At 37.3% G+C, this 1153433-nt stretch overlaps 1 protein-coding gene and 2 long non-coding RNA genes across 13 annotated transcripts; 1 reads left to right on the forward strand and 2 right to left on the reverse strand.

Moving 5' to 3' along the window:
- Positions 1–281207: 281207 nt before the first annotated feature.
- Positions 281208–284913, reverse strand: LOC140599296 (uncharacterized). Its single transcript, XR_012002007.1, has 2 exons — positions 284850–284913; positions 281208–281404 (listed from the first exon to the last, which is right to left on the reverse strand). It is a non-coding gene; the product is annotated as an uncharacterized lncRNA (long non-coding RNA).
- A 6470-nt stretch (positions 284914–291383) lies between these two features.
- Positions 291384–869895, reverse strand: KLF12 (KLF transcription factor 12). 11 transcript variants are annotated; one of them, XM_072760697.1, is made up of 11 exons: positions 869654–869696; positions 838752–838992; positions 824860–824942; positions 705904–706076; positions 575450–575513; positions 522070–522159; positions 430340–430886; positions 401257–401392; positions 356619–356681; positions 314624–314781; positions 291384–296507 (listed from the first exon to the last, which is right to left on the reverse strand). In XM_072760697.1, the coding sequence occupies exons 5-11, from the start codon at positions 575480–575482 to the stop codon at positions 296326–296328; spliced, it is 1209 nt and encodes a 402-aa protein (XP_072616798.1). In that variant the 5' UTR covers positions 575483–575513; positions 705904–706076; positions 824860–824942; positions 838752–838992; positions 869654–869696; the 3' UTR covers positions 291384–296325. The 11 variants fall into 11 exon arrangements, with proteins under 11 accessions (XP_072616798.1, XP_072616799.1, XP_072616796.1 ...); XM_072760698.1 differs by lacking the exon at positions 838752–838992 and having other exon boundaries at positions 869654–869725; XM_072760695.1 differs by lacking the exon at positions 705904–706076 and having other exon boundaries at positions 869654–869690.
- A 168493-nt stretch (positions 869896–1038388) lies between these two features.
- Positions 1038389–1077628, forward strand: LOC140599214 (uncharacterized). The gene is made up of 5 exons (XR_012001900.1): positions 1038389–1038653; positions 1054296–1054354; positions 1067791–1067923; positions 1073002–1073056; positions 1076808–1077628. It is a non-coding gene; the product is annotated as an uncharacterized lncRNA (long non-coding RNA).
- Positions 1077629–1153433: the final 75805 nt, after the last annotated feature.

A 1153433-nucleotide genomic window follows, 5' to 3' on the forward strand; every position in this document is an offset into this window, starting at 1 on the left:
ACTTCTCTTAATGTTTTTAGGATTTATCTCCATGGGAGGCATATACCAGAATTCTATTACTTTTTCAGGCTGAATAATATTTCACTGTGTATAGATGCCATAGTTTGTTTATTCATTCATTTATTGATGAACTTTTGGATTGTTTCCACCTTCTGATTATGGTTCATGAATAATGCTGCTATGAACAGTAGTGTTCATCTGAGTTCCTGCTTTCAATTCTTTTGAGTATATACCCAGAAGTGGAATTGCTGGATCATATGGTAATTCTATATTTAACTTTCTGAGGAGTCTCCAAACTGTTTTCCATAGCAGCTGCACCATTTTACATTCCTGCCAACAATGGACAAGTGTTCTAATTTCTCCACATCCTCGCCAATACTTCTTTTCTTTCTTTCTTCCTTTAAAAAAAATAATAGCCTTTCTAATGAGTGTATCCTTTTTTTAATAAAACATTTTCCATGAATTATAATTGAATATGCCCATAGATTTTCAGACTTATTTATTTTAATTAATGCACTCTCTCTATTTGCACCTTTTATTTCTGAGTATATGGTAAGGGCTTATTGTTGGGAGGATTTTCAGTGGGAAGGGTGTCCATGTTTTGAAGTGCCAAGCCTATCCAATAGGACTCTTAATCAAATACAACCCTGAACCTCCTGAAATTAATATATGCAGTTTATGACAATGTAATCTTTGTCTGGGTATTAGGCATAAACTATGCACACTATTAGAACACATTCTGGGACTCAAAACAGCAGTAGCTTTTGCAGTTGTAAAATTCTGGGGTACATCAAAGACATGTACACTGTTGATTCTTCCAGGTGAATCAAATCTTCCTGTCCTTGTGCTTAAAAAATCAAGTAGATATGTGAGATCATGAGAAAAATTAGCAACAGCCTTTATAATTATGCACAAATGTATTGTGAAGATTGTCATCCATCCTCACCCAGCGGCAGGCATGAAATCAGATAAGTGCTTAAGGAATTGTTACTCTACTCCCCCTCACCCGCTGCCCTGCCTCCCATGTAAACTGTGAATGGGGAAAAGAAAACAAGGCTTTTGGTAAAATGTCCAAAGAAAATCTAATGAATAATATTTCTTTCTCATTATACCTGGGTTTTAGGAAAAGAAAAAGGTTGCTGAGAAAAATGTTCTGAGGCCTAACTAGAATGACATTGTTTTCATCATAGTTATGAGAAAATGGAGTTTTCAGCAAAAGATGTTTCTGGCCTTTTATCTTATTCATCTAAATTGAATTGAAAAACACTTCTTTAAAAGCATCAAAAGTTGGAGTGAAAATAAGTTCTTGTTTGACTTACTTGTAAGAAGATACTAAAGCTAAGACTTGGAGTTTGCTTGGATTCTTAAGTGGATGGCCACATGTTAATAGATTTTGGGCCAAGGTTGTTTTCTTTTAGGAAATTTCTAATCTTTTATGACTTATGATGATTTTGAATTTTCTGAAGTACTGCTTTTGCCACCTTAGCAAGAAATCTGCAATAGAGACAGAACTTTAAATTGTAAGATATGTATTTGCTTTCTCCAATAATTGAAATTTAAATATTGATTTTTCTGGTCATTGTACATCAACATCAGGTAAGTCCTTGCTAGGATTTTATCATAATCCCCGCTAACCCAGAGCCTGGCATGTGATCATCGTGCATGTGGGACAGAGAAACTTCTTAATTCAGGCCTAGAAGTTTAGGAGGGGAAACAGTATTTTCCAGGCTGTCATGATAGTTAGAGGGCAGCATCTGGGGGGTTCTGGGAATGGAGAAATCCCCAGAGTCTAGGCAGAAGGGAGGGTATTAAGTGAAGCAATCTGTGGGTCAGGATTAGAGTTGGTAGTTTAGCATGGATTTTTTTTTCCTCATAAATTTTCTTAGGATCCATCCCGCTACCCAAATTTCTTCTAGCCTGATATATGTGCTCTACCCCTTGCTCGTCTGTCATACCTGTATGTTCCCTGTCACAACACTCAGCCTATTGTCCTCTGGATGAAAGTCCTGGCAGAGCAAAGATAACCTCTTGAAGTCATGATGTCTCCTCCAGAGCATTCTAAGACACCCCTTCTCAGTAATCTCTGCTTGGTTGCTAGACTGATTGATTTTGAGGTGGGTGTATATGTTAAAGACATGTAAGGATAGATTGGTCACTATGGACCCGCCATATTGAAGATTGTGGCTAGCCGTAAGCATTTCATCACAGACACTGAACCCGTTGCCTTTGGTTGGTGTGGAATATTTTTAAAAAGCACAACACATCTCTCAAGTAATGGGAATGCACAGATAGAAAATCAGGAAGTCATGTGTTAGAACGCATGTTTCAAATTACAGTTTAGTATTTACGTCAGGAAGAGGGTCTATCGATAGGTAAAAGTTTGATTCTTGAAAAATCTTTGAAAACTTCAGACATTTTGGGTGTCCTCTCTCTGTGTATATATATTATATATGTGTGTATATATTCATATATAGATTTATATTTACATTTATATTCATAATCTGTCTCCATTCCTCAACTCTCTTGACTTCTTACTCCCAGTGGGGTCAGGACCGGACTGAATTCACATGCTTATTTATTTTTTATTTTTTTATTTCAAGTTTTTATTTAAACTCCAGTTCATGAACATATAGTATAATATTAGCTTCAGGAGTAGAACCTAGTGATTCATCACTTACATAAAACACCCAGTGCTCATTGTAACAAGTGCCCTCCTTAATGCCCATCACCCAATTATCCCATCCCTCCCACTCACTCCTCCTCCAGCAACCCTGTTTGTCTATAGTTAAGAGTCTGTTTTATGGCTTGCCTCTTTCTCTCCCCCCCATTCATCTGTTTTTGTTTCTTAAATTCCACATGTGAGTGAAATTATATGGTATTTGTCTTCCTCTGACTGATTTATTTTGCTTAGCATAATACACTCTAGCTCCATCACGTACTTGCAGATCGAAGTCCTGTGTTTAGGAAGAGTTCTCTGCCAGGGTGTTCCAGCCCCCTCCACCCCCTCTGCCCCCTCTGCCTGCAGGGGTTAGCTGTTCTTATGGAGAAGTGTGTATTGTGGTGGTGGGGGTGGGGGGAAGAGGTGCTTTCTCTATTGTAGGGAGGAAGGACTTTTCCATCTTGGATTACTGTTGCCTCTGTAGTTGATTAGCTTTATCATCTGCATTTCCTCATACAGATTTTGCTCTTGCTGAAACTTTATTTTGGAATTCTTTGCAGGTCTGTACTGTATCTAGTCAAGGCTATCAGGCAAGATGCACTTTACTGTTTATACTTGGGTGCCCATGTAAATGTCCCAGCTGACCCTCGCAGTTGTGAACCAGGGGGTGCCCTCAGCAGAAGGATACTGTTTTGGGCACAGCAGGTGTCAAATAACAGGCTTTCCCTCAGAAAATCATCTTCTAGACCAGCTTATACTAAAATAAATTATACCTCTTCACAATGAAAAGTTTTTACAGAAAGAATGTCATGAAAAATACATTGTTTGGACACATAGTGCTTAAGGTACATCTATGTGGCCATTTTAATCAAATATAGCCAGTGATACTGGGCATGTGTTGTATAGAATATGAGAGACACAGCTAATCAGATATGACCCATTTCTGTAGTATTCACCATGTGACCATCTGCCAGGTTCAGACTGCTTTACAAGGTGGTTCTGATAAAATTAATAATAATAATGGCAGATATTTATTGTGTTCACCATATTACACAGTATGCTAAAAGATTTACACGTCCACCTCAGTTGGGTCCTCCAAATTTGTGCAATAGGTACTGTTTTGTCCTCATTTTATAGATGTGGAAACTGAGGCAAAGTAAGGTTAAGGAGTTAACCATGGTTAAGCATTTAATAAGAAGCAGAGCTGGTCATTGAACACTGAGTCCAGGACATGTTCTTATAGGACACTGTGTCTCCAGGCACAGCTGTGCTGTGACCCCTTTAACCCCACTTGCCTCCATGCTGTGTTCACCTTAATCTATGAACCGACCCAAATGTGGTCTTGTTTATATCAAACACCCCAGAAACTGCCCACAAAGCCCCCATGGTTACAAGTGGCAGCATTTCATCTGAAAGGAAGATTAAATGTTTGCCAAAATGAATGTGTATAAACTTGTAAAATAAGTTCATTAAGTGAAAGGCTCTGTGTAAACTCACTGTCTTTTTTTTTCTTCTTCTTCAATTTTCAATATTTAAGGCTTAGAGTTTTTACAAAAGACTTAATCATGTATTTTTTTTAAATGAATAATGTGTTTTTAACCTAATAAAAGTTAACCAAGCAGCCTCACAATACTTTGTTTGGAAGGAAGTACAGTTTAAATAGTGACCTATTTTTCCAGCCAAGAGTAGATGTAAACTGAGCTGTAATGTTAACCATTTCCATTAGAAAAGAATCATGTTAATTATAAATTCATTTTGGCTTAAAAGTATAGTTGTCAAATGAGGAAAAAAAAGAGACATAAAAAAATGGACATAGTGAACAAAATAAATCCCACTCATTACCAATCTCCAGCTCCATTTCTATCTTGTATGTCTGTAAGTAGAATAATGGCCATCATATAATGTTGCCACCTCACACAATCTGCTAACTCTTAAGAGAAGGGCATTGGTTTTCTTTTTGGCAGTTATGCCATCAATAAGAATAGGAAAAGGTTGAGTTTGCTCTTGAGAAAAAAGTACTAGCAGTCGGAGGGTGCCCACTGACCGACCATTGCTGTGATCTATAGGAATTCTGCTCAAATTTGTTTGCAGAGAAATCTGATGATCTGGCTTTTGGTTCTCTGGTTAAATAAGCTATGAAAATAAGCTATGTCATCTTGTCATGGGCATTTGAACGGAGATGTAGTATCTCAAACTCTTTTGCTTCCCAGTTGCTTTTGGGATCCTTTAGGGTTGAAATGATCATAAAATTGTCTCATATTCTATATTAAAACTTTCTACTTCATCTTTAATAATATTCCTCTTCCATTTCTCATATTGCTTATTTATACTTTCATTTTTCAAGTTCAATCTGAGATTGTTAATTTTACTTACTTTGATCGAAGAATTTTGGATTTGTTGATCCTATTAACTTTTAAATTATTTTAAACCTACTATTTTCTTTATTATTATCATTAATTTCTTACTTCCTAAATTTTACTTCCTTTAGGTTTATTTTATTACTATTTTTATCATTTCTTTTGTTGTATACTTAGCCCTTTAATTTTTAACTCATGTTAATTCATATAAACAATTATTATAAGAAAGAAAACATTTAGCTCATGTTTTCTAATATAAGCATTTAAGGTTAGAGTATTATTTTAGCTATATCTAATAGGATTTCATAGAAAGTGTTTTTAGCTCATTCAGTTCTAAATGTTTTCTAATTCCCATATTGTTTTTAAACCCATGCCATTTTTAAACTTGATCTTAGCCAAAAGGCTGAGAAGCGATCCCATGCCATTTTAAAAAATTGAAGTATAGTTAACATACAGTATTACATTAGTTTCAGGGCTACAATGTACTGACTCAGCAATTCTTTTTTTTTTTTTAAAGATTTTATTTATTTATTCATGAGAGACACAGAGTCACAGGCAGAGGGAGAAGCAGGCTCCATGCAGGGAGCCCGACATGGGACTCCATCCCAGGTCCCCAGGATCACACCCTGGGCTGAAGGCAAGCGCTAAATCACTGAGCCACCCAGGCATCCCTGATTCAACAATTCTATACATTACTCAGTGCTCATCAGGACAAGTGTACTCCTTAATCTCCATCACCTATGTCACCCATCTCTCCACCTACCTCCTCCAGTAGCCATCAATTTGTTCTCTATAGGTAAGAGTCTGGTGTTTTGTTTATTTCTTTTTCTTCTTCATGTATTTGTTTCTTAAATTCCACATATGAGTGAAACCATATGGTATTTATCTTTCTCTGACTGACTTACTGCACTTAGCATTATATTCTCTAGCTTAATCCATGTTGTTACAAGTGGCAAAATTTCATTTTTTATAGTTGAATAATATTCCATTATATGTAATATATTGTATATGATAATATTCCACATATATGTAATAATATTTCATACATTATAATATATAATATGATACATTATATTATTAATATATTGTATATTATATAATTAACATATTATATAACATAATATATTATTTTATCATTTACTATTATTTTATTTATCATAAATATATTAATTATACAATTGTATGATATACAATCTTACACTATATATTAATTATATAATCATACAAAATAAATATACTAATAAAATACATCAATAATTAATATATTATTTTATTATAATATATCATTTATATAACATAAAATATTAATTATATAACTATATATTAATAATAGTTTTATAGAATGCCTATATTAATTAATACATTAATAATATATTATTTTATTATTCATTTTATATTATATATTCTATAATAAAAATAATTTTATTATTAAATGTTATATATAATTATTATATTATAAATAATGTTCCATCACATATCTATTATATGCATAATATATATTATATATAATATTCCATCAGATATATATATATATACATATAATATATACTACCTCATATTTATCCATTCATCTATCAGTGAGCACTTGGGGGTTCTATAATTTGGCTGTTGTAAATAATGCTGCAATAAATATGTGCATATATCTCTTTGAATTAGTGTTTTCATATTCTTTGGGTAAATATGCAGTAGTGGGATTACTGGATCATCTGGTAATTATATTTTAATTTTTAGTGGGATCTTCATACTGTTCTCCACAGTGGCAGCACCAGTTTGCATTTTCACGGACAGTGCACGAGGGTTCCTTTTTCTCCACATCCTCGCCAATGCTCGTTGTTTTTTGTTTTTGATTTTAGTCATTCTGACAGGTGTGGGGTGAGATTTCATTGTGTTTTTGACTTGCATTTCCCTGATGGTAAGTGATGTTGAACATCTTTTCATGTGTTTGTTGGCCACCTGTATGACTTCTTTGGAGAAATGTCTGTTCATGCCTTCTGCTCATCTTTTTAATTGGATTATTTATGGGGTTTTTTTTGTGTCAATTGTATAAATTCTTTATATATTTTGGATAGTAACCCCTTTGGATATATCATTTACAAATATCTTTTCCCAGTTAGTAGGCTGGCTTCCTATTTTGTTTATTGTTGCCTACACTATGCAAAAGCTTTTTATTTTGGTATAATCCTAATAATTTAATTTGGCTTTTGTTTCTCTTATCTAAAGAGATATATCTAGAAAAATGTTTCTATGGCTGATATCAAAGAAATTACTGCCTATGTTTTCTTCTAGGAGTTTTATGGTTTCAGGTTTCACATTTAGACCTTTAATCCACGTTGAATTTGTTTTTATGTAGGCTGTTAGAAAGTGGCCCAGTTTCATTCTTTTGTATATAGCTGTCCAGCTTTCCCAGCACCATTTGTAGAAGAGACTGTCTTTTCCTCATTGCATATTCTTGCCTCCTTTGTTATAGATTAATTGACGTTACAAGCATGGGTTCATTTCTGGGCTCTCTATCTGTTCTATTTTATCTATGTGTCTATTTTTGTGCCAGCACCATACTCTTGATTACTACAGTTTTGTAGCATATCTTGAAATTTGGAAGTATGATACCTCAAGCTTTGTTTTCTTTTTTCTCAAGATTGTGTTAGTCTTTTGGGGTTCCATACAAATTTTAGTATTATTTGTTCTAGTCCTAAGCAAAATGTTGTTGATATTTTCAAAGGAATTGCATGACTTACTTGAAAAATGTTTTAAATTCTTAAATATTTTTTTTCTTTTGTTTTACTAGTTCTTTGAAATTCAATGAGATTTAGTTTATGGTCAGTTTTTGGAAATATTCCATATGTGTTTGAAGGTAATGTATTATCAACTTAATGGACACAAAGACCTTTATAAGTGCATTAAATAAAACTTAAGAATGCAACTGTGTACTGACCAGGAAATGACTTGAAGCTGGGGAAAGAACCACCTGAAAGGATTAGAGGTGACAGTGTATGGAGCTTCCATGAGACTGAGAATAGAGACTATTCCCACTAGCCAGACTGGAAAAACCTCATGATTCATGCAAGATTAGGTAGAGTACTTGGGAATAATATTGAGGAGTAATTAGCCCTAGCCTGAGCATTGCTTCAAGCCTACATAACAAATCTTAAAAGAAAATCTGATAGGAGCAAACTGTCCCAGAAAAAAGATCAGGAATATTTATGGAAAAACGAAAATGTCAAGCCCGGTATAACTAACAATATCTGCCAACAACAATTAAAAAGCTATCCAGAAAACACTCAAATATTCAGAAACTAAATAACATGCTTGTAAATATGGGTCAAAGAAGAAATCAAAAAGGAAATTACAAAGTGTTTTGAGCTGAGTGAAAATGCAAACCCAGCATATCAAAATTCAGGGGATGACATTAAAACAGAATTTAGAGAGAAATTATAGTGCTAAATGCTTATTTGAGATAAAAAGATTGATCTTAAGTCAGTGACCTCAGCTTCCACCTTAAGAGCCTCGACAAACAAGAGCAAATTATACCTAAAATAAGGAGAAGAAAGAACATACTAAAGATCAGAGTGGAAATAAATGATCTAGAAAACAGAAAAACAACAGAGAGAGTCAATTAAACCAAGAGGTTTTTTTGAGATTAAAAAAATTTACCAAAATAAATAAATAAGTAAATAAAAATAAATAAATAAATAAAATAATTTATAAATTTTTAACTATGCTGGTCATAGATGGCATACATCACCAATATCAAGAATTAGAAAGGTAACATCAATACAGACTTCACAGATATTAGTTTTTAGGTTTTTTTTTTTAATATTTTATTTATTTATTCATGAGAGACACAGAGAGAGAGGCAGAGACACAAGCAGAAGGAGAAGAAGGCTCCATGCAGGAAGCCTGACATGGGACTCGATCTTGGGTCTCCAGGATCAGGCCCTGGGCCAAAGGCAGACGCTAAACCTCTGAGCCACCGGGGCTGCCCCTTCACAGATTAGTAACAATACAATCACTTTATGCCAATAAATTTGACAATTTGATCAAATATACTAATTCTTTTAAAGACAGAAACAACAACAAAAAAATAAAGACAGAAACAATACTCAAATAGTTAAACTGAATAACTTAAAAATCAATTTAAACACTGATTTAGTAGTTAAAAACCTCCCTGCAAAGAAAACTACAGATCTGAACAGCTTCATTTAGTGTATCCCACCAAATATTTATGAAAGAATGCCAATTCAACACAAATTTTTCAGAGAATTGCAGAGGAGTGAATAGTTTCCAATCCATTTCATAAGGCCAAGCTATTCTGATTCTAAAAACCACACGTTTTATAAAAAGAAAACTACAGACCACAATCTCTCATGAAGATAGATACAAAAATTCTAAATAAAATTTTAGCAAATCAAATCTATTATTTCCTTTAGGGAAGCCTGGAAGAAAGATTAACAGTATGTGTTTGGATCTGTAAACTGGCTCAATCTGGGAATTGATTGAAAGGCCATGACTCTGTTTTTATGATTTAGGTTAGACTTTTGTTCATGTGATCCGGGAACATTTCTGCTTATACAGATCAAGGAAGAATTTGGTAGGTTTCCAATCTATTTCACTTCCAGAAATGCAATGATCAAATAGTCAATACCATAGTTACGCACAGGTCAGACTATCCTGATTGCTGCTTTTCTTCTGCTGACCATTATGGTTACCACACTCACCTTGCCTCTAGAGGTTGAATGCTGCCATTTGGCCTTGCCAGCCAGGGATCCAATTACTTCCATTGCATTTAGGTTTCCCAATTCAGTGACTTAGTTCCTACTAAGATCTGGCCTACAAAAGGGTGATCAAGAATGCTGGGTCTCCCCTCACATATTTATTTTTCATAGTTGTGATAAAAAGATATGCTTTCCAGGCTCTCCAGTCTGGGAGAGTAGGCCTTAAATGATCAATCCACTCTAATGTTCCAACCTCCCCATGTCTTTGAAGCCCTTCCTCTACATTAAGCCAGGGGAGATCTGGCATTTCTAAATCATTCACTGTGGGCCACTTCTTGGTCCATGTTTCAGCCAACCAACCAAGTTGTCAGAACCCTTCCTGACTCCCTGAGCTGCAACATTAATTGCAGAATCTAAGCTTAGGGAGTCTGTATCACTAAATTTGGCTCAGTCTCCACAATTATTCCATATCATCAGCATCTATTCCCACATATGTCCCTCAGCCTTCTATCTGTATAAATGAGAATACTCAAGTACTTCTTTTGGAGTATAACATACCTCCTCATGGGTCACACTTTTTATCTAACATCCAGGGGCCTGCTGAGAGTTGAGTCTGGTTATAAGTCTAGAAACAACAAGGAGTGGTAAGGGTGGGTTCTGAGGAGAGACAGGATTGTCTTTTATAGCACCTGCCTCAGGGGAGATCATTACAGTTCTCTCAGGCAATACAGGGTTAATCCCCTCAAAGAAAACTCAACAGAATTTGAGGACTCAATGTCTCCAGCTTCATTAGGGTCTTCTCACACATCCCCAATCCAATTTACAGAATCCCATTCAGTCTCCCTACTTGAAGAGTATAGACTCTATGAGGCTGGGCCTTCAACTTGCATTGTAATTCAGCCAGTCACAGGATAAGATTCTGCATTTGATTTTCAGCAATCTTCACCTCGAGGCTATGGAAGATACAGTTCTCTCTAGGACACACATAGAAGCTCTCAAGCAATTTATACAGCACTTGAGCTGGGAATTCAAATCCCTGAGCTCATCCTTTTATGTTACCACTTTGTCCAGTGACAGTGGGAGCCATCAGGTCATCTCATGAAACTTATTGGTTCTCCACAAAGTTCAAAGGTATCGTATACACAGTCACCCAGCTCCTGGCTTCTCATCATCGTTGATTAGAAGTATCCAATGCAGATATTTTGTGTATCTCTTTTGCTAAATCAATCCATGGACTATCAGTGCCTTCTTTACTACTAGAAATAGATTAGTTAGCATCATTAAATCTAATCAGATTAGAGAGTCCATTCCAGAAACTCCAGAAACAATTCAGAAAACTCATCCTTAAAATTCTGTTCCTTGAAAACCAGTCATAGTATCAAAGTCTGTGTTAGTCAGGTTCTCTAGAGAAATAGAACCCAAAGGGTATGTGTGTGTGTGTGTGTGTGTGTGTGTGTGTGTGTGTGTATGGAGAGAGAGAGAGAGGGAGAGAGAAAGAGAGAGAGAGAGAGAGAGAGAGAGAGAGAGAGAGATTCATTATAAGTAATTGGATTGTGGAGACTGAGATGTGTCAGGTTCTGCAGTTGGCAAGCTGCAGACCTGGAGTGCTGCTGGTGAATATCCAGTTTGAGTCTGAAGACCTGAGAACCAGGATTGCCAAGAGTGTGATTTCCAATCTGAGTCCGAGTCAGAAGGCAGGAGCACATTGTTGTCCCAGTCTGAAGACAACCAGGTAGAGAGGAATTTCTTTCTTTCTTTCTTTCTTTCTTTCTTTCTTTCTTTCTTTCTTTCTTTCTTTCTTTCTTTCTTTCTTTCTTCTTTCTTTCAAGATTTTATTTATTTATTCATGAGAGACAAAGAGAGAGAGAGAAAGGCAGAGACACAGGCAGAGGGAGAAGCAGGCTCCATGCAGGAAGGACGTGGGACTCGATCCTTGGACTCCAGGATCATGCCTTGAGCCAAAGACAGATGCTCAACCGCTGAGCCACCCAGGCATCCCATCTTTCTTATTTGAGGCAGCCATTTTGTCCATTTCAAGCCTTCCATGATTGGGCAAGGGCCACTCACATTAGAGGGGGCAACCTTGCTTTATCAGTGTGCTGATTTAAATGTTAATCTTTTTCAATCCCCCCTCAATCCATCCTCAGAATAATGTTTGACCAAATATTTGGGTACCCCGTGGCAAGTCAAGTTAATACATAAAAATTAACCATCACAGATGGTAACAGTTAAAGTTGCTGTTGGACCAAGAGAGAGAAGTTGTCAGATGAAGTCGGAAGAACCCATAGATGAAAAATCCTGGATTTTCAGCACTCTGGAGTACCCATGCATATCTGACCTGGAAGTTTCCATGGGGATTCCTACACGAAGAAAGTCAATAAACTTAGAGCTTGTTTAAGCCATTCTTGTTTGAGTTTTTGTTACAGCCTTTTAACCAATGTCACAAATATATTTTGCCTTTTGGGTTCTTGAGTATATTTGGCTTTGTTTGGAGGAATTCAGAGTGAAGGAAAAATGTTAAGTTCTTTTGAGGATATTGTAGATATTTTCCTATATGTGTGACAATTTCAGGGTTGACAATGTGGATAAAAAATAAATTTGTGAGAAAAAGGTCCTGTGTTTTCTTTATGGCCTTAACAGTCTACAGCAGTATTTTGCCAAATACATAATAGGATGTAATGTAGGGATGAAATTCTGTCTGTAATTCCTAGTTCTTTCTTAATAATTCCTAGTTCTTTCTTAAACTGGTGGAAAGGCAGGTAGGGGGACACCATGTTATGGTCCTTGATCTAGCCCTAGCTCTGTCTTAGAGATGAAATATTTGTCTGGCTAATCTGACCTAACAGTGTTGAGGTTTACATGTGTGCTTGCTTTTTATTAGGCATGTACTGATCTGACTTGTTTGAGTTTTATTGGCACTTATAACCATGAGAGGATTCATAGCAGCAGAATTTTAGGTGATTCATTCAATTCATTAATCAAAATGGTTATTTCAGCAATGATGTATATTTGAGAATCAGTAACTAACTTATCTTCTCTCGTTTAAAGGGACTTGAATTATTCCATATAAAAACAGGGAGATATTTGTATTTGTTGATGTACAATTTTCATAAAATAGAAGGTACACATCTTGGATGTTTTGGGGCCATTATCCTCTGTCTATGTCATGGAGATATTTCATAAGTACTCACATCAGGCTTTTATGAATGAGTATTGGTGGTGATGGAGAAAATAACTCAAAGAGTTCTTCCAGATTTTTCATTTAAGCAACTGGCCATATGGTAACACTACTTCTTGAGATTGTGAGTACTCAAGAGAAGGCCATCTGTGAAGGTGAGTGTGAGTGTCAGTGTGCGTAGGTGTGTGTGTTTGGTAGATAAAAGCATAGAGGGAAATGTTGATTTCAATTTTTGACATATATTTTTCAGTGCTTGTAGGGCATTGAAATGGTGATGTCTACAAGACACTTGTCTGAAGCCCAAGAGATAAAAGAACTTGATTTGAGATATAAATTTGCTCATAATCAACAAATAGATGGCTATTGAAAGTTGGCAGTGGATGAAATTGCCTACAGAGAGATGTATAGCTCTTGGAAGTAACTAGTGGTTTGTTTCCTAATATGGGTTCCACGGTGGGCTAGTTCTATTGAATACTTTGAAAAAAATTCCTTTGTGGTCAGATAAGTTTAGAAAATGCATCCAAGAGTACCCTTCCCTTGAAAAGGTACAAGGTACACTGGTTGGAGTAAAGACCGGGAAATCCATGAGTATCAAAAATATGTTTCATGTTTCATAATGCTGTGTTTCCCAAATACCCCCAATTGAAGAAGGAAACCAAATCCTACCAGTCTTCTGCCTTGTGGTTTTACCTTGTGGATGCCCCAAACCCAATCAACTTGGCCCTGGGCAAGTGAAGCTCTGATGCAGTTTCCAATAACAGTAGGATGTGGTAAGTCTTCGTGCATAGAGACGCAATACAATTAGTATTTTTTATTTGTTTCTGTTTGCTGAACATTTAAAATAAGAGTTAAAGCAAATTTTAAGTTCCATGACCCACATACACTCATTTTCTTTTTTTTTAAAGTTTAATATTTGATGTTGATGTTATTGTTTGAATACTAAGATAACTATAATTTTGCTTTATTGTAGCTAATTATAGCAGAAGACATTAAATCACTGAAAGATGTTTTTGAATACAGTTAATATCCTTCTTTCTAATATATTTATGGCTTTGAATAGGCTGCACAGCAGGGTGGTTGCTTAATCTTTCCAGTGGGGCAATAATCCCAGGCTGTGAAGATATGCAATATCTATTCAATTAAACTGGATTATTTATAGTTTAAGAAGGTAAAAGGCATTTGGGTTATGGATTCTAAAAAGTTAACTGCAATACTCTTATCCACTCCATGGATTCACCCAGTGCCGGTATGCTACTGACCTTCAAAGGTCATCAAGGTCTCTTAGCTATATTCCAAAAGTGCCTTCCTGGACCACACTACCTGGATGTCCACAGGCACCTCAAGCCTGATGTATTCAAAATAGAGCTTGTTATCTTACTCTTACTGAAAGGGGATGTGGGAACGCTCTGATCATTTCTATCAGAGCTACTTTTCCTCTTGGTTTCCTATCTTGCTTCATGTCATTCATTCATTGGTTTTTCTCAGCTCAGAAATTCAGTCGAGTATCATGTCATCTTGACATTTTTCTCTCTTTTTTTCAAATCCAGTTAGTCACCAATTCAGTTGGTCTGAAATGCTTTTGCACCTCTGGACTCCACCCTGCCCTCTCATGATAGACTGTCTCGAGTCAGATCATCATCTCTCACCTGGGTTGTTGCAATACCCCTTATCTGGTTTCTCAGCCTCTACTCTCTCCTTCTTCCAGTCCCTCTTCTGCCTCCACCCTTCTGCTAGAGTCATCTGTCTAAAACACAGATCTGATCAGGTACTTCTGCTTTTACAATCTTTAATGACCATCACAGGAGACACTTCATCTTTGAGTGGATTAGAAATTCTAATCTGATTTCAGGTACTTTCCTAATCTCATCTCTCACTTCTTTCTACACTTCTTACACAACTTCTAGACACAATATGGGTTTGTTCTTCTCTGTCCCTCTGCTATGTTCCCACTCTCCATGTGCTTGCCCTTTTATCACCTTCACTGCCTTCATTATTATTAAATCTACTCATTAAATTCAGACTCCTACAGGTAGAAGGAATTTCCCACTATCTATCACAGCACTAATTGTGTTCTGAAAACTAAGTGTATATGTGGACCTCTGTCCCACTATGGATGGTGGGCTTCTCAAGCAGGGGTTGGCAACTTTTTTCTGTAGAAGACTTTGCAGGCCACATGGGCTCTGTGTTAAGCACTCAACACAGCCATCTTATTGTGAAAGCATCTGCAGGTAAAATAAAAGCAATGAGTGTGGCTCAATTTCTATACAACTTTATTTACAAATAGAAATTTGAATTGCATGTACTTTTCACATGTCACAAGTATTTCTCTTCTTTTGATTAAACATTAAAATATCTGACAACTATTCTTAGCTTATGGCCCATGCAAACACAGGCTTGGACTGTGGACTGTAGTTTGCTAATCCTGTGCTAAACGGTAGGGCTATTTCATATTTATTTCCATACACTGCCGGCAGGTAACAAGATACCTGGCACTGAATGAATGTTTGCTGAAATGAATCATATAGCTACAAATGGTTTTCATTTTATGTTCTATTCCATTACGAACTGCAGTGGTGTGACAAAGTAACATTTTTTTTTTAATTAACTGAAGATTAACTAGAAAACCATTTTTAAATTTCAGCCTTTGTTTAAAAATCTTTCAGAGGTATGTTTTTCCAATTTTCTGCCCTAGTAAGTACAGTTTAGTGAATACATTTAATGATTATCTTGCAGTGCCCCCAGGTCATGATTGAAGATAAGAATCTCTTTGTGCAGCCAACTAAATGTAGATAGAGAAGGTATAGCTAATTGAACCCCAAATGCATATAGGCTGGGATTTACTCCAGGTATTGCCTTTTTGATGAGGAGTTTAAATTTCTGCTATGCACTTGTTTTCTAGTGATCTCTTTTCTCTAAAAAGTGGGGCATGGGAGCCAAAATCAAACCAAAGGAAACTAATTACTTAAAGGTTCTCACTCATTGGGTTCCAGTTCTAATGCTCCCTGTACAGGGAACTCGGAATGTTGGTGTCATTGATTGCTTCTGTCTCTCTTCTTAACCCCTCACACGAGGGGGTTAAAAGTGCAATGTCGCTTAAAGAGAAAACATTGAAAGCAAGCAAGTTGGTAACACTGACCTAAGGAAAAAAGTCACAAGTATCTATAGCATGAATACCTGGTTTTAATGATCCCGTTGAAGTTTTATTTTAAATTAGAGTGTCAAAATGGAAATTCAGAATAGTATAACACTAGAACAATCTAGGGGTCCCTCCAGGGGGCAACAGCACAGAGGCTTGTGATTTTCTTTTTCCTCAAAGTTTAACTGAGCATTTTCCTCTCTTATACTCATGGTAGATTGTCTACTTATTTTTTAGCATGGGGCAGTGGAAAAAGCACTCATTTAGATCACAAGGACTTGAATCCTTATCTTTGTTCCATAAGTTCTTAAGTATGTTCTAATATTGATCCTCACTTATTTGAATAAATGTGATGTGGGATCCTGGAATAGATCCTGGAACAGAAAAAAGGCATTGGGAGAGGGATGCCTGGGCGGTTCAGCGGATGCCTGAGTGGTTCAGTGGTTGAGCATCTCCCTTTGGCTCAGGACGTGATCCAGGAGTCCCAGGATCAAGTCCCACATCGGGCTTCCTGCAAGGAGCCTGCTTCTCCCTCTGCCTATGTCTCTGCCTCTGTGTCTCTCATGAATAAATAAATAAAACCTTAAAAAAAAAAAAAAAGACATTCGGAGAGAGTTGGAGAAAGTTGAATAAAGTTGTGCTTTAGTTAATGGTATTGTATTATTATTATATAGTGTCAGTTATACAATATGGTTTATCACATAGCTATTATACAAATTATAAACATTTGGGGAAGCTGAGTGAAAGATATTTGCAAGCTCTATATTTTGGGGGTATTTCTGCAAATCTAAAATTATTTTAAAACTAAAAGAAGAATAAGACCAAAAGGAAAAAAAAAAAGCCTAGATGGACCTTCCTTCATACTTTATGTTGAATCTGTTCACTTATAACCTCCATTTAAACCACTCTGATTCAAGAGATCATTCTTTTTCCCTTGGATTATTGTGATAACCTCCCAATAGGTCTTTTTGCTTCTTTCTTGGTCCTTCAGAGTCAGTTTTCCATGCAGTAGCCAGAATAATTATAAGTAAAAAACAAAACCCTACACTACCCTGCCATCAGTTGTTGTTGTTGTTGTTGTTTTTTTTAAGATTTATTTATTTGTGAGAGACACAGAGAGAGAGGCAGAGACACAGGCAGAGGGAGAAGCAAGCTCCTCGCAAGGAGCCTGATGTGGGACTCAATCCCGGGACTCCAGGATCACGCCGTGAGCGGAAGGCAGACGCTCAACCACTGAGCCACCCAGGCATCCCCCCTGCCATCAGTCTTAGGGTGAAGCCCCAAGTTCTTACACTGATGAAGACCAGCCACCATCTGGCCTTTGGTTCCCCAAGAGCCCTTCTCTTGCACACTTTCCCAATGCTCACTTGCTTCAGCCATGTGCGCCTCCATGCTGTCCCCTGAAAGTGTCAGGAACACTCCCATGGTAGCAACTGTGCACTGGCTAGGAACCTGTGCACCTCTGCTAGGACCACTCTTCCTCCAGATACCATTATGCTTGAATCATTTCAATGAGGCTGACTTGCTGTCTTTAAACATTTTACCCCCCACTGCCCACCGCTCATCTGCACAGGCATGTCCCACCCTCTTGGCTCTGTTATATTTAATAGAATTTTTCCGTTGCACTGCTGTCTTCTAAGACACTGTTTCAGTTTATGTATTTATCATCATCATCATCATCATCACCATTATTATTAGTGGCATAGTTTCCCCAGACTCAAATGTAAACTCCAGGAGAGAAGGAATCTTTTCCCATTTTGTTTGCTGGTAGAGCCCAAGAGCCTAAGAAAATTCCTGGCACCAAGTAGATGCTCCATAAACACTTGTTAATGAATTGACTAAAAGGTAGGATAGACAGAAGATGAAAATTACTTAGTTGGTAAAGAAAAAAGATAGGATGTAGTACAACATTATGGCTATTGATTTGGGTCTTGGGAAGGAAAAATACTCTCCTAATCAATATAGAAAAATACATTTATAAGGGAAGATATCTGTTGGATGTTCCTGTGAAAATGTCCAATAAACTCTTTAATATGTAGCTCTGCAACTCAGGGTTAAAGGTCTAGGGTGAGGAGAGAAATTCAGAAGTTTCCACTTGTAATTGTAGGCATGAGAGGAATGAGAAAAAGAAGTTCTCTTAAAGTTTAGAATTTACTTGTTTATCATACCTGTGTCCTAAGAGGGGAAGGCTGAGTGGCATGGAGCTCTGGAAGCCTGGGGGTGGGTAAGGATGGAGAAGAGCTCACAAGTGACCCTGACAGGGTGACAGAAGCATATTTTCCTAACTTCACGATTTGGCATAAGGCTAAACTGTTTATGGTTGAGGAAGGGGAAGGATTAGAGAGAATGCAGCCAGGCAGCTTCTTGTCATTTGAAGTGAAACAGAACCAAAGGGTGATGGAACAGAGCTCCTATTGCTCTACCCAAAATGAACCAAATCCATCTTAACCTATATGCAGGGTTTGTTTTGTTTTACTGTAACTGGGCTGGAGTTGGGACAGGGTAGGGGACAGAACTGGGGTGTGGAGGGAGGATCATGGCCTAGCTCTTACTTTTCTAAACTCTGACAGCTGAAGGAACACTCAGTGGAATTCCTTTCTGTCTTTTAGACTATCACCTTGTCCTTTCCTTGGAGCATAATTTTGTCATTAAAGCTTTCACTTGGCAAAGAATCGGATTCATCAAGGAAGATAGAACTCTGTGTTTGCCTGCTTGAAGGCAGAGTTAAAGTCTACTTTGGCAAGCCTTACAAGGAAAGAGAGAAAAGAAAATAAGAGCCATAAATCATTGGAGGCCAGAATACAGGATTAAAGATACTCAATCCATTTCAGAAAGGACTTCTGCTAGCATGTGTTTACCTAATGACCCTTTATTCCTATCAGCTTTTGGATCCTCTCACATTGAGTTGAGGAAGTGACATCTTTGTGAGAGGCAGCCATGGGGAAGGACAAGACTTTGCAAGACTGGTGTAAATGCTTACTTCTTCATCACCCTTCTGAGGGTCATTGTTCTTCGGCAGTGTCCACTTGGAGAATTTCACGTTCATGTTTATGTAACAGTACATCTTCAGAAATAATAAACACTTGTAACTCAACCCCTGTTGGTCTGTGGTAAACAGAGGAGAATGGCAGGGTTCCCATCTTGTAACTAATCTGCTCCCCTTCACATAACTAATTTAAGTTGTGCCTTTGCAAAGTCCTGATGAGAATCGGATTTTAAGGGAAACAATGCTTCATGAAATTGGGCAATTTTAAAAAAACCTAGGCTTTCAGTTTTCTGTTCTGTACACCTGAACTTTAATGAACTTTTCTTCCTTTTCAGATAGGCTAAGAAGAGCTCGACACCTCATCATGAGTCACCTAGGTAATTATTACCTGTTGATTTTATAATAAAATGCTACTTATCAAATCCATCATGTCACTCTTTACATTATTAAGAAAAAACAATTTATATGCGCCAAATTACACTTGAGGACTGAGGAGAAAAAAAAATTTGTTGTGATTTTTTTTTTAATTTAATGATATTCTGTGTCAAGAAATCCAGTAAGGAAACTTCAGATAGTACAAGGAGCTTTACTTCTCACGTACGGAAGGCTGTCCTGCCTTAACTCTGGTTATCAGTATCCACTTGGAAATGAGGTAATTTGAACAAGGAATCAACACTTTGGAGCCTCCCATAACCCTTCATGTTATAGCTTGAATTGAGTTAAAGGCAGTGAGTCCTCAAAGGATCACTTGTCAGTTCCTTGTTTTCAATTAGAACGTATTTACCCTGAGAAAAGAAAGAAGGAAACTGGCATTTATTTCACTAGGGTTTCCTGCTATAGTGTGTTTCCAGTGTAATGATGCATGTACCCCAGAACTCAGTATACTGTGAATAAATATTTGTTGAATGAATAAATAAGTAATTAGCCAATGGCAAAGTGTTCTCTTTGATTCCCAGGACAAGGGGAGCCTTTCAAGAGCAGTCACCTATTGTTTCCTGGAGCTGAGGTAATATTAATAGAGGAAGTACTCATGGACCTTCCACTCGTGGCTTTTCTGCCTCAGAAATAGCAGGAGAAAAGCACCCTGACATTTTCCTGCACGCTGCGGTGGACTCATTGTCCTCTAGCTGGGAAGAGAAGGTCAAGGGTCGTAGCTGTAATCTCTCTGGGACACTCAGCTTCTCCTGCAGGCCCCTAGGCCACACCTGGAGAGCCTCACCAACTTCAGAGTGGACCAATCTCTGGTTCCTCCTGTCCCTCCCCCAAACTTTCACTAATCAATTGGCAGTTTGGTTTTTAGAGCTGTACTTTAGAGCATCTGACTTAGTTTGGAAAGATAAATAGAGCAATAACTATTTCAGATCCCCTTTTTTTTTTTCCACCTTATGTGATCAGAACAGGTTAGATCAGAACCATAACCATGAAGCAGCCAAATAGTCTTCACGTCACAGGAGCAGAATGCTCAGATTTTAGTCGCCTTCTTTACTTGTATAAGCCACAGAGACAAAAGCTAAACCTGTAGCACAGCCACGGCTCATTTCATTCATGATAGGGCCTAAGAAGTTAGCCTTGGTTTCAGAGCCGTGCGAGTAAGCCATGGTGATTTGAAGTTGGGGAGAATGAGATGTGGTTGGTGACATTTACTGAGGATCTGTTGAGTAAGCGGGAGGCTCAATTTTCTAAGGTGCATTCGGTGACTTCAGGTCAAATAGATTTGCATGAGAAATTTGGGCACCTGGAAATATAAATTACCTGCTTAATAATTGCGTGTGCGGTACGGAGGTTTTATTAGGGCCTCGAGGAAGAGTGGACTTACGGGCCATACGTGCTAAGCAGCAGTGTGGGGAAGGCACGGGGTCTAGTTGAAAGGGACTACGATCTGGGTTCAGAGCAGGTGGGCACCCAGATGCAGAAAAATACTTTGAGGATGAGACCAGGACGCAGAGCTGGGAAATGCCTCTGGGCTAAATGAGCAGCAGCAGAAATCTCGTGCTTTTTTTTTTTTTTTTTTTTATGAAATACTCAAGTTTTGTGGGGGAAGATTAAGCTTGAAAAAAAAAAATCTCAGAACAGTTTGACTGGTTACACTCTGGAAATCTGGCAAGATGAAAGGTGAGTGATTAAGGCGGTTTCGGTCTAAACCATAGTGAGTGCTCAGCACTCTTTGGCACAGCTCGGTTTGGCAAAATTGCTACACCCTTCGCAGGAGAGAAGCTTGGGGCTGCGAGATGAAGGGCACTACAGGTCAAAGGTTAATTGTGTTAATGTATTTATTTAGGAAAGCGTACAAAAGCCCTTATTAACCTTGGCTTTTGAAGAGCGAGTTGTCAATCCCTCACTTTCATGATCACATTTTCACCTAAAAATGTTCTTAAGCAGCCCAGTATCAAAACAGAATCTATGTACCTCAGGTAGAAACATGTTGAACTGCGTGGTACCTGTAATGCTATGTACACTGGCAGCTTCGTTGGCTAGATACCTATCATGTGAGCTATTCTTTTGTTCCTATAAATTTAGTTACTATTTCAGGAGAGAAGGTAATTTATTTTTAAAAATTAGCGTGGAGGGAATGTTCTCTATTATTTAAAAAAAAATCCTCTTTCAAAATTAAGCTTTCAGCTCCCTAATCTTTTGGGGGGAACACTTACTACCTGAAAAAAATGTGAGGTGTCTCTTAGTCTTAGGGGGGTTTTAGCAACAAACCATTATTGTTTGCAGACTGATTCTTCTGTGAGAAGGCAAGCTGCCTTAATGACAGCTTATGCAATAACAATCCATGATATAGTACTTACTTGGATGTAGCAACAACAGTGCTCTAAGCCAAGAAGAAGGAGGAAAAAAAGTCAGTATCTTGTGCGTGAGAAGCTTGTAGATACCCTGAGGTGACTTCATATAATTCTAAAATAGCAGGTAGCTTCTTGCATAGCTAATCAAGGCATCAGCGCCCGGAGCAAGTGGAGGTGGCTGACAGTGTACTTTGGTTTCAGATGCATTCAGCTCTTTTTGAGTGATATGAGCTTAATTCATATTCTGGTTTCTATACTAAAAGTTTATGTGCTCTGATTTGGCAAATATCCTCCCCGATGACCTGACAGCTCGTGCTTTGATAAAGCTGCTGATCTTAACATCTTACTTGCATTTGTTCATTTGTTCATTATATGTGCTGAGAAAGTTCCTGCAGCTGAATAAAGGGAAGTGAGGGTTTTTTTTTGGGGGGGGGGGAACACCGAGTTATACCCCACCCTTCACTTCCATTCATTGCTCAGCAAGGGACAAAGGTCTTCAGGCTCACCTGAAAAACTTGAAATACACACGGTAGGGGAGTGGAAAGAGCTTACAGAGAAAGGAGTCATCCTGGCTTTGTCAAGTAGGTAGGTCACTTTGGGAGAGAAGAGTCCTTTCGTCAGAGTGAAGGTCACAAAGTGACATGCTTGGATAGTTTTAATTGCCACTATTTTGAGGTTTTCCAAAGAGAAGTCTAATGTTAGTGGATGGCTTTGGTCTGTCATTATGTCCATCCAAGATGTGGGCAACATTTTGGTTTTACGGATCCCTCTTCTTGAGGACATCGAGGAGAGTTTCTTGCAGGGACCATTGGCCACTTTCTAGGCAATCGCAGTCGGGAGGCTGATCTGCCTTACAAAACAGAGGGCTCAGTTTCAGCGCTCAGGAAGCTACAAGTGGAAACTCCACATGCAAAGAGCCCATAATTTTACTCTAATAGATATTTAGCAGCTTAAATGAAATAACAAGGAATACATTCACTCAGGCGCCATCCAGGAGGATTTGGTGGGTATTTTACATTCCACTCTTTGAAAGGAAAAACATAATTTTTTATACTTTCCCAAGATATATGAAGATTTTGGTATGCAAAGAGATAATGCATAGCATACCTTTAAGATTGAATCAAGTTCTGTTTGGCCAAAGGGATTTGCTGCTATCAGTATAATGCAGGTCAGTCAATCAAGTTGAATTTTTCTTCCAAATCAGTGCATTTGAGTTTACCCAGGCAGCCACTTGCTTTTTTTGGGCTGGCTTGCTCACAGGCTGTTCGATTTTCTGGTGCACAGTATCAACAAATATGAATGCCATAACTTGCTACCCTGTGCCTGTTTCTCCTTACTCCCCTGGCCCTGGCTCTGCGAGGTTGTTTGTCATCTCCGTAATTTTTCCTTTTGGCCACTCAGAACTCTATGTGTCTAAGCAGAGTTTATTATCCCTCCCCTCTTCCAGTCATACTCCCTCAAACCACAGTCCTGATTCTTCTTCTGATTCCCCCCTGACATCCATCCAGTGCCTTCCCTTCGTGTCCTGAGGCTAGACTTCTGTCACATTGACAAGACTGAGTGTAGTGATTACCTTGGCTAAGCACTCAGGCTCAGCATTTAGAATAGACTTGGGGCTAACCTGCCTTTGCACTTCATATATGACCTCTGTTATTACCCAGTTGTGGTATGGAGAAAAGAATAGGACTTGCCTCTTCAGTAGGAACGTGCTTGGCACGTTGCTTGTATAGTTAGTGCTCAATAAAATGTTAGTTATTAGGAATGTCGCTGGTCTTCCTCACCTCGCTACCTCATCTTGCCACAAGCAACAGAGTTATCTTCCTTCCGCTTGACCTCAGTTCAAGCTGCTACACTTCTCAGAAATTCCCAGTCACTGCTAGTCCTACTGGCTCGGGTTCGCACGCATTCAGAGCCATCCCTCCACACCTACTTCATGCTCAAGTTTTCTCTGCTCCCTTCTGGCCCCATGGGGTGAACAGCGCTGCATAGTCCACACTTGCACCCATGTGTCTTTCAGCCTGCTCCATCTGGCATGTCGCCCTCTTTCTCTGCCACTTGTTAACATTCTACTCATCCCTTGAGGCCCTGTTCAAGTGCCACCTCCCCCAGGAAACCTTTTTATGTAAATATATTTTGAAGTCTAGTTTGGCCATCTAGTTAGAATTGATTACTCTTTTGGCCACAGTCTCATAGCACTTTGCTTGTACCTCTAGTTAGACTTGCCCAATTGTGTTTTGTAATACAGTTAGTTGCTCCTATCTGACTCCTTCAGGGGATTCTAAACAACCTCAGGGAAGGAGTTGTGGCTCTAAAAAAAAATCTCAGTATCTACATAATGCTCTGTTTATAATACATGATCAATAAATGTTTTAGAATTGATTTAAAATTAGGTATGATGTGGATAGTCTCTAAGTATCTGAAAGTGGGCTGGAGCCTCTGCTCTGGGCACATTTATTAGAAAACTTTGTAGGTACACATGGCTCTGGTGATGAGTGGACCCTCCAATCTCTTTGCAAGTCAGCAGCAGGGGGCGTCCTCACTCATCCAGAGTCTTGAATGAGATGCTAGGTGGAATGTGAGCTACTGGGTGGGAGTCATCTTTCACTTGACTCATAATGAAGAGGTTAAAGGACAGGGTTTCTCTTCTACTAAGGGGGTTGAGAGAGAGTTACTCTTGCTTGGTGCATAGTCCCAAAATGTGTCCATCGTGAGATCTGGCTGGGGAGAGTTGAGCTCTATCCCTGGATGACAGGAGGTTGACATTTCATAGAAAGCCCTATTCCAGCATGGAGGACACTCTTTGTCATTGGATAAAGGTTTACTAGCGTGCAGATGGCCAAGGCAGCCAGAGGATCTGTGTCAAGGGTGCTGCTCACCCATGGAAGCCTCTTCTCTCCTTCCTTTCCGGTGACCGAGCAGCAGCTGGGATGTGGCTGTCCAGCTCAGGACTGCAGTTCCGGCTGAAGTTGGCAGCTAGGTTTTAGGCAAAGAAATGTACTTAAAATTTATGTGTGCAACTTCTCACTCATTTCCTGAGGGAAAGTCTCTGGCACCAGATCTCCACTTTTTCTTCTGCTCCTACTGGCTGGGATGGGAGCCATTGACCTGACCTTGGAAGCCATTTGTTGAAGATGGCAGAGTTGCATCAGCCGGCTCAAGGACCGCCTGTGTGAAGGGGAGCCTCTGCCCTGCATTCCTTAGGATGGTTGCCTGTCCCCAACACAGGGTCTTCTCTTTTTCCAAAGCTGTCCCCAAATATTTGTTGAATGCTGACTATGTGTTTGGTCTTCGCTGTGTGAGGGAATAAAAACAAGAATGAAAGCTTCTCAGCCTCTGTCTTTAAGGAGACTCTAGCCAGATCCAACAGATAAAACACATAATGATCCAAGTAACCGTACAGGCACACTCTTGCCAGACCACAGACAAGGTACACTAGGCACTCTGGGAGGAAAAAGAGATTCCTATAAGCCATAGTGAGCCGAGAGTTCCATGAAAGGAACTGGTTTGGAAAGATGGAGAGATGCAAGGAAGACACATCCTGGATGGGCAAGTGCAATGTGTGTCTTGAGATTAGAGGAGGTGACCGTGAATTCACAGGTTTGGACAGACTCAAGAGATTTGTTCTGTGCCAGGGAGTAGCTGTGGTTACCTCTGGGAAAGTTGGAAAAGTTGTTGAGGTGTGACTGGGGAGTCTTCAATACTGGACCACCTTGGGAATTGGTTTCTCCCCGGCAGCCAATGGGGAACTGTCTACGGCAGCATCATTGCACATTGCATGAACCTGCCAGTTTGCATGTAGTAACCCAAGCAACATTTTGTTTGTTCACAGATCTGTTGTCCTGGCACCTTGTAGGAAGCTGTGAGAAATCTGCTTTGGTCTCCAAAGTACAGTTTTCTACAAATAGCTGGTTTGTGTACCAAGGGCCTAAGGCTATTCCACAGAGCAAACTGCAGAGGAACAAATACATGGATGGTTGTGTCAGTGGTTCAACCCTTTTCTTTTAACTCCACCTTGAAAGCAAACTTCCTCTCATCTTCCTAGGCTCCCATTTTCTACACCAGTGACTTCTCACTGCACCTGTCTTTGTGTAATTACTTCTTTAAAAAAAAATGCGAGTAAACTTTGCATGTTTAATCTCATCTTCTTACCTCACTAACTGGCATTTTATTGATTTACCTGTTCAAGAAGTCATGTTCAGACTCAGCTCCTCTGCAGTTACTCTTGTTTGTTTTTATTTATTAACTACCTAGCAACACAGTCTTTAAGGGAGCCCTCCTTCACAATTGGTATCCTACATGCGTGTCTACAGGATTGTGTAGATTTTTCCAGCTATACATAAATGTCTCTTCCTTTTGAACCACTGGCAATTATCTCGAAACTTGGGAAAGTCAGGCTTGGCGAAAGTTGACTTCTAGGTGTTTTTCCTTGTCTTATCTCCAAAGAGTTAGACGTCTGTGGTCTTGAAATGGCAAAAGTTGAGATGAAGGAGAGTTTGATTGCAGCTGGCAAAATTTGAGTCATAGCTTTCAACTTGGGCGGGCTAACATTAACTCCAAGGTGTTCCCTAAACATGTGAGGGTGGAAGGCCAAGATGCCGGAACAGTATTCAGTGACCCTTTGTCCAACGGTGACCTTTCTGAAATTACTGAATCAGATGTGGGAGAAGACGGTGTAAAAATTAGAAGATTTCTCAGATGTTTGAATTGTACAAGACATTATTCCTGCCAATACGATGGAAAATGTTGTATAATTTATTTTAACATTGCAGAAAAGCAGCAATGGAAGCTTCTTTTGTGCTGTGGAGAAAAAAAAAACTCAGTTTGTAAGTGTTTCTATCTCTGTAACATTTATTTATTTATTTATTTATTTATTTATTTATTTATTTATTTATGATAGTCACACACACAGAGAGAGAGAGAGGCAGAGACACAGGCAGAGGGAGAAGCAGGCTCCATGCACCGGGAGCCTGATGTGGGATTCGAACCCAAGGTCTCCAGGATCACGCCCTGGGCCAAAGGCAGGCGCCAAACTGCTGCGCCACCCAGGGATCCCTATCTCTGTAACTTCTTAAGTTATAGAATATTCTGGGGCTCTAATCAGCAGAATTGTGATCAACAGTGTGGTGATTTAGCTTCGTTTTATCACATTCTTGCAAGTTGTGTTTAAACAGGTCTCAGATATCTTGCTATTTAACTACCATCTCTATGTTTGCTCTTCTTAGAGGAACAGGACTATCATTTAGAGAAGTGAGCCTATATTGGTGCTAGCATCACAAGGATATTTGCTACAATATGGATCTGGAGTGAACAGCATGACTATCTCCATCCACATATGGATTAGCTCATGTTTTCCTACCTCTCCTTGGCAGTCTCTATTTCTTCCTTTAGTTTCTACCTTTTGTTCCCCCTACACATTACTTTTCTTAGTTTCTACGTACCATTGTTTTTTGTTTTTAAAGTTTATAGCTGGGGAAAAAAATAAAGTTTATAGCTGGGGATAGAGGGACAATGGGGAGTGACAGTTAGTGGGTGTAGGATTTCTTTTTGGGATGATGAAAATGTTCTAAAATTAATTATGGTGATGACTATATGACTCTGAATAAACAAAAAAAAATCATTGAATTATACACAGTAAATATGTGAATTTCTTGAGCACTTTTTAGAGTCAGATTCTGTGTGGGCCCTGGAATCAGTGTAAATAAAACCAGTAAGTTCCCTCTTCTCAAGGGATTGCCATTCAAGGGATGGAAATAAATACTAAATAATGAAAAAATTATTTCGTATAGTGATAAATGCTCTAAAGAATAAAGATGAAAATATTGTAGAGAGTTTATTTTAATTTAAGATGAAGAGACACCTGGACGGCTCAGAGGTTGAGCGTCTGTCTGCCTTTGGCTAGGGGCATGGTCCTGGAGTCCTGGGATCGAGTCTGACATTGGGCTCCCTGCATGGAGCCTGTTTCTCCCTCTGCCTGTGTCTCTGCCTCTCTCTCTCTGTGTCTCTCGTGAATAAGTAAATAAAATCTTAAAAAAAAAAGATGAAATCATCAGAAGAGTTTCTCTGAGAGGTAACATTTTAGGTGAACTTGAATGATGGAAGAACAACCCAGACATGTGCGTATTTGGGACAAGAGCACTCCAGGCAAAGGAAACATACAGGATAAAGTCCCACTGTGGCTGGAGCAGAGTAGAGGGTACATTATGCAGGTTTTGTAGGGCAAAAAACCCTTGATTTGTGTTGTGATTATAATGGGCATTCATTGGAAGATCATAAGTAGGGGCATGCTGCCATTTGATTTCCATTTTCTAAAGAGTTCAGAGGGATCCCTGGGTGGTGCAGCGGTTTGGCGCCTGCCTTTGGCCCAGGGCGCGATCCTGGAGACCCGGGATCGAATCCCATGTCGGGCTCCCGGTGCATGGAGCCTGCTTCTCTCTCTGCCTGTGTCTCTGCCTCTCTCTCTCTCTCTCTCTATGTGTGTGACTATCATAAATAATAATAAAAAAAATTAAAAAAAAAAAAGAGTTCAGAGACCAGTCAGGAGGCTGTTACAGTGTTCCACATGTGCTTATGTTGTAGTGAGAGTAGTGGAGATGTAGAGGTGGTTGATTTTGGAGGCACAGCCCAGTGTATGTGTTTTTTATATTTCCCAGCATAGTGTGGCATATACAATGGATACTTTGTTGATAAATGTTCAGAGAGGGCTATTTGGGGAGAAGTATCTAAGCAACAACAGAAGGCCAATGATACATTGACCTTTGGTGCCATGAAATATTGACTTTTGAATTTATTGGTAGTTGTTGAGTTGATGGATGCTACTTTGGATTGTAGTCTAAACTTGCAATATCAATAGAGATAATACCAGACTAATTCCTTTGCATGTTACTGTCCATTGCAATACAATGTGGAAAAAGAAGATTTAATTTGAGGTTAAAGATATTGTGCAATGGAGAAGCAAGGGTGACTTTACTTTCAAGGTAATCTCTTTTCCATACCTTGATTTCTTCCTGTCATTGCCTCCACCTGTCCTGGTGACATTTGTTGAGTTATAAATACCTTTTTAAAAAAAACCCTGGAGTCTAGAATTTAGAGGGTCACTATCTTTGTAGTAATGTTCATTAGGGAATAGAAATGGAAACCATGAAATTTGGAATCTATTCTCCGCATGATCCATCTCACTGTTTAAGATACAAGGACACCATAGCAGTTGCTGAGAATCAGTTTCCATATTTAGAGTTCTGGTTTGCTAGAAACTAACTGCATCACAATAGGTCCATGCTTAGTTTCTGGGAAGCAGCTGGCATGGAAGGGAAAGAACGTATTCTTTGAATATCGGTTTATATTCTGGTTCTGTTGCTTACTGCAAGGGCTTGGGCAAAACACTTCATTTCTCAGTTCAGTGTGCTACGCTATAATACAATGGTAGTAATCCATTGCTTTCAAGAATAACTGCTTTTGAGTATTATTTATATGTGAGATTACCTATATAAAATAACTCAAAGCATGGTCTCTTTACTTCCTTTCCCTTTTCTTTCCTGAGGAAGCCGTTATCAGATGTAATTTTATTGTTTATCAATATTGCAATTGTCATGAGAACATAGAAGGGCTGTGGCTCTGTGGAAGAGGCTCACCATGGTGCTAAATAGGGGGCAGAGTCCTGGCTTCCCTTTAGGACATGCGGGGCTAGCCAAAATCACCAAGGATTAGGGGATTAGATGGGTTTCTGTGACTGTGTCAGATTCTCAACCAGTGGTAAAGATGTACAACTGGGAGAGGTGAAGCTAAAAGCTGGCTCTAAGTACATTTGGAAGAAGGCTACAGAGAATGGAAAAGGACTGACCTTCCATTCAGATGTAAGCGTTTGACTTGGTTACACTTTGTTTCCTCTCCAAACTGGCACTTTATTTTCAGCCCTCAAATAAAGAGCAACCATCTGATTTTGTAATGTAAAAACTACTATTGCCCTTAGGAAAAGGATTACTGAACTTTCTGTACCTAGTGTTTATGCCTTTAATAAGCACAGTGTTTCCAAGAGAATTGAAAGCCTTTTTGTACTGTGATGTTTTTCTACCACTACATCTGAGTTTTTGTACCTTAATGTCTGGGAAACTTGTTTTTATAAATTCACAGAAACCTGACAAACAGTAGGAATTTGTTCTCTGTCCTGTAGGGATGGGCAAATCCCTAAAGAGCTTGTCGATTTCATGCTAGCCATTTTGCTCTGAGCCAGGCGCCTTTCTTTTCTAAGGAAAAGATTTATAGAGAGGGAATAAGGTTCATGGGAAATATCAGACCTAGATAACTGCAGCTTTAGCAAGCAGCACCACTTGCTGTGGGTTCATCCACCCCCCCTATGAAAACTCTTACAGGCTCTAAGATTGGTTTGAGCTTCACACTTTGCATCTAGTATTGCATTTTGATTCCAACTATGGTGTCATGAAGGATACAAAGATCCTATATTCTTTCGAGTATTAAAAGCTAAAGCACAAAGAGGAACAATTTAAGTGTGGGGCAATGAGACTTGGGAGAAAAGCAAGAGTCAGATGGCAAAGTGCTTTGTGTGCCACCTCTAGGAGTTTAAACTTCAGGAAGATAAGGAAAAATCATGGGACATTTGTAAGTCAAGACATGAGATTTTCAGGCATGTATTTTGGAAAGATTTTTCTAAAATAAAGGATTGTGTTGAGATTTGATTTGAATAGTGAAGCAGGGAGGCAGGGAGACCAGATGGAGAGTTGTGGAGAAATTCAAGTGAGGTAAGAGAAAGTCTTGAAGTCACTCCATGGTCATGGGGAAGGAGAAATTGGAGCAGATTTGGGTAAATGAATCAATGAAGAAACAGTGGTAATTGGAAGACATGATTAATTCACTCTTTTGGCTAGACAACTTCTTAGCCAATCAATAGATTAAACTGTGTCAAAAGACACATTTTTGTCATTGGTGTCAGCAGGCAGGAGATACCACCCTTCATCCCCTCTTCCTACCCTACCTAGCCCCCCCCCCCCACAACATTAGGCAGCTATCTAAAAAAGAAAATAGCCTTGAGGGGACTAAAGAACCAACTCCAACTGAGAACCTATAGCAACACAATGGAGAAAAAAAGAAGTATAATAACTGCACAGAAAGGATCACTGGGAGTTCAGACTAGGTGAGATATCTGGAGATGGCTCAGCACAAAGGAGGGGCAATCAGTATTTGCTTACAGCAGGTGTCATCATGGTCCCAGTGGCCTGCTCTGCAGAGAATTCCAGCAGCCTTGCCACTGAGGACCTCAACAATCCCCCCAGCAGCCAGACTCTCACAGCTTTCACAGAGAAGAACCTGGTAGTATTAGTTGACACAGACCCAGTGGCCTGTTCTTCAAAGGACACTGGCTTTTGCCACTGAAGTAACCAACAACACCACTGTTGAAAATTCCCCAGAGAAGGAGTTGCTGCTCTATGTCTTCCAGAAGGAATTGCTGTTTTGTCATTCTAGGGCCAGGGTTGCTCCTTAAAACCCTATGCACACATTGGACCTCAAATGCAGTTGCACATGCACCCTCATTTCAGACTCTGGTTCTGTGTCTGCTCTTTGTGCTCAGGCACTCCAGTTAATGGCTACATGGCTGCTCTACACTTGCCCATGTTTCAGGCATCAAAGTTACTGCTGCTGCAGGCCAGCCAGAGCCCCAGAGCCTGGAGTTGCTGCTGCTCCATGTGTACTTGCATTCCAAACCCCAGCTCTGTGGGTGCTCCATGGGTACCCAAGCATCAGATACCAATGCCACCACCATGGCTACAGGGTCTGTGAGACAGATCTAGCACCTGGAGGGATTCCCCTAGGCCATGACATCCACTGTGGGAGAAAGAGAGATCAGATGGTCCCCAGCAGCTTTCCTAACCTAAAGACCTCAACAGCTCTAGATACTTCTGTGGACACCCACAATCTTAACCATTGAGGATCTCTGCAATCATTGCCAACACTAACATTAACTGACAGATATGCACAGAGACTACACCACTAGTCTTTTCCCAGATCAGCAACTGCCACAAACCACCCAGCCAGCATCCTCACACCCACCTGCAGGTGAAAGTCTACCTACCAAAACCAATCCATAAAGTCGGGAAGAGGTAACTGCTCTAACAAACATGCAGACAATAGAACAAGGCTACAAGAAACATGAAAAATCAAGGAAACAAGACATCACCAAATGAGCACAATAACTTTTCAGTGACTGGCCTCAAAGGAGTGGAACCTACAGATTGCTGGCTAAAGAATTCAAAATAATTGTTTGAAGGAAGCTCAATAAGCTACAAAAAAACAAAAAACAAAAACAAAAAACCCAGATATTTGACATCAAAAGCAAAGGCAACAGAAGCAAAAGTAAACAAGTGGGATTACATCAACTGAAAAGTTTCTGCACAGCAAAAGAAATAGTCAACAGAAATGAAGAGGAAACCTGTGGAATGGGAGAAAATATTTGCAAACTATATCAGATAAGGAGTTAATATTCAAAATAGATAAAGAACTCATATAACCCAATAGTAAAAAGTCAAAGATATTCAACATCAATAATCACTAGTAAATACAAATCAAAACCACAATGAGGTATCACCACATATCTGTTAGAATGGCTATATTAAAAGAACAGAGATAAATTTTGGCAAGGATATGAAAAAAAAGGGAACCTTAGCACACTGGTGGGAATGTAAATTGGTACATCCACTTCAGAGAACAGTACAGAGGTTCCTTAAAAAATTAACCAATTAAAAAAATAGAACCACCATATAACCTAGCAATCCCACTTCCGGGTACATACCCAATGGAAATGAAATCTGTCTAAAAGACATATCTGCACTCCCATGTTCATTGCACCATTATTCACAATAGCTAAGACATGGAAACAACCTATGTGTCCATTGATGGATGAATGGATATAAAGACAACGTAGTGCAAAATGGAATATTTTCTAGCCATATAAAAGGATGAAATCCTGCCATTTGGAAATCTGTGACATCACAGATGAAGCTAGAAGGCACCATACTAAATGAAATAAACCAGACATATCAGGATAAATACTGCATGGTATCACTCATATGTGGAATGTAAAGAGAAAAAAAGTGGAAATCATGGAGAATAGAATGGTTGTTGTCAATGGCTGAAGATTGGGGAGAATAGGGAGTTATGGTAAAGGGTATAGTCTTTTAGTTATCGGTAAGTTCTGAGGATCTAATGTACAGCATGGTGCTTATAGTAACAATACTGTATTATATCCTTGAAATTTGCTGAGCAGATTTTTCAGCATTCTCAGTGCACCCACACACAAAAAGATAACTATAGAAGGTGATGGATGTGTTAATGAACTTGAGCATATAATCATTTCACAATGTATGTATATATCAAATCATCATATTGTACACTTGAAAACAATTGTTTACAATTGTATTTGCCAATTTTATCAATAAAGTTGGAAAGAAAAGAAACATTTTCATGTAATATTTACCAGGGGTGTTCTGTTTAGTCGTGGAGACTCTGCAGCCCCTGAACATGGCTGCTTTTTCATTCACCTTCAAAACGTTGCTTTATCATCATTCAGAATTGCTTTTTAGGAGAGTCTCCCTCTGAAATGCCAAATTTTATTAAAACCAATCAAAGGAAACCTAAAGGATAAATTATTGCTTATTTATTTTACTTCTTTGAATGCCAACTGTGATTTCTTTTCACCCCAATAAGTTTTTAATGCTTCCAATAGAGTTCATTTCATTGGTTACTTTCATGCTAGAGAATGAAGGAGATCTAAATTGAAAGATACAGTAGTAGTAGTACATTTTTTTAAATTATCAAATTTAGAAGATATTGAAACAGATCTGATATGCTTGGTGTGGAACTACATATTATTTGGATGTTTTCCACTCTGTGATTTCTTTAGGAAGTATTTACAGTTCCTAATTTACACTCTCTTGAGCCACTAGATCACAAATGAAGGAGTCATATCATCTATGAAGAACATAGATTTCTAGAGGAGATGAAGAGATGTTGGTCAAAGGGTACAAAGTTTCAGCTATAAGGGATAAGTAAGTTCTTGAGATCTGAGGTACATCATAGTGGCTATAGTTAATAATTCTGTATTGTGTACTCAAAATTTGCCAAGAGAGTTGATCGTAATTGTTCTCTCCACGTACACAAAGACGTAACTATGTGAGATGATAACTTGTATGTTAATTAGCTTGATTGTGGTAATTATTTCACAATTATTTGTATATCAAAACATTACGTGGGCAGCCCCGGTGGCTCAGCGGTTTGGCGCTGTCTTCAGCCAAAGGCATGATGTTGGAGACCCAGGATTGAGTCCCACCTCAGGCTCCCTGCATGGAGCCTGCTTCTCTCACTGCTTGTGTCTCTGCATCTCTCTCTCTCCCTGTGTCTCTCATGAATAAATAAATAAAATCTTAAAAAAAAACACACCACATTATGTTGTATACTTTAAATATATATAATTTTTGTCTAGTAAACCTCAATAAAGCTAAAAAAAAAATAAAGAAATATAAACATCATCAAAGGCTAGACTATTGGGATCCCTGGGTGGCGCAGCGGTTTGGCGCCTGCCTTTGACCCAGGGCGCGATCCTGGAGACCCGGGATCGAATCCCACATCAGGCTCCCGGTGCATGGAGCCTGTTTCTCCCTCTGCCTGTGTCTCTGCCTCTCTCTCTCTCTCTCTGTGACTATCATAAATAAATAAAAATTAAAAAAAAAAGGCTAGACTATTTACCATAAATGAGATGCATAGATGTCTATCAATAAACCACAAAAATATTTAAAGAAAAGGGGAACATACGTTGCTATTATCCCTATGGTAGGCATTGAGCAAAATTGTATCATTACCCAGGTGATAAACCTGTGCTGTGAACAACTTATTGAGTTGGGGGTTGAAAAAGTTGAGACATAGGTCCAAAAACTAATAAGAAAAGTTTTTTTTCCTTACAGTGTAGTTGATGAGACAATATATATCAATATACCTCATTTGGCTGACTAGGTAGAATGAGCAATACAAGTCAACATTGCAAGACACACCACCAAACAACTTATGATTGGAAACCAAATAAACGATGGTGACAGTAAATGTCTGGGAGGGATAGAAAGTTATGCAAGCTCAAGTGGTGTAGGATGGGCCCCAGTAGAGTTGGTATAGATGGAGGAAGAGAATACAAAGATAGGGATGTGTCAGTTATGTTTTTGTGGAAAGGAGAAATAGGGAATTGCAGTATGAAAAGTAGGTTGGTGTCCAAGGGTAAAGACAATCCATCTAAGGTATTAAGAGCCCCTTTTGAGTCTTGAGTTTGAATCTGAGAACAGTTCTCACTAATTTTCTTTGGGCAGGAAAGCATCTTGCTGATTCTCAATTTCTTCATCTATAAAATGTGGCTAATAATGGTGTGTGTGTGTGTGTGTGTACAGTAACTGACATAATGCAGATTTAGCAAAGTGCTTTTAGTGAATGGCAAATTAAGGAATGTGCCATGTGTGTCCACAGGTAACCAGGGATGTTTTTTGATGTGAATAGTGACATAATGAAAATTGTCATAAAAAAGCATGTTAATAATTGCAAAAAAAAAAAAAGCATGTTAGGATAATAATGTAAAAAAAAATGACTGGGGGCGGGGAAGGACTGGGGAGGGGGATGGAGTTACAGGCAAGGACAGTGCTTAGGGAGCCATTGCATTAAATCTGCATGAGTCATTAAATGTCCAAATTGTAATGGTAATAATAGGGATTAAAAATAATAGCAATAGAGGGTTAGGTATAAGAGGCTTTGTGGAGAAGAAAACTAGGACTTCATGTCTGTTTGAATATGATGGATTAAAGGACTAAAGAGGAAACCTACACAGGTACTTCTGAACATTTGGAATTTTCTGACTTAGGAAATGGTGATCTTTTTAGTAAAGAAGTGTGAGGGAGCATCCAGTTTTCAACCCAGTGGAGCTGGGGTTTCATACTTTGTTTCACAGATACGATGTAAAATAAAGTTGTTGAGGTATAGTTAGAGAGGCTCAGACGGCAGAGGTACCACTGGGAGAACCTCATACTGAAGGAAGCAAGAAAAGAACCTGCAAAGAAAGCAAGTGAAAACCCAGCAGGGGTAGAAGGAGAATTCAAGGGATGTAGTAAAAACATACCATGGAGGAGGGAGATCCAGCCTGGGGTGCAAGGGTTAATCTGTAGGTGACACTACAAAGGTGCCTGTGGGATGCGCTAAGACTGCAGTTATCAATAAGGAGGTCATTACTAACTTTTTAATAGGTTGTTTCAGAAAAGGGGGTGGGCTGAGGAAGGAGCAAGGAGAGGGGAGATTGAGAAAGGGTAAAAGGTGGCAGATGAGAATTAGGAGAAGCAAACTGTAGGCAGCAGGAAGGCAGAAGAGAGAGCAATTCAATAGGGTATCCTAGATATGCAGAAGAGAAGCAAATTCTTAGAGCAGAAAGTTGATAGAATGGAAAGGAAGCCAGGAACTAGAATATCTCTACTTACTAGATCAGAAGAAAGAAAAACCAATGGGTATAGAAACAGGTGTTTTGAACTAGTACTTGCATTGGCCTTGGAAAAAATGAAATCTGAACATGAAATTTGGAGTTGTCTCCAAATTGGGAACTGAGGAAACAGGGAGCAAAAAAGGGAAAATGAGGGGAGTTCTAGGAAAGAAACATGGTATTTCAGCCATCTTCAGGATGGTACAAGAACAACAAACATCATGTCCAATATTGTAGGATGAGCAAAGGAATGGTCAACTCTTAGCCCATCATAAGTCACGAAGGTGTTGGTACCTCATCACAGACTTTTCAAATAAATTAACAAGGGCAATGGCAAATTCAAGATGGAGTGGTAGCAGGGAATAAGGTTGCTTTCAGTGTTGGAACTGTCCTACATTGTGAAGGCAGGGACTAGGCATTTCCTGATCAGGTGGAGCTATGAAAGATTAGGAAGAAACAAAGTGAAGTACAACAGCTCAGAGTGTTTTGAGGTCAGTCAACAACCAGTGGGATTGCCCAGAAAGAACATTGAAACAAACAGTGGAAGTGATCCAGAGAACAAGAAACTGTTATTTTCAAACCAACCAATTAGAAAGTGACACGATGGCCTATAAATAGGCAATATGTCAGCATTTCATCACCAAACATCCTAAGTTGACAACCCGACCAACTGAACAAAATGTTACAGAGTGGGACAGGCCATTGTGAAGAGAAACTGTTAGTAAGCCAAAATAAATACTATTACATGTGACATTTCAGAATGGCAAGGCTTCAAAAGAATAGCAGATGAAATAACCCTTACTAATAATGAATGAGGAGGGAAAAATACCCTGGGATGATGAAGAAAGACAAATAAAACAGAAGGCAGAATTTAGATCAATAGTGGTTTAAGAGCATGGACTGCATTTCAAGAAACCTGTCATGTACTCATCCTTTGTGCCTGAAGGTCCAAATCTGTAACTGGCAGGAGGATAGGTTTCTTCTGCCTTAAATGGCAGCAGGGTCCCATGCGATCATTTCCCATTTACAAAGGAATACAGTTGCAGTGAAGATGAGTAAGGTCACTGCTAGTTTTGAAGTTCAGTGATATTTGATGTTTAGGCACAAATTTTCATGTAAGAACTCAGACACGATCGGATATCAGAGACATTGCTTTAGGACTTGGAAGAGTCAAAAGCTTTGGATTCTAGTCTCAGCTCTGCGTGATTGTGTGGCTTATGACAAGTTATTTGACTTCTCAGTATCTCAATTTCCTTATGTAAAATAACAAAGAGAGGCTAAGTGCTAAGGTCTTTATTACATTTTAAAAGTCTGTGCTTCTACAAGAGTGGGGCACCACACTACTGACTGCCTAAATAATAAGGTTGTTTTTTGACAAATAACATTTTTTGACAAAAAACATTAAATCTGTTGTGGGTGACAGAGCCCTTCTAGATCATAAAGGCTTCCTATGGAGAGGAGATCCAGTAATAGAGCAAAAGCACAGAGGTTACACTAAAGCCATAGGACTTAATAAAGTAACTTAGGGAGTAAGTGTAGATAGAAGAACATTCTGAAGATTGAGTCCAGCTTCTTGACTTTCAAGATGGTAGAGACCTAGCAAAGGAGATTAAGAGCAGCCTGTGAGGGTGTAGGAGAACAAAGAAAAATAAAGTCCAGGTGACCAAGGAAAGAAAGCATATTATGGAGGAGGCAATGTCATCAAATTCTATTGATTGAAAGAATATAGGGTTTTTAGGAAGAGAATTGTCCATTGGATTTGACAATGTGTGGTCATTAGTGACAATGATCAGAGCAGTTTCATGGAGCAGTTGGCGGATGAAGGCATGACTGAAGTAAGTTCAAGAAAGAATGGAACAGAGGGAATAGAGCCAGCAAGCACAGAACCCTTTCAGTGAGTTTTGCAGTAGAGGGAAGCAACAACTGAAGAAAAATATAAAATCAGGAAGGTTTGTTTTGTTGTACAGTGAGTGTTGTTCAATGAGAATGATGCAGTACTGTAGGAAAATTGATGATAAGGGAACCAATAGATAACAAAAACAACAAAAAACTAAGCAAAGTAATTTCAGATCACAGTAAGTACTGTGAAGAAACCAAATAGGTTGTGGTAGCCGGAGAAATGTTGGGATCTTACTTTAGATGAAATGGTTAAAGAAAGCCTTTCTAAGGTGTTTGAGTTGGGAACTGAAGATTTTTCTAGTTTGTTGTTGTTGAGGTAGAGTGAGAAAGAGAGAGAAATATTGATTCGCAGAGGAAATATGAAGCACAGATGACCCAGTTCAACTTGGAACATATCGGGTGTAGGGAAGGAGGTCAGTATGGCTGAAGAACAGTGAACCACAGAGAGCTGAGGCTGAAGAGTGGGCAGGTCCCAGATCTTGTCATTGTTTGTAGATCATGATAGGTCTAGATTTTATTGTAAGTACAAAGAGAAGTTCCTGGAGGATTTTAAATAGGACAATGTTTAACATGATCATTAATAACATTGTTAATAACAACTTTTATCATCTCCCATTTTAAAAATATTTATGGTTTCTAAGTGCTGGTTCTCGTAAGTGGAGGCTCACAGAGTACACATCGATTGCTTGAAGTCTTAGCACAGACCTGGGCATGAACTCAGTGGGAGGTGCAGAATATGGACTCAAACCCAGTTTTACCATTTGTAAAGCCAGTAATTTCTTTCCATCACTCTGCAGTCTGCCATCTGCAACCTTTGTTCATACTCCCCAAACTCAAATCTGTCCCAATGTCTCAAATCTGCTTCTCGACAGAAACCCCTACTGCTGTTCCTTTGCTTTTTTCTTTGGTTCTTGGAAACATCAGGATTAACCCCAAGTGTACAAAGCACTTGAAGAGACTTGTTTTTAATGACAAATTTACTTTTATTAGTAAACTACAATATCTGATATTTCAAGCAGAGTAGATGAAGATTTATGTCAGATATGTAGGACTGGGTTAATAGAGACTGATATCTTTGATTAAAATCAATACAATGTGATTGAAACATATGAATTGTATTTTTAAAGCCTGTAGCATAGTTCTTCACTTGAGACTATTAAATTCTCAGGTTAATTTGCCAGGCATTTTGATCATTAGTTTTTGGCATAATTCAATGAGCAAAAGGATCCTCTTAAATCTTATAAACAGAGAAAGGACTTCCAAATTAAAGACCATATTTTAATTGATGTTTAGTTACGGAAGACTTGCTTACCAATCTTTTAGATTTCTGTTTGGAATTAGTTGCGTATGATTTGTTTTGAAGGACAAAAAGCATTTACTATAAAATAGAATGTGAAGATAAATATTAACTTTAGGTCTTAATATAGTCATAGGGCTGACCTAAGTGAATTTGCATTTTAAGCACCTCAGGCACAACAAAGGATTACCTGTAACACTAACATCAGAGAGTAGGTGGCTAAAAACGTCCCATTGGCTCAAAAGGCCCCAACCTATTAAGATGCCCCCAAATAGAAGAGCTGAGAAGTCAGATTGGCACCATACCCACCATGGAAATGGGCCAAGGTAAATCAAACTTCCCTAGTATTTTACTCACTTCCAATCAGCTGCAGCCACATAGAAACAATATTATTATTAGGGCTTTATTCATTGCAGGAAAGTTAAAGTTGTTGAAGATTTAGTACAAGATATGACTATCTGTACCAAAACATTCAGTTTACATGTAGACTACTGAACATGTGTTTTAGTGTGGACCATAAAATAAGTGTGGCACAAGATTCATCTGCAGCGTATTTTTTATCACCTTCTGTAGGAATAAAACCATTCTTTTTGAGTTCAAAGAGCTGACATCAAGAGGCAAAAGGGGAGAAAACCACATCCTAACACTGAATTGTTTTATTTATTAAGGTAGAAGAATAAAGCACAGCTACAACCTTTACTGTACACAGATTACAAAATTAAGGAATTACTTTTACAGTAAGTCAAATTGTTAGATCCCATTTTTACACCACTAAATCCTAGTAATATAAAAAAATAATCTGTCAGGAAATCTACAAATGATTCAACAGCAAGTTGAGACTTGGAAACAAACAGGATTGCATAGTACCCACCTGTATCAGCTTAGCTCTAATTATATAGGGAGAATTATGTGTAATTTTTTTTTCATTCAATAACCATTTACTCAATTCAATTCAATAGATAATAATGGAGAACATACCACATACAAAGCACTGTGTTAGACACCACTAGGGAGGTACAAATAGTTAAGACATGGTCCCTGTTCTCAAGGAGTTTACAGTCCAGTGAGGGAGATGGCCAAGAACACAACTAAGTCTAGCATAGGTCTGGCTGTGACAAATGCTATAAATGACAGTGTAAAAGAAAGTGCCATTAATGATGCCCAGAGGATTCAGGGAGCCTTCACAGAAATGAATGGTGAGTAGAACTTCTATAGGCAGAGAGAAAGCAAAGGGTTTTCCAAGATAAGGAGTAAACATGATGGAGTCTAAGTTTGGCTGGAAAACGGAGTCCTCCTGGAAAATGGATAGAGATGATTCTACGTGAGGGATGAAAGATACTGGAACCGAGGTGAAGACCAAGGAAGCCTTGATGGAGACCAGAACTGGAGTATATACAGTGGGAATGGAAATGAACCAGGGGCATAATAGGACTTGTGATTTTTGTCTCAATCATGTTATTTTATTGTGCCTAAATTACCTCCTGGGAATTTTCTGTTCTTCCTTTGAAACTCAGATCTAAAAACCACCTTCAGGTGAAGCCTTCCTTCACCACTCAGATGGCATATGTGTCTCCATTCTTGGTACCTCAATAGCATGTGGATCGGACCACGCTTGGAGTTCTTGTAGGCTACAGCCCATATGAGCAGCAGATTGGAAGGAGGGCTTCATTTTGGATCCACTATTTGCAAGGGTAGTTTTAGGTGGAGGTGGGCAGTAGGCAGCCTGAATTCCCATCTGTGGCTTGGGAAGTACATAGGATTTAAGGCAAAGATTTGGGAAGAATTTGCATAGAAATGATCATAGAATTAAATAGAATTTAGGGAAAAAATAATAACTCAGTTTAGAAAATGTTAAGTTTCAGAAGTCTGTAAGATGTTAAACTCAGTATGTTAAACTCAGTATTAGCTGCAGACTTAGGTCTTTGATGAATTTACAATCTAGAGATGGCTGACCAAAAGTAAAGTATGTTGTTCGGTGAGTGACTCAAAGTTTTTACTGGGAAAATTTAAAACATGTATTGATATAAAATAGCAAAAACGTTTCCTCAAAAATTTCTAGGTGTCAGTATTCTAATAAGATAATCAAATGCCTAATTGGGGCATATACTGCTTAGGAAGCTATAGATTATAATTATTATTAGAAAGATGTTGCTTATGTGAAAGTCAACAATTAGCTTTCAAGCATAAGTCAATCCATGAATGAATAAATCCTGTTATAAGATAAACCCAGGTGTGTGTTGAAAGCAGCCATTGGTCCTCCATTCAATGCCAAGTCACTCAGGAATCACTCAGAAAAAGGGCAAATCTGTAAAATGAGGCTCTGGAAGACACAGCTGATGACATTTTTGGCTAAAAATTATTAAGGCTTACAAGTTACTCTAAGTTACAATCTCAAGAAAAAAAATATAGAATTCCTTTTCTTGCCAAGCTATATTGGGGAAGCTCTTCAGAAAGGACTTTTTCTAAGGAGAAAAAGAAGTTATGACTTTGTTTTTGTCACTTGTTCCAATATATATATATATATATATATATATATATATATATATATATATTAAGATTTTATTTATTTATTCATGAGAGGCACACACACGAGAGAGAGGCAGAGACACAGGCAGAGGGAGAAGCAGGCTCCAGGCAGGGAGCCTGATACGGGACTTGATCCCGGGTCTCCAGAATCACACCCGGGCTGAAGGCGGCGCTAAACCGCTGAGCCACCGGGGCTGCCCCCAGGATGTACTTTTCTATGTTGCGTTCTAAATAAGCAGAGAAAGAAGGAAAGTTTGGGAGGAAAGAGGATACATAGAGCAGAACCTACCAGAGAGGAAGGGATGATGCGAGAGAGTGAAAAAAGTAATGTCGAATGGAAAAAGTTCAAGAAAGTGAGGCTAAGGTCAGGAGCAGAGGACGGAGGAGCGCTCAGAAAGGAAGCTACTAGAGGGATGAGCCGAGAGGCAGAGGGCTATTTTGGAAAGAAAACTGAGCATGAGTTGAATCCAGGAGAACAAAAGCAGAAAGAAAGTAGGTAACAATGTTGAAAGTAGGTATTACTGTTAGTGCCAATCCATATTTATGGAATGAATGCATTAATCTCTTGGGATGATGATGAAGATTGCAAAAAGAGGGCACAGAGAATTTGATTATGAGACCATTAGCGATCTCTAAGTAGTTTCAAAAATAATGGGACAGGACAAAGGTTGGAGGTGGTCAAGGAAGAGAAGACGTTGGGGTGAGTGAAAGGAGAAGGGGACCAACTGAAAACAGGGATGGGGCTAAGTGATGGGTGTGCTTGGTTTTCTTTCATTTTAACATGGAGGAGATCAGAGACCATTTGACCGAAGGCCATTGAGAGTCTCAGAGGAACCAAGAAGGACCTAAAAACAGAAGATCAGGAAAACTACTATCAATAAGAGCAAAGAATTTAAAATATAGAGCAAATCTAGTAAAAATAGGCCAGCCTCAGCAATGCCTCAGCAATGGCTTTCAAACTTTTGCTGGTGTGCACACATGACTGAGAATGTTTGTATGTTCCATGCTATCACGGGAGAGTATATACTTTCTGGCAAATTAGCTGTAATTTCACCTCCTTCTCCTCCATCCATTCAAGAAAGCCTATCAAAGTGCAAATGAGAAAGAGTGACACTGAATCCCCTCTCATTTAGCCAAATCTCTCGCATGCATGAGCCAGAAAACAAGAGAAAGGGAAGGTCTAGAGCTATGGATTAAGGGGATAATGTGCCATCAGAGAAATGGACAGGGGGCTTTTGTGTCTCAGCCATTTCAGGTTGAGAGAGGGGAAGGGCTCTTTGCAACCGTGGGCTCCTGGGAGCCTCTGGTGAAGAAGTTGTTCAAAGAACTGAGTCTTGAGAACTAAAAAAAAATAAAAAAATAAAAAAAGTGTTAATGGACAAACTTGGTTTGGGGGTGAGAGTAAAAACTGGCGAAGACGGAGAAGATGGAGAGAATATGAGCAAAAGCCCAGGCACTGCTACAGGGAAGAAATGGTGGGGAGACAGAGAATCTGGGAGGGAGTCCTTGGAGCAGAAATGGGACGGCTGTTCTGTGCTGTCAGTGTTTCACCGTTGGGCAGAGAACATACATCACCCCAAGACCTAGGGGCCAGGCTGGGTGATCTAGGGTGCGCCCAAGTTGCAGGGTTGTCCAAAAAGGAAGTGTTTTTACTCTTTTGGTGACAATAGCCTGGTGGGTCAGATATACCAGTTCCTCACCGCAACCCCCCCCCCCCCCCCCCGCCATCTCTGTCAAATTATGAGAGCTTCATGGGCAATGTGTATTTTCAAGTTTTTAAGCACCACTCAATCAGAGGGGATTTTCCACAAGGACTTACAAAAATGCAGATTACACTGTAAAAATGCTTTTCAGCCAATAAAAGTCCTGTTTTACTGAGCAAATTTCTTTATGGTGTTTAACTTCGGTTCAGGTTCTGACTCCGAGAAATGAAATTTGGTGGAATGAGAAGGAAAAACAACGTGGAAAGAAGAAAACCCCAAGATAGCCGTTTAAAACCCCACAATCAGACCTTGTTTATGTGATAGGGACTCTGAGCTTTCTCTTCAAAAATGCATGCGATTAAGAAAATACTTTGAGAACCTAATAATAGGTCCTCGAAACCTGAGATCCACCTCTCATCTTTCTAACTCTTGGGAACGCAGTTAATAAGAATGTATGTTTTTAATACACTGATTCTTAGCAACAAAGTAGTTCTTTAATTAGTACAAAACTTGAATAATGCATTGCCTATTATTGTGTGCGGCACATAACATTTGGTAACTTGTACTGGCAGATTCGTTTACATATGTCACCACTGTACCTGTAATTTAGTTTAATGCCAGGCCGGTGTGCCAAGTGTGTGTGTCTGTGTTTTTAAAGCTTTCCCCAACAGTTGTTTCATGGGCTTCACAGTAGTAACGAAAACAGTGTCTATATTAGGAAATTGTAATCAGCCAAAATGACTGTCTGTTGCAGGTTTCTCCTATATACTCTGCTCACACCAGGGGATTGAGTGGTTCACTTTGAAGAGGATTATTTAATATCTTAAGAAAATGGGAAATACTGGCTGAAGGTGCAGTTAGTTGTCTATAATTTTGCCAAGAGGAAAAGTGAATTAAATCAAAATCAAAGCATGGGGACTTGAAATAAACTCGTGAGACCTAGTCGCATGGTTAATGCACAGGGCAGTCCAGATGCAGATGATCCAATGCATCTCTTTTTGTTTGAATTGTTCCGATTTCTCACACCATGCGGTGCAGTTTTCTGATGTAGGGACTCACTTCTTGACAGAGTAATCAAGTTTCTCTCACGTGACCAATTTGCCCGAAAGGAGGATGTCTGAAAAGGAATGCGTGCCAGTCTCTTTCTACCTCCATCTCAAATCAAAGTTGCCTCTGCAGGTGTTGTAGCTGGAAGCTTCCGACGAAAAAGGAGTTCCAAAAAAAAAAAAAAAAAAAAAAAGTGAGAAAACCTCAACTCACAACTATTTAAACCTACCCTCCTGTCTCTTGATGAACTGTCAGTAGGAAGTGTGTAGTTGATTCCCTCACTCCACACCGGATTTAAGTGGGCAGATAGCAGCAGGATTTTAAAAGTTTTTCATCATGACTTAAGTCGCTAAGATTTAGAGTATTTTGTTTGTCTGAATGTCTCACCAGTACAAACCTTAGCCATCAATATTAAAATGGAGAATTCCTTCCTTTGGTATTCACAAGCATAACATACATAATCCTTTATCTCTGGCAGAGCTATTAGCTTTTTGGCCTTTGGCTGGTCGATGTATACAGTATCTATAGTTATTGCATGCAAGTGTTCTCAACTGACTTGCAAACCCTTTGATCAAACCAGCTAAACTTGATTTTCCAGATTATTCAAGAGACAAGGCACACATCTATCAGCTTTACAAGTCCTGGCAAGCAATCAAGACCCCATGCTCCCCCACTCCCTTCATCAGAATCAAAGGTAAACAGGGAGCCAGTTCTCATTTAAATATGTAGCATCGGGATCTTGCCTCGACTTTCACAGTTGTAGCACCAGAAGAAAAACAACAGGCGAAGTAAGAAAAAGGTTTCCTTGGCAAGGATGCCAAACTAAATAATGACACCCAAAGCCAAAACATGCTTCACTGAAACTCAACTTCAGTCAATTCAGCCTGCTTAAAACAAAGCTTTTTTTGTGATTTCAAAAGTGAACATTGTACTTTGCTCTGGCAGCCATTTCTGTGTTTTTGAATGATCCGATTATGCATAAATCCCTGGCCTACAGGTCTTTCAGCACCTCAATCCCGTGAGTGATTTGAAAACATGACTGAACATTTCTATATATGGTGCCTGCCCTTTTCTTCCTCTAAACCTTTTGAAATAGACACTTCGAGTTACACTGTTTTGACATACATTGTCATTGTGTTTCTCTCCCCCCACTCTCTCTCTCTTTTATTACTTTAGAAATATTTATAGGACATCAGGTCTCTGCTTCCTGTTCCCTCAAAGCCCGTGTTCTTCATCACCCTGTCATCCCCGCCGTGCTTCGTCGATGCTACGGTCCTATTGACCTCACTGAGACAGGATTACTCGAAGTTGCCGTATGTGTCTGCCTTTGTGGTTTGTCCAGTTTGTAGTAAAGAGACAGCAAACAAGAATCAGTTTTTGTGTGTGTGTCTGTTTTGTGTTTTTAAATAATTGGAGCAGTGATGTCAAGTTGTATATTTGAACAATGACACATGTGCTTCGTTGGTGAGTAGTTGATGGACTAACAGGAAAGAGTGGTACCTGTTTGAACACACACAGTGGCTTGGAAGGGGTTAAAGAAGCAGAGGAGCACTTATTCAGCTCCACTTTTCTTTGTAGAGCTCAGAACCAGCAATGCCGGCACAATCCGCGCTGTGTACATCCTGAATAAGGTTTCAGAGTAACTGTCAGTTGACTTTTTTCCCCCTAAAATTGGAGATGTCCTTATCATTTTGGCTGAATTCCTGAATGCACCATCACGCTCTGTGTCTCGGGAGTTTCCGCTGATATCAACAGGACACTGTCTTACCTCACTCTACAGCATCATCCGGTAACTCTGTTAACTCTTCCGTGTCATTGTGCAGCAAGTTGATTAGGACTGCCATCTCCACTGGGACCACGCAGGTATGAGTGACAAGCATGGTGAAGCCAGCAATGACACTTCTTACCAGAGCAGATGCTCTTAGTGGGCTGCAGAAATTGCAAGGCAAATGCACCAGAAGTCACCCCAATGTCCCAGTGAAGTCATACATGGATTTCTCCAACTCAACTCCAGGTTTGGGTTAAGTCTACGATCCATCGTGGAACTTCCCTGAAGTTATTGTTGCTAAGATCAACCTTTAAGAAGGATAGATGACTATATTTAGAAATAAAAAATTCTGTGGATCTCAGCAGCTCTTGACATTTGGTTGCTCACTTTATCTTGTGTGTATGTGTATGTATGTGTGTGTATAAAACTGCATTCTCCTGGGTTTTCCTCCTATCCTTTGACAACTTGTTCTCAAACTCCTTTGCTCTTTCTTCCCAATCTAGATGTTCTAGGGAGATAACATTATCTACTAGAAGAGTTTCAATTACCTACTATACAGTAAGAACTTTCAAATCTAATCTCAAGGCAGCCCTGCTCATTAGGGTTTCAGAATCACATATCCAACTAATTGCCAGACAGTTGCTCTTCGATGTCCTGGTGACCCCCCTCCCTTGTCCTGTGGCCTGCGTCCAAGTGAATAACATCACCTTTACTACATTTGTTCAAGCCATAAACCTGAGAGTCCTGATTCTTCCCCTTCCTTTACTTCATACATCTAATCAAACCAGGTGTTATTGATTCTACCTCTCCAAAATCTCTTAGATCTACCCATTTCATTCTATCTCTTCTGGTATGTGCATCCATGGCTCTGCACCATTTCCTGCTTGGCTTCTTAGCTGAGCTCCTTACAGCTTTGGAAACTGACCTCTCTAAATAATAACTCAAATCTGCCAGTCTTAAAACCTGCCTTAGGGCCATCAATGGCTCCTCCTCGCTCTTAGGATAAAAGCTAAACCTTCTTGGGGCACCTGGGTGGCTCAATCCATTAAATGTCCAACTCTTGATTTCAGGTCATGATCTCAGGGTTGTGAGATTGAGCCCCATGGTGGGCAGGCTCCATGCTCAGTGGGGAGTCTGCTCAAGATTCTCTCTCTCCCTCTCCCTCTGCCTCTCCCCCCATTTTATGCATGCTTTCTCAAATAAATAAATAAATAAATAAATAAATAAATAAAATTTAAAGCTAAATCTTCTAACATAGCTTATGAAGCCTGTAAATTCTTGGACTCTGTACTCCCCTAAGGCCTCTTTACTCTCCACCTCTTGAATGCCACTCTTCAGATAATCTGTTTACTTCTCCATCTTCCTTCGTGCAGATTGTTGCCTTTTGCCTGATTATGTTTGCTCCTCCTTATATGTGGATGATACACTCAACCTTCAAGTTTTGTTTCTACAAGGGTGTGTTTGGGAATCCTATTCTAATGTTTCAGCTCTGAGTTGTAGCACTTCCTATTGCCCCTCTACACTCCTATACATCATAACATTTATCTCTGTGTATGATGGGCTTTTTGAGAGTTTCTATTTTTCACTCTCCCACAGTGGGAGAGCAGTGACTTGCCAAACATCCAATATGTCCTATGTAGTTAATAAATATTTTTGGGAAAAAAAGAACAAACGAATGCATCAAAACAGAATCCATCAGGCAGCCCGGGTGGTTCAGCGGTTTAGCACCACCTTCAGCCCAGGGTGGGATCCTGGAGACCCAGGATCGAGTCTCATGTCAGGCTCCCTGTATGGAGCCTGCTTCTCCCTCTGCCAGTGTCTCTGTCTCTGTCTCTGTCTCTCTCTCTCTATGTCTCTCATGAATAAATAAATAAAATATTAAGAAAAAGCAAATAACCCATCAGTACTAGCAGGCTCCAACACAATGGATGAGACAAATATCTCTCTTTTATTCCTGAATACAGTGTTGGTAGAATCATATTTAATTGAACAGAAAAGAAGTTAGGGAAATGTTAGGGCTTTTGGGATTCTTAGAAGTCATCCTCATTTTATGGGTGAAATAAGAAAGGCCAAGAGAGTGTAAATCATTTCATTATCATCCCATAGAATGTTCTGTTACTCCTGCCCCAGTATCCTCTTTTTCTGGGCTTTAAGATTGTTGCCACTTTCAGATGTATGAAATAAAAGCCCACTTTTTGAGTTTATTTTAATGTTTATTTCCCTGGCCTTTACTAAGTTAAACATATTTCTGATACTTATTGGCCAAGTGTAGTCTCTCTTTATTCAGTTGCTTATTTGTATTATTTGTCCATTTTATATTAGATCATTTTTTTCTTACACATTTTTGGGAATTCTTTATATATTCCACATACTAATTCTTAGCCATTTATATAACTTGTAAATATCCAGTAAGTTTGGAGAAATACATAATCTGTGACCCGTAATTCTATGCTTAGGCATCTACTCTTGAGAGAAACTCTCTCACACATGGCCAAAGAAGTATTTAAGATTTTTCTTGTGGTGGGGATCCCTGGGTGGCGCAGCGGTTTGGCGCCTGCCTTTGGCCCAGGGCGCGATCCTGGAGACCCGGGATCGAATCCCACGTCAGGCTCCCGGTGCATGGAGCCTGCTTCTCCCTCTGCCTATGTCTCTGCTTTTGTGGTGCTATTTGTAAAGGCACAAAATTGGAAATAGGCTAAATATATATTCAGTAAATGAATGAATCATTAATTTATGGTATACTCACATATTGGAAATAGAAGCTTAAGTGAATGAACTGGCTTTACACATTATTAGCATTGATGATGTCAGAAAATATGTTGCCCCTCAAAAGCAAATAACAAATCAATACACATGGTATTCCAATACATATAATATCACAAAACAACTCTAAATAATATTTATAAGTACATACATATAAGGAAAAGGTAAAAGACAGAAAACACATTTTTCAGGCCTGGAAAAACAGAATGTGTTGGAGAAACTTAGAGAAGAAGCAGAATTCTAGTGATGGGAGAAGGTTCTAGTAAAGATGGTGGTGGGAAAAAGCTGATCATGAAATACTTCGCTAGCTGACACAGAGTTGGGAAGAGTTGTAGATCTATGAGCATTGCAATTTCTGGAAGGAGAAACCTATTAGTGAGAATAGTAATGTTTGATTACACTTTACAACCCACTTATATTGAATAGATTATAGGAGATGAAAAGGAACTCAAAGCTCATCTTGAAGTCCAACTCCTTCATTTTAGCCACAGAAAAAAGTGAGGCCCAGAAAAGTCAAAGTGTAAAGAAGAGGGAGGGCACTTTGCACAAGAATATTGGGACACAACTAATCCAATCATTTGATACATTTTTACTGGCTGACTTAAAAAAATTTTTTTGAAGATTTATTGATTATTTTTATTTTTATTTTTTAAAATTTTATTTATTTATGATAGACATAGAGAGAGGCAGGGACACAGGCAGAGGGAGAAGCAGGCTCCATGCAGGGAGCCCAACGTGGGATTCAATCCCGGGTCTTCAGGATCATGCCCTGGGCCACAGGCAGGTGCTAAACCGCTGAGCCACCCAGGGATCCCCCCAGATTTATTGATTTATCTCAGGCAGGGGGCATGCAGGGAGGGGCAGGAGGAGAGAGAGAAGGAAATTCTTCACTGAGCATGGGAACCCATCTTGGGGCTTGATCCCAGGACCAATCAAATCATGATCTGAGCAGAAACCAAGAGTTGGACACCCAACCTACTGAACCAGCCAGGTGCCAACTTACGAACTGACTTCTTAATTGATATAACAACTAATTCTACCATAGTGATAGTAGGTTTTTGAAAGACTGGAACAGAGAATAGATAAATTTCAATTAGGAGGTATGGATATTGTTTTGACAAGTGGATCATAACAATGTAGACTATTGAACATCAAACGGGTAACACCAAATGGACAGTTGCTTGTGATATGGGGTGTTTACAAGGGGGAGACAGAAGACATTGTAGGGGCACCTTGAAGTTAAACTACCTCACAATTTTGCCTGGATGAGTCCTGCTTGCTGCTGTCTGATAACATGTTGGAAGCATTTGAGCTCTTACAGCTATGATAAAGACTATCTCATTAGGTAGCCCAAGGCCAAGAGATAACTGGAAGGTCCTTCTATAAAGATCTACAAGAAGGTGACCTAAGGGGTCATCCGCCATGGATGGGTTATTTTTTATTTTTCTATAGGATTTTCTTCTGGTATGGTAGGTTGTGAGACCAGAGAAGCACCAGTGATGTCCATCTTTGCCTTGGTGACATCTACCTGAGGCTCACTGTCTATTCCAGCCCAGATAAAGGGCTATTAAAGGGCCACAAAGGGAGGCAGCATAAACCATTCTGGCTAAGTGAGCTCATTCATCCGTTTTCCCATCATAATTGACCTCACATTCCCTCAGTTAGAGATACTGGTCTACAGACACCAGAAAGGCTGGATATCTCCTTTGATGTAAACATATGGGGTTGGTCAGAGAAGAGGTTCTTTTGAAGGTATCTTCAGGAGTTTTTTCCACAACATATCAATTCTATGATGAATCAGATTAGCTAATTGCATTTCAAAAGGAATAGGGAGCTTTGTCCCAAAGCAGAGATGTAAGACTGGCAGGTTTCAGCATGTTGGTGGTAGTCTAGGCCAAATAAAAAGCATCACAGCCTTAGACTTCTCCCGGCCAACTCGTACTGAGACATCTTCTGACATCTTCAGGTTAAGTCCCTCTATTTTTACACATTCTCAGAACTCTGCCTTTTCCTTTGTAGCACTTATCAGTTTTTAAATTAAACACTCATTTGAATAATATGTGTTTAATGTTTATCTACTTAGATAGACTGTAAACTCTATGAATAGAGGGACCACATATCTCTTACTGTTTGCAATATTCTGGAGCCCTAGCCTGGTATCTAGTTTATCTTAGGCACTTAACATGGAACATATAAGTGATTAAGTGAATGAGTGTTAAAAAAAAAAAATGAAGTCAATGAAGAATGAGTGAGTCAATGGATGGTATTGGTGGAGCAGCAGGAACACAAATGAGGAAGGTAGGACTGCGTAAGCCACCATGAGTTGGGCCCTATCCTTTAAGCAGTCAACTTGTGGTGAGACAAGCAGCAGCAAATGTTTTAGGGGCAGGATGGAAAAATCCCTGGTTAGTTGGGGATACAGGTTCTTAACGTGTTTTTGAGAATAAAGGAAATTAGTTATCCCTGGAAGTATTCCAAAGTCAACTTTATCTATTTAAAAAGTCTTCCTGGGTTAGCTATACCACAGTGCTTTGAGTGATTCCTACAATGTCACCCTGCAGCCTTAAATGACAATGATAGCTAAAGGAGGACCATGAGAGTGTTTCTTCAAAGGTATATCTAATTCTTATGGAGTTTGTAAGATTTGGACCCTGGTAATCCTCAGAAATCTTAGCACAATGGTTCCTTATAACTAGTATTGTTTTTTATGACTTAATTGAACTACCCAATTGTAGGTGACTCAGGACACAAAGGTATTACACAAATATGAAATATTATTACTATACTATAACTATTTGATTCCAGATGACTTACCTTAAAGAATAGTGTGTTCACTTCCACTTTCCCATGACATTTAAATCTGGGTTTATGAGATTCCCAGAATAGGAAGTACAAAAAATCTGAAACATAGAATTCAGTTCTGTGTGATCTAGCTACCTTCATGTTTATGTGCTGTCTACACTGGTCAAAAATGTAGCAGTGTGATATGATGTGAAATATTTTATATTTTGGTTCTGGATTGAGGAATATAGGGATAGGTTTTATAGGGATCACTGCTGATCTTTATTTTAAAAACTGATACTTCAGTTCAGTTTCTGGTTCAGAATAAAGTGAGAACTCCATGTTAATGTTGCTTCTTTTGAATATGTCACGTGCACGGGCAGGTTAAAGGGGTAGTTACAATAAAGCTTGGCTTTGATGTGCTATTTTTGTAATAAGGAAATATCATTAGTATTTAAAAAAATATAACCTTCTTGACCTCTTTTTGTTTAAATGGAATTTGTTTATAGCAACATAAAAGCTTTCCCTTCTCTTTTGGACTAGGCAATGATTTAAATTTCTTTAAATTAATAGACACTATTTTTAAAAGCAATTTTCGGTTTCCAGAAAAATTGAGCAGAGAGTACCGAGTTCCCATTAAATTCTCTCTCCTCCACCCCACAATTTCCCCTATTATTAACATTTTGCATTAGTGTGGCACATTTTTACCAGTGATGAACCAATATTGATATATCATTATTCATTAAAATTCATAGTTTACATTAGGGTTCACTATTTGCATTACTTAGTTTTATGGGTTTTGACAAATGCATAATGCCACGTATCTGCCATTACAGAATCATATAGAATAGTTTCCCTGCCCTAAAAATCTCCTGTGCTTTATCTGTTCACCCTTCCTGCCTTCCCCCAAGCCCCTCAATGGTTTAATTTTATTAAAAATGGAATAATATTCTTCTAGTAGCAGCATAGAAGAATGCCAGAAAACATGCCAAATACCAAAAGGACATGTATAATATTTTATTCACATTCTTCTATTATTATTTTCATCTTATTGCTCCAAATTCTCCCTTTGTTTTTTTCCCCCAAATTCTCCTTTTGAACAATACATTGATAAATATGAATTTAATTAAATTCTCAGAAAGCTTACCAATGAATTCTTTTCATCTATTTTTGTCTCTAAATTCTCTGCATTAGACCGGAAATTTTCTTTCTTCCTTCCCTCCCTCTTTTATTGAAGGTGAGAGGTACTGAACTGTCAACTGTGGTTCATGGTGAGCACAATTAGTTCCAGCCCCCCAGTCATCAAAATCATCACATACCCCCTTCTGTAACACCATCTTCAGCAGTAGCAGCAGCAGCAGCAACATCACCAAGAATCTCTATTAAGTACCTAAATGTGCATGATGGTGTTAGTTTATCAGAAAGAACTGCTTGACAACCATTCTCTGGATCCCTGAGACTTACCCAGGGCTTTTCCTGCCTCCTGGAGGAGGTGCTGAGATTAAGGAAACCATTCCCTTGGCATTGCCAAGCAATCAGGCTTAGAACCCTGAAGTGGATATCCTTTCTCTTGACATTGCTGCAGTGTGTTGCAGAATTAAGGCACATATAAACGATGGTAGGGGCAGCATCTCTCCACTCTGATCAAAGGAACTGGAATTTCCCAGCTCTGTAGCAACTGAACTCCCTAAAGAATAGCTTGCTTAATTCATATGAATATTATATTACCTTCTCTGGCATTCATAGACGCCAACATGTCCTCTAGAGCATGGTACTTAATTGTTTTTCTTATTAGTTCAAAAATAAAACATGTTGAATACATTGCCATGACTGCTCCTCTAATTAATAAAAAGACTGTTGAGTTTGAAAACAACTAACTCTTTTCATGTCCAAGTTACTTTTAGTAGCTACTATAAATTATTACCTTCCTCCACATCAGAGGTGTCTTATGACTAAAGGACAAGACAGCCGCCATGATGCTCTTTAACAATGACTCTTATGTTTCTTTTGGTAAACTCATAATGTTAATTATACTCTGCAACAGATGGAGTGCCTTCCATCAAGGACCTCAGTGCACCTTGCAAATGTCATGAGTCATCAAAGCCCTTCTATAATGGAGGTAAGTATCTGTGGTCACAATTTTATAGTGAAAGAAGCACAGGGAAGGTAAGTGTTTTTGTTTTTTAAAGTGGAATATGTTTTAGTCAAAATACTTAGTCATCATTTAAGAAGGCAGAGACACTGACTATTTACTGAATGAAACTCAATCATACAAATGAATGAAATGGTTCATCAACAAGATTTGGCTCTCCCGGCAATCAACACCTGGGCCATATTAATTATTTTGAAGAATGATGAATAGATCAGAAGTGATTTACTGTTAATTAATCCATCTATACAATTATTGGTGTGGAAAACGGTGATTTAATCACCAAAGTGATATAGCAAATCTAGAAAATAGAAATGACCAAACATTTTTGTAACAATGTTATAGAAACATTGAAATTTAGAGCTAGCAGCTTCCAGGGATTATTTAATCACTTTCATATTTCAGATAAGAACAGTGAGATCCAGAAAGGTTAATAAGGGGCTTACATGAAATTATTCAGCTTTCAAAACCTCAATTTAATTTCTTTATATTCCCTCCTGTTTCAGAAAGTGTTTAATTTGACTCAGCGCTCAGCTAGTTAGTGGAATTGCTAACTAGAATCTATGCTCCTAACCTTAAGTGATCCATGTTCCCACTGATTTCATTTTTAAAAAACTTCACGATTGTCTTTTTTGCATCCTAACAATCATAAAATCATAGGATTTGAAAGTTGTAAGGAAATCACTTTTGTTGGTCTTCGTCTTTTAATTGGATGAGGAATCTGATAATCAGGGATTTTAAGGGAATCACTCAAGGTTGCCTGGTGAGTTGCTGGCAAACAACCGGAATCTCTAGTCTCTCTTCTTTCACTACTTCAGAATTTGGAACTTAATCTATAATCAGGATCTCAGTAACCCAAACCACCAATATAATTTTGTCTTGACTTTTCTGGAATCCTTTTTTACTAAAGACAAATGAAAAATAAACAAGCTAATATTAAAGATTTTTAAAAAATGTCTAAGGTGTGTCATTATGTCAATAATAATTAAAATCTCACCCATTTATTTGATATCTCCCAAACCTGTGAATCCAGACAATGATGACTACTATTATTCATCATAAAGGCACAGGTATTGAAGATCCCTAAGTGCTTGCTGAATTTTCAAAGATTGAACTATCTCTGTCAAGAAGGTTGTATATTTTTGTTTATGATGAAAACTGGTGGTTACAGGAAAATGATGATAATCCTGGTTTGAACAAGAACATCTAAGTAAAACAACAAACATCTTCTTAATTATCATTGATAATCAAGAATTTTTAGCATTTTTAGGTGTTTTAAGTTTGCATCATCCCATTCTACAACCATAATTCTTTAATTAAATGGAGATCGTCAAGTGAGTTTTCAAGATGGCCTTTTTGCTTATTTTACATAGCTTTCCTTGGTTGAAGTTGTCACAGTTACACACTTTGGGTGAATTCGCCTATTTGTTTGAAAAAGAAAAAAATTCTAAAATGGTAGCACCCATTTCAGAGAAATCTTGCAATATGACAATGTTTTCCATTTGTATGGTGGTTTTAAGTGAAGCTGGTAAAGAAGGTGGTCAAGTCTTCAGAGATCTCTCATTGAGATAGAAAATGAGGGGACTGCGGGTGGGGGTGGAGTGCTGAGGGGCGTGATCAAAGCCTTCCCTTGTGTCATGGTTATCAAGTCCTCAAGTGCTTCTGCTGTATCCTCAGCATTTATGATACAAATAGCAGACCTAAGGAGGTTGGCTGTATTGCACTCTGATTCTGCAAATATTCACCTCTAGACTTACCTGCTAATACTCATATTTATTCTGCTGCCTTTTCATCTTGTTTCCTTAACACACATGAGCTCACCATAGGAAAATGATTCCCTGCTATTATTTGTATACGAAATTAACCACAGAGCTCCCCATTACTCTGTTTCTTTCTCTGTGTATACTAGGGTCTTTGAAAGGTTGTAAGTGGAATTTATACTGTGAATTGAATATGAATAAGATAAGGACCAGAAATAAGTTTTTCCTTTCCTTTTAAAACCCTAAACTGTCCTACAAGCAGGTACATCAGCTCATACTGGTAGGCATAGTCTCTCATCTCTACACCCAGTTCTCCCCTAGTAACTCATGGCAACTTAAAGAGATCCTTTCAAGACAGTTTGGATTTTCTAAGTAAATCACTCAAGAAAGCGGCATCTTCTGCTTTAGTCAAATGCTCTGTTTTATTAGGAGAGCTGTGAAATTTTTAACATGCTGCTCTTCTTTTTACCTTCTTTTTGAAGTATAGTAAAGGGTTAGCAATGATATTTAGCACAAGAAGCAAAGCTTTTCAAACTCTTTAAAGAAATACATCAATCATCTCTTTTATTCCTCTATTTTATAAGTACAAATGCATATTTTTATAGATTTCCCCTCTATTAGGTTCTACTTCCCTTTCCTTGTCTAGGCTCTTAACTTCAACGTCAGAGGCAAGGGGTCTATAGAAAAATATTCTAAGTTTATATGCAAAATGATAAGAAAGAGAACACTGAGATGGGAAAGTTGAGACTGTGCACATTTCTCTTTATTCTTCCCTAGAGCCGATTGATAGGGAAACCCAGAGGCAAAGTTTGAATCAGTGGCTATCACACTTTGCATTGTTCTTCCATCATCTGAAAATACCACAATGTTTGATAGCAGCTGGAATGGAAGCCCCATAATATCTTTTCAAATTAAATAAATGGCTTAAATTATTTGCTTCATTTGTTAAAGAAAGAAATAAGGATGTTAATGTGTATTGCCTGACCCCACAAAACATTGGTAATATCACTAGTATCACAAAAGTCTAACTTCAAGTTCTGGCCCTAAGAATTTGAATTCAGGTCAGTTTACCAAACAGGTAAGGAGGTTCCAGCTATATGTCATGCACTTGGCTGGTTAAAAATTGTAGAGTAGGTGGGAAAGAGAATCAGAGTGAAATCAAGGTTAGTTTTCAGGCCACTGATTTTGGCTTTTAGAATTGTGACTATTCAGAACTATATCCTTTTCACACAGTATGGTGTTCTGTAATTAGAAAAAAATGAAGAGAGAAATGTGATACTGAGTAAATACTTAGATACCGGAATGGAGTGAATAATTGGTAACTAAATGATTTCAAACTGGAATAAAATTCAAATTTATTTCTACACAACAGAAATTTAAAAATTTGTCAAAGCTCTCTAATATTTCTATTATTTCTAAGAGCCATTCCATCAATAATAACTGAATCTTTATCATATTCAAAGTATGGTTCTAGGTGCTAAGAGGAACCAGAAATATGAATCCAAGAGTCTATTCTGAACAGTGTTCACTACGAGGTACTAGCATGGAATACATACTAATACATAGTCATGACTTCTGTTTTACCAGTAACAAAAGTCCTATGTCATTTGTCTGTATTATCCATTCCATAGCCTTCGTTTATACAACCTCGTATTTTCCGTAGAATCTAAAAAACTTTCCTATTGACTATTTTTCACTGCATCTTTTTAACATCCTTGTAATCAAGCAATGCAGTTATTATTATCCTCATTTTATAGACAACAAACTGAAGTTATTAAGAAACAAGTCAATTGTTCAAGGTCAAGCAAATTCTCTTGACTGCCCTATTCATTTCTTTTCATTGAACTTGCCTACCTGAAGGATACTTGAGTTTCCTCACAAAAAGTCAGAAGGCACTTAACACATTTTTCCTCAGTAAAGCTTTTTCTAATTAAAATTTTTTATTATAATACCATACAAAGAAAAGAAGGAAAGAAAAACACATCTCATCCACACACTCAGTTTCTCTTTCTAGATAATCCTTTATGCTCATATAAAATTTAAAAAATGAGATTGTATTACATAAACTGTTGTGTGTCCAATAACTGTTAAATGATTGTCTTACTAACTGTATGAATGAACTGTAAAAGAATTTTCTCCCTCTTTGTGGCATGTATTCTCTGCCTTCCATCATTTATTTAACACAGTTCTTGTTTTCTATGTGAGATTTCAATTGTTTAGGGAGAAAATCCATACCTGGTTCACCTTTATTTTTAAACTCCTTAGCACTTGGCACTGTCTAGTCAACAGAGTATGTGTTCAATAAACATATGATGAATGAATGAATGAATGATTACTTCCACTGGGGAAGATAAACACAAACATATTAGTGACAGTAGATTCTTTGCTCACTGAGCTCCCTGATGGCTGTGGCTTTTCTATTGCTAGTAGCTTAGCTGGTCACTAACAGCCTAACTTAAAATTCTGGGTCTCATATTTCTAGTGTCTCCTTCAGCATTTACCTGGTTCCACACAGATACACCATAAGTGTTCATGGGATGAAGAGAGCAAGAAAAGGAGGAATGGGAAAATAGCTTATACTAATGCTGCACAATGTCATACCTTTTAAGAGCCAGGGACTGCTCTAAATGTTTTATTTGGGTCATGGCCTTGGCTTCTATGAGGTCAAGCCAATCAGTATCCCCACTTACCAAAACCAAAGCAGTAAGAGAGAGAGAGTAAGTAATCTGCCCAAGCTCACATAGCTGATAATGGTAGACAACAGGATTCAAATTCAGTGCTCTTTATCAGTGAGTTACATTGCCTCTTGATTGAACTACCTGTAGTTTCAGTATAGCACAGAAAGAAAGAAGGAAAGGGTGCTTACTAGCAGAACATCAACCATAGCCAACATATTATGGTGGCAGAAGCACTAGAGAAAGATACAAAAATTCTATGTCCCAATAATAATTTTTCCTGATTCATATAACTTCATCTAATGTCTCTGGACTCACTATGAGTGAGTCTGCCAAATGGGTATGATTATCCTAGACCAATCTACTCGAAGTTATTGTTAATTTACACAAACATAATTGGAACTGAGTCAAGTATTAAGTGCTATGACTATGTAAGCTGAATATTTTGATGGCTCTTATATACACGGCACAGTGTATTTTATCTATTGTTTTCAACACATTTTCACACAGCAAGTAAAATTGACTTTATTCAACTGAATAGGGACGCTAAATAAGCATTATTAGACTCTCCATTGATTGTTTACAAATGTAGTTTGATAAAATGCAACACTTTAAAAATCTTTTTATGATGGAGCATGGTTGGAGTATCAGTTTAGTATCTGACACATCTGGCATTACCCAAACTACCTGACAATGGTGGGGGATGAGTGGGGAGCGGAGGGGGCCAATGTATCATCAGAGGGAAGAGCTCCACCTACTGATCAACCATGCCACTTCCTCCCATACCCTTGGAAGTCCACCTAATCCACAGTCAACCTAATCCATAGCCTTAGGAACACTATTACCGCTACCATCGCAGCATACACATGCAAACACACAAACTCTATCATTCATTGAGTGCTTACTATTTGACAAACAATTGAAAGTTGTTTCTGTTAATTCTAAAGGCGACCTTTGTAAGAGTAGTTAACAGCAGACCATGAACCCAGGCCAGCTGGCCAAGAGCCTGAATCTGCCATTTTTAGTTGTGTGGCCTTGGGCAATTTACTTAATCTCCCTGGGCCTCCATTTACCCATCTGTAGGACAGGATTTATAATAATTTCTATCTCATGGGGTTGTTATGAGGATTAAATGGATCGATGTTTGTAAACAGCTTACAAAAATGCTTGACATATAATAGATTATTTGTGAGATGGATTTCAAATAGGAAAGAATGGTTGAGGAAGCTGAAGTTTACAGAAGTATGTCACAGAACTCTTGAGAGGCACGGAACCTCTCTGACCCTCAATACCTGTGCTCTTACGCACTGAGCTATACGTCTTCTTAACATGTGCTCTATGATGGAAATAGAACCAAAAGAAACTAAGGAAGACATGCATTTGAGATCTTATTTACTGATGATGATTTTCTATTTTACTCAGATTTAACCTTTTCCATATTAGCTTTTCCATTCTTGGATTCTTAATCATTCCCCAATTCCTTAGCTTTATCCAATTGTTGCTACAAGAATTCTCATGAAAAAGAACAATAATTTCCCCAGACTATGATGGTCACAGAGCATTTCTCTATTTTCCTTGTAATTTTGGGGGATAGTCCTAAACATTTCCTTGTTATTGCTTACAAATTTATTTCAAGGTTCTGTCTCAACCCAATTGTTAAAATCATTATTCAACTTTCCTTTTTTTTTTTTCAACTTTCAGTATAAAGGCCTGCATTTGTAATGATAATCTATTCACTATATTGAAGCTGCTTGTGGGAATGATTGCTCATGAAGATCATAAAGGAGAGACTTGGTGTTTTTTTTTTTAAAACTTGCATAAGCACCAACTGCTAAGTCAGTGACTTTAGACTCACTGGGAGAATTTGGAATTTAGGTTGAATGGTAGGACTTTGATGATTTCTCACTGAGAGAAGTAAATTAGGCTAAAGTTGGAGAGAAATATTAGATAAAAGTTCTGAGCATCAGCAACCCCAAAATGATGAATAAGAAGCAGATCCATAGGAAGACTGATAGTATTACAATTTCTTTTCCTTCCTAAATCAATATATTAGAAGGTATAGTAACAATTTAATGGTATGTGAGATGAGATAAAAATATTATTTGGGAAAATTTTCCCTAAATATTTATTTGGAGAAACTACTAGAGACTTATTATACCTTTTTAAGCATGATTGGGTCTCTCTCTATTTTATATGGGATTTACAAAATTTGTTAAGCACCCAGGGAGAAACAAAGATAATTAAAATGTTGCAAAATAGAATAAATGAAGAAAAAATAAAGGACTGTGAGGAATTTAATCTGTAGGAAAAGCAATTAGGGATAACTTCAGTGTTTTCAAGTCTATGGAATGCTATTTGTTAAAGAATCAAGTTATTTGTTTTCTATTTTGATAGAGCTCAGAAATAGAAATGGACTTGTTGCAAGAAAGCTTATGTTTAAACACAATAAAGAACTTCTTGATTGAACTCTAGAACTTATGAGGGAGGAAAATTGTGGGTCTTTGCTTCAGGAAATCTTTAAGAATTGAAAAGGTAAATCCTAGGTAATCTCATGTGGTGTTGGGTTGAAGCAGAAGGCTTAAGTGGAATTTCTTTAGGTCTTATCTAGTACTTAAATGCCATGATTGCATAAATAAGAATGTGTCCACAAAGCAGGAAGAGAAGTAGACAGAACAATTAGGCATGACCCATTTAGCCATATAGTTGCTATTCCTGAGCAAAGATTTTGGAAATCTCTGTTTTGAAGCAGAGTTACAATGTCTGATACCTTGCATGATACAATAGCCAAAACCTTTGAAGGTTCTGGTCAGCATTCACTTTTTTTAGCTTTATGGATCAGGTTACCCTGGGTAGCAAAGGGCACATTTAAAACTTTTCATTTGTGTGGAAATTTGTAACTATTTGTGTGTGTGTGTGTGTGTGTGTGTGTGTGTGTGTAGGGTGTATATCTAAACCCAGTTCATGTTATAATAAATACAATACTGTAGATAAATTTATCTACAGTGCCTTGAGACAGGCACAGTTTAGTCACCTTTGTCACCTTTTGGTAGTTGTCTGATGATTGACCTTGAACTGAAATGAAAAGCTGATGTCTGTATCTGGAGGTGATGGTGAGGTGTCCCCCGAGAGTGTGGAAATAAAGTTGTTCTTATTTTATAATTTTTAAAAGGTTAACCTTTACAAAAATTAAAGTTGGAAAATTTTTGCCCAGTGGATATGATGAGCCACCTAAATATGGTGAATTGAAAGTTTGGGAACAATTGACACTTGAATTGAGGTGAATTGAGGAAGGAATATCAGAAAGGAGAGCTAGAATGTGGTTCCAAGTTTATAATTCAGAATGTAGAAATTTAGACATTTGCTTCCTATCCTATCTTAGAGAAAGCCTCTATGAATAAGACAAGGCTCATCAACTATGGAAGCTTAGAAAAGGCCAAATCACAGAAGCCAAAATTACCAGGGGAGACTTAGTAGGACTGTCCTTTATTGGCTGAATGGCTCACACTACTTGAGATTTCCTTGGTCCTCCTGTTCTGATTCCAGACATGCCCACCAAGCAAACTTCAGATGATTTGGCTTTCCACACTGCTTGACTGTGGGAGATAGTGTATTGATCTGCCAACTCAATCAATCTAACCTTTTTGACATTTAAATTTTTCATTGTAAATGACTTATAGATCAGTCCCTGTGAGCTGAATTAATGTAAATCTACTCAGGATAGATGGCTCACCATCAGCATGTTGATATTAGTGGTCCAAGAATCTAGAGGTTTTATGTCCTGCTATAGTCATTAAGGTAAATGCCAACCTTCAGGGGTTTGAGCATTCTCTCTCTCTCTCTCTCTCTCTCTCTCTCTCTTTCTCATTACTTGCCTTCCTCAAGCTGAAACAAAAATAGGATTTAAAAATATTTTCACACAAGTGACTATTTTTCAACTGATATACATGAGAGCTCCTCATTAGTCCTAGAGGGTGGAAGTGAGAAGACCAAGGTAAGACTTGGGCAAAGGAGGCACTGGGGGACTCTCAAGCTGTCCAGCAAGAAGGATAATTCTTATGGCACAACTTTGTGATACATGACTCACAAGGTCAGCAGCCACACTTATCAGAGACTTTGTGCCTCAATCATTTTGAAATATAACAGCTCTGATATTTACTGTGACATATATTAGCAATTTCCTGTGTGCTTTCCAGGGCTCCACTAGAATGGCTTTGTCTAGATGACTGGAAACTACACAGTGCCATACATCGTAAAACATACATGCATTGGCTTTAGATGGTAATGGGTTTCCTGACTCTTGCACAAGCACTGTAGTGCATCTCACTACCACTACCTCCGCTTGTGACCTTATCAAATTTCATAAGCTAAATAGACCTTGGCTGAGGCAGTTCGTGAATGGCAGTGGTCCAAGAAAAACCAGGTGCTACAGGAAGTGGAATTGGTGATTCAGTCAGATGCATTCTTTCTTATGATTCAGGCTGACCCACTAACTCATCATTGTGAGTGGGCACTCTGCTTTCAGGGGTGCTTATGAATAAGATGTATAGTAAAGGTCTTAATCACTTTTGCTGACTGAAGAGCTTTCACAGAGATTGCTCTATGCAATGCCTTCAGAATTTCAAAATGGAGGAATCAATTCCATTGTGGTAATAACTGTTATTGCTAATACCATTTTAGGTATGCTATATGCTCTACTTCCTATCTTTACTCAATATTGCAATGTAGAATATGCTATTAAGTACGCAAGGCATTTTGCTCAGAGGTAGTTTTGCCCTGGGCAGTGATAGAATGTATATATATATACATTTTTTTTTTAAATTTGTGAGGTCTTTGGATTTTAAGCCAATATTTATTAGTAAGATGACTTGTGTCTTTCTTTTACTTGTTTATGCTCTTTTTTTGGGATTTGAAAAGGACTCTGAAGTAGAAGCAAATAAATTAATAAGAACTGAAGCAAGAAGAAAATACAGCTGAGAAAGTATGGCAGGAAAGGAAACATATAAAATAAACATATATTAAACTGCCTATAGCACATATTATAGCTAACCTATAAAATACAATTACGACAAAACTATTCTTGCCTAATTCAAAATAATGATTGAGCTCTTGCTCTTTGCCATGAGACAATCTGAGTTTGCATCTGAACTCTGCCATATACTACCTATGTCATTTTGAGCACATTACTTGATGTCTAGACTATGAAATGGAGATAAGAATAAGATCTACTTCAAAGAGTTATCAATGAATATTAAAGAAGATAGCCCATGTGACATATTTAGCACAATGTTTGGTACACAGTAAAGTTTATCAAATGGTAGTTATTTTTATTATGATAATTAACTCCCATAAATTTATGATCAACTGGAGAAGTTCCCAGTTGTCTTTTTGTTTTTCTTGACAGTCTTACTGAGATCCAGTTGTTTTTAAAAAACATGTTCACTTTCAAAGATTAGAAGAAACATGAATCCAGCAAGCCATGAAGCATATGACATCATTCAAATCCATTTTTTTCCTAAGTACTGAGCAGGATCTCTCAGTGACACCCCCAGTCAACCTTCAGGACTATAACCAGGATCCTGCTATACTTAGGCTATCCCTTGTCCTTGTCATTTTCAAGTTTTCAAGGGCTATAACTGTGATACCTAAAGGCTTTGCTGGTCAATGCAGGGAGCTATTAACAATATATTCATTAATTTTATAAGCATTCTCAGTTTTTTGGTTTGTCTTCATTCTGAAGTGAATAGGGGATATACTTGTCTTGGCTGCCCCTCATTGCCCATGGCCTGGAGAAAATGGAATCTTCCCAGAGCTTTGGCAAATATGTTGTACAACCTGCAGGGATCCTCACCTAATCCTTCCGTCTGTTCTTCCTTCTTGAGAAGCTGTCCCTGATTCTCTGCCACAGGCACAACCACCTACTTATTTAGAGTGAAACTTTGATCCTGAAATACAAGCATTATTGTAATGAAGCTGAACCTGCCTTGGGCAGGATCACAGCTCACTATGAATTTGGGGATATAAAAATCTGCCAAGGAAGGGACAGCCCAGGGGACAGAGGCCAGTTGTCGAAAGGGAGGAGACCTCACTATCCTTTCTAAAAATATTTTATGATATTAGGAAAAAAGGTCTAATTTTAAGTACCATTTTATTTCTTGAAGGTATCTAGTATAAGGAAAATAAATCATCCACCAAGAGCATTTTTTTAGGCACCTCATATTTTTCTTCCAACATTTCTTTTTAAAATAGTCATAAAGTTTATGTGTAACTCAGGTAAATTCAAAACTAGCAGACCTTCCCATCTGAAAATAGATCAGCCATATGTGAAATGATAAGCTTTGTGTTCACATTCTAGAAATGAGCTTATCAAGCCCTCCTTTGCATTTCCCTAGCATCTTTTGTGAACCCTTGCCTTTGAACAGGTATTCAATTAAGTAGAGTAGTTGTGTTGCTAAAATAACATCTCTGCTCTGGATGTATTTGTCCTAGTAAATTCTTACCTGGGCAAATACATATCTTACATTTCAAACTTTTCTATGATCTCTGAACTTGTTCTCTTCTCAAATTACTAACGATGATTACTTTTGGTAAACTCCGGAGTCAGGGTGGGTTCAAGTCCCAGTTCAAGCACTGACTAGTTGTGTACCTGAAAGCAGGCCATCTCTTTTTCTTAGTATGAAATTTCCTCATTTGTGAGTTGAGCACTAATAGTAAGGTTGTGAGGATTAATACAGGTCGTTGCATAGTTTACCACCCAGCACATAAAACCAGTGTTAGCTACTGCTATATCATAGTTATTATTTCAGTGTTAAATGTTAACTTCAAAAGAGATCAATTTAAAGAATATGAGCATATAGTTTATAAAAGGAGAAATTCAAAAGACACAAAAACAGAGGAGGAAACATTCGAATTCACTAACAACCAGATAAATGCAAATTAAACATTGATCATTTTTACTACAGAATTAGAAAGGACTGTTGAAAAGGATAATTTTCTACTTAGGCAAAAGTACAGTTAAACAGGCAGGTACTCTCATACCTAAGTGTGAGACTGTAAATTGTTATAACCTTTTGGGAATGTAACTTAATATGTATCAAGGGTCTTAAAAGTTTTCACACTTTTTGACCTTATAATTTGTTATGTCCCTTAAGGAATTAGTCAGTGAGGCTGTCAGAGATTCTTATGAAAGCATTATATATAATAATGATAAATGTGAAACTAATGTATGAAAAGAGATGAATATTATGAAGTTTAAATGGAGTTCTCAAAGAACAATTAAAATTAGGAAAAATACTACAACATTACAAAATTGAACAGAGTATACGATCTCACTTTGCTATTACATGAATATTATATGTGAGTATTAGTGATGCCTCTTAGACGTCTCCACATGGATGGCCAGTAGGCATTTCAAACTTGACCTGTCCACATCCAAATTCTTTTATTCCTAGCCACTGGGCCCTAAGTCTCTCCTTTAGTCTTCATCTCAATAAAGGGAAACCCCATTCTTCTAGTTGTTCAGGTCAAATCTTTCCTGAACATCTTTCTTCCTTTCATACCCACAGCCAATCCAACAGCTAATCCATTCACCTCTCCTTTCAAGCTGTCTCAAATCTGACCACTGTCCGATATGGATATCAACAGTTGGATATCAACTGCTTCTCTGTCACCTCCCAATTAGGTCACCACAGAAGATCCCCCATTTGGGGTGCTTGCCTCAGCTCTTCTACCCTCTGTGCTCTTTTCTCAGTACAACATACAGAGTGAACCATTAAAATATGTCTGATCATGTCATTCCTCTGTTCAAAGCCTCCAAAATAAAGCCAGTTCTAGTACTGGCCTGCAGAGGCCGTCCTCCTTGACATTTCTGCTTTGTTTCTGAAGGTTTTCTCTACCACTCTTCTCAAACTATTGGTTTCAGCCCCTCCAGCCCCTTGTGTTCCTTTCCTCTGGCCTTTGCTACCTACTCCTTCCTCTATTGGGAATGCTCCACGTGGCGGTGCCATCACTTTATTTAGGGATTTACCTGTGTGTTATCTCCCCACATGACCACTCATGTTGAAAGACCCCCAGCCCTCCTGCTTGAACCTCTAAGAAAGCTCCCAAGGTGAATTTGTAGGAGAGCATAGGGTAGTCAAGCTTTCAAGACTCCAGATATGTACATGAGGCACTGCAAGTGGCAGTCTGCTTTTCTTAAAAAAAAAAAAAAAAGACCTCTGGCCTTATCCCAATATTTCCTCTCCTTACCCCCTCACATAACCTTTTAAAATAGCACTTACAACCAGATGACTTATTTATACTTTCCTTATTCATGCTCTCTCCCTCATAGAATGTAAGCCCTCTGAGACATGATGATTTTTTTCTTTTCACTCACTATTGAATCTCCATTACTGAGGAGGGTGCTTGGCTTGTTTGTTGAATAAATAAATAAATGACATATCTCTAAACAAATTTGATGGTTTTTTATTTCCTTGTTTCCTTCTTCTGTACTTAAATGTTCAAAAATGAGATTTCTTTCTACTTTTATTATTAAAAAAAAGAATCCCTGTAAATGTTGTTCTTTTTCATTTTTAACTTGGTAATTGTTGGTATTCAAGGACTAACTGAATACACGAATCTTCCAGTCTTTTCTGCATTTTGTCTTGCAGAGCTCACTATACAGTCCAAATCAGCCTGATAAAGATAGAAGTTATTTTCCGTAACTCTCATTTCCCCTTTTTCATGGCATTATTGAAAAATACCACATGTTCTGCGCTTTCTAAATCTGAATCAGTATGTATTAGGCTGGTGGGTTAATTCCTTGCCCATCCTTTCAACTTACTGCTGCCGTTACTGGTACTTTGATTATTTTGCTGTTTGTAACCAACCTCTAAAATTTCTATCTTTCCTTTCTCCATTTCTTCCAATACAGCAAATGCTATGTTGTGGTCAGTGTATCTGGAAAGATACTAAAATCTATAGGAAAGTCAGGTTCTGGGAATCTGCTTTAGTCATTTCACATATACTACATCTTTTTTTTTTTTTTTTTTTTGAGAGAGAGAGAGAGAAAGAAAAGGTGGAGGGGCAGGGGGAGAGGGAGAGAGAATCGTAAGCAGGCTCTATGCCCAGCACAGAACCTGATGCAGGGCTCAATCTCACAACCCTGAGATCATGACTGAGCCAAAATCAAGAGTTGGACACTTAACTGACTGATTCACCCAGGCACCCTTACATTATATCCTTTTATTCTCAGAATAACCTCCTTTAGCAGCTATTACTGCCCCATATGACAATGAAGAAAGTGTGGCTCTGGGGTCTTTGGAAATTCACGAAAGAGCACACAACTAGGAAGTAGCAGAGAACACATCTAGCTGACTCCAAAGCCCACATTCTTCCCACTTATTATAATACTCTATAGTTGCCTCCCAGCTTGCAATTTGTTTATTTGTACATTTATACACTGCCTCCATTCAGAAAGGATTTGAAGGAGATGAAGCTATTGTTATTGCTAACTCTGGCTTCTGCCTCGATCTTGCCCCAGCCCAGGAGGTTGGGGAGGGTGGCATGGGCTGGAGATGTACTGTGGGAGAAAACTAAACCTGTCTACACAGTTCATCCTCTTTAGCATCAATACCAAGGGTAGGGAACTTGCAATGGAATCTGGGATGCGGGATGTGCCTGGTAGAGGCAGTATGGGGGGGGGCGGCATTTGCTATAGGGTGATCCTAAACTTAGCGTGGTAACCACTATACTAATAGGTCTTTGACATAGAGCTTCCATTAGTCCTTTGGTTACTATTTTCTATGCAAAATTATTATTTTTTGAGAAATGTTAAACATATCCTTATTCAATCTTCTTTGTGGAGAAAAACTTCATTACTTTTTAAGAAGGGAAGAAGATGAAAACTAACATTTGTGGAGTGACACGTTAAATGCATTATCTTGTTTAATCTTCACAAATCCCCATGAAGTAGATCTAATTATCCTTTTTTTTTTTTAACAGATGAAGAAATTAAGGTGGAGAAAAATTAAAGACTTTACGTAGCAGGGCCCTAATGTATTCTGTTGAACTTTAAAGTCTATTTTCTATCACTTTGTGTGCTCATTCTATATTTACGTATCAAATATTGAGATATGTTGAGCTATGGCTCTGACACACAGGGCCTCTTTTTTAAAAAGAAGAACATATAGCATAGGTTTAGAATTTGAGACTGCTGAGGAAACCAGTAATATTTCAATCAAGTAGAAAAATGTAGCCTCATCCTGGTCTTCCCAGGAGGTCTGAGCATTGACAAACTGTTGATATATCTATCTGTAACTTGCTTCGTGATTTGAAATAGGTCTCTACATGTCTGTTTGTAACATAAAGATGTTGATATTTTGATATTCCTTACCAAAATTAACATTACCAGGCTGCTTTGATGGGTAAACATTTGTGTAAGAAGTTTGAAATGTTGGGATCCCTGGGTGGCTCAATGGCTTAGCACCTGCCTTTGGCCCAGGGTGTGATCCTGTAGTCCAGGGATTGAGTCCCGCATCAGGCTCCCAGCATGGAGCCTGCTTCTCCCTCTGCCTGTGTCTCTGCCTCTCTCTTTCTCTGTCTCTCATGAATAAATAAATAAAATCTTTAAAAAAAATTATTAAAAGAAAGTTGAAATGTTGTCTTGTCTGGGACAACATGGGGGTTAGCAAAATGGCTTCCTCAGCTCCTTTTCTTATCTTTATGGATATAATTCTATTGTTAAACTTACACTGCAGTCATATGTTATTAATGATATATCACTTATCTAGAATGTGATCTTCTAAAAGTTGCTTGCACTTGGGAAGAATCAAGTTCATCTCTGATGGTATTTAAGGGGCTGTAGAAGTAAACTAGTTCCGCCAGTGTCGGGAAACTGTGAGTCATTTCATCTCTCATGCTATCTGACTCTGAATGAAGAAGGGCAATGTTCACATAGAAACCGTATAATTTGTCACGTTGAGAACAGACTGATCTTGTTCTAATGCTCTTGCAGAACTGCAGATATCTTTATATGAGGAGAAATTTTCACAAATTAATAAAGTAAGGTTCAGCCTTAAGGAATGTGACTAATACATCTGAGATGAGTGACTCAAAACACGAGAAGGGGAAGAGGCTTGTTGTTTCAGCACTTAAATAGTTTTGAGTTACGTGAGTTCTTTTTTTTTTAAGAAAATCATAATGGTTCATTGTTTTCATATTTAATACATACAAAAGTTTCTTTAGTTCATAGATTTAAGTCATCGGACAGAAAAAACATAAAAAAACTTGGTCTCTAAAGGATAATATCTTAGTATTGTTATCTCATTAAAAAGGGCAAGTACTTGTTATAGTTATTTGCATATTGACCTTAATGCATGATCTTAACCCCATGATAATTTCTTAAGATATTTTTCTAATGTCCACATTTCCCTGAGTGCTTCCAGCCACTCCCGGGCATGCATATGTGTGTGTGATTAGGTCTGCAGGCTTGTGGGGACAAGTGTACATATGAGTGCCTGCACAGGTGATAACCAGCCCATCAGGGATTTCAGACATGCTGAACATTGGAAATGGGCGATGTTCTGTGTTTGATGACTTTTACCAAACTGGAAAGTGCAAGTTGGCAGAGTGAATTTGAACATTCACAACCATAGTTTTGGAGATAGAAGAAATATATAACTTAACTCATCAAATCCCTAATTATATGGAGTCACAAACCAAGATTTTTTATGGCATATATCCATCCTTTTGTAATTAAACATGCAAGAGATTGCTTACCCCAACACTCAGTGGGGTCAGTAATGTTCTCCATTGCATTCTTAATACTTAGTACTTAGCACATGATTACTACTAAATACCTGTTAGCTACTGAATAGGTGAATACATAAATGAATGAGTAAATGATAGAATGAATCCCAGAGAGGTTGTGTAAGCACACACCAGGAAAAGAAAGCCAAGTGTTTCTCATTTTTCTATTTTATAGTCCCTGTGAATTCTTTTTAGATGAGTTAATCAATTCCTTATTCTTTTTTAATCTTTATTCCTGGAAATACTACCTGTTCTTAGCTGAACCAGGCCCTTCTTTCCCCTATTTTCACCTCTTTCCCAAAGTTTTGCTTAGTAACTGGGAAAAAAACAATTTCTTCCTCAACTCCACTTTGCCTGAACATGCAGCAAGACGTGAATCACTCATCACTCCTAAGACACAACAGAGCTTTCCATTGCTCGTGTTTGCTATAAATATTTACTGCCCTGATCTCTGATTTACTTAATGTTAACAAAATGTCTGGGTAACCTCAGGCCTTTGATAGATCTGTATTAGCCTCAGTGTTTGTTTAAGATCTCAAACTCTTTAGGTTCTAAATTTGGTAAATATGGGATCCATTCCAGTTAAGTTAAGGTTCCTGACAACATTGAAAACATTATGTCTGTGTCTTTTTTTCTGGAATGCTAGCTATTGTTCTAGAGAATGTCTGTATGTCTATCCATCTGCCTTGTAGCTTCAAATTCTTCTAATGATCTTATGAGTAGAAGATGTTATCTCCATTTTTTTTTTTTTTCCTAGACAGGGGATGCTGAGACTCTAAGAAGTAGAGTGACTTTTTGAAAGTACTGGAGCCAGGATTCAAAGTGAGATCAGTTTGATTTTTCAGATCAAGTTCTTTCCATGACACCATGCACTCACTTCTCCCACTGCATACTTGTGGAGGCCATTTAAAGGCACAGGGATCATTTAAAAAATAAACTCTCCTCTCTTCTTCTTCTTCTTTTTAAGAGTTTATTTATTTATTCATGAGAGACACACAGAGAGAGGCAGAGACATGGGAAGAGGGAGAAGTAAGCTCCCTGCAAGGAACCTGATGTGGGACTCCATCCCAGGACCCCAGGATCATGCCCTGAGCCAAAGGCAGATGCTCAGCCACTGAGCCACCCAGGCACCCGCCCAGGCACCATTAAGAACTAACCACTATGTGCCTATCAGGGCAGACAACTGCTCGCTACCCCCTTGCAGGCCTATCAATCCTGGGAAGGCAGGGGGAACAGGGAAGAACAAGAGTATAGAAAGCTGTTCTCTCGCCATGCCTCTCAGACCTGTTTATAGTGTTACTGAATGGGGAGTTAAGAGATATGACCTTTTAATATTCTTGGAACTAAGGTTCATCAAGCTCCCCTCTGTATCTATGAAGACACTTCTTTTTACTCAGTTGAGTTCAGAATTCCAAGTTGGAGTGGGAAGGTCAGGGCAATTGGTCAGTTATGTTTTCAAAGGCATTTGTGTATGCTTTAACATTCCTGCTATAAAAATATTCTCACACTTTACCATTTTCACAGCAATCATTCACTATTTCCATCTGAATACTATCTTTATTTAGTGTAAGTAGGCATGCAGTGAGCGTCTATCTTATGGGATTTACGCTAAAAGGTACCAAAAGGATATGAGTATGTATAGTGACACCTCTGCTTTCTTTCAAATGAAGGAGAAAGGCATGTAATTCTTGCAAGTTAAACTGAGATCAATGTTATAAATTCCCTCATTCATCCCTTCCAACAGTGAATGTACATTAAGCTCTACCATGTGAAAGACATAAAATCTTAATATAAAAGAGAGACTGATAATGTAAAGGATGTGCAGATAAGAAGGTACAGGAGAGGCAGAACTTACAGAGAAGAGAGCAGAGTAGGTTTCATGAAGTATGTGCATTTGTACTGTATCTTGATGATTTGGGAAGGAAAGTATCTTACTCAGAAAAGTCTATACAGATTTATAAGGAGATGGGGTCAAGTTGCAGAAAGGGAATGGTAAGTTGGCTAGTTTGAATGAAAGAAATTTGAAGAAAACAAGTGGGGAATGTGGCTAGAGAGGATTAAACTCTGGAAGACAGAAACTATGTTTGACAAGATTATTTTATGAGGTTCAGCATATGCTTGGGGTGATGCTCAAACCCCACAAATCATGAGTGTAGATCTGTATGTTAGAAAATATGTTAATGGAGGACTTAGTGTTGATGGTTGTAGTGATGCTGACAGAAGTGATGATGACTGTGGTGATCTAGTGTTGAGGTGATAGATGAGGAAGAAGGTATACGGTAGGGAAGGCACAGTATTGGAAAGGGAACAGAGATCCCGCATTTTTCCTACATCACATTATTGGTGAAAGTCTATCTTAATTCTATATAAAGAATGCAGCATTAAAGGTGGTATTAGGCACAGGGGAGATCACAGAATTGATAATGCAGTCGACTTAATAGTCAGCTAAACTAATTAAAGAAGGCAATGAATCTAATGAGAGCAATCAGACCTCTTTCAAACAAAAGAAGACCCAATTAAAGACAAGTAAAACTGGTAACAAGGAAACAACCTAAGATATATAATTAACCTGTAGAACTTAGTGTCAGAGGATAGAATTAATGGATAATATTAATTTAAGTAGAACTGTAAGATCTAAAAAGCATTTGGCACTTACACGAATAAGCAATGTTATTAGTATCTAATATCCCCAGAGATAAGTATCATTATCATTTGTTAATGTCACTTAAGATGCTGAAATATATATTTTATTGCTTCCCCTTATGAAGTTCAATAAATGTAAGAATCTTATACAGCCTTGAGTTAATTAGGAGCCACATGAATTCCATAGTATAACATCATTGAAATAAATAGAATCAACGTAACAATTAATCTATGATTTTTCTGCCAGAATTGTTCCTCTTTTTTCAGACTTTCCATTAATATTATTTTCAGCTGGTTTTCAATGTCCCTATGATGGCTTTCATTACTGCTCTAGGGAGATTATTCTTTAAAATAATAGTTGTTACTCTTTAGCAGCTTTTCTTTACTCTTAGGCCTCTTTCTTTTTCTATCCATCAACTAAATCTCAATTCTAGATGTACATTCTTAAGAGAAAAAAAAAGGTCAAAGTCCATACTGAAGTCTTATGTCTAGTTCTTTCTTTCTTCTAATAGTTGCAATCCTTTTTTTTCTGAACCCACTTCTTGCATTTATTCATTAGTTTGACAAACATTGTGGAACACTGACTGACAAATTGGAATGGCAGAGAGAGGGATGGCTTTGGAGTCTATTCATCTGATGGATTAGGATTTGGATCCTGGCTATAGTATGTAACAGCTGGGTGGCCATGAACAAGTTGTTTGACGAGCTTGCGCCTCAGCCTTCATTTGTGAAAGTGGGTGGAAATGCCTCCCAAGCAAGGTTCTTGTGAAGATTCAAGACAATGTCTGTCTTGTACCTGACATATGGTAGACACTCACAGCAATGGCAAATGCACTGGGTTACTTTAGTTTTGCACTATTGTGCCTTAGGAGAGAATTCAGAGCAAAGTATCTTTAGATCTTTTTCATTTCTGCTTCTTCTTCTTGATTTTTATATATTTTACTTCTGGAACTTTATTTCATGCCTAACTAGACTCCTAGTCCCCTCAGTTCCTCCTAGGGCTCCTCTCTATTTTCCAGAAGGTAGTATATTGGCGTTGGTGGACTTGGCTATTAGGAAGGCCGCCCTTACATCCTCAGAGAGTTTACCTTGATGAAGACAGTTTTTCCTTGCCCTCTCTTCCAGATTTATAGGCTATCATGATGCTGGAAAGCAAAAACTTTATTCTATGAAATAATTTTGTTTGATTTATAGGAAGGAAATGACTTCATAAGAAGGAGCTTTCTTCTAGTATAAAGGTTCAAAAAACATGAATGATATTTCTGGAGTAGTAGAGAAAATTTTATCTGTTTGCTTTGTTGCTGGCTGCAAAATAGATAAAATATTATGAAGCTATAACATAAAGAAAATGTACCTGCTTCTTTTCTTGTTGCTAGCTTATATTTTTAGTGCTTGGCTGTGTTTTAGCTGTGGGTTATTTTAGAACTATGTCAAATAGATATCTCAACCAGACTTGAAAATGGGAGAAAAGTGGAGGAACATCCCCAGAAAAAGGATGAGAAGCAGGGATAGATAGAGAGTGGAACAAAATTCAAGTTGTTATGGTGCTAGGAATCAGTGAGTTCTGTAAGTTTTATTGAGACATCAGAGTTTGCAAAGCACAGGAACTGCAATAAAGGTGTCCAATGCCCGATGTAGGGCATTAATCCAATAAATACCTGTTGTCTGACTGTTGGCAACCATTTGCCCTCTTCCAGTTCTCCATATAGGAAAGACCACTTTATTTTCTTCCTTTTATTCAAACCTCTTAAGGCAAAAACTTATAACTTCTTGGAACTATTGGGCAGAAGGCTTCCACCTTTTATTTCATGCTTTCCCCCTCAAATCTTCCAAGAGCAACATGCTGAGGTAGGACAAGGAGACTTTGCATATGTAGCTCAGGAGCTTTAGGTCTCTCCCTTTTTCAGTCTACTTTCTCTAGAGGGTGGGCACATACTTGTCCTTCTCCTGTCCCTCCCATCGAGTCACACCTGGCTCAGGGCCCAGAGCCTACTACTTAAAGACAGGTCAGAGGTCCACCTGGGCTCTGCCCCCCTACCCCCTGATGGTTGCACTCGTTCTGTAGACTTAGCAGTGCCTCTTCTCTTCACAGTTCTTCCCACAGGGGTTTCTATGTCCAGATTCCTGGGAAATTTGAGAGAAATCTCCTTTCAACTAAAAACCCAAATCTTATTTTCTAATCCAGGCTTATAACCAACATAGAAGATATTTGGATTGAGTATGTGTTTCAGTGGGTGCCAGTCTCAGAGAGGTTAAGGGGATAAGGTGTGTTTAATGATCCTCCTTCCAAAACACAAACTTTCATACCTCATTATCCCATGGTGAATTCACTAGGAAAGTTTGAGAAAGAGGCCCAAGGGCTAATTTGTACCATCCTATCAGCAGCAGCAGCAGCAGCAGCAGCATCATCAAGAACAACAACAACAACAAAAACCCTGGGAGAAATATAAGTTGTGGGTTCAGTAAAGGTGGGAGGTGTGGGTGCTTATTAAAATGTAACATTTCTTTTCTTAATGTAACATTTCAATTTTATTAGGTTGTTTATTGAACACAATTAATTACATATGTGTAGTCTAAAGTATGGGGTAGTTATATGAGGCTTGTTGAGATCCATGGCTACCCAATGCCCTTCTACTCCTCTCCTTTTTTCTAGTTGAAACCACTTTCAACTCCTAGAACTTTCCTTTTGGTATTTGCCTCCCAATGACTACTTCTGATCTTGAAATTGTAGGTATTTCTTATTTATATAGGTTGTGTTTATTGACTTCCCACTTTGGAAAACAGTGATTTGGATCTCCTTCACACCCCATCTTCCACCACACAAACAACGTTCCCATGCCCCATTCTCTTAATGTTAATCTTGTAATGTTGGTTAGTCAATTTTCTGGATTGCATTATTGTTATCATGAAAGAATTATTGGCAGCTAAATTCTATAATGTTATTACTATCCTTTTCTGCACTACTTTTTGTTTTTTCATGGAATTATTATTATTATTTTTTAAGATTTATTTATTTGAGAGAGAGAGTAAGAGAGAGCAGGAGAAAGAGTAGAAGGAGAGGAAGAGGGAGAGAAGCAGACTCCCCACTGAGCACAAAGCCCAACACAGGGCTCCATCTCATGACCCCGAGATCATGATTTGAACCAAAATCGAGTGGGACACTTAACCAACTGAGCCTCCCAGGCACCCCCCCCAAACTTATGCTCTAATGCACCATTTATTCTATCAGTTTAACTTTTGGAAGATGTCCTCCTGGAGAGGATTGATGTTGACTGGCCTCCCTTATTCTTGGTGCTCTACTATCATCTTGGGATCTCCTTTCACTATAATCCTGAGGACTCCCTTTTGTCACTTTTGGGTTGAATCCTTTCCTTCCTGGACCCTAGGTCATCTTGTTCTTTACGAGGAGGACATCTTCCATTAGCTTCCTGACTAAAACGCTCAGTCTGGAATAATCAGATGTTATTTTCCTCAGAGATGAGTCTTTAGTCATATAACGCTCCTCAAAGTTAATAGAAATGAGTACTTCTTATGATTCAAGATTTTCAAAGTTTTATATTACTACTGCATTATACTCTCATAAAAAGAACCATCCATGAAAACTTTATCTGAATTTAGAATTTAGCCTATTATCATGATTAAAAATTCAGACTTAATAACCCTGGAAATACATACATACACACATGTATGTATGTATGTAAAGGTGTGTACCTTTATCTTTGAAAATCCCGTATGACTGACTAACAATACAGTGTTTCATGTTCCTATTGCTGCTATAACAAATTACTATAAACTTAGTGCCTTAAAATAACACAGATTTGTTATCCTACAGTTCTGGAAGTCAGAAGTTTGAAATGGCTTTCACTGGGCTAAAATCAAGGTATGCGCATGGCTGTGCTCCTTTCTTTCTTTCTTTCTTTCTTTCTTTCTTTCTTTCTTTCTTTCTTTCTTTCTTTTTTTGAATATTTTATTTATTCATGAGAGACACAAAGAGAGGCAGAGACACAAGAAGAGGGAGAAACAGGCTCCATGCTGGGAGCCCAACGTGGGACTCAATCCAAGGTCTCCAGGATCAGTCCCTGGGCTGAAGGCATCACTAAAACACTGAGGCACCTGAGCTGGCCATGTGCTCCTTTCTGAAAACCCTAGGAAGGATTTGTTTTGTTTTGTTTTGCCCTTCTTGGCTTCCATAAACTAATTTCATTCTTTGGCTTATGGCTCCTTCCATTTTTAGAGCCAGCAATGGCCAGTTTAGTCTTTCTTAGGGTGCCATCTGCCCAGATCTGACTTTTTTGCTTCTCTTTTATCCGTTTAAGAACACTTGCAATTACACTAGGCCCTCCATAATCCATAATCCAGTATGATCTTATTTTCAGTTCAGCTAATTAGCAAACTTAACTCCATCTACAAGTTTGATTCCTTCTTGCTATATAATATAAAATAGTCACAGTTTCTGGGGATTAGGACATGGACATCTTTGGGTGGCCATCAGTTAGCCACAATATGCAGGAACTCTTCTTTCCTCTAAAATGTATTCATTTTTGGAATAGATATCACAGTCCTTAACTTTGCTCCCTGAAACCATTAATTTAACACTCTAGGACAAAAAGTAAACAATAATACATCCATTCCAAATGTTGGCAATTTAAATTGGCAAACTGTCAGAGAAGACACTGCATTTGTTCTCAATTTACCAACTTCTTTGGCCTTGGTAGAAACAGATACATTTCTGTCAGTATAATTTAGATAGAGAAAACATTATTTTAAATCATTTGATCCTAAAAAACTCAATATAAGTGGTTTGGTTAATTTTATAGAAATACAAGCTTTTACATTTTTCACACTATTTTGGGTGGTTTTGCTTGCAGATTTACTTGATATTGTTTATTTAAATTTAAGTCATTAGTGTCATTATATCAACACTGAAAAGGATTCTAACAGTAGTATACACCACACAATTAAAATAATAATACACACACATGTGCACACACACGACTCACACACACGACTCACACACACAACTACATACCTCCATTTTGTTAATGGTCTAGAAGTCAAAGTCAAATGGAGCGATTTGTTGTAAAGATATTAACACACTAATGATCATAGATTATTGCTTCAAGAGATATGCCTGTTAAAATAGCAGGCATTTTCCAGGAAAACGAATATGTAATACTCTGAAGGGCTGCATCTTTCGTTGGTCCTTCTAATAGGCTCCTGCTTTCATTTCCTTTGTTTTGCTCAAGTCAGTAATGCAAATGTTAAGCTCCGTCTCTATTAGTGCCCCTTAACAGTAAGTTGATACTTTGGAGCTTTTAAGCGGACCTAAATGGTTTTTAGACATTCTCATTTCTGTTTTCTACCAGCCAGGGAGACCCTAAGGGTGGAGAGTCAGGCCTTCTTTGTAACTTCTCACAGTTCCCATAGAGTCTATCATGGATTTAGTAAGATTTTTTTTATTCACTTGGGAATATAATAGTTGATCAGTACTTGTCTGTAGAAATGAACAGGAAAGAAACATTGTTTACATGGGGAAAATGGTACAATTTCTAAACTTATGAAAGTATCTTTTTGAAGCCTGTTTTTGAGCTGAGACTCAGAATGTAGAAAACTAAGGTTTTACAAGTTATCTTTGTACAGGGTTATTTTACTTAAAATTACTGATGTCTCTTTGACCCCAAGAGTTTAAGAATCAATTAAAATATGTTAGAGTTGAGCTTGAAACCATTCATTCTCTCAGTCATCAAGTTTCTAATTAGTTTGGGTGCCCGATTTAGAGACAGTCTATAAGATATTATGATTTTCTAAGCTATAAAATAACAGGCAACTCAGAAAATGTGTGTGGGTCATCTATCTCCAAAGTTGGTGAAGTAAATTGCAGTGGATGACTCATTTCTCACAGATCCAGCATGTTAAATCAATGAGTGTGTTTGCTTGACTCTTGTCTCCTAATGAGCTGAAACAGATAGAACATTTCTCATGGATCCAGATGGGATTATTTTGGAAAGTAAACTAATGCACATGCCCACACAAAATTCCTCTGCTATCTCTGGCCAGATTCTTTTAGCTGCTTCCCAACATGATTTACCAGCAATATGAGACCGAGCTGCTCCTTAACATTATTGGCACCATAGGAATACTTCCAGAGGATAAATTTTTCTATTTTGCTTTGTTCAATTTAATAATCCCCCGTACAATTTTTTTTTTTTTTTTAGATATTGGAGTTTATGTGTGTATCCATGAGTGTGGGGGAGGCTTAAGTTTTATTGTGGTAGGTGGAATTCATTTAGTACAGTTAACTTGATTTAGGATTGATGATTTATGTCAATGGTTGCTATTATTTAAAATTATTTCTCTGGGGTGCCTGGGTAGCTCAGTCAGTTAAGTGTTCAGTTCTTGGTTTTGACTCAGGTCGTGATCTCAGGGTCATGAGATGGAGCTCTGCATTGGACTCTGAGCTCAGCTGGAGTCTGCTGGAGATTCTCTCCCTTCCCCTCTACTCCCCCTCTGGTCCTCCCTCAACTCCAGGTGTGTGTGTGTGCGGTTTCATTCTTAAATAAATAAATAGATAGATAAATAAAATCTTTAAAAAAATTCTTTCACGAAGTTTACTGCTTTTAATATGTAAAACTCGCTTACAAGTCACTAAGAAAAAGTATAAACAACCCAAAAGAGAAAAGGAATTTGCTCTGGCTATGAAAATTGGGACAACTTCTACATTTTTTCAACATGTGTCAAAAGTTTTAAAAAAATATACTTTCTGTGCTGCCAGCAATTAACTTCTAAGATTATAGACTAAGGAATTAATTTACAACAGTCAGGGATAAGATCTTATAAAAATTTCATGGCAATGCTATTTTTAAAAAATAAACAAACACAAAAACTTGCAATAACCCAACTGCCCCAAAATAGGGAATTGGTTCATGTTAGCTCAGGTCCTCCAAAAAACAGAAGCCAAGATAAAATTAGCAATACAAGAGATTATTAGGGTAAATGCCAGTGGGGAAAATGGGGAGGGAGAACTGTCAGACCACAGTGCAGGTCTCACCCTTGTGAAAAGAGAGAGGGAAGGAAGGAAGTTTGAGTGGAGGAGCCCTAGACAGTAGTGCAGTTGAACAGTTTTGGCAAAGTTGATAGAGTCTTCAAGCCAAGTTTGCCTATCAAAGAAGTCCTGTGTCTCTCAGGAATGCTCATGGGAAATGTGACCTTTGCTCAAATTCAGTGGTGATTCAGAGAGCAGCAGCTGAAGCCATCAGTCAGTTACACTCTATGCGATAGGAGACTTGAGAGGAGTATTTTTACAGCTACCAAGTGTTAAACAAGTTTTGGCATGACCACACTCGGACTTAATCATTAAAGTGAGGGAGATGAATAACTGTTGACAAGGAAAAATATGATGATTTATTTTTATTTAGAATTATATGTTTAAACTTATAATTAAAATATTAATCTACTTAAAATCTTAATTAACTTTATATCCTTTATCATATACATAAAGTCATCACAGATCATTTTTAAACCTAAAATTTAGGAAAAGGAGACAACTGAGATAAGAAAACAAACTAGAAAGACACTGCAAGGACAATTCAGTTAATTTGTATTTACCATCATTTTTGCTTTTCTAACCTCTGATGCTAAGTTTTAATCATAATAATGAGGAAAGGACTTATAAAATCCAATATTGGGCATGGGTCAGTCATATATGAATATTAGATTGAAGAAAACATTCCAGTTAAAGTATAAGGCAATAACTGAGTCTGTTGCTTTAAAATGCTTTAAAATAAAATTTATTTCATTTTCTGGAAAAGAAATGATGTATGTGTGGTGGATATAATGCTGAGTAGAGAAACAGACCTTGTCGATTACTTAAACTTTATATTGCCCCTAGGAAAGGCAAGGAGAATAACAGGGTACAATGAGTAATACCAGTAATGAGTAATACCAGTTTACATTGTGATGAGTCTTGGACCTTCTCTCTCTCTGACCAAGGCCATGTGTGCATGGGAGATCAGCCCCCCAAGGGTGAGGAGAATAGGTAGAGAATAGGAAAACCCTCCTGCTGAGGTAGGATTTTATATATGCCTGCTCTGTTCCATGTTCCCACACATCCACCTGTGAAGTACATCTTTCAATGATGATTAATAATTGCTGTGATGATGACCTTTGTATACGAGCCAATTTTCAATTAGCTACTTCAGATTGAAAAATGGAATTTTAGAACTGGAAGCGACCTTAGATTGCACTAGTCCCATGATAGTCTATGAACAAGAGTCCCATGGTCAAATAAGCTGACATATTGTCACATAGCATAGCACCCCAACTTATGATAGTAATTAGTATATTAAAAGATATGAGAAATCATGTTGTAAAAATCCATTTAACTTTGCTTAATATAGTGTTTCTGAAACATAAGTAAAAGTAAAGATCTTTCTCTACAAAATACCTACTAACTAACCCTGTGTGTTCAAGAAACTCACTATAGGAAACCAGAATTTTATCCTATCTTTTCATTTTTATGGGAAAACTTTGAGTTGAAGGCGGTCAGATTACCTGTCCACAGTTACATAGATGGGTTCCAGAAGCTGGTCCTGAGACCAAGGCCGGCTGGCTCAATAGTGACTCTGCCAGAGTTCAAACAGCCGTTTCGCCATCTGGAGCTAAAGGTAGTTAAACTAAGTAGACCTTTGGGAAGTTGAATAAAAACATCTAAAATAGCTGCTTCAGAAAGGATCCAAATGATTGTGAAGTATACCAAATGACAAGTATACCAATAATTACCCATGTAGAAAATAAGATTCCTTATCTTTTCCTTCCTCCTCAGCTACTGTTTTCAGGATGTGTTTTAGATTATTGGGCCGAAGAGCAAACTTCCTTGAGGAGCTGCTTCTGAGTAGCACTGTATTAATTGCTTCTGAAATGATTTTGAGTTATGTTTCTTTTATTGGATTCCATTTTGGAATGCTACAGAGTGTGCTGCTTTTTCTTTGATGCTTTTAGAGTTATTATGGAGGTATTTATTTGGCCAAGTGGAAAGCAGATTAAAAAGCAGCCATTGAAATGTACGCTTTGGGGTGATTGCAGATTCTTCATCTCCTCAGGGAGACGGAGCAGCTGTACCCTCAGGCTGCCCCTTCTCCTGCCTTGAACACTTAACTAATTTCCCAGAAGATTCGAAGGAGATTGATGTAAGGGTGTGCAGGCTGGGGGTCAGACCATAGGCTAACTGGCTCTTCCAGTTGTTGATGTTTTTGTTAAAGTTTCCAGTGATCTTGATGCCTCATGTTGAGTAAGAGATCCAAGAATGTAGCCAGGTCGCTGGATTGAGACCAACTATACAAATTCTGCAGCTCTGCTGGGTTTGCACCAAAAAACACAGGTGGTCTCACCGAGCCACTTCGATCCTAGCCTGGCCTGAGAAGAGCAGCAAATACCTGGGCGTGTTTATTATTCTCTAACAAATATTTTCCCATTTGTTTCATTTTTAAAACAACCAAAGACAAAGCTTACTCAGCTGTAAAAATGAATTTATGTCTTGATTCGGTTGACTTTTCTTTTGTATTTTTCTCAGTAAAAGGGAAAGTGCTGGGGAATAGCAATTATTTATACAAGGCCATCAGTTAGGGAGCCCTTACAAGAAAGTGTATCCAGCCCCCCCCCCCCTTTTTTTTTGAAGGAGGTAGAATAAGGGTCTCCTAGCTTACTCAATTATTTCTGGACTCTTCCACAAAGACCCTCTGAGTGTTTGTTTCCACAAAGATCTCAACAAACACTAGAGACTCATCAACCGGAGTGAATTCCCTCAGTGAAATCGCTCTCCTCTGCCAAGAATCAAAGGTCATCCCAGTGGAGTGCCGTCTTCGTGTTCAGCCGCTACGGAGTGTCTGGAACAGAGTGAGAACAAAAATTATCCTAGTTTGGTGCCCCCTGACTCTTTCGGGAAGAATCCCAACAAAACTTCCACTGGGAATTCAGAGAACACATTTGAAGACTGGGGAAGGGCCAGGCTAAACAGGGGGGAATGGTGATGTAAAGACACTAAGATAAAGGAAATAAATGACTCAAAGACGAGTTTTAAGCCAATATTTACACCCATATTGCCGTATTTACAGCTTAAACACTATGCCCTGAACATGCAGGAAGTTAAGTTTTTATGAGTCTCTTAATGAATGTTAAGTCAATAATATCCCAAACAATGGGCCCCAGTGAACTTTCTTATGAAGGCCATACAGTGAGTTATTCAAACGTAGTCAGAGGCAGTTGAACTCTGTCATGTACATTTTTAGAGAAGAGATTTTCAAATTAGCCATTTCTGATATGATAAAAAGCTTTTTAGGCCATGACATAGAAGTAGAAGAAATTATTAAAAGAAATCATGGTGTAGAATTAGGAGGCTTCCATAATGCCTCAGAAACATCCATACAGTAGATTTTATTGTCAACAGAAGCAATGGTCAAAGAACAGGCGCCACCCACCCTCACCAAAGAATAATTACCCGTGCAGATAAAACTAATTAAAGAGCTAATTAGTAAAATAATATGCACAACTATAAAGTCCATGGCAGCCAGGCAACTGAGCAGATAGAGTGGATATTATCAATTGCTTGGTGCCAGGTCATCAGTGACTGTCCTTTTAATTTCTCTTTCTTGTCTAAGACACATCTGACCCATATTGGTTGACTGGCAGGTCCAGATGAAGGATCATATCACTGAACTCTTAGATCGTAGTGAGATGCTCAGAGAGTGTTTCTAAAACTTTTATTTATTTTTTGGGTGCCCCATTGTTTAGTGTCCTCTGGTTGTGTTTGCAAGTGGAATAGCAAACAACCGTCCTGCCCGTCTTTCTTAAAACGTTGATGACCACATAAAACAAACCTCAGTCAGAGACATGATATGTCAGAGACATATCTGCATATCATACCAGATAACCAGCATCACAGAATAGACCTCATATTTTGAGAACATTCAGTCTTGGAAATTCTGACTTCTAAGGAAAAAAAAATCCTTCTGATCAAAAGTACTCTGGTGGCTCACATACAAATTAGGAGAAAATTATTGCATCTACTGACAGTCAAATAAAGCATCACATCCAATTCTCTACCTTGGAAGGCTCAAAATTCAATTATTACACAATTTAGAGGAAAACCTTTATTATCATTTTCACCCAATGTAATTATCACCCAATGTAAAGATAAAGTTGTTTGTATGGCTGCTAGCCCTTCTTCAAAGAAACATCATCATTCAGGCAAATGTTACTGTGGGGTGGTAGAGGTAAAACCACTGGTGATAAAGGAAGGTTCAAATGCTGGCTAGGGAGCATGTGGGGGCCACAGATGTATAAATACATCTCTCTGGGCCTCAGTTTGTTCATTGGCAAAACTACTATAGTATCTATCTCTTAGGGTTGTAATAACAAGGAAATATTTGTACCTATGAAATTATGTAGCTTATTGCCTGGCAACTTCCATTAATTGAACTGGGACTACTGATTCTTACTACCAGATGAAGAAAAGTGCTCAGCCTACTATCAGAGGTTTTTTTTTTTTCTTTTCTTTTCTTTTTAAAAAGATTTTATTTATTCATGAGAGATACAGAGAGAGGGGCAGAGACATAGGCAGAGGGAGAAGGGACTCGATCCCAGGACCTGGGATCATGCCCTGAGCTGAAGACAGACGCTCAACCACTGAGCCATCCAGGCATTTCTGGCCAGAGATTTCTACTGATAGAAACCTGTGGTGTGTTTCTAAACATGTGCGCTCATGAGGGAATGTGAGAGAAAGAAGTGGTTAAAAATAATCATTTTAATATTATTGTGACAATAGTTTTGACTTCACCCCTCTCAGGGCTCCTCAGACGAACCTTTCCTCAGACTGTGCCACTAGAATAGGCCAGGCATTTGAGTCTTTTGGGAGAATCCCTAATAGAAGTAGCGAGAAGGAGAAATAAGAAAGGGGGGAGAGAGGGCGTCCCGGGTGGCTCAGCGGTTTAGCACTGCCTGCCCAGGGTGTGATCCTGGAGTCCCAGGATCGAGTCTCGCACCAGGCTCCCTGCATGGAGCCTGCTTCTCCCTCTGCCTGTGTCTCTGCCTCTCTCTGTGTGTCTCTCATGAATAAATAGATAAAATCTTAAAAACAAAAGAAAGGTGGGGGGAGAATTGAGTTGAGTCCTCCTCTGTTCCATATTTTTACCAAATTCTCTAGACAAAATGTGTCATGGTGGGCAGGTGCCAAAGAAGACATGGTTGCTAAGGAAAGACAAATTAAAACATATGCTGATGATTCTTGGGAAGATTAAATGAGTTAGCAGATAAGAATAGGTATTTCCCCCCTCTTGCCTCTAGCCCCCTCTTTTTCTTTTTAGTTTTATGTATCATGTTTTTAAAATCAATGTTTCTTTTAAAAGAAATTCCAGTTTATATCATTAATTTACTGCGGCGCTTGTGGTTCTAGATGCTGCAGTTACGAGAGTTTGAATGGGAGGGAAGCTTTGGCTTGGAGAGGAAGCTGGAGCCTGGGGTTGGTCTCTGTGGGACAAAGAGGATCAGAGGGCACCCAGGACAGGACAAGGCTCTGGGAACACACAGCAGGGTATAGGGGAGCAGTGGTCTTTCCTCACTGTAATAGGGAATGTAATAAGTGTAATAAGCCAGGAATGATGCATAGTTTAGAAGTGCTCGCCCTGAGATAGCACACGTTTCTATTATCGGGGTAAAGGTAAATGCATATCCAACATTTTGTTGTGGCAACCAGAGCATTGTGTTTTAGGTATTCAGGCCCTCGATACTTCCTGTTGAGAACTGAAAATGATCTATTCAAGCACGTTTATTTTAAATTAAGAAAGTGTGAATCTATGGTGGAGATCCTGGGAAATTTTCAAACTCCAGAAGATTTTAGGAAAATATGCTCATGAACATCCATATTTCAATGATGAGAATTTGGAGAGAAAGTGACTTTTTTTCAATCTCACCTATTTTAATAGGCCACAGAATAAAAATCAATGGGAAAAAATTGGCCTGTTGTGTAATTCACAGCTTCACATATTAAGTGTAGTATTGTAGTTTCTTAATCTTTTTCAAAAGATTTTATTTATTTATCCATGAGAGACACAGAGAGAGAGAGAGAGAGAGAGAGAGAGAGAGAGAGAGAGAGGCAGAGACATAGGCAGAGGGAGACGCAGGCTCCATGCAGGAAGCCGGATGCAGGACTCTATCGTGGGACCCTGGGATTATGCCCTGAGTCAAAGGCAGACGCTCAACTGCTGAGGCACCCAGGTATCCCAGTTTTTTAATTTTTAAAGTGCAGTTTGTACTCAATATGGGAAATCTAAATGATGTAAAAAAAAAAAAAACGAAAACTATTATTATCCCATTATCATCCTAAAAAAGGAGTAAATGGCATTCAATAAAAATAAAATATATTAAGATACAGTTTTTAGAAAGTTTGCATTATGCCCCTTCACTTTGGTGAAAAACCTACATTCATATCTGTTCTCACTAACAGAAAGAAATCAGATGAGGGTTTTCACTTTTAAGAAAGGGTGAAAAGCAAAAGTAGTATTCAGTGTTTGTTTTGCAGTGAGCCCTTATAGAGACAGTGCACACCCCAGCAGTGAGAGTGGTCCCACCACGCTCCTTCCCCAGGAATGAAGCTCAGCATCTCAGCATGAAGCCACCAGAACTTTGAACTGTCTATGAGCATCTGTACTATGTCATTTTCTTTTTTTAAAAAAAGATTTATTTACTAACGAGAGTGAGAGAGAGAGAGAGAGACTCTCAAGCATACTCCCAACTGAGTGCAGAGCCCAACATGGGGCTCAATCTCATGACCTCAAGGTCACATCCTAAGCCAAAACCAAGAGTTGGGGGCTCAACTGACTGAGCCACCCAGGCACCCTGAGTATCTGTGCTTTATCTTGATTTATTTTGTGCATCCATTAGGAGGATATGTCCTGAAGTATTGGAAAAGCCTAAAAAAGTTTTTTTGGGGGGAGGTCTGGAAACACTCAAAAACTTTTTCATATGTTATTGGCAATTGCTTCTTTGACGTCTGTCATTTCGGCTTATGAAAGTTTTCATAGGAACACTCTACTTTTGGATAGTGGGGGAGACCTGCATTCCATTTTCACTTTAAGCTATAACCATGATATGGCTTGCTCACAAATTCACTCTTTTAGTGACTTGTAACAAGTTTTTTCAACATGAAGTAATGAAGTATTATTAAAACACTCTGCTTTTTGTGTGGATTTTTTTCCCTTTTACATATAGATATAATAGTTCCCTCATTCCTGTTTTTTAAACAATAGTATTCCAAAAATATGTTTTGCAGACACTTATTCTACAAGATGTTTGTAGGTGTTTTTTTTTTTAAAGAAAGTTCAAAAAGTTTTAGAAAATTGTGGTTTTAACAAAGCAGCTTCTTTATAACAGTACTTTCATAAACCTTTGCTATGAGTATGTTCATGAAGAAATTTCAAGAATGTTATCCAGAACGAAATGCTTCCAAACTTACTTGGTTTGAAAAACTTGATTTCATGGGAGATCTATTAGCATCTCTCAGGACTAGTATTATGAGCAAAAGGGTTTGAGGAATGTTGCTTTGCGCTAATGACCAAATGACTAGATTTGTATTTCATATATTTGCAGAGCTACGTTCTAACGTTCTGAGGGTGACTTCACTAGGGTTAAGGAAAACCCAAATGCAATATAAATATGGCAGATCTGTTACTGTAATATTTTGTTGCTTTTCACAATGAACATTGACAAAAAAGTTCAAGTTAGAATAATCAAGTTAGGAAAATGTCACAGTAGAAATTCCATTCATCCTGCTCTCCCACTACCAGGGTGCAATAGATTAGGTAAGAGGGGGACTTCACCTCTGAAAAAGAGAATGCTCTTGCTGTGGTGTGTATGCAGAATTCTTTTTATATGTACATAAGCAGATGATAATGGTTCAGTTGCCCATAGGTCAACTGTCTACAGTCGCTTTCGCATTTGCTTTTGCTCAGGTTAATGCATGTACAGCATTGACTAGCAGCATCGTGAGCTTCTTATGTGGGAAGAGGAAGGTTGTGAAATTAATGGAATGGGGAAGATGGCTGGTCCTCTGCCTTTTTCAGAATTGAGGCTTCGTTATTTTGTTTGAAATATTTCAAATGCCCAGGATTCAGACATATCTATAGTGAAATATAAACCAAGAAATGCTTTTCTTCTTCTTCTTTTTTTTTAAGATTTTATTTATTTATTCATGAGAATACACAGAGAGGAGAGAGAGAGAGGCAGAGGGAGAAGCAGGCTCCATGCAGGGAGCCCGAAGTGGGACTCGATCCCGGGTCTCCAGGATCACGCCCTGGGCTGAAGGCTGCGTGAAACCGCTGAGCCACCTGGGCTTCCCAAGAAATGCTTTTCAAGGAGAAAAATATAGGATCCTTTTAATGTCTTCATTTTCAAGTGTTACGCTACCATTCTCTTTTATGGATATGGATACTTCAGAACTGGCTATACTTGGGTTGTGCATATGTTTAAACATTAAATCAACAATCTATTCAAAGCTAAATTGTTCCCATTTTAAATGCGCTCAACTAGAAAATAGCATATATTAAATACAAAAAAAAAAAAAAACCCAACACCCATTACAGAGAGTTTATGGCTTAGTTAGATCATTGTACCTCTCTATAGAATTCTTAACTGCCACATAACCCCTGTACTCTCTGAATCACTTCAGCTACACTGAAAAAGCCTTAATTCCTTAACGTATTTTAACAACTCTATGGGCCTGTTTGGTCTAAAGTATAAGAGAACACTGATTCTAAGAAAATTAGAGGTACAGGTGAGGAAAGAAGGTTAAAGTCTAAACTTATGCAGTTCAGAAAGTTGCCAGCACAAATGAGTTAATATCTTTTCTTTACATTTGGTTTTATATATTTATATTCCCGTATCTTCATGTGTACAATGTAAGCTTTGTTATGCTGTGTCTGGTGGTGTGTTGCATCCCTTTATGAGAGGCAATAATTGTAGCTAGTACGTAATATACCTGGGGGTGAAAAGTTGCTGGAGTCTCCTTTTGAGCAGGATTCTAGCTGGCAGAGCCATGACATTTCCTCCCTCCCTGTTCCTCCAACCCTTCTCAGTTTAATGACAGTCTTATGTTTTATTTGTTTCCTCTGATCCAACATGTTTATGTGAGGGCAGTTCTAGAATACATAAAAGTCCGTTGCAGGGTGGTAATTATTGGCCATGCTTTTACATAGCACCTCATGTGGTAAGAAGATAAATGTATAATCACCTGGTAATATGAAAAACTCTGACTGAAGGACCAAAGGACTTTGTCATTTTACTCCACCCTCCGTGAGTCAGTGAAATGGATTGAATTATAAACCAGAAACCAGCACTTCAATTTGATGAAACTCATCCTAAAGAGGAAAGTGTCATTACATGTTGGCAGTTTATAAAATGTGATGAGCTGCCCTGATCCATTGGAACTGACATGTCCTTAATAATAGCAACATTCTTTGTAAATTAAATAGCTATTAATTTTTTTAAAAAACTTGTCGGGATATGCTTATGCAGTGATGCACATGTGATCATGGGCATTTCCATTGTGTCAAATATATAGAAAAATAGAACCCATTTGGGAATTGGTCAAACAGCATCTGCATCTGTGTATCTAAAGGCATAGGCAGAGCTGGAGCTAAAACTCTGGAGTGATTTTCCACATCCGAAAGGACTGAATCCCTAGATGGTGATGTGATGTATGTCACAAGGCTACATCGGACCCCCAAATCAATCATTCAATAAATAGATAGTAACTGAGTGCCTATGCAGGGCGCAAGGGTGAAGCAAAAAGATGGCTGGGATCCTATCTACTTCCACCCCTCTGCTGCTTGATTAATCCTCTCTAGTCAACAAGATATGCTGGTGCTTTCTTTTCTCTCATGTGAGAAGGTCCCCTGTCTGCAAGGAGATGACTTTCCCCAGGTCCTGGGCCTTCAAAGCTGTCCCTACAGAGGACACTTGTCCCACAGAGAAGGGAGGAGTGTGTTATGTTGGTGACTTAGCTAAAAAAGAGATGTATTTCTAGAATGGAGCTAAGTTAATTTTTTTCTTCTTCTAACCTCAAGAGAAATTCCCTAGAATTATGTTAGAACACATTAACAATTCTTTTGTAAGGCTATTTAATTACCTGATGACTAGTACACATAGAGTTTGTAACATCAAGTCACCCAAGACAGGCTTAAAATAATTTGACAGTATAGAGAAGGTTTCTGGCATGTCTTACAGATAAACCACCGCAAGAGTCATCTTAAAGTGAGGCTTTATCTTTTATGAATCTGCTTAGAACCTTGATAATGACGTGTCTGAAGCAGACAGGATATGGCAAACTGGGATGTAATTAGGGGGCTTATTATCAGCAGATCTCACATAATGGAATGTTATCAAGGTACTGCTGAAAAGTGCAAATATTAAGCTTGAAAAAACTGATGGTTGAGATTTTGTCCGTAATACTGAAGTGAGAACAGCAAATGAACAGTGAAAATACGAATTGTTGGCTATGTAAGCTGTGCCCTGTGTAAGAGCACCCAGGGGCGAAGGCAGTTGGCTCCGGGCTACATCCAGCTTGCAACATGCTCACTGGGCCAGGTGCCTGTGGGGAGGCTACATCTTACCAGAGGAGCGCCTTTTTCAAATTTGCGCAGGAGTGCTGTGTGGGGTGACCTGGGCACTAGCGTACTTGTCTTCCCAAGGTAGATTTTTGAAAGTCCTGTCAGGCCAGGGGGTAAGGAGGCAGGCTTGGCATGGCTAGGATTTGGGAAGAGCTGTCTTAACTGCTTAACGGGGGACTTATTCCAATGGGGTTGATGTTCTTTCTCCAAGCAAGCTGGGCACACTCCAATGATTCCAAGCTCCTAAGCAAATCTGGGGGTTGAAAAGCATTTTTGCTCCACCCACCTCCTTTTCCTGGAGAATTGTCAAGAATCAAGATTTCCCCAGAGCTAGAATAATTACTGAGCGGAGTCCAGCCCTGGCCGAGAAATTGTAGAGTAGATTTCCCCTGAAGGGGATGTGTCCTGCCACCTGAATCAGAGCTGTAGTTTCAAAGTCTGGTCCCAAAGCACTTCAAAAATGTAAAGCCCAGCCTTAGAGCTGCTGTCTGCATGGTGTGAACATACTAGCTTGTAAAAAAATTGCTAGGTTTCCAGTGTTATCACACACCACTTCCATGAAATTAGGTTGGATCTCACTGACTTTGTGGAATGTTCCATATCTTAATGCAATCCTCTTTTGTGCGTGTGTGTTACATGAGAGCGTGACAGCTCAAGAATTACCACACTGTTCCACTCCACATTTCCAAGCTCAAACAAACACACGCACGCGCGCACGTGAGCACCAACCACTATCAGTACCAGTAAAATTAAATGAGAGAAGCTATCAGGAAATAGATAAAGAGGCGTACAATAGAGACTTTTTTTTTGGAGAGAATGAGGCCAGGCAAATGGATTTTAAAATTCTGTTTCTATGACTGCACTACATTTATAAGCTGAAGGCATCAATAGTTGACACTGCTCATAGAATACCAAGGGAAAATTCTGAAAAGGAAGTATCTATTCTCTTATTACCCAAATGTAAATTATATGTGCTCTTGAAGTATGCCCTTTATTTAATTTTAATGCATTTTAAATTTTAATATGGATTGCTCTACATGAATCACCCTCTTTGTTTTCAACACCATTAGCACACGAAAATTGAGGAAGGGTTTCTATTTTCTGGCAATTCAAAGTATTTTATGAAGTGTGGCACTTAATATTGCATCTTCTATAGAGGAGGGACTCAATATTTGTTGAAGTAATTTCAATGTGATATGTTAGCTATGATCTATGATGAGTAGGTAATGATTTCCTAAATTTCCAGCTTAAAAGGATTCTTCTATTGCCATTCACATTAAAAAAATTCTTGGTTCTCAATAAAACCGAAGCATAGTTTTATTAGAATATGTTGGCATCTCTCTCAAAGACTTATGCAATCAAAGAGATTCAAAGTCAATTGTTCTGTGCCAAATTATTTTCTTATCCTATAAAGATTCTGCTCTGCAAAGTCTGAATTCTTTTTCATTTGAATAAATCCAGGAATCGAAGAACCTGTGTTTTGAAGCATGGATTATTTAAGTTAGTGAGCTAGATAGAGTAAGAGACCAACTTTTTAAAAACAGACAAAAAAAAAATTGGGCTCATGTTTTGATGTACCCTTGACGTTGGAAAGGAGAAAAGACAAAAATAAAAGTAATTGTGATGCCAGTTAGAAATACATATTCTAAGAGGCCCCCAAATTAGGGACAGAGGTTCAGAGGCAAGTCTGGGGACAAGATGGAAGACACCAAGGAGGAGGTGGGGAAATGGCATGGACAAAGGTAGAGTGGTAAGGTGGCTTATCAGCATTGGAAGAACACAGAGTAGACTCATTTGGTAAGAGAAGACATAAAAGTGAGAAGTTGGAAGATCAGGCTGCAGCCAGGTTGAAAAAGGCCTTCAACATTGGGTATGGCAGGAGCATCTTGTTAAATGTTGAATAATCAGATACTGGGTGGGGGAAAGAGTTACTAGTTTTGTAATATTTGCTGATTTTCTATCCACAAATGAGATCCCTCTGTTTGGAATTGAGAAGAGGTGCTAATAATCAACTCTATTCTATTGGGATAAGATGACTCCCAACACATCAGCACCTGTTAGTTGAAACTATGACAAGGGAGGAAATTGCAAAGGGAGAATATAGAAAAAACAAAGGAAATGATCAAACAAAAAGAGCAAGACAGCCTGTAGATCGTCTGCATTACGGACAATAAGGACAATGTGGAGCCAGATGAGGGGAGAGGTATTAAAAGTTAGGAAAATAGGACATCAAGTTGAGCGAATGTCATTGAAGCCAAAGGAAAAGAAAGAACATCATGGTAGAAGAATTACTGCTGACTTTGGCAGTTAAGAGAAATTTGGGAATTTTAAGAGAACAGCTTTAGGAAATTGGTAGTGACAGAAGTCAGAATATAAGGGATTCAGAATTGAGTCAGTGGTGTATGGATTTATATTTATTAGCAATCGCCATTGGGTCATATTCAAACAATTCCATTATCTCAAGAAAAAACTGTAAAGGGAATGAAAACAGGCATACAAATGAATCCAAAAAAGTGATGTTAAAAATTCCACAGTCAAGATTTTGGCAAAGTATCCATGACTCAGCTGATTTGAGATGCTTCAATGATTTGCACATTCTTCTCCATTTCTTGAATTTGTCCTTTTCAAAGAAAGCCTCCTCACAGCTTATTCATGAGCAATTAGGCATGATATAGGAGGTAATTTTTTTTCCTAATTCTACATTGAAAATGATTTTCAAAATGATTAAATCTAGAGAGTCCACTGAACTCTTAAAAGACTTGTTGGCATTGTCCACACTTAACCACCCACCTCTTTGGTCACCCTCCTGAGCCTCTTACCACTGCCTGCCTCTTTCTAGAGGCTAAGAGCACAGAGCCTCAGCCTTCAGCAAACTCCCTGGGGTTCCGGGCTACAGAGTTGTCATATATATCAGGTTTTTCCCTCTCAGGCCCTTTACCTAGAATGACCAAAAGGTTTATCTTACAAATGAAGACATTTTGGAGAGTGACAATAACAATAGTTACTTTAGTACCATGCTTAACTACCTTTACCTCATGACATGTCTTGTCAGGTGAAATAAAGATATCTAGTTAAAATTGAGTTTTATATAGACATCAGATAACTTTGTAGCCTAAGTATGTCTCATGTGATATTTGGGACTTATACTAAAACTAAGTGTCTGTATGTTTATTTGCTAGATCTGGCCACCCTGCTCATGAACCCTTTACCCGTTTGCATAAGGAACACACTGTCTATACATCAAAGCAGCAAAACTGTTCTGAGCTCAAAGTGGCTACATAATTTCGAGGCCTGGTGCAAAATGAAAATATGAGATCTCCTTGATAAAAAATTATCACACATTTTAAGACAGGGACAATGGAGTATCAAATGTAGCATGAGGCCCTTCTAAGCATGGGCCCTGGGTGATTGCACAGGTCACATACTCATGAAGCTGGCTTGTTCTTATTATTTGGTATGGTGTCTTTTATAATAGTGAAATCTAGAAATATTTCCTCTTATATATAAAAAATATATATTTAGCTTACTTTAAACCTGGGATTTTGATGAAACATTCCAAGTGATAATTGCATTTGGAGGGGAGTTGATTATAATGTGCAGGAGAGTAGGGATTACATCTTCCCTGTTCACCCCAATCTCTAAATAGTGCCTGACACAAAGAAATCTCTTAATATGTTGAATGAATATCATATAGGCACACATATAGTATACATTTACCCGGAAGTGGCATTAAAATTAAATAAAGGGCATATTTCAAGAGGAATTATAATTTTCATTTGAGTAATAAGACATCAAATGGCAAAAATGCACCATAACATTAGGTACACCATGCCATATGCATGTATGTATATTATGTAATATGTATGTATGCATATTAAGTGGTGTTATGCATGTACCTGGCTTTTCTAGTTGGTGAATATATATTTCCTTAATGGTAAGTGCCCACATTTTGATGTTCTGAGCTCCTCTACTGATAATAGGTAGGTCCTGACTTTTCTATCAATATCTTTGAGAAATCTTAGAAGTATTACATGTAAGTCAAGTGTTCCCTATGCCACCTTACTGGTATAAGGCAAATCTCTTGCCCTTGAGAGTGCCCTTGGGAGTTCCAGGAGGGGGACAAATGGTGGAGCTCCAGTGCCAGAGGCTGTGGCCATCTCTCTACATCCCTCTCAGATCATTTTGCTGCTTTTGGACGTGGTGTCACCACTGTCCCTCTCCTCTGGGCCAATAGTTTTCACACTGTCTATGACCTGGTCTTTCATGGTGGACTCCCGCAGCAGAATGGTTTGGGTCTCATCAACACAATTCTTTCATTTATGTCACACGGGGGCTCCAAGAATGAGGGACACTGGGTCAGTGGTAGCCACACACAACCCCAGACCTCCCTCAGCAGGTGTGGAAGTCAAATGAAGTTCTGTTTACTCCCAGAATCCCATTTCTTTCCTCCTTAGAGGGAAAGGGGCATGGTTTTACATGTTTCAATCTAACCCTGAACTCAGTTACAATCAGAGATCAAGATCTTTCCCAGGGAAACTTGAGTCCCAGGCAATTCCAAGATATATTGGGCTTCTGTGGTCCCAAATAACTTGTGATGGTTATGAGGCCAGTCTGCCTGATGCACATGAGGGATATCTAGGTGATGGTGGTGTCCATTTTTCTAATGTTACAAGTACAGTGAAAGGAGTCCTCAGCTGGTTTTATAGGAGGACAAGTGAGTATCTGTGTTATATACTAAACTTTGAAACTTCTTTTTTGTACTATGTTAATTTGCTCCTAATTGTATTATATAATTGTTCCTTAAGTTTTTGCTAAGTAGTTTTTTCCACTTTCAAACTTGTTCACAAAAAAACGATCTCAGGTGAAACCAGGTAGGTAGTGCTTTCTTATTCTCCAATCCAGCCAAATCAGTTTACTCAAGAATCAGCTTGAGCATGGGTATTTTGTCTTCTGAGATATGATTTATAAACTCTTCAAAACAATCAATCTATTTTTAATGGATTATTTTTTATTTATACAACTTATTTAAAATTAATCATTAACATTTTATGGCTAACCAACAACTCAAGATGGCACCAAAATAGCCCTTTTCTGGCATAAACATATAATGCCATAAGTTTTATATTTTATGTTTTTAGTTTTATGCTTTTTTAAAAGATTCTATTTATTTATTTGAGAGAGAGAATGTGCACACACACCTGGGTGCAAAGGAGCAGGAAAGAGGGAGGAAGGGCAGAGGGAGAAGCAGACTCTCCACTGAGCAGGGATCCTGAAGCGGAGCTCCATCCCAGGACCCTGAGATCATGACCTGAGCCAAAGGCAGACTTTTAGCTGACTGAGTCACCCAGGCCCCCCTGTTTTTAGTTTTTTGGTGGTCTAGATATTAATCCTCAAATTATGAGGGTCCTTATGCATATCTCTATGAACACCTCAGCTCCTCCATTCAAGCTTCATATATATATATATATATATATACATATATGTTTGTATTTATGTGTATGTATGCATATTTGTGTGTACGTGTATGAGAGTTTTTCTTTTTTCCACATGTGGGCTAAATTGAATGATTGTAAGTTATTAAATGCTGATCTACAATGTCAATGTTAAAAGGTGATTTTCATGGTGCACTAATGTGTATGTTTTCTGGTGAGAGAATTATATCTAAGTGAGAGCATAACCCCTTGCTCCTAAACTGGATATGCCTGAGTAGATGATGCATAAGGACAATATAGCAGATTACTTTTTCAAGACTTCATCATGAATTTTGAATGTATCATGAATTGAAGACCACATATTTGTCTTAGTGGGGTGTTTCTTTTCATTTTGTGCAAGATAAAGGTTATGGCATTCTCAATTTTTGAGGCAACAGGCTATGGTGGAAATAATATTGATTTGGGAGTCCTAAGTAGTAATCTCCAGCAACTACTGACTGTTTGAACTTGGGCAGATTGCTGATCTCTCTAAATCTCAGTTTATGTACTCATTTGTAAACTCAAAGGTCATAAGGATTAAAGGAACTAATGTAGGTCCCATGGGCTCTGGGAATGAGGACATATGCTATTGACCAAATAACCAACTTTTTCTCAAATGTGTTTAAAAATGTTTATTTTCTGTAGATCTTCTACCCTTACTTTACCCTTCCTCATTGGCTGTCAATTGTCCTATCCTCTTGTTATTCCTTCCCAGAGCAGCCCAGAAACTGGAACTAGCTCAAGAAGACAAATAGAGGCCCATATACCATATGTCCAAATATTTACAAGCTATAAATCAAGCTAACAGACTGCTAAATTAAATACACGTTGCCTTCCAACTTGATAAATCTAACTTCACAGTGGCCTCGAAGGCAAGTTTGATACAGAATTCTCAGACTCCATGAGAAATATGATGGGGTGAGAAAATCTGTCTCCAGGCTTTGGATCAGGCTTTGGATATTGGTGTGTCAGCTTTCTTCACCCACCCTAACTCCTATCCACACTATGAGGATCCTTATGGATACCTGTGTGAATACTTCAGCTCACCCATCAAGCTCTTTTCACACTTTCCATCAGCAGGCACTTCTTGACCGCAAGGTTGGCCCACTGATGTGTACAGTGGAGAGCAGATCCACTTGGCCCTCAGGAGAATGGATCAGGTAAGGGGCCACACAAGCACTGGATACAGATGTAAGGCCATGAAGACAGCAAATTCTGGGATCCCAGATACACAGAGGATGGTCTTAATGTGGAGGTAGGGGTGGGGCAAATTCTTAGTGGATATATACATTAATTTCATGGGATTTTCATTCTTTTTTTTTGGTAAGATTTTATTTATTCATTCATGAGAGACACAGAGAGAGGGAAAGAGGCAGAGACACAGGCAGAGGGAGAAGCAGGCTCCATACAGGGAGCCCGACGTGGGATTCGATCCCAGGTCTCCAGGATCACGCCCTGGCCTGAAGGCAGGCACTAAACCACTGAGCCACCCAGGGATCCCTGGGCTTTTCATTCTATAGGAAAGGTTAACAGCTAGGGGAAAGCCAGGGTTGTGTCCTCAAAAGCACAGAGTCCAAGACTTATGCCATTTTCTCTAGATCTAAAAGCATTACTTTCCAGTCTTTATCTCAACACTTGGATTGTATTTTTCAGAAATGAGCTCTAAAATGCTATTAGTCTTTAATATGGTAATGTATATTGTGGGTCTTCGAGATTTCTGACTGTGGAACACTTGTGTGTGTGTGTGTGTGTGTGTGAGAGAGAGAGAGAGAGAGAGAGAGAGAGAGAGAATGAGAGAGAGAATGCACATGTGCCTGTGTGTGGAACATCTCCATATGACAGGGTTTGCAAAACCTATCCTAATCTCTAAAGTCATGGAAATGTTTATTCCTCTTCCTCCTACTGCCTCTTAAATGTAGGGGATTTTACCTTCACTAGTTTATATTTTCTTGTTCTACATTATTTCATCCATATCCAAGGCTGTAATCACTAAATATATTCCAGTGATTCCAAACTCTCCATCCCTCACCTCTCTCTTGAGCTCTGTACTTACTACTGAATGGTTCTACCTGGATACACATGTTCCACATGCTGGAAACTCAACTCATTATTTCCTTCTAGTCCTGCTTCTCCAGCATGCTCCTTTAATGAGTTACTCCTCTCAGTAAATGCTTCATCATCTAACACTATTTTACCAATTGCCCTGGCCAGAGTCGCTTTGATTCTTTTCTTGACCTCAACTACTTCCCAAAATTTATTGATTTTGTTTTCTCAATATTTCTCTAATCTCTCAGATCTATAATTTTCCAAAGATCTTATCATTTCTTAAGCACATATTTGCAATTTTATATTTCACTGGCCCTTCTTTTACATCATAATGAAAATATTCCTTTATAAACGACTGATGAAGACTCACATATTCTATGAAAAAAATCTCCAAGATATGTTATTAAATAAAAAGGGACATAATTGGACACAGATTTTGAATTTTATGTAAGAAAGAAAGAAAATAGGAATATATATTTATATTTATTTGTACAGGCAAGTGACTAAGAAAATTGCTGTCTGTATAATAAGGGCATTTGAAAAGAATGTGTCAGGGCAGGGATGGGTATGAGATAATTAATTGTTCTGATTTTTGAAAATGTGAATCTGCTAAATGCAAAAATTAAAGTTCAAAAATTAAAAAATATTTAAAAGTATATTGTGTATACCATGTAATTATTACACATTATAATACATAATAAATAAAAATTTAAAAATTAAAGAATGAAAAGGTAGAAATATGCATTTTTTAATCATGCTATTGCTTCACTTAAAATGTTTCTTGAATCCACTATTACCTGCAGCACCAAATAGAGACCATTTAGAGTGGCATAGAAATCTTTTCAGGATATGGATTTTGTCTACCTCTGTAGCTATTTGTCTCCCCACAGTGTAGTAGATTGCATGCTATGGCCATATTGAATGCTATGATCATTCACATCACATATCAAGTCTCTCATGTCCACATGTTTCCATTATTTGGAATTCCATACTGTCTTATTTGGTCTATACCTTTATTTCTTATTGTTTTTACCTCTCACGTATTGGCTTATGTGATTTCTGATCTAGGGTACACATACATTAAAGATGGAGACTATCCTGTATTCATCTCTCTATCTGAAGCACACAACATAGTGCCTGGTTTAGGCTTTGTTCAATTAATCTATACATGGAAAATGAATGAAAGTATAAATGAGTGAGTCAATGAATGGAGAAAGGATATTTCAATGCTAAAAGTCTGCTATGGACCTAGATGGAACACATGAAAAGAAGACATTGTTTTGCACCTGACTTCGGCACTCTTGAGTTTGGTACAGCTTCTACACCTGATTCATGTTGCTGCCAATCTCTCATACTTAAATCAGAATCATCCTTTGGAAATTAGTCCCGAGTATTTTCTGTCCTGACCTAAACTATTCGGTTTATCCTTTAGAAATTAGTCCCAAGTATTTTCTGTCCTGATCTAAACTATTCAGGTTAGCTTTCTGAGAAAGGGTCAATTTCCCTAATGATCTTTATAAATTTTCCCTGAAGTAGTCTTTGTTGGGGGAGATTATAGTACTCCCATCTCAATCTTATATGTCAGCCCTTGAATAAGAAGACAAAATAAAGAAAAAAAATAAAGTGGGCTTTTCTTCCTTCATAAATGATGCTCATGTATAATAATCAAGCAGAGCGTTTCATTCTCTACAGCAAACTGTCAAAGAAAAGCTGTTCATTGTTCTGGAAATTGAGATTTAAATTTTCCATAGGTCATAGAACAAATATCCTTCTAAAATTAGATATTTTCTTTCAGTTTTGAGAATACATTTTAGTTACTTTTGGAATTAATTCCATCGTAGAGCACCATCTTTCAAATAATACCAAAGAACAAATTTTGATTAGCAAAATCTAAAGTAAGAGATCAATAACTCATCTTTTATGCCAGGTTCTAAGTAAACCTAATTCACAAAGATTAGGCAGATTAATCTGAAACTCTGAGCAGAGTCAGGCCCCAGTCATCTGCTTTCTGGGCAGCAGGTCCTGGTTATGGGGCTGTCCCAAGGCTTCCAGGTAGATGCTTACTGCTTGGGTCAGGTGTTGAAAAAAGCCCAAAGGACCAAACCCCAGGCCACTGGCTTCATCTTCCAAGGATTTGGTTTTAGTTGATACAATTTTCTACTTTGACATTTTTTCACTTATTTGGGCTCTGGGCCCATCAATACCACAAGTTTATAAAGATTTTCATATTAAAGAGATTGTATTCATGAACTACATTGGGAAAACTATTCTCTTGGACCTAATTGTTTGAACCCAACTGCTTACTTTTTGCATTTGAGGGCAAGTCTAATGCTTTGTCTCTCATTGCTCCATTGAGATGTGAAGAAATTAGGCCATATTTTCAGAAATGTTTATTTTTTTATTTTTATTTTTTTTTCAGAAATGTTTAAAATTGAGTTAGAAAACATGCACTCTGAACGATTTGTTACTATTAGAATTTTGAACTTGTGACTGAAACAACAAAAAATTAAGTAATTTGCCCAAAGCTACTAAATGGATCTTTGTGAGATTTCTGTATTCATTGTTGTATTTAAGCTCAAACACATTATTCTTTCTCTTTCTCTCTTTTCACACACACACACACACACACACACACACACATTATATCGTACACAATAAGGACATATTTTGTTACCTATTATAGGCTGGGCTTAAAATGCTAACTTAATGTTTTTAAATGTTAGAGTCCTCAGGAATGTGAAACTCATCGTTTGAACATTTAAGCCTCTATTTTTCTGAAGACTAAAGAGTAATTTTAATATAGATGCTAGTACCTATGAAAGGCATCACATAAAAAGATACCATGTCCCATTTCTTTCCTTTATGCACAGAATAGCTATTCAGCTGCTCTGACCACATATCGTTCAGATAAAATCAAAGATACTTAAGGCATTTTAGTACTCTCTGTTCGTGAGATTATTTGTGTTTTAATAAAGGTGAATCTTTTGGGGGAGATTTGGACTAAGAAATGAATGCATTTTCAGTAAGATTCTTAACTAGATCTTCCCTAGGCACAGATGCCATTATGACTCTATAACAATATCTTCACTTATGACAAGCCTATTTGTTCATGACTTCTACACTTTGCCCAAAAGCAACACAGCCTCACTCCTCTCATTTCAAAGCTTTGGGTTGGCACCGGGGTATATCGGTCTGTGGGATCTGGCTGTATGTACCTTCTTCTGTGTTCCAGTAAAATTGGTCTACCATTAATCATAAATTTTGATAGGTGATTTATTAATAATTTGTCCAGTAGCTTATTATAAACTTTGTCTGTAATGCTATTTTAGGTCATTTCTTGAGTGGATCCATCCTATAAGAAAACATTTGTTAGGTTCTCTCTGGCAACATCTGGGCTCCCTGTCCTTGGGTGTGATATTGCTGCTACAGGCCAAGATAACATGGATTGGAAGAGGTATAAATCTGACAGCCAGAAACCAAGAGAAGTGAAATGAATGTACATAGCCAGTCTGTTTGGGGGGAAGACAAGAATAGTCATAATGAAGCCCCAAAAGGACATTTACTTAGAAGCAAATTTGAAACCTGACGTGTGAGGAGAGTTCTAGAGTTGAATATAACTTAATTGCATTATCCAAGTATCAATTTATGAGTCAATTTTGAGAGCTAAATGGAAAGCTTTTCATAAAAGTTATTAAAATATAGAATTATTAGTTTCTGTATGCATTAATTGAATTATTTAGTTCCCGTCCTGTGGCTCAGCAGCATTTTCATACATAAATACAGAATAAACATCTGCATAAATACATGAAAAAGGCATTATTGATGTTTTAGACGAGAAATTTGCCAGTTTTCTTAACATCTCAAACCTTTCTTTTCGACTTGTGATTATGGGTGACCCTGTGCTCAAGCTAAAATCACATCTATGATATTTAAGATATTTAAAAAGACATGATGCTGCTTCACACGAGGTGAAAAGCTTTGATTTGGAACTGAGGACAAGAAGCAATGGGGGAATTTTTCGCAGCAAAAAAATCAAGCAGGCAATGAAAAAAATCTAATATAATCTCTCTGTTTGCTACCATGAGATTTTGTTGATCCATGTCCCAAGGATTCTCCTAGAAAAAGGAGACGGGTTGATGGTGCTCTTCATAAATGAGAACCTTGCAGAGAGGAGAGTAGACTTGGAATTATGGACACCAACCAGCTTTTTGGTGGGCAGCCAAAAGCCTTGTTGGAAATGCCCATGTCTTTCCCAAACCATTTGGCTCCCCTCCTGACGTAATTGCAACTGAAAGAGAAATATTTAAATGGGCTGGAGTGAGGGTAATGGAAGGATTTCAATTACCAAGGTACATACTAGATTACTTAAGTGGCATAAATCGGCCTTAAGGCAAACTCACGGAGCAGGCCCAGCATAGCTTTCCAATGCACTCTGCCTCTACCCTTTCTGAAGGTAATGCTATGTGCTTTTCTATAATGTAAAACAAAGGTTAGGAGTCAGGATGTAATTTGAGCATGTATCTATTGGGAAATACAAATCATAATTTCAAAGGTGGAATAAAGCCAAAATAATTGAGCATGCTGAAATAATAGTCAAGGGGCTTTAGGTAAGTTTGAAATGATATAAATGATTTTAAAAATTCATGCAAATATATACTGAGAAATAGTTGGAGGCACCAACAAAAAGCAGTTCCAAAGTTTTAGAGCAAAACACAGTATCTCAAATATCCAGCCAATAAAAAAAAAAAAAATCAGTAACTTTGCATTTAAACACTTAAGCGAAATCGAATAGAGCTTAGCACTAAATGTAGAGATACATGTTTTACTGTCTCACATCATTGGCCGTGTGTGAGCAAAGACTACTTATGGAGTGCTGAGAGATTTAGTTGGATCTGTCTCCAGTCACCAAGATAACTCAAGCTGTGTAGATTGAGTGATGTAGCTCTCTTTCACGTGACTTGTCCTATTCCTTGACTGTCTTGTCTCTTTGCTTTCTTCTTACACAGATTTTCTCCTATAACACTTCCTAAATTCACTTGTCTTCCTCCTCCTCCACCGTCTAAGACCCTACTTCTGACTCAAGGCTGGCCTCTTCTATGAAAGCATCACATTCATTTTACCCAACTGCCAAAGCCCACCTGACTGGAGTGACATCTTCCAAACTCTTCCTTTATTTCCTCCTTCAAGTTGCCTCATGTTCTCTCCACTAAGCTTTCTCACTACATAGTCAAGTCATTCAGGAACAAGGTATATTTTAGATATGATTGTCTGAAAAGGGGAATTGAGAAAAGGCAGCCTATACCTGGAAAATAACAATAATTAAAATAATATGATAAGTGTATAAAAATAAGGCATGTGTGTTGATGGCACGGTAAAAGAGGCCAGAAAGGGAATCTAATGAGTTTTCAAAGGTCACATAGCTAACATTTACTGATTACTTACTATGTGCTGGATACTGAATTTACTTGCCACAGTGAGTTGATGAGAACATCATTTGAGATGAAGGGGCTAAAGGCTGCCATAGCGTTTCCAAGAGGAGCTGGGGCTGGAGCTCATGTTAAATCCAGGCCACTGAGCTCCAGAGCCATATCTCAAGCTTTACACTCTACTGCTTTGGAAAAATGAAGTCTAATAAAGCAGTTGGGAAAGTGATCATTAACTAATAAGTATTTGGGGGTATAATTAGCCTTATGGTCTTTTATATAAGCCAAAATGAACCAGGAAAAGTGTGACATTTTTTTTAAGCCATGGAAAAAACACTAGAAACCACAACATGAAATTCATTTCAACTCTGTTGGAAGGATAATTTTCTAATTATTGCACAATGCAAAATATTACAGAGACAAAGTCACACATTTGTCTGTATCACATATTATAGTATTGAATTTTAAACTTTATTACAATTAAAACAATAAAATAAAACCTTAAGAAGCAACAGGACAAGAAAATATTTGTGATGAATATGATTAATAGAATATTTATAAAAACGCAAAGATCTCAAATAGCTAAATTGGTAAAGGTGATTCACATAAGAGGGAATAAAAACAATAATGAATAAATGTATTAGGCCACATACAAAGTATTACAATTATTACTTTAAACTAATTTTATTGTAAAAGGGATCTAGAAAAATTAAATATGTCACAGAGCCCAATTAGAGTGATGAAGCCATCTGAAACCATGTCAAGCAAGGAATGGTGCACAGAGAAATTACCAGGGAAAGGAGAGATGGAGGCCTTGGAAAGTAGCAGGAAAGAATGCCAAACAAGATGCCCAGGTGGTCATGTGTGGCTTGCAGAGCTGCCAGGCCATGAGCTAGATGAAGGCTTAGAAATTAGGATGTAGCTTACGGCCATAGTTATCAAATTTTAACATGCATCAAAATCACCTTAGAGCTTGTTAACACAAAGCTGGGCTTCACTCCCAGAGTCTCTTATTCAGGTTTGGAGTGGAGCCCAACGCCACGTTTCTAAGAGGTTCACAGGTGATGCTGATGCCACTGGTCTGGGGCCCACGCTTTGAAAAACGCTGGCTTATAGAATCATCTGCAGATATATAGTTGAAGATAGGAAGTACAGTAAAATCAGTAATGGAGAAAAGGAGAAGTCAGGAAAGGATGGAGAAAGAGAGAGAGAAGCAGTTAAATATTTAAGGAGGCAGCAATGAAGAAGGAACATTTTCTTTTCATCAGAAAGTATGTAACCAGGGCAGCTGAGTGGGGCTAGAGTGAATTATAGGACTGATATCACTCTAAATTTATTTATTTATTTATTTATTTTAATTTTTATTTATTTATGATAGTCACACACACACACAGAGAGAGAGAGAGAGAGAGAGAGGCAGAGACACACGCGGAGAGAGAAGCAGGCTCCATGCACCAGGAGCCCGACGTGGGATTCGATCCCGGGTCTCCAGGATCACTCCCTGGGCCAAAGGTAGGCGCCAAACTGCTGCGCCACCCAGGGATCCCTCACTCTAAATTTATAATCATCATTCTTCTCCCTTCCCTTTCCTGCTAATGATTTGAATGATTAATATAATCTACTACATCCCAGCCCCTTGCTCTCCCAAATTGCACCCCAGTCTCCATCTCTTAACTAGCATACATTCCTTAACTCTCCAAAGTCTACCTCCTACTTCACCTTGCCATTGAAATTATTTTCTTAAGGTCACTGAATCTGTAGATCTGGTCTCAGTCCTATACCCTTGACACATCAGCAGTGTTTGATAGTTCTGTCCACTCACTTCTCCTTTAATCTGCATGACACACTAACCTGGTTCTTTTTCCGAATGCTGGGTTTTTGATCTGTACCTTTAGTTTTCTCCTTGTTTACAAGATCTTATATTTTAGAATAAACCTGCTGGAATAAATTTTTCTAAGGTTTTCCAAAATTGCTTCCTTGTACCATAAGAGAGAACTGTATTTTGCCCAGTTTGGCACATCAAGACAGTAACTTTCAGTATTTATCATTTAGTAAATATTTATTAAGAATATATGGGATATCGTGCCCAGGTAACCCTGCAGCACACTAACTTGATAGAACCTTTGTGCCAATGAAGCTTACTTTCTACAGAAGAGGATATAGGAAATAAATTGGCTGACACATGAACACATGAGATAATTACAGCTCATGAAAAATCCTCTAAAAAAATAAAACAAATTGATATAAGAACATTCTGAGGGGGATGGTACTTTGGGTAAGGAAAGTCAAGGAGATTTCTCTGGAGAGGTGATATTGGGCTGATATCTAAATAACAAAAAGAAACAAGCCATGTGAAGATTTGAGGACAAAGTCTTCAAACAACAGGAAGGAAGTCAATGGAGTGTAGTAAGCAAAGAGGGAAATGGAAGTGATGAGATAGAAAGACAAACTGGACTAGACCGTATGGGTCCTTGAAGGCCACGATGACATGTGTAGATCTTATTCTTTTAATTTAAAAAAACTTTTAGATTTTTTTTTTTTCATTTTTAAGTCATCTCTACACCCAGTGTGGGGCTCAAACTCACAACCTGCAGATTATGCGCTTCACCTGCTGGGCCAGTCAGGTGCCCCCTGGATCTTATTCTTAATGTGATAAAAATTCCTTGGATAATTTTAAACAGCAAGCCATTTATTTTGGATAAAGATGTTAAGTATGAATGTTTGACCACATGTAGTTTTTTTCTTTTATTCCACATACTTTGCTGAAATAGTAGTAAAGGAATAAAAAAGGCATCAAACTTTAAGAACAATGAAAAAAAGAGAGGGGAGAGCAGGAGCTAAAGCACTCCCACATATTTTTGGAGAATGCAAACAGATGGACAGAGGAAGGGTAACTGATTTAGATAGAAGTGGGTAATTATAACCTAAAGTACATGCAGAGAATACAAGAGACAAGTGAGTCAATTCCTACTGACCAGGACTTAAAATCATGGCATACAACAGAAAGGAGGGTAAGTGAAAAGCCTGGAAATAGGAGGATTGGGCAAAAATTTGTATATAAAGCTGTTAGTCTCAAGATAAGCATGACCAGTCATGCTTCAAGGTGACGTCCTTTATGGCAAGAAAAGGGGCATGAACCCTATGGAGAGTCTGAACTTGAGCAGTGAAGGAATCAGCAGCATGTGGGAAAATGAAAGATGGGTATGTGTGACTTGAGGATGAAAATAGATATGTAAAGTCTGCAAATTAAGTAGAATAATTCTGTACTTGCTGTCATGTGAATGTTGGTCTATATTACACAGGCAAGAAACTCAAGGAAACTTGAATCAGGAGAAATGGAAAAACTAAAGAATATACATTCACATAATTCCCTGATTATTCAGCCTCCAATGGAGTCCACCACTTGGTCACTCCTGATCATAGATTGAATCCGATTTCTAAGCATTGTTAAAAATAAACTAAGAAATAATAATAATCAGACATTTGAGAAAAACCTTTGACTTAATATCCCTAATTACAAAAGAGAAATAAAAGGCAAAAAGGAAAGAAAATCCTGGAGGAAACGGAGGTGAATCAAAGAACAACATTGTTATTTTTTGAAGTCTTTAATATCATTAGGATGATAAGATATTGCATATCTCATACAAGATCAGAAAACTATAAGAAAAGAAACAATGATGAAAAAAAGGTTTAGATGAAATGAAAAATAAAATAAACTAGTTGGAAAATAAAATTGAACAAATCTTCCAAAAACATAGAACAAAAACCAAAATGATGGAAAAAAGAAAAGGAAAGACAAGACTTGGAGGATCTGGGCATCTAACATTTAACTCAGAGAATTTCAGAGAGCTAAGAAAAGACAGGAGGTTATGAAAAAATAATACAAGAACATTTCCCCCAATTAAAGGACATGAATCTTTAGATTGAGATAGTTGACAGAATAGCCAGGAGAATGAATAAAAACGACCCACTTTGGGGCCCCTGGGTGGCTCAGCTGGTTAAATGTCTGCTTTCAACTCAGGTTGTGATCTCAGAGTTCTGGGATATTAAGCTCCAGGAACCTACTTCTCCTTCTCCTTCTTGCTTGTGTTTTCTCCTGTTCTCTCTCTCTCTCTAATAAGTAATAAAAATTTTAAAATCTTAAAATAAAAAAAGAAAGACCTACTTCAAGACACACCATCTTGACATATAAGAGTACCATGGTGAGACAGGCTTCTAGAAGCTTCCAGGGATAGAAAAAAAATAGGACAGAAAACAATATGTAATGCATCATTCAACTTTTCAATTGTTATATTACTGATAAAAGGCACGAAAGGAATGCTTACAAAGTATCAAAGAAAATTATTTTCAACCCTAAATTTTATACCCAGCCAAATAAGATAAAATAAAATTACTTCCAGACATTTGAGGCACGCGGGATCTTTAAAAAATTACATCCACAAGTAAAACCCAGAATATGTATAAAAACATAAGTACTCAGTTCTAGAATTAAAATATATTTAAGACTCATGAAAACCTTGGTAAGTTGTTTAATAAGAAAATAGTAATATTAAATATTAGTAATGTTACTATTCTGAGGGAAATGGGAGGAGAAATGGGGGATGGTGGTTGGTAGAGGATAGCTAATTCTTCCTCAAACATAAAAGAAAGCCAATAAAAAATATCCAAATTCACAAAACAAGAAATAGCAATCATATTACTTGGAAATATGAAAGCAAATGCCAGAAGAAACGAGATAATACAACACTAGAAGTGATGAAATAAGGACCTTCTTTTTTATACTGAAGATTTTAAATACCATCTCAAAATTATGTGAATGTATTACTTTGACCAAGAATAAAAACAATTTAAGTCAAAATTTCTTGTGGCAGAGTGGAGACTAGATTGTAGAGAGGGAAGAATGGAAATAGATGGCTATTTCCCTGGTCTAGGTGAGAGATGGTAGTAGCCTGGATCAAAGTGGTAGCAGTGGAGAGAAAAGTGGACAGATTCATAGTGTGCAATGGAGCTGACTCAATTTATTGCAGTATTGGCTGTGTGGCAGGAGGGAAAGAGAATCACCAAGGATAACGCTTACCACTTGTTAAAGTAGGTAAGCTTAGAGGAAAATTCAGTTGGCAAAAGCACCAATCCAGATTTCTGTTTTGTGCATATTCAGTCTGACTTTCCTATCCAAGAGGAGTGTCAGAGAAGCAGTTAGATGGTGTGGTGAGTGGAATTATGTCCCTTACACTCCTGAATGCTCAAGTCCTAACCCCCCAGTAACTGAGAAGACGACCTCATTTGGAAAGAGGGTCTTTACAGATGGTTGAGCTGAGATGAGGTTATTAGGATGGGCCCTAGTTCAATATAAATGTATTCTGATAAAAAGGTAAAATTTGGACACAGAAACAGACACACATAAACGAAAGATGATGTGAAGACACAGGGACAATGCCATCTATAAGCCAAAGCATATCTAAAGCTACCAGAAGATGGAAGAGGAGAATGGAACAGATTCTTCCTCACAGCGCTCAGAAGGAACCAACCTAGCTGACATTGTGATTTTGGACTTCTAGCATCCAGAACTGTGGGACAATATATTTCTGTTGCTTAGGCCACCCAGTCAATGATACTCTTCTCCCAGGAAACTAATACAAATAGATATGCATCTGGAGATGTGGGAAGAGGAAATGATGGAGATATATATTTTGGAATCATGTGCATATAAGTGGTATTTAGAGCGTTGTGGTTGGAGGAAATCATTTCTGTAGTGCGTGCAGATGGAAAAGAGGAGAGGGCTCAAGAATCAGGATTGAGACCCAAGTGATTTCATATTTAGAGATTGAGCAGAGGAAGAGGGGAGTCCCTAAAGGAGAATAAAACATAAATGGCCAGGGAGTTAGGAGGAAACCAGAACATAAAGGTTTGTGGTTTTGTTTTTTTTGTTTTAGAGGGAGTGGGCAGCTGCTTCACAAGTAAGGTGAAGACAAAGAGAGACCACTGCTTCTGGAAACATGAGGCTCGTGACTGACTTGAGAATGATGCCTTTCTTGTGTGTGAAGAGGGTTGAGGATAGTTTGGGGGTGAGCACGTGAGAGCAGCAACATTAGAAAAGCTCTGTAAGATGATTTGCTGTGAGGGAGGTCAGAGAATGAAGCATGGCTGGAGCGGGACACAGGATCAGAGGAGCCGTCTAAACCATGAGGACAATGGTATTGGTCTTTGTGAATGTTAAGTGACAAAGGTGGGCCAAGCACAGTCCTAAGGGAGTTTAAATTCTCAAAAAAAAAAAAAAAAAAAAAAAAAAAAGGAAGATCAGTAGCCAAGGGAGGTTAGTAATTTAAATGAGAAAAAATAGATGAATGGTCTGCATACATCAGGGCTTTTGTTGGAAGGAGGGAAATAAATAACCAGAAACACGATGTACCCCAACCCCAGGCTCTTGTGCACAAAGATATATGAAGACAAAAAAGCCTTCCCGGAGGCTGTGGAGGGTCTTGTGACCTAGGGTCAGCACCCCTCACTTGCACTAGCCCCACCCAGAGCACCTGTGGTGCTTTTTATATTTGTTGGTTTCATAGGTACTGTCTCAAGTATTTTGTTATTTTACTTATTTTCTTTTCTTTAAAAGGTTTCCCCAAATTGTATACATTTCAGGACTTTAAAAAACCTGGATCCACCCTTGCTGGGCGGGATGGGTGGGGTGGGACTGCAGACAGTTTCAGTTAGTTTAAGAAAGTCAAAAGAGCATTCAGAGAACAGGTTGATGAAACAGGGGAACTTGCCAGTGACACACGGTGAGATTCAGAGGGTATACTGGAGAGATAGAGAGAATCAGTTTCCCAGGGGACTCAACAGATTACCATCAGCAGAGAAAAAGCGAAACACAGATCTTCAAAGCTTCTCCTTGACTTCCTTTCTGGAAGTTCCATTTTGAAACAAATCATGTTACCTTATGACCTGTCTAGTGTAGTACTTCCTTGGCCTGCTGCTTGAACGATGTGATTCAGAAAGATAAAGATAAAAAATAAACCATCAATAGCTGCTTTTTTGGTGTAGGCAAAGAGTTTTTAAGCAGGACATAAAAAGTGCTCATTTGAAGGGGAAAATAATAAATAGATCTGCATTAAAATTGATTGCTGTTCCTCAAAGATAGCATTAGAAGAGTGAAAACTTCAAGATACAGATTGGGGAAAGATACTACTTGAAATATTATACTGTCTAATGATGTGTATGAAGAATAACTAAATTATTAATAGTTTACTTATTAATAAAATATTTAATAATTATTATTAAATTATTAAAAGCTGCAATCTATGTGATTTCTGTTGAGTTTAATTCCAGCCTTTACCTTACATGTAGGTTTTTGTCTTATTACTGTGTTTCTATTTTATTTAACAAACGTTGGATCATATTGTGTATGTTGGTTTGTACCCTCCCCTCCTCAGTTTAGTAATATGTAAGTAATCAGATCTTAGAACTATAAGGCACAAATAAAACTATTTCATATTACCAGTTTTTAAAAATGTCAACGTCATTTCATTTTTTTATTGAGATATAATTGACATATTATACTAGTATCAGATATACAATGTAATGATTTGATATTTGTAGACATTGTGAAACAATCACCAGCTGAGCCTAGTTACCATCCATCACCACACATAGTTACAAATTTTTTTTCTTGTAATTAGAACTCTTAAGATTTACCCTTTTAGCAGCTTTCAAATACAGTGGTCAACTGTTGCCACTACTCTCTTCATTACATCCTGAGGACTTCCTGATCTTATAAATGGAAGTTTAAACCTTTTGACCACCTTTACCCATTTGCCCACCCCCTGCCTCTGGCACCATCAATCTGTTCTCCATTTCTTGTAGAGTTTTGGGGCAGTGAAGGGACTTACTCCAGATTACATAACTGGTTTATACTGGTGGAGTACTATGTACTGACCCCTGGTCCACCGCTCCTCCTCCTCCCAGGAGAAAAAGTCTTCCAGAGGGCCTTGCATTCATCCTTTGCTCTCACCCCAGGTTGTATCCGAATGGGTGCCTGCCTCTTTAAAAAAAAAAATTGTGAAAGCAATGCTCATCGTTTCTTTCACTAGCTCATTTTTGGGGGTGTCCAGATTCCTGTAGGGATGAAATTTTGATGAATTATAATATCCCTTCATCCCCAGGATAAAAAAGAAAAACTCTTCAGGAGTAAGAAGGAAGAGAAACATTCACTGCTAAGAAAGGTTCAGGTTGCAAATTTCTCTTGCTTATTTATTGAGGTTAAAAGTTAAACTGGATTAGGACAATCATATTTTTCTGACACATTGACTTGCTTCTTAAGAAAACATATTTAGCTTTTCTTTTTCATGAATCTTTTCAGTAGAAGAGCCAGGACTTATGTTCTTATGCTGAGTAGGAACACTGAAGGCCTCTTTGTGAGGGATTTAGCCAGCTACATGTATTTATTTGGCTCCTTTTTCCCCCTCTGGGCTAACTTTTGATTTAAAATTTGTGTGAGGACCAGGAGGAGAGGCATTTGGGCGCTTTTTGTGATTTTCCATAGACAAAATTAGCACCAAATTGATGGGCCTGAGAGCATTATTTTCCAAGTCATGGGCAGAAAGTTTTTCTTTGTCATCATATCCTTCTGTCCCAGCTCCTTCCAGTTACTTTTTCTCCTGGTTCCTAAAATCTGGCTTACTCTGTGCTGGGGAGGAAGAAGAAATGTGGCTGAGAATAAAATTAAGAGGTGCCAACCTTTAGGTTAAAAACAATTTGATATTCAGAAATCTTCCCTCCAAATGGCCTGTCTCACCCACAAAGCTGACTTACACCATCACATTTGGGACCTTTCATTTCATGTGACCCTTTTGTTTGCAGAGGTCACAGACTCACATGTAGAAATTTCACATTGTCACTGTCAGAAAGTTTCAGGTACAAAGCATACTTTCCATTTAGGTTTTCATTAGAGTATGAATATTATATATATATTTTTTGACAGAGAATCAAATTTCACATGCACCTAATCAAAAATGGTCAGAAATACTTATCATGACCATGACATTTCCCCCCCTTCATAAAGGGAAGTAAATTTTATCTATTTTATTCTGATTGCAAATAATTTGGGAAATATAAACAGATATAAAGGAGAAAGTAAAATTTCTGCATAATCCTACCACAGAAAGGTAACTTGATATAATTTTGGTGTATATTCTTTTAAAAAATGGAATCCTACTATGAACGTTCTTTTGTAACTAGCTTTTTTAAATTAAATGTATATTGGTCTTTATGTCAATAAGTATAAATTTATATCCTTAATGAATGAATAATATTCCATCTATAAATGTACCATATTTACTTAATTCAGTATTCATAGACAGTTGACTCTTACTAATTTTTGCCAATCTGTGAATCCCTATGATGAATACCTTTATATATCATACTCTGTGTTCTTCTCCAATCAATTCCTAGGAATAATCCTTAGAAGGAGAAATTCTCTGTCAAATGATTTGTACATCACTAAGGTTTTTAATATATTTACCATATTTCTCTCTATATAAGTTTCACTGCCTTACATTCTCACCAACAATGTGTGAAAATGCCTCATGTCCTTCAACCTCATCAGTATAGACATTATCACTCTAAAAATTCTTTGTCTACTAGGTAAAAGCACTTTATCCGCTTGTTATGATAACTTGAATTTCTTTGACTGTCAATGAGGTTGAATATCTTTTCCTATTTGCTATTTGTAAATCTTAAGATATGAATTCTCTTTTGAAATCTTTGCCCATTTTTCTATGACACAATTTTTAAACTGATTTTGAGCACTCATGTACTAAGTGTAGCAAACTTGTGTCCAGTATGTATTTCACATATTCCGTTCCTAGATTTTGTTTATGGTGGATTTTGCTATACAGAAGATTTCATTCTTATTGGTCAATTCTACTCTACCTTATCTTAATAATTTCTGCCTTTGGGTGTCATGTTCAGAAAGACCTTCTAAATTAATTTTTAAAAAGAAATAAGAAATATGAACTAGCCTCCTTGTATACTCAGTAATGGAAAATATTAATAGATTAATAACAGAAGGGTCCCTGGATTACTAGAGGACTTCAGATTGGAAATTTTTTAAGCATAAAGAATTTACAGAAACTCATAGAGATTTACTGATGGCAAGTCAGTGAAATACAAAAAAATATGCAACTCACAATTACTTTGTGCTTATAATTTCTTAGAATTCATGAGACTTAATTCACATTTAGGTCTTTGTCATTGGCACCATCTATTCTCTCTGTCTTTGTTCCATCCCAAAACATCTGTTTTGTTTTCCTGGTGAGTATTAAGTTTAATTGCGTAAATACATGATATTGAAAAGCACAAGGCTTAAAACTCTATTTAAAGTGATACAATGACATCATAACAAAAATTAGTATATTCATACTTCATTAACTAATGCTTAAATTAGCATAATTATTGCTTCCATAACTTACTTAAGTGACAAGACATAATAGTTCTGGATTTTCTCACAAGTTAAAATTAGTCCAAAAATCTCAGTGTTTAATAGATGAAAGCATGATCCCAATTTCTCTCCCTTTCTTGGAAATATAAAATTATTGGAGCAGAGAGAAGAGAGAGAGGAGGGTACAGGAGAGGAAGAACATAAAGGGAAGGAAAAGGAAAAGCAATCTAGTCATTGGATATTTTTCATGTCCCATCATTCTTTGATTCTGTTCAATAAACTCATCTCCAGGGTACATAACTTTGGAATTCAAAATAAGTCAAGTTTTGAACTATGGTAGTGATTTTTTAAAAAACCAAATATGCAATTTTTTTCAAAAATTGCACATTTAATGTCTAAGTTCTCCTTATGGCACTAATAAAATTAATTTTTCTTTCTTTCTTTCTTTCTTTCTTTCTTTCTTTCTCTTTTTCTCTTTCTCCCTTTTCCTCTATTCATTCCTTCCTTCCTTTCCTCCTTCCTTCCTTCCTTCCTTCTTCCACAAGGTTGAGGAATGGCAGCTAAAAAAATATTATGGAAGATTTATAGTAAGATACCTCAACCTGTAAAGGCTAAATTTCTTATTTATTTAATCTGTATACTTGATGATTATGAAATTCTGTAAGCCACTGGTTAGGGACCTACTGGATTAGAATGTAGTCTGTGTATAGCAAGTATTAAAAACAGTAAGAGCTAATGAACAGTATAGCAGAGTATGAGTAAGCAGATAATAATAATAGTTAGTCATTCTACATATATTATCATTAATCCTTATAAAAACCCTGTAAGGTACCATTAGCCCCATTTTACAGATGCAGAAAATGAGGCTCACTAGCTTGCTAAGGACACAGAGTTGGGATGAAAGAGAACCACTGTCTGAATCCAAACCCCATGATCTTCACTGTATGAGTTGTGTCTCTCTTAAGAAAGACCTGGAAATTGCCCTTGTCTACTCTCCATCATCATCTCAAATTTTCTCCATGATGATTAAAGACCTGTAATTACAACATAATATTGTGTGTCTTTCCAGAAAAAAATAAATGTTATTTATGTTGTCTATAGAGTTGATTTCCTGGTCTACCTTTTATGCCTGCTTAGCCAACATGTTTAACCAAGCAGGATTACAACAGCTTTCCACAACCGATGGTTGTATACCAGGGACAGGAATGATAATATTTGCTCACTTAGCTGTAATAGTTTTGGAGCTTATAATGGATGAAAAAATAATAATCTTTTCCTAAAACAGATTACAGACCCGCTTGTTTAATCTCCAAAGATGGCTATCTGCTATGGTAGCCAGTTTAAGCCACTTGTTATGTAGCTCTGTCTATTGTATCCCACAGTCACAGCAGCCGTGGCTCCCCGAGCCCCATTTAGATAACAAGGTGTACCAAACTGGCTCCTTATTTATGTGGAAACTGTTCATGAGAACACAGTCTGATGAGTGGTAATGACACACTGATAAACATAAACACGATGTCACCGAGGATATACAACAAAGAGATCTTACTAAGCAGACCTGTCTTGGTTTTAATAACCAGGAGGAAGGCTAAATCAGAGCCTTCCTTGTAGGTTGCCAATGTCCAGGAACACTGGGAACATTGGTCCTAAAAAATCTAGCACCTATTATATCCATTCCCACTAAGACTGACTTGCAGTACACCTACTAATACATTCTAGAGTCACTCTGAGGTGAAAGGGCACATATACTTGCTTTAAAGTGTCTGCAATTCAACTTCCTGAAGGCAAAAGTGAAGGCTGCTGGTCTCTTTGCCAATTACTTTCTTTCTGCTATCTCACAAAATTTAGCATGCTGAATCGAACCATTTATTAGACCAGGTTCCATTGTATTTCTGCTTTTGATTCATGGTTCATTCCTCAGATTATGAATTTCTTATATATTTAATGGGAAATACTAGCTCTTTAGGTTTGTATAGTCCTTTATAGATTACAGAGTACTTTCATAGACTATTTTATTTAATTCTTCTTTCTACAAGTGGTATGATTTTTCCTCATCAGGACGGAGGAAATAGATTGATGAAGAGATCACACAGGTTAAGTAACATGTCCAAGGCAATATAACTGATAAGCAGAAGAGGAAGACACATTCCTGGTAAAATTGTGTGCAGGTGTGTATGTATACATATAAGATATGCATCCTATATATAATTTATGTGTAATATATAGAATTATGTACTTATAAGTATGCCAATAAAAATAAGTCATATTTTATTTTTTATATTTTTAAAGATTTTATTTTATTTATTCATGACAGAGAAAGAGAGAGAGAGAGAGAGAGAGAGAGAGAGGCAGAGACACAGGCTGAGGGAGAAGCAGGCTCCATGCAGGGGGCCCGACTTGGGACTCGATCCTGTGTCTCCAGGATCACAACCTGGCCGAAGGCGGCACTAAACCGTTGGGCTACCGGGGCTGCCCTGTAAGTCGTATTTTAAGACTATCCTTAAAAAAAAAAAAACAACTTGATTCTTCTGCCCTACCTATAAATATATTAACATTCTCTTGATTCTAAAATACAGCTCCTTCCCCCTCAAAAATGTCTCCTAATAAAAACTTCACATTTATTTAATAATGCCTCCCATTCAAATTCTTGCCCTATCTCTAGCTTTTTAAATTGATGTTGACATACTTTTTTAAACTTCTTTTTCTATTTAAAAATATTTCCAATGATTTTTTTAAAAATTTGAAACAATTTCAGCCTTTCAGAAAATGGACAAATATAGTATAAAGTACTTTTTCTCCCTGAGTCTTTGAGAGAAAGTTGTCATCACCCCTAAATGTTTACAGTTTGGGACAGAGACCTCAGTAGTGTTCTTCTCTGTGTTCCCTGTGGTGAGAAACCACCCCGCCTTCTCCATTGTTTTGCCATTGGAAATGCTGAGCCGTATATTCACCAGACAATATTAACGTCTTCTCCAAAGCAGATGTCAGACTTTCTGAAGTAATCTTATGTCTTCTACCTTCTTCATTAACTGATCTTTCCTTAAGTCCAGTCGGGTTGGGCTCTACTCTGGTCCTCCTCAGGAAGGTCTCCTGTGAAGATCAGATCAGACCACTTAGTATTCACAATCTGGTGTTCTTATTTTTACTCTCATCTTCCTTAGTTGCTTTGTAGCACTTGACATGTTTTACCTCCCTGTACTATTTAAAACTGTCCTCGTGATTGGTTTCATTCATTTGTTTATTTATTTATTCAACAAATATCTATTTGTTGAGCACCTGTTATGATCTAGGGACTCTGTTAGGCATTGTGTGTCCAATGGTGAATATGACAGAGAAGCTCTCTGACCTTATGGAGCTAACATCAAACTAAATCAGTTTTCCCAGGCCCACATTATGCATCATGCTGCTGTGAGTGCTGGTGTACTTATAATGCCGTCTTCTAAATTAAAAACAAACTTTTTAATTTGGCTCAGTTGGTAGGATGTCTGCCTTTGGCTCAGGTCATGATTCCGGGGTCCTGGGATGGAGCCCAGGATGCATCAGGCTCCCGGTTCAGTGACGAGCCTGCTTCTCCTTTTCCCTCTGCCCTTCTTTCCTGCATGTGCTCTCTCTCTCTCAAATAAATAAATAAAATCTTTTAAAAAATAAAAAACAAACTTTATAGTCCGTATTCAGTAGGTTCCTATAATAATATGCTAAACTTTGCCCTTTCTAACTTTGCCCTCCATTACTGCCATACTTGACATCAGTGGTTTCTAAACAGAGGACCAAAGCCCCCTGCCCTGGGGAACAAAATCATTATGTCAATCTATCCATGAATCCATGTATACTTCAATATTAGACTGAATTAACACTATGCCTTATACATCTCATTTCTATGTTGTTCAAATGCATATAGGTGCTGTGACAAATTTATTCCAAAGTGAATTTAGAGTGACTTTGTCTACAGTAACTTTGTCATTATGTATTGTTTTCTATGCAAGGCTACTAATAGTACAATCATTATCATATTGGGAGGGAAACAAGCTTTTTTGATGTTTAAGAGAGGACCTAGGTTTCCTAAAGCCTTTATTCTAGCAAGCTTGGAAAATTTTTCCCGCAGTATCCTGCCTTCAAGTTTTTGCTAGTGTTTGGTTTCCCACGGCTTACTTTCTCCCTTAAAAATTCTATCTAGGGTTCAATTTTTATTTTGCAAATTCCCTGCTGTAAAGTGTCTTTTCCTGTTGCAATCTTTTCCAGCACTTCACTTTTATATAGTTGTCCTAGTGATCCAGGTAAGAGGTTAGTGTTACTTATCTTTGGGTATGTCAATGCCCAGCAGAGTGCTGCCACATAATATAAGCAGAAAAACTTGTCACACTGACATAAAGATTCTCATGAATCATCAGCATCAATAAACATATAACATTAAACTTGTACACTAGAGTCAACAGAAATAAGGTGACATATTTCAATTGTTGTTTACTTTGTTGAAAAATACGTTGCATGAATCTTCATTATGCTACTTTAGAGCTTTTTGGTCTCTAAAATTCAACTTGTTTTTAAACTATTTTTACCCTCTAAACCTAATACACAAGAAGCTGAATTAGCTCATGTTTATTTCACATGCAGAATAAATTTTCTCTTACAGATAATTAACATAATAATCTGCCTCCCAACAATATTGTTTAATTAGTGTATTTCTATGAGGGACTAACTTATGAAAGTTAAGGCAAGAGTTCAGACTTGATATTGTGTTGTGATAGAAATCTTATTATCATTATTTCCTGTACAACTTTGGTAGATAGATTCTTAAGTCATCACTGGGGACAAAGATCCTATCTCTTTCATCTCTGAATTTCCCTATTCATAGAGAAACCATAATGCTTTACATACTAAAGTGTGTTCAAAGTATCTAGTAAGTGAATACACACATGGAGCAGCCACAGGAAAGGCTCTGTGCTGACCAAGAATTGGATCTAGTTAAGCCAAACAGGCCCCTGTGTGATAATGACTTACTTACTATCAAGGTCCAATAGATGAGATAGGCCTTCATTTATACTTATATAAGAGAAAAATATTAAATCCCTTTATGGCTTTTCTTTCTCCTATTTTATCAAAATTATATGATATACTTTTTATCACTCTATTCATAGAGAATAATAACAAATTTCGATCAAAAAAGATATGTACCTTGCTTGGTAACAGAGTTCAAACTACTTAGGACTTTTAGATCTGTTATGGCTGGAAAAATGCACATCTGAGAATAAGAAACTGCAAAGCAATTCTTGGAGACCTTCCAGAATTTCAAAATATAATTTTGCTTGGTCTACATCAATCGAAGGAAACTGATAATGGAAAATCAGAAATCAATTTTTCCCTTGCCCTTTATCTGTGATTTACACTTGTTAGAGCATGGGTTATTATCAGTTGAGATTCAGATATCACTTCTCTGTCAATTTAGAGACCAATAATTCTGACTTTAACTCGGAAATCATCTCAAAAATATCAGTGATGCTTCTGCATAAAGAAAAATTTCTTTTTGTCTTAGTGCTAAAAGAGTACTGAAAAAAAGGTCATGAGGCCCAAATAAGAGAGACTTTTCTTGGGAAAGGTTTAGAAAGTGCTTGCTCTTTATAGAGTTGGGACCCTGATCCAAAGGAGCTCGGTGAGACTCACTCAAACTACCCTCTCTCCCATCACACGGCTAGGAATAGAATTTGGGAAATCCCAAAAGAGACAATTGGGACTACAGTCAGAATGATAGTCATATAAATTTAGAAACTAACTCCTCATGGCAATAGTTTTAGGAAAATGTCCTTAAGTTCAATTGATTCTATCATCAGACAAGCTATTTTTAAAAATGTTTTTTAAAACCTCCATATAGTCTTACTGGGGTGCGGTGCTTATTTCCTCCTTCCTTTATCTTGGCAGAACATCCCCATAATCAGTTTCCCACAAGGAAATGCCAAATCCTAACATCAGACGGTTAGAGCAAATAAAAATTATTCCACATTTTCCTTTGCTGGAGAATCATTATTCCTATTACCGTTATATTTGTAAGAATATACCCAATAGTTAAATGCATTTCTAACCACTCAAACATATATTTTTAAAGATCTAAGCTTAAATGAAAATCCAACCAAAGAAGACAGTAAAGTTTGATTGTAAATGAGATAACTAATTAGACATTCTTCAAAGGTCACCAGGCTTTATCAGAAATGAGGATGCTTCAAGGCAGGCTCTATTCCTGCAGCTTCTCAAATCCAAGTATGGGCTGGGGCTGGGGGGGTGGGAAGAGGAGACCGTCACAAAGTATCCTTGTCCTGGGATTCAAGGAATCCAATTATAATAGCGGAGAAGATGCCCAAGGAGGAAGATGATACTCCGAGCTATCGAGATTTATAGTCAAGCTGACCACTCCTCCCACCCTGAGAATCAAACAGGGATCATGTATAGTCTCCTCAGCTACAGATGTGAGCCAAAGTAGCCTGTGCTTGCTATTATCCACCTTCCAGATCTTCAAACCTCTGTTAAATTGTTACCTGTCATTTAACTCCAGTGCTGGGAGGTTGCTTGATTTTTCTTTATTAGTTAAGCGGGGGAGAAAAAGGCAAGGAGGACTCATTCTTTATTTCTGTTTCACCCTGAAGTGCATCCCCACACTGGATAATTCAGTTTAAGCACACTGCCTTGAATTTTCTAGCTCTGTTTGCCACAAAATGAAGTAAGTAGAACATTCAGACTTACACTCACAGCAGTACCAGTGCTTTCCACGCCCTTCAGAAGGGATGAAAATACTTACTATCAAAAGAGTGTATTCTCTTCCTTTCCCATATATCCATGCCATTTATTATTATTATTTTTAAAGATTTTATTTATTTATTCATGAGAGACATGGAGAAGAGGCAGAGACATAGGCAGAGGAAGAAGCAGCCTCCCTGCGGGGAGCCCAATGCAGGACTGGATCCCAGGACCCCAGAATCACTCCCTGAGCAGATGTTCAACTGCTGAGCCACCCAGGCATCCTGCCATTTATTATTATTATGGCTGTTATTCTTATGTGAGAAGTGAATTATATTCACTCATTAAGGAGATCTACCTTTTTGCTAAAGTGGTAAATAACTTTACATTTTCTCTGACATTATCAAAGCCCCCAAACTCGAAAGCACAAAGTGTGACATCATTAGTGGTTCCGTCCAGTTAGCAAGTTAAAACAGATTTGTGTAAGACTCATGGGTATTTTTTTAATGGCCAATCATTTATTTAAATCTAAGTAAATATCATCTACCAACTTGTGTCAAAACAAGGTGTTCACACCTTACTTGATCTTTTTTTAAGATTTTATTTATTTATTCATGAGAGAGACACACACACACAGAGAGAAAGAGGCATAGGCAGAGGGAGAAGCAGGCTTCCTGAAAGGAGCCTGATGTGGGACTCAATCCCAGGACTCCAGGATCACAACCTGAGCCAAAGGCAGAGGCTCAACCACTGAGCCACCCAGGTGTCCCTTTTACTTGATTCCTGAAGCAAATCACATTATACTGAAATAAGGAGTGCTTAAGATTACACTGAAACACTTGGTTTCTTAAGCAGTATGTCCTCCGTGAGAAGTCAATTCCAAATAAGTACATAGGACGTGAGGCCATTTTATAATCTGTGCCAAGGTAAAACAAGAAAGCAACCCCTAAGTTAAGCCAAACAAAACCTGAAATATGTGGCAGGTCTGTCTTCTCATAACCCTACATCCTTAATTCAGGTTGTTATCTCTATTTGTCTAAAGCTGTTTGATTTAATCTGGTTTCATAATATATCTGTTACTGAGGTGATGCCAAAACCTGCTTCATGATATACTTTGTTTTTTAAATACTGAAAGATAGAAAATATACTTTCAACATATCAATATTGTTATTTTTTTGGCGCATTTATTTCTAGAATGTTATAGCAAAATAATATGGCCCCAGAAAAGGCCCCATTTTAAGACTGGCATGTTTACTAACTAATATAATGTCACATTACTTTTATTTTTTGCACTTTATTTCTCAATTTTATGTTTTAAAAATAAGGTTATTAAGGTTATTTTATGTTTAAAAATAAGGTTATTAATAAGGTTATTAAGACACGAATAACCTTTTTGAAGGTTATTTTGAATATCAGGTTATTTGAATATCAGTTTACTAACCAATATAATGTCACATTACTTTTATTTTTTGCACTTTATTTCTCAATTTTATGTTTTAAAAATAAGGTTATTAAGGTTATTTTATGTTTAAAAATAAGGTTATTAATAAGGTTATTAAGACACGAATAACCTTTTTGAAGGTTATTTTGAATATCAGGTTATTTGAATATTTGATATTCAAAAAGCTATATATATTTAATATACATAGCTTGATGAGTTTTTAAAGATAAGAATATGTTATGAAACAATCACCATGCTCAATGCCATAAACTTATCCATCACATCTGAAAGTTTCCTTCCTTCCTTTATTCATTTATTTATAATATTTTTTTGTATTTTGTGGTTAGAGCACTTAAGATCTACCTTAGCAAAATTTTAAGTCTACAATACAGTGTTGTTAACCATAATCTCTCTGGTAGAGTGGATCTCTAAAACTTATTTATCTTGCATAACTGAAACTTTGCACCTTTTGACCAATGCCTCTTCATCTCCCCTTTCTCCCAGCCCATGGTAACCACAATTGTACTCTCTGGTTCTATGAGTTACTATTTTAGATTTACTCATAAAACTATAATGCAATATTTTCTCCTGTGACTGACTTATTTTACTTAGCATAGTGTCCTCCAGGTCTCCCCATGTTGGTGAAAATGACAGGATTCCGTTCTTTTTTTAAAGCTGAATAATATTCAATTGTTTGCATGTATCACATGTTTAATGGAGATATAATTGACATATAACATTATATCAGTTTTAGGTATACAACATGATTTAATATTTGTAGACACTGGGAAATGATTACCGTAATAAGCCTAGATAATATCCATCACCATACATTGTTACAAATATTTTTCTTGTGATGAGAGAGAACTTTTATATATGCATTTGTTTTTTGTATATGTTCTATACATATATACATATATTTTAAGTTATATACATACATAGATATGTATTTTATATATATATTTTTTCTTATGATGAGAAATCTTAGGATCTACTCTCCTAACAACTTGCATATATACCATACAGCAGTGTTAACTCTAGTTATTATTTTGTATATTATATCTCTAGTACTTACTTATAACTAGAAGTTTGTATATCACATTTTCTTTATCCATTTATCCTTCAGTGGACATTAATTTTTCTCCCAAATCTTAGCAATTGTGAACAAGGCTGTAGTGAACATGGGAGGCCAGACACGTCTCCCAGATCCTGGCTTCAATCCCTTTTATATACCCAGAAGTGGGATTGCTCATCAAATGATAATTCTATGTTTGTGTTTTTGAGGAACCTCCTTACTGTTTCCAAGGTGGCCACACCAATTTATATTCCCACCAATAATATACAAGTTTCCCTAGTCTCTACACCTTCACCAACAGTTGTTATCTTTTGTTGTTGTTTATTGTTGTTGTTTTTATAATATCCACTCTAACAGGTATGAGGAGAGATCTCACTGTGTTTTGGATATTTCCTGACGAGTAGTGATGTTAACCACCTTTTAATGTTTCTGTTAGCCATTTGTGTATCTTCTTTGGTAAAAAGTCTACTCAAGTCCTTCATCCATTTTTAAATTAGATTATTTGTTTTTTGCTATTGACTTGTAGGTGTTTCTTATACATTTTGGATATTTATCCTTTATTAGATACATGATTTGCAAATATTTTCTCCCATTCTGTAGGTTGCTTTCATTTTGTTGATTTTTTTTCCTGTGCAGAAGCTTTTTAGTTTGATGTAGTTTCACTTGTCTCTTTTTGCTTTTGTTGTCGGTTCTTTTGGTATCACAACCAAAAAATTTATTGTCAAGTCTAATATCTAGAAGCTTTTGAAGTTGCTTTAGTTTAAAACATTATTCCATTTTGCTCCTTTAGGATCTTAGTGTTTTTAGGTTGTGTATTTCTCAGGGCTACTGGGTGGCTCAATGGTTGAGCATCTGCCTTTGGCCCAGGTCATGATCCTGGGGTGCTAGGATCAAGTCCCACATCAGGCTCTGCACAGAGAGCCTGCTTTTCCCTCTGCCTATGTCTCTGCCTCTCTCTGTGTGTCTCTCATGAATAAATAAATAAAATCTTTAAAAAAATTGTGTTTTTCTCAACTATTTATTAAAATAAAGGTCTGATTAACTCTACATTGTTCAACACTCAGTTCACTATGAAGCCAATCTGTCTTCTCTATCCTCCTATGGCCCTTTGTCCTAATCCTCTGTCACAGCAGTTGTCACACTGAATATATATATATATGATTATTTGTAGGCTCTTCAGAGTCCTTTCCCAGATGGTCATTTCTGAATGTCTGTTCTTTTGTGTATGTCCCGTAACACCTTACATGATACTTGGCATATAGTGGATTCTCACTAAATTTTCTCAGTAAACAAATGATCTAATTAATACCATAATTATTTAAGGGCCTGGAATTGAGCCATTTTAAAATCCCACGAATAATGGAACAACTTTTAGGGATATGTATTTCATAGACAGGAAGCTTCCTTGCTGCTTATTACCCTTTCAAAAGGCTAAAAAGAAAGCAAAATAATAACCTTTAAATCAAACAGTAATTTTATTGGATTATCAGATTGATTGATTTGGTTAATTTTTTTTTTTTTTTTTTTTGGAAAACATAACTAGCCAGAATGTTTTCACTCTTAGCATTCTAAATGCTTGACATCAATGTTCATGTTTTGAGATGCACATCTTTGGTGATGGTTTGTTTTCGTTGGTACAGAAAATGTGCTGCTGTAAAAAAACAAAACAAAACAAATGCCACAAAAGACTGTGTGAGATGGAATCTTGAGTATCTAAAGGTATTTAAAATAAATATTTCCACCCTACAGTTTAACAATTTTCAAAACAGATGTCTTCTATCAAAGAAAGTAGCAGATTTTTTTTCTTTTTAACTTGGCAGGGACATTTGTACTTTCTAGATTCTCGATTCCCTGATAGGAAAGGGTTTTTGTTTTGTTTTGTCTTTTTCATTTTTCATGTTTTAGAGTTGTCCTCTAAAAGATAGAGGTAGCATGGTGCAGTCATTAAGGACATGGGCATTATAGGCAGGCTCGTACAGGGTTCCAATGTCAAATCACATAGTAACAATAGCTAATATTTGTGGAGAGTTTACTGGGTGCCAGGTCTTGGGATACTTTTTTTTTTTGGTATGAATTATTTCATTCAGTTTTCAACTTAGAAGATACTATTATGCATATTTTTCACATAAGGAAATTAATTTTAAAGGTTTTTTTGATGTTAAAGTATTAAGTAATTTCTGAAATATGCTCAGTTGGTAAACATGGAAAGAGAACATTTGAATCTAGGTCTATTTAACTCCAGAACCCATATTTTAACCATTGCACTCCTAAATGACTACTAAGTGTGACTTTCGTCAAGTTCCTACACATCTCTGCATCTTGTTATCTTATTGGGGTATTATATAAATGAACATTTGTAAAGAACAGGATGGTGCTTAGTACAAAGTAAGCTCTTAATAAATTATAGCCTAGGAATAATAATTATTTTTGGTTTTAGCAGCCAATTGCCTGTCGGACAATTAGAAAAGAAGGAAAAATAATCTTTTCTACTGATCCACAAACATATTTCATGTAACCTTCATGCCTTCCTGTAATCTCCATCTGGTATTATTTCTCTTCAGCGGGAGGAACTCCTTTAGCCTTTCCTGTGGCATGGATATGCTGGCAACAAATTATCTCCACTTTTGCTCTTCTAAAATATTCTATTTTTTCAACTTTATTGAAGTATAATTGACAGATAAAATTGTAAGAAACTTAAAGTGATATTGTGGTGATTTGATTTACTTATGTATTGTGAAAGGACCTCCACTGTCTAGATAATATATCCATCACCTCACATGTTTATCGTTTTTTGTGTATGTGTAAGAACATTCAAGTTCTACCCTCAGTATATTTCAATAATATGATACAGTTTAATCAACTACAGATTTCATTCATCTTATAGCTGAATGTTTGTACTCTTTTACCAATTTGTATTTTTGCCACACACTGTCCCTGGCAACCACTTTTCTACTATTTCTAAGAGTTTGAGAGTTTTTCTTTTTTTTCCCTTTTTTTGTTTCATTTTGTTTTTTAGATTGCACATATAAGTGAGACCATGCAGAATTTGTCTTTCTCATTTTGGCTTATTTCACTTAGCATAATGTTCTCAGGTTTCATCCATGCTGTTGCAAATGACAGGATTTCTTCTTTCTCATGTCTGAATAATACTTCGTTGTATATATCTGCTACATTTTCTTTATACATTCATCCATGGATGGACACTTAAGCTGTTTCCATATTATAGCTATTGTAAATAATGCTATAATAAGCATGAGAGTGCAGATGTCTCTTCAATATCCTGTTCTTATTTCTTTTGGATATATACCCAGAAGTAGGATTGCTGAATTATATACGGCAGCTCTATTTTTATTTTTTTTTTAAAAACATTTTTAATACTATTTCCCATATAGTGGGAAATAGTACATTTCCCAATGTAGCCATTGGAGTGGCTACACCAATTCACAGTCCTATGATTTCTTTAATTTCTCTTAATTTTTAAGTGATATTTTTATAGAGTTTATAATTCTAAGTTTACAGTTTTGTTTTTATTTTTTTAATATCAGTACAGTACTTTAAAGATGTCATTCCATTATTTCTCAGCTTCCTTTGTTTCTGAAAGCAGGTGAAATGTATTCTTTTGATTGTTTCTCTGTATGCAACATGTTGGTTCTTCTCCCCACCCCCGATTCTCACCTCTACACCCAATTGCTTTTAAGACTTTAAAAAAAAATTTTTCAGCAAATGTGCCTCGGCGTGTAATTTATTTTATTTGTGGTTTGGTGAACTTTTTGGATTTGTGTGCTAAAGTTTTTCATCAAATTGGAAAATGTTTGCCCAATATCCCTTCAGATATTTGTTTCTCCTCCAACTCTCTCTCCTTTCCCTGGGGACCTTAAGTACATGTATGTTTGACCATGTGATATCATAAAATTGATTAAAGTTCTTTTCAATTTTTTCATCTTCTGCTCTCTGTGCTTCAGTTTTAATCATTTCTATTGCCCTCTCTTCAAGTTTCTGATTCTTAGTTCTGTATTTTCCAGTCTGCTGTTGATCCGAACAATGTTTTAAAGCTCCTGACATTGTATTTTTTAATTCTAAGTCTACACTTGTTTCTTTCTCGGAGTTACCACATGTCTCCTAAAATTACCTATTTCTTCATCTATTTTCTTGAAGATCTTTCAATATACCTATCACAGTTGTTCTAAATCCCTTGACTAACAATCTTAGTATCTGAGTGACCTGTGGGTCTATTTCTATTCATTGATCTTTTTCTTGACTATGGAAACATTTTCTTGTGTTTAATAATGTTTAATAATTAACAATTATTTAATCTTAAAACAAACATTTCATAATATAATGATTAAAACATTTATACTGGGCATCGTGCATGATGATGCAGCTTAGAGATTCTGTATTCTGCAGTTTCCTCTGTAAAGCACTGAGGACTTTTTGTTTGTTTTTGCTTTAGCAGGCTGTTAAATTACTAGTGGATCATCTTGATCCTGCCAATATTTTGTTTTAGTTTTGAGCTTGTGAGGGTGGAACTATTTTGGTTTTAATCTTAGTTCTGGGATGTGATTCTTATTCCTAAAGTGTGGCCCTTCTGAGGTTTTACTACAAAGTTCAAAATGTTTACCAAGCCCTATTAACTTAGTAAGACCTGATTGTCAAATTCTGCTCCTCCCAAAAGCAGGCAAATGTTGAAATCTCTGCAGTTATTTCATCCTTTCTGCATTTGTTTCCACTAGAAACATTGCTTTCTTTTTTTTAAGTAGTCTCTGTACCCAACATGGGACTCAAATCCGCAACTCAGAGATCAAGAGTTTCGTACTCCACCGAGTGAGCCAGCTAGGTGCCCCAGATATATTGTATCCTTATTTCTCATTTGTGCAGTTCCAGATTTAGCTAAGAATCTAAAGGTAGTTTGTGTCCAGATCCGAGGATCTACCCCCATTGGTGAATGCTTCATTTGCAGATTTTCTTCCTTCAATTTCCAGCTGCTCTGGCAGCTCTGAACTCTTGACTTCTCACTTCTCAGCACAGGACTTCTCCTTTCTGATCGAGTTCTAGACCTTATATGCTGCATGGACTGGGCATTGCCCTAAAAAGAAAAGCCAAATATACATACAATCTTGTCTAGTTTGTTTTCCTTATTTCAAGGATCATATTGCTTCCGTTTTCTGCCTTCTTTCAGTCGTTCATCAATACTTCAAGCACTTGTGTTTTATATTTTGTCCAGGGTTTATAATTGCCAATGGTAGGAGGATTATTTTGGTATATGCTACTCTCTCATTATCAAAAGCCAGAAACATGCATTTTCAATAAATTATATTACAAATATTCATCTTTTTATCAATAGGGTGCTATCAATGTTAAATTTGGCATACTACCATATCTGGCCATGGAAACTTTTCTAACTATAAGACATCATCATTAGAGAATGACTTAGAGCTTATCAGAAGGACAGCTAAAGAATAGGAGACAGCTACAGAAGAGAAAATCATGGCACAAGCAGAGCCCTCTAGCAGTTTGAACTCACAGTAACCTGCTGTCACTTGCGCAGCATCCACTGCAGCTGTCTTGTGAAGTCCTTATAGCCAGATGTTGCTTCTGAAAAAAACATTGTAAAGTTCATAAACTCAAGCAAAGACTTTTAGTTCTGACCTGGGGTGACTAATATACTCATCATTCGGCAGAAAGAAAAATCAAAGCAAAATACAAGACTGATGAAATTTGGAAATAATAATATTCTACATTGGAATGAACAAAGTCATTGGCTGCAGATCTTATGCTTCTACTTCAGAAGGATGGAGAAAATTGTGTCCTATAATGTGCTCATGTAGAATGTGCAGCACATCATCTACTTTTAGCATCTCATCTCATTTTTTATACTACAGTTGCCTTTAAATGCAGCTAAGAAAAGAAATACCGACTTACAAAACCACAGCCAGAAAAAAAATCAACAAATATTTATCAAATGCCTATTAAAAAAAACCCATGCATAGTACCCAAAACATTGATTTTGTTCTAAAAATCATAAATGAATCAAAACGTTATGAAAAATGATGGCACAGATAAAAGGGAGCATCACAACTTGCACTAGAACTTGAAAGTGAGAGTAGCAACTCATAAGAAAGGGAGGTAGCATCAAGATATGGAGCTATACATAACCAAAATCTAAGAAATAGAGTGGCATGAAACAAGAGAAACGTAGGTTTAACTGGAAGTGGTGTAAACATGGACAGACATGAGATTGAGCTTATAATGTGGGGTCAGAGAAGGGTAGTGTCAAATACTAGGGGAGTGAGTTTAATCCTGGCAATAAGATGTTTTTCCAAGATTAAGAAATAGTAAATGGAAAATACTATTCTGAAAGAAATATCTTTAATGGGAGAAGATATATCTGTTATTATGATGCTACTACACATTTGATTTTATTTTGTATTATTTCTGAAGCTTTTCTTTAAAAAGAAGAGAAAATACAGTACACTCAAGCAGTAGAGAAAAAAAAATGAGAGACAGATTCAACCCTTAATGGAAGCATAATTACTATGGTAATAATGGAGATAATCATTATAATGAAATATGAAAGAAAAGGCCTTTTGCACAGTATAAGTTCTCACTCTTGCATTTACCCTTTCCACTCTGCATATTTCCACTCTGGTATAGTCAAAGACTTTTAAAAGCCACTATATGCAGCACACATTGAAGTTGACACAAAAGGGGAGTCTATTTTTTGTACTGAATTGTGTAAATTCACCTTTTGTGAATTCATTATTCAGCCAACCATTTATTATTTTACAAATATTAATTGAGCCTCACACCATGCCAGGCATTATTTTAGGCACTGGGCAACTAGATGAGTTTCTTCCTCCACAGAGCCTACTTTTTAGGGCTTGCTCCTTCCTCTGTTCCCTCTGCCTCCCAGAGGCCACAGGCTTGCTGCCCATCCTTGTTCCTTCACACTGAAACACAATCCAGCCTGTTTTAGCTTGAAACATCAGCTTCCCTGTCTTCTCTCCTCATGTCTTTTTTTCTTGCTTTCATATAACCTTGGAGAACGTCCAGAGTAAGACGTAGGCTTTCAGAGGTACTCCCTTTATATTCCAGCCCACATGAAGATTTCCAAGGTCATTTCAGCCTCCTGAGTGGGACCTTGCCTCAATATGTTGTTAGGTCTTAGAAAAATAATCTGGAAAATAACTACTTAATTTACTTTGAACAAACCAGTGATGATGTTGACTAATAGCTTCTATTTAAAGACATCGTAAGGATTTTTTATGGCATAACCCCATATACTTTCCCCCTCCATCTATTGACTTAATGCCTACTCTTTCTCATGTTATCTCTTGTCGAAATGAAGCAAGAATCACAGATCTGTCGTGCAATTTTATTTTTTTTTATTCCTCTTTTATAGAAAAGACAAATAATGTTAAGGTGAATCCTGATGTTCTCTGTCATGAGAAGAATTAAATCATTTCTTGAGGCTGAATTATATTTAATATGATACTGTATGGGACCAATTTAAGATAGAACCCAGAGCAGTAGAACCTCATCAATAGTACTTTGATCTTTATGTATCCTGGTATATTGGTGACCCGTATGTATGGAGTCAAGAGAAGCTAAAGCTAGTAGAGTACTGTGCTGACAGCCGAGTGGATGACTCATGGTTGATGAACACTGTTCATTGCCAGCTTGATTTTTAGAAATCAATTTTATTTGAGGCTGACAGTACTGATATCCACAGTTGTAAACATTTCAGTACCTCACTTAGAGCCTTCCAGGCATATTGAGAAAATGAATTCGTGTAGTGTTTATCGACAGGACATAACATTTGGCCCATCGAGTGGATTTTCTATTAGTAGCAAAGAAGTTTTCAAGGCAAAAAGAAATCTGCATGTAAATAGGTCAATTTAGCTCAAAGATCTTAACAAAGTCCATAAATTTTCTAATAGTGCGCATGCTCAGGAAAAGATTTATGAGAATGAGAAATTATATTTTACTTTGTTCTCATTTTTTTAAAAAGGATAGTTTCTGCTCTAAATCAAAAACAAATTCCAGATTAAAATGTCAATGAGTGGAACACTTAACATCTTCTGAATCTTAGCTAACACAAGAACCTCTTCATTTCTTTTTCATGATGGACCTTATTTTCCCTTTCCTATCTGGGATCTATAAAAAATAATTCAACCGAATTGTTAACCATACAGTATTGTGCACTTTGAAATATGTTAGGATGATAGATCTCATGTTAAGTGTTCTTATAAATAACAATAGCAGCAACAACAACACAGAAGAACACAAGAAATTTGTGAGGTAATGAATATATTTAGTACTTGAGTTATGGTGACGGTATCACAGATGTGTGCCTATGTCTGACTCATCAAGATGTATACATTGTCATTTCAATTTTTAATATATCAGCCATACTTCAATAAAGCTTTAAAAATGCAACTGTGTTTAGTCTACTTGATTGGATCAAATGGTAAGTTTGTTATTTAGTAAGGATGACTCTTCAGTAATCTTGTACCAGAACTCTCAATCCCCTATTCTCCAATTCTAGAGCTTGGACTACCTCAATCCTGTCTGACTGGCATGACTCTGCCACAGGATATGCCATCGTTCAAAATATTTCCAGGCATCCTAATAATTCAGTAGAGCAGCCTAATTCATTAACTATCTTATAGCTATCATATGTGTGAATCCACTGGAATTAAGAATGACTCTCTCTCTCTCTCTCTCTCTCTCTCTCTCTCTCTCTCTCTGTGTGTGTGTGTGTGTGTGTGTGTGTGTGTGTGTGTGTAGATACACATTGACTTCCCTTCTCTGGGATTCATCCTTTACTGTCATTCAGTCAGTCACAGGAGCAAGTTCCTGCCAGCCATCTTTACATATTGTAAGAATGTCCAATAGACTCCAGTGTTCCTGGTGCAGGGGTAGGCACCAGACATCAGCTGACCCTACCAGAGTCCCTTTCTTGACAATTTTAAATGGAACCTAAGAGATTACTACCTTAATCTGGGCTGGTGAAAGAAGATATAACCTCCCGGGTCATGTTTTCTGCCACAAAGATCAGAGAGCAGATACAATAGCTTGGAAAGACAGAGGGGGAAAAAAAGAAGCAGAAAGATGGGAAGAAAACTTTGTGGGGGGACGCCTGGGTGGCACAGGGGTTTAGCATCTGCCTTCGGCTCAGCGCATGATCCCGGGGTCCTGGGATAGAGCCCCATACGAGGCTCCCCATAGGGAACCTGCTTCTTCCTCTGCCTATGTCTCTGCCTCTCTCTCTCTCTGTGTCTGTCATGAATAAAAATATACAATCTTCTAAAAAAAAAAGAGAGAAAACTTTGGTCAGGAGTTGGGGGCTTTGGAGAGGTTTCCCCATGACTATCCTCTTTCTGGTATATTGTGAATGCCCATATGTTCTTTTAAATTTCTCTTAAAGCCCTCAGGATTCTAGGAGTTTCCCAGTATCCATATAGTAAATCTTTTTTTTTTTCACTTTAGCTATGTCAAGTTGATTTATACAATTTGAACTTCAAAGCCCTAACTAATACAAGAAGAAAAGTTAATCCTAAAACAAAATTTCAAATACATTTGAGGTAGAAGTTCATTAGCTATGTCCATTTTTCCTATTCATATCCTGCACATTCCCTTTGTCTAATTATCTTGGGAATTCCATGTCTTAGACATGCTATGTCCTTCTTGCCTTAACATGCTCTTTCTTCTGCTTGTCATGTCTCCAATTTTCTACCTTACCTTCAAAATCAGGGTCAAAACTCACTCAGGTATTCCAGGAAGTCATCATAACTTAATCTAACCCATTCCACTTTCTTCTTGATTTTGTTTCTGCATCTCTCCAATAGTTCAGAGACCACATTATATTATTTTTCATGTGTTTAACTATTGCCTTAAGTTGCCTTTTTTTTTTGGCTAACCTTTTTTTTTCCTCCAAAAAGGCAACAAACTACTTGACAAAAGAGATAAAACATTTTATTCCCTATTTTACTATTTACCATTATATAGCCCCAGAACTATGAATTGCATATCGCAGGTGCCCGTAAGTATCCGTGGACTGTCTCTTAGTGATCCTAAATAAGTCATCAAAATCCCAGTTGTATAAAACCAGAAGCAAATATTTGAAAAGTATTTACATCAAGGAAATAAGATAGTGATGACATCTAGAAAGGCCAAACTGTTAACCTTCTAAAGCTTACCTACGATGCATTACTTCCCTCACAGATTCCCATTTGTAAAAGAGAAGCAGAGTCAGAGTTCTAATGCAAGTTCTTTTATACATAATATATTTACATGACTAACCACAGAGGTCCTTCCTTCTAAATGAAGCAAAGCCAAGTACGGCTCTCCTAAGAGTCCATTGCCTTGGATTAGAGTTTCAAGGTCTTGCTCATCAATAGATGCAGTGAATGATAAACTCTGTAGAAAGAGCAGAGAAAACACTAAATCTATGGAGAGAATGAGACATTGTAACCTCTAAAAAGGTGTTTGAAGAAAGTGTAGGGGGGAAATTGAATACTCTACTTCATAATCTACAGTGGATAATGAAAAAAAATATTATCACCTACTGATGAGACTATTCTGTAGTTGGAGATGTGTCCTAAGACATTTTTAAAATTCATCAGCAATTAGGAAATAATGCAAACCATCTACAGGATTTCTTATCTTTTTTTTTTCCAGGGGATCAGAAGGAAACTAGTGAAGAGGCCTGAAGTGTAGACATTTTTTCTAAAGAGTCTCAATTTTTATATTGTCATATGCCCTGAAGCTACTGGGATGAGAACATTTTTGCAAATCTAAAATAAATAACTGGAGTAGGTCTGTTACTCACAGAAAAACACAGCATGTTTACATGAATACCTTTTCTACTTGATTCCTTTGACCTGAGAACTTGAGTGAAACTCTGAAAAAGCTGCCAAATTCCAGAGCTGGGAACAGACCCAGCCCAGCATGACTTTTCTTCTCTTCCTCTAACTACCTGGAAACATTACCTCAAGTAGACAGGGGTTAAAATTTTACAACTCCATTTTAGCAATCAATATTTGTGAAACTTTGAGACTGCATATATCCTAAGAATGACAAGTTCTTCTGTTCTAATCATCTGTTAGGTATTAACAGATTGAACTCAGCCAGTTTTCTTATTTTTCTTCCTATTTCTTCATCCCTGTCTTCTCAAACCTAGTATTCCTTGGATTTTCATCCCGTGTTTGCCTTTGCCCCAACATATTTTGGTCTGTCAAATCTGCTTCTGCTTACACTTGCGGATAGCCAGTTTTCCCCCAGTTGACATTTCTTGTCATCTCTCCGTTCAAAGGCTTTCTGAAGATTTGTCTGGTTAGGAAAAGTCAGTAGGAAATAGGCAACTGTATCATCCACTGAAGAAAAGGCAGGTGGAAATCCAGTGGAGGAGCTATCCTGGCAGGGAGTGAGTAGTCCAGTGGAAGAGCTATACTGGCAGGAGCTATTCTCTGGTGGAGTAATGGTCACAGCTACTCTTTTACTGTTGCTGCCCTGACACCCTCTAGGCCCCTCTTTGTTCCTGGGGTCTACTCAGGTAATGGCCACTTTGCCCACTGGCATGTCTATTGCCCTTTCTTCTATAGTCTTACCTCAGTATATTTAATTTCCCGAGCAGCAAAGTAGACATGCTTGCTGTCTGAATCAGAGGGTACTTGACCACTTTTTACGGCAACAATTCATTGCTTTTGCCAAATTACAGACCTGTGGGCTAACTGGACATACATCAAAGGGCTTGCCTGGTTCTTACTTGACCAACCACGGATTGGGATTTCTAGCCAAAATTTAATATAGGAGCCATGGAGTTTTCAGGCAAAGCCATTCCATCACAGTCTATCAACTCTTAGTCAAAGTGAGGAAAAGCTTTCAAAGATAACTGTTCTCTTGTCACAAATAGAGCTCCAAAATGGTCACTGTTCAATCTCCTTCTCCCTTCTTCCCTGACTCTCCAATCTTAACCTGTCTCATGAAAAATTAGACCTCTCTTATGATGTGCTTCTGGCTTAGGTAAGGTATAACAATGAACATGCAATCACCCAACCTTAAAATAACCTATATAAGCAAAATGTAACTTTGACTCCATTAACAACATTCATTTTCTTTTCTCTTTTCTTTATATCCTCTTAGAACGACCCATTTCACAGCACCATTTCAGATGAAATGTTTTTTTCCACATTGGTTTTCCTCATATTTTGTGAATGATCTGCCATTTTTTGGTGTATATTGGATTTCAAATTTTTTAAAAATAAAATTATCTAATTTACTCTTTTAATAAATTTTTGACCTCTCATGCCTGTAATAATATTTTCCCATGTGGGTCATTACACTCTTTATAATAGGAAGAAATAACTTTCAGATGCAGGGAGCTTTTGGAATGTTAAGTTTGAGTTTTTTAGAAATTCAAATACCCCAACTTTTGGATGCAAACAAAATACAGAGACTTGCAAATGTTCCTGACTCATAATAGAAATGTGCCCTTTCATCCAAAGAATTTTTCAGCATTTAAAAAATGCTGGTGAGAATGCAAAATGGTACAGCATCTTTGTAAGATAGTTTGTCAGTTTCTTGCGGAACTAAACATACATACTCTTATCATTTCCTACAGCAATTGTGCTCCTTGGTATTTACCCAAATGATTCAAAAACTTATGTCCATGGAAAAACCTGCGTACAAATATTGATAGCAGGTTTCATTCATTATTCATTTTAACTATTAGTTATTGTTAAAGCCTGGAACCAACTAAGATGTCCTTCAATAGGGGACTGTATACACAATCTGTAGTATCTACAGACAATGGAAAACTATTCAGCAGTAGTAAGAAATGAGCTACTGTAAAAAAAAAAAAAAAAAAAAAAGAAATGAGCTACTGTGCCACAAAACGAGATGGAGGAAACTGACATCCATACTGCTGAATGGAAGAAGCCAGTCAGACAAAGCTAAATACTGTATGCTTCCAATTATATGACATTCTGGAAAAATCAAGACTATGAAACAATAAAAGGTTGCCAGAAATGCAGGGAAAGAGAAGGGATGAAAAGGTGGCGCACAGGGCATTTAGGGGGCAGTGAAACTATTGCTGTGTATACCATAATGGTGGATATGTGTCATTGTACATTTGTCAAAATCCATAGAATGTACAAAAGATAAGAATGAAGCTTAATGCACTTTGGTAAAGAGTAATATATCAGTGTTGGCTCATCACTTGTAATAAATACACCACAATGAGGCAAGATGTTAAGATTTGGGAAACCCCAGACAGTAGGGGTAGGATGGGAAGAAATGAGATTTCTCTGTACTTTCTGCCCTATTTTTCTGTAAACCCCAAACTTCTCTAAAAATAAATTCTATTAATTTAAAACAAAACAAAACAAAAATGAACTTGCTTCTTCCGGACCATGGCAGGGTAAGTAAGCCTTTAAGAGCCTGCAAGGACCCTTTCAATAAGTTCACAGCCCTTGCATTGAACAATGGCAAGAAGCACATGAATCGTTAAGTGCATCTGTGGAGCCGGCCCTTTGCTAGGGGGGGCTGCATTACCTCAGTGGAGCCTTGTGAGGGAAGTATCACATGAGGCATGAAGGCTTAGACAGATGAGGTAATTTACCCAAGGCCACAGTGCCAGGAAGACCATGGTGACAGTTACAACTCTGTGGGTCATGAAAACCAGTCCTATAGCAAGGTCAATGACTACTCTGGCCCCATCCTTGGGTGCCCCTGCTGGGCAGAGTGCAGCTGAGATTGGGTGTTTCTTCCTGAGGTAGCTGTGAGCTCCTGAGTCAGAGGGAAAACACAAAAAACACTTATGTGGAAGGCCTACAGAGATGATCTGGCATTAATAGTCTATAACACACTTGCAATATTTGCAACATCCTTTATGATCCTCTCAGGATATTTTTATTACAATTATGGGTAACAGCCCCTGAAAGGTAACACCCGCAGGGCTCAATTTGCCCAAGCAACTACCATATTCTTTTCTTTACTTCTGCTCTTACATTAAAAAAAAAAAAAGTTTCAGGGCTTACATATTACCTTTGCTAATTTTGAAAGAGAAGGAAAACCTGCAGAATCAAAAGCTCAAATAGCTCACTTTAAAAGCACTTGAGAACAGGAGAAAGTTTTATGTGATTACATTAATAGCAGTGACAAATGCATGTAAAACACTTAACCATGGTCTGTGATGCAAAGAAAACCCATTTAGGTGTCATTCATCTTTTTCACATTAGTACAACGAGTACTCTCTGCTTTAGCTTCTCCTCAGACAACACTGGAATTACAATGCTGCATTTTCTAGAAGCCAGCTTCCTCACTTTTATTTGTAGTACACTTTAATAGAAAGGGTGAAGACTCTGAAACCAAAATATGAAACGAAATCTTTCTTTCTCTCCAAGTATATCTCTCTCTTTTTTAAAAATCATTTTTAAAAAAAGATTTTATTTATTTATTCATGAGAGACACAGAGAGAGAGGGAGGCAGAGACACAGGCAGAGGGAGAAGCAGGCTCCATGCAGGGAGCCTGCCGTGGGACTTGATCCCGGGTCTCCAGGATCACACCCCGGGCTGAAGGCTGCACCAAACCGCTGAGCCACTCAGGCTGCCCCAAGTATATCTCTCCAACAACAACAACAACAGCAGCAACAACAACAACAATAACAAAATCATATATATTGGAAACTCTTTCTCGTTGAAGGGACCTAATTTTTATTTACTGATTGGTTATCTCTAATACTTTTCCTCCAAACGAAATAAATTATGCAAAATAAACTCTAAGTCCTGATAAGGTATTTCCAAACTGAGAATCATGAATGGAAACGAAATAGGGGATAGAAAAGAAATAAGGGATGGGGTGTAGAGAACCTGGGAGTCCCAGGGAAGATGCAAATGAAGAAGGGGAAGAGGGGTGAGAATGGTTGCTCTGAACATGCTTCCCACAAACCCTGAACCCAGCTTCTGCCACTCATGGACATGTACAGCATTAAAACTTCAAGAAACTTTAACAACTATCAGCACCACCCCCAAACACGCACACAATTGTGCGCATGTGTATACACTCACACACGCATGCACACACTCCTGTTTTATAGATGAGAGAAACTATATGATATGGTGGAAAAAATGTTTTTATTGACTCTCAGGAGACCTGCATCTAAGCAACTAATGATCTTGGCAGGTAACTCGGTTGCTCCAACCTTCCATTTCTATACCAGAGTAGAAGTTGGACTTGAAAATTCCATTGTCCCTTTCACTCTGGCTTATCTGAAAATCAGCCCTGGAGTTGTTACTTGTGCAAAGTCGCATAGCTATTTAGAGGCAGGGCCAGGGTAGATCTAGGGTCCCTGGAGAATCATTAAGGTTTTTATAGCTTCCTTTGGGTGGAGTGGTTTGTGAAGATGTTTATTCCGTGGGTTATTGCAAGCACCCATCTCTCTGAGCTGCCCTGTGTTTCTCTAAGCCTCTTTACAGTTTTGCCGTCTGTTTACAAATTTTCCTTGGCGGGTCAAGTCAGCCTGTATAAGATATCCCAGCACTAGCAGCCTGGCTCATTTCTACTGTGAAAGTGAGAAGCATAGAAAAAAGCCGTGTGTTTACTAATGGGAGCAAGAAGGCAGCGTCTCACTAGAGCAGAAAGGAAATCAGACAGGTAAGTGCTTTGGAGTGCAGGGGTAGAGAATCAGACCCTCTGTCTCCCTGCACCAACCTTAGCCCATCCCCCGTAGCTGTACAGAGAGACTCAGGGACTCAGTGGACAGGAGATCCAATGTTGGCTATCTCTCCTCTCTGCCCTCCAAATACACATTTAAAGACTCCCAAAGGGATGTCTTGCAAACTTGAATTTCTGATGTGGAAGGAAATGTTTCCAGTTATTAAAAAAAATCACAACAAGCTCCAACATCACACAAAAGAGAACAAAATACTTAGGTTTGAAACTTTGAAGGAATATTAAATAAGAGATAGAATTTTGGTGATGCCAGATATGAATGCCAGTACTATAGGAAAGAGTGTCATAAAACATATCAAGCCCAGGCAAAAATAAAACAAGCAAAAATAGAATATCATTTGAACTATAGCAGGCCCATAAATTCAGCTTCAAAATTACAAGCCAACACACATACCATATTGTACAACCAAACCTGAAAAGGGGGAAATTAGCAATAAACCAAAAAGCTTTTTAAAAGTAACATAGTGAAGTAAAAAAAAAAAAAAAAGCCCACAAAGCTACAAAAGTCAGAATAAGTACTATCTGGGAAGAAACAGCAACAAATTATGTGATTTTCCTTTTTAAAGATTTTGGATTGCAGAGTACATCTAAGACAGTGGATGAGTCAATATGGGTGGGTAGGTTCAGTGTGTTTGACAAATAAGTTTTGCTTCTCACCAGGACATTTGGATACTACATAAATAGAAACCTTCTTTTCATCTCGGGAAGCATAAGGAAGTGCTTTCTCAGAGCGAATATTTTCCTCAAATCACTTGGAAAAGAGAAAGAACATTTATTTCCATGTTTCTCATATCTAGCAAACTCTACTGACCTTAGGTTGAACTCAAAAACATTGTTCTAGTGCTGCCTCTCTATAAATTCCAAACTTGCCTTTCTTTACCATCTGCCCTGGTCTTCGAAACATCATCGCCTGCACCACCTCCCACACTTAAGAATGCTTTTTTGTTCCACGCAGGGCTGGGGAGAATTCCCTCTGCCGGCAATGCCTGCCTGTGCAGCGGGGAGCGCGCAACCGCAACCGCAACCCGAGCCGAAGTCGGGCCAGCCTACTCGGGAACCTCTGTGGGGAACCCAGCAGGCTGGTGGTGGCCTAGCGGGCTCTGGGTGCTGAATGCTGGCGAGGACAGACTAGCTGCTTGTCAAAGATGTCGAGCCTGTAGTTCATACTTTCTGGAGCCTGGAGAGAACAGAGGACCCCTCCTCCCACCCACCCCCACCTGCACCCCAGAGTACCATTGACCTTGCTGGGCTGCTGTACTTCTGGAACACTGCTCTCCTCTCACATTTCATCCCCACCTCGTGTAGAAAGCAGTGGTACAGGCCACTCTGGGGCTGCCACGCCACCAGCTGCCTGTTGCCGAGGCCCAAAGCAGGTAGTGCAAGAGGTGGGTTGTGTTTTCGGAAGATGAAACTCGACTCGCCAGCCAGTTGCTCTCCGCGCCTTACCTGCAGCCTTCAGAGCCCTTCGAAATTTAAAATTCCAATTTGCCACTCACTGTTGGTGTTATTAAACTTATTTATTTCGAAGAGGGAGGGAGGGAGGACGAATAGAAATGTGCCCTAAAGAGCGAAAGGAATTGTCTGAAGGAAACGGATCGGGTGCTCGTGTTTTTCAATTTATTTGTTTCTCTGCTACTATTCTCTTTGAGTTTCTTTGGCCCACGGTTGGATCTAGAATCAGATCAGTATCCTTAGAAGGAAACTGAATAATTAAAGGTCATTCAATATACTGTCATTCTTTTATATAACCTCCAAGGGAAAGGCACTTAGGGCTAACAATGCTGTATGGTTCAATTTTGTAAAAGTAGAATTATCATTGTAATCCTAGAATGCCATGCTTTCTACTCAGCATAGGCCCTCATGCTCATTCTTAAATAGTTGCCTTTATGTTTATTTGCCAGGGTATGTAATAGGGTGATCGTTCAAAGGCGTTTTATTTCTTCAAAGAGCCGATGTTTGAAAATCTCAAGTATCTGTACTTAATTGTCAACTGTATATATAATTGGCAAACATACGTACATATTTTACTGCCAAATATCTGTGTGTATTTGATTATGATGTGAATGTGTTTTTCTTAGCGACACGTTCTGCTTTCAAAAAACTCAGATTTTCTCTTGGATCAAATCTTAAGTAAAATATACATCAGAATTTAATTGTTATTTACCTATTAACTATAGAAATTCTGTGAATATTGAACATTCCATGAGTGTGGTATCGAACATAGGAATCCCATGGATTTTGTATGGTGGCCCTTTCTTGCTTGCCTGTAGAAATACCAGGGGAAGATCAGGCCACAATACATGCCTCTTTCTCCTGCTGGAGAATGTCTGGTTAAACAGGGCAGGAGTTCTCCACTTCTGGGCAGCATAAGCTGAACGAAGGGGAAGCTCAGTTTTAAGCTGCGCTAACAAATCTAGATACTATAGCTCTAGATTAGGCCATGTACAGTAGAAATGTTTGATTTTACATTAGCTGTTGCTTCCTGTCTGGAGGGATCCCAACATTTTTTACGGGATGCTACTCAGAAAATTAAATATTTGTATCACAAACTTAAGAGCTTCTGGAGCATTGAAGATCCTCTATGCTACAAAACACTCAGGAACTTGGACCACCTCTGATCCTACGTGGCTGCCCAAGGACTGTGAGTATCCTTATCTCGCAGGAGCCCTGGCTAAGCACATTGCAAAGCAGGTAAGATTTGTCTTTCCTCCCACCTTGATCAATTTTATTCAGTACTCTAGTATTGAAAAAAATCAATAAAAAAGGACACTGTCACTGAGATTTTAAATAAAGTCCCACATAAGGATCAGAGCTGCTCAAAGTATGAAACACAAATCTGGTAGTTTCATATATGGAATTTTGCTTATTCGTTTAAAAAATGCATCAAAAAGAAAAATAGATTATTTTTCAACTTTACCTCCAACTACTTCATGTTCTGGCTGTTGTGCATATCTTAGCCAGGCTTGCCACCATTCAGAAATCATCCTTTTAAAATAAGTCCCAGTTAAAACTTCCATTCTCTGATAATTAAAATAATTCAGATTAAGATGAGAATAAAGTTTAGCTCCATCCATTTAAAAGTGTTTGTGACCATAAATCAGTCTTTAATTATTGGAACATACGGTGAGGCGGCAGGCATTCTTAATTTCCTCACAAGCTCTTTGGCACTCTCTTTACCTATTTATCTCATTCTTCAAGGAGTAGAGTATATGGAAGCAGTTTTTCTGTGCCAGGGAATCTCATGAGCTTCCGTCTTCTTCCTTTCTGGAATCCCTCTGTTTCTTCCTGGCTTCAGAAGGAAAAAGAGCCACCAATTTGTGAGAGTGTGTGTTGGGCACAGGTAGCTGAATTCTCAAAACCGGTTTGAGAAGCCTTGAGTCTGAGAGAGAGAGATGCTTTGCTTTTATTCCTTATCTAAGAAATTGTCTTGAGAGATTTACTTTTGGGTTAAAAACACCAAAATGTTTGAAAGCTCAGCAACATGCTCAAAACTAGAGACAGTGATCGTAGTATCATGGAGACAGACTGGTTTGCCTCCCACTCAAGGCCATGGCTTGGTTGCTCACTGCAGTGAGGCAGCGTGCTGAGGGTAGCTGTCCAGGCTAATAGAAAAACATGGCATTTGGAATAAGAAAGACTTGAGCGTAAATATACGAATTTGGCCACTTCCCAGAAGGGTGATTTTGTGTTGATTACTGAAACTCTCTGAATTGTCTCTGTTTCCTCGTCTATAAAATGGGCTATTAACCCTAGCTCAAAGAGGTTGATGTGCCAGTGAAATGAGATGTGAAAATTGCTGAGCACATCGAATCCCATCTCTGAGAACTGGTCTGAAATTAAACAGATGACACAAAATTGTAGTTTCTCTAAGACATTCCTTAGGCCTCCACCCTTCCACATGATTCTGGATTTTGATTTAGGGGAGTCCAGAGGTAATTATTTCTTTGCCATCCCCAGCCCCTGCCACTCTTGTGGGGTGGGGGGTGGGGGGAGTGGTTAGGGAAGAGATAAGGTAGGACTCCTCTCTGCATTTAGTCTGGCCCCACATCTGTAACAGGAAGCCAGGCTTCTCCGGAATTCAGAAATCCCTGCAGGGCTAGGTCCACCCCCTGGGACACCTGCTGTCTCAGAAGCAAAGCTGAAGGTCAACATCTTGGGAATGTCTCTCCTCCTTTCTGGTCAGACCCCAATCTCCATTCCTGCTGCACATTAGAAACTCGTATGGAACTTTCAGAAACACTAATAACAAGGCTCTATGGCCAGAGATTCTGACTGAAAGGCCCTGTGTTAGGGCCTGAGCAATGGTATTTTTTTTTAACTGCCTCAGGTGATCCTACTGTGCAGCCAGAGCTGAGAACTGCTACTCCAGATAGTACAGATCTAAATGATTTGGAGACGCTAGAGAGGTCAAGGTTGTAGTAGGAGGTGTCTGATAATTTGATACTGGGGAACCCTCCCTCTCTCAGGTGCTTCAGCCATTGAGGTGAGGGTGAGAGAGAAGGAAGTGGAGTAAAATGAGCTCTACCTGGAGCGAGTCCTGGGCAATATCTGCTTGTCTGCTTGTGGGCTCCAATTTTCTGAGTAGCTGTTGAATAACAGAGCGTTGCAGATTTTTTTTTTTTTCACAACATAACTCCAGAAGCCTCATTTAAGCTGATGTCATTATGGACTTTTAAATCTCCTGCCTACATTTAGTTCCTTTATTTCTGAATTAAGAAGTACTTAAAACATAATGACTTACTTGAATTGCTCATTCTCTAATGGCGGTTGCAGAGCTGTGCTCTTAAACCACTGCACACGGAGGATATTTTGATCAAGCCAGAAAGAGCAACATGAAAGCATTCAAATTATGGGAACAGAACCAAGATGTCTTGATTTCCAGTCCTCCCTGTCAAGTAAACCACATAATAAAATTCAGAGAGGGCTAACCCTCTCCTTGAAATAGTGAAATGTGCGTGTCTTTTCTCTTGCTTTTACTGACATAGATCTCTGACCAGACATAATGATCACATTTCTTTTCTGCCTCATCTGATGAAAACCTTTTTCACCCAATGAAGTCCAATTTCTACTTCCATTCTTGTTTATTTACACCTCCAAATAAACCGAGTATCCTTTTGTCAGATACCATGGCTCCCCTAGGTGGCTAGATACCACCCCTCTCTCCCAGTGAACAAAGCCTCCATCTGAGTAAATAGTAATCTTAAGCATCTTAGGAGAACAGAAACAGTATTTACTCAGTCACTGTTAAATAATCAGAAGCCACCTTAAGGACTATATAAAAGCTAACATTTAATGCAAAAATAAATATTTCTGACTTAGATATCTGCACAAGGAGGGGATGCATTTAACTACCTGACCTCAAACCAAAGGGCTTCACTGTCCTTACACTACCCACCCTCATCTCCAAAAGATATTAATATCAATTGTCAGGGAGAAAATTTATAACTTGGAGTTCTGATATAACCAGGATGGATTTAATTACCTTCGGTCAATTTGGGCAGGAGAGCATAAGTGTAGTCATGAAAATAAGCTCCTACTAAATCAGGACCTGTCTCTAATCCTAATGACGATAGGGCTAAAGAAAAGAACTTTTTAACATACAACTTGCAGATGGTGACTGTCATAGGAGCCGTGGGTAATATTCCCATAAAGGAGAGGGTTTCAGAAAGCAAGCTCTCAAGGTTAATTACAGGTTCACTCTGCACAGTGGATTCCTTCATTCCATAAATATATATTGAGTGCTAGTCACTTATTAGACACAGCACAATGAGTTTATTGGAGGTGTAATATTTCCTTAGGCAGGCGTGGTGACTCTGTTAAGTAGATCAGCTGGACCTACTTGGGCTCAGTGTACCCTGAGTTTAAAATGATCTCTGCGTCCAAGGTCCCAGGGAAGCCTTATGAATCATGTATGAGTTTCTTGGAAAATCATCTGTTTATTTCCGATTTCAACTTTGTTTTTATAGTGTTGGACTCCACAAACTTAGAATTCATGACATTTTCTATTTATAGTCACTTCACTGATACATGTCCTTGATTTTGTGTTCTCTTCTTATATTTGCTAGAGGCTTGTTGTAGTATTTATCAGTATAAAAAATAGCTACACATGCAGATTATTGTTCTCCATCATAAACATATAAAGCATATATTATTAAGTTAAAAAATCAGGGTACAGAACAATATGTTTATTGGAATGGAGAGTATGGGGGGCTGAAGAAGAAAGTCAGCTTTTATGTCCCCCTTCTGTACCATTTGCATTCTTTAACATGGTTAACTTTAATAACAATGACAAGAATAGGGGTGCCTAGGTGGCTCAGTGGTTGAGCTCTGCCTTGGGCTCAGGGCATGATCCCTGGACCCAGGGGATCAAGTCCCACATGGGGTTCTCTGTGGGGAGCCTGCTTCTGCCTCTGCCTATGTCTCTGCCTCTCTTTGTGTCTTTCATGAATAAGTAAATAAATAAAATCTTTAAAAAAAAACACCAACGATAAAAATAGCTGTTTTAAATGAATTGGAAAATCCAGATTGACATTAAACAGTGTCCCTTAGCTCACTGGTTGGAGGTCCAGTGGTGTCAGCCCTATGGGCTTAGCTTCAGTTCTACCGAACTCGATTGTGCTCTTGATAACTGGCAGTGTGTCATCAGGGTGGATTGCCAGACACTTAGGAGAAGTCACTTGATCAACTTGTCCTTGGCACAATGGCCATTCTGAAAATAGATATACTCAGATGAAATGAGGTATATTAAAAACGTATCCCAAATGTTCAGTTAACTGAGTGAGTGTTGTATTTGAAAAACATGTTTAAACTGTGGAATTGTCTTCTGTTAAAGTGAAAAGCCCTGCCTGAATTATAGTATTTAGTTTGGAGACATGTTTTTTAATGATCTGTAGTGTCCTTCTGGGCTGGCTTGCCCCTGCCCTGGCTTGTTTAGGGATTTCTAAGCACTTGGGGCCTGTGCCAAAGCAGGAAAGAGTCCTGTGTCTGGAAGTGAGAGAAAAAGGACAGGTAGACAAATTTACTACTACAAATACACACAGACAAGAAACTAGGAAAAATCTTTTTGCTGCAAATGTGACATACGTAAGGTTAGCCTTTTTATAAAAAAAGATGAGCTTTTCCAAATGTATGCAATATACGTGAAGATAAATGGGCAAAGGCTACAAATCAACAGTTCTCAGATGAGGAAATATGGTTTATTCATTCATTAATTTGGTAAAATTTTGTTTGAGTCCTTGAGATAGGAGCCTCATACATTTGTCATGAGGTCCCTGAGGGAGACTAATAAATGTTCCAAATGCGGGGGGGGGGGGGGGGTGAGGCCCTCACCTCCTACACATTAGGAGGCTCCATCAGTATTGCAGGTCTTGTGACCACAGAGAGCAACTCTTTAAGACAAATGGACTTGCTAGAATTATTGCTGGTACTTCCCTACCACAGAGGAGTATTGTGTACTATGCATACTCAGTTTGTAGCTTTCAGATATCTAGACTCGCTGTAATTGACCACAGGAAACACCAAGTCTTACTCGGTGCCTTTCTTTAGCCTCTGGGCCTCATTTCCAGCATGTACCATTTCCATTGGGCCACACATTCTTGGTTGTCCCCTCCTTGCCTTCTGCTGCCTAGTTATTATGCAGTAATTTAGGACACAGAGATTAAGGATATACTTTAGGATAAGAGTAAAGAGGAAGCAATAGGGACAGAGTAGATCAATTCATAAACTACTTCAGGGACTCTCTTGACATAACTTGACGATTTATTGGATGGAGGCTGTGGGTGAGATAAAGGGAGGAGTGACGATGGATGGCACCCAGGTTTTTGGTGTCAGCACCTCGGGGATCGTAGTGCCAGTAACCAAAATAAAAAAGTTACAGGAAGAAGAATATGAGGAGAAGATGTATTCAGTTCTGAACATGTTGAGTTTGAGGTATCTGTGAGATACCAATGAAGAGATGTCGAGAAAGTTTTGGTTATACTCATCTGGAGTGAAAACAGGCAGATCTAGGCTGGAGATACATATGTAGTTGTCATCAACATAAAGATGGGCATCACGCCATCCATGGGTGTGGATGAAATTGCTTAAGGCATGTTTGTAGTATGAGATGATAAGTGGGCCCAGGCTAGAGTCCTGAATAACCCCAATTATTTAGGGATGGGTCAGAAAGGAAGAGCTGATAAAATAGCAAGAGAAGTAAAAGGAAAATTGGGAGTGTGCCTTTGTTCATTCTGATCCTTTTCCCTGGAGTGACCTCCCTCTCTTCTTTGCCTGGTAAAATACAGCTAATCCTTCAAGACATCTCAAATGTCTCGATGAAGTAAAACTTTCTTGATTTCCTCTCTACTTTCCCAAGTGCCATAAAAGCTCTTCCCCTTTCTCTGCTTCTATAGCATTTCAAAAAAAAAAAAAAAAAAGCAAAATTGTGAACATGGCCACTGAGGACACCTCCAGCCACTATCTCCACCATTTCCTGAGCTAATATATAGGAAGAATATGACAGGTGATTCAAATTCATCCTTGTTTCCTAGCTCTAAGCAACACATATGAAACGGTCAATAAGTGGCATTGAAAAATTATACCTCATCCTGACAAAGGTTTTGGCCCAATGGGACACATTATTCATAAAAAATATCCAGAAAAAATTTAAAAACTTTTATAACAGAATCTATTTCTCTTATGGCATTGCAAATTAGTTCGTTGTTATTCATGCCACACCTACTTCCCAAAAGGATTTGAGATGGCTTGCAATGAGTCATATGAACACTTGCATCTTTAAAAACACATGAAAGCATCATGCAATGGAAAAAGGTGATAACATTACCTGATAAGTTCGACCATGGACATTTGCAGCAATTGAGAGTAAGATAGAATTTTGCACTTCTTACCAGACGAGGTAATACGTTCTCATTTTTTGAACAGCCCTGGGATTTTCGTGGAACTTCGTGTAGGTGGAAGATAGCACACAGAAGCACATTATTCAGGCGAGCTAAAATTCTGCTGGGCTTAATTATATCCTTTAACTATTTATTTGCAATGTTGTATATAATGAATGTGCTTATAAATGGTCTGTGACTTAGAACAACAACAAACCCAACAACTGCCTCACTTGCAGAAAAAAACTAAATAGACCTTCTGTCCTGCAGAAGAGGATTCTTTTTTAAGGTAAAAACATTTTAAGCTATCTCATAATTGTTCGTTTTGAATGTGTTGCTTGAGAACATATGACCAAAAAATTCCATAAATTTATAACCTTTAAGTGCTTTTTTAAAAAGATTTATTTTATTTATTTATTTGAGAGAGAGAGAGATACAGAGACGGAGATAGCGAGAGAGAACATGAGGGTGGAGGAGAGGGAGAAGCCGACTCCTCATTGAGCAGGTGGCCTGACCTAGGGGCTCAGTCCCAGGACCCTGGAATCATGACCTGAGGCAAAGGCAGACGCTTAACTGACTGAGCTACTCAGGTACCCCTTAAATGTTTTTTTTTTCTATTTATTAAAACATAATAGTATCTTGATGTGTTTTCAAGGATGGCACAAATATTCACCAAAGATTGCGTATATAGTATAGACAGTGCTCAGTGAACACACAAGTTTTAAATGTTTTTGCACTAATTCCAAGAGTCTTCTGATCAGACATTGGGAACCATTAACTAGGTTAGCGGTTTTCCAATTATTATTATAATTGCTTGTTTAGTGTAATTGGCCATGTAGCTCTTTGTCCAAAGAGCTCCTACTCTGAAGATCAACAAATTATAGCTCTAGTTAAGACTGAAATTGGAGCCCACCTGCTTGGGGTCCAGAGAGGAATTTATCAAAAAGTCTGTTAACAACCCATCAAAATTTACTAAAGAGAAAATATTAAATAACACCAACTTTCCTGCATGATGATGAGTAGTTTGGCATTTAATTTAGCTTCAGCATGTTCATTTAAATATCCATGGCTTTAAAACAGGTACTGTCTTTATTTTTACATATCCAAAATTACCAATGTCTTCTGAGAACTGTCCTAAGGTCCTAGAAAATTCTTTAGGTGATATGTTAGTCAAACATTTGGACGTCAAAAAGAAATTGATACTTAGTCTACAAAATCAGATGGAATTTAGATTTTCAAACTTCTGCCAAAAGAAAGGGAACTCTGAGGTAAATTCCTTCTCTAAATTTTTATATTCCACCTGCTGCTACTGCATCACAGGTCACACTCTATAATTTTATTCTGTGACAGAACTTCCCTCTTCTTGATATTGCTACAGTTCAAAAGAGATGATTTTGACTTCTGATTTCTTTAGAGCACCTTCATTTATTAATTTTGATAGAACGCAAAGAATTCAAGAATCTTTCTTGATGTTTGTGGGTTTTTTTAAAAAAATATTTATTTTAGAGAGAGAGCAAGGGGGAAGGGCAGAGGGAGAAGGAGAGAGAATTTCAAGCAACTCGCACTGTGCACAGAGCCTGAGGTGGGCCTTGATCTCATGGCCCTGAGATCAGGTCTCTGAGATCACAACATTGAGATCAGGACCTTGAAATCATGACCTGAGCCAAAACCAAGAATCAGGCACCTAATTGACCTGCAGGCACCCTGCTTTTGGTGTGTTTTAAACATATACACCTACACACCCTCAAATTACAGCTAAAATCCATTCGTGAAATAATGCCATTATTCTTCCTTCACCAGCCAGCACTTCTGAATCAGCACTAGTGTCACTGGGGCATATCCCACATCATGGATCTCTGTTCTGTGATTTCACGTAGATACTGGATCCTGAGAATTTGCTACTACTCAAGCTCCTTGAGGGCAGAGACAGTTTCCTATGGAGCCTGTATTTCAGGCAGCATTTAATATAGTGTGAGTTTGCAGAATTTAATTCAATTAAATCTAGACCTCATAGGAAATAGCATAGGGGAGGGGAGGGAAAACTGAATGGGAAGTCATCAGAGAAGGAGAACAACCATGAGAGACTCTTAACTATAGGAAACAAACAGGATAACTGGAGAGGTGATGGGTGGGAGATGGGGTAATTAGGTGATGGGCATTAAGGAGAGCATGTAATATGATGAGCACTGAGTGTTATATACAACTGATAAATTGTTGAACACTAAAAAAAGTGAACAAATAAATGTAGATTCCCCATCCAAGTATATAGGAGGATAAATGCGTTTTTGCTGTCCTCTCCACCTTTCCTTTTTTTTTTTAAGATTTTATTTATTCATGAGAGACAGAGAGAGAGAGAGAGAGAGAGGCCAATACTTAGGCAGAAGGAAAAGCAGACTCCCCGTGGGGAGCCAATGTGCGACTCGATCTCAGGACCTCAGGATCATGACCTGAGCCAAAGGCAGACGCTCAACCACTGAGCCACCCAGGCATCCCTCCTCTCCACCCTTCCAATCCCATCCTCCCATCTGTCATTCTCAGCCACACGTCTGCATGCTGCTCCCCCGGTCCCCACCCCCACCTCCCACCCCTTCGCCATCATCATGAACTTCCTTTAGTTCTGAGCATGCTTCTCTCTGGACTTGCCTTTGGCCTTATGCAAATTCTATTCCTTTTGACTGAAATATCCTTTCCCATCTTTTCCCTGGCTGGATCATACTCATTTTTAGGTCTATTATATTGCGTCTTCTCTGGCAATACTTTATAACTCTCCAAGTCTGAGTAAGTAGTCTCCTATGATATCATAGCCTCATGACACTATTTGTCATTGAAGTAGCCCCACTAGATTATGAACTTGCGGAGGGCAGGCAGGGTTTGTTACTCTATTTACCCACATATTCTCAGGACCTTGGTACAATTATTGAGATCTAGTAGGTGCTCAATAAATATTGGATGGATAAACAAGTGAGTGAATGAGTAAGTGCAATGACCAGGAACCTTTTCTTGAGAGTCCTTTCTCCCAGAATCTTCTTAGCCATTACGACTTCAGTTTTGGCACAGTGGCATTGTTTTAGGTAAAGTTCTGTTCATTTATTTACTAAAAATACTGCAGAAATTGCTCATGAAGCTGGAAGTGCTAGAGGATGAAATCTTGAAGCCATGTTCACATCATTCTTCTGTGTAGACAAGGATGGAACTGGGGCTTCTTGTCTTCAGCTGAAGGATGTCAACTTAGCCTTTCTCCATTCCTATTTTGTCAACTCGTATGCCCCTGGATATGGGAGTGCACTCTCTTCATTTTCATTCATTCAGCAAGTATTGATGGAGGGTCTTTTGGAAAAAAAAAAAAAGACCATGACTTTGGAGCCACTTGAGAACCAAAATTCCTCTGATTTCTGCCATCATCTCAGCAATCATGAGCCAGAAAATGCCAGGCAGAGAATGGGTAAAGGGAAAACCCTTACAAACCATTCTGAGAGTGCTCTGTAAGTTTATACATATGTATTGGCAAAATCCTTTGATCAAGTCTCAATATGCGCCTTTCCTCATCTTAAGGGATCCATCCTCTTTAAAAAAAAAAAAACAGATTAAGGCACACTCTGGAGCCATCTGGAAGAAGATACTGGCTGATTAGGGTTCAGTCTCTCTCCTTACAGAACAGCTTACACAAAATTACACTGAATAGAGTTTCAGAATCAAGCTGCTTCTCCCTTTTCCTTTTACAATATGTACTTTACAGAATGCATAGTGATCTCTTAAGACATTTTTGTCTTTTATTTCCTAGTCTCTTTCTGACAGAAATTCTTTTCTTTGCAGAGAAATAAGGCTTTTCTTTCATTGCCTCTATTCCCTTGATGACATGAAGTATTCAATCACAACCAATTTACAGATAATGTTGTGCTAGTTTCTTGTGTGTGTTTGTCAGTTTCGTCACCTGTGCCAGATTGTCGAATGCATGCCCTAGATAACGTCGGTACTTTAGTCAACAAGTTTCATCATGCTTCTCAATGGAAATGTGGACATTTTCTTCTCAGTTTGTTTTCTTGCCTGTACCTTTTTGGGTGTCTGAATTGGATGCTCTTCGCCTGGCCAGCGCCTCTTGCTCTGTACTCCTTCTAGTTATACAGTTAACCCAGTTGTTAGCAATTTGTCAATCAACTTATGAATGAGGTGTCATCGCATCATTTCCCTGAGTCCCTGTAGGTCTTCAGCTGAGAAATACAGAAGGGATGAGAACAAAGCAAACCTTCTACTATCAGGTCAGGAAAGTGTCTGGTGGGTCTTCACTCAGAGGGTCTCTTCTGATTTGATCAGTGGCAGTCAGCTGAGCTGAAGCTCTTCAGGTGGTTCCCATTTTCTTTCCCCCTAAAGGAAAGGAAAAATCCAGATGATATTAAATGCCACAAAGAATCTGGCCATCCATTTTTTTTCAGCATCATTTGGGTAAAGCAGCTTGATAATTTTTCCTTGGAAGTGCAGATTGGGAATAATTTTTGTTTTGGTGGTGGGTTGCGGGGAAGAGTTTGGTGCTAGTTTTGTTGATCTCATCAATATTAGTGACCTAAATTACCTTGCTAAAAATAAAGCAAAAGATAAGAGGCAAGGGAGCTACAAACTATGGATTGCTAACCTACAGATCTCTATCTGTATATTTATGCATCCAGACTGTCGTTTTTTCTCTCTTAGTCAATAGCAGGGGCTGTGTGGCATGCTTGCTGCCTCTCCCTCATTAAGTTGACAACTGTAGGGGCACCTGGCTGGCTAAGCGGCTTAAGCATCTGCTTTTTGCTTAGGTCATGATCCTAGGTTCCTGGGATCGAGTACTACATTGGGCTCCTGCTCCACAGAGAGCCTGCTTTTTCTTCTACCTCTCTCTCTGTCTGTCTCTCATGAATAAACAAATAATCTTAAAAAAAAAGTTGACAACTATAACTGAAAAGTTGGCATGTCCCTAATCTGCAGCACAAGGTGGCACCTAACTCTGTGATCAGTTGATGACCAGTAAGTGGGAAGCAGCTATGGTTAGGGCAAGAGTTAGAAGTGCAGGTACTGGGTTCTATGGTCTCTCTGCAGGGCTGACTTTATTAGCATGCGTCCATAGGCAGTCACTTAAAAGAATCTTGTGCTTGGTTTAATACTCTGCTGTTGCCTTCTTGAAATTCCTAGTAATTTCTGAAGAAGGTACCTCTTCATTTCATTCAATTTTCATTCTGTGCTGAGCTCTCAAAATTATGTAGCCGGTTCTTTCCTTAAGATGTATTGTTGAGACATAAAAGAGCAGTAAAGAAAAGTGAGTACATCATGGATGAAAGAGCAGCCCTATATATCCTTTAAACTACTGCCACTCCCCCATTCCACTCTCACTTACGTATGTATTGAGAGACAATTTTGAGGGTGTTTAAGAGTAAAGACTCTGTAGCTAGATTACTTGGGTTTAAAACTTACCGTAGGAGAGTTACCATACTTTTTGGTGCCTTAGCATCTTCATCTGTAAAATGGGCTTAAAAAAAGTGTCTATCTCATAAAATCTCCATAAGGATTGAGTGATTTAACAAATAGAAAGTCCTTAGAGTACAGCCTGGCTCTTAGTAATGCTAGATTATTGATTGTGTTATTATTATTATTAATTTAGGTTGTGCTGTTTTTATTTAATTAGATTGTGTTTGGAAGGCTATACAATAAACTAATAAAAATGTTTCCCTTTAAAAAAGGGGACTAGGGGGATCCCTGGGTGGCACAGCGGTTTGGCGCCTGCCTTTGACCCAGGGCGCGATCCTGGAGACCCAGGATCGAATCCCACGTCGGGCTCCCGGTGCATGGGGCCTGCTTCTCCCTCTGCCTGTGTCTCTGCCCCTCTCTCTCTCTCTCTCTCTCACTGTGTGCCTATCATAAAAAAAAATAAATAAATAAAAAATTAAAAAAAATAAAAAAGGGGACTAGGGAACAGAAATAGAGGCAGGAGTGGTTTTTATAAGACTCAAAACTTAAGGGACCCTTTAGGAAAGGTGATAGATACTATAAATAAATATGAGGTAAACGTTTATTTTTTAAAGATTTATTTATTTCAGAAAGAGAGAGAGAGCAAGGCGAGGGACATCGGGAGAGGGAGAGAGAATCCTCAAACACACTCCCTATTGAGCACGGACCCTGACGTCAGGCTCCATCCCAGGACCCTGAGATCATGAAAGGAGCCAAAGTCAAGAGCTGGCCCCTTAGCCAACTGAGCCACCCAGGTACCCCAAGACATTTATTTTTAAAGAAAACATTTTTAATGCTGAAAACACTGAAAATGTAGAAAAAAATAGTATCTTTATCAAATGACTAACAAAACTCTAAAACATTTTCCTCATATTTTTGTTGTATTTTCTTCGCCTCATCATGTAACAGTTTTATAATATTTTTTTCAATAAGAAAAGGAGGTATTTCTATTTCTTGTGAGAATAGAAAAATAATTCAGTTTTTTCTGTCTATATATATTTTAATCATTGTTATTGAGGTATAAATAACATATTATATAAAATTTATCACCATAAGTGCACACTTTGGTGATTTTTTTTGGTAAATTTATATAGTTGTACAACATGCTTTAAAACATTTCCATTAACCCAAAAGTTTTCTTATGTCCCTTTGCACTTCCTTTGTGAAATTTCTTCCTTGGTGTTTTGACGCTATGTGAATGGAACTTTTTTCTTAATTTTATTTTCTGATTGTTGCTAATATTCCATGCAATTGATTTTTTTGTTTATTGGTATTGTATTCTGCAACTTTGCTTATTATAGTAGTTTTAAAAAATATATTTCTTGTGATTTTCTACATATAGGATCATGTCATCTGCCAGTAGTTTTACTTTCTCCTTTCCAATTTACATGCCTTAAATTTTTATTCCTACATTATTGCATTGGCTAGAACCTCCTGTACTATGTTGAATAGAAGTTGTAAGAATGAACATTCTTACTTGTTTCTTTTCTGTGGGGAAAAGCACACAACATTTTACCACTAAGTATGATGTTAATGATAAGTTTCCTTGTTTTGTTTCTAATGTCATTAACAGGTTGCAAAAAGTCCCTTCTATTCACTATTTGTTGAGAGCTTTTATCACAAATGAGTACTGATCTTGTCAGATGTTTTGCTGTTTCTATAGAGAGGATCACAAAGGTTTGTCTTTTATTCTGTTAATATGATATATCGATCCATTTTCAGGTGTTAAACGAACTTTGAATCCTTGGGAAAAGCGTACAATCCTTTTTCATATATTGCTGAATTTAGTTTGCTAATACTTTGTTGTTGTTTTTTAAAAAGATTTTATTTATTTATTTATTCATGAGAGACATAGAGAGAAAGGCAAAGACATAGGCAGAGAGGGAGCAGGCTCTCTGAGGAGAGCCTGATGCAGGTCTCAATTCCAGGACTCTAGGATTACAACCAGAGCCAAAGGCAGATGCTCAACCACTGAACCAGCCAGGTGCCCCTGCTAATACTTTGTTGAAGATTTTTGCACTTACGCTCACGAGGGACATTGTCTTATAGTTTTCAGTTCATGTAATGTTTTTGTGTGGCTTTGACAACAGGATAATACCGACCTCATAAAATGAATTAGTAAGCGTCCTCTGTTTTCTAAATGAATTTGAATAGTATTGGTATCATTTCTTTCTTAAATATTTAATAAAATTCACCGCTGAGTCTATCTGGACTAGGTATTTTCTTTGAAGAAAAATGCTGATTTACTGATTCAATTTCTCAATTTTTTTTTATAAATCTAGTCAGATATTCTGTTCTTGGGAGATGTATAAAACATCTGTGACTTACACACAGTTTGGATTCACCAGTTTCAGAACTGCTAATCTTTTGTGATTAACAAATTGAGGAATTCTTACAAGTATCAGGTACTAACCAATTGTGCCACTGGAACTATTACATATTGAGGAATTCTAATAAAGTCTATCTTATGCAATTCCTATCAAAAAAGGGGGAAAAAGAGCCCTGTGGAACATTTATAATTGCATACACTATACGATTGAGTATAATCCTGGTAAGAGACAACTTCTGTTTTGCCTAGACATCAGTGGGAACAGAAACTCCTTCTACAAGTTTTACTTGTCTGCTATAAGAATTTGCCACTAATAGCTTCTGGTTCCATGTAATTCATAGCTGGTTTCACTTCCACTTTGCACATCCCCCCAGTGCTGAGTGCTTGGTGCTCTGGTGAATCTTTTATGATATGAGGTCTGGTCCTCTGGTCTGGGTACCTTTGTATCATGATGCCATGTGAGCTAGAAAAATGGTCAGTAGGATTATTTGTTGAAGTCAATGTTACTTTGAGACTGCTAGTAATAATGTAACTACATGCAGAAGTTATTGCCAACCACATTAAAAATATCCCACTAAACCCAACCTGAGAGTATCCCCAAGTCAATTTCCCCCTTACTTAGAATTCTAAAATGCCTGTGGCCACTTCAGTGCCAACAAAAAGAGAGAAAGCATGACAGAGCAGGACTGGAAAGAAACCATTTTCTGTACCAACTGTGATGAAATTATCTAACTTTTGCAAATATAAAGATTTTAGCTGTGTGAACATATTTCTAGGTCCATTAGAGTTGTAGAAGGGGTCCATGCAAATGAGGAGCTCCAAAGCTCACTTTATGGATTTCATGGTAAATGGTAAATCAGCTTCAGCCTCTGGGTAGAAGAAAGATTGACTCCAAAAAGTACTGGGTTTCAAAACTTCTTGGCATATCTTATAAGGTGTGCAATGGATTTATTGAATAAAATTCTGGACTTTAATTTTCTCATGCATAACAAAATGAACAGGGGCTCTTGGGTGGCTCAGTGGTTGAGCATCTTCCTTTGGCTCAGGTCATGGTCCCAGGATCCTAGGATTGAGTCCTGCATTAGGCTCCCCTCTGCCTATGTCTGCCTCTCTATCTGTGTCTCTTATGAATAAATAAATAAATTTTTTTAAAAAAAGGAACAACAGTAATTATTGACATTTATTCACCACTTCCTGCATGCTATGCACTTTAAGTGCATTATCTCATCTCTTCCAAAGTTTTGAAATAGGCTTTGTTAAAATCCCTATTTTACAATGAAGGAAACTAGGTAACTTTCCTGAAACTTACTAGTGATTACCTCATATCATTGTTCCGTGCAGTTAATGTGAAAATAAATAATAAAGGTGACTTGTACACTCTGAAACACTACACCAATCTTATCAGAAAGAGCCCTTATCGTAAGTGTGAGAAATTCGTCAGCTCACCTGTAAGTCAGGGGAGCATTAAATGCCCAATCAGATTGAGCAGTCAGGTCCTATAGTGTCTTCAGCCAACCACAACTGCTCACCAAGCTACAAGTCAATTGATGGACAATTGTATACAGTATAGTAATGGTTTTCAAACTTTGCTCAACATATGAATCATGAAGAGGGAATTGTGTTTTTTGAAATAAAGAGTCCTGGGATTTATCTCCAGATATTCTGATTCAGTCGGTTCAGGACTAGGCTTCAGGACCTGCATTTTTATTAAACATTCTGGATAATTTTGATGTAGGGGTTTTTGGGTTATATATTTAGCACAGAGAAATTGGCTCACTGGGAAGGGAGCTACTAGCTGACTTGGTGTTATTATTATTATTATTTTCTAATCTTTATATCCCAACCTTAAGAAAGAAAGAATGAAAGAAAAATGTGTTTACCCTACCTACTGGCTAATGCTCACAGGATTTCAATCCTTTTGGGGAGGTGATCTTGCATTGTTATATATTATTCGTATTTTACTGAGTGAGTTTCACATATTTTCTTGTGAGAGCAGGTTTTGATAAGAATTAAATATGAGGACAGTAGACATTGCAATTAATGAGATCTTTCCAAGGAAAAAGGGCATGCAATTGGGAGGACAAAGTAGCCAATTTCTTTATTTTTTTTTAAAGATTTTATTTATTTATTCATGAGAGACAGAAAGAGAGAGAGAGAGGCAGAGAAGAGACACAGGCAGAGGGAGAAGCAGGCCCCATGCAGGGAACCCGATACGGGACTTGATCCTGAGACTCCAGGATCACGCTCTGGGCTGAAGGCAAGCGCCAAACCGCTGAGCCACCCAGGGATCCCCAAATTTCTTTATTTTACCTTTACAGAGTAATGCCAGGCAGGATCAGACAGTAATTTGTTTCTTAATGGAACAACTATGGGCAAACCATGGTAGTAATTCTGACGGCTTGGAATCCAGTTGGAGGAATAGGAAGATTTGAAGCTTAGGATCGATTATTAAACTCAGAGCCTAAGAACAGACTGAAGTCACTATTATATGGGGACTATATGTCAAATCCCCCCAGATTAGAGATTTTGATATTTTCTGTTGGACAGATATTACTAAGGTACCTTGAGATGTAAATCAAATTCAGTTGGACCATATTTCAGGTGAATATTTCAGGAGCCTCTGAGTTCTTTCTCTTTCTAGAGCAGGGATCAGCATTTTTTTTTCTATAAACAGCCATATGGTAAATATTTTTAGCCTTGTAGGTCATACAATCTCTGTCATTATTATTCAATTCTGCCATTGGAGCAGCCATAAACAATATGTAAACAAATGAGTGTGGGTCTGTTCCAATAAAACTTTATTTATAGAGACAGGTGGCAAACAGATGCAGCCCAAGGAATAGGTTGCCAACATCTGTTCCAGAATGTAGAGAAAGCTTAGTGCTTACTTGCATATCTCTAGTTCTGAGTTCTTTCTTCTGCTGAATTAGTTTAATTTATTGGTCATTTTATCATCTCATGAATCTCTCCCTATTCACAATTTGTAAGGAAAGAAATGGAGCTCAAACAGCCCATGTGGAAGGTTATTTACACTGAGATCCAATCAGGCACCCATGTCTAACCATGAGGCATTTCTTGTTGGTAACTTGCTTGGTACGTCCAAATTGTTATATAATTCTCAGCTGACTCACTCATTTTGATGTGGAAAACAGGTTGTACCACCTCATTCATACTGAAAGAAGCAGGAATGGAACCAATGGCTTCTTAACAAATTCTTGGTGGTGGGGGCAACATATGAGTCTCCAGATATTACTCTGTAAACAAACAGTGTCAAATTAATGTCCCAAACTAGGCTGGTCTGCTATCAAATGGTCTTCTCTGACTGAAAAAAAAAAAGTATTGATTGCTTCTTAGCACTTAGAATTCAAGAGATGTCACATTTCTAAATCACACTAAATACAGCTTGAGCTTTTTATTTTCCAAGATCTATGAGAAGTCCAAACTCAGTGATTTTCAGTGCTCCTCTCCCCTCTTTTGGGATACAGAAAGACTCCAAGATTTGTGGGGTACAGGAAAATAGAAGAAAGCACCATTCATCAAGCTCTGTGTGCCTGTGGCTGCCATAGCCCATGTTTAAATGGTTTATTCCAATATGGAATGTTGTCAATTGTTCCATCCATGAGTGACTTGAGGACTTTCACTGAAGTTCCCAAGATCACAGGACTTGGTTCACAGCAAGGAGCTACATTTTAGTGGGCTCTGGTTTATGTCACTGGTGCCAACTGATCCTCTTACCCTCCTTAGTAGCAAGAATCAAACCAATTTCCCAGGAATTTGGTCGCTCCCTTTATGAAATTTTTTAAAAATATTTACTTATTTATTCATGAAAGGGAGAGAGAGGCAGAGAGAGAAGCAAGTTCCTTGCAGGGAGCCTGATGTGGGACTTGATCCCTGGACCTGGGATAATGTCCTGAGCCAGATTCTCAACCACTGAGCCATCCAGACATCCCACCACCTTATCAAATTTTAAACCATGAAGACTCTGAACCCCTTTCTTTTTCAGGTGATCCTGTGTAATAATCTTACTGGGTCCAGAATGTCAGAGATACAAATTGTCTTGCATAGTGACTTTTTTTTTTTAAGACTTATTTATTTTGGGATCCCTGGGTGGCGCAGCGGTTTGGCGCCTGCCTTTGGCCCAGGGCGCGATCCTGGAGACCCGGGATCGAATCCCACGTCAGGCTCCCGGTGCATGGAGCCTGCTTCTCCCTCTGCCTGTGTCTCTGCCTCTCTCTCTCTGTGACTATCATAAATAAATTAAAAAAAAATTAAAAAAAAAGACTTATTTATTTTATTTTGAGAGAGAGAGAGAGACAGACAGACAGACAGACAGACAGACAAGGGAAAGGGAGAAAGAATCCTAAGCAGACTCTGCATTGAGCATGGAGCCCAACTAGGGGCTAGATCTCATGACCTGAGTTGATCATGACCTGAGCTGAAACCAGGAGTCAGATGCTCAGCTGACTGTGCCACCCAGGCACACCATTGGGACTTATTTTTTTTTTTAAGTAGGCTCTATACCCAACTCATGACCCTGAGATCAAGATTTGCATGCTTTACCCACAGAACCAGCCAGGTGCATCATGACTTACTTTGTTTTAATAGAACTTCAATTCCTTTACACTGGACATGTAATCGAGTTTGCAATCCCCACCACTCTATTATCTTGCTCCAACTAGCCATATTTGTTGCGATTATCTGTTTGGTCTTAGAGGAGTGGTGGAATCATTCCTTTTGTTTCTTCCTGAAGAATTTATAGTATTAAAAAATGTTAGAATTTGATTTCTCCATATAGTAGTTTACTATATAAATTTTTAAATAAACCATTCTGTTGTAGAGATTCTATTTATTCAAGTCCAATGGTTCTCAGGGTATAAGTCTTAACTAGAAGTATCAGCATCTCCTGGGAACTTGTCAGATATGCAAATTCTCAGGCCCTAGCCAGAATCTAATGAAATAGAGTCTTACGGTGGGGTCCAGTAATCTGCACTTCAACAAACTCTTCAGGTGATTGAGATGCATGTTCAAGTTTGAGAACCACTTTTCTACAGTATGTTATACTTAGGGAGTGGTAATCCACTAGGGGAAAATCTATCATTTAGAACTAATGGTAATGCTCAGATTAGTCCTTAGTTCTCTGTCCTTTATTTTTTTTTTTAAATACTGTCTTGGAGTGTGTATTCACTCAAAATTTTAATTGATGCCCTCTTGTGGCTATAAGAATTCCTAAACATATAACTATATTCCTGACCTGTTTTTTTTCCTTCTAGCTTTTAATTGTTGTTTCATTCCAGGAAAAGTCAACTTTAATATTCTGACATTATTAGAAACTATATTCATCTGTGACTTCCACATTTCTCCTTTGTTATCACAGACCCTGTTGCAAGATTGAGATTAGCTAGGATAAATTGAATGAGTCACTGACCTCAGGTGCAAAATTTAAGGGGGCACCAAAACTCTTAGTAATCAAGATAAATAACATTTTAGTGGAATATTTTTTCAAGGATAAAATTAATGCATGAAAATCCATGATGAATAAAATTTAAAAATTTGAAAGACAGGATTAGTACCTTATACCAAGCCATATTGGCTTGAGGCAAAAGGTAAAAATTAGTAGTACCTATTCTATCTTTTTTAAAACTTTTGACATTTTGTACATTATGAATTTTTGCATATTTTTTTATTTTAAAAATTACTGTATTAGAATATTACCTATCTTGGTTACTGAGATTTCGGTACCCATTTAAATTTTGTGTCCAAGGTACAATTTTGTGCCTTACTCACTTTACCAAGTCCCTGAAGGTTGGAGTGTTAAGTCTCTCCTATACCTTAATTACAAACTCAGTTAAGAAAGATGCTTTTTAACCCTCCTCTGTTCTCATAAGTCTCTGCTGATTACAGCAGGAAAGAACATTGATTATATGCAGTGATTTGAGAGGCACTGAAAAATTGCCTGACCTGTCAAACTCATCTTCTGCCTTTGTTTTAGGTTATTATGACATAGTGGATACTTTGGTCCCAGGGGAAGTAAAACACATTCTGGTTTCATGTTTCAAAGGGGTTACAGAGAAAAGTCTTGGATCCCAAACGGCTCCCTTATATTGAATCAGCAAGTGGTGGGATTCCTGGAGAGCAAGTTCCCAGATGAGAAGAGGTTGAGGTGGAAGGAAGGAGTGTGAAGGCGAGGAGAAAGACCACCACTTGCCTAGGGCTGATGGCCCTTTCCTCATCATCTCTATAACAATTGCACACTCGGTGCGTACTAAACAATCTTGTACTTGCTCACCAACTGCTTTGTAATCAGTCGCTAGATGACTCAGATGTGTATATTTATGTTTACTAAGTAGAATGCATGTCTTAATTTTAGAGATAATGTTTTCTCCCACTCCCTCCCTTTTTTTAGTAGGCTCTATACCCAACTTGGGGCTTGAACTCATAACCCCTAGATCAAGAGTTGCAGGTTTTACCAACTAAGCCAGCCAGATGCCCCTGTTTTCTTCCTTTTATTGTATCCTATTCTTTGGAGGGGATGAACCAAGTAGCCATTCCAGAAGCATCATCTATGCTACCTTGGCTTCATTCAGTCTTTTTCTTTTTTAAATTTAAATTCAATTAATTAAGGATATAGTGTATTATTAGTTTCAGAGGTAGAGTTCAGTGACTTATCAGTTGTATATAATACCCAGTGCTCATCACATCATGTGCCTTCCTTAGTGCCCATCACCCTGTTACCCCATCCCCCCACCCCCCTCCCCTCCAGCAACCCTCAGTTTGTTTCCTATGATTAAGACTCTTGTGGCTTGTCTGTCTCTGATTATGTCTTGTTTTATTTTTCCCTCCCTTACCCTATGATCCTCTGTTTTGTTTCTTAAATTTCACATATGAGTGAAGTCATTCAATAATTGTCTTTCTCTGATTGAGTTATTTTGCTTAGCATAATACCCTTTAGTTCTATCTACGTCATTGAAAATAGCAAGATCTCATTTTTTTGATGGCTGAGTAATATTTCATTGTGTATATATACCACATCCTTTTGTGCATTCATCTGTCAGTTGACATCTGGGCTTTTTGCATAGTTTGGCTGTTGTGGACATTGCTGCTATGAACATTGTGGTGCAGATGCCCCTTCAGATCTCAACATTTGTATCTTCAGGGTAAATACCTAGTAGTGCAATTTCTGGGTTGTAAGGTAGCTCTATTTTTAACTTTTTAAGGAACCTCCATACTGTTTTCCAGAGTAGTTGCACCAGTTTGCATTCCCACTGGCAATGTAAGAGGGTTCCCCTTTCTCCACATCTTTGCCCACATTTGTTGTTTCCTGACTTGTTAATTTTAGACTTGTTAATTCTCAGTTAGTCTTTTCTTTGTTCAGTTCACAGTACACTTGAGACCAAATAGAATTTGGGAGATGTCATTGAATGAAGCAACTCAGCATTAGAAGAAGTTAAAAGCCTAGTTGCCTTTGGAGTCTACTAATGCCTAACAGCTACATGAAATAATATCAGCTCTCCAGGAGCTTCTGAAACATGGAAGTTATATGCCTTCATTGCAGACATATAAAAATAGTACATATATAATAAGTTAAAACATTAAATCAATGTTTCAGAGTAAATTCATAGTTAAATCACATTCTCAAGGAATAGCAGTGTTTCTTTCATATGTTTCCAAACAAAATGCTACATGCACCCACAGCCAAACTTGTGGGCCTTTGAAGATGCAAGCATCCTGAGCACAAATTTACCTTTCATGCAAAAATTCCAAAACCTGGCCCACAAACATGCCCTTCATAAATCACCAAGGAGTCTCTTCAATAGTAATGTACTATATGAAATTAAATTGTCAAGAGTGCTTTCCTTTTATAGCAATTGATTCAGTATCTTTTAAAGTCCTCAAAGCTGTCAGATTTCTACAGTTTGAACTTCAATAAATAAACTTATGCTTTTTTTTGTATTTAGAAGTTTATAACATAGAATTTCAGGCTCTGACCTGTTGAGAAAGTTACTTTAGTAGAATGAGATTTTATTACTATGGTAACTTAACAGGATAAAGGTATTAAGAGTAATTTTCCCTAGCACTGTCAGAGAATTTGCCATTTAGGACTTGAGAACACTGTCTTACCTTAAAAATATATATAGAGAGGGAGAAGATTAGGTTTAGATGGAAGATTTCTTTTTATATTCCTTTATAGGAATATAATGAATTTACAAGTCTACAATGAATTTACAAGTCTATGATGAATTTGAACAGAGAAAGCATCTTTTGGGACACTTTTGCACTGGTGAAAATGGTTCCATTTTGTGGGGCTTTGTGCCATCAAGATAGAAAATATGCCAGTCTCCTGTGCTTGGCTCAGCAACTGCAATAGAGAAGGAGGAAGCTGCGTCAACTGTGTGACGACTTAATTTGTTTTGAGCTGATAATAGCCATGAGAGATGCCAACGATTGATGGCAATTTCCACGTCATTGTGAGTCACAGACATTCACCTAGAAAGTCACACGTATAAATGTCTTCTAGGGGATAATGCCCCTTTGCTCAGTTCATGGGGTTGTAGGGTACAGAGACCTCATTGAAGCTGACCTCCAAATCTGTGAAACGTAGGAGCATAGCCGTACAGATGAAGGACATGATATCTTTTTCTACATATTGTATTTACAGAAGACTCAGCAAAAGCATACCTGGATGATTGACACTCAGGTAAGACTCATGCTGGTATCATGTACTAACTGTTCAAGATTGTGAAGCCTATGACCTGATGGAGGGAAGACACCTTCCAATGGCAGTATTATCCTTCCGGGGAACGTTTGCGTGACAGGCCTTCAGAACCATTTTGCACAACATAATGTATAAACAAGTCACAAGACAATTTAGAGTGGTATGAGGTTAAAAGGAACTTTTAATTTTAAACGTTTTTAAATGATCTCCAAGCATCATCACAACAGAAGTGGGCGAGAAAAATTATGTGGATGTGTGTATATGTGTGCATGGATGCGTGTGTTTTGCTTGGTTCTTCCTCTGAATTTCATCCTTCCCGGTTTGTCTGCTAGTACAATATCTGCTGAGGGTGAGTCAGTTCTCTTTCAGTTGGATATAATTTGCAGCCACATTATCCTGTCTAATAGGAACAAAAAGCAGCCAGAAAGATTTCCTGAGGAGCAGCTGGCACATGCAAATATGAGGCTGCTCATTTTAATTTTGGTTGTCATGACATTTCCTCAATTACCTCATTGACCTGAATCACACTTCCTTGCACTGCTTTCAGCCTTACTGTCTGGAAGATACAGACTTGTTTCTTATTTTGATAGCCCAAAGAAAAGCCATGAGCAAATCTGGATGTTATGGTTCTCTCAAATGTTGGGCATATGCAGAAAATGTCATTTGAATTTGTAACATACCAAGAGTATAATTGAACAAGCCTGCCAGTCAAACATTCAATGGGTTTATTTCTTTGCCAGAGAGCCATATTTGGATGATAACTTCATTTTACAAATCAAGAAAGATATACTCATAAATGGTAAACATGTAGAGTACAGAGTACATATGGCTAAGAGAAATAATAAAACATGAAAATACTCATGTGAAACCTACTTGACAGCATGGACACAAACTTACGTATTTTTATAAAGCAGAAAAAAGGTGTCCACTCTCATTTCTCCAGGTAGATGCTTAAGAAATGTTATTCCTCGTCTTCATTATACCTAGCATTATAGAAGTGGTATTAGGTCTCAGTTATGTTTCAAAACATAGAGCAGAAAAAGATTGGTCAAATCTTTGCAATCATGTAATTTGTCCTAAGGAAGACATTCAGTACATATTTTAGCTCTTTTTTTGATGACAGTATCAAAGATTTTAGTATGTATTAGACAAATACACTAATCAGCCACTGACACATAAATACATGAGAAACAAAGTAAATAAAAATCAAAAAATAAATACATGGGAAACAAATTAAAAATAAAAGATTTGTTCTCATGGCAAGAGATATGGCATGGTTTTCAATAATAAAGGGAAATAATTAGCTCTGATGGATATATACATGGCCAAATAATTATACATAGTAAACCTTTGGGAGGTGTACTCTGGCAAAATAAACAAAATCAATAATTACAATAATAAGTATCTGCTTATATTATGAATATATATGAAAAGAATTAGAAATCTTTCTTTATTAGCAATTTTCAACCATGCATTTCTAATAAATGGAGTTTATTACTAAACTAGTTACTGGTGGCAATGTGGACAAATATTAAGTAGAACAATTTTCATTATGTCCAACCTAAAAAAAAAATTCCAACTGGTCTTTCCCAGAAGTGTTGAGGGTACACTGTGTCTGAGATCAGATGGTCAGGTGTGCAAGCTTTGTGAATAGGCCCGTTCTGCTAATATTTACCAAAAACCGCAAGTTCCTGTAGCTGGAAGATCTAGGAGCTAGCCTATTGTTTGAGCAAACTGAAGCTTTCTTTGGAAAATCTTGGCAATGGGAAGTGCATTTGCGTATTTATTTATAACAACTGTCATACATTTTTTTCTCTAAAGAAAAATAAGTCTTTAATTTGCTATTGAACTTGTTCAGTTGACAGAAAATTTTTTTTATGCAGCAACTTCATGTATAAAACATGAAACAGGAACAAAGTATCAGTATTATATGGAAATCTTCTGTAAGAAAGATCAGTGTGGTTTGAATCATTTACATTGGAAACACAAAGGTGATCTTATTGAAAGCAGCGCTATATGAAGTGGATGACAGAAATAATTTTCAAGTTTCATCTCTTTAGGAAACAGACAATATGATAGTAAATTAAAACAAGCACATGATGATAATTTTAGGAATGGGTTTGCAACCCAAATAGGACAACATTTTTCTCATAGCATCTCTTACTGTGTTATTTGCCAAATATCCAAGAGTACTAGAAAACTCATCATGGAGATACCTGACTTACATTATCTGCATGGCTTTTGGTGGATCATTTGCAGCCAGCAACATATATAATTTCCTGGACTGTCTTAGTGCTTTAGCAATGCCTTAATGTACATGCTTGCTCATACGGAGATGTTGTCTGAGGAAGGGGCCTTGGGCCTTTCTTCTCAAAGCACTATATCCCTGGTCTAGATTCTAGAAGGCTACCAAACCTCTTTATTTTTTTTTTTCAGACACTCCTGTACTTGCCTAACTGGCTATCCTCTGGTCTCTGGCTTCCATAATTACTCTTGTAAAGCTTTGGGACTGGGTAAAGTCAGAAAACCTACAGTTACACCAGCAGGTCCTCTTAGCCTGATACATTTTTCAGAAATTCTAGATGCTGCCTACTTCTCTAGTCTCCTGTCCCCATAGTTATATGAAGCCAGGGCAGAGCTCGGTGTTTTTGAACCAGCCTAAAACCACACTTCAACAGTGATCTGGAGGCCTTCACATAAACCTGCATCCTCCAAAATGGACTAAGTTTTCTGAGCCAGTCTTGGCTAGCTTAAGCAGCAGTACAAGAACTCTCTGGAAACAAAACAAAACAAATAAGCTACTTTGCCAGCTAATTAGCTTTCTGATTGTTGATAAGGAGTTTTATGTTTCCATGTCTTCCTCCTCTCCAACATGCTAAATTGGTCTGGTATTAGTTTAGTCATATTATGGTAAAAACAAAAACAAAAACAAAGAAACAAACAAACAAAAAACCCACCGTGTGTCTTAGCCTATCTGTGTAAATATATTCTTTCAGCTTGAGTCTATGAAATATTTTTATTTAGCTCCCTCTATTGCTAAGCGCTGTGTGAAGTGCTAGGAGTTATACAAAGAGGCAGAAGATTCAATCCTGAGTTTCAGGTTTATAATTCAGTTGATAAAGACCAAACTAATAGAAGTTGAAAAAGCAATGGATTGCTAAATTATCTGGTAGTGAATTTATCATGACAAAGTATACAGAAAATGAAAAGATGTATGAGAGCTGAGTTCAGGCAGTTTCAACAAATAAAATAAAGTGGGAGCTGTTTATTGAAGGAGGGTCTTAACAGGCAGACTGGTAGAGGGGCTGCCCTCCAGAAGGCAGTCAGCGTACCCTAGGTTTGATAAAGCCAGGGCTACCTTCCACGTTTCTGTACAGGGGTAGCACCCAAAAAGTCAAAAAGCCTGGTTTCACATAGATTTTTCACGACAGCAAAGGTCACGTGAAGTTCCACTAAGGATATTAGAGTGTCATAGAGTCTGAGTCTGGGGTAAACCTAGATATCATCCTCTAACTCTTTCAGATTACAGTGAAGAGTGTTAAGCTATAGTAGAAGTACCATCTCCTCTGCTTTGCTGTAGACTCTGATCATGCTAGATGTCCTTCCAAACCTTCTTGGTTGTAGACGTCCTACAGTTTGCATCCTTACACTTGGAGTGCTTTGGAGTCCTGCCCAGGTGTGACTGGACTCTCGGGACTGGGAGCATTTTCCGTGCCAATGACACTGAGGAGAGAGTGGAGACCACAGGGCTTCCGGAGAGTCAACAAGTAAGGAAGCAAATGTGTGAGTGACAGTGACTATAGTGAGTGTGAAGCCACAGGAATGTCCTACTTTCCTCTCTTTCCATGTGAAATTCAGTCCTTTGGCTAAAATTGAAAAAAAAAAAAAGTCTTATGAATATACATGTGGAGAAAGACTATCATTTAAAATTTGCAAGCCGTCTATGGTCATACCACCCTGAGCACGCCCGATCTTGTCTTAAAAGTAGCAAGCCATGTTTTACCTTTAGAGAGAGAAGCTCAAATTTATATAGCAAGCTGGGAAAAAATGTTCTAAAAGGCTTTTTTTTGTTGTTGTTGTTGTTATATAAAACATATAGAACTTTCTCCTAGTTCTCAAGGAAAAACCTGCATAGAGTGAAATAAATTAGATTTAGATGTTTCAAACTAAAAAGTTAAGTTCCCTCTTGTTTAATGTAAATGTAGTATATGTTTTAACACTTGCTACCTAGGAGCTAATGTTTGTTTTCTCTGTGCTGAATTAGACTTTCCTGGCATATTTATTATTGAGTGGACTTGGAGAGTGATTTCTTGTCTGAGGAGCCCCCAATCCACCCCCTCCTCCGAAAGTTGGAGTCATTTCAGTGAGTAATGGCTTCAAGTAAGGTAATACTTTACCCTGGAGGAGTCAAGAAATTCATGGGGTTTGGTGATATGGAACCTGGACTAAAAGGCTGGTATCTATTTATACTGAATAAGCCAGATTTGGGGAAATACATTAAGGTTGGGGTGCCATAGGGTAGTGAGTGATCCATGGTCCATCACCCTGGGAAGAGGTGAATCTTGAAACTACAAGCAAGAACTCAGGATTGTGGGCTTTAGACTGTTAGGTTTGGGGAGGTACTGGGTATTTTCTTATTTCCCTGAAACCTCGTGGGATCCAAGTAAAGCAGACATGCCAGAGGGCACACCTGTGGAAGGGTGGCTGGCTGTTTCTTTTCTAGATGACAACAGACTGGGAGGAAGGCAGAGAAGTATCATTTAGGGACTCCCAAAGGAATATCATCCCAGCTTTGGGGCTGAGGGCTCCGAACACACCCATATATAACATAATTGACTGTGTATAAATAGTCCCTTCGATGCCTGGGTAGCTCAGCAGTTGGGCATCTGCCTTCAGCCTAGGGAGTGATCCCGGGGTCTTGGGATCGAGTCCCACATCGGGCTCCCTGCATGGAGTCTGCTTCTCTCTCTTCCTATGTCTCTGCCTGTGTCTCTCATGAATAAATAAATAAGATATTTAAAAAAAAACAGTCCCTTCTATGGTCCATAAACTTTCAATAAGACCTGATTAGACATTACTCCTTGGTCTCTTCTTTGCTAGAAGGAGAAAGTAGTTCCCCTTCAGAGGCCACAGGGCTGGTGACATTTGTGGTCCTCAGCTGTTATGAATTGAATGTCTGTGCTGATATGATGAGTAATGCACAATGAAGACTATGAGGTACCCAAATCTGAGCAATTGTGAGAGAGAACCATTGTCTCCTCTCAGAAGGGGCCCAAAACACTTTGAAATTGATTAATTTATAGTAAGCAAGTTGGTAGGGCTCAAGCTACCATTTTGGGAACCTTAAAAGGAAATCTGATCCTACTTAATATTCTTATGTATCTGAGGCTTAAACATATAATTTTATATTTTTGCATAGTAAGTACCAGATACTGCTCCCTTCTTTACTGATGATCATAGTAAGTCATCACGAAACAGACTATTTTTGAGACTCTCTTGAATGGTTTCCTTAGTTAAATAACTGTGCAGTGACTACTGAGTAGTCTTCACCTGGGGGAAGAATAAAATCAGAACCCTTTGTAGCCTGACCAAGGCTAGCTTCTCACCATACCTTTTACTTGCCATTGCTGGTCACTAGGGAGGAGCCTGATAAATTGTGGATAGGAACCTAGGGACCCCAGTCCTGTTTATTTCTTTGGGTGGACCAGTATGGGTAGACCAAAGTGTATAGGAAGCACTCTAAGATTCTTCAAAGAGAAATATACCAAAAAGAATGAGGTATAAAAGGGGGAGAGGTTACTACACTTGGCATATACTAGGGAAAAGCTATTTCAGAACAAATATAGTATGGCTGAGATTGGCACACTCTTAGAATCAAGCTCTACTGCCATTTTGTGGTTTTGAAACAAAATCTGAACATTTGAACATGGAATACTCTATGGTTTGGGTATGAGGAGTCATTGCAGGATGGACATGCTTATGTGGCACCATGCAGGGCTAGTTTTGAATAACGACAGTGGTAGCCAAAAAGCAGAGCAGTTACAGCAGGATCAACCTCTTTCCCCCATGGTACTGAGTAGACCTTGAGTTTCATAAACTTAAAAGGGGACTGTGTTGGGGGCGGGGGGAGTTTCCCAGGAGAGGTCTCAAAAATGAGATGCCAGACTTCCTACTAACAAGTCATTTGGATGTTCATCGCAAAAATAAAAGAGTGTGATTGCTTTGTATTTTTGTGTCAATGAATCAGGACTTGCCTGTTACTGTAAAACTAAAGCGAAATCACAGTGTTACATTATGGAGGGTAATCTCAAATCACAATACATATTGAAATTTCTCTCTTATGTTTATTAAGTGTGAGATCCAGAGAATGTTGGATTAATAGAAACCCTAGCAACCTCAAAGAAGATTTGGTCTCTTCTAGGTGGTCTAGGAGAGTATACCATAGCATAGAAATTTTCTTGTATGCTTGATTGCAGATTAATTCCTAAATTTCCCTTTTGAATGGAAGTCTGAAAGAACATAACAAGAATGCTGGGTAATCTGTCAACCTCTGGCTTTTTCTTAAAATTTTATTTATTTATTCATAAGAGACAGAGAGAGAGAGAGAGAGAGGCAGAGACAACAGGCAGAGGGAGAAGTAGGCTCCATGCAGGAAGCCCAACGTGGGACTCGATCATGAGACTCCAGGATCACACCCCACGCCAAAGGCAGCACTAAACCGCTGAGCCACCCGGGCTGCCCTGGCTTCTTATTATATAGTTGATTCAATATTTGAGTTTGTCACATTTATATACCTCTTTAAAGTTGACAAAGCACTTTCACATATATTACGTTGTTTGTGCCTCACAGCAACACTGATGGATATGCAGAACAGTGACTATTAATTCTATTTAATACCTGAGGACACGAAGAGATGAAATGATATAACCACAAATGAGTGCAAGAGAGTTTAAATTTATGGAACAGATATTAAGTCATTGCAAAGGAGAAAATAGCAACTTAACTGTGAAGACATTTGGTAGATATCACTTTGACCAAGTGACCAAGGTTAACATCACCAGTAATAAGACAAGATTCTCACCCAAAATGGTAACCTGAATCATGACTAAATATCAGACACACTCAAATTGAGGGTCATTCTACCAGATTAGCCAATGCTATTCAAAAGTGTCAAGATCATAAAAGGCAAAGAAAGACTGAAGACCTGTTCCAGATTGTAGGAGACTGAAGAACCGTGGTAACTAAAGTTATTTGGAAACTTGGATCTTGGACCTGAAAAAGAACATTAGTGGGACAATTGGTGAAATTTAAATAAGATCTGTAAATTACTTAACAGTATTGTTGTCTGTATTCATTTCCTGATTTTGCTAATAGTACTGTGGTTATGGAAGGTGTTAACATTTGTGAAAGTTGTGAGAAAGGTACACAGGAACTTTGTACGGCTTTTCCACTTTTTTATGAGTCTGAACATGTTTCAAAATCAAAGTTAAAGTAAATTAATAAATATGTTTTCTCCTGAAACCAAACCGATTTTTTTTAAAGATTTTATTAATTTATTCATGAGAGACAAAGAGAGAGGCAGACACAAAGGCAGAGGGAGCAGCAGGCTCCCCAAGGGGGAGGACCCTACAGATCACAGCACAAGCCTAAGGCAGACACTTAACCTCTGAGCCACCCAGGACTCTCAGCCAAACCAATTTTTATCTTCAATGACAATTTACATAAACTTCAAAATCAACTGGAAATTGAATAAATGGAGTATTTTTTCAAATTTTTATTTAAATGCTAGTTAACATACAGAGTAGTATTGGTTTCAGGAGTAGAATTTAGTGATTCATCAGTTACATTAAATGGAGCGTTTTTGCATTATTCAAACCAATGGATGATGCTCCTAGGGGACCCTTCTATGTTCTACTGTAGAATTTTGGAAATATACAGAACATGGTGGGTAAAGACTACAGTCTTGGATTTGGATAGATGAACCCCAGTCTTGCCATTTACTATGTATGTGAACATCCATTTTCCTACCTATAAAGTAGAAATAAGTAATGGTATCATAGGATTGCTGGGGGATTAAATGAAGTCAATGCATGGTAAATTCTCCCCACAGTGTTAGGTTCAGGTTCCAGCTTTTGCATTATGATTGAACTTAAATAAAAGGATGATAAAAGATATCTTCCTGAGTCAGTAACCACTTTGTGTCAGAATGGCTCCTTTGGTTGTGATTTCACCAACTTAAATGGACATGCTTACTCAAAAGCTGCGTAAAGCATGCTCACTGCTAATAAAAAAAAAAGAGAGAGAGAGAGAGAATGAGAAAGGATGTTATTTACACAAATTGCCCAGGGATATTTTGAAAACACTAAGCGAACTGCTAAAAGCTTGCCATGGAAAAGATCACAGCTGTTACCAGCACATTTCCACCGTATCAGTAGTCAGTCGGGTACCGTCCTGGGAAGAGAGAGTGGAAAATGGAAACTCTGCCCAAAGTTCTGCGCCCGTGGAGAGCCAGGAAGAAACCATGACTGCTCCCGGAGTCCAGCAAAACCTGCCCTGAGTGGGCGGACAAGGCTTTAAACAACTTGGAAAGGCTCTTCAAAGAACAATTAAAAACAACCTCCCATGGTGGGAGGTGAATCTGGCTGGGAAACTCCTGCTTTCTTTCCCCAGGGTAGAATTCCCAGGCTTCTGGATCCTGGTGGAGCGCCCTTGGCAGTGGACAGTGAAGTATGTTCCCTTTTCACTTTCCTGGGGCTCAGAGCGGTGGTTTTGAGTACACGGGGTGAAGAACATCTGGCTCTCCTGAAGCTGAAAGAGATTTGCAGTCAGCAGGTGGGGGTTGGAGGTTTATGAAAATAGCGAGGTGAAGTTCATTTTGTGGACAACTCTTGGCCACGGGTGTTATTTATTTCAAATTTAATACTGCTGAGCTCCTGTGGGCTTATTACAGATCAATTCATAAACAAACACACACTAAGTTGTGTCCTGGGGATAAATGATAAGTTTACGTGACTTTGGGATTGCACGCTAGAGCTAAGAGGGGAGCCACTGCTAAGGACTCGGAGCAATAAATTGAAATTCCAGGCTACACCCCTATTTGGGTAAAAGACTGCAGAAAAAATCCATGAACGATAGACAAGTTTTGAGGCACCGAATTAATGTTTTCAACATTTCTAAAAGGAATTACTGTGGAGTGAAGGCAGTAAGTTAATCCCACAGAGTATCCAGCTTTCCATAAGAGTATATGAAGAGATAAATGCTTTGGAGACCTGACATGTTCTATAAAATAACTTTAGTATGTATTCGATACATACTTCATTTAGTATGTATTTCTAATAGTGGTGATCCAAAATCATCATTTATTCAATTATCTCACAAATAACTATTGAGTGTCTGCTATGTGCCAAAATTCCTATGAGCCAAGATTCTAACTAATTTATGGTCAATATTTTTTTGATGACTTGAGAGTTTCTCTTTGTAAGAAACCTTTGGCTTTTTGATGTAATGAGCATCAAGAGACATCCTTCCCAACTCAAAATAGGCCCCTGTATAGCAATTCTGTGTGCACACACTGTTATCTTTGTGTGTTCAAAGTAGTGGAAACTCACTGGATGAAAGGATGAGTAATTGTGAGAAGGGTATGTATGGCAGTCTTGTCTGAGCAGAGCAGTAAAAAGCAGGCTGTACATTCCCAAATTATACCTGAAACAGAGAGATGTTTATTTCTCACTGTGAGGTCAATTTCAATGAGATCTCGGGAAGAAAAGCCATCATCAAGGAGAAAGAATCATAGTGATTCCACGAGATTATTTAACCTCCAAGTCCAGAGTGTCTTTTCGCGATACAGAATGTAACAGGTAGGCAGAGACAAAATTGAAGGGGAAGAATGGGGAAAAATAATGAGGGGAAAATTATATTAGAGAGGAAGAGAATCAGATGGAAGAATTGAGAGATTAAAAAGGAGAGAGAAAAAGAAAAAAAAATGAGAGGGAATAAAAAAGTGGATACCATGGAAGGACAGAGAGCCCTCTCTCCCTTCCCAAGTGTGACCCAGTAGTTCCTGTAGCACAAGCTGACTTCCATGCTTCATTCCATTCCTCATCTGCAAGAGAGAAGTTCCTACCCCGACAGAATGATTAGGGATTCTAGGTTGGATACAACCCCAAGATTTGATGTCAAGGTTAAAGATCACCCTGTGGAAGTGACTCTAGGTGAACAGCAATATTCATTAGATAACTTTTGTTGTCTGTGGAGCAACCCAGAGTAGGATATGGTTTGTAACTGAGTTGCTGAAGGGATTAACATGTTTCTCAGCTCAGTCAATAGAAGTCTTCATTTTATTGCAGCATGTTCAACCTTGAGATAATAGTGATTTTGGTAACTAAAAACAGTAATTGGACAGTCAAGAATTTCTTAGTGTAATTTGTTAGTGTTTATTCATCCCCATCCATGGGAAGAAGCACTCTATCTGACAGAAACAATTATTCCAACTACTACAAGGGTGAATTTGGTCTTGAGACAAGGATTCTCCTTCTCTCTCCCTCCCCCCCTCCCCCTCCCTTATCTTATATATCAACTATATTCAATTTTTTCTTGCCGTTACATATTTGTGGTCTTCAACATGAGTTCAATGTTCCCTGACAATCTTTTTCCTTGGCCCTTCTAGCTCGTCACAAAAGTTTATTGCTCTCACTATCTTCATTAAGTTTATCACTCTCACTACCTCTCCTCTTGAGTTACCTACCAATCCTCTCTGCTTAGGGGCACCGTAATTCCTTAGCCCAGCATTGAAGGCTTCAGTCTTCAGCACCCATTTTGCTGAACATCTCTGAGGTGTCTTATACAACTCTTCCTGAAACTCTCTCATTATTTGTTTTCTAGAATACCACTTTCTATTTCTCCTCTTACCTCTCTGACTTTTCCATTTCCTATAGCAGATGTTCCCCCTCTCCCTTTTCAGTGTCATTTTTCTGTCTTGGGCTCTGTTCCCTCAGCACACTCTCACTGGGAAACTCATACTTTCCGCCATATATTCTACTTACATGCTCAGCACTCTCAAATGCAAACCTCCAGGCTGGGTTTCTTCTCCATCATTGCATGCCAAGGTAGGTAAAACTCAACATATCTGAAAATAAACCCTTATATTTCCTCCCAAACATGCTTCAACTGTATTTCTTGTCTTGGTGAATACTATGTCCATCCACCAAGTAATCCAAGGTCAAACCTGGGTTTCTTAAACTCATCTCCTCCTTTCCTCACTCATATTCAAAATTTTACCTTCTTAACATTTCCCAAATCTGCCTACTTCACCCCATCATCACTTCTGTGCCTCCGTGCATGTCCTTATCACCTTTTTATTTTGGAGAATTTTGATATTTTCCCAACAGATTTTTTTTCTGCCTCTATTCTTTCATACCACTAATCGATTATCCACACGACAGCCAGACTGTTTGTTTTAAAATTCAAATGTAACTAGACTGCTTCTCCAACTTATAATCCATTATTGGCTTCTCATTGTTTAATGGTTCTCAAATACTCTTAGTGCAATATACAATGCCTGATACAGCCCACCACCCTCTAGCCTGACTTTCAGCTTCTCTTATTTCCACTGCAGAGGCTATGGTCCAGCTGTAGCCCAGCAGAAAAGTCATGAACTGAACAGCTGGAGCAGAAGATCCTATAGGGTGTTGTTATGTCTGAAAAGATGGTCTTAAGTGGCTAAGAATAATTCGGCTTGATATTTCCTTCCTCCATCAGCATGCATATACTCTGATTTACAGACTTTGTTGAATTTTGTCATTATTAGATGTTCTTTCCATAGCCTTCAATCTTATCTACACTGGCTGTTGAGGGCCCATGTGCTGATTTCACACCATATCTGATATTTTCTCCCACTGAGAAAAGAAACCTCTTCATGTTATAACAAAAAATGGAAACATTTAACATCACATTGATAGGATCTGAGGATCTCTAGCAATGGCATATGTCATTAATTTCAGCCTTTGATAATCCAAGAAGTATGGAAAATTCCCACCTCCTACTCTTTTGCAGGATTTGCAACTCTGCCAGGTTTTGTAGCTCATCGGGATATTTACAAGCTAAATGTTGAGCTGTGGAAAAAAGAAATCTTTATATCTTTAGTTAGAAGCTTTATAAGGAGCATTCAAATAAGGCAGTGTGTTGAGGAAGGCAAAACACTAGATTCCATTTCCAGCTTTTCCAGGAATAAGGGGTGTGATCATGGATAAATTCCTAACCTTTCTAGGACTCAGTTTCCTCATTTGTTAAGCAAGAGTCTTGGCTAACCTCTAAAATTACTTCCAGCGCTAAAAACAAAAAAACCCCAAAACTTTGATAATTTTCTTTCAAATTCCTGCTCAAGTAGGTGAGTGTAGAATGTTTCCTTGATGTGGAGAAGAAATATAAATAGACTTTTGCTTTTCAAAACTAAATGGCCCTTTTTGGGGGTCTGCAGCACTTCCTTGCCTACAAATCAAGTAAAGTCCATTTTTAAGTAGTTGCTGAAAAATTGAGGGCATTTTTCCCCCTTACTAACTGATCCTATAGATAATACCCTTTCACAAACACTGACAACGTAATATACAGCCGAAAGATAATTTCTTCTGTTTGTTTAAGAAGGCTAGTCAGCTTCTTGGTGAAATTATCTTGGTGAAAAACATCCTAGAGTTTTCACTACTCTGAAGTTAACATGGAAAGATGAATGCTTAAAAAATTATAACTAGTTAGTGACTGGCCCTGATGAGTGAAGACTCAGGATCAGCATGAGAAGTGAAAGCACACAGGATATGCATGGAAGGTGACCTGATGGAGTGATTTTTCTACAGAGGGACTTACCATGTCATTTAACATCCTCAGCTCTTTAACACTTCCCAAGAAGAATACAGCATTCTTCCCTTTCCTTTCAGGAATATAATAAATATATAATGCTTAGAATAAAACCAAGCAGAACCACAGCCAGCATTTCAGCCTCATCCAAGTTGGAAATCATGACATGCTCTGAGCGACTATGTTTCCTGTCACCCAGAAAACACAATTATATTATAAATAGTTAATAAAAATATATCTGAAAAATCCCAGACCTCTGGAAGTTAATGTATATAACATAAATAAAGGGAATCATAATGTAAATTAGAAAATACTTAGAACAGAAATATTTTTAAAAGTACATGTTAAAGTTTGTGGGAAGAAACCAAAGCAGTAATGAAAGAAAAATTTAATTTTAAATGTAGCTAGAATGAAAAATAATGAGTTACATGGCCAACTCAAGAAGTTAGAAAAAATCCAAAAGAGTCAACACAAAGGAAAAAGAATAGAAGAAACAAGAAAAACAGAAATTACCTAAAACATAGTTAGGGCCTTAGAGAAAAACAACAAAATCAATAGCTTATCCTTTGAAACACAAATAAAATAAACAACAACAAAAAAAGACAGATTTTTGATGAGACTTCTCAAGAAACAAAAAGTAACAAAAGGTAGGGCATATCTGCAGATACAGCTTACACAGAAAATAATTTTTAAATGTTATCAATAATTTTGTTCTACTAATCTGCATATTTTAATAAATGGACAATTTCCTGGAAAACAAGTAACTTACCAAAATTGACCCAAGAAAAAATAATACATCTAAATAGTATATCCCTCAACACACACACACACAGTAATCACCAAACACTGCCCAGACCATTTTATAATGAATCAGATCACCCCTGTCACATCATACTGTTCCAGGAACACTAACAAAGAGAAAGCCCCCTATACTTTATATAGGCTCATGTAGAACTTGACCATCTAGTGAGTAAAGAGTAATATGAGAAAGAAAAAACATACATTTTTAAAAAATATTTTATTTATTTATTCATGAGAGACACAAAGAGAGAGGGAGAGAGAGGCAGAGACACAGGCAGAGGGAGAAGCAGGCTCCGTGCAGGGAGCCTGATGTGGGACTTGATCCCGGGAGTTGGGGACCACGCCCTGGGCTGAAGGCAGATGCTCAACCACTGAACCACCCAGGAGTCCCAGAAAAAACATACATTGACTTCCTTTATCTTCATAAATGTAAACCTATTTTAAATACAGTAAGCCAAAATCTAGCAATGCATTTATTTAAACACATTTCACCACTCTAACAGATTGAAAGACTGAAAGTTATATGATTATCTTATTAGATACAGAAAAAAGGGGATAAAACTCAGCAACTTTTGATTTGATAAATACCCTCAGCAAAATAGGAAAAAGAGTTACTGCTTCATCCTCATAAGGAGTGCCTTTCCAAAAATCTATAACAAACATATGAGTTAGGGAAAATTTGAAGCACCCCTTTAAAATATAACAATATGGAACAAGAAAATGATGTCCACTGCCACCATGTTAAAGTGGAAGTCTCATCTGGCACAATAAGGAGAGAAAGAGAGAGAAATTAAAAAACAAAATGCCTAGGAATAAATTTAGGTATCACAACAGTGTACAAGACCTTTTTAGAAATAATTTTTTATAAGATTTTATTTATTTATTCATGAGAGATACAGAGAGAGAGAGAGAGAGATGCAGAGAAACAGCCTCCATGCAGGGAGCCTGACATGGGACTCGATCCCAGGTCTCCAGGATCAGGCCCTGGGCTGAAGGTGGTGCTAAACCACTGAACCACTGGGCTGCCCCCTTTTTAGAAATAATTATAAAATTACCGAAATATATTAAAGAAGCTCTACCCCCCCCCAAAAAAAATAAATAAAAAAAAATAAAGAAGCTCTAACTACATGGAGAGATATATTGTGTTCAGAAGTATTTTAAAAATATTTAAAATGATGTCAATTCTCTCATAAGGCAGCCATTACAGTATGCAAAGCATGGCCCATTTATCTGATTCATACATTAGAAACAACCAAGGCCGAACATTTACTTTGTTCTTTTTTAGAATTAAAATAGTACTAACAAAAGCCCATTAAATTGCATCAATTTCTGGGCAGCCTGGGTGGCTCAGCGGTTTAGCGCCTGCTTCCAGCCCAGGGTGTGATCCTGGAGACCCGAGATCGAGTCCCACGTTGGGATCCCCTCATGGAGCCTGCTTCTCCCTCTGCTGTGTCTCTGCCTCTCTGTCTCTCTCTCTCTCTCTGTCTCATGAATAAATAAATAAAATCTTTTAAAAAATTGTGTCAGTTTCTAAGTAGGTACTGAGAAATTGAGGGCATTATTTTTCCCCTCACCAGCTGAACTTGCTGTAATATCATTTCACAAATACTGAGAGTTGGGTGTACAGCCTAAAGATAACATGCAACACTCTAGGAAAATTTTTCTTTGGGAAATTTTTATTGGTCAAAGTCTTGGTGGTCAACAGGATCATAAAGGTCCCGTTGCTTCTGCTCACTCTCCTACTCTGATCTGGTGAGTATTCGCTCCACCTCTGGTTTCAAAACAAGGGAGAGGCTTGTTTTATTTTGCCATGTTGTGTAGTCATGGAAGCTGAAGATCATCCACTTCTCTGTGTGGGGCTGGTTTTCTACCTAGTGAGTAGCATTCTAGTCAGGAATAGTCCACATCTGCCTCAACCACATTAGTGTTGAGAACTCTATCTCATTCCCTTAGCTTCCCAAAGTCATAGGTCAAGGCTAAGATGGCAGCAGGGCCTCCTGGACAGCTGGTGGCATCGAACTTTTCTGCTTGGCTCACAGATACCACTGTGAATCTGTCCTCTTGCTCTGGATTGGAACTTGACCCTTATTAACAGGTCCCTGACAAGTGCCATCCATGGGATATGGTAGCAACAGACATTTGATTCCCAGGATTGAACACTAGGGGAGAGTGTTGGGAGTAGTTCACTCTGTCTTTTTCATTGAACCCTCTGTTTTCTACTTCTAAACATCTTTCTTTTTTGTCTTTTCCCTCTATTTCCCCTCTCTGCCCCCCACTGCCTTTCCCTCTCATTCTCATCTGTATAACATCTTTCCTGTCATTTTCACTCTATTTCATTACTTTCTATCTTTTCGTCATCATTAGTCTCTCTCCTTCTTATCCCTGTTTGCTCTTTTTCTATCCTCTGCTACCTTTCCCTTATCCTATTTTCTTCAATATCTGAGTGTGTTCTTATAATTCCACAAATTTCCCCAGGTTCTCTTCCTGCTTGACCCTATTCCCTCCTCCACTTGAGCATCTTCCTAAAACATTTCTACTCATCATCTCATGCCAACATATAGGCAACCATTCTAACGAGAAGAACTAGCAGAGCTCCCAAAGCAACAGATGCACAGTAATAAAACAAAAACATTATTCAGATGAAGTTCTGTGCTCCATGATCTTCCAAGCTTCCTCCTCTTTTGGCAAATGTATTTCTTTATTTTCTTTTTTTGTGTAGGCAGACAATGTTTCAGATAATACTCCAGAGATTCATTATCATGAATTAGCCCAATGCAGTTTTTACAGCTATGGCTTTTATTATTTTATAGTTAAATATTGGCTTAGCTAGGAATCCAGAAACTCTCACCAGAGCTCTACACCTAAATTACCAACATGACTATTTCACAAATAACTAGATACTCATGTGTACTTATGAAAATTGTAATTATTTATATGTGCCTCAAGAAGTTAAAGGCCACTGATTAGCCTGTATTTCAAAGGGAAGCAACGTTCTGGGGATCATTCATCTTTGTATCCTCAGTACCTAACATAGTTACTGGTGTCTAAGAATCTCAGAGAGTGCTTGTGGAAACAAATATTGGTTTCCATCCAATGTATCCTCCTGGGATCCCTAAATACATAACTGAAAGGGTCTCATATGACTACATATTTCCACTCCTGCAACAAATAACAAAATTTGCACGTAAAAGATTAGCCTGATTGAATTATTTCTTGGCATTTGAATAGTCATTTATAATTGCAGGCCACTTGGTAGTTTTCACGAATTGGCTATTCATCATAAAAACTCTTTGGAAAAAGAATTTTTAGAAATTTACTGATGGAAAATCCAAGGGGGGCAAAGTACATACGTCCTCACAAGGGACAGTTTTCCATGTATTTTAAAGAAATACTAAAAATGTAAAGGAAAATTATCTATTGTGACATTCTACAAACCTAGCTTTTTAAGAGAGAATAGGAAGAAATGATATGAACAGGAAAAGCAATAATGAAGAAACCCCAAGTGACCTCGAAAAGTCTCAATTTGCCCAGTTCACTTGATCCCCCAGGTTTCTCCCAGTTTCCCTGTAGATAAGTAAAGATGTAGAGACTTAACAGCAGAGCCTAGTGCTAGATTACCTGGTTGACACTGTTAGCACATGTTGAGAACAATAGCAAAGCAGAAGCACAAAAAAATTTGTTTAAATAATATTTCAAAAGGAATTTCAAAATGGACACCCCCAAGAGTCAGAATCTGGGGATTATCCTTCCTGATATTACAGTTTAGGGATTTAAAAAATTCTGAATCATACAGCAGGGGTTGGGGAAGCTGCAGCGAGTGGACAGTGTAGAACCTCTAAAATGCTAGCCCAGCCAGGACCCAATTATAAAGCTTGGTTTGATTCCCCTCCAAACATTTTACTAAAATATTTTTGTGTTTGGGGGCAGATAATCATACACATGAGCAAAAATTAACAGGCCACGTAGCCATAAAAAGAATAATCAAAACTGCCAAAAATACTAATTTGACCCATCTTGAACACTACACATAATCCTTACAACACTATTAAGATGCCAAGCTTAGATATTGTGAAATGTTGGTGGATTAAAAAAACAGTCTTGCTCACAATTATGCCCAATTATCGTATCTGGCCCTTAGCTGTGTCCTCTGCACCCTGCTATCATAGGGCTGATACTGGAGATTTGGAGGCTGGGGCTGATCATGGGTTTCTCACTGGAGTAGGATGGTCAGTAGGAGGAGAGAATACAGAGTCACAGAGAACAATGAGCCCAGAGAGACCTCACTTTGAGTCTTGGCCCTTAGTATGGGTGCAATAAATATTGGTGGGATAGATGAATAGCTTCATGTCTATGGACCATATAATCCTATAAGAAGCTGTATGGCAGCAACTCTCATTTATTGAACATCTACTCACCATACTAGGTCAATTTCATATTTTTTTTTTTTTAGGCGTCCTGATATGGGCTGTTGACTGTTCCTGATGTGGGAGAAAAGGTAGTATGGAAACTGGAATTGAGGAAGACACATGGAATGTCATAGAAAATTTCTCTCAGCTGCTTTCTTTACAGAGGGAGCCATATATTCCTGTTTCTATAGCATGATTATCAAAAATCATCTGTAAAGTTGAGGAAACCAACACCAGGCAAAGTTAAAACAGGCATTTTCATTCATGCATAGTTTCCTTATTTTGAACTCCTCCTCTCATGGATGCATTGGCTCTAGTCATTTAGATGCTAGGGCCAAGCCCCAACCAAATTTGTGTGGATCTTAGCTCCAAACAAAATGGACTGGATAAGGAAGGGAGAGCAGAGCAGTGCCTGCCTCTTCCCTATGACAGAGAAAAGTCTACAAAGTTTTTTTTTTTTCTCCCTCCCTCCTCTGTCCTCATTACAAGATAATTCTACTCCAAAGAGAACAATCTAGTTAAAATCAAGAAGTGTATACCTACCCTTCATATAGCCAGAAACTCAATCTGGAGTTGGAATTTTTTAAAAGTTTATAACCCAATGCCACAAGAAATGAGAGACTCTGTTAGCTATTATCATCTTAGTGTGTGTATCTGTTTATTTCACTACTTTCTCCATAATTCCCTTAGCCAACAACAGAGGGAATGAGATTTGCTGGGGATGACAGCCTTTAATTCTCCAGTAAGGAATCTGGCAGCTCTAATTACCTCAGTGCAATAGACAGAATAGCCCCCAAAGATGGCCCTAATCCTCAGAACCTGTGCATATGTTACCTTACACGGCAAAAGTGATTTTGCAGATATGATTAAGGATTTTGAGATGAAGAGATTATTCTGAACTATGCAGCTGAGCTCAATCTAATCATATCAGTTCTTTAAAAACAGAGAACCTTCCTCAGCTGTGATCAAAGAAAGACATGTGACAACAGATGCAGGGGTCAGAGAGATGCTACAATGACCTTGAAGAAGGAGGAATCAAGGAATGTGTGGGACCTCTAGAAGCCCATAAAGGCAAAGAAATCTATTTTCTCCTAGAACCTCCGGAAGGGACATAGCTATGTTAATGCCTTGATTTTACTAACTCAGTGAGACCTGTGTGGGAATTTGGTGTTACAGAACTATAAAGTGATAATTCGTATTGTTTTAAACCAATGAATTTACGGTAAGTTGTTATGCAAGCAATAGAAAATGAGTGCTTGGGGGGCGGTAGTAGTGTGTGGTGGAGGGAGACACAAAAGTGAGAACTCTAGGCAAGCCGGGAGGAGGAAGAGGGGTCAAGGCAGGGCAATGGGAAGGTCACTTTAGTCAATCCCCTTCTTTGATTCAGAGACCACACAGCATGAGCACCAATGCTGGCTGACCGTGGACAGAAAGAAAAGCTGGGGGTTGAAATATAACAAGTCATTGTACACATGCTTGCTTACTTTAAAACAACTTGGTCTCCATTCTGCACCATTTCTTCTGTAAAGATGTCTGTCCTTAATATCTATCACTGTTGCCGTTTATTATTTTCCTAGCACTTCTCATGAAGTGTCACCATTTTGCTTCTTTTCTAGATTACTTATGTAATAATTTATTTCATATTTGAATCTAAGCTTCCTTATTCCACATTAGACTGCAAGCTCCAAGAACAAAAGACTACAGGTGTCTATTCATCGTTGTGTTTGTATTGCTCATTCACTGCTGAATGAATGGAGGCATTTCCATCTATCCCTGAGGCTGTCATCCCCTCCAGTCCTCTACTGTCCTCTTTGCCCATTCTTAGGAAGTTAGTTATAAATAAAGAAGGAAGTTTATCCTTCAGTATTTCATGGTCAAGGAATTGATTTGTTTACAGCAGCTAAATCATTTATTAAAGTTCATTTTGTCCTTTGGGGTTAACCTTAATTTTCAGATATGTAAGCCATTGAGCGTTACCTTTTAATGTGATCATGGAACAATTTTGAGAATGAAAAGACTAAAATAGTCACTCTACAACAGCAAGAAGATATCTGGTTTCATTCACTGAATCAACTTGACACACAAAGTCCTTGAAAATTACAAGGAAATTGATCTAAGGAGAGCCCAAAGCAAGAAGACTGGACCAGCCAAAGGTCATGTATAAAAAGACTAGGTGGAGCTAGAAAAAAAAAAGAAGTCATGATTTTCAGTTTAGAAGTTTGGGGTTTTTTTTTTTTTTTTTTCTTGTTTTCCTTAAGCACCATCTTTCCCCAGCAGGCCCATCTGAAAGTGGGTGGGACCCAGACAAATCAGAGCTATTGGGTTTTTTTCAACACTTCTCTCCTACTCCTCCAAAAAATATGTTTATACTGGTGAAATCAGGTGACTGATGAGCCTCAGTTCTTATAAGCACCAACTGGCCAGGATGCAGAGATGGGGAAAGGGCCCCTCTCTCATTCACTACCTCTCTGCCAACCTGGGGCATGTGCCATAAGGCCCTCCCAACCTTGCCTTAGAGACCATTTTAGGGTCTTCAAAAGATCTCTAAGACAGACCCACCCACAGGAATTATGTTTATTACCCTGTTCTTCAGCATCTCTTCACCCTATTTCCTGCCTTTCTTCTTGGTGGTGTCTCATGTTTGCTCTCAGACTATAGTTCTGGTACCTCCTGTACTTCAGCTCTTGGCCTTTCTCTGTTCTAATGCTCAGAAACTCATTCTGGCTTTGCTGCACTACTCCACCTCTTGCTTCCCAGACGGGTCTTGATATTCATCCCTGGCTTCTCAGCCAAGGACCAGCCTGCTCCAAGTTTCAGTCCTATTAACCTAGCATGTGACAGGCTCACTTGCACTAGGGACATCTCTCGGTTTCATTATTTTTCTTTGTTTTTTTCACTTCCTCTGATAATCAGTGGGTGAGGTACTTGTGATAGAATTCTCTTTTCTTTCCTTTTAAAAATGTTTTCTCCTTACAGATAGATAGTAGAACGGTGGTTATCAGGGGTTAGGGGCAGGGGCGAAAGGGGAACTGTCATTTAACAGGTATAAAGTTTCAGATTTGCAAGAATGGAAAAATTCTGGAGACTTGTTTTGCAACAGTGTGAATATACTTCATGCTACTGAACTGTACACTTTAGCAGTGGTTAAAATGGGGGCACCTGGCTGGCCCAGAAGAGCATGCAGCTCTTGATGGCAGGGTCATGAGTTTGAGCCCCACGTTGGGTGTACAGATTACTAAAGAAATAAACTTAAAAGAAATTAAAATGGTTAAAATGGTAAATTTTATGTTATTTTTTTATCACTTTTTTTTAAGAAAGAAGTTTAAAACATGGTTTTCTCTTAGGCTCTGTTCTTTATGCTTTGGGGTATTGAATTAGGCACCAAATTTAATCAAATGCTAATTCACCTGAGTTCTTTTAGAAATAGAATCAGCTAGTGGATCCATCTTTGGGTTTGCCCAAATCATTATTTCTTACTTCGCAGATCTGATCCAAACAATATGGAAGAATATATTCTATGAATAATAGTTGAGCACCAACTGTTTGCTGAGCACCGGCAGAAATTCAGGATGAACTGCACACAAGCCATTACTTACTAAGGTTTATATACCTAAACAATAATAGTAATAAAGCTGACATTTATTGGATTACTCTGTGCCAGAAACTGTACTATGTGTTTTATATACATTAACTCTTCTATTCTTTTTTTTAATTAATTTTTATTGGTGTTCAATTTACAAACATACAGAAAAACACCCAGTGCTCATCCCGTCAAGTGTCCGCCTCAGTGCCCGTCACCCATTCCCCTCCACCCCCCCGCCCTCCTCCCCTTCTACCACCCCTAGTTCGTTTCCCAACTCTTCTATTCTTTTAACAACCTAATGAAGTAGGTAATTTTTTCTGTTTCTATAGTCTTTTAGTGGACTTGACACATAACTACTCAGAAAGTGAAAATAGGATTAAGATCTACTGAAAATGGAATTAATATATATTTACGTCTGTGTGCCAAGCAGAGTACCAAAGAATCTTCCACATGACATTTTATCTCCATTTTACAGATAAGAAAATTGAGGATCAGCCATGTCAAGAGAATTGCCATAGTCCAGTTAGGTAATATGACACCTATTTGAAACCAGCATCTGGCCGATCCCCAAGGCTGCATGAATTTTATCATCACAGCACGTGGCCTTCCTATGGAGCAGTAATGCAAGTTAGAATGTGGTTAAATGTGTTAGGAGCTCTATATGAATGAAGATAGGCAAGGAGAAAAATAGATATTAACCTCCAGCTGGAGTTGGTAAGGTGAGAAAAGTAATCTAAGAAGGGAGAATGTAAGCAAAGAAGCAGAAGGAGGAATGCAAGGTTTGTATGTGATAAACAAGCAGTAGAGTTGACTGGAATCTTCCAGGCAAGAAATAGAGCAATAGGAGATCAGACCGAGAAGCCACAGGAAGGTTTGGGCCTCTGGAATCCAGATGTCAGTCTAAGGGGTATGGACTTCATTACCTATGGGATATAGAACTATAAAGGTTTTTTTAGCAAAGAAACTATAGGACCAAGAGCTATGCTTTAGGTATATTCATGTAGCAAAAGTGCATGAGGTGAACTGAGGAAATTTTAGGAGAATAAAAAAACTAAACTCAATTTCTCTCTCCTTAATTCTCTTTTCATGTTAATGTTTGCCTTGACACTGTGAACATGCCCCCAACATGCTGAACTTAAGGATTCAAGAGTGTATTTGCCTAAAGCTACTTGTTTTTAAGTGAAATAAATTTGATTTTCTTTAATCTTTTCCCTTAAAAGTCTGTAGGTTTAAAACATAATTTGAAGTTCATTTTCCAGGGAAGAATCCAATTTGGCTTTTGTTGTTTCTGGTCAGATATTATATGATTTTATTTTTTTATTGCAAGCCTTTGGAATGGTTCACAGATGTTGCTGCTAAAATAGATTCTCCTGGAACTATTTGGTTTGAGAGAATCTCTGTTACCATGGATTAAGTTAATAGGAGATCTTGTTTAAAATTCAAAGCTGTACTCAAATTTAGGAAATAATAGTATTTTTCAAAAATTTATAGAAGGCTGTCATGGAGACAAGTGACATTTGGAACACTAACCATAGCTCCATATCATTGTACTTATGGTTGCGTTAGTTTGTGTTTAAATTAAAGACCATCTTTCTCAAGGAGAAAGAGATCAACCAGATTGTTTTTATAAATTAAGAAATTTATGCTCCTACTTGGTCAGTTGTACTAGAAAAATATGGTTATTAGAAGAATATCTATGGCTTAAATTTTATGTAGGGCTATGCTAAAATTTAATAAACCATTCACCATCAGAAACAATTTAACAAGATATGATCAAACTTAAAATATCAACTAAATTTCAGCTGAGTCCTATACAAACTGACATTGCATGTGAGCAGCACCCATGCATCTTCCTTGGTCTTGTTGTCTTTTGCTCTTTGCTTTAATGAGCTCAGCCATTGCCATTAAGCTCATGTCTTTCTTCATTGTCACCTGCATATGAGGGATTTGCATGTCTGCTTCTCCAATTCTGACCTATCTCTCAAGACCCAAATCTACAATATTCTGTGATGCATCTACCCATCAGGCATCTGACACGCAACATCTCCAAATCACATCTGCCATCCTACTTACAATATTGTTTCTCCTACATCTGGTGTTCAAGGTAGGACTTCAATGACAGCATTTGCCAGATTGTGTTCCAGGAACACAAATCCCCCAAAAGTTTATTTTTTCCCCAAAAAGTTTAAGAAAGAGATTTATGGTCAAGTAAGTTTTATAAATTCTACATACTGTATCATACTTTCATAGAGATTGTCAATGAAAATTAAACTTCTGAAGGATCTTCTTTTTCCTGTAGTAGTAAACATGTTTATTTTGCTTATCTCCATATTTTATTTGATGTTGGACCCCTTTCATGCCTAACATCTATTAACATTCAGAAAAACCAGTGTTAACAAAAGACACTCTGAGAATGGCCAAACTAGGTAATTTTTAGGGATCCCTGGGTGGCGCAGCGGTTTAGCGCCTGCCTTTGGCCCAGGGCGCGATCCTGGAGACCGGGAATCGAATCCCACATCGGGCTCCCAGTGCATGGAGCCTGCTTCTCCCTCTGCCTATGTCTCTGCCTCTCTCTCTCTCTCTGTATGACTATCATAAATAAATAATAATAAAAAAAAACTAGGTAATTTTTGGCTCCTATCCTTTGATCACTACTAAAATTCATCACTTCCTTGTGTGGTTATACCTTAGGATATATCTAGAGATTTTTTAAAAAATTTATTTACTCATGAGACACACACACAGAGAGAGAGAGAGAGAGAGAGAGAGAGGCAGAGAGAGAAGCAGGCTCCATGCAGGGAACCCAACGTGGAACTTGATCCTGGGTCTCCAGGATCACACCCTGGGCTGAAGGTGGCGCTAAACCACTGAGCCACCCGGGCTGCCCACCTTAGGATATATCTAGAGCCAGAATCTTTCTAAATCTCCTTTCTTACATCATCACTTACCAGTTGTGAGGTGGGCAAGTTAATCTCTTTGCTCGGTTTCAAAGTTTTAAAATGGTTGCTCCTTCTTATTAAAAAATTATAAGGATTAAATTAATGCATGCAATGCACTTAGAATATGGAACAGAGTAAATGCTCAACAAATGCTCACTTAAAAAAAAAGAGTTTTATTTATTTATATTTGTAGTAACCTCTATGCCCAACATGGGGTTTGAACTCAGGATCCTGGGATCAAGACTCCCATGGTCTTCCAACTGAGCCAGTCAGGTGCCCCTAACAAATGTTCACTTTTATTACAATTACTGTTACCTCAAAAATGCCCTGAAAATTTGTTGTTTTCCATTGACTCTGACACTTCTGTGGTTTGCATACTCATCATTTCTTTCTTGGAACATACAATTATAATAGTAATTTACACTTAGTTTGGTTCTATATAAACTAACTTGATGTTTTCACAAACATTGTCTAATTAATAAATACTGCATTTACTCTGTTTACAAATCCTCTACCTTGCAATTCATTTGCCACACTGCCACCTAATTCTCTTTAAAGTACAAATCTAATGATGCCATTCTCACATTCAAGGACATTTAATGATCTTCTGATATCTGTGTAATAAAGGAAAGTAACAGCTGAGTAATCCATCAAAATGGACACACCTCTGACTTCACACTCACCATTACAGAATTTTATAATCTAGCCACATTGCACTACTCCTCAAGTTCAAAATATACAATGGGCTGGCTTTCAGATCACTTGGCTTGAATGAGACAATTTTTTGTTTTACCTTGAATACCCTTCCTTCCTTCTTTCACTTATTAACAAACCTATTCATTCTTTAAGGTCCACTTTAAATTATGTTCCATTTCACACAATTACTTGTACCAAGTCTATCTTCCCCATTAAATTGCAAGCTCAATGAGAGGTGATGTCTGATTCATTCTTTTGTACTTTACAAATGAAACAAATGACTTACATGTAGTAGGAGTTCATATAGATTATTTATTGACTAAATTTGCCTACATAGAGGGCTTCTTACTACTCATTAGTTTATACCACACCTTAAACAAATATTACACTTTAAAAAGTCAATTGGCTGGTAATTCTCCCCTTGGCAAAAGTTTCTATTCTTTACAAAAGAACTCACAGTAGGATTCCTTCAATAGGGAAGTGAGCCAGTATGTTTAAATAAAAACATGATCACATGGAACTTTTGTAAAACACGCCTACAACATGCACTTGTATCCACCAACCATCCAGGATTATGACTTCTTGGGATAATATCACATTTTTGTTGGGATTCTCTTGGAATAAATATAAGGCCAATTAATGTACTGGCCCTGTAATAATAATACCATATCTTCTCTTTTTCCAATGGAGACTTCCTGGTTGGCTCTTAGAGAGGTGATCTAATCTATAGTCTCACTAGCTAATCTAAGTTCACTTTCAGGTCAGATGTACCCAGCTTGTTTCTGATTCAATAACCTCATCTCCTTCAAGAGAGCTACTTTTCCTTCAAAGGTTGCTATTGGAAAATCACACTGCAGACTTACTACGACAGAGACAAATTTGCCTGATCTGAAGTACACTATTTCCCACTGTGTATTGCTCTCAATACCTACCTCCATTGGTAGGTCTTAGAAATACTGGCCAGAAGTGGGAGGAGTAATACTCTTATAAACCTCCCATTCTCCTACAAGTGTACTTAATTCATCTGTTTCCCAAAGAAGTTTAGATTCTTATGCTTTAAAACCATATTTTCAATTTTTTTCTTACTTTATGACTGCCAAACCTTGTGTCAGGCTTAAGTAGGAGACATCTCTGTGGAAAGAAGAAGTTTGGGGCCAGTTTTGGGTGTCAAAATCTCTTTGTTCATTCTAGTATTTACTGATTCACACCTATGAGATACAATGTAATGCTCTGGACCTCTTAGCTATTACTGCTTCCCATGACTTGGATTGTTTGATTCCATTTTGTCGGTTAATGATAAACTATTATCTATACCTGCTACACCTCTGCCAAGAGCTTTTATCCAGAAATTACTTTATAGTTATTATCTAATCTTTATAAAACCATGGAGGAAGTTCTCCCATCTAACAGACGGTAAATGATTAAGGAGAAGATAATGAAAGAACCTGCTCAAGGTGACATGGTAATTTAGTGATGGAATAATACTGAGTGTTTTCAATGTTCACTTTCTATAGTTTGAAGTGCAAACCTCCTATTATCTGAGTTTGGGTTTACTTACAGTTGCCTTACTTTTCTTAAAATCATTGGATAGCAAAGTAAAATGAGTGATGCTTATGAATGTATAGAATAACATTAAAAGTGCTCTGTAGAGAGTTATGGCATGATCCTATTATTGTTCAACTCTGGTTAATATTCACATATTTTTAAGAACAATTGCTTTATAATAAATGCAATTATCACCACAGGTATATTTAAGTATATAAAACTATTAAGACTTTCCCTGGAAATTATGTAAATTACCCATATAAATTTGAAAGGTATATTTTACTTTTTTAAAATTAAAAAATAATATTCTTTCCTAGAATATGTTTGTATCCATTTATTCATTGGTATACTATCTGTTATTAACAATTATAACTTATTGTTGAATGGCAACTAGGTGGAAAAAATGAGAAAAATGCTTAATCTGAGGGGCATTTTCACAATTCTAATAGCTATTAATTATTTTAATAACTTTGTGCAGAAGTGGAAAGTGCATAATTAGTAAGTGCTAAGTGTTTTCATTTTTTTCTTCAGATTTCATTTTATCAGGTTGGACATGCTCCACTTTTTCTAGAAGGTTAGAGTCTAAAGTCACCTTGCATTTTGTAGTTTATTGGAAATAAATTCCATCCCATTTTGCAAGTATTCATAGTTTTAACACTAAACTAGCTACTGGAGTGTCGACCCAAATATAAGTCCCACAATACAATGTAGCCTACATGATCAAAGAAAGTTAACTGTACCTGATGGACCCTCAATACTTAAAGAAGTGCCTAGAATATAGTAGGTGCTCAATAAATATTTGTTGTATATATAAGTAATGCTCTAAGAAGCTGGAGAAGGATGGAAAGATGAATATGCTGTCTTCTTTAGGATGTCTGAAGAGCATTTGGAGAGGATTCTATTGTTGATAAGTAATAGCAAACCAATTTTCAAAATAAATATTTTACATTTTTTTCAAATCAACACAACTTTGTAGGTATGCAATTATCTTATAATATGTATGATTTTATTTTAATTTTAAGACATTCTTATATAAAACATTCATGGTAAAGATAGGAAAATTTTAAGCCTTTTCAGATGCATTCCCATGCCCTGTAAATCGTATTGCTTCAGTGTTTGCCACCCACTGTGGCAGGCTGCCTCAGTGTAAGCACTCAGCTTAGTGCTGGCAAAGCAGAGTGTCAAAGCAGATTTAAAAAGAAAAAACCTTGCTCTGAGAAGATGGGCTTGAAAGTTAGTCATTGCCAAGAAAGGTAGTCTTCTATAAACCATTTCAGGTCCTGTCCACTATACCAACACATGGGCCCAGTTGATCTTATTACTGTGTGTGGTGATCTTTGCCCTCCAGTGACCTCTTTTCTTCTTTGTCCTTGGTCTACAGAGAGGCTACATTCTCAGTCTTCCTTGCAGGTAGGCATGACCATGTGGCTACATTGTAGCCCATGGATAACTTGAAGAGCTGTGTGTCATTTCCAGACAATATTTAAAAATGTCCCACATATGCTTCTTTCTTCTTACAGATTTCTGGGATGAGGAAAACTTTCAAGATGTCCTTGTAAGCTACATGGCAGAAGCTTGAACCCCTGAATGACTGCATGGAGCATATGTCAACTTATTTTCTGAGATGGCCACTCTCAGTTTCTTCCCTAACCACATGGACATGTGGTTCCCCAGTGAGAGACAGAGCCTATTCCTCCACTTCTGTGCAATTTGGGCTAATTTAATTGACGATTTAACAGAATGAAATGCCATTGTGAGACTGCCTTGAAGCTTCCTTCAAGGCTTCTTGGAACTCTGTCACCACACTTTTAGGAAGCCTAAGGAGAGGCCCCTGGAAACTAGTTTTAACTTGCCAGCTATTATGTGTAAGTTATACTGGAAGGCTATCTTCTAGACCTAGCTGAGCTTGCCCAGCTGATACCATGTAGAGCAGAGAACTGACCAGCAGAATCTCAAATTCTGAATTCACAAAATCCTGAAATACAATAAAAACAAGTGCTGTTTTAAGCTGCTAAATTTTGACATAATTTATTATGTGTCAAGAGAAAACTGAAACACCATCGTACCTCTACCCAAATACTACCATGGGATGTATATGTATAAGCAATAAGCTTCTAATTTTTTCATCCTATTATATATTAAGATATAATTAGCAAATAAAATTATAGTGTATACAATGTAATTATTTAATATAATATACATTGTGAAATGATTACCACAATCATTAATTAACACATCCATCACCTTTTTGCATTGCTACCTTTTGTGTTGGTGAGAACATTTAAGATCTACTCTTTTAGCTAATTTCAAGTATATAATACATTATTATTAATTATAATCATCATACTACACATTAGAGTCCCAGAACCTATTTATCTTATATTCAAAAGTTTGTATTCTTTGACCAATATCAGCCCCTGTCCCCCACTCTCCAGCCTCTGGTGACCACCACTCTACTTTCTGGTTCTATACCTTGACTTTTTCTAGATTCTGCATGTAAGTTATACCATACAGACAAATATAAAATATACAGTATTTGTCTTTCTGTATCAGGCTTATTTCACTTAGCATAATATCCTCCAGGATCACCCATGTTTTCACAAATGGCAAAATTTCCTTCCTTTGTGATTTCATTTTTGCGCATGGTGTATAATAAGCATTCAGTTCCATTCTTTTGCATGTGGATATCCAATTTCCCCAATATCACTTATTGAAGAGACTATCCATTCCCATTTGTGGTTTTTTTGGCACATTGGTTGAAGACCAATGGATTGTATATGCATTGGTTTATTTCTGGACTCTCTGTTCTATTCCATTGGTCTATGTGTATGTTTTTATACCAATACCATACTGTTTTGATTACTACAGCTTTGTAAAAATAGTTTGAATCAGGAAGTGTGATGCCTCCAGCTTTTTTCTTTCTCAAGATTACTTTAGCTAATTAGAATCTTTTGTAGCCACTATTATTTTAAGCCTACATGTTTAGGTTGGCTTAATTGTCATTAAGCCTCCCTCCAGGAGGAGGGAGAGGTATTCGTTCCTCTTCTAATACATATATTGTAAAAAGAGAAAAGAAGAGAGTGCAAGAAGAAGCAGAGTAAAAGTCACACATTCCTCACCTCCCCTTTCTCAATTGAAGATTAAGAGGTAAGGAAAAAAGCACCTGAAATACACGGAGAAAAGCACTCAGGAAAGAAAGGCTTGGGTCAAGCTTCCTATTTATGATTCTCAGAGAAAATAATTTTGCAGGCTGTCTTTGCAATCTTGGAATATAGCACAGTATGGTGTGCAGAGAGAGGGGATGCATGCACCCAAGATAACCTCAAGTCACAAATCGAATATACAGAATTCAGAAGTTCTAGTGTGTCCTCAAAGTGGGGGTGAGGTGCAGTTATCTGAGAGTTGAGATAGATAACTTTGGTTGGAGTTGTCCTGGTGGGGGCAAACTAGTGCCAAAGCCAAGAGCTAGAGAGTTGACAAGGACAGTGTGGAGTCACAACCATATCATTTAAGAGGTAAGGGGAGTCATGCCTTTGGAGAGTATGGTCAAGTCCTGTCTGAGAGACCAGCCCACAAGTTATAAAAGCATCAGGCCTCAATAGAAGACACTCCCAGACCAGTCCAGGTATAGCCCAGAGGAAGTGAGGACCTGCTGTCTCCCCTACCACCATGAGATCACTTGAACCATATTTTCTTATGTGTCCAAACACCATCCTTGAAAGCAGCAAAGGAGAGTTCAGAAAAAGAAAGTCTGAATTCTATCTGGATGAGACTGAGAATTTATCTAATGACATTGTTTAAATTATTCAATCAGAAAAGTCTTACTGACTTGGTCTATAATATTTCACTACCTAGCATTGTAGAAACTTATGGAGGAAATCAAATTAGTTACAGGAAAAAAAATAGCACATTTTCTCTACACATTGGAGTGTATTTTGAGCACATGTGTGATTCCACTGGATATATGTCATCATTTCTATTTTCTAGATATGCAAACCAAATCATCAAAGTCAGAATTATATCTATGACACAGCAGACACTAAACCTCTTTTAAAGCTCAACCCAGGGCTTTTTTTTGCATACTACTCTGCCTCCTGTCCTCATATTCTATATTTATTATCCCGCTTATACCTTAGACCTCAGATATAAACCTTGGACTTAGTTTTGGAATCTAGTTATAGCCATAATGGGGGAGAAAGAGAGAAAGAGTACATGGTATTTTGGGGGATTTACAACACAACACACACACACACCCCACTTGAATAATTAATATTTTCTATGTATTTACACACACATACACTGAGAGAGGCAAATGTCACAAAGTACACGTGTGCACACAAAGCTGTATCATAGAATGTAAAGAATTTATTTTGCATACCTATCCTGTGGAACTATGGATACCTAGTCATTTTTCTTAGGCTCTGGGTACTTGTTGTTCCCATGCCCTATGGAGGAATGTCTGAAGAGGAATGTGGCTTGTCTGCCAAATACTCTAGTCTTCCACCTTCTAGGAGGAAGTGAAGAGTTCTACATTACCTTGCCCATGAAGGGATATTCTTGGGGAGTATAAAAGATAACCCCAAGCTAAAGAGAGTTAGAGAATCTGTAATCTGTCTCTGGGAATCATAAATGATTATTAAAAAGCTGTTAAATGTGTGATGTCTTGCAGCTCCATGTAGATTTGCATCTCCAAGCAACTATATAAGACCGTGGACATCTTTGTAAGAATTATATGGTCCCGATAGGCTGAATAGAGTAAGAATGGCTCTCTTTATATGGTGAAGTCATACTCCCAGTTCTTGGTATATGAGGAAGTAAGAAACAGTGATGACCCTACACTACAGAAGACTTAGCTAAAGAGAAGTTCTATTATCAACCATTACTCAAAGAAGCTCACTCACAGGGGAGGAGCTGCCATGGGAACTGTAAGTGGAAGCCAATAGGAGTGATTAAGGAGGATCACAGTAAGAGGTTCCCTAGAGAGAACTTCTTCCCTGTAGCTCTCTTTTAGGGCAGAGTTTATCCTAAGAGAGAAGGAAGTCAATCCACATTTTCTAATTATCATCTTATGGGGATAAGAGTAAATTTTCTTATTAAAAAATTAGTGGAATTAGAGTTAAGTCAACACGGAGACTCCACCCACAGCTTCTCAGCCTTGAGAGTAGATTCAGGAAAGAGTTCTATTTCATAGAAGGGGGTGAGTGGTACACCACTGCCCTTGCAATATTGTATGAAAATCAACAGAACCTCAGTTAATAGTCCTTTTCTTCTCCATTTGAGGTACAATGCTGCAAAACTGTTGAGTTTGAAGGGGTCATTTTGAACACTGCTGGCACCCATGGAAGGATTTTTTTTTAAATATCACTCCCAAAACAAAGAAGAAGAGCAGCAGGCTCCCCAATTATTTAAGAAGACTCAAAAGTAAGGAGAAAAATAAAATACTGAGGTATAAGAGTGTTCAAATAATATGTTGGGCCTTACTTAAGTTCTCAGGTTTAAATAAGTATGAAATTCATCTGCTAGAAGTACTCTCTGTCTCTGATCTTTGTTCCTTGGTTTAATCACAACTCTTCAATCACATTGGATCTATACCTTCTAATTTATCCATTTTGCTATCCTTGACCTTCACACATTTCAAACGTTAAGTTAGTCATGTCTCCAAATTCATTTTTCAGATACATGTTTTTCAAATGTTAATTTTAATTATAACTGTCTAAGAAAATGATAGGTTCAGGCTAAGTACAGTAATACTATTGCCACTTGATAGGCAGTCTAACCTCTTGGCAAGTCTCCTATAATCTTTTTTTTTTTTTTAATATATTTTGACCCAATAGATTAGTTTTAGAATGACAAGTTGACTTAAAAGGAAATCTAGAGACAAGAGCAATGTTCTTTTTGGAGGGCCTTAATCAGAGAACAAGCAAAGAATCAGAATCAGATCTGGAAGGTTTCTTTATTTCTATTTCAGAATCTCCTAAGTAAAATAAATCCTATGTCCATATGTTTTATGGAAAATAAAGAGACTGAAAACAGGAGCCCTTTTGGGCTATGATGCTGGGATTTGAGTCATTGGAGTCTATGATGATTTTGGTTCTTTAGCTCCAGGGACAGTAACCTTCATAATCTGCCACCTATATGTCAAGTATTTTCTAGTAGGATTCATTTTAAAAGCAAATAAAAACAATTCAGACATGTTTCATGCAAGTTAGCTTTTACATTTCCCTTTGTATCAATGATTACATGTAGAATGGGGGTGTACTTGATCCAATTAAATGACTCCTATTAATTTTTTACTTCTCAATATTTAAGGGAGAAATTGAAAGTACTGCTCGTTTATTCTGATTACATATGGTAACAAGACTATATAATATGGTTGTAAGATAGAGAGGGCAGATTCAAGCTAAACAGAAAGGCACTTTAGAATTCATTGGAAACAGAAGAAACAGTGTTGCTCAGATTGGATAAGTAGATGAAAACTAGAGGGAGAGAATATAAGCAACAATGGTGAAGGATTTAGGTTTCCCTTGGCAACTTTAGAGGCATGGAAAGTAGACTCTTTGGTGGAAAGTAGACGACATAGACAAGAACAACTGTGCAATCTATGTTTTTCTAAAAGACAGGAACTGAAGCTACCCTAAGACTTGTCTGGTTGGGAAGGAAAATGTGCTGGCACCAGTGAAGAGAAACTAATTGACAGAAAGGACCTTAAGGAAGACTTTTGGTCACTTATTTTTTAAGATTTTATTTATTTATTTGTGAGACACATACACACACACACACACACACACACACACACACACACACAGAGGGAGAGAGAGGCAGAGACACAGGCAGAGGGAGAAGCAGGCTCCATGCAGGGAGTCTGACATGGGACTTGATCCTGGGTCTTCAGGATCAGGCCCTGAGCCAAAGGCAGTGCTAAACCCCTGAGCTACCCGGGCTGCCCCCCTTTGGCCACTTTGAGACTGAAGCAGATGCAGTTTGGTCTTGGGAAACTGGCAGGCTGAATACAGAAGCAAATGCATCCTCAGGTTATGTGTAATGTTTGAGAAAACAAATGAACTCTCTGAGAGTGGTGAATGCATTTTGCAGACTGAGATTTCATGGGAATTCTCAGTATCTATATGTAACCTACTTATTTAATGGGTGTTTGTGCAGCAAAAAGAGATGAATAACTGAACTAGTCAACACAGCAAAATTAAAAATAAATTTATTTTTTCAAAATATTTTATTATTCCCTATGACTTAACCATCCTAAGCACATGGCACTCTGAAAAATCTGCTCCTTCATTTAGTTAATGTTCCTTTGGGGTCAGACAGGTGATTAACCCAAATAAGTAAAGTCTATATAATCTGTAAATTGGTGATAAATGCTATGAAGAAAAGAAAAGCAACCAAAAAGTTCTCACTGATAAGGTCATATTTGAGATCAAATGAAGGTGGGGGAGTAAAGCATGGGGATAAATGGGAGAAAAATATTCCAGGCAAACATAAGAACAAGCATAAGGGCCTTGAGGTAGGGGAATGTTAGACAAACCAAAGTCAGAGAATAGATGAAAGAAAGGTAGCAGAGCTGAGGTCAGAAAGGTAATGGGGAATCTTGTTATAATGGATCCCATAGGTCATCAATAGTGGTTATATACTTTTACATAACTACCCTCAACCCTACTGACTTTAAACAATAGTAAGCATTTATTTTGCTTACAAATGTGCAGTGTAGGCAGGGATTTAAGCAAATGGCTAGTCTTTGCTCCACATAGCATCAAACAGTGCTGCTCAAGGAGAGGCTGGATCATCCACTTAAGTGATGTCTTAGTAATATGCCTGGCAAATTGGTGTTGGCTGGGAGCTCAGTCAGAACTAGGGGCCATATGCCTTATTTCCTCTCTTCATGATCTCTCCATGGGTGTCTTGGACTTCCTTACAGAATGATGGCTGCATTCCAAGTGTGAGACTTCCAAGAGAATAAGGAAGAAATGCATGGCATTTATATGACCTAGTTTTGAAGTCACAGCATATCACTGCTGACGTACTTCTTGGTCAGGGCAGCTTTAAAGGTTGGTACAGCTTCAGTGGGAAGGGACATAGATTTCATTTCCTGGTGGGGGAATGTCAAGGCTTTATAAAAGTACGTGGACAGGAGATACGTTATGTGATCATCTTTGGAAAATACAATTTGTTGAACCACAACACTCGCTTTGGAATTATTCTGAGTGAAAGAAGTGACCACTGCAGTGCTTTGGTAGAGGGGTGACTTAAGTTTTCAACAGGTTATTCAGCCTTCTGTGTTGAAAGTGATGACAGTGAGCAAGGGCTCAAACAGGGTCAATAGTAAAGAGGCTATTGCTGTAATAGGGTGAGATGCGAAGGTGGCTTGGACTAGAGTTGTAGTAGTGCAGATGGTAAGATGTAGGGAGACTGAGCATATTTGGAATCTTGAGCCAACATGATCTGGTGACTAGCAGTGGAGTGTGCGAGAAAGAAGAGTCAAGAATGGTCCCAAAGATGGGGTCCCTGGGTGGCTCTGGTTGAGTGTCTGCCTTTGGCTCAGGGCGTGATCCCAGGGTCCTGGGATTGAGTTCCGCATTGGGCTCCCTGCAGGGAGACTGCTTCTCCCTCTGCCCATATCTTTGCCCTCTCTCTGTGTCTCTCATGAAGAAATAAACAAAATCTTAAAAACAACAAAAAAGAATGGTCCCAAAGAGGATATCCCTTCCTGTTAAAAATTACTGGCTTTTTATCAAACTCTCCACCAGATAACAATTAGAAAATTCAATAAAATACATACATACACACACACAGCCAAAAACATTTGTTTGAAGGCAGCAGAAAACTCCCAAAGCAGACAGTACAGACTGTAGGGTCTAAGATACCAAAGGGAAAGGAAGCACATGAAGATGAGCCCAACACTTCATGCTACTTTTTCCTTTGAGTCATTTGCCGGTTTATAATTGGGCTATGTCTAAGAGCTGAGAAGCTGAAAGGAAATATGCTAACTGGCAAAGAAGCATCAAGGTGCTAGAGAGACCAAAATTGGATTTCAAGGCTATGAAGGCAGCCAAGAGTAGAGTGAAAAGGCCTCAGATGGCAGAAAAGTGCAAAAAGATACCAAAAAGGCAAGCTAAGCCTTTGGTACCACTTTCTCTTTTAGGAAGAAGGCTTCGGGCCCAGAAGCTGAACAGCACCATTATAATGGTGTTCAATTTTCTAAAACTGTAACAACTCCCTAGCTACTGATTCAAGAAGCACTAGAAACTCTCCAAAAAATATGTATATAAAGAAACTACACTGAGTCACAGCACAGCAAAACTACTGAAATCCAAAACCAAACTAAACATTGTAGAGATAACCAGAGAAAAACGAAACATAAGCTACAAAGAAGCTACATTAAAACAATAGCGTGATGTCTGATTTTTAAAATAAAGTGATGGAAGTTAGAAAACAATAGAATAAAAAAAATAAAATAATAGAATAACACCTTTGCTGAAACAAACGACAGGTTTCTAGAAGGGTATTTTTATGTCAAAAATATATCTATTTTTTTTAAAAAAAATATATATATATACCTATTTTAGGATTTTGAAATAAATTTTAGAATTACCTTCTGGTAAAGTTGTATTAATTTACATCCCTGCAAATGATATAAATGAGAATGCATATTTTGTTGCGTTCACCAGCACAAATAATTATCATAGTGTGGTCTTTGCTAGTTTAGAAAGCAAAATACTATTTGTCTTCTCAATTTACATTTCTTTGATTACTAATATGGATGGTCATTCGTACGATATTTGGTTTCTCCACTCATGTTTTCCTACATTTAGCAAACGTTAGATGCTCACAGTTTTATTGCCCATCCACTGATTATTACTGGCACAAGGAAAGCTCTTCACTGTGTTGTTATCTCTATTTTGTATCTGACCTCTTTCCTAAGCTCAGTTATTAGATCTAGTAGTTTTCAATGAATTATCTTGGGTTTTTTAGGTGGTGAATTTATACTCTGTAATTAGTAATTTTGTATAACTAAGAAGTATACTTACTACTTTTGCTTGCTATTTTCATCAGGTAAGACTCCAGAATAATACTGAAAAATAGTAAATATGATTATATTGTAAGTTTCTTTTTTTCATCATACATATAATAAAGTTGGCTTTGATTTGTGATAAGTATACTTTGTCATTATATAAGCATTCTATTTCTAGTTTATGGAGTTGTAAATTTAAAAAGCAGTGTTTATTTTCATCAAAAGCATTTTTAACATTTACTGTAATGAGTTTATGTGCTTATTAGTCTTTTTTGTCCTATCAATATGGTAAATTTATTAATATATTTCCAAATTTGACCTATCACAGTATTCCTAAAATAAGTGCTATTTTTTTATGCCCTGATGGATTTTCATTTATGATTTTTGTATCCTATAATCTTATTTCTGCTATCTTTGTCAAGTTTTGGTAGCAGATTATGCTAGCCACATGTAATGAATGAACTACAATATCCATACTTTTAGGTACTCTGTAATAGCTTCATTGGCATATTCTAAAAAGATTTTCCTACAGTTTATCATAAGACCTATGGGGAGGTGCAGGAAAAGAATCAATTCTCTGACAATTTTGTTGATTTCTTTTGTGGTTCCTTGTTCCTTGTTTTCGTTTTAACTTCTCTCTGTTTATATTTTTTAATTCTTTTATTTCCTGGAAAAATATGTATTTCATCATTTTTCAAATAGATTAGCAAAGAATTGTGGGTAGTGTTCTTGTGTAAGCTATTTTTTTTTCTTGTGTAAGCTTTAACTTTCTATGGGTCTATAGATATATGAGCTTTCTTACAATGTTGTATATTTGTAAACTTTTCTGTTTTTCTTGATTCAAACAGCCAGATTTTTTTCTATACTTTCTACTGAAGCTGATCTTAGATTTTTATAAATCCTACTTATTTCTGGCTTCCAATTTATTATTATCTGCTTTTATAGTAATGAATTCCTTTTTCCTGCTTTCTTTTGGGTTTATTTTGTTCCTACATTTTTAGCTTCTTGGGTTGAAACTTAAATTCATATAATTTTATTCTTTCTTATTTATCAAATAAGGTATTTAAATTTCTGAATATATCTCAGCTGTGTATTATAAGTATCCATCTTTTGTATATGAATTTATACAAAAACAAGAACCTTAAATGTCACTTTTTGAGAAATGTACTTAAAAAGCCCATATTTAAAGGATGTGAATATGCAAGAAAGTCTGGACAATTTGAGAATATAGTGAAATTTCTGTTAGTTGTAAACAACTAACAAACCATCCAGTTGGATTTGTCTTGTTTTCTGTCTTTAGAGGTAAATTGTATTGTGGGTGGGCAATGTTACATAAGATATATATTAAAAATTTTTAAATCTTCAAGGGGATTACTTGGGTTAATGACTCTTGATTCCAAATTCTCATACATTTTTTAGTTCTTTATAATGATCAATGTGTCTAGAAGGATGTTCTGAGGCATTGCAAGATTATCAACAGTGATTAGATTATTTTTTATTACATTAGTCTTAGGAAATGTCATAAATACATTTCTAGGTGGATTGGAGTAATATTTATAAGGATTTGACAAAAAGAAGTTTCCATTTAATTCTTGACTATCTACAAAATATTTCATTGCCTGAGCATTTAAATGAAATATGATTTTATGATCTTTCTTATATGCTTACATTTACTGAGCACTTACCATACTGGTTACTATTCTACTACTTGTTGTATCATCTTATCTAATCTTCACAACAACATAATGAGAAAGGCAGTGGTGGGGAAACTGAGGCACACAGTGGTTCATACAGCCAGTAAATAGCAAAGGAAGGACTCAAATCCAAACTGTCTGCCCCCAGAGTCCATGTTCTTAATTCTTAAGCATTCTACCTACCAATGGGTTGGAAAATGTGAGGCCACAAAAATCACAAGAGAAATCCCTGTGTAAATTTACCACTGGCTGGGATGAGATGGGACAGCGTGACCTAGCAATATGGCCCTGTAACTTTTTTCAAAACTGTTTCACCACTCTGGCTGACAGAGTGCCTCCTCCAGTGCAGGGACACCATCCTGTGAAGAAGGTCACAATTTTATTCCCATTGCAGGGAGGAATTATGTCCATTATAGCATTAGCACAAACACCTAGACTGTTTCTGTTGTCTTCCAAGTCATGTACAAATTTTCCCATTCAAAGAAATCTAATTTAATCTACTTAAATTAGATTTGCCTCAGTGTGATGCCACACCCAAATGAAGTATGTGCTCTTATTTGTCTGTGACATCAGTGTTAGGAACCAGGTGCAATGTCCCTAGCAGATCACATGATATGCCTTCAACACAAGCCGCCCTCAAAGGATGTTTTCTTTCACTTCTATAGGTTCTTTCCAACTTGGCATGGGATGGGAACTTTGGGTTTGCTTCTGGTGGATCCTTTGTTTTTAAAAAGCTAATGTTCATTTCCTCATTTTTCTTGGCAAAAAATAAAACAACAATAATCATATTAACACTTAGTACTAACAATGGGAACCCAGAGAAAGACTATAAGTGGCAATTAATTAGGCTACTCTACTGGATAGCCACATTCCAGAGGACACTCAGAAAATTTACTTAAAAACACGAATTTGTACAAACCCTGAAACTTTTCCATTTTCATATATTTATCATGGTTTTTATCACTCTACAGTAACAATTGGATAAAAGATGTTGATCTTATTATAATTCTTATTCGGGATGACTGGTTAAGTTTTTGCCACAGCACAAGGCTTCCCTTGCAGGGACCAAATGTATGAAACTTTTATCATGCTTTCTACCTTGCCTGCCAAGTGCTCAGGAGTTTCTCTTAGTTATTGTACTTGCATAGTCACGCCATGTCTTCTTTAAAAAGGAAAAATAAAGGAGCTCGAATAAAACAAACAGTTGATATTGATCTAAGCTCACTACAAAGGAAAGTAATTAAAGGACAGATCATTATTTCTCTGATGCAATTTTTAATCGCCCCCACAATAAATTCTCTACCCTGATTATCCCCACAACGTTCAGAGATTTGCACTATTGTGTTCCAGGTTGCATGCAATATAGTTCAATTGAATGACCTCATGAATGTGATCAAGGCAGGTTTATTTGGTTCTTGTTTTAGTAAGTACTGTCTTACTCATCAGCTGGCTTTTTCTTCTTTTTTAAGACCCTGGATAAATAACTTCAATAATGAGAAAGAGTTTACAGAAATGTAGCTGTGTCAACAAGAAATGAGTTTCCATTGACTGTTAGTGTAATTATGTCTCATATTTACTACACTGAATTCAAATGAGAGGGAACAAAGTCTTTAAATTTAGGCTGTATCTTTAGTAACTTCCCACCATTCTATATAGTACAACAAAATGGAATAGTTTAAGTTCTTGTTGAAAGGAAATTAATTTTATTCCAGTATAATGAGATCTTGGAGCAAATTTCTCATAGAAGAAAAATAGAATAAAAATATATATAAATTGTTGTTTTCATTGCATTGATTTTCTATTTATTGCCTTCTCCTCTAAATATTGAGCTACTCATAATTTTGGAATAAGCAGCATTAGATATTACAACACAGCATTTTGTATTTAGCATGATTTCATCTTTCATTCCTTCTTGTGAAAGTCTTCTCTTTCTATTTTTCTCATTAAAATTATTTCATTCTGAGCCTACACATGGTCATATTCTGCCCCTACTGTCTTCTGGATGTGTTTTGCCTCTCCAATTAGATTACAATCCCCTTGCAGAAGGGGGATCGTGTCTTCCCTCTTTGTTCCTTTACCTTGAAGCCCAGTCCCCTAAACAGTGGATAAGCAAGAAATGTTTTTTGATTATGATTTGGAATTTTCCCCTTGAAAATTATAAAAAGTCAGCATAATAAAATAATTAATGTAAGTTATGTAAAATTGTATTAGAACAAAGAAGACCAGTATTTATGAAACACGCATGATATACCAGGCACTAGAGATAAGTTATGTAATTGAACCCTGAGGTAGTTATTTATTCATTCTACTTTTCACTATGGAAATGGAGACTCAAGGAGGCAAAGTTCAGAGACTTGATCAAAGCCAAACAGTTTAGTTGCTGCACAACCAGGTTTTAGGTCTGGCTGACTCCAAAGCATGACCTCTTTCCACTGTGCCATGATGTCGTTCATGAAAACATCAAAACACAAACCTCTACAAACTTAGATCTTTCATTTAGTCTATGAGAAATGAATGGTGTCTCTTGCTGTCAAAGGTACTATTTCTCTCCTTCCATTGAAGGTTAGAGGGGAAAAGCAATTTGTCACCATACGATGCAAACTTAGGTGTGTACTATTCTTAAAAAATAAATAAAAATGGGGCAGCCTGGGTAGCTCAGCAGTTTAGCACTACCTTTGGTCCAGGGCGTGGTCCTGGAGACCTGGGATCGAATCCCATGTCAGGCTCCCTGCATGGAGCCTGCTTCTCCCTCTGCCTGTGTCTCTGCCTCTCTCTCTCTCTCTCTCTGTGTCTCATGAATAAATAAATAAATAAATAATCTTTAAAAAAATAATAAATAAATAAATAAAAATGAAAAGTAAATTTAGAAACTGATGTGGCTTCATAAATATCTCTTGAGTTCAGAAATTAAAGGATATCTCTAATAATAATAGTAATAATGATAATAAGGTCTTGTATAGATCTGAAATGCATAATTTCAAAGTGCTTTTGCATATATTTTATAATTTATAATTCTATAACAGCTTTCCTTATAAGATGGAGTATTTTTAAACTATATATTTATATAAAGAAACTTAGATCAAGCAACTTGACCAGGTCAGAAGTAACTCATGGCCTCTTATGTTTTGATTCTGAGTTCAATGCTTCCATCATACAAAAGATACAGGAAAGATAGTCCAAAAAGTACAGAAGAGGGTCTTTAACCTGTTACAACAGGGTAGATGGAATAAAGTCCTGATTAAGAAAAAGCTAACAAAAATTCAAGAGTCTACAAAATTAAATATATTCAGAACAAAAACAAGAATTTCATAAGCTCACTGATTGTGAAAGCTGACAGAGAGAAGATGGGCTTGCCCACATTCTAATTTGCTTTTATCATCGACATGATAACATGATTGGCTGAAAAGAGGGAACACACTTCAGAAAGGTTTACTGAAGCCTGAGACTGGTTAAGGGATAAAAAGAGAGTATGTAATTACTCTCAATGAGCTTGGATCTCATTACACATGCAGATTACATCCCAGATACAAAAAGAGCTTGTGTTGGTGATGTGTGGTAGACAAGAGAGGTGCTGAGAGGCTGTGTATATGTACATATCTGATCTTCAAAAAGACAAAGAAAACAGATCTTGTAAACCATGTGAGTTATTGATTCTAGACACAGTTCTAGAAAGGATTAATAAGGAATAGCTTGGAAATCCTTAAAAACACCCTAGTCACAAAGTGGAATCAATTGCATTATGTATTAGTTTGCTAGGGCTGCCATAACCAAGTACCATACACCGGGTGACTTAAACAGAAGTTTATTTTCTCGCAATTCTGGAAACAAGAATCTGAGAACAAGGTATTGGTATAGTTGGTTTTTTCTGGGAGCTTTCTCTTTGGCTTATAGGTGGCCCATCTTCTCCTCATGTGTTCGTCTTGTCTCTGAGCCTGTGTTCAAATTTCCTCTTCTTATAATGGTATTAATCATACTGGGCTAGGACTCAGCTGAATGACCTCATTTTAATTTAATTATCTCTTTAAAGATCCTATCTCCAAATACAGTCGTATTCTAAGGGTTAGGACTTCAACAAATGAATTCTGGAGGATACAGTTTAGCCTATAATGGATCTTTCTGCATTCTTAATAACAATACAGCTAAAAAGAGGAAAACTAAATATGACTGATTCTTCACCAAGATGTAGGATTGGTGTGCTAGAATCAACTGGAACACTTTTCCAAAGTATATTCTCTGTCCCTGTCACCCACAGGGAGATTCTGATTATTCAATATTCACCCCCTGCTCCAGTTGAGAGCTGCCATTATACATTTTTAAAAGCTAACACTTATTGGACACTTGTTATCTGTCAAATACTGTTAAGTGCTTTATGTGGATTATTTTATCTAATCCTCATGAAAATATTATGAGGAAATTCTATAAGATATTAATATTATCCTCATTTTATAGATAAGAAATCTGAGGCCCAGGGAGGTTAAGTAATTTGCACAAAGTCTCAAAGCTAGTAAATTGAAGAGCCAAGATTCAAAACCAGCATATCTGGCTCCAGATCCAAAGCTCTTAACCACTGCACCATTCTCTTTCAACATAGTATATATGAAGTTCAGGAAAGCACTTCTCATAATGCCTTACGAACACAATGATATAATAGAAACTGAATTATAAAACAATTAAGTAGGTCTATAAATTTTGAATGGCTGTTCCTAAAGAACATTAGCTAGTGGACTGATTATAACATGGAAACACGGTTCCCACTTTTCATGTCACAGGACTCTTTCCCTGGTCCTGCTCAAGTCTATACTAAAACCGATGATTTATATAAGAACATAAATAAATAAGATTATCAAAAGAACAAATGAGATTGAACTGGGAAGGATGGAAAATATTTGTATTTTAGAATTAGGATTGGTATTTCAGCTCTATGTGGGAACAACTGTGAGGTAATACACAAAAGTGATCATTTCTTTGAGAGCTGAGGCCAGTGGAATGGGGATCACTTAGCCTATGGATTTTCAGGGGCATGACAAAGGGAGACCTCATGGTCTGTCTTGATGCCACCTTCAAGTCCTCCTGATAGAAAGGTCACAAAGAACATGAGGACATGGAATCAGAAGAAAGAGATATAAAAGACGTGACTTAGTAAGCCCCAACAAAGGCATAGAAGGATATGACTCAGTTAACACCTTACTTGTGAACCAAAAATCTTAACTCTAAGACTTTGGAAGTTTTGAAATTTTCTCATTTAAAAATATATTGCTTATTTCTTTTTAGTCATTAGCAAGAAAATCCCCCTACCCTTGAAAATTACAAAGGATCTATGTGACAGCCTATTAAAAGAGCAAGTAAAGAAATGCTAAGGATATGGTTTGTCGCTCCTCAAATTCCGGGGCAGGGGTGATGGGAAGATCCCAGGGAACAGAGTGACTGGTGATAGAGGCTAAGTGTCTCAGGTCTGCTTGCAGGCAAGAAAGAAAGGCCCATGAACTATCTAGGGTGGGGAGAAGGGCACCCAGGACATAAGAACAGAAAATTTTTATAGGGCCTCTAACAACTGGAATTATTTAGTAAATGGACAGGTGTATTTTTAAGGTAATGTGTTCCCTGCAGATGAATAAAATTGTAGAAGGATTTGTGTTGAGGATAAACATGGCTGTAGATTCTATTATTAAGAATTAATATTAAGAATTAATATTAAGAATATTATATTAATATTAATATATTATAGATTAATATATTAAATATTAATATATTAATATATATTAATACATATTAATATAATAATAATTATATTAATATTAATAATAATTAAGAATTATTATTAAGAATCTATTGATTCTTTATCTGATTTTATTATCATTGAGACATGAAAATTAAATATTGATGGATTAATTATGTCAAAAGATAGTTCAAATCTAGAGGTTCTGCCTAAGACTATCAACAAAAGTCTGGGCATATTTGTGTATTTACAGTATACAAAGTGTTTTTATAGACTTTACACCGAATATTTACATTATCTCCTTTAATTGTTCACTAGACCAGTCACTCCAATTTAGCTTCTACTTCCACTACTCTCCTGAATTGTTTTTAATTAGTGACCTCCTACTTTCTACATAAAATCAATTCTTTTTCACCTTCTCTCACAAAACTCAAACTCTTTCCCTTTCTGCCTTCCATAACAGCACACAGTTCCAGTTAGATACCCCTGTCTCTCTCAGTCCATTCCTTTGTGATCTTCTATTTCCACTGCAGGCTCTTCTTGCACCTGAAAAAGTTGGGGCTCCTTGGGGTTTTGTCCTTGGCTCTGTTTACTTCTCAAGCCCCAATTTCTCCTTGGAAATTCACATCTAAATCCAAAGACTAGGTACCAATGTTTCCCAAATATCTCCAGCTGAGTCACTGTTGCTGACCTTCAAACCAATTTTTCTTACTGTATACTGAACATCTTCACTTGGACATCCCAGAGGATTTTCAGATCTCACATGCCTAAAATGGAAATAATCACTTGGTCTTCTAATTTCCTCTTCACTCTTCTCTCTTCTCTCAGTGTTTCCAATGTCGTTGGATTACAACACTGTTTCCCAACTGCCAAGCCATTAACCTGGAGATTGTTCTGGACTTTCCTTATTTCATACTCATAATCAGTCTCCAAGTGCTGTTGTTTCCTAATCATCTTGAACTTGTTCCCTATTGCTATAACTCTGGTTTTTACCATCTCTTGCTGGACAAATGGAATAACCTCCTGCTCCTAGATTTCATTAGTCCAACTTCCACATTCTAGCCTAAGAGATCTTCCAAAAACACAAACTTTATGGAGCCACTGTGCTCCCATACTTGTTCACTCCTGCCTTCAAGTTAATAACCAAATTTTACACTTTGGCATGGAGTACATTCCAGCACATATCTACATTTGTACCTCACTATCCACCCCCTCCTTCCTAGATACCACATGTGCAAGTGACATGATGCATTGGATAGTTCTCAATCACACAATCCTTTGTCGTATCTCTGTGACATGTTATCCCCTCCATCTTGATCAGTTTTCTCATTCTTTTACTCAGCTCAGACATCATTTCTTTTCTGACTCTTTCCTAGCTGTCCCTTCCCCCTGAGGAATTAAGAGTGTCTTCCGCTCTCCTATACGAAATTCTATATTTGTACCATTTTGTATTTTTCACAGCCCATGTATGCATCTATCTCCTTCAAAGATGTAAGCTCCTCAAGCAGATACCACGTACCAATTCTCTTTGTGCCCTGGCAACTAATACAGGGCCTGACTTGTAGCAGATTGCAAACATCTGTTTAATGAACAAAGCACCTTCTGCCTAGAAAAAAAGTTAGCCAAAATTTAAAAATCACAGGAGAAGCTTATAAATAAGTGACTGGTTTTCATCACAGAGCATCGAGGATTAATGAAGTTCATGCATCTCTGATAGGTATGCCCCTCCTTTTCCTGAGGTTAGTGACCTCTGAAAGTTATAACATTGCTCTTGCCTTCTTCTACTGTCAGAACTCCAGGGGGTAAAGACATAAATGAAGTTCGGGGAGGCTCTCCGATCACCTGTATTATATTTAGTGCTCTTGAGTGACCTCCTATATACCCAAACCTCCACTTTTATAGGCTTACTAAGAGATGATAAAGAATATAAAAAGAGGGACATGCTTAGAAAATGAGGTGGAAGGGCACCTTCGAGAGGCTCAACTTGAGCAAACAGGCAGCAGAAATTTAGCTCTTTAAAGAAGGGAACATCATCATGCTCCATGGTTCCCAATGGCAAGTGGAGCTGCTCAAAAGATAGTTCATGAAACCAAGTCACAGATCCAACAATGTGCCACAAGGGAGACACTGCATGTCAACTGGCAGGGCAAGAAATTCAGAGACCAATGTTGCATATCTCACCTGAAGTGGGTAATTTGTGAACATACAGAAAATTGCCAAGCAGGCCATGCAAGGCAGGCTGAATGCCTGCCTGACCAACAAGTAGTCACTTTCGTGGTCACTGTCAGCTTACCTTTATGGACTAACAGCCTCCTAAAATCTCAAGGCCTGTGGGACAAATCCAATCCACCACCTATTTTGAACAGCCTGTGAACTAAAATGATTTTTACATTTTAAAAATATTTTTAAAAACCCAGAGTATGTAACAGAGACCTGTTTAGGCTGCAGAGACTTAAAACATTCACTGTCTGACCCTGATCTCTGTGTAGATGCCTCTGTACAGTTAAGCCTCCATTGTTTCCAGAATAGTTTATAAAACTTCATGCATTGGGAAGGAAGTTTTGAAAGTTATGCTCTCATTACATTATTATAACCAGCTTGGATTTCTCTATGTTAAAGGTTAAGAAGTAGACTGCATTATCTTGCCTCTGTGGAAGAGTTTCATTTGTAGAGAACCTCTGTGTTCTAGTCAGGGTTTGGGGGTGGCATAGGACAGCAAGTTAGGAGATCTGGTCCCAGTGACAACATCATTACCAGTTGCAGAGCTTAGGTAGCTCACTTAACACCACAGCATTCTAATTTCCTAATCTGTAAAATAGGGATAACACCTGCCTTACTGCACCTTTTATGGTGTGAGGATACAGTGAAATAATAGATGTAGCAGGCTTTGCAAACTTGAAAGGGAGCTACAAATAGAGGTATTATTATAGATGTGACATCATCAACCCTTAATTATGGTTACTTGGGGGAAGATGAAAGACAGATAAATTAAGTTGTTGGTTATTAGTGGAAATTCTACTCCTTTATTCTTTTATCTCCTCATTAAATCTTTAACAAAATTAACAAGTGTCAGGGCCTATTGAGTTTAAAGTTGTTTTCTGAGTCCAATAACTTAGTGTATTTATTGATTGTATTACATACTCAATACCTTTGGAAGGGGGATAAATGAGCAATGGGTGGCCAAAGGCATTACTAGAATTAGAGGAGAAAGGAGTGCAAGAAACCTAGAAAATTAAAAATCAAATCAAAGCAATGCAAACAAACAAACAAATAAAAACACCCACTTTCACTATCAAAACTTATCTCCTTAAAGCTGGTTAAAATTGTTTCCATTCAGCACCTAACTCAAGGTTAACATGGCTGGCAGTGCCATGAAGTCAAATACAGTTTGACTTATTCCTCTATATCAGAGAAAATGCTTTTTTTTTTTCTAGTCGCCATTCCTTGTCCTTTTCCTAAGTATACAGAAAGACTATATTTCTCAGAATCACTCACAGTTAGGTTGGGACGGGCAACTAATTCTGGCCAACAACCTTAAGCATAAGTGACATGAGCCACTTCTCAGCCAAAGGTTAAAAGAACAGTGAGTTTTCCAGTACTCTCTTTTTCCTTGCTCTGGAAAGCTCCTGTAAGTTCCATATCAAGACGGCAGAAACATAAAATAGAAACAGCCTCAATCCCTGAGACATTATTTGAAGGTGAGACATTCTGGTGAATGAGGAATGAGGAATTGGCTTTTTTATTTCTTTGTTTTTGCAATAAGCCACCAAGACTTAAGATTTGTTAGTGAGTGCAGACTTACCTAGTCTATTTTAACTAAGGCATTTTCCCTCCAAACTAGATATCATAGTCAACACACAATTCTATATTAAAAACAAACACACAAAAACTCTTCTGGACTCCTGGGGAAGATGGCAGAGTAGAATTCTTGGCTCACCTTGTCCCCTGGATACACCTGCATAACACCCACGCCAGTATAAATAACCCCGAAAGTGACTTGACCATTGGCAAAATAGACTGTCCACAGCTAAATGTACAGAAGAGGCCACAAGGAGGAGAGTAGGAAGCACAGGGACACAGTCAGCAGCTAAATGGATCTGTTGGACTCTCCACAGGAGGGAGGGAAACTGTGGATTTGCAGAGAGGAAGGAACAAACCCCACACCAGGCATCCGAGGCACAGGAATCCCACACTGGGAAGATGCACCCTCATAATATTTGGCTTTGAAAACCAAAGAGGCCTGGCTTCTTGAGTTCTACCATCAGTGGGGCTTAACACCAGGAATGTTAAAAAGCAGCAGGCTCTTGGAGAGCCAAATGGCAGTAAGAAACTGAGTCTCTTCCCTTAAAGAGACAGCACAACAAACAGGCCCAGAGATACAGCATAGAAGCAGCAGTTTGAAAAACTCCTGGGGTATACAGGAAGGAGATTTGTTTAGGATCCCAGAGTATGTGCTGGAGGGGCAGGGATCTTTAGGGAACTTCTCCAACAACAAAAGAGCTGGCAGGTGTCAGTTCCCTTCCCACCTCTCCACCTAGATACACAGACCTTTGTGGGAACCAACACGGCAGGAACATTCTCAAGCTAACAGTGCACCTTGCCGCCCCATGCTTCTTTGGATTCACCCTCCCAACACATGGCCTCAGCATAGACCTTGCTAACTAACACCTCACACTTGGCCCCTGCATTCTCCTGTGGACGCCCCCCTCCTTGACAGGAGTCCATCCAAAGTGGTGCCACAAACATACCATTGTGTAAGCAGCCCTGGCAGGGCTAACACCACTCCAAAGTGATTCCCGCCTCAGGAAGAGGGGAGGATAACCAAACACACTAGTCTGACTGTGGCCTCAGCACTGGGCTGGGGGCAGATGACTGGTCTGACTGCAGGCCCCACCTACCAATAAAACTTCTCAAGGGACAATACAGGGAGAGCACCCTGAAGTTCAATGCTACCACATCTCTGACAAATGCCTTGTCTGATTCAACTTGAGCCCCAGACTAACAGTAGCAACACGGGACCAAACTGCCCACAACAAGCAAAGAGAACCATTGCAGACAACTAGACTGAAGACAAAAATGGCTCAGCCACAACAGTACGGCACACCAGGAGACACCTCTGAATTGCTAGATTCTGGTGAACAGGGGACATTGTATTGCAGGGCACTACAGGATCTCTTCTTCATAAAGCCACTACTTCCAAATGCAAAAGACATAGATAATTTTCCTAGCATATAGAAATAAAAACAGAGAGATAGATAAAATGAGGAGACAGTGGAATATGTCCCAAGTGAAGAGAGAGCTACATGAAATACAGATAAATAATATGCCTGATAGGGAATTTAGAGTAATAGTCATAATGATACTCACTGGAGGGATCCCTGGGTGGCGCAGTGGTTTAGCGCCTGCCTTTGGCCCAGGGCGCGATCCTGGAGACCAGGGATCGAATCCCAGATCGGGCTCCCGGTGCATGGAGCCTGCTTCTCCCTCTGCCTCTCTCTCTCTCTCTCTCTCTGTGACTATCATAAATAAATAAAAAAAAATTTAAATAAAAAAAAATAATGATACTCACTGGAATTCAGAAAAGAGTAGAGGACCTCAGTGAATCTTCCCAATAAATAAACAGAAAACATTAAAAAAACAATTGGAGATGAAGAACTCAATCTCTGAAATATAAAACACATTAGAGGGAATAAATGGTAGGATAGAGAAAGCAGATAGAATGATCAGCAACTTGGAGGACAGAGGACTTGAAAGCCATCAAGCTGAACAGGAGAGAGAAAAAAAAAAAGAATAAATTAAATTAGATTAAGGGAACTCAGCAACAGCATCAAGCATAATAACATTCACATTACAGGGATCCCAGATGGATAGGAGAGAGAAAAATGGGGCAGAAAATTTACTTCAAGAAATAGTAGCTGAAAACTTCCCAAATCTGGGGAAGAAAACAGAAATCCAGATCCAGGAAGCACAAAAAGCCCCCAGTAAAATCAACCCAAGGTGGTTTACAATAAGACATACAATATAAAAAGACAAAAAATAGTGGAAAAGAGAGAATTGTAAAAGGAGCAAGAGAAAAGAAAACAGATTTAGGGAAACCCCATAAGGCTATCAGCTGATTTTTCAGCAGAAACTTTACAGGCCAGAAGGGAGCAGCATGATATATTTAAAGTGCTTATGGAACCAAGAATGTCCTATCCATCAAGGCTATCATTCAGAACAGAGGGACAGATGAAGAGTTTCCCAGGCAAGCAAAAGTTAAAGGAATTCATCACCACTAAAACAGCCTTACAAGAAATATTAAAGGGGACTCCGTGAGTGGAAAGGAAAGACTATAAGCAGGAATAAGAAAAGTATGAAGCACAAAAGCAGTACACTTAAGTATATCTATTAAAATCAGTAAAAGATTCACTAAATAGAAGAATATAAAGTACAATACCATACACCTAAAATGGCAGGTGGAGCAGAGGAATAAAAATGTAGTGCTTTTAGAATGGATTTAGGTTTAGGTTTAGGTTTAAACTTAAGTGACCATTAACTTAATATAGACTGCTATATGCATAAGATGTTATATATAAACCTTATGGTAACCATAAATCAAAAACCAGTGATAAATACCCCCAAAATAAGGAGAATAGAATCCAAGCACATCACTAAAAAAAGCCAGAAAACTGTGAGAGAAAAGAGCAAGGGAAGAAAGGAATAGAGAAGAACTACAAAAACAACCATAACACAAGTAACAAAATGGCAATAAGCATATACCTATCAATAATTACTTTGAATGTAAATGGACTAAGTTCTCTAATCAAGAGACATAGGGTGATGGAAATGAATAAAAAAGCAAGTCCCATTTTTATACTATCTACAAGAGACTCATTTCAGACCTTAGACACATACAGATTGAAAATGAAGGGAAAAGTATTTATCATTCAAATGGAAGTGAAAAGAAAGCCAGGGTGACAATACTTATATCAGAAAAAAACAGGATTTAAAACAAAGACTGTAACATGAGTCGAAAAAGGACATTACACAATCATAAGGTGAACAAGAAGATTTAACAATTGTAAATATTTATGTACCCAACATGAGGGCACCCAAATACATAAGCAACTAATAACAAACATAAAGGAAATAATTGATACTAATATAAGAATAATAAAGAACTTTAACTTTCCACTTACATCAATGGATAGGTCATCCAAACAGAAAATCAACAAGGAAACAGTGACTTTGAATGACATATTGGATCAGATGGATCTAACAGATATATTCAGTACATTTCATCTTAAAATAGCTGAATACACATTCTTTTCAAGTGCACATGGAACATTTTCCAGAATTGATCTCATTAGGCCACAAAACAAGTCTGAACAAATTTTAAAAGATCAAAGTTATACCATGCATCTTTTCTGACCACAACTCTGAAACTAGAAATCAATCACAAGAAAAAAAAATCTGGAAAGAGCACAAATACATGGAGGTTAAATAACATGCTACTAAACAATGGATGGATCAAACAAGAAATCAAAGGGTAAATAAAAAAATACCATGGAGACAAATGAAGATGAAACACAATGGTCCAAATTCTTTGTGATGCAGCAAAAGTTGTTCTAAAAGGGAAGATTACAGCAATATAGAGCCCCTGCCTCTAGGAGCAAGAAAAATCTCAGATAAACATCCTAACCTTATACCTGAAGGAGCTAGAAAAAGAAGAACAAACAAAACAAAATCCAAAACGAGTAGAAGGAAGGAAATAATAAAGGCTAGAGCAGAAATAAATGAAATAAAAAACTAAAAAACAATAGAACAGTTCAATAAAATCAAGAGTTGGTTCTTTGAAAAGATCAATAAAATTGATAAATCTTTAGCCAGACCAACTAAACCAAACCAAAACACAACAAAAAGAGAGGAAGAACTCAAAATCATAAATGAAAGAGAGGAAATAACAACCAACAACACAGAAACACTAGAAACATATAACCTCCAGGGATTCCCTGGTGGCTCAGTGGTTTAGCACCTGCCTTTGGCCCAGGGTGTGATTCTGGAGTCCCGGAATCAAGTCCCACATCGGGCTCCCTATGTGGGATTGCTTCTCCCTCTGCCTTTTTCTCTCTGTGTGCCTCTCATGAATAAATAATAAAACCTTTAAAATACATATATAACCTCTCAAAACAATCAGCAATCAGGAAGAAACAAAATTTGAACAGATAAATTATCAGAAATGAAATTGAATCGGTAATCAAAAAACTTCCAGGAAATATAACTGCAGGACCAGATGGCTTCACAGGTGAAATCTACCAAACATTTAAAGAAGAGTTAATACCTACTCTTCTTAAACTATTCCAAAAAAAAAATAGAAGAGGAATGAAAATTCCAAATTCATTTTATGAGGCCAGCATTATTCTCATATGAAAACCAGATAAAGACACTCAGAAAAAAAGAGACCTATGGACCAATATCTCTGATGAACACAGTTGCAAAAATCCTTAACAAAATATTATCAAATGGAATCCAGCAATACATTAAAAAAAAAAAGTTTACCATAATCAAGTGAGATTTATTCCTGGGATGCAAAGATGGTTCAATATTCATAAATCAATCAATATGATACATCACATTAAAAGAGAAAATATAAAAATCATATGATCATTTCAATAAATGCAGAAAAGCATCTGACAAGGTATAACATCGATGTCAAAAAATCTCAACAAAGTGGGTTTAGAGGGGACATACCTCAACATAATAAAGAACATATATGAAAAACCCATGGCAAACATCATACTCAATGATGAAAAACTGAGAGCTTTTTCCTCTAAGGTCAGGAACAAATTTTCCCCTAAACTCTTACCACTTTTATTCAACATAGTACTGGAAGTCCTAGCCACAGCAATCAGATAAGAAAAAGAAATAAAGGGCATCCAAATTGATAAGGAAGAAGTAAAACTTTTACTGTTTGTAGATGACATGGTACTTTATGTAGAAAACCTGAAAGACTCTACTGAAAATCTGCTAGAATTTGATAAACATGATGAGTACTGGGTAATGTATAGAATTGTTGAATCACTATATTGTACACCTGAAACTAATATTACACTGTATGTTAATTATACTGGAATTAAAATAAAAATTTTAAAAACTCATATTGTTATTACTGAGACAGTTGGAAGTTTTATTTTTCCATGTTGTCACCCTTCATGCTCTCTATAACCCTAACACTAACTCTAACAAATCATAATTATTTGTGGATTATGCTATGTTAAATGACTATATATACAAGTTTGAGAGCCACCAGATCAGATAATCCCTAAAGTCTCTCCTGGTGCTTAATTTCTCTGAGGAAAATAAATCTGTGGCACTATCAAAAAAAATCATTTCATAAATTCCAAAGTTTAAGCAGGAGTTACTTCCAGATATTCATCCCATTTGCCTCCATTATTAGCTCGGCATAGAGCTCACCACATTTCAAAACTTATATTTTCTCTACTATAAGGTTCTTAAGTACAAATATATACACACACATATATATACACACACATACACATAATATGTATATATATTTATATAATATATATGACTTCTGCCTTTATATATACTTATATATGATACGTGCGCGCACACATACACACACACACACACACACACACACTTGTCTCCGAGCCCTTAATTATTTCTTCTACCTAAAATGTTCCTTCCCCAAATATCTTCTTGGCTAACTACCTTGACACCTTTAGCTTTATCCTTTGGTCTCATCTCAATGAGACCTGCTCTGACTATCATAGTTAACACCACAGCCTGTACCTACACACACACACACACACACACACACACACGCACAGGAATACATCATACTCTACTTTTACCTTTCTTCTCAAAGAAAATTTTACTTCCTACTATATAATTGTTTTAAAAAAATCCATTCAACCTATTTTTCAGGTAGAAATAATTAGAGTATATAATATTACTATTTGTAACTGATTCTATATGAAAAAGCCATAGTTCCTGATCAAATATGTAGCAGTGAGAAGAAATTTACTAAATGGACACATATCAACATAGAAGATCACAAAAATTAAATACGGAATGATATAAGTATGAAACAATGAGGTTTATAGCACCAATCCACTTATTTCCATTTAAAAACATTTATGTAAACTTAGTAACACTGCATTTTCAAGGATGCATACTTATCTAAATAAAAGTTAAATGGAATGGAAGGACATATGTTAAATATAACTAGAAGTTGCTATCAATAGGGATGGAAGAGAATAGGAGGAAGATAAAAGAGAAAATCAATAGTAAATGACATCAAAACTGTACCAGGTTGAATAGCACCCCAAATTAATGTCCTTCTCAGAACCTCAATAGTGACTTTCTTTGGAAATAGGATTGTTACAGATGTAATTAAGATAAGGTCATACTGAACTATGGTGAGCTCTTAATCCAATGCGACTGATGTCCTTTTAAGAAGAGGAGGGATACAGAGACAGACCCGCATAGAGGGCAGACAATGTGGAGATACGCAGGGAAAATGCCCTGTGACAGTGAGGACAGACTGGAGCGATGTACCTCCAGACAAGCAATGCCAAGGATTACCGACAACCAGAAGCCAGGAAGAGACAAAAAAAGGGGGGGGGGCGGTCTTCACCTAGAATCTTCAGAGAAACTGTGGCAGAGCTGACACCTTAATCATGGATTGCTAGCCTTCCAGAATTGTGAGACCAAAAATTTCTGTTGTTTTAAGCCTTCTGATTTGTAGTAGGCTACAAAGTACTACTGATTTGAAGTAGTTTGTTTGGCAGTGCTAGCAAACTAATACTAAAATGAAAACAAAAAGTCCGGCCTAGACTCATGATAATGACCGTGTACTGATGTTAGCAGAATGAATAAAGCCTACAGTGGAATTTTGTTACTGTTCTGGACGTGGGGAACAATATTAGCACCCATATGAGAAGGCAACACCATGCTAAGACTTGTCGTGCATAGAATTGCTCTTTGCCAGGGTTGTGATTGGATTTATGCCACCTTTGTGGTTGTTTAAGAGAACCATCATGGAAGGGTACCCCCTCTGTATTTGGAAGCATGGCCCAAACTTGCTTAATTAGGGTATGAGTAGAAAAAAGTCTTTAGACAAGTTTGTGTCAATCATTTTTAAAAGAGGTGCTTGGTTATCAATACACTGTATTTCTGAGAATGGCTATTTTACATTTTGATGAAAAACAAAAACACTGGAACTGGCCCCAAACTATAGTTAATTGGCACTTGAGGAAAGGTGAGAATCTCAGATTATACCAAGAAATCTGACTTGTTTCTAAAAAAAGTGGACACAAATTGCATCAGAATTGATAGTCTGAGCATCTTCTTTAAAGTTGGTATGATTTTGACTTAGGGAACAGAGTGTGCTGCTTCATGACTGCATACCTGTGCCTGCTAATACTCACAGCAGCCATCTCCTCCCTGTTTCCAACCCATCCCATAGCCTTTCAGATCCAGGACTTTAGCAATTTCAGAAAGAGTCTTAAGACACATTCTCTACAACAGTGGTTCTCAACTTATTTTTTCCCATTTACTGAGGTATAATTGACAAATTATAAGATATTTAAAATGTACAATAGGATGATTTGATATATGTATACATTATGGAAGAATTTCTCCCATGGGGTTAATTAACACATCAGTCACGTCATACATTTACGCCTTTCTTTGTTGACAACATTTAATTTCTACTCTCTTGGCCAATTTCAATTATACAATAGTTATCAGCTAGAGTCTCTATGTTATATATTAGATCCTCAGACCATATCCATCTTCTGCTGAAACTTTGTACCTTTCTACCAATCTCTCCCTATTTCCCCTGCCAGCTGATTCTCAATTTAGATGCTTTTAAGATTCACCGTGTGATTGCTAAATGGTTGATTCCTCAGGCTCATGCCCCACCTCACCTCCCACCAACCCACCTCTGCCCCCTCAGTCCGCCAGAGATTCTCATTCAGGAGCTGAGTAGGTGCAAAAACAACAACTGCATTTTATTTTTTTTAAAATGCCTTTGGTAAAAAAAAAAAAAAAAAAAAAAAAAAGCCTTTGGTAATTTTAACATAAGTTCTCTGGCAGTTTTTTGAGAAACAGTTTTCTAGATTTTCCAACTTTAATATGCCTATGATCCATGTGAAGACTTATTAAAATGCAGATTCTGATTCCTAGAGTTCCAGGTTGGGACTTGATTTCCAGCATTTCTAACAGGTCCCCAGGTAACATGAACATAGCTGGTCCATGGGCAACACTTGAGGTGGGAAGTTTTTAAAATCCAGTGCTTCAGCAGGATCATAGATCAGGTATTTTTCTAAACCAGATATTTTTCTAGCAGCAGTATTTTTCTAAAGCTCCCAGGTGATTCTGGTATACAGCTAGGTGCTAGACTACAAAGTCGGTAGCCACTGCCAGGTGGCAATAGTAGCTTGTAACTCACAGACTTTCCCCAGGTATAGATTAACAATAACTGATATTTCAAAAGAAGAGACGACTAATTTCAAAGGAGTGAAATTTTTAAAAATTACAATTACATTAATGCCTCAAATAACACTGGAATTACTCCCCTCTGTATTATTTCCAGCTAGTTAAAAACTGACAGTTGTCTATTGGTGAGGATGTGGAGAAAAAGGAACCCCTGGACACTGCTGGTAGGAATGTAATCAGTAGAGCCACTGTGGAAAATAGTGTGAAGATTGCTCAGTAAGTTTAAAAAAAAATGCCATGTGACCCAACAATTTCACCAGTGGGTGTTTACCTAAAGAAAACAAAAACATTGGGGCACCTGGGTGGCTCAGTGGTTGAGCTTCTGTCTTTGGGTCTGGTTGTGACCCTGGGGCTCTGGGACGAAATCCCACATCAGGCTCCCTGCAGGGAGCCTGCTTCTCCCTCTGCCTATGTCTCTGCCTCTCTCTGTGTCTCACATGAATAATTCAATAAAATCTTTTAAAGAAAAGAAAACAAAAACACTAATTTTAAAGGATATATGCATCCCTATGTTCATTACAGTATTATTTACAATAGCCAAGATATAGCCACCTGAGCCCATCAATAGATGAATGGATAAGGAAGATATTACATATATATAATATATATATGCCCCATGAAATATTACAGAGCCATATAAAATGATGAGATTGTGCCATTTGCAACAACATGGATGGACCTACAGGGTATTACATTAAGTGAAAAAGTCAGACTGAGAAAGATAAATATATATGATTTATTCATATGTGAAATCTAAAAAAAACCCCAAATGAATAAACAAACAAAAAGCAGAATCGAACCTGTAAAATCAGAACAAACTGATGGTTGCCAGAGGGGTGAGATATAGAGAGATGCCCAAAATGAATGTAGGAGAGTGAGGGACAAGGGCTTCCAATTAAAGTATGAATAAGTCACAGGAATAAAAGGTACATCGCAAGGAATAGAGTCAATATGAGGGCACACTTTTTCCCACTTGTGGTGAGCATAGCATTGTGTTTAAACTATTCAAACCACTATTGTCCACCTGAAATCAATGTAATAATGTGTGTTAACTACACTCAAATTAAAAAATCAATGAAAAAAAGTGACAGTTGTGGATAGACCTTCTTATAGCTTTGTCATTTGATAGAATTTAGTAGGATATGTTTCTTCTTTATATCAGATTTATTCCTGATTTTGAGCCTCTGACTGCACTGGTTAAATTGCAGGATGGTGGTTCTGAGACACAGCTAGACAACCTTCCACATACCCCCCCTGTGGGTCAACAATGATTAGAATGGAAAAGACATCGGGGCAGTCCCATACTCAGCACAGGCATCCCTCGATTCTCAATTCTCCCCAACTGAGTGCTCAGCTTGGTCAGGAGCCATCTCCTGGTAGCAGATATTTGATTATTCTTTCCCAACCTGGAATCTAGGTTTCAGCTCTTTTTTTTTTCCTCCCTTTCTCTTGTGTCTTTTCCTTTCACCAAATGATTCATTAACAAGAAAAGTACTTATATAATTAAATTCTAATTTCTATAACCCCCACCTGCTTGTGTGGTAGCTTCAAAGGGGTTTCTTCCAGGACATTTGCTTACAGGAAGGAGCCAACCTTCTTTTCTTCAGTTCCTGATTATTAAAGGGATAATACCTGTGGAAAGTACCTTGTAACCGTATTAGGCTCCATCCCCTTCTTGTTGTTAGTGGTGATTCAAGAAAAGTCTCCTTTTGAGGTGATCAGAAGTAGCATTTGGCCAGATAATCAAAACATTTGTCTAAAAACAAGAAGTTTGTTTTAAAAATGATGTAATGTATCAGGGCAGCCCTGGTGGCACAGAGGTTTAGCACCGCCTGCAGTCTGGGATGTGATCCTGGAAACCTGGGATCAAGTCCCATGTCGGGCTTCCTGCATGGAGCCTGCTTCTTCCTCTGCCTGTGTCTGCCTCTCTCTCTCTCTCTCTCTCTGAATAAATAAATAAATTCTTTTTTTAAAAAAAAGGATGTATCAAAATGTTGTATTTTTTTAAGTTTATTTATTTATTTATTTTCAAGTAATCTCTATGCCCAATGTGAGGCTTGAACTCAGGACCCTGAAATCAAAGGTCACATGCTTTTCTGAACCAGCCAGACACCTGCAAAATGTTGTATTTTAACCTGAAACATTTGTACACATGACAACATGCACTGGCATGGCTGTGCAATCATTTGAGTGTCCTTTCTGGCATTTGTTCTGATTGGTCAGGGCCAAGACCATACTGGTTGTTAAAATATTTGAATATAATCCCTCTATATTCATCAATCTTTTGACATAGGATCAAAATAATTTCTTTGAGTATAGGTCCTCTGATAGGAATTCTGAATTTCCAATTTCAGTATCTTTAGTGGACATTGAACATCGAGAGTCAGTTAAAATGCAGTGTAGGCATCCACAATTGTAAGATTTCACTCCCCTGCCCACCGCAGCACCAAACTTTTAGAATAGTTCCCTCTGACCCCATTTAACTGCAATTCTTAAATCTCACCAGAATGAATCTTGAAGCATTCAACTTAATTTTCATAGAATCGACAATTTTCTTTTCATACTCATATTTATACTCTATGGGTTTACATAATATCTGGTTAAATTATGCAATTACAAGAACAAATACAGTGATCATAAAATATTTGGGAATAAATGCAACTGATCCTGGTCAACATATAATTCAACTGGTGGGAATGGAAGTCTGCAGGCATACTAGAACTTAGCCTGCTGGTTCCAAGGCTTCAGATTGCCAGGGACATGGATGTTAGGTAGAAATGTATGAAAATGCTGGTATGCCATCATTTTCTGACTTACAAAACCAGTGGTTCAATGTGGTCCAGACTATATTTTACAGTGATAAGTTTAGTGCGGGTCAATTAGAGAGCTTCAATTATAATGTTAAAAAAAAGCAGAATAATAATAATAGATAAAAGAACAAAGCTGCTTTTACTTATTTATTTATTCCTTTATTTGAGAGAGAGTGAGAGAGAGCCCTCCAGCAGGGAGAGGGGCAAGAGAAAAGGGAGAGAGAGAATCCATGAGCAGATTACCTGTTGAGTGTGGAGCCCAAAGAGGGGCTGGACACAGGACTCCATCCCAGAACCCTGAGATCATGTTCTGAGCAGAAAGCAAGAATCAGATGCTTAATAGACTGAGCCACACAGGTGCCCCAGAACTGCTTTTCAACACTGTGCTTGCTCTTTAAGATTTTCGGACTATACTTATTAATAGTGCTTATCCTTTGGCCAAGCATTTCACAAAAGCTTTCTTCTGACCTTAAAAGAAAAGTTCAAAAAAATGCTATTGTTAAATACGTTTGGGAAATACCACATACCCACCTAGGAGATTCAAAATATTCATCAGCATATTAAAGGCACTGAGAAGTCCTGTAGCAAAGGCCTTTGTTTAGCTTTGTTTACCTTAGGGTTTCATAAATTTAACAAAAGTAGGCCGTTTCATGTAACATCTAATCCTGAAGAGCTAATGTTTAATAAAACAAACACACTTTAGTAAACACTACCAACTAGCATTAAAGAAAGTATTAATCTGATTTTGCAGTAGATTAAACAAATACCATCTTAATATCAGTTTGAAACAGCACAATTTGTGCAGGTGTCCCAAAGCACTGTACAAATTTCATTTAGTGGTAATGTTCTCCCCTGTACAAACAGAGAAACAAAGGTATAAAGAAGCATTAGGTTGCTTGCCAGAGTACACACAAGATTGAGACAAACTGGAACCATAGCCCACATGTCTGAACAATGATTTCTAAACTGTGTTTACAAACAGAACCATATTGCAAATTGTGGCTGGTCACTCTTTTTAACTGAAGTATCTATTTAAGTAAAGTTCTGCCTTGGTGATGGTATTTTCTTTTAACGAATTTTAATTGAACACACTTGTAAAATTTAAACATGTTAATTTTCACATATTCACCTCTCTGGGGATAGTCAACAGTCCCCTTTGTTAACTGCACGGTGAAGAAGGTGGAAGAGATTACCTCTCACTTAGACATACGTCTTCTTGAGGAGTAGATAATATTTCTTCATGTGATTTTTAACATCAAATCAATTAAAAATAAGAACTAAGGTAAATGGTGTACTCCTTGAACCCGAAACAGAAGGCAAAGCTCCAGAGCTCATGGAGCAGAGTAACATTGACCCATATATTAGATTGCTGGTGACTTTCATCAATAATTGAGAGCAAGGACCCTATAAAATCTCCAGCTGTGCCAGGGATTCATGGATCTACTGTCTTTGCTCAGAAGCTCATTGATAAAACAAGACATGAATATATGGCTTTCTGTTGGCGAGATTCCGACCTTGAGAGAATGAGTCTCAGTCACTTGTAAGGCTAAATAGATTTATGTGTTCTGAAGTTTGTCAGCATAATAGGTGTTTCCCAGCATTTTGGAACTGCATGCTACGTGACAGAGGAATGACCTTTAGATAGAGCATACCTGCCCACCCTCTCTGCCAGGGTGGTAGGTGGGGGACAGTGATGTGTGATTTCAGAAGCAGATTTACAGACTCTCTCACTCTATGCACGTCACCTTCGAGTGCTCTCCCCCACCACAGAGCCTCATTGCCTCGGTCACAAACAATATCTGTTATTTCAGAATGCTGCAATGCTTTACCTCAAGGCCGAGCCAGAGTTGTCAAATAGAGATGAAGAGCCTTTTGGCAAAAAAAGTGCTCTTAAAATGTTTACCTTCTCATACCTAATGGTTTTAGATCATATCTTATTAGCCTAGGAGACCATTATATAAAGTACAATTAAGATCTCCTTGACATTTTCTAGGAGTTCCAATTCAGCTTTGCTAATGGCTATAACTTCATTGCCTTTTTTTTTTTTTTTAAATTTAATGCCATACAGTGTTGGAAATGCAGTTTATAATAATGTGGACTACCCAGGGTGCACTTGCAGTAATTACACAGAATGTCAACAGCCTCTCAAGCTGGATCCTGTGTTGATTGCATCTTGTGACATTTTCATTTGGTCAACTTGTTGGAATTACACCTCTATGGGCAGGCTCCTACCCCTCCAGTTTAACGTTCCCCTGATCATAGAAAGAAAGTAGAGCTGGGCCTAAGAATAGGATCATTGTCTCTGTGGCCAGTATCCCACCCATACTGTTGGCAACTTTCATTCAAGAAACACCTAGTGAAGGTCTGTTATATACTCAGCACTAAAGACACAAGCTTAACAAGATCCTCTCTTGCTGTCACTCCTATGTGTCAAAGTAAGAGAGTCCAGAAACATCTTTCCACCAACAGAAATCCCATAGGTGTTAAATTTGAACCAGAGTTCTAGTCCATATCTTTTATTTTTCCTTTCCTTTCCTTTCCTTTCCTTTCCTTTCCTTTCCTTTCCTTTCCTTTCCTTTTTTTTTTCTCTTTTTCTTGTCTTTTCTTTTTCTTTTTCTTTTACATTTTTTCCTCCCTGGGCCCATGTTATCCGGAACTCTAGTTTTAAGTATGCTTTATGTTGACCATGATTTGGTATACAAACAGCTAAAATTTATGTGGTGCCCATGTTCTACTGGGTTCTGTTATAACCTCTTATACATAATTTCTGCAATAAATCTATATGGCAGATAATATCACTGTTTCATAGACAAGGAAATTGAGCCACAAAGAGGTTTTGTTTTGTTGTTTTGTTTTGTTTTGTTTTAAGTCTCACATAGCTAGTGAGCAGAGAACCTGAAGTTTGAACCTTGATTATTTGCAAAGAGCCTGATACTGCTCTGCCATTAGGAGGAAAGTCCTGATAAAGGATTAGTATGGTAAATTAAACAATATAGTCACCAGAAGATGATTAACACATGTCATAAAAACCAGGATGGCTGAAAACAAGAGAGTCAGGGCAAAAATAGAACACAGACTTTTTTCCCTTAGCCATCCCTGCTTTAGTACCTGTGGCACCAATTCCTTTGTAAGGGGGGTAAGGGTTAAAACAATAACCCTATATGTGATTTGCATTTTGTTTTAAAAATACTAAACTTAGGTTGACTGCTTAGTGTACTATATAGTTGATCTCGAAGGAGATTCACTCTGTCAAGATAATTAATTTTGTTCTATTTATAAAGTTCTGAAATAAAGGAACTTCTTCCAGTGTTACTAAATCAGAAGCCTGAACAGGCAAGGGGCACCTCATCTAACAACACCTGCCAGGATTCTAGGGAGTGACGTGGGCACCTCTTACAGAATCAGATGGAACCAAGCTCATTTGAGTATAGGACTACTCCATTTTATGCGTGCAATTTATTATTTTGATAATTAATTAAAAGAAAGAAGCCAGAGGAGGGACCAAATTATATTATGCTCCCAGTGGACTAAGGAGAGCTGCACATTTGGAAATGCTCTCCAGTTTTTCAGCCCATTCTGAATCTGGAAAGAAGGGGTGAATAGGCCAATAGGTTAACTGGTCAGGCTAACACTATATCTCAGAAAGTCTAAATTGGATGCTGGGAAGTGTTAAACCGCTGATCAAAGAGATGTCTTGCCTGTTACCCAAGAATTGCTAGGGTTAGAATTTCTCTTTACAGTATCGATCATATTTTTTACTTGCTAGACTGGTTAAAGAACAGGTTTGGTCCTGTCCCTAGTTTTCTTCAGGGCTAAAATGTGAAGAAAAAAAAAAACTGTGTAAGAGTTGTGTTTATTTGAATGGGCACCTATGTAGTTCTCATTGTCTTTGAATAAAATTTATTATATTCTATTTATTTCTTTTTAAGCTAGTTGATTATCTCTTTTTTCTGACTACAAATTCATTTGAGTCTGACTAAAATAAGCTCCAACTTTTATTTATGATTTTCTTGGCCATTGAGTTAGATTTTTTTGGTCATGCTTTAGATATTACCATGCTGCAAGTTATTGGCTATAAAACTTTTGTATATTTTTATAACTGTCTTGACTGAAAAACTTCATGTTCTATCAATATATATGGAAGAATCCTATGTATATAGGAAAAGGATGAAATATGTTTGAGAAGTTTCTTTTTTGCCATATATTTATATAAGAAAGGCTTTTTACCATGTTTCATTATACTTAGTTACAGTTGGCTTTACAACCTCAGATCTATGTTTAACATCGAGCTTATAAAGTTTTAATGCAATCTTCTAAACTTCTATGAATTAATATAATGTGGATATACTTAATATATTAAAAATAAAATGAAAATGTGGGGTCTTACTATGGATGAAACAAGAAAAAATGAAATACTACCTTAAGTTTTCATTCAGATAAGATGGGTTAACTAGTCATTGCCTTTACTCTTAAATTATCCAGTACATAGGACAAATAAATATGGAATTGTAAGAAAACAAGATATCCTGGCATCACTGAGATGCACTAGAATAACATTCATGATGGAAAAAATGACATAAAAGGTGTAAGTTTCTCAAAAGAAACAGATTTAGAACTGTATGCCAGAAGTTATACATCTGCTATGTTTGTAAAAACATGTTGGCTGATACAATTAACAGTTGTGCACTTTACTATGTTAATTATTTTCTGAAAAAGTTAGACATTGCTTAGAAACTTATGAAATGGAGACTTAGAAGTACAGCGATAACATTTTACTGAAAATTTCTAATATTGTTTTTAAAAGTAGTATACAGTAAAATTGCTTTATATTTTTGAGATTTTATTTATTTATTCATGAGAGACACAGAGAGAGAGGCAGAGACACAGGCAGAGGAAGAAGCAGGCTCCCCGCAAGGAGCCAAATGTAGGACTCAATCCCACATCCCAGGATCATGCCCCGAGCTCAACCACTGAGCCACCCAGGCATCCCTGCTTTATATTATTTTTTTGAAAATTTTATTCATTTATTTGAGAGAGAGTGAGAGACAGATCATGAGTGAGGGGTGGAGCAGAGGGAGAGGGAGAAGTGGACTCTCTGTTGAGCAGGGAGCCCCATGTGGGACTCCATCTGGGAACCCTGGGATCATAACCTGAGCCCAAGGCAGATGCTTAACAACTGAGCCACCCAGGTGCCCCAAAATGGACTGTTTTATGCTCATTTGTATGAACGTTAACACATGGAGAGATTTATGTGGCAAAAAAGAGGGACAGCTGACTGAGCACTGGTGAAGCCACCCTGGTTATTTGGAGTTCTCTGTACTGATTGCTGCAATGAACCCCAGCAGTGGCGCTCTCCCATTATTTCCTTCTCCCCTGCTCTGGGTCCCTGTAGAGAGATCCTTTGATGCTACCGCCACCAACCACATCAGTTACGTTGCTGATGCCCTTCGAATGATCCCTCACCAGGGCCCACTGATCATGCTCACACTACAGCTGGCTGTGGTGTCTGTCCTGAAACTATGAATGTCCAGGACGTAGATTTCTCTGTAAGTCTGGCTTGATCTTCCAGAGCTCCTAGCAATGCCTTTCATCATTATCAGCATTCTAAACTGGGGCTGCCACTTTGCACTCCTAACATTTCAAGCAAATTTTGGAAGTCCTTCCCCAATTATTTTGCTTTGTTTTGACTTTTTGACCTTTTTTTTTTTTTTTTTTTTTTTTTGACCAGTTATGTTTTTGGGTCAAGGATTCTTTAGGCACTTGGCCCAATATCTGAGTGGCAGGCATGGTGTGGCTCTCATAATCCTTCACTCTCTTCAACATCAGCCCTGTGCTGTTGAGTCATTCTCTGTTGCATAGAATAATTCTTTTCATAGGATTCCTGCTTGGTCTTTCATTCAATCTTAAAGGGCTCACCTCTGTTATTCCCCAGACATGTCCAGATTCACTGAATCCTATGTGCACACAGCATCCCTGGCTAGATTTGTATGTTCTCCTTTTTTTTTTTTTTTTTTGTATGTTCTCCTAAGAGTAGTTACATTTCACATTTCTATTAGGGAGTCAATAACTTTCTCGATAGACCTGATTCCCATATTTTAAAAGAATAATACTAGCAAGGATTTATTTAGCACCTTCTATATAGCAAGCACTGTCCTAAGTACTTTGCAGGCATCATCTCATTCAATGAGATGGGAATGCTTTAATTGTTCCAATTTACAGAAGAAAAAACAGGTACCCCAAAAGGTTAAATATCTACCAAGATCACACACCAAGAGCACATATCATGGCTACACATGAAGTCAATAAGGGGATCCTCTGGACTGATTTAATTTTATCTTAAATATGGTTTTGAAATTGGCATCATTATGTCTTATTGCAGCTGTTCTAGGCTCAGCTTAGTCATTCTCACATTGTTTTTCAACTTATGTTCTTTGGCAGAACAGAATTTTGTTAAAATATTTCATAAGTAAGTTCGTACAGTAAAATTATGTAAAATGTGATCTCTCTGGAGTTTTATGGCCAACTTGCCCCCAGTTTGGTTAAGCATGCTGGAAAATGCTCTCTTAGTTGGAATGAAATTGCTCTTTTAAGAATCAGAGACAAATTCCAACAAACAGTAAAGCATTATTTCTCTTTACACTGTTAGTAGAAACCTCAGTCAACAGAAGTAGCTCGGGAACTCAGGAGCTCGGTGGGGGAAATTACGCATTGTGCGACTTGGAGGGGCCTGCTGCCCCCTTAACCTGAGCCAGGAGATGGGAAGTTCCACTACCCAGGTCTGCAAATCTCCTGTCTTGTTGTTTGGCAATCTGCATGTGTTAATCATTCACTGCAAGGATTTCTTAAAGCGCACTTATTCCCAAAATAGAGAAGTGGAAGTCAGCCTCTACCACTGAGCAATAATTCCATCTCCTGTGATTTTCCCATAGGAGTAAATCTGATCAATGTCACTGTTGTTGAAATTCTCCAAGTGAACCAACTATAGAGTGCAATTTCCCCCCTGGCGCCCTCCCTCTTGTTTTCGTGTACTTTGTAACCTGAGGAGAAGTTTCCATGAGGAAGCAGAGTCTACATTGAAGTGACTGAATGATGTATGGAAGATCTCAAACACAGAGGCTGCCTTTAGACTTGAAAAAAAAAGAATAAAACCCTGTTGTGTCCACGACTGACCGGTACGAGTAGAATGCTAAATGTTTTCCTTTGCAGAGGCGCTGGCAAAGTTCATTCCCTCAGGTGAGGATCTCACAAGATGCCCACTGTTCTCCCCTCTGGCGTCCCCATGGTGATAGAACTACCTAAATAACACTGCCCACGAGGGCTTTTCATCCCTTGGCAATGATGCTCATTCATGATTGTGGGCAGCATTCTTTGCTTTGCTGAGGAAAAGATTTCCTACTGTATTGATGCCTGCCTAAATATCAGCTAAATATAAGCCAAAAAAAAAAAAAAAAAAAAAAGGAGAATTGAATTAATTACCCAATCATTCTGGTTAGTATTTAGATTATTTGAAACAAAAGCAAGTAGGCTTTTCTTCATTTTTTTCTAGAGTATTTCTTTGAAGCCATGTAATTTGGCAGAAGTCGTTATACCTGAGATTTAAATTGTTGAAGCTTCACCCCCCACATTTCTTCTTCATTCAAGATTATTTTTTATCTTTCTCATTTCAATTTTATTATGGAAATCAGTGCAATTACATGGACATTTCCAAACCACACCATTGAATAGAACTGCATCTAGAAGAAAGAAGAAAATTAGTTTACCTGGAAGTTTTTCACACTTGACAGCCTATGTTTACATTTATTTATTTTTTAAAAGAATTACCAGAACTCTAACTTGAGATCTGATTTTTGAGGGTCTTGCTTTGGGTACTGGTGCTTGGACTCCCAGGATGTCTTAAATTCCATTTAATCTTTATCTTTGGAGACAACTTGGTTCCAAATGAAGGAGAAATTTTTATAAGCATAGCCTACTTCCATAGACATCAGGGTCATGGATCCCTACATCCATTACACCAGGGACTTTTCCCTTCTCTTTATGTATAAGGTGAAATTGTATTAAAAGGACTTGGAAAAAAAAAAGAAAAAAAGAAAAAAAAAAAAAAGGACTTGGGAGTGCTGCTAGGGTGGGATATTGGACTCCTTCTTTATCTTCAATAGGCATCATGTGTTGGCTTCAGTCCCTGACACAAGAAAATAAAGTTTAGCTGAACGAATAGGTAAAGGGTTTATCCATCTAGAGAAATAGTCATTAATTTGTTCAATTTATTAGATTTTGCCTGTTGACATTTTTATTCTCAGATGAATGGCTGTGTCATTAAATGGTGGCCATTCTTCCTATTGGGAGCTAGTCATTCTGAGATGATGCTAGAAATAGTATTAGCTAACAGCTCCTGGGGGCTCCAGGGTGCCTGGCCTGGTGCTACATGCTTTCTGCGTTATAACTCATGCATCTATACAACCACCCTACAAAGTTAAAATAAGTTCTATAAAAAAGATTTATTTATCTATTTGAGAGAGAGAGAGACAACAAGCAGGGAGGAGCAGAGTGAGAGGGAGAGAGAAACTTCAGCAGACTCCAAGCTGAGTGCAGAGCTAAGGAGGGATCCATCTCAAGACCGTAAGATTGTGACCTGAGCTGAAGCTGGGAGCCAGGTGCTCAACCAACTACACCACCCAGGAGTAATAAGTTCTATTATTATTCTCATTTTTAGATGAGGAATTTGAGTCACTGATACATTTGAGTGTTTTTAAATTTGATTGATGGGGAAGGTGGAACAGAAGGAGAGAGGAGCTGACATGCATTGAGTGCCTAGTACATGCTAGGCATATTGCACTTGGTATTAAATTGAAACCCAAAGACATACCTAGAGGAAGGGATTGTAACCCTCTTTAAGGCAGGAAGACTAATGTTCTGAGAAATAAAATCATTTCCTGAATATACTTAGCTAGAAAATGAGAGTAAGAGCTAAATCCTGGATTTAGCAGAATCTGCCTATTCAAGATGACATGATGGATCCAATCAGCAGGCTCCCGGCATCCCTTGTGCAATTTCACCCAACTTCTATGAAAGTAGACCACACTTACAGTCATAAATTTCTCCTCCATTTGGAACCACATTGACTCTAGAGATAAAACTTAAATAAGATTTATATTAGTTTCCTAGGATTGCTGTAACAAACTATCACAAAGTGGGTGGGTGGCTTAAAGAACAAAAATCTGTTGTCTCACAATTTTGGAGGCTAGAAGTCCAAAATCAATCAGCAGGATTAGCTTTCTCTGAGGGCCATGAGGGAAAGATCCCTTCTAGGTCTCTCTCCTTGGCTGGCCAATGGCGGTCTTCTCCCTATGTTTCTTTGTACATCTTGGCTTTATGTTTGTCTGCTTTTGTCCAAATTTCCCCTTTTTGTAAGGACATCAACCATATTTGATTAAGACCCACCCTAATAACCTCATTTTAACTTGATTATCTTTGTAAAGACTCTATCTCTAAATAGGGTCACATTGTGAGGTACCAGGAGTTACAACACCAACATATCCCCCTTTTTTGTTTTGGAGAAGAGACACAGCTCAACCCATAACAGAATTTAACCTCAGACTTTATTGAGACTAAGATATATTAAGCCTGTGGAGGGGCCCAGGACCCTGGATGCTTATGAAGCATCTCACTTGGCATTTGATCCTGATATTCAGGTTTAGCTGAGACTACCCACTGGTTAAGGAATGAAAACAAGAGAAGTAACACAGACAGTGCTTGCCTTTAGATACTAGAACATGTAACATTAAAATTTTCTCCTAGCCAAGAGCTATGCTGCATTTCCTCTGTGCATAAGACCCCAGGAAGAAAAGGGCCATATTGCTTGGGTCTCCTACCTGTGAGCTGCTAGTCTCATCGACACAGTGGGTTGACATCCCTTCCTACTCTGGAGCAGCGCTGAATGTGGGCTTCTATTGTAACTGGAAGAGCTCTGCTGGCTGCTGCTTAAGCAGGAAGATCTGAATTGGTTTATCTTCCTTAGGTTCTTCAGATCCAGCACTGTGGCAACTGGTTTCCACACTGCTCATGCTCATCTTTCAGTGATAAGCTGCACTCCCTGTTAGAGCTTTTGTCCTCCCATTTTGCCTGGGTGGCAGGTAAGGAAAATGTAACTTGGATATTTACTTGTTCTGCTGATGTGGGACACAAGTTAGAATGCAGTAGATACCTTTAGTACAAAGATTCAGGTGCAGATTTATCTAGAAATATTTTCAATGGTCAAGGCCATGTGTTCTCTTGTCCTCATGTTCTCATGTGTAATAAGATTCTAAAAGCTCACAAGAAAAAAGATAAGAAAGACCTCTGAGGCCAAGATTGTGGTAAATATCACATTGTTATCTCTGCTGATAACTTGCTGTTTATTATGGGATGTGCACTGTAATGGTGGCGCAGTGAGCGAGGAACTGAGAGAAACTGGAAAAAGCTAAAATGAGGGGAGGGTTACTATTTTCTATACGTGTGATGCCCATATATGCATGAGAGACAGAGAGAGACAAAAGAAGCCCTTTAGAAGTATTTTTGACACATTCACAGCCTGTTCTTAGAATGCACAAAGTATAAAAAAATCTCCTGAAGAGTCTTCAGGAAAATCTTTTTTTTTTTTTTTTTAACCACAGGACCCAAATGCCATAATTCTTAAAGGTAGGGGATAGCCTAGTAGTTGGAAACACAGTCATAGATTCTAGCTCTCCCTAAAGTCTGGCTTGTCTCTCTTACCTGATGTCCTATTTGTAGATCCATCTCCCCCAATGATGGACAGAATGAATAACCATATATTTTTTAAAATTTATTCATGAGAGGCACAGAGAGAGAGAGAGAAAGGCAGAGTTCTAGGCAGAAGGAAAAGCAGGCCCCCGGCAGGGAGCCCAATGTGGGACTCAACCCCAGGACCCTGGGATCACAACCGGAGCCAAATGCAGACGCTCAACCACTGAGCCACTCAGGTGCCCCAAAAACCATATTTTAAATGTGAGATCCACTCCTGACTCTGATTGGTGAAGCTTGACCTTGGGACATCCCAAATGAAAAACCATGTCAGAACACAACCCAGGCACCTCCACGTTCAAGTGAGAGATGTGCACGAACAGTCAGGGGTGTGTTGACAGTTCAGTCTCAGTGTTTTCTTTCATCTATAATATTGTTTCTAGTGTGGATTGTGACTGTTAGGTTTTTGCCTTTATGAATCTTGGGATATGAGGCCTACTTAATTTGTTAGGAGGGATAGAAGTATGCTCTGATTTGGATAGGAGGGGATCACAGACTGGGTGCTAAAGACCACAGGACTCAATCAACCAGATGTTTGTATCCATACCGCTCTCCTTCTCCCAGTTCCTGACCATCCAAGGTATCAACAATTATCAGAAAAGATATAGCCCAGTTAATCCAATTTCCCAAGATCCAGCCACGACTCTTCTCTCTCCAAACCTTTCTACTTTTAAAGCAGCTCGTTTTTGTGTGTAACTTTTCGGAATGACATGAGAGAGAGAAAATGCAACTTTTACTCTTTCAGTCATTTGTCTTAGTGAAATTAAAGTAAACATTTCTCTCTTTATACAATACATATTAACACTTATTTGTCCTCTTTGGAAAATGATACCTGTAACTATACTCCTAAATCAAGGTGAGGTTTTTTTGTTTTTGTTTTTGTTTTGTTTTTGTTTTTTTGTTTTGTTTTGTTTTGTTTTGTTTTGCTTTCTAATAATGATTTAATTACCTTATGGGCGTTTTTTTTTTTTTAAGATTTTTATTTATTTTAGAGAGAGAGAGAGCATAAGCTGGTGGGAGGGGCAGAGGGGAGGGGTAAGCAGACTCCCCGCTGAGCAGGGAGCCCCACATGAGGCTCCATCTCAGGACCCCAGGATCATGACCTGAGCTGAGGCAGATGCTCAACTGGGCTGAGCCACCCAGGTACTCCAATTATCTTATGTTTTGAAATGTTTGAAAACACTAGTAGAATATGAATTTATTCAGAAAGTGGTACATTTTGGCAATTTTTTAGTCAACAGGGTAAAAATATTTTTCCCTATTTATCCAATTCTCCAGATTTCAATAGACTTTTTTCTATCTAATATAATTTATTCTAGACTCTGATAAGGCATGAGGGTATGAGAATAGCTTTGAGGTATAGAAAAAAAGTATAGCAATGAGTGACATGTAACTAATAATATGCTACATTGTGATTCACAGGGGGTTTATGATACATTTCTGTGTCTGTGATATGTTTATTCATCTTGTTTCCTAACACATATTCTGGGAAGTTTAGGAGCTGTGGTTTATTTTGTATTAAAGAAAATAGCCAATTATGGGTGCAAAAAGAATGCAGGAGCATTTTCATGTGTCTATTTTATCTTGTCAATAGGAAAGAATCTGGTTTTGGAGGTGATGATATTATTTACAAAGAAAGCATATATTAGGTTTCCCTAAGGGGCATTTTTGATAACAAGCACCACTCTAGTTCTGGGCACACAGCCCTATAGATATATAAAGAGAAAGTCAGTCTTGGCATTAGTTGTGATAAATTGTAAATATTGAACAAAAGCAAAACTTCCAAGTCGTAATTGTTCAACAACATACAAAAAGTAGAAAAAGCTTTACTAACTTCCAAAAAGGAAAAATGTAAGGATTTAGGAATAGAATTAATACACTCTTTTGTATATCTTTGAATCAGAAGTTTCTATTGAAGTAAAGAGAATCTAGAATATTTATGTAGTAAAGACACAGATTCCTTCATATTTGGGGTCAAACAGTGTTTATTTAATCCATAATGGTAGCTAGGGCAACCTCTTACTAAAAGGATCAACACAGGGTTAAGGAAGTCATAACAGGGGCACGTGAGTGGCTCAGTGGTTGAGTATCTACCTTTGGCTCAGGTCATGATTCCAGGGTCCTGGGGTCAGGATCCTGGGGTCCAGTCCCATATCAGGCTCCCCACAGGGAGCCCTCTTCTCCCTCTGCCTGTGTCTCTACCTCTGTCTCTGTGTCTCTCGTGAATAAATAAAATCTTTTTTTTTTTTTAAAAGGAAGTCATAAAATTTTGTATTTTAAAAATCGTGAAATCGAATAAAATCTGAACTAATTACATAGGAAAAGTAAAAATAAGTCAAAATTTGTATCTGATTATGTTGTGGTCTTGATCCACATCAAGGGAACATCTGAAAAGATAGCAATAACAAGCAACAGTGACTGAAACTTCACATTGCAGGTGTGTGCTGTGATCACCATCTCCCTTTTGCATTATTCCTAAACAAGTTTCCAATACTGACTAGTGAACCACAGAGGTATTTCTAAGCCTAGCATTGCTTGCCTTCTAGTGCTCTCTTTAATGGTACAAAGCAGAGATTTACCTCTGCAGAATGCAAAGCTACAAGAAAGAAAATTAGAGCCTGATTGGCGCGGGCTGGGGGGTTGGGGCAGGGGGAAGTCCAGGAGCTATAGTTCCAGACAAGCCTGAAATTGTTTCTAAAATATATAATTAAAACCAAGAAACAATTAAAACAAACAAACAAACAAAGAGGTCTCATAAATGAGATGAAACTTGTAAGACTGTGTAGTCATTTCTGTAAAAAGAAACTATCAGTGAATAAAAAACTAACTTTATAGGTATCATTTACAATGGAAGCCTGAAGAAGAATAAGAGATATAAATTATTTTGATGTTGCTCTATTCACTGAAATAAATACAAGAGAATACAATCTAAAAACTTGAATGTAACTTCTTCTTGTAAAACCATTCTCCGAGTAGATCATTAAGACCATGGAGGGTCCAAGGAACATCTCCAGCAATTTCCAGCGTCAATGATGCATGTTTGCTATCCCCTAGCAGGCCCTCACTAGTGAGATCCCACCTTACATGAAGCTGTGTACATTTTTTTAATAAAATGAGTTTCCTTATCTGAGCATACCCCCACTGAAAGGAAATCGGAAATGTATGGAATGCCAAAGGTAGAAAACTTATATGTGAAAGTTGAGATTTAAGAATTGGCCTATAAGCAAGCAAAGAACAAACCACAGAGATCATATATTCAAGGAAATATCAATAAATTGACTTTGCTGATTGTTTTCATGCTTCTGGAGTTTGTTTTAAATTAATTGCTACCTAAAAGCAGTTAGAACTCCCTTCAAATGACACTGTTATAATCCACGTAGACTCAACAGAGTCCGAGATCAACAAGGAAATGCTTCTGTTTCTTGAAGAATTTGCCTCTGGGGAGGAGAAGGCACCCACTTGCTATACATATCATTAATTAGGACCTCTTTAAAATACTATGTTCATAGGGCACCTGGGTGGCTCATTTGGTTGGGTTTCGACTCTTGGTTTTGGCTGGGGCGGTGATCTTGTGTTGGTGGAATCAAGTCCCCCATATGGGGCTTTGCACTCAGCGTGGAGTCTATTCGGGATACTCTCTCCTTCCCCCTCTCGCTTCCCCTTGGTCTCTCTCTCTCTCTCTGTCTCTTTAAAATAAATGAATAAAATCTTTAAAAAATATTATGTTCACTTTGAGGTCTCATAAATGAGATGAAACTTGGAAGACTGTGTAGTCATTTTTGTAAAAAGAAACTATCAGTGAATAAAAAACTAACTTTATAGCTATCATTTACAATGGAAGCCTGAAGAAGAATAAGAGATATAAATTATTTTGATGTTGCTCTTTTCACTGAAATAAATACAAGAGGATTATTAATCGATGCAACTTAAAAAGAAGAAAGAGTAAGCCTTATAAAGAATATACTTGCTTTACTAGTTGTGCAACTTGGAACTTTTAGTAAGGAACTATATTTTTTGGAGGCTGTTTAAGAAATAGCAACTCAGCTTACTTTATATTTTTCATATACTTATGATTTAAGGGAGAGGGTGCACAAGATGACCTCTTGAATTATTTCCCAAGCCCCAGTGACGAGTAAGGTTTAAATAGAGGTAAAATTTATAACAAAACACCATAGGAAGTATAAACATATGCAAATGTCCAGCTGGCCCCAGTAACTCTCATTAATATGTTAAATATAAAGCAAAATTATGCCTTAATATTGCTGATTTATTTTAATAAGACCACTCATGGAAGATGTATTACTGTAGAAGGTTAAAATGGCCTGCTTTGCATGCACAATTTAATACACAGCCTAGGAAAATCCAACCACAGTCAATCTCAACTGATTTGGATGTTGACATTATTATTTGAGTGGGTATACTGCAAATGCATATTTGAAATCAAGAGGGTTTGCCAAATGAATTAATTAGAGGATGACTGGACATGTTTTGGATTTTAAGTAATAACAATGTGAAGACAAAAAATTCTGAACTACAATGTTGCTTGTTTTTCTAAAGACTCACAAACTCAGTCAATATCTTATCATCATTCATTCACTTATTGATTCAGCTAGCATTTATTGAAGCTTACTGTGTACCAAGCACTATTTGCAGCACTGGAGGTTCAATGGTGAAAAAAACAGACAAAAATCCTTACTTTAGATTTCAAGCTTAATTGGGATCTTAAATACTTATAAGGGACGACAGTCAATAAAAAAATAAACTAATTCAACATTAGTAGACTCAATGAAGGCAATAAACAAGGTGATTTGATAGAGAGCAATTGGGTGGGCTTGAAGGAGGTTGAGTCAGGGGCTACTAAATGTGTGGTCATGGATGGCTTGGCCCAGAAATCAGGAAGGCTGGATTTTTATCCAATTCTGCCACCAACCAGCTGGTTGGCCTTAGACAAGGAACACCTGTGAAATGAGCGGCTTGGTTAGACTAAATCATTCCAGGAGATTTTTAACAGCCTATGGTAGGAAGAATGGCTCCCCTAATAATTTTCCCCTAATCTTTATTCGACTCCTCAATCCCTGGAACCTGTGAATACATTTTGTTATAGGGTAAAAGGATTTTTTCAGATGTGATTAAGGGTAAGGACTTTGAGATGGGACAATTATCCTAGATTATCTAGGTGGGCACAATATAATCCCATTATTCTTAAAAATACAGAATTATTTTGGAGCTGAGGAACGCTATCCGATGTTGCTGGAAAGGATCCATAGGGAAAGCATGAGAAAGAATTCTTGCATCCTCTAGAAGCAAGGGCCAGCCCCCAGCTAACAGCCAGCAAGGAAATGGGGGCTGAGTGCTACAATCTTAGGGAATTGAATTTAACCCAGATTCCCAAACCTTCCAGAAGGAAATGGAATCAGCTTTATGAGACTTTAAGCAGGTGATCCTGCTAAGATGTACCGGGAGATAATAAATTGGTGTTGTTTCAGACTGTTGAATTTATGGTAATTTGTTGTGACAGCAGTAGAAAAACCAACCTACAGTCACTGAGCAAAAACACAGGAGTCACCTCCTACCCTCCCTTGTCTTCCATCCCTCACATTCTCCCACCCTCAACTCCAAACAATTGAGAAGTCCTATAAATTTTACTTCCATAACAGGTATTAACCACCTTCTCATCTGCAAAATTTAACTTTATCCCTCAACTGGACTGTTCCAAAACTGGAATTTCTACCACTAATCTTATTTTGACTTCTGACCCTCTGTTCTCCGAACTTCAGCCAATAATTTACTTTTAAAAATGTAATCCTGACATTTCTCTTTGAGAAATCTTTCGATAATTCTACTAAACCAACAGATTCAAGCTCAGCCTTCAGGGAATATAAAGAATGTCCACTGCATGGCTCTTATCTACCCCTCCAGTCTCCTATCCCATTCTCTGTCTTATTCTCTTATGCTATTATGATTGAGAAGTGTGATTTTCCTCAGGTATCATTCTTAGACTCAGGCATACAGGGTATCTGTTCTAGAATCTCTCCTTTTCAGGGGGCCTGGTTCTCCTGGTCTTCCTCACAGGTGAAATGTCCATGTTACTAAGAGGAAGAACTCACTTGGAGTCCATCCTTCCTCCTTGTGGTCCATACTCCTGATGTCTGGTCTCCTGAATTCTCTGGACAAATAGTCCAAAGTCCTCCCAGCACCTGCATGGGCCTCTTTCTCTGTTTATGCTCCAGAGACTAGACTACTACCCTGGGCAGGTCTGAGGTGGGCTGGCCAAGGGCAAATGTTACCATTGTTGCCAAAGAAAGGGAGATGGGAGATGGAGCCAGCAGTGAGTAAAGAAAAAGGTAGGCCATGGGCTACGGGCTGACTCTCTTCACCATCACATTTCTAGCCTGTAATTCCAATAAGTTCCAGTATTCTGAAATACAACTTGGCCTTCTAGAATGATATGAAGGTACATTTGTCAAGGTAGGAAGATAAAACTTATATTTTTTTAATTTTTATTTATTTATGATAGTCACAGAGAGAGAGAGAGAGAGGCAGAGACATAGGCAGAGGGAGAAGCAGGCTCCATGCACCGGGAGCCTGATGTGGGATTCGATCCCGGGTCTCCAGGATCGCGCCCTGGGCCAAAGGCAAGCGCCAAACCACTGCACCACCCAGGGATCCCGATAAAACTTATTTTATGTAGCAGGGTGCTAGCTTGATTTATTTTTTCTAAATATTTAAACATAGTCTCCATTTCTACCCTTGCTTCGATCCCTGCAAATATCAAGGGTGTTTTTCCTCCCATACCATGTCATGTTTTCTCCTCCTGCAGAGGACCTGCCCATCATTCTTCACCTGGCTAACTCTCACACATATTTCAAGATTCAGGTCACTGTTTGCCTCCTCCAGGAAGCCTTCGCTGACTCTTCAGGGCCTCTTCCCTCTCAATGTGAAGTTATTCATTAAGTCTCTCCTACACTGTAAGATGAAGAGCAGAGACTGCATTTTATTCACTTTGTTGTCTCACTACCATGGTGTCTGTCACATGGTATGGGTTTAATTTAAGTTTATTGAACTGAAAACTGAAAGCAAATGGTTCATTCATAATATATTCAACAAGTATTTATTAAGGAATAAAATAACATAAAGAGGGGAAGAAAATTAGTGTGTGTGTGTGTGTGTGTGTGTGTATGTGTGTATGTTTAGATGGGGGAACAGAAGTGGTGAACATATCCTTCCAGGTCACATAATAGTAATAGTTGACATTTCTTGAACACTAACCATTTGCCAGAAATTGCACTATTTTACAATTATAGTTAACTCTTGCAACTCCATGGTATAGGAACTATCATGGTCTTCACTTTATAAATGAGGAAAGAGAGGAATAGAGAGATTAAGTGACTTGCCTACAGACCCAGAGCCAATCAGTAATAGAGCTTGGAGAGAGCTGCAAAGCCTGAGCTATAACCATCAGGACCTGCTACTTCCTGATGCCTCCTACACATAAAGAGGGTTAGACCCACAATGCCTTTTTGAAAAAGAGAAGATACCAAAGGTAACCCTTAAGGGCATGTGTAAATGTTAGCTGAAAATTAATTGCATGTACTTCAGGAATAAATATAGAAACATTTGAAATGTGTAAATAATAACATTGCAAAGCAAGAAGAAAAGTTTGGATTAAAATAGAAAAATGATAATGTACTCTATTGAGTGAGCTGGGGGTGTGTCCCAAAGGAAGCTGGGAGGTCTTGTCTAGAGGCCTTCACTACAGTAGAGTTTCTGGAAGCTTCATAACACAGGATGTAAGATGGGAATGTATGGGGGCTGAGTTGGTCTTCAAATCCAAAATGTAATACCAACACAAGTTTTGCATTAAAATGTTTTAAGATATAAATTGTTCTTCACAACAGTTTTTCATTTAAAAGAGGAGTTGCCACATTTCCTAAAATGATATTTAAGGCCATTTTACATGTGAACTTACTGGATTAAATCATTATTTTTAAGTTGAATTCAGAAAGCAACTGTTTTGCCATTTGGGAACACTACATTTCATGCCAAATAAGCAGTAATATTTATAGTGGGCAAAAAAGTCACCCACAGACTCTTTTGTACAAGGCATTTGTCTGTAACTGAACTTAATGTTTATTTCTTTGTTACAACTGAACTTAATGTTTCAGTTTCTTATGCAGGCCATTATGGCCAAATGGTTGAAAATTTGATCTCAGCTGTATAGGGTGGTCCTCTACCCCCACCTTCACCTACTCTCAGCTTCTCCCAGGATTAGGTCAACATTTAGGGTGGTTTACAGGGTGTTGGGCTTGGAAAGAGCTGGCAGGAGCATAACATCCACCACTGGCATTTGTGAGGTGTCTTTGTCTCAGTTTTGCCTCTAGCCATCATCTATCCTTGTAGGTCCCTGCTGCATCCCTCCTCATTCACAGTCTCACACCTCTTCTAATTCTCCCATTCTTGAGTCATGTCCATCCCTCTTGGGTGCGGAGAGTCATTCCATAAATTGTTCAGCTGGATGATGGAGAATTTGGTGAGGCTGTTTGGGGCCTGTCTGTCCAATACTGTTTCTGCGTCCAGCCATGAAAGCTGGAGATGCTGGAAACTTGCTCCCTCTCCAATGGCTGAGGGCTCAGATCCATGAGCTCTTGGACCCTCCAACTGTATCCTTGGTTTATATGGCACCCTCTCCTCTAGGTGTTTGGCTAAAGAAAAGCAGGTCATTGGTCCCCATCTCAGAAATCAATAATGTGTAAGCTTTCTGCATTTACCTTTTGAATTTCTGATTCCTCATCCCAGATAATCTTTATCTAGCTTGGGGCAAGAAGTCTTGCTGTTATATAATTATGTATTGTTCTAAATTTTTTGTCTCATTCTAGGGTCTAGGTTTATGAAACACTAAAGCCAAGAATAGACTTTCTTGATCTTATAATTTCTTTCCTCTTTTGACACTGTGTATGAGACATTCTCAACTTGCCTGGGCTAAAGGAACAGCCATAGGGTTGGGGAGGAGGCAAGGATGCTATAAAACTTACAAAACATTATGTCATTGTCATAGTTCAGAGAAAAACATCAGAGAGAGAATCAGGAGATTGGGGGTTTGCTCATGTGATCATTTCCTCTGGGCCTTGGCTTCTTCATTCACATAATAAGAAGTAAGAGGAGACAATTTTCCATATTCTCTTTTGACTCTAGAAATTTATTTTAATCGTTTTTTGGGGGGAAGATCTTATCTAGTCCTGGGCCTTTAAAACTCCATGATTATATATTCATGGGATTTACACCTTATTCCCACCCATTTGTGGCACGTGGAAGCAGGATCCCTTACACTTGGGTTCAGAATTATTTGAGGCTAATCTCTAATTTGCATAGTGAAAAAAATTCATATAATGGATTTGTCAAATGTAACTCAAAATTTTTATTCTCTATAATTTGGGACCTTACATACATGTAGGTTTCTCATCACCCTCCCTTCATGTGTATTAATTATTAGTAATAATCCTTAACTCTCTATGAACTTTTTAGCTTCCTTGTTTTTTAGAGATGGGAAAACAACTGGCAAGTACCTGACTGGGAGGTATTTTACAAAAGAATTACAATTATCTTATGAACATTTTAAAAGTGATTTGTTTTCAGGGATTGTGAACTATTTTAAACAAAGTCTCCAATTTTAAAAATAAATGACTTCTACTAATCCATCTGACACGGTCCAGTGTGTTTTTGACAATACATTCCAAAATTCAGCAAGAAAACACCCACCAAGTAATATAATAAAAGAATAATGACTGGCTTCTAGGCCACCAACAGGAGAAATGAAGTTATATTATAAATATCACACAATGCTCTACATCAGTGTGGCAGAAAGTCTATTTATGCTGCCTGCTAGCTCCCTTGTTATTATTTTGTTCTTACTAACATAGTTGGGATGTTATATATAGTTTATGTGCTATAAAACATCAAGGCCATGTTTTTAGTATTCAGACAGTGTGAAAAGAAAATTCAAATAAAAGTCTAATTTCAGCTTTGACATCAATTACTCCTGTGACTTTAAGAAAGTCTTTTAACTCTATTTGCATTAAGAGTTTAAATGATTTCTAAAAGCAAAGGCTAGTCTTAAATTAAAATGGTTTGATTCTGTACTGTTTCCTTAGTTGTAACTAGGAAGCATATCTGTACCATCTATTTCACGGAGTGGATATAGGAATTAATATTTTACTTACTCAATAGCGAATGGAATTTCACATTCATGTGATTATTTGCTTAATGCTTATCACCTCAGGAGGCCATTAGCTGTGTGAGGGCAGAGGGAGTGTTCATCTTACCCACTGGTGTATTTCTAGGACCTAGTGCAGTACCTGGCCCATCACAGATGCTCAATTCATAAGTCTATTAAGTGAGAAGCCTCAACCTAATATGAGTGTTGACACAGGGCATTGAAAACAGGTGAGCAACACCTCAACCCCGCTTTCTCAGAAGAAAAAATATAGAAGCATGTGGCCATGTTTTGAATCAGCCACTGGCAAAGAAATCAAACTACTTTTCTAAAAGAGAAATACCTTAAATTTGTGCTGCTCAAAGTATGGCCTACATCACATGAACATCAACTAAGTATAAGCTCAAAAGGCAAATTCTCTTTCTCTACCCTAGACTGATAGAAACTCTGGGATGGGAAGCCAGCAATCTGTATCCGAACAGGCCTTCTGGTGGTTCTTATGTACACCGAGGTTTGAGAACCACTGTTTCAATCATGTTCACATTTCTTCTCTATATATTATGTGCATATTCTTTTACTTCTCTCAGCTAAGCTTGATATAGTCAGCCCAAAGTTGTCTAGTTTCATCTTAGAGAATAAAAATAATTAAGTCAACAACAATGATAGCAAATGCTCTTGAGGACTTACTATGCTCTAGGCCTTGACTATAGCACAGAAGTCTCTTGTAAGCTTATGAGGCAACAAATATTATCTTCACTATTTTTTTAAGATTTTATTTATTTATTCATGAGAGACACAGAGAGAGAGAGAGAGAGAGAGAGAGAGAGGCAGAGACACAGGCAGAGGGAGAAGCAGGCTCCTCACAAGGAGCCTGATGCGGGACTCAATCCCAGGACCCTGGGATCACGACCTGAGCCACTTAGGTGCCCCATCTTATCTATTTTATAGATCAGAAAACCAGAATTTTATTATGTTTTCCTATGGTCAATAAGCTAGTGTTTCAAATCTCAGTAGCCTGGTGCAGAGCTGGGCTTTTAACTACTACATGAAACAGATTCAGTGCCAAGTCCCTGGCTGAAGGTAAACCCCTTATGTTTTGGATCCTAGCCATACATTGAGGGGCACATGTGAGCAAGTCCATGCAGCTGACCCAACTCCACGTTCTGAGAGAGAGTGAAACACCTTCCCAGGAGAAGGCTCATAGGATGCCTTACATTGAGAAAAGATTTTTCCTTAAGAATTATCTTTGGATCTTTTCTCATGCAAGGATAAGATTGGTTAGTGTCATCTACATAAACCTTGGTGAGTGCCAAAAACTATGATTATTTTCAGTTTGGCAGAGTTGCTACTAATCAGTCATTTCTGGAAATACTTAGACAATGGTATCCATTGTTTCTTGAGATTTATTTTCCCCCTCATCAATCTCAAAAGAGTGCTTAGAAAATGGAAGAAAGAAATATGTTAAGGCAGGATCTAGGAAAGGAGGAGGAAAGAAGTCAGATGTTGCTGCTTTATTCTCATTGTCCCACTGCTGGGGTAGGAAGTATCATCAGTGATAAATCAAGAGGGGAGAGGCAGACTGAGACTCACCTGCTCAGAGAATCTTGGTGGAGAGGGCACAGCCGAGGTGTAAGTGGCGGCTCTGGAACTGGATGTAGGCTCCTGGGGAGACCTTCCCTACCCCACTGGGTGTTAGGATTCCAAGGTCACATGGCACCTGTGATGGCATGACTCATACAATGAAGAGGCAAGGAAGGCAGCAAATGGATCATGGTCAGGAAACAGCAACGTATGGAGAAGCCAAGAAGAAATTGTGCAAATGGAGTGGCTTCTTTAAGAGCTCTCATGGGCACTTGCCTTTCCGACATCATCCCTGGTGGTCTCTTCCACGGGCCCAGCCCAAAGTCATGAAAAAGACCAAAGAGCTAGTATGGACTGAGTACCTATGATGAAAGGCACTTCACTACTCACTTTACAGATCTAATTCATATAACTTCCCCAAATATCTATGGTGTAGGTGGTATTACATCCCCCATTTTATATATGAGGACCCTGAGATTTAGAGATGTTAATTAACTTGTTCAAGATCACCAGCTGGTAAAAAGTAGAGCCACTCAGCTTTCTCTGACTCTTTTTTTCTTTCAGATGCTATCTCTTCAAATGATGAGACAAGGAAGAGAATAGGAAATTTTAGGAAATGGGGCTATTTCCTCAGACTAAATACAGAATGCTTGAGTGAGATTAGACCTCTCCAGTTACCTGAGATTGCTTTTTTTATCTTTTTGGACCTTGACTAGGTCCCTGGTTGGACATAATAAAAAAGTAGCCTATGAATTTAAATAATCACTATATATATGAATATATGTAATTTTAATATACATATGAATCCTTCTCTTTTGTTGATAAAACTGATTGGTGTTTCCCAAGAGCATCAAACTGAGAGTAAAAGTGAGATCATACTAATAATTTTTCTTTGGCCTTTATACTCGTATACTATTATAAGCCCCCTTGTAGACCACCTTCAATTCTTAGAGTCTCCAAGGGTGTTTCATGTGGGCTCACTAGCAAGTCTTCTCATATACTATGTGATGTCTGCCGTTTTCCTCCTTTCTTTCTGCTGACATCAGCTGCTGGGTCCTCAGCACTATAAGTAGAGTTGCTCACTTGGGTTCATTCTTCTCATAGGTATCCATGCCCACCTGGAGAGCAACGATGGCTTTCTGGTGCCTTCAGAGCTGCTGGCAATACTCCTGTGTTATGGATCAGGTGGACCAGCACCAGGAAGCATGAACATGCCTGCTGTTGGCCACCAGAGGCAATGTTAGTAGACCAAATCCATGGCTAATATCCGTCTCATGATGTACCTTGTGCTTCTCTGTGAGGAGGCATTTTTCTTGTGTGGATTTTCCTATTAGTTTGTCACATGTGACCAGACATTTCTGAAATCAATAGTGTATGCAACATAAATTCAAATGAGGACACAGATGCACATGTATACACACAAGTCACACTTCATATGTAAGTGGTCCAATATTTTTGGAAAGCTGCAGGAAAAAAATCAAGGTTGTATAAAATATAAGGTAGTAAAGACCACACTTTGCAAACATGTAATTATATTAATTTTTTCAACTCTGAGAAGTCCTCTGGAATAGGACACATAAAATACATAACAAGAAAACATGCAAAAGGTATGTATTTATGTGCATCTTCTAAGTCATTCCCATAGGAGGCATGAATCATTTCATTTCTATCAGAATGGGGTATCCTTTATTATGGTCAAGATATCTAAAATCCCCAAATACCCAAAGGCACAGCCAGCCTCCACTGCAAGTTCGCTGATATGGATAGAGCAATGGCAAAAAAGCAACAAAAGGTATGTATAGTACTGCACGATGACATTCTGAGTCTTGGGTTCTGAACACCAACACCACTTCTAATGAGCTGGACAGGGCCAGGCAAAGAGGACTTCTTTGCCCTACACCAATAAGACATAAACTTTATGCTAACTGAAAGAAGCTAGACACAAACAGCCACATATGTATAATTCTACATATATATGAAATGTCCAGGATAGGCAGGTCCACAAGGACATAAAGTAGATTACAGAATACCAGGGGCTGAGGGAGAGGAAATTAGGAAGTGACTTTTAGCGGATAAGAGATTTCTTTTGGGGGTGATGGGTATGTTCTGAAATTGGATAGTGACAATGGTAGCACAACATAGTAAAAATGCTAAAATCACTGACCAGTGATTTTTATGTCATTTGAATTATATCTCAATAAATTTTAAGGAAATAAAAAGTTTCGGATTGCAAGGGACCACAGAGACTATTTTGTTTTCTTCACTTCACAGGCCAAAACTCAGCTGTATCCCTCTAATAGAAGGAGATGCTAGAGTGATGTCTTTCTGCCAGCAACAGGGAAAAATGAAATCAGAAATTTTAAAAAAGCAGCAGCAAAAAAGGAAAGCAGAATTTACAAGGAACATGTTTACCTCTAGTGTCCAAGACCAAGTTGGCCAAGGCTGGGTAGAAGCAAAAGTCTTGGATTGGCTACCACACTGGAGGGAGAGAAGACTAGAGCCAGAACCAGAGCAAGATCAGAAGACCCTGCATCCTTCCCTAAGTGAGCTGGCCTGACCCTTAGCTGGAAAGTACAAGGAGCAGATGGCTGGGTGGATGTGTAGAAAACACGTTCCGCTCAGTGCCTTGGGATCAGATAGACACAAATCAGAATTTCTCCTCCTTGGATGAACACTGACAATCTATCTGAGACAGCAGCCCCCACCTGGGATTTCCTGTCCCCATACACTGTGAGGTATTTTTCTTCCCAACCTTTATACCAACTGACAATACATACATATACATTGTTATAAAAAAAAAAAAAAAAAAGGAACAGCAGGCCCAAAATGGAGTCACTTGCGCCTGTATCAGACAGCAAAACAAGACTAAACTGCAATTTCAGCCCCTCCAAGGAATGTAACCTTTAAGCAGTCAACCTGGAATTACCTGATCAGCACTACTGAGGGAATGTGCCAGATAGGCCCCCATCTGTCTCCCAAAGCAAGGTGACTTGCCTGAAATAATCCTTTTATGTAGACTTCCTTGAACTACCTTCTTTCTGCCTTTAAACACCTTCTATTTTATATCACCCTCCAAGCTCCCTTCTATTTGCTAGATGAGATATTGCCTCATCCATGAACCGCTGAATAAAGCCAATTAAATCTTTAAGTCTACTTAGTTGAATTTTGTTGTTTTTAACAATATTTATTTATATATGAATGTATTTGTATATATTTGTTTCCATGAAAGCAGAACCTGTTTTGTTCACTGCTATATCCCAGAGCCTAAAACACTCCCTGGCACGTAGTAAGTGCTAAGCAAGTACTTCTTGAATGAATAGATGTAGGGATAGTGCCAGAGGAGCCAAAGCCCTTCTACTTCAGATGCTAGAATAAAAGAGAATGGAACCCCAGAGAGATGACAGTTGATTTCCCACTATTCCTAGTGCAAAGGAATTTGTATTAGAATTAAACAAAGACAGTTTTCCCTCTTGCACATTGAAGTTGTGATTTGAGTTTCATAATCATTCACAAAATAAATAAAAGTTCAATCAGGAGACATTAATGCAGTACTGAGCTGTTGTCAACTTTATACTTTTTTAGTCCCGACATAGTTGATAGCTGTAACAAACTTTGATCTGACCTTGGTGGCTAGGCTTTTTTGTTTTTGTTTTTGTTTTTGTTTTTAAGACTTTATTTATTTGAGAACACACAGAGAGAGAGCACAAGCAGGGGGAGCAGCAGGTAGAGAGAGAAGGAAACGCAAGATCCCTTCAAAGCAAGGAGCCTGATGTGGTGCTCAATCCCCAGGACTTAAGCCAAAGGCAGCCACTTAACCAACTGAGCCACCCAGGCACCCCTTGGTGGTTAGTTCTAAAATATGTGTTGGGTGAATGAGGAAGGATAGGGTGGGGTGGTGGTGGGAAGAATCCGGGAGACTCTCAGGTTTCTTGATGAGGGCATGTAGTTTGAAAAAAGCATAATGATTTTGAGACAACTTGCTCTACTGCTTGAGGACACTGGTTTCAGGGTGATAAGACAATTAAGCTATCAGGTAAAAATAAAGGCACACCTCAAAATACTTCGAAGTATGCAAGAAAAAAAAGTGATGCTTATTTTGAGAAGTAAAAATAGACAAATTATGGTGTCATTGAAAGAGAAGTTTCATATAATAGACAATTCCTTTAAGAAATGATTTTGGGGGGCAGCCCCAGTGGGTCAGTGATTTAGCACCACCTTCAGCCTAGGGTGTGATCCTGGAGACTCGGGATCGAATCCTGTGTCGGGCTCCTGCATGGAGTCTGCTTCTCCGTCTGCCTGTGTCTCTGCCTCTCTCTCTCGTTCTCTCTCTCTCTCTCTCTCTCTGTATCTCTCATGAATAAATAAAATCTTAAAAAAAAAAAAGAAGAAATGATTTTGGGAGGGAAAAAGTCATCAAAAGTAGGTAAAAGTAAGAATAAAGAGAAGTCTTATGTGGGCTAAGTATTTAACATCCAGCATTTTATTTACGACCAGCGTGATGATGAGAGATTGAGGAAATGTACATATCCATTTAATAAGCATTTATTTTTGCCACTCAGGCTCAGTAGTGGGGTCAGTGCTGAGAAGCCTGGGAAGTCGGGTGAGCCTGAAGACAATGACAGTACGATATTGGGCAACTGGGGAAGATCTATGTATACCCACACACAGAGTCTTCTGTACACATGGGCAGAAGCACCTATCCCAGCCTTGGGGGGTGGAATGGAGTTGAACTTACCAACAAAGGCTTCTCCAAGGTTGCAAAAGCTGAGAGCAAGGAGGAGTTAGCCCAACAAAGAAGAGAGTGGTTAAGGCAGGTTGGAGTGGAAGAGGGCAGGCGAGTCACAGGATTCAGTCTCTTAACAAAGGCACCGTAGACGAGAGAAAGCCCATGATTCAGGAGCAGAAATCCCAGCAAAGAAGCAGACTTGAGGGTTGCCTGATGCCATGGCTGAGTGCCTCTGGAAGAGTTGCCTGCTTGTCCACACCTCAGCCACCTTCTTAATCACAAAGGGAGAAAGATGAAAATAACCAGCCTCCTGCCAGAATGAGGGTTAGAAAAAGACAGAAGGAAGCTAGTAGAAACAGATGGAGTGGTTATAAAATCATGTGATATGTAACTTCAAGATGGAGGTTTAGAGAACATCACATGGTCCACTTAAATAAGAAAGGTGGGATAAATATTTGTTATGGTTTGAGCAAGACAATGTCTTTGTTAGGCCAACTGAGGTTCTCCAGGTAGAGGGATTAAAACTGCAGGAGTATGGGGCATGGTGATAGCACCTGGGGTGCGCCATCTGCTCTCAGAGTAGGAGATGCAGCAGGCTGGCTCAGCTCCTGACTCTGGGCTGCGTGGATCATCCCAGAGCCACTGTAAGGCCACTGCCTGGGAAAGATAAAGAAAGGAACTCTCTCGTGGAGACCACTCCCTTGTGTCTTTGGCAGGTGGTGTCATGCCGTAATGTTGAAATACTTATGGATGTGGATTTGAATGACAGTGACCTGTGAGACCAGGAATCCATTAAACATAAGGCAAGTCCATCAAAATGAGGGACAGTAATAGTGCAATGGAAGGACGGAGGAAGAGTATCTGGTTCCTTAACATACACTTTAAAGGGAGAAGACACAGAGAATCGGGAATATAAAAACAAACAAATAGAAAAAGTATCTAAGGGTGAGGGGACTTGGAAGTTGTTATAGAAAAGAGGGCAAAGTCCATCAAGCCTTCTCCGCTGCCAGGTCACCACCAGGACACCTGTTTTATGGCCCCTGGAGCACAAGGCAAACAGAAAGAGGTTATGTAAAAATGTCCTGACTGCTTCTCTGCCTTTGTTTTCTGAAATCCACAATGCTGGGCAATACCTCTTTCCTCAGTGCACACCCACAGAACCAGTCACAACCAGGACAACCACCTGGATGTCACACAGCACCCTGGAATCCAAATGATCTCATTATTTCCTTGTCTTGTTCGCCTATCCAGCTCCTTCCTGTGTTTCCTACCAGAAAATATCACCATGATCTAGTTGTGTTGGCCAGAAGTGGAGAAACTTTTGCTCTCCCGCTCGTTCAGTCTATGCGCTCAGTCCACACCACATTCGGATGCCTTTGCACAGCCATTGAATGCTGCTAACCGTTCAAGGTTTATAGGTTTATCCCGATTTTAAAGATGAGAACCGATTTTAAGGTTCAGAAAGGTTCACTTTACATACCTAAGTATGGCTAAGCTAATCAGTGATACAAGAAATTGTAAGTCATTGTGTAAGACAACTGTAAGACAATTGTGAAGCCCAAATGACTTCCATCACAACTCGGAGTGAAAGCCAAAAGAGCCTTTACATGACCTCCAGGAACTAGCCTCTAGACATCCTTGCTTATGTCCTACTGCCCACACCATCCTACTCCCTGTCCCAGAGTCTAACCATTTTGCTGATCCAGAAATTCACACTGAAGCTCCTGGCTTGGCATCTGCTGGCTGCTCTCCTGGAGACACCTCCCTGCTGGGTCCCCAAGACTGCTCCGTCATGGACTCTGTGTCACTGCAATAAAGATCCCCACTCCCAGTGCCCTCTCTCAGAGAGCAGCCCCCCGTACAGTGCTCTTTCCCCCTTCCCAGCTCTATTATGCTCTAGCACATTCATCACCACTGTAGTCTATCCTAAGGGCAGGACCTTCGGCGACTGTGCTCCCTTTCTATCTTCAGTACCTACAACATTTATTGCAAGGGAATGGATATTGTATAGATACCTGACAAATGTGACTTCAACCTGGCAAATGCCTCTTGATGCTTCTGCGTTGCCTCACGTCATCTTCATAGCTTGTCAGGACCATCACCATGACCCCAAATGATTTAAATGATCTCCCCACTTCCAGTCCCTCCTCATTAGAATTTGTTGTTCACTTAAAAAAAAAAGATTTATTTTTTTTAAAGATTTTATTTATTTATTCATGAGAGACAGAGAGAGAGGCAGAGACACAAGCAGAAAGAAAAGCAGGCTCCCCGCGGGGAGCTGGTTGTGGGACTCAGTCCCAGGACCCCAGGATCACGCCCTGGGCTGAAGGCAGACATTCAACCACTGAGCCACCCAGGCACTGTACCACCCGCCCCCCCCCCCCCCACCCAGCCCTTGTTAAAAAATATTTTATTATTTATTCATGAGAGACAGATTATTTATTTATTTTAGAGAGAGAGAGGGCATGTGAATGAGAGGAGGGGCAGAGGGAGAGGGAGAGGGAGAGAGAATCCCAAGCGGACTCCACGCTGAGCAAAGAGCCAGATGGCAGGCTCCATCTCAAGACCCTGAGATCACAACCTGAGCCCAAACCAAGAGTCAGATGCTTAGTGACTATGTCACCCAAGTGTCTCTAGAATCCATTATTCACTTTTATCAAATTTTACACAGGTGCCAAAGCTACCTTCCTAACATGCACATCTCTCATGTCATTTGCCTCTTCTGAGACCTTAAAAGCCTTCCCTGTCTACATTAAATCTGCATTCCTTACTTTGGGATTCATAGTCCTTTATCACTTTGCCTCTAATTACCTTTACAAAAAAATCCCTTCAGTAATATCCTGTGTTCCAGACACACTAAGCTGCTCGCTAGTCTCTGAAAATATCATAGATGATCAGATTTATTGCATTCTCTACCCACTGAAATTCTCCAGGAACCAGTGCAAATGTCACCATCAAAAGAAGGACTTCATGGGGATAGTATTGGAAGAAAGGGAGAAAACAAAAGAAAAGAGAAAGTAAAGAAAAATTCTGATCTTAGAGCAAATAAGAACTAGCTCATGGATGAATAGAGCAAAGATTAGGAAAAAAATATGGAAAAGAATATAGGAAACAGGCTAAGAACACATCGACTATAACAGCACTAAAGCACAAAGAAAGCTGTGTTTCGTGGCTGGAACCTTTTTAGCTTTATTTGGTATTATAATAATTGCTTATTTTTTCCACCTTGTTTCAAAAGGTTTAAGTTTTGTGATAATAGATGTGGTTTTTGAGTAGAACATGCTCTGGACCAGAGACTGGGATAAAATGCTTTGAATGCATTAACTTATTTCATATTGACAACTTTATACAGAAGGTGACGCAGCCCCATTTTTCAATAGAGGAAAATGAGACTTAAATGCTTTGTTTAACATCACAGCTAGTGACAGCCAAATCTGTTTTTTGGACCCATGAAAATCTGAATTGCTCATTTTTATCATACCACACAAGGCCCTTCAAAAGTGGAGACATGTCCAAGATAGTTTCCTTTCTTCTTCTTCTTTTCTGGCAAGACCATCTTGTCCATGGCTACACAGAGTAGCAAACTTAAAAGTGCTATACTCTACTAAATTATAGAGCACAGAGCCACAAACCAAACAGGTACTAGTCTGTTATATCAGCTACCTTTGAACTTCTCCCTTTAAACTTTCCTGTCTTTACTCAGGTTGGCTTCAGTTGCCCTCTTTTAGTAGAAAGAAATAATAGCTCTCTTGCATTGTATTTATACCTAAATTTTAAAGCAAAAATTCTGAACTCTATACCCCATGGAATGATTTACATTTAGGGGACAGAATATCATGAGGCCATTAAATGAACAAACTTTGGAGTCATAGAGCCTGGGATCAAATCCCAACTGTATTGTGTCTTTGCTAGAGACTCAGAGGAATTTTCTGAATTTCTTTCTAGGCCTCATTTTCCTCATCTACAAGTTGAGGAGAGTTTCAGATATATCTGATTGTGGTGAACTGATGGCATTATCTCAAGGAATCCATTGGCAACAAACGAATAAAATCTCACAGTAAACAAGGAATCAGGTGGACAAAACTTAAGTCATCAAATGTGGCTACCTGAAGATGAATTGGTCATAAACTTGGATTCATCTTCAGATTCAGTGTTCCTTATAAGTCTTCATCTACAGCCAATGGACCTGTGATTGGTGGGCAGGGGAGGACTTTACAAAAAGTTGGAAATCCTCAAATAGCAGAGATGGAAGTGGTGAAAGATGATCAGATAATAGCTAAGGAGACAGCCTAAAAACTCTTCAATAACCGCCAAGTGGAAGAGTCTAAGCCAGCCAGGATGGTGGTAGATTGCAAAACATGGCCATAAATTCTTCCCATCTATTTGCAGTATGACTTTGCATCTCCTCCCATCAAAGGTGGAGTTTTCTTTTCTTTACCCCTTGAATCTGGAATTGGCCATGTTACTTGCTTGGGCCAATGTCACAGTAGCAAACATGATGAAAAGACATAAGAAATGCTTTCAATGGGAATAGCTCTCTTATGCTACTCTTGGGAATCCTACAACAAACACCATGTGAAAGAGCCTCCACTAGTTCACTTACTCTCTTTGTCCCTGCCAATAGCCAGCAGCCAACCGGAAGTATGAGTGAAAACATTGGCTTCTACCTGGTTATAGTTGAGACCAACAGTATATCTAGGCAATGATGAAGTCTTAAACCAAGGCAATGGTTTAAGATCGGCTCCAATCAGGGAAATACAAATCAAAACCACAATGAGATACCACCTCACACCAGTGAGAATGGGGAAAATTAACAAGACAGGAAACAACAAATGTTGGAGAGGATGTGGAGAAAGGGGAACCCTCTTGCACTGTTGGTGGGAATGTGAACTGGTGCAGCCACTCTGGAAAACTGTGTGGAGGTTCCTCAAAGAGTTAAAAATAGAACTACCCTACGACCCAGCAATTGCACTGCTGGAGATTTACCCCAAAGATGCAGATGCAGTGAAATGGCAGGACACCTGCACCCCAATGTTTATAGCAGCAATGTCCACAATAGCCAAACTGTGGAAGGAGCCTCGGTGTCCATCAAAAGACGAATGGATAAAGAAGATGTGGTCTATGTACACAATGGAATATTACTCAGCCATTAGAAGCAACGAATACCCACCATTTGCTTCAATGTAGATGGAACTGGAGGGTATTATGCTGAGTGAAGTAAGTCAATCGGAGAAGGACAAACATTATATGGTCTCATTCATTTGGGGAATATAAAAAATAGTGAAAGGGAATAAAGAGGAAAGGAGAGAAAATGAGTGGGAAATATCAGAGAGGGCGACAGAACATGAGATACTGCTAACTCAGGGAAATGAACAAGGGGTAGGTGGGTGGGGGGATGGGGTGACTGGGGGACAGGCACTAGAGGGGGCACTTGATGGGATGAGCACTGGTGTAAGCTATATGTTGGCAAATCAAACTCCAATAAAAAATATACCAAAAAAAAAATAAGATCAGCTCCAGCTAATAGTAAATGAACAGGGATAAGCTGTCCTAGGTGAAGCCATTTCAGCACAAATTGCTGACCCACTAGATTATAAGCTAAAAAAGCCTTGTTGTTTTAAACCACCATTTGGGGTTGGTTTATAATCAAGGTTTACTGAATGACATCCATAGATTCACTATCCACCTATCCATCCATCTATCCTCCCATTTCTTATTCACCTTTTTTTTTTCCTAAAAGGAACATAAGATTGTTTATAATAAAGGACTGGATACTCAATAAATTAATATAATAGGAATATTAAAAGATAGAAAAAGCAAATATCCTGGTCATGGGGTGTATTATGATTTCTATTGGTTAGCATTATAGGCATACTTTGCTTTATTGTGCTGTGCACATAAGGTGTTTTCTTACAAATTGAAGGTTTGCGGCAACGTTGTATGAAGCAAACCTATCTGCACCATTTTTCCAAAAGAATTTGCTCACTTCATGTCTCTGTGTCACATTTTGGTGATTCTCACCATATTTCAAACTTTTCCATTATTATTATATTTGAATTGCTGCAATCTCATGATAAAACTTAAATGGATGAGGACTTGCTTCTTACAGATAAGCAAGAAAGTGGTTTCTTGAGATGGAATTTACTCCGGGTGAAGATGCTGTGAAAATCATTGAAATGACTGCCAAGAATTTCAAATATTAAACAGTGGCAGGATTTGAATGAATGAACTAATTTTGAAAAAATTCTACTGTGCATAAGATACTAATCAGCAGCCCATGCAACAGAAAAATAGCTTGTGAAAGGTAGAGTAAATCAATGTGGCAAACTTCAATGCTGTCTCATTTTAAGAAATTGTCAAAGCCTCTCCAGCCTCAACAACCACCACCCTGAGCAGTCTGCAGCCATCAACTCTGAGCCAAGAAGATTATGACATGCCAAAAGCTCAGATCATGGTTAGCATTTCTCTTAGCAATAAAGTATTTTTAAATTAACGTATATACATTGGATTTTTAAAAGGTATAATTCTATTTCACATTTAGCATACTATAGTATAGTGTGAAAACAACTTTTATATATACTGGGAAACCAAAAAAAAATTCATTTGACTCACTTTATTGCAATACTTACTTTATTGCAGTGGTCTGGAACCAAACCTGCAATATCTCCGAGGTGTGCCTGTACATTTAACTCTGAAATTCCTGAAATCTGAACCAAAAAACAATTAAAATATGTGGGTAACTAAGACAGGTGAACCACAAAGTTCCAGTTACATGCTAAGCACTTATATTGTTGTTACTATCGTTTACAGCTTTGTGAGCTGGATATCACTATTCCAATTTTATGGGTAAGAAATTAAGACTTGAGATATTTCCCTACTTGGCTAATATGTAGAGAGTCAAAACTTAAACTAACGACTATCTGATTCTAAAATCCATGCCTATTTCAACTCAAAGCAAACATTTTCTAAAATGTTATACAGCAGACAATGAAGGATACTCTAAATCTCTTAAATAGCTCTTTTCTTCATCACATAATCATTGCCTAGATACACTGTTGGGTCAACTATAACCAGTTTCTCTCAATTCAGTCTTACCCCCCCCCCCACCCCTTCCTAGCTTCTACAAGTCTGCAGGAATGACTTTTCTAAAATTCAAATATGATTGTGTCAGGTCCTGAGAGAAAGAACTTTAATGGCTCCTCCTCATTATCTCAAAGATCACAGTCCTCTATCCATTTCTAGAGTCTCATTTCCCACCACATGCCACTAGGCTTCCTCCATTCCCCAGCTACACTTGCCAGTCCCTGAGCAGATGTCATCTCTATCCCTTCATACTCTGAATTCCCAATTCCCTTTGTCCTTTCTCACTGCTCACCCCCATTCAAGTCTTCTTCGTTAATACTGCTTCTTCAAGACAACTTAAACATCTCTGAGATGTCCAGGCTGAATTAGACCACCCATGGCACCCTGGATGTGCCTTTTGAAAGACTCATACCATGCAGCATATCCTACCTTCTTGAGTTAGGGAGTGTATCTCATTCAGCAGTTTGTCCCTAGCACTTAGTCTAGGGTCTGGCACAGATAGATAGTCATTCAATAAATATTTGTTGAGAGAAAGAATAATTGTCTTCAACAGCAGTATTCCCAACAAATGCAGAAGCAGACCCCAGGTAGCTGATTTGAAGAACCACCTCAAATTCTCTGTAAACTCCAGGCCCAATTATATGAAATATGGAAGGGAATCTATTGCTTCAACTATGTAGACTTTTAAGCTCAAATACAGAAAGTATCCACTTTAAGGAAAAGAGAAAAGAGGAAATGATTCCTAAATTAGAAGTGTTCAGCTTTGGGTATTTTGGCCTACCTCTCCTGCATTGCCCTGCCATCTTTACTTCTAGCATCATGACCATCATGACCCTAAATGCTGCCAACCTCGCTCTCCCACTAGGACCACTCTGCCAGGTGTTTTGATAACCACACCTTCCATTTCGAGCCACAAGTGCAGCCTCAAAGTCACACCTCCTACTGAGATGCCACTGAAGACTGTAAGAGAGAATAGAGAACCCTGGGGGAAATAGGGAATTTGGGGAGAGAAAAATGAATTCTGGGAGAGAAAAGAGAAATGTAGGAGAGTACAGAGGATTGTGGGAGAGCACAGAGGATTATGGGAGAGGGAATTACAGAAAAGACACCGTGGGAAAGATGAAAAACTCACCTGCTGCTCTTCTACCCACCTTTCCCACAGAGTCCATGCCCCCTGCGCACATACACACCCTTACAGTATGTGTAAGTCATGTGCCTCCCTCCTAAGCCACACCACCTTTGCTCCTTCCTGACCTCTCACTTTCCAACCCCACAACTCCTCTTGCTGGGATGACACACAGTTGTCTTCCAAAACCATACTTAGCCCCCTGGCATGGCCACTGAGAAGTGTAGGAAAGACATAGAATTAGGGGAGAACACAGAGAATTTTGTCTGGGGAGAGAATTATGGGAGAGAACAGAGACTTGTAGGTAAGAAGAATTGTGGAAGGAGCAAAGGCTTGGAAGAGAAGGAATTGCATATAAGGATAAATGGCCTTCAGTGCTTCATCTGGTCCCTCCTGTAGGAGCCATAGCCCCTCCATTATACCTATACCCCTGTACTCATTCTAGGCCATGCTCCCTCATGCCCTCCACCCCACTCCTCTCCGGGCTTGGGCACTGTCCAGCCATATACCCTTGTGCTTCTTCATGGCTATGCCCAACCTTCTGAGGCTGTGCCCCTCGGCTCTACAGGGCTACATTTTTAGCCCTGGGACACACTCCTTCTCCCTATCTATTAGAATGCTTATCTTTCCAGACCAATCCTCCACACTCTGCCTAGGTCCTACCACAACGTCCTAGGCAAAGTTGTTTCCGTTCGCTCTGGGATCCTCCCTGCCTCGTATTGCCCTCTTACTGTGGTCTGGCTGGTCTCCAGAACTCTGCTGTGGCACACTCATGCCTCTTGGGCCTCACTCCCTGCACTCCATCATAAACATGTCTTCTCCCACCCTCTATACCCCTTCCACGAGGCCATGTCTCTACCTTCTGGGCTTTGGCAAATGCTTTCTTTCCTAACCATGTCCCCTCCTTCTCTCACCATTCCTTTCCCTCCAAGGCCCCTTTCCTGGTTAGCTCCTGTGTTGACCATGGTCACTCCCTCCCCACCGTAACCACACCCTGTTCCCTCCTTTGGATCTTGCTCCTCTCATCCAGCCATGCTTTTATCACCTCATATCTGCCACACCCCTCCAGCCCTTTGCTTTAGCCATGACTCTGTACTCCATCAATGCCACATCTCTGCAATCCACTGTGGCCACATACATTCAGTCCCTGAAAAGTTAGGTGTACTCTGTCTCAGTTCAGCTCTTACTGTGAAGGGCTATATCTCCTTTATTTCTTCTTTTTGTTAAACCCTGGAGGGGTGGGGCCTCCAGGTCTCCTGAAAAACCCACTCAGGCCCAGAACTGGGCACATGGGGCATTTACACTGAACTGAGCCTTGTAGAACTGAGATCCTGGCTTAAAAAAATCACTTTCTTCAGGTTTTTCCCAGCTCCAAACACCACAACTTGATGAGGAGCAACTCCATTGCTCAGTGGAGAAACAACTAGTAGAGGGGTTGTGGACCATGTTCCCTCCAGTAAATTTTCAAAGCCACTAAATCTGTGTTTCTTCCAGCAAGGTTTCATGTTCTCTAACCCATCTTGTGGACTGTATCCCTTCCAGCCCTTTAGCAGACTTTAAATGCCTAGCATTCCTTAGGCATCTAATGCTCTGTTGCTGTCCAGGGCCTGTCAAGACAATGCCACACTTAGACATCCTCTGGTTGCAGCTCTGAACCCTAAGATTACTCCATTATCCTTACTCCTTCCATTTACAACTCTGGTTCCACAAGAAACCCAGGAAGAGATTATGACTAGCTTTCTTCCCTGAATAATTCTTAAAAATACACTTAATCAGGGAGGTAAAAGATTGTGTTGTCTTTTGCAAGGTGAAAACTGTATAGGTGAACTTTATAGATGAAAACTCTAAAGCATTGAAGACAGCTGGGTGGCTCAGTTGGTTAAGCGACCAAATCTTTTTTTTAAAGACTTTATTTATTTATTCATGAGACACACACAGAGAGACGCAGAGACACAGGCAGGCTCAGAGGTAGGTTCCCTGAGAGGACCCCGATAAGGGACTTGATCCCAGGATCCTGGGATCAAGACCTGAGCCAAAGGCAGATGCTTAACCAGTGGGCCACACAGGTGCCCAAGCATTCAACTCTTGATTTCAGCCCAGGTCATGATCTCAGGGTCCTGGGATGGAACCCTGTGGTAGGCTCTGCACTCAGTGGGGAGTTGGCTTGAGGATTCTCTCCTTTCCCTCTGCCTCTCCCCCAATCATGTGCACATGCATACTCTCTCTAAAATAAATAAACCAATCCTTTTAAAAAAGGAGACTATAAAGCATTGATGAAAGACATTTCAAAAGACACACAAAAAAGGAAAGATATACTGTGTTCATGGATCAGAAGAATTAATATAATTAAAATGTCCATACTACCCAAAGTGTTCTACAGATTTAATGCAATCCCTATCAAAATCTCAGTGACATGTTTTACAGAAATAGAAAAAGACAATTCAAAATTCATATAGAACCACAAAAGACTCCGAATAGCCAAAGTAATTTTGAGCAAGGAAAACAAGGCTGAAGGCATTACACTTCTTGATTTCAAACTGTATTACCAAACTACAATTATCAACAGCATGAAGCTGATATAAAGACAGACATATGGACCAATGGACTAGCCCAGGAATGAATTCGCTCATATATGGCCAACTGATCTTTGACAAAGGTGTTGAGAATATACAATACGGAAAGAATGGTCTCTTCAGTAATAGGTATTGGGAAAATAGATATTCACATACAAAAGAATGAAATTGGACCCTTATCTTAGAGCATACACAGAAGTTAATTCAAAATGGGTTAAAGACTCAAATGTAAGATTTAACTATAAAGCTCCTAGAAGAAAACAGAGGGGGCAAATCTTGACATTGGCCTTGACAAGATTGGCTATAACACCAGAGGCATAAGCAACAAAAGTAAAAATAGACTAATGAGATTGCATTAAATTAAAATGTTTTTGTACCGCAAAGGAAATAATCAACAAAGTACAAGGATAACTTGCAGAATGGGAAAAAATGCTTACAAATCATATATCTGATAAGGAATTAACATCCAAAATATATAAGGAACTCCTAATATTCAATAGAAAAATAAACAAATAAATAGCCCAATTTAAAAATGGGCAAAGGACCTGCATAGATATTTCTCAAAAGAAGAAATACAAATGATCAATAGGTATATGAAAAGGTGTTCCACATCACTAATCACTGGGGAAATGCAAATCAAAATCACAATGAGATGTTATCTCACATCTATTAGGTGTTGGTGAGAATATGGAAAAAAGGGAAACCTTGTGCCAACTGTTGGTTACAATTTAAATCAGTGTAACCACTACAGAAAACAGTATGGAAGTTCCTCAAAAAATTAAAAATAGAGCTACTATATCCCATTCTGAGTTATGTGATCCCACTTCTGGATATCTGAAGGAATTGAAACCAGCATCTCAAATAGATATCTGCATTCACATGGCCAGTACAGCATTATTCCCAATAACCAAGATATGAAAGCAAACCTGCATGTCCCCCTATGGAAGAATGGGCAAAGAAAATACGTTATTTACATACAATGGAATATTATTCAGCCTTTAAAGAGAAGGAAATTTTGCCATTTGTGACAACAATGATAAACCTGGAGGAAATTATGGTAAAATAAGCCAGACACAGAGAAACAAATGCTACACGATCCCACCTACATGAGGAATCTAAAACAAACTCATAGAAGCAGAGGATAGAATGGTTATTACCAGGGCCAAGGTGGTGTGAGGGGGAGAAGAAAGCAAGGAGGTTGAGATCAACAGGTTCAAAATCTCAGTAATGCAAGATGAATAAGTCCTAGAGATCCACTCTACACCATACTGCCTATTGTTAACATTATTGTGTACTTAAATTTTTTTTTTAAGATGGTTGATCTTCTGTTAAGTGTTCTTGTTACGCACATATGTACATACTTGGGAAGGAAACTGTGTGTGAGGGAAGGCCCCCAACTTAGCAGTTTCTGCTCCCAGTACCTGGCTTCCTCCCTGCCTTTCCCTCTATCCACAGGCTGGGAGGAACAGCCTGCCTCCTCCACCTCCCTCTGCCTCCGGGCTCCTCACTCCTCCAGTTTTATATGAAGAAATAGAGGAGGGCCTCAAAGCCCCCCTCATGAGTGCCTTCTTGCAGTGACCTGCCTTTGGGGTGTTGGGGCCTCTCCTTCACAGCTACTGAGCCCAGAGGCCATGCTGGCCCACCCAGAGTTTTAGGATGGTATTTAAAAGAATGAATCAAAAAAAAAAAAAAAAAGGTGATGAAGGTGATAGATATGTTTATGGTATTGATTATGGTGGTGGTTTCATGAGTGTATACTTATCTCCAAATTCATCAAACTGTATACATTAAATATGTACAGCCTTATATATGTCAATCATACCTCAATAAAGTGGTTTAAGAAAAAAAAAACTTCATGAAGGATTCAGAATAATTGCCACTGAGAAGAGTATTTTCTCAAAATTCTGCCATAAAATAAGTTTGATTCTTTCCCCAAACTCCTCTCTTCATCTTTTTCCTTTGGCCTCACAAAAACAGTAATGGAACACACAAATGAGGAGAATGAGAGAACTGTTGCTTTGGATGTGAAGGATGGAAATATTATTCTGTTTTATGTAGTTCTCTTGGAATGATTTGCTTTTTTAGAAGAATATTATTAAATAGCTAATGAAACATGCCAAAAGACTAAACATTAATTTAACTCTGTTCAATCACCTAATACCTGTATTTAATCCAAGCTTTTAATGGCAACACAATAACCTTATGCCTCCTTTGGGTTTCAGAAACCACTCCTCTACTTCATTTTAGTGACTATATTTTTTTCTTTTCTGTTCTCGTGTATAAATCATGTAGACAAAATAATATATAGTGTACATATATGCTTATATTTATTTAAATATTAGTAAAAACTATAAAACAAAGAGACAAAAGCCTCTGAACAGACGCTCCTGGGGAAAGAGTACTTTCCACTAGCCACTCTGTCACTCATTCATTCAAAACAATATTTATCAAATACGGTGTCTGTTCCAGTGACAAATAGGAGAAGCCTAAAGGAGCTTATGGCCTGCAGTTGCCCCATCTTGGGTTTTAAGACAAGACATGACTAGAAAGTTGAGGAAGGGGTTGACAGGTGGAAAAGAGTTTGGTAATCACAGATTTTCCTGATTCTATTAACAGAATATTTTTGGGTAGCAAACATAGGAAGCTACTTTAATAGTACTTACTGCAATCCTTTACATCATAGATTCTCAATCATTCTTTGTGGAATGTTAAAAAAGAAGTTTTCAGCTCTGTTGAAGAAACACCAGTTGCAAGGTGTGTCACAAGCATTGGAAGCAAATTGTTTTGAAAAAATTAAATCAGAACGGATGCAAGATGATCACTATCATGATATTGCTTTCAATCATTTGCTTGGTTAGGCAAAGAGAGAAAGAGGAGCAGTTATAGCCTGGGAGTGGGACGTGAAATGCATATAGTCACAGGAGCGTATCTGTGAGGTGAGCTTCATGTGTTGTGTGCATGAGGGTAGAAGAGAGATTGAGAATTCTGTCTTACACTATCTTCTCTGTCATTTCTCTCACTCAGGCATTTGACAGAACAAGGCGGATGACAACTGGAAGTTACACTCTATAAAAAGCATATTTCATACTGAGGTTGGATCCACGCGCTCCAGAAACTAGACGGCCAGTAAAAAGTGAATATTGTATCTTTAAGTCAAGAAGCCAGATTGACATGTCTTTAGCATATTAGTTTTCTTTTGCTACATAATAAATTTTCTACAAACTTAGTGGCTTAAAACAAAACAAAATTTTTAATCTCACAGTGTCGGCGGGTCAAGAGTCTGGGACTGGCTTAGCTGGGCCCTTGCTCCAGGTCCCCATAGGCTGAAATCAAGGTGTCGACCAGAGCTCTGACCTCATCTGAGGTTCAAGATCCTTTTCCAAACTCATCGTTATTGGAAGAATTCAGTGTCTGTGGCTCTGGAACTGCAGAATTCAGCAACTGGAGCCTCCACTGTCCCCTGCCACATGACTGTCTCCACATCTTGGCAGTTTGTTTCTCCAAGGCCAACAGAAGAATCTCTCTGACTTCTTTTAAACGCTCACCTGGTAAGGTCAGACCCCGCATAATTCTAATTTAAAGTCAACTCCTAGGGGCTTTAATTATATCTACAAAATTTCCTTACCACTGTGACCTAGAGTATTCTTTGAGTGAATAACTTGGATAAAGTGGACATACTGGCAGGTATCTGGGGAGCTGTCTTAGAATTCCACCCCCCACACACTGGAAATGGAAAACATTTCCCTAATGAAATATTTGTTCCTACTAGCATTGCTGCTGAGATTCTTAAAGATCCAAGAACTGCCTTTCACTATTTCCATTTTGGGAAAAAATTATCTTCACAGAACTAGCACAGAGAAAAGTTGCCTCTTCTTGGCCACTTGGATATTCTTCAAATAGAGGATCTTGTTTTTTAAAAAAATAGATTTTCTAGGACAATTAAACTGTGGGAAGTCATGTGGGAAAATAAGACTAGTTAGCTGCAAGAAATGTAGATCATGAAAGAGACTCCACAAGAAGAGGTCAAGGTATCACTAATTAAGAAAAGATTGTGTTGAATAGCCAGTCACCTGGATTAAATTAAGTCCATTTCCTTGGATACAAAGCGCCTGGACTCTGACAGCCAGTCTGTTCTAGAATCCCTCTGTGCCTTTTCAGTAACCCACAGAAAATTTGGTATTCAATACTTTGAGTCCATAAATCCATTAAAAAAATAAGAATGCACATTACTCTCTGGGAGGTCTGTTTGTTCTAATGAGCAAAGAATAAAATAATTATCTCACACAATGCTGCAGGTGTAGAATGTAAGAGCAACTTCAGTAACTGTATGTGCAATTGATAATAGGTCTCCAGTGAAAGAACATTTTTAGATTCTCATAGTTTGTTTTCTTGTAAAGCAGCCGATGCCAAAATTAGTGCAACTGCTCTTTTTGGAGCCTTCAAAAACTGCAGTCACGTTATTGGTTCTTTTGTTTAATACATTCTATCCATATGCTGTTGGCTGGCCTATTCAGAGAGCTCAAATCTTTGTATATGCCCTTGGGGAAAGATGTGTGGCCTCGGTTTTGAGTCAGGAAGTGTAGCTTCTCAACATGCCTCTGCCTCCGACTCATGATCAATTGCTTTGGTTCAGTTTTTAAATGCCAATAAAGCTACAAGTAATAGTGCTCCAATAGTGCTCCAAAAAATAAACCTATTTTTGAAGAGTAATTGTGCAGTCCTTGTATTAGAAACTATGAAGTCTAGTTGGGTAGCATTATTCAAAAATGCATATGTGTCTGATGTTATGAGCCACACGCAGAAATGAGTTCTTTTGTAAATAATTGTCCTGTGGACAGTTTACAAAATGCCAGCTGCTCAAGTAAAACAAAACAAAACTTGGCTCTGGACGTGAAAAAAACTTAAAAATAGAAGGTTAATTTTAAAAATGAAAGCACTTTTATTGGATTTACCAACAAGTAAATTGAAAAACAATAAAAATTAATTTAAAACACTCTCGAATTCTAGAAATATAATTGCTAACTGCCTTCCTTCTCCTCCCTACCCCTCAGTAGATACTTTACCTTACTTCACCGAGAAAACAGACCACCCCAGGAAATCCCTTCAAACTCATTTCCCAAACCTTACCTGCAGGTGCTCCGTGAATGGCTGCCGAAAGAAGAATGGACCACCAAAAGCACAGTTTTTTGACCCATTCTTGACTCCTTTCCTTCTGTCAAGTAGAAGAGAGCCTCTCCTCTCACTTAACTAAACCTCCCGGAGACCAAATCCTCCACCTGTGCTTTGGCTCCATCCTCTAAAGCAGTTCTTGGATCCTCCTTCATTAGGGACCTGGTTCTATCAGTCAATTTTTCTTTTGTATAACTTCCATCTCTCTTGGTTCTTTCCAATTTTTCCCATTAACAAGTAAGTATGCTTTGGCTCTTTCCTCTGATGTGACTGTGTGTGTGGATACATATACACCTATTATTACACATACAGACCCTTATACATTGCAACTTACTTAGACATTCCCTTGTCAATAGCCATTTAGTTTGTTAGCACATTTTTGCTCTTATGAACATGTTCCTGTCTCCTTGCACACAAGTGTGACAGTTGCTCTAGGGCAATGGTCCTCAAGGGTCCTATCCCAGACCTATTAAGATAAAAGCTCCAAGGCTGTTTCTTAAAAGCCTTACAGATAATTCTAGTGAGCAGCTTCAGTTGAGAATCATAGCTCTAGGGTGAGGAGTAGAAAATCTGTGTAAGAGGGAATGCACATCTCACAGTTTACTATATAATGCACAATTACTCCCCAGCGTAGTTGTATCTATCTTCTAACAGTATGGTAAGGTTTTTTTTCTTTCTTGCCACTATATGGTATCCGACATTCCCATTTTCCCCAATCCATTGTGAAATTGCATTTGAAATGTTTTTTTTGTTTGTTTGTTTTTGTTTTTTTTTGAAATGTTTTTTACCCCAATACCAGTGAAGTGGGACAATTTTTTTTCATGCATTCTTCCCTTCTAGTTTTTTTTTCTTCTGTAAGTTGTCTGTTCATATTTCTTGTCTATTCATATTTCTTGTCTATGCTCCTGTTGGTGTGTTTGTCTTTTATCTCACTGATTTATAGATGGTATTCAAACTATATTCTGCATAATAATCTTTTTTTCTATATTTACAAAGTATTTTCTTCTGGTCTGTTGCTAGTCTTTTACATTTGTAAGTTCTTGGGCAATACTACCTGGGTTCAGTTTCCAGCTCTACTGCTTATGTTCAGTTGTTTTTCTTTTCTAGAACTGGAATTGATATTTTCTATTTCATGTAGATTCCAGCATCAATTAGGGAAGTCTAATGAAAATATTCTATTGGAAATCTAATTGCATTGAATTTATAGACTCATTGACATCTTTAAGAAATTGAGTCTTCCCTTTTTTTGAAAATGGGGTATTTCTCCATTTATCTAGGTCTTTCATAATGATCCTTTTCATCATTCTAGTATTTTAAAATTTATGCCTTGAAATGTATCTGTAGTTTTTATTTCTGTTGCAAATTGGATCCTTTTATTGTGATTTTTACTTGGTTATTACAGATGCTGAAGAAGGCTATTAATTTTTATATGTTGTACTTATCAAGTAATCTTGTAAAGTCATTGCTTCTAGAATATATTTTTATGTATACAATCTTACTGCCTACAAATGACAATTTGGGTTTTATTTACTTTTTAAATCCTTCTCTATCTTATTTCTTTTTCCTGTTTTTGTTTGTTGCCATGTTGAATAGTAGCAGGGTGTAAAAACAGTGACCTGTTGCCCAGATGCCCTTTCAACCTGTTGCTCCACCTACTGAGAGCACTGTCAGCAGTCAGCCTTCACTTAGTAGGCCCCTTCCTTCCAGGATTGCTTTGGCTGAAAGCAACGAACAGCAAGCTAGTTCGTCCAAGATCACAACTTCTCCTAGGTGGCCCACATCCAATGGTGATGGATCTGTCCAGCTTGGGACAACTCAGAAGAATCATGCTAGCTCCATAGCTTTCCAGAGATGGGCCGTGGCTGTTGTTGGGTCTACTTCACAGTTCAGGGTTTCCCTCACTCAATCTGGCTTCTTTCCCCACTCTCTCATTGGTCTTGATCCCAAAGGCACTTCTTTTTTTTTTTTTTTAAGAGTGTTGTTTGTTTCTTTGTTTGTTTACTCATGAGTGACACACAGAGAGATGCAGGCATAGGCATAAGGAGAAGCAGGCTTCCTGAAGGGAGCCCGATACAGGACTTGATTCCAGGACCCCTGGATCATGACCTGAGCCAAAGGCAGATGTTCCACCACTGAGTCACCCAAGGTGCCCCCGCAAAGGCACTTCTTAATAAAGATCTGGCATGCCAAAATCTATGTCAGAGTCTATTCCCAGAACATAATTTATGATACAATGATTGGGAGCTTTGCAGGAAATACGTCACTATCAGTCAGAATTTGGGTGACAGACAACAGAGAATGCCTCTGGGTTGTCTGGGCAGAAAGTAAGCTCCATGAACGTGGGGATGTTCATCTCTTTTATTTACCAGTGTATTGTATGTATGTACAAAAAGGAAAAAAACTATGTTGAGGGGATACAAGGCAGCTCAGAAATGAGAGGGAAGCCAGAGACATAGGTTTGGAAGAGCAGAAAAAAATAAGAGGAGTTTTGAAAGCCAGGGCCACAGCCAAACTCAAACATATGGTGAGGACACTGCCACAGCAACAGGCATCTTCATTTATGTGAATGCCTCTGAATTTATGGGTTCCACGTGTTGCTCCCTCCCCTACTGAAAGAAATCCCCTACTGTCCTTTTTTTATTCATAGCATAGAATAAAATTATATTTTCAGAATTATATTTCAAAATTGAAGTCCAGAAAGAAGTGTCATGTGTTATAACCCTAGCTGCCACGGGCATGGATCTTTTTAGCTTTGGATGTGGGAGATGGGCTCTAGCTTTCACCAGGACTTTTGAAATCAGGAACTCCCCAAACAGCAATGGGAGTTCAGAGGCTGGGCAGCCAAAAACATGAAAAAAACCCATGGTAGCTGCTAAAATTTTACTAAAAGGCAGTAGAATGCTATTAAATATTTAACAATTGGCACTCCAGGGGGAAAAAGGCATTGATTTGCAGCATTTGCCAATTTCTGAGTGAAAATATCCCACCAGGTTGAATTTCAAGCTACCAGTGTGATGCTCTTAACACAGAGTTGGGAAAAGATGAATTCAATCTTCTGACAAGTTGGTATGAGCTGGCTCTTGAACACCATTGCAATAAGTATGATGATCATTATAAGCTTGATTTCTCCTTTGCCCTGCCCCCCCAAACTCCTGTTCTTTAGTTATAGGCCTCCACAGCTGTTTGTAATGGAAAGACTATCTATGCCCGCTAACTCCACTGCCTCAAATCATTCATTCCTCACTTTCACTCTAAGGTCATCCACTCCAATATATATCATCTAATTAAGCTGTGGTGGCTAAATTCTCCAAATGCTTCTCTGTATTTACAGTAGCATTTTCTACCATAAATTTTTGTGTCATGCAACTCTTCCATTAGTGTGTGCAACACCACGTTCTTCAGTGGTCTGATTCTCAACCTGTTCTTTCTCCATCTCTCTTATAAAACCTCCTTTTTTTTTGTCCTCCCCTTGAACACCAGGATTTTCCATGGCTCCCCATACTAATTGTAAGTGAGCCCTCAACATCCATTCCCAATCCTTATCATCTGTTAAAGAACAAAAATTCAGTTGAGTAAATGTGAAGATCGAATTGGCTTTATCAAAGCAGTCTGCGAATCAGGAAGCATGTCGTCTAGCAAATACAAAGGCTCTCTCAGAAGTTGCACAAAATGGAAAGCTTTTATGGGAAGGAACGTGGGCAGGGAAGTTATTAGCTAAAGAAAACAAAGGATTTTTTTTCCAGCAACTGCTTGAGGAGGAAGAACTATGCAGATCGCCTCATCTTCTTTTGATGAGATAGAGAGGACCCCTGTGACAAATTACCTCACTGGTACTGACCAGAAAATTTCTGACTGGCTAAGACTACATTTCTGGGGGAGGTTGAAACTGCGACTAGTTTAGGAATTAAGCCCCAGTTTGGTGACGTGGCCTATTTGTAAGTGACTCCATTTTGCACCTGTGGTTTTCTTTTTGATACCTTCTATTACACAGCAAAGTGGTTTTAGGAATGGACACCTACTTAGATGACCCAAAAAGGTGATTCCCATCTCCCTCATCAGTGATTGACTTGGGATCCCACAGCTGAGACCGTTGATGTTGGCATCCTGCTGGTAACATTTAATTATTTTTTAAAAAAGATTTATTTATTTATTCATGAGAGACACAGAGAGAAAGAGGTAGAGACACAGGCAGAGGGAGAAGCAGGCTCCTCTCAGGGAGCCCAATATGGGACTTGATGCCAGATCCTGGGATCACGCCCTGAGCCAAAGGCAGATGCTCAACCACTGAGCCATCCAGGCATCCCCTGGTGGTGATATTTATTGATGGAGTCATGGATATGCTGACTGATTGATCCAATCTAAGACTGAAATGAAAAGTTTCGTTCCACAATCAAGGGAAATCCTTTTCTTCCCATGCTGCAGTAAACAAATAAACAAAAAATGTAATCTCGGATGCTTTTTAAACAAATTTTATTTATTTATTCATGAGAGACACACAGAGAGAGGCACAGACATAGGCAGAGGGAGAAGCAGGCTCCATGCAGGAGTCTGATGTGAGACTTGATCCCAGGACTCTGGGATCACACCCTGGGCCAAAGGCAGGCGCTCAACTGCTGAGCCACCCAGGGATCCCTTGGATGCTGTCTTGATAGTCTGCTACCTTACTCTTGATTAGTCTTGGCTGCTATCTTAGTAGGCTGAAGTTGGTTCTGTTGATAACAAAGCAAAATAATGGAAGAAACCAACCAACTCTGAACATGCTGTGACATTTTTTTAAGCTGATTTGAAAGCATTCTGAACATTATAAGGCTCTTCATGATCTAGTTCCTAATTACCTTCCCAGTGGCACTTCTCTTTATTTGTCTTCTTACCCTCAAAAGTGTCAATTGAGGTCCAGCAGTATCGGTATCACCAGAGAACTGGTTAGAAATACAGACCTCAGGTCCCACCCTAGACCTACTGAATCAGAATCTGCATTTTTATAAGATCCCTAGGTGACCATTTGCACATCAGAGTTTGGGAAAGTGTTGGTCTTGACCAGTGGTTCTCAAAGTACGGCTCTCAGACCAGCAGCATGAGCATCAATTATCACCTGGGAACTCACATGCTCAGGCTCCCAGACCTATTGACTCAGGGTGGTGTTCCCAGCAATCTGTGTTTTAATGGCTTTTTCACTTCTCCAACACAATGCATAGGATTTCCTTTTTAGGTAGTGTTGATACTGTCTGGCTCTAGAGCACTCTTTGAGAACTGTTGATCTATATCACTGTTTCCTAAACTTACGACACATGAAAATTACTCAGAGAACCTTAGAAATAACTGATGTTTACATGCCACTCCCAGAGAATTTGGACACAGAGCGGAGCGAGGGCACTGGGGCATTTTCAAAGCTCTCCAGGTGATGCTACCTTTCATCCATTTTGAGACCACTGATCTACACTCTAACCATACTGAACTGCTTTTGCTAGTTCCCCCAAACCACAAAGCTGTCTCTTTTTCTGCACCAAATCACTATTTCCCCACCCCCACCTTTCCTTTCTTTACCTGACTGACTGGTATTTGCCTTTTACCTTGATGCCAGGTATCACCCCAGAGGTTTTCTCTGACGGCTGAGTTTGGAATAAGTATGTCCACCATGTACTGATGTGGCCACCAGAGCAGTTCTCACACTATATTCCACTTTATTTCTTCTTTCTTGTCTTTATCATGGAATTATAGTCTTTTTGAGTGTGGTAGGCCAGCCACATACACTGTTTCATTCCTTGTATCTTAACAAGACCTGGCACAAAAAAAGGGGGACTCAGTAAGCATTTGTTGAAGAATGCACCAGGGCAGGAATTGTGTCTACTTTCTTGGTGATTATCATAGCTCCTCAAAAAATGCTCCCTGAATTCTTTATTATTGCTTCTTAAAGGAACTCGTTTCACTTAAAAGCCCCCCTATAAAACCAGAAAATGTTATAAATATAGGAAAATGTGGGGAAAAATAAAACTAGGGAAACTTGGATAACACCATTGATTAACTGCTGTATGAGGGCTGCACATTGTGTAAGTTGGGTTATTTTTCACCAGGGCCAGGATGTGGGTTCTGACTAAGACTAGATTACCTGATGACTATATATAGTATCGATGTAGTTAAGAGCCTGGGTTGGGGGCAGACAATTCTGGATGTGCCACTTACTCATTGTGTGTCTCTCCTCAGCTCCTTGACTTCCTTCAGCCTCAGGGTCCTTACCTCTAAGGAGCACAAAGTAATGTCCACCCCACAAGGATCCATAAGGCTTCAATGACACGATATTTTTCAGGCAGGTAGCACAATGCTTGGTACCTAACAAGTGCTCCATGTATGGAAACTGAGAGCTAATAGAATATTTCTGAATTCTACTTAGGCTTGTGAGTGGCGTTTGGTGCCACCTCTGTTGATCAAATTATTCCTAAAATATAAGCTTAGTCTCCACAGGCTCTTTATATTTAACTCCTGATTATCCAGGAGCAAAAACAGAACCTCCTCCACTGCCATCTGACAAACCTATACTCTTACAGATATTGGTTTCACCTCTTTCTCCAGAACAATAGGCACATTGCAAAGTAATGAAAACCCTCCAAAAGATGGTCAGAAGGAAGAGAAGGATGAGAGGGCTAATTTGTGGGTAACTGGCTCACGAGCAACAAAGTGTTGATTCTAGCCATAAGGACCAGGATGTCAAACTGCACAGCAGACAACAACTTGTGCAAGAGGAAAGGAGCTGCACAGCTTCTCTGGAGGTTGAGTTGTAGCCATTGGCTATAAAATATAGCCCTTTGTGTGCTGAATGCCAAACTAGGGTACATCAAGACAAGAAATGTACATTTATAGGCATCAATAAAGTGAAAGCATAAGCTGTATGAACAGAATTGAGCTGGTCAAGGACAGCTAATTCCTGCAAATACCTTGTTACTCATTGAATGTAAATGATCTACTTCTGCATTTTATCATGTTTACACAGCGATATTTTGTGGCAGCTGCTTCCAGGTTTATGTGTATTTTTAATCTGGGAAAGTCCAGGGCTTATTCATGCCTATGTTGAATAAAAGGTCACTGGTAAAAATCAGGAACTAATCTAAAACAAGAGAGGGATGGCAAGTTTTGGCAAGTGTATACCAACGTATTTCAATATTTTTTTTAAAAAAAATCCATTGTCTTGAAACAAGAAATGGCTTCTCACATTGGAAATAAAAGAGCAGATATTTCGATTAGATAAGGACAACAACAAAAAAGCAAGACCACCAAATGGTGCCCTCTACTTTTATTAGAGCCACAGAGAAGTAAGGACCTCCACAAAGATGTAGAGGTTAAAAGAGAGTAAAATGAGGAGAAAAGGAGTAGAACCCCAAACTTAGGGTATTGTATTTTATTAAACTATCATGCTATGTTACTAGGCAGTATTCTCACCTTACAGATAAAGAGCCTGAAGATCCGCAAGCCTGATTTATTTGCCTAAGACTTGCACAGCCAGTAAGCCTCTGGTTTGTCACCAAGCTTGGGTCTATCAGCTGGTCAAATCCTGAGTGTTCCTCTATATTATGAATTTTTTTTGTTTGTTTCTTTAGAAAAAAAAATGCTATGGTCAGGTGTGTTTTCTTTATTCCTTGTACCACTCAACACCTGTAGGAGAAGAGTTCTTTAGCACATGGGGTCTAGACAAGAGTTTGTGTTCTAGGTCTGTCTACCAGTCATGCTGCCTTTGACAAATCTGGTAAATGTATTGAATGTCAGTTGCCTTATCTAAAAAGTAAGATAATATGAGGAGCAAGATTGTTGAGCAGGTAAAAATAACAATCATGCAAAGCCCCAAGTAGAGCTCAGCATATGATAAATGCCCAAGAAATGGTAACTATTGCTTATAAGTGAGTTCTATGCTCAAGGCTTTGGGTAAGGTGCTTATAGAGGATAGAAGTTGAAAAAGACTACCGACCTTGAGGAAATTCATCAGAAAGTAGAGGGAACTTGCCTTTAGATATAGCTTAGAGGTCTTGTTAACAGAGAAGAGACATTTGAGAGGATTGGAATTTGTATGCTGGGTAAATGTGGGTTTTTACATATCTGAAAAAAATTATCACTTTCCATGGAATGTTTATGACATTAAAGTTCATCCCACTGAATTTCAGATCATTAATATTATCACACAGGAATTCTTTTTAAGGATGGAGACAAAAATTTTATCTCCCAAATGACACACATAGAGTGGCTGAGAAAGTTAAGGAGGACACTGAGTGAATTGACCTATAAATTCATAAATGCAAATTTACTCTTCCTATCTAAGAATAAATATATATGGGATAGATAGACAAATAGATAAAATATATAATCTAAAATCTGTTTTGTGATGCAAATTTCTAATGTCAATATTCCTGGCAAGGCATTAGCAAACTAAAAAAAAATTATTAATCCTTTTGCTGTCTTGACCTGTTCTCAACCACACCCATGAGAGACATTCAGTTCTCCTAGAGGAAAGAACAGAAGGTCACAGGGGGAAAAAAAAGTACTCTACGGTTCTCCAAATCTATGTTTTTGCATTTTTAGTCTCTTTCCCATTAGCTTAAAATAAAAAAAAAAAATGCATTTGGTCACAGTTTGCCATAGAATAACAGACTGAGTAGTGCAAACTAGGATCAAAAAGGTCTGATTTGCCCAGAAGCCTCAAATAAGAGATACACTTTCAATAAAGCAATTTGTAGGAAACTTCTTTTCTGACCATTTTCCATCCAGGTATTACATGGAATAATCCATCTGGGTATGTGATTGTGTGGACTGGGGCAAAAATATGTATTTTAACAAATTCCTCGTACTCAACAGGAAGTACGCAGTTGAGTAACATGTCTTTTTCTTCCTGGGGCGAATTTCCCTGAGCAAACCCATAAACTAGGTAAAGATTCTTTTCCAGGACTCTTATCTTTCCCTCACAAACCTTTGTACACTTTTCCCTTTACTTCTTGCCACCTCTGTAACTTCCAAGGACGGCAAGCAACTCCAACCAACATCACAGAAAGAGCACAATCACATGAGGGCAGTGTTTGTACTATTTTTCATTCTTCCCCTTAACTCAAACCTGCTCTTCTAAATACATTTAAAGACTCCTTCATATTGAGATATGACTATTGATAAGGCTACCACTTTTGCCCTTCCTGGCGTAGTTAGTAAGTGATAAGAAGCCTTAGACAAATAAATGAAGTCTAATGTGTAATTTCAAACACTAAGTGCACAGATGTGGAATATATTTACTGGGGAGGTGGGCTAAAAGGGGTATTTTTAGCTGAGCCACAGCAAAGTGGCTACTAATATGTGTGTGCTTCAAGCAGGTCCTGTCTCATACTTAAATAGTTATGATCTTCTTTTTATTTCTAACTTTTAAAGCCCACACTCACAAAGGAAAATATCACCTTTACCTTTCTAGAGATTGCAGGGAGATGGCCCCAAAACTCCGTGTAAGGCAATGATGATGATTAGAAAGGATCTCTGCTTTAGATCTGATGGAGAACCTGGGAGCCCTCAGGGCAGGGCATTCTGAGACAGAGGGACTGAGCACTGGATGCTCTCTCACTGGAGTTTCCAAAACGCACAAGTTACTCCTGCTCCTCTGGGGAGGAAACAGAAATGTGGAGGATGGCAGGAGCTAATCCTCCTGAAATTTCCCTCCTGCAGAGTAGAGTGGAAATCCCTTCCCTCAATGGAGCTGAGGAGCCAGAAATGACAACAAATCCCTTCCCGAAGGCCAACTTCAGAACAGGTTCTGCATCGTGCACTTTGCATCTGCTGTCTCCTGTATAACTCACAAGGCAAGGAAGGCAGTGTCACTACGGCCAGTGTTAAGATGTGTCTCCTAGGGCAAGCAACTTGTAGGCTTCATCCTGCTGGTACACTGAATAACTAATATCTAAAAACAGTTTGTGCTGGCCTTAAAGCAAATGCTCTTTCACTGTGCTAATATGTTCAATATTTTCAACCTTCTGTAACAAAGACTAAGGCTATAGCTCTACCAGTGTATTTTATCAAAAGTTCTTTTTTAACCTCTATCCTTAAAACATTCAAAGCTACAACCTTCGACCTAGAGCCTTTGGCACAAATGGAGAAGAGTTCACTTTCAATTCAAGCAGACAGTTTTTTCCCTCCTCTCACCATAAAACCAAAAATGCCATGACTGCACCATTTATCAACAAGCGACCAAGGCCACTCTGAATCTTCTTTACATTTACATCAAACACATCCTAGTTGTGAATTGATGCCATCAGGTCGATGGCATTTTCTTAAATCTAAGGTAGAGGAATCTCTTGTCAATAATACATTCAAAAGAAGTAAGACTATAAGAAATATGATGGGAGAGTCCTTTAGTTGATAAGGAAGTGAAGAGATACCAAACAGCAGTGCCCCATGAAGCTTTATGGAGCAGTTAACCTTGAGACTTGGCTGTATGTAAAGATTAAACTGCAACTTCTGGTTAACAGATTTATAGAGCTTTACAAATACCTTCGTTTCACTATTTGTGCTTTTATCTCCTTCTGGACTTTATTACTGCTTTCTGTCCAGTGATAGTCTTTATATACACAAAATGCCAAGAGATTAAACAATGAAAAGAAGTCAAAAGGTTTCCTTTGTTATCTTTAATGTCTTAAGGTTTTAATAGAGAGGCACACCTTCCACCAGTTAGAGATCCACAGAAAATGCCACTCGTCTCCCCTGCAGGGGTGACAAGCATTTCACAAGTCACAGTTCCCAGATAAAGGCAAAGGAAACGTCAAAGTAGAAGCTCTCCAGGGTTATGGTGGAAAATAACTAGCCCGTGATTAGCACTTCATTGCACGTGCTCAAAATCTAAATAAACACCTCATGTGATGCAGTCGACATATTGGTAAATAAATATATCACAGTACGCATGGTAAAAAAAGGGACTATTGTTTTGGTTGGATGTGAATAAAGGCAGCCGCATCCATGCAGAAGATGAATTTATAAAAAGGAAATGCAAAATTTTTTAGGCCCCATCTGGGCTGAATGATTCCAGTATTAGAGAAGCCTTCACAAAAGACAGGAAATGACAATTTTAGAATAAGTTACACTAATATTGGAAGAAGAAAGAAAACAACAATTAATGATGTGAGAAGGCGGCCTGTTCTCACCTGCCCTGGCACCTTGTAAGTTCATGCCCTCTTGCTCCAGAGGCATCTACTATCACTGGGGCAAGCAACTAAGCCACGTGAATGCTATGATTTGAGGGAAATCAACATTTCTGCCTGGAAAATTAAGCTTTTCCTCCACAATTCTACCTACTAAGAGCTATAGTCAACACATTTTTTTTTTTAACTTGGAGAAAACTATTTTCTGATTGCAGTGAATTTTGTATACCAGCTGTCATTCTGAGTTTCAAAATTCTTTATCATATGTTTTAAAAACCCAATCATAACCAAATAATCAAATGAAAACTATTTTTAAATATTTTTTATTTTTAAGTAATTTTCACCCCCAATGTGGGGCTTGAACTTACAACATCAATATCAAGAGTCATGTGTTCCACCAACTGAGCCAGCCAGTTACCTGAGAGGTATTTCTAAATAAAGACTCATATATCTGGTAGAGTATCAATTTAGGGCTTTTCATATGTGAATTGTCTTGAAGATTTTCTTTGGAAAGATGCAAATGTAGTAAAGTCACAGAAATAAAAAGAATTTTTTTGTTGTCATAAGACTGTGTGGCTTAAAATCATGAAAAGAAAATCAAATGCTAACAAGTGTGGGCACTAGCAGGGAGTCTGAGCAGAAACTTTCAGGTAAATTTGCACCTTGCAATTTTAATCATTTGTGAACTTTTTACAATATTATCTACCCATAAAGGGCTTTGATATGCTGATAAAAGTTTATTTTTTAATTTAAAAAAATTTCATATTTTACCATATATATGTATATATGGTAAGAGAATATATATAGGGAGGCTCCAGTGAAAGATTATGGAATATAATTCGATATATCTCCTATTGATGTTAATTTCGATGTGAACAATTTTTAATTATTAGTTATTTTATTATGCTCTTTAAGAAAAATCAAGTATATCTGTGTGCATGCACACATGCACATGTGTAAGAGGGTGCACTTAAAATATGACTTAAGTTTAAAAAATATTTATTAGAACATTCATCTTTAGAAATAAAAATACCACTCACTCTCTATTATCTAAATAATAAAGACCAAATTCCAGAATTTAGACTTTATGGTCCTTTATGATCTAGTTCAAAATTACCCTTTCAATTTTATTGTTTCTTGTCCTTGTTAAAATCCTATCTCTAAACTAGACTATTTATGAAGTCATCAAATATATATTGAGTGCTTACCTTGTGCCAGGCTCTATGGATTCAAAGACAAATAAGGCACAATTTCTGTTCTCAAACAGCTCACAATGTAGCTAAGAAGAAGATATGTAACCAGCTATTTATAGTATTATAACTGCAATATTTGATTATGTTTAAGGCACAAGAGCAATGCTAGTTACTCTTAGCCAGATAGGCAATGATTCAGAGAAGATTATATAGGGAGAGTACTAAATACATTAGAATTCACTAAATAGATGCATAGAATAATGTTCTAGGCTAAGGGAACATGTGTGCAGGCATGAAAGTTTGAGATAGGAATGTAGGTCAGTTCCAGTACAAATTTTCGACTGTTGCTAGAACACAGAGTGCACAGGTTCACCATCTCCCCAACACCATTCATCTATTAAGTTCTTTCCTCATGGCTCTTTCTGCCATTTCTTCAGGTTAGAGTGAATAGGGTTGGTTGCTCCTGGAACCTAATGATTTGAAAATTTAATAATTTGACCTGCCTTAGACCTCAGTTTGTCAACCTCAGCACTACTGACACTTTGGACAGAAGAATTCTTTGTTATGGGGACTCTCCCGAGCATTGCAGGATGTTTAGTAGCATTCCAGGATTCTACCCACTGGCTGCCAACAGCACCCCTTATCCCAGTCATGACAATCAGAAATGTCTCCAGTCATTGACAAATGTCACTTAGGGGTGCAAATTGTCCCCCTGTTGAGAACCACTGTCTTAGGTCTATGTGTTCTTCACATGGTCACTTTAATATTGGTAAGAGTTATAACCCTATGTGATAGGAATTATTATAAGAGAAAAAAATCCATCATATTCCAAAGTCTTTAGGACCATATGGATATAATCAAATGTATAAAGACCCAAACAAATGCAAATCCAGTCAAGCAGATTTGCATTGGGCGTGTATGTGTGTATATATGGTTATCTACAGACTTCCCTCAGAGTATGGAAAAATTTGAGAGTAAAAAAATTTAGCCTAGGGATGTGAAGTACATAACCATCCAGTTAACCACTCTTGCTAAATTATCAATTCTTATTTTACATTATAAATAGAGCTCTGTGTTTATAACTCAATAGATTTCCCATCTAGGTGAGAATACTATATCAGTATTTCCAATGAGATCTCTAGTCTAATGCAACTTCAACCATCTGAGAAGATAATCCCCAAACTATTTGAAATGTTCTAATTATTTCCTTTTAACCCCAAGACAGTTTATGGTTAAGTATAGAAATATTTGAGAATATTTTTGCATAAGAAATGTATCCATATTTGACACTTGTAATAACTAAGAGAATAACTAATAGAATATGTCCTGCTAGAAGCTAACTTTATGAATCTCATTGGAAATATATAATTTAAGCAATGACTAAATTCTTTTAAATTTTAAGTTGAAATCTTATAAAATTTATATGCAAAATCAGAACATTTGGAGAATTTAAGAATCACCATACCTAAAGTTTAACAGATTTATGAAAATATTGAGTTCTTGAAATGACTTGGTATTAATCTATTAAAGTATTTTTTTAAGATTTTATTTATTTATTCATGAGTGACACAGAGAAAAGGCAGAGACATAGACAGAGGGAGAAGCAGGATCCTCACAGGGAGCCTGATGTGGGACTCAATCCCGGAACTCCCAGAACTCTGGGATCACGTCCTGAGCCAAAGGCAGAGGTCCAACTGCTGAGCCACCCAGGAGTCCTTCTATGAAAGTTCTTAAAAGAGAAAGCATATATATTAAATTTACAGATGCAGCTTTTAAGTGTTCGGGTGCCTTACAAACATATGTTACATTTGCTAGATTTATAAATACAGTAATATTATCTAGATGTTGAAGTAAAAGGTTAAGGAAGAACTAAGCTTTGGAATCTTTAATAATTATATATTTATTTTAAAAATGAAATAATTTCTGCAGAGTCTCTTTTTTTTTCTAAAGATTTTATTTATTTATTCATGAGAGACACACAGAGAGAGGCAGAGACACAGGCAGAGGGAGAAGCAGGCTCCATGCAGGGAGCCCAATGCGGGACTCGATTCGGGGACTGAATGACCCTGGGCTGAATGAAGGCAGGCGCTAAACCGGTGAGCCACCAGGGATCCCTCTCTTTTAAGGATGTATACTCAACCTCAAGGGCCAAAAACACCTCAAGGATATAACAAACTCACACATTTTTTTTGTAATGGTGAACAAATTTCACATTACCAACTGTGGGTGAAACTGGCCCCTACATCTCTTCTAGGCAATGCACTGAGGAGTTTACATTACCTGTGCAGTGTCCCTGCTAAAAAAAATGTTTAATCTGAATCTAATCATAAGGAAACAAATCGAAATTGAAGGACACATTGAAAACAACTGACCTAGATTCTTTGAAATTGTCAAAGTCATGAAAGACCACCATCGAAACAAACAACTAAATGAAAACACCAATAAAGAAAAACAAAAAAGAATAGGGAAAGCAAAAGGGGGACGGTGTCTAGGCTAGTGATTGTGTGACCCTTGGCTGGATCTGGATCCCCAAGCTAAAAGCCTGTAAAGGATAGTATTGAGACATTTTTACAACTTTGATGGGAACACATGCTTGCTCTGAAGGGATAAGGTGCTAAAATATTCAGGGGAGAAGACTAAAAGACTTCTGCAACTTGCATTTGAACAGTTAAAAAATGTGTATAGACAGTGTGCTAGCTGAATCTGATGGATATACAGATGTTCACTGTTCTTTTTTTGAGCTTTTCTGTAGGTTTTAAAATTTTCAAAACAAATAATTGACTGAAAACTTCAAGTCACAGTGAACCCATTTTATTCCCTTATGAAGCTCATGAGCCTCAAGGAGAAGTTGGCCCCAATCTGTGGCACAGGGAACTGGCCTACTCTGAGGGTTCCCTTGCCAAAGATAGGTTCAGGGATGTGCTTGTTTCTGGATCTGGACCAATGAAATAGGAAATTTTGCTACAGGTTTTCCTTCCTGTTGTTGCTTCTGGGAGCAAGTCTCTTTCCCTCTGTTATGCTTGTACATGGGTATGAGGCCTGGGACTTTGCAACCATTTTACTGCCAAGCTGAGAAAGAAGCTGCCAAAAGGAACAGGGATGACAAAAGTTTCAGGGATAAATCAATTCTGAAAAGATTATGGTAGCTTTGGTCTTCCAATAATGGGAATCATTTGATTTAAGCCAGTTGAAATATTACAGCCAAATACATGATCTGCTACGAGCCACATCCCTCATGAAATGACCTTCTTATCTCTATTTCAAACTGTAACTGACAGCAGAGTTTTCAGGAGGAGGGGACTACTTTTATTTAGCAAAATATTTGGATTGGTCCTATAGGAGAAAAGGTAAGACCCTTAGGTCAGGGAGATGAGAACTAGCCTGAGTAATCAAGTAGAAGGAGGCATCAGTCAGGGTTCTCTTGAGAAACAGAAGCAGCAGGGCGTGGTGTGTGTGTGTGTGTGTGTGTGTGTGTGTGTATATCTGTATCTCTATATCTCTATCTCTATCCCCTATATCTCGATGTATAGACAGATTTACTTTAGGGAACTGGTTCACACAATTGCAGAGGCGTGGTAAGTACAAAATATGATGGGGTGGACTGGTAGGCTAGAGACTCAGGGGCTCAGGGAAGGGTTGCAGTTCAAATCCAAAGGTGTCTACTGGCTGAATTCCTAGTTTCTTAGGAGGCAGTCAGTCTTTGTTCTATTAAGCCCTCCTCTGATTGAAAGAGACCCATCTACATTTTGAAGAGTGCTCTCCTTTGCTTGAAGTCCACTATTTAAATGTTAAATTTATCAAAAAAAAAAAAAAACTTTCACAGAAACAACCCAAAAATGTTTGACCAAATATCTGAGCACCGTAGCCCAGTCAAATTGACATATGAATTTAATCATCACAATGAATAAACTGGTCAGTGTGAGAAACAAATACACTGGGATTTGCCCTGGGAGATGTTGGGAAGGACAAAAGGAAAGAGAGAGACCAGTCAGAGACTTTCAAACTTAACTTTTTACATTGGACCACCTCATATGCATGCCAGTGTGTACATAACTGAAACAAAAGCTACTCTTTATCTTCTTTGCTCTTTCTTCCCTTCCCTTCCTGTCCCGTTCCTTCTGTCTCTTCCCTATCCTTCTCTCCCCTTCCCTATTCTTCTTTCCTCTTCCCTCCCCTTCTCTATCCTCCCCTCTCCTCCCCTTCCCTTGTATTTGTGTATGTGCGCACTTGTGTAGTAAAGCTAGGAAGAGGCTGACAGGACAGAAAACACATCAGACCTTAAAATGATCACCTAAGCCAAGAGACTAAGTTGATTGTGATAATGCAAGTAGCCATGCTTCCTTTCCTCCCAGGGCTGCATATACCCATAAAGTTCACAGAAATCTTGGGGAGGGCTTTCATATGGAATCAGGGATCGGAGCATCCGCATGCAATATAGATCTCAGGGGACATGGAGGCCCAGGTGGTTACCTGTGTTACAGAAGCCATCCTGTCTACCTTTAGACCTTCATGACATGGTAGCTAGTCCCGTGGTGCTAATCCATTTATATTTTCTACTATAGAAATTGTGTATTTATCTACCCTAGTAGGATGTAACCAAAGTAGGTTTGTAACCAAAAGTATGGTTTGAGATTATGTCTTAGGTACAATTTTTATGTTTTACATTAATTAGTATAATACCTACACAGACTAATAACTCAAATATGTGCTTTTCCTGATTTTATGCATGTAGAAATCGTTACTAGGAAACACAGTAACATTGATGTGTCACGTACGAGTGGCTGAACAAATAAACTTCATGAAATTTCCCAACCATTCCCCCATATTTTAGATATATTGAATGTAACTTAAATGTTCACTTACGATACAGAATATTGTTATATATACTACAAAATAATCAACAATCAATGTCTAAATGACTGTGGATTCGTGCTACACATATTACAAATCAATGACTCCAAGTCATCAATGAAAGGTGAAATAGGGTCCAGAAACCCTAGATTAGCAACAGAATGTAGTAGCCACACCAATGTCAGCTTAAAGGGCCCTGAGGATGATCGGTGATGTTCATCCTCATGACTGCATCTACCTTTCGACCTGGTCTGTGATCAAGCTTAAGAGTTCAGAGGAGTCTGGGCCAGTGGCAAGGCTGCTATTGAGATGCTAGAACTGACCTGAATCTTTGGTACAGTGTGAAAGTTCCAAGGGACGTGGATATTATGGTAGCTCATGGCACAGACTTGCAGTGCCTTGCAGTCCTCTCCAGGGCAATGGATTACAATATATCCACATAAACTGTAGCTATAAAAAAAGGGTGCATCACGATGGCTATCCATGTGTTTAAGCAATTCTAGGACATTCCTGAGTGAACCTGTTTTTAGCATACCTGCTCAAGTCTAATGATGCTGATGTCATTGTGGACTCATAAAACAGTTTCTCTCTGTCTCTGTCTCTGTCTCTCTCTCACACACACACTTGTGAATCTAACACAGTGAAACTGTGAAAGAAAAAGATTGTGTAAAAGTTGTTCCTGTACAAGGAAAATGTAATTTTATTTCATAAATAATCACTCAAGTGTATGAGTTGTGTAGGCGTTCATTGGTGAGTTTAGACTAAACAGGAAGTGATGTAAATTATACTTATTACACTGCTGGGAGAGAAATATATTAAATCCAGACAGCACTCAGAAAAAGTACAAGGAACTCATTGTGTTGAAGGAAATGTGCAACTTTGGTGGGAAGACAATGCACTATATGGTATGAAAACCATCAGTGGCCATCTGGGACTAAAAAAATTTTTAGGGAGCATGATTTTGTTCTAGCACTGATGTGTTTCTTTCTTCTTTGATAAAGCCCCAAGGTATTCTAATCCCAAGTACAATGCCATTTCAGTACTTTTAACCATTTCATGCTATTGTTTTATAGTTGTTATATTGGAGAGAGTAAGAAACAATGAAACTATCAATATATGGACTAGAAATCTTAGCTATGATGAAACAACCAGAGTAAAGAGATTGAGGAAATTACAGAATTATCTAGCACCTATATAATTCCACCTATTGCTGAAGTCTCCAGGAATCACTCAGAAGAAATATTAACAAGTAAATTACCTTGAGAGTAAAATAGTATCATGTGATCTATTCCATGACATTTGTCTCATTGGTCTATCCTTATGATAAAGTTTCCTGGGATGAACTGAAAAACAAAACACATAACTGGGGAGCTGGTTTGGCTGTTTGCATGGCCTAAAGAGGACTCTCAGAAAATTAGGCCAAAGACAAATTTAATGTCCAACTTACCATTTTGGCACAAAGTCATACCCAAAATGAAGCAATGGAATGAATTAGGTTCAGCCTTACAAGTTGCTACTCTGCTCCACCACAGTGTAGAACAAGACTGACCTCTCTAATTTATTGGCCTCTGCCTTAATGGAGTATTTCTAGCATGGTGTAACTAAGATATTCACAAATAATTTAGTAAAAATGTACTGATCATGTATCCTCTGTTACCTTTCTATATAATTGTTAGTAGTATTTACTACCATTCTCATTGTAGAATGGATTTTTCTGGTAGATCTTCAATTGAAGGACATTATGCAGGATACTTTGATTCTTCAAGTACTTATTTTAGCAATTATTCAAAAGATACTCTACTCATTAATGGTCTTATTTTCAAAGCTTCATAATCCAGTTTTCTTAAAAGTGTACAGAAATAAACTAGCTTTGGCATGTGCCGGAAGATACATGAGATATGAAAAAATAATTCATTCAATTAGAGATTCCATTTTTGGCTCTGAAATATGTATCTTTTTCATATAACTTCATATATCTGGACCACTTTTTAGTTTTACATTCAGTAAAATATTAAGTTAGGAATACTTCTTCAGGGGCTCGTTATAAAATAGAAGTCCCGCTCATTTTTGAGTATGCAGTATGTCTCGTTCTGTGTTTCAAATCACTATACACAAGTGGTAAAACTTTTCATAACAAAGGTTTAATTAGAATGGTTAATAACTATGATTTCCAAAGTGTCTGTGTCAGCCTTAGTAATAATTAGGGAGTTTTGTTCCATACAAAATGCTTTATTTAACCTTCATGCCTTCATTCAGATAATTATACAAATGCATACAGTTAAAGGTTTAAACTCTATTTCGGTTCACAGCTCAATTCATAGGAAAGTTGAATACAGAAAAGCAATGCACCAACAGAATATGTCTGAGACACCATTAAAAACGATAACACTTGTTCATTTAAATCTCTGAGAATAGACTGGAATAATCATCCTCTGAGAGAATCTCATTAGGAGGGTCTCCCTTTACATTATCATAGGGCAAAAAAAAAAAAAAATCACCATTTTACAGTAAAAGGAAAAAAGCTCTGAGTATATTTACAATACATACACTATACATAAATACAAGAACAACACTTACATAATATTAATAAACTTATAACAGGGGTTGCCTAAACACTACAGAGTATATAAATGCAGAGGAAACTATTGGGAAATTAGATCTTTAGATAAGCTGGAGAAATAAATTCATTTGCAATTAAAACTCTGAACAGAAAACCAAATGAAGATTTAAGAAAGTAACACATTTGCTTGCCAGCATCATTGGGGGGTTTTGTCCTTTAATGCATAGGACCTCCTGTGGGCATTCTGACTCTCTGGGGTCAGAGACCCAAGAGTCTTTTGTAAAATTACATCTGTTAAGTGAATCAGACGCAGCACATCTATTCAATTTGCTGTTCAGAGGCTTCGAGCCTAGAATAACTGTTTTGTAAACTAAAGGACGTTTTTGTATTTTTACACAGATGGATCGTGTGATCCAGTCATCATGTATAATGAGCTAAGTGTCAAGGAAAAGGAAAAAGATGCCTGCTTGACTTGGCCAAAGATGATATTTTTCTTTATTCCCATATATTTTTTTCAAATACTAGTGAGAGATTTATTCAGAAGAACATGACGTTTGAACTGACCCCCACACACCAAGAGCAACGTCTAGACTACTACTAATTATAACTAAGTCATTTTAAGTGGCAGGTGGGTATCTTAAAGGTGGTCTGTTCTCATCGTTTCACAACACAGAAAGTTCTGAGTACATTCTTCAATGGACAAACATGAATTTGCTGGTTTCTCTTTTTTAAAATGAGCATGTTATGATACACATAATTGCATTATGATGCAGGATGACATAATACATAAAACGATGTTTTCAAGCTGGTTTTGTAAGTAGTTATCTCACATCCACAGAGAGTTGGTTTGCCATGTGATGCAACGTGTCCCACATAGACATGGACGAAACAATACAGCCACCATTCTGTGGGGGGGGGTGGAGGGGTGGAGGATGGTGATTTCTCAAAAATGAATTTTTAAACACAACAAATTGCGGACAGACAAGTTGATAGGAAAGAGCCTTGAATATAGGCACCAGTGCCCCAGTTCAACAATACCCATCCAACGTAATGACGTCTGAGGAACAAAATGTGTACTGTAGTCTGGATGTAATTACAAAATTCTGCTATGGGAAAACTAGAAACACAAGTAGGGCAAAAGCATTTTTCTATAATGTTTTATGCTGTATCTTTGGAGCATGAAATTAGCAAAGGGAAGATGCCAGTACGTCCCTGAAATGTCTTACTTTTTGATTACTAGAGCACTTTTCCTAGAATTTGACCCAAATCCTACCTTCCTCTTCACCCTCATTTCTCATCAAAAATGAATCTCTGTGAAAGTCTTGGTATGCCTGTTTTGGAAAAAGCAAGATCTAATTCACACAGAGTCATTGGTTTTTGCTTTGCACAAAGTGCGGACTCCAGTGTCTCAAACATTTAAAATTTCTAGAGATGAAACCCAGAAAGGAAGAAAAAAAAAAGTACTGATGTGACTATTGTCACTACTCATCTCTTTTCAACTCACTTAGAGTTGTGGTTTTGTTGTTGAGAAATTGTTGCTTGTGAAACCCAATTAATGGAGAAGAGAGCCCCTTCCCACAGTGGCTTGTGCATACGGTACATTCGCTCTCAGCACAGAAGGGAATTGGTTTATACAGGTTTTGTCTCTTCCCTCGGCCAAGTAACAGGGAGAAAGATCATAATTCAGGAGATTCATTTTCAGAAAAAAGAAACACCATGAGAAATGACATTCTCTTAATGTTTTCTAAGCCCATTAGTATTTCCATGGATCAATACTGTCAGAAACTTTGTCCCACACAGAAAAGGGGTGGGCGTTGATTCCTCTGACATCGGACAGCTTCTTACATAAATTCAATTAAACCAACAACAGTACTATAAACAGATTATTCACAAGAGTATTTAAAACATTCCAAGGTGGTACTGTCAGGTGAGAAGGAAAAGGGATTCTCCATTCTCTCTCCTTGCTTGTCATCTGAATGTTTGTGATCGCCACCCCCTTAACAGCTGCCGGGGGTGGGCCCTGTTATTAACAACTCATTCTATGGAGGTGCAAACTCCAAATGCAAATTGAGCAGATTCTAGAAGGTCTACAGGTGGAAAGGTTTTTATTATACCTACAAAGAAATACGTAGAATTGAGAAAACCCACTCTGGCTAAGATGCTTCTAGCCTTTAAAATGTTTTAATGATTTGAGATCTCCAGGCCAACCAGTTAGAAGGAAGTGACAAGTTCAGGGAGACTGGTCATTGCTGTGTATTTACAATGAACCTTCATGCATGACTTTCCAGGAAAAGACGGACTCCAAACCTTAGCTACCATTCTCATATCATATGCTGTCTCATACTTGGAAAATAGGGCTACCCAGCCATGAAACTACTTCAGAGTTAGAAATACGACAGCTTGGCTGCTGGGAAGACAAGTGCAGCGTGGTGCAGTGGGCAGAGTTCAGGCTTCAGAGCCAGAGATGTGTAGCTTCACATTCCCACACTGTAGACAACTCAGCCAACTCTCTGTGTCTCAGGTTCCCAACCATAAAATGCAGACCTGTTTACGGATTAGAGGCAACGTGTCTAAAAGGGGCCTAGTAGAATGCTTGGTGTAGAGTAAGAGTTTAAGAAAGAATAGCTATTGTTTTCATGGCTTGCTGAATTTTGGACCTTCTCATTTAGCACTTTCAGACACCTCACAGAAAATAGCCCAGCCAGAAGACTTGACTTTAGTGAGATTAAAGACCCCAGCTGCTTCCCTCGGACACTTCATTGGTTCTTTTGCATCCTCTCCTGGCACGTTTCCTTCTCCTTTTCATTCTTTCTGAAACTTAGAGGAGGAAACAGTGGATGGTTTTCTAGGCCTGTGGTCTGGTTCTGGAGAAATACGTAGATCACTGTCCATTGTGGTAGCCTTCCCTGGCTAAAGCCTGAGTGTTTAATCACAGTTATACTTTTTAAAATTGCTCTTACCAAATGTTTGGCTCTGAAAGAGTATAATTTTACTGATAGCCCTCAATAGCTTGTTTGGGTGGATTTGTGCTCTGCGATGGTAAGGCTGGACAATTTCCAGGGCTCTTGCCTATTCATATAATCTCATCGTACATTTCTATTCATGACTCCACTTCTGGCAGTAAAATAATTACAGGAAAAAGTAGGGAAGTTCTGAATGTAAATCTGGTAACTTCCAGGACCAACTGCAAACCTCGGTTAAAGCAAGGCTTACTAAGGGTCAGCAGTCTTCAGCAGACTTCTTAGGGGAGAAATGATTGTGTGGATATTCATCCCAAAATGGTTCTTGTATGAGAACAGAAAATATTAAGGAAAAAGGAATGAAGAAATGTAACGATGAACTTGTGCGTTTGATATTAGTGGACAAAACAAAGGAGAACAAACAAATCTCTCTAGTGTTTTGCTCTAAATAAATTGGCTTTTGTTGACTGAGCAAAACTTTTTGAGCCACACAAGGTGTTTTGCAAGTTTGGGGCAAATTGGTGAAGTTTTTATCTTAAAATTTTAATTGCCATATGCCAGAGTGTAAGTTGAAGAGAACTTAACGTTCAGATTTGCATTCTTACATTCTGTAAGTAAGATTAAATTAAGAAGTACTAACATAAACAAGATTAAGTATATTTAAGAATCACAAAAGAATTTTTGTGGCTGTGTGAAGATATTCAATTTACTATGTGCATATATTTATTCTGTGTGTGTGTGTTTCTCAAACGTGGAGAAAAAATCCAGTCTAATGAAGAATTATTGCTGTGTAAAAGTATAGGAATATCTCATTGGTCATAATGTCTATTGACAGGCACTTTCAGCTTTTAATTCATTTCTGAAAATGGGCATTAGCTTATTCCTATTGTCAGTATAGATTCATTTAACATGTGGCCATACCCATAGCACTTAATCTTGTCAACATGTAGCTACACTTAAAACTATTCGTTCCCTCTGGAATTAAACAAGAATAAACCCCTTACGGCTGTGTTTTTTTGTTTGTTTGTTTGTTTTTGTTCTCATCAAGAACTAGTTCACTGAGGAGGAAGATAATTGAGGAAAGAGAATTGTAGATGCTTCTCTTTAGCACAAGTAACATCCTATGCAGCTATCTCCCCCCTTTTTCAGGCAAAGACGTTTTGAATTTAGAATCAGTTGTTTGCAACTTAAAATGACTTCCCTGTGTTTTAAACCATCCTGGCTAAGTTGAGACAAGTGGCCACTCCATTTTGTCAGAACACAAGGTATGTGCTCTGCCAAAGTGGAACAGAATTCCCATGGTGATATTGCTAATTGTAAGATATACAAGGCATATCTGAACAAGTTTCTTTTTTTTTTTTATTGTGATGAAAACTAGAAGCTCTTTTTTTCCCAACATACTTCATCAAACTATTTACAACCTCTGTAAAATTTGCGAGTTTGAAAATATTTTTCCACTATCACATATGTTTACGAATACAGCAAAATATTTTCACTCTATTTTTTTAAAGATGCAGTATCCTATTTCATTTTCTTATGAAAATCTGAATTTCTATTGCAACTGCACAGTATTCAGCATATTTAAAGTACCAATGGACATGGGTCGCTAAACAGATATTACTCTATAATGAAACTGTGAAAATATAGCATTTTTAAATTTTTATGTACACTTAACTATAAAATGCAAGCAAAGTCACATAGAGCATTATAAGCTGATTCCCTAATAAGGTAAATAACTTACATTTCTAGACAGCATGGATTATTACAAATTCATTCTTTTAAAAAAGTTCCTTGTCGGCATTTCCTAGCCCGCTGGCCGCTGCGTATGCAGGCGTGTATGTGCTGGGTGTGCCTGTACGGGGAAGTGGAAGGCAGTGTGGGGAGAAGTAGAAACGTACTGTGGAAGACATGACTTACCAAACCCCTTTTCTCAACAAAACCAAAATCAAATTGAGAAGATTTTTTTTTTTTTTTTTTTTGCACGAGATGCACTACCTCAGACAAACTGAAGGAAGAAATTTAGTCAGTGAAATTAGAGAATACATTTACCTCCTCAATTTACAGAGCAAAATCTGAGACAGGACTATGGACTATGAGTATTAAGGCTTCCCGGGCCTGATATGATCCATGAGAGTTCTCTCACGTTCATTCCCTCACATGTAGACTGACACTCAGCGTTTCGTGGGTGCTGGTATTCTTAACATCACTGTCAATCCTTGCTATAAATGTGGAAACATCTTTATAACAGCATCATGGCTACATTTCTAAGCAGTCGTAACAACATAACAAAGGCGTATTAGTATATCTGAAGGTCTCCCCTCACGGGACTTATTCCATTGCAGCTTTGGTAAGTATAATAAATAAAGTACAGAATAAGGAATACTGCATCTTTATCCATATACATGTTATCGTTCTAACGAACTGATGTCAAAGTGCAGAATGGTATTTACGTTTAAAACACAAATGGCAAAATTTGAAGTTAAAAAAAAGGGGGGGGATTGTATAAAAAGGAACACAATCCTTGTATAAGCTATTCCAAATTTTCAACCACAATGCGAATGGCCTTTCTAACCACCTAGAACTGGCATTTGTAAACACTGGAGCATTTTGTAAGGTCTTTCCCCCTCACCATCCTCTTCCTGGTTTCCACTTAAACTTTAGAGTGAATAAAAAGTGCTCTTTTTAAAAATGCGGGTTGTTCCTGTTACTCAACTGCTTTTGAAAACCAACGTCCTATAGTGTTTTGTCGAAGTAACGCCAGGCAGTAGTATGTTCTTTATGGGAAAGCCATTAGGAATTTTAGTCTAAATGTCTTAATAGAACTTAAGACAAGTTATCAAGCAGCCTTCTCAGAGTCCAACAGAATCGACAGGAGGGGGCTTGAGGTGGATGGGGAAGTGGGAATCTGCTTCCTAACACCTTCAGGTCAGAATATAAGGAGGGAATCTATTAAAACTTCACAGTAACTTGTAACTCTTCAAATAACGTTAATTGCCCTGAATTCAATCTCTACAATGCAAAGAGATGGTCAGGTCTACCATGGCTTCTCAAGCCATTACGGCTGCCCGTGCAGAAGTTCTCAAACATGCACGTACATCCCACTGCAAACTGAAGAGCTCCCAAGTTAAAACCAAAGAATGCTTCTAGTTAGGGGACGGCCAAGTCCTGTGGATTCTGCACCTTTTCTGGTGTTCATCATCTACTACTGTGCTTTTTTTTTTTTAAAGAGGCTAGAATGGACCCAGATGAAATGGAGGAGGCCTCTCCATGCCTGAAGATCCCTTCTCTCCTATTTAAAGACTTCATTCCTTCTCTCCCCAACTGCTTTCCTTTCTATGCGGCAACACGAGTAGAAAACTCACCAGGGAGAGTTTGCTATGTTCCAGGACGAGCCCCGGGTGAGATCAGCAACTCGCTCACTCACGGTTTGTGCTTGGATCCCTCTTTAGAAGTCTCGAGCATGTCAAGGGGTGGGGTGGAGAGGATATGGCGTAACCCTGACCGGTTTTAGCGGTTGACTTACCATCTCAGTCTGGTTTCCGCTCTCCGAGGGTGAGGAGAGAAAGCTCACTTCCCTGAGCCTTTCCTATGTGATCAGAGAGGAGCAGCCCATTTAGTTCTGTGCTAAATTTAAATCAAGCTGTCACTCGGGAAGCTCCCACTGCCTGTCAGTTCTATGAATTCCAAAAACCGTTTCTCCCTGTAACACGCTCAAGACCTCTCTGCACAGAGAAAAGACCAGCCCATCTTATGAGAGCAGGAAGCATGAAATCAGGTCTACCCTGTACCCGGGCGATTCACCTACTGACTGCCAACCAGGTTCCCAGGCCGCCAGGGAGGGAGGCATGGCCGTGTTGGCCACTCTCTGTGTTCTTTGCCACCGACCAGGAACCAACACTGGTATGTAGCAGGAAATCTCTTTCTATCCAGAATGGTCACAGGCAATGAGAAGTGGGAATTGTATACAGTACAGATAAAAAAACTTTCCAGTTGGTTAAAAAATAAAAATAAAAAAACCAAAAAATAGTGCTTGGTGGGTCATAGATCATATAGCAAAAGAAGTTATTTCTCAATAGAATCAAAGCCCTTGTTTGAGAGAAACTGCCTGATGAGTTTTTCAGACCTGGCAGAAATTGCAGAGCGCATAGTTTTGAAGATAGAATTTGACCTGAAAATCATTATGCTGTTGCTTGAACATTTAAAACAATTCCTTTTGATAGCATCCCACACGAATTGTCCTTGGTTCAATGTTTAGAGTTCCTTGCTTCGTCAGAATAAGATTCTCTGAATTTGAAGAGGATCCTAAAAAAGGATAGTTCTGCAACCGGAAATCATTTCAGAATGTTCAAACACTTAAAAGTGAGCTAGGAATATTGTGAGGTTGATTTGTGCAATTCCCCAAATCAAGTGTTTGTAATTAAGATATATTGCAAAGGTCTATGCTGGCAACCTTGTATATCTAAGCTATAAAAAATCTTAACAACAACAACAACAATAACAACAACAACAAAAAATGTCACCAAGCCCCTTAGCCACAAAAAGCTGAAAAAAAAACCAAAACAGCTTTTGGTGGGGGAAAAAAAAATACGGTATTTTTTCTGAAAGAATGCTTGTTGGTGATGTATTGCTTTGTTTACTGTATACTCCGCTAGTTGCAAGAAAGGCTCATAATTTTAGGGGGTGGATGGGACTGTAATCTCCCCTCACCCTCAGCGCAGGATGAGTGAGCTAAACATCCCTGCAGATGCCGAACGCAGAGCCGCTGGGCTCTGACACGGTTTAGAAAATGAAATCTGTATAGAAGAACCTAATGGAGAGTCACTTAGCCTTGGCTCTCCAAGTGAGGAAATTAGCACCATGTTAGGCTTTCCTCGGGGAGCACTCTCTTTCCACTGACTCGGTTCCAAGGAGAACTGACCCATTAACCCAAGGGTTAATTCCCTGCTCTGCCTCCTTGGCCCTTCTGGTCACTAAATAACTGTTTTCAAACACGAAAAGGGGAGCATAATCTTTAATTGTGGTACTCAACCGAGCAGGACAACAAACAGCAGAAAGATGACCTCAGTGCCGTGAGTGTAACCAAGACCTCTAAAATGCTGGGGTGTTTTTTACAATCCCTTTAGTAAGTATGAAAATTGGTAACGTGAGTCCTCAGTGAAGTTATTGTAGGAAAGTCCTTTTATTCATTATTGCTTTTCTCCTCAAGAGGCGCGTTATTCCATCTCTGCTTTGTCTGATTTTTTCATGTTCACTGACTTTGCCTGAGCAGCCCCACCTCTTACCTTGGTGCCAGTGTGTCTAAGAAAGTTTGTTTGTTTTTTTGTTTTGTTTTGTTTTTTCTTTCCCCTGATTCCTTGTAATCAAATACTAGGGGCAGGAAGAGATGATGCCTAGGTGACAGAGCACTGCGATTTGAAGTGGGGCAGTAGTTTGTTTTTGTTTTTTTTTTTTTGTTTTTGTTTTTTTAAGACAGGCTCTTCCTATTCAACTACAGAACACCTCTGTGCTCGTCCACGCCGGGGCAGACACGGGGACTACACTCCACCTGCAAATGTCGCTGCCCCTCTGCTCGAACAGATGAACGAAACAGAATCAAAACAAAACAAAAACAATCAACGACAAACAAATGAAAGATTCAATGTTGGTTCTCTTCGGGGCATGGCATAATGACAAGTCGCGGGTGGTGCTACCTAGATGCCGTCACGCTAGTGCCAAGGGCTGCCTGAGTGCCCCCCTTTACTCTCGGGTCATGGAACTCTCCAACAGGCTTCTTCTTCTCTACTTTCATGCTGCTTGCTGGTAACAGGTGGGATGTGTGTTCTATCTTACTGAGACAGTAACTAAAATTGCAGTAAAAAGAGGGTCAGGGGTGGGGACGATGGGAGAATCATCCAAATTTCAAAGGTCTCGCTCCAGCCATCAATTTGTGGCGGGCGACCTTCCAGGTATCGATAACAAAGTGTCTGACAGCTCGGAAAAACGTACAAGCTACAAACATCTGGAAGTGGCAGAGTACACAGCACGGGGACCCGTGCCTGTCTCTTCAGCGTTTGTGTCACGGATCTCCCGGGCCAGCGTGAGGACGTTTCTCGTGTAGTCGTGATGGGGGTTACCTTCAGACCGGAAGGAGAGGTGTGACTCCTTTTGTCCTGCTCTGCTTTCAGACATCGTGGGATGGTGATGCCCTTGTGTGTGGACACGGCGGAGGGGATTCAGCCCTGCTGAACGGGGTGCCCTAAGAGACCCAGCTCCTGTGCTCCGCTGGGCGGGCAGCGGTCCTCACACCAGCATATGCCTCCGGCGGTGCAGTGCCAGGTGGTCTGACCGGGAAAAGCTGCGGTCACAGTCCGCGCACTTGAATGGCTTCACTCCCGTGTGTTTGCGGTAATGCCTTGTCAGTTCGTCCGAGCGAGCGAACTTCCAGGTGCAGCCTTCCCAGGTGCACTTGTAGGGCTTCTCTCCTGGAAGACAAAGGGACACGCGCTTTGATGCTCCGCCACTTTCCCACAATCACCAAGGCAGCACTATGTTGGGGGGCTGGGGGGCTGGGGGCGCCGGTGCTCCCACCGGGTGCTCCGCGTGGTCATCTTCTGTCAGGAAACCTTAGCAGCCTGCCAGCGGGTCTGGCCTCAGGCGGGTGGGGGGTTTCGATCTCGGCTCTCCTGCTGGGACACCCGGCAAGTTAGGGGACACTCCACATCCTCACGGATGCGGGAAGTCACTTTCCGGCCAAAACGGCAAAAGGCATAGGCTGATCACTACTGGATAGAGGATCCCAACAGGTTGGCCAGAAAGGCATTTTTACATCTCTACCGGGGCCGATGGGGCTCTAATGCTCTAATGCCAGAGACTCACTAAGAATTATAAAGGGTGATTAGTTATGTTTGGTTTCGCTACTCCTCCCCTAACGGGCATCGCTTGGACGGTTTAAGGCTATTTCAGGACGCAGTGTCCCTGTACCAGTCACTGGGAATATGCACAAAGTTTCATCAAAAGGTAGAGCACTCCGCCGCTCCCCAGAAATTAGGTATGAAATACATGTCATTCATAAATATCTACTTTCTGCTGGTCTATTGGAAAAGAATCCCAGATAGCTTCAGAGTGCAAAGTTTAAATAAATACTCTTTTCAGGGATTTAACTAGGGTGAGCCCTGAGGAATCATCAAGTTGGTTTTAGTGTTGAAACTCACAGTGAAAAGCAGTCTGAAGAAGTATGTAATTTGACCGGGTCCTTCAGTCAACTTGTAAGGACAGTAAAATATGCAAAGGCTTTGCTGGGAAAAGATACACTATCCATTGTCCAAATGAGCTCCCAGGGGGAGAGAGACAATGGTTGACCCAGGTGTGGGTTTTTTTTTCCTGGCTCTCATTCAGAATGGATGCCCTGTCCCCATGCAACCCCACAAAAAGTGATCTCTCCTTCTGTTCCTTCCATCCAATAGTCAACAACTGGCTTCCTGGCCACACACAGTCTTTGGTGAAAAGGCCCTAAGACAACGAAGGGAGCTTTTTGCAGATTCCTAGGCATAGAGCTGCAGGGTGCGTACTGTTAACTCCACTTTACAGATGAGAAAACTGAGGCTCAATGTAGTAAAGTAACTTGCCCAATGTCAGAAAAAAAGATGTATTTGGCTCCAAATCCAGTGCTTTTCACTATGCTATAGCGGAACGTATAATTCTGTTCCCATGTAAACTTTGTCACATCTTCAAAGTTGGTTCTACTTTCTCAGGTACGCCCAAATCATGCATTTCTTATTTCTATTATATCATCTATCGCAATAAATCATGACGATTTAATTCAGATGCCTTTCTCCTCTACTCGTTTCTGAATTTGTGGAGGGCAAGGACTATGCCTCTACCATTTCAGTATCCTTGGAGCCTAGAATAAGTATCAAACAAATGCTTGTATGAATCAGCAAAACTGCCACACACATACACACAGAACCACTAAGCCGTGTGAGAGTACAAGTGATGCCTACATGGGAGAATTAGCCTGAACTGGACCTAACAATTTTCATTCAACTCTGAAATAAATGCTATCTATATGGGTCCTTTTGGGATCAAGTGACCCTTTCAGAAGTGAGTGAATAGCACAGACCAGTTAAATCTAGAAATGTTGATGTGCTAATTGTGGGCCACAGAAAGCTCCAGGTTACTCTGAAAGGGCTCCTTTCAAGTAGAAGCCTTCTGAGTAGATTAACCCAAAACCTCAAACTTTGACTCATTCCAGATATCCTACGGAGATGAAAATCTTCAATTGCAGGTATCTATTGACCCAAGTTGAACAGAAATTAAAAAAAACAAAAATCAGCTTAAAATGATGGAGGGTCTCCTACCTAGTATATCAGTGGCAACTGTTTACATGCCTTTATTTACATGTCCTCCCTATGTGTTTGTGAAATTTATGTCATGCGTAAAGAGTCTAACAAGCTGAGCTTGATATAAATCATGTCTTCGAAAACTCATCCATCTTTGGAGCACTGAGCTCAGCAGGTAGACACTTAGCCACCAAGAGGCATCTCCCTGGCTCTCTATGTCACTCTAGAACCAGCTACAGAGAGTGTAAGGCCTAGGAAGGAAAGAATACCAGGTTTTCTTAATTGAAGGATGGGTGTGGAAGTGTCAAATGTGTATGACTCTCCTTGCCATTCCAGACAGAGTGAGAGGAAGGGGACACATAGCTGGGATGAGCCTGGAAAGTAAGTAGAGGCCTGGAGGAGACAATAGCTTCTAGTCTTATCTTGGGAAGGATGTTAAAGGTTTGAATGGCCCACCACTGGGACAGTTTATGGTTCTGGGTGCTCTCCGGATTTCCTTGTATACCCAGAGTAGGCACTTACTACTCTCTGATTTCTTCCTCACTATTACAATAATAGTCTTACTGTTACTTTCCTTTTGGCTGTTTAATAATGGCATTTATGTCCGTTCTACCTGAAAATCCATAGCACAGAGTGGCTCTTCTAGGCTAAAGCAAGTCTGTGGCCTGGTTTTTGTATAACCTTTGAACTTGGAGTGGTTTTTATACTTGGTATGTGGTTGAAAGACAATATCAAGAGGACAATTTCAAGGCATGTGAAAATTACACGAAATTCACATTTTAGTGTCCATAAATATGTTTTTGTTGGAACACAGATGTACATATTGTTTATGGCTGTCATCCAGTGATGGCATAATTGAGCACCATAATAGGGAACGTATGGCTAGTGATGCCTAGAAATTTTCTATCTGGCTCTTTACAGAAAGTTTACTGACCCTTGATGTATGGGAGGCACCCAAGCTTTTTGCAGGCTTGCTGATTATGTTAACTTATTGAACTGGAGTCCATAATGCATGCTGTTAATTCGGGATGGGTGGGTGAGGGAATATTTTGGCTATAGAATAATAGCTTATTCTCCACTTAGGACCCCAACTAAAATTCTTTTTTTTTTTTTAAGATTTTTATTTATTTATTCATGAGAGACACAGAGAGAGAGAGAGGCAGAGGCACAGGCAGAGGGAGAAGCAGGCTCCATGCAGGGAGCCCAACATGGGACTCGAACCCAGGACTCCAGGATCATGCCCTGGGCTGAAGGCAGGCGCTAAACTGCTGAGCCACCCAGGGATTCCCCCCAACTAAAATTCTAACAGTAATATACACACTTGGTATTTCATGTCAACTGCTTTAAATCGAGAGTTCTGGATTGAGTAACTCTCTGAAAAGGCTCACTCAATCCAATCTGCGTTTTAGAAATAGTTTTAGGATCTTTTCTGCTCATTAAAAATTGAAGAAGGTCTTCCCTACGTGAGTGAGTCACAGTGATGGAAGCTCCTTCCAAGCCCTTTCAATACAGTTGTGTTACAAGGTCACTCCGACCCATGATGAGTGACTCTTCTACTGAGTCCGGAAGGAAGGCATAGGGAGGGAAGTAGTTTAGCAGTGTGGAATCATTTCTAATATGAATATTTTAGGGGGTGGGGCACAGGGAAAGCAGAACTGATGGTAAGGATTTCTGTGAGCTCACAAAGGTGGAGCAGGAAAACTTAGTGCAAAATCAGAGAAGTATTCTGTGATTGGAATCAAACACAATAAGCAGTCATGAAAGACAAGGCCAGGTGAAATGGTTCACGTGAAGTGGGTCAAAAGGCACAAACTTCTAGTTACAGAAAAACCAAGTCGTGGGGATCTAATGGAATAGCAGGGTAACACTGTATTATATATCTGAAAGTTGCTCAGAGTAGATTATAATTAAAAGTTCTCATCACACACACAAAATCATCTGTATCTGTGTTGACAGATATTAACTACACTTACTGTAGTGATCATTTCACAACATATACAAATACTGAATCATGTTGTACTCCCAAAACTGATTTAATGTACTATGTCTCGATAAAGAAAAATAAAGGTGAGGCAAAATACAAGAGGCAGACATGTATGTCCCTATTCTTGAATAAAATCAATGAAAATGATAAACAAGCTACCAGGGGCTAGGTGATGAATGAAGGCATATAATGAAGAATCCAAACCTTTTCCAGTAGGGAGCCGGGAGGGAGAAAGCATATAAGAAAATAGTAAACTGAATTGTCTGAGTGATAAGTCAATTTTCCTCAAAAATTTCTTATAAAAGGTATACTTTCTTTTTAATATCCAGGAAAACTTAAGCATATTCCTTGCCCCTATTGCCGCATTCATGAAACTGGAGTTTGCCTATTTTCTCTCCATGCTTAAAAAAAAGAAGAAGAAAAAAGAAAATGGTACCTTCAAAAATCTCTCTTCAAAACTAGAGGCTGAACTACTGGGAGCAGGGGAGGAGATGGCCACTGTGACCAGGCAGAGAGTGGACTTCTGCCCTTTGCTTAAGAGAGATCTAGGTTTTGATTATACCTGCCTACTGCCTGGCATTTTATTAAAAATAAAATAAGATCAATAAACGCTCTTTTTGGACCAGTCAAGTTCTAGAAGTGGATAAAAGAACAATTTAGTGGCTACTGCATTGTATTAAACTGTACATTGTATCTTATGCTTGTGCTTTAAAGCAATTTAAAGGCTACAATCTTATAAACAAATTAGGGTAACAGAAACTTCCTGATGTGAGTAAAAACTTATTAAAATGATAAATGCGTTTGTATGATTGATTGCAGTATGCATAAATGAGCCCTGAAAGGACGCAGAGGACAAAAATCTTTCTTCCATCTGTCTTCTTTCCTTTAAAATCTTCCTAGAAAATAAAAAAAAACAAAACTAAATTTAATGTTAAGAGATCAGTGTGGTAGGTACCGAATGGTAAGTGCATTTTCCAAGACAATTTCCGTATGGAAAGAATTGGCTTGGATGATGAAAGGAGTCAGGCAACTCACAGGGTCTGTGCTTCTACTGCACATAGCTGCTGTGCATCAGGCTGAATGATGGTGACAGTAAACATGATTTCCAGTAATTTCTTCAGGAACTGTGAATTGTCCTTCAACTCATTTGAATTAGATTTCTGCAACTGTGTTATTCAGAAACTGTTTTCCCTAGAAATGAGCTAAAAATAAGAATAGCATGCCCACCTTCTTCCTTCCTTTTGTCTAATTCGCAAGTACCCTTAGAATCCCTAGTGGCAAAATCGTTGAAAGTGTAGTTAATAGTTTTCAAAATAACTGGAAGTTTTGACTCCACCATCAGGTCATCTTTGATTCTTGTTTCCTCTACTAATCCCGTGAAATAATGAAATGATAGAAAATGGTATCATACATATCTTTACCAATAAGTTTTAGTAGGTGATTTTTCTTTGCTAAATCGAGATATTAAGTTGTTAGTGTCTACAAAAAACTGAAGGACATGATCTGGCTAATTAATTGGTAGCTTAATCCGACACCATACCTTGGGGAGCAGTTTACTAACTTGTAGATCTTCAGTTTTGAAGCGTGAAGTTCTCCATGTCCCATGACAAATCCAAGCCATTTCCACACTTTGTGTTAAAAAAAAAAAAAAAAGTATCTGGCCATTTTTGAGCACAATCTGTCCTGCTCTGTTCTTTAAAAAACCTGGACTAAGCTATGAGAACCTCTGAAAAAGGAAAATGTTAACCAAAACTAATAGCAAGAGTTTCTATTTTTTAAAGTGGAACAGTCCTATAAAGATGAAAAAGAGAAAAAAAAAAAGAACAAATGAGGTTTGTTAAGTTTTGTTACAAAATACTCTTTTTAACTCCACTTTTGGGGTTCAAGTTAAGTATAATTTTTTATGCATAATTGCCTCTGTGGGGGGGTGTATGAGGGCGTGTGTGTGTGTGTATTCACAGGCATTATTTGAACAGAAGTCTAATTAAGTGTCCTGAGAAAATGAAACTCGTGTCAGGGTTTTTTTTTTCTTGCAACAGTCAACAAACTGATTTATGATGAGAACCCCTGTCTCCTTCAATCTTGGTTAAAGAAAAGGATTAAGAGTCACTAAATGCATTTCCATGACATTTACCCAGCAGAAGCATAATAAAGTCTAAAGAAAACACCAGGTATTGAATGGATTCCCAAAACCCACGAAACAAAAATAACTTTTTCAGGTACCTCCCATCTTACCATCTGAAATGCTGAAAGGTAAATGTGTACTGAGACAAAAGACAGGTTGCCCTTTCATATTAAAATGACGTGTGAGCAATACACAGAAGAGGAATGTGCAGTTTGTAAAAGTCTGGGTCAAACAAAACAGCCATGTTCTCACATCAGCTTTTCTCTAATATTTTCTCAAGCAACTGAAAAGGAACACCTTTTGCAAGAGGAAGCACAGGCAATTTTTTTTTTTTTTCCAGTTCAGAAGTGCATTTCTGAAATGCGTCCCTGTTTAACTTTTATAAAGTTACTGGGCCCCAGACGCTGACAAATGAGCTTCATTACACTCAAGGCTCAACATATTTGCTGTGACAATCTGTTTCACTTGAGGAATGGTATTTGCATATGGGGGGTGGGGGTGGGGGAAACCAGAATCAAGATTCCTATCTTGTCCTCTGGTTTCTGTTCCATTAGTTCATAAAAGTTCACACAATTTTAGATCAGGGAGGAAATCGGGTACTTTTAAAGGAGGAAACAGAAAACTAGAGCTGAGATTACAAAGCACCTGACTTGTCCTCAGGGTGGACCAGGCTGCTTTCTGTCTTGGTGGTGTTAAGGTGGCATAAAATAGTGAAGGCTTTGAAATCAGGCAGGAAGCCTGGTCAAAGGCTGGCTCGGTCATCGATCTGCAATTAGGTCTCAGGATGGAGTATTCGGCTTTCTGAAGCACTGTTTGCCCATCTGTCAAATGGACACACTGTTCCTATGCTTGTGAAACTAAGAAGTACACATGGCACATGCCTGAGAAATGAGAGATGCTTAATAAAAGACTATTTAATTTTATAGTTATGAAATTTAAGATTTTTCTGGTTTTTTTCCCCCTAAGAAATATAAGTTAAAAATAGATCCTATTTGCTATTAAAAAAAAAAAAACAAATTAAAGGATTTGTGGTAACTGGATGCAAATCTTGACCTTGATCTTGATTTTCTTAACATTTTAAGTTTAAAATTACTTTATAGGCCAAAGAGAACAATGTAGTATTTTATAATTTGACAAGATCAAGTCAATCAAACACATAATCAATATATTATTAGTCTCCACCCCCACTGAATTGTCTGGGCTAAATTAACTGTCTTTTTCATTATGTGTAAATGAGACCAAGTGGATTTGTTCTTTCTTCCCCATGCAATTCCATAGTGGATATTTTTAATAAAAACAATATTTGCCAAAGCAGATAACACTTTCCGTGCACCACACTTTGTTCTAAGAGCTTTACAGATGTGAATTTTACCAACTTCCTAATGAAGTGGTTGCAGTAACCAACCCCACTTAACCCAGAGTTGGCATTTGTAGAGGTGGGATTTGAATCCCGGGAGTCTGACACCAGAGCTCTCATTTGAACCTCTCCTCTGCCTTGCCTCCTGATACGTTAAGTCACTGCTTTAACAAACCAGGATATCTGGTCAGAGCTGGATAAACAGGCTGAAAGTGTGAATTAGGACTTATAGGACAGACAATGTGTTAACACAGAGACTAGCCTTTCTCATGTGGAAATCAAGTATAAACGAACTAAAATATCCTATAACAAAAACATACTTAACTGAAAGCAAAAAGTTCAAGGTCTAAGGGTAATACTTTATTTGGCTCTTCTGAGTTTATATTTCCATGTAGTGACAATATTTATTTTCCGATGTTTCTGGTTATATTTTCCTTTCGGTTTCTTTTGCAGAGACTTCTTCCTTTACCTGTCACCTAGATGTCTACTAGGATTTTGACTCTGACTTCTTCTCACCTGCATATGTTCTCCTTGGCTCCCCTGGCTTTCACCACAACTTGTCAGGAAAAGATTCCTAAGAAGCTACACCTCAGCCTTTCTCCTAGGGGCATTATGGAGAGATCTACCATGGAAGTGGCAGTCCAAAAGCAATCTCAACATGACCAAAACTGTACTTAGCATCTACCTAAACAAGACAAGTTTCTGCTTCTGTTTTGTTATCTGGAAAAAGGGCAATCCCACCTCCTGAGGTATCAAGTCATAAACTTCTCTGGTTGGGGGGATTTCTGGGACTCTTCACCATCACTCTCTGCTTGCCCCAACCTGATGATTACACCTGCCAGTTCTGCCTTCCAAATATCTGTCCAGTTTATTCCCCCAATGGTAGGCAGTCTGTCTTTAGCTTCTTGCCACCTTCCACCAATACCAGTTTTGAATGGTTCTGTTTCTCTGTCTTATGTGCTACCCCTTCCAATTCCATCTGGGCTATACTAGAGGGAAACTTTCTCAAGGATAATCTGATCATGTCGCTCCTTGGTACCCTGGACACATCCAAATTACACTGTCATCACACCCTACTATGATTGCTGGTTTTCCTGTCTACCCATCCCACTCAGCAGTTCTGTAGAGGATGGCTTTGAGCTTTCTTTATCCCCATATCCCCAGGGCCTACACAGCTCAGTGCTAATAAATGCTTGTTGGTTCAATGAATGACACTACTTAAATTCAAAAACCTCATGTTCTTTTAAAAATATAACATGCAACAGTCAATTTAAGAGTAATCTAGGGGCTGGGGGCACCTGGTTGGCTCGGACAGTAGAGCTTGTGATTCTTGATCTTGGGGTCATGGGTTCAAATCCCATGTTGGGTGTAAAGCTTACTGAAAAAAAAGAAGGGCTTCCGGGTGGCTCAGTCGGTTAAGCCTCCGACTCTTGGTTTCGGCTCAAGCCATGATCCCAGGGTCGTGAGATCGAGACTCCATTGGGCTCTGTGCTCACTGAAGAGTATGCTTGAGATCTTCTCTTTCCCTCTGCCCTTCCCCCTGCTTGTGCTATCTCTTTCTCTGTAACATAAATAAAATCTTAAAAAAAAAGGTAATCTATTTTGTGAGGCAGAGTCCATCTATCTCTAGCATTCTATCCATTCTACTACCTTTTCAATTCTAATTAATTAGAGTATGTATTTTTGAAAGGAAAAATAAATTTGGGAGGTTTTATTTAAAATGAGTGCCACTTAAAGGTCTGGTCTGCAAACAAATTATCTCATTTTAAGCCTTTAAAATTAGTAATATGACATGTGATTGAGTCTTCTATTTTGCTGCTCAAATGAGGATTAATTGTGTTAATCTTTAAAATGATATATTTATTTTATAATTCTGTTTATTCTTAGTTATGGAGATTTTAATTGAACTATCTTAAGCATAATAAACATTATTTTTAATATATTCTTTAGGAGTATATATATTTTCTGCAAAGATACAACTCCTCATTATCATTAATAATTTCATTAAACAGGATGCCTGGGTGGCTCAGCTGTTGAGTGTCTGCTTTCAGCTCAGGGCGTGACCCGGAGTCCCAGGATCGAGTCCCACATTGGGCTCCCTGCATGGAGCCTGCTTCTCCCTCTATCTATGTCTCTGCCTCTCTCTCTCTGTCTCTCATGAATAAATAAAATCTTTTTAAAAATAATAATTTCATTAGACAATAAATTTTATATTAGCATCAGTTAATTTTGCCATTCAGGATAGGATGACCAAAACTCAAAATCTAGGGGCACCTGGGTGGCTCAGTGGTTGAGTGTCTACCTTTGGCTCAGGGTGTGATCCTTGGGGTCCTGGGATTGAGTCTTCCATCAGGCTCCCTGCAGGGAGCCTGCTTCTTCCTCTGCCTTTGTCTCTGCCTCTCTGTGTCTCTCATGAATAAATAAATAAAATTTCTTTTTTTTTTTTAAAAGAAACTCACAAGGTAGTCATTCTTTGATAGAACATGAGAAAGTACAAAGGCTGAGGATATTATTACCCCATTCCTGCTTACAATACAATTTTGATTAGTACATGGATAAAATAAACACAGGGCATGGTCGTAAGATGCCCTAGTGTTTTTAACTTTTCACTGTCATTACTGATTTGTGTGCTGACACAAAAAGAATTAAGAAGCAAAACTCATTTAGTAACTTATTTATTTAACTGAGGTAATAATTGGTGGCTGCTTTAAAAGCCATTACTTTTCTAAATACATGAAAAAGATGAATTTATTTTTAAAACAAATTAAATAAGGTAACACTTTTTTTAGAGGGGGAGAACATGTGCACATGCGTGGTGGGGGAGGGGCAAAGAGAGGGAGGGGGAGAGGGGCAGAGAGAGAGAGAGAGAAATAGAGAGAGAAAGAGAGAGAGAGAATATCTTAAGCAGGTTCCATGCCCAGCATGGGGTCTGACATGGGGCTCAATCTCACAACCCTGAGATCATGACCTGAGCCAAAACCACCTGAGCCAAAACCATGACTAAACCACCCAGGCATGCCAAAATAAGGTTAACACTTTTAAAACCAAATCAAACAAAATATGTACAGCATTGGTACCTGTGTTCAGATAATTGTAAATCTTAGACTCGACATGGTTCCGTATAATAGTTCTCTAGGACAGGTTAAAGTAACTCCTCCATAAATGAAAACAAGTGCAACACTTTTGTAGCACTTTGTTTTTGATCCAGATTACTCAGGTTCCTTTTTAGAAATGGCACTTTGATGCTTGTTCTCAGGGGTAGGTGATGTTCACCACCTGCAGTCAGGGCCAATCACCCCTTCTGGGCTGCCACAGCAACTCATGTCAAGCTCACTTGTGGCTTTCCTATCACGCTGCACAAGGTGGATGCTTGTGGACACGGCTGACTCCACCACCACACTTAGAACTCCTCACCGTCTTCATCTTCACAGCAGACCCATTACTATGCAGAGAGCTGTGCACTGAACAAGCACTCAAGAGCTGCCTATTTAATTATTAATGCTTCTGGTCCTTGTCTTCTCACGGGCTTTCTAACAAAGTAAAATTTTAATAGACTCAGAAGAAAGACCAGTTCATATTAATGAAAAGCTTTAAAAATAGACTATTTAAAGTCACTTGTTATCTTATTACTTCAAAGTACTCGAATGACCGTCACTAAACAGGTAGGAACTGCTGGCTCCACACGCATAGGAATGTGGCTCTGGTAGAGAGGAGGCTGGCAGGTTATTAGCAAACCCATCGGGACTGGGTATAGTGACAATAGGACAGGATCTAAAGAAACTGGAGTTTGAATCCCAGCTCCACAGCTTGTCCACTATAGGTAAGTGGGTAAGTGTTCTAACCTTTCAGGGAATTTACGGATGTGATTAAGATATGTAAAGCTCTCATAGAGCTGAGCACCATGCCCAGGATCTGACAGGTCCTCAGGAAATGTCTGCTCTCTCCCACCTGTGGTATCCACATCTGTTCACAGCTTACTTGAACCACACGTACCATCTTCAAAGCTTCCCTCTTCCCTACCCTCATGTCCCGTCAGATGGAAGACCCTGTTGTATCTGCTGGGGTAATGCTTTCCACAGACTTCCCTTTGTGTTGTGACATGGAAATGCCCAAAGGCTCTAGGGCCAGGGAGGATTCATTCTACCTGCCTCTACCTCTAGGGAAGGAGGGTAGTCAGACAGTCTGCTTAACAAACCAGGGGATGCTTAGACAGTTTTGAAAAATTAATAGAGTTTCCAAAAAAGCAGGAAGAAAGGAGGCCCCTTAGGCAGGCCATTACGGGTTGGGGGTGGGGGGAACCGTGAATGAGCTCCATATAGTTGAGCACATTTGGAGATTCATTCATTTGTATGACTGAGGAAAGAGGGGAATCAGAATAGGGTCAGCAAATGAAGTTTAATAGATTAACCGGAGTCAGATGAGAGGGCCTTATGCCCAGAGTATGAAGGTGTCTCCAATCCACTGGCCGTAATAGATCGTTCCCACTGTGTTGTCCAGTCATTTTGCTTCTACCTTTATTATAGGGCTTTGCACATGTGGCCTTTGTTATGACTCTTCATATGACTCTTACCTAGTACATTTATGGACCTGTCCATTGAAGATGGGGGCTCTGCCTCTTTCTCTTTCTGCCTTCTTCAAGAAAAAAATCCGTAATGCCTCAGACACAGAAAATGCTCAATAAGTATTTGTCTCATTAAATCTGTCTACACACACAAAAAAATAAAAAAATAAAAAATAAATAAATAAATAAATCTGTCTACACATGAGTTTTTCCAAGTGGAAAACTATGATTTACTAAGTATTTTAAATATATTCCTTATAAGACTATTTATATCATCCTTTGATGATAAACAGGACTTATTAAACAAGTTAGATTTCATTCAACTTTTTCTGAATTACAAAAAATTAAAATTAGTAGGGTCTCAAGTACAGAAATGATGTGATTATGGCTGCTTGTGATGAGTATACACTAAATGATCCACACTTTTTTTTTGCCTTGAACCTCCTGGTCACATTAACAACATATACCTCTGCCGATATTCATACGCACATAGTTTCAATTCAATGAATAATTACTGAGTTCCTGAGATGTGCGAGTCACCATATTTACTGGGGATATAAAACTGATGCCCCTGTCATAATTACACACAATGTGCTACACGTTTATGTTCAAAGATAAAAATGAAACAGAAAACCTGAGAGTCACAGACTGAAGTAGGTTGTCTAAGTTTGCCAACCAGCTGGGGGGGCCAAGGACAGATTCAAACTTTCGTCTGCTGACTTCAACTTCTATTTCTATTATGGTTTTCTATTTCTCAGCAAGTACCAATATGCTCATACTTATGAGTGGTTTGGCCAAGACTTACCAACAACTTGTTGGGAAAGGATTTTTACCTGAAAAATGTCGGTTTGTTCTTAAGTGATTAATTATCTTGGCATCACTAAGCCCTATGCTTTATCTAACAACAAATCTAGACAGCGGGACATAGAGCTTTATACGAAGGAGTTATTTAATTAATGAAGACAGTTGTGGAAGTATAAGCAGCACCTCATTACCTGATCAAGCAACTACAAGACCTATGAAGAAAAGGCCACTAATATGCATGGCTGTCCCAGAAGTCACGAGTTTCTTTGTAGGAATATCATCAAACCATTTCAGAATCTCACCCAGTTAAACAAGATGTCAAATAGGAAGCAAGAAATGTAGGAATAGCAGTGAAAAATGAGGCAAGTAAAAAGAGTGAAAAAGCATGGAATCTGCAAGCATTTAGGATAGATGTGTGTGTCTGAATGTGTGTGCATGTGTGCATATATGCGTGTTCCTAATGCCTCATCATTATCTAATATTAATTACAGCACGGTATTAATTACAAAAGCATCATTCCTCAAGGGAAGAGCTAAATAATACATCTTTTCCTTCATTTGTAAAAGGAAGGGCACATTTTAGAGACTTAAATCACAGCTGGTTAATAATTTTAAAGTATCCATATGAGTTAACTTCTTTGACGTGTAAAATTCAGATAGGAATTACTTTTGATAAAGCCAGATAGATAAGAAATGTGATTGCTTTATAGTTAATAACTCCTAAAATTTAGGCATACATCTTTCATATGAATTAAAATGAATACTAGACAACACTGACTAAAATAAGCCTCACAGATTTATTAGAGAATAGGATATCAAGTTGGAATATAAAATATTCCCAGATTCATTTGAAACTGAGTATTTTTATATGTTAAAATTACTCTTTTAAAAATATGGTTTTAGTTATATTTTCTTTTCTTTGTTCACCACTAAATTGCAATATTTTGCAGGACACTGATAATTATGTCATGTCCCACATGCCACCAGGTTCTAGTTGACTTTCAGACCCTCTCAGATGAGACCCAACATCTGGGTGTAGTGCACCATCTAGTGGCTAAAAGAATCACTGATGTCTGAACGTTAATTAACTTGATTGTTCTGCATTTTTAGAAAATACTGGGACATATATTTTTTAGATAATAAGAGAACTGTAAACAGCAATAGCAGATTCCTAAGACTATTTCCTTCTAAAATATATATTTAAACCATTTAATGAGCAATAAAATTCTCAAAATGAGGGAAATTCATAGTACATGCTAGTTAATGTGTAACAAAGGTTTAAATGACCATTAATTTAATTATACCACATTCATTTAAATACACTGTACACTGCTTCATGGAGAAGAGACACAATTTATACCAGTGAATAGGAAAAATGTACCCGCTGACAACCATGTGTACAGGATTGCTGAGATATATTTTTTTCCTCCTTTCTACTGCGCCTTAAACAATTTACCACAGGCAAGTGTTAGTAAAGGCAGTTGAAAGTGTTCGGTCAAATCTTTATGTTATTATCTAAACTGCATGGTCATGGTCACGACAATACACTTAAATTCTTTTTAAATTTAAAAAGGCACTCTTTAGCATTTCTCTTTAAATTGCTAGTATCTAGGAAATGTTCCTCTTTTTCACTTCTACAAATGTGTTTAATTTACTGTGTAAGTTCTAAATAGATGACTGATCACGTACTAATAAAACACAAAAGATCAAGTGTTAAAGGTAAAGTTAACGTGACTTTATCAAAGAAAATTTCTTATTGCTACTTGCTCACTTCCCATAGCGTGCGTACTTCTCATAAGTCATCTGCTATAATCCCAAGCTCTACATTCACTGTTATTGGTCACACACAAATAACTTACTCAATGTGCCTGAAGCAAAGGTAAGACTAAGATACTTATTAAAAGCAAAGCAAGCCAACCCCAATCCCTATACAACATGTGTTGATTTCATTTTGAACACAAAGTTGAGAAATCTTGAATTATAAATCAGAAACACGTAAAGGCTCACTTTGAACTAGTGGTAGCAAATCAACCCAAATTCATTCTTTCTTTTTAAAAGGGCTATTATTTGATAACCTAGTAGGCCATGTTTAAAGAGTAAATATCTCTCTGCTAAGTGGATGAGTGGATCTGGCATGTCTTGGTTTGGAGCAGGAATTTCAACAAGGACTTGCTGATGTTGATGTGAGATCAGGAAAGAGGGACTGGAAATAGGGTCAGTTAGGTAGATTTTTAGCTACTGGTTAATGAATTAAGACTCAGTTGGATGGAAGTCTCTGGGATCACATCTCAGGGCTTTTTCCTTAAACCTGTCCTACTTATTAACACCTGGCAAAAATGGAGATGCTGAAAGAGAGAACTAAATGTGGGTGGGGAAAGGTTTCCAAGGCATCAACTTATTAGAAGAATGGGTCCAAGTCAATCAAATGGATGTAGAATAGGAATTTCCCAGACCTGAAAGGGCATGTGTAGCCCTCAGAACACCAACTCTGTCCTGTATCACCCACAGAAGATCATCCAGCCTGTGGCAAAATGTGTTCAAACAGAGGAAATACACTACTCCTGAGGGAGCCATCCCTGGAGAGACAGGTCCAATTATCAACACAACATTGGATGTTAAGGTTTAAAGGTAATCAGTTATAGGTACAGAAGATGGACAAGATGTAGATCTCAGCAGTCTTTGATTTGGATGACTTAATGGAGAGTCCACTGCTAAAAGGCTTCCAACTTTCTTTTGCATTTTAAGAGATGTCCTTTAACATAACCTCTTCCCTCCATTTGTAGTGTGGAAACTTAGTAAGACACAGTGACATGTTGGGATATATCTAGAAAAACATGGCTAAGAGGGTATGTGATTTGGAGAAATGAAGATGCTTGTGGTTCATGATGGGTTTGCGAGCAGCACCGGGCCAGGAAGTGAAAATAAGAGCATGATAGCTGGAGCTATTCTATTCAACCAGAAGGTACTCTGAGCTAAACAATGCCAGGAGAGGTGATTCAATACTGATGAGATGAGGACTCTGCCCTCAGAAATTTCACCCAACTTGTCTTGCTCTCTGCCACTTGCAAAAACATAAGCTCACTGCCGTGGGAACAACACTTGACCAGGAGCCACCACTGCACAAATGGGATAATGACAGCTCCAACCACAGGTGTTGTGAGGATCAAATAAAACATAAGATGTGAGCATGTGCAGAAAACTGCATCGCAGTGACTTGTTCTTCGTGAGAGATGACACCCAGGGGATTCCCGTAGTTAGGAAACAAAGTAGATTCTCTGGTGTAGAAGGTCCATGTGGACTCTAAGAGTCTATGATTTCATTTTATTAATAACCCAAGCTAATTAATTCTGCTTTAATATTCAAAGTTTATATTGTTTGAATTATAATGCATACACCATGTCCCCCCTACTTTCATAGTATATGTTCACCTCTATTAGATGCAACTTCTTAATGCCACAGAGTTAGATCCTTTACTAGTCCCTAATTAAGCTTTTTCCCCCTCATCCACTGTTTATCACTTGGATAAATAGAACAGAGGTATCTGTGTACAACTGAGGCTAATCTGTATTTCAGAAAGTTCAAGGAATAACTCAAAATATATGATGCTTTACTGAAGAAAGGTCCTATTTTTTTTTTTTTTTAACACCGAAATGCTTCCATTGAAAGTCAGTAATATGACCTGATCATACCGGCAACTGTGATTTCTGTTCATTATCTAATGACAGTATGGAATATGCTTATTTGACTTTCATGTTTTTATACTCATTCTTTGCCTCAGTGGCAAAGAAACTGATTCAAAAACAGAGCCGAAGAAATAGATGAAAACTCTCCTGGGGAAGCTCAGAATCAATGGAGAAGCAAGAATCTGGAATTAAGTACAAAAAGGAAAAGGATTGGGAGAAGAGAGGCAAGATGAAGAGGTAGTTTGCAAAATATGTTGAATTATTAGAAGTATTCAAAGTTATGTTATATAACATATATTATATGTTAGATGAGAAAAAGTAAACTCCAGATTCTACAATGTTTTCTGACTTTAGACAAGCCTCCTCCACCAGAACCTCATCACTCACACACACACACACACACACACACACACACACAAATGATGCCTTGTCTCAATGTTTGGAGTCATGGAACAGTTTCTGTAAAGCAGCTTTGGAAACCATCTAATAACATGACTAAATAAATGGCAACAGATGCTGGCGTAAATGATTTTGCTACCTCAGCCGGGAAATGGTGTTCATAGTGTGGTTATTTTAATATATTTGAGATGGCAATACTATTCAAAGCCGAACAGAAGCCTGTTACACTTGCAGTTTCTAGTTCAAGGCAGATGCTGGCATCCGATTCCTGTCAAGGAGAGTCATTGGATTCAGCTTGCTTGATCTGTGGCACGTTGCTACCAGAACTTACCAGGCATGTGTATGAATAAATTTCCCTTCCCTATCTGATTCTGTGTCTTTGGGCTTTACACATTCTAGTCACCACTTTTCCTAGAAAAGGTAAGTGGAGCCCTCTTTCAACCTTTGGTATCTTCCCAGAACCTTACCAGCCACCCGCCCCCACACACACACCCCATGGTTCCCAACAGGATCCAGAAGCCAAAGGAAGCCAGAGGATGCCGGCCAAGCAACACACAAGGGGCAGGACGGAAGGGGGTGCAGGGGGCTGAGAGTCACTAGGTTATTTCCTGGGTGGGTGGATGGATGTATGAGTGGATGTATGAGTACACGGATGGGGATATGGATGGATGGAGAGGTAGATGGATTGGGGAGGGTGTGGATAGGTGGAAGGTGACAAAGTCAGTAAATCATATGTGGTCACAATTTCTTTCTCTGTAAACTGAATATTGAAAATCCTCTCTCTGCATATAAAATGCCAGTAAAAAGTATATGGAATCATGTGAAAATATTTTTATACTCCTAACAGTGCTATATATAATGTATGTCAATTTTATTTTATTTTTTTGGTTTATTTGGTTATTTGGGGGAAGAGACTGAGGGGGGGAGAAAACATGATCCAAGTGGTGTTTAAAATGCTGACTTTAAGAGGACCGAGTGATTTTGTTCAGCTTATTCTTCATTGTGCTTTATGGACATTTTAAAATCTGCTAAACTAGACAATGGTGAAGTGGCAATACTGATTATGAAAAAGGCTAGATCACTGTGTCATACCATCATAAACGTCCTTAACACACAGAGGACATACTTCATTGGTTGCTACTGTTCCCTAAAACTTAAGCCTTTGTTAAGGGAGAGAGGGGAACGCATTCCCCTCAGAAAGGGAGTAAACTTCAGATGACTATATAACGAGCAAGTCTAAAATGCCATTCCAGTGTACTCAGGACCCTGGAGTCAAGCAGTGGCCCCTTTGGGACTTTCAGTGACCCCCTCCCCCGCCCCCCTTCCCCTCCGTGAGAAGCCCTGTACCTGTATGTGTCCTTCGATGAGCCTTCAGGTGAGAACTTTTTGTGTATACTTTGTTGCATCCCTCAAAATCACATCTGTGGATACGCCGTTTTCTGGAGTCTGGGGATTCAGATCGTCTCTGGCGTCTTGTGCTCTCAATACTAAATGGTGAAATTGAACTGCAAAAAGAAAAAGTGGAGTTAAGTGGGGAGCAACACAGCCCTCTGTTTGCATTCTAGTGGCATGCCACCTCAGCCTCGCGCTCTGTGGCTTCATACAGACTCAGGGCCCCATGGCTGCACTGCCTGCTGTCACTTTCTTGAATGTAACTTCATTTCTCAATCTTGAAGGCAGGCAGCTTGGCCTATTTCTGATAAAACACTCCTCCAGAGAGAAAGACACGCTTAAAACAACAAGACAAAAACGAAAACTAATAAAAGCAGTGGTAGGTAAGTAGATCCTCCTTATCAAAAGAAACAATCTGGAACTTCTGAATGGCACTTACAGGGAATATTTTTGGAAGCCCTGCTACAGACAGACAAAATGAATGCATTTAGGAAATAACACGAGGGTCTGAACTGCACGTGACAGCATATAAAATCATGTAAAATCACAGGGTACATTTCAAAACAAGTGAGGTCAGGCTAAAAGAAATGACATCAGTACATCAATAACAATGACTCATGACAAGCTATTTCTGTTCAGTAAAATGCACTTGACATTTAACTTTTCCAGTTGGTGGTTTTTCATGGTGAGGAATAAAGTACATTGTATTTAAAGATTAGCTGTACCACCATTATGAGAAAAAGTTTTAACTATGAAATTTGGCCCTGACTTGCACGTTGTTTAATCTTCATGCCACAGTAGAAAAACAGGATTAGTTTGTAACGTCAGGTAATTGATTAACATGTACTTCTTCAAACCTTAATCTCTTTTGATTGAGGTAGAAATGAAGAATATGACTAATCGTTTTTAGTTACCCATGAAGTTCTATACTAACACATCACATCCATATTTCTACTGTAAAAAAAATATACCACTGTTCATATTAAGACATATTTTCTTTCAGTTTTTTTCATGTTTTGATGCTTTTCAGAATTAATTCTTATTAGTAAATTGCCTCTTCTAGAAAAAGAGAATGACTCTGAGCAAGAGTTCTTTGAAGAAAGCGAAGTTTAAGCTTCACTTAAGCAGATTACAGGTAAAGGTAAACGCCCACCCTTGTCTTTCATCCTCCTCCCAGGGAAAACTTCTGTCATTTTTCTTTAAATTCTTCAATTCTTTCAAATTATCCTTCCCTATACATGCCCACAGTCATAGAAACTCATAATATTGTTTTGTTTTTTAAGAGACATATAAATATCATCATACTGTTCACATCGTTTTGCAAATTGCTCTATGCTTGCCTTTTATTCACTTAACATTAAGCATGTGAGATTATCCATGTTGATGCCAACACTGTCGTTCACTTGAAGTGCTGTATAACTCATCTACTCTAAGAGGTTTTTTTTCATATTTTAATGTCTCTAAAATCAGATGCTTCTTACAATTGATGGCCTGATGTAGTTTAACTGGCAAAATTTTTTTTTATTAGTGGTACATAAAGGCATGGTGCATTTTAAAATATGTGGTATTTTAACTTGGATCAGGGGTTGGTAAACTTTTTCTGTAAAGGGCTAGATAGCAAATATTTTGCTTTGACTTTGAGAGTCATACAGTGTATGTTGTAACAAATCAACTCTGTGCTTATAGCATAAGAGTAGCCATAGACAATATGTAAACAAGGGAGTATGGCTCATATTCTAATAAAACTTCATTTACAAAACACTGAGTTGTATTTGAGTCCAATGGTTGATGCATGACTCTGATGAAACATGGGAGTAATCCAGTGAATATCTATCCCAGAATTTTAGTCTATTTCCTTTTTTTTTTTTTAATTTTTTTTTTTAATTTTTATTTATTTATGATAGTCACAGAGAGATAGAGAGAGAGGCAGAGACACAGGCAGAGGGAGAAGCAGGCTCCATGCACCGGGAGCCCGACGTGGGATTCGATCCTGGGTCTCCAGGATCGCGCCCTGGGCCAAAGGCAGGCGCCAAACCGCTGCGCCACCCAGGGATCCCTAGAGTCTATTTCCTAAGCAATTGACATTTATATTATTTCTAATACTTCACTGTAACATTGCTCCAGTGATCTTTTTTCTCAATGTTTCCTTCTATATGTGCCTTTTAAGTTTTCAATGAATCTTCTCACTTATACAAATAACAGATTCAGCAGCCAAATTTTTCTATTACCTAAGACAAAATATAAGTGGTGTTTATCGATGTGTGCCCTAAAGAGTTTTATGCAAGATCTTTATTAGTAGAATGAAAGAAAATATGGGATGGCTAAGCCACTTTTTCCAGCCTTCCTATGTTTCAATGTAGATTTGTGGTTTTCCACATAACTGACTCAGTTGTGGCAATTGGAGCCTATGGTGAAAAAGTCAAAGTAGTGTGATTGGCATGCCCCATGAAAGAACAGCTTTGGTCGCTCCTGCAGGAGTATTCTCTAGCATACAGTGGGTTTCTTGTGAATAAAATTCTATGTGTGATGATAGGGCAACAGTGATTCATTTCTTGAATATCTAGTCATGAAAATAAATATGGATCTTGGCACTTGGGGACTTCAAAAATAGAAATTTCTGTGTCGTGATATGTTTGGCATCTTTTAAGTCAAAAGAAAATGATATGGCTATCTGTTTCCTTCAAATTATAACTTAAAATCTATAATCAGAACGGTTTGTTTTGTATAGTACTTTCTACACACTAATAAGTGTAAATATAACTGTGCATAATCACACACGTATATTGTTTTGCCTGTAGTTTATTTTAGCTATTTATCTTGTTATATATTTGTGTATACAGAGAAAAGTAAAACCTAAATCTGAAATTAAAACCAAGTAACTATTAGGCAAGTCTTTAGGGAACCAATGAGGTGAAGCTTCTCTACAGCCCATCAATCTGGAACCATTTGGCAGATGGTTAAGGAAAGCAGAGGCCACAGAGTGGCAAGATACTACTTCACCAAGACTTCTGAGTTTACGTCAAAACAAAGACATGTTAGGTGGAAAGCCTTATAATGCTACAAAACTTCACACCCTGATTTGCCTCATTTTAAAGTAAAATGTCTTTTGTTTTTTACCTCCAAATACTTTACTGTTAATTTCTAAAGTAAAATGTTTTAGGGCATTTTGAAGAACTATCCCCTAAAGGTATCTATGCAATAAAAAGAAAAATTTCTTTGAAAAAGGTATATACGACAAATAGCTTCATCCGGCAGAGCTGGCTTGGAAATGATATCCAATAGGTAATATTTCTTCCTGGCTTCCCTTTTAAAATGGCAGAGGCATCCTCAGAAGATGCTGAAGAACCTTTGGCCAGGCTGTGCTTTTCAGAACCACTTATTTGATCTCTTTGTAGAAACAAGAGATGTGGGGCTGAGGTGGACAGGGATCAAAAGAACAAAAGAACTTCAAACACAGGAAGATGACAGGACACTCCGGTTCCACACAGGGCTGCTGCTGTGCTGGGGTCCATGCATGAGCCCATAGATGGCAGACAGTGGAGGGGGAAGACAACCAAAGGTGGGGGTTTGGCCAAACCTAGGCCATGGCAGGAAATGTGACAGGCAAGGTACTGGTGCCAGGTAGCTCTAGAGCCCAGAACACGGTGAACATTCAAGAAATGTTTGCTAAATTGAGTGAGTGAATGAATGGATGGATAGATGAGTGTATTAAGTCAGGTATTCCTAATTTTTAATTTAATCAATTAACCCTCAATTGGTTAATTAACCCTTACTAGGATTCTTCTATTTCAAGTCTTCAGATAATGGTCAATTTTTCACTCTTAACTCCCATTTCCCTAAATTTCATATTTTAAATACTATACACCAAGTGGCTACTGAAAGTCAGAGTCTGGGTAACCATTAAAATAACAGGTACCTAAGTACCTCAGTTCTTTGCCCTAAGTTCAAGAGGACGGCATTCTAAGGCATTCCTTATAATTAAAATTCTCGGTGGAGGGCCACTGAGACCCCTCTGAACATGTTACTATAGTGGTGAATGAAATAAAAATCTCCCCTTTGGCCCCAATAAGCATCTACTGAACAGGGGAGGGTGAAGAATGATCTTGCTCTTGTCCTGTCCCACTCTGAGGCTCACAAGCACGGGCATCTAGTAACAGAACAGCTAACATGCTTTGGGTGTTTCTACTCTGCTCTTTCTATGCTTTCTGAGCCTGTACCCTCTGTTCAGAAGGCCATTCAGGTATCCCCAAATACATGCAAACTGGTTCTGTGCTTCAAAAGCTGGTTAAGATGGAAATGTGCAAAAACTATGGCTGTAGATGCCAGCATAGGATTCTTCCAATAATCCTTCATAATAAGCTTGGTATAATGAAAATGGTAGAGGTACAACAGGTGCCAGTGCGTTCCCAGAGACTGCACTAAAGGCAATCGGCACAGTTCAAAAGAACAATAACCAAAGGCCCACTCCCTTCCCCAGAAGGGTTAGACCATTTGGATTCGTGAATGAGCGCCTGAGGGGGCCTCACAGGCACTGCGTGGTAATAATTAGATCTAGAGAGAACAAATGAGTGAATCATGACTTCAGTTGCACAACAGTCCCACTTGGAATGGCAAGTTAAATTAGAATTAAACCCAGAGAGGCTCGAAAAGTCACATCCAGGAACAGCTCTATTTAAAGAAGGCAGCGCATGGTTGCCATGAAAGAAATTAAGGGTAACTGTAATCAGCAGGTAATAAAAGGCCATTTGTCACATGTGACCTCAGTGTGATGAGATGCCCTTCACAGAAATTGAAGTTTCTATAGGCGTTTATAAAAAAAAAAAAAAAAAGCCAGGATATTTGTCTAAGGCTGAAAAGAGAAAGAGGACACACACATCCCAAAATTTAAAACAAGAGCATAAAACAATGGAATAAAATAGAAAGTGCTTTAGCAAGTTCACACATTGAGTCTCAACAGACCTCCAAGGAGCATGGCTGTGGGTAATATGGCAGCTGACATTTACAGAAGGTGGACCATGCACCAGGCTCAGGTCTAAATACATGCTTTAAGCTCCAAAGCAACTCTGCGAGGTTGCTATTAATAGTGCCTCTCACTTAAAGATGGGGACACTGAGGCAGAGAAGGTAAAAACTACACTAGGATTTGAACCCAAATGGGTGGCTCTAGAACCCAATCTTATTTATTGCTTTCTACGGACTCAGGTAGACACAGGTAGTATCAACTAGCATAGGATACAACAGGATAACAACGTAATCTGTATCATTTAAATGTTCCCTGTAGCCCAATTATAGGAGAAAAAAAAAAAAACCACTGCACATAAAAGCATTTTTAAACGTAGTCTGCTATAATAAGGCATAAACTTTTCTCTGGAGAATTTTAAGGTAAACTGCTTTATAAATACTGCCAGTAGAGGTATTCGGTATAATTACTATTAACCTACCTAAGAAAATACTTTCCTAAGTTGTTGTGAAAAAAATATTTATTGCCAGGAAAATGTTTTTAGACGGCTGAGTTTGGCAGTGGTATGCGATTATGTCTCCCTTGACCACCGCAGCCACAGAACTAGTTTCTTTCCCTGCTGTTCCAGTTTATTTACAATTGTACCAAAAATGATTTGAGTTGGCTGCATGATAGAGTTACCTTAAGGGAAGAGGGGAACAGTCAGTTTTAAAAATATATTTTGTACTGTTTTCAGAAGTTTATTTTCAAATTATTTTGAATAGGGCAGTAAATATTACTTACTAGAATTGTGACTTAGTTTCTGCCACAGAATGCGTGTAAGAACGAACCACTTCCTTGTTAGTAAATCAAACACTACATTGGGAATGAAATATTGAGGCCATAAGCCAGAAAAGAAGTTGATGAGACTTTCAGTTAACCAGGCATTACATAAATCTTGGTAATAGAGCTTCTGTTCGCTTGGACAAGCCAGACTTTTTTTTTTTTTTTTTTTTTTGCAGGCTTTCTCTCAGCCAGTAGATGGCTCTCAGAAGCAGCAATCTTTGTATTTATCTTCCCATATGATAACAGATTTTGTCCAGCTGCTATCAAACCACATCGGTGTCTTTTCTATGATATCAATTGGGGGAAAAGCTGCTCTTTAGATACCCTCACTATCGAATTCCCAGAAGCTACATCCCAAGGCAGCACAGATTCACCAGCATGAAGTTCCTCTTTGACTGTCGCCTGTGATTTCCTATGGAAAACTACTTTTGATAACAGATTGAAATTGTAAGATTAGCAGTTGCCAACCCTTCCAGAAGCTGTGACTAAGGCATTATACTACTTCACGTTCAAATCTGGATTCAATAAAAATAAATCCTTTTTCACAAAATGTGTAAATCAGGAGTAATACATTTGCTAAAATATGTCAACAAGCTCCATCTTAGCATATATTCAACTAGATTTTGGCACTTTTCTTTTCATATAAACAGAACATGTCCAAAATGTAGTTCTAATTATTGTTTTAGGTTTAATAAAGAAAATCTCCTACTAATTATAGATGATAAGTTTCTGAATGAGCTTTTTTGGGGGTGGGTCTGTGGACGGACTCAATATATCACGGTTTTTACTTATACATGGCAGCTGTTACTAAGTGCTCATCACTTGCTAGACCATTAAAATACTCAAAACTGTTACAGGCTTATCTTTCTAGTCTTTTTTTTTTCTAGTCTTTTTTTGATTCACCATATTTTAGCAAATAAGTTTAAAAGCTGCAATAACAAAAGGCTTAAAGATAAAACAGGAAAAAAAAAAAGAACCATTAATGGCATTGGCTGTGATTGGTTTTATTTTCAAACTTATGATAAATTTAGATTGCAAGGAGAGAGGGGCTTGTTTGCTAACAAAAGAGATCCATTTTCAATAAACAGTATCTATTCAAAATAGTTACTTTAGGGGAGCCGCCATATGCCTTGCAAAGACTTTACCCTCATAAAAACAATTCATGATGTAGGTTGAAACAAGTTTGGATTTCTGAATCACGAATTACACTGGACACTGAATGGAAGACACATAATGTACTGAAATATTCAGATGAACTTGTCACAGAATTTCTTCAGAAAACACCAGGGTTTAAATTATGTTTTACACCAGGTGTTGTAGCTGGATGGATCATTTGAATCTTACACTTACTAGGTTATTATTTTAATCTGAATTTAAGGCAGGTCCTGTCCTCCCCAGTTTGGCTGAGCTCTAGCACTCCCTATTGCCTTATAAGGGCAGCACTTTACACTAATTTTACTTGTGTGGCTCTTGAGCCCATCTGATTTGGAGATCCCCTAGAAGGGTGCTAAATTAAAAAAAAAGTTCTAGTTATTTCATTAAAGATAAATGTTGAACTCCTCAAGAATGCAGATATGTCTTAGGCATGCCTCTCTTGAAGCTGGCATGCCAACAGAGGCTTGAAAGGGTGAAGGTAAAGAAAGGAAGGAAGGAGCTTGAGGAACACAGTCAACCCTTTGAAGAATTTACTTTAATGTGCAGGCAATGGAGTCTCACCATAACACAGCCCTATGGCAGAATTTTATATAAAGAAGTTAGTTTTTCTCTATCAGAAGCATCTTATTATAAGACAGATTCACTAACAAGATAGCCCTAAGGATGTAGCCCAGGCAAGGGCAGTATATAAAACTATGTTTTATTTTTTACTTTTTTTTTATTTTTAAAAGATTTTTATTTATTTATTTGAGGGAGGGTTGGTGAGCATAAGTGGAGGTGGGGGTTGGGGGAGAGGCAGAGGGAGAAGCAGGCTCCCTGCTCAGCTCCATCCCAGGGCCCTGAGATCATGACCTGAGCCAAAGGCAAACACTTAACTGACTGAGCTACCCAGGTGCCCCTAAAATGGTTTTAAATATTAAAACATATCTAAAATGTTTCAAATACATAGTTCTAGTGAGATACTATAATGCAACCATAAATATACTTTTGAAGTGACCACCAAAACAGGTCTCCATCTATTTTATGCTGATCATTAACCAGGCCTATGTTACACTAGAGATTTCTTTTATTAACACTGGAATTATATCAGTTAACTATCTGGTACTTAAGCTTACATAAATTATTGAAATAGTTTTTATTGCTCGTATGGGGATATATAAATAACAAGACCAAGTAGATTTCATTGGTAATGTTCCACTTGAGTTTTTGTTGGTCAAAAGAGCTGTCTGGTGCCACAAATAGGCATTTTTCCTACCATCAAATCAGCATGTGTTTGGATTTTGGAAAAGAACAAAAATCTTCCCATTTAATGGAAGGAAGTTTTTACCTGTTTTTTATTTCCTTTCCTAAAAACTTTACGTAATCTTCAAATACTCCACCGGATTAACATTGAAAAAATAAGTATATTAACGTGACCCACATTCATATTTGAAAGACATGTGGAAGATGAGAAACAGGCTCAGGAAGCTAATGAATTACCGTGCCAAAGCCACACAGCTACAGACCAGCAGAGCTGGAACCAGATGCTTGCTTCCTGACCCCTCAAGCTAGGACTTTTCTAATCTCCAATGAGGTTATAGAAATATCTGTGTCATAATTTTTAATTAGTAGAAGGAAAATCTGCTTGGCAATACCAATATCCTTTTTTTCCTTTAGCAAACAGACTAAAATACCTACTCTATTTTACTTTTTTGCTTTGGGTGCCAGGAAACTCAGCCACAAAAGCCTCAGATTTGGTAGATTTATTTTCTACCTTAATTATACAGCTCCCAATACCAAACTATATAGTTTTAATTTTGTACAATAATTTTTTAAACATATGTCTCATAAATTACTTTCTGCAGTAAGTGGAATTTTTGTTAAAGAAGGAAAACAAAAGAGTAGCATGGACTTAGAAACACACGGGAAATTTGAACCTGGGTTTTAATATGTGGACTCCTAAATTAAAGTCTTGTGATCAATAAGCTCACATTATATCTTTAAGAAAAAAAGAAAACAAGATCCCACTTCTTGTTGCTATTCCTACAGAAAAAGCATAGACCGTAATCTGAAAATCTAGATATGAATTATAACTTTTCTTAGCAATGGTATTTTAGACATTTAATCTCTTGGATTTTCAGATTCCCATATTTCAAATGTGGACCTGTCAGAACAATTCACCAATTCTTAGCCTTGGGCTCCTATTTCCTTTTTTGGTTAATAACCTTAAGATATAATTCACATATGATAAAATTTAACCTATAAAGTGTACAATTCAGTAGCATTCATTATATTCACAATGTATGGAACTACCACCTCTGTCTAGTTCCAGAATATTCTCATCATCCTAAAAGGAAACTCCATACTCATGAATAATCACTCCACTTTCCCCTGCCACCCACCCCCCTTCCCTGGTGACTACTAATCTACTTTCATCCCTATAGATTAGTCTATTCTACACATTTAGGAGAAACATAATCATATAAAATATGGCTTTTTATGTCTGACTTTTGTCCTAAATTTAACATAAAGTTTTCAAGGTTCACCCACATTGTAGCATACATCAATACTTCATTCCTTTTTTAGCCGAATAATACTCCATTGTAGAGATATATCACACTTTCATTAGTTGATGAGCTTTTCAGCTATTATGAATAGTGCTACTATGAACATTTGTACAAGTTTTTTGTGGATATGTTTTAAATTCTCTTACGTATATATCTAGTGGTGGAATTACTGTGCTAGATTATATGGTAATTCTAGGTTTAATATTTTGAGAAAATTTCAAACTGTTTTTCCAAGTGGCTACACAATTTTGTAATTTCATCAGCACTGAAAGTTGTAATATATCCTCATCCTCACCAAACTTATCTGTCTTCTTCACTTTAGCCATCCCAGTATGTGTATCTCATTGTGGTTTAGCTTTGCAATTTCCCCAAAGACTAATGATGTTGAACATCTTTTCATGTGCTCATAGACCATTTGTCGATCTTCTTTGGAGAAATGTCTATTCAAATACTTTGCTTATTTTAAAATTGTGTTGTCTTTTTATTGTTGAGTTCTAAGATTTCCACTTATTCTAGGATAAAGGTCTCCTATCAAATATATAACTTGCAAATATTTTCTCCCAAATCTGTGGACTGTCTTTTCACTTTCTTGATTATATCCTTAAAGCACAAAAGTTTTACATCTTAATTAAGTCCAATTTAATATTTCTTTAGCCAATATATATTTGTTGTTATATCTAAGAAGGCTTTAACTAGCTTAAGGCCTCAAAGATTTACTCATATTTTCTTCTAATAGCTTTAGAGAGTTAGCTCTTACATTTAGATCTATGATCCATTCTGAGCTAATTTTTGTGTATGGAGTCTAATTTCATTCTCTTGCATGTTGCCTCAACATTATTTGTTGAAAATATTTTTCTTTCTTCATTGGATTGTCTTGGCACCCTTGTGACAATCAACTGACCATAAACGTAAAGGTTTATTTCTGAACTCTCACTTCGGTTCCATTGATTTATATGTGTACACTTTAATCCTAGTACCACACTATCTAGGTTTTACAGCTTTGAGGTAAATTTTGAAATTGGACATTGTTAGTCTTCTAAATTTGTTCTTATTCTTAAGACTGTTTTTCCAAGATTATTTCCATATGAATTTTAAGATCATTTGTCAGTTTCTGCAAAAGAAAATGCAGTTAGAATCTGGGTAGGGATTTCATTGGATTTATTTACCATTTTTGTGCAATGCTGCCATCTTAACAACATTAAGCCTTGCAATCCATGAAATGGGACATCTTTTCATTTAAGGTTTAATTTTTTAAGAATGGTGCTTCATAGTTTTAAGCGTTCCAAGATGTTCAGAGTTGAAGACACTCCCTTCTTAGTTTGCTGAGTATTTTTTTACCATGAAAAGATGCTGGATTTGTCAAAATGCCTTTTTCTGTACCAATTGAGATAATCAGGTGATCTTGTCTCTTAGTCTATTAATATAATGCATTATATTAATTGATATTCTTATGTCAAAGCCTCATTCTTGGGTTAAATCTCACTTGGTCATGGTATATAATTATTTTTATATGTTGCTAGATTCAGTTTGCTTGTATTTTGTTGTGGGCTCTTGAGTTGATATTCATAAGGGATTTTGTTGTGTAGTTTTCTTGTGATGTCTTTATCTGAGTTTGGTGTCAGGGTAACGTTGCCCTCATCGAAAAAGTTGGGAAGTGTCCTGTGCTCCTTCTTGACTTGGGTTTCATGATATGTTTACAGTAAGAATCATTTCTTACTGTGTTGACTGTTCCTATTCGCTAATACTTAACCTCTCCTTGCGGCCTCAGTTTTGCTCTTAGCCTGCTTCTATGGAGCTGATGTTTCTGATATTTCTATGCTATTGGCCCTACTCTCACCTAGAACTTCTCAGATGCCATACTGTCCACTAAATGCACCATCCTGGCCTATCCCTATTCACCTAGGAAGAAGGATTAGATAAAAACTCTGCAAGCTTTAAAGCATCAAGCAAATACTACTTTCCAATTTTCCAATTTCATTCTTCTCCATTATTGGTAAAAGATTATCTACAGAATATTGTTAGATATTATCGGTAGCCTCTTAGATAAACAGTGTATGGTAACGTTTTAGTAAACTTACTGTGTACTGTTAAAATATTGCAGGTGGCATGATAATGGCTTATATATTATCATACATAAACCTAGAAGATCATCACAAAAATTACAGAAAGATAGACAGGATAGATAATGTTATTGGCATTCTTATAGCTGACAAATAGCTGAGAAAAGTAGCTTAGGATGGGTAAGTGGGAAATAATAAGAGTTTTAGTTTATACTTCTTTCTACATCACATCTTTCCCAGAGAAAGATGAAGAACCGTTAATAGGTCAAGATGGCAATCAATACTCAATCTCTTGCACATATGTACTGATAATTAAATATCATTTGCACTGCTGGAATTTTTTTTACTAGGCTTCTTTATACTGAGAAAATCAGTAAGATGAGAGAGCTTAAATTAGTAATAGTTGTATAGGTATTTTTCATCTTAACAATGTTGATTCAAAAAAAAAAAAAAAGAAACAACCCAATGTTGATTCAATAAAATAAAACAACAGGGGCATCTGGCTGGCTCAGTCAGAAGAGCATATGACTCTTGACTTCAGGTTTGTTAGTTCAAGCTCCGTGTTGGGTGTAGAGATTACTTACATAAATACAACTTAAAAAAAATAAAAAATAAAACAAATCTATTCTGTGTGTTCACCATAGCAATGCAAATGGGCATCAAAGAGTTTTATAATCTGGTGAGGTACAGAACTTGGATATTTATCTATCTCAAGTAGTTGGAAAAGACTCAAACCTTTGTCAATTCTAGGATCTGTGGAAGTCTAGCCCTCACCCTGTAAAATGTAAGTAGATTTCTGGGAGGGTTATATTTTCAGGGCCACCTTGTGGTGGCCACCTAGCATTAATCCTGATGCTAGAAACCGTATCATCTTCAATTTTCTCATCAAGAACAGCCACATGAACTCATCTGACTGTTTAGTAGCCCCTTTCACTATAGATGTTGAGAGGCTCTTGGAGCTTTGGCTCTCAGTTCCTAATGTTCTCTGTATTTGTAAAATGCCTTTGGCTACCTCTGTGCTGCTTCCAGGTCCCATCCAGCCTCAGGCAATCTTTCATCTTGCAGGCCTTCTCTCTCTCCTTCCTCTTTCCCCTGGTTCCTGCTCCCACCCCCATCTCATCTTTATTCAATAGAAAAACAACCAATCCCTTCCCTTTGTGCACACAGGGCAGCTTTCTCCTCTGAGGGAAAACCTTGTGGCTGTAGTTATATACAAGTCTGTGGCTGGGAGGTGGGAGTGGGGTTTAGCTTAAGGTCCACCTCCAAGCATTTCTAAGGACACATTTTCCACACCAAGAGAGTTTTGTTCTGGAGGAACTTGGTGCCAGCTGTTAAGATAATAAAAATTTCCCCAACTTATTATGTATGCAAATCATAATTACACAAGGCATAAAAATGATATGTGATAAAGAAAGGAATAATAAAATACTTTGGGATTAAAGGGAGAGAGTCTTTAATTCTGGTTGAGATCAGGACAAGCTTTATGTAGGCTGCCAACAAGTGGGTCCTTGAAGAATACTGACAAACAGCCATGTACGTACTAAAGAGAAAGCGGAAGAGAATAGTACAATTGGCCAGGTAGCATCAACTGTATTCCCTTATAGAGAACTGAATTTTGTAGGTCCTGGAAAAATCAGGACTTTTTTTTTTTTAAGGAGGAAAATTCTGGCTTATGAAAGAATTTATTAGTGAGGAAGTGATTAAAGTCAAGGCCCTTATCAATTAGAAAGCATTTATTACCATGACTCAAAGAAGTAGATTCTCCTGGAACCTAACTAGTGTTTTTAAATCTGAATCAGAGAGGACGGGCTCCAGGGCATTTCAGAAGTAGATCTGTCAGTTCTTGGTGATGGGTTAGATAATGGCAGGTGAGGGAGAGGAAGGAATGAAAGGTGGCCCCAGTGGCTTAGCCTGGGTGACCAGGATAATAGCAATGCCATTAACCAGCTGGGAGTCCATGGGAAGAGTGGCAAGATAGGAAATGCTAATGGTTAAAATTAATCTACATGTAAACAATAGATTTATGTTTAAAAAACAATAGAGTGGCATTTTCTTTTCCTTTATTAGGCAAGTTATAATTTAAAAAGCTAGTAGAAACTAGGTAATAAAGAAGTATTTTCAGGGGTAACTTGAATGGATTTCATAAAAGAAAGCTTATAAAACAAATTTAATGGTAATGGAATTTCATTAAGTGCTGTCCAATCTGTAATTCTAAAGGCCAGGTGCTTTGTAGAGAAAATTAGACTAAAAAATGCATAGTTTTTGTTTATTCAGTCAATTAACATTCATTAAATTTGTTTGGGGATATTACTAAGTTTATGGTTGGCAGTTTACATACTTGATGACCTAGGTGATTGCTTTTCTGATTGGTTTTAATTATAGGAGTTTGTTTTCCAGGACCTCAAAGAGATCCACTTAAGTAGAGGGAAGGAAGGACAAGGATGAAAGAAACATGTTTGGAAGCTCTTGCTATGGCCTTAGGCAGCTTGCTGAGTGTTTTAGATATTAGAATAGTTTGAAAAGTGGATGGACTCAAAGACATGAGTTCAGAACTACCAGGGTAAGAACCTTGCTGATGAATTTTTAGCTGTGTCTTAGAAAAACTTATTAGCTTCCCTAAACTTTTTCTATAAAACAGTAAACCTATTTTGCAGGATTGCCAGAAGGATTCCGGTTAGAAAAATAAAACATGGTGTACAAACAGGTGGATATTCAGGAAACAATTGAAGTTATTGTGTTCCTTTGTACTGACCTCAGTGATAATCCCATTTCACAGATGAGGACTCTGGGACTCAGTCAAGCTAAGTAACTCACCTGATAGCACAAGGGTGAGGTGGATGTCATTTTTTTTTTTTTTTTTTTTTAAGAAATTATTCTCCCAACCACCTGAAAACACTGCCTGGCAGAGGAGGTGCTCGATATAAATTTGCTGAATATTCATGAAAATTCCATCTAGGATCCACCCCTTTCTCTGGCCTCTGAATGCTGGAGGCTCCCTAAGTTCAGTCCTCTGGCCATTTCTCTTTTCTGTTTCAACTCTTTCTGTGGGTGATAATGTTCATTCTCACGCCTTGTGCTTGCTTTTCACATGCCACCCATTTTCATTTCTATAGCCCCTTTTCCTTGAGCTCCAGATTCATGTATCTTTTTGACCTTCCACTTGTGTGCCAGGCAGACTTCTCTAACATAATGAAAGCCAAACACAGGATATTCTCCCCCAAAATAGCTCCTTCTCCCGTTTTCTCTATCACAGGAAATGACCACTTCTCTCCTGGTGACTCATTCTCTCTAGTCTACAATCTGTCAATAGGATCTTTTTTTTTTTTTTAAAGATCTTATTTATTCATGACACACACACACACACACACACACACAAACACAGAGGCAGAGACACAGGCAGTGAGAGAAGCAGGCTCCATACAGGGAGCCCTATATGGGACTTGATCCTGGACTCCAGGATCACGCCCTGAGCCAAAGGCAGATGCTTAACTGCTGAGCCACCCAGGAGTCCCTCAATAGGATCTTTTGGCTCGACTTTCAATATGTGTCCCCGACTTGAATACTTCTATCTTCACCATCATGCTCATCTCTTCTCTGGCTTCCCGCTTCAACAACTAATCAGAATCTTTCCCCTTCTACACCTTTTCCCCTTCCCCCGCCCCAGTCTTTTTGTTTATTATGGTAAATACATGTAGCATAAAATTTACCCTTTTAATCATTTTTAAGTGTACATTTCAGTGGCATTAAGTATATTCATATTACACAAGACATAAAGATAACAGGTGACAAAGAGAGGAGTCACAAAGGACTAGGGGAGTAATGGGAGAGGGTGTTTCATCTGGTTGAGATCAGGGGAGCTTAATGTAGGATACCAACAAGTGGGTCTTGGAGAATTCGGAGAAGCAGCCATGTGAGTAGTAAAGAGAAAGCTGAAGAGAAGACTACCAGGCCCAGGTGCCATCAATTTGGGATGTTCCCTTATGGAGAACTGCATTTTGGTCATGGAAATATCAGGATTTTTGTTTTGTTTTAGAAAGGAAATTCTGGTTTATAAAAGTAGAGTTTACTGGTGAGGAAGTGATTAATGTCAGCAGTGACCCACAGTGTTACCCAGGTGTGGCCTTAAGAGATAGCAGTTCCTGCCTTCCCAAAGCCATCCTGGATATGCCACTATGAATGCATTCCAGTAGGCTGGCCTCCATTCATTCTAGATTATCACCCTTAAGCCCTTATAAACTAAAGTTCTTTACTTGCCCCAACCTTCCCCCTGGTTCCTTCATTCAAGGACCTTCCAGTCATCAAAGCCTACATGAGGTAACTCATTTGTAAAGGAAATGGATGTGGAATCTGAGAACTGTTTCAGACGGGTGACATTAATTAAGGATATTGTTCCAGAAAACCCAGAGTTCCTGTGAATTATAATCTGTTCCTCCCAACTCAGAGAGTTAATTATCAATATAGTAAATATTTGATTCTTCCAGCTGCCAAAATAAACTATGGTACTTTAAGGCCATTTGTCTGTCTTCAAGAGAAAATAAAATGATTCATATATTTAAAAAGTCAGTATTTTAAGATCTTCCCCATTACCTCATTATCTCATAATTTCCACACGTTTATGTAGTATCAGGTGATGTGTCTACCTGTTAAGGATCATATTGTCAAGCAGGAACATGATATATTAGCAAGCACTGGTGGTGCTTTCGTTATAGGTAGCAGCAAATTTCCACATGATATATATCATGGCTTCTGTAGAATAACACTGAGGATAGTTGTTAGATGGGCTGCTGCCATGAAGGATTAATGGGGTCTGTTGTGATCAACTGTTCAAACATGCCTGACATCCTCAATACAAGTTCAGGGTCACTCACAAAGCACGTAAAGCAGAAAAATGAAGTACCAATGATTTTTATGCATAAAAAGTGACCCAAACAGAAGTGCTTTCCAGTGGAAAATTATATACTAATAAATATACTCTAGCATAGGGACACCTGGGTGGCTGAGTTGGTTAAGTGTCCGACTCTAGATCTCAGTTCAGGTCTTGATCTCAGTCATGAGTTCAAGCTCCATGTTGGGCATCACACGGGGCATGGGAGCTACTTATGCGCGCGCACACACACACACACACACACACACACACTCTGTATCAGTTTCTAGCTTTCATTAAAAAAAATTAGAGCAATAAAAGAAACAGTTTGATTGATTTGTAATTCTCTTTATTATATACTAACTTCTAAAAATAAACTGATGATTTAGTTAAAAAATAAATTGATGACTCACTGATTTCCGAGATTTTTTTTCCTGTTTTCCTTCCAATCAATACAATGTGTTTCTTTTTCTTTGGTCTTCTATCTAGACTACCTGAGAGCAACTTCTGAGGCCCTTCAAAAACCTGATGTATTCATAAACTTAACAAATCACTATGGAGCTTAATGGATTCAATGTATTCATTACTGGCAATGACACAGAAGGATTGTGTATGAGTTATCAGAAAACATCTGTGAATCAGATATAAAGTTCATACTAATTACCACTTTAATTTTTCTTGTTTATTGGGTAATTAAAACATTCTTTAGTGTAGAATAGCAAGACTTTGACTTTTCCTAATTTTGTCCATGAATATTATGCATTTGTGAAAATATATGAAACTGTCTCATTTAGCTTTATCTGAAATCCATTTTTTTTTCACAGCAAGAAGATTAGTTAAAGAATATGTATCAGTGGGAACCAATTAAGCATCTTCTTGGGAAAAATTTGTGTGAATTTCTCAGAAGATGGCCAAATATACTTTGGCATTAATATAGGACCATAAACCAATGATACCAAAATATCTGAGACTTACACTTTGGTGAATGTGAGAAATAATTATTAAAATCAAGATTACTGAATTTTCTTAAATCCACTTTACTCAGCATACACTTTTTAAACGTTCGCTTTATATTCATTTCTCCATGTTTGTCTATTTGTGTGTGTGAGTATAAAAAGCAGGTAGAAAGAGATATTATCTCTGATTTTTAGAATTTATAATCTGGGTGAGTCAATGTGTATTACATTTATGAAAAAAACAACAATAACAAAAGTAATACATGGGCTAAGTGTGAAACTGGGGACTGATTCAGACAGAATCTATGCATGAGAGGGATCTAACAAGACAGTAAGACTACCCTGAAAGGGACGCACAGTTGACAAGCTATAAAGGGTAAAGCTCATGATAAATACATCCATGATGGTTTTCATGCAGCTTTCATTTACGATGATTACTACCTTTTAAAAAAAAAAAAGTATTTATTTTAGAGAGAGAAAGAGATAGCAGGTTGAGGGGGGGAGGAGTAGAAGGGGGGGGAGAAAGAGAGAGAGAGAGAGAGAGAGAGAGAGAATCCCAAGCAGACTCCCCAACACAGGGCTCAATCCCATGACCCTGAGATCACGACCTGAGCTGAAATCAAGAATCAGATGCTAACTGATTGTGTCACCCAGGCACCCTGATGATCATTACTTTTTAACTCTGGATGCTGGTCATCTATTATGGAGAGTAGCAGGTCTGTTGTTAAGTGCTTGGGGCTAGAGTCAGATCACTGAGCCCCACGATTCTAATTGTGAAGCTGAGGGCAAATATTGTTAGGCCCTAATACCTCAGTTTCCCTTCTATAAAATGGGACAAATAAATGTACTTGCCTTAGAGCGTTGCTGCAAGGATTAAATGAGCTAATTCATGCAAAGCATTTAAGACTGTTCCTAACCCTTGGCTAGCTTTTGCTACTTGGCTAGCCTCAATAAATCTTACCTCACTCTGTCTCTCAATTTTCATCTGGGAATACATTAAACGTTACTGTTTACCTCAAGGGAAATTGCAAAAGTGCTCAAATAAAATTCAGTTAAAAGATGTATGTCAATATAGCCAACAATACCGTATTATAAACTTCAAAGGTGCTCAGAAACTAGACCTTAATTGTTTTCACCACAACAAAGAAATGATAATTATGTGACATGATAGAGGTTTTAGCTAATGCTCAGATGGTAGTCGTACTGCCAATACATAAATGTATCAAACCAACGTGTTGTATATGTCAATTATCTCTCAATAAAAATAATGAAATGTCTGTCATATAGCCCATATAGGATATAAAAGTGAGAGCATAAAGTCAATAAAACATTTGAGGAGCTTTACATCTCTAAAAAGTTTCCAAGTGCTTGAGAGCAAAGGTGGGGAGAATGAACACACCATTTATGCTTCTTTTCTCATTATTGTTATCTGATGTTCTCTAGAGACGCTTTGGCACCACTGTAGACTGCTAATAATTTCTGAATCATTATTACATTTACATACAGCTGATGATAAGTAATCAGAAAACATTCTAAAGTAGCTTTGCCAATGATAAAAACACTTGTAAATTTATCTGGGGTTTGCACATTCTTGGATAACTTTATTTTTTAAGCAACCTACATTTCAAATCCAAACCAGACCTTTTCCCTCGTGCAGAAACACATTATCTTCTGAGAATCATCAGAACTTGCTAAGATGCACAGGTATGTACAGTCCTGAGCTGGTATGGTGGCCTACAAGGGCCCAGCACTTGTAGAATCATTCAGTGTTGTGGGCTTTGGGACCAAGAGCCTGTGACCTGTTTGCATGCTGCTAAAGTAACAAGAAGCCTTCCCACCTTGGAGATATGCAAGGTAAACCTGCAGCAGACCTATCACAGAAGGTCACTTAGAACTGATCATGCCATGCCTCTGTTAGTTTTATTACAGGAATTCAATCCCTGATTATTTCAAAGCAACTAGTTGGACTTTCTTTGCCAAATGTTCTTTTATCTCCAGAAGCAGGAATCAGGGAAAGCATTCTTGAAGCACCCTCTCTGAGTCCTGAGGGGAAAGCATTTTGTGCTCTAGCATATGTCTAAGTGTGAGAGCCTCTGTAGCATATCAGTGTGTGGGCAGATTTTAGGAAAACGCAGGAAAAACAGCAGAGCAATCTGCTCTGACAGACAGTACAACTTATGTATGAAAAGTCTCCCCAGTGCTAATGCGATTTACGCATCCGTAAGACAGGCCTAAAAATTCCAGGAGCAAAGGAAAACATAAGGCATAAAATGGGACACAGTCTCAAGTGCTAACATCTTTACATATCCCATTTTTTTTGAAGTTTATAATAACTCCTTCTATCCCTATAGCATCTCTTCTCCGACAAGCTAAACTTCCTCCAAAGACGTACGTTTTATTTGTTTCTAATGTTCCAATTCATCCTGACAATGTTTCCTTGGAAGAGAGAGAAACTCGCCTGCATCTTAGAGGAGAGAAAAACCAAAGTGCGATAAGACAGCCTGCAAGACTGGCCCCTACCCCTGGGAGGGGGTTGCACCATCAATGCTCCCAAGACCCGCAAAAAACTCTGGGTTGGTCAGATACAACCGTGGTTTCAAAGCCCTGAAACTCTCATTTCATTGTGGGACACGAACTTTGCTTTCAGATTTACAAAGAATAATAGTAAAGACTTCTACTGTGGTCCCCTGGATCACAGTTATTCTTACGTTTCTTAGCCCAACACATTCTCTCTTAACTTCATGGCAGTTGTCGTCTTACGTCGCATACTAGGGAACTTTCAGAGCCCTGGGATGACTATTTTGAATTATTTCCTGTATGTAGGGCTAATAGAGCAAGGCTGTAACTCTCCTCTTTGACCCTCAATTATAAATTTCATTTGTTTATCAATAGCTCCAGTGCTTTCCATGGCTGACTTTAAAACAAATTAGGAACTTAAATTTATAGAAAGTGATTTTATACAATAAAATACCACTCTGATCTCTTGAGATATTCCATGCAAGGTTTAGTTTTAACAAACTTGTGGAAGAAGATGTCATCATGAGATTGGTCACTCATTTAATATTTAACAAGCATTTACTGAGCACCTACTATGTGGGAGCACAGCACTAAGCTCTAGAGATCCAGTCGTGAGGGAGGCACTGTTCATCTCTGCTCTCATCTGTTCCATATCTAATGCAGTCTACCAAGTGATGAGAGACTTCACATTCCTGCAGCCACTTACACTAACCTTTTAAAAGAGTTTGGAAAGCCTATTGAGATGGTGATAGAAGAAAAACACGATAGAAGCAAGGACAGTGTTTATTATTTCAGATTCTTGCTACAGGCATTAGACTTGGGTAAGATTCCTGAATATTTAGGGCATTCTGTGGAACATGCACAATTTTTCACTTGGAAAAGCAGAACATTTTAAGAACTGAACCAAATCTCTGAAATTACTTGCTAGCTTTACTCCAGTCCAATCTGAGTTCAAAAGATAGAGCATATATAGATTCTCGCCTCTACTTAGAGTATGACAAATGGTAATTTTCTGTTCCCTGAACTTTTTGGTATTCAAATCATAATAGAGAACAATAGCTAACATGTATGGAGCAACTAAATGTTTGCCAGATACTTGGTTAAATCTTTTACATGTATCATCTTATTTAGTTCTTCCAACACTCTAAGAGGGGGATATTAGCATTCCATTTTACAAATGAGTAAAATAAAGCTTAGGCAGATTAAGTAACCTTAAAATGTGTAGGGTCAAACAGTAGAGGGTGAGTACCTAATATTAACCCTCTCAGCACTGAGGATATGGAATGGTGGAGCGTATGCTTGTGAACAACAGCTCAAGTCGTACAATCTGGTATTGCCTTTAAGGAGACATTTCAGCCAGGAGAGACAGGAATCCGCTCTCCCTGGGAGGAACCCGATATGGCTCAGCTTCCTACTGCTCACAGGAGGGACTGTTTCTCACTGCTTTCACATTACTCTTTTATTAAGTCAGGGAGACTCACAGTTTAGTTGTGTTCTCCTCAGCACAAGGAAGTAAGTTAGCCATTAGCTCCGTCCTTCCTCTGCTCTTTTGTTCTCCTATATAAGAAAAGCCAGTACTGTTCTATTAGTTTCTTCACTTATAAATGAGAATAACCCCTAGACGGGAGGCAGGAAGGAGGGAGCATATTACATTTCTAATGGACTGAGGACACCAGCCTTTTTAGATAGCAGATTCCTCTTTCTTCAGTTCTGGTTGTACTTTATTTCCAAATCTGGAGCCTAGAGTACGAGCAAGTTTGGAAGAGGCCTATTCCTCTATGAATTACAAACTGCATGCGGCAGGTGTTGTTACCATTACTCACTCTTGCAGAATATTGGCAGAAAGGGTTTACCATGACTTCCCTCAGGATCGACTCTTTTTATGTAGAGTCCTAAATTCTGCTGTCTGATCAGTGCTATCTTCTACAAAATAGACTACGGTTTTAAGATCCTGAAAGCACCAGAGAATTTAGCTTTGCTTAAAGACTTACTATACAGTTATTTAACAATTTAAAAATTGTATTTAGAAATTAAGAGGGGGAAGAAACGTACCAGAAGGAACAATTCTTCATTTGATTAGAGTTACATGGAAACTTCTTTTGAAATGGCTTCTAGGGATCCCTGGGTGGCTCAGTGGTTTAGCGCCTGCCTTTGGCCCAGGGCGCGATCCTGGAGTCCCGGGATCGAGTCCTGCGTCGGGCTCCCTGCATGGAGCCTGCTTCTCCCTCTGCCTGTGTCTCTGCCTCTCTCTATCATGAATAAATAAATATAATCTTAAAAAAAAGAAATGGCTTTAAAAAATCTACCAAATGACCTAGCATGTGTATCATGTTGCACATATACTGATGTGCATTTATGTATGTTTGGGAAAAGTGATCCTAGAAGCACATTTTAAGAATCGTTTTGGCAATAGCTTGCTTCAGAACCACCAATAATTTCATAACAATCACCTTTTTTTTAAAGTCCCTCTGTGATAATGAGAACAACCAAGGTGGTTTCTAAGACAGTCGTGGCATTCAAGGAAAGGAGAGAATTCATGACTAGAAAGTACAGAGTTCTTCTAATTCACTAATTCCTTGAGGCAGTAATTGTATGTCAAGTATTCCAGAGAGGAAATTGATCTAAACCTTTAAAAAGGTGTTGAAAAGCAGTTTTAAGAACCCTAGTAACCTCTCAGGTTGATCTGGAAACTTTTTTCCTCTATCTACAAATATGCTTCCTTACTTCAAAAAAATCCAAATACCAAGATCTAAGGCATCTTTGTACTGAAATAAAATAGAGCTGGTTTGTCTGCATTTTATATTCTCCTTCCAGAAACAATAATTTAGATCTGACTTTGGGCAGCACAGGTTAGGTGATCCAGTGCTAAAGTTGTAATGAGAAGATCTAGGTGGGCCAGCTGTGTTGCACAGTGGCTTCGTCACATAGTAGGAATCACTGAATCTCTATTTTGGACCCTTTGATCATCACTGACAAAAATGGGATCAATAATACCTGATGTTAATGCCCCAAAGGTGGGCTGTGAATTTCCCATAAGACAATGGCTGAACTAGGATTTTATTTTTTAAGATTTTATTTATTTGTGCATGAGAGACAGAGACAGAGGCAGAGACATAGGCAGAGGGAGAAGCAGACTCTCTATCGGGAGCCCAATGTGCGTCTCGATCCCAGATCCTGGGACCACGACCTGAGCCAAAGACAGATGCTCAACCACGGAGCCACCCAGGTGCCCCTGAAATTGGATTTTAAGAGGATAGATATATGCCCCTTCTAGTAGGGACCTTTTTCAAGACAGGTTTTTAAAGAACGCATTTTGGGAAATCAGTGGTAGGAGTGGAGAATAGGTGGCAGGGGCCTGGGTGTTGGAGGTCTTAGAGCTTTGGTCAGCTAGAATGGGGTGGGGTGGTGGCAGTATTGGTGAACCACTCCAGAGCAGGGGTGCATGCCTGGAAGTACAATGTCAGAAAGGGAGGGAGGGCGGCAAGTACTGTCTGGGCTAGCATGACAGCAGCATGGTCATCACTTGCAAAATCTGTATCAAGATATTAAGAAACAGAACTACAGTGTGACACACAGATACAAATTACAGATATAGATACAGATAGAGATATACACACGGGGTGAATGTTTGCGTATGTCCTTCTTCTTTAATATTTGAGCTCGTTATTTTCTGAGTGTCACCAGTTGAGTTTACCTTCAATGAGGGCTAACTCTTCAGAAATGAAGAATGCTGATATTTATGCATCCTGGCGTTAAATCCTGAGATGATGGCTGCACCTAGAGGTACAGATCTTCCAGCTTTAGCCAGGTACATCCTCTGGACCAAGGCCTGCTAATATAATCAGTCATTTTTATGAGGACCTACAATTATAGCTATTATTTACTGATCAGAATAACTTATTCATTTATTACTTATGAGAAGTTGCAGTTAATGCATTTGTATTCATCTTTAAAACATGGTTCTTTACCATAAATTGTCTATAGTATGGGGTTATTTTTATGCATGTGCTCTTTGATTCCTGGGGACTATAAGAGAATAGAGAATGCATATTGCAAATGCATATTCATTTAAAGGATACGTTTCTTGTAAGGAAAGGATTCCTTGTAGAGCAAGGAATCGTGAAGTTGTGAAAGAAGTCACCACGAATGGGGCTCTGACAACAGCTATGAAGTAGGTTCTGGTTTTCCTCCTCCAGTGTAGTAAATCATGGGATACTAAGATCAACTGGAATGAGGGCTGTAGGATATACTCTAACTCATATAACTATAACCATGCATTTTTAAAAGTATTAAATATAATTATTATATCCCCAATAGGTATCTAACAAAGGTCATGTTAAACCCAGATTGTGACAATAACTGGTTTCATAGTTTGTGAAAGCATCATGTGTGAGAATTACTATATTTCACATACTAAATCAAAGTACCATGTGCAAAAAGAAAAAGAAAATGCTCCTTTGTCAACACTTATTATTGTGCTGCACATCTATAATTTCTAGAATCAGAGGCTCTAAATCTATTGATAAGTGCCAACTTGCAAGAGCAAGGCACTGTTTCAGACAATGTCAAGCAATAATGGCACCATGATTCTGATTTAACTCAATGCTATTTTCAAAATACCCAACAGTTTGAAAGCACACAAGTCAAGGGCATGTCACTACACAACTGAATCAGTAACAGTGAAAAACATGAGTGGCCCTGTGATAAATGATGCATCATTTTTACATTTCAAGGATAGTAATGTCCTATTAAGCAGGCAGTACATGCTGCCTATACCAGGTAAAAGGTTCTTAATAAATGTCTGACACCTTCAGAATGGGTCTCTCAACCCAGAGAGAAATAAGCATTCTAGTGTCACTTCACAGTAGAGTAGCATCAGGTCGGTAAAGATTCACAGGTGAAACCAGCAAACAAAAATGCTGCATTTCCATAGTTAGATGTGCGTATATGTACCTGGGCAAACAATGATGGGATTCTATTAGTTCAATTATTTTTCAGTGTATATACATGGCAAACCACACTAGGAGAAGCACTGAAGGGGCAAAAGCAATGAAGATCAGACACATTTCTTTAAAACTTATAAATGAACTTTTAAAAATGTAAGTAATTTCTACTCATGAATTCCATTATCTTGAACAGTGTTAGCTCTGAAGGCCAATACATGAGGCGATATCTAAATCTTCAAATAGGCACAGAAAGCCCTACCTATGACAGAGAGGTGACATCCTCTTTATAAAAGGCCAACAACACACAGCCACAACATACCTGCTAACTCATTCAAGAGTCTGCACTCTTCCAGTAAAGACAGAAGCTCCTCAAGAGCACCTTTATATTCCCAGTATTAGCATAGGGCTTGGCACAGAATAAGTGCTCAAAATAGGTCAGAGTTCCAATTATAAACTACTTTAATAGAGCAAATTTTGGAAAAACTCTTAAAATATTCCAGAAAATATTCTAAAAGAATTTGAACATTTCAGTTTAAAACCATGCCCCAGTCCTTTCAGTCTTCCTTCTTCAAACATTTCTTGAGTGCCTACTATGTATGGCCAGGTCTTTTGCAAGGTACTGGGGACTTAGAGCCTAAAAGATAAAGATGTGCACGAGCGTGTGCGTGCGCACACACACACACACACACACATTCTCTCTCTCTCTCTCTCTCTCTCTCTCTCTCTCTCTCTCTCTCAATGGTTGTGATAAAAATACTTGATGGAGACCCAGAAGAGGAAGTGATCAATCCAGCTGTCATCAGCAAAAAGGTAAGGACTTAAATTGTGGAGAAGGCTGTTTTCATTAAAGGAGATTATACAAAAGGAGATGGAACTTTGAACATGAACACAAACATTTAAAAGGGAGGTAAAGGAAGAGGAGTGAAGAGAAGGGGTGCAGGAGAGATATGAAGGTCCGTTTAGTATATCATACCGGGGAATTTTGGTCTCAATTGTGTTGTCTACAAAGGGGTCAAAATTCTTTCTAGATATTAAGGAGATAATTAACATTGGCTACACATAAACTCCAGTCTTACATAAACTAGCTTTGCCATCTCCTTAAAATAATAAGAGTCCATATCTCTTGAGTCTGCTAAACACTGTCCTCAGAGCTTTGTGTGTATTGGCACCTGTAATCCCCTCAGGAGCCCTGGGACAGGTATTAATAGCAAGCCTTATATTATAGATCAGGAAATCGAGGCACAGACATATTAACTAATTTGCCTAGGGTCATAGAGTTGATATGCAGTAACCAAAAAATGAAAATAAGCAGGGTGATTCTTTAATCTCTAATCTGCCTCTCCTCATTTTAAAGGATAAATAATAGTATCTTTTAGGACATCTCACAGGATGGTTATGAGGAATAAATGAAATGACATGTATGCAACTGTGTGAAAGTATAAAAAGCTTAAGAATATAAGACATCATTGAAAGGTGGTTCTACCAAAGGACACCATCCATTTCCTGAGGAAATCAGGACTTCACTGTTTCCCTTTGGACAGAAGTGTTTAAAAAAAAAAAAAAAAAGAGTTTGTGGAGAATCACTTTGGAGACCTCCCTCTACCACTAGAGGATGAATTATTTACCAGCAATATAACCAGGCATGCCTGGGAGCAAACTATTGATTTCAGTGGCCCCTTCTAATTCTGTATCTGGTTCTTTCTGTCATGAGGTGGCACATAACATACATGAGGCAAAGTCAGACGTAAATGACGTTTGGATGACTGTCACTGAGGAAGTGGCTGATTAGAAGTTGGCATTTTAATAAAAATAATAGCTGACATATATGATCCTACTCTGCCCAGACCTTTAACCCTAATTAACACATTTAAATTTCAATCTGTTGAGCTCTGAGGAGTTATTTTTGTTTATTTTGCCTCAGAGGAAAATGGTGGTGAGGAGTTTAATGATTCCCTTAAGCCAAAGAGCCAATAAATGTAGCAGACAGAATTTGAACTAGCATCCCCTGATCCCAAAGCCTCTGCTTTTTCCACTGAGTTCCCTGGACTTGTTTTTTGTTTGTTTGTTTGTTTGTTTAATATTTATTCACCCTGGGTCAGTTTTAAAGGCCTTAAGAAATTACTGGAGAACAGAAATCTACATTGAGTACTTCAGAGGCCACATCTCCCTCTGTGGCCAATTACACCGCTAGATTTGCCTTGATGGACATTTCCTATAGAGTAAACAATCTCCTCTTATTTTCATCAGGAGGCACATTCTGATGTGTGCTTTGGGACCCTGGACCCACGGCTGCTATGATCGTGGGGAGGTCCAGCTTCTTAGCTCTTAGAAAGATAAACGATTTAACTTTTTATACCAACATGGATTGACACTTTGCGCAGTGCCATTTAAAATTCAGTACCTGTTGAGCCAACTAACAGATTAAAGAGTAAAAGATATTTATTCTCTGTTCATCTGAGAATGTCATATGCCTTAATCCTGTTAAACCACAGACCCTGCATTTAAATCTTGTTCCAAATCCTATTTCCAGAGTTGTGATGTTTGTGGGCGCTCGTGTCTTTGAAGGCATGGCAATAAAAATGAGAAGATTGATTTTCAAATCCATCAATATACACAAGAAACAAAAAAGCCACTGAATTAGCACATCCAAAGGACAAAGAATTAAAAAAAAAAAAACCCACACAAAGCCCATCCAGGAGGTGACCCTTTTTTATTGGACTAATTACAAGGAAATCTAAAAGGGCAAGCTTTTATTAATCAAGCTCTTTTCACTCATCCATGAAGAACTGCTAGGCAGGAAGAAAGCAAAGAGACAGGGTGTTAATGTAAGCCTGATAATTAAATTCAGAATCCAGTGGATCAGAGGGAAGGGCATATACAGAAACGTCAGGTGGAGGTAAGAACTAGAACCCTAATCCCTCATAATACTATATGGTTTGTGGAAACAAGAGAAAAGGAAAGCCATCAAATATACATTTTAAAAGCATCAATAAAGGAGGCTACATTTAAGAGAAAAGTGAACAGTGAAAATAATACCACTGAGGCATTTTGTAACATCTTGTCTTCCAGAGCATAAAGAGCTTTGCTACATAATCTCCTCCATTTATTTTCATATCATTCTTGTGAAATATAGAGGCAAGAGCAGGCATGAGGGACTCGATCTTGCCCCAGATCACATAATTAGAGAGTGACAGAACAGGTCCCAAACCTCTGAAATTCAGGTCAGTATTTTACCATTATCCTTCAAACATTTTGTCCAATGTAATAATTCTAAGCAGAGAAAGGGTAGAAATGATGTAGCCAATGTTTAAAGATGTTTCTAACATGAAAAAAAATTATTGTTGCCCTCTGAATCTGAATATTTCTACTTGTCATAAAATACTGAATAACGGGCAGTCCGGGTGGCTCAGAGGTTTAGCGCCGCCTTCAGCCCAGGGTATGATCCTGGAGACCCCAGATCGAGTCCCACGTCGGGTTCCCTGCATGGAGCCTGCTTCTCCCTCTGCCTGTGTCTCTACCTCTCTACGCACCCCCCACCCTGTCGTGTGTGTCTCATGAATAAATAAATAAAATCTTAAAAAAAAATACTAAATAAGGAATGAGAAACAGCCATGAGAAACTGAAAGGGGGAAACCACCCAAGTCGAGACCAGAGCTCTGATCCTAGCTTAAATTTGCTGTGCAATCTAAGCCTCAGACCGGGCCTGAGTTTTCCCACCACCAAGATGAAGATGTTGAAAGAGATGATTTATTTCATTGATCAATACATATGCTTTAGCCGGCCGTGCCACATGCCGTGCTGGCAGCCAGGAAATGATGATCCTCATGATGGAGGGTCTCCATCCAGAGATGGCAAGGTGGGAAGATAGTCAGACACACAGGTTAAAAAAAAAAAAAAAAAAAAAAGGATGACCATAAATGGTGATGAGGGTGATAGTGTGGTTCATACAGTGGCATATGATCAGAGAGGAAGAAGAGGTGGATGGAACGGGGGACTGCAGAGAAGGCTCTGCAGTAGAGAATTCCTAAACCGAATTTCTCAGAATTCGTTTTCCTGGTGAACAAGGTATTTTTGGAAAACCCACGTTCAGGGTGGCTGGAACGCAGGATCCACAGAGGTGGGAAAGCAGGAGTCTTGCAAAGGGCCTCCTTGTAAACTGTGCTTAGGGCTTGAGACTTTGGAACAACAGCAATATCTGGTAGGATTACAAAGAGAAGAGCACCACCCCCCCCTTGCATTTTACAGAGGTCACTGTAGGCATGGCAAGGACTGGATGTGCGCAGGCCCAGAAAGGGATCTGAATCCAAAGAGATCAGTTAGGTGTGTAGGTTAATAGTTCAGGCAAAAGATGCCGAGGGCATGGGGGATGAAGAGCCAACATTGGCGAGAAGTATTTAGGGGGAACAATGCTGGTTTGGGTAATCAAATGGATTTTGGTTTTGACAGAGTGGGAGTTACTATGAAGCTTCTGGCTCGGTTGGGAAATAGGAAGAAAACTGGACCCGGAGAATATGAACAAATAGATGCTTGTTCTAGTGCTGGTCTTAAGAAGTCAGGGGACTTGGTGTTTTGCAAAAAGATGCCTTCGTGTATCAGGAACTATTTATTCAGCTGGGATCGGATGTCTCATCAAGCAGCTCTGGGCAGGACAAATACTGGGGTAGGTGGCATTTTTAGGATGGGCCATTGCCAGTATGCAGAGGCGGGGCCAAGAAATGATTGAAAACCTCACTGTTTGCACCACGAGGACGCACGCAGGCTGCAGTAGGTGCATTGCTACAGCTTCCGTCTGATTTACCTGTGGGTACCTGGAGCTCAACCACTCCACTTTAGAACCACCAACTGATACTTTGCAAAACTTTTAACTGCGGATTTTCCTCATCTCAAAAACTTTTCTGTCCCTCAGCATCAAATACAGACACACACATGCTCCCCCTTAGGAAATATCATTCCCAAGCCAATGGTGCCCCAATCTGTACCTACAGACTTGCCTTCTTCTCTAAGCTCGAGGCAACAAGGACCACTTGCTCAGACAAAAACTAGGTGGCGCCCCTGATTCTTCTCTTTTCTTCATTTCCTTCCATAAGCAATAAGCCGTTGACACGGTCTTCAAAACATAACCTAATTTCATCTCTCTTTCTCCAGTGATACCACTCTGAACCACCATCCTTTCTCCTCAACCACTCACTGCCCCAGGCCCTTTACTCATGCTCCTGCTTCTACTCGTGTAATCCTTACTCCCCAGAACAGCCAGAGTGAGCCTTGAAAATATGTATGTGATCATTTCATTCTCCTTTTTTTTTTTTTTTTTTTTTTTCATTCTCCTCCTATAGCTCTCATGACACCTAGACTGTAGACCATGTGCTTCTGTCCCAGCCAACTTCTCTGACCTTATCTTGTTACACCCAACCCTCACTCACTCTGGTATGTTCCCTGAATGTTCCAAATTCGTTCCCATCCTGGGGCCTTTGTTTCTAGCACGTGGAATAATTTCCCCCAGATCTTCATACAGCTGGCTCCCTCTCATCCAGCTCCCAGCGTCTATGTCACCTCCTCCCAAGAGGCTTCTTTCTGACCAAGCCTATCAGATGGCATCCCAGTCATCTGCACTCATCTCTCTGTTAAACTTTCATCAGGGTACTCATCACTACCAAACATCTGTTGGTTGTCTATCTCACTCTACTACATGCTAAGCTCCAGAAGGGCAGAGGCCGTTTATCTTTTTAAATACAGCATCCTCAGAATGCAGACGAGTGGCCAGATTATTGTGGGTGCCATGATTTTACAGAATGAGGGAACAAATGAACGAACACAAATACTCTGGCAGAGTGATGATGCTACTGAGTAAAAAATAATTTCTGGCAATTTCAAAAGTGTTCAGGTTTGTGAAAGTGATATAGAATGTAAATACTCAAATTGCAGCTTAAAATTGAGTATGGGCTAAGAGAAAGAGCAAAGATGGCAAGCCCACAAGGCAGCTAAGCAGAGAACAGATTCAGTTAATGTGTGCTAAGGCAGCAGTAGGATTTAAAATAAACAAGGAACACTCTGATTGCTATCCTCATTTTCTAAAAGGTATTGCCAGTATGTTCTGGTATTTTCTGGAAGTCCTTTTCCCCTGAAAACCATCATCACAATCATCAACCACATTCAATCAAGTCTCCCATTCAGGAGGGGAGAGAGGGCAGACATGTAAACTCACAGACATATTCTCTTCCTATTTTCTCGCTTCGCCATGCCAATTTTGTGTTTCTTTCGTACTACAGGAGGCACCCTTCACACAGCTGACATTTGCACATAGTGCCTGCTGGGGTTGTGCTCTATGGCAGTCCTGAAAAGAGGAATCGCAGGCCAAATGTGGCAGCCCAACATTTCTGGCTGTCTAGGCTTCTTTACGAGGGAGGCTTTTCTATTAAAAATGTCATTGCAACATAATTTTTAAAAAACATCAGTGCTATGTAGAGTCAGTTCCTTATACCCAAAATGAAAATGAGCCAAACTGCCTATTATTTTTGAGACTGGTGCTGTGTTCGTTTTAGGTTTCACTTAGGTGAGTCTCAGGATCCCTTCCTCTGAATGGTATCCCTGGGACTCTCTGCTCTCATCTCAAAGATTTCTCTCCTACCTGCACTCCTCTGAGAGACAGGAGAGCACCAACCACATGATTCAATGCGAAGGTAGCCTTCCAGGAACTCTTGGCATACTATTAGAAAGAGATGGTGTGGATTATGGAAATCTATTCTCTATTAGGGAGGGTAATGAAGACTCTTTCAAATAACTGAGATTGTATGGTACAGGAGAAAGATTTCTGATGACTTCACATAAGTTTTTATGATCGAAAACAAGGTTATACTGTCTGCAGAAGTAGAAAAACCCACTAGGGTCAGCAATATTTCATAGGAAACACCGGCACACAGCCAACAGGGAAGGGGATAGAATGAGTCTATTCCCACTTAGGGGTGGGGACTGAACCAAGAGGCTGCATTTTGGTTTTATGATACTATGACATCAACGTCTACTCTCCAGATCCTTCTGAGTGTTCACAGCAGTCTCAGAATTTACCAACTTCTGCCTCTAGGTGGCAGCAATCTCCTGCTCTCAACATGGTCCTCTTTGGCCTTTGTTCCCTGCCTCCACTCTAATTCCACACTTCCTTCCCTTCCCCAAATAAATACTTCACAGCCTGTAAACTTTGGGGAGGATTACTGTAAGCTACTTTCACTGTAAGAAATCAGTCCGTTCTTGCAGCTAAGCCACAGGGTTCTTCAAAGAGTACAAAATAATTCAGGTCTAAAGTGAAAAATAATAGAAAGCGATTTTCTTTCTCCGTACCTATCAACAGCAAACCCCAAGGAAAAGCAGTGTTCTCCTGTAGAGTCTTCTGAGGGAAAAAAAAGGCCAAGAGGAGAGGAATGGGAAAACTGAAGGAACTGGAGAGATTTCAATTTTACAATAATGTTAATTTAATTTGATGGGTGATTTTAAATCAGTGCTTTTCTAAAGGATGTAATTTGCTATATCCATTTGTGAAGGCAGTCCAAATATAGTACAGGATGAGGAGGAAAGATTTAATGATCACACAAAATCGGTGACATACAGAGTTACCCTTCTGTTTATTTGGCCTTCATAGGAACTAGGGTAAACTGGCTCCATCTATATCCTAAAAAGCTATCATTTCTACTTAGATGTAATGTGTGCCCTTTCTGGAGCACGGTCTTACCCACAGATACTCAACTACTCCGGGTTCTAAAATTATATTAAGAAGGACTCAAGAAAGCTGAAGTCAGCTACAGCTTCATTTGAAGCTATAACAGATGCTGGACATATCAGAGATTCACGCAGGTGGTGGTAAAGATTCCTTTTAAGTAAAGCTGACATGTGGCTATGGGCTAAATACCTGGGGTTTATGAAACACAAGGTGATACCAAGAAGAGTATTACCTCTTTAGCACTCTTCCCAAGATCTAATTTGAACAGTTTGGGTCAGACACCACGCATTCATTTAATAGAAATACTGAAGTGCAAGAAGCATAAAGACTAATTTAGTTTAAGTGACACATTTATACCAGAACCCAAGCTTGTTGACTCAAGCTTTACTCGTTCCATGGGAGGGTCTTCTGTTTTATGTATCTTATTACAATAACTATGTGTGTTTGGTTTTAAAGGTTACATTTTAAAATACATAATTCGAAGAAGGATTTCTGAGAAAATGGATGGTTTGGGGGGGGATTAGGCTAAAAAACTAAAAGTTTTAAGGAAAATGGGAGTCTATTTTGACTAACCATTGTTCTTATAACCTCTTGTAACCGTTCAATAATTGTTAACAAGATCTGAGACAAGCCACTTACTCTAGTTACAATTGCAGATTATCTTCACCATCCAAAATACAAGAAAAGGTAGGCTCCACAAAATAACATTGAAGTTCATTAACTACCTTTCATGGCAGCTTCTAGTTCACTGAATCACAGGCTGAGTCTATGGTGCCTGTTTATGAAGTGTGGTCTTCTTACCACTGTTTGGTACCAGCATGGCCTCCTCCTCTGGGAAACTCCTCATTACATGTGATCTTAGTGGGACTGTGGACCAAGGCACCCTTTCTCTCTTGGCCATGGGCTGGGAACCTGAATCGGGCTGGGGCCGATCAGACTCTGCCTCACTCTATTGTGGTTTGGAAGAGGACATCAAGGAGCTGGAGCTGAGTCCCTTTAGGCCTACAGCTGCTTATTGAATCCCATTCCAGGACCCTGGGTGCTGTCCTGCTTCCTGTGTCTCCTGAGGCCCAGCTCCACTGATTCATAACCCACCTCATGTCCTTTTCTATAAAGTTACCTTTTTGATCAAGTTGGCCAGACTCGGTCACTTTCCATTACTTCTGACAAAAGAACCTCCTGATAAAAGAGACTAAGGTGAGTGAAAATTCAGACAAAGGCAATGGCTACCAGTAGACAGTGGGTTCCAACAGAGTCTGGAGCCCTTCAGCTACCTATTTATTTTTAAGAGTGATTTATTATTTTATTTCATTTTAATTAGTTAATTTAGAGGGTGAGCGGACGGAGGGGCAGAGGGAAAGGGAGAGAATCCCAAGCTGACTCCCTGCTGAGCATGGAGCTGGAGGCGGGGCTCCATCACATGCCCTGGAGATCATGACCTGAGCTAAAAACAAGAGGAGCCAAAATCAAGAGTCCACACTTAGAGGACTGAGGTACTCAGGTACCCTCCTCTAGCTCCTGCTTAACTGTGGGCCTAATGGAACAGGTGTGACTAAAACTGGTATGCTCTCGGCAGATATTAACTTTTTGGATAAATGTATCACATACTATCTATTGCTCTCTTAAAACTGATTAGAATATATTAATTATGAGGATACTGATCCTCCCTTACATAACCAGTGCTGTACTAAGAAACATAATAAATAGCTAATTTTAAGGAAATGACTAGGAAACTTTATGAAAATCTAATAGTCAGCTGAGAAAAATCATAATAAGGTGAGAATATATTTAATTTTGAAAGTGCTACTTCACTGTCCATGTACAAAGAAATCTCCACAGCTAGAAAGATGATATTGCAAATATGACTGATAAATGATATCCCCAGCATTCTCACAGGGATAGCCCCTTAAGATCTATCATCCTGCAGTATTCCTAGCACTCGAGAATACAGTAGGATTTTTGATTGGGTCCCAATATTAGTCATTACATCTTTCAAATATCTATTTAGAAGACAACTATGATTAGCCAATGTTTCATTCCAAAAAATTCACTGAAAAATACTATGAATGACTGAAAAAGAATGTGACTTTTCTAGATATGGAGATTTCTCCATAAATATGTGGAGCGTGAACTTACACTTATATAAAATAAGGTCTTTCTTCATTTTAATTTGATATATTAATTAAACATGGTTTGTACTGGTACTGTCAGAGACACACATTTTTTCATACTGGAACACAGTTTTATTCTGTGTTATTCATTAATGACTGCTGCATACCCTTGTTCTTCATGTTTCCTTATAACACATCATTGTTTTAAAGTCCTACTTCTGAACAGGTTTAAAAGGGAGGAGAATGTGATAGAGAATAATGCACACTGTACAATTTAAAACTCTATAAAAAGCTATGGTTTAAGTAGCTTCCCCAAAGTAACTCGTGATTTCAGATTGTGTAATTTGAAATATCCTTAACCAGCCTAAAAAGATAACAATTATCTGAAAAATATTATAAATCCCAGAATTATAAACAATTCACTTTTTTTATTTTACTTTAGCTTACTTTGGATTTAATTTGCACTTCTTTTTCTGGTTTCCTAACATGGAACCTTAGATTAGATTACTGATTTGGGATCTTTCTTATTTTCTAATAAATAGATTTGATGCTACAAATTTCCTTCTAAGCACTGCTTTTGATGCGTTTCACACATTTTGGTAAGTTGTGTCCTCATTTTCATTGACTTAATATTTTTAAATTTCTTTTACGTGATCTTCTGTGACCCCATGTGTTATTTAGAAGTGTGTTGTTCAGTCTCCATGAATTTTTGGATTTTCCAAACAAGTCCTTTTGAATACTGAACTAATATTCCTTGGTCATGCTAAAATTAGTTAATAAAGGGCACCTGGCTGGTTCAGTTGGTGGAGCATGTGACTCATGATCTCTGAGTTGTGAGTTCAAGTCCCATGCTGGGGGGTAGAGATTACTTAAATTAAAAAAAAAATTGTTAAGAAAAATAAATAAAGGGGTGCCTGGGTGGCTCAGTGGTTGAGTGTCTGCCTTTGGCTCAGGGTGTGATCCTGTGGTCCCGGGATTGAGTCCCACATCGGGCTCCTTGCATGGAGCCTGCTTCTCCCTCTGCCTGTATCTCTGTTTCTCTCTCTATGTCTCTCATGAATAAATAAATAAAATCTTAAAAAAAAAAAATAAAAACAAAAAAATAAAATTAGTTAATAAAACAGAAATGTTTTATTACATGATAGTGGCACACCTCGACTACGGTGCTAGGAAGATTCCGGGAATCAATAGAGTCCAAAGACATGCATTATAGGTTCTTCCATCAGGTTTTCAATAAGACACTAATGTGCTTCTGAGTAGCAAGCCAGGAAAAACAAACTCCTCTTGGACTTTAACAGAAAAATGTCTCAGAAGCGGTGACCTTTATGGCTCAGCATGATCTTATAGTCCTAATTTTTCTATAATTAAGGAAATAATTGCAGAAAATAACCTTCTTTAATTTTTTTCCCCCATACCATCTCTATTGTGACTGAAGCAATACTAGAGACAAAAACCAGCTGATACTAACAGGAATGTGAAACACTGATCATGAGGTTTCTTGCTGAAATTCTGGGTAATGGAGAATTCAGGAAAATTAGACCAAAGGTCCTTAATAAGGTCAACCTGAAAAACAATATACAAGTTTAAAGTATACATAATTGTTACCAAGTTATGAGGAGGTGGTGGAAGTAATTACAGAATTTAACAGCTGAAACTGGATTATAACATATCAAAAGATGTGAATTTGGAGGGAATTAAAATGTAGCAACACCCTGGAGGCACTTCTTTTCATTGTAATTCAGTATGAATACAGGGTACTTGCAGACTGGTTCACGATTACGTGAACTATGGCCCATTCTCCGAATCTGTTATCAAACACTGGAGAGAGCAAGCTTCCAAACTAAATCTAAAGGCAATGTGCTATTACTTATTTGCCAACAAGTATGGATTAAAAAAACCCATGAGGCCTGGCAGGCCATTCTGGAAACTACAATTTACACATATTAATGTCCGTACATATTATGATAATTTTTGCTCTGTAAACCAAGAAGCAAAGCGGTGGAATGCTCTGGTAATTAAATAACATAATCAATATTATCTATAAATAATGAGCATGCAAGGATCTATAGGATGCTGAGTAAGCACTCTGGCAAAGAGCAACTGCCATCTGTTGGGAGTGGGCTATGATGTCTTCATTAGGGCCATTCTTATATTTTCCTTCTCTCCCAGAATCACACCAGGGTTACGAGAATTTCCCACCAGAGAAAACCTTCTGCTTAACTGGTAATGAATTAAGTACCTACCTTACTTAATCATTAGCTCTACCCATAGGTAGCAACTGTTACGGCAGCAGAAAAACAACTGGACAGGTTTGTAGAGACCTGGGTTTATGCCCATATCTGACATGTTATCATGCTATCTTTGGGCCTCCATTTCTACATGTGGAAAGTGAGACAGTGAACTAAACTTGATGATGTTTACATTTCCTTCAGCTCTGAAACCGATTCCTGCATTTGGAAATGCTCTGTCCCTCCCTCAAGGACTAGTTCTCCATCAGCTTTCTGACAGGTTTCCAGTATTGACAATTCCAGTGCCTTCCTCTGTGAAGGTCAAAGTTTTAAACAAGAAGTGTTCTTACTTTTATGACAAAGATAACATACTAGTTTGATACATACTAGTTCTATCTTTCAGAAAGATTCTGTGAAATCACATCTAACTTTTGCAACTATGCATTTAAATATGAGCTCGTTGTAGCACTAGCACTATACAGCCAACAATAAAACATCGCAGTGCAAAGTTTCTTTTCTACTATCTACAAAAATTTGTGACATGGAACTTTGTCATATCCAAATATGAAATGTGATTCACATTCAGAATGTGTCATAATTTGCATAGTTACACTATTAAAACTGGAGCCTCTTGGTGTATACAGCTATATAACATCTCAGGCATGTTGGTAAGAAACAAACCGTAATTGAGACGGGTGGTAGCAGCATCCAACTGGTTAGAACAAATTACTTCTATTTGACTGCTGATAATTCCTGTTAATAATACTTTATTTTCTATGCCACTATATAAATAGCCCACAAAAATCTCTATTACGTAATGTCCACTGCCACTCTTGCATAAGAGCCCTCGATGGATGGTGTGGGTGCACAGCATAACCACCGCCATGATGATCACCAAAGAACAATATAAACCCAAGTCTTCTAAAACTTTAGGAAAATAGCAGGGTCAAGGGTGGAGTGACAAGAAGAGAAGAGAGGGTGAAAAGCTAAAAATGAGCATATACCAATGAATATGTCTTTGGAACACTGATCCTGGACATTTCTGGAGCCTTAAATCAACCTCAGAGACATTTCCCACTACATCTCTCCCTGTCCTGCTCCAACTTACACATACACACCAAACACAGGTTCCAGATGTCTATTACATTTTTGAGAATAAAACAACAGAGGGGTGACATGGAAACAGCCACTCTCTGTGGGACTGATAGCAGAATATAATAGCTTCATACCAAAAGATCTGTAAAGAAAGTAAGTCTATCTGCACATTCAACTCTCTAATAAACCCGTCCCACTTCCCCCCAATGGAACAAAATAGTTTTTCCTGCATTATTACATGCGAGAAAGAGTGGTAAATGCTCTAAAAAAGGTCTTTATAGTTATTGGAGAAAGGAAGGTATGATTACCTCTGCCTTGGATCAGTGGTGAAGGAAAGAGACAGATGTGCCCATGAAAGAGAATGAAATTCACACGCTGAACCTCAAAGGCTTCATCAATCTTCAAATCGACAAATATTACTATAGTGGGTGGCAGGGAGGGGAGAGCCATTCTAAGGGACAGAGTTTATGTCCAGCTGGATTGCTATCTTTGATTAATTGAATATTAAATGAGTTGTACAATGATCTTGTGTTCTTTACAAGGGTGCTAACATATCTGTCATGAAGTTCTTATTGACATTCTTTAATCCCTGGAAGTTAGCAGATAGTTACAGCAAACCTGGCTCGATCCTAACATCTGTCACTGTACCCATTACATCCTGGTGCTTTCATCTCCTCCCTGGATCTACATTTGTTACCACATTTTCTTTCCATTCAAGCAGGTTTGTTTGCCTTGAACAGACTTTCTTTTCCACAGATTACTTCAGCTCCAGAGAGAAGAAATGCTGCCATAGGAATGAGGCCAGTGGATGCATCCTCTCATATTAACATTATGCAGAGGAAAACACTACTTAAAATTTTAAACTGTCTTCTTTACTCAATAATAAACACTGGTTTCATAGCTCAATCACAACCACTGACATTTATAACCTACCAATTGTCATGCATTTCCTATGCATAACTTATAAGTTCAAATCTTTTCATGTTTTAGTGAAGCTTCATTGCTTTTCTAATGAACAATATTCTTTTAACCGATTGGAGCATTTGCTAACCCAACTTTACAAAATCATCCAGCATCACTCACATACAGTGTTTGCAGATCTAACTCAAACCAGAGCCAAGCTAGTGTTGAATTTATCTTATAATTCTATAAATTATCCCAAACTTCTTTTTGGGGAAGTTCTTCTTTTTGGGAAACAGTCACTTTCCCTTTATCTCCATTGCTGGCGTGAATATTTAAAGTTTCTGAATTTTCAGAGCCAATCTTTCACAAAGAAAAAGCAAGCGTTTATCACTGAACTACATGTAGATGCTGGGTGAGTCACTGGGCTTCTTCCTAGCCAGCTGATTTATTTCCATATACCAGTTGCATAGCATTTACTTCAGGAAAATTCAAAGTAGTGTATATATATATAATAGGAATTTTAACCAACTTACGACCAAATAAAGCACATGATTTAAATTCATGTATGTTCCTACTATAGTTAATTTAGAAATGTCTCCGGGTCCTTTAACACGAGTTTCAATATAAAATGGAAGCAATAACTCAACCCTCTGCTTTTCCTACTAATTCTGGGTCTTTGCTCAGAAACCTTCTCTGGGATAGATTTTCTAAAAGTTCTCCTTCTTGATACTTTTTCTCTTCTGCACTATCCATTCTCGAATTGATCTTAAATAGAGTTGATAACATTTTCCTCTGATATATTTCCTTAGTGCATTATCCACATTTCATTACATATTATATGTTGTTTATATAACATTGTGTATTATGTGTGTGACATCACACACACACACACACACACACACACCCCTCCCTCACCTTCAAGAGAGCGAGCCCCTCGAGGACAGAAACCATGTTTTATTTATCTTTCTAATCTAGTGCTTTTCACAGTGCCAGGGACTGTAAATAAATGTTGCTGAATAAATAAAAGTTGAATTTTCTCAAGGCTAGTAGTAAAAATCCTTTTTGTTTTTCATGGATTACTTCTCTGGAGATAAAAGTGGTTTAAACTTACTAACCAAATAACACGCTATGAATTATGTAGGAACAAGTTACCATTACTCCAATACTTCAGAAAGGAAGCGTGAAGGAAAGAATATTTGTTATTTACTCAGTAATCCACATTTAGCCATTGAGAAATCAGTTGTTAGAAAATGGATATGCTAACTGGCAATGCTGTACTGTATTCCTTAGTTGATGTTGCTCACTTGAACGTCTCATATTCTCTGTATGTTCTAAAGTTTCTTTAGTACAGTATGCCTTGTACTGAGAAGGAATATCAATTCTGTGCAGTCAAGAAAGAACCTGCTTCTCCTTTCCCTTTTGTGTAATGGGCATCAGCATTATTATTCTCTTAGCTTTCCAGGTTTAACAGGGGACAATATGCTTTAGCGACTGTGAAAAACCATGAAGGATGCCCCTGCTTTTAGACAGTGTAGAAGCAAATGGCTATATTCTCTGTGCTCCATTTCCCCCTCTGTGAAAAAGAAAAGCATAATATTTAACAACATCACCAAGCTATTGTGAGGGTTAATTAGATTTAATGGGGGAAGGGAGGTGAGTTGATTACACACTATTCAAATTCAAAGAATCATTATTTTGTGTCTAAAAATAATCCTGATTTAGGAATAAAATTAATTTGGAAGCTCAGTCTTTGGTAATCATCTTCCCGTACTTAAAAAAAGCCATAGTTTTTAATCAAAATCCCATTCTAAATACAATCTAGTGAAGTACAAATGGAGATCTGTGAATTTCCATTCACTTTTCAAGTAATACAGTGCATGGTTCACTTTTTTTTTCCTTTCTTTTTTTGAGGATATATTATGTGTAGAAAAGTTAATTTTTTGTAATGGAGTAAACAAATCTAGTACATTAATTTTTTTTGTTTCACAAGAAACATTTGTGAAACACTTTAAATTGCATCTTTAAAGAATTCATAGAAAATGTTTTGTGACTGTAATAATTTTTCAGGTCATTTCTGATAAGTTCTATCTATCTATTTATTTCAAGAACTAGTCAGTCAAAGATCTTTGACCTGTGTTATAATCCCTGGACCTAATGAATGTTACCTTCCATGGGAAAGCAGATTTTACAGATGTGAGTAAGGATCTTGAGATGGAAGATGATTCCAGGCTATGTAATGGGGCCTGAGGTGCAATCACAAATGTCTTTGTAAAAGGAAGGCAGAAAGAGATTTCACTACAGAATGGAAGGATATAATGTGGTGACATGGGAAGCAGAGGGGGAAAGGTATGTGACGTGGGGCCATAAGCCAAGCACTGAGAATAGCCTTTGTAAGACAGAAAAAGCCAGGAATGGATTCTCCTCTGGAGCCTCCAGAAGGAATCAACTGCACTTGACACCTTGATTTAGCCCATAAGACTCCTTTTGAACTTCTGATCTCCAGAACTTTAAGAGAATAAATGTGTATTGTTTTAAGCCAAAAAGAGAGAGACAGAAGAAAGAAAAAGAAAACAAAAAGGTCTTCACTTGCCCTAAAATTAAAATAAAGAAAGAAAATCCCTGGATATTTATAGCTAAGATGAGAAAAAAAATCATCTAAATAGTAATCATCAAAATTAATGTAATAGATTAATTTACAATGAAAATCTTTCTAAGAAGTGGAAATTGGTACCTGAGAAAAATCTGAGTTATTGCTTAAATCTCACTAGAAAACTTACAATATCTTCAACAAAAGAGAAACATTCTTTAAAAATATAACAGTGGATAATCCTGGAAAATATGCCATATCTGTTAGAAGAAAAATGTTGTCTCAGTTTTTGATGAGTGAAGAGCTTTGGCTGAGAAGGCACTTTACTGCTTCTATTTAGAACTTTCCAAAGGAAAGGGAGACTATGTAATTCAGTTAGTAGAAATGTATTCTCTATTGAGAAGCAAAAATAATTCTCTTCTGTTTTAATACCACCCTATTAAGACTTCCCATAAGACTTACAAATTTTTATAACAGGCTATATACTCACCAAGCAAACTTCTGATTATTCATTCGATTACCCCGGACCCTTGATACTGGGGACGGATGTACCCTGCAGGTAGATGAGAATAATCCAGTCATTAAAAAAAGCACATTCCCGATTACAAATGAACAAATGAAAAAAAAAAAAAGAGCTGGTTTATATAAATGATCTCTTGCTTAATATAAAATGCCCCAGAACTTAATCACCTCTTAGTAAATGAACATAGTTAAATTCCTATGCATGCAAACCTGCAGTCTCTTTCCTTTGGTACCACTTTTAACATAACAATGGCTTGTCGCAATGTTCACTGTGAGGACCTCCAAAACAGGATCACCAGTTTTAATCCAATGACAGATTCATTCAGTCCAACAAAAAGTTACTGACTAGCTAATCCCTGCCAGGTTTAGAAGTGGGTAAAGTAATATAAGGTATGGTGTTTGCCTACAATGAGTCCCTTCTGCTACCTCTTCCCAGAAGTGATGCAGAGACAGTATGTACACAGACCAAGTCAACTATTGGATTTTAAGCCCTAAAAAGCAAGATAATGAAGGAGATCAGGATACACTATCCCAAAATATGCTATTTTGGCATACGAATTATTATCAGCAGAAACCAAGTAAGAAACAGTAGACATAGGAGGAACGCTCTACTTTCCCTTTATATGTGTAAAAAACAAGGACACGAATTACCCTTTTGTAAAGGAAACTTTCCTTTGTAAAGGTGCCCCCCTCCCTGGACTTCCAATACCAGGAAGAAGAGTGCAACACACAACTCTTTATACCAGATGTGGTACTGAGATAAGTCTGCATAAACAATCCTTATTTATCATTAGTTTCTCCCATCTGTTTCCTAGTCAATCCCCCCCTTTTCTTTTGACTAGTCACTTCTCCACAATTTATCACTCTTTGTTAAAATGGTATATAAGATCCAACTTTTACCACCCTTTTGAGTCACTCATCACAGAGCATTCCTGCAAGTATGCATGCTGCATGTGTAAACAGGTTTTTCTTCCCCTCCTTTGCTAATCTGCCTTTTGTCAGTTTATTTATTTAGACTTTTGTCAGTTTAATTGCAAGCCTCAGACACAGAAAGTGAAAAGATAGATGAAAAGGGTCTTGATTTTCATTTTTTTTTCCTCCCCCCACAGTAACTTCATCCAAATGTCCAGGAACAGAATCTGAGGCTGGGGGAAGAAGGAAGGGTTGACAGTTATTTCAAGGAGAAAGTTTTCTAGATGTGATGCTCTCTGCAGCTGGGTTTTGAGGAAGGTAGTCAATTCAAAAGCTGAGCTCAGCAATGGAGAAGTAAAAACTATATCGCCTTATAAATTTCCTGGGTTAGAGTCATCCACTGGAACAGCTTATATTTCCAAGAACTGCTGATATCTTCCAATCAGGAGCTAGCTGCTGAACCTCCAGCCCTTTGTGGGTCACTAACTGGCAACACAATAGGCCTTACTTCCTGCTTCCTTGTGGCCAACTTCCTGCTTTGTTCTATCTTTACTGGAATTAGTGAGAACTAGGCAGTGTTTCAGCTTGTGTTATCGTTATGTCCCACACATATTTCTTATTTATGGGAAGGAAAACAGAAATTTTAAACGGGCCTTTAAGTCTCATCAGAACCAATGGCTCCAAGGTTCATTAGAACTCAGTTCTCCATAGTTGTTTAGCAAGTGAAAATCATTTTAAAACAGATAGTACCATTCCAGCCCTGAAGAAGGGCCAAATGCAAACTTTCTGTAAATCCAGAGCCAGACTGCACTTTGCACTAGGAAGGCTTATTTCTTCCAACATCCCTTATTAACATTCTTTTCCTCACAGCGCTTCTCAATGGCTGCTGCAGCTGAGCTGCTCAGCACAGATTTTCTGCTCTGCATGGGGGAGGGGATGTTAATTATGCAGAAAGATGGAGAGAGGCCAGACAGCCCCTCTGGTGAACTGTCTCATTCAAGCACGGCCCACTTCCTGCTGTTTTGCAGCTACAAGGATCACCTGTTGGTCTTGGCATCTGGCCAAACTGGGGCCTAGCGGAAATGACAGACTCAGCTAGAAATGAAAGCCAGCTCCTATTCCGGCACCCCAAATTGGGGAGAGAGAAAAAGCAAGCAATAGAAACGCATAAGAATTATACAAAAGGTAGCGTGGCTCATTTTTTCTTCTCTTTTCTTATTTCTTTTAGTTGTTCTGCTTGGAATACAACCATCAAAACGGAATTATGAGCCAAAAAAATATCTCCCCAACTAAATCTCCTGATCCAAGGGACATACAGGAAGTCATCCTAACCTTCCCTACAGCCTCACTAGGCTGTCAGAGTCCTACTACCTATATAAAGTTCTAAGGAGTGACAGACTGAATGCTCACGATTCTTTAATTCACTCCACATCCTTTATATGTTTACATCCTTTATTCCTTTCTCCTTAACCTTCACATTTCCATTCATCATAATTCCACCAGGTGAAGCTTGATGATGGAAGTATTCTCTTATTGATGCTTCTCATTCCATCTATCAGTGGAGAAAAATGGGTCCATTTAACTTATAATTACAGTATTCTCCTGGTATTTGTATTTTTTCATTGATCTATAGATCAAATACTGTAAGTCAGTAATTTTCTATCATGGTTTAACAATCTAAAAGAATATATGTGGATATGAACAAATAATTACATGGTTTCTTAAATTAAAACGGTAAAACAAGAAAGCTTTCCCGCACCCTACTGAAAAGGAGTAAACTGACAACACGGATCATACTTCATTTGATAAAGTAGACCATAAAGGTCTGCATTTCAGCTATCCCCAAATTTTACTTCTTCAAAAGGATACGCAGGGTTTTTGTGAGCTCAGGCTACACTGTGGCACTTCTGGCCATCGCCTCCCTTCTTTCCACATATAGCAGCCAGGCAGGTAGCAAAGTCAAAACCCCAGTAGGAGAAACCACCACCTAATCTGCATGTCATGCATTATTCATGACCTCCTGATTCCTGCACCTGCATCTAGGCAGGAAGCTTGCAGGGAATGTTCATTATTCTTCTCTTAGCCTCACACAGGCTCGATTACTGCTAAGCCACTTTGTTCTGTAACTAAGGGTTTCAGGCCTTAGTACTAACCGCTGGATATGGAAAGAAAAAAAATCGCCAAGCTAAAGAAAAGAGCAATTTGGGTTGTTGTGCAACATGCACTGAATCCTACAATGTGCTCTTCTGAGACTGACAGTTAATGTCAGATGGAAATGCTCACATTTGGTGATTTACATTACATAGAAAAAAAGGAAGCCATACCATTAAGGCCATGTATACCAACTGTTCTATTTACATACACTTACTCATCTAAGGCAGACAGCATGTTTATAACTGTGCCCAACACAGGGCTTAATTTAGCTTCTCTGCTAAGCATGTGAGAACTTTTTAAATATCTTAATACAAAAATGGTTCTTCCTTCTTTGGATATAAGTTCCAAAGAATCTGACCCCCAAATCTTGTATTTTAATGACTAATATTTATAGTAAATCAAGAGGATACAATCGCTCTGTTCTTCCCAAAGGTTTTATGAACCTTCCTTAATGGCTGGTGGCTGGAAGTAGGATGTGAAACCCAAATACTCAAATTACTGATTACTAATGAACTGCTGGGGGAGGATACCATCTTTCTTTTCACTATTCCCACTACAGAAAAGCTATGCCAACTTAAATTCAATCTTATAGCCCCCAATCAAATTAGAAATGATGTGGTTAAGAGTACAAACTGTGGAAACAGCCTGCCTGGGATTGAATTCCAGCTCCACCATTTACCAAGAGAGTCATGTCATCTTAGGGCAAGTTACCTAACCTCTCTGGGCTTCAATTTTCTCATCTGTACAAATGGAGGCAGTAATGTCAGCCACCTCCAAGGGCTGTGAGAGTTAAATGAGTTAATAGTTGTAAAGTGTTCAGAACAGCTTGGTACTCAGGAAGCAGTCAATATATGTTGGCTATTATCACCAGCAGTGTTGATTGGATTGGAAAGGATGGAAGATGAACCTGGAATATCCAATTAATTCCAGAGGATTGAGACAACAAATGTGCTTTAGAGACCTGTAGTCTTAACTACCATGCTTATATGACTTCACTAAAGGCAAGGAAATAACAAAGAGAAATGAACCCATATAGAGTAATAAGAACCAACTACTGTGGTTTCTAAGGTATGGCTTACTCCCCGGCATCTAATTTTTCTGTTCTTTATTAGAAGATCTATCTTCTGTTTACTAAATTGCATCATAGTTCAGTTACGTCCCATTCAAGAACAAGTCAGTAATCACACCAATACACAATCATTCCATTTACTAACCCAACTATGTGCCAGATACCATACTAAGTACATCAGACACATTACCTTATTTTATCCTCATAATCTTATTATCCACATTTCTTTGAGAAAATAGCTTAGAAGAGTTAAGTAACTTGCCAGGGTGACATAGCTAGTGAACAGCAAAATTGGAACTCTAACAGTATGTCTGACTTGTCTTACTTCACATTATCATCCAATCCTATGAACTCATATATATTCCTCCTACACTACCCGAAAGGATGCAATAAAATGAATTAGTACCAGGGGTTTTAATGAGAGATTTTGCATGTATTGAAGGCCATTTGAATATCTTATAGTTTAAGTAAATGCAAAGTGAAAGCACTAGTTTTCCTGACCTAAATTTGGCACTGGACGAAATATTAAGCATGCAAGTGCTCACAAGAAAGTCACAGTAATGTAACTACTGACCTCCCTTTAACTGATTATGAAAATTTCTTAATTGTGTTGCTATTTAAATACATAATACACAACACATGTAAGTTTTAGATGGTATAATTAATTCTAACTATGCCCACTTCCTTGCTTCCCGTTTTTCCTAGAACCCAATTCAATCTAATTTCAAAGATGAAACCATCTTTGTCATGGGGATCAATGGCCTCCATGGTTTTTTTATTTTTATTTTTATTTTTATTTATTTATGATAGTCACACAGAGAGAGAGAGAGAGGCAAAGACACAGGCAGAGGGAGAAGCAGGCTCCATGCACCGGGAGCCCGACGTGGGATTCAACCCCGGGTCTCTAGGATCGCGCCCTGGGCCAAAGGCAGGCGCCAAACCGCTGCGCCACCCAGGGATCCCCCTCCATGTTTTCAAATCTAACAGTTAATTCTCAGTCCTCATCTCCTCAAACTCTCAGTACTAACTGATGTAGCAGATCATTCCATCCTGAAAAGCTTTCTTGGCTCAGCATCAGGGAAATTCTTCTGCCTTTCCTCCTCTTCCTTTTTTTATTATTTTTTATTTTTTTATTTTTAACCTTTATGTGAACCTTTCTCTTCTCATTCGTCTGGACCATAAATGTTGGCGTGGCCTGGGGATAACCACTGAAGGGATATCGTCCCTTCTATGGGCCTTATGTGCCATCCATATTATAACTCTCAAATTTCTATCTCCACCTAATCTCTAGATCTTCTCTGAAAACTAGACTCGGGTTTTGCAATCCCATCTTTTTCAAAACAAATTTTTTAAAGGTGTTTCTTTCCTTATCTTCCCAGACATAAAATGGCAGCATCATTCACCTAGTGGCAATGTTGGAATAATACTTGGGTCCCTTCATGCTCTCATTCCTCATATGTTCGAATGCCTACTTAATACTGAGAAAAATCAGAATAAACTATAAGTTCACAGACCAAGAAAATATTTTTTGTAGGTAATTACTCATCTAGCAAAAGTACAGATTTTCATTATCAAGATCATGGGCAGTTATAATGTACAAATATTTTCTACTCTTTAGTCCATTTTTACAATTTTATAATAAAATTATTAGCCCATATTTTCATCCATAAATTGTTTCATTTATTCAATATAATACACACTTTAACACCTTGGTTTACTACATTTGTAGAAGGACAGATTAATCTAGAAATAATTCCACAGTAATTTGTAAATATCAGAATTTTCCTGTGCACAATCACATGAGAGATAATTTTATTTTTATTTTATTTTTTAAAGATTTTATTTATTATTTATGAGAGATACAGAGAGAGGCAGAGACATATACAGAAGGAGAAGCAGGCTTCTGCAGGGAGCCCGACGTGGTACTTGGATCCCAGGACCCTGGGATCATGTCCTGAGTCGAAGGCAGACATTCAACCACTGAGACACCCAGGCATCTCGAGAGATAATTTTAAAGTAATTCTTGGTATTGCTTCCTTCTTATACATAGTCGTACTCAATACAAGTTCTCATGATTGCTCAGGTTAGTTTGGATATTTTATTCAACAATACATGCACTATACTTGACCAAATAAAAATGTATGATTCCAGCATTTAAATTAAGTGAGCCCTACTTATTCTCAGCTTTTATCAAGCTAGTGATTAGATGACCATTAGGAATGACATCTATTTTTTAAAGGTTCTTTTTTCCCTCTCATTATACTGTAGTCTCTCTCTCTCTTCTGCAAAGCCACTGATGTTATTTTTAGAAGAGCGGCTAACCTTAAACATCATACTGAATTAACATAATTTTTTTTTACTGTTTACTTACAACTGCATAAATTTTGTTAAAAATATAGTGTTTTGAAGGGAACAACATGTATTTCTGCTATATATCAACAGAATGAGGGATTCTAGAAAGAGACCATTTGGTTTGCACAATTACATCATATTAATTAATCCCAGCCTCATCGCTCAGCATCTCCAACTTGCTCTCTCTGTGTCAGTGACACTGAAGATTCTCTGCCTTCTTTTATTACCTGGTTAGCAGATGTTCAATTCTAAGAAGCCATCCCAATCTCCAGGTCTAGGTCAACTTGCAGTAAGTTCTCTCAGCACGTGTACTTAGCACATGGTAACTGAGGATGACACTTTTGTATGTTTAGTTTATTTTGTCTGTCTCTACAAATGGACAGTATGCTTTAAGGGGGACAAGGGAGCTTTTCTCTTTTTGCTTACTGCCCTATCTCCATTACCTGACACAAAATGGGCACTCAACAAATAATTACTGCCTGATTAGACCAGTTTCCCTACTAGACTATAACTTCTGGGATGGATGGCAATGGTCATGTCTAAGTCACCAATGCATCCTCAGAGCTCAGTATATAATTATTATTAGCAAATAAACGTGGGACTAAGGAGTTAGTAACTGGGGCAGTCAGCTGGAGAACACTAATATCAATCTTTCCTCTACTGCTCAGAGCCATATATGTATGCATCACTCACATCTTCAACCAACATTTATTGTATACCTACTACTTATTCATTAATTCAAATATTAATTGGACTTCTATTGTGTCAGACACCATTCTAAGTTCTTCAATACTGTGAACTGTGCTGGATGAGGGAATATTACATCTACACAAACATGATACGACCTAAGGGAGCGTACAATACAACCATGAGTTTGGACAATAAATGGCCAAGGTAGCAGATAAAAGGGGCATCTGAATTAATTGAGCTTTGGAGTAGACCTGGAAGTTATTACCCTAGGAAATATGGAGAGGCACTGAAGGATAGAAATGGCCAAGAGCAAAACTAAAACTTGTTCTGCGTGACTAGAGTAAAGGGTTTGGCAGGTCCATAGGGGTAGGAGATTTTGTAGTAATAGGGCTTGATCAGGGAAGATCTTGTGTACTTATGCTAAACAGTTAACGCAAAGAGTTAAAGGACAATGACCAAAGGTTTTTGAAGTCAGAACTGACACAATCAACTTTGTGTACTAGAAAAGTCACATTGGCAGGAGAGTGGTCTGAAGAGAATGCATCATTATGCAGGAAGAATCATTGGAGGTCTACTATACAAATGTTGCCAAAGCAGGATCTAAGATGGCAGCAGTGGGCAGAGAGGAGCAGGAATGGAGAAAGAGTAAGAGTAAGACAGATATATAATAAATTAGGTGTTATCCCTGGGACTTGGTGTAAATATGTACAAGATGTGGGGGACAAGGCAAAATAAGGGAACAATTTTTGGCTAACATCTAGAGTTGCGAATTGAGTGATCAGAGGAGCCAATATAAGGAATAAAGGTTATGTTTGGGGATTAATTTTAAGAAGAGAGCTGGAGATGTGGGCATCCTTACCAGGTAAATGGTCATTGAGGCCTGAATTTCATAGAGGCACAATTTAAGTGAGAAAAGCAGCAGACCATGGTCTGGACACCAGGAAACTCTACATCTTCTTCCATGACTTTTATTATTATTTTTAAAAGATTTATTTGAGAGAGTGCATGCATAGGGCAGGACAGAGGGAGAGGGAAAAGGAGGAGAGTAGAGACTGTGCTAAGCACAGAGCCCGATGCAGGGGATCGATCTCACAACCCTGAGATCATGACCTGCACGGAAATCAAGAGTCAACGCTTAACCAACTGAGCCAAATAGGAGCCCCTTTCTTGCATGACTTTAAACTTCTCTCCCTACTCATCCAGGGAAGGCCAGAGATCCCCACTTATTGACAGGAAGCTGGGAGCTTCATGACTCAACTTAGGCTCATAAGATCTCATAACCAATATTAAGAGAGGTAAAACATGATCTCTTCTCCCTTTCCCTTGATATGAGAAAAGCCAAAAATAATCTGTTTTCCCTTCAGTGTTGCCTTGGACAGTAAATGTCCCCAACATCAATTCTGTCAAGTAACCCAGAAAACACAGAGCCATCCCTGATTGAACTTCTCTCCTATTCTCAGGCCTGTCCACTACACTGCCTCCGTTCTACCCACTTTTCATTTCCATAGCCACTGACCTATTTTAACTCACACCTGTCTCTTAGCAGCACCACTCCCAAAATCTCTCCCAATCCATTTTCTGCATTAGAGCCACAGTGATATATTTAAAAAGCAAATCTGTTCTTCTCACACTGCTGTCCCTTTAGTGGCTTTTCATTGCTCTTGATATAGACCTAAATCTCAGCTTGGCCTACCTGCCAATGATCTGGCCCCCACTCACCTCTCCAGCTTCACTTTCCCACAATAACGCCCTTCCTCACACCCTACTCTCTGTGATCCAGTCACCCTGGCCTCCTTTTAGCTTCTCTCTCGGCTCAGTGCCTCCACATCTGTTGTTCCTTTTTTTTTTTTTTATGGTTTTATTTATTTAAGTCATCTCTATACCCAATATGGGGCTCAAACTCATGACCCCATGATCATGAATTGCATGCTCTTGGACTGAGCCGGGCAACTCAGGTGCCCCTGAGTTGTTCCTTTTACACAGTATCTCCCACACAGCTCTTGGGCAACTCAGGTGCCCCTGAGTTGTTCCTTTTACACAGTATCTCCCACACAGCTCCTTCACCTCCATAACTCTTCTTCATTGTCATCTCTTAGCTCAAATACCACTTTGCTTTTCTTGACTGGCCAAACTGGACCATGTCTCTATGTTACAGACTCCCAATATACCTGCCATTAGTCCTTCACAGTTCATATCAGGCTTATATACAGTTTATACAAGTGATTATTTGGTGGAGCGCTTCGGTGGCACAGTCAAGTAAGTGTCTGATTCTTGATTTAGGTTCAGGTCATTATCTCAGGGTCCTGAGATGGACCCCAGAGTTAGACTCTGTGCTCAGTGGGGAGTCTGCTTAAGACCCTCTCCCTCTGCACCTCCCCCTCCTCCTGTACCCATGTGTGCTCTCCCTGAAATAAATAAAATCTTTTTTTTTTTAAGTGATTATTAGACGAAAAGCAGCAACTATTTCTCCTTTGCTTTCCACTATATGCCCAGTAACAGGCCCTACATCGGGTATAAAGTAGGCATATGTTAAATATTGCTCTGTGAATAAAAGGGGATAATGGGAACTCATAATGGTAGCCTTTTTATTTTTCCTAAGATTTGTTCTTGCATTATCTGGAAAAATAAATAAGTAAATACACATAATAATTTAATATTTAGTGTTTATTATATTTACCCTTAATATATATTACAGATGAAGTACAAAAGTAGAAAGGACAGTGAGTGAAAAGTGATGTGGCCTGGGTGTCATCTGAAAGAAGCTTTGGCCCCTGCCAGGAGATGGGTTTTTTAGATCCACATTGGCCTGCGTCCAGTGCAGTGGGCACGCAGGACCCATCCTAGGCCAGGATGCCAAAGCAGACACGTCCCTCACTTCCTCACCTCTGGAGAAATCTGGGCAAGATTAGTGGACACGGTGAAGAGACTTGTGACATTCACCTGAAGTATTCAGTTTAGTGCTGATTAGATAAGAATTTCTTGGTTTGCATTAACGGTACTATCATTATGTAAGAAGGCAGCAATAGGGAAGCCAAGTTAAAGGTATCTGTGAGCTCACTACAGTATTTTTGTAACTTTTAACTCCAAAAATCATTTCAAAATAAAACATTTTAAAGTGCTCTTCCTTTGTGGGATAAGAATATAAGCAATACAGATTGTCTAAAACTACTTTTTTCCTTTTTTACTTAGTGATGTATTTTTTCATTCTGATAATATTCATTATATATGCACTGATAAAGAGTATATGTGTGTGTGTATACATTTCTTGCACATCTTTTTTTTTTTTTCAAGCATATAAACTCCTCGTCAATTCTACTACTTTGCCATCGTGGTTTTTACATGCGTTGGGCACAGAATTAGTAATAGCAGGAATGTTAAAAAGTGGTACGAAGAAAGGAGTAAAAGTAAAAAAGACATGCTACAAGGTTAATAGAAATAATGCCATGATGAGATTGCGGGGGTGGGGGGTGGGGGGAGGATTTAGATTATGTCCAGATAGCAACAATTTACATTGTGGAACCGACATTTATCCAGGTGACACAGATCCCAAATTCCTTCTTTAACCTGAGATACCCTGATAATTGCTTCAATTTTCCACTTCATTTTGCATGTATGTAAGTATGGTGTATTATTTTTTCAGTGTTCCATGTACGGTGCATTAAGATTCCTGTCCTTTAACATGCAAACTGAAATCCTTTGATTTTGTTGTTAGTGTGGACTGAGTTGGAGGAATTTCATGAACTGAAAGACACTCTGATTGGTGGTTATTCTATTAGTCACACCAGTAATGTCTTTTATTTAGTGTGCTCTGTCGAGAAAGAAGAGTAAGCGGCTGAAGAATCACTTCAAACACTTTTACTGCCTCTGGCTGCATTAATTTTGAGATACCTCATTTAGGCTGAAAAAGGAGGCAAAGTTAAAGTATGTAATATGGGCTTTTTGTCACCCCAAATTGGATCTATTACAATTTAGCATTCTCTCAAGAAGGTGTTATAGCTCACAAGGCTGTACCATTTTTTCTTTGAGTAGGACAAAATTCTATATCATTTTGTTCACAAGCATAATGAAAATGGCATAAACTAGGCTCTAAAGATGATAAGCCATCTCTAAGGAGAAAATGTAGCTTACATTTCACTGATAGTAAAATTTCAAATATAGAAAGCCTCCAATCTGGTAATTGTCTTTAATTATTTTAAATAATGTGTCTAAAAGAAATGAATGTACATATTTGTGTATGTGTGTGTAAATCCTTATATGCTTTTCTTTAAGTGGACACCAAATAAACCAAAGGGAATGGTATGCAACAGAGGGATTCAGGACTAATCACAGAGTAGTCCGATCTGTAGACAGCTGTAGAGGATGCTCTCTTACTGTCAAAACCAATGGTCAAGAAGCCTGGAGGACTTTAAGGCAAAGGAGCCAGGAACTGACCAGCTAGGTCTTGCAGAGACACTTCATTTTAGAATCTGGCATCTGAAGAGCTACCAAATACATCAATCAATACCCACATGGCTAAAGGTGCCTGGGGAGACTGGCAAGAAATAGATGAAGTACCACTCATCAGGATTGGACAAACAGCAATGCACCCACCACATAGGCACTTCCAAAATGCACCAGGCCCTCTACAATTGATCAACATCATTTCCTCCAGGTAGTTCAAATTTACTACTCCCTCCTCAGCCCCAGCGTCAATCACCAGTATTCCCATTCCTCTGCTTCATGTAGCACTGGCCCAAGAGGCTACAGGGTTTGTCCTGCAGAAACATGTATTGGCTATCATTTTATTAACAAAATGGGCATATCAAGGCAAAGTCAGTTTACTTATTTTGGCTATTTCTGAATTTGATACAGATCACAGTATCATTGCTCTGGTTGCTTATGAAGCCCCCTTTTGTGATTGAAAAAAAAATGATAAAGAGGAAAGAACTAAGAAGTAGCATTACTAGGGCACCCCAGTGGCTCAGCGGTTTAGTGCCACCGTCAGCCCAAGGCGTGATCCTGGAGACCCGGGATCCAGTCCCATGTCAGGCTCCCTCCATGGAGCCTGCTTCTCCCTCTGCCTGTGTCTCTGCCTGTGTCTCTGCCTCTCTCTCTCTTTGTCTCTCATGATTAAAAAAAAAAAAAAAAGGGGGAAGTAGCATTACTATGTTCACAGCACCTGCCAATCAAATCACATAATAGTCAAGTAATCTAAAATATGGCCTATGACCTTTTAAAAAAGACTGCCATACAATTGCCTGAATATCTAACAGCACTGGAAAGGTCAAATAATAACAATACATAGTTAAGAATAACACCAGTTTCCAAATGGAAGAGTTATTGCAAGATAGCAGGTAATGAAATAATGGAAACACTATTTCAGGAGAGCAGAGGAGAGAAAAATCACTGTTTTCTCATATCTGCTAATGATGTGAGATTTGGGCTGGGCCTCACAGGACACAGCTTTGGAGGAGGCACAGAGAAGCAGCCAGGTACGCAGGTGAGGAAAAAACTATGAGCAAACAGAAAGAAGTAGGGAAGATGAGTAGAGCAAGCCACCACCTCAGCTGGAAGGAGTTCACGCAAAAGGGGGCAGCCCAGAAAGCAGAATGTCTGATGACTGCTGATAGATGTTTTGTGGATTTTTGGCTCTAGAAAGTGCAAAGCTGCTGGGAGATTTCATTTCAGAGGAGTAACGTTATTGCACAAGAATTCATCCGCGAGCGGTGTGCACAATGACTCAAAATGAGGAAGACTAGTAATGTTCAGAGAATTTTAGTGATATGGCCACGGTTCACATGTAAGGGGACAAAAGTCTAAGCCAAAGAGGTCACAGAAGAGATGAGATGTAAGAACTGCCAAAATCTAGCGACACTGGATAGAGGATGGTGAAAGGAATACTAACACTCTGAGAAGCTACAGGAACAGAGGGAAATGTGGTTTTAATTTTATGCAGCTGCAAATGAATGACTGCAATTCAGGAGGGCAGATGTCGAGAGTGGATGTGATTTTCATAAACATGGCAGTGAAAGCTGCAGCTGAAGAAGCGGCTGAGGGTGTCTGAAGAAGAGGCTCTGGAGGCAGAGGAGTGGGGGTGCAGTCTGGCATGCCTTCTGGTTGGGGGATAGTGGCAAAAAGGAAGAATCAAGGAGCTGGAAGCAAAGCCCATGAGCAAAGGGTTAAGCCAGTAGAAAAAAAATCCAATCAGAAGTAAACATATCTGGGGCGCCTGGTGGCTCAGCCGGTTAAGCATCTGTCTTCAGATCAGGTCACGATCCTGGGGTCCTGGGATCAAGGCTCTCTTGGGATCAAGTCCCGTGTCAGGCTCCCTGCTCATGCTTTCTCTCTCACACACTCTCTCTCAAGTAAAAAAAAAAAAAAATATATATATATATATATATATATATATAAAGAAGTAAACACAGTCACTGTCAAATGTTGTAAAAGGAATGAGAGAACTGAGAAAAGATCATGACAATGGGTCACTTAGGCACCACCACAGGAACAGATTTTTGGTAAAGCTGCAAAAGCGTTGGGAGCCAGGCTTTAGATTGTTAATGCTTGAGACTGAGGATAAAGGAGAGCATGTTGGGAAATGTCTGTTTGAGAAGCTTTTCCATGAAGAGAGGAAGAGCTGGAATGACTAGCTGGGACAAAATGGTAACTTGGATTTTTCCTTTTCTTTTGTTCTTTAGAAAACGGAAACTCATTTGGTATGTTAGGTGCAAGGTGCAACTGAAAGGAAGAGCCTGAAATGCTCCAGAAGGAAACACTAAGGGACAATTCCTAGGAGATGTTCTCTGACACTCAACAGCCACACACATGCAAATTCCAGCTTACCAAGTGACAGCTGTGAACTCTGTGGTGTGCTAAGAGTTTACTAGACAGTCTCATTTATCCACACCACAGCCGAGGGGGGAAGGTGTCATCAGTCCCACTTTCTAAATGAGAAAAGCAAGTTCAGAGAGGTTGTTCCATCTAGCCCAAGGTCACATAGCAGAGTTAAAACTCAAGTCCACGGGACGCCTGGGTGGCTCAGTGGTTGAGTGCCTTCGGCCCAGGGCATGATCCTGGAGTCCCCGGATCAAGTCTCACCATCAGGCTCCCTGCATGGGGCCTGCTTCCCTCTCTACCTATCTACCTATGTCTCTGCCTCTCTCTCTCTCTCTATGTCTTTCTCATGAATAAATAAATAAAATCTTAAAAAAAGAAAAAAAAAAAAAGAAAAGAAACTCAAGTCCAGGCCTGACTCCCATATCACATTTTTTTTTTAAAGATTTTATTTACTCATAAGAGACAGAGAGAGAGAGAAGCAGAGACATAGGCAGAGGGGGAAGCAGGGTCCACTCAGGGAGCCCGATGTAGGACTCAATCCTCGGACCCCAGGATCACACCCTGAGCTGAAGGCAGATGCTTAACTGCTGAGCTACCCAGGCGTCCCCCAACACATTCTTAAACGATGTTCTGCTCTGTTTATTTTATGACCAAGGAAGTAACTCCATTTTTAAAAACTTTTAAGCATAGATTAGCTAAAATATATAACATAATTCAGTTGTACTTTACTGTTTACCAAACGATGTTTGCAACTGAGAATTATGTTTATAAGTAGTCATGAAGTAATCTGAGCTCTTTAAATGCATCTATTTTGTATTTCTGCATATATATGATATACCAAAAATGCATACCTTTGGTCCTGGCACAGTGCTCCTAAAACCCATGCAATAGCATTATCTCTTTATACAAGGCGCTTTAAGTCCATGTGAGTTTATGCTAATAGGGTGACTTATGCTGGGGCCCCCAGACAGCTTCAGTATGAGGATAGTCACTAGAAAGACCAAACATGTGATCAGAAGGTTAGAACTTACAGCCTCGCCATGTGTAGGGGAGAGGGGCCAGACTCTGAGTTCAATCACTGATGGCCAAGGATTTCATCAGTCACACCTACGTAATGAAACATTCATAAAAACCCCTAAAGGACAGGATCTGGAGAGCCATCAAGTTGGTGAACACCCAGACATGCTGTGGGGATGCTGTGCTGGGATGGGGCACGAAAGCTCCCCTAGCTCACCCTATGCATCTCTTTCATTTGGTTGCCTCTGAGTTGTATCCTTTATAAACTGGTACTAGTATGTAGCACTTGCCTAAATCCTGTGAGTCATTCTAACAAAATACCAAAATTGAGAGGGGGGTCATGGGAGCCCTCAAACTTGGCCATCGTAGAAGTTTGGGTAGCCCAGGACTCACCATGTGACTGGCCATCCTGAAGGACTGAGTCCTTGACCTGTAGGGTCTATGCTAACTCGGGATACTTAGCATTGGATTGAACTGAAGTGCTAGACACCACACTGGCATCAGAGGATTGGAGAACCAGTTGTTTGAGAAAACCACATAGAATACTTGCCTAACAATTTTATATTGGGCTTTAATAATTCTCATATTGCCTATGTGTGCTGGCCAAATATGAGAATAATACATATAACACCACTGTCAACAAGTGAGATCAAGAGTTCTGAAGCCTGTAAATTAAACCTTCTTTTAAAAATTCTCCCACATTTTTGTTGTGACTATTTTCCCTCAATTGTCATTATTAGAAAATGTAGAAGGATGAATGATAATAAAATGGAATTAATCCATATTTAATCCACCAATCCTGATACTCTCTTTTAAATAATCAAGAGAAACTGAATTGATAAGATCTGATTAGAGTGGTTGCTTAAATTTCTCATCCTGGATTAAATACAGATGTTATACAAAATAGGCTGGGTCTGGAAATTGTCCACAAATACGTCCTTATTATTTAGCATTCATTTTGCTTTAAAAAAAAAAGAAAAAAAGGAAGAGTCTTCCCAGAGTCCCTGAGATACGTGCAGAAAATAAGAAAAATCAAGCTAGAAAAGAACAGAAAAAAAAAAATCACATGCTTGTACTAACAACAACACACAAAATACATGTCTCAAAACTGCACATGACCAAACAGGAAAGTAGAAATACCATGAGAAAAAAAAAAAAGGAAAAGAAAAGAATAGAAAAAATAGAATTCTTATCTGCTCTGGAGATTTAAGAAAGAAAGCATTATGATTCAATTAATTATATAAAAGATAAAAATACAGTCCAATATTGGAAAAATAAAAATTAACTTCAACGATTTCTTAGTTTCTATTGTTTTGTAGGTCCAGAGCTAGACATTAGTAAGGTAAAAATGCATAAAATACTGCCTTCACCCTGAGGACATTCCAGACTAGAAAGGTCAAGCATTATAGAGATTGCATGGCTGAGTATAGACTTCGGACCAGGCTATCTGAGGTCAACTGCTACTAGGTTACTACCACTTACTAGCTGTGTGGTCTGTGGGTAAGAGATCTCATCTATATGCCTCAGTTTTGCCATCCTTTTATTTATTTATTTATTTATTTATTTATTTATTTATTTATTTAGCCATCCTTTTAATGGGGGTACTTACATCCTCTCATTCGGGCAATGCTTGCCTGAGCACAGCATGTGCCAGGCAAGTCTTAGCTACCACGATTATCCTGTCCTTGCTTATTAGAGTCTCCATTTGTAGGCACGGTGTCTGCTCTGGGCCCCATGTCTTGGTGTCTCATTTTCCTCTTTATCAATGGCATTAAAGAGTGAGAGAATTCTATGGCTCTGGGTATTCAGTATAGATTAAATGCTGAGACTACAATAAAGACGATCTCAAAACAGCCAGCTTCCAATTTGTACATACCTAGGGAAATTCATCATGAAGAAATATAAAAGCCTAATTTTTGAATAAAAGGTAATCAGAGGGGCGCCTGGGTGGCTCAGTCAGTTAAGCTTCTGCCTTCAGCTCGCTCGGGTCATGATCTCAGGGTCCTGAGTTTGAGCCCTGAGATATCCCTCTCCCCTCTGACCCTTCCCTGGCTCACATTCTTTCTCTCTCTCAAAAAAGTAAATAAATAAAATGTTAAAAAAAAAAAAACCCAAAAGGTAGAGTATTGCAACATCCTGTCATATAGCAAGACAAATGCAAATCATTGTACATCATTGTGCAATCATTCTACAAGAAGACTACATTCTATATGAATCCCCAAATAACCAGAATTTTGGAAATTAAAGCAGCTACACATATTATCTAATTAGGAAGTATGACCTGGTGGTTGCAGGGTGACTTTAGCTTCTTTTTGCTTTAGAGTCTATCCATTTTCAAATTTGGTGTTGACTGCCTTTCAGATGAGCAGTTGACGTGGGAATCAAGAAAGTTTCCTGGAGTCAGGCGCTCTAATTTGTCAAGCCGTCTCCTAACTGTGGCTGTGTTTACAAAAGCGTCATCACCCTGGGCAGGGCAAAACAGGACAGTCAGTTGGACTGATTTACTGTGTTCTGTATGCTGAGCAGTGCCGAAGAGCCAGGATCTTAAAACTCTCTCCCTCTCACGTATGTATCATCATGCTAAACACGCGCCTGCTCCCCTGTTTGAATCAGTCATACCATGCAAGCAAATCATGGGTGGATGAAATTATGGCTTTTTTAGGTAACAGCATGACCAACATACGGGTTCAAGGGTTTCAAAAATAGAATATTTCTATTTTGCCAATGTGAATTACTATGGAATGCCAGTGTAGTCTCATTAGGGTTTGTATATGCTATTCCTTTTGGCCTTGACCATGAATTAATACACAAGCAGGCAATCTGGACATATATTTGCCTGATATTAAGTTCAAATTATGCCATCCTGTTTTTCCTATCATCTTTTATAAAATCTGAACATCTTCGCGTACTCTAATGTGCTCTGCTTTGTAAACCCTACATTAAGTCTAACACAGATATTTCCTTAACATTGGCTATCAGATGTTAAATCCCTGTATGTTTATGTATGCTAATTCCAAACCGCCTTCAATGTGACAGGCTCAGAGAATACTGCTGAATTTACTTAGAATCCCGACAGCATTTAAAAAAATTTTTTTTAAATTTATTTATGATAGTCACAGAGAGAGAGAGAGAGAGAGAAAGAGAGAGAGAGAGAGGCAGAGACATAGGCAGAGAGAGAAGCAGGCTCCATGCACCGGGAGCCCGATGTGGGACTCAATCCCGGGTCTCCAGGATCGCGCCCTGGGCCAAAGACAGGCGCCAAACCACTGCGTCACCCAGGGGTCCCCCGACAGCATTTTTAAGACAGACACCAACATTTTTATTTCTGATAAGAAATGCTTGATTTAAATAAAAGAGGGGGGGATGCCTAGGTGGCTCAGTGGTTGAGCGTCTGCCTTTGGCTCAAAGCATGACCCTGGGGGCCTGAGATCGAGTCCCACATCGGGCTCCCTGCATGGAGCCTGCTTCTCCCTCTGCCTGTGTCTCTGCCTCTCTGCCCCCCGCCTGTCTCTCATGAATAAACAAATAAAATGTTAAATAAATAAATAAATAAATAAATAAATAAATAAATAAATAAGGGGGGAAATCCTAATTTCTATTGTTTCTTTCACAACTCAACCTCCATAACGGGTAGTCTACATCTGACCCTCATTCTTGTGTATCTATTTTCTTACCTCTTGTGATCTGGCTTCTACCTCTACTACTTTAGTACTGAATCTATTCAGTACAGCCTGCTTCTGCAAGTAGCCTTGTTCACCCCCCACCTCCCACACACCATGAAACCTGCTCCTTTCTTGATGCTCCTGTCTCCCTGCTACCTTCTTTTGCTCCTCCTCTCTCCTTCAGACTCCACAGTCTTTCTCAAGATCCATCATGCTGGTGTCTCCCCAAGTTACATCTTTACCTCTAATCATGCCCAAATTTTAATCTTGCATTTCCAACTCCTTACTAGAAATGCTCCCAGAGATATCCCACTATTAACAAACTCAAAATACTTAAAAGCAAATTTATCTCCTCCCTATTACCAATTTTCCACCCATAAGCTGATTACCTTTCAAGTTACCAAAGTTCAGAGCTGGATAAGTACTGTTGCTTTTTCTCTTCTCCCTCAGAGCCAATGACAATTCTTGATTGCCTTTGAAATGTCTCAACTCGCCTTTATTTTCTACTGCTCTTGCAATCCCTCTAAACAAGGCAGTTATTATATTTAGTACATTTGTATCCACTGGATGCCGTGCATCAATCCCCGTCCCTACTAATGCACCTGACATACTGCTGAGACGAGCCATCTGGGCAGATACAGAAGCTGGTTCACTTAGGATCCATTCCAGCTCCCTGTTTTTTAACTTCCTAAAAAAGAGAGAGAGAGAGTTGGGAAAGCTAAAAGCTACATTTCCCAGAGACCCTTGTAACTATGGATCTCTGTGTGAGCTATCTTCCACCAATGCAAAGCAAGGCCAACATGAGGAGACAGCCCTGTGACAGGAAGTGGGGTCTTCTGGAAACCGTGACTGTAAATGCCTTAGTTCTCTGGGACAGCAGCGAGGACATTCTAGCATCCAGTTCCAATTTAGAGGTGTAATTGGTAGATGGGAGGGTGGCAGAGGTCTTTGGTTAGAAGTTCCCTCTGATTGCTCTGTTGGCACAATATTGTAGCTTCTTTTCACTATGAATTGTTAGAGTGGATTCTATTGAGAAGCCTAAAACACCTTCCTAAACTACTCTCATTACATCAACCCTCGTTTCAATAACCATCAAGGTGCGTTCCTGATATCTACAGAATAAAGCCTTAACTTTTTTTTTTTTTTTTTTTTTTTTTTTTGCCTTAACTTCTTAATATCACAAGAATACCCTGATGTTCTGGCCCTAACTCACTGGTACCACTTCTCATGACTTTCTAATAGAACGATTCCCTCCAAGCTTGTATTTTTCCTCTACAAGCCTTGGCTAACCTCATTTCACTTACTGTGAATGCCTTTTTCTCTGTCTCTGACACACAAATCCTAGATGTCTTTCAAAGCAGTAAACAATCCCTACCTCTGCCATGAAGCCCTTCAGGAGCACTTCATTCCGGAGTGATTTTAATGTCTCGCTTCCTCTAAATAGGCCATATTATATTATCAGATTATATATTTCTCACATTTTGTGTTTTTTTTTTAAAGATTTTATTAATGAGAGAGAGAGAGAGAGAGAGAGAGAGGGGCAGAGACACAGGCAGAGGGAGAAGCAGACTCCCCACAGGGAGCCCAACGTGGGACTCGATCCCCAGACCTGGGATCATGCCCTGAGCCAAAGGCAGAAGCTCAACTGCTGAGCCACCCAGAAGTCCCATGTTTTGTGTTCTTGATCATTTCAGTTTATATTAAAAGATTTATCTCTCTAATCCTCATTCTTGAATAACCTAAGTTATATCACAACCATATTTCACAACAACATAGCTAATTTATTGAGCACCTACTATTTGGCAGGTATTGTTCAGACACTTTTCATATCTCATCCTTAAAACAACCACAGGGCAATCTTGGTTCATTTTATGAATGGTGAGACAAGTTTCAAGAAGTTATATATAGTTTGTTCAGGGTCACAGAGTGACAGAGGCAGAATTTGTATTCTAATCTTTGGTGGATGCCCAAACTATATTCTCTCCGGGGCAAAATATAGTCTGTTTCACAAAGATGGCATTCATAGATAATTTATCCAACTACTAACTGAATAATCAGTTGGTTTTCTAAGTGAACATTTCTTGAACACTATTTGCCAGGCTCTCTACTAAGCACAAGTGTTGTTTTATTTAATCCATTCAGCCACCACAGGAGTTACTTTACATGTTTTAAAAATGAAAAAACAAACAAACAAACAAACAAACACACTGACACCTAGAAAAATTCAGTAACTTGCTAAGATCTCAGTGCCGATACATGGCACTTCTGAGACTGGAACCCAAGAGTTTGGCTCCAGAATGCATATACTGTGCAACAGAGCTAACACTTCTGCTCTCAGAGATACAGTGATTTTATGGGTAGACCATTCAATGATATGGTTCATAGAAAATGTTTCATTTTTAAGCCAAAAAATGATAAAAATTAAGTACATCACATTACATTTTCTTTACTAAAAGACCTCTTGTGATTACTGTGACAATTTAAAATTTCTCATTTGCCAGAGGTAGAAATAGCCAACAACTGAACATTAAAAAGGAAGTCCTGGAAAAGAGAGGGGCAGGAAAAACAAGGGGAACCTGGGCAAAATAATTTCAAAAGACAACAGTAGGTCAACTGACACGTTAGCCCTCCCCACACTAGCCCACACACATTTTATTTACCAAAAATAATTACTGACTGCATTTTCCCCTATTTAACTTACTTGTAATATGCAAATCTGCAGTTTGCTATTTGTTATTGTAATAATTTTACCTTAGTAAAATTACCACTATATTAAATTTGGCAAATGCAGGTGATTATATTTCTTTTTGGAATTCACATGTAATTAAGCTTACTTTAAGTCTTGAGTTTCAAAGCAACTGATCTAGAAGTTTACACAGCAGGGAATCGGAGCAGTTTGCTTGAGTTCAACCCAAATTTGTCATCCCTTTAAGGGTCTTTTTGTTTCTTTTTCCATATGCATTTTGTCATTCAGGAAATCAGTGAAGACACAATATGATGGCCTACACAGATAACAATAAATATACCCACATCTCAAATGAACATGAAGACATTAGGAGCAAACATTCAGTGCAGTAACACAGGGTGGTTCCCCGTGACTGCTAAGGACACTTCTGTAAAGGACAGGTCTGCATTGGGCGTGTAGAAACCACCTTTGTGCTTACGTACCAAGCACACATTGTGTTCTCTTTGTCTACATGTCTGCTTTCCAGTTCTTCAAAGATTTTGTTTCTTCCGTAAAATTGGCTTGATCTCTTTTTGCATTTTTGTTTTCAGAACACTTCAGCTTCATATATTAGATTTCAAATTAAGTAATCACATTTATTTTATTTATGTATTTATATATAAATATATTTCTACCAATTAATTTTCTTATAAAGTATGAAATTTGCACTGACACATTCTGCTAATTACCGTAGGAATAAAAGTTATAGCCTAGTGAAAAACTGACAAGTTTTCACGCCTGGACAGTCAATACTATACCTGTACTCTCAATCAAACTGTTGAGTTCCTTCTAAAAAAACTTCACCCTTTGTGTACATTTCAAAATGAATGGCTATTTTTGAAAGCCATTAAGACTCTGTTTTCATGAAATTGTAAAAATTCGAGTAATTAACAAAACTCAAAAACTACTGAGCATGACATTTCCTTTTACTATGGTGCGTTAAGAGTATAAACACTCCTGATTACACACAATGGTTTCATTACTTACACCCTAAAGAGGATGGTTTGCGTGCCTTCGTTTCTCTGCAAATATTCTCCACTGCTGGTCTTTAAGTGAGGCTGTGACTGTTGGTCATGTGATCCTTTACATTTGGGAAGTACTTAAGAGTCTACAGAACACCTTCAGACATGCTAACTCATCCTCTCCTCACAGAAGTCTGCAGCAAGAACAGACACATCATTGCATTTGCATAAATGCAAATAAATGAGCACATTAAGGGGTTTGGGGGCTTATTGGGTGTCACATTGGTGCCTGTCAGACAGAAATGAACACCTATTTTGAGCATGTTTCTTTTTCTACTACCTAGATAGAACTTAGAGCCAAAAGCATTTTGGAGATCATCTGGTCCATGCTCATCTCATCCCCAACCTGACTGAGGATAACACTACCTGACTTGCACAGGGTCACAGAGTGAGATTCTGGCCATGCAGGGACTAAGAACTCCTACGTTCATCCAGAATGTAAAGGAAGGAAAGGGATTTTGGAGTCTGACAGGGCTAGGTATGGACCCTAGTTCCAAAACACGCTATCTGTGATCTTGTGTAAGTTGCCTAAACGCATTCAACTTTAGGTTTTTTTCACTGAAGTGGCAATATTGATACCTACCTCATATAGTTGTTACAGGGATGATAACAGATGTAGTGTAGCTGGCTCATAATCCTTGCTCAGCACATGTTATTTTCCTTCCCTCTTTGCAACTCACTGTTTGCATTAAGGTACCTATATTTGAAATTTCATCTCATAAACTAAAAACATTTTTGCAACCCACAGTTGCTTACAAAAATAGGTTTTAAATGTCTTTGACTTTTACAGGTAGTCCTTACAATTTAAAAAAATTGCCCAATATTTTCATTATATATATATAGTCCTTCTCATTAAAATACTATATCAAACAGTAAAATTTACAATTCTTAATTTAAGGTTTAAAAATGTAACTGAAAACCCTCATGTGTCTTTTCCAGCCAATACATTTGTTATAACTTTATTTTCGTGACTTCGTTTTTTAATTGCACTGTTTAGTGATTAGAATGGAAGTTAATCCTTCCAAATATTAAGTATTTTGTGAAATGACCCATGCTGACACTATTTTGCAGCAACAAAAGCCAGTGCTCTCCGGGGTGGTGGTGCTCAAAACCAAGTAATGTAGATACATATAATTGTAAAGTGCATTCCATCTACTGCATGCAGGGCTGGCACAGTCCCAGAGTCAAATACTGCACTAAGAGTATCCTTAGAGAATTTTCACAGAAATCCCACAATGCTGCACTGAAGACCAATTTTACAAAGAAGCAGAACTCTCCATCTCACAGTCTTAATGGGAGAGGAAGGAGGGGTCCTTATCTCCATTTTGCAGATATGAGTACTGAGGCTGGGCAGCTTGGAAACAGCAGGAGCAGAGCACAGAGGCGGAAATGAAATTCAGGAGGAAGGATACACAGTCACTGGGCTTCCATGAAATCACCTTCTCTCTTAGATCAAAGTCCCTGCTGTTCTTCCAGGAAATAAAAATAACACATTGCACGGATAGAAAAATTTTCTATTCTGATCCTGAAATTTTTGATGAAAAGGGGGAGTTGCCTCTGGGGAAAATGTACTGTTCAAATTCACCAGAAATAAATTTTAAAAGAATTCATTTTCATTCCTCTCAGTATCTCTAAAATAGCCCCAATTTCATTTATTTTGTTTTCTTAAAGTTATCTGAAAATTAAATAGACTCAAAATTTGATTGAGTAGGTATGTGTAATTTACATTTTATAAAGCCAGAACAGACCTTTTTACTAGGTTTAATGAATGTAAGTGTATATTCATGTTTACTCACATGCAGCAAAAGCTACAATTTATTACACTAGTATCTAATGATGCGGTTAAAATTAGAGTATTTTTATATAAATGATATTGTACCAGAATTTTTTTTTAAGATTTTATTTTTTCATGAGAGACAGAGAGAGAGAGAGAGAGAGAGAGGTGCAGAGGCAGAGTCAGAGGGGGAAGCAGATTCCATGCAGGAAGCCTGATGTGGGACTTGATTCTGGAACTCCAGGATCACGCCCTAAGCCAAAGGCAGATGCTTAACTGCCGAACCACCCAGGTGTCCCTATACCAGAATTTCAATGCAATTTTTCATCCTTCCTCAATGAATTGACATTTTTTTTCCTGCCATATTAAATGTTTGCCATTCCAAATAAGCTGTGAGGTCAAAAAAAAAAATTTCACTGTCTTCTTTGGGGCAATTTTGTGGCTATTCTCCTAGAGTGAAGACTTAAGAAGTGACCCTTAGGTATATATGGATCATGTCAGCCTCCTGCCTCTGCTCATTTTTTTTTAAATTTTATTTATTTAATCATGAAAGACAGACAGAGAGAGAGAGAGAGAGAGAGGCAGAGACACAGGCAGAGGGAGAAGCAGGCTCCATGCTGGGAGCCTGATGTGGGACTCGATCCCGGGACTCCAGGATCATGCCCTGGGCCAAAGGCAGGCGCCAAACTGCTGAGCCACCCAGGGATCCCCGCCTCTGCTCATTATACAGAACGCTGTGCTCTCCATATGTAGGTGATATTAACACTTTCTTTGCCTTATCTAACTGCTCTTGCATTATTTTTCCTATACTTTTTTTGCCCAGTTGTTAATTTTCCAGTTATATTACACTAACACATTTATATAAATTTTCTTTTGAAATGGGAAAGGGAATAAGTAAAGATATAAGATGTTCACTTCTTCTGTCAGATCAAATGCTATGGATATTGCTCCGGAATTACAATCCTTGTGGACTAGAGAATACAATCATCAAAACAGGACTCTATCTCCCTGGCATCATGCTGGAATAGTCTCAAAAATTGTTCTCCACCATTTGCTATCTTGGTTGGTAGTACACACCAAACATGGAAAGCCACTGACCAAAATCAGCTGTTTTCAATTGCTTTTACTCTCCATGTTTATAGACACGTAATTCCCAAGTTCATATACACAGTTATACAGAAACAGATAAATAAGCATAAACAAATCCAGCTTTTGAAGGTCACCCGGTATGGCTATGGGACAGAGAGCAGGTTACACATTTCCAGCTAGTTAGCTGCAATTCCAGTCTTTTCCCTTGACTGATTCCAACATACCAATGAGTCCTAACCCACCACTGTGTACCTGCTACTTAGATGAAAACTGCTAGTTCTAGAAGTCTTTTTACAATCAAATTGTACATGGAGTCTCCAAGTATAAAAGAGATAAAAGCAGTATCTAGTTACAATAAAAGAAAATCGTTAATTATCATTAAGTGACTAGAAAAAGAACTATGTGTTGTGATAAATATTAAAATCTTAGAGTTTTTGTAATAACAATGGCAGCATCCAAATTATCTTGCATTCTGTTTCAATTAAGAGAGTATGACTGAATCTGTACCCACTGAAATCAATGATAGATGTCAGAGTGTTTAATAGGGCATCTTGCAATCTCAGAATCACTTCCATTAGAATAATTTAGATTACCCCTGGGTAGAGAAGTACTAAAATAATCTAGAATATTTTTGAGTGGAAGGGAATAAAGAACCTTCCAAGATAAATATTTTGTACCTTGATCTGAAGGTCATATAAGTGTATTATGCTATACGCTTGAGATCTCTATGTGTAATAACGTATGTGTCATGACTTAATATTAAAACTGTGACCTAGGAACCTAAAAAAGAGTAATGATAATTTTGTTTCAAAGTGAATTAACAAAAATTCTTAAAGTATATATTGTTTATCATTATTATTAAAGTTAGAAAATAAGAGCAAAAAAAAAAAAAAAACAAACCAGAAAGAAAAGAAGAGCCAAAATGATTTCCAATATATTACCTTGGTCACATATGCTAAACATTCACTTGTCCTTATACAATTGATGGTTAGGCCATGGCAACGGCACATGCCAGACACATGTGCTTAACACTGCCTGACATTTAATTGAGTGTGGCACATGTGTGCTTTAGTAACATACTCAGTTGTGCAATTTTATGTGAGCAGACATCTGTAGACATGAATTTGAAAAGAACTAGTGCAAAGTGACAACTTTTATAACAAATGATGTATCATAAAAAGTGATCACAGGAAGCAGCAAAAACTAATATTTATTGAGGTTTTACTACATTACAGGCCAAATGCCAAGTTCTTGAATTCACCATCTCAAGAACTGCATGTATGGGAACCTTAAACATATGAATAGACATGGTAGGAGATCTATCTGCTTTGTGATCTGCCCTCAAATGAGATAATCTGGTCATATAAATTGACATACTTATAGGTTCCAAGTTTGTAAAAATATTGGTAGGCAACTCACTTATATTTGATTATGTTAAAATTGCAGTTTTAAAACTAGTCAAAATTCACTAAAATGAACCCTAAACACCTAAAACCTAGAACTCTGTAAGTACCATCTTGGAAAGCATCATCAAAGACACTGGATGTCTATCTTCTCATTGTGAGTTCACAGTTCCCTTTTTTAGCTCACAACAACAGTGAATAGGTCTGGATCTGTGATGTGAATGAATTTCCTGGATCAGGATTGCTTTTTTATCAACTATTGTCTTCTTGATTAATATTTTTTACAAGTAAGGTTCTTGACATTTTTTATTGTATGCCTTATAAATCACCTATTATCACTAAATTAAATCTTACTTGACATTTTTATATCTAAAAATCTAAATTGATTACTTAAATTCAAGTAATTGATTATTAAAGAGCAAATATATAAATGAATCAAACTGTGTTAAACCACAATCTACATACTCTCCAACTTAAAGTTATCATTCTAGGCATAGTTATCATGCATCATTACAGTAGAGGAGAAATACAAACTTAATGGCAGTCACACAATTAAATGGCAAAAGATACTGGATAGTCACCAGAAGTTACATTTATGGAGAACTCAGGTCTTTCAAGTAGGTTAAAACATCACTCACTCAGTATATAATAGACCTGAATAGGACCTGAGAGATAATTTAGTCCAACCCCCCTTTTTTTCTGGTTAGAAAAAAGATCTACAGAGGTTAAGCGACTTGTTCTAGGTCCACTGCTTAATAGTGATGGAGCAGAAGCAGCTCCTCAAGCCATTCAAACCTATTCTTTGTCCTATATTGGAATATCCTTCAAAAAAATTACAGTTACATAGTTATACACAACTATGAATATATTTAGCAAAGAATATGTAAACATTTAATGTGGAGTCCTTTCTCTCTCTTCACAAATATGTATATCATATCTATAGATTCATAAATATATATAGTGTATCTACATCTATCTCTCCCACTTGAAACAAGTTCAACCATGTTTGCTGTCTGATAATGTTCAATTTGTTTAAACCTAACTTTGAAAACGTCCTTAAGTTTTCCTTTTGCTAAAAAAAAAAAAAATTCAAAAATTTTAACTCTTCCAAGCTGTCAGTGGATGATTCTGACTTTACACCATCTCCAATCCCCCATATTCCTTAAAGGATATTATAAGTAGAGTGTGCAAGGATCATGAAGAAATGTTAGATAAACTTGTCTGATGCAGGGTTTACCTTCTTTTTAACTAGCCCACAAAATTAAGAAGCAATAAGATGAACAAATTTGTTAGAATGCTTACCTACTCTTGCTCTGCACTGCACAATGTACATTTTTGTATCTCTGCTTCAGCTAAAGCCATGTTATTCTGCTTTGTTCTACTTCTTTAAAATTGGTTTCAAAATGAACAAAGAAGTATGGGTTTTATAAAACCATTTATAAAACCGTTTTATTAAAGAAGTAAAATTGGTTTCAAAATGAACAAAGTATGGGTTTTATAAGCATCAGATTTACTAAAAAAAAAAAAAAAAAAAAAAAAAAGTCCTGGTGCTTTGACTCCCCCTATGTTGGGAAGACACTTGAGACAATTTTGAATCTTTTTTTTTTTCCGTGATAAAGACGGTTTTGCCTGACCCTCCATAATGAGGCCCGATTTCTTGGCATATATTCAATGTTCAATAAATGTGAGCTTCCATGAAAGATAACAAAAACTACTGCAATGCAGAGAAAGACTTGAATCACTGGAAATTTTATTTGAATACAAGTATCATAGTGGACAGAAAATGAAATCACTTCTGGGCATGTTAAAGACGACATTCTATACTTGTGTCCTCCAAAAGACTAGCATGGTGTCTTAACATATGGCAGTTGTTCAATAAGTATTGAATGAATGATATATAGGAATGAAGTAAATTCTGGTTTTAAAAAAAAAAAAATTCTGTTTTGATGTCGTCATGTCATTATGTCAAACAATACAGTCACTCAAAGCAGTCCGTTAGGAGTACCTTAATGAATCAGTAATGTTTAATCTGCTAATTTGATTTTATGATCTTAGTTCTACGCAATATAAAGAAGTAACTGTGATTGCTGGGCACGTTTTGAGCATAGAAATATGCAAAGTACTTAAGACTCTCATATCTCTAATCCAGAAGGGATAGAAGGTTAGAGAATTATAAAATATTATGGAGGTAGCAAATAAAAGGCTATTACTAAAAGTAAAACTCACTTTTTCATTGGAATGAACCAAGACCTAAACCTACATTTTGGGTTTAAAGTTTACAAACATTTATTTGTGTCTAAAGTTAAAAGATCAAAAGAGGAAAAGTTAAGAAGACCGAGGTATACCTAGAATGTAAATTGGAAAGAAGATAAAAATGATTCCGGCAAATACTGGGTCTTAAACATATTTTAAATGGATAAAAATTCATAATTGTTATCTACATTGATTTTTCCAGATAATTATCGGATAAGCAAGTTTATTTTACATATGTAGACAAAAACATGTTGTAACTAAAGTGTTTTTTTCAAACATAATTATTTGAATAACTGTCTCAAACTTACTTTTCACTCTGGGTAGATCTCTAGTCTATGCATATGACTGTCACTACTCTGGTTATTATCTTATTTTTCTCATCTCCCTCTCACAGAGACATTTTCTACATTTGCATCCTCAAATTCTTAGGTTTCTACTCCTTAAGCACTCATGATTCCTTCCTGTTAATCAGCTTCATCCAGGTTTATATGTCCTTTTCACAACTCAAGCAAATCTGTACTCTCTCTAGGTCATTTTTTGCTAAATTGATTAGATTTCTCATCTTTCATCCTCCTGGAAGTTCAGAGGGACAGGACCTGGCTGAAAATCACTCTTCCCTATTTTCTTGATGCTTCTCTTAGCTTCTCTGTCCCTTTGATGAACTCTTCTTCCTTCATCTGATTCCTCCTCACTAGAGATCTGTCCAAAACAAAGACATTGGCATCTTCATTGTGAAGAATGAATAGATCCTATTTTAAATACCAATAGAACGACTTAAAAAAAAAAAAAAAAGGCTATCAGTACCAAAGGTAGTTGAAGATGTAGAATGACTTGAGCTTCCATGAGTCACTGGTGGGAATATAAAGGAATATATTACTTTGGAAAAGTGTTGGGTAGTTTCTTTCTTTTTTTTTTTTAAGATTTTATTTATTTATTCATAGAGATGCAGAGAGAGAGAGAGAAAGAGAGAGAGAGGCAGAGACACAGGCAGAGGGAGAAGCAGGCTCCATGCAGAGAGCCTGACGTGGGATTCGATCCAGGGTCTCCGGATCACGCCCTGGGCTGCAGGCGGCGCTAAACCGCTGCGCCACCGGGGTTGCCCTGTTGGGTAGTTTCTTATAAAGATAAACACACATCTTCCTTTGACCCAGAAATTCCTCTCCTAGATATTTACCTAAGAGAAATGAAAACATTATGTATAGACAAGTTGCACATGAATGTGCATACAGCCTTCATATAATAGCCCAAACTGGAAACAGTCCAAATGTTCATAGATAACTGAATACCTAAACAAATGTTACATCTACACAATGGAATACTACTTAGCAATGCAACAATATGCAAGAATCTCAGACACTGAATGAAAAAATATTGAAACAGAAGATTACATAGCATACAACTCATAAATGGAGGTCTAGAATTAATCATAGTGACAGACACCAGAAGTGGTTGTTTGGGGGTTGGGAGGAAATACTGAATTTACTCGGGAAGGGGAGGGAAGGGGATGCAAGGCAACTTTCCGGGTAATGGAAATGCTCTGTATTTTGATTTGGGTAGCAGTTACAGGAGTACATGTAATTGTTAAACCCTTTGAACTGTACCCTTCAAATAAGGTGTTTTATTGTATGCAAATAATACCTCAACTAATAAAAATAAACCTCAGTAATGGTCCCTAAGCCAATGACTCCCTTTCTGTATTTCCAGTCCTCTTTCATCACTTCCAGTTCTAGACCTCCAAACACCAACAGGACTGCTCCATTCAGTTTCCTCATATCAAACTCCTCTTATGGGCTCCTTTCAAGTATGTTATTTAGCTCAAAAGGCATGGCCATTCTTTCCGCCTTCATCTTGTCCTTTAGTTATCTTTATCCTTAGTTAGTGACCACTAAAATTATCCATTATTTCTTCAAAATATATATCAAAATCCCTTCCCTTTAAGATAGAATGCAGGAAAGAGCACTTTAAACATGTAGTAGGAAATTACATCTGATTGGGCACCATTAGCAACACTCCTTATCAGTTCTATGATGCCAGTCAACTCACACTTAACTTTCCTGATTCTTACTTTCCTCATCTGTAAAGTTAGATCATTCAGATGTTGCTGTATTAAGGAACATTGTGAGATAGATGCATAAAAATAAATCAGAAACTATGAAGAATTACATTTTTAATATAACACTTAGGATTATTGGTACTGATACTTACACAAAAGCTACCACTAACACCCTGACCCAGGCCCAGAGTTGCTCATGTCTATGCTGCTTCCATACTTAATATATTCTTCCCGATTTGGGGACAGGTGACCAGTTATTTTTATGACAAAAAATTTAATGCAATCCCTTTTAAGAAAAATTAGTATAATCTTGAACTTTTAAAGATATACATGAGGCAACATTTCCGAAACTTCAAATTTGTTTCAAGGTAATGTCAATCTGGAAGCTTGGATATAAATATAGGATAGCCAAAGTTATAAATATATTTTTAAAAACCTGGTTGATTTCAGTACGTAAAGAGATTCCAAAGTTTTAATTCAGTAACTATTTTATTTGTGTTCTTGGATTATTTATTTAAAGATTTTATTTATTTATGAAAGACACAGAGAGCACAGCAGAGACACAGGCAGAGTTCTTGGATAACGTTCCTGGATTATTTTTATTTATTTATTTATTTATTTATTTATTTATTTATTTATTTATTTATTTATGATTTTATTTTCTAAAAGATTTTATTTATTTATTCATGAGAGACAGAGACAGAGTCAGAGAGAGAGAGAGACAGAGAGACAGAGAGAGAGGCAGAGACACAGGCAGAGGGAGAAGCAGGCTCCATGCAGGGAGCCGGATGTGGGACTTGATCCCAGGTCTCCAGGATCATGCCCTGGGCTGAAGATGGTGCTAAACCGCTGAGCCACCCAGGCTGCCCATGTTCTTGGATAATTTCTAAATTTTGCTAGATAGATAGTCTTATATTTACTGGTCTTCTGACTTGACTTGGATAAGTCAGCCTCATTAAAAGCTATAGTGAAAAATTAATATTTTAACCCCACAATGCAATTTACCCAATAAAAGCTGACAAGAAGATATTTTAATCTCTTGATTTAAAAAAAGTCACTTATTTTTTTTCTAATCAATTTTCTTGCTTGCATTTCCCTATCACGTATTAGAAAAATTCCTCTAAATGTTCAACTTAAAATTAGTTTTATATTTGTGACAGAAAGTGGAAACTACGAGAGTCAATCCCATGTTTTCTCTCACTTCTAACAGTGATTACACATATAGAACAAAATGGAAAATAGATGCAGAATTGGAGACCAAGACACATTTTGCTAAAAGCTTATGAAATTTTAGCTCAAATATATTATTTTAAATTCTCTGTATAATTTTGCTTTGTTTCGTCACTATTGTAGCCAATAGCTATATAATCAGAAGATTTTATTTTCTGAAATCAGAGGCAAAAGGCAAAATAACTGATGATGTTATTTTTACACATTCTGTATACTATAAGAGATTAATCAATGTTAATTTAAGTTTAAAGACTGACCATAACTATGTTTTACAGATTTTGCTTATTCAGCTGGAATCAGTTGTTTAAACACTATATTTTAATAATACCCTCTATTACACTTAGCGAAATGGAACACTTCTAGAGTATAAACCCTGGAGATAAGAATTTACCTTATGAAATTCAGATACTAAGACATAACAAATGTACTTGTTATTACTGATTTTTAAAAATATACCATTAAGAGAAGCTAGGGGGAAGAATTTATTAAATCCACCAGAATCCACCTAGAAATTTTATCAGAATACATGACTAAAATTTGACAAAACTTAGTAAATTAGATTTTTAAAATAGGTATATTAGGTAATTTTAATTGCTTCCATAAACAATAGCCTTTCTTTTTCCAAAATATTAGTAAGTTAGTCATCACTCTCTTAAATATGGTCCCTACTACATTGATGCTAGGCTACATCATGGGACTCGGCTCTGGCCAAGAGATGTTGGTGGATGAGTTACATGAGCAATGGCTTAAAATGCATTTGTACAAGTAGGGTTGTTCTCTTACACTTCAGCCACTGCTGTGAGAAGTACATACCATAGGTAGTCTGTTGGGTTTAGAAAAATGAGAGACATGAGCAGTGCTGCTCCAACAACCTGTGGACCTGCCCCAACCAACCAGCTCATGCATGGAAGAAAAGTAATGCTTCATAGTAATATGTCACAGAGTTTTGGAATGGCTGTCTATACAGCATTATAGTGTCAACAGATGACTGAGTTTTTTAAAAAAGGAAAAAAGAAAACACCTTGACATTGGGTTTGGGGTGGTACCTTATTTTTCTTAAGGATTAAACTTTAAGTTTGGCGCAGATGATACTGTTTACTTGACTCAGTCCTGCCCATAGCTTTCTTTTCGCTTAGCCATATTCCAATAATTTGGAACATGCAAATCAGTTTTAGTCAATGAGATACAGGCAGAAGTCACAGGGTAAGGCTCCCAGGAAAGCTTTTTAAAAGTGACATAGTAGGGGTGCCTGGGTGGCTTAGTCAGTTAAATGTCTGGCTTTGGTTCAGGTCACAATCCCAGGGTCCTGGGATTGAACTCTGTGTCGGGCTGCATGCTCACGAGGAATTTGCTTCTCCCTCTCCCTCTGCCTCTCCCAGAACCAGGGCTTTCTGTTGCTCACTCTTTCTCTCAAATAAATAAAATCTTTTACAAAAAAGAAAAAGTGACATAATTGGCTGGTATGCTCTTCTGTTACTTGGCTGGCACCTTTACTTCTTTCCTTCTGACTAGAATAGGGGCATATGCCTGAAGATGCAGTCGACTTCATACAAGCATTAGATAGAAAATCACAACAGAAGGGCAACAAAACAGGAAGAAAGAAGACATCTTCAGAACATTCTGAGCATCTCCACCAGTCTGTCCTGTTTATCCTAGGCTTCCTGTTATACTAGGAAAAGAATTCCATGTTTAAGCTCTCTAGTAAGGCTTACTGTTATTTGCAGCCCAAAGTAACCAATATTTGGAACAATACATAGGTGAGTAGATAGGTGGGTAGGTAGGTAGATAAACATATTGACAGAAACAATTTTATTCAAGTTATCTAAAAAAGATCCAGAATTTTATCTAGAAGTAGTATTTGACTCAGTCTAGTATTAAAAATTACATTGATAAAATGATCATTTTAGCTAAGAATATATAATTACGTTTAAATTAAGTCATAGCTACAGTTTTTATATATTAGGTTTGTTTTTCTATAAGTAGAGAGAAAACAACACAAGTGATATATCAGGTAATTTTTAAACTATATTTTGATAAAATTAATTTTATTTTATAACTTAAAGCTTGGAATTCTTTCCTGCAACTAATAATTTTTCAGATAATCAACGAGAAACATTTTCAAAATTTGCTGGTATTTTTACCCTACTAATCACACGTGGTCTGGGGTTTAACTTTTAAGATAAGCCATGATGCATGATATAGTACACTGCAGCTGGATGGTGACCCTCAGCTATGCTACTGTGTAAATGGATAGCAAAATCTCATGGTAAAACATCACCCTGATAAGATTCACTCTTTTCCAAGCTATCTTTTCTATCTGTATTAGATTTTGCTATACAGCAGCAGGTTCTCCATGAAAATGTATCTTTCAATTTTTTACTTTCCTTTGATGCATGTAACTAAATGTATTCAATGAGATTCAAGTGTGTGGGAAAGTGCTATAAAGTAAAGGAAAATTATGGTACAATGGCTATAACTCATAAAGAGTAATAAGAAAAGAGTGTCTAGAGCGTTTGACTGAAAATAGAAGAGATTATATCCTGGTGAATTGAGTTAATTTCAAATATATTACAGTATGGTTTTCTATCATGTGTACTCTCTCTGACTACATTAATAAATGAAATAGTGATGAATAGTTCTGGGAACTTGTAGCGAAACTTATTAATATTTCAACATTATCACTGAGTATCTATGTCAACACACATCAAAAATGCATGAGAAATGACTACCTATACTCACAAGTTACACCCATTAGGAATATATATGAGAAATATAAATGGTGTACATAAATTTGCAATGTGATTATAGGTAGGAGATATAACAACAACAACAAAAAAAAGCTACATAAAGATCTCACATGGAAAAGTCTATTAAGCAATTAAAAGTAGATTAATACTTGCAATCAGTTTGGAGTATATATACTATATGACCACATGAAATACCAACATATTTTAAATTATGAATCATCATAAAAATTACTAATGCTAAAAAAATTTAAGCCTAAAAGTAGCAAAAATATGTAGCTACTGTTAAATAGAAGCGGTTCATCAATTCTATCCAAGACATAACTTTGGAATTCTCCAATAACGTTTATTTATTTTATTTTATTTTATTTATTTTATTTTATTTTATTTTATTTTATTTTATTTTATTTTATTTTATTTTATTTTATTTTATTTTATTTTATTTTATTTTATTTTATTTTATTTTATTTTATTTTATTTTATTTATTAATAACGTTTATTTTAAAATAAAAAACAAAAAGTCTGGTTTTAAAAAGCCTGATTTCTATTTTTAAATTGATCACCAAGTAGTAAATTCATTAAAATGAGGAATGGTGGTTTAAAAAACAAATCAACGCCCAGTTAACCCAATAATTTCCAAGTCGTTAGGAAGGCTAAAATTAATGTTTATATCTATGGTATTCTATGGTATATCAGAAGATGTTCCAGTCAGTTGAGATAGAGGGAGATCAAACTGATTGTTTAGCATTAGGCAGAGATTATAAAATGCCTATCATATAGATGAGAGACATAAATCACTCTCATAACAGCAACACCTGGGTATAGCTTTTATATAAGATACCTTCTTTTGTACTTAATGATCAAAAAGACTCATACACAAAAAGTTCTAAGGATAAGCTCTTACTTGGAACAATAGCTGCACCATTTTTAAGGAAAAGTTCTTAAAGGCTACTAGAAGGTACAGTAAGAATATATTTTTAAAAACTTTCTAGGGTTACGGATATTTTTGAATCACTGGGGGATACAAAACTAGGTTTCAAGAACCCAGACCGAAAAGAAGTACAAAGTAAACTAATGTTTTGAAAGGGAAAACTGGTTTTGCATTTTTTCATCTGCTTTTTGATTCCTGTTTTGGTTAAGTAACTGCAGATTCCCTTAGAAAAACAGAATTTTTATCATAGTCTAGAGGGAAAAGTATGAGTGGATTAAAAAAGGTTCACTCCCACAAGCCCTTCTCCCCGGGGATGGAATGCTGGCATAAGTCGTTGGTATCTAGGGAGCTCAGTATCTTCTGTAAGATCAAGGAATTTTCACTAATAATGTTCTCTAGCTAGTCAGTGAGTTTGTTTACTCATCCCAGAATATTCTAGTCTTAGAGTCTTTGCACTTGTTATTCCCTTGAATGCTCTTTGTGACCTGACCTCACGCCTCTTTGGGTCCTTCTTTTTTTTTTTTTTTTTCCTTTCTCTTTGGGTCCTTCTTAAAACATAGTCTTCTCAGAGAGTTCTTCTCAGAACATCTTAATGAAGTCATGAACCCTCTCTTTCACCTCCACCCAACTTAACACTCACATCCTGTTTCTCCTACCTCCATAGCACTTATCTTCTTCAGAGATATGTGCTTCCTGTCCGTCTCCTCTCATCCCTACCACTTTATATGAATTTGTATCTATCTCCTTATAGATATCTATGTAGCTTTATGCCACAAGCTCCTGTGTACTAACCATGGAAACTGTGGACATCTAGGCAGTACTATTTATATCCACAATGATGTAAATAGCACCACTTGGGGTTGTAAAGTGCTCAACCTGTGCAACCATGTACAGGTTGCACATGTACATGGTTCCTTGAGACTGGTATTTGCTGTTCCCACTTAAAGTCTATCCACACATCCCACTATCTAGAGAATACATTTATCCTTCCTGATTCGGTCCATCAGGTTCCTACCTACCTCCCCAAGCAGCTTCCTCTTCCCTCTTGCTGCTACACTCACCTGTGCACCAGTCATTGTGAACTTTTGCACTCCTACTGCACATGAGTTTTCTTATCTATTACAGACTGAGTTATTAGGTGTACCCATTCTGTTCTCTCACTGTAGCCTTTACAATATATTTATCTTACTGTGCTTGGCTTCATCTCATATATTTTGACTCTGAGCTCCCTGTGCTAAGGTACTATGAATCATTCATCCTGTAACCTTAGCATGTAACACAGGGTGGAATAAATTAATGAACAACTCACCAAATGAATATATCACTTAATTTGGTACCTCATGAAACAATTCAAATATCAAATTATTGGCTGAACTTGACCACACTTTTCTTAATTAAAGGAGGGATCAGTAGTGTCCCACCCAGACAGATTTATGGGACTGTGTGTAGGTGTAATGGTCTCCATCTTGGTGTTGAACACCTAGGGACTGAGTTATTCAGTGATCACTATTTTTAATTTTTTTTTTTTTTTAAGGCTTCAGAGACTGATGGGCTGATGCAGGCTAAGCATACACGTTAGATTTTATCTGTGTTCATTTACTGAAAATCAGCAGCTTTTTCTGAGCTCTCGCAAAAGAAGAGCAACCCAAATACATTGATCTCCCCTGGTGAGGGAATGAACACCTCTCATTTGCCCATCAAGAGAGCCCATTTCGGCCATGACAGTCACTATCACAGATCTAGAGTTCCACCTATTGATGTGAATCATAGCTGCTTTTTTGGTAGGACATGAAGTGGAGGGATCTGAAGGTGTTCCAAACACGTTAGGCTTATTAAATAAATCTATAACTTCTTTTAATGAGACAAGAATCTAGAAAAGATCTGAGAAGAAAAGCAGAAGTCTTCTGACATGTTGAGCTCTCCGGCTTTTTCTCTGGGTACAATCAGCTTGGTTGGGTTCATTCCATTCAGCAGATGAGGAGAGACACATGATCCAAATAGTCTCAGATTTTTTAGTCAAGGGGTACAAAATAAGATGACACAGGACAATTTTAATCCTTGGGCAAATCTGTTCTTTTTATAGATCAACAGAAAGCAATTCTACAAGGGACGTTCACTTTTTGGATCTGGAAATGTCAGAACCTATGTATATACTAAAACACACTTGAAACCATTTTTTTTCCCAAAAATAATTTAAATAAAATAGTATCAGTGAAGTTTATATGAAAACCACTAATATGTTTATATTTTATTTCCTCATACTTCAAGATAATATAGGTGATTTATAGAAGTGGAATAGCTTTAAAAAAATATCTGAGAAGGCACTTGATAGAATTATTTATAATTATTCTCCCTGTATCAGATTATATTAAAAGTAACGAGTTTAAATAAGAAAATATCTGAAATTATTTCAGAAAACTGTGTGATTACTGGGATTCAAGGTTCAAAAAACTTTGCTAATTTAAGATAATTGAAGTTGAGAGATATTAAAGCCATAACACAAAGATGGAAGCTGCCTTCATAAAGGAATACAGGTCAGACAAACTTGGATTTGAATATGAGTTCTGCAAATTACCAGCTGCAGGACCTCTGGGGATAGAATAAACCTCTCTGGGCTTCTGTTTCTTTATCTGCAGGATAAAAACAGGATCACAGGGCAAAGAAAATGAAAACTCTATATGAGTTTTCACAGTATCTGCTGAAGAGTAGGCTGTCAGTCACACTTCCTTTGTTTATACTTTACTATAACTTAAAAGACATTAGTGCAATCATACAGGAGGAGATTAAGAAAAACAGGACGAATGTTCAAGAAGTTCAGAACAAGACAAAACCAAAACCAAAAAGTACCATTCAATATTTCTGATCCCCCCCCCTTTTTTTTAAAGAAAAAGATTTTTTATTTTTGAGAGAGAGTGAGAGAGCAAGCAAGCATGGGGGTGGGCATGTGTGTGTGGGGGGGTGAGCAAGCAGGCTCCACATCCAGCGCAGAGCCCGACACAGGGCTGGATCTCAACCCTGATCACGACCTGAGGCCAAACAAAGAGTCGGATGCTAAACTGACTGGGACATCTAGATGCCCCAAGATTTCTGACCCGTTTTTACCATTAAATGTACTTTTCTAAATTAAGAACCATGTTGTTTGAACTAGCAACAAAGTTTGAGATTAGAACAGGAAATCTAATTTCCTACCATAGCTATTTTTTCAAAGAACATTTAGGTGAAAATGTACTAATGATAACACTCTTCATTTCCAAAAATTCAAGTAATTTTTAAGAAGAAGAGACCTTCATGTGAGCAATACACAGTTGACCTTGAACAGCCCAGGGGTTAGGGATGCTGACCTCACTGTGGAGTCAATAATCCACATGTAACTTTTGACTCCTCCCAAGCTTAACTGCTAATAGCCTACTGTTGACTGGAAGCTTATCAATAACACAACCAGCCCATATTTTGCATATGTATAACATGCTGTATCCTTGCAATGAAGTATGCTAGAGAATAGGAAATATTAACAAAATCATGAGGAAGAGAAAATACATTTACAGTATTCTACTGTATTTATTGAAAACAAAGTGCATAGAAGGGGACTTGCACAATCGAACAGGTGTTGTTCAAGGGTCAATTGTAAGAAAAACAGGGGGAGGAAGACAGTGAAGTGTTTTGGTAAGCTTATATGTACTTGACAATGAACCATTTAAAAAGAAAATCCTTTTATCCTTTTATCGAGTAGCAAGTATCAGAGATGCTAGCCAAAGTAAAAAGTTTCTAATGCTACTAATTTTGTTGCTTGCCTTCCCTTTGAGAGTTATAATAAAGATCAGAGAGGATAGACTCCTCAGAGGTGGTGTGAGTTACACAGTAACATGCATGAACCAATTCTCCAAGGACTGACAGGAATAACACAGGTTTATCTCCTTAACATCTCCATCTGCTTCCCTCACCCTCCACCCTGCCCTCCCCACCTTGTTCTTACTGAAAGTATTATACAGGTTTTCCCCACTGTCTGAAAGTAGATCATTCCTATGATATCTTTCCTAAGCCAAAATGGTGTAGAGCGAAGAGGCAATGAACACTAACATATGGAAAAGTTTTTGAGTATTCCCAAACCCCCAAAATAACCTTTCTTAGAACTTTGTGATGCCTTAGGACATGTTGCTGAGGGAAGCACACAATACATTGAGATAAAGCACAGCTGCTCAGAGACACAGCTTAAGGCTCTGATAGCTTGGTGCTGGGACGCTGGGTTTGGTTCCTGGGGAGGGAGTCTGGGGGGGCTGTTCTTGCTGCGTGGAGTATGTGCTGCCTCTGTAAGGGTTTGCTGCACAAATATACTGAACACTATTTTTGCTGTTCACTTTTTTTGTAAAGATGAAAATCCTCTTTGGCTTTCTTTCAGTCAGCAACAATAGGTACTGACATAGGTCTTTTGTAAAAGCAAAGTGGCATAATGGGAACTTCTGAATGTAGGGGATGCCTGTGTCCAGATCTTTATTCTTTTAGCTTAAGGTTTGCTCCTGGTTACACTGAAATTTCTCTCAGGAGATATTCTCCTTCACTTATACTTTAGTTTGCATAAAGTTGACTATTCTACTCCTGTTAACGAACAAGGAGTATGAATGTTTGGAAAATTAGAGAAAAAGAATAAAAAGGGGAACAGAAATTAGAGGGTCTGGGTAACACAGCCAAACTGTACCTATTTAAAAAAATACGGTTGTTTTGCCTGGGGTGAGAGTTAATTACAATAATTTGCTCTAATCATGTGCCTGTACTTCTCTTTTTCCAAACACTTATTTCATAATTATGTTTGTCAAGTTGTTAAGGGTAATGACCCTATTTTACCATCGGGGGAAAAAAACCAGACCAAAACAAAACAGATGTTCTATGAATTGCTGGAAGTTGGCTTTGTCAGAATTACTGAACACATGGTTTCTGCCTCGGACAGTATCTGCACAATTAAAATAAGAAGAGGTCAGAGCCTCTGTGTGGCTTTCACCATTGTGTTTGATTTCACTGATCCTGAGCTGATACATGATAATCAAATGAATTAATGAAAGTGGTTGAAATGATTAGTTCAAGCATAGTTCAGGAGCCTCACTATAATATAAACCTTTACACATCAAAGTGACCTCCGGTTGCTGCTCTAGTTCTTTTTATTATTTAAAGACAGGAATATGGGGGAAAGATGCAATTTTGGCTAACAACTTCTGCATTTCAAATCAAGGGGAACATTTCTTAAACTAAAGGATTACAAGTTCATTTTAGAAACAAGTAGAATGCAAGGGTGCCTGGATGGCTCAGTCAGTTAAGTGTCCAACTCTTGATTTCATCTCAAGTCATGATCTCAGGGTCCTGAGATCCAGCGCCGTGGCAGGCTCCATGCTCAGCCCTCTCCCTTTCTCCCTCTACCTCTCCTCTCCAAATAAATAAATCTTAAAAACAAAAAAACAGCAAAATGCATAATATCAGACATTTAGAAAAAAATTATTAGTATATTAAGGTTTATGCTATGTAGATATATCAATGTTAATAAAGTCACCTAATTAAAAACCCAAACTATAATGATTATTGCATAAGACAAGGCTATGAACCTGAATGAGAAAGAAGACAAAGAGCATCTGTTGGAGATGATCTACCATGGGGGTTAGCATCTTGCTGTAAGGACAGGTCAAGGTCAAGGCAGTTTTATCCATGTCTAGTGTCAATCTTCCTTAATATCCTCCTCCTTCCTTATTTTCCCCTTTCTCGTCCTGGAGTGACACAGCATTGGTAGCCAATGAATTAAGAGGCCAGCCTTTAAACCCCTCCTAAACCATGACTCCTTTTGCCTTTGATTGGAAAGCCAAATGTGTACTGGTTGCCCAAAGCTTTTAAAATATGCTACCTCTAATAAACAGAAACCTTTGATGTCATTGCCTCTTTACTTATAGACAGACTTCTCAATCTAACTCCCTCAAGAAAGTTTTGCAAGTACAGAGAAGAGGTCAACAGGTATCTTTTGAAATCCTCTCATCTTGTATATCCCAAACTGATGTTTTACACTTTTACTATTTAAAGTGTTATTTTATTGATCATAGTAAACTGAACTTTTTGTTTGACAGCTTTTGAGTTAATAGAAGGCATCAAGATCCAAAGGCAAACAGAAAAAGAGAAAACAGAAAATAACCAAGAGCAATATGCATTAAAGAATCAAGGAGAAACTAAGAGAGGAGCAGAAAAACATGCTTACAACCACATACACTGAATATTAACTTTGGGCAAACCTAAGTACAGGTTTTTATTTTTTTTTAAGTGTCTAACAAGGATTATATATTTATTTGTCCCAGAGTAAAATTTTCCTCAGTATATTACTCTAAGTTTGAAATACACCCTTACTTAAGAGGTGTCTACAGAGCATTCTTCTTGCTTCAGCTAACAGTATCTTTGCACTTCCTGGTGTTTATATACATACACATACTGCGTCTTGAATGATAGTTAATTAACTATTGATGGGTCCTGGCGTTCTAGGGCTTCCCAGGTGACGGCTGAGTATTCTTTACTAATCGTTTAATGAAAACACTTACATGAATAATGAATCTGGCATTTCCCTAGATACACAGGCAACTTTTGTAATAGTAATAAAAGCAGGCATATGCAGTTATACAAGATACTCTGGCTTAAATATGTTTTCACAAAGCAAGCCAGAGAGGTCAGGCTGAAAATGAAGCTCCATTTCTCAAGGCTGCTGTTAAATGTTTCACGTTAAAATACACTGTATGTTATAAGCACATAATATTAAAAGCAAAAAAAAATAGTTATGTTTAAAAAGTTAATACCATTATTTGTTACCTAAGTCCCATATAAACATAATTTAGATTTTCAGAATCATGGTTCCAAACTTTAAATTTTCAAGCAAAAGAAACACACCCATCTCTGTAAACACACACACACACACACACACACACACACACAATATATATATATATATATATATACATGTATTATAATGATACAGGAAAACAAAATAACTAAGATGTTCCTGAAACCTATTATTCAACTTAGAATTAAAACTTGTCATCATTTAGTCTAATTTTAAAGATGGATCTTAGGATTTAGGTCACACAAGACCATACTAACGGTGCTAATCGCTGGATAAACAATGAAGTGACTCAGCCTGACACCATTTAAAATGATTTCAGCAACCCCTTTGATTCAATCCCTATCCTGGCTCTAATGAACACCTGCTTTGGAGAAACTAAGCAACTACAACAGTTATTTGAACAAAGGAGTGAAAAAATGCATTTTATAGGTGCTGAAGAGAAAGAATATCATTGGAAACAAACATGACAGGTACTCTTAGAAAAAGATCTGTGTTTCGGAGTCAGAAGTCCAAAACTTTGTCTTGCTACTACTTATTATATGAGTTTGGAGGAGTCATTTAACTTCTCTGATTCTGAGTGTCTTCCTTTGTGCAATGAGAATAACAATTTTTGCAACACTGTAATTTCCTGGTTGTCATAAACTATACACCACTACTATAATTACAATACTAATTCCGTAGTTAAATGAAGCCTTCTATGTGCCAAAACCTTGTGACTTGTTCATCTTATAACTATATTTTATCCTCATAACAGTGCTATATGGTAAGTATTCTGATTTTCTTATACAGATGAAGAAACATCTCAGAGTGGTTAAATAACTTGGCCAAAAACATAATCACTAAGAGCTTAAATGTGAATTTGAATTCAGATCTGACTCTAAATTTCATTTTAGATTCATTTCATCCTAATACATCATATATATTTGTATGTGTGCACAAACATATATAAATATATAATATGTATTACTTAACATAGAAACGTATTATTCATTTTACACACCCACATACATACATATGCTTTAAATTCTAAAATGCTATACTAATGTGCGTGTGTGTTTTTTTTTAAAGATTTCAAAGATTGATGCACGGAGCAGAATCAGTACATAGTCAATATCTGGGAAAAGGAATTAAAATATGGAAAGTGACTAAGATCATTCTGAGTGGACTGCTAACTCATGTGTCAGCAATAGCAGTGGCTATTTAAATCCTACACTTACGTAAGATTGTGTTATTAAAAATTATTCCAGAGAAAAAACATACAAGGACTAGACATAGGTTCAATTCTTAGATAAAGAATCGATAATGATGGAAAAGCAACTATCTTTGATGAACAAGGATGAAATCTAACTTTATGGTCCAGATTAAAGGAGACAGAAAAGATCTCTTTAAAAATGACATATGATTCTAATTTTTCAAAGTGGTGACACATCATCTTCCAAATTCGAAATTTCAAAAAAGCTGTTCAGTACTTTCCTATCAAAACAAGATTATAATACTTGGTATATTTTATTTCTCTTGACTGTTGTATATGGATAACAACAATGATGACAATAATTGGATGGTGATATTAAAAAAACCAATATATTTTTTTCAGAGTTAAGGAGACGAGATGGGAGGTATCAGGAAAGATGCATAGAAGCCTCATTTCTAATAAAAGCACAAATTTTCAACTGTGTAAAATGCTTCATGCCTTCCCCTAATCTGCTCCCAAAGAACATAAGCCTGGATGGAAGGATGCTGACGCGTGTGCCCGTTCAGAGCTAGAATGACAAGTCTTGGGAACAGGAGGTACTGCTGCTTCCATTACCCACTGATCACTTGGCGAGTCTTATTTCATCCTGAGAACATGGTACTTACTCTTGTACTGCTCTGGCTATGGAAAGGGCCGTAGATCCAGTCTCATTAACGCTATCTAAGGTCACATTTGGCAGGTCATCATCGTCACTGTCACTTTTACTTTGTCTGGGAGATAGGCCTCGGGGGTCCATTTGTGCTGGGAAAAAAAGGCATATATAATGAATTAAAATTAGTGTGCAGAAAGTTAACCTTGTCCTGGACCAACATCAAGCACGGCATCTCTCTTCTGTGCCTATCACGATGCACATGGAATTCTCCAGAAATCCCAGGAATTAGTGAAAGTGGTGCATTTTATGTACTGAGCATTTATTGACTTTTCCCTTGTTCATTTGATTTGCAGAACCTCCATCAGCTCTCAACAGTTTCAGGGGATGATTACAGAATCGAAACTATAAAATCCACAATATTACCAACTCCTGAGTGGTCAGAAGCTGATTAAGTAGGCTCATGAGTTACTGTGCAACCCCCTGGCTCTTCCTTCTTGCTTCTGCTGCCAGAGTTCTGGCCATTTCACTGCTTGTTAGCACATTCCCTGGAAGGTGGAGAGCCAAGGGAGGGGAGATTTTATCTGCCTATAGCTCTCTTAATAAGCTTAAAGAAGAACTGGGTTTACAAGGCTAACAAAGTTTTAGGTATTTTTCATACTTCAGCGAATACTGCCTCACAGTTCATTACTGTTCTAAGTGGAGATCTGAGTGCACAAAAATGACAGAAGCAGCAGCATTTTAAATATATGTTTTATGTGGTAGAAAGTGTTCAACTCCATTCTGATTTCATTTTTCAGAAAGGCATTTCCAGATATGATTCTTCTCCCACTGTGAATCTGCCAACAAAGCAAGAAATAGCCTGATGTTCTGTGACCCCTGTTGACTAGGACCATCAGATCCTTTCAAATGAAAAGATTACAATCAACATTTAATATGTGAACACATATTTTAAAAATTTAGATTTCATTTCCACTTCCTCCTCTCTATGAAGTTTTAGTATCCACCACCATCTAGGGCTTCCATGAGGCCTCACCTCAAGCACAAAATAAGCACATCTTCTAAATTAAAAGTATTGCACTAGCTATGCAATTGCATTATACAAATATGTGACTTTAGCCCCAGCCAGCTGCAGCCCAATAGTTGCTCCTCAAACCTGCCTACAAGAGATTTCTAAAACCACCACTGTTTGCAAAGGAAAGCAAAATGCACTTAAAATCATGGTTACAATGACAGCTGGGTACGTTTATAATTTTTTTTTCTCAAATCATTATTTTGTTACTGTAAATTGCACATTAAGTAGAACCACTGGGAAATGTTGATATTTCACCCTTTTTTTTTTACCCACAAAAAGACAACCTCTCATGATTCTACGTAATACTTATAATATGAGTAGAAAAAGCTAGAGTTCCATCATACGTCTAACTAAATGTGGTTAGGAAAGAAATTCTATCTGTTGAACCTACTGCCCTAGTGTATTTGACATACATTCTGCCTGTAAATATACACATACCAAAATGTATTTTGAACCAAGGAATGCTTCGTAAATGTTAGCTGAAAAAGAAAATCACTCAAATAATCTAAAGCAGTGGTCTTCAACCAAGGACAAAATTGTCCTCTTTCCCTCAAGATACATTTCGCAATGTCTGGCTTGTCACGATCTGATTTGTCACATGACTCATGGAGAAAGGGATGTTCCTGGCACCTAGTAGGCAAAAGTCAAAGATGGTGCTAGATATCTTAAAATACACGGGGTAGTCAGTAACTCATGACAGAGAATTATCTAGTCTGAAATGCTGACAACATCCAAGTTGAGAAACTGTGATCTAGAGATTTAAGAGTCTAGGCGTATTAAAGTGTCACATCTTATGATTTTCAGTTGTATAACTATGTTGCAGTTTCAAAGACACTAGCCAGTTGAGTTTGAAAGTCAACTATGTGCTGAATTATCCATATTTTCTGGCCCTGTCCTCAAATACAACAGGTCACCATCATATGACTCAGCACTCACTTCTCCAAAACGCAGCATTCACTTTCTCAAATGCCAGGAATCATGTAGTGACACTCATTGAAAGTTTTTAAATGTTTTCTTTGTATGACACAAAACACTGTTTATTTTCCATCTGATCTCTAAAGATGTTGGAGAAACACTGTGTAGAGGAACGTAACCCATTCCAGAAGCATCTGATAACAGAGAACTACTGAAGCGCTCATTCACTCCAAAAGCACTGGAAGCACCCAATCACTTAAGATTTATTTTGACTCCAGGCAACAGAAACTGACTCAGGCCAACTTATATTAAGCAGAATGTGTTGGAAAGATACTGAGCAGCTCGCAGAGTGGAAGGTAAAGATGAGAAACTATCACTCAAGTAGCACAGCACACAGGAATGATATAGGCATTTCAACCAGGAATTCATAGATAGCTTCTGTTTGGGCAACCCTATTGTAGAATGATTCATTTGACAGTCGTTCATGACTACTCAAATTCTGCCAAGAAAATGAGTATCAGATCTATCTAGGCTTCCAAATCACATATTGTGTGGTGTTACATATGCCTGTAAATGTCAGCAACTTAACATTTAAAGTTGTTGAAACATCATGCACTAGGACTCCTTTGCCAAGATACCAAATTAACAAACAGCTAAAGAACAGAGACTATCCCGGTGGTCTCATTTTGTCCAAGAGAACTAGAGCTTTCATGGGTAAGTAATACAACCCAGGGAAGACACAGGCAGTTAACCAATAAGCAATCTGGCTCCGAGAGCTAAAGTCTAATTGTAATAATGATTCCAAATAACTGGTGAGAGAGTTGATCATCTAAACTGTGTTATGTTTATATCTTAATGAAAGTTTAAAATATGTTAAATATGCTATCTTTTTTGATGTACTTTTCAGGAATATCATAATTGAGGATTTCTTTCCAATATTTTCAATAAATATTATGAAATACATCTGCTACCATCATGCTGGGAAACTCTTTTTACCCATACCTTCAGCCAAGCTGAGGAAGTAATTAGAAAGGCTTTTTAAAATCTGCATTGCTGATTAGGTCAGATGATTAGCTTATCTACATACTTGCATAATTCTACTCTATTTTTATTAAATGTGGGATAGGAACACCTACCCTAGTTAACCTCCATTAGTCTTTGAGTTCCTTAGTCATTTCAGAAGTACTGATTCTCTGGGGGGGCGCCCATTCAGAGAAAATGGAAAAGTTACCCAGACACCAGAACTTAAACCATTCTCTACTTCCCTAAGTAAGTAAGACAGAAGCAAGTCAAGTAGAAGCATCTGAAAACAATCTACATTTGAGACTTTGTACCCCGGGAGTGAGATAGCTTTGGGTATCCCAGCTCATTGCTGGGTGTCACTCCTCTGTGTTGGAGGTAGAGGGAAATACTGTGTGAGTTTCATCCCGTGTGACAGAATCCTTGGGAAGATAAATACAGAGCCCTAACGCCTGCAGTTGAACATATTTATGGTAATTTTCAAATATGTACCTACAATAAACTGTTCCTGCAAAGACACTCACAATGCATCATGTCTCCATATATCCATGTCCTTGTGTGGCTGCGTCCCATGATGACCCCAGACCTGGCTAGGTGACTTGACGTGGCCAGTGGAATTTCAGCGAACATAACACAAAGCAAAAGCTTGAATAGCACTCGCAATATTGGGTTTCCCCTCCATCGGTTACTGTTTTTAGAAACTCACCACCATGTGAAGGAACCCAAGAAAGCCTAAAATACACGCTGCTCAGTTGGCAGCCCACCCCAACTGAGGTAAGTGACTCATTTTAGAATGACCGGTCGCTTTACAGCCACCAGATAGATGATTGTAGCCGTATGAGTGACCACAGTGAGACCAGCATGAGAACTGCTTGGCTAAACCCATCCCAAATCTTTGACTCACAGAATTGTCAGCCAATAAAATAATTCCTGTATCAACCTACTAGATTTGGGAATGATTTGTTCTTCAGCAATACAAAATCAACGCACCAAAAATCGATGCACTCTCCTAGATCCTTCCAGAGATTTAGGGCAATGATGTGGAAAACTGCTACAATTATTGTCAGCCTATCACGCTCCTCTCTATTCTCCTCCCAAGAGGCAACCTGGCCTTAAGTAGCATAAATTTCAGTGGGCTATTAATACAAATATGGAAAATGAAAATCATGGATTACATTCTGTATTATTTACTTCTCAATCCAAAATACTCAAAATGTATTTACAGTTGTTTTGACTTTAGAGGCATCTTTCTTTGATCCTCGCCAGCCTCAGGCAGGCTTCTACCGGAATGGGCCATCGGTTGGTATCATGCCTTGGGTGAACGAAGCTTTTCTCCCCCCTTTCTCGAGCTCATAGTTGACAGGAGGCCCATACGGGTGGATCCTCCACTCAAAGCTAGATTTCGTATGTTTGCCTCAACTCACAAGGCATTTCAACTCTACTTTCCCTCCCGTTAACAGCAGACTGACGCAGACACGCGGCACCAATGTCCATCCTTACGTCTCCCACCTCAGCCTAGGTGGTGTCAAAGTTTAATTAAAGGCTCAATCTTATATAGAAATAAATTGGCCCATTCAGTGATTCTTCGAGGACAGGAAGTCCTTCCATATGTCACCATATTAAATGCAAAGAATATGACAATCTGTGGACATACACTGAGGCTGTCAAGACTCTGGTCCCTACCAGAGTGATGCACAGAAGGATCCGAGCAATCCCTTTCACCTTGGCCCATCGGGGCTGCACAGGAGAGGGGTGTCTGTAGCTGGAAGGGCAGGAGGCAGAGGCTGCGATGCTGCCAGCCTTTCTTTCCTCCTCCCTCAGCCTGACAGACTGCCTGCTACCCTCAGATGCCCTACTAAGGCTGAAGCAGGTCCCAGCCAGAGAAGCCCCGGCTCCCATGTGAGCGCCTGCTTGCTTCTAGAAAGAGCAGTGGGAGAAGGGGAGAGGGGAGCAGGGGAGAATGTGCAGGGGGACTGTGCATAGCATTATAGAAGAGTCTTCTACCACATTCTATACAGGAATTGCTCTAAAAAGGATGGCGCTGGTGTTTCTTTAGGATAAAAACAGAGGTCTGGCTTCCGAGAACATGGGTGGGACCTCTGGCCCTCTGACACCTGCAGCCATCTGACTTTGGGCAATGGATTTCCCACCGCTCCTCCTCCGTTTCTTCCTTGCCATCGCTGTTCTGAGGAGTAAATGAGATGATGCCCTCAAAGCGCTCATCACCCCGCCTGGCACTGCGCAGCACATCCCCATTCTGCGTCGCCCCGCAGTAAATCCAGTGCTTCTCCAACCATCCTTTATGTGACACTACGGCGAAATCCCTTCCCGTCTCCTGGGCTGTTCAAATTAGGCAGTTTTCGTTTTAAATGTACCTAAACTGAAAATACCATCACAGAGGCAGAATATATATTGGATAATATATAAAACCGCTACTCCTCTTGATCCAAACATTCACTTATATATTCAGCCAACAGATATTTATTGGACACCTATGAGGAATCAAGCAGTCTTCTGGGTGCTGTGGAGAGAGCAGTGAACAGGGCAGATAAAAATTCATGCTTTCACCCTGGGAGAGGAGACAGACAATAAAAAATAAATAAGAAAAACATACACTCAGTCAGATAATGATAAGTGCCATGGAGAAAAATAAAGTGGGGAAGTGCCGTGGAGAAAAATAGAGGCTAGAGGCAGCCGAGGGGAAGGTGGACAATTCTGGAGAGGGTGGCCATTCCTGGCCTCATGGAGAAAATGAGAGGTGAGCGAGGACCTGAAGGGGGCAAGGTGCTGGGGTAGGGGGGGCATGGTGGGGGGAGGGGCTGGCAGAAACAGACTGGGTGGGGGGGTGGGGGAGTGGGGGGTGCATTCCAGGCAGGGCAAACAACTGGTGTAATAAATAACCCTAAGGTGGGAAAGGGTGTTAGGTGTCTAAGGACCTATAAGGAGGCTATTCCGGGGCTGGAGCTGAAAAGGGGACAGCGAAGTGGATGAGGACAGAGGAAGGTGTGCACGCACGTAAAGATTCTGAATGTTGCTCTGAGTGGGAAGGGAAGCCATCTGATAAGAATCAGCTGGGCCACTGGGCCTGAAGTGCCGGAGGAGAGCCAGCTAGATGTACATGCGTAAGAATCATCAGTCACATTAATATTCTCTGAAAATCTCATGAGCTTTTTTTTCTCGTTGGCCACCTCATGCTGGCTGCACATAAAGCAATCAATTAAAATTCAGGACGTTATTACCCGAAGGCCTATGAAGTCTGTTCTTCATAATACGGTCATACAACTGATATCCTGCCCTCCTTTGCTTTCAGAATATCAATTGTTCAAATAGATGCCTGATTTCTCAAGCCTATCAAGATCTACGATGAGAGAAAATTCAGTAGTAAATAAAGTTTAACTCAGAGTGGTAAACTCAAGATGAGAACCAGCTCTCCAGGGTCCCATGCTACTTACTGAAGTTTCAACTAAAATCTATTTCTTGCCTTCTTTACTTTTGTGTTGCTAACGGAACTGCATGCCTTCACACGGTGGCAACTGTGTCTGTCTACATAATCCCAAATGAAGATTTAAAAATGTAATCAATTATGTAAATCCTGGAATGTTGGTACTGTGTAGTTATAATATGCCATTTATTCATTTTTTCCCCAATTCCTATCTGCACACTTGACAGTGTAATGGCTTCTGCTCCCATTATATTAAAAAATAACCTCATAATGTTCTTATAATTCTCTAGTGCAAGCACCATATCTCAGTTATAATGCCACTGGACCTCTCCACCGCTTTCAAGACTGCTGATTATCTCCCTTCATTTTCACTGCCAGCCTCTTAAAATTCTCTCTCCCCTTGGTTTCTGGATGGGCACATTAAGGCCTTGAACCTTGTCACTGTTTTTTTTTTTTTTTTTTTTTTTCGCAAATAAAGTTTTATTTGCCCATGCTCATTTATTGTATCTCTGGCTCCTTTAGTGCTACGGTGGCAGAGTTGAGTAACTGTCACAGACTCTTATTTGGCTCACTGAAAGAATCATTTGGCCCTCTAGAGAAAGCATCTACTGACTCTATTTCACACAAATTTTCTTGGGTCAGTCAGTCCTGCCCTCTCTCCTTCCCCTACATCCTTCCCTCCCTCCCATCCCCCCCACTTTACCTCTCTTTTCATCTCCTCTTTCTGCATACATCTAAAGTTTCCTTTTCCCCTTAAGCTTCCACTACCTACCCTCTTCTGCCTCTCTTTAATCAATCCCACACAATCCTACAAGTCCTACAATCTCAGTGACTATCTCAGAGAAAATGAATACCAAATTCGTGGTCCCAGCTCTGATCTCTCCCCTAAACTCCAGTTTCCTATTTCTGGCACCTTGTCCCCCCTGAATGTTCCAAAGTCATTTCCACTAAGTGCTATTCTTCTGTAGAGCCTTGATTTTATCCATAATTTCCCAGGTCATTGAGATTCAAAGCTCTCATTCATTTCACTTGTACTCCTGAAATGAGTACAAATTGGCAACTAATTGCTATTGCTTTTACCCCATAATTTTTCTGGAACTCTTTCCTTTCATACTACTTCTCAGCGAACTTCCTCAAGGTACTGCCGCATACATTCATCTCATATAGCACTTTTCTAGGAGTTGAATGAATGCAGGACTTCCCTCAAAAGATTCTTTATTTAAAAGGAATTTTTCCCACCACCTAACAAATAGGGTTCAACAGCCATCTCCAATTATTCCACAATCATTTTTCATTTGGAACTCCGATGAGTCTTACCCTCAAGCTCCTTCCTTAATCCAGGTGTATCTGGCTATCTCCTTCCACCCACAATTTAGCCAACAAAAATCTACTCTTCTTACAGAATGATATCTTCTTTCATGAATTCCTTTCATTTTCTAACAAAACACAATCTCTCCTTTTGTCTACTCCTTGAGAGGAGAGCAATATCAATTAGACTCTCGCACACAGTAAAATATAATATTGGCTAATGAAGATGATGGTAATAATCGCAAGTCTCTGTTTGAAATGGTCACAGTGGTTCTCAGGAGGCAAAAGATTCCATAATATAATGATGAAAGTGTCTAGTTCACTTTTTATTTTAAAAATCACATTCTGGCTTATATTCTAATATTAACATTATGGGAGGAGGGAGTCACAATCATTAAATTTCTATTACTTGGGAAAGTCTTAGATAATTATATTGTGGGTCTGATTAGGTCAGTGAATGACAGGAATAAAAATGTTCATAATTTTTATTCACTTTTTAGCTAAATTACATTTAACAGGCTTTTCTTTCCTTCTAGGAAAATATTTTAAATAGTTCAACAGACCTATCATCTCTATAATATGAGTTACTGCTTGGAAACTTCAGTGAAGGAATTCAGTCACTTAAAATACAGTTTTAAAATTAACGTTTGTTGAGATTATCGCAACAGCAACTAAGGTTTCAATTTTCTAAAGAATCATGGCTAAAACTACCTTTTTTTTTTTTTTTTAGTTGTGTAAAAAGAAAATGAACACAGATTTACAATTGTCTTGTGTTCATTGGAAGCATGTCTAAGGACACAAAAGGCTTTTGTGATTAGAGTTCATAAAATTTTCCATTAGTAAGTGGGCTTTTACACTATGCTTGGTAACCTTATATAACTCTCCAGAGTCATCTAAGAGTCTTGAACTCTAGTAGCCCTCCGAAATATCACTACACCACTATTTCCCATTCCTTTCCATTTTGTCAATTCATTACAACTGCTCAAAACCCAAGCTAACTAGCCCCAATTGATTTATTCAAAAGTGAATCCACTTTAAGCAGAGATGATTTTAAATACTTCATAATAAAGTGATTTTGTGGTGAGTGCATATGGTAAATAATGAAATCAGTAAACTCATTTTCATGTGTAACACACAGAGATGATTTAAAGCATTAGTCCATGGCCTGTTAACTCACTCTTTAAATTTCACTTGGTCTTTTGTACCCTATGTTTTCTGGTCTGTAGACTGGATAAAATTGAATCTTTCAAAACACAGATTGACACCTGCTACAATAATTTTAAGTACCGGGATCCCTGGATGGCGCAGCGGTTTAGCGCCTGCCTTTGCCCCAGGGCGCGATCCTGGAGACTCAGGATCGAATCCCACATTGGGCTCCCGGTGCATGGAGCCTGCTTCTCCCTCTGCCTGTGTCTCTGCCTCTCTCTTTCTCTCTCTGTGTGACTATCATAAATAAATAAAAATTTAAAAAAATAATAATAATTTTAAGTACCACTGAATCATGGTCCTTCTCTCAGGAGTTGTGACACGCGGTAAATGAAAAAAGTAGGCATGCAGAGTTACTGGGGCACATTTAGAATAAATGTTGCTGTTCCTTTCCTCCCTCTTCAAGTAATTTGCTCTCCATACCTCATTTTAGAATATACTTAAACCAACTAGATTAGAAGTAAGTCATAATATGCAATAGTGATTTCTTCTGTCCTCTTAGACATGCAGTAGACCCTTGGAGTTCTTAAAGATATGTTTTAAGACCATAAAAAAAATCCTCAAATTTGTGATTTATTTATACATGCCACTGAATCTTTTTATAGCTTTCAAGGCTGCTTATTATCTCTTTTCACTGCCACTTCTGGCCCCTTAAGACTTTCTCTTTTTTGGCTGCAGGAACACGCACACTTGTCCTCACACTGTGTAACACATTTCTGTCTAGAGTTCTATATTTCTTGTGCAATTCCTCACATCACATTAAAGAAAGTTTATGAAAACTTTCTTTATTTGATGGGTAATTTACACATACACCCATATACATCCTTCCCCACACACAACTCACAAGAGTTACTGTGTGGGCCACAAGCAGCACAAGCAGCACAAGCAGCCGAGGCCACGAAGCAGCACTGAGATGAGTCTTAGAGTTTGGAAGCTCATTCATGAAAGGATTCTCATGTTCATGTGACTCTAACTTTTAATTTAGCAAAGCTGTACTCCATACCAGACTTCTAGGAGACACTTGAGAAACATGAAAATCTTAGATGTTACACCTGTGAAATGCCAGTGTCTACCATGTTAAAATCATGGAAGGTATGTTTTCTTTATGACGGCAAAAGTAGGAGCTGTTTCTTCTCTTTCCAATTTTTTTTAAAGATTTTATTTATTCATAAGAGAGAGAGAGAGAGAGAGAGAGAGAGACACGGCAGAGACACAGGCAGAGGGAGAAGCAGGCTCCATGCAGGGAGCCCGATGTAGGACTTGATCCCGGGTCTCGAGGATCACGGCCTGGGCCGAAGGCAGGCGCTAAACCGCTGAGCCACCCAGGGATCCCCTCTTTTCAATTTTTTGCTTTGCATCATCCTAACCTGGTGTGAAAATAAGTATTCAAAAATGACCTGTATATATCTTTGAGCCAAAAAAGTATAAGTATTGCTACATTTTTTTCCTGTTTCAATCCAGAATGAAGGATGTGACACTTTATGTCCTAATTTTATGCAAACTCCAAAGAGAAAAATTTGCTTTGTAAAACTGGATTAAAGGTGTTTTCCATTTCAAGTCTCTGTTTGGTATGCTTTTGTAGGAAATGTAAGAAACTAATGTCCATTAGTTTCACTCAGTCATTAAGAATCATGCACTCTCTGTTTCCTCATTTATTTTTAAAGAGACATTATTTTGATATTTTGCTAACCACCACCACCCCCCCCCCCCTTTGAGATGATAAATCACCTAGTCTCTCAGAGTGCTGGTGAGATCACTACACCTGGAAATGGAATCATACTTCCTTTGGCTTCAGGTACATCTGTTACATTGGGGCTCCTTTGCTCAGATCCTTTCCCGAGCTCAGAGATGCAAGCTATGGACAAGGTTTAGGGAGGGAACCCATACAGGCAGGTGGTACAGTCTCCTGAAATGACTCTGGAAGAAGAAGGCCAAAGTTGTAATTCTGTCTAGAGATAGGCCAGGTGGCATGAGTATTTTGAGAACACTATACAATACATGCTATATTGAGAGAGGGCATAGGAAGCACACACTAGTCTCTTCCGCCGCCTTTAACTTTAAACTGGGTTTACAACTAACTTCTCTATGAAAGTCCATCTAGGTTCTGTGAGAAGAGACAGTTTCTGAAGATAAGGGCTATCATGGAGAATGAGGTCTTGGGTTTTCCTAGGCAAATGCCTTTTAGATTGTGTTATGCTTGAGGTCAGTATATTTAGGTGTTAAATACAAAGTTTGATATTGTCTTTGAACATGGTAAAAAAAAGAAAAATAGATTTTTTTAATGGTAAAAACCACTGACATTTATGTTTGAAATACTTCTAAAATTTATAATGCTCTAATAATATGCATTCTGAACATCATTTATGCTGATTTCCTTAACCAAAGCTGCCAAGTCACCTCCTCAGTACTAAGCATGAGCTGTCCCTGAGGCCAAGCAGGGATCTTGAGAGGCCAGGATGGTTCATTATAATCCATGCAAGTTCACATGCTAATGAGAAAGATCTTCTTTGGTGTCTACCACATTTATATTATCAATTAAATAAGATGTCAGGGGCCAAATTAACTCTTCAGCATTTATATTTCTTTTTCTCTTTCAACCATCTCAAATCTTGAAAATGTTTTCTTCCCACTGTCTCTCACACTCAACAATGTTTGACATGAAAGATAAAATATGAAGAGCCATTCAACACACGATCTGGTGTTTTCTTTCTCACACACTTTCTTTTTTTTTTTTTTTTTAATAATTTTATGTTATCTCAACTTTTTTTTAAATTTTTTAAAATTTTTATTTATTTATGATAGTCACAGAGAGAGGGGGGGGGGGGGGGTAGAGACATAGGCAGATGGAGAAGCAGGCTCCATGCACCGGGAGCCCGACGTGGGATTCGATCCCGGGTCTCCAGGATCGTGCCCTGGGCCAAAGGCAGGTGCTAAACCACTGCACCACCCAGGGATCCCTCTCACACACTTTCTTATAAATGGAGGTAAATTATTTATAGTTTTTCTTTCATGTCATTTTTATTTAAAAAATTCCCCCACAAAAATAGAATTCCATGTCTATTTATTCCTGCAAAAGATTTTTTTTTAAATTTTTTTAAAATTTATTTATGATAGTCACAGAGAGAGAGAGAGAGAGAGGCAGAGACACAGGCGGAGGGAGAAGCAGGCTCCATGCACCAGGAGCCTGATGTGGGATTCGATCCCGGGTCTCCAGGATCACGCCCTGGGCCAAAGGCAGGCGCCAAACCGCTGCGCCACCCAGGGATTCCCAAAAGATTTTTAAAAATTTAACATTTGCAGTATTTCTTTCAGGTCATTAAAAAAACTAAAACATATAAAAAGTTGACTCTTTGTTTTTACTATTTTGTTTCCTTCTTCCATAGTATCCTGGTGTATTTAAGTTTTTTAACTACATATGTATCAATAAACAAGATATAGTTTTGCTCTTTTAAAAATTGTATGTAAGGGGCACCTGGGTAGCTCAGTGGTTGAGCATCTGCCTTTGGCTTAGGGCGTGATCCCAGGGTCCTGGAATCAAGTCCTGCACCAGGCTCCCAATGGGGATCCGCTTCTCCCCCTGCCTATGTCTCTGCCTCTCTCTCTCTGTCTCTCTCATGAATAAATTAATTTTAAAAATCCTTTAAAAAAACCTGTAAGACCATATTCTACAATTTATTTGCACTTAACATTATATTTGAGATTTATTTACATTCCTTCATTTAAAATTTTTCTAAAGTCTGAAGTCATTCTGTGTATCTATTCTCTCAAACACAAGGACGGCTTAGCATGCTATAACCACCCAATGAACATTCCCACCTTCCCCAAGTTCTTTAATTATAGTTCAGAATTTTGATTCATGTTTCACTGCCAAGAGTTAATTAAACTTTATTTCTTTTTGCAGATATCTATCTATACTTTTTTAAAGATTTATTTATTTATTTTTTTGAGACAGAAAGAGAGAGACAGCAAGCAAGAGCATGCACCTGTGAGGAGGAGTACGGGAGTGGCAGACAGAATCCCCCAGCAGACGCCCAGCTGAGCGTGGAGCCTGATGTGGGGCTGGACCCCAGGACCTTGAGATCATGACCTCAACCAAAATCAAGAGCCAGGCCACCCAGCTGCCCCTACTTATACTTTTAAAACTAGTTCTAAGCTCACCATTGCTTTTGGGTTCTTTTTGTTTTTGTTTTTGTTTTCAAAAGCATATTCTTTAGATCTTTCCGGGAACTTGTGTGGGTGGTAAACTCTTAGTCAATATATGCCTGAAATAAATTTTATTTTACTGCTGAGCTGAGAAAAGAATTTTAGGACCCCCTCACTCAGTTCTCTGAAGAGACTACTGCATTGCTATCTGGCATTTGTTATTGTTGACAGTCTTTGTTTTTCTTTAAATTCTTTTGTAGATAAACTGTTTTTATTTATGACTTATGCCTGATAATTTCACTGCTATATGTCTAGATGCAGATTTATTTTTTCTTATCCCTCAATATTCTAAGATTCATGGCTTCCCTAATTTTCCAGAATTCCCAGATAGTTCTCTGACATTGCTTCTCTGAATAACATATTCCATCTACTCCTATTATATAGATGTCCTTTCAGACAAATTTTGGAACAGATCGATTCATGTCTTGTATCTTTTCTTCCATGTTTTTGTCAATTACTCCACTTTATGTTGTTTTCTGGGTAAAATTATCAGTACTGTCTTTCGATTCATACATTCTTCCACTAAACATTCTCAACATGTTGCAGTTGTCAAAACAACTTGTGGATTATCTACATTTATTTTTCCCTTTGACCTCGACATCCATTTGGGCAAGTTCTATCCATCAGATTTCCATTCCTACTGCCTCTGTACAGGCTTTTAGGAATTCTTGCCTGCCCTCCTATGATAACCCACCAACTTACAAGCTTTATCTGTCTCCATATAGCATCCACTTAATACAGACTTGGCACACAAGAACTCCACCAGAACTCCACCAGAATATAAAAGCACTGTGTTCTTTTATATTTCTAAGATTTTACAGCTTTTTTTTTTTAAGATTTTACATCTTTTTAAAATAATTGCCTTTCACCACTCCCTACCAATCACTGAGCTTTGTGCTCTTTCCTTTGTGACCTATCTTTGTAAGTGTACACTTATCTGTGTTATAGAACTCCTCATAAAAGTTGCTTTGCCTCCTCCATTCACTCAACTATGAGATTCTTCTGGGCATCATCTGTGCATTGTACATGTGGCTGAATCATAAATGTGCACTGAATCAAATGGATAAGTAAATAAAAAGGAAAACCCTGGAAGATTTCTGGAATAAGGCAAAAGGTTTTAAAAAATGAAGCCTAAAGTTTTTTTTAAATAAAAATATTTCAAATGTTCTTATTACTGTTCAGTAAGAATACTGGCAGTTCAAGTTTTGTTTTGTTTTGTTTTGTTTTTTAGTTTTGATAAAAGAGAAAGAAAACAAATTGGTGCTACAATCATCCCATTTGTTTAAACAATAAATATGAAAATTTTTCCCCATTTAAATGATTTAACATAGGAAATAAGTTTATAATAAGTCAACTAATTTCATTTAGTTTCTGAAGTGCGACAGTTACGAGGTGGTATCATTTTAAAAATGTGTGTGTGTGTGTGTGTGTGTGTGTGTACAAGATCTCTCTAAACAAGCCACCCACTGGCTGAACAGTAATAATATGGCTGATGTTCCTTACATCTCTGGAATAAGATACGGTATAAATAATCTTATCAAGTAGGATATGAGTCTGTGATGGTTTGTGCTTGTGCCAGTAAGGAAAATTTTACTCTTGATGTTTAACATAATTAGAAAGACAGCCCAACAATGAAAAATAGCTATAAACTATTCAGTGGCTTATTTAGACGTGTAAACTGAAAAAGCTGTAACCTTCCATTTATATCAGATATACAAAACTATACAGTTAAAACTGGTTTAAGGGCAGCCTGGGTGGCTCAGCGGTTTAGCGCCACTTTCGGCCCAGGGTGTGATCCTGGAGACCTGGATCAAGTCCCATGTCGGGCTCCCTGCATGGAACCTATTTTTCCCTCTGCCTGTGTCTCTGCCTCACTCTCTCTCCTGTGTATTTTCATGAATTAATTAATAAAATCTTAAAAAAAACCTGGTTTAAGTTATAGTTGAAAGGGGGTTTATTTTTTAATTATGAGGGGCTTGTGATGATATTACTATAAAAAATTATCACAAGTGGCCAAGGAAGGAAAGAAATGGGCCTGTTAGTAGTTATTTCACTTGCAAGGCGGATAATGAGATAATAAAACACGTAATTGGAGGTTATACTACCTTGATTACTGTAGATTATACCAATGGGTACAACAATGCCATTAAGCAAGCAGTGCCTCACCAGTTGTGCTCATTTGTAAGATGATAAATGGATTGATTCTATTCTGTTATAACCATGACTTAGAGAACATGTCGGAAAGTATCTGCTCTCTCATATCACGATGCCAATAAATTTTGGATAGCATATAAGGTATTTTACTCTTTGATAAACCTAGTAAGATGAGAACTACAAAAACACAGAAAAGATACTATTTGAGACGGAAAAGAAACAAAACCTGGAAAATGTCAGATCTTACTATGAAGCTATTCCCTGTAACCAAACACATTTTCTGGAATTTATTTTCCAATTTTAAAGAAGGCATTTTGGAACATCTGCTATATAAGCTAGGATAATTCTAAAACTATAATGTTATAATGATTATTAGCTATTGGCTAGTGCTCGGAATTTTATTGAACTCATTAATCTAAGAAAAATAAATATAATTATAACAGTGATAATAAATGCTGGCTGTATTTTTATTTTGTGGTTTCCACTTGTGTTTTTCAGAAAATAACCACTACCTAAATGAGGCAAGATAGAACAGGCATGTCTGTGTTCTATATGTCTGTTGAACCAATTCTCAGCTCAAGAGAGCTCCAGGCAGAGACCAGATATGTCTAAAAATGACATAGATGTCGATCTCTGAAACTCAGTGAACCACAATATGACAAAATTTCCCTACACCTAGAAATGTTAACCTACAGCTTGAGGCTGTTTTTAGTGCTGCAAGATGCTAGAGAAATAGAAATATGTAATACGGTACCACAAAGCCAGTATTTAGCAACGTGGAAATACTTCATGCAATTTAGATAGAGAGGCAGATGTAGATACATAAATTTCATATATAACAAATATTAAATCTTGACAAAAAATATATCTAATTTGAGGAAATATGGAATTGGATTAATACTGACAAATTTTCTAAAGAAGTAAGGCCCACCTCTTCAAGCATCAAGTCCAAGAATGGCAAATGGCTTTAGAGTATTATGAAATTCTGATTTTATTGAAGGCTCTATTGCTAAGAAGCTGTGCCCTTGTAAGAAGTAGATGAAGTAACATGAGTCTCAGTTTCCTTATCTGTAAAAGACAGGCCATAATACCCATACACTGGTTATTGTAAGACTTAAAGATGATATATGTAAAGCACAAAGGATATATGGGCATTCGATAAAGGTTAATTATTTAAATGATTTTTAATAAATATGTGTGTAAGATTTATTACATACTTTCTCTGTTGCCTACTTCAAATAGACTGACCATAATTTAACCTTTCTTTCATTACTAATGGTCATTATTTCAAAAGCAATTATTGTGCTGTAATAAAGTATTATCTCCAAGGACTAAAGAGCTGTGTAAGCCTATTTACTCTAATCCCAAAAGACCTTGCTGTGATTTTTCAAGTTCTTATTTTAATAATAATTTTGACACCTTCTTTGTTCGCTGCCACTTTTTGCTTTTAGCCTACCTACTAAAGGGAGTTTCCTAATTTGGGCAGGGGGATGGCATATGAGAATCTCAGAGGGTCTCCAGCATGTGTAGATTGGTAATGCAAAACCAGTAGATCTATTTTCTTATATTAAGGAAAACTACAGAACGTGAAATGCTACAAAATTTTTGTGGCTGCTGGGAAAACATAAAAACATCTAATGAGACATTTCAGGGGACCCAAGTTATAAAAATAAAAAAAAAATTGAGAAATACACCTCTCGGCTATTTTTCCTTTGCAGTTCTTATTCACTATTTTCTCTCTATGCACAGCTGGAAAATCATATTCACAAAGAATGTAAGAAGTATATCTAAACTAAGAGTTAAAAGGCTTTCTTCTTCAGAGAAAGGATCTCAGATCCTCTCCTGTAATTCACAATATATATCATGCAAGTGGTATGTGTTTTATAGTCTATGCAGTGTGTGTGTGTGTGTGTGTGTGTGTGTGAGTGCATTACAGCCTACAGTTCAGTGAAACCACACTATTCTTTAATCTTTATGCACACTTCATCCTCTGCCCTCATTGTTCACTCTTTTCCTGGTCTGGAATACTTTACCTACTCTGAGTAGCAAAATCTTACGCTTCTTTAACTTTCGACCTCAAATGCCACCTACTCTACCTTCATTATAACGTATGACTTCCTCTAGAGTCTAATTCATGTTCTCTGGGGATTTATAACCTAGGTCTCTAGAAGAGTTCCTCTGTTTTAAAGGGCTCTGTGTTTATAGAGGACTGATTTAAAACATCCACTCCTGACAAAGGCCACACCAGAGATGATTAGGGAGCCCTTGAATTTAGCCGGAGAGACAAAAATGCAATCACAAAATTGACAATTCGTTCTAAACACAGAATATTTGAAACAATTCAGACAGAGCTGTTTCAGATTTGTGCCTGGGTTTGCTTAATATACCTTTAAGATTAGAGATCTGTGGACGGAAACCAAATCTTTGTTTTATGGCTGCAACAAATAGGCCCACCATGGTAAATATGTCATTTATTCTTTCTCACAAAGAGACGTTCACTGCCTCATGCAAATAAAAGTAGCATTTTCCTTCTACTTAAGGTTCGTTAGATGAAATTTATGTTTTTAAAATGCACTGCAAACACCAAAATCTGATTGTACCATTATCAGCTTTTAAATCAAAACAGCTTGCTATCTGGTAAGGACAGGAGAACTGGTCGATTTATTTCATAAAACTTTATGTACAAAGAGACAGTGTCTATGAACTTAATGGAGAGAATATAGAGTCTGGAGGGGTAATTTTTATTACAATTTATAGTGGGATTATCCATACTACACAGTTTTCAAATTTTATTGAGATTTTATGGTACTATGATGCTGACGCAGTTAACTGCAGTGGGGTAGGAGGTATAATTGTTTCGCCCTGACTTGGGAAGGAAATTGGTGTTACTGTTACAGAAGAAACCTATAGCAGACTCTATTAATTGCCCGAATCCAATCAAAGCCATTATTTATCCTAGTTTCACAGGTAAAATATTTAACCTGAGGGTAGAGGAATAAATATGGACTATAATTTTCACGCAGCAATATCTTTTCATTAAGACATTTTGAAGTTATAAGAATACTTTCACCCACAGGGGTTCAACTCCAGAAACCATTTAAATATAAATCATAGCAAGCATCTAAAATGTACCACCAAACATCATTCTTTAATATTAAGTACTCTGAAATAAAACAAACTTAGAAACAATATAGGCAAGAATGCCAGGGAATTACAGATGGCCCGATGACATAAAATAGTCACAGCTTTAGGAATGGTTTACATTCCTTCTGCAAACACTTAGTGTTCATTGCATACCAAATAGTGGATAAGGCAGTAGAGCAATGATATAGATATTATCATGTAATTACATATTATATATTGAGCCAAATATATTGAGCCTATGTAAATAAATACACATATATAAAGTTTCATATATATATATATATATATATATATATATATATGAAATAAATTGCCTTATAATGTAGTATGTAGTTTTTGTTTTTTGCCAGAGAAAGAAAGGGTCTTCCAGGAAAAGGAAAATGTGTGGATAAAGGTAGAATTGTCATCATGAAAAGCCATGGAAACTGCATCTAGGACATGAGGTGTATTAGGGAGAAGGGCAACAGACTGGGATAGAAGGGTGGCCGGAGCCAGACTGTGAGGATATGAGGACCCTTGCTGGTTACCATTTTCTGCAGTTTCATCTCCTTTACCATGTACGAGAAAGATCCTTTCATAGTTAGAGTTTAGATCTATAGGCCAACACTGCCACAGCATTCCTAAGCATCTTATCAAAACACTGGAACTATACCAGACTATATTAATATATTAATTTGTTCATATCTTCAACCAATAAATATTTATTGAGCATTAACTATTATCAGGCACAACACAATGTGTTGGGGAAAAGGTAGCTTCTGAAGCTTACATGGATTTTGGGAGACAGCAGTATATTTTAATCTAGGAGTGGAGATTTATAATAATGAATACCATACATAAACATACATTTGTGTTAACATATATAAAACATGCAAACAACTACAGTTTCTGTCAACAGAGGAGCTTATTCTTTTTGTAAGTCACCCAAGTCCCACTACTTCTTTCTTTCTCCCTGAGAAACCCATATATCATGAGATTATCTTTCTAATTCTATCCTGTTTCTACTGAACCTCTTTTTCCCTAAGCCCCTAGCTACTAAGGAGGTAGTTCCTCTGATGAATTCTCCAAGTTATTCCAATTTCACCAAATTCTCCTATTTTCTGTCTTCCTGAGTTCTTGCTGTGTCAAGAATAACTCTCCATTTACTTTTTATTTTTCTCTATGACAACTAGCATAATCTGTAAGCACACACGTTGGAATAGACGTTTCCATTTATCCAGCAAAGACCATAGTTTAAAAAACAAACTAAGCACAGATACATAGAAAGTAACATTTTATTTCTACTAAATAGAAATCACATACAAATATACAAGATGGAAAGTGGGACAGGTGGGTAGGAGCTACACTTTTTTTTTTTTTCTGGTCCAAGTTAAATATAGTCTTTCCTTAAAAAAAAAAGTATTTCACATACTAGAGATCTAAAAATAAAGCAGCTAAGCTAGATTTCAAATTTAGGTTCAAGTTTTACTTAAAGGGGGCATATTCATTGTCTTCCCTCACAGCCTTAAGCTAGTTGGGAAAATCTGGGAGCCATCAGAGTAACTAGAGTATAGACTCTTGCATTGCTTTAAAATTCTACCACTAGGTGGCAGTACAAAGACTGTCATTTTCAACATAAGTGGCTTAGTTCCATAATATATTAGTTCTAGGATAGATGATCTGGTGAAATACTGAAGAGAAAAGAGAAAAAGGAATCAAGAGTCAGAAGTAGGTAGAATGGTGAGGGGTGGTGGGAGATAGAGAAGGCCAACTAGTAAGAGGGAGATGATTTGTAAATGGAAGCAAGGTGAAGAGTGAGAAGGTAAAGAAAAAAGGTGGTGCCAAGGTGGATACTTTGAGAGGGAGGTGCAGGAAGGAGAATGAAAGGGGAAGGGGCTGAAGCAGAGGTGAGAAATCCAATGGAGTATTTTTCAAATTTTCTGGACAGGAACCACAAGAAATGCATATTTCAATATGACTCAGTACTCTCTCTCTTTCTCTCTTTCACAGTACCACATCTGCATGATGTAAATAGTTTACTGAACAAAAGTTTCACGATATAATACTTATTTGGGTGATATGCTCTGAAAAAGTCTCCATTTTATTTAATTTCTTTAAAACTGCCCATTAAGAGCTACCAAATTGATTTCAAGATTCATCAACAGCAAAAGACCCAGAATATGAACAATAAATATTTTTTCAGCATATTGTAAACTAGAGCTAGCTTTTAAGAGGAGTTTTATTTTAAAAATCTCCACTGGGAGCAGAGGATATTTTTGGCCATATGCTCAGTTCAATAAACATTCGTCGAATAAATGAATTAATAGATAGAAGAAAAAAAATGGTAGAGCCACTCAGTCATGAAAAATACAACTGGCCAATGATCAGGGTAGCATTTCCTCCACATAAAAGGTGGCTGGAAAAAAATATATATACTTTACTTTTAAAGTATATATTAAAAAAGTAAAGTATATATATTTTAAAAATATATACTTTATTTTTATTACTCTGTAAACTGGTAGCTCTTCTTTTATTAGACAAATATCAACTTGTTCTTTCCTAAAGAACACAAAGTAGAATACCAGTTAATCAAATTCTCCATTAACAATGGAAAGTAGGCAAAGAGAAAGAGCTGAGAAAATAGTTCTATAGTTTGGAACAGAAAAAGAAGAGGGAATAAAAACAAATAGGGAAGAGAAAGCACAGCCAGAGAGTTGTAAACAATTAAAAGGCCAATTTAAAATGGTGCTCCAAGACCAAGTTTCTCTCTTGGATCTTAGTCCTCCTTCTTTCATTTGTTCCTACAGGTCTTAAGAGTCATTGGATAAAACGCTTATTTGATATGCAGACACATTTAGATACACAGATGATAGATTTCTGAAGGTCTCTTGCAATGAGTATATACATCCAAATATCATCAAAATAATTCTATAAATAACTACAATCTAATACGTAAAGTAAGAATTTTCTTTAGCATAATAGCACTTGTACTATGTGAAATTAGAAGCTTTATACTTAAGTAAAAGCTATATTTTCATATTTATTATATATGATAACTTTGTATTTCTCAGGAAAGAAAGGTATCCTATTTCAAAATCTAATATGTAATGTTCAATGTATTAAATCGAATTTCTCAGGTGTGGTGAAAAATAAATGCAACAACTACATCACACTACTTATTAGCAAAACATCACATTTAAGCATATACTTATTTAAACACAAATCCAATCTTCTTATTATAGGAGGAACATTTCCAACAAGTTAAAATGGTATGGCGGCTAATCATTTATAACAGAATGAATATAGAAACCATTTTGTTAAACTTTGGTTTTAACTACCTTCTCTAATAAATAGACTTTTCTCATCTAGATCTTTACCTCCTTAAGTAATAAGGTCTACCTCTGAGTGAAGTATCATCTCTCTTTCAATGTGGATTCTATCTACTGTCTTTATTTTCTCCTTTTTCTCTTCTTTTGTGCTTTGTACTTTCACTTAATATTTAATTTTGTGTGGGGGGAAGAGCCAATTAAACTCACTCTTTGACATTTTACAACATACAAGGAGCTTACCTAGAAATTTCTCTCTTTTGCTAATTCTCTTAGCAATAACAATATAGACAATTTCTATCTCCTGTCTGAGCCAGTTATTATCATTAAATCTTAGAGCTAAACCAGTCTATGCCAGCTGAAGCAGAGAAATGAACAGATTGCAGGTATTTTGAATAAACAAGCACCTAAGAAGCCAGTTTTTTGGAGGAAGCTATTCTAACTTTTGTGCATGCCCTGAAGTGAAAATATACCCATCAATTTGTATTCCATGTTGCAAATCATGTAAACATGAACAACAAATGACCCATGCAGCTCCATAAAATATTCTGAATTCTTACTTAAACTCAATTTCTCACTAATATTAGCTGACTGCCTCTATCATTCTTTTAACAGGCTCCTGCTTTTGCTTTACACTGGTAGTAGTGAAGCCCTCAAGGCCTATCAAAGTCTGTATTTAAGAAGAATAAACCAAAAATCATCAACAATCTAGTCCCACCTCCCAAAAGGCAGCATTAAAAAAATAATAATAAAAGCACATAAGTAACTAAATGGTTTGTCAATAAAAACCAAATGGAGATCTATAAGCTGAACTATATCCAGAAGTCCTCATAATTAAGCATAAGTAGAACAAATTTACCAAAGGAAGCTATAGGAGTTCAATCACTCAAGATGTAAGGACAATCCTACACATAAGTAGAGGTCAGCTGCCTGGGACAATTCTGGTCGTATGGATAGATGACATGAGGATTCCACTGAATTGGTGAACTACAAGAGGACAGGCCTGTGTAAGGTAAGACAGAGGAAGTAAGAGAAGGGACGTCACCTGAAATAAGACGTCCTTAACATCAACAAGTGAGAGAGTTGACAGCAGAAGACAATGGATGTAGCAGAGATCTAGAAATGGGGAGTTTCAGTGGAGCAACACTATAGCCACATTCAATGGTCAGGAAGAACCAGAACTAGAGTCATACTCTCCAACCAGTTTTGCAGCAATCACTGCAATGACCACATTTCCTTTCACAAATAGAAATGGCACAGGACTAAAAATACACTTGTGGCTTCTTCCTGTTGGCTGCTGAGAAAAGCAACAGCCTGTAGGGAAGAAAATGGGGTGTGAGTATTTCAAATTTGCCCACGACCACATCCCTTGAAACTCTTGAATGAGTGCTATGAAAATAAGGTATATTTTTGGAAGATTCTTCACTTCATCTAAATATAATTAAAAAAATAAAAAAACCCACAACAGTCTTAAAAAAGACGACCAAAGGAATTACATGCCCAAATGGGGTTGGTTTCTTAACAGCAGTATCAACATGCTCTAGTCAGAGATATCTTGGGAGGAAAAGTACTTTCTACTCTTGGATCTAATAGCATAATTGTTTTAAGTCAGGAATAATGTGCTCATAACCCTTAATGAGTTGTTTTTCAAGCATGACACCATTACAATAAAGAGTCTTAACTCAATAAACATGTTTTATACAATTCTGGTAGACCAGGCTGTTGGGATTGATTTTTCATGGAAGAAAATGTGCCTGCAGAGGAAACTGAGCTGAACTCCGGCCCTCCAGGCAATCTATCTCATGCGGGTTCACATGGACAGAACAGGCTCATGGTCAAGGAAATCCCCACCTTGCTGCATCGGGCTTTTTTAGTTCTGATTATTCCAAAGCTGCTGATAAATCATGCACTTGCCTGAGCCTCATTCCTAGGCATCGAGGTGTTATTACCTGTTCCTTCATCTACATGGAGAGAGGACCAGCTCAAGCATGGGAGGCAGGAGATACATCCATTTATTTTTTTTCTAGCTCATTAGCTGGGTTTTCACAGACTGGTTACTGTGTTGCTCTTTAAGTATTTTGAATTTCTAAAATGTAACATTCAGTAATACTCAGATTTAAAAAATAGTTAGGGTTTATATTTTGTTCTGAACTATTCTATACCTTCCACTAGGTGATAAATGAGAAATGTTTGCTCTTATATTAATTATATTAGTTCTCGTATCATTTTTATAATTCTTAGTGGATTCAAATTTCACTGAACTTTCGTTTGTTTGCTTTTCATTGTCAACCCTACATCATTATCTGATTTTGTATTTCCTTTCACTTTCCATTGTGTATCTTTTCTTTCCTAAAAACTTTGTCAATCTAGTAAATTGACTTTAGAATTCAGATTAATTACTGCAAGATGCAGGTTACTTCCACAGTATAATATAAGCAACTAACATGCAATTAAAGACTGCCTCTATAGTTCTTCCTTCCCTAGAATTACCCATTTTCAACACTCCTTTGGATTATTCTTGAGAGCATATCTCCCTCTTTTTAAAATCCCTCCCTTGAGGAACACCTGGGTGACACAGTGGTTGAGTGTCTGCCTTTGACTCAGGGCGTGAACCCAGGGTCCTGGGATGGAGTCCTGCATCGAGTTCCCAGCAGAAAGCCTGACTCTTCCTCTGCCTGTCTCTGCCTTTTTCTCTGTGCCTCTCATGAATAAATAAAATCTTAAATAAATACATAAAATAAATCCCTCCCTTGAGACCCTAAAAAGTCTCTCTAGCTGTCAATTCATTTCTCTACAACTTCTCCTGCAGAGCTATTCCAAAGAGCTGTCTAGACTTTCGGGCTTCCCCTTCTCACCTCCCATCTGAACTTGAACTCATTTCAGTCTTTTGTCCCCACCACTCCACTGACAGACACACTGTCAGTGTCACCAATGAACTCCACCTTTGCCAAATACCCATTCTCAGTCCTCATTAAGTAGTGATTCAGTGATTCTTGCAAAAGGAAGAATGTAAAAGGTAGTCATGTCACTTTCCTGCTCAAAGGCCTAGTTCCAGTGGCTTCCCACCATATTTAGGAAAAAACCAAGGAACTTACCATGTTGTCTGAGGCCATACATGATCTGGCACTACTCACCCCTCTGGTCCCCCATCCACAGCTTTCCCATCGCCCATTCCCCTCCTGTTGCACCAGCCGCCTTGTAGCTCTTCTCACACCAGCCATGCATCTTCATGCCTTGGGGCCTTGAACTTTCAGTTCTCCCTCTCCGTAAAGGTCCTCCTCAGGTATCATTATCAGAGCTTACATTTCAGATAGGCCAGAATGTATCTAAAACTATGCTCCTCTCTTCTGACTTCCCATCCCCCTATCATGGCTTATTTTTCTTCACAGCTCTTAAACCATCTGACATAAATTATTTGCTTCTTGCACTAGAAAGTAAGGTCCATTACAGCAGACACTTGGCTCATCTTGGAGCCTCAATTCTCAGAATTTTACGTGGCATCTAGTGTGTCCACAGGACGGGAGGAAGGAAGGAAAGAGACAATCCTAAATTTACCTTTATCAAGGCAGTAACAAACCAAGAACAGTTCTGCCTGTGATTTATTATGACCTTTATGTTGCTCTGTCACTAAGTATCTGTAAAAACTAATGAAAATCTCCTGGGAAATCTACCAAAAACTTCCCTAGGCTGGAATGAAATTCCTTTATGAGGTCAAATGATCCCATTAGGGTCTTGTTTATAAACAATATGTCTCAGATTACAGAGTAACAAAACTCGGGCCAGATCCGTCCATCGGCTGTTCCCTCTACATAGAGAACTCCCGTTCCTTAGCAAACCACTTTGGGGGCTAACTGCCACTTTGTCCTTCTGGTACCAAGAGAGGAAGTGTCTTCCCTGGGAGATCTTCTCTGACATACCCCCTCTTGTAGCTCTAGTCTAAATTCTGTTTGTTTGCTATATGTTCTAAAATATCACGCTGCTTTTCTTCAGATCACATATCACATTCAAAGCTGAACTGAGATACATCAGTGGCCCAGGGCTAGCTAACAGCTTGCCATTCCTTTAGACCAATCTTCTTTAAATACTTGGAAGGGCTGAGTTTTTATCCTCCCTGGAAAGTTTTCTCACATCTTTTGTTGTTTAGTCAAGCACACTCATGTGGACGTTTCACCCTATCACATCCCCAAACCCTAACTACCCTCTCTGAGCATCACGGTGGAAACATGTCCAACCATATAGAATACCCACTGTGAAAATACTTTCCACAAATACAACTTTCTCTGTCTGCAATTATGATTAAAGTCTCTCCCCTGGGCAAATCCATGAGTAGTCTATGTTTTAATCCAACTTAAGCACAGAATATCTACAATGATCAACTAATCACATGATTTTTAAAAATTTAATGTCCATACTTCCCAGTAGAATAGAAGCACTCTGAGATAGAAACAGCATCTGTTTTATTCAACACTGTATCTATAGTGCCAATAAAATACTTATTACATGACATATGCTCAATAAATACTTGAATGGACAAATGACTCAATTCATAGGATACATCATCTTAAAATGTGGATAGGTACATTCACAGGTCTTTGTGTAACATGACAGATAAGGTCTACCAGAGACCAGATGTGTTACAACAACTTTAAAAATAATTAGCCAGTACAATCATCTGCATTTATAGGAGTTAGTTTTGTAATTTTATTACTAGCAACTTGAAAATCCAACTCCCCTATCATATTTTCTTTTGCTTATCCATACCAGATATACAAGTCCTACTGAGAATGGACTCGGGGCTCCTTTTACCACTTGGCCATTTCATTGTTGGCCTAGTGCCCAGCTACATATGTGCAAAATAAAGACTTGAAGAATTACTGAAATGCCCTTTCTTTTATTCATTCTGTGAGGTAGGCAGCCCTCCTCCACTAGACACCTTTACCATCATCTAATTAATCAGTTAAACAATAAAAAAAAAAAACCTTATAAAATGCTATAGCAATATCTGTATAATATGGTGACTATAAAGACTTAATACAAACTAATAAAAATAGAAAATATGGGATGTTTCCAGACAATTTCTCATAGTAAACTCTCATCCCTTTTCACTTTTAGTAACAACTTTGAGAAGCATTTCTATACTAACTGCTCGGGAGTGGTTTTTCATTTGTAAATTCAGTATGTTTTTTTTTCTTCCAACTTTGTTTTTATAAGACAGAGAAAAAATTTCTGAACCTTACTGCTTCAAGTATTTTGGGGAGGAGGTAAATAATAATAGATAATTGCAAACATCTTATCGAGAGCTGATTAACTAGACATTAAGCTCTTAATCTCTTCAATAATTTTCAAGGATAGGTCATGTTATTATACCCTATTTAATCGTTGAAGAAAATTTCCCAGTTGAAAGCTGTAAGTGAAGGCACTAAGACTCTCAGATTCCTGATCCTGAATCTCCTGCTCCTAATGTCCACATCACAGTCTAACAGATTTATGATTACATCAATTTTTATTCTTGGCATGAGAAAACTGCTGAGTAAAAAACATGGCATGAAACTCACAAATACACTTGAGAGCAAATTACTGCATGAGTTGTAACAAAGTTCTTCATAGAGACAGAGTTTCCAGAAAATTAAAGTTTGTCAATATACTCTCTATACCAATTGCCTTAAATAAAACTAACCTCTCCCATAAAAGGATAATGTCAGATAAAAGAGATATCTCTTTTGTTGCTTTCATTAGTGTATCAAAATAAAAAAAAAAAAAGACATGAACAACATGAAAATCTGCATCAATCATCTTCAGAATTAAAGCACGGTTTTCATTAAGGGGTATGATACAAGGACTGGATTCTATGATATACACATACACACATAAAGTAATGGAATATGGAAGGTTCTATTTTTGCTCTTTTTAATTCTTAATTCTCAAAAAAATTTGTAAACACATCTTTACAAAAAATTTGTACACATCTAAACAAAATACAAAAGAGAATAAATATCTAATGTGGCCTTCAGTTGTATTATTATTCAAATTAGTTACCTCCTTTTGATCAGAGATATTAGTAACATCAAGGGATTCAACTGAAGTAAAATCCAGAAGACTACATCATACCTCTTTTTCTTCTTCCTATTCCCTAAGATGGGACTAGTTCCTGGCCTTTGCCCATAGCAATACAAAACACAGAGGTCACCATGTTAGGCCCAGAATGGCTGTGATCTAAAATCTTTGAGTGCTGTGAATCATGTGATTTTTTTTTCACTTGGTAATACTGAGAAGGTAAAATTCATTTCGTCTGCTATGAAGAAAGTTGATGCAGATAAAACAACTTGCCAAAGATGAATGCGCAATTTTGTAGTGTATGTTTGCAAAAATTTCTCTAACTTCACAATCAACTGTTATTTCTATGCATTGAATCCTACCTTATGCAAGAATTATAATAATCCACGTTTACCAGCATTTTATGAGAAGGTAGTGTTTATATATTCATCAATCATATTTTAATTATGAGCCTCCATAGTAATATCATTTCAAAGCAAAAAGCAATACAACATAAGTCTTAAATCCTCATCATTTCTTGGCCCTAAAAACAAAATACATACATATGTGTTTAGTTTTAGAAGAAATGAACCAATGACTATGGGCATTTTATATTTCTATAGAAGGGTGGCTTATTTTTTAGATTCATGATAAAGGAAGAAAAAAATCAACAGCAAGATGCTACTTTAATTCCTTTTAGTAAACATTGGGAAAAAATAAGAGATTAGAAGTAGGAAAGCAACTTCATGATCAACTGCATAACCGCCATATATAATTAGGTAACTAGGTATTATTAAGTAGAGTTACGTAGCAAAGTATCTTCCTGCCTTCCACATGCTAGAAGAGAATTTTAACATTGTATTTTGAAAAATTCCATCATATTGAGTCATACTGTTTAAAATGACAATATACTAAGATAAGAACTCATGCTACATTAGGCTTTTGAAATCAAACACCTACCTCTAGAATTATTTTAATGGCAACTCAACTTACAAGAAGTCATGCTAAATATTTGAGCATCTGAGGTAAACATTTTTGCCAATTAAGACTTTTGAATTCTAACATTAAATGACTTGATACGTAAAAATAGAGACTAACAAACATTGAAGCAAATACCAATGGAAACATGCAGTTAGTTCCTACTCAATCATGCTGATCAGCTGGTGTGTCTGTGTTGTTGTGCACAGAACTTTGGATGTAGTGTACTTGCATACAATTTACGGGCAGCTCACTGAATAAAGGAATAGTTACCTCTAGCGCTGAAATAAATCAAGGCTTCGCCTGTGTCCCTTACCTTTGCCATGGCTTCTCCCATCCTCCAAAAGCGGCACAACGATAGTGTTGTTCACATTTCCAGGTGACCGCACAGCTGTGTAGACAACAGGCACCGACTGTACCACCACAGGGATGCGGTGAACGTGACTCAGTTTGTTAGACTGTAAATTCATGGGACTTGAAGGCGGTACAGGATGGATAATGTGCAAAAACTGCTGGCCTCCCACCCCAGAGGCGGAGGCTACGAGGGGCCCTGGAGTTAATACTGTTGACGAAGATGATGCTGAAGATACTGATGTTATAACAGTCGGGGAGGAGGCTGGACGACTAGACGACGATGAGGAGGTTGAAGTAGAAGAAGGTGAGGAGGCGGATGCTGTCATGGAAACCGGGGAGGATGAAACGGCTGTGGGGGATGTCCTGGCTTTGTTGATTGACAAGTCCACTGGCTCAGTTTGTGTTTGGAAGTGATCTACAGATAATGAGTCCTCCGGGGGCTCCCCTTTCACATTATTTAGCAACAGGGGAACAGCTTCCATATCGGGGTAGTTGTGGACGTTTGGAGACTGTGGGAAGAAAAGGGGACACATGTTGATCTTTGTTAATCACATATTTAATAGATGCAGTATTTATGAATGGGGTGCTTATTAATTTTTCTTCTATTGCCACGAGACATTACTCATTCCCCAAATAGTTGAAGAATTTCTTGGTGACAGTCATTGTGATTGGAGTTGAGAGTACAAAAGTACAGAATAGTATAAGACAAGGCCTCTGCTAGAAATACATTTTCATCCTACTGGGGACAGACAGACACAGTTGTTCAAATCCAGTGAAACAAGCACTCCATGGAGGAGAAAAGAGGCCTAAGAACCCCAAAGTTAATGTCAATTTTATATAAAATCTCTAAAAGACAAGGGCAGGATGCAAAGCGTTGCCTACTTAAAACTGTATAAGTACAACAGCTTATTTAAAAACAACTATTTTAATTAAATAAAGGCATTCATGTATGTTGGCTTGAACCATCCTGCATTTATGAGTCTCAATCTCCTCAGTTATAAAGCAATGGGAATTTTGATTAAACTTAAAAATGCTTCCCAGCTCTATAATTCTACAATTCCATGATTCTAACTCTTACTCAACACTATCATAATCTGGAGGCATAAAATCACCTGGCAACAATACTGGAAAAATCACTGCGTTTCAACTTTTGTATATGGCACAAGAGCTCCCATACCATTCTCATAAACAGCACTGAAAAGGGGCACAATTGCTGAATTATTAAATATTAAATATTTTCTAACAATTGGGTCATGTTTTAACTCTTAGTGATAACATTTTTTTTTTCTCAAAATAATGTATGCAACTGCTACAACAAACATTTTAGGAAATAACTGTAGAAAAAACTTACTCTGGGAGTTTTAAATTGTTTATGAAAATTTATTTAACTTAAAGATAATTTTGTACATGTTCATTTTTAATCTTTTTAGTTTTAATGAGCAAATTTTAAATAATAATAATAATAAATTCAAGATTCTACCCAGACTAATGGACTCAGTATTTTATTATTGGACATGAATATAATTTATCATTATACTTATTCACTCATAAATTCAACAAGTGTTCATTGAATGCCCACCTCCAAGGCCATTTTAAAATGGCCTAACAATTCTATTAGCATGTGTCATGCTAGCCTTACCAGAGAAAATTAGACTGTGACAAGATTATTTGGGTTATATCTAATTTGGCCAGGCTAACATAGGCACTGATGTTCTATTGTATGAAGACCAAAAACTTTTTTTCAGCTTCATTATGGTATCAGAACAACAATGTCTAAAATTATATTAAATTGGTTCATTTCATTCTCTGTTTAATAAAAGATCTTGGTTTTCTATTCCCCCTCCTGCCCCTAAAATCTGAGCATACACTTAAAGGAACAAAACATGTTTCTTAAAACCTTTCTTTATAGAATATAAATTATAGCTCCATTCAAAACATACAATAGGCAGTAGTGCAAGGGAATTCTATTCAACAAGATAATAAGTCAACAATGGTACCAGATCAACTAAAAAGGGAAATGGGTTGATGTTTTACTGTTTTCTTGTTTCTAAGCTAAGATGGTTACTTACCCACAAAAAAAGAAGAGAATTAGAAAATATAAAAATAAACCATCCAAAATATCTACTGCATGAAATTCTCAGTGCCAAGATTTCATTCTGTGTGTTGAAACTGAGAAACAACTCTTTAAATCTCAGACATTAAGAAACAAAAAACCCCCACAAATACCATAAACTGAGCTACTTTTTAAAAAGCTATTAGCATTATCTACTCTTCTAACTAGAAGAGTATTTCAATTGATTCCCAGCATTAACATTTAATTCCTTTTTAGAATATAAGACATTCTTATTATATGTTATACCCACACAGAAATTCTTTATTGAGGCTGCCTTCATAAAATATCCCAAATGGTTTGTCATTAAAATTATAAAATATGTCATTAAGCACATGTTATGAAACACTGTTTGACTTCAAATACAGTCTTGATTAGTTTCTCTATTCTTACTGTATTAGATACATGCAGATACAAAAAGAATTAGAAGAAAAGAATTAGATACAAAATTCTCAATTTTGGAAATAGTGATCATTCTATCTAGTTAGACACAAGGTCTCTACATAGGTTTACAAACCCAGGGCTGAGGTGTAAGTCGTCATCACTGTAGAAACATTTTATAATGTAAACAAAAAGACTACTTTAATGGATTATGACAATACGGGAGGTGATAAATATGGAGCTTATTTATAGAGACGGCTTATGAGACATCAAGTGTCACTGAGCTTCGCGAATGACTTCAACTTTTCTAGATTATGAACAGGAGTCCACCTTTTGTACGTAGTTGCTTAATTCCTAAGAAAAATATTCATTCCTTAAGCTGTTTTATAACAACAGAAGAAGACTGTTCCTCTTATAATTCTGTTGCAAATACAAGGAAAGCTATGAAGGACCAAATATGAAGAGTCCCTAGGTGTTTTCAAATACATGAAAACTACTTAGCTTTTACATGAGCTTAAACCAAAATACAGAAAATGATCACAAAAATTAGCAAGAATAAACCAAACCCTTGGACTACACACATTCTTTGGAACCTTGGACACATTATGTATGAATTTATAAGCATCACCATTGCAGAGCACTTCTTGGTTCCTTCTTCATCTGCAGCAGGTGAAATGCAGCCAGTATGAACCCAAACAATGCCTCATCAGTATAAAGGGAACAACATCTTTATTGTACCATTTACCTGTTTATAGTAGTGACATAATATTATATCCTCACAGCCCATATGTATCTCTTCTACTGGGATGTGGCAGGTAAAGCCACACTGTAGTTTCTGGCTACACATACATATATGGAAGGCTAGCAATACTACCTAAATACGGTTTTAAAACATCTATGGCATACTTTTGCTCCTGTTTTAGGAAAGAGAAGAGACCTGAAAGACTGATCCTGAAATCATCATTTGGAATTCATTTTCTTACTTTCAGAAAGGTGAAAATTGAAATGCACTGATTCTGAGGTAAGAATCCATAAATACATAGCTGCAGTGAGGTGATGGGAACAGAGCAGAGAGCCAAAAGTGACAACGAAAGCTCTGAGAGACCAAGTAACACACCAAAAGAGAAGTACTTGGAGCAGCTAGAAATTATATAAAAGGACTACAAATACACATGAGACATATTGTGGGTTTAGCTCCAGACCATGGCAATAAAGTGAATGTTGCAGTAGAGCATGACAAGTGAATTTTTTCCAGCATACAAAAGTTATATTTCCACTTCAACTGTAGTCTATCAAGTGTACAATAACATTGTGTCTAAAAAAACAAGGTACATACCTTAATTTAAAAATACTTTATTGATTTAAAAAAATGCTAACCTTCACTTCTAATTCTAGTTCTCTTGCTATTTTCACATCTGCAGTTACTTCATCCACTGAAGTCTTGAGCCTCTCAAAATCAACTATGAGAGCTCAATCAACTTTCTCCAAACTGCTGTAAATGTGGATATTTTGGCCTTTTCCCATGAACTGCAAATGCTGTTAATGGCAACTAGAATGGTGAATCTTTTCCAGAAGGTTTTCAATTTATTTAGCCTGGATCCATCAGAGGAATCACTGTTCATGGCAGGTGCAGCCTTGCAAAATATATTTCTTAAATAATAAGATTTGAAAGTTGAAATGACTCCTTGATCCATGGGCTGCAGAACAGATGTTGTATTAGCAGGCATGAAAATAACATTAATCTCTTTACACATCTCCATCAGAGCTCTCTGGCAACCAGGTGCACTGTCTATGAGCAGTCGTATTGCGAAAGGAATATTTTTCTGATTACTAGATCTCAACAGTGGGCTTAAAAGATTTAGTAAGCCATGCTGTACACAGAGATGTTGTCACCTAGGCTTTGTTGTTGCATTTATGGAGCACAGACAGACCAGGTTTAGCATAATTCCTAAGGGCCTTGGGATTTCTGGAATGGTCAATGAGCACTGGCTTCAACTTAAAGTTACCAGCTACACTGGCCCCTAACAAGAGCATCAGCCTGTTCTTTGAAGCTTTGACTTCTCCTCTCTAGCTATGAAAGTCCCAGATGCCATCTTCTTCCAACAGAAGGTTTTGACTATGTGGAAAATCTGTTGTTTGGGGTAGCTACCTTCATTAATGATCTTAGCCAGATCATCTGGATAACTTGCTGCAGCTTCCACATTGCCACTTACTGCTTTACTTTGCACTTTTATGTTATGGAGATGGCTTCTTTCCTTATGCCCCATGAACCAATCCAGCTTCAAATTTTCTTCTCTAGCTTCCTTATCTCTTTCAAATTCATTGAATTTTTATAAAATTCAAGAGTTAGTGCATTGCTCTGGATTAAACTTTGGCTTAAGGTAATGTTGTGACTGGTTTGATCTTCTATCAAGACCACTAAAGCTTTCTCCATATCAGCAATGAGGCTGTTTCACTTTCCTACCATTCATGCATTTACCAGATAACGCTTTTAATTTTCTTCAAGAACTTTTCCTTTGCATTCACAACTTGGCTATTTGGCGCAAGAGGCCTAGCTTTCAACTTGTCTCAGCTTTTTTTTTTTTTTTTTTTTTTTTAAATTCATGAGAGACACACAGAGAGAGAGAGGGAGAGAGAGGCAGAGACACAGGCAGAGGGAGAAGCAGGCTCCATGCAGGGAGCCTGATATAGGACTTGATCCTGGGTCTCCAGGATCAGGCCCTACGCTGAAGGCAGCGCTAAACTGCTGAGCCACCGGGGTTGTCCCTGACTCAGCTTTTAACAAGCTTCTTTCACTAAGCTTACCCATTTCTAGCTGCTGACTTACAGTGAGAGACATATGCCTCTTTCTTTCACTTGAACATGCAGAGGCCACTATAGCATTATTAATATTGGCCTAATTCCAATACTGTTGTGATTCAGGGACTAGAGAGGCCCAAAGAAAGGGAGAGAGATGGGGAATAATTGATGGGTGGAGGAGTCAGAAGACACACAAACTTTATTAAGCATGCTGTCCGGGATCCCTGGGTGGCGCAGCGGTTTGGCGCCTGCCTTTGGCCCAGGGCGCGATCCTGGAGATCTGGGATCGAATCCCACGTCAGGCTCCCGGTGCATGGAGCCTGCTTCTCCCTCTGCCTGTGTCTCTGCCTCTCTCTCACTGTGTTCCTACCATAAATAAATAAAAAATTAAAAAAAAAAAAACATGCTGTCCTACACAGGTGCAGTTCATGGGACCCTCAAAAACAGTTACAACAGTAACATTAAAGATCACTGATCTCAGATCACCAAAGAAATATAATAATAATGAAAAGTTTTAAATGCTAAGTGAACCAACGCTGTGGGAGAAGTGGCACCGATAGACTTGCTTAGATGCAGATCTGCCACAAACCTTGATTGGTTAAAAAAACAAAACAAAAAAGCAGAATCTGTGAAGTGCAGTAAAGCAAAGCACGATGAAATGAGGAATGCCTGTACAAGTATTTGTGAAAGTGAGAGACGATACGGTATGTTCCCAGGAAACAAATAAGGAGTAGGAATGCTGAATAAATTAGGAATAAAGAAAACTCAGAAGTTATAAGCACCGTGAGGAAGAGAAATTTCTTTTAAACAAACAAAACCAAGAAAGGATTCCATGCCAAAATTTTACACTTGAGTATTAACCACTTGATTTTTGATACAACTAAGTGCTCCTTTTGTTGTCTGTTTAAAGCCCACCAAAATTTTTGTCTGGGAATGGTGATGTTAGCTGAATTTTGCTGTTGATGTCCTAGTGTGCAAATGATCAAATACTTAATATATTCAATATATTGAATATAAAAAGAAACAACATGCCTTCTAAAGGCATGAAGATTTTAAATAAATACTGGATTTCTGTCAAAGGGAATGTGAATAATTTCATAAAAGATCTCAACTGATTTAACATTAAAATAATACATCAGTAAACACATGTTATCATCAAAAATAGTCTTGATTTTTCTTTTTTTTTTTTCTGTATTAGATATATCTGGAATTCTAATTCTAAAATAGTGACTATTTCCAGCCAAATTTTTCTCCTCCTACATATATCTGTATATCTAGTTAGACACAAAATTCCCACATAGGTTTACAAACCAAGGGCTGAGGTGTAATTCATCTCTGTAGAAACATTTCATAATGTAAATGGTTACATACACACAATCTTTCCAAAGGATTATATATTACTCCTTGAAAGGATAATATAATTTTTTGAAATAAAATATCTTAACAAATCACTGTATAAATACCTACCAATTGTAACAAAATAAATGTAACAATATACTTAATAAAAGTGTATATATGAAAATCTAAAAATAAATACAAAGAGGATTATACTGTCACATATTATTTGCTTCAAAAGTCTGAAAGCCAGTTTTAATCATAATAGTCCACTCAATAAAATATTACACATAATATTCTAATGAACATATTCTATTCAGTGATCTGGGGATTCCATATGAGCTTTTTTAATAAGATAATCTTTTTCCTCAATAAACATTTTAAAATGTAATTTTAACTTTAGGCATTTTGTTGAGTGAATATAAAAATGAATCTAAAACCTCCTACATATTAGTATCCACAGTATTAGATGTGTTTCCTATAATTGGCCATTATCATCAGCTGAATCTTATTATGGTCTGGCAATAACTAAAAAGTGCTTTTAATATTGGCCATGTCTTTAAACTCTTGGTAATCCTAAAAGGAGAGAAAAAAATGTCTGGACACAATCTCATCTTTGGAAAGCCCACCAGAGACTCTTATGCATAGTCATAGTTGAGGACTCTGCTAAGTGTTATCCAAGATTTACATGCAGTTTTTTCCGTCTTTAATGGCACCAGGAATTTTTAGAGAAGCAGAGCATTTACACACACAAACAGAATGCCCCAACTATCCATTTATCTATCCACTCATCTACTCACCCAGCCAGCTGGTATTTAAATGCATTATATTTAATTTTATCTTTATAAAAACTTGTTGAGAAATAATCTCATGGTACTTTCTAGAAAAGTTTATAAAGTGACCTAACATTTCATAGCTCATGGTTTAGGATAACCTTTGCTTTCTAAGTGTGTAGTGTGATTATTATAGAAAGAAAATTTGATTTGGACACAGAAGAATTCATGACCCTGTCACTTACTAGCTGTGCCATCTTGGTATCATCATTAAAATTCTCTAGGTATGAATTTATCTACCTACAAAAGAGTAATATCATTCCATACTCATACAATTTTTTTACAGATTGTATTAAGGGCGTTAAGTGCTTTAAAGTAACACTGATTAGTATGGGATAGAAGCAAATGAGCTCCCTCTCTTAGAACTAAAAATTTCAGAGGCACCGAGGTGGCTCAGTCAGTTGAGCATCTGACTCTTGATTTCAGCTCAGGTCATGATCTCAGGGCTACAGGATCAAGCCCTGAGATGCTTAGGCAGGGAGTCTACTTCTCTTTCTCTCTCCCTCTCCCTCTCCCCACAGCTCTATCTCTAAAATAAATAAATAAATCTTAAAAAAAAAGAACTAAAAATTTCAACACTGTGCATAAGGTATTCTGATGCAGGATTGCATAAATACAGTCACTGTACTATATAGGTGCAGTGTTTGCTAATGAACCAAACAGATAACATATATGCTACAAAAGTAGCTAAACAAGTCAAAATATTACAAGATTATTAGGGTCCACATGATTGTAAAAAAAATATCTCTTAAGATACAGAAGACAGTCATTGGATACTGTTTTTTTATTTGTTTGTTTGTTTGTTTTGCTTAACTAGACTGACCCATAGGATGATCTGTAAAATGGAATACATTTTAATCAATTGGTTTGATTTCTTAATTCCACAATATAAATAACATACATCAATCCATAGTTCAGTTTGCACCCATTATGACAATATATAATTACATTAATTATTTTGGGATATTGACCATTCTTTGTCAGTCTTATCATGAGATGAAACAGGAGAGCATTATTTGTTTCTTGTGTGTCAAAGTAAAGTTAGTTTATGTAAGTTTCACTGTCTAACTTGGTGATTAATTGAACATATATTTTTTATGGAAAGTGCTTAAGGAAATGTACTGTGCACTTCATGTAAAAAAAGGAAATAAACTATATCTATGATTCTATATCCTTGATCATTGAAGCTTTTAAGTTATATATCACTAGTTTATATGCAAGTACATTTAATTAATAAGCTAAATTCTTTTTTTTTTTTTTACACAAAGCACACAGTACGTGCATGTCATACTTTTTGTGCCTTGGTTTCCCCCATAAGTAAATGAAATTTGAGAGTTATGAGCACCACGCTGAAAGCAAACAAGCTATAACTCTGGCCATTTTTGCTCTAAGTATAAAAGTGACCAAACAACCACTTGTGAACAACAGAACATGCACTGTACTTTCTTCTCTAATTGTTCTATTTTACTAAAAAGGAAAGCCTAGTTTCCAAGATTCGTCTTACATGTGTCCTTTTGGTCATCATTTGTCTTGCTTTAAGCCCAGTGATCTTCCTGTCTTACCCACATGTTTAAGGATAAACTCTTTAAACACAGACACTGTAAAAGCATGTATGTTTTAAGATTCATTTAAAGAGAGAGAGCACGTGCATATACCACCAAGTGGGGATGGAGAGGGGCAGAAGGAGAAGAGAGAGAAACTCAAGCAGATTCTCCACTGAGGGCAAAGCCCAAGGTGGGGCTTGACCCCATGACCCTGAGATCATGACCTGAGCTGAAATCAAGAGTCTGACGGATGCTTAACCATCTGAGCCACCCAAGTGCTCCAAAGTGTGTACTTATAAAATAAAATTTTAAAAATTAAAGGAAAGTATACTGAAGAAAAGGAGAGATAAACTGTCATTCCTCTAATGTACAGGTGAGAGAATAAAAGGGAACAAGTAGAAATGACAATCTAGACCTTGGCTAGAACAAGTAGGACCATGACAATCTGGACCTTGGCTTGTAAAAGTTATTAAAATAAGCTATCCACTGTATGCGAGGGGAAGATATGTGAATGAACATTGAGTTCAACTGGGTTATCTCAATATCTCAAGTGTTAGTTTAAGAAATGATCAATTCCTTAAGAAAATTCAGAACATACACATAACGGACTGTGTGCTTTGACACTTACATTTTTATGCTTTCACATTTGAATTGGAAAGGATAGCCTTTTTTTTTCCTTCTTCAAAATTTTATTTACATTCCAGTTAGTTAACATACAGTGTAATACTGGTTTCAGGAGCAGAATTTAGTGATTTGTCACTTACATCTAACACCCAGTGCTCATTATCACAAGTGCCCTCCTTAATACCTGTCACTTAGGAAATGGGAGCCTTTAAAAAAGGGTTCAATACACACTTAAATTTATCCCAAATTTTCCTTATTTCCTAGTTGTCAAGCTCTTCTATGACCTATTTATTTCCCAGGACTTTCATATTATTTATTCAAAGCAATCAGAATCTATGTTAACAGGATCACAAATCTGAAACTCTGGTTTGGTGTGTGTGCGCTGTGAAGTTGGGGTAAGACGCAGTAGAGAGGGCTCTCCTCTTATACAGTGGTGAAGGATAGAGGGGATTCAGTTAACTTTTTTTTTTTTTAATAGCACACAATGAAATGAAGCAATGAAAAGGCTGACAGAAATGTTTGGACACGAACATAATGTGTTACATATTGTATGTAAACATACAAGTATTTAGCAAATAAATAATATTTTATCACATAACAATCAGTGAATCCTCACTACATTTGCTAGATTCGAATATTGTGAAGATATTAAGCCACTTAAAATCTTATTTACCTGGCCAAATGATACAAAGAAAGAGTGTCACTAAAACAAATGTCAAACAGACATGTAGGAAGTCAGTTTTGTTCCTTATACTCTTTACAACTGCTGTCACACTGGAGCATGCAAAGATGTCTTAAAAAAAATTGTATGGTTCCAACTATATGTCACTTTGGAAAAGATAAAACTATAGAGACAGTAAAAAGATCAGTGGTTGCCAGGAGCTTGGGAGGTGGAGGGTAAGGGGAAGAGGGACAAATTAAGTGAAACACAGAGGATGTTCAGGGCAGTGAAACTCTTCTATATGTTACTGCAGTGGTGGATGAATACATGTCACCATGCATTTGTCAAACCCCACAGAACTGTACAGCACAAAGAGTGAACAAGCTTAACGCAATGATAATACTAATGTACTGATATAGGTTAATCACATCATTCAGGGTAACCAATGTGCTGCACTAATGCAGGACTTTAATAGTAGGGGAAACTGCATAGGGGTGGGACTGAGGTGGGCACATGGAATGTTTGTGTATAATCTGCCAAATTATTCTGTAAATTAAATTTGTACTAAAAAAATAAATCCCACTAATTATTTTTGGGAAACCAAATTCAATATTAATGCTGTAGATGAGATCCAATTTTGTCTATTATTTTGTTTATCATTCTTCATAAAAGTTAATAAGGCAAAACTATTATCACAACATTTGTGGATTAAAAAAAAGAGCTAGTTGTTTTCCACCTTATGATCAGAATCTTTTTTGTTATTTTGGTTTTAAATTATTATTATTCAGTGACTAATTTAAAATATCAAAGTTTCATATTCACAATACCTTAAAGGGAAACATGTTACAGACTCTTAGGGGGAAAAAGAATTCATTTGAATCTTCACCCTAGACCAGAGACTCACACCAGGTACTGAGGCAAATGTCCCTGTGCTCATTAAAGATTTTAAAATATGCACTAATGTTTCCTATTCTCAAAGAGATTAATTGTCTCTGCTACCAGATGGACCTTGCTTTTGATTTCACAAAATATTCACCACAGTTATTTTTATAATGGTATCTCACAGTGGTGGAATATACCAAATTTGGGAGACAAGAAAACTTGACCCAAAGAAGATGAGATAGCCAAATGATACATCTGGAAACCCTAACACATTACAAACATATAAAGCAATAATGCAATCTTTTTATGTAAAATGAGGTATATTTACAAAATGTACATCTTACTTTCTGGATTTCTACAGCAATTAAATAGCCAAGAAGAACCTCTATAAGATTCTCTTCTTAGAGAAAATGCCTTTTGAGAGATTTCATCAACCAGGCCAAAACAAGACTAATGGCAAAGACAACAAAAATCTACCTTTTCCTACCTATCCCTGGAATCAGAGGCAGCTGCAATGGAAAAATGGTGCAAGTAGAAAGGTAACAGAGTTTAAATGCCCCAGAACTTATTCATGATTTAATTCTATCTCAGTTCACTACAAAGTTACTAAAATGGCTTCTAGGCAAACCAACACCTTTAGCTCATCTTTTGGCTTCCTATTAAATGAGGCATAGATGCACGCAGATCTAAGGATCTGAAAGAATGAAAGTGGTCCCCCACTTAACTGCAATCGCCACAAGGCACACACAGGTGTACATAATTCACACGTGTGCATGGAGAATGGCATGTACATCCAGCCCCTGTTGATCACACATACTGGGAAAAGCCTATGAGGAAAAGGTGAGAAGTGGCAGGGTGGGGCCCCAGAGATGACGAAGGCAGGAACAGGAAAGCAGGAAGGACAATTCATGTGTGTGAAAAAAGAGAAAGCAACCCCAAACCCCCTGCTACTCAGGAGATACTTATAATGACAGGGAACATCTTAGCTCAGTATTGGCTGGGACACTTATATAAGGATTTTTTAAAAAATGTTAATAGTAATGCTGTCAAGGGTGTAGCAAAACAGACATTTTATTATGCTGCAGACTAGCAGTAATTGGGTACACATTTTCAGGAATGCTGTTGAACTATGTGTGAAGAGTCTTAAAATACCTTAAAGTAAATAACATTTTTAAGAATCTAGGGCATTGCCGTCTCCCTCTCTTTTTCCCTACCCCCCCATACATATGCATGTACACACATACACACATACACCTCTCCCAAGCTGAGAGAGAGAAATCTTATATTCAGGATCTATTCAAAGTTTACCCCTAATTACTGTATTTTGAAAAACAGAATAATGTTTGGAATCAAAATTTTCAATCAACACCAGTGTTGGCTTTCAGAAATCACCAGAGAGAATATGCTTTAAAAAGGGTGGTGGGGGGGCAGTCAAGGAAACTTAACAGTCAGGATTCCTGGGGAATGTGAATGTGGAATCACCTCACAATTTCAAGTGCTGGCACTGTAGAGCAGCTTTCGAAAGATGGCTGTTCTATTAGGAAGATGAGATGTATACCAACCATCCCAGTTTCATGCAAATAAGTACTTCTGATGGCTTTGGAGAAAAACCCCAGAGGCAGCCATTGATGTAAACAGTGCTGTACCTCAAGCCATTGAGGTGACGTGTTTGAGAAAATGACAGCTTAAAAACTGGCAGCATTGATGTTGACCTTGAATGTGAAGATACTGAATAAAATCATATAAAATTGGGGAGTCTGGAAAAATTGAGTATTTTAAAATGTATATATTAGTTCATATAAAGTGTGGCTTGTTTTATAACTAATTTAATACATTAAAATATTTTAGCTGCTAAAGTTAAACTACTTATGAGTTTATATACTCAAGTTGGTTCCTCCTGGGGGAACAGGGGATAACTTAATGCAGAAAATTGTATTTAGACAAAGATAGCATTTGGGGATTTTGGCAAAGAAATATACACAAATACTCATTTTTGTCTTATTTATAGGAACAGACATTAAAAACAACAAAGTGGGCATAAAAACAGAAGAAAGTTTGGAACAATGGCTTTAGTCCCAGCTATAAACTGAATCAGCCATGCAACATTTCACAGGTAAAAGATGCAGCAAGTCCAGGACGCGGTGCAGGTGCCAGCAGTTTAAAAAGCATCACATGTGAATATAATGATGAGCCAGATTTGAAAAACAATATTCAATGACATGGAAAATACTATCTCTATAATTTTAAACTAAAAAATGTTACAATATCAAACTGCAAAGAATAAGCTTAATTTTGTCTCCTCCACCAACATTTTTATTTACACATGAAAATAAGGAAAAGGCTAGAACTTACTGCAGAAAGGCTAATAATGGTTTCTACATTTGGAAATTTGTGGGCAGTCTAGATTTCCTTTTTTTCTTTTTTTAATCTAAGTTTTTCTTTATTTGCTACAGTGAACCTGTGCTATTTTTAAAATAAAAAGAACTGTTACTTTTCAGGAAGATACACAAGAGGAGTGTACGAAATATATTTTCAGGAAAAAAAAGGGGGGAACAGAGGCATTTCTAATTTTTAATCTGGCTTTCCCTAGATTCTTGAGCCATACTGTTGTTAGAAGAAAATAACAAATTCTATTGAAATCCCAATCTGCCAAGGGCATTACTCCCATCAGGTTTAGAGAATGGCACAGCTACTTTACAGAAATTAATGTCTCTACCTCCATAACCGTGTCTCTACCTGGGTAACTGGAATGGAAGTAAAGAGCTAAATACAATCAGTAACTAGATATATGTAACTGCAGTAACCCCATTGCGTTGAAACTATGGATTCCTCTGGGAATCCCAAACTGCTGCACTACAGTTTCCCGGGAAAACATTTTCTACTTGAGAAATTACTGAAAACAATTATGTACCAATGTGTGGGAACTACAAGGCTTTTTATCTTTTTGGTGAAAAGGTTTCACTCAATCAATATGTATTTAGTGAACATTAGTATATAATCAGCACTGCACTCTGAGTGAGATATGTAAGGAGGCCAAAAAAGGATTTTACCACCTGCCCTGAAAGAACCCACTCCCCCGACCCCAACCTCAGAGTTTTAATGAAAGTTTCATCACTTTTTAGTGAACCGCATTCAGAAAACATGAAATGTATATGCAGGGGGAATATTTTAACATTGTGCCTTAAAAAAACAGAGGTTATTAAAAGTGAATCCAAGGGGTAGCCCGGGTAGCTCAGTAGTTTAGTGCCGCCTTCAGCCCAGGGCCTGATCCTGGAGACCTGGGATTGAGTCCCACGTCGGGCTCCCTGCATGGAGCCTGCTTCTCCCTCTGACTATGTCTCTGCCTCTCTCTCTCTCTCTGTTTCTCTCATGAATAAATAAATAAAATCTTTTTTTAAAAAAAAAAGTGAATCCGAGGAAACACTTGCTCTTTAAATCAACTTCTGCAGAGTGTATACACAAAACGTAACACAGTTTTTTTTTATTTTAAAAGTAGCACAGGTTCACTGTAGAAAATAAGAAAAACTTAGAAAAAAAAAAGAAAAAAGGAAATCTAGACTGCCCACAAATTTACCAAATGGAGAAACGATTATAAACATTTCTGCGGTAAGTCGTCTAGCCTTTCCCTTATTTTCATCATGTGTAAATAAAAATGTTGGTGGAGGAGACAAAATTAAGCTTATTCTTTGCAATTTGATATCGTAACATTTTTTAGCTTAAGTACACATTCAGAGGAATATTATAGAGACCTTGTAACCATAAGTTAAACCTAATTAAGTTAAAATAATTACTAAAAATGCAGAAAAATAAACATAAAATATTTAGTACAACATAATCTAGCAGAGTTTTCTCTTTCATTTCTATAAATGAAGAAATACAGTTTCACAGAAGTTGAAAGAATCGTCTAAGGCCATGACATTATATGGACCTATGATCTAAACCCACAAGTAGGGCGCCTGGGTAGCTCAGTCAGGTAAGCATCTGCCTTCAGCCCAGGTCATGCTCCTGGAGTCCCAGGATGGAGCCCCGTATCGGGCTCCCTGCTCAGCCAGGGGTCTGCTTCTCCCTGTCTTTCCACCACTGCCCTCCTTCCCCACTCATGTTCTCTCTCTCTCTTGCTTGCTCACTCTCTCTCAAATAAATAAAATCTTAAAAAACAAAAAACCCAAAAGTAATTCCTAAGGTTAAATTACCTCCCCAATGCTGTTCTTATCAGCCCTGAAACAGGAAGGGAGAGAGCGAGCTTGTGTCTTTGAGAAATTTTTTAATGCAGTTCATGTAAAATCAGTATATGGCAAAATCCTGCTGAAGAAAGTATCAAAATGAGCACTGCTCGAATACCTGTCTAGTAGGCATTTGCTCACTTTCCCTACATCCTTGGCACATAACAAACTTAATGACATGAGGCAGGTGTCAGTGACCCACATCATAGGGTTTATTTCTTATTTAGTTCCTGTTGGTTTTCACAGTGAGCCTTAGAGTAACAGTAACTGGAAAAATCATTCTTAAGAATAGCATTCCATATTTTGTGCCCTGGCCACACTGTATGTTATATAAGTTTGAAAGAAATGAGAAAAGATGGTGGAATAAAATGGAAAAACCAAAAGGCTTAAAAGATTATGTAGTACAATTAGAAATGGAAGTGGCTAAATCAGCTCACCATCCACTGAATTTCTCTTGTTCCTTTTCTTTAAAGCCCAACACTCAGAAATTTAAAAAAAAAAAAAACCACTATTTTATTTTTAACCAATGATGCACATCTGATAAAAAGCAGTGTAATAAAGTATAACTTTTGTAAATAGAACCATAATAAGTGAGAGGCAGTGGGGTTTTATAAAAGGCACACTTGCCAGGGCTTAAGTTCTATATTATGAGACCAGTGCACTTGTTGTCTCTCCTCCTTTAATTTCTAATTAAAATGCCTCTGATTATGTTTTTTGCATACTTCCTCAGTCTCTCACCTCCTCCAGCCCTGATTCCGCCTGTCCTGAACAAGGTCCTGCCCTCTGTCTTCCAAGCACTCTGAGCTTCACGTGTCCTCTCACAAGCCTGTGTGCCCATGAAGACACCAATGCTTCTAGTTCTTTTACGGCCCTGAGTCTATCACAGTCGCTGGTCCACAGTAAGCTCTTAATTAAAGCTCATTAGTAAAGCTCCAGTTGCTCTCTAAAGCCCTTATTAACTCTAAAATTGAATAAATCTATGAAATTACCCCATGTCTAAAACTTAACAAACAGTAAATACATTAACTTAATTATAACGTATATACAAATATTAGAGGTGAACATTTCCATTGGCTCATTCCTTCATTTAAAAAGAATTTAATTTATTAATTGCCATTTTATTAATTCCTCTCACTACAGAACTTGAAGGGACTATTTCAAGATATCACAAAGTAATGTTTAAAAGGGGGGATCCCCAGGTGGCTCAGCAGTTTACTGCCTGCCTTCAGCTCAGGGTGTGACCCAGAGTCCCGGGATCGAGTCCCATGTCGGGCTCCCTGCATGGAGCCTGCTTCTCCCTCTTCCTGTGTCTCTGCCTCGCTGTGTCTCTCATGAATAAATAAATAAAATCTTAAAAAAAAATAAAAAATAAAAAATTAATAAAAAGAAGGGATTAAAGACACACTCTTCTAGTGGACCTAAAATCCAATAATGCCTGAGTCTCGCTTTTTGTTTTTATTAATTTGAAGTACATTACTTTCAGGGCTTTTGTTTTTGACAACTAGAAAATGTACACATAGAAATGCTACATTACCATAACAGTTAAAAGGCAATGTTCTCTCTGATTCTAAGATTTGGTTTTTGGGGGCACCTGGGTGGCTCAGATTATGATCCTGGGGGTCCTGGGATTAAGTCCTGCATCCGGCTCCCCGAGGGACCCTGCTTCTCCTTTTGCCTGTGTCTCTGCCTCTGTGTCTCTCATGAATAAATAAAATATTTTTAAAAATAAAATAAAATTTAGTTTTCAGGGCTCCTGGGGTGGCTCAGTCAGTTAAGCATCTGCCTTCAGCTCAGGTCATGATGCCAGTGTCCTGGGATTGAGCCCCCTCAAATCGGCTTACTTCTAGGTGGGGAGTTTGCTTCTTCCTCTCCCTCTACCACTCCCCCACCTATGCCTGCACTCTCATGCTCTCTCTCGCTCACTCTCTCTCTCTCTGTGTCAAATAAATTTTTAAAAAATCTTAAAAAAAATAAAATTTAGTTTTAACGTCTGTCAAACTCCACCAAGCTAGTAACGATTTTGTTATGTGTTCTGTCAATTAGGAAATAATACATGAAAGGGAAAAAAAAATACATGAAAGGGAGATTATAAATTTTATAATTAGATACAATGATAAATGTGTTATGTCTGATACAGTTAGTTTCCCATCCTGAGGTAATCAATAAAAAAATGCTACTCTAATCCCTTCGGTGGTGATGTCCTGTATCAACAACCCTGACTTGCTCCTTCCTCCCTCCAAACTCTATGACACGTTTTCCATACATTTTATTCTCCTTCCCTTCCTCTTCTTCCCAGATTTGCTGACTGTACCAGTTCCTTACATTAATCTTCTAAAACTAGAACTTTTGCCTCCCTCCATTCCATCTTCTCCAATTTCATCTATGTATCTGACACCCAGTATTACACTAAAGGAGTAGTTCTTAACCAGGAGAACTGTATCCCCTGGGGGATCCTGAGCAATGAATATCTGAAGACACCTCTGATGATCACATTAGAGGGCAACAGTGGCAGGACAGATCACAGCAAAGACAAAAGATCAGGAGTGACGAGCTTGAGAGACCCTACACTCAGCAATCATCTCTTTCCAATCACTTTTCTTCCTTCTCGCATTCTGTTTTTTCCTTTGACTCCTTTGCATTTTTTTGTTTTCTTTTTTTTCCTCCTCAAATTCTTCCCTATGTGTTAATCGGGTAAATGCATCTGTACAGTCCAAACATTGGTATGTGCATCTCTGTGGGTGTGGTTTATGTGTTGGTATGAATGCTGATGGGCACAGACACATTCCCACGACTTCGTGGCATGCAGGACACTTAAAAATCATGGGAGTGTGTAAGTGTGTAGTGAGCATCTACATAAACATTAATTTGAGGAGTTTATGATCTATATATTAGATGTGTACATATGTGTTGAGTTCATATGTCTTCTTTTTTAAGTATTTAATATTGTATTGCTTTCATACTTGTGCTTCAGTGAAGAGGAGAATACAGCCGTATTTGTATTTATAAAAGTCAAAGGGGCTTGGGGTTGAGTCAGAGACCTGAAGTCACAAGTGCAACTGGTGGTCCCAACTCCATTAAGCGTCTGTCTTTCCAGGAAGGCTTCTGGGTATCAGCCAAAGGATGGCTCCTGCCAGCTAAATCTAAGCCTCAGGTCTGAATCACCTTCACTACATATAAAGGTGTGGAGTCATGTATAATATTTAAGACAGACGTGTATATAGGCATTATGGTGTATTCATTTAATCCTCAACATCCCAATATAGGAAATTATATTAATCAATTTTACAGAAGGGAAACAGAACCTGAGAAAGGTTAAGAAATGTGCCAATGCCTCTATAGATGGTAAGTGGTAACGTCAAGACAATTTTTAGCGATCTCCGACCACAAAATACGTGGCCTCTATTATAATACAATACTCATGTCCATGACTGATTTTATAACATCTGCCTTCAGTAGATTAGGAAAGGTTGAAAACACTGTAATCACTCCCCTTAAAACATTTTCCTTCCATTTTGTGCAATTTAAAGACTGTATCATTTCATAAAGAAGAAAGAGTCAAAAAGGTTAAGTAAAAGCTTTCATGGACTTCATGAACACATATTAGCAGAATTATTTTTCCTTTATTAGTTTTCCTTATAACATCTGTAAGAAAATATTAACTGTATATTACTCGATTATTTATTGAATAAGAAAAAGAAAAAAGTCAGGCACATTAATTACTTCTTTGATTCAAATGATAGAACCTTGATTTTCATGAGATAAAGTTACTCTGTGTTTTTTGGCTTTAAATGATTCCTGTCTTTAAATTCCAAATTAATTATTAAATAAATAAGTGAGCTCATATTCACATGGTTCATTTTCTTCTTAGCATCAGTACTCAGTTGCAGTAAAATAGCCAACGTTCAATTATCTACAGTCTTACAAGGGATACTTACAGAATAAGTAATCCCAAATGACAGATAATCCCAAAAGCATTTATGTTGGGTTTTAAATTCATTATATGATTCTAGCAGATTTACCACCATAATTATATTCTTTTTCTCAGGCTCATATTAAAATTCATTTGTATTTCTTGAGCACAAGCCAAGTGACAGCAGAAAGGAGGATCCCAGATAAATGCTGAATGACAAAAGGAAGTTGATTTGCTATTAGCATTTTTTTCCTGTAATCAACAGGAAGATAATCAAAAGCTGATCATGAAATCGTATTTCACATTTATTAAACGTCTTATATGATTAATTTTAAAAGATATATTACAACACTAGAACAGAGGGGTGAAGGGCATAGGTTATGGATTTCAGTTAGGTTTGTGCTCTGGTTCTGTGACCACAAACAAGTTGCTTATCTTTCTAAACTTCAGTATTTCACTTACAAATGGTGCTGATATTTGTATCTATTTGTAGCATTTGAAGGGAGTTCTGAAGATTAAATTATTGAATACACACTGCCTGATGCAAAGTTAGTTGTGGTTGTATTTTTTTGTTCTAGCTATTATCTATCTTACTCTATAAAATCTATAGTTTATATCCATCTATCTTCCATAAAATGACATGGCCTTTATTATACAATAAATTACATATAACACATTGTAGGCTCAAATGTTAAAATGTGTTCATCATCTGCTATAGCAGAAAACATCTGGAGACATGTATGTATTACAACTATCAAAACTAACTAGAAAAGATTAGAGATGCACAATTTCTTGTTTTAAGCTCCATATGGCCATGTATGTTTCAAAATTCAAATGTTTAGGATTTTAGGAAGGTAACAGCCCACCTCCAAGAAGGCCTGTGAAGCTGCATCCTCAGACACATGAATATGTCTGCAGTAAAAGAAATAAGCATTTACATTGTCTTTTACATAAAGACTATAAGTATCTGCACACCAGTTTAGTCCAAGTTTTAATTCTAAAGGAGTTTTTTTAAGGATTAAATTTTCAGAACTTTTAAGGATTTTAGAATTATGGACAAGAGATTGTGAGACTAGAATGATACCGATAATATCAATTCTACAGTTTCATTAATATGCTACATATCACAGAATTATAAGTGGTAAGATAATTGAAGAATAAAACAAATCCTTTTCTTGGTTTGCCTAAAATGGTCCTGGATAATTTCTTGTCAATGCAACTCTGAAGAGTACATCAGGCTTAAATAATTGCTCCTTAATTTTATAAAGGACAGAGCAGATATGCTGATTTGTAGAAAGGTGACATATAGACGACACTGTCCCTTTCTCTTGTAATTTCAATTAGGAATTCACTTCTTTCAAAGCCATACATTACCAATGAGCTGAATTATTAGATTTGAGTTTTAATAAGCTATTAATATTTTGATGCTTTCACCAGTCAATACATGAGGTAACAAATAAGTGATGATATGAAAAGGGGCTCATGGTCCTTGGTGGAGGAGGGGAACCCGACTCACATTGTGTCTTCCCACAAGTACAAATATAAATATGCCTTGAGATTAAGCAGAAAGATGACATTTTGATGTTTATTTGTAAGAGATTAAAGGAAAGAGTTTATACTGTTCACTGACACATGAATATTCTTATTACGAGTAAAGGAAAATATTATTAACTATAAACCCAATATATCCAATCAGAAGGGCTTTAAATTACAGAGAAGTTCAGAAGTTAAGTCTGACTGCCAAGGCAAGACTTGCTAAAAATTCTGTTCAACAGGATCATCAATCAACACAAAAGTCCATCATTCAGGTTGTGGTAAATCTTCTGGAATATCTGACATGAGAAGTTCACAGAGGAAAGATGGGATGTATGTGTAATACAAGTAGTATATTTAAAAAAAGATCATAAAAATAAGGATTTCAAAGAAGATGATGTTGGCAACTCTGACGCTGGTTGAGAATGACAGTTGAAAAGCTTCACTTGCTCAAGTTCATGCATAGGGAAACTGATAGAAAATATAAGATGATAGACATATATGATATAAAAATTAAAAATAGGGAATAAAAGCAAAAAGAGCAATCTATAAATAAAGCAAATTTTAGGGTCAATTTGATAGCTGAATTTTAAATATGACTTCGTGCTTATTGTTAGAATAAAAAGGTAATATGAGTAGTTCTACAGATCACATTATCTCAAAAGGTGACTGCATACATTTTTCACCAATGGTTCAAAAACATGAATTAAATTGCAGAACTTCGGGATCCCTGGGTGGCGCAGCGGTTTGGCGCCTGCCTTTGGCCCAGGGCGCGATCCTGGAGACCCGGGATCGAATCCCACATCGGGCTCCCGGTGCATGGAGCCTGCTTCTCCCTCTGCCTGTGTCTCTGCCTCTCTCTCTCTCTGTGACTATCATAAATAAAAATTAAAAAAAAAAAATTGCAGAACTTCTTCATGACGGGCTTTATGGGTAAGATCTAAAGCGATGAGATGAAAAATAATCTAAAGTAATATAGGCAAATTTATATCAGATAAAATGTGTGAAAAGAAATGGGCAAATTTAATTTCTGCTAAGGCAGAGTACTTTGTATAAGATCAACTTTCCTGGAGCGAAAGATAAAGGTAAATACATAGGTAAATCTAACTGAATAATGACTATACTAATAATTATATCTTGTTTGGTTTAAAATGTAAGACAAAGAAGGAGAGGGATATAGAGAATTAAAGTGTCCCAACATCTTTGCATTGTCTAGAAACAAGCAAAAAAATCTATGGTGGACATTAACAAGTCAAAGGGACAATGCAATCTCTAGGAAAAGCCATTAAAAGTAATAAAATAATATTTATACTAAAAAGCTAGAAAGCTTAATAACAAAAGGGAAAATATACAAAAGAAAGTTTCTGGATTAATACAGAGAACATAGGGAAGGATAATAAAAATATTACAGAAAAAAAGAAGTAAAAAATATAGAGTAAGATGGTATATTTAAATGTAAAGATCCCACATTCTAGAGTTAAGTAGTCTAGCTTTTAATGTTTTTACATATTTTTATAGTTTAAATTTTTTTAACAACCTAAAAGTGGCAAATCTTGAATGTTAGAATATAAAAGTTGAAACTAAAAGAATGACAAGAATTAGGCAAATACTAAGTCATAAAATGCTTATATAGCTCTACAAATACCAGAAAAAAAAAATTGATAGTAAACTAGAGTAAGTACTACAAACTAAGATGGACATCTTGTAATGACAAAATGACCTCTCCAACAGGAATATATACAGTAAGTCTCAATTTGTATCACCTAAAAAATACCCTCAAAAGAAAAACATAAAGGAGTAAAACAAATAGACAAGTACATATCTAAGTGTGAGATTTTAACACATTTTTCTCAACTGATAAAGTAAACAAAATATGAATAGGAATATAGAAGATTTAAAAAGAAAATACAATTAATAAACTTTTTTTTACTTCACCATTTTAGAACAATGTACCTAATATCTCCCCCAATAAACAGATTTTCAAAGTACTCATGAACTATTTAACAGAATTTGAACATACCATGAGATAAAAATAAGCCTTAACAAATTCGAAGAGTAAACATTCTTCAGCATATGTTCTCTGACAACAATGGAATTAAGCTAAATATCAACTACAAAAAATAACTAAAAAATTCCTGAGTATTTAGAAATCAATGGTATACCTGAAGTCAGTCCATAGGGTTAAAATTAGAATGAAAATTAGAAAATATTTTTAATCAAATAAGAATAAAAATAGGATATGTAAAACTGTGGGATATAATTAAAGGTGTGATTAGATGAGCATTTTTGCCCTTAAAACATGTACCAGAAAAGCAGAAAGGCTGACAATCAATGATCTAAGAATCTAAAGAAGAAACAGAAAAGCAAATTAATTCTAAATAAAAACAGGAAGAAAATAATAAACATAACACCAAAACTAATTACATAGAAAACAAATACGCAACAGAGAACTGCAACAAAACCTCAAATTTGTTATTTAATAGACTAATAAATTCATAAACTCGTTGCAAAACTGATTTAAAAAGGGGAGAGAGAGAAGTCAGTCATTAACAATGTCAGGACTGAGAAACAAGGATCTAAGCCCACACAATTAAAATAGAGAAATTGTTTATTAAGTACAGTTTACCAAAACTGATACAAGAAAGAAAAGGAAAACCTGAAGGTTCCTGTATCTATTGAAGAAATTGACTTTACTCTCTCACTAAAGAACTTCTAGGCCCATATTTGCTTTATGAATCAATTATTTCAAACCCATTATTATGGAGTAATTTAGAAATAACCCAAATCTTACACAAAACCTTCCCAAGAATAAAGAAAGAAAACATTTCTAAATGTTTTTATGAGGCTGCCATACTTGCTATCAAAAACTGAGAAAATTCAAGAACAGGCAAAATTAAATTATAGTTTTAGAAGTCAGGAGAGTCATTATTCTTGAAACTGAACAGTGATGGAATTTGAACAAGACATATAAATCCCTTTTTATCTGGGTGGCAGTTACAGGTCTGTGTTAACTTTGTAAATATTTCACAAATAGCACAATTATAATTTATGTACTTTTCTGTGTGTGTTATATGTCAAATTAAAAATAAAAGTTACCTAAAAAAAAAAAATGAATGAATGAGCCAACCCTTTAGCTTAGAACTTCTGCAGGTCACCATTAATCCTTTAAACAAAATTATGTGTACATTATCTGAAGAGTAAAGTTGTTACCTAGAAGAATAATGTTATCTATTCAATATTCTGAACTCTCAAGTTTTTGCAGACAGTTTATGGATTACCGAGACTCCTCAGTGGCTTACCTGAAAACAAGGTAAAATACAGCAGGAGGGCAATTACTCTTGACAGAACTGGTAGTGGTGAGATAATGAGATTAGACCCTGGCAGGAACCTGGGCCACTGCCCAAGATAGAACATGGAATGTGGGTCAGCCTCCATCAATTAAGAAAAAAAGGGTATAAATCTGGGAGTACCTAGGAAGCCACTGGCCTTACTGGATATTTTACTTGGCTAAGATATCCTTAAGAAGTAGGTATGGGAGAGCTACATGGAGTGAGGAAAGGAAGTAAGTTAAGTATTTTTTGAATGTCTAAAACCAAAAAGAAAGACATATCAGGTGTCGGCAAAAATCTGGAGATAAAGAAATTCTTGTGCACTCTTGATAGGATTGTAAATTGGCACAGACACTGTAGAAAACAGTAAGGAGGTTACTAAAAAAATTAAAAATAGAAATACCATATGATCTAGTAATTCCACTACTGGGTGTTTACCCAAATAAAACAAAAACACTAATTTGAAAAGATATGCACCCCTATGTTTATTGCAGCATTATTTACAATAGCCAAGATATGGAAGCAACTCAAGTGTCCATCACTAGATGAATGGATAAATAAAATGTGGTGTACACACACACACACACACACACACACACACAAACTGAAATATTACACAGCTGTTAAAAAAGGATAAGATCGTGCCATTTGTGATGACATGGATGGACTCAGAGTAAAATGCTAAATGAAGGCAGACTGAGAAAGACAAATATATGATTTCACTGATATATAATATCTAAAATACAAGTGAATAAACAAAGAATAGAATCAGACCTATAAATATAGAGAACAAAGGGATGGTTGCTAGAGGGAAAGGTGGGTAGAGGAATAGGCAAAATGGGTGAAGGGGAGTAGGGTATCCAGGTTTCTAGTTCTGGAATGACTAAACCATGGAAATAAAAGGCACAACACAGATAATATAGTAAATAGTATTATCATACTGTTGTATGGTGACAGATGGTAGTTGCACTTGCGGTGAACACAGAATAATATACTGCATTGTTGAATCACTTGTACACCTGGAACTAATGTAACATTGTGGATCAACTACACTAAACAAAAAAAAAATTTTTTTTTTAAGCACTAATAGGGGCTCCTGGTTGGCTCAGTCGGTTAAGCATCTGACTCTTGATTTCAGCTCAGGTCATGATCTCAGAGTCATCAGATCCAGCCCTGCAATGGGCTCCATGCTAAGCAGAGAGTCTGCTTGAGATTTTCTTTCTCCCTCTACCCCTTCCCCCACTTGTGTTTTCTCTCTCAAATTGAAAAAAAAAAGATCTTAAAAGGCATTGTCTGATAAATTTTTGAAATGTTCTAAGAAACAGTCAAGCTTTTAGGAGTGAAGGTCTCAAATGCTAACTGTGGGAATCCAAATAGTCAGAGGCAGAAGAAATCAATGAAGCTTCATGAAAGTAGATACTTTTATTTCCTTCACTGCTACATCCCCAAAACCCAGAATGTTTGAATAAATAAATGAAATGAAGCTGGTGCTCTTATATGCTTCTCTTAATCCTATTTGCTTATTTCTCTCTTATGTCCTTTGGAATTGAATTGACCTATCAAATTTTCATGGTTTTAAGCCTAAAGAATTTTCATTATGTCAAATCTGTGTGTTTCATCAAAAGAATTTTCATTATGTCATATCACATGTGTAATAACAATTGTAAGTTGAATCACATTAAAATGAAAGGTGAAAAACCATCACATAATTTTACCACAGAACATTCTAACAGATTCAGCAATGGATCTAAGGGAGTGATTTTATTCGCTTTGGCCATTTGATAATAGCCTGCTAAAACAATCTAATCAATGATCAATTTGACCTGTTTTGCTTTCATCTCTGCTTCCCTATTAAGTGAGAACTTCAATAAAGAGAGAAATTACTTTGATAGATTCAACCTCTAAAAATAAGCACAAGGGAGGCTAAGCCTAAACATGAAATGAGCCAAGAGAATCACCTGTCAGATACTGAGGAGTGACCTCCTAATATAGCTTTATTAAATATGATCTGAGATTTCTAACATTGTGTTACCTAATTTAAAAATAGATGGCAATTCTCAAAATACTCTCTGTCAAATTTTCTTTTGCTTTAGTTTTGATGTGGTTGTTGTGTTTCTACTATTTAGAAACAACCTACATTTTACTTACACAGCTTAAAATCGGTAAAGCTCTGACTAAAATACTATGTAATCAAAGCACCCAGAAGTGAATTACTAAAACTCTACTTGATAATTCTTCTCCTATGTTCACATTGGTTTTGTAGATTTTACTGAAAATTATATAAACCTTTGCTCAGCCTGAACTCTTTAGTGTACCATTTTATTAAAAAAATAATAATGAACTTGAATGTGTTCTATTTCTGTTCCAAGTAAAACTATGTGAAATGAAAAGATTTAATATACTACTCTCAGAGGAAAGAAAATGTAGGGTTATTGAATATCAGTAATGTATTTCAAAATATCTAGAAATAATTCACACTATGTATCCAAAACCGCTACTATAGTATTTAAATTAAGAAGATATTCAGAATTTATAACGTGAATAATAAACATATGGCACCACTCAAAAAAGGCATTGAAGCAAATAATTCATTAAAAATGTAAATGAATACAAGTGAACTTGGTTAGAAAAGTCATGTCAGGGAACCAAAGGCTACTATAGCAGAGGAAAAGGCAAGGTTGAAGACTGTTCACAGGGGAGAATTCTGATGAGGTCAAGTACAGCCTCCAGAGCTGTGGACTACTTATTAAGGAAGCAGCAGTTCTGAATTTTTATTACTGAGCTTTTTGCTCACCCTGTAATGATATCAGATAAGGTATTTATGAATTGTCTGAATATCTGACCTTGGGACTATTTTATGGATAGTAGATATATGGCTTTTTGTGGGAGAAAATAGGCAGTTCTACAAAGGCAAATCACTCAGATTATCAAAAGACAAAAAGGAGAGATATCCCCTGTGAAACATTTCAGGCCTGTTCAAGAAGTTTAAATATTATGCACTACAGTAAATTAGAACAGATTATAAATCAATTAATCTTCCTAGAAGTAGTATAGCCATGTCAAATAATGACATGATGCCCTTTTTACAATAAAATTTAGTACTGATAAATTCAGCTATTTAGGAAAATGTAACTGCAGCAATGCCAGTCTATTCTGAATTACTCAATAATGGACTTCTGTTTTCTTTAGCACAGAGCACTGACTTTAAACTGAAGCAAAGTACTTGTATAAGCTTGGGAAAAAGACAGGCACACCTTATTATACCACCCACCAATTTGGCAAATGGCTTACTCTGAGGGAAACCAGTAACTGCTACCAGTTCAAGTCACTGTAACTAAGAAATGTGGGACAACTGATCATCACGATTTAATAATTATATTATTAACGCTTTTTCAAGCATTAGTTGCTAAAGGTTTCAATGATAGCTTTCTTTTAAGTAACACCTTACGAAAATGTCTTAGGTTAAATATTAAATTTTAAAAAATGTTTTAAGAATCATAGCTCTTTGTCTTTATTAAGTTGCATATATCTAGAGCTATTCCTAAATATCAGATTTGAGTTATAATTTCAAGGATGAGATATAAAATAAATACATGGTTAGTAACAATTTGGGTATGGTTCACTACTGTTTCAAAACTACCTCTATTTCAACAGTTATCCACCTTAATTTTTCATATATCATATGTAAAGGAATAAAAAGAACATAGTAATTACTGACTAATTAGATCATCAACTACTCTATCAAAAAAATTTTTTTGATCATTTACTTTTGTAATATTTAAACTAGGCAAAAACACAATTAACATAGGTAAGCATGGTATGTAAATAATTATTTCAATAAATGAATTTCTATAAAGTATAATAAAACAGACATCCCTAATCAACTTCTCTTCTTTTCTAATACATGCATTTATTCCCTTAGGAGTCACAAATAACAGTTTTACAGCATCCTACAAATTTCAATATACAGTATTTCCATTTTCATGCAATTCTAAATTTTTTTTTAGTTTCCATTATAATTTCTTCTCTGATTCAGGAGTTATTTATAAAGACTTTAAAATTTGAAATGTATATTTTTACTCTATGACTTCTAATTAAATGCAGTAGTCAGAAAATGCAGTCAGTGTGACAGGAATTTTTAGAAATCGGATAAGGCTTGGTTTTACTATTTTTGGTACATTTTTGCAGTTTTGAAATTTTTGAAAGTTTTTTTTCAAAATTGTTGGAGAGATCTTGCTATGTTTATTCCATTTACCTTATTAGTTATGTTACATAAATGATCATTATTTTTATTAGCTTTTTCTGTTTGACATCAAAACAACTGACAATGGTATAATGAAATCTCAATCCATATCACAGAGGGTCTTTCAAGTTTTTATCTTCAATCAATTTTGCTTTATATATTTTCATTCTACTTTTCTAGTTGCTTACAAGTTTACAACTGTTATATCACCCCAATAAAATATGTAGTGAAATTCTCTATCTCTACCTAATTATATTTTATGTACTAAAGGCTAAATGGTCTTAAATAAAATGGGCAAACCTCCATGGTAAACCTGTTGTGATCCCTTTACTTTCAATCTTTATTTGTTTTTAGGTTTAGGTGTGTTTCTTATAAACCACATATAATTATGCTTTTAAATCCAAACCAATCTCCATCTTTTGGCTTTTGTGTTTAATACACTGCATTAGTTCTCTATTGCTGCATACAATTCATCATAAACTTAGTGGCTTAACACAAACTTATTATCTTGAAGTTTCTGTGGGTTGAGAATTCAGCATATTTTAGCTGGGTGCTCTGCACAGGGTCTCATAGGCTAAAATCAAGGTTTCACTTGATTAAGCCTTCATTGACAGGTTCAACTTGCATGTACCTATGGTGGGGCAGACAGAAAATCTTGGAGGCCAGCCAGGATTCAGCCTACCATAGTTATTTACATTTATTATGATTAGTGAAATTTGGCTTTTTAAAAAATCACCTTTTTCCTTCTTATTTGTCCTGTTTATTTGTTCTCACTACCAATATTAAAAAATGTAGAGTAAAAGAGAGATGATTATTATTATTTTTTGTTTGTTTGTTTCCTGTTGTCTTATACATTTTCCCCCAATTCTATTAGTTTGGGAAATTATGTACTGTAACTCTATTCTTTCTGTAATTACTCCTGAATTCTTACCAAGCCAATTAACAATGTCATAGACAAATAACAACAGAAACTAACTCCCAGTTTTCTCTCCAAACTTAACTATTAACCATAATTCAATATTTTAATTCTACCGTTTAATAACCCTACAAATCAAATATTAATAGTATTACTTTAAGAAAAAAGTGTGTATTTTTATGAAATGTTTATCAATTTCTTTGGTCACCATTCTTTTTTACATTTCAGATAATCCTTTTGGTATCCTTCCATTATCTTCCACATGTCAGAATCCTTCAGATGAGTATTTTAGAATTTCCTTTACTTAGGTCCTTAGTTTTTGTTCACATAAAAATATCCCTGTTTTTGCTCATATATTCGAAAGATCTTTCACAGAATTATAAAATAGTGACTATACAACTTTATGTTGACATGTTCTCCCAGTATTTGAAAATACTACCCCACTTTCTCCTAGCTGCCATTGTTAATATTGAGAAGTTGGATAGCAGTCTATTGGTGTAATCCTTTGTGAAGTGATGTCTTTATCCTGCTTTTATTTTGAACTTCTTTGTCATTTTTGAGTTTTGGGTTTGTTTTCATTTTCAAGTTTTAACAAAAGTGTAGCCTATCCATTGACATATATACATATACATACATACATACATACATACATACATACATATATATATATATATATATATATATATATTTATTTTAATTCTATTTGGTTCGTGATCTTGGTCAGCCCTAGCTCTAATACAGACACTGTTCTCAGGTTAAGACTAGTTTATGGCTTCATGATATTTTAATATGTACATTTATGTGCACGCATGCATTTGTCATTGTGTAGACTGGGAAGAGAACAATTGGGAATGGTAGAAGGAACTCAAGATCTCTCTTATCTGTTCTCTAATTGTTTTGTAGCAGGATGACTTTCCAGAGTACCCAGTCCTCCATACTACAGGAAGGAGTACTGTCCACAAAGAACAATTTACCAAAACATTTTCTTAAAAAAAAAAAAAAAATTCTTTAACCATGGATTTTTCTAGAAGTAATTTCCTTCATTGCTCTTGGATATTTTTTCATTACCATAACTTGTGCCATAAGTAATACAATTTCCCATAATACTACGTTATTTCCCAATTTTGAATAAAGTGCATGCCAATTATAAAATCCAGCTGACTCAGCATACTGGGTCTCACCTGCCTGATAGAGCTATATAGGCCCTCTAAGCAACCCTCACACACAACATTAAAATGATCACAGGCAAAATTTCCTTTAGGCAAAACTTTGTAATTCAGGCAACAGAAGTAGGGGGAAAATCACTACTTCATATTCAGTAATGTGCTGAAGTATTCTCTCCATCAAATGTTTCCACACACCACAGTTCATTGTTTGTATATATGGATAGATATAAAGATAAAAAAAAAAGTTTGCTCAACCAGAAATGACTACAAATACTGCTATGTTTATTCACTTCTTCCTAAACTTTATCTAGGTATTCTCACACCTCATCCTGGCCAGACAAGTTAGGGAATGTCAGAGGATACATATAACTGCTTACATGATACAAAATAGTTGTTTGATATATCTTTTCTTGGATCTGAAGTACTTTCCCTCAAACAGATGTTTATCTAGTTAATAAATTCTTTTATAAAATCTTTTTTTTTAAGGTGTATTTATTTATTCATGATAGATGTAGAGAGAGAAAGAGAGAGGCACAGGCACAGGAGGAGAGAGAAGCAGGCTCCACGCTGGGAGCCCGACGTGGGACTCAATCCCAGGACTCCAGGATCATGCCCTGGGCAGGCGCCAAACCACTAAGCCACCCAGGGATCCCCATAGTTAATAAATTCTTATTATATAATTTAGTTGTTACTTTTTCTTAGTATTTTAGCTATCATAAAGGACTTCATGATAAAATAGTAATAACTCTACTGGCATTTTCTCTTGACCTTCAAATCTGAAAAGGTATTAATGGATATCTCTCATGAATCTTAGACTCTTAATGGAGCATAAGAGTTACATTGACCTTATATCTGGTTTTAGAAAAACATAAACTCAAAGTAAATTTAATTAAATTACCTACTCCACAACCTCTATTCACACTGGAAAATTACATTCTATATGGATAATCACATAAAATTATACAGATGCTAATAAAAAGGCAAAAATTTTTTTTTTCATTTTCCTATAGGGATTACAGAAACATAAAATTCAACCTTAGAAATTTGATGTTTCTTACATAAAAGTACTTTCTCATTTGGACATGCTGTGGGAGCTATTCTAAGTAGGCAAAATTAAAAGAGGAGTGAAGAACAACAAAAATGTAAAGAGGGTGCAAAACTTCTATTAATTATTTCAAAATATTCCTGGCCTGAAATACTATGCTGAACACTTCTCATAATTCCTCAAAATTCTCATTCTCTCATTTGACCCACAGCCCTCTCCTATTTTGGAGTCCAACTTCTCCAGCAACATCAGATTTACCTTCCTAAAAGAGAGATTTTCTAGCCAGAAAAAGTAGGCAGGATGAGAAGCCAGAGAATATCATGGAAGAAGCTTCCATTTAGATGGGGTGGGTCACAGAAGGCCTGCCTGATAAAATCAAATTGGATATGAAACCTGGATGAAATAAGGAAGATACTCAGTGAAGAGTGCTCCAGAGGATCTGTGAGTGCCATGAACAGGCAGTGGGGCTGAGTATGCTTGAGAAGCTCTAAGGAGGCCAGCAGAGGGGGAATAGGAAACATGAGAGAAAATGATTCAGACAGGGGAGAAAGGAACCAGGTCACATAGTATCTTTTTAGTATCTTTTAGTATCATGGCAATGATTTTTTGTGTGTGAAATCTTTGAATAGAGGTGTGATATGGTCTAAGTTATGTTTAAAAGGACCATCTTGGCTGTGATGAGGATAACAGACTCTGCAGAGGAGCAAGAACTTTCCACAGACTGTAGGAAAAATCCCAAACTACCAAGAATGTCAATCAAGGCACTAAAACAGAGGATAGACCTAAATCCTCCAGGTTTTCAAATATTCTGGACTACCTGTTGTTCAGTGAGTATTACACTCCTATGCACATCTTTTTATCTTTGCTGATGCTACTTCTTATACCCAAAATATCATTTATTTTTCTCACTGCTCAGCAAAATTCTACTTATCCCTCAAGGGTGAGCTCAAATGTTACTGGTTTGTAACGCCTACCTCCACGATCCTGGGATATTCGATGTCTTTCCTGCTACTCTTCTATGGTGACAATTTGAATGTGACACAAACTTGGGAACAAAAAGAAAATAGAATAAGGGATATGAAGATAATGAGACATTGTAGGCAATTACTATAACACTATGCAAACAAATGTTGGAATCTCCATAAAAGCAAAAATCAGATATGAAAACTATAATACGTAACACACAGAAATAAAATATTTTGAAGAGAAGGTACATACAAACTTTCCATAATTCCATTGACACTATGCCATTTGAGATCAATCCTACAAAGTTATTAACAACAATAACAAGAAAATTATGTAAAGAGGTAGAGGACCATGGGGCTTACACAAGCTCCACTTCAGGGGTGTGGCAAGTTGGAGACTTTGGGGCAAATCCAAGAAGGCCATTTTTGTGAACTGTAAGCATGGAACACAGTCACGCCTACTCATTTACATACCGTCTGTGGTTGCATTGGTGGGACAACAGCAGAGGGAAGCTATTACTTCAGACCATATGATCCATAAGGTTTGCAGAATCTAAAATGTTTACTAATTGGCCCTTTACAGAGAAGGTTTGCTGACCCCTGTTCTATCCCACCTTACCAGAAGCTCCTTAACTACCTGAGATTCTCAAATCCTGTTCCTTCGGTTCTCAGTGACTATGGGGGCCATTCCTTTTGCCTAGAGCAGGGCTCTCTATCTCCTCTACCCAGCTAAACTCTTTTCTCCCTTAAAACTGAGCTCATACCATCTGTCTAATAAAATGCTCCCCTCTGCCCAGTGTATAGAGAGAGACCCTTCTTGGGTCCACAGCAAGTCATGCATACCTAGAACTTCACACACAGCTCCCTTAATTATTTATTTTCTCCCACCCCAATTAAATATTAGATTGCTGAGAAAAGGAAATGGTTAGGGACTTTGCCTTTCTTCTCCTAATGAACAAATATAAAACTTTTCAACTTACATAGTTGGTATTAGACCCAGACTAACTCTGAGAGACAGTTAAATGAGTCAGAAGGAAATTCAAATTCAGTTCATTGCCTCATACTACTACCATCAGCATGGTAAACTAACTGCATGCCGTAGTTAAGGGAAAAAAACACATAAAGAATTATTGTAATAAAACATAAATGTAGCATCTTTGGTCTTTATGAGGAATTACCTCCAACATGTGATGGAGGTTGCTCTGTCACTTCCAGCTGCTTCCATATGCCTGTAGCCATGACTCACCCGTTCCCTTCCTAATTTGCTGCTTCAAAACTACTTTTAGAGCTGGAAAACAAAACAAACATGTGGTAAAACTAGTGTCTAAAATTAGAATAAATAGGCTTTTAAGGACCTGTGGGATTTTCGTTCACAGGTGCATGAAAAGGGCCGCTCTTCCAAAGACAATTTTTCTAAATTCCAGATTCTTGGCTATGTTCTAAATAGTGTTTTTCTTGAAACAGAAACCTAGTACAATTAACTGGCCTATTATGGAATGGAAAACTGCACCTTGACCTGTTTGAAGAAAAAAAATCTATAAAGACTTTCTGCCTTTAAAAAGAGTAGACTTGATGTTATTAGCAAACAGATGTTATTATCACTGTGCTAAAAAATATGAACCCAATTCTTAATAAGGCTGATACCTTAAAAAATGTTAATATCTGAAACAGAACTCTTTTTATGTACCTATTTATAATCATTAATTCCTAAACCCACTCTCTAGAGATAACAAAAGTCAAATTTCAGGAGTCATTGCCAAGTGAAAATTAAACAGAAATTAAGAAAACAGAGCTTTGGAAATGAAAGGTATATTAAGGGAAATCATTCCATTTTTATAACTCAAGATTTATAAGTTATTATTTACAAAGCCAGAGATTTCATTTCCAGTCTGTATTTTGGCATCTGCATAGAATCATTAATAAATGCTATTTTATACTGAAGAGGAATAAAATCTAGAATAATATTTTTTCTTTAATATTTCCTAATGTTTAAAGCAGTAAAATAATTGTTTTCATCCAATTAGCAAGATAAATATTTTGCTTATATTTAATATGAGAGTCCAAAATATTTCAATCAAACAGTCAAACACAAAATGAAATCTAGTCAAAGTTCTCCTGATTTATAAATCTAAGGAAATAAATTATTTAATACAACAAAATGGATAATACAGGCCTAATTACAGTTTGACAAGGTCAAGAGAATTTCACTTTCCAGTTTTTTTGTGTAGAATTATTGTCCCCTATGAAAAGATTTTCAAATAGTTTCACTGCCATATAAACTTTGCCTCCTCTGTATACATTAGATAGTGGCATTTTTTTGCACACTGCAGTGCTTTTCCTTAGGATTTTTTAAAAAGCAAACTGTATTGTTCATCTAAGTTGTTCATAGACAGAGCTAAAAATACTCACTGTATATAAGACCTCATTTATACCAAAAGTTAAAACAATTCTCTGCATTGGCTTTCCCATTCCAATTCACTCGTAACTTTGGAAATCTGATCCTGGTCCTAGCAAAAGGTCATGAATTTTTTTCTTCAGCGTTTTACTTTTAGTGTTAATGGTGGGATGGAACAAAATCTTAATTCGATTAATGTGGAATTATGTTATTCAGAAGACATTTATAAAATGTATTATAAGATAAAGTCAGGTGACTAAGTTTCCTGCATCAGTACAACTCAAAATAAATAGGCTGATTCATGGCTTTGTCTAAAAACTGAACAGAAATTAAAAACTATGGACTCGTGTAATGTTTTGTTAGCTTATTCAATCTTGTCTTCACTACATTTTAAAAAACAAAGCTAAGTGCTCTGCTTGATTAAGACAGCAGTAGCTTAGCTCTCCTTGTCTCTTATTTGGTCAGCCCTCCTGATTTCTGCCATCTATACATCCATCACAGGCATTAGAAATACTGACAGCTGCAGATGAATCCTGAATTTTAAAAATTCCTGTTCTAAAAAAATAAAATAAAAAATAAAATAAAAATTTCTGTTCTTTAAAATTTGAAGGACCTAACCTTTTGGGGATTTTCAGAACGACATTTTATTCCAGTTTTATTGAGATAAAATACTGTATTAATTTTAGGTGTACAACATTATTGATATATGTATATATTGCAAAATCATCACCATAGTAATGTTAGCATCCATCACCCACAGAGTTAACTATTTTTCTCTTTGATAACTTTTAAGTTATCTACTTTCTTAGCAACTTTCAAATATATAGTACAGTATTATTAAGGATAGTCACCATGGCTTATATTATGCCCCTACAACCTGTAACTCGAAGTGTATACTTTTTGACCACCTTCATCCATTTCCCCCACAATCCCACCACCCATCTCTGGCAAACACTGTTCTGTTTCCACAGGTTCTTTTTTTTTTTTTTTAAGTTACACATATAAGTGAAATCATAGACTATTTTTATCTTTCTCTGACATATTTTACTTAGTATAAATGCCCTCAAGGTCCATACAAGTTGTTGCAAATCTCAGGATTTCTTTCTCTTTTTTTTTATGAATAATATTCCTCTCCGTATGTGTGTGTATGTATGTGATACCACATTTTCTCAGAAATTTATCTTCCTAAATCATTTTTCTTTGGGTCATTTTTGACTTTCATCTAAATTATGGTCAGAATACACTGACATAGTGCTAGAAAAATAATATGCTAAAGTACACAAATTTGTTCTTGGACATTATTGTATCAAATGAATGTGGAGTTAAAGAACTAATTCTGAATTTCAAAACAAGCAAATGAATTTAGCCAATTAACATTGGAAATACTTCTTAAATCATTAAGAAATAAGACTTGTGGTCTGAAAATAGTCTGAATGACAAATGTCAAATGTAGAACTCAATTTTAGGCTTTGAGTTTTTGTTTTAATGACAAAAAAAAAAAAACATTTAAGCAATCATATTGCATCAGCCCATATTTTATTGCTCAGGGGTCACTTAAATAAAAATGATAATATTTGAAACATGAGAACCAACGATAAAACCCAAAATCAATGCTTCTAATGTTTTGATATGTTGTCTTATAATCATTTTAAAAGAACTGCAAATATTTTGAACCAGAAACAGTACAAATTAATGAGCATAAACACAGTTCATTTGCATATTATAAGGCAAAATATGAATGGAGACAATTATGGAAAGGCTGTGTAGAATGGCCTAAGAAACTATCTCACACTCCGGCAAAGTCTTTATGGCAAAAGGTAATCCTCAACCTTCATGTTTCTTTTCATTCTATTGTTACATTAGTGCCTTTGTAAACTGTCTTCTGGGAAATGAAAAAAAAAAAGTCAACCTTGAATACAAAATTTATTATTAATACAGTAACCATGAGGATGACCGCTAAATTAAAAATACCTTTTCCAAACAATTACCAGGGCTAATGTCAACATAATATTGCCTCCTCTTTTTAACGCATTGTCAAGTTTGTTGTTAGCTGTTAAATAAAAGATTATGGCTTATTACACATCTTTTTACTAATAAGCAACTTTAATGAGAACAGTAGTAAATTCATTAAAAATTAAAATAGTTATTTGCATGAGAAAAAATGAGTGATTCTATCAAAGTCTCAAAAGTTTCTCTTGTTGAAAAAGACAAAGCCTTAGGAATGTGTGGTGTAGTGCTCCAGAAGACAGATAAATTTAAATGTCCTTGCCAAATTGGTAACTGCCTTACATAAAAGGGTGACATTCAGTCGAAGACTACAAGGTGGTATAGTTAGGGATTTTTCTTTTTTTGTAAACTGGAGAGATGTGACAGGGAAGGACACTGTAAGGTTAAGCACGAAAGGAAAGCAGATGAAGGTACCACTGGCCCAAAGTGATTCAGCAGCAATAACACAGTAGTCTACTCAGTCTGCCCCATCCATATCTAGTCAACATCCCATTATTTGCCAAGCTTTGGGCAGGGTGCTACAGGGTAAAACAAATGCATACCTGTCTTTACCTCAAGGGGCTTATAAACTAATGTGAAAAAAAGGCATGTACATATAGTAAATTCACTTGTAAGGCACAATTTGACAAAAGGTAGGATATTTGCCTCTAAGAGACAATTGACATTTTAACAAAGTTAAATTTTGTTAGAAAAGTCAAAATTTGAGCTTGTGATATCTAACAATTTGTGAGATAAACCACATTTCTATTCCCCAATGAGTGGCTATTCTACTATAAAGGACAAATTCTGAGAAAATGGAGTGATAGCCACTTAATTAGAGATACAAGTTACTAGAGAAAGCATTGGCCTTTCTAGAGTACCTCCCCCAAATTTAATACAGTTGAAAAAAAAAAAAAACAGAGTCTTCTTTGAACACTATGTTAAAAGTGTAAGTCCCCTACTTGGTCTTCAAAGGTCTACAAAACAAAATTCCAGTTTACTTATCAGTCTCATTTTTCAGAATAAGATGTGATTCTTTCTTCACTTGGAGAATGAGGGTATTAACAATACTACTTCCTAAACTTGTTCTGAGAATGAAATGCATTAATATGTCTAGAACACAACTGTACCTGTATTTTTCTTTTCCCTCAGCTGAAGAGCACATCCATACCCTCTTGTGGATCTGAATTTTTTTCATCTTCAGACTAGTGTTAAGTTCAGCCTCCTCAATCAAATTTTCTCAGACAACATAAGCCCCCACAACCACTTGCTCCAGGGTCCATGACCTCTTCCAACAGATGCACAAAACTTCAAAATTGATAATTAATAAAAGACCTATGTAATAACTCTCACTGTCCTCTAATCCAATCATACTTTCATCTTCACTGCTCTACTAGGCAGTATCCCCTTTAGATCAGGTATCTGAATCCAGGACTTCAAGGGCTCTGGCTCTGATCTTCCTCTGGCCACATCCCTGCCCCAAAGGGGGAGGAGACTGGCAGGCCAACAGAGGATGACTATACTCAGAGCTGCACTTGCCTTCTGGAACAGTACTACCCAACAGAACTTTCTGCAATGATGAAAATGTTAGTTATCTTCACTGTCCAATATGGCAGCCACCAGCCCCATGTGGCTGTTACATATTTCACATATGAAATATGACTAGTGTGACCAAGGATTTTATTTAAATTGATGTACATTTAAGCTTAAACAGCTACATGGAACCAGTGACCGGCCACAATATTGGACACTGAGAATTGTTATCAAAACCACCAATGGGGGCAGCCCAGGTGGTTCAACAGTTTTGTGCCGCCTTCAGCCCAGGGCATGATCCTGGAGACCCAGAATCGAGTCCCATGTCGGGCTCCCTGCATGGAGCCTGCTCCCTCTGCCTGTGTCTCTCTGCCTCTCTGCCTCTCTTTCATGAATAAATAAAATTTTAAAAAAAAAACAAATGGCTCAAAAAAAAAAAATAGACCATCAGTGAATGATTTCCTTGCTCTCAATTCACTATTTACTTGCTTATTTTCATCTTCTTTGATGTTTCATAATATTCAATACTACAGAATAATCACTTCATAGGTATTTGTTTCTTTTGCGCTCTGGAGCACCATACTTCCCTGGGTTTTTTTGCCTATGCTCCTTGTAGTCTTCTTTACTGACTCCACTTACTGTTCTCAAGCTTTTAGTATTGATATTCCTCAGGGCTTAGTCCCATACCCTCTACTCTGTTTGCACTATTTTATGCAATCATACATCAGTATGTCAATCACTATGAAACCTCCAATTCCAAACACAGGTCCCCATGGCCATTAATGTATTTGAAATATTCACTTAGCATCTAAATCTAACAAATCCAGACCAACACTCTTAATTTCTCTCCCTGGTAAAAAGCCATCTCCTCTTATAGTCTTTCCTATGTCATTAAACTATCAACATCTATTTAATAGCTCAAGACCAAACAACCCTCTCTCTTTCATCAACTCCAAACCCAATCCATAAGTGAGAACCTTTCACTAAACTTCCAAAACACCTCACCAATTGGTTTACACGACTTTATCTCTAATATCACAAACCTACTGCAAGTCACCTCCATCTTTAGTCTCATCTCTCAAGAGTCTCCAGACTTGTTTTCCTGCTTCCATGCTTGCTCTCCTCACCAGCCAGCCCAAAGAAGCAGTCACACTTTTAAATAGGAAGTAATGGAAGGATTCCGTGACAGTTGGACGGTCATTTAAATCAAGACTTGAATAAGAGACTGAGGAAGTTGTCAGATACTCAGGGTAAAGAAAAGTCCATGGAGGGGGACAAGCAAGGGACTAAAAGCTATAAATGAAAAATAGCTTTTATTCTAAAAGAAATGGCAAGATGCAGAAAATTTCTAAGTAAGAAGAAAAACCCACTATGTGGAGAATGGGTTGGAAGGGGAAAGAATGGAACTTAGACCCCTAAGGAGGCTGTCAGCACAGTTTGGGTGGCCAACTGCGGAGGTGGAGAGGAATTCAGATATATGGCACATTTAGAAGTTATGAATTTGCTGTGGAGGGTGAAGAAACAAAGGGTATCAAGGATAACTCCTATGGTTTTAGCTTATGAAACTCAACAATGATTGGTGCTACCTACTGAGACAGGGAAGGCACCCTAAGGAACCAATCATTCAGATGAATTGTGGTTGTTGGTGGTGGAGGTTTTACAAGAACATCACGTGGACAGGTTTCAAAAAGGGACAAAGGTCACAGGACAACAATCTATGGAAGTCCTACAAAGACAAGAGTCTTTGGAATTCAAGCTACCGGATACCATTTACTTACAATATCCCACTGATATTCTGGATAGGGGAGAGTTGCCATTCTTGCTAGACAGGTAGAGATGCCAAACAGTTTTATGCATGAGCACAGAGCACACAGCATCTCTCTGATTCTCTCCAGTTACCTTCCAGGACATCCTTTAATACTGCATTAAATCTGTGTTTAGTGTTGGAAAATCTGTGCTTAATCATAGCCAAATGACAAAATTAACTAGTAGCAATAGGGCACACAGCAAGGGTTCATTTTATATAAGAGCATTAGCCATATCACAAGACAGAGAAACAATCCTACTGGAACCTTCAAAATGCATAAATGTTAAAAAAAGAAAAAGTTTAATTTTTGTTACCGTCAAAATCAAAACTACTCATTCACTAGCTCTGATCACACACACAGTTAATCAGCATCAGAAACATCAAATACCTTCAAAAACAGAAACCAGTGACGTAAGTGCCACCAAGTAAGTACAACTGTCCAATTTTAATCTAGACAGATAGCTTAAAGCCATCCATCCACACCATAAATAATGCAAAAAAAATGAAAGATAACAAAGCTAATAAAAGGTTATCTTCATTTTTTTAAAGGTTTGTTTTGTTCAAATTGATTTAAAAAGCACTATTCCTATCCATCTATTCATCTAATTGACCTTTAAAATCTTTGTAAACTCTAAATAAACATTTATCTAAAGTTGGCCAAATTTTATTTCCATGAATAAAAAAATGAATTCTGAAACAGCTTTCTCAGGCAAACCAAAATAAAGGATTATATGACAAGTGACTGAATGTATAATGATATGATGGCCTTTTATAAATTTATTTGTAATAAAACAAACACTGATACTGATCATTAAATTTAAATATCTGATGAAAAACTTTATAATTTTAGATAAAAATAATTAAGACTAAAATGACTTTAGGTTATCTCTTTTAATATTTTTATTATAATAGTTTTGTTAAATCATTTAGACTGCCTTTAATTATGAAGGCTTTTGGTGGGGGAAATTAGATCTTGCTGCTATTCAAAGCACTAAAGACAACTTTCGGCATGCATAATTCTATCATTTATTGTTTCATGAAAACTTTATCAGTAGAAGAATAGATTTTCTTTGTCTTTCATCTGTATTAAAAAAGTTATTGTGCTTCAATTGCATAAAAACAATATGATAAGTAATTATCCAAAAAAAGAAAAATGGAAAAGAGAGATGCACATATCTTACTGGAAAGAAACAACCAATGTACAAAAAATAAATGTTTCTATGTTTTATGAACCTTTCTTAGAAGAATAAAATACCTTTTGAAAAGTAAGAAATCTCCTAAGATTTTAGAGGACTTGAGAGGACTCAAAGCTTGATTCTCTACCACTGCCTGTCATGCTTTGTACTCTCCCTTTATTTTCAAAGAGCTTAACTAGGAAGGCTTCACTGCACTTGGAAAAGTCACGTAGAAAATAAGGTCAAGAGAAAACACACTCAACACTAAAAATTTCAGAATAGTGTTGCTATAAATCTGTAGCACAAGAATCAAAATGATCATGTAAGCTAATGATCCTTTACAGATGATTTTAGATCCAGACTGATTTATTTAGATTTGTCAGAATCTTTTCATATCACAAGTCTTTCGTTATAATTTCTAATGGAATCCAAATCAATGCATGATGGCTCTACTTTTAGATGGGAGTTAGAAGATTGGGTAGAGGAACAGAATGTCAGAAGTTACGTTTATAGATTCACATGAATATCAATGTATAGATATATGTAAGTGGGTGTGTGTGTATATATATGTATATGTATATGTATATGTATATGTATACATACATCTAGAGAGGCAAATTTCCACTTTATGTATTTCTTTCACAAGGACTTATGGCATTAGGAGTCTAAAGTTTAAATTACTCTGGATCAGGGATAATAATGACCTTGAATACCTGGGCACACGGGCAGAACTATACCTCTTAATACCTAAAATGCAGAAATTATGTTTGCTACAAACATCAAGAAACTGGAAATCTGCGAGCTTAACTTTCTTTTAATTTCCTGACTTACAAATTTAGAATTTAAGAAACAATTATTTTTCTCAATGACCAAGTGCTATGATTTTAATGCCTGATTGCTAAAACATCTATAGAAAACCCAAAGACAGATATGTGGCTTAAACTTAAAAATCAGTTAACTCATTGTTCCTAGTATCTCCTACATATGCAGAAGATATATATGTTAATGAACTTGTTTGTTTTCTCTCGTTAAAAAAAGTCAACACATACACACATTTAAGGATCAAGTTTTGAAATATTATCTTTCATCCAAAAGACCCAGTAGTATAATTTTCTCAAGCATTTTATATTAAAAGGTATCAGTAAAGATAATGTAAAATAAAGGGCTAATACAGTAAAAAAAAAATTAGGAAAGTTGGGTCAAGAACAAAATAATTTTAAAAATATTTAAGCAAAATGTCACTGTGCTGCTACTTTTCTGTAGAAAACTGCAAGAAAAAAGGAACTAAATATAATCACACTTTTCAAAATGCAGCTTATGAGGGAAGCTTTCTAATAGAAAATAGGTTCTACTTTTTTTCAAACATAAAAAGCAAGAATTAATTAAAAACAGTGAATTTCTAGGCCTCCTTTTTTACAAGATTTCCTCTACGTAATAGTTGATGGAATCCAATTGAGAGTAACATATTAAAATATGATCATTTATTTATCAGACAAATATTGACCATGAATACATTTGAGGCAGAGAACACACACACAATATCTTTAAACATGCCATTAAAGGATAGTATCTAGTCTTATTTGTAGTTTATTATCAGATAAATAATGATAATTTTCCTTTGAAACATCCTCACTCACTAAGCTGGATTCTTTATCTTCTGTCTCATACAAGTGTCAAGGGTCAATGATTTTAGCCTCACTTTGGGCCATAATTCAAGAAATTATCACCAAAAACTTCTCGATCTACCAAGCTCTTAGCAGTTAACCTTATCAAGTTTCTATATGTTCGCTTAAACTTTCTAACTAGTTAACCCCAAACACTCTTTCCATAAAAAGAAGGGAAAAAAACTCATTTGCCAGTATTTTCTCATGAAGAAAAATAATTCATTTAATCCCATTAAGTTTTATTTTTCAAAGATCATGTCACAAAATTTTAAGTGGAGTTGATATTGTATAATTTTAAGCAATGATGACTGAAAGGAGACAGATTTTCATTGTTTAATGGAAGTTTTAAAAAAATTAACAGACACTTTAATAGACTTTAACCATGTGCAATCCAATGAACTGCCCTAAAAGAATTCAAAGGAAACTAGTAATTTACACTTTTAAAGATAAAATAAATGTTGAAAATGGATACAATATATATATCTTTTTGAAAGTACTAAGAAAACCCTTGTAAACATGTCAAAAAATCTGAATTCCAACTTTTAGGCTGAAACATCAAAATATGGAATGCATTTTCCTAGACTATTCTAACACTTCTTTTCACATGAATGAAAACTAAAAATGAAAGGACAAAAACAGAAATACTTCCAATAGAAAGCTAAAAGCAAAAAATATTGTGCTAGGGCATTCTGCTTGTTTAAGATACATGCATATATATACACAATACATTTTCATGAGTAGGGTTAAGTTAGGAAAGATTACAAGAATAAACTTCGGGCAAAAGATTTACATTTTTATATTAAAAATCAAATGTTCTTTAAAATAAATTTTCACATATTTCAGAAAATGCAGACTGCCTCTCACACTGTTGCTATATAGGGATAAAAATCCCACTTGTCTAGAATGACCTAGAGTAAGAACCATCTCTTGTCCTCTAACAGCTGAATATATTAGAGCTGGGACAAATAAAGGTCACTTCTTCAATAATTTCTTATATTAATACATGCAGTAACTGAATTACTTCTGCCTTAAAAAATACAATTTAAAAATGAAATGAAGGTCCAGAAATACAGTTTTCATGAACCGTGGTGGGGGATGATAAGTTTTGGACACGTTCAAAATAATCATACTCAAAGCTGGTTTTAGAAGAAAACATTTCTAAGATAATTATGCATTTCCCTGCCTTCTTAACCAAAATGAGGATATTATCATCTTTTCCTGGGGAGGGCCCATTTATGTACATCAATTATGATCTTCTTCTAAAGATGTAGTTGCTGTTGGACATGTAGATGACAAGAAAGGCAGAAACTGGTAAACTCTAGAGTTTTCCGGTAAGTTTCATTTCTCAAGAAGTTTCTGTTGATAGCCTGCATTTTTTGGATCATGTATCTCTTTCTTATTAGTAAGGCAGAGTAATCATGTACAAACTCTTGAGCAATGTAATATAATTACCTTCCAACAAAAAGTTAAAATATTGAGTTACTGAGTTAAAATATTGAATTCAAAAGCCAAGGTAATAATTTCCCAAGTAGTCACTAACCTTCTACACCAGAGCTTCCTGCTATTGCCATGTATGGTCGATTTGTCAATAGCCTTCATTCATTCATAGTATCTTGTTCCTGGGTTAGTAGAAGCAGCAACTAACTCAGTGGCAAAAATTTACCTTACAGTCCAGTCTGTTGTTTTAATATTAACTTCAGAATTCAAAGACCTTGGATTTGGATATCTTATGAAGGCCTTAAAACAAGACCTTAAGAAGAGTTCTACAAACTCTTCTCCATCATCAGAAGTGCCTTCTGAACTGTTTCATAAACTAAACAATACTCTGGAACAACCCAAGAAAATAACAGGGAACAATGGAAGGCAAAGAGAGTACAATTATTAAATAGTGATCTCACTTCTTTAGGATAAACTAAATCCTTACAGCAAAAGAACAGTATGACTGTTCTCATGTAATAAAATTAATTTTGGAAAGGACTGTTAGTGAAGATTTTTTTTAAATGCCAAAATCAAATGTCAACATACATGTTTAGGTGCATTTGAAAACTAGAAGATTTCAAGCCACTAAGGTTTTTATCCACTTTAGCAGATAAGATGTTTATATAAAATAGGAATGTTAGGAACTATGGCGGCACACACAAAAAACAACGAAACTCCTCTTACTTTGTCTAATTGTTATCTGCTAGGGCAGAAGCCACTGAAAAAATCCAATGTCCCTCAATTAGGAATCTGACAAATAAAAAAAAATTAAATTAAATTAAATTAAATTTTTTAAAAAAGGAATCTGACAAATAAACTAGGCTATATCTATACAATAGAGTATTATGAAGCTACTGAAATAAATGGTTTAGAGTTTTGAATTGCTAGAGAGAGATGTCTAAGTAATTTTTAGTAAAAAAAAAAAGTAGAAGTTGCAAATGAGTATATGCTGCAAGATGCAGTTTGCATTTTCTTAATACACGTACAGATCATTGTGCAGTTACAATGCATAATCTATCTTGGTTACATTCGTGGGGATGGAGGTGGGTGGGGTGAAGTTACAACTTTTTTAGCCACAACCTTCTTTGAATTTTCCTTATCCCTAGAATATATTGTTTTTGTTAAAATAAAAAAAATAGAGATTTTGAAATTAGTCACTTTTGCTTCCAATATAATTGTGTTCAGACAATACAGTGTTGAGAAGGGAGAACTTTGAAAATCAAAAACAAAACACACACACACACACACCCTGTAGTTGTTTCTATTTTGCTGACTGCTTTTCAGCCCCAGAGCTGACTTTTTAACATCTTATTTTGAAAAGGCATGCTTCAAAAAACCCATGACCCACACCTCTGCATTACTCTTCCAATTAGCACTGGGTCAGAGAGAGGGGCACCTTCCAATCTCTTTTCTAATGACTAAATAAACACAATCCATGTGATCTAATTTAATTATATGTATGGTGCAGATCTTTTCATTAGCTTTAGCTGACTGAATATCTGAAAATAATTTGATCAGTTCATTTTTCCTCAGCCTCATTGTTTTAGAATGAATTTGATCAACAATATTGAGTGCTTACTATGTGCCAGATATTGCTCTATATGGATTTTTTTTTAATAAAGAGACACAATAGTGTGCTTCTCTAAATCAGAGTCCAGTTAAGATACAGATGCCATGTTGGGTATTTTAAAAAGAGGAAATTTAATAAAGGTGACAACAGAGCTCAGAATCCAAAAGGGGAATAGTGAAATAACCCAGATTAACAACCACAAAATCCCCCAAATGAACTCATCCCAGGAACTGGAAAGACAAAGGAGGAGAGGATGTAAGTTTCCAGGGCTGGCTTCATCTGAATGCAACTAGAAGGACAGTAAGGACTGCCCCAGGAGCCAAAGACTGGAGACAGCCACTGCTAAAAAATGCTGCCCAAGTAAGAGAGAGGAGAACCCTAGTTTCCCATTCATTTAGCTTTCCTACTTGTCTGCCAATGCCTCCCACTGGCCAAACTTCTTGAAAAGCCAGGGGGCAAGAGGACTTGGAAAACATAATTTGCAACAGAATGGAGAATGCAAAGAGAGAGTCAGACTTCAGTAATGACTAATTAGCACTTTGAGTCTCAAAATCTGTGTAACTGTCCTCGCTTTCCAGATGTCTATAAATCACAGCCACAAGTACACACCAATGCACAACATGTGTATATATGTGCCCACCCACACCAGCAATTAAATAATGCCCTGTAAGGAGCATATGGAATACAGCCTTTAGAGTTTATGGGGATCTAAGGGACTCACTTGACTCACTAACCTCGTCTTTTTTATTCTTTTAAAATCATCCCTAGGTAGTTCATAATAGGTTGCCAACCATGAATGCCACTACATTTTTAATTTAGCTATTAGTAGAGCATAGCTATGCTACTTACTGTAAGTACCCTTACTTTAAAATTCAAGTCACTTAATTCTAACCATTGTTTTAATTTGAAGTGCTCAATCACATTCTCTTAAAATACTGAAATACTTATCAGTAAAATTAAATTTATCTACTGCTTACTCTTTTAGTGTTCCATGTATATCCTGAGTAGGTGTTCTAAAACTGAATATAATAATAATAATAATAATAATGGTAATGGTGGTGGTGATGATGATGATGATTGTGCTAAAAGGCTATTTTCTGCTTTTGATGGGAACTCACTTGGATTTTTTTTCCATTAAATATAATGTTGACTATTGGTTAAAAGAAATTTCTATTCCAATTTTAAATAAGTTCCAATTTTTTAGGGAATGGTTGTTGAATTCTATCAAATGTCAATTTATTGAGAGGATTATAGAGTAATAGTTCTTCTCATTTAACAATGGATTTCCTTTTTATTCATTCTTCTGTCTCCTTTTCCTCTTAATCCTCCTGTATTTCTTGGCTTATATCCAAGATGTCTGGTCATTATAATAAAGCCAGCCAACAGATGTATTTCTTTCTTTTCTTTGTGGTTATTCCCCTGTTCATGAACCATGCAGCCATAGCCTAAGTTGTATCTATGGTTCTTCAACATTTCCTCACTAGTTCCATCCCTGTTGGATAATGAGAAGCTGCTTCTTTGCTGCCAGATCCTTGCTTTTATTCGGTTCCCAGATTTAGAGCTATCCTAAATGGCTGAGGTTACCTAAAGCTTAACTTCGGTGTCATAAAGGAATTATTTTTATATATTCTAGAACTCCTAAAGAACTTAGAACTCTTTTGCTCTCATTATACAGTGAAAAGAAAACAAAACAAAAAAAAACTTTACCCAAAACCCAGAGAGTTACGTAATTTTTTCCAAGGGTATACAGAAATGTCTAGTAGACTTAGGCCAATATTTCAGCCTGCCAACAAGGTAGTATTTTTCACATACCATAATTATTCTCTTGTCTGTTTCATCTGGGCAATGGAACTTTTTCCATACGAAACTACGTATATTCAAGACCTGAAACATGAGAAAGGAAATTACGTGCCTTGATCCACACAAGACATCCTACTGTCTTCATGGTGGGCAGTGAGTAATGCTGACACTGAACAGAAAGGTCACTGAGTGAATGAAGAGGACTGTGTTGGGGCTGGCCGTACCCAGGGCACGGGAGGAGAGTCAGGGATACACCAGAGAAAAATGAATGACAGGACACAACAAAGGACTGACCTGACCGGAATGGAAAATAAGGTAGTACTGATGTTAGGTTAGCGAGTGTTAAAGCCCTAGATCTGACATTTGTTCTAATGAAATAGGTCAGTGAGAAATTACCATAGGATTCTAGAAAAGGGAAGCATACTAAGGGGCTGCAACCAAAGATGGGTTTTTGAAGAATCATGTTCTAAGCATACTTCACCTTCAAAAGAAGTAACATCAAAATTATCTGCTGTAAGGCAAGACATGCTGCCTCTTTTATGTTACTTATAACTCAGATAGTAGGTTACATTGAACAAATAGTCCCCAATTAACTGATTTTAAATCTTTAGATGAGAAACAATTTCTGATGAAATCAAATTGTCGCACTGAGAACAAAAGTAAAGGAAATGTGACTGAGGGAATAGTTTCTGAATGTCTAGTGTGTGCCGAGCAACACACTGAGGATGACCATTGAACCCTGCCACAGAACCAGAGAGCTTCCAGGGCTGTAGGACATTATAAAAAGTTGATCGTAAAAGTGTGGCATATTCAACAATCTATGAAAAAAATAGATAATATAAAAATCATTAGACCAGCATAAACTAGATCTGATATAATGTTTCACCTGCATCTAATTCACTTCCTCCTTGAAGCATTTCAAGTTCTAAGAAGAATTTCTCTAAATCTAGGCTCTCTTCAGAAATAGCAATTCTTGTCACATTTTATTCTTTACCCTAAAAAGCTAAAATCTCTTTTTGTTCATGGAGATTAAGTCCATAAACACAGCCCCTGAATGATGGACTCAACGTTTTCTCCTGCCATAATACAAAGACTAACAGTTGGTTCCTTAAGAAAGAAATGACAGATTGGAGTATCTGTAAAAGTGAAGACTTCCACTTTCTTCTATCTATGTTTTGTCATGTTCAGAATTCTAAACTGCTAATACAAAAAGTTCGTCTCCTGAGCAAAGGCTTGTGTCATATTCCACACCTAATCTCAAAATGCACCAGACCCGTGAAACTAATAGTTACTTTTAGATCTGGCATGTCTAGCTTTGACATGGCAGTAAAGTGCATGTATACTCACACTTGTGCTCTCAATCTGTTTCCCATGGCAAAACTATCTTAAATTTCTAAATCATGGTGAAAAAGAGAGACTGTCAAATTTCCAGCATACGGAAATCATTTAATAAAGCCTTTTTAGGGGTAGGTAAGAGGGAACTGCCTCAAATGAAAAGCTGACTTTGTTAACCCAAACACATGCCAGTAAGGGCAGTGGCCCCTTATTCTTATCTGGAAGGAGCTAACACCTTTGGGAATGAATTCAGCTTTACATGCACAGTCTACCTTGGAAGGGCACATCTCCTGATATCTCAGATGCCTATCTGGTATCTCCATAGTTAGGGCCCTCAGGTTCGTCAGGCTGCACTCAAGCATAAAATCCATCTTCTTCTTCATCCAAATCAGGTCTTCCTCACTCCACGGTTCTCTATCCCAGTACAGACCAATATCAAACTATCTGGCATCTCAGGGCAGAAATTTGTGCCTCATTCTGGACTCCTCCCTCTCCTTCAACCACTCCTCCATGCTGTTGGTCTTCAGATGCTGACTACTTCACACCTCAAACTGCTCTCTACCTGGTCTATTTTAATTCACCTCAGCTACCCTAGTCTATCCCAAGCCACCATACCATACCTGGATCGCCACAAGAGCTGTTCACCTAACCTCCCTACCTTCCTCTGGTCCTCTTCAGTCTCATATTTCCTAGCATACCAACAATCATTCTCATAATGACTAGCTCATGATGTCAGGCCCCTACTTCAAGTTTTCTTAGGACAATTTTCAAACCCTTCTCATGATCTGGTTTCCTTTTCTATATAATCATATTAGCCCACATCTATCAGACCCTACTTGCCCTACAAATGGAATATTCTAGACCTTCAAGTTTCCATGTTCCCGTTTCATTCCAGGCCCTTGTAAAGATGGTGATCCCTGCTAATGAACACTCTTCTCCCTTGTTCCTGCCATCTGCCTAACCCCTGTTTCTCCTCTCACTTCCTCTTTGAGAGAGAACCTGACCTTCAAAGTTTGGGTTAAGCAGGCCTCGCTAATGTCTACTTCCTTACTGTGCTTTTCTGCATTTTACTAAAAATCTTATTCCCCTTTTGTATAATCTGTGCCTGGCATACAATAAACTCCAAAAAGACGTTCAAAGTGCAAATTAACCTATGTTAAAAAGTGATCAACAGGTTAACAATATTCAGATACAAATGGTAGCAATACATACTTTTTTCCTCTCCCTCCCTCTTTCTCTTTATAGAAAACCTTATTACAGGATATTTGTAGGATGTTTTCTATTGTACTCAATTTGTCCACTAATCCAAAGCTGAAGACAGAAAGATAAACCACTTCCTATTTAAACAGAATCATAAATATCTGCTGCCAGACAATTCCCTCAGGGCTTTTTAAAATGTGGTTGGAAAAGCTCGGCTACTCAAAACCATGATCTGAGTCTGGCCCACTTCTTAAGTTCTAGAGAAAAAAGTTAGGAGAAAAGGGGGAGAAGCATGGAGTCATCTGTCCTCTCCCTAGGCTGTCAGGGGAGGGTAAAGAGAGTTACTTCAATCAAAGGTAAATGGCGTGGACAGCAACAGAAACTCCCGTAAATATGAGGATACTTTCAACAAGGGGAAATGTGATATCTCAGACCTTGGCTGGACATATGATTCGGGGATAACATGTCCTGATATCCTCCACCTAACCCAAAAACGGGAAAAAAGAAATTAGAGACCAATAAGTAATGAAGGGTAGAGGAACCAGCACGTAGCCCACGCTCCCACTTTTTGGCATTACAGTGTGTGAGAGTCCTATGAATTAAGGGACATTGCAGAAGGCAGTTAGGCTAATACCTCAAAATAGTTACCCAGCCATGCAAGGCAACAGTAGCAGGAAGAAGCCAAGGAGTATGCTTCTGATGGCAGCTGTTGACGGAGGTGGGACGAAAAAGGTCATGCTAGCACCAGATGCCCCACTTTACTGAGTTGCTCAGGAGGCCATCAGCCAGAGGCACCCTGCCCAGAGAAGGGGCTGGAGGGATGGACCACTGGCAGGCTGAAAGGAAACGTGGCTGACTGGCTTTGGAAGGTTCTTTGAGCAAGTGCAATAAAAGTGATCATCATCTATATGGAAAACTGCATCAATGAAGCCACCAGCAGTAAAGGAGACCAAGCCAGATCAAACTGTGGAGCGTCTCTCATTACTGCCTCTCTCTCCTACTTCCTATTCGCACCTATTAGAAGAAGGAAATAAAAGTGACCCAGAGGCCAACACTGCCTCCTTCCCCCTCCCTGAGATATATTCCAAGGTGAGAAGTAGGAAGGAAATAAAAACGCAGAATTTACTCCCTCCTCTGAGCCATGTGCAAAAGACAAGAGCTTAAAGTTGGGTATGAGGTTGCAGCATGAAACAAAACTGGAAGACTTTACTCATCTTGTAAAAATTACTAAAATTCATTAGGAAGTTACAGAGAACATTCAAAATGAAATGTCAATGAAGGGACAAGAATGAGAGCCTTGGAAGACTCAAGAGAAATAGAAAATAATTTCATGTTAGTACTTTACCAAATTCAAATTGTTCAATAAACTGACTAGATATCTGTCACCATAAGGGGTTTAGCACATACATGAAAGTAAACTACTAAAGGGAGACAACGATTCGCTAGACCTCCACAAATGAAAGACAAAATTTATTTAAGGTATTCCTTAATACTTAAGAGACAAATCCTTCTGTTCCTAACCACTTCTCTTTCCAGTAAGTTTTATTAATTGCTAGTCACAACTACTATCAAAACAGGTGTCTACAAAACATGAGAACACATTTTAATCCCTTTAATATATGTTTTTCAATATATCACATTTTAGAATAATTTTAAACTTCAGTGAAATGCATTCAGGGTTCTATAGCATAATGAGATAATTACATGGTATGCAAACAAAGTCTTCTGCAACTATATTATTACTCCTGAAAAATCTCACTAAGCACATAGATTAATGACTCTGAAACTACCATAGTTTCTGACCTCTAAGAAAAACTAATAATACATAGGTAAGAAATTGGGTTTTGCAACAATACAACTGAAATCTCATTCTTGAAAAAAAAAGTAAAGACGATTCAATTGTGTTGCCAAAATTAGTCAAATTTCTACACGTTTTCCCTTTAGCAAGGACACTATATTGGCTTACTAGATGTACTGCTCATGGCTATAAATGCAGGCATACAAAACACTCCACACACGTTCTAATCAGAGTGAGATTTTTGTTGGCCCATCTGCTTTAAATTTTATGCCAAGAACCAAGAAAAATCTTGGAAGTTCTAAGTCCTAGTTGTAAAAACAGAAGATAAATTTTGAATCATAGACTGTTAGCCCTGGAAAAACACTCCAATGACAACTTGATTAATTCAAAGCCTGTTCTGATTGAAGTGTCTTTTCCCCTAAAAGAAATAATAGATTTCTCTAAACACTATAACTGCATACACACTAAAATCATTTAACATAGACTGATCACTCTTAATTGTGTTTTTGTGTTGCTGTTTATGTTGTCTGTCCAAAACCTTCATCCACATTCAGCAAGCATCCTATAATTAGGTATGGCTTCACCTACAGAGACAAGCAGCACAATGATCTCAGGTTCTTAATATTCCTTTGAAATTCATTTCAAAGCTGTGCTAAACAAATCAGTCAGAAAGCTTCAGCCAAGCAGTCCACCCACGTTCAACAACCTTTTCTCTACCTAATGATAATTACAGTCTGTAGAACAGGCAGCCTCTAATAAAGGACAGCAACTTTAGAAGACAGTTATCTGTAGGGGCCTTTCTGTTGCCATAGAAATATCTTCAGGCCACCTTGTCCTCAGCATGAAACATTACCTTCACATTAACCTGCTATTAAGGGTGTGTGTGTGTGTGTGTGTGTGTGTGTGTGTGTGGCTGGGCTAGGGCATATATTAGCCCAAATTATAGGATAACTCACCCTGTCCTGATGGTTATAAATGATATGTGGTTCTCAGTTCTAAAACATTCCCCAAAATGGAGAACACAAATCTTCTCAGTGACAGCAGCCCTTGACTAATGCACTCTTGTTCCCTTGGCTCAATTGAAAACTTCCATAATGCAGCAAAGCAATAAAGATCAGCAAAGAATTCTCCATATTCTCTTTCTTCATTCTAAGCTCAAGAGTCAGTACTGTCCTAAAGGGATCAGCCACAGTTGTGAAACAGGGAAATAAATCTCGTCATGTTACCCCAAACACAGAAAACCTATTTTATGATGCATTCACTGGGGGTGGGGAGACCAGAATTCCGTTTTATAATCAAAAGTTGTTTTTTAAAAGAATCAAATGAATCTCCCTATGGTATATTCATGGCTAAAAGATACAATTTCATTTTACATATCTGTAAGTATTTTCAGTGGAAATTTGTGGTATACCTTTTGGGGCGACAGGTACAAAACAGAAATGAGTAATGTTTATTTTAATGTATTTTAAGACCATTTAAATGCAACATTTTAACTAAATATAAAGGATAATCTAAAAAGAAAAATAACAAAAATATAATTACTTGGGGCTTTTATGATTCCCAAATGCAGATGGTATGTCAGGGAACAGGTAAGGAGGAAGGTAATGGAGAAAAGCATTAGAAGGCTTTGAGGGCAGCCCGGGTGGCTCAGCGATTTAATGCTGCCTTTGGCCCAGAGTGTGATCCTGGAGACCTGGGATCGAGTCCCATGTCAGGCTCCCTGCATGCTTCTCCCTCTGCCTGTGTCTCTGCCTCCCTCTCTGTGTCTTTCATGAATAAAAAAAATAAAATCTCAAAAAAAAAAAAAAAAAGGGCTTTGAGATTCAAGAACAGTAGAGGGGGATGTCAAATTTTAATGCTGAACTACGTTGTGGGGGCGGGAGGGGAGTACTGTGTTTCTTAGCCACTTTCCACACCTATGTTGTTTTAATTCAAGATTCTCAGGCATTCCAACAGGCCCTTTGATATACATTCTCTCAATTACTTCTAAAATACTACCATGGGAGGAGGTGGGAGTGGAGTATCCTGCCATTTTTACAGAATCGGATACCAAAGCTCAGGAAGATTAAGTGACTTGCCGAAGGTCACAGACATGATCACAGCTCTGCCAGGGAGTAAAAATAATTCTAACTCCACAGCCCATGTTCTCTCCATTATGGTATTACTTGAGGTGTTATTTTATTTAGCATAATAACCACACATTTCATCCTCAAATGTTCTTCATGCAAACAATGAAGAAACTTTGTCAGCATGCAGGAATGATACACTGTTAAATCAAAAACGTTTAAGATTCTATCCTTTTAATGTTCCTGTCATAGGTCATTCCTTACTGAGGAAGTAAGTACTCAGGATCTGATCCATCAAAAGCCCTATGTTACTTTCAGGGAGGTGATGATATTACTACGATTGGTGAAAGTCTTACACAAGGAGAAACCTAAAAATATGCACAGTCCAGCAATATGACCCTGAGTTTGGTATGGTGTGTGTTTTTTAACGTCATTTCTTTTGGAGAATCGCTAAGGCATCCAGCTGTACAGTCTTCATTAGTTTATCCTATTTTTTTAAAAAGATTTATTTATTTTATGATAGACAGAGAGAGAGAGAGAGAGGCAGAGACACAGGAGGAGGGAGAAGCAGGCCCATGCCGGGAGCCTGACGCAGGACTCGATCCCAGGACTCCAGGATCGTGCCCTGGGCCAAAGGCAGACGCTAAACCGCTGAGCCACCCAGGGATCCCCTCATTAGTTTATCCTAATACAGCTGCTTTCTTCAGATCAGCTCCTCTACATATGCCACTGAAAAATTATCTTTATATAATTTTTTTAACAAAAAGGGTGGCCCACAAATCAAGACCTTATACTTTTTTATCTGTACTAACAAGAATTTTATGTAACATGATCTAAAAGAAGACTGCCTCTCACTTGGCCAATGCCTAACTGCTACATTAATTTTTAAAGCAGTATCATTTTTTTAAAAAAGAGATGCTGTCTGTGTGTGGCATTTGAGTGTGCCAGAACATGCTGAGACAGTGATGAAGTGATCCTCACATCAAGAGATGGGCAATAAACACTAAAATTAACCACAGAGTCTAAAGTTGTATTAATTATGGCATTCCACAAATACATGATAAGCCTGTAAGTAGAGCAGTACAAGGACAATAAAAGGGAATGATAAATTTGACATATCTGAAAGTGTACTAAAAGGATAAAAATCTGGCCATCTTTCTAGGATATTCATGTTATTACGAGGAGTAATAGGGTTTGAATCTAAAGCCAAATTCAAGAATTTGTAATTATTTTTTAAAGTTTCACTATCCACGCTTTAAGTCATCCAATTCTCAAACACGTAGATCAACTCAATTTTAACAACTGGGTATGTGGAAAAGTCAATGCCCCAGAAGTTTCAAAATCTCCCACTGCTCTTGGACTCAGCATATAATAAAATCAAGCTAAAGATAGACTAGTGAAAAAAAAAATAAAAATAAAGATAGACTAGTGAATATAACAAAGTGGTCTACATCAAGGAAGACCATAACCAGATATTTTCTAATGACAATTACAACACAGACAATCGATAACCTTCAAGCAAATCTCTGGACAGCAGTTAAGGGCAAAGAAAAGGCTAGAAATGTAGACTCGATTAGATCAGAAATGAAGTATTCTCAACCACAGACTTTGGGAAAAAATGTCAAGTCATGGTTAAAGGTTCAACATGTTAATTATAGCTATTAAGGGTTATTAATAAAACCCATTGTCTTATAGTTCCTCCTAGCACCAATGTAACAAATTTATTTTCTGGGATGTACAAGTTAATTTACATAGCCATCATTTCTTTCAAATCTCCAAAGCTCTTGGTTTCCTTGAATTTTTCAATATAGAGTATAGAAATGCAGTTTTTATTGGAGAAGATAGAATAAGGCACTATTTAACTTTATCAACTTCACTAAGTGTCAGAAAGATAGTTTCTCATTTGTATTTTTTTTTTATTACTCACTCGGTTTATTTAATTTTTATTCCATTAGCTCACTGTGAATTTTGGGTCCAAAGAGGCCAAAGGACAAAATGTCAAAAACCTTAACTATCTTTTGAGAAAATTTTATCACTTCATTTCAGTGATGATCCTAAAAATTACTATAACTATATTCTGGGTTATTTTATTTCAGGGCTGTCATGTGATTTCAGTGTCTGCGTTTGTACCTGTCTTTACTATGGTACTAGCAACACACTGAGATATAATTTTAACATCCAGGGCTAATTCAGTGGAAAAGGAATAGAGGTGAACTTAACAGTGATGTCTATGAGGCAAGCACAGGCCAAATGACAGCCCTGAGAGCCATAATAATGGTTTCCTAGCAGTTCAAATTGAAAAGCATAACAGGAATACATAGAATTCAGTAGCTCAGGATTATCAGACTAAAAAAACCTATGCTTGGGGTGCCTAGATGGTTCCGTCAGTTGGGCATCTAACTCTTGATTTCAGCTCAGGTCATGATCTTGGGGTCCTGAGATTGAGCCCCAAGGCCGGCAGGGATTCTGCTTGAGATTCCCTTTCTCACTCTGCCCCTTCCCACCCACTGTGTGTGTGTGCGCGTGCGTGCGTGCACGCACATGCACACTCTCTCTCTCTCAAATAAATAAGTAAATCTTAAAAAAAAAAAACAAAAAGAAAAAAACCTGTGCTTTAGCAGTCAGGAGTCATTCTTGTTGACAGCACTTTACATTCAGCAAAAAATCATCATCCATCACAGAAGTGACATTAATTTAAATTTCATAGATTTCTGAAATGATCTTATTTAATTTGTGTATCTATTTTGTTTGTATGGCTAACGTGAGACCTATTAAACAAAGGTTGTAAGCCTGTTTTTGATGTATACTTAATGCAAAAAAATCACATACATTTTAGAAATATTGAAGGGGTTTTTTTTCCTCTTTAGAAGGAACCCAATCATTACTCATATTTAACCTGTTTACCATTATTCCATTATTTAATGACTTCTGACATTCAAAATACTGTTTTATTGTCCAAGTAAAAGCCTTTTGGGTGGTTTTGTTTTGTTTTTTTTGTCTAGCTGAAACTAGAGGCAGCACTAACCTTTTTTAAAATTTTCATGAGGCTCTGATGAAATGTCTTCCCATCATGGTGAATTGTTCTATTGCTCAATTAGTAAGCTAGGTAGGTAACAGTACAACTTCAGAAAAACACAGTGCAAAGTAAAACCAAAGTATCTGTGCCCAATTCCAAGAATTTCTACAAGTATTGGTTCTTGTACTCTTGTCACTGTTAATTTATGTTAAAAAGGAAATTCTAATTCCACAGATTTAATTCCCAATTAATTTAGTAGCTGAACTTACACTGTATTGTTCCCCTTTTCATTATATCATTGCAATACATACATAAAAGCAGAGAACATGCTGAAACACTCCACTAAAAGTAGTATCTTAATACATAATAAAACAAACTGTGGTTGCGTAATACACTTTTCTTCAGATTAAACATCAGAAAAATTCTAAATGTTCATAAAGATGAATTCTCCTTATGAAATTTTCATTTCAATATTGTGCTGCCACCATCACCCCCAAACTTGATTTATCTAAAATGAAGCATCTCTTTGCCCCACAATTATTTCATCTCACCTTCTTAGCTTTTAATTGAATTGTTCTAACCATAAAATCCAGGATGAAAGTCACTGTTTGAATTGGTCTTATATCTTCAAATCAGATCATTCCTTTTTTTAAAGATTTTATTTATATATTCATGAGACAGAGAGAGAGAGAGAGAGAGAGGCAGAGACACAGGCAGAGGGAGAAGCAGGCTCCTCGCAGGAAGCCTGATGCGGGACTTGATCCCGGACCCCAGGATCACACCCTGAGCCAGACAAGCGCTCAACCGCTGAGCCACCCAGGCGTCTCCAAATCAGATCATTCCTTTATCACAATGGAACTGGATTCAAAACGTGTACTGACTGCATCTTCATCATTACGTTATACCATTAATTCAAGTCACCTTATTACACTATAATTCTGTGAAAGAAACTCTTAGCTGCTGTCACCAATTCTGGTTTTTCAGTGCCAGAATGCTTTCACAAAAAATAAACACATTTTTTTTTTTTATAAATACTGCCATTTTCATATTATTTTTATCCCATATGGGATACTTTGTACAACCTGAATCTAACTTTAGGTGTTTTACCAGCTCTAAAACTTCTCAGCCAACATGTTTCCAAGTATTGATTCTCCTTCATTCTCTCTATTCTCTTCCTTTTGCAAAATCTGAAAATAAGTACATTCAACCACTCCTTGTTTTATATTTCCATTTCCTTTTTTCTCTTTATTTGCAATTCTTATGAATATTCTTCCATTCACCAATTTCCTCTTTAGCTCTGACTTTATCTGCTTCTTAACCACTTTATTCCAGATTTTATTTCAACGATGTTTTCCATTTTTAGATGCTCTATTTGGTTGTTTCCAGATCTCCCTGGTCATTCTCAACAGTGGTTTGTTACTTGTCCACTTTTATGGTTCATCTTTTATTTCTTTAAATATGTACACACAGTCATTCTATTTTATATACTGAATCACTCCAACAGGGATCCCTGGGTGGTGCAGCGGTTTGGCGCCTGCCTTTGGCCCAGGGCGCGATCCTGGAGACCCGGGATCGAATCCCACGTCAGGCTCCTGGTGCATGGAGCTTGCTTCTCCCTCTGCTGTGTCTCTGGCTGTGTGTGTGTGTGTGTGTGTGTGTGTGTGTGTGTCTGACATAAATAAATAAAAAAATAAAAAAATAAAAAAAATTTGAATCACTCCAACATCTGAACTTCTTAAGTATCCGAATGTTCAGTGTTGCTGTTTCAGCTAATGCTCATTCAAAATGGCTTGGCTCCCCGACAAAGTTGGTGATAAATAATTTTGGCCTGCTTGATCTAAGCCTGTTCAAATCCTGAAACCTCTACTGGGGATTGCTTGAGAGAAGACTTCTGTTTCCTCCTGCTGAGAGTCAGGTTGCCGCTGACCTGAAAACATTTTAGCCCATCTCAAATGTTCCAATTTCATGAGTATCTCAAGTTGAGAACCTTCCTCCATACTGTTTGCCCAAATCTTGATACGTGGATAGCAGAATTTATACACATTTGCCCTCAGAGCAATCACCGCTCTGATTCTGGGGTATTTGTTCTACTTAGATAAGGGGGATGAAGGGGGAACAGACTTCAGAGATTTTCCACTACCTCATCTCTATCAACACACTACAAATTGTATTTATCAAGAATGCTGTTGATTTGAAATGATACATCTCTTACTGGAAGCCTAATCCGTATTATTTCCTTAAACAGTTACATCAACCTGTTAGCTCTTGCTCTGAAATACTTGGCTCTTTCCTCATTAGAACACAGGGCTTCCTTGCTCATTGTCCAATAATCTGCTCACATCTCACATGTACCTACAATTCCTCTAGGGGCTTCCTTCCATCCTAATCAAACCAGCCTCTTCAGGCCCCTGGCTTATTAGCCTTTGCTAATAGCCCCTGCTTATTAGCACCCATCCTGCCTCCAGTCCTACACCCATCTCCTTATCTGAACTACCTTATGTTCACTGCTCATCTAACATCTGTGCCATTTTAAAGCCCATCTCACACCCACACTCCTTCAGGAAGCTTTCCATGTTCCAACATTTATTTCTCTTTCCTGTTTCTATAGGCTTTTCAATTCCAAAACTTAACAAAGAATGATACTGAATCAAGGAATTTTTATTTTATTTTTTTTTTTAAATGATTTTATTTATTCACACACAGAGAGGCAAAGACATAGGCACAGGGAGAAGCAGGCTCCCTCCGGGGAGCCTGATGTGGGACTCGATCCCAGGACCCCGGGGATCACAACTTGAGCCAAAGGCAGATGCTCAACCACTGAGCCACCCAGATGCTCCTGAATCAAGTAATTTTTAAAATAGAAACATCCTTATAGCTTACTTATTTCAATCCTAAAATTAAAAACAATCAAGACCCAGAGTAATGTGCTGAAATACATCCAGGTGCTAGATGGCAAAGACCATACTGGAACTTGGTTCCTCATCACCAGCCTGAGGCTCTTTTGTTCATTCATTCATTCATTCATTCATTCATAGCTGGTCACTCAATGCCTCTTCCTTCCCTCTGAACAAGAGTTCTGTCATCACTTCAGAAGAAAGCTGAAGTGATGACAATGACCCACAGTATCTGGCCCCCTCCCTGTCTCCTAGCAGCCACTAGCCTCTCTGGTCACATCCCCTCTCATACCTCTCACACTCTGGTTTTTCTGCCCTAGACACAATGATCTCTTTACTGTCTTGTATTTACCCCTCCTCCAGGCCTTTGGACTAGCTCCCCACACACCTGGAATGACGGTAGTTGAGACATCTGCGTGGCTGACCCTACCACAACTTTCAGGCCTTTGAGCAATACCTCCCTACTAAAAAGGCCTCCGCATCTAAGATCTTTGCTCCTGATCAATTTTTAATCCCCTTAAATGTTTACATTTTTCTTTATAGCACACACCATATGATATATATTTAGTTGTTGACTTTCATATGGTCTGCCTCATTCCTCAAGAAATTAAGTTCATGACAGACTGTTCACTTCTTTGTTTTACCCCTACTCCCTAAAACAATGTCTGGGACACAGTAGAGCATAATAAAATATTCACTGAATGAACAAATGAATGAATGCCAACACGGGTGTAGTTGTTTGTGTTAGCATTATGGCTGTGACCAAGAGTAAGATCACACAGAGCTTACCTTTACAGAGCTCATAGTGCAAGAGAAAATGGACCAATAATAAGCACTTGATCAGTAGACCCAGGATTTACATGTGAGATCTTTCACAGAATTACAAAATCTTTGGGAGATAAACTTAAAAGATCACCACCTTCAACCTTCCCAGACCAAAGAATCCCAAGAAAATTTATTCAAAGTACTCAGCTTGACTCAGTTCCTGTCACCAGTGATAGAGCACAAGGTACCTGTCAGAAAGAGTATCTCATTTTTCAAGCAATTTTGCTTGATATTAGGTTTTTGCTTCCTCATCTATACCAAACTTGACTTCCTATAACTTTCAAAGTTTGTACTAATACTATTTTCTGAACTACATATAACAAAGTAAATGTACAATAATCTTTCAAAAACATGAAAATCTGTTAGGACACCTGGGTGGCTCAATCGATTAAGTATCCGCCTTCAGCTAGCATTGGCTTCCTGCTCAAGTGAGGAGTCTGCTTTTCCTTCCACCTCCATCTCTACCCACAGCTCGTGCTCTCTCTCTCTCTCTCAAATAAAATTTTAAGGAAAAAAAAAAAAGAAAAATCTGTTGAGTCTGTTTCTCTGTGAGCTAAATACTCTTATCTCAATTACATTTATATGGGATGGTTTTCAAATCCCTCATCATTCTGGCCACTTGTATCTGAAGAGATACTATTTTCTCAAAGTAAAGTGTGCTGCCCTAATAGGACAGATGTAGCATCTCCAGCATAAAGTTAAAGACATTTAAGAATTGTGATATCTAGGCTGGCATTCATTATCAATCTACATCCATTATGTCTCAGACATGACTTACTTCTGTACAAACAAACAAAACATGAATATTGATGTCTAACTATAAATCTACTTGGGGTTAACCCTTAGTCTCCATTTTTCTATGTTAAAATGAGTCAAAGAAAGTTTCCTTTTCAATTTTCTTAAATGACTTACTGAAATCCAAAAGCCTTTTGACATTTCCTTGATCTACTATTCCAAGAATCTTTCTCTGTCAGGTTATTTTGTGTATTATCACCCTATATTTATATATATATATAGTCTTTAAAAATTTTTAAGGTGAAAAATTTCAAACTTTTTTTCTTTGGATTCATCCAATGGTTTAGCAATGTGATGAAAAGAATAATTATCAGTTCCAGTTCAAAAGCATAATCAGAAGCTCACAGAGGTTATACTAGTTAGGTATGTGGCTAATAGTAAATTCCAAGGCATTTGATTCCTCATTTATACCAGGTCTCCTGCCCAGCTTCTGAGCATGCCCCACATTAACACAAATAATCTCTTTTATATCATTGTCCAAAAATAGTTGTCAGCGACTGACAACTGGAATATCCAATAGTTTTTGGAATCCATATATTTGCCCATTATGGAAAGGTTGAACATTTCACAGTGCTAAAAGCAGATTTAATCCTACCTCTTAGTCCTCTTGTGTTCTAAGAGACAGATGTCTAAATATATTGGGCACAATCTTGTAATCAAAACATGAATGTAACATTATTTAATAAACGAAAGCTACAGATTGTTCTGCTACTTGTATTTAGGCAACTTGAGTCTTAGCCACAAAATTTTTAGCTACTGGGAATATTGAACTATATAGCAATGAAACCTTGACTCTTAAAAAGACAAACCTTAAAACAATAAGAGACAAGAGGATAGGATAATGGTGGTACATGAATGAATGAGAATTTTTTTAAAAGTCTCGACTTATGAAAATGAAAAAGTTATATTAAGAAGTTATTTCAACTTTTGTTCATAAGGTTGATATAACATGTGAAGAAGTAATGGTCCCAGTCTAATATAAATTTAGTGAACTTGCAAGATAATCTTTGAAAATGCAATTTAATTGCAGTTCAGGGCCTCAATATTGTCCATGCACCCAGTAGATTAACAGCCAAACACATTTCGATAGCCAGCAACAGAGAAACACAAATGAGTGGTTTTTGAGTTCATAGAAAATGTTCTTGACAAAGTATGTATGTAATGAATTTCTAAGTGGAAGGTTTTTATTCATTCATTCTAATTGAAAAATTAGTTACTATTTTTTTAAAAGATTTATCTGAGAGAGATCACATGCTCATGGTGGCGGGCGCAGGAGACAGGGAAGAGGGACAGGGAGAAGCAGACTCCCCACTGTGCAGGGAGTCCAACACAGGGCTCGATCCCAAGACCCCGGGATCATGACCAGAGTAGAAGGCAGATGCTTAACCAACTGAGCCACCCAAGTACCCCGAAAAATTAGTTTTTTTAAAAATTAGTTTTTTAAAATGTACCTAGAATGTAATAAATACAACAGGAATTACAAAAATGAGAGAAATATTCAGAAAATGGCACAATGACTTAGGGTAGGATGTGTCCAGGGTGTTGTTTTTTTGGCTCAGGTAAGGATCTGCTGAAGTCCTAACTACTTACTATTCCTTCAGAATAACTCCCTAAACGTAGTCTCTAAAATGACTTTTCAGAAAAATACTAATTGTTTAATTAACAAGTGCTACTAAAGCTATTAATGTTTAGTGTTCTTTTTCTCAGTTCATTATGTTCAAGTTTGCTCATTTCTTTCCCATGTCATTAAAAATTCATCATGGCTTATCAGCCCACAAGGCTGGTTCCCAATGAGTGGTTTTCCTTTAAGCAAATCTCAATAGAAAATACAAACTTGAACACTCCTTTGTGGATCCTATTTTGGCTTGAATTGTGCTCCCCCCCCCCAAATGATATGCTGAAATCCTAAACTCCGGTACCTCAGATTGTGACTTTATTTGGAAACAGGGTCTTTCCAGATGTAGTTGGTTAAGATGAAGTCCATTCTAAAGTAGGCAGACCCTTAACCTCGTATGACTGGTATCCTTAAAAGAGAAAGAGAGACACAGACAGAAATACAGAAGGAGGAGACAGGAATTGAAGTAATACCTCTAATGATCAAGGAACAACAAAAAACTGCTGGCAAACACCAGAAGCCAAAAGAGGTAAGGAAGGATTTTCCCATAGGTTTCAGAGGGAGCATGGCCCTGTCAACACTTCTCATTCTGGACTTCTAAACTCCAGCTAGCCAAGTATCTGTTGTTTCAAGATGCAAAGTTTGTGGTAATCTGTTAAGGCACCCTTGTAGTAAACTAACCCATATATTAACTCATACAACCCCCCCCCCCCCCCATTTCTTTCTTAACCCATAGCCTTTCCTCTCTCCTTTATTGTCTTACCTTCCTCCAATGGTGCCAAGCGACTTACCCTGCCCCCTCAACATGCAGCCCTATGCTTTCTTCTCTTTGTAACATTCTCTCTCCATCTCTTGAATATCCTTCCACTACTTCTTCACTTCTCTGATGGATCTTTCAAAACTCAAGTGTTAACTTCTCCGTGTAACTGTCCTTCATCTCCTCCCAGGCTGGGCTTTGTGCTGACCTTCTGTTTCCCCAGGCATATCACACATTTCTGTGACACAGGACCCTCTTCTCCACTATACTGAGAGCCCTTAAATCTCCAGGACTCTTTCTCATCATTGTAGGCCCAACTTTCTGTCAGGCTCACAGTATTTGTTGTATCGCTGACTACTATCTTGCATTTTCAAGTGCTTTTCTTTCTTTACACTGCCTTCTCCCTATGCATCATTTAATCATCAAATTGGAATTTAGCAAATAATTTTAGGGTTTCCTCAGAGAACATCCCTAGGTATAACTCCAGGAAAAGTCCACTGATACACTTGAGAGCCAGAGCCCAGCTACATACAGGAACCTGGGCTGTTCTTCAGGTTTGCCATAATTTAATCATCACCTGTAAATCACGGTATATATTCTATCCAGCTTCTGACTGTCTGTGCTGTTACTAGCAGGCAGGCCCATGGAAGCAGCATTCTGAGTCTACATACAAATGTAAGAATGCCTCCTTCCATCGTGACCAGGACAGAAGTGCCATCCCTCTGGCATGTGGAAACCCCTTCTGATATGTATGTACCTATAGGTCTTCTTTTAATTCAAGAAAGTGTTTCTGGATTCACTTTTTTGTTTTTCTTCTCTAAAGACTCCACAGAGCCACAAATTAGATCTTTGTCTAGCTTTTATTTCAACAACTTACTGTAAGACAAGTTTACTCTCATCTTGTTTTCCTTTCTCTTACTTGCCTACATTTTTTCTATGCCGGTTATTAAGTTTTCCCTTTGAATCCACTCCTCTCTTGAACACCTGGGAATTTAGTCTTTAATGCTTACAATTTTACCTACTTTTAAAATTCTTTCCTAAGTTCAGTGAAATTGTATTTCCGTTTTTCCTGTTTTTAGTCCATTTTTTTTCTTCAACTTGTGCCTTAAGGGTCCAGTTTGTTCTTCAACCTGTGCCTTAAGGGTACTCTCCTCCTACCTTTTTTAGGCCCAAATGAGTGTTTGTAGCATTGCTACAGTCTTCTCCTTTATGGCTGGCACTGTGAGGTAAATTCTCATTGGCTGACAGATTTTGAACTTCCATTTTGTTTTCTTCTTAAAATAGTTCTGAAGCCTGCTTACCACCGCATTTCCTGAGCAACGGTGCTGATAGTTGGAGTGGTTAATTCAATTGTGAGTTTCCGAGTGCCCTCTTCAGTTAGTGTAGAAAAACTGTAGCCTCATTAATACATGGTTCGTAGGTAGGATGGGCAGCAGGGCTCCATGTTTTCCATTTACTTTTTAGTCTTTTTTATGTCTTTTGGGATCATAAATTCCCCTCTTGCTTCTTTTTGCTTTCACCAGAGAGTTTCCAACAGTAGGTTTCTAATTTTATCCTTTGTATTGGTTTCCTTTTGATGTGGCAACAAATCACCAGAAATGTTACAGCTTAAAACAAAGAAAATTTATATTCTCTCATAGTTCTGAAAGCCACAAGTCCAAAACAAGTCACATGTGGTCAGAATCCAGGTGTCAGCAGAGCTGGCCCCTTCTGGGTAGACCCCTGGTGACAATCTATTCTTACTATTTTCCAGCTTCTGGGGGCTACTGGCATTCCTTGGCTTGTGGCCACATCACTCCAATCTCATTCCAATCTCTGTTCCATACCCTCACACGGTCTTCCCTGCAGTGAAATCCTATTCTGCCTCCTTCTCAGAAAGGCACTTGTGATTTTACTTAGGGCTCACCCAGATAATCCAGGATCAACTCCCCATCTCAAGATCCTTCAAGTAATCACATCTAGAGTCCATAGATGTGGATAACAAGGTGTCATACATACGTTGCAGGAACTTGGACATAGATCTCTTTGGGGGCCAATATTCAGCCTCCTGCTCTTCACCAGATGTGCTGCCTTTTGAAGACTGCTTGCATGGATCACACTCACATTTCAAATCCTTTCCCAGATGTCAGCCTCTGATCTACTCAGGCCTCTTTTTAAGTATATTTGAATTTAGGAATGACTTTCTCTCGAGGGGTGATTTTTAGTTCAGTTACATCCTCTCTTTTCTGTATAACTTTTCCCAAACCCAAGTTCCCCATAAGAGGTTGAAGGTAACTTAAGAAATATCTTTTCTAGAAACTGGCATCTACCTTTCTACTTACAGATTAAAGTTCGTAGTGTTCTCTGTCTTCCCCCTAAGAAGGCCTAAAACGTAGGGTTTTACAATTTTACACTGATCTCATTGATCTACACAGATAGTTAAGATGATGTTTGGAGTAATCTGACTGCCATAATTAAGAAGGATAAATCCTGTGTGAAACAGGCAAATAAACCTACATCTGTTACCTACACAAAAAGGGCTTTAAAAAGTTAATGATTTAACCTAATGGCTAAAATTACCATTGAAATAACAACCAATTAAACCACAGAGTTATTGAATTCCAGAACTGGCACAGACCACAAAGACCAGAGCTGTCCAACATCTGGTCAATACCTCTATCTTATGGCAAAAGAGCCGCAAGACATAATCTCCTCTGTGAGGATCTACCCTTCGACATCCCCAAAACCAAACAAGTTTAAAATATCAAGAATGAAATTGTCTTTGCCTCCTACTGTTTATAAAATAGAAATCATAATACTTTAATAAGACTCATTTATAAAGTATTATGATGAATTAGCTAGATTATGCAAGTTACTTTGTAAGTGAAGTCTTAAGTACTGTCATTTAACTTTGACATAAGGGGTGATGAAGCAGAAGCTTTAGTGACAAGCTGTGGTCATATAAATTAATATGTTAACATTTAGCAAAGAAATGGAATAAAGTATCAGGATATTGCATCCTGCTATTGGTATTCTAGGCTGTAGGTACTCGGACTGGCTTTGAAATCTTGTGATAATGTAATTGTTTTTAGTTAACTGTTAACTTCATCTATATCCAATTAACAGGTATAAAAACACTTTCAAAGTAATAAAATTTTGTCAGCAATTATTCTGAAGATAGAAACATGTACACTGGTAGTCTCTAGGATACCACCGCACTCAACTAAGTCAAACAATGGTCAAGTCTACTGTCCAAATTTGAATGAGCATCACCAAAACATACTATCCAAGGTCCAGCACAGATTGTATATCACACCAAGTATCTGATTGGTCCTGCCCTAAAAAAAAAAAAAAAAAGAAATACACCAAAAAACCCTCCATTTTCTTAGTGTCCATTTTATACAGTAGAAAAAACAATTATTTTATAAGTCAATATATAGCATTTTATATATTGGACATAGCCATTTAATACACTAATAAATCTCGACACCTTACCTGGTGCTATTTCCTCACTTAGAATGATTCCTCCTGAGCCTATACGGACCCTTTCAAGGTCTGTATCAGTTGTCACCACTCTAAAGCTTTTCTAGATCCTCTATTTTTTTTAAAGATTTTATTTATTTATTCATGAGACAGAGAGGCAGAGACAGAGGCAGAGGGGGAAGCAGGCTCCCTGTGGGGAGCCCAATGTGGGACTCGATCCCAGGACCCTGGGATCATGACCTGAGGTGAAGGCAGATGATCAACCACTGAGCCACCCAGGCATCCCTTCTCCAGATCTTCTAAAACAGATACAATCGCTATATGATCAGAAATCTATTATTTTTAAATACCCATATTTTTGTACTTGCCAGTACTTCTCATCACACACATATATGATGGCAACACTAAGGTATATTTAAGGGACAGACTTCTGGTTTATACTAGGCACCAAGGTGGTCTTTGCCATTAACATGTAGTTATCACAGTGACTGGCATATCTTTCTTCATATTCAGTTTCTTTAAGGAAGAAAGGGATAATATCTAACCCTCTAGGTTTGCCAGAAGAATTACATGAAACAATATATGTAAAACACTAAATCTAGCAAATAAGTAATCAATACACATTAGCTAATATTACTCTTCCTGTTGCAATCTCATGTTTTCTAAGTGTCACCTTTCTTCATAAAGAAATTACATATTATGTGGTTTGAGACCCAAAGCTCCTAGGACAATGCATAGCACATAACAGGGATTGAGTAGGCATTTTTTATTTTTTTTTATTTTTTTTTATTTTTTTAAATTAATTTTTATTGGTGTTCAATTTACCAACATACAGAAAAACACCCAGTGCTCATCCCGTCAAGTGTCCGCCTCAGTGCCCGTCACCCATTCCCCTCCAACACCCGCCCTCCTCCCCTTCCACCACCCCTAGTTCGTTTCCCAGAGTTAGGAGTCTTTATGTTCTGTCTCCCTTCCTGATATTTCCCAACATTTGAGTAGGCATTTTTTAAATGAAAACTATTAATCAGAGAACATTTGCTGAGCTTCTCTACTGTGACAGCACAGCAAAAGATGCAAAAAGACAGCATTCTTGATCTTCATTTTAAGTCTTTAAGAGCTTAGTCTAATTTAAAAACTTAAGTCTAGTTAAAGGGCAGTTAATCTTTGTTTAGGTACCCATTAAGAATACATATGTATACACACACACACACACACACACACGTATTTCCTTCACAAGACTGAGTGAAAGGGACCAAGTGGGAATGCTGACTTGGCAAATACAATTATAAATGAGTTAAACTTAAAACTTATTTTTCCTTCCTTCATTTTTTCCAAATAGACTTCCCTCTGCAATTCTTCATATTTTTTACTCCTACTCAATTTTTGTTTCCATGGCAATATGTTTCCACCTTGAAATCCCATCACTGGAATGTCTACATTCGGTCTACAACTATTTCTGCTGCTCTCCCTTTTAAATTGCTCCTACAAAAATTCCATTCTCCCCTCGATGATGTAGATGAACTACATAAATGCCTACCAATCTAAGGCACATTTCTCACCTCAGCCCCTGTACTGTACAAGAGTCTTTACAGAGGACTATTTTAGGCTTATTTTAATATTTGAGAACAAAAGAAATACAACACAGACTGGGATGTGAATGACATTTGATTCAAGCTTGTTCAGAGTCAAGCACTTTACCCAATACAAAGAGAACATTTAGAGAGCTACTTAACAATCAAAACCAGAAAAGAAAAAAAAAGACTGCCAGTAGAAGAATTATCCAACAAGGACTTATTTCCTACCACCTGATCCTGAGTTTGGCTAGACACAGGATTTCTCCTGCCAGAACCTCACAATTGTTCAGGGAACCCTAATTGCTACTGAGGCTCTCCACTGATGTACTCTAAACCCTACTCCTTCCTATTAGACTCTCTAATGCTGCTTGATTTACTCTTAATTCCTCTATTTTGAGTTGTGCTGCCAAAGTCCTGAAGATCTGAAATACACCATTATCTCTGAATAGATGGTCAAATTGACTATTCTGAAAAAACAGATTCTGGAGAACACCTGCAAAATGCCACAGGCTAAATGGGTGCCCTCTAATCAAACTACTGGTAGAAACTCCTTGAGCTGGTCTTCCCTCGAGCTTTGGAGAGCCAATGGAAGTCTTTGGAACTACCCTACGAGTGCAGCCCATGTTGAAGGAGGCCCCCAAATGTCAAAAGGTCACTTTTAGAAAAACCCACAGTTGAGAGAGGAATCATAGTTTACGTTTTGATGTTCCTTCAAGAATTCTAATGCAGGGGCAGCCTGGGTGGCTCAGCGGTTTAGCACCTGCCTTCGGCCCAGGGCATGACCCTGGAGAACCAAGATCAAGTCCCACGTCGGGCTCCCTGCATGGAGCCTGCTTCTCCCTCTGCCTATGTCTCTGCCTATCTCTCTCTCTCTCTCTCATTCTGTGTCTCTCATGAATAAATTTTTAAAAATATTTTAAAAAAGAATAAATAAAAGAATTCTAATGCAGAAAGCCCTCACTAAAGAGCCACTCAGGAAGTGCCATGAAAACTTCTAGAATGGTTATCCACAAATCAGATCAATACCCCCAGAATCTCTTTCTCATACTCCCAAATCTACAACAGAGTACTTAGAAATGAAATGAATCTGTTTTTTAAAAAAGCCTAAACTCCCTCTAGATTTAAAATTAAAATTATCTAAAATTAAAAATGGCCACACATCCTTGCCTTAATGGCCCAAATGATCACATTTGATTGTTGTACTTTGCTCTTCTTCAGTTTCTAGCTACATCATTAACACAATACACCATACTGTCACGAATTAATCTTTAGCATCGCATCTGAATGCAACCCGAGTTCCAGGTACTGTAATCAATATGCCATGAAAAGCAAAATAACTCGCCAAGAATTTGCAATGTTGAAAAGCAAACATCTTCATTCCTTACCTAAGATGTGTTCTAGTATATCAGGATTGCACTCCAACAGACTTTGACAGATCCTTAGATTCTAAACCCTTTTCTGAGACAACCAACCTGACTGCCACTGTCAATTCTGTATCTCATACAAATCTTTCTCCCCTAAATTTCCTCATGATATGGCAAGGAAGGAAGTCCAGCCAGCAGCAGAAGTGACTGCAGATGCCACTGAGGGATTTCACTTTCAGGACAAACCCCGCTCTCCTTTCAGGAACTACACTGCTGGCATCTCTTCCCTTTCAAATTCAGCAAAATGAAAAGCAGTTTAAAAAGCCTGTTCTAAACACTATAGCACTGCCAATACTGTGAGAAGTGGTGTTTGTGCATACAAATTTATTTATGTATAAAATAACAATATAAATTTTATGAATATACATATATGCATATTTCTATTTATATTTTCTGTTTATATGTATACATTTTATACATAATCTGTATCACATATGCATAACTGTATACATATATGTATATTTAGTCTGTGAGTGTGTGTCTGGGCACACGGTACACATTTATTTTTAAAAATACAGTCTCCTAAGTGGAGGTGAGCTGCCTTATGGGCCAGGCATAGCAAGGTGTCATTCGAGGAAAATTTCAATCCTGTGTTCAATAAATAATTCAGATATTTAGTTAAGTCTCTCAACAAAAAACTAAAATGTGATTGTAATGCACCATCTACATTCTAAAATGCCCTGTTCCCCATCTTCAAAATTTGAAACACTTGGCAGATCTATCCCTTCCCACCCACCAAACTTAGCTATCTACCCAAACTTGTCAGAGCTTTTTTCTGGCTCTTGGACTCAATAACCCTACCCACCTCCCCATACCCTTTCAAAATCAATTATTCTCTCATTCAGCAACAGTTCTCTACCCTTTCCAGAACATATCCAAACACACTGGATTTCCTCTTGCCTTTTCACTTCTATCCTCACCACCATCCTCCAAAAGTCTCTCTACTGATCCAGATTCTGTGTAACAACCCACAAAAAGAAGCTGGCAAAAAAAAAAAAAAAATATGAACACTTACACATTTATGTTTTCCTATCTCATATGTCTATCAGAAAATATGCTTAAGACAGCATTTTTTCATTATCTGAGAACATTCTGAAGTTCTGACATCAGATTGGACACTTATACATTCTGCGACTTCATCCCTCAACTGAAAATGTTATAAGAATCAGATGAAAACGTATGTGCAGAATGACTACAAGTTTGCTAATCAACACTATTCTCACCTGGCCTCTTATCTCCTAACATAAACTCAAGTTTTTAGCTTGAAAAGTTTTAAACTAACTCAGGGACTTAAAAAGCACTTTCCCTAGAGATTAAATAGCACTCATATGCAAACCCATAAGGTAAGCTTTCTGGATACCATGTCTCTCAAAGCTATTTCAGTTGTCCTCTATACTGTATTCTCAGGACAAAAGAATAATCAAAAAAAAATTAAATCTCTATGATCACATCTACCAAGTTATGAAGATAAGAGGAGCTTCAGAATCTGTGGGCTTCCTCTTATGTGCCTAGAGGACGAATTATGTTTTTAACTGCAAGAAATCTTTTTTTTTTTTTATACGGAAGACATATGCTTTGAGCAGTGCAGAGACTCTGAGGACTTCTACACTACATGAAGTTGTTTTTTGGTACATAGTTTCCATTTAACTGAATGAATATATTGTCTAGTTTCTTTATTAATATTTTATGTATTTATTCATGAGAGACACAGAGAGAGAGAGGCAGACACACAGACACAGGCAGAGGGAGAGAAGCAGGCTCCATGCAGAGAGCCCGATGTGGGACTCAATCCCGGGACTCCAGTACCACGCCCTGAGCAAAAGACAGATGCTCAACAGCTGAACCACCCAGGCATCCCTCCCTATTGTATAGTTTCAACTGCACTGTTTTCCATTTAGATTGCTATTACCTTTGAGGAGTAAAACCTTTATATTCTATATATGCCAAAAATTACTTGGTTCTTAGCAGCCCTCGCCTTAAAGATTTTACCTACTGAAGTGAAGGACAAAGTTGTGTTTGCATTTTTTTTTCCTTCAATGGTCTATGTTGGAAACCTATAGATACTCTCCTGGTGTCATAAATAGATCACTTGTGTATTGTAAATATACCACAGAACTGAAGATGAACTTCACATCTATGTATCCATAGAAAAGACCAATATAATCAAGAAGCTAGATTATTGTGTAAAAAGTTTTAAAATATTTGATTAACAAAGAGCTTGCCAGGGTTTTCCTCAATGATTTTAATTTTCCTAAAAATCCAGACAATAGCAGTACTGTTCTTGCCTCAAGATAATTTCAGCATGGCCTAATAAGACCACCAGTTAACCCATATCTCCAAAAAGTATTCATAAGTTAGGTCTCCTCTGTGGCTACACAATAAATCATTTGCTAGGGATTAGAAGCAAAATAGAGACTTAGACTATTAATAATTAAGTTTAATTTTAAGTTAATATTCAACTTTCACATATGTTCATCTTTGACTGCTAAGGAATGACAAAGGCAGATAAACTGCAAGAAATTAAAGACTGGGTTTTGGAAAGCAAGAGGGAAAGGGAAAGAAGGGAAGAGTGTGATATAAGTCTTGTCAGATCTTATAAAATTTGTTCCTTTGTTTTGTTGGAAGGCAGAGGGGCTGGATGTGATCCATCTTACAGTCAGGAGAAAGGCAGACTCTTCAGACTATTCACACCAGAGGGGACAGAATTAGGATTCTATGGAGCAATGCTATGACATTGTGTCACAGAAACATGAACACAGAATCTCAGATTTCTAGTCAGACTGAGTAAATTAAAATTAAACAAGCATTTGTTGAGAAACTACTTTATGCACTGTCATAGGTTCTGTGTAAGGCTTCATTCAGCTAACCCAAAAGACCCCCTAGTTTGAACTTAAAAATTTTTTTAGAAAAATTAGAAGCAGGTACTCTTCAGACAATTAGGAAAAAAAAAACTTACCCTAGAAAAATCGTATGCTAGGGCTCCTGATTGGCCAGGAGAGCACAGAGTGAATACTAACCCCAAGGCCTCCTCTGCAGGGTGGTTTTATGTGGCACCCAGCAGTCCCAGCGGCCCTGCTGCCAAGCCTTTCAGACGTGAACTCCCAATCCCACACCACAGAGTCACTGCAATAGCAAGTCTAATTCTGCACAAAAGATGTGGAATCTTTAGAGACATCATTTAAATGCCAATTTTCATGCTTCCTCTTCTAAGTTATGGCACTTATAACATCAATATTTTAAACAGTTCAAGTATTTTTTAACTTCTAAATGAGTCATTCACTCTCTTAGCAGAGAAGAGGTAAAATAAAATGTCAATGACTAAAATGTGAACTACTTCTTCAAAGATAGAGTTAAGTACATTTCTCATGATTCAATGGTAATTGGCTTAGAACTTGAAAATACAATGCCACACCTGACAATGGGAATTCACTGGGCTCCACAGGAATCCAAAGGCTGCCAGAGAAAGTGGGCCCAATACTATTCAAATTACACTTACTCCACCTCTTATGCAATTTCCTCACAACTCTTGAGTTTTAAATGAATTATTTGTGCCATTCAAAATTCACATTCATCTACTCATCAATTCTGGATATGACAACTGCTAAGATGTCTCCAGACTACAGCAAGCACGGCCTCCCCTGACTAGCACAGCACATCAGGGCAGATGGTCCCACAGAGTCACAGCTGCCACAGGAGGCCTTCCATTGTGCCAGGACAGAAGGGACCTTCTGTGGTTTAGACAGTAGCACCTCAAAAGGCACAGTCACAAGAAGCCTCGTGGGCCAGAACCTCAATCTGTATCAGTGGTTCTCAAAATGGTGGAAGCATGAAAATCACCTGGGGAATTTGCTTGACACCCAGGTTCCCTTTCCCTGTTTCCAAAGATTCCGGAGCAGGAACCCAGGAGATTTTGCAGCAACGGTCAGCAGAGCACACTCTGAAAAGTGCTACCTTCCATGCACCAGGTTTCCAAGTCCTGAGGTTAATACCCCCTCCCCACAAATCAACCCAGCTCACAATCTGATCTTCGATGTTAAGCAAGAACACCTGCATTCTCTGGCCATCCCTTAGAAGCAATGATCAAACCACACTACATCTGAGTAAAAACTTAATTTCTCAGTTTTCCAAATGTGAAAAATGATGATCACAATACATATTCTATTCCACCTCCTCAATGAATTGTTACAAACATCAAATAATAATGCACAAGACAGTACTCGGAAGCATGCATAGGATGGATAGTTACAAGACGTAAAATGGTACTCAGGTAGGGCATGCCCAACTCTTTAAATAATAAGATACATCGTACATATCAGAGTGTAAAATCCTAAAACTTGAATTTTACATATAATTTTCATGGTTCTCCTGTCTATCTGTTCCACGTCCCTCTTCCCTCAATTTTTATTTTAATGAGTGAATAAATAACTAGGAACCAAAGATGATGTACAAGCATAACTTATTTTGCAAAACTAATCAGACTAAATCACTTTTAACTCATCAAAGACATAGAACAAATGGTTTCATTTTAAGAACATGTCATTTCTCTGCTTGAATTACTCAAGTAGTAGCAGCTATGCAGAATCAGGCTAAATTCACTGCACATCTACAGTACCGAATGATTTCAGTAAAATAGGAGTGTCTCTAGACTCACACACCATTTTAAGACTCTGAGAACATGACAGAGCAGCACTCAAATAACTCTCTGGGTCCATAAAAATAATGGGCTCAAAGTAATCCCATGGATTATTCCCAGAGTGTTACACAGAATTACAATGGAATCACATTAGATAAATGAAATGGTATAAGGAATCTGAAAGGGTGTGAAGCATGAAACTCAAATTGTCTAACCACTTAACTATAACACAGATTTTATGTGAACAAATATCAATAATTCCAAATTTATCTAAATGAATTCTGGAACAGCAGAACAGGCTTGAAAATTCAGTACCACAGTGAAAAGTGGGGAATAGCACAAATGAGACGGCTGGAAGAGAAGTAGAGAAACCACTATGTTAGCTAAAGTGAGGAGAGCCCCATAGACAACGGATCACCACTCCCCCAAAAACAGTACTACACCAACATTCTTCCTTCATATTATAAGTGACGGAGCTCTGTTGTCCAAACAAAAGGATTTACACCCTCTTTTACTCTGAAAAGTCTGCTGTCAAATGACAGCCTACATAGGGATAAGCCCCAGTCCCATCAGTGTTCTTCCACACTATCTCCACCTTTCCAAGATGCTCTTTTTCGTCCTCTCTATATTTGCTCTCCAAACTCTTACATCAAGACTCGGTTCCACTTCCATCCATATTATCAGGTCAGCATTTCCCTTTAATAAATATCCCACTAATAAATTACCACTAATAAATATCACTTAAGTCTGTGATGATTTCTAGGAATCTTGAGCTCTCCACAGCTCTACTGAATATCCTAAACTGTTTACAGTACATATCGGCACTTGAAATATGCATACAGTTAAACCCTTTAGCTGAAGGCTAAGCACAGGAAGGCCTAGGCTGTAATCCCACAACTGCCATTGATTATCTCTGGGCTCTAGGCAAGTGACTGCATTATTATGTTCCCAATTTTTCACGTGAAAAATGGTGATCACAATAGCTTATACCATCTTCTCACTACATTTATGCAAACATCAAACAATAACACATAATAAAGTATTCTGAATTATGCAGGGCATACATACAGTTGCAAGGTAGTACTTTGCCACCACTTTTCTTCACACTATGAACTCTGAAGAAGAAAATGCATCTCTAACACCAATAAATCAAAGGTTAGATTAACCAAATTAGATTCAATCACTAATCAATATATTATTTCCATAAATATTTTTCATGAAACATGACAATTAAATAATGAGAATGATTTTTCAAGACCTGCAAAAATCAATGATTTCACATAATTATTTCACCTAGAATAATTCTACCATTTGTTAACTGGGAACTCAGTATTATAGAAAACATCTTTTTTTAAGTTCAAGCACAGCTGGTTCTGACACTCAGAAGCAGTTTGATCTTGGGAGAAGTTACTTAACCAGTGTTAATTACAGCTGGCCTCACTGGTGGAGATGATCACTATAGGATTACCAGGAGCGTTAGAGGAAATGGTATATATGACTAGACACACAGTGTCTGTGTCCTTAAATGTTACCCTTCATTGCTATTCCTATTAGAATATTTAATATTAGGATCATCTTTCAAATAAACTGCTGGGGATCCTTCACATTAGGCTACTGCCTACCTAGATTCCTAACAACTTGCACCATAAATGATTGTTTTGAGACTGAATTCACAAATGAATGTGCTTGAAATCAAACAGTTAATATACATAATGCAATTTGAGCTCAATTAAGTGCCAAGTTAGATGGGTAGTAACTACAGGTTAATTCAATACAAGTGCAGAGAAGAGAGAGATCAATGGGAATATGCTTTATGGAAGAGAGATGCTGTCCTGGGACGTGCCGGAAAAACACCACCAAAATAAACTACAGGAAAAGAGAGGGTATGAAGATGAAGCAACAGCGAGCAGCTAGTAAATATTATATGTATTAACTCTTTTATCTTCCCAGAAACCCCACAAGGTAGGGACTGTTACAATCCCCATTTTATAGAAGAAGAAACAGAGAGAGAGAAATTAGCTTGCTCAGGTCACAGAAAAAATGCTGGAGCCAGAACATAACTACAGCCAGACTAGCTCCAGAGTCCACGCACTTAACCAGAGAATGACTGAGCCAAGTCTCAACATATTTAAGCAGGAAAGTGAGTATACCTCACCATAACAGCTGTAAACAACAGAATACACTCTGACTAGCTGAAGTGGAGAGAGAGAGATTTTTAAATATCAGCTCAGAAAAACGCTTGGTAGGTCAGAGAAGCATGCTTAAATCATACATAGCAATGAACAATGTGGGTGGAGGAAAGCCAAACCACATCACAAGGCTCTTCCAGTGAAAATACCACTGTTACTGTCTTCCAGCATTGGATGCCAGAGCATCTGTCACAACCTCCTGCAAAGAGCCAGACATTCCCGCCACTGCACTTACCCCAAAACAGTCTTCCCATAAGCGGGCAGCCTTGCATTGCTACCTTCTGCATCCCTCCAGTGCACAGTGCGACTGATGGGCAATAAGTCCAGATCCTAGCTTTAAGAATCTAGGAAGTGTAGGGGGTTTCTGTTTTTGTTATTTTTAAAGATTCTATTTCAGGGGGATTGGAATCACAGTATGGGAAACCAGCAAAAAAGTCAAGATGATAAACAAAAGATGTCAAGCAATCACAAAAGAACATTACACACTAAAGTTTTGATGAATAATGTCAGCTACATAAAGGAGGGTCAAATCATGAAGGTACCACTTCATTTCATTTGAAAACAATTTACTCTAACAAAGGCATAGATTTCTTAAAATAGCAAATCGTTTTCCAAGACATAAAGATGATAATTTATGTAATTCGAAAACTACAGATATCAATTACTTGGTGGGGTTTTTTTTATATTTCAAAATGTTATAGCAAGACAATATATGTATCACTTTTCCTATAAGAAAAAGCAAAAGAAAGAAAAAAAAAGAAAGAAAAAGATATTAACTTAAGAAACCAGCCACATTATATAAGCTATTTTTGCCTCTCCTAGTTCCCTTACTATTTTTGTTAAGGATCATTTTTTTCAAAACCAATGGAGACTTTTGAATGGTGGCAATATAACTATCTTTGTGGAAATAGAAATTTAAGATAAAATATTCACTAGAAAATAATTTTGTTTTGTTTTATGAAATAGAAAGTTATTTTTAAACCATTACTCCTGGTACGCCTGGGTGGCTCAGCAGTTTAGCGCCTGCCTTCGGCCCAGGGCGTGGATCCTGGAGTCACTGGATCGAGTCCCACATCGGGCTCCCTGCATGGAGCCTGCTTCTCCCTCTGCCTGTGTCTCTGCCTCTCTCTCTCTCTGTCTCTCATGAATAAATAAATAAAACCTTAAAAAAAAAATAAACCATTACCCCTTTAACAATCATGGCTATATATGTTTCTGAATAGCATTGCAAACGCCTTCTATAGTAACAAGTGTTTCTAGTTCTTTATGTTTAAGCAATGTTAGCTAATATGAGATACAGTACCTCTGAATTAAGCCCAAGAATAAAGAACCAAAGACACTTATTTTTAAATGTGAATTATAAAGGCAGGATATAACAACACAATATCAATATATATTATGTTTATTGGATATACATACAGATTGACTACCATTTTTAATTGATCATAGTTTTTTTTAATATATTGTTGTTGTTGTTTTAATTTTTATTTATTTATGATAGTCACACAGAGAGAGAGAGAGAGAGGCAGAGACATAGGCAGAGGGAGAAGCAGGCTCCATGCACCAGGAGCCTGACGTGGGATTCGATCCCGGGTCTCCAGGATCGTGCCCCGGGCCAAAGGCAGGCGCTAAACCGCTGCACCACCCAGGGTTCCCTGATCATAGAGTTTTATTTTGAAAAAGTATAACTTTGTAGCATCATTAAGTTGTTTTTTCAAGATCTATGTGAATAAGTAGCCATATATTTTACTTTACACATGCCATTATCATATACATATCTCATTTTATATCATTAAATTAAGAAGAAATTCAGACTGCAATAACTGCAAGAGCAGTTACTTTTTATTGCTTACTTAATACACAGTACACTCTGTTAAGCCTTATCTATACAATTTCATTTATTCTAGCTGAATTCTATACCCCTTACTATACCTGAATTTAAATATAGGAAAATGTTTCACATTCTTCTCAAAAACAAATGTGAATACACCTAAGAATAATCCAAGGAGGACAGATTAAGGCAACATCTCCACTTACATTTATAGAATGTCAATGTGCGAATCAGAAGCCACTGTGGCAAATAAAATTTGGTGGAAGATGAGAGCAAATGACAGCATACAGTCATGCAATGAGAACAGAAAGAGAGAACCGTCTTTGTATCTAATTTAGGACTCAATAAAACAATAGACATTAAAGATTTTGACATATTATTCATATTTATTTATCATAGTTAAATTGATGATGTTAATGAAAATCATTTTCCCTCACAAAATGGTTGAGGATAAAAAGCTGACATTTCCAACAATGTAAGTTTTTATTGTAGTGCCTGGTTGGCTCACTAGGTAGAGCTTGCAATTCTTGACCTCGGAGTAATGAGTTCCAGCCCCACGGTGGGGGTAGAGCTTACTTAAAAAATTTCAAAACAAAAATTAAACAAAAAATTAGTTTTCATTGAGTACAATATTGACTGGAGGAAAACATGTCTTGTACATGAGAATTACATGTTACATGTATAAGGGTCTAAAAAACAATGTCCAGTCAGGTCCCTAAAATGTGTCAGCAGCCACTGTTCATAGAAAATACTTCAACTCAAATGCTTCACCTCTTTATTTTTTAAGCAAATACAATGATATATTGATGATCCATTTTTAAATGGTCTGAATATTCATCTTTATATGAAATTTATGACAAGATGTGAAGCAACCCAGGAGACTTATTTTACCTCATTATACCTGACTTAGACAAAAGGACGCTATTGGTTTGAAACCTACAATTATGTTAATTTCTTTTAAGGTGAAAACAAAAAAAAGTATATACCTGAGATTTTTTTTTTAAAAGAGAAGAACCTAAGAAAAATATATTCCTTCTCTTAATTTTAAAGAAAAATAAGTTTGTCTTATTTACCAGATATAGGCTTTAAGAGTAAGTACTTTCAATCCTAATGGCTTTATGGAAAAAGTTACAAGAGCACAGCAATGAAACTGAAATTTGAGAGTTGAAAACAGAATTGATCAGGGGAACTGTAAGTCATCAGAACATCAAAGTTCATTTATTTATTTATTTTCAAGATTTTATTTATTTATTCATGAGAGACACATAGAGAGAGAGACAGAGACACAGGCAGGGGGAGAAGCAAGCTTCAGGCAGGGAACCCAATATGGGACTCAATCCCAGGAGTCTGGGATCATGCAGTGAACCAAAGGCAGACACTGAACTGCTGAGCCACCCAGGTGTCCCCAGAGTTCATTTATGATTGACAAGAAGTAGATACGTTTTTACTAAGGAAATATCTTCTGACAATATTCCCTTCTGACAAGAAAAGGGACTAACCAGTGGATCAGAGACAGACTCATTTTTCCATAGGCCACAGACATGTCCAGTCAGCAAGACAGTAAATTGATGAAACTTTCCACCAGGTGGAATGTGCCTCAGTATCAAAGTATGCATTGTCCTCAGCGATGACTCTGACATAATTTGTAAAGCAATAAAAAAAAGCAACTGTTGACATATTTATGTTGTTACATATTTATAAAATTCTGGGCTCTCAAGATACTATGACAGAGACCAAGAAGTTTTCTAGGAGAATCTGATATGTGGTGTCAGCTCTGCTCAATTAGATTTCCAAAACTGACAGACACACAGTAAAATACAATTTTGTCCACATGATGACCAGGGAATATTTTTGCAATTTCTACCTACTGTTAAATAACTGCAAACATTATTTTATATTAACACAAACATATTAAAACACCTGGGTGGTTCAGTGGTTGAGCATCTGCCTTTGGCTCAGGTTGTGATCCCAGGGCCCTGGGACTGAGTCCCGCATCAGGCTTCCTGCAGGGAGCCTGCTTCTCTATGTCTCTGCCCCTCTCTCTGTGTGTCTCTTATAAATAAATAAAATCTTTAAAAAAAAAATAAAACAACCATGTTATGCAGTAAAAATGTTTTTTAATCCTATGCTATTAAGATGAAAGAGAAATCCAAGAGTTCATTCTTATTGCACAGTACGAGAATAGCCACTGAACTTCTATAGATAAATTTGCATTTATTGGCATGCTAAACTAAAACATTCTGTAAGACCTTCTTAAATCCCTCTTAATGTTAGACTAGGAGTTATTTTATATCAGATGGTTTGCAATGTCCTAGTTATAACAGCTATCGAAATTGATCAACAAAGAAAGCTTGCAATAGTGGATAGATTCTGATTCACAGACTTCAGTTCTCTCCGTTACTTAGTGGTGGTGTGACCTTGACATACAATATCTCTGCGATTTTCCTCAGTAATGGAGGCGACATTACATATACTCCAGGGTTTACTTAGGTACAAGAGCATTTAGGGCTGTTACGTCCTCTTAATAAATTGATCCTCTTATCATTATGAAATGTTCCACTTTATCTCAGGTTATATTCCTTGTTCTGAAGTTATTTGGTCTAATATTAAAACAGGGACACAGGGATCCCTGGGTGGCGCAGCAGTTTGGCGCCTGCCTTTGGCCCAGGGCACGATCCTGGAGACCCGGGATCGAATCCCACGTCGGGCTCCCGGTGCATGGAGCCTGCTTCTCCCTCTGCCTATGTCTCTGCCTCTGGAGTCAGAAGGATGTTGTTAAAACCAACATTTATTTAAGAAGTATGTACTGTAAGTAAAAACGGGGCCATTTATTCACACATGGTTGCTGCTATAACAAGCTGGCTTTTTAAAAAGTTGTGTCCCATGCAAGGCCATTTGAAATGATTTCTGTTGAAGTCTTCCGCCAGCCACTCAGTTCAATAATCCATACAAGCTTTCTGGTACAGTTATGAATCATCAGTTCTCTGGATTTTAATTTTTTTTTAAGATTTTATCCATTTATTCATGAGAGAGACACACAGAGAGGCAGAGACACAGGCAGGGGGAGAAGCAGGCTCCATGCAGGGAGCCTGACGTGGGACTCGATCCCGGGTCTCCAGGATCACGCCCTGGGCTGAAGGCGGCACTAAACCACTAAGCCACCGGGGCTGCCCTCTGGATTTTAAACTTATTCTTCGTTTTAATTGAGGTAATGAACACAAAATATAAAATTTACCTGCAACCATTTTTACATGTGCAGATCAGCAGTGTTAACCACATTCGCATTACTGTTAACAGATCTTTTTTCATCTTGCAAAACTGAAACTCTGCACCAGCAAACAACTGTCCACATCCCAGTCCACCAAACCCTAACCCACCAAACCCCTAACAAACACCATTCTTTTTTCTGTTTCATGATTTTGACTATTCTCAATTCTGTTCTGTTCTTACTTTGTACCTGTATCTTTATATTTAAAGAGAACATCTTACAGATGGCATGTAATTAGGTCTTGCTTTTATTTCCAAGCTGACAATCTATCTTTTAAATGGAATGCTTGAACTCTTTCCCTTTCACACAATTATCAACACATAGTGTTTAAATGTACCAACTCGCTCTTTGTTTTCTATTTCTCCTATCTGTTCTTTGTTCATCTTTCCTCTTTTCTGCCTTCATTCAGGTGAAATTGATTATTTTTAAAAATGCTTCCAGTTCATTTCCACCATTAGTTTATTAACTACATTGGGTGTTTTACTGTGTGTGTGTATGTGTGGTTGCTCTAGGATTTACAGTGTATACCTTTAACTTAACACCATCTACCTTCAAATAATACCGTAGCCAATGGTATACTTCCCTCCATGCTCCCATTGTCTCTGAGATACAGCTGTTGCTCATTTTCAACCAATATGTTATAAACTCCATAATATATTATTATTGTTTGCTTTGCACAATTTTCTTTTGAAAAGATTTTTTAGAACTTTTATATTTGCCTAGGTACTTACCATTTTGAGTGCTCTTCACTTCCTTGGATAGATCCAGATTTCTATCTAATGTCCTTTTCTTTTACCCAAGGAGTTCTTTCTTCTGTCTTAACATGGTATCTAGTAAGAAGTCTGATTTTTGCTCCTTTGTATATCAGACATATTCCTCCCTTCTCTGTTGGCTGCTTTTAAAACTATTCTTCATTACCTGTTTCCAGCAATTTGATTATTTTATGCTTTGGTGTGTCTGTATGCTGCTTCGGGCTACTTGAATTTCTCGAATACATGGGTTTTTTTCCTATTTGGGTTATGTCCAGCCATTATTTCTTCAAACAATTTTTTTGACCTGCCCTAGCCTTACAGTTCAATTGTACATATGTTAGACTACTTGAGATTGTTACACAGATCATGGAGGCTTTGCTCATTTTCTGAAGTCTTTTTTTCTATCTGGTCAATCCAACCAACTATGATCAGTTGCCAGACAGTGGAACTTTCACATTATTGAAGGTGAGATCTTGTTGTGTCTTCCTCTAGAGTGTTGGATTTTGCTCTGGCATAATTAAGTAACTTGCAGGTCTGTGTGACCCTTTCAGGATTTGCCTCTCATGTCCATTATGGCAAGACCCGGCCCAGAATACTGTGGGACTAATTCAGCCCCATTACTAAAGCCATGGCCCTTCTGAGACCTCGACCAAATGCCCCCAAGTACAAATGCATCTCTCCATTCTGGTCTGTGTGAACTGTATGTGAGCTCTAAGAATTGTTCCCTGAGGGGCTCCTGGGTGGCTCAGTCAGTTGAGCATCTGACTTCAGTTCAAGTCATGATCTGAGGGCCCTGGGATCCAGCTCGGAGTCAAGCTCTGCACTCAGCTTGGAGTATGCTTGCCCCTCCCCCCACTAGTGTGCATGTCCATGCACACAAACTCTAATAAATAAAATCTTAAAAAAATAAAAAAAAAAACTATTCCACCCATTGCCTTCCTTATTCTTTCCTTGCTTTCCTCCACACACAGCCAAACCCTTCCAAGAGGACCACTTTCAGAATCTCTGGCACTCTCTCTGTACAACTCCTTCCTCTCTGTTATTGTTCCCCCTAAAAACCAGTTGCCTTGACTTCTCCCAAATTCCAATCCCTACCTGCCTAACTCAGTGCCTGCTAAGCCGCATTTGGGTTCTTTCCCGCTGCTTTACTTTAAAGCAGAAGGCTAAGGCCCTCGTAAAGTTCACATCCTTTCCTACCCCACTCCCAAGAATCACAGTCCTTTATTGCCTGTTGTTCAATATGTAAAAACATCTCATCTATTTTGTCTGGTTTTCTAGTTGTTTATGGTAAGAAGTCAATTCCCCTAGTGGTCAGAAGCCAAAGTCCTCCAAGAGTTAAATAAGCTATCATCACAGGTATAAACTATGAGCTAGTATGCAAATAATAGCACGGGAAAACACATCTAGATAAAGAGCAACACTTGCCTCACAATCCAGGTTTTGTTTCTGAAATTCCACCACGAAGACAAGTCCACAAAGGAGAACACAACTGCGCATAAACTAAAATATTTTGGAGAGGTTAATTTTCTCCAACTTGAAAATTTCCAAATTACTCAGAGACTCAGAGCATGAAACCTCTTTAAGAAGGGTTCCTTTTTACAAAGTACTGACCCTATAAAAATGCAAATGACTCCAGAAAGAATAGCACTTCACATTTTCCTCAATTAAGCAGACTCCAGTTAGAAGCAGTCATTGGTGGGTACCGGTGGGTACCAGGAGCCATCACAGCACAGAGAGTTGGGAGTGTCTGGGTTGCGAGTGGAGGAGAATTAAGTTGAAGGAGAAAGCACATTGCTAACGGGAAAAAAGGAGGGCAGAATTATCAACTTCATAGCTTTGCCCAGGGCAGCCCCCAAGGGAAAGGATTTGTCTGCCTGCTATATTTCCCTTGGGTACTATCTGTAATTACTATCACAGCTCATTGATTTTCAATTCTTTCTATTAATACATTTATTGGCCATTCTGACATTATTAAAATCAGTCCAACTCTGCTTCTTTAGTGGAGGATAGCTCTTCCTTAAAATGAGTTTCACAAGTATAGATATTTTTTCCTGCTTTTTTTTTTTAAATGGTCTTTTCGTATTAGGAATAACATAGCTTCAGCATATGTTTCCCTTTGAAGCCCAGTAGTGACATGTAAAGATTTCACCACAGATCAAAAGATCTCAAGCAGTGGGTCATCAGAGAATATTAAATGATAAGCAAATTCTTATGTCTAAGATAATTCTACCAATTTACTAACTATGCTGGCTCCTGTTCCACAGTAGGGGAGGTAATAATGAGCCTCCGTTAAAAGGGTAATGCATGTGGCATTTTTACAATGCCTTTTCTTCTCTTCTGATAAAGTCATTAAAGTAACACTGTCTTGCTAAGCTTTTACACACAGATATATATTAAACCTTTTATGTTAAACTAAACATAACAGTTTACTGAGGAAAAGAAAAAGGTTTGTTGTTGGGGTATTTTTTTTCCCCTCTCTCTCTCTCTCTCTCAAGCTACTAAATTTTAATATAACTGCCTATCTTAAACATTCCATAGAACATGTCTAGGTTCAGGTACCATCTTCCACCTGTCTCTATTTCTTTACTAAGCCTGAAGATTGGGGTCTTTTCCAAACTAGCACCTGTCTTAAAATCCTCAATATTCTACCGTCTGGCACTGGCTCTCACTTACAATAAATAGCATCTGAATCACTATTTATTGAGCCCAGCCCAGCTATAAGCTCCTTGCACTGAGACAATGAGGAATAATGAGAAGCATAAAGCGAGAGCTCCACACTACAGGAAGGTACCATATAGTTGACTTAAAGGTGCTAGTCTGTCCTTTGTGATACAGAAATGCCTCCACCACCTTGTTATGAATGTCCTGCAGAATGGTTTGCAAAAGTTACTGCAAGCTGCCTCTAGGAACAGGACCACTGCTCCCTTCTGTCCTACCTCTGAAATTAGGGAGCTCATAGGTATCTATAAGCTAGTAAACCATGGAGGATACAATTAAACCCTCCTCCTGCCATACCCACACCCTTCCGGACTGCACAGCTGTGGTAAAGAGGCATCTGGGGCGCCTGAGTGGCTCAGTGGTTGAGCAGCTGCCTTTGGCTCAGGGCAGGATTCTGGGATCAAGTCCCGCATCAGGCTCCTCACGGGGAGCCGCTTCTCCCTCTGCCTGTGTCTCTACCTCTATCTCTCATGAATAAATAAAATCTTTAAAAAATAAACATAAAAAAAGAGGCATCGGGCTTTGATTCCCAACATAATACATAATACATAAGGGTCTTTTACAATCCAGGTACTGAATGCTAGGAATACTTAAAATTGGCAAAACACCTAACGTCTTTCTCCCTCTCTCTCTACGCTACTTTTGCTACCACTCTACCTATAGGCTCACAGGTCAGAATTGCACCTGCCCCTCCAGGGGAAGGGAGTGGACGGGTAACCACAGTCTGGACCACTGCTGTGGCAGGTGGAGGTATTCAGGTCAGCTCCTTTCCCCATAGACTAAGAGAACAGTGAGAGTGGCTGAGTGATGCATGGTTCCTTCAGGACTCCCACTGGCGCCCATGCACTGATGTATTCTTCTATTTTTACTGAGAGAGCTTCTTTTCCTGTTTAAACATTTTACTTTCAAGAATTTCAAACACATACAAAATGAGACACAATGGTTATAGAGCCTCTTGCTCTATGTACTGGCTACATGTGGCTTTAATAATGACGGACTCCTGGTCAGTCTTATCTTTCTCCCCATCCATTCTGTCCTCCCATCTCACTTTGCAGCAAATCCCAGACACCTAATCACTTCACCTGCAAATATATCAATAAGCATTTCTGAAGTATACAAACTCAGAACTCCTTTTTTTAAAAAACTGTGGCCAAATACCACTATCATATCAAAATAGGATACAATTTTTGTGTTAATATAATCATTGATTTCTGGCTTCATTATTCCATTTTTTGTGATAAAATCTAATAAGAATTTGAAATATTTCTCCAGATATGCTTAAATAAAAATTAAAATGAAAAAATAAGGGTTAGAATTTGAGATTTACCTTAAATGATAAATTAACCCAGATGTTTAATCTCTGCTAACTACAATATGAGAACTGCAGCTATAGAAACTGAAGCAATTGGGCTCTTTTTATTCCTGCTTTTTTCAAAGGAAGAATATTTATTCAGCAGTCACCATATGCAGGCAGGCTCTTAGGATGCTGGACGGTTCACTTCACTTCCTAGAAGTGAAGAAATAGGTGGATAGAGACCAACAGGACACATACAGGTGGCCCCTGGCAGAGAGAGTATCTGAACTTGGGTCTGTCACTTTTTAAAGTGACAGCATTTCTACCTGCATACACAGGTAACCTCCCTGTCATATGACTGTTAAACTCATCATGGGAAATGCTTTTTCTCGCTCTTGGCTCATTATCATAATCAAAGAATGTCAGATGGAACTTGGGCCAGCCTCTAACACCCCCACTATACAGATGAGGACATAGAGGCCTAGAGTTATGAAGTAACTTCCTAGTGCCACTCAAGCCAGTAAACTGTAAGGCCAGGAACAAAATCACATTTTATGTTTTTGAGGCAGTACCCTTTCTCTGTTACCGCCTTATCTCTGGGTGGAATCGTTCCAGTCCTCTTCTTCCTGCTTTAGTTCTTTGCTTAATAACATGTTAGAACATCCAACGGCTGACGGCATTTGGGAAGCTCTTGTAACAGCAGGACACAAGCACCAAAGGTCACAGTCAAAGTCACTTCAATACTCCTTGCTGAGCCCCTGAAGTGTATCACAAGAGCACATGCCCTTCCCATGGACTGCTTAGCAGCATGTGCTATATTACCGACAAGCCTGAAGAAAACTGAAGTCACGTTTCAAGAGACTACAATAATGATCTACTTAGATATCCTAAACTAAGGATGCAGAAGCCACAGAATTCCAAACAGAAGGCAAGCCACAGAGTTGGTATCGACATGCCACTATACCCAGTTCACACGGCGACAGGGTGAAGCCTATGCCATCAATGAGAATGTATGTTTCCAGTATTTCCAATTTTTATTTTTTTGTTCACAACAACCCTATGAAGTAGACAGAGCAGGTTTATAATGAGCTATTGACTGGCTTCATGTTTGTTTATTTACCATGCCAGTTATAATGCCCAGACGAGTGAATGACCACTGACCATGTGCCAGGACCTACAAGAAAAATACAAGAAATACTTTTTGTCCTCTAAGAGCTGACAATCTGATTGATGAGATATGATCACATTCACACACCATAAAACCATGAAGAGAATGAGGCAAGGCAGCCAGAACTTTTCAGAGAAGAGAGAAAGCAGAGTAGCTAACCTAGACCCATCCCACAGTCTATCTTCCAGCTCTGAAATGTGGTCATCTGGTCCTGAATTCCTTAGAAGGGTGGGGGGATATGTATAGACCAGCTGGCGGCGGAAGACCTAAGGGACTATTTATAGCCAGAAGGGGAGAAGGAACATATGCCTTCATGGTGCACTGAAAACCTGAGGTCCATGGAAAGTAGTGTATCTTTACAATACTGCCTGGGGCCTGAAAGGCACACTAAATTTTTCTTCCCCTAGAGACTGGACATTTAATGTCTATGTCTTAAAACAGTCTTGAAATCAGGTTTTCCAAAGTGATTACAGAATCCAATCCTTGACATCAAGCTCAGGCTTTCCCATTCATTGTTGTGATGCAGATTCATTTCTTTCTTTTTTTTTTTTTTCTTCAGATTCATTTCTTAACTTTGTGTTCACTGTTACTAATATCTTTTTCAGAAGCCCATGATCACACGTGATTATTTTAATTTCACCAATGTTTACACTGTATTAAAAAAAAAATCCTCATCCAGCTTTTACCAGGAAATGAGGAAAGAGTCCTATAAGACAGAAATAAAGGAATCTTTAGAATTCTAGTATTCCTTATCTAAAATAGTTCTGGTTCTGAAATGATACCGCATATCACCCATCCTATTATCCCCAATTAAAAACTCCAGTAAAACAACCAAAAATGAAGTTCACTAAAAGTCTAGATTTATCCCTAATTTTAAAGAAGAATTTATTTGAAGTATTATAAATGATTAAATACAAATTATTGTATTCCATAAATAATTAGGTCATAATACATTTCATTAAACACTGGGCTGCTTCTCTTGAAGCTTCACTATAAAAGAGAACAAAATTATATCTACCATGTATTTAAGAAGTATATACAAAGCCAAAGAAAAGAATAAAATCAAGTTTCTACTTCCCTTCAACATACACAATCTAAATTGGGGTTAAAATACTAACAACAGCTCCATTCACAAGGAGGAAAATTGATTTTAATAAATAAGCATTAAGTAAAACCTATGAACCTACCATTTTTCCTATCCCTATTTGAGGGCAGTAAATATTTTCTATAGATCATGTGGCATGAGGTTCTTAGTTACAATGCAAACCCCCTGGGAATATTGGCTTTTTGTATGTGTGTGTGCGTGCATCTAAATACTTCATGCAAACCTTACTTTCAAACTGCATATTACAGTAAAGGAGAAAGAAGTATCATGATATCATCAAAGATTCCCAGAGCTGGTGACAATAGTGCACCATCCTGGTTCTGACTAGTGACCCAAATAGTAGTCTCTGGCTTCTGTACTTCCTCCAACATGCATGACTTGAGTGGATTTACTGCTATTCAAGTTGAAGAACATTTCGTAAAACAAAAGCAACAACATGGAATATACCACTTTTTCATTTTTCCATCAGCGTGTGATGGTGGTGCTATGTGATGAGATGCTATGGTCTGTGCAGTGTGTTCAACTTAAACACAGGGTGTGTAGAAATTTATTTTATGAAACTGATACTTACACGCTTAGATTAAGAAAACAGAAATTCCAAAGAAATAAAACTAATCCTTCCTGTGTTAGGTTCAACAGCAAAGGTAAAAACTGTATGATTTGGAAGACAGAATTTAACTTGAGTCATACTAGAAAATCCAGATGAACACAAGACTTTTTCTGAAGCTTTGACTACAACAAACAAATAATATTAGTCCCTGCCACATGGTCTTTTCCACCACAATGCTCCACTGCCTAAGTTTTAGGTTGAACCTAATGTGAGTCGGTCATTATGTCATGCATAGCACAGGGAGGGTGTATTATTGGTTGTCATACCCCACAAAGTTCACTGCAGAGTTACAATAATCAACACTGAATATAAACTTTCAGACACAGGCTTACAGTGAAGAAGAGACATATACACTGCTACATATCACACCCTGACATATATATTACTCAGGAAGGGGGAAGTTATTGGAAAAACCCTCTACATGCTACATCTGAATTCATGCCCTAAGTTCCTCATTATGAAATCCTTTTAATACATCAGCATCCTAACCCCTTGAATGGGGTCCCACGTGAACTCATGCATAGATTTTTACAAGTTAAATTTGATTTACTTTTAAAATTTCTTCCAGTTAGTCAATTACTAAACATTGCCTATGTTTTTTCTTTTGGTAAGAGATACATTAATAAGATAAAGATTAAATATTTACTTAATTTATCCCTTCCTTAGTCCTCTGTACCGCCTCAGTGGTGTGGTGATGAGTAACAGAGGTAGGCAGTGTGCTCTTAGGCACACAAGCAGTGCTTTCTCACTTAAATCTAAAACATGGTGAGCCAATGCTGCAAGCAGTCATATTGCCCTTATTATAATTTTAACTACTGAAGCTAAAAATGTTAATAATTATAAAATCACCTATGTCCTTTTAAAAAAGAAATCTAGCTTCATATTTTCACTAGCCATATGTTAATTTGTCCATTTTGCTATGTATTTATAAATTTAAGTCCCCTTTCGCTTTAGGTCTATTTCAAACTCACTGATCTAAATTGCATCATCTGTCCTCTAGTCCTCATGGCATAAAAAAGGGTAGATGCAAATGTCAAAAGAGAATCAATCCAACAAACAGTAACATTCCCGTACCTGTACTCTGTAATTTCCTAAGAAAGAAATAAGCCGTTTGGGCATGGATGTTACATTCCTATCTTTTTTTCTTTTTTAATAATTTCTCTTTTCTTTGGATTTATATTAGCTTTTCAAAACATTCACTAACTTCAATAAAACCATATGGCTCTTATAAGGTCACTGTGCCTTCCTAGTTTCAGGAAGTTCTCTTTTCCAAGGTAGTAATATTGGAGGCTGCAAATGGATGAGAACCAATCAGTCTCAGATGATCTTGACTCCTGACTGGAGTGAAAAGCACAGGCCAGTGAAAATCAGAAGTGTTCTGCAAACGTCAAGATGCTCTGGAAACGACTGACACTATCATAAAGAGAAAAGGGTAGGGCACCATTGGAAACTCACCCCTTGTTCAGATTCCAAAAGCTCTGTTTTGACTCTGACCGACGGCATCCCATCAAGCATTAACATTCTGTTCTCAAACGTGTTGATATTCTGAGAACAAAAAGAGAGAGGGAAAGTCAGCTGTAAAGCATTCACATGAGGACATCTGGTAGAGTCTTCCTTCATAGTAAGTAGTACATTTAGTACTGCTAACCTAATTTTTTAACAATGAAGTATAATTAAATGAGAATATCAGCATAACCAATTATGCCCTCTTCTGAACTATCATTTGAAATAATGATCAAGAAGTTGAATTAATCAGTTTGATTCTCTGACCTCTGGGTTGGAGGTCAGACTATAATAAACTGGAATAAAGAAACCTTAACATTAATTTACATGGGGCTGGAACAATTCATCACACTTTTGCAATAGTGGAAGGAAGCAGACGGATGTTTCCTTCGTCCTTAGCTCTGGGGGTTGTATGTGTACAGAAATCCACAAAGGAGGAAATAGATTTTAAAAATGACTATATGCTCATATTAGCATCAAAGGCTAAATAATTTGAAAAACAAGAAAATATAATTCTAGACACTGAATTTTGGTACAGCAATTCATATCAGATGAAAATTTCTATAGATCAACCCCAAGCATCTACTTCAAAAGCAACTAATATAAATTTTGGATTGAGAGTGAATTTTTAAGCTCAGGTCTCAACCCAAAAATAAATAACAATTTGTTTTCTGTTTTGGTATATGTTTGGGTGAATTAACCACTTCTTGAAAGGAGAACCTTATTTCTACTGTGACTCAGTAGAATTTCAAACCATATTTACAAACAGGCTAAATCAAGGTTCTTTTTCTGCTAATTTTCACTGCTTTGGGGATTTTCTAAAGTCAATAACCTATGAAGGGAATCCTAAAGACATTCAACATTGCTTGCTTCAGACCAAAATCATGTTTTAAAACATGTTTAATGTCAACTTTACATTCATCTACTGACCATACAAAGAAACTGAAGTGACTAAATTTGAGTTTTTATGTTTCCTTTGCTCCATCATAGAATGCACATGACTCTAAAGTGGTGTCATTAAAAGAAAGAGTGACCTGTTTCTAAATATCTTGCCCACCTCTGATGACAAAGGTTAATAGCATTTCTAAATCTTCAGGGTTTGCCTCTCACATAGTTGCTTTTCTTTCAAATGGTTAAATAAAAACAACTCCCACCTCGACAAATCATAAACGTTTTTATTACCAAATAATACCAACAGAGTGCAGTATAGTAAAGCTCTAATTATCTCTATTTCTTGCCACTCATTTTTAAGAAAAATAAGAAATAAAATTTATAGGGCCTCTTATCACAAATATTTGCTCTGAGACATCAACAAGAAGAAAAGGCAAATTTACTCTAGAGCTAACTAATGAGCATTTAAAAATTCCATACTACCTAGTCTATTAGGTAATAAAAAGAAGAAAAACTACTGTCATGTTCTTTTCTTAGAAATATGCGATATTATTAAAACTGACAGGATGCATTTTTTTAAATTTGTGCTTTTGACTTATCCATATTTTTTAGGCATTTTGCATCCTAATGGCTTAGAGCAGAAAGAACGGTGGTATCCCTGGCAAGCTCAGTTAATTTGTTCCAAGCTTTAAATCCTTTCATGGAGGCTGGTGAGTTGTTTACACATCAGGCATGGATCTCAATTCCTAATGTGTCACTTGCTTCCATGGTTGGAAGCAGCCAGCTTGGCTTGCAACCACCCAGTTTCAAGAAAGCCTTCCTGCAGCCCGCCAGCCCTCAATGCCCCTGCCCTTCACAGCAGCCAGAAATCTACCCTAACAAAGCATCCCGTAGGCTGTTTGGGTGGTAGACAATGAAGAATGAGTTGATATTGCTTGCTACCCCGGAGGAGGTCTTGCCCAGACGAAAAGGGAAGATGCCTTGCAAAGGCAGGGAAAAGACAAAGAGCGATTCTGGAAAGACAGGTTTAATGAACTGTTGGAATCTGATTAGAGGCTAATGTCCCTTTTAGTGCTTTGTACCAATTTACAGCTGATATACTTTAACCATTTTCCTCACAGGCTGTGATAAACTCATTAGTTTAAAAAATGCAAGCTAACCAGAGTCTTTGAAGTTAAAAACTGATAAATCATGAAAACCTGACTGGGCCCATGTTCCATTTAGCACATTTAAATATCACTGTATTTTCATGATTTTTTTATTGTTATTCTTGAATAACTCCACATGTGTTAAAGACAGGATTGTACATTTTCATTTCCTATAAAAGTAGAAAAATAAAACACATCTCTAGAGTTTAAGAAATTAAGTTTTTGCTGGAAATATTTCTTTTTCCATGGTTTCCCAGGATCACTCACCATCCAGGTGTTATTCATAACACCATGAATAACAATGTTCACAGCTAAGAAACCAATCCTTAACTATAAAATTCAACTAGTGCAGATTCAATTTGTATATAAGCCTAAAAGCAATATTATAAGTATATACAGAGCATATTAATCTCTACATTCATGATTCTAACCCTGTTTAGTATAAACATAAGCACTGAGCATCACACTGTATTCCAGACGATCCAGGAAAGGATATGGGTTTAATGGAGCACATGGTACAGCATTGAGGATATAGTTCCTGGAACAAAATATCGATAGATTTCTCTAAGCTAAAATCAGATACATAGGATCTCAGCTGACTATACACTTTAAATATGTAATAAACTCTAATAATTTGAAATTGCTGTCAAACATATCTCGCCATGATCTTAATCAAAACACATTTGCTGTGGAATCAATAGCTCAATTGATTCCCAAGGGGTAAATAAAATTACAGTCATCAATTTTAGTAACATCGTGTTCTTTGTATATTTATGTTGTAATAAACCTTTTGATGTTATACAACTCTATATAATTTACATGTGTATGTATATATTCATATACACAGGTACACACACATGTATACACTTATAATACTTGTTTCATATGAGTACATTTTATTAAAGCAAAAGTTACCATCAGATTTATTAACTGGCTGTTGATCAATTACATGTACACTGAGAATCGTACTCTGGACTTTCCTGTTTGCCAAATAAGATTTGGCAACACAGAAGTCCAGCTAATAGAGCTCTCCTAGTCAAAACCAGGACAAGTACAACCTTCGATGAAACTAACATCTGAAAATATTTTGAATGGAATGTGCGGGAAGCATAGGGACACATGATCAATGATCATCTCAGGAAAACAGAATAGAGGGTGTGACTTTCTCATGGCAACTACTAGAATTAGTCCTCCTATTCCCAAAATGCAAGTCTTTTCTTCGCCCTCCTCCGGACTGTGGGTCATCAGTTCCTTGGAGAAAACACAACTGTTTTATCATAACTCCAAAATTTGTGCTGAAATACAAGAGAATCAGTGAGTTCACCTTACTTTATATAGGTAAGGTTCAACAAACCTAAGAAATTAGAATTACAGGCAGCCACCAGTTTCAGATATCTATCACTATACAACAAATCACATTGTAGCATAAAAAAAATCATTTTATTATCTTGGTAACAAACACAGTAATACTTAATATTTGCATGTTTATTAAGGGTCAGACCTTGTACTAAAGGGATACTCATTTAGTCCTTAGAGCAACCCAAGAAGTCAATGCTATATTCTCTGAAGATATCTGAGACACAGGAGGTTAAATTGTCTGAGGTCTCAAGATTACAAAGGGGTAGTGTTCCATACTAACTCTCTCTCCTTCTCCCTCATCCTTCCTCTTTCTTTCTCCTCCCCCCTACCCCAATCAACCCCTCCCCAACTCTCTCTCTCTCCCTCTCGCTCTTTCTCGCTCTTCTTCTCTCAGGAACTCTGGAATCTCATTTAACAGCTCCTCTCAGAACTGAGCTGATTTAGTGAGTGAATTGAATATGCAACTTCTGGTCACTGGGGAGTTGTTAGTGTTGCTCTGGTCACTGGGAGTGTCAACATTTTGGGGAATATCCATAAGAGGTCAAATAAGTCCATGGTTTCAAACCTATTTCCTTTATTTTTCCTTTAAGTTAAACTTTCAACATATTTTCTTGGCTTGATAAGATTATGCATTCTTTCCTAGAAATATCTCATTAATTTAGTAAGTCAATCCCATCCTGATTTCAATATCCAGAAAAATCTATAGTAATCTCATTCGCCACCCAGTGTTTTAAAAATATTCATATACCTTTGATGGCTCATTCAATATTTTTACAATAGTTTCGTGTACTTGGATGGTAGAGGAACACTATCTTCTACATTTGATACTCAAGAGATACATCTGGGCATCACATTTATTATCTCTTAGATTAAGTATAAAAGCAGAATTTGTTAGCTCTAGCTCACATATCCTCCCAATGATCAATTTGGTATAAGGTATATGCATAATCAAAGTACCTCAAACAGTACAAAATAAATATCAGTAATAATCTGCCATCCTGTCCCAGCCTTTCATTTTCCATTGCTGTGTAGCATGAGAGAGAGGATAGCACATCAATGACCATATTGGCAGAACTAAGAGTTAAACAAGAGCCCTATTACAACTCTCAACTTAAATCCCCTTCAGTGCTTTCAATGATCCACATACACAGTATTCTGCAATATCTGTCTTCAGTCTTAAAAGTCTTCTACGCTGGAAGGCAGAGGAGTGAGGGGATAGGTAATCGGGGATGAGCACTGGGTATTATATAAGACTGAGGAATCACTGACCTCTACCTCTGAAATCAATAATATATGTTAATTAACTGAATTTAAATAAAAATGCTTTTTAAAAAAAACTCTTCCATAAATACCTCACCTGGAAACACGGAATTATGTCTCTCATAGGGGCTGGTAAAATTTTGCGTACCACGAGGCAACTTATATTTTCCTGATAGCAAGGATCATTCTGTTTCCTATGTTGGCAAGTGCTACATTACCCCAACAATGCCGTTCACACTGATTTTAGAAATGTCATCTGAGATTCCAAATAATACTCTCCACCTCAGCATTCATAATACAAAGTGGAATAGAATGTTATTTTTGTCATTCATTTTCTGAAGAACTGCACACTGGGGGTTGTGAGTTAGCCAAATCTCTCCATACATACGCAGTGAGGGTCTCTGCTATGCCAAAGTCCCCTCATTCCGTTCATGCCACATCCGTGAACCATGAGGCACTGCCGCAAATGACAGGGGCAAGCCAAAGACTGAACAACAGAAACCAGGTTAAGAAAAAAAAAATTGGACAAATTGTGGTTAAGAGAAGTGCCAACCCACCACCAATCAAACACCAGAGAGGGAGGGCAAAGCTTCAATTCAGCTGGGCAGGTGTTAACCCTTTAGGGCATTTCAGGGAGAGCACTATCTTGCCAGAGCAGGTAGTGGCTGTCAGGATGAGCGAACACGTATTCTTGATGTCACGTAAAGGTAAAAGAATTATTCAGCCATAAAAAGGGAAGGAAATCTTGCCATTTACAACAACATGGATAAACCTGGAGGATATTATGCTAAATAAGTCAGAGAAAGACAAAAATCAAACAAATTTGCTTACATGTGGAATGTAAAAAAAAAAAAAAAAAGCCAAAAATTGAGCTTATAGATACTGAGAACAGACTGGTGATTGCCAGAGGCAAGATATATATATGTGTGTGTAATGGGAAGGTGGTCAAGAGGTACAGACTTCCACTTACAGAACAAAGTAATTCTGGGGATGTAATGCACAGCATGGTGACCATAGTTAATAATTCTGTATTGTGTATTTGAAGACTGCTAAGAGAATGGATGTCAGAAAAAATTTTCCTATGCAAGATGATGGATGCTAACTAGACCCACTGTGATCATTTCACAATAGATACAAATATTGAATCATTAATATTATACACCTGAAACTAACATAAGGTTATATGTCAACTGTATCTCAATAAATAAATAAAGACAAGAGAGAAGTGAATTCAGTCCTGGAAAAAGAGGCCAGAAATCAGACCCTCTATAGGGCTAGCAGAAACAATTCTGAGGGCTTAGCCCCAGCAGAGGCCAGAGCTAGGGAACAGAGCAGAAAGGAATTAGACAGCATATGCCCAGCCCAAGCCTCCTTCCCTGGGCACATGCATGGACGCATAGACCAGACACCACGAGGCCAGGCAGAAGGACCAACACACTAGACTCCACACATGGAAAATTACACTTGTAACACAGGATGATCACACGGATCACAATTCTAAAAATAATAATATTAACAACTATAATAATAATGGCTACCATTTGCTGAGCATATACCTACTGGGCATTGTTGTTTCATATGCTTCACACTCATCACATTATTCATTTGTACATTTACTGATTCACTCAAAAAAAACACTTACTGAGTACCAGACACTGTTTAGGCATTTAGGGTAGATCAGGGAACAAAAGGAGGAAGTTTTATAGTTTCATTCTAGCCATTTATTCCCCTGACAGCTATTTTTTGTTTTGTTTTTTGCTATGTCCATTTTAGACCAGAAAATTCAGATTCAGAGAGATTAAGTCATCTGCCCAAGATTATGAAAATGGCAGGCAGCCTAACTCTGGGGCAAAGTCTACCTTCCATTGCTACTGGGGATAGAAAGCCTCAACTGCTAAGTCTTCAAACATCGGCCGCAAACTGTGTATGCCCCGAGCTGCCCAAGCTACTCTGGCTAGTGTGCTTGAGACTCCTGATCTGACAAAAGGCTGGAATGGGGACTGAGGCTGGAAGAGTAAGGCAAAAGCAGGCAGATTAGAGACACAAGGAAGGCAAACAGTACTAAGATCCATCTAAAGTCCCAAGCCTGCCCTACCTGACGTACCTCTGACCGTGTTTCTCATGTGCTGCAAACCAGCTAAACCAATCCCCATTTTCTACCATTCTGCTCAGATTACATTTCATTCATGCCAAAAACACTCTCTCCCATAGGCCTCTCTGTATTCTATTCCATCTTTATACACATCACCACCTGACACATTCTTTATTTGCTATTACACTAGAATGTAAGTTGCAGGATAGGACGTGGCCTTGTCTTCTTCTCCATAACAATATCCCTATATCCAGACTTATAACTGTGTCTAATATATAGTATGTGCTTAATTAATATTTGCTGGGCTAATGAGAACAATAAATGTACGCAGACATAAGGTCAATTCATTATTCCTGGGTCTAACTAACCCTGGTGATAACTGTTCGTTGACAAACGAGAAGAACATAAGTACAATCATAGGGTAATAAAATACCCTATGCTTACGAAGAATGGTAAAGGATTTGGTGTGGCTGGAACATACGTGCATTGGAGGACAAAGTGGAGAGGAGATCAGGTCAGGCTGTAAAGGATCTCATATATTATGGCACTTCATTTATTCATTAAAAAATGTTTCATTAATGCCGCCATATGCTAGCTGCTAGGAGCACAAGTGAACAAGATAGAAAAGCTTCCTGCCTCAAGAGCTGAAGGCAAATGGGGAAGAAATGTGTTTGGGCATCACACAATATGTGACTAGAAGCTGTGAAGGCCTATTTAGCAAAAACATAGTATGTTTACGCTTCGTGTTTAGAAAGACAGCACTAGAATTAATTTGAAAGATGCCCTATAAACATATAGGACTTGATGCAGAAGGAAGAGCCAGTTCATAGGTGAGCCAGATAGCCCAGGAGAAAGGTGGTAAGCTAGACCTAAGGCCATGGCAGTGGGAAAGAAGAGTAGGAAAAGTATTTGAGAAATAGTACATAGGCAAAATGAACAGCCTTTGATGATTGGCAAGGAGGAGGAAGTATGGTGATAAAACAGAGTGAGAGGGAGTGTCAAAGATGGCTAATTTTTCTAGATTGTTTGCAAAGGTTGAGGCAGGCTACCCAATAGGAAAAGCCAACCATGGCATATATTCCTCCAGTATCCCTTATAGGACCTACTATATTCTGAGTTAGATGAGTATTTGAGTATATCACTTAATTTCAACATATTTTTCCATACACAAGATCTGTGACACACACAGGAAGATTTCTCTTAGGCTGAATATGTTTTAATCTTGTAAGAGATACATAAAGTCAAATTTATCCAAACTTGGAAACATAGGTTTGGTTGAAATAAAGCAAACATATATATGTCATTTTATAAGCTTCACCTTCAAGGCAAGAATGGACTCTGCTTTTACTAACATTCTCATCAGGATTTATAAAGTATGACAGTCTTCTGTGATTAGTGAAACTTAAAAAAAAAATAACAAAAAAACTAGATATTTGCCAAAGTACAAGTTTAAAAGGACTGTACATTAACATATTCATCAGTCATTATCCTTGATGAAAATCATGTGGATATTAATGAAAACACATCCAGAACACTGAATGGATTATGTAATGAAATAACAACACCGGTCTTCTATGCCTAGAGAAAATTAAGATTACTATCAAGTATTAAGTCATTTATTTTCTGTAGGAAACAAAGGAAATGACTATTGACCTATATTTTCACCTTTCCTGGTCTACAATGATGTCAAATGGCTCCTTATCAAATCCAAATAGATTATCTTATGGCCTTGTTGACTGTCTCCTGCAGAGCCTGAAGAAACAGTACTGAGGAGTTGGAAACAAGTAAAAGAACTTTGAGGAGAATTAATAATCCAAGTTGATTTTTTTATTATGACTATTCTAATGAAAACAAAAAGGGAAAACTCAGCCTAAGGTTCTCATTCATACCCAGAAAATATGTAAACTGCAAACAAGTAAACTAAGTTTTTATTTAGTTAAGATTTTATAACAAATATAATATTACATTCCTTGAAATCCCTAGGCACAATATTGGTTTTTAATGCATGTTTAAAAAAAGTCAAGGTAAAAAAGATGAATTTTTACAGGTTGTTTCATCCAAGAAGGATGGTTAGGCAGGTAAAAGCACTATATAATGTTTGTCATGTTGTCCAAAAAAAAAAATGTAACTAAAGTACTTTTTATTAAAAGATTACATTAACAATAAGGAAGCTGCAACAGTTAGCATTGTCTGGCCAGCCATGTCGGACACATCAAAAAAGTGGCCATGTATTTCTTCTCTTTCTCCATACTCTGGATCCTGGGAATGCAGTGAAGACATTATTGGTTGGCTGCCAAATGTACAGGCTCCACTCAAAATGTAATCTGTCAGTTTCCAAATATATTCACCTCTAGCTATGACTTTTCCAGATTCTCCAAATGATGTCTTCAGGTATAATAATTAAATTTTATGTATAATCCAAACCCTGTGCTAAGTCAACATTTCTACTGGCAGTGCTGTTACATATCTACTTTCATTTTTTCTCAGTTCCATCTTCCAGAATTCAAACAACCTAATTTTTTAACTTTTTAAAAGCACTCTATCTTCCATACCTATGTTTTTTCTGCATGCTTTCATAATTGCACAGAAATGTAAGTAGGAATAGAATATTGCCTAGAAAATGGGCTCAATGAAATATACTTCCTGGGTTAGAGTCAATGTACTTGTAGTGTATAATCTTCTTATGGTTCCAATTTTCACATCTGTAAGATACAGGTAATTTTCTACTTCACAGAACTGTTTTAAGGATTCAATGAGATAATGCACATAACGTGCTTCAGTACTTCACAAGTCTTTTACGTTGTTATATTAAATAATTTAAATTAGTAGTAGTAATATCATTTTTACCCATCCTTTCCAAACTTACTTTTAAGAATGGATATTCTAATCAGATTTTTGTTTGACTCTAAAGAACCACTCAGGTTTATGTGTTAGAGTCTATGAACTATCATAAAAGTTGAATGGTAATGGTATGTTTGTTAAAAAATACGGATGATAGGAACTGAAGGAAGATTGAGCTACACAATTAAAATATTTTCTCAAGGAAAAATGGCAAAAATGAACTATGTTGTCTGTTTAAAACTGTGAAGATGTGCACCAATTACATATGAACACAACTTGTCTTTCCCTGGGCATCCCAGTGAGGGCATTTAACATCTCTAACTACTAGACACAACCATAAGTGTCTGACAACCCTTCCCAGCAACCAAACACTATGTGATACAGTGCTAAAAACCCCTTACTTATGGTTCCCCTTCACACACTTGCCTGGAAATACACTGTTTTAAAGAAAAATATTTACTACTATGACATCTCTAATATACATGTTACTGGAGAAGATACCTACAGAGTGACATGTAATTCGAAATGTAGAAAACTTTAAAAATTATCTGGGGAAAACAAAAGAACTACAGAGAAGATAAAATAAATCCAAATGGCTGAAAGTTTAAAATGCGCATATTTGTGGCAATATGAAGCCAGTAATATTAACACTTCCATGTCATTATCCATGCTGCTGTCATCTTGAATGTCCTTCCTTATGTCTCCATATCCTTATTTTTTTTTCCACATCCTTATTTTATCAACCAGCCTTATCTCAGAATTTCTATAAGGTATATGTATGCATGCATGTATAAGTAAATTAAACCCAGGGCTATTTTCTTCCCTTTAGTGGATACTTCTCAAATTCTAAAATGTAACACAATGGAAGTCAGTAAAGAAACAAAATATATTCGACAGGAATCTGAAGTACACATTTTTATTATATATATATATATATATGTATATATATGTGTGTATATATATATGTATACATATATATACACATGTACATGTATATATATGTGTGTATATATATGTATACATATATATGTATACGTATACATATATATACTCTCCATACTCTCCAGAGTATGGAGAAAGGAATCTGAAGTACACTTTATTATATATATATATATATATATATGTATATATATATGTGTGTATATATGTATACATATATATACACATGTACATGTATATATATGTGTGTGTATATATGTATACATATATATACATACACACACACACACACACACAGCATTTACTCAGGCTTTGTAACTTCCTGCTAGCCTCGTAATAGATCTGACCCACAAAAATAGAAACAATATAATTTTGAACCTGTATAACCTACTGTACCCAGAGTTTCTATTACCTTTTCCTGCTACTTGATACTGAATATGGATAAAATAAATGTTGCTTACACAGGGAGTAAATATGCCCTTATTAGGAAGTACAATGCACAACTCAAACATTGTTTTAGACCAGGGCTTTTCACCATCTGCAATATGGACACTTAGACCAGATACTTCTTTGTTCTTGGGGCTCTCCTGTGCACTTTTAGATACTCAGGAGAAGCAACCCTGCCTTCTACCATTGGATCCCAACTGCACTCTCTCACACTCACAGTTGTACTAATCAGAAATTGTCAAATGTCAAAGAGTGGGGATGGTGAAGGGAGGAAGGTGCCCCCGCTTAAGAAACACTGTTTTGTCATTACTGATATTATGAACTCATTAGCAAATAATCTTAATTTTATATTGAATTTTATTACCCAGTAATATAAACACTACCTCGATATTAAAGGAAAATAACATCTGATATAAAGAATATTTATAGTTCACTTTAAAATACACCTGCTGGGAAATTAGCAACATTTCATAAGATGGTTTTATTATTTTGTTTAAATTCCTTCTAGACCCCGTTCTGTGTATCCAAATTTTCTCACTAAACAAATGCAAGATTCCAGAAAAGAGTTGTGAATTTGCTCATTATTTCAAACTATGGGGGCCTAAAAGAAACCTGTGAGGATTTCAATAGTAATATAGCAATTCCAGGAAGCTCTCCTAACCCATTCTTAGACATGGCCAATGAGAATCGACCCACACAGCTTTGAAAATCCCTAAAGTAAGAAACTATAATTACCCAAACAAATAAGGCAATCCAATTTGCAATGAGAAACTAGAAGACAGAGTTTTAATTCTTAGCTCTACATCTGATTTACTGAATAATGCTTTATATTTCACTTTTCTTTGTAGAAACCAGAACTCTAAGGTCACAATTTTGTAAATTTAACTGCATCTTAAGCAAATAGAGTCACATAATAGAAAATCATTAATTAAGTCTATTGGTACAGAAGGATTAAAAAGTGACTTAAAAGGAGTTAAAGATTATATATGGTCACACATTGTATGTGTCATTATATATAATGCATGTATGTGGTTATGTACTATATATATCATGTAATATATTTAAATATTATATAATTAGCAAGTATGATTTAAATTAAATATAAAGAGATTTATTTTAGGAGAATTCTTTTCCAACACAGTATTAAACAACTATCTTTAAAATTAAAGATATTGCTACTAGATTTTAAGAGGGCAAAACATGGTAAAATTTATCTTGTTCATAAGCACCTGTTTTTGTTTTTGTTTTTAAGATTTTATTTATTTATTCACAAGAGACACAGAGAGAGAGGCAGAGACATAGGCAGAGGGAGGAGAAGCAGGCTCCATGCAGGGAGCCCGGAACTCCAGGATCACGCCCTAAGCAGAAGGCAGATGCTCAACCACTGAGGCACCCAGGCGTCCCAGTACCTGGTGTATTCGTAAAGGGCAGACCACTGTGAACCAATACCACCTTTCGAATACTATAAAATTGTAGTGGGGATCCCTGGGTGGCGCAGCGGTTTGGCGCCTGCCTTTGGCCCGGGGCACGATCCTGGAGACCCGGGATCGAATCCCACGTCGGGCTCCCGGTGCATGGAGCCTGCTTCTCCCTCTGCCTGTGTCTCTGCCTCTCCCTCTCTCTCTCTCTATCTCTCTGTGACTATCATAAATAAATAAAAATTAAAAAAAAAAAATTGTAGTAACAACTGCCTCAAATACCATGTAATCTTCTCTCTCAACATTAAAAGCTTACTAAATTCTGAAAACACACAAATAGATGAGAAACATCAAGGCCTATGAGAATCTTGGTAAAAACAAAGAAAGTAAATGATATTCTAGAAAAATCACTGGACAAGTACATAGATAAGTATGTATAACGCCACACTGCTTACAGTATTAAAATAAAAAAGCAAAAAGAAAAACAAAAGGAATCATTCTAAATGTCAAACAATGGAGCACTAGTTGAATGGATTATAGGCCATACAAATAATATTTATGTGTTAGATTTATGATATGTAGCTTTTTGTCTTGAAGTTGATAAATTATCATAATTAGTGAAAAAAGAGATGACAGGAGAATACATTGCCATACATCTAAAAACAATGCTTATAACAAAGAGAATGTGAAAAAGATAAAGAGAAGAGGGAGAGAGACAGAAAAAACTAAAAGGATACACACATTCAAAATTACAGGTGACAGGACATGGAGTAGTATTCTTTATTTTTGCTTTGATAAATGTTCTCAGTTTTTATGAATTTCATATATTATCTATGCAATTAAAAGAAATATTTGACTGTTCACATTTTGAGATATAAAGGAACCAAAGAGATTAAAAGGAAAACAGATGAGAGAAATCAAAGGAGGGAAATTAACGTTTTTATCTAGATTCTCTCATAAAGTATACAAAGGTCACATCATTCTTCTAACCAGGATAGGGCATGCACACACACGGATGCACACATATACCCAGAGTCATGTGTATATTCAGGTTGCAGTTAAAATTTAACTACTACAAATCTAAAAAATATGTAGATGAAATTAACTTATTGTCTAAATTATATTTATAATTGATGCACTGAATCCTGTTATATTGTTTCATTCATGTGGTATATCAATTGCCTGCAAATATTTTCAGTATGCAGAGCTCCATGATATACTGCTATTCAACCTGCAGATTATGTTCTAGGCAATTCCATGACAATAGAAAAATGGACACATGACACTTTTATCTTGTGCTAAGAATCTAGCACCCTGAGAAAACAAGCTATGGGCCAAATACTTTTATTTCTTTTACTACATAGAGCAGCAGTGAATATACCTTAAAAGATTTTAGTCTTTTGAAAAATCGATCTCTCCTGTAAAATTCCATAGGAGCAAAAAGATTTACATTCCTCAGATTTTTAAACAAAATATACTATCCTCTAATAACCACAAACAATTATACTCTGCCTGTTGTGCTGGATCTCTGATTACGTAACAATCCTGGAATTGTTACTTGAGGAAATTCCTAGAGAGTCAAGAGGAAAAGAACTGGATTCTCAATGCTGCATTTTTGGAAGAACTAAAAGTATCCTCAGGGACTTTCAGTTTCCAGTCCACCACATCACAAGTTTAAAGTCACCGATCTGTTGTAACAACAAGAAAAAAGCCAAATAAACAAAAATCACAACCTTTGTTAGATCCATTTGAAAAGTGATGTCATAAGGCTGTTGCCCTAAAAACTGGAGAGAAAGACAAAAGGATACAGAGAACCACAACTTGCCAGAGCAAAAATCCTCAAACAAAAACTTTTTTGGGAACCAGCGCTGGAGTAGAGAAACCTGAGCTGCAACTGAAGAGTTACTGGAGGTTCAGGGTAAGAGTTCAAAACCCCAGGGGTGGGGCACATGGGTGGCTCAGTGGTTGAGGATCTGCCTTTGGCTCAGGTCGTGATCCCAGGGTCCTGGGATTGAGCCCCACATCAGGCTCCCCACAGGGAGTCTCCTTCCTCTGCCTATGTCTCTGCCTCTCTCTGGGTCTCTCACGAGTAAATAAAATCTTTAAAACAAAACAAAAACCTCCAGGGGAATGCAGCTATGTGAGGTCCCCACATTCGGGTGAGTTTTATCTTCAGGAGCTGTGCTATGTCCTTACAGTGAATATGAGAGAAAAATCTCCTCATACTATCACCAGAGGGAGGATTTCCATCTGAAATATGCCAGAGCACTAAGTTCTTCTTAACAAGGCCTGTCCTTAGGAGAAATTCTTACCAGGACCTTACCTGCTGGGGTCTTACCCACACCTAACCTACCTGCAGGAAGGGAAATATACAACTCCAGCTCCCACTAATCATCCTGTTCATATAAGAGGGGTGGGGGTGGGGACTGGGCAGCACTGGTGAAGTTCATAGTCAAGAGGCACAGTTTGACCAAAAGACTGAGACCTGACCATAGGACTTCTTTTCTCCCTCCACCTTACCAGCACTAAAAGTCTTACTGTAGTTCATTTTATCCATTATATCATGTCTACCTTTCAACAAAAATTTCCAAGGCATACTAAAAAGTGATTTAAAGAGAATGAACAAATGTCAGAACCAGTCAGATATGGCAAGGATGCTGAAATAATCAGACCAGAAAATTTTAAACTCTTTTTAATATGTGAAGGGCTTTAATAAAAAGAATTTTAAAAACAGACAATATGCAAGAACAGAGGATAACATAAGCAGAGAAACAGAAATTTTAAAAAAAGACATGCTAGCAATCAAAATCTCTGTATAAGAGAAATGAACAATCCCTGGTTGGGCTAATACAATGAAAAGGAGGGAAGGATTAGGCATACTTTGATATTATAAGGCATTCATGCCACCCATGAAACAGAATATTTTTTTTAAAGTGGACTTGGATTAGTTGTAAATGTACATTACAAACTCTAAGGCAACAACTATAATAACTTACAAAGAAATCTAACTGATATGCTAAGAAAGGAAAGAAAATGGGATTATATATAATCTTCAATTAAGAGCACAAATGCTAGAAAAACTGTGGAAGACAAAAATTGGAACAAAGAACAGTGGCTCAAGTGGCTCAGCAGTTTAGCACCGCCTTCAGCCCAGGGTGTGATCCTGGAGACCAGGGATCGAGTCCCATGTCAGGCTCCCTGCATGAAGCCTGCTTCTCCTTCTGCTGTGTCTCTGCCTCTCTATGTGCCTCTCATGAATAAATAAAATCTTAAAAAAAAAATGCCAAGAGAAAATAGTAAACCAACATGGTAAATATTAATCCAACTATATAGATAACTACTTTACACATTAGTGGTCTAAATATGCCAATTAAAGGACAGAGACTGTCAGAGTGGATCAAAAAACAAGGTCCTGCTATATGTTGCCTATAGGAAAACCAGCTTAAATATAAAGACATATATTTATCAAAAGTAAAGGGATGGAAAAAGATATACCATACTAACACTAATTAAAAGAAAGAAGCAGAATCTATTATTTCAAATAGATCAGACTTTAAAGCAATGAAAGTTATCAGGGACAAAGAGAGATATTACATAATGATAAAGGGCTCAATACTCCAAAAACATAAAATGATCCTTAATGTGTATGTGTCTAACAACAGAACATCACAATATAAAAGGCAAAAACATAAATAGGATTTCAAAGAGAAATAAGTGAGTCCACTATTACAGCTGGAAACTTTAACACCCTTCTATCAGAAATGGACAGATTCAGTGGCAGAAAACCAACAAGGACAGAGTTGAATTCAACAGCACCATCAATCAACTGAACAAAATTCACATCTATAGCCTACTTCATCAAAAAACAATAGAGTACACATGTTTTCAAGCCTGAATGGAACATTCACCAAGACAGACCACAGTCTGAGCTATTAAACACACCTTAAGTAATTTAAAAGAATAGAAATCATACAATGTGTGACCTCAGACTACATTGGAGCTAAAGTAAATCAGTAGCAGAAAGATAGCTGGAAAATTCCAAAATACTTAAGAGATAAACAACACACTTTCAAACAACAAATGGGTCAAAAAAGAAATCTCAAGAGAAAATTTAAAATATTTTGAACTAAATAACGTTAAAAATATAATGTATCAAAATTAATGGGATGCCAAAAAAAATACTTAGAGAGGAAAGCAAAAGCAGTAACTATAGGAAAATTTATATACATTTAAAAAGAAGGAATATCTAGTGCCAATAATCTAACATTACATCTTAAGAAACTAAAAAAGAAGAGCGAATTCATCCAAAGTAAGCAAAAGAAAAGAAAGAATAAAAATTAGAGAAGAAATCGATGAGACTGAAAAGAGGAAATCAATAGAAAAAAAATCAACAAAACCAAAAACTGGTTCTTTGACAAGATCGATAAATCTAGCCAGGCTAAGAAAAAAAGAGAAGACACAAATTAATAGTATCAGAAATGAAAGAGGAACTATCATCAGAGATTCCATGAGTGATAAAATAATAAAAGAATACTATGAACAACTCAATGCCCATAAATTTGATAACCTAGATGAAATAGATCAATACCTTGAAAAATACAATCTACCAAAACCCACAAAAGAAGAAATAGGTTATCTGAACAGGAATGTATTTATTATAAAGAGATTGAGCCAGTAATTAATAACCTTTTCAAAACAATAGCGCCAGGTACAGGGGTGCCTGGGTGGCTCAGTCAGTTAAGCATCCAACTCTTAGTTTTGGCTTGGTCCTGATCTCAGGGGATGGAGCCCCACACTGGGTTCCATCATGCTAGGCATGGAGCCTGCTTGGGATTCTCTCTCTCCCTTCGACCCTCCCTCACCATCTCTCTCAAAAAAAGAAAGAAAGAGCAGCCCAGGTTGCTCAGTGGTTTAGCGCCACCTTCAGCCCAGGGCGTGATCCTGGAGACCCAGGATCGAGTTCCACATCAGGCTCCCTGCATGGAGCCTGCTTCTTCCTCTGCCTGTATCTCTGCCCCCCCCCCTTTCTCTCTTTCTCTCTCTCTGTGTCCCTCATGACTAAATAAAATCTTTAAAAAATTTTTTCACAAAAGAAAAATCTAAAAAAAAAAAAAGCACCAGTTATAGATGAGTTCACTAGTCAATCTTACCAAACATTTAAAGAAGAAATTATTTCACTCTACCATCTCTTCTAGAAGACAGAAGCATAGGGAACACTTTCTAACTCATTATATGTGGCCAGTATTACCATATTATCAAAACCAGACAAAGACATTCCAAGAGAACTTCAGACCAATCTCTCTCATTAACAGATATAAAAATTCTCAACAAATATTAGCAAAAGGGATACAAGAATATATAAACAGAATTATACACTACAGACAAGTGAGATTTATCCAAGATATGTAGTTGATTCAACATTAGAAAATCAATTAGTACAATCCCTCATTTCCAAAGACTAAAGTAGAAAAAAAAAGTCACATGATCCTATAAATACATGCAAACATTTGACAAAATCCAACACCATTCATGATAAAACTGTCCGTAAACTAGGATTAGAGAGGAACTTTCTCAACTTGACAAATAATATTTGTGATGGCTAATTTTATACCTCATCTTGACGTAGCTAATGCATGCCAGATAGCAGGTAAAACATTATTTTTGGGTGTATCTGTGAGAGTATTTCCAGTTTGAATTTAGTAGACTGAGTAAAGAAGATCCACCCTCATCTGTGTGGGCCGACATCAAGCACTGATGGAAGGTCCAAATAGAGCAAAAAAACCAGAAAGACAAATTCTCTTTCTTCTTGATTTAAGGCATCTATCTTCTACTTCCATCAGACACCAGAGCTCCTGGTTATCCAGCCTTTGGATGCAAAGTCTAAAGCCAGGTTCTCAAGTCTTCAGTCTGACTAAATTATACCACCAGCTTTCTTAGTTCTCCAGATTGCAGATGACATATTGTGGCATATCTTATCCTCCCATAATCACATGAACCATTCTCATTTATATTTTTATATATAAATGTGTGTGTGTGTGTCTTACCCTAACCAATATAAACTCTACAAAAGACGTACACAGCTGACATCATACTTAATGGTGAGAAATCTGAAGTTTTCCACTAAGATCAGGAAAAAGGCAAAGATGTCAAACTCTCACCATTGCTTTCCAACATATTGGAAGTCCTAGTTAATGCACTAAGACAACAAAAGGGAATAAAAGATATACAGATTGGGAAGGAATAAACAAAACTGTCTTGGGATCCCTGGGTGGCTCAGGGGTTTGGCGCCTGCCTTTGGCCCAGGGCACGATCCTGGAGTCCCGGGATCGAGTCCCGCGTCAGGCTCCTGGCATGGAGCCTGCTTCTCCCTCTGCCTGTGTCTCTGCCTCTCTCTCTCTCTCTCTATTAATAAATAAAATATTTGAAAAAAAAACTGTCTTTGTTCACAAATGACATGATCATATATGTAGAAAATCCAAAATAGTAATGAGTGACTTTTACAAAGTTGCAAGATACAAGGTTAGTATACAAAGTCAATCACCTTCCTATATGCCAACAATGAACAAGTGAATTTGAATCTAAAAACACACCGCCATTTAAATCTACTAATTAAAATGCTAATTTCTGGAGCAAAGACAGTCTTTTCAACAAATGTTACTGATGTAACTTGACATCCACTTGCCATAAAAAAAAAAAAGAGAGAGAGAGAGAAGAATCTTAGACATAGACCTTTACACCTTTCACAAAAATTGCCTCAAAATGAATCACAGGCCTAAATGTAATATACATAATACAAAAGTCCTAGGAGATAAGAGAGAACCCAGATGACTTTGGTATGGAGATAACTTTACAGATACAACGTTAAATGCATGACCCGTGAAAGATGTAATTCATAAACTAGACTTCATTCTAGAGAATGAGAAAAGAAGCCACAGACTAGAAGAAAGTATGCGGGAGAAAAAGACATCTAATACAAGACTGTTCTCCAAAACATACAAAGAATTCTTAAAACTCAACAATAAGAAAACAAGCAACCTGATTAAAAAACGGACCCCCAAAAAAAAAACAAAAAAAAAACAAAAACAAAAACAAACAAACAAACAAACAAAAAAACGGACCCAAGATCTCAAAAGAAACCTCATCAAAGAAGATAAATGGATGGCAAGTAAGCATATAAAAAGATGTTCAATATCATAGGTCATTAGAGGATTGCAAATTGAAACGAGATACCACTACACCTATTAAAATGGCCAAAATCTAAAATAGTGACAATATCAAATGCTGAAAAGGATATAGAGCCACTTTATTGGTTGGAATACAAAACAGTGCAGCCACTTCGGAAGACAGTTTGGCAATTTCTTACTACAGGTCCCAGTAACCACACTTCTTGGAATTTATCCAAATGAACTGAAAATGTATTTCCATCCAAAAACCTTCAAAGGGATCTTTATAATAGCGTTAATTCATAATTGCCAAAACATGAAAACAACCAAGATGTCCTTTGGTAGGTGAATGAATAAACGGTAATACATCTCAACAACTGAATGGTAATCAATGATTAAAAAAAAAAAAAAACTATAAAGCCACAAAATGACATGGAAGAAACTTAAATGTATATCACTAAGTGGAAGAGGTCTATCTGAAAAGGCTATGCATACTGCATAATCCCAACTACATGACATTCCAGAAAAAGTAAAATTATGGAGACAGTAAAAAAAGAGGAATGGTTTCTGGGGGTGAAAGGGGAGTAAAGGATAAATGGGAAGAGTAAAGAGGATTTTTAGGGTAGTGAAACTTTTCTATATGAAAGTACAACGGTCAATTTGCTCTGAGTCTGAAACTGTTCTAAAAATACAGTTAATTTAAAAAAACTTCTCTGCTATAAGTTTAATCGTAAATTTCATTTTTTTATTTTAAAAAGATTATATTCTTTAGAGCAGCTTAAAAAAAGGAGTTAAATATAAACGGACAATTCAAGAATATATTCTAACTTTATTCCGAGGTCATCAGAAATAATATCTAGACATATGCAAGGACACTAAGTCCTAAAAGCAACCACACTGCCAAGTCTATAAAACTATCAGGTAGCAACATGCTATCCCAAGAGTTTTGAAGAAATAAATGTTTCCCACACTATTTTATGCTATTTAAACATACTTATAACAGTGAATCAAATGTTAGTGTATTACCCAACCTTAACTATAAGCATTATGTCTAGACCAATAGAAGGGATTGGTTAATAATCTCAAACACTAGGCAATATGGGCAAATATATCATTCTGCATTTAATCATTTTTCTTCTGGCAGTAAAGAAAATTGTTATCCAGTGTATCTGATATATATATACAGTTATACAGACTAAAATACAGTTAAATAAGGCAATAAAACAGTTATTTTTATGCCAGAAAACACCAGAAGGATATGGATATATGTATATGTGCATGTGTGTGTTTATATATGTTTATATCTGTTATAAGTACATAGACTTTGATTTGCACGTCGCTGAAAAATGTCAAATGGGAAAAACAATTGCAGATTTTGAGTCACAGCACTCTGCCTTGACCTACCTTAGCTCTTCAATCTGTTTCCAATTTTTTAAAAAGATTTGTAATTGATTTGAGAGAGAGACTGAGGGAGAGAGAGATCACCATCTGGGGGAGGGACAGAGGAAGAGGGAGAAGCAGACTCCCCACTGACCAGGGAGCCTTACACAGGGCTCAATCCCAGGACCCCAGGGTCATGACCTGAGCCAAAGGCAGATGCCCAACCAACTGAGGCACCCAGGAGCCCCTCTGTTTCCATTTTTATAATGTATTATATGAACAACAAAAAAAAGAGATTTTGGTACTCAGTCTTCCTACTTCCAATAAATAGCACAGGTCATTCAACAATGTTTTTAGAACATTTCTTTTTACCAATTACCCACCCTTTAAGTTACAAAGTATTCAACAAAATAATTCCATTTCTCTATATGAAAAAGTCTCATGATGAATTAGTACTTGGTATGATGAAACAACATCAATAAATTTTTCATTGTAAAATAGTTAATTGGGCAAACTTTAATATTTTGACAGAAAATAAGCAATATAAAATGCTAATAGAGTTGTCTAAAAGTAATCACTTGGTACCACATTCTACATTTACATTTCTTCAAGCTATTAGTTTTTAGATAAGAAACCATGTACAACTCCGATGCAAAGATCTGGTTCCCAGTTGATAAGTACAAAGATCCAGGAGGATTGGCAGAAAGACTGCACCTCTTAACCACATGTGGGAGGTAAAACCCAGCACTCTGCAATTACGAAGAGGAACCTAAGCAGTAACAGCGTCTGAGTCTCAACTCATGGACCTACTTTTACAACTTATCCCCAGTGAAACTAACAAATATAGCAACTAACTAGAAAGAGCTGATAGATCCTTCCTAAAGTAACTATTACACATATCTGAGGTCTAATTTTATATCATTCAGGATTTTCCACCCAAAACATAGACAGTGAGAAAGTGATTTGTGCTGTGGTATAACTTTTAAAAGAACGTAGATATTCAGTGCTTTTTCACACCTACATGAATTGCAGCCAACGATGCAGAGAAATACAGTCCACAATGAAACACAAATATTAATAAGCAGGCCCATGGAACAGTAAGCTCCTCAATGGCTCTTACCCACGAGTGACTATCCCTGCATCTCTTTATGGTACATTTCACAGAACACAGGAGTACAAAACCATACCTAGCTAGGTGTTTTTTACTGGGCAAAAGAACACTGAAGATAGCAAAACTACACCAGAATTTCAGAATGACTCCATTGAGAATCTTAGGTAAATCTAGTTCTAGTATATATCCAAAAAACTTTTTAGTTCTCTCAATTCTCCCAAATTAATATCAGAGTAATCTATATGAGGTGGAGTAAGGATGCTCAGACACATTAATATTGATCTGAACCTGAAGTATAATATTTCAGGGAAGCCAAAAGCCAAAACAGATCTATAAGCTGTGTTTCCCAACTGTTTTTACAGAACGGGTAGCAGTTCTACTGCACAGTGGGGTCATCAGACAAGTCTGGCCATGGCAGACAGTCCCAAAGGCCCAAGGGATGGTTAAATCAGCATCTGCAGGACATCACTGTGACTTGATGCCTTGCTGGTCAAAAGACATTGCCTTAGGATCAAATACCCTCAACACGACTAGGTCACAAGTAAAATAAACAAGAAGAGCAGTGTATGAATCAAAGCAGTGTATCTTTATACTTTAGGACGAAGTGCTGCCACCATTAGAAGTACATTTTTCTAAGACAATAAATCTCTCACATATTCACTTCAGACGGAAGAGTCTTTAGAGAAATGTGTTTATAATCAAGTCTCCATAAGAAATGTTATATTTTCAGGACTCATGGGTGGCTCAGTGGTTGAGTGTCTACTCTTAGCTTAGGGCGTGATCCACAGGGTCCTGGGATAGAGAATCCTGCATCAGGTTCCCCGCAGGGAGCCTGCTTCTCCCTCAGCCTGTGTCTCTGCCTCTCTCTCTCTGTGTCTCTCTCATGAATAAATAAATAAAATCGTTAAAAAGAAAAAAAAAGAAATGTTATATTTTCAAAGCATACTTTTTGATGGCCCATTTATGCATTCTCTCACAAAATTCAGAATCTATGTTAACTTGATTTTTTTCTTTCTTTTAAGATTCATTCGTTTATTTGAGAGAGAGAGCAAGTGAGCATGGGTGGGGAGAAGAGGAAGAGAGAATCCCCAGCAGACTCCCTGCTGAGCCTAAGTCTGCTACAGGGCTTGATCTTACAACCCTGAGATCACGACCTGAGCCAAAACCAAGGGTGGACCACTCAATCCACTGTGCCACTCAGGTGTCCCAACTTATTTTTCTAACATATATAAGGCTTCCAGCCACTAATTACCAGAAAGACTGATCGGGTTTGCAGAGCAGGATGATAGACAAGAAGCCCAGTTATCACTCATGTAGAGACCCTACATTCAATCTACATGGCAATTCATGATCCCACTGCACACAATCCACAAAGGAATCTTACAGAAGCTGATTCAACATCCCTATGGTCAGGAATGCGAAGAATACTCACACACACAGGACTGTTCACTGTTCCAACAATCCCCTTGCCTTTTTCACCATTCATTTTTGATTTCCAAAAAAGCCCAAATAAATTAAAATTTCCCACTATAACCATAAAGCATGAGGTGATAGGAATTTCAGTAAAGGACAAGATGGTGGTTATTTACCCCCTATTATACAGCATGCTCTTAAAGCTAGGACATGACCATTTCATACCACTGAGTTACCTCTTCCAAGTTCTTGCAATGTAGCTGCAATGTAAATTAATTAAGAGCAGACCATTCTCATCTTCTAGTGGGTGGGACTATAAACTGTAGAGCAACTTGGCAGAAAATATTAAAATCCATAAAATGCACATGGCCTTTCGCTCTAGCAATTCTAACTCTTGGAATTTATCCTAAGGTAATAATTAAGGATGTGCAAAAGAATATTTATTTCTCTGCTGTTTGTAATTACTGACTCTTGGAAGCAACCTAAATGTCCAAAAATAGGAGAGTGGTTAAATAAATTATCAAGCTATAAAATAAAATCCCACTAAGGGTCATTTCAAAAGACAGAGAAATGTGTCCATGGACATAAATAGGTTTGTACTATATATTCTTCAGTATAAAAACCAAAATACAAATGGCATATAGGAAGTTACCTCATTTTTCTGAATGTAATGAAAATTATGGTAGCTTTATCTGTCTTGTCTCTGACTTCTTTTTAAGTTTTCTGATATTTCGCTAATGAGCACATAATAAGTATGTACTGTTTTGATAAAGAAAAGAGGGAAAACCTATCAAAGCTGGAAAAATAAAATGACAGAGAAAAGAAACTACGGATTAGGGACATTGTAGAAAGAGCTCCTTACAAGCCTGACTGTGAAGTTCTGAAATGTGCCGTCAGCAGAGGTCATGGACTCTCTTTTCCTTGGGGATCTGTAAGAAAAGAGCAGCCAATTCTCCCTTGAGGATCCCTTGAATGCAATCCTAACCTCTGTGGCCTCTTGCAGCTCCATGTGCAAAAGGATCGAGCCAAGATACAACTTTCCCTCAGTGACACACAAGGTAAGTCAATTCCATACATTGCCCTGATCCTCCACAACCTCTTTCAATTCAAAAGAAAGTAGCCCCTATGATCATACACCAGCACTGAAACCCCATGACCTTGACTTTAACGCCCAGCAACTTGCCATCACTTTAGCTGGGGAATACAGTGGAATATTAGTTAATATTCCACAATGCACAAATAGTATCTAACTGACTTTTCCAAATTAATAAAAAATTCTAATTTCAGACACTTCAGTATTCCAAATGAAGACCAAAAAAAAAAAAAAATGATCATGTCCATTTAAAATTTTGTGTGTTTATCTATAAGCTTAATAGATAAAACATCATAGTGACCACAATGGTTAAAGACATAAAAATGCTGAACTCCTGACAAGTTGTTTTAAAAAAGCCACCAATTTTGTCTTCTGATAACTTCCTATAGATACAAATATGACACTTTCCAAGTCCATAATTAAATGCTTTTTTGACTTATATTTCAGTTTCCTGGCTTCTTGAAAGGGATAGAAGGTGTAGAGATTGACAGCCAAATGGGCTAAACCAAGAACAATTGGTTAAATAAAGTTGTGCCAGTCACCAAAACTGAGAAAATAAGGTTGGGGTATGTGCATAAAGCCAGGAATGCCAAAGAAATCAGCCAAGACTAGAACATGCAGTTACATAACAGAACTCAATTATGGTGGTGTTCAAAGACAGAAGAATGAGGCGGATAATAGGTGAATGGGAGTTTAAGGGACTCAGTTCTAAGGCAAAGTGAAAAAAAGAAAAATTCTCCTGAGGTTCTCATGCCTGCCCCTAAGGATGAGCCTTAAGCCATCAACTTTATAAGCATGATATCAGACCGAGACAACTCCTTCCTCTAAGCATGATGAGGGCTTCAGTTCTAAATAAGGTCATGCAACCTCGAATGCCTATTATTCTATGCATCAAACATTTAAGTCTGGTCATTTGAATGAAAGAGTAATAAGCATGACACTAGAGAATTCTGTCCCTTTATCAATAAACCTCACTAACAGCCTTCTTGGAATATTGCATTCTGGAGAGTTTAGTTTAGATTTGTTTTTGTTTTGTTTTTTTTGTTTTTTGTTTTTTGTTTTTTGTAGAGTTTAGTCTTCTATATGCCTAAGGGTTTATCTTTTTTTTTTTTTTAATAAGGGTTTATATCTTTCAACTTCAAATTTAAAAGTACTAACCCCTTGGGATGGAAATATTCCTTATATGTTATACATAGGAAGGGACATAAGTTAACATTTCCCTGATGACTCAGGCCAATAATTATGGACCTCAAAGACTATGCAATGCTGCACACAGAGATAACTGCAAGGCCCACTGGAGTGTGTCTATACTGCATAACCTGAAATTGTTGTGCTTCTTGTGCTCTTGTATCTGCATTTTATAGTCTGTCAGCCTTTTACTTCTCAATACCATCATGTTCTTTTTATAGCTGCTCCTTCTGCCCTGTGGTGGAATAGAAAGAACACTGGACCAAGAGTCAAGTTGATTTACGTTATTATTCTAGCTAAATGACCTTGAACATGTCACTGGGAATCTTTGGACCTAACTATGATAAGGAAATCCAACCAGATACTTCTTAATGTCCTTTGTTAAAATGCGTATCACAAATTTGCTTCTTCTCCTCTGTTGTATAATTTTTGAAGCTAACCTGTATGGAAAGTAAAACAGAGACTTGAGCATGCGACATACTTTCATGTATGTGAGGCAAACATATCTTGCATCATCCACCTGTCTTCTCAGAGGTCTTACCTGTGCATTCCAAATAGTTGGTAGAGTCTCAGACAGCTACAGTCTCTGGATAACTAAGACTATTGGTGATATGTTACTACACTTCTGTATGCCTCTACTTTACCAAATATTCTCAAGGCAAATAATTACTTGATATGATTCTACTTCAGGCCCCCCCAAGAACAGAATCTGTGTAGGTCATCATTTATGCCTGTCAGTAAACAGAATGCAAACGAGTACTCTAATCTTGACACTTTCTTTGCCTTATTAAATATTTGTTTAGATGACAGAATCAGAAGTTTTCTAAAAATGATTTTGTGAAAATACTTAATAAAACATAAAACAAAGTACAAACATAAAAGACTATCTCTGTAAACTCTAAGGGAAGGGGATTTATTCTTCTTGTATTTTTTCTGGAGGCCATAATGCATGATTTCCATCCATTTCACATTCAGAAATTACCACCAGGAGCCTGAAAAGGCTACTCTTCCCCCTTGTGCACACTCTTCCCAGAGAAATCCAAGTCACACTCACTGCCGTAATTCCCTCCCTCTACAAATAACCCATCTCTAGTTCCTATCTCTCTCTCGAGTCCTAGGTCCTTATATTCCCTATCATAACCTCTATGTCGATTCTCTAAAAATTAGAAAGTGTCCCAGAAAGCTTATAAAGCCTCCTCACTAATTCACTTCTCTTCTCACTTCATACTTTCAAACCTTACTTTTTTTTTTCTTCTCCATTATTCTCTACTCATGTTAATGATATCAACATGTACCAAATGCGAAATCTAGGAGCATCCTTTGATTCTCTTCACTCCATGATCAATGACAAAGTTGTTCTGATGCCACCACCTCTGAAATATCTCTCCATACCACTCATGCTATCTAAAGTGCTGGAACCTTAATTCAGGCCATCATCTCTTAATGACTATTAAATACTCTACTTCCCAGTTGTCAGCAACTTCCCTTCCAATGTATGTAAACATTGGCATTATATAACTTCTATAAGACATATAAGGTTGATTTTTTCCCATTATATATGGGTCTTCCCTATTATATATGTTATATATAATGAAGAAATAATACATAAAACATTAAAATATGTATTATCTCTCATACATAATTTTATATAGGACTATAAAATGATTAATATAGAGACACATTAATATTTATAATTATAATATAAATATGTAATATATTTATAATTTTTAAAAGGCTTCCTATGGCTTATGGCAACTGTTCTGAATTTTTTCTACCATATTGGAGCAGGAGGATATTGATCCGAGGATATTGATCCAAGGGCAATCCTGGATTGCTGCTGAGTTAGGACTCCCACTGTGTGTGAGTGAACGTGTCTGTGTGTGGTAGGGCAGGAGTTGGGGAAGGTTAGTTGTGGCCAAGAAATATGGATCCAAACTGATGAGGGATCAGAATACAAGCATATCTTCTCAGAAATTCTAAAGCATATCCTAGACAACTTCTGCGAAAGGAAAAATCTGCTCCTCGATGTTTGGCAGGCTAAGAGGTCCCAGCCCAAGGTTCAAGAACCTATTTAGTTCTCAATGAAGCCATTCTTCTCTACTTGCAGCTGGCCATCTTCTTGCTATGTCATCACATCCCACCATCATGGTTCCAGCCTCATGATCCAATTACCTCCTAAAGACCCCGTCTGTAAATACTGTCACACCAGGGTTTGGGATTTCCATACATGGGGTGCCTGGGTGGCTCAGTGGTTGAGCATCTATCTGCCTTTGGCTCAGGTCGTGATCCCAGGGTCCCAGGATGGAGTCCCACATCAGGCTCCCAGCGAGAAGCCTGCCTCTCCTTCTGCCTATGTCTCTGCCTCTCTCTCCGTCTCTCATGAATAAATAAATAAAATCTTTAAAAAAAAAAAAAAAAAGGATTTCCACACATGAATCCTGGGGAAAGACAATCAGTCCCCAGCATTTGCCAAACTGACTGAAAGACTCATTTTCTCTACTGTGTTTACTAGATTATAATTCCTCCTCAGAGCTGTGCCCTATGTATGAGGTACTTCTTCTGCATCCCCCAGGCCCTTGAATATTGCTGGGCACCAGGCACATCTATAAAAAGTACTCCGTGCGTACGTGGAACGGAAGCCTTTGCAATTGGTCTTGGTTAATTAACATAACACCATTCTCAAAATCTTCCTCAAAGGGCTACCAACACATCTTCTTCCTCACAATGCCACATATACCCAGAGAGAAAACATGAGTTATGTCTACCTGTTAGATACGTACAAATGTGCATCTTCACTTATCCACACTTTGTTCTCATCATATAGTGACTGACTTAAGAGTTTCAGATTTCATCTAATGAGAACTTTACTTTAGTTAGGATCCACAAATCCTTGCTGCTGACCAACCTTCTGGTGCTGGTACTACACGCAGAGTTCCTAGGTCACTAATTTGATAGACGTCTGATGCAATTTTATTACATTAGGTCAGTGCATCTCCGATTGGCCAGGCCTTATTTCCCATGTAGGACAGCAAGAGAACACAGAAAATAGAATGATGAAAATTTAAACCCACAGCCTCAATATTTCCAGCTCATGTGATTTCTTATCTATAAAGCAGATTTAACAATATCTACCTCACAAGTCATTTTTGATTGTTCAATAAGAAGACACATGATAATACGTTTTATAAACCATAAGCACTACGCAGTATTTTTTCACCCTAATGTATCTTTGTACAATGATGACATTTTAGATCTCAGTTGTACTATATTTCTTGATTACCTTATATCCAACATGACCAAAGAAGCTGCCTTTACAGTTCTGATTTCCTTGGATCAATGTCACAGCACGTCTGAGTGGGCTTCCTCAAGCCACTTTTGACAAACTAAGGAACCTCATTAGTATCTATGCTTCCAGGTTGAAGGGGTCAACTTCTGCGAGTTCTAACGTGCCAACTGGATATGCACACAGGAGCATACATGGTAGTGCCACCAGTTCCCCATATACACACTCACTTCCACTCCCCGAGAGGCACCAGACTGCTGGACAATTTGGCTGTTAGCCTATAAAAATGTGGAAACACTGTAGAAACATTAGCCAATAAAGCACATACTGGCAGCAGAATCAAATATTTAGGCTTTTAGATGTACCCAAATAAATCGTTTGTGTGTCCTAACAAATGTTTTATTTGGAAAGCATTTCCCAGTACAGATGCTGTCAAAAGTACCCATTTTCAGTGGGTTAAATCAAGGTCTGGAAGTAGCAGAAGGGCAGGGAATGTTTTTTAAACAAAATTACATAAGCTGCAAAAAAAAAAAAAAAAAAGGAAATGTTACTATCAACTGGGAGAGCACCCTTGGAAAACAAAAGAGCTGTTAGGGGTTTTCAAAGTTAAATTTATACCGATTGTAAATGGTAAAAATTTATAAACATAAATACCACAAAATGAGAAAGATATCAGAACTTGGCAAGAGATTAAAAACTGGGCTGTTTTTAAAAATTTGTAATATATCAATGAAAACAGATGCCAAAAAAAAAAAAAAAAGACTCAGTCAAGCAAGGAGTTGAAAAGTTAAGCATTATAAATTAAACCCTTCACCTGCCAGAATCTTTTAAAAAGAAATCAATCGCAAACACGTTTAAGGGTTTAATACCAAGCTTAATAATTTGGGGGAGAGACAGAAAGCAATCCAAATACATGAACTTCCTTAACAAAATAAACTCTGAGACAAAACGCCAGACAGAGCCTCTGATAAGCTGCCAGCATCTAATGCAGGCACAATTATATACTCTAACAGACAGGAGAACTATTGACCCCTGTTCTTAGGCAACGATGTAATGCATATATAATTTATCTGGGCTACATCACCCTTTCCCAGTTTTGTTCCACCTCCATGACGATATAAGGCCACATTTTAAGAAATGCATGGTGAAGATTTCTCCTGAGGCTCAAAATAAGAAAACTCCTTAATTAACTGTGGCTAGACAGGTTTTATTACCACCAATTTTCCAGTAGATCTTGTGTATAATTACTGATGCTAATGAAAATACTACATTCATGATGGTAATATGAACTATGAATAAAAAGAGCTAAAAGACATTGCTTTTGACCTGAATTGATAAGGGCTTTGAAAGTTTGTTTGCTAGCTTGTTTTCCACTCACAAATTAACTGGTTGCACAACTACACTGGCCAAACAATCTCATCGCTGGTATTATGCAATCAATAAGCGTTTATTAAATCCCAGAGAATGGTACAAAAAAAGACTCCCAGGAAAATAAATACTAAGTTATAGTGGCAAAGAAAACCTTAAAATGCTGGAAACTTTGAGAGAAAGAAGGGAAGAAAACTTAATATGTGTGAGTATATAAAATCACAGCAACCTGTTAATATAACAACTACTGCATGAGAAGTTTAAGACTGTTCAAACATTGTGAGTTTTGATTTATCAGGACAAAGAAATGCCGACAATAAATGAAACCTCCCCCTTACCCTGACCCATTTTCATTGTGAATGTTCCATTAAAGAATCATGGGAAGTCTTTAAAATGGTCTTCAAAGTCTGACTGCCTGTAATTAATCCAATCGATAAAATTATCAACGCCAGTGATAAATAATAATCATTTAGAACAAATGGTAGTTTCTCAGTCACAGATAATCTTTGACACATATTACTGACAATTTCCTTAAGGGTCATCTCGATAGAAGGAAGCATAACACCGAGAGCATTTAAACATAATGTAATAAACTGGATATTGAGGTTGATTTGAAGGCTTTTGTAAACTTTATAAATTTCAGTTTACTTTTATCATCTTGTACGTCTCAGATGGAATTCACAGTAATCATAGCCACAATGGAGCAACCGCAAACATAAATGAAACCAGTAACTGGTAGATCGATACAAGGTGACAGACTCCTGGCTAAAATCCTGCCCTAGTGTGACCCACCCCTGCCCTTCTGCACCCTGAAGACTTAATGAATCACCAGGAGTACACTGACCATTGTGTGTGTTTTGCCCATGTGAGAAGTGGATTTATAACAGGACCAAAAAAGAATCATTCCCCTTCTGTGAGATAAATACAGTGAAGTAAAGGGTATGTTTCTACATGGCAATGGGCATAATGATTTCATGCAGGTAAAGTACCAATTTTATAAAAGCTACATCATTTTAAATTAAGACATCAAGAATGACATAAGTCCTGGATGCCTAATGAGAGATCATTTAAAATGACATGTACTTTATATTAAGTTGTTTCTATGTTGGCAACAGGAAACGGTACAATGGCAACATGCAAAAAGGAGTGATGTGAAGCCCATTTATTATTTCTGAATATGGTTTGCTCCGGAAAATATGTAAAACAGCCTTGTTATTTAAAACTGAAGGTGATCCTACAGGCCCCAAAGTAATCTTAAATATATGAAATAATTACCCTGTGGAGAAAATTTCAGTTCTTTAATATATTAAAATCTAGGCAACAGGGCTCATATGTGTAAAAAAGGAAGCCACAATCTGAAACAAAATATCAGGAAGCTCTCTGAGGAGTGGCTTCATGCCACTCAGCTGAAAGGTACAGAAATAGTTTGCATGCCTTTGTAAGAAGGCTTTCTACCTGAGTGCTCCTTTGAAAGGGCATCATTGTCCATGTATAGCCAAAAAGGGGGAAAACATTTTGACACAGGACGCACATAATCCAGCCAAGCCCTTTCCATCCTCCACTTCCCCAGAATAAGCCCACCCCACACCTCACCCTGAATTACAGCAAAATGGAACAGACAATAACCAAATCTCAAAATGTAAAAAGCAGGTGAAAATAATAGTTCTCCACTATAATAAGAAATACAGGAAGAAAAATTAAATGACACTGTATCCCAGCAATGAGAATATCTACTCACAGGACAAGATGAAGTAAAATGTAGAAACATATCACAGGATGAAAATAAAGAAGGAAAAGATGAAAAGAGAAGAAAGGAAGGAAACAAATGTGCCAAGGAGGAAAAAGCGCTCTCCCTCCTAAAGAAAACAAAACCAAGAAACAAAATGCTTCACATGATGGGAGAACTTCAGAAAATACTAGTGAACAGAGGCTCAAAGATTAAATGACAGAACAGGAAAAAAAAATTGTAAAGTGTTGCAGAGCAATCAAAATGTACTGAAGAACAAAAAATTCTGAATTTAGTACTAATAAATAAGAGAGAAACAGCAATGGAAAGAGGAAACAGCTAAAAATGAGGAGATATGGCTAAAAAATTAATGACTGATACAGAAAAAAAGGTTTCATTAATGCAGTGAAGACAGAGAAGGAAGAGAAATACATTTTTTAATGGAGACAAGAGGCATGAAGAACACACTGAAAAATGCTGATCCTGTAAAACAGAACCCAAAAATTGGCTAGAAAAATATTTCAAGTAATAATAGTAAGAATTTTCCCTAACATGAAGGAAGAACAGATTGAAATAACAGACAGTGCTCCAGGAAAAAAAATGATACAGAATGATCCAAAAGAAGTTATATCAAGTCACTGAACTTCAAGATAAAGAAAAAAAATTTGCAGGTGTTCAGGCAGAAACGAGCAGTTCACTTACATGTGGGAAATCAGACTAGCCTCCCTGTTCTATGAGGAATTCTCAATGCCAGATGACAAAGAAGTAATCTACAGTTTTCTAAGTGGGATTCAAGAATAATAAAACAAAGCAAAATATCCTCTGAAGAGAAAAGAAACAGATATTTAAACACGCAAGAAGTCAGGGATACAGCATCCATGAGTCCTTCACAAAATAAATTTACAATGGAATCTAGCGAAATGCATCATTAATATAGAAGCTATGACTGGGACGCCTGGGTGGCTCAGCGGTTGAGCACCTACCTTCGGCCCAGGGCATGATCCTGGGGTCCTGAGATCGAGTCCCACTCGGGCTCCCGGCAGGGAGCATGCCTCTCCCTCTACCTGTGTCTCTGCCTCTCTCTGTGTGTCTCTCATGAATAAATAAATGAAATCTTTAATTAAAAAAAAAAATCAGCTATGACTAAAAGACTACTTTGGTACTAAACTACTACAAACTTCTGAGGAAAAGTTTGATCCAATTATTTTATTAAATCAATCTGACCTTAGAGTATAAAAGTAGCTGATTAAAATATCTTAAGGAGAACAGGACATATGATATTTTCTTAAAATTACTTGACAATGAAATCTAAGTGACCAGGAGATAAATTATAAGAAATAGCTCAATGAAAAGCCATGGAAAAGAATCAGGATGAACATCAAATCAATTTAAATCATTTGCTGCTTAACTACTTAATAAACTTTAAGAACACAGTTCAGGTTTCCTACTTTTCCAAAGGACCAGGCAGAGAGTTCCACACAAACAATGAATTTGCTAATTATTCAGTCATTCAGTAAAAGAAAATCTTGAAAGAACTAAATTGTCTTCACTGTATACTCATAAAAAATTCTTCCATTAGTGAAACAAGTATTTTCATCTATAAATCTAAAATTCCAACCAACCATATAGTGTACAATACAAAAATAACCTTATAACTCTAGAAGTCCCTTTTTACTAATAAATATGTATCTAGAGAACCTCTATTTTTGGTTAATATTTAAAATCTGGCAAGTATAAATATATTTAAATTTTCTTTTCATTTAATTGGACAGCAACATGCAAATGAAGGAAACTGGACCACTTTCTTATACTGTACTTGAAAATAAATTCAAAATGGATTAAAGACCTAACTGTGAGCTCTGAAACCAAAAAAATCCTAGAGGAGAACACAGGCAGTAACCTCTATGACATTGACCATAGTAACTTTTTTCTAGATATGTCTCCTGAGGCAAGGAAAATAAAAGCAAAAATAAACTATTGGGACTTCATCAAAATAAAAAGCTTCTGCATAGCAAAGGAAACAATCAACAAAACTAAAAGGTAACCTATGGAATAGGAAAAAGTATTTGAGATGACATGGGGTTATCCATTGGGCTCAGGGTGTGATCCACACTATATAAAGAATATGTAAAACTTGACACCCCCCCAAAAACACAAATAATCCAATTTAAAAATGGGTGTAAGACACGAGCAGACATTTCTCCAAAGACGACATCCAGATGGCCAACAGACACATGAAAAGATGTTCATCATCACTTACCATCAGGGAAATGCAAATCAAAACTATAATGAGATACCACCTCACACCCGTTAGAATGGCTAAAATCAACAACACAAGAAACAACAAGTGTTGGGGAGGATGTGGTAGAAAAGGAACACTTGTGCACTGTTGGTGGGACTGCAAACTGGTACAGCCACTATGGAAAACAGTATGGAGGTTCCTCAAAAAGTTAAAAATAGAATCCCCAATGATCCAGTAATCACACCACTAGATATTAACCAAAGAATATAAAAACATGGATTCAAAGGGATACATGCACCCCTATGTTTAGTACATCATTATTTACAATAGCCAAGATATTGTAAATTTACAATAGCAGCCCAAATGTCCATTGATTAATGAATGGATAAAGAAGATGTGGAACATATATATACAATGGACTATTACTCAGCCATAAAAAAGAATGATACTTGCCATTTGCAAGAACATGAATAGAACTAGAGAGTACAATGCTAAGTGAAATAAGTCAGAGAAAGGCAAATACCATTCACTCATAAGTGGAATTTTTTTTGAAGATTTTATTTATTTATTTATTCACGAGAGACATAGAAATAGGCAACATAGGCAGAGGGAGAAGCAGGCTCCATGCAGCGAGCCCTACGGGGGACTCGATCCCAGGACCCCAGGATCACGCCCTGAGCCAAAGGCAGACACATTTCACTGCTGAGCCACCCACGCATCCCTCGTAAATGGAATTTAAGAAACAAAACAAATGAGGAAAAGGAAACAGAGAGAAATCAAGAAACAGCCTCTTAACTACAGAGAACAAACTTATGGTTATTACCAGATGAGAGGTGGTGGGGGGACAGGTGAAATAGGTGATGGGGATGAGAAGTGTACTTGTAGTGATAAGCACCAGGTGATGTATGGAAGTTTTGAATCATTATATTGTACACAGAAACTAATATAACACTATAAAAATAAAATATTAAATAAAAATTGTAAGGTGTAAAAAATTAAAAAATAAAAATTTCATTATTTCAACCATCTCTTTTTCCACTAAACACTGGAATTTGATAATCAGTGAATATATACATACTTTAACAAAAGGAGAGTGAAATCAGGTAAGTGACTTCAGTGTTAATAAATTTTCTTAGGGCACCTGGGTGGCCCAGTCAGTTAGGTGACTGCCTTCAGCTTGGGTCAGGAGTCCCATGGGCCGAGCAGAGAGCCTGTTTCTCCCTTATATCCCCACTTGTGCTCTCTGATGCTGTCTCTCTCAAATAAATAAATGAAATATTTTTTAAAAATAAATTTCCTTAAATACAATCTGAATATTTCTTTAAAAAAAAACAGATTTCAAAAAGGATCTCAAAAGAGTATTCAATTAATAACCTCAAGGGAAAACACATTAAGCAGCTATGACAAACGTCTACAAACTATTAACTGTGGCCTTATGATTAATATATAAAAGGCAGACATTTTATAAGGTATGCTAATAGCATTAATTCAAATATCCTGAACCGCATTCTAATATTACAATGCATTAGGTATTTTGTAAAATGGCCCCAGATGATCTTTCTGCCCTGCCCCAAACTAAATTACTCACTGGTCTCTAAAATTATGCTCTTATTTTCTCCATCTATGTGACTGCTTGTATTATTCCACTTGCCTGGATCATTCTCTTTCACACATGTTCAAGATTAACCAAAATTCTTCAATAATCATCTCACTTGAAGAGGACTTTCCTGTTCTCTTACCAAAGTCTATATTCTTCTTCAAATTCCCAGTTTATGTCTCCTCACTGCATTTCATCATATTCTTGCATTATAGCCCTTTGTACTTGTTTCCCATGCTTACCCCTCTCACATTTTTCTCTTTACATAAACATAACTTGGGTGACCTCATTTATTCTCACAGCTTCAAGTCCATCAATACAGCCCTGACTCCTTAAGTTTCTACCCTGGACTCTCTCCTGGGCAACAGGCTCAAATATACCTCCTAGAAAATCCCTCTGGATATCTCCTAGGAAACTTCAATCTCATGGATTTAAAAAATCTCAAGGTATTTACTTGGTCTTCCCAGTACCACCATCCTCCCCAATGGCCCACACTGTACCTTTGTATCATTTCTGGCTGTCTTCTTTTCTTCAACACCAAATATACTGAATAACTAAACCATCATGACTTTATCTCCTAAATATCCTTCAGGTCCATCCAATTTTCTCCAACCCCATAGCCATGCCTAGCCCCTGGTCAAGAAAGCATCAGCCCCATACCTGGTGGTCTTCCCTTATTTCCCATTCCAATCCTTTTATATATATTTTTTTAAAGATTTGATTTATTTATTCATGAGAGACAGAAAGAGAGAGAGAGAGAGGCAGAGACAAAGGCAGAGGGAGAAGCAGGCTCCATGCAGGGAGCCCAATGTGGGACTCAATCTCAGGATGCCAGGAGCCACCTGGGGAATCCCTCATTCCAATCATTTTAACACACATTCAGGAGATTATTAAAATGCACATGTGATCATGTCAATTTCTTCCTTAAATCTCTTCAAAAGCTCCTCCCTATATTCACAATAATACCAAGCTTCTTAAACTATAAGACTTTGTATAGTTTGGCTCTTTTTTTCCTCAACAAGTATCATTCCTCTTAACACTCCACTCTCAAATCCTATCGATTTTTTTTTTTTAACAGATCGTCAACTGTGCCAATGTTCTTCCCCCACCATTCCTACCCCTTCCCTGGTTTGTCCCTATTCATCTTTAGGTCTCTTTATTATACTTTAACCATATGCTTCATTTTCACTGGGAAGTCTTCACAATACTTACCAGCACAAATCTAGGTTGGGTACCCCTGCCCTGTGCTGTCACAGAACCATATACTTCTTTTACCAAAGTTCTTCCCATTCTGTATTGTTAAATGTCTTTGTGCTGGTCTGCATTTACTACTAAACTCAATGTAGTCACTTACTACTCTCACCATATTCACTGTTGGAAGCCCAGAAAAAAACTAGCACTGTGCATGGCACATGGTGAATCATTAAAAAAAGTTTAAAAAACAATTTTTTTAAGATTTTATTTATTTATTCATGAGAGACAGAAAGAGAGAGAGAGAGGCAGAGACACAACACAGGCAGAGGGAGAAGTAGGCTCCATGCAGAGAGCCTGGCGTGGGACTCAATCCCTGGTCTCCAGGATCACACCCTGGGTTGAAGGCGGCGCTAACCCACTAGGCACCCCGGCTGCCCCCAAAGAGTTTAAAAATTAATGAATATTAACGAATAGGACTTGACAGCAAAGCTCTTCACAGCACACTTTTCATCCTCTCTAAAGCAGCAAGTATGAAAATTTTTCAGAGGCTAATCAATATAGTTTTTGAAAAATAAATGGAACATGTACGAAAATGAACTTAGGAGCATGCCTATCATTTCAAGCTTAATAAATCATCATTTCAAGGAACAAGTGGCTCAAGGTAGAAAACGAGGCTTCACACATTCTATCACCTTTCACAACCATTTACCAATATCCCTCAATTCTTCTCCAAAACATGTACCTTTGCTGTATCCCCATCTCAGGTGTGACTACCCGAAGCCAAGCCTCCACCATCTCACATTGCCCTACAACAGCTTGCCTTGACTCCAGTTTTTTGCAACCTTAAAATCTATTTTTCATACAGAAGCTTATGTTATTGTTTCACAACTCTTGACCGTGTGGACCTCCTGCTTACAATCTTCAATGAATCTGCCTTCATTTAAAGTGAAATGGAATAATGTCCTCACAATGCTGAAAGTAACTAAGTGGTTGGAGTATGTATATTAAATTTGGACAAAAGAGGCATTCAGGCAAAATGCATTATGAAAGAAAAGAAAGATCAAGTAATGAGACACAGGGTCAATTTTCTCAGAGTATTAACAATTCTAAATGAGTATTCATCTACTTAGCATAGTTCAAAATATATAAAGCCAAAATTTACAGGAATAACAAGAAACTGACAGAGCCATGACTGTAATTAGAGACTTCAACCAACTCTACCAGCATAGATAGTCAAGCAAAAATCAGTAAGGTCAGAGAGATTTTGAGCAAAATAATTAAAAAGCTTTATCTGTTGAGCAAATAAAAATTATGTACACAACAGTAAGAAAACATACATTCTTTTCAAACATACAAAGCATTTACAAAAACTTTCCTTGAAGCAGGTCATATATATAGCAAGACCATGTAGAATTATTATCCAGCAGACACTCTATAAATACAACACAATGAAATCAACACTAGATAACTAAAAAAATAACTAAAAGCACATTTGAAAATTAAAACTTTTAAATAATTCATGATTCTAGAAGAAATTATAAAGGAATATAGAAAATATATAGGACTAAATGATATAAAGAAATTATATACCTGAAATGTTTTGAGTATACAAATGTTGGAAATTAACCAGCTCAGCAAGTAAATCTGTACAAGAATATGAGAACACAAAGACATTTTAAGAAGAACAAAGACAAATAAAAAATTAACAAAATATATAGACCAAAAACAAAAAAGGAAAAAAATAAAAAGGAGCTCTTTGCAGAGACTATAAAGCTGACAAATTCCTGATAAGACTTATCAAAGGAAATAAAAAAAGAAATGAAGAAAGTAAAAATAATCATTGTGAAATAAATAAATGAAAAGGGAGATAAAAGTACAGAAACAACAGGATTTTTTTTTTTTGAAACAACTTTAAAAATATAATTAATGGACAACTGTGAACATCCTTGCTATGGGTTCAGCTGTCTCCCTCTAAAGTTCTTATGAAGTCTCAGTACCTCAGACTGTGACCACATTTGGAGACAGAACCTTTAAAAAGGTAATTAATATAAAATGAGGTAAAATGGGTGAGCCCTAAGGCAATATGACTAATGTCCTTAAGTGACATTAGGACCCAGAGGTATACAGAGGAGAGGCCCTAGGAAGGACCATGGAGAAGGCGGCCATCTCTGAGCCGAGGAAAAAGGTCTCAGGAGAAATCAAATCCATCGACACCTTCTATGGGAACTTCAAGCCCCTAGAGAAGTAAGAATATAAATTTCTGTTTAAGCCACCCAGTTTGTGGTACTTTATGGTAGCCCTAGAAAACTAACAGGATCTTTACACCAATAAATTTGAGTAAAGGGAACTTTCTGCACCCGTCAGTGGGAATGTGATTTGGTACAGCCACTGTGGAAAACAGAACGGAGGTTCCTCAAAAAATTAAAAATAGAATTACTATATGAGCTAATAATTTCACTACCGAGTACTTACCCAAGTGAAAATGAAAGCACTGATTCAAAAAGATATACGCATGCCTACGTTTATTGCAGCATTATTTACAATAGCCAAGACAGGCAAGCAACCTAAGTGTCCATTGATAGATGAATAGAGAAACTGTTGTATACAGATACAGTGGAATATTATGCTGCCATACAAAAAGATGAAATCCTGTCATTTGAGGTAACATGGAGGGACCTAGAGGGTATTATACTAAGTGAAATAGGTCAGACTGAGAGAGACGAGTATCATATGATTTCACTCATATGGGTGGGTGGGGAGAGCAAAAAGAAAAAAAAAAAACAGCTAACAAAAAGCAGAATCAGACTTCCACATATAGAGAACAAATTGATGGGTTGCCACAAGCAGTGGGTAATGGGATGGGCAAAATAAGTGAAGGCAGGAGGAAGATACTGGCTTCCAGTTATAGAATGAATAAGCCATGGGAATAAAAGGCACAGCCTAAGGAATAAAGTCAATGATATTATAATAGTGATGTAGGGGGACAGATGGTACCTACACTTGTGGTGAGCATAACAATTACATATAGAGATGTTGAATCCTATGCTGCACACCTGAACCTAATGTAACATTGTCAACTATACTCAAATGTTTTAAAGTTTAAAAAATTAAACAGCCAAAAGCTGGAAAGAATAGGAATTTCTACTGCTAGAGAAGGGATAAATTATGATACTGCCTTTTTTTTTTTTTTGGAAGTAAAATGAATCACTTTACTTGAATTTCAAGCTTTCGTGCTTTTCTAACAATTAAAATCTGGTGAAAGCTAATAAACCCTAGTGTTTTCAGTGGATATGTAAGAATATATGTGCTATATAGCATGTACACATTTTCTGAGGGATTTGTAAGTCGTGGAGGAAGACAAAATTTAGACTATCCTTAAGTATAAAGTAAAATGATTTGGGACCCTGGGGAAACCATGTAACAAGGCCACTGCCAATCACAGTTATTATTTCTCTTCAATCCAGGAGACAGAGCACACAGACCAGAAGAAGACAGAAGAAAGGCACCAGCCACCTCTCCCTTGCCCTCCCTGGGTGGGCAACTCGACATCTCTACTTGCTGCATCTTTTACAGCTGCCTTCCAAGTATATGATGTGGATGCAAAATACACATAAAGCCCTCTTACATAGGCATGACCTAGAGATGTGCAAAACTCTTCCATTGCCAATGCTTTTGTATCATTCACATGAGAAATACAGCCAGGGATGAAGATAACTTCCAGACTTCTGCCTTTCATATTCTTACAGGCCAGGTTTGGAAGGTCTGCTTGACTAAGGAAAGAGACTGATGTCTTTTGCAGGCAAGCTGGGATCCTTGGTGGCATCCACTGGGCTTTCTTGCAAGTAATGCCTTGAGGGCATGGTGCAAGCCAGAGAAGACAGCCCATCTGTCCCATCTCCAACAAGGTACTGAAGCTGCCATCATTCCAGCAGTCCCTCTATGGTTTCGTCCTATAATAAAATTCTATTCAGCTGTGGAAATCAGTAATCTCACCAGTATGTGTGAATATCAAAACCAAAAACTCTGCATAACATAAGCAAATTACAAAGGAACATAAATAGTATGGTACTACTTTTATGATGTCCCAAAACAAACAAAAGTTAACAAGATATAGCTCATGAATATGTACTTATAAGTAATAAAAAGGTAATTATAATATAAAATTCAGGATCATGTTCATATCTAAGACTAAAAAGAGTCTTTAAAAATACTGGAAACCTTCTATTTTTCAAATTGGGTTTCTTTTTTGTTATATGTCTTAAACAATATATTAAATATATTCTTTTATAGCTATCAAATATTTAGTAACTTCAAAAAAGCTTTTACCTTACTTTTTCAACTAGAAAAGAAATTCTTTAAATAAAAATTTTCAAAATTTTAAAATTAAAAAAAAATTGACACAGTTGGCTAGAATTTGCTTTACTGAGACAATATATTCATCACACAACACAAGCAATTATTTTAACACCAGGACTGAAACTTATCCAAAGCATAAGAAATAGGGGGTAGAAGGGAAGTCCTCAGAACATTCCACAAACTAAAAGAAAAAAAGCACCTTATCCAAAAAAAATCTATGTTGCTAGACATCTCCATATAAAATTATTGAGCTATCACAAATAGATTAATAATCATAAATATACTTAATACAGAGAAGTACTTCTGTCATATTTATTGTTATATTTAACCATAGCCTAAGCAGTAAATTTGGGGCATTTTTAACATAACATCAGCATGATTAGGAAAATCCTTCTTTTACCATTTTTCACTCTGAAAACTAGACCTTTTCCTCAACTAGCACTTACTAGAAAAGTCAACCTTAATTAAAGAAAGGTTTAATTTCAGGTTTTGTTTCAGGTTTTGTGTGACCCATTTGTCAATTTTTCAGGATCACCTCTTTCTCTTCCATTACACATGATCACGCTTTATTTCTTCAAAGAAGGAAAAAGTAACAGAGAAATCCATCCTCATTTTCCTTCTCTCATTCTCTTTCTTTTGTTCTCACTTACACTCCACCCATCCACTTATTCACAAAGATATCTACCAGGTACATTTGCTTTAAATTCAGAAACGGGCAAAAGCTAAACCTACTTGCTTAAACTGGATTTTAAAATGTGTGAGTTGCAAGTAACCATGTTCCCTTTATGCCTTTCTTTCTCCCAAACTTCCCGGTCTATAATGGGCTATGTAACCTTAAGCAAGTAACTTCATTTTTATTGATCTTTTTCCTCCTGTGCATTATCCAGTTGAATGAGATAATTCTTATAATACTGTCCAACTCCAAATTTCCACATTTCTAAGATATACATTTGAAACTTTCAACATTATTTAAGGAGAAAATCTAGAAAGGAGTTGCTCTTGATGCCAACAATAGCATCATCTCCTTGAAGCACAGCCATGCATCCTGGACTACTTAACGAGACTGAGCAGACATAAAAAGAATGACAACAAGCTAGCCCACTGGTCCCACCTGGTCTATGCTCTCACCCAGCCAACATATTTCCATGTGGAAAGAGCAACTGCTAGGGCTTTAGCAGTATCTCAGTTTCACAGTTAAAGGCAAAGTATGATTGAGATTCAATTTCTCACTTGTAAAGCATTAGAGACTTTTCCACTATAATTAAATTCTTGCATTATGACAACCTGCCTTGTTTCTGGTGGAACAAAAGTAAGCTGCTTTTGTCGAATTGATTACAAATGGAGAAAGGGAGTCTGTCTCCCTCTGAGCTGCAAAACAGAAATCTCATAGCCTTTTCACTCTCTGCCTCTCCTTGATTATTTGCACCAAGCTGGCCAGAAGTGGACTGTAGAACTGCCCGATCGCATACCAGCTCCACCTCTGAATGTCTGCTATCTCAATTTTCTTCAAACTCTATGGGGAGAGATAAGAGGTAAGGTGGGGCTGTAGTAATTACCGAGTTAGACAAGTGAGCATTTAAGATGCATTTAAGGTCTGGTGTGGAGCCAGAAAAACTCAGAAATATAAATCTATCATTTAATTGCTTGAAAAAAGAAATGTTGCTTTCCATCCTCTACCTGTCATCAGTCTCCCTCCCACATTTCACAAGGGCCATCCATCCCCACAATCATTTCTCTTCCACTTTAAGTGGCGCTTTTAGAAATGACATACAAATAAATGCTAAAAAACAGAGAGTAGAGGGATGCAGCTTTGCTAATAACTGCTGTGCAAACTTATACAAGTGCTTGAGTATTTCAGAGACTGATCAAAGTTATCATGGACAGAAATAACAAATCTGGCCAACAGCCACACTCCCACCTCTTTCCACCATTTTCTCCTTTTTAAAATCAGCAGATCATGGAGAAGAATTTCTAAGCATCAACATGATACATTTTACAGGTAACATTTTCTGTCTTCTGTATCCATAGTTTGGTAACATTAATCCCCAGGAGAAGTCCTCACCCCTGAAAGAATGGAATCTACAAAGGGAATAACTAGGTAAAGTGTCTTAATTCACAGGATCCTGTGTTTACGGAATGGGAATTGTAACTGCAATTCAGTTTAAAAGTAACCGGGTGATTAAATTAAGAATTTAAATTAAAACTCAGAAAAACCTTGCAAGTATTTACCCATAAACTAGAAACAATCTCCCCCCCCCCCCAAACACACACACAAAGTGTGTATATTTAAATACAAAGTGGTCTATTCCACAAGTAACTGATTTTATTTCAGCCATCTAATTGTTCTTATTCTCTGATTAGAATTCTACTTCTGAATTTACTTTAAATCACACTTTGGAATCAATGCCTTTCTGGGGTAATAGATGAAATTCTAGGAATGTAAGCCAGGTTGTTTTCCAAAGCTTTTCTTTTTTCTCCCTGAATCCAGTATGAGGCAAGTTCTCTGCCTTCACTCACCTCATCCCTTATCTTTGCCCCAGAAGTCCCCATGTATAGGATTTGCTAGTCCTGTACCAGGGCTCAACACAGACCTCCTTCCAGGAAATCTCGCCAAGATATTAGAGTTGATATCCCTCAGCCCCTGGGTTATTAGGGACATTCTGGTGAGATGCAGCAGTCACATCTGTTTCACACTCAGAAAGCCAATGCAGAGCTCCAGATGCAGGCATGATGGACATCCACGGTCACTGGGGAGCTGGTGCACACTGCTGAGACAGGGACAAGTCTGCTCACTCTACTGTATCCCACAGGATATCTCCATCAGCTCATCCAATTCTCAGGCCATGACGTGTTTAACTCCGGGAAGGGTGCCAGCTGCTCCACCAGGCCTCAGCATCCCCAAGAACATAAGCTTGTCGGCAGCAAAGAATCATGTAGAGATCCGCTCATCCTCACAGTTGACAGCGTACCCTTGCTCTCCCAAACGTCCTGCTTATCCTTCCTCCCTGCCCGCTGACTTCAGGCCCACCACCAAATACAGAAGCAAAGGCCATACAGAACTTGCTTAACTAGCTCCTACGAACTGGATGAGGTCAAATCCTGATAATAGACCCATATTCTATACCATTCTCATGTTTCCATTTCTCTGATCAAACCATTACTAACACAGAATTTGGTACCAAAACTAGTTCTGAAAAACAAAACATGTTTAATGTTAATAATCAGCTGATTCTTCACTCGGAATATTTGCGATTCCTACTTCCATTTGACAGTAAGGTATACTGAAGGACTACATTACATGTAAGATAAAGAACTCCACTTACTGTTGGGTCAATAATTATTTGTGATTTTATTCAAAGTCCCTTTGAAGAACCATAAGAAATGAATTCTTAGCTAATATCAGTTTGGGAGAGGGAAAGGAGGTCACTTTTTTTTTAATGTACAGATGTTGATAATATAAAATTAACCATACAAATATTCTACTTCCATAAATGCTTCTAATAATCAATTACAATGTTGCTTTAATACTATAATGTTCTCATTAAATCAACATTGCTTAACTAAAATGGTCATGTTTAAAAGATGCTCATATCATTTTTATGATCACTCTTGAAATTTTCTGGTAAAGTATATTATATAAATGACTTTGATAATGTGCTCTGAATAAAATGACATAAAGCTTCGCAGAAGAACCACTATAATCAAATGTCCAGAGAAGGAAAATGTGTGAGCAAGGAAAAAAAAAGCATGAAAGTGTGTGAGCAAGAGAGAGAGGAGGGAAGGAGAGAGAAAATCATTTGGACACATTAATGACCCTCAACAGATTCTGGCTGAAATATTTAATGACATCACTGAATATCACATTTACCATTAACTCCAACAGGAAATTTTGCAGAGCACTTTAATGCTCAAAGAAAAGAAAATATAGTGCATATTTACTGAGATTTTTTTAAACAGAAGATGGTTACTTTTCTTGGTTGCTCCCATTTCTTCCACTCAACAGGACATCAACATTTAAAGCCTAGGTCAAAGATGGCTTCATATGTGAAGCCGATCGTGGCCCATACCAACTCTGTTTCATTAAATATATTATAGTATCAATCACACCAAATTGTAGTAACTTATTTTGCCTGTCCCTGAGATGATGAAGACTTGAGGTCAGAGTCTAAATTTAATTTGTCTTTGTAGCCCTGTGTCTAACAAATAATAAATGCTAAATATAGGATTGCTGGATTAATCACACTGCAGGATAGGTGTGATGATTAATTTTGTGTCAAACTGACTGGGCCACAGGGTGCCCACATTAAACATTATTTTTAGGTGTGTCTGTAAGGGTGTTTCTAGATGAGATTAGCATTTGAATTGGTGGATTCAGTAAAAAGACTGAGCAGGTGGGTATTATCCAATCTGCTAAGTACCCGAATAGAACAAAAAGTGAAGGAAGGGAGGAGCCAGTCCTTGCTCAGCTTAAGCTGGGACAACAGTCTTCTCCTGTCCTTGAACTTGGACCTCCTGAAGAGGACTTGTCCTCTTCTCCTGTCCTTGGATTTACACCACCGACTCCCCTGGTTCTCAGATCTTTGAACTTGGACCAAAATTGCACCACCAAATTTCCTAGGTCTCTAGCATGTAGTTGGCAGATCATGGGACTTCTCAGTCTCCATAATCACATGAGCCAATTCCTTTTAATAAATCATATATATCATACAGAATATATATGCCTTCTGTTGGTTCTATTTCTCTGGAGGATCTTGATTAATATGAGAGAAGGTGTCAACATTTTCTGTGTGAACCCTACCACAGCATATCCAGTATCTTTAAGAATTTTATTTCCTCCAAGAGAAAGTGGGATGTAGCTATTCCTTATCAACACAGGGAAATAATTTGAAAGTCCTAGGTCAAACCCTAAAACCAGAAGCTGACATATTAAGTAGGATACCCAGTACCCCCAGGTATGTTGGTACATCCCAGCATATCTTCAGTCAAAGAGAACATATATACACAAATACTGACCTGAGTAGCAAATTTTCCTAAAGCCAAACTGACTACATTCTAAACTCAATTAACATGGCTTTAAAAAAATTTTAAAAATTGTTATTTTAATGAGTACTTGGTGACTGCCAGACAATATGCAAATGCTTTAGCATTTTTTTCTCATTTAACTTTCACAACAGTTTTATGGAGTAGGCATCATCACCATCATTTTCACATCGCAGATATGAAAATAAGATACAGAGGCCAGGTGAAGCCCTGGCACAGCCACAGTTAGAAACCAGGCAGCCTGAGTACAGAGCCAAGCTCTTCAACTCCACAGCAGGTTCTGTACTCTCAATAAGTCCCTCAATTGTTCCTAAAATATTATTTATTGAAATGGCAATGTTCAGGAATTTTTATACCTTTCCTTTAAAACTCACTGAAAAAGTTTAGAGCAAATTTAGAAAAATGAAAAAAAAAAAAAAGAAAAAAGAAAAAAGAAACCTCCATCTTTTGTGAAAGCAAAAACAGTCAGAAATCCGGACTGCCAAATAAAATATACCTGTCAAAGGCTGTAAAATCTGGGAGGCTGCCGGGAGCTGACATGTATCTACAGAATTTCCTAAAAGTAATAATCGCAGTTATGAAAGGCCTATCCAGTGAAAAGTAGAGACAGTGGTACTAAAAGAGCAAACATAAAGACATAGCATTTTTTAGAATCCAGCTCAGTTGTCAAGGGGAGGTCTACCTGAAATGGGAAGGGAGTCAGAAGCCTTTATCCCAAGAGTCCTTTACTATATAATGGAAATGAGGAAGACTCTGGAAATGACAGCTTTATTTAGAAAGTATTTGAAATAACTCACTCAAGTCAAAGATTTGGACTCCTCCAGCTCAGGACCAAATTATGTGTGCCTCCACCCACAACACTCCCTGCAATACTGGCAAATACTGGCCCCATTCGGAGATGGGGAATAACCACAGGCCACAAGAGAACTATGTAGAAAAGCAGCAAGTATCAAGAGAAATATAAGTAATAGGCCCATGAGGAATAAACATAACAGGAAGAATTACCCAAGGAAACACATGAAGAATTTGGACAAGTAACACTTCATAAACTGGAAAAAAAAGAAGAAAAAGAAAAAGAAAAAGAAAAAGAAAAAGAAAAAGAAAAAGAAAAAGAAAAAGAAAAAGAAAAGAAGAAAGAAAGAAAGAAAAAAGAAAAATTACAAACAAAAAGCCTCTCTTCAAAAAAAAAAAAAAATTCAAGGAAGAAGTACAAGGGTTCAAATGATAAAATACAAGATAACTGAAACATGAAAACAACCTGACAGAGCTCTGAAACACTATAGAAATACGATTTTAAGAGCCACTTTGGAAACTAAAAATTATGCAGAATTTGATTGAAAACATAGTAAGAAAAAAAAAAACCTAATGGGAAAACACAGTAAGTGAAATCAAAAAGTTAAAGATGAAGACCACGAATGTGAAAAAAAAAAAAGGAGAAACATGAGATGTATTTTCAGGGTTACTGAAGAAGAGAACAGAACAAAAAATATACTTTGCATATGATTTAAAAGTCTGAAAACATAAATGCCAGAGTTTAATGGTAGGAACCAGGAAAAAATGATATAGAATCATTAAAATCAAGACATAATCGATGAAGTTACTGAACTTTCTAGTAAATTAAAAATGGTCCACAGATATCTGAACAAAAAGCAAAACAAGAAAGTAGAAGATCAGTTTGCTTCAGTCTTCACAGTGGCATAAATGCCATATAGCAGTAAAGCAATGTTTCCATATTTCTTAAAAAATAAGAATTTAGACTAAACAGCTTTGATAAATATGGTTCATCATCACAAATAATAAAGAAATCAGTGGCAATCTTAATCTTAAAAGGATGATAAAACAAGAGGAGGGAAAAGGGATTTAAAAAGAAATATCAATTTTGACATTTTTCGTAGCAAAAAGTCAAAAGATGTTGCTTAAAGTTAAATTCAGTCATTTAAAAAAAATTACCAGAACTCAGCGGGTTAACCTGTTTTTAATTGAAGTACTGCTGACATACAAGGTTGTATTAGTTTTAGGCTTACAACATAGTGATTAGACAATTCTATACACTACTCATTGCTCACCAAGATAAGCAGAGTCACCATTTGTCACTATACAATGGTATTAGAATATTATTGACTATATTCCCTATGCTGTACTCTTTATCTCCAGGACTTACCTATTTTATCACTGAATGTTTGTATTCATCTATTTCACCCATCCCCCGACACCTCTCTGGCAAGTATCAGTTTGTTCTCTATATTTAAGGTTCTATTTGTCAAGTAATAGCATCACACTGGTGAGGACACATTAATTTGAAATTAATAAATTCCTTCAGTTTAAATTCACTTCTTATTTCTTCCATTATATTGGAAGCAAACTGAAAAAATAACTCTTTATTAGAAATACAAAGTATAGGGGTGCCTGGGTGGCTCAGTCAGTTAAGCGTCTGCCTTTGGCTCAGGTCCTGATACTGGGGTCCCTGGACTGAGCCCCTTGCTTGGGGCTCCCTGCTCTGTAGGAAGTCTGCTTCTCCCTCTGCTCCTCCTCCCACTCATGCTCTCTCTCTCAAATAAATAAAATTTTAAAAAATAAATACAAAGTACAAATATGATGTTTTACAAAACCATCCCTATTTACTTGTATATATGCACACAGAGACGTTGTAAACAATGTTCACCAAATGTTAAAAGGTGTGAGGCAAGGTGGTGACAGAGCATGCTTTAATGTTTTAAAAATGAGCAATGCATCATCTTTTCAAATAATAAAGCCATTATTCTACTTTAATAATTGCATAATATTTCTCAGATCCCTATATATTATTTTGTTCTCATTTCCCAGATAAGAGAAATTAGACACCCAAAGGTGAAATGACTTGATGGAAGGGTGACCTAATTCAGAATATTTTAATAAATATGTGATATACCTACTAGTTTCGATTGTTATCAAATCTACTGACGTGGCCCAATAAGAGGATGACATATAATTATATATGCCTGAACTGTCACATACAGTAGGAAATTCCAAAGAGTACTCAACATAAGGCCAAAGTCACCAGGCAATTCTTCTAGAAGGTTGCCACGCACCAACCATGTGTTAGAGTTAGTGACCATTGAGGGCACTTCGAATTCTGAAAATGTTTGACTTTATGATGTGAAGTCATACAACAAAGTTATGAATCTCTCTCTTATGCTATAAAATAGTATCAATAACACACTCACATTTAGAGCTCTATGCTTTAAATTGTTTTCACAAATTCATCATACTTTCTTTCCCCAATAACAACTCTTGAAATAGTAGGACAGGTGTTATTAATTCCACCATGCAGTTGAGAAAATTAAAATTCAGAAAAGATGTCACTGGTTCATGATCATACAGACCGATTATTACAGAGCCAAGACTTGTTTTTCTGTCTTTGTTCTATTCCATGTTTATTATCCAAGCAGCTACTCTACAGAAACGTATAGTAGCCCATACCTGATAATATATTTATTTATATACCTGGGGTTTTCTGAGCAACTATGCCTACTTAGTTCAAAATGGAAAAAAAGGCTAGGTTGCTGTGGATTCTTTCTATCCTGTGTGAAAAGCGAGCCTTGGAAATTCATGGAAAAGAACTTTAAAGCACCCACACTATAAATGCCCATCACTATGCTACAAACTCTTTTTTTGGTAAGAAATTAAAACTTTCTCAGAAAAGTTTGCTATTGTCCTCACAGTTTCCATAAAGAAATGAAAGTCATTCACTGCTAATACTGGATGGTTTAAGCAGCTGTTCATCAGAGGTAGTCAGAGAGCAAGTTTTCATGTTAACTCTGATAAGCTGGGCTAATGTATATGCAAGTGTATATTTTGGACACCTGCTCTAAACCAGCAGCTGAGAAGCACTTGGTAAACACACCCTGGAGCGGCTGGAAAACAAATGGAGCAAAGCCAGGTTTGTGCAGCCAGGTCCACGAACAAGCTGCCTCATTCACGAGGAGAGCAACTGGTAAATACATTCATAGGCATATATACCATATTTTACGATAATACTGTGAACAGGAAATAACGGGAATGGAATCTTTTCTGAATTTATTTGATGTTTTCTAATGGCAGATGGTAGGGGGCAAATTCAAATGCAATGAAATTGAATAAAAGAACTTAAAAACTGAGTAAAAGAAAGAACTTAATGCAAATATAGCTATTTTCTAAGGAAAGAGAAGATGAAGACTGCTCCCGGAAGTGAGACTCTTGGTGTGGCCAGAAAAGGAATTCTGCAAATGCTATTCAGGCCATTTAAATATTAGACCCTAAGCAGAAAGGCACAGCATGATATTCTGTGGCTCTTGGCAAGATTTGATCACCACTGGCACACTGGAAATGTACTGAACAGTCTTAAGAGCAGTATTCAAATCTCTTTTCAATTATGTAGACAGTGGCAATGTTACTTCCACTGCTGACACTTTAAAACTTCATTTTTTAAAAGATTTTATTTATTCATAGAGACACACAGAGAGAGAGAGGCAGAGACACAAGAGAGGGAGAAGCAGGCTCCATGCAGGGAGCCCGACATGGGACTCGATCCCGGGTCTCCAGGATCATGCCCTGGACTGAAGGCGGTGCTAAACCGCTGAGCCTCCCGGGCTGCCCTAAAACTTCATCTTAATAGTGACCTTGTCAATACACTTAAAATACAGAAAAGATAAATTTTCAAACTCTGCAATTTTCTTCCTGAATCAGACATTGTTAAAATTAACAGTATCTGATTCAAGCAGGCTTAAAAAGCACCAATGTATTCTCTGTTCTAAGGCATCTATAAGTAGAATTACAGATCAAAAATATGAAAAAGGGCTATAAGAAAAAAAATAATTCATCAGGACAAACATACATTAAGTGAAATACTGCTCCTTCCTCTATATAGACTTTTGAAAAAGACTTTTATAAGCTAGGAGGCACAATCATTTAGAATGAATCACATATATTATAGTCAATCAAGATAATATTTTCAGAACTTATCCTCAGGGTAAGTAGTAACACAATGATTCTCTTTGCCATCATCTTCAGTTGTCATAAAATTAGTTACAGAACAAGGACATTGTCAAAATGAATAAATTCACAAAGTTAATACAGATCCATTCAAACATAAAAATTTAATAACAATTGAATGAAAACATAAAGTAATACTTTACCAACATCATACATAAGGGATAAATATACTTTGGATGGTAATGAGTGAAGGTTTCCATATTTACATAGGGACAAGCCAGGAAAATTTAAATTTACTACCTTAGCTTTAGGGAGTCCATAATATCATGAACTTTATTTTATGAATGAAATTATCAGCGGTGTGCTGGTTCTAGCTCATTCCTCGGCTCATGAATGCCAACTGTTAAATTTTAAGGATCCCTGCAAGCTAGTTTTTAAATCACTGAAAACAGCCATAATGAGAGTATTTACACCATGGGAACTGACAAACGCTACAGATTGGGCCTCCTGACCCCAACACCCAGAGCCAGTTTAAAAGCACCTCATTGATCACATAAAAATACACAGTACAATTAATTCTCACAAAGTAAATTCCCCCACTTAGGCAATACTGGGGTCAAGAAAAAGAACATTACCATACACCCACAAGTCTCTCTAGTATCACCTGTGAATCAATACTCCCTCTAGAGGTCTGAAAAATCTTCTCGGTACAAATACTAGAAAGGAGCAATGTTAGCAATGATGAGAGAAGAAGGCAATGTTAAATCAAAGTATAAGCTGGAAAATCATTTGTAAGCAACTGTGAAGGTAGGCTGCAAAAAAAGACACAACTTGATGCACATTTACTTGACAATAGCATGAGCAGTGTGGAAGGAAAATATGAAACAGCAGGTGTTATGCAGCTATGCAAGGGTTATGAGTTATGAGGCACATGTCTATGTACCAGACATGTTGAGCATGAAAACGTTAGGAAAGAAATACTGTAATTTTATGTGTATTTCCTACAATTTTTATATTCTAACCAGTACAGATTATGAGGAAAGCTCAAATAAATAACTGCCACACATAAAGTGATAGCCAGCTTTTGATTACTGCTGAAATTCACAAGATTTTTCCCCCTCTAACTTTAGAGTGGAACCTGTCTGTGAAAAACCAAACCCTTCCTCATCCCACTCCTCTGAAGAAAGCTGATAGGGCTGGAGCAAAGAGGACAGCATTTGACAGCAATCCTGTGCCCTGTGGTACTGGTATCAGGATTACACTTGTAGGAAATAACATATATTGTTTTTTTTTTTTAATTTTTTTTTAATTTATTTATGATAGTCACAGAGAGAGAGAGAGAGAGGCAGAGACACAGGCAGAGGGAGAAGCAGGCTCCATGCACTGGGAGCCTGACGTGGGATTCGATCCCGGGTCTCCAGGATCGCGCCCTGGCCAAAGGCAGGCGCTAAACCGCTGCGCCACCCAGGGATCCCCAGAAATAACATATATTTACACAAAATCTGGCTTCTTTTGTTTTTGCTTTGTCCCAGTGATCAGTTGTATACAGTAGTTTCCCAGTTTTCAAGATTTATCGACAAACTGATTCTTTAATTCCAGCTTAAGTTCTAGAAACTGAGGACAACGAGAACTTATACAAAAACAAGTTGCCTCCTTACAAATGTCTTCGTATTTAAGGGTTTAAAATTAAAACTTACACTTTATAGATAGATGTATGTACAAAGTATTGGCCTCTGTCTCATACTCAGACATGAAAGTGCTCTCATAATAACTGCCCCCAAGTAATGTTCAACATAAGATTTTCACTGCAGTTACAAAATTTGATGAACTAACCTTTATTGTTTTCCTCTTCATATGGATATTCATTCATCCATTTGTCTCTAGAGTCACATTGATCCTGCAAGAAAAACACACAACAACAAATAATGAGAAGTTCCACATGCTGATGACATTCTTCCATTGGGGGTGAACAACTTAATTCTGCAATTCTTTAGGCTTTTGATTAGTAGAACAACATAATAAAAGCAATAACCAAAGAATTTTTTTTCTTTAGTTGTTTGTTGCTTTTTCTCTACCAGCCACTAAAGACCAAAGTGGAGGAATGAAAGAATAGAAATTGGATCTCCAACTATGACAGCTCCTGGGCACAAGATAATAAAGATCTGGAGAAAGATATGGGAGAGAGAGAAGAAAAAGGGAGGTAGCAGAGACAATGTGGAGGAGAAAATGCCAGAATTTGGTTTAAAAGTAAACCAGTAAACTCCTCCTGGAGCACTTGGCTTCCTTATTCTTAGCAACCAAAAGATTTTAAAGTAATGCTATTTTCCAGAGGAAATGATCTTTTTTCCCTTACAGTTGATACAAATATGCAGCATAATTAATATGAATACTTTTTTTGTACCTCCATGTTGATCAATACACAAGTAGCTTTTTTTTTTTTTTTTAAGATTTATTTATTTGAGAAAGCATGTGCACAAGTGCACACAGGTGAATGGGACATGCCAGGAGAGGGGCAGAGGGAGAGAGTCCTCAAGCAGACTCCCTGCTGATCACAGAACCCACCACAAGGGCTCAATTCACAGCCAGGGGATCATGGCCTGAGGCAAAACCAAGAGTGGAGCGGGCCACCCACTTAACCCACTGGGCCACCCAAGCATCCTCCCTGCCCACCCCCGCCCCCACCGGTAACTTGTTAAAAATTAATCTGATATATGCCACTTCTTGAAAGCTTCCATATCCCCAGGATCATTTGGATCTCACCAAATAAAATTATATATTGCTAGACTAGAGAGTTCAGATTACAATAAACCACTTGCCCTATTTGGAAGTATCTTGAAAGTCCTGTTTATTTTCATTCAGCATTATATAACTTACTTCAGAATTCCCACTTCATGAGGCAAATTTTCTTTGGCATTCAGTTAAGCCAGCTTAGTAGGCATAAATGACTTTGTTTTCTCATTTGGAATTATACTCAAGAGGAGACAGGCCTTGGCGTTCATAGCAGCACCCACTATGTGCCAGTGGGCCACCACTGAAGCACCAGGCCAGATTTCCTTTCCATGTGGTCTCCATACATTTGAAAACAAAAAGGGTTCACTCACTCATAGGACCTTAAATGAAATGTAGCAAAATTCACAAGTTCCATGGGCTTGGTCTGTTAGGAGGATTGGCCTTTAATTTTATTCTGGTTTTAAATCAATCAATCAATTAACCAATTTCTGTCTCTCCTTCCCCTTTGCCCCCTCCTTTCCTCCACACTCTTAATATTTATATATATATATATATATATATATATATATAAGCACATACATTTATGTCTCAAAATGCATCTTCTAATATATACTACAGCTTTCACTACTAGAAATGCTAGTGAAAAGCAACATAACATAAATGTAATATTTTAATAATATTTTAACATTACAATAGCAAACTAGATAAATTCTCTTGAAATTCAGAGTACAATTCTATTTTATATTATGAAACCATAATATGGTATCCCTTGAAAGAATTAAAAAGTCATCTAAAACACCATGTTCTTATCAAACATGTCCTGTCCTTTCTAGTCTTCAAAATATATCTAAATCAATCAGTTCCAACCTAGCAAAATGTACTGGGTACATCAAAAACTGGTTTCAATCTTACATTCCAATTTTCTATGATTTTTTTTCACACTTTGATATAGCCTGGTCATTTTCACATGATATTATTCAATTTCCTACTGCTTATTCCAAACTTCATAATACTCCCATTGTAGGGATACATTTACTCCCAGATTTTTGCCTAATAATTTATGATTTTGTGCGACTACTGATAACGTTTCAACATCCTTCTATGTAAATCTTGTCTACACCAGGGCCTCTGCCAGCTTGGATAATCCCTTTGTACAACTAGAGCAGACACAGACAGACTCTAATCAGGAGGGAGGGCCAGGCAAGCAGAGCCCACAGATTTTCACCATCATTCGTCTCTCAGCCACCCTCATCTACTATACTTAGCTGCTCTAAGTCTGCACCTTTAATTATTGCCTTAGGATATAGTTATAGAAGTATAATTACTAGATCAAAATAATAGGAACTTTTTTTCTGGTTTTCAAAATATGTTTTTAAACAGACCATGCTAATTTATACTCCCAACAGAAAAAGACGCACATGCTAACATAGTGCCATTCCCATCTTTATTTCCTGAAACACAGCACATTCCCTAGCACATTTCAGGGGATCAACAAATGTCTGTCAAATGAGTAAATGAAGCTAATGACAAATGGAAGAAAAGTAAACTCATATTTCCATCAATCATGTAGAATTATCCATGTAACTATAGCCTTCATCATATAATCTGTATTTTTAGTTAAAATTAATTCTGAAATAAACATTACATTATGAACCATACATAACACAATATCCCATATTTTGATAGCATTTTGGGATTTATGGAGTAGCCCATGATATAATTTGTACTGAAAGCAGTTCTGTGACTTGAGTATATGAACTACTTTAAGATCTATTTGATAATGATGAGATCAATTTTGTACCCAAGGTAACTAGTTAGATAATGTCAGGGTCCTTATAAAACTCCTTAGTTCCACATCTGAGCAGTGTTCTTTGTGGTTTATCTTTACAACCGCCTACAACTTCAATGTATTTTTATTTTATTTTTTTAAAGATTGTATTTATTCATGAGAGACAAAGGTAGAGGGAGAAGCAGGCTCCATGCAGGGAGCCTGACGTGGGACTCAATCCCGGGTCTCCAGGATCAGGCCCTGGACTGAAGGCGGCGCTAAACCGCTGAGCCACCCAGGCTGTATGTACGAATTAAAAACCTGAGGCAAATGTATGTTTTAAATCTGAGGAAAACCTAGTAATAATGCTAACTTGTGTCTTCCGTGTAATTCACGTTCCTCAAAGCGTGCTCAAGCTCATCTCTTGCTCTGCAGTTCCCAACTGGCACCCCTCTACTTTAAGTAGCACAAATGGTAGCAAATGAAGACACAGTTGAGAGCTGAGAAGACCTATTCCTAGGGTCACCTCTGCCTCCCCACTGGCCATCTGACCTGAAACAAGTCATCCAACCTGAGTCCCAACTTCCTTCTCCACAGAGGCGGTGTTAATAATAACATCAGTTCTATCTACCCCACCTACCCTAAGCAATGTCTATACAGCAATCTGCGCTGCACATTGGAATTATCACTCTTTAATCAGTAGCCCAGATATTAAGCAAGAAAACAACAGGATCTCCCAAAGCTGAGACCACAAAATAAGCAGATGAATCTCTCTTTTATTCATGCTAAGGGACCTTTGTTTTGCCGCCCCCCTCAAATCCCCATCAATATCAAGCCATGATATAAAATACAAAAATGGCTCATTTCCAGCAACAGTTTATATCTCATTAATTTCCTAAAAGATTACTTAACTCTGCCAAATAGGTTTGTAAAATTATCCAGTAAATCTTCCCAAAGCACAGAAGTTTTAAAGGCTACTATCCTCATCAAAAATTCATCACACATGGTTTTAGTGCTTACTTTCCTGGCTTCAAAAATGATTCTCGGGGCATCTGGGTGGCTCAGTGGTTGAGCATCTGCCTTTGGTTCAGGTCGTGATCCTGGGATCCTAGGATCAAGCCCCACATCAGGCTCTTTGCAGGGAGCCTGCTTCTCCCTCTGCATCTCTCTCTCTCTCTCTCTCTCTCTCTCTCTCTCATAAATAAATAAAATCTTTAAAAAAAACAAAAACAAAAAACAAAAATGATTCTCAATTGTCAGGTAAAGAAGCAGCAAAGAGTTGGTCACTTATTTCAATACAAAAAATGTGAGAAGAAAAGCCACAAAATACTACATTTTGGAAAGAAGTTCAGAGTTACTTTTAAACAAAAATACTGCTGCCTATTACTAGTAGTTAATACTCATGTTTTAATTGTGAGTCTGGAAAAATTGTAGCAATAAAGAATGATCTTCTAAATTCTGTTACTTTCTAACTCTTGTTGTCTCCCCTAAAATTTCCTAAAAGGAACTGTAAGCTTTCTTTGTAAGTCAAAGAGAGTACCCTGGGAGAACAGAACTTGACCTTGGCCAGAAGGCACATGTATGCCACCCACCTCAATGAAGATGGAGTCACACTTCAAGGTGTGTGTTTATGATTATTACCCTGTAGTAACAGGCTGCTGACTCTTCATCACATCCTCAATAATCTATTATGTTCTCGATCTTTAAAGGTGAGTGTTTAATACATTCTAAATAGTTCAGGACTCAAAAAAAAAAAAGTTCAGGACTCATAATTACACTTGTTGATAGTCCGCCTGAAAATCCCTTTCACATATCTTGAAACAGAGACAGAGAAACCCCTTTTAAAGGTGTTTTCAGACATCTGACTAGTCAGGGTATTCTACTCTCTGCCCAAAGGTAATTCAGTTGCTCTGTTTCAAGTAAATTGAATTCTGGTAATGGTACAGCAATCCCATTTGGAATTCTGTCTTCTAGATTCAGTTTTACAAATCACTGCTTCATTAGTTGTGATCTTGTGTTTTCAAGGGCTGATAAAAAAAAAAAAGTCAGGTAATAAAGGTTCATATACATATTCACATAACTTTTTAAGCCGATTAGGGAACCTGACAGGCAGGCTTCGGGCATTTAAGTTGAAGATATTATATAATAGATCCATCTTGGCCTTAGTGTGCATCAAGGTTTTTGATACATAAGTTGCTTTTTTTCATTTAAAGTTATTTCTATTTTATCTGTCGCAGTGAGTTATCTTGGAAACTAAAAATATTTGAAGGTTAATCTAAATATTTCTGGAGATAAATGCATATCTAAGTGCTACGTTTTCATAGCTATTTTGACTTAAAATGAAAAGAGACGCTGAAGACACAAAGCAGTGAGCTTGTTGCTAGGTGACAGGTGACACCTACCGTATCTCTTCTGAACTTGTACAGCATGAGACGTCTTACTGCTGAGAAAAGACACACGGATTTCCGTGGCATAAACAACATTTTCTATAGAGAAGCAAACTAGTGTTCAGATATTCTTTTTTAACATAGGCCATAAGTAGTCAGCAATTTACGTCTATATGAATATCCAATTTTAGAAACGCCTCTCACCACGAATAGGAAAAGACAGTTCTTTATCTCCCATTTGGGGAATATGGTTCTACATTCTAAATAATGTCTACATATGAAATGCACATAATTTTCATGATTTGTAATTAAAGAGTGATTATTATTCTTTGTAGCTCATGAATTTTCAAAGTTTTAAAAGAAATCACTTCAACTAGCGTAGGTAGAGTCCACAGAGAAAATAGTATTTTTATAATAAGTAATCCAATTTCCATTATATTTATTAACACAAGACCATCATAAAAAGACCTCATGATTTAAAAAAGAAAATACAAAAACCTTCGATGTAGATTATTTCCTGAGTATATTTTATAATTACACACCTATTTTCTAGCATTACCTCCCTTCCTTGAGAAAAAAACCTAGGCAATTCAGGTAATGATATGCAAACATCAAGAACTCTTCTATGCCCACAATTTCAGGATTTCACATGACAAGACTATGTACTTTCTCAAGTTGGGAAAAGATCTGAACATGAATATTAGACAGACTGAACACCAGCATTAAATACCTGACATTAAAGTGATTTAGAGAAAGCTGCTTAACTTTTACATGCCTCTGTTTCTCATTTATTAATATTTTATCAAAGGGCCCCTGGGTGGCTCAGTCCATTATGCCTCTCCTTTTAGCTCAGGTCATGATCCTGGGGTCCCGGGATTGGGCCTCACGTTGCGCTCCCTGCTCAGTGGGGAGACTGCTTCTCCCTCCTCCCGAGGCCCTTCACCCCACTCTTGCTCACATGCATGCTCTTTCTGAACATAAGTAAAATCTTTTAAAAAAATTGTATCATAAAATTTCCGGGGGGGGGGGGGGTGGCTATGAACATTGAAAAGGAGAATGTATACAATGTACTAACCAGATTCTCTGGTACATATTATTATTCAACAAATGTCAGTCCCAACCCTACTCCTTAACATTTATAGTCAAGCACCCAAACCCCTATTTCCACTTAAACTTTCCTGAGAACCTGAGAACTAGGAACAATGACCTACTCAAATCCAAGTTGCACTCCCTCATTACCACTGTCAATCATGGATACGTGTTTTTTTTACAGGAAGGCCCTGGGAATACACAGACAACAGGATCTCCACCCTAGGCTCTTACAGTACAATGACTCCAACGCATCCATTAAGAGAATTCAATGATGTAATTGCTAATAGAAATAGGAGAAAGGGAATTTCAGGTCCTTCATAACCTAAATTCAATAATCATCCTTATGGAATACTATTAGTTACACAGAAATCAATTGAAAACTCTCCACTTATAAAATTGTTCTTCCCTATTTCCAGCTTTATGTTTCTCTGAAATTATGCTCCCACCCAGGAATTTTTCACTATTAGCAGACAATACAGAAAGATTAAACTAAGAATTAAGGTCTCACTTGGAGTAAGGTATGTCCCGAAGCTTGAGCAAACATTTAAGGACAGAGTTAACTGAATAAACACCCCATTTTCAGAGGGAGGAGGTAAAGCGAAAGCACACTGACATGGAAATTACTCTTCTAATCTGTTTTCAGCTTCCATTACACTGCATCATTCAATGCAGAGAACAAATAAACCTTTAAAAGAAAGTAACCATAGCAAATGAATTAAGCATTTATTTTACATATATTGTGCTCAATATAATGGTTTGAAAAGTAATTTATACTATGCTCATATTCAAGTGTAATTGCCATTTTATCGGGACTGCACAGTCAAAAATCTGATTTGTATTGCAAAGGACTGACAAGATGATTAAATTTTGTCTTCATATGTCTAATTTATGTGATTTAGATTACAACACAAATATGAGCATGTGTGATTTGTACTTGCACAGGAAACTATGGCATATAACACGACATTCTGCCAAAAGTAACTTGGCCACACACAAGTTTGCATTCCCATATGAAGAACATTGACAACTTTCTCTTAATCCTTTCTATCAGGATGCGTTTTAAACCATCATGCTAAAACTATTAAAATCTCTGGAGTTTTTAAGGGGCTGGTGAGAGAAATGAAATAATAGGGTGCCAGTTTGCTTCCTAGTATTTTATGCAAGTATAATGTGGTGGTGTGATTTATACATAAAAAAGCAAGCTTCCAATTTTGAAAACAACCGAAAATAAAATCATGATAAACACATAGTTGGTACCAATTAAAAATGCATAATTCACACAAACCTAAGGATTCCTCTACTATTTCACCAAAATGGGCATTGTCTGAACATGGCAAGGCATATATATATATATTATGGAGTAATTACAAATATTATACACTAAAGATCTATGACATATTCAAGAAAAATAAGTTGCCTTATTCAGTATGCAGTATACATATTTGGCTTTCCTATTAATTACTGCCTTCTATGTTTAACTTGCCAATACTAAGCCCGATAAATTCCATTCAAATGCATAGTAAACAGTTTGCTTAGGGAGTAAATTTATTTTCTAGTCCATCACAACAATAGTTGATTAAAATATGTTACTCTGATCCAGTTTTGAATTAATTCATGTGAAATAAAACAAATATTTATTAAATTGTGGGGAAAAACATTCCATCAAACTGTAAAACCTGAGTAGAAAAACAAATGGCACATATTTAATTACAGTTGACATTTAAATGAAATCTGCAATCTCAAAATATTTAACAATAATTAGAAAATATCAGACAAGATATTTTTATTGTATTTTATGTTCCATCTCTTCAAATATCTGAACCCAGGGGAATTTTAACATAGGCGGATTTTAAAACAGAATTTGGAGGATGGATCAAAGAACTTAATAGATTTGTTTTACTGACATTTTGATATAATGATACAGAAACAAGAGGATTTGATATTTTTAATGAATGTCTTATGGGTTGCCGAGTGCCTTACTGAACAATCGCTCTGTCCAGCTGAACTCATCAATCCAGTTTGTGCATTCAGACATCATAATCATTACCCTACGTAGCTCATAATCTGGCCCACCACAGATAGCAAGCTGTCAAAATAAAATGCATTATCAATTAGTATTTCTCAATGATGAGCAAATTAGTAGACCGTCAAATGGATTGTATAACCATATGCTTCTCTCATGACTAAATAATACCAGAAAATCAAAATACTATTTGTTGAGAATGACAAATGATATATTAGGTTGATTCTTGTTTATAAGGATCAAAGCCTCTTTTAAAACACTGGAAAAAATACTGAAATTGGAAGTCAACGCAAATATAAGCCAAGTAATTGCTAGCAGATGATGAAGGCCCACTGTTTTGTAATAGTGATATTTATTACATGGTATATATATTGTTATTAATTCATCCATGAATCGCTTAAATGCTAGGAACTGAAGACATTAAAAATCATATGCCACAGTATCTGATTTAAAGCTCACAATTATAAAGCGAGACAATTATAATTAAGTAAAATAACAATAAATTACCATCCACTGAATATTTACCATATGTTTAACACCAAGTAAGCTGATTGTATTATTTAATAAATTATTATTTAATAAATTCAAGTACAAGTCATATGACCTAGGATTCAATACCCACATTTTACAATAAAAATAACTGTGCTCAAAGCCCATATTCTCTAACTTCTAATTTCTAACTTCGTCAAGTCACATCCTTGATGACACCATAGCAATTCTGGTGGAAAAACAAAGGATGTAGTCAGAAGTTGAGGGAACCCATGAAGGCTTCACAGAGGAGGTGAAACAAAGTTGAGTCTTGAAAAGTGGGGAAGAAAAGACATCTCAGGGAAAGGTATGTATTAGGGAATTAGTACATTTAAATATGACTCTCAGAGCACTCATCTATACACATGTACAAACATGTATAATTTACTAAGAGTGTACACACACATATTAAAGAGCATCTTAGGAATTGGCATATTTACACTAGTCAGCGTATGCCACCAAAAGAGGGGCTCTAGAGGCGCTTGGGTGGCTCAGTGATTAAGCATCTGCCTTCAGCTCAGAATGTGGTTCTGGGATCAAGTACCACATCGGGATCCCTGCATGGAGTCTGCTTCTCCCTCTGCCTATGTCTCTGCTTCTCTCTGCGTGTCTCTCATGAATAAATAAATAAAAATCTTAAAAAGAAAAAGAAAATTTTAAAAAGGGCTCTAACAAGGAAAAGAAGTCTATGATGTGGAAAGATAATCTGTTTCAAGTAAATAATAAAAACAATCCTAAAAGTATGACTTCTAGTGGCTTAGGTATGCTGTCTTATAGTACAAAGAGATTTATGTTATACATACTACATCACAAACGCTAAAGTGATTTAAAGAAACTAATTTTAGAAAGCTGAATGTAAACGACCTTTCCCACAAGCTTTGTTATGATCCATGATTTAAGATATTTCAGACATGGGCAGCCCTGGTGGCCCAGCAGTTAAGTGCCACCTTCAGCCTGGGCCGTGATCCTGAAGACCAGGGATCGACTCCCGCGTCGGGCTCCCTGAGGGAAGCCTGCTTCTCCCTCTGCCTGTGTCTCTGCCTATCTCTCTCTAAAAATCTTTAAAAAAAAAAAAAAAAAAAAAAGATATTTCAGACATTTCCAACCCTTATACATAAAATAATTTCAAAATATTATTCAAATATGAATCGATGAAAATATGCCCATAAACAGTACATATATGTGTGTGCATGCACTAGTTACAACCTCTGACTATATTTCCAAAGTGTATGTAAATTACATAAGTTTATCTTTTTAAAAGAAATATTCCAGGAAATTTAAATAATTTTGAAAAGTAATAGTAGCAGTCAAGCAATATCAAAAGCATATTGAAAAATACCTCCAAAGAAAAACCGGTCAAATGCAGGCTTAAAATCCTATTTGGAGACATACATAAAACTAAAATACTAAAAAACATTCTAATATTTAAGAAATGTTCGTAAGTGAAATAACTATCAAATAATTATTGCAAGTAAGCAGGTTCAGTGCTCACAGTTGCCCCCAATATGCATGGGGAATGTACTTTTTACATTTTAATTGAAATATGGTATCATTCAAAAAACATCTGATTTTTAAAATTTAAAAGTCCTTTAAATTCTCTAACTTTATGCCCAAAGGCAGCTAAATATATCCTGGAGATACAATGAGGGAAAGCTGCTGGCTAGAAAAGTGAATTCATACAATTCTCCGAGTTGTATTAATTCTCAGTAGCAGTAGAGGACCGGGAGGAAGAGTGGTTGTAGCCTCAGCAAATGCACAGACTTACACATGTAGACCTGTCTAACTACTAAGTCCTCTATGTTGTATATTCCTTATAGCCTTGTGAGGCAGGTGGTATTATTATTCTCATTTTACAGAAACAGAGAAGTAACTTGTCTAATAAGCAACAAAACCAAGATTTTAAAATAGACAGTTGAGATCTAGTTTTCATGATTTTAAGTATTATGCCAAAATGATTCTTAGAAATAATCTCAGTATTATTCTGCAAGCAATGGCATCTCTATTTGTGAAAAATATATAAGCAAGCCAACTGAAACAAGATAGTTTTAGTGTTTTCCTTTTAAACAGAAGACTACAATGAGTTATTTCTAAATTAAAGGCATAATCTCAGACCCTTCTCCAGTGAAAGAAAAGGAAAATATATTCCCAATCTGAGGTCATTTGAAATCCTACCCAACACTACAAAAAAAGCCAATGTTTGAAAAGTCTTTTTCCCCCTAATTAAAAATGAACACTTTCATTAACTCATTTAAGTTCTTAGAGATTTTAAGATTTCAGAATTTTTGTACAATCTTCTACATGAAACCCAAGATTAATGAATGTAATGAAAATCCTTCTTTCTTTTCCTCACCAAAGATGTAAACATATGCACAGATACAAAAGAAACTTAACTTTTCACATAAGAAATAACCTGTATTCTTTGATAATGCATTGAATATAAAACAGCCAATTCTGAAAACACATTTCAAAGGAGTATTTCTGACCTATGCTTGAGTCCATTGCCCCAAACAGCTATTAAAATACTTCATCTGAAAATTAATTTCTCCTAACTTAGGCTAAGTATGTTTCCATCGGCTCATAGTGTTTAAATGCAAATACATTACATTAGATTCTTTTCTGACTCTGAAGATACTAAACATAAACATAATACTCAACAACCTCAATAAATTAACCAAATAATAAAGAGCTGACCCTCATAAATAAAGCTAAGCAGAAATAATTTGTGCTTTCAAACAGTTAATTTTCTAAAATGCCATTAAAATAGATATAATATAAAGCAACTATAAAGTCCCTATCCATATGTAGTTATTAATTCTCTCATTTATAAAATAAACAATCTTCTCAATCACTAGGGATTCAAAAAATGAAAAAGACCTCATATATCACATATTTTAAGACTAAAAAAAGGCTGGAGGCGGCAAGCTGCTATTTGGGAAACCACTGAGCCTGCTAAAAAAGCATTGGTAAATCTGGGGAGCCGTAGATACCAGGTGTTGTGGTTTGACACATACTTCATCTCTGCAAAAAGCCATGGTCTGGAGGATGAAAATAATTGCATTTTTGTTCATGAGAACCAAGTGGATAACGACTTGCTAGAGTAATCAAGACTAGGGCAATGAAGTACATGTACATATCTGCAGTTCAACCTTAACTTGAAAACAGCATTCAACCCGCATCTAAATGTCACACAAGTGTCGCACAATAGCAAGCCGTACCCTATCTAGAGACCTTTCCAGATGCCAAACCTTAGTCTAAAACATATTCACTTCCTTCATCTTGAAGCCTGCTGATTGCTTCCTTATATAATGGCATTTCTTTTCACTCATAAACCTCCAACATCAGTATGATTCAACTTTCAGGTTCATAAAATGCTTTACGACATACAGAAGGCTATCTTCCAAAACTCTCCCTGGTTTTAAGATGTGCTTTCTTTTTGTTCGATCTCTTAGGAAGTTCAACTACCAGAGACTCAATTAGCATCTCCCAAATAAATATCTCTAAATCTCATTTCCCACCTAAATCTCCCTGTACCTTTTCCCACCTAGATATCACTGAATAATCTAACACTTAGATTCTTATGATTTTTATCTAGATATTCTCATCATATCTGGAATCATGATGGACATTGGAGATCTGCAGCCAAGAGAGTTGCTTTACACACGAATTAAGGATTACCATGGGAGGAATGTCTCACTTACCAGCATCCAAAACTGAAGTCATTATTCTTTCCCCAAAAAAAAAATACTTTTCCCAGTTTCCCATTGCAGTCTGTGAAAAGCATTAACATCTAGACCGTTGAACCTTGTCTTTGAATTGATTTGAAGAGTCTTTCCTAATACATAAAACAATCACATTTATGCCTTCTAAAACCTCTTGATTCACTTCTATATTTTTCCTTCACCACCTCAGCATCCTTAGACCCTCTTTTCACTGCACATTACAAACAGACACACATTTAAAATATTTCATCATATTACTCCTGGTCTCAAGAATTTATCACTTATAATTGCAATGTCTGGATCTCTGTTAATGACCATGATCCTTCAGGAGAAGCTGAAGTTTCATCTCCATCCTCTAGGAGGAGTTTCATTACTCTCAACAGGAAAATCCCTAGCATTACCACCTTATCACATAAGCAAAAAAAGCATTTGATAAAATGGATACATAGTAATCATTTTGTTACAATCAACCTTAGGGGAGCCTGGCTCAGTCAATTAAACATCTGACTCTTGAGTTCCGCTCAGGACATGATCTCAGTGCTCAAATCAAGCCAGCATCAGGCTCCAAGCTCAACAGGGTATCTCCTTGAGGCTCTCTCCCTCTTTCGATCCCCCAACTCACACTTGCCATCTCTCTCTAAATATATATAAATAATTTTTTTAATTAACCTTAGACTATAGAAAAAGAAGACAACTGCATTAACTTGTTGTACAGCAGCTATTTTAAAAGCTACCACAAGCATCATATTTAATGGTGAAATATTAAAGCTTTCTCCACTGAAATCAGAAAAAGGTATTTGTTACCACTACATCTCAATTCAAATTATGTGGTAGGTTTCAGCCAGTATCATAAATAATACATAATTTTTTATTTTTTTTAAGATTTTATTTATTCATGAGAGACACACAGAGGGAGGCAGAAACACAGGCAGAGGGAGAAGCAGGCTCCATGCAGGGAACCTGACGTGGGACTCGATCCTAGGACCCCAGGATCATGCCCTGAGCTCAACCGCTGAGCTACCCAGGCATCCCCATAATTCTTTAAAATAAAGATAATAATGGGAAAAAGTAAAATTGTGATTATTCATAGAAAAATTATTCATCGAATTATTGTATTAATAGAAAGTCCAAAGAATCTACAGTCACAAAATTAATAACACATAAATTTAGCAAGGTCAATATATAAAAATCAATATACCAGGAAAAAAGAACTGTAATTATGACTTCAAAAGCCAATAAAATTTATAACACTAAAGAATTAAACATCCAAACTAAACTTAATAAAAGATGTTCATCCACTTTGAAAAAGAACATTATTGTCAAAAATTAAAGAAGTCCTTTAAAAAAATTTTTTTAAAGTTAGGATATACCATGTTCATGGGTGGGAAAACTCCATATTAAAATGTAAATTCTCTATAGGGGCACCTGGGTGGCTTAGTCAGTTAAGTGTCTGCTTTTGGCTCAGGTCATGATCCCAGGGTCCTGGGAATGAGCCCTGCATTGAGCTCCACACTCAGCAGGGAGCCTGCTTCTTCTCCTTCTGTCCCGTACCTCCAGCTCATGCTCTCTCTCAAATAAGTGGAATCTTATTTTTTTAATGTAATTCTCCTTATATTGATCTTAACAGATCAATTTAAAAAGCAATCAATAAAACCCAATTAAAATCCTAAGGTTAGGGACTGCTGGGTGGTTCAGAGGTTGAACGTCTGTCTTTGGTTCAGGGCATGATCCTGGAGTCCAGGATTGAGTCCCACATCGGGGTCCCTGCATGGAGCCTGTTTCTCCCTCAGCCTATGTCTCTGCCTCTCTCTCTCTCTCTCTCTCTCTCTCTCGAATAAATAAATAAAATCTTAAAAAAAAAAAAAAGGAAAGATAAATCCTAAGGTTACATATTTGTGTGTGTACTGGAAACACTTTCCAAATTTTAAATTAACATGCAAAGAAATAAGAATAGCTAAGGTGATCTTAAAGAAAAAGGACAAAGTTGGGGGACTTGTATTTTATGTATCAGGACTTATAATGAAGTTCTAATAATTAAAATATTTTGGAATTGACATGTAACTCTAGATAAACTGACCAATAAACTCACACATAATTGTTCACTTGACTGAGATAAAGGCTGTACTGTCCTGCAATTAGGAAAAGATGGCTTTGTCAATAAATGATGCTCAGTCAAAAGCATGCTATATTAAGGGGAAAAATGTGAATTCTGACCCCTACTTCACAACACATGCAAAAATCTATTCCAGATAAATATAGATATAAATGTGACAGGTAAAATAATAAAGTTTCTCTTCATAATCTTGTGAGGGGTAGAGATTCCACAAACAGGACACCAAAAGCCCTAATCATAAGTGACAGACTAATTAAATGAAAAATATTAAAATCAAGAACTTCTCTCTACCAAAATACATTATAAAGATAATGGTAAAGACAATTTGTATATAGAGAGAAGATAATTGCAATACATATATCTGACAAATGTTAGTATCCAGAATATATAAAGAACTTCTATACAAATCAACAAAAATTACAGAAAACCCAAAAGAAAAGAATCAGTAAACAATTTGAAAAAAAATGAGTAAACAATTTGAAAAAGGACTCTATGAAAATGGTCAATAAACACATGAAAATGATCTAAACCTCTTTGGTCATTGTGGAAATATATATTCAAACACAATGAGATGTCACTGCAAATCCATCAAAAAGCCTAAAACTAACAACACTGGGGAACATGGGTGGCTCAGTTGGCTAAGCATCCAACTCTTGATTTCAGCTCAATTCATGAGGCTCAGGGTTGTGAGAACAAGCCCCACACTGGGGTGCATGCTGGGCATAAGGCCTGCTTAAGATTCTCTCTCCCTCTACCCCCCTTCCCCAACTCACACACACGTTCACTCTCAAAAAAAAAAAAAAATCAATAAATTAAATTAAATTAACAACACTGACATTACCAAGGTCTAGATGATGTGGAAGAACTAAAAGTCTCATAAACTGATAGTATAACGGTAATATATATAACTATTTGGAAACCCATCAGTCTTCTAAAGCTGAACATACACACATCGAATGACTCAGTAATTCCACTACCTATCCCTAGGTTTATACCCAACATAATTAAGTACATATATGTACAAAGTACATATACAAGAAGACCAAAGCAGACCTACATATAATAGCCAAAACTACATACAACCCAAATGTCCATCAACAATAAAACGGATACACTGTGGCATATTCTAATAATGATATGTTATACATCAATGAGAAGTAATGAACATGAAAAATAAATAAAATTCACAACACAATGTGGATAAAATTAAATCAGTTTAAAAAAATAGTTACATTGGGACATCCAGCATGATTCCATTTATATAAAATTCAAAAAGACAAAATTAATTGATGGTGATAGAAGTCAAAGTAGTCATTATATCTGGAGGGTAGGAATGACTAGATAAAGATATATTGGTATATATATGGTAATGGTTTAATTTTCTATCTTGGTGGTAGACATATCAATGTGTTCACCTGTGAAAATTTTTTGAGGCACACCATTAGGACTTACATAATTTTTGCAGATCTTTCATTTCATAAAAGCTAACTTATGGAAAACCTGGGTGGCTCTGTTGGCTGGGTGTCCAATTCTTGATTTCAGCTCAGGTCATGATCTCAGGGCCATATGATCAACCACCATACTGAGCTCCACACTCAGCAGGGAGTTTGCTGGAGATTCTCTCTCTCTCTCTCTCTCTCTCTCTCTCTCTCTCCCCCTCTGCCCCTCCTCCAGTTCTCACTCATGTAGGTATGCATGTTCTCTCTCTCTCAAATATTCTTTTAAAAAAGCTAACAAAACTTTTCCCTATAAAAGAAAATTTTATTATGCCAATTAATAATTTTGTCAGATTATCCAAATTATTAATGGGTGGTGTCCACTGTACACGAGTCATTCCAAAGTGTGCTATGACCCACAGACCAATCAATTATCAAGAGCAGGCTATGTAAGGCACTCTTGGCCACAGAAGGGCCAGCAATTAGAAACATACCTGATAACTCCAACTCTCCTGAATAACCCTGACACCTAGAGGCAGTTTTTAACGCAAGCAAATTATACAATTTTTTGGGGGGAGTTTCTACTGTTCATAGTAATATGCCAAATTTGTATCACCGATCACTAAGTATTATTTGATTGGTGAGATTCATGTCAAATGAGATAGAGAAGACAACATAGTCCTTCTTCCTTTACAGTACTACAATACTACCATTAACTATTATTATCACCTGGCGAGTTAATTGACCTATCTGGGCAACAGCTTCCTCATCTATGAAATGAAAGGGTTAAAAGATCTTCAAGTCTTCTTCCAAATTTTAAGGTTGCAAACCCTACAAATCCTATATGCTAAGAATGCTCAGGCGTGCCCGGATGGCTCAGTCAGTTAAGTGCCCAACTCTTGATTTCAGCTTAGATCTTGATCTTGGGGATCATATATTCAAATCCCATTTGGGACTCCATGCTAGACATGGAGCCTACTTAAAAAAAAAAAAAAAAAGAATGCACAAGTCTACAAGACATAGCTATGAAATGGGTTATGAATGGGTTAATATTGGTTGACAAGAGTTTAAGTTCTAACTGTGAATTGGTGAACTTATGAAATTTAACTAAACTTCTCACTCCCAGTGGCTCCTAACCTGCTTTAGGCAGTAATACAATGGATAACTAATGCATCAGTTGTAACTTAGCATGCCACATAGCTTTACTAGATACCACTCTGAAGACAAATTCTTAGATCAAAAGGGGACAATAGAATGAAGTATTTTCACTGTCTGCATCTGAGCCTGTGGACACACCAGGAGTGAATGATCCTCCAGAGGCGGCCTCGGATAATTCTGAAGGTGAACAGGGAGCATTTCCCTTCCAAGCACAGTTCCATAAAGCACCGCATTACAACGGAGTTTATCTGTGACTGTAAACAATCTCTTTCCCTACAGTTTTACCACAGCCAGAAATGAATGCTCAGAAATGAATCTGCCACTTTGTCCTGTATAATTTAAAGCAGAATATTATTTACAATAGTATCTTGGCAGTAAAAATATAATCCATAAATCAGGTATGTGCCAGGCAGTGTGGCAGGTACTTTACACACATTATCTAGGTAATCTTCACTGTGAAGAAGGGATATTAACCTCCACTTTACAAGTGAAGAAATGGGAGTTTGATGGTTATCAAACTGCACAGCCAGCATAAGAACACACTTTTGTCTGACCCTAAAGTCCATATTCTTTTCCTCATGCCATAGTACCTCTCTCCAGAAGCTTCTGTGACCTTGATGCGCATGCTATGCCAGATCAAATGTATATAGTTACAGATTATTGATATATATGCTACATACAGATGTATATAGTGGCCAGATTTCAGGTGTGCCACCAAGCACTGAAATGGCACTGCAGCATCACTTTGTGGATGGATCAAGCAGCCACCAAAGAGGCTGCTGTGGGTGTTCTCCATTCTGAGCAAGAGCCACTGATAGTGTCAGTCTTGCTTGCCGTTGCTTGCTGGACAGCCTTTTCCATGCCTGGTCTGCGGACTAAAGGGTCTAAAGTGTAACTTCCAGTGCACTTTAGACTTTTATGTAGGTTTTCTCTGAGATGGCATGTAAGAACACTCCCAAACATATTCCAGAAGTCCCAGAAACCTAGAAGTTATTGGAAAGTTAGTAACTATCCTGTTTTTGTAAGATCATGAACAATAACTGCAGAGTTCATCAGGGGCACTTAAACTTCCTTAAATCATTTTATTCACCTAATGCTGGATCCTGTAGCCCTGAATTCGAAACTTACCTTTTCTATTTGCAAACTATATGGCCATGGATTAGTCACATCTCTCTAAAATTCAGCTTTTCCACATCTGCAAAAAGAGCTAATATTAATGCCTACTTTGCACGATTGTCTGTCATGTCTAGATAATCTAAGATATGCAATTTGCAGAAGGTACTCCATAAAAACAGTAATTATTGGGCAGCCCCAGTGGCATAGTGGTTTAGCGCCGCCTGCAGCCCAAGGCATGATCCTGGAGACCCAGGATCAAGTCCCACATCAGGCTCTCTGCATGGAGCCTGCTTCTCCCTCTGCCTGTGTCTCTGCCTCTCTCTCTCTCTCTCTCTCTCTCTGCATCTCTATGAACAAACAAAATCTTTAAAAAAAAAATTTTTTTTTTAAATAGTAATTATTATTAGCTTATTTTTTTATTTAGAAATACTACTTTGGTTTTTAAAACACAGAAGTAAGTAATATTATTAAGCCATAAAATCTGCCGAAGCCCAAAGGAGATTAAAAAAAAAAAAAGTCATATGAACTTCTCTGGGTATCCTGTATTATTATTAAATCGTGCCAATTAAAAAAAAAAGTAGTTACTAAAGTCAACCAGATTTCCTGAAAACATACATTAATATGTCATACTCTCCTTTTACAGAGACAGAGGCAACAGAAGGTGGGTTTATAATTTTCATAATAATATGATCCAAATAAACTAAAACCCACAGAGGCAAAGTTCATTCTGAAAATCCATCATCCAGAATTCCTGTTTATGGAGATTATTTGGCTCTATTTTAAAAAACTTAATTACTTAATATTATACCTATTCCAGAATTAGACTTTGATTTTCAATAACTTCTCATTCTCTCTTTTATTGCCTCTTTAATATCATTGGTCTTACTCTCTTATTAGGAAACCCACATCTTGATCTCTTTCACTATGAACTTTAATCGCTCATTCACTGAATCAACAACGACTTATCCTCCCTTCCAACTTTCCAACTAAATTTCTAGTCTAGTGAAAAATAAAGGACACTAGGTTTCCGAAAGCACAGATTCCAGCATAATAAAAAAATTGCCATGAAAGTATGAATTGAAAGAGTATAAAATCTCTGTTCGCAGTACCACAGAAACTAGAGATCAAGAACTGCTAGTGGTTACAGCAGTCATGGAGCATCTGAAATACGACCGGTTCAAATTTAGCTGTTCTATAAGTGTGAAATACACACCAGATTTCGGAGACTTTTTTTTACCAAAATAAAAACAAAACAAAACCCCTAAAGTATCTCATTTATCATTTTATATTTATTATATGTTGTAATGGTAATATTTTGAATATACTAAGTTAAAATAAATTAACATTCATTTCATCTGCTTCTTTTTACTTTGTAATGTTGCAATTAGGAACTCTAAAATTACTTAAGCAGCTTGCATTATATTTCTATTGGGCAGGGATCAAGGTCCCACATTTCAAAGCCTTGCACAACACACTAGGAATTTTCCTGGTCTCTAATTATATTTTACAGAGACCTTAATGACATGTCTACTTCGTCCACTAAACTCCCCAAGGTATGTTTTCTTGTTTAATCTAGTGTTTAATGTATTTGGATGTAAATGTATCACCACATGTACTGTTAATGGAGCCAAATCTTGAGCCCCTTGGAGAGCTAATATTGTGCAGAATGTATTTGATGCTTGCTGATACCTGATTTTTATCTCACCAGATTATTAATCTTCAGTTCTTTGAAAACTCTGCAAAGTGATCTCAAAAGAATTGTGTGTATCTTCCAAAAGAACAGTCATTCAGGCACAGTCATGCCTGAACTCAAGTGTCAAGGGCTTTCCATAATCCTCAGAGCCTATTAAAACTAAAAGATTCCCAGAGGACCAGAAATATAACCTAGCATCCACTGTTACATCCTGAAACATAGCTGTATTTCAATGAATAAGATACAACCTAACATATTCTGCATCACATATCCGCTCCACTGCTGATGGGAAATGCGTTGGACAGTATACATCATTAAACTGAACACAGCCAAGTGTATTATGTTACAGCACCATTTGGAAACTCAGGCCAAGCAATCCTCCTAAATTTCTAAATGTCAAACCTACTGACAATAACATTTTCATCTGCTCTGTGTTTACTGTTCCCCCTTCTATGTTTCTTCTCAGGCAGTCCTCTCAGTAAACAAATTTGAATCACAGAGCTTATAATTTTCAGAATGTATAAACTGGTAAAAGAATTCATTATACATTTAAGGAACTTTCCAGCTCTATTACGGACATGTGACAGTACCTAACAAATAATCATATATTATTAACTTTTATCAACCTTCATTTTTTTTTTTCACAAAGTTGCATATGGAGAAAACATCTTCAATCTCATGATCTCCATCAAATAATCTGTCCCCTGCTCACGTCCGATGGATCGCACATACTTTGAGTGAGCATGTTGCCAATGAGGACCCATACCTACCAGACAGTGTAAGCAGGACTCTACTCAACAGATACAGGCTCACAAATGAAGAAACCTTTGACATCAGAGAGGTGATCTACCTGGTAGAGAAAACATGGATTCGTTTCTTCTAAATCTGCAGATGGCCTTTAGGAGCTGTTTCCTACAGCTTGATATAAACACCAGGAGGCACTCATGTGGGAAGATTCCCTGAACCCACAACTTAGGACAACCTGGAAATGGCAGGCCATGCATGATGCTACCAAAAGGCAAATTCAGTGCTCCCCAAAATTTTCAAACCATTCTCAACTGTCTGAAGAAATTAGTATCTCAGCATACCTGTGACAACCACAGCATGCCAGTTGGAAAGCTCCAGGCTCATTTACTGAGGCAGCCACAAACCTAAATACTAACAGGAGCCAGGAGGTAGAAACAGAATAGTAGAACCCCTGGGCTGGGGGGGGGGGGGGGGGGGGGTTGGCTAGAAGTGAGAGGCAGAAGGGATGCCCTCTCTAGAGAAGGTCACTGCTACTCAACTCAAGACAACATCTGCCCTAGAGTTATATTCAAATGAAATGAAGAATCAGTAGCCCTTAATGAAATTCTCTAGTTAAAAAAATAATGGCTGCACTACTAAACTAACAAAAAATCAGAAAATAAAAACATTAGCCATACATCTGCCAGTTCATGATATGTGTTATACTGTTTTGACCTTCAGATTCAAAATACCTAGAAGGAAAAAAAAAATATCTAGAAGGCCAAGAAATTACAAATCAGAGAGACCCTAGATTTATCCAGTCGTTGCATGGTGAGCCAAGAAGAACAGAAATTCATGTAATAAAACGTGGTGTTTCTTACAGAAGCATCAATTTTACTTGCATTTTTTTTTTTTTGAAAATTTACATTAAAACAAACTGAGTGTGAGACTTCAGGGTGGCTCAGTGTTTGAGCATCTGCCTTTGATGAGGTGTGATCCCAGGGTCCTGAGATGGAGTCCCGCATTCGGCTCCCTGCATGGAGCCTGCTTCTCCCTTTGCCTCTCTCTCTCTCTCTCTCTCTCTCTCGAATAAATAAAATCTTTTAAAAAATAAACTGAGTGTATTATGAATACAGTTCAAAAATCATATGATTTCAAGTAAAACAAGAGAGTCAAAATAAATCTACTATTTGAACAAGCTACACTTTCAACCACATACCTGGGATTATTTCTTTCCTAAGGAAAAGTTGGAGAAGCAATCTACTGTGGAACCACCAGAGAGGACAAGAACCTCTTAAACTATCTGAATAAAATAAGATATTCAAGGATTCTTCCATAGCTTGAAGTTGGGCCACTTAGATTGCTGCTTTAAATGTAATGTGCGTTTTCAGAATGTTCTAGAAGGCTCCTGGAAAACTGAATTTCAGCAGTTCAAGCCTGTCAGCCCAGTGGGCAGAGGACTCACTAACACAGCAATACATTTGCCCATTCTATACCAGTAAATAGTTTTATTCGTGTGTTCTGTGTTTGTTTACTGGTAATGAATAAAACATTAAAATTCCTATTTGGAATATAAAACACCGTAGTTCTTGTAAATGGTTAAGTTATGCTGGCTGTAGTTTAAGGTACTAAAGCTGTTATTTATAGAATAAAACCCATTATCACTACTCAAATATTGAACAAGAATAGTTTGTATTCAAAGATAAAGTTGCCACAGGGGACTATTGATATAGGAAATATGGCTGGAGAGATATGGGATGCATATTAAAATTCATATATTGAAAAGAAAAATTGTATTTAACAGGTATATTTAATATTCCAGTAGCATCAACTGGAATCGTTAAAGTTATATTTGCTGACATTTCAATTATAACCTTCTATTTTCAGTAACTTCAGTTCAATCCAAAAATTTTCTCCAGGCCCCAAAATAATGTACTTTACAAGGTCTTAGCCCACCAATGATTTTTTTGGTAGTGTTTGAAACTTTCACACTGAAACTTTCAGGGGAAAAGACCAAAGGCAAATTTGAATGCTTTTTCTCACAGAACCACCAAATTTTGAAATGAATAAAGTAGGGATTTAAGACCATTTTTCTCAAGGATAGCAGAGAACCAAGGAGTTTGCCACAGTTAGTTAAATAATAAATAGTGGAGTTGGGAATCAAACCCCAGAGATTTTCACTCCAGATCCATCCTTCTAACTATTAAAGTTTACTGCCTTGGCATTATCATAATTTGATAGAAATATCTGCATATATAGTAATTTATACATAGTATTAATAGCACTACGTATCTATGATTTCATTTTTTTAAGTTTATTTAAGTAATCTCTACACTCCATGTGAGGCTCAAACTCATGACCCTGAGATCAAGAGTCACATGTTCCGGGGATGCCTGGGTGGCTCAGTGGTTTAGAGCCTGCCTTCGGCCGAGGGCATAATCCTGGAGTCCTAGGATCAAGTCCCACATCAGGCTCCCTGCATGGAGCCTGCTTTTCCCTCTGCCTGTGTCTCTGCCCACCCCCCCCCTCTCTCTCATAAATAAATAAATAATCTTAAAAAAAAAAAAAAGAGTCACATGTTCCTCTGAGCCAGCCAGGCACCCCTACCTATAATTTTAACCTATTTCATTGACTTCAATTTGATAAATTCATACTCTGCTTTATATTTATATAAACATATTTATATTTATAAAGAGCAAACTCTTTAAGGTAGACACCATCACTTACCACTGTAAAGGTACACAACATAAGAGATCTTCAAAAAACACTTGTTTAATGAATGAACAAATACATATTTCTATCTGAGTAACATTTCCATGATTCCCACCTTCTCCAACAAACATCATAGTGGATTTAGAATTTGGTTCAATTTTAGAAATGAACAAAAAGGGAAAGACACTTAAGATTTTTTATGTGAATAACAAAAAAGAAACTTGGACAAATTCCTCCCAAAAGATAGCCAAATGCCTTTTAACATATGAAAGGTATGCATCAACATTAACTTGGAGACAAGAAAACGTTCACCAACAGTAATGTGGATAAATCAATCTGTGGAAGCTTTTGATAAATTCATGCGATAGAATATTATACAGCAATGAAACAAAAGAACACTATGGATAAATCTCAAAAACATCCTTTTGGGTAAAAGAAGCTTAACGTAAAAGAGTACATGTTATACTCATGTGATGTTGAGGGATACAGTTGTTTACAGCAACAAAAGTGAGATTGTGATTGACTCGTGTGTGTGGCAATGACTTATTCTGGGTGGCTGTTGAGTGTAGGCATTCACTTTGTGGGAGTTCATCCATTTGTACATCTGAAATATGTGCACTTTTCTGCCTGTGAACTGCACTTCAGTGAAAAGGTGAACCAAAAATAAATGAATAAAGGTCCTCAACCTTAAAAAAAAATTAAAAAGTCAATAGAGATAATTCACACAACTCCAAGAAGTCTGAAATCCTTTGAATCTGACTAGTCACTTGATTCTGTCTGAGATATCATCTTGATCTTATTTCTAACTTTTTACTGGCAAATTCTATTTTAATCTATTTGCCAAATATAGACTATATAGACACAGGTTTAACATTGCCTTAAAAAGTGATGAAACAGTAGAAATGGGGTCGTTATCTTTTTATTACAAATTTTTTAAAAGGTTTTCCTGAGATAAGTTGGCAACTACCAACATGTACATATACATCCATGTATTTATGTTTATATTTATATAAATGGTCTGAGCTGGAAGTAACTGACCAGAGCTGTGAAAGACCTCGCAAAGCAGAGCCCTGTCATACCAAAGATGGCCAATGCTCCTAAGGGGAGAAGCAAAGAAGGGGTAAGAAAGCATCAAGGCTGACAGCTCCAGAGCTGTCACCAGGAGGTATGCCAGCTCTGCTACAGCCTGGGAGGGTGCACAGGGCACTGGATTATTTAGTGGTGCCTGCCACTGTAAGAAAATGTGAGAAATTAGAATTAGAAAAAAAAAATTTACTTTTTTTTTTTCATTAAAAGCATATAGGCAGCATCCTCCATAAGCTAAACTTTGACAGGATCTTACCATTTTTAAATTAGTAATAATGTTGCTATACAACGAATTCTTCATTTTCATACCCTTGCTCACCAGAAATTTTTCAGGATCTCTCTCCCTCGTTGCCCCTCCCTCCAGTTACTCTGCTTTCTTATGCATAATACATGGCTAATTATCTCCTGCAAAAGTGACTTAATATGCTGAAATGCCCTAAGGGGGAGCTCACCACTACTGAAAAGGTATACAAAATAAATCCATACATATAATTTCAACAAGGCAAATCCTCCTTTGGGAATGGGTCACTGTTCAAAACATTCAGAAATTAGATTTTACCAGATATTTTTTTCTGTTTCACTGGAAATTATGTTTAACTCCCTTACATTCAAACATTTAGGCATCATACTGCCATGTCTTATAACAGATCATTCAGTAAGACCTACAGCTTTGAAAAGCCACATCATGTTTTTATTCTTTACCAATAACAACAACCAACCAATGTCAGGCACACTTTATATATCTAACAGAAATCACAAAATGCATATATGTTTCTATTCCCACACTATTAACTCTCCATATGAAGACTTCAAGTTGAAAAGAGTTTTTTGGCTATAAAGTTATTCCATTTCATTGTAAACTATCTTCAGATGACAAATATATTCATCATAAATCAGTTTGATTACTATAGAACTATCACAGAGAGAATGAAGCTATGTTGTTTGTGTTGAAAATGGGATTTCTCTGTCGAGAAGCTTCCTCAAAATAGGTCTTTTTAACTTACAAGTCCCTTGCAATCAAAGATCTTATACATTTAAATCAAAGTAGAAAACAGATCGATATTACTTTGCATCTCTTCATGTAATTAGACTGCAAAATAAAATTTCCTCTTTTCTGGGAAATTTCTTTTCCTTGTGGAAAATGCTTCCAATTTTAACACTTTAAGAAGATAAAAATCTACTCTTTTTAACTATTTCCTCAGCAAAAGCAAAAGAAATTGTCTGGACTGCAAGCCACATGGAAACCCTCTGGAATTTTTTCCAGTTTCCCACATAATACCAACAAAAACTCCATTGCTGGTCCTGTGCCCATCTGCTCTGACTGCTCAGTGTCATGGCCTGTACATTAACTGCAAGTGTCAGGCAGTCATAAAATCTCAACAATTCCAAACTCTTTGGGGATCAAACACAAAATGACATTCTGTTGAGTGGGAAATCCCAAGGCCTGTGGCCATGTCTTCCAGGGGTTTGACATGCTGGAAAAGAAAAACACAGCCTGCCTTTAAAACTAGGTCATTTTATACATGGAATTTGGTTGTAAAAAAAAAAAGACCTAACAAGCCTCATATTTATATTGGCTAAAATATCATTTCATGCATCTATAAACTTCAAGAAGCCAGTTCAGAAATTTTACCAATTCTTTTTTAATTGCATCATTCTCGTGGACTAAAGCAACTTTTATATAGTCAAAGTAACACAAAGAAGCAAGCAGTCCCTGCCAGTGATGGATTCAAGCGCTCTACTCCCATTCAGCCTCTCTGGGTCTGAAGAAAGAAGATGGGTACCTAATCACTACAGGACAAATCCCACAAAGGCAGCAGCACTTTACAGATGCCTAATATATCACACTGGAGGTCTGAGTTCAGGCAGGACACTTGACAGGATGCAATGATTTAGGATGCACTCCAATTTTTAAGGAAGTCAATGTTAGGGCCAGAAACAGGATAAATGAAAACTTTCTAAGACACATGTTTTCTGAGATTTATAATCAGGTAGAGATAGAGAAGGGAAAGGAGATTAGACAAGTGTTTAGACTTTTCCATCAAAATATGGAATGGGAAAAAGATTTTAACACCTGCCACTTCCTTTGCAATCGTGAAGAAAGATGACTGACAATTCTCATGGGTTTTCATTACCATCAAGATCCAGCACCTTCCAAGTCTACTACTACATAGCTGTGTCAAGCAAACACTATCTCAGAGAAAAAGTGATTTCAGGTAAAGGCTATGCAGAGAAAAGAGAGGCATGAAAAGAAAAAAAAATTTTTTTTTTAATTAAACTCAGAAAGATCAGTTGGGTGGCAGGAGTAAAATCACCTTGACTTGTTACTAATAAGTTTATAAAATTGCTACTCACATCTGGAACGATCAGGCAATCGACTTGATAGCATACTCACATTGTTCTTACCCAGAATAAAAAAGAGATGACTGAAAACAATAAATCCTAGTCTATTAATTCTACTCCAGTCTAAGGAAATAAGGTTCCTGAAGACAATTGATGATAATTCCATGTCTCTAAGAAAATTTAAACAGAAGAAGCTATAAACAGGACATGATATTCCTGAGGTAATGATACAGAGAACCTATAAAATGACTAGGGGGTGGCAGGTAGTGCTAGGAGGGAGGAAGAGAGAGGAAAGAGGGGAAAAAAGGCAAGGAAGGAAAGAAGGAAGGATAACAGAAACAAAACTAGCTTTGGTGTAAGATCCAGAGAGAAAGAGGTTGTACTGGCTAGTACAAGCACAGGAGAGCTGACTGTGGACATCTCTACACAACCCCATAACTGCACATAGTGTTGCCTGAAACCCATCATGGTCAGTGTACTTATATCAAGGAAATCAGGGCATGCAACTAATCAGAGCTTTTTATTCCAAATACCGCCTACTACTGTGCCACTGGTTAGATCTAAATGAAATTACAGTATTTTTTTTAAAGAATTTTCTTTTTTTTTTAAGATTCATGAGAGACACGGGGGGGGGGGGGGGGGCAGAGACACAGGCAGAGAGAGAAGCAGGCTCCACGCAGAGAGCCCGACGTGGGACTCGATCCCGGATCTCCAGGATCAGGCCCTAGGCTGAACGTGGTGCTAAACTGCTGAGCCATTCGGGCTGCCCAAAATTACATTATTAAAGGACAATCTGGTACCAATAAAATAGAAATGCTAGCATCTTCCTCAAACCCCTTATATGAAAACTGAATACAATAATGCAAAAGTGCATAGAAGACTCGCAAGAATTTCAGTTAGCTATAGCTATTACTTTCAAGAATTACCCATCAAGTGCAAGTTACAGAAACCAACTTCTAAGAATTTCTCCAATAGTGATATCTCCTTAATGGTAGCACTAGCCAGGAATGCCTGGGTGGCTCAGTGGTTGAGCATCTGCCTTTGGCTCAGGTTGTGATCCTAAAGTCCCAGGATCGAGCCCCACATCAGGCTCCCTGCATGGAGCCTACTTCTCCCTCTGCCTATGTTTCTGCCTCTGTGTATGTGTCTCTCGTGAATAAATAAATAAAATCTTTAAAAAAAAAATGGTAGCACTAGCCAGACCACAGGCTTAAAATAGTTGAACAGCAGCAGCCAGATTAGTAGTGAAGTTTAGAAACAAATAAACAAAAAGGGACATTATTATGATCACAGGGAGGCTAAGAAAGCATGCAAGCTTGACAAGGAAATCAGTACAAAATGAAAAGTCAACACAGTGGCATTCATTCCAAATCTTCTACATGAAATATAACTGTATTAAGTCTGATGTTTTTATGTCTTAGATATTTTAAATACACTATGACTATATATAAGAAATGGCCAAAATGGAAGACCATAAATAAGCTACTAGAAAGCACTGAGGATATTAACAACCACCTGCCTCTCAGTCAACACTACAAACACAACCCAAATGTCAAGTCTACACTGAAAATGGTGAATTGCAAGACAAAGGGAGACGCACTTTTATGAAATCATCACAAAAACAACAGTGACATCCACTGCAGACAGAATTTCAGAAAAAAGAATACAATTTATTGTATGCACACATTACTACATACAAAAGAACAGTACTCCCTAGCTAGATAAATATCTATACATATGTCCATACACAGTTCCCTTTCTACAAAATCCATGGGTGTTCCTCACATTCATAACTAAATAGCCACCCCTGGCTACTGTACCTCTTTGACTCCCCACCTCTGCCAGATGACATTTTTCCTATTTTGTGTTTTTCCTCTGTACATTCTACTCATCTTGTATGCTTTTTCATTCTCATTTCTTTAATGTGCTGGACCAAGATGGGTTTTCCAACAGTAGAAAAGACAATGAAAGGTATAGGGAAAGAAGGGAGAAAAGTAAATCTAAAAAAGCACTCCAACCTCCCACCCCTACCCAGATGCAGCCACTAGTGACCACTCCAAACTCCCAACACACCCAACCCACAGCCACCTCATTGGCCCTTTTTTTTTTTTTCCCCCGCAGATGTTTAGGAAAGCCATGCATTGTGAAGAAGGAAGAACTGGATCATGAATTTTTGTTTTCCTGAAACTAATCTAAATCTATCCATCACACACATACACACACACAAAATCTCAAAGAGTTTTAAATTTTATGTATTCCTGCTATTCAGTGGAATACAAAGACCTTTCGACCTATATTTCTCAATGTCAGCTACACGAAGAATTCAGTAAGAGCTTTTTAAACTCTCTGAGCCATCGAATGCCTAACCAATGACAAGGGAATCTCAACGGTTGGCACTCAGGCAGCCATAGATTTTAAAAGCCACCTAGATGATCCCAAGGTGCAGCCAGAATTGAGAACTACTGCTCTAGACCTAACACATCTTACTCCCTGCTCTACACTAGTGATTCTCAACCTTAGCTGTATATTCCCAGATTCCCTTGGGAGGCTTTAAACAGACAAATGCCCAGGCCCCACCCTAAAATAACAAATTTAGAATCTCCAGGGAATGGAACTTTTTCCCCAGACATTTGTATTTCTGTCAGGGCTATAGCAATGCCCCAAAAATTCCATATGAAAACTCAAGCATTTTCTAATAGATACAATGTCATACCATATATAGCATATTCTAGTAGAGAAGGAGCATTAGAGAGGAATTGGGCTTTGTAGAATAAACTACCTATAATAAACTCATACCCAATCACCAACCATATTTCAGAGAAAATACTTCCTGAATTCCAACTTCATATTCTGACAAATACCCTGCAACATAGTAAACTCTCCTTGATTTAGCACCCTGGTTGTCCATCTAATGGTTTATGCATTTAATAGTTCTCACTAGCTATAGATGGCATAGAAACTCCCCACCCATAACCAAAGATATAGATGGTTAGATGTGTCATTTTGTCATAGGCAAAAACTCCGTGATATGCTAGCAGCCCCAGTGATAAAAGCCCCGGTGATAAAAGCTGTGGTCCAATCAGCTGGACCACAGCAGAAAGAGCAAATGGGCATTAAGGAGAAAACATATACAGTATACACTGTAGTACAAAAATTACTAACCAAAATCCTAATTCCACAGATAACAAATTAGTTTGGTTCCCAGATACATTTCATCTTCCTTGACCTCATAAGTATCTTATAAAATAACTGGAAATATAAACAAGTTCATGTTGTTCACTTAATCGCTAAAAAGATGAGCAAAATTATTTTAGCCACATTTTGTTTTGATTCTTTAATTACTTTTTTTAATTTAAATTCAGTTTGCCAACATATAGTATAACACCCAGTGCTCATCCCCAAATTTTGTTATTATGAATGAAAATGCATTAAGGAAGAAAACTACAAAATCTCTCTAAAACATAGGAAATTAGGAAAAACTCCAAGTAATTATATAGATTTTATTAAATTATTTCAGTTCCAAGTATTTGAGACTGTACACAAAACAGCATCTGCCTCCCTGACACTTCTCAAACTTTAGTGACTCAGTGTCTTCCTAACTACATTGAGTTTTCAACATCAGTAAGGCAAAAGAAATCTTTTATAACATAGCACAGAGAGAAAAAACTCTTCTATTTACTAGGCTGACATTTACTTTGATCTCTTACAGACCCTTTCAGGTAACAACTTATATATATATAATAGAGTTAAAAGCAAGCAAACTCCTTTGGGGATTTAAAATACCTTAGAAGTCATGAACAAATGCAAATAAACTGAAAACACAAGAAGAAGCCATCTCTATTGCTTGCCTTTGCTTAGTTTGACAGCAGTAGTTTAAAATACAGGTGAGGAAATGTTTCAGTTTGGCTGTGATACTTGGAAAGAAGCTTAAAGCGGTTTAATAACTCGAGTAAGATGAAATCATACTTCTAAACAAGAAAAAATTCAAAGGTAGCAAAAGGAAGTGCCTTTATGCAAATGTCATTCCATCCCAGCTATTTTCCAAGAAATCTCTGCTGCTCATCTACCGAAAGGAAGTATCCAAATACATTTGATGTCCTATCTAGTGCTATAGCTTCAGGTCATTTTGAACCTTCTTAATTTTGCAACTAACTGGCCATGAGCAAGAGTAAATTATAATTATACATGTTGGACGTTTCAGATTCTTCATGGTTTTAAAAAAAGGTACATGAATAGGGACGCCTGGGTGGCTCAGCGGTTGAGTGTTTGCCCTTAGCTCGTGGCATGATCCTGGAGTCCTGGGGTTGAGTCCCACATCTGGCTCTTTGTGTGGAGCCTGCTTCTCCCTCTTCCTGTGTCTCTGCCTCTCTCTCTCTGTCTGTCATGAGTAAATAAATAAAATCTTTAAAAAAAAAAATCCATGAATAGTCAAAGTAGCTGCAAAGGTGCTGGTACTTCATTGCCATAGGCCTATGTAGCCTCTAAAAGTTTACTAACAGGGACACCTGGGTAGCTCAGTGGTTGAGCATCTGCCTTTGACTCAGGTGGTGATCCCAGAGTCCCAGAATCCCAGGATGGAGTCCCACACTGGGCTTCCCGCAGGGAGCCTGCTTCTCCCTCTGCCTATGTCTCTGCCTCTTTCTCTGTATCTCTCATAAATAAATAAAATCCTAAAAATAAATAAGTAAATAAATAATTTTTTCAAAGTTTGCTAACATATACTGAACATGAAAGATACTCAGTGGAATTCAGAACAACACAAGTTCATTCTCCGCCTTTTTATAAAGGGTCAATGTCATGAATACAAAATAATGTAGATTATATCATCAATCAATAAGCAATGAACAAAGCAATGAAATGTATCAGACCTGATGTGACAAGATAAACAAGGGTCTACAAATAAAGTTAAATTAAGACACCGAGTAGATACATCTGGCATCCAGTCTGATGATGGCTGCCACACAGAATCACTCCTCTAGAGCCCCTGTGATGAGAAAGAAAACACTATTTGAAAAAATGCAAATGTGACTACTTTAAATAATTCAGATTTGCTAAAACTTTCCCAGCAAAAGAGCTGAAGTTTGGGTACCCTTAATGAAAACTTGACTTTAATAATAACTGTAACTCATGTCAAATGAAACATATCAACAAATGCCAATTTCATATTTTTGTTATTATAAGATTATTATAAATGATTATACATGGATTGTAAATACAGCTCAAAAAAACTACCTTGAAGACTTTGAGGAAAAAGAAAAAAAGATCTCTACATTACAGAAAAAAACAGGTTTAAAGGAACTTGGCAATAGTTCAACTACCAAAATAAATGTGTAAAAAATGAGGAAAGGCGGAAGAGGAAAGAAAACCAGTTATTTTAATTCCAAAAAAAAAAAAGTGAAAGATTTGCAAATCAACTTCTTTTTTAGCTTCATGTTTCTCTAATAAAAACTTTTATATAAATTCTCCTTGAAGCTTAAATTATATAGTGAATAAAAATCATCTTGACTTGTACATTTAAAACTGGCTAAAAAGTCCATTTTGTCATGTATATTTTACCACAATTAAAAAAAACAAAAATAAAGTGAGATTTAAAAGTTTCTTTCATAAAACAGGGAAGGAATGGTTTTCATCTCTGTAACGTACATATGCTTGCACATATTTCCAAGTCAGATACAGTCATGTGAAAATATATGGATTTAACTCTCCTTTTGCTGTTTGAGGACAAGTATCAGGTCCTATTCATCTTTGAATTTCTGTTATTTAGAAAAGTGCTTGGCACAGTGTGAAAAGCTGGAACTTGCCTAATATAACATATGGAAAAGAAAACGGTTGAAACGATAAATTTTTTTTTAAGATTTTATTTATTTATTCATAGAGACACACAGAGAGAGAGGGGGGGGGCAGACACAGACAGAGGGAGGAGCAGGCTCCATGCAGAGAGCCCGACGTGGGACTCGATCCAGGGTCTCCAGGACCACACCCTGGGCTGCAGGCGGCACTAAACCACTGCGCCACCGGGGCTGCCCGATAAATTTTATGTGAGGATATTTTATTACAATAAAAAAAAATCACCTGATCCTAGAATCAATTAGCACTATCATTTATCTTGATTTCTATCCAAATGAAATCTAAGCATCAAATGCTAATCTTCTGTCACTTGTTTTCTGGGATATGGTCACATCCACTTTTAAATTTTCTAATCACTCTAGGACCCATGGGAAAGCAAAAGGTAGAGAAAGGAGTGGCCCATTTGTGCAGCAAGCTGATCGGCTCCCACGATGAAGTCATGTGTCCTGTGAAACTTGTCAGGTTCTTTCCTGTGTGAATCGCCACCTAGAAATGTCAGGGGCCTGCCTTGGGTTTCTGACAGGAAATAGTGTCACTGAAGTGCAAATTCACATGGAGGGGAAGCTACGGGGCTGAGGCTGCATCAACAGCAGGGCAGACAGAACCAGCAAGTCAGACAGGGCTTTATTTAAAAATAAAATGGAATAAAGAATCAGAAAAGAAATGGGTAATGGGAAAGAGAAGCAGAATTAGTTTGACCAAAAATACAAATCAACTGCACAGCAGTAAACCTTAAGGATAGCTTATCTTACAGCCTACAGAGGAATGTGCAAAGAAGTTTGAAGCCAATGAAAACTCAATGTAAATCTATTCCCTTCATACTTTCATGTCTTCCTCCCTAATTTGCTACTGCTTATTTTTTTTCTCTTTAGCTCTCACACTTTCCTCTCCACCCTCCCCCCTTTTCTTCATCTAATTATGCATCTCAAGGAAATTCCCTTACCCTTTATGTCTATTCATTCAAGATGCCTACATTTTGGGGGGAGGGGTGTGGTGAGTAAACACTAAGATCTGTCCTCCTACAATTTGGGTAAAAGAGAAAGCAAGCTAAGGAGAAAGACTTTGTATAGCTGGTTTTAATAGTAAAACTCAAGATACAGACCCCTAAAGCTATTTATTTAAAAATATTTATTTAAAAATAGCTATGGGCATTTAAGCCCATAAAACCAAAACAGTGGTTTCCAATTTTTCATTAGGTGACTGGAGCTTTAAATAATAAAAATTTAAGAGAAAATTTACATTAAGTCAAACAATCAGGACTTGGATATCTATAAGCCAGAAATACATTTTTAAAGGTTGGTTTTGTTTTGTGTTTTAAACGTCAAAGACTTAAAATTTATCTATCCTTTGTAAAGAAATAAGAAAAGGTGAGAGATCACTTGGTATAAATTAAATCAGCTAATTTAAAACTAATGCCCATTACATCCTTTGATAGAAAGTGGTAGAAAGGACTTATTACTACTGTGTTGCCTCAGGCAACACCAACTACCCAGAACGCTTTTGGGGGGGGGGGGGGGCGGGTAAAAAGCTCATTGAAATACCATTTGTATCCTAAAAACTAGAACCAGTTCATCGAAAGGAAATGGCCAATTATAATCAATTAAGTTGTCATTATAAACTACAATTAAGAAAGATAAAAAGCAATATTAAGTAAAAATGATCTGCATATGAAGAATTTGTAAAATATATGAAAACATGTGTTGAATAAGTATAGTGTGGTGTTCTAAGATTTTTTTCTCCTATCTTAATTTGCATTCCTAACAAAACCTTGTAATATTCAAGAAACTATAGATACAATATACACTTTTGTAAGTATATTTCCTAAGAATATTTTAAAATATTGGATTTCAGATAGCAACATTTACTGAAAAGATTACACAGATTAATAAGGTCGCTCCTAGAATTTGTCTTAATAGGATAAATAATACAAAAAAACATGGTTCTTATGTGGAAATGCTTCAAGATTTAAATATTTTCTATTATTCCTTATATTAACAAGAATTTAGATATTAACAAGAATTTAGCAAGATTTAGTGCTCCAAAGAATTACAACGTATATGAGAATCATCACATTATATAAGCTTATATTATACAAGAAAAATAAATAAAAAGAGCATTTTCACATTTTTAAAAGAAGCATGTCACATGACCAATCACAAAACTCTAAAGAAATAACCTGCAATCATAGATGACATACACAAAAGGGGTTTGCAATTATTACTATTAATAGTTAGCATTCATGGAGCACTGATTTCCAGACACTTTGCTAGATGCTTCCCACAGTTATCACTTCACACAACACTACTAAATAGATACTTTTAAGATTTTTTAAGATGAGGCAACTGAAGGTCCCACAGGAAATAACTTTTCCAAGGTTACATGGAGGACATCCAAGCAATAATAAATGGTGGACCTGGAACTTGAACCAAATTCTGGTCCTTTCTTGCCTACTTTCTCCAATGTTGAAAAACAAAACAAAACAAAACAAAATTTATAAGCCATACAGAGCCAGGACTTTTACTTATATTTCTTTATGTAATCCCACTAGATTTGTTTTCCTCAGTCGTTTTAATCAACTCTTAAAATGGAAGAATTGCTATCTATAGGACAAGAAAATTTTATCATGCTTGGTCATCTATTTCATTTCCACTGTGTTTCCTATTAAATGTTTATAACTAAATAGAAACTTGATCTTTAAAATCACAAAATTAATACAGGCATGTTTCCTGATCATATTTCCCTTTAGATCAGTCTCAGCTATATCATGAATAATTTGCCAGAATATACTGGATTGGGCATGTTTATTTTTTATTTAGTGTGGAAGTCACTCATGATGTGCAAGTATTTAGGAAGACCTATTAATGGATGTGGGCATCCAGGGCACCCAGGATCATTCCCACCATTTGTTCTCAAGTATTTTTCCAGGCACGTGTCTCACCTCTACACCAGGGGAGTCCAAGCCTCTCCAAAGAGCCTTGCATTCTAATGTTAGTAGCGCTTTCTGACCAGCTACTGAGCAAGTAGCTCCCTTCCTACATAAAACGTGTAGTTCTTAGGAGTTCAGTTCTGTAACTTAATCTCCTCAAAGCATAGTTCACCAAGTTTTACCTCTAGACCACAGGTAAGGGCAGATCCAGGGCCAAGTGGGAAGGGCACTTAGACAGAAAGGTCTAAGTTCTTTGAAATGCTTATTTTCCCAAAAATAGATGGGAATTTTCTCCATAAATCTCCACAGATCTTTTTATATCACATTTAAAATATTTTAAGTCATTGTTTGTCTTGAATTACCCAAGTAAATTGATGCCCTCGGGATTTGGACCCTGGGCACTGGAACAGAAGCAGAGCCAGGGTTGAACAGTGGGAGATGGGAAGGTGTGTTTGCTTTATCCAAGATGGTGGAGGGCTTACTGGAAAAGTGAAAACAATAGAGAAGATTACCAACAAGAGTCCACTAGGGACAGAAGGGCCGCTTCTTTGGGACGAAGCGTTAAAGGGACTTCTGAGAAGAAGTCACTGGAGAAGAGATGGGCGGCAGTGGACAGCGCTCATCCAGCACTGTAGGATTTCCCTGCCCTATCATCACCTCTTTCTTCTACTGGATTCTACTCTGTATCCTTACTTAGGTCAATGTCTGGTCCAGAGAAACACCAATTCCTTTTTTTTTTTTTAAGACTTTTTTTTATTCATTCATGAGAGACACAGAGAGAAAGGCAGAGACATAGGCAAAGGGAGAAGCAGGCTCCCTACGGGGAGCCCGATGTGGGACTCAATCCCAGAACTCTGGGATCTCAAGCTGAGAGTGAGCAAGACAGATGCTCAACCACTGAGCCACCCAGGTGCCCCAGCAATTTCATTAGCAAAAGCATATTTCACCATCTCTTCTGATGGCCCTTAACAAAATCTGTAAAAACCTATAGGAGGAAGACACAAAAAGTCTGAACAGCTCCACTATGCCAGAACAAAACCTACTGTCACTTGCTGACCTCCCAAACCATTCCTTTCAATTTATAGAAACCAAAAAGAAAATAATTTATATTCTACAGATAATATTTAAGCCACTTAGTATCACATCTTAGAAGCTGCTGGCAGACCCTAAGCAATACATTTATATGTTAATGCAAACCACAAAAGTAGCATCCTGCCATATCCCCACTTCTCTTTAAGGGCAACACTTAAGCTACCACCTGCAAGATTTATCTCACTAAAATAACACGTTCAGATACAGTTATTTTTGTTAGACCACTTAACAGATGAGCAAACTGCAACCTGAAGGTACAAATTTTGCCTAACCCTCCAGAGACAGAAGCAAGTCATTAAGGCAGGACTCACTTCACTCTCCACAATTCCAAACTCAATTTTGCACCACTACACTATAACTTATTAAAATCGACTTCCTACCTTTTCAGTATCTGAAAGCACTATATTCACTAAAAAGGAGGAAGAGAAAGAGGAAAGGAGGGGAGAGGGAATGACGAAACACCAACCCGAGGGGGCGATGCAACCTCCCGGAACTACAAAGGATTAGAAGAGTTCCAGTTCTGATGGGTTCATGGACTCCAATAATTCACCACTCCTTCCAGAGGGAAACTGTCTGGTCCACCAATCTCCACCTTTCTGCTCTCTCAAAAATTCTTGCTTACTTTCTCCACAACGCCTATCTTAACTAATTCTCCCTATTTACTCAATCAGTCCAGCAAAGCTATTGTATTCGATATTGTGATTTAAAATTTGTTCCTACAATTTCTTTTGTTCGAATGGTTTTGTACATTAAAACTTAAATTCAATAAATACAGACATGGCTGTGCTCTACTTTGTTCTAAATGACCAGTTGTACCTATGATACACCGAATATTGAGTAGTAAGCAGGGTATAAAATTCAGTTTGACAGGGGGGATTGTCGGGTGCAAAGAACTGAATTACTCCTGTATCTAGGTTTATGAGAAATCATCATTAGAGGTGTCTTTTATTTTACTTAGAGAATGTATTTATGTCACTGGTAGTAATCTGTTTTTATGGGAGGCACCCAAGCATTCGTTACTTTATTAATGAAAATAATCAACTTGATTTAAATAATTTCTATGAAAGAAATGTGGTCTTCTACCAAAGCAGAATTTATTATGTTTTGTATATACCCTTAATATGCTACCTGTTGACTCACAGATGTAATTTTCTTCCCTCCATAAAGAGAGCATTATACAATGACAAAATAGCAGAACAGTTAATATCAATAGAATATAAATGATATTACTTAATATATATATATTATTTTTACAGTTATTCCAAAAAACTCAAGTGACATTTCGGTTACTTAACAAAGTTAACTAAAATATTTATGAAGTCACTGACAAAAAAAAAAAATAAAAAACCCCAACAATTTGGCAGATTAATTTAAGAGATTAAATATGGTTTTCCACGTTGTGGTAAAAAATAATAGATTTTTTAAAAAGCATTTCAAAGATTAAATTACTTAACTGGTAATTTAGTATTCCACATGATCATTTCCCAGTAAGTACAAATCTTATAAAAAATGTGTGCTTTTAAATTTTTTATTCCATTATAAATATATATTTCCACAGATAAAACAGGCTACTTTAAATGCTGGGCTAAGCAACAAACTCAAGTCTTCATTTTCCTCTTTCTAGTCAACTAGGCATATAGTTAGGAATAACTGACCACCTTGGGGTATTTTTATAAAAGAAATCTCTTTACTGAGGTGGAAAGTCAAACCAAATGATGTCCAAAGTCCCATCTAAATCAGTTTCTTTTTTTTTTTTTTTAAGATTTTATTTATTTATTCATGAGAGACACAGAGAGAGAGAGAGAAGCGGGCTCCATGCAGGGGGACCGATGCGGAACTCGATCCTGGGACTCCAGGATCACGCCCTGGGCCGAAGGCAGGCACCAAACCGCTGAGCCACCCAGGGATCCCCAACCAGAGTTTCTTAATTAAGAATTCTGTTCACAATTGTGCAGAACCCCAAACTGATCAGCTTCATTATTTCTCACATAAAATCCATGAAATACTGTTAAATACTGTTAAATACTTGTTAATATAAAAATACAGTTTGAAAAGTGAAAATAAAAAAATGTTGTGATATGTAATAGGAACTTCCGAAGTGTGAAGCATGGGTTCTTCATACACACACACACACACACACACACACACACACACACACACACACATACATGCATATATGAAAGCCCTTTAATCAAGAAGAGTCCATGCTTAACTGAAGCACTCTATAATCTGGCCTCACCTACTGTATGTACCGCCCATGGCTCCTAGCTGAGCACAACTGACCTGCCTATTCCCACTGGGCTCATTCTTGCTTCTGCCACTTGCTCATGCTACTTGCCACCCTCAGCCACCGCTTATCCGGTGTTCAGTTTCGCCTCGGTGCCTACTTTCTCCATGTCCTGACATATTACACCTGAGTACTGTTAAACCTTATCCATCTTATATAGAACTCTACCCTCCCAATTCAGATCTACCTCTTCAGTGTTTTCATTGGAAGCTTACAATTACCTCCTGACTATATACCGTGTTGAATATGGACTATCTGGGTCTGAAGTTGTTTTTCCACAATTAGACTGTCAATTCTGCATCTGGCACTTCTTTATCTCTGGAAATTCTTGGTATTCAGTAAATATTTGATGATTTATTGATAAAAATAAAACTGTATTTGTATGGACTTTTTTTCTATTTTGGTTTTCCAAAAAAGTATTTGAATTTTTAAAATGATGGGTTTGTTTAATGTTCCATTTTTTTTGTTGTTGTTCTTTACAACTCGATTTTGTGTATCTACCCTAAAAAATGCCTCAGAAAACATCATTTACTAATTTCCTAACACGCAATGCTCTGTGGGTGTGATTAAAAATGTCAACTAGGGCAGCGCCAGTGGCTCAGCTGTTTACCACCGCCTTCAGTCCGGGCATGATCCTGGAGACCCAGGATCGAGTCCCACGTCGGGTTCCCTGCGTGGAGCCTGCTTCTCCCTCTGCCTGTGCGTCTCTGCCTCTCTCTCTCTGTGTCTCATGAATAAATAAATAAAATATTTTAAATAATAAAAATAAAAATGTCAACTATATTCTAATCATTCATATATTGTTATCACTTCTTCATTAAGTAAAACTTGGCATACACTGTACACAAATTAAAACTAGTGCTGCCTGACCTTCTAAAAATTGCTATTTATTGTATGGTGGAAACATTAAATAACAGTTTTGCCCTTTTTTTCTGATTAGAAGAGTACAATGTGCATATTCTAAAACCCTCAAAGAATGCCTAGTAGTATAAATAAGAAAGTTAGAACCACCTGAAATAACAGTAGCAAACAGTAAGCACTGTTACCATATTTGGCATATGCCCTTTCATATATGCATACACACATATAAATGTATGAATTCCAGAAGCTGCTCATTAGGTACAGACTCCATTCTCCCTATCGATATGACCTTGAGCTCTTTGTCCTCCTGATGCTTCTGCTTACTAATCTGTAAAATGGGGCCAATAATATTTACTCAGAGAAATGTAGTGATTATTAAATGGATGATCAATGTAAAGCACTTAGCAAAGTATCTAGCATATAGCAAACTCTCAATGTTATTTATATAGCTGACCCCTGAACAACATGGGTTTGGACAGCATAGGTCCACTTACAGATTTTTTTTTTTTTCAATAAATACAGTACCATACATACATGTATTTTCTCTTATGACTTTAGTACATTCTTTTTTCCTAGCCTACTTTAGTGTAAGAATACAATATAAAATATGTGTAACATACAAAGTATGTGTCAATCAACTGTTTATGTTATCAGTAAGGTTTCCAGTCAACAAGAGGCCATGGGCAGTTAAGTTTTGGAGAAGTCAAAAGTTGTATGAATTTTTGATTACACAGGCCTCACTCTCACTTCCCCAACCCTATGTTGTTCAATGGTCAACTGTATATCCCGGACATAAATGCCATTTGTAATCTACTTCCTTGAGTTGGATGATACTTCACAGACAGACCTGGCTATCAGTAAATTCAGTAAGATTTTGTTTTCAACAGTAGATTTAGTGTTCTTTCTATCAATGTTATCATTTTTATTTAACTCTCTACTGGACATTTTGGTTGCTTCACAATTTTTAATGACAACAATACTCTGGTAAACCTAACTGTAGCCAATTCTTTATACATATCCATAATTATATTTTTGAAATAAATTCCTAGTGGTAAAACTTCTGGTCCCAAGGTTACTCACATTTGAAATGTTTATGAATAGTTCCACAGAAAAGTAAAAGTTTACAACATGTTTCAACAGTACACATACATGTATATTTACCACAGCTCCTCAACAGCTGGTGAGGCCATCTTCCTAATCTTACACAATTCAACAGCAGAAAAAAATGGTTTTAATTTGTACTTCCTGGACTAAAATCAAGATTAAACACCAATTCATTGGCTTACTGGTCATTTATCTGTCTTTTGTGAAATCCCTGTTCAGGTCTTTCCCCACCTTTATACTGGGGCAGCTGCTTTATTCTAGGTAAGAGGTTTCTTCCTTAAAACTATGAAATTTTCATTGCCACATATATTACAAATAGTCTTTTTCCAGTTTGTACCTTGTCGTTTAAATTCGCCAAATATTTATTATGAAGATGGGCTTTAGTTTTTTTAGTCAAACACCTATCTCCAATTTATGATTTCTGGATTTGGTGTCACTCTTTAGAAATTTCTTCTCCAGACAGATTTATAAACGAATTCCCCTAAATCTTACTTTAGTACCTTTTATATATTACTCTGATTCAGTTTTTATGAGGCAGAGTATTTAGGGAGATGTACTTGAAACCTTAGAGCATTATTTCTGAAAATATCTCAGGTTGGACAAAGCATAATGCCTAGCCAAACCACTGTATTAAGGATGACATAGAAGCAGCTTTATCTAAGCTTCCAGAGGAGAATACTATAAAAAGGCACGTCATATACGCTGGCTTCATATTTTTAGCAATTAATTTTTATCCCAATCCATATACCTCTGTTCTGCTTTCCAGGCCTATTTATCCCACAGCTTACTTCACATCTGTACTCAAATTACTTCCTCAGGGAAAATAGCTTCACAAGGTGCCTATTACAAAGCCCTCAGAATTTTTCCCTTTATTCTACAGCAGATCTCACTTGGAAAGGATACATTTATTTTGTTAATTTGATTACCTGAACCATAGCAGAGATGAGTATTTTTGATCCTTACTGCATGACACATGAGGTGCTCAAGGGACAAAGGGAAGTTCCCAATATAGCTTTTTGTCTGGTTAGTGTACATCTGTTGGTTTTTCTAACAAAAATGTAAAGTCAGACTGAAGCCAAACAAGGCTAGCATACAGTCCCACTTTGGAGGTAATCAATCTTTCCCTCACACAGTTTAGAAAAGCCGAAGAGGCTCATCATCATGCTAAAAATTCATTCCTGATGGGCTGAAAAGGAACTATATATTTCATCCCAAAATGATCTGAATTGTGTTATTCCAGTATCATTTCGTGCTCTTAAAAACAGGTAAATATCAGCATCCTTTCGGATGTTCTGCAGTTTTAAATCATACACAAATGAAATAAACATTTTATCGAAGAGTAATAACGCAAATCTGTATAGGGTTTGCAGCTTGCAGAGTATTTTATAAACATTATTTTATTGAGTATTCACAATTTTGGTGTAGGACAGATATTTTTATGGTCAGGGAAGGCACTCAACCTGTACTAACAAATCTACTAAGTGGAAGAACTTGAAGATAAGGATGCCCGCTAACTGCCCCCCACCCCTGCCAGGGTGCATATTAGCTGCCCCAGGACATAGCCCAACCCCCACCCCCTGCCTCTCCTGAATGTTCCCTTCTTGGATGCCCAATATTCACCACCTCCTTAGGAACCATCTCGAAATGCATGTTCTCTAAATCTTCATAGGCTGCACTTAAACCATGCTACCAATGTGATTCTTCCAGGACTTAAATACTCCATGGTCTATTATTTCGCATTACTGGCAAATCTCTTTTTCTCCCACTTGTAGATAAATCCTTTGAAGAGATTGTTAGATCTTCAAAGATAAAAGCTTTTTTAACTTCCCACAGTGCCTAATATAAGAGTCAAAAAACTGATTGTTAATAAACTGGAACAGGGAGGTTATGTTCCAAAAAATGAAAACAAGCTATTTTTAAAGGCCTTGCCTGACACTCTCCCAGACTAGGTGTCCCCACACCCACCTGCAGGCTCCCAGATCCGCTCAAAGGGCACACACACAGGCACATGAACACGCCCAACAGGAACACAGTGTTCCCAAGATAGACCCCGAAGGTTTTTAAACCTGAGGAGGCGGCAATATTTTTCCTATACTAAGACCTGGGGAGTGGCGTCTGGAGGCTTTTCTTTACAAAACAGGTTTCCCACATAAGCTTCTGCCCCAGCAGGAGCTGGGGGGAGGGACGGGGGGGGGGGGGGGGGGGGGGGCGGGTAGGAGGCAGCTAGGAAGGAAGAAAAGTGCTTCCCAGTGAGCTAGGAAGGGCCCTTTCACTCCCAGTGATGAAATTCCAGGTAACTTCCATTGTTTTATCTTCTGGCATAATGAACTTTGAAAAAGTAAGTAGATGAGGGGTGAGAGAGAGAGACAGTGCCTTCTCTCCCAAGACAAGACAGGTCTCATGTTGATGAATTTACAGCCAAAGTGTCAACTCTGCCATGATGTCTTACTTTTACATTTGTGACATGAGAGTAAAATTCATTTTCAAAACTCCAAACTATTTCCCAAAAGCAAAAGTTCCACAAGCATTTGTGTACCCTGTTCTATATCAAAAGTGTCTTCCATATGTACATAAACATGGGTGGTTATATCTGTGACCCAACCTGCTATATTCACCTCAAGATGGACTTCCTCTCAAACACATAAAAGTCACAATTAGATACACTAGGTCTACCGCATATATCATGCATCCATCTTTACAGCCTCAATTAACAAGACATCCACAGGCATGGCAATTCAAACACACTGGACACACCAATTCATGGCACGTGAAAACGCATCAACTTCTGCTCTTAAGTTCATTTCCTAAGATGTACTGGTCAATAGTTATCTCATTAACACTGTGGATCCCCATCTTTAGCATTCTATTTACATTTAGCAACCTCATGTATTTTCTGGGTAATGACCAGATGATGGGGTCTCTAAGTTCCAACTAATGAGAGTAAACTCCCATTATCATAATGTTGGTAATTCATAACTTTGGTAGAGAAGCCAACTTGAAGATGTTTCTTTAAAAAGAAACTGTATAAACTAGTCATGGGTGAGGAATGCACTACAGACTAGAGAACGGTCAGGAATACTATCACTGCTGTTCTCTTTTTCTGAACAGAAACAGAATTCTTTTATAGGCCATAGTTAAACCATAAGCAAATGCAAAGCACAAAGTTAGCATTATTAAAAACCTGGTGTGGGGGGCAGCGGATAAAAGGCAGCCCAAGGAAGCCTTACAGAGATGGAACCATTCTCTATCTTCATTGTGGTGATTGTTACATGAACACATATGACAAAACTGCATAGAACTATACACATAAGTACATACAAATAAGTGCATGTAAAACTACTGGAATCTAATGAAGCTCTGCAGATTGTACCAATGTCTTGGTTTTGATACTGCAGATATGGTCATGCAACATGTTACCACTTAGAAGTGGGTGAGAAGATATGAGATCACCCTGTATTTAAGGGTGGACTGGGGAAGAATTTCTGTGAACTTATAACTAGTTAAAAATAAATTCTTCAAAAAGAAAACCTGTCAGTCACAAACTCTGTTTGCTATCCAACCATCCATCTATCCATCCATCCACCTATGCACACATACATACAGTGAGGCATGTATTCATTCAACCAACATTTACTAAGCCCATACTATTGCTTAGCATTGCTCTACATGCTGGGGCTATAGACACAAAATGATTATATTATTTGATCTCTATGAACTCACAGCCTAGATATCCACTACAAAAGCCGTATATAAAGGAAAGAGAAGGTACAACTATGCTCCATGTGAAAAAGACACGTTAACGGCCTGTAATTGGTCCACATCATAATCAAGCTTTACATGAAAGCAAGTGTATTTGCCAATCACCATTCTATTCACAAAATAATTGATTCTGTGTGGTCAGTATAAAATGGTCATATTAACCTAATGTTCACATCATTAAAAATCTCAACATTTAAGTTTTTGCTGAAGGTATTTCTATCTTAAGAGCAAAGAATGTTCAGTTACAGTAAGTGGACTGCTTTCATAAAAAAGGGGGTTGTGTCAAACTTCAAAAGCTCATTGTTTCTTTCATATTAGCTTTTTGAAATACATCTTCGAAACATTAAAATTGTTCAAGGAAAATTTACAGCTTAGTTTAAAGCATGTAAAACTGAGGGGTGATAGACTCCCAGAGGAAATAAAAATGCTTGATACTAAAATTTAAACATCTATAACTAATGAAAGAACATTAACCTAGAATGGAGGTTACTATTTTTCAAAATACAGCTAGGGAGCAGAGTGGTGTATAGGTGGCACAGTAAGTTGGGCATCTGACTCTTGGGTTCAGCTCAGGTGGTGATCTCTGGGTCATTAGACTGAGCCCCATAGGGCATTCTATGCTCACCACAGAATCTGCTTCAGATTCTCTCTCCCTCTCCTTCTGCTCCTCCCACTTACTCATGTTGTCTCTCTCAAATAAATAAAACTTAAAAAAAATACAGCTATGGATTCACTTCAGAAATTATGTGTTTCATTAGAAAAGTTTTACAAAAGCAAACAACCTCATTTTAAATTAATATGATCTTTTATTTAAAAGATACTTTCTCTTTGATTCTGATTAATTTTGAATTCACAGTATCTTACCACTTTAATTTTTTTAAGGTTTTTTTTTTTCTTTTAATTTATTATAGAGACACAGCTAGAGAGAGAGGCAGAGACAGCTAGAGAGAGAGGCAGAGACACAGGCAGAGGGAGAAGCAGGGACCATGCAGGGAGCCTGATGTGGGACTCGATCCCAGGTCTCTAGGATCACGCCCTTGGCTGCAGGCGGCATTAAACCGCTGCGCCACCGGGGCTGCCCTAATTTTTTTTTTTTAACTCAACACTTTAATTTTCATTTATCCAGTCTCTCTGTCAAGCTGGTCTAATCAGATCTTTGGGTTCTCTCATACTTCTAATATTATATCTAAAAAATCCTACATAAGAAAATATAATTCTGTAAAAAAATTAAAAATAAAAAAAAGATACTACTATTATGCTTTAGCCCTAATATTTATTACAAAGATATTACTTTTGGAAATAGGCAAAAATAAAAATAAAGGACCAATGTTAGGTTTAATAATATAATTAAGATAAAGATGAAAATTCTACATATATTTTTAGCCTTAGCTTAGATGATCACTGGACTTGAGAGGAGAGGCAAAGATGGAAATACTATTACATGACACTCTTGGTTTACCTCCAGGACCACTCTGCAATGCCCCACAATTTTCACACAGAACCTACTGTCCATAAATTCAATATAAAACTGTACCTTTCCTAAACTGTCATGTATAAAGAATGTAGTATAACTTGTTCAAAACCGAAACTCATCAATGTCAAAACCTGAGTGTGGTGCTGAGCAGACGTTCTAGCTGAAAGAATTCAACTACAGGCATCACATATTAAAATGGATAAATGGTAAACCAGACATACAGGTCTCTTAATTCAAACTTTGCCTAATAAACAGCCATTAGAATATCATGTCTCTGAAAACTTAATCTTTCATAGACTATGGGAACAATTCATCACCAGTTCACTGATTTTTTTTTTTGCATCTATTAAATACCAGTCATAGTGCCTAGTGCTAAAAATTCAACAAGTCATCCATAATCAATAGGCTTCATGCCATCATAGAGAACACCTATGAGGAAAAGAGAAAGGTGTGCCTCATGCTACCTGCATATGGAATACAGAACTGTGCAATTTGGACCACCCATCCTCCTGAAAAACACTGATAACCTGAGTGGATACACTGGACACTGCAATCCTAGAGCAGATCATAGGATTCTAGAGACTCCAGGAGCCTCCCTCACACCAAGAACAGTTTCAGGAATGAAATCAACTTCCAGTACTATAAACTCCCTGCCAGTATCAGTATGCCTACAACTTCTCTCCCTTATTTTCAAACCACTTAAGACTGAATAAAAGACTCTTTGAGTACCTCATTTAGATACACTGACTGCACTACATAACAAAGCTATAGTTATTAACAGGCATTTTCCCCACAATTTCTTTTGAGAGCTGTCCTCTCTTCTCAAACACATCCTATATATAATATTAAGTCATACAACCCAGGTTTTCAATAGCTGAGGTAGTCAAAAAATGTTTATGCCACGTATTGCAATGATCCTTATCTCAGAAAAGCAGACCAGAACAAAAACTAGCTCTTTTGATTTCCCTCCACCCTCCCCCAAATCTCCTGGAGTTAAAATCTTGACGTCATCCCTGACCCTTCCCCGTCCACCTAGAACCCTTCTCATTCTACTAGTGGCCAAGTTCTATAGGTCCTGAGAATGACTTTCAAATTGAGCCTTCTTTTCTTTTTTTTTTTTAATTTCTTATTTATTTATGATAGTCACAGAGAGAGAGAGAGAGAGAGAGGGGCAGAGACACAGGCGGAGGGAGAAGCAGGCTCCATGCACCGGGAGCCTGATGTGGGATTCGATCCCGGGTCTCCAGGATCGCGCCCTGGGCCAAAGGCAGGCGCCAAACTGCTGCGCCACCCAGGGATCCCTTGAGCCTTCTTTTCTATTTGCATTGCCACAACATCCAGAATGACATTAAACAAAATCCACAATATAACCTAAACCACATCTTGAAAATTATTGCCTACCACATACACATCTTACCCAACAACCATGCTCATACTACTTTTGTGCACCTTTCATCCTTAGCATCCTTGCTCACACTGTTCCTTTCACCTCAAATATCTTAAGACATACCATCTTTACAACTGAGCTCTAGTGCAACCTCCTCAAAGAAACCTAACTCTACCATCTCTGAACCCCCATTATATGCCTTGTAGTGCAGTTACTTACATAACTATTTATTTAGTAACTTACATAACTATTTATTATGGAAGCATTTATGTAAGGATAAGACTGGCCTTGTCCTACCCAGTTCAAGGACGTATCTTATTTGCTTTTTTGTGAGTACTGTGCCTCAGATGGGACACTATACATAAGAGATAATAAACACTTATCAGATGGAATTGACCTTTAACATTCATGTTAAGATACTGACTTATTCTCATATGTAAACATGTGTAAACATAGCTAAACTTTTGATGAGTAGGAGGACCAGAACTTTAGTAGTTCAGCTGATTACAGCAACTGTTATTTCCTAATAGTCATAATATTCATTATCAAAATCACCAGTATCCAATGCTCAACTTCATGCAAAAGGATCCAAAGATCAAAAATATGGCAGTGAAATTCCCCAGATCACTGACTTACACTTACGCATATACATACACACCCCAAAAAGTGGGGTAGGAAGACCCCAGGACAAGATAGTACTGTTTTTCAGCAGAATGCCTTGAGTCAGAATGCCTTGGTCCAATCTTGTTATTTGTTACTGTGTGAACATACGCAAGGTATATAAATTTTCTGCACTTAAATTTCATCACATGCAAAATTAAGATTGGGGCACCTGGCTGGCTCAGTTGGTGGAGCATGCAGCTCTTGATCTTGGGATTTTAAGTTCTAGTCCCACATTGGGTACAGAGATTACTTAGTGCTATACAAGTGTTTGCAATTCTTCTTTTCTATAATATAATGGTTTATTCATAACCTACTTCAATACTGTGAATGAAGATATCTGCTGGCTAATTCTTAATAGATAGACTCTCATATGCAATTAGCAGCATGAGGACTCAATCTTGAAAAGGGATCTGACCTGGTCCATCGTTCCCTCCACCCCCCCCGCCCCGCCCCAGCAGTATTCCATGTTTTCACTGTAACAATGCTATCAAAAGGTCAGAGGGTCCTAAAGATTGCTCAAAAGAAGCAAACCTAGGATAGGATCTCTGTTTTGATTCAGCTATGTTGAACAATGCTGGAGTTAGGGTTGTGTGAATCCTAGTTACAGCCAGGGTTTGAACTGACTGACTTAAATGGATTGCTGAGTCTTAACATCAATTAAGTAAGACCTGATAAGTATGTCCGAAAGAGTAATAAAATAATTCAGAAGGACCTCATAAATATGTAACATTAAATATTTGCAATGTGTCATTCAATCAAACAGATAAGATCTGTGCTTCACGGAACAGGAGCTCATAAAGCATTTAAATGATTATGAGAAAAGCATTAAATGAGGCGCAAATTAAAACTGAGACAGCACAATGATCTCCACTGGTAGGAAGACTTTCTAGTACACAGATATGTCAGGAGACAATGGTGAAGTTAGAAGAAATAGAGTAAAATACGAATTCAAGATTCAAGAAAGCAGCTAAGACTGGTCAGGATCTTTCTCAAGATTATCCAAATACCACCATCACCCCCAAAAAAGGAAGAAAGGTAAATAAGATTCCATGCATGCATGATAAGTAATGTCTGACTAATTGACTGAAAAACCTTTCCACAAGGTTAAACTGAGATTTCCTTCATGAAATATTATTTTTTCATTAAGTCCATAAACTTGAAATATTGGATGAAATAAGGGTCTAGTGCTACTCAAGCTTTTCTAATTATCTCACTAATGGCCAGAAGGAAAATAAAATTAAGACCCTCGTCTTTTGACAGATTAAACCATTTCAAACATCAAAAATTAATGCACTCAAATGCTTCAAAAGAATAGAATATGTTTAGTGCTGGCTAAATATGGGTGTGGAGAAGGAGAAGGAACAGAGAATTCACAGAAGCCTGATCAAGGGCCATTCTGTCTGTGATGACACAGGAGCAAATGAAACCAAGACAACTCCAAAAATCATTCCAGCTTCCCTAGAGACAAATGAGAGCCCCCACTGGAAATATGGAAATTTACACGCATATATGTGTCTCTCTGTGTGTGTGTGTGTGTACATGCACTCTCGGCTTTCATAATAGTTTCAGTGATTCTTGATGTTTTACTAAAATACAGCAAATTCGGATTATAAAATTATCTTGGTCCTCAACCATGACAATTAGCAAAAGCTCCCAAGCTCCCATTTCTAACGAGCACTGATTGATTAATGCAGAGAAACAAAGGTAGTATATACTGTACAGAGACACAGTGAGGTTAGATTTTTTCTTTTTTTTTTTTAAGATTTTATTTATTTATGAGAGAAAGAACACAAGTGGGGGGGGGGGGGGGTGAGTGGAGAGGGAGAAGGAGAAGCAGATTCCCTGCTGAGCAGGAAGCCAGACCAGAGCTCCATCCCAGGACCCTAGGATCATGACCTGAGCAGAAGGCAGACGCTTAACGCCACCCAGGAGCCCGAGGTTTAGATTTTTCTCTTGGGAAGAATTCCTTGAGGAAAGTTTGTATTTCTCTATTTGAAGCAATATTTATGTTTTCAATAAAGACTAAAATTGTAAAAACTGGGCAATGGATCTAGTTATAATAAATCTGGCAAGTCCTCACAGCAATTGCTGTTTAGGCTGAAAGAAGAGAGTGGGAGAACATTATATCCATTAAACAGTCCTTAAGGGTTCTATGTTTACAGACAATCTTGTAAGGAATTTTGTGTCTATTCTTATTCAATATACAATACTTTTTAGCAGATCATATTTCATTTCTGTGCCCTTTTGGTAAATTGAAAAAAAAAAACATGTGTTCAATAAATGAGTAACTTCTCCAGTCAAAACATTAATAAAAAAAAACTTCTTATACTTTGCCCTTAGATAAATGACTCATCAGAGTGCCTAGGAAAATAAACTACCTCACAAAAGATCAGTGAGAAAGAAAAATCTATCAGTCCCCAAACTGCAGAGGAATGAAAGGAAAACTACTCAGAAATAAGGCCTCTTTTTCCACAATCCGACCACAATTACTCCTCCCCTCTTCATTCACCAGCAGTGTTACTTGAGATCTCTAATTCTGTATCTGTAAAATGGGATAACTAAATGCCTGCTTTGCAACATCTCACCAGCAACGAGCACACCAAGCACCCAGATCTTCATTTTATAACCATTCTCTGGTAACAGGAACCAGGGCTCCTTGAAGAAATGGTGGATTCAAGGACAGAGGCAGGAGATACATAAGATGATCATGTAGCATCTTGTAGTACTAGAAAGTAAAGAGGTAGGAAAAGGAAGGAAAGAAAGGAAGCAGGGAGGGAGGAGCACTGTAATGGTGGTTTGTCAAATGGATACAAGAGCCAATTAAAAGAGTTACCAATGACCAAAGCTACAACAATTTGAATAAAATAAGGTAATATTAGATTATAACATAAAGTATAAAATAAATATGCACAAGTCTATACCAATATAAACTTGTAGACTGAAATGGACGAACAAATAAATAAGAGGGAAATCACATGAGGTAAAGAATTCCAAACAATTTTTGCATATACTTCATCCTCTAGGAGGTGGAGCATAACTCCCCACTCGTTAAGTGTGGGAAACGCATAGTGACTTCCTTCCAAAGAGTGACAGTAAGAAAGAAGAGAATAACCTGACAGACTCCATCTCAGGCAGGTAATTAGGGTGAGCACACACAGTGGTAAGTCATTCTGACAATCAGTACTGTTGATCTGATGTAATGACAGTGACATTTAACCTCTGTGATCCTCTCAAAACCTGGAACCCCAGAATAATCATAAGAAGGACAGCAAAGACCACTCAGAGATATTCTACAAATTATGTGACCAGTACTATCCACTTCATTCACCAACAGTGTTACTTGAGATCTTACTTCTGTATCTGTAAAATGGGATAAGTGAATGCCTGCTTGCAGCATCTCACCAGCAAAAAAGTACAGAACACCCAGACCTTCGTTTCGAAACCCATTCTCCAATAACAGGAATTAAGATCATGAAATACAAGGAAATTCAGACAAACCGTCACAACCAAGAGAAGCCAAAGAGACGTAACCACAATATGCAGTATGGGGTGCTAGATAGACTCTTGGAACAAAAAAGGATAGTAGGTAAAAACTGAAAAGATCTGAATCAAGTATGGACTTCCAATCAATAAAAATGAATCAATATTGGCTCAGTAATTGTAATGAGTATATCATACTAATACCAATATAAAATGCTAGTAATACAGAGAGGTGGGTATGGGGTATATGAGAAGTCTATCTTCACAATTTTCTGTAAATCTAAAAAATAAAAATAATTTTTTAACACCTGCCTCACCTTCTAAATAAGGAAGGCTAAATTAGCTTATGCAAGAAGAGTTATTGTTCAATGGATATAGTTAGTTATACAAGATTAGTAAGTTCTAGAGATCTGCTGTACAACATACTGCATATAATTGTTAACAATATGATGTGGTACAATATGATGTGCTGTACAACAAGTTTATACAAGAGTATAGTTTACAATACAATTAAAAATTTGTTGAAAGGGTAGATCTCATTTTAAGTGTTCTCACCACCATGAGAGAGGGGAAAAGCCAAGGGATACAATCTCTTGGAGGTGACAGATATGTTTATTACTATGATTAAAAGGTAATAGTATCATGGATGGATACAGATATTCAAACTCATCAAATTATTATATACAGTTTTTTTATAGTATATCTCAATAAAGGCATGAAAGAGTTTATGGAAGTGCTTAGTTTGTTCACAGGCTGCAGTACCTCTTTTTAAAAATGTATTTTAAAAAATAAATCTACTTCCCCATTCACAAAAGAAACATTGTCCATTTTATTTTGAAGGGCTTCTAGAGATTTCTTTCCCCCCTCAAATAAAAAAAAAAAAAACTAGGGTGACACTGGATAGGTCCTTCAGAGAGGCTCACGGGAGAAAAATAAGTCACCTATAAGAAATTACAAATTGGAAATGAATAATGTCAGGATGTTCACCTCTCGACTATGGCTGAGATTGTTTGCAGAAATACACTGTAACCGTTCTACAAGGAATGTTTAACTATCACTAACAGAAATTATCTCTATTTAGAAAACACTACTATGATTTTTTTATAACAGATATTTTCATCTGATCATCTTGTATTTCTATGTAGACAAAGAATACACTTACACTCCCTTGCTACACCATTATAGGTTTTGCTACACCATTATAGGTTTAAATTTTTTTTTATCTCTTTACTGTCATTGATTCTCCTGTAAGTTATTTTAACATTCTTCACTTTCTTTGGAAAGACCTACTGAAAAACAGAAAAAACAGGAAATTAACATATATAGTGGTTTTGAAAATCATAGCTATATGAAGCTTAACTGTATATAATACAACTAGACATATACTTACTTATCCAGTATCTTTTCAGAATCAGTTCTCCTTTATTCTATAGAAATTCCGCTTAGTCCACATGACTAAGTAAGAAAGTACCCTCCCCTCCAACCCAGGAGTGGGCATATGACCCTAGTCTAACGGATCTGAATATTCTCCACCTGGTCACCTTGACTGATTTAGGGAAGAGGTAACCAGGCCAACTATTAAGTTATCAAAAAAATCCTTACCCTTTTTCTAGGAATATAAAATGTCTATAGAAGAGGCAACCAGCAGCCATACTGTTGCCATATTGTAGTAATCTGAGAATAAAGCAAGCAGAAGCAACAAACCTGGAAAGTAAATAGAGAAACAGAGTACCAATGACATAATTTGAACTGCTGCATAAGGCAGCACTTAAAAACAAGATTCAAGTCTTAGATGAATCCATTCCATAAGCCAATAAACCATGAATTGGTTTTTGATTAGGTAAGTCTGGGTTGGGCTTTCAGTTGGGTTTGGATACAGCTACAAGAGTCTGCAAACCTAAAGGAGGGTGGCGTAGGCAAGACTTTTGTCTCCGTCTCTAACATTCAGAACTGGAACGCAAAATCAGGCAGTCAATGATTATTTCAATGGTCAACAGAAATCCCCAAATTCAACAGAAACGGTGCACACGGCAGCTCACAACACCACCACTCAGAGTTTGACTTCATCCTACTGGTTTACTATGACAGCTAGATCTTCAGCCACCATATCTACCTACATTCCACACAGCAGAAATAAAGAAAGGATGAAGAGGTGGAACAAAGACCACCTTAGAGGTGACCTTAGAGGTAGGCATGTAGAAGCTTACATTCACTTGCATCTCAGTGGCTGGAACGCACTTGGGTTACATATAAAGGCTTGAAAATGTCATCTTTACTTTGGGCAGTCAGGCACACAAGTAAAAATTCCATTATCATAGGAAGAGGAAGGTATAGATACTGCAGGACAATCAGTCTCTGCCACATGTGGGTTTCTATAATTTCCAACCAAAGCAACTCATACAAATCCTATGGCTTCATAATAGGTGTTCTTTCAATGACTTTTTATTTTAAAAGGGGAGCAAGAGAAACTTTAAGGCATCAAATCATTATAGGACTTATGTTCTGGAAGTCCCACACAACAATAACACACAATTAGAGTCCAGCAATATTAAAGTCTAATTTCACATTTTAGAAAATTAAAATTCTGGGAGTAGAGCTTTTTTCATGCAGCCCAAAGTTGTTAACATAAATTCAATGAGGATTAAAATCTAGACTATATAAAGAAATTCTCCAAAGAGAAAAGATAAGAAACTCAATAGAAAAACCTGGTAAGGGATCCCTGGGTGGCGCAGCGGTTTGGCGCCTGCCTTTGACCCAGGGCGCGATCCTGGAGACCCGGGATCGAATCCCACGTCAGGCTCCCGGTGCATGGAGCCTGCTTCTCCCTCTGCCTGTGTCTCTGCCTCTCTCTCTCTCTCACTGTGTGCCTATCATAAATAAATAAAATAAAAAAATTTAAAAAAAAAAAAGAAAAACCTGGTAAAACATATGAATAAATGATTGGCAGAAAGGAAAACTCAAATGACCAAGAGGAATAGGACTTTTAGGTAAAGAAAAGGCATACTGATCATACACACTGACTTGTACTCTCTTCCCAACTGAAATAAAATGTAAGGGAATAGATTTTTCTTTAGGCATAGAATGTGAGATGAGTCAATAACAGGAAAAAAAAATTGGAAAGGCAAAAAGCAGATGGAAGAAAGGTAAATGATTTAGCAGACCCTAGAAAGCTGAATAAAACTAAGCCAATTGTGAGGAAAACCGAGAAGCAATATGACTTATCCAAAAAAAAAAAACCTTCCAGAATCTGGGAAGCTGTCAGCTCCATATGACTCTAGAAATGGGGGTAAAATTTAGCTAAGACAAGAGAGACTGGCTGACAATCTCTCTAAGAATTTGTTAGATCTCCAGATAGACTGCCTTAGTGAACATAGTTGTCTACCCTTCCCAATCCTGGAAGACCAATAGTTTCTTCCCTGTAAAGAGTAAAATCTGAGGCCTCTACTGAGAAATCAGAGATACCAGGTGGATGGTGGAATCACAGAGGGAATGTAGTGAAAGAGGGAACAGTGTGTTAAGATGTCCGGTTTTCTTCTTATTTAGGGATCATACCACACGCCCAGCCTATCTCTGTCTGTAGGAGTCTGGAATGTCTTTCTATAGAGAACCTAATTAGCCCTAGAACCAAGCCTAAAGATATTTCCTGCCATAAGGGGCTCAAAAAACAGTGGCCCAGTTAGCGACTGTGCTGAGATGCTCACAGACCAGCTCAGAACATCCAGGAATCTGCTGAGTGCTCCAACCAGAAATTTACAGAGATTATCAATGCATTCAAAAAAACAAGAAAAAGGTATCATTGTAAAAGGATTACTGTAAGAACAAAAACAAAAAATAAAAAAAATGTTTTAGAGGGGCCCTTGGGTGGCTAAGTGGTTGAGGGTCTTGGCTTTGGCTCAGACTGTGAACCCGAGTCCCGGGATGGAGTCCCCCATTGTGCTCTCAGCAGGGAGCCTGTTTCTCCTTCTGCCTATGTCTCTGCCTCTCTCTCTCATAAACAAATAAATAAAATCTTTTTAAAAATGTTTTAGAAATTAAAAATACGATAGTAAAATAAGTGAGATGGGGTACCCGGGTGGCTCAGTCAGTAAGTGTCTGACTATTGGTTTCAGCTCAGGTCGTAATCTCAGGGTCATGGAATGGAACTCCACGTGCATCAGGCTCCCTGCTCAGGGCAGGGTCTGCTATTCCCTCTTCCTCTGCTCCTCCCCCCTACTCATTCTCTTTCTCAAAAACAAATAAAATCTTTTTTAAAAAGTGAGATCATAAACAAGATGATAAGAAGACTATGAAGACACATCTTTCAGAAAGCAGAACAAAAGAGCAAAATAACAAAAACAATGGCATTCCATCCCAGAATATCCAAGAGTGGAATATGGGAGTTAAAAAGAAAACAGAAAATAGAGATGAGGACAGCATCAATGAAATAGAGACACCCCCCCGCCCCACTCCCCCACATTCATTCTCTTCTTCAAGAACTGAAGAGATGATGAAAATAAATTCTAATTATTCTAACATGAAGCATTCTCAACATGCTTCTCAAATATAGTCCTCTGGAGGGAACAGTAGCCTGGATCCTCTAACATGTCCCCATTTGCGGCTGCTTGCTATTTGAACTCAGTAAATGAATGAATTTGGGTAACAAGCAATTTCTGTATTTGGAGGGAAAAAAAATCTCTAAAACAAGGATTTACATTTTATCATTTACAAAATGAGAGGGCCAGTTGAGTGCCCTACAAAACTTGATGAAAAGAGACCACACTGGGCAGCCCGGGTGGCTCAGCGGTTTAGCACCACCTTTAGCCCAGGGTGTGGTCCTGGAGACCTGGGATCGAGTCCCACATCAGGTTCCCTGCATGGAGCCTGCTTCTCCCTCTGCCTGTCTCTCTCTCTCTCTCTCTCTCCCTCTCTCTCTCTCTCTCTCTCATAAATAAAAAAAAGAAAAAGAAAAAAGAGATCACAGAAAGGCACATCATTGGGAGATTCAGTATCTTTGGAATAAGAACACTTATTCATGTATTATGAGATTTCAGAGATGGAAAACTGGAGAGTCAGGTGAGAAAAGTTCATTAACAAAAGTACCAGGAATTATCATGGCATCCCAACAGAAGGTAGTGTAGAGGAATATCTTCAAAATCCCAAAGGAAAATTATTTTCAATTTTGAATTCTAGACCTAACTCTACTATCAATGAGGTATAAAGGTAAAAGATATTCTCAACATGCTGCATGTCAAAAATTTACCTCTCCTACAATCTTGCTTCTCAGGAAGGAGGGAATAAATAAAGGAGGGATGGTGAGAGGAAGAGTCAGAGGGCACAAGGAAGGGGAAAGGATGGTAGTGAGGCCCAGGACCAGAGCTGTGCACAAGGCAGAGCAGGGCAGGAGGCCCCAAGAAGACCTGATAAAACCTCCTCATGACTTCGGATGCACAAACAAGAGAATCAGACAAGTTGGGGATTAAAGCAGGAATGAGAATGTTCAAAACTCAGCAAATAAACAATCACACAATAAAATTTACAGGAAGGGAAAAATAATCACTGTATATAGCACAACTGTGAGCAGCACTTCCACAGGTACAATCAGGTAAACATTTAATACTGATTTAATCAATGCTGACTACGTTAGAGAGACAGAGAAGCTGCGCATTCGGTGGGGGGCATGGGGGTGAGAAGAGCTAACTCCTCATAATGCACACTGGCAAGTCCACAGAGAAGGGTGGACACTAAAGGAAATAAAAAGAAAAAGCAACATATACAAGTTAAGAGATACAATGCTTAAAAATCAAAAGAACCTGCAAAACAACTGAGAAAAAAGTTCCTCAGAGGATGGAAAAATAGAGGGAGAAAAACAAGCAAAGAATTGCTGCTTTTTCCTCACAAGGTCTGTTGTTCAATGTGACCATTTAAACTCTGTGCCTACAAAATTCTGACAAACACCAAAACTATAGACAAAACTATATTCCCATGTCTGTTGTTCAATGTGACCATTTAAACTCTGTGCCTACAAAATTCTGACAAACACCAAAACTAAAAGACAAAACGAAGAGGATTTCTGATAGAAGCATAGGGCTTGCCATGTGCAGGAATGCACAGTGAGCTCCTGTGGGGGTCAAGACTAAAATTACATTCTGAAGGGACACCTGGGTGGGTCAGCAGTTGAGCATCCGCCTCCAGCTCAGGGTGTGATCCTGGGCCTGGGGAATCGAGTCCCTCATCAGGCTGACTGCATGCAGCCTACTTCTCTCTCTGCCTCTGCTTCTGTGTGTGTGTTTCTCATGAATAAATAAATAAAAATCTTTTAAAAATAAAATAACACTCTGAAACCAACCATGTTACATGTTGGGGCAGGGGGCTGCAATTTACACCAGAAGAGTTTATACCAAAGAGGATGTGAACCTATTAAGAGATTCTGAACAGAGGACCTACGTGACCATTTGAAAAGGATGAATCTTCGAAGCAGGAGAAGTTGGGGAGCCAGAGCCAGAGATTCCAGTCAAAATGGTATTTCAGGGCAGCCCCGGTGGCGCAGCGGTTTAGCGCCACCTGCGGCCCAGGGTGTGATCCTGGAGACCCGGGATCGGGTCCCCGTGTCGGGCTCCCTGCATGGAGCCTGCTTCTCCCTCTGCCTGTGTTGCCTCTCTGCCTCTCTCCCTCTCTCTCTCTCTCTCTCTCTCTCTGGATAAGTAAATAAGTCTTTTAAAAAAAAAAATGGTATTTCAACAGCTCAAGTAAGAATTAATAAGGGTCTGAATTTCCCCAGAGGCAAGGGATATTATAAGGAGAGGGAGAGAGTGAGGGAGAGGCTAAAACTCACCAGAAATCAAGGAAATACATTTCAAAATAACAAAATATCCCTTTATACCTCTCAGGATGAGAACAATTAGAAAGGAGAGTAATACCAAGTTTGGGCAGTGGTTTGGGAAAAGGGAAAACTTTACAGACAGCTGGTGGGTACTTAAACTAGCACAGCAATTACGGAAAAAATAAAAATAAAAATATGGCAGTGATTAGTGCAATGAGATTTAGGCCCTATATGATCAGGCAACTCCACTCCTCTTAAGGACACATTTTTGGAAATGCTTACGGCAACACTTAAAGGCATTCAAGATTTCCACTAGGGAATGGAAAAATAAATTACAGTTGGTGAATGTTACAGAAAACTACACGGAAGTGAGAGCTAATAGCAACATGGATAGAAGTTAAAGTATAATACTGGGTGAAAATTGTAAGAAAAATAACCAGGTTTTATAGCATAGAACCACTTATAAAAACTAATCACAGAGACATATAAACACCTCAGATGACTCTGCAAAGTCTCCTACGTATCAAGGGACATACTTCAGGCACCCAGGGAAGCATGCTTGCCTAGTGCTGAGGAGTGGGGCAGAGAACAGAAAAGAGGAGTGGAAGTGGGAACTGAAGAAAAATAAAGTAAAATGAGCATGAACAGGAGAGGAGCCTTCAGGTACCAGGAAGGGAGGCAGAGCATGGAGTAAGGAGTGATGGACTCAGCCATCATCAGAAGATCAAAAGCACCATCACCACTCACAACAAACTGAACCCCCCCCCAAAAAACTGAACTCCCCCCCCCCCCCAAGAAACAAAGACAGACAGAATTGTGATCAAGGAGAGAGAAGGAGAAGTGAAGCCAACTAAAAAGAAAAGACATTTTGGAATGAGAACATAAAAATTCCATGTCTGGCTCCCAAATCTTCTAAATGTGGATTCAAAACGAATTATTTTCTAATGCCTCCACTTCCTTAGATGTTAAAAAAGGAAGATGGAATAACTTCTCAGATTAACTGTGAGGATTAAACTATATCAGGAACATGTTGGAGGAGGGGGAGGTTGGCTCCTGGGCAACTCAGTTGGTTGGCATCTACCTTCAGCTCAGGTCATGATCCCAAGGTTTTGGAAACAGGCCCCACATTGGGGCTCCCTGCTCAGTGGGGAGCTTGCTTCTCCCCTCTCCTCGGCACTCTTGCTTTCTCTATCTCTGTCGCTATCTCTCTCTCAAATAAATCAAATCTTTAAAAAAAAAAAATGAAACATGGTACACTGTGTAAGCCTTCTAGGATATAGTGCCACACATGCAGGCATTCTCGTAGTTCACTCACCGGTTGCACTTCAGGTAATTCTGAGAATTACATTTTTGAATCCATTATTCCAAGTTGTGTTGTTGTTGTTTTTTTGTCTTTGCTACCAGCCCCACTCTTGAGATGGCTACTAATAAAAATAAGTTTGTTGATGCTCCACAGAAAGGAAATAACAATAAGTCCATCTACCAAAACTGAGAATCAAATTAACACCCAAGAAAGCAGGCTATCTACCCTGCCCAACATTACACTCCACCATCTTGACCAGATCACATCATACACTATTCAAAGGAAGAATTCTTCCCCCAAAGTAAGTTTCTATTCCAGTTTACAAAGTTTTAAAGTGAATGACACTTGGACATTATGGCCATGAGTATTGAATTAGGCAGAATCAAATGTGCCACCTCTAGATAAAGTCACCCCTCCTGGTGTCTGTCCTTTTCTTCCATTACCACAGCTGAGATAAAAGTTGGAGGGCAACTGGCTTTCCCTCCCCCTTGCATGTACCCTGCTCATTTCTGCCTCCTCAACTACCAAATATACTTTCTGGCACTAGACCCTTCCTCATCATCTCTGCCAATCGATAATCTTGCTTTCCTCTAAAACCTTCCACAGTCTTCTCTGGCTGCCTTATACTGTACAATCACTACAGCCAAACCAGCAATCATTAAGAAAGCACATATATGTTAACTTAAACCTACATTGGAGAAAGCTGTTGTATCAATCAGAAAATTCTATTATCTAAATTTTTTTTGGGGGGGGGGCATATCTGCTATAATAAACTGAAATACCTAAAATAATTGATGAAGTATCAAAGTATACACTTACAATATAAGCTATTAAATACAATATTTATAGAGAAAACATTTCATTTGCCATTTGTATGAGAAACTGATTGCATCCAAATATATTTCACTTATATTTAGTACATATTCCTTGCAATAGATAGAATTCTTAACTTTCCATTAAACTATAAGAATCATGATGGCAAGAAAGACCACCTACCACTATCAGTACTACGACCTACTACTGGTAATAATTATATAGTAAGAGACAAGGACTATTATGTGTCAGGCATTAAATTCTTCCCATGTTTGAATTCATGTAATGCTCTCAACAATTCTACAAGGTAGGGCTAACATCCTTATGTCATAGAAGAGAACTAAATTACAGAGAAGGTAAGACTGCCCAAAGTCATAAGCTAAGCAAACAGTGGAACAGAATGAGAACCCGAACAGTCAGAGGCTGGTGCTGTTTACCAATCAACGTACTGCCTCCATTGGCTTCGGTAAGAGCCAGAACAATGCTTATAAAAGCTAGAGGTTACGCGCCTGGATATTGGACCTTGCACACAACAGATGTTCAAAAGGTAAAATGAGTATCAGCAAAGCTTAAAATTATCACATAAATCTCTTTGGACAAAAAAATATGTTAAAGTATCACTTAGAATTCTATCAGTACATTGTTGAGAAGGAAAATGAGGTGGAAGAAAAAGAGAAAACCGTGTGACTTGTCTGCATTTTGGTCAGGCTGAAGGATAAAATGGGACCTAGAAACTCATATTCATTAAGAAATTGGAGATAAGGGGATCCCTGGGTGGCTCAGCAGTTTAGTGCCTGCCTTCGGCCAAGGGCGTGATCCTAGGGTCCCAGGATTGAGTCCCAGATCGGGCTCCCTGCATCATGGAGCCTGCTTCTCCTTCTGCCTGCCTCTCTCCCTCTCTCTCTCTCTCTCTCTCTCTCTATCTCTCTCTCTCTGTCTCTCATGAATAAATAAATAAAATCTTAAAAAAAAAAAAAAAGAAATTGGAGATAAATTCACATGGTGGAACCAATGAGTATACAATGTTGCTATGAACATTTAAAGGCTTATTTATTAGTTATAAGAAAAGTAATTTGAGTCATAATATTTTTTATAAAATCCCAATCCCAGTAAATTTTTCCATGTATTCCATCACACAAAATATGATTAAAGTATGATTAAGGGATTTGAAACTGCTCTAGGATTATATCCAAGAGGTATTTCAGACTACTCACGGTATCAAAATTCTTAGACCAAAATGGGTTAAAAACAAAACCTATAAAGCTGAGCCTTAATTCCAAAAATTAAAGACCACAGGGCTAGTTGAAACAGCTAGGACAATTCATAAAGAGAAGTCAAAGCAACTCATTCAGTGCGATCATTTAAATGTCTAGATGCTTTAGCCCAGAATAATTTATTCGTGATATGTAACATTTTTTTAAAAACACGAAGGGCACTATCATCAGGACTTTTTCACTGGCAACTGAAATCCCACAAACAGTCACTCACTGACGTCTGCATCAGCTCCTCTGCAGCATGAGCCAAGCCCAAGGCCTGCTCCTGACAGGAGAGGCTGGCAAGGAAGGACAGGGAATGGACACTTGGTTTTAAGAGGACAGAAAACAAGGGACCTTTGAAATTAGCAAACTCAAACAGCTCATTTTACCAATGAGAAAACAACCCATCACCTACCTAGGAACACACAGCTCTAGGAGACAGCTTCAAGATTCGAGCTCACGTATCCCTGCCAGGATACCCGGCTGTGTGGTCTTCTCATTCATGTAATTTCTTGGTGTTTGGACATACTAATTGTGTCTATATATTTTACTGATTACATTAACATCAGAGGCTTCCACTCATTGGATAGAGTACTTTCCATCCTTGGTAAAATTGCTTTTTCCCCACTTCTCAAAATAAAAGCAAAAGGAATAGGTCTATGGTCTCATTAAGAAAAATGACTCACAAGCTTTAAACATTTTCAATGCACATCTATCCTAATAAAATTAGTGGGCAAAGATTTAACATTAAAGAAAATGAAAATCCCATTATATATTATACTTTGTATTTACACAGAACATTTATGCCAAAGCATCCTGACATCCCTATAAGGAAAGTGGGGAATAATGATAATAATTAACATCTTATGGACAGGAAAGTTAAGACAAAGAGAAGTTAAATTTCTTGCTCAAAAGCATCTAGCAGAATGGGCAACAGTGAATAAGACATCTCAAGTCCCAGGGTACCAGCCATTGACAACATTACCAAATATTTAAAAAGCAACAAAAAAAAATCATGTCAAGTGAAACTACCAAAGGCAAGTTAACTTGAAGTTTTAATAAGTCAAATTCTGCTCTTTGCTTTTCTTACCAAAATGCGTTGTAGTCTTGAAAACAACAAAGTTGGAAATTTAGAGATCAGTTTCTCAAATCTAGTCCCTTCACTTAAATGTCTTTAAAAAGCAAAGCTCTGGCTGCAAAGCAATTTATCAGAAGGAAAAAAAAACAGAAATGCCTTGTGCTGATGGGCTACAATAACAGATCAATGCAAGGCATTTGCTTTGCCATCAAAGTATCTGAGGATACTTGTAAATTGTATTTTCTTGGTTCTCTACAAGATGCAATAGAAAGGAACAAGGTCTGCCCCAGTAGGTCTGGTTTCTGCATCACTGTGAACATACGATGCTCATCCTCAGAGTATGGAAACAAATTGTGGGCATTATCAACACCCTTTAACCCATTCCCCATGATGGATATAATAACAAAGCCCTTCTGCCTTTGGGCTGGTCTTAACATCTCTGCAGGCAGGGCTCACCGAGCCTCAGCACATGAAAACAGTCAAGATGTGTCCACAGAATATTTTTCATTTAAGAGGGGAGGGTATGGATAAGCAATGGTGACAGCTGGAAGAAAAACAACAGCATCAATTTACCCTAAACACAGTTGTTCTGGGCAGTAGGTGGCCAGTAAGCAATGCTATAAAGCACCAAGCCTAAGGCCAGTATGAACGGCTGCATGCACAAGGCCCAGGAACAAGTTCCAGATGCAGCTGGCAGAGCAGGCATGGATAACGACAGACAAAACAACCCTACAAGCAACAGTGGATTGTACAGATGGGCAAGAAAAGCAGAGGAAACAGTAACCCCGGCGTGAACAGGGCCAACCACCTTCAAAGGCTATCCTCAATCCCTGTCAGTGAAGATGGGTAGGCTTGGGACCATGGACAAGGACAAATGCAATACCCGCCTGAAGAGGGCAAAGGAAGAGGAGGCAAGGGGTTCCCACCCAGAGATGATGTTTTAATAGGAGCGTAGAGCTGTGGGAGCTGCAGGGGAGGAAAGAAAGGAAAGTGGGGAGAGAAGAAGGGAATGAAGAGCACACGCTGTGATAGGAAGTGAAAACCAAGGACCATATTGAGCACACACATCAGTGTATCAGTTATACAACATACATGTAACCCACATTTCACTGACTGTCACTTCTTTCCGAAGCATCTGTTAGGGGTTTTTTCCCCCCCTGTATGTTTGTTGGTAGTTTTTTTTTAAGGCCTGCTTTCATTGCTCACTTGTCATTCTACTTACAGTAAGGATTAATAACACTGCATATGGTGTGTGATGAATAAGAAATCCAACTTATATGGCACTAGGTGTAAAATTATGCAGTATATCCCTTTGAGTGTATAAGAATCCTATTTAACATGAAGAGTTTCCTACACAGAGAGAAGTGAAACTTATTCAAGTATTTGCCATGCTTTAGTCTACAAATAGGATCAGAAAAGTAATCTGTGAAAATGAAAATTGTGCTACCCAACCATATTGTCAAACTAAAAAAAATGTTCTTTCAAAGTTACCGTCAATTACAACTCATCAAAAATCTACCCAACCAAAAAGCCAAGATGACCATAATTTGTTTTGGCTTTAATTCTACACGTAAAGAGGAGTGGAAAAATATTTAGAAGCCACGTCTGCCTCCTCTGGGAAGGAAGGGGAGTGAAATTTAACTCTGTGTAACACAAGTCTGCATTCTTCCTCCTCCACTGTGGAGCTAGTAAAGAAGAAGGGAAACAGAAGAGTTGGAAAGTCTTTTCTTTACATGAGCAAAAGGAAGTCCAGAACTAGGTCTGGTCACCAGGGCCAGAAAAAAGTTGTAGTGCTTTGCATGACTTAAAAGCTCAAAATAATTTTTTTTAAGTTGCTGGGAGCCATTCATGAGAGCAAGAAAGAGGATTACAGACCATGATGGGCTGTCCGGTACAAGCTGTTGAATCCTGAGGAGGGAATTGTAAAAAACATGGTCCAATTTCAAGATTTTTTGTTCCCGAACTTTTAACTTTTCTATTCCCCTTATCTTCATAAAGCTAAAGCTAGCTCCACATGGCCTTTGCAATTAAAAAAAAAAAAAAAAAAAAAAAAAGGCCAGGGCAAGGGGTTGTGTGCGTGTGTAGGTAGGTATAAAGTGCAACAGGGGCAGCCAGTTCTCAAAACGCAGAACTGAGGGGCCACCTGTCCTACAACCCCCACCCCATCCCCGTAAAGCAGGAGAAAACTCTGACTTCCCCCCATTACTTCTGAAAAGGGGCTAATTCTACTGGACTCTGAGGGAGCAAGTTACAGTAGGTTTTGGTACCCAAAAAAAGATTTAAAGCAGTCAAAAGGGTGGCTACCATGAGGTCTTTTAAAACTAGAACACTCAGGGGATACCTGGGTGACTCAGTGGTTGAGTGTCTGCCTTCGGCTCAAGGCATGATCCAAGGGTCCTGGGATCGAGTCCTGAATCAGGCTCCCCACAGGGAGCATGCTTCACCCTCTGCCTAGGTCTCTGCCTCTCTCTCTGTGTCTCTCATAATAAATAAATAAATAAATAATAAATAATAAATAAATAAATAAATAAATAAAATCTTACAACAAACAACCAGAACACACAGGATAAGTTGTATTATCTATCAATGAAGAAGATAATTTTCAAGATATGTCAGTGAGTTGCCTCCACCTCTTAAACAAGAGGAGCAAATTACTTTTTCTGTCAGCTAGTTATGGACATACATGAGAGACTGGTTAAATCACTGGCCACAAATTGCAAGTTAATTCAATACCTTTAGAAGAAAACATATTACTTGCTTTTAAAATTGACATAAAAATTCAAAAATTAGGGATGCCTGTGTGGCTCAGCAATTGAGCATCTGCCTTCGGCTCAGGGCGGGATCCCAGGATCAAAGATCGAGTCCCACATTGGGTTTCCCTGTGGGGAACCTGCTTCTCCCTCTGCCTATGTCTCTGCCTCTCTCTCTGTGTGTGTGCCTCTCATGAATAAATAAAATCTTTTTAAAAATTCAAAAATTATTAGAGATAACAACTTCATCAAAGTAATTTTTGCTATATGTCAGAGAAATCAGGAAAAATAAAAGAGAATGATAACATGCAAAAGGAAAAGAGAAAGATGAATGATTAAAAGGAAGGAAGCCACAGACGTACAATGAGGGGGAAGGAGATAATATGGAGACACAGGAAGAGAGAAAATCAAAACATGAAGAGTGGTTTAATTAACTCTAGGTCATTTTTGATCAGTTTCTTAGAGCCTCAGTTTTCATCTGTAAAACAGATGCAAAGAAATGTATCTTATAATGTTATCATCATTTAAATAATACCTACAAAGGTAACATCTAAAAATATATGAAAGTGTGTGCATATCCATACACAAGCCCCAAGTAAGATGAAGAAGAAGGAAATACGGAATGAATCTGAACATACAAAATGACCATGAACGAAACCTGCTACTATGATCTTGGAACTGTCAGTCTTATTATCTACTCTCTTGGAAATGTCCATTGATCCCTATTCACAGGTTTTCACTTCTTGAACTTTATTCCTCAAAGAACATGTATTTCAGCCCACTAGAAGGAAAATTATTTTCCAGTATACAGGGGTGAGGGCAGTGGGCAAATCTAGACCTTGGTCCCTTGTGTACCTGACACACTGAAAATGAATCTTTCAAATGATTGATATTTGAAGGATATGGTACAACAAAGTAACAGTATTAGTCATCGTAACAACAGTCCACATTTATTTTGCTCTTTGTACAAACCACGCACCACACTAAAGCATTCAAAATCTATTCTTTCAAAACATCACCATCAACCTTTTAGATTGGTTCTGTCATTAAGTTCATCTTACAAATGAGGAGAATAAGGCACAAATATGTTAAGTCATTTGCCCAGGGCCCCACAGCAATAATGGGTGAGTTAGATTTCAAGCCCAGCTTTTAAAAACTAGACCAAATTTCACGAATCCTCAACTATTTTCTAACGTGTCAAAGTAAGAATAAATTACATCCCAAAAAGTTTAATGTAATAACATTGCAGTTTTTCTTCATTTCCTCCCAAAATGGCAAGTCTATTACTGGACATACAGTAACTTTCAATTAGAGCCCTTCATCTCATTTCCATGATACTTCCTAGACTGTGAGATTTGGGGTAAGAAAGGCACTTTTGGGTCTCAGTTTCTTCATCTGGCATTGAGAAAGTTCCAAATAATGATCCAAATTTCATCAAATAGAAAATTATTCTGCAATCCTTCCCCCACCTTCCTAGTAATCCCAAGGCCACTCTGACCTTTTTCCTGCTGAAACATGATGGAAAGCTCTGAAAACAATGCCTTTTTGGAATAGTGTGAAAAAGCACTCACCTAATAAAGGTTACTTTACTCCGAATTCACGCTGAATCAATCAAGGCCATGTACTCTTTCATACCTTGACTGTATGGGAGAGCTTTGTTAAACTTTTAAGTGTTAGTGAATAAGAAACGTTAAAGGTTGTGTCTTTTTCACTAAAAATGTTAAGAAGCAAACAGGAGCTCTGTATGTTTTAGTAATATAGAAACACCTTTGCCAAATACTTTGGCTTTTTCTTTCTTTCTTTCTTTCTTTCCCTTTTTTTTTTTTTTTTTCAGTAGGACTTGTTATTCAGAATGAAAGTGCCAGCAGAATCTTCCTCAGTTGTCTGAGACTGTGGTTACCCTACTTCTAATAAACAAGGCAGCTTCCTGTCTCTGGCCTCCCATTGCTCAACAGGGGTTGAATCATGGCAGCTTTCACAGTCATGACCCCTGAGTGCACTCATGCTAAAGAGTGTCTGCTTTGATTCGCTCCCTTTTGTAGCAAACAACTTATCAGAGAATACCTTATTTCTGGGATTTAGAATAGTTGCATCAGTGAAGCTGAAAAAGAGTTAATTTCTTACACTCAAACCCAGCATCTCATTATCTCTAAATCTGCCTCCATTTGGTAGCTATAGCTGGACTTTTTCTAAGTCTCTATAGGGATGAAGCTCTGTGTACACTTTTAGATGGTTTCGGAAGTGGTTAAAACAGCATCCGGTAAATGATTCTCTCCTCGAATACTCACTTATGCTTTTCTGAAGGATCTTTAGTGACCGAGTCTACGGGCCAGAGTTCATCATTAGAAAATTAAAATGTATTTTGGGGTAAAACCATTGTTTTTTCCATAAGTGATAGATCTTTGAGAGCTTAAAAATGTAACTTAACAGTATATTCTCCCACTTTGGGCCTGTTCTGAAGTAATTTACTGTCCAGTGTGTTATTCAGTTTGTTTTCAACATACTGATAAATTATACATGATGTATGTCCCACTTCCTTTACTTTGTTCACAATCTCCTACAGGATTGTGTCAGCAAAAGGGCAGGCTTTGCAATTTGCGACCTTTCTGAATAAAAGAAAAAAGAAAAGAAAAAGAAACCATCTTGTTCTATAAACAAAAGATTTCGTCTCCAGCTTTCCACCATCCCCATTCTCCTTACCCATGGCAACCCATTCTGCTGGATAGTCTTGGCATCTTGATATTGAGACATTGAGACATCAGATAACCTGTAAAAGCTAAAAATCCTCTTCACCCTCCTTCTGCCTGGGCCATTACACAAGCCCTCATGCTTAGAGATGTCAGAGTCCCAGCCGGTGTGAAATGGTGATGCTGTCAGTCAGCAGGAAAATTTTCTGCTTCTGAAAACCTCTCTCTCAGAGCTTCCTCTGTGCGGCACCTCCAGCTGCCTTGGAGCACCGTGTCAGTGTATTAAAATAGCTCTGGACTGATGACTTCACGAGTTCTCACAAACAGGCCAGTTGGCACAACTCTCATGCAGTCTGCTTCTGATGGGAGGACATTTTTTCTTTCCCCACCACCCCTAATATGAATATTCAGTTTCATTTTGACTCTAGAGGAAGCCTCCTTTGTAAGGTGAAATTCAGCACAAACCTCATGCAAAAATTTCAAAAACCTGCAAAGAGGCCTGAGCTAAAAGAGCTAACCTATAGCCAAGATCAAGCATCCAGAGTTCATATTAGCATTTGTTATGCTAAACTTCAAGGGCATCAAAACTGCTGGGTATATCAGCCTTATATTATAATATTTCCTTATTTCACTCATTTTAGGGCCAAATATCCTCCTGAAGAAGATTTGTGATAACTGATAATTTTTTTTTAAGTTCTATTTCTCATGTTTACTCCTTTTCCACAAGAAGGCTGGCTGGTTTAAGATATCATCAAAGTAAAAGCTAATTACCACTACACCTAATGATTAATACTTAAATGGTTTCTGAAATCTAAAAAAAAAAAAAAAAGTGTAAGGCATTCATGCAACGGAGAAGGCGTTCTGTATTGAATTACCAAATTTTCTTATAATGTTAATAATTTTAACTTACAAAATTTTTCACTTCCTCTTATAGATACCACATGCTAGTAACAAAATACTCTATAGAAAAAAATAGGACCTTTTGATGTTCTGGCATCATAACTCAGTGCTACGTCCACACTGCACTTTGATTCCAAAAGAGAGCATTTAGATTAACTGCTTCAGTGCCCAATGGACACAAGATTTATTCCTGGAGAAAAAGCTCCCATATGATTGTATGGACACAGAGCTAATGAAATAATTTGGTTCACTGGTTTAAGATGGTTCCTCTAAAAGGGGTGCAATCACTGTTCCCAAAAGAGAGAAAAGCACGAACATTCTACTCCCACCACCCCTCAATTCCTCTGTGTCTGTCACAAATAGCATCTCAATGACACAGCCATCTTGCAAATAGGATGGTGGGAAATCACCTCCCTCCATCAGTCCCAAACAAAACATTACAAAGGAATCTTCAGAGAATACATGGGCACATATATGAGAATGAATTTTTAAAATGCAATTTACAATGATTTGTTCATTCCATTAATATTTGCTGAGTATCTAGCATGTGGCAAGTACTATCTACTGCCTTCAAGGATTTCACTCACTCAATCATTTTTAGTTAGGTATTATATAGCCACGTAGCCTTAACAAGATGAGACATAGATTGCTATTTTTTTATGTTAATCCAATGATTTAGAAAATTTGATTTTGAGAGTATTAGCCAAGGAAGTATTAGATTCCCTTAATTATAAAAACCAGGGCCATTTTGGGCATAGTCCTGAAAAATAACCATGAAATTAGAGTTATTATGTCTCTCTCCTGCAGGAGCTAATAAACAAAGATACAGTGGAGATTGTGAATGCTGAAAGGTCAACTATAAATGTCATTACAGATATAATGATTCACACAGTGATGGAATGAGCTAGGTGGCTTGTGACATCAAATTTCAAAACCATAAAGGACCTTAGAGCTAGTAGAGATCTCACTTTTTACTAATGGTGCCTAGAATGATTGCGTGCTTTGTGCAAATTCGCATAGAAATTGTTAATCTGGAATCAACTTAAGTTTTACTGATCCTGTGTTTTTCCAATCATACTACTCTGAGTCTAATAGTCTCTTCTCACACACACACAGACACACACATACATTATATTACTATGTGTCCGAATCATACACAAAAATGCATATGCATGCCTGCCTCTGATTTGTACACATACACTACAGTATTCTGTGTCTGATTCATACAAACACACAGACTGTATTACTTTGTTGGGTTCATACATACCCATACACACATATACATTCCACTACTCACTGACACCCACATGTATATACATTATACTACTCTGTATCTGATTCATATGCATACATGTGCACATATATCCATACATCATGCTGTTTGTTTCATTTATACAACTTACTCATATATATATCTTTGTTTTGCATCATATATACATACACACTTTACTGTGTATTTGATTTATATGCACATTCTATATATTGGTATACTAAAATGTATAACAATATATCATATTCAGGAAAAAACAAAAACAATATATGTTCATATTCAAAATATTTTTTTCAAAGCAAGAAGTTCAAATGTGAAAGACATTTTTGGTCTATTTCAAAGGTATTATAATTTATATTATGTAGTAATTTATCTGGACTCTCATTTACCTCTATCAGAGTTTCTATGGACTATACAGGAAATGACACATATCTAGGTATATATGATGATATGGAAATCTGGTGAGCCCTTAGATTATCCATTTGCATGAAAACTTCTGTTTTTTGGCTCAAGGATAAAGATTTTAGTATTGTGTTTAGTATTGTGTTGCACTGCGTTCCATATTGATGGGGTGAGGAGGTATGCACAGCCACCAGAGATGAAGAACAGTATTATGCATCTTTGCTTTAGCACAAATTTCCAATTTCTGAATCCATAAAGCAGTGCAGGAGTGATGTGGAAAAAGTGTCTGAGCTACATGGCTTAGGAGCAAAAGCTACAGAGTGACCTAAAGGAACATTCCCCCAAGGGCTGACATTACAAAGAGTTCCAATGATCCTTCTAGATAAACAAAATTAGGGTTCCTACTGGAGTTATATAATCAGTAATGGTGAGACCCTCTCAGAAGTTTTACAAAGAGAGGACAGAAGCACCAAGAGACTGAAATGGAGGGGATTCTTCATAACAATTAAGTGATGCTATGATTCATCAGTTCACATACAATGGCCCTGAATATCTATGTCTTCAAATATCTATGTCTTCAAAATACCTCTATTTATTTTCTTAGAGCTGTGTGCTTCCTTTTTTGGAATAATATCCCATATTTTTTAAGAGTTGACTAGTGATCTGAATGCAGGCTGAAATGGAGGAGACTCTTCATGGTAATCAGCTGATGGACAGATTCATCAGTACACAGAAGATGGCCCTGAGGACCCAACCCTTAGAAGAGATTTTTTTTTAAGTGGCTGGAAGTCCTGCAAGATGGAGGTAGGTAGGTGCACAAACAAAAAATGTGGGTTGTTTTAAGTGATGTGGCCTATCCACAGTCACAGTCTAGGAATCCCTCATGGACCCAGAGAGGACAATGAGCAGAGGAGACGACTATGAAGAGGAAATGGAGATGCCTGCACGGTGGGGAATGTTCAGACTGTACTGTGTTATTCTCAAAAAGTCTACTGAAGCAGATGGCAAATATTTTGAACACTTGCTTTCTTAAGCTACTTGCTCTAATAGTCCAGTATGCTTTTTTTAAAATCCATCAATAGCTTTCCTTTATTATGAAATACAGTCATTACCAACTCATACACATTATGTTGAAAGAGCCGATATAGTCCAACTATAAGGTACTGCCTTTACAATCATTTTAGAGAAGAGTCTTATTGTTTTAATTAACATAGAAAAACAAAAAACCACACCAAGGAAATGGTAATGCAATCTGAGTATATATCTCTTGGTATCAGGAAGGAGAGTCTCACCAAACACTGAAAAAATCAAAACCAGCTGCTCTTTGAGAAGAAAGTCCTGCCAAACCAGAGAACACCATCACCCCAACCTTGAAGACACTCTAATAGGTTCCTAGTTAACTCTTAAAAATAGGGCATTATTCCAAAATAGGAAACATGGAGCTTTAAGAAAAAAACCATAGGTACTTTGAAGACCATGGTAAAGACCTTATCCATAGCTCAAGATAAACATCTGCTATAGATCCAAATGACCAAGCCCTGTGTAGACCTCTTAAGGGACACAATCAGAGGGGACACAAATAGCTAACTGCTTCTCAAAAACTGGGATGAGAGCCCTGTCAAGGAATATAAGAAAACACTAAAAAAATTAGCAGGTCAAGACAAACTAATCATCAGGCCTGACATGAAGGAATTTGTGAGTAACCTCTCAAAGTGGTTTTAAAAAAAAATTGCTTAAAAAGATAAAATCTTTGGAAATAAAGTAAGACCTTCTGTAAGCACCTATTTTAGATGAGAGGAGGAGGAAATGAGAGAGAGAGAGAGAGAGAGAAAGAGAGAGAGAGAGAGACTCAGTAACCATTTCCTTGGTCTTTATCAGGAAAAGTATTAAGAACACTGAAAATACAACTTATATTTTGAAACAGGTTGCAGGAACTAAATCGTGATTAACTTAAGGAAAAGTCTAAATCTGATTATTAAACTAGATATAACAAAAATCTGATTGGTATTATCACAGAGTTAAAGACTCAAGTAATTTGTAAACTGTTGGCTAACATAAAATTTTAATTACAAGCAGCCACTCCACAGAGATACTAACAGGGTGCCCAGCCACAGAACTATCAAAATAAAGGCCTTCCAAATATTGAAGAAACAACATATTGAGGGACAAAAACAAACAGGAATTAATGATAGAATATGGCTGAGCACTCGCTCTACCTGAAAGCAATCAAAGACTAGTTTTAAAAATCACATTTTGCCATGGTTAAAGCAGTAGACAAATGACCAAGAAACAGACATATAAGCATGAGGGCTTCCGGTAGACAGGTGCTCAAAGTGGTCTTATTTAACATTTTTATAAATGATGTGGATGAGAAAATGCACAGGAAAGCAAAAAGTTTGTATTAAATTTTTCTAGTTACAAAAATGCAACATAACAGAGATAACCATCCTTTCAGCATCAATCTGACAAACGTGGTACAATGCTTTTAACCAACTTCCACTTAACCAACTGTCCAGATTAACCAATGGTCTCCTTCCTTTTGTACATCATACTGACTGATGCACCTGGAATGTTCCAACCAGTAGGCTCCTTCCTGAGCAAACTGAGTACCCTTACTGCAATCAACTGAACTAATTTGTAGTAAGAGCATATTTTATCCTAAATCTGTTTATGCAGTTACACATTATAATGTGATTTTATTGTCTTATTATTTAAGTGAAATAGGATGAAATGATGCATAGTATCTGTTCCTATAAAAAGTTGAATGCCTCGAAAATTTTCAAAGATTAGTTCATAAAAAATATAATTTTTAAAAACTGGCATCAAATATGATACAGGCATCATAACTGTACAACAATAGGAAGAATAAACCATAAATAATGGCAAAAGTATGTCCAAGTTTTTACTTCAAAGAAACAAATCCGAAGAAAATAGACAACCCACTATATGTTTAATTTTGGTAAGAAACACTGAACCCATCTGTGGATCCATACTGGAAAAAAAGGTTTGTCAAAAACCATGTATTTATAAGTTGTACATTTGAGTAAAGTATTTAAGATATGTATACATCATTTTATGTTCCTCTACTGTTACAACTTTTTTGACTAAATGACCAACTATTGAATTTTATTTCTCTCATTGATAAGGCTACACAGTATTTATTAGTATGCCTACTTTGTATCAACCATTATGATAGGGACTATGGATACAAAGAAGAAGGTTTTAGCCTCCAAAATGCCAAAATTTAATGGGATAGAAGGACATGCTAACAAATAATAGCAACTATTATACTAAGCATCATAAGGGGCACCTGGGTAGCTTAGTCAGTTAAGCATCTGACTCTCCATCTCAGTCCAGGTCTTGATCTCAGGGTTGTCAGTTTAAGCCCCACACTGGGCTCCACACTGGATGTAGAGCCTACTTTAAAAAAATGAAAATACTAAGCATCCTAAGTAAATGTTTAAGTGTTGAAAAAAACAACAAAAAATGAGCTTAGTCTAGAGAGCAGTATGGTCTGTGATAATTCAGATGGGGCCAGAAGAGTTAGTGCAGGCAACTGTATTAAAGTGAGAAGGCTCATTCTGACAGCACATGTGCAAAAGCTGGGGCATGCTAAGCAGCACCAGGGCTCCCCAGACACCACAAGTTCCCAAACTGTGAAAAGACTGGAAAGGGAGGGTGGGTGCTGTATCATGAGGGACAAAGTTACCTGAGTTTCAGACCATAAATTATGGGGAATCATATTTTAAACAAAAGAATGACAGTCATACTTGTATTTCGCCAAAGCATCTTTTCTAAACAGTTTAGAAAATGAATGAAAGTAATACAAGAAGACCTCAGTTTATGAGAATCTGAAAATAGTCTACTGATAAAATAAAACAACAGAACAATACTCAGGAGTATTACTCAGGACATCAGCCTGACTGAGGAGAGATCCAAGGAGTGAGTGAGAATGAGTCAAAAACTGAGAGCCAAGGTTTGAGAATTCAGCAACTGACAAAGATGTATTAACAAAAATAGGAAATTACGGCATTTTGAAGAAATAATATAGTTTTGAACATGACGACTTTGAAATGCTATTATATATCCACATGGAGTATTTAATAGAAAGTTTGCCATCTAGGTTTTGCAATCAAGAGGTGAAGATGTCTTTTTAGGATTCATGACTGTGTGAATAGAATTTGAAGATGCAGAAATAAACAGGCACACTAAGAAAGGAGAGAGAGAGAGAAGAAACACTTCTGAGTATCACCTTTAGGGCCAAAAAGAAAAGGAATAACCCATATAGGAGACTAAGAATTAACCAAAAGGAAGAAGCAGGAACATGGGAATAGTATGGGAAGGGAATTTAAGAATTATTTAACCACATCAAATTTAAAAGCGAGGTCAAATAAGACCACTAATGAAACCACTGTATTTTATTAACAAAAGAAGTTTGGGCCTGGTAGCATGTGCAAAGTTTAGGTACCTTAAGTGGGAGTATGAATTCGAAGATAAAGATGTAGAAACAAGTTGTTTTAAGAAGCTGTCCTATAACTGAAGAAAAAGAGAGAGGATTCTTCCTTAAGAATGGAACAAAGTAAAGGAAAAAGTTGTTTGGGTTTTTTTTAGATGATGAAACTTTAGAAATTCTTACCAGTTCAGAAGTCAATGGAGATGAAAATGAGCAGGGAGACATGGTGAGGGCACTAACCTCAGAGAAGCCAGGAAGGAACCAGATTCTAAGAGGACCACTGTCAGGACAGTCCCAATCCAGAGGAACTCACCTGCCTCGGAGCTGGAAGGAAGAAGGTGGATAGAACTAGACAGTGATAGAACCACAAACCAGTCACGTGAGAAGCTGAAGAAGTTCTTGACCTACAGACCCCTATTGTTTCAGTGACCAAAAGAAGGACTTTTTTTTTTTTTTTTGGTAAAAAGAATGAGAAAAGCAATGAAGTTTTAAAACTCTCCCTGTTGAGAAGAAATGTGTGGGAAATATCAGAAAGGGAGACAGAACATAAAGACTCCTAACTCTGGGAAACGAACTAGGGGTGGTGGAAGGGGAGAAGGGTGGGGGGTGGGGATGAATGGGTGACAGGCACTGAGGGGGGCACTTGACGGGATGAGCACTGGGTGTTATTCTGTATGTTGGTAAATTGAACACCAATAAAAAATTAATTTATTAAAAAAAATTAAAAAATAAAAATAAAATAAAATAAAAATAAAACTCTCCCTGTGAGTAATACAGGGGACCTCTTGAGGCTCTGGGAGTGGGTCTGAAATATTTCCCTTATGGATAAGTAAAAGATCATTCAGGTCATGATGGAAAAATTATCAGTTTATGTTTATAGGATCATGGATGACAAGTTACTAATAAACTCAGGGCCCCAAAGTCACTATGAACAACTCACAGAAGACATTTTTCTAATATACTCTTAACCACATAAAATAGCAACAAAACATAAACATAAGCCAAAGAGAACTGAAATTAAAAACATACCACATTACCTTTGCAGAGTTGTGATGCTCTACATAGTATTAACCACCAGACCTTACTAAAGACATGTAAAGATGACACCTAATTACAATTTAATGATTACGACAATGCGGGAGGGCTAGGTGTTTTGGTATAGAAACGTAAGCCAAATAAATTGCCATTGATTTTATAATACAATTTCTCCATCTAATCCTGACAGAAGTACACCCAGGTATATCACATTAAAACCTGAGAGAAATATAAATAACATATAGAAAAGGAAATATCACTTCTTTATGTGGCAGTTAGTAAACCTACATAAAATAATTCCTTAATCTGTGGGAGTAAACTTTTTTGAATTGCATAAAGTTTAAAAAATTAATGGACAGCAAACTAAAATGGATTTAATAGAAACAAAGAGCTTAAGAAATTAACTGTGGGAACTATGCTAAAAGGTCAATCACATCAGGGCGCTATCAGAGATAGGACTCTCCTTGGCTGGTCATGAGTTTGACCCTGTATAGTTATTTTATCCTAAATTGATGCTGATGGAAAAGAATGAGAACTCTTCATGTATTAAGAATGTAAAATACAATGTTAATCTAATAAATACATGTATTTCTCAAATTTGCCTTTCCCTTGGAACTAGACAATCTACCACAGAAACTTACATTACAGAATGAAAATGCAGGAGTAGGGCTCAACCTTCTCAACTCCACCTGAGTTCTCTCTCTGTAAAGGAAACTTCCCCTGGAAATAAAAATTTACCTGGAAATAAAACAGATGAGACCAGATCTATGCTACCTATCTTCTCACGAAAATACATTCCACCTTTATTATTACTTAACTGTTTGCACATTATCATGCTTTTATTTTTTTAATTTTTTTATTTTATTTATTTATGACGGGGGGAGAGGGGCAGAGGGAGAAGCAGGCTCTAATCTGGGAGCCCAACGTGGGACTGGATCCTGGGTCTCCAGGATCACACCCTGGGCCTGAAGGCGGAGCTAAACCGCTGGGCCACCAGGGCTGCCCATGCTTTTCTTTTAGACCTGTTGGCACTTAACAGAATCTGGCATAGGGGAGATGCTAATTAAAAAGAAAACTTAGGGCACGGGAGTGAGAAACATGAGTAAAAGTGGCCAAAAGGTACAAATTTCCAGTTATAAGATAAACAAGTCCTGGGGATGCTAACATATAGCACCGTGACTATAGTTTAAAATACCATAATTGTATATTCAAAAGTTGCTAAGAGATCTTTGAAGTTCTCCCCACAAGAAAAAAATGTGTTAACTACATGTGGTAAGGATGTTAACTATACTTATTGTGATGATCATTTCACAGTATACATAAATGTTGAATCATTATATTGTACACCTGAAATTAACATGTTATATCAATTATATCTCAACACTTTTAAAGAAAAGTTAAAATATTATGATAAGAAATGAAAGCATGGGCATTATAAAAAAAATACATGAAGAAGTTTCAGGCAACTCCTGATCGCTACCATTTCCAAGATATTCACAGAAGATATATAAATTTATATAAAAGATTACTCTCCTTAACTATCTACAAGAAACTATAACACATAATATGTAAAAATAGCATATTATTGCTATAGTGCAAGTTCCAATTTTTGAAACTTTCTTGTTCTGAAATTAGCATGTGTGTTATCACACATTTAAGAGTAACTGATATGACATGTATTTAGCTGGATTTTTTTAACTTAGGGATTCTAATCACATGATTTCAAAATACAAGAATTTTTAAAGGAGTCAAATACCATGGACTGAGGGTAGAGGTGAGGAATCACAGGCAGTAATGTTGACCTTTGCAATTCCATAAACCTTTCTGAGACATTTCTGAGACATAGGAAGTTCCAAATCCTGCTCAACATTGCTTAAGGAAATGCTTTGTTCAGGCGGTTTTTAGAGAAAACAGTCAATAACCATGCTTGTGCCTTTGAATTCAGCTGCACCAGCTGCTAACTTAATGACACTGAAATTAGGAAGCTTTGTTCTAATGGTGGCCACAGAGGCTCCTTTGGTATACTTATATTTCCCAAACAAACCAAATCTTTTTTAAAAGGCAGACACCAATACACACATGTCCAGAGAATAAATTACTAGCAAAATGAAATAACTCAAAGACCCCAAATATAAAGTGCAAGAATTTACTTGCTATGTGAGTGCTTGCTATGTGCTTGCTATGTGAGGAGAGAACCACTTCAATGCCTAAACTTCAATTACTTCATTTTAAAAGCAGAACGTATTTCTTAAAATATTTTCCTAAGAACATGGGACCTGCTTTGACTCTGGTCAACATTATTCAATACTGCATGGATAATTTAATAATATTAAGAGTGGCATCAAAGCTGCAACAAGAAGTAATGTGTTGCTAAACCTTGCAATCTTTCTTCCTCCATTTTAGATCTCTATTAGAAGCACCACAGCAAGATCCATCCACCCAGCTTTGCGTATCTATTTACTCACATTCAGAAGGTATTTTCCACACGCTGAGAGGCAGCAAAAAGTACAAAAGACTCAAGTAAAAACAAAATCACTGATTCAAAACTAAAAATACTGTGTCTTCTGCTGTTTTCTCATTCTTAAATATTGGGGGTGGGGGGTGGCATGCATGCAGATGCAGGCACGTGGATACTTTGCTACCTGTAGGTACTTTTTTCCAATAAATCAACTCTGAAATATCAAAGCATAGGAGATGACCCAGTGAGAGTTTATAAACTGGTACAAGATCACCTTGTATCCCCTCCCCCCTTCCCTGCTCCCAGAAAACAAAATGGGCCATGGGACTGAACAGAAGACCTGGCAGTCACACTGTACAAGTCCTCTGGGACAGCCTCCACTGACTTACATCCTAAGAGTCAGAGTGTCTCTTGTCTTTATGACCTAACTGGACTCTGAGCTTACCCAAAACTCAGGTGTTGGTAGGACTCAGGTGAGTCTGTGGTACCTGGAGAAGTGAGATCTAAATTACTAGTGCTAACCAACTTTATCCCGACGGCTTAAGCTTGGCTAGATTTGGGATGCCCCTGAATTTAACAGGGAAGCAGACAAATGAGGAAGTGACAGACCATGCTTGGAATGTTCCTGGATATCAGAAAGGCATAATTTTTACACAAGATTTGAGGCACAGCAGAGCAGTACGCCAAGAGGGCTCAGGTGTGATTCTATTCAATTCAACAAATATTTATTATGCATCTTTTGCCAACTCAAATGTAAGAAGGATTCCAAATTGTATTTATATCCTCGGGATATAAAACAACGCTGGAACAGACAGCAGGCACTTAATAAATATCGAAGAAAGGAAGAAACGGAAAAGAAATAAAAGGCAGGCAGGCAAATAAGGAACTTCTGCAGAGTAGGCATTTGCTAGTACTGAGGATACAAAGATGAACAATACTGCAAATGAGCTTCAGAGGTGCTAGCTAGAGATTTAATCAGGGTCTCCCCCTACCATTTTCTAATCCAGTTTTGATTTAATCAGCTCTTTTTCTTGAGACATCAGACAGATAAATGAAAGTTAAACTAGTTTAGAAAAATTAAGCTGCAGGCTTCTGTTGCTACAATTTTGAAAACAAGAAATTAAAACAAGTTTTAAATCCTGGCCACACATGAGAATCATGTAGGAAACTTAAATTTTGCCAGCCATTGGTACCTGGGTCCCGTGTGGGATTAAATTACCAATTAAATTACAATCTCCAAGGAGCAGGTAAAGGTACTACCATTTTAAATATGCATGTGATTCTAATCTGCATCAAATTATAAGAACCACTGCTCGGTAAATAATGGTTACATTTTTTTGCCCAGGCTCTATTATGAACTTGGTAAGCTACAATAGAAATTTAACCTATATTTTAATAACCAAGAGTATGTTGATAGCTTCTACAGCAATATATGAAATTCTTTTGTTTCAGCAAACATTATCTACTTTACCCTTCTGACCAAAAAAGGCAATGGAGAAACAGTAGGACACTGATAAACCAAAAATTTAAAAAAAAAAAAAAATGCTTTAGATATCCAGCTCAGCACACTGGCACAAAACGTCTCTAAATAGCTGAGAAATAATTGCAATATAATTAAAGGTTTTCAAACACATGATTCTGACATTAATTTGAAGATTACTTATTTTGTTAAAATTACCTATACTTTTTTTAAGAAGCAGCTCTATTCATAAAAGTCCAAATTTGAAAAGAACCAGGATGTTCCTAAATACTCCATTTTTAAAAAGTAGGTTTTCTTACCTACTAAAATTTATTGTGGTGCATTGCATAATTCTGTGAATATACCAAACCTAATGAATTGTATACTTTAGACGAGTTGAACTGGCATGTGAATCATCTCTCAATAAAGCTGTTAAATAAGTTTTTAAGCAGATTCTTCTCAATTATATCGAGGTTTTTTGTAACTGTATATGGGCTGTACCTATTCCACAAAATACTAGTATAAATCTATTTTTAGTGTGAAATTTCATTTTCTTTTTCATATTCTAAAATAAAGGGTGCAATCAATACTGAAAGAATTCTGGCTTCAACAGCTTTTAAAAATCACAGCCCGGAGCAAAGTAAAATTACAAAAAGTAACATTAAAATACTGAAATTAATGATATCATAATCAGGGAGTGAGGGATAAAATGTGATTAAGTTATTAGTGAATCACTAAGTATGATGTGGTGGAAATGAAATGTGCCTAAGTCCCAAATTCTAGATCTGACCCCATCATTTGTGGAGTATTCTTAGACAAACTACCCAAAATTGCTGAAAAAACTGTAAGTCAGAAATTCATTTTAAGAGTAAGCTGAAGCAATGTTTAAGAAACCATTTGAAAACTGGTGCTTGAAAAAAATAGTGTTGAAATTATTTTGGCTTTGTTGCAGAAAGAGAGATCACTGAGTTCAGAAAGACTATGATGTGTTCCAAGAATCTCTAAAATTTTGTTCTCCACCCACTTTTCCCTGTGGTATCTCTTCAACTGCTTAAATTTTTCTTGTCTCCATTTTTCTCATCTATAAAGGAGAGATGTATTTGCCTTTTAAGAAGTTATTAAACTATAAATTAAGTCCTCTACTTTAGTCAATGAGCAAACTGGTACTTGGCTTCCTTCATCCCCTTTTGGACCTAGGAAGATACAGTGGGTTTTCATGATATTGCAATTATATACTGGAAGCGGGTTTTGTATGTTAGTTCTGTGGGTGGGTTTTTTTGTTTTTTTGTTTTTGTTTTTGTTTTTTTTAAACAAGAGTCCCAGCCAGAGGAAAGGCAAAGAGCCAGAAGACATGTTATTAAGGAACAGAGAAGTTCTGATTACCAAAAGAGCAGACTGACACAGAGGTTCTTATCAGGAAGGGTCCCTATTTACAGTAAAGGAGCAAGTCCAAATTTCCATGCATAGAACTGCAACTTTTTTTGCAGCCTTCTCTTTGAGAAATCTCATCACAGCTCTGCAAATGAATCCATTCTATTTCACAAAAAGTTACACTCTTCTCCAAACTAATTGTTAGCCCCAAAGGATAACAACCATATTAGGATGAAAAAAAAGCTTTCTGTTTAGAAAGGGAAGACACAAGCAGATGGAAATGTTTTCCCAAACTTTTTCAAGCATTACTTAAAACTGTTATAAGGCATAATTATAAATGATCATGAATTTAATACATTTTTTTAATTGAATTTTCAATTCTTTTGTAAAGATTAATTATTTCCTATATTAAATTTCCTTCATTGTGTGACAATATGGAAATACATATCCACACACATGTGTGAGCTGCTCAACTATAATTAATGATGCACTTTTATTCTCTATTATTGTGTGGAAAACATTCTGACACAAAATAAATGAAGCATAATCATTCAGAGTAATGATTCGAATGTACTGATTAATGAAACCAAATAGCTTCTCTGTTCTTTAGTTAAATTAAAACATTTACACTCTGGGAATCATAAGGGCATCCCTAAATGGATGTTTTCTAGGTAATCATTTTCCCTTATAGAATTCACCTACCTTGCCATCACTGTAAATAAATCCCCATCAGTTGTAAAATGTATCATTATTTTATGTGCAAGAAACAAAAACTCTGTCAATTAAACTATTATACTATACTAAGTTGTCTTCAGAGATGTTAAAAAGCATGTTGAGGAGGAAACAGGAAAGAATGGGACCTATAATGCTTAAAAATCATCAGATGGTAAAAAGAAAAAAAGAAGAAAAGAAAAAGAAAACAATCACATGAATAGATAGATGGATAGATAGGCTGACTGATTTCCTGAGCCCCAATACAAGCCTACTGACAGGTTTCCTGGAAATTGGGCTAAGAAATTAGTACAGCTGGCCCTTGAACTACCCAGGGGTTAAGGGTACCACCAACTCCCCATGCAACTGAAAATCCAAATATAACTTGTGACTACCCAAAAAACTTAATTACTAATGACTGGCTACTGACTGGAATCCTTATCAATAACACAGTCAATGAACATGTATTTTGTATGTTACATATATACTTTATTCTCACAACAAAGTACGCTACAGAAAAGAAAATGCTAAATCATTTATAGAACTGTACTGTAGTTATCAAAAAAAAAAAGAAGAAGAAGAAGAAGAAGAAGAAGAAGAAGAAGAAGAAGAAAGGAAAAGAAAAATCCATGTAGAAGTAGATCCGTACAGTTCAAACTCATGCTGTTCAAGAGTCAACTGTCATTTGTAAAAAGCTTCCCAGGGGAGGAACCTAAAACTGGCAAACAGAGATCAATTATGCCAGTTTTCTAATTACAGGCAACTCAAACACAATGGCAGCCATGATGAATACTGCACCTTGTGTTCAACGACTATTTATAAGTATACATAAAATACTTCCTATGATGGAAACTGACGAGCCTGAAAATATTACTAAAAAAATGTGTGGATTTTAACATTGATATTGATGAGGGCAGAGACAAGGGAAGTCCCTTAATGTCTCTATATAGTATTCCATCTTCCGTCACTGAACCAGTCCGATGGGTGGAGCCCAGCTCCAGTGACAGCAGGATTTTGTCTTACATTTCTGGTTTAGGAAGAGCTCCAAGTCTTGTCTCTGGTACCCAACTACCATCCTGTGGCAATCCTGGTCCAGACAGGCTCTAGAAAACTAGAGAAGCAACGAAGCAATAAGCACTAGTACTGGCAGACATAATAGGTCTTACAGCTTAACACTGCCACTTAATTGCTATGTGATCTTGAGAATGATACTGAACCTCGATGATCTCAGGGAGGAATAACAGGGATAATAATCAGATTTGTCATGATGATTCACTCAGATAACATAAGTAAAACACCTATGCAATAAATGGTACAAGATAGGTGTTCAGTAATTTAGAAAATGACATTATCACAAATGTTGCCTCTTGCATCTATCTGTTTTTATTAAAAAAAATTTCTTTAAGTACTATAGATTTCAGTACTAATCATTCTATGAATATACACTGATTTGTGTCTCTACTTCTAATTTCTAACCTTAAAGACCATGCTTAATGTTATGGGTTTTTTTCCCTCTGTTCCTCAGACCTCAACACATGTCATTAAGCAACTCGTAGATATTTTGCCAACTCAACCATTCACTCAACAGATAATAACTAAGGATTTGCCACGTGCAAGACACCATCCTAGGCAGGAGGAATACGCTGATCTCTATCCCTGGGTTTACAAACCGTGCTCAGTAAGATGTAGTCTTATTCATTGGCAACAAAAATACACACGTTTAAATCACTACATACAGGCAGAGGTGGTCTCCTCCCATAAAGGAAGGGAAAAGAAATGTTGGGAAATATCAGGAAGGGAGACAGAACATAAAGACTCCTAACTCGGGGAAACGAACTAGGGGTGGTGGAAGGGGAGGAGGGCGGGTGTTGGAGGGGAATGGGTGACGGGCACTGAGGTGGACACTTGACGGGATGAGCACTGGGTGTTTTTCTGTATGTTGGTAAATTGAACACCAATAAAAATTAATTAAAAAATAAATAAAATAAAATAAAATAAAATAATAAAAAAAAAGATTTACAATAACCTGTTACCCTACTCCACTCCGACCAGAAAATATAAGAAAATAAGTCACCTTCATTAATTATTAAAACTACCAGCTCCAACTATATAGACCACAGTCTCATGTTCCAGCATCCTCAACTAACGGGGTCTAAAAATGAAAAATGTCTGTACATGCCTCATAACTTGTAAAGGAGCCAATCACAAATTTTACCTAATTAAAAGTATCATACTGCAAATTGTTGGTTCACGGACAAAAGAACTTCACTAACACAAAAATGCATTTCTATATGATGCCATAAAATATTTCAATATATTCACAGATTGAGCTTTCCCTGCAACTCCAAAATCTCATTTTCTCATGTAAAACTTCTTCCAGTTAGGAAAAAAACCGAAGGGAGCTGAAAAACCTGTCTTGAGGAAATTATACTGTATTGTAAGTAGCTAAGAAAGAGACTGTATGGTATTCGACTAAAAAGCCTGTCGCCTGTCAGTAGAGAAAAAGCCACAGTTTTCTCCATTTGTTCAGCACCACACTGTGTTCCCCTCCAATCCTACCTCATGTCCAGTAACCCCCAGATTCTACACTATGAGCTGACTTAGACTTCTACTGCTTACTGTAAGAATCACCAAAGACAAGATGTTTTGAAGTGAGGATGAACATGCACATATTTTTGTACAAGATGAGTATCTACTTTGCTATTTCTGGCGAAGGACAGGGAACGTCCAAGGTTGTCAGTACAACTTTTATCTCCTGTGATTTAAATGGACCTTTAGCAAGCACAAGAATATAACTTCAAAAGAAAGATTTTTTTTTTCATGATAAAACAAAGCAAGCCAGGGAATATTTTCCAGGCTGGGGCGCACTAACAGTCCTTCCACCGAGAATTAAGTTGGTAGAAAATTTTGAGAGAGGAAAAATCAGAAGTAAAAAATTACCTTTGCAATAAGGAAAACAAAATAAGGCAAATATAGACAAAGTAAAGACAAAATGTTTCAACAATGGCAATAGAGTATACAACTAAAACAGAAAGAACAGTGACTCAGACAAGTTTAACTTTAGGTGTCTAACAATATTGAAGTGAGTGGACAATAGATGGAGTTACACAGTGGACTCATAGATCCCAGTTTTCAAATGGTGTGACCGACAGAACAGGCATCATTTCTAGATCAATTATTAGTTATCTCATAAAAAGTAACAGTAACGTGGACAATCCAACTGATTTCAACAAACATTTCTTGAATACATTAGTAAACTCTGTAAGTGCTCTGCGACAGAGACATAAATCCAAATCCAAAATGTGTTTTAATGAACTCAGACCATAGTTTATTTTCAAAGATCTGTGCAGTTAATGTTCAAATAAGTATTAGGTTCTGACATATGAACTTGACATGTTTGTAGCTCAAAACAGTTGAATAATAGTAATTTCACATGCTTCGACTTGATACACAACACTTATCACTGAAAGCTAAAAAAAACAACTATGAAATATAAGTCTAGGGAAAATGTCTCTAAAAGTACAGAAATCAAGATGCAAAAAAAAACCCAAATTCATTCATTTGACTTTGCAAAGCAGGACAGCTTCTTGGAGCAGATGGCATCTGAACTACGAATCAGGTTTTGAGAGTTGGAAGAGTTAGAAGAGGGAATATAGTGAGGAGGAAGTGGCAGATGGGAATTTTAGACTGGGGAAAAGCAAGAACATAAGTACAAGATCATAAAGTGTAATAGAATAATTCAAATGGCAAAATCATCTATTTTAATGTCACAGAACAAGTATGTGAGATTCTTTATTAAAACAGAATTTAAATTCAATTCACCTGGGAAAACAGATTTGTCTTATAATCAAAAAAAAAAAAAAACCTAGGATAATATAAAGGTTTTCTGATAAATGATAAAAGGAAAATTAAGAACATCAAATCAACCAATCCCTATAAAAGAGCTACAAATGGTCTCCAGCTCATAGAAATCTCAATATAAAATAACAGACTAAAACCTCCTCTTTCTGCTATAGATGCATCACAGGGTTGCACTGGATACTATTCTGTTCAGTAATAGGCAAGAGCTTTCCCTTTGATGAGTGTCCTTATGGATGCCTCTGCCTTTCCTCTAAATATCAGGGTTTTAGAAAGGCCCACTGGATTTAAAGGTCAAGTTATTCCCACCACTCCATTTACAAATCACTACAAGTAACCATTATACATTTACCATGGAACTAGCAAAATTTAATAATCACTAGACCTTACTGAGTGCTTTGTGAGAATGCTGGGTTTTGCATAGTTATGAAGATGGTAATGAAGTCAAATATACTGCTCCATTACACATATTATTTTTAGCCACAATAACAGTGTTCCGTTTAGGCTTTAGGACTGTACTTAAATAGATAGTTTAGGAAACAATAAAGCCTAAAAGAATACAGTAGGTGTATTCCAAATTTAGAGTGAGTAGGAAACATCAGGGGAATTTTATCTACTCCATCAAACAATAAAACACTCTGAGCCAGCTACACAAAGAGGCCAAGAAAACAGGGGATGGGAACTTTTTATGTTATTGGAGAGTCAGCAAGCTAATAAAAATATTAATCAAAGAGCACATAAAACAATTATTGTTTGGCAGGAATTTTTTTAAAAGAGAAATGTTAGATGCTGTGCTAGTTCTACTGCATAAACATTCAACACGAGAGATACACTATATATCACAACCAGTTAAAGGAGCAGGACAAGGGGAAGAACAGAGTTAAGGGACCAAGTGAAGGAGAAATGAGACACATACAGAGAAAGAAAACACTGAAGAAAGAAATACAGAGAAAAGCACCTATAATCAAATCCACAAGAACATGGAATAGTATTGCTTGATCTCTCAAAATATTTTTGCTGAAGCCTATTAGAGGTCTGTATAGTTTCATGAATATATGCAAAAATGGAGATACCTTATATATTATTACTTCAAAGACCATATAAAATTATGTTAAGGATTGACTATAAACCAACAGACCAGAGATTCTTTCTCAGCTAGAGCCCATGACATTAGACCCTAATGCAAAAAGAATATAACCAGTACTTTTGGGAAAGTGAAATACTCCTACTAAAAGTGTTGGAAAACATCATAATGTCATAAGTTAATCATTGCTTATATGCTTCAGCATGATACAAAGTTTGTTCATAAAAGTTCTAGAAGGTAAGCTTAATTTGTGAAAGGTAATCATAAATTTCAACAATTTTATCTCCATTTAGAGTTTTAGATTTAGAGAATTAGGTTGTGATTGTTTACAAGATCCTTATACAATTTTATGTCAATTTTTTTTTTTTCTGGTCTGATAGTTGGGTTTGGTTTTGGTTTTTAAAGATTTATCTATTTTAGAGAGAGCGTGTGCGTCCCTGTGTGAGCACAGTGGCAAGGGGAAGAGGGAGAGAATTTCCAGCAGACTCCTCACCAAGTGAGGAGCTAACATGGGGCTCGATCCTAGACCCTGAGATCATTACCTGAGCAGAAATCAAGAGTTAGACACTTAACCAACTGAGCCACTCAGGTACCCCTGGTTTTGGTTTTAATTTAGAGGTGGTGGGAGATGAATTATAAGATATTTCTAGAACTTAATATGAATTCAAACTTGATCATAAGAAAGCCCAACAGCAGGATGCCTGGGTGGCTCAGCTGTTTAGCACCTGCCTTCAACCCAGGGTGTGATCCTGGAGTCCAAGGATGGAGTCCCACATCGGGCTCCCTGCATGGAGCCTGCTTCTCCCTCTGCCTGTGTCTCTGCCTTTCTCTCTCTCTCTGTCTCTCGTGAATAAATAAAATCTTTTTAAAAAAGAAATTAAAAAAAAGAAAGAAAGTCCAACAGGGCATGTGACTGTGTTTTGTCTACATGTTCTCTATACACTATTTTACTTTCCATGTTATTATTTGTAGGGACTATACCACCTAAGTCCTAAGAGCCCCCAAAGTACTCACCCAACTGGCTTTCCAGATGCAAAAATGGTTCAGGACCCTGTCACTGATTTTTAGGTGGAGTGATAAGGCAGTGGCAGAAAGGACAGTGAAGGGCTGGCTCTTCTTAAAGACCTGAGACAGCAGGATAGTAGGAGAAGCCCAGAGTAGGAAAACTGGTCACTGTTACAGCACTCTCTTTTATTATCAACACCTGACTGCCTCTGCACCATGGTCTCACACTGATGAAGCTTTGGCCAAAATCCACCTTAGCACAGAGCAAGAGTCAGCAAACCTTTCTGTTGAGAGCCAGGAAGCATTTTCAGCTTTGTAGGCCAGACTCCAAAGCAACCACAGACAATACTTAGACAAATGGGATGGCTGTGCACCCATAAAACTTTATTTATAAAACCAAGCTGTGGGCCATAGGTTGACAACATCTGGCAAGGACTTCTCAACTCTCTGGAAAGTTATTTTTCTGACAACACTCATATCCTCATTTTGAAGGGATTAGGAGTCCTAGCAGCTATTATATCATTTGGGTACAATGATAATAGTTAACAACAAGCACCACACTGGCTATTGCTACCAGTGGCCTTTCTTGAGCACTTGCTATGTACCAGACACTGCACTAATTAGTTTACATATAATTCCCTGAAAACTCACACCTCCTTGAGGTAACTACTGTTACCATCATTCCTATTTTCAGATATAAATGTCACAGTATAAATGTCAGCCTCCACTGGTGGAGAAACTAAATTCAAGATCTTTGTGACTCTGATTCTTACCTTGCTCATGGGCATCTGACTTTAGACTTCACCGCCATCAATGGGGAGCTTATTTAAATGCCAATTCCTGAGGTCCACTTTCAAAGGTTCTAATTAAATCATCTGGGTTAGACCTAGGATTCTGCATTTTAACACATCCTTCTGGTAAATCTGGTGCAAACTACCAGTGGAACACAGAAATAGCACAATACCATATAGCATCCAAGCCAAAAGCCAAGTATCATGTTGAAAAGGGGACTGCTGGTGCCTGCTAAAACCATACTTTGAGCAAATGATCATCCTTAATGAGGAAAAGCTGCAATCAATTTTAAGATAAATTTTACTTTCAGTCTGCTTCATATTTTTATGCATTAAAAAGTATGAGTTATAATGAGTTTTTAATACTTGATGTAAATATAAAAGTTTTAAATTATAAAAGCCAATTTTTGTTAAAATTATTAGCTAAATAAATCACTGATATTTTAAGCATAGGGAGAGACTAATAATCATCTGATAGCATTTTTGTTTTAAACATGTAAATATAGATATGTAAATCTCTCCTTCCATCTTCCAAGTGTTAACAGAATAGCATGTTTTACTTATGTGCCACTGAGGATGGCTGGAGAAGAACTGTGACATTGTTCGGCAATAATTTCATTTGGAGTTAATTCTGACAACACGACTTGTTGAATAAGAAGTAGATCATCGCCCAAGAGGTGAACTCAGATATGAAGCAGGAGCCTCATAAATTCTGCCCTCGGAAGCACATGGGACCAGAAGCTCAGTCACCAGCAAGCCCGCATGACATGAATGTTGACAAAGGTCCTCTATCACAAGTTAATGCAGGTCAGAGACAGAATAGCAAAATGGTTTAAAAGAAAATCCTGAGAGGATTTCCTCACTTCTGAAAGTAGCTGATGCCCCTGGGCTCTAAGAAGAAAGCTTCAGCTTTTCTGGAAGAGTCCAGAATCATCTGCATTGGCAAGCTCACAATAGCGGAGTTGGGGTCAGCCACTTGGTAGGGAGCAGGGACTCATTTATTTACCACATGTCTAAGCCAAGATACATATGCTAAATGCTGCAGCTAAATCACTGATAAAAATGTACTCCCTGTTCTCAAGGAGCTTATAATCTGATAGAATTGAGGCTTCCAACCCCAGTTTATGTCAGCTTCTAGTCATGTCATTTTAAGCTTCTAGTCATGTCATTAAAGTTCTTGAGCCTCAGGGCTTTTTTTATTCGTAAATTGGAGGTAATAAGTTCTTCAGTTATTAGTGTCAAATGAGAATCTCTGTAATGTGTAAGGTACTGCTATATAATTAATTGGTTGTTCTCAGTGCGTTGTGAAGAGGAAGCCAGGAGTGGGCTCTAGAGGAAGGCCCACTAAATGCACAAACAGTAAATGAGCAGAAGAGAAAGAACTGCCTGTTACTACACTCAGGTCCATTCTTAACAAAGGGAACACTAAATGAGGGCATGACCCAGGGTAGTTTTACTAGTGTACCCCTCATTCTTAGAAACCTCACAGGGATGAGTGACTGGAAGAGGGAGTGGTATCCTACAGACTGGAGAGAAAAGTATGGTACTGTTCTCTCTCAACATCATGGGACCCTAAGAGGAAAGGGTCTGCAAAAAAGAATTCCATGAAAGATGGTGAGCAAACAACTATTTGGCAAACCTTCTGTCCAGAAATTCCACTGAATACCAACCCTCAGAGATATTTAATCCACTATAGAAACTATAAACTACTGTATTGTGTCCCAAGCTCTTAAAATAATAATAAGAAATAATAAGAAATCTGCGCAATAAATTATTCTACTACATTTTCTGGAACTGCACAATTATCATTTATAAAATTCTAATGTTTTAATCATTGAAAAAAGTTAATAAAATTCTAAATACAAATCCAAGCTTAATCTCCATAGCATTCATTTTACTTTATTCATATTGAAATATATTCATTGCTTTTCAGGTAATATGATGGGGTAAATTAATCCTATAAACACACACATACACAAAGTCAATAAACATATCCACCCATACAAAAAAAAAAAAGAATGGAGAACAGAAAACACACTGCATTCATAAATATAATAGATTCACTCATTCCATTGTAAAAATGGATGTTACTGTGTTCTTCTCAATCCTTAAAATATATGTGTGTGTGTGTGTATATATATATATGCAAAATACAATGGTAGAGACTGTTGATTCATATGCCATTGTATTTAATAAGTACATACTTTAACAAGCCTATAAAGAAATCCTGATCAATTATATATTGAAAATTCAGTTAATCCAAACATCTAGGCATTTAAAAATGAATTATTTGTAACAAAGACATTTCAAGAAAACTACAGACTATTATTGCTTATGAATACAGATACAAATATCCTCAACAAAATATCACTGAAGCCACATCCAACAACATGTAAAATGGATTACATATCATTATCCCACATGGTCATGATATGTAATCTATACAAAACAAACTTGGTTTAATATCTGAAAAAATCACTTAATGTAACACACCTATCAACAGACTAAAAAAACAAAAACCACGTGATATTAATAAACGCATTTGAAAAACACTCAACCCGCTTTCACAATAAAAGCACAAAAAAAAAAAACTAGGAATAGAATAGAATGTGCTCAACAAGATAAAGGCCATTTACCAAAACCAACAGATTATATCATACTTAATGGTGAAAGACTAGAAACTTTCCCCATGAGATCAAAGAGACAAGAATATCTGTTCTCACTTCTCTTCAATATTGTATTAAAAGTTCTAGCCAGGGCAATTAATCAAGAAAAAGAAAGAAAAGCCATTGAGACTGGAAAGGAGAAGTAAAACTAACTCTATTTGCAGAAGACAGGCCCATATATTAGAAATTCCTACAGAACTCATTTTAAAACTTAGAATAAATAGTTCAAAAGTTGCAGGATACAAGATAAATATACAAAAATCAATTTTATTTCTATGCCCTTGCTTGAATAATCCAAAAATGAAATTAAGAAAACATTTCTACCTAACTAAAGTTAATACTACTATGTTGCCTATTTAACACTGCTAACAAAGTAAATCTTACCAGCTATCTCCAAAAGAAAACAAAATTCTAGGGATACCTGGGTGGCTTAGTAGTTGAACGTCTGCCTTCAGCTCAGGGCGTGATCCCAGGATCCAGGGATGGAGTCCCACATCAGGCTTCCTATGGGAAGCCTGCTTCTCCCTCTGTCTATGTCTCTGCCTCTCTCTGTGTGTCTCTCATGAGTAAATAAAATCTTTAAAAAAAATTCTATAACTGGGCAGCCTGGGTGGCTCAGGGGGGTTTAGCACCACCTTCAGCCCAGAGAATGATCCTAGAGACCCGGGATCAAGTCCCGCATCGGGCTCCCTGCATGGAGCCTGCTTCTCCCTCTGCCTTTGTCTCTGCCTCTCTCTCTGTTTCTCATGAATAAATAAAATCTTTAAAAATAAAAAAAATAAAATAAAATAATTCTATAACTATGCACGATGAGGATGTTCACTAGACACTGGTGATCCACTTGGAACACACAGAAACATCGAATCTGAAACTAATGCAGTGTTATATGTCAACTATACCTCAACTAAAAGAATTCTATTACTTAAGAATAATTTGACAAAAGAACTACAAAACCTAAACTGTGAAAACTAAAAACCATTTAGTTTCATTTCTGTTGAAAGAAATGAAGGTCTATATGAATGGGAAAATATCCCATGATCATGGTGAACTATGGTGTATTTGTCATACATGGCACCTGAGAAAAATGCTTCCTAACCTTCAGAGAGCTGCCAGAAGCCAACTTCTTCTCACTCTACACGTAAAACAACAAGATACCTTCCTCTCATTCCCATACGCTTCTGGAAGAGCCAGGCTAAAATTAAAACCGAAACAGATACAAAGAAACTGTATCCATCCCTGATGATACTGTTCAGATGTTAAACCACACTAATTCTGAAGGCCTACCTACCATTTTCCATGATGAGGCAACCAAAGTCCCTTATTATTAATAAAAGCCAGTGTGAGTTCATTCTCCTTACTCATCATCAAACACATCTTAATTGACTGAGTCACATAGTTAGGAAATGCTAATGGATAAGTGGAAAAGAAATAAAATCTTGGAGGCAAGTGTTAAAATAGTTTCTGAAGAAAGGTCAACTACCTTCCTCCCTCAAGGATGGAACAATGTCTCAAAGCTTCACCCAGAACTCTTGCTCAAATCTTTTCCTACCTCAAAGATCTTATGTGAGTTCCAGTTCTCTAATTTTAATGATGTTAGCACACATGCACCCAGATGCTCTACAATCAACTTATACATAATATAAGTAGTACTGACCTCAGAATATAACCCCAAATCGTCTCTCCCACAATGACCCTGTGGAAATGGCATCATCATTATCCAAATCACCCAGTCCTGAAACATCAGCATCCTCTCCCTCTTTCTCTCCATTTGTAATTCTCTAGCATCAAAATATTCTTCAGGAAATGTTCTTAATTCTACTTACCGCTTGCATTCCAAAACATCCTTATTTTAGGCTATACCACAATTTTTATTTCCTACTTGGGTCTCCTTGACTCTAGTTTCTCCTCCATTAAATCCAATCTGCATGCTGTTCAGATTAAGCTTTTCACGTTATTGTTTTCACCATGTTGCTGCTGTACTTGAAAAGTTCCATTAGATCCTTCACTGAGTACAAAATAGTGCTCCATAACCTAGTGCCACCAGCCTGAGTTAAATGTCTGCTAAAAAATAAACTAGATAATGGTAGTGAAGTTAGTGGTTGTTTCATTTGCTCTAGTGAAGTTGTAAAAAACATCACCATGGGCACCTGTAGGAGGTGAAATCATGTTCTGGGGACAGATTGCATATACCCAAAACTTGGTTTTTAAAAAAAAAGTGATTTCTATGTTATATACTCTGTCTCCTAATGTTTAACACAAAATACTATGCTATTTTCCTCATTTTGCCAATACTCATGCTCTTCCCTCATCAAAACCACGTCTTTTCTCTTCCCTCTACCACCTATATGAAAAAATGAGATGCAGTGTCTCTTAGTTCTTGCGATTACTTCCCATTTATCAATATATTTGATATGAACACTTACAAAAATCTAAAGTGTCCCAGATCTCATGGGAATTAATTGCAACTTTTTAAGTTGCCTTTACTGACATTAATGCCCAAAAACATGAGACAAAGAATAAAGAAATTAAAATATGGAAGTCAAAAGTTTAGGGAGAGCTGGAGTTCCATTTAATGAAAAAATAACTGTAAACTATAAATAACCATAATATAGTCATTGTCATCTGTTTGCAAATAATTTGAAGGAATTAGACTAAATTAATTTTTCAACACTCTAGCTATAAAGTTCTAGTTAAGTTTTTTCAAAGTATATCCATCATACGCAAAAAAGAAAATACAGTCAAGAACTGACTCTAAAAATTAAAAATAGTAAGAAGGCCTATAATCAATACATTATTCCTCAGGTCAAATTCTCCAGGTATGTAAGATAAATAAGAATACAAACTAATGTAAAGGAGCATCACAATGGTTTAGATAGCAACCACTATTTATACACTTTGATTTCAACATAAGTTACTAACTAAAAACATCTTAAAATCATTCCCTCCTTGGGGAAGGAGAACTGGTTCCAAATATTTCAGAGCTCATTAGGTGTGTAAGTGAAAAGCAATGAAAAACAAATAGCCAAGAGATATTTTACATTTAAGTTACACAAGTATGTGGTTCCAGAATTTAAATCAGTATATTCTGTAGATTGACATATATAACTTTATATTTTCAAGTACATCTCATACATAGAAGCATTTGCCATATACACATACAAGTACACATATACAGAATGAAAAGTTTAAAATCATGTTCATTTAAATTATCTATCCTGTAATCCTTTACCATTTGAGAAAGCAAAGGACAATAGTTTTAAGATTACTAAATAGAAAATATACATACTGCAGATATTTAGAAACTATAGGTTTAAAAAAGCATATGTGGTACACCTGGGTAGCTCAGTCAGTTAAGCTTGTAACTCTTGATTTCAGCTCAGGTCATGATCTCAGGATCATGAGATGGAGCACCACCCAGCAAACAGCCTGCTAAGATTCTCTCCCTCTCCGTCCTTCTGCCCCTCCTCTCTCCCAACCCCTGCCCTATTCATTCACACTGGCACTCTTACTGAAAAAAGAAAAAAAAAAAAAAAACATATGCACATTCCTTCATGGAGGGGAAGAAAGGGTCTGAAAGAAGTGGCCTTCCCAAGCACTCTGTTGCTTTCCTTTATATTTCACATTTGCATGACGGACATATCATGGGTTGTCTCCTCACCATATTGTGTATTTCTAAGGGGAATGGATTAGGGCCAGGAACCCCCAGATGAAGCACAAAGCCTGTCACATAGAAGGAACTCAGTTAATATTTTCTTCTACAACCAGAAAAGCTTTAATATCCATTGTCCTATTGATTTGGTTACATTTTTAAAGCATTTTTGAAGATTTTTTAGCATAAAACACTTCTCGTACATAATATATTTAACAGTATATTATTATATTACTTAACAGTATAACACTTACTCTACTCATTGTATGCAGCATTATTTCCTTTCACTTGTTTTACACTTAATATTGTCCAGATTTCATGGGAGAACTCAGCTCTAATCCAGATTTCTGAGCTGTGATCAATAAAGTCTGCATTTTATAGACTCTGATCATATGTTCCACAGCCCAAAAAGCTCACATTTTTTCAAATCTCCAGGTAGAATAAAGATCAGTTCATTTCCTCTTTTTCAGATCCTTCGATTGTGACTGAAAACTCCATGTGGGATTTCAGATTAGAAACACTAGGGGTTGGGCACCCCAGGTGGTTCGGCAGTTTAGTGCGGCCTTCAGCCCAGGGTGCGATCCTGGAGTCCTGGGATCAAGTCCCGCGTCGGGCTCCCTGCATGGAGCCTGCTTCACCCTCTGCCTAGGTCTCTGCCTCTCTCTGTGTCTCTCACGAATAAATAAATAAAATCTTAAAAAAAAAAAGAAAGAAAGAAAGAAAGAAACACTAGGGGTTGATGACAGTAAAACTGTATGTCATAAAACCCTAACTATTTGGAATCTTCAAGGAATAAGTTCTCTAAAAGGGCTTTGGTATAGTGATCTACCAAACAGTTTTGATAGTGAACACTTCAGTCTCATAATTTTTATTATAATTTTTAATGATTATAAACTGCATTACACATTTTTAATTCCTTATGAAGTCTATACTGAAAACTAACTATTCTTAGTGACTTGAGGTTACCATTTTGAATACTAGTTACTTTGAGAATGACCTCTGCCAAGGCATATTATCAGATTCTAGGATAGCACTGCGTGTGCTGAGTTGTCTTCAGCACAGTATTGTGATGCCATCAAGGACACGCAGGTACACACACACACACACAAACACATCCTGTATCTCTTGTGCCCTCATAGGATCCACTGATGAAGGTAGGTTTCCCCACCTAGATTCTTACCATCTTTCACTATGTCATGAGCTAGCTCTTTTTGTCTGAAGAGGCTCAACTTTTACACATATCCTGAGCAGTTCCTCTTAGGTTAATTTGCTGACAAGTGCTCAGAGGCTTTTTCTGGTGGCTCTCTTCTTCCCCCTTTGAGTAATAAAACTTAGAAAGCTTTCATCTAAACTGATAATATTGAAAGAAGCAAAATTCAAACTCCAAAAGTTTTCCACAAAATGGACTACAAGAGTTCGTCGTTAAACTCTTAGCCGCAAAAAAAAAAAAAAAAAAAAAAAAAACTCTTAGCCGCATCTTATGTTTATATTCCCTCAGATGCTTTCATTGGCATTCAGCACAATGCTCAGAAAAGCAAAAGGTGGGTGAGAAGACCGTACCCAGCTACAGGATAAAAAAAATTACCAATTTGACCAGCACAGGTGAGCAAGCAATGTGTAACAAACATTACAACCAAAATGAACCTCGATCCCAATTAGAGAATCACTCAATATGCAAGATATATTCTAAATAAAATGTGATCATTCAGGATGCAATCATTTAACTTGATCTCTTCAGAGGAACTATTTTAAAGGCAGGAACAATGGCCTAGGATTTCCTACCAGCTATTTCAAATCAATATTTGTAAATGATGTTTCTGTTTCCTAGGAAACTAAGTAGGTTATACCTACGGCAAGAAAACTCTACCAGTGTCATTTTTCCTTTTATCCTTGGCTCATACATGTGGTTACTGCTTATTAGAAGTAAAAAAAATTACCTTCCAGTATCACTGAAATTCACAATAAAACAAGAAAGCAGCCAAAATGCCACCTTCTCAAAAGCCTTCTTCTTCTCTAGGGGTGTGATGGAAGAGTGAAAAGACTAAAAGCCTGCAGAGAGAGCTCCAAAAAAGTAGAAACGGGTTTATGACCAAGTTCAGGAAGTGCCCAACACAGTCTGTGGCCTTAGCTTAATTCATTAAGTGAAAGGGGAGACCAAAAAAAGAAAAGTGAAAAACCTGGATTTATTAGAAATAACAAGTCAGACATTTCAGAGTTCAAATTCCAAATCTCATTCCTTATAGTTACTGCAATTCTCTGAATCACAGCTCTTTTAAAAAAAAAAGTAAAATGTATAGCTCCATTCAATTCATATGAATTCAGTTAAAAAATGAATACAATACCACGTTCAGACCAATTTCATCTCTTAAAACATCTCCAAGAGTTGTGTTCAAGGATGGCAAAACAGGTATTTTCTCAATGATTTTATGACGAGTATAAAATAAAGTTATTTGCTGAGCTCTCATCTTAGAGAGTTTACATGAACACCTGGCATTTTCAGAAAGTACAATGAAATATCACTTCTACAAACATCTGTAAATGTACCTTTAACTGTGAGAATGTAATTAGTATGCATTGGATGTATTTGCAGGGTTCACAATACAAAGTTGCCCTTTCTTTTTAGTTAACAATAGTGGAGGAAACTGGGACACAAAATCATAGCATGTATGAGCTATAAATGTGACTGTACAGTTAGTTGGCTTAAACAGTTTCAAATTTCTAAAACCCATTATTAAATCACAGTAACTTGTGAGGCACTGCAACCCTGGCCCAAAGATCGGATACTACATATGCTGCTGAGCTTTGCTGCTTAACAAGACTCAGACACTACATCCCAACATTTTTAACACATTTTTAAGTTTCCAGTATTTTCACAAACACTTAACTACACACCATACTTTAAAATATAAATGTTATACATATATTCATGTGCTTTTATGATTTAAATGTCTGCAAAGCAACTTTTTTTCAAAAGCGGCAACTCATTTTTCCATACTCAAACCCCAACTCCACAAAGTGCTCCTCCAAATACTTTTTAAAAATATTCCTTTTGACTTCTAGGTGCATCTGTTGGCCTGCCACACAGATATTCAGAATTCAATTTTCCATTTTTCTCCCTTTATGATACATACAAAGCCCATAAAGAAACTAAGAAATGGAAACAACCCACCAGCTAAACTACTTGTTATGAACCACAGTTAGGTTCTTTTTTTTTTTTTTAAACATTTATTTTATTTATTTATGATAGTCACAGAGAGAGAGAGAGAGAGAGAGAGAGAGAGGCAGAGACATGGCAGAGGGAGAAGCAGGCTCCATGCACCGGGAGCCCGATGTGGGATTCGATCCCGGGTCTCCAGGATCGCACCCTGGGCCAAAGGCAGGCGCCAAACCGCTGCGCCACCCAGGGATCCCCCACAGTTAGGTTCTACTATCAAATGATATTTAGACACTTCAGCTCTAAATTTCTCTCTGTAGCATTCACCTACTCATAAAACCCCAGAAATCTTGGTCCTGGGAATGTAACCATTCCAACTCTAATACTAAAGATAATTCCAATTTTCAGTTTATCATTCACAACTAATGCTGAACTCACCACTCAGTATATCTTGAAATCACACACTGATGAGAGGACATTGGGCCCATTTTAATTAAGTGCTAAAAATGATCCAGGTAATTACTGTCAGTATTGCTTACCTTCTGGCAGAAGCTTGGTGTTATAAACTGCTAGGCCAATCAAATAATAATAATAATTATTATTATCATCATCATCATTATAATTACGATTAGAACTTCCACCATATCCAGAAACACTGAGTCCTCTGGTACAGATTTTGAGTTAGAGCCCCAAGAGCTATATTCCTATTTGGGACCCTCTACTACATATTTAAGCTCTGTAAAGACCTAGTAAAAGTCACTTTACTTTTGCCTACATAAGAAAGACAATTTCTCAAGTGCCTTCAAGCTTCCATGATTCTTTAGGCCTACTGCCCTAAAGTTCTTAGAATGAATAATGAATGGTTTTATCAAACCTCATAAATAGGTTTTGTCACAAGACAGGAATGCATACTTCTCAGATATTTAGTCAAGACACAGGAAAAAATCATTATAAAAATCAGAGCTTAGTAACCTTAGTTTTTTAGTTTTTATGCAAGGATTCTTCATCACTGGCTTAACATTTTTTGGAAAATGCTTTGCTAGGTAGTTTATGGAGCACTGCCTAACAAAGTTATATTCAAATTATATTCAAATCTTAAAAGGTTTATATTTAAGCAAACAAGTAAACAAATTCACACAGAATACTTAATATTTTCAAGTCTTTAAAGCAATAATATTGCATGCCACAGGCCACATTATATAACACAAATGACTGAAGTTTCATTAACGTGTGTTTACTTTCTGAAGGTCAGAAAAGGCTATTTTTATAACTCATTTTTTGCTGCTAGACTTCTATTCCTATTATTCTATAAATGGTTTTAAAGAAATCTCTTTGCCCTACATCAACCCTCATAAGCATATAAGCCCTTTACAATACAAATCTTCTCTTGTCCAGAAACATGAGCTAGTACACCCTGGCCAAGAGAGGAAGACTATGTAAGACCATCACATAAGGGTGCTGGCCTTATACTCAGCGTCTGTAACTCTCAGAGCCTTTCCTGGAGCCTAGCCACCTAGGTACACCCACACCACAAATACCCAGCAATTCATTCAGTAAATCTTGGAAGACAAAGACAATACTAAGTACAAGATACTAGACAAGTACTTCCAATGTACTTCCCCATAACATTTGCTCTTCCCTTTTTGTAAAACTCATTGTTTATAATTCGGTGGTTTCACCCCCTCAGTCATGGTTCCAGATGGGTGGAGACTGTGTCTACCTTCTTCACTTCTGTGAAAACTAGCACAATGCCTCGTACACAGTTAAGTGGGGCCGGGTGAGTGTAGGTTTAAACTGAAAACAAAACATATACATCTATTCTATCAACAGTGCTGATGGCATAAAATGCTACAAATTCAACCACAAAACACTGTTTTGTGCCCAGTGGCACCAGAGGACACAAAGGACACAGAGTACTGTGGGGGGGAAGGAGGATGGCACATGCAGGTAAGCACGCCTAGTGGCACCACACACCTGGAGCCCTGACAGGCAGAGGGGAGCAGCAGAGTGGCATGCTAGCAGCTGTCCGCTGGAGATCAAGGACACACGGCACGGGGGTAGAGGGTGAGGTGATATCAGGCAATGAGACAGAGACAGGACAGGGAAAATTGGTACAATGATTGTACAAACAAATACGTATGCTGAGGCTAATGAAGCCCAGACTTCTCATTGCTGGAGCAAGTATTTACAAACACAGAAAGGGTAACGAGTAAAACGAACTCTGAAGTGCTGAATTGGGAGTACAATTGACCTTTGAACAATATGGGTTTGAACTGTGTGGGTCCACTTAATTGTGCCTTGTTTTGTTTGTTTTAAAGAGTGGACAGCAAAAGCCATCAGGCATTTATTTATAACTACCCACCTCAGTCTGACTTTCTAAATACCATTCTCCACTAAAAGGAACCAGAGGTGCCTGAAGAGATATAATGTATTGCAAGGAAGAGGCAAGAAAAGTACAAGATAAAACTACTTAACTGTACCACAAAATAAAGAAGTACTCAAAAACTGATGAGAGTATGCTAAAAGACACATGAACTACTTTGAAGAGGCTTCCATTTCCAAATCTGGGATAATATGAGCATCAAAATAAGGATAATAACATACTGTAAGCCACTGAATAAACCAGGATATCTGTGATATATGAAAAAATAAACCAATGAGGGAGGCAAGAAGGCTTTTCTTTTTAAAGATTTTATTTATTTGAGAGAGAGAAAGGGCACAAGTGGGGGGGGGGGGGGGGCAGAGGGAGAAGAAGAAGCAGACTTCCTGCTAAGCTGGGAGCCCCATATGGGACTTGATCCCAAGACCCTGGAATCATGACCCAAGCCAAAGGCAGACACTTAACCAACTGAGCCACCCACGCACCTAAGAAGGCTCTTCACAAAGCAGATTACCAGTAGAAGAAATGACCAAAAATTAAAATCACCACTTGGCAACTCTCACTGCAGTGGCTAATTCAGGCAGAGGAGTCAATGGAAAACAAGCCTGGTGCATGGAACTATGATGAGGGAAGGGATACGGGTGTAACCTTAGCACTAGTCAATTACACCAGGGGAATAGTGCCTTTGTGGAAGGGAAATCTGGCAGCCATTAACATGACCCAATGAACAAAACTGACATCATCACCGGCTCAGGAACATCCTACAAAATGTAAGGCCTGTATTCTACACAATTGTCATGATATGAAAAACAGAAATGACTTAGGAAATGTTCCCAACTGGAGGAGTTGAAGACATATGTCCACTGACTGTAATGAATATCCTTGGATGGTTCTCTCACCATAAGGGAAAAAGCATCACAGTACCTGGTGAAATAGAAATGAGGTAGGTGGATTGGATGGCTGTGTTATATCAATGTGGACTTCCTGACATGGAACTCAATGTATGATAGTTATATATGAGTGTTCTTTCTGGGGCAAACATACACTAAAGTATTTAGGGATGATGGGTCATCATATCCAAAGTTTGCTCTCAAATGTTTAAGAGACCAACAATAATGGGAGAGGTGTAGGATGCAGCAAACACGATGAAATGCTAACAACTCTACTGCTTATACAACTTACTATAAATTTAAAATAATTTCTGATAACTTTTAAAATTATTTCTAAAAATTCTTTTTTTTTTTTTTTTTTAATTTATTTATGATAGGCACACAGTGAGAGAGAGAGAGACAGAGACACAGGCAGAGGGAGAAGCAGGCTCCATGCACCGGGAGCCCGACGTGGGATTCGATCCCGGGTCTCCAGGATCGCGCCCTGGGCCAAAGGCAGGCGCCAAACCGCTGCGCCACCCAGGGATCCCTATTTCTAAAAATTCTGTTGGAAAACTACTTCCAAGGCGCTGTACAATTTCACCTTAGATGCTGAAAAAATTTTCACTTAAAATTTTCTAAGATTTTTAAGTAGGAATATCCTTTCAGCTGGTCATTTGAGGGCTTCTTCATGATGTCAAATTAAAACAATGATTTGATCTGAACATCTGTAATTTTTTTTTATTTTTTTTATTTTATTTTTTTTATTTTATTTATGATAGGCACACAGTGAGAGAGAGAGAGAGGCAGAGACACAGGCAGAGGGAGAAGCAGGCTCCATGCAGGAAGCCTGATGTGGGACTCGATTGCAGGACTCCAGGATCATGCCCTGAGCCAAAGGCAGACTCAACTGCTGAGCCACCCAGGCGTCCAAAAAGTTTGTAATTTCAAAGATGTTAATCTAAGCTGCTAAAAATTACCATCAACAGTGCAACATGGAAAATGCCTGTTCAGAGGTACTCTGGATCTAACATAGCTGGGTGTAGCAGGAGCAAGGACATGTGAGCTATCAGTAGCCACTAACAAGAAAACAATCTCCTAAGTGGCCTAACTACACCCCACAGAGAATTCTGAAGAACAAAGTCCACACCTTTAATTAGAAATATTTGGCTAAGTTATGAATGTGCTATTTGTGTTTGACTTTGCAGATCTTTTTGAGAGATAAATAAAATTCAAAATCAAGCAAATGTTTCATTTTCCTTTAAAGGATCTGAAATGAAAGAGACAACTTCAAAATCACTATGAATACGTATTGATGAGCCATAATTCAATTCTGCCAAATTTCAAAAGGCTTGATCTACTATGACGCTATCAAATAAAGTATAATGATTACACAAATAATTCATCATCACAAATGAGACCTACTTTACCACAGCATCACAGTTTACATAATGGTTTAAAGACAAATGATAGAAACTTTATTAGAAGTAGAGGGAGGGATCCCTGGGTGGCGCAGCGGTTTGGCGCCTGCCTTTGGCCCAGGGCGCGATCCTGGAGACCCGGGATCGAATCCCATATCAGGCTCCCGGTGCATGGAGCCTGCTTCTCCCTCCGCCTGTGTCTCTGCCTCTCTCTCTCTCTGTGACTATCATAAATAAATAAATAAAAAAAAAAAAAAAAAAAAAGAAGTAGAGGGAGTTAGCTAAAACATGACATTGCAATACATACTAAAAAGTGAATTTAATATGAGAAAAATCAAAACAATTTTCCCAATGACGTAATTACTTTTCAAAAACTGGGTTATGGGGGTGGCCTGGGTGGCTCAGTGGTTGAGCATCTGCCTTTGGCTCAGGTCATGATCCCTGGATCCTGGGATGGAGTCCTGCATCAGGCTCCCCACAGGGAGCCCACTTCTCCTGCTGCCTATGTCTGTCTCTCTTCTGTGTCTCTTATGTATAAATAAATAAAATCTTAAAAAAAAAAACTGGTTATTTAAAGTTACTTTAAACATACACATACACATACACACACACACACACACACACACTCCATTCAAAAATAGAGAAGCATATATAGATAAGGAAATTTCCCAGATGACGTATTTTTTGGGCTTCTGAATCATCACAGTTGAACATATTTTTAGTACATTATTTCAATGATTTGTACACTTTGTTTCTAGACAGTCTTGAGTAGTGCATCATTATTCCTCTGTGGACAGGTAGAGATATTCACTGAATGATTAAACTCATGTTCTGTTATCCAACATTCATTCAACAGTAACTTTACAGCCTGACATTTCTGCACATTCACATAAATTGAGATTCGTAAAGATGAATATGGTATCAAAATTTCTTGACTTGCATGTCCTCTGAATCATTAAAGATTAAACACTATTCATTATTATATAGTCTCAGTGAATCTATATACCTGAAGTTCCGAATAGCTAGGACCCCATATTCTTGGTCAAGTCTGATAGGGCTTTTACTGTTGTCTCCAACTTGCCTATATTTCTCTTAGCTTCCTGTGTCTGTTCATGGCAGCACAATTTTTCCCAGGCTCACAGACTGAAAATATAATATAGCTAGTATACAATTTCATGAGTCAGTAATGTTCTATCAAGAAAATATCTTCCTAGTTGAGCACAAAAGTTCATAACCGTATATGGCGTTCCTAATTAAATCTGACTTCTAAATTCATTGGATTTATTTCAAGAAGCAATAGACTAACAACATAAAATAGAATCGCCGTAGGAAACTAACAGACATTAGTGACTAATGATAAAATACCAGGAGGGAAGAGACACTCATACTTTAAACTTGATGCATAAACATTCCTAAAGTAGGTTAGGTCTCCCTTTATGCTCTGCAGAAGTTCCAGAGTGGCACTGTGTATTTCTCCTCTATAGCTCCCCACAATTATTAATTTAATTAATTTCTGAAATCATTTGTTAGATACCTGTTTTTTTCTTCTAGACCGTAAGCTGCATAGTTCACAGTGGACTGGGTCACCCTTCTATTCGGTACATCACCAGGGTCTTACAGAGTAAGTAAATGACTGTTGCAGTGCCAGTCAACAACCTGGTAAGTACAAGATTTACTGAATAACTGTATTTATAAATCTCTTAAGGAAGTTGGTAACAATTATGCAGCTCCAAAGCCCTAGGAGAAAGGTCAGGAGATACACGGTCAAAAAAAAAAAAAAAAAGTAACTTAGCCATTTCAGAATTCTTAAAATACAAGTATTTTCTAGAAATACAACTAAATGACTTTTCTATCTCCAAAACAGAATTGAGTTTTGTCCCAAATTATCACTAACTTTAACAGTTACTTGCTTAACTTTTGTGAAAAATATCAATCTGATTAATGAAGGGAAAATGGGAAGAAGCAAAACTAAAATCACATATTTGAAATGATCTGATTGGAAGCATCAGAGTATACAGAGTAGCATAATCTGACATTATTGTAGGTTTATCCACAAACCAAAGAGGAAAAAAAAAAATGAGAAAGCAAGTGAGGGAAAGGATCCTTGGCAAAAGAGTAAATTCACAGATTCCTATGGAATGGAATACACAGGCTGAATTCCTGGCTTCTCTAACCCAGAGTACAAGTGGAAGAGACAGCATTACTTGGCTTCCAACCTGAACATGTTAACAGAAACAGAGCTTCCGAAGAAGGACCTCTTCTATTAGAGGATGAAGTGCTTGTTCAAAGAATTCAATACTCAAGCTCTGAAAATAAAAGGATAAAAACTAATACACACTGTGCCTAATTATCTCCCAAGGAGAGGAGGAAGAAAGCTTTTGTAAAGTGAGAGGGAGAAAACGCCTTTCATATCATGTGTAAGGATACTATGTGCAAAGGGAGAAGAAAGGAGAGAAACTCAAGACCAGACACTGATGCTCTCAGCATCATCTCTTATTTTAATAAAATTAAAACAGTTATGAGATAGCAATTTCTTGTCAGCCTTAAAAAGAAATGGTGTAATTGAATTTCACACACTTGATTGAGCCCCTACTCTATATAGCTTGTACCACAGTAGCTAAGAATTCAAGGCTATTTATAAAGCATTGTCCCTGTCCTCAAGGCACTCATAGTCAATTATATTTCATAATAACATTTGGTGCTTACTAGCTATTAAAAGCCTCATCTGTGCTTTACCTGTACATAGGAAATGCTTGCAGAGTCTTAAACAAGTTATCTATGTAAACTGATATTTGAGACTGTTTTGATAATACAGGTATTTCAACAGCTGTATCAATTTCTTAATAGGACATCTTAGACATTAAAATTGCATAAATATTTTTAAGATATTAAAAATATTTAACATAAAATTTTCATTTAATTATCTGAAAAGTTCAGGGATCCCGAGGTGGCTGAGCAGTTTAGCACCTGCCTTTGGCCCAGGGTGCGATCCTGGAGACCCGGGATCGAGTCCCACGTTGGGCTCCCATTGTGGAGCCTGCTTCTCCCTCTGCCTGGGTCTCTGCCTATGCCTCTGCCTGCTCTCTCTCGGTCTTTCATAAATGAATAAATAAAGAAAAAAATCTTTAAAAAAAATTATCTGAAAAGTTCGTTTATTTTAAACATTCGTGATATAATGAATACACCACTATAAAAGGAAATTAATGGCTTTCTAACATAATAAAAGTCAGGCTACTTTAGGGTATTTTATAATTAAATTCCTATTTCTCTATTCAACACTGCATTTCAAGACATAAATTGGTTTTTAAACTTTCAAATGGTCAAAAATTTTCAAAATGTTCACATAACTGATAAGCAATGACGTTTTCTGGAGTTAAAATCAATGTATACATACAAAACTGCTCATAGGAATTCTGCATTCTTTTACTGGGAATCAAGACCATAAATTAAGTCATACTCAACAAAATATAATTGTCTAGAAAATAATTTAATTATGCTAAGCAAATGATTATTAGACATCTGCTCTAACACAGTATTGTTAGGCATTTTTCTCTACTGAAACAGACAGTAGGGTGTTTTAGCAACTCAAATATATCTCTCCACTACCCATATAATATAGCCAAGTCAAACAATTCAAGAAAGACTTCCTTATCCTTTTTCTGTATTACGAGAGTAAAGTCTTGCCAAAGGAGTTAGTTCCAACTCAAACCAACTCAAAGGAAAAAAAAAAAAAAAAAGATAAAGATGCCTCCACGGAATTCCATTTCCAAGAGCAAATATTCTGGGCAGAGTCCCTGAGCAGTTTTTCTCTAAATTTTCCAATCAATATTTGTAATTACAGTATCACTAAGTTAAAGAAATAAGTTGAATGTCAAGATAATAATATCTCTTTTGAAATAAAAGTAAAAAGGAATGTTAATTCATCACTGTTGAGATCATTTTATGTTCTACCTGTTTAACTTTGAGGCCTCTAGGTATGTATATCAACTTAAAGAATAAGAAATAGCTTAGAGAAATAAGCCACATATCAGAAACTAGAAATTAAGGAAAGCCAAGTCAACCCCCTAAGACTTGCCCTTTACTTGAAGGGCTAGACTCTAGAGAGTCAACAGTTAAGTCAAAAAACATTTTAAAGAAGTTCCAGTACAAATAGGCAATTGTTAAGACAAAAATATTTAGTTATGAGATTAATTAAGACAAATGTTCTAAGTTTAGGCTTATCCGCTATATATATGGTTCTTTAATTTCCATTCCATAAAAATGATGAATCCTCAGTGTACTATTTGGTCCCTTTTTTCTTTTTTAACACTTTACTTCTTCATTTTTAGCATCAACCATCTCAGAAATTAGATGCATCTATCAAAGACACTTAACACTTATTATTAAGGACCATCTCAAAAGGCTCTTTCCACATTTATTTTAAAGTATGCCCCTCATCTCCTTGAGTATATGCTATGCGCTCTGCAACAGCAACAATAATAATTAATCTATGTCTAGATCATTCTGGTTTTCTTCGAATCTCTCTGGATCAATGTTTTCAATACTATTAGGAAATCAGATGGCCACTGAGTTTTTATTGAATGCTCTACAACTCTGAGAAACTGTTTACCTCCATATCTTTGAGAAACTCTGTTCACTTACATATCTTTGAGAAGCTAAGTAGAACTCTTTAAGAGCAACAGACTAAAATTAACACATTTACATCAAATTTTACATTGATTTAATACACTTTTTAAATTTATGTGGAAATTTTCTCTAAATTACATACTGTGTGACAGAATTTTCAATAAATTCTAAAATGCAGAGAGTATTTATCAGCTTTTCTTTTTTTTAAGATTTTATTTATTTATTCATGAGAAATACAGAGAGAGGAGAGAGGCAGAGACACAGGCAGAGGGAGAAGCAGGCTCCACGCAGGGAGCCAGACATGGGACTCGATGCCAGGTCTCCAGGATCAGGCCCTGGGCTGAAGGCGGTGCTAAACCGCTGAGCCACCTGGACTGCCCTTTATCAGTTTTTCTAACTAAAAATGAACCACTAAATGTAAACTCCAACCATTTTCAAATAGCCACTCAAAAAATGCAACAGTAAACAGGAAAAAAGTACTAAAGTTGAAGGGTTTTTAATGATAAATCATAAACTAATTTTCAAAGATCTAAAATACACAAATCATGAAATGAAGAATTGCTTTTAACCACCAAATGGAAAACTGTTAAATACATGTTGACATTTATGCTACTAAATTTGAAAACGACAAAATTATTTTGAAGGTAACCATGAATATCAACTAATATTGATTCAAAAGAAGTAGGAAATCTAACTGGATGGATGCTACAGAACAGATTTTGTGAGATGCAGGGTGGGGGGGAAAACCCTAAATAATTACTTACTTTTAAAGAGACAGATACAAACATCAAGTTTCCCAATATTTAAAGAACAGATAATACATTTTACAATTGCTTTTAACAGAGCATTCTGATGCTCTGACTACTCTAGAACACAGAAAACCACAGAAAGCTTACTAATTTACTACTAAAAAGCCACATACTATGACCCAAAGCACCAACATGTCAAAGAGGAATATCGTAATACAAGATGCCCAAAAGTATTTGATAAAATCTGAGATCTGTTCTTGATTATAATTCTTAGTGAAAAAAGAGAAGGGTACTTCTTAACATGATAAAAATATCAACCCAAACCAAAGGAGATTTCCTACCAAAACATACCAACAATGACTAGTTAAAAAATATAAAGGGTCATAGGGTACATTCACAATAGCAACTACAAGTACAAAATATCTATAGAACTGAAATCATGAAAGGTATTTTACTGAAAAACAACATAAAACAAAGCCTGAATAAGCTATAAATACATACCGTATTCCTAGGTAAGTAAAATAATTGTAAAAGTCATGGAATAAAGTGGCCATAGTAGCTAAGAGGTTTTCAGAAAAAAATAAAAGATTTGAACTAAACTGCATTAAAACATCTGAAACATAGTCATTAAAATAATGTGAGACTAAGGAATAAGTTTCAACCAATGGTTATAAAATCTTCAAATTTTTCACAAGAAACTGGAAATCTAGATTTTTAAAGCGAAGTCTCTCAAGTTTCTCTGTTGGCTTAAATCTATGAAAGTATTGTATACTTCCAAAGAAAGCATTTCTGTGGGTTCAATCAGCCACAGTGGACCTCAGCCCTATACACACCCAGCACTTCCTGCCTCACCCTGAACTCAAGCTGCTTCCTGTGCCTGGACAGCCCTTTCCTCTCCCTCCACCCATTCAAAAGCAACCCACCCATCAAGGTGTGGCTCCTAGGCCATCCCAAAGAGCATTCTTAGGAACTACCATTACTTTCCTTCTACCAGCCAGGGTAACAGTTCTTATCACAGCTCAACTCTAAAAGTTATCCAACATGTTCAATCTCTTCTTCTAGTTTGGGAAAGGGAACAAATTATAACTCCTGCTACAAGCTACTAGCCTATGCCTAGCCAGTATCATGATGATGGATTAGTTTCTGTAATCGTCTCAACAAATGCACAACAGATATTATTCCCATTCTACAGGTGATGTATTGGTGTTAAATAATTAAACAGGCCCTGGAAGAAATAGGATTCTAATTCTTTTTGCCAGATTTCACGAACCATATCACAGTTGGTCTGAGTATAAATGAAATGACTTGCCGCTGATCTTTCACTGAAAGGAGCTCAGTGGAATGAGAGATATGGCTAAAATAAGCAGTCTGATTGTAAGGATTTGGGGGGTTTGTAATCTAGAAATAGGATATAAATACCACATGAAGCACAAGAGACCAACTACTAAGTATCCTAATTTTGTATTTGAGATTGACTTCTATAATACAATTTGTTTACAAAATTACTTTTTGCCTTAGCAAATTTTATTGATCCACTTTGAACTCTATGTACCCAGTGGGGGATAAAAACAGATGGGAACTGTACTACAGTCTGGAAGAAAGTTTGACTCATAAGACCTCTTTTGAAATATCCTTAATATTCTTTTTATTTTAAGCTCAGTGTAAAGCTTTTATAATACCTAATTTGTAACTGCTTTATAGGAACTAAAAATAAGTCATCTTCGAGATACCTATACTAGCTTATCTTAAGAGAACTGAAAATAATCCTAAAATAATTGGTTGACAATTTCTAAAGTTATAGCACTTTGAAATGTTTCAGGAGTTGTGAATGAGGGGAAAAAAAAGACAATCTAAAAACAAAGCTCCCTCACAGTATGATCTAAAATGTCCAATCATTTGTCCTAAAGAATGTAATTTTCTTGAAGTATACTTAAAAATATATTTCATATAAGAACACAACTATGCAAATGAAAAAGAAATGATCTTTTAAAAATGTTATTAATTACTAAGCTAGAAATGTAGCTTTTTAAAGTGGAATAATTAGAGAAATCATCAAGATGGCATGCTTCCTCTTTTTTTGAATCTCTGAAATGTTTAAGTTCCATTTATAAAAGAAGCAAAGATGTTAGCATTTTCCCTACCGTTTCTAAACTTGTTCAATATTTGTTTAAGGCTGGAAAGTCGTAAATTTCAATCAATAATACCCTGGGCTCAGATTTTAAGTTGTTCGTATTTATATATGTCCTTTACAGCAGAAATATTTCACTCTCCTTTACAAAGAAAAAGGAACCCCTAGTTTAATATATCATAGAACAAGGGTCAGCAGATGGCGGCTACAGGCCAAATAGAGCAGGTGACCTGTTTCTACAAGGCCTGGTCTCCAAGAAAAGTTTTTACATTTTTAAAGGGTTGTAAAACATACATATTTTTAAAGAGTTATAAATATATATACGTACTCAAAAAATACACACACACACACACACACATACATACATACCCCTAGAGGCCTTTTGTGGCTCGCAAAATCTAAAACATTTACTTGAAAAAATAACAAAATAAGTAAAAATAAAATATTTACTTTCTGGCCCTTTACACAAAAGTTTGCCAACTTCCCCCCTCCCCATCACAGAGTACAGAGTTCTTTATAACCTTGGCCTCATGTGTAGGCCACTGACCTCATACTACACTCTAAGCTGCCAAAGGTACTGAACCAGAAGATGAAGTGATGAAGCAGGGGTGGAGGGTGATATTTTTTAATACCTTTTCTATTTACCACCGAGGCAGACTACTAGATTGGAGATGTGGCAGCCTCAAATTGACAAGGTGACTTCAAGAAACTGCTCTCTTCTAAATAATTGAAGATAATGCGATTTCAGATGAGGTACTCATCTCACAGCTAGAGGTTAAAGGAGCAGGACAGGCCCTTTCATATACAATTCTCCCTCTAGCCCCTTTGTCCATCCAGGTACACTCTTATTCCTCATTCAAAACCAAATCAAAAGTTCCTTCCTCAACAAATCCCCCAAACCCTCCAGAGTTAGCTATACCCTTCAAGGCTTTTAGAACATTCGGTACCAAATTTTAGTATACAATTTATTGTAATGTTTAATTATGCTTTTACTTTCAAAAAAGTTTGAATTCCTAGTAGTGAGAGTCTTATCTTGCTCCCTTTTGGACCTCTCACATTTAGCAGAATGAACTCCCCATAGCAGGTGGAGTTTAGTTTCATGTGACTGCCTTAACAAATCACTATAAACTTGGTAACTGAACACAGAAATCACTCTCTCACAGTTCTGGAGGCCAGAAGCCCAAAATCGAGGTGAGGGCAGGACCACACTTTCTCAGGAAGTTTCTAATGGAAAATTCATTCCTTGCCTCTTGCAGCTTCCCGTGGTTACTGGCATGGGCATTCCTAGGCATGTAGCCACATCACTCCAAACTTCATATATTGCCTTCTCCTCCTCTCTCATAAGGACACTTGTCATTGGATTTAGGGCTCACCCAGCTAATTCAGGATAGTCTCAAGGTTCTTAACTGCAAGGGCACATGGGTGGTTGAGCATCTGCCTTTGACTCAAGTCATGATCCGAGGGTCCTGGGATCGAGTCCTGCATTGGGCTCCTTGCAGTGAGCCTGCTTCTCCCTCTGCCTATGTCTCTGCCTCTCTCTGTGTGTCTCTCATAAATAAATAAATAAATAAAATCTTAAAAAAAAAAAAAAAAAAGATGGTTCTTAACTGCATCTGCAAAGGCCCTTTTTCCAAAACAGATAACATCCATATGTTCAAGAGACTGACGTGGATATATCTTTTTTGAGAGCCACCATTTAACCCACGACGGTGCATGTCCAGTAAATATGTGTTCATTCTTCTTGCCTTAGATCCAAATAAAATATACATACACTAGATAATCACTCTTCCAAAAAAAAGGAAAAATAAAAGCCTTCATTTCCTCCCCCCTTCTTTGCCAAAGTCCAAAGTTTGAAAAGTAACCACTGAGGTATAGCCAAGGCTTGAACAGCATTTTCTTGCTGAGCCGTAAGAATTACTCTACGTGATGCCGAACAGCCTATCTTTGGAGACCATTTCTTTACTTCTAGGAATAAAAGCCCAGAATTATATCTCCTTCCCCACAAACTATTACTCTTGATCACATGGATAATTCTGCAAAGATGTTCTCTGGATGAGGTTTTGATCTATTTAACTTCTTTACATATGGCCATGAATGTGTAATTTTACTAGAGTGGTTCAAACTATTAAGAACTCACTCTTGCTGGAAACTTAAGGATGAAAGCCTTATTTTTCAAGAATTTAGGCTCTGAATCTGTTAAACATTTTGGGAAGACAGACATTCAATGTATATGTTGAAAGTCTAACCCCTAAGGTGAGAACTGTATTTGGAAATATGACCTGTGAGAAGGTGATAAAGGTTAAATGAGGTCATTAGAGCTTTAAATTACAAGAAGAGATACCAGAGCTACCTCTCCCTCTCCCTCCCTCCCCCTCCCTCTCCCTCCCTTCCCCTCCCCCTCCGTCTCTCTCTCTCTCTCTCTCTCTCTCTCTCTCTCTCTCTCTCTCTCTCTCTCTCTCTCTCTCTCGGATACAGTGAGCAGGTGGTCATCTACAAGACAAGAAGAAAGTCCTTACCAGGAACTGATCCTGATCTGGGATTTGTACTCTCCAGACTGTGAGAAAATAAATATATGTTGTTTAAGCTATCCAGCCTATAGTACATTGTAATAGTGGCCCAAGCAAACTAAGACAGGTTCTAACCACAATCCTAGGCACATTATAAATACTGAATGAAAATTAGTTGATTTCCATGACTGTGATTGTTCCCAGTACACAGTTTATGATTTTATAGTAAGACCTTAACAGAAAATGCTTTAACTATATGGAGATCAAAGATTGCTATACTTCTCAAATTAGGGTTAAGAACTAAGATAATGATTTCAAAACTTCTATGAACTATAACTAGGGCTGAAATAATTTTTTCTGCCCAAGGTTTGCATTATTAACCAAAGGGACCAATGAACTTCTATCGAAACAGAAATCTCACAAATTATGAAAGAGTGCCAGCAGTACAATATCCAGAGGCTCATATTCTTAGAATAAGGCATCCTTTAGCATACCTCACCACCCTGGGGCACCAAGATAATAAAAGCTCACAAAAGACAATGGTAAGAAAAATGGCAGCCACCTTGCTATAAGATGTAGTGAAAAATCTATTTTTCCCTACTCTTACCCACAGAAAGTTGTATCCAGCAAAGGGCACCACATCTAAGAGGAAGCCCTTCACACTTTAGACATCAGATATTTGTCTATCTATTACTAAAATGTTCTGGTGATGGAAGTTTATTACAACAATTTTGTCTCAAACTGAGTAGTCTTAAGGAAATGGTGCATTTTCTTTCACACACATTAGTACTATGTGAGTTAATGGTGGCAAAAACATGAAGCCAGAGAAGGATTACTGATCATCAGTAAAACAGTAGAGTGCAGAGTATCAACCAAATTGATGGGAGTCATATAGGAAATAAAAAGAAATAAATATCACTTTGATTAAGTTCACAAAACAAACTATCGGTAAAAACAACTAAAAAAAAACCATAATTAAAAAAAAAAACAATATATAGGGTCATCATGTTACATGTAACTATTAAAAAACAGAGATAAAAAAATGGGTTAAAAGAGAAACCTAGATACCAAAAAAAAGCACTAATTTATAAAACAAAAAAAAAATTAAAAAGGAAAAGCTAATAACAGAATAAGTAGACTAGAAGAGTAAAATCAGATACATTTAAACTGTTCCTCAAAAAGAAAGAATATGAATGACAATATGAATGTTAGTCTAGGATAAATTTAATCTGAAAGGCATTCAGTACAGAAAAGGATAATAATTTTAAGAAAAGTCATGGAGTTATATATGCCAAACAATACACAAGTAAATATACATGCAAAGCTATCAAAAATTTAATGAAGACATAGAACCATAAAACTTTTTAAAACAAAACGTATGTGAAAAGCTTCACGATGATGGATTTGGCAAGGATATCTTGGATAGGACGCCAACAGCACAGGCAACAACAACATACTATTGGGCTTTTGGGCATAAAAAGCCACTTTCACAGAGTGAAAGTCTCAGAAAAGAAGAAAATGTTTGCAAATCATGTATCTGATAAGGGGTTAATATCCAGAATATAGAAAGAAATTCTAAAATTCAACAAAATCCAACTATAAAATGGGCAAAAGGACTTGAATAGACATGTCTCCAAAGAAAATATACAAATGGCCAATATGTACATGAAAAGATGCTCATCATCACTAAATAGGGAAATGCAAATCAAAACCACAAGGAGATACCACTTCACACCTATTAGACTGGCCAGTATAAAAAAAAAAAAAAATCCAGAAAATAGCAAGTATTAGCTAGAATGTAGAGAAATTGGAAACCCTGTGCAATGCTGGTAAAAATGCAAAGTGCTGCAGGTGCTGTGGCAAACACTATGCCAATTCCTAAAAAATTAAACACAGAATTACAACAATATACAACATTCCACCTCTGGTTATATATCCAAAAGAATTTACAGCAAAGACTCAAGACATTTGTACACACATGTCCATGTGGTATAAATACAATTTAACATTATACAGCCTTTAAAAAGAAGGACACCTGGACACATGCTATAACGTAAATGAACTTTGAAGACATTAGGCTAACTAAAATAAGCCAGTCACAAAAAGACAACATATGATTCTACTTATAGGAGGTGTCTAAAATAGCCAAACTCATAGAAACAGAAAGTAGCATGGTGGTTGCCAGGGATTGGGGGTGGGGAGGCAAGTAGTTTAATGAGTACAGAGTTTCAGTTTTGCAAAATGAAAAAGTTATGGAGATCTGTGGCACAACTTAACTGTACACTCAAGAATGGGTAAGACAGTAAATTTTAAGTAACTTTTATTTTATAATTTAAAGTAAAAAATTTTAAAAATCCAATGAAGATATAAAAATATGACTAGAATACAGAATACACCACTTTTGAATTGATCAAATCTAACAGGAAAAATGTTAGAACATAAAATAATTCAAAACAAATCAATAAAAACTCAATTCAACACATGAAAAATGGAGTATCACACTCCTCAGTAGATACTTTTATTCAAATCTCTATAAAATATTTATAAAAATAAATTCTAGGGCAGCCCGGGTGGCTCAGCGGTTTAGCGCCGCCTTTGGCCCAGGGGCTGATCCTGGAGACCCGAGATTGAGTCCTAAGTTGGGCTCCCTGCATGGAGCCTGCTTCTCCCTCTGCCTGTGTCTCTGCCTCTCTCTCTCTCTCTCTCTCTCTCTCTCTCTCTGTCTCTCATGAATAAAAAAAATAAAAATTTAAAAAAATAAAATAAATTCTATGCTTGGATATAAAAAAAAGTATAGTTATTTAAAAATGAGAATGTTTTAGGGGTGCCAGGGTGGCTCAGTCAGTTAAGTATCTGCCTTCTGCTCAGGTCATGATCCTGGGGTCCTGGGACTGAGCCCCACATCAAGCTCTATGCTTAGTGGGGGCCTACTTTTCCCTCTCCCACTGACCCTCCCCCTTCTACTCATGTGTTCTCTCTCAAATATAAACTTTTAAAAAAATGAGAATGAGGGCAGCCCCGGGGGCACAGCGGTTTAGCACCGCCTGCAGCCCAGGGTGTGATCCTGGAGATCCGGGTGGAGATCCCGGATCAAGTCCCACATCCCTGCATGGGACCTGCTTCTCCCTCTGCCTGGGTCTGCCTCTCTGTCTCTGTGTGTCTCAATAAATAAATAAAATCTTATAAAAATAAATTTTTAAAAAAAATGTTTTACAAAGTTAGTCTCTAAAAATAAATCAAAATTTAAATATAAGTACAAAAAGACTTAAAAATAATAATAAAAAATAGCTCTAGAAATGCTTTATGTAGTGGCCACTTTTAGGCAAAACAAGCGTGAGTGAATAGTGAATAGTGAGTGAATCACAGCAGGAAAATACCCAATGGAAAAAAGACATCTTCAGCAAATGGTGTTGGGAAAACTGGACAGCTACATGCAGAAGAATGAAACTGGACCACTTGCTTACCATACACAAAAATAAATTCAAAGCGGATTAAAGACCTAAATGTGAGACAGGAAACCATCAAAAGCCTAGAGGAGAACACAGGATTTTGATCGTTTACTCTTTGACCTCAGCCTAAGCACTTCTTACTAGGCACATCACTAGAGGCAAGAGAAACAAAAGCAAAGATGAACTACTGGGACTTCATCAAGATAAAAATTTCTGAAAAAAAAAAAAAGATAAAAACTTCTGCAAAAAGAAGGAAACAATCAACAATATTAAAAGGTGGTCTACAGAATGGGAAAAGATACTTGCAAATCTAACAAAGAGTCAGTATCCAAAATTTATGAAGAACCTATCAAACTCAAAACCCACAAAACAAAAAAAAAACAATCCAGTTCAGAAGTGGGCAGAAGACATGAATAGACATTTTTTCCAAAAGAAGACATCCACATGGCCAACAGACGCAGAAAAGATGCTGAACATCACTCATCATCAGGGAAATACAAATCAAAACCACAATGAGCTACCACCTCACACCTGTCAGGATGGCTAAAATTAACAACACAGAAAACAACAGGTGTTGGTGAGGATGTGGGGAAAGGGGAACCCTCTTGCACTACTGGTGGGAATACAAGCTGGTGTAGCCACTCTGGAAAATACTATGGAGGTTCCCCCAAAAAGTTAAAAATAGAATTAACCTATGATCCAGCAATTACACTAAGAAGTATTTACCAAAGAGATGCAAAAATACAGATTCAAAGGGGTACATATACCCTTATGTTTATAGCAGCATTATCAACAATGGCCAAACTATGGAAAGACCCTAAATGCCCATCAACTGGTGATGGATAAAGAAGATGTGGTGTGTATATATATATATACAATGGAATACTAGGCATCAAAAAGAATGAAATCTTGCCATTTGCAACAATGCTCATGGAAGTAGAGTGTATTATGATAAAGAACTCCGAGAAAAACAAATACTGAACGATTCCACAAGTATGTGGAATTTAAGAAACAAAACAGATGACCATATTTGGGGGAGGGAGGAGGAAAACAAACTGTAGGAGACTCTTAACAAAAGAGAACAAACAAACTGAGGGTTGATGGAGGGAGGGGGTTGGAGAATGGGCTAGATGGTTGATGGGTATTTAGGAGAGCACTTGTTATGAGAACCACTGGGTGTTGTATTTAAGTGATGAATCACTGAATTCTACTACTGAAACCAGTATCAGACTATACATTAACTAATTCAAATGTAAATAAATATTTAAAAAAATAAAAGACAGGGCCCACAGTGACCCCCTGGCTGAAGACAGGCCCACTAGGTGACCCACCTCAAAATATTTATAGGCCCTAACTAATGAATGGGCTACTTCAAACTAGTCACAGTTACAAAAAAAGGGAAGATTCCATACATTGCAGTACCTCATCTTTCCTCTTTAAAAACCCCCTACTACTGCCTCACTGTAGACAGCCTCTCTGCTGTCCTGCCCACCCCACTGCTCCCTTGTTGTTTATTCAATAAATTTCTATCGCTTTTGTTCTGAATCAGATGAATTCTTTCCCCTGGCATGCCACTGGTTTCCACTCAATCATGGCCCCACATGTGAGGGGCCCCTATCCGATTGGGAGACACTTCATTTAGATACTACACTTGACTCAAAGAAGAAATTAATACTAAAATTATAAACTAAATTATAATAAAATTACAATTAAAATCACAAAAATTAGAAACAATGAAAAACAGACTAATCCTTCGCCCAAAAAGTATAGAATATAGCAATAGATTTCTAACTTCAATGCCTTCATAGTTAAAAGATTTATTTTTAAAAAGAACTGATCAAAAAAAAAAGAATTGAGAAAACGAGCTTAAAGTCATGAGAGAGAAGTAAAAAAATGGTAGAAATGATGAAAAATGCAAAAGCTTCTTTTATAAAAGCATAATAAAATAGCAAAGCAACTTATTGAACATTTAAGAAAAAAAGCAGTGAAAAAATAACAATACTAGGAATAAAAAACTTAGATATGCTTTATGGTAGAGATGTAATTACATATTCTATGTCCTAAGGCAACAAATTTAAAAGCTTATAAAATGGGTACATACACAGATACAAAGATCACGGATATGGATAACAATTTAGTTGCCAGAGATCACAGATAAAAATAACAGATTGGTGGTCACAGGGCAGGGTATGAGGGGGTGGGTGAAAGGGACAGATGTGGTCAAAGGTATAACCTTCTAGTTATAAGATAAATAAGTTCTGGGCATGTAATGTTCACCATGGTGACTATTGTTAGCAATAGTGTATTATACAACCGAAAGTTTCATCACAAGAAACAACTATAACTATGTAATGATAGATGCTATCCGGTGTTAATCATTTAGCAATATATACATATACATCTAATCATGTGTTGTACACTTAAAATCAACAGAATGTTTTATGTCAATTATATTTCAATCAATTTTTTATTTTTTTTTTAATTTTTATTTATTTATGATAGTCACAGAGAGATAGAGAGAGAGGCAGAGACACAGGCAGAGGGAGAAGCAGGCTCCATGCACCGGGAGCCCGATGTGGGATTCGATCCCGGGTCTCCAGGATCGCGCCCTGGGCCAAAGGCAGGCGCCAAACCGCTGCGCCACCCAGGGATCCCTCAATCAATTTTTTAAAAAACACCTGGGCAATTTCCTAGCCAAAACTTGATCCAAAAGAAATTGAAAACTTCAATGGATAAATACACAGAAGAAATTAGAAAAAAGATTACATATCTTCCCCTAGAAAAAATATTAAAACAGTGACTTAATGATTCATACCTAAGTATTACCTCCAAGAAACAGTTTCCAACTGTAGCTCATGGAAAGGCATGATTATTTTCTCAATTTCTGAATCCACCAAAATATGTATATAAAAATATGACTCAGCAGCAAGAAAAAATATTAGAGACCAACCCCACTTGTGAATACAGATGTATATATTCTAATTTCATTCCAATTTATCAAACAGAATCAATTTATACAAAAATAAATTATGGAAAAGTACGGTTTGATCCCTAATGCAAAGATAGTTCAATATTAATAAATGCTCTAATAAAATGCTTTATAGGGATCCCTGGGTGGCTCAGTGGTTTAGCGCCTGCCTTTGGCCCAGGGCACGGTCCTGGAGTCCCGGGATCGAGGCCCACGTCAGGCTCCTAGCATGGAGCCTGCTTCTCCCTCCTCCTGTGTCTCTGCCTCTCTCTCTCTCTCTCTCTCTCTCTCTCTCTCTGTGTGTCTATCATAAAATAAATAAATCTTTTTAAAAAAAAATAAAATGCTTTATAACAGTCAACTAAAGAAAAAAGATGATTTATCAGATGATTTTTAAAAATACCTATATAAAATCCAACAAGCAGTCCAAAAAAAAAAATAGAAAGAAAAAAAGAATGAAATCTAAGTACATTTAAGTTACACAGGGGTAGAAGGAAAATACTTATTTAAGATGAGTATCATACAAAGTCATAATGTTGAAACCAAAGCTTTTAAGTTACAAGGCACCCAGGTAAAGTAAGTTCCAATGGATAAAAGTTCTATGGTTCCTTCATAGAGAAACAGGACATTGCCTTTGACCATGATACTGGAAAAAGAATGAACAGTCATAAAAGTATATAAGAAACAGAAACCAGAATGGTGGTTGCCAGAGACCCAGGGGAGGAAGATATAAAGAGTTGTTATCCAATGGGTATACAGTTTCAGTTTGGCAAGATGAAAAGTCTGAGATCTTTTGCACAACAGTGTGAATATAATTGAATTACTAGGCTGTAGGTTTAAAAATAGCTAAGATGGCAAATTTTTTATTGCTTTTTATTGCAATAAAAATATTTTCTTCTAATTTTATTGTCTTTTGTGGGGGGATTGTTTTTTCTTGTTTTTGGGGGGGTTTATTTTGTTTTAAAGATTTTATTTATTCATTTGAGACAGAGAGATACTGAGAGAGAGAACATGAGCAGAGGGAACAGGAGAAGCAGATTCCCTGTTGAGCAGAGAGCTTGATGTGGGACTCGATCCCAGGACCCTAGAATCATAACCTGAGCTGAAAGCAGACACTTAACCATTTGAGCCACCCAGGTGCTTCTGCTGTTGTTTTTAAGAGAATTGGGGGGGGAGGGGGAGGGAGAGAGAGAATCTTAAGCAGACTCCATACCCAGCACAGAGTCCAACATGGGCCTCAATCTCAAATCCTGAAATCCAAACCTGAGCTGAAATCCAGAGTCAGATGCTTATTAACCAACCGAACCACACAGATGCCCCTTTTAATTTTTAAGCAGATTAAAAAAACAAAAGCAAAACAAACAATCCACTAAAACCGTAACAAATTCTTAAAAGCTGAATGTGGGCCAGTACAATCAATTAGTGTACCAAGAAGCCCCTGATGCAAGAACATTCCCCAGCCAAACACTCTGCTCTTTTACAAGCCTCCTCCAGATGCTAAAACAAAAGAATGAAAAAAGAACAAGAGAAATAAGAGAGTCCTCACCCTGAAAGGGGGGTACAAAGGTAGACATCAGTTACCACTGGAACACAAGGACAAAATTTGGCTTTATCCCATACTGTACTATCAAATGAAGCAAAAGCCATCTGCCACAGGAACAAGGGCAGAAAATTCACCCAGGTCCAAAATTCTAAAATGATACAAAAAAGAAACCAGACACGCTGATATACAGAAAATTCACATAAACATAAGCCTCCCACTGCCAAAACACATAGTCTGACTACTACAAGAAGGTACAGGCATGCTATCAAAGTGTGAACTCAGACTTAGGTACACCAGGCTTACCTAGGACTGTCACTGGTGTAAGAGAAGTGAGACCCCATCCACTCACCTATCCACAACTCTACCCAGACCATCTATTGCTGAAATAGAGGCAAAAGGACAGGAGAAGGCCCCCTGTGACACTAAAGTTCAGAGCTGACTGAAAGTTGAGGGTATGGCAGGAATGCTGAAAAACTCAGTAACATTCCAGGTCTCACAGATGTCTCAAGGTAAAAGCAGTGTATTCCTGAAGGAAGCTGAAGTCTCTGGTGATGTGACAGTTCAAAAGCAACAACAAAGTAATAATGCAACACATCTACTGCCCAAAATGATTTATCTTCCCCCTTTATAGACACTAATATCTTGCAGAATAAGAGATATATCCATTTCTTAGCATAATTATTTACCTCAGCCTCTACTGTTCTTTTATACATAATGTCCAAGAGTTAGTCAAATATTACAAAACACAAAAACAAACCAAGTTACCCACTGTCAAGAGATAAAGCTATCAATATAATCAGATCCCCAGATGGCAGAGATGTTGAAACCATCAAAGAGATACTTTAAAATAACCATGATTAAAATTTAAAAGAATCTAGAGAAAAGACAACACACATAAATGGAGAAATTCAGTAAGTTGGTAGAAATTTTTTTATAAGTGATATGAAAACGCCAAAGAAAATAGCTGTACACCAAAGATTAAGAATTCTTTCATCAAGTTTACAAAAGACTGGACATACCCTGAAGGCAGACAGAGAAAAGTAACATTTTATAGAAAGAAACAAATATCAGAATGACAAACGATATCTCATCAGAAATTATGTAACTAGAGGATAATACAGCATAGCAATACATCTAAAGTAATGAATGGGGAGAAAATGGTCAAACTAATTTCAAACCCAGCTAAACCATTTCAGAAATAAAGGCATATAGACATTTTCAGATAAGCAAAGCTGTGAAAAGTCACTGTCAGCCCTGCATACAAGAAATATTTTCTTTAAGCAAAAATAATATGATACTAGATAGAAACTTAGGACAAAGAAATAAAGAACCCTTGAAGTATTAAAAAAAAAAAAGAAACAGTAAATGCAAAATGCAGTTATTCTGACTTCTAATCCCATTAAAGGGAACTAAATCTTTAAAGCAAAAGCAATACCTAGGAAATATATGATTTATAATATGTTTAAGTTAAAACATATTTAAAAAATAGCATAAGCAGCGGGAGAGAAAAAATGGCAGTAAACTGTTGTAACATTCTATCGTACAGGAAGTATTCAATCACGAGAAATTAATGACATATATTGGAAACTTTAGAGTATCCACTAAAAATACAAAACAAAGAGATGCAATTAGTGGAGATAAAATAGACTACTAAAACATAATCAAGCCCAAGAAAAGGCAAGAAATGGAAAAATAAGAGAAAAAAAACAGGTGAGACAAAACAAAGAGCAGGCTGGTACACTGAAATCCAATCATATAAAAATGTTTAACATAGGGACGCCTCGGTGGCTCAGTGGTTGAGCATCTCCCTTTGGCTCAGGGCATGATCCTGGGGTCCTGGGATCGAGTCCTGTATCGGGTTCCCCATGGGGAGCCTGCTTCTCCCTCTGCCTGTCTCTGTGTCTCTCATGAATAAATAAAATCTTATTTAAAAAGTGATTATAAACAAACAAACCATTCCAAATAAAAGTTGGAGACAGTAAGATTGGATTAAAAAGTCACACACAATTATGTACCGTATTTAAAGGAAAAACAGGGCTATTACATGATGATAAAGGGGTCAATTCACCAAGAAAACACAACAATCCTAAATACATATGCACCTAATAACAAAGCTTTCAAAATGCATAAAGCAAAAACAAATAGAACTGAAAAGAGAATTAGACTAATTCACTATTGTATTCTAAATACTTCAACCCTTCTTTCCCAATAACTGACAGAACAAAGGGGAAAAAATCAGTTGACAATTCAGAATACTTGAAGAACATTATTAACCAATGTGGCTAAATGGCTCAACGTGGCTTCATAAAATACCGATCTAATTGACATTTATAGACTGCTCCATCCAACAATGACAGGATAGATAGCTTTCAAGTGGACATGTAATATACACTAATATAGACCATATACTGAATGATAAAACAAATCTCAGAAAATTTTTAAAGAAACAAAATCATACATACTCTGAAAATCATGGAATTAAATCAGTATCAGAAAGGTATCTGTAATATCCCCAAGTATAAGAATATTAAACAACACAATCCTAAACAATCCAAAGTCAAAGATGAAATCACAATGGAAATTAGAAAATATCTGAACTGGATCAAAGTTTAAGAGAGAAATGCTCAAAGTAAAATTTATGACATTATATCCTTACGTAAGAAAAGAAGAACGGTCTCAAATCAACACTCTAAGCTCCCACCATAAAAAAAAATTTTTTTAAAGAACAAATTAAACCTGTAACAAGTATAAGGAAGGAATAATAAAGATCAGGAATCAATGAATCAGAAAAAAGTAAAAGTTGTAGAAAAAAAATAATGAGGCCAAAAGCTGGCCCTTTCAAATATCAGTAAAATAAAAAACCTCCAGCCAGAATGATCTAGACAAAAAGAGAAAACTGACAAGTCACCTACATCAGGTATAACAAGTCATCAATACAAATCCTACAAATCTTAACAGGACAATATAAACAACTTTACCCCAGTAAATTCTATAACTTAGGTGAAAAAGCCAAATTCCTTCAAAAATACAAACTAAGACGTTTCATTCACAAATGAATATATGATCTGAATAGCCCTACATGTGTTAAATTAAAATTGTAGTTAAAAGGCTTCCTGCAAAGGGAGAAAAAAAAACTTCTAAATCCAAAGGAATTCTCTGGTGAATTCTTCCACACATCTAAAGAAGAAATGATTCTACACAAAGTATTCATAAAAAAAGATGATAGAACACTTCCCAAGTTATTTTAGGAAGCTAGGAATAACCTGAAAGCAAAATCAGATAAAAAACATTAAAAGAAAAAATAAAAAGTACTGAACGCTATAAATATACGTTTTAATTCTTAACAAAATAATAGAAAATCAAATAAAGCTATATATAATTAGATAATGCACCAAGAACAAGACTTATACAAGGAATGAGAGTCTGGCCCAACATTTAAAAACCAAGCAACAAAATTCACTATATTAAGAAACTAAAACAGAAAATCATACCATCTCAATAAGTATAAAATAGCCAAAAACATATAAAAATACTTAGAACTAAATTTAAGAGGAAACAACCATTACAAATAAAATATTAAAATCTTTTTCAAGTATAAAAAATGATATAAACAGAAAGACACTCATGTTTTTGAATCCAGATGATTCATTGCACTAAAAATAATATTAAAATGTTACTTGTTCCTTCAGTATATACAATGTAATATAATTCCAATTAGTATTACAGAGGGGGCACCTGGGTGGCTTAGACAGGTATCTGCCTTCTGCTGAGGTCATGATCTCAGGGTCCTTTTCCCTCCCCCTCTGTCTGCTGCTCCCCGCCCCGCTCACTCATTCATTCTCTCTCTCTCATAAATAAAATCTTAAAAAAAAAAAAAAAATCACAAAAGGATTTCTGTGTATTTTTTGCTCAGGAAGCTGGGACAATGAATGAAATTCTACTATTAGATTTGGATTTTACTATTTTAAAAGAAAAAAATCTGGTATTATCATAGGACAGAACATAAAAAAATACAATTGCAGAATTTATATTTATTGGTATAAGGATACATTACTTTTAAAATGGGGTGAATATGCATCCAAAAGTAAATAAAAGTGGCTATCTCTCTCCTATAGCATGTATAACTAAAAATTCCACATTTACTAAAGATCAAAGTGGAAAGAAAAATTCAATGTGTCTTGCCTGTTTCGTCAATGTAGAAAATGTTAAAAAAAAAAAAGAAAGTTAACCAGACAGAATGGATTATATAAAAATTAAAAATGTTATCTATCAAAAGATATCTCTTGAACCAACAAAAGGTCGGTTTTTGAAAAAAATATTTACAATGCAGATATCAAATGCTTAATAACGCAATATATAATGAATTCCCGCAAAAGGACAACAACCAAGTAGAAAAATGAGCAAAGAGTATGAAAGGGCAATTCTTAGAACAATTCCAATGTACCTACAAAAATAGGAAGAGATGTTCAGTGTCACCAGCAGTCAGGAAGTATTAATTTAAGGTAACAGTAAGATACTACTGCACAACTATCAGCTGGAAAGGCGTCAACTATTGCTGACCGAGGTTCAAGGAAAGAGTTTTGCATGCGTTAACTGGTAATATGAACCGCTACCGCTACAGCTTTTTTCTTCAAAGCAATGTGGCAACATTTTGAAGCCGTACAGAATCTCACCCTGGAACTATATCCCATTGGTCCGTCTGAATATAGATATAAAGGTACTTATTACAATATTGTTTTTAGTGGAAAAAAACAGAAACAAAGTATTGCCCATCAATAAGTTAATGGTTCAGCAGACTATGAAAGAACCTATACTTTGGAATATCATGGAACAGTTTTTCGTTCTTGCTTTTGTTTTTTAAATGGAGTAGAGATACAGCAGTTGAGTGCATGTATTTCCCTCAGGCAGTATTGAACCAAAAACCAAAGATGACAATAGTCTCCAAAATATAATCTCATTTTTATAATCAGTGATCAAAAAACCTTGTGTGAATGTTTATAATGTTGAGAAAAATATAAAAGGACACATAGTTCTGATGACATGGGTTATGAAGGAATGGAATGTTATTGCTGACTACAAGATGGGGAGCAGTAGGGAAAAAAAAGAAATGTAAAGTCTTCACACACATACTTTTATCAAAGATATATTTGTAAACGCTGCTCAGCAAGATCCTACAGATCTTAAGTTGTCGTTTGAAAACCTAAATCATAAAAGTAATAATAAATTCATTTAAATAAATATCTAGCTTTGAGTTGGTTACAAGCATTAAATGCGATAATGCCTTTTAAGTGTATCCTACCCGTTCTAGGTCCGACAAGCACAAAGGGGAAAAAAAAAAAAACTAAGACAATCAAATGCTTAAATGGAAAAAGATTTTCTGATAAGATGAAAAGTACTTAAAAGAAACTAAAACATAAATCTAAAAACATGTGGGTATTATTTTTAGGCATACTAAGGATCTAAATGAAAAGAAAATTAAATTAAATATACTAAAGCAGGGCCCTCCCTCTGAGTGTTCCTCCTAACCTGCTTATACTTAGGACAAAGAATACCTTTGTATTCTCAGCACCTACCACAAGCCTTGGTACATGGTAAGTGATAAACCAGCTCCCAAATTTTCTTCAGAGTACTGATGCCTCTATTTGTACAGTCTCTTCTAAAATTAACTATTTTTATCTCTCTGAGCTCTCTCTATATATTTTTATGTCCCTTTAAAGTACATTTTGGAAGGATAGAATTTATCCAATAATATTCACTGAATATCTCATATAAGCTTGACACTAGCTACTGACACTTCTGTGCAAAGCAGACTTTCAAAATTTAAGACTAAATGAAACTTAGGAAGATAGCAGTCGAATGAAATGGAAAAAATTATTTTACTGGTGTTAGAAATCAAGGTTCTAATTTCAACTTGGCCACCTTCTCATTCTTTTACCTTCATATGACTTTAATATCCTCATGAATAAAATAGTAACATGAGTCCAATCCACCTTATAGGATTGTCAGGATGAAACTAAAACCACCTTGTAAACCGCCAAGCACTAACCACTTTTTTTTTTTTTTTTTGCTAGCCCATACTTCCCAAGTATTCTGAAGTGTCTTAATTACCAAGCTATTTATAAATAAAAACAACTGCTTCAGCCTCGAGCCTTGGTATAATCTCAATATACTCAATAGAGAGCTCAGTGTATAGTAAGAATTCTATCAAATGCCCTTGATAGACTTATTAAAAATGAATCTCTTCCTTGTTATATAGTATCTCAAAATGAAACATTCTGTGTTTCCTTAAGTGTTCTGTATTTATACCTAAAGCAGAAAGCTAATGCACATTCCAGAGGATGTCAGTCTAAATAACCAACCGCTTTAATGTAAAAGTCTCTTTCTAAATATCCCTTCAAGCAACACCTCTGATAAATCACAACTCACTGTGACCTTCTGTAAAACTGATCAGTTTTCCAGTTTTTCCTTCATTGTTCTTATGTTAACAAAAAAAATTTCTTATTCCTATATTCAAGGTTGTTGGTCAAGTCTAAAATTCCCACCATTTATAAATAAATTATACATCACATCCTCAGCAATATGAAAAAAAATTTCACTAGACAGCTTCACATAAAGTGTATTTTTAAAATTATATTAACCAATCATCACCTTTTTTTTTTTTTTCCCAAATAAGCCTTCTCTAAACTCATTATAACACTGCATGCCCTACTATCCAAGTACTTTCAAGGATCTATTTTCAGGAAACACAATTTTCTGGTGATATGGCAAATGATAAAAGTTTGCCAAAAGACCGTAAAGCCATCAGTTCTAAAGGATAACAGAAAAGGAGGTGTGAAATCACCCCAGAGGCCAAAAGATGATTTTAATTTGCTTTCTTATTCTAGCAGTCTTGCTTTTTCTTTTCTATAAAAAGTAAACATTTCCCACAAATAATTACTGCTATATCCACTAAAAACCTGAAACCCTTGATTTTCCAGATAAAATTAATTTTTTCCTATGCACTTTGTTTAAGCAACTTACAGCACCTGGTCCATTCATTGCAAATTATTTGTATTATAATTTTCTACCTAAGTCTTATCTCCCCTCCTTGACTTTAGGCTCACTATAGATGATGCCCTACCCATTTTCACACACGATTCCAGATTACATGATAGGAGCTGAATATATAAATAGGTCAAACAGGTAAGGCATTTTTTATAGAGATTATGTTTTTTGCTACTTTTATGATATCTCTGACTATAAAAGCTTTATCAAATGGCAAAATGCATACTGGCCAGAAGTTACTGGTCTACTACCACCGATTGACAACATCCTGTAGCAGTTGTTCTTCTAAAATAATTTTTTGGATTAGGTCTCATAATTTGTTTTAGTATATGTATAACCCATCACAGAACTGGCTTCTGTACTGAAGTAAATATTCTAGTACATGTATTCTGTTAAGTGTAGCATGTCCATATAACCTATGAATAAAATAACAGCTTCTAAACACAATATTTGTACAATATTCCCATTTTTTGCTCTATTCTACAGTAAGATAAACTCTGGACTATCTTATTTAATGCTGAAGGGAGATAAGAGTATCACAGGGAGGACAGAAAGGCTTTCCAGCATTCAAATCTTTACTTTGAGATATGGCTATTAACCATGATGGCATTAATCTGGTGAACATTAGTTCCTACATCTAGAAAATAGAAAGCGTAACATCATACATATGTACTCAACAAATATTTAATAAATAGAGGAATTTCATATTTTTAAAATATAATGCACTCCTGAAAACTTACACAAAATTCAAATATGTGTAAGGGGCCAGACTTACATTTTAAAGGAGATCTACTCCCAGAGACAAAAGCAATATTACAAAATCTATAGTTATACATAATCTATTTTAAGTACGGTCACTAAAAGCAGATGTATAGCATTTTGTATATTCTATAACCTTATTTTTCACAATTTATCAGATTAACTCCAGTAAGCACCTTCAATAAAGATGTACCACTTTTCAACACACCTAATGATTTCTGTTTCAATTGTGTATCAGGATGATAAACCCTGTTACTCATAACTAGAAGCAGCACTTTCATTTCCACCCTCTTTCATTTATTTTGCCAAAAGGCAAAGGTAGTACAATTTTCAAATAATTTCTAAAATTGTTGTCAAAAGTAGCAAAGTCATGGGGGGGAGGGGAACTCTTACTTGGCAGTGAGCTCCATCATACACTAGCTTAAAAAAAAAAAATGCATCCATGCACTGATGTTCCTATGTCAAGAGCCACCGTATAAAAGGTACCTTGGGCGTCTCCACCTATAGTATTCAAAGTACAAATTATTTGAAAGTCAACTACACATACCTGCATACTAAAGAGTGCTTATAAGTAAGCTAATGCATGAAAAACACAGTGCTTAACTTCTGCACAATAGAGAGTAGCTACTTTATCTTACTGCTACTCTTCATTCTGAATGGCTGCTTTTAACAGAACTACTCTATAATCCAGCAATTCTAAACAGCTACTTTTAATAGAACTACTTTATAATCCAGCAATCACATCGCTAGGAATTTACCCAAAAAACACAACACTAATTCAAAGGGATAGATACACCCTGATGTTTACAGCAGCACTATTTACAATAGCCAAGATATAGAAACAGCTCAAGTGTCTATCCACAGATGAATGGATAAAGATGTGGTATATATATACACAATGGAATATTACTCAGCCTTAAAAAAAATGAAATCTTGGTATTTGCAACAACACGGATGGAGCTACAGAGTATAATGCCAAGTGAAAGAAGTCAGAGAAAGACAAATACCATAAAATTTCACTCATATGTGGAATTTAAAAAAAAAAAACAAACAAGCAAAGGGAAAAAGAGAAAGAGACAAATCAAGAAACAGACTCTTAATTGAATAAACTGATGGTTACCAGAGGGAAGTGGGTGGGGGATATGTGAAATAGGTGATGGAGATTAAGGAGTACACTTGTCATGATGAACATCGGGTGATACATGGAAATGTGAGTAACTATATCGTACACCTGAAACTAATATAACACTGCATGTTAACTAACTGGAATTAAAGTTACAAAAAGAAAAAAGAGAGAGAGAGCAATATCCTGGAGGAGACTAAAATCTATCAAGCACTACACATGTATACAGTGCATATACTAGATGCTTTATGGACATTACCACAATTTTAGTCCTCAAAAACTTTCAACAATGTTGACATTATTTGTTCTTGTTTTTGTTGTTACTTATCAGTGAGGAAACGGAGACTTGGAGAATTAACTTGTCCAGTTAGATGGTCAAAACCAGGGTAGTTTGAAGTTTCAAACCTGGAGCTGTTGGACTCCACTGCAAAGCTTCATTTTGCAAAAAGAATAAAGGAAAAAAAAGAAAGAAAAAAAAGAAAATGTAATGAAATGTGTAACAGCTAATAGAGTTGAATATACTTAGCCAGAGATGAAAAGACTGCGGTAGGAAATATCCATGAATCCATGATACTGGCATTTAGCTACGGAAGGGTTAGTGGCAGGGACTGTGTTCCTTGATCTGTTCTTTCAGTAAGTATTTCAGCACTGAGGGCACCTGGGTGGCTCAGGGGGTCTGCCTTGTCTAGGGTCTCGATCCTGGGGTCCTGGGATCAAATCCTGCATCAGGCTCCCCGCAGGGACCCTGCTTCTCCCTCTGCCTATGTCTCTGCCTCTCTCCCTGTGTTTCATGAATAAATAAATAAAATATTTAAAAAAAGTATTTCAGCACTGTATGATCAGTCACAATGGGAGTCACTGGGTGCGAAGCCAGGTAATAACTATGAAGAAGATACATTTCCTGCTCTCGAAGGGCTTACTACCGGGAGGGGACAAGGCAAATCAACAAGCAATCATACCAGATGGAACAGCTTGTACTACAGGGCCATACAATACAGACTGGTACCCTGCATGTTAAGCTAGGGATGGTAAATAAGAGTCCCACAGTAGGTGATGTTTATGGTAATAGTTATAACAGGAACGGGAGTTAGGCAAGGTGTATGTGCACGTGGAAAGAGTCTAAGATTTGTTATACTGATGAGCTGCCTTGAGTCTGTTTCTTTGCTCTTGCAAGAATAGTGTTTACAGAGTGTGCGTGAAGAAATATTCTCTTGTTTCTCAACTGAGAAAATGCAGCTGGGGAGAAATTACATAAATTAATATTGTTCTTAATTTTCTCAAATGTATGTATGTAAAAAATGTACGTGGCAGAAAAATGTGTGCATATAAATAAAATGTGTTCAATGAATTTTCAAATATCCATGTAATGTCTCCATCATTTACCTTTCTTACTGTGCATGTACTGTGTTACAACAATGTCTGAGTCTAACCAAGACACTTTAAGCCATAAATCAGACATAGCTTAATCAACAGAATCTTGGCTTAACTAGGGATTTGCAGTTCAATAGACTGTTCTAAATCATAGTACAACAGCACAAATTTAATGATTCTATAAAAAAAAAAAAAAGGGATTTTTAAAAACCAGTTGATAGAAGTTTCATTTGACTCACTGAAGAAATAGCCTGGAGGTTTTACAATCTCTAAATAATCACTGTTGATCTTTATTTTCTATTTTCTGTAAAATGATCATGGGAACTGTATTTTCACGTACATTCTTTACAAAAGCTCAGATACTTCACCTGCATTATATAAATGTTACCAGTAACTTTCATACCAGCTAGAGAAACTTTTTAAGAATGACTTTCTCAAGGTCACAGAGCAAATCTCTGGTGAGACAGGAATGGAATTCATGACCTTTGACTGCCAGAAGTTTTCTACCCACACTCGGAAATTCCTTCTCCATAAGTGTAATTTATATGGTCACTTTGAGAGGCTGGAAAGTTCATCCCTTGTAGGGATGTGGGGGATGGAGAGGGAGTGGTTTTCCTGTCAAATCAGTTGCACACTAGTACTTTCTGGTTTTACAAAGTGATTTTTATGCACACTATCTCCTTTCACCCTCACCATGGCCCTGTAAAATGCATTTTATTTTTCCCATTTGACACTCAGAAAGGTTAAGAAATGTGACCAAGGTCATCCAGAGTTAGTAAGCAAGAGACCCTGATTCAAACTGTGATATCTCTGCCACTTAAATCAGTCCAGATAACAGGATATATAGTCTTAGCAAATACCTGATTGTGAAATGAATAAATGTTTTCTTTAGAGTTATTTCATTTGTTAGCATCATTCATCTTGGTTGTCATTTAGTTTTGTTGTTTTGTTTTCTTTGGGGCAGGGCTGTTTTCATGTTGTAAGTTTGCTTGCTCAACTCAAAACCAAGTAAGAATAATATTATTAAACACAGCATTTGGAAAAAAAAAAAAAAAAAAAAACACACAGGGTGTGATCCTGGAGTCCCGGGATGATTCCCATATCAGGCTCCCTACATGGAGCCTGCTTCTCTCTCTGCCTATGTCTCTGCCTCTCTGTGTGTGTATGTCTCTCATGAATAAATAAAAATCTTTAAAAATAAATAAATAAAAGGATTTGAAAAAAAAAAAAACTTTGTTTTCCCTTTTTTTTTTTTTTTAATACAAGGGAGGGAGGGTTTTTTGTTTTGTTTTGTTTTTTGTTTTTACCATAATTCTTGGTCTTAATGTATGTGCTGTGTGTGGGGGTGTATATATACCAAGATAGGGAAAACAAAAACTCACATTCATAAATATAAAAACTATACACACACACACACGTATATACATAAAATATATGCTAAAAACCCTAAGTGTGATGAATGTAGCCCTGGGAACACAATTCCTGGCTGTGTAGGCCAGTAAGTTGTAATAGGGGCAGTTTCTATTACCTCTGATGGGACTGGGAAAACTATTCCAAAGCCCTCCAATTCCTTCTCACCTTCCATGCAGCAGTACAGCAGCAAGGGCTTTCTGCTACACCATCTGGGCCTAAAAAGCAATACTGTTTGGCCCAGTTCAGTTATGCTAATATTCAAAAATACATATCTTGAAATTAGCAACGAAAGAGAAATAGGACTTTAAATTGAAAAAAAGACAGGAAGAAAGACCATACCAGAGCAGAATTCTTTGGGTAAATATCCTGTAATCTACTGCCAGACCAAAACAAATTTTTATGGAGCAAAAGAACTACTCAAGTAGCCACTTTTATGACAATAAACACCCAAAACCGAAAAATCCTTTTGTAACATAATTACTGAGAATATATAGAGAAAGCAACCATTTAATCCACAGCATGTGTTCTCTACCACAAGAACTCAAAAGCTGACATCAGATGGGGTGTGGCTGGTCTAGGCCCTGAAAATGAATTCTGGCCTGTTGAAGTCAGACAGTTCTCTGGACAGGTTTGGGATGGAGAAACACAGCAGATCTCACAGAGCCTAAGGCTGTTGACCTCCTGGGCACAGGGCAGGGCCCATCTGTTTACTTGCATTTTGATTTGGGGAGCTGTGGTTGTGGTGGATGAGTTAAGACTGTGGTTTATAGGGTGTTGCCAGTGATTTAATTGTAATATTTTTACCCTCACATTTTGTACATACTTAAGATTGAAAGCTGTGCATAATTTGTAGCTGAATAATAAAGATAAATTTTAAAGCAGAAAATAAAACGGACACGGGGCAGAGATACAGATATTTCCACTCTACTATCATATGGTATTTTCAAAATGTAAATGATAAAGGTAAACTGCAACCTATCTTAGGAGTTATTTATAAAAATGAAAGTTGCTTTCTACAAAGAAAAAGATAATCACGGCGGTCCGTTCTATTCAGTTGGGGGGATTTTTAGCTCTTGTTCATTAATCAACATGGAAGCACCAGTGGAGAGACTTCCTTATCCAAAAAAAAAAGATTAACTTTTCAAATGAGTTTGTGCCTCTAGTACTGTAGAATGCAACACTCTGTTGTATTAATACACGAATCATCTACAGTTACGTTTATGAAGTTTAAGAAGACTGCCTTACAATATAAAGAAAACCATTTAACACCCCCAATTTAATTTGATTGTACCGATGAATTTCACATAAACATGAAATTCCCCACTTTCCATTTCCTGCAATGGTAAGAACATCCAAGACCTTTATATGTTCAACTATTTAACAATATCACCTCACTGGTAAGGTTACTCAATACTCTAGATTAACCAACGCTGGCTCATGTTCAAAATGCCCTCAGTGTAGGCCTAAAGGCCTAAGCACTTGTGTCCTCTTTGCAGAAAGGGAAAAAAAAAAAAAAAAAACACCTATGTTTAAGACCAAATTATTTCATTAAGCTGGTAACAGCCTGCTTCATGATGTAACATTTAAAACTCAGTCTTTTAAAGTGCTTGTTTACTTTTCACAGGAGGTGAGGAAGTAATCCTCAAGGAACACATATATTTTTAAGTTGACCAGAACACCATTGCTATTATATGCCTGATGCACGCTCTTCGGAATGAATGAACGTCAAGCATCCTGATTTGTTTTTCCCTTGGCCTGAGGAGAGGGAGCGCACTAGTGTTTGCAGTCCCTTCCCTTTCTGTACACACATAGGCTGCAGCTGTAGTAAACAACCACCAGCCAAGAGTTGCTAAGGTCAAGGTCTCAAATGCTACACCAGGACCAGTTTTCTCCCAAATGACATTCGGTTACTAAAAAAGAACTTTCTAGAGAAAAAAATATTGAGGGCTCACTGGCACGACAATTTTCATTCAATAAACAGTAAGACAAAGCCTTCCAAAATAAAGTTTATCTGAACAAAGTTTCTTTTAAATATGCATTACTAAGTAATAAATAAATGAAGCAACACAAAAATAAACAGAAACCCCTCAAGAAAGCGGTTTATCTGGCACAACTATACTAGTTGCACAGTTTTAGTTCCTAACTTAAAACTTCCAAATTTCACCAGCTTTAAGAATATTTCATAGAGTTATGAATTACGAGGCAGAATAATAAACCTCTCTCCTAAATACCTTATAAACGTCTGCCAATAATTCTGCACTCTAAGTGCTCTCTCCCCAACCCAAAGAAGCCTACCAGACTCCAGCTAGTCTTTACATTGACCAGGTTGCAACAAGAGATAGAACTTATGCAACTGAAATGTTTGTCCTTCAACATCCCGTGTCTACTAAGCTTCCACAGTTAAACATTTTCTAGCCTGGAAGTATACCCGTTTATCAGAACCAATTTCTACATGGTTCTAAAAAATGTAAACAACATGTGAATGAGGTCTACAAACAGCACAAGCAGGCTCTTGGGTGGGGGGGGGGTGTCGCTGTTTTTATTAAATGCCAATTCCAAAGAGCATTTCTTGGATGATGGAATACACCCACTCTTCAAAGTGACCACTCCTATTGCCATCACAAGCTGCTTGCTGGTAAAAGCCACCAAATTTATTTCGAAGCATTTACTTATCTAAACAACTCTCTCTCCTCCAGTAAGAAAAGGGCCTGGAGGTGTCTAGGTGGATTTGCAGAATGACGTTATTTGATTGACAGATGTCTACTGAAGCCACTGGATGCACATGCAGTAAATGTAAATAGACCTGCTCACCTCCCCGGTGCCACTGAGAAACAGAGAACATTAAAGCTGATTTAAAACAAAATATCCGACCGCTCGGCGGAGAATTCTATCAGCCAGTGGAATTGCTTAAAACAATCCATACAAGAACGATACTCAAACCATCTGTACAGTTAAATTAGAGAGCTGACAATATTAACCACACAAACTGTTTATCCAGATTACACATTCCGTGGTACTAATACTCTTTAACTCCACAGTCAGTTTTTATCAGCTGAATTAAGGGTATTACTATTAAAGTATGCAAAACTCGAAGCGCAGGGTGAAGGGGGCTGGGAAGCTGCAGGGCATATAACAAAGGAATTGGTACTTTTTCCAAGCGTTTGCCTCAAATGCACTTCGAAACCGAACTGTTGAGTGCACCCCACCCTTTTCCCCAAAGATAAAAGTTTTCAAAGTTCTAATAGGCAGTTCTCTGCCCAACAAAAGCAGGATTGATTCTCCCCGTAGGGGAGCATCTAACACGAACACCAACTAATGTCGCGGAGGTCAAGTCCGAGTCCTGGGAGCGAAGCTTCTGTAAGGCAAAGAAGTGGCTCGCAGGCCGGGTCCGCGGGCTTCCCGGCTGGGGGCGGGGGGGGGGAGGGGGGGGACGTGCAAAGTTGCCCCTTGTCAACTCGGGCCGCTCCCCGTAATTGAAAATAACAGCCGCGGGCCAGCCCCTGGCTACTTCCAGGGACCAGGCACTGTAGCAAGTGACAGTTACACATCATTACGACCAGAGACAATAATGAATGTAGCACCAGGACCACTATTCATGCCAGCAGTGTCATCCCCGCCTTAACCCCTTCCCTTCCACTCCCTCCAGTGCACACCCACAGCCCGCACGGCCCCGGGGCGGCAGCTATTCCCCGAACTCGCTCGATTCCTGGGGGCAAACTACTTGCACAAGCACCACCACCTCCCCCCTGCCCATTCAGCCCTGGTGTTTTATTTCTCATCCTTGGCAACTGACAGGCAAACACTGCAACCAATAATTCCACTAGGGGTAGAGAAACATTGGCTTAATTCATGGTACTTGATTAAGTTCAAAAAAAAAAAAAAATTGGGGAGGGAAGGGGAGAGAAACCTTCTTTCTTCTCCACGTATCCGACCGACGCTACTTGCTTTTTTGCAATAGCATCGCCCTCCCTCGGCCCCCTCCCGCTCCCCAACACTTTCCCCCTTTAAGAACACAGACCAACCAAAATGATTTAACTTGAGCAGATGACAGAAGGAAAATAAAACATGTTAAGAGAATACGGTCTGATTTGGGATGGCAAAAAAAAAAAAAAAAAAAAGGAGGGGGTTGTTTATTTTGATAAGAAACGGAATCAGCACAGACCTGAACAGAAGCTGCAGAGCAGGAGAAATTGTTTTCTTTCCCTCACACAGAGTCCCTCTCTCTCTCTCTCTCTCTCTCTCCCTTTCTCTCTCGCACACACGCGCGCACACTCACTCTCGCACACGCACACACACGGCGTCACCCGCGCACACTCACACGCGCACCCGCACCCGCACACGCACACGCACACGCAGAGCCTCTCAGCTGCTCTCTGCAGTTCTCAGGAAATGAATGGGGGGCAACCCGGGGAACTGTTGTACTTGCAAATGACTTACCCGGATCACATGATGCGCTAAATGTAGGGTGGGCCGGTGGGTGGAGGCTGCCGAGACGCGAGCCCCGGTCTAGCGTGGGGAGCCTCGCCAGGCCCGCATCGAATTACCCCGGGGCCCGGCCGAGGGGGTTGCGAGACGCCGCTTCTCCTCCCTCGCAGCCCGCAGCTCAGGAAACCGGAGAGGCGCGGGGGGCGGGGTGGGTGGGGTGAGGTGAGGTGTGGGGGGGCGCAAACACCAAACCCCCAAACAAAAGAGCTCCGGGTCCTCCTCCCCAGAAACAAAGCCCCGCCGCTGCGGGCGAGCCCCGGGGTGGGGCCGAGGGCGGGGGCGGCGGCGGGGAGGGGCTCGCTCAGCAGGCGCTAAGTCGCTTTATTGCCATAAAATGGGGCCCCCGAGCCGCTCCGCCCGAGGATTAGGAGGCGGGCTCTGAGTGTGATGGTTGAAATCCCCTGTGGGAAACTAACCCCTCCCCGCTCGCAGAGGTAGAAGGCAACACCCACCGCCCGGCCCTCGCCTCGCCGCCCGGGCCGCCGCCGGGCTGGGGGGTGGGTCCGCGGAGCCTCCACCCCGCCCCACCCCGCCCCACCCCTGCCCCCGCCCCCCGGCCTCCGGCCGCGGCCGAGCTTCCCTTCCACCTGCACCACCTCGCTGCGGCGCCCGAGATAACCCACACATGGCCCCCCGAGCCTCGGGAGCCGCCGGCCGAGCGGGCCCGGCCGCACCGCGCCCGCCGAGGACTCTCGCTGCGCCGCGAGAAAGTCCCCTCTTTTGTGTCGGAGCGCGCGAGGCAGCCTCGGAGAGTCCGGAGGCGCGGCGAGGCGAGGCGCGGCGAGGCGAGGCGAGGCGCAGCCCGCGCGGCCCCCGCCCCCCGCGCCCTCCCCGCCCGGCCCGGCCCGGCCCGGGGGGGGGGGGTGTGCGCGGAGGGGGCCGGGCGCCCGAGCCGGCCCCGCGGCTCACCCGCCGGCGAACTTGGAAAGGTGTGGGCGGAGCCGGCTGCGGCGGCCCCGAGGCTCCCGGGGACCGCCCCCGGCCGGGCATCGCCCGAGTCGGGCAACAATGGGGTCCGGGCGGGCAGGGGCAGCGCGGGCGGGCGGGGCCCCCGGGGCTGGGCGAGGACGGGAGCGGGGCCGCGGCCGGGGCGGGGGGCGGCGCCCTTCGCGGGGAAGCGGGGGCAGCGCGGGCGCCCTCCGCCGCGGCGCTTCACCTTGGGCTGGGTGGGGGCGGGGCGGGCGCACGCCTCGCCGGGGACGCCGGGCCGCGCGCGTGGGTCGGGCGAGCGGGCGCACTTGCGGGAGCGGGCGGAGGCTGCAGCTGCAGACCCCCGCCGAGGCCCCGCGGCGCCCCGGGGAGGCTCGGTCCCGGCCGGCGGCCCCGCCCCCGCCCCCGCCCGGGGGAGCGGATCCTCGGGAGGCGGGAGGCAGCGGCGGGGCGCCGGTTCCCGCCGCGGCTCGCGGGGTCGGCGGGGGCGGGGCGGGCGCGGGGCGGGGCGGGGCGCGGCGGGGCGCGGCGGGGGTGCGGGCGCCGCCGTCGCCGGGCTAGGTGAGCGCGCTCGGGCTCCGGGCCCCGCCCCGCCCCGCCCCGCCCCGCGCGGAGCCCGCCCCGGCCGCGGGAAGGCTGCCGCCCGGGGGAAGTTTCCGTGCGGAGGGCACGATGCGCAGTAGTGGGGCGCCCAGTGGAGCGGGAAGAGGGACCGGGGAGAGGCCGAGAAACAGGAAATGGGAGCGCGGGACGACTTCCAGCCGGGAGGGCCGCGCCGTACGTTTTCGCGCGGCATCTTCCAAGCAGTTCTCAGGGCCCGGCGTGGCGCGCGTTGCCGAGGAAAACAAAGACGGCGCCCGGCCCGGTGCGGTCCCCGCCACCTGCCGCCCCCGCCGTGAGGGATGACGGGAAAGGGGGTCCCGCCGGGCCGAGCCCGCAGCCCGCAGCCCGCGTCCGGTCTCACGGGCGGAGTCCCTGGGCCTGCCTCCTCGCCCTAAAGCGGGATTGAGCGGCGGGGGGGGGGGGGGGGGGGGGGTCTGTCCTGTCCCCGTGGTTCCCAAGAACAAATGGGATAACTGTGACAAGCGTCTGAGGATTGTAGACCACTCCTTAAGCAGAGTCATCTCAGGAGACGAACGCCGCGAGAGCAGGAAGGCGAGGGATGGCCCCGCACCTGGAGCCGTGGGTGCGGCCGGAGTCCGGATCCCCGAAGGCGAACGGGACCTGCAGGTGGGGGGGCGGTCGCAGGGCGGGGGCCCTCCCCGCCCCCCCCCCCCCCCCCCGGCCTGATCTGGGTAAACAGCCCTGCACGCCCGCCGCTCTACCTCTGGATGAAACGCGAAAAGACACGTTTGAAAAAACGGTGGGGTATGCACAAATGGGCAGCGTTTACACGAAGAGCTTGCCCCTGCGAGGAGCGCTGTGAAGTTTCCCTCTAGGTGGGGCAGGGAGTTTAACTGGAAGAGCGGAGGATGCTGTAAGAAATTATGTCATCCTGGCGGTCCTTGTCCTAGCAGCTCTTCCTCAGAGCTGAGTGGCGGACTGGCCATCAGTGTGTTCTGTAGCAAGTGCTCTTCTGCACGTGGAAAAGCATTCCAAGCTGCACTCGCTTCCTTTGGCAACAGCCACAGGCATGTTAATAGGATGATAGAGAGAGAAAAAGTACAAGACTCCATTCCAGGGAGATAAGGAAATTAGGGGAAGGTCAAGGTTAGTATTCCAGAATCTGGGTCATGTGGCCAAAAGGAGAGTACATCCAATATTAAGGAGGGGGGGAGGAGGGAATACTCGCAGATTTTTTTTTTTTTAATTGTTGACAGATAAGAAAGAATACGAATGTTCCATTAAAGCAATTCCCTGGATCTATGGGGAAAGGAAGAAAGAAGGAAGATACAGGTTTAGAAGGGAGAGTCAACTTCGTCGTCTGAGCTAAGGATGGATGGGGAAGAGCAAAACCAAAGCGTAAGGAAGGTGGTTGTCATTGGGAGTTAGGATACTGGAGTAAGTTGTGTATCTGTACGTAGATTTATGTACAGACACACATTTCCAATTCAGTTCATATAATTCATTCCCTGTATAGAGCTTAGGGTTAAACCATGTAAGGTATGAACAGAAGGGGAGAAGATAGGAAAATATACACATACCCTAGCAAAAATACGTGCAGATCTTTACATTTTGTCCTTTATATCCCACTGCCATGTCTGTGCGGGGATATTAAAAGTCAGAAAATGTAAGCATGGCAAAAGCTATTTCACCAGGAATGTGTAATTCTGTATAAAAGAATGTTTTGAGATTACAAAATCATAAAATTCCAGTGGTGAAAGTATCTTTCAAACCCCATCCTTTATGGGATTCTGTTTAAAAGCGAGATAATTTGGGTCAAGGATGACTCATTTTCCTAAATTCGTGTACTTCTACTTAGTCATTATTGCAAATACCAAAAGATGAATGGATTAACAAGGTGGATAGAGGTTGGTATTCTGAGTTTCTTAGAACTTGCTATTCTTTTACCTAACATCTTGTTCCAGAAAAGAGAACATACACCAGCACCCCCAAAGCAGATAATACACCTCATTTGATGTAAATAAGTTAGGGCTTACAACTAGAGATTTGTTCATGTAAAAATAAATGTGACCTACCTGTACACTTTTTGTCAGATCTTCCTACTTTATACTTCAGCGGTGGTAATATTCTGAAAAATTAATATCAATGATAGAAAAATCTTTTACAGTATTTAGAGTATTATCTGTACCACACCCTGATTTCTCTAAGGTAAAGACTCTCTTCAATATCTGTGTATATTTAAAGTTGTTAAGCCTTTGGATTAGTGATGCCAAAGATTGCATGGATGATTTAACACTAATGTAATTTCAGGCGGGGATGGGGGAAATTCAGTCCGTTTTCAGAAGAAAAAGCTGTGTTGAAAGATTAGAGTTGATTCAAAACGAAAATAAAAGTGATTTCCAAACCTTTAAGTAAATCTTAAAATATAGTCTTGATTTTTCCTAGGGCCAGAAGTGGACCTGTATTGTTAGGTTTCAATGCCCATTTTTTTCACGTGTCATATTTTGGCAATAATGTTCAGCAAGGGAATGCTCCTGTTTGAGTTCGAGAAAGCCATGTAAAAAAACTGACGAGGAATGCAAACAGCTGGTGATGTTATGTGATTACATGGTAAACAACATGTTTTTGATTTGAGTGAGGAGCTGTCTGGAAATTAGAGGAAAATGACATTTTATAACTTTGTTTTGTTGCAGTCAATACAGTTTTTGGTCCTTCTGGCTTAAATATCTCTATTGCGCCCTCAGACGTATCTCATCTTTCCCAAGCTCCTGCATAGTCATTTCTATTCAAGCCTCCTGCAGGGCTTCTACTACCACATCCCTCCCCATCCTGTAGCTCTGAAACTCTGGCTTCCTGCCTTCAGGTCCGTTCCACCTCACCTCCAGCAAAGCCCTAATTAGAGCATACCTATATTTAAAAGCCCAAAGTGACACAAATTAGTGCCAATGCAATACCATGACATTTAAGGGCACCACTTACATTTTCATATACTTCAGATTTCTTCTAACCCAGGTGGACACCTTGCCATGCCCCATCCATCCTGGCTACTTTTACTAGGTGGCTCACTCTCCCCCCTCCCCTCTTTCCTATTACCTGCTATAGAACCTTCCCAAAATGATTCCATAATACCACACACACACACAAATATCCCATCCCCTCACCAAAAAAAATCATCTTTCCTTTCTTGGGGCTTCTTTCAGTGTAATGGAAAGAGTGCCTTTCTGATTCTCCATTTTTCCACCCATTTAAACAATATATCCCATATACTTCGGAGAATTAACATTTGCTGGATCTTTACTTGGGTCACTCTGTGACATACACTAGCCCAAGTAGGAATCCAGCAAGTGTTAATTTCCTCACTTACTCAATTTTTTTTTTTTTTTTTTTTTTTTACATTTTAAATACTTATTCATGAGAGACACAAAGAGAGAGAGGCAGAGACTTACTCAGAGGAAGAAGCAGGCTCCCAAAAGGAGCCAGAAGCGTGACTCAATCCCAGGACCCCGGGTTCATGACCTGAGCCAAAGGCAGATGCTCAACCACTGAGCCACCCAGGTGTCCCTTTCCTCAGTTATTCTTAAGGTACTTACACCATTCTGCTTTCATAAAATATTGTTAGCTCCCCTACATAGGTAGCCCATTTGAGAACTGGAGCTGCACCTTAGCTAATTTTTAGCCTTCCTTTTACCCCTCAAACTATTTTGTACATAGTAAGTGATTAGTAAATTGCTTGGTGAGCCAATCAAAATAATATATCAAATTCGAGTGACATATGTTAAAATACAATGTAGCTGAAAACCTGAGTTTCCATTTGGGTGTCTATATTGAAAACAACAAGCAAAACTGAAATATGTTGATATAATCATAGATTCTTTGAACAAGGATTCTGGCAACATTCTTCAAGCAACTTCCTTTTAAATTAGAAGTTTTTACGTGCAGAAATGTATCAGATTCGGAACATATTTACCTAATTTCATTGTCCCTATCATAATCATTTAAAAATTATTCAATTGGGCAGCCCGGGTGGCTCAGCAGTTTAGCACTGCCTTCAGCCCGGGGTTTGATCCTGGAGACCCGGGATCGAGTCCCACATCAGGCTCCCTGCATGGAGCCTGCTTCTCCCTCTGCCTGTGTCTGCCTCTCTCTTACTCTCTCTCTGTGTCTCTCATGAATAAATAAATAAATAATAAAATATTTTAAAAACAAAAAAATAATAATTATTCAATGAACTATACTACTTTTCATTCTTTAAGTAGAATCATATTAAATAAAAATTTAATTTTTCATAACCAGAGGGAAAATTTGTAGGAAATTTGTTTTTTAAAATGGCACTTTGCAAGTTTTTAGATTGCAAATGCTGGTGGTACAATGTAATAAGCAGATAATTTGCATTTTTTAAATATAACAAACAGGCGTTATCAGATTTGAACTATAGCTATCCTTGCCTTTTTTATTTTATAAATAAAAATTATGCCCCCTTGGAAATAATTTAATTCAGCTAAAATAGTTTACAGAATACCACTTTAATTCCATGTTATATACAAGACACTAGCCTCAGTATTATAAGCATATGAAGATGAACTTAGATAAAAGTAATGAACAGCTATAATATAAAATACAATTACAATACTCTGGATGAAGTTACATCTGTTAGGAAACATTAAGATGACTATAGGGAAAGACTTTGTGGAGATTAAAAGTTTCTTCAAAAGAGTATTTTTAATAATATGAATTATGTCATGTGTGTGAAGAAATATATAACATGTTAAGTAAGGCATGCTCCTGTGGCCTCTTCCTAGCATAAGTAATAGAATATTTCCAATACTCTAATCCCCTCACTGTGGTCATCCCAGTTACATTTCTCTCCTATTCCTACAAGGGTAACTACTGTCTTTCTGACTTGGGGTTCATTATCTTATTTCCTTTTTTAATAATTTTTTTAAATTTGATATAAAGTCATCATAATCATTATTTTTCCTAGTAGTGAATCGCCATTATTCAACTTAGCCCCACCACATGAGAATTTTCTCCAAATATGTGCAATTGTACTTACTTTACAGTGACTATCTTGGTTTCTTTTTTTAAAAAAAAAATATATTTTTCAGATAGTGTCTAAGTTGTGTTACCAAAACAAAGATTTTGCATTTGTTTTTATCCTAGAAACATACTACCAGATTATTTTTCAAAATCATTCTACCAACTCAACCATGACCACATCCTATATGAGAGAACCATTTTCCCTGTGTTCTGGCTAATTGGATGGTGTTCTGATTAGTTGGGTAGTGCTTTAAAATTTAAAAAACAAAACTTTAAATTGGCAAACAGAAATGGCTTGAATTTTAATTCTTTGATGGTAGACACTGAACTCTAGGACTAGGTGACAGTGGTGGGTAGAAAGCTTGGGCTGAGTGAAAATGCTCTTCCCACAGCTTGCCTGAGAAGATGAGGGACTGGCTCCTGTAGGAGACGAACATTGCAACAGCTGCAAAAGACATTATAAATTCAGGCTAAAATTCAACAACCTGTTATTTTGGGACAGGGGTGCAAGGGAAAAAAAATAGGAAACACTGTCTCATATTTCAAGTCTTGGTAAGAAGACAAAAGAACGGTCTTGAAAGTATGAAATTCAGGAGAACCAGTGTGTTTACAGTTTTGATAAATGTAGAAGCCATGTAAATAGATCACTCATTCTATCAAATTTGAAGATAAAATAATAAGTCAGAGAACTGATAGAAGAGAGAGAAAAAACATAGAAACTTGGAAATAAAAGAATATGAAAGGAAAATATGGGGATGAGGGAGGAAGGGAAAGAAGGAGGTCACTGCAGATTTAGTATCGTTTTACTTTCCTTTGCAAACAGAAAACCTAATGGCTGCTGAAGATACATTTTTTTTTTTTTTTTGTCCTGTCCCCAACCCCTCTTTCAACGAAACAAGAAGCCCAAAGGGAGGCAGCTTCAGTTGGGCACTGTGCAGCTGCTCTTTGGTGCCACAAGGCCCCAAAGCTGATTTGGTTTTCTGGCTTCCCTTTCTAAAGTCTAACTTCTTTTCCCCGCCCCAGTAGGAAGAGAGAGAAAAGCCAAAGGTCAAGGCCAAGGCTGATCTTTTAGAAAGTTTCCCCCACGCCCCCAAGCCTCACCAGTTACCATCTGCTCATATTTCATTGGCCAGAATTGGGTCACATGGCTTCGTGGGAACCAATCATGGGAAAGTAGACAAGAGGGGGCGGATCTCAAATGGAATTTGGGGTCCTCAACTGATAGTGTCCTGTCTTCTTGCTATTTAATCGTTCAGAAAGTTTGAGTCCTAAGATGCAAACGGTTATGTTGCTGATGCTCTCTTTGGACGTCTTGCGGGCAGACAAAGCTTTTTTTTTTAGCTATAAAAAGAGAAACATGCCATTAGGCTTATGAGTTATTGACATCATCATTTTAAAATCAATTCACAAACTACCAAAAAAAAATTTTTTTGACGATCTTTCTTTATATGTACTTTTTCCACGCAATGTGGTTTTCCAAACGTCATGGAAGTGCACAGACCATACTGTAGTGGCTTTTAGATTAATCCTTGTGCAATTTACCTCAGGCAAAATGTGAATCCCGACTTAGCTTCACCCAGTTGCATAGTCTGGTGGTGGCTCATCTTTCTACTGCATCGATTTACATCGAGAAATGAACATCAATTTTTTTTTTTAAGTTGAATAAACAAGCCATGATTAGGTACATAGCCAGCTGCATTTGTATTTCACACTCAAATAGTACTGAGTCAGCAGTGTGAGAACTTGCACCTGTGAGCCCAAAGTCCTAAACTGATTCTAGGTCTCACTTGATTGGCCCCTGACAGCTAGCCTCATTTTTGTTGGTTTCAGTTTTCCTCTCTGTAAACGGGGACAGTACCTTCTCTGCAAGGATGTGAAAAACTAATGAGGTCATACTTCCCTTCTCTCAGGTTGAAAGCTATGAGATTTGGCAAGAATTGTGTCTGAACACTTCTCAGTGGTCGCATTAGGACCTTAGTCAGCGCCCAAAACACAAGTCCTCAAAACTTGTCGAAAGAAAAATGAAAGCAACTTCTAAATTGCCTAGCACCTACTCATATCCACACATAAGGGGGTCCTATGATTATTTATTTTCCTTTTATATTAGCTTTGTTGTTAGCTTCTTTAATACAAATAACTCGTTCTTTGTTTATTATTAAAATACACCTACACGAGTAATAGAGCTGTTTGCAAAGAAAAATAATCTAAAGGAATAGATAAAATTTCAACATACTCATCGAATAAGATGTTTGACCCCATTTAACTCAATTAGCAAAGATGAAGTAGTCTCCTAGATTTAGGATCCATCTGTTTTAACTGATCTATCTTTCAAGTTGGAATACGTACAAAATTCAAAGAATTCAAACTATATCTATAACTTAAAACAATTTCATTCTTAAAAACAATAGAGTCTTAATAAAGAAATTATCTCTCTTTCCTTCCATTCTTCCTCCCTTCCTCTTCTCTTTCTTCTTATGACAGGGACAAATCGTAGATAATTTATCCACAAAGACTTAGCTCCCCCAGTTCTATATTTTTATCCAGTTTACAAATTAGCTTATTGAGCCTTTTATGCAAATTTCAAATACAAGTCCATTCTTAATTTCAGATAAAAATGGCAATGGCAAATGAAGGAACAAAAAAAAAAAAAAAAAAAAAAAAACCTTCCTCAAAACAACACTAAACAGTACTACTTCTTTTTCAAACTGACATATATTAACCCTTTACTATGTGCCACACACTGTTCAAAGCATTTTGCATACAGTTTATTTACTCTTCACAAGAATTCTATGAACCTCTAATACTGTTTTTACCTCCTCAGGGTGGACCTTGTCAAACAATTTTAACTTGCAAGCTCCATAAGCACTCCGAATCCCCTTCCCTTTTATCTTTTTCTGTACACCACTTATAACCATCGAGCAGACTATATATTTTGCCTTATTGTCATTGCTTACTTCTATTTATCCCTCTGCTGCCTACTTCCACTAGATTGGGAGTTCCAAAGTGCAGAGGGTTTTCTCTCTTGTGTTCGCTGCTACAGCCCTGGCATGTAGTAGGCACTCAATATACTTGAAGAGAAACATGATTCCCATAGCACAGATGAGGACTCTGAAGCACCTGATGCTTTCATATCATTTTATCTTTTTTTTTAAGTTTTGTTTATTTAAGAGAGAGTATGAGCAGGTGTGGGAGCAGAGGGGAGAGAGGCAGAGGGACAGAAACTGAAGCCGACTTCCCCCTGAGCACGGAGCCTGAGTAAGGGCTTGATCCCATGACCCTGAGATCATGACCTGGGCTGAAATCAAGAGTCAGTGTTCAAGAACTGAGCCACCCAGGCATCCCACCATTTTATCTTCAAGACAACAATTACAAGGATTTTGTACCATCTGTCATCAATTGTTACAATATAAATCATGTCCATGTATCTCATTAGCTTGAAGGGCTTGATAACCTCTGCAGACACCCCTTCCCCCTGCTGAAAATGGGTCTCAGGAACTCAGGAACTCAACTGGTTTTTGTAAAGTCACAAGAGGAGAGAGAACTTCTTTGAAAATGAGAATGAAAAAAAAGAAAGAAAGAAAATGAGAATGAAACCAAGCCAAAGAACATTGAATACGGGTCCATTGGCTATTGCTACTATATCTACACATTGGTATATTACTTGTATTTAAATAAACTACTGACCAATTGTTTAGAATACGGTGTCACACGTTCATATTTCTTTCACACCAATCAATACATATTTGTTGTGCATAAGGAATTCTGTAGTTTCAGGAACTAAGCAGCGTAATGGAAATTAATGTGTGGCTGAACACTGTCTATACTTTAACTACTGAGAGAGAAAAATTAGATGGAATCATAATATTTTCATCCTCACATTATGCCTGGTACTTTTATGCCTAAGTATTAAGATGATAGGTGCTATAGAAAGGGTAAATAAATACAACAGAGGAAGTCTATTTAGTTATTTTAGAGCTGTTGTATTGAAATACTGCCTTGTTTACAATTTTCAACTCCACAAATCCTCATCAATTATTAAATATTTTCCTCATTGAATTAAGCAGGGCAACTGTATTTTCTCAGGAGAAAACATCAGGTGAAACATAAGGCTTACTTTTAACATATAAAAATGTTCCTATATGAATGAAATTCTATAGCTTTATCACACTACTCATCCTACCCCCAACCCTAAGCAGAAAGTACACATTTTATTTATTACATAAAAGGACAAAGAATTTAAATCCCATTCTTTATTTCTTTGAAACTGGAAGCAGTTCCCTCCTATTGCAATGGCAAAATAAAATATTTCATAGAATTAAACCACTGTTTTCCAGGCATTGTGCTTGGTACTGTCCTGGCGGACTCCAGAAAGGTTACAATGAAGATAAGCATAGGCAAAAGTCAGGGAGAGAAAGTGACAGTCACATCTTACAATGTAAAATGCTCTGGGGTCCTTCACCATCAAACATTTGATTATTTTTCAATGGGCTTACTATATTGACAACTCATTTATTCATTTATCAAAATTACCCATTAAAAAGTTTGAGTAGTATTCTATAATGATACAATTTGCTATTAGCATGCTTCTTTGTTTCATTATGAGTTATGCTCATTGTTTATATGGCTTTTTGCCTGCTAGAACTGTTATCCACATGCATGAGTTCACTGGGCAGCCGCCTAGACAAGAAACATATGGCTAGGTCTGCTGTGAAAATCTAGACACACACCACACGTAATTCTATCCTTTTTTGTGCACGTGTATTGACTTGTGTCCATTCGTGCACATCGACATTTAGGATCTGTATTTCTTACTAATGAAAATATTTATATAATCTAACCCCCAAGTACTTATAAATACCACTTTTATTTACTAACATGTAATCAAGAGGCACAGAAATGTTATGCCATTTTATCTAGAAGTATCAAAGTTAGAAAGGAGAGAGGCAGTTCTCTATGGATTTGGCAATAAACCCTACACTTCAGGTTTTTAGCTCCTATTTCTGAACCTGGTCTTGGATCGGGTTCCAAGGTTCACAGCAGACATATTCAAGCACATTTTAAAGCTATATTCAAAATGTATTTCTTATTCTAGCATCACAAAGTCTAAGAATTTTCTTCTTAGAACAAGCAAGCAAACTGAATTCTTTCAAATTTCACATCTAAATGGAGTTTTGTTTTTAACTCAAACATGTTTGTTTGTTTAAAAAGAAAAAAAACCAAATGCCATAATTGTCTTAGAATTTTGTCAAGGTAGAAGCCTTTGAAAATTGTTAGAGCCAGATCTTAGAGTGGGCATAAAGCAGGTACTTAAAGGACATTAATAACTAGCAAAGCACATCTAACTTAAAGGGGGAAAAGGTTTAAATGGTGAGAGACCTCTGAATAAAGAACATTAAGTGGACATCTTAACCATAGAGTCATAAATATGTCAAAAACAGGCTTTCCTGCTGCTCCTTGAGTGGAATGATTTTGCCATGTTGTTGACCTTTACTAAAGTCAGTTAACCCTTTAGTAACCTTTATTTTCCCATCAGGAGCAATACCTGCTTGGAAAGGAAATGCTAGACCACAAAACTAAAATAATATTATTTTTATTACTATTATTATCCCCAATAGAAAAGCCATTCTTTTCTACAAAAGTGCCGCACAAGTTTGATAAACCTCTGATGTAGACTGTGGTCAAAATCCTGGGGAAGAAAACAGATTGAGAAAATTGATGAGGAGCGATGGGTTAGCTTCATACTTTTAAGAACTAAATCTATCTGAATTATATGTTTTCTTTTAAAAACATTCTTAGGGACGCCTGGGTGGCTCAGAGGTTGAGCGCCTGCCTTTGGCTCAGGATGTGATCCTGGATTCCTGGGATCGAGTCCCACATTGGGCTCCTTACATGGAGCCTGCTTCTCCTCCCTCTGCCTGTGTCTCTGCCTCTTTCTGTCTCTCACGAATAAATAAATAAAATCTTAAAAAAAATAAAATTTAATTTAAAAAATAAAAACATTCTTAATTTAATTTCTTTTCCCCCATTGTTAATAAAGAACCAGCCTTGCTGCTTTACAATTTCATAGGACTTTTCATTTAGAGAAGTGCTCCCTATCGGTTCTTGCATTCTCTTGTTACAGTACACATGTAAAAAATCAATGTGCTAAGTGCTTGATGTGTCTTATCTCATTTAATCCTCACAATAGCCAGTGAGGTAGGTGATATCTTCTTTGTTTTACAAAGAAGAAAACCGAGATCCCTGGATGTTAACTTGTTTCCAAGGTGACAGAGCTACTAGGAAGTGAAGCTGAGATTTGCTCCTACATTAATGGACTTCAGGTAGGTACTCTCTTTAAAAAAAAAAAAAAATTTTATTTGTTTATGTATATATTTATTTTTGAAAGAGAGAGAGAGCAGAGCTAGAGAGAGAGCATGAGTGTGTGGGGGGGAAGCAGAGGCAGAGGGAGAAGCAGAATCCCTGCTGAGCAGGGAGCTCTTTTGCAGGCCCCGGGGCTTCATGACCTGAGCTGAAGGCAGATGCTTAACCCCTGAGCCACCCAGGTGCCCCCAGGTAAGTACTCTTAATCAGTGTACTCTGTACTCACAACTGCTGAAGGAAATCTCTTAGTGAACATTTAGATACTTAAGTGTTGAAGACTTGCCAGGATCTCCCAGGCTGCGCATGTCAGGTTTGCGTTCCTGGATCTTAGCACATTGTTTTCCCCATTAGACTGAATTTTATGAAGGCTTCCTATACCCCCATTATGGTTCATGAAGGAGGAACTTTGGAAAAAAATTTGTGAGCTCTTTCCTGTTTACCTAGAATCTTAAGTTTTGCATCTAGTTCAGATGTTGCCCCTTATAGATGGAATAGGGGTGACTTAAAAGTTTCTCTTGGGTACTGGTGAGCACTTTGGGTGGTGCTATAGTTGTGGTAGTGATTTTCCGAAATGGAGTCCATGGAACAGTGTTCCGGAGGATGCTAATAGGTGGTGCTACACTAAGAGTTCTGTGCTCTTTAACATTTAGAAAAAACTGGGTTATACAATGTTAAACATTTTTCCTTGAAGAGGATGCTGTAGCAGCTGTTAACCTATTAATCAACACTGGGACTCTAGAAGAGACAGCCAATATAGTATACAGCGGTTCCCCAAAATATTTAATCAAATACAATTTTTACTAATTTGGGAGTATTTTCCCAAGAAGTATGAGTCCCTAAATGCTCATCTAGGATATAAGCACTGCCCAGTAATCTTTTAACATTTTGTAAACCCTTGACTCTTCTATACCTGTCCCACCTCAAACTGCCAAATCTCATCTTCTATCCTCATTGTCTGGTGATAGCTTTGCTTCCCATTTTCCCGAGAGAATAGAAGCCCCAAGAGTGGATTTTCCACATATATTCTTTCACACCCCAGTTATCCATCTTTTTACGGACCCACCTTCCCTCATGATACCATAAATAAATCATTAATTCCCCCACCAGCATTCCCTCCCTATCTTCTCACCCCATCATGTACATTGCTCCAATAATTGTTTCCTCACTTCTGCATCACCAGGTTTTCCTCTTCCACTGAATCCTGACCTTAAGCACACAACATCCTGTCATTTACCAAGTCTTAGACCAAAAGTTGTAAAATCATTCTCCTGTCCACAAGGTCTCCTCTAGCTCCTGCCCTATCTCTATTCTTCATGATTACAAAGGTCTGCCAAGAAGTGCCCTATTTTCTCAATTTTTCTTCTCCCATACTCTTGAAACCAATTCAGATTTCCATACCCAACTGCTCTTCTAAAACCACATTTGCGAGCGTCAACAAAAATTACATCTAGTGTTTAACCCAGTGGCAAATGCTCAGTCTTCACCTTGATCTATCAGTAGAACTTGGCACAGATACATCAAGAGATAGTTTAACACTCTCTCCTCCTTGAAACACATTTTCCCCCTTGCCTTCCAGGACACATTCTCTTATTTTCTCCCCCTACCCAACTCACTTTTCCAATGTTAAACTCAATGTCAGAAACACTCACTGTTGGCTCTTCTAACTCTCTCTGCCTACTCCCTTAGTCATCTTATCCAGTCTTGTAGCTTTAAATGCCATCTAGATACTGATAGATCTCAAATGTGTATCTGAAGGGGCACCTAACTCCAGATTGATATATCCTACTGTCTATTCTATAGCTAAACTCATACACATATGGCCACCTAAAATGAAGTTGTCTAAAACTAAGCTACAGATCTTATCTCCTTCACAGATTTCCACTCACTCTGCCCTCCTTGCTGTTCCTGAATACAGCAGGCCATCCTGCCCCAGGGCTTTGCACTTGCTATTCCCTTTGTCTCATAGGATTAGGCCATAGATCTTTGCCTGTGCATATCCTCACCTCTGGTTGTCTGTTCACTAGTCAATAAGGCCTTCCCTCTTAAAACCTTTTAAAAATGGCAACTTCTTTCCTACCTTGTCCCATGTCCCTTCTCTGGCTTATTTTCCCCATATATTAACATCAATGATAAACATAATTTTTTCATTTTTTTTAAAGTTTCTATCTCCCCCAGGAGGTCATAATCTCAGTAAAGACAGATCTTTTTGTCTGTTTTGTTAGCTAATGTACACACATTGCCTAGAAGAGTGCCTGAATTAATGAATACTTCTCTAATATATGGCAAAGGAATTCTTCTACCAGAATATCATCATACATGAAAAGGCCAGCACTCATACATTGAACACTGGTGTTTGTAATAAGAGAATGTTGTTTCCATGAATTTAAAAAACAAAATTCCTATTAGCATTATTAATCAGTTATAAATAAAATAGTAGTGCTTGTCTCTGATTACTAATTTTAGGATATATAATAAGTGACAAGTTTATTCACAATTAGTTATATAAATATAAACTCATTTAGGCATTTTATAAATGTGTAGATAGGGAGATGGTTTACGTTCTGGGGGAAGACTGAAAACTAAAGATTAGTAGTTCTAAAAAATAGGTCTTGGGAGCATGAAAAAGGTGGTACTTGGGGGTATTTTCATATCACCATTTACATTTAAAATTATAATTCCAACTGGGTAAAAAAAAAAAAAATGTGATTAGGCATTTACAGTCAATAGACAAAGCTGCCCCAAACTATGAAGAATCCTCAAGTGTAGGAGAAAGTCAAAGGAAACAGTAAGGAATTCTGACCAGGAAATGATTGAAGCTCATAAACACATGATTCAGGAAGTACACTTGACAGAAGTAACCCACCTCCCGTGAGTCTTGGAGTCATTGTGGCAATGACATAAAGAATAAAGATAGCTCTTCACATGCTAATAAAAATAACCAACTCAAAATATTAGGACTAAAAAATTATCTGTAATTAATTTGCAATCCTATAAGAACTCATGTTGGAAAGGAAAGGATGAGGTAATAAATACAAAGTAAGGAGTGGTAGCACCCCTAGAGAACAAAAACAGGCAGTTCATAATGGAAGAGTGTTTCATTTTTGACAGTATTTTCCAAGAAAGAGGGTGGCTTGACTTTGGAATATAAATAGATGTTCTGGTACAGTCCTTTAATGGAGAGAAAAGCAGTCCACTGAGCTCATACAATGTGATGAAAATAGCTTGCAAGACCACCCAACACATTTACTCTGATCCCAGACTTCCCAAGCCATTTTTAAAAATTTGGTTTCTCAGTATAGGCTGGTTGGCAGGAATATTAAGCCAAGTTTCTCATTATTAATTATTTAAATGTCATCCTAGTACAAATAATTCATGTGTGACTTGGGGGCCAGATGAGCCTGTTTTCCTTTCTAGGCAAGATTAAGAACTAAATACATTTTTTTTCTAGAATGCTCCCTTCTCAAGTCTTTTTATTCCACCACATTCCCATAATTGTATTACCTAAGAACCAAGGATTGTATTTGCCAGTACTTTTGTACCACCTGATAAACTAACAGGACATTTTTAAAATTTTTGCTTTCATGGAGGGTTCTTAAGACATAAAACTTTAAAAAACCAAAGTGTAAAGTTCAGATAAAAGTGGAAAGATGGAATAATATAAAAATAATTAGTAGCTATTATTTATTAAATATTTGCTATATACCTGTTACTCTTAACAAATATATTGGTCTTAATTTTCAAATAATCACCAAATTTGAGTGTTAAAGATGAAAATGCTTTTTTCCCCAGGATAACCAAACTACTTAAGAATTTCCAGATTCTGTGATGGTGAAAATTTCTGTATTGCCGATTCAAGTTTACTTAGTAATTTTCTGAACTCACTGTGGTCAATATAAGGTTCCAAATCAATTTGTGATACTCCCTTATTTTCTATTTGAAGCTAGGAGTTGAACTAAAACCTTGGTCAGCGGGATGCCTGGGTGGCTCAGTCGTTGAGTGTCTGCCTTTCGCTCAGGGCATGATCTCAGGGTTCTGGGATCAAGCCTCACATAGGGCTCCCCACAGGGAGCCTGCTTCTCCCTCTGCCTGTGTCTCCACCTCTCTCTGGGTCTCTCATGAATAAATACATAAAATCCTTAAAAATAAATAAATAAAACCCTGGTCAGAAAAGGGTTCAGGGAGGGACTGGTAAAAATATTGTCTCTGCCTAAGGAGGGATCATCTGATCCAGGTGTTATACTCTGCCCTCCTTCAGTCCAGCAAGTCACAGCTGGTCCCTCCTGAACTTGAATATCTGGTCCTCACACTGTCCATACCCCTCCAATGGCCTCAAGTGGTCAGACCATGCTTTTTTTTACCTTCTTTGTTCCAAACTTAAAATCTTCTTTGATCCACCTATTCTCTCTGTGCAAGCTCTCAGGTCAAAAACTCAAGAACTCAGAGACCTTATTCAGCTTTGTTAGTTAACAGCATTTGGGTCAATGTTGAATTTAAACCTTTTCTAGAACATTTGCAGTGCTGTGGGCTCTACCTTTGGAAGCCAAGCTATTGCCCTTTTGTTCTAGAATCCCCTTGAACATGTTGCCCACCATGTTGGGTTTCTAGACATGACCCTTGTGAATTTATTTTCCTCCTTGCCTACTCTGGATTTTTAAACTTCTCCTTTCAAACCTAAAATGAAATGGTGACTTTTTTGTTGTTCTAAATTGGATCTAACCCCCTCTTAAAGCAATGATTATTATTTACTCAGTAAACAGAATTTTGAAAACACTAAGAACTTAAGAATGACTGTAAAAATAAATTGCATTGGTTAATTTTCAAAAACATTATCGTCTTCTTTTATCCTCCTAATAAATATTTGCATCCCTAGGGGGAAAAATATTTTGCCAAGAGTATCATAGCTAAGCCCCTGTTCAAGTTTTGTTTACCCATGACTTACTTCCTAGAGTTTCTAAGATTATGGAGTTACATGTGGATCCCGGGTAATGTTGTCACTTATTACCATTATAGGATCATCACTCCTCTCCCAAAGATCTCTCTTTACTCACTTTCCTCTCATAGGTAGTCTATACTACAAAAGGAGCTACCCTAAAGTTGAGACAACTAAGGACTGGCAAATGTCTTTGTTTAGGGTTGTAGGAAAGGATATATGAAACACCACTCTAAGCCTCTTGGGATATCCACTGGTTCCCAGGAATGGTGACTATCCCATCAACTGTGTTGTGGTGGACTGGCCAAAGGAATGATAGTACTGACCAGTCGTTGGCTCTTGTATCATCATGGTTCTTTATTCTGCAGGGTCTTAAGGTCCTCCCTAGTCTATTTAGTTTCTACAATACTAGCTATGGGTACTCCTCATAGCTTGAATGTGGCATCTTATTTCTTCTTCCAAATCAAACTCTTTAAATATACTGCTGTCACCACTTTTATGGCCTAAGCTGGTACCCGTAGAATTGACCTTCCCCCTATGAGTAGGAGATTTATTTCTTTGGCAGTTCAGAGCCAGAGCTGATGGCCCTAAATAGAAGTCTCTCTGCCATTCCCTCTTTTTTATCTCTGCTGACTATCAGTATCTGCTCAATGAAATTAATATCACAGTTTGGGAGTCTGAATTTTGGCTTTCTGCACACAGTTCTCTCATAGCATCATGGTTCTGACTTGCTCCCATTCTTGTCTAGGGTTTGAATTAGTTCATGGTGGAAGTATGCCTTGCACGAATGTTCCTTGGAATTTCAGGCAAGGCCCCACATGTAGCAGATTTAAAGTATTACAGTCACTAACCTATGTGTATTAAATTCTAATAGTGTTTATTTCTCTACAAGTGAAAATAACTTGGTTCTGTACCTCCCATTTTCGAGATGGCAAAAAGATAATCTGAGTAATTCAAGATGACTCAGTCATTTACAACTTATGTGTGGCCAAATCAAAATATTCAGTCAGATTTATATTCACTTTCTCTCCTTCCTTATCTTTCGGGATAATATATGTTGGGAAGAACGCTGCTATTTTTTGCATTGTCCTGTCATTGGGGAAGCATGTATGGTCCAAGTGATGTCTTCTAAACTTGCTGGCCTTCAGTGAGTTGTAGCTCACCTGAGTGATCTCTGCTGCAGTGGCCTGGGGCATCTGCTAAATGTCTGTGGCCTCTAGTCTCAGAGTCTACACATTCTTGCTTTTCTCTTGTTTGTGCCACTTCCACGCATATGGGGAAGTTTTGCATAGAAAACTTTCTCAGCCTTTCTTTCCCACTCTTTTGATGCTATGTTGGAGAACTGCTCCAAAACATATCTTCCCAAGTTATATCTTGGGAAGCTGAACTGTAGTCCTTTCTTCTCTGAGAATCTCTCCCAAATAGAGAGTTTTTGCTGCTATTTCTATTTATAATTTAGCTTCCAAATTGAGACAGATTTCTGGGCACTTCTCAGAGGACTTTGTATGATCTAGTCGTGTTTCCTCCAAATCAATTCATTCCAGCCATCTGATTCTTCTCTTACATCATTTGAAATGAGGGAACTTGCTCTGTAATCATCACATAGAGTTCTCTACAGTAAATGCATATTATAAAATCTGTGCTCTGAGTGAATCAAGCTCTGGATTTTTAGAACCCAGAAATCCTTTTCTTTCCCATTGAGTCCACTTCTTACAAACGAAAAGTGCTTTTGATACTTGACACAATATTGACATAAAAGGATCCCATAGCTCAGCTTTTCTTGCCCCTTCTTTTAGGAAAAAGGCAAAAGCCTAAGGAAGAAAAAATGGACCTTGCAAACTTACCTTTTCATGAAATTATATATATAATCTACTGGCTTTAAAATTATGTAAGATTTTAAAACCAAAAGCCATTGGCGGACATAGAAAGAGGAAGTTTGTAGTATGTCAGAGCTCAGATTGGACCACCTCCTGAAGGTAAAGGGCTCTCTCTAAAGTGCAAACACTACACCACTTGTTTACAAGAATGGGTCAGGAACTGGTGTGAGTAGGGCTGTAGTAGAGGCCCTCTAGATTCATTTGGTTCAATTAAACGGAAGAGGTAGGGCTAAACAAGGAGTCACAAGGTGAGCCATAAGTGCATAACATAAGGCAACATCTGTGCTGGTTCAGGAGGAGAAAAAGTTCTGCTGGGAGGGCCCTCCAACTGTAGCCTTCCAAACTTCATGACCTCTAGCAAAAAGTCCAAGTACTACAGCATCATGAAAAAATATTCTAAGAAAAATATGTAAAAGAACAATCAATTTTCCCAGCAGATAAATAGCCTGCACCAAACTGTAAATATCTTAAACACTTATACAGTACCCTTAGTGAGAAGTGCCAGTCAAAGATTAAATATCCAGCCAAACTATCCTTCAGATATAGAGACTAAAAAGTCTATCTAGGCTGTTTGAACATGCAGAACACAGGAAATATTGTCCCAATAAATTCTTCTTGATGAAATCCCTGGAGATGATTTTGGGGACTGGTAGGTGTATGGGAAGGTAGCCTTGAACCTGTTTAACGATAGGCAAGAATGAAATTGGAAGTGAGGGAACATGGTGATCAGATAGGTGTGTTATATGCCCTAACTATTTAGAAATTATGTAACTAATGAAACTTTGAAGAGGAAGCAGGGGAAATGGGAGTTACAGTAAATTTACTGATTGCTTCATCTGTAATGGTTGAGAATCAGGAGATAGCATTTAATGTTGACAGGTCAATTGACAGAAATATTAGCATTTATAGCCATACTATTATACATTAGAAAAGACAATAGAGATGAAGAAGAAGTGGGGGAGAGGAAACATTCTGGTTATCTATCTCTGTATTACATATCTCCAAAACTTGGTGTAAAATACCCATCATTTATAGTTGATGGGCACAGATGGACATCTCATGGTGTCTCTGGAATCAGGAATTCAAGAAAAGCATGGTTGGGAGGTTCTGGTTCCATGTGCTTGGAGCCATGTGGTTCTTAGAGCTGGGGTCATCTCTGAGACATAGCCACTCATTTCTAGTGCCTGAGGTGGTTACACCAGAGCTGCTGGGGACTGAAGAAAAATGGAGCTTTTCCAGGCTTTTCTCTGCACCTCTTCCTATGGGGTCTGTTGGTGTTAGGGTTGTCAGATCCCATACAAGGCAGCTCAACGTTCCAAGGGCCAGGCAGACACTATAGTGCCTTTTATGGCCAGCCCTCAGAAGTCACATAGCATCTGTCCTGTATGAGTTGAAGCAGTCACAAACACCCACCCAAATTCAAACGGAAGGAACACAGACTCTACCTGTTGTTGTGGGAGGTTGTGGAAAAGGGAATGATGCATTTCTGGAAGAACATTTGGAACTGGAATTATATTGTGGCCATTTTTTGAAATATACCATCTGCCACAATTATCTTTCAGAGATTTAGCCATAACATTGCACATTGCCAAAGTTATTTATCTGCATCATCGTCTGAAAATGCTAGAGTTTATTAATCCATTCTTCTGTTCATGGATTTTCAAGTTATTTTTCAGTTTCTTGCTCTAGTGAACATCTTTGCTACAGGTATTCTTGCATAAGTCTCCTGATACATGTGTGTATGTCTCTTGGGAACATACCTAGGAATGTATTGTATCACAGCATACCCAGATACACTGTGCAGTATAGTAGCAAATACTCTTCCATAGGAGTTGAATCAATTTAGAATCACCTACTAGAAATACATTAGTTTCAGCTACTTCACATTCTCTCCACTCTATACCTCCCCCTTTGCAAATGATGTATCATAAGAAGACATGGTAAGAGAGTAGATCTTAATAGTTTCATCATAAAAAAAAAAATGTAACTATGTGTGGTGATGGCTGTTAACCAGACCTATTGTGGTGATCATATCTACTGTAATATGCATCTACTGAATCATTATACTGTATACCTGAAACATATATATATACACATATATATGTTGTATATATATATACACATATATATATGGATATGGATATACATATGTATCTGGATATGTATACATATATACATATATATGTTGTAGATCATTTATATCTCAATAAAAAAGGGAATATTATACATAAAAAAAGAGCTTCCTATGATTCATCACATTTTAGAGTTTATCAATTGCAAAAGACTTGCCTAACAAAACTTTGTTGGCACAATCTAACATTCGTTATTATGTACTAAGTTTTTAATGAATTCTCATTGATCAAAGCAAAAAAAAAATGTATTGCCTATTTTACCAAATATGAATTTTTGTTTGTTTGTCTCACTGCTATACTCCCAGTGCCTAGAAAAGTGTACCTGGAAAAAGTATTTGTTGAATGAGTGAATGAAGTGTTGTACTCTGTACCAAATAATTGAACTTGGCCTATTTCGAGATTTGGAAGTTTGAGGTTCACCCATTCTCTTTTAAAACTATAGGCAGGGATCCCTGGGTGGCGCAGCAGTTTAGCGCCTGCCTTTAGCCCAGGGCGCGATCCTGGAGACCCGGGATGGAATCCCACGTCAGGCTGCTGGTGCATGGGGCCTGCTTCTCCCTCTGCCTATGTCTCTGCCTCTCTCTCTCTCTCTCTCTCTCTCTGTGTGTGACTATCATAAATAAATAAAAATTAAAAAAAAATAAAACTATAGGCATTTTATTTCAAAAGAAATACTCAGTCGGTTAAGTGTTTGCCTTCAGCTTATGTCATGATCTCAGGCCCCAGGATGGAGCCTCACATCGGGCACCCTGCTCTGTGGGAAGCCTGTTTCTCCCTCTCCCTTTACCTCTCTGTGTTTTCTCTCTCAAATAATTTTTTTTAAAGAAATACTCATAGTACAAAAACACAAAAAAAGCTTGGAAGGAAATTTTTTAATAATATTTTGCTTTTCAAGTCTGTTGTCAGCTAAAAACTTCAGTAATTTAGAATCCAAGGACAAAAATATAACTGCTGATTCCCCTCTGTTTTTCTCACCATTTTCTCCTATGTCTCCTCTTTCCTGAGGCAATAGGCCTTAGCTTTCCCCACTAGTTTTAGTAGTAGAAGGGTTCTGCCATAATAAAGGAGCTAAAGTAGAGAATGATGCATTGAATAATATTTCAAAACATTTTGCCACTACTACATCATATTGTCCTTAAGCAACACGTGTGGTAAATAAGGAATAATTATATAGGTGGAGTGCTCGAGGCTCCGCATAGTTAAATTATTTGCCCAGGGTCACATAGGTCAGGGTTTGAAAATACTTCTGATTTTAAAGCCCATACACTTTTCCTTTTCTGTTTTCAAAATAAAAATAGCTGATTAAGATTTTCCCCCATTCCTAAAAAACTATTTTATACTATAAATTTCAAAAAATAAAGCAAAATAGAAATTAAAACTTTGAAATCACCCTGAAATTCCACGTTGGAAATTTGACAGGGAGTGTTTGATATTTTGGTTAGCACCTTTGTCCGTATATATATATATATATGCCAGTATATACTTATTCTAAATGGGATCATACATGTTGCTTTTTGACTTTCCTTTTGCATTTAACAATGAATCACAGGCGACTTTATCAATGAATAAAAGTATGTACTTTTAATGACTGCATAGTGTCTTATTATATGTATGTTTAATATTTTATTAATTAACTGATATTTGGTTTATTCACCAAATTTTGAAAATACATAAAATCCTGTAACAAATACTCTTGTACATGAATCTCCCTGTTTTCTCTCAATTACTTCTTTGTGACAAATTTCTAACATGGGACTGGCAAAGCTCATAGGGTCAAACATTCGTTTATCTGATCCCATGGCCAAGAGGCCCATAGCAGGGCTGAAGGCATCTGTAAAATTAAATTATTCTCATAATCAAGAACTGTCATATTTTAAAAACCCTTGTTTTTCTAGAGCTGTGATTTAACTTTTGCAGAGAAGGGGAAGGAGCCAATTGTGCACAACCACCCTGAGGTAGAGCAGCAGCTCTGCACGGTGGACACAGGTACCAGTACAGGGCCAAAGAAGCAGAGCCCAGGGCGGTAATTGGAGAGAGTCAATTTATGGCCATATTTTGCCTGATTCCTTTGGCTTCCTGTTTATCCACTATAAAATCCCACACTGCACCACAGACCCGTTATTAATCCTCATCCTGCCCCTAATATATGGGACAGAGCACATCAACATGTTGGCATAGGCCAATATGTTTGGATCAGAGAAAACTGTTAAGCCCAGGAATTAAGTGATATGGGATTTTGGTTTTCTTGGGTCTTGGTTAATTGTGACCCGGGATACACTTAGACAGTCTGTAGACATTCTGCTGTCTCAGATGACACTCATCAGGCTGACTCAGAATCAACACCTCTCCCTACAATAGCTCCAGCCCTTTCAGTTTCTTGTGCTTCTCCTCTTCATTCGTATGCTCATTACTATGTGTATTGCTGCTGCTTCTGCTGTACTTTGTTGGTTTGTTCTTACTCAATCTTAAAATGTTATGACATTTAAAATCATGTTTCTCTTTAAAATCTCCTTCGTAATGACATTGGTGGAAATAAGTGGAGCCGAGATTGCGCATGTTCGGGCATGACTGAGGGCTGAGGGAGGAAAGGAGGTATGTTCAGGGCTTCAGGGGAGGGCCCTGTGGGTGGTCCCGGGAGGTCTATGTGAGGGCAGTGACCTGTAAAGGCTGCGGGGGCTGGAGTAGGAGTGAAGACACATGTGTGGCTGCAGGATGTTTGGCTGGATTCCGTCCCAGGTCCCCTGTGGGGGATTTGTGGACAGTGTAAAATGGAGATTTGGGAGTTGCTCTGAGTTCTTGGAGCAAACCTAACACTAGGATAGAGAAGCCAGAGTGACCTTCCAGTGTTGCAGATGTGCACCATTCACATTCCAGGATTAGGTAAGTAGAAGGCCACTGGGATCCCTCACTCAGACTCTTGCTTTCCTGTAAGAATCTGCTCCTCCTGAACTCCTGAGTTTGGATTATGGAGCAGGATTCTTGAGAAAAAGAGAGTTCAAAACAAGTGAGTCCCAGACAGAAATAAATCTTGGGGCAATTATGAAAGGGAGACATGTAGAGAAGGAGTTGGTTGTAAAGAGACATTATTAGAATAAATATAAAGTTTTGTGTAGATATCGAGTAGTCAGTATGAAGTATATGGAAAATGAAGGAAAAGCTTGAACTTATCAATTACAGTAAATTCTTCATGGTTAGGGTCTTTGCCCAACACATGGCAGTTTGCAATGAATGTTCACTAAGGGAATAAATGGAAAACTACTGTTAATGGAAAACCAAATTTGTAAAAAGTCATTCGCCAATCTAGATTTTATATATTTATTTATTTGAAAGAGAGAGAGAGAGTTTACATGTGAGTGGGGGAAAGGGCAGAGGGAGAGAGAGAGAGAGAGAATCTTAGGCACACTCCATGCCCATTGCAGAACCTGACATGGGTCTCAATCCTATGACCCTGAGATCATGACCTGAGCTGAAATGAAGAGTCAGATGCTTCATCAATTGAGTGACCCCAGCATCTCACCAATCTAGATTTTAATTTTCCAAGTTTTTATTAAAAATTTTAGAGTTAAAAGAGCTATTTGAGATGATTCAAGAAGCATAAGTATCTCCTAGTCAGTATCTGTGCTAGTCAGAGGGATTGGAAAATGAGCTATCCCTGTTATGCCTAGGTATGAGGAAACAGGCTTGAGTTTCCCATACCTCAGGTACTCGGAGGCAGAGCTGAAACCAGAACCAGATATTCTGAATCCTAGTCCTTTGTGTGTCCCACATGGCCATGTTCCTTCTAGGGGTCGAGTTTCCTGGAGACCACATGGTATCCACATGTGTTCTTGAGACCTGAGACCTTATGTGGTAAATACACAAGACTGCAGATTCCAAATAGGTGCTTACCTTTCAGTCTGACTGAAATAGATAACACAAATGAATGAGAGTAGCTTTTGGGAATGGATATTTTTTTCCCCCAAAATGTAACAACACATCAGAGTCTGTTATGAGTAAGATATAATACCTTCTTAAATTCTCATCAGGGAAACCCAAATCTTAAAAGTATACTGAAAATCAAAAAGGGAGGTATGTAATAATGCCAAAATTTCGATGCCAAGTGCCATTTGAGTCACAGAAACTTTCTTTTTTCCTTTCTTTCCTTCTTTCTTTTTCTTTCCTTCTTTCTTTCTTTCTTTTTCTTTCTTTTAGTGTTAATTTTTTAAAGATTTTTAAATTAATCTCTATACCCAACATGGGCCTCCAATTCACAACCCCAAGATCAAAAGTTGCATACTCTTCTGACTGAGCCAGACAGATGCCTCCTTGAGTCACAGAAACTTTTTTTTTAAGATTTTATTTATTTATTTATAAGAGAGAGAAAGAGGCAGAGAAACAGGCAGAGGGAGAAGCAGGCTCCATGCAGGGAGCCCGACGTGGGACTCGATCCTGGGTCTCCAGGATCAGGCCCTGAGCTGAAGGCAGCGCTAAACTGCTGAGCCAGTCAGGCTGCCCAAAACTTTTGTACAATAATAAAGAACATTGAAAATTGAGAGCTAGACAATACATATATTCCGTTATTTCTTAAGCCCACTCTGGAGCAACTGAGAAATCTGAGAGGTATGTGTAAGCCCAAGGTAGAGAAGTTACTGTATGCCTGAAGGTCATTCAATGTCTTTTACTCCTATTCAGTAATCACCAAATTTCCTCTCATTTTGACTTTATTTTTCAAGGCACTGTTTCTAGTTTCTATTGAGAAGGTACTATTCCAGCTAGTCAAAATGAGAACTACACTCTACCTGGCAGTTACATTTTTCAGAGTAAATTAATATATTGGCATTTTGGTTTCTCAATGCTTTGTAATTTGGTTGATGTGAATTAGCTCCTCAGAGAGAACTGGAAATCCAACTTAAAAATGTAAGGAATATAATGTCTTCTTTTCCGTAGGACTATGACATGATGGTATGTGCTCCCACACTCTTTGTATGCGTGATATGCCTCTTCTGTATCCTGAAGGGGACATTCTGGAGACCACATCAATACACTAACCTAATGGAACTCAGTCTAAAATAACCAGCTAGTAGGTCTCATATTCATCTTTTTTAATATTCACAATTATTTTCTTAATCAACAGAGTATGTAATAATGCAATTAAATACAAACATATTCTAAAATAAGGATAAATAACTGCCAGTACCTTTAACTCTCCTACCCCCTTGAGGTTTCATTTTCAAAGCCAGTTGTATTAGCTTCGTTATCTCATACCCATCTTATTTATGCTTCCCTGTAACAAAATGTTCCCTAAATATAAACAAGTGGAATACATTCTTGTATATTCTTCACTGGAGCCAGAAAGGAACTAAGAACCTCACCTATAGTGAAGTTTCTGTTTTTATGGAAGGACTCCGCTTCATCCGAGTACATAGCTGGGCATTTCCAGAGGACAGAATGCATTGAACAAATAAAGTGTGCTTGTAAGTGCCAGATGAGCGCGAGGAAAATAAAAAATGATGAGGGGACACTTAAGGTTTTGGCTCTTTCCCTGCAGCCCCGCCTTCAGAAATAAGATACAGGGGTCACTCCTTAGAAGTGGATGTACTGGAAAGGGAAGAAACTTACAGAGGTTGGGAGAGGTTAAGGGTGGGGCACACTGCAGATGGAGAGTGGGGAGGAGTAATTCTGAGTAATTGACTCAAGAGAACTTTTGACCCAGAATGCTTGAATTTGAGTCTGATGTGGGTCTGCTCTAACGGACTTAAAGTGCAAGCACACAGCTCACTGTTTTGTAGAAATTTAAAAAGTTCTGACAGGCACGAGGAGGAAGCAACAGCTTCTTCTTGCCCTCTTCATCAAGGTGTTCACTAGAGCAGAGCAGAGGGGCAGCCATGATGGAACCATGGGGGACAATTATAATTTTAACTAGAAGGCCATGCTGTTCATGTGGGAAATGTCTGTAGGATGAAGTGTGGGTGTGAGTTTGAAACCTTTTAGAGTGTTTTGGATGCATCCTGCTGGAGCGCCATTAAACTGGACTAGAAGGACTTGGGAAAGGGGGTTGAATTTGTTTTTTCAAATGTGTTCATCTGTGCTGAGCCATATTTTAAAAATTGTTACTAGAGCCTATAGTGGGTTGCATAGCATCCCCCCCAAATTCACATACACCTTGAACCTCAGAAAGTATTTGGAAATAGTGTCTTTGCGGAGGTAGCTAGTTAAAGACTTGAAAATGAACGTCCCAGATTTATGGTGGGCCCTAAATCCAATAAGTGATGTCTTTATAAGAGAAAGGAGAGGAAGATTTAAGCACACAGAGGGACACAGGGGAAGAAGGCCATGTGAAGATGAAGAAGATTGGAGTGATGCAACGGCAAACCAAGGAAGACCAAAGGTTGCCAGAAGCCACCGGAAGCTGGAGGAGAGGCATGAAATGGATTCTTCCTCAGAGACTCCAGAACAGCTTGGTTCCAGACTGCTGGCCTCCAGACTGTGAGAGAGTAAATTTCTATTATGTTAAGCCACCACATTTGTAGCCATTTGTTATAGCATCCCTAGGAAACTAGCACATTACCCTTATTCCTCAATTTTGGATCCAACCAAGAGTGGCCTGTGGAAATATGGGTTGTATGTTTATTTATTTAGCTATTGAATAGAGATTAATTTTCATTCTTCCTCACCTCTTCCCTCCTCACTCCCAGATACTCCATGTACATAAGCCAACCACACACCAAAAAGTATTCACAGATGAAGACTCAAGGGTCAAGAGCAGGCATAAGAAACATTCAAAATAGTTCTTTTCATTCCCTGTTTAATCTAGAGATAGGATATTTCATGTACTCTATTTTAAACCAATATATTTTTATTTCCTTGCTAGCATTTTAGCAAGTTCTATTATAAGAAAATATTTTGACTGTTAGGTAGAGTTCTTTTTAATAAAGTATACAAATTTCACAGTGGGGTGAACATGGGACAGGTGGCAGGAACAGACATTCCTTCCGTTTCCAAAAGATAGGTTTCTACTGCGGAATCACAGAGCAACAAAACCTGTAATCACAACTAAGTTAGGAACATTGGACTTCCCTTGGAAAGGATGTAAGTTATATGCTCAGGTCAGCTGTTCCCCCTCCCCTTCCCAATTATATTTTCCTTCTCCCTGTGGCATGTCCTATGTCCTCCCCTTTGTCAAACACAGTGGATGAATGACACTACAAAGAACCCTCTTATTTGACAACTCAGGTTGATCAACACTGAAGAGACCTTGACCAACATCTCTTTTATCTTTCACCTTTAACTTGGGTTCTTTCAGACCCAGTTCTTAAATTAAGCCAGATGATTCATTTTGGGGTTCCCTTTGCTTTCTTCCAGCAGTCAATCCCAACAACCTGGAGGCTTGCCCATTTTCCTCTGTGTGTGTGTGGATGTGCCAAGTGTGTGAAATAATATAGTTCTGAAATAGTAGAATAAAATGCTGTTTATTTGCTCCTCTCTTTTATTTCTCTCCTGCATTACTCTCTTACCTCTGGGGACTCTGCTTGCTTATTTTCATTTTACTCTTCAGCATTCACAAAGTCTGTATTTCCCATGCCTGGCAAAGATCCGTGGGTTGGCGGTGGCATTGGCTAGAGGTCCTTAACACTATCACTGCTCTACTAAAGTTGGGAAATGGCAGGACACACTGAATAAAATAATTACAAAGTTAGAGTGTGTATTTTTTTAAAAGCCTGTGTAAGAGAAAGGATTAGAAAGGAAAGCAGACTGTATTAAAAAAAAAAACAGCCAAAAATAATAAAAAGACAGTAAGTGAGTGCTAGAGTCCTATAAGTTTATGTTCAGATGAGAAAGTGGATAAGGGGCTTAGTGACCTGAAGCTAGGATTTGGTAGAAGAATAAAGATACAAGTAAGTGGAAGTAACTGAAATCAAAGAATGGGGAATCAGAAAACAAGTGAAGGGAAAGGTTAGGTGATCAGAATAGAGGAAATTAATGAAATAGTGAGACAATAAGAAAGAAAAATGAAAAAAGAAATACCGATAAAATGCATAAGAGAAAGAACAAGAGATGAGGGAAAAATTGAAGATACAAAGAGGTGCATTTTGGAAAAGGCCTCATCTGGCCACTGCTTTCTAGTGAACATATTTCAGTAACATGACAGTGTTTCTACATCACCCTTTGGGAGTCAGTCTTATAGAATTTCGGAAACACTTTGGTTTGAAAGAAGGATTATATTCTAGCCCTGGTTTTTTATGTCTAGTTGAATGATCACTGACAAGTCACTTAACCCCTCCATTTTGTCCCAGGGTAAAATAAAAGTATATTTATCACCTTTTGGCTTTCTACAAAGACATGACTTTATGTATTCTTACAAAATGATTAATTAGGAGTCAAATGGGAACATCATTTAAAAATATCTGTATTTATTCATATACTTAGGGTTTTACTTCAATTTACAAATATTTTCATTTTCTCATATTTCCTTTTTTATATTCCCAGTAGAAGGTGATAACATATGAAAACAGGTAGAACAACTTGTTATGTTTAAGCTATCTGGATCTATGGCAACAAGCATGTGTGCTATACTATTTTTTAAAATATTAGTTTGAGGGGAGCCTGGGTGCTAATATTAACAGTTGGTTAAGCATCCCACTTCTTAGGGTAATAAGATCGAGCCCCACGTTGGGCTCTGTACTCAGTAGGAAGTCTGCTGGAGATTCTCTCTTCCTCTCACCTCTGCATGCCTCCCCCCAGCTCTCTCTCTCTCTCTAAAATAAATAAATGAATCTTAAAAAAAAGAATGTTTGAGATGGTTCATTTAAATAATTTCTTTAACTAAGTGGGCAAATATATTCTTTAAAGGCCATAAAGACACAGTGAAATTTATAGATTAATGGCCCATTCTAAATGCAATTGAGAGACTAATTCTTTTGGGTTCAAGTAACAGAAAATCCTAACTAAATAGTGGCTTACACATGTAACACATCTGGTAGCTGGCATTTGTTGAAATGGCCTACAGCTATAAAATGGCATCATCCTGGATCCTGACTCTTTCCATCTTTCAACTTTGCCATCCTTCTGTACTTGTTGCCTCATGGTTGCAAGATAGCTGCCACATCTGCAGGTATTGTGTTTATTATGTCTTTTGATCAATATCACAAGCAGGAAAGGAAAAGCTCATGTTTGCTCCTTTTGAGGTTAAAAGGGAATTGCCAGGTTCTCTTGATGTCTCATTGACCTGTATTAGGTCATATCCCACTTCTGGACCTAACCACTAGAAAATGAAATTATTATAAATGACTTAGACCAATCATGACTCATTCCCTGGGGCTAAATCAAGATCTTGCGTTGTCTGAAATCAGATCTCTGCCCATTGCAAAATCATGTTTCTCTTAACAGGGAGGAAAAGGATAATGACCATTGGGTGGGCAACTAACAGAAAGAATTTTAATAGCTAAGAGACCTTTATGGGCAAAATCTAGAGAAGGTGTTTAATTGGTGGTTTTTAGTTCAGGAGGTATCAATTGGATAGGATATTGAACTAATACACAAACATTTTCTTTTTGAAAACTAAAAGCCTCTGAAACACAGATTCAATGCTTCATCTGAGAATGACTGGAAAACTGAAAGCCCCTGGTAAAATCATAAGAAAGCCTGAAATTAACAACTAATTGCTAGAAAAGGATATTGAAGGCTGGAATGATCACTCCTACTTAAGTAGCTTACTTCTGTTAGAAAACCAATAAAAAAGTCCTCCTTATAGGGGCACCTTGTTAGCTCAGTCAGTTAAGAGTCTGACTCTGGATCCTGACACAGATTATGATGTCAGGGTCATGCTCAGTGGGGAATCTGCTTGAGGTTCTCTCTCTCTTTCTCTCTCATTCTCTTGCTGCCCCTCCCTGCTTCCTGCTCATTCTCTCACTCTCTCCTCTCTCACTAAAGTAAATAAATATATCTTAAAAAAAAAAAAAAATCCTGGGGCACCTGAGTGGCTCAGTTGGTTAAGCATCTGAGTCTTGATTTTGGCTCAGGTCACGATCTCAGTGTGCTGGGATTGAGCTCCATGTCAGGCTCTGAGCTCAGTGCGGAATCTGCTTGACCCTCTCAGTCCCCCTGCTTGCTTTTTTTTCTCTCTCTCTGTGTCTCTCCCTCAAGTAAGTAAGTAAATAAATAAACAAACAAATAAATAAAATAAATCTTAAAAACCCCAATTAAAAAAAAACACCCCAATTCCTCCTTATATCACTTTTCATATATTCCCCCCTCTACATTTCTTTTCATGATTTATTTTATCTTTATCCTATTTTTGCACTGACTTCCCCCTACTTTTTTTTTTTAAGATTTTATTTATTTATTCATGAGAGACACAGAGAGAGAGAGAGAGAGAGAGAGAGAGAGAGAGAGAGAGAGCCCGAGACACAGGCAGAAGGAGAAGCAGGTTCCTTGCAGGGAGCCCGACGTGGGACTCGTGGGACCCGATCCCGGGTCTCCAGGATCAGGCCTTGGGCTGAAGGCAGCGCTAAACCGCTGAGCCATCTGGGCTTCCCCCACACACACACTTTTTTTTTTTTTTTTTTTTTTTTTTTTTACTAATCACCTTCAGTTTTGTTTCATTTTTCTGACCCTGACCTACCATTTACTTTGTTCTAATGTTAAATACACAGCACTGCATGTTTGATACATCAGTCATTTCTGTTCCTCCAGACCTTCCTGACCCTCTTCCAGATCTCTGCCCATTCGGCTCTTCTCCCACTGAGGCAGGGATATCTCACTGATTCACACCACCCAGCCTTCCCTGCCCAACGCACACTGTGAGTCTATCCATTCTTTCTGTTCACAGATATTTGCGGCTGACACCGCGCTTTTGTAATTATGCAGAAGCAAGCATAGGCAAACAAGACTATATTTTTTTCTTTCACCGAACTAGAACTATGTATTGATCTTTCTCTCTGCCCACCTTGAGCCTTTCCATTCTCATAAATTCGAGGCTCTTCCACATTCATACAGTCTGATCCTGAGCCTCATTTATTCTTTTCTCTTTATTCTTCACCTCTTCATCTGGCCGGCTAGCTACCGCATAGAGGTGCTCAAGCAAAGAATGCATTAGAGCATAACTGAATTGGCTCCCCTGCCCACAGCATTTCCTGTGGGGAGAGGCGAGCCTTGGAACATCTGGTGCAACTCCCGCCTTTGCTTACAGAAGCCAAAAGGGAGAGGACAGAAGGCTAGAGGTTTGGTATTGGGCATATTGGAACCAGTATAGGGTCAAGTGGAAAGAGTTCCTTTTCCCAGAGGCTGTTTCTAACTGGACTTAGGGAAATAAAATAAACTGGAACCTCACAGATCCTAAAGTAGAAGGTTTTTTCTTTATCTACTCTCCCACTTCTCCACAGCAGCAAAAAGGAGATTGGTAGGATTCAACAGGAAATAAAAAGTTAGCAAAAATCTGGGAGTCTGAGGTATATGAAATACCAACCAAGTCAATTTGGTAATGAAAATGAATTTCTCATTTCTCTGAAAGGAACTAGTATTAACGGAGTAGCTAACATATGCCAGGTACTATGATTTTATACTTAATCCCGTGTTTAATTTAATCCTCCATTGAATTTAATCCTCCAGTGCACTCCATTGTTCCTGACATCTACATAATAAAATCGTAACAGATTTTCCCTTTATTATCATCAAAACAGTGATATTCCATTAAAAGGGAGCAAACACAGAGTATTTGTTAATTTACGTATCTATTTATATAGTTTGTAAAAGTATTCATTAAAGAATGCAAGATGCAACGGATGCATTCACCGAATCATCTATGAAGCTATCCTGAGCAAGTTTTTAAAATATGACATTAAAGTGAAAGAATGCTTAGGCAAATTGGAAACCTATTAGAATCCAAGAATTTCCAAAGTTGGTTAGAAAGGTTATATCAAAAATAAAATGCACATTTTCTTTCCTATACAAATCAGTGACTTTATCATTGGATGCCCTGGCCTTATGCCAATGAGTTTTAGGTGTATTTGCCTCAAAATGCAGTAAGGTTTTGAAAGGGCAGCTGTTCAAACTCTATGCCTCCTTTGTCATCTCTGTTGTAAGCAGCATCTGTGAAACACCGAATGTCCCTGTATGTGAGACACTCTACCCACAGGTGGTCCAGTATGAACAGCTTTAGCAGGAGGATGGCAATTTTAGGCACCAGGCAGCCTATTCCTGTCCTCTGACCCCTGACTGGACTCTGGCCCTGTGTCTTATCTTGCTCCCTGTATTACAACTTTCTTTTGGCACAGGCGCACTTGGCTCTCCGGGTTTACTTGTGTACATCCATCCCTGACTCTGAGCTTTAGTTCTTGCCCAGTCCTCGTGCCAACCTGGGTACAACAACTTGTGAAATAGTGCCACTGGTGATATTTGACACAGAGACCATGTGCCTTGCAGTGAAAAGATCAAAGCACTCCCCACGTCTGACCTAGTGCTGGCTCAAAAGGCCGGGCTAGCTCAGCAAACACAGAGACCACAGTTTGTGTGCGTTCTCAGGGCCGTGGCTGGCCGTTTAAAATGAGACATGCTATTAGAAAGAGAACTAACTGGTGACAAAGACTCGGCACATTAGGAGGCTACTGAAGAAGGCTGGTGGCTCATTTTCAGAGAAATCACCTTTAAACCATTTAGTGAGCTCAAGAAGCTGAGCTATTTTGGTAAATCTAACCCAGAAGCTACATAGAAGACAGGCCGAGGCCTCTGGGATTAATCAAATAAAAAGTTTTGTGCACTAAGGGTCGAGGTTCTTAAAATATGAAAAGATTATGGATGAAACTTCCTAATTCTGCAGTATTGTAGCTTCCTGGCATTTACTGCACTGAGTACAAAGCACAAACCAACCATGGCAGGGGACAGAAATGCTTCTCACTGATTTAATCACATTTTGATAACTTCATAGAAAGCCTCCTAGCAGATTTTATACTTGCTCTGAAGAAATAAGTTTGTGTTTAGGGACTCTTTCTTTTTTTAAAAAAAACAATTTTATCCATGAATTCAAATTACAGATCAAAGCATTATTAACAAAATAATATTACCTGGGAAAATATTGTAATAGAACACGACTGTGACATTTTGTGTGTCTGTAAGAGTTCTGTTTAGGTAATATAATGACGACGACGACGACGATGATGATAATAATAATAATAATTGCCATTATTATATACCTACTCTATTACTGCCACTCTGAGGATGCTTCACAGATATTACCTCATTTACTGTTTTCCCAATACCATAGGTATTTTATTCCTGTTCATAGGTGAGGACATTGATTCATAAATATATCAACTAGTTTGCCTGAGCACCCATAGCTAATCAGGAGCAGAGGCGGGATTCAAAGGAAGATAGGTCTTATTTTATCTGCAAAATGGAGAACACAGTAACTAACACACAGAGTAATTGTGAGGATTAAATGCAACTATGTATAAGGCAGCATTCCCTGAGCTTTTCAACTGCTATGCAACTGTTAGCTGCTGTTAATACTGTGGGCAGACTTTGGAATACGCTGTACAGTTTGCCCTTAAAGTATTGAGGTGTGCTCCTCCTACACAGGGCAGCCTCAAACTGGGGTATAAGAGGAAATAAAACTCGGAGAGAAGACATCCCTGGACCATTGAGACACGGAAACAAAGACTACTGCTTTGCATGGCTTTGACAGGGAAGAGACATGGTGACCGTGAAGATTGTCTGGGGGCGTGGAGGGAGGTGGGTGAGAAAACCACTTGGGAGAAGGCTTCTTGCTTCAACTTTAGGTTCACTAATTAGTTTTGCAGAGAAGCAGCTGTGTTACACTGCCCAAGGGGTCAACAGCTGTACGGCTCTCCCTCCACCTTCATGAGAATCAAATTGTTTAAAAGCAAACAAATAGGGGTGATTTTATTTTTCCTAGAAAGCAAGAGTCAGACTCATTGGTGGGGTCCTTTCCATTCATCCTCATATGCTGCAAAATTTTTTTGTATGTACATTTATGGCCACAGATACTGCAAACCACAATCGTTAATATATATAATGACAAACTCTCAAATCCCTTCTACAAGTGATATTATGCCCTGTGTGATCTTCTCAAGACAGGAAAGCATGGAGTATAAAGAGATCTTCCACTGAAAAGAATTAAGACATTAAAACTCTGCTCTCTGCTTTCAACTTCAGTCTCTGGAAATATGTTTAATTAATATTTATATATTAATTAGTGTTAATAGTTTTCAATTTCTAAAGACTTTTATATATACTTAATGCACTTAACAACCCTGGGAGTTGGGCATTGTTATCCTTATAAGGTTCCAATTTCTTTTAGAATCAGTGCCAGGACAATACGATATGTCCTCAGAGGAACTGATATTCACTCTCCCTAATAAAAACCAAATACATGTAACCTCATTTTTCCCTTCATGCTCTGGCTTCTAGGAACCTCAGATTCTAATGTGATGAATGTTTATAGCTATTGTGTCAATCTTTATAGTTAGCATGCTTTCTCTCTTCCCTTTGTTCTGCTTTTCTATTTCTTTTCCATCAGCTCAGGTGATTATTGCCAATATACTTTTTCATAACCTACTTCAAATGTTTTAAGAGGGTACATATGAGAAAAGAAATGAATGAGTGAATAATTTGGCTATCATTGTCTTAGAGATAGGTGAAACTATCTGAGCAAAGTTATAAAGCTCCTTAGTGGCAGAATGGGGCTTCATCATAGGTCTCTTGATTCTAAATCTTACGTTGTTTCCAGAATGATCCATCCCTGTAGAATAAGGTGAGCTAAGATTTTACCCAATTAAGGCCTTGCCTCAAGGAGTGAAATGATTACATTTTCTGTCCAAGGTTGTGCAAATTCATAGAGTTGTCTCACTGTCTTCCTGAGAATCCTTAAACTCTTGAGAGAAAAGGAAAAAGAAAGGCAGACTGCTCCTGACATTCCCAGATATTTGGCCTGTTCAGTTTCCAGATTGATCTTGTTAAAAAGTGAGGATGGGATGGGACTGTGGGCCATCAGTATGGCTATTATACATATTCCCTCCAATCTCATCCTAAATAGGAAAAAATCCTGCTTCTTTCCAAATGGTTCCTACATCTCCGACTATTGAGTCAGTGCAGCAGCTGCCACTGGTTCCCCCTGCAGCGCAGTGTGAATTTTTCTCTTTGTTGGAAAGAAGATGTAAAAAGTCAATGCATTATTTATGGTAGTTATTTTCATCATTACATATTCACAATAATTGAAAGGTGGAAGTAGAGGATAATATAATAGAATAGGAAGAAAATTATCTGCAGAAACTTTAGAAATGTTTATAGAAAATGTTCAGCTGCTAAAAAAATCCCCCAAAACAAACACTGGATCTTAAAATACCATGCAAGCCACCCACATCTGCAAAGCCTTATTTCTGCTATTTATTTGTCCAAAGCAATAGAGTTAGTGTAAAATCGAACCTTGCAGGAGAATTCTCAATTCCCTCCATGTGAGAGGGCTTGTAATGAAGTTATTTACTCTCAGAGTGAGCGTAACTTCTGATGGTTAGCCCATCATCTTAATGAGGCCAAGACAGCATGTTCTACTCTGACATAACTTCAATCTATTTCATAACCAAGCACTATACCATTGACCCCGGCCAACTGGCTATCAAATACATGTTCTCAGTTACAAGGAAAACTGAAAAAAAATGTAGATAGATCATTCTCAATTTATCACCCTCATGAAACACACACACACACACACACACACACACACACACACACATGTTCCCAGCACTACCTTCCCCTACAAAGCATAATGTACTTATGACATATAGACAATATATTTTCTATGACAAAGCACTAAACCCCAGATTTCCCATGTGTGATAAGAGATGTTTGGACTGGGATACAGCAAAAAAGAGTATCACTTAGGAGGCTTTCAGCTAAAAGTAACAGAATCATGACTTGAAATGTCTTAAACACTAATAAAAATGTATTATCTCACATAATGAGAGGTCTGGAGGCTCTTATGAGGTGGCTTCAAAACCAGTTACTTCAGTGGCTCAATAACATTTTGACTGTAGCTGAAGTTCTTTCCATCTTTGGCTCTGTTTTGCTCCTGTTGACTTAGCCTCAGTGCAGTTCCCTTCCTGATCACACAAGGTAGGCAAAGTTCCAGATAGCATGTGCATGCATAACAAGGTCAAATGGAAAAAGAGATTCCTTTTCCCCCATGAGTCTTTTTTTTTTTTAGTAATAAAATCTTTTTCTGAATCCATCCAACAGATTTCCCTTACTATTTCAGTGGCCAGAACTGCATCACACACCCTTCCCTATACCACAGGTTAAGGGAACAAGATGACCACCACTGACTAAATGAAGTTGAGAAGAGACGGGCTATGTGAACACAACTTTAGGTCTGTTGAATGGGGGGCTGCCTGGGTGGCTTGGTTGTTTCAGCATCTGCCTCAGGCTCAGGTCATGATCCCAGGGTCATGGGATTGAGCCCTGTGTCTGGCTCCCTGCTCAGTGGGGAGTCTGCTTCTCCCTCTCTCTCTCTCTTCCCCTCCCCCACCCTCAGATTCATGCTTGTGCATGCTCTCACAAATAAATGAATAAAACCTTAAAAAAAAAGTTGGTTTATGTGAACACAATTTTAGGTCTGTTGAATGGAGGAAGCAGGGAAATTGATGTTGAGCTAGTAATAAAAAAATGCCTTCTCAGGTCCACCTTTTACTCAGCTAACCTCTAAATATATACCTTTCATGTCATTCACACTTGGTGAAAGTGCTCACATCTATATAAAATGTGTCTACCTCCTCCCTAAAGGGAAACTGCCCAAAGTCTCATCAGTCAGTACAGCCAAGTCTATATCCAGGATTTCTGGGCTTTTATTTTTAACTTCTTCCATCATAGTCTCTGGACATAGCGCTAAAAACAAATTTTCATCATGAGCATAGCCAATACAAGAAGGATAAATTCTCCCCGTATCAATCCACCCACTCTCTACTTCTGCTCCATAAACTCTGATTCTGAAAAGGAGACAACAGGAAATTACTGACAACAGTCATTGGTTCGTAGCACTTACATTCTGTTGGACAACAATAGCAAGGACTTCCTATCCTGATAGTAGAGAGAGGTCATCCACTTGTGCTGCCCAGTTCTGCTCTCAGGAGCAGTCTTTCTTTCCTTTTTTTGTGGGAGAGATGGTTAGCTGCTCTCCAGTCCCTGTTTCTCCTTCCTCCTGGGCACACAGCTAGGCCAACTTTGTCAGGCTTCCTTGCACTTAACTATCACCACATGGACTGAGTTCTAGCCTGTAGAATATTAATGGAAGTGCCACATATCATTTCCAGGCTGGGCTCATGAGACCACCAGCATTTATACTTACATGCCCTCTTTCTTCCCTCCTTCTAGTTAACTGAAATGGAGATTCCTGATGGGATTAGCTTAAAAGATTGTATTTAATATGGTGGAACCTCTTTCAGCCTGGATCCTTGAATTATTGCATGGATAAAGTCTGTGCCATCTATTTTTTTCACTTGCTCTGCCCTGTTACATGAATAAGAAATACAATTTCTATTGCATTTGAGAAATCTACACTTGGGGGCTATTTGTTATGGCACTCACCCTACCCATAAATTCTCCTTTATGGCAACATTGGAGATGACCATTGGAAGACATGCTCTTCCCTGGGCCTGCATAGCCTTCGTATTCTGCATCCCATTGGTGGGCACTTAGGAACTCTGGGGATTGCCTGTCACAGGCTATTGTTTATTAACCTTGGGCTTTCTTTGGTAATACAATTCCTGTAAGAACTCAGTAGGCTTCAGGTACTTCCAGTCAACTCCACGGGATAATAATGCAGCCAACGATCTTTTCTAGAAATAGACTATGAGTCTGAGAATTCCTGACTCCATGCCAAGGACTTAAACATGATGCCGGTCCTCCTAGACCTCAGATGAATGACCTATGCCCTGAGTCAATTTAAAACAATAACCCTGGGTGGGAAGGCAATACCCATAATCCAATCTTGGCCATCTGGATTTTTCTCTTTGTCAGGCAGAAACAACTTTATAAAAATTGTTTAAGACAGGCCTGGAAGATTAAGCTTGCTTTTTGGCTCAAATTTATCTGCTGCTGCCCTCTTGAAGATGGTCCATCCTTAGTCTTAACTTGTTTCTTTCAAATGGACCCTACCTGGAAGGCATCCATTGATGTACCTACCATTTCCCTTACTAGCAAAGGCTACAGAGGCCCACCCATGATCTGTGCTCAAGAGCAACAGGTAGTTTAACTTATTGCTTCACAACCACATAAAAAGAGTCACTCACTTCCCAGTTTTTTTCACTACCAAGTCAGCACCCCCTCCATTTATCCAATTTCTCATTTTAGTATCCCACTTCTGGATCAAGTATCTGTATCAGTAGGGTTTCAGTTCCCAAAATACGAAAGCTGATTTATCTGATTGAAGGAGACACTGGATTTATTGAAAGGATGTTGGGTAGGAATCATGTGGGGATGAAACAGCAGGACCAGAGGACAGGTAGTCAGGAGCAACGACACAAGTCCTATGCAGAACTGCCCAGGTGAGAATGTGACTACCACTGTCACTGAGCACAATGTGGATGCCACCAGCACGCAACACTGATTTGCTGCTATTGCCATTGCTACGAATGCTGCTCTGGGAAATGAACCTTGTCCCCATAGCCCCTGCCAGAAAAAATATTTCTTTGCTGTTTCATGTGCTAGATCCTAGCATAAAGTCTGGGAAGTTGCATCCCATTGGTGCAGTCTGGGTCTCATGAATGCTTTTGACCTGCAAGGGAGGCTGAAAAAATGAGGAGTTGGCATTAGTTTTTACCTCTAACTTATAAAATGGGAACTCCCCCAAGTAGAGAAGTGGCTCAGATACAGGGAAGCCAGAAAGAAGAAGTATCGTGGGGTTTTTTGGAAAGAGAGACTGCACATGAGTAGGGGAGGGGAAGATGGAGAGGGAGAGAATCTTCAGCAGACACCATGCCCAGCATGGAGCTGATGCTGGGCTTGATCTCATGACCCTGAGATCACTACCTGAGCTGAAACCAAGAGTCAGAGCTTTACTGACTGAGCCACCCAGGCACCCCTCAAGTATCTCTTACAGTCCTTTTAAGCAATTTGAAAATCTGCTATCAAAGCTTCTATTTTCTAACAGTAAGTTAAAACTTACAATTCATATTAATTTATCCAACAAATACTTTTTTTCTCTTTCCCCTGGGTCAGACATAGTGATTTTTATTTTCTGACCTTTTTATGACTTTGATAGTGAGAGTCTCCTTTTCCTGGATCTCATCTCTGATTGATGCTGCCAGGGGCATCACCAAGAAGAGGCCTAGTCTAGGCTACACCATACTCCTTCAAAAGCTAAAGCTTTTGAAACCTTCATCCCTCTCATTTCCACCAGGAGGGAAGTACTGGAAATGATGTAATTTCTGAGTTATAATTTTTTAGAGACATCATAACTTTTCAATAAGGTTCGCATAGGAACTCAGAACAAAGGTCATGAAAAGCTCAACCTACCTATCCTACAACATACCTGAAACTCAGCCTGAGCCAGCACTTGCCCCAATGTTCCCTAAAAATCTGATGCTCAGTAATTCACTATGTGTTACAACCCATCATCTTTGTAAAAAGGAAACTCCATGGGCTATCTTCCTATTTTTATACTGATGATTTTTTGTGTTTCTTCTCCTCTGGCCAGCCTCTTGCTATTCAACTGTCTTGTAATATTTTATGTCTTCAAGAAATTCTATTTCGTGATGAAGAAAAATTCTATCATCTTAATCATCTTCACAGAGGACTCATTATATCTCGTTGATTTGATTTAAAACTGGTTTTCTCCCAAGGATACAATTTCCCTTCACCTTTTCAACTAAAACTAATCATTTCTCCTTTTCAGCATTAGACTTTGGTATATATGGAGAGGGAGGCTATGCCCAGTACTGCTCCAAAGCATTATTTTCCCACCATTGCATAAATACCCCTTGTCCTGTGGAGGTTAAACTATTTAGCTTGAGTACCCTTTATGCTTCCCCATAGATGACCTTCTACAAATAGATAAAATCTTTCGTCTGTCTTGCATTACTTGTCTTCAACTCTCATCCAGCCATTATTCTGGAAGACTTGTCTGTCTATGTGGACAAACCCAACATTCTAACCTCATGGTGCTCTGCCCCCCTTCATCTTAATGGTTGACCATCTCATTCCACTCCATACCCATGATTGCTCAGGGTGTGTTCTTGTCCCCAGGGACTGCACTGGCACTGAAACCTTCAACTCAGGTTTCCTGTTTCCCAATCATGACCCCTTGTAGCATTTGCACTGATTACATCCACTGCACTAATTCTTCAATTGTACTGAGACATTCAGTTACATTATCTCCCATTTTTTCTCCAGTTTTTTAATCTCTGGGTTTTAATTTCCTTCCACATCTAATTTACACTCAGAGGCCTGATAACTTATTCACTTGTCTATATTCTCCATTTTCTTGCCTGATTATACTTACACTTTTTCCTCCCTCTCAACTCTTTTTTTTTTTTTAATATTTTATTTATTTATTTCAGAGAAAGAGAGAGAGAAAGCATGTATGAGGAGGGGTAGGCGGCAGGGGAGGAGCATAGAGAGAAGCAGACTCCCTGCTGAGCAGAGAGCCAGATTCAGGGCACCATCCCAGGACCCCTGGACCATGACCTGAACTAAAGGCAGATGCTTAACTGATTAAGCCACTCAGGTACCTGCTCTCAACTCTTTAAGAGAATTATGGTTTTACTTCAGCCAATCTACTTTGTCAGCAACTCCACCTCGGTCCACATGTTTGGTGCTTAACAGATATTGAATTAATTAAATTAGTTGCACTTGCTGCATTAGATGTTACCACTGCTACAGACCATTATACAACTGAACATTTTAGCTGCCTTTAGGTTACTGGGAATCTATCACAATTAAGTTGCTAATACAGCCCTTCCTTCCTTCCTTCCATCCTTCCTTCCTTCCTTCCTTTCTTCCTTCTTTCCTTCCTTCCTTCCTTCTTTCCTTCCTTCTTTCCTTCTTTCCTTCCTTCCTTCCCTCCCTCCCTCCCTCCCTCCCTCCCTCCTTTCCTTCCTTCCTTCCTTCCTTCCTTCCTTCCTTCCTTCCTTCCCTCCCTTTCCTTTAAAAGATTTTATTTATTTCTTAGAGAGAGAGAGAGAGAGAGCACAAGTAGGGGGAGTGGAAGGCAGAAGGAGAGGGAGAAGCAGGCTCCCTGCTGAGCAGGGAGTGCAATGTCAGGCTGAATCCCAGAACCCTGGGATCATGACCTGAGCCAAAGGCGATGCTTAACCAACTGAGCCCCTCTTCGTGTCCCCCCACTATAGCCTGTTCTAAAGAATCTTCTTGATCTCTCTCAAGCAGAACATTAATACCAATGGTCAGCTACAGAAACTTGATTTATTGGAAGCAAATTAAGCACATTTATGAGTAATTCTTTTCAGTGTTTTTAGTAACTTTTCTGTCTCAGATGTGGTAAAAAGGGATAAAACATTAACAGTTGATTCTCCCAAATGATCAAGGACACCTAGAGCTCACAGTATTGAAGTTGAATCTTGAACTCTCCATGGAAGGTCTTCTGGGAGGGAACGTGAACAAGAAATTTCAAGCAAAACTATATGCAAACTCCAGAGGTATAAAGCGTACAGTGTGTTTGAGGAAGGGCTGAGGAAAGCAAGCCACATTTTCTAAGTGCCTATTTTTGCCCGGCTTGCGTGAGGCATTTTAAATACATTACCTAGCAAGCAGTTCAGTGAACTTGAAAATAGGGATTGTGGGAGAAAGAGGTGATGGAAGGCAGTGGGATGAGTTTGGAAAGTTACCATATTGTAGGGTTCTGAATGACTTTACATGAAATTTAAACTTTTTTAGTTTTACCTATAGGTTATGGAAAGCCTTTAGGATTTTGAATAAGGAATAACGTGATCACATACACATTTTTGGAGGATCACTGATGACTGTAAGTAGGATGAACCCAAAATGTTTCATGAGCCACATTGGTCTACTTCACTACTCTTTCTTCAGCATCTAGCATTGTGCTGGACATTCAATAAAGAGTTGCTGAGTGTGTAAGTAAATGAATGAGACTGAAAATAGGGAGAATAATCAGGAGGCCTTTGCAAATAGTTCAGGTGAGGAAAGGCTGATCTGAGGCCATGATGGTGCACATGGAAAAGAAAAGCCAGAAAGACTTGGGGAAAATTGGATTTGTGATTTAAGAGGAAGAGAAAATTCAGGATAACTAAAAGATTTGATGCTAGGTAATTCACTTTGGTCTTGTAATAATAATTCCTACCCCAGAGGATTTCACATCATCAAATGTTAATGAGCTAATGTATGCAATACATTATATTAATGAATGAAATACACTTGGGGATTGTGTTTGACTGCGAGCAACAGAAACCTCTAAAACTAGGTTTAAATACATTAGGGCTTTTATTTTCTCACCTAAAAAAATGTTAGAGTCAGGTGGTCCAGCACTGGGAGGCCACCGCTACAATGCCACCAGGGAGTCTGTTGCTTCAAGCTTTCAGCTCTGTCATTTTTCTTAAAGTGTGGGCTATAGGCTGAATGTTTGGGTCTCCTCCAGAGTAATTTGTTGAAATCTAATGCCCAGAGTGATGCTATGAGGAGCTAGGGCCTTTGGGAAGTAATTAGGTCACAAAGACAGAACACTCACGAATGGGATTAGTGCCCTTAGAAAAAGACCCCAGAGTGTTCCCTCACCTCTTCCGTCAAATGAGGATACAAAAAGTTGGCCATCTATTGGATGGGGATAGCTACCCAGGAGATAGCCAACCTGGGCGGGGAGGGGGGCGGGGAGCCCTCTGCAGAACCCAGGAATGCTGGAACCCTGAACCTGGATTTCCAGCCTCCAGAACCATGAGCAATAAATCTCTGCTGTCTGTGAGCCCCCTCATCTGTGGTATTTGGATAGAGCCGATTGAATGGACTAACACAGCATGGTTTTTGCGTCATGGCCACTGTTCAATACATATTCCATGAAGGAAAACAGAGAGGATCAAAGGGCAAAGGATGTGTGCTGGCTGATTTTGCCCCCTTGCTTGGTGTTCTCAAAAGCTCCACCCAATGGGCTGCTCCATCACATTGTCCTCTGGTGCAAATAGGCTGGAAAAGAGTGTTTTCATTATATTCATTGCAAGGCAGAAAAAAAAAATCAGTGTTCTCCTAAAGGAAAAAATGCTGAACAAATATGAGTAGGTAACTACTAGCAGTGTCTGCCATAGCCTATAAAAAAGGAAGGGGATATTACACCTTGATTGTTTTGACCATCTCTGTCTTATGAAGACCAAGGGATTTTCCTGTGCTTCTTTCTGGTAATCACAAGAACAGAGGGTTCAACATAACATTAAATTTCAAGAAACTGAACGAGGATGTCACAGAAGAAAGATCATCTCCCTATAAAAGTGTTTCTTTCATTTATGAATAGAGGCTGGTTCATCTCTTTGATTCTCGAAGATGTGATTTTTATATTCCTATATCTACTCCAATCTATAGGCTGTAACTGATTCAGGATATCCCCTTTGTCAGAGTGTTCTTCCATTTGACTGTCAAATGGAAGAACAGTCCCAGAGTCTTCTTGTAATACTTTGTTTCACTAGTAACCCAGTGGAAGTAATGGCACCCCATTTTTGCCTCAACCCCAGTTTTACTAATATTTGATAATCTGTTATTCTTTATTTATCCAGTTTCTTTTTACCTTTTAAAAATATAACCTCTGCCTTGTCCTTAAAAATGAGATTATAGATACTATATATAGTCAGTTGCTGGCTATTTGTTTTATTTGTTGAGTGCCTACTGTATCCCATGTGCAATAAACTTTCTAGTCCTTTGAGCCTTCCTTCTGTTGAGTACAGCCCAAACCTACGCAGCCAGCCCAGATCATCAGACTTATCAGTTAGGTGTCTCTTGCCCATTTAGATTTCATGACCCACAAGCCTTTGATTATGAAAAAGAGAGACAGAGAAAGCCTCATACACGTATTGAGAGCCCATTTGGACAGAAGATATTATAGCATTACAGTTTGAGAGATCCGCCTATTAGCAGAAATGAATAAAACCATGAGGTGACCCATGTATATGTTCAACGTGATTGGTTGCATCTATCCTGCAGGAGAGATGGTTCCTTCTCTGAAAATAGTGTCATGTCAAGGAAGGTGCGCTTACTTATATATAACTGCCCTGTTTGAGCACCAGTATCACATCTTACTCATCTTCCTTTCAGTGTGAAGCAAAATGTAAAAAGAAAATGATTTAAATGAATGTAACCACACAATCTTGCCTGGAGATGTACTGAAAAATTAGGCTATATGTCAGGGGAAAGATTTTTACCCATTTAGTCAGTAATTTAACTTCTCCCTGACCTCCATTTAAAGACATATTGATGCTATGGTTCTTCTGCCAGCCAGCTAAATTCTACTTTCTCAGTGGTTTATGAAACTGAGGTTGCTTAATCAAGATCAACACTGCAGAGTAGCATATTCTATGTGGCTAAAAACCTGACAGCTTTATCCCTCTTGTTTGTTTCACTGAGTGCACAGGGTTTTTAACTCATAATTACTTTAATATGTCCTAAGAAACAAGACTGCAGGTACACAACCTTTCTTTTCCAAACAGTCCCCCAAATCAGCATCTGGTAATGATGTATGATTACATAATTAACTCGTACTTAAAAGGAGAAAATGTCTTACCCATATTAGAAAGAAATGGCTAATAGAGGAGCTATTCTGTTAAGGTTCAGAGCATGAAGGAATGTCAGAGTTGTAACAAATCCAGAAGAAAACAATGAAGATAACTTTACAAATCTTTATGTGCCTATTTAAGTCATTCTGGCACATTCTTTGATTGTTGCAAGAGTTTTGATTAACTGGGCTGCAGAGTTATCATGCAATGTATAGATTTCCCTATGGAAAATAATTCCAACTAACAAATCAAACCTAAACTGATAGTCAGTGTTCGGTGTTCTTGATTGGGCCAAAAGCCTTAACAAATTGCAAAGAAGATGTCAAAAGACAGATTGAGTTGGTTGGCAGAATTTAGGGAAATGCTTGGTCTGACAGTTAATCAATTGAAATACCTGCAATTGAAAGATTGTGTTACTAATTCTCTTCACCATCTATCTTTCTTTTTCTCATCTCTTCCAAATAAAGTTTCAAAAATTACTGCCTTTGCCAATGAAATGACCCATTTAGCATGTAGCTTTTCTGAAACAGGGATGGCTAACTAGCAAATTCTTAAAAAAGGCTGGATCCTGTTTCCAAAAATCATTGTCTGATGTTCTTTTGTACATGTCTTCCCAATCATGGTATCAGAAAGATGAAACATACATGAGCTATTTACTCTAACAATTTAAGATGAATTAAGAAATCTAGATGGATATAGACTATTTGAGAAGAACACTTAAGGTTTTGACTTATTTCATCAAGAATAGGCTTTGTGACACCCAGGAATCAGTAGATTTGGGTAACTATCCTGTCTCACCTATAGGAATGGTTAATTATAAATATAAATTTATTTATTTTTATTTTTTTAAAAGATTTTATTTATTTATTCATGAGAAAGAGAGAGAGAGAGAGAGAGAGAGAGAGGCAGAGACACAGGCAGAGGGAGAAGCAGGCTCCATGCACCGGGAGCCCGACTTGGGATTTGATCCCGGGTCTCCAGGATCATGCCCTGGGCCAAAGGCAGGCGCCAAACCGCTGCTCCACCCAGGGATCCCCTTAATTATAAATATAAATTTATAAAACATAACTATTACTTAGGAACTATGCTTCCTGAGCTTATTGCTTATTTTGTTTTTTCCCCTTCTACAAAGAAATAGCAGAGGATAAATAAGTGACATTCATAACAGAAAGGATAAAATATGAGGTCCATTTAATTTTGTATGTACTCTGCCTATATTTTAAAAGATGATCTACCTATTTTATTTATGTTCTTTGATTTTATTAGAATAAGTCCTTAAAAATGCACCTAGCATAAAAGAAAAAAGATAAAGTAGACAATAATAGCAAAGGCAAAAAAAGGGGGGGAAGGCTAAAAATGGGGAATAAGACATAAGAAATAATCAGCAAATACATGAGAGCCTTGTCTAGGTATTGATTTGATCTGAGGGCCTCCACTGTGTAGGTGTTATCTTTGAGATAACCTGGGAACCATGAATATAAACTAGGTATCAGATAATATTAAGGCATTACCAATACTTCTATTAGAATTGATAATGGCATGGTATATATGTGGTGTGGTCAGTTAGAGATGGATAGCAAAAAATTTGCAGTGGAAATAGCATAATGTCTAGAGTTGGTTTAAAATAGTTTAGAAAACAAACAACAAGGGTGGGAGGGTATAAATGAAAACAAATTAACAAATGTCATAATTGTTCAAGCTGACTGATGAATACAAAGGTTGTTTTGAGACTGCCCTTCTTGCTTTTGTTTATGTTTGAAAATTTTGCACAATAAAACGTATATTTTCAATTCATTTATCTTAGAAATGAGCACATACACAAACTGAAAACTCCACTTTCTTGAATTAGTGATTGGTTTGTTTAGGCATTCAACACAGGGATTGCTTTTGGGGCTACCCATGTCAAGTTACAATCACTTTTGTCCCTGGATGACTTTGTTTTTTTCTCTGCACAATTGGAGGACAGGCTGATTGCCGCATTGTGACATCAGGTTGAAATCAGTTCAAGTAGTCTACCAAATACCACATACATACATGATGGTCTGCCCCAGGCTACAATATCCCAGGTGAGATGCCAAGATTTACTTTTTGTTGGAGGAAGAGAGAGGGGAGAATGCCTGGGACCAGGAGCCTCTCCCTGTCTTGACCAGCTATTGAAGGAACCCAGAATCTCCTCCAACTGCTGTGGACGGTGCACCTGAGAAAGAAGAGCAGTCTCATTTTTGCTCTTAGGAACACACAGGGAGAGCAATGTTCTTGGCATTCTTACACTGGAACGAGTGATACATTTCCTTATAAAAACCAAGATATTAAAAAAAAAAACAAAAACAAAACCAACATATTGCTTCCCCAAAGATGAACAAACATTATGTGGAGAAGCATGAGGAACGTGTAGTTGTCTGATAAGCTTAGAACTGCTTTGTTACATACGTTCATCATTTTTTTTTCACATCAAGTAACGTGTGTTGTACCTACACGTATGACAAGACTCCTCAGAAGCACGTGTGGGGCACCCTGAATGCAAGTTATTCCTAAACTGTTTGGATGACTAACTCTTTTTCCAGGCACATGTGAGTCTAGCATTCTTGGAACACACTTTGGAAAATGCTGCCCTTGACCAAACTGTTTTCAACTCAAGCCTCAAGTGGATAATGGGCTGTTAATTTCAGTTTCTTCCTTTTTGAGCCCATCATTGCCATATTAAAGTTCTTTTGTGCAATGATTTATTGAATAGCACCCATTTATTGAGTGTCTACTATGTGCCTGCTGTCCTTGGCGCTGGAGATAAAAGATGAATAAGACATATGGTCTTTGCCCTCAAAAAGTTCATACTCTACCAGAGGAGGTTGACACACTGCAAATCTGTACGTGTTCACAATCTATATAAGCACGGTACTTGGTGATGGTGGGACAAAAGAGAGAGACATCATGTCCTGAGGGCAGGAGAACATTCTCTGAGCTAAGCTGTAGTTGTCACTTCTTGACTCCGATCCAACAACCATTCCCTACCTCCTAACAGTTCTCTTATTTCTGCTTGGAAAATTCTTATGTTTCCTGGGAAGCTGACTCCACTAATGTGCTCCTCTAATGTGTACCTCCAGCCCGCTGAAGAGGAACCAGTTCAGAAGCAGCAAATGGCCTGAGCCAATCCGCCTAGAACAAATCTCAGGAATTATGCCTGGAATGCTGTGACCACAGATTTTTGCCTCCTGATATATGCCAGCCATTTCTGCTGCTCTGAGAAAAAACCACTCTGGAACAAAGTAGGATCTAGATGAGGGCAGAGCTGAGAGAATTACAAGGAAATGGGCCAAAGGCTTTCGAATGAAGTGAATTAAAGCCTACCCTACCTCCACACTTTTCGGCTCTCTGGATGACAGATTTCTTTTATTGTTTAGGCCAATCTGTCTTAAGTTTTCTGTTTCTTGCACTTAAAATATCCTTAGTGATGCAATCCTGTGCCCATGCCTTTGCCTTGTCATTCCTTCCAACTAAAATAGCCATCTTTCCACTGACCCATGTCCTACTCTCTTTCTACCATCACCTTGTAGCTGGGTTCATAGTGCTCTTTCCCTCCATTACCACTATTTGCACTATGTTCATTTCATGCTGAAACACTTCTGTTAATATACACATGTGCACGTGCACACACATATACTCATCTCCCAACCTAGACTATACATTTTGAAAATAAAGATTATAACTGATTATGTTACATGGAGTAAAGTACTCTATAAACATTTGCTGGATAAATATGAAACTGTTATACTGCATTTTCTGCGCTTCTTAGCACCATGCCTAATGTATACCAGAATATAATAGTCACTCACATTTCCCTTCTCAGCTGTCATGCCGTCTTGGCATCATCTTTGATTCTTCCCCAGTAGGAGTGATCCCTCCCCTTTCTGTGCACCCACAGTATCATCACAGCTATTACTTTGTTGCTTTCATTTATTTCTGAAGCTTTCTCCTGCTAGACTGTAGAGACGGAGACCATATTTTTCCATTTCTCATTTCCCCAGTTCCTTATCAGGTACATAGTAGTTACTCAATAGATCTTGTTAAATATAAGAGAGTGAATTCGTTTATTCGTTCTTACACTCATACCTAAAGTATCTATGCAATTTCAACTGATATAATAATTCTTCCATTTTGTTCAAATATATCACAGACACATATCGAAGACTAAGTGGTGAAAAGGGCTGAAGCAGTACATTTCTTTCATTCATCCCAAGACAAAGCATATTAGTTCAAGAGTGATCTTATCAAAAAAACTTCTATGTCAAGATTTAGTGCTTCAATAATAATCTCTGCTTCTGACAATGTATATGCACACCTTTTCCTCACTGGGATAAAATGAATTACTTTAAATCAAGGAATCTGTACATAAAGTAGAAGAGAATCAGGTATTACCAAATCCTTTTAAAGCACCATGACCCTTTGATAAATATTGAGTGCACCCAGTGTGATAGCTGGAATATCAAATGCCTTGAGTAATTTGCTCTAGGAGATAACATTTCATTAAAGGAGCACAGCCCTCTGGCAAAGCCCAGCCCTCTGGCAAGCCATTATCTTTCCCCCACTCCCAAGTCTTACACTCACACTAAAATATCTATACAATTCCTACTGATATAATAATTCTTCCATTTTGTTCAAATATATCATGGACACATAGGGCAGATCAAGTGGTGAAATGGGCTGAAGCAGTATATGTATTCCATTCATCCCAAGACAAAGCATAAGACTTGTCATAGGTTTACATTGATCTAGACCCTATTCTCCATGCCTCTCTGTCTTTAATGTGGCCCTCACATCTCTGCCATGTTGCTTGTATACATTTTCTTTCTAAACTCTGCCATTTTCACAAGCCATGATAACTCCTTATCATTTTCTTTGACCATCACTCAGAAGAGACTATTCTATGTTCTTTCCTGAATCACAAAACAACCTTTTTTTTTTTTTTTTTTTTTTTTTTAGTTGTGAGAATACTATTATGACCACCAAACTATGCACCAATTCTCCATTTCAGGATAATTTTAAATAAAGAAAAGAATTCCACTAGTAATATATTTGGAAAACCTGCCAAAGGTTTTAAGGGCATTTATTCTGCATTCTAATAAAGTGATAGCAGATATAAAGGTAGGACATGCTATTCAAGGTGTGATCCATGGACCACTAGCCTTAGCATCACCTGGGAGCTTGATAGAAATCCAGAATCTCAGGCCCTTAGATCTCCTGAATCACAATCTATGTTGAACATGATCCCCAGGTGACTCATAAGTACAATGATTGTAGAGAGCACTAAATATAAGCATAAAAAGGCTTTTAAACATCAAAATGTTTTTAGCAGTATTACTGACAGATTTTTTAGTCTTTATGTTGTACTTTCTAATCTTTCTGCCAAGAAAATTCTTAATAAATGTTATTTCAAAAGATAATTAAAATCTAATCTCAGTCAGCTTAGAGCTCAAAAACTTCATGAACATGACAAACTTCCATGAAAGCCCAGAAATGGGTGTGGCTAACTCAATATGGTAAACTAAGAGAGGATATAGTTTTCTCAAACTACTAAAAAAAAGACTCTTAATATTCCCACTTGACTTCCTCCCAAGGATGCTGCAATATTTAACGCTGTTTTTTTTTTAACGCTGTTATTTATGGAATACAGCAATATGCATTGAGAAATAACTGTGTAAGCAACATTCTTGCAAATAATGTTTTGATGAGAATTTCCTCCAGCAAATATTTTCTCCATTATAAATGTTCAAAAGTATGCAGAGATAAACCGTAATTACTGGAGACTTTGTAATTATGCATGCAAGCTTAGTGCAATCTACAGTAGGCTAAGGGTTGCATTCACAGAAGGCTGCAATAATCCACTGGAGCTGAGAGACACACTATTCGGTAGCACAACAATCAATAGAATTCTGTTGACCAGTAGGCCCAACCAGAAATAATATTTTTATTGGTTCTGTTTTTAAACAATATTTAACTTTGCAATCCGTTTTTATGTGCAAAGACTACAATATTTGTCTAAGAGGATAATTTTTCATTTGACCAAATGTACTGCAGAGTGGACATTTTACTATTGAAGCATGAAGTTGGCACTAGTTTCACATGGTGATTTGATGTAAACACTTCACCATCATAAAAAGTGTGCATTAAGTGCCTCTTCAATCAGGCACTAGTGATGTAGATAAATATGGTCCTACCCACCGGAGACAGATCTACGTTGCAGTGATTATCTTCACTATTCTAGTCGAGGTCAGGCAAGATGGAATCAAGTTTCCCAATATGGTCTATATGTATGCCAATACTTTCTTTAAGCTATGTTGAGAAAATAACGTATATTTATAGACTATATTAAATTAAATGAAATTTTGTTATAAACCACATTAACTTGTTATAAAATAGACATTTTGCAATAAACTATAACAAAATAAATATTTCTTCCTGTTCCATCAATAGTATACTAAGAAATCCCTAATTGAGAACCTTCTCTCTCATTGCTGAATGCTCTTAAATCATCTCAGAATTTATAGCAATAAACTTTAGAAACCACCGAGGCCTCCAAAACAACAAACAAGACCAAGGACAGAGCGAGGCTGGCATATACAGCAACTAGTTCATGAGTCAACATATCAATCAGTCAACAATATTTATTTCCGACTTGATCAACAACAACTTGGAGGGTTGTTTCAACTTCATTGGCAGGTTATTATACATTGTGAGTTGACAGGCTTAGTTTAGGGCCAAAGAAGTTTGGGCTGTTGGATAGAAGAGTGGGAAGAGGCAGCAAGGGTCAAGTAACAGCCTTGGAACTTGCAGCTCTGAACGGTGCTGACACTGGCCAGACCAATGATTTTTGACTCATAAGACCTCTTAACTTTGCTGTAGGTCAAATGGAGTTCTGTAATCAGAATAATGATGAGCTAAGATGGTTGCTATGGCTAATGATTAATGAAGTACTTTAAAATTGTGAGGTTTTTATACACACTAGTTGAAATTGTATCCTCTAGACGTGCAATCATGTAGCAATCACCAGAGTCTTCCCAGAAAAGAACAAACACAAGTAACTCAGAAACACAGTCTTAATGATCATATGTTCAAAAAGTTTTTTCTTTGGATACATATATGAAACTGTAATGCTTTAAGATTGGTAACAGTTTCTTTTGCTGGCATATGCTCATTTTAATCTGTGGCAATTATAATATATTTCACTTAAAACTCTATTCTTCTTACTTAGCCACCTTTCCCTTCCTAGATGTCTATATGGGGCCATAAGGGCCTAACAAAAGCCCTGTTTTCAGATATGATAGAATGGGTGGGTGAGCCCCTGGCCAGTCCCTCCACCCTGCCCCAATCCCCAGAAGACTAAGAGTAGCCTTGGATCCTGAGACAGCTTGGGGCAAAGTGGCTGGAATTCTGGAGAAGGTGATCATGGAGGGTACATTTGGAGACAAAAGCATCCTGAGCTTCAGAGGTGCCTTATCCTGATGACACTGGAAGTTGAGGATACTGTCTACATAATATCCCATGGATGGGGTAGTGATCTTTTTTGCTATCTTCCAAAACTTGTGTTTCCTTCCATGATTTTTTTAAGTGACTTTAGCTGGTTATTTAAACTAGATTTTATGTAAATTAAAAAACAAAGTTAAGACATATAGTGCTTACAATTTGCCAGCCATGGTCTAAGTGTTTTGTTTATATACTAATTCACTTAGTAATACTGATCCTTTAAGGTTTTTCCTTTTCCTTTTATAGATAGGGACACTGAGGCTCAGAGACATGAAATCAGTTGCTCAAGGACATAGCTAGAAAGTGGCAAAGCTGGAATTTGAGCTCAGGAGTTAACCAACTGGTCTTGTACTCTAAATTCCTGCTCTCTATTGTTTCATTGTGTGGCTCTACTAAATAAGATCCCAGGGATGCCTGGGTGCTCTGTGGTTGAGTGTCTGCCTTTGGCTCAGGTTGTGATCCCGGGGTGTGGGATCGAGTCCCACATTGGGCTCCCTGAGAGGAGCCTGCTTCTCCCTCTGCCTATGTCACTGCCTCTCTCTGTGTGTCTCTCATGAATAAATAAATAAAATCTAAAAAAAAAAAGATATCTCATATAAAAAATATAAAACATGGGACCTGTGTGCAGGTGATGCTCAACAAATTTTAGCTCCCCTCATGTAAAAATGTTGATGTGTATACTTCTACATCAGGGAGGACAGACTCCATTTTTGCTCAGAGGTTAAAATTACAGGTGCAGTAATTAGTGAGCCTGGGTTCAAAATCCTGCCATCCCTTACTAGCTGTGTGGCCAAGCTCCATAATATCTGTGTGCCTTACTGTCCTCATTTGTAAAATGTGAAAATGAGTGTCGTGATCTCCCAGGTTTGCTGTGGGGTTGAATAAGGTCTCATGTGAAGTTCTTGTACAGTTCTCGGTACATAGTAGCCACTCATGAAATGTTGTTGTTGTTATCAGGGAACTTATATGGAATAATGTAATACTCAGCACTCCAGTGGACACATGGTAGATAGCAAATAAATATTTCATGAATGACTGAATGGACATATGACTTAATTAATTTACCCAAGTTTGATTTGCCCCAGGGATGACTGGGAGCCAGGGAGGTTGTATAATATTTTCCTGCTCCCTGAAGGATGCCAGGATGACTCAGCAAACCCTCATTCTGGCATCTGACAGCGATATGCTAAGCTGCTTGGGCACTGTCTGACTTTGACATGATCCCAACTCCGACACATTTCATGGTCTGAAACACTGACAAACCCAAGCCAGGTCAATCTCAAGGTGCTGAGAGTTGTTGCAGATTGGGGCATAGCCAGAAGAAAAAAACAGTTATTTAGCATTTCCTCACTAAATGCATTACATGTGACCTTCTAATGACCAATGCTTTACTAAATAACAATTATTCTGTGTGGGTTTTTTTTTTTTTCAATGTCTGCCTAAAAAACAATGTTTGCAATGCTGCCCCTTTGGATATCTTAAGTTCTGAGAATATCGTTAGAATAACAAAAATAAGAAGAGAAAAAGTGGTTCAGTACAGTTTTGGTGTTTTGTGTATTTAATTCTTAGATAATACTGTATTACTAAGTATATTCATTAGTATATTCATTCATGCCATCATTTATTCATCTAACAAATACTTCTTAACTACCTATTATGTGCCAGACACTGTTCTGGGATTCAAGGATATACCAGTGAACAAATCAGACCTAACTTATATCAATCAACTAAGCTGTACAGCAGAATATTTACATTAGAATTATATTATTACTTCAATGTAATAATACTTTTCTGAAAATATTACAAAGTTGATAAATTCAATAGCCACTTCCCACATTATTTTCCTGTTGATAGGTGTTCAGCTTAAAAGCAAAAAGTGACTTTCCTACACAAATACATTAAAAAATGCTTCTGTGTCTCATGAATAACCAAGCATAAAGAATGACAGTCTGGGTTCCCAAACCTATTAAGTCATAGAGACCTCTTTCTAGTGGATCATTTTGTTGGACAATTGTTTTGCTGAACTCATTTTGCAAAAAAATATTTGCTAAGCCTACTCTATAATTTATTTTCAGGGCATAAAGGAATTATAGACAATGGTAGGCTCATAAGGAAAACCGAAGAACCAATTTTTCATCTTGTTTTGTAAGACAAACAACCGGACAATAAAGATGCACCCTAGATCAATAGTTTTCCTTCCTAAATGATGTCTACATCTGACACGTGTTCTTCACAGTGATAAAGTGTGCCAAACTTTTTATTTTTGGCAAATATAATTTAATCTAATAGGTAAAAAGATATTTTAGTAAAGTTTAAATTTGAAGTTTATCTTTTGAAGATCTGATAGTTTTTGTGTGTGTGTGTGTGTGTGTGTTTTTTAAGATTTTACTTACTTAATTTAGAGAGATTGAGAGAGAGAGAAAATATAAGCAGGTGAGGGACAGATTCCATGCTGAGTCTAAAGCTTAACATGGGGCTCAATCTCATGACCCTGAGATGATGACCTCAGCTGAATTCAATAGTTAGCCACTTAACTAACTAAGCCACACAGGTGTCCCCTAGTTTTTGTTTTTTGTTTGAAAGCCCATGCCCACCATAGAGCCCAAGTGGGGCTTGAACTCAAGACTCTGGCTGAGATCAAGACTTGAGTTGAGATCAAGAGTCAGAAGCTTAACAGACTGCCCCAAGAAATAGTTTGTGTTTTTTTTTTTAATTGAAAAAAAATTTTTATAGAAATGATTCAAGGATATATCACAAATTTCCCTTGCTTTCTTGTACAGCATATACTAAGTTAATGTTTCTTTGATGTTTAGGGATCATCATTACAGGTATCAGTTCTGTGCTTTAATGTGGTGCTTTAATAAGGTGTGGAGACCTTTAAAAGGTCTTAAAAACCTTTTTTTTCCATGAGTAGGACTGGGTTCTGAATACTATGCCTCTATTGTTTTTCTGGCTACTTGGTTTCTGTCACCTGTTACTTTTTATGTTTGTGAATATCTTCTTGGCTTCTAATCTATTTCTTTAATTAATATTTTATCATCTGAAGGAGAGAATGAAAGCAGTTACTAGTCTTCAAAATAATAATTATAATAGCTACCACTTATTAAGTGTCTTTTATGTTTCAGGTAGATGTTTATATGCATTATCTTATTAAATCTTCATAGAGACCCTATATCACAGATACTATTATTTGCATTTTACTGATAAAGACAGGCTACTGACAGTTTTTAAGTGCAAGAGCTGGGATTCAATGTTCAAATGACCAAGTCAACACTTTCCTCCCTCTAGAAGAAAGTGTATGTGCTTTGTGATAACTGTTTTCCTCATGTTCAAAGTCTTTTTCACCACTTATGTTTGGATTCCCAGATGTGTTCTTAGGGCTTGGGGTTACTCTGTACATGACCTCTGGAAGCACAGGGCACTAACACACATTACTTTACACTCAATTTGCTTTTGAAGCCAGAAGCTAGGAGTATCTTAATGTGAACCAAAATAACTAAAAAGCCAGGTCAGCAATCATTTTAGCAATAAATGTCTGCTTCATTATAAGAACTCTCTCTCTCTAATGAATTTCCTTTTCAAAGGATTTTATGTGAAGCATGTGACAAGCAGTTGATTCTGTTTTTGAATTAGCAAGGAGATTGAAAGAGCTTGGCGTTTGTGGCATACAGGTGGCTGATTTATCATTTCCTATCTGGCTAAGCCACATCTGAAGTTCTTTTATTGTTGCTTTATCACAAGATAGGATTTTCCTCCTTCCTGTCCACTCTTACTGCCACAGAATATAAATGTCCAAAGCTCTGGAAAACTTTTTTTTTTTTTTTGGTGGTTGAGTTAAATTCATTTTCTTTCTGCTTATGTATGACAAACTAGTATTAATGCATTCTGATGCACTTCTGAAAAAGAGCTCATCTCCCTTCTTGCTTCTCAATCTTCAAGCTTGTCTCAAAAAAGGCCAGATCCTCCCTGGTTAAGGAGAGTCACTTGTGTCAGGATCAAGGAGTCTGCTCTTGTGATGACGAAGTAAGTGGTCTTGGATTTTTCTGGGGATTGCTCTGAAGAAATTCTCACTGGGTGGCCACAAAGCTCTAGTATACAGGCCTATTTAGAAAGCAGGTTAGCAGGCCAGGGCTCCCAACTAACACATGTAGGTTCTTCCTTAACACTTTTGAGACAAAAACTTCCTTGACTGTCAGATTGGCCAATTCAGGGGAGGTATTTGGTATACATAAGCTGTAAAATTTTACACTCCTTCCCCCATAATTATTTTTACTTTTACCAGTTCCACTTTAAAAACAAGAATGATTTAAATTCCCTCCTTCAAATTTTTATGATTACAATTTTTGAAAGAAACTGTTAAGAAATGAAATTTTCTCCTTTCAATCCAAATAATCTATGTTGACTAGATTTCAATCCAAATAATCTATGTTGACTATCATTGCTTTTTAGTTCATTGTCCTATTCTGAACCTCAGCAGACACACTCAAACTTATAACTAAGCCTCATAAACAAAAGTCAGCAAACCTATGAGCACTTGAGAAATTTGTCCTCTCTGGAAGAATAGAAGGAGTACCTTAAATATTACTTACATTGTAATCCTTTCTTTAAGAAAGAAAATAGTAGCAAATTACTAACACTAGACTTACAATAAAAGCAAACCAAGCATTCTGTTATTGAGTATACTTTCCTCTCTCCCAAATACTGCTTATAATGGGTTCCAGTTCAATTCCTTTTGCACACTACATTATGTATTTAAAAAGCCATAGTATGTTAAATATATAGTATATTAAAGCCATAGTATGTTAAATCCATAGAAGTAACAGTTTAACCTAGCCTAGGATACCTGAGCTTCCCTTTCAAATATTACTACACACCCTAGTTTTTAAATTTCATTTATTATTTATTTATTTATTTATTTATTTATTTATTTATTTATTTAAGAGAGACAATGTGCTCATGTGCACACATGCATGGGGAAGGGGAGGCAGGTGGAGAAGGAGAGAATTTTAAGCAGGCTCCATGCTCAGTGTGGAACCCCAAGTGGGACTACATCCCAGGACCCTGACATCATGACCTGAGCTGAAATCAAGAGTTGGACGCTTAACCGACTGAGCCACCCAGGTGTCCTGATCCTAGTTTTACTTTTAAAAAATCACCTTACAGAAATCTGAAAACACCCATTGGATCTGCTAAAAGATATTATGAATTTGCAATGTGTCGAGGCTCTATGATTTATGAAAGTTTATTATGCTCTGGGTGCACATAGCGTGAGATGTGATTACAAGGTAATGAAATGGGTTTTTGCATGTGGCATAAGAAATCACTTGCATTACTTTGCATTTCTGCAGTTGGCCACACTCATAAAATGGGCTTAAGTTGCCAATTCAATGCAAAGCTTATCTGCATTTGGATGTCTTATCTTAAAAAGGAGACCCTGTTGAGATGATTTTCATCCAGGGACACTTTGGCAGTAAGCAAAATCTGTGGACTTCTCCATAGAATTTTTTTCCATATAATTATTTAAACTCTTAAAATATTTAGATTTTCAAAGAAAACCAATTATGTTGACACAGAGTTTATTCTTCTCACTGCTTACTCTCACCTCTCAAGTTGTTATTATAGATCCATACACAACATAAACAAGCTTCTAGGTTAAAATCAGATTGAAATTCTCATTCTTTTTGAGGACCTTTCCTTCCTAAAGAACTAGTGAAGATGAGGAAGAAGCCAGGATTCTAGCACAGCCCTTGTTTCCAACCCCAGCTATTTCTTCCCTTGTCCCACATACCCTCAGGATTCCTATTCTCTTTCTTCTGGTCTCTTTTGTCAAGAGGAAAAAATCTTGACTATTGCTTATGCGTTCTCATTAAATAACTTCAAAGGTTACTTGTATTTGTAACATAAATATATGTTTGTGTTCTTTAGCTTGGTTTCTTTCACTTTTTTATCACCTGCTGAGGACAGTGAGTTTCATGAAATGGTTGGTGATCTTTCGTTTTGCTGAACCTTTTAATGAGTTTGCATACATGTTTGTTGTAAGGGAAAGATTTCATTTCTCTTTTTCCTGAAAGGAACATAATTTGGAGGATTGAGGGTAATCTGAGAAAGACAGATGAAAGAAGGAAGAAAAAGGAAAGACAGGACAAGATGTGAGAAAGGTGCATAATATATGATATAACACCTTGTGCCTGCAAATCTCCAATAAATTTTTTTTCTTGAGGAAGTGATAAAAATAGGTGAAAGATGGGCTCTTTGCAGAGTAGAGCATGCATGAATTCAGGAACCAGAACAGAATGAATAGAGCAGAATTTTATGGAAAATTTTCCAATTGGTTTTTAAAGAATTAGCAGAGATGACACTAAATATATGTTGTGCTCCAAGCGCTAAAAGGGGTCTAGATGACATCTGTTTCACATTTAAAGATGCTCAAAGAGAGGAAAAAAACAAAAGACACTGATGTTTTCATTCCTAGATGACACACGTTTTTCCTACTTACATTGAAAAATGACCTGGTTCCCATTTTCCTTTTTCATAGACACAGTGGGAACTATTCAAGTCTCTCACCTGATAATTATGTGCTTGCCTCACTCTCCCTAAACTGCCTCCTTCAGGACTTCCTTCTTTTGAGGAGTTTGTTATTGACTTCATAAGTAAATTGGCTAGCATTTGGGGATAAGAGGCCATTTGGGGGAGTGGATTTCTGTGGTTGGCCCTTCAGCCACTTATAAATTGTGTGATCTTAACTTTCCCAAGCTCCAAGCTATGAGATATTGACAATAATATCTCAGAAAATTGTATTAAAATGTTGTTTAAAATATTTATTGCCAGGTTTAAAGAAAACAATTTATAAATAGCAGAATTTAATTTAGCTATTTTCTGTAGAAAAGAAAATTATTAAAGATGGTTTATAAAAATCTTTCAGAGGGCCAGAGAATGAGATACAGTGGCTTCACAGCCAAGAAAAACATTGGATTCGTATCCTTGTTGGTCATGGGCACTTCAGGGCTGAGCAAGGGACTTCCTGCCATGAAACACTAGCACTCTAGTCTCTGTGTCATGCCTCACCATGTGTATCATTTTGCTGTCTCCCGCCTCCTTGCTCTCTTCCAAACTCAGTCTTGTTTGGACGAGTCTGGTTGACCTAAGGTGGGTGCCTGAGGTGGGCAATTCAACCCTGGGTTCTAGCTGCGATGCAAGAATAAAAAACAAACAAACAAACATGCATTTAAAGAGGCTTTTTATGGCTGGTGGCCACAAAGCATGACAGACCCACTATAATTTGAGAATGCATGGTACCTGGCACATGATGAAAACTCAAAAAATGTATTTGCTGTTGTTACCACGAGATATTATGAAAAGAAAATGAAATAAATTATGGTACTCTTGATATGCATGAATATATTCTTTGGTTAGCTCTTTTATAGAATAAAATCTATAAAATATTTTATTCAGGGATGCCTGAGTGGCTCAGCAATTGAGCATCTGCCTTTGGCTCAGGGCATGATCCCTGGTTGGAGTTCCACATTGGGCTCCTTGCAGGGAGCCTGCTTCTCCTTCTGCCTATGTCTCCTCTGTCTCTCTCTCTCTCTCTGTGCCTCTCATGAATAAATAAATACAATATTAAAAAAATATTTTATTTATTTGAGAGTCTGTGTGTGTGTGTGTGTGTGTGTGTGCGCACATGCACGCATATGATGGGGGAGGGACAGAGGGAGAAGCAGACACTCTACTGAGCAGGGAGTAGGACACAGGGCTCCATCCCAGGACCCTGGGATCAGGACCTGACTTGAAGGCAGACACTTAACCAACTGAGCCCCATGCCTTTTATACTTTCTAAGCTCACATCAGGTCTAAAATATTTTAAAGATCACACTTGCAGCCTTGTGTAAATTGCAAGACAACAAACACATTGAATGTGTCAAGTGTGTGTTTTTCTTTGCTACTCTCTTGCACCTTTCTCTGGAGACTGATTCTTTTTTTTTTTAATTTAAAAAAATTTTTTTTATTTATTTATGATAGTCACACACACACACACACACACACACACACACACACACACACACACAGAAGCAGAGACATAGGCAGAGGGAGAAGCAGGCTCCATGCACCGGGAGCCCGACGTGGGATTCGATCCCGGGTCTCCAGGATCGCACCCTGGGCCAAAGGCAGGCGCCAAACCGCTGCGCCACCCAGGGTTCCCTGGAGACTGATTCGGATACATAGCAGGCCTCTTTAGCTTCTGACTTCTAGTTGAGTCAACAAAGGGGAATGCTAGCAGGAGATCAGAGGGAGGAAAGAGAGTAAAGACAGGATATTTGTGCCCTAGGGTCTTCTTGCAGGGTTCAGGGATGGCTGGGTTGGCTGCCAAAGTCACATAATGTTTATAATATTGTCAATGAGAGATACCAGTAGGTATTGGGGAAGGGGAATAACTCTGTGCCATTTAAAATGCGACTTGATTTTTGTAACAGAAGTATACATTTGTGTTCTTTAGCTTGCTTTCCTCATTTTTTTTGGTAAAGCTTTCTGGGATGGTGAATTCTTAAGCTTTCTCCATCTTAAGGTTCTGCCCTCCTGACTGCTTTCAGCCTGAGGAAGGTACCAGTGCCCATGGTAACCAGCCCCGTGGGACGGAACTATCTTTTGTACTTTCCACACCCTTGAAAGTAATCCCTTAATTAAATTCTCCCCAAGTATACAACTTGACTGTGCCATCTCTTACCTGGACTCTGACCAGAATCCTAGGAAGGCATTGTTAAAAGATATTGTGCATATACATAGCAAAATATTAAAATATTAAAAATGAGAATTAAAAAAATCGTGTGTTTCCTACATCTTTTTTATTCAGTTAGTTTTATATAAAATGTGTACACATGAAGGGATTGTGTGTTCAATAGAAGTTTGGGGAAGGTGAGAGTTTTCTTTCAATAGTTAATTAATTTGGCGAGCATTTATTTGGTTTCTTTGCTATTCCAGGCCCTGAGCAAAATTTTATATGGTAAAGTGAACATGACCTGCACTCAGCTGTAAGTCTTAAGAGATAAGGTCTCAGAAGAGTTTATTTATTTATTTTTTTTAGCAACTTTCAAGCATATAATAGCTATTGAAACAAAAATAATGACTGGAATTATTCATGTGGTCATAATAAATAATTGATAACAAGAAGAGAAAACACTGTCTAGATTTTCTAGTTTCTTTTGATGGCTATTTTGAATTCTATAAAGTAATTTTCTAGGCATCTTTATAAAATTGTGTTTTTTTTAAAACATAAGAATATCAAAAAGGAACCATTCAATTTTCTCTGTGCAACTCAATTTTCATGAGAGTAATGCAGAGGTTAATTGGTGTGTGAAGTTAAAATTCCAAGAGTGTATAAGGATCACTCAGTTAAAAACTAATTCTCTCTCCAATTGTTTACACACATGCATTCACAGAATTAATCGCACAGTTTTTATTTTATTTTATTTAGTGATATTATTTTTGGCTCCATATATATATAGAAAGATCTAAAACATGGAAACTCTTCCTGGCTCATTGTGAGATGAGTGTATGGCAAAAGAATATATAAATGTTTCCATCCCAAGCATCACTTTATGCACTTGTCAAGCAAGTATAATGTAATAGTGATGAAGAGTTTTAAAAATCTTTCATAATCACTCTTATTGTATCACCCAGATGTGAGTCTAATAGGCATTTTATGAAATATTTTCATATCCTGTACTTTCTTTTGGCCTCTGAGGCTCCCCACCCATTCTGTCAATGGCAGTTGTCCTTCCAGAAAGAGGGCGGGTACCATATGGAACAAAGAGGGCATTGATCAGTTTTGAGTTCTAAAGCCAACTTTTAAAAAAATTCCAGCAAGAGAGTGGAGGCCTTTAGAGAGTGAAAAGAGTTTTCTAAAATGCCAAAAAGAAAAAAAAAAGCATGAGAGAGAAAGGGAAATAGAAGAAAGAAAGAAAAAAAAAAAAGCAAAAGGGGAAAAAAATCCCTCCTGTTCCCTATCAAAAGCAAAGACAGGGAGTTTTGTCTACAAACCCCAAGTAGAGGAAAAATTAGAAAAGTCTCCTAGTTAGAGAGGCAGACAGGGAGAGAAACCCAGGCAGGGAAAGACGAGTGTCCTGGCTTACCCTGAACTAAAAACCCTGAACGTGGCCATGGCAAGTAGACTTGGGTGTGGCGTTTGAAGGCTGTTAAAGAAAAAAAAAAAAAAAAAAAAAAAAAAAAAAAATATATATATATATATATATATATATATATATATATATAAAAGAGAAACTGTTTAGAATTCCAGCATTGTGGGAAGTGTTTTTCCCTTCCCTGGGCACTGCCTGGGAAGATTAACGACCACCTCTGAGAAGGGCGTGGTCCCAGATGGCGCACCCCAGGCCAGCTCGATGGGAACTGCAGTCCTGAGCAGGCACTGGCTTGCAACCCTTTGTTGTGGCCTCCAGTCCATCCTGAGATACTTTCTGAACTGCAGAGTGTGCATTTTAGAAAACTTTTATAGCAATTTGATGGACTAGTGTCATGGACTCAATGTTCGTGCTCCCTGTAATGCCCACCACATTTATTTTTGAAAACTTATACTCTTCTGTGTAATGGAAGTAGGAGGTGGGGCCTGTGGGAGGTCATTAGAGTTAGACAAGAACTTGAGGGTAAAGGGTTTATGGATGGGACTAGTGCCCTAAAGTTGAGAGAGAGAGAGAGAGAGAGAGAATTCGTTTGTCTCCTCTCTGCTTCCCACCATGTGGAAATACCACCAGAAGTTGTCAGTCTGCAACTTGGGGGAGGACTCTCACCAGAGCCTGACCACATTGGCACCCTAAGCTTGCACTTCCAGCCTCCAGAACTGTGAGAAATATATTGTGTCGTTCATGAGCTACACATCTGTGGTATTTTGTTATAGGAGCCCAAACCGACTAAAAAACTAATTTTAATGCCTGTTGAATCAAATATGTGGAAAAAAACTGAGGCTTGTATTGTATTTATATTTTGGTACTTGATTTTTATTGAGCTTTATAAAAATATCGGTCTGCAAGGGATGGTGGAGGGAACCCATTCTAATTTGAGAAGCATTATTCTACAGGATGTATCACAGGTAGCTGAGTGAGGGGTCAAATAGAGGGATGGAAGTCAAACCCTCCACTTCTCCTTCAACTCTCCCTGCACTCTTGAGTCTCATGTACCATGGAAGGAATCCAGAAAGAAATAAGTGTGTTTAACCTGTAGGAGACATAAGCACCCAGATGGAAAAATCCAGGTGTGCCAGCTGTGGAGACACAAGCAAATTGATAGGCTGCAGGGTATATGCCTAAGTCAGAGCTGGAGGAAAGACTTGCCCATTCTCAAACAGGCCCACAGTGCCAGGGAAAGCCAAGGTGTTTTCATGGAACTGGGGTGGGAACAACTGGACTTCAGCACTGTGGGCCCATAGGAAGTTCATGTAGCAGTCAGTGAGGACCTGAGGGTCATCCATTTGTGGGATCTCTGGGCACAGCTCTGTGACAACTTCTATCTCAATAATTCATGGTTTTTGAAAGTCCCCATTCCAGGAATCTTGGGATTGGGGGTGGAGAAGAACAGAAGGATCAAGGATATATAGCAAAGTGACTACCCAAAAGAGCTTATATACTGTCATTCAACAGTACTGCTTTCTCCCATTACCCAGCAGTGTGATAGCTTCAGAGCAAAATTAAATTATATATAGAAAATAAACTCCTTTCTTTCTCACCTAAGTGGTAGTGCCCAAATTATTGACTCTGCCATATACCCAGTTAATTGTTAAAATAAAAATCATGCCCTGGTATATAGTACATTCTTAGTAAAGTCTTGCTGAAATAGTAAAGGGAACTCTTATGTATGTTACATTTTAAAAAGAGTCACATAAGCAGAATTAGGATGTATAGGATCAACCACAAAGGCACTCTCCTCGTAGAGGGTTGCTCGAGTACATCAATTCCATTGCCCAATATTTTAGATAAAATAAATGAATTATATAAGAAAATGGTGGCCACACTCATTGACAATGAAGTCCTGAGTAATCGATCAGATAGGAAGTTCTCCAAATCAAGGGAATGTGCCTCAGGGGAGTGGGATCATATTTAATCCATTGCTAAAGAATTTCTAAGCTTCAGGGTGCCTGGGTGGCTCAGTTGGTTAAACATCCAACTCTTGGTTTTGGCTCAGGTCATGATCTCAGCATCATGGGATCGAGCCTGAGCCCAAGTCCAGCTCTGTGCTCAGTGGGGAGTCTGCTTGAGATTCTTTTCCTCTGCCCCTCCCTACCACTTGTGCTCTCTCTCAAATAAATAAATACATAAAACTTAAAAAAAATTGCTAAGCTTCTCAAAAGGATGGGATACAACTGATGGGGGTGACTTGCCCCTGAACTCTACACAGAAATTTCACTGTAGCAATCCCAAATTCTCTCTCATGTACTGATTATGACTTTTGGTGACATCTAGTAGATAAGAATCACTAGTCATTCTTTCAATAGATGTTACAGAAGCCTAGTAACTGTGCCAGGTGTTGTTGGAGATTTAAAGATATTTAAAGATAATTTATAGATTTAAAGAGATTCTTCCCACCCTCAAGGAGCTCACACTCCAGTGAGAAAAAGAGAGGTGTAAACGGGAACACAATGGTGTTGTCTGTGCCATGAGCAAGAGTTAAGGCAGATATATAGCAGAGCAGAGGAAGGGAAACATCTTTTCATATGCTTAGTCAGTGAAGAGTTCCCTAAGAAGGCAGTGATCTTTTGGGCTGAGCCTTGCATAATTGGGAATGCAACAAGGGTGGTTGGCAGAATCAGACAGGCCAGGGGATAGAAGTGATGAGGAGATAACAAACTATGTGTAAGTTTACAAAGCAATAGAGGTGATATGCTTGAAAGACCTGAATGGTTCTGTGACAGAGCCAAGAGCATCTTGGGGAGTGTGTGACAGGTAGCAATGAGAAAAGTCTACAGGACCATAATGAATGCCATAGATGGTTGTAAGGTGGAAAAACCTGACTGGATTTTGTTCTAGAAATATTATTCTTGAAGTTACATGGCAGGTGGAGTGGAGTAGGACAAGGCTGAAGATATAAGAACATACGACCAGTTTGCAAAAGACCAGGTGAGACACAATAGCCCAGATCTTCTGGTATCTCAAACCTGTAGCACTTCAACCTCCTTAAGAAAAATGGGATCTCTTCACATGCAAACTGAACATGGAAATCATCAAGATCGGCGAATATCATGTCTGTGACATCAGCTCAATCTCATAGAGCATTTCTGCTTCTCCCTGTGCTTATATATCCCCTTCCTTTGATAGAATAGCTCAATCTCTCTGTTTTTTTTTTCCAATTCCTAAATGTTTTGCATGTTAGTCTTTTCCCTATCAAGACAATTTTTATTGGACTGCCTGTTAATCTGGTTCCCTCATTATTCTGGAGCCCAAAGCAGAGGCAAAGATTTAGGCTTCATTCCTACAGCTCTAGAAATTCCATGCCCCCTTGAGTGCTACTCTTTTATTTAATGCAGACATACTTGCATGATCTATTTGTTCTTTGATAGTTGTCTCCTTTTACTATATTCAAATCCTAGTGAGGAAAGTACTTTTCATCCCCAGGATGGCTTCTCTTCTTATACTATTTTTAATGATCAAGAGAAGTAAGCCCAAATAGGGAACTTAGTTTGGAGCAATTGAGTAGGACACAAGTATAGAGAAATGTTCTAATATTGTTATGCCCTGCAATGTTTGTAAACCTGTTTTCACATTGGTCATTGATGGTCTGTTTTTTTCTTGTGCTAATAGGATCACAAATGATCTCTGTATACCTTTGGAACCTCAGAAGGCTGTTCAGGGCAAAGATCTGAAGATGGTTGACTCCTGAGTCATTGCATGTAGATTGCAGATACCAAACTATAATTTGGGAGGGATTGTCCTCATGGTTCCTCAAACTTCTACAACTGTACATCCAAATTTGCATTTTATCTGAAGGTCTATTGCCTGTGAACCTACTCTAGTCCTCTATGTTGGTCACATCCTTCTGTTGCAAGGTACCATAGAGCTCTGAATATACCTGCAGAGGTGAAATCCTTTGCCTCTTCTTTGTCTTCTTCTTCCTTTCTCATCTCCAGCTTGGAACGAAGATGGCTAGATCTTCTCAAATTGCGTTTTGCACTCCTAGTTAAGCAAATGTAAAAATTCATGTCTACATATTCTCATGAAGCTCTCCCTCATACACCTGAGACAACTCCTATAATTTCCTTTTCATATTGTTCCTTTATCCCATACTCTGATTTTGCACATAACTGGATCTAATGCTGTGTTTGAGTCCTTATGACAAGCCTGTACCTCATTCCACTCTTGGGGGAAGGAGATGAATGCCGAGATGTAATTCAAAGGGACCCAGGAGTTGGGAAATCCAGACTGCTCTGGCTCCTCTCAGATGGTTCCAATTGCTAGTATGACAGTCTTTGCCAAGGAGGGCATTAATTTTAACCATAGAAACCTGGCAAGTCAGACAATTCAGCTTGACATTGCAATTCAGCAGTGGGAACTATTAGTTTTGGATGTGATTTTAAGTGGTCTCAGAATACCGGTTACAAACAGAAAGGGTTTCCTGAAGCCAAGTCATATGGTGGCCCTGTGTTTCCTTATCTGCTTTCAGCCAGGCAACCTGGGACCAGAGCATGTGCTTCCCCATTGCAACTGTCTAATCATATGAAAGGCAGTCATCCAACTCTGCTGTTCTTGAATTTTATTTTATTATTTTTTTCATTTTTGCTTTCTTATTTCATTATCCCCAAACCATGACATGTACATTACTGGGGGGAAAAAGAAAATACAAGTAATTTGAAAGATCTTAAAAGTCTCTTATAATTCCACTTTCTTAAAGTAACTACTTTTCACAAATTGGTGCTTATTCTTCTAGAAGGGGCAGTATGGAAAGAAAGATGCGCAGAGAAGGAGAATTTTGCTTGCATTTCCTATTTCCTTGGAATTGGTCCACAGCAAAATCACCAAAGCCTTGCTTTTGCCAGGACAGTATCCACTTTATCTTTGCTGCACAAGGATGGCTTGCTCCTCCATCCCGGACAGGGCTGTCCTATCTTCTACAACCCTACAGATGAATTTGTACCCTCTATAAGGGACTGTTACTGCAAGGATGCTCCTGACCCCTCTCTCTGTGTTAGCTACCTCCTTCTGGTTGCAAGGTTAGAGACTAATTTCGTTAATAAAAATGAATGTTCATTTATGTGCACTTGTGTGCCAGATTCGCAATTGTCAATCTGTCTACTATTTAGCACTTCCAAGGATTAACTTCTCCCTCTATTTTTCTGATACAAAATTATTGGCTTCACTCAGTGTGTGTGCTGCTCTCCTTTTTCTATGGATAGGTCAATCCCTTCCATACTCCACACAAATTATAGCAGGAAATAACCTGCTAGATGCTGCTGCCTCTTTTGAGCAGAATGCTCTGTGTTAAGTGACCTCATTAATCATTGGCTACACTTGGCACAGGTGTGTCTGCTCTGGTCCATTTATTGGCAACCCTTCTTCAAGAAATGGACTAATACTTCCTTCACAAAAGAGGAAAATAGGAAAGGTCTGGTTGGGTGTGGCAGGCAGCATTACTAGCATGTTTAATAATGACACTGCCAGCAAAAGGAGTGGCAGGGGAAGGTCAGAAGCTGTTTGATTGAAAGCTATTTAGGAGGTGGAAAATGACAGGATAGGACTTAGTGATTGATTATTAAACACTTAGATTTCTGGTTTACATGGCCCGGCGAGATGGGGTTCTCTTAAGAGATAAAGAATATAAAAGAGGTCTTTGGTTTAGGAATTTATTTATAGGTATATTTAGTTTGAAGAATGAGTGAGGGTATCTAGGAGATAAAATCTTTTTGTAAATACTCATGCAAAGTCGAGAGCTGAGGGTTGAGATGGGGTGGGAGATCATTGACTCAGGAGTCATTGCACATAGATTGTAGATTTTAATTGATTGCTTCAGAACCTCTGCTCTCTCCACCTCAGAAAAAGAACTGATGCCAAAAAAAAAAAAAAAAAAAAAAAAAAGTGGCAAATTGAGTTTTGAAGGGAACACTATTTCTTTTTAGAGATATTTCCCCTCATCAGATTTATAAATTAATAGCACCAAAAGTAAAAATCAAGCATCAATTCCCCAACAAAAACTTTTTAAGGACAATTATAATTCATAATAATTTCTGGTAGGATCTAAGGCAACCTGGCTATTAGGATAAAGTAATTAAAGGGAGTGCCTACACACCGCAGCTGCCACTGAGATGTATAATGGTGAAAAACAAGAAATATTATGATTCTATGTAATGTGAAAATCTGCTGTATTCAGTTTGGTGAAGTATAGCAGGAAGTGACTCTTGTTGGCAAAGATGGTTTTAAAAATGCCCCATTCCTAGCCACAGGTCACAGGAAATTAATTGTGGCAGGGAAATGCAGCTGCCAGGGAGAAGGCAACCCCAGCCCGGGACAGAGAGCTACAGTATCACCCTGCTATTCCCACTGGTCAAAAAGGAGGGGGCTGGCAATTTGTGAAACAGCTTTACCAATATTCAATCCTCAAAGACCCTATTTTGAACAGGAGTCTCAGAAGAAGCAAAGCTTGAATGGCTGGATGCAGAAAGACCTTCAGAAGAAGACATAGAGACTACATGGACATTATCGTCTCTTAAAAGTTTAAAGAAGAAACTACAGAAGAGCATGGAGATATTGTAGGAAGTAACTGGAGATTTTGCAGTGCCTCCTTCCCCTTGCACCAGCACTACCATCAGCGCTGCTGGAGAAGGGGCTTTGAAATGGTACAACTCAGGAGGTACAACTCCTGCTTTCATTATTTACTACATGTGTGACTCTGGGCAAGTTTTTAAATTTCATCTGTAGAAGAGAGATGTTGCTTAGCATTATTGTAAAAACCGAGATAAGAATGCAAAGTGCCTGGCACATGGAAAGTACTGAAATGTTGGTTGTTATTATTTCCAAAGAATTTTGTTAGCAAATACAAAAATACCTGAAAGAACCCTTCTTGGTTCCCTTATGAAATTACTTTTCTCAATGCATTTCCCCTTAGGTTCGAAAATCTGTCAACCACAAAATCTTTGCTACTAAAATAATTTAGTTTTAGGAATCTTACCCTAACATTTGAGGTTAATTCACAGGTTTTGAGAGGTGAATTGAATGACATTCATTTTCCTCTGAATCTTAAGTGATTTTCAGGCTTAAGAACATGTTGAAGTTTCTATTCAGTGAATCTTGTTACTTAGATGATTCAGAAACCCAAGTTTCTGTGTGGCATCTGGAGGGACTTCAGGAATTCATGATTGGGTGGATGATTGCACCACCATTGCTGCATGTTTGGGATATTTGGGTTACATTGGGCTGTGTAGCATCTTGCTAGCAGCTTCTTTTGGGTTTACTACTGCTTTGCAAACTTCCAGCGGTCTCGCCAGCCCTTTGACTGTTGAGCTTTTTATAAAGCCAGAACCAGTCTAAAATAAATCATAAGGCATATGCTGATGTCAGAAAATGACCATAGAGTTATCTGCCCATTTACCCTTTATTGTTATATTTAGACAGTGAACTTCCTTTGACTTTGACACAGCTGCCCTAGAATTTTTTTGTCCTTGGTTCTTTGTTGCTGTGTAAATATCCTAAAACCCCTTCCCTGGTGGTCATCTACATTAGCTGGAGGGTAAATTCCCAAGGGCCATAGACTGACAGCAAGTTTCCTCAGAATGGAAAGAAATCATTAAATACGTTTTGTTGAAAAGCCAACTTAATGAATTCATAATTAAAGCAACTTGCAGAGTGTTACTGCATCAGAAAATGCTGTTACATGAAATTCTTTGTGACACAATCCGGGGTGAAATGAGAAGGACTTCATTCTCCCAAGATGACTGGGATCTACAATTGAGATTTACTAGGCTTTCAGAAAAGCTAACATGTAGATCAAAGTTTGAGAGAGGTCCAGCCAGGCATGTGGGCACTAGAGTGTGTGATTTTCTTCGTACCCAAGCTTGTAAAGAAAAAAAATTTATCTAGAAAATGATATTGACTGGCTTTGACTCAGCAAAAATGTCCTTGGACCTATACAAACACTTAAAGCTTTGGTAACCATGTATGATTAAGGATTAACTTCATTTGGCCTGCCTGTGCAAATTTCCTGACCCCCACATGGTTGGGGAGAAAGGACTTAGCTCTCTCTGTATGTCATTTATAAGAAAACTGAACAGTCAACTAAAACGGAAGCATCTGGACACTGAAACTCATTGTTGGGTGGAGAGGGTGAGGACATGCTTAGCTGAGTTTTTTTTTTTTTTTTTTAAGTATATTTTTTTTCTTTAATGATAGTCACAGAGAGAGGCAGAGAGAGAAGCAGGCTCCATGCACCGGGAGCCCGACGTGGGACTTGATCCCAGGTCTCCAGGATCGTGCCCTGGGCCAAAGGCAGGCGCCAAACCGCTGCACCACCCGGGGATCCCTGCTTAGCTGAGTTTGAAGACTATCTCAATGGTGAAGGGCCAGGGCTAGTTGTAAAATGATGAATCTTTCATCCAGATTGTAGAAGTTTTAAGATTTTAACAATGAGAGAGAACTGTCAAAAACGAACCTGTCATTGGGAATTAACAGCTTCCAAATATAATAAACTGGGCTTCCAGTTGTCTCACAAGTAATATCTGATACTGAGATGACAGGGGATACAAACTGATTCATGTGATATGTGAATTAAATAGTCAAACTGAAGAAATCATTTTCTTCTTTTCTTTCAGTTCTTTGTTATTGTCCATTCATTAACTGGAACTTTAATGATGATCCTGAACCATGATAAAATCTAAGAATCTAATTGTCAAGAAAGAATGTTTCATCTGTTTTCATTACCCACGGCAGGTCCCTTCTTATTTTAGAATACATTATAAAATTTGCAATAGGTGGTTTACACGACATACTTAATAATACTATAATACTTATGTTTCAAGTGTTTTTAGAAGAAATGATGGCTTTATACTATTGTGGTTATCTTGGTTATAAAAACATTGACTTTACTTAGAGGTTAAGGACCTTTCAAATATTTTTAAATAGTATTAAACAATTGACTCATTCAGTTTCAAACAATTACCTCAGGCTTTCATTCCCTGCATTCCAGGAACCACTTTTGAGTGGCCCATTTGTCTCTGGCTACTCTGGTATTTTCCTTCTCTATTCTTCCCCGCTCTCTGTGTTCCCATTCACCCGCAGGAAATTGAGTAATCTATACAAATTATCTCTTTCCTTCATCCACTAATCCCAGGGATCTGAGCTGCATTGCTAATTTTCTAACAAGGAAAATGTAAAGTGTTGATTCTAGAATGTGAATGAATGAGTTTGTGGTGAGAAGAGGTGGTTTAAGCTATACTTTGTTATTTTTGTGAAGCAGCAGGCTCACTATGTACAGAATTATGGAAAACAAAACAAAGTACAACACAACACATTGGCAGTTCATTTAACCCTGCACTTTAGAACAAAACCCAGAATAGTTTAGAATCTAAAGCTAGTCTTCAAGAGTTTCTAAACATTTGGCATCTGCCTCTTTACCAATAATAAAATACTAATTAACATTTTTGTTCTGGTTTACATACCTTATGTAAGTATACACAGCACACAGAATAGGACAGGGAAGTGCAATCATTTTGATTCCTTAGGACAGGCCATGGAGTAAGTGGTAACAAGAGGATTCCATCCATCCTGACATCAAGTGACAGCCTGTTTACTTTTCATCACACTAGGGTATATGCTTATTTAACTCTTCCTTTCTTATCTTGTAAGGATTTAATTCAGGGCAAATTATTTTACTCTCTGAGTTTATGGTGAAAACTCGCAAATAGAATTCCTGCTATGCTACTCTGCTACAAGTGATTACATGAATTGTCGATATCTTTTTAGGAAGTATTTCAGACACTGACTCATCATTGAAGTAAGCATTTCCCCTCAGTTTTGTTGAGATATAATTAACACATAACATGGTTAATGTTTAAATTACAAAATAATAATTTGATATATGTATATATTGTGAAATGATTACCACAATAAGTTTAGTTAATATCCATCCTCTCACATCATTACAATTTTTTTCTTGTGATAAGAACTTTTATAATCTATTCTATTAGCAACTTTCAAAAATATGCAATACAGTATTGTTAACTCCAGTCACCATGCTGTATATTACATCACCACGCCTTATTTGTCTTATAACTGGAAGTTTGTATATTTTGACTCGTTAATCATTTCTCCCACCAGTCCCCTCCTGACTTAGACGTTTTTAAAGCATAATCCCAATGAACCAAAAACAACAGAGGAAGAATTTACAGGATGAGGAAAAAATGCAGTTATTAGTATAAGTTCAAGGGAGTTAATTTATTTTTGACACTATGAATGTTCATATTCAAGACCCAAGTTGGTTAGGTCAAAAGATATGAAACATGAAAAAAATACTTTTATTTTTCAATAATGATGTGATCCTACAAGTTTCAGTTACTAGAAGTAAATACAGTAAAGAGATGTTCTCTTTTCTGGAAAATCTATCTGAAGTGTATCTTTGAAATCTCAATAGAGGAATGACTCAGCCTTGTAATATAATCTTGCAAACAGGCAATTCAAAGTGCTACATAATGGTACTTCAAGGATTTGAACTCTTGGTGGCCAGTCTATCAGCGATCATATATAATTGGCAGTGAAAGAAAAATATAGTACTACAAAAATGAATCCATATTTTTAAAAACAGAAACATATTTTGTCTGAGAATTTTGTAAACATTAATAATTTTGGTAACAATATTAAAGAGATTATCTATCATTTTGTTTAAAGGCAGGGTTCCTAAATTCAAGATATCTTTTTGACTTCTACTTTTCTATCAAAATGGGTTGACAGAAAAAATATTTGGATTAATAATTCTAAATGTAATGGAGCAGTCCTGTCATAATACAGGGAAAGGGTCATACAGATAAAGCATATGAGAGCCCTTGAGGCAGAGAGAAGTAGCAAAGCTTTATTTTGCATTGGGAATGAGAATTGTGGGTAAATTCTAGTTTGGCTGTGTTTGCAGTGGCCGAGGTGATGTGGAAGAAAGATGAGAAATTTCCCAAGTATTTCATGAAAAAGCACCAACTACTGATAAGAGATTCTATCTCAATTCAATTAAACACAATCTTGAGTGACACAACCATGCACTGGGCTTTGTGGCAAAATAGAAGTATAAAAAGAGTCTCAACACTTAAGGAACTTATAATCTTATCACACAGACAAACATATTAAAAATATGTTCCACAGCCAGGATAATGACACAAACCCCATTTGTATTCAATCGATATTGGATTCTGTTCTTCACAATGTTCAAGTTATTCTCTCTGAAGTACGATGAGAGCCACTTAATTTCCTTCCTGCAATATCTGAATTTCCTAGGCTAAATCCGAGGGCCAAACACCCAGTCCTTTTAATTTTTTTTTCCATTTAAAGAGCTATAATTTTAATTAAACAGTAGTTAACATCTACCATAACCTTCTGAGCACTGGGATTGATTTTAGCCATTTCTGAATACTATTGATTACCTTGTACATTGGTTAATGCAATAAATGTTCAATAAACTTCTGTATAAGAAAAAATAATTACATAAAGGATTGAAGAATTGAGAGAAGATTTTAGCGTCTCACAGACACACACACACACACACACACACACACACATACATGCACACACCATAGTCATTAAATGTGCAATTAAAAAACCTGGGACTGGGTTAAAAATCCCAGCATAACCTCTTACTACTTGTGCAAATTATTTCATCTAAATGAATCTTAGGGATCCCTGGGTGGCGCAGCGGTTTAGCGCCTGCCTTTGGCCCAGGGCGCGATCCTGGAGGCCCCGGGATCGAATCCCACGTTGGGCTCCCGGTGCATGGAGCCTGCTTCTCCCTCTGCCTATGTCTCTGCCTCTCTCTCTCTCTCTCTCTCTGTGTGACTATCATAAATAAATAAAAATAAAAATAAATAAATGAATCTTAATTTCTGTATTTTCAAAATGGCAATATAAGAGTACATATTTGATGGGATTTTGTGTAGATTAGATTTAATAATGTAAATAAAGTGCCCAGCAGAAGTTCTTGTATATAATGAATGCTCCCCAATTATTAACTATTATATTATTATTTGTCACCACCCAATGTTTAAAAAGATTTGAACAACTAACACTAAAAAACAGATATAATAAAACAAACAAGCAAACAAGAAAGATTAGAATCAGGCTATAGTGTTGATACTTAATTTTTTCCAATTCTTTGACCAAATAAGTGAAATTGGTTTGTACCTTTTTAAAAATGCCCAACCAGGTAGTGTTTTATGGAAGAGAAAGAGGTTTTTGTGGCATATGTAAAAATTGTGTTAAAATTTTGGGGAACATGACAATATTATAAAATAGAGAAAGATGGACAGCCCAGTGGCTCAGTGGTTTAGTGCCACCTTCAGCCCAGGGCCTGATCCTGGAGACCCGGGATTGAGTCCTGCGTCGGGCTCCCTGTGTGGAGCCTGCTTCTCCCTCTGCCTGTGTCTCTGCCTCTCTCTCTCTGTGTCTCTCATGAATAAATAAATAAAATCTAAAAAAAAAAAAAGAGAATAAAATAGAGAATAAACAATATTCAAACACAAATGCAACAGAGTTTAGAAAGAGTGCCTTCAGATCCTTAATAACTAACAAATTTGAAGAGTAGTTGACTTAGGTTTTTATCAAGTCACAGAAAACTACATTCTCTAGGTATCCAGGTAAATGGTCCTAAGATATGCCAACTTGGTAACTGACAATTTTTTCTTTATTATTGTGGTGAATGAAGAAGCTTCTCAAAAGGTGTTCAGCTCAACAGAATTATGCTTCTCTCCACCCAAAAGCTTACCACTAACATCTATTCAAAGATTCGAAAACTTGCAATCTTTTAAAAATCTATTTTATGAGACTGGCCCCATTAATCTCTAGGCTAGCTATACTACACAATAACATCACTTAGTTTCTAGGTTAAAGTGTTTTTAACTGTGAGGCTATTATTTGCTCTGTCTACATCTCTTCCAAGGTCATATAATCTTGCTGGTTGGATACCTTCCATGCAGGTTATGATCCAACTGTTTCCTGAGTATTTTCACTGTAGAAAGTATCTATAGCTTCAATGCCTCCTTTTACATTCCCCATTCTTCCTTGTTGAAAATGGTCACTACTCTAGACATGAGACCTGGTGATCCAGTTGCTTTCTTGGGCTCTCATAATAAATTGTTATTTCTATTGGTCTCCAGACTTGAAATCCATTGTTCCTTTGGGCCCCACTAGGTGTCTGTGTTACCTCAAAGACCTGACTGTCTGCTAGCCCACTAGCATAGATAGCCTATTTTGATTTGGCTTTTGCATTGTTCTCTATACCCCAAAGCTGGCTGGTAACCCTGCCAAGCCAAGACTGGGAGGAGAGAAGTCACCTATTGCATGGTCCTATAGCCTCCACAGTGTGTGACTTCTTGTTGGGCTCTGTGAGCTTACAACACAACTTAAGGATGATGGTGGCCTTCCACCCAGATTCACGATTGTGCTCCTTTGCCTATTTTTGCTTTTCCTGTGCTCTAGGCTTTTGGAAATCTTGGGCTGGCTATTGTCTGCAACATGATTTAACTTATGATGCTGCCAGATGCTGTGTCTCAGCTGCTCAATGGCATTTCTGAGCTTCTGCATTTAGCTCTGAGCTAAGTCAGCTCCTTGAATCCAGTGTTTGCCAGTCCCAAAATTTTGCACAGGAGCTGACTTATCATGACTTGTTCTTTAATACCAGAATGTGTAAATAGTCAGTGGCCAGAACAATTGGAAGGAGTCAGGAAAATCTTTTCAGAGGAGGAGCACTTCATATACTGAATGGTTGTCTCATCTAGGGTTCTAGTAGGTAGGATACTGAAATTGGGGAGAGGAAATTCCAAGTAGAAGAACCACATGAGGAGGGGTAGGTAAATTGTGTGTGTGTGTGTTTCAAGGACTTCAAGGAAAACAGTTTGCTTAGAGACTTCCATTTGGATTTATGGAGTTTCATAAAAATTTCATGTGGGAAATTTGAATGTAAAAAACAAAGAATTTCACAATATTTTATCCAAGGGAGAGCTATTGAAAGATTTTAAGAGGCAAGCAGTTATTAAAGGCCCAGGCATTTCATAGGTGCTGGACAACAAGGAATAATAAGACCAATATATGATATTTTCTCTCAAGGAGCTAAAATTCTAGTAAGATAAATGATTTTTTATACTCAATTAAAGCTCTTTTGTCCAATGCTGCTTGGTCCAGAAGTTGGCTTATTAATCAAATAAAAATTTGGTTATATTTGAAAATACCTTTTAATATTTTAATTTAAAACATGACATTTTATATCTTTTCACTGATATTTTCATACAAGTCAAAGACTTTTCTTTGTATTATTTTTCTCACATAAACCACATACATGATACATGATGTGTAGTTTGTTTTTATTTTTTGAAGTGGAATGAAAAACTAGACATTTGCAAAGTAATGATTGTAGATCTTCCTAGAGTTTCATAAATTAGTATTTTAGTTATCTCGTCCACACTCAGTTCCAGTATTATTTTTCAGCAACTCAGCTTTATCTAGCTTTTTAAAGAATTCACGTGTGTTTTCACAGAAACAACTCTTTTCACTCTTTTCATACAGTATTTCATTAGTTACCCTGAAAATTAGAATAAGAAATAGTCAAATACAGTGGGGCAGCCCTGGTGGCTCAGAGGTTTAGTGCCACCTTCGGCCCAGGGCCTGATCCTGAGTCCCACATCGGGCCCCCTGCGTGGAGCCTGCTTTTCCCTCTGCCTGTGTATCTGCCTCTCTCTCTCTCTCTCTCTCTTTCCCTGTGTCTTTCATGAATAAATAAAATCTTAAAAAAAAAATAAATAGTCAAATACAAACACCAGACTTCTTCATGTAATACCAGATTCTACCAGTAACATGATATTTGAGAAGGGATTTTCTTTTGGGAAATGGGATGAGTTACAAAGAGATAAAAACTGTGTAAGGGGGCATTGAGGGTTTGGGCCCAGCAACATGTAAGAGAAAGAAAGACATACAGAGCTATGAGTTATTTAATTTAGCTGAATCCATGTAAATACATGTTTCCCTAACAGGATAGCCACAAGAAAAGGAATGGGGGCCACAGATTATAATGTGAATGGCACCCTTGAGAACTGGGTGGCATGGTAGCCCTGGCTGAGCCTTAGCAGATGCCCCTGGGTGAAGGACAAGAGTGGATAAGGATAGTATATTTGCACTCTTCATTTTTTTGCACTTTCTCAGGGAAGTGTGTACATCAAGAGCCATAATGAAGAGAAAGATGTGAAAAGGAGCTATCAACCTATTGAAATCAGAGCAATCATATAATCCTTCCAAACTGCGGAGAGTGAAAAGGGATACTATCAATATTTACAGAGGAACGAAGAACTTAAACTGACCAGGACTCTTCAAGAAACCAGAATGTATGTCCATCCTAATTAAAATCCTCTGTAGCAAGAAGTCTTAACCAACATTGGCAGGAAGAAGAGCTTTAAAAATAAATATGCTGGTTGACAATTTTCTCTCAGCTCTTTTATGTCTGAAGTAGTTTTCTATGGAAACTTATGGTTTTATATCAATTATCTGGTTAACAGCCAGAATATCTGACAAAATATCTGGAGGATTATTTTGTTCATCACATATATTTCTTCCATATTCTCCAGGAGAGAATATTCAAGAACTATCTAGGGATTTTAAAAAAAAGTAAGTCATAAATTACTGAGAACTTATTTTTTTCTTGGTATCAGAATATTAAGTGTCGGAAAACAGCTTTTTTTGTGTGTGTGAGGAAAAATTGCCATACAAACACTACTGGTATTATCAAAGTGTAAAATGCCTGCCACAAAACAAAGACAACTGAAAAATTATTAGTTGCTGACAGGAAAGCCGAAACCATGTTGTTAAAGAAACATGGAAGATGCTATAAGATCTTGTTTCTCGTTACAACGTATCCATACAGTAGACATTCTTTGCAGTGATAAAACCAATACCCAGAATTCTAAATGACTTGTTTAGAATTTTACCCAGTACATCATTTACAGTGATGTGCTGGAATGTATAACCCCAACTCTTCATATATTCAATATAAATAATCCAACAGGCTGCTCAAATTCCTTCCATGATTCTGGTTATAAATCGACACTGATCTATGCAGATTGGAATGAAGCTGTGGGCTTATACAGTAGCTCCATATTAGACAAGCCTCCAAAAAATGTTACCAGGCTTTACTTGTTGCAAATATGAAGGGTAAAAATGTGGGCTTGAAAAATTGTCAGACTGGAATCCCCAAATGGTCGATGCTCTTCGCCATAACTAAAAAAATTAGAATTCCCTTTTGAGGCAATAGATAGTGGTTAGGTCAGCCTCAATTTCTTGAGGCCATTTGTTATGAGAACGAAAAACAGAAATCCTCTGAAGCACAGAAAGTGGAAGAAAGCAATAAGGCAAATGGAAAGCGAGTGCTAAAAAAATGTTACTCAATGCAGTTTTGTTTTGATTTGACTTATTGTAACCTCAGAAATGTGGTGGTCTGGGAATATCAAAGGTAGATATTTCAAAGAGAATAAGAGATGAGTCATTCTTCTTAGGTGAAAGTGACACTAGCTGCCTCCACCCTCTGGGTTCACATGATTTCAGTTTTTTTTTCTACATTTTCTATGCTCTGCAACATCCACGTGATGTCTCTTGCAATGAAACTCACGTAAAGACTTGAAAGCCCAGCTCCTTGAGCTAATAGATAATGCACAAAAAGTCATTTTTCCTCTGTGCAGAGCTAATTGACCTCCCCAGGACATAAAACTTCAGGGTAGGCTTCATTAGCAACATGGCCTACCCAGATGAACTAACAAGTCTGATCTAAAACATCATGATATTATTTGTGTGATGTTAGCTGCATAAACATAATTTTTATAGGAAAGGCCTCAATTAACACAGGATATTCCTAAAAAGTTTTTTTTTTTTTTTCCAAGTGAAAATGGTGATGGTGGAGGCAATCCCTGGGTGGCTCAGTGGTTTAGCGCCTGCCTTCGGCCCAGCGCATGAACCTGGAGACCCGGAATCGAGTCCCACGTTGGGCTCCCTGCATGGAGCCTGCTTCTCCCTCTGCCTGTGTCTCTGCCTCTCTCTCTTTCTCTTGGTCTCTCATGAATAAATAAATAAAATCTTAAAAAAAAAAAAGAAAAGAAAATGGTGATGGTGGAGAATGTAAATAAAATAGAAAATGTGAAAATTTTCTCTCCCTTCTATACCCCTGGAGTAATAACTATATATGTATATTCTTCTTCTGGATATGTAAACTTACAACAAAAAGAGACTTGTAATTTTAACCTATACTGGATCATACAAAACACACTGTTCCCCTAGCCACAGCAAATGGGGGTGGGGGAAAGGAAAGAAATAAAAGGTATCCAGATTGGAAAGGAAGAAGTAAACACCACTATTTGCAGATGACATGATACTATATATAAAAAACCCTAAAGACTCCATCAAAACATCAAAAAACTACTAGAACTAATATATGACTTTGGTTCAGTTAAAGAATACAAAATTAACAGAGAAAGCAGTTTCGTTTTTATACAAATATGCTCAGAAAGAGAAGTTAAGAAACAATAACATTTACAATTGCATTAAAAAAGATAAAATATGTAGGAATAGTTTTAACCAACGAGGTGAAAGACCTGTACTCCGAAAACTATAAGATACTGATGAGAAGAATTAAATAAAGACGACACAAATAAATGGAAAGATATACTGTACTCATAGATTGGAAGAATTAATATTGTTAAAATGTACATACAACCCAAAAGCAATCTACAGATCCAATGCAATCCTCATCAAAATACCAACAGTACTTTTCACAAAGCTAGAGCAAAGAATCCTAAAATTTGTATGGAACTGCAAAAGGCCCTGAATAGCGAGACAATCTTGAGGAACAAGAACAAAGCTAGAGGTATCATGCTCCCTGTTTTCAAAGTATACCACAGAGCTATAGGAATCAAACATTATGGTACTGGCACAAAAACAGACACATTGATCAACTGAATAGGACAGAAAGCCCAGAAATAAACTCACACATATATGGCCAATTACTCTATAACAAAAGAGGCAAAAATATATAATGGTGAAGAGACAGTCTCTTCGATAAATGGTGCTGGAAAAACTCGACAATCACATGCAAAAGAATGACCTGGACCATCACCTCACACCATGTACAAAAATTTTAAAAAGCAGATTAAAGACCTAAATGAAATAAGACCTGAAACCAGAAGACTCCTAGTAGAAAGCATAGGCAGTAAGCTCTTGGACACTGGTCTTGGCAATATTTTTTTTTTTGGACTAGTCTTCTCAAGAAAAGGCAACAAAAGCTAAAATGAACAAATGGGATTGCATCAAACTAAAAAGCTCTTTTCACAGCAAATGAAGCCATCAGTAAAATGAAAAGCCAGCCTCCTGAATGGGAGAAGGTACTTAAAAACCTTGCATCCAATAAGGGGTTAATACCCCAAATATATAAAGAACTCACACAACTTAATATAAAAAAATTTCAAAACCCTAAACAACCCAATTAAAAAATGGAAAGAGGACTTGAATGCGCATTTTTCCAGAGAAGACATATAGATGGTCTTCTCTGACCGGCACTTCTGACAGGCACATGAAGAGGTACTCAACATCACTCATTGTGAGGAAAATGCAAATTAAAACCATAATGAGATATCACCTGTCAGATTAGCTAGTATCAAAAAGAGAAGAAATAACAAGTGTTGGCAAAGATGTGGAGAAAACGGAACCTTCGTACACTGCTTGTGGGAATGTAAAATGGTGTAGCCACAGGGGAGAAAAAAAGAGGTTTTTTTTTTTTTTTCCAAAAATTAAAAACAGAACCAGCATACAACCCACCAATTCCACCTCTGGGTATTTATCTGAGGAAGATGAAAACACCATTTTGAAGAAATATATACACCCTTATATTAATTGCAGCATTATTTATAACGGGAAGAGTATGGAAGAAACCTAAGTGTCCATTGATAGATGAATGGATAAAGATGGCATCTGTATATACAATGGAATATTATTCAGCCATGAAAAAATGAAATCTTGCTATTTGTGACAACATGGATGGACCTCGAGGGTATTTTTTTTTATTTTTTTTTAAATTTTTTTTTTTTAAATTTTTTTATTTATTTATGATAGTCACAGAGAGAGAGAGAGAGAGAGAGGCAGAGACACAGGCAGAGGGAGAAGCAGGCTCCATGCACCGGGAGGCCGACGTGGGATTCGATCCTGGGTCTCCAGGATCGCGCCCTGGGCCAAAGGCAGGCGCTAAACCGCTGCGCCACCCAGGGATCCCGAGGGTATTTTTTTTTAAAAGATTTTATTTATTCATTCATGAGAGACACACAGAGAGAGGCAGAGACATAGGCAGAGAGAGAAGCAGGCTCCCTGCAGGGAGCCTGATGTTGGACTCCATTCCAGGACCTGGGATCATGCCCTGAGCCCAAGGCAGACGCTCAACTGCTGAGCCACCCACGTGCCCTGGACCTAGAGGGTATTATGCTAAGTGAAATAATTCAGACAGAGAAAGACAAATACTGTATGATTTTACTAATATGTGGAATCAAACAAAACAAAACAAATGAACAAAACAGAAGAAAAACCAACTCACAGATACAGGAGACAAAGTTACCAGAGTGGGGAGGGGTTTGAGGTGGGTGAAAATAGGTGGAGGGGATTAAGAGCTACAAACTTCCAGTTATAAAATAAATAACACATGTGATGTAATATATGGCATAGGGAATGTAGTCAATAATATTGTAATAATTTGTATGGTGGCAGGTGGCAACTAGACTTATTGTGGGGATCATTTTGTAATGTATACAAATATCAAATCACTATGATGTACAATTGAAACTTAATAGGATATTGTATGTCAATTATACTTTAATTAAAGAAACATGCTGCTTGCTCCATGAAACATGCTGATCTTGGGAAACTGGCAGTGCCCATTTGGATTCGTTGTTTTAGAATTTCCTGCCCAAAGTCTACTCTCTGTGGGGAGGGCCCATCACCCCTTAGCTTTAGGAACTCACGTTTTGGGATGGACAGATCACACAGATAGGAGGTCAGTAAGGTCTACTGTCAGTCCTGTAGGTCTCAGGTCATGGAACTGGTGATTTATGCTCAATTAATTCTGCTTGCTGCTTCCCTTCTCCCTGTTACCTCACCACACCGAAAGGCTATTCTCCAGTGTTGGAATTAGCAGGGTAAGAGGAGAGGGATAAGAAAATGTCTACAGAGGTATTTCAGTTACCCTCTTAGGTCTTTCACCATTGCAGTATAGAATCTGACCCTCACATCTTCCCTTTGCCACCTATGATCCCAGTGCAGTTACCATAAGGAAAAAAAACATGTTGGTTAGCCTCTTGGGGCACTCTAATTGTCTTTCAGAGAAATTTATACTTTAAGATCTGGAGGGCAGCAAAGTTACCTTTCGGCCTTCTTTTTGGGTTTGGAGCAAATTCTCTGTATTTTCAGGCTTAAAAAATAGTTTATTATTTTAGTTTTTACATGATAAGTTTCATGGGAAGGAGCAAACATCTGAATTCCACTGAATTCCACTATCTTTTAAAAGAGTACATGCATCTGTTTCTGGAATCTTTATTCCTGTGCATACTGATCTAGTCATTAGGGCTTGCATCATGACCATGCTCCTTTAGTTCTAGAACGTTGTGTTGTATTTTAACATATGAATGACAAGTCTATTCCCACTTTTCAAAATAGCTTAGTTAGGTAGGGCAAGTAGTTTTTCTTCCAAAAGAGCTTTATTATCAATTGGCGGTTATGAAACAGATTGGACTTTTGATTATAAGTGCATTGAATTTTAAGATAAACTTGGAGAGATTTGACATTTACTTGATTAGAAAATGTGATTGGCTAAAAAGATTAATAATGTGTAAGCTTTGACAAGAGGTGGAATTTATTGGTACAAACTAAACAGGAAAATATGTTACTTCATGAGAACAGTGATCATGTTGGTCTTGTTCCTTAAAGTAATTCAAGAATCTAGCACAGTGCCTGGCACAGACCAGGAACTGAACAATAGTAGAATTAATCAACAGTTGAATTTAATAAAAGCCAATTCCTTTTTTTAGAAATAGCATTCTTGGTCTGTAAGACTTAGGAAAGAAATTGCTAATCCTAGTTGATTTAAGAAACAAAAAAAGCACTTTGAATCAAATAATCCAAGAAAAGAAGAGAACAAGCACACATTAGCCCACCCTTTTTCTTTCTGAAAGTATCTGGATCTTTCTTTTGTGTGTGGTGCTTTGCAAATTTTAAAGTGGCTTAATTTGGTTGGCTGAGATATTCTTGATGGAAGAGGGGGAGGAAGGTTGACTTATTTTTATGAGTGAACAAAATATCGTAAATAGCTCACTTCCCCTACATCACAGTTTAAACAATATACAATTGAGTTCTTCCATTATAAAGCATTATTTTGTATGTGGTCGATAAAACTACACATGCTACAAATAATATATGGAAGCTTATGGGTAGAACTATCAAAATCTACTGAGAACTCCTCCCTAATTCTTTAGGCCCCTGTGACAGCTTATGTATTTCAGCATAGTTAATAGGCTTTTTATTCATTTACTCTGTAGTTTGCTGGGAACTCCTTTAGATCTTCCCTAATATAATAAGACAGTTTCCAAATGATGGTGAGGGACACTGCTATGTTAAGGGCTGAAGATCCTGACACTGAACTGTTTCTGGAATCCAATAAGGCCTTCTCAGATACCTGACCTGGGTGGGATAGAAATGAGAAGACAGACTTATGTTCTGAACTTTGGAGCAGTCATTTCTCACCACTTTTGGGTTGGGCAATCAGTGGTGAGCTACATCAATATCAAGATAAGTTAGTCTTAGTCAATATTCTCTGCTTTCTTTTCAGCTTCAGAGTTTTGCGTCTATGTTGCTTCCATGGCTGCTGTGGGTCCAGCTGAGAATAATTGTTTTGTCAGCCTCGATAGCCACATGAGTGTGAACAACAGTCACCAATTCTATATTATGCATACCCATACATTTCTCTTAGCTTTCCTATGTTCACCACCTGTGGAGTGGGGAATACTAAACCTAAAGTGTCTCATCTCTTATGTAAACCCATTTATTTTGTAAACCAGAAAGAGGACCTTATGTAATAAGCAGCTAAAAAGTTAGCCACCCTTTCCTATTGCCCCTTGTTGTGTATATTTTCCCCAAGAAGCAAAATCTTCCCCAGTAACTTTGCCCTTTCACCCCAGATAAGGCATCCCTCATAGGTGTGGTATCATGTTCCCATAAGTACTCTCAACCTACCTGATGCAATTCTCAATAATTTAGAATGTATATGCAATGACTTCAAGATAAGACAATATAATCAACATCTCTATTGACCACCCATAAAAGCAGAAACATAAAAGAGGTTTGACCCTTTATTTATTCATTAAAATTTTTTTAAAAGATTTTATTTATTTATTCCTGAGAGACACAGATAGAAGCAGAGACACAGACAGAGGGAGAAGCAGGCTCCATGCAGGGGGCCTGACGGGGGACTCGATTCCAGGACTCCAGGATCACTCCCTGGGTGGAAGGCAGGCACTAAACTGCTGAACCACCCAAACATCCCTAAAAAATTTAAAAAAAAAATTATGTTGAATTCAGGGGCCCTTGGGTGGCTCAGGTGTTTAAGCATCTGCCTTCACCTCAGGTCATGATCTCTGGTCCTAGGATTGCACCCAGCATAGGGCCTTCAGCTCAGGTCATGATCTCAGGGTACTGGGTTTGCACCCAGTGTAGGGCTCCCTGCTTAGCAAGAGTCTGCTTCTCCTCTCCCTCTGCCCTCCATCCCCATGCTCTGTCTCTCAAATAAATAAATAAAATCTTTTTTTAAAAATTCAACTTAGTTAATGTATACTGTATTATTCATTTCAGGGGTAGAATTAAGTGATTCATCAGCTTAATATAACACTCAGTGTTCCTTAATGCCGATCACCCAATTACCCCATTCCCCCACCCACCTCTCTATAGCCACCCTCAGTTTGTTTCTTATAGTTAAGAGTCTTATGGTTTGCTTCTCTCTCTGTTTTTGATCTTTATTTTTTCCACAATCCTGAGATCATGACCCAAGTTAAAGCCAGACACTTAACTGAGCACCCAGGTGCCCCTGTTTTTTTTTTACCTTATTTTATTTTTTGCTTCCCTTCCCCTATGTTCATCTGTTTTGGTTCTTAAATTCCACATATGAGTGAAATCACAGACCACTTATTCATTTATAAAAGAATCAATTGCAGGCTCTGGGCTACCTACTAAGAGTAAAGGAAGGAACAATACAAAGAGGATTCTTAGACCCTAAAATCCTTGATCCCAATTTTTCTGACAATGGGGCTACTGAGGTATAAAATTCAGGATCTTCTAACTTTAGGAGAATAACCAACACACTACTAAGCTAATTAACCAACCGACCTATCATACCACACAATATGATTAATTGATGCTAAATAATGGAGATTTTTAAAAAGGGCAATATTCTTTCTTCCATTTCCCTAGCATTTGAGCTCTTTCCAAGTTTCATTATACATAAGACCCATAGCACTATGGAGCATATAACTGCATGGAACTGTTTTAAATCTGTGTTAGATAATTGGGAACACAATGCATGAAAAGCTCTGCTAGAGTGGAAGTGCTTTGCCCTTTTGAGATTCTGGCATTTTTCCCCCTCAGTCTATCTTATAACCCGTTCTTTCTTTATAAATCATATAATGAATAAATATTATGAGGAACATGTTGAATTTAAGATGAATATTGTTGTAATTTTACCAAGCATGCCGAGATGTCAGTTTAACTTTATCAGGGAAACCATTTCAAGAATTGGCAGGTAATTGGAATATGCATTATTACATGCTCAAGTGAATGGGAAAAGAAGTGCATACAACAGGAAAGGCAGAGCATTTTGATGTTGCCTCCAACTTTATCTTTTATTTGAACAAAATACCCAGAAAAACTTGGGCTTTTAATCAGCCGAAAGCATTCTTACTCTTAAATGGCTTTCTCCTTGATTGCATACAAATTAGAGAATATCAATGACATAACATAACAGAATTAAGCAGAAACTAAAACATAGCACTACAACCATATTCAGAAACAGAAATGTTTTGACTGTGGCATCTCCAGGAAGAATTTGAATGTCAACATGGATTATGTATGTACTCTTTGCTCCCCACAACCTGATCCCTAGATATACCTATCCTGTTCCAAAGCTTCAGTTATCATGTCTACAAAGGAGACACCCAAGACTGGAATAAGTATCCTTAATTTCATCTCCACAACCAGACTCTTGATTTCGTAGCATCTAAAGCACTTTAGTTGATTTTTTGCTATCAGAGCCATGTTGCTAACAATATTTAGCAACATTCCTTGCAGATGAATCTCTAAATCTCCATGAGATTTATTTCTTATCTCTTCTCTGTTGTGTATTATGTGAAGTCCTGTTCTACATTCTGATTATTCCTAATAGGTACTTGCTGATTTGTGCAGTATTCAACAGTGATAGTGATATTCATTCTCCAAACATTTATTGAACATGTGCCATTTACCAGGCTAATTGAGTCATGGGAGATAAAAAAGGTAATGAAATCCAGCCCATAAGCTTGCCTATTTTCTTGCCTATTTGATGTGGTCTGACATATAAACAGGCAAAGTTACAATAGAATGAAAATAAAAGCAAGAAGAAAGGTAGAAATAATGTGCCCTGTGGATATAGGGAGGAACCAATTTTCTTGGGCAGTGTTAGGGAAGAAAAATTGATTTTTGATGTGGCTCCTGAAGGATGCAAAGGTATCTACACTTAGAAAAAAAAAAAGAGCGGGGGAGGGGAACATTTGAAGCAGAGTGTGGCATGTACAACAGCCATGGAAAGATAATCTTCTTTTATGGCGATTCATCAAAGATGATGATAAGTTCAACGTGGCTGGAGCTTGGACTCTATGGAATAGCTGTTGGAAAAAGTTGTATTTCAGTCACATTTAAAATCTCCTTTCATGCCAAACTCAAGAGCTTGAGTTTTGTTTTTCAGGCATATGTAAATATCTGGACTTTGAAGCAAGCGAATTATGGGAATAGATTTTTTTTTTTTTTAAGCAAGATACCTTTGGGAGCTGTGTGAAGGACAGTCTTGAGGAGGAAATTGCAGTTAGATCAGATAAAAACCCAACATAATCATCTAGGTGAGAGCTGATGCAGATCTATGCAAGGAAAGACCATAGCTTGGGAAGAAGAGAAGGGGACAGACTCATGGGAAGTTTCCGACCAAGAACTGGCAGGACTTGCTAATGGTTTAGATACAGAGTTCCAGAATGAAAAAGAAATAGGACATATCTTTGGAATGTGTGGCTAGGGAGACTGAGTGAATCATGAAAGACAGTAGGAAAGGAAGGTTAGCAAAGATGCGGTTGAGTCTAAACTTGGATGTGTCTGTCCCTTTAACAGGTTTGTCAAACATTCATGTGGACATGTCTGTTAGTCAGTGAGAAATAGGAGTCTCTGTTGGGTGGAAAGATGAGTGATGGAGTTCTACAAATCATTAGCAATTGATCATGCTAAAAGCCAGGGCCTTAAAAGAAACAAATAAAAAAGATCAACCCATAGCTTTCCAACTAGATTGAGGAAGGAACCCTAACTTCCATTCCTGGATATTTTGTACCTGATGCCATACCTGATATATAGAAGAATCACTTTTCTCCTAGGCTGATAAAGACTGGTAAACAATAATATGCATTTCTTTGCTTCCCCCCCCCCCCCCCCCCCCCCCCCCCCCCCGATGTACTTATGACCCCAGGGAAAGAGCCTCCTACCAAGTCTCCTTGCCTTCCATCTTCCCCACTCCAAGCCTTGCTGCATGTTGCTCTCAGGCCATTTGCCCTAATTAAGTACTGGTCTAATCACGTCTCACCATCCTTTTGCTCGAAAATCTTTTTAAGCCACTTCCCATTACATATAGTATAAAGCCCCTTCCTTTCAATCGTGCTCTTTCCTTACCTCTTTTCTTTCCCATGCCTCCTCTGTAGAATAGTATTAAGTGCCTTTCCTCAGACATGGATGGTTCTCTTCATAGCCTGGACTGGTGCTTTTGTTCTTTCTTCCTGTCCATACTTGTCATGATTCTCTTAATCTCAAGGATGGCTCCAATATCAGCCATCTGTCTCTCTACAGACTGTTGTACCTTTATCATAGCACTAAGCCATATTATGCTTTACATTAGTGTTTGTGCTTTTTTAACACATAAACTGTTGAGAAAAGGGCTGCCTTATTCATTTTTGTATTACTCTCAATTGAGCCATGCTGCCTCTTACAGAGTAGTTGTACGATAATAATAGATATTGTCTATAACCCTCTCATATTTTTGTCTCTTTTACATTGTGAAGGATATATGATAACTCATTTTCACTTGGTATATTCATTTTGATTCCCTGATCAAAGTTTTTTCATTTTTAGCCAAAGTGACTCCCTGCTTAGTTTTTTTCCCTTCATCTCCATCTAACACCAAGGCTAACAATAGATAAGAACACCACCGGTTATAGAATCAACTCCCCACAATCCTAGCCCTCTCATTTTACAGTGGAAAATATCAGGAGAAAGAGGATAACCCATGAAAATTTAGTTTATTCTGATAATGAAATAGTTTCACATTTAGGAAAATAACCCCTTTAGAAGTTTCCAGTTTTTTTTTTTAAGATTTTATTTATTTATTCATGAGACACAGAGAGAGAGAGAGAGAGAGAGAGAGAGAGGCAGAGACACAGGCAGAGGGAGAAGTAGGCCCCATGCAGGGAGCCCAATGTGGGACTTGATTGCAGGACTCCAGGATCACGCCCTGGGCCAAAGACAGGCACTAAACGGTGAGCCACCCAGGGATCCCCAGAAGTTTCTAGTTTCTTTGGGAAAAGAAACAAATAAAAATATAGTTCAACCAAATGAGATTTGGATTGATCTATCAGAATAATAGAAAATCTAAGCATTTAAAAAATGTGTTCAATTTTTTAGTTTTTCTCTCTTGTAAAAGGAATCCAGTCAATTTTCATGGACCTTAGACAGAATCAAAGATCAGCCTGTTGAAGTTAATCAGTAACTTGAAATGCCTTTTTTCATGTGTTTGGAAGAAAGAAAAGGAGACAGATTGCTGTGGAAGTATAAGATGTTATTGCTGCAAAAATGCTTGTATCTCTACCAATTTTAAATGTCAGTTTTCTTCTCCCTAAGTTTATTTACCTGTCTACTTGGATGAGATTCATAACTATCCACATCTGAGGAATATTATATTTCTTTTATACATTTTGTTGTAGAGCATTTCATCATACTTTGTGCACTGTTATGTTGAAAATTCTGAAACTATATTACATAGCAGAAACAATTCAAGACCTAACTTGAAAAAGAGTCACAAATTGGACCAGAATGAAAATCATATATTTTGGAAAAGCAAACCAGTAAATGCTGGACATGTTATGTTCTAAAATAATGGGTTACATTTCTTTAATCTTTGAAATAGTATCTGTGTAGTATTTTCCATGAAGTATTACATATAGATAAGATTTTAGAATAGCATGAGATTTTAGAGGTCATCTAGACAAATGTATCACTTCATAGATAAGGATATATTAAGCTTAGAAATGTTAAGTCCCCTTTCCAAGGTCACACAGAAATGAACAGCAAAGCCTAACTGAGAATTTAACTTGTCTAATTCCAACTCTACATCTCTTTTTACTACAATATCTCTATCATCTGAATTCAAACCTAGAATGTATATTTCAACAGTCTGATTTGACCAAAATAGGAACAATGGCACAGAATATTGGAAATCAAAACCATCCTCCCAAATCCGGACACTTGATAATTAACATCCAAGTCTACTTGTGTTTTAGTTTATTTGTACTCATAGTTAATTTTTTCAATGTAAATATTATATATATTTTTTTGCTTTACTGATTTTCACAGTAAATTGGCCAAACAGAAAAATGAAGAAAACCAAAACTGGGGCTCTGCAATTAGTGAATAGCTTAAATACCATTTGAATCTCAATCATCAGATATTAAGAATCCTCAATATGGGAAGCCATTTGAAGTTAAATACTGTAGATCTTTATGTTCTGGGAATTTCATGCTAAAAGTGTAATAATGCAGAGCATCTTAAAAAGTAAAACAAACAAGGGAACAAATAAGACCTTTCAGAGCTGCTGGTTGGGATGGAGGTATGTGTTGAGGAAAAATAAAACTGCCATATTTCTAGCATCTTGATTCTTGGAGCTCATCATCAAAGTTACATTATCCTTGTGTAAAATTGTAAGGGGGATAGCCTTCAGGAAGAAAAGCTTTGAACCAAGGCAAAATATATAATAAGCAATATGTCCCTAAGCAGTCTGAAGAATACGTTCTCAAAGAATGAAATCATAGCCAAAAAAAAGTCCTTTGAGTCTGGATTTATTATTCATGGTTTTGAATATTCAGGGTTCACAGGTCCAATCTGTGCTTGGCAATAATTCTACGTTTTCTGAGCCCCATGGTGTGCACAGCTGCTTGTAAAAGTAGAGAAGTACTGGTGAAGGTGATGCATGGCAACAGCATTTTTTTTTTTTTTTATTCCTGTCAGACTTGAAAGGGTGAGAATTTGGAAGAGGTAAGAGCCTGTGATGATAGTCTTAATTAAAGAAAATTATTCACTCTTACTAACACTTAGAAAATCATCTAAAACAATAACTTCTTCTGGATTCCCAACTTAAACAGTTAACTGTTACTTTGCAATTTTCTCATAGGTCCCTGAGAGCAGCCTGGGAGCCACTAACAACCAATGGCTGAACCCCAGGCCAGGTACAAGGATGCCACTGGAGGGCTGGGAACCCCCACTGACCCCAATTGAGTTCTGTTTCTTATACAGACTATTTTAGTCTTGTCTCCCTGCTGTTCCTGATGTGTTTCCAAGTCATCTCAACTTTTCATGTTTTGAAAAGAGATGAGTCTCCATGACCCTGAAAAGCATTAGAGAAAGGGAGGGAGAGTTGAGTCCAAGTTCTGTCACTTCTGATTGTGTGAAGAGGGTAGATGAGTATGTTCTTTGATTCCTCTGTGCCATACTTTCCTCATCTTCAGAATGGGATGATAGCATCTATCTCTTAGGTTTTTGTTGTGAAGATTAAATGTGGCAGAAATAGAGTAGGTTCTCAACCAGTAAGAGGTGTAATTGTACATACTCTACCTCCTCACCTACCTGGCAAAAACTCTAGCCAAGAGTGAGGATTCTTTTACTCCAGCTCAGACCTCTTCAATTCCACTGTGTTTATCTTAGTCCCCCCGGCCGAACGGATAGCAGCTGGTTTTGCATTTAAAATGAAGACAGAAGACTCTCTCCCCTACATGACTGGAATCAGTTCTATTCTGAGACAATGCTATTGATCTAATCTCATGGACATTCTGTGTATCTATACCCGTCCTGCCTTTATCCATAGCCCCAAAAGCAAGCCTCTTCAAACCTGGTGCTCTCTTGCTTACTCTTCGTTCTCCTGTGGACCTTCCTCACAATCTTTACAATATGTTCTATGAAAATTTTATATTATTTTATGTAACTTTCTCTTACTCCCCTTGCCTCCTGCCATAAATTCCAGACTCAGTTACCAGTCCTCATCTTAATTGAATTTTCATCCCTTTGTACTGACAAAACCCTCATCCAAGACACCATCATTATATGAAGTGGTCTATAAACCAGTTGTCTACTTCAACCTCTAAATCCGTATCATGCGTTCTCAGCACAGTGGCCAGAGTGACCCTTATAGACCAAAGTCAGATTATGTCACTTTTTTACTCCTTCAGGGCAAGGATCATATCACTTTATCTGTGAATATCTAGTGCTTTTCATTGGAATTTAGCAGACTCTCAAGAAATATTTTGCTGAGTGATTAAAAACTAAAAGAAAAATTAAAGAAATATGCCAATCATTTGCCACATCCTCTCTTAACCCCTTGAATATCTGTAATTTATTTTGTTCATAACTTCACATCATTATATTTGCTAAAAAGCCTATCATCTAAGAGGTAGGGTAGATGTGTAAATTGAAACCCAGAGAAGTTAAGGGATTAGCCCAAAATCACAATGACAGTGAGATTGGGAGTTTGGGCTTGAACTCCTCCTTCTTCCTCCAAATACTGTGCTCTTTCTGTTATACCATATTTCACATACACATTTGGAGATCTCCAGGCTTGTCTACCCTGGTGTGGTTTTACAATATATAACATCTTTGGGACTATCCCCTGTGAAGTCCAAAATTTGACATTACAGGAAACTCTAAGACATGGAAGCTCAGCCCAGGAGAATCCTGGCAGACTATTTTCTGCATATCATTATCAGAGTACACATCATTCAATATGGAACCTGGGCAACAGGAATCACTATTATATGCTTATAAATAATCTCAACCAAAATTTTAAATCTGTAAATGAAAGTGGTTTTCTGTCTAGGAATCTGATTTTATTATTATTTTCATTATTAAATTAGGTTTGTATACTCGGGAGAAAAATTGGCAGAAAACATCTAACTTGTTAAAATCCGATATTCAAAAGAAATTTAATTTTTTGTCTGAATTGATAATATAAAATATTGAAGTTAAAATTCAAGAAGCTGTGTTCACTAGATAAATTCATAGTATAACAAGATCTGGGAGTAACATAAACTAATTTTCTCTACCTTGTAAATACTCATCTTCCTTTAGACCAGTGCTAACATTGGAAGAGGTTGTGGAGCAGTATGGGAAGGAGGAGGCAGTCAAAGCTGATTTCATTACATGCTTCCTAGAGAATGGGTTATTAAACAGCAAAAAAACCAACAGTGACAATAGCAATAATAAAACTCTACTTTCCCAAAGTATACAGAAGATTAAGCTGATATTGAAATACATTTCTGGACAGCTTTTCTTTTCCAAATTGATAATTATGGTGAAGTAGACTTTCATGATTCTTTGTAACTGATTCTGTTATGCATCTACTTGGCAGTCTCAATTTTTGCTACTTGATCTTGTCAGTTTATTCCTTCATGTGTGTTTGTACTACTGCTTGAACTAGACTGAGAAGAAACTGTCTTGTTCACATTATGTCTTCATATTCATTCAAGCTCCCAGAACCCTAAATAATTCTTCCAATCCAAACGAGGCTTAATAAACATTTTTGAGAAATTTACCTTACATTCTAAGAAGAGTGTGATGTCTAGATTTAATGCTTTCTAACCTCTGCAAACCGGACCCACATAAACAAAAGCATTTTTACACATTGTTTAAAAAAAAAGTTTACATATTGTTTAAAATGTGACATAATATAGTCCAGACATAGGAAACCAAGATGGATTCAGTGACCATTTCATCCTCAATTTACTGTAAGTATTAACTAAACTCATGAAGGCATATGCATCTCAGAATTTTGATGGCCATACAGGATATTTTTGTCCTGTCATTTAAAGCAAAAATTGACCTTTCATTCTTCATGTTTTGCTATAAGTCAGCAAGATATTAAATTCATGTTACAAAGTGCATGCAGCTATTTGCTGTAGGTGCTAATAAGGAAAACCAGAAAACACTGTTTATATTAAATGAGATAACACATGTAAAGAGTTTATCTCGGTTATTCTAAATAGCAAGTATTAAATAAAGGTTATAATTCCTTTTCTAAATTCCCCTATTTTCACTTAAAAACTTTAGTAGTTATGACTTAGATTTATGACTTGAAATGAGGGAATATCTCAGTTGCCCCAATTACAAAGGACAGTGCAGAGATAAAAGAGGAAATTGGCTGGAAAATAGCTTTTTTTTTTTTAAAGATTATTTATTTATTTATTTATTTATTTATTCATAGAGACACACAGAGAGAGAGGCAGAGACACAGGCAGAGGGAGAAGCAGGCTCCATGCAGGGAGCCCAACGTGGGACTCGATCCTGGATCTCCAGGATCACGCCCTGGGTGGCAGGCGGCATTAAACCGCTGTGCCACCGGGGCTGCCCTGGGAAATATCTTTGACTTAAATACACACATCTGTTATAATGGATCTCTCTCTCTCTCTCTCTCGAGATTTTTATATATATATATGTATTTAATATATATATATATATAAAGCATATATATGTAAATATATATATGTAGTACAGAGAAATGTGGTAAGATCCTCATCTATTTTTAAAAAAATTTTTTTTTTGTATTTATTTATGATAGTCACACACACAGAAAGAGAGAGAGAGAGAGGCAGAGACACAGGCAGAGGGAGAAGCAGGCTCCATGCACCGGGAGCCCGACGTGGGATTCAATCCCGGGTCTCCAGGATCGCGCCCTGGGCCAAAGGCAGGCGCCAAACCGCTGAGCCACCCAGGGATCCCCAGATCCTCATCTATTAATAACTTATTTCTCTTTATATATACTTTTTTTTATTACAAAAATCATCCTTTTTGTGGGAATATTTCTCGCCTTTAGAACAGGTAAGACACATCCATGAAAGTAGAGGAAAAAAAATCAGGTAAACTTATCTTCGTTCTCTTAAATATCATTATCTTGATATTTTGTTTTAACTTAAAATTTCCTACTAGCATATATGTAAACATCTTAATAGAAGGTCAGAAGTGAAATCTGGATATTCACATATCCACTTTGATTCTCAGCTATCAAATCTCTAAAGAAGGAATATTAACCACTCTTCTGCCCTCTTCTCAGAATGTTTTCGGATAATTAAATTTAAAAATTTTAAACTGCACATTTGCAGATTATCATTTAATTTTCCAACAAATATAAAATGTTTGTTAATGACATTGCATCTTATAGGAAATCTGTACCTGTTCCACAGATTTTATGGAAGGTATATTTAGTCTTGTAGTATAGGCATTTATCTTGAAATGTTTACATGTCCTTGCATTTTCTTTGACATAGATGTATATATATGAAGTGTAACAAAGTAGCGAGGCTGGTTTCTTTATGAATTTTAATTCTTTAATGTACTTATCCAATAACCTCTTGATGTCTAATATGTGCCAGGCATTGGGCAGGATGCTGGTGATACAAAGGGAAAGAAGTGTGACCTCACTCTTAAGAAGCTCACAGTCTCATTTATTAAAATAATAAAAAAAAGAAGCTCACAGTCTAAAGTAGGAGATGCCATGTGCAGAAACATAATTATATTATAGTGGGGTAAGACTATCAGGGCCATGTGTAGAGAGAATTTATGGACACACAGACATGAAGCCTCCTGATGCACCTGCTGTGAGGTGACAGTGACAAAGCATTCTTTAAGGAGATATTTTTTGGCCTGGCTTGTGTTTCCATCATCAGAATAGAATCTGAGGTGATACAGGCATTCTAATCAATGGAAACAGAATATACATGCAACGCCAAGGAGGCTTGAAACTGGTAAGCCAACTGCCTTGAAACAATGTCTCATTGTTTTTAATTTACATATGTTGGAGTCAGAAAAACTGGATGTGCTTTCACTAATATGGCTATCTAAAACATCTACTACAGGATGTTTACCAAATGAATCATTATCACAGTTCCTGCTGTGGTTGAATTTTTCGTTTTTAACCTCAAACCCTTGGGGTGAAGAGTGTCACATTTCCATGGGTGATCTCTTCAGTGACTGTTAAAAATTTCATCTTTCACCTGGACCATTGCCCGGAGTCTCCACTTCAGGTTTTGACCCACCACGTTACCACCAGAGTTATTGTAATGCAGTTTAGCACTTTTATTTCTACAAGACAGATGATCCTGTCATTCCTCTACTTAAAACATTTAAGGACTCCCCATTGGCCTACAAGATTAAGACTTAAGGTGGGAGACAATGTTCTTCATAAGCTGGCCCCAATAATTCTTTCCAATCTTTCCCCAAACTCCTTTCTTTCTACTCCCAACCAGGTCCCCTAAACTCACACCATCACAAATTACTCATTGTTCTCCATATTCCATATCCTTGTTTAACTCAGTCCTTTGAGGATGAAACAACACAGTATGTGGAGATAAAGGTAACTTGCTACGGTTTGGAGCCCCTGTGGGAGAGGAAGAAGATGAGGCATCCGGTCAATTGATGTAGACCAGATGACAGAGAATTGTCAGTGCTATATAAGAAGTCTTGGTTCTCTTTTGCATTCTATTTTGTTTGTTCCAAAGTATTCCAAAGAGGAAAGGAAAATATTTTGCATGCCCCAGCCCCATGGATTTTGAGTGCATTGCCTCGAGAAGGACCAGCACAAGTGAAAAATTTATTTGAAGTCTCCTTTCATATTTTTGCATTCTACTGTGTATTTGCCTATTATTTTTGTTGTTGCTATTGCTGTTATTTTTAAGATTTTATTTATTTATTTATTTATTTATTTATTTATTTATTTATTTATTTATTTATGAGAGACAGAGAGAGAGAGAGAGAGAGGCAGAGACATAGCAGGGGGAGAAGTAGGCTGCCTGTAGGGAACCTGATGCGGGATTCTATCCCAGTATCCTGGGTTCACAGCCTGAGCCAAAGGCAGATGCTCAACCACTGAGTCACCCAGGTGCCCCTGCCTATTAGTTTTGATACTAAAATAAAAATTTAAACTTCTTGCCATCAAATAAAATTGAATTTCCAAGAAGATATTCTGCTGGGGTTTTCAATTCTCCTGGCATGTTGCCAGGACTCCCAGGGAATGTGAATTCCAGATTGAAAAGCACACCTGGGGGTGAGTAACCATTGCTGAATTTGAGGAAGGTGGTGGCAACAACAAATTTGCAGTTAACTGTTCTAAACTTAGAAAAGGAATAAGATGAGTACAAAAACAGAAGATTTTCAATTTTGCACATGGAAGTTTGAATGGAATTGGGGACATATAAGTGGAGATACTCAGCAGAAAGCTGCATATTAGGTTTGGAGACCAGGGGATAAGTTTGCCTGCCTCTCTCTCCCTCCCACCCCCACCCTCCATCTCTATTACCTATCCGTTTACTTTCAGAAATCATAAGTCTGTAAGTGGAAATTAAAGCAGTGGGATAGATGAAATTGCCTAGGGAAGAAATAAGGAGTTAGAAGAAGAAAGTGTTGCAATGAAGAGAGAGAGAGAGAAAAAAAGGAGGTCCTTAAAGAAGAGGTAGAGAGGGAGAAGGAAGCAAGACCTATGAAGGAATGTTAACATTGTATACTAACTGAGAGACCTCCTGATATATTTTCTCACTTGATAAATTAAGAAGTCAAGGCTTAAAAATAGCAAATGACTGCCCTAAGAACCTTGTCTTATTTTCTCATTCTTGACTGAATGGCCCAGCATTCAGAATGTGGCTGAATGCTTACCACATTTTAATGATCTTGTCTTATCAATAAAACTTGTGATGTTTTATTAATCTTGCATCTACCATGGCATATAGCAAAGTGTTTCACAAAGAGCAGTCACTTAATATAGTTTTTAAAGAAATGAATTACAAATGATCTTTTGGAAATAGGAGTTGGCAACATTCAGCAAATCAAATGAAAATATGAGACTAATGAGGAATTTTTAAAAAATCATAGCAACTGTATATTAAAGTATTAATGGAAAAGTAAACCAACTACCTCAGCTCCATTGCAAAGGGAATTTTCAGTAACTTTCCCCTGGACACTTCTTCTACATAGAAGGGTTATTTTTGGTGCTCGTTCACTTCCCTTTGGAATTTCTTTCCTTGCTCTTAAGAGTTCTCATTCTCAAATCCTGTTCCATGTCAGTGTCCCAGTCCTCCTGCTGCCATACCACATCCAGCCCGCCTTCTCCAAAACCCACACTTGAACATCAGCCCTAGAACCCCAGTCACAGATATCAAAAGAAATAGTCAACATTTTCAGATCTGCCTCTGTTAAAAGTGGATACATCCTGCTTTAAACGGATGACAACTGTGTACTTTTCAAGGAGGGCCACCTGGTGCTAGGGTTTGGTCGCATTCCACTTGGGAGTTCCAGGATGGAGTAGAAATAGCACATTCTTGTACTCAGAGTGTCAGAAGGTGGGTGGTTCCCCTGGAGGAGAGCCCATTTTCTACACTACTTTTTTGTCCTCTGGAAAAGAGGAGTTGAAACATTTAGAATGCAGCCCAGGCTGATTCTTTAGGCATAAAAAGTAATGGGCTTGATTCTTTGCTATCATTCTCTAAGTAATGATTAGGCTGATAAGGCAGTCTTTGCCTTTTTGAAATATAGGGGAACCACTCTCTCGGCTTCTGAGAAAACTGAAAGTGGCTGCTTGCCAGAGATTTGTGCAGCTTACTGGCTTGGTGGGTGGAAAAAAATAGCACAGACCAGTGCGAGGGAAACATCAACTCGTTCCCCTTCCAACATGTGCCCGCGATGCATCCCCAGAAATGCTGGACAGATGGTGAAGATCACCTTGGTGGCATTTGTATCAGAACTCGGAGGCTGTGTGCAGGAAGCCTCCAATGAGAGGGGGGCTCCGCAGAGTTGTGCACATCTACATCTAGATGTCAGAGCGTCGTTGCTGAGATTTGCATCTCTGTGTGGCAAGTATGAGAAAGCACATCTGACATGATGCTAACGATGGTGGTTCACAGTGTTAAGAAGATGAGGGAAGGTCAGAGGAGTTAATTACTTATGGTAAAAAATCTAAATGCTCCGAGGAATTAACTGGTATTCTGTAATTAATTTAAAAAAAAAAAAGACTCTTTCAGTTGAAAAATATGATCTTAATATAGCCATCAGTAGTTTGAATTCCGTCTATATTTACTGCGTTCTGTGAATATTATCTTATTGTAATAATAATGAGTTTGGAGGCAGTAAGCTACATTCTTTTGACCAGATTTCAAAGAACCTAAATTGAGAGTGCAGAAAAGACAAAGCAAAGAAAACAATATCTTTGATATCTTGCTTATTATACCGTGGTAAAATGGATATCACAAATGCTCTTGATGATGAAGGCAGTTTAGATTGTTTAGAATTGACGAGACGGTATAATACAGTTTTCTTGTGGTTGCAGATTTTACAGATTTTCTGGCGCACAGGGATGACGTGGATTAAACAGCAGCATTTTGCTGTAATGATAACTCTTTGAAAAAAATATCAGAGACACAGGGGAAATCTGGGGGGATCTTTGCTACCATTAGTTGAATTTTCCTCCGTAATCAATTTTCTGGCACATATCAAGATGTATAGCCCTGTACTTAGGCAGAGAAGGGAGAAAAAATTCTGTAAGCATCCACCTGCTTTTTCTTATCTCCCAAAATAGAATTTAGGTGGTACTTTCCTCCTATTTATTCTGGAATTCCCCATGGATGTCTTGTGGAAACTGCAAAGAGGGATTCCCCAAGAATTTGTAAATATGTCATATTCACTGAACTCTGAGAATTTACTTGTGAAATCACTGAATAAAAAACCAGAGTTACGTCAAATTCTCTTAAACTATGGAATATAACAGTACCCAGATTGACTGAATTGATGTTATCGAGGAAAGGTATTTTCATTACTATGGGAAAAGGATGCCAAAGACCAATATTGATAAATGTTCATCCAAGGACTGTGCCAAGGAGGGGAGCTCGGGGCCAACCAAGGATCAGGCTTCCAGTCCCATTGGCAAAGCTATTATTAGTATTGTGGCACTGGATGACCTAGGGGACCATAAACTAATGCCATTATATACTCAATTAAGATAACTTCTCCTCTGTTACAAGCTCACCAGTCAAACTTCTCCTTATGATTTGGCTTCCTGTACAGGGGAGGAAGAGGGCTTATACCAATTCCAATATTGGAGACTTTGTAATAGGCCTGTTTGTAGTTTAGTTCTGGTTTTATATATCGGTTTGCCAGTTTGGTTACTGTGACTTTACACTGAGAGCTTGTATTGGCTCTTAGTGGCCCGAAAACATGAGGTTTTTGAGCCTGAGAGGTTGAAGGTGAAAATGCTGTGGCTGTGAGGATCTTTGGAGTCAGCCAGCCAGTCTTCCTCTCATGACATCTGTATGCAACCCTATTGGTCAGCAGACAGACTGTTCATACTTCTGTAAGAGCCATGTGAGCTTCTCTTTTTGTTAATCCAGGTGGGGACATTGTTTCTGAAAGTAAATTTCACATGTTACTGGGAAGAGCAAAGAGAGCTTAAGGAAAGTAGGAGAAATAGCTTTCCTCAATTAATACAATTTCAACCAGTGATCCCCAATCTATGGATGAGTAGGCTTCATCTTGGGAAGCACTTGGGAACTTACTCCATTCTGTTTTGTGTTCTAGCCAGCCCTTTGTTGCGTGTTGCAACAATCATAAAAGTGCCCACCATTAAGGGTGGCCTAAAGTTTATGTCTCACAGGGACCAGTCCTCTTGCCTGTGTGCTTCTCTCCAGCCTTGAGCAGCTGGGAGGGAGCAGACACAGAAGAAATGCAGCATTGGGTTTAATCAGGGTTGGACTTTTACCAAGTGAGCATGCAAAGGGTGCCAACCAGAAAGGACCTGGAGGTGCATGCCAATGAGTGTTTATGATGATTGTGGATTTTAAGCTGGGGAAGGAGGGAAAACAAGAGTGGCATCAATGAACTGTCAGTTTCAAGGAGGCTGAAGGATTGATGGAGTAGGGGCACCAGAGGATGAAGTAGGAAGATGGGAAATGATGGTGGGAAAATGGGTTTGAGAAAATCTAAACATGTGTTCAAGACAAAATCACTCTCTGACACTTGGTATGTGATTATGCAAGTTATTTAGTCTCTCTCTGTCCCTATTTTAAATTTTTTATTTCTAAAGTGGGAATAACAATAATACATATTTTATTGAGGAAGCTACAAAGATTAAGTGATAGGATGGATGTAAATAACCTAGCACAGCAAATAGCAAATATTTGATGGTTAAGTAAACGTTCATTCTTATGTTTCTACTATACAGTAAGTGCTTTGAAAGCAGAAGCATCTCCTCTCTGCCCCCATGTCTCTCTCTCTGTCTTGCTTTCTCTTTCTCTCTCTCTCTCTCTCACACACACACACACACACACACACGTACTCTCTCTCTCTCCCTCTTTGATAAATGCATGTGGTAAAGGGGAGTAGAGCCAGGCCCCAGTGGAAATAATAGGGGTGTCTGGATCACAAGGCTTCTCAGGGATGTCCCCAAACAGCTTGGGCTGGGGGGTGGGAGAGTTTGGATGGGGCTTGGGGTGAGTGGAGGTGGGGTGGGGTAGGGGAGGACTTGAACTCTCAGGTTGGGAGACTTCCAACTCTCACAGGTAAGAGTTGGAAAAACAACAGGCTTCTTACTCATTAAATTTGGTTTCCATCAACCATAATTGTATTTGAGGTAAACATGTGGAACCTGAAAGTTCTGATGAGTAGGCTTTATAGTTTTTTTTAATATAAATACATAGGAAATACTTCTTAAAAAATGTTGTTGTCTGCTAGTCTTTTGAGGGGTTCTTAACTGGAAAATGCTTGATGATTTCCTTAGAGAATTTTTCTGTATGTGAATATCATAAGGATGAGTTTCTTCAGTCATTCCCTGATTAAGTAGATGGAGTCAGTAGACAATTTCTGGAAGTTAACTGTGCTTAATTGTACCATGGAGAGGCTCCCTGAGGCTGGCAGAGGGTTGAAGTGTGGTTGTGCTGCCCTATGCTGTCATTTCAAGGGCTCTCTTTGGTAATCAGGTCACTCAGTGGTCTCTAAGCTCTATAACTGCAATAAGCCTTGCCAGAGACACTTGATCGGGGGCTCAGAAATGTGACACATTTGCCACCTATTAAAGGCATAGGGTGAAGGTTCTGAGGTATGTTTGGAGAGAAGGGTGAGGGTCATTAAGATGAGCCTAAGCAAAAGATAGTTAGGACCCAGTGAATATGAATCCAATAAATAGATGGATTCATCAAACTTCCAGATATAAAATAAACAAGTCCCAGGGATGTAATGTACAGCATAGTGACTGTAGTTAAGAATATTGTAACGTATATTTGAAAATTGCTATGACACGAATCTTCTAAGTTCTCAACACAAAAAGAGAAAAAAATCGTAACCATGTATAGTGATAGAAGTTAATGAGACATGATCATTTCACAATATACACAATATACACAAACATTGAAACATTACATTGTACACCTGAAATGAATACGGTGTTATATGTCAATTCCATCTCAATTTAAAAAAAATATCAATGGATGCATATATGGTAGAAGTCATGTGCTGAGAGAGAATGTCTGACTAATTCAGGGTGCAATTAGCCTGTCAGGGAATGAGGGAGATGCAGTTCTACACACACACATACAACTCTGTGCTTAGAAGAAGGAGTAGATCTGTTTTCTTTGTGCTTTAAGTAGTAAGAAATTTTGATGACAGATATGTCAAATTATTTCAGAGAGATCTTGAAATCGTGCCCAGAGATGTCTGTGAGGTCATGAGCAGAAGGGATGCAGACAAGAATCAGCAAGTGAAAGGAAGAAGGGGTGCAAAAAAAGGTACCCTGTAAGATTTAGGGGGGAGAGAGACCCGGAAGGAGAGGGGTATGGGACACTGAGAAGGGTAGGACCATAAGACATGCCAAAGGAAGTGCTGAAGGATGTGTTAGGGAAGGGGTGGGGCAAGAACAGCTTCTTTGATAGGGAGTTCACCTCCTTTTCTGGGAACAAGAACTGTGGGCATTGGGTTCTAAGCTCTGCCAGGCACTTATTATGTCTGACATGCCAGTGACTGATGGTCTTATTCCATCAAACATAAAAAAAAAAAATCAAGACTGCAGTAAAAACGAACCCAGCATTGTGTAGTTAATTTTTTTTCTTCTAACCATTGTGTGCATTAGTCACCACACTGAAAAAACAGTGAGAAGATAGAAGTGCCAAAAGTGGTAAAGAAAACATGTCAACATTCAAAGAATAATTAATGAAAAGTGTTGCTGTTTCAACATCACAGAGGAAAGTCAGTCTCAGTCTCACCCAGTTCTTCTAAAAAAATACCCAGGAACTCCATCCCCTGGAAACAGCCACACCTTGCTTTCTGATCTGAGCCCATCCTTGGTGCAAGTTTAATGAAAGTGTCCTCACCATGGACCTGAGCCTGGTGCCTGATGTGTCTGGATCAATTACCCAGGTAGCCAAGTGCTCCACTAAAGTGAGGCCTTCCTTGCAATCTTCATCCTTGATTGTCTAATTTTTGCTTTTTGTAGTGTGAGTTTTTACTGTTCAGATCCTCACTGTGACTGAGCTTCTGGCTGAAAATGCAGTGTGCTTACCTAAGTTTCCAATGCACTGCTTCCCTCTTCCTGCCTCCTCCAATGGATTCAAATTCTTCCATTTTTCCCCATCTTCCCACTCTCCCCGCCAGGTTGGAAAGGCCTCGCTCTTGAGTTGGCTGGCTGATGTTCAAAGTCATGTTCCTAATTCCCCATACCTTGAGGAAGATACTCTCAAGAGAAAACAAGCACTGCAAGCTTGATCTGAAGGGTCAGTCAGTCAGGGCTGGCCCTGCCAGTGAGGGTTAGTTAGGGAACCTGAAATGTAATATTCCTCCTGGCACAGAAGGTTCTGTTGACCTCCAGGTTCAATGACTTAAGACGGCTATGGACAGTTTCCAGACCCCACTTGCAAGTGGGCAGGGGCAAAGCTTCTAATTCTGCTAGGCTGAGTCAGTCAGTGGTGCCCAGATGGGTGTGGCTGAGGACACAGATAGCAGGTAGTCCTTAGGGGAGGTGGGGATGGGGCTGGGATAGGCTAGAACTGACAACTGTTGTTCAGGGTCATTTAGTAGGCACCCCACCCCCCCAAGGACTGTGCCAACTATACCACTTTGTGCCCTGTTTCGTGTGCATTCATTTCCCCTTTGTAAATCCTTTAGTTGCTTGAAATCATATTGAAAAATAGAATTACAGATGTGATTTTTCCAGAGGCTTATAATTATTAACCCAAACCTTCTTTACTCTTGAATGATTCTTGTTGCTAGGCTCCCCTTCCAAAGGATTCCTTAGATGAGGCTGCCAGCAGAGTCAGTGGACTTCACCTGTCCTTAGATATGAGAACTTGAGCTGTTGCTCACTTCTGCAGGGCCTATCACAGAAACATTGTCAATCCTTCAGCCCAAGCTGTTTTATTTTTATTTGTTTGTTTGTTTATTTATTTATTTATTTGAGAGAGAGAGCATGCACACATGTGTGCGTGCAAAGAGAAGGAGGGGCAGAGGGAGAGAGAATCTCAGGCAGACTCTGTGATAAGCACGAAGCCGAGGGTGGGAGGGCTTGATCTCAAGACCCTGAGATCACTACCTGAGCAGAAACCAAGAGTTGGATGCCCAAATGACTGTGCCACCTAGGTACCCCAGTAAATTCTTTCTTTTAAACCATCTTAATGAAATCAGGAATATTTAACTATAACTACCAGCTCTATTCCCTTTTTTTTCCCACTTTCCCTTCCCTCTGCTTTCCTCCTTTTCTTCCTTCCCTTCTTCCTTAATTTCTGACTCTGAAATAAGTAAGTTCGAAGTTTGAGTCATCTCCTTGTTAGGACAGATTATTTTAGCATAGGATTAGAAATCCCTAGTCCGGATTATTTCTATTCATAATTTATTCTTATAATACTCTTGGAATCTCTATCTATCTACCACCTCTCTACCTATCCACTCACCTATCATCTATCCATCCATCTATGTATCTATTATCTGTCATCACCTCTCTATCTAAAGAAATACTGTTTTTAGAATGTGATGAGAAATGAAAGTTTGTGATTAGCTCTCTTTTCTAAATAACATTAATCTAAAGCAACATTTAAAAAATGGACTCTTACATTACTTGCATGGAGTCAGCTGAGTTACTTGTTAAAAGTACAGGAATCTCTACGAAGGCTGAGAATCAGGATTACTGACAAGACTGCTCCTCCTATCTCCATCATTTTAAAGCACGTTATATTTCATGAACTCTGCATATGGAGACTTTGTGAATCACAATGCATCACAAAATATAAAGGACTATTTTGAAGTGGTAGCTAAATGGCGGTAAGATATAAACATACATCTGGGAGCCACCTCAAATCCTTTGTAGAAATTAAAATTATGAATAAATAAAAATGGAAGAGTATATAAATAAATGAATATGCAAAAAATATCTTTAACTAGCTACATGTTTGGGGTTTTTTTCCTATTAATTCCTACCTTGAATGGTTTATCCTATCCATTCTTCAAAGAGATTAAATCTCTTTCCCATTAAAACTTGACAGCTTGTTAGAGCCCATGGAGCTATCGGTCTTCTAGAATAATAATGCTTTTTAAAATTCACCAGTATTTCTCAATGTTCCATAAAACACCAGTTCTTGAACTATCTCTACCATTATTAAAAAACAGTAACATGTTTGTGAAAGTTCAGCATACATGAATTAGGGAAATACTATAAATTATATATTTGCTATTTAAGCTCCATACTGCTTGTAGGCTTATTGCAGATTCTGGAAGTCTTGCAGTAATAATTTTTTTTTACCTTTTTAAAATCAAGGTTTCTAAAACTTACCTGACCAAAGAGCCTTTTTCAGAAGTATAACATTTACCAACAACTTTCTCTCTCTCTCAAATCTGGTCTATACTTTTTGTTTGCTCATTACTGTCAAGCCTTGAACTATCTTTTATACTTATTGTTTAACCCTCTTCTATACATTTGTAGCAAAATGATCTCTACTCAGTATATGTATATGACACCTAGGATTGTATGTTTAGGGTATTTTACTGAGTAAATGATCCTGTTCACGTCTGTTAGTAGGACCATTGCTAAGGGTGAGCATAGTCTTTTTGGATGACAGTGGACTTTCCAGAGGCAGGTCTTGTGATAGAAAATGAAAATTAAAAGATAGCAGGGTCTTGCTATCTTTTATGGCTTTTGAATAATAATTATTATAATGATAATAATATTAATTACCATTTATTGTGCACTTATACTCTGCAGTGTGCCAAGTGCTTGTTATTTAATTCTGAAAACAACCCAGTGAGGAAGGCATCATTAACGTTATTTTCCAAAGGATAATAGATATTTCCTGGTTTACATCTATACAGACATGTGACAAAACTGGGATTTGAACTCGTATCTATCTGACATCAAGTCCACAGTTATGATCATTCTATTGTTGGCTGAATGTGATCATTCTATTGTTGGCTGAATGTCTTTGAGCGTGCTTCCATGCTGGCAAATTTTAAAGTTGGTCTCTTGCAGATGGAGTGACAGGAGAGCTCAGCAGTAAGGCAACTCCCCAAGATAAATATATATACATCCTAAGCCATATGATCATGTGCCATGGTTGGTGTGTGCACATGAGTGTATATGTGAGTGTGTATTTATTTCTCTTTTGTTATCCCTTGGTTGCTAATAAACCACATTTGAATATTTAGGATTTACTTCATTTATGCTCTGAGTAATTAAAGAAAAGATAAGATGGCTATAATTGGGGAGCTCAGTGGGAAATAGTTTCTCCCCTCAGAATGGTAGGTACTATGCTTGTAAGACAGAGGATGCCAAGGGAAGAAGGTCAGGAGAAAAGACTGGTGCCTGCAAGAGTTGTCTGCTTTCACTTCTATCAAGATGTCTTTTCTACTATCTAGAACTTATATTTGGAAATAATCATTTCTTCACACTTCTTTGAGAAATATTTAGTAAATTACTAGGAGGAAGTAATCATTTTTATTATCCTTTAAGGACCCATAATGCTTAGCATGGTAACTGGTCCCAGGTAGGTGCTCAATAAATACTGGTTAATAAGAGAACAAACCCTTTCTCCAACTTGGTAAGGGATGGTCTTTGGGAACAAAGAAAAAAAAAACACACAAAAAAAACCTCTTTACTCAGCACACTGAATGTGCCAGAATGTAATTTTGAGATTGATAATGAGATATCACATCATTGTTTTTGAAGTATGCTCATTTGCTTAGGGTATACAGACTAGTTGAGTTTTTTGTTGCTTATCAATTATATGGCATTTAGCCTTTTATGTTGTATCATTTAGCAGCAGGCTACTAATCAGAATTTCATTTAGCTTTCAATTGCATGATGTAGTGAGACCCAAAATGGATATAATTTCAGGAAGGTGTTTTACCAAATTATTTTTGACCTGAAAAGGATATCCACAAAGCAGTTATCTGTAGCTTCTATTATATTGAATGGGTTCGACTTAATTAAAATTGTGTCTCTAGTCTAGAAATTATTTTCTAAGAAATGCTTTCTTGCTAAATAAGCCTGGTATATACACAGGAAAACTAACTTTATCCAGTGACTGCTACTGCATATTGAGGAGAAAAATGTATTTCCATAAATTTCAAATAACACTTTTGTTAGGTTTTCTTAGGTTCTACTCTAATGCCATCATCTATTGAGATGACACCTAGTTCCCTTAAAAGAAGTTAGGAATGAACGGTTTCAAGTTTAAGTTGCAATTTGTTCAAGTCTCTGGCTAACGCTGGGATCAGCACGGACCAGTGAGTAGAAACAAGAAGAAAAATGAATGAACCCCCCCCCCCCCCCCCCAGCATGTGACCTGAATAAAGATACCCGAACTCCAGTTCCAGCCCTGTCCCTCCTTGCTTTGGGGCCTGGGGCCTGTGCATTACAAATCAAGAGGCTGGAAGTTGCCCTTCTCACCTTTGTTGTGAAGATGAGCAGTTGAGTACCAGTGTGGATCTGGGTGGGATTGTAGTAAAGGTTAGTGTTGTAAATCAACTGTAATGAAATCCTTAGCTGGGGATGATCAACCCAGTGAGTAAATTACTGTGGGTGAGATCACGAGGCTTTCAGCCTACTGTGAATGGGTAAGATTGAGCTAAGACTTCTCATTGGTGATGACGGTGGGGTGGGCTTATCAGCAGTGAGCTTTCCTTTTATTTTGTAGAAGATTCTGTATTGGGTTCCTCTCTAAGATTTTTGTGAACTATTGCCATGTCATCTGGAAATGGCCTAGGATTTATAGGGAGACTCACTGTCATTCACCAGTCTCATTTTTTAAAAAAAGATTTATTTATTTATTTGAGAGAGAGAGAAAGAGAGTGTGCACAAGGGGTGGGGGCAGAGGGAGAGGGAGAGAGGCAGACTCCCCACTGAGCACAGAGCCTAACATGGGGCTTGATCTCCTGACTCTGAGACTATGACCTGAGTTGAAATCAAGGGATGGATGCTTAACTGATGGAGCCACCAGGTGCCCCTCATCGGTATCAATTTTAATAACACTTTAGCTCTTATATTACACATGAAAAGGCAGAGGAAGAATTAAAATTTTTCTAAGTATCACTGGGGACATATTTTTATATATTAATTGATGATTAACCTTCCCTTTTTTGGTTGTCACAGTTGTGACACTCTCTTTAGTCAAGCAGCAAATCCATGAGGCATCAAAGAACAGAGAGAAAATAGAGGGAGATTTTTGGCTCTTGGGAATCCTCAGAAGTCAAGGTCAAAATATATGGCAATGTTTGGAAGGACCTTTGATCAGTCAGGGCTAGTTTTCCCAATAGTGATGTCTAGACTGTGGGAAGTATATGGCCAGTGGGAAGTACGAGCCTTAGAGGCTGGCTTGTTCCCTGGAAACCTTGCTGCCTGTACTCTTTGGCCTGAGGCCCAGGACCTGGACAAGGCTGGAAACCTGAGACATAGAGCTACCTTTCCTGAGTAGGGCTTGAGAGAGCAGCAGGGCTCGGGAACAGAGGAAATGTCATGAGTGGTATTCTGGCATGTGGACCTGTACGTCAGCTTGCCAGGGTCCCCACACTCCTCAGCGTGACAGGAGGAGAAACAGAGCATTTTCCCATGCTACCAGGAGGAATGCAAACACGGCACAGAAACCTGGCAGTCCACGAGTAGCTTGAGGGAGGGTCAGCATGTGGCAGATGCAGCAAAAAAATGTGTGGATTGATAACCAAGATCCAAAGCCCACTCACCCCCTGACCCCTATTGAGAACTTAGTACTTTAACAGAGTCCCCCAGAAAGTTAGATGCAACCTGACAGAAGGTCATAATTAGATGGAAATCAAGTTTTGGCACCTGGGAGCCTGTGAGCTTGCTGTGGAAAATGATTTGGGTTATTTCAGTTATAGATAATACAAATGATGCACTTATATGTTTGATGTTATGGACCCAAATTAGTTTCCATAGAACAACTGCATTAATATCCTCCAAACTCCAGTGCAACACTGGATGCCTCTGTTGCCTCTTTCCAGATGTGTTCAGCTAGACCTATCTTTCCCTGTTTGACTTTCATTTCTGAATTCTGGTGAGTGATGTTTTGATAGGTAATTAACAGCTATTCTCTGCAGTAGTTGAACAGTCTGGTTTGTATTAAATGACTAAGGTCACTTAGATACATACCTTATCATTACCTGAGGGGACTGAACTGCTTCTCTTACACATTAACTTCTATTATCTTCACATTCAGAAAAAAGAAAAACTACACGTGTAAGAGAACATGTTTTAGAATTTTATGAATCATGATTTTTGCCACTAAAAACTGTTTGGTTAGCATTGAGAGCAACTGCCTTCAAAACAGTTTGTCTCAAAAACAAAAAACAAAAAACAACAACAAACAGTTTGTCTCAGTCCTCTACCATGGATATGATAAGACCATAGTTTCCTATGACTTTTTTTTTTTTTCCTATGACTTTTTAAGGGTTTTTTTTCCTCTTCCTGCTGGCAGACAGCGGTGGGATAGGACATACTAGACAGAGAGACAGAGAATCCAGATCTTATTTGCACGTCTCCACTTACCAACTGGGTGACTGTGCTAACGTCATTTCTCTTTCTTGTGCCCCAGTTGCCTTACCTGTGAAATGAGTGTTTCTTGATTAAGCGTCTTTCGAGTCCTTGTTAACGCAGAGATGTCTTGGCTTCATGGGTACTCATTCTCTGTGAGGTGGAAACCAAGACAACCCAAGATCAGTAACAGGCACACAACTATGCAAATACACTGTTAATTATTTTTGTAAATTAAATCGTGTCTGTCACTGTCAGTATTGGTGATCCACGACTCACATTCAGTGGATGAAAAACACAGTTTGGATATATCATTGCTACTAGGAGAAAATGGAGTTGGCTGTAGAAAATGGGGATGGGCATCTGATTTCTAGGGTGGATATACACTATGGAATTCTCTATCATCATCTCCAAATACTCCTTATCCTTCTTCAATTTCACCAGTAACCAACTGCTCAGTTTGGGTTCCCCCAGAAGCAGATTGTGAGACAGGCAACTTATATTTGGAGGTGATCCCAGGATGGCTTGTACAAGAGTGAGGCAGTAACACAGAGAAGAGAAGAAAGCTAAGAGAAGTACTTGGTGACCCATCCTGCCAGGGACCTCTAGAAGACTGAGTAGGACATGCCCCACAGCTGTCTCCCTCTGCTGGGGTGGGAGAACTGGGGTATTCACACACTGAATTTCTCTCCTTTCCTGGTGAAAGGTATTAACTCCCCCAAATGTCAGGCCTGTGCCCTGGATAGGCCAGGCATGCTCCTGTGGCCAGGGAAGGCCCTAGGGCAGAGAGCCGCAGATGCTTGTGGTAGGTAGCAGGTGGTGTGTATGGAAACAGGATTGGGGATGCCAAAGGGTTTTGGGCAGGCCACCAACAGCATCTGCCACACTAGCCTAATCCAGGCAATAATACTCACATTGCTCCAAGGATTCTCCTTCTAGCTTCTAATTGCACTTATTCTCATTTTATACTTATCATCTAGAACATACTTCCTTGGATATTAAAGCTTCTTTAATACCTTCCTCATCTCTGTGTGACTTCATTTTGTGTTACTCAGTGGCATCCCCTCTGCCATCCATCCCACCCACCCTTACAGTTTTGCCTTCCATTCTTTGCTAAGCTGTTCCTTCCACTTGGAATGGGCTCTTCAATCATTTCCAATCCCTCCGTGTCCTTCTTAGCACACAGAATGTCTTATAGAGAACACAGCTAGTGCCTTAAATATTGTTTTTCTAGATCGAATTACACATCCTCTCAGGGATTATCTCTTTCCAAAGGTCTTTCCTACACTACTTTAAGTATTCCTTTACTCAATACCCAACAGTCCTTGTTTTCTACACCTTTCTTTTTGCCTACCCAACATTATTAATCTTTTTAGTGTAAACATAATTAAGTCAAGGAAGCCTTTTCTGAGCCCTGGGATATCTGAGCCCCATTCAATGCTTGGTCTTGGTTGTGCTCATACTTATAATTTCTGTTCATTTTCTTTTTTAAAGATTTATTTATTTATTTATTTATTTATTATTTATTTATTTATTTAGGAAGCATGATCAGGGGGAGGGTAGGAGGGAGAGGGAAAGAGAGAATCTCAAGCAGAGTCCATGCTGAGCATGGAGCCTGAAGTGGGGCTTGATCACAAGATCTGAGATCATGACATGAGCCGAGATCAAGGGTTGGAGGCTTAAATGACTCAGCCACGTAGGCACCCCAATTTCTGCTTACTTTTGATCAGTCTTCCAGGATGTATTTCCAAGGCCATGTGGCCCAGTACTATGGTTTTACTGTAGTCCTAGAACCAGTCCAGTTACTGGCACATGGTAGGCATTGATTAAAATTCACTGAATCATGGTATGAATAAACTATGTCATTTTGGGCTGATTGACATTTTAAATAATAATTGGTTTTACTTCTGAGCATTTTTCTCATGAATTTATAAATATATTAAAAATGGAAACCATTTCTCCTACAACCCCTCTAGAGTACTGTATGTGATGTACTTCATACATTAGGATCTTCAAAGTGTTTGTAAATAAATTAACTCGATAACACCAAGGTTCCACACTGAGTGCTCTGGTAAGAGATAACTTGGACCACCAGAGATATGCTGTTCTTTCTCAGGTGAAATATAGCAACAATTCAACTAGAGTAAATTAATTATAGGAGAGGGACTAAGTAATAAAATTGGGTTTCAAACAGAAAAAGAGTGAAGAAATATATCCTGTGATTAGGAAGCATAATGAAGTTACTGAAAATAGATACTAATTCTAAATGCATAGGGAATGTTTGGAAAGATAAAAATATTGGGATATGTGTGTCAATTGGTCTTAATAACATACACCAAGAAAAACAAATTAAAGAGCAAAAGCAAGCACAAGATTTGTAGTCAATACTTTTGAAAAAAAAAGTAGGTAATGGGAGCAAAGCAAACTAAATTTTAAAATACAAAACAAGTTAATCAGTTTAGATCAATCTGCATTAAAATAGCAGAGAACAGACCTAGAGTTTAACAGAATAATATCAATTATCATTATAAAAAAAATCCTACTCTGAAATGTGTTTTCCTGGTAAAAATACAAAATTAGAAAATATACAAAATAGAAGAATATTATCTCTACATCAAAAATTTTATCTGCTTGTAGACTCAATTTCTACAATATATAGGCAGGTGTGTTCAAAACGGAGGCATAAAAATTTTTAAAAATCTCAAAATAAATACTTTGGCTTCAGCATTTAATAGAGTGTGACAGGAGATTTCATTTGCCCAAACTAGTCAAACAAGATTGTGTTGAAGCATGCTAGCTTTCCTGGAACATTATCCGTAAAACAAAAACAAAAACAAAGAAAAATTTAAAAGGAAGTGACAAAGGAACAAAAAACATCAAGTATTAACAAATAGATATTTGTATTCTGAGCAATGAAGAGCCTTGACTGGAACGGAACTTGGTTCCAGGAGTAGATTATATGCACCAGACCTGAGGGAAAACAAGGAAATCTGGGCTCGTTTCCTGGCATAATTGGGGCTAAAGGAGCTGAAAATGCAGTATGTGGCAGTGATAGAAAGGTGACAGCTTGGGGCAAGCAGTGGTGAAAGAGTTTGTTTTCTTGCAATCGCTTGGAATCAAGTGCACTCTGAAGGCAAGGCTTTGGGTTATCAACTTGCTGCAGTTGCCTGACAGCGTGAAGGAATTCAAGGTGTTTTTAGCTGCATGAGGTGGCTTTAAAAAAAGGGACTGACAAATTTAAATATTAAATTCGCAAAACAAATTTAAACCCAGGGACTCTATCTGATGATTTTAGTAGAATCTTTTGACTCATATCCGCAGAGCTGAGGTCCCAAGAAACAAATGAAAAGATTTGGCCACCATGCTATTTAACACGCCTGGTCCTAGGTCTTATCTAGGGAAGTTGAAGTATTAAATGGGACAGAGTAAGACCATGAATATTGAAATAAGACTTATGGGAGGATTCAGAGGCCTTGGAATATCCACAAACTCCAAATTCTCTAAGCTTCTCCTGCCAGTGGATGCAACCAAAGTAGTTTAAACAGATTCTTTTATCTTATGTGCTATTCTGCCCTTTCTTGAGCCAGTTCTCTTCAGGTTCTAAGCCTATTTGCCCCATTTTCATTTCAAACTGATAACAAGAGTTAGATTTTAGTTGTGGTGTCTATCTTAGTAGTAGGTTACAATAAAATACATGTATTTACCATTTTCTATGATAATATATATGGGGAAAATATGTAGGACTAACTTCTGAACGAGCTCAACCAAAGAGTGAAAAAATAAAGTTTAAGCTAGTGGTTTTTGTTAGCTTGTTTTTGTGTTTGTTTTGTTTTTGTTTTTACATAGGCACAGTTATCAGAATTCACTGAGAAGGCAACATAGTTTTAATTCTTAGGTGACCTGAGTGACAGGAATCTTACTGAATGGTTATAATGCTAAAGAAAGTTAAGATGCCACAAGTGATTAGCTGTAAGATAAAGAAAGGAATCAAAAAACCGCGTTAGAATATGAATCTTACCTTCTTCCTGTGTTTCCTTAAATAGGTACAGAAAAGCCTGTCCTTATTAAGGCTTTGAGAAATATTTCAAATGGAGAACCAGTGTTATCTTTAAAAAATGTGATTGTGTTTTTTCTTGTAGGTTGGGAATAATGTTGACAGAAACACTGATATGGAAATGCTATGCCTGATTACAACAGAGATGGGAAAATCCTCCAGTGGAGGAGGGCAGGTGCAGAAGCCAAGGCAGGCACTTAACCTCCAGAGGGTAGGTGATTGTGCTTTCTCTAATAGAGACACATGGGTATTTCACGTAGGCTTATTGATCATGGAGTCTATAGATCTGAAATGTATGAGCAACTCACAAAGTTCCTAATAAATTTGCATCAGAACTCCATATCTATTGATAGAACTCACCAAAAGGAAGACAATAGTCATTATCCCTATTTCCAGGCCTGTGATCATTTTCTGCTTTAAATATATTCTGAAGAAAGGAATAGAAGTAGACCTTTCCCTTGTTTTGGGATAATAGCTCTTAAAAATCACATTCCAGGCAAAGAAGAATGGCACTGTGGTTAGACAGTCAGAGTGGAAGCTTATGGTGGTCAGGTGAGAAGTGGATTCTTGACCTAAGTCCATCACATCATAGACACAGTGAGACCTGAGGACACATCCTCTTATTTCTCCTCCATTTCCTGGGTGATTTCTGGGAGAAGATATCCTGCAACTGGTCCACTACTCACATTTGCTTCTGAGTCATGAATAAGAGTTATTATGAGTGGAAGGACCAGGGATGGAGTCCTGGATCTCATCTTCTTCACTAAAAGAGTAAAGGAAGAGCAATAATACATTCCTGTGGAATCCCAGAGATTAATGCTGCCATCAACAACTGGAAAGACAGGGAGTGGTCATTTCTATCACAGCTCCATTTAACTCTCCAATTAGGCTGATGGGGAAGACAGATGGGTCTTGGAGAATGAGAGTGGATTATCATAAGCTTAATTAGGTGATGCCTCCAAGTGCAGCTGCTATTCCAGATGTTGTCTCCTTACTAACTCAAATCAATACAGCCCCTGGCAATCAGTCCAGCAGGCTGTGGTGCAATGAGCTCTACCAGCCAGCTCATATGACCCAGCAGATCCAATGAGGCTTAAACAGTTCATGGCAGATTGGGGTGCTTTGTGGAACCTCAGTAGTAAATTCGCAGTTAAAGCTTCTAATATTGTCTTGTAATAAAAGCTATGACCTCTTCAGCAAGTAACTAGTCTTATTTTGAGAAACAACCCTTAAATTCTTGCCAGAACTTGGTAGAGACCAAATGCCTGATCTCATGAAATGGGTTGCCCATTATGAACTGGCCATTAACTTATCCACCAAATCATAAAGTGAGGCATAACCAGCAACTCTCCATCAAGTGGAATATATATAGGTATACCTCATTTTATTATGCTTCATTTTGTTGAGCTTCACACCTATTCCTTTTTTTTTTTTTTACAAATTGAAGGTTCAAGATTTCAGAAATAGAAGTAGCTGCAGATATGGTGGAAATAACAAGAAAACTAGAATTAGAAGGGGAGCCTAAAGATGGGACGGAATTGCTGCAATCTTGTGATAAAACTTTAAAGGATGAGGAGTTGCTTCTTATGGATGAGCAAAGAAAGTGGTTTCTTAAGATGGTATCTACTCCTGGTGAAGATGCTTTGAAGATTGTTGCAATGGCAACAAAGATTAGAATATTACATAAACTTAGTTGATAAAATAGTAGAAGGGCTTGAGAGGATTGACTCTAATTTTTAAAGAAGTTCTACTGTGGGTAAAATGCAATCAAATAGCATCACACGCTACAGAGAAATGGTTTATAAAAGAAAGTATCAATCAATGAGGCAAACTTCATTGTTACCTTATTTTAAGAAATTGCCATAGCTACTGCAGCCCTCAGCAGCCACCACCCTGATTTGTCAGCAGCCATTAAAATCAAGGCAAGACCTTTCAATAGCAAAAAATTATGACTGAAAGCTCAGATCATGGTTAGCATTTTTTATCAATAGGCGTTTTTAAATTAAAGTATGTGCTCTGTTTTTTAGACATAATGCTATTGCACACTTAATAGACTGCAGTATAATATAAACATAGTTTTATATGTACTGAGAAACCAAAAATTAATTGAGTTGCATTATTCTGATATTTGCTTTATTGTCATGGTCTGGAACCAAACCCACAGGATCTCTGAAGTATGCCTGTGTACAGGAATAGACTGAAGTCAGTCTTGAATGCAGAGTTAAATTGCACAAGGAGGATGCTTATCTTCCCCAGGCTTCCTGTTGTACCGCTGTCCTCTCTCAGTACCACAGGAATAGACACATGGAAGGGTTTCCATGACTAGTTAGTGGCTTGAAAAGATTAGATAGATAGATAGATACATACATACATACATAGATACATAGATAGATGATAGATAGATAGATAATAGACAGATAGATGCCCTGGTTTATACTACCACCATTTGCTCTCTCCACCATCATCACCACCATTTGCTGCTTCCTGATTTCCTGGGAGTAGCATTAAGTGGACTTACGCTACCTAATTGTGTCACTTAAAACAGTGGTGGTATTAAAGGGAGGTGTATCTTGTGTAATTTGCCTGAAACAAGTCGTGGATTGAGTAAGAACACAAACCATAGCAGGTAGGAAAAATGAGTGAAGGTGGTGGAAAGGTACAAACTTCCAGTTATAAATAACTTGTGAGGATGTAATGTACAGCATGGTGACTATAGTTAACAATATGTATTGTATATTTGAAAATTGCTGACAGTAGATTTTAAAAGTTCTCATCACAAGAAAAAAATGGTAACTATGTAAGGAGGTACACCTGTGGCAATCATTTTACAAAATACGTGTATATCGAATCATTATGTTGTACACCTTAAACCAATACAATGTTATATGTCAAGTGTATCTCAATAAAACTGGAAAAAAACATAAATAGAAGAGGGCTGCCAAGAAAAAAAAGAATAACACAAACCAATGAGTAGTGGTTAATAGCTTGAGCAGATAATCAGAAATTTGACAATAAAAAGACTATTTTTGTAGAGGTATGTGAATAAATGACATGGGATGAACCCAGAATGGGAAAATATTAGTAACCATTTAGATACTCATCAAAAGTCTATGGAGGGTCAAGATGCTTTCTAGCTTCCTCTTATATTCCACTCAGTGCCTACTTAATGATCTCATGAAGGACATAGCAGAGTGATAGTAGTGATGATAATAAAAATTATTATGGTTGAATAATAATTCATAGTGGGTTGGTGTCCTGCAAAAGATATGTCCTTATCCTAACACCCAGAACCTGTGAATATGACCTTATTTGAATAAAGGCCTTTGCAGATGTAATTAAGTTTCTTGAGATGAGATCACCCTGAATTATCTGAGTGGGACCTAGATGGAGGCAGAGATTGAAGGTATGTGGCTGCAAGCCAAGGAACACCTGGAGTCACCAGAATCTGGAAGAAGCACAGAAAGATACTCTCCTGGATTTTTCTCCCAGAGAAAAAACAGGCCCTACTTGACACTTTAATTTCTGACATCTGGTTTCTGAACTGTAAGAGATCAAATTTCTGTTGTTTTAAATAACCAAATTCGTGGTAGATAATTTGTTATGGCAGCCACAGAAACTAATATACCAAAAATTGGGACTTCTCCACATTAAGCTTATTTTACTCTCACCGTTGCTGAGGGCTCAATTTTCCAGTAGAATTAGTCTACTCTGAGCAAAGGGGGTGGGACCTGCATAGAACTTCTCACAGGTTGATTTCTTTGGATGTTATCCATCAAGTATCTGTTCCTACTGAAAAAAACCTCCAGGATATGGATTTGCTTTTCCTGCCTATTATACTTCTGAAAGCATCATTGATTGTGGACCTTTAACTTCATCAAAATATTTTGTTCAACCTCTTTAGTGACACAACTGATTTTTAGTGAATGAAATCAGGTGATGTGCTGCTGCTCATGGGACTATTGGTTTTGTCCTATGGCCAATCATCCTTCAACAGCTTACTTACAGAATAGCTGGGTGACCTATGAATGTCTCCCTTTTTGTGCAGCTGGGAGATGCCCTTTGGCAGATTGGAATGCCTGCTCAGAAGAGTAATATATGGAGCCATTTATCTCATAGAATAAATGAATCTGAGGGAGAAGGAATGATCGGTTTGGTGCTTCTGAAGATTATACTTCAAAATGTGCTCTAGAAATTTGTGCTAACCTCAAATACTTTTGGCTTAGAGGATTTGGTAAGCAAGGGATGAGTGTATCCACTAGGCATCATAACAAGGGTTCTTTTTCAAAACTACAATGAATTGTCACTTCATACCTGTCAGAGTGGCTAAAATAAAAAACACAAAAAAACAACAAGTGTAGAGGATGTGGAGAAAAAGGAACCCTCTTGCACTGTTGGTGGGAATGCAAAGTGGTGCAGCCATTTGTGGAAAATAACATGGAGGTTCCTCAAAAAATGAAAAATAGAATTACCCTAGAATCTAGTAATTGAACTACTGGGTATTTACCCAAAAAACACAAAAACACTAATTCAGAGGGACACATGTGCCCCTATGTTTATTGCAGCATTATTTACAATAGCTAAACTATGGAAACAGCCCAAGTGTCCATCAGTAGATGAATGGATAGAGAAGAGGTGGTATATACACACACACACAAACACATTACTCAACCATGAAAAAGAATGAAATCTTGACATTTGTAACAACATGGGTAGAGCTAGGGAATATAATGCTAAGTAAAATAAGTCAGAGAAAGACAAATACCATTTGATTTCACTCATATGTGGAATTCATGAAGGAAAACAAATAAGCAAAGAAAAAAAAAGAGAGAGAGAGACAAACCAAGACATAGACTCTTAACTATAGAGAAAAAAAAACGTAGTTACCAGAGGGACAGTGGTGGGTGGATGGTAGAGATATGGGATGGGAATTAAAAAGTACATTTATCATGATGAAAAAAATTTAAAAAGAAAACAAAAACAAGGGTTCTTTTGAGTTGGAAGCTGAGACAGCCACTGGTCTTTTAGCTCCTGACCATGAGTTGAATAATTAAAAAGAGAGATGATGGTGCTGTCTGGAGTGGTTCATCCTGACACTGAAAGAAAAATGGAATTGCTATTTTACAATGCACACGCAGCAAGGAATATGGACAGAATCAGCTAAGCTGAGAGTTGAGGTAAAGATCTTTGTATCACCATTTTTAGCAGTAAGAAATGTAAAAAAAAAGAAAAAAAAAAGGTTAAAGATGACTTCAGTCTTGTACAGCAGGATCATCCAGGACTCAGACCTCTTAAGAACAAAGGTCTGTATTGTCCTAGAGGTAAAGTTACTCAACGAGCTTTTGTGCTGGCTGATGGCAGAGAGAATGTGGAATGGGTAATGCAGGGGTGTATTTGTCCTCGTGATTTCGCATAAACAAAAACTGTATTCACTTTCATATGATCTTACTTGCTTTGTCTCTCCTTCCTCCTCCCTCTTCTATTTACGTATTTAATAAATTTACCTTTTAATTCCTGCCCATTTGCACCGACTATTATACACAGGGGGTGTTTAGTTCAGAGGCTGAACAATATCTATATGGGATGGAGACAAAACTGGAGAAGGAGTGGATACTACCCAAAGGTCTCAGACACATAATTGGATTTGTGCATAATGGACTTTAGATGGTCTCCTTGTTATTAGAGTAGAAGAGGGTGTTTTAATTATATAAGAGATGCTATTATATTTTACAGAAGAAGATTTTGGGGTGAAGAAGAGTATATATAGGTTTTAATTAGTGAAAGAGGTGGAGTATAGAGATGTTTTTCATATTTTTGCTGCCTAGGGACTCAAGATCCTAAGTTAGGGAAATTCTCCACTATTTGAGGCAGTATACTTACTTCCATTTCAGAAGATACATGGGATTAATGTTCCTATTTCTCTGTGAGGTAGGGTGTGTGCATATAACCTGAATCTGGATAATGAAATGTTCAAGTTGAGGAGTTTTGAATCTAGCAGTAGTGATGCAAGGGACTAGATAGTACCCAGTCATCATGAGGGTCACATCAGCACTGCTGGTGTCTGCTGTGGATGGTTCTGGTTGCCCCAATGTTGGTGGAGAGTTCCTGGGAAGTTTACAAAAGTGGCAATTGTCTCCTAAGCCATTCCAGGGGAGAGATCTTGACATGATCCTCTTTCCGGCTGATTTCCTAAACCTGGTTTCTATGTGTTGTATAAGTAGAATTTGGCAGATCTTTGTCCTGGATACTAGGAGGGAGCCTCTAAACCCTTGGAATTTCCTGAGTGTGGGGAGTTTCTTTGTCATTCATGGTGGGCTCTTCAGACCACATATGATAGTTTATGTTAATGAGATGGATTGGGAGTATGAAGTGTCCTGAGGATGTGTAAACTGCATATTGGGGTTCTTCCCATCTATTCATTTGGCTGGTCCTGATTTGCATCCTTTCTAAAAAAACTGTATTTATAAGTAAATGCTTTCTTGAGATGTATGAGTTGTTCTAGCAAATTACTAAACCTGCGGGAGCAGTGGGAACTTTTGAATAGGTGCCAACTGGTGAGAAGTGTGAGTGGTCTGGAAACCATGGAGCTTGTGACTGGTGTCTGAAGTAGTAGGAGTCTTATGAGGGACGTGCCCTTGACATGAAAAATTTGACCCAACTCTGGTATTTAGGATCAGAACTGCATTGTATTCAGTTTTCCTGCCAATTCTGTGAACTACCTACCTGCCTATCAATCTAGTAAAATTCCTATTTTTCTTGGGTTACTTACAGTAACTTTCTGTTGTTTCAAGCCAACACATTGATAAGAAAAAGTAGTAATAGAAATTATATTAAAGCTTTAGCAAAAACTGAAAGTAAGCTTTGAACATTGCCCTGAAGCTGCTTATCATTCCATTTTCTCTTCCGCCCTATGCAAATTTACGACCAAAAGACAGTAAGAAAGTAAAAAGATAGTAGGATCACTTTGTATGTTTATATCACAGAGAGTAAACACTTGTGAAGCAGAAGAGCCCTTGAGAAAAAATAATTAATGAATTGCATTTATTGTAATAGTTTCATTTTTATTCCAAAGGAAAGTCACTTTCTCGATAGTGGCCAGACATCCTGAAATATCTTTGTTTAAAATTTCTTATCACATTTTTTGCCAACTATATTGGTTAAAGATTTGTTAGACTGCTAACCATAGGAACCTAAAAAAACAGTTACATAAAAAGTCAATTTTTCTTCTCATGTGAAAGAAATCTGGAGATAAGCAGGCCAGGTGTGGTATGCATGGTGTTACTCAGGATCTAGGCTCCTAACTTTGCCTCAGAATATATGCTCTCTTCCACATTATTGCAAGATGACTCTTGCCCCCATGGGCATGGCAACCAGCCTCTGGCCTTGAAGAAGAGTGAAGACCAAGGAGCAAAGAACTCATGCCAGGGAAGTTAGTTCCTTTATTTGTTTTTTTAAAAAGATTTATTTATTTATTTATTCATGATAGACACACACAGAGAGAGAGAGAGAGAGGCAGAGACACAGGCAGAGGGAGAAACTGGCTCCATGCAGGGAGCCTGACGCGGGAGTCGATCCCAGGATCCCAGGATCCCAGGATCCCGCCCTGGGCCAAAGGCAGGCACCAAACCACTGAGCCATCCAGGGATACCCAAGTTAGTTCCTTTAAAAGAGCTTTTCTGGAATAACCTCTAAGCAATTTCATTTACATCTTATTGACCAGAACTGTGTTCTCTGACCAGCCTTAGCCATAAAGGAATCTGGAAATGTAGTTTTATATGTATTTATTTTTCGGATGCATATATGGTCAACACAAATAAAAATCAGGGTCATAAAGAAAATTAGTGTATTGTGTTATTTAACTTTGACTTATAATCATTCTCATCAAATTCCTATCTAATCTAGGACTTTTTTATATTATTGCCAATTTAACAGCTGATTGTAAATGGATACTCAATTTAGTAAGTATTCATATAATGGCTAAATGTTCATGTAGGATAAAGTTAAGACTTCTTTCATGTTTCTTTGATGAAAATTTCTGCCGTTGGCCACCCTTTAGGAATGTCATTGAAGGGTAAGTTAAACAAGTTGGGAGGACAGTGTAGCAAATCTTAAAAATAATTGGATTGAGTACCTACAGCATCTGGCTTAAATGTTATAAGTTGTATGTATGATACCTGTCATATTAAAGTATTTGAGAAGGAAATATGGCTATGCACAAGGGCCAGAAGAAAAGATTGTGAAGATTCAGTATGAAATTCTGGAAAGGAGGATGAGAGTCAGGTGATAAAACTGATGCAGGATGGGGCATAGCCAGAACCCTGTGGGGTATTTAGACAATGTGAGAATATAGAACTAGAGAATATAGAATGGATTCCTCATCCAATTGGGAGGCTGGAAGTTAGAGTATTTTGAAAAAATTCAATCATAAATATTTAGAATGAGGCTGTGTGTCTAGAAGGGAGAGTGAGTGACCCAAGAATATTATCAGATTGAATTCAGGCAATTTGAAGAGCAAAATTTTCCTGAAGCCAAGAGAAGGATTTGATGTGTAGACAGAAAATATCCTGTATTGCCAGGTACCCAGGTTTCTGAGCAAGATAAACCAGGTTTTAGGCCAATGAATAAAAGCAAAAGTGAATTTTAAAAAATATAGTAGGGGTGCCTGGGTGGCTCAGTTAGTTAAGTGTCTGACTTCAGCTCAGGTCATGGTCTCAGGGTCCTGGGATCTGGCCCAGAATAGGGCTCCCTGCTCAGCAGGGAGTCTGCTTCTCCTTCTGTCTCTGCCTCTTCTCCTGCTTGTGCTCTCTCTCTCTCAAATAATAAACAAAATCTTAAAAAAAAAAAAAGGATAGTAAATGTTAGGACTCAAGGAAGAACTACATCTTGCCTTAAAATAAGTGAAGTAAACTGGATCAGTAAGTCTGGGAAACCATGAAGGCAGACTTTCTTTCCCTTTTGGAAGGGGTGTGCTCTACTTGCATTCTTGCAAATAGTGTTCATTTTAGTTTTTTCTTTTCTGCTTGTAAATATCTAAACATAGAAATAATCATTAGGTAGTCATTATAGAGTTCCTTACTTGGAGGCATATATCTACGATGCCACTGGAGAAATGATGTCAGATTTTGTTTGTTTGAAAAATGAGAAAATATGAAGTTTATTAAATATGAACATATGATTCTTTAAGGTGTAAATAATACAGTAATATCCCTTCTACTTTCCATATAAGCAATTCATATTCTTTTCTCCTTAGGCTCATTTTTTCTTTGGTAAATGTATCTGTACTGCCTTGAAAAATGATTAGAGTTGACTTAATGTTAATCTATTCCTGTAACGTAGTTTTGATATCCAGCTTTTTTCTTGATCATGTACAGATCTTTTTCTTCCACATTTGTGAAATTCCCCCTTTATATCAGATCTTTGCAATGGCTGTGTCCAATTTTGTTATATTCTAATAGAATTGTATCTGATATTTGCTATAATCTTAGTGATCAGAGCTCAATAAAAATACTATAATGACAATAATAAACCTAGATGAGTTATGTGAACTAGAAAACCTACTCCCACTGTAACTGAAAAGTGAACTTGGAATACTTTTGGCCTTTCAGAAGATTGATAAATTAATTTCAGACTTACAGATTTTTAGGGGGAGGGGAAAAAGTGAAGGTCACCCAAAGGATTTCAAATATTACTAGGATTATGTAATGCGTGGCAGCTGGTGGGGTGAACAGAGTACCCTAATTCTAAGAAATCTATTTCATGTTGGTGATAAGGACTAATTCGAAGTATTATTTTAACAAGATGTGGTGATAGTTACCCAAATATGAATCCATACCACATAAAGCACAATAGACTGATCAAACATTAAAGTATAATTAAGAATAGAAGACTGAGTATGAACTTCAACAACAAACCTGCTTCTTGTGGGCATGCACCAAAAGTCATCTTAATTGGACAAATATCTCTTCTGTGGTGAAGTCCTCCAGGGAATGTGATTATACCACCTCCTTCTTTACTCAGACCAATGTTTACGAATCTTCTTGTAAGGAAATACTTTCTTATATTTAACCTAAATCCCTCTGTGGAAGCTTAAGCCCACTACTTCCTCTTCCAGCTTTAGTGAAGATGCAATACAGCTGCCACTTCCAGATGGTTCTTTAAAAAAAAAAAAAAAAGACCTAAGGCTTATTTACATATAATCAGTTCAGCTATCCCCTTTCTCTGTCCCCGTCAACAAGGAAAAAAGATTGCAGTGCCTCCTCTTATATTCTTTATTCCCTCTAAAGTTGCATATTACCATTTTATTATATCTTTGTAGTTAAATCATTCCACCTGTCCCTAATTATTTCCTTATGACCAATTTCTAGAAGTGAAATTGCTGGGTCAAAAGGTAAGCATATTTTAAATATTTTTTTATTCATGTTGCCAACGAATTCTTTGGATAGATTATATTTATTTATGTATCTACTGGCTGTGTCACAAATAAAACATTTCTTTCTTCTTACTCTTGCCAATGTTGTATATTGTCATTCTTTTTATCTTTGCTAATTTGGTGTCTCATTATTTTAATTTTTGCTTATTTTCTTATCAATGAGGTTAAAAATTGTTTTAATATATGCTGGTAATTTGTTTTTATGTGTGTGTAAGCATTTTGTTTTCTATTCCTTTGCCTGTTTTTATATTGGCATTTTTCTCATATGTAATAGGTTTTTCTAGGAGAGAAATTAATCACTGTTTGCATGTGTTGCCCATATATTTCTTCCACTTTTTGCTTGCTTTTTTATTCTATTTGTCAAATTTGGGAGAAGCAGATGTTTTAAATTTTTAATGTAGTAAAATTTATAAGTCAGTAACTGTGAGTCTTGCTGAGGAGTCTGTTCACACGCACAGGTTATGTAAATATTCACCTATACTTTCTTTCTTAGAACCTTTATAATTCCAGAGAAGTAAGGGAAGGCATTACAGAGAAAGTGATATCTGAGAAAAGATCTGACAAGAGTTGAAGAGGGAGCCACATGCATATCTTGAGGAGAAGTGTTCCAGGCAAAAAGAACCACAAATGCAAGAATCTTGTATTTGGAACTTTTGTGTATGGTTTGAGGACAGACAAGGAGGCCAATGTGTTTGAGGCAAAATGATTGAAGGGGAAGAAAATATGGGCCATGTTACACAGGTCTTTCAAGGTCACCATAAATCCTTTACTCTGAGGAGATGGGAAAACTTTAGGGGAGGAGGAGCTAATCACGGAATTCATGGGCCCTGACCTTTATTCTAACAGGGTTACTCTTCATTCTTTTATAGCTTAATCAGTTAATTCAAATTGTTTATTGAATCTTATTTTTTTCTACTGAGAAAGTGGTTCTTTTTGATACAATTTACATAAATTATTAATTCTTATGATGATTAGAGTTAAATATATGTGGAACTTTCATTTTGTTTGCCTTACCCCCTTGACTTTTTCTTGCATACCTACAATAACACTGTTTTAATCGTTGTACTTTCTATTTAAAATCTAATTAAGCAGATTCCTTTTTATTATTGTTTTCTCAAAATTTTCTTGTCTGTTTTTGGACATTTTTTTTCCCTGTATATAAATTGTAATGTCATGATCAAGTTAATAAAATCCATTGTCTTTGGATGTCTCAATACACTGTCTAGATTATTTTGAACAAGAATTGAAATGTGTGTAATCCTGTCTTTCCATAATTTAAGCCTCATTTAAAGTCTTTTAGCCAAGTTTTGTAGTTTACCACATCTAGGTCTTGTATATTTTTTGTTATTTCTTATGTTTGTTCTAGAGTTTCAAGATACCTTGATGTTTATCTTAACCTAATTTCAATATTATAAAAAATAATTTTTTCTTAATTGACTGTTGAATGGATGACTTGTATTTTTCTATTTCCTTTTATTTATTTTATTTATTTTTTTATTTTTCTATTTCCTTTGCTGCTTACACTTTGTACTTTGCAAAGACATCTTGGTACTGGGGAGAAAGCAAGGTCTTTGATCTTGGACAGGTCTGGATTTGAATTTTGGTTCTGCCACACATAATGCCTTAAGAAGTTTAGTCTACTTGTTTGAGTCTCAGTTTGCTCAGTGGTATGATGATAATAATCCCTTATAGGGCTTGTATGGAGATTAAATGAGATAAGTTTTATAGGGTATAATAGTTGTTCAGCACATTTTTATTTCTTGACTTTTCTAGTGATTTGTATTTTTCTCCTAGTCTTGCAATCTTTATTCAATCTTCACAGGGCAGATATGATGCAATATGAAAAATAGATGACTGGGGCGCCTGGGTGGCTCAGTCAGTTAAGTGTCTGCCTTTAGTTCAAGTCGTGATCCTGGGGCCCTGGAAGGGCTCAGCGTGGAGACTGCTTTTTCCTCTCCTTCTACCCCTCCCCCTGCTCATGCACACACACACAAAGTCTCTCTATCTCTCAAATAAATAAATAAAATTTTTAAAAAAAGAAAAATAAAATTAGATGACTTTTTATGATTTTTTTTTTTTTGAGAGTGTGTGTGCACAAGCTGGCAGAGAGGTAGGTGCCTTCCCCCTGAGCAGGGAGCCCTTTGAGGTGCTTGCATCTCTGACCAGATCACGACCTGAGGGGAAATCAAGAGTTGGGTGCTCAACTGACTAAGCCACCCAGGTGCCCCTGAAAAGTAGATGATGTTTCTATCTGGTGTCTTAAGTCTGGTTCTCCAGCTCCTCCACACTTCTTTTTATTTTCTTCCCTCTACTTTCTCAGTCTTATATGAACTAGTTCTCTAAATCATTCTAAAAAGTTAATAAATAATATCTTGAGAAATTATCTTCTGTGATAGAAGGCAACTTTCAAAAAGAGGCATTCCAATGATCTGTATTATATCACTTCAATGAAATAACTTTCTATATCAACAACTGGGAGAACAACTGGGGACATTTCTTTGACAGATTTTATCACCAAGAAATAACAATCTTGCCTTTCTCAAATTATCTGAAGTAGCATCCCTATCAGTAAGATACAAGAGCTAACCACTTGAATGAATAAAACAAGGGTTATAACAGAGTAAGAAATTTGAGGTATCAACTATATATAGAGTAGATAATTCCCCATTTTATTTAATCCAGTTGGTTTGACACAGCAAAACCCATCTTCCAGGTTATTCCCCCTACTTCTCTTCCAGCTGGCTTTTTCTCCGTAGTTGAGCTTAGTCTTGTCTTTTCATGATTTTACCTTTAAATCCTGCTATCAGGGTGAGCTAATTCTCTTTTGCTTGCAAAGCTGATGATTGGAGAAATAAAGTCCTTTCATATCTGGAAAACAAATCCTCTCTATAAACTTCAGGTAGACACTGCCCTCCTCATTAGATTTGACCCCTGATTTGGCAGCATCCCGTGGATGATGCATGCAGCCATGCCCTTGATAGGCCGCTGGTGTGCTTCCCGGTCTACTCTCCTTGAATAGGCTTCATTTTTTTTTTTTGTCTCAGGACCTACCAGCCCCTGATGGGCTCAGCTGCTCCGATCTCATTGCAGTTCTCTTGCTTTCGGTTCTCATTTATACTATAAAATGATTATACATACTTCACATTGCCATCTATAGAATGGTCATTTCTTTCATTTCCGGAGGCTAATCACATCTTTTCATCTCTACACTATTTCCCCTGCTACTATATATTACACTTTTCTTCAGTTCTGTTGGTCTAAGTCTGTACCCAATGGAATGATATAAATCTGACTTGGCCCATGCCATATATGATCATATCTGTGAAGTCTTCTTGATCCATCCAAAAGGATGTGGTTCCTCTCTCATTCACATTCTTGTAATTCTCTTTATGTCTTCCCAGGGAGTCGTGGTATTCTCCCCTGTGTTAACTGGCAAGTGCTTAGTGCTACGTATGTACCAGTTATGACACTAGGTACCGAGAATACAAAAATGAACAAGACAAGAGAAGTGTCATCAGGGATACTAAAGTGGGCAGAAAAGCATGTAAAATATTCTATTGCAACAAAAATATTATATTGAAACAAACATAGCTCAGTGGATGCAATTATAATGTATCTGTGATTTTTGCCTGGAGTTCCTTAAAATGAGCTCTGTAGGGATAGTCCCTCCTCTTCTCCTGGATGAAAATCAGGCAGGAACTATAACTCAGGATTCAGTCTTAAGGCACAAAACCTTCTCTTAATTTAGTAACTAAAATGTCCTGTCCCAAGGAATGTCACAACCAACCCTCTACCTCCTCTTATTAATGGAATTTCTTTCTCTTTCTGGGTCTGGTTGGGGAGGAAGGTAGGAGGAGAAGCAGGCTGGGACAAGGTATTCCTTCATCTATGTTGTTACTGTAGTGGGCCATGCAGGGCTGTTTTTTTAGTCCTGGTGAACGCTTAATACTGGCACTTTCTCTTACAGGTGCTCTCTTGGGTTCTTTGGAGCCTCCCACTCCTCCAATTTTCCAACTATCCCAGCATTCCTTTCCTTGCCTCAACCAACAGTTGAGGACTTCTGTGTTTATTTGGGCTGGTCACGTCCTCAGCTCTAGGAATCTTATGATACTGCCAGTTTCTCTTTGTTCTTACTTTGGGTAACTTTCTAGGCCAGAACCTAAATGACCCCAGGTAATTGCTCCTTCACTCATTTGGCCACACCTATTCCAAGCGAAGTTTGCATTCATTCGTTGCCTACTCCCTCTCCTCTATTCCCCTATCCTGTCCCCAGTAAATACTGGGTTTACGTACTGATCTCAATTCAGCAACAATTATTTCTCCCACAAAGAACCAGCCAACCTACCTTTAACACTTTAGATTACCAAGCAGGAATCAGGAGCTGGTCCACTGTATCGCCCAGTAGTGCAGAACATATATTGAGTCCTTCTACTTGTCCCTTTAAAACTCTGCTTTTGATTTGAAATAGAGTGAGCACCACACCCTCCCCCATAGCTCTCTCCAAAAATCTTCCTCAGTATCGATTCACACTTTTCTTAGCTCTTCCTAATTTTTTAAAGGTATGCGGTCATCTCAGGGGCTACAAAATTTTTTTTCTGCCATTCTAATCTTTCAAATCTTACTTTGAAATATGCATCTGTAATTTTCATTCTTCAGCTAAAACAGAGATAATCTCATTTCAATACCCAATTACATAATTATATTATTATTAAGGAGGAATGCTTATTCCCTGGCTCTTCTTATTTCCCTGGTGGGGAGATAGATGACTTAGCTGCTTTCTCCAGGAAGGGGCAGTACATCTTTTTCCACTGCTACCTAAGGAGCTCTGGTGGTATCAACACTGATTGGTGAAACTGGAGACAGCCCATATCCTTTGTACCACATCCTCTGTATTGGTAGGTCATGTTACCTTGCCTGAACAGTTACACACCCACTCTTTTCTTCCTGGACATACTTGTCCTTAACATCCCCTGAGGAAGAGTCTCTTCTGTCACAGTACTGGGATTTAAAACCATCACAGGAGGAGGGAGTCCCATTATGCTTTTTAATGTAATGGATACTAGACAACTCTATCTGGAGGGAATGCATTTGGCTTGGGGTTTTTTTTGTTTGTTTGTTTGTTCATTTGTTCATTTGGTTTTTGTTGTTGTTGTTTTTTGCTTAGGCTCTTGGCTAAAAACTCTGGATGGAAGATATGCTAACTAACATCCTGAAACTAACTCTTCACATTGGTGAAGTGTATTAAGACAAATATTTTTTCTTTGCGATAATTCAGTATTTCTCACAGCAGTTTGAAAAAAGTAGAAATTTTGTTGACATTTTCTTTAGTCATAGTGCTTTTTGAGGAAAATAAACAAAATGTTGAATAAGCATAGAAATGAGAAATCAGGTCTGTAACCAATGAACAAAAGGGTGGATGACATTACAATCTGAGAATTTAGCTGGAATGAAAACAAGTAGCATAGGAAAATATCTTGGGGGGTGTTATATAGTGGGCTCAATAGAGTAAGAGCATAGACTACATAACGGGCTTTGTGAAGTATTGTTAAGCTTCTTTGGTCTGAGATTTTAAGGACTGTTACATTTCATGTTAAGAAGCTTGGACTTATTCTCATGGGCAAAGAAAATGTAAGGCTTGGGCAAATATAGGGGAAAAGGTGAGAGTCTCCAAAAGCTGAGTGATGTACAAGCCTTCAGCTCAGGGTGTGATCCTGAAGTCCCGGGATTGAGTCCCATGTCAGGCTCCCTGCATGGAGCCTGCTTCTCCCTCTGTCTGCGTCTCTGCCTCTCTCTCTCTCTCTCTCTCTGTGTCGCTCATGAATAAATAAATAAATAAAAATCTTTAAAAAAAGAAATCGAGTATTAATATAGTTATTAGTCAAAGAAAATCAGATCCTGTCTTAGATAAAGAGGAATAAAGTGCTAAGTTATATATTTTAAAATTCATTAAATTGCCTTTAACTGTATACAAACTATAAATACATTTACAAAATTAGCTAGAATCTAAGTTTATGAGCAAACGAGTGTTTTCTTCTGTCAAATTAATGGAATAAATTAAATAGTGTCAAAATATGTACAAACTCAATGACTTGCATAAATCAATCTTTAATCTATGTGCTTGGTTATAAAGCATTCTCCATTTTGGAAATTGTTGCAATCTTCTTGGTGGGTATAGAAAATATTTTTCCAGGACAATAATTCAGTATATTTCATAAAAGTTTGAAATAAATGGAAACTTCATTGACATTTTCTTCAGGCAGATGTAAAATTGTTCCTACCAAACATTGCTAGCTTCTACAATTGAGAGATTTCCTTGGAAATTCTTGTCAGGAAGGGCCCCTTTCTGCTTTCACAAACAATGTCCTTTCCATGCACGTACTACCAGAAGCACAACTCAGCCACTGAACACCTGGGACCATCTCAAAGTTCAGTCCAGTCAACCTTAGTAAGGTCAGTCAATTACCAGAGGAGGTTGGTGGAAGGTGGGAGTGGTACCTGTCATTTGACCACAGTCTTTGCAAGCATGACTCAGTTTCTAATGGCAACAAGCTCAAAGCTCCTCTGTGGGGCAGCTTCATAATTAAATGTTAAAATAAAAGTACCTTTGTAGGAAAGAGCACACTCTCCTTCCCAAATCCTAATTTCATCTTTGTTTTCAGAGTTCATAGCTTAGTAGAAAACTCAGCCTTAAGATTCTGCACACTTAAGTAGGTAGTGTGTGATTAAGATGCTGTCTTGGTGGCAAGTCTCTTAAATCCATTGCTCCTGTTTGCCACATGTATGGTTTATGAATCTGGGCAATCAGAGGCCTGTATTCCCTTCACATTAATACCATACATTATCATCAGCATTTTCATGAATTCACCCTGCAATGATGGCACCAAGGCAGTGAAGTATGCTGATGGTCTGAGGTTCCCTAAGGCTACAGGATGAGGATATTAAGATCCTTGCACACCAACCTGGCCTTGATATGATGGAGGTGTCTTTTCTGAAAAGTAGTGTGATGAAAATTCAAGTCTATAGATGACTGCACAGCAGCATGTGCAGAAAAGGAAATATGGGAATAATAACCTCAAAGTGGGGGAGAAGTGAACCAAAGAAAATAAATGAACCAAAGAGCCAAAAATGAATGGAAGGGTAATGACAAAGGGATGATTCCCAGAAATTGAGGACCTTCATTATGGTTTCAATTCTGTTCCTGAATGCTGTGTGACATGGGACAAGGTGCTAAACTTCTCTGGGTGTCAGTTTCTCTCCCGAGCATGTTTTGACAATATGATTCACATGATTCACATGGTATTTTATAATGCTTACATCCTATTATTCTATCACTCATATTTTAATGTGTTCAGATTTTATTATAGCAAAACACAAACAAGTCTAGATTTTTGATGACATATGATAATGATTTAGCAAGAATATTAGTTAAAAAGTCGCCACACTAAAAGAGTTACAATTCACAAAGTACTTCTACCTTGGAAACTAACAATGTGCAGATCAGTTTCCAACCCACCCAGTTGGAGATACTAACTCCACTTTCTGTGTGTTAGCCATAGGACCACTCTCTCTCTCTCTCTATCTCTTTCTCTCTCTCTCTGTCAGGGAGGGATGAATTAGAAGCAGCCTGAGCACAGCCAGAAGAAGCAGAGCCTTGGCATCTGACAGTCTGGCTCCATAAATGGAGAAGGAAGACTGTGGTCTCATTTGCCTTTAAGGTGAGGGTGAAGTTCTCACTCTAACAAAGGGATCTGCACAGAAAAATCTGCACAGAAAAATCTGTTCTGTGTAAATCAGCTAAGCTAGTTAGAAAGTGTCTTCCAAAAATTCAAGACTATGTTGTTTTAATACTTACTATCTACTTTCAATGGTTACTTCATGAATATTCTAATGTAAACCAGATGCTTTCCTTTGATTAATAAAACTACTATGCAGACATTATTGGCATAATCCAAAACTTCTGTGAAAGCCTCATTGCTATTACTGAGCTATAATTTGAAAAACAGCAAAACAAGTAAAAATGCATGTAAATCCAATGGAATAACCCAAGAGTTTTGCATTAATAAATCACAAAAATCAATTCATCCAGACAAGGCATAAACTAAAGATTCATACTATGTATCCATGCAGACTCTCCTTCACAGGTGTTTTGAGTTTTTTACTAATTAATAAGGGAGCATGCGTTAATGGTAGACTGAGTATTAGGCTGAAAGTCAGGGGAATTTGGATTTTGTTTTGGATTCTCTTGTTTTTTACTCCATGACTCTACTCTTAAATCTTGTGCCTCTGTATTCACATCTGTTAAAAAAAGGGATAATGATATTCACTTGACTGATGTGAGATTAAATTATGGGCTTTACGAGAACTAAAGCCCATGAATTTCTAGAAGAAAATACATAATTATTATAATTATTGTTATTTTATTGAGACTGAAGCTTTTACTAAAAGTATCAGCTATAAGTGTGTATAAAAGTCCTGTAGGTTTCTCAGAGCCCTTCAAAATTTCCAGGTGTGCATATGATCTTGTAGTGGGTGGACTCACCTTTATGCCCTCAAGCCCTCCAGGTGACCTATGCCTTTTAGTCTCACAGTGAGGCTGAATGCCAGGTACAAAATCTGGGGTTGGCAAATCCTTAAAACAGACTCAGAAACAAAATGTCTTAGAAGGGGAAGTGAGAGTGTTGTTATTCCAAATGCAACCTTCAGGCACTGTTGAGTAAAGTAGTGTGATGATTTGTGGAACACAGGAACAGAGAGTGAGTAAATTGGCCCACTCTGCTAAGGTGATCCCTTTGTTAGAGTGAGAACTTCACCCTCACCTTAAAGGCAAATGAGACCACAGTCTTCCTTCTCCATTTATGGAGCCAGACTGTCAGATGCCAAGGCTCTGCTTCTTCTGGCTGTGCTCAGGCTGCTTCTAATTCATCCCTCCCTGACAGAGAGAGAGAGAGAGAGATAGAGAGAGAGAGAGAGTGGTCCTATGGCTACAAGCCTGGTAGGCAATGGCAGCTTTGGAAGTCAGGGGAGTTCCTTTGAATGGGATTATCATTGAAAGGAGAATGTGTGAAAAGAATCTGCCCTGCACCCTTGTTCTTGCTCTCAGATGTACTACGAAGCCCGTGAGAGTTATGGGCTTCATAGTGAATGTAGAATATGTCATAGAATTATGACATTTCCACTCCAACAACTCAAACGTTATTTGGAAGTATAATGTTTGTTTTCACCCACTCTAAATAAGAATATTTAGGTAAGCATGAACTCCCTGAAATGTGAGGTGATATATGTATATATATATATACACACACATATATTCCATCGTCTTGGTCATGAGATTGGGGGTTTATGAAAATTCCTCTCAATTCAACAAATTTCTCTTTATATGGGGGAGGTCAAGTTACTGCATATATCAATATTCATGGGGCTCATGGCTTTTCTTGTGGGCATGTGAAATACATCTACAACCCCTTGCAACACTTTTGTAAGATCAAATGTGTGAAGCCAGCCCTACCTGGTATTTTTCACACATGGAGAATTTGGCTTCTTGTTAATTGCATCTATAGTCTCAAAGCTCTTTATAGAATCATTCCTAAGTGATATTAATAGTAATGGTGGTCCTTTATTAATAATGCATAATAACAATAGCTCTCATTAAAACAACATCAGTTAAGTGATAAGAGAAATGGTCAGAGTTGTGGTTAGGAAATGGGCCTGCAGACATCAATACTACTAAAGTCATTTATTCTTTCCCTCATAAAACAGAAATAAATATAATGACTAAGATCTTAATGAAATACTGCCATAGTCGCAAAATTGCAGACTGGTGTTTTCATTTGTGGGAGAGTTTCCTTGGTAGTATTGTGCCACAAGGCATTCCCTGGAGAAAAAACAAAGGATTTTTTTGTGTGATGTCCCTGTGCACCCTGTGGATTTCTTACATTCTTTCTGGGCTGGAGTCCCATCAGTAGCAGAAATGTGAGCAGAGGTGCTAGTTTCTTGTCCTGAGCCTGTGATGTAATGCCATGTGGCTAAATGACAACATCCCTGTCTCAGTTTTTCTAATCTGTGAGATGGGACGGATTATATCTGTTAGACATTTCATTTCACTTGCAAGGTAAGACTGCACCCAAGGATGCTTTGTTAAGTGCTCTAAAAGATCACACCTCTGCTTCCAGCTTTTCTTCCACCTTATGGCTTTCACACCATTTCAGACACCCAGAGTGCTCTGACTGCATTCCTCGCATACAAGCTCAGCCCCTCCCAGACCACTACTCTCACTCCTTCTTTCTACCATCCAAAGACGGAAGAGTAAGTGAAGATTAAACGTTCTTAACGAATTCACCACAAGATGTTGAGTGTTGATGAAAGGGTCATGTTCCTTCTTTCCCTTCTCTTCTCTCCTTTCTTGTCCTCCTTCCCATCCAAGTGGATACACTACACCAAAATGCACATGAGGTAAGAGCCATCGCATAAAGTACAGATATGTCAAAACCATAAAACAATTAAGAGAAGACAGGAAGCCATTATTTGAATAATGTAGGATGGATGGAGGAGAAATTATTCAAGAAAATCTAAGCTAGGGAAGCTACATGATAAAGTTTAGTGTTTAGCTTCCAGGTAGACAGGACAAAGAAGAAAACAGCAAAAACTATTTAAGGGAGACCAATTTTCCCTACCCTCATTCTTTGAAAAAATGATCATATGCATATTCCTAGGTGCCTAAATTAGGAAGTGGACAGTATCTTCAACACAGGCTTTTGCCGTTATTGTTAAAGTAGAGATAGTCTACATAAGATTCTGTTAACGAAAGTATTAATCATTGATAAAATACCAGCTGACTTCACTTATATGGAGACTCCTGGGGCATTTGCATTTTTAGAGTGGACTCTGATCTTAACTCTGAGATTACTTACAAAATCAACATCTACGGTGTTAGGACATGGAGATTGGTTTCGCAAGTGGGAATCTCTACCCGAAAAATCATTTCCTATACTCGCTCTGGCTTCACATTGTATCTTTTACCCATAGTGTTGGATTCAGCGTGCCTTCTGAGAGCTTTATGTCTGTGTCTGGTTTTTTGGAATGGGGACTCAGAAATGGAGATAGAGCCTTGGAGAGAATGGCCCAGAAATCATTTACACCAAACTGTAGCTATCATTTTAACTTCCCTTGGAAGGCGAACTCCTTGGAATTATTTCACATATAACCTCTCAAAAATATTTGAAAGTAAGCTTCATTAATCATTACTCGGCTGTTTCCTAGGCCTTGTCCCAAAGGTCTGGTAAGCTTTAAATCCCTAGTGACACCTGCTGGGCAGACCTCAGCTCACTGCTGCAGGCTTTCTATCAGCTTGCCTTTTTTTTTTTTTTTTAAACATGCCAGCCTGCAGGCCAAGGGGTAAGGGGCAGCAGCCACCTCCCCAGCTTGCAGCCAGGCTGCTCAGTTCTCCTGCAGGTGACCTCTGTTAGAAAAACCCTGTCCTAGAGTCTCACCAGTACTCTTTTGGGGTTGATATCCACCCTGTCCAGCCCCCAGGAAAAAAACAAGGATCTATCAAAGTTGGAGGGAGAGAGAGAGGGGCAGTGGGAGAGAGAGAAGGAGAAAAGAGATCCAAAGCATCCGCCCCCACTCGCAGCCCCAAGTTACTCTAAGCTGCTTCTTTGTCTGAAAACTCCAAGGTGAAAGATGCTACTTGAGCCGTATGTTTTGTTCAAGCACAAACCAAATTATGCTATACTTGCTTATATCTGAACATATTGGTTTATCTTACATAGAGTTTAATTGATGCAAACTTGAACTTCAGTATGTTAGAATTTCAGAGAAAACACCATCCCTGTGATTTAGATTGCTGCGTTTTTCCTCGAACAAAGCAAAAGAGGAGCAAGGCAATTAGACCCCAGCGACTGTTGATCTTGTCCATATTCACCGACCATTACAGAAATAGTGTTTAACCTCTTGTAGTATTACCTCCTGTGTCCTTTATTGTCCAACTGCAAGATTTCTCTCTGAGCCAACAACTGCATCCTTGGACAGATCAACTAGTGTGTAAAGTCCGTGTTAGCTGATCAAGCGTGGCTTTGTTTGCACTTACTCACTGCGCATCCAGCACTGCGTAAATGGTTTTGCATATTAACTAAGTGCACAGTAACCTTCCTTTACCTCCTCAGAGCTCCACCCCCTCCCACCCAGTCTCCTCGGGAAATCAGCACTGTTACTCGCTGCGGAGGAAGCTGCCAAGAGGTTGCCATGGCAACTGTTCTGCTTTCAGCAGCTACTTTTCTGGTTTAAAGAGGGGGGGAGTGGGGGGGTGGTAGGTGGAGTGGGGGGGGGGACAAAAGAAAAAAAAAAACCTGAGGAGAACTAGGCGGTTTTCTGATCAGAGTTCAGATAAAGACAGTCACAGTAATTTGTGGGCACTGCCTAAAATAACCCAAAGGGTTAGAGAGCTTGGGCAAAAGAGGCACACTGACAAACTAAAAAGGTAAGTACAGTGGAAGGGCAATAATTAAATTATTTGGTAGTGGTCTTGAGCTGAAGCATTTCAAATTGGTATCTGTCCCTCTCACCTAGGATGCTGTTTTATGAGTCTTTTCATTTTTGTCCAGAGCCAAACAAAGATGATGAGTTTTATGAGATGATAAATGGCAAGGGGGGTAAAGCAGCACCAGAATGGGAATCTAACATCTGAAAGTCATTTTCTAAAACTTCATTCAGCACAGAAACAATGCAGCATTCAGGCATAATGAGCTGAAAGTGCACGGTACGCCAGGTCAAGTCTGCAACCTCTGAGCTCCTCTCCGAGAGCAGTTTGCCAAGGTAGGCCATGGACCGGTCTCATTTCAAAGGAAGCGCTGGGCCTAGGCAGGGAAAATTGCAACAAGTCAAAATATGGAAAGCTGGGCACGCCAGACTGGGTGGGTTCCGGCGACATACAGAGAGCTGTGCTAGAAACTGCGCCAGACACCTGGTTCCTGGGATTTCGGCAGCTATCCATGGAAGAGCTGAGCAGTTGGGTGATTCTTGGCAGAAAGCTGGCAGGGTTTGGGCAGGGCCAGGTTGTGAGGGTGGCATGGATGTGGGCAGCCTCTGCCTCGTCCTCCCATCCTCCCTGCCTCTGTTCTGCTCATCACCCCAGCACACACCTGCTTCCCGCCGGCCAACCAGCTTCCCAGGGCTTCTCTGCGTCCTGCCTCCTCCTACATTATTTATTCAGCAGTGATGAAAACCTAGTTCCTTAACCTTCCTCACACAAGCCATTATTTTCTGAGTCTGTATAGTTTTGTTCAGAACCCGGTTAACAGCTTCAATGTCCAGATGAATTTCAAGGGATGGTAGGATGGAGAGGCACAACAAGTCGCAAGAGGCCAAATGGGAAAGTAACACGTACTGTCATTCTGGTGACATTGTCATTAACATTTGGTGACAACATTATTGATATTCTTAGTGGAGGAGCAAAGGAGGCACTAAGATCTCAGAGGTTAACACCTCTTTGAGGCCAGATAATAGTAGAGCAGCCAGGAGTCCTGAGTTGGGAGCAAAGACAGCTAGCTCTTTGCATGTAGTGATTTGTTTCTGATCTGAAATACTGCCATTTCTGCCTAACCCCATGATATGGTCTGAATATTTGTGCCCCCCAAATTCATATGTTGAAATCCTAACCCCCAGAGATAATGGTCTTAGAAGCCAGGTCTTTGGAAAGGAATTAAGTCCTGAGGGTGGAGGCCTGATAATTAGGATTCGTGCCCATATAAAAGAGACCCTACAGAGCTCCCTAACTCCTTCCACCTTGTGAGGATACAAGGAGGAATCTACACCTGAAGAGGGTGTGAACCTCACCCTGGTCTCAGACTTCTAGACTCCAGAATTGTGCAAAATAAGTTTCTGTTGTTTATAAGCCACCCAGTCTGTGATATTTTGTGATAGGAGTCCAAACAGACTAAGACATCCCATGTTGTGGCAGAGATAATAGGCTTATTTTCAATTTTCTGTAGACTTTTGCCACTTGTTTTTTTTGTTTGTTTATTTTTGGTCTTTGATGAGTAGAGAGAGAGAGAGAGAGATATTTTGAGGTAGGAAGGAAGAGGTGAAGAGGAAAAGGAATAAAATATAAATAGCGGAAATGAGAAATGACTAGAGCCAATTTCTTTAAAGCAGGATTCAAAGTTTTATGTGGTTTATATCCTGAATGTTCTCTGCCCATGACAAGAGAGAGTGAGACTGAAGTTTGAAAGACATAAAATAATATAAGCAAAGTTGCACAAAGTTCTAGAAGCCAACTAGACAGGGAATAGATACGTGAACTGCCCCCTCCATCAGAACTCTCCTAAGTTAAAGCAAAGTACTAAGAGTTAAAAATGAGTGGGTTCTCCTGTGTATCGTTGATGTAGCTGGAGGCCCTATATTATATAACAGTAACAGGATAGAGAATGACAGTTCCTCACAGACTACAGTAAATGTGATTAAATTATCTCACCAGCTCCAGACTCCTGAGTATTTGTACAATGCCAGAAAACCATCCGTTAATCTGACCTGTCTGCTAGACCCCTTGATGGCACAGGCTAGAGGTGTTAGTGTTCAAAGAAATCCCTCCCTCCAATGGCTGATTGGAGGGATACCGAGTTCGATCTGTACAGTAATTGTGTCCAGGAATGAGGTGTGGAGAAATAATAAGGGGGTGGAGGTGGTGGTGGTGATGGGGAATAAAAGCAAAGAGAAAATTCGGAAATTTGTTTCAACTCTGCAACAGCTTCTATTCCATTCCTTTTCACTGACCTGATCTAATTCAAGCAGCTATTATCCCTGTGAAACACTGCCACAGCTGAATTTATTTTTATTTTGTCTGCTCAAAGGCAATGTAAAGCGAATTTGAGAGCACATCACCTTCAGGGAAAAGACTGCAGTGTATTACTCACCACCTTCCTCCTCCCCTCTGCATGAAAAGGTTAATTTGAATAAGGCTGCTGCTTCCACAAATAGAACAGTAACCAGCACAAAGCGGAACTGCCAATGAGAATGTTTTTCAGTGATGTCATACTTATACCTGCTCCTTATTATTTGCTGAGTCGTGACAATGTGTTCCTTGAATCTCACATTTTATTGGTCAAGAGCCCTGTCATTCTGAATGCTTCTGGAGAGTTTTAGACATTGCAGTTTCTATACAAGCCCAGAATTTTTTCAGCTTCTGCAGTTCAACAAATTGTTGAAGACTATATTAATCCAAGAAATTGTTGGAGAGTATTTTAAACACTGTTATCCTGAATACAAATAACAATAAAAAAACCCCTGTGATACGTTAGAGCTGACTTATGTGCCCTCCGATAATAGGTCCACTTGCAATGGAAAAGCAGCATAAGAGAAGTCTGTTTTTTTTTTTTTTTTTTAAAAACCCTCCTGAGCAGAACTTTTATGAAAGTGTTCATACAAAGATCATGCCAAGCTTAATATTGTCATCATTGGCTTAATGGGAAACAAAATGATTCTACAACAACTTATTGCCCTTTGAGCAGAACTTTCTTCAAAGAACTAGCTCTAAATGTACCAGTCTGTAGGACAGAAGGCATTAGAGGAAAGAAAAGTTACCTGGTTTATTTTTGTCCTAAGTGGGTTTTACTTTTTAAATTAGGTTTTCATGTCATTAAAATGTGTGTCTCAGAGTTCTCAGATTCCAAAGCTTTTCTGAGGAAATTCCTGTAAACAGATTTGAAAATGATACTACCTACTACTAAAGATAGCAGATAAATCAGTTGTGCATGAGTTAGAAATTATTTAACCAACTGAAGAAGTCTAAGAAATAGTCTGGTCAGCAGGAGATACTAGTTGGTTGGGAGGCCAGAACGAAGTGTTGGTGTTCTAATCTAAGGCGGCAAGTGAGCAAAGTCAGCTCTCCAAGAGCAGAGGACAGAGTGAAGCCGTCCACGGTCCATTGATGAAGCAGAACGTAGAGTTGGAAAGAAACAGCCAGATTTTAATGGGTGCTAAGAGACTAGAAATGGTTCTTATATGGGAGAATGGGATGAGAAAGGATGGGTATGAATGGAATAGACCTCGTTGAGGGGATACATGTATTGTGAGATACTTTTAGAAAAGCAGGTAGACAAATTAACAACAATGATATAAATTAGGAAGTGGTAGAAAGTACCAAATATTTTGAACATCATATCTCAAATTCAGTAGCTAACATGAAATATTTTTGAAATGGAAATGTCTTTGCCATTGTATAGCTTGGCTTATTGTTTGTTCAGTCTGATGAGCAGTTAATCAGATGGTATAAAAATTTGATTATTTTATACCTTAGATTCTTCTACAAAATTACTGTGGAACTTTGACCACTCAGTGAAAATTTTACTGCACCAAGAGCATGAAAAATATGACCAAAAATAACATTTGATTGTGGTGAAGACTGGAGAATACAATTCTACCCTTCCATTAAAGTTAGAAGGGCCTAGAGTCATAACAACATATTGAACCTTAAAAGTATTTCCACCAATAAACTTCAGGTAAATTTTGATTCCAGAGAACTATAATAACAGTTATGAAAAGTATAATGGCCTCTGGTGTCAGACAGACCTGGGTTCAAATCTCAGCTCTAACAGTTAGTAGCCGTGCAACTTTGGTCATATTAATTAATCTCTCCAAATCTCCGTCTTCTTGAAGGATAATGATGATACCATATACAAGATTATTATGAGGATCAGACTGAATAATGTATGTGTCTTATTAGTGTAGTACCTGTCTTAGTAAGTGAAAGATTTGTTTGCTGTTATGACATTATTGTGATCCTTGAGGTGCTTCGAGGACCTACATAGTCTGGCATGAGGCTGACCATTTTCTTGGACTCTTCCTCATTCTCACTCTGCCCCAGCCATATTGACCTTTTTGCCGCTTTCTAAACATTCTTAATGGGCTTTTGCCCAAAAGGCTTTCCTTTTGCAGGTCCTCTTGCCTGTAACTGTTCTCCTCCCAGGTCTAACCTCTTGACGCAGATTTCAGCTTAGATATCAGCTTCTAGGAGAAATCTGATTTAACAGCATCCTTATGGCCTTTCCCAGTGCATCATACTATGTTTTTTCATTACCGCTTACCACTATTAGATATTACTTTATGGTAGCATTTTTTATTTGTTCATTATCTGTTTTGCTCACTTGAATGTCAAATTCATGTGAGCAGCGGTTTTGTTCCCATCTGTGCTTCAGAGCCTAGAACAGTGTTTTATTTATTTATTTGAGAGAGAAAGAGAGAGAGAGAGAGAGAGAGAGAGAGAGAGAGAGAGAGATTGAGAGAGAGCATGAGCAGTGGGGAGAGGGAAAAGCCGGCTTCCCACTGAGCAGGGAATTCGATGTGAGGCTCAATCGCAGAACTCTGGGATCATGACCTGATCTGAAGGCAGATGATTAACTGACTGAGCCACTTAGACACCCCTCAGAACCTTTGTTAACGAACAATGAGGATGATGATGAAAACTGCAGTGGGAACAATAAGTTCTTCAGGACACTGCCACCACAGAAATGTGGGTGTTCTGACCAGAGAAGGGATCTGAACACCATTGCCTCACACCACAGTTTAAGATGTATACATTTTCCTACTGAACCAAGAAGTATTTCAATTTCTCCATCATATCTAAAGGATCAAATTATAAGACAATGAGAATACATAGTCCCAGTATTCTTTATGCAAAGGATGCCAATGCTCATTAGGGTAGATGAGGTGGGGGGCAGAGTCCGGTATAAATCACTGGGGCAATGGTCTAGAAGAGATTTGAGGGCAAATCCCAGGTAGAGAGTTTAGCTGGTATAGCCTTCCTGAGATCTATCACTGTTTTTTTCCTTACAGACTCCTACAAACCTGCTTGTGTTGGCTCTGATTCTCATGAACTGTTGGGTACAATGTTGGGACTGGATCAATAGTGATTAGAGAATAGAATAGTAAGTTCAGGACAGTGTTCAAGACATTACATATCTACATACACATTAGTACACATATGTATTCAATGAACCAAGTGAATGTTCAGAAACTATATTAAGATCTTTCTATTCTGTCCTCTTCTCAGGCAGTCATGATGATAAAGTAGACTCTTTTTGGGATTTCTATTTTCCTGGTAACTGAAGGACATTATGAGACAGCATAGAGCTTATGTAAGCATTAGCTCTGCTGACATTCCAAATGAGCAGATCAAATGCTACCTAATCATTTGGTTACAGCTTGGATTTGGCAGTCTTTTATAAAGTACTGAATTTGAAGGAGCATCTGCCTTTTACATCTTGGCTATGTCAGCACCTGTCGCTGCTTCTTCTAGAAACTTCTTAACGTAATGAAAGTAATATAAAATAAAATCATTGGTAACCAGCATGCTTTTGAGAGATTATAGATTATAAAAATTATAGATTATAGAAAATTGCCTCTCCTCTCTGACACCTTCCTCCTCTATTACTCTTAATTTTAGTTTTCTTACATTAGTTTTTCTTTGACCTAGAGATCTCATTAAAATGCAGACTGTTTCAGAATGCCCTAAGTGGGGCATGAAATTTATCAGTTCCTGGGTAAATCTATGTGCCAGTCTTGGACCATACTTTCAGTAACACAGATTTGGGTGACATAATCCCATGTGTTTGGTTCTGCTCTTCCAAAATAACATAAAACATTTTAATGAATATTAATAAAGCCCCTCTTTTCCCTCACATACATTCTATCATGTCTGGGTTAAGAGATTTTATTCTGAGGTATATTTACATTCAGTTGGTACCCAAGCCTTTCTGAGTCTAAGAACTGTTTCTCTCTCCATCTGCACATGGGCTGGCTCTCTGGGTCCTTCCTCATTTTTTCCCCTCAAAGCTGCAATAATCTCAAAATTATTTCCCAATCCCCAGACTCATCTCCCTTCAGCCCATCATTTTACATTCTGTCATGATACTTTCCTTTCAAAATTTTTTTTTGATGAGATTACTTCCTTGATTGAAGACCCCTGCTGGTTCCCTTTGCTTAAAATAGAGGCTGGCATGGGCTCTTGTCATCTGACAAACCTGGGCTGGAAGCCAAGTTCATTCAATTTCTTTTTATGTAACTTTGGGCAACTTATTTAACTTCTGCGAGCCACACTTTCCTCACCTGCACAACAGAGATAATAATACTTATCTCAGAGTGTCGTAATTTGATTTAGATGCCAAGGTGTAGATAAAGCACCTGGTAGATGTTTAATGACTTAATTACTTTTTTCTCCCTTTTCTTTCCAGTCTGACCAATTTTGGTTCTTCAACATCTTATATAGATATGTTGAACTTTGTTCTTCTTGTCCTCCCTCCCTAAAGCCACAAATGGATATCTAGTCCCACTGCATATCTCATTTCTCGATACATCTGCTGAAAGACTCTTCCCATTCTCCTCCACCAGGCAAATTCCCTTGGTCCCTTAGGGCACAAATCTTCTGTTTCTTTTTTTTTTTTTTCTAAAAAGACCAAGCTGTACTTGGGCAGAATTTACCACTCTCTTCTTGTCCTCTCACACCACTGTGATCATACCTCTCTCATAATATCCTTGCTGTGATGTGCTGCTATTATTTACACCATAGCTCAAGACTTTGTCTTATTTCCTGATCCTTAGTGACCAAAGTATTTGTTGAATAAAGGAACAGAATCCATGTAGTATGTAGCTTAAAGAATGGATGCTTGAATATTATATTCTAGAAACCATATATAGAGAAAAATAATTCTGAAAGTTTTCCTACAGCAAAATAACAGCTTAGGGTAATAATCCACATTTTTGGATACATTTTACTATTTTCAAGGCCCTGTTATAAATGCTTTACATACACTATCTCATCAGATTCCTAACTATCTTTTGTTGTAGGTGCCAACTCATACCTTTTACAGATGGAGAAAATGACATTCAGAAAAGTTAAATAGCTTTCCATGGCTACACAGTTTATGATTGTTACAGTAGGGATTTGAACCTATGTCTTTCTGACTCTAAAGTTCATCTTCTATACGATACTATCTCATACAATCACTGCCATAGCCTGGTTTCGATTTCTTAAATATAGATTAAAAGCACAGCCAGAGATCTTTACTAGAGAAGAATTTGTGAAGTAGATAAAGTCAGTCTCTGTGAGACTCACATATTAAAGTGATTTGGAGACAGTAGTTATTAGGTACATAAAACATATTTCTGAACTGTAAAATTCGAAAGTCTGGACACCATGTAAATCCTTTCCTTTTTATTTATTATTTGTTTGAAGCCATTAAGTAGTGTTGTTCCTGAGGGAAGACTATGTTAATGATGCTTTTCTGACTTTCAGAGATACTTTTCATTTTTACCACACAATAGTTTCATGGGCAGTCCTTACACAGATAATTTCCTTCACTAAGGCATGTAGGAGAGCTCATTTCTGTAGTCTCAAAGAAATCAAGCTAAAAACTAAGGCAAATCATAAAACTACTGTTTTATCTGCTCCTGAGAACTGCTATTTGTAACAGACCCTCCAGGTGTTTTCAGTGGGGGATATCTTGTCTACAAGAGCCTACTTACAAGAAATCATCATAAAGCTAATTGCATCTGCAATTAATGACAAATTTCTAACTTGATGAGTAATTGTGATCCCAAATATGTTTCAAGCCTCTTGGCAAAGCAATGACAAACTGTTAGAGAAGTTCTCAGTGGGGACTTTTATATTACACAGTGAAACTTTATTTTTCTATCTATCTATCATCTATCTATTATCAATCATCCATTTTACTGACCTCTTGGAAACCCTCTCAAATCTAGAGTCTGTAGAATTGATAAGGTTTCTGAATCTGGTGAATATTATCTAGACCTGGAATCTGGAATATTTGGAAACAAGAAATTGATACCTAGGAATATGTTAATGCTGAGACAGGATTTCTCAAAGTGTATTCTGGAACATTAGTTCCATGGGCTATTCAGAGATATCAGGTAAGAAAATAAAGTGTTCTAAGGCCAAATTCACAAAGAAACACCAAATCTAAAAAGAAGCCAACAGGTTTCTTTGCTACTGGACTTCTCAGAATCTTTAATACGTCAAAGTGTATTCTAATTTTCCTGGGATAATGTAGTTTCTGTCTTTTCAATTTGTTTTGTTCAGGTCAGGGATATTTCAAGAATAATGTTCTACAGAATAAACCCTGTGGAGTTGTGGGTAAGTGTTTTTCCCCTACGCTTTTGACATGTTTTTCTGGCTATAGGCTAACATCCTACTCACTGGTGTGGCATCATTGGAGATCTGATGTCTATAGAGAGTAATAAAAAAGGAGTCCTATAATTGAGTATTTACCAAAAGAAGATGAAAAAACTAATTCAAAAAGATATATGCACCTCTATGTTTATTGCCAAATTATTTACAATAGCCTAGACATGGAAGAAACCTAAGTGTCCATCAACAGATCAATGGATAATGAAAATGTGATAAATATACACACACACTGGAATCTTATGCAGCCATTAAAAGGATGAGATTGTGCCATTTGAGACAATATGGATGGACCTAGAGGATGTTACGCTAAGTGAAATGTCAGACTGAGAAATATAAGTACCTCATGAATCCACTCCCTAAGTGGAATCTACAAAAACCAAAAAACTACAAATGAATAAGCAAACAAAAAGCAGAATCAGATCTATAAATACAGAGAACAAACTGATAGGTGCTAAAGGGGGGGTTGCTTGGCAAAATGGATGAAGGGAAGTAGGAGATATGGGCTTCCAATTATGGAATGAATAAGCCATGGGAATAAAAGGCACAGCATAGAAAACACAGTTGATGATATTATAATAACATTGTCTGGTGACAGATGGTAGCTACACTTGTGAACATAGCATAATGTATAAACTTGTTAAATTGCTAAGTTGTATACCTGAAGCTAATGTAACATCATGCACCAACTGTACTCAAATTAAAAAAAAATTAAAGAGGAGAGTCCTATATAGACATACAAAGAAGCAAAGATAAGGAAAACTTGGGTAACACCCATGATACAGAGGGATCTATAATTATAAAGATTGAAAATTTAAGAATCAAAGGAATCCTATATAGTATCATAAACACATTTTAAGTTGAGTGAATTCATTTGGAGGTGCCTGAAATTTCGTATTTTCCCCACAGTATTGCTAAGGACAGTGTTCAATTCCAACTAATATAAAATCATCACAGGTAATAATAATGCATTGACGGAAATGGGACAATTGAGATTGTAATAAAACATTTATATTTCAGAAATCAGGTTATCAAGGCCTCTAGGTCACTTTCTCTTTCTCTTTTGAATCTTATCATCTGGGAATCATGACCTAAAAGTGCCTTACAGTGTGAGCAAAAGTGATGAAAGTAAGTATATTCTACTATTGTAGTGGCAGAGTCACTGTACAAGATTCTAAACCCAAAGTTAACACAAAGTCCTAGTTTCATTATACTATTGATAAACATTACTCTCTCACCACCTGAGAATTACTGTTAAAGTACTTTTCTCCAGTTTTACTTTTCTGGGGGAATTTTCCTGAAAAACACTGGGAATAATAAAGTGTGTGACCAAGAGAATTTAAGGATATGAGCTTTGGATATAGATGTAGACTACACATAGATGTAGACTGAGTTCATCTGCTCTTTTCATTTTTGGTGGGGAAACTTATCTTTATTAAAGATGCCCCATGGAAATGAACACTTCAGTTCTTCCATTGCATTTGCTGGGTTTCAAATACTCAAAAGCCACATATGGCTATTGAACAGTGTATTGAACAGTGCAGCTCTACAACGTTTCTATCTCTTTAAAAAATGAGTTTTATGCACAAGAGTAAAAAAAAAAAAACATAAAAAAATCCAGAAACACAGGAAAAGACAGGTTAACCTTTAGCTCTGTAATTAACACACTTCTGCTTCTTCCAACTTATTGTTAAGGAAGGGAACAAGCCAGCTTGTTTCAAAATACATCTCTTACATGACTCCTCGAAATCAGGGACTCCTTCCCTCAGTGTTTCATGAGAATTCACTTCCATGAGGGCTCCTGGTCCACTGTATTTGTCCAAAGGTTACAGTTGGAATAACCTCAAAGAGTAGAGTTTCCAGCAGGGAGGGAGAACGCGTTGCAGTGGGTAAGGGTAAGACCATGGCAAACAGAAGTTAGAAAAATTTTTTAAATTAATTGAAAATTCATAGTTTCAAAGGCTCCAGGGACATGGACAAGAATGAGGAAAACATTAAGAATGAAGAGAAGGTATAGGAGAGCTTTCTGTGCTGGAGCCAAATGCAACACAGATTGAAACCAATCAAGGAAATTGTTGTATAACAGGTCACTGGAAAAACCAGTGAGTGCTACTATTTTAGTTAATTTTTAAGCAAGGGCAGAAGAAAGAAGGCAGTATGTAAAATAATGAAAGAACAGAAGAGTATCATATTTGAGACAGTGCCACTAATATTAATGTATAATTTTCGATATAAAAAACTCAGGGTTTATATTTTAATATTAAATATGTCTAATTACAACTTCAGTGATACAACAATATTCAGGAACAAAGATAAGTATAATTTTTCTGTGAAGATACAAAACTAAAGAGGTCTTAGAGGTACAGAATTATGTTAGGATTTAAAAATCAAACATTCATTAATTCTTCATTTGTTTATTCAACAAATATTTGCTGAGCCCCTTCTTTGTGATGGGTATTGTTGTAGACACTGGGGAACAAAGCCAAGCCCCTGCCATAATGGAGCTTGCCTTCCAGTGAGGGAAGGCAGACAACAAACAAATCAACAAATACAGAGAATGTTAGATGTTTGTAGGTGCTCTGGAGAAAATAAAGAGAGCTACAGGGGATCAAGGATATTGGAAGTAGCAAGTGCTGATGAGTGATAGAGGAGGCTGCTATTTTATATAATGTGGTCAGAGAAGGTCTCCCTGCAACTGTGGCCTTTGAGCAGAGATCTGAGGGAAACACAGGAACCAGCACATGTCTATCTAGAGGGGCATCATTCCAGGCACATTTGTTTCTGCGAAGGTTCTGAAGTTGACACATGTTTGGACTGTCTCATGAACAGTAAGGAGTTGAGTGTGGCTGAAATTGAGCAAGTGAGGTGAGAGGGGAGAAGTTGTGGTCAGACAGGAAGGAGCTGAGTGCAGAACCTCGGCCTTTGCAAGGGTATTGGGCTTCCTTTGAAAGAAATGGGAAGCCATCAGAAGGTTCTGAGCAGAAGCGCAATGTGATTGGGCTCGTGTTTTGCTGGTGATTTTCTGTCCTTGCATCTCAAACATGCCTTTCACAACACCTTTTTATTTGCTTGCCAGACGAATTGGAGTGGATATATATATATAATTATGTCAGTATTATGAGATTTGTTTCTACCAAATTTTGGGCAAATTTAATTAATGGTAGGATTTCCATTGCATTTTTATAATAACAAAGTTGCCTTAAGTTACACAGCAATTATCAGCAAAAGAAAATTGAATTTAGGTTTCTTTACTTCTCCTAATATTCCCCTCCCTTTTTAAAATTAAACTCGAAGTTTAAGGTGCCTATAAGATATTTTTTGAAATAAAATTCCATAGACAGTTTTAGTGTAAAACATTCAACATGGAAAGAATTCAAAGCAGAGTGAATAGAACTCAGAAATTGTTATGTAGTGTTCTTATTTCTACTTCTTAAAAAGAATTGTTCTTAATTTTTAAGGTTCAAGGAAGGGTCCAAGCAACCACTACAACCTCAAGCTTCTATTTCTGTTTCCTTAGCTCTAACAGTTCAGGGAGGTAAAAGACAAAGTAAGAAAAAAGAAGAGAGGCTAAAAGTTCAGAAGGAGGTTCTGGGAAGTTCTCTCTTCTGTTCCCAAACTGGTGAGTATAAAGCAGACTTCCCACATGTAAAAAGTGTCTCTAATGGAAAAAAGTGGTTATAGCAAGAGGAAATTATGTTTAGTTCCATAAGAAGACCTCGTTGGGCATCTTTTTTGAAATGGAAACAATTTCAGATAATAGAATGGAGAAAACTATCCAGAAAAATATTTTCAAATTTTTCTTTCAGAATGAGAGGGCAATTTTAAAGAAGAGGGCACTGAAAATAAACAAATGGTCTTATCCTTGATAATAAAGACATATTTATTTAATCAAATGCCTTGAATTTCTTAACTAGTAAACGTATCTCTATTTTAGACATTATTCTCGATTGCTGGCATATGACTTTCTTTAGGTCTACACAGTAGCAGTGTTTAATTCATAATGGCATGAGCAAAAGTGGGGTTTTCAAAGATGACCTCTGGGGTTTGAAGATCAAAGGAACTACACAGAACCAGATATATAAAAAAATAATGTTTAAGAGGGAGGGCAGGGATGGACATATGGACGTGTTTCTTCATTTCTCTTTAAGATGATCTCTGAGTTGGTTTCATTTCAGAGAGAAAGGCAGGCATCATTTTGCCTCTGTTTCCTAAATACGTCACTGAGAATTTTAAGGGTGGTGGTCTTAAGTGCATACCTTAGTTCAGAAGATATCTTATATAGTTTTTCATATAAAATTCACTCTTGTCATTTGAAATTCATTTCTGTTTGCCATCTAATAATAATATTGAAGAAAATTAAACTGAAAAGATTTTAATAGTGCATTTGATAAAGAAAAGCAGTTTCCAGAATTAGGTGTGGAAATTGGTTTTAGGAAGGCAAATGGTTAGGTCTGGGATTTGGGGATGGGACTGAGAAAACCAGGTAGGTAGGCTTGGAGCCTTAGTGGGCTGTCACCGTATGTGTCCATGCAGTTGCTCTTACAGGACTGACATTGACAAATAGGGAACTTCCCAGGACATGCTTTGACTAGGGAGAGGGATTAAACAAATGTTTTCTTGATAAGAAAATTTCCATCTCATTTTGGTATGTCTGAGATTCAATATTGCATTTCCAGGTGTCTAGCATCTTAGACAACATTTTGAAAGTCAGCTAGCTCTGCTGCATCTAAACTTTCAGATGCACATATCTTTTCTATTTTGTAGAATTCTACAATGAGGAACAGCAGATCTAGAACAGTATTTCAATATAGCTTTTAACTGACCATCTTAACTATGACGGATCCCTGATTACTTTTGCAGCTAACAATGCAAACCCAGAAAAATCCCTAAATGGAAATCCTAGTCCTCCCCACCATCAGTGCTTAACACTGTACAATGAAGGCCACCCAAAATAAATCCGTGCCATAATTTCCATGATGACAGTCCTCAATACAGCATTTTGTTATTGTTTCTTTCAAATCACTAGAATTCTTCCCATGTGCTGTCATGTCTCTAGATAACAGCCACATGGAGATTAAACGTGAGTTTAAATGAACTTTTACATGCCTCTATATTTTCTTCGTGGATTTTATTATTTTTAGAGGCAAGTGATGAAAGGTTATTCCCTGCAAGATTTAGCCAGTTAAACGGGCAGCATAAAAACCTGAAGCCCTGCAGTCAGACACATAAAGAGCAAAGGGGAAAATGGGAAAATGTTCCATTGGGGCTGCAGCTTTTCAGAGTGTGCAGGAATGATGTCATTTGTTTTTACAAAACCCAGTTTAAATTTGTTCCTGCCTTTCAAGAACTGCAGCAGAGTGCATCTGTGGAGACTTCCTGCATACTATATTTCAGGACGTTAGAGTATATGCTGCATCAAAATTCAGCCAATTGCAGGGTACGGTCTTGCCCTTCCCAGTTTCATTTGCTCCCCCTACCTGAAGCAAGAGTGTGCAGCCCGGGCTAGGTCCCTGCTCCGCACCCACCAGCCCTGTTACAACCGCAGAGGCATCACTACATGCCTCAAATGGCTTAAAGGAGAACAATACCCAAATAAAAACTTCCGGTTTCTCACGTGCACTCATCTCATTCACAAATAATCTCCCGGGAAAGGTCTGTTTGTGAAGTCTGTTTTGGGTTTGTTTTGTTTGTTTAAGTTAAGTCTTAGCCTTTTGCTTGCAGCCCCCACCCCCTCCAGCCCGCCCCCCCACCCCCCCCACCCCATGTGGTCTGGAACCACCACCACAAGAGGTAAGGAAACAAATCCTGGGCTCTTAGACTCCCCACGGCAGAAGCCAAATCTTCAAATTCAACACTAACAACTGCCTTTTAACACAGTAAACTCCATTGCCGTGTATATATTGGCACACGATGATTGGAAAATTAGCTGCGAAGCAGATGCAGCATCTTATGAACTATATGAAAGGGATAGAGGGAGATTACAGTATGAAGTTGACTTACAAAAATCATGGCTAAGATACGGCTCGAAAGAGACGCACAAGCCCTTGAGTGTATTGCCTTGCTTTTCCTCCATATGTACCTGAAGCATGTTGACAACCATGGTGTCTGTAGTGGGGCTTCTTTGGTTGTGAGCAGCAGAAATGGAAATCTGGCTAATTTAAACCAAAAAGATGTTTATGGGAAGTCTACTGGGGAACTCACAGGGTGAAAGGAAGGCTGAAGAGCCAACCCAGAGATGACAGGGGCTGTTTTGGGGGTTCTCTGTAGCAGGACCCGATTACTGGGATTCTCAGTGCTCAGGTGCTTAGCTCAGTGATGAGTTTCTCCTTCTCTTGCCTTATCATTCTGCCCAAGGGGTGAAACCCTGGGAGAGTGTCCTGTTGGCTCATGGATCACATGCCTATCCCTTGATTGACACACAGGGATACCTCACAAAGGTATCCCAAAGGAGGTGGGGACACTGCTTCTAAAAGGGGAAATGGATACTGTTTGCTCTTCCCTATCACCATGACACTGCCTTGGCTCAGGGCCTTGGAATTTCTTGCCTGGATTAATGATTCCCCTTTACCTCATATTTAAATTCTTTTAATGGTTCATCATTTGTAAGTGACAAACCAGAAACTTTTGAAAATGAACAGAGGTGCTCTTGATAATTATACCGAGATAAAAGGCATAAACTGGACCATTTTTGGCACACTGGGGGGTGTGGCCATCTTCCTTTTATCACAAACTTCTACTTCTCTGTGCTTGACTTAACAAATTGAGGAAAAGTGAAAGCTCTTTAAGGACAGAAACTTCATTTTCTGGGTTTACCAGAATCTTATTTTCTGGGTTACAAGACTTTGTGAACTTAACAAATCCTTTAGGCTGTCTTTCATATAGATATAACCTTTTGATTTCAGGAAAGCTGGAATTGGACTGTAACCTTCTGACCTTACTCATACAAAGAGATCTACCCTGGATTGTCTTTTCCAAGGCCTGCTCTGTCTACAGGATAAATCACAGGGTATGTTATTTGGTCCCCATCTGTACTCAGATCATGTCGTAAGGCCCTTCCTTAAGGACTATCTTCCCCATTAAAAAAGAATCTTAAAAATTCCTGAATTTTCCTGCATAGTTGCATCACAGAGTAAGGATCAAAGAGGTTTCCTAGATCAAGCAGAAGCAGAAGCCCAAGCGGATTCCTTTCTGGCCTCTCCAAAGGCCCGGCTGACAGACTAATGAGTTGTGCTTTAATCCACATGGATGCCCTTTCTGCTTCCAGCTGGGTGCCGTGAGAATTGGGAACCCAGGCCTAATGAGCTATACCACGCTACACTAAAGCTCTGTGATAAAGGCCCAGGCTTTCCGCATAGACCAAGGCCCGAAAGCCAAATGCATCCTGTATCAGAAACCAGGCCATCCCTCCTGTTGTTCTCATCATTCTCCACCTTTTCCATACTGTTTCCCTTTCTTGGAAAGAGTTTGATCTTTCCATCAGTCATTCTAGAGCACCTCTCATTCGTATCATTCTAGAACAGGACTTCTACCTCTTTTTGTAACCACATTGGCTCCCTGTGCAGAATCTATGGTGCAAAAAGCAAAGCATTTCCAAGCAAAGATGCTATGGAAATAAGAGATTTTATCTAAGTCCTAAGTGTCAGCACCAAGTACTGCACCAAAGCCATGTTATGGAAAATTGTGGTTAAAAATGGAAAGTGAGTAATGTTTGTATTATGCTGACTGATACATTTTAAAAGACTTCTGTAAGGTTTACTTTATAATACCAAATACTTTGAGAGAAAAATGAAATGACTGTGGAAACAGAGAGAGGAGGATCATTTTCTGCAAGGGGTGAGCATCTATTAACCATTTAGGAAGTATGGTAGAGAGATGACCTCACTGTTTGGAAGCAAAGTAAATGAAGATGCAGTGGAAAAGGATGCGTACTTGAGAATCTCAGCTGAGGGCCAAGCAAAGTAGCTTTTAAGCTAGAAAGTTGAAAAGTTTTTGGTAAAAGAATACATGCCTCAGCACCCATCAGACATCAGGTTCTACAAAAGAAGAAAAAATATCTCCCCTTTTAGAAGTTCTGTAACACTTAACATTTTCTGTTTCTCCTTATTGCTGAACATAATTTTTTCTACACTCTTACTTGAGATGCTTTCCTCAGAGTCTCTGTCTATATGATCAGAGGTAACGTGAAAGATGGCTAATCGTCTGAATAATTCAATCAGAGTTGTTGGCAACATGTTATTAAACTCCTCCCCTCCTGGTATCCCCCTCCCCCTGACTCATTCTTTTTTCCCCAATAGCATTCCTGATTTTTAAAGAATTCTTGATTTATCTGCATAATTGTTTTCTGTAACTCATGTTGCTTGAATATACACAGTTTGGTATCAGTAAGAGTTCCTTACAAATCTCCACATCTGCAGAGGGTATCATGGAGAGAAAAGAAAGAGGTACCTATCCATTGGTTGTGCTGGCTGATTACCTCGCTCAAATTTTTAAAATACTCCAAATTTAAAAATAGTGCTTACATATAAAAGCATTTGCACATCCACATATTAGAATTAGCTTATTTATTCATATTTAATTTTTCTCTATTTAACTTCATATAACTATTAGGCCACTAAAGGTCATCAAGTCTTTAAGTCTTTTTCTTCCTTTGTAAATTTTTTTGACTTAATTAAAAATAGAAAACAATTAGCATACTGTCTCTCTAGCTCTCTTTTAGTGTTTAACCTCTGTGGAGGCAGGATCTATATATATTCTCTATTTACAATAAACATAGAAACTTTGTTCCCTGCTTACAGCTCAGTGGGGCTCACTTAATAATGTAAGTCAAATTCAGTGTGAATCCTTAAAAATAAATCTTTCCATCTCCCTGAAAATGTCTTTCTAGTAAAACTTGTTTGTTAAATGACTAGAATTCCCTTAACAAATAAAGCATAACCCTGATTGCTGCTCTTCCCCTCTGAGGTGATGATAAATTGCTGAGGAGTAAAAGCCTTCATACTAATAACAGAGGAAAATTGACTCTTAGATCCCATCATTTTGTTTACCAGCTGTCTTTACAATTCTATAATAACCCTAGCCCACATTAAAAAAAAATGTTCAGAGATAGTAAACTAGATGAGAAACAAATGATCTCTGCTGAAATTAGTTTAAGCAGGGGAACAGGCTGGAAAGAAAGATTTGATCCAGAAACTTACCTATATCTCAGGCATGATATCCGGTGACCACATACTCGGTGCTGAAACACAACTCAGGAGCATTACATCATCATGACAAACTTTCATTGGCTGAAGAAACCCCAAGGATAAGACAGGCTTTTAAGGTGCTGTGTGAAAACTCCTGTTGGTTCCTTATCAAGCTATTGCCAAAATATTGAAAGGCAGACTTTTCCTATACTAATACTGTCATGGCTGAACTTACAAAACATTGTTAACCATTTCTTATGCATGTTCATCTCCACTTTAGTCAATAGTTTTATATTTAACTCTAACCTGTTGGGAGACTTTTTTTTTTCCTTTAAAAAATTAAAAAAAAATATTTGTTTTTATTTAGCTTGTTTTTATTGCAGGTGCACAGTATCACTCTGTGGCTGGCTCTTATTTCCCCTGTTACTGTTCAGGCCACCTTTCCTATTTTTAAACTATATTTGAATCAATAAATCCAGTTTCCTCTCTCTTACTTACTCAGTCTTTATTCTCTCTAGGCAAAGAAAGCCAGCACCCACAGATTCAAGAAAGCATAAGTGTGTTTATTTATTGTGAACAATTTAATTGGAACTAGTGCACAAAGCCCTTACTTCCTCATTATTCATGTTCATTGTTAGTTTCTTTTTTTTTTTTCTATTGAACTCTATGAGTTATTTATGTAGCGCTCATTACCATGGTGATTTACAGACCAAAACCATGTGAAAGATTTCAGGGTATGAGGAGGTTTCAGTGACTGAGTGAAAGCAATGGAGCGATGGTCAGAGCCCCTGCATCACCTTTGTATCCATCCTCACTGCCTGGGCCAACTTCTGATGTGGGGCAAGTGCTCTCATTATAAAAAGGAGAATATTTTAACAATTAGATTGATCATTCAGTAAATGACAATATCACATTACTAGCGAGTGCCAACCTTTCTCTCTCTTTCTCTGTCAGTTTGTCTGTCTGTGTCTCTCTCTTTTTTCTCTTTCTCTTCAACTTCAGAGTGCCAAGAAAGACCAGGATGATGACGGGGTGACTGAATCAGTGTCTTTTCAAGAGTCTTGTGCCTACTCTTTCTTAAGACCTTGACTGTCAAGACAAGTAAATACAGATGCAAACTAATACCCTCTAAAATTCCCAAAGCTGGGAACTAAGAAATATGTTACTAGTGCATGTTAGGCCTGCTCAGCTCTGTTGCAAATGCCCTCCTGTTCCTCTCAGACTCTGTCCTCAGCCATGTGCCTTGGAGGAGCCCAGCCACCTGTTGCAAAAGAAGGAGTGGGTGCCAGAATATTACCTCCAGAGATCCTTTATTTTATTTATTTATTTATTCATGAGAGATACACACAGAGAGGCAGAGACATAGGCAGAGGGAGAGGCAAGTTCCCTGTGGGGAGCTCAATGCAGGACTCGATCCCAGGACCCCAGGATCATGATCCAAGCCAAACGCAGATGCTTGACCACTGAGCCACCCAAGTGCCCCTCCAGAGATCATTTTACTACTATTTCTCAGACTCCAGTCTGAGGAGAACAACGGATGATCATTTTTCCATTATGTAGAATAATACTATGCATTCAAGGCCCTAGATTAGGGTTTAGAGATATTTAGAAACATTCCTAATGGTGATCAGAAAGGAGAGAGAAAAAGAGAGCTCTTTCTAATTTTGTGACTGCTAAGAAGAAGAAAGAGGAGTACCAATTAAGGGCTCTCTGCTTTATAGCTAGGATCAACAAATTAGAGTAAGTCATGTTCCTTGCCCTCAAGATGTTTTATACCAGTGGGGAGACAATATTAATCCACAATTATTGCTGAAGTCTGATAAAAATATGATAGGTGTATAATACGTTGGTGGACATCTAAACAAGACTGGTAGATTCTACAAGAGGAGACTTTGGAGCTGAATTTTGAAGTAGGAGTTGGAGAGCTGAAGAGAGAAAGTAAAGGATTCCATTAAGAAAACAGAATGGAAAGGAAAGAAAGAATAGACAGCATGGCTTGTTTGAGTGACAGCAAATAGCTTTTGGTTTATGAGAGGAAAGAGCAGTGTGGAAGATAAACTACATTGATAGATATTATCAAATCATGGACATTTTATGAACTAAGCTAAGGGTATGGACTTTAACTTGAGAACCATTGAAGGTCATTGAGGAACTATAATCAGATTTGCAACTCAGCTATATTAGTCTAATGGTAGCATGGAATGGGTGGGGATGGATTGGAACCAGGAATTCAAATTAGTTTGTATTTCAGTTGCAGGAAACAGATGGTACTTTCAAAGGGCTCAACTGAAGAGAGATTACTGAAGGACTATTTACAGGGTATAGACAGGGTTAAGGGAATCAGCAAAAGAGGGAAAAGCACCCAGGGAACCACAACAGCAGGAAGCTGTTATTGCCCTATGCTTATTGCCAGAGAATGAACCCAATGGGAAGCCAGAGAGTAGGAAAGCTGGAAGTTGCAGTAATTATAGTTTGGTCTCTCTAGGCAGAGAGAAGGAGAGAAGTGTAGAGAAAGTATCTTGAAATGGGATGATGATGGGAAATATAGAATAACCAGTGTGGCTGTCCAGCATAGTACTCCAAGACAGAAACCATCAAGATCTCCAGTAAAACTAGAGAAAGTTAACGGGTATGAGAACATTTAAGGAGATAGACTCAATAGTATTAGTGTGTGTGTGTGTGTGTGTGTGTGTGTGTGTGTGTGTGCATTTAGGGAGAGAGAAAGAGAGGGAGAGAGAGAGAGAATATGGCAACTTCTAGGTAGGACAATTTGTGGTTTGTTTTTAGTCCTGAAAAATGGACGAACAGTTTGTTCATTGGTGAGAAAGACTGTATAGATATAGACTAGCTGCAGTCTAGGAAAAGTTTCATTTGAATGCTTCTGGGATCTCTAGGTAAACTGTCTATTATGTCTGTGTCTAAAGCTCAGAAGGGAAATCAAGGATCAAAGATAGGCTGGCACAATGAGAAGTCATGGGTATGCTGAAGCCAAAGCTGTGGATGAGATCACTCAGAATGTGCATAAGGTACAAAAAAGGGAGGTGACATGTGGAGCTTGGGGTCACTGACAGTTAAGGGGTAGCTGGAGTAGAGGGGCCCAGGAAGGAAAACAGAAAATAATGTTCAGACAGGAGAGAAATAAAACACAGAGAAGAGCAGTGTTATGAAATATTGAGAAGAGAAGATCTTTAGGAAGAAGAAGTGGTCTAGAGGACAATGCAGGAAAGAAGTCTGTGGGCTAAGGACAGCACAAATACCCATTGGTTTGAATGTAATATGGAGATCATTGGTAATGCTGGAAAGAGTAGGTTCAGTACATGAGTTTGAAGCCTGCCTACAGGCTAGATCTGGTCTGCCCCCTGTTTTGTGTGTGGTTGATAAGGTAAGAATGTTTTTGTCTTTTTAAATGGTTGAAAAAAATTGAAAGTACAAATTTTTTGATGTCCATGAATATTATATTACATTTAAATTACAGTGTCCATAACAAGTTTTATTGGAATGGATCTAATATCATTTGTTTATGTATTGTCTGTGTTGGTTTTCACACTGTAACAACAAAGCTGAGTAATTGTAACACAAACCGTATGGCCTGCAAAACCAAAAATATTTACCATCTGGGCCTTTATGGAAGTTTGCTGACCGCTGCTTAGCAGAATGGTAATGTTGAGGCCAAGTTATAGTGGAAGGTGTAGGGAATATGTAATAGGAATCAAAGAGCTCAAACACAGCTGTCTTCTGTAGAACCTGATGATGAAGGAAAGGAAAGAATTAGAATGGTTGCTGGATGTAGTGGCAGGGTTGAGTTTTTTTTTTTTTTAAGATTTTATTTATTTATTCATGAGAGGCAGAGAGACAGAGAGAGAGAGGAAGAAGCAGGCTTCCTGCTAAGAGCCTAATGTGGGAGGGACCTGATCCTGGATCCTGGGATCACGCCCTGAGCTGAAGGCAGACGCTTAACCACCAAGCCACCCAGGCGTCCCGAGGTTTTTGTTGTTGTTTGTTTTTGCTTGTGTGTTTCATTAATGAGGGATAAAAATTCTTTTTTGAGACAGGATAAGATCAAAATATTTTGAAAGTTTGCCAGAAAGGGGGTGGGAATAATGAGAGACATATCTTCTAGCATGAGGGAATGAATGGAAATGTTTGCTCCATCAGAGGTGATGGGGAAAGCAAATCTGGAATCCCCATTCTTCTCAGGCTGGAAGCTGAGTCATTTGCTGAAGCCCAAAATGAGTGATGACACTTACGAGTTTGAAGGAGGAAGTGAAATATTTGAGATTGAGGAAAATGAGAAAGGAAATTGAACAGAAACATAGGCAGCATGAATGTGTGGTGATACCAAATTAAACTTGTTTGAGTTTCTTCAGCCAGAATAGGTGTTGGAGTGAAGAAATGAGACAGTTCCATCAATTTTGGTTTGGGGTATTGTAAGGCAGGTATAGCAAGAGTAAAACATTAAGTGAGTTAACAATAATGGGAAGAGGTTTTTAGAAGGGAGGGGTCAAAGGTTCCTCCTTTATTTTCTGCTAGTGTGTGTTGTAACCAGGTGGATGCACAAGCTTTGTTATGGATTGGACCTATCTTATGAATAACTGGAGAGAGACTAATGCGAGAAAAAAATCAACCTTTGGGGACTGGAGTTCTCATGGAGCTTAGAGAGTAGGGTAGTGGGAGTGAAAAAATAGGAAGCTGGAAGAATTGGGGGTAATAAAAGAGTTTGGACTTTATGGTTTGCCTAATGCATTAGGCAGCCTGGGCTGCCATAACAAAATACCATAGTCTGGGCAGCTTTCTATAACAGAAATAAATTTTCTCATAATTATGGGGGCTGGAAGTTCTAGATCAAGATACTGACAGGACTGGTTTCTTTTGATGCCTGTCTCCTTGGCTTTCAGATGGTTGCCTTCTCTCTGTGTCCTCACATGGCTTTTCTTTTGTCTACTTACATCCCATGGCATCTCTTTCTCTTCTTATAAGGGCACTGTCGTACTAAATTAGGGCTCTACTCTTACGAACTCATTTAACTTTAATTACCTCCTTAAAGACTTCATCTCTAAATACAGTCACACTGGGCATTAAAGTCTCAACATATAAATTTGGTAGGGGGGTGCGGGTGTGGGGAGGGGGACATGATTCAGCTGCTAATACCTAGGTAGAGTGTGCTTAGGAGAGTGAGTTGCTGAGGTGAGGTGTGAGTGAAGATCATCAGAATTGAGGCAACCCAACAAACTATTAATCTCACAATAGTGCGACCCCACATTTTGTGATTAATTTTTTTGAATTATCATGTTTCGGTGGGGTTTTGACTAAATACACAAAGTGAGGCTAGTGGAATAATGATAACCGCCAGTAATGATAATTAAATATAATTATCATATTGATTTAGAAAGCATGCAAGATATTTATCTATTAAACTTAGAGATCAGCTAAAACATTTCACATAAACTGTCCCAACATTTTAGGTCAAGTTGAAAAGTCTTTCCTTCTGTGTATGTATGTATGCATGAATGTGTATCAATATAGCTACCACACTCACAGTTTTTGTGTGCCTCTTTTGAAAGTAAATGTAATTGATATGAAAATTCACATGGAATAGTCTGTTTTTTTACATGGAATAACAAAAATATGGATGGGTTTTATATGTAAAAATCTAAATCTGGAAATAGCGACATGGTTAGTTTGTGTGTAATGTATTTATAATGGCACTTATTTTCATAGCTAGTAAATGGCAGAAAAGCCTAATCAGGCATTACTTTTAGTGTCGTTTCTCTATAGAGGAAACTGAGGCTTGAGAACAATATATAGCCAATGATTAGCAAAACACTGGAAGAAAAGAGTTTAGCCATCATTTTTTGGAACCCGTTTCATTGGCACATATTTAATTATTTCTTTCTCTAAGTAAATACAATTGTTTTAAGGTTGACTTATTAGATACATCTTCCCTCAGAGGTACAAAACTGTTACTTTAAAGTAAAGAAGCCAACAAAACAAAAAAAAAAATAAATAAATAAAAAAAAATAAAGTAAAGAAGCCAAGATACTATCTTGTTAATCTTTATCTCAGAAACAGGGCAAGGAATACTACCTAAATCTGAGGCACTGGGTCTTATGAACTGGAGCCTAGACTTTGGGCATGTCCCTTCACTGCTCCTGCTTGGCTCCTCATCAGCAGAGGGGTTTGGTAAAGATAATCTCTTCTCTCTAAACTCCTATGTGCCAGTAACCTTTGCTTTCCAAGAATTCTAAGAATGTCCAGGGAGCCAACTCTGATACAAATATAGTCCTTGAATTTGGAAAATACTACCAAGGATATAGCATGGTACATAATTTCCTGGAAAAAGTGAATTCTGACTACTGCTTTTGTATACATATGTCAAAAGGTATTGTGGAAAGTCTCAAAAACTAGATTAATTTTATTTGACTTAATTAATACATATCCTAGATAAGAAAGCAATAGAATGCATTGATTAATCAGATATAATCAGTATCAAAATTCAAAAATGATAAGAAACCATTGGAATGAGAGCTGTTACAACTACATTAAAATGATCTATTTTTTTAAAATGAGGAAAAATTGAGGTCATAGAAGCCCTGCCTATGTAAAAATTGAAAGAATAGTTATAAAGAAATGTCTGAAATTTAAGAAATGCCTTGAAACAGTAAACAAGTGAAACTGACAATCCTATCACTAGATTCTATCTCAAAGATAGAGTAATATGATGTAAAAATAAGGTTCTCCAAAAATTCTTTATCTGTATTCTAGGCAACATAACATGGGTTATGTTAAAATCCTAAAACACTTGCAAGACATTCATAACCAGTATTTCTTGGCTTCAACTATAACAGATATTGAGCAGTTTAAAGATAAGTTCTGAAGCATTCCATTTATGGCAATTTCTAAGTATAAACTTTCTCATTAGGCCAAGAATGTACACGCTTTAAGACCCTGAAAAGAGTAAGACTGGAGAAAAGAATAAAATAGCAAAGACCATATTAACACAAGAAGGTATCTGGATTACCAAGATTCTATTTAGTGGAGAAACAAAACAAGGTAAATTAAAAAACCAATGGCAGAGAATTAGGAGCTCTATCCAATTTCATTTAAAATCTAAATTTGGAACAAAAATAAAGAAACAACCTTGGGACTGAAAAGTTAATCAATTAAAAGTTTAAATATTTTCCCCATTGCTACAATGTTGTTTTTTGTTGTTGTTGTTGTTGTTGTTGAAAAAGAAAATGACTATTTATTCATTTAGAGAGAGCATGTGAACTGGGGGAGGGGCAGAGGGAGAGACTCTCAGGCCAACTCTGCACTGAGGGCAGAGTCCAATGAGGAGCTTGATCCCACAACCCTGAGATTGTGACTTGAGCTGAAATCCAGTTGGATGCTTATAGCCACCCAGGTGCTTGAAAAGGAAAATGATTTTCTAAACATCATTGATTTAATTATTTTTTTCTGGATATTGAGTATGCTAATCTCACTTTCCATTTTATCTTCTGAATGAAGGTTCCAAGCTAGCAAAGAACAACAATACTAACTATTTAGCCACCTACATTGCTTTCATACACATGTACTCAGATATGAATGTAGGAGTGCTTTCTGACCCTTCTACTACTCTTTATTACCCTCTGTCCTAGAGCAAACATGGTTTTTGAAAGTTTGAAAATATTATTACTACAGAATCTACAGATTAATGCAGTCCCTATCAAAATACCGATAGTAGTTTTCAACCATACTAGAATATATAACTCTAAAAATTGTATGAAATCATAAAAGACCCTGAGGAGCCAAGGCAATCCTGAGAAAGAACAACAAATCTAGAGTTATCACAATTCCAGATTTCAAGGTATACTATAAAGCTGTAGTAATCAAAACAGTTTGGTACTGACACAGTAAACAGACACATAGATCAATAGGACAGAATAGAGAGCCCAGAAATAAACCCACATGTATATGGCTGATTAATCTATGACAAAGGAAGCAAGAATATACAATGGGGAAAAGATGGTCTTTTCAACAAATGGTGTTGGGAAAATTGGACAGCTACATGCAAGAGGATGTAACTGAACCACTTTCTTACACAGTACATGAAAATAAACTCAAAATGAATTAAAGACCTAAATGAGAGACTGGAAATCATAAAATGCCTAAAGGAAAACATAAGTATTGATCTCTTGGACACTGGCTTCAGCAAAATATTTATGAATACATCTCCTCAGGCAAGGGAAACAAAAGCAACCTATAGAGACACACCAAAATAAAAAGCTTTTGCACAGCAAAGAAACCATCAACAAAATGAAAGGCAACCTACTGAATGGAAGAAGATATTTGCAAATGATATATCTGATAAGGGATTAATGTCCAAAATAGATAAAGACCTCAAGGAATCTGACCAAAGCATGGGTAGATGATCTGAACAGACTTTTCCAAAGAAGACATACAAATGGTCCACAGACACATGAAAATATGCTCAATATCACTCATCATCAGGCAAATGCAAATCCAAACCACCATGAGATATCACCTCATAGCTGTCAAATGGCTAATATCAAAAACACAAGAAACAACAGATGTTGGTGAGAATGTAGAGGAAAGGGAACTGTGCATTGTTGGTAAGAATATAAATTGGTGCAACTACTGTGGAAAACTGCATGGATGTTCCTCCAAAAATTAAAAATAGAAACACCACATAATCCAGTAATTCAACTACTGGGTACTTACCCAAAGAAAACAAAAATACTAATTTGAAAAGATACATGCACTCTAAATGTTTATTGCAGCATTATTTACAATAGCAAGAAAGAGAAACAACCTAAATGCCCATTGATAGATAAGTGGACAAAGAAGATGTAGTATATGTATACAATGGAAGATTCCTCAGCCATACAAAATGAGATCTTGTCATTCATGAAAACATAATGGAGAGTATTGAGAGTATTGAGAGTATTGAGAGTATTAGGCTAAATGAAATAAGTCAGAAAGAGACAGACAAACACCATATGATTTCACTTATATCTAAAAAACAAAACAAACAAATAGAAACAGACTCATAAATACATGGAACAAATTGGTAGGTAGTTGCCAGAGGGGAGGAGTATTGAGGGGGATGGATGAAATGGGTTAAAAGGACTGATAGATACAAACTTCTAATTATAAAACAAAAAGTCCTGGAAATGAAAAGTACAGCATAAGGAATATAGCCAACAATATTCTAATAATGTTGTATGGTGGCAGATGGCTGTGCTGAGCATTGCATAATATATAGACTTGTCAAATCACTATGTGATATACCTGAAGCTAGTATATCAAATATACTTCAATAATAAAAATTTGAAAATATATTTATTAACAAGTTAATGAAAGCTTAATCTTAGAAGGCTCCAAGTGACTTGGAATGAATTGGGAAATTACTTGGGGGAAAACAGGAGGTTCCTTATTGAATTCAAGGAAGGCTGGATCTTAAGAATCTTCATGGTTAATTTCCAAACATTTCAATCTGCAATTTCTCCTTAAATCTTTCCTCACCTTGGGCTCAGATGCATGACTGTTGAGTCTTCCTAGGATCTTGTAATGCATAAAGTTATTCACCCATACTAGACAATATTCAAAATTATGCAAGAGGTTTCAGACTCTAAAACACTGCAATTTAAGTTTGTTCTGTGAGTCTGCCTTAGTGTTTGTGTTCTGTAGGGGAAGTCTTATGATCCTTATTTTTAATAAAATAAAAAGTGGCAAGTTCAAAGCAGGCATTCTTTATGGAATTACTCCAGTTTTCCCAGGAAGGTTTACCTGTCTTCCTATCTGTGCCATACAGTATACCAGTTATACCTCCCAGATATGGTTGTCTCTAATGTATTTTATTTTCAGTTGTAGACTCAATGTGCATTACAGAAGGAAGCATTCTCTGAGGTTTGAATTCTGGTAGCAGCAGGGATGCACATGAAATTGAGATTTGCTCTTACCTAGGGATTATCTCTCATTGGTGACTAATGGAAACTTTTTGTCATAGAGAAATCAAGATATTACTTATATGGTTGTGGTCTGTTTATCTACTGTGGTTATATTCAGAGAGTTCATTTCTAATGTTCATTTCTTTTGTCAGGAAGGAATTTCTGTCATTTATTTGAGAATGTAGTACTTTCCTTACCTACCACACATCAACCAAACACCACATCCTTCTATACAGCATCCATCAAGTAACAGTGGTCAAGGAAAGAGAGAGAGGAGGGGAAAGAAAAGAAACCTCCCACATAACTGGCAGTCTGCTTCAGCAAAGCTCATGTGGCATTAGACAGTTGTATTAGAAGCCACAGTTATAAATACAGACAAGAAGAGTAGTGCTTACATTGTTTTTTTCCTATTAATATGAGGAATAATATATAATTTAAAACTGTATATTTTGATAGTATATGGCTCAGTTTATTTATCAAACATAACAAATGGAGCTCTTGCTGTACATATTATGAATAATCACATTAAAGAAATGCTTGACCTGGAAGAAAACACAGCTATACACGATCTCAGAATTTACCAGAGGCATGTTAGCTCATTTTCCTAATAAATCCTTATTTATTTATTTATTTACTTACTTATTTATTTATTTACAAACATCAACGAACAAAGTTGTCTAACATGTTGCTTAATTAGGTGAGGTACGGATTAGACTTATGACATTTAGAGCCCTGTACAACTTTGGCTTTATAATTACTGACTGTGGGGAGTGTGCTGAGTCCTGTGAGAGCCAAAGCAATAAACTGGAAAGAATTTGTTTTCCTTTTAGAAGCATATTCTGTGGTTCCCTTTTTGGTAATTGCAATTATACATTGGCTGCAACAATCAATCAGTCATACTTGATTATGCTAAAGACTATTTTACTAGATATACTATATGCTAAGATTAATTTTATATTTGATTCAGTATTCTATGTATGTATGTGTATGGTAATACAGATACTAGACTTTCATCTGATTCCTATTAGATCCTGATTAGTTTTAAACCACAATGTAAAGCACTGGTTTATCCTTGCTAATTTAGTTTTATGAGTGACTAAGGTTCTGCAGTAGTTGCTTTGATACTGGTGATATAGAATAATCCATTGGACTTCTGAAAAACCATATATCTATTTGGAATATATTTAGTATGGGATTCTAAAAACTTAAAGATGCTGAAGATGAGAAGGATCATATGTCAAGTTATGAAAGATAACCTAATTATCATAATAATTTAACTGAATTATTATAACTTAATTATCAAATATAATTTAATTATCATTAAAATGTTATACTATCCACAATAATATTTACTTAGTAGGGTCAGAGTTATTTGAAAACAAAACATCTATATGAAAAACACAAATCTACACAGGATCTATAACCTCGTTAAGTATACCTGGAAAAAAGAAGAAAATAAATTACAGAATACTTACTATGATGTAGATATACTGGGTGCTGAATGTCCTTTAGTCAGTTAATACTTTCCTCAACTTTGGTAGGTAAAGAGGAAATGTGACGTGATCATGGTCAAGGAGACAGGATTTAATCAGGTCTGTTTAAAAAAGCTTCCTGGTAATGCTTCTCCATTTAAATACACCAAAAGCCACTTTAAAGATCATTAAGTTGGTTAAAAGCTATAAGAAAAATGAATGTTTCTCTTTTTATGGCGTATTTTTGAATATTTCCAGTAGTAATGATTAGAAGCTGAATACAGCTAAACGGTTGAACATATATAATTTGCTTCTTCTTACAGAGCATGTTTCATCTCATGACTTCCCAAACTAATTACAATACTAGATTTATCTATTAATTTCCGAAAGAAAGTAAATACAGTTATGGTGAGAGTATATAAATACCAACTTACTTGGTCCTAGTGGAGCTTGTCCCCAATATACAAAGCATTTAATACCCACTACTAACTCAGAAGCAAGGGGTTCTTCAAGCACTTACTCTCTTGACTGCTTTGAAGCTCTCCAGCAGATCTTCCAGACACCTTGGGGGGTCTTCTTCTCTTCCAAGTTCACTAGGAACTTGACTTGCTTTTTTAAAAATGTTTCATTTCCAATTATCTCTTTTCAGTTTTGTAATTTTCCAGGTGACTCATTAGAGCCACAACTCTGGATTTATTGTAAATGTTTGTTGATGAGTGTCTATATTTTACCTGTGTTGTTTGATATGTTGAATGATTCATTTATTCTGCACACAACTATTGAGTGCTAACCACGTGTAAGGCTCTAATCTGGATGTTCTAGGAGATATAAAAATGATTGTTAACTGGTGCTTCCTTCAAGAAGGCTAGTTACTATCTAATGGGCAAGATAAGCATAAAGAGAACAAACTAGAACTCAAATCAGAATTAGATTAACCTAATGGAGACTAGAGGAGGCGAATCTTCTCTCCCCTTCACTATTGTATCTTGAGATAAATAAAAAAGTAAAAGTGCTGGGGTTTTTTTGCATCTAAATAAATAGGGAAAAAGTGATATGTGTATAATGTTTGATCATGCAATACTAAAACAAAATAAAACAAACCCATAAAACAAGGTTGTACATATCTGTTAGGTTCCCTGCCCCTGACTTCTTAGGTTATAATTGCCTTGTGGGAAGAGCATGTGTTAATTATCTGGGTTTTTCTATAGTCTTACTATAATGTGTCTAGATTGTAAAATGACACATAACTTTACTGGTCTTTTTAGGCAAAAGAGGCCTTCAAATGATCCTGGGGATCTTGAGGAACTAGCAATACATACATTCTATATTTTATTATTATTCTTGCTTAAGATTATGTAGTTTGAAACTAATATGATTTTCTTCTTAAAACTGTCACTTGCATGAGGGTTGTATTCAATTAGGTTAATGAAATACAACATACATAAAACATGGCATAGCTTTAGGAGATAACATTTGAATGTAATTTTTGTGATTTATTACAATTGGTAGGATGAATATAGTGTTAACCTCATTTTGGGTGATTTATTTAGATAACTTGAATACAGATTGGGTCTTTAAATTTTCTTCCTTTTCTGTATACTGCTAAAAATATAAGTAAATTTGATATATTCTTTTGTCAGTTGGGTTAGACTAGGTTATGCTGTGGTAACAAACTAAGATATTATTGGCCACAGCATGTTTATTTATTATTTAAATCACTTGTCCATCAGGAGTTGACTGGTGACCTTGGCTCATGTGTCCTTACTCCAGGGCCCAGGCTGATAGACTTAACTTCATCTTATAGGCTGTTGTTCCTCAGTGCAGGTGGAAAGACAGTGAATTTTGTACTATCTCTTAAAGCTTCTCTGAGGTTGACACACCGCACTCCCAGAACAGGTCACATGGGGAGAAAGTGAGCTCAATCCTACCATGTACTCTGAAGAACCAGAAATTTTTGGTGAACAGCATAACAATTACCACAAACTTACAGTCCTCAAAATAGTAAAAACTGATAAAGCAAATCTAGTATGTAAATCAGCATGTCAGAGTGGATAGCTATCCAGGTAGGCACACAAAGCATCATTAAGAGTTTTCTCAGCTCTCCTTTGAGCAAACCTCCCCAGGAATTAGCTACACCCGTTCTCTTCAATTGGTTGCTTCTCATTTCTCAGCAACCTGCTCTAATCCTATTATTTTCTCTTTATTTACTCTGTTGGAACCACAGCAGCCTCCTTTTTTTTTACCCCCTCTATGAACATGTTGGGCACAGTTCCATCTTAGGATTCCCCTCTTTTCCCTGACATCTGACATACTTGTTGATTTACATGGAGCTTCAAGTATCTATGAAAACAACCCAGTCCACCACTGAACTCTTACGTTTGGACATGTTCAATTTTGGCTGATGGGTAGGGGTAAACCTGGTGGCAGTGGAATTGCAGGGCGGGGGTGGGGGGGAATGGAGGCATCTAAAAGTAAAATGAAGAAGTTATCAAATAGAGTAAGATAGACTGAACAACAAAGCCTGAGTGCTTGAGAGAAGAAGTGTTTTGGGTATTACAAGGCAATTGATCAGGAAGTTCATTCCAGTTCAGGCACTGTGATGTATATGTGCATCCTGAGAGAAAGGTGTATGTGTCTGTGTGTGCAGGTACATAAATAAAGCCTGTAACATGGTGGCTGGAGCAACCATTTTGTGGAATTTTTGCAGTGGCATAGGACTAGTGCTCCAGTTCATGGACACCAGGTCCTGTTGGCACCTGGGTGGCAGTACTGGAAATGGGAGAAAAGTTATGATTTCAGAGTAACAGGTCTGGGAACTCTTGAGTCTGGGGTCACAGAGCCCCTGCTCAGCTAGCAATGGTAGGGAGAGAAGAAGCAGCATTGCTAATCATTTTGATGTTTAAGACATATATTTCAAGAGGGCCTCACCTGAGAACAATGTATGGATAGCTGAAAGTAAATGAAACAGGGCTCTGAGGTAGCACTGCAGCACTAATTTTGTGCATAGCACAGTTGTAGTTCATCTGGTAAGGGTACCATCAGGATCAAACATGGTCGCTTCTTCCTTAAGAACCTGGGGATCTTTTGTCACCCTTCCCAAGGCCTCTGCTTTTTTGTGATCAGCCCCTTAGCACCCTCATGCCATGATCAAAGATCCTGAACTTTTGGGTAGGCTCTTGCCACTTGAGGAACCACAGCCACTCTCCTGCCTTACCCTTGCCCTTGCCCTTGCCCTTGCCCTTGTCACAGCAAAGCTATTTCTCCTCTCCTTTGGAATCACTCCCCAGGCATCTACTTTGCATTTAAAAACATAAGCCTTGGGATCCCTGGGTGGTGCAGCAGTTAAGCGCCTGCCTTTGGCCCAGGGCGTGATCCTGGAGACCCGGGGTCGAATCCCACGTCGTCGGGCTCCCAGTGCATGGAGCCTGCTTCTCCCTCTGCCTATGTCTCTGCCTCTCTCTCTCTGTGTGTGACTATCATAAATAAATAAAAAAATAAAAACAAAAATAAAAACATAAGCCTTATTTTCATTCAGCAAACCATTTAGTACCCATAGAACTCTCAGTGACCTAAATTATTATGTTCTGCCCATTTTGGGAAATATATGCATGGCATTGCCATTTGGGTACTAAAGATGGAGATTGACTCTAAGTGGGGCCAATATTATCATAGGCAGATTGATAGAGATACAGATACAGAGTGATGAGTGCAGAAATATTATAAAAAAATTGGGTGTTAGGCTTTAGAATAAACTCAGGTTTTGTGTTAAACTCCCTAAAGCACAGTATCTTGAAAAGTCTTTGTAGCAATTTGCACAAATTTGTTTTACAGCAAGAAAAGAGCTCTCAATTCTAGGGAATGTAAGGTACTGGTCTATTATACCTGAAGTTCACTGTGTCCATTGGAGTATATTGTTGAAAATCTTAAATACTACCGTGATCTCTCTAGCTTATTCCTGTGTTTAGACTTATTTAGGCACCATTAAAGAATAAATGTGTTTCTCTTTTAGGACAAAGGAATCAGCTTGATCTGACACTTGATTTTATATGACCATCTGATGGTCATATAGATTAGGTAGAGAAAAATTAAGAGTAATCAAACTCATAGTTCTCAGTACACGAATCTTTAATGAAACCCACCCAAAGGCAAATATATTTTGGGCATTGTTTGAAATATACAATGTAGAATAAAATTAAACAGATGTAAGCCCAATTAAGTCATAAAATCCTCATTTAGCAAACTCCATGAAAAGCTACCTACTTATAAAAAAGCAAATGAAAGTTAGACCTCTGTACTTTTGATCCTTTTTAAAAAAGATTTTATTTATTTATTCATGAGACACAGAGAGAAGGCAGAGACATAGGCAGAGGGAGAGAGGCAGGGACCCTGCAGGGAGCCTGATGTGGGACTTGATCCCAGGACCCCGGGATCACACCCTGAGCCAAAGGCAGATGCTCAACCTCTAAGCCACCCAGGCGTCCCTGTACTTTTGATCCTTGACATAGGTGTCCAGTTTATGGAAGCAATGTCAAACTGTGGATTAATTCATTTATTTACTCTACAAATATTAAAACACTATATTAATTTTATATTATTGCTGTAACAGATTGCCACAAACTTTGTCACTGAAAATAACATAAATATAAGATCTTATAGTTCTATAGGTCAGAAGTCTGACACAGGTCCCCGGTGCTAAAATCAAGGGGTTGGCAAGACTATATATTCCTTTCTGGAGATTCTAGGGGAGAATCCATTTCTTTGCCTTTTCTAGCTTCTTAAAGCTGCTACTGTTCTTGGCTTCTGACCCTCCTTCCCCCATACTCAGAGCCAGAAATGTTGCACCTCTTTTGTCTTCATATCTTTCCCTCTGATCAATGCCTAAGTAAGTTCCCCACTTTTAATAATCATGTGATTAGTTGAGTCCACCTGGATAATCCAGGATTGTCTCCGTGTCTCAAGGTCTATACCCTTAATCACATCTTCAAAGTCTCTTTTGCCATGTAAGGTAACATATTGATAGGCTCTGACAATTAGGGTATGGACAACTTTGGGAACCATTATTCCATCTACCTCAGCTACTAGCATGTTTCATTCCTTTTCCTAGGCACTAGTTGTATAAAGCAGAAACAAAAAACCCAAAACCTCCCCAATTCCTCTACCACCACCACTCCAAAAAACCCCAAGGTTCTTATTTACTGGAGCTTTTATTATTAGAAGGTGAATGTAGGCCAAGATCTTGATGCACATGTGAAAAACTATGTAGCAATCATTTAGTAACATACCCATTGCTGGATCAGATTAAACTGAGCAGTGTGAATAAAGACCATCTTTATTGGTCTTTATTGGAGGTCTTTATTGGAGGCAGGCACATCTGGGTTCCATTCTCAGCCCATTGGTTAACAGAGAGAAAAAAAAAATGGAATCTGCCTAATCTTACTGAGCCCAGTTTCTTTATAAAATGGGAGAAAACAGGGATCCCTGGGTGGTGCAGCGGTTTGGCGCCTGCTTTTGGCCCAGGGTGCGATCCTGGAGACCCAGAATCGAATCCCACGTTGGGCTCCCGGTGCATGGAGCCTGCTTCTCCCTCTGCCTGTGTCTCTGCCTCTCTCTCTGTGTGTGACTATCATAAATAAATAAAAATTAAAAAAAAAAAAGGGAGAAAGCACCACCCATTGAACAGGACTGTTATTGAGCATTAAATGAAATTGCATATGCAAAATGCATAGTGCATAGGCATAGAGTGAGTGCTCAAAAATATAACTTTTCTTCTTTAAAGAAGGTGTATCATTATATGAAATTTGGAAATATGACTCCAAGGTCAAACAACAAAACTGTTTTCACTTGGTGTTATTTGGAGGCGTGAAGAAAATCTCCCTGACTCTAATTCATCTCTAACACATTTCCTGAAACTTCAGAACTTAAAAATATATTCTTATGGCTTATGGTTCACTTTCTAAGTGTGTTCGTTAAATGTAGAGTTGCTATAAAGAAGGATAAAGTATGAAGCTGTTACAAGTACTTGCCACGTAATGTGAATTTGTCAAAGGAGGCTAATTAAGGCTGTCTAAGTTAGGGGTCATTTTATTTGTTTTGAGCAAAACAGAGAAGAGAAAATACGTTCATATGATAGTTCAATGCCCAAAAAGGGCAGACCCGACTGAGGTGCCAAAATTGGTAGCATTTGGACTTCTCTTTTGTGGAGAAGGAACATAATGGAGGAAGAAAGTGAGAAGGAAAACCAGGAAGATCTGAATTCCCATTTTCCCACTGTTCTCTGTATCTAAAGATGTCCCTGCTAGCTTGATTCATTAGACATCATCTATAGACAATAAAGGATACAAAAAGATAACCTTGGTTATATTATAATATTGAGCACAAACTCACACTTCCTTTCAAGAATAATACTTCTACTACATAACCATTGAGTTTGAAGGTATCATCCATGTGGGGCTTGAAGCTGATCCATGTATGACTTCCATCTCTGTGAAGATGGAAGCTAAGTGAGCAGAGGAGCAGAACCAATCTGACTGGGTCTGGGGGAGAGAGGACACAGGAACCAGATGATACCACAAGGGTCTATAACGGCAGAAAGACATGGAGATATGAGTCCAGAAGACTGGATTAAGATCAGGAACCTTGCTCTGAGGATGGGACAGGCAGGTTGTTTATATCATGACAGAGGACAAAGTTAAATGCAGACATAAGGGTTTCATTTTAAACAAGGAAGATAAGGCTGAGTTAAATTTCTAGGACTGAGATCCATGCTTGATAATGGTTCCTATGTTATTAGAAGATACGCATCTCACAAGGGAAGACAGTGAGCAAAGTAACACAAAAGACTGGTTTCATTAGGCTTGTGGGCAAATGGATGAACTTATATTAACTAGTCATAGTAGCATGTTTGGAAAATTGCCACTGAGAGGTTGGGATATAGGCTATGACACACATTAGAGAGTAAGTGCTAAGATAAAGTTGAATGGAGAGGAATTGTTTTGGGAAAGAGGCAGTATGAAGGAAAGCTAAGTGGGCTCTAGGTTAAGGCCCAAGTGCTCCAGGGCTCTCAGATCCTCACCTGCAATATGGACACAAAAAATGATATCTTATTGGTTTGTGATGAAATCAAAATGAGATAATGCCTGCAAAGCACTTAGTGCAGTGACTGACATGTAAATAAACAATAAGTTTTAGGTACTATCATTTATTTTAATGATTCTGAGCCACAGGGCTATTTCTCTACTTCCTCTGGGGGCGGAGACCTGGGATTGCTGAGTGTTAGTATTCATACCTTCCGGCATCTGAAGGGAGGACAGAGGGGTGCCTACACTCCTCTCTTTCCCCCATTGACTTTCTCCTATTGGGGATTAAAATTTAAATTGGAGTATAGCAGTTTGCATGAATAGTTCTTCCTTCCAAATATTATCATAGAGAGGCATCTTCTTTCTTGCTCCATCATGAAATTAACATCATGTATCTAATAATTATTTCCGTCAAGTATTTGATGGGCACATGCATGTTAGGTACTCACTGATATTCAGAGAAAATAGGGTAAACAAAAGTTGATATGCTTTAAAAGAGTCTGCAATTGAGATATATTCTAGAAAATGATAACGCCTAAAGTTTGTGACACCTACCCCAGGTATTTTAATAAATATTGTTAAGATAGCCAGCTTATTTTCTTTCTAATATTATCATGGAGTCAATTTTAATACCAAATTTTCATAGAGTAGCATGCTGTTTCTATCAAGAATAATGACAAATTCTGTATCACTTTCATTCACACGTTTGTCTCTATATATAATCACTATTAAAATCACAGGCTTGAGTGGAAAAAGAAAAAAATATGAATGGCAAATCATACAGAGAAATCAAATTGGTTCAGCACATAAAATATTCCATTTTCAAATGCCTTGCAATATAAATGAAATAGATTGAGTAGTGCTATTTTCGAGGCTGTCCCCTATTCAGCATTTATGATGAACTCTCTTGAAATAAGAGAGAACATTCAGTCTTTACAGAAGTGTGCCTGGTATTTCTTAAGGAGATGACTTTCAGGGACTTTATAAGAAATAAATACCAAAGAAATCTACATTAGGACTATTATCATGATTAGGTAAATCTTAAATCTTGGAGAATTTAAATTAGAAATTTAATTTTTTTTAAAGTTCTAAGAAGCTCTAAATTATTAGTAAATTTCTCTTTGGAAGAACATGAGAAGTTTGCATATTTAAATAAATATATTATATGCAAAGAAACTCAATCTGGCATTTCTGGTACTATGCATATATTTGAATCCACTACATTTATTAATAAGTGAATACATATTTATTGAATACTTGCTATATAACCAGTTCTGAGGCAGCTGCTATGAAGTTTAAGACACAAATCAATTATAGATTATCATCTTTGTCTTTTAGGAGCTTTTAATAATGTTGGGGAAGCAAACAAGGAAGAGTATATATAATAAAATCTTGCATGGTTGAGGTCAAGTTACAAGGGCACGAGGATTAAGAAATGAAGAGGTCATTGATTCATAGTAGTCCAGGAAGACTTTCTGAAGGAGGTAACCTGAGCTGAAAAAGAGGTGTCAGTCTTGAATGAGGGACAGTGGTATTCTAGACCTGAGAGAGGCTAACAGGGGTTCGAATGTGGCACCAATGAAAGAGATTGATAAGAGAGGCCCGGCTACAGGGAAACAGTGGGAAGCAGTAGATCAGTATATACTAGAAGTGTAAGTTGAAAAGTCATAAGAAACAAGGTGTGTTCCAAGATTCAATCTGCCCTAGCCCATGTGGTCATCTAAAATAGATACCATTACGGAAAGCCTGTATCTCTGACAATAAATCAGGGGAATAAGACTATGGTATAGAGCACACAGTCAATGGTATTGTAATAGCGCTGTATGATGACAGACTGTAGCTATATTTGTGAGCAACATATAGAGATGTTGAACCACTGTGCTGTATACCCAAGACTAATGTAGCATTTGGTGCCAACTATACTCAATTAAATAAAAACAGATATATATGAAAACACTTTTCAAAAAAAAATAGATACTATTATTTATATACAATTTGAACTTGGATACTGCCAAATAAAGGTGATGAGCTTAATTTTTTTTAAAAAAAAACCTTGTTATCATGTAGGTAAGTCATGTGAATCATTTATTTTTAAATCTTCTCACATTGAAATAAATACAGATAAAATGATATGATGTTTATTTACTTCAAAATAATCTGACAGTGGGAGAGGAAAGTAGGTGAGAATAGAGATGAAACAAAATTGGTCATGAGTTGGTGATTGTTGATACTGAATTGTAGGCACATAAAATTTGTTTACCATTCTACTTACGTTTTTGTTTGAAATCTTCCATAACAAAAGAAATTTTAAAACATCCTCCTACTTTATCTGTATGATGCATCATTCTTGTGAGATTGATGTCTATCTCTCCTACCAAATTTTCTGACTCTCCAGTGATGATGTATAAAACCAGAAAAATAATCTACAGGAAATTAAATGCACACCTTCTCCCCTCCTTTAAAGAAGAACATGGAAAACATTTCTATAACCATCTATAATACTTTCACTTATAATTCCCATTAGGTTTAAAAAGAGTAGGGCTTCAGCTTTGCTGATTTTTAGTATTGTGGATATAGTCTACTTTAATGCTTTGCATGAAGAGTGCATGAATACTCTTTAAGTCTTATGGTTTTGTTGAATAAGTATCAGGGCAGGATACTTTGATTTGAACTGTGTGTCTTCCTAAGTGTTGGAATCAGTATTCATACCTTCATGCAGTCACTCATTTAATAGCTTTCTAGTTAAGTCACATTTTTTTGTGATGATGATCAGTTATGTAGCAATTATTTAAAAATTATTTACTGTGCAGTGGAGCTGACCCTGCATTGCTGATTAATATAACCAAAGAGCCAACGAACAATTTGCTAATTGGGAAGGCTTTTGGGGAAATAGATTTGGCTTGGATTAGAATCCTAACTCTGCCTTAGAGCACTTTGGGCAAATTATTTAACGTGTTTAGGCTTCAGTTTTATCTATAACTGGACTAATATTATTTACCTCACAGAGTCGTTTATAAGATTAAACTAGGCTTGCTTTGCCAGATTCTCTCCTATCATTCACTCTTGAACCCACTTGTATCAGCTTTTACCTCCAGCACTCTACTGAAAGGCACGGTGGCTTTCACATTGGTAAGTTCATAAGAAGCCTCTCATTTCTTACCTGTTCTATCATCTGTCCCCCTGGACAGGTATAAAGCCACCACCTTCACTTGATTTAGGTTTTCACTCAAATTCATTTGCTCAGTCAGACCCTCCCTGACTCTCCAATTCAAAATTTCAACCTCTATTCCTACATTTCATATTCTTGCTTCCTGCTGTTCTTAGCAATTTAATATATTTTACTTATTTACTTTCTGCTTTATCTCTTCCCTGCCTGCCTCCACCTCTCCTGCCACATATAAGCTCCATGAAGGCAGAGAGCATTATTTGCTGTTTTTATTGTGTAACTTTATTGCCTGAAACAGTTGGTAGTACATAGTCAGTGCTCTATAAATATTTGTAGAATGAATGAGTGGATGAGACAATGTATTGTGCCAGAAAAGTGTCTGCACATAATAGATGCCGAACACAAAGTAATTTGCTCTTTTCATTTTCACAAGACAGAACATTGAAATAATTATTTCAATTAATGTTGACAATAATTCTAGGTAAATTAGATCCCTAAGATAGCACCCCTAAAATTCAATGATATGGCATTAAATATTGTCACAAATATTAAAATTTTTATAAATTCATTAATTTATATTTTCAACACACATTTATTGAGGGTGTATCGCATACCAGGCATCAATCTGGTCATCTCTAGTAAAGGGAAATTAAATGCATTGTTGCCTTTAAGGAATTCCCAGCCTAATGGGGAGGTAAGCACAAAAAGAAATCAACACATCATATTAAATATAATCAGGGAAATATGCAGGACAAGGGGCCCTCAATCCATCCTGAGGGTTCCAGAAAGATCACCAGAGGAGACAGTAATTGAACTAAATGTTAAAAAATGAGTATGAACTAGGGAAGTGAATGAATACAAAGGCAAGCCACATAGGGAAGCTTGCTTGAGCAATGAGCAAGATGAGAAAAAGCATGGTATATATGTGTGTATGTGAGTGGAGCCATTGGAATTATATTTAGAACTGATAGATTTTTGAGTGTAATGTGGCTGGATGCCTATTTTTGTTATGTCTTCCTTCCCATACTTGCTCTTTTGTGGCTAATGTATAGGTACAGTATAATATATAGGCATTATGTCTCATCTACAGTCATAAACAGGACCTTTACACTTTCTTATACCTTAAAATATTCTTTCTGTGGAATCAGGACTCTTTTGAGTATATAACCACTACATGAAAAGACAATTTTTACAGTTACAATGATCACTTAAGACATTAGAGTTGACTAAGGGAGGTTAAATATTCAGATTGAAAAAAACAATTTGCTGTGTCAGGGGAAAAATCCTCTTGCTTAGTTCTTCCAGAAACTTGTGTATAAAAAAGATAGTTTGTTCAATACGGAATTTTGCATGTAGAGAAAGAATTTTGCCTGAACTGCCTAAAGCAAGCCAAATGAGACTTGTAAAAACAAGAGCTTAATACTTTGGTAAATCACAATTAGGTGCAATTTTGGAAATTAAGAATTTTAAAATTAAAAGCCATGAATATTCAAAAAGAGACTTTCTTACCATTTTATAAAAAAGGAAGAGTACTAAAATTTTTATTTCATCTTCTTGAGAAAAATAATCTTGTATTGGTTAAAAAGGAAGATTGTGATACTTATATAATGATTTTTTTGCAACTCTCTTATTAGAGGCAGCTTATTAAGCTCAAGAGAGTACTTTTGAAAAAAACCATCTTCTCTGAGTATTCAGAGAAGTATTCACAAAAACCTTGTAAGGGAAACACAGGCAAATCTATATTAACTCTATTTTGTAAGTGAGCAAAAAATGCATTTCAAAGGAGACTCACACTAGCATTCCAAGTTGGATACAATATTCTAGGTTATCAGAGTTGCTGTAATTTGAGTTGATTTGGCCATCTTAATCAGGAACTCTGATTACTATTATAGAAGATTGCTAGGTGTTTCCCATAATCTGTTTCTCCCTTTGTCCTGGGCACCTCTTGTAGATCTAGCAGCTAGATTTCATTGCTTCCTTACAGCTATGTATGGCCTTGTGACTATGTTTGAGCCAAGGAAATATGAGCAGAAGTTATTTCCCTGGACCTTGACTCTTTCCTCCTTTCTTTTTTTTCTGGAAAATGGATGTGTCCCTGGTGCTGTTTTGCCCAAGAAGGTAAGGATGGTACCTTATGGACAAAACAGAAGACTGAGATGCCCTGCCAGTTTGTATTGGCTAATCTATTGGATAAGAAAAAACTTTTGCCTTACTTCAGTTATTGTATTACTGACTTCTTTGTCACATGTACTTAGCTTATTCTTTAATTAATACAATTAAATATATTTATTTGTGACTAATTCTTAGAAGGTCCAGACAATTGATGAGGTCAGCAAACTAAGCAAATTATTGAAGTCAATATGTCTAAAATCAATACTAAATAAAGTATAAAGATAACTAATTCTTTTGTAGTTTGTTTGTAATTAATTCATCAGTAACTTTTAAAACTTTAAATACTTTAAATTTAAACACTTTTTGTGTCTAGATTCTATTCATAAGAAAGCATTTTTTTTTTCAATATCATTTAAACATTTTCCTGTTCTCAAAGGACTTACTTATATTTTAGGACAGAGAGAAGACAATAAATAAATAAATGAAAAATGTGCAAGGCACCTGGGTGGCTCAGTTGGTTAAGCGTCTGCCTTCAGCTCAGGTTGTGATCCTGGAGTCCTGGGATCAAGCCCCATATTGGGCTTCCTGCTTCTCCCTCTTCTGCTCCCCCCTGCTTGTGCTCTCTTTCTCTCTCTCTCTCTCTGTGTGTGTCAAATAAATGAATAAAATCTTTTAAAAAAATATGCAATAAAACTTCTGATTTTGAGAGGTACGTCACTGAGTTCTACCTTTGAATGATCGTCTCCTCTTGAATGAAGATAGGCTTGTGTTAAGCCATGAAATATGGCAAATGTGTTGGGGTGTCACTTTCATAATTCTGTTACCTTATATTAGGTCTATTTCAGAAGATCATAGAAAGACTCTCCCACATGCCTTGAAGAAGCAAACATCTATGTTGTAAGCTGTGGATAGGATCACTATGTGATCACTATGTGATCCTCTAGGTATGGTGACCTCTGGGAGTTAAGTGTGACCTCCAGTTAATAGCTAACAAGAAGTGGGTCCTCAATCACACAGTCGCAAGGAGATGAATTCTGTCAACAATCAGGATGAGACTGGAAATTAATTCTTCCTCAGTCGAGCTTCCAAAAGAGGCACAGCAGTCAACACCATGTTTATAGCTTTGTGAGACCCTAAGCTAAGCCAAACTTAGATTCCTGACCCACAGAAATTGTGAGACAGTAAACACGTGTTGTTTTAAGCAAGTAAGGTTTTTTTTTTAAAGATTTTATTTATTTATTCATGAGAGACAGAGAGAGAGAGGGGGGCAGAGACATAGACAGAGGGAGAAGCAGGCTCTATGCAAGGAGCCCAATGTGGGACTCGATCTCGGGACCCTGGGATCACGCCCTGAGCTGAAGGCAGACACTCAGCTGCTGAGCCACCCAGGTGTCACAAGCAACCAAGATTTTTATAATTTGTTACGCAGCAGTAGAACTAGTACACTCATAGTGATACATTTTATGAAAAACAGCAACAACCCAAAACCCCACACCAATCCAAAATACCACATAACTAATTCAATTTTGAATCCCTATGGATGAAATCCTCATTAACTTCCCTCAAGTTTTTCCCTACCAGTTCAGGATATAAGATAACAGAATTATTCACTAAAATAATTAAATTATATAGCAACAATGAGAGCAAAACAGTTCATCTTATGTTACATCTCCATCAGGATAGCTGCTTCTAATAGAAATTTCTTTCTAATTTGGTCTTCTTAATTTTTTAAAAAACAGTCAGCTGTACAACAAAATCAGGTGAACTGTTCTTACTTATTTTTTTTTCTTTTTTTTTTTGTTCTTACTTATTTTTAAGTAAGTTATTGTAATTTGACTCAGCAAATTGTAATAATGAGAGTATAGAGAAAAATAAATATTTGTTTATGGAAATTCTGTTCTAACAATTAAAAATTATTTGTATTTCTTGTTCTTAGAAAAAAGCAAAAAGACATTTTTCTTAAGAAAGTATAAACAAAATATTTCTAACTAGATACAACTAAAATTATTTTGAAAATATTCAATTAAATTAATAATCTGTGATTTGGAGGTTTAGAATATTCTTAATTTATTAATATCAAGAAAAATCTTGTTTCCCTTGGTGAATATCAAAACCCATTATTCTCTAAGGGTATGTTTACACAACAGCAAAATTTTGTTTCAATAATAATGCAAGTGGAAATACACCTGGGTGCACATTTCTTAACAAGAAGGCTGCAAACTTACATGGAGAATTTTATTTATTAGTTTCTCAAATTTAACCTCTATCACTGGAAATTCTGATTCAGCGGGTCTGAGCAAAGACAAGGTTTCAGAAATGGGAATGGAGGAAAGTGGAAAGCCTGTGCATCTGAGTTTTTATTAAGTCTCCCTGAGGATTCTGATACATGTGCTAGTTTGTGATCTACTTTATTCAGTTTATTGAGTTTCATCTCAGTAGGTCTGATGTGAAAAGCAATGGTTTCTAGTTTCTGTGATGCTGTAATTCAAGAACCAATTATCTGTCAATCATTTTTTATTTTTATTTTTTAAAAATATTTTATTTATTTATTCATGAGAGACACACAGACAGAGAGAGACACACACACAGAGAGAGGTGGAGACACAGGCAGAGGGAGAAGCAGGCTCCATGCAGGGAGCCCGATGTGGGACTGGATCCTGGGACTCCAGGATCACGCCCTGGGCTGAAGATGGCGCTAAACCGCTGAGCCACCCAGGCTGCCCTGTCAATCATTTTTTAAATGAAATTTGCTGTTTCAAGTTCCAAGTAAGTCTCAATAATTGATATAAATTATGTCTCTTATTAGTAGATCTTCTTCTCCATTCATGAGTTTAAATTCCAAGAACATAGGAGAAGAGAATGGGAAGAAAGGATTATGTGTGTGTGTGCGTGCACGTGTGTGTATGCACACATGTGTGTGTATAAGCATTGATGGGTGGGTGGATGATAGAAAAAGAAAGATTAGTTACATTCTATAACTGAAATATCCATGCCCAGCTATCTAACTTGTACTCAATCTTCAAGTCACCTCCCTTATGAAGTATCCTTCATTCCCTGGCAAAACTAGACTCCACTTTATCTTGGCTCTCATAACACCCTGTAAATAACTCTCCTAATGTGTCATGGTATTTTATGACTGCCTTTCACCTCTGGTAGGGATTCCACCCTGCCTTCCACCCTGCCTGTGTAATCCTGAGTTCCCAGCACAGTATGTGGTATGGAGGAGGTTCTCAACATATGAAAGAAATTGGACTTGAAAAGTAGCAGAAAGGGGTAAAAACAGAAAAATATGTGGGTAAGAAAGAAGAAAGGGCATATTAGATAATATTAACCTTAATAACTTATTCAGACTTTTATTCATTTTCAGTTTATTGCCTGAGGCTCTTTTTAATTCCATTCGTTTCCCCCCCATTTCTCTCATCTACTTCTCATCCTACCATCCTGATATATAAAGTTTAAAACTGATGATGTGGTTATTAATAGTCTTCCTAAAGTTGATAGAAATGTTTGAAGTATAAACAATTATAACTCACTTCTTTTGTATTCTATTCAATAGTAAAAATAGATGTAATAACTTTCCTAGTATCCATATGGATAAATGAAAAAGTATGTTCTTTTAAGAGGGAAAGACAAACTGACATTTACTGAGCATTTATTGTATCCCAGGCACTGCATTGGACATGTATTTAGATTATTTCATATAATCCTTCTATTAACCTATGAGGCAGGAATTATATTTCACAAAGGAGAAAATAATATTACAGAGGTTATAGAAATGGCCCAAGGTATCACAGCTGGTGAATAATGGAGCCAAAATTGGAATGCAGATCTATCCTAATAAATTCTAGTGCCTTGTAGCCTAGACTGAACTTATTTGCAAGGGATGCAGTACAGAGCCACCTGTGCATTTTAACATATCAGAAAGGATACACCTGCCGTGGGGAAAGTCTAGCCTAACCTAATTTATTTTGCTTTGCATATTTAGAATATTTTAGCACCTTCTCATTTTCATACAAGTTACCACTTTATACCCAAACTGTAATCTCCAAATTCTTGGGCAGTAAATGTCTTCCACAGCTAAAAGTGCCCCATTTCTACTCTCAGAACATTTAGCTTTATTTTATAAAATGTATTAATATATTTAGGTTTCAATGTCCCATCTTGACAGTGATGTAAATTAATATGCAAGATTTCCATACATATGAGGATTTAGCTTATGTATAGTCATCTATATTCATATCACATTAATCATTTCAATCTAATCTCTGAAATAAACCTTACATTTTAAACAGGACTACTTCCATTCCCTAAAGAAATCAAGTGAGTTTTTTGTCTCTATATCCTTGCTCACCAATTTTTCTGAAACCCCTCAAATACATGTCTAACAAAATACTCTCCACCTTTTAAGGACTCATTACAAAGTGCTCATTCCTCTGCATTGAGTAAACATCAGGGAGAAAAAGATGCTGACACTTGGTTTGTGATCTACTTTGAAAAGCACAAGATGGGAAGATATTGCTGGCCTGGGAGGCAAAAGAAATTGTCTAAGGCCTAATGTCTGAAGGATACAACAAGACCAAGTGTGGTTAGGAGCAGGTGCAGGAAGACCCACCCAGATTCCAAGTGACTTTCAACCTTGAAGTTACATGGATTGTAATGAATTTGGGAGACATTTGAAATAGAATAACTATGATTACTAAAGGGATAGGGGTATAGAAAATATGACTCAAGCTTTTGAAAGAAAGTTTGCTAAAAATTAATTGGCCTTCAGATCCTAATCACCAGGTGAGTTTCAGGGTGGGATCCCAGTCTTATAAAGGAACTGAACTACCAGAGAGGGTAAATAGGCTAATGACACAGTGAAGAAATAAGGTCCCCAGTTACAGGGGCAGGAAAGAGGTGAACAGGGGATACCATACTGAGAGATCACTCCAGCTCTTGCACCTCTTGGCTACATCTGGTTGGTATATTGATTAATTCATTCAATCAGTAATCCATTGAGCACTTATTATCATTTATGTATTAGAAACTAATAGGAATCAAATAAACAAAATAACATGCATATCCTTAGAGTAAGGAAGAAAGATAAATATTAGGGATTTAAGTGGAATACTATTATTATTCATGAACAGACATTGCATGGATACTACTAGTAGTTTTATCTATCACTGACTTAAATCACTCACACCAAGACATTATGAAGGACCAAAGAGCATACCTGCCTACTTTCAGCTTCCTGAGTTATAGTTCCCTGATGAGGATCAACTGGCCCTGAGGCACATGACTAGGTAATTCTTCCATCTGACACATGTTGAATTAAAGGGATGGCTTGTCAAAATCCTTTGAATGGTTAGAGGTGAAATGGGTGAGGACAAGGGGATAAAATGGAAGTCTTCAGATTCCACTTCTGGAAATGAGACTTAATTCCATTATAGAATTGGATATGAACCTTCTGACACATTTCCTGCCCTGATTGATGGTGGGTCAGGAGCTGAGTAGGATCTATCTAACAAGTCCTGGAAGGAAGTGTGGGCTTAAGTGGTCTCAGCTGTGAGCTGGCGTAGACAGAGGGACAAGGACAGTTCTACTGTCACTTCCTCCACAAAATCCTTCCAATCACCCAAACTGGAATGGTGGTTTATCACACTTTGTTTATATCTACTTGCTATTTGCCTTGTACTTGTACTGTGACAAGGGAGGATGCAGCAGTCCCTGGTCCTCAAGCCAGAAGGGCTTAAAGGAAAAACACTGCACTTCAAATTATACTCTGTGCCCAAGGAAAACAAAGGTTTCACAAATTCATATATTGTTGATATGAGGCCTTCAAAAGGGAGGGATGGGAAGAGCACATCAGGAGCTAGGGGAAGGGTGGTAGTGGTTATTTTCCTGGGAGACTTACTCAACATGGCAGAGCCCTTTATTAGAGATGATGGTACAGGGAAAAAGGAAATGATAAGAGCTAGGCAGGGTATTTGGACCCTTCCAAACTATGCAGACTTGAAAGGTGTGCCTCTTAATTTTTTTTCAAGATTTATTTATTTGAGAGAGAGAACAAGAGAGAGAGAGCACGCACAAGCTGGGGGAGGAGCAGAGGGAGAGGGAGAGAGTGAATCTTAAGCAGGCTCCATGCCCAGTTCTGGACCTGACTCGGGCCTCGATCTCACGACCTTGAGATTATGACCTAAGCTAAAATCAAGAGTTGGCTGCTTAACTGACTGAGCCATCTAGACACCCCCCATGGGTCTCTTATTTTAAAGAATAATACTGGATTATTACTATTCTAAGTATAAGATGATGATGATGATGATTTGCATGCCTTTAGAATGCACCTCTCTCTTCCCCATGCTCACATCACTATTTTGAGACTGGATTCTGAGTAGGGAAAGCAGGCAAGTCACAGAATTAAATGTAGGCAAAACTGAATGCTGGTGGTGTTAGATGGGCCCTGATTGCACACTGAATTCCCCTTCCTGACACATATATCTAGCCTCTGGTTTTACAGGGCCCTTGGGACAGCGTGAACTGAACTCACCTAGTTTGGTTCTCACTCAGCTCCATTCTCATCTCCAAACACTCAGCTTCTTGCTCATTCAGCTACAGCCTCAAATCAGGCCAAACATGTTTCCATCAAAGCCTTTGCACATACTACCACACTTGTCTGGAAAGCGCTTCTTGGAAATGTCCACACAGTTTATACCTTTACTTTAAGACTACTTTCAAATTTCATCTTATGGGACACCTGGGTAGCCCAGTGGTTGAGCATCTGCTTTCAGCTCAGGGTGTGATCCTGGAATTCCAGGATCGAGTCCCACATTGGGCTCCCTTCGAGGAGCCTGCTTGTCCATCTGCCTATGTCGCTGCCTGCTTTCTGTGTCTCTCATGAATTAATAAATAAAATCTTAAAAAAAAAAAAAACCAAAAAACAAATTCCATCTTATTGGAGAACACATCATTCTCTTTCTCCCTATTCTCACCATTTTTCTCCATAGCTCTTTTTATGATCTATCACTCTAGGTATTTCTTTGTTCATTTTCTGTTTCCCTACCTCAGAATGCAAACTCCACAGGGGCAATGACTTTGCTTTGCTCAGTGCTGTGTCGTCAGGTCCTGGAGCTGTGCTCATGCTCCGTATGAATGAGATGAATACATGCCTGGCCACCAAAATTTAGATGTAAGTTGTAGATAATGACCAAGACCCACCAACTGGTGGAACCGAAGTGTTTGCCATGTTATGTATTTTAGGATTCTTTTAGGAAACATAATAAGCCTGGGTCTACTCTGTGAAGTTGTTAAGAGACACCCATGAGTCACTGTGGTAGGCAGACACAGGAGAAACAAAGCAGGGAGTGACATGTTGCGTCACCTCTGGTGGTACACAAGTGGGCTTATATTGCTAGATTATAAGCTTCTTGGAGGTGCTTATGTCACACTTCCATGATCTTAATAGCAACTAGCCCAAGGCTATACATAAATGCATACTTGATAACACTTAATGAATGAATGAATGAATAATTTGATACTGAAATTAAGAAGCCACATGGGAATTATTTAAAGATATCTATAAAATGACCTCCATGAAATTACAATGTGGGTTTAGATTTATTATAAAATGAACTATTATACTATTTCAGGAATGAGATTGTGTTAACCTAAAACACGAGCCAACATAATATTCAGTCAGATAAATGGAATGCTCTGTCACAGGACTGTGAGAATTAACTGAGTCACCACATGGGAGGCATTTAAAACAACTGGATGTATAAGATCCCAGTGATGAGAAGAAATTATTATTATTATTATTATTATTATTATTATTAGCAGTAGTAGTAATGTTCTGTGGGGTGTACGTTGTGTGTATGTATGTATGTATGTATGTATATGTGTGTGTACTGTCTTCTCAGAAAGCAAATATTTTACCGCAGAAGCCATGTAATATATTTATATGCACAAGAAAGAGGCTCAATACAAATACATGGGATAAATGAATCATTTCTTTCATTTGAAGAAGTTTTCTTTCCACAAGAACCTTGGAATGATGCTGTTACTACTATGGGTAGAGAGCCAGAGAAGGGAAGAAAAGCAGAGCTGGATGTGTAGAAAGTGGGCTTCCAGGGTTCCACAGTGCTGGCGTTCAGTCTCACATACTAATTGTGTTTATGTGGGAAAGTTAACCATTTTTTCTAAGATTCAGCTCCCCTGTCTATAAAATATATCACAATAATAATAACATACCCCTCATGATTGTTTCACAGACCGAGTGAGAGAGTGCAAAACATATTGCACAGTCCTTGTACTTTGTTTTTCCAAATGTTCTAGTCACTTAGGAATTCAGAGTTGTATCTTATAAGAAGCACAGAAATTTAATAACCTTAACATACAACATACCTCTTTCTTCCTCTTCCACTTTATGGAGTTAAGGACACTAACAATAAAACAGGTTAATCAGCAAGTATTTCTGCTTCATTCATTTGGAAATGCATCATGGTCTGTTATGGGACCACTCTTGAATTCTTGTCTTACATTATTATGAAGAATTTCACTTGGTTGGTTTGTAACCCACAAATTAGGTTAGTAGTTGGTGGGGAGACTGCATCTCTGATTACATTATAGTCCTGGCTGTGTCAGTGACTATTCTTTATACTGGGCAACCTGGTTCTGCAAAAGTGTGACTCACTGACCTGCAGGTGGCATATTCTAAATTGGGGTCCCAGTCTCCCCACTTCCACCAGCAGTAGACCCAGACAGGTCCTTTAGCTCTCTGCAAAGCCATTTCCTCAGGTATAAAATGAACACAACAACCCAAGTGCTCTCAAAGGCCTGTTGTGAGATGAACATGGGCTAATGTATGTGTAAGTGCTGTGAGCTGTCAAGTGTTGTATAATTATAAGGTAATCTATGATTAATAAATCAACAATGATTTATTGATTGATGCCAGAGTGAGTGACTAATTTCATCAAGGCCTAAGGTGTTTAGGAAGTTATATTTGTGTAGTATTTTCACAACTCCAAGTACTTGAATTAAAATGCATTTTAAAAAATGATTAACTTTAGAAAACTATCTCAAAGATACCACATGCTCCCTTATGTGAGGTCTCACACTTCGATCTCATTTTTTGGTTATTCATCATCTTTGAAATTTCTGCTTATTTCGTGGTAACATTAAGGAAAAATAACTAAGTTTTAGATTATCTGTATCTCCTATATGAGGGGTGTGAAAGAATATTTGCTACTCAGATGGTTGAGATGCACCAAAAAATACATTTGGTTCTTTATTAAGGACACATAATGGCCAAGATAAAAAATAAAAATGTGGTGGCATGTTACCTATACCCAATTCAAAGATGCTAGAATGTTGCTACAGATTAAGTGCCTCAAGCAGTAGGGAAATCAGATGTTATTAAATACTTCTGTTACCCATGGTTTAACAAAATCATCATGCATGTAGTATAGTTGGTCATTTTTCTCTGGCATTTAAATCTATTACTAGTGTAATGCACAAGCCCTTTGCTATAAGAAAATGAGAATCAAGACAATGTTGATTTAGTAAACATAGGAGTAACTATGTAGATTTTTTTTTTTTTTAAGGCAGGCTCTACATCCAGCATGGAGCCCAGTGCAGGGCTTGAATTCACAACCCTGAAATGAAGACCTGAGCTGAGATCAAGAGTTGGACACTCAACCAACCTAGCCACCCAGGTGCTCCTATGTTGGCATTTTTAAAGCCTACATGGTTTTTGCTTTTGTTTTGTATCCTTACCTTGAATAATTCCTACTATAGCTTTCTGTCCCTAGTGAGAACAAAATTTCTTAAAACATTGTATCATTGTAGAGTGTCACATACCACTGAAACAAGGAAAAAATCCTGAAAAATAAGGTCCATAAAAATATCAGCATCTGCTTTCCTAGATATAGAGCTGAGAGCATCAAATTATATCACATGCAAAAATATTTTCTTTTCTTTTTTTTTTTTTTGGTATGAAAAATTTCAAGCGTTCACAAAATGAAGTATAAGGAACCTCAATATGGCATTACCCAGATTATAAAGTTATCAGATTTTGCCATTTGGGCTTCCTCTATCCTTTCCTTTTCTCTCTTCCTGCTTCCCTTCTTTCCTGTCCTGAACTTTGCTGAAGAATTTTAAAACAAATCCCAGATATTATGCCATCTCAGCCCTACATAGTCCAATGCATCTGTACAAAATGTGTTTTTTTTCTATGTATCACAATGCCATTATCACAATAATGAACTTAAAAATCTTATTTTCTTGTTATCATTCAGTAATCAGTCCATACAAAATTCCCCAGACTTTCTCAAAAGTGTCCTTTTATATTTAATTAGTTTGAATTAAAATCCAATGACTCCAAACCACGTTTGGTTATTTTTGCTATGCACCTATTTTGATACTCCCTCCATTTTTTTCTCATGCATTGGACTTATTACTAAAACTGGATTTATTATCGTTGTCTTGTAGAATTCCTCACGTTTTGTATTTGTTTGCTTTCTTATGGTGCTGTTTAATTTGTTCCTCTGTCTTCCATAATTTCTACAAATGAAAGTCAGCTCTGAAAGTGTGAATAGATTCAGATACAAAATTTTTTAGCTGGGATACTTTATACAAAATGCTGTGAGCTTCACATTACATTGTATCAGGAGGAATAGAGATTTCTGGTTTTCTGTGTTCAGTGGGACAGTCAGACCCTCCACTGTACAGATCCAATTGAGTTTTCATCTAATGGTTTCATCTATTGATGATTATTGCTTGAATCAATTATTTCATTAAGGGCTGCACAACATAGTTTCTAATTCTATCATTCCTACCATATATATGTGTTGGCTGCAATTCATTTTGAAGAAATAACTTTCTCACATCATTTAAGATTATTTGGTTAGCCTGAAACAGTTTACCCAGAAAGGCAAGATAAATGACTCTTTCTTGTCTAATTGCCAGTTTCCAGAGTAGTAGCTAATGCTGCCAAAACCACTGTTTGAGTATAGCTCTTCTCTCCATTTACATTGCAGTAGCCTTGGTTCTGGCCCACACTGCCATTTGTTTCCATTTTCCATTTGTCTTTTACTGCCAAAATGGTACTTCTAGCCCTGCAATGGATTCTAACTGCCTTCAGAATAAAGTTGCTGCCTTTTGGTAAGACACATGAAAAATTCTGTGGTTGCCTGTCAGCCTACCTTCTACTCTCAACAGCCACCACACTTCAGGAACACAAGGAAGCTCAACAAACACATCTTGCAGTTTCCTTCATGCTTCTTAGAGATTCCCTTAAATGGCAAATACCATCTTCATATTGTTTTCTTCCTAAATTATGCTGATGCTTCAAGACTCAATTCTTATGCAACTCCTCCAGTGAAGCCTTATTTGAACCAATCTCCTACCATCTCCTTAACATGATGTGATCACTCTCTCCTCTGAATTACCATGGCATTTCCAAGAGCCCTAATTTGGACAACTATTGCTCTGTCATTCTCTGTTTGGTTGCACATGTGAATCCTCCTTAAACCAAATCATGCATTCTAAGAAGATTTGCTCTGTAACCTTCATATCCCTTGTATACGGGGTGCTAAGAAAATTATCACGAATTATTTGCATGTGATCTCTTTTGATTTGTTGCCTTTAGGTCAATTATGTGCAGTTAGCACAATGGAAAATAGTTACATTTTGATAATCATGGCCAAATATTTTATCAAAATATACTGAATACTTAGGAATCAGGCAACATGTTTAATGCCTTACAGGCCTCACTGCTTATTCATCATAATTTCCCTCTGAAGTAGGTTCTGCTATTATCTCCATTTTATCAAAGAAGAAACTAAAATTTAGAGAAATGACTTAACTGGCCAATATCACAAACCAGTGAAAGAAAGACCAAGGATTCAAATCCAACTATTTCTGAAAAAGACCTACAATCTACAACATCACATTAAATGTTTCCTTCCCCCAAGACTGTTGAAGAACTGGTGTGACGTGTGAGGAAGTCATTACACATCAATAACTTGGTAGAAGCTCCATAAGATTAAAATAAAATTTTGTGCATTTTCAGATTTTTTAAGGACAATAATTCCTGTAGTGGGGCACTTATCATAAGGTGGTAGAGAAGTCAGATTTGGAAGAAAAGTAAGACTATTTATAAAGAAGTATTCAAAATTGATTAGGGATTTTCCATCACTTTTAAAATTGAGATTTTTCTAACATACTGGCAATATACTACTGAAAGAGAATGAAGTCGCAGTTCAAAGAGAGAAACTATACAAACTTTAAATTTTGGCACATTAATTCAATAAATATATCAATGGATATTCTGTGCCAAGTGATGTGAGAAGATACAAAATAATATAAAATGTCTACACTTTGCTCATAATCTAATAGAGGGGATAAGAAATACACTTGGCAGTGAACAAAAGCTAGCAATAGCCCATCATTGTTATAGCAGGGTTCCTCTTCTAGCCATAACTTCTATGGAAATTCCCTGGAAGAAAGGAAAACTTTCCATGTTTTTGATGCAGAGTAAATGGGTTTTTGCTGAAGAAAACAACTGGTGGCAAAGTTAAAGAAATATGGAGTTTTCCTATGATTAGACTTGTATCTTATATAATTATTTAAAAGACTTGAAAAAATTCCTTTCTGTGCCTCAGGCTTACTTAGTTAACCAATCAATATGTCCATTTTGGGTGGAATTATATAAGGAAGCCATACATTTTAAAAGCATCTCCATGATTCCAATAAAATTATAAATGATGAGGTTTATCAATGAAGAACTTTTATTTATTATTATTTTTTTACTTAAATTCAATTAGCCAGCATATCATACATCATTAGTTTCAAATGTAGAATTCAGTAGTTTATCAGTTGCATATAACACCCAGTGCTAATCACATCACATGCCCTCCTTAATGCCTGTCACCCAGTTACCCCATCCTCCCCTCCCAGTTCCACTCCAGCAACCCTCAGTTTCTTTCCCATAGTCTCTCATGGTTTGTCTCCCTATCTGATTTCTTCCCATTCCATTTTTTCTCCCTTCTCTTATGATCCTGTGCCCTGTTTCTTATATTCCTCCTATGAATAAAACCATATAATAATTGTCTTTTTCTGATTAACTTCTTTTACTCAGCATAATACCCTCTACTTCCATCCACATCAATGTAAATGGTAAGATTTCATCCTTTCTGATGGCTGAGTAATATACACCACATTTTCTATATCCATTCATCTGTTCATGGACAGCTCGGCTTTTTCCATAGTTTGGCTATTGTGGACATTGCTGCTATGAACATTGGGGTGCACGTGCCCCTTTGGATTGCTGCCTTTGTATCTTTGGGGTAAATACCTAGTAGTGCAATTACTGGATCATATGGTAGTTCTACTTTTAACTTCTTGAAGAACTTTCATACTATTTTCTGAAATGGCTGTATCAACTTGCACTCCCACTAACGGTGTAAGAGGGTTCCCCTTTCTCCACATTCTCACCAACATTTGTTGTTTCCTGACTTGTTAATTTTAGCCATCTGATTGGTCTGGGGTGGTATCTCATTGTGGTTTTAATTTATTTTATTTATTTATTTAATTAATTAATTAATTTTATTTCCCTGATAAGTGATGTTGAGTATTTTTTCATGTGTCTGTTGGTCATTTGTATGTCTCCTTTGGAGAAATGTCTGTTTATGTCTTCTGCCCATTTATTGACTGGATTACTTGTAATGAAGAGCTTTTAATACCTTCAAAATAAAAATCTTAATTCAATCTGGTGTGAGTACTCTATGAGGATACTGCTTCTTGCCTAACGATGACAAAAACAAGAACACAAAACATACTGTCATGATAGATTGAGAACAATTCTGGGTTCTGCCTTCTACCTTCTAAGAACTAGCTGTTGGTGAAATTTTGCACAAGCCACTCAATCTCTGTTATTTAAGATGAGTAGCTAGATTATCTTTAATGTCTCTTCTGTTTGTTAAATTATGTGATTGACTATCACTTTATATAAGCACAGGCTAATAACGGAGAAAATAGTGGAGCATTCTCTGACTAGTACAAGTCTATATAAAAGTTTATTATTGTATGGCAAAAAGAAATGAAATGTTCCCACTCTTACAATTAGACTATCCTTTCCTGCTGCTATTTTGCTGTTGTTAAGGAAGGAATTTTTTCCCCTAGAAATAAATGACTAGGACAGAATTCATTTATCTAATACGTATTTATTTATTAAGCACTGCTATGTACTAGGCACTGTGTCCAGTGCTGAAGAACACTGTAGAGCACAAATAGACAAGGTCTCTGCCCTCATGGAGCTTCCAGTCTGGGGACCTCAATGTACACCATGCTGCAATGGAGCTCTTTCTGTCCTTGTTTCCTCTCTTAAAGATGAGAACACAAAGACTACTAAGTAACTATATCCTTAAGGAAGGGAGAGACCATATGTGAAGCAGATACCAGGAGTAAAACATTTCTCCACTACTGGCATCAGCTACTGTTAAAGAAAAAATATTCCACAACACTTGTTGAAGATGCTGAGGCATCTTCATGGTCCACCATTCAGGACCATGGTGATAGGTGTAAAAACCACTGCAATGGGATTTTACATTAGGGGAGAGAGATTAGGCTCAACTCCAAATGCAGCATGTAGGCAAGTAGTAATTAATGGACAAGGAGCAGAGTAGGGATCATTAGGTAAGTAGGATCAAAAGTGAGGAGGGATTTTGGCTAGATTGACCCAAAAGGATTTTGCTAAAGACAGGTCAGGATGATCAGTCATCATCTGAGCAATGGTGGAATCTGAGGAACCTGGTCAGATAGAGAAGGTGATCAGGTATTGAGGTTTCTGATTAAACTGACTTAGCAGAGGGTTTTCTGAAACTAGATTTTATATGGGAGTATATAGATAGGCTTAGGGGAAGGTTCAGGAGTCTGACTAAAGTTTGGTTAGGCAAAGAATCTTTGTCTCTACCATTCACTTCCAGCCTATAAAAACAGTGGAGATTCCACAGAAAGAATGAATAAGAGGAAAGGATCGAGGGAGGCAGGGGACAGGGAGGAAAGGACAGAGAGACAGGGAAAGAGAGTCCACCAAAAATAGTTGTCAGGAGCTTTAAGAGAACCAGGAGGTCTTGACACACATACCCTGGAAAGGGACTGCCATCTCATGCCTGCCAAGAAAATATGGATGGGGGTCGGTGCCCTGTTTGGTAGCAAAGAGAAAAATGACTGTGTTGGGAAAAGGTTTACTTCTACCAAAATGTTGGATCAGGAACAACAGGTTTTCTATGGATCTCATAGATCCATGAGACAGTCCAAGCATACTGCCTTGAAGAACAGAGAGACTTACCAAAGAAATGAGTGGGATAGATCACTGGGTACCCCCAATGGGCTTAAGGAGGGAGAGCCTAAAGCCAGTTGAAGGAACGGTATCACTTACCTCAGAGAGATGGCACTGCTATATGCTTCCTCCTCCTTCTTAAAAATAAAACCCTGTAAGAGTGCTCCATTAAAGCAAGGTAGACCCCACCTAGAGGGAATGAATGGTATATCACACTGCATCTGCACCCGAAGAGTGTGCAGTTTCCCTGCTTGGTTTGATGCTGGCTGGTGAGGATTACAGAGCTGGAGTTGGGCAGGAGGGGTAAGATGTTTGTGTCGGGCTCTGCAACTAAACAGTTCCATGTCCGAGTCAGACCCGAACTGCAGGCAGAGAGTTTTCGCTTGAAGGATTTTATTATTATTATTTTTCACTTGAAGGATTTTAAAAATTGTCCTTAGTTCATCGATCTGCTCATTTTCATATCTGACATGAGATTTTTCTTTTCTTTTATTTATTTATTTTATTAATTATTTATTAATTATTTATTTATTATTTTATTAATTTTTTAGAAGGTTTTACTTATTTATTCATGAGAGACACACACAGAGAGAGAGGCAGAGGCACAGGCAGAGGGAGAAGCAGGCTCCCCACAGTGAACCCAATGCGGGACTTGATCCGAGGACCCCAGGATCATGCCCTGAACTGAAGGCAGACGCTCAACCACTGAGCCACCCAGGCGTCCTTGGCATGAGATTTCTTCAGTGACTGAGAGGGACTTGAAAAGCCATGGGACCTGACTGAGATTTCATCCAGGGAAGAAAAAAGAAACACATTCAGAGGGAGGGTTTAGAGGGACCATCTGAGAAAGGATGCAGGAGCTTCATGATCAAAATTCTGTACATTTAACAAGAAGATTTCACAACAACCACACAGACATATTTGCTATAAATTACCAAAAGCGTTATAATGAAAATGTAATGATACATCAAATTGGGAGTTTAGACTGAGATCCACAGACCCTCTTTTCTGAAACTGAATATAACAAAGATGGTGAACATTGCTTTTCTTTCCCCTTCCCTCCCTCATCACTTCCTGTCCTCCATCTCCTCATTTGTTTCGATCACTTCCAGCACTCAGGGACATTTTTAGTTTAGTTTGGTTATTTCAGATTCAGTCCCACAGTGGGGCTGTATTGAGATAAATATATCTGTAAGCCAGAAATATCACAAACTACCAAGACGAATCGTCAGATTGCCTTGTCATGTTGCTCTCAGTTGGAAAGTAGCGTCTTACAGCTAGAGAGAATTATTCTTTAATATTCAGTTCTCTTCTAGGGGCAGTATTCAATGTTAGATCTTTGGTAATGTTTTGTGGCAAAGGACCTTTATCTTGTATATCACCTTCAAAGGAGAATTTAAGAATGGGTAGGTTGAAGAAAAGTGAATGTGAAAGGTCCCTTTTTCAGTGATGTTAAGTAGAAAATGACAGTGTATGGGTACCAGTGTGTTTTCTTACGGGTTTTGCCCATTTTAAAGTATCATTAAAAGCATTTGATTGCCAAAATACATAAGCATTGATGTCTAACAATGATTATGGTTATAATTTCACAGGAATCTTAAAGTGTCCCCCAGACTCACCTACATCTGTATCTATTCATCTTTTCTCACTTCCTTCATCCTTTCTCAGTCATGGGAAGATGTGTGTATTCTCATAATCAAGGTCATACTTTCTCTATTTTAGGATCTCTTCCATGACTTTGCTCCATGAATGGCTCCCGCCCTCTCTCTTTTTTTAATTTTTAAAAGATTTTATTTATTTATTAATGAGAGACAGAGAGAGAGAGAGAAAGAGAGGCAGAGAGACAGGCAGAGGGAGAAGCAGGCTCTATGCAGGGAGCCCAATGTGGGACTCGATCCCTGGACTCCAGGATCACACCCTGGGCCGAAGGCAGGCGCTAAACCGCTAAGCCACCCAGGGATTCCCCAATGGCTCCCTCTCTATTCTACACTTATTCTGTCTCTAATGGCTTCTTCTGTTCAGCCAGGAAAATATGATTAAATCTCCTTCTGGTTCTGTATTAGGACAAAAGCCTTCTTTGGCTTTGCATCTCTGTGGAGTTATTATCCAATCAATCATTCCTATTCTCAATCATTTCCTAGTGTGGTCAAGTTCAATTGGACAATTTTCATTCTTATTTTACTTATCAAAATGTTAGTTAATAATGTTATGAGAGTAATAATTAGTAATAACAAGTAATCTCTCCAAATTTCAGAACTTTAACACATCATAGCTGAATAACCTTGCTCACATCATAGTCTGAAAGGGGTGTTTTTAGTTAAGGGTGGCTTTATTCCATGTGATGATTCAAGGGCTATGGCTCTTTCCCTGTTGCTCTGCTATCAGCCAGGGCCTTGGAATCCTCTGCTTCTAGCTCTTGGAGGTAGGAAAAACAGGATGAAGATGGCATATTTCCTTTTTAATTGCTTTGGCACCCACAATCTATTGATTAAAACTAGTAAAATGGCACTACCAAAATTCACTTGAGTCTGGAAAATAAAGTCCTGGCTAGGTGTTCAGTGACAAATTTCTCCTAAGGAAAGAGGAGCACACATTTTCAATGGGGAGTATTATTGTCACTACCTATTTCTTGAAACTACTCTTTTCTCCTGCTTTATCCTCTATTTATGACAATTTCTTTATTTCTTCTGGAATGTCTTCTTTTTATTTCTTCCTCTCACATCTCACTGTGTGCCAGAGCTCTCTACTTTTTTCACTTGACACTGCCCTCTCTACATGAGCTCTTAGAGATGCAACTAAAATCTATATACTATCAGTTCATAAATTTGTTTCTCCCGCCAACCTCTTAGAACTTCAAACTATACATTAAATAACTTTTGGACACTGGAAGACCAATAGTCTCCTTAAATTTGATATGTCTGAAACTAAACTTATTTTCTTCCCTCACCTTCATCCTCAAACTGAATCCTGTTCCTCCATTAGCCGTTTAATAACATTACCATATAGACAACCAATATAGAAACCTAGGAGTCATGCTAAAACACTTTCCATATCTCATGATTCTCTCTTTTTGTACATTCTTCCCTCCACCCCATTAAAAATCATCCTTTAAATATTAGTGATACACCAATTGCATTTTGATTATGTCACCTCTCTTTCAACCCTGCTGCCACTACTAGGTGGTAGCCTCATGATGCCCATTATAAAGCTCAGGAATATTGTTATAGAATCTAAACTGTATCTTAGCCTCTAGGTTTGTGGTCTTCAAATTTACCAGCCATATTGCTGTTGGCATAGTCTACCTAAAATGAATATCAACTAAACCTACTACTCCACTCAAAATCTACCCATCATTCTCCATAACTTACCAGATAGCATTCAGTTTCTTTGGTGCACTATATAAAATTGGCAATTAGCTGGATCCTACTTTTCTTTTTTATGTTAACTGCTGCTCATATCTAAAGTCCAAAAATACTGAGTTAGCTACTCAAACAATATATGTTATTTTATTCCCCATGAACCTTGTATATGTTTTTTTCTCCTATGTGAAACAGTCTGTCTCTATTCCCCATTTCCCCTTCCTTATCTAGTACTCCTGACTTAGTTCAGGCATTATATCCTCTAGGAAAGATTACCCAAGCCCTTTTAAGCATCCCCGAGTCTCTCTGTGGTTTCTATGCATCCTTAAACATCATTATCATTAGCTTTATCATTGTATATTTAAATTACCTATTTATTTTCCATGTTGCTATAGGCAATGAGTTCCTCAAGGCCATTATCATTCCTATAGGCTCAGTGCCGCCCATAAAGTAGGTATATAGTAAATGCTTGTTGAACTGAAATTGAACATTATTCCATTTTATTTCTTTTTTTAAAAATTTTTTAAAAATTTATTTATGATAGTCACAGAGAGAGAGAGAGAGAGAGAGAGAGAGAGAGAGAGGCAGAGACACAGGCAGAGGGAGAAGCAGGCTCCATGCACCGGGAGCCCGACGTGGGATTCGATCCCGGGTCTCCAGGATTGCGCCCTGGGCCAAAGGCAGGCGCCAAACCACTGTGCCACCCAGGGATCCCTATTCCATTTTATTTCTATTATTTCACCTGAAAAATGTTTTTGTGTCCAACTTTCCTATTATTAGAGGAAAAACAACACCTCTCTAATATTCTGTTTGTCAGAGAGACAATTTCTCATTCAACTCACCTTTTATTTTTCAAATTTCATCTATTTTTTTGCCTTCTAAAATGCTTTTAAAAACAAAACTGCATATGTATATGCTTTTGCATCACAAAGAAGAATATAATAGATAATTATTTTTATTCATATAAAATAAGCTTATTGAAACGATGGATTGACTTATCAAGTTTGTGAAATATTTTGAAAGACTACTATTAAATTCTGAGTTTTCCACTAAATAGTTGTATTAGCCTGGGTTTTCCAAAGAAACAGAACCAGAACTCTATTTGTTACAAGGAATTGGCTCCATAGTTATGGAGATTGAGAAGTCCCAAGATTTGTAGTCAGCAAGCTAGAGACCCAGGAAAGCTGATGAAGTAGGTTACAGTCTGAAGTCTGAATCTAAAGGTGTGAAAAGACTGATGTTCTAGCTTGCAGACAGCTGCACAGAAAGAAAAAATTCTCCTCTATTTCACATTTTTATTTTATTCAGGCTTCCAGGAGGTTGAGGCTGACCCTCATTGGGAAGAGTCAATCTGCTTCCCTCAGTCTACTGATTCAAATGTTAATCTTATCCAGAAACATCCCTCACAGACATATCCAGAAAATGTCTGATCATATATCTGGTATCCCATGGTCTAGCAAGTTGACACATTAGATTGACCATCACAATAGTATATCATGAACATTTCCTATATCATTAAATATTTATCAAAGCCATAATTTTATTACCTACATAATCTTAAATCTTATGGATGTAGGTATCCATAAATTAAATTAAATTAATAGAATTAATCCATAAATTAAATTCTAAGTTAATAGAATTTAATTACTATTAAATTCTTTTATTGCTAGATATGAAATGGCTATAAATTTTTAACAACAGAAGTAATAATGCAATGAACATATTTATATAAATCTTTGATTATATATCTATCATTTTATAGTGATAAATTGATGAGTTATCTAACTGCCCATTTTTGCTTCCTTTCAGGCACTACTTCCCCACTCAGTGTGGTGGCAGTGGGCTACTCAGCCTTATTGTTCCCCCTCTCCTAATTACCACCACCACGGTGGAAATTGTATTAACACATTCTCATGGCTCAGGGATGGTGCAGAGGTGGGCATGGGACATGGAGTTCTCCATGAGACTTTATTGCTAGAACTCTCAGGGGGAAGTAGATGTATTATATTGGAACTGCTGAACTGTAAGGATGTGATCTAGATTTTTGGTGGATTATGGATATAATGTCTTTACAGAATAAGGCTAGTACACAGAGAAGAAGGCTTAAGAGATGCAGAGAAAGATAGACCTCCTTCAAACTCTTTTGATTCCTTATGCAGTGCTACCTATAGCAAATTTGTTCTAGAATTCTTTTACTTGGACTAAAAAGTCCTCCTCTTATGTATAAATTATTTTGAATTGTGGATCTCTCATTTTCAATTAAAGTTCTTAGATATGGGATTATTTAGACACAGGGAATAAACACTGACTAAATAATTATGCCAGGTTACTTTTCAAAAAGGTTACATTAATTCATTTTTAACTAATTCATATTTTAATGAGTTCAGTAGAAATAACAGAATAAATGTAGAAAAATAATGGAAATAATAATGATAGTATTAGCAATAAATATTTTATTGAGTATGACTATATGCCAGTCATTTTATTTGTCAGGGAGTTAATTGTACATATATTTCCTTTTTTTTTTTTTTAAAGATTTATCTATTCATTTCAGAGAGAGAGAGAGTGAGAGAGAGAGCATGTGAACTGGCAGAAGGGCAGAGAGAGAGAAACCCAAGCAGACTCCTTGCTCAGCATGGAGCCAGATGTGGGGCTTGATCTCAAGACACTGAGATTATGACCTGAGCCAAAATCAAGAGCCAGATGCTTAACTGACTGATCCACCCAGGCACCCCTGCATGTATTTCCTTTTTATCCACACGTTGAAATGGCCATTGGCAGAATGTGTCCAGAATATAAAAAATATATATAATAAAACAAATCAACTATAATTTATTGTGTACACCTTTGCTTTTCTTTTAAACTTTTAAAATAAAATTGCCTAACTATTACATCCTGAAGAAAATCCTCCATAAAACAGACACAACTGAATGTTTTAATTGAGGTAATGCTATTTATTATAATACATAAATCTCTATGGCCTAATACTATAGGGATCATATTGATTACTCAAAATGGAGCATGTTGAAAATGAAAGTGGGAACTTTTAGTAAATATACTGGAACAACAGGTATAAACTGGAACTTCCATGGGACATAGAGCCACTTGAATTCATATAATAGATGTTTTTTTTTCTTACTTAAATAAAGAGATGCTGGTGCAATGGCAGAAGTCTTGAGTTTTGCTCCATGCAATTATTTGTGGGTCAGGCTTACAGAGACACTTTATTTTCAATATGTGACTTCCAAGGGTACTCTAGGTGTTACCATCCAAGAGGATTTATGGACTTTGCCTGGAAGTAAGGCAATTGTGTTCACACACATTCCATTGGCAAGAACTCAGTCATTTGGCCACATTGAAACACAGTAGTGGCTTCAAATTGTAGTCCAGTTAAGTACCCAGGAGGAAAAGAGAAATGGTTCAGCAACAGCCAGCCTGTATATTTCCACAGCTAAAAATAGAACATTTAAAACAATATTTATATAGTTATAGAAATATGTTAAAATTATGGCCCAGGAGAAATGAAACTATAGATTGGCATTATATTTTATCTCCTGAATATTCTCTTATTCTAGTATTTCTAAAATACTCCTAAAAAAAGACTCAATTAAAATAAGTTAGACAAACTATTTCTTTTAGCTTTTACCCTTCAAAAATTCCATCATACATTATTTTTATCAGAACCAATGTCCTAATCCCACTTTATTTAGACAATTTTATATAATATAAAAAGTTTCAGGGTTAGAAAAACCCAAATCACAATACTGATAACTACTTACTAAAGTCAAAGTCTTGGGATGCCTGGGTGGCTCAGTGGTTGAGCATCTGCCTCTGGCTCGGGGTATGATCCCGCAGCCCCCAGGATCAAGTCTCACATCGGGCTCTCTGCATGGAGCCTGCTTCTCCCTCTGCCTATGTCTCTGCCTGTCTCTCTCTGTGTCTCTCCTGAATAAATAAATAAATAAAATCTTAAAAAAAGTAAAGTCAAAGCCTTGAATAAGCTACTTAGCCTTTCTGAACCTCAGTTTTCTGTCCTATAAAATGGAGGCAAATACTTATCTCACAAGATGGTTGTGAGAATTAATTAATATATTTAACACACCAAGTTTAATGTTTGGCCCATTGTAGATGCTCAATAAATGTTGATTCTTTTCCTTTAAAGTACTTAATGTCTGCCGGATAAACTTAATTAATCGCTACTTGGGACAACTGTTCCCTTACTCTAATTAATAAAGCAAATCAATTGGAAATAAGTAATTTAAAACGCTGGAGTACAGAAATTGTTGCTACTAAAGTGTTGGCAAAAGTTACTCTTCTTCAAATGAAAGGAAAAAATAATACAACTTTGCTAGATGACAGCACACAATGAATTCAGTGTTCAAAAGACTTCAAAGATGTGTGAGTGCAGAAAGGCAGTCACCAACCTTCATGGTGAAGGGTAGCAGAATTTGTCACCCCAGAATATGTCACTTTGACATAAGGATTTTTTTGAACTGAAGGCAATTGAGGAGCAGTTTAAAAAAAACAATTAAATAATAAAACATACTAAAACCAAACAAATAAAAAACTAAACTAAACTAAACTAAACTAAAACACCCTCTCTATCTTCCCCTTATTTCCCTAAAAGTAGGACATAAATTTACAAAGCTGTCCCTCTCTACTAGAAAAGACACAAGTTAATCACCAGAGACAACTTTTATCAGTTTGGAGACTTTACTAACTAACCTTTATCTACCATTAGTTTTACATATGTTTGCCTGCCCACAATTTCCTGCCCCCAGAGACTCAGTCCTTTGTCTTGTCACTTGTCTAAAAATTTATTGTTCCTTTGCTAAAAGGCTATATAAACCCAAGATCTACCCACTCTAAGTTACTACTCATCCCTGAATTTCTCCCATGTATATATGAAATATCCTGGTTAATAAAACTCTTGTTTTTCCCTTATTTTATCTGTCTTTTGTTACAGAGGCCCAGTCAAGAATCTAAGATGGGTAGAGGAAAAAATTTTCCTCCCCTGCAATGGCAAGCTAAATTTAATTTTTCATGAGAATAATTAAGAGAATTTTGTTGGGGGTTGCAATACCTTAAAATATGGATGAAAAGAATGACAAATTATGGTGAAGTAGAAGATTAATTCAGAAGTAAAAGATGCCCCACTGGAAGATTATGTTCTCCCATGCTTTAATAATTAGTGTTTGTCATAGCTTAGCTTATTCTTTAGGAGGCAAAAAAATGGAATATAAACCTTGTCATCTTCATGTGTAAGTAGACTCTTTAGCTATATTTTTATTTTGGAAATTTTATAACATCTATAGTCAACTTGATTTTCCAGGCTGCTTTTTACTAATGTCTCAAAAGTAGTTGAAAGCCTAGCAGAATTTAAAGCCAGCCACCAAAATCAGGGAAGACTGTCACAAAATTAGTTTGTTTGAAAATTAGGAACATACTGGTCTTCTAAAACTTGGATGAGATGACATGAGTGAATGCCTAAGCAATTTTCAAAAATGGAGTTATTACTTGAATCTTGTCTTTAAAGGAAATTAAAAACAGTTTTTTGAATTTACAAGTGGTACCAAAATCTAACATCTCTGTTTGGGATTTAAAACAATATTAAAGGAATAATTTCATTCTAGGTTACTTTTAGTTTCTTAACAACTTTAGGGAAGAGAAGAGTCCACTTGGAGCTGAAAAAGTATGGACAATTCTATGGAGGTGAATTTAGTTCATGCCTTCTTCCTAATTATCTTCTCCAACCTTCAACCAGTGGCACTATTAACCCAAATATGCCCTGTGTAGCTACCACTTCACCCTTTTCTTGATAACCTTTCTTCTCATATGTTTGTAACTACAACATTCCTTTTCTTTATTGCATCTCATTTGTTTAGAATTTAAGATTCAAACCATATTTTCTGATAAATGACCTTAAGCCAAAGTGTTAATGAGCAAGGACTAAAAAGCTGATTTTTGATGATCTAGCCATTTTAGTGGAGACTTTAGATGAATCCACACTTATTTCCTAAAGCATAAATAACTGACATTTTAGGTTTGCACAGGAGCTCTGACTTAAGGACTCTCAAGTTATACTTCCTGGTGGCTGCTTACCTTATATAGCGTAGGGTAGACTATAGTTATTATCAAGTCTGTGTGCCTTTGGTAAGAGAAAAAGTTGAACTGGTTGATTACTGGTTCTGTATTAGTATTTTTGGAAGGGATATCTATAAAAGAGTGGTGTGGTGCCATGTGACTCCAGAGATATCTAACACATTTTTAGTTCTTGTTAAATTCAAAATGATACTTAAATTATATCAAAGTTATGACAGCCTGATCAAGGTTTAACAGCAAACTTTCATTTTCTACATCAAGCATTTGCTGAAGACAGATCTAGGAATTTAAATATGGCCTTCTCTGGAGATGAGCAGTTCTCAAGAACGGACTAGGAAATTTACCTGGAAGCCTTCAAGTAGTTCACTTGAAGGTTCCCTTTCACTGGGACAGATGACTTGGCAGGAGGGATGGGCTGCAGAAATTTTGCTTTTATCAATTTCACACTTTCCTTTCCTCAGTCTTGAGAGCTAATACAGATCTAATTTTCCCTCCTTTCTCATGTTATTTTTCATACCTTGACACAGGGCATCTCTCATATTTCTGCTTAGATCAAGGGCAGAGTCAGGCAGATCAAGGCAGAATAAGCCTCAGCTAAATGTTTATGCCAGTATTTTAAATTTACTGCTTGCATGGTACACTCAAAGTGGTCATAAGAAAAATCAGTTTGTTTCCTACTTAAATTATTTTAATTTGGTCTAACAAACCGAGAGTTAAATTGCTATCAAACCTGCTCTATGGTTCATAACTTCCTAAAATAAAATTGAAATTGATCCCAGAAGAGATGAGAGATAAGAGATCATCTCTTATCATCTTAGAAGGCATTCTAATGTTTTCAAAATGGAAGATAAAAATAATCTTTTATTTTTATCAAGCAAAATATTCCTTTTGAGAAGAACAAGGTGACATGGGCAGATTCCAAAGCCAGGTGGGTGGCCTTCTGTAGACAAAATAGTGGAACATTTGACTAAATTTTGTACTTTGGTGTCAGGTAGACACAGCAAATACAGAAGACAGCTGATTCTATGACAGATTCCTCATCTTTTCTAGATTCATGTGGTTAGCCCACTTGAGAAAATTTAGAGACTATGCCTTAAAATAACAATAAATAAAATATGACAATGCTCAAATAGTAGAATCATAAATAAAAGATTTATAGTTAGTGTCTTCAAATATCTCTATTGGTATGTGCCACAGAAAAGTAGACTCAAAATTATTGAAGCCTTAATAATATTTAAATGTGATATTTACAAGAACTAGATCTCTGCAATTATATGACATGATCTACATACATGATATATATTTGGTTAACATTTTTAAAAAGATTTTATTTATTTATTCCTGAGAGACAGAGAGAGGGAGAGAGAGGCAGAGACATAGGTAGAGAGAGAAGTAGGCTCCATGCAGGGAGCCTGATGTGGGACTCGATCTCCGAACTCCACAATCACATCCCCCCCAACCAAAGGCAGGCACTCACCCGCTGAGCTACCCAGGTGTCCCTTCAGTTAACATTTGTAACAATGGTTTAAAAATTTCTCCAAAAGGTTTAGTCAAGAATCTAGTTTTATTTTTACACTACTGATTTGAGTAATATTATTACTGTCATCCTCGTATCATCAGCATGAGTTTTTCTATTCATTCTTGTAAATGTATGTGTGTATGTGTGTGTATTTGTGTCTGCATGTATGTGTGTGCATATGTGTATTTGTGTGTGTGTGTATGTGTGTGTGACAAACCGATGTAGATAGTGGACAGCCTCTTTTGCCTTGCTAAAATAGACTAGAGGTTACAGGGTTTTTAGAACAAGTGATTCTAGATATTCCATAATTCCCATTGTCCTGGAGAGAAAATGAAGGCTTATCATCTCTTGAGTAGATTACAAAAGAGCTTTCCTGATCTTTCTCTTTAACCAAAATGTTCTCATTCTCTTCTTTGCAGGCCCCTAGGCTCTTGTTTTCTGAGATAAATCACTCTCTTTCCTCTCAAAGCAAAATGAAAGGGGCAATTATACCCTTGGTGATTCTTAATTGTCCCAATTAACTAAGTCGGTTTCTGGAGTCTGAGCTGAAAATGAAGCTTAGAATGTGCCTTCAATAAGTGGAATTTGTTAAGCCAACTTGAGCCTTTTTTTCCCCAGGAAAATTCAGCTATTTGAATATTGAACTGCAGTCACTCTACTGGTGCCCTCAATTTTGGTTAGAATAAAAGTAATGTGCTCTCTTTCTATATCCTTAGTTAAATTAAAGGGGACAACAGCAACAGAATTCCAATACCAAGGGTTTCTTTAGCATATTTTTTTAAACAAGAAGTTTTTATTTCTTCCACATGTTTCCCTGATATCAAATCAGTATTTAATATTTGTTCTTATATTTATGTCTGTTTACCAGTGAGTTGTATCAAATATCAAATGAATTGTACTAGGAACTGATATAAAAAGCACTGTGGGTCTTGTGGGTCTAAGAGAAATTAATATCTGGATTATGTAACCTAGATATGTTCTTCTCTTACATATGGGAACATTGGAAAGAGACATTCATTTGATTCTAAGAATTAGAGGAATTCAAAAAAATATTTTGAAAAAACTTAAATGTTACCACGAGGGTAATTAAAATGAAACATATATGTTTTGCATCATTGGATCAGAAGAAAACAAATACAATACACTTTTAGCTAAGTCAAAAAAGGAGTGACATCATCAAGATGTGACATAGGTCATTCCCGACTTTAGTTTCCCTTATAAGAAAACTAACTAAGGACTATCCAAAACACAAGACACCACTGTGAAAATTCTAGAATCTGGGGATGAGGAAGTGGTCCATTAGACAACAGAGACCAAGAAGGGTAGGAGGAATTGCTATACTGTTCTCAAATTGTCCCTCTTCCCATGCTATGCCCAGTGGGGCTCCTGAGGCCTACAGCTTCTCCAGTGAGAAAAGACACGCCAAGGCTGACATCCAGTTCCTCCTGTATAACACGATGCTAGGAAGTTACCTCAGGTGTTGCCTCATAGGAAGCACCCAAGCAGAGAGCCCAGCCAGTTGCTCTGTGTGTCTGCAGAATTAAACCACTGGCTCTTTCTGACAGGGCGACTGGTGTGCAATTTAGGTTCACAGCCAGTGAATCAAACATACAGGCCTGTTTTACAGCCCCACTTGGGCAGGGGAACAAATTCATAACCCTGCATACTGCTGAAGATAGCCCTCAGTTTCACCTAACCAGGAAGCTTAACCAGAAAATGTGGAATGCTACATAACCCACTCTATAGTCCTGCTTATAGCAGCACTCAAGCAGAGAGCCCAGCCCCTAACTTTTCTCCATCTGCAGAGCCATGCCGGTGTCCCTGTCTTTGCATGGAGCTGAGTGGGCAGATCTGCCTATTTTTGGTCCCCTGCCAATAAGCTTTACTGGCCTTGGAGCCTGTTCTACTGCTTTTTCAGAGCAGGAAAACAGGTTTGAAGTCACATCTGCTGCTAAGCATACGCCCAGCCCTATCTGACCAGGAAGCCTAACCAGAGCACCTGAGATAGTACATAGCTCATCCTATGGCACTGTTTCTAATAGCATCTGAGCCAAAAGCCCAGCCAATGACTTGGTCCTCTTACAGATCCAAGCCAGTAGCCTTGTCCAGCCAGAGAACTTGGTGGGCAGATGTGCCTGATTTAAGTTTCCAACCAATGAGCCATGCTGGTCTTGGAGCCTGTTCTGTCACCTTGCCTAGGAAGGGAAGTGGCTTCACGTCCCTGCTACTGCTGAATATAGTCCTCATGATTGCCTGATCATGAAGCCTAATGAGAGCAACTGAGAGGCTAAGTGCTCACCTTACAGCTCTACTTGCAGTGGTGTCTGAGCAGAGAGCCCAGCTTGTGTCTCTGTCCATAATCTGAGACAAGCCAGTGGCTATGTCTGGCCAGGGAGGTTTGTGATTAGTTCTTCCTGATTTGGGTTCCCAGCTGCAAGTCATACCAATAATGAAGCCTGTTTGATAGCCCTGCCTAGGCTGGGAAGCAAATTTGAAGTCCCAGCTATGGCTGAATATAGCCTCCAGCCTTGCTTAACCAGAATCCAACAAATGGGTAAAAGAAGAAATTTAAAAGAAGAAAAAAATATCTGAGACAAATGAAAATGGAAACACAACATACCAAATCTTATGGGATGGCACAAAAGAAGTTCTAAGAGGCAGTTTACAGCACTAAAAGTATATCTCAAAAAATAAAAAGAGAAAGATCTCAAATAAACTAACTTTATACCTCAAGGAACTAGAAAAAGAAGGACAAATTAAGCCCAAATTTAGCAGGAGGAAGGAAATAACAATGATTAGAGTGGAAATAAGTAAAATAAAGAACAGAAAAGCAATGAAAAAACGAATAAAACTAAGCTTGCTATTTAAAAAGATAAACAAAATTGACAAACCTTTAACTAGAGTAACCAAGATAGATACTGAGCACCCACATAAATAAAATAATAAAAGAAAGAAGAGGTATTATAACTGATACTATAAAAATACAAAAACATAGAGACTACTAAGTACAACTACTCACGAACAAATTGAATAAGCTAGAAAGATGGATATATTCCTAGAATCATAGATTCTATCAAGATTGAATCATGAAGAAATAGAAATCTGAACAGACCAATAAAAACTAAGGAGATTGAATCAGTAATCAAAAACTTCCCTGGTGGCTCAGTCAGTTAAACATCTGACTCCCGATTTTGGCTCAGTTCATGATCTCAGAGTTGTTAGATCAAGCTGTGTGTCAGGCCCCATGCTGGGCATGGAGCCTGCTTAAGATTGTCTTTCTCTCTCCCTGCTCCCCTGCCCCCCTCCCCCACACACTTGTGTGTTTTCTCTGTCTCTCTCTTTCTCGAAACAAAATAAAACAAAACCTCCCAACAACAATAAAAAGCCCACAGCCAGATAGATTCATTGATGAATTTTACCAAACATCTAAAGGAGAATTAATGCTAATTCTTCTCAAACAGTTCCAGAAAACCAGAGAAGAGGGAACACTCTCAAACTCATTACAAAAAGGCAGCATTACTTCGATGCCAAAGCCAGATAAAGGCACTACAAGAAGAGAAAACCATAGACCACTCTCCCTGATGAATATAGATACACAAATTCTCAAGAAAGTACTAACAAACTGAATTCTGGAGAACATTAAAAGGATCATGCACCATGACCAAGCAGGATTCATCCCTGGGATGCAAGGATGGTCAACATATACAAATCAATAAATGTGATACATCTGGTTAATCGAATGAGAGATAAAAAAACATATGATCATTTTAATAGATGCAGAAAAAGCATTTGACAAAATTTAACATCCATTCATGATAAAAACTCTCAAAAAAATTGGGTAAGGGAGGAACATAACTCAACATAATAAAGGCCATATCAGGACAAGCCCAGAGCTAACACCATACTCACTGGTGAAAGATTGAAAGCTTTTCCCCTAAGACTAGGAATAAGACCAGGATGCTTACTCTCACCACTCCTACCTAACATAATAATGGAAACCCAGAACAAGGAGACAAGAAAAATAAATAAAAGCCATCTAAATTGAAAAAGAAGAAGTATAATTGTCCATATTTATAGAACATGATTTTATAGATAGAAAATCTTAAATATTCTATTAGGAAACTAATAGATCTTATCAATGGATTCAATAAAATTGCAGGCTACAAAGTCAGTAGTGTTTCTGTATACTAACAATAAATTATAAGATGAAAATGAAATAAAGAAAACAATCCATTTATAATAGCATCAACAATAATAAAATATTAGTAAATTTAACTAAGGAGATGAAATATCTTTATACTGAAAACTATAAAACACGGATAAAAGAAATTGAAGAAGATACAAATAAATGGTAATATATCTTGTGTTCATAAAAGGCCATGCTATCCAAAGCAATCTATAGATTCAATGCAATGCAATGATTTTTGTATATGAAACGTTTTAAAGCACAAGCAACAAACATAAACAAATGGGACTACATCAAACTAAAATCTTCTGCACATCAAAAGAAATTATCTACAAAATGAAAAGGCAACCTATGGAATGGGAGAAAATACTTGTACATTCCTAGCAGTGGAATTGCTGAGTCAGAAGGTAAGTGCATATGTAGCTTTGCTAAACACAGCCAAATTTCTCTCCAGAAGGGATATAACAATTTTCTTTTCCACAAGCAATATATGAAAGTGTCTGTTCTCCCCAGCCTCTCCAACAGAATGTGTTGTCTCGCTTTCTAACTTTTACCAGTCTGACAGATGAGAAGTGATATCTTAATATTGTTTGTATTTTAATTTCTTTGATTTTAGTTAGATTGAATATTTTTCATGTTTGAGCATCATTTTCATATCGTTTTAGAGAATTTTTTATTCACTCCTTAGTTATCTTTTGAAGAAGTTAATACATAAAAATGTCTTTGATATTTATTCACATATTTACCATTTCTAGTACTTGTCTTTACTTTCTATGGATCCAAGTTTCCATCTGGTAGCATTTTCTTTGAGCTTGAACTACCTTTAACATTTCCCTTAGTGTAGGTCTGCTGGCAACACATTTTCTCAGCTTTAGTTCTTCTAAAAATGTCTTTTCTTTGCCTTTATTTTTTGACAGATATTTTTGCTAGATATAGAAATCTAGGTTGCCAGTTATTTCCTCCCAGTATTCTATGTTGTGCTGTTGTCTTCCAGCTTATACCTTCTCTGACAAGAAGTCTGAAATCATTCTGATCCTGTTTCTCTGCTTGGCTCCATCTGGTGGTGTTCAATCCCTGAGCACCAGAGAGGACCTCTGGGAAGGAGTTTTCAGGTGGGTGCTGTCCTGTATTGTGTCAGTACTTCCTTCAAGTTTTATCTGTTATACTTACACACACTTTGCCTTTAAATTCTTGTTACGGGTTTGTCTGTTTACTTTATCATTCTGCTATTTTTTAGGTATGACAAAAGCCTCAGGTCTTTTCTCCCATATAAAAAGTTAATTATTTTCTAGAATTGTGTTCATTTAAGTTTCTTTGTGCACTCAATTTTGTGATGAGTTAAAAAGAATAAGAGGGGCACCTGGGTGGCACAATCAGTTAAGTTTATTACTCTTGGTTTTGGGTTAGGCTGTGATCTTGGGGTCATGGGATCAAGTCCTGTAGCAGGCTCTGTGCTCCTCATGGAGTCTGCTTGGGATTTTTTCTCCCTCTGCCCCTTCTCACCACCCCATGTACATGCTGTCTCTTACTTTCTAAAATAAATAAGTTAATTAATTTTAAAAAAGAATAAGAGGTTATAATTTTGCAGCTTCCTTCGCTTGAGTATGAGAGCAATGATCTTCTGTGATCCTAATCTAATGGAGAGGTTCCTGGCTTCCAATGACAATGTTTATAGTTACTCTATTTAGGTCACTTGTACACACAGTCAATATTTGCTCACTTCATAGTACTCATTAAGGCCCCTGTTAAAATATGATCAGCCTTTATTTTCCTGTAGATATTGTGAGTTTTAGCAAGGAGATAGAAAGTGTAACTGTTAAGCCTAGAAATTATTCAACCTACAATTTCCTACTGGTAATTAAAGAGTGATTGACTTTTGTTTTCAATGCTAGTATTGTCAAAAGGATTCAAGCAATATTATGGTTAAAACTATTATATTAAGTATTAACAGAATATTTGTAGATCACAGTGCTCTGTAACCTCTAATAAATTGAAGCTTTGTTTTTCTTTTGAATTTCTGTTGAGTTGAGACTCTTTTTTGCACAGACATCTAGCATCACTCAAACACAGATCCCTATAAGAAAATGAAATTTGAGGAAATAGAGGCAGATTTCCAGTTTGCCTCACTCACTCTTCTTTCTTATATAATACATGAACTAAAGGATTTCATCAATTTTGTCACTAAGATTACGTCACCTCTGCAAAAGTTTTAATGGTTAAGAAAAGTTTGATCATACTTTCAACTCTTATTAGTGTGTTTATCGTCATTATTTTATTGTATTAGATTCAAGATAACAATCATTTAAAAAAACAATCATTTGCATGAATAGATTAAGTATTTCATTTCTAGAGGTGAATAGCATTTCTAACCATCTTTCTGTTTCTTGAAAGAGTACCAATTCAAGGGATTATGTTACTTTTCATTTGAATAAATGTCAGATATTAGGAAATGAAATGGAATGCCTGGAATGCCTTTGTATTTAATTGCATTACAGCCAATTTTGGAATAGCTATTTATTTTTATTGTTTCAAAAAATATTAGTGTGCTGTAAAATCAATATTCTTTCCATTATTCTTTCCAAGGTGGATATTCTAAATGTATTAGTTTTTATTTAGTGATTAACAATTAAATAGTATAAGTATATTCATAACTAGCTTAGAAAAACATTTGCATATTCCACTCTTTCGGTGTTTATAAACCAAGTTAAATATTTTTATGTCTAGGTAGTATTTGTATGAGGTAACCAAGGCATACTTTTCCCATGCTTATTTTTTATCTGTTGTTTGAAATGCAATGGAACAGGGGCACTTGGCTGGCTCAGTCAGTTGAGCATTGGACTCTTGATCTCAGAGTTATGAGTTAAAGCCCTATGTTGTGTGTGGAGCCTACTTAAAAATATTATAAATATCTACAGTAAAGTCATATCAATGGCTTCAGAAATGAAAAGGAATAATGGATAGGGGAGAAAGATACTTCTTTTCTCCCCCCTTTCCCCATTCCTACCTTTGCCCATAGAAAAAGAACAGCCATCAACCACTAACATTTTTACTTTTGTGGAAAGTCCTGGATGTGTGTCAGAGATAGCTATGAACTGGTTGGCAGAGCAGTATAGGAGAGAGAAGATACAGAGTTAAACCAGCAAAAAATATCCCGTGCCTTGAGTGTGTTGTAGCATTACTCTGCTGGGGCCAGGTGGAAAGGAAGATGTAGTCTGTGTGATTTTCACATTCTATCATCTCTTAAGTGCCTTTAGAAGTGCACTGAACTTAACCCACTGAAAACTAGGTTGAAAAAAAGACAAAAATGCTTTCAATTTACTTAGGGCTTTATCAGTTAACTTCTTATCTACCTAATTTGCTTTCTGTAAGTTTCTATGGTAAGTGGAACTCAAACTGTTGATTCCACTCTAATTGTGAGGCAACTGAACTGAGAGAATGACTTCCCAAGTTCACATAGACTTCAAATGGCAGAAGCAGACATAAACCAAAGGTTCAGATTTCCAGTCTTCCTATCCATCCAGTCCTCCTGGATGATTGTAGGTTTTAAGTTCTAGGGGAGCCAAGTCCTTGAATGACATCTGTGTGTACTGTCCTAAAATTTTTCTAACTTCATTAGCAAAACTCCTCCAAGCAGGACAGCGTTAGGTAAAAGAGAAAAGCTATATTGGATGCACTGTAAAGAATGTAAAGAGAAATCAAAGGTGAAGTTAATTCCCAAGTACTCTGAATTTTTCTACTTGTACTTTTTTCTGTGAGATTTTTTATTTATTCTTAACAGATTTATTTATTTATTTTAGAGAAAGAGAGAGAACATGAGTGGGGTGGGGGTGGGGCAGAGGCAGAAGGAGAGAATCTCAGGCATATGCTCTGCTAAGTGTGGAGTCTGATGTGGGGCACCACACAGGGCCAGATCTCACAACCCTAAGATCATGACTTTAGGTGAAATCAAGAGTCAGATGCTTCAGTTACTGAGTCACCCAGGTGCCCTTGTGGCCTCTTTTTTAGATCTTTACTCTGTTTTGCAGTTCAACTATAAATAAATTCCTATTTTGCCTATCCTGAAGTCAAACAATGGTCAACAGCCACATGTACAGTTAGTTTATTGTTTGTTCATTCATTTATTTAGCATTTACTGAATCCTGACTATATACTAACCATTAGTATTTGGCCTAGGAATTTAAAAATGATTAAAAAGAATTTCCTCCTTTTAAGGAACATGTAGTGTAGTAAACAAGACAGAAAAATTAGCAGAGACCATGGTTTTTCTATTGACTACAAAATAATGATCAAATGCATTAGATGCTTCCTGCTCTGACACTCTCCTTTCCCATTGCTGTTTTACTCAAGAAAATGAAATTCCTGAGTAAAAACTCTTTTAGAAAATGCTCTTCTAGATATTTAGGTTCAGAACGGAATCTGCAAGTGTGCAGGGTTCTGTACTATTTAATCATGTGGTAACCTCAGAAAGAGTGGGGCTGTTTGCTTACAGAATTTCTCCAAATACTCTGTATCTCCTCTTTGAAAGAATTCCATGTGCATTTGTAACTATTGTCCAGTATTATTTGGTAGAACAATGCATTTTGCTACTGTGATAGAGTAGAGGTTCTCAAAGTACAGACTGTGGAACACTGGGGCTCCCTAAGAGCCTTTAGAAGTCTGTAAAGTCAAGAACTATTTTCATAATTGGAAAACACTTGATCTACTTAAAACTCTTCTGACACCAAATATGTAGGGGTTTTTTTCCATATCAGCAAACAATTCTTTGACTCCTTGGACAATGACGAGGTGTCCACCGATTCAAATAAATTAACCCACAAGTTAAGTGCTCAGTTCCACAAGGCTGCTCCCACTTCAGACATAGTCACAAGTCCCTGACCTCCCACACTTCCCATTGACCAGACACAAACTGAGGGTTTCCTGATCCTCTCCTCAGTTTCAATAATTTGCTAGAACAGCCCATAGAACTCAGAAATAGTTTACTTACTATTGCCATTTTATTATATAAGATAGTACTCAGGAATAGCCAAATGGAAGAGGTACATAGGACAAGGTATGAGGTAGAGCACGGAGCTTTTCTGTCCACTCTGGGTAAACTATGCTCCCAACATCTCAATGTGTGTACCAACACAGAAGCTCTCTGAATCTCTGTTTGTATGGTGAGTTCATTACCTAGACATGATTGATTAAACAACTGGCCATTAATGCTTAATTCATTTCCAGCCTTTTTCTCTTTCCCAAAGTGAATTTATCTTCTGTTAAGTTTTGTATCATAAAATAATATATTCATGTTTTTATAGCAAAGAAAAACTGGCATAAAACACACTTAAAATAGACCAAGATTTCATGGTAAATAGTCAAGCCAAAAAAAGGTATAATTATGATGTCATCTTTAAAAAATGAAACTACATCCTAAAATTTGTATGGAACCACAAAAGACCCCAAATAGCCAAAAGATTCTCGAGAACAAAGCATAAAGCTGGAAGTATCATAATCCCAGACTTCAGTATATTACAAAGCCATAGTAATCAAAAGAGTATGGTACCTGCACAATAATACACATAGTTCAAAGGAACAGGTTAGGGAGTCTAGAAATAAGCCATACTTATATGGTCAATTAATCTTTGACAAAGAAGGCAAGAATATACATGCAGAAAAGACAATCTCTTCAACAAATGGTACTGCGAAAACTAGATAGATACATGCAAAATAATGCAACTGGAGCACTTTCTTTCACTATACACGTACACACACACACACACACACACACACACACACACAAAACCAGAAAATAGATTAAAGACCTAAATGTGAGACCTAAAATCATAAAAATCAGTAATTTCTCTGATATTTGCCACAGTGACATGTTTATGGATATGTCTCCCTAGGCAATGGGAACAAAAACAAAAATAAACTATAGGACTACTCAAGAAAAAAAACAAAAAGACAAAACAAAACAAAAAAACACTTTGCACTGCAAAAGAAACAATCAACAAAACTAAAAGGTAACCTATTTGCAAATGATATATCTAATAAGGAGTTAATATCCAAAATATACAAAAAACTTAACTCAGTACCAGAAAGAGACAAAGAAATCAATTAAAACATGGGCAGAGGACATGAACAGACATTTCTCTAAAGAAGACATACAGATGGCTAACAGACACATGAAAAGATATTTGACATCACTAATCATCAGGGGAATGCAAATCAAAACCACAATGAAATATCACTTCATACCAATCAGAGTGGCTAGTATCAAAAAGATAAAAAATAATAAATGATGAGGATGTAGAGAATAGGGAATATTTGTGTACTGCTGGCAGGAATGTAAATTGGTGCAACCACTGTGGAAAACAGCATGGAAGTTCATAAAAAATTAAAAATAAAAATACCATATGATCCAATAATTCCACTATTAGGTATTTACTGAAAGAAAACAAAAACACTAATTTGAAAAGATATATGCAGCTATATGTTTATTGCAGCATTATTTATGTTAGCCAAAATATGGAAGCAACCCAAGTGTCATCAACAGATGAATGAATAAAAAAAAAAAAGAGGTTATCTATCTATCTATCTATCTATCTATCTATCTATCTATCTGTAATGGAATGTTATGGAATACTAGTCAGCCATAAAAAGAATGAGATTTTGCTATTTGGGACAACATGGATGGACCTAAAGGGTGTTGTGTTAAGTGAAATAACTCAGACTGAGAAAGAAAATACTTTATGATTTCACTTATATGTGAAATCTAAAAAATAAACACAGAAGCAGGTTCATAAATACAGGGAACAAACTGATAGTTACCAGGGGGGAGAGAGGAAGAGAGCAAAATAGGTAAAGGGGATTAAGAGGAATGAACTTCCAGTTATAACATAAATAAATGCCAGAAATAAAAAACGTACACCGTAGGGGATATAGTCAGTAATACTGTAATAACACTGTATGTATTGTATAATACTATACTTATTGTGGTGAGCACTGAGTAATGTATAGAACTGTTGAATCGCTATGTTTTACACCTGAAGCTATTATTATGCCAATCTTACTTCAATAAAAATAAAAAAGAATGAAATTATGTATTACATAGTAAGTTATGCATATTATTTTAGTATGACCAAGAATGAATCAATTAAACAATTTCAACTGATACAATATTTTGGACAAAGTAATGTGAAAACAAATTATCTTCGCTTGATGTTTGTATAGTGTAACTATGGAGAGAGCCATTTGTCCTGAAGATCATTTGCCCTAAATGTTTATTTCAATCCTTTTGTAGTCATTATGCTTGCCTTTTCCTACTGTTCTTTCTATTTTCTCTAGACTGATTGTTGACTAATTTTACTAGATATTAATTTATCAAAAACTTTGTGTATGTTTTAAGTAATCTTCTGACTTCAATTTTCATTTGCAAGTGATTTTCCCAGTAGTGTCAGATATCCCCAAATCAACAAGAGACCTGTGTTTACAGAAAATACTAGACAAGAGCGTCATCTGGGTAATGGTGTCAGTTAATTAGTGAATGTTTTCATATTAGGACGACTTTTGCTTTTGTATGTGACTTCAGAACAGAAGAAACTCATAGAATGCATACTTGGACAATAAGTTCAAGTTTATGCTTACGAGCTCCCACGTATACTTCCATACTTAACCCACAAGTATGGGGTTAACCCACAACCTTCAAAATTTCTTTTAGGCATTTCCAGAACCCTGTTTTCTTATGCAGAGAGACACATCATTCATGTTGAAATGGACTGAATTGATGGATGCTCTTCTAACAAATCAGATCTAAAGACACTTGGAGAAAATGAAGGGATGGAAAAGCATTTATCATGCAAATGGAAGTGAAAAGAAAACCAGGGTAGCAATACTTATATTGAACAAAATAGACTTTAAAACAAAGAGACAAAGAAAAACACTATATAATCCACAAAGGGAACAATCCAACAAGAATAACAATAGTAAATGTTTATATGCCCAACATGGGAGCACTTAATACATAAAGCAGCTAATAACAAACATAAACAAAGTAATCAATAGTAATATAATAATAGTAGGGGACTATAACACCCCACTTACATCAATGGGTAGATCATCCAGACAGAAAATCAACAAAGAAACAGTGGCTTTGAATGACACAAAGGACCAGATGGATCTAACAGATATATTCAGAACATTCTATTCTAAAACAGCGGGACATACATTCTTTTCAAGTGCATGTGGAACATTCTCCACAATACATCAGATATTAGGTCACAAAACAAGTCTCAACAGATTCAGAAAAACCAAAGTCTTACCAACTTTTCCAACCATAACACTATGAAACTAGAATTCAACCACAAGAAAAATCTGGAAAGAACACAAACACATGGAGGTTAAATAACATGTTATTAAACAATGAATGGGTCAACCAAGAAATCAAAGAAGAAATCCAAAAACATGCTGACAAGTAAACATGGAGACAAGTAAAGATGAAAACATAATGGTCCAAAATCTTTGGGATGCAGCAAATGCTGTCCTAAGAGGGAACTTTATAGCAGTTCAGGCCTATCTCAAGAAGCAAAAACAAAACAAAACAAAAAACCTCAAATAAAAAAATCCTAACCTTATATCTAAAGGAGCTAGAAAAAGAAGAACAAACAAAGCCCCAAACCAGCAAAGGAAGGAAATAATAAATATTAGAGCAGAAATAAGAGAAATCGAAATTTTAAAATCCATAAAACAGATAAATGAAATCAGGAGTTGATTCTTTGTGAAAAAAATCAACAAAACTGATAGAGTTTTTGCCAGACTCATCAGAAAACAAAATGAAACAAAAAACAATCCAGAGAGAGAGAGAGGACTCAAACAAAATCAGAAAGGAAAGAAGAAAAATAACAACCAAAACCAACCAAAAGAAGAGAAATAACAACTAAAACCATGCAAAGGATTATAATAGAATATTGTGAAAAATTATATGCCAATAAATTGGACAACTTAGAAGAAATAGATAAATTCCTAGAAACATAACATACCAAAACTAAATCAGGAAGAAATAGAAAATTTGAGCAGACCAATTACCAGCAATGAAATTGAATCAGGAATGAAAACCTCCCAACAAACAAAAGTTCAGGACCAGACAGCTTCACAGGTGAATTCTACCAAGCATTTATAATTTTTATTTAATTTATTTTTAAAAAGACTTTATTTATTTATTTATGAGAGAGAGAGAGAGCAAGAGAGAGTGAGAGGAGAGGGACAAATAGACTCAGTGCTGAGCCTAGAGCCTGATGAGGGGCTCAATCTCACAACCCTGAGATCATGACCTGAGCCTAAATCAAGAGTTAGAGGCTTAACCAATTGAGCCAGTCAGATATCCCTCTACCAAACATTTAAAGAAGAGTTAATATCTATTTTTTAAAACTCTTCAAAAAAAGTGGAACAGGAAGGAAAGCTTCCAAATTCATTTTATGGGGGCAGCATTACCCTGATACCAAAATCAGATAAAGTCACTGAAAAAAAAAAAAAAAGAACTACAGGGGTGCCTGGGTGGCTTAGTTAGTTAAGCATCTGACTCTTTATCTCAGCTCAGGTCTTGATCTCAGGGTCATGAATTAAAGTCCCTCATTGGGCTCCATGGCTCCATGCTGGACATAGAAACTACCTAAAACAAACAAACAAATGAACAAAAAACTACAGGGCAATATCTCTGATAAACATAGATTAAAAAAATCTTCAACAAAATATCAGCAAACTGAATCCACCAATACATTTAAAAAATCATTCGTGATGATCAAGTGGGATTTATTCCCAGGCTGCAAAAGTGGCTTGATATTCACAAATCAATCAACATGATACATCACAGCAACAGAGGAAAGGATAAAAACCATATGATCATTTCAATAGATGCAGAAAAAGCATGTGATAAGGTACAACAACGATTCACAGTGAAAACCCTTAACAAAATAGGTTTAGAGGGAACATACTTCAACATAATAAAGGCCATATATAAAAAACCTACAGCAAATATTATCCTCAATGGTAAAAGCCTGAGAGCTTTCTTCTAAGATCAGAAACAAGGGATGGCCACTCTCATCTCTTTTATTCAACATAGGGCTGGAAGTCCTAGACAGAGCAATCAGATAACAAAAAAGAAGAAATAAGAGGCATCTAAATTGGTAAGGAAGAAATAAAACTTTCACTGTTTGCAGATGACATGATCATACATATAGAAAATCTGAAAGACTCCACCAAAAAAACTATTAGAACTGATATATGAATTCAGGAAGGTCTCAGGATATACAAAATCAATATACAGAAATCAGTTGCATTTTTTAAAAAGATTTTATTTATTTATTCATGAGAGACACAGAGAGAGAGGCAGAGACATAGGCAGAGGGAGAAGCAGGCTCCCTGCACAGACCCTGGAATCATGACCTGAGCTGAAGGCAGATGCTCAACTACTGAATCACCCGTGTGCCCCTCAGTTGCAGTTCTATACACTAATAATGAAGCAGCAGCAGAAAGAGAAAATAAGAAAACAATCCCATTTACAATTGCATCAAAAAATAATAAAATACCTAGGAATAAACTTAACCAAGGAGGTTAAAGAGACATACTCTGAAAGGTATAAAATACCAATGAAAGAAATTGAAGATGACACAAACAAAAGGAAATATTGGAAGAACAAATATTGTTAAAATGTCTATACTACCTAAAGTAATCTGCAGATAAATTGCAATCCCTTTCAAAATACCAATATTTTTAACAGAATTAGAACAAATATTTCTAAAATTTGTATGGAACTACAAAAGACCTTGAATACCCAAAGCAATCTTGAAAAAGAAAAGCAAAGCTGGAGGTATCATAATCCCAGATTTCAAGATATACTACAAAGTTGTAGTGATCAAAACAGTATAGTACTGGCACAGCAATAGACCCATAGATCAATAGAGCAGAATTGAGAACCCATAAACAAACTCACAAGTATATGGTCAATTAATGTTTGACAAAGGAGGCAAGACTATTCAATGGAGAAAGACAGTGTTCAACAAATGGTGTTGGGAAAAATGGACAGCAATATGCAAAAGAGTGAAACTGGACAACTTACATATATCATACACAAAAGTAAATTCAAAATGAATTAAAGAGACCTGAAACCATAAAATGTGAGACTGAATGTGAGACTTGAAAGCCTACAAATCCTAGAATAGAGCACAGGGATAAAAACTGTTGGCCATAGCAACATTCTCTAACATTGGCCATAGCAACATTTTCTGTCTCCTAAAGCAAAGGAAATGAACAAAATTAAAAATTGCAAAAATGAGCAAAATTAAACTATTGGGACTACGTCAAAATAAAAAGCTTCTGCACAGCAAAGAATTCAAACAATTGACAAACTATAAGACAACCTAATGAATCAGAGATTTGCAAATGATATATTTGAGAAAGGATTAATATCCAAAATATATAAAGAGCTTTTCTCCAAAGATGGCCAATAGACACATGAAAAGATGCTCACGATCACTCATCATCAGGGAAATGGAAATGAAAAATTGAGCTATCACCTGACACCTGCCAGAATGACTAAAATAAAAAATACAAGAAACAGCAAGTGTTAGCTAGCATGTGAAGAAAAGGAACCCTCTTGCATTGTTGGTGGGAATGCAAACTTGCAGCCACTATGGAAAACAGCATGGAGTTTCCTCAAAAAAAGTTAAAAATAGAACTATCATATGATAATTAATTATATACCATAATTATATATATATACACACACCATAATTATCATATGATAGTAAGATATATATATATCATATATATATATACACAATATTTCCTCAATCCACTATATTTCCACAATCCACTATATTTCCTCAATCTACCACAACCCCACAACCTACATCTCCTCAATCCACCACAACCCCACAACCCACATCTCCTCAACCCACCACATTTCCTCAAACCACCACAACCCCACAACCCTTCAACTCACCACAGTCCACTGCCACTCAACCGTCCACAGCCCCTCAACCTGTCACAATCCCTTACCTTGCTATGACCCCTCGTAGGATATGCTAGGCCCCTCATAGGATAGGCCTAGCACCTCTACTCACCCTGCCATGATGGCTGATCCTACCTCAACCCCTATGATCACTATCAAGTCCATTCTAATTTAAATATATATATTTTTATATATAGTTATATATCTAACTTAAATATATATATATATTCCATATATAATGGAATACTACTCAGCCATAAAAAATGAAATTTTGCCATTTGCAACAACATGGATGGATCTAGAGCATATCATGCTAAGTGAAATTAGTCAGTTAGAGAAAGAGCAATATCATATGATCTCAACTCATATGTGGAATTTAAGAAACAAAACAAATGAACAAAGAAAAAAAAAAGACAAACCAAAAATCAGTCCCTTTATTATAGAGAACAAACTGGTGGTTACCAGAAGGAAGGTGGTGGGAGTTATGAGTGAAATAGGTGATGGGGATTAAAGAGTACTTAAAGAGTACTCAGTACTTAAGCACTGAGTAGTGTATAGAACTGTTGAATCACCATACTGTATACCTGAAACTAATATACACTGTATGTTAACTATACTGGAATTTAAAAAAATATAGAATGCCATGCATAAAAAATAAGGAAATTAATATTTGTCTTATAAAAAGCATAGAAAGAAAATTGAGAGAAAATTTATTACAGTAACTCCAAATACAAGTAGAATTTACAAATATAGTTTTATTAATTTTCCATAAAGAAACAAATGTGTACAAATGCATAATTATATATGTGTGTTTTAAAAAATAATAGTTACTTTTTGTATTTAGGAGTATATTAATTTTATTATATTAAGATTTTTTTAAAAGTGTATCATAAACTTATTTTGTTTTTATGATAGATTCCAATTTGTGTTTTATTTGAAATACTGACATCAGCCATATAGCATATAACATTGTCATATTTTGCTATCATCAGCTTGGTTTTGGTTTTTCTATTTAAAAATATTACTCTTGTATCAAAAAGAAAATAAGGATATAGAACTTTTATGTATGTGTGTATGTATTTATATATTTTTAAAATATTTTATTGAATTATTTGAGAGAGACAACATGACTGGGGGAAGGAGCAGAGGGAAAGGGAGAAGCAGGTTCCCCACTGAGTGGGGAGCCAGATGTGGTGCTCCATCCAGGGCCCTGAGATAATGGCCTGTGCCAAAATCAAGAGTGTGATACTTATGGATTAAGCCACTCAGGCACCCCAGGATATAGAACTTTTAAAAGAAATTCTTTTCATTTCAAAATGATAGTAATATTTCACTATGAAAAATAGGACATACCCACTAATAGAAAATGTAAAAGATCCAAGAAAGCAGGAAAAAAGCTATCGGAATGACTGTTGACATTTCTAATATTTTTTGTTTTTTTCTATGCTATATAAATTTTATATATTTTAAATCAAACTGCTGATAATATTTGTTCTCCTTTTTTCTTTTTAAAGTAAGAAGAAAACTTTGAAAATCCTTGAATGGGGTCTCGCACATATTAAGCTACCTTCTCTGTCCACTTTGTCAAAGAACAGTCTGGCTTAGTTCATTGTAGTCATGCTTATAATGACATTTTGAATCTATTTACATACATCATCTCATTCAGTTTCCTCAAGAATACTCCGATAAAACTGTTATTCCTATCAATTTTATAGGCAAGAAAATCAAAGCTCTTAGAGATCTGGCAATTTGCTCCAAGTTCTATTGATTTTAAGATTGGAACTCAGGTTTCATTTGAGGGTAAAGCCTCCAATTTTAACCCTAAACTTTATTGCCAGCTCTGTCAAGGTGGTTGAGTAATATTTAAACTGAAAAGAAAAACAGGTTAGATGGCTTCGTGGTCATCACAGTCACAGAAACCACCTTTTTAGATTTGTGCACTACTGGTTGAACAACTGATACATTCTCCTTTGGATGGGAAGGTCTGAGTTTGCCTTACTGAGCTGCTGCTTTTTCCATAGACTGGGAAAATTGAGGATATCCTTGCTCCAAAGACCTAGGCCATGGCAGGTATTCTTCTACAGGAGGACCAGAGAGGTGCATAGTGGCAGCCTGCACAAGAGTGCATGGTTTCTAGTCTTCAGGGGCACCCTGGTGAATAACTGCACTGTGTTGGTGGCTTCCTACTTTGTGACTGACTGGGAAAGATCATTGTAATCAAGACAGTAGACCTCCAAGTCTACTTAGAGGGGAAATATCAGGATGACAACCAGGATGAGAAGAACATCCAGAATCTGTGTATTTCTGCTACCATTCTGCAGCCCAACTCTGACCTCATCCTGCTTGATGCTAAGTTTACCATTTTGAAGCTCCTGAACAAGGCTCATGTCAGCCCCCTCATCCAGCTCATTTTCCTTGAGGCCACTTGGGACCTCAGCATCTCCTTCCAGGAGTCCCACATCACTGTGGCCTGCTGGAAGGTGCTGGCCAAGTGAAAGACCACTGGCTTCAAGAATAATATATGCTGTGCTCAGGAGTGGTCAAGGTAGCAGACTCATTGCTGTGTGAGGAACATCATGAAGACCATGGCATTCTAGTGAGTGTCATTGATAACATGCCATTTGGGACACTACCTCCTTTTTTAATATCTGCTTCAGAGACGGTATGTGCATATGTGTGCTTGTGTGTGGTCTTTCAGTATATCCATCCATCCATTCATCCATCCATCCATCCATCTCTCTGTTGCATGAGGCAGTGTGGACCTAAAGTGTGACTTTGCTTGCAAATTTGGCTGTGCCAGGAAGAGGCTTCTGATTTCAGAGACAAAACTCAGTGGAGGGTGAGTAGAGCTCAGTTTCTAGTAGGCAACTGCCTTCTTGACTGCTCCAACAACCATTTGGAAGACACCAGAGTTTTCAAGTTCTTCAAAGACAGACTATATGAGTAGCAAAGAAAATCTTCCCATTCAACCAATCCAGTGGCCTTCTCCACCCTGCAGTGGTGTGAATGGCATGGTCAGTTCTGAGGGGAGATCTAGGTTTCATGAGGCCTTTTCTGAGGTTCCAGAGAATCCAAGTTCTAATGATCTGACTGCAAGATGGCCCAGGACAGTGGAGCTTTGAAGAGGCACATGCTTTTTTGTACATTGCCACAGTACAGTGTGGTCCTTTTCCCTTCCAATGTCCTATACACATATTATTAAAACAAGAGTTGGTTTCTGACCTACAAAAAAAACATAACAAAACAAAGCAAAAAAACAAGTCTCCAAGCAAACAAAACAACAAACCCTTGAGTGGAGTGAGTGCTTGGTATTTACAGATGATTGAATGGGCAAGGGAAGAGAAACAAGTGAGGGAATCCAAATCTGTTCAATGAACACAAAGGGAAAAATCCTCAGGAAGTCAGTGGGGGAAAGGTTTTCCAAAGGAAGTGGATCTGAGATACTGGGCTACAGATCTCACAGGCAGAAGAGAAGAAACAGGAAGACAGTCAAGACTGGGACAGAAAATGAAGCAAAACATCTCAAAGGGTTTTTGGGATCCTATGCCTGGCAGTGTAATTAGTGGGTGGTTTCCTCTGATTTAAGAGTCGGAAAAAATGTATGAAAGGCTCTCCAGGGACTGAGTGGATGGTAAGGAATCCCTACTGTAGATGCCAGGTACACAGACAAGTCTCTAATGAGTATTTTCCAGTATCAAGTTCAACTGGCACTGAATATACATACAAAAAGCAGATGAATTATTTTGGCATGTGGCTATTTCATCGACCTTGTCACTGCCTCTGTCCCAGTGCATTGCAGCCGACACAATGTTTCCACTCAGAAGACATCAAAAGGTATATCTCACTTTAAATATGGTAAAAGAAACCTTGAATCTCTTTGCTTAATGTTTTCAGAGGTCAAAAGGAGTTGTTAACTGTCTGCCTTGAACCACAGAGAAAGTTACTGCTCATTCTAAGTGCAGATTTTTAGGAGGGTGTTCCTGGCAATTGCTTGCAGTTGGCTTTTTTAAATTTAAATGGGAATCAATATTCAGAACTGGTTTTGGTGGACAGGTGGGAAGATTCTGGAAAATAGGCTGTTTGTCAAGATGAATCTGGGCTACAACTTTTAAAGCGTTGTTGGTATATTTATCATAATTTTGGGCTAAAAACATATTAGTACTGTTTTTCACAAGCCTATTCATAATGAAGTTTGTAATACTTTTTTCCCTGAAATGTCTTAATAATATTCCCTCCTTAAAGAAAAGTTTATGTAATACCTATGATTTGACTTATTTTATAGGATGCCCAAGTAATGTTTCACAAAGAATGTGTCTCATGTGCTTATATTTTGAAAATCACTATAGTACATGCTATCTCTAATGCCGTTCTCAATATGCTCCATTTTGAAACTTCCACTATTAACTATTTTTGGTGTTATTTCCAATTTTACTCACTTTCTTTTATAATTAATCAATATCAAGCCTTTATTTTTGAGGTGTTATATTTCATATCTGTGTGTCCACCCATGGTTGAATATGGGTATTGTGTATATTCAATGAGTACTCTCTATCCTTAGTCTTCTGAGCCTGGAGTACTTTCAAAAATATTTTGGTGAATGAATTAATTGATGCAAAACATGGGTCTAAGTATCGCAGTATTAAATGGGCAAAAAAATATACTTAATACATTTTGGACTAATTATTAGTTCACTAAAAAATATAGAATCAAGAATGGTAATATAACCATAATTGTTTGTTTTTACTTAAATTTATATCAACAAAATAAAAATATAACTCAAAATACCTAATTGTGTTGATATATTTTCAGCGTTTAAGAACTACTAGTTAAAAATACGTCTGTAGGATGTTCTATCTAAAATTTCATTTTTTGGAGATAATTTTAAAAATAAACAAATATCAGAGGGCTCATTTGATTACCTAGAGATCAGTAAATAGAAGTCCTAGTTCCGATCAGAGCTTTTGTCATGATTAAAAAGAATTGTTCATCCAGAGCTCCTGAAATAAGACATCTAATTAGGGTACATGCTAACTCATCTTGAAACTGATGGAGGAGAGTTGAACACAGAGGTTAAACATGATCTAAGATTATTGGAAAAGCTTCCAGGAATTCATTTTCGCAGTAGAGAATGTAAACTGTTATAATTAACACCACTATTCCCAGTGTAATTTCTTCAATATTTTGCAATTATTAGATTCTAAATAAGTATAAAATGTAGTATATAAGAATTGTACTTAGCTAAGCAGTATTAGGTGATATAACTGAATGGGTTATTTTTCATTTTGTTTAACATTTTGAAGCCAACACATATTTTTCTAAATAGGTTCTCTATAGAACCTATTTATTCTGCCTTAGGTTTATGATGTTAAATATGAATCAAAGTGGTTAACTTCCTAGGTATCTACTGAAAGTTCTTGTCATTTAAACTATATATTATAAAGGAAGTTTTGAGTATTTCAATAATTCCTAGGAGAGTCACTTTCTAGTTAAGGTACAAGTAATTTATATTCTGAGTCAAATCATTTGGGGGAAATTCTTCCAGAAAGTTAAAGCCTGACCAAGAGCAGTGCTTTTAAGGCTTTAATTAGAGAAGTAGGCCTACATTATTTAAATGCTTTTTAAATATATCTTATATGCGAACCTGTTTTTTAGATATTCAAAGAAATTTTTTTAAAAAATTCATGGAAATTTGGAAACTTTGGAAATTATTTATAATTGAGTACAAATTGGCAAAATATGGCTTGCTTTGAGCCTCATTTATGAGTTTGGAACTCAGCCTTTGATGGCTAACTCGGGAAGTGTTGGTGTTTAATGGAAAGAATCCTTGAGGCTGATACTACTTATCACTTCCTGTTTTCAGTTCATCCCTCAAAAAAAAGGTTTTCAAACATCATGGTTTTTCTTATGCTTGCAAATTAAAAACATCATCAAATAGACTAAATAAAAAATAAGATTTAAAAAAATATTTTCTAAACAAAGCAGCTAATTTCACTGATTCATTAAAAAAAATGGTGCCCATGCTTCTTTTTCACCATAGACCAACTTATCCAGATATATTATTCAGTACTCACAGTCTTAAAGTTCTTGAAGCCTCTTTTGAGCTCCACATATTTTATATTTTTTGTACTTTTCAATCTGTGATTAATGCATAAGGCATATACAAACAATTCCTTTAAAATAAATTTAGTATGTGGGGGATTTTTAGAAAACCCAGGGATTTACAAATAATTGAGAGATTTGAAAAGAGCACTTTAGCAGTCAGACTTTGGACTCAGTTTGTAGTGAAGGAACTATAAGATTTATAGTAAAAAGATGAACATGGAAAACAAGAGAATCCTTATATAAAGAGGAGTCAAGTTCAAAAGTGATAATTCTTTCTTGAATTGAGGAACTCAGTATTCATGAGGTAGGTCTTCCTCCAACCCTCTGACCCTCTCACATATATCCTGCTTTTTTAGCTTTAGCAGTGAACTCTATTACAGTTAACTCCTTTTATGTATGTGTGAAATTAGTCAGGTCTGAAATGGACTCCAGGCCTCTGGGTCCATGCTTCTCTTCTACAGAATTACTGAGGGACTATGAACTATTGTGCCATGAAAGAATATAAAGGCCAATTTATTAACATGCGTCTGCATATATCTTGTTATTATTTGCAAGTCTTAATGTTAACCAGTCACTTCAAGTTTTATAGGATGTAATCTAGTACATGTAAATAAAAGTCAGGGTTCTTGAAATAAAACCATAAAAGTACCAGATTGCAATCAAAGAGCAGATGTTTTGTGATGTCAAGCTGAATATTTATGGTCTTCCTTTAAGCCAATCACTGAAACTGACAACTTATCACAAATTATTTGACCATCTTAAGAGAACAATTTCATTAGAAAGAGGCTAAAAACTTTGCTTTGCAAACAAATAAACAGATTTTTATTCTTAAGAAAAGGAAAGGAATCCAATACAAGACAGAAGTAGAAAAATTCTGCAAATATATTCAAGATTCTCTGATTAGTAGTGACTAGTGACCCATAACAACTAGCTTAGACATCTCTTAATTAGATTGTGCTAAGTACTCCAATTTACCTGAAAGTTGAAAAAATTACTCCAAATTTGGTTCTTACTAATTTAAATTCTCAATCAAAGTAAATTTAGTGATGAAGTTGGGTATATAAAAATGTGTTAATGAACATCTTATTTATGGTTGGTCTAGGAAGTGTTCCCAGTTTATTCTGGCTTTTTTATAGCAAAGGTCAGAAAGGAACTTGAGAATTTACTTTCTGTTAAACAAACATATCACTCCTGCTGTTTTTTTTTTTTTAATGAGGGAGAAGGGATACTATTATTCACTATGTTTCCCTTGTGTTAAGACATATAAGTTCATAATAGAGTAGAATCATAAGTAAGGTTGTTTAGGTGAAACTTGAACCCCCTATACAACATCCCTAACATGTTATTCTATCTCTACTGGAGTATTCCAGTAATGAAGTAGTCTGATTGGTCTTTAGGTGGATCATTTTTTTAAAGATTTGTTTTATTTTTTTATGAGAGAGAGAGAGAGAGAGAGGCAGAGACACAGGAGGAGGGAGAAGAAGGCTCCATGCCGGGAGCCTGACGTGGGACTTGATCCCGGGACTCCAGGATCATGCCCTGGGCCAACGGCAGGTGCTAAACTGCTGAGCCACCCAGGGATCCCCAGGTGGATCATTTTGTATCAACTTGGATTATTCATAAGTTCATTCACTTAACAGATGTTTAGTTGAGTGTCTACCATATGACACACATAGTCCTGAGAAATGGAGCAACCATATTGACCCAAACAAATGTAGTCCCTCTCCATGTGGAACGTATAGACTGATTTTTATATTAAGTCAAATTCTACCTCTCTGTAACATCCCAACTTCTCCTATTTGTTTTAATCATATCCACTTTCTATTCCGATAACCTACACAGTTAACCATGCTCTCTTTTGTTAACTGATACATAAAGTGATAATTTTTACATAAAACCTGATTAAAAATAAGCTTTGAAGGTGAAAATTTGAGCTAGCAGTATAGTATAGGCTATTTGCAAAACATTTCAGCTAAAACATGTATGAACAGATGCACTGAAAGTTCTACCATTTTCCTTCCTCTGGTCCATGTTCCTGAGCTTGTTTCATTAAAGCTCAGTGAGTAAAGCTGATTGACAAGTAAAGCAATGTAAATGCAAATACCTGAATCCACAATAGGGCTGCCCTTTTAGAAGAGAATTGATGGCTCTATAAATACAATACTAAATAAATACGTATGTGTTGAGAATTACCTACAAAACACCATTATTTTGTTAGAAATATTTTGTTGTTGTTTTATAGGTGGTTACCAAAATTATTTTTTAAATGGACATAAAATAGACATTAATTATCTGCAGATTATATATGGGAAAGAATTTAACATATAATCTCATGCACTAGAAGACCAATTATTCTTTGAACCAAACCTTCCACCACCAATAATGGAATGCAGCCATATTTCCTTAATTGGCTCATGAATATGTTAAAGGAACAGAGTTATGATCTTTTGCATATTTATCAATTCTATGTTTTCCTACTTACCTAGAAAGATTAACTTTGACAAAGAAAGAACTTATATTGACTTATTTTTTAATTCAAAAAACATATTTTATGTCTTAATTTACAGTCTTCATAGTATATCTTCACAGTGAATGCAGAATAATTATTGATTTTATCATTTCAAAAAAATGGTGGATGAGTTATTTAGACCAGCTTTTCATTTTGTATAAATGTAAAATCTCCTTTTCAATATTTCTAAATGTAACTCTACCTTATCAAGCAGATCCATAAGTTGTAACTGCCACTATACAGCATTTTCTTTGTCATCATTATTTTCATCATAAATGAAAGCATCCATTTTATTAGCATGATCCTCTATCAATATTCTGGTGCTAAATATGTTTTTGTTGATATATATTGGCAAAAGGGATCAACTGAAAAGGAGGAGGTGGAGAATGTTGTCTGGGTTGCTTCATTTTTGTTAAAATCACCACTTTCTTGTTTTCTGACCAGGAAGGGCCAGAGTAAGTATGATAGCATTTGTCATCCTGGAAAAGAACAGGCTCAAATCATGAGTACAGTTTAGGTAGTAATGGAAGGAAAAGCAGTAAGGAGAGAAAAATTTCAATGCGTGACAATCTAAGTGGGGAATTGAGTCAATTGGACAATTCTTTGCCCTGTGATTACTCTGTACTCCCAGGTACAGTTGCCATGACATGCTGTCAGAATTAAAGGACTGTTTCCTGAGGTATAGTCCTATCCAGGCTGAATCACTAGGAAAGTGACTTGTTCATATATGAAGATCACATTTTCCCCCACTAGTAAGTGAGATGAGGAAACCATCTCTCACCCCTGTGTACCAGCTCAGTGCTCCTCAACCTTTATTTTAGTCATAGGCATTCTTGAAAATTAAATAAAAGATAGAAACTGTATTAGAAAGGTGCGCATGCGTGCACACACACAATTTTAAATGCAATTTGAAGGGGTTCACACACTTTCTGACACTCAGTTATGATTCTTCTTGAGGCCATGGATTCCAGGTTAAGAATCTCCTATACTAGAGAAGAGGAAGTAGATTTTATCAGTGTATTCCATGTATTAGATATTATAATAAGCACTTTATATGCACTATCTTATAATAATCCTGTGAGTTACTTTTATTGTCTCCATTTTTTAAGTGAGCTGGTAAGCATTAGTGACTTGCCCACGGTTAAACAACCTATGACTGAAGACCTCAGAATACTAATTAGTCTGTTCATAGATACCTTATTGCTAACATTCTTTAATTCTCTTCTTTCTGTTTTCCTTTTCCTGTAGCTAATATTCCAAACAGTGTTCCTAGCTCTCAGTTCCCTAGAGTATTATTTAGTTTCCCCTTATTCTTATCCTGGCCAATATTTACTTATTTTCTTCCCACTGGGGGCTCCCATTATGCTTCCTCGCTGGGATTTGGTGCTATGCTATCTCTCCTTTCACCAGCTGCCCAGAAGCAGAATCTTTGGACATGCACCTTCCATATGTTCTTTTACCCTACCCCCACCGATAGCCTGTATAGGTTTAGTCTCACATCTGTTCCTCAGCCAATACTAATTGAGGAAGGAAGTAGACTTTGGTTTAGTGAGTCTTAGAATTAAATTACTTTGACAAGATCTACTGAACTAGCCTCCAATAGCTGGGTTCCTAAGTGTCTATTTTCTGACAACCAGATAAATCAACCAATATTTTTAGCGTATGCCTTTGTGGATCTCTATAGTTTTCATTTCACGGTATTCCCTGTGACAGCATGTGAAGACTTTTAGAATCTTGGAAATTAAGTAAAAGAAAATATCCTTTGAGACTTAAAATGTTAGGTAATAAGGCAGAACGGAGATATGCAAAGTTGTGAGAAAGGTAAAGACTGGTTCCCATGTTTAACAAGATCTGATTATAACGTGGCTGTCTATCTATGTTAAAAAAAAACAACTGCATCTGTCAAAATAAGAATTGACCATAGAAATATAGAAAAAGAAGAGTTGCAGAAGATAACTTTTAGCAATGCTAATCCCAGAATAGTCAAGGAAATGTACGCTCCTAATTACTCTTTGAAACTCAAATGCTTCTTCCCCAAGAAAGGCATTCCTCTTATGAAGAGAGATGCAAGGAACTGTAGGCAATGAACACAGCATGTTCTGGATCCATTCACAACAAAAATATTTTTATGGGGATGTGGATGTGTTTTGTGTTATCTTAGCCTAATGCAATTAAACAATTTATACATCAAATCACCCTGTACTGATTCTACACTTACCTAGTTACCATCTAATTATGATTTGATTTTCCATTTAGTTCTTTCTATGGGCAAACATTAATTGCTCATATAGATGATAAATATTTGGTGTCTATGACAGTGATTTCTCAAGATGACTTAATAAAGTGGTCTTTGAACATTATTTGATTTGTCTTAAAGCCAGACTGCAGCTGAACACTTTCTAAAGCAAGTGGTCTGCTTAGTGTGGCAGTTAGATTTCTCATTGAAGATACACAGTCAGGATTTACAGGTCTTCCCTAGTCTTGGGTGAATATTACTTAGAGTCTTTCAGTTTCTCATCACCTGCTACTCTGACCACCATCAAAAAGGTAAGATTGAACATTCATTGCAGGAGGCAGCTCTCTGAAGTGATTTATCTATCTAGGATAGTTTCTAGGAAAGTCTTACCCAGTACCAAGCAGCCTTTCCTTTATGGTTCTTCTTTTTAAGATTTTATTTATTTATTCATGAGAGAGAGAGAGAGAGAGGCAGAGACATAGGCAGAGGGAGAAGCAGGCTCCATGCAGGGAGCCTGATGTGGGACTCAATCCTGGGACTCCAGGATCACGTCCTGAGCCAAAGGCAGATGCTCACCTGCTGGGCCACCCAGGCGTCCCTCCCTTTATGGTTCTGCAACAAATTTCATCTTTCTGAATAGATTTTTACAATGTCTTCTCTAGGATAAGATTGGGTTTCTCTTTGCTCCCAACTCTGTAGTCAGAGTAGCTCCTTGGCTAATTATATGTATCCAGTCCATTGCTCTGCATCAAACTCTAGCCATTTGGATGGTATCCAGATGCCTAGAAACAGAGCTTTGGCTTGACTGTGAATTGATAATAAACCTGCAGAGTGCTTGGCTCATGGACTGTGTGATAGCCTATTCCTGTCCCCTTGAACTCTTGGCTGAGGTCTTCTAATATAGAGGAAAAACTGAAAATGATTCCTCCTGGCCACCCAGTGTTTGACAACCATCTCGATCTGCCCCTTTGGTGTCTAATATTACTAGAAAGGTGAGCAGGCACTGACAGTGATCTGGTTTATGCCTGAAGTTTCTGTACCTTTTGAAAACTCTCCTTTGACTGTTATCACCAAACCAGAACCTGTAATTAGATTAGTTTTTCCAACACTGTCTTCTGCTCAGTTCAGTTTCTCTCTCTTTCTAATGGTTGGACTGCAGAGGGTCTTATATGCCAGGCTTAGAAATGTAGACTTAAGTCATGTCATGTTAGCAGGTGAGACTGCCCTCCAAAGATTAATAGGTAGAAAAAGCATAATGAATTGAAAAGAGAGGACATTTTTAGATGGGGGCCAGGTAGACTAAAACAGGGGTCTGACTCCTGCTTATTTTTAAATTTATTTTATTTATTTTATTTTATTATTTTTTTAAAGATTTATTTATTTATTCAGAGAGAGAAAGGAGGCAGAGACACAGGCAGAGCGAGAAGCAGGCTCCATGCAGGCAACCTGACGCGGGACTCGATCCTAGGCCTCCAGGATCACACCCCAGGCTGCAGGCGGTGCTAAACCGTTGTGCCACCGGGGCTGCCCTCCTGCTTATTTTTTTAAAGTTTACATAGGACATAGCCACACTCATTCATTTATGAATTTTATTTATTGATATTGCTCTACCATAGAAGTGTTGAGAAGTTGTGACAGAGGCCAGATAGTATGCAAAGCCTAAAATATTTACTATCTAGTTCTTTACAGAACAAGCTTGCAGACTCCTGACTCACATGATGATTACAGAGACCTGCACAAATTAAGGAGTTAGCAATAAGAATGAAAGAAGAACCACTTATGAAGGACACTGAAGGATTTTTACTGCAAGTTCTTGATAAATGCCTAAGAAGTTTTTAATGCATAAGTCTATCTCAGATGTTACATTAAACTTGAGTAGTTTTGCCACTGTGACAGGTACAATACCACCCTTTTGCCCCACAAAGTAAAAGAAAAAAAGAAGAATCTATTTTGATTTGTTACAAAATAATAGCTTACTATCTTTGAAACAATGGTCATGTTTCATCTGAAACTTTATGATTTGGGGGAGGAAACAAAATGAATTCAATGGCTGGGAAAGTGGAATAACACCAGATAGGGTAGATAGAAGAAATATTTCATGCATTTGCTGAAGTACAGCTTCAACCAATGTGGAAAAACTACAGAATTCTGAAAAAATAAGAGTAATGGACATGTCTGAATTCTCAAGAGCAAAACCCAAACCTAACAAAATAAACAAATAATTAGTCATGTGGTGAGAAAGAAGGAAAGAAAGAAGAAAGAAAGAAAAAAGAAAGGATCTTATTATGTTAACTGAAATTCTTCTCTATGCAATACAATCTATTTCTACTTTCACTGTTATGTTTCCTCTATTAATTCATTAATAAGCAATGTCTCAGGGGAGAAATTATATTGAATATAGAGGACAAAATGTCAATACTTTGCTTCTGAGTTCTAAAATAGGCTCTTGAGACTCATAGCAGAGACATATTCTTGAACGTTAGGGCTTCTGACCTGTAAGGGTCAGAATATTGTATTTCTAAGGCTAGAAGTAATCTAGTTGGTTCTATAACTAATAGTCTGGAAATATAATAGGAGTGTATCCCTGGACATTAGGTAAGGGTTGTCCAAAATAGAGGAGTACTGGAGAGGATGTGGACTTTATTTTAGAAACTTGTGTCAAGAAGGTATCACTCCTCTAATGACAACCTAAGACTCCCCTAAGACTCCCCCTAAGAACTGAAATATAATGGGTACAGCTCTACAACCTCAACTATGCCTGGGGCAAGGAGGTGTAGGATACAGAAGGTACTTCTGTCTTGTGGGGATTGGGTACACCTTGTAGAGAAGCCCTGTGTCCTGCATTATCTCAAAGATGTCAACTCACTATGGTACAGAATTTACCTAGGCAGAAGGGTTTCAGGCAGCTCCACAGAGTTTTAGGAGAGGGGTCAATTGTTTTCTGTATCCCTCAAACAAGGTATGGATATAGCTAAGAGTCAACTGGAGAATCAAAAGTCCTTGCTGTTGGAAAGAGGAGGATGTAGAGGTCATGGCCTAATGAAAGAAGACTAGCTGGTCTACAGAACATCTCTTTGAAGACAAACAAGAATAAATGTAGTATGATATCTCTCCAGTGTGGTACTGCTTGAGCTGATCCAAAATTTAGGTATAATTCTGGAGATAAAGAAGAGGGGAAAAACTAATTGACTGAAAATTTTTAATTGTGTCTGAGAAAATATTGCATTGACTCTTAAAAACTCTGATTAGAATGAGTTTACATTGAATTGAGTAGGTTGAAGTTCTTGCCACTAGACAAAAGGAGTATCTTAATATAAAAAATAATATTTAAAAAATATATAGCAGAGATTTTGCATTTTGAATATTTGTACTCCCCATTTACATATCAAGAGAATTTTTAAAAGTTATTTGCCTTTAGGTAGTATGATTATAACCATGATCTTTTTTTGTATTCATTGTGTTACACTTACTAAATTTTTACAATGTATACGTATTATTTTAATAAATATAAGCACTGATATATTTCAGAGGTATTGAGTTAGTACGAAAGAGAAAAAAAGTGCACATAGATTGTGCAAAGAGAATTTTGTCCACGTCTGTATACATAGAACATGACTCTCATTAGTGGCTACATTCTGGAAAAGGAACAGTGTCTTTCATCCTCTGCGTGTACACAGATGAAGGTTTCTCTTTCAATCAAGCAAGATAATGGGGATAACACGAGAGTGCACATAATAGTCTGGAGGAGGAAAGGTGGTATAATTCAAAGAGTGTTTGTTATTGTTACTATTTGGTCATCCAAGTTGATTAGTGAGAGAGAGGGAGAGAGAAGAGGAAAGGATGGAAGGAATCATGAAAGGGTGGAAGGAAGGGAGTGAGGGAAGGAGAGAGGTATAGCACAATAAACCTGATGGGTAAGTTATACAAATCCCCTCTTACTGTCATAGGCTACCCTGATACACCAAATAAATTACCCTGTTGAATCATCTCATTGTCTTTTTAGCATCAAAACCAACTATGAACAAAACCAAAATCGTGTTTTAACATTTTGCAGAAGATGTCTGCCTTCAATATTGTCATTTAAGAGATGAAAAGGACCTTGATACTGACCTTGAGTTTCTTTTTATGGGTCAATGGGGAACTGTTTTCCCAATAAGGATAAAATGACTTTATCAATATTAATTTTCTAGGTTATTGATGATGATGTGAAAAATTTTATAGTGAGAAAAAATATTTTGAGGACATAAATTCTTTTGACATAGGGGCTGAAGTGAAATTACATAGGATACTTGGCAGCACATTTAGAGTGCTATTTACTAAAATTTAATTTTGTTATTTTTAAGTTGATTTAATAATATGTTTATTAGAATAATTTAATGACAAATAATGACATGTAGTGGGTTTTATGCTAATTTATTAAAAATTAAAATTATGTATGAGGGAGCAGAGGGGAGAATAGATAACTCATTGGCAAATATTTGCAAATATCTTGGGAGGTGGAGAGGTGTATTCCTGTTTGAATAATAGGAGACCAAGAAATACATAAATCAGTTATCATAAAACTAAATGAAAAGAAGCTAGAATTGAGATGTTTTTCTTTCTTCTACTCAGGTACATATTTCAGGTATAATTATTACCCAAAGGGGCTACATTACATGGCTGATTTAGGTTAGCTAAGCAAAAAGAATTTTATACTTCAAAGTTCAATAGGAAGAGGCAATGACAATTTATGTCTTTACTGCCAAAGAAACAAGGAGCTTTAAGAAGAAGATTAAATGTAATGATAGTTTAAAATCTTTCAGTATTACTAATAAAATTGTCAAAATTGAAAACTTAGACTGTATATAAGGGAACTTGCATAAACTTAAGGAATAAAATGCATAAAACTGGAGTTGGTAATTTATTTCTACCTGAACAAATTTATTGCTTATATTTTATTAATCAAACTTGGTTTGTGTGGGTTTTTTTCCCTCTACATTCCTAGACTTCCTATCTGATTGGTCATAGGTTGAAGCTTATTGACAGGTGTATGCATACAAATATAAACACCAGTGATACTCTCAGATCAACTCCCTGAAAATGCAACATTTAGCCATGTATATCAGTTATTAAACAGTTCTGTGCCTAACATTTTGCTGTGTATTGTGAAATAAGAATTTTTACATTTCCAATACCCAGTAGCTGTTCTTAAAATGGCTCTGTCAGTTAGGGAGCTGGATGTTATTCCCATTTGATCCATGAGAAAACTGGGACTCAGAGTTATATACCTTGCTGAAGTTAGTGAGAGCAAAGGATGATGATGATGATGATTATTATTTTAGGGAGAAAAGAAATTTAAGGGAGACACTGAAGCTTACTTAAAGGTGAGGAAAAAAAACTATAAAATTATGTCCAAAGTCTAACAGTGGAAGAATAATATTATTTTGGGTACCTTTCAGGCCAACATGTCATTAAAATAGATTCCAGATATTCTTATTTCATCAAAATGGTGGATAGATTGAGGAGCTTTGCCAGAATAGCATCTGAGAAGTTGAAAAATTCTAGCCTTACAGATCTGCACTATTTGTCATCTTTAAGCATACGGGCAGATGTCATCCCTGCTTAAGAAACAAATTTTGGCCCTAAGAATATTTATTATATATGTGTGTTTCTTTTAATACACAACTCAAGAACTATTTCAAGGTCATCTACCTTCTCATTCATCAAGTATTTATTAAGCATCTATAATACACCTACGATTTATCAGAAATGGTGTTAGAGACTTTGGATAGAGCACAGCCTGATAGAAGGGCAACGATGCTGTTAAAAAGAAATCCACTGGCCTAACATGGAGCCACTGATGTTAAGACTCATGTCAGCAAATCAACACTTAATACCTAACTTTACAGCAGTTTCAACCCCCACCTCCCAGAATGTAACCTTTAAGCAGTCAGCATAGGATTTCCTGGTCAGCACTAGGAAATTTACTGATAGACCCTTTCCGTTCCCTTTTGGAGGACAACCTTGACAAAAACAATATACTCTTTGCTAATAATTTCCATTTTTCCACTCCCTCTCTGCCTTTAAAAACCTTTCCTGTTCTATAGCTCAAAAGAGCTCCTTTCTATTTGCTGGATGGGATGCTGTCTGATTCATGAACTGTTCAATAAAGCCAATCTTTTAAATTACTCAGTTGAATTTCTGTTGTCTAATAATGCCTTCACAGTACTTAAGAGTGGGAAAGATCAATAATACACAAATAAATAATATACTCTTAGGAAGTATAGTTTTAATTGAAGAAAATTAAGGAGTATAATGATTTAGGCAGCTTAGATTCAGGATGAGTAAAGGTTCCCTTGAGAAAGGGATATTAAATTTAAGACCTGAAGGGAAATTAGGAATTAGGCTAAACTTCTGGGGAAAAGAATCCCCAGATAGGGCAGGAGTTACAAGCAGTACCAAGTTGCTGACAGATTTGGTTCTTTTTCCTCCGGAAAGTATAGAGGAGTTTTAAATGGGCAGTTACAAAGTTAAATTTTTAGTTAATTTAACTGCTGGGAGGAAAATGGATTGAAGGAAAATAAAAGAAGATACAGGAAGCTGAAAGCAGAGATTGTGGTGAACTGGTGTAGAGCCATGGTGGGGGCAATAGAGACGGGAGCCTATTGGACATACATGTATTTAACCAAGAAATGAGCACTGCATAGACAAATGCTGATTATCATTTTTTGGCTAAGCTTATTTTTTGTCAATAAGTAACAATATTTTATTTTATTTTATTTTATTTTTTTTAAGATTTTTTATTTATTTATTCATGAGAGACAAAGAGAGAGAGAGGCAGAGACACAGGCAGAAGGAGAAGCAGGCTCCATACAGGGAGCCCAATGTGGGACTCGATCCCGGGACTCCAGGATCACGCCTGGGCTGAAGGCAGGCGCTAAACTGCTGAGCCACCCTGGGATGCCCAAGTAACAATATTTTAGAATAAAATCCATAATCCAAAATATTAGTGGGATATTATTGTTTCTACAGCTTTGCAGATCTCTTGCCAAGTCTATGCAAAGAAGTTGAAAAAGAATGCTGAAAGCATGAACTTTTTGAAAAACCTCAGTGTCTGGCATAGTGTTCAAAAGAAGTATGTCCCACACTTGCTCAGTTTTGAGGCTTCACAAAAATTATCTAAAAACCAGCAGTGTGAGGCGTGAGGCCCATCCTACCAGAGTTCAAGAAGTCCATTTTTTGTTTCTATTTTTGTTTTTACCAGTTTTATCCCCCAGGTGTTTTCTGAACATCCCCTGGGAAAGCTGACATGTTTATCAAATCTGTCCTGGTGGACATCTACCACTTTAGCCAGCCAAGTGTCCCTAGACCACAACATGGCTTTTATGCATGTCACCCCTGTGGTCCTGAGACTGGATTCTCTCAACAGGCTATTATTCTTTTCCCATTTCCCCCCTGCAGATTACATTCCCTGGCCTCAGATACCCTATGGTGATAAGTGAGTCTATAATCCTTAAGAAGATTTTTCTGAAGGCCTGGGGATAACAGAAGAGATTTGCAATTCAGAGAGAACTGAGCTGGAAACTCTAAATAGTCCATCTCAGTCCATGACAGATGCTCTCCCTGGTGGGACCACCCTTTCTCCCCAGCCTGTGGTCCACAGTGTGAACCTGCAGGTACAGAAGCCTTCTTACTTCCAAAGTGACTCTATTCCAATTATCACTTCCCTACCAGGAGTTTGCTCCCAGGCACTGAAGAGAAATGCATGTTTCTCAGTGAAAAATACTTGCAGGTGTATAACTGGAAAAGGCCAACTTAATGTTTTTGTTTTTGTTTTGCTGAGGGCTTTAGGCCCCTTGATCTTGGGTTCCTCCATTGCAGGGTTGGATTTGTGCCTTACATTTGCCAAGCCAAAAAAGATCATTGAATTATTACGCCCTGAACAAAACAATAGTTGCCCTCCAGTATGGTTTCAGCTTTTAGAGAAACATACCTGATCAGAGTTTAAAATGCTCAGGTCTATATTAGGTTTCTAGGGCTTCCCAAACAAAATACTACAGATTGTGCGGCTTTAGCAACAGTTTATTGTCTCACAATTCTGAAGACAATAAATAAAATACTAGAAGTCTATGATTGAGGTGTCAGCAAGATTGGTTCCTTCTGGGAGCTGTGAGGAAGAATCTTATCCCTTCTTCTTTCCTAGCTTCTGGTAGTTGGCTGGCACTCTTTGGCTTTCCTTGGGTTGTAGAATCATCATGCCAGTGTCTGCCTTCATAGTTCTGTGGTGTTCTTCCTGAATGCCTTCACATTGTCTACCTTCTAGTGGCTTAGAGTCCAAATTTCCTCTTTTTATATAAACACCAGTCATAATGGATTAAGGTCCCACCCTGTTCCAGCAAGGTACTCATCCTAGCTCAACTAATTGCATCTGCAACCATCCTATTTTCAAATAAGATCACATACTGAGGTACTAGGAATTAGGATTTAAAAAGATGAATTTCAGAGGGACACAATTCAATGTATGACAGGTTCTTATCTCCATTGGAGCACCTATGGGAAGAGATATTTTGAATCATGTCACTTTCCACATGATTTGATTAATAAATTACCAGGAACCAAGACTTTAGTGTACTTGGCCTGGAGGGAAATGAACCTGGGAGAAATTGCCTCCCTCCCTGCGGAAAAAGAAGTCCTTGCAGTTGAGGGGAAGAGGTTGGTGGTCAGTGGAATTATCCCAAGTTTAATCCTTTACCTGCCTTCTCCTACCCTCATTGTTTTATTTTGGGTTATGAAAGTATTATATGATCATTGTAGAACATGCAGAAAATACAAGTAATTGTAGAGGAGGGAGAAAAAAAGCCAAAATCCTAATAACCAACACTTAAAAATGGAATAATCTTGTTTATTAAAAATTGAAATTATCTTGTATACAAAGTTTATTATCCTGCCTTTTCTACTTAACATTATATTACGAACATTAAAAAATATAATAATATGCTTTAATGGGACGCCTGGATGGCTCAGCAGTTGAACGTCTGTCTTCAACTCAGGGCATGATCTCGAGGTCTGGGAATTGAGTCTTGCATTGGGCTTCCTGTGAGGGGCCTGCTTCTTTCTCTGCCTATGTCTCTGCCTCTCTCTCTCTGTGTCTCTCATGAATAAATAAAATCTTAAAAAAATATATGCCTTGATATCTTTTAAAAAATGACTGCTTGGTATTTCATTACTGGACATATTATAATTTATTTAACTATCCTCTGGTTGATTATTTAGATGATTTCTGTATTCTTATTACACATAATAGAAAATGAAGATTTTTGTACATAAATCTTGCATGTATCTCTAATTATTTCCCGTGGTACATCCCTGTAAGTGGAGTCACAGGTCACATTTTTCAAGTTTTTGATTTGTGCTGCATATATAACCACCCAAGAGTGATTTAACTTATTTCACTATGTCAAATAATACTCATATTGCTTATCCCTTCAGCACTGGATAGAGTAACATAAATTCCAAATTGAGAGTAAAATGTTCCATTGCTTTATTTGCTTATTTTCATTTTTGTAATGATGTTGAACTGATTTTTTTAGACATTCATATTTCTATTTTTGAAAATTGTCTTTTAATGTTCTTTGTCCATTTTTCATTTAGGATTTTTATTATTGTTATTTTCTTTCTTACCAATTTGTGAGAGGTCTTTTTAATCACATGTTACGCAATGTATTTTTTTCTTCAGGATGTCATTTGCCTTTTAGTTTTGTTTATGGTTTGTTTTAAAGTATAAAAACTTAATTTTTATGCCATTGACTATGTCAGTCCTTTCCTTTATGGTTTCTAGCTTTGATTTTATGCTTTGAAATTGCTTTCTCAACCCAATAGCATATAAAAATTCGTCTGTTTTCTTCTTTTGTGTGTATGTGTGTGTGTGTTTAATCTTTATACATTTAACTCTTTAGGCTGACTAGAATTCATTTTTGTGTGTAGAATAAGGAAGGAACCACATTTATTTCCTTTATATATATTTATACAGTTGCCTCAGCACATAATTCTCCTTCCCACAACTCGGAATACTATTTCTGTCCTAAACCAAATTCTTACTCTATTGGAGTTGGTCTTTGGTTTTTTTTACATTCTATTCCTTGGAGTGATTTTCAAGGTCTTCCATTTTTAATTTTGTTTTTATAGCTTAATATAGATATAAATATTTGAAAAATCATTTCAAATAATTTTTGCTTGTTTCTCACAGCAACCTTGTCTTGATATGAAAGACTATTCTATACTAAGTTCTTCAGGGTTCCCTTCCCTTGTTCAGAGCACTGGTAATCACTTATTTCTGGAGACGCCCAACTGTAAGGCTAACTTTCAGCTTTTGGAAGTGGTAACCAAAATGGAGGTAATGGGAGTTGCCAGCCTGGGTGCAGGCAGTAAGGGTATGCATTGACTGTAAAGAATTTACAAACAACAAAATAACTGAAAAACACCGATCTGCTTTTTATTATCCCTGTGTACCAGCAAGTTTAAACAATGTTAATGATAAAATACTCCTCTCCTAAAAAAATCTTTTGTTGGTTTAAATTCTAAACAATTTCCATGGTTATGGTTGAGTTTTAATAACATATGCATGGCTTCAAATTAGTATAAACATTATATTCTCTATGGAAGGTAATTCAGAGAACTCCAAATTACACAGTCGGCTCCTAACACACAGAGATTAACTACATGTGCTTGTTTGAAGAGTAAATTTGTAAAAGTTCACAATCATTTGAGCTTGCTTAGGGAGCAGTTTTCCAGCTCCTGAGGAACTAGATATTCCTGCATTTAAATGGTAGATACAAAGTGAACAAGAGAGCACAGTGATTGTAAATTGGAAGAAACAGAACGTGATGAATTTTCTGGTAAAGCTATTTTAGTGGAAATTTTTTGTCTGCAGAGAGATTTGAGAGCTGTTAGAATTGATTCTGAAGAAACAAAGACATGGGTGGTATAGCAAGTTCTAGAATTTATTGTAAAATGAGATTTTTATAAATATCTGCAAAACTTATCTGCATGCCTGAGATTTTCTGTATATATAGATATATATCTATACATCTGTTGCCTCATTTGAAAAGAGCACTTAAAATTAAAATTAATATAATCTAATTTGTAGAGGTCTTGCATAGGTCCTAGTTTACCATGATTTCTTTCTTACATTTCTACCCTCCTTCTCCCAGTAATGTGTTTTGAAGGTAGTCTTACAGTCGTACCTTTCCAATGTCTTAACTGGAAGTCAAATACTGACCATTAACAACAGGAAAGAAGAGACAGGGAAGCCACAAGAGACTATTTTCAACATAAAATGTGACCAGATAATTCAATGTTCTCCTCTTCCATTAAGGTGGTGGGCAAAACCCTTCTAAGGGTTAAGTAGAAGGTAGCTCATGCTCTGCAATGATGCATAAGCCTCCTGTGTTATTACTACCTTTAGTAATAAGAATTCTAGCTTTAAAATGAGTGGCTGGAATGCATATTCTTTGATAAAAATATGCACAGAATTTTAGAGTTACAGCTTCCAGTCTAAGCCCTTCACTTTATAAATGAAAAAATTAAGTCCCAGAGGAGTCAAGTCACTTGAGTTAATTCCTCAAGTTAGTAGCAGAATTGGAACCAGAGCTCAAATCTACTTACTCCTAATTAAGCTTGTTTTCTAAAAAAGACACTGCTGTGCTTGCTTTTACGTCACTCTTAACCTTTCTCCACAATTCCTGCCTCCTAGTTGTTGTGAGGATTAAGTACAATAATATATATTAAAAATATGCCTGAACTTCTCAAAGCCCTAAAAAAAAGAAAGAAAGAAAAAAGAAATCCTGGCAACCTTACCGTTATTCTAATAAATGCTCCACGTGATAGAGGTTTTAAAAAGGATGGAAATTGTGCCTTTTCGTTCCGTTCTGTGTGGAATACAGCCTTTTCTCTTTTAGAGTGATACTGACGTACTTCTGCTCCAGTGAACTAATGTTCCTATCTCAAATGACTTCTTTGGCAGGCACAGAAATTAACATGTTAATACAAAAAAAGACATGGGAAGAGATTAAGACAGGGAATGGCAGCATGTCTTAAAAGTTATCAAGGATCAAATGCCAGTGTGTCGTTTTTATTTTAAAAGAAAGTGTCAAGCATCTATATAATCACAGACCAATTGTCCGTGACAGTGGATGTAACCTCTCCCCTTCTTCCTTCTACTTATCCACTTGAAGATTTCTAATCTTTCCATTAGTTTCTGTTTTATTCATTCATTCCTTCCCTCAAAAAATATTTACTGAAGCATGATTATGTGCCTACTCTATGGTTACAACAATGAACATAATATGAGCGCAATCAAGAGAGAGAAACAGAGACAATTACAGTAAATTATGGACAGAATTAGGTCAGCAGTACTAGGTGTTAGAGAAGCCATGAAAAGAAAATTTAGCAAAATTGGGTACATTCAAATTCTCAGTAAAGAAGTAATTCTGCTAAAAGTATTTTTGGGGTATACAAGCAAAACCAAAAGTTTAAAAATCATTTTTGAAGCCAAGTGACTCAAAGTTTGTAGTCTATCCTGAGTGAGGATAATTGGGATATGGCTACTTTTTGAACTAATTTGAAATTTCTCTGAATGATTCTTTATGTTGTGAATGTGATTCTGGTTTCTTTGATTTGAGATATAATAAATAAGGAGTTGGATTCTAATATTTGTTAGGCTTTAAGGGTTCGAAAAACATTTCCCATTACTAAATATTATTTATTGAAATTGAGAGGCTTGAGTTGGAATCTTTGGATATATTAATAGCAATACGACCAATGGTCAACAGTGACATGATGAGGCAAAGATTATCACTATGAAGGGATTTGGAAATAAGGAAACTATGAATGCATTGCAAATAGGCAGATTACATTGAGGGGGTGGGAAGTATGTTAATAAATTATCATTTTATTTTATTATTTTATTATTTTATTTTGTTAAAGACTTATTTATTTGTGAGAGACAGAGAAAGAGAGAGAGAGCATGACCAGGAAGGAGAGGGAGAAACAGGCTCCCCACTGAGTAGAGAGCCTGATGTGGGGCTCGATCCCAGGACCCTGGGATCACGACTTGAGCCAAAGACATACACTTAACCGACTAAGCTACCTAGGCACCTGAAGAATCATTTTACTAAAATGTGATTTTGATTGATATGTTAAGCCGGTTCATTGCTCCTAGATATAGTACATAAAATATCTTTCGAGTGGGTTAAGAAATAAGAAAAAGTAAATAATCAGTGTTATTATCCTCAATTGTGAGAATGAGGACCAGAGGGGAATTATTGTGTAAGGCTCAATTATGGACTAATAAAAAGGGCACAATTTAGTAATGAACAGATAATTCCTTCCCGTGGGTTAATTCTAGTAATAAATTCTGAGGACATACAATCTTAATGTAGATGAAGAAGAAATATCCAAAAGTAACCAAGAATAAAAATTAACAGAGAAGAATTAGAAATGCAACATAATAAAGGCAGGAGAGGGAGAGATGAGTGAAGCCAAGGAAAGAAATAGAAGCACTCAAAAGCTACCATATGTTCCCATCGTGTACAATATATAAGAACAGAGTCAGCAGTGAAGACAATATGGGCACTGAGAGATACTGGGGAGTATTTTATTTCCTGTGGATAAGCAGTTATTCAAAAATATAATGAATATCTTGCTCATTTTAAAAGATTCAATGATATAAGCACAGGCTGCTGGAAATGAGTAAGACTTTCCTTCAATGAAAAGGAAAATTTTGAAGTAAATTGGATAATAATATATATTCAAGGATTTAGGCTATGGATTTAATCCTTGAGTCTATCATAACCAAAGCAATATAACAGAAGATGAGTGAGACTGGATTTACCACAGAATCTCAGATCCTATTATTTTTACATTTGTATACAGACATAAGAAATAATATTTGCCTGTTAAGGAGGCCAGCTTCTTACTTGAACAACCTTACTATTCACTTCGTGGCATCCCTGGTGATGCATGGGGAAGAAGCTCAGAGAGAAAGTGAGAAGAGAATTTCCCATGCTCGTGACAGTTGGATTGTCTCTGATTTGTAACCTCCCTCACTTTTGGTACACATAAACACACACATGTCCATGACTTTAATTTTTCTCTGCCTATAGATTGTAACGACCTATCACTAATGTAATAGATTTTATAAGAAATATTTAAAATTATAGATGACATACAAAAAGAATTAAGGTGACAATATATGCCAGTCACCGTCTGTGACCATGGACCTATCTGAAATGATTAATTTTCACAACAATCTGTAAAGAAGATGTTCTTTTAAGATGAAGAAAGGGAAATAAAGAGGAGGACGTGTTGCATGTGACACAGCAGGCCTGACAGGGAGCCAGATACAAACTCAAGCCATCTGATTTTAAATCTTGTCACCATAATGCCTCACTCATGTGTGTAAAAAAACAGAATGAAGTATTTTATGCCAGTGTTATTAAGGTCTAATTGATGTATAACAGTGCAGTAGTCCAAGGCGTACAGCATAATGATTTGATTCATGTATAAGTTGCAAAATGATCACTACAAGTTCAGTTGATGTCCATCACTTCACGGTTATAATTTTTTCTTATGTTCAGAACTTTTAAGATATACCCTCTTAGCAATTTTCAAATGTACAATCGGGCGTCACTAACTATAGTTGCCATGCTATACCTTACATCCCTGGAACTTAACTGGAAGTTTGCACCTTTGACCACCTTCACCCATTTACCAGCCCCCCCATCTGTCACCTCTGGCAACGCCAATCTGTTCTCTGTATCCATCAGTTCAGTTTTTCTAGATTCCACAAAGAAGTGAGATCATGTGGTATTTGTCTTTCTCTGACTTGTTTCCCTTATAAGCCCTCCATCAATGCTGTTACAAATGGCAAGATTTCCTTCTTTATTTTATGGCTGAATAATACTGAATGAAATATTAAAGGGAATCTCTTTACATATATTTATCCATTAGTTCCAATATGGAACAATGTAGAATGTCTTCTAATTTCATTATTTGAAAACAGCCTATTCCTTTCTGCTAATGGAGGGCCCAGATTTTTTGTTGTTGTTTTGTTTTTGTTTCTATTTCTTACATTATTTCTTCATCTCTTTCAAAATGTGAACATTTTTTTTTCTTTTTTTAAACGATTTTATTTATTTATTCGTAAGAGACACTGAGAGAGAGGCAGAGACACAGGCAGAGGGATAAGCAGGCTCCTGCAGGGATCCCCATGCCGGGCTCAATCCCAGGAGTCTGTGATCAGGCCCTGAGCCGAAGGCAGATGCTCAACTGCTCAGCCACCAAGGCGTCCCAAAATATGAACAGTCTAATCCATGTTAGACATTCACCAAAAGGAGTGTGTGAAAATATCTAATCTGAGAGCAGTTGATCTGTATCAGCTAGATTCAGGTTGCTTAGTAGAGTTAATGAAGCAGCTTTAAACACAGCATTTATTCTTTCATGTAAACAACAACCACAATAAAGTTTGGGGGAGATAGTGTGGAGAAAGAAATCACTGAAGACCCAGGATCCTTCTACCTTTGCTCTACTTGATTTCCATCTGTGCAGTGTAAGATTGCTGTAGGAATTCCATCTGCATCACTGGGGTAGAAAAAAGGAGAAAGAGGGAGGGAAAGTGGGAGGGAGGGAGGGAGGGCTAGAGAGAGAGAGAGAGACAGAGACAGAGAGAGAGAAAGGAGAAGAAGAATTTCTGCTTTAGAGAATCTTCCCAGAAAGTCCAGAGGGCACTTTCTCTTCTCACTGACCAGAAATTAGTCATATGGCCACATCTAATTGCAAAAAACATGAGGCCTAGAGTCGTTAACTGGACACATAGCCACCCAGAATAGAACTGGAGTTCTGTTACTAAGATAGACAGAATGGACGTTGGTAGAAAGAACCAACAGCGGCTGCCACTGTATCTTGCAGAAACTCACTGGACTCCAGAGCGCCACGAGAAAAAAAACCTGCGAGTCACAGCCCAGTTCAGAAACCCATTCTACACCTAAAAGACTAAATGGGAAGCAACTGTGTGCTAGAGAACTGGATTAGGTTTATTTGTAGTCATTTATAATGGATTAACTTTTTTAATTGTTGGGAGTCCACTTCTACCTAGAGGGGCTTCTTATGGGTTGGATTTACATGGCAATAGTTACTTTAAAATTCTTTTAGGAATGAAAGAAAGCCCCAACTTAATTATTCTAAGTCTGCATTCCCTGAAATCAATCAGACATGGACTCAGCCCTCCCCATTCTGTTCCTTAGAATATAACACAATGGTTTAGAGGCAAGGGAAGAACCTCCCTTCCTTTCCTTTGTTTTCTTTGTCTTAAACCACCATCTCTGGATTCCAAGGTACAGTGGAGAGACACACCAAAGAAATCTTTAGATAATTACACTCCATTCTTTTCATCTCATTTCATATTATAGAAATGAAACTGCCACCAGATAAGGACATTTTCATAAGCACTTTACTTCTCTGTTCCAACGGATGTTGATGAGAGAACATATGTACGCACAGCCATAGTCACAAACATTTATAACCTCCAGCAACTATAAAGTCTCATCTGTTCTATAAAGAAAAGCTTGTGCCCAGCGCCACTTGCCAGCGGACGTTGATCACTTGACAGTTACATTTAAAGGCAGCAGGCTCTTGACTCTGAAGCCTATGCACTAAACACCTGTTCCCTGTCAGACACTGCAGCTGACATTTTTCCAAGAGACCTAGTTATTTTGTTGGGACTGTTCCTTGCCCCATGAACCACATAAAGAATAGTCAGGGGATTGCCTGATATTTCAACAGGCTCTAAGTTGAAAGCAGAGCCCTGCAAGGCTCTTGACATGAGGGACACAGGAGACAAAGGAAGGTCCAGGTTTACCAACAGACAGAGTACCTTGAGCTGCCTGACTCCCAGGCCTTCTGCCACGGTAGACCAGCATCTTCTACCATTGTGGCATATCACTGTGACACTGCAGCTGGCTTTCAGATTATTTTACAACCCAACCTTAAACATGTGATTATAAAAGATATCCATAGTTGTAAGATAGAAATATATAAAAGAAGTCACAAATAAAAAATATCCATTATCAGAAACCACAAGGTGTAAAGTTAGGCTGCTGCAGGTTTACAGATGCTGGTAGAAGACATGGTCAGAGGTAAAGGACAGTGCATTCTGGAGACAGAGGATCAGCAAGCTTTGAACTGGTTCCTGAGCTGTAATTCTCACAGAGAGACAAAAAAGAGAGCCTAATGGCCCCTGTATACACAGTGGATTCTGTTATAGGATACGAACACTGAAAAAATCTTTTCTTATGGGCAATAGCCTGCCTGAACTTCTACTCAGAAGGAGAGATCATTTTTGTTAAAGTGAATAGTAAACCAATGTACTTTTTGTTCCAGAGAGACACTATCTCTTCCTTCCAAGGCTATTCACAATACATTCTTGGAAAGACAGTCTGGAAGAAGGAGCAGTCGGGGCCTCCAGTTGCAAAATAAGCAGAAATGTGAGAGACCCATGGAAAATTGTCTACCAGCAGATAAAGACCAACTCCCCAAAGAACAACATTGGCATCTTAGAATATATGAATCAATAAGCATATGATTATTTTGAAAAGTTAAATCCTTAATAAATAAATCTTTTTTTTTTTTTTTTAAAAAAGATTTACTTATTTATCTATCCATGATAGACATAGAGAGAGAGAGGCAGAGACACAGGCAGAGGGAGAAGCAGGCCCTATGCCGGGAACCCCACGCGGGACTCGATCCCGGGACTCCAGGACCGCGCCCTGGGCCAAAGGCAGGCATCAAACCGCTGAGCCACCCAGGGATCCCCTACTAAATAAATCTTAAAAGCGGGGGTGGGGGCACCTGGGTGACATAGTTGGTTATGGGTCCCACCATCCAGGTCGTGATCTCAGGATCGTGACCTCAGCATCATGAAATCAAAACATGGGTCGTTCTGCACTCAGCATGGAGTCTTCTTGGATTCTTTCTCCCTATCCCTCTGCCCCTCCCCACCACAGGTGTGTGTATGCTCTCTCTCTCTCAAATAAATAAATCTTAAAATAAAATAATTAAAAGTTAAATTCCTTAGTAATGTTATGTTATAAACTTAAGATATATCAGGCTTAAAAAAAGAATAAAATATACTTTTTGCCTTATGATTCTATAGGATACAATTTTCAAAATATAGATTTACTATTTAAAAAAGTAAAACTCCTGTTGGACATTTAGCGAGCTTCTAAAATTTTACCATTAGAAGCAATCTCTACTTAAAAATTTTTTGTATATAAATTTTTGTGCACAGACATGATGATTTCCTTAGGATAAATTCTAAAAGTGATGTTTCTAGATGAAAGCTAATGGCAAGTTTTGAAGCTTTTGATAAATCTTGCTAAACTATTCTAAGAAAAAAAATTGTATTAATTTATATTTCCACCAACAAGGTATAACATAATTTCCATTTTTAAGAAGAGATTTTAACTTGAAAAATAAAGCTAATATTAAAATATTGAAGTAATATTTGTGATTTCAATCACTGAATGATTTATGTTCATAAACACAATTGGGCAATGAGTTTCTTGCCTTTCGTAAGTGTCCTGTCATGATTCCCTTTGAATTAGTACTCAGAGTTCAGAGCAATCAACTTTCTGCAACCAGCAAGCACTCAACTAGGATAGGAATAGGGATGCTGTCCCAAACCAACTTCATGTTTATTTTAGCAAGTAAAAGTCCATGCTAAGCTAGATCTTAAGCACAAGAAAACCAAAAGGAATAGGAGTTTCCTCCTACTCTCTAGGAGTTTGCAATCTCCTGTTTACTGTGCATATAAATAATTGTAAGCATACATTGATGTCCTGTTATATATTGTAACTTGAAAATGTACTTTGTGTATGAAATTACACAGAATAGAATATATTCATACACAGACACAAAATACAAAACAAACATGTACAGGAAGTAATCCAGTAAATGTTAGATTGCTGCATTTAAATCAGAATCTGGGGCAGCCCGGGTGGCTCAGCGGTTTAGTGCCATCTTTGGCCCAGGGCATGATCCTGGAGATCCATGCCAGGCTCTCTGCATGGAGGCTGCTTCTCCCTCTGCCTGTGTCTCTGCCATTCTCTCTCTCTCTGTCTCTCATGAATAAATAAATAAAATCTTTAAAAAATTAATTAATCAGCATTTATATAAAATTGTTCTGTTAACAAATAACAAGCATTCATTTATGTGTCCATCAGGTTATTTGCCTATTCTACAAATATTTTTCAACTTTCCTTCTTTTTCTACCCTCTCCCTTCCTCCCTCCCTCCCCTCCCTCCCTTCCTTTCTCTCCCTCTCCCTTCCTTCTTTCCTTAATTCTAGTTTTTCCCACCCAAGCCCTTGTTCCTCTGAGATTTTGCTGTGTTCTTTTCTATCCACACAGGTTTAGAAGCAATGCAGAAATAACCATGAGTCAGACAAATGAGCATAAAGTTATCTACCTCATTACTTACCAAGATCTCTGTAGAATGTACCTTGAGATATACTCACACTCTATCTTAGAATTAAATTTCTCCCCCAGCCATATTCTATGCTGGAAAACCATAGGTTTTCCAAGAAAGGTCTGCCCTAGAAAATTTGAGGCATAGAGGAATAGAGAAAGTATGCTTCCTGGGGTCAAGCTAATGGCTAAGAGGAATAAGCTTCTAATCTCATTAGCCAGAAGAGATATGAGGGAGAGGCCTGGAATGATCTTTTTTGGAAGTTCTTCCATATGAGTAAATAAGAGGAGAAAGTAGAGTGTTCTAGCCTGATGCCCATGAAAAATGAAAGGAGGGAAGCACTGTACAGTTCTTTTCAACCAGTCTTCTTCTCATTTAATGGAATAGAAAAAGAGGGAGAAGCAATTGCCCAAGAACTCACAATGAGGGAAGCTAAAACCAGGATTAGGGGCCAATTTTTGTGGATCCAGTACAATGATAGTCCAAAAAGTGTTTGGTAATCTGGCAAAAAGGGATCTGCATTTTAAAGGGTTAGTCAAGATTCTGGCTTAGCAAACTTTGTTCTTTTCATTTCTCATCACTCAGGTGGGTGTTTTTGTTTGTTTGTGACTAATACTGACTTATGTCTTACACTTACAATTTACATGAAAGTGTGAACAATTTTTTTAATTCATAATGTTTTTTAGAGAAGAAGAAATTTATTGCACAAGGAACTCATATTTGTATTATTTCCAAATGTAATGCTTTTGGATTACTACGGATGAAGCTTGGCCTGAGAAGGAAGAACGAAGGCTGGCTCTCAAGGGCTAAATTCTACAGCTGTGATCATTTCGATGAACTAAATCACTACTGTTTATACTCTGCTGGAAGAAGCTGAGACGGAGGACAGAACGCAGACAGCATCCTAGGACAACAGCACTGAGGAATTTGCAGTATAGTGGAGAAATTGGCTAACCCACCCTATAATTTTTATTTAATGATTTTGCTCTGCACTAGGAAGAGAAAGGCAGTTTCTCAAAAGTTCTTTGTTAGGAGAGGAGGAGGGTGTGGCACAGTAAAAAAAGAAAGAAAAAAAGAAAGAATGAATGAATAGAGGGAATGCTTACTGTTATGGTGGCTTGTTATTTCATAGATTCCTCTACACACCAGCATGCACACACTCATGTGTGTGAAAAATGGCAAAAGAAAGGGAAAAACAAGCGATCATCTCAGGATTATCCTATAAAACAGAAATGGGAGAAAAGAAGAAAATGACTGGCAATCAAACCCCTGAGTGACTCTACATTGCCTTTAATTCTCCTCTAATCAAAGGGCAGCACGCGGTGGTGGGAGATGGCTGGAGCAGGGGGAGATTATGCAGAGAGTGACTTCATTCAGAGAAATCTTGGCATGATTCCTAACCTCTTAGCCTGAGGGAGCATTTCTAAATTTTATTTGTGTTCTTCACCTGAGAGAATTGATGCCTTCAAGAGAGCACAAGACAGAGGCTAAGCAGACATGCAATAAAATTATCCTCCTTGGATGGGTCAGGAGCTGCCTGATAACTTGGTCTACGCCTACATCAATCCGGGAGCTGCAAGGAGCCTCGGCAGTCAAGGAGAGCTGAAGGTGGCAGGGCTTACAGCGGCGAATCTTCTTAAACAAAGATGCAGAAAGCAGACCCTCAAAAAAGAAGCCAGATCCGGTGGCGCTATTACTAATGACCTCTGCTTATCATTTTGTATTGTCTGCAGCGTTCACTATAAGCATGTGTTGTTTTCTTACTTAAAAAAGCAAACAGTAAACTAATAAACATATGGGATCAATTTTCACTGACTACCCTCAGAGGAAGCCATGGTTTTTTGCCTGTGCTTTTCTAAAGATCACGAGTGAATTCCTTTTTTCTTTTTCTTTTCTTTGAAAGAGTACATTCCAGCTGATCAGTGAGTTCATGCATCTGGATAAATGGATAAGCAGATATTAAATTTGGTGTCACCATTTTCATTATTACTTGTTTTAGAAATTCAGGTTTATAAAATATATTCTAGCAGAGTTTTAAGGAAACCAGGCTATCTGTGGTCATCAGAATTTATGGAACTCTGTCCAATACCCTCTACTGGATTAGATTTTAGCTCTGCAAACAGTCTTATCTCTTAAGAGCTAGGACCTGAAATTAAATTATAAATTGATACTATCAATAGCAGAAATGTTATCTTGAGCCTGGAAGGCCAGAAAGCTGATTGAATCTCATTCATCACAGATGCACTTTGCTAGTGATGGCCGTGCTTGGGTGTGAGGTGTGTTTATGTGTTATAACCAGTGGGCTGGTGAGCGGAGCTGGTTAGCACACAGTGCTAATGGGAGCAGCAGAAAATGTTCTGTGGTTCCATTAAGCCAGTTAACTCTGCTTTGTTTAGTGATGATTAATGGTGATTTAGATCCTATATGGCAGTCTCATATCCCATTGATGATCCCAATAATAGAACCAACTTTATGCATGAAAACTTAAAGCTATATTTTTTTTCTTATTAGATTCAAGGAGGCACAAACAGTCGCATGGATAAGCAATGCAATGTGCTTGTAGCCCTTTTTTGAGAATCCATAGACAACTTGCTTGCCTATTATCTCCTTCCTAGGGATTTCGACATGTAGGATGTATGGAAACGTATGGAAACTTTGATCCAGTTGATCCGGAAATACTGGCATTCTTGAATTAGACCTGGAATGAATGTGAGCTAAAACCCAAACACTTATAGATCAGCCAGTGACCTTAATGAAGGCCTCGGTCTACCATGAGAGCTGGACCCCAAACTTAAGTAGCAAATCTAATAAGGTCCTGTCTTTTAGGGGGTATTTTAAATATAAAATACATATAGAAGATAACGCAGGAGCGATGTAGAACTAGAACTTGATACAGAGAGAAGGTAGCAGAAGTGATAATCCAGTAGAAGTTATGAGGCAGCAGATGCTGTGAACAAGCAAGAATTGTGTGACAGACTGCAGAGCAGAGAATATTTCATTAGGAGCACCCAGAGCACAGGAAGTAGCAACACAGAGTAGCTGAATAACCATGCTGAGCAGTGCATAAAGGGAGCCTTTCTGTGGCTGGGGACAGAAAATGATAGCAAGGTCTTCACACCCATGTTGTATACTGAACAGCATTTCCTTTCTCCACAAGGCCCAACTTTGTTATTGTGGAAGGATTCTGAAAGTTATTTTAGTTTCTTGGAAGCCTGGCTATGCAGCTGTTTCTAATCTCTCTTACTTCCTTGTGCGTCCTTTTTAATAAAACTCTACTACTTGAGGTAATCTGAAGGTGGCCTTGTATTTGCTACCCAAAAGAGCCTAACATGCAAATGTTATTTGCATTAGAGAAAGTATTTGATTGCTTTGGCAATTAGTTTTTAAAGCCCTGATTCTCATCAAATTTCTACTAGTCCACAAGTGTCATTAGCTCTTACTTCCATTCAAGGTGCTATTCAATAGCCCTATATTTAATCCTTGAGAAACAACAAACTCATCAAAATCCTAAAAGAAATTCAAAAGATTATTGAAAAAAATTCCATTCAAATTTGTCATACGTATTGAGTGAAAGCTTTTCATTATAGGCACTAAAGAAATCATTCCAAGAAGACATCCAGATTGCCAACAAACATATGAAAAGATGCTCAGCATCAGGGAAATGCAAATCAAAACTACAATGAGGTATCACCCACCTCACACCTGTTAGAATGGGTAAAATAAAAAACACAAGAAACAACAAATGTTGGTGAAGATGTGGAGAAAAAAGAACCCTCATGCACTGTTGGTGGGAATGCAAACTGGTGTAATCACTGCAGAAAAGAGCATGGAGATTCCTCAAAAAATTAAAAAGAGAACTACCCTATGATCCAGTAATTGCACTGCTGGGTATTTACCCAAAGAATAGAAAGACACTAATTTGAAAGGATATCTGCACTCCTATGTTTACTGCAGCATTATTTACAGTAGCCAAATTATGGATGCAACCCAAGTCCATTGGTAGAATGGATAAAGAAGATGTGGTATAAATATAGAATATTATTCAGCCATACAAAAGAATGAAATCTTGTCATTTGCAACAATATGGATGTAGTTGGAAAGTATAATGCTAAGTTCAATAACTCAGAGAAAGACAAATACCATACGATTTCACTCATATGTGGAATTTAAAAACAAAACAAATGGACAGAGAAAAAAAGAGACAAACCAAACACCAGACTCTTAACTATAGGGAACAAACTGGTGGTTAGCAGAGGGAGGTGAGTGAAATAGGTAAAGGGGATTAAGAGTAAGTTTATTATGATGAGCACTGAGTAATGCATAGAATTGTTGAATCAGTATATTGCACTCTTGTAATATAACACTGTATATTAACTATCCTGGAATTAAAACAAAAAGCTTAATAAAAAAAAGAAATCGTTCCTCTTGGCTTTGGAATCTTATGTAACCAATAATATTTTGACAGTGGCTCTGAGATATTTGGTGATAGCTCACATTCAAAGTGTACAGAGACAACCTATATATAGAAGTGCTTGAGATAAAGATTGCTACCTAGTTTACTTATGACTCTGTAGTTCTCCATTGGAAAGGCACTGGAAACCAAAGAAGATTACTGTGTCAATCCAGGCTTGTCAAAACTCTCCAACTGTGCATAACATCTGAAGGCTAAATTTTATTCTATTCTAGTATTCTATGTATATTATGTATAATGGAAATCAATTAAAACAAACTTGTTTTCCTTCCAGAAATTCACTTTGCATACCATGCACTTTGATTCTGAATTTGTAGAAAGGTTAGAATTGGGTATTAATTCAAGAAATAAGAATAGGGACACATTAAAAAAGAATAATGGGGTAAAAAGTTTCACCAATAATCACAAGATAAAGCAAAATAAAATAATGCTCTAACTTAAAAAATTAAATGAGTTTCTTTTTAAAAGATAAAAAAATAAATAATTTCTTTGGCTAATTGCAGTTTCAATTAAAAACTGAAACATAGAATGAATGGTTATTTGTCTTAGCAAGTGTCTTAGTCCATTTGGGCTGCTATAACAAAATACCATAGACCACGTGGCTTAAACAATGAACATTTATTTCTTATAGTTTGGGAGGCTAGAAAGCCCAAGATCAAGGTGCCAGCAGATTTGGTGTCTAGTGAGAATCCACTTTCTGGTTCATAGATAGTGATTTTCTTGCTGTGTCCTCACATAGAAGGGGTAGGAGAACATTCTCAGTTTTCATTCTTTTTTTTTTTTTTTTTAAAGATTTTATCCCTTTATTCATGACAGCACAGAGAGAGAGGCAGAGACATAGGCAGAGGGAGAAACTGGCTCAATGCAGGGAGTCCGATCTGGGACTCGATCCCAGCACTCCAGGATCATGACCTGAGCAGAAGGCAGATGCTCAACCGCTGAGCCACCCAGGCGTCCCTCTGCCTATTTTTATTAGTTGGAGTATTATTATAAGAGTTATCCTTGTCTTCTGTTTATTTATTTATAGGGATGTGCTTTTATTTCCAATTCAAACTCTCCCTCCATCCAAATCATCACCTTCCTTAGGCAACATCACCTTTTCTTCTCTGGGGGCCCCAGAGTGGGTCACGAGCATATGAGTGTACAGGTCTCTTACATGCTACTCCAGTCTCTCAGCTTATTTTGTCTTAGGTTTTATCTTCACTGATTGGCTTGACCCATTGCCATGGGTTTCCAGGCTAATTCACTTACTCTGACATTTACTTCTTACCTTTCATTAATAAGCTGGCCCTGGTTTTCAGTACTACATTCTTGACTTTCCACTGCCCTTATGTAAGGCTGACTTTGCTAGAAAATTCCTCCTACTGTTAGAAGAGTAATTCAATTTAAGTTAGCAAACAGGAAAGAGTGTTGTTATTACTTTTAATGGCACATATTTTGTCTGCCAGTTTCTATTCCTTCTTATTTTAGTAGTGACTTCTATCAGGGGAGTCCATTGTATGTGGGCGTGGTGGGGTTATTTGAAAAAGCCACCTGTCTTCCACAGGCAGGGATGAGTCTCACCATTTGACCAGGGCTGTCCGCGTGTTCTTTTCCAGGACTCCAAACTCTGAGTGGGGTGAGGCAAAGACACAGAAACTAAATAGAACAAAAGCATTTGGAGCGTATTCATTGCCATGGTGGAACCCTGGAGATACTGCCACTTAATTCGTGTTAATGAGACATCTGAGGCTTTCCCAGTTTCTGGTTTTTTGGAGCCTCATTCTCTAATCTCCTTTTAAAATTTGTGAGTTTTCCTAAATTGTTCCAGTAAATATATCTTGTGTACCTTAGCCAGAGTCATTTTTTGTAGCTTGGGGGAACCCCTCCCCCCGCCATGAATTCACTCTTCCAAGAAAAGTACAGTAAAGAATACTGTTTTTCTGAAGGTAAAGACTGCAAGAAGGAAATAGTAGGTCCTCTGTCGAGGGAACTAGATTAGCAGCAACATAAGGAGGCTGACTTTTCCTCACGGGCACAGCTGATTGTCTGGGGTCATGGGACATTTACATCATTACATATGGCAGCTCTGGAAAAACAACCAGGAAAGACTTAAATGCCCCAGCTATCCAAAGATCTACGTGATTGTCCGCCGGATCTATTTTTCTAGTTTCTCTCCCACTGTTCACTCTAGGTGTCTTTGAAGCTTGCCTTGCTTTGCCCCTCCTAGTCTTTCACACTCTGGGCCAAGGCAACTTTTAGCAACTGTTCTCTCTTCAGCTCCTCACCTGGGAACTCCACATCACTTTCAAGGTACCCCTATTTCTCAGAGTGGATCCCTAACCTCTCTAAATAAGAGTAACATGAAAGGGAAAGCCTGGTATTCTCTTCCAATTTTATTACATCTAGAAGAAAGAAAGGATGTTTTAAACAAATTCTGCAGTGATAGGAGAAAACTATGATCACTTTAGTACAGTTGTCTCCATATCCCTGAAAAGACCTCACGCTATCAACCTCACGTTATCACGTTCTCCCTTTGTATAACCATGGCCTTCAATCTCAGGGGTAGAGTCTTCAGGCAAACTTACAATTCCTCATTATAATGTACTCTTTCACACTGAACAAGAGAGATAAAGACACAGTGGGTATAACGTTTTAATATGTTGATGAGATTATGGGGTTTAGAATCAAACACCAACTTTACAAAGGCTTCTGTGGTTGGCACTATGTGGATTCCTGCAGTATGCACGAACTAAAGTTCTTGAAAAAAGATGCTAAAATGAATGAAATAATCTTATGACTCAGTATTGCAAAAATATGCTATGCTCACATCATTTTAAAAATGTTTGCCTAAGGCCAAAGGAGAGAACCACGTCAGGATGGGGTCAAAGAAAAAAAAACTGTAATATTTGTGTTGTTAAATGTCCTAATGTTTTATTTTGGAAAACTGATAGCTGGCCTAGAGGAAGGAACACAGAGGGGGCATGCTCTTCTGTGTATCTTCTTTCAGAAGTGAGATGCTTTCTCTCCCTCTGCAAAGAAAGTGTATGACTAGTCATCCAAACATTTCTGGAATGAACATGTCCAGGACTGCTCAGAAGTAGAGCAAAGAAGATGGTGATAATATACTAAATGGATATCTTGCTTGGATTTGAACTTATAATGCCAATTTCTCCTTGAAAAGGAAGTGCCTCTATCCCTCAGGAGGCTTCAAAGAGACACCCTACCTGACTTGGTAGAAATCCTATCCTGTGTGCCAGGGGCAGATTCATAAGGAGGCAGCTGGCCTATAAACAGAGAAAGGAAGTTTGTCTCTGTGAAATGTTCTATTTAAACCTGTAAGCTGAGTATCTCCTACCTCCTCATCTCTCATATTTCCCTAAAGGTTTACTTTACTATTAGCACTATTATAATATAATTGTTTGTTGATGCATTTTTCTTTCAGGCTAAGCTGTGAATTTCTTAAGCCCAAACTATGGCATCTCCATAGTTTCTATCCTAAGCTTTCTATCCTAAGCATCTAGTAAAGATTGGCCTGACAGAAGATGATTAATAAACATAAACATAATAATGAATAATATTTAAAAATAACTTTCTAACCTCTGACCTTATATTATCCTTACTTTCCTGTACTGTCTCATATTGTTGTTCATATTCTCTTGTGTGTGAATTCTTCAAAAAGTCTGTGTCCACTGTGAAAATATGAAGTTTTAAAGTTTAGGTAAAATAGGTAACTTTCAAAGAAATTAAAACCAAATTCCTCCCATAGTGTTTTTATTTCAGATTCTGTTAAAAAAAAAAATAAAGAAAAGAGACTGCTGTAGAATTGACATTTATATTCACTGTGAGAAAAAAAATTTCAATCTTATTTCTAGGGATGACACAGATTATGTTTCTCATAACAGTATGAAGGACAGACCAACATAAACAGGAACTAACTCTCCCGGCTTGCCTTGTGTGCCTTCCCTGGGTGTCCATAGCACATTTGTCCTTCCTTGCTTCTGGAAAAACCGTAGCATAGAGTCAGGTGTGAGCCAATGACCATGCAACTGGAAGTATTTTTTTCACCTTAAGTCAGCAGAAATAAGATCACAATTCTTAACAATGACTCACATTAGAAACTACGGGTAAATGAACAAAACAGAAATGAGCAAATTTACAGAGAGTAGCTCCTGAAAGTCTTCTTTTTTATGGTTTAAGCAACATTGGATCACTGGGTACCTAGATCTTATTCCATTCCTTTTCTAAGCTTCTGGGGTTTTCCTTCCATATTCCCTGGGGACATACTCTATTAGTATAGTAGGCAATAGAGCTACTGCTATTTGCCATAAGAATTAATGGTACCAAAAACACTTTCAGAATGGTAGAGCAAGAACCTCTGAAAACCACTTCTCCATAAAAGCAGGACTCTAGCCAAAATATTCTGGAAATTAACCAAAGATTTGCAACAACATAAGGAGCACTTATTCAAGAAAAATGACAATTAGTAAGAACAGCAAGCTTATGGTATTTTAATGTGCCCTGTTCCCATCCCTCTCTCCCCAGCTCTGAAATGATCTTGAAAACCAACATCCTCACAATGAATATATCTGTGAAAATCAGCAGATTAGAAGCCACTGGAGGGGGTGGAATGGGTTTGGAGTTCAGATAGCATTGGCTTGAACCTGTGAGGCAAGCACTCTTCACGTAGGAACTCATTCAGTCTTCCCTTTTCGGTCTGCCTCCTTGTTGGTACCCTATGCCAACAATAATTACAGATCAACCAGGGCTTGAGGTAGAGTTAAAGAAGAAGTCAGTTAAATAGAAGCCAAGAGAAGAAGAAACAAGGCCCATATACGTTGGTGGAAGTATAGGAAGGCTGGAAGAGGCCTTTAAGGGACTGCTGGAAAATCTTAGGAAGAAATGATGCTTGGATGATTTGAATTTAAAACATATTTTTCTTCTCTTATATTTTCCCCTTAATGTTTTAATGGGCAACATAAAGACTTTTGGCAATACTTCTCATTTTTTTGCTACAAAATTGTGAGTGTGCCTATGTGTGTGTGTGAGGTTCAGTTACTCTATTTAAAAAAAAAATTACTCTATTTTTAAGGGTCAATTATCCTTATCCATAAAGATTCAAACACCAAATACACCAAGGGGTATGGACTGCGACAAAGATTTGGATTCACAAAAGTAAGAAAATTAAGCCTCTGGGGGAAAATTAGCATATTGAACCACTGTTTTATCTCACTTTGCCTTATGAAAATATTTTTCATGTCTGTTATGCACCAAGCTGCTGTTTAGAATTCTTAAATAGTTTCAAATGGTTAATATTGAGACATCAGTGCTTCCAGTAGACCCTTCTTAGTTTCTAAAACAAGTTTTTATTTCACAGTAATACTTTATGCCTATTAGTCTAGGAAAGTTTTTCTATTCTGAAGGAACAACTAGAAGAAAACTTTTCAAGCCACTACAAAATAACTTATATGTTTCATTCTAAAAAAAAAATTTCCATCTGCTTGAAACATTATTTAACTGCTATAAATTCTCAGCACTCTAAACTTGGCTGGGCACCATTAATTAGTGACTTCCTTTGCTTCTTCAGAGTCACTACCAACCTTTCTTGTCTTTTCTCAAACTAAGCAAAATTTAATGCGTTCTTCCCCCTAACTAGAGGGAGATTTTAGGGAGTGGTTAGTGGGGAGATGATGGAAATAAACAGAGATGGATTCATAGTACAACACATGTATGTAAGTTCTAAGGTCAGGAATCATTAAATCTGCTGCAAGAAATGGACATTGTTAGCAAAGGGAATGGAGAATTTATAATGTATCCATACCTTGGAGACGAGGTATGATCTTTCTTCTAGATCTCTTAATTGAAAAATAAATATAGCCTAAAATTTGAAACATTATTGGTTGCATCTTAGCCCAATACTTTTGTTTAGGTACACTGGATATGTGGGAGCATACAGAAGTTACCCTTCTGCCCTTTCTAATTATGAAATTTACATTGTGTCCATTAAAAATTAAGCTCAAGTTTGTTATGCTGATATGTGTGTGATGTGTTCATGATGAAATCCTCTGGCTAACTTTGAGCTCTGTGTTTTTATCAACAAAATGTTAAGAATCCAAGGCAACGTTGGTTTAGTAGCAGCTGTAATTCTGCCCTTGCTCTTTTCCCAGTCGCTTTGACACACTCAAAATGCATATATACCCACAAAGGAGGTGGAAGCTTTTTTTTTTGTGTGTGTGTGTGCCATGCTATGGTTTTTAGGATAAACAACTCAAGAATGTGGGGTTTGGTGGCACACTGATTAGAGGTCTTCCTGGAGTTTTATAGTAAGGATTGGTGGGAGAATTTGATGCTATTTTTTGGTCAATGACCAAATCCTAGGGATGCCTGGGTGGCTCAATGGTGGAACATCTGCCTTCAGCCCAGGGTGTTGATCCTGGAGTCCCAGGATCGAGTCTCACATCAGGCTCCCTGCATGGAGACTGCTTCTCCCTCTGCCTATGTCTTTGCCTCTCTCTCTGTGTCTCTCATTAATAAATAAATAAAATCTTTTTTAAAAATGACCAAATCCTAGCTTCTAGGTGAAGAAAGTTTGATTCCCCAAAAGAAATGAGTATATATTTAGGAATGACTTACACAGGAAAAACTAGTTAAAATATGTATATTTTGTGTGTGTATTAAAATGCCCTTTGTAACAGTCCAAAGATTATAAATTCAACAGTTTATTAGCCACAGTAAAAAGCTCAGTGCAACAGGTAAGGGGAGGTAGGCAGAAAGTAGAATAGGGATGTCTTGCTGAATAAAAGCCTAGTAGCCTGGAATTGGTGCTCCTTTTCTTCTATTGCTAATATTCTTTGCTTTCCAGGGAGGTTTCAGCTCATGGCTTTCTATTTCAGTAAGAAGTGATTCTCTGTATTTGCTCATTGGTTGCTTCAGTTTTGGGGCCAGTAGTTTATCCTGGGACCTTCTTTTACAGATCTAAGAGGAGTTGTTGCTTTTTCAGTTTGTTCAGCTTTTTACTTGAATTGATTGGTGACTTCCAAGCTTCTTATGCTGTGGACAGGCAACCATTCTTCATGCTAATAGGAAAAGGGACTTTTAGCATAACTATGAGCTGTGAGTTCACTGCTCCATTAATATGAGAAAGTTTAGTTTGATTAGTAGAGTCACATTTGTGAGGAATCTGAATGATGAGCACCTTTGAGCAAGGTGGGTTTTACAGGAATCTCTGCCCTAGCTCTGGGAATGGGTGTCCAGTGCCCTCCTAAAGTGTGACTAGTCTTGGTGACATTGCAATGAGGTAGAAATGGAAAGTGGGATAGAGACAGGAAACAGTTTCCTAGACTTACCACTGGGACTGTCTGTATTGGGCCTGAGCTAAAAGAGGACTGGAGAGAAAAAATGAAAGGTGAGTCTGGGAAGGACTATTAATTAATATTTTCTCTCTAGGAATGGATTGGACTTCTCTCTGTACCCATCACAGAATTTCAGGATACAAGAGAAAGGCACAAAATAAAGTGCCTGTGAAGTTGTTTTCAAATGTGAACATACTTGGGATTCCATTGCTACAGTTTTTTGTTATAAAATCAAATTTCAGAGGAAGAAAATCTATTTAAAAACCTTGTATCCTGCTATATTAAACAGTAAACAATTTCACTATGGATGCATTTCTCCAATTTACTCCCACTTTGCAGGAAATTTTGTTAAAATTTCCAGCAGAGGAGAATACCGTGAACTTGGCTCAAACCCCATGATTTGGGGTGTAGCCCAGAAACAGCTGCTCGGGTAGTTATGCCCTCCCTGCTGCTTTTCCCTCATTCACAGTCCTGGGGTTTTGCTAAATGCCGCCCATAGAACAAAATTGTCTCAGTGCTGGTTGCCAACCAGAGAAAGGCAGTTAGCTGATTAAACAAAGCAGAAGCTATCTTCCTTCCTTCCTAAAGGTATGAATTCTATAGCTTTTTTTGAAAGGGATAACAGAAAGTAGAGAGGATACAGCAGGTGATTAAGTAGGAACCACAAATTCCGTCTTGAAGTCTTTGCTGTAAAACTGGCCTTGGCCATCCCACGGGGTGTATGGGATGCGTGGGACAATGGGGGGCTGAGGTCTCTCAGGGCTCAGCCTGGGCTCCAGCTGCCCAGTACCTTCCCTGCTCTGATTCTTATCTCATTGAGGCTCCCTTTCCCTCTTATTCACTCTGTAAGATCCCCAACATAAATATATTTCTTTCTCCCTCTCCCCTCCTCTCCTTCTCTTCTCTGTTAAACATTGTCCAAATTGAACTTGTCATTTTTACCCTTCAAGTACTACTTTATACTAAACAAAAATTTTTACTGGCAATAGAGCCTTCCCCGGGGCTGCCCAGCTGCCATTGGGGTGATTAGGGTGTTTCCTGCAGCTGAAGTCTCTTGTAATTAGCAAGCCCTTCAGGCAGTCTGGACTCTGAATTTAGCTGCCATCTGGTATCATCTGTAAATGACAATGGCACTATATCTTCTCAGTTGACTCAGCCCTGACTGCATCCCCACCCCCACCCCAAGCAACCCTCAAAGAGATTACACTGCCCAGCTTCTCATCAAGCCATAACTATCAAGGCATCTTGGGCTCTAGTTAACTTGCCAGGAATTGCCCGAGACATCAGCAGGCTAAAGCAAAAGGCCACAACGGGCCAAGTAGCATCTTCTGTCATAGTGTCTCTCAAAGTATGGCTTCAGGACTGACAGCACTAGAATGATCTAGGAAGTTGATAGAAACAAATTCTCAGGCCCCACTTTAGACCTATAATGAGAAACTCTGGGGATGGTCCCATCAATCTGTGTTTTAACAAGCCTTCTAGGTCATTCTGATGCATGCTAAAGTTTGTGAACCACTGCCTTTGGCTTCTCACCAGCATTTGATTGACATTTGAGGCAGGTCAGTTCTTTTTTTGTGGGGACTATCATGTGCATTGTAGGATATTTAATGGTAATCTTGGCCTCTACTACCAGATGCTAGTAGCATTCCCTCAGTTGTGATCATCCAAAATGTCTCCAGATATTCACCAAAATCAACCCCCAGTTAAGAACCTCTGCAGACCAGTAGTTCTCTACAGGTTCTATGTCTAACTGCTTAGTGCTATCTGACCAGTGACTGTCGATGTGAAAAGCTCTATGTACACTGATGTAGAGTGTTGCGTGTGCAGTACTTGTCAAGTTTTGATTTGCATATAAGTTATCTGTGGATCTTGTCAAAAATAGTTCTAATTCCAGAAATCTGAGTTGGATTCTAAGACTGTGCATTTTTAAAAAGCTCCAAGAGATGCCCCTGTTGCTGCTCTGCAGACTATACTTTGATTAACAAGGTTCTATATGATCTTAAAAGATTTATTGACTAAGGGAATGAAAAATTAAAAGATTAATATGCTTTTTTTTTTAGAATGTGTGAACATTGTTTCCCTTTGTCATTGAACGAATTTCTTTCCTTTCATTATTTCTGTTTTAATATTAATATCAACTTTATTTTATAAATGCAGTTTATATATACAAAAAAGTACCAAAGATCTTTCATATGAGTTATACTACATTTACAGATACATGAAAGTAAATGCCCCAAATCTGTTTCCTAGTCAGTGAAAGATATAGCATGCTGCTCTAACTCCTGATTAACTCAACTAATATCTCTCTTCAACACTTTCTCTATGCAGATCATGGTAGTCAATTGTTCATCTAAAAATGTATGTATGCCACTTGCAATACACATGTACCTGCAGCTGTATGCTTTCACCATATGTATTTCCAAAATGATGTAAAAGTCATGTTTACTGGTATAGGTTAATTCCTCATGGTCAAAAATTCACATAAAAAAAAAAGAATCAGGCAGCAGAGCTAACTTGTTTTCATTGTCATCTCAGTTAGTGAGAAACTGGTTTTAAATGATCTTCTATCACCATAGGAGAATGATGGTATTTGCAACTGCAGTGCAATTTCCTTCTAGAGCTAATGAATAGCGGGTGCTTGCTTTGTTTCTCAGTTAATCCATTGACAGATGTGGCTCTGGGGTGCAAAGAAGTCTGAAACCTTGGGGATTGAGAAATATCTTTTTTTTTTTAAAGAAGTTAAAGGGCTTTTTTTTTTTTTTTTTTTTTTTGGCTTAAAATTGGAAAACATCCAGAGAAAGGCACACCAAATATTCCTGCATATGCAATGATACTGTGTGATGGATAGTAGGGAAAATGTGAAACTTGACATACTGTGTTGCATAAAGTCTTAAGAGAGAACTATGTGGGGTACCTCAATTTCACATGGTCTCACCTTCAGTGCAACATCCAGACATGCCAATACTCTTCAATTTAAGGTGTGCTTGTGTTGCAAATAAATCACTGGCCACTGATGCATACATTGTACCTAAAGTGTACTCTTTTTAGAAGCATATGCATTCTCATTTTAGAATGTGTGTCAGAGACTTACTAGCTAGTCAGTAAGCCTGTTTCCTGTCCCTCTTGGGTATATAGCTAGACTGTTCCCTAGTTTCCCTTGCAATCACCACCACTGCACTGATTTTTGCTCACTGAACTGTGAGTGGATCAGATGTGTTCCATGTCCACCTCTGGTCTGCGAAATCTTCCCATGCATGCCCCTCTGGAGTTTTTTTTGCCAGCCTGATGAATATGAGCACAGTGACCTTGGAAGCCATGTTTTGAAGATAGAAAACCCAAAATATGAAGAGTCCTGGTCCCTATTCGGAGGGAGCTGTTCACTAGTCAGGCACACTAGTTTTGGTCTTTGTAAGTGAGAAATAATTTCTCTTGTACATGAGCCATTATACATTTTTCAGATTCATTTGTGCCAACTGCTGGCTTTACCCTAATTAACAATGTATTTCTCATACATAATTGTTACATCAGCAGACATGCTCTTTCTCTATCATAAGTGATGCTCCCACAAGTTATTCTGGTTTCTTTTCCTTCTTTCTTGGCAGATCCTAAATTACATCCTTCTCCTTTAGGTACTAATCACTGTCCTATACTTACCTAGCCTACATATTTTGATCCCTGTCTCTTAAGCATCTCATTTTAAAGTGCATTGGTGGAAAGATATGTGAAACAAGATGGAAAGAAAAGGCAACACAAATCCCTCTCCACTGCTCTTGTTCCTGCTATCTCTGGCAATCCTTCTATCATCTCTTCCTTTATCTCCTTACCCTTTATCCACTTTGGGTGTTCATCCTATTTGTCATAATTACATAAACTTTTCATTCTTATGTATCATCATGCTAGAATCTCATTACTGCTTTTGATTTTATAATTTTAACTCCCTCTGCACAACCACCCTAACAAGTCCATATTCCCTCCATCATGGGGTATCTCATCACATAGATGTATAATTTTAGATATAACAGAAGATATGAGTGTGAAAGGATCACAGAGAAAGAAGAGAATCAGTAGAAAAGAGTCCTGAGTAACTTCAGCTAGGCCACAGAAGCCAAGGGAAGAGGTTGTTTAAACAAGAAGGAACAATCAATGATGTCAGATGTGGCTCAGATGTCAGCCATCCTAAAAAATGAAAAACGTCCTTTACATTTGGCAATAGAGGTCATCAATGACCTCCATAAGAGCTATTCTGATGAAGTGATCAAAAAGAAGTTAGCCTGGGAGGGTGTTAGAGAGTTAGTGGAAATTGCAGAAATAAATAAATGTATATAGACAACTCTTTTGAGAATATCGTGAGGAATAAAACAATTGGGACCCTAAGGAAATGGAGCAGAGAATATAAACTTTGCATGAAAAAACTGGAGTAGTGAAGGAAAGGGTCAAGAAAGACATGGCTGTGCAGAGTTATAGACTCAGGTTGAGAGTGATGAGTAGCCCAGGGAATGAGCATATGAGTAAGGAGAGGGTACATACAAAAAGTAGAAACCAAGAGGGCAAAATACGAACTCTTTTTCTACTGAACAATTATGTCTATAGATGAGTGGGGCGGCATTTTTTTCTCTAAGGAAATCATATTCCTGTAAATAAGAAAACATTATTATGAATGATCAGAGAGAAAGAGGGAGATGAGAATTGTAACTAACACTTAAATTTACATATACACATATTTACATATATTTACTTACACTGTAGAAAGATTTACTGTTAAAAGCCCATCAAAATGGAGCTGAAATACTGAAAAGATAAGTTGGTATCTCAGCTAGATCAAAATTCATAGTGAGATAAAAAATATCATTCATTTTTTTCTTTGCATAACTGAGCATATCATTTCTAGCATTGTAACTATCTACTATATTCTGGTCTTACTTGTTTAAAGGTCTGAGGACATTGACATAACCTGCACTTTAAAGCCCAGGGATACTCTATAACATTAGCTGAACTGCACAAAAAAATGGAGATCGGAAAATATCCAAGAAGGACACACAGACCTTCTTCATTCTAATGGGAAGGCTATATAATATATTGTCACTTTGATTTCACTACCTAACATAAGGAATCATCAGAGAATGAAATAATATATTTTTAAAAGGTTTTATTTATTTATATGAGAAAGAGCATAGGTATGTGTGGTGGGGTGGTAGGCGGGCAGGGAAAAAGGGAGGGAGCCTGATGTGGGGCTCAATCCCAGGACCCCAGGATCATGACCTGAACCAAAGGCAGACACTCAGCCGACTCAGCCACCCAGGTGCCCCCTGTTTTTTTGTTTGTTTTTGTTGTTTTTTTGTATTGTTTTGTTTTTGCTAGAGGATAGTAATAAAGAACAATGATGAAGTAATAGGACAAAAATGAGCTGATTATTTAATAATAACAGTGTGCCCATGATAAAAAGAATATTTTTTTAAAGATACAGGTTTTTATTTTATTCTACAGTTAACCTTCACTAAATAAACATAGCATAGTTTTCCAATTCAATTTCATTCAGTTTGATTCAATTCAGTTCAGTTCAGCTCTATTCGATTCAATTATACACACACACACCCTCACACACATATACACATACACTTGGGGAATCAAAGCCATCCCAAAACTTGGGTTTTGAAAAGAATTGATTTTTTTCAGAGTACATATATATCTGACTATATAATTACACATATATATGATGACATATATAAATATATAGAAATAATATATATATGACTACATCATTAAAGTATGCAAACATACTCTTTTGAACTTAGAAATTTTAGCAAGAGATATTACAGCAGTAATGTCACAAATAAAAAAGAGCATGTGACAAATGCATACTTGGGGATATTTTGGAGAAGTTAAATGTTTTCTCAATCACAATTATCATACATTGATGCTTATCATTTCTGTTAGCAACCTTAAGAATTTTGTTCTTAGAATTATACAAAATGAAATGGCCTTCTGTAATCTCTATTGGTTGCTAACTAAGAACACTGGGAAATTGGGAAGAGAGAATATTTTGGGGAGAGATAAGAATGGCATCTTGATGAGAGGCTTGGGGACATTAGGAAGAAAGTAGTTGGCCAGTGAGAAACTTCCTGTGGCTCTGTGTTAGTTTGCTAGGGCTGCTCTAGAAAAGTATCCCAAGTGGGGTGACTTAAAACAAAATAAATGTATTGCCTCATAGTTCTGGAGGCTAAAAGTGCAAAGGTATTGGTAAGGTCATATGCTCTTTCTGAAACCTATAGAGAACTCTTCCTTGCCTCTTTCCATCTTCTGGAATCTTTAAAGATTCTTGGTGTTCCTTGACTTGCAGCCACATCACTCCAATCCCCACCTCTGTTGTCACACAGCATTCTCCTTGTGTGTCAGAATCTGCACATGCCCTTCACATGGCCTTTACCTCTTCTTATGGGAACACTAGCCAAATTGGATTAGCGTCCACACTAATGACCTCACCTTAACTTAATTACATCTGCAAAGACTCCATTTCCAAATCAAGTCACATTCACAGGTGGCAGGGATTGAGACTTTAATATATATTTTTAACAGACACACAATCCAACCCATAACAGAAGATATGACTTGGATACTATTATACGTAAAGGGGTATCTAATATTCTCTATTAAGCTCTCAGCAGAGCTGTTCTGGGTCTAATGCTACTCATGCTAGTATCCCTAGATTTTCAATAAATCTCTACCACTTCCTGACTGAGTAGAATTTTCACAAAATCGAGGTAAAAGACGTTTGTTCCATGCCTTATCAGTGTGGGACAGAAGAGAACAGATTTGAGAACTAAACAATGTAGAATATAATAAAGAAAACTCAAACACAGTGGCTTAAATAAAGCAGAAGTTTCCTTCTCTCTCATCTTATGGTCCATGGGTAGGCCACCAGGTCACATCAGCAGGCTATTCTGCACAAGTCCATCAAGGGACCCAAGGTAGTGAGTACTTTTGGGTCCAAATTGACTATTTCATTGTTACTACGTTAACATTTATATGTTACTCCAGCCCACAGAAAGTAAGAAAGAGAATGTAAAGGCAAACAGCTGCTTTTTTGAAGGACAGGATTCAGAAGTTGCAAACACTTCTTCCTCTTAAATATCTCTGGCCAGAATTTAGTCAAATGGTTACATTTGGATGCAGAAGAGTCTGGGAAATGTAGTCTCTACCCAACCAATGGTGTGCCTTGCTGAAAAATGGTATGGTTGGGGGTGGAGGTGGAATCCTACTTCAAATAATAAGAGAGGAAATAGATATGGGGAATAATTAGCAGTTTCTGCTAAGAGTAATAGTAACATGAGTGAGACTGGGAGTTCACTGAGATATGAAATTGTAGTTAAAGGTAACCAAGCTAATTAAGCTCTTAGGAATTCTCAGAGACCCCAGACTTCCAAAAGAGCACAGCAGTTGAAAGTGTATGGCAGGGAGGTAAATGTGTTTGGCAGAGGGCCTAACCAGTATAGATATTTTTTATTTTCAAAGGACATGGTGACCACAGCTGGTAACTAAATTTTATACAGTAAAGGAGGGAGATTTGTGTTGGAATCTCAGCATTAAAAAAATATTTTAAAGGAGGAGCTGTAGTGAACTACATTAAAGAAGTGCTGCAAATTTTGTTTAAAAAGAGGAAGAGGGAAGTGTCTCAGTGATTGAGTGTCTGCCTTTGGCTCAGTGCATGGTTTCAGGGTCTTGGGATCCTGTCCCGCATCGGGGTCCCCACAGGAAGCCTGCTTCTCTCTCTACCTATGTCTCTGCCTCTCTTTTCTGAGTCTCTCATGAATAGATAAATAAAATATTTTTAAAGAAAGAAGAAGAGGATTCAGAGTTAATCTGCAATCAATCAACACATTTATTGAAAAGCAACTAAAAAGTTTTAGAGAGAAATTATAGGAAACATAAGGTCTAAAAAAAAACAAAGAAAGTCACCTTCATTTTGAGATTTAAAATAAAGCATTCAATTTATAATGCTTACACATATATATCATATGTATTATATGTTATATATACATATATATATCTTATAATGATATATAATTGACCCTTGACCAACATGGGGATGGAGAATGCTAATACCACAAGCAGTTGAAAATCTGTCTATAATTCTTGACTCTCCAGAAACAACTACTAATAGCCTACTGTTGACCAAAGCCTTACTGATAACATAAGCAGTTGACTAACACATATTTTGTATGTTACATAATACATATAGCCTTATAAAATATATATTTATAATTTGTAATATATAATGCATATGTAGTCTTACAAAAAAATAAGCTAGAGAAAAGAAAATGTTAAGAAAATCATAAGAAAGAAAAATATGTTTACAGTACTGTACTGTAGTTTTCCACAAATTCTACATAAAAGTGAACTACAATTCAAACCCATGTAATGCAAACTATTGCTACTATGTATTTTCATGTTACTATATCCACCTTATAAAGTTTTAATAGCAAGCTATAAGGAGAAGACCCAAATATTCCAAGTAATAAATTTAACATTGTTTCCTAAACCACTTTGAAAATAGAGATTCATTTGGATGAATAGATAATCTAACATTTGTCTAAAATCAGTTTATGAAAAATTATCACAAACACTTACTGGTGAAACATCCAAAGCTTTCCCCTCAGCTTGAGAATAGCCAAAGATAATCACTATTACATTGTGTTGGAATTTTTAGCTGATCAAACACACAAATACTAGCCTCCTCCCCCAATTAACAGACAAATGAGAAATAGGTCTGTAACCTTATCTTCCCCCCTCCAACAGACAACATAATTGTGTATTTAGAAAATGCAAAAGAATTTATATGCAAACTACTAGAATTTAGCAATGTCCGAAAAAAGCCAATAAAAAAAATCAAATTTTTTATATGCCAGTAACTAATAGAAAATAAAATTTAAAAGTCTACCACTTATGAATAGCATCAAAAAGCATCAACTATCTAGTAATAAATCAAATAAAGATATTTATTAAAGTTATTAAGGAGAACCAAAATAAAAAAAATATCACATTCATGGATTGGATGACAAAATTATTTAGCTATCAGTCCTTTTCAAACTGTTCTATAAATGCATAACAATCTCAATTAAAATCTCAGTAAGTCGTTCATGGAAAATGATAGTTTCTACTAAAATTTATGTGGATGGAAAGGCAAGGGATAGTTAAGTTGATTTGAATTTAAAAAACAAAGCAGGAGGATTTTCCCTACTAGATATCAAGACCTACTGAAAGCTAATTAAGACTGTTGATATTGACTCAAGTACAGTAAAACAGAACAATATATAGCAGGAGAGAGACCTACCTTCTCCCAAAAGGCAACCCACCCACATACACAAATGCGAGATTTATGTGACACTGTAGTGCAGTGGAAGCTCCTTTCAGTAGATGGTGATGGGTCAATTGATATCCACTTGGAAAATATCCTGCCCTCAAACCATACACAAAAATGAATTTCATGTATTACAGATTTAAATTTAAAGGTAAAAAAAAAGACTTTAGAAAAAATTATGGGAGAATGTTTTTGTAATCTTGAAGTAGGCAAAAATTTCTTAAATAAAATACAAATGTCCTAATTCTAAAAGAAAACATAATAAATTCAACTGTATTAACATTACAAACTTTATCTTATTAAAAGACACCTTAATGGAGTGAGAAGGAAAGCCTCACCATGAGATATATCATTTCCACTCATATATCTGAAAAAGGCTATATCTAGAATATTTAAAGGATACGTATCAATAAAAAGAACTAAACATCTTAGGGGCGCCTGGGTGGCTCAATCTGTTAAGCATCCAACTCTTGATTTCAGCTCAGGTTATGATCTCAGGGTCATGAGATCAAGACCTGCATTGGGCTCTGCAATGGGCATTGTACCTGCTTGAAATTCTCTCTCTCCTCTCCCTCTGCCCCTACCCTATCTCTAAAAAGAAATAAGAACTAAACATTTCAAAAGAAAAGTGGGCACAAGTCTTGAAAGCATATCACAAAGAGCATATCAAAATGGCCAATAAATATATGAAATAATGACAACATGAAATAGCAATACATGTATGAAAAAGTGACGAACCTTGGGGGAAACGAGTTAAAAACACAATGCTATAGCACTACATACTTGCATGAATAATGAAGAAGGAAAAAACAGACAAATCTAAGTGCTGTCAAAAATGTGGCACAACCTGAACTTCAGAATACTGCTGTGGGGTGTGAATTGCACAACCACTTTGGAAACTCTTTGGCAGTATTTATTAAGCTGAAAATATACATACCCTATGATTCAGAAACTTCACTCCTAGATCTATATCACACTGAAATACATACCTATTTTACTAAGAGATATGTACAAGGATTTTGGTAGAAAGCAATATTTAAAATAGCCAAAAGCTGGAATTTGTCAAATGCCAGTCAGGAGTGGAAAAGGTAAGTCAGTTGTGGCATACTCCTTCAGAAGAATGTTACACAGAGATGAAAATTAATGAACAGAAACTACATACAACAGGGATGAATCTCAAAAGCATGGTGAGAAACAACAACATAAGAAAGCAGACACAAAGGATATATAATATATAGTTTTATTTATTTAGTACCCAAAATCAGGCAAAATTAATCTATGATACATGTTACCAAGTTAAGACAATGGTTATCCCTGGTTGAGTAAAGTGAAGGAAGGGAGTATGAAGAGAGCTTCTGGGATGCTGGTAAAATTCTGTGTCTTGGTTTGATAGGTGGTTACATAGATGTATTTAATATGTTAGAATTCAGAGCTGTGTGCATTCATGATTTGTGTACATTTCTACATATAGGTTATACTTCAATAACAAAAACATTATTACTTTACGGTTACATATTATACAATATAATTAGAAGGCACAATTTCAGCTCTCAAAGAACTTCATAAATCCAAGTGAAGAAAATGAAATTCATGCCATGATGTGATTTGATGGATGCAGAAGCAATAATTACAGGAAAAATAGTATGCTGCAACTTAAATGAGGAGGATAAATTTAAGTAAAAGGCTTCCAAGGATAAGTTTTTTCATTAATTTTGTCTTGTTTTGGATGTAGTGTTTGGAAAAGAAATGCTGCATTACACTTTTTAAAAGGTATATATATCTTTTAATTTAAAAAGGTGATTTTTGCAAATTAAAACTTAAAGCACTCTAAGGAGATAAATTAGGCTCTAGGAAATCCTGAAGCAATTTCAATCAGCAGACAATAACAAAGTCTAACAAGAAGAATATTTGCCAACTAAGCGAAGGGTTCATAAAGAAGAAATATAAGTCCGTGACTTTTCTATAGCTATCGATCTTTTTGGTGTGGGTAAAATGTGTCCTTCTTCAATGAGTTTCCAGTCCACTATTTTTCCCATCCTTTTCTTTCTTTGGCCCATGTAAATAGACCTGTATATGTGGAATTCATTGAAAAAAATTTTTTTGCGATCCCAAAGACTGATCAATTATTATAACTGGCATAGCTTCAACAGAAACCTACAGAAAAATGATCTCAAAATGCAAATAATATCATCTTTTTCAACAACAAATATAGAACTTCTGAGTGACCTGACATTTTAAGTGCATAGTACAGTTAGGCCTACAAAATGTAGACACCAACCGTAACTTGTATGATATACTCTAACTTCAAGACAGTTGTTTGCACTCATGGTCTCTTTTATGGGAGATCTATTTCTCAAAACAGAAATCGAATCTCTTTTGTGATCATCTGAAACTTTGAGATTCTCTCTCTTTTTTAAGGATTTTATTTATTCGACAGAGGGGAGAGAGAGCACAACAGGGGGAGAGGGAGAGGGAGAATCAAGCTTCCTGTTGAGCGGGGAGCCCTGTGTGGGGCTCAATCCCAGGACCCTGGGATCATGACCTGAGCCAAAGGCAGAAGCTTAACTGACTGAGCCATCCAGGCACCCTAAAATTCTCTTCTTATGCTATCCCTGTAAAAATCACTATTGTGGGGTCTGAGGTAATAGTGATCTTCTTAACACGTCTCATTCAGGTCACTTGAGAAAATTTTAATGAGTTGAGAAAATCCATAAAATAGTTTCTCAGGAGTAAGATTACATGTTTATTTTGTCCATATACCCAATGGCTTTGCAATGAGTGCATTTTTATAATTCAAATAGATTTCCAGAGAACTGCCCATTCTTTTTCTATGCTAATGGCCAGAGGCTATTGAGAAGGGAGCAATTTTTGGAAATCCTGAATAAAAACAAACTAAAATAAGCATCTCTGCCAATTTGTGAATCAGTCAAACTTTCCAATTGGCTTTTTTATTCTATTTTTTTGGTTTATTTGTTTTTTCAAGTTTGTTGATAAGTAAGAATGGCAATGACCTTTAGTTTATTTCCTCTATTTGGTACAGCCAAGCTTTAAGTGGCAAGACCTACTGAAATTCAGGTGCCACTATTATTTAAGTCGTACAAGAAAAAAAGTAAGACTGAAACAGAAAAAAATGTGGCATTAGTGTAGACAGAAACTTCTTTAAAAAGGCAGTGGAAGAGGGGATCCCTGGGTGGCACAGTGGTTTACCGTCTGCCTTTGGCCCAGGGCGCGATCCTGGAGACCTGGGATCGAATCCCACGTCGGGCTCCTGGTGCATGGAGCCTGCTTCTCCCTCTGCCTGTGTCTCTGCCTCTCTCTCTCTCTCTTTCTCTCACTGTGTGCCTATCATAAATAAATTAAAAAAAATGCAGTGGAAGAACATTATTTTGGGGTGTGGTTCTTTCCCTTCCTGCTATCTCAGGCACTCAATCTTATTTTCAAGTGCTGTACCTTCTCAGTGAAGAGCAAAAAAGCAGCATTTATATTGTTTAAATTTGAAAAAATATAGTGAAAGAAAATGAGCAAACTTAATATTGTTGGTTTCTGTATTTTTGAGGAATTCTTCAAATTGAGAATCAGTCTTGAAGAGAAAAATCCCTTCAGTTCCATAGCCACCATTAGCTCATGATGTGGGATTCCTAATCCCATGGAATTCAAGTCACTTGTTTCAAATAGCCCTGTTCCTTTGTATTTCTAGGGTGCATTATATGTATAAGTAGACACATCAAAGATAATGTCTTGTGTTTTCACTGTTTCTTGGCTTTTAATCTTGATACTTAATATAATTGCATTATCATGTCTTGGTGAGTGAGAAGACAGGGTAACCTTTTTTTTTTTTTTAAATTTATTTCTTTATTTTAAAGAGAGAGAAAGAGAGAACATGTGAGTGCGGGGAGGGCCTGAGGGAGAGAATCTCAAGTCAACTCCCTGCTGAGCACAAGGCTGGGGGGAAGGGGGCCTCCAGACTTGACCCTACCACCCTGAGATCATGACCTGAGTTGAATTCAAGAATCAGATGCTCAACTGACTGAGCTACCCAGGTGCCCCAACAGAGTTAGCTTTTGAAGGACCATCTCTAGCCCCTATTCACATATCACCACCCCCACCTTCTATTTCCCTCTCCTGCAAATTCTCCAAGTTAACTTTATTCCTGCTCCTTATTTTTACCACACTTATTTGAGTTTCTTCTGTTGTTATCTTCCAAAAACTTTTAAAAGTCATAATTTGTTTTCTGTCCCTTGAGTCTGTTTGTATATATTTTAATACATATATGTATGTATTTCACAACTAAACTATTTAATGCTAAGTGAGAAAAATGTTATTTTTGTCCATATCCTATGTTCTCTTCTGTGAAAAGAACTGAAGCAGAGTTTGTAATGGTAACTGCTACTGCATTTTGTTGCTAGGGAATTGTTAAAGGAAATCGGCAATCAACTACAGCAGAACTTCACTATTGTGGAGATCATTAGACCCAGCTGCTTGGCAGTTGTTGGGAAGGGGCAAAACTCTTTAAGATTATTCTGGAGAAAGAGCAATTGCCTCTGAAAGTGAATGTCAAGTGAGCCGTCATCAATTCTTAAGAGTGGAATTCTATTTGGCTTTCCAATCTTCCATTTTCCCTCTTGCGGCATGCCTGAAGTATAATTTAAAAAATAAATAAATAAATAAACCCAAGGTAGTGGCAAGTAGAGAAGTATATCCGAGAGATCTGAGATCTTTTTTATCATTATGGAAACAGAATTAGAGAAGTGAAATGTGTTGCTCAAGGAAAGTAATGGGTAAAATAGGAATTGAAACATACAGCTTGACTGAGTCTACTGGGCTTTTTTTTTCACTATTCTGCTAAATGGCCACAGTTAGATAGAGGGGACCACCCTTACTGTCAGTGTCCATGATTCTCATGACATGGAGGGGAGAGCAAAGTTGTTTCCTTAACAAAAATTTTGAGACAGCCCAGAGTTGGTCTCTGCTATAATTTCTAGCTGGCAGTAAAGAGGAAGTGACATGCTGGCACAGAGCAGTGAATGGCAGTTAGTAATTCTCAAACCCTGCATGAAGACCAGGTTAAAACGATAGATTAGAAAGAGTGACTTAAGGACTATAGTTTTGGTGTCTTGGGTAACTTTTGGTGAGAATGTGGAAAGAACTAGGTAAGGTAGGAATGAAATTAAGAGCAGTTTCTTTCTAGGCAGTATGGCGACAGTTACATGGGAATTTTATGCCACATTTAACCTTCACAGCTTGTCTCAAGCCTCAACTCTAATGATTTTGTGTGACCTCTATTTTCTTCCTACAACCTTGGTTCCAGATAGACTGGCCATCCCTGGATGCACTATGCTTTTATTAATTTATTTTTTAAGGTCTCCATGTCATACACAAGCAGCCTTTGATTTTCATCATTCTACTATTTATGAGTTCAGTTACTGTTGTTCAATTAAATAACACCAGTTCCTCAACAACACTATTCAACTTTCACTTACCAGGTTACATAAACTATGAGTTATTGTATAAAGCACAAGCTTTGTTGGTAGCTCTTCAGTGCATTGTGATCAGTGACCAATTATGTTTCTTCTTTTAAAATTTCTTGGTATGAATCACTGAATTCTACTTCAGAAACCAATATTGCACTGTATGTTAACTACCTAAAATTTAAATAAACAAATAAATAAAAAGTTCCATATATGTAAAATTAAAAAAAAATAAATTTGTTGGTGATTGGTTGTTGCACATTGGTTATTCAGTTTATGCACAGACTGCAAAGCATGTAGTTACATTGCCTCCTTGTCTCCCAGAGATAAATCCACATATTTTACAAAATGGATCATTGAAAGAGGAACAGGCCATCACTTAGGAAAGTGTGCAAAGAAATGGAACATGATAATGCTGAAGGTGAAATTGCAATTGAACATAAATAGAATTATAGGAGGCATAGCCTACTAAAGGAACATTGACCACTGCCACTGGCTGAGACACTCTATAGATATTCTGTCAAAGGAATTTAGTGGAAGTGAGCTTATAGACATAAATGAGGAAAGTGGTTGTAATCAAAGGATGACGTTACAGAAGTGACAATGGCAACAAAAACCAAAAACCAAAAATAAAAAGCAAAAAAACTTTTGCATGAAAAGAATTCTTGAATTTCATGACATTGAAAGCACAAGGGATAAAGTGCTAGAAACTGATTCACACTTAGAATGGAATATGGCAACTGACCAAGGCATAAAAAAGATGCTTGCTCCACTACTGATGAGAAGAGAAGCACTATAAAAACTGCTTTGACAATTTTTGTCTTTACAATGATAAGAAACACTTTAATTCTCAAAGTTCCTACTACTTATAAAATTATAGTGTGCTAAATATTGATTTCACTATTTTCATTTATCTATACGTTTATAACCAACAGTAAGATAGCTTTAATGTTTGGAAAAATATGAAAGGTCACAGAACAATCATAATTTTTCTTATTGATTATTAATATTGCTGTGCACAGTTTCAGCTTGTACATTTTTATGGTTCCATATGACTGTGTAGAGCAACAACTGTTTATAGATAGCATTTCAAATCCACCTCCATCATAACACCTGTCATGTTTATATGTGTCTGTCTTTCACATGAGACCATTCAGCTTTTGTGGAATAAGAAGAGAATCTTCTGTATATTTCCCCCAAGGCTGCCCGGCACATAGAAGACCCTCAACAGTTTTGTTGATTGAATAAAAGAAATACCTTCTACTTAATCTCAGAAGTTTCACATGGGAAGCATATTGAATGTATAATTTCAATATTTGTTTGTTCTTGTACTTGAGATCATTAAAAAACATAATAACTAGGTGATGACTAAGAATTTTTACCTTTGTAAGACAAAAGATATTGGAACTCTCTCCCTCAAAAAAAAAAAAGTCGACAAATACTCCCTATAGATAGTTGATTCCTATCACAGTTTAAATCAAGAATGTTCTGAAAACAATTTTTAGATAAAAACTTTTGACTTCAGGTCAAATATAAGAGGAATTATGCTCTTATTATGGTTTATCTAACTGATTAACACATTAAAATAATCACTCTCATAGATCTAAAGTATAAACACACTGAATATGAAGTAGATCTTTATTGTTAGTTATATTATTTAGTCAATTTTGTTAGAAAGTTGTGGTTATAGTGGATCTAAGAGGCTATGCCAACTTATCTGAAATTAATTTTTGATAAAATGGTAAACATTGTTATCTTGTCATCTACAAAGTATAATCACTTTTTCCATATCTTTTAACATAAGATCAATTGTTAAAATTCATTAGGAACATAGATTAATTGAGAATAAAAGAGATTTTGCAGTTTCATGGTTGTTATATATTTCGTATAGATCAGTGCTTCTTGAAGTATCTACTGAAGACTCATTCAGTACTTACAGACTTACCATGTGTAACCAGCTCATGTCACAGGTGATTAACCACATGAATTCAATCATGCCAAACTGGTCTATACCCTGTTTAACAAGATGAGTCCATTGATCACATTGCAGCATATCAAATTGCTATAAAACTTTCACAGACTTACTTTCAAATTCTATATCCATCTCTTGGACTAGTTTGTGGTCCATACGTCAAGTGGCCCATGTATAGTCCAGACTATGCTCCATAAATTTAGCATTTTAAGCTTTTTGACCATTAGACTTTCAGCCATTCATTCTCATGATCACATCCTTCCCCATGCTGAGCACAAAGCAGATGTTCAAGAAATTTTACTAGATTAAAAAAATAATAAGCTAACAAACTAGTAAGTGATGGAGAAACCATAGATTAAAAAGGAGTATCTGAGCCTTGGTGGCTCAGTCAGTTAAGTGTCTGCCTTTAGGATAGGTCATGATCCCAGGGTCCTGGGATCAAGTCCCACAACAAGCCCCACACTGGGCTCCCTGCTTCATGGGGTACCTCCTTCTCCCTTTCCCTCTCTCTCTCTGCCTGCCACTCCCCCTGCTTGTGCTCTCTCTCTCTGTCAAATAAAAAAATAAAATCCATAAAAAAAAAGAAAGAGTATCTATGAAGGGAATGGGAGCTCAAAAGTGAAGAGTGGAATGCCATGAGGTGAACCTAAGTATGGGTCAAGGCCTTACCTAATTATTACTGGAGGAGGAATTGGGCACTGCAGTAGATTCTCAGGTCACAACTGTATTGAAAATGTGTCAGGTCAAATACACAATTTGTGATCCAGTTATAATAGGAGGGTGGATACTCAATGATTTATGGAACTCTTTCCTTCAAACATTAAATTCACCGACCAACTGGACATCTGTAAGCCTTAAGGACTCTTCTTTTTTTTTTTTTTCCCCTCAAGGACTCTTCTGACTCTGCTTCATGTTTTATAGTTTCTAGATCTCTGAGCATTAAAATGGTATTGTAAGTTGTGTTGTGTCCTCACAACCTAACTCTACTCTTGTAACAAATATAAAATAAAATAAAATTTACTGAAGTAGAAGTTAACAGCTTTCATGCTCAGAGGATAGAGATGCTGAAAGCTTAACTTAGAGCATATTGTTTTCTAAAAGTTCCTTCTCTCTATTTCTTTTTTTTTTTTTTTTTATCATACTTACAGTGTAAGTTTTTTCCACCGGCAATTTAGAAAAATAGGAAACACATGTATTTTAAAAAAGAAATATTTTCCTTTTAGGGATAAAATTATAAACACTGGAATAAAAAGCAAATAATCTTTCTCAAAGCTATATATTATATACACTTAAATATTTTATTAAAATGTTTTCATACATTTAATAAATATGTTATAAACATAATACAATATATATCTTTATATTTATGTTTTCATATATTTGTAAAATTTAAAAAAATATTTTATGTATATTATACACACATACACAGAAAGTGAAGGTGGATTAAATTAACAGTGGATAAAAAAAGTAAATATTTTAATTAGCCTTTAGTAATTTGCACATACAACTAGGATGATGAATTATAGGATAATGTGCAAAGGAAACATAAAATGTTTAATGGCTCTGGTACTCAGTTCATGGCTGTAAAAACCTACTTTGAGTCATGTTTAATTGAAACATATGCTTTCCAACAGTTTGCAAATTTGTTTTGAATGTTAACCTGCCTCATTTTTTACCTAAAACAAAAAGTAGATTGAGCCATGCAAAGCATGTATATAGAGACTTTTAAGTATAAAATATTGCAATAGCTGAATGTAAAGTAGTCAAAAACTTGGTTTTCTTAAGAATTCTTGTGACGGTTTTTCATTAGAAGAATTCTTTGTTGGTAACATCTCCACCAAAACTCTTTTTTCAGTATGCAAGTCAAATTTATGTTACTCTCACTAGTCTTCCATCCTTTCCCAAAGAAGTTGAAAGCCAGTTCAGGACATTATTGATGACTTTGTCTACAAAGTATAACTTTGTAACTTTGTAAACTTTATGTGTGACTTTGTCACACATTCCTTGTGTGCCACTCCAAATGAACCGAATCAAGTCATAATGGGGACTAAAGAAGTGATGGGAAACAGTTTTGTTCTTCTGTAGGAATAAATTCTGATAATGTATGCTAACCAATTGATTTCAGCTTTGGCAGCAAATTTGAAATTAGAATATTGTAGCATATGATTATTTTTGACAAAATGAAAAGATTCAATGTGGAGGTGAAAATAGGAAAGAAATTCTATCAGCACCAAATCAGATTTGGGCACCAAAACTACCAATATCCTTCATTTTGTATGATAGAGTGCCCTGGAAAAGTTATATGTAAATGGAAAGTAACTGGAATTCTACTTTAAGGGAAATGGGAGATTTTGATCTTTAAGGAAATCTTGCTTTAAAAAAATTCTTAAATGAAATAACAATGCCCTAGCCCATCTATTGCACATTATACTTTAGACTAATTTATATTAATTTATACGATAGCATTTCTTAGATTAAGAATTCTTAAACCAAATAACAATGCCCTAGTCCATCTATTGCACATTATACTTTAGACTAATTTATACAATAGCATTTCTTAGATGTGGTTGGGAGAATTTTGATTATATGTTCAACGAATAAATATTAGGTCTGACAAAAATTACAAAAGTATGAAAAAATCTATAATCAAAATGCTTAAAATATAACCTGTTATAAATATGAATTTTCCTTTTCATGAAAAGTAAAGACATTATTTCCTTTTTTAGTTTCTTCATTCAACTACAGCAAAAAAAATTTGGTAGTTGCAGCTACTTGATAATTTATGAAGTCTTCACTCCTTTGAGAAATAATTAAGAATTTATAGTGTAATTTTATAATTATTGTTTATACATTTTTTAGAACTTGATACGGTTTAAAGCTTTGGAAACTATCAGCTAATGTTTCTTTGTCAGTGTCATCAGAATATGTACAATATTATGATTAAAATCTGATTTTGCACAAGTATTTGGTGGCCACATAATTAGGAGCTATTAATTATTTTAAACCCATAACTGCCATTTTAGAGTAGTGCAATAATATCTTTTTGAAACACAAAGATAATTGAATCCAGTCATAATATGTCAATAAATGTGTAGAGCATTCACAACCTCTGAGTGGTATCACATATTTTGAAAATTACGAATGATGGGGTTAACATTGGGAGATTTCTGTACCTAATTAATCACTCAGTTTAGCAGAAAAATATTAATCTTAGACTAAATCAGGACCACCAGTTACAATGAGAAAATGGACTTAGGGGATTCTAAAAGAGATGAAGTATATCATAAGAATTACAGAATAATTTTTAAAACTCAAAGTGAAAACGGTTCCAGGGGCATTATTTTCAACATTAATGCCATAAGTTCCCTTTACAACATCCTGCCAATTTATCCAGCCTCTACTCACGTTGCTCATGAAAGGGAACACAGTGTTCCCTTAAGACAGACCAATTTCAAGGCCATAGAGTGGTTAGTTTTTCTTATTGATTTGAAATCTATCGTTCTCAGCCTCTCCCCAGTGGGTCAGCCAAGTACTAGAACAGGATTCATTCTCCAAACTCCACTGCCCACCCTCAGCTCCGTCATTCTCCCTCCTCTCCTTTTGAAGTTTGTAAAAGGTATAGGGGTGCTTGGCTGATTCAATCAGAGAACACGTGGCTCTTGATCTTGGGATCATGAGTTTGAGTCCCATGATGGGTGTAGAGATTACTTAAAAATAAAGTCTTAAAAAAAGGAATAAAAATTATTCTGGAAGAACTTTCCTTAGGCTAGAGGAACAAACATTAAGGAAATCTTGCTTTAAAAGAATTAAGAAAAGATGTGCACATACTTTTTCCCTGGAAGAGTTCAGCTACTGAGGACGTTTTTGTGTGTATGAATAAAAAAACTAGGTGATAAGATTAACTTTAATGAAGCAGCATAGCATAATGTTTAAGTGCCAACACTTGGAGCAGAAAGCCTGGTCCAATTCTGATTTCGCCATTTACTAGTCATTGACCTTGGGCATGTTACTAAACTTCCCTGTGCTTGGTGTCTTTGCTGTTATTGAGATTTAAATTAATATAAAACATTTAGAAGAGTGTCTGGCACATAGTAAGCAGTCAATAATTGTGAACTATCATTGTTACAGAACATATGGGAGTGAAAAGAGACAAAACAGAGAAATTAAGGAAAGAGAAAGGAGGGATTAAGTAGAGTTAGCATGGTAGAGTGAAGAAAGACCACTACTTGTAGACCTTGGGCCTCACGTTCCTACGTGAGCTTCATTCCTAGAATTGTTTAACTAAAGAAGGGCTTAGCCAAAAGGAATATGATTAAGTGTGGGATGAATGAAAGAGTCAGGAGACTGTATGGGATGTTAGTCAATGTTCAGTGCTCTTTAGAATAGCATCACGTAGGTTTTCATTGGCTTTAATTTCATTCATTTAAGAAGATTTTTATTTTTGTGTTAATTTTTGTTTAGATAATCTATTAACATAATTCCATATTCTAAAGGTATAAACAGACATGGAAAAATCTGTCCATTCTCTTCCCTAACATCCTAGTTTTCCACTCTGGTAGCAACCAATTACATTAGATTTTCAAATAAGAAGCTGTTATTAGATCACAAGTAGAGACCTACAGGTCTTTAAGTCTACCTTTCTGATTTTGGAACTTTGGTATAGCAAAGAGGATGTTTTGTGATATGCTTTCCAAACATGTCTTTGTTACCTGTTATTTTTAATTCTTAACAGTGGGATTGTTACTCCTGGTGAATAAATTTTAGAAATTGGATAAATCTTTCAAGGATACTGCTTTGTGAAGTTAACTTGTCAAGATTTTATGTATTTCATGCAGACTGTATATATTATCTACACCATAACAGAAAATCTTTTATGAAGAAAAACCAGATATGTTATATTTCATGTAGCCTTTGATCTATGAATTTGTCTTAGACTTGTGTTTCATCAAAGAGAGAAAAAAAAGCAGCCTGATACAGTTTTATCTATCAAACTTAGCTTCTTTAACAAAGTCTGAGGAGACCAAATCATATTATGTTGGTCTGATTTGACTTTTCCAGGCAGTATATAGAAGGGTAAAAGGTCTCTGATTCTATCAAATATACCCTGAAAAATAAATCTTGTGATTTGTTCATCTTCTCTCCATCTATCAAAATGAAACTAATAAGCAGTCCCAGATGCAGCAGTAGAAAAATGAAAAAAAAGTTTTTTTCCCCACACCAATCCAATAAAAACTAATATTTACCAGAAAGAGTGCTGATTGTCAGTCTCCTCTCACATCTAACTCAACTGGCTTAAGGAAGAATTAACACAGGTGAAAGAGCAGATGCCCTAAACTCTTCCATTAGCCAACCTTTGATGGTAAAAATATTGGATTTAACCTAAAGGTTAAAATGTGGACATACATTGGACTGGTGAATAGTGGCAGGTAGCTATGAATTATTCTTTTTGTGTTACTTTGTAGGAAAAAATTACTCCATAAGCTTTGGCTTTATAATCATGTTGCCTTATATTAAAAATGGCTCAGGAATGAGCTGTGTATGCAAGGTCATGCATTTTTACACATATGGGTGTCTAGAACAATTAATATTATGGCATGAGGACACAATGATGTCACTTTGAATGGATATTTGTGTGTGTCACACTTAGGTAACTGAATTAGGTTAGTTTCAGCAGTTTCCTCTTTCATGACATCATTGTGATGTGAATGGCCAAGATGATTGTCAATTTGCCAGAAATTATTACCCCAAAATGAAGGTGGAAATATATATTAGTTAGGACATTTATCCTGTTATATGTCTATACTGGGTTGGTAGAGGCCAGTGTTGGGGGAGGTCTCTGTTCCATATAGTCACTCAGGGATCCAGACTAGCAGATAATCCAGCATCTTGTGGTTAAACCATCTGGAACACAGTACTTTTAGTCATCACAGCAGGAGAAAGGAATGCATGGATATTAAAAAAAAAAAAAAGAATACATGGGTATCTCACATCTGTTCTTGTCACATATTTGCCAGATTCTGTCCTCTAGTCACTTCTCATCTCACATATGAAACACACTCATCTCTTCTCAAGACTTTCCCCAGTTGGCCTCTGTGTCCTCCTTTTTGACAATTCAAGCCTATTCAGTCATATCCCTGAACTCAGATCTTCAGATATCTAAGTGATTTACATCAGATGTGAATGTGATTTGTCTTAGTCTGACAAACAGCCTTTGAAATAATAATAAAAACTATCTGCTTTCATCAACCTCTGTTGCCCTGCAATACACACACAAAATAATGATAAAACAGGGAAAGAGTAACCACAACACTCCTCCTTCAAAAGGAAGAGTAGGAAACATATAGCAAATACTGGTCTGTACAATTCTGAAATTCTACTGATCAGGCCCCATGAGGGTGAGGTAATAGCTTTTGCTGTGATAATGATGTATTAAAAAAAAAAAACCCAGAACTCAAAATAAGTTGCTCACAGCAAAATACTTATTCTGGCTCTTGGATATATCCAGAAACAGGAATGCTCCCTGATTTGGCACTAATTCTATTCTCTGGGAAGGGCTCTTCTATCTATTAAACTCTATAGTCCTTGATTTTGCCTTCTTGGCAGTTTTTCTATTAGCCCTCAAATAGAGGGCACCACAGAGGTTGGCAGTGGGTAACATGTATACCTTGGGAGCTGTGCAACTTTTTCAGTCCACTTCCTGTTCAAGGAAGTTTGAGAACCCAACAGTTGTTTCAAGTGTTCATGAAGTCACAGGATTTTTTTTTTTTTTTTTTTTTTTTTGCCTATGCCTTAAATGCTTTGCAGTACAAATCTCACAAAATGTATTTAACAATCTATTTTGATTTCAATGATTTCCAAATTCCAGAAACTACCTGCACAATTCTTTTTGAGATATATTTTATAAACTTGCCACAAATTTCTGTTTTTTATTTCTTGATATTAGATATTTTAATATTAGATAGTGATTTTATGATGAAAATATCTTCCTTTAATTTTATATTTTTCTTAAGCCTCTTTACCAACCCACTGTCACATTTCACTGGGTGCTGTGCCTACAGTTTAATTTTTCACCTGTGGCTTTATGCATAAGAGGTCTCAATATTAGCTTTGTGAAAGCAAAATTCTTAGTCTAATCTTTCCTTAAAGTCTCAGTTTAATGAACCTTTCTGTTTTATCTCTTTCTGTTTGGGATTTCAAGGCAGTTGGCTTTCCAGTATTGTAAAATACTGATTCCTCTAATTTTTCTTTTTGGTCATATTTGCTTGCAAACTGGTAAAGCATTTCCTCTTTGCTTTGCAATATCTCAATAAATACAGGCAGTAGCAACCAGTATTTTATCTTATGTTTTCCTCAAGACCAGAGTCTCTCAACCACGGTACCACTGATTTTTATGCTGGAAAATTCTTTTTTTGGGGGGGGAGGGGGTATCCTCCACATTATAGGAAATTTAGCAGCATCCCTATTCTCTACCCATTAGCACCCTCCCTCCCAATTGTGACAATCAAAAGGCAGATATTGCCAATGTTCCCTTTGGGGCAAAAATCACTCAGTTTGAAAAGCACTATTCCAGAGCCACAAGAACATTAGATATATTGTCTGCCCTCTGTGTTATATATAATAGTCATCATTTTTTATTTAATGTGCTGTCATTACAGCCTCTGATGTTATTTTCTTTGATGCTGACACATGACTGCCAAGGCAATGTGACATGTTTTAAGTTTTTGTTACAGAACCACTCAGCTCACATTACTAATTTATAAATCAGGCAGGGTGACTCAGTGGCATAACATAACAATAATTTGTCCTACTCTCTAATCTGGTCTCTAACCACAGTCCCAAGATCACCAGAGAGCCCTCACAACCTGAATTCTGGAAAATAATTCTTCAAGCTGGGATCAAAACTTGGATCACAAATACCTTTATCTCCTTTTCTCCTCTCTCTTTCTTGTCAGCTGCACTCATGATATATGACTAGAAACTTCTCACTTAGTAATTTACTTGGTACTCTGGGAACTATGGAAGGGGAACGAAACCTACCATTAAGTAATTGATTGTGATGTGAAAGGTACATTCTGTATCTCTCTTACTCCCTATGACAATGTAGGTATTAGTTCAGTGTTACTATGCCCAATGTATAAATGAGGAAATGGAGACTCAGAGAGAATTTAGTGGCTTGTTCCAGGGTGTGCCATTAATTTCAAAATCAATTTTCTTTCACAATGTCATCTGCTTCCATCAATCTATGCTACCCATCCCTCATAAGACAAATCAAGGGGTACTTAGTGGTGCAATTGGTTGGGTGGCAGACTCTTGGTTCAGCTCAGGTCATGATCTCACTGGTGGTGGGATCAAACTTCAGGTCAGGTTCCATGTACAGCACAGAGTCTGCTTGAGCTTCTCTCTTCCTTTACCTCTGCTCCTCCCCCTATGCTTTCTCTCTCTCAAATAAGTAAATAAATCTAAAAAAAAAAAGAAGACATGATCAAACAGAAAACAGAGGGCTGCAGATAATCAAGAGCTTAGGATCTGCTAGATTGAAATGAGGTAGGAAGGAAACAGGACTTCTAATAAGAGACTGAAATCCTTACATCTTTGTGTCTGTTCTATGTTCAAATATCTATGAACATTTGAAAGAAATAACCTACTTTCAGAGGTTTCTCTTTAGCATATCTTTGTGGAGGTTTTGGTAATGGAGTCTATACCATAGTCCTTCAAATCTGTGGGCATTATGCTTCTTTTGTATTTTCTGGGACTGCTTGGAACTTACCCGCTAATCTTGCTTCTATTTTTCCTCTTATTTTCTAAGCCACAAATGGAAAATAAAGATGAGAAGCCCAGCTCTTGGTGAAAAAGCTATGTGTGATTTTTCAGGCCTGACCCCAGGCAAAGACAAAAGCTTTATCTGGCAGGCCTTTGTGGGAAAGCTACTCTACCCCACACCAGACTTGGTGTATGGCCAGTACATGACAGTCTCTGCAGGAGTTGTGGTCAAGGACTCAGGTCTCTCTGGCCAGTCATGCTCTTTCACATATTTGCATTCCTAGCACAGGTGCCTTCTTCCTGGTCTGTTTATCTAAGGCCTTGAGCAGAGTCTTCTTCAGATGCTTCTGCTAAGCCTCTTTATGGGGGGAGGAGGGAGATAGCTGAAAGACACTTTTCTCCGCTCTCAGTACCCACTCCTTTTCTACTCCTAGTGCTACCCTGTCACCCTCCCTGTGACCCCAAAGCCCATACCACAAAACTTCTGGAGCCTTGTTCATAGCTCCCTAATAGTAAGATGACCTAGATACATGTGCTGGTCCACCTGACCCTGGACAGATGTGCTATTCCATGGGGGAAAATGAAACAGGAGCAGTTGTGCTTCCTCTGGTGTTAGACACCTGCTTACACCATCACAGTAAGTGGTTAAAGACTTAGTCATTTTTTGACTTGTTGCTTTAACTGGTTACTCAGATACCTGACAGCCTAGCTTCTCTTTCTCTTCCAGCCCAGATGAGCTGGTGATGATAGGAGCACACTGGGAATGGAAATGAAACTGGAAGCTGTGGACCCCACTGAATTTCCTTGAAGCAATCTGGTAGGCCAGTTTCAGAGGAAAGAGACGGATAACTGATCCCAGCAAACAATATTCTCATTCATTTGTTTCTCAAACTCCTCTTAATTTCTCCTGAGTTTTAGCTTTCAGAGTTGCCATCTTTGGTAAGCTCCCCATGGTAGGAAATGGTTTTGAAGTGATGTCCAGTATATGCCTACCACATCATAAAATAGCTATGTTTTTATTTCATACAATTATCCAGAAAAAATAAATACTAATCGATTACAAACATCCCACCTGCTACACATACTGCCATGTTTGATGAACCACTGACTGACTGAATAAACGTATGAATGACCATATAACCATATAGGAACCTCAATATTGAGTCCTGGAATGAGAGCAGAGAGTAGCAGTAAGCAGAGTATATGTGGGGATTGTGCAGTCTGACAGGGGAAGGAAAGAAGAAACAGAACAGCAGGTAGTAGATAGGAGAGGAAAAAACACAGGAAGGAGAAAAGGCAATACCTTCTGTTTTCACCTCAGAAAATCAATTCTCTGTCTCCTGATTGATGTTTCAGAAAGCTTAATATTCTTCTGAAGAACAAGACCAGGAAATTGGAGAATGTCCTCAGCACTACCCTGCTGAGTTCCACCAAGTCTAGCTTGAATGAAATGAAAAATCAAAGTATAGATAGGCTTCATTTCCAATGGAAGCTTAAAGGGTTTTTCCCTTCATTTTTTTTTTCCTCCATAAAAACTTTACCCTTTGAAAAAACTAATACGACACTTGGGGCTACATTAGTCCTCTCCCTTCAGTAAAAAATGATTTTGACCAATGTTATCTGGATATTTCATTGTCTTGTCAACAACAACATGGTAATTGGTATGAATGTCTGAAAATCAAAGCCTTTTAGAAATGATAGGCCTGATTTAGTCCCACTGACATGCCTCTCATTAAATCAGTGAGGACTGTAGTACAAATGTACATATTCCTTTATTCATCACTGTAACAACCTCCATGAGCCTCACTGAAAATGTACATGACAGGTTAGGTAGATAATGCTGTTGCCCAAATAAAGAGAAAATAGAAAATGGGAGCAAGATAATATAACATTTGCCTTACAGAAATCATTAAGTAATGATAACTTGAATAAATTATGCATTTCATATAATCTGAAATATTCTGTATTTAAGAACCCTGGAAAGACAGATACATATTTCACTAAATGTTTAAAGATTCTGAATTAAAGCTTAAAGGAATTCCTCTTCATAATTATCTGCTAACACAGTTCCTTTGGATTACTTTACACAAGAATAGTAAAAACCATGAGGTAGATTTCTGCCTCAGTGACTGCCCCCATCACTATGCCTACTTCCCCTGGTGCCATTCCCAGTACACATCACCCCTGCATTACTATAGAATGAATGTTGCTGTCCCTCCAAAAGTCATATGTTAAAATCCTAACCCTCAATTTAATTGTATTAGGAGGTGGGGCACTGGGAGGGGCATCATGAAAGTGGAGCCCTTATTAAAAGAGATTACAGAAAACTCCCTCCACCCTTTTGCCATGTCAGAACCTGGCAAAGAAACACCCATGTACGAACCAGGCAGCAGAGTCTCAACAGACACTAAATCTGCCAGTGCCTTGATCTTGAACTCTTGGCCTGAAAAACAAATGTTTTTGTTTAAGCCACCCATCTATGTTTTTGTTGTTGTTATTATAGCAGCCTGAATGGACTCAGGCATATGCCTATACACATGCATACACCTAAAGGCTCTCATATAGAAAGCTTGGCTATAATGCAGAGAAATCTCTCCAGAAGAACAGTATTGTGTCACTGACAACAGCACTGGAAGGAGAAGAAACCATAATCAGTAGAGGTAAGTAAGAAATAGGAAATAAAGCAGATATGTGGAGAGAAAAGAAAAACATGAGACAATGGGGAAAAGTTGTGAGAAGATAGGTATGTACCAGGGAAAGAGTGGCAGTAGGAGAGAGGTCAGAGCAGAATGTAGAGAGGGAGTCTAGCGCAACATGTACATAGAACCCCAAGTATGTCTTACTTTGCTACAAAGTAAGGAAAACAATCTTAGTCTCATCCAACAGAATATAATTACTGAAGGAACAAAAGGCATTTTAATCTATAAGACTGTCTTTGAGATTAATGGCTGAGAAAGTGAATAAGGCATGAGCTTGGCCCTTAAGGGTATAGCAGAGTTCTCTAAATCTAGTGGATTTCTTAAAATAAATGATATTGAGGGTTTTGGAAAGGCTTGGTGGTATAGTACCCAGGAGAAGGCATTAAGACTGGAATGGGCTGGTTATAAAAAATGGAGGGCAAAACTAAGTGGTTTAGGGGTCCCTGAAAGGAATTAAAGTGCTCTGAGTGTGCTCCATGTCTACCTTTTTAGTGGAAACAGCACAGATGATGAAGGTGTGTGACCATTCCACTGTGAAAGTGAAGTCAAACAACTTCCTTCATTGACAGGCCAGGCACAGGACTAAAGACCATAGCAGGTAGCGTGGACAGAGTCCAGCTCTGGTGACCTCAGCAAAAACATTTGGCCTGAGAGTTCTCTTGCTGGGTTGTACTCCAGACTATTTCCTTTTTATCATTGTGATCAGTTCCTTTGACTTTTGTGATTCAAAACAGCCTAGGGATTCCCAGAGGAGGCAGTGGTTGCAATAGCACAAACAGGGAGTTAAATCAACTCATGTAACAGAGGAAGCTTGGGTGGTACTCGGAGTAAAATGCTTCAAAATTTAAAATAAACCAACACAGAAGAGAAAATCATCATTGTTTCAGAGACTATAAATAATGCAGCAATTTTTCAGAAAGAAGCTAGTTTTTTATTTAAGACCATGTTTACTAGTTGAGCTGTGGGAAACTATGTCATGCCCAGAAAACTGGTAATCTTATTTTTTAAATTTAAAAATTGTCCAAAATTAGTATGGCACTGTATCCCTGAGGAGACAGGAACGGTTGATTTTGGGGTCTGGAACTTGATGCTTTGTAGTTTCTTGGCTATGTAATGTGGAAATGTCTATTCCTATTTATGTGACTGGGACATTTATAAATGCCCCATTTAATTATTTGAGTAAGTTCTGTTCTTACCTCTCACAAATTGTTCTTTGTAACATTTGGTTGGCAAAGCTTTTAGCAGCTAGTTTCTCAAATATTGGAAATTCACCCTTGCCGGGTTCAGGCACATTAAAATTATGAGTGATGGAAGAATAAAGTACACTGAAAAGTAGCTTAGATTAAGCTATAGGATGTTGGAGGAGCATGAGTGCCCGAGGATGCATTCGAAGGATTCAATGGATCACAGCCTGAAGCAATGTAACATCACAGTAGAGAGCTGAGGAACAACTAGAGCTGAGAGAATGTGCTAGTATGTGGCAGTCAAGGACAGGGTGACTTAGTTTGAGCAAAATTGCTGTCTACAGCACAAGAGCACCATTCTTCAAATAGCAACAAGGCCCATGGCACAGCCATGAGCAACAGATATTAGGACAGTGCCTTAAGTCTCACAAATGTGATATGGCTTTATAGTCAGATATTATTTATTAACCTATTCCTGTGTTCGGGTAGAAATATTATTAGTGCATTATCTTCATTTTCAAAATAAATTAGTTTTAGGTGTATAGAAGGGCATACATAAGTTATACAACCTTAGGATAATATTTGATGGAAAAATAGAATTAGGATTGAGAAAATAGGACATACCTATGTCAATTGAAATAGATTAAATGAAACAACTGTTAAATTATGAGACAGCCTTACAAATTGGTTTTATGTCATGTATTCCAAAGAAAGCTTATAATTAGAGACCTTATAGATTGTAAAAATTCCACCAGTTATTTCATACCCCCTTCCATGTCTTCAGTAGTGCAGTCCCACATTGATTCTAGAACCTTGTTATCTCTGGTAATTGGCTTTGGCCAGTGAGACACTAGCAAACATGATGTGATCAGGACTTGGAAAGCATTTGCATATTAGGGCTTGCTTTCATGTTCCTACCTGGGACCCTGAGACTGCCATGAGAAGCATAGACTATCTCACTGGAACATAAAATGAGTTGTCCAAGCTGAGGTTCTTACAGACTAATAAAGTGCCAACTGCCAGACATGTGAGTGAGACTGTCTTGGATAACCCAGTCTAAAAGAGCTGACCCCAAAGAACTGCCAAGCCAAACCAGAGAATAAAAAAAAAAAAAAAAAAAAAAAAAAAAAAGGTTATTTTAAACAACTAAGTTTAGGTATGTTTTATTATGAAAAAAGCTTATTATTATATACTAAATACAATAATTATAATAACAGTAGTATCTACTACTGGAGGGGCTACCATCTGTAATAGGTGATTTATATCTATCATTTCTAACCTTTAAATAAGGTAGGTGTTCATCACACTATTGGCAAATGATATAATTTGTGTTGTGAAGTATGAATCTAGTCATATGAATAATCAATAACAATGTCAAGATTTATCTGCGTGTCTGCCATTTTGAGTTTCAGGCGCTTTCCATTTTGCCAGGACACTGATGGGGGCTTGTCTCGAGGAGAGGAGATGAGGCACAGGCTTAGATGGGCTGTCCACATTTACTCCAAGTGGTAAAGTGTCTAATGCTCATCTGTAATCTACTCAGTAATTTCTTCATTTGCCTAGAGCCTAGCTAACCAAAATATTTTCAATGAACATTTCTTGAATTGTAAAAAGAACTGAAATGCATTTCAGAACAAGTTGGGCCTTTCAACTCATCTGAAAATAAGATAAAATAGTGGTAATCAAATAGGCTTTTGTGTCAGAATATGTGAATTTGAATCCTAACTTAAGCTACTCATTATATTTTGTGACCCTGTATAAGTTCTTACAACCTTAATTACCTCAGTTGAAAATGGAGGTGATAATGCTTTCCTCACAAAATCTCATATAAGCTAATGAAGTAATGTTAAAAACAAACAAATCACATATCTGGCCCATAAAGGTATTCTATAAATTGTAGGCATTATTAATTATCGACCAAAAGTGGAAAGATTTTGTTATTGTGAAATACGCAATTTAGTTTTGAGATATTAGCACATTTTGTATTGTATACAACATTTTTTTTTCTTTTTGCAATCAGGGCATAATTGTCACATAAAACAAAATAAATTTCTTCTAAGTTTGTGTATCAAATATAACTTTTTCGGGATCCCTGGGTGGCGCAGTGGTTTGGCGCTTGCCTTTGGCCCAGGGCGCGATCCTGGAGACCCAGGATCGAATCCCACATCAGGCTCCCGGTGCATGGAGCCTGCTTCTCCCTCTGCCTATGTCTCTGCCTCTCTCTCTCTCTGTGACTATCATAAATAAATAAAAAAAATTAAAAAAAAAAAAAAAACAAAACAAATATAACTTTTTCCAATGTTTGATAATTACAGAAATATTACATTTTTATATATACATTTTATGAATTCCCTTTTCTGAGCTTATTCATCATGATAGAAAATATTTCATAATATTGCAATCTTTTTGTTAACACTTTGGCATAATGTTTTCAAAAAAATTCTAAAAGTAGCTTACAATGAATTAAAACATCTTAGCATTGCAAATTGGGAATTTTAGCCCAAAGGTAAATTTTGTTTCACTGCTCAGCAGTAGCTGCAGTCATCCACTAGGAAGATCCCTATCTGTTCAATCCACTTGGAATTTGGTCAGGGATAAGGGATTCCCCCTTGTACCTTCACTCCGCACACAAGATATCTAGCTACTCTATCCCTTATACTGGGGAGCTTACACATGTCCAGGACTGGTTGGCAACAAGGAGTCCAAAAGTGGTGAGTGGAGGGCTTTGTGGAATAGTCACATCTACCATGTTGAGAAATCCACATTTTTGCTACAAAAAATTTAAGAGCCTTCCATATCTGTCACTGACTGCCTATAAATGGGTATTTGAAATAAGAGCACCCCAATGAATTGCACTCCCATTTAAGGAAAAAAAATGTCTTGCTTTTTTCCCATAGTTTTTCTCACTGCTAACATGGAGGAGCAAGGACCATAAGTGGAGTGACTATAGTCCTCTCTCCCAGAAAGTTTGCTCTAGTGTGAGCAAAGCTTGAGTCAAGAAGATCACAGGGCATGAAATTGAGGGTTTGCACTAGATTCATTCTGATCTGATAACTAGATCTGCTTCGAGACCTATGGTAGCTCTGTGGGGGAAGATGGGGAGTAGCTATTTTAGAAAAATAAAACTACTTTATCATGAATTCAGACCTTTCACTAACTAATAATATTTGATTAATTAGATTCTATATTTCTCTTCTGTGATAAAATAGTTTAGCAATATTTTCTGGGTTATGTGCTTCACAGGATACTGAAGATTCACAAAACTTCTATTTGGAGAAAACTCTTCATAGACCTTAAAAGTAAGAGTTATTTTTCTTACAAAGGTCCAGGGCTTTGGATTATTTAGGAGAGGAGAGAATAGGCAGGAATACAAATAATTATTCACCATATTTTAAAAATAAATAATTTCATTTAAGTGAATACAGTAATTTTATTTAAGTATTTAAGGATTCAAAGATATTTAAATAAATAAAATTAATTTTTGAATAAAATATTTATTTGAAGAAGGAAATTCCAGCCACAAAGCAGTCCATTTCTTTGCTTTGAACATAATCCTTTATGACTATTTTAGAAAGCTGAGTTTTTAAAAAGATTTTATTTATTTATGAGAGAGTGAGAAAGCAAGAGAGAGAGAGAGAGAGAGAGAGAGAGAGAGAGAGAATGGGTGGGGGAAGGGCAGAGTGAGAGGGAGAATGAGGCTCCTCACTGAGCATGGAGCTGGATGTAGGGCTGATACCAGGACTCTGAGATCAGCACCTGAGCTGAAGGCAGACACTCAACCGACTAAGCCACCCAGGCACCCCTTATTTATTACATTTGTATCAACAACATATATTAAACTGTCGCTGTAGAGTAGTGATTTAAAAAGAGGTACAGGAACACAAATCTGAAAGAAAATATTAAGAGATATAAAGTTGTCCCAATTCTCACAAATACTAAATGAACATAAAACTGTGTCAAAGAATTAGGTGGGATAAGCAACTAAGAATTTATAAACTCTGTACCATGATGTATCCATGCAAACAGCCATACACACATCAAATAAAGGAAATTTATCTTTGCTATGTTCATTAGGATAAATCTAACCACTACTACAAAAAAAAAAAAACTCCAAATATCAGTTGCTTAACAAAATAGAATTTTATTTCTTACTCACTTAGATTCCAGCTAGTTGCTCTAACCTTTAAAGATCTTAAATTGGGACACCTGGGTGGCTCAGTGGTTGAGCACCTGCATCTTGTGCTCAGGTCATGATCCTGGGGTCCTGGGATCGAGTCTTGCATTGTGCTCCCTGCAGGGAGCCTGCTTCTCCCTCTGCCTATGTCTCTGTCTCTGTCTCTCTCTCTCTCTCTCTCTCCTGTCTGTCATGAATAAATAAAATCTTAAAAAAAAATAAATGTCTTAAATTTCTGGGTTCCCTCTATTCATTTTAATTTTGCTTGTAAACCAGCCAGCTCTCCCTGTGTTTATCTCTTCCCTGTGATACTTGGCTGAAAGAATAAAACAATAACAGGTATACACTATTAATCTGACTCTTCTCACTTCTCTGGGTCTTAGGTACAGGAGGCATGTGTTCCGCCTTCCATTTCATCGCAGGTGACAATTTCACTGGGTGTTTTTTCTTGTTTACTTTTATCTGGAAATGCCTTATTTTGCCTTCATTCTTCCAGGATTCACTGGATTCTAGGTTGACAGGTTTACTACTCTTCCTCCCCTTACAACTGTTTTTTTTTTTTTTTCCAGCATTTTAAAGATGTTGCACTGACTTCCAGTCTCCATTGTTTCTGATGAAAAGTCTGAGGTCATTGTTTCCCTGTATGTGTTGTGTCATTCTACACTGGCTGTTTTCAAGACTGTCTCTGTGTTTTTGGTCAGCAGTTTGACCGTGATAAGCCTAAGTGTGGTAATATATGCATTTATTTTTCTTGAGCTTTGTCAGACTTCTTAAATCTGTATACTTTGTCTTTTATAAATTTAGGAACATTTTGGCTGTTATTTTTTCAAATGTTTTATTCTGTCCTATTTTTCATCCCCTTCTGGGACTCTTGTTACACATATGTTCTATTTTTTGATATTGTTCTACAGGTGCCTCAAACTATTTTCACTTACTTTATTTTTCTGTTTTTCAGATTGAATAATTTGTACTGACCTATCTTCAAGTTCATGGACTACTCTGTCATCTCCTGCTAAACCTATCCAATGCATTTTTAATTTCAGATACCCTTTCCAGTTCTAGAATTTCTACAGATTTTTTATTTTGGTATCTTTTTTCTGCGGAAATTTTCTTTCTTTTTTTTTTTTTTTTGGAAATTTTCTATTTTTTGCTCATTCCAAGCATTTTTTTCTTCATGTATGTGAGCTTAGCTATAATAGCTATTTTGAAATTCTTGTTTGCTGAATCCAACATATGGATCATTGCAGAGTTGGACTCTATTGATTGTCTTTTCTCTTAATAATAAATTATATTTCCTTGTTTCTTTGAATATTTAGTGTTTTAAAGTTGTATCCTAGATATTTTGAGTGGTTAAAGTGGAAACTCTGGATGCTATCATATTGCTTTGACAAATCTTGAATTTTTTGTTTTTTATAGTAGTAGGAGTTTGGCTGGACTCAAACTGAAAACTCCCTGTCTTGGGTAGGAGTAAAAGTAACATTTCAGTTCTTTAATCATTAGTTATGCTGCTTGGTATCTTCTCAATATGTATGGTTCAAAGTTCAACCAGACATTTTGGGCAGAGTTTCTATACAGAATTTGAAATTCCACCTCTCAGGATCTTCCAGGATTCCTCCTTACTTTGCAGTGGTTGTGGTTGCCTAAAATCTATTCACAGGCTCCTCATCCTGGAAAGTCTGTGGGTTTCCTATCAAAGCTGTAGTCACTCACCCTCATCACCCATTGAAAACTCTTTTTAGGGCTAAGAAGCCAGAAGAATGGAAAATTCTTCTTGAGACCATTATCTTCTTTCAAGTGTTGTCTCCTTTTCAGAATCTGCCTGCTTTTGTTCACTCTCTAGTGCATTCAGGTAATTGTGTTTTAGTTTTATTGTTACCTGAGGAAGGAGTCAATATGGTTTGGCCATCCACAAGCATCTTTACCAAATGCTCTGCCCCCTTATAAGGTGAGTCTCTCTTTTCCAAGCCTCTGAGATCAGTTTCCTGTCAACATTGGAGCACTAAGCTATGGAGTTTTAGATTTTTGCTATGGAAGCATCTCACTTTAGGGTATAAACTTATGTATTAATTAAGATAATGCTAGGCTGTTAGATAAGCTCCCTCAATTTGGTAGCTTAATACATATTTAAAATTTTATTTTTTCTCATGTAACAGTACAGTGTGGGTCATCCTGTTGAGTGGCTTCCCTTGAAGTGATAAATCATGGACCCAGGCTGGTGCTTGGATGTAAATCTATCGTCTTGAACATATGCTCTGGACAGTCACCTCCATCCCAGCCAGCTGGTGAGGCAAAGCCATGGAGAATTGCATGGGAGACACCTGGAAGTGGTCCATACTATTTCTGATCACATTCTAGTGCTTAAGACTCAGTCTCATGTAAGGAAAGATGTAGTCTATGTGTTACCAAGAGGAAAGAGGATGGATTTAGTGAAAGATAGCCAGTCTTTTATAAAATGGATACTTTTTAGGGGTGCCTGGGTGAATCAGTCAGTTAAGCATCTGCCTTCAACTCAGGTCATGATCCTGGAGTCCCAGGATCAAGCCCTGCATCGGGCTTCCTGCTCAGTGGGAAGTCTGCTTCTCCTGTCTCTCACTCTGTTTGTGCTTTCTCTCTCTCTTAAAATGGATACTTTTAAAATTGTTTACTCCATCTTAATTTGTGTACTTAGCTTTTCAGTGGGGTTTCTTCAACTACTGTCCATTCCAACTACCTTTCACCAGCAAAGGTCATTGGGCCCAGGGAGTGGAAATTGTGAAGAGGTCATTGTGCCCAGCCACACAATGTGTGTCTCAGGAGAATCATCAGTGAAAAGCCTAGACTTAAAGTCTGTACCTGAGCTTACCTCTGCATTGTGTAAAGTTAAATACACATTTGGTAAAGCCATGTCTAGTAACTGTGAATTACATTGCCTATGGAAGAAGTGGATAGAGGGTGGAAAGTGTGTAAGAAACACAAAAAAATGTGATTTTGGTTAAATATTCAGTGTTTGGTTAATGTTCAGTGGATGAATCAGTGACTTATAAAAGAATGACTTGGTGGGAAAGAATGAGTATCCCAGGAAGGTGTGTCCAGGCTATGAACATGACTCAACATACTCTACTTCAGCCGAGGACTGGAAATGCCCTTTTTGGTAGACAGTATTGTATTTGGTAAATGACCAAATCACCAGTTTAAACATAGAGGAAGTAGTTCACACTGTTAGCAATATACTCAAAATTTCACATGGGTTGCTTTCAAAAGTGGCTGATTATGTCTCAGACTTTTCTACAATTTGACTCCACCTTGCCACTAAGTAATAAAATTACAAAATAGAAAAATAGATTCAGTTCACTTTAACTGGGAAAAAAACCTTAACCTCATAATTTTTATTATAACATCTGGAAAGTCATGGCAAATTTTACTGAGTATCTTTTATGACATCAAAATGGTGACAATAAAATGGAGAATGGAGACATTGAAAAGTTTATCTTCTTTTGTAATTTGTAAAATGACAAGTACCCTTATGCTCCCCAGGTATTCAAGTCAGATGTTGTAATCAAGTAGAACACATGCTAAATTTATAAAGAGAAATAGACCCCATGACTGCATCTAGTTTTCCCATTGTTTTTATGAGACTTGGAAAAATCCTAATGTAATTACAAGTCTTATTCATTTGAGTGCTACTTGAATTAAAAGAAAACCTGTGATCTTATGCTGTGAGTTGCTCTTTTGTCATCAATATTGAAGTGCTCACTTAGGGCAAATAAATGTGTTGACACATATGGGAAGTTGAGGAAGTGGTAGCTTCTGCTATTTGAAAAGTTCACGGTTTAAAGGAAGTATAAGAGAGGTAGAAGGATGTAAAAATAATGGAAATTGTTGAACTATCAACTAATGATCATCCTAGAACAAAGTCAGAGAAAATGCTGAAGAGATTGTGTCACTGAATGCAAAGAAGAAGAGAAAAAACTTAAGAAATAGCAAAGAGTTTACAAGGAAGGAGAATTTTCAAAGTCTTTACATATGAGGGTGAGTCTAATTAACAGAAAGAAATATATATTCTGGAGAGAAATGGAGAGAGCATTGTTCTTAGGAGGAAGAGTCCTTTAGGGCCACAGAGCCTTTAACAAAAGCTTTGCAGAGGCTCCTTGGTACCTTTGGGACAGTCCAAGAGAGGGGCAGGAGAGGTGGAGGTGGAATGCACAAGGTGAATTGTGAGGAAATAGTAGGTTGTGCTAGGGGAAATAATATAACTAAAATGAAGCCTGAGGAAGGAAAGAAGAGAAAATTGGAAATTATTACACGTTAGTAGATTATATGGAGAATTAGACCGAATGATCCTCTGTGTAGCATTAAGATGATTATTATGTTGCTTTAAGCTCATAAGCACATCAGGGTTTAAATTTGGTGAATGAGTTCACAACAACCACATAAACAAGTAAACAATCTCTTCTAATGTGATTGAATGGTGTTGAGTCAGAATTCAGTTTGAACCTTTCCCCTGTTCATTTACCTGGTACCTGATTTGGGATGAATTACTTTAGTTTTACTGAACCTGTGTTCCTCATCCCTGAAACAGGGATAGTGAAATTTCCTTCCCAGGGTTAGTTATTCAGAGCTGTCCCTGAGACAATTAAGTAAAGAACTTAGTATGTGTTTGACATGTAACAAAGCCTCAGGAAGTAGCAGCACATTCTTTTTATTAAAATGGTAGGGACCATATGCCCAGGGGTAGAGTAACTCGATTGGTGGGAGTTAGTCTCTGTGCAGTGGTGCCTTTCTGAGCTTTGTACCATGCATATAATTTGAATAATGAAACATACCCTTACAAATAATTTAACCCCTTAGGGCCTCTAACCCTTTATGGTAAAAAAAAAAAATCTGAGTATAAATAAATAAATAGCTTAACTACTCCTTTGGTTTTTAGAACTGGAGAATATGCCAGAGGGAGAGACTAATTAAAGTCACTGGAGCCTTAACAATCAATCAGCTATAGACAGAGAAGGAAGCAGGGGAATGAAAAGAGGCCTGGGAGAGAAAGGAGGGGGGAGATTCAGCTTCTAAGAGTGATGCGTGAACTCTAAGATCATGGTTCAGTGGGCTGTGGAGCAGCTTGTAATTTCTACCTCTATTTCTCCCAGGAGCAATAGTTTCACAGCACCTCACCTCTATCCCTGTAACTAGGAATTAATGCCATAATAGATTGTTTCAACCAAGTTCTGATAAGAAAAACAACTTAGCCTTTTATGATATACTATGGTTTACAAAGTGCCTTCTGAACTATTATCTCACAGCAACTAGATAATATTTAGAACTGGTATCTCTCATAATCGTAAAAATTATCATGTATGGAGAAAAAAGCAAATAAGCATTTTTAAAAACAGTAATGTCATGGTGTCCTAAATATTTATCATATCTTGGTTTATTTGTATTGTCTATAAGAACTCTCAAATCCAATTTACAATTCTTGAATGAAATAATACTGATGTTTTCTATTTTTAAAAATATTTCACAGCATATTTTTCCTTTGCCTTCACTTCATTTAGCTTTAAGAAAAATCAAGAGCTAAGCACAATTATCTGAAGTCATCCAATGGCTGAGCAATCATTCACCCCAAATCCTTGACTGCCATTTTATATTTATAACAGCAAGCTTTGTCCTTACATTTGTTTTATTTATTATTTTTTTTAATTTTTTTTATTTATTTATGATAGTCACAGAGAGAGAGAGAGGCAGAGACACAGGCAGAGCAGGCTCCAGGCACGGGGAGCCCGATGTGGGACTCGATCCCCGGTCTCCAGGATCGCGCCTTGGGCCAAAGGCAGGCACTAAACCGCTGCGCCACCCAGGGATCCCCCTTACATTTGTTTTAAAATATGACATTCAATATGCTTTGATCTGGGACCTAACTGAGATCTATAAGTGAAGGTGGAAAGATGCAAAATAACTGAAAAATAATGAAGGTATGGTTGATACTTGGAGTGGGAGAGAAAGGAGGAATGTGCTCCCCACCCTCCATGGTTTCATATGCATCAGTTCTCCCACAGATATTTTTCAAAATATTAAGAAACAGGCTATATCAAAGAGACAAGAGATGTAGGAACTATAATTTAAAAACCCAAACAAAGTGTTACAACTTTTGGAAACTTGTTTAACCTCTTGGGCCTCATTTTCCTAACTTGTAAAATAGTGATAATTATGGTATCTATTAGAACAGATAATTATAGTGTCTACTGCAGAGGATTATGGGAACGCTTCAATAAACATTACGTGACTCACTTTTGGATGCTAGCACAAAATAAGAGTTAAATAAATCTTGCCTCTTCTTCTTTTTACGATTAATATTATAATTCATTATTCCTTAATAAAAGCTACAATTAGGCACATGATAAGCTTGATCATTTGCTGCCTAATAATCCAAGTACTGGTATGCTCTGCTGGATTTATCATTGTCAGCCACCCTCTCCCTCAGAATTAGTTTCCTTTAAAGGAATGAAACAATTACAAACATTCAGTAGCCATTTTTTAGGCTTTTTTTTTTTTTTTTCAAAAGAAACCAACACTTCCATCAGCTGTTTAAATAGATGTCCTGTGAAATTTTTAGGGATCTCATTTTAAGTCTATCATTTATGATTAACATGTTTATAGTCGTTTTAACTCAACAATAATTGAAGACAAGACACTACTCAACTATACAACCTTCTTGTTACTTTAACTGATAAGATAACCACCTTTATGTTTAATGTTTTCATGTTCACGTTAAGAACAAAAAAAAAATGAATGCTTTTTTATTTGATGCTATCAGTACAGAGCTGTTTTGTACTATCTTTTGTTGAGTTATCTTCCACCATTGACCTGTTTTACTTTTTAAAAAGGGTAAAGGAGTATTTTTTTGAAATTGTAATTGGAGATTCTGAATTTAAATTCATAATAATAGCAAGCAAGTAATTTCTAAATATTATATGGAGACAATTCTAAGTACTATGTACACAACATAGTGACTAATTATGGAGGTTGTAAATTAAGGGGTCATTTGGTGGAAGCTGGAATGAGAAATCCATTTAGTGGTTGCAGGTCACTAATTGATACCTTTGTAGAAAACTTACTGCCAGGGAGGAACTTGGAGCACGAGCAAATGTCCCTATTTCAAACACTATTCTGAGTGTCTATTAATTTAGTGCTTGGAAAGCTGTGTTAACTTGGACAGGGCTTAAGACCATCATTTTTGGTCACTAGGGCAGCACTGACTTGAAAGTGTTAATTTAATTTCCTAACACGTTCTTCAGGAAGCTGAATGGTTAAACCTGCATTATATTTCATGCCTCAGAGAACAAGAAGGTAAAGCTGATTCAGGTAATTTTTAGGGTACCTGATTAATATTATAATTAAAACAACAACCTGAAGAGCATCTGGCAGTGTTCAGTTTTAAAGAATGCCAAATAATATCACCAATATACTGGTAGCAGTCACACTCTGGGTTTTTTTCTGGTCCTTTGCACATTCACCTCTTCTGAAGCATCTGGCCCAACTCACTGCCTTCTCTGTCCCCAAGCTCTTTTCCTGTGGTATTTTTCACACCTCACTCTTGCACTGCTCTGGTGCAGTTTCTTCTCTGATTGATTCTTCTTAGTCCTCAGCTTCTTCTCTCTGCCATCCCCATCCCCATCCCCATATGCATCCTGAAGATTTGTTGTTGTGGGTATTTTCTCATGACCTATACTTCATTCCAGGGAAAGTGTTATGGGCTGAATGTCTGTGTATCCCTCTCCCTCAATTTCATATGTTGAAGCCCAATGTGATAGTTTTGGAGGTGGGGCACTTGAGAGATAATTAAGTTTAGATGAGGTCATGAGGATGGTGGGATCCTCTCACACGAAGGGATTAGCACCCTTCTAAAAAAAGGAAGACAGAGATTTCTCTCCAGCCATGCAAGAAGAAGTCAAGTAAGCATATAGTGAGGCGGTGGCCATCTGGAAACTGAGAAATAGTCCATCTCATGAGGCAGATATGGGAGTGTAGACTCATTGGTGGAAGAGAATCTGTGCCACCTTGATCATCTTGAATTCCCAGACTCTAAAACTGAGAAATATGTTGTTTAAGCCACCCGGTCTATAGTGTTTTGTTATAACAGTGTGAGCTAAGACAGTAAGTAAATAGCATTTATTTCCAGCTTCAGTATTTAATCTGATGGGATGACTCCCCAGAGAGAACACCATCCAGACCCCTAGTTCCAGGTGCCTGCTGGGCCACTCTGGTACTTTAGAGTCAACAGCCCTAAACGGGTCCTATTAATCCCACTTCTCTACCTGGTTCCTGTAACTTAATTACTGGGCTCCTTGTAACCCAGGTTCAAAGGTCTGGGTGCTGCTGTAAATTTTATTCTTCTGACTTCTTATCCTTTATTCTTATTACCTCATCTAATCAGTTATCAAATACTACTGATTATGTAGGGGACTGATAATATGCAATGAACATGTAACTTTATATTCTATATCTTTGTAATATCACTTTTGAGCTCACAACTTACTTATTCTGGTATGGTAGCAGGTGAGAGGGAGGTGTTGCCAATACTTGAAATTGTCAATTTAAGGTGTATAATCTTTTCCTGTTTAAAGCAGTCCCCTCAAGTTCACAACAGTGTCTTGCAAAAGTTAGCAGCCTTTCCAGATTTCATTCCTTTTCTCTTTTGTAAGAAGTAGTCTTGATGTGATAGAGCTAGTCTCTAAGAATACCATTTAAAATTCTCTTTTAATGGTTAAGGGCTCAATGTTGCCTTTTTATTTCTCTTTCATTCCTACTATTATAATTCTGATAATTCCTAAGTCAAATGTCTGCTTCTGGCTGTATAGGGGGAAAAGTCATGTAAAAGGAAGGTGAAGAGAAGAAAGCATGTTAACATATCTCATAACATAACCCTGTTGAAATGGCGTGCCTGTGATGCCTCTGGAAGGCATCCTCCTTTCCCTTCCTGCTCCTCTTCTCTTGGACTTCATTGAAATTCCCCAAACTCTACTGAGGCTCCATCCTCTCCCTTCAAAATTCATTGTTCACACTTGTACCCAGGTAATAGCCACGTTCTGTCACTACCCAAGTGGGTTCCAGAACTTGAATGTTATCTACACAGTACACCCAGGCTCCTGTGCACCAAAGCCAAGCCTTCCACAACCATACCTTATACTCTCATGCTTGAGAAATACCCTTGTCCCGGACTTTCAATAATAGAGAATATTCACTATTTCATAAATGCGCAATCTTCATTCTTACCCTGTACATATTGATGCTGCTGCCCGGAAGGAGTCTGCACTCCCATATCTGCCTCATGAAATTCTGTAAATCCTTAACTTTTCTGCTCAAATGGCACTTTCTACATTACTTCCAGATTCCCGGCTCAGAAACTAATTTCTCCCTCTTCTACCCTGCCCATGTTACTTTCTGTAGACTTCTTTTGTGCTCTTTTTCCCATTACACATTGCACTGCAATTAGTAGTGTTTGTATCTCCTTCTTTAAGTTTTGATATTTAACTTCCTTCAGAGTAGAAGTCAGGACATATTTATACTTTGTATCACACAGAGTACCTAGAAATATCAGGTCCTGAATGACTGTGAGCTGAATTGAACAATAAAAATGTTGGAGATAATAAAAGTCAAATAGTTGCATTTTATTATCCCTACTACATTGAATCTATACCCGGGAGACTACATTGTTGGCACATTTTGTATTCCTTAAAATTATGCTTTGGTTCCCAGGAGTTTCTTAGATAAATAGAAAAATATTTATTTTTTTCCCTTAATGGAATAAATATAATTCCTTTATCAGTGAGATTAAGAATGCCATTTCAGATTCCAAAGAAACAACTTTGAAAACCTTGCCAAAATCTATCATGATTTCTTTTTTCTCATTGAGCTTAAAAATTGGTCTCTTGCTTAAAAAGCTAAAAGCAAATAATTTTCCCCCTCAGATAGATTTTGGGAATAAAGTAAAATTCAGATAGCTAGCCAAAACAAACTAGCTGAAAGCACAGAAGAAGTCCCAGACAGAGAGGTTATTTCATTTTAGAGTTCAAGTGGCAGAGCAGTTACTGTATTATGTGAATCCTAAATTGGCATTTGGCAGCAAACAAGAATCGCTTGCAGGAAATAATATCCTTCATTTTCCTAAATGCCAGTCACCTCTGGGATTCAGTCTAAGTCCCTACTTTTATCTCTCCATGTGCAGGCCCCTCCCCCTTTCTTTTTCTAGGGCATAATAATGATGCTATGTATTATGCATTATGCCTTAAGGAAACTCAGACTAGCAACACAGGCTATCATTAGCTCTCACCACTTTAGGATTGTCCCCAATAAAGTCTATAATCACCTGGGATGCAGCTGAACCAGGTAAGGTAGGAAAAATGGCTACTATAAAGCTGAAAATTATGATGCTCTTTGAGGAGACACATAAAGCACCCACCTATTTTATCAACTTATTTTTCAAAGCCTCTCTTTAGATGTTCAGTGACTATCTTAAAAGAGTGATTTGCTCTCATCGGGGAAAAAAAAAGTTTCCAAGCCTTCTGGTTGCAAAGATAGGCCCTTTTACTGTAAATCAATGTGTTGCTGTCTTGTTTGCTTTCGTGCAAGAAAGATGGGCACAGCCCAGAACCAATGGTGCTGCTTCCTCACCTCATTTATCTTGTGGCTTTGTTACCAGAGCAGCCTAGTCTTAACCATGTCACCTCCCCTTTACTGCCATTGTTACAAGGGCTCTGAATACAGATACTTAAAGGTATGGAAGGAGGTTATCTTATTTTTCTTAGTTTTCGGGATGTCAGGTGTAAAAGTTGGATTACTTAGAGTTCTGTTTATGGCACTCTGCTTTTATTTGTCCATGCCACACTCCTTCCTTGTTATTTAGTTACATTTTAATGTATTGATTTCCCTTTGGCCCTATTTCTCATACTACTCCTTCCCCTCCTCTAGGCACATTAGACACCATTCAACAGGTTGATTACATAGCTTTCTGTTTTTGGATGTTCTTGTAAAGCATGTATGATTATTTTGTGCACATGAAACTTAACATAAATGATAGTGCAGTAAAGATTTTCTTCTGTTAATTTTTCAATCAGAATTATGCTTCTAAGATATTAACGTGTGTACATTCACTTGTTACTTCTAAAGTTGCTTTGTATTCTACTGGTGCCAACTAATCCCCACTGAAAGATACTTTAATTGACTCCAATTCCCTGTCTACACAAGATACTCCGCATTAAAATTGCTACAAGAGCTCATTATGCATGAGGATATATACAAGAGAAATTCCTTAGTACGGAGATCCCTGGGTCATGAGTATGCATATACGTAATTCATCAGCAATTTATCAAAGATTCTGTGTATTTTTACTGAATTAATTATTTGTTGTTTTATAGCTTTATGGTGGATGATGTACTTTTAAATCTATTTTCTAGATTATTTCTAGAATGAAGAAATGCTACTAGTTTTTGTTAGTTTATCTTTGCTGAGCTCTTATTATTTCAAATATTTTGTTCATTATGGTTTCTTTCATTTAAAAATAATGATAGCTTCACTAGTTTATGTGATTCCTTACATCTCATTTATTTTCTTTTTTCTTTTTGTGCTGGCTAGAATCTTCAATACCATGTCAAACAGTAGTACTGAAAGAGAATCTTGTCTCTTCCAGTCTAATGTTTCTACATTAAAAATATTTGTAATAGGTTTTTGTTATATAATCTTTATGAACTTTGGAAAGTTCTATTTTATTTCATAATTTTCATGGGTTTGTGTTTTTTAGAAATTGTGAATCAGTGTTCAATTTTACTATCTGCATTTTCTGCTGTGATAAATTTGTGATTCACTGTGATAAATATGTATTTTTCTTCTCTAGTTATTATCATGGCAGATTAATAAAATTTCTATTGAACTATCCTTGCATTTTAGGATTAATTAATTCTGATCATATGCATTTCAAATCTGCCTTATAAAATCAGTGTTTTATTTAATGTTTGCATATGTGTTTGTAAGTAAAATGGGGCTATAATTTTATTTTCTTTGATTTCCCTTATCTCTTTTTAGAATCAAGATTTCATTAGTGCCTCACTTAGTGAGGCATCTCCAATTCCTTTTAATTCTTTTTTCCCCTAATTTCTGAAGTAACTTGCATATGATAAGAATCAAATATACCTTAAGATGTTGGCAGAATTATCTACAAAACAATAAGGGTTTGGTGTTTTACACTATCTTTGCCAATCATTTGATTTATTTAATGCTTATTGGCTTATTCAATTTTGCTATTTTTTTTCTTGCTTCAGTCTTTTTTTAATCCATTTCATCTGCTTTTTAAAATATAGTTGTTTAGGGGCACCTGGGTCACTCAGTGGTTGAGTGTCTGCCTTGGCTCAAGTCGTGATCCCAAAGTCCTGGGATTGAGTCCCTCATCAGGCTCCCCACTGGGAGCCTGCTTCTCCCTCTGCCTATGTCTCTGCCTCTCTCTATGTCTCTAATGAATAAATAAATAAAGTCTTTCAAATAAATAAAAAAATATATAATTGTTTACATTATTCTCTCACTAATTTTCTACCTGTTAGTAGTTATTTCAGTATTATCCTATACTTTTATTTGTAAACTTTCATTTTTATATCACTTCTTTAAGAACTTTCTGTTATTACAATATCCAAGAACCAGTCACTGATTTTGCTAATATTCTTTTGTTTGTTCTATATTCTATTAATATGTCATGTTTATTACTATCTGTTTTTTTGGTTGAGTTTACTGTCTTGCTCAATTTCTATCCATTTTTTCTTATTTACTGATAAATTTATTTGGAATTAAACTTTGTTTTAATTAAAGCTTTAACATAATTTTTGCCTCACAATTTGTGTCCTTCAGCATTTTTATTGATATTAAGTTCTAAGTGTTTTTTAATTTCCTTTATAATTTTCTTTTTAATCCAGTGGTAATTAAATGAAATATTATCTAGTTTTCAATTATATAGTTTTGTTGATAATATTTAATATCATTTAATTATAATCAGAGAACATAGTTTGCATGACACTGATTCCTTGGAATACATAGAAGCTTTCTCTACAGTTTAGAACATGGACTTTTTACTTTATTTTCTCCATGAGTGCATAAAATATGTATATTCTATATTCTCTCTTTTTTTTAATCGAACAGGTTTATGTTGTCCAATAGTTTTGTGTATTAATTGATTTGCTCAGATCTTTGATATTGCTGCTTATTTTTTGCCTGCTTGATCTATGGATTTCAAAGTCAATATTAAAATCTAAATTTATAACTAGTCAATTCCCCCCTGAAATTCCCCAATTTATCTCTTTACAGTTTAAAATGATATTATTTACATGCATACCTATAAGGATTATATCTACCTGCTCTGTCTTTTCCTTTATCAGTGTATAATCTCTCTTTCTGTTTCTTAAAACAATTTTCCTTTTAACTATCATGTTTACCACAAAAGATCTCTTTGGTTCCTATTTATTTGACATATTTGCTTCCAAATTTGCATTTTCAACCTTTCTTTGCCTTTTCATTTTCAGTATGTCAACTACAGAAAATACTAAAGAATCTTAAAGAAAAAAAAAAAACCCTGTGGTCTTTTAACTAATGATTATAAATCATTTATATAAAAAAATTTATCTTAAGACTCATTATTTGCAATTTTTTGTATTATCTACTGTTGCACATTTTTTCTTCTCTCTTTTCATTGGGTCAATCAAGTTTTCTTTTTAAAGAATTATACATTAAACTTTCGTTTTATTGTAATTGCCCTTAAGTCCCACAGTCATGTTTATCCACACATTAATTTTATAAACATATGAATGTTTACATATCCCCACTTATAAAACATACATTTTAGCATAAACTCCCCTACATTTGTTTTCTGTCTGCCCCCGTTGCTGTTTTCTAGAGTTTTGATCCTGAGTTTTTAAGAATTTCTATTATCTTCTTTTTGTTTTCCTCCACTTTGACAACAATGTTTGCATTGGGATTTGATGGTATTTTACCACCTTAATTTCTGCTGTCTCTTACAACATCCAACATTTATTTCCCTTCTTATTTCATTATTTGCTGCAAGAGTGTTTTTTAAAGTGAGCCTTTTTGTGGCAAATCTTTTGAAGACTACTTTGCCAGATTAGATTTTATCATACCTTCCCATTGAAATGATAATTTGGCTACCTGTCAAGTTCTAGTTTCTTAATTATTACTCTAAAATATTACTACCTTGCCTTTTTAATCTACAATTCTTATTGAAATGCATGATATCAGTATAATTCTTATTCTTGTTTGAGAATCTACTCTTTCTCTTTGGAACTTAAAAAATGTTCACTTTGATATTTTTTAACATCACTGTCTTGGATCTAAGTGTGAGGTGGGTTTTTTTTTTTTTTTTTTTTTTTTTTTTTTTTTTTTTTTTTGGCACTTTATGAGCACTTCCAAACTCAGGTCTTTCATTCTTTAATCTAGGAATTTCTGAAAACGTTTCATTCTATCCATTCTTTTATTCTCCTAGGGGGTATCTAATTTCTAGATCTGGCAATTTGATATCTTCCATGATTCTTCTAATTTTTTTCACTTTTTTTCTTTGCTCCTGCCATCAGAGGGTTTCTCATTTTGATATATTCCAGCTTGCTAGTTGTTCTACTTGTGGGTTCATCCTACTATTTTCCCATTAATGGGAAACATGTTTTATCATTTTCCTATTCTCTTTTTTATACTTAATCCTAATACATGGTTCTCTTTTAAAATTAACTTCTCTGATTTATTAATTTATTAATTTATGTATATTTTATTTATTTATTTATATTTTATTTATTTATTCATGACAGACACGGGGTGGGGGGAGGTGCAGAGACACAGGCAGAGGAAGAAGCAGGCTCCATGCAGGGAACCTGATGTGGGACTCGATCCCGGGTCTCCAGGATCAGGCCCTGGGCCGAAGGCAGCACTAAACCGCTGGGCCACTGGGGCTGCCCCTCTCTGTTTTATATATTATATATATTATACATGTTACTATATCATTATATTTTACATGTCTGTTGAATATCTTCCCATATCTTTTAAGTAGATTTACCACACTTCAGTATACTGTACCTTGTATGTTTGAGGAGGGGCAAGGGATGAGTTCCAGCACAGAGAATCCAAATGCCACAGAATCACCTTTAGAGTCTGTTTTGCTCATTTTTGGTCAGGTAATATCTCTTGAAAATGAGTAGCAATATATGGAAGTGCCCTTTGGTTGTGTTCTACCAAACCTGGGTTGTGGGTACTTGGGATGGCTAGGGAAGGGGTTCATATGGAGCTGGTACTGGATGTATGAGGACAGCTGGTCAGTCTGCACCAGTTTGAATCAACTCTATATCCCAGTGGGGCTTCTGAGCCGCCAGGATGTTACACCTCCAGTGATTCGCCCAGGCCAGCAAGACAGATACAAGAGCAGAAAAAGAAGTAAAAGCTGTGATTTCATGTAATGAAATAAACCTCAGACAGTAAACTATAAAAGGACTTTAGGAATGATGGTCACAGAAAGCTTCTCTGACAAGGTAGCTTTTGAAATGAAGCCACAGGAAAAAAGGGAATGCCAACAATGTGAATATCATGAAGAAACGAGTTCTGCGCTGCAGGAAAAACAAAAGCGGAGTCCCTGTGATGAGAAGAAACTTTTCACATTTAAGCAATGTTGGAGCACAGTTAAGAAGCAGGAGATTCATAGAACAGTTTTCTATGGGAGCCATTTGGGAGCAAGACAGAGATAGGGTTTTAAGTGTCAGGGCATAAAGTTTGACTTTTTTTTATGGGCACTGAGGGGGACACTTGATGAGATGAGCACTGGGTGTTATACTGTATGTTGGCAAATCGAACTCCAATAAAAAATACACACACAAAAATAAAGTTTGACTTCTATTCAAAGTGCAAAATGGAAGCCATTGAAGGGTTTTAGGTCTGAAGTAGACCATCTGAAGTAGGGCAGCTACCATGAAGACCAAAGAAAGGGCAGCAATTTAAAATATAATTGACGAATATAGTTTCTAGCAAAAACGTTCATTTGCGTCATCTTTCATGATTTCTTTTTTTCAGCTTCATTTTATCCTTGAAAATTAAATCAATGTCTTCAGCATTTCAGAATGCTGATGTTTAATCTACATGTTCTTTCATTATTGTCTGCCTGTCTTTAAAAATCTTTAAATATCACACCACCTGATGATAAATGATTTACATTGAATTCTCAATTTTTCTCAACTTAATGTATACATTCAGGCATAGAACATAAATATTTTAAGCAGATAAAAGACTGAATTTCTTCAAGTTCAGAATGTTTTCCCTTGGGATCCCTGGGTGGCGCAATGGTTTGGCGCCTGCCTTTGGCCCAGGGCGCGATCCTGGAGACCCAGATCGAATCCCACGTCGGGCTCCCAGTGCGTGGAGCCTGCTTCTCCCTCTGCCTGTGTCTCTGCCTCTCTCTCTCTCTCTGTGTGTGACTATCATAAATAAATAAAAATTTAAAAAAAGCTAAAATCTTAAAAAAAAAAAAAGAATGTTTTCCCTTAATTCATTATGGACCTCCTTGTAGTTCACATTGTCACATGGTTTTCACCATTGCTCTCAATCCTATACCACCTTTCTCAACTCTACTTCACCTCAAAAAATGGACATAATGCTTCCTTTTGCAGAGCACAGCATAAAAAGCCTTTTTTTTTATCATAAAAGAATTATGACACCACAGTGGCATCATAGTTACAGGCACATCAGACATCAGTTCTTCTAAAGTCAGTAACCACACTCTATCGCAGAGAATCCCCAAAGAGTAGTTTCTCAAGATCTGTGGGCTAGACAACGATGAGGGTCATTTTCCATAATGAGTAAAATTAAATGGCCATTCTTGTGTCCTTTCCAAAACAGAGTCATGTTCCATAGAAGTGTACTGCTATTTCTACTAGCAGCAACTAATGGCTAGCAACTTTTAAACACAGTCATTTTGCTAAAATAATTTAAAGTTCTTCACTGGGCACCATGGTACACTGAGTTTTTACAAAAATGTGACTAAACAATATGTTCTTTTATCTCCTGCTTTATGAAACAGGACAATGTTGAACCTTTTAAGAATTCCAGTAAATATATTCTTAAACTATTATTTTAAATAATAAATGCTAATATTAACAATAATGGTTTTTGGACTTTTTTCTAAGTCCTTTACATTATTTAATTCTCATAATTTTATGATGTAGGCATTGTTGTTACATCCAAAGTTTTATGATAAAAATACCCACATTTATAATTTCTAATAATAATAGCTAACTAACATTTACAAAATGCTTATACTGTGCTGGTCACAATGATGATTATTTAATATAAATTATTTTATCTTTTTCCTGGTAAGTTTATGAATTTGTCTCATGTGTTAAATGGGAAAACTATTCATAGGGGCAAAGTAACTTGACCAAGCCAATTAGCAGATGTATAACTTAAACCCAGGTCAAAAAAGGTGAGTCTTTACAAAATGTTACAGTAAATCATTTCAGTGCCCAAGTGCCAGGAGATCTGATCCTAACCAGAACCCAAGGTATAATTTGCTATCTGGTATTTGGGAATTTTCTGGAATGTGAAGAATCAGTGTGGTCAAAACCCAGAAAAATAGCAGAATGATTTCCTGGTTGTTGTGCTTTTTCCTACCTCTCACAGATCCATTCTCTTCCCTTCCCTGAGCCTGAAGTTTGCCCACCTGGTTTTTCCTTGCGGTTGGTCAATGGAAGAAAGCAGCACAAGATGGAGGAAGGAAGAGAAGAAAATCAAAGCATTTCTTTCTTTCCCTTCCTTTATGATAGGTCCTGGGTAATCACTGTGTCCTCTTGCACTCACAGCTCTGACCTGGCATCTCCTCCAAGTCGCCTTTCTCACTGATTTCAGGAAATGATTTTTCTTTCTCTGTCCTTTCAACCCTAATTGGTGCAATTGCATCCCGCCCTTGCTAGTCCCTGGAAGCCTCCTCATCCGTTATTGTTCCCTTTTAACCCCGCTCACCCCTCTGTGTAAGTAGTCCCTTCATTAGGGTCTGTTTATAGGAACTTTCAAGGGTGGGTTCTGTTTCCTACTTGGGCCTTAACCAATTAAAACGAAAAAAAAAGGGAACTAGGTTGATGGATAGATTACATTTTCTAGTAACAAAGAGAATGAGGGCAGAATATTTCGACAATGGTTCTTGGGAGTTATGCCAGCAGCCAAAATGAGAAGTGTCTGTGCAGAAAGAACAAAAGAAAAACATTTAGTCAGATATTCCAAGGATTCACTTACTAGCAGTGGCAACCATAAGGCATGGAACTTCACTTTCACTAAGAAACTGTCAAGCAGGGTCTAGGCACTATAAAAATATGGATCCAAGAAAATGGAAATGTTGGTTAATAAAGATGCTGTGAGATACACCACAGAGACATTCCCTACCCTTTGAGCCAGAGGAAATGATGGATTTTGCAATATAGCTGGGAGAGATGAACTATGGATCTACAAATCCTACTTTACCCCCCTTCCCCCAGGCTAGCAGGAGGGAGTGGGAATCTCCTATAGCATGTTAAGACAGCACTATTGTGTTGCTGTGGTAGGAGAAAAGCAAAACTGTCATTTTTATTTAAACTCTCAGGAGAATTCAATCTAAGTTTTATTGGGGCTTCCTTCCTAAGCAACAAATTTGGGAATTCATATCATTTTGTTTTGAAAAAGGTTTCTTCAATAACTGACTATATTACAGAAAGTGTTTTCTATTCCACTTGAGTTTAATTTTTATATTTCCTCATAGCCTTGTGCAACAAAAGAAAATTGGTTGGTTGGGTACTATAGTACCAGGAGTCAGGTTGTTGACTCCTACGTGATTTTGCTTAAACTTATGGAAACATCCTATTTTCTCCATGCCACCCCAGGCAACCTATCTAGCAGATTGCCTAGATATTGCTCCTTTCAAGATACTGCTCAATGACTAACTCTGGCATGAAGTCATTCTGAAGTTCCCCTTCTATATCTCCCTAGGTAAAATTCATCACTTTTTCTGTTGTTGCTACCCTCCACTGTACAAAGTCCCTGTAGAAAAGACAAAACTACTTCTAGCCATCTTAGGTTTGCAGCAAGGACTCTTTAACAAAAAGATTAAGAGAAAAAACAAATAGTTTATTAGAGTGGGTAGTACACGTCAGATGGGTGAAATCTAAACCAAAAGTAATTCAAAATGGTGGCTTATAATTCCAGCTCATATATCACCTTCAACAAAGAACAGTACATTTATAGAGAAATGGCAGGACAAAGAAAAGCAGTTTTAGACTTCCAAGGACAGCAAACTGTGGGAAGGAAACTAAGAGAGTAAGGTTTGTTTGCAGATCCTCTGGTGCTGGCTCTAGGTTGATAAAGGGTCTGTCTCCAGTAAAAGAATTTCTATCCTGCCCTTAGGCAGAAAGGAGGGAGGTTTTTCTGTTTGCTGCTGTTTAATTGACTTGAGCTCAAAATAATTCTTATGTCAAAAGGCATATTTTGGGATGATATATTCTATGTTCCTTTACCCTTTCTACCATTTTGTTGTTGTTGCTATTGTTATTTTAAATAGTCTCTCTCATCCACCAGATTGTAAACTCCTTGAGAGCAGGTTTATATCTTACATATCTGCTTAACATTTAATACAGTGCCTAGTCAGAATTTGCTCACTCAAAGATATAATAATGATCTTTGAGTGAATAAATAAATATCTTTTTAGTCCAATATACAATGTGAAGAGCAAGTACATTTTTGGTTCAACTTTTCTAGAATTTATACACTTTCTCCCTTTTAACATTACAGGAAAATCTAAGAATAATTGAGCGGATTCTCTTAATTGCCCACCTACTATCCATTTTTCCTTTACTTTTAAACAGAATCCTAAATTTTGGAAGGAAGCAATGTATTGTGCTTAAAATATTCCTTTCCCTATTCATGCTTTCCGATCTAGCTAATGTGATGGATATGCAGGTATTCATGGAAAAATTTTTGGTAACTTAGGTAGTAAGTATGAGTATCTCTCTCTCTCTCTCTCCCTCTCTCTCTCTCTCTTTCTCTCTCTGACACACACACATACATACACAAAATTGGTGTAAAATTTTGCCACTCCATTTTGATCCTTTTTCCTTCTTTTAAACATAGATGTGATGCCCAGAAGTATAATAGCCTTTCTATCTTCTGTGTCCAGAGATAGAAGTAGCCTGGTTCTTTGTTCATCAGTCCTGCATAGCTTTCAACTTTATTCCTTGTTATATGAGATTAAAAAAATATCCGTACTTGTCTGAGCCATTGTTTGTCAGATTTCTGTAATATGCAGCTGAATACAATCCTGAACAATTCAGCAATGTAAGTCTCCTGGTACCTTTTATTAACTTTTCACTTGTCATTGATTCTGTGGACAGGAAAATGGCTATGGGCCAAGATGCAGGAGGTTAACACAGACTCCCAGTTACTCTAAAATAATTTCAAGTTTTGAGTCAGTTGCTCCGCTCCCCCCCCTTTTTTTAAATTATACCTTAATGATCTGATTGCTTTTTTAGATAAACTTTATATGTAAGCACCTCTAGTGATGACCGCTTTAACAGCAAGAACCAAGAATGGCCTGAAGAGATAAATGATTCTATTATCTAAGGGCTGTGAGAAAAGAGGTGCTCAGTAGGAGAAAACTAAAAGCATATTCTGCAGCAGACATTCCCTAATGTTGAATGGATCACTTTTAAATAACTCTACATATTTAGACAATTTATTTGGTTACCTAGATAGTAGATATCATGGGTCAATAAGCCATCTGGCCTTCGCATTGGTAGTTCTGGCTCTTAGCTTTAATTCCTCACAGGGATGTTACCAAGATTACCCTATGGCTATGGCACTATTACAGTAACTCATCCTCGGAAAATGATTCAGGAAAACATACTGTCCTGTTCCTCAGTGTGGAAGTTTATGGACTCCATCAAGCAATTATGCCAAAAGCTTACTCACAGAGGCATTCTTAGGTAGACGCTGGTTGTCTCTGCAGGAACTCCTATGGACTGTTTCTGTTTGGAAGTAATGTGGTCTTTCCCCTGGTGAGATGGCTTGAGAATCCATAGACCTGCTCTCCCTTCCTTTAAACTTGTTTCATACTTATGCTTATGGATCTACCAATTCAGAATACTACCAGCATCAGTTCTCTGTCAAAGAAGAAGCCTAAAATAAGTCTGCAGCAATAAAGTGACTCCAGTGTCTAGAGAAGTGTTTATTAATATAATTAGAAAGTGCTATTTAGGCAGGCTTATTTATATCGCCTGAAAGTTTGTCCTCTTTCCTGTTTCCTGTGTTGATGGATCTTGTAGAAGAGTGGTTCCTTCTGCCTCTCTCATTTTTGCTTCCTAACGTCTTGAATCTATATTATAGAATGCCAACAGTTGACCAGTGCAAAGTTTAATTTGGGTTAGAAAACTCCAGTCAAAGGGAAGTGCTTCCAACATATTCATTCAGGAATTCTCAGTTCAATCTCACTTGGATAAAGTTGAATAACCAGCTGCATATTTGAATCTTATTAGCCTTGGCCGAGATGTCCTTTCATATGAGTGCCTGACTTCTAACAAAGATGAACGAGAAATGGTCACATAAAATCCATCTTGGTGACTGCAGTAAAGCTGATGACAAGGACATTTTCCATTAAATTGTTGAAATAGTCATTGTGGGCTGCTTATAATGGAATCCATCCTCCTTCCTTTTTTCTAACAGAAGTCAGTTTGTTAGGGTATTCAGCTATGCTCCATGGAGTAGAAAATATTAGGGTAGGAGTCCTCCTCCTTTTCCAGGTACTTACTGATATAAGGAAAACACTTCTATTTGGACCAATGGGACATGAAGAGAGGTTTCCTAGAGGATTCTGGAAATGGTCTTATTGTTGATGCTAATCCAAGTTGGGTTTTTTTTTTTTTAGCACTTGTAGCTGAAGGGATTCCAACTGATAAAGTCACTGTTTATTTTCTAATAAATTTCTTCCTCAATATAGTAGCAGGAAACACCTTGTATTTTAGAAAATTTATATTTAGAAAGTTTCTTTCTAGAGCTACATAGTTTATCAGTTTTTTTTTTTTTTTCCTCCAGGAAGACTAGAATCAACTTTATTGGCAATGACAACAACTATGTTAACATTTGGTACAAGCATATATTCTTTCATTCTTGAACTTGGATTATTCAATTTTTTCTTTTTTATTTAAATGATCATATTTTGTGTTTTTGTAATCCATATTTATGAAATAATAACAATGTATAATCTTATAAAGATTTAATGTATGAGAGAGAATTCTAATTAAAAGACTTTTATTCTCTAAGTAGTTTTTAAACTGTTTTATGGGCTGCCCATCCTGTTCTATAAAGAAAATCTTTCGGGATCCCTGGGTGGCGCAGCGGTTTGGCGCCTGCCTTTGGCCGGGGCGTGATCCTGGAGACCCGGGATCGAATCCCACGTCGGGCTCTCTGCATGGAGCCTGCTTCTCCCTCTGTCTGTGTCTCTGCCTCTCTGTCTCTCTCTCTGTAACTATCATGAATAAATAAATAAAAATTTTAAAAAAATAAAAAAAAGAAAATACTTAAAAAAAAAAAAAAAGAAAATCACTGAATGCCAATTTATACAATGAAGTGTAATTATTCTGGTCAAAGCTTAGGCAATAGGCCCGGAGTTTCACCCAATGAGCACCACACACCATACCTCCCTACTTACACATAACCTGCTCAATCCTTCTGGAAATTTTAGAAAATCCTTATATTTTCTGTTTCTTTCCTTTGTATTGATGTACCATTTCCCAAAGATATTAGATTGTAATCAAACTCTATGAATCAACTTTTAATGTTCATTTTGAAATCATTACAGATGATCCCTATGCAAGTATCCCCTTAAAATGCCATACTATTTGTGCTCCACATAAAGAGAACTGATGGACTTGAATTTTGTAGTTCAAATGGATGCAGAGTCTCTGCTATTAAGGCATTAAATAGTAGTTATAAATAGATTTTACCTATTGAGCCTATATATGAGCATTCCATGTGAGATTATCAACAAATCTAGACTTTATTTCTATCTTCTTCACCCTGTCCAAAACTCCACTCTGTGGATATCAACCTTTATTTCTAAATTTTAAAGTTTATTCTTTCATTCTTTGCTTTTATTAAAATATTAGAATACATACAAACATGATTGTGTGTGTGCGCGTGTGTGTATACAGCTTCTCTTTGTTAGGTAAGGGCTTACTAGCTGGCATACTTCAGAGACTTTTTTTTTTTTTTCACTGAACAATACATCTTGGAAATTACTTCATAGAAATATATATGTGTCCCATTCTTTTTTACAGATACAAGCTACAAGATTCTCCACTACATGGATATTTAATGGACATTTAGTTTATTTCATCCTTTTGCTTTTACAAATAATCTGGCAATTATTATATATGTATATGGTGTGTATGTGTCTTCTGTATATATCTGTTAAAATTTCCAGTGTATTTATCAGGTAGAAGTAAAATTTCTGGGACAAAGGATAAATGTATATACAATTTTGGTAGATATTGTCAAATTTCCCTCCATGCATCTTTCTGCAGTGTATCAGCAATATATGAGAGTGCTCATTTTCTTACAGCCTTTATGAGAAAAATATGTTGTTGAGTTTTGGATATTTGTCAATAAAATTATGTGAAAAATGGTAACTTTAGGTAGTTTCAATACGCATTTTTCTTTTATGAGCAATACTGAGGATAACTTTTTATGGTTTAAGGCTAGTTGCATTTCTTTCATTGTGAACTATTCCTCTAGCTCAGTTTTCTATAGTTGTCAGTGCCTTTCTTGTATATCTTTAGAAACTCTTTATGTACTAGCAATATTAACCTTTTATATGTGATATAAGTTATAAATATTTTCCCATGAATATCACTGCCTTTTATTTTGCTTATTTCTTATCTCTGGATTTTGTGCCAAACTATAAAACACTTTCATAACACATATTACAGAGAAATTTACCCAGGTTTTTTTGTATTGCTTGCATTAACTGATTTCTACAATGAAATCTTTAATTCATTTGAAGTTTATCCAGGTACTTTTTCGCACCACTTAAAAAAAATTATATCTTTTCCTACTAAAAATGCTGCCTTTATTGTAGGCCAAGTTTACATATAGAGTTGAGTTTATTTCTAAGTTTTCTCTTCTGTTTTGTTGGATGTCTTCACTAATACTAGACTCTGTTTTTATAGCCATTAATTTTATCTTTTCCCTCTACTACCTGTCTTCCAGTATGTAATTGGAAGTAAGAATCCCTTTATGAAGAGTAGTCCTTTTTTTTTTTACACTTTTATACTATTTTGTATACTTCATTTGCCTTCTGCCTCACTTTGATGATTGTTCCATTTATACATTGTCAGAGTATACAGCCATTATATATTATAATTTCTTCCTTATTACCATTGTTAATCGAGTGTATAGGTAAACATGTTTTTAGTGTTTATCATGAGTTCTTAAACTGATGTTTCTCCAGTGTTTTTGGTTATTGGAAACTGATTTTCTCGTAGATTCCTCCACAGTGGTTCAAAAGAACATGAACAATATTCACAGCCATATTTTCTATGGCCTTTATATCTGACAGTCTGGCTGAATATAAAATAAATCCTCAACTTTAATCTCTTTTCTAAAGTGGCTAAATGAATTATACTATTATCATTTGGTATAAGATGATACTATTAGAAATATGATGCAAATCTACTTTTGTTTCCCTTATAAATGATTTGATCTTTCATGGATATCCTTACATTTTAAAAATTTATTTCTTCTTCCTTTAATTTTTGGTAAGACCAGTAATCTTACAGAATATGTTTAGCGTTTGACATTTTAAATATTAATTTTTCCCATCTATATGGTATGTCATTTTAGTATATTGTCTAAATTATATTTTACTTAAGAAAAAGTTTTTCACTAAGAAATTTTGTTTTTTTAGAAATTTTTTTTAATGTTTCTGTTTCATCGCTTTGGTTTTCTTCTCTGGAGAGACTTCTGTCTACGGCCATACCACCCTGAACATGCCCGATCTCATCTGGGGACACTTCTATTATGCATGCGTTAGATTTCTTTTTTCTGAAATCCTTTAATCTATTTTCTTTATTTTTAAACTTTCTTTTTCTAAAAAAACTTTCTGCTTCTCTTAAGCCATTATCTATTGTGTTCATTTGTTCATTGTCCCTTCTAGTTTAGTCTTCACTTCTGAAACTATTTATTTTCTAATGCTCTACTGAGTTCTATCACATCATTTCTATTTTTTCCCTGATTCTAAGTCGTTTTTTTTTTTTTTTTAAATTGAGGTATAGTTGACACATATAGTTACACTAGTGTTAGGTGTATAGCACAGTGATTTGACAAGTCTGCACATTCTGCTATATTCGCCACAGGTGTAGCTACCATCTGTTACCATATAACACTATCACAATACCATTGACTGGATTCCTTGTGCTGTACCTTTTATATGCATGACTTATTCATTCCCTAGCTGAGAGACTGTATCTCCCAGTCCCCTTCACCCAGTTGCTCATCCCCTTCCTCACCATCTTACCCTCTTAGTTTGTTCTCTATATTAATGGGTCTGTTTCTGCTGTTTGTCTGTTCATCCTTTGTTTTGTTTTTTAGGTTCCACAAATAAGTGAAATGTTGTTCTTTTATATCTTTATAACTTTCTTAATTTCTTTGAGTTTGATTTAAATTCTTTTCTGATCATATTTTCCCTGTGGCCTGCGATATGGTCAATTTATGGGAATATCCTCTGTGCCCTGGAAATGAAGATGTATTTTATTAACAGAGGTCAGTGTTTGAATAAAGCTATAAGATCTACTTGATTGGATAAATTGGTAAGGATGTCTCTTTATTCTGCAAAAATAGAATTTCTCTTTTTTTCTTGCTTTATTTTTTTTGTAATAACTTTGTATGGAATTTGACTATGATTCTTTTCTTTTACTCACTTTCCTAAAAAAATATTTTCTAATAATTTATAGGGGTAAGAGATGGGTTCATATATCTGCCTTAGCTTATTTGCGCTGCTATAACAAATACCACAGATTGGGTGCCTACACACAGCAGAAATTTATTGCTGACAGTTCTGGCAGCTAGAAATCTAAGATCAGGGTGTCAGCATACTTGAGTAAGGGCCCTCTTCTTGGTTGTAGACTTCTTATGGTATCCTCACATGGGACAGTGGGCTAGGTCTCTTCTATAATAAAAGCACTTCTTCCATTCCTGAAGGCTTTACTCTTAGGACCTAATAACCTCCTGAATGCCTCACCTTCTAATACTATCGCATTGGATATTAAATTTCAACATGGGATTTGGGGTAGAGGAGACATACATTTATTTGGATCATAGCCTTTTTTGACTTTTTAACTTACACAGTTCTTTTTAGTAGTTTTCATGAAGTATTCAAAAATGTGATCTCTTATTTTCCAAGTTTTTGTCTGTATTCCTTCCCCTCGCATTTGTCTGGACCTTTTAATTGTTATTATTATTTGAACTCTATTCTCAACAGCTTCTTCTGACTAGGGAATGTTTATAGAAGGAAAGTTGGCTGATTATTCTGAGATTTCACAGAACAGAATGATCCAAATTCTCCGGAACCTATGATGAACACTTCTCACTCACAAATTGGATCCTTCATAAGCTCAGCTCAGTTTCAGCTTCTATTTTTAAAAATATTTTATTTGTTTATTCATTACAGACACACAGAGAGAGGCAGAGACATAGGCAGAAGGAGAAACAGGCTCCCCGAGGAGACCCCAATGTGGAACTCGATCCCAGGACTCTGGGATCATGACCCAAGCCAAAGGCAGATGTTCAACTACTGAGCCACCCAGGTGCCCCCACAGTTTCTATTTTTAAATTGGCTTGCCACACCTTCCAGGGATTCTGTTGGCAATTTGGGGTTTCCCTTTAGGATCCATCAAACCTTTTGTTGCTTCTATTTCTTCCTGCACAGATGCTAATATAAGGTATGTATTTTAGCTGATTTGTCTCCATACATTTTTATTTTGGAATTCACAGTGATAACATATTTCCTACTTTTGATGTAACTGGTGACTATGGTTTTCTTTTAAAATTCTTGTCAGTCTATCTATTTTGCGGGGGTAGGGCAAGAGATTTGGAGACATTATTAACTATACTGTCACTATGTTTTCAGAATTCCTCAAGTAATTTTTCAATCCTGTGAGTTCTCAAATGTTCAGTATTTCAGTCAGTGTAAATTTCTGGCCTCAAGTAGAGAGCTTTTCTTATCAGAGCAAATTGGGTATATCTACCCAAATACATGTATTTCATGTCAGACTTCACTGAAAAGCCATAGGGCACTCAATACATGTCAATATTTTATTTCTTACCCACTTTCCTTAATGCTATACTCTTGATTAGTATATAATCTTCTTATAATAACTCATTATTAAAAAGCTTACAAATATATATTTTTTTCCGATGGAATATTTCTGGTTACAAGCTTTCCAGCCTGTTAACATCTGTGTCCTTTCTGCTGACTACTAGATCACAGAGCTGAAACCCCATACTGTGGCTTCTCTAAGAAACAGTCCCACTCTTTATACTAAATTAGTGCTAGTTAGAAGGAAGTTTTAAGGCTATAGCAGTAGGGAAAGGGGGCAGAAATTTTCAAAATTCATGTACACACGAGGGAAAGAAACTAGATGTAAAAACCAGTTCCAACACTGACAAGCTCTGTAAACTTAGTTTTTAAATTTACAATAAAGATACACTATAACTTATAGTATTACTCTGATGAGCATATTAGTTAATATACTTAGAATCTAGACTGAAGTCTTGCATCATTTTATGAAGCATGCAGTTAATTAAGGTGATAATGATTACTGTGTGACACTTCAGAATTCATATTATGTTGAAAGAGGTGTTTTTATGAGAAATTACCAGATAGTTAACTGAGTTTAAGATAACATTTTAAATGATCTGTTTATTCACTAACTCACAAACTTGGTTCATATTTTGTAACTTCACAAAGATTTTAAAAGCTTTCATATTATTTGCTTTTCAGATTTAAGCACTGCTTTTAGTCAAAAGAACTGTTGTCATATATTGACCTTTCTGCTCATTAGCATGTTTACATAGTGACATTATTAAAAGAAAGATCTCTGCAAACAGTAAACATCAACAAACATAAATCCTAAGTTGATGGCTACATGAATGCTTTCTGAATATAGAAAATGACTTAGAGCTTTGCAAAGGCAATTGCATTGTAAGCAGTTTTAGTAAAAAGATAGCGAATAATGATGGAAAGATATTCCATGCTCATGGATTGGAAGAATTAATGTTGCTAAAATGTCCATGCCTTTCAAAGCAATCTATAGATTCAATGAAATCCCTACCAAAACACCAACAGTATTTTTCACAGAAATAGAATAAATAATATTAAAATTTATATGAAATCATAAAGACCTCAAACAGTCAAAGCAATCTTCAGAAAAAAAACAAAAACAAAAACAAAATGGAAGGTTTCACAATCCCATATTTCAAGATAAGCTACAAAGCCATAGTAATCAAGACAGTATGTTATTGGCATGAAAACTACATAAACCAATGTAAAAGTACAGAGAGCCCAGAAATAAACCCACAATAATATGGTCAATTGATCCATAACAAAAGAGGGAAGAATATAACAATGATATACTAATATAACAATGGATAGTTTCTTCAACAAATGGTGTTGGGAATATTGCACAGCTTCATGCACAAGAATGAAACTGGGCCCCTTTCTCACACAACACACAAAGATAAACACAAAATGGACCTAGATAAGAGACATGAAATCATAAAACTCTTAGAAAAAAGCATTGGCAGTAATTTCTTTGACATCAATTCTTACAACATCTTTCTAGATGTGTCTCCTGAGGCAAGGCAAGCAAAAGCAAAGATAAACTATTAGATTTACATCAAAATAAAAAGCATTTGCACAGTGAAGGAAAACTGACAGGATGAAAAGGCAACCAACTGAATGGGAGAAGATAATTACAAGTGATATATCCAGCAAGGGGTTAATATCCAAAATATATACAGAATTTATACAACTCAACATAAAAAAAAATCTCCCAAATAATCTAATTAAAACATAGGAAGGAGACCTGAATAGATATTTTCCCAAAGAAGACATTCAGACGGCCAACAGACACATAAAAAAGATGGTCATCATCACTAATCATTCAGGAAATACGAATCAAAACCATGGTGAGATATCACCTGTCAGAATGGCTAGACAAGAAAAGATAAGAAATAACATGTTGACAAGAATGTGGAGAAATAGGAGAAATGAAAATTGGTGCAGCCACAGCAGAAAATAGAGTAGAGTTTCCTCAAAAAATTAAAAATAGAAATATCATACAATCTAGTAATTCCACTACTGGATATTTACCCAAAGAAAATAAAAACATTAATTTGAAAAGGTATATGCACCCCTATGTTTATTGCAGCACTAACAATAGCTAATTTATGGAAGCAACCCAGGTATCCATTGATAGATAAATGGATACAGAAAATGTGGCATATATATGCAATAGATATTTCTCAGCCATAAGAAAGAATAAGATATTGCCATTTGTGACATGGGTGAATCTGGAAGGTATTATGCTAAGAGAAATAATTCAGACAGAGAAAGACAATACCATATAATTTCACATATATGTGGAATCTAAAAAACAAACAAATAAAAAAAAAAGTAGAAGCAGGCTCATAAACACAAAGAACAAACTGATGGTTGCCAGAGGGGAGTGATGTGGGGATATGGGCAAAATGGGTGAAGGAGAGTAGGAGATACAGTCTTCCAGTTGTGGAATGAATGAGTCAAGGGGATAAAAGGTACAGCATAGGGAATATAGTCAATGATTTTGTAATAGCATTATATGGTGACAGATGGTACTACATACACTTTTAGTGAGCATAGCATAGCATATGGACTTGTCGAATCACTATGTTGTACACCTGAAACTAATGTGACATGGTGTGTAAACTATACTTGAATAAAAAAAAAAAAAAAGTGGGTCAAGTAAAAGATAGCTAATAATGTAATGTTGATTTTCTAGTTTCGGATAAATAAGAATACAGAATATGATTATTGTATATTTTCTAAAGCTCATAAAAAAGACTTTCTATTTTTCTCTGCAAAGAAAAATTAACAAATCAAGTATTGCTAAGTAATTAATATGTGCCAAAATTTGTGCTAAAAATGTACATATGGAAATAATCAAAACATTCTGCAATGGTTAAGTTGTTCTGAAATATGTAGTCAGCTATTTATTTATTTATTTATTAGTCATTTATTTATTGACTAGCAAGGTTCAATAACATAGATCAAAATGTAAGTTAATCAGAAGTATTGGTAATAATCTAATGTTTTGTGTCCATTTTCAGTGTGAAAATCACTAGAGCAAACAAATGATCTTCATATTTATCTACAACTCTCATAGACTACATATTTAATACACAATATACTATATATATATAAGATATATATATTGAAGAGACCTGTTGTACTTGGGACAGAATTTGTGAAATGACTGCCTTCCCATACCTTTGGTCAGAAGTGCCAAAGAATCCGTGTTTTAGAGGATTGGGAGATATAATTTCAGCTTATAAGTGCTATAAGAATAGCAGCTATTCTTTCTATCAAAAGCTGGGAAGGTATAAAATTCCCATATCTACTAATGTGCAAGACAGACACTATGCTGAGAGCCAAGATAGCAAAATAAAAGTGTCCTTAAAACACAGTGAGGTAAGAATCATCAGGGTCTCACAAATAATTAAAAGAAGTCCTTCTAAAAGTAATAAAATAGGAGGACTTGACATTTTGGGGGGGACTGATTATTGGCACACAATGTACTTGACGTTCTTTCACTCATTTAATCCTAACAAGACCTCTTCAAGTATCTCCTCTTATTGTCCTCATTTACTGATGAGAAGACTAAGAGGTCAGAATTTCAGTGACTTGTCCAGTGTCACAAGTTGATGTATAAGTAGCAGAGCTGATATTTGAACAGTTCTTTATGTTTTGGGTACAAATATAAAAAGTAATGTGTCATTACTTTAATTATGATTGAAAGTCACCAAAAAAGGCACATTTTGTCTGAATCATGTCAGGGTGCCAATTAGTGATTTTCATTTGCAAATTTAGTTTTTATTTTAGTTCAAGATTTGTAGATAAATAATATAATTTTTAATAAAACATGTATTTGAGTAAAATTTCTTTTTGAACAAAAATAGAATAGTAAAAAAGGAAAAAAATAATAAACTAGGCCACAAAAATCCCTTCACTCAAAAACAAAAATTGAGATCACATTCAATGATAATATAATTAGTAATAACAAAATTTAAGAAATAAGAAGGAAAACTAAAAATTCAGAACTTTAATTATTATATCAAAGAAATATCTAGAATAATATCACATTATATAGAATATAATTAAAATGATACTACTATTCATTAATAGTCCAATTCATTCCTTAATACTTTAAAACTTCAATGAGAAAAAAAGGAAAAAATATATTACTTGAACAAAAAATTAGAGAAGTTAAAGAAAAAGCCCAAAATAAGAATCCAATAAAGATAACATTAAGTTACTAAATCAAAATACAGAAAAGCAGGGACGCCTGGGTGGCTCAGGAGTTGTGTCTGCCTTTGACTCAGGGCGTGATCCTGGAGCCCCCGGATCGAGTCCCATTACAGGCTCCCTGCATGGAGTCTACTTCTCCCTCTGCCTGTGTCTCTGCCTTTCTCTCTCTGTGTCTCTCATGAATAAATAAATAAAATCTTTTTAAAAAATTACAGAAAAGCAGAAAAAGTGACATGTTCTCATAGCTTGAAAAAAATGCAGACAAAATTATAAAAAATATAACCCAGGAACATTAGAATTCATCTAGATACATAAAATAAGCAATAATAAGGAAAACTAACAGACAATAAAATGTAAAAAAGCTCTGTCAATATTTTAAAAATATCAGCAAAATGCTTATTTTCTGTGTTAGAAAGTAAAAATCCCCCTTAAAATGGGAAGACAAGAAGTTATTAAGGAAACACTCAGTTTAAAGGATAAGTTCTTTCAAACTATCAAGGGGATAAATCCCATTCCATGTATATTGCTTCTAAGTTTTGGAATTTAGACTAAATAATTCGTTTAAATTAAGTAAATATTAAAAAAAACGATAAAGGATAATTATCCATTTTGTTTTATGCAGTTAATACAATCCTAATATCAAAGTAAAATGTCTGCCCACCCTATCAAAAATTATACATCAATTCCTACTAATAAAAGATCTACAAATGCTATTTTACACAGTACATATACAAAAGAGTTTTCTGAATAGTACTGGTTCCGGGAATGTAGAATGGCTTATATTGGGAAATCTATGACACTGTAAGTTCTGAAAGGCACTGGCTTACAAAAGGGAGCACAGTTATAGACAATTGTAAAACAATAATAAAATTGAATAAAAGTTCCTCTCCTTTTCACTGTAACCATGAACTGGCCAATTAAGCGTTAATATTCAAATATATAATAAGGTCCTAAAAATAGTAACTGGAAATCTTAGCATGTCAAAAAAGAAAAAAAGAAAAACAAAGGCAAGGAATATGGGCTTATGATTCTTACAATTCACAAAAGCTAAACTACAGCCAGCCACTTTCCAGAGCCATCAGCATCTGAACCAGGGATAAGAAGCACACATGAGTTCCTGTCCAATTAGCAATCATAAAAGATGGCCTAAAGTGACCCTAATGTACAAATAAGCACTTTGGAAGTATTTGATATACCATAGTGTATGAATATATACACATTTATGAAAAGTGTCAAAATATTTACCTATTATTTTAGATTTTAACCATTAAATATTTTTTGGTATTTTCAATGGTCTTCAGCAGGCACTTACAATTTAAAAAATATATAAAGATTACAAAAATGATTTTATAGATGTGCATATGTGTGTGTGTATATATATATATAGTGTATATATACATCATATATGTGTATGTGTATATTATATACACATATATACATACATATAATGTGTATATATATGCATATGTGTGTGTGTGTGTGTGTGTGTATAAAACTTATATGGGTGAGGCAAAAGGAATGTTAGAAATACTAGTTGCAAACCACATGATCTAAAGATAACAATGAACATCCCCAATAGCCTCCTATTTAGGAAGCTGGTTGAATGACATGATCTGTAAAAGGCTCTGAACTCCTGGTAGAGTTACTTGTAAAAAATTATGACTTTTATGATACGAATATTTTTGAAGGACAGCTGAAGTCTTTATTAAAAATGTGTTTGCCCCTATGAGATTCCTCCATCCCTAAGACTAATATATTTGAGGAAGATTGAGTATTCTTCTGACTTGTAATCTTATGTGAAGAATTATTTTGTGCAGTGCCACAGGTTAAATGCATATCATGAAATTCACTTTCCTCTCTACTGCCATTTCTATCCCTTAATTCAATGAAAGTCCACAAAAATACAGTATGACTCAGAATATTGAAGCTGTGGCTAAGCAAGAAAAGTTCATTCAAAATTGATTTTCTTTCAGGAATCCTTGATATTCCTCATTCCAATTGTTCACCTCTACTGTAGGGCTCGGTAAACACTTAAGGAAGTTGCCATGCACTGCAGCCTGCTGGAGACATGAAGGAATGTAGGGCGGGATAATCACAACATCATCAACCCAATTCTCCAAGGTAGCTGGCCAATAATGCTGTTCTAATTGAATAACTTATCCACAGCTATTTCCCCTGGGAGAGCCGAAGGCTCAGGCTCGGCAAAGAGGCAGATGGTGCCGCATATACAATGAAACCTGTAATTTTCTCTTGCCATTGGACACGTTAACAGTGGGCTGTTTCTGCTTATTCTTTAATATTTTATTTTAATAGTCCCTTCCCAAATTATAATGTACCATGAAGCAGCCAAAGATGGATTGAGTGATACATATCATGTTTAATTTATCATACCTCTAGCTCACTGAACAACTCACTTGGTAATCAGCAGCAGTATATGTCAGTCAGGTGCAAACTGATATGAAAGCAACAGAAAAGAACCCAATTAAACCCAAAAGGAGAGATGAGTCTTCAGGGTGGCATGGCATTAACTAGCAGCAAGGTATGGAACACCAAATGCATTCTAATTCTGATTTTTTTTTTTTTTTTTTAGTGGTAATTTGCAGTGGAATATGCAAACCCTATGTATTTGGTAAGACAATGGAAGGATTGTGTTTTTCACTTCTCAACTGATTCAACCACTAGGCTCTAAAGAAGGGTGAAGGGCTGTGTGGCTGCTTGATTTTTATCTTCTAGTAGCAGCCAAAATTGGAAGAGGAAAGTGCAGTCTTACAGGGTAAGCAGTGACAGCCCATCAGCGGTCCAACAACACGACAAATGACAGGCCCAGAGGCAAACCCAGCACCGCCAACCCATCAGCTTTGAAGGCTGCCAAATGGCAGCTACAGAGATGGAAGGTCATTCAAACTTGAATGTTTGGGCTTGCTGGAATCTTTTTACCCTGGAAACATTCCTCCATTCAGAGAGCTCCTCCTGGAAGAGAGTAGAAAGGAACCCAAATGGAATGGGCACAAAGCAAGACTTGTCACTCTGGTACAATACTTCCTAAGAAAAAGCTATGTCAGGAAAAAGGCCCCAGTTAGCAAAGCTCTGTCTCTGCAGTTTACCTAAGAGGAGGAATGCTTTCATAGCTATAGTGAGTAAGGACACCATTGTCAATGTTTGTCAGAAATACCAAGACCCAGGAAGAAAGCTCTTGGGGTCACAGGGCAGTGCAGATCTGCCTGTGGTAATTGAAAACAGTGATGAGACTGGGTTGATTTTTTTTTTTTTTGAAAAGGTAAATCAGTGCTATAGCACTATGACATGGATAATTCATGAAGTTTCTGGTTTGTACTAGACACTCAACATGCCTTTCAGAAAGAAATGACACAACAATTAATGTGTCAGATAGTAATGTGCCACTTGGAGAAAGATAATTGTAGCTAGTGTTAGATAGTTATTAGGTCAGAATGCATGCTCATCCTTTCAAAGGCAGCAGTCTATTCGTGCTGGCATTCTACTGTAAGTAAAGCATTGTGCTCATAAGCACACAGGCTGTAGCCAGGGACACTGGGTTTTATCTGATTTTTCTCCATTTGCAATAATACTCTGATGATTCCTTAAACAGCACACTTGGTCATGTGAAACAGGTGAGGGTGATGAAAGAGATGGAGAGACAAAGGAGGGGCTTTGCATTTTACATCAAATAAAGTATGAGCGATGTTCCCAAGAAGGTTTGAGCATATGTGACAAAAACTATCAAATCTGAGTTTACTCACATGTAAATGATAGTCTGTCCTTCTGATGATTTAATGTATAAGGATATCAATCAGTCACGACAAGGCCTCTGAAGTCATTTCACCTCAATGAGGTTCCATTTCTTCATTTGAAAAATGTAAATAGGGAAATATGCTATATATTTAACTCCAAGATCTACTGAGGAGGTCAAGGTGAAAGAATATGAGAAAATATTTAGCAAATATAAAGGGCTGTGTCAATATAATTAATATAATTAATGTGCTTACTGGAGATCAAATGTATTATTTTTTCAACAGAGAGAATTTTAAGAAAAATTGAGCAAAGTCATAGGTTCTTAAAATTAGAAGAACGTATAATGAATAGGAATTCTCTCAAGACTATCTAGCCTAGACTGAACTAAAAACATTTCATCCAATCAATAAGGAGAAACTAAAATACATGATTATTATGTATGCACATACTTCTGCTTTATTCACTCAAGCATGGTTGTGGTGAGATACGAAAAATACTATTTAGCCATTGTTGGAAGGAGAGAAATGCTGTTTGGGGATATTTTATCTGCAGAATCCATTGAATTAGTTATTGTCATAAAGGTATTTAAAATAAATGTGATGTGTATGTGAAATACTCAAGGTGTTCAACAGTACCCCATGGACAAGAATGGGACAACACCTTGTTCTTTGCAAGGATTCATCTCCAACTGACATCCTTGTCAGACAGACCACAAACTGTAACAGAAAAAATTTACAGTGTGGTCCTTGACCTTGAGTAGATTACAACAGACATTCTTACCCAAAAGATTTTGTTAGGGGAAATCAAGCTAATATCTAACCAACAGGTAATTAAAGCAGGCAGTGCTGAGAGAGAGGGAGGAATTGTAAATAAACTTGCTGAAGGTAAATACTGCACTAATTCAGATGATAGAATGCAGGAATGTCAAACACCATGTAAGTGTTCCTAGAAATTTTTTTTTTCTTTTCTGTAAAAAAAAAAAAAAAGTGCCTAAATATTAACAGAGCTTATAGGCAGGACAGGGCTGGGACCAATCATTCAAAAACTATAGACCTTTGTAAGCAGAGCACCAAAGACAAAACAAAAACTGAAAGCAATCAACTTACATGTTCATTGTCATTTGCACACAGCAACACTATCAGTCTACCCTTTGGAGTCTTAAACCTGAGGCCATGTAGTTCCTCCTTCAAAACTTAGGACACTGAGGAACTTTGATCAAAATTAAAAATCTAGATTTCTTCAATTCCTCCAAGATACAGCAGCCCCATTCCTGCTACCTTCCCCCTTACACTAAAACAATAGCAACAACAAAACTCTAGACAGAGTAGAAGCATAGAAAGTCTCTGAAAGGTGAAAGAAGGTTGATAGCTGAGGACTTCGGGACTTGAAAAACAACATGGTAGAGAGCTCCCTGGGTTTCCTTATTACTGCCCATATACCCCAGGAAGTGCATTTCAGAAGCCACTAACCCATAACCACCAACACATAAAAAAGCTCCAAGAAAATCCTGGTATCCTCTTGCCAAAGGCCTGGGGAAACAGCAGTCTAATAACAGAAAAATGTTTTGGCAATACCCACCCTACTCCAGCCAGCCAAAACCGAACGGAAGAACTCTTGAACCTCCATATCCACCTGGCTGGCATGAATGAGGTTGAATGGTGGTGCTGAGGGTTCGTTGGCACTCTGCTCCCCTTGTGCCCTCCTGGTGGCAGTGGGGCCAAAGGAGAGCTGACCTTATACCTTCTGTGGGGTTGGTGCTCTACTGTCACTGGGAAGTTATCCACTGGACAAAGGAGGAACTGAACTTCAACCTCACCCATGGGCTATGAGGTAATGTGTGAGTCAATGCCGCACTTGAAGTCTTTTATAAATAATCCTGCCTTAAAGTGGTATCACTCTGTCTTGATATTCAATAGAAGTCACTAAGTCCAGCCTATCTCAAAGGGAAGGGATTAAGCTCTGCCTCTTGAGAGGAGGCATAGTGCGGGATTTGTGTATTATATTTTAAGTCACCACAGAGGCTCTTCTAGGGGTGAGGAGTATTCAAGGAAGAGGATGCAACATATGTGGAGAAGCCCAAGATTTAGAGTTGGAAATCCATAAACATATAGTTCATCTGATTATCTGATATTGGTAGCCACTGACCACTGAGGCAGTGGAAAGCAAAAATGGAATGGTTCCCTTAGGAAACTAATGCAACCCTTGTCTCAAAACTATAATCCCTCTGCTTCCTCCTCCCCCACCTGTGGATACCTCATCTTGTATCTTATTAATAAAATAGATGCAATCAAATGAAAACAATCTCATCCTTCCACCAAGCCCATGAATCTACTGGTATCTATACACATAGTCGGCCCTGTCTTAGGGTCCTTCTTCCTATCAGGCCATCTCTTCACTACTCTACCATACCCAATTTACTCTCCCAATTATCCCCTTTTCTATTCTGTAATATCATCAGTTTCTACTGGATCATTTCCATTTGCTTAAAAACAAGCCTTGATATAAATGTTTTTTTTTTCCCCTTGGCTTATACCCCTCCCCAAATACTGGATATTTTTTCTGCTTCCCCAACAGTTAATCTTAGAAGAGCTGTCAGTATACAGTTTCCACTTTCTTATTTCCCCTTTGTTGCCTTACTTATTTTAATCAAGTTTTTCTTTCCACCATTCCACTGAAACACCTCCTCAAAGTCACTAATGTCTTACATTTTGCCAAACCCAATAGCTAATTCTCTGTCTTCATTTTACCCACCTTGCAGCAGTTGATGTGGTTTACCACTCCCTTCTACCTGCCACTTCCAGCTTTAGGCATCTGTAGGTCTTATCCCACCATCATTTCTATGACAGGTTGAAATTATTTGGGGAATGACATCTGCAAGTAGATATTAATTTTCAGCCTTTGTGTGTGCATATGCATGCTGGGGTATGTCTTTTTAAATCTTGCTAGAAGGTTTGGAATTAATCATTTCATTTTATTTTTATTATAGTCATAGACATGGGCCAAATGTTCTAAGGACTGAAAGACATTTAGAGGTAACCTTAAAAGCCATAATCTATGGCCACAAAAATTTTAAGTAAAAATGGACTCTGTGTTAGGGTTCACAGACAAAACATAAATACAAATTAAGATTGCAAATACCATAAGCAAGCAGATTCTAAATGTTTTACGCATCTGTTATACTTGTTTTTCTGCCTTAGTGGTAGATAGATAAAGTAGATAGATGTGCATGGTTTCCAGAATAAGATTCTAAGTTGAGAACACAGTTCAGTACCTAGAGTGTGTCTGGGTTGCAGATAAGCTTATGATGCCAGATATGAGACATGGGAGAGAATCATGTTTAACATGAATATTTCTAAGTATTATCCCAGATATGAGAAATGAAGACTAAGCAGAAATCCAGATTAGTACTCTAGGGAAGTAGGACTAGAGTGAGGCATGAGGGTGATGGTGTCTTTGCTCATATTTATGCATTTTCCCCAGGGATATGTGGTCTAAGCTGAAAGAAATAATGAGAGAAAAGGAAAGGATGAGAGAGAATGAGAGAAAGAGAGAGAGAGAGGGAGAGAGAAATAGAGAGAAGGGAACTGAGGACAAATGGAGATGGAGAGAGGAAGGACACAGGAGCCACTAACCAATGGTAGACAGAGACATTGGTGTTTAAATACTCTTGCTCCCTTATCTCTCTCGAGGAATAGCTCTGCTTTCTATCCCCCCCGCCCTCTCTCATAGGATTAATAAGGCTTTCCCAGTCTCCTCCACTGTGGCAGCTGACTTAAGTTGCATCCTTCTCAATTTCATTTCTTTACTCTCTTGTTCATTTTCATATACTTCCCAACTATCTGCTTGCATTCAAAGTCTTGCCTCACGATTTGTTTGTGGAGGAATGAAAAACAAAATGCCACCTAAATTGTTGGAAGGCCTGGTCCAAAGAAGGGTACACACATGTTATGGGTTGAATTGTATTCCCTCCCATATTCAAATAATCAAGTCTCTAGTACTTCAGAATGTGACATCATTCAGAAACAGAGTTGTAGCAGATGTGACTCATTAACATTAAAGTGGACCCCTATTCTAATACAACTGAGGAAAAATTTGGACACAGAGATAGATATGCATACAAAGAGAATACCATATGAACAAGAGGGCAGAGATTGGGGTTGCCATGGACTGAATTTGTCTATCCCAAAATCATGGAGATAGGGTCTATAAAGAATTAATGTTAAATGAAATCATAAGGATGGGGGAGTAATCTGATAGGATTAGTGTTTTTTTTTAATATTTATTTGAGAGACAGAAAGAGTGTGAGAAGAGAGTGGGGAGGGACAGAGGAAGAGGGAGAGGGAGAGAATTTCAAGCTGACTCTGCATTGAGTGTGGATCCTGATGTGGGGCTCATCCCAGGACCTTGAGATCATGACCTGAGCTGAAATTAACAGTCAGATGCTTAACTGACTGAACCACCTAGGCACCCTAGGATTAGTGTTTTTATAAGAAGAAATACCAGAGTGCTCTATTTCCATCATGCAAGGACATAGCAAGAAGGTGGCTGTCTCTAAGCCAGGAAGAGAGCTCTCACCAGAAACCAAATCAGTCGACATTTTTTACCTAGAACCTATAACCTTTAGAACTGTGAGAAATAAATCCAAATACAGAGGTGATGCATCTACAAGCCCCAAAAACCAAATATTGTCACAAAACCATCAGAATCCAGGAAGCATGGTATAGAGGGAGCTCACAGCCCTTAGGAGGAACCAACCCCTGCCAACACCTTGATCTCAGACATCTAGTCTCCAGAACTGTGAGACAATAAATTTCTGTTATTTGAGGCATCTAGTTAGCAGTGCTTTGTTACAGTAGCCCCAGAAAATTAACACAATGCATAAGTAAAAGATCAGGGCAGTGGATACAACCTTAGCCACTCTCTGAGGTACAATGGCTTGGCTGAGCCGGACCTCTATTTTGGTCTGGAAAGCCAGAAACTGAGTCAGACATTGGACTTATTCCCAAGGGTAGGACATGTATCTGTCACAGACTACTGTTCAGTGGTTGATTTTCTTATAAATCACCCCTGTCTCTAACAGAATTAAGCTTTTACCTTATTGCTAATTGTTTCCTCAGCAGTCCTTTAGCAATATGGTCTAGACACCTAATGGTACTCAGTAAATTGTAACCAACTGCTATAAAATGACCTTTGCTTTTTTAAAAAAAGCAAATAAATAAATTTAGTGCTCAAGAGTCTCAAGGACTCCTCAAGGAAAATCAAGGACTATCACAAACTAAGTTTTTAAGGAAAACTCATAGGCACAGAAAAATGAAGTAAAAAAGTTTATTAAAACTTAATAAAAATAAAAGAATATATACATAAATCAATAACTTAGTCCTAGTAAAGAATCTTGGAATCAGGCCCAGAATATCTGAATTCTAAGATGGGTTTTGCTGCTACTGGTTAAGCAAATTTGGAAAAGTCCATCTCTCCTTTTGAAACTGCCATTTCTTCCTCTTCAAGATGAGGAGATTGGACTAAGTTCCCTCTAAAGCACATAGGCCTTTACTATGTCCATATTCCTGTGATATCTGTGATTCATCCTCACCTGTGCCAGACTCTGCTCCTGGCAGGATTAGGGACCATGAGAGTGATGGAGCCATGGAATAAAACCAGGTGGGTATGGAAGGCTCTGGCTCTCCTACATAGTTTGAGTGCCAGACCCAACCAACAAAAATGCATTTGCCAGCAATGACCTTGTGGGGAATTTTCAAATACTGAACACTTATGCCCACAGATTTTCCCATTATTTTTAGCCTCACTGCATGTTTTGTTTCATTTTGTCTTGTAAAATGATTTTGGAACACTGTCTATTATAGAAACTTTGACAGTATTGGCAATCATGGTAACTGTTTCCCCCACACTGTGATTTAGTGTGGAGTCAGCTTTTTTCCAGAAAATTTACCTACTGCAGAGGCTGAGCTCTGTTTTTCTCTTATTCCAAACCCATTTTCTTCCCCATAGATATAATAGCCCAAAGGACTGGCTGGGGATAGAACTTTCCTCTAAGATTTTTTTGGTTCTAATTAACATTGAAATAATAAATTGTGAATATAGGATTTCCTGTATTCAATATAATCCTAACAAAGAGCATAATCTTTCATTAGTATAAAATGTGTCAAAGCTTGAATTCAGATAGAATATCAACTCAATTTATGGCATTGTTGTTGAGACTTCATGAATAAGGTAGAATTTGCTTTGGACTTTAAATGAGTTTTATAATATAAAGGCAATAATTGGGAAAGACATTACTAGAGAAGGACCAATGTGAGCAAGGGAGGGAGTAGGAAATGCATTGGCCATATTTAGAGGGACATCTAATTTCTCATTTTGGGCCAGACTATAAAGGATCTTAATGTAACCCCCTAATGGGTATGAGGTTTCCTTCTGGGGTGATGAAATGCCAGGAGTATTTCTGGCACAACACTGTGCATGTACTAAATGTCACTAAATTGTTTACTTTAAAATGGTTAACTTTATGTTATGTGAATTTCACTTCTATTTAAAAAAAGAAAAAGAACCTTAAATGGCAGGCCCTATGAGTGGCTGCTGAACCTGACAAACAATATGGGGCAATTGGAATCTACTGAAGTGGAGAAGTCATATGATTAAAAAAAACCCAACATGGTGATAGTTTTGGAAATGAATCAAATGAGGATGTATATAAAGTGGGGAGACCACTTACATGGTTATCAAAGTAGTCTACCTTATAATCTAAAACCAAGGAGGAATCTTTTCTTTGATCATCCTTTTGTGGAAATTCCCAAACATACATAAAGTTAGAGAATAAAGGTTAATGAGTTGCATAAACATATCATCCAGCTTCAATAATTTTCAACATTTCACTGAGCTATTTACATCTGTTCCCCTTCCCACTGTACCAACTCATCTCCATACATTATTCCATATTCATTAGTATTTTAAGGGAAACTCTAGATATATCTTTTCACCAGAAACAAACTTCAGAGTACATCTTCAACTTATAAGGACATTTTTCTTTCTCCTTCTTCCTACCAAACAGTATACCTAACTGAATTAAGAGCAAATTCTTAAAACCATCCAATGTTTTTCTGATTATACTGAAGGTAAGTTTGAACAGCTGAGTCATTTTAATGAGGTCTAAATTTACTATGTTTCTTAAATGTCTTTTATCCTACAATGGCACCCTTTTCTTTTTTTAACATGCCATTGATTTGTTAGAGAAAATGTGTTACTTGTCTTGCAGAATACTACCTCTTATATCTGGAATTAGCTGCCAAACAGCTGCCAAAGCTCCCATATTGGGTGAGTAAAAACCACTTCAAGTTGGTTTCTATTTCCTATTGATATAAAGATGATATTGAGAGACAATAATCAAAGAACTGGAATGCACACTGTCATTGCTTCTAGGAATTTTAGAGGACAGAGCTAAATTGCATGTTTACCAAAAAAGGGGGCAGGAGCTGATAGTCATATTTACAATCAAATATAAGATAACATGGTTTTATTTAATTCCCTTGGTTGAATTTTTCTATTGTTAACCTTAAAATTGTCAGTTATTTTACCAGCAAAAATGGGTTTATTTGGGAATAGCTGAGAGTTACAATTTGGGAAATGCAAGCTATGGTAAAACTATAAGCAAGTCTAGAGAACAGAGAGGAATGCTTTTTTTTTAAGGGAGGGGCAGAGGGAGAGAGAGAATGTTAAGCAGGCTCCACACCCAGTGCAGAGCCCAACATGGGCCTCAATTTCACAACCCTGAGTTCATAACTACAGCTGAAATCAAGAATCAGACACTTAACCAACGGAGTCACCTAGGATCCTCAGAATGCTGTTTTATACAGGAAAGGGGGAGGGAGTTCGGGAGGAGCTGTTACAAATAGAAAGTCCACTGGAGTAAACTAGGAGTTGGAAGTGTAGTGGCTTTTCATTGGCTGAGTTGTGACAGTCTCTAATTTGCTAAGCTGTTGCCAGGGAAGGGGAAAATCTTTCTTCTTCCTGTTCTAGTAGCAAAGTATAGGATTCTTCCTGCTGGGGATGCAAGGTACCTCTTTTTATGTTGGAGTCTATAACTGATGATGAGTATAGACAGCTCACTGATGATGAGCCCCCCATTCTGGCCTCCCAAACCCATTTTAAATGAAGTGTCCTTTGTTCAGTTTCATAGTATTATCTTATGCTGAAAACATTAGTTTTTACCTTAACAAAATTATTTATTTTTAATATAGTTTTGAAGTAATAGTCTACTATTCCCACTGACAATTAGACTATTGAAAGCAGCTTTGCATTTTCTTTGCCAAGAGATCTTTGAGATCACTTTTTTCAACATTATTCAAATTGGTGGTATGCCAATTTCTTTTGGCTTTATTTGCAAACACCTGTCATAACTGTCTCTCTATTTCCATTCCTACTGCCATTGCCCTAATTCATTTAATCAATCCTCCTAAACCAGATTATATTGTAGTCTTATAATCTGTTTCTCGCCTTCTCAACCTTTACTTTTCCAAGATCTATATGTTTCTATCAAAAATATACTTCTAAGACACAGAGTTTATTTTAAAAATAAGCAAAAGAAGCCAAACTTCAGTGGCTCCTCATCATCTGCTTACTGAAATCGACTCTTTGCCCTGAAGGCAAAGTCTGCCTCCAAAGGACAATGCAATATTGTCAAATATCATCAGACCTCATGGGCTATAGCTTGCAGACATCCTATTAAGAGTTCTGCCCCTGTGAGTATAGAACTCAGCATTCCTGTGCCTCTGCTTTAGAATGTGCTATATATGAGAAAGACAAAGGGACTGACATCCCAAGGCCTTCAGAAAACAATTGAAACATGTCTCATTATATCTAATGTCTCTTTTTAAAAAAAATCTCTCTTTGGCTGATCTTCAACTATTCTATTTTTTTTCTTTGACCTTTTCTTCTGAACAGTATCTAATCTGAATCTTCTTCTTGGATTTTTTTCCCCAGAAACTTTGTTTTTATTTGTTCCTCCATATAAAATAATTAATTCTCCCCTAGTTCTCATTGTGAAATTTCTATCTGCAAAAGTAGCCATGAATGTAATAAAACAATGGTATCTCCTAGTAATAGGACACATTTTCCTTACAGTTAGAGACCATATATCATAAGTTAAATACATCTTTTGTTTCTCACCTATCCTTCAGTATCAGTGTTTCATATAACCAGTTGTTCAGATATCCAAATTTCCTTTTTTTGATATAAGGTTTATCCCAAACTGCCTTACCCATGTTAAATTGCAAGAATGCTCTATATTCAATGAGACAAAAACTCACTTGTCTCTCTTTTTACTTCTATGATATTAAAGTGTCTCTAGTAATGATTTAGTTAAATAATATGAAATGTTCAGTAATGAAGTTCAGTAATGATTTAGTTAAATAATATGAAAGATAGGATAGTAGACTTTGCTGATAATTCAGTGAATTTTATAGCATCTCTCCCAAGAAAAACAGCATATCTCTCAAAATTTTCGGTCATCTGCATGGTTACACTTGATTTCTTTTGCTGCCTTAGTGGATCTAGAGAACTACTGTTTCCCTTGTTATTTCTATTTTCACGTCTGGGCTATTTAACTCTTCCCCATGTTCTATTTAATTGTTTCTTAATTTGAAATTAGTGTGATTAGTGACAGTTCTTGAAAATAATTCTGTTACAAGAGAAGAGTTTATGTTTTGGAAAATGTGTTCCACCCAACAAACTACAGATACTCATTATGAAACTGAATCTTATTGAATACTCACTGAAGTGTGTGTGTGTGTGTGTGTGTGTGTGTGTGTGTGTGTGTGTGTGTGTTGGGGGAGGTGCATTGCTGGGTATTATCATTCATGTCAGTTACTCAGAGACAAATAAAGGAAAACAGAACCAGTTGGTACCTGAGAAAGTGTGGGCTGCTTACAGATGTGCAAAAAAATTCACGCATAAAATAAATTGTTAATAAATGTAATTATTCCACTGCTTTTCCTTGTAAGTCCTTTCCTTAGGGAACTATGAAAAAGCCAGATGCTGATCTGGGAAATGTCCCAGAAATATTCTTTTGAAAAATATTAACACTCCACTATGAAAGGTCTTGTCTAGAATTATATTGAAACTCAGCTCCCAATGACTATCAATGTTTAAAAGTAGCAACAAATTGGAGTAAATTGATTGTAGGGTGAGCATTTTACAATGGATTAGGAATAATGTGAGCTTTAGAGTTATCTTTTAATATTACCCCATTTCTAATGGCATAGATAGATCTCTTCTGGTGATTAGTGGTATAAATGCCTTCTGAGACCTCCTTCTCACTAGTTAAACATAACAGAGTGCTAATTGCATAGTTCTTGGCATTGAATGGCATTGTGCTACACTGCTTCTACTGGGGCAGCTGGTGTGGTTGGGAGGGAATGTCACCATTGCTGAACCCCTCAGATCCCCTGTGAATTGTCAACACCATCTTCTCTATCTGCTGGGGATTAGTGGAATTTGTAAATTTGATTTAAATTAAAGGGTGGAAAAAAAGAGGATATAATTTCTCCTCTCTTGCTAAATGGAGAAGGATTTTTGTGAGCACACTGCTACAATGGTGAATGTGGGTCAGAGGTAACCCTGAAACAAGCCTGCCATTTTATGGTAACTCAGAACTCAGTGGTTTTTTTTTTATGGCAATTATAATATCAGGTTTAGTACTCTGACATAGTAAGAACTCATGTGTGTTTTTTGTGGATTAGGCTATTTTGAATTTTGAAAGAAGACCACGAGCTTACAAAATGGAATAAAATGGTAACATCAAACATGAGTGCCAGTGGAGCTTTTGGAGTGGGACTTTTAATCTAACAAGACTTAAGACTTTTGGTGACAGTGGATCTATGAACATTGAGACCAGATCTGTAGTGTTCACTATAGAAATTTAGTGTGTCTTAACTTTACACTAAAGGATAAAAATATAAAGAGTAGGCATGATGATATGTCTATAATATGGGGAATGATGATATGTCTAACATTTTTTTCCATTATGCAAGAGAAACATTATGGCAAAGACCTTATGAAAACACTGAGAAAATTAGAGTAATGTTCACATAAAGTAAACCACCTGGTCCTTATTAAGAACTATCCACCCAGTAAATTATCTTTGGTTCTCTGTATTATAGTTGGTTAATGAAACAAAAGAGTTAATTAAATACATTTATAAAAGTGGCATTTGGATGATGAAGAAAGTTATATGTTCACATGTAATGAGTGATCTGAATCTGAAGAACACAGAGGATATTTTCACCATGTGGTGATTTAAACTATATCTGAATCCAGAACCCTGCTTAAAAGTATGCAGTGATAAAAAAAAAAAAGCATGCAGTGAGGAATTTTTGTGATGGATGTCAATCCTGCTTAGTTAAGTAATCTATAACAACAGAAAATAATTGCGTATACTCAAAAGAGGTTCAAGCTTAGAGGGAGAGATTTTTAAACTACTGTACAACTACTCATACTTAGCAAGTAGGAAGGGGTTTAACATCAGGTGAATAAGCACTAGATGCTTCAATGACCTCGTGCAAATTGCTTGGTGGATAAACTGGAGCTAAGGGAGGGGATACATAAATTATGCTTCCTCTGAATTATCAGCCCAAATTGCAAAATATTTGTATACTGTAGAGATATTGGGCTAAGATTCCCAGAGTCTGCCCTTTCTGTGTTTCTATAGAACTTGCCATTGTAGACTTTGCCACAGAGAAATATTCTCAAACTGCTCACAGATCTTTATTCCCTAATGAGCCAGCACATGGTTCAAAGAAGGGTTTTTCTTGAATTTAATTGTATTCTCTACACTGGGCTCAGTGATTGATGTTTACAACATACACAATAGATGGCAGAAGGCCCAAATCCCTTCAAGCACTAAGATCTGTAATTCTAATGGAGAACTGATTTTGAACAATTCTGAAATACTTCAATTAATTATATGATTTGCAAAATTCTAATTTGAGATCAATCATTCTGAGAAAATTTATTAGGTCTCTAATGTGGATGAACCGAAGTATCTTTACTATCGGAAGTAGGAAGAACATTTAAATGCTGGTCCACAGATTGCACAGGTGGTGGAAGATTAAGATTATCATGTCATTAGGAGGGCCTGAGTGGGAAGAGCCACTTCTAGGAGCCTGGCAGAGTGCATGATAACATCAACTATTAGTTTATCTTAGGCAGATTATGTTTGAGATTTTGGCGTTACATCTAGGAAACAATTGAGAGCAGTTAGATTTATGGTACTTGATATTAGGGGGGAGGGGAGATACATTTAGCAATGTAAATAGAAGATCTATCCATGCATGTGTGTTACTTAAGGGCAGAAGAGACTAGAGTCACCCAAAAAAAAAAGAATGTTTAAAAAAATGAAAAGAAGGAAAAAACTATAAAATAAGCAAAATTTCCCTTGCTGTTGAGAAACACTATGCGTATGAAATGGAGGGAAGGGATATGGAGAATGAGGTGCACACCACAGAGGTGGAAAGGTGTTTGCTACTGAGGGATGATGATGATGGTGGTGGTGGTGGTGAAGGAGACACTTGACTGTAGAAGAGACATCGTTTGACAAAAAACTGTTCTGGCATGCCACTCCCATGAACTCACTGCATCTCAGAGCAAATACAAGCAAACAGTGCTATTACTCATATTTTACAGATGAGGGAACCATGGCTTGCTCAGAGTAACACCAATCAATAGTGGAGGATGCAGGATACAAATTCCAGCAGCCTGACTAGAGCCTAGAGAAAGAGAACTTGGGATAGAACTGCAGGGAAATTGGCTCTTTCCAGGATACAAGAGGTCACCAAATGCTCACATCAGGGCTTGTCATGGTATATCTTCTCTACATTCCTTCCAGCAGTCTCATCAGATCTAGTGGGCTGGCCCAAGGGGAGACAAGAGAACAAGAGTAGTAACTTCTCTCAGCACACACTGAGTGGGGTACATGGTGACTTAGGGAATCAGTCTCCCACCCAGAAACCATGGGGTGTTCAGTCCTGGGCCCAGCATGTTATTTATTCAGCACTTGGAAACGACTATAATTTTCTACCCAGAATTACTAAGTTTACTAAAAAAACTGACCATTTGTTTTCCTTCCCTAAACTGAACACTGAAAATATATTTAAAAACTGTTTCATTAGCAAAAGAAAAATGAGAAGAAGAGAAAAAGGAGAGCTAGATCCCCTTTTGCCTCTCTCCTTACCTTTGGCTAATAAGAGTACAGACTACATACATGCTAAATGTATTGCTACACTGAATCTTCCAGGCAAATGAGTAGGTGAGCACCAAAATGGACCTATGTACAAAAGAGCCACATGTTAATGCTGAGTGCAACCCAATGAAACCCTCAGGGGAAAGCAATAAAGGACAAAGGCTGATCACTACTTGTGAAATTGAAGCTCACTATGTAGATTGTCTACTCTGAGGGGTAAAGAGCTACATTTAAATTACCTTTATATTCATGACATCTACCAGCCTACCACAATTCTTAAAAAAAAAAAAAAAAGGAAACTGCCCCCCAAAATCCCAAAGCTTACAAAAGAAGCTTGTTTTCCAGCGGGATCCCCTGTAATGCCAAAATTCTTCAGAGTACCCTCAATGGCAGCTGAGGAGAGAGATAGAAGGATGCCCTGCAGGCCTTGCTTAGCCTCTGGCTTCAAACCCAGAAGCTCCACTTTTCTATCTTAACAGTTTACACTTAAATGACTAAAAATAATGATTATTGTCTTAGTTTGGGCTGTTATAATAGAGTACTATAAACTGGTGGCTCATAAAGAACAGAGATTTATTTCTCACAGTTCAGAAAGCTAGAAGTCTGAGATCAGGGTCCCACCACGGTTGTTGTGATGAAAGCCCTTTTCTGAGATACCCACTGCCAAAGTCTCATTGTTCATGTATGGAGGAAGGGGCCAGGGAGCTCTGTGGGGTCCTTTAATAAGGGTACTTAACCCATTCATTAAGAGTCTACCCTTATGACCTAATTACCTCCCAAAGGCCCCACCTCCTAATACCATCACATTGAGGCTTAGGATTTTAATATTTGAATTTGGGAGAAATATAAACATCCAGTCCATTGCAATCATGATGATGATAATGGCAATGATGATGATGATAATTAAAATCCAGTGCCTTCAAGCATCATATATCTTTGAGGACGCTTTTATCGTCTATTTTCATTACCTTGTAGAAGTAGTTGACAGAAATATTTACTAATCAGTGCTGTTCAATCAGATCATCTGAAGGTTGATGACAAATATCAGCTTAGACCACTTAGATTTGATTCAGATCTTTAGAAATAACTGAAGGTAATATTTTTACCTGGGACTTTCAAAAGACAACTGAAGGAATTATGGAGAAAAAATAAAATATTTCATAGTATGAACTTCAAAATTTACTTGCAGTTATTTTTTTAATTTAAATTTGATTTAATTAACATATACCGTGTTATTAGTTTCAGAGGTAGAATTTAGTGATTCATCAGTTGCATATAACACCCAGTGCTCATTACATCAAGTGCCCTCCTTAATGCCCATCCCCCCACCCACTTCCCCTTCAGCAACCCTGTTTGTTTCCTGTAGTTAAGATTCTCTTATAGTTTGCCTCCCTCTCTGCTTTCTTCTTTTTTTTTTAAATATTTTATTTATTTATTCATGAGAGACACACAGAGAGAGAGAGAGAGAGAGAGAGAGAGAGAGAGAGAGGCAGAGACACAGGCAGAGGGAGAAGCAGGCTCCATGCAGGGAGCCTGACATGGGACTGGATCCCGAGTCTCCAGGATAACGCCCTGGACTGAAGGTGGCGCTAAACCACTGAGCCACCAGGGCTGCCCACACTCTGTTTTCATCTTATTTTATTTTTCCTTCCCTTTCCCTTTGTTCATCTGTTTGTTTTTTAAATTCCACATATGAGTGAAATCATGGTATTTGTCTTTCTCTGAATGACTTATTTTGCTTAGCATAATACATTCTAGTTCCATCCACATTGTTGCAAATGGCAAGATTTCAGTTATTTTTTTTTAAAGATTTTATTTATTTATTAAACACATGCACACACACACAGAGGCAGAGACATAGGCAGCGGGAGAAGCAGGCTCCTCACAAAGAGCCCAATATGGGACTTGATCCAGAACCCCGGAATCATGCCCTGAGCCAAAGGCAAATGCTCAACTGCTGAGCCACTCAGGTGTCCCAAGATTTCAGTTATTTTAAGTGTATTAGAATAAAAATGAGAAAAAAAAAACTATACAAAAGGAAGGGTATGGTATAAGGCATCTGCCTTTAAAGATACCCAAATACTATTTCTTGTTCAACTATTTAATAGATGAACCATGGGTCAGTTTAATAACCTCCATTTCTTTCTCTTTAAAAATGTTGACAAGGGGTGCCTGAGTGGCTCAGTCAGTTACATGTCTGACTCTCAGGTTCTGCCGAGGTCATGATCTCTGAGTTGTGGGACTGAGCTCCCCATTAGGCTCCAAGTTCAGTGCAGTCTACTTGTCCTTTTCCCTGTGCTCTCTCTCTCTAAAATAAATAAATAAAATCGTTAAAAAAATAAAATGGTGACAATATTTATTTTCTAAAGTTGTGGGGATTAAATGAGGCATGCAGTTATCTCACAAGATAGGCCTTCTCATTAGCTGTCATCACTTCCCACCTGTGGGCAGAGGTAGATAGGGTCATGTTTCTGTTCTGTTATGGCTTCTTTGTTGTGATTCAGTGTCTATGATCTGCATCGGTCACTTCAACATGCTGGCTGCTACCTAAGTTGTACCAGTTTATGGCAACAATGTTAATATGCCAACATCGGGAAGCTTTCCTACTGGACAAATTTTGTCTGCAATTGGGCAATGTACTGGTTTCAAAATTCAGTTTTTCTACCTCTGTTATATAGAGTCCATCAATTATACAGCTCTTGCTCTTTTTGTCCCTGGTTCCCATTACACATATCCCAGTTTTCCTTCATATGCATGAGTATTTTATGCAACTCTTTCCAAGACTAATGGACATCATGCTCTCACCACTTTTGTTCAACATATTACTGGAAGTCCTAGCCACAGCAATCAGACAACAAAAAGAAATTTAAAAACTCTGAATTGCTAAGGAAGAAATAAAACTTTCACTATTTGCAGATGACATGATGCTATATACAAAAAACACTAAAAGACACCAAAACTACAAGAATAAATGAATTCAGTAATGTTGTACAATACAAAATTATTATACAGAAATCTGTTGCATTTCTATACATTAAGTGAAGTAACAGAAAGAGAAATTAAGAAAACCATCCCACTTACAATTGCATCAAAACTAATAAAATATCTAGAAATAGATGAAAGCAATTGAAGACAACACAAATAAGTGGAAATATCTTCCATGTTCATGGACTGGAAGAACAAACATTGTTAAAATGTCCATCCTACCCAAAGCAATCTATAGATGTAATATATTTTTATCAAAATACCAACAGCATTTTTCACAAAGCTAGAAAAAATAATCCTAAAATATGTATGAAACCACAAAAGACCCCGTATAGCCAAAGCAATCTTGAAAAAGAAGAACAAAACTGGAGGTATCACAATTCCAGATTTCAAGATATACTACAAAGCTGTAGCAATCAAAGCAATATGGTATTATCAGAAAAACAGACACAGATCAATAGAACAGAATAGAGAGCCCAGAAATAAACCACAATAATATGGTCAATTAATCTTTGACAAAGGAGGTAAGATTATGCACAGGGAAAAAGACAGTCTGTTCAACAAATGGTGCTGAGAAAATGGGACAGTTACATGTGAAAGAATGAAACTGGACCACTTTCTTTCACGACATGCAAAAATGAACTAAATAATTGAATAAAGACCTAAATGTGAGGCCTGAAACCATAAAAATCTTAGAAGAGAGCACAGGCAGTAATTTCTTTGACATTTACTGTAAGAACCTTTTTCTAGATATGTCCCCCGAGGCAAGAGAAACAAAAGCAAAATTAAACTATTGGGACTACATCAAAATAAAAGGTTTCTAAAAAAAATAAAAATAAAAAAAAAATAAAAGGTTTCTGAGGAGCAAAGGAAATAACAAAATTAAAAGACAGCCTAATGAATAGGATAAGATATTTGCAAATGAAATATCCAATATAGGATTAGTATCCAAAATATATAAAGAACTTATAAAACTTAACACCAAAAGAATAACCCAAATTTAAAAATGGGCAGAAGACATGAATAGACATTTCTCCAAAGAAGATATACAGATGGCCAACAGATACATGAAAAGACGCTGAACATCACTCATTATCAGGGAAATGGAAATCAAAACCATAATGATATCACCTCACACCTGTCAGAATAGGTAAGATCAAAAACACAAGAAAGAAGAAGTGATGGCGAGGATGTGGAAAACAGGAACCCTTGTACGCCGTTGGTTGTAATGCAAACCAGTACAGCTACTGGGGAAAACAGTATACATGTTCCCCCCAAAATTAAAAATAGAACTATCATATGTTCTATTAATTCCGTTACTGGGTTTTACCTTACCCAAAGAATACAAAAACATTAATTCAAAAGATACAAGAACCCCTAAATTTAGTGCAGTGTTATTTATAATAGCCAAATTATGGAAGTGGCCCAAGTATACATTGATAGATCAGCAGATAAACAGAGGTGGCATATAGATACGTGTGTGTGTATATATATACACACACACGTATCTGCTTATCTATCAATGTATACTTGGGCAATATGTATATATATATGCATATGTATATGCATATATATATATTACTTACCTATAAAAAAGAATGAAATTTTTCCATTTGCAACAACCTGGATAGGTCCAGAGGGTATAATGCTAAGTTAAATAAGCCAGTCAGAGAAAAACAAATACCATATGATTTCACTAATGTGTGGAATTTAAGAAAAAAACAAAGAAAAAAAAAAGAAACAACAAAAAATCAGACTCTAACTATAGAGAACAAACTGATAGATATCAGAGGGAAGGTGGCTGGGTAGATGGGTGAAATAGTTAAAGAGGATTAGAAATATACTTATCATGATGAGCACTGAGTAATGCACAGAATTGTTGAATCACTATATTGTATACCTGAAACTAATATAATGCCGTACGTTAACTATACTGGAATTAAAATTAAAAGAAAGAAAAAATTGCTTAGGCATTACTAACTTTCATACTAGAAGCCAAATTAGGGGGGATCCCTGGGTGGCTCAGCGGTTTGGTGCCTGCCTTTGGCCCAGGGTGCGATCCTGGAGGCCCGAGATTGAGTTCTGCGTAAGGCTCCCTGCATAGAGCCTGCTTCTCCCTCTGCCTCTGTCTGTGTCTCTGCCTCTCTCTCCCTCTCTCTCTCTCTCTCTCTCTCTCTCTAAGTCTATCATGAATAAATAAATAAAATCTTAAAAAAAAAAAAGAAGGCAAATTAGGTCATATCCTACTAAGGTTATACTGCTATATGGAAAAGACTTTCTCTACAGAAATACAATAAAATAATCTCAATGAGGCTGAAATATGTATTTATTGAGCACCCTCATACTCATAGTGCCTGCCACTAATAGACACTTTCAGATACATTTAATCTATTAATCTCATCATTTAATCTAATCTATTCTTATAAAAATTCTGTGGCAAAAGGTATTTAGAGGCTCCTTACTACAGATAGGGGAATGATAGCTCCACTATTTTTTAACTCTTTTAGGACCATTGAACCATTGAATAATGTCTGATTTTTTTGGCTGAGGTAAATGAAAATAGTCTTTGACAGTCAATACGTAGAAAACATATCATGGAGAGGACACAAATAATTATGAAATGATAATATGCATATTTTGTATCCCTGTATTGAGGGATATTTCATGCCTGTAACAAACATTCCTCTTGTGCAAAGAGCTTACTTTAAGGTCATGTGTGTGTAAGGGACTCACCAATCTTTACAACCATTTCAGACTGTGTACATTGTCTTCCATGAGCTAATTCTTACGCGTGTAAGAGCCACATATGTTGAAGACACAGCATTAGCTGGGCGGGGGTATTCTAGCTCAGAAAGGACTGTGGCTTATTTTTATGAAAGACAGTAAAGTTGTTACCAGTTTTTTGCTCTTTTGAAATTTTCTTTCATATGCTCAATGGAGAAATATATTTAGAAATCAAGAGGAAAGCCTGGTAATTCATTCCATATTCACATAATTTGGTCAAATTGTCTCCTCAAAAATCAGCAACAAAAATGTTTTAATATCAGGCCTCTGCAATTTTTCACCCTTAAAGTCATTAGCGTGGTTCAAAGATTCCCAAGGTAAAGCTATCCAGGCAAAAAACAGATTTTTTTTTCATTTGTTTTTCCTTGACTTTCCCCCCAAGTCCTTCCTACAGAATTCAAGCTCTCAATGAACAATTCTCCTTGTCAAAAACAGGCAGTCCTCCTCCCCACTTGCCTATCTTCATTTGGGGATCTCCAACAGCCTTATTGTTAAAGGCTATGTAATTTGGTCCTACTGGGCATTCTCTGCATGAGATTTAAGAGAAGCAGAAAGATCTAGCCTGTCATGAATCACCTTACCCTAAAATCCAGCCCAGAAGCCAGATTCCCTTGCTCCAGGCAAAGTGGCCTTCCTCCATCAGTACAGTTCAGAGGGAGAAGCTCCTGAGAGTAAGGGAGACATAAAGACGGCAAACAAATCCTAGAAGCATAATTATTGAAAGGTTAAATGAAATTCTCTCTTCTTTTCACCCTTAATCCTATAAGAAGTTGCATTTGGACCTGAACAAGTGTTTCTACTCTTCCAAAACACAGCGTGCTAAAGGAGCCTTTGTTTCATCCATGTCAACCTGTGCTTGGTGAGAAGGTTGCTTTTGTGACCACTCAAGCTCTATTTAAAAGAATCTTGAATAGCCAGAAACTCGGAAGTTCCTAGAGTAATTGGGGCTGCAAGAAACAGGATGATGAAAAAAAATTGCCTTCAAAGTTCTCAGCTGCTTCTCGCAGAAGATGAATGTAGTTTTAAACTTGCCTCTTTCTTATTTCTTAGCTAGAATGGGCCAGCAAGGGACCTGGAGGTACTCTGGGGGACAAGAAGGCATCTGCTTACCCCCCACTTCTTGGGGGATTTAGCTTAAGATTCAGAAAGCATTTGTTTCTCTCACTTCAAATACTGTCTTTTTTTTTTTAAACTTTTAAAACAGTGATCTTGACTTGGCTTGTTTAAGAAGGTTCTTTTTCCATTTAGTTTGCTACCTAAGAGATTGGAAGAGGCAGCTGTTTTGATGAAAATTAGAAGAAAACCTTTTCCCCAAATAGAAGAAGCCAAGAGGAAAAAATAGGACTTCTTGACATTCCATGCTGTAATTGTTACATGGTATAACCGGAAGAGGAAATGGCCCTATAAATACTTGTAGCTTATTCAAGCCCAGAATACATCACAAACCTGTACAAAAGAGGTAATAACATATTAGGAAACAGGCAACCAGTAAAATTTGCTCTGTTTATTGGGGTTTAAAGAAAGCAGGATTAGAAACAGGAGGGGATAGGAGTTTAGGCCTGAAGCAATAGTGTTTATACCAGTGACAAAAATCAAACTTTACCTTTGCACTGGGATTTGCACCTCACTAAATCCATATAAACCTTCTCTCAGCGGCCCCAGCCCAATGTGTATTTCACATCCACAACTAGACTGATGGATGGCAGGCAAACAGGCAATATTTTGTGAATTTACTGTCTCTCACCAGGATGCTGGAAAGACTTGTTTTTTGGCTTCTTTTTCAAGAGAAGGAAGATAATTCTTGGGGACCTGGAATGGAGACTTCAGGGCAGCCTGATCAACATTCTTCATTTCCTGATCTGGATCCAGAATATCTTCAGGTATGTTTAACCTGGCACCTACTACATGCCTTATACATCTCACATCTTTGAATCCTCTCCACAATCCTGAGGAATAGTTACAAATTTCTACAGATTTACAGATGACAGAATTTACGGGCAGAGAAATTAATTTAGCCTACCCAGGGGCATTCAACTAGAATGCAAAGGACAGAAAGCAATCCCGAGTTGGCTTGATGCATGCTCTTCTTCCCACACTCTGAGTTTAAAGTCACCCACAAGATAGGATTTGAGGGTCTCCAAGAGGTTTTTCTCAGGAATACCTGCATCATGCTTGATTTTCAGTAGTGTACTCTGGTTTTCCCTCTCAGCATCGCGATGAGCCCAGCTGTTTTCCTTTCCAGCTGGTGGTGATCTGGGCACGCTGTGCGTGACCAACTCCAGGGGGCACCGTCTGCACAGCCTGTAGCAGCCTTGTTGGTCACACTAAATCCTTCCTATGCTTCTCTTTTAAATGGCTCCAATTTGTGGCTGTTGTGATTTTCTCTTTCCTATGTCAAATCTGAAGCTACTTTGGCACGTGACCTTGGCCCGCTTTTCAGCGCTATCAGTTTCTATTACTGTAGTTCAACTCCTGGAGGGGAGCTGTAACATAGATCAGTAGTTCTTGATACAAGAGGGTAAATGTGCCTATAGGACAATGTGGTGGGGAAGGAAGCTGTTTTTCGCAAGGATTTCTTTTCCTTTTTTCCTTTTCTTTCTTTCTTCCTTTCTTTTCTTTCTTCTTTGAGACTCTTTTCATAGTTCTTCCACTCCCCAGTGACACTGGAAACTTTTTTGCCTACCCCTCTGCCTACCCATAGGCTTGTTTTGAGAATTAAACAAGATAACAGATGCGTAAAGACTCTGAATCAAAAAACCACTCAAAACTATCTTAAACATAGCCATTATCTGCATCTTTCAGAAGCACAGTTCTGATCATGTCCATCTCTCTGCTTACGGACCTCTGAAGATGACCTATCACCTGCTAATATGTTTAATGCCCGAGCCTCAAATTTGGTAGCCTGCATCCTCTGGTCCCCTGATCTCTGATTGCTTCCTTTTATTCATCCACTGTTCCAGTCACTTATTCATCTGCTTATCCAGTCCAGGATAAGAGCATTCCTTTTCTTATCCTGAGTTTTTCTACTCCCGTGTTTTTGTTTATGCTGTTCTCTGACTTGAGAACAATACCATCCAAGAGCACTTTCTGCAATAACAAAAATGATATGTACTACCCAACATGGTAGCCACTAGCCCCCTGTGGCTGTTGAGTACTTATGTATATTGGCTAGGGTTACTGAAGAATTCATTTAAAAAAATTAATTAATTTAAACCTAAATTTAAGTAGCTATATGTGACAAGTGGTTGCCATGCTGGACAGCTGGACCTAAATGTTCTCTATCGTTTCTCACCCAAATAATATTCGTTTATCAATATCTAGCTCATAAGCTGCTTCATCCTCAAAGCCTCCATTTGTACCCTTACCTGTCATCTTTCTTTTCTCCTTCAATCTAACTCCACTGAGGCCTGAGCTTGTCATTTGAATTCTGGATTTTTCTCTTATCTCATCTTCCCTACTATGTGGATAGGCTCCTCCTAGTAGGACCCAGTTTTGTTCAGCGTTGTTCCTAGAACACTGACTGCTAGAGCCAACAAACATTTGCTGAGAGGCTGACACTGCCCACCCGGAATGAGAGTCACTCAGTCACCGCAGCGACCAGCCAGGTGGGAGGCCCACCCATCTTCGCTGAGTGCATGCTGCCTATCAGGCTCTGTGCTCAGCACAGGATCCATGTGAAGTCTCAAAGTTTGAATAATTAACCAAAGAATCGCTGAGACCACCTGATCCTTGGCCTATGAACGCATTCTTTTGTTTTGCTAATCCTATTTTTCAGTACTAAAAAAAAAAAAAAAAAAAAAAAAAAAAAAAAAAAAAAAAAAAAAAAAAAACCCTCTGCTCACTGATCTCATTGTGACCAACATTCTGGAGTCCCAGCTCCCTGTTTGCTAGGCACAGGGCATGGTGTTGGCAGAGCTCCCAGAAATCAAGGGAGAGGGACCAGGGAGACAACTCCAGACATCACATGCAAAACAAAGGTGGCACATCCGCCTTGTCCCTGTGCCTCCTCAGACACAGAAAGCCCTCCCAGCCCTTTCCAGCAAGTCGGCCTCCCCAGGAGCTACAGGGTGGAGCCCCCCAGGAGCCCGCAAAGGAGGGGAAGACGATGAACAGTCTGACTTGTAAATGTCCTGCCTTCCTGGCAGCAACGTCTGAAAGCATAGACCTTCCGCAGATGGGGCGCATTTGGCAAATGTTCAGGCGCGCGGCATTTCAATTGCTGAAATTTCTTCTTGGAACTCTGTAACTCTGATCCCCAGGGCAGGGGAAATGGGGCGGGGGTGAGCAATTAGAGGCTGGCACAACCCCCAGCGGCTCACCGACGCCTGGCCGCGCGCCCCTGTGGACTGTCAGAGCCTGCGGCGCGAGGTGCTCCTGTCACCGTCGTCCCTGGGGCGGGGGCCCTGCCAGCGCCCAGCCCCGCGGGGCCCGGGGCGCGCGAGGGGGAGGCGCGGAGCCGGGCAGCAGCGAGGCGGCCAGCGCAGGGGAGGGCCGGGCAGCAATGAAGTCAGAGGCACAGCAGCGACTGCAGCTGAATCAATTTGGAGATAAAAATAGTGCCTGCCGCCCCTGCTTCTGCAGTGATTTCATAAAGGTCTCAGCTGCGTTGGAGAGAAAGCCAGCATGTGTGTCCCTACCTCCTCTCCAAAGTGGCGAGAGGAGCAAAATAGCAACCACAACCCCAAAGCTGTTTGCCTTCATCTTCTCCCCCTTTCTCTGTTTCCCTGTCTCCCATTCTCTCCCTGAGCCCCCAGAAGTGCCTCTTGGCTCACCTGTTCTCCTTATTAGATAATTAAAGCCAGGCACAAAGAGAGGAGATCTTCAGAGGGTGAAAAAGATATAGGGCTCCCAGACATTCATCATGAATCCAGATGGCACTACCCACCCCACCCCCCCTTTCCGGGACTTTCACTCTTCCCTCCCCCCAGACATCAATTGAGATGACTGACCACTCTAAAGAATGAAGCTCTTTATCAGACAGGAGGTTAAAATCCTTTTTTAAAAATGGGTACCACGAAATCAAACCTACCTAATATTTCCATAGGTGAACTTTCCTTCCTGAGCATTCAGAGAAAACAAAACCTGGGATTGCCAATTAGTGTGACTGTCCCAGGAGATGCAGATTTAGGGATCAGTTTCTGTGACTGATGTGAGAAACCTCTCTGGAATTAGATCTGAAAGGAACGTGGAGTGAATAGAGCTTCGGCACTTTGCAGAGTGATTATCCCTGCAGTGCGGGGAGGTAACCTTTCTGCTGCTACATTCTGACATTTTCATCGAGGCAAATGCATCATTGGTAATTGCACCTGAGTGTCAAAGCCACTTGATGTGTGTGTTCCAACTAAGGTATGAATGAGGACTTTAGCATTAAGGGATGGGAGGCAAAGAAGAAGTGCAGACAAATTATAGGAGAGGAGATAATGGAATTGGCCATGAAAAGTAACGGCTTGGATTGATGTTTCTTCCTTCACACTCCTGCAAAACGAGTGTGTTCGGATTAAATAACACATTGCTTCTGAAAGTGCCTAAACTAGTGTCTTGCTCTTAAAGACATTACTTAATAACTACCATCTTATATGCTTTCAAATTGAATATGCTTATATGTCCCTCAAGAGGAAATGTAAAACTAGTAATATTTTAATGAAGCCAAGAAAATCAATGGTGTCACGTATAGGCAAAATGTTCAAAGGAGAATCCTCACATCCTCCTATTTTCCTCTGATTCTTTTATGTCAGGCAAACTTGAGCCATAGTCATTTAACTCAGTAGGTATTAAATACCTGATCTAGAGTCATAATAAAGACACAGGACCCAAACTGTGAAGCCAAAAGTGAATATCAGGTTGTTGATCTTACACATAACTCAGAAATAATTTCATCATTCTGTTAGAAGGAAAAAATAGCTCCTGTCAGAGAGAGGAATATAATATTGCCAAACTCTTCAATTTGGCAAATACAGCAAACTATTAGTCAACCACACGGGGAATCTGGCTTTCTCATAGGGACCTATTGTTTATAGAAATATCACAGCTGAAAAATAAGCAAACATTCTCCCTGAACTACTGTGATATAATTCACATGGGTGTTTAAGGATTTTTACAACCATTGAGGGAAAATCTATGGAAAATTTAAAATAATTACAAAGATCCCTTTTGGTGCTTCTGAAAATTTTGATGCCCTTTGAATATCCTGATGACTGTTTTCCCACTGACAAACAAAGACATCTGAAGCAAAGCCAGTTTGTGCTGTGTCGGGTCCCTAATACAAATTAGTGAAAATAGAACAAGCTTAGATTGAATGAAATGTACTTGATAAAAATAAATCAAGATTTGAAATATAATTGCACCTTGCTTATTTTCTTATAAATAAATATTTTAAAATCTGAAATACTGAATTTTATGACTATTCAAAATACAGCTGACAGTTTTACAGACCATTTTAGGAGTACTATGGGACCTCCTGCTTCTGGTTGCATTAGGACAGAGCCAAAGCTACTTGACTTGCAATGTGTTTGTTTGTTGCTAAGTACAGTTAGAGGAGGCTGGAACATGCCAAAAGGTTCAATATGAGCAGTGAAGTTGTGTTAGTCACTGTTATGGATCTGTCTTCTAAACTTGCAAAAGAAAAGATGTAAGCATGTTCTTTTCAGTCCCCATCATTAACCAGGGCCTTCACTATAAGGCTTATATAGTGATACAAACGCCCAGGTTTACCTGACAAAGGTTAGAAGTGAAAAGAACCAAGGAAAACAGTTGAGAACAGAAATACTCCAGGTATCTTGTTCTGGCACTATGGCAAGATGGGATAAAGTAGACCGTTCTAACACACAGATAGGCTACAAAGTATATCCTCATTTCTCTCTCTTTCTCTGACACATTATCTATCTATCTATCTATCTATCTATCTATCATCTATCTATCTATCTATTTATCTATTTATCTATCTATCCAATCTCAAAAGAAATGAAAGAAATCTTCAGATGCCAGAAGCAAGGAGGAAACCCAAAGCTAAAGAGGTAAGTCCTACACTGCAGTAGCTTTGGCGATATGAGATCCAAACAGATTTTATTGTCCAAGTAGGGTCAAAGGCATAGCAATAGACATGGGCAAAGAAAGAGGATGGAAATCATGTTACTGCATAAGACCAAGATTTTGGCAGTGGTTGCCTTTTCCATGAAAGGGGATTAGAGAGACTGTCCCCTCTGGACCAAGGAAAGTACCTGGAGTGAGACGTTGAAATAACAAGGCTCGATAGAATCATCAAAGCTTTTATATTACCTCCAAGCCATTTGATGTAGTACTTTTGATTTATGAAATTAACAAACAAAAAATACTGATTGATAATACCCCTACTGTAGTACAAAACAAAACATAGCTCCATAGGAATGCTATGTAAGGATTTTTCTATGGACCTTCTTTGGAAAATACATCTGCAGGAGATAAGAATCTACCTGTCAATGAGTTGGAAGATACAGAAATTACAAGAAGGAAAAAAATAGGATAAATATCATAAATCATGGACAGATTACCATAAAAATACACAGAATTTTAAAAATAACTCCAAGAAATGGAAGTCATTGAAATGATAGCAAGGAATGTGTTCACATGTTTCACACAGCTAAACTGAAAAACAGACTTGAAAAACTAAATAGAATTTAGTACACAGATAAAGAAATAGAACATTTAAGATGTCAAAAGTCATGGGAGACAGAATAACTAAAATTGGAGTTCTAAAAGGAGAGAAGAGAGAAAATGTGGTAAAGACAGTATTCTGTGACGTAATGGTAAGAAGTTTTCCAGAATTAATGAGACATGAATTATCATATTGATGAAGCTCTCTTAATTTATCTGAAAGATAAATTAAAACAAATGCATACCTAGACTTCTATTAGTAAAACTTCCAAACAATAAAAAAAGACAAATAAAACAAATCTTATGAGCAGTTCCTACACTCCCTTCTCCCCATCCAGAAGTATACATTACAGAACATGGGTAGGGCAATGTAAGAAAGGAAAATTGTGGACCAATATCATTTATAATCATAGATACAAAAATAATAAAATATTAGCACACCAAATATAACTGAAATATTTACCCAATGAAAGAATAGTTTAATGTCTATTAATATAATTCATCACAGAGATAATATTAACTGAGTAAAAAAGAAATAGAAAATTAAATAGTTGTAGAAAAAGTACATGTAAAACTCCATCCCAATTCATGATATAAATTCCAAGTACCTTCCTTAACCTTCCAAGTACCTTCCAATACATTCATTACAAGGAACATTATATTTAATGATGAAAGGTTAAAAGCACTTCATTTAAAGTAAGGGCTGTGACAAGGATACCTGTTTTTTCTCCTATTCTCCTATTTTCTCCGTTCAACATTTTATTGGAGATTATAAACTGTGCAATAAGACAAAAAAATAAAGGAATAAAAAAAGAAAAAAGGAGTATTATAAGAACTGTAAAGAATAAAATAAAATAATTTGTTACAGATAAGATTATCCATAAATAAAGTCAATATAAGAAAATATTTCAATCCATGCTAATAATAGTGTTCAGAAAGTTTGTTGAAGTAAATCTCAAAATGGAAATTTGGTACATAGCATTCTATTAAAGAATTTAATGATCTCATCCTTAATAACAACAAAAACATCTAAGGTACTCAGGAATAAATGTAACAAAACACATGCAAAATTTTTATGAAAAATGTTCTCAAACTTGAGAGGTAAATGTATATATCCACACATACAGATACACACTCAGTCAATATTATAGAGAAGTCATTTCCACTGATTTAATCTACAGATTTAATTTACTTCCAACATAAATTCCAACAAGATTTTATTTTTTGAAAATTTGGTCAGTTTATTGTAATATTCACATAGAAAAATAAATGGCCAAAAATTGTGAAAAACAATTTAAGGAAAAATAAAATGGAAGAGCTCCTGCTCTCCTGTAGAGATGAAAAATCTTTGCCACTAGAATGATTTATACTCATTGATATTGGCACAGTGTCAGATAAATATAAAAGTAGAATGAAATATGAGCATAGAAACAGACTAAGGCACATAAGAAACTTATTAAATGACAAATGTGTCATTACAATTCAATGAGGAATGAATAGGCTATTAATTGGAATATGTTGGGACAATTGGCTATCCATATGGATGATAATAACATTGTATCAACATACTATAAACAAAAATAAACTCCAGATGCATAAGATACATAAAAGGAAAAAAAAATTTTAATTAAAAAAAATTGGAGGATGATTTAATGATACAGAAGTATGGAAGATTTCCTAAGCAAGCCAAAAACCAGGAAAACATAAATATTGATTAATTAGACTTCATTCAAAACATTCTGCACTAAAAAGATAGCAAAGTTATTTTTTAAGCCACAGACAGAAAATGTATTTGCAACACCCATAAATGACACAGTATTAGTTTTTAGAGCATACACATAAGTTCTACAAATCAGTTAGAGAAGGATAAACAATCCAATGAGATACAGACAATAAAAATGAAAAGATAATTCCCTGAGGAAAAAATCTAAATAGCCAACATATATGAGAAAAGATGTTCTACTTCTCATCAGGGAATTCAAATTAATATAATCATGGGTTTTTATTTCACATGCATCCAGTTGGCAAAAATGAAGAAATCTGTTGATATCAAATATTGGTAAGGATGAAATAGGAATTCTCCAGTATTATATATAAATGGAAAACCATTATATGGTCAGGCTCACAGCAGGAAACAGATGGCACACTCTGAAGAAATAATTAAAGAGGAGTTCGGTGAAGGACTAGGACTATTTACAAAGTTGAAAGTAAGGGTTAAGAGACGTTGACAAGGGATGGTGAAGCACTATGGGGTTAGTAATGGTAGGAAGCTGTTACTACCTTTAGGCCTGAAGGATAATGACGGGGACAGCTGTCTTTTTAGTAATGAGTCACCCAGCTAAAGCAGACATTGATAACCATGAACCTATGGTCATGGAAACCAAGTTGATACTGCTCATAATGGTTAGTATTCTGGTCACAGAGCAGTGTGGGAAAGAAAGGACATTGTTAGGGAGGGGAGATAGAAAATATCCAGCACAACCACAGTGTAGAGAAATGTGGTAATATTTAGTAGCTTTGAATATATGCACATCCTATAAGCTACAGTACTATTTCTAGGTATGTACTCAAGAGATTCTCTAGGTATATACTCAAGAGACTCTCATATGGACAAGAAAACATGATCATTCTCGCACGCTGAAAAATAGTTTATAATAGAAAAGAATTTTGCAACAATCCTATTGTGCATTAACAGAAAATTGGGTACGTATTTTATATATATAAATATATATTTGTATATAATGCTTATAAATATATATTTATATAATATATAAAAATATTTATATATTATATATATAGCAGAACACTATATAGTTATAAGCATGAGGGAACTAGAGTTACATTGTAAACATAGGTAAATCTAAAATAATGCTCACTTGAATAAAGCAAATTGCAAAAGGGTACAACTTAAAATTATACAATTTAGATACATTTTCCTGAAAAAGCACTAAAAAACCCTTTTCCTTTTTCATGGAAACATGTAGGGGTAGTAAAAGAGTAAACTCCCATGTAAGAAGGGAACACACCAACTTTGGGATAGTAGTTACCTCTGGCAAGGGAATGGAAACAGAAGCATGTAGGGGAATTGTCTCCATTTGCATCTAATAATGTGTTTTTTTTTTTTTTTTTTTTTAGATAAAGAGATATGGAGAAAACTGCTACAAACTTCCAAGTACAAGTCTATCTGTAGATATGTTTTCAGTTCTTTTCTCAGGAGTAGGATTGCCAAGTTTTATAATAAGGTTAACTTTATAAAGAATGCTGATTTTTTTCAAAGTGTACACTTTTACCTTCCTGCTAGCCTTGCTATAGTTGCTGCATATAAATGTAACACTTGGTATTGTCAGACTTTTTTTAATTTAGACATTCTATCAGTAGGAGAATGTATGTAGAGTGGTATCTTATGGTTTTAATAGCTATGTGCCTATACTAATGATGCTGAGTATCTTTTCATTTTCAGTTTGTGAATCTTCTTTGGGAAAGTTTATTCAAACTGTTTGCTCATTCCCCTCTCCCCATATCCCCACCATGAGTTGTCTTTTTCAGTTATGTTTTTTTTACATTTTAGGTAAAAATCATTTATTAGATATATATTTGCAAATATTTTCTTCTAGCCCATGACTTAAGAAGACCAATGATAGCTAGGAGCTAGGGAGGTAGGAGAGAATGGCCTGTAAAAAGCATTAAGGAAACATTTGTAAGGGGACTGGAAATGTTCCATATTGGATTATGGTGGTGATTGCATGATGGTATATATTTGTTCAAACTTATCTAAATGAATACTTAATATTTATTAATTCAAATATATATAAATTATGCTTTAATGAAGTCACCAAATAAAAGTCTTAGCATGTTATACATTAGTGTTATATTGACCTTTGTACTTTTTTTTTTACGAGTTTGAATTATTTTGTAATTTCTAAGTATGGGAAAAAATAAAAAAAAATATCTCATTATAACTTTGTAAATCTGGCTTCTTTGATGAACCATTGATTCACTGGGAAAACTAATCTGGAGTGAAAATTATCAGTGAAGATTACTAAAATGAGAAGCAGACCCATCCTTTCAATATATGAAAAGCTTACTTGTTCTATTCAGATTCTGGAATCTACAAGCTTCTGGACATTAATTTATCAATTAATTACACATGAACTAAGAGGAAGTTTTGCTTCACTGAAGGGATGGCAAAGCTACAAAACATCATGTACAAAGTGCTATATGAACCTTCATAGACATTTCCACTTGGTGAGAACATTTTAGGCTTCCTGGCTGCTTTGGTTAGGGAAGTTCTTTAAACATATTAAACTGATTATCTGATTTGCAAAGAGGAATGAGAAGCATTGGGTGGACATTCCCATTCCAAAAGGAAGAAATAGAAAATAAGAAAGGAATGGTGATTCCCAAGCAAGTCCAAAACCTCACAAGGCAAAGTATCTTAGTTTTTAATGCTTAAGAATAGTCTTTGGTTTCTTGTCCCAGCTTCCAGACCCAAGAGTAGGAGTGGGAGAGGGGTCATTCTCAACACGCTGCTGGAGGTAGCAGTTGTACCTCCAAGACCGTAGCACAGCCCTACATCCAAGTATCGGGCATAGACCATCTATCCCTGTTGAAACTTAGGCAATAGCCCCACCCTTTGAAACTGAGGAGGTGGTCCTCATGATCTCTGAATCATCTTTGGAGTCATTCTTCTCTTTTCTTGAAAAACCATGTATATTTGCAACAAAATGGTTCTATGGTCTCAGAACTCTACCCATTAAACAGTTCCAAAGCTGCCTCACATATTTAGGTCTTTGTTACAGCACTCGACTCTCAGTATCAAAATCTCTTAGTCAGCTTGGGCTATCATAACAAATACCATAAATAAACAATTGACTTAAGCAGCAGAGTTCTGGAGGCTAGAAGTCTGAGGTCAAGGTGTTGTTAATGTATGTTTTCTGCTGAGGGCTCTCTTCCTGACTTACAAGTGGCTGCCTTCTTGGTGTGTTCTCACATAGCAGAGAGAGAGTGTGCAAAGTCTCCAGTGTATCTTCCATAAGGACACTAATCCTATCAGGATCCTGAAGGTATCATCTAATTACTTCTTTATTCCAAGTACAGTCTCATTGTGGGTTAGGACTTGGATATATCAATTTTTTGTAGGGGTGGAGTGGGGGGAGGGACACAATTCAGTCAATGACACTAAGGTTTTATAAGATTTAAAGAGAGCTCAGTTGGATAAGCATCTGACTCTTGGTTTGGCTCTGGTCATGATCTCAGGGTTGTGAGATTCAACCCCACATTAGGCTCTGTGCTGGGTGTGGAGCCTGATCAAGATTCTATCTCTCCCTCTCCCTCTGCCCCTTCCCTCACTCACACGAGTGTGCACTCTCTCTCTCCCTAAAATAAATAAATCTTTTTTAAAAATAGAGCCTATCTTTATGTTATAGGCTCTATTTAAGTAGATTTTACTTGGTTAACATACAGTGCAATATTGGTTTCTGGAGTAGAATTCAGTGATTCATCACTTACATACAACACCCAGTGCTCATCACAAAAAAATACCCTCTTTAATACCCTTCACCCATCTATCCCATCCCCCCACCCACTTTCCTCCATGAACTCTAAGTTTGTTCCCTATCATTGAGTCTCTTATAGTTTATTCCCTTCTTTCCCTTTCCCCTACTGTTCTCATATTTTGTCTGTTTTCTTTCTTAAATTACACATACGAATGAGATCATAATATTTTTGTTTTTCTAACTGACTTATTTCACTTACATAATTTACTCTAGCTCCATCAAGATTGTTACAAATGGCAAGATTTCGTTCTTTTTTATTCCATTATATGCATTATACATATATAATGCACATCTTTGAACATATATATAGCACATCTTCTTTATCCATTCATCAGTTGATGGACATTTAGGCTCTCTCCATAGTCTGGCTATTGTTGATAACACTGCTATAAGTATTGTCTTGATGAAGTCCCAATAGTTCATTTATGCCTTTATTTCCCTTGCCTCCAGTGATATTTCTAGTAAGAAGTTGCTACAGCTGAGATCAAAGAGGTTTCTGCATGGGTTCTCCTCTAGGATTCTAGGATTTTTATAGTTTCCTGCCATAAATTTAGGTCTTTCATCCATTTTGAATTTATTTTTGTGTATGGTGCAAGAAAGTGGTCCAGTTTCATTCTTTTGCATGTTGGTTTCCAGTTCTCCTAACACCATTTGTTGAGGAGACCTTTTTCCCCCTGGATAGTCTCGCCTGCTTTATTGAAGATTAGTTGACCATATAGTTGTGGGTCCAACTCTGGGTTCTCTGTTCTGTTCCATAGATCTATGTGTCTATTTTTGTGCCAGTATCATACAATCTTGGTGACTACAGGTTTCTAATATAGCTTAAAATCTGGAATTGTGATGCCTCCAGTTTTGCTTTTCTTTTTCAGGATTGCTTTGGCTATTTGGGGTCTTTTGTGGTTCCTTACAAATTTTAGGATTGTTTGTTCTAGCTCTGTGAAGAAAGTTGGTGTTTTTTTGATAGATATTGCATTAAATGTGTAGGTTGGTTAGGGTAGTATAGATATTTTAACAATGTTTGTTCTTCCAATCCATGACCATGGGTTGTTTTTCCTTTTCTTTGTGTCTTCAATTTCTTCAAGTGTTCTATAGTTTTCAGAGTGTAGATCTTTTACCTTTTTAGTTAGGTTTATTCCTAAATATCTTATTGTTTTTGGTGCAATTGCAAATGGGATTGATTCCTTGATTTCTTTTTCTGTTGCTTCATTATTGGTGTACAGATTTCTGTACATTGATTTTATATCCTGTAATTTTGCTAAATTCATCAATTAGTTCTAGCAATTTTTTGTGGAGTCCTTGGGTTTTCTAAATAGAGTATCATGTTGTCTACAAATAGTGAAAGTTTGACTTCTTCTTGTCCATTTGGATGCCTTTTATTTCTTTTTGTTGTCTGATCACTAAGACTAAGACTTCTTTTTTTTAATGATGACACACAGTTATCCCTTGTTTTTCTTCTTTTATTAGCATTTTTTCTCCATCTTTTATTTTATTTTTTTTATTTTAAAGATTTTATTTATTCACGAGAGAGAGAGAGAGAGAGAGAGAGTGAGGGGCAGAGACACAGGCAGAGGGAGAAGCAGGCTCCATACAAGGAGCCTGACGTGGGACTCGATCCCGGGTCTCCAGGATCAGGCCCTGGGCCGAAGGTGGTGCTAAACCACTGAGCCACCTGGGCTGCCCGAGGCTAAGACTTCTAATACTATGTCAGATAGTAATGGTGAGAGTGGACATCCTTGTATTGTTCCTGATTATAGTGGAAAGGCTCTCGATTTTTCCTCATTGAAAATAATTTTATCTGTGGGTCTTTCATATATGGTCTTTATGATGTTGAGGTATGTTCAATTTATCCCACTTTGTTGACAGTTTTTATCAAGAAAAGATGCCATATTTTGTCAAATGCTTTTTCTGCATTGATTGACAGGATCATATGGTTCTTATCCTTTCTTTTATTAATGTGGAATATCACGTTGGTTGATCTGCAGATGTTGAGCCATCCCTGCAGCCCAGGAATAAATCCCACTTGGTTGTGGTGAATAATCCTTTTAATGTACTGTTGGATCCAATTAGCCAGTATCTTGTTGAGAATTTTGGCATCCACGTTCATCAGGGATATTGGTCTGTAATTCTCCTTTTTAGTAAGGTCTTTGTCTGGTTTTGAGAACAGTTAATGCTGGCCTCGTAGAATGAGTTAGGAAGATTTCCTTCCATTTTTATTTTTTGGAACAGTTTCAGAAGAATAGATATTCTTCTTTAAATGCTTGGTAGAATTCCCTTGGGAAGCCATCCAGCCCTGGACTCTTGTTTATTGGGGAGATTTTTGATTAGTGATTCAATTTCTTTGCTGGTTATGAGTCTGTTCAGATTTTCTATTTCTTGCTATTTCAGTTTTGGTAGTTTATATGTTTCTAAGAATTTACTCATTTCTTCTAGATTGCCTAATTTGTTGGCATATAATTGCTCATAATATTCTCTTGTATTTCTATGGTGTTGGTTGTGATCTCTTTCATTCATGATTTTATTTATTTGGATCCTTTCTCTTTTCTTTTTGATAAATCTGGCTAGGGTTTTATCAAATTCATTAATTCTTTCAAAGAACCAGTTGCTTGTTTCATTGACATGTTCTGTTTTTTTTTTTTAATTTCTATATCATTGATTTCTTCTCTAATCTTTATTATTTCCCTTCTCCTGCTAGATTTAGGCTTTATTTGCTGTTCTTTTCCAGTTCCTTTAGGTATAAGGTCAGGTTGTATGTTTGAGATTTTTCTTGCTTCTTGAGGTAGGCCCTGGATTGCAATATACTTCCCTCTTAGGACTACCTCTACTGTATCCTAAAGGTTCTAGGCTGATATGTTTTCATTTGCATTTGCATCCATGTATTTTTTTTTATTTCTTCTTTAATTTCCTGGTTAACCCATTGATTCTTTAGTAGGATGTTCTCTAATCTCCATGTATTTGAGGTCTTTCCAACCAAATTTTTTCTTGTGGTTGACTTCAAGTTTCATAGCATTGTGGTCTGGAAATATATGATGATCTTAGTGTTTTTGTACAAGTTGATTCCTGATTTGTAACCTAATATGTGATCTATTCTAGAGAAGTTCCACATGCACTCAAAAAGAATGTGTACTCTGCTGCTTTAGGATGAAATGTTCTGAATATATTTCTTAAGTCTATCCAGTTCAGTGTGTCATTCAATGCCATTGTTTCCTTGATGATTATATGCTTAGATTATCTGTACATTGCTGTAAGTGAGGTCTTAAAGTCCCCTATTATTGCATTATTATCAATGTCTTTATGTTTATTATTCATTGATTTACATGTTTGGGTGCTCCCATGCTGGGGCATAAATATTTACAATTGTTAGATCATCTTGATATATAGATCCCTTAATTATAATATAATGCTCTTCTTCATCTCTTGTTACAATCTTTGTTTTAAAATCTAGTTTATCTGATATAAGTATGGCTACTTCAGCTTTCTTTTAATATCAATTGCATGATAGATGGTTTTCCATCCCCTCACATTCAATGTGTAGGTGTCTAAAATGAGTGTATTGTAGGCAGCATATAGAGGATCTTTGTTTTAATCCATTCTGATACCCTATGTCTTTTGATTATAGCATTTAGTCCATTTTACATTCAGAGTGATTACTGAAAGATGAATTTAGTGTCATTGTATTATCTGTAGAGTTGGTGTTTCTGGTGATGTTCTCTGGTCCTTTCTAGTCTTTGTTGCTTTAGGCCTTTTTTTTTCCCACTCACATAGTCCCCTTTAATATTTCTTGCAGGGATGCTTTAGTCATGAACTCTTTTATTTTTTGTTTGTCTGGGACACTTTTTATCTCTCCTTCTATTCTGAATGACAACCTTCCTGGATAAGCAATTCTTGGTTGCATATTTTTACCATTCATCATGTTGAGTAATTCCTGCCACTGTCTTCTGGCCTGTCAAGTTTCTGCAGGCAGATCTTCTATAATCTGATCTGTTTTTCCCTTGTAGGTTAAGAACTTTTTCCCCCCTTGCTGCTTTTAGGATTCTTTCCTTGTCTGTGTATTTTGTGAATTTGACTATGATATGCCTTGGAGATGGTCAGTTTTTGTTGAATTTAATGGGAGTTTTGGTGCTTCTTAGATTTTGATGCCTGTATCTTTCTCCAGATTAGAGAAGTTTTCAGCTATAATTTGCTTGAATAAAACTTCTGCCTCTTTTTCCATCTCTTTATCTTCTGGGATTCCTATGATATGAACATTATTCCATTTGAATAAGTTACTGATTACCTTAAGTCTACCTTTGTGATCCATTACCTTTGTTTCCCTCTTCTTTTAGCTTCATTATTTTCCATAATTTTATCTTCTATATTGCTGATTCATCCACCCTCATTTTTATGGTCCCCATTTGTGTTTGCAACTCAGTTATAGCATTTTTTATTTCAGACTGACTAGATATTTTAGTTCTTTTATCTGTGCAGTAAGGGATTCTCTAGTGTAGTCTATGTTTTTTTCAAGCTCAGCTAGTATCATTATATTTGTTTTAAATTCTAGTTCATGCATTTTACTTATATCTGCATTGACTAAATCTCTGGTTGTCATTTCTTCTTGTTCTTTCTTTTGGGGTAATTTCCTCTGTCTTGTCATTTTGGAGGGAAAAAAGAAAGAAAAAAAAGAAAAAAAGAAGAAGAAAAATTAAAATTAAAAATTAAAAAAGAATATAAGATAAAATACATACAGAAAGCTAGATCCGAGGTGTGCCGTGGTCTGCTTGTTATAAAAAACTTGTTAGGAAAAGGGTAGAAAGAAAAGAAAAAGAGGAAAAAATTAAAAATATCTATATATATATAATACAAATAAAAAATGCTTTCTGTATTCTAAAAACAAAACAAGAAAAAAACCAGACAAACAAAAAACAAAAAGAAACAAAGAAAAAGAAAAAGAAAAAGAAACCCAGAGGACTCTAGATCTTATTTTCTATAGAGCTAAAGCTTTGTAGCATTCTATAATCAGTAGACTTAGTGTGGGAGAGGCGTTTGTGCTGATCTTCTGGGGAGAGAACTGCTCCTCTGCTTCTCAGGTAAAACTGCCCTAGTGGAGATGTGCCTACTGGGTGTGGGGGCACAGGGGCTGGGCTTGATGCAGTGGCTCTGTTTTCTACTTGGCACTGTACTGTTTAGCTCACTGAAGTGGATCAAGCTGGTAGGTGCAGGGAGAAAATGCCTTCACCCTTTCTCTCCTCTTGAGCAGGAAATGCACATCACCTCTCTTTAGTGAGTCCTCACAGATGCACAAACAGTGACCCCTGTTCTGTCCCTGGTTTCTGTCAGATACCTGTCTTCACCTTGCCTATGTCAGAGCTGTCTACCTGCTGAACATCAGCACTTCTGTGGTTTATCTCAGGCACTGCTATGTTTCAAAACCCCACACTTCAAAGACCCTGGGGGCAGACCAGCACAGATCCTCTGGGGAAGAGTTCTCATGCATTGTGGCTGGTGCTGGCTTATAGCAGAAGACAGTGGCACCACCATGCAAGCAGTTTGGAGTTTATGGTGAATTGCAGCACATAGCTTGCACCAGGCTTTGTAGCCCTCAGCCAGTGTCTTTGTTTCTATTCTGGTGGGTTGGGACAAGAGAATCTATTTTTAAATCCCATAACTTCACATGGAATAGTACCTATTATGAAAGGTATTCCCTATCTAATATTAAGTAATATATTTTTAAAAATAAGATAATCAGGTTGGTGACACTGAAGTGATTTTTTAATCAACAGAGAAATAACTGGGTATAGTCAATAGCCTGTGTAGCTTTGGGGGTAATTATTTCCTTAATCTTCTTGAAATATTAAAAATGGTATAGTAGAATTCAGTCAAGAAACTAAGTTGTGATTTATTGCCTATATTTAGATGTCTTATCTCTGATGAGGTTTTAACAGCATTTTCCCTTTAGAACATTATCATGTGAAGCACACACTAAGTTACTGGTTGATTCTATATTAGATAAAACAACATTTAAAAAACTTTTTATTACAGATAATATCCAACATATATAAAAGTGAATGAAATAATGAAATAATGAATGATCATGAATCCCTCATATAATACCTATGCCTCAGCTCCAACGATCATCCCCACATAGCCAGTAATATTTCACCTATACTTCTACCTTCTCCCTAAAAAGTCACTGGATTTCTTTTTCTTTCTTTCTTTCTTTCTTTCTTTCTTTCTTTCTTTCTTTCTTTCTCTTCTTTCTTCTTTCTTTCAGATTTTATTTATTTATTCATGAGAGAAGGCAGAGACATAGATAGAGGGGGAAGTAGGTTCCTTGCAGGGAGGCTGATGTGGGACTTAATCCCTGGACCTGGGATCATGCCCTGACCAAAGGCAGACAGTCAACCACTAAGCCACCCAGGCATCCCTGGATTTATTTTTTGAAAAAAGTATCATAAATCATATTATTTCACCTACAAAAATTTAAGTATGTATCTCTTAAAAAATGACTTAAAATTTCCCAAAAGTCCATGATCACATCTAAAGTAATTCATAATCTATAATATCAAATATTCCATCAATATTTTCATAGTTTCTGGGATGCCTGTGTGGTTCAGTAGAGTAGTTGAGTGCCTGCCTTTGGCTCAAGTTGTGATCCCAGGGTCCTGGGATTGAGTCCCCTATCCGGCTCCCTGCATGGAGCCTGCTTCTCCCTCTCCCATGTCTCTGCCTCTCTCTCTCTATGTGTGTCCCTCATGAATAAATAAATAGAATCTTTAAAAAAATATTTTCTTAGTTTCTTTTAAAATTCAATTAGTATTTAAATAAGGTCTCTACATTGCAACTGATTGGTCTCTTTTAATATACAAGTTTTCTCATCATTTCTTTCTTCTTCTTATAATATATTCATTAAAGAAACCAGGTCTTTTGTTCTGTAGAGTATCTTGCATTCTGTATTTTGCTGATTGTATCCTATTTTTCATTTAACATGAATCTCTATCCTTTACATTTCTTAACACTGTTAGGTAGATACAGAGATTTGATCAAATCCAATTTCATTTTTGACAAGAGTGTTTTAGAAGTTTTGTGTTTTTATTGGAAGCTACTAATATCTAGTTGTCTTTGTTTTTTAAAGAAAGTAACAGTAATGATGCAAATTTTATTAGGGCTGATTGCAGTAATTTTGAAAATCAAAGGCCTGGGATCCCTGGGTGGTGCAGGGGTTTGGCGCCTACCTTTGGCCCAGGGCGCGATCCTGGAGACCCGGGATCGAATCCCACGTCGGGCTCCCGGTGCATGGAGCCTGCTTCTCCCTCTGCCTGTGTCTCTGGCTCTGTCTCTGCCTATGTCTCTGGCTCTGTCTCTCCTTCTATCTCTCAAGAATAAATAAATAAAATCTTAAAAAAAGAAAATTAAAAAAAAAAAAAGAAAGAAAATCAAAGGCCTAAGTATGGATATTAAAAGGGAGTGCGTGGTAACAAATCAAAGAGTTAAGTGTCTAACCTCATGATACCAGTGACTATAGCTGCCTGTCTCTTTACTTTCAAAGATGTAATTGAAAACCAAATGCTTTCTTCCTCTTTCTTTGGCAAATTTTGGTCAGAGTTCTGATTTCTTTTCATTATGCTGGTTCTTCTGAGATTATAGATCTTGGAGTTCCCTGATTCTACTCAGAAAATAATATTTTCTACTGGAAAGGTATTTTCATGCCATTGACTCAAGTGGTCACTTAATCATTCTCCTACTTACTCAAAGGGAAAATATAAACTTATCACTGTCTATATGCAATTCATCAGTGAGAGGCTCTACAGCATGATAGAATATATATAAGAATAAAAAAGATTAGAGTTAAAATCCTCTTAGTCACCAATTAGCCCTGATGCATGGGGCAGGGCAGTTACCTTATCTATGCCTTAGTTTCTTTTCTTTTTTCTTTTTTTTCTTAAAGATTTTATTTATATTTATTTATTTATTTATTTATGAGAGATACACAGAGAGAGAGAGCGTGCGAGAGATGCAGAGACGTAGGCAGAAGGAGAAGCAGGCTTCCCTCAGGGAGCCCTATTGGAGACTCAATCCCAGGACCCTGGGATCATGACCTGAGCCAAAGGCAGATGTTCAACCACTGAGCCACCCAGGTGCCCCCATGCCTTAGTTTCTTATCCTACAAAATGGAGTTCATAATTCCTACCTTGTAAGTTTCTTGTATTAAATATCAGGTACATGAGGCAATGCATTGTTCTTGTCACATGGTAGATGATAATAAATGGAAGTGTTTGTATTATTAATGTAATGAATATTTATTCAATACATAGTTGTTCCCTACCTTTCTTTACCTCCCTAACTCCCCACACAGTCTTTTATCACCTATAAATATAGTAAAGGAGTACAGTAGGCTAGTTCCACATTAATGCTTGGTAAAACTGTTAAGAAGAAAGTTTTAAACATAGAAAAGACATGAAGTAATTGAGAAGACTCAAAAGATTTGAGATTAGAAAAAAAAAGGATTTAAAAAAGATTTTATTTATTTATGAAATAAATTATTTATTTCAATATTTATTGAAAGAGAGAGCGAGCACACGTGAGTGGGGGGTGGGGAGAGGGAGAAACAGGCTCCCTGCTGAGTAGGGAGCCTGATGTGAGGCTCGATCCTAGGACCGTGGGATAATGTCCGAGCTGAAGGCAGATGCTTAGCCAACTGAGCCATTCAGGCACCTCCAAAATAGATGTTTTAAAGTCAAGGATACTGGACTATTCCTATTTTATTAATGTATTTTTAAAAGTGTAGCCCAGACTAAATGATTTATGACAGCACTTTGTAGTATATTAGTAGTGCCCTATAGTATATTTTGTAAATACAGTGACATTTTAGCGATAAGAGCTCTCATCACATGTCTATGTTATTAAATCATTCCTCCAAAGACAGGTTAAACTGCCAGGTTTGGGGTAAGAATTATAGGGTTTATAGATTCATGAAGTGAAAATCAGTATGCTTGAGCTATGTAATGTATATTCACTGTGAAGGTGGGACATAGCAGTACAAGAAATGATTACAATACTAAGGACACAAAAAAACTGAGCAAAAGAATTTGTGTGTGTGTGTGTGTGTGTGTGTGTGTGTGTAATCCCCTCCTAGAGTGACTTTCACTGTCACCCTTTGTTTAAATGAGAATAACATGTCACTATCAGCATTATCATTTTCATTTGGCTTAATAAAAAAATTGTGATCATCTTGGCAGTTATTTTCATTAACGACTCTAACTCAGATTTAGATTAGGACACCCTGCTGGCCTGGTTGACAGGGGGCTGACTGCTGTGCTTGAGCTGAAATTCTGGCAGTTCTTAAAAGAGATGAAAATAAAATCAATCAAGTATACATTTTGATGAAATAGTACTGACTCCAATATAGTAATTGCCATATTTTCATTTATTAGAAAATTGAACCAAAGAAGTCCATAGAATGCCAATGTGGCAATGTGGTCTGATCTGACACGTCTACTCAATGTAAGTCAGAACTGTACACCTAATCCTTAAGGGTGGTGTGGACCAATTGTACTTCCCAGGAGAGTCCGACTCAGTTCCACCAAAGGAGTACTTCTTCATCAAAAAAAATAAATAAGCATGTAGATCTTTTATAACGAGATGAGTAATGATTATTGAGTTTTATATTCAGGACAACCATAACAAAAGTTGTTACTTTATATCATTCTTGTTCTATAGAACCTTGTTTATAGAACTGGGGCTATAGAATGCCAAGACAAGGTTTCAAGAACAGTAAAAGAATTTAGGCTACATGATCTCTTAGCAAAGGCATAAATTATTTTTGGAATGGTATGTATCAATGGTTTTCGATCTTCAGCTTGCATCAGAATGACTTCGAGAACTTGTTAAAACACTAATTGTTGGCCCTTCAACTCTAGAGGTTTTTGATTCAATAGGTCTAGAGAGTGGGTTCTGTGAATTTGCATTTCTAACAGTTCCCAGGTGATAGAGTCACTGCTGGTCTGACCATCATTTTTGAGATGTTCATTTTTGAGATGTATATGTTATGGATGTCCATAAGTCAATTTCCCATTTCCTAGCATCTGGGAAAGTATAAGGGTCTGTTTGAGATATCTCAAACAGTTATCTTTCATTTATTCATTTATTCAATAAATACTCAATGTTCATTTAGTCTTGCTAGGTCTTAAACATATAGTTATGAATGAAACTTACATCATCATTACTTTCAATATGCCTAAAAATTAAATATTGTATTCTTATAAAGTGTGTGATGATTATGAGTATCTTATGAAACAAAAGAGAGGGACACTGTCCAGACTTACAGGGTGGATAAGGAAGTCTTCTTGAAGAATGTGACACTTCCACTTACTTTTCTAATATCTCCACTAAACTCAAAAAGAAGCCTATAAATTTTGGGTCAGTGTCCCCTCCCCTGAATTCATGTGAGAATGTCCTTAGAATGTGCAACTGCCGCCTCTATTAACTACTCACAAAACCCCCAAAACATCACTATCCTTTTATAAAAATGCAAATATCATATCACTCTCATGCCTAAAAATTCCCCTATTTTCAGGATAATTCCAAAACTTTCCTTCATGGTCTTTTCCAGTCTGCACTTTTAACTATTAAACATGCTATACCATTGACCCAAACATGTTATTCTCCAGGCTTGTGGTTCTTTTTCCTCATCCTGAATGTGTCCTTTTCTCTTTCACCTCTAGGATATTGCGTATGCTCTTTTCTCTGTCTAGATGTTTAATTTTTTTGGTGTCTGAATTGTCCACTTCCATTTTATCTCTTGCAGCTCAATCTGGGTCTCTATGAAGCCTTTCTTGATTCTCCCTCACAGATAAGCACTTCTTTCCCTGTATTACAAACATTTGGTACCTATATCCTTGCTAGGTATGATGGGCTTATTATGTGTTAGCTTGTCCATCCTCTAGACTAGGCAATAAATTCCTAAGCAGTAGAGACTGAATCATTTTGTAATCATAGTACTGTGGGGAACCAGGTGCAGACCTATCTGAGAACTGAATCTTGTAGTCCTTGGCACACTGGGGATATGGAAGGTCCTGAATTGACACACTGACTCTTGACCACATTGTTCTCCAGATACAGCTCCTCCACTCTCCCCGCCTTGAGTCAATAGCCCATTCTTTTACCTTTTGAAGTAAACCTGTTTTTCTCTGCTTCCCAAAGTTAATCATTCCTATAACCATCTGCTAGCTCTCTTAATAAAAACTGGAGGAGACAAAGCCTCAGAGTCTGTGTCCAAGTCTTGCTCCCTCTGTCCCCCAGATTAAAATTCAGTGAGTCTTTCTTCATATTGTCACCTCTGACTATCCTGGATCTGTGATGTAGTACTTTACAAAAGTAGGTACATAGTAGATAATTAATTGGTTGCTAAACGAATAGATTAAAAAATGGAAATCAATGGAAAAAGGAGGTTTGTTATTCATATCTTAGATATTACCATAGCCTAATATTTTTTACTCATACCAATTTAAAATATCTGGGTAAGAGAATATGACAGACACAGCTTGAATTTAGAAGTCATTATATGTCCTTTAAGCTGTGACTTGTAAAGAGTAGGACAGAGTTATACATAAAGTTTTGTTTGTTTATTTTTATCAGTTGCGGGTCAAGAAGTTAACCACCAAGGACAAGGAGGGGCATGAGCAAAAATGATAGATTCATGTCTTACATTTATCTCCTTTCAAATCCCTAAATAAAATTGATATTATTGTAAAGATATTGATCCACAAGAACAAAATAAGTACAAAAAAGAAAACAGAAGAGGTTCATTGATATTTGGTAAGAGGGAGAAGCAAAAGGAAAATAATAAAATGAATTTAGGAGAGAAAATTTAAACCTAATTATCTTTAGTGGGGACAGTTACAGATAAGCCAATTTACTGCATGGAATTCTGAGAGCCTCAATGACTGGAGGCACTTCAGATAGAATGATAAGTTATGCATAGAGTAGGGTTTCAACAAGGGGATTATTTCCTGGGAAATTTATATGTTTTTCTGAATCCAGAGAAAATTCAGTTGGGAAAACAGGAAAAAGAACTATAATTCCCCTGCTGGAATTAAACCTTAATAATCACAACAGAGATGTTACTAGTTTGAAGAAATAGACTGATCTTGAGTTGCAAGAAAGAGCAGGAATCACTGATGTGCAGAGTGAAAGGATAGGACTGACATTTCTAGTACTGGAACCTGAGCAAGGAGGAGAAAAACAGTCAAGATATAATCCGTGGCTACTGCCATGTTGTGAGTGTGTCTGTGGTCCCATTGGCTGCTAAGGGTGTATCATTCTTGCAAATAAAATAAATATGAATACATTTATATGCACAGTATACTTTATACAAATCCTTAAAGCATTGTTCCAAGAAATAACAAGTTCCAGAAGCAAAATACAGTCTCAAATTGGCAATTTTCACATCTGATTTTGTGTAGTGCTGCTAACTTTTAGGATTTTGGAATGTTATGTTACTATAATACCACCCAATAATGTTAGCTGGATTTTTCAAGTGTTTGAAAATATTCCATACATACCATGGTTTGTAAATACTTTAGCAAAAGAAATGCAAGGGGAAGGTGATATGATAAGAATATTGTTGTAGAATACTCAGACATAGAATTAGTAACAGATCTAAAATCTCAATCAGTGAAAGCAATATAGATTTCAATAGCAAAAAAAAATTCAGGGAAAATGGGTGAAGTATTTTCATCACTAAAGAATAAAAATGAAATTTTTATTTCAATGAACCCTAATGTACATTCAACTTGAAGATCTTTCACAAAATGAAAAGAATTTTTCTACCAAAAGGAATATTGTTCTAAAATAAGGATCAAGAATATTGGATAGGATTATTAATAATATGTGCATTTAAACTTTTCATCTTAAGAAACACAACTTTTAAATATTTTACATATTTGTGGTATTTATTATCTTTTAATACTTTGGATGATTTTTATTTAGCATTTCCTTTTATTTTGTGTTTTTATCTTTTAATATTTTCTATTATCAAATGTTTATATCAAATAGAGATTCTTTTTACATGTTATTAAAATATATAATTTTGTCATAATAATTCAAAATAATCACAAACTAGGCATTTATTAGTATTTTTTTTTTTTTTTACCAAAAACCTCTGCAAATTTATACCTGGGATTTTACACTATCACAGAAAGGCTTTATTATTATTATGATCACTCATTATTATGTAAAAATACTCAAAGCATTATGAAAAATACAGATTAACTTATGATTTGGGTCAGTACAGAACTATATGGGAAATCTGCAAGCACAAAAATGGAGTTGAACATAGAACAGCTGGTGGAAGGACTGTATAGAGAGGAACTCTGCTTAGTCTTATAGTCAAGAGACTAGCACCCCTTTCCACCTAATCCCCCATTTCCCCACATCTCCAACCATGGGATTCTATGAGTTAAGTTCTTGGAGAAATGTCTTCAGGCTTAGGGAATCTGCAATGGATACCTAGGGTGACCTATGGGTTGAAAAAGTAGATTAAGTAAAAATCGAGATACTCTAGCCCCCTTAAGTCCCAAAATATTGTTAGCCAGACAGAAGCTTTCTCTAATATTCTTGTTCTCTTCCCATCCTGTCAAATTCAGGAACATGGAGAAGTTAATCACTCTAGTATATGTAATAAGTGCATCCCCCAACATGAAAGTGTGGTGGACCCACAATACATACTACTACAATCAAGATTTCAGTGACTCTTACTTAAATAAGAATGGATAGCCAAATTAAGGAGTTCCCAAGAGTTTGAGGAAAGTCTCCAACATGAAAGAGAAAGGCCAAAACAAACCAAAAGAATAGTAAAAGCAGGGCACCCTGAAGAATCAGAGACAATGGGAAAAATGTAGGCAGCAGGCGAAAACTTCAAAATAAAATGACTAATATCTTCAGAGAGATAGGAGAAAAAAATTGCACCAATAAAACAAAAGCAAAATGAAACAAAAAAAAGGAAACAGGTATAAGACAAGGAAAACTTTTGAAAATCAAAAAAAAAAAAAAAAAAGAATTCAGTACAAGATTTGAATAACGAAATTGATGAAATCCCCGACAAAAAGGAAACATTTAATTAAGGGAAAATTTGGGAGAAAATATTAAATATTACACCATAAGGCCCACTATTTAAATAATAATTGTTACAGAATTATCAAACTAGAAGAAAACCCAGCAGAGATGCAAAAATTATCTAAGAAGTAGCACAGAAATAATTTTCATAACTGAAGAATAGTTTTCCAGATTGAAGGTTCAGTGAGTTCCCACCACCAAACATATCCTCTGCCACCACCCTAAAAAAAACATCAATTTCAGAACAGGAGGAATAAAAACAAAATTGTAAAAAAAAAATTGTATGAGAACAAAACATTACAAAAAAATTGGAATGACAATGGCTCCAGACTTTTCAACAGCAACACTAAAAATTAGAAGTCAGTAATGTATTGCCTTTAAAAAAAGTCATAAGCAAAGATATTTTTAGCCCTGAATTCTATACTCAACCAATATATAATCAATTAAATGTGATGTAAAAGCATTGAAGATCATGTGATATTTTTTTAGGAAACTATTGGAGATTGTTCTTCAAAACAAATGAGTACCTACTTGAGAAAGAACACTTAGGATCCTGAAACGAAAGATGATTCAGCTCAAGATAAATCTGAAGCGAAGTACCAGATGTAGAGAGCAAACATACATACTGAAATCACATGGCAGGACACATTTGGAAGAATGTCTTCAAAAGAGAAAAAGAGGGAACTGATAGTTTGTTTCATATATATGGGCACTTGGGAAAATATTCACAATTATATGAGAGATCTGTTGAGCATTTAGAAAAAGAAGTGATAAGGTCACCAAAAACTTTTTAAAAAGGCAGAAACAGACAGAGACAGACAGGCAGACAGAAAGAGAAATGATCATAGTAAACTGCTCAATATAGCTTTGAAAAGATTTGTTGTCTTAATTATGTAACCAGTTGATTATTTATCCAAAATGTACGGTAAAACAATACTGTAGAGGCCAGAGTGGCAAAGAACTGATGATGTCCCTGGCCAGCAGCTAATACCTAACAAGGACCAGAGGTTAACCAATAGCCATGAGAGTGAGCATAGAAGTGGATCCTCTCTTACTTAAGCTTTGAGATGGCTAAAGCCCTGGTCAATACTTTGGCTGTAGCCTTTAGGAAAGACCATGAGTAAGAAATAGCCAGCCAAGCTGCTCCAGGATTTCCAACAACTTTTAAAATAATAAATATTTGTTTCAAGTTGCTAAGTTTTGGAGTAATTTGTTCTGCAGCAGTAGATAACTAATTTACCTTTATTTTCTTAGAAATAAGATAGGAAGCAAGGATAGTATTCTTCAATTATATAAACATATTTTGTTTGATATAGAACTATAAATTTTTTTCTATTTTAGAATTTGTTAGTGGCCAGAGAAAATGCTTTGCTTCCTTCCTTTTATGGCACAGGAAAAATAGATGAAGACTCAAAGTCAGGCTGACTATGAAAGAAATGCCTCTAATGATATTTTTGTTTGTCTAAACCTGTTGGAGAGGATCATCACAACTGACATTCTGTAGTAATGCCTATGCTAACCTTATCCATCATCACTTTAGCTCAATGATCTCAATATCCACAGCCTGAAGATGTGAAATGTAGCACAGAAATGCATCTTCCAGCCCACAGAAGATTGGTTGGTGTGGACATTCAATTCTAGCTGAGCCAATCAGATCCTCTCTCCCAGAACTTTAGGAGTACAATGATGGAATCATTTAACTGTGGAGATCTAAAAAGAATATTATGTAGACTTAGAATCTACATAAAGCATCATGGGACATGATTATAGAGAAAAACAAGAAGACAAGGTAGTTTACAGAGTCCTAAGCCTAGAGATGTATAAAGAGAACTATGGTCAAGTAACCTGGGAACTCCATGCATGTGCATGCCTGCGTGCAAACACACACATAGTTCTGTTAGCTAAATTCCTTTTAAATGGATTCTGAGCATTTTTTCTTTAGGTAGTTTAACTCTGGTGGGTTTCCATTACTTGCAAGTAAACCATCCCTGGTTAGGATGGAAGTTAAAGCAGACCATGGTGTTTGCCTGAAAGGTGAACTGAAGAAACCATTTCTTCATTTATAAGCTTTAATCAGGACTGTATTCCAGAGATGCTCCCCCCATGAGAGACAAGACCAGTTCACTAGCAGGTGTTTCATAAAAGTCACATTCAACAAACAAGCAAAGAAATTGTGATTTTTTTTTCTTTTGAAAGATTTCTATGTAAAATAAAGTTATCTGAGTAACAGTTGATCCTAATAGGAACTATTCAATTCTATTCAGCAGTCTGTAGCATGGGAAAACTGACATTTCTGAATTTATGGCCCTGTAGTTATAAAAACCACCTATAATAGATTATATATTTGTATTATTAACCAACATTATGTGTGTATTTTAGATATTTGTATTTTCTTATTGATGTGAACTGTTATGGATTATAACTGAGACTAATTTTAAATCTCTTTTAAAGATTTTACTATTTATTAGATCCATTCTTTACACTGACTCTGCAATAGGAATGCTGTCATAATTCAATGAAAATCAAGGATAATCCCAAGGCTGGCTGACTAAATTCATTATCCCTGCTCACCCCTTTTATGTTGTGAAAGTATCTGCTAGTTTGAAGCCAGACTTCATTCAATGACATTAATTTAAGAAATGTTTGTTGAACCTCTTCTATTGGCACATGCTTTGTTAATTTTTGACAGATTTATAAACATTGGTAACTTCTATAACTTCTCTGAGTTTTGGTTTTATGATCTATAAAACAGTAATACTTTTTCTTATTTTTATATATTTCTGCATGGATAAATAATCATCTTATTTATGAGTACATAGTAGATATACAATAACTATTATTTTCTTTTTAATTATACATACACGTGAACAAATGAACTTGAGCTATTTGGCAACCATGTGGTCATTGGAACTACAAAACTTCAAACAACAAGAGGGAAATGTGATAAACCCTAGAGGTATAAAGAAGTCTGCAAACTGAGAATAAGTCAAATACTAAGAATTCTGTGCTACTCATTACAATACTATATGCATCAATAGAACCCTTTCTTAGGCACAGTCTAAGCAAAGTTGTGAATTTAAACATAAGTACAGAGAGTCTGTTAGTGATCCTAGTGAAAAGGCCTATTACAAATATCAATGACTTTTTTTTTTGTAGACTGGTTGTTTCTTAGAAACTTGTGACTCTTATTTGACTAAATTCTAATAAATTAATAAGCAGTTTCCTAGCCCACATCAAATTAGGAAAAGCAAATTAAGGATAAAACACAAATCTAAAGCACACTAATATACTCAAATAGCAGTTGATAATCTAACCAAGAGTCAAGGAATATGAAAATCAACAAAAGCAGGTACAACTACATACATAGCCAACTGAGTTGTTACAACCTAGGTCAATAATTAATGCACAAAATGAAGGTACAAACATAACCAAAATATAAAGACAAGGGCCAGTAATGTTTGCAATACTCTTTTTAGTAAGGCAAGGTACTGAGTCATAAAGATCAGAAAAAAATGTTTTATATACATAAAGAATGGTCAAAAGTTGAAGCATTGGCTCAGTTGGTTGAGCATTTGACTCTTGGTTTCAGATCAGGTCACGATCTCAGGGTCCTGGGATCAAGCCCTGTGTTGGGCTCCATGCTCAGTGGGGAGTCTTCTTGCTCCCTCTCCTTCTGCCTCTCCCCTGCTCACTCTTCTCAAATAAATAAATAAATAAATAAATAAATAAATAAATAAATCTTTAAAGAAGTTGAAGCTTTGAATATTAAATTACAATTTTGGGTAATCTTTAAAATTCAATTATATGGAATACAAGAGTCTCTGACAATACTGCATAATGAGTCATTATTTGATATATTCCATACAAAATTGAGCTGATTTTTAATAATACAAATAGTTCATTTCTTTCAGCAAATACTAAAACATCTAATAAGAGGTTATATAAAGATACATCGATAGGCACCAATTCAAATAATCTTTCGGTTAAGTACTCCTGGCAAATGAACTAGTACTGGGGGCTATAAATTCCTTGCAACATTTATTTAAAAATATCATAAAGTAAACACAGCAGGAAACTGTATAAAGGGTATATTCATTTGGTGTATTACGGCATTGAACCTTGAAAGACTGTCACGTGTAGTATGACCCCATTGACAAGCAAAAGCATAAGAATAAAAGTCAGAGATTCAAACTTGTAGTTGGAGAATGAAGAATAAAAGCAGAACAATTAAAGATTAATTTTTCCCCTTGCTATTAGTAGAAACCTTTGTCATTACAGGTATATTGACTAGTACTAAATGTAATTTAGTGCTAAAAATTCTACTCTGTTCCATGCTAAGTGTTTAATTTCTTTTATTAATGTATTTTTTCTTAGTTGGAAACTGTTTTCTATAAGAATCTGGAGTTTATTCTTGCATCATTTTACACTCAGAAGGGGATATGCCAGTTTAATGCTCTAATAACATCATCTTGAAATTTTAAATCATTTTTTTAACAATGAGTTTGTATTTTCATTTTGCATGGGGTTCTCCAAATTATGTTGGCGATACTGTTTATCTGTTTTACAGATCTGCCCAATTAGTCTATAAAATGGTGCTTTCATGTTAAAAAATAAATAGTCCTAATACATGTATCCCAATCCATTCAAAAACTAATTTTAAAGTATATGCCATTCTTGCCTCTTTTTCCTGTGCTACTTCTCTCTTCTCTAGTTAAATTATCATATGAGACAAGTAGACCAATGAAAATGAAATAGAAAGCCCAGAATCAGATTCCCATTCAAATGTACACTTGCTGCTTGACAGATAGGTTATTAGAAATCAAGTGGAGAAAGTGAAATAGACATTGCAATAAAAAAATTATATTCCTCTAACTATTCTCAAACAAAAGTCAAATCTGGGTGGGTTAAAAAACTGAAAAGCAAAATGAGAGTTATAGATGTGATTATATTAAAAATGTGATCTTCTGCTCAGCAAGATACCCTAAGAGAAGTGAAAAGTCATGTCATAAAATCTAAGAATATAGTTACATCACATAAAGTTTAGAAATGACTAACATCTGGAAGAAAATTTCAAACAGCTCATAAGAAAATTGGGCAAAAGATTTGAATAGGCACTTCGAAGAAAAGGAAACTTGAATCAACAATAAATGTGAAAATATACTTAGATTCAGTAATAACCAGAAAAATGAAAATAAAAAGCATGAGATACCATATTACACCCATCAGACTAGTAAAAATTTTAAGTATACATTTGCCAAATATCAGAGAGGATATGAGCAACAGAGATGTTCATATGCTGCTAGATGTATCATAAACTGCAACACTTCTTTAGAAAACAAATTGGTTTAACCTGAATATGAAATGCACATGGCCCATGACCCCCCAATTCTATAATTAGGTTTTTTTTTAAAGATTTCATTTATTTATTTATTTATTCATGAGAGACAGAGAGAGAGAGAGAGAGAGAGAGAGAGGCAGAGACACAGGCAGAGGGAGAAGCAGGCTCCATGCAGGGAGCATGATGTGGGACTTGATCTGGGGTCTCCAGGATCACGCCCTGGGCTGAAGGCAGCGCTAAACCGCTGAGCCACCTGGGCTGCTGTATAATTAGGTTTTAATATATTAGATAAACTCTTATTCATGTACGCAAAAGATGTGTACAAGAAAATTTATAGCAGTGTAGATCTTAATAGAGTAGAGTGAATACATAAAGGGAGATGTCATCATTTCAATGGCATAATGGAACAATAAAAAGGAATGAACAACAGCTACAAATATCACCAGGGATGAATTTCACAATGGTGAAAGACCAGATCACTCAAAATATTCACATGATATAATCCATTTACATAAGGCTCAAAAGCAAGCAATACCAATCAATATATTGTTAAGGGGCATATACATGAGTAACTAAAATCACAAAGAAGAGTGAGATAATGATTCTTACATTTGTCTTCAGATAGTAATTATACCTAGGGATAGGAAGAAAGGGATATGCCATCAAGGACAACCAGATCAGGGACATGTACATTATTGATAATGCTTATTTCTTATTGACTACTTTGATTCTGGCTTTGTTATTATTCTTTAAAATATCCACATAGGTTTTATACACTCTCCTGATTTCATAATTTAAAAAAGGCCACATGTTTCAAGACACTCTGAACCTGATGTCTACTGTACTTAAAGGCAACATCTTTCAAGGAGATCTACATATTGTTGACAAGCTTTCAGTGAAAATGACAAATTAATTCCTAACTCTTGTACACACAATCTGCCAGGAGAAACAGTATTATATTCATTTATGCATTAAAGATTTTTAAGAACATTATATGCTGAATCCTGTGCTATTTGTTTTTGCAATAAACATGAACATAATACACATCTGATTGTGAAAAGCACAAGATCTTAATGGAGAGAAAAGGCTACAAGTAGATTGGTAGGAAGGCTGAATTTTATAAAAAGAACAATGAACTACACCTTCAAATCTTCAATAATACTTAGGTTATGGGTTCCTCTCCAAAAAAAATTTACTTCCTAAGAAGAGGCAATGTGAAAGTTTCTAAATACAGGCTACAGCTAGTTTTGTAGAAATAAAGACTTTGAAGGCGACAGCTGCCATAGGGATGTACTTGAGTTTGGCTTCTACTTCTCACTTCCCTGCACTTTTGTGGTAAGGACCAAGGGTTCTTCCATAATGTGGATAAGAAGAGGTAGTGAGGATGACAGAAACTGAGCTGAAAAAGTAGGTGGGCACTAAATAATGACAGGACTTTTATGCCAATCTTTGGTATTTGGACTCTAATAAAGGGGTAGAGAAACATCTAAGAGTTTAAACCAGTACCACGGGTAAATAGTCCCATGTCTGTGCAACTTAGAGTTAAAGACACGGAAGGGTGAATACAAGTGACTCTAAGAGATGGATCCTGAGAATGGAAAATGATGGGGAGCACTAAAAGTAACATTGATCAGCTAGAAATGAAAAATTCAACTTCCATAAAAATGTTTTTAACCTTTTAAAATTGAATATATGATTTAGATATGGATAAGCAGTTTTTCTCTTTCTCCTTTCTTCTTGATATACGGATCTTTGAAGATCGCTTTGGATAGACTGAAGTGCAATCGAAGTTTTGGCCTAAAGCACCATATTCTGAACTTAAAGCAAAGAATTCCCTCTACATGGCTGTCTGCCTTTGACTTCATGATTCCTTAAGGAATAATCGGTAATATGTAAATCTAATTCCATAGTACTGTGGCTCTATGCACTTTATAGTATTTACTCCACAAGAACATTATTTCAAATGGGAGATGACATTACTGGTATTATGCTATTTGAACAGGCAATATCTAAAATCATTACTCCTATTTCAGCTGAGAGATGCAAAGGCTGAGCTGTTTTTGATTGTCTTGCTTATATTTTCAGTTTGAGTCACTGAAGACCTGGTTATTACAGGAAATAAGAATTTGAAGTATGCAGCTAGATGCTGTAGTCTTAGTAAAAGAACCAGTGATTGGCAGACTCTTAAAACTTGTCTGTCAATTTCTGTCTTCACATGGGTCTCTCTAGCTACACTGAGAAGGGGGCCTTGATGCAAGCTCTTTAAATGTTTCCTTGGAGAAGAGCTATTCAGCCTCCAAAAGATTGAAATCATACCTGTACATTTCTACCTGTTTCTGCAGAGGTGGTGTTACAAATATTTTTAGTCCTGTACAAGTAACACTTTACCAGCTAGCATCAGAAGAATGCTTCTGGAGTCAGACACCAACATCATTATTGATGCTATGAAAACTGGTATTCTGTATTTAAATTTGGGGCCAGAAGAAAAAATGTTTTAAAGAATTTCTTATATTTTGACTTATAAAATAAACATCCTTCACTAAAGATATTTCTTTCTTACATTCCTAAACTGAAGAAACTACATCAGCAGGATTTATGCCTACGATAAATGCTGTTCTTAAAATGCCAAGAGGAAGATATCAATGGCTTGATCTTCAAAATGCTAATGTAATAAAGAGATATGACCATATGGTGTTTCTTACTATGTCATTTTACTTACATTGTTTTCAATTTCCAAATTGATATAGTCATATGTATCTTTGCTCTATTAACTTATTTTGTGACAACTGAATGAAGAAAAATTTTAAATTCTGGTATATTTTCAAACACTAAATAGAAAGCATTATTAAAATAATTTGAATTTCTAAAGAACAAAATGGACTCTTCATTCCTTTGCTTCTTAATTTGTTACCTGAGGATTAGTAGCATCAGTTATTTGAGAGCCTGTTAGACATGAAGAATCCCAGGCCCCATCCCAGATCTAGTAAATCTGCATCAGCATTTGAGCAAGGTCTCCAAGTCATTAGAATTCACATCAGAGTTTGAGAAGCCCCCCTGTGGCTGACCCTTACAAATACACCAATGTAAAAATTTGGTCATAGGAGTTGAATCCTAGAAATGGGAATTCTTTCCAGGAAACATCATGATTCTAGTTTAGCAGTAACTGAATTTTGGATCTCTTAGTAAAAATAACCTAGTTGAGTTAAATTGTACATAAGTGGAAAAGTAATGTCTATGGTAACCCAGGCTTCCTTGGTATTTAAAATTAGGAAATTGAAAGGTAATCAGTATAGTTGCTAGGGTACAATCATAATGGATGAAATTCTTTTGCCAAATGACAAATGAGTGAATGGCTACAATTTGGCACCAAACTGAGATTCCTGCTGTTTTTTCAATGGTAACACATGAAATACTTGCTACCAACTTTGAGATTGCTGTGACATGATGAAATATAAAAAGTCATCTCAATATTTGAGAGAAAAATGGTGTCCACCTTGCCCATATTTATAGCACAAGGTTAAGAGTCTTCTGACATGCAGCTAATTTATTATGACCAAGAATTCATAATAATGGTATCCACCTTGAAATAATGGTATCCACCTTGAACATGCAAAACAATGTTTTGAAAAGAAAATACCCTTGGAAGAGATCATTCATGATCATTAAAATACAACTTAGGTATTTTTATACTGTACACAGAATTTACCCATTGTAATTTTGAATCAAAACATTTTGTTTTTGCAGTGCTAACAGATGGACTTATGACTGAAAGTCATGGGCAACTGTAAAAAAATATTTACTGTTAATGTTATCCCCTCATAGGCACTCCCATTGCTCTTTCATCTTATGTTCCTCTACTAGATTATTCCCTTCTTTGGTAATAATAAAATAATAATAAATATAAGTCTGTCTTACTAATCTTTGCATTTGCCTTACAATACTTGAGTGGCTTAAATATAATTATTTGACAAATATTTTTGGAATTTAATTTTACATGATCTCCCAGTGTTCAATACCTTGAACTCCAATTGTTGGGTTACTGTACTGTTTTCTTGCTCCTAGCACCTGGCTGCTGATACCGGGTTCTTTGACTTCTGATCCTAATTACTATAATTTTCTAATTTCACTTTACCTGAGATATGAGCTTGAGAAAAACAATTGCTTCTCAATTTCCTGCTGAGATCTTGATCTCACTTTGACCTTCATATAACTCATGAGTTACACCTGAACTGAACAATGGACTTAAATATACTTTCTGAATTCACATCTTCACACACCTATTCCTTGGCTAATTGTTCCTGGCTGTGCTCTTGTTTCTGCCAATGTCCAAGACCTTCACTAACCTGAGGTTGACTGGCCTTCTTGGTCTTAGTCATGATAGGAAAGCCTAAGCTACATGGAAGGCTCATATTCTCTATCTTATCATAGGCTAGCTACATTGACTGATTATTCTGAAGAGGCATTTGAAGTAGATTGTAAGAGAAAAAAAAATAGTACTACTTCATGCATGTGTGAACAAAACGGAATGTGAGTGCCCTACTGTGCATAAGACACACATGTGAGAGTTCACCCTCACAAAAATCCTATTGTAAGGCAAATGCTTTGCTAGGGGCCTGGAATGAGTGCAATAGAAAGTGGAAGAGATTGAAAGATGACCAAGACACAGTACTTGCCTTCAATGGGTTTGTTAGCATAAATCAGATATGCTAACTCTGCCACTTACTAGCTATGTGATCTTGTTCATGTCACTTAAGCTGCTTACCAGTTTTTTCAGTTGTCAAAAGGAGGGCAATTATTCCTACATCACAGGTATATTTTAGGGAGTGTCTAGCCTAGTGCATATGCATTTATTACATAAGCTTAATAAACAGTAGAAAAAACTTGCCAAAATCTTCATTCAATCATTTTCATTATAGTTAATACATTTTAGATCTGACTTCTGCACATTTCATAAAACTTGATTTTCCACTCTAGTGGATCATTAGAATCACTTGGGAAGCTTTTCAGGCCCCTACCCCCCAAATTCTGATTTAATTGGTCTGGGCTAGAAATGAAGGACTAAGTCAGTGATTTGCAAGCTCTCATATGATTCAAATATGCAGCCAAAGTATAGAACCACCTTGATAAGATGGTTAAATTCATCTTTATTCTCTTCATTGTACCTACAAATATTGATCACCTGTGTACTCTGGCTGTCTTAGATCTTATCTCATAATCTTTTCCCTAAGTCAGGGAAATGATACTAAGCATGTCTCTCACAGCAAAGATGTCATGGTCTAGGTTAGAAAATCTGGATAATTATCATCAAGTACAACTGGATGCTGCTTTTCTCCCCCAGAAACATTTTGAGTTTCTTTTAGAAGTGAAAACTAAGAGCTTCCTTAGGTGGATGGTAGGTGGGATATAGGAACTTCTGATACAATAAAGTTACCAACAAGGACAGCTTTAATTCTGAAATCATACTGTATGAGTCTTTGTCTCAGATACATTGTCTGACAATATGAGTATACTTACAGTGATAATTGAATAGAATATGTGAAATTGGTCTAACTCTTAATACTTGGAATGTATGACTATCATACATTTAGATTTTTTGAAACTGCCGATCCTACAGAAAGGCCAATCAATCTAACTTTAATATGAGAGGCAAAATCATTTCCCACTTCTATGAGGCCTTAATTTCTAATATCCAGAGTCTTCCTGGGTGATTCTTTATAATTCAGTGTACTTCTAAAACTTGTGAGCCAAAGTTCTTGAAGTAGTCCCTGAATAAGAATTACTGATTTCACTTAAACTGCTAATGCTTGAACATGAAAAGATGATATCAGTGTCCCAAGAACTTTCAGTTATGAACTTGGTACTAGGTGACAGTATAATGATATCCAAACCTACAATGAAAGGAGTTCATGATTAAGTCAAGTGTAATAAAAATTGCTGTCCCCTGAGATTCCATGAATTTCTCCAGCTTTCAAGAAATTCTTTGGAATTTCTTCAGAAGCCAAATTGCAAGGATATAATTCAGTGGAGGCACCATTCATTTCCACTTGGTTCTGGGAGATACTTAAGAAATTTAATGTAGGAGGAAATACAAATCAAAACACTACAATGGGATATCACCTCACACAAGTCAGAATGGCTAAAATTTGCAGCACAGGAAATAACAGATGTTGGTGAGGATATGAACATTGTTGGTGGGAGTGCAAACTGATACAGGTATTCTGAAAAACAGTATGGAGGTTTCTTGAAAAGTAAAAATAGAACTACCCTATGATCTAGCAATTGCACTACAAGCTTTTTACCCAAGGGATACAAAAATGCTGATTTGAAGGGATACATGCACCTTGATATTTATACAGCATTATCAACAATAGTCAAATTATGGAAAGAGCCCTAATGTCCACTGACTGATGAATGGATAAAGAAGATGTGGTATATATACAAAACGGAATATTACTCAGCCATAAAAAAGAGTGAAGTCTTGCCATTCGCAATGACATGGGTAGAATTAGAGTGTATTATGCTAAGTGAAATAGGTCTGTCAGAGAAAGACAAATAGGATACAAATTCATTCATATGTGGAATTAGAGAAACAAAAGAGATGAACATAGTGGGGAGAAAAGAAAGGCAAACCATAAAAAGACTCTTAACTAAAAGAACAAAGTGATGGCTATTAGAAGAGGTGGGGGGTTTCTACTACTGAAACTAGTATTACACTGTATGTTAACTAACTGGAATTTGAATAAAAACTCAAAACTACAAAAAATGTTTAAAAAAAGAAATTTAATGGAGGAAAAAGAGAGTGAACAGGGGATAAAGAATATATATATATATATATTGTAAGATTTTATTTCTTTCTTTCATGAGAGACACACAAAGAGAGGCAGAGACATAAGCAGAGGGAAAAAGCAAGCTCCCTGCAGTGAGATTGATATGGGACTCCAACCCAGGATCCTGGGATCACGACCTGAGCCAAAGGCAGATGCTAAACCACTGAGCCAGGAATCCCTGGGTGGCGCAGCAGTTTGGTGCCTGCCTTTGGCCCAGGGCGCGATCCTGGAGACCCGGGATCTAATCCCATGTCAGGCTCCTGGTGCATGGAGCCTGCTTCTCCCTCTGCCTATGTCTCTGCCTCTCTCTCTCTCTCTCTCTCTCTCTCTCTCTCTGTGTGTGTGTGTGACTATCATAAATAAATAAAAATTAAAAAAAATACTTATAAACCACTGATAAAATCCAGGTACCCTGATAAAAAATATTTTTAAATGAAAGACACCAAAAATCTTCCTTAGTTGAGTGAACATAAGTTTTTATCTAACAAGAATCTCTTTGAATCAGCACTTCTTTCTCATCTTTAGTCTCTGTAGTTTGTGTTGGATGGACACCACCTCTGGCTCCAGGCACAAGCTCCATGACAAGTCAAAGTTCTCCTCAAGACTTCTTTTGGAAACTTTGAGAAAGTGACACTCTCTGGGATGCAAGAAGATACAAGCCTAGAGATACCCATGGCTTTATTTTTTATTGTGTGGGGAATTATTGTTCAAGAAAAATTCTACCTAGAAAGAAACAAAGCTCAGAGGTTGTAAGAAATAAGTGTCCTGATGTCAGCTTCCTCTTATTCCACTCTGCTTACAAAATATCTGTAATGTATGTCAAATGAAATAGCTTTGATTTTTTTTATTCAATGTGAAATAGATGAACTTAACTATTCCTCTTTCAACTGTGAAAATCTAGGTTTTCTTTGTAACATACATAGGTATCTAACCAATTCATATTCATTGTCATCTAAAGTAGCTATCACTACTCTATTCCAAAGAGGATTTGAGATGGTACTAGTACCATCACCGTCTCCAAGATCAATCATGGAAATGATCTTATATAATTTAATTCCCAGTGATTCATCGATGATTGAAGTTAGTCTTAGTGTATCTTCAACCTAATTTCAGGTACAGACAGTAGGTAGATAAAGAAATACAGAGAAATCCCTCACATCTCTGGACACTGTTTCTCAAAAAACTATCTCGATGGCTTCCCCTAAATAAAAGACTATATCTGCAGCAATAATTGGCAGAGAGAGAAGTGTCAAGGGAAGTATGTTGAATAATGAAATAACAGCCATCTGTTTAAAGAGGGCTTGGCAGTCTCATCCCATAAAGGGAGCAGTTATTTCCTCTGCCAAAAATTGGTCCCAGTGATGCACAGTAGACCCAGAAATACTGTGGCTTTATTTCACACATTAGGTACAAAAGATCTTAGCATTCTTAAGGCTTCTGCATACCCAGATCCTTCTGTAACATAAGCAACTTTAACCCAAGTCTTCATGTTTGCTGTTTATGGCCTTATTGCAAGTGTGACTAGCTTATGGAATTAACTGTTCTTCATAGGAGCAGAAAGTAATTCCATTCTTTCACAATACGGCTCCTTTAAATCTGCTTTCTCAGTTTAGATCTCCAACTCTTAAACCTCTTAGATGAAATCTCTGTCATCTCCCATAGCTCTTATTGTCATATTTAGGTAATAAATGATTTAATCTAGTCCAATAATCACATGACTCAAAACCATCTTCCGATGAAATCTTCTCTCCTATCTCACCTATACTTGGTATCATCAGGCATGATAAAGTTTCTTTTTTTTTAAGATTTTTATTTTTTTATTTATTCATTCATGAGATAGACAAAGAGAGAGTCAGAGACACAGGCAGAGGGAGAAGCAGGCTCCATGTAGGGAGCCCGACGCGGGACTAGATCCCGGGACCTCAGGATCACACCCTGGGCCGAAGGTGGTGCTAAACCGCTGAGCCACCCAGGCTGCCCCATGATAAAGTTTCTTTATTTTTCCCACCTAACCGCTTCTACTACTCTTGTTCCACATGATAGGCTGCATCTAGCTTCTGCAGAGTTTGAATTGAGAATATAACATGATAGGGCAGAACAGCTTACTTGACTAGTACTATTGTAATCTGTTCTTGGTGTCTTCTGAGTATGGAGTATTCCAAATGGTTGGTCTTCCTCTTGGTGGTGATCCTTTTGGGGATTCTTTATAGGCCCTGTCAAGGATTCTTTACCTGTATATGAACTAATGCATGTGATGTTTTTGTACCTGGACACTTATGGCTCCATCTTCAGTCTCTGATTTTCCATGGTTCACCTACTGTGGGAATCACCTTGCCTGGCATTCCATTTGAGTGGAATTCCTTTAATAATGACTAGTCTGATTTCCTTCCATTGGGTCTTCAGTAGATACTCAGACAATTCACACTGCTTTGCCCCACCAAATTCTGTCATCAGAACAGCTCTTGTTTTTAGACTCTTCAAGTGTAAGTCAGGTTCAGGTATTGGTATCAGCATAAATGCCAGGTGATACAAAATCAAATTCCCTAAGAGGTTTTCTTTAACCTTACCATCTGTACTCTACCTCCACAAATGTAGTTTGAGTTGCAGGTAGAAGAAACTCTGCTATATTAAGACTGGGCCCCCTGAGAGTTTTTAACTCTCAAGCTAATCTTATGAGGACTCTCATACTTTTAACATTTTTAACCTCTGGGAGCCCTACCAGATTCTCATTATGAAGATATGAGAAAGATCTCCTGCTTCCAGGAAGAGGTGGGGTGAGAAGAAAAATTCTGAAATATGCCCAGAGCATTCTGTTCTCCTTAACAAGATCTTCCCCTAATCTGGAGAAAGGGAAAGACCGAATCTAGTGCCTCTAGCCTTGACTTGCAAGAAGGAAACTACCCAATTCAACTCACTAAAAGACTAAGACATAATCATAGGATTATGATTATGAGCCTGTCCCTGCCCCCACACCTTAGCTACATATCATTTGGGCTCCTCTATAATAACAGGGGTTTGCAGCTAAAAAAACTGCAACCCTCAAACTCTATTTAAGGAGTATCTAGGAAAATGCAAAGACAACAGTAGAGACAAAAACAGCGCACTAGAAGAAATTTTAGTCTCAACACCACAGCTATAGCAGACAGGAAACATAATCTAGCTCTAGCTAGAAAAACATGAAATCTCACACTAAAAGTCTATCTACTTCAATTCTTTTTACCTAATATATCATGTCAGGCTTTCAACAACACACTACAAGGAATGCTAAATAGCAAAACACAGCCTGAAGAGACAAACACAGCATAGGGATGCAACCTAGATATGGTATAGACTTTGGAACTATTAGATTAGGAAATTAAAATAACTATGATTAGTATACTAAGGGCTTATTATGACTTTTTAAAATTAACAGTTGTTAAATGGACCCCAGGGCTACTGATTGTCAGCCAGAGTTCAAGAAAAGACCACACAGTAGTTGAAAGAGAGTTTATTACTATGGGTCCTAGAGGTAGTGTCTGGCATACTTTGAGGGGCTATACAGGGAGGTCATAGTAGGGTGCAGGCAGAAAGAAGGGCAGGATCTGAGGTGTATGCCTTTATGAGAGTCTGTGGGTATGGTACTTTGGGATTCCTTAATTAAAGCCAGACTGGTCAATTTGAACCAAAAAAAAAAAAAAAAAGTCAGTGTTTTGGGTAAGCTCCATGGGGGTCTTAGCCAAGGGACATGCAAGGGGTAGGCCTAGGGAGGCAAGGGAAGCTGCTGATCACAGAATATGCTGGGGAAGTCAAACCAAGAAATTATATTTGCTTGTGACTTTGCAGGCTATTATCTGGAGCATATGCTTGCATGAGGGGGCTTGTGTCAGTTTAAAGCTTGTGTAGGTCACATGGGCTAACAAAATGATTGTCAAAGCAGCAATATCATGGAGCAGGTTAGCAAAATTCTCCTAAGCTCTAATGGGAAAAAAACAGCCTAACTAACATTCAATAAGAGATGGGTAATATAAGCAGAGATATGGAAATGAGAGTCAAAAGGAAATGCTAGAAATCAAAAACATTATAATAGAAATAAAAAATGTCTTTGAAGGACTAATCACTAGAATGGTCATAACTGGGGAAAGAATAGGGAACTTGAAGATATGTCAATAGGAACTACCAAAACTGAAATGTAAAAAGAAAAAGAAAAAAAGGAAAAGAAAAAGAAAAAGAATTAAAAAGATTGAACAGAATATCCAAGAACTCTGGAACAATTAAAAAAGATGCAACATACACACAATGGAAATATTAAAAGTAGAAGAAAAACAGGGAAATATTTGAAGAAGTAATGACTGAGGATTTTCCAAAATTAATGATAGAGCCAGGAAACAGACATGGGAAGCTCACATAACACCAAAGAGGATAAATACCAAAAAAATCTACACCCAACATATCATATTTAAGCTATAGTAAATCAAAGACAAAGACAAAGTCTTGAAGCCAGAGGGGGGGGAAAAAAACCCACACCTTACCAATAGAGGAAGACAAATAAGAATTACACTGGCTTTCTCTTCAGAAATTATGCATGAAAGAAGAGAGTAATGAAACATTTGAAGTGTTGATAAACCAAAAATCCACCGACCTAGATTTCTGCATCCAGCAAAGTTGACCTTCAAAGTTGAATGACAGATAAAGATTTTCTTAGACAAAAAATTGAGAGAATTTGTCATCAGTAAGACCTACCTTGCAAAACAATGTTACATTATTCAGAAAAAAAAATGAGAGAGAAACTTGGATCCTCATAAAGGAAAGTAATGCATTAGAGGAAGAATAAATAAAAGTAAAAGAAATCTTTTATTTTTATTATTCTTAATTGAGATAAAAGATGGGAGTTTTTTTGTCAAAAGAACAATAGTAACAATGTATTTGTTGATTATTGCTCATGAATAAGTTAAATAAATCATATCCTTGTCAAAAGGGAATAAGAATTCTTTGTTGTAAGGCATTTGTCATACTCATGAAGTAGTATAATTTTATGTGAAAAAGGACTTGTATTAATTATAAATACGTATTGCAAATTCAAGGGAAATCACTAAAAATGTTTTATTTTTTTTTTATTTTATTTTTTTAAAGATTTACTTATTTATTCATGAGAGACACAGAGAGAAAGAGAGGCAGCGACACAGGCAGAGAGAGAAGCAGGCTCCATGCAGGGAGCCGGATGTGGGACTGGATCCCCGGTCTCCAGAATCATGCCCTGGGCTGAAGGTGGCGCTAAACTGTTGAGCCACCCAGGCTGCCCAAAAAAAAGTTTTAAAAAGTATGATTAATAGTACAATTTAGAGAAAAATGGAACTATATAAAATGCTCAATTAAAACCAGAGAAAACATGAAAATAATAGAAAATGAAAGAAACAAAGAACAAGAGCAATAAATAGAAAAAGTAACCTATATTATGCATATTAGTCCAAATGTATCAATAATCACATTAAACATCAATGTTCTAAATACACTAGTTAAAAGGAAGATAGCTAGAATGAATAAAAAAACAACACTTAACTAACTATATGTTATCTACGAGAAATTCAGTTTTCAGTATAAAGCTGCAAACAGACTAAAAATAAAGAAATAGAGAAAAATATGCCATGCTAACATTCATCAAAAGAAAGCTGGAGTAGCTACATTAATTACAGATAGAGAAGACTTCAGAGCAAGAGAAATTATCAGAGATAAAGTGGGGTACTACATAATGATAAAAGGGTAAAGTTTTCAAGAAGACATAACAATCCATAATGTATATTTGCCTAACAACAAAGGATCAAAATTAAGTGAGGCAAAAACTGATAGAGGTGCAAGGAGAAATATGTGAGTGCTCTATTATATTTGGAGACTTTAACATCCCTCTAAAAGTAATCAACAGATCCAGCAGGCAGAAAAGGACATAGTGAACTAAATGGCACTATCAATCAACTGAACCCAAATGACATCCAACAGCAGTAGAATACACATTCTTCTCAATCCCCTATGGAAAATTCACCAAGATAGACATATTTTGAGCCATAAATTACAGCCAATCAAAATTTGTCAGATGCACATAAAATGGTGCTCATAGGAAATACATGGTCTTTAATGCATTACTAGAAAAAACCCAAAGATTTAAGGTCAATAATCTAAGTTTTTTCCTTCAGAAAAACAAAACTGGAAAAAGAAAATGAAATACAAAAAAAAAAAAAAAAAAGAAAATGAAATACAAATTAAGCAGAAGAAAAGAAATGAGTCTTAGCATATGTTACATTTGTAAGAATTATATTTACAGAGGAAATTCAGTTCAAATTAAATTTTTATTATATTTTAGACAAAGAAGCTCAAATTCTGTATCAAACATTTAACACTTGGGGAGCATCAAAAAATTATCAAATATCTCTGAGGCTTAATTTCCCCATTTATAACAGACAAAAATGCTTATTTCATATGTTTAGTATGAGGATTAAAGTAATTCATGAAAAACACTTATTAAAGTAAGCAAAAACAGTAAGAATTGTCTTCATGACCATTAGCAACACCACCATCACCTTTATCATCATCACTATCAAATACACATTGATAGACGATATTGAACACAGAACAAGAAATGAAACTTGCTGAGATAATGGACAAATTGTGGAATCTACAAAAAAAGCTTTCTTTTTACTAGGGAATTTGCTTAACACCACCTTCCTCAGAATACATTCTTGGGCAAATCCATCCTAATATTGATGACTTATTTTTTTCCTGGTCTCCAGGGTAACCCAGTGATGAAATACTTCATCTCTTCAAGTTCTCCTAAGACATTCCACTCACATACACTTATTTAAAGGAGATTTTGTAGCAGAAGGGAAAAACTAGTATCATATGCCTTATTGAAAACAATATGTAAGTTCTTAGACATTCTGTTCTGTCAAGGTCCTTCTTAGCAGTCCTGAACAATGGTTCTGCTTTCTGACATTTTCCCCCATAATGTATTGATTTCCTCTGCCTTCTCTCCTCTCAAATTTCTCTTCATAAACCTCAAATTCCTCTCTCCCCGTTATTTAGAGTAATTCAGCACCCCTTGGCTACACCTCTCAAAACTTGTATAACAGATTACATAACATGGACTCAAAAAAATTCCCTTTCCCAGCTCATTTCACCCTGGTTTGTAGACTCTTTCTTGCCAAGCCATGGATGAAATCCTAGGCCAGTTCTATAACTTTTCCAGGTACTTTTCATCTTTGTTAGCTCATTTACATTCAGTCCAATATAATGTCAAAATTATTTTCATCTAGATTGAGACTTTCACCCTCCCCCAACCTAGTTCAGATTGGGAAAACTACAGTGGGGAAGTTTTTTTTGTAGTGTCCTTTTTCATGATTTCCCCTCCTAGCTCTTCTCACTACACAGCCTCTTGGTAGAGAGGGAGGAAATGTATAGTTCAGAAAAAGTTTGTAATTTTCAGTTGTAATCTGTTACTCATTTTTTTCTAGGAATGTTAGATGCCCAGCTGGTCCTTTGGGTGCAGGGCAATCTAAGGGTCCTCAGTGATCCTTAATGGAAATCTTCCAACCGTTGCTTCCATGAATGGTTGATGTTTCCTGTGTTAGCTGCCTACAACTCTCCACACCATCCTGGATTCCTTTAGTTCATCACTGTAAGGGCTATATCATTACTTCGAGTGAGCCTCATGGACAAGGTCCCTCTTAAGTAACCTAATTCCCTACCCTTCTATACTATGATAAGATCTGGTTCACAGGAAACATAAGCTTCCTTGCTCAGCTACACTTTGGGAAATGTAGGCCATTCCCAGAGTAGCACTGCTTCTTAGCATGCAGCTACAGGCTCCTCCAAACAGCTACTTGAAGATAGGCATCATTATTCCCCTGTGTTCCGATGAGACGGATAATATAGTGCTCTGACAGTACAATCTCTAAAGAAACCCTTGCTACCAATATACCTTCAACACATCCCTTTCTATATGTCCTGAAGGTGGTGATGGTATATGGTACACTGAACCAGATTTGGCATCAACCCTCAGCAAATTATGCATAGATATTTTGGCATTGCAATTAAAAATGTGTGGCCGCTGAACACTGCCTTAACTTTAGGGACCCATTCAAAACTAAGATAACAAAATAATTCCCATTCTAACAACCTGCTTCATTGCTATATAGAAATCTGTCAGTATGCTCTGGAAAACTTAGGACTAGAGATAGCAGTTTTGTTTTTTGCATATGTAGTAACTTAATACACTGAGCTCCTGTTTCAAAAAAAAAAACGTTTTCTGTTATTTTTTATTTCTTGACTTTGTGTTAAATTATAAGTTTTCTGGGGGCATGCTCAAGAGATATAACCAATGGAAGAGCTGGAGAAAGCAGTTCATGTATAAAAAAGCCTTTCCCTCTGGTAAAACCTCAAGGAAAAGTCCTTCTCTAATGCTCACAGGGTGAGGAGGATAGGACCCCTCTCATATTTTAAAATTTTGTTAGCTCTATTTTCTAATATCTGGAGGTATAATGAATACTTCTATGCACACATAATATCTTCTAGAAATGGACATTCTTTAAAAGATTAACAGTAAAAAAAATACAGACTGAATAGTTCACAGTCTTCATTAAAAAAAAAAAACCCTCAAAAAAAAAAAAACCCTCAAAGTTGAATTAACTTTCTAAAAAATAGCTTCGATCTCTTTTCATTTGCATTATAAAATTTGAACTTAATAAGCCACCAGTGGTATAAATACATTAGAAGCTAGGTTGCCAATTAACATCTTTTTGGCTGTGCAGAGATAACCAAGCATAGAAAAAGTTAAACAAGTTTGACTTTAATGTAATTATGTTGGAGACAAATTTAATCAGATATTTATCAGATTTCCCTGAGGATCCTCTGAAGCAGAAGCATTAATATTGTTTTCCTAAATATTCACCAGAGCCAAACCTTCAATGGAAATAAACCAAGGAGCTCTCTTGCAAAGCTTTGAATCTAGCTTCTCCTGCATAGTCTCATCCTCTGCAAGCATAAAACCCTGTTATTGGCAACAGTGTTATCCGAGTTAAAAACATTGGCTGCTGATCCCTCGTTGACCAGCTAGTATTGAGACTGCATTACAGTAATTGCTTGTCTGATTGCTCAGAGAATCCCCTAATGATCCTAGTGAGATTAAGGGAACAGGAATGTAATGGCAGGTGTGCACAAGGGTGTTAGAGAAATATGTCATCAAGTTAAGAGGAGCCTTCAGCATTACAGGTGGAAAGCTTTGCTCCAATCCGTTTCCCGACTTATATTGCCTTTACAGTCCATCAGAATAACTTTATTCTCTTAGAAATGTTAATGGGAGTGCTTGAATCACAAAACTTTGTGACCATTTTGTTTCTCAGGATCTCCTATGTGTTAGCATTCACATAGAGTAAACAAGTTTGCAATAAAAGGGAGAGAAAGAGAAGAAAAGCTTGACACTTTGATTAAACAATTTATGACCTAGTGCTGGTTTTCACTTACTATCAAGATCATTCAAGACTGAAATTTAGCGCTAAATCACCATTTGAATATTTCCAAGTCCAGCTCCAACCACAATGGATCCTAAGTTTTCTATAATAGATTCTTCCCTGGGGCAAGATTTTATTCACTTTTTGAAATGCTTCCTAAACATATTATAGACCAGCTCATCCCCCTTTTATTCTGCATTAGGGTTTCAAAGAAAAAATGTGATAAATGCTGCTTTGGTTTCAGTGTTACAGTTCACAGATATTTTAAATTAAGTTCTTAGGGAGTGTGGAGATGAATGGCACGGGATTCTCATTTATATGCTTTATTTTTATTTTCTTTTAAAGATTTTATTTATTTATTCATGAGAGAAACAGAGAGAGAGAGGCAGAGAAGCAGGCTCCATGCAGGAAGGCTGACGTGGGACTTGATCCCGGGTCTCCAGGATCACACCCTGGGCTGAAGGTGGCGCTAAACCACTGAGCAACCCGAGCTGCCCATTTATATGCTTTAATGTAAGGAACAAAAGAAGATGCTACCTTGCCCTTGCCTTTCTAAAAATAAATGAAGGAAAGGAAGGTGGAGAGGAAGACAGTGCATCTGGTAATTTCCGGGGTTCACGTTTTGGAAGTAAAATTTGAATTTTTGAATTTGTTCTTTTTTGTAGATTATCCTCAAATACTTGCTCAGTAACAGAAATGACTTTTAAAAACGTGCTCAAGTTTCTAATACAGATCAATGAGTGCTAACCAGAAGAAACAGGATAGGAAAGAATAAGTAGTACTGACTTAGTAGCTACAAATAGCTTCCACTTCTGCAGCTGGTATAACTGGCCATCTCCTCGCCTGTAGCCATTGATTAGCACTTCAGTTTGTATATGTGTGTTCAAGTTGTTGAGGAAATAACATGATAGTTGACCAGTTTTCATACTTTTAGGAGGAAAGAGAAACTGTAAATTATTACATAAACATATGAACATTTCTTTGAGAAGTAGAAACAGAATTTAGTGTACTTTCCCCTGGTTTACAAGGTGCCTAAATGTATTTCTTCTAATTGATGTTTTGAGTTTATACTATTTACATCTGTCTGACTACACTACAGTCTTAGGAAGGCCAAGGAAATCCTAGGCTACCCAAGTTAAACAAAAAGAAAATAACATATATTCTTTCCTATTTCCAGAAACCACCCTTGAAAAAAAATGTTTTTCCCTTGAATAAAAATCTTTTCTCACTTCCTCTACCCCTTATTCCCACTTTCCAATGGAATAGCAGCTGTGTTTAGCTTGATGAATTTCAACAAGCTTTAACAGATGTTGGAGAGACCTATGTTAATAATAAAAAATTTTTTAAAAGCAATAACTATCCAGAATTTCTGGTCTCCAAATACAATTCCAATGTTTTAACCATTCAAAGATCCCAAATAAAAAGGAAGGGCAATGCCGATCAAGGTGGGTTGCTTATGCCCTGCCAAAATTAATGGAACACTAGATTTCACTAGGAGGTAGAGGAGGGGCAAAGGGGACACGGTACTTGAGATATGAAAGATTGATGTAAATTTATCCCACATCCTTTCAAAAAACAAGTAATTGAGTCAGCAAATATGTAGATTCATGGACAAACAGGAGATGTTTACATTTAAATCTTTAAGACTGCTTGAACAGTAGGCTAAAGATTGTGTTGTTAAGGTTTAGGAAAGGAAGTTGGCCTGCAAGCAAATCCCCTTATTGTTACTGAGCTGTAATTGTGTGTTGGCTAATTCCCTGTACACTGTCCTAAAAACAGAGCCAAATGTTCATTTAGTACCAACTCAACCCTCACTGTTTGTTGTATTGTAGGAGATAGAGGGAAAAAAAAAAACTATACCTAATGAATCCCTACTACGTGGCAAGCATTAAATTAGCACAATACCTATTTTTATTTAATTCTTGTTTAAATTTGTGCCAGAGTAAACTGATCCTACGAGGGTTTCAGAAACTTGCCAAATTACCTGGCAAACTACCTGGTTGTCTGATTCCCGATCTTCCTCTCCCTCTTTTCAAGGGATAGTTGTACTATCTTTTAAAGAATCACCATTATCCATGTTACTTAGAAGTTATGTTCAGGCATATCTGTGTTAAGCTAGGCCTGCATATTTCTGTATCATTTCAACATTGATTTACTCAGATTTTGAGGGGTTCAGACGTTTATGTAAATATCCCAATGTTCTATACTAGCATGTTTCTTTTTTTCTTAAAGAAATAGTAACACTATTCATGCATTTTGCTATTTTACCCTTCTATTCATATAAATTTTGACTTTATTGAAAATTTTAAATATGCACATTCCCTCAAAAGAAGTATTTTAAAGGATTTGGCATACATGGAAATTATAAGACTTGGTCATATATGTGATTGCATTTAGGCTTGACATAATTATATTCTGAGGACTCTAAAATGAATTCAAATAATCTCCCAGATCTGAATTTTTCATAAGCTTTTATGTTTTCCAAATAAATAAAACATGCTGCTACATAACTAGAAGAACTTATAGTACCAACATATAGTAATGTAAGCATGAGCTTACATTAAGAAAATTCTATCTTCCACATAAATCAGAAACTCAAGAGTCGGACTGGCTCAACACGCTCACAGCTGGCACGTACACGTTGTGGCTTATTTGCCTCCCATCCAACATTTCTCAGTCCAGATGTTCAGTGACGACAGCATTCTTTTTCACTCTGAATCCATCCTAGACCACTGCCCACTAGATGCACAAAAGGCCTAGGCTGTTTCCGAGCTGAGGTTAGACCATGATTAATACTGAGGTTCTTATTAGTACCAAATGTCTTACCCATCTAGTGCTGCTTTATTTTAAAAGTTTATTTTCTAGGCTTGAAAAGAAGAAAAATATCTTCAACGCTTTACAACTTGGTAACGAGTCATTCTGTCTAAATTTTTATATAACTCATGGAACACATGAACGTATATTTCATACGCATATTAGAAGAATAGTATTATATAGTTCCAGGCTTACAAGTTCAGTTCCTTCTGTAAAGTAGATAGAAATGATCTAGATAATTCAGAATTCAGAGGAATTCAGAAAATTCCTTTCTTCCTTACTTATAGAAAGGTAACACTGTAGAACCTCTATGTTTTGTTTTGTATTGGTTTGGTTTTTCCATACATCCCCTTTGCTTAGAAACTGCTTCTGAGGGGCACCGGGGTGGCTCAATGGTTAAGCATCTGCCTATAGCTTAAGGCATGATTCTGGGGTCCTGAGATAGAGTTCCGCATAGGACTCCCCGCGGAGAGCCTGCTTCTCCTTCTTCCTATGTCTCTGCCTCTCTCTCTGTCTTTCATGAATAAATAAATAAAATCTTAAAAAAACCAAGAGACTGCTTCTGAATTTTCACTTCCAATGCCACTCTCCACTTCTTAAAATTTTACCATTTTTTTGGAATCCAGTTTAAATACCAACTTCTTAGTAAAACTTCCCCTAATCTTAACCAATCCCCCAAACAAACAAATACCATCCTTCCCTCCTATGGTATTTTTTTTTAAGATTTTATTTATTTATTCAGAGAGAGAGAGAGAGAGAGGCAGAGACACAGGCCAAGGGAGAAGCTCCATGCAGGGAGCCTGACGTGGGACTCAATCCCAGGTCTCCAGGATCATGCCCTGGGCTGAAGGCAGTGCTAAACTGCTGAGCCACCCGGGCTGCCCCTCCTTTTTTATAATGATATAAAAAAACCCGAGTATTTTTATATCATTCTTAGGGCATTTATAATTTTATACTTATTTCTATTCATATTTATCTCCTTTACTAGAATTAAGTTTTTTATACGTGGGATTTTGACTGGTAAAATGTAAATTCCCATAGAAAGTATATTTTCAGAAAGAGTTCTTCACACATAACGTTAAAAAAAAAGATTACTTATTTATTTTAGAGAGAGAGTATGAGTGGCGGGGGGAGAGGGAGAGAGAATCTCAGGCAGACTCCTCACTGAGTGTGGAGCCAGATACAGGAATCAGGGATCTATCTCAGGACCCTGAGATCACAACCTGAGCTGAAAATGAGAGTTGGATGCTTAACCAACTGCGCTACACAGGCACCTCTACACATTGCATTTTAAGAGTTGTGGCTTTTGTTTTATTTTTAGTGGAATTAAATCCAAACAGAATATAGACCATCATGCATGAAGTCTCCATAACCATTATCTGGGCTTAGTCCAGAGTGACAGGAAATCTGAGCCTCTGTTTCCCCAGCTGCAACCATACTTTCCCTTTCTTTTTCTAACCCTCTACCTACACAGAGAACATGGGTTCTCACCTCACCAGTGTTACCTGAATCTCTACTGGATTTCATGGTACAAAAGGTTAGGATACTAATCTTGTGCAGAATTGAGGCAGCTCATAATATTACTTTAGATAAGCAGAGAGAGGTCACAGCAAATTGATTAGTGGAAACAGGCTCTACTGGTTGGTTTGGAAAGGCTTGAATGAAGGAGGTGTCAAAAAAAATCTCTGATAATATAAGTGACTTTGACTTCTATGTTCCATCTTTTGTTTGAACAAACTCTCTAGGATTCAGTTGTGAATATCCTTTCTATTATGCTCTGTTTTAATATACTTTATTCTATTGTCAGAATGTGTGAAATTCAGACAAAAGCTCCAATTCAGCAATAACTTCCTTGAGCAATAGGAGAAAAACATATGTCAAGAGCATTATGTGCTTGTGGCACTGATTTAAAGGTTGGTGAAGTCTGGGTAAACTGGAGACATATTTTAATATTCACCTAACATAAAAGTTGACTAACAAATTGTGAATATTTAGTGAAGGGCTAAAATAACCATATTTTCAGAATAAAAACTTTTAAAAACTCTGTATTTCTTTTAGTTCTAGAAATTACTCATGCTCATTTGAATCTTCTTACTGAATATACAGTCTGAGTTTTGAAAGTTATATATATTCCCACCCACTAAACAAAAATAAATGTGGGATTTCTCTACTTCTAAGTCAAAACAATTGCAAGCAAAGAATTCATTTCAAATAGTTTATGATTCCATTAAAGTTTCTTCACTAAAATCAACCCTGATTAAAGGACATTTTTTTTTTTTTGTCAGGTTTAAGCTAAAGTCATAACAACACATGTGGAGCATGGATCACTTCTAGTCAACAGATTCTCTTGTAGTTGCTTTGGAATAAATGTCAGGGTGAGATAGAATCATCTTTTTTTTTTTTTTAATTTTTTTTTAAATTTTTATTTATTTATGATAGTCACACACAGAGAGAGAGAGAGGCAGAGATACAGGCAGAGGGAGAAGCAGGCTCCATGCACCGGGAGCCTGACGTGGGATTCGATCCCGGGTCTCCAGGATCACGCCCTGGGCCAAAGGCAGGCGCCAAACCGCTGCGCCACCCAGGGATCCCGAGATAGAATCATCTTAAACATAATGTCTATGAGTAAACTCCTGTACAAATAAATAATTGGATTAAGCCAATATCTTCTCTCTATATAAATTCTATCTGGTATCTTTTAAGATCAGACACTACTTCCTTTGCTTCTGTGTTAGTGATACCTATTTGTTTTGATTGGCTGATAGCTTAGGACACGGTTCTGGGATATGTCTCAAAGGCAAGAAACATGTTTGTATCTTTCCTTCTAGCTCCACACAGCTGTGGAAACAGCATAGAATAGGGATTAGAGAGGGTAGGCAATTGGATTTAAACAGGTATAGTGTTTTCCACTCATATTTTTCTGAAATTCTAATATATTCAGCTCAATTTATATTTATTGAGCCATCCATTACATGCTAGGTACTGTCTTAAATGCCATGGGAAAAATATAGTAGTTATCATTGAAGGAAGTAATAATCTAGTGATGTAGACATGCATAAATAAATCATCTGTTAGTTGCAATGTGATCAATGATGGGCAGAGGTACACACAAAATTTGGGGTGGATGGAAAAAGCAGTTCAGGTAACAACTTCAGTTATAGTTGAAAGATCAAGACAGTCTTCCTGAGGGAAAGGACATTTGCAGAATGTCTTGAATGACAGAAAATTTTCAACAGGCAGAGATGGGAGAAACAGGATTCTTGGAAGATGGAAAAAGTAGGGGCAAATGTTTAGAAACAGAAGAATACATGTTAGATTGCATACAGCAAAGGGTATATATATAGTAGACCTGGAAAATTGGACTCATGGAAGTATGGTGAGGGTATGGTTATAAAAACAGTGTTGTCTGGAGTTTGTTCTGTGAGCAATGAAAAGCCATTGAAGACTTGTAGAAGAAAATGATGTTCTTTTGTTTTGATTTTCCACATAAGTCTTTTAACTAATAAGATTAAAGATAAATAAAGACATTTTAGGAAGATCTTTCATATAGCAATGCATCTTGTATTTTAGTGGTGGAGACTTGAAAGTAGAGCAATCTTTACGATGCCATTTCAGTCACCTAAGTAAGAACCTTAGGGTGATGGTAGTGAGAATTCAAAAGAAGAAACCAATGTCAAATATACTATGAACTCCAAATTAAGAGCCCTTGGACATAAAGTGGGTGTAAAGTGTAAGACAGGGAGAAGACTCATGTTTCTGAAGAGAAAGCTTCTGAGAAGAATTCCAAGGTGGGAACTTAAGAGAATTGCACACACAAGATCTATGATCTTCAGAATTTGGCACCTCTAGGCTGGTCCTTGGGATGCAAATGGGAAGGAGGATTATCATTTGAGGCAGTGGCGTAGTACAAAATAGAGAAAGCAAGCATAACTGCCAATTGTGCAGGAAGACAGGGTACACAATTGAAGTACAGGGTGCCAAAGTGGCAGATGAAGGTGCTAAATCCAAAATATAAAAGCAGAAATCTAGATCTGAGGAGAGAGAACAAGTGTACATGAACCAAGAACAAAAAGGGAGAGAGTCTAGGGAAAAATGCTGTAATTGAGTCTCAGTTGGCCAGAATGAATATGTAGGCCCAGCTTAGAGGACCAAAACAGGAAAAGCAACTTTGCATCTTTTGAGAGTTTGAGGTAATTATATAGATAAACTGTTGGAAATTGGATTTTGACTCAGAAAAAAAGATGAAGGCTAAAAATTGAGATAGTTTGGATTCATTTTCATAGAGGGGCATCAGTGTCATGGAACAGAGTGTGCCACCAAAGAGGAAATACAGCCATTTTGAGTTTATTCAGGATTTCCCCCCACTTGTGCATCACTCCTAGGAGGCATCTTAGTCCTTGAAGGCACACATGGGACCAAAGCATTAGTGAGAATGGGACATCTAATCCTGAGTTTTCAGAGTAGGTGGAGCTCTTTCTATTTGATTTTTGTGCCTCTGAAGTGGGGTTCATTCATCTGTTCATGCAAGATGTGATGAGACTGCCATTTCCTTTGGGATGTCTGTCCTCCTTTACCTGGCTATACATCACTACCAGGTCTGCCACCTCCCTTAAACTAATTTCTTCTGTCTTCTAGAAAATATAGATGTTTCCAGTGCTAAGGGAGAATGTTGAGACTGCCTGAGGCACTCTCTCAGAAGTAATACCCAAAGCAGCCATTTGCATTCCCACCATATTTGAACAGCAAACTTGTTTAGTTTGTGGCTAGAGAGGTGTCAGATGAGAAGTAGACATGAAACTATTCTACTCAGGGTGATTCTACACTTCTCTGAGGTATCCTATTCAGTCCTCAAATACTATAATAATCATTAATGTTAACTATTAACTGGAATCAAAGAGGAAAGCAGGTAAATAAATTATGAAAGATTTTCATTGACCACAACCTTTAATTCAATGTTATTTAAAATCAAGATATATTTATAGAAGCTTTCGTTCTAAAAAAAATAAATAAATAAAATAAAATAAAATAAAATAAAATAAAATAAAATTAAATTAAATTAAATTAAATTAAATTAAATTAAAAAAAGCAGCTTTCATTCTGAGCATTGGATTATGCTGGATTCCACTAACCTCCAATCAAATTCATCCATAAAAGTCAGTTGATGAAAGCCCTAAATTTCATGATGTCCTATTTTTAGACCCTGCTGTGTGCTTGGAGCCCTTCAGTGGAGTTTCTCAAGTCTTCTGTGGCAACAGGAGTGTTGGGTGTTGCCAACATGGGGACAAAGAAAGTAGGATTGTAACTGTTCCTTAGATAAATTTTTAATCATCCTGTTTCCAAACTGACCCCTTACCATTTTCAGAGGTAACTGGTGTTTCTAATTTCTCATCCTTTCTAAAATTCTGTGATAATAATTGACTCCCATTCTAGGAAGTTATGCTTCAATGTTGCTGCTTTGCTAATAACTAATAATTATACTTCAATAATCTGCTTTCCATCTTTGAAAGTTGTGTTAACATTTCTCATCTGTTTTCATCTCTCCCTCTTTTTTTTTTTTTTTACCATTGTCCTCATTTAAAAATGTTGTATACTTGTTAATACTTACTTATTTCCTTTAATATCATAATAGCAGGGTTTCAGGATGGGGTACAGAAAAATGAATACATCTTACTCAACTGAGTTTCCTTCTATAGGATTCGAAAGTCTCTAAGAACCTGTGTTGCTGAGTTAAGTATGAGTCAAAATAATTAGAGCAGTTTAATGCTGTATCCAATAAACAAAGTCTAAGATAGACTCTGGGATTAATAAAGGCAAATAATAATTACTATCATTTATGGAGTGCTTACTCTATGCCAGACTCTTAATCTGTTTTTAGATATTAAATAATTTAATCCTCATATCTATATGTAGTATGTTCTATTTTAAAGATGAGGAAATTGTTCAGTAAATTAGAGGTCTCACAGCCTCTAAATAGGTAGAGCTAGAATTCAAACCCAAGCTGCTTAACACCTTAATATCTACTTTGTCAATAGGGATTTGGGGGTTAGAATTTGGCCTGAGCAGAAGCTTCATTGTTGTCTTTTTCTTCCCCATTTAAATTCTACCTCTATTTTTAAGCTGTTAGTATGCAAGACCACTAACACAATTCCTGTAGAACTCTGGGAAGGCCATTCTGAACAGTCAGAACAGTTTAGGCTTATCTTTCTTAATCATGATTTAGTAGAAATAGCCCTGCCCTATAAGTGACTCTCTTGTATGACATGGAGTAAAACACTCCACCATTCAGGGGTTTGGCATTCTTATCTGTACATTGAAGAGATTATGTGAAGAGATAATAATCACAGCCAAGATTTTTTTCGGTTCTGCTGTATGCTAAGAGCTTCATATGTACACATAGGTAATTTATTCATTAATAATTTTTAAAATTTTGAGATTATATAAGTAAATGAGTGTGAGTTTGTTCCATTATTCTCCCCTTCAGGACACTGAAACACAGCCTATTTAACTAAATGTCAGGTGCAAGTTGCTCTTTGTACTTTTAGGGACCTTTATGTTGTCCATACTTGTGTTCTAACAGCCATTTAAAGTCCAGTTCAGTTCTCAGTTGCATGAATTCTTCTCCTTGTTTTTTGGTTTTTTTTGTGTGTGGTTTTTTTTTAAGATTTTATTTATTTATTCATGAGAAACACAGAGAGAGAGGGAGGCAGAGGCACAGGCAGAGGAAGAAGCAGGCTCCATGCAGGGTGCCCGATGTGGGACTTGATCCCAGGACTCCAGGATCATGCCCTGGACCGAAGACAGGTGCCAAACCGCTAAGCCACCCAGGGATCCCCGAAATCTTCTCCTTGTATTATCCAGCTACACTGACCTCCTTTCTGAGTTAAAACACATATGCAAGAATCAATGTACCAGTAATTACATACAGGGTTATATTCAACTTCTTTTTTATGTTTGTTTTGTTTCATCAAAGAAATTATAAACTTTGTGGAGGTAAATACAATATCTTGTTCTTATTCTTAAAAAGTCGCCTATGAAAACTCATATGATGTCTGGCATAAGTTGAAATATGACATTTTAGCATTGGTTCAGCATTTAGAAAACACCAAACACATACATTTTACATTCAGACTTGGGGATACAAAACTTGTTTTGGGATTTCTTGAAAGACAGAAAATCCCAAATATTTTGGATAACGATTTATTTCTAATTTGAAGTTGATTTTCTATTTTCTCATTTTATATTTAATACATATAGATCCCATCGTAACATCTGAGAATTCAGTGGATTTCTCAGGTTTTTATCCTCTTTGCTTCTCAATTCAGTGGTTAGCAGATGATGTGTCATATGAAATAATAATGAAGTTAGAAAATAGAACAAACTCATATCTACAAGATAAGAAATGAATGCCTACAATTACATGAGAACCTCACCTTCTTTTAAACACTCACTATTTGACAGAATAATAGTGAAAAACAATTTATGGGAAGGACCTGACTAGACAATGAACATTTCTTATAAGTTTTAGTCTTAGCTTTTCTGTAAATCTGTGTGCCATATCAGTAGATATTTATTGACCATCTATGATACTGTTAGTTCAACAGTATAAAAACGAACTAGATTTCCAACACAGAAGTATCAACTTCCTTGTCATAATTGGTATCTTTATTTTAGTTTATTCAATATATTCTTTTGTAATATATTTGTATCTATGTATTAATGCCTTAATGATACTAAAAACCCTTTAAGTATCACATGACTTAAATTGGTATAGTAGTAGGCTTCTACAGGGTTCCATTGGAGAATTATATTTGTTAAGTAATTAAGAGAAACAAAGTGGTTGTATGGGAAAACATTAGAAATCTTTACATTCTTTCAAAGTTTATAGCACATAAAAAATAAATCTCATTGAAGACTGTATTTCCATAATCATATGAGGAAAGAAAAAATTGCTGAGGGCCAGGATTTAGAGAAGTTCTTGAAGGACTCTTCAACTGCACTTCTCCTGACAGTCCTCTCAACCTGGGATGAACTTATAAGACACTTCAGTGGAACATAAGCTGATTAATATACTCTGAAAGTAAGTCTTAGGCAGAAAAAAAAAAAACTTTCGTTGATCACAATTCAAAGGTGAGTATTTGTTCTATTTATTTAGATCAAGGGTTAGTGAACAATGACAGGTGAGCCAAATTCGAGCACTGCCTGTTTTTGTAAATAAAATTTTATTTATACACAGACACATCCATTTGTTTACATATTGTCTGTGGCTACTTGGCAGTAAACAGAAGAGCTAAGTAGATCACTATTTGACTCTTTGACACACTGAAAAAGTTGAGATGACCTTGTTGCTTCCTTTCTCATATGCTGATACAGGTATAACACACAGAGATTGATTAATAAATACCACTAATTAATGTGTTCATTAATTAGTTGTTTATTAATTAATTTCTGGGGTTGAATTTATCTGATTTGGACTATGTGGAAGTTTCACGAATAGGAAACACAAGATAGTCTGGTGACAAAATTCACATTCACATTTTCCAAATCTCAAATGATCAGAAATCATGGAGTGGATATTATAGAAACCAAAGCATAAATTTAAAAATCATAATTCCTAGATAACCTAATTCTGAAGGAAGACCTCATTCTCTTATGCTAACAAAACAAATATTACTTGATTGACAACATCCTGCCAAATCCTACTGTGCATATTTACCTGGATTTAAGGACTATCTTAATAAATAAAGTTTGCATAATTATAATTTATCAAATCCTATACCAATTATAAGTCCTAAAAATGTATTCATCAGTTCTAATACCAAAACAGCATGGGAAATGGAATACCATGGGCAGTATACTGCTGAGTAAAAGTAAAAGTGGCTTCTTTTGATGAATCATTCTGCTTTTATTGATTCTTTTTGCTTTGGATGTGAATTTGATGATGAAACAGAGAAGTTATTTTGGCTTAGATTTTCAAATATGTCCCTTCCTTCATTACTTGGCTATTATTTTTTTATCTTTATGCTAAGGATTCTCCTATACATTTGTCTTTTTATCATATACTATTTTATTATTTGGGAACTTGGTTTTTGAGATGTATGAAACACTAAAATATATAATCAGGTTGTCATATCCTGCATATATTTATTAATCTATACAAAGACAATTAAATCAATTGATTGGATTGGGATCCATTGTTAAAAGCCAAGAGTAGGTTCCCCTGATTAGCTGCAGAATAGAGAGGAATCATGTGGCTATTCCAGTCATGATAGAGAAGATATTTAGCTTTGTCCTGTAATTAGCATTTTTAGAAGGACCATAATTATATATTATATTACTTCTCCAGGCCATTGTACACAAAGGAGTCTTTTTGTAAATTTAGAAATAACTGTAATAACATGAATTTTAATGATTGACAGTCATGAGCTAAAATGTAATCATGAGTTGATGGCTTTTTTTTTTTTTTTTTTGCCTGAAAAATTTACTGACTTTCAATATATTGCTTGGAATAAATACTTCTTACAGACTAAGTAAGTGAAAATAAAAACAACATGTCTTCTGAGAAAATAAACAGAAACAAAACCAAAACCAACAAAAACACTGAAATATTTTTCCCTGAATAAGTGTCCTACTCTTGCCAATTACTTTTATAATTCTTCTTATAACTATTAATTCATGTCCATAAGCATGAATTAAAGAAATAATTATTTCCTTTTTTCTCTCATCTTCAGGTAGTATACAGAAGTAATTTAAAGATCATGTTGTAAAAAAAAGAAAGTAAGCTGATACAAACTTATGTAAGGTACTATGACCAGGCTTTCCAAATTTATTTATTTATCTAACAGAGAGAGAGAAAGCATGAGAGAGAAGCAGAGGGAGCTATGGAGGGAGGGAGAGAAGCAGGCTCCCTGCTGAACAGGGAGCCTGATGTGGGGCTAGATCCTAGGACTATGGGATCACAACCGGGGCCGAAGGCAGTTGTTCAACTGACTGAGCCACCCAGGCACCCCTGTACTTTAAAATTTACTTCTTATATTGCAAAACAACAAAAGCTGAATACACATCATCTGGAATCCACAGTTCCAGTTATCCATCTGAAAGCATGAGTCAGTAGTAAGATGTATACATACCCAAAATAAGGCTATAAAATCTACTTGCTATATTTAATTCTAATTATCACTGGTGTTTCTGCAAAGGTTGAGCTTCATGGCTTTAATGCAAGGCCAATTCTATCGTCAGAAAGACCAGCTCATTTTGTACTGTCATAGAAGTCTGATTCATAAAGTAATTCATAATGTTTATTGAATGCTTAATAGAGGCCATTATGGGTCTTGGGTGAAACCTTCTTCTCTTTGACTGTTTTATTTCCTCTCCCAGGTTGGAGAAACATTCTCATTTGTTTTCAGAACTTAATTTGAAAACCTCAGGGAGGTATTTTTCTCATAATCATATTTCCTTTATGAAAGGCTTAAAAATCAAAATTGCTGTGTGAGAGGGTTTTTAAAAGTTTTACCTGTATACAATACCAAAAATCAATGTGATATAAACTCTACAGAAAAAATTTACAAAAAAATTCTCCACCAATTAAGTTACATTTGTGGAGGAAACAGTTTGAAACTACATATAAAAAAGACTTGGACAACTCTAGCCACCAACCATTCTAAACTGGTATTTATTTTATAAGCATGAAAGGCTTGCTGTTAACACACACCAAAACGAAACACAAAACACCCTGATTGGAAAAATGTACTCTCTGCACTGAATATCTTCTAGTTTGATTGTCTTACTGCTATGACCATGCATGTAGATGGGGTATTACTCCTTCTGATTTGAACTGATATTTTTCATGGGGGATAAATTGTAAAATCAGATAGCTATAGGAATGCCTCTAAACTTTGTAGTAAGGCCATTATATTTACACTTAACTTTTATAATTTAATTTTGTCAACTTTAAATAAGCACTTTGAGAAATATCTAAACAAAAAAAGGACAAATCAACCATAGTATGAAAAATATATTTCATAAATATCTAAATATCTTTATTTTAAAATGGAAAGACAAGAACCTAATATAACTATGAAAGATTCATGATTTTTACATGAAAAATGGCGATTCCATTAAAACTCATTAAAAACAATCTCTAATATGTATGGCAACTTTACAGAAGGATACTTATTGAGTGTTGAGAGAAAGGAAGCATTAGACTGGCTTCCTATTCTTTAAGAAACTAAAAATATTGTTTGCAATGGAAATTAACCTGAAAAATTTCCAACTGCAGAATTTTGGATTTCTATATAATTTTAACTAAAATAACTCAAGGAACAGGGAAAGTTGCAGAAGAAAATCATTTGTCTCAAAATTTTCCCCATCTTTAGGCATGATGGTTAGGTTTTCTGGGGCAATACATGAGTATGACATTATAATTGTAGGATATACTGTTCTTAACCATTCTCCTTTATATCTATTAACACTACTTCTACTACTACTAACAATCATAATATAGAGCATATGTATGCATGTGTACTTAAATCAATGCAGAACTTACTATAAAATAAAGTTAGTATGGGGCACCTCGGTGGCTCAGTTGGTTAAGTGTCCGACTCTTGATTTTGCACAGGTCATGATCTTAGGGTTGTGGGATCAAGCCCCATGTTAAGTTCCATGTTCATTGTGGAGCCTGCTTGAGATTCTCTCTCCCTGTCCCTCTGTTCCTCCCCACTACTTGCTTGCTCTCTCTAAAATAAATAAATCTTTAAATAAAATAAAGTTAGTATAAGAACTGGCCTTATCTTCAAATGTCTTAAGACACAGTCGTTTGTTATCTGAGCTGCGGTCCTCATATTTCAACAAATCATGATGCTTACCTTCACATGACTAAAAATAATGGGCAGCAATAGATATTGAACTTTATATAACATTTATTAATATAAACCAAGATCATGAATGAAAGCAATAACTACAGCAGTGTCACTAATGAGGAAATATTTTTAAATGTTATGGATTTAATAGCACACAGACCTTGGCTGACACAATTTAAAATGCCAGATAAAATTTAAAGACTAATATTTTACTTTTATGATCAATAAATTATCAGTAGTCATGTCATATGGAGTCTAGTCATTAATATAATTTTAAAAATTTGGTATTAGTGCAACATAGTTAACTCTTTATACCTAAAACTATTTTTTTGTCTTGAAGTATTTACCCCACATTAACAGAATATGTGACTGTATGACTGAATTTTTGTTTCAAAAATAGCTGACCAATATGTAAATGCCAATTTGTTTCATTACAAGTCATTATGTACAAATACATGTGAATATAGATCTATATCCCTGTATATTCTCTCTATAGAGAAATGATAATAATAGCTATCATTTGTCAAGTGATTGTTATGCTAAGGACTTAATTTTTATTATTACATGTATTCTTACCCCAAATACCTTGAGGTAGTTCTATTATTACTATTGCTGTTATTATTGCTGTTACTATTATTATTACTAATATTATTTTGTAGAAGATAAAACTGGAACTCGGAGATATAAAGTAACTTGCCAAAGAATACATTGATAGTAATCAATTAGATTCCAGGCCGACATTCCTTTCTATTAGGCCCTCTGCTTTCCCTTTGTCTTTGTCTGTACTACTTCCTCTTCAAATTATACCTGTAAGTCCTATGATTGGGCTCTGTGGTTTCACAAACATACTAAATATGAGGGCAAAACTCCCCAAAACCTTTATTTCAATTTCCCAATATCATTCAGTCTCTGGAGGTAGAGAGGAGAAGGTCTTCACTTAGAGAAAAATCCCATAATAAACCCTGTAGTTATTAATGTAAACATATTTTGGGGAAAAACCTATAAAATCACCATTAATCTAATGCAAATTTTAATATTGTGCTTTGAAAAAGTAAATGGTCCCAAGTATGACTGAGCTACAACTACATCTATAAAGTTGAGATGCCCTCTACTAAAGGCACCCGGAGGAAGCACAGAGGTTTAAAGAAAAAAAGATTTCCCATTTGCAAAATGTGGCTTCTTCTTATATGGCTTGTGTGTATGTGAAAGAACAAGTTTTCATATCAAAGCAAATAGAACAGAGGAGAACTTTGTGGAAGGGAGAAGTATGCCATACAATGAAATCCAAAACTTCATGTTTCATAGGTGAAAAAAAACATCAATTTCATGCGGAGTTTGTATATATTAAATAATCCTGCTCAGACCTATAGTCATTCAGAAGGGACACAAACATTCAGGAATCCTGTATTCCTGAGGATACAGGAATGTTGTGTATGTAATGAAACATTGTGGTTTTTTTTTTTATAACGCTCTAGTTTTGGAAGTCCTTCAAAACAGACTACTGAACTCAGCTTCTTGGAGTGATATTACAAACAGGTGCCTGGTGGCTCTCTTTATGTCAGTATTCTTCAGTGTACTGAGGAACAGCCCAAATCATCTCTAAATTTTTTTCAGTCCTGATATTGTACAATTCTAGCTACTTTGTTCTCTGTCAACAGGGCTGGGACTATCCACCTGCCATGCCCCCCTCATTCTGCCCTCACTCTCCATTCAAATTGTCTTTCTCTGATGTTTACCACTGCTTCTAAATTAACCTCAATTTTCTCTGACTTTTTTTTAATATAAATTGTTGTTTATACTAGGCTGTCACATTGCTTTCATTGTTTTACTATTTACTGGTACATCATATTTATTATATGAAAGTAACTTGATTCTTTCTAGTTGAGCTGCCTGGGGGATAGACAGTTATGTGTATTTCTTTTTTAAAATATTTTATTTATTTATTCATGAGAGACATAGGCAGAGGGAAAAGCAGGCCCCATGCACAAAGCCCGATGTGGGACTCGATCCCAGGACTCCTGGTTCACGACCTGTGCCAAAGGCAGATGCTCAACTGCTGAGGCACCCAGGCATCCCAGACTTATGTGTATTTCATCCAGCAAACAATGAAGAATTCTTGTGAGCTCTGCACAGTAGATACATACTAATAATGAGACAAACAAGAAAAGATGCATTTTCCAGAATCAAATAAGATGTCAGTATGCAAAATAGGAAAGCAGAATCAATAGAATGAGATTAACAACAACAGAATCTATTAACAGAGATAATGAAAACAAAAATCTTACTAAAATGTCAAAATTATCTTTAGAACTTTTTTTTAAGAATTATTTATTTATTTGAGAGAGAGAAGGAAAGAATATGCAAGAAAGCAGTGTGGCGGGGGGGGGGGGGGGGGCGGCAGTAGGAGAAGGGAGAGAAAATCCCAATCCATCTGAGCATGGAGTCTGGCGCAGGGCTCAATCTTATATCCCTGGGATCACAGCCTGAGCTGAAACCAAGAGTCTCTGCCACCTAGGCGCCCTCTATCTTTAGAACTTTTGGCAGTTCTGCCTATTGGAAAATAAAAGCCTGCAATAATATATGATGTATACTAATTAACATAACATAACATAACAAACATAACATAACATAACATCATAACATAATATAATAGGGATCCCTGGGTGGCTCAGCAGTTTAGTGCCTGCCTTCAGCCAGGGTGTGATCCTGGAGTCTTGGGATCAAGTCCCATATCAGGCTCCCTGCATGGGGCCTGCTCCTCCCTCTGCCTGTGTCTCTGCCTCTCTCTCTCTCTCTCTCTCTCTCTCTCATGAATAAATAAAATCTTTTTAAAAATATAATATAGATCATATACATAAAAATACATATATATATGCACAGTGAATCTATTCTGGCTAATAAAAATAGATACAACTGATTTTTAAAAACACTATAAAAATTATGCAGAGACCTTTAGAATATGTTTATAGATCTATTAGTTAATAGGTTTTTAAAAAACTTCTGAGTAATGACTTCTTAAGAGGCAAACATAACCACAATAAAAGGGAAAAAAGCCCTTAAGTATCTAATATAATACCGTTATGGCCTATAAGCCCTCAATTACTTCAATCAATTTGGAAAATCAAGCCAAGTAAAACTGATATGATGACAGAAACAGCAAACACGTTTTCAGGTAATGAATAATCTTGTATCACAGTAAAATGTCAGCTGAGGTTAGAAACAGCAGGTTTTTTTTTTTTTTTTTTTTTCTGGATTCATCATCTTATATGGGTTTACCATGACTTTACCTCTTCAATAAATCCCTGCTAGTTTTGAGAGCTTGTTGGTCCTGGGTATTATTGGAACTTTTGTTAACTTCTACAGCCTCTTCGCCAGCTGAGTGGGACAACTTAACTTCTATTTCTATGAACTTCTAACTAATATTCAAAGCAAAGTTTAGAAATGGAAAACATTTTTAATCCAGCCAGGTCATATTTAAGAAACCATGGAGACTGGCACTTCCTTTGGTGCTACATAAAGAATGCTATCCCCAAAGTATATTCTGAAATCTTCTTTGGAAAACTTCCGAGAATCTTTCATTGTATTTAAGAATAATCTATTCACCAATGTACTGGATTATTTCCAAAAAAAACTTTCCCCCATTGGATTTGGTTCCTGGTTCCACCTCTCCTTCCCTAATGGCTATCTCCCCCCACCTTCCCTCTCTTTCTTTTCTTTTTAAGTGCAGAAACACATTACAAACCTCTTCATACTAAATATTTAGAAAACAAACCTTAAATTCTGAGATTCCACAGGCTATTGTTATGCTTCCCTTCTCTTCTTCTCCAATAACTTTTATGAAACATTTTACCAGATACACTCTCTTGGCTTCCTATCTCCCAGTACTTCCTATTTTTTTTCTTTTTAATGCCATGGTGCATATAGAAAATGATAAGTGGCTAAAGCTGTCAATGGCTATGGGGACTGTCTCAGAGGATCCGGCTGCCCCAGGCCCCTCCTGGCTATCCCAAAGTGCTAAGAGAGCTGATAACATGGTATGCCCATAACCCTGCCAGGGCTCACCACTGTGCTGAGAGACAAATGAAGGACACTGCTCATTTCAACTGATACCAACCTGTGTTCTGCCTATAATGCAAACCTGACATGTTTCTTCACCCATGGTCACTTTCTTTGCTATTTAACATACGTTTTTGCTGAACTTATTTTGCAGAAAATAAGCATTTACTGTTGGCATCTTTTTCCTAAATATCTTATATCCCTTTATCTCTATAATCCTGTTCTGTACTTCCCTTACTACTTACATTGGATGCATTTTATGTGCCACCTTATATCCTCTTGGCTCTCTTTTACTTTAGCAATGACAGCCTCATGTGATCAGTGATCAGTGGCAGCCTCATGTCATGTGATCCAGGGGTCTTGTGGTGCTAAGGACTTTACAATGAAAAAAAAAATCACATGCCTCTTTGGCAAACCCTATTAGGAAGGCTAGTTCTAGTAGATGGCTGGGTTCTGAGCAGGGCATGGTCTCTGTTGCAGAGAACTACTCATGTGTTAAAAAGCAGTTCTTGGCATGCCACTGGGATCAATAGCGACGGAGTGCCTTACTGTGGGAAACTGACAATGAGATAAAAAATGCTATCATTCACTAGTTGAGGGTTAGCAAATACACCAATCCATAAGTTTGGGCTACTGTGGTAACAATCTATTATAGGATAGGTGATGCATTTGGAAATGGGCCTAAGCAGGCCTGAAGAAAACATGCAAGTTTCAGGAGCATGTAGCCCAGATTCCAATGCAGCTAAAGCAGTTGTAATGATGCTCTCATTGATGCTTCTCTTTCAATTGTTCCCATGGTTTTATGGTAGAGGTCCCTATGACCAATTCACAGGGAAGGAAAAACACAGGCCTACTTCACAAATAGGCCATTCCTGATATTTCAACCCTATCACCACATTATAACCCAACTCAGAGGTGACCCTGAAGGATAGTAGTAAAGGGCAACCCTTTCAGTGGGCAGAACTTCTATGCTCATAGAATAGAGGGAGGACACACAATGAAGGAAGGAACAAAGTATGAATCATTATTTCTAAAGAACAACCTGGAAATGTCTCTTGTCATCCGTCTCAATTTCTTCATCTGTTTATTTATTTTTTTATTTTCTACATATTTTTGGATACCTCCTTAAGTACTTTTAGGAAAAAGGTAGGAGAGGGCTACCTTTCTTCTTTATTTAAAAAAAGTTAGATGAATTAGAAAATTATACATCATGTAAGAAATGATAGGCAATTTATGGTCATGAGTCTAGTAGAAATAATTTTCTGCTAAGAAAAACTTAGCATTAATTAAGTTAGTAAAATAAGAATTGTAGGTACAGAGACATTAAATTATTCTCAAGCAAACCTGGCTCTACCTAAAATACCTATTTTCCAAGTATGAACATATCTATGTTTATTATCTTACAGGTCTCTTTTTTAGAAGTGGTAGTTGACATCTTTACTGCTGTAAATAAAGACACATTCTAAAATATTACCAAAGAACCCTGATTTGAAGGTTTTTTTTAAAAAAAGAATGTTCTGATTCAAAATAAGCCAGCACAATTATTATTAGAAATATTGATGGATTCTGGGGGGATTTTTTTGTTGTTTGTTTTACCAATTATAGTTCAAAATGAAACTTCCTCCTGAAAATATATTATTTCTCTAAAACTTCCTGGATCAACCAGAATATAGTTATTGGGCCTAACATATTAAACTCTTTATTTTTGCTCTGGACTAAAGCCAAACAACAATAATTGCTTCTATGCATTGCCTAGAAGCAGGTGACTCTGCCATCTGGATATGTGTCCTCCACTTCACTGAGCAGGGCTCTGATAAAATGCTATATTCCTGGCCTCCAGGCAAAGCATAGTATGGGGAGTAAACAGCCCTATAGATCCTGGTAATAACTTTTCTTTCCCTTTGGGATTTATAGTCTGCTTCCATTTTGTGATGATTTTAAAGAAAAGACCCAGGATGTGGGAATTGAAATGTGGCTATTGTCCCAGACATTAAAATTTTGTTTGCCACTGAATATTCCAGGATAATAGAGATTTTTTATTTTCTGGTTGTGATCCAGAGAGTGTTTGTAGCTATAGTTTCATAAAAGATTGCTGGGAAGCCTGCTGAATCTACTGGTGTGGATTATGAATGGGAAAGCTACATTGCCCATCTGGGGGTTCCTTTTTTGATCAAGTCTGACTATGTAGTTCCAGCAAATAAAATAGAGTAGGAGGTAGCCCTGAAACAAGCTATCCATCTTTCTCTTTCTGTGTTTGGCTTAATGGTCCATTTCCTAAAAATTCCTTCACTTTCTCTCTTCAGATCAAAAAAGATTACAGTCTTGGTCTTGTTTCCCTCTGTGACATATATGCTTTCCCCTTATGTGCTATTTCTTAATAAAATTGGTCGGAATCACCCCAAATTCACTAAAAGGGCAGTCACTGGTTGCCTTGTAGCCGTTAGTTGACAAGGCTGTAATTAGTTGGGCCATTTTACACCTGTTTTCCCAGATGGCCCCTGCATTTTGCTTCACAGTCATCTGTATCAGAACCGAAAGGGCACTGCTTCAAGAGGGAACTCACAATACCCAGCAACAGTATAAAACTGTACAGATTCCACATTGGGAGAACTTACAGCAAGGAGAACTCATTCATTTCCCCCAGTCATTTATTCAGTTACCCACTCTTTTTTTCTTTCTTACAGGTGTATCTTTCTTCTACCATTTAACTCTTTTGATAGTTTTCAGTAAACAGCTTCTAACAGAGACATCAAAATTGGATCTGCCCCCATGTTGGTAGCCCCTTATTTAATACATCAATTGACACTTGGAGAGATGCATCAGTTAGGCCTAGTTTTTCACAGTAATCATAGCAACAAGTTAACCTTTGATCCATGGAAATATGCCTTGCAAGTAATTCAGATAATATATTTGATCAAGCCATGTGCATACTCATGCTAAATTAAGCTCCTTTTAAATGGAGAATATATCAATATTTTTCATTTTATGCCTGATGTTTCTATTATTGCTCACAAACTATTGGCCATGAAGGAATGTGGCCAGGAAAATTAAATTCTTTCCTAAAGACTCCTACCTGTCAGTGCAGACTTCTTTACATTCATCCCACTCAGAAATCCACTTTGTCGCATGCGTACCTCTTTTTTCTGTATTCATGATGTTTACTGTTGGCTTATTTACTGAGATTATTTTATGGTAAATTGATATTTGCCCATGTGAGTGATCCAGAAGAATCATAGAAATGCAACTAAGCTCCAGCAAGTATTCTATAAAGTCAGTGGTGCTACAATTGTCAACACAGTGGGTCATCTTGTGAACCAATAATGGGTGGATACTTTAGATGACCATTTTGTAGCAATTAGTTACTGGTCTTCATTCTTTTACCAAAATTACCATTAGTGGAACTCTGAGTAGTGTTAATCCAAGAGTTTTATGGACAACTTAACAATGTCAAAAAGCTCCTCTCAGTTTGTTTCTATTTGGAAAATAAAAACATATATTTACCTTTGCTTGTTGTTTTAGAAAATTAATTTAAAAAAACTTGTCCACAATTTTTAGGTTTTTCCCCTTGGAATCTACCTGAAAAATAGTCAAACACCTCCCTTTCCCCATCCTCATCTTTCTCTTTCTATTTTATTAGGAACTAAAAACACTTTCATCATTTTTAAAATGCTACCAATTATTTCCTAATAAGCACCATGCTCTCCGTTCTTCCTTAGAAACTGCCTTTCACCTCCACATTCCCTTTCTGTACTCGCAGCTGTCAGTCTAGTTTAGACCCTCGGCACATCAAGTCTGACTTTCTGTAAAATTCTCATCCAACTTGTCTCCCTCCATACAAATTATTGCATTCCTGTTGCCAGACCCATTTCATCTTTTTACTTCCCTGCCAAATATCCTGCAGTGGTATTCCCTTATACACTGGCTCCTTATCCAGGTATTCAAAGACTTCTACAATCTGTCCCCAAAAGGCATTTTCTTTCTTATTTCTATTGGGCCACTCTGAATAATATTCTCTACTTTAGCAATATTAGCTTTACAGATTCTCTCAAATACATTTTGATCATTCTCTTTCCCACTGCTGGAATGTCCCTTTATTCCTCTCTACTAATTCTCTTCAATGCCTGTCAACATCCCACCCCCTACAAATATTTTTTTCCCCTTTTTGGGGTCTATATCCTATCTTAGCAATCTCAAGTCTCTGAATAATTATATATAACCTTTAAAATCTAGTATATATATTTAATCATATGTTACCTTATATTTTTGTCTTATTTAACTTTGATTATTTGCCTTCATCCATGTGTAACTTACTCTATCAAGTAGATTGAAAATTTATAAAAACAGGAATCTCATCTTAAACTTTGTATTCTTAGAGCACCTGATAAGCATTAAGCTTGTAACAGAGACTCACCAATGTATGTTGAAAATACTGTTTCCTTTGAATTTTGGGAATCAGATGTTTACTGCAATCTCAGATAAAAAACTTTAATTAGACTATTAAATAATTATAGAGTTTCCTTGATGTGAAGCACATGGCTACATGAAAAGAAATAGATTCATTCATCCTAAGAGGATTTGTTAAGAAATGTCTCACATATTCTCTCCAGATAATCTTTCACAGCAATGTCTTATTAAAATGAATATTTCTCTAACACTTTTACAGTAATATGAAATTCCACATAAATTGGATCTTTCTTGTCAGATTCAGGTTGCCATAGTCATGCATCTTTGAATGTATCTACGATCACATTTCCTATGGTCACCTTTAATGCTATAGTGTGTAGGCAGCCTACCTTGGATTTACTTTTGGAAGCAGGTTGTATTGATATATTTTGAGGTTTTAATTTCACCCCACTTCCTTCTTTATTACACAAATGCTGAATAAGGACAGCTGAATGAATGCCTGATTACTGCTGTTATTTGCTGATAGAAAAAAAACATTATCTAAACAAAAACTAAAAGGCCTGATCCATTTTATCTACAATCATATTTCTTCTAAGTCCTAGAAGATGTTATGACCTGTGATAATTTTTGTTTTTAATTATTAGCTTGGCTGGAGAGATCCATCTGTTTCCAATAGTGTTTTCTATGCTGCCCAGTAGATCAACCTTATTTTACCCTGGCAGTTTCTGTTTATCAAGGCTGCTGCTATCTGTGAGAACTCCACTTTCTAGTCTTTATAGGCCTTTACCTTTACTCAAAACAAAACAAACCAAAATCATACTGTCTCTGTTATTTTTGCTATTCACAAATAATACTTTCTCATATCTTGTAATGCAGGCTCTTCCAAATTAGATTTTAAGTACCTTGAGAGTTGTCTTGGGCCTTATTTTGTCTCAGGCCCTAAAGCTGAGAGTAAGTATTATATAAAAATTTGACTTATTAACTAGTTATAATAGCTAATATTTATTGTATACCTATTAAATGCTCCAGGTAAAATTCTAACCCAATTAATCCTGAGAAAGCTCAATAAGTGATACTCTACTTACTTTATTTACCCTACTTTACTGATGAGAAAATTAAGCACAGAGAGGTTAGGAGATTTACTAAAGTCATGTAGATAGTATAATCTGGATGCCAGGGTGGTCAGCCAGCTGCTACAGTTTCCATTGTACTAAAACTGGGCAGCATCTTCTGAAACTGTTCTTTCTGGATACATTTTTTTCCTACTGCTTTGTTTTTACTTCTGTTTCAGCTAGAGTATTATACTGTCTTCTATGCTTTGCAAATGTTAATTGGGCAAAATGTCTAATCTGAGAGTGGCATTACATTAAATATGGCTTCCTAAATATATTGTGGCATTCTATTCTAGAGATTTGGTTTCACCATTTCATATGTGACTGGCAGGTCATGAAAAAGCCAGTCAGATTCCACATGTCCAATAATCTTGGATTGGTCTAATTCTTGACTTTTTAATTTATTAGAAAGGAATTGGAAAACTAAATTTGATGGAGTCACCATGTTGTTGGGGAGATGAAGTTCTAAGCCATTTATAGTGGACTGTGTGCTTTTATGTAATATTGGGGCTTATATGCTAAAAGCATATTTCCCAGAATCTCTTGCAGCTAGTATTCTTGATGTACTTGAGATTCCAATAAGCAGATATATTTCTGTATCTTGACTAAGTTAGAGGTGGAAAAAGGCAAGGTCAGAGATTTCATTTTCTTTTGTGTAGATTACAGCAACAGTAATCACCAATTTCCCAGTCTCACTGGCAACTTTCTGATTCTACAGCTTTCTAATCAAGGCAAAATTACCATGGCATTCCAGTTTGTCCATGTTCTTCCTAGCTCAGTCTACATTCTGTGTCTCTAGCATTTCTAACAATTCTTTGGCTGTTTAATACACTATTATAAATCCCTTCTGCTTAAGCTTGTAGAGTGAATTCTGTTCTCTGCAAGTAAATCTGACTGCTGCAACTGTATCTGAATGATACACTCTCACTGTTTCAGTTATTAAATGTTAAGCCAGATTTTATAGTTGTATTTTAGGATAGAGAAGTAACAAATCTTCACTTAGAATAAAATGGTTTGGGCATTGGTTATTTATTTTTGTTGGCAATGTTTTCATTATTCTCATAAAAAAGAAACAATCTAAAACAATGTAGATAATTTAGCATTCAGGTTTAATATTTTATTCAATATATATTTATTTGGTGCCTACTCTATGCCAGTGACAGTTCCTTGGTGAGAAAGATATTTCAGTGAGTAAAACAAAGTCTCTATTCATGTAAAACTTACAATCTTCTCCATCAATTTACAGATTGAATGAATTTCCCACATGAGATTAGTTAAATAAGTTAAAAACAAGCCAAATAAGTTAAAAGTATCTCAAAAGTTTAAGAGATATTAATAATACCCCAGAATAGAGAGCTCTCAGTTTGGTATCAACATCACTAATTTAAAGGTCGGCCTGCTTACTAATCTATAAAATGGGGATTTCTATTTATTTCTCATGGTGAGGATGGCAAAAATTATCTCATTGGGGAGATAGGTATGAATCACTTATATAAGGAATAAGTAAATTTGAAAAAAAATCAGTTTGGCAATAGTGATGAGAACCCTAGTCATTTTTAAGTCAGTACTATCAATGATACAGAAAACATGATGAAAAGCAATAAAAGCTTTCTTTAATGCTTTGCATTAAAATGACGCTCAGGTTTTATGCAACATATATACCACTTAAATCATCAAAAGTTCAGGAAAGCCCTATAAAAATGGCTTATCAATATTAACTACAATATTCAAAAAGAATATAAGGGAATTCTTCAAAATTGTGTTAATTAATTCCAATTTCAAAACCAGTGATTCCAAAATGGACTATGCATACATTTAGGGTATTAAATCAAGAAAAAGGATGTGTAGATATTTTTAACTGTGAAATGATTAGAATGCTTATTATGCATTGGGATTTTTTTTTTACAGAAATCCTCAAGCTTGATATGATTTGTTTCAATAGGTCAGTATATTGCTATCTGACCAAAATTAGAATATAGATTTTATGTTCATTTTTGTAAAGCAGAAATATGACTCTAGCTCTTTCACTGCAAATGAATGTTAATGAAGTTAATCTCAAAGCAAAGATCTTCCTAGTAAAGGGGAAGACATTGTAGTTGTCAGTGAAGTTGCATATATGTACATGCAGTTTTCCTAGGAGTGAAAGTAGTAAGGCACTAAAAAGATAATAAAAATTCTCAGCTCAGCAGAAGGAAGGGACAAGCAGTAGGAAGGGACTGTTAACAGAATAAAGGACATGTGATGATGGCAATGCAGATCATCAGAGAATTGACATTTCATAATAAAAATGCTTTTTCTTAGAACCTTTACTACTAAGAAAATAAAATATAATGGGCAAGAAATTAATGATGAAGGCATCTAACACACAGAATGGTTCTAAGCTTTGGAATGGATGGCATAGGTCTCCTATGTTCAGTTCATGTCATTATTCTCCCATTTTCTCTCAATTGATGCTGAGTTTTATGAAGATTTGCACATACCCAATGGAGTTGTAATGAGATGCTTAGCCTTGACATATAACCTGTATTTGTAATGAGTTCTGAATGGCCAAGAATTTTGTCAGAACATTGAATCCAATTTCCTTGGAGACCAGATGAATATAGAATATCAGAAGCTTGGGATGCCTGGGTGGCTCAGCGATTGGCATCTGCCTTTGGCCTGGGCATGATCCCAGAGTCCCAGGATCGAGTCCTGCATCGGGCTCCCTGCATGGAGCCTGCTTCTCCCTCTGCCTGTGTCTCTGCCTCTTTCTCTCTCTGTGTCTCTCATGAATAAATAGATAAAATTCTTTAAAAAAATAAATTTATAAAAAAAAGAATATCAAAAGCTCAAAATGAAGAGTTGAGCTATGTGTTTTTAATCTTTAAGTAAATTTTGGTGTGTTGATTCAGGAAGATTACTGAAGAGATTAAGTGATCTATATTCAAAGATAAAAAGTTTAGTATGTGGGGCCTGGTACATATTTTACAAAAAATTAGTAATTCTAAATATTAATTACAAGAAGCATAAATGTATTTTTTCTGCCATCTGAGTTACTGTCTAAGGAAAAGGTGAGCCATCCTACATGTAGCTTTCAACCTTGTATGTCAGATTCTATCACTTAGTTCTTATATTGAATCTCCTTTCTTACCAAGCTAGTTTCTTCAAACTGAGAGCCTATACTGATCTTTCCATCCCTTTTGATCTCTTTCACATCAAAACGAGTTCAGCCTCAAGTCTGGGGTCCTACTACTAGCTTTTGATATATCCTTCTGGAATTTTCACAGTATTTCTACTTCCAAACTCCCCTGCTCTTGCGTGAGCATCCACATGCTTGCTCACTCTTGTCCTCCTGGATGACATCTCTTCATTGTCTGAAACTAGGATACTATTTGTATACCTCAACTCAGTGATGTGTGCAGTCTCCAAGCCAGTGTTCCTCAAATCCTGAGCTCATATTCTAACATGAGATGATCAGAATCACAATGTAATGGGGAGAAATTTAAACAAACAAGCAAACAAAGGAAAAAAATAGAAACAGCAACAGAAATGCTTGATGTTTTCCTCTGTATTGCAGAGGATGCCGAATAAGAATTGTTTGTAAAAAATAGTGAAAGGGAATGAAGGGGAAGGGAGAAAAAATGAGTGGGAAATATCAGAAAGGGAGACAGAACATGAGAGACTCCTAACTCTGGGAAACGAACTAAGGGTGTTAGAAGGGGAGGTGGGCGGGGGGTGGGGGTGACTGGGTGATGGGCACTGATGGGGGCACTTGATGGGATGAGCACTGTGTGTTATTCTATATGTTGGCAAATTGAACACCAATAAAAAATAAATTTATTTAAAAAAAGAACCTGTTTGAAATGTCAATATAAGCCATAGAGAAGAAATCCTTCTAATCATATTAAGAATTTTATCTCACAAATGAAATTAAAATTTGCCATTTTTCTCTACATCACTTGTTTTCTTTAGGCCATGTTGCCTGCCTGTCTTCTTTCTTTCTTTCTTTCTTCCTTTCTTTCTTTCTTTCTTTCTTTCCTTCCTTCCTTCCTTCCTTCCTTCCTTCCTTCCTTCCTTCCTTCCTTCCTTCCTTCTTTCCTTCCTTCTCTCCTTCCTTCCCTGAGAGTGATATAATAAAATTGTTATTTCTTATCATTTGGAATTTTTAGGTTCTTTTTAAAGGATTTCATTTAATTTGTTTCTTGGAGGCATATTTCTTATATTTACCTCATTTGGACTGCACCTTAATTTCTATTCTGTCAAAAGGAGTGTTAGGCAGGTGTTTCCACTGGTTGCCTTACCTGTAATCCAAAGGAAATCTTTACAAACCAAGACAACCTAAAGAAACTTTCCATCTCTCTCATGACCCTAATCATCTTTAAAAAAAACAAGTTTGCTTTACTGCTCAATGCCCACGTGAGAATATAGAGATGTGATATTTAAATATTGCTTTCTTATTTACAGTATTTAGAGAGTTTGAATAAATAACTTAAGTGAGAGGCTATTTTCCCGTTTATATGTATCATATCACATAGCTCAGTCGGACTAAGTGATCTTCTATCAAAGATATCTACCATACAAAAGAAACAACACAAGCTTTTTATACATCACATACACACACACACACACACACACACACTCTTAAATTATGAGTGTTTCAATGTGAATGGAATGACTAATTGGTGTGGAAATCTCCTTTTTTAAATCTCATCTTCAAAATATATAGCTTATTTTCCCTCAGTTATATGAAAATATTCATTCTAAAAAAATTAAGTTCAAATTACTTTGATTCCAATTATATAAATTTAGTGTGCTACCATCTAACAAAGACTTAAGGCCACCAAAGACTACCACATTATTTTTATTCTTCTGTATTCTACTTATTAGTTTTCCAGTTATTTTCAATAAATTTTTTATTATTCTGATCATAAAATTAATGCATACTCCTTTCAGGAAAAGTTCAAAGAGAATAAAGAAGAAAAATGTCTGTAAGCGTAGTACCAAGCGGTAACCAATGTTAACAAAGATGAACTGATTTTTTAAGCTGCAAAATTCTATTTGAAGGTTGTAAAATGATAGCTTGTGCTTGACTTTCATTTATCCTAAGGCTTATTGACTTTTCTCTTAACCTTACCTTTGAATGTTAATTGTTTCTAATGAGAATACCAAATATTTATAAAATAAACTAGTTATATGTTACTTTACTTTCAACCTGCTATGTCAGTGGATAATGACAGACTTTAGTCATGACATATATTCAGTATAATAAATGTAAATAAAAGCTATAAGGTTTCTCAAAAGTTACAAAACTAAGAAATAACTTACATTTAACTTTTTTTTCCACTATAATTTTACCTGCTATTAAATTTATTGTCTTCTTACTTTTGCCCATTTTGTGTTTTAAACACTTATTAATCTAGAGTATTATCCTCACTCCCTTCCTGTAGAGGAGGAAATTAAGGTTTAGTGAAATCAAGTAACATATAAATGATTGGCAGGACAATGAGATAAACCGAACCCTATTTCTATTCACTCACTGTTTACCACATCACAATCTTTTGGTCTTATCACGCAGAGGAAAATGAAATACATTTTAATTCACTTGAAACTAAATTTCTGTAATGCTCTTTTCCTTCAGCAAATTTGCAACGAAGCTTCCTAAATATAGTTTGGGTAGGCTAAAACTCGAATAAGTTCACATTCTTAAAGGACACATGAATTAGGTGGATGGATGTGAATGGGGGTGGCGGAGGTGAAAAATGAGAAAATTCTCATCTGGAAACCAGCAGAACATTTGGGAAAAGGCCTTCAAACAAGATTAAAGATTCACCATGGGTGAGTCCTAGGCAAATATATATTTAAGTACCAGACATTTTTGCCTGGCTTTTGTTAATACTGCTACCTCATCACTCCCTTCCCCCATACCCTTACCCCTTACTTACTCATCCTCTCTCTCAGACATGGAATCATATTCCATGTATACATCAGGATGGCCATACAGATTGTTACTAACTTATGTTGGTTGATTTCTAGCTTCTTCCCTGAGCCCTCAGGTGCCATTCTCTCCTGCCCAGGCCCTCTACAATGATGCATAACAAATTCAACAAACATTAACCAACAGCATTAAATGCCAGATGGAAGGGGAACTCCAAGACTGTGTTCACAACCATTTTGATCATCTGATGCCATTCCACACAGCTGTTAGATACTTTTAATATCATCCTGCTTATACCAATTTCTATTTGTCTTCAATCATTTCCACTTTTACTTCGGTGGGGGCAGGATGGGGATAGAGGAGAAAGGTTGGATAGAGGGAAAAGTCAGAAAGGAAAGAAAAATGGAGAGGTGGAATGGTGTCTGCCAGGCAGGGAAAGAAGTCATACAGAAGCTAATGATGTTCTTCTAAAGAGACTTTGTGTGCTCATGGGCAAAAGCAGAGCTACTTTAAGAACCTGATTACAGTATATAGCACAGAAGTAGGGGACGAGGGCCTTCTCCAAATTCATGCAATGAACTCCTCACCACCTGGGCCACTGGTAGATTAGAAGCTAAGGGGATCATTCATGCACTTAAACAATGATAGTAGGGGCACCTTGGTGACTCAGTGGTTGAGTGCCTTTGGCTCAGGTCATGATCCTGGGGTCCTGAGATCACGTCCCACATCAGGCTCCTGGCATGGAGCCTGCTTCTCCCTCTGCCATGTCTCTGCCTCTCTGTGTTTCTCATGAATAAATAAATCTTTAAAAAAAAAAACAATGATAGCAGCTCCCTCTTCTTCCTCCTCCTTCTCTTTCTTGTTCTTTCTCTCAATATATAAGTTATATATATATATCTCAAAATGATTATTGCTATAGCATTAGCTAATAGGCATCCATCAGGTTACATATTTCTTTTTTATGGTGGGAATATTTAAGGCTTACTCTTTCCACAATTTTCATATATATAATACAGTATTAATTATAATTACCATGCCACTGTACCTTAGATCCCCAGAACTTATTCATCATATAACTGAAAGTTTGTACTCTTTAACCAACCTCTTTCATTTCTCCTACCCACGAGCCCCTGGTAACCAAACTGAAATCTCTCTTCTTGTACCTTCCTACCAGTTGATCCTATTTTTATTCCTTTGGGTTTTACAGAGAAATCAAATTCCTTCATGGGAGTAATTCTTCAGATAATTAAAGAGTACAGTCTCATGTCCATTACCTCCTCTATTGTGGGTAAACACTATTTCATCATTATTTCATGTATGACCTGATTTCTAGTGTCTTCTTCATCTTATATCTTGGCTTTGAATTTCCTTTAAATTCCTCTTAAAATGCAGTGCCCAGAACTTGGTATCATGCCACTTAAAACGGCTAGCTCAAAATAGAAACCACCAACTTCAATATTCTAGACATTTAAAGAAACCTAAAATTATATGGGTTTTATTTTTTTAATGTTTTTAGTAACACAATACCATTTCATCATATAGTGCAAAATGTAACTAGAAGTCACTATGTTTTTCAGATACTGTTGTGTCTTACTTTCTCTCCATATACTTTTTATTTTGAGATAATTGTGGGTTCATGTGCAGTTATAAAAAATAAAACAGAGAGACTGTGTGTACTCTTAACCCAGTTTTCTCCGATGGTAACTAATTTATAATATCTCAACCAGGATATTGACATTAATACAGTGAAAATATAGAATAGTTTTCATCACAAGGTTTGTGTTGCCCTTTTATAGCTCATATCTGCTTCCTGCATGCCCCAATCTCTTCTTAAACCCTGGCAACTACTCAACTTTCCTCCATTTTGGCAGTGTTGTTATTTCAAGCATGTTATATAAATGGAAACATATAGCATGCAATATTTTGGAATTGTATTTTTATATTTAGTATAATTCCCTAGATAGTCATCTAGATTGCTGCACAAATCAATAAATCATTCCTTTTTTACCGCTGAGTTGTACTCCATGGGTTAAATGTATCACAGTTTATTTCACCATTCGCCCATTATATGATATCTGTGTTGTTTCCTGTTTGGGGCTATTATGAGTAAAGTTGAAGCAAATATTAGTGCACCAGGTTTTATGTAAACATAAGTTTTCATTTCTCTGGGATAAATGTCCACGAGTGCAATTGCTGGGTTGTACAATAGTTGCAGGTCTAGTTTTATTTTGTTCTGTTTAGAGTGGCAGTGTAATTTTACATTCTCACCCACAATACATGAGTGAGCCAGTTTTTCTGCATCCTAACATTTTGTGGTGTCACTATTTATTATTTTAGCCATTCTAATAGTATGTGTTGATATTTTATTGTGGCTTTAAAGCATTTTCCCCTAATGGCTAATGAAGTCTCATGTGCTTATTTGCTATCAGTATATTCTTTTTGGCAAAATGTCTTTTCATATCTTTTACCCATTTTCCTAATTGGATTGTTTGTTTTTACCATGGAATTTTACTCTAAAATAATAAGCAAGCTCACGTTTAACATTTAAAAATCTGTTAAAATTTCACATGATGTCTTCTTACTTGTTTCTACCTCTTCCTCTCTTGCAGTGTCAAACCTGAAACAATTTGAATTTCCTTATTTTCTTCAAAGAGGCTTGTCACTCTGAAATTAAGTTTACTTGGTTGCTTCTTTAACCTCAGATCTCTTGTGAGTTCAAAACAAAATATGATTTTGTAAATCATTCAAGCTTCTCTTTTTGTTAGCATAGGGGCAATGTTATCTTGAAGATTTCTAGTTACTAAGAGGAAATGGAACTACTTAGGAAATATATTATGATCAGCTCACAAATAATGCTAACCAGAAAGAAGAAAAAATGATATTGGACTTTATAATTAAAGATGTTTGTTTGAGGGATCCCTGGGTGGTGCAGCGGTTTGGTGCTTGCCTTTGGCCCAGGGCGTGATCCTAGAGACCCGGGATCGAATCCCATGTTGGGCTCCGGGTGCATGGAGCCTGCTTCTCCCTCTGCCTATGTCTCTGCCTCTCTCTCTCTCTCTCTCTCTCTCTCTGTGTGTGTGACTATCATAAATAAATTAAAAAAAAAAAAAAAACTTCTGTTGTTAAAAAAAAAAAAGATGTTTGTTTGTTGGTAAACACCATTAAGAGTATGACTAAGCAAGCCACAGAGAAGGACATATTTTCTCTATATATAAATATATAGCTCACCAACAAATAGCTCACACCCAAAATGTATAGAGAAATCTCACAAAATTATTAATAACAAAAAATCAAGAGAAATTGAGGTAAGAGTAAAGCAGCACTTTACTCTTTACATTGGCTATACTCTTATATTGGCTATATCCAAAAAGCCAATAAATACATTAAAGTTACATAACCTAATTTATCACCAGGAAAATGCAAAAGAAAACTTCAGTAAGGTACACAAAAATACCTCACAGTGAGGTACACAAAAATTGCTAAAGTTAGGGCAGCCCTGGTGGCGCAGCGGTTTAGCGGCGCCTGCAGCCCAGGGTGTGATCCTGGAGACTCTCAATCGAGTCCCACGTCAGGCTCCCTGCATGGAGTCTGCTTCTCCCTCTGCCTGTGTCTCTGCCTCTCTCTCTCTCTCTCTCTGTATTTCTCATGAATAAATAAATAAATAAATCTTTAAAAAATATATTAAATTTTTTTTTTTTTAAATTGCTAAAGTTAGGAAGACTATATATTGAGATAGCCACTTGGGCAAAGACTTTGATATCATCTACCAATGCTGACCATGTGTATTTACTCTGATCCAATAATTCCCCTCCCAGGCATATAACAAATAGAAATGTGGGGAGTAGGAAGGTGTATGTGGATGTCTAGAGTAGGACTACCCTTAATAGCCAAACTCTAGAAATTACCCAAGTGTATCACAGTATAGAATGGATAAAGTATGATAAATTCATCCAATTGAATACTATGCATCAGTGAGATAGAACTACGTCTACACTTCATAATATAACGTTAAGAAAAAAATCCAGGCATAAAACACTATGTATTGTGTAACTCCAATCATATAACACTGAAAACCAGGCAAAACTAATCTAGGAAATTATAAATCAGGGTAAGAGATACCACTTGGGAGGAGACTGGACCTCGGGACATGACAGAGACATGGGGAAAGCTTCTGTTGTACAGGTCCTAGTCTATTTATTAATTTAGATTCTGGCTAGTTTGATCTATTCATTTTGTAATAATTAACTGAGCTGGGCACTTATCATCTCTGTAGTTTTATCAATATAAGTTATGCTTCATTAACCAAGGTTATCTTTTTAATTATCTTATTTTCTCCCTTCTCCTGCCCCAACCATGGATAAGCAGCCCTCTAGGATGGCCAATAAAAGATGAGATTTTTCTGAGTATCACTTTTGCCATATATCCCTGAGATTTTATTGGCATGCATTAGTCATGTACTAAGTTCAGTTATTTTCAAGGAGCACTTTGTGACAGCTTTAGATAGTCATTCTCTTATGCTATTGTAAAAGTCACACTCAAGAGCTGCAACACTTTTACACCTTGAGAGTAGCATCTTAAGGTTTATTTCCCTCATTTCATAGTAAGTTTCTCAATTTTGTGGTTCTAGCAACATATTTCTCCAATTTTATTAACAACATATTTATGTCCATAGATTTTGAGCCTGATGAAAGCACAAATTGCTGGTGGGCATATGAAACATTCAGTAAGAGCCACCTGAGGTTGAGTTCTGGGATTTCCCTCTTACTGCTGATGGATGGTGGTAAAATGTATCTCATGTCAGTGTGCTTGGTATCTTGAAGTAGTCTATAGAAAGGTTACCTAAGCCAGATGTTAGCCAAGTCCCTCTGTGGGTCTCCTTAGAGTTTGTTTGGGTCTTCATGTTCTGTTCACTGAGGTTCTATATTCAGGAAGGACTCTTTTTTTTAAGTTTTATAATATTATTATTGATATTATCATCAGTATGAATATTATGGCAAAGATCTAAACAGCTCTTATCTTGTGCCCCAGCCTGCTTCTGGCAGGTCCTATTTTTTTTATTGGTGTTCAATTTGCCAACATATAGAATAACACACAGTGCTCATCCCATCAGGTGCCCCCCTCAGTGCCCATCACCTAGTCACCCCCACCCCCCGCCCACCTTCCCTTTCTACCACCCCTTGTTCGTTTCCTAGAGTTAGTCTCTTATGTTCTGTCTCCCTTTCTGATATTTCCCACTCAATTTTTCTCCTTTCCCTTTTATTCCCTTTCACTATTTTTTATATTCCCCAAATGAATGAGACCATATAATGTTTGTCTTTCTCTGATTGACTTATTTCACTCAGCATAATACCCTCCAGTTCCATCCACGTCGAAGCAAATGGTGGGTATTTGTCGTTTCTAATGGCTGAGTAATATTCCATTGTATACATAGACCACATCTTCTTTATCCATTCATCTTTCGATGGACACCGAGGCTCCTTCCACAGTTTGGCTATTGTGGCCATTGCTGCTAGAAACATCGGGATGCAGGTGTCCCGGAGTTTCATTGCATCTGTATCTTTGGGGTAAATCCCCAACAGTGCAATTGCTGGGTCTTAGGGCAGGTCTATTTTTAACTCTGAGGAATCTCCACAGTTTTCCAGAGTGGCTGCACCAGTTCACATTCCCACCAACAGTGCAGGAGGGTTACCCTTTCTCCGCATCCTCTCCAACATTTGCTGTTTCCTGCCTTGTTAATTTTCCCCATTCTCACTGGTGTGAAGTGGTATCTCATTGTGGTTTTGATTTGTATTTCCCTGATGGCAAGTGATGCAGAGCATTTTCTCATGTGCTTGTTGGCCATGTCTATGTCTTCCTCTGTGAGATTTCTCTTCATGTCTTTTTCCCATTTCATGATTGGATTGTTTGTTTCTTTGCTGTTGAGCTTAATACGCTCTTTATAGATCTTGGATACTAGTCCTTTATCTGATACGTCATTCGCCAATATCTTCTCCCATTCTGTAGGTTGTCTTTTAGTTTTGTTGACTGTTTCTTTTGCTGTGCAAAAGCTTCTTATCTTGATGAAGTCCCAATAGTTCATTTTGCTTTTTTTTCTCTTGCCTTCATGGATGTATCTTGCTAGAAGTTACTGTGGCCAAATTCAAAAAGGGTGTTGCCTGTGTTCTTCTCTAGGATTTTGATGGAATCTTGTCTCACATTAAGATCTTTCATCCATTTTGAGTTTATTTTTGTGTCTGGTGTAAGAGAATGGTCTAGTTTCATTCTTCTGCATGTGGATGTCCAATTTTCCCAGCACCATTTATTGAAGAGACTGTCTTTTTTCCAGTGGATAGTCTTTCCTCCTTTGTTGAATATTAGTTGACCATAAAGCTGAGGGTCCACTTCTGGATTCTCTATACTCAGGAAGGACTCTTGATCTCCCTTAGGTCTTAGCTTCCAGACCTGTTCTCATTTCTCTGTCATAGGTAGAATTTTAAGATGGCTCCATGACCTTTGTTCCCTAGTGTTATTCCCATGATTCTGTTACATTAAATGGTAAAAGTAATGTTGCAGAGGTAATTAAGGTTACTAGTCAGTTGACTTTGAGATAATCAAAAGGGGCACTACTGGAGTGGCTTTAACCTAATTATTTTAAGACAGTTTTTCTCCAGAAGATAGCTGAAGGAGAGAGATTCTAAGCACAAGAAGGATCCAATATACTGTGGTTGACTTTGGAGATGAAGGGTGCTGACATGCCAGGACTGAAGAGTGACCTCTAGTTGCTGAAATTAACATCCAGCTGAGAGCCTGCAAGGAAAGAGGCCTTAGGTCTTTTGAATTAGATGCTGCCAGCACTCGGGCATGTTGGAAGCAGATTCTTCCCCAAAGCTTTCAGGCAAGAACACAGCCCAGTGGACAACTTGATTTTGGCTTTGTGAGATCCTAAAGAGAGAACTCCATCAAACCTGCCCAGACTTCTAACTTTGGGAACCATGAGTTAATAAATGGGTGTTTGTTATCAAAGTTGATTTTCTGAAATAGAAGGGTAAGCTAATGAAAGGGTGCTGTTTTAAGCAGCTAAGTTTGTGGTGATTTGTTATGCAGCAATAGAAAATAAATGCACCCTCCCAGAGGTGCAATTTATCACATTTTTCTTTTAATTTCACAATACAACTAACAAATGTGCACACAAGGCATTTGTGCTTTTTACAGACTTTTAATGAAGATTTAAAAGGTAATTACTAGAGACATATTGCCGATTCTTGTGCCAGTTAATCAAAAATTTGAAGTTAAGATTCTCTATTCTTTCAAAGCCACTTGACCATTTATGCCAAATCAGGAATCATCTTAAGTTCAGAATTTTTTTTTTCTAATTATTTCTTGGAACTATATTAATCAGCTCAAAATAGTTATCATTATTGTGTGCTCACTAAGTGGCACCATCCTTACTAGAAGCTTATTTTTACATACATGATCTGATTTAACCTTTATGACAACCATGTAAAATAATGATTATTATGTTTAATGTAAATATGAGAAACATGAGATCCAAAAAGTTTATCAATTTTGTTCAAGGTCGCATAGTTAACAAAACCTGGAAGCAGGATTAGAAACCAATCACTCCAATATTGAATATTCTTAACTGTCATACTGTGTCATCTCTTATGCATTCATCAGTAATAATAAATACCCTATGAGTGTCATGATATCTTCTCTCACAACTCTTTAAGATAAAATTGCAGTTGGTAGAATTATCTTGAGCGTTGTGGTCAATATGAATAAAGTTAATCTAAAAGCCCTTTGAAACACCTTATATCTATATAGTTATACTAAGGGCTAAAAATGAATAAAAAGTTAAAAAATAAGGGCTACAAAGAGAATTTATTGTTTTGGCAAATATTTTTGCTTGATGCTCTTGTGCTAGGCACCGAAGATACAATGTAAACAGATTTTAGCCCACAAAAGACAAAATCTGGAGGGTGGAGGATTGAGTGACAACTAAATGTAATTAATTTAATTTTAATTTAAAACAATTTAATTGTGGAATTACATAAAATAATTTGATCACAATGCAGACTCCCACTGCCTCTGGTTCTGAATCTCACCCTGCTTCCCCACCTTCATATATTGATAATAAAAACCTTTATATCTGAGTTAAGCAAAAGCATTTCTCTGCTAATATAAAGGCGGCAACTTTTAAATAAAGGTCCTACAAATACCCTCAGAGATTCTGACCCATTAAACTGTTCCTTCAGGAGAAATAGACTCTCCCTTGTCACCTTAATGGTATAGATACCTTAAGATGTCTTCATGAAATGAGCTTTATCTGAGTCAGAGGCCCTGATG

The sequence above is a fragment of the Vulpes vulpes genome, chromosome 6 (genome assembly GCF_048418805.1).
Source record: "Vulpes vulpes isolate BD-2025 chromosome 6, VulVul3, whole genome shotgun sequence".
In the NCBI taxonomy this organism is placed as follows: domain Eukaryota; kingdom Metazoa; phylum Chordata; class Mammalia; order Carnivora; family Canidae; genus Vulpes; species Vulpes vulpes.

What these genes read in the sequence shown, in the direction of transcription:
- KLF12 (XM_072760694.1), bottom strand. Translation starts at nt 575,482, where the DNA reads ATGAATATCCATATGAAGAGGAAAACAATAAAG. An exon ending in ATAGCCAGAGCAGTACAAGA is followed by an intron (nt 356,682 to 401,256) that starts GTAAGTACCATG and finishes ATCTACCTGCAG; the next exon opens with GGTACATCCGTCCCCAGTAT. An exon ending in TCATCGAAGGACACATACAG is followed by an intron (nt 296,508 to 314,623) that starts GTACAGGGCTTC and finishes TTTGTCTTCCAG; the next exon opens with GAGAGAAGCCCTACAAGTGC.